This window comes from Aquarana catesbeiana, linkage group LG01 (assembly GCF_042186555.1).
Source record: "Aquarana catesbeiana isolate 2022-GZ linkage group LG01, ASM4218655v1, whole genome shotgun sequence".
In the NCBI taxonomy this organism is placed as follows: domain Eukaryota; kingdom Metazoa; phylum Chordata; class Amphibia; order Anura; family Ranidae; genus Aquarana; species Aquarana catesbeiana.
The window spans coordinates 282,949,867-284,103,299 of NC_133324.1; the positions used below are offsets into that span (position 1 = coordinate 282,949,867).

Consider the following 1,153,433-nt stretch of genomic DNA (forward strand, 5'->3'; position numbering starts at 1 on the left):
GCTTTGAGGAAAAGGGGAAATTGGGACTTTGAATGAGATGTGTGTTGGAGAAAAACAAATAAAAAAATAGCATAATCAAAAGAGGTTTATTAATAACAATGTGCTTAGGTCATGGTACATAGCAGGTATGATGAGCTGATGGGCATATAATGCATGTAAAAAAATTGTAATAATACATTATTGCACAAACTTAATAAAATCAAAGGAAAATTACAAACATGATTGAATAAAAAACTCCATAAAAAGCTTGACGCGTTTCGTGGATACATTCCACTTCTTCAGAAGCAAATGCAGAATTCATGTCTATAAAAAATATATATCCAACCTTACTCCAATGAATTGAACAAGGATGTAAAGAAAGGAAACAACCAAAACACCGCAAATAACTTACTTTACAGCTCTAAAAAATGGTCATGTAGTGCTGAAGCCTGCTGGTCAAGGAAGGGCGGGACATATCTCCACTCGGAGGGCGTCAAACTGCAGACAGCCATGACGGAGAATACCACACTCGAAGGGAGCGAAGAAATGTGTCCAGGGTGAGATGCAGGAAGAGACCTGTAGACAGCTCCAATCTAGGTGAAAAATGAAAGAATAAAAATAAATAAATAAATAAACAGAAAAAGTGGGGTGGAAATAATAAAGGGCAAAGAGCCCATGAGCAACCACAGATAACATGGTAAGTAATCCAGAAAACATGCAGCACGATACTGTACAGGGATTCAGGACTAACCCAAGATGAGAAAATAGACAAACCAGGAAATGTGAAGAAAATAACCAAAAATCCAAAGAAAGACGACAACCCAGGAGCAAAGGGTGAAAAGGTGCAATGTCGTAGAATCACAACAGACCCATCCTGTCTAGAGATTCAGGGACTGCAAAGGTGCCAAAAAAGAGAACCCCCAAAGAGGGGTTGCTTTGGGTAGGGGGCCTCCCCCAAAACAACCATGTCCCCATGTTGGGGACAAGGGCTTCTTCCCCACAAGCTTGGCCTGGTGTTTGTTGGAGTCTGCGGGTGGGGGGCTTATTGGAATCTGGAAGCCTTCTTTAACAAGGGGCCCCCAGTTCTTGGCCCCCCTATGTGAATGAATATGGGGTACATAGTACCCATACTCATTCAAAAAAAAAAAGTCAAAGCTAATAAAAACAAAAAAAAACCTACACAAACGAACGAAAAAAAAAACGCTGCTTCCATCCAGGGACATGCCTGAATGTCAGGTAAACATAGGGGCAGGGGTAACCCCACCCCCATGTTAATCTGTCATTCAGGAATGACACTCCGCCAATGAGAGGTAAACATGGAGGCGGGGTCACCCACTTACGTCACCAGGTAATCCCTTCGCTTATGTTTACCTGTAATTTGGCTTGCTCAATGAGCATCATTTTTTTTTCTGTTCTGGTCGGCGTTCTTATGTTTTTTTTTAATAAAGAACTTGTCAAAAACTGTTGTTGTATTCTACTCATTCACACAAGAGGATTCCGATAGGCCCCCGCCCCCAGACTATTTAAACTGATCTGTCACTGATAGGCATGCTACCAGATGTCACACTCATAGGAGCACTAGTATTCACATCAGAGGACTCTGGCCTAGCTTAAAAGACCTTTTCCTCATGACCAGCAGAAGACCGTAAAAAGAGTTAGGGCAACTACAGCTATTCCTACTGAGTTTTGAACCGCCTCGCCTGGGGTTTTTAGCCCTGTCAAGGGCCCTTGGACAGTAGCCGACTACATCCAGATAGCTCTGGGGTGTTTGGCTCCTATGCCCCATCTCACTAGGCCTTAATACAGCTTCACTTCTATTCAGTACCAAGTCTGGTTATTATCCCACAGGTACCTGGAACTGCCAAGACCAGCCCAGTCCCTATTCCAACTCCGGATCCCGGGTCCCTCCCCCTCCCCCCCCCCTCTCCTCGCTCCATGTATATGCTTCTCGGTAGCGCATCCTATTAAATTTTCCACTTGGAATATCTACATATGCCACAATTCAATCTGACCGTTTGGCCACCGAGCAGCATAAAACTAGTCCGGACAGTGTCTATGCCGTTTTATGTTCTGTGTGTATTTTGTTTGTCGTGTTCGTTAGTCCCCTTTTTATGCCACCTCATTTGGATTGTTATGTATCCCATAGTGCAATATTTGCTTGTCTGTATGTCTATCTCACCCAGGTGCTTTATATTGAATTAATAAATTGTTACCTTTTATACCACCTCCAATGTACTGACCATTAATTGCTAAGGTAACCACTTTTTCCCTACCGGTAACTCTATACCGTACATCCCCTTCCCCCTCCCTGGTCCCCACCCCGCTGTTATATGTCCCTGCAGCAAAGGTGCAATGAGTAGAACTGGTCTGCGCTGTGTCACTGCTCTCAGGCCCAAGGCTTAGGTCCCCACCAGTCTGGTCTCCTGCAAAGATGTGGGCACACAGGTTGATGGTCACATGGGCCCCCTTGCTGCCGATAGTAAAAGTTCTTAGAGCAGTCTGGTAAAAGCTTCCACCACTCCAGCTCTGCCTCAGTGTTTTCTGGGAACTGTAGTGTAAAGGGTTCATGAATCCCATTCTATGGTTGCTGTCCTGAACTTTAATTCCAATGATCCTCATTGTTATGCATAGAATTTCATAGGCTTTCTTAGCCATAGCTCTCCTCCTGCTGACTGGAGGGGTAGTGCAACACAACATCCAGCATAGCAGAAGAAAGTGAGAGTAAAACTGACTGTAAAGAGGACAATGTCTCCTCCATGTTTCTGTAGTCCAGCACCTGGCTTTATAAATATAACTGAAGGAAAAACTGTTTTTTTTAGTTTTGAATGGAGTACTGAAGGATTAGAACACGTGTGAGTTTTTTTATTGATGTCTGTGCCCTATTAGGGAGATGAATTTGTCCTATAAAATATCAATGCATAAAATAGTGCAGCGCTATCCGAGATAAATCATATACATGAATACACATCCAATGTGACACTGAATATTCACATGTAATAAAATGAAGCATGCATAAATCAATATAGACCCCCACAGATTATAGGGGAAACACTAAAGTGTCCTCTCACACCACGCAATAACCAAAATGAATAATAAACAGTCCAAAAACAAAAATCTTCTGTGATAATATAGGTGATAACCCTCTTCCGTAGATAATAACACACACTTCACCCAGTGTTAATGTTGGTCTGCTCACCTCTGTACTGGACCTCAAAGCTTCCTAGGGGGTCAAAATAGCTTAATCCATATACGGGCACACAATTAAGATCTACCTTCAGTAATTACTCTTCCAAAATGCATCTTCCACAACTCACAATCATAGGAACATGAAATAGAAAGGAAGACCAATAGTGCTTTCCATATACAATTTATTTAAATAAAAAGAGTTAAAAACACACATACGTAAAAGATGTAAAAAAATCACATATCACTTAGAGATACTCCAGCTCACCGCCAGTTTCCAAATATACAGCATGATGGCAGCAACAGCAGGTTCCACTCCTATACTCATTATGCCCGCCAAAGGGCTTCCTCATTAGGTAGCAAGCCACCTGGACCATTACGCTTATAAACACATGTTAATTAACAACAAAATATCCAAGTTTCCAGTTCAGAATAGCACTTCCTGCCTCGTGGCCTAGGGTTGACACTTTTTCTTCAAGCCAAACCCAAACAATTTATGCACACTGCACAGTAACATTTTTTGTTTTATTATACACTATAGGATTGTAACAGACCTGGGACACCTTTGGGCACTCCAAAGAGAATACATAGTGCCCCCTAAGCCTCCTGTCAAGCCCTGTTCCAAGCCACATTCCTGTCTGAATAATGTGTTCGGGTTTCAGGGGGACTGAAACCCAGACACATGATTCAAAACCCGGACTGTCCGGGTGAATCCTGGACAGGTGGCAACCCTATCGTGGCGTGACACTGGAAGTGACGTTATTGTTACCCTAGAAGTGACAAAATACATACATCTCTTCCAGTCTGGACAGACACCACCATTTTAATAGCACAGATAGAGGGCAGCGATACAGGAAGCTATCAGTGCTGAACAAGAGTCTGACACTTGGGAGTGGTGAGATATTGAGGATAGTCTGTGCTCACACTGAGAGTTAGTGGAGCCGGCTGGTTATACAAAAGCGATTCAACCCTGGTGCAAAGGGAATGCACTTTATAATGTAAGCACATATATTGGTGTTTTTTTTAGATTATATTTATATAAAAAGTTTTACACTATTAGAATTCTCTCTCTTCCGTTTTATGGCAATAATTACCCTGGAGTGGGAAAACTGCTGCCTAGGATTATTAACCCCTTGGGGGGAAAATTGCATTTTGACCATATTCTTTCCAGAGAGGTCATGGTCATCTGGTGAGTGTACAAATGTGGTGATGATGCACAGTGGAGGATAAGAAACACAGAATATAATATATGTATACAATTTTTTGGCACTTTAAGCAAAGAGCACTTTGAAAAGAGACATCACCGATTGAATTACAGAGGAAAGCAATTGGACGCTTTGTATATGAACTATTATGTTAGAGTTCTCTAATGAGACAGGAAAGGTGATTTTTGTATTTGAAATTATTCATGGAGAGGAGCACTTTATGTAATTGATGAATTTATATGTTTCACACAGTTGATTAATGGTAGATAATAGCACCAGGATAACACAATTGAGCGCTGTGTACTGAGGTTTAATAATTACCGAAGATAGATCCAAATTTGGGGCCATATATGGATAAAGAAATTTAACCTCTTAGGAAGCTTTAAGGTCCGATACAGATGTGAACGGACCAACATAACACTGGGTGAAGTGTGTGTTATTATCTAAGGAGGAGGGTTATCACTAATATTATCACAGAAGATTATGGCACATTACACTACAGAAGATTTTTTGTTTTTGGACTTTTTTATTATTCAGTTTTGGTTATTGCATGGTGTGAGAACACTTTAGTGTTTCCCCTATAATCTGTGGGGGTCTATATTGATTTTTGCACTTTTATTATGCATACTTCATTTTATTACATGTGATTTTTCAGTGTCACATTGGATGTATAATCATGTATAGTGGGTACCACTGCACTATTTTATGCATTGTTATCTTTCATCGATATCATCAATGCTGTAAGTACATCATCAAGTGCTGTAAGTACTAAACTGAATTTAAAATTATCGATGATATGCTTTTATAGTCAAATGATTTTTACTTGCATAATTTATATGTAAGTATGTAATATCTAAGTAGTGCTACCCACTGTAGGAGCCAGTGGATAGGATGGGTCCTCTGTTCTTTGCCTCAACCTTCTCAACAACCTCATCCCTTCTGAAACACCAGCTGGAGTGTACAAACATACAATATCACAGGAAATCACTGTCCGTGGTCCTTTTTTATTTGCACTAACATACAATTTTTTGGGACAAGCTTTCAGGGTATGTCCCCTTCTTCAAGGTCCAAGCAGTATGGCTACAATCACCTCAAGTATGACAGGAAATCACTGAAAGTAATACTTAGTATCCAGTAGTAGTGCTATATCAAAGAAACCAGGCATCACACCAGGTAGTAGAGGCAAACTTAATATATTGTCACCCAATATGGTTAGTAACAAGGCAAGCTTAAAATGGATTAACAATTGTAATAACATAATTTAGCATGCAAAGTGATTAACAGTAAGGACTAGGCATAGGATGACACTGGGCAAGGAAAATGGCAGTGGAGGGGGCAGGAGAACAAAGGTAGCTTGCAGAAAGATTATTATGGGAGGGTCAGTACTTAGCATACTCCTCAACCCTGCATTATGTACATATTGCACTCCTCAACCCTGCACTCTATATGTAGCACAAACTTAAACCCTGTGCTCTGTACATAGCACACTCCTCAAGCCAGAACTCTGTACATAGTGCACTCCTCAACACTGCAATCTGTACTTAGCATACTCCTCAACCCTGCATTATGTACATAGTGCACTCCTCAACCCTGTACTCTGTACATAGTGCACTCCTCAACCCTGCATTCTGTACATGTAGTGCACTCCTCAACCCTGCACTCTATATGTAGCTTCACCACAGGCCCCCTTAGTGGGAGTGAACTCTCAAACAAAAAATCAAAACGTGCAGAATAAAGCCTCCACAACATACCCTTTGTGCTTCACCACAGGCCCCCTTAGTGGGAGTGACATGTTTTTGCCTCACATTAGAGCTCAGCAAACTCAGCTTCATCCTGATATACAACTTGGCTCGCAGGCGATTTACTTGTTAAGATCATGAAATCTCTCAAATGTCAAAAAGAAAAGCCCCCATAGTGCATTACCGTAAAATTAATTAAAATGTATTTATAATAAAAGAATGCTACTCACAAACAACTTAAAAACGTGGGCTTTGGGGGGCGTGGCCTGGAGCGGCATGAAGTAGGACGCTGGTGAGCTGAGCTCCGCCGAACTATCATCCTTATAGCTACATCCTGGGTCCACATCATTTAAAATTAACCCACCTGAGGATACATTTGAGTCCGGTGCCCCCAGAGATCATGTCTAAGCAGAGGAATCTCACAGACTCCGTTGTTAAACTGGGTAAAAGTAGCCGAGGTGAGCGGGACCCCCCCGGAGTAAGATAGCGGCGCCATGCTGGGAGAGGAAACTAATGCTGATACAGCCCGGGTACTCGAAGCTATCACGGCATGCCAGGAAGCTGTTACATCCTGCCAAACCACCCTGACTGCTAGGATCGAGGAGATAAAAGTGGATATATCCCTCGTGAGACAAGATTTCCAGAAACTCAGAGATAGGGTTAAAGACACTGAAGAAAGGCTGTGTACGGTTGAAGAATTCCCTCCCCCCTCTCTAGAACTCCTCAGACAACATGCAACTGCAAGTGAACCAGCTCTTGCAGAAACAAGACGAAATGGAAAACAGGTTAAGGAGGAGCAATCTAAGATTACCTGAGGGAGTGGAGGGAGCAGATCCATCTACATTTCTCAAACAGCTTCTGCACACCACGTACGGTAAAGAAGCTTTTTCAGCCACCTTTGTGGTGGAGAGGGCACACCGCATGTCTGGCAAACCACCCCTAGCTGGAGCCCCCCCCCCGTACCTTCATTGCTAAATTCCTAAATTACAGGGACCGGGACACCTATACTTCGTTTGAGCAGAGAGAAAGGAAACATCCCGTACGGCAACAAGATGATTGCAGTTTTTCCAGATTTCTCAGCAGAAGTACAGCGTCGCAGGAAAACATTCACTGAAGCCAAAAGACGCCTCCGCATCAAGCACGTGAAATACGCCATGCTCTTCCCTGCTCGCCTTACGGTGGAGGGGAAGGACAGAGTGCACTTTTTTGATGACCTGGAGGCTGCCATTGCCTGGCTTGAATGCAGAGACGCTCTCAGCTAAGTATACCATCTACCTTTGACTTTGTTATCCTGTGTAGCTGATTGCCTAGCTCTGATCTATAAGATTTCCCAGTGCCTAGACTCAGTGCCTTCCCTACAAACTTTATACTCCTGTTTAGGAATGATGAATGGCATTCTGACTCTTACATCTTATTTTCTGCATGGCTCTGCAGCCTAGGCATGTGACTGGAACTGCCTCTTAGGTGTATTAGACAAGACTCGGTGCCTAACTTCTATCTATGCATTAGCACATGTTGGAACTGTATTTCCTCTCAAATTCGCTTGTTCGCCACCTTAGGGCACTGTTGTCCCACGTTCCCTCACAGTCATGATACCTCACCCATAATCCGGTCACATGGGAGAGCCCTGTTCTCCACCCCTCATCAGTTCTAAAATCAGCTACTATACCCCTCCACATTGTGCGATGCTAGACCTGGAACTCCTTTTTTATAAGTTTTTGTTTTTCATTTTTATTTTTATACCTTTTGCTCGGCGGAAGCCACAGAACAGTCCACCTAGATACTCACTTTATTATGTGGGCTTAGCCTTTTGTTATTTATCGTTATGCAGCGAAGTTTCGGCCCCATGCTTACCTCTGATGACCTGGGCTGGAATGTTATAACATCTCTTCTTTTTGTCGTAACCTTTTTATTTACAGCCGAGAAGTGCCTGTAGACGCTGTATTTTGGACCATGTTCCCATTGGTCTGTTTGCACTTCTCCAACGGATTGGTCTCAGTTGTTCACAGTGACAGTGTGGGGAGGGGGGAAAGGTTACTGTTGTTGGTTGGAAAAGTATTATCACATTGTCTAAGGATAAATGTCAAATGGTACAGCAAACAATGTATGATATCACTATGTATTTTTTCTTTATGCTACTCGAGTGGGGGGAGGGGATACACCGTTATTACCAAGAACCCTGGAGCACTACTAAATTACTTACAAAATCTATGGCCTCCCTAAAAGTACTCATCTGGAACATCAGGGGCATGAACGATAAAATTAAAAGATCTGCTGTGTTCTCTTTTTTAAAGAAACAACACGCCAACATAATTATTCTGACAGAAACCCACATAGCGGGTCGCCTCTGTATGGCTCTTAAACGCCCTTGGGTTGGGTGGGCATACCACTCCTCATACACCTCCCATTCCAGGGGAGTCTCTGTACTTGTTGTCAAATCTGTTCACTTTGAGCTCCAGGGTTCTAGGATTGATCTGTCCGGCAGGTTTGCATTCCTACATGCGGTTGTGTACGGGGATCCTCTGTTAATATTGGCAATGTACATACCTCCACCATTTAATTCCGCACTTACATCAGAGGGTCTGGGCTATATGGCTTTATATCCAGGTGTCCCTGTAGTCTGGTCAGGAGACTTTAACATGACCATTAACCCCAGCCTTGACAGGCTGCAGGTCCCACCGCCACCACTTGCCTTGCCCCTATCCACCAGATTCGCAAGGCTCATAGGAAGCTTCGGCCTCATTGACACTTGAAGATCTGTGCACCCAGATGCTCGGGCCTACTTGTGTTTCTCATCCTCCAATCACACGGCCTCTAGAATAGATTTAATCCTAATTTCTCACTCATTGCTCCCCAGACTGCAGGATGTGGGTATCTCACCGAGATCACTCTTGGACCATAACCCTTGTTGGGCCACCCTAACATTACCATATAACTGACCACCTGCCACTTGGAGATTGAATCCCTTCTGGCTTACACTATTGCTGGAAGATGATGATATCCTGGTTGCATGGGGACAATTTCTTGCGGATAATGACAATTCTGCCCCACCTCACGTAGTCTGGGACGCCTTTAAATTACATGTCAAATCAACTTTAGCTACACACATAAATAGTTTAAAACGAGCTTCTGCGGCTGACCTGGAGAAGGCGACAGCAGATTTAACTAGAGCAGAGCAGGAATTCTTACATGACCCCTAAGCGGAGAGGGCTGCTTCACTTAAGCTGCATTACAGGGTGATCTTGCAGATGCAATATGAGAAATCAAACCGTAAATTATTCTTCTGCTAACAAAACCTTTTTGAGCATGGCGAGAAGGATGGTAAATTGCTGGCCTATCTGGTGTATTGCGAGGACCGCCCTGCTGTAGTTATTTCACTTAGTTCTGACGATGGCACGATGATACTAGAACCCAGAAGAGTCACTGAGATCTTTAGGGACTTCTACACCAACTTATACACCTCGACAGTAGCGGATGCTCACCCAGCCTTAGAATCTTTTTTAGGCGAGATACAACTACCACACCTTACGGAGCAACAGGTGACGGAACTTGATAGACCCCTCTCCACAGAGGAAATAGTTGAAGCCATAGTGGCCTTCCCCCGTTCTAAGTCACCGGGTTCTGACGGACTCTCAGTGGAACTTTATTTGACATACTCCGAGTTTCTCGTCCCTAGGCTCCACAAATTATACAACCATATATTTGAGACCTCCACCCTACCCTCTTCAATGCGTGAAGACACGATAGTTTTAATCCCCGAACATGGTAAGGACCCACACCGTCCAGAATCATATCGGCCAATATCCTCATTGCAAGTTTATGTCAAGATCCCTGCTAAAATCCTGGCCACCCGCCTCAACGCTGTTATTCTTTCCCTTATACATGATGACCAAGCGGGTTTCATGCCCGGAAGGAATACCTCCTTTAATTTGAGGAGACTATTCATAAATCTGCAGACACAACATGATAATACGGGTACTAGAATGATAGTTGCGCTGGATACGGCAAAGGCATTCGACTCTGTCGAATGCACCTACTTATGGGCTTGCCTGGAAAGGTTTGTTATAGGCCCCAGGTTTATAAAGTGGGTTCAACTACTGTATCAAAGTCCGGTGGCCAGGGTTGTAGCTAATGGCTGGGCATCCAACCAGTTCCCCCTTACCAGAGGTACAGGTCTGGGGTGGCCCCCTTTCCCCTTTGCTATATGCACTGGCAGCAGAACCCCTATCAATGTCCTTGCGCTCTAGCCCTTACATAGTGGGACTCCGCATAGGACCCATAACGGAGACAGTTAGCATCTACGCAGATGACACATTGCTATATATTGACGGATCAACAGACGCACTCCACAAGGCCCTAACCATGATAGAAAGATTTGGCTCTTTCTCAGGACTAAAAATTAACTGGGATAAATCACAAATCCTCCCATTAGACAGTTTTCCAGAGACCCAGGTGCAGGCTCAACTCCCTTTGCAAAGAGTTTATTGTATTAAATATCTAGGTATACACGTTACCAGGACACCAGCGGACTATATCAGACTAAATGTACAACCTCTCTTTGATATGCTCAGGCACAAGACCCAAATTTGGGCCAGATTGCCGTTGGGTGTCATGGGACGCATCAACCTTGTTAAAATGGTGTTATTACCAAAAATTTTATATGTACTCTGGCTCCCTCCAGAATATCTGGTGCTTCGGCACTTCAAGGCGATGGAAGTTATACTAAAAACATTCATATGGGGGAAAAGCAGGCATAAACTCCCATGGCACAAATTGAAGAACCCTACTGATTTGGGTGGGACAGCACTACCCGACTTCAATATGTATTATATAGCAGCACAGCTGTCACAACTGTTCCATATAGGGGAAACTGATAGAGCAAGATTCTTAACCTTCCTTTGCCCTAAGTGGTCCCATTCAACCGGAGACCCCCTCATAACCATCATAGGTTGAACGCAAAATTTCAACTCAACCAAAGACAGGACCTCTCTATTACAGCACTACAGACGTATCTGGGCCATAATGATGACCAAAATACAACTACCACCACTGCATAAACACACTCCCATCTGGCATAACCTTGACTTGGCAGAATTTCGCTCCTTACCAGACTCAGAACTATGGCGATCCAGGGGCGTATACTACTTATGCCTATTTGATCTCCAATGGTGAGCTAAAGCTATTTGATACTTTCAGAGACGAATTCGGACTTCCGACCCAACTATTTTTCCGCTATCTTCAACTTCGCCACGCCTTCAGATCGCAATTCTCAGCAGGTTTCACCCCACTTGAAGTGAACCCCTTTGTCCCTGTAATATGTAGCTCAGATCCCAAAAAACTGATATCCACATTCTAAAATATGTTACTCATGCCTTCAGCAAGTAGGTCAGCTTATGCACTGAAGGCACGGTGGGAGTGAGGCTCTAGACCATTGTAAACTGGTTTCCCCTAAACTATCAGATCGCTTCACACAGATATACATCACCCATAGGGCATACCTTACCCCAACTAGAGTATCGAGGTACAAACATGACCAAGCCGCCAACTGCCCTATGTGCATTCAGGCTTCGGGCACGTTCTACCACCTGATTTGGGATTGCCCTAAGGTACAGGACTTCTGGGCGCAAATAGTCCAATTCCTGCATACCCAGAACCAGACATCAACAAATTCATTAAGATATTCCTAGATGAGACGTTGTTCTCTGCTAGAAAAACCATAGCGGGACAATGGATGAGGCCTACCCCACCCGAGTTCAAGATGTGGTTAATGGAAGTAAATAACAGTTTAAAATACAAAAAACTAATTTATTTGCATAGAGGTTGCCCCTCAAAATATGATAAAATTTGGGATAAGTGGTTACAAGCCTCGGAGACTCTATGATGATGCCCCGCTTATATACCGTATATACTCGAGTATAAGCCGAGTTTTTCAGCACATTTTTTTGTGCTAAAAGTGCCCCACTCGGCTTATACTCGAGTCAAGCACTTTTCTGCAGCAGAGAATGACATTTTTTGATCTGATTTTGGGGCCTCGTATCTCAGGGCCACTTGATTCTAGGAATCCCAAATTTGGTGTGCAAACCCAGTGGAACTAGCACTACAATATATCCAAAGTTGGGGTTCCTAGCACCAAGTGGCCCCGAGATACGGGGCCCCAAAGTCGGTTCAGAAAATGTCATTCTCTGCTGCAGAAAAGTGCTTGACATTTTCCGAACCGACTTTGGGGCCCCGTATCTTTGGGCCACTTGATGCAAGGAACCCCAGCTTTGGATATGTTGTAGTGCTAGTTTGCACACCAAATTTGGGGTTCCTAGCACTAAATGGCCCCGAGATCCGGAAACCCCAAAGTCGGTCAACTGTGTCCATCTGCAGCAATGTCATTTCGGGACCCTTTGGGTCCAGAGACCCCAAATGCTGGCTGCAGCTGGGGGGGCATCTAGGAACCCTTAACTACCAGTTTGAAGTTCGACGGACCTATGGCTGCAAATGGGCACAGTGAGGCATGCAAATGGGAACAGTGAGGCTGCAAATGGGCATTGTTGACCCTCTTTTCCACTTACAGTAGCGGCGCATTTCTCACCCTAGGCTTATACTCGAGTCAATAAGTTTTCACAGTTTTTTGTGGTAAAATTAGGTGCCTCAGCTTATATTCGGGTCTGCTTATACTCGAGTATATACGGTACTTACTTTGGTATGTAGGCGACCGAGTCCCCAATACTACTCTCAGTGGAGCGGGAACTGTGAGGATGTTGAATGTTTGCTGTGTCATGCACGATACGATCATATACCTTCTACTGTATTACCCTGCACTGTAAACCTCCTGTTATTTCTAATTGCAATCTCCTTTCTATGTGAGATGCCTTTTTCTTGCCTCATACTGAAGTTATTGTCACCCTTCCTGACATTTACTGTGATAATGTTTCTAATGTATATTTCATTGAATGTACCAATAAAGCCGGTTAAATAAAAAAAAACGTGGGCTTCACCTATCCACACACGTTACAACAATCCTGCTGCTATCAAATGTTGCCGCACGGCTTTGCCCTGATGTGTCATGTCATGTGCAGCAGTAAGTAGTAGTAAAATTAAATCTACCGAGTGCTGGAACTATGCTGCAAGAGCACATTTAATGTTGCAATGCCATTCCTAGACTGGGAATGCACTGTCCAAAAGAAAGGAAGATGGTAGTGGAGGGGGCAAGAGAACAAAGGAGGCTTGCAGAATGATTATTACGGGAGGCTCAGTACTTTAAGATGTTCTTCTGCATGTTATTGTTGGGGCCCTTTAGGAGCGTCCTTGCACTTAGTCCCAGTAAGTAAGGCCACTTTAGAAAGTCGGTTTGACAAAATGGCGCATCAGGGTGAAGCTGCGCAGCAACATTTGATAGCACCAGGATTGTTGTAACCTGTGTAGATAGGTGAAGCCCACGTTTTTAGGTTGCTTGTGAGTAGCATTTTTTTTTTATAAATACATTTTATATAATTTTACGGTAATGCATTAGGAGCTTTTCTTTTTGACATCTGAGAAATTTCATGACCTTAACAAGTAAATCACCTGCGAGCCAAGTTGTATATCAGGATGAAGCTGAGTTTGCTGAGCTCTAATGTGAGGCAAAGACATGTGTTGTTGACTCACTCCCACTAAGGGGGCCTGTGGTGAAGCACGTAGGGTGTGTTGTGGAGGCTTTAATGTGCATGTTTTAATTTTTTGTTTGAGAGTTCACACCACCAGCTTGCACATACCTTCTTTATTGGGATTCAATATATTTATATATCTTTTGGACACTTCAATGTTCTAAGATATCCTGGACCTCTTATTCTATGGACTTTCTATAAATGTGTTCATGTCATCGAGATACACTATCATGAAGGTGTCAAGAAAGTCTCTAAATATCCAAAAAGTACTGGAAAGTAGCTTGGGCATTGCATGGTCCAAATGTCAAAACTAAATACTCAAAGTGCCCAAAACGGGTACGATATTCTGTTTTCCATTTGTCCCCTTCCTGGATCCTTGCCAAGTTTTATGCACCTCGTAAGTCAAGCTTCGTGAACACTTTTGCAGCTCTGAACCGCTGGAAAAGTTCTGGATCAAGGGGCAGAGGGTATCTGTTCTTGACTGTTATTTTATTCAGTTCTCTACTGAACACACAAGATCTCAGGAATAAGTGCAGTATAGAGTGCAGGGTTGAGGCGTGCACTACATACAGAGAGCAGGGTTGAGGAGTGCACTGTGTACAGAATGCAGTGTTCAGTAGTGTCCAGACAAGTTAAGGAGTGCACTGTATACAGAGTTCAGGGTTGAGGAGTGTGCTGTGTACAGAGTGCAGGCTTACAGAGTGCACTGTGTACAGAAGCAGGGTTGAGGATTGCCCTACATTTAGAGAGCAGGGTTGAGGAGTGTGCTACGTACAGTGCAGGGTTGAGGGGTGCACTACCTACAGAGTGCAGGGTTGAGAATTGCGCTATGTACAGAGCACAGGGTTTAAGTTTGTGCTACATATAGAGTGCAAAGTTGAGGAGTGCACTATGTACAGAATGCAGGGTTGAGGAGTGCACTATGTACACAATGCAGGGTTGAGGAGTATGCTAAGTACAGAGTGCAGGGCTGAGGAGTGCGTCACATACAGAGTGTTGGGTTGAGGACTATTCTATGTACAGAGTGCAGGGTCGAGGAGTGCGCTACCTTCAGAGTGCAGGGTTGATAAATGTGCTACGTGCAGAGTGCATGATGGAGGAATGCATACACACAGAGTGTAGGGCTGAGGAGTGCACAGCGTACAGAGTGCAGGGTGGAGGAGTGTGCTACGTGCTGTGTTTAGAGTTGAGGAGTGCTCTACATACAGAGTGCAGGATCGAAGAGTGCGCTACATACAGAGAGCAGGGTTGAGGAGTGCGCTACATACAGAGTAGAGGAGTGCGCTACATACAGAGTGCAGGGTTGAGGAGTGCGCTACATACAGAGTACAGGGTTGAAGAGTGCATATTTCACAAGTCAGTTTGCAACAAAAAATGGCTATCTCCCCAGTACAATGCTCTCCCTAATAACCCCCCCCCAGATTACCCTCCACCCCCTTCCCCCTCTTTCAGTACAGAGCTCTCCTCCCACCCCAAATCTTCTCCCACCATCTAGAGCAGGGATAGGCAACCTTTGAGACACAGAGATCTACCTGAACAACATGAAAGAGATCATGACGGTGATAAAAGGGTTCAGTGCCCTTATTTTTTTTAAAGAAATTATTTAGCAAGGCCTATAACTAAATAGTAAGGAAAGCTTAGAAAAATCGAATAAAACAAATGTCACTGTAAAAATATAAACTTACACTATCTTAAACGTGGACAGTGTCAGTCAGTAGAGCAGTGGACAGCATCAGTGGGGCAGTGTACAGTGTCAGTAGGGCAGTGGACAGTGTGTGAACAATGTCAGTAGGGCATTGGTTGGTGTCAGTAGGGCAGTGGATGGTGCCAGTAGAGCAGTGGATGGTGTCAGTAGAGTAGTGGACATATCAGTAGGGCAGAGGCTGGTGTTAGTAGGGCAGTGGATGGTGTCAGTAGAGTAGTGGACTGTGTCAATAGGGCAGAGGCCAGTGTCAGTAAAGCAGTGGATGGTGTCAGTAAGGCAGAGGTTGGTGCCAGTAGGGCAGAGGACACGGTCAGTATGGCAAAGATTGATGTCAGTAATCTTAGATTTTTATTATTTTATATTTTACCATGTGTTTATTATTTTTCTTACATTTTTAGGAGCCCCGTTGAGGAGCTTTGGTGAAAAATCAGCGGTCTAAACAGACCCCTGATGTCTCATCTCTGAGACAGAGAAAGGGACTGAGGACAGAGACTCATCAGTCCCTTTCTCTGCCGCCTCAGCTGCACTGGACAGTGAATGAATGGGAAGTGCTCTGTACCGAGCTACTCCCTGCTCATTCACAAACTGAAGCATAGTAAACACTATTTACTTTACTTTAGTGAAGAATGAACACAATGAGTGATAGTTACCGATGACTCACTGCGTTCATGCATAAAAAGAAGGGGTCGGTAAATTACATATTTACTGGCCCCTTCCCCTGCTCTCCATCCTTAAGATCCCCCACAGCAGCCGGCGGGAGAGGAGAGGAGGAAAGCTGGCAGCGCTGCAGGGTAAGAGGGGGACTAGGAGAGCAAATGGGGGCTGGGCAGCCGAAAGAAGAGAAACAGGGACAGGAGGGGAGGGGGGTGCCATTTACCGATCCCCTTTCCTCCTGCAGCAGCTGAATGCCAGTGGGACAGAGAGGAGAGAAGGCGTCTTTCAGCAGCTGCAGAAGTTAAGGGGATTGGTACCAGTAAAAAGCAGGGATGAGAAACTAAGATCTATTACTAAAAGCAGCACACTTTACACACATTACACATAGTTAGGCACACATTTAACCCCTTGATCACTCTAGATGTTAACCCCTTCCCAGCCAGTGTCATTAACACAGTGTATAGTATTATCACTGATCACTGTATTAATGTCACTGGTGATGTCAGTGTCATTTAGTCAGTTCCCCCCAGCTTTAGTTAGGGATAGTTTACACTTGCTTCAAAACATGGCTTCGGACAAGCTTTTTTAAAGCTCTTTGAATGCCAGTGAAAGCCCCTGTCACTAAATAAAATGATCAGCTTACAGTCCTGTTTACACCTTGCTTTTTTTCTTTGCTTTGCTTCAGTTTCACTTCAAAAATGATTCCCCTATGTTGCTTTAGTAGTGCTTCAAATCATCTTCAAAGCCTTCTTAGAAGTCTATGACGAAGCTTGCTTAAAGCACCTTACAGCTTTTAAAATGCTTTAACCACTTGAGCCCCGGACCATTATGCTGCCTAAGGACCAGAGGTCTTTTTCCAATTTGGCACTGCGTCGCTTTAACTGCTAATTGCGCGGTTATGCAATGCTGTACCCAAACGAAATTTGCGTCCTTTTCTTCCCACAAATAGAGCTTTCTTTTGATGGTATTTGATCACTTCTGCAGTTTTTATTTTTTGCGCTATAAACGGAAAAAGACCGAAAATTTTGAAAAAAAATGATATTTTCTACTTTTTGTTATAAAAAAAATCCAATAAACTCAATTTTAGTCATACATTTAGGCCAAAATGTATTCGGCCACATGTCTTTGGTAAAAAAAATGTCAATAAGCGTATATTTATTGGTTTGCGCAAAAGTTATAGCGTCTACAAACTAGGGTACATTTTCTGGAATTTACACAGCTTTTAGTTTATGACTGCCTATGTCATTTCTTGAGGTGCTAAAATGGCAGGGCAGTACAAAACCCCCCCAAATGACCCCATTTTGGAAAGTAGACACCCCAAGGAAATTGCTGATAGGCATGTTGAACCCATTGAATATTTATTTTTTTTGTCCCAAGTGATTGAATAATGACAAAAAAAAAAAAAAAAAAAAATATTTACAAAAAGTTGTCACTAAATGATATATTGCTCACACAGGCCATGGGCCTATGTGGAATTGCACCCCAAAATATATTCAGCTACTTCTCCTGAGTACGGGGATACCACATGTGTGGGACTTTTTGGGAGCCTAGCCGCGTATGGGACCCCGAAAACCAATCACCGCCTTCAGGATTTCTAAGGGTGTAACTTTTTGATTTCACTCTTCACTGCCTATCACAGTTTCGGAGGCCATGGAATGCCCAGGTGGCACAACCCCCCCCCAAATGACCCCATTTTGGAAAGTAGACACCCCAAGCTATTTGCTGAGAGGCATATTGAGTCCATGGAATATTTTATATTTTGACACAAGTTGCGGGAAAGTGACACTTTTTTTTTTTTTTTTTTTGCACAAAGTTGTCACTAAATGATATATTGCTCACACAGGCCATGGGCCTATGTGGAATTGCACCCCAAAATACATTTAGCTGCTTCTCCTGAGTATGGGGATACCACATGTGTGGGACTTTTTCGGAGCCTAGCCGCGTACGGGGCCCCGAAAACCAATCACCGCCTTCAGCGTTTTTAAGGGCGTGAATTTTTGATTTTACTCTTCACTGCCTAACACCGTTTCGGAGGCCATGGAATGCCCAGGTGGCACAAAACCCCCCCAAATGACCCCATTTTGGAAAGTAGACACCCCAAGCTATTTGCTGAGAGGCATGGTGAGTATTTTGCAGCTCTCATTTGTTTTTGAAAATGAAGAAAGACAAGAAAAAACTTTTTTTTTTTTTCTTTTTTCAAATTTCAAAACTTTGTGACAAAAAGTGAGGTCTGCAAAATACTCACTATACCTCTCAGCAAATAGCTTGGGGTGTCTACTTTCCAAAATGGGGTCATTTGGGGGGGTTTTGTGCCACCTGGGCATTCCATGGCCTCCGAAACTGTGATAGGCAGTGAAGAGTGAAATCAAAAATTCACGCCCCTTAGAAAGCCTGAAGGCGGTGCTTGGTTTTCGGGGTCCCGTACACGGCTAGGCTCCCAAAAAGTCTCACACATATGGTATCCCCGTACTCAGGAGAAGCAGCAGAATGTATTTTGGGGTGTAATTTCACATATTCCCATGGCATGTTTGAGCAATATATCATTTAGTGACAACTTTGTGCAAAAAAAAAAAAATTTGTCTCTTTCCCGCAACTTGTGTCGCAATATAAAATATTCCATGGACTCGACATGCCTCTCAGCAAATAGCTTGGGGTGTCTACTTTCCAAAATGGGGTCATTTGGGGGGGTTTTGAACTGTCCTGGCATTTTATGCACAACATTTAGAAGCTTATGTCACACATCACCCACTCTTCTAACCACTTGAAGACAAAGCCCTTTCTGACACTTATTTTTTACATGAAAAAGTTTTTTTTTTTTTGCAAGAAAATTACTTTGAACCCCCAAACATTATATATTTTTTTAAAGCAAATGCCCTACAGATTAAAATGGTGGGTGTTTCATTTTTTTTTTTCACACAGTATTTGCGCAGCGATTTTTCAAACGCATTTTTTGGGGAAAAAACACACTTTTTTAAATTTTAATGCACTAAAACACACTATATTGCCCAAATGTTTGATGAAATAAAAAAGATGATCTTAGACCGAGTACATGGATACCAAACATGACATGCTTTACAATTGCGCACAAACGTGCAGTGGCAACAAAATAAATACATTTTTAAAAGCCTTTAAAAGCCTTTACAGGTTACCACTTTAGATCTACAGAGGAGGTCTACTGCAAAAATTACTGCCCTCGATCTGACCTTCGCGGCGATACCTCACATGCATGGTGCAATTGCTGTTTACGTTTGACGACAGACCGCCGCTTGCGTTCGCCTTAGCGCAAGAGCAGGGGGCGACGGGTGCTTTTTTTTTTTTCTTTATTATTTTTTTGCTTTTTTATCTTATTTTTAAACTGTTCCTTTCATTTTTTTTTTTTTTAAATCATTTTTATTGTTATCTCGGGGAATGTAAATATCCCCTATGATAGCAATAGGTAGTGACAGGTACTCTTTTTTGAAAAAATTGGGGTCTATTAGACCCTAGATCTCTCCTCTGCCCTCAAAGCATCTGACCACACCAAGATCGGTGTGATAAAATGCTTCCCCAATTTCCCAATGGCGCTATTTACATCCGGCGAAATCTAAGTCATAAAATGCTCGTAGCTTCCGGTTTCTTAGGCCATAGAGATGTTTGGAGCCACTCTGGTCTCTGATCAGCTCTATGGTCAGCTGGCTGAATCACCGGCTGCATTCTCAGGTTCCCTGTTGAGACAGGAGAGCCAGAGAAAAACACGGAAGACGGTGGGGGGGGGGGCGGGCATTCCCTCCCACGGCTTGTAAAGGCAGTCTAGAGGCTAATTAGCCGCTAGGATTGCTTTTACATGAAAGCCGACCGCTGGCTGAAAAGAATGATACCAAGATGATACCTAAACCTGCAGGCATCATTCTGGTATAACCACTCAAAGTTGTGAATGGCGTACCTGAAGACAAAAAAATGGTTAACAATAAAGCACAGTAAACAATAAAGTATAAATAATTACATACCTGAAAAACAAACATGATAAAACATAATAACAATAACAATAACAATAAAACACTGCAGAATAGAATACAGTAAAAAAAGAGCAGAACAATAGAGAGAGAGAGAATAGAGAGAGAGAACAATAAAACGACAACTATTTTTTTTTATTTTATATATATTTTTTTTTTTTTTACACTTTTTTTGTAACTAACTTTTATAACTGTAACCGGTTCCAGGTTCGGGTCTCTCAAAATGCGATGGCATCTTGGGAGACCCTGTGAAAGTGCGCCTAGTCTGTGCAATGCTGTACCCTACGCTAATACTCAACTAGTGTATGGTAGCGTTCAAAACATTCACCAATGCAAAGACCAGGATTGTCAGGACAGGAGGGACAATAATAGTGGGTGTCACGCCTATATCCGCGTTTGCTGCAGACACAACATCTTTTTGGGGGGGGTTCGTTGGGTAGGGGTACTCGGGAGGACATAAAAATGCCTCTCATGCAGCCGACTGCATTTCGTTGGGGGATGTGAATGGGGGAAGTACGGGCGCTGCAGAAGTGGTGGGTTCCCAATTAGGATTGGCGAATGCAGCAGGAAGGGCACTATGGGCACGACGGGCCTGTGTTTGTCTTCTTGGTGGCAGCGGGACACTACTTGTGCTTGTCACCTCACCAGCTTGAACTGCACTTATGGGACTCGCCACGTCACCAAGTGTTACTGCAGTGCTGGTTTGACTACGACCGGGGTGTACTAGGCCGCTGGTGCTTGCCAGTTCAATAAAAAGCTTCCAAAAAAACTGTTAGCGATCGCAGGGATCAGGCCTGACTCTGCGAACGCTGCAGTTATGCGTTTAGTGTTTTGTAAGTGACAGTGATCGATCGATACTGCACTTGGGTGGGCTGGACTGGGCCGGGCGGAGGGGCAAAACGCAGGTGCTAGCAGGTATCTGGGTTGATCCCGCTAACACTGCGTTTTTGGGAACCCTAAACTGCTGGGGACGCTAGTATAGATCTGATCTGATTGGATCATATATTGATCCGTTCAGATACTATACCACTAAAGGAGGCGTATGCTGCGTGCGTGGGTGTTAGTGGTACTGGCGCTAACCTGACGCTGCCTGGGGCCGGTGCTTGCTAGTTCACCAAAATGCTACCAAAAAAACTGTTAGCGATCGCAGGGATCAGGCCTGACTCTGCGAACGCTGCAGTTATGCGTTTAGTGCCTTGTAAGTGTCAGTGATCGATCGATACTGCACTTGGGTGGGCTGGGCTGGGCCGGGCGGAGGGGCACAACGCAGGTGCTAGCAGGTATCTGGGCTGATCCCGCTAACACTGCGTTTTTGGGAACCCTAAACTGCTGGGGACGCTAGTATAGATCTGATCGGATCAGATATTGATCCGATCAGATACTATACCACTAAGGGAGGTGTACGGTGCGTGCGTGGGTGTTAGCGGTACTGGCGCTAACCTGACGCTGCCTGGTGCTTGCTTGCCAGTTCACCAAAATGCTACCAAAAAAACTGTTAGCGATCGCAGGGATCAGGCCTGACTCTGTGAACGCTGCAGTTATGCGTTTAGTGTTTTGTAAGTGACAGTGATCGATCGATACTGCACTTGGGTGGGCTGGGCGGAGGGGCAAAACGCAGGTGCTAGCGGGTATCTGGGCTGATCCCGCTAACGCTGTGTTTTTGGGAACCCTAAACTGCTGGGGACGCTAGTATAGATCTGATCGGATCAGATATTGATCCGATCAGATACTATACCACTAAGGGAGGCGCATGCTGCGTGCGTGGGTGTTAGCGGTACTGGCGCTAATCTGACGCTGCCTGGGGCGACGCATATCACCGCCGGGCGATCAGGGGGCTAAACCTTTATTAGGTAATAAACGGCGGGTGCCCTGACACTATAAAAAATAAACGAACTAACCTGCGTCACCCGTAACGGTTATACGGTGATCAGTGGTGAAAGGGTTAACTAGGGGCAATCAAGGGGTTAAAACATTTATTAGGTAGTATATGGGGGTCCCTGTCACTATAAAACGCTGACGGCGAACCTAAATATTTACCTCACTAACTAGCTTCACCAGCGACACTAATACAGCGATCAGAAAAATGATCGCTTAGCAACACTGGTGACAGGGGGTGATCAAGGGGTTAAAACTTTATTAGGGGGGGTTAGGGGGGTACCCTAGACCTAAAGGGGGGTAATACTAACTGTCCCAACACTGTAACTGTCACAAACTGACACTATGCAGTAATCAGAAAAAAAAAAAAAAAAAAAAAAAAAAAAACCTGCTGGTGTCAGTTTGTGACAGGGGGGGGGGGTGATTGGGGGGGGATCGGGGGGCGATCGGGGGGGGGGATCGGGGTGTTTTGTATGCCTGGCATGTTCTACTGTGTGTGTAGTGTTGTGCACTCACATTGATGTCTTCTCCCCTCGGCGCTGGAACGGAAACTACCGAGCCGAGGGGAGATGACATCATTTCCTTTGCTGCTGTTTAGCATACAGCAGCAAAGGAGTGTTCCCATTGGCCGGCGGCGATCGCGAGGGGGGGGCCACGAACGGATGGCCTCCCCCTCATCTCGGATCGCCGGGGAACAGAACGGGACCGCTTCGGGCACCGGGGGGGGGTCCGATCGGACCCCCCACCCGCGAGAGGCAAATCACGTACATGTACGTGATTTTGCCTGCCCGTGCCGCCTTGCCGACGTAAATCGGCGTTAGGCGGTCCTTAAGTGGTTAATCCAGCTTTAGCTTAGCTTTGTTTTGGAGTTATTGCAGGTATGAAATATCAACACACACACATGACATCTGCCAAGCTTCATCAAAGCTTCAAAAAAGCATCAACGAAGCACCACCGAAGCATCATCGAAGCACCACTGAAATATCATTAAAGCACTCCCGAAGCACCACCGAAGCATTAAAAACACTTAAAAAAAGCATGTTGAAGCGTTAGGCGCTATAAAGTGTGTTGAAGTCGAAGCAAGTATAAATGAACCTTAGTGGCAGATTGTCTGCCGCACTATCACAGTCTCATTGTAAGTCGCTGATCACCGCCATTACTAGTATAAAAAAATAAATATTCCAGTGTATATATAACATAGTTTGTACGTAACTTTCACATAAACTAATCAATATACACTTAATGGGATTTTTTTTAATCAAAAACATGTAGCAGAATACATTTCGGGCAAAATTTATGAAGAAATTTTGATTTTTTGAATTGTTTAATCGGATATGTTTTATAGCAAACATTTAAAAATTTTGGTCTTTGTTTTGTTTACATATATCACAAAAAATAAAAACCCAATGGTGGTCAAATACCACCAAAAGAAAGCTCTAGTTGTGGGGGAAAAAAGGATACAAATTTTGTTTGGGTACAGCATTGCATGACCGCTCAATTACCAGTTAAAGTAGCACAGTGCCGAATAGCAAAAAATGGACTGGTCATGACAGGACAAAATCTTCCAGAGCTCAAGTGGATAGAATCCATTCAATGTTCATTCCCTCTGCAGGTTATTTTTAGGTAATTCAATCTATATTAACACAGATTATAATAGAAGTGATCCAGGAAAATCAACATCCTTTTGATAAAAATCAGGGCCGTCTTTAATATTGATTGGACCCTGGGCAAAACTTTTCTGGGGCCCCCCCCATGCAATTTCACTCTCCACCCGCTCTGAGACATACAATAAATAGCATCTAGACTTAAAATCAGTTTACTGTATCAGAACGGGCAGAGCTTGCGATTGGTTGCCAGAGGTTACAGCATAATATTACTGCTTACTGACTGGTTGCTAGAGGTTACAGAACACATTAAGGATCACTGATTAATTGCTAGAAGTTACAGCACATGATTTCTGCTTGTTGATTGGTTGCTAGAGATTACTGTACAGTAATACTGCTCACTGATTGGTTGCTAGAGGTTACAGCACATCTTCTCCTCACTGCAGGGGGGCATGATATACATATGAATGCCGCCTTTATTTACATGTTAGTGCCACCGGCCTCAGCTATTTACATATGAATGCCAGTTATTTACATGTAAACACAGAGTCTGCAGGTGAGTCATCTGTACACAACAATAGGGCTTAGCTGGGAAGCATTAATAGCATCACTTCACACTGAGATATCGGGACACAGCACAGGACTAAAACTTCAAGGGACAAGGGACTTTAAACTGGGATAGTTGGCAAGTATGAGGCAGCTGCTTTGGGCCCCACAACAATGACAGGGCCCAGGGCAGCTGCCCCTTTTGCCCTGCCTTAAAGACGGCCCTGATAAAAATACATTTATTTTCATCTGTTTTTTCATTTTAACATCCATTCTTTGCAAAAACTTCTCACCAATGACATGTTTATATTAATAAAATCTGCTTCCACTTTCCTCCACTGACTGACACTTCTGCTGTTCCCAACTATTTATAACCCTCCTGTGTGTTGTTAGACTTGAAAAAGGGGCTAAATGCCGGAAATGCATTGATTGTAATCACCTGTATGCAAGGCTGCTGGCTAATCATGGTGTCCTCTGGGTGCTCTGCATGTGCTTCACCTGCAGCCCTGTAGCTCTAGTCCTGCTCACTGAATTGCCGGCTTCTCATATTCACCGGCTTTCCTGTTCAGGCTGCACTCCCATGCTGTGTGTGGACCCTGGCTGTACTCCTCCTGCATCTGCTGTGACAACCTGTATGCAGGGGACTCTGAGCCTCCTCTGGGCTGGAAGCTTCAATCTTTACATGTAAGTGCATACTTCATAGTCTCAAGAAAGTGACCAAATTACTGACATTGCCTTGGGCTCCGCTCTTCTGTTTTCCCCTAATCTGAGACTAGCCCTTCCCAAGATGGCGATCTTGTGGATACTGCTTCTGTTATCTGGCTGATTCTGGTCTAAAGCTCAAAAATGTACTATTTCCAGCGTGTCCTCTCCCTAGATAGTAAATTTCACAGTTACACAAGGTTCTTTAAGACTCCATGTATCCTTCTGGACTGTTTTCAAATTTTCCCCATCTCCTAATAGTCCACCAGTTAGCGCAACAGTTCTTTTGTTGCTTTCATACATTTGAGATTCTTGCTTTGTGGCTCAATAATTAAATTGTGATTGAAGGATTTTTTTTTTGTTAGTTTTGGATAAAGTGGTGAGGGATTTGAACACCTGTCAGTTTTTATTGTTGTCTGTGCCCCCTCCCCCACTATGAATACTCAGCTTCTCTATTTATCCTGGTGACTAATAACACTGAAAATTAAAGTGAAAGAAAATCCCAAATTTTGAGTGGTCACAAGAACAGGTGTAGAGGGGAGAAGCAATATAAAGTTGTATTTGATTGGCACAGCAACCAATTAAAACTACTCTAATTCCCTATACACACGGTCGGATTTTCCGATGGAAAAAGTGCAAATGGATTGTGTTGTGGGAAATTCCAATCGTGTGTGGGCTTCATCTGACTTTTTCCGTCGGAATTTCCGACACACAAAGTTTGAGAGCAGGATATTACATTTTCCGACAACAAAATCCGATTGTTTAAATTCCGATCGTGTGTACACAAATCCGACGCACAAAGTGCCATGCATGCTCAGAATAAATTAAGAGACGAAAGCTATTGGCTACTGCCCCCTTTTATAGTCCCGACGTACGTGTTTTACGTCACCACGTTCAGAACGATCGGATTTTCCGACAACTTTGTGCGACCGTGTGTATGCAAGACAAGTTTGGCCCAAAATCCATTGGAAAAAAATCAGATGATTTTGTTATCGCAATGTCCGATCAATGTCCGATCGTGTGTACAGGGCATAACTGCAGGCCGACCAGGGAAAGGAATATTCTGTGAGGTTGCTGCACATTTATTTTCTTATTACTCTTTGGCTGCTATTAATGTATTTAAATACGTATGTATGAGGAACAAAAGAGGAAGTATATATTAATGTCTCACTGTGTGTGAATTTGTAGCACTGTGTACGCACTACCAGTGAATAGAACACAGAAATAATCCCCATCATCTGCTGCCTGTACATTACTGATAGACAAAACACTTGAGCCTCCTTGGATGGATCCAGTAAAACGTTCAGAGGTTCCTGGAGGTTTTATATTATGATTACTGGCTCCATTGCTACTTGTTAAACCTTTATGAACACTCCCAGGTGCCTGATATACCCAGGTTGGGTAGTTACCAGCAGCTACAGAACCATCACTACGACCACAGGACAAAATGACATTACCACCAAGAGGCGCTGTTATTGTGGCTTCCTGGATGACAGTAAACTGAGCCACAGAATCTGCAACACAAATGAGAGAATGATTAGAATAAAAGAAAAAATACTAGTATGTTTTATATTCAGTAATCCTTGTAGGCTATAACATAGGAATTACAGGAAAAATAAGTGATGAAAGTGAAGACAGTCCAGAACATGATCATGGTGATGAGGAATCACTTCGACAGAACAGAATTTAGTTGAATCCTTCTCATTCTCATAGTTATATTCTGTATATAAACCACACCTTTCTATGCAAAGTGTCTCAGATTAATTTGCCGTCAGCAGCCTCCACCTACTATATATCTACTGATAAAATCATTAGGCCTCATTCACACCATGGTACTGAGGCGTCAGTTTTTCAGGACACATTTTGCAAGGGCACAAAAAAATCAAGATGTGCTGTGTACACACCACAACACTGATATCACGTGCAGATTTGTTCTGCACGGGGAAAAAAACTGACATGATATCAACATTGGTGTGAATAGGGAACATAACTGAGGTGCATGAAAACTGATGTCTCAGCAAGTGAAATCTGCATGGTTTTCCCATCAGTTTTCATGCATGTATGGTGTGAATGAGCTCTAATACAGTGATCAGTGCAAAAAATATGCCTATATCTTATCATTAAGTATTGTAAGGAAGTTCTGTCTGTATTAAAAAAAATCAATGATATGCTTTAGTCACATATTACTGACATATATTGCTGACTGTTGTGCTCTATACATTGTGTTGTACATATCAAAGTGCTTACTGCTGTACATTAAATACTTTCATCCAATGTGCTTCCTGTCTAAATAGTTGCAGGTTGCTAAATAGTTTCTGGCAATTTTTTATCCATATTCTGTTTTATTTTTTTATGCTTTAGTATGTGTGACCGTGGAACTCGGTCGATTAGTGGTACAGTAGTTAAGGAGTTATGGAGTTTTTTGCGGGTATAAGTACTGCGGCATATGTGTGCAGTGTGTAGGCATAGACTATATTTAACCATGTTTCTTTAGGCCCAGCCCAATTTGTAAGGGACTCTTGCTTTGTGGTGCAGTAATTAAAATGTAATGCTACCCCAGCAGGAGGCTCTGAATAGGTTGGTTCCTCTTTTTTGCCTCAACCTTCTGAATGACTCACTTGGTTAAATGAACACAGCTTGAAATATCACAGACATCACTGAAGGCAATGCTAAATACACAGTAATGATGCTGTGTTAGGAAACAGACACCAAATGAATTAGTAAAGGTGATTAAAAATATATTGCCTTACAGTATGACATAGGCATCCACAGGTAGGGGCAAGGGGGGGCATCTGTAGTTGTGTTTGTGCGAGTTGGCTCCACAGCTGCTGCAGATCAGTGTCACTGAGTTTACAGAGCTCTTTACTGCCACCTCTGGCTGCTTCCTGTATGCACTCCCCTCGTGTTTGCTTTGCTGCCTGTTGTATTTTCACAGGGACATGTGGAAACAGGACTTGGGAGAAGGAAAACCACCTTACAAGTGGGGGCTGTGAGCACAAGTGAAGGAAGGAGGTTGTTTGTGTACAGGGGGGGGCAGAGCTGTGTATGTGTGCTTACAGATGTGTGTATGTGTGGGGGCCTGACATATATACAGATGAGGGGAGCATACAGGTATGATCAGTGAAGGGGTTCCAAATATAAGAAAGATCATATCATCTGTCCTGTATACAGCTACGGTATATACAACCATCTTCCTTCCTATATTCCTCCATCATTTCTGACACGAGATATACATCATCTGTCCTGTGTATATACAGCTGTATACAGGGCAGATGATGAATATCTGCAGTCAGGGCCGGATTTGCCACAAGACCACCGAGGCCAGGCCTCGGGGCGGCAGTGGTGCAGGGGCAGCGCTGCTCCTGCGGTGACTTTGCGGCCGCCCCCCCTTTCAGGCTGCCCGTTAATGTCCATTAGAGGCACCGGTGCCCGTAGAAAAGATGGCCGCGAGCCACCCACTACTGCGCATGCGCCGTTCCGAATCCGGCCTGGCTCGGTAAAGCTCCTACGCGCTCGGCCGGGCGGCGCATACGCAGTAGGGTGATTGCGCCGCCCGGCGCCATTTTTGAAAAGATAGGTTTCCAACCTGTGTGTCGCGGCGCCTTTGCTGCCGGGCTGCGGAGGAGACCAGTATTGTCAGCGGGGCGGCGGCGGGGGAGAGAGATGACATCTCTCATTGCCTGCACCACTGTTCCGCCCTCCTCCATCTGGTGGCACCCAGGCAGCTGCCACCAGAGTAAAAGTAGCCAATCAGAACGACTTGTTGCTAAAGTAATGAGGGGGAGGAGGAAAGAAAGCGAACACAGGTGCCAGGGAGCGTCATATGACGTCTCCCCAAATCATCTGTGCCGCATGTGCTGTGCTGTATATGGAAAAGTTGGCCGAGAGAAGCCCAGGGATGAGGCCATGGGACCAATCTCTGCCCAGTGGAGAAAGGGATATAAGTGTAATGACCAAAAATTGGAACACAGACATGGGGTTGAATTGTGGTGATCGGGGGTGAGGGGAGGGAAAAAGAGAAAAGGAGGGGGAAGAAAAGGGGGGGGGGAGAGGGTGGGGAGGGAAAAAGGGAGGAAATAGGAGGGATGGGTAAGAGTGGGGGGGGGAAAATAAGGGGGGGGAGAAAAAGGCAGAAGGGGGAGGAGGCGCTTGAGCAGCTGACATGCCCCAGTTAGTGGGCGCGCATCTAACCTCCATGTCTTGGCATGGAGGTTAGATGCGCGTCCACTAATTGGGGCATGTCAGCTTCTCAAGCGCCTCCACCATGTTCACTCATGGGCCGCGGGGCTTTTTGGGTAGTGTAGTTTTCTATCCTCGGTTTCACCCAGTTCTATTGCGCCGTTCTCCTCTCTGCCTCATTGGATGTGGGCTAACACGTGCACGGCGCAGGTATACATAAAAGTTCCCCTCTCACAGATCATGTCAGACACTGGAAGGGGTGCCACGCTGACACATCTTCCTCTGCAAGGTAAATCCACTGAACCCAATATACCTCTATCATTCCCTGGGGCGTGATTCCTTTCCAACTTCTTTGTTTATTGCTCTCTATTGCTGCTTTTGACTAGCTATGTTCAGTATGTTGACTATTTATTGTAATTACCTGTTACCGTCTGTCATTCTCCCCACTCTGTGCTTTTAAAGTGGGGACAGACGATCTGTATACAGGACCATTGTCCTCTAATATATATAGACGCCCAAAGTATATGTCCCCTCATATTGTTCACAAGTCTAATTCTTATTGAACTAATCCTACCATAGCAGCGTATACTTTTCCTATATTTTCCATTTATCATTAATGAAATAGACACTTATTATGGCTTATACCTTTCCAATTAGATTACATCTTTGCTTGGCAGCCCTGGCACTTCCTTAGACCCAGCCGGGTGATTTGTAAGTACACCTCACCATTACCTAGTACTTTTTAGATTCACCTTCTTACCTCACAGTCCCTCCTCACATCATGGTTTTTCTTATTCATCCCTGGTGGGATTTATATACTTAAGTATCATTACACCTTCCCCTTCCCCACATCCTCACTTCCCCCTCCCTTCCATCACCTTTATCTTTCCTCCTCTTTCTTTCCTCCTTTCCCCTTCCCTCCCTTCCCTTTGTACCCCACTATTACTCCTTTTCCTCCCCCTTCCCCCCCTTCTCTCCCCCTCTCCTTTTCCCGTCCCTTCTTCCCCCCCCCCCTTTCCCACCTTCCGTCTCCATTTCTTCCCTGACCCCCTTCTCCCTTCCCCACCCCCCCTTCTCCCCCCCCCCACTCTTACCCATTCCTCCCCATTTCCTCCCCCCCCCACCACCTTTTTCTTCCCCCTCCTTTTCTCCTTTTTCCCTCCCCTCACCCCCCGATCACCACAATTCATCCCCATGTCTGTGTTCCAATTTTTGGTCATTACACTTATATCCCTTTCTCCACTGGGCAGAGATTGGTCCCATGGTCTCATCCCTGGGCTTCTCTCGGCCAATTTTTCCATATACAGCACAGCACATGCGGCACAGATAATCTGGGGAGACGTCATATGACGCTCCCTGGCACCTGTGTCCGCTTTCTTTCCTCCTCCCCCTCATTACTTTAGCAACAAGGCATTCTGATTGGCTACTTTTGATCCCTGGGCGTATATATGGTCCCATGGCCTCATACCTGGGCTTCTCTCGGCCAATTTTTCCATATACAGCGCAGTGTCCGTTTTACTAGTTCAGCTCAACACTAATTGCAGGTAATCACTCATTGGGTGGCAGATGAACTTTTTGGTTATGGATGACCAATGGCATATTTCTGTTGCATGTTGTCTTTTTACGGTTCTTAATTGTATTCTGTTCTATGCAGTGACACATCTACCCTTGTCTCTCACCAAACATCCCCAGAGGAAGCCCTAGCGGGCGAAACATGTCGGGATACCATTGCTGAGTGACCCCCTTTTTTTTCATCTAATTTGATGTGTACTGATGTCTATGTGACTTAACGTGTAGCCAATACAACTTTTAAATGTGTTCTATGTCTAATACACTGTGATAATTGTATTTATCTTGTTGTATTAGTAACCCTATTTGCCCGGCACCCATAAAATCCCACCAAATTATCCTCCTGTCTATAAATACTATTCAGAGATGGTGGTGTGCTCTTGTTGACACTGTCACCCATCCATTTCAACCAGTAATTCTTTCATTCATTTTGCTCCGTGCTTTTCTGTATGCTACTTTACAGATTGCAGTGTTGAGGAGTGCACTATGTACTGAGTTCAAGCTTGAGGAGTGTGCTATGTACAGAGCACAGGGTTTAAGTTTTTGCTACATATAGAGTGCAGGGTTGAGGAGTGCACTATGTACAGAATGCAGGGTTGAGGAGTGTACTTAGTATCCAGTAGTAGTGCTATATCAAAGAAACCAGGTATCACACCAGGCAGTAGAGGCAAACTTAATATATTGTCACCCAATATGGTTGCTAACTAGGCAAGCTTAAAATGGATTAATAATTGTAATAACATAATTTAGCATGCAAAGTGATTAACAGTAAGGACTAGGCATAGGATGACACTGGGCATCCGAATCAGCATTTACAGTAGCAAGGCCACGTCATGTGCAGCAGTGACCAGTAGTAAAATTAAATCTACCGAGTGCTGGAACTATGCTGCCAGTGCACATTTAATGTTGCAATGCTATTTCTAGACTGGGAATGCACTGTCCAAAAGAAAGGAAGATGGTAGTGGAGGGAGCAGGAGAACAAAGAAGGCTTGCAGAATGATTATTATGGGAAGGCCAGTACTTTAAGATGTTCTTCTGCATGTTATTGTTGGGGCCCTTTAAGAGCGTACTTGCACCGTGTCCCAGTAAGACCCCTTTAGAAAGTTGGTTTGACGAAATAACGCATCAGGGCGAAGCCGCACGACAACATTTGATAGCAGCAGGATTGTTGTAACCTGTGTGGATAGGTGAAGCCCACGTTTTTAAGTTGTTTGTGAGAAGCATTCTTTTATTATAAATACATTTTAATCAAGTTTTTACGGTAATGCACTATGGGAGCTTTTCTTTTTGACATTTGAGAGATTTCATGACCTTAAAAAGTAAATCACCTGCGAGCCAAGTTGTATATCAAGATGAAGCTGAGTTTGCTGAGCTCTAATGTGAGGCAAACACATGTCATTCCCACTAAGGGGGCCTGTGGTGAAGCACGAAGGGTGTGTTGTGGAGGCTTTAATCTGCACGTTTTGATTTTTTGTTTGAGAGTTCACTCCCACTAAGGGGGCCTGTGGTGAAGCTACATATAGAGTGCAGGGTTGAAGAGTGCACTACGTACATAATGCAGGGTTTAGGAGTATGCTAAGTACATATTGCAATGTTGAGGAGTGCACTATGTACAGACTTCAGGCTTGAGGAGTGTGCTATGTACGGAGTACAGGGTTTAAGTTTGTGCTACATATAGAGAGCAGGGTTGAGGAGTGCACTATGTAGAGAATGCAATATTATACATAAACGGACTACCAAAACAAACTGGAAGACAATTAGTCTAAGTAAGAACAACCCCTCACCTCATCCCAAAATAATAGGAAAAATTGGAAAGAAATGCCCCGGGGATTTTGCGGGTAAGAGGGGAAGGATAAACGAGGTTGTGATCGATAGTGAATATATGATTGGTATAGATCAAGTGATCAGAAATGGTAAAAAATAATTTATTCAAAAATTATCACAAAATATAGGTTAAAAACAATAGACATATCATACAACTGTTGCACTGATATCATGTTAATGAGGGTTCTAGTAAAAGAAACACATGCATACATGATACGTTTAGAGACCCAACATGTTTTGGAATATTACAGGTGTAATTCCTTCTTCAGGGATTTCCTGTGAGGTTGTATTGCATAATTCACAACGCTGTAACTGTTTCATGGACCGATAACTATAGATGGTTTAACAAATGACACTCCAGGTTCCGATCCCCATAATGCCAGTCAGCAATGTTTTATAAAGAGTGAATCGATATATGGGCATATATGTTTGGAACTAACGTTGAGTATTGTATCAAATTTCTTCCATATATCCAAATGGATGGAAGCTTCGCATCAAAGAACCATCGGGTATGCCCGGCCCACAGAGTCCACAAGGAACGGCAATAGAAAAAATAGGTGCAGGACCTATACGGTTAGAGTCTGTATAGGAATCAGTCAGCTCCTTGATGTGAAGTCAGGGTGTGTACAGAATGCAGGGTTGAGGAGTGCACTATGTACGTAATGCAGGGTTGAGTAGTATGCTAAGTACAGAGTGCAGGGCTGAGGAGTGCATCATGTACAGAGTGTTGGGTTGAGGACTATTCTATGTACAGGGTGCAGGGTTGAGGAGTGCACTACCTACAGAGTGCAAGGCTGAGGAGTGTGCTACGTGCAGAGTGCATGGTGGAGGAGTGCATACATACAGAGTGTAGGGCTGAGGAGTGCACTGCATACAGAGTGCAGGGTGGAGGAGTGTGCTACATGCAGTGTTTAGAGTTGAGGAGTGCGCTACATACAGAGAGCAGGGTCGAGGAGTGCGCTACATACAGAGTACAGGGTTGAAGAGTGCATTTTTCACAAGTAAGTTTGCAAAAAAAATGGTTACCCCTCCCAATTCTCCTCACCCCCTTCCCCCTAGTACAATGCTCTCCCCAAACCCCCCCCCCCCCCCACACACACACACACACACAGCTTACCCTCCACCCTCTTCCAGTGCAAGCCCCCTTCCCCCTCTTCCAATACAGAGATCTTCTCCCACCATCTAGAGCATGGATAGGCAACCTTTGAGACACAGAGATCTACCCGAACAACATGAAAGAGATCATGACGGTGATAAAAGGGTTTAGTGCCCTTATTTTTTTAAAGAAATTATTTAGCAAGGTCTATAACTAAATAGTAAGGAAAGCTTAGAAAAATCTAATAAAACAAATGTCACTGTAAAAATATAAACTTACACTTACATCTTAAACGTGGACAGTGTCAGTCAGTAGAGCAGCGGACAGCATCAGTGTGGCAGTGGACAGTGTGAACAATATCAGTAGGGCAGTGGATGGTGCCAGTAGAGCGGTGGATGGTGTCAGAGTAGTGGACATATCAGTAGGGCAGAGGTTGATGTCAGTAGAGTAGTGGACTGTGTCAGTAGGGCAGAGGCTGGTGTCAGTAAAGCAGTGGATGGTGTCAGTAAGGCAGAGGTTGGTGTCAGTAGGGCAGAGGACACGGTCAGTATGGCAGAGATTGATATCAGTAATTTTTTATTTTATATTCTGTAATTTGTTTATTATCTTTTTACATTTTTAGGAAAAATCAGCGGTCTAAACAGACCCCTGATGTCTCATCTCTGAGACAGAGAAAGGGACTGAGGACAGAGACTCATCAGTCTCTTTCTCTGCAGCCTCAGCTGCACTGGACAGTGAATGAATGGGAAGTGCTCTGTACCGAGCGACTCCCTGCTCATTCACAAACTGAAGCATAGTAAACACTATTTACTATACTATACTATATAGTGATGAATGAACACAATGATTGATAAGGTACCGATGACTCACTGCGTTCATGCATAAAAAGAAGGGGTCGGTAAATTACATATTTACCGGCCACTTCCCCTGCTCTCCATCCTTAAGATCCCCCACAGCAGCCAGCAAGAGAGGAGAGGAAATCTGGCAGCGCTGCAGGGTAAGGGGGGGACTAGGAGAGCAAATGGGGGCTGGGCAGCCGAAAGAAGAGGAACAGGGAAAGGAGGGGAGTAGGGTGCCATTTACGGATTCCCTTTCCTCCTGCAGCAGCTGAATGACAATGGGACAGAGGAGAGAAGGCGTCTTTCAGTGGCTAAAGGAGGAAAGGGGATTGGTACCAGTAAAAAGCAGGGATGAGAAACTAAGATATATTAGTAAAGGCAGCACACTTAATACACATTACCCATAGTTAGGCACACATTTAACCCCTGGATCGCTCTAGATGTTAACCCCTTCGCAGCCAGTGTCATTAGTACAGTGTATAGTATTATCACTGATCACTGTATTAATGTCACTGGTGATGTCAGTGTCATTTAGTCAGGGCTAGTTTACACCTGCTTCAAAACATGGCTTCGGACAAGCTTTTTTAAAGCTCTCTGAATGCCAGTCAAAGCCCCTGTCACTAAATAAAATGATCAGCTTACAGTCCTGTTTACACCTTGCTTTTTCTTTGCTTTGCTTCGGTTTCGCTTCAAAAATGATTCCCCTATTTTGCTTTAGTAGTGCTTCAAAGCATCTTCAAAGCCTCCTTAGAAGTCTATGATGAAGCTTGAAGCACCTACAGCTTTAAAAAGGCTTGAATTCAGCTTTAGCTTAGCTTTGTTTTGGAATTGCAGGTATGAAATATCAACACACACACACAGGGCATCTGCCAAGCTTCATTTAGCTCGGTTTCACACATGTGCGGTGCGAATTGAAGCTCAGGTTTCACTGGGGAGATAAAAATCTCCTGTTCAAAGCAATCATTGCATTTTAGCTCAGGATCAGTGAGCAGGGAGAGGGGGGGGAGAGGGGGAGGTGTAGTGAGGAGAAGTAGAAAATCCTTGTTCAGAACGCAATGCATCTGCGAATCAGATGCGTTCCCATAGGAGATAATAGGCTTGTAGTTCACACCGCAATGCCCAAAAAACGCACACGTTTTTTGTGCAATGCGCAGTGCGAATGCAACGCACATATGTGAACCAGATGCATTCATATGAATGTATTTTAAAATGTCCTGCGAATTAGATGCGGTGTAAGCCGCATCTAATTCGCATAGGTGTGAACCCGGGCTAAAGCTTTAAAAAAGCATCAATGAAGGAGCACCGAAGCATCATCGAAGCACCACCGAAATATCATTAAAGCACTGCCGAAGCACGACCGAAGCATCAAAAACACATCAAAAAAGCATGTTGAAATGTTAGGCACTTTAAAGTGTGTTGAAGTCGAAGCAAGTGTAAATGACCCCTTGGTGGCAGATTGTCTGCCGCACTATCACAGTCTCATTGTAAGTCGCTGATCGCCGCCATTACTAGTATATAAAAAAAAAAATTCCAGTATATATACCATAGTTTGTACGTAACTTCCACACAAACTACTCAATGTATACTTAATGGGATTTTTTTTATCAAAAACATGTAGCAGAAAATCTTCGGGCAAAATTTATGAAAAAATTAGATTTTTTTTACATTTTTTTCTTGTTAAATATATTTATTGAGTTTTCACAAAGGAAAATAAAAGAATATAATCAAAAAGTGTAAGGGTGGCTAGATGGTACCAGAGGATACAGCACCTCATCCCCAAAGTAATCAAATAGTTATTGGGTATGTGGACGGGGGATTATAGCGGTGCCAAGGTCAAAAAAGTGTTTTCAAAGAAAAGTAATTGAGAGAAGGAATAAAAAGCAAAAAATACAAAATTTATTGATAATCTAACATAGACAAAATACACATTACATACAATTCATATTAAACTAAAAGGAAGATTATGGATATATGTACTGTAAGTAACCCTAAGAATGGTAAGGTGGGCCAGGTGGAAATGGCCGTTAGAGGAGGAGGGCTCGATTTCCTACATGTTTCGCCAAGACATTGGCTTCTTCAGGGAACAGGAGCTCATAAGGTAGATATTTAAAAACTGTTCTGTGTGGTAAACATGAAAAATATGGTGAGAGCAATAATTTAACCGGACACTACATAATATAAACAATAAAGAAATAGAGACTGTGGCTGGACAGTCATGCGACCAAAGGCTCCACACTAAATATCGGTGATGCAAACATACCTGGGGCGTCAGTGCCCGAGAAGGGAGGGAGGAGAAGGGAAGGGGGAACACAGCCCCCTTCCCTTCTCCTCCCTCCCTTCTCGGGCACTGACGCCCCAGGTATGTTTGCATCACCGATATTTAGTGTGGAGCCTTTGGTCGCATGACTGTCCAGCCACAGTCTCTATTTCTTTATTGTTTATATTATGTAGTGTCCGGTTAAATTATTGCTCTCACCATATTTTTCATGTTTACCACACAGAACAGTTTTTAAATATCTACCTTATGAGCTCCTGTTCCCTGAAGAAGCCAATGTCTTGGCGAAACATGTAGGAAATCGAGCCCTCCTCCTCTAACGGCCATTTCCACCTGGCCCACCTTACCATTCTTAGGGTCACTTACAGTACATGTATCCATAATCTTCCTTTTAGTTTAATATGAATTGTATGTAATGTGTATTTTGTCTATGTTAGATTATCAATAAATTTTGTATTTTTTGCTTTTTATTCCTTCTCTCAATTACTTTTCTTTGAAAACACTTTTTTGACCTTGGCACCGCTATAATCCCCCGTCCACATACCCAATAACTAAAAGAATATAATGCATGGATACATAGCATACATTCAAAATGTTTTACAATATAGTAAAAAGTTTACAACTATTCTACAACTGTGTTTACTTTATATATACTGAAAATAAAAGATGTAATAGAGATAATAATCAAATAGTTAGACTAAGTATCATTGACTAGTTGTAAGATAAACAGCAAAAAAAAAAAGGATAAAGAATGAGTATCCTTATATTATATATTGTATATAAAAAAAAAAGAAAGATTAATAAGCTGATATATCACTTCGTAACATACCAGCTTTTTGAGAGAGAAGCTTAGAAAAAAAAAAAAAAAAAAGCAAGATCATCAAAAGAGAATAATAAAGAAGGGGAAAAGGAAAATTTAGAAGGGAGGAATTTCCCGGTATGGTGTCCTGGCTCATGGTAAATATGCACATTTAATTGGTAAATATACTATATAACCTAGTGTGGTAGCAACAAAGATTGGTCAAAATCGGTGGGGAGGTAATGTTTAACCCATGGTTGCCAAATCTTACAAAATTTATTGATCTTATTTTCTTCAATGGCTGTCATCTTAGCATATATGAGTGCTTTGTTCATTCTGTGTTTAGCTTCGGCAACAATTAGAGTTTGGGACTTCCATGCCTTGGCAATCGTTTGTTTAGCTGCAGTACTAAGTTGAATATACAATTGAAAAGAAATATGTTCTTCTAGAATTCTTCGACTACTGGACATTGCCACCATATGTGGAAATGGGTACCTGGCATGTCACACCCTCTAAAGCAATTAGATGACTATGTGGAGAGGAATTTAGCTATTCTAGCTGGTACTAGGTACCAACATGCTAGAACCTTGTAATTTGTTTCTACAGCAAAACAGTTTGGAGAGGAATTTTTGGTGGCTAACCATATATTAGACCAATCTTTGTTGTCAAACTCTCGATTCATATCCTGTGCCCATTTAGTAGCGTATGAGGGTAAAAACTCACTGGAGATCTCATTAAGTTGGTGATATAATAATGAGATAAGTCCTCTAATGTGTGGGTCGCTTATACATATCTGCTCAAATTGAGTCATTTGGTTGAGAGTTGAGCCTGTACTAAGAAATGGTTCGTAGAAATTTTTAATTTGTAAATAACGGAATATTTGTGTTCTAGGTAACCCAAAGGTTTCACATAGTACAGGAAAGGTATGGATTGTGGTAGCAGAGGATAGATTGTATAAGCGAGTCAGGTTCGTAGAGGACCATGTGGAGAATGATCTTGGAAATTTCCAAGCAGGTTAGAAGGCTGGATTATTAAGGATTAAAATCAGGGGATTATGTGGTGATTGAAGATTATGTGAACACTTACATTTATCCCAAATTGCTACGGTATGTTTCATTATAGGATTAGAAAGATGTACTCTATCAGCAAGACGAAGCCATAACATATTTGTCACCGAGATAGGGTAACTTTCTACCGATTTGATAGCTACCCAAAGGGGTGTTTCTACCGTAGCATGATATTTGGGAAGAAGTGCTATCTGTGCAGCGTTGAAGTAAGAGGAAAAGTTGGGTAATCCCAAACCTCCTCTCAATTTACTAAGGTAAAGCGTGGATTTAGTTCTTCCAGCTTTGGTGGTACCCCAAATAAAGGACATAACTCTACGTTGAGTAAAGTCTCATACACACTATCAGATTTTCTACTGATTTTTGTCTTCAGATTTACCAAAACCATGTAGTGCAAGGGCCTGCCTGAAGTTCCTAAGGTTTGACCTCATATTATATGGTTTTGGTAAATCTGAAGGAAAAAATCAGCAGAAAATCTGATAGTGTGTATGGGGCTTAAGTCTTAGAAAGTAAGATGGTAGTGATATAGGAAGTACCCTGAATAAGTATAAAAATTTCGGCAATATTGACATCTTTATAGCATTAATCCTTCCCAACCATGACAATGAAAGAGAAGCCCATTGCTTCAGTAAGCCAGAAATTTGTTTCAGGAGGGGCAGATAATTAGCCGCAAAGAGATCCTTAAGGGAGATTGTGAGTTGTACTCATAGGTATGGGAGTTGTTTTGGAACCCAGTTAAAAGGTAAGGAAGTTTGTGCATGTTGAAGTTCTGATTGAGATAAGGAAATATTTAATGCATTTGATTTTGTTGGGTTAACGCATAGTCCTGAGATTTGGGCGAAATTATCAAATGTTTTGAGTAGGATAGGGGTAGATATATGGGGACGTGACAAAAATATGAGGATGTCATCGGCAAAGAGGCATAATTTATGATGGTGACCACCTAATTCGATACCTTTAATATCAGGATTAGTTCTAATTAGTTGTGCCAGGGGTTCTATTAATAGGGCAAAAAGTAATGGAGAAAGGGGACAACCTTGTCTAGTACCTCTTTTGATATCGAACATTGTTGACGTATAGCCAGCATATTTTATATATGCTTTAGGATTATTATATAAAGAGTAGACCCAGGTTAAAAAATTGTTTCCAAACCCCCATTTTTAAAGGATATATTCCATATATGGCCAAGTGACAGAGTCAAATGCTTTCCTTATATCCAAGATACAAGGCAAGCTGGGATTTGCCTGGTTTTAGCGGCCTGGATAAGTAAGAGTGTTTGCCTAATATTATCACCTGCCTGGCGTTTTGGCATAAAACCTGTTTGGTCTTTATGGATTAGATGGCCGATGATATTATTCAATCTAGTGGCCAGGATTTTAGCTATTAATTTTATATCTAGGTTGAGGAGGGATATAGGACGATAGTCCAGGAGGTGGAGTCAGAATGTGGTTTGAGGATCATTGCTATAATAGAGGTGAGTGTCTCCATTCTAAATGATTTTCCCTTAAGTATCGAATTGAAGGCCTTGGTTAAGACAGGCATTAAGATATGTGCAAATTGTCTATAATATGCTGCCAAGAATCCATCTGGGCCTGGTCTCTTATGTAGTTTTAAGGATTTTATTGCGTTCAAAACTTCAGTATCTGTATTAAGGCATTCAAGAAGGTCTCGCTGTTGTTGATCGAGATTACGAAGCATGATATTGGAAAACAGAGTATCTGCTTTGGTCTTATCAAAATTTGAAGCAGAGGAATATAATTTAGCCAAGTTAGAACGAAAATATCTCTAGAATCTTTACTGGGTTACTAGTGTGCGCTTCTCGGGATATTTTCAATCTGATAGGTGTCTGTGTGTGTTGTGAATTCTTTAAGATTCTAGCCATAGTTGTATCAGGTTTATTTGCCTTAAGGTATTGGACATGCTGGCGTTTGCGTATGAGCTTTTCTGCTGAATCAGTCAGAAAAAGATCTAGATCAAGACAGGCTTTTTCTAGTTTAGAGTTATTGGTGCGGTCGGGGAGGATTGAAAAGTCTGGTGACAGTCATTAAAGGTAGATTCAAGTTTTGCAAACAAAATTTTGCGTTCTCTTTTAAGGACAGTTGCTTGTTGTATCAATCTACCCCTAATGACTGCTTTGTGTGCCTCCCATAATGTAATAACAAAGACATCCCCTGTATCATTGGATATTAGATAATCGGAAAGTGCTTTCTCAATCTCAATACGATAAGAAGGATGGGTCAATATTGAGTCATTTATACACCAGGTGGTGTCGTGTGATCTAGGAACTGTGGAAGCAATGGTAGTGAATACTGCACAATGGTCTGTCCATGGAAGAGGAACGATTTTGGATGAAATGATTTCTGGTAACATACTAGATGGAATAAGGATATGATCTATTCATGAGAAGGAGTTATGTGGGTAGGAATAATGAGTGAAACGTCTACTGGTAGGGTTCATTTCTCGCCAAGTATCTACCAAGCCATGTGTGATAAGTAGATGTTGAAAAGTTAGGTTTATTGAGCCTGTAGTACAGTGATTCTCAACCTGGGGGTCGGGACCCCCTCGGGGGTCGAATGACGATCTGCCAGGGGTCACCAAATCCTGGGCTGTTCCTGAAGCCCGCACCGCTCTCCCAGTCTTTTCGCAGCTGCTCATTCAGTTCACGGCATGGCTGGGGGCAGAGACTAGAAGCCAGCTAACTGGTGAGGAATGTGAAGTGGGAGGGGCTGGAGGAGACCCTATCTCCTCATTTCGGCATAGGTGTCTCTGCTGTGTGAAACCACAAAGTCGGAGACACAGTGAGTAACACTACCTGTGATTATAGTTTCCATTAAATGTCCGCACTACATTTCTCGGATCAGCAGATGACCTTGATCAAGAGCACCTAAGTTGGCTGATCAGAACTCCCCCCAGCACTGCCACTCATCCCAACTCCCCGCCAGCACTGCCACTCATCCCATTCCCCCCCCCCCCCCCCCCACCAAGGAGTAAGAGAAGGAATAAAAATAGAGAATACATTGAAGGGAGAGGAAAAGAAGGGGAAGAACAAAGAATAAGGGAGAGAAAAAATATGAGAAAGAACAAGAAAGACAGCTAGAGAGAGGGATGGGGAAAAAAACAGGAAATTAGAGAGAGATAAAAGGCAAAGAGAGTGGTACATCCTAAAATTTACCATAAGGGGTTTTTTTTTATACTGTACGAGTGGAAGGGACTCGGGGAGCGCTAAATGTCCGTGGGTTAGGGGTGCAAATTACTTGTCTTGCCTTGGGTGCTGAAAACCCACGCTACGAAAAAAAAATTTCTGTTAGGGGTCCCCAGAACTTTGGAAATGTTATCAAGGGGTCACAGCACTGGGCGGGTTGAGAACCACTGCTGTAGTAGGTCCTGAAGGAGATTTATCCAAAAACGGGAAAATAGTTGCATTAGAATCCCCACAAATAAAAACGGTACCAAACTTATGAACCTCTATAACTTGAAGAAGATGAGATAAAAAAGCTGTTGGGCGTTTATTGGGGGAGTAGTCAGATACAATTGTAATAGGATTATCAGAAATAAAACCTGTTAATAGTATATATCGTCCTTCAGGGTCCGTTACTTGTGATACAAGGTTAAACGGAGTGGAACGATGAAAACCAATAAGGGTTCCACGCTGTTTTTTTTATGTAATCTTTATTTTATTTTATTTTATAAAGAACATATAAAACACATAGTGTACAATTGGTCTCATCACATAGCATTGTAGGCTGTGCATTATAAGCCCAAGAGTCAGACGTTGTACAACCACTTAGTCTAAATAAAGCAGAAAAAAAAGGAAAAAAAAAACATGAAAACAAGGGGGCAAGGGAAGGGAGGTGGAGGGGAGTGGGGGATAAGGTTATCTCTACACCATTTCACATCATAAAAGAATCATAGAGAGTTTCCTGCCTCCGTGACCTCGGCCCGGACCCGTATCTTCTCTCAGCCCCCCACCTATGCGCTGGTGGGCTAGACTCGGCATCGAGGCCAGCAAAGACCCAGTAGGCGGGCCCCCTGGGAGGGGGGCTAAAAGCCTCCAACTTACCTCCGTCAAGGGGGGAGCACCCCCCAGGCCTCCCCTGTGGCCATCTCAGCCGCTGGTTTCACTAGGGTACCAAGGTCGCCAGGCGGGACCCTTGTCTAATGCACCCAACTGGGTAACAACATAGTGATAACTAGAATGAGAAACAAATGAACAGGCAGTTAACCGCAAGCGGCGCGTAGTGTCTCAAATTAACCCTCAAATGTAGACCTTATGAGCCACGCAAAGGAAAAAGAGGAGCACAGGTCACTGCGCTACCATTAGGGCAGTGAGACATAATAATCAGGTACGCACATCACCATTCACAGGCCTCCTCAGCTTCAGGGAGGGCTCCGCTAGCTCCCGCAGCACAACATCCAGGCTAGATGACACAGGATTAGCGTCAGTAGTATATTTCCGCCACTGGGCCCAAACACCATTGAAACGCTCACTCCTGTCTTTGCACCTCACCACCCACTCCTCCTCCTCTCTAATATCGCCCACCTTTTGGAGCCACTCTGTTAAAGTAGGGATCTGCGGACGTTTCCAATAGAGAGGTATAAGCCGTTTAGCGGCATTTAGTGGATGGGGGAGGGTACTTTTCTTGTAATGGCTCAAAGGAAGGGCAGGGAGGTGCAAGAGGAAGTGCATTGGGGACAACGGAATTTCAATCTGCAAGGCATTTTTTATAAAAGTATGTATTTCCACCCAAAAAAGGCTTAATTCCTGGACAATCCCACCAGATATGGAGGAGAGTGCCTTTCTGAACACAGCCCCGCCAGCATCGATCTGAGGGATAAATACGTGATATGACAGCTGGTACGCGATACCAGCGAGTCAAAAGCTTGTAGTTAGTTTCTTGTGTCATGGACTCTATGGAGCTGGAGTGTGCTAGCCTAAACATGTGCGAACGTTGTTCTGGTGTAAACTCTACCCAGGCCCAGGTTTACTCCCTTTGCCGCCCCAAGGCCGGGTCCTTCAATGCCGCCCCCACCCCCCCCCACACACACACACACACACACACCACGTCCTTTATCGATGACTTTTACAATAGATCAATTAAAAACATATCTCCACACACGAGAACACTGAAAATAACTGGCTTTAATTGTACAGACTAAAAATACTTCAGGGTAAGCGCGCGAGGGGTAAGGATTTTTCGCAGGCAAATTTTCAAGGCAATGACTGGTGTTAGTGCTTCAATCATCCCCGGCACCATGGTTGTTATGGTGTCAGGATGATTGAAACACATTATTCCTATCATTACATTGTAATATAAACTGAAATAGTTCAACTCACCATAATGCAGAATCATTGGGAGCCCTGAGCGTGTCACTTGCCACCATCTCTTGTCACTTGCCACCATGCCTGCCACCAGATGGGGATATCACTTGCCACTATGCCTGCCACCAGATGGGGATATCACTTGCCACGCTGCCTGCCACCAGATGGGGATGTCACTTGCCACACTGCCTGCCACCAGATGGGGATGTCACTTGCCACCAGATTGGGATGTCACTTGCCACCAGATTGGGATGTCACTTGCCACCAGATGGGGATGTCACTTGCCACCAGATGGGGATGTCACTTGCCACCAGATTGGGATGTCACTTGCCACCAGATTGGGATGTCACTTGCCACCAGATTGGGATGTCACTTGCCACCAGATGGGGATGTCACTTGCCACCAGATTGGGATGTCACTTGCCACCAGATTGGGATGTCACTTGCCACCAGATTGGGATGTCACTTGCCACCAGATTGGGATGTCACTTGCCACCAGATGGGGATGTCACTTGCCACCAGATTGGGATGTCCCTTGCCATGCTGCCTGCCACCAGAAGGAGGAGGGCGGAACAGCGGTGCGGGCAATGAGAGATGTCATCTTTCTCCCTCGCCGCCGCACCGCTGACATTGCTTGCTATTTTTTCAAAAATGGCGCCGGGCGGCGCAAGTACGCTACTGCGCCGCCCGGCACAAGTACGCTACTGCGCATGCCCGCCCGGCCGAGCGCTTACGAGCTTTCCCGAGCCCGGCCGGCTTCGGAACGGCGCATGCGCAGTTTCGTGGTCGGCTCGCGGCCATCTTTTCTATGGGCACTGTTGCCCATAATAGACTGCAGCACGAAAGGGGGGGCGGCCGCGAAGTCGCTGCAGGAGCGGCGCTGCCCCTACACCACTGCCGCCCCGAGGCCTGGCCTCGGTGGCCTTGTGGCTAATCCAGCCCTGACTCTACCCCTAGATCCCGCTCCCATTCCTGTATAAAAGCCGGCTTGCTGACAGCGGAAACAGATCCCAGAAGCTGATATATTTAAGAGATCAGATGGGGAGTGGGCTCTTCCTCTATGAACAATCGTTCCAGTGTGGTGATAGTGTCTAACCCTCTCGTCGAAGCACCCTGGGTCACAATGAAGTGTTGGAGCTGTTGGTGTCTCCACCAATCCATTGGGAATCTGCCGTGACTATTCCGCAAGGCGTCTAGGGGTATCAACTTGCCCTTATCCACAAATTTGCCACAACTATAGTTACCGTCGTTCACCCAGGACCCAAAGAAGGCCACCTGTTCCCCAGGAAGGAACCACCTGAATCCCCCCAGCGGTGCCAGTGGGGAGCGAGGGGGCGCCAGGGTATACAGAGCGTCAGTATGGTCCCAGACCCGCAGGGTGTGGGTGGTCAGCGGGGAAGACGTCTGTGAGAGTCCCCTGTATTCGCGGGGTAACCAAGGGGCGTATGACAAGTTGCGACCGGCTAGGCTCTTCTCCAAGGAGACCCACATTTTTGAGCCAGCATGGTGGCGCCAGTTTAGGATGTGTTGGATCGCAATGGCTCTGTAGTAACGCTGTACGTCTGGAAGGCCTAAGCCACTCATCTCTTTGGGTCTCTGCAGTAGGGACACGGCCAGTCTTGGTTTTTTACCATGCCAAATGAAATTAATCATTAGGCTTTGGAGCTATGTGAAAAAGCTTTTGGGAAGGGGAATGGGCAACATCTGCAGGTAGAAAAGCACCCTAGGGAGGATGTTCATCTTAAGTATGTTGAGTTTGCCTAGCCACGTGAAGGAGGTCTTGGCCCAGTTTTGCAAATCCCTATGCACCATACTCAGGACTGACGGCAGGACTGACGGCAGGAGACGAGCTCGGCGCTCGTGGATAAATTTTACCATAGCCTATTGCTAAATGTAAGTTTATCACGTTGTTTTTAACCTAATAAATTGACTTTTATACTGGATTACGCTATGTGCACTTTCTCCCTACACTCCACATATACATACCCCACTTGACGAGCATTGAGGAACAGGGATGGATTGAAGACACCCATTGAAGCATAAGAACTCGGCGTTCGTGGATTGATGCCCGCACTCATTTTTAAAAAGTGAGTGCACCCTCCTTCTGTGTCTTGCCTCCCTTCCACTCTGACCGTCACGGAGTTGCACTATATATTGTCTGTTTATGTCTTTTTATATATATATATATATAATTATATATATATATATATATATATATATATATATATATATATATATATATATATATATACATATACTGCATATCCACCATCGGAATCGCCTGAATAACTGGGGATGGGATATCCATGCCTTCTAGTGGTTTGCATCTAAGCACAAGCTGTATACCTTACAGCAGTAAGGTGAGCTGCTTGGGAACACAGAGGTGTCCCCACTGAAGATCCCCCCCTTTGATTGGAACTGTTTATCATTTGGGAACTTTGTACTATTTGGTGGTGGGACTGTCATTTACTCATTTATTTGGATTTGTCACTATCAGTTTGCTGAGTTGTCACTTATGTGCTAGTTCGATACTAGCCCTCATTCACTTGGACTATTTTTTGGATATATATTTTTTGAGTGATTTATTACTGTTATTTATACTTACTTTGCCACGTTTTTTAACCATTTATTTATGCTAGCACTTTCGTTTTTTCAGTGCATTTGTATTTAGTGTCTGTGTGGCCGCACTCATTTCGGCCGTTTTTCACCTCTCTATGCACTTTATTTAGCCCCTTCCACTTCCACTTCCCTTTTTCCTTTTGTCACAGCGCAATACCACTCACCTCTATTTATGCAATTTTGTCTGTTTGGATCAGTCACATAGGTGTTGCAGCAGTGTCCCTTAATATAGGTCTCTCAGACAGCGCAGGAGTTCTCTCATTTCATACCTGTCCTGTGGGTCAACCTGACTCTCCGAGAGCTGGAATGGGCAGGATTTATGAAATTCAATGACAGTACCACATGATTTAGCCACCGGGTAGTTGCTAAAGAAGCATTGGGTGTAAAGATGCGTGGGTATCTTGGGGAGGGATTGTTGTCTGAAGTGGGTCTCCTGCAGGAAAATCACCTGGGCCCATAGACTCTTCAATTCTAGCCAAAGCCTTTTGCGCTTGTGTGGAGAGCAGTGACCCCTGACATTATAGGACAGTACCTTTTTAGTGATGGCGTACCTGAGGCCGATGATAACCGGTCCATCTCACCTCCTCTAGGTCCTCCGCGCCTGTCACAGTTGAGAAAGAGGCAACCTGAAGGTCAAAGCAATAAATGTTAGCTCTCAGAAGCAATATTGGGAACAATATTGAAATAAGAGAGAGGAGAGGGGAAAGGAGGAGGGGGAGGGGAGATAGGTTAGGAAGGGGAGGAATAGAAAAAGATAGGGAAGGGGGTAAGGGGGAGGAAGGAGGGAGAGAGGGAGAAAAGAGGAGAATAAGACAACAGCACCACAGGGGCTGGACTGTGTCTAACAGGCCCGGTATATTGCACAGTGGTGAACTACAGAGCCCACCCGGGGGGGTAATAACCCAAATGCCGCCCGGGTGGTGGCTCGGAGTCCCTCTAGGGACTATCACCTGGTAAGGTGAGGCCTAAGCGGGGTACGCGGGCAACCACCAAGGGGACGCGGAGCCCAGTGCCCCGTCCAGTCCAATATAACATGTGAACAGGGTGAAAATATAAAGTATACAAACTTGAACTTCTAAAAAGTACAAAACAGGGCAGCCAAACAGAGGGCTGAGTAACAGACCCTCCAGTCCATCACGTATCATGAGGCTTAGCTTGAAGCTGGATAATAGTACATAGGACCCAAGGTTCAGTGTCCTGCAAGAGGAGGTTCAGTGCTTACAGCATTGCGTCCATTGAGTCCTGTGCCCCGACCGAGATATCAATAATGGAAAGGGGGTGATCTGTGGTCCTTTCAAGGAATTAGAGAAAAGTTAGCAGTAGTGTAGTCAGTCTCTAGTCGCAGGGGTGCCCAGGTGGGGACCTTCCATCTGCCTGTTACGACCACGGGAACGTCTGCTTCCAGCCGCTGGGATCCATGGCTGAGGTAGCTGGGGAATCAGAATGTCCGGTGTGGTATGCCAATCCGGGAAATCCACAGGGCTAAGCTCCAAGGTGTGTAGGAAGCGGGGGAGGTCATCTTTCGAACGCAATACAGCCCAAAGGCCATTTTTGGACACCTGAAGGCTGAATGGAAGGCCGCAGTGGTATGTGAGGCCTGCCGCTTGTATTTCTGTCAGGAGTGGGCGTAGGGCCCATCGCTGCATTAAGGTGCGTCTAGAGAGGTCCTGATAGGACAGCTGGGCTCCATCAAAGTCAAAGACCGGTCTATTGCGCATCTTTTGCATGATGCGGTCCTTTAGGGTAAATTTATGGAGTTTTCAAATAACATCCCTGGGATTTTCCGGTTCTTCAGATGGGGGCCTGAGTGCCCTATGAGCCCTATCTATCTCAATCAGCATCGATGGAGGCAGACTCAGGATTTCACGGAACACTCCCTGCAGTGTGGGAACAATATCTTTAGGCGCGGTGGCTTCTGGAAGGCCTCGTATGTGAATGTTCGCTCGCCTGCTGCGGTTCTCCAGGTCGTCTAATTGGCATAAGAGGGCCTCAATTTGGTGACTGTGGGCAACAATCTGTTCTCTGAGCTGGGAGATGGCGGGCACAGTATCATCAAATTTCTGCTCCAAAGTCTCTACCCTGTGACCCAGCTCAGTGGTATCTGCTTGCAGTTGTTTAATATCTTGCTTGAAAGCCCTTTCAATCCTGCTAGTAAAATGCTCCAGGTCTTCTTTAGTGGGGAGAGACCACAGGTGCTGCCTGATATCCCTGTCTTCAGTCAGTTCTGCTATATCCGTACCCCTGTCTTGTGGTGATGTGGAGCAGGGGGATGGAATCGCTTACCATCCTGGGAGAAGACATAGGAGACAGTGCTGGTGTTGCAGGCTGAGTCTCATGCTTCTGCTGCGTGGCCGTTCGTTCCGGCGCCATCTTGGATTTTCCCCTCTTCTGACGAGGGGTGTCAGAAAGGAATGGATCCAGCGATCCCTGGCCATGTGAGTGGGCTTTTTTGGCTGCGATGAAGCCCGGTGCCGCTGTGACATGCCCTGGGTGTAAATCGGGGGGTAATCACCCCTGTAGCTGCTGGTATAGCTGCGGACTGGACGGAGTTCAGGCACAGCACGTCCTTACTCCTCCATAGTCAGGCCACGCCCCCGGGTTCCACGCTGTTTAACCGTGACGGAGGCAGTATAGAATTGTGGATAATATGATGAAAGAAATTTGGGGTAAACCTTATCAGTGAAATGGGTTTCCTGCAAACATGTAATATTAGCTTTCTTCATTGCAAAAGAGCGTAATGCCTTGATTTGCTTTTGTGGAATATTAAACCCTTGTTCATTTAATGACAAGACATTTATAGGAGCCATAAACCAACTAGGGTGAACATTATATCACAACAAGCAAAGTGCCCACCGAGAGCCAGAAACACCAACCCGAGAATCAAAAGAGAATAGTAAAAGGTAAAGAAAGAAGAAATAAAATAAAACAAATCGAGCTAACCCAATATGAAGACAATATATCAGTAGGTAAAAGCTAAATAATAGGCTGTGGGAACATCTCAGGGGAGTATTTAGAACTCCCTGAGATGGTCCGGGCCCACCAGCAGAGTCCCCCATAACAATGGTAGGAGTCCTTAGGTGGTGTGAGGGGCAGCAAGGAATTCCTAAGGGATGAACAACACCGGAGAACCACGGGAACTGTTCAATTGCTATCGTGGAAATATTTAGCTGAAATTATTTTAAAAAAGGAGAGTAGAAAAAGAGAAAATTCAAAATTTTTTTGTAACTATAACAAAACCATGTTGCCAAAGCTCATTTCAGTCATGAATATGGCCAATTAATTAACTCAACTAGCATGAGGAGCTGGGAATCTGTAATAAGAGAAGGTAACTAGTTTAAACTAAAGTGTCAGTCCATTGAATCCTCATTATTGGGTGGAGAATGTTCGTATCGACCACGCTTATTAAGATTTTGATGTGAAGAAGTGGAAGAGCTGGGTCCTGCGTCTTTATTTTGCTGTGAAGATCGAGAGGCTGGACGTCTGAGACTGGTCTTTGGATAAGACTACTTCGGCTAAGCCCATATCAATTAGGGGCCGACTGTAAGTCCTCTGAAGAGCAACAGACATATTTAGTTTCCAGATGGGTGAATAGGAGACAAAAAGGGAATCCCCAATGGTAGGTAATTTGATTACGCTGAAGTATCTGCAGTTGAGATTTGAGCGCACGCCTCTTTGCAACCGTAAGTGGGGATAGATCAGTGAAGAGTTGATAGACATAGCCCTGAAAGCTGATGGGTTCTCTACCTCTGGCAGCTGTTAGCAGCTGTTCTTTGGTCCTGTAGTAGTGCAATTTGGCTATTATATCCCTTGGAGATCCATTGATTTTGCGTGGAGCTAAAGCTCTATGCACTCTATCCATTTCAAGCCTGTCAATAGGGGTACCGGGTATTAATTCCTGAAAAAGCGCCATGACAGTAGCCTGCAAGTCCAGAACAGATTCAGGGATTCCCCTGATCCGCAGGTTTCGATCGGTGGTCCCTATTCTCTTGGTCCTCTAAACGTGTCTGTAGTGTAAGGTTTTCCTCTTTAAGTGTCGTAAGCTCACATATGTAATTCTGTGTAAGGTTATCAATTTCATCCACTCTCAGTTCTAAGTCAGCAGTTCTGACCCAATTCTCTTATTTCTTTTGTTACCTTGTCTGTTATATGGTCAGAAGTCTGCTTGAGGGATTTCTGAAGCATATGTTCAAATTTTTTGAATATGTCCGGCTGTACTGAAGTTTGTAAGTCACCATTGTCATATTCAGACTCACCATTAGTAGCCGGGGTATTCTAGAGGAGGGGGGGGGGGTGGAGGCGCCAACTGTTATAGTCCTATTATGCAGATAAAAGTTAGTGTAATAAATACACTTACTGGTTCGCAGGGCGGAGGGGTCCTTTAAGGGTGGCGGTGTCCTGGGATGTGCTGGTGTTACACTGCCGGCTGGGGTCACGTCCCTTCGGCCATCAGGGTGTAGGATCTGGTCACAGGCTGGTCTACAGCATCCACTGAATGGAGAGCTCCATGCTAACCACTCTGGAGCGCGGAAGCGGAAATGATGTCACCAGTGCACGGCGAGCATCCAGACAATGAATGGGGATAGTACAGCCTGTGTATTCTGGCTGTGAGGCAGAAACTTCTTAGTGTGTGGACTGCTGCGCTGTGAGGGGGAGGATAACGCCGCCATCCCAGCCGCCAGCCTGTGTGCCATTTCCTTCGATTTACCCACTTTAAATTTATTTTTTGGTACCCTCAGGACCATTATTTATATAGCGGATTGTGCTGGGGTGAGTCTTCTATTTTGAGCTGTCTGCAGCGCTGCTGGGACCTGTAGTCCTCCGGTGGGAAGTCCCGAGGAGCGGAGCTCTAAGGCAGCATTACCGTCACCTCAGGCTGCCATGCGTGTGCCTGATTTTTTACATTTTTTAATCGCATATGTTTTATAGCAAAAATGTAAACATTTTGGTAACTTTTTTGTTTACATATATCACAAGAAATAAAAAACCCAGTGGTGGTATGGCATGGACCATAGGGTGAGTACATGGATTGAAAACTGGCTACAAGGGCGTGTTCAGAGGGTGGTGATAAATAGGGAGTACTCAGAATGGTCAGGGGTGGGTAGTGGGGTTCCCCAGGGTTCTGTGCTGGGACCAATCCTATTTAATTTGTTCATAAACGACCTGGAGGATGGGATAAACAGTTCAATCTCTGTATTTGCAGACGATACTAAGCTAAGCAGGGCAATAACTTCTCCGCAGGATGTGGAAATCTTGCAAAAAGACCTGAACAAATTAATGGGGTGGGCGACTACATGGCAAATGAGGTTCAATGTAGAAAAATGCAAAATAATGCATTTGGGTGGCAAAAATATAAATGCAATCTATACACTGGGGGGAGAACCTCTGGGGGAATCTAGGATGGAAAAGGACCTGGGGGTCCTAGTAGATGATAGGCTCAGCAATGGCATGCAATGCCAAGCTGCTGCTAATAAAGCAAACAGAATATTGGCATGCATTAAAAGGGGGATCAACTCCAGAGATAAAACGATAATTCTCCCGCTCTACAAGACTCTGGTCCGGCCGCACCTGGAGTATGCTGTCCAGTTCTGGGCACCAGTCCTCAGGAGGGATGTACTGGAAATGGAGCGAGTACAAAGAAGGGCAACAAAGCTAATAAAGGGTCTGGAGGATCTTAGTTATGAGGAAAGGTTGCGAGCACTGAACTTATTCTCTCTGGAGAAGAGACACTTGAGAGGGAATATGATTTCAATTTACAAATACTGTACTGGTGACCCCACAATTGCATGACCGCTCAATTACCAGTTAAAGTAGCACAGTCCCGAATAGCAAAAAATGGACTGGTCATGACGGAACAAAATCTTCCAGAGCTCAAGTGGATAGAATCCATGCAATGTTCATTCCCTCTGTGGGTTGTTTTTAGGTAATTCAATCTATATCAACACAGATTTTAATAGAAGAGATCCAGGAAAATCAAGATCCTTTTGATAAAAATACATTTATTTTTTGTCTGTTTTTTCATTTTAACATCCATTCTTTGCAAAAACTTCTCACCAATTACATGTTTTTATTAATAAAATCTGCTTCCACTTTCCTCCACTGACTGACACTGTTGTAGATGCTGTTCCCATCTATTTATAACCCTCCTCTAATGTGTGTTGTTGGACTTGAAAAAGTCCAGAAATGGAGCGCATGCGCGGAGTCTGACAGAGCAGTTATGCACTGCTAGAGCTCCGCTCCGTGACAGATGAAAAGCTGAATATTTAAGCATACCAGCTGACATAAAGCACTCCAGATTACTCTACTTCTACCAGTGAACCTGGAGCTTAGTTGGAGACCTTCAATATGGTTCTAGGAGGTAACCGTAACAAATATAAAACCTCCACAAAGGAGTCACAGGTGCGGGCTGCAGCTAAAATGGCGCCGACACCTGCCTCACACAGCACCTCAGAGCGCTCCCATACACTGAAACAGAAGCAGAAACTGTTACACACAGAATTATCTGGTGAGTCGGATACTGAATTATTTCCCTCACAAAACTCTCCACATGAATTTGCTGATTCCCCAGTACCTTTAAAGCAATTTGAACGTATGCTGCAAAAAGCACTGAAACAGACTTCAGAGCATATTACAAGTAGCCTTACAAAAGAAATAAGAGAACTTGGCGCTCGTACAGCAGCATTAGAAATTAGAGTGGATGAGGTGGAAATTTCAGCACAAAACAATATGTCAGAAATAGAAAACCTTAAAGAGGAAAACTTAATACTACAATCTAGGCTGGAAGATTACGAGAACAGAGTCAGACGTTCCAACCTCCGCATCAGAGGTATCCCTGAATCTGTGATTGACCTGCATTCAACCATGACTGCCTTATTTCAAGAACTCCAACCGACCCTACCTATCGATCGTTTGGAAATGGACAGAGTTCACCGTGCCCTCATGCCCAGGAAAACAGATGGCCCTCCACGCGATATTATCGCAAAATTTCACTTTTATCGCACAAAAGAGCAACTGCTGGCTGCAGCCAGGGATAAAGGCAATCTTACATTCCAAGGTCATGTTTATCAGTTATTTACTGATTTATCCCAATTGACTATCTCTAAGCGTCGATCAATGAAACCTCAACTGACAGTGCTACAAAGTCATCATATCACTTATCAATGGGGTTTTCCGTTTTCCATTCGATTCACATACAAGGGCTCAAAGTTTACCTGCAGATCCTCAGATGAACTGCAACGAGTTTTACAAGATCTGCGCCTTGTGGATGATCCACACATCTCTAACTCATCAAGAAGGAGGTCAACCCCTTCCACCCCTCACAGCTCTTCTCAATCTCCAGAACAAATAGGAAACCAACATGCTCATAAGAGTCGTTTAGCCTCCCTTCCGCTGCATGAAGAAAACTCCATGGACTGACCACTTTTCCTACCCACAGTCGCATCTGAACCCCTCATTGTTTTACCCTCTCTTCCAAAGTGCAGTTGCTGAATGACTGTCTCGGGGCTGAAGAGATTGTAAAATTGTATCTTACATTGGTCCTCATACTTTAATTTAATATTAAACCCCCCTTTGCAAGGATTCCTTAACAATTTTATGTGACATCTGGTATCTCTCTATGTAATTTGTGTCCTTTCATGCATAGGCAAACCATGATGTTTGATAGTGCAGTGTACCCATCCAACATAGGAAGCCATTTCAAAATATCTAAAGTGGCTTCACCATTGAAGGGTATCAACTATTTTTCTTTAATCGATCTAGATTTATTGCACAATTCAGTTACCATTTCCTTTATCCATTCAAACTCAGTTTTTTTTTTCTTGAACATTACTAAGCGAATGTTGTAGATGCATTCAACATATAGGTAGTTTTACCTGATATAGTCCAAGCGATAGTTTATCTAAATTCCACGTTCTAATTATTTATTTATTTATTTATTTTTCTCTCATGGTGTCTAAACCCATACCTGTATGTCTGGGTAGTTATAGGTCCATTTGCTCATTTTTATATTCTCTTTCCCAGTTCCCTATTCCACTCCCCATCCCTTTACTCATAATTTTCTCACGTATTTCCCCTACTACACCCTAATATAAATTATAATAATACACTCCAGAGTACTGATCTCATTTACCTCCCAGTATGATTAATTGGAGATTTTGCCCTTACATTTATTTTTAGCCGAGCTGGCTACGTCCCTATACATCTTGATGATGTTCCCTTCATAGGGCTTTTCCTCTTTCCACGTCAGTTTCGTGTGTTCCAATGTGCCTCCCTCGATCACCCACCAATATTATGTGGACGATTGAAGTCGGCCTTTTTTCCCCTGATGGGGAGATTTCTCCCTTGACGGGTAATTCTTGATATCTATCATAAGCCACTGTTTACAGTATTATATCTTACTACTCATGCTACATGTTTCTTTCTCTCTACAGTTTATCCTTGGTCCAACTTTACCTTTTCCTTTTTCTCGTTCAATTGGATTGATCCATTCAGCCAGGAACTCATGAATAATGGTAAGAATCATCACTTTTATCATCTACCATGGCACCCTTAAACATTCTTTCCCTGAATGTACAGGGAATTAATGTACCGCAAAAACACACTAAAGCGTTCCGTTTCTTTCAAGCACAAAAAGCTCATATAGTTGCTTACAGGAAACTCACTTTACAGTGGACTCCACACCCAAATATATGAGCTCCTCTTATCCACAAATCTACACGGCCTCAGCTACCACTAAGAAACGTGGAACCCTTATAGCTTTTCACCGCTCTATCCCATTTATCCTCAAATCAGAAATCAAAGATCCCGAAGGGAGATATATTATTCTCACGGGACATATTTTGGATACAGCAGTTACAGTTGTGTCCTATTACGCCCCAAACAAACAGCCTACATCCTTTATATCTCACCTTCTTCAAGTGGTATCCACGCACAAGATGGGTACAATTATTGTGTGTGGAGATTCAAACCAGGTCCTCCTCCCATTTCTAGATAAATCACCATACTCTCCACCGAGAAACCCAACCAAGCAATCTTTTCCACAACTTCTCTCGAGATATCATTTAATCGACTCATGGAGGGAAATTAACCCAGCAAAAAGGAAATTTACTTACTATTCACACCCTCATAAAACCTTCTCTCGAATAGACCACATACTCCTAACTGTTGGTATGTTACCAGAGATTCTCTCATCAAATATTATACCAATCCCTTGGTCAGACCACAATGCAGTATATACTACTATAGCATCTACTATTCCTAAATCGCATGACTCATCATGGTACATCCCCGATATCTTGCTAAAAAAAACATCTCATCGCCTCATATTTGACCAAGCCTTAAAAGAATATCTTATGCACAATACCTCTCCTGAAATTTCTACACTGACCCTCTGGGAAGCACATAAGCCAGTTCTACAAGGAATATTCCAACGCCAATCTGCAATGTTTAAACGGGAGCAGAAAATTCTTGAACGCAAATTGGACTTAGAATATAACACAGACTTTGTAAATTTCCAAAACAATCCTTCTTCGACCACAAAAACTAGATTAGAAAAGGCTTGTTTAGAATATGATCTCTTTCTCACAGAAAATGTGGATAAATCCCTGCGACGTTCTAGACACGCATTCTTTATGAAATCTAACAAACCGGACACTATGTTGGAGTGTGCTCTTAATTCTAGGCATAAACTATCTAATCCTATCCGACTTCAATTGTCTAAGAATAATTTTACCTGCAATCCGGTTAAAATAGTCCACAAATTTAGAACTCATTTAGCTTCCCTATATTCGGAAACAAAAGAATTTAATCCTTCTGAAGCTGATACCTTTTACTCTCAATTAAAGCTTTCTGAACTAACTCAGACCCAAAATTCTCTTCTTGAAGAACCCATTTCAGTGGAAGAGGTAGTGAAAACAATTAAAGAACTAAAGCAAAACAAAAGACCAGGCCCCGATTGGTTTCTCAGCCATATATTACCATACTTTTGTAGAGATCCTTTCTCCACTCCTAACCAAAGCTTTCAATACAATATTAGAAGGATACTCATTTAGACAAGAATCTTTAATGGCAATTATATGCATGATCCCAAAACCAAGTTCTGATAGCACATCCTGCTCGAATTTCCGCCCCATTTCACTTTTAAACCTTGACATAAAAATTCTAGCGAAAATCTTGGCATCCCGCCTCAACAAAATCATAGGTACCCTTATCTATCGTGACCAAGTAGGCGTTATGCCTACTCGCCAAGCTGGTGATAATGTGCGTCGAGCAGTACTCTTGGCACACATTGCCAAAACTCGCCGCATTCCCGCTTGTTTCCTTTCCCTGGATATTAGGAAAGCTTTTGATTCAGTTTCTTGGCCTTATTTGTATCACACTCTCCAGAAATGGGGGTTTGGACCCCACTTCATTAAATGGATAACAGCACTTTATGACAGACCTCAAGCATATGTAAAATATGCAGGTTATAAATCTGACTCTTTCAAAATAGAAAAAGGCACACGTCAGGGTTGTCCACTTTCCCCACTTTTATTTGCCCTTTTAATAGAACCCCTAGCACAATACATTAGACTAGACCCAAAGATAACTGGAATAGAACTAGGAGGCTTCCATCAAAAACTCTGCTTGTTTGCGGATGATATCTTACTATTTTTATCATCTCCCCAAGTCTCTGGTCCCAATCTATTACCTATCCTTAATAGGTTTGCCAATATATCCGGATTAACAATTAACCCCAAAAAATGTTTAGCATATATCCCTATCTGACAGAGAAAAAGATATGGTTAAATCAGCACTTCCATTTACCTGGGCAGAAAAAAACAATCCCATATCTTGGTATTCATCTAACAGCTTCCATCTCAGATCTTTTTTCAGCCAATTACCCATCTACTCTGAGAAAAGTGACTAATTTAATGAAACAATGGTCCCACCTTCCATTATCTTCCATTATCTTGGCTAGGTAGGATTAATACTATTAAAATGTCAATTTTACCTAAGTTACTTGTTCTGTTCAGAGTCCTGCCGATCCCGATCCCAGCATAATTTACTTGATTAATTCAGAAAAGAGCAATGACATTTGTATGGGGATCTTCCAAACCTCGCATCCCATCCCAAACATTATATCTTCCTAAGCCTTCTGGCGGCTTGGGTTTTCCCAATTTTGCGTTGTATTATAAAGCTGCCCATATCGCAAGCTTACCAAAGTGCCATGCAACACAGGAAACCCCCTTATGGGTATCAATAGAAGCGACTGAATGTGATCCCTTATCTGTCTCAAATCTTCTATGGCTTCATCCTAAAGATCGCACTGGTGTCAGGAGGCACAGGCCGCCTCCGTTCGCCGGGCTCCAGGATGCATGCGCGGAGGACTCACGCTACGCCGTACACCCGTTCGCGGCCCGATGGTGCAGCGCGCGCGGGTGCACGGCGGTCCCCGTGTGCGCGCCGTGGCCGTGCGGGTGCCCGGCGGCGCGTCACACTGACGCGCTCGCCGGAGGGTTGCTGATTTGTCGTCAGCTGTACCCTGTTCCCTGTACCTGCTACTTTATCCTGTATACCAAGTGTCTGTGTGCTGAACCCTCTGCCTGATTAACGGATTACTCTCTCTGCCTGCCTGATACCCCTGACCTCTGCCTGATTAACGGATTACTCTCTCTGCTTGCCTGATACCCCTGACCTCTGCCTGATTAACGGATTATTCTCTCTGCTTGCCTGATACCCCTGACCTCTGCCTGATTACTGGATACTCTGCGTGCCTGATACCCCTGACCTCTGCCTGATTAACGGATTACTCTCTCTGCCTGCCTGATACCCCTGACCTCTGCCTGATTAACGGATTACTCTCTCTGTTTGCCTGATACCCCTGACCTCTGCCTGATTAACGGATTATTCTCTCTGCTTGCCTGATACCCCTGACCTCTGCCTGATTACTGGATACTCTGCCTGCCTGATACCTCTGACCTCTGCTTGAATAAACGGACTTTGCTCTGCCTGATACCCCGGTTCTGACCTCTGCCTGAATTACGGACTTTGCTCTGCTTGATACCCCGGTTCTGACCTCTGCCTGAATTACGGACTTTGCTCTGCTTGATACCCCGGTTCTGACCTCTGCCTGAATTACGGACTTGTGCTGCCTGATACCCCGGTTCGGATCTAACCGCTTGTCTTTGCAGCTCCTCAGTACCCAACGTATACCCGGACCTCCCTCCGGCCCTTCAGGAATCCCACCACTACCGGAAGTCCGTGCCTCCGCGTGCCCCCAACTCCTGTATCACTTTCAGGGGTCGGGTGCGCGTGGTCGTAAGGGCGAGCCGCTCTCGGCATCTTGGCCTCGGTGAGTATAAGTCTTGACAGTACAAACCAGCCAGATGTCCGAGGCCGACAGAGCGCGCTCTCCTTTGGAGATCCTGTGTCAGCAGGTGTCCACGCTGGCCGACTCAGTTCAGAAACTACAAGAGGGGTATACTCAGATTGACAACCGCCTCCAACAAATTACTGGGGTACTCCCTTCTGCCGCTGCAGCTCCCGTACCCAGCAATGAAGGTCCGCTTCCCCAGGCCACCACCAACCCTACAGTTGTCATGGCGCTTCCTGAACCTAGGGTCCCTACACCTGAACGGTTCTCAGGGGACCGTAAACAATTCAGCGCATTTAAAAACGCATGCTCTCTTTACTTTGCCCTTCAGCCCCGGACGTTCGCATCGGAAATCGTCAAAGTAGGATTCGCAATCTCACTGCTGTCAGAAGAACCTCAGGCTTGGGCCCACAGCTTAATGGAACAAGGAAGCCCTGTGTTGAACTCCATAGATACCTTCTTCGAGAGTATGTCCAAACTCTATGACGACCCTCAGCGGAAGGCTACAGCTGAAGCCATCTTACATCACCTGTCCCAAGGGAGGAGACCAATTGAAGACTATACGGTAGAATTCCATAAATGGGCAGCCGACACAGATTGGAATGAGTCGGCTCTGCGCTACCAGTACCGTCTAGGCTTGTCTGAACTCCTCAAAGATGAACTAGCCAGAATGGAGACTCCCGATTCCTTGGAAGAGTTAATTCAGGCAGCTACGAAATTAGACAGGCGCCTGCGGGAGCGTCGCTCAGAGCGGTTCCAGGGTCCACGCCCTACGTGGACGCCATTCAGAGCCTCACCCATGCCGCCACCATCTCCTACAACACCTCCCGAAGCTGAACCCATGCAGCTAGGACTGGTCCGGGCCCCACTAACTTCAGAAGAGAGGCAACGCAGACGGCAGTCCAATTTGTGTCTCTATTGCGGGGGAGCTGGACACTTCCTGCGCAGCTGTCCAATAAGGCCCAGTAAGTCTTTTCAGCCAAAATTGATGAATTACCAAGACAATAATGCTCCAAAGTCTTATGTGATGTTGTTTGTTTCCCTGCAGCTACCGGAAGGGGAGTCTCGCCTACCCGCCATCATTGATTCGGGAGCTTGTAGCTGCTTCATGGATGCAGCCCTGGCCCGCAGCCTCCGTATTCCCTTGCAAACGAAAGCTCAAGGTTTACAGGTGCATCTGGCGGATGGCTCTCTTCCTAGTTCGGGTCCAATCACCCAGGAGACTCGGCCTATTCTAGTAACCACCGACTCCGGGCATCAAGAGCTCCTACGGCTTGACCTCATCCATTCTCCCATTTTCCCAGTCATCCTAGGCCTGCCCTGGTTACAGGCTCATGACCCACAGATCCAGTGGAGAAATGCGAATTTGAGAGATCAGTGGTGCAATTCCTGGGGTTCATCATATCAGCAGATGGGATCGCAATGGATCCCCAGAAGATACAAGCCATTCAGGAGTGGCCAGCTCCGTCCGATAAAAAAGGGGTCCAACGGTTCATAGGATTTGCCAACTTTTATCGGAAATTCATTATCGGATTCTCGGCCATTGTGGCACCCATCACCCAGCTAACCCGCCAGCACGGTTCCTTCCGGTGGTCTGAAGCCGCACAAGAGGCCTTTCTGAAATTGAAAAGCCTGTTTAGTTCTGCTCCAATTCTTTGCCACCCCGATCCTTCTCAGCCATTTGTACTGGAGGTGGACGCCTCGGAAATTGCAACAGGAGCAATCCTTTCCCAAAGACAAGGGCCCAAAGCCATCCTTCATCCCGTTGCATTCGCATCCCAAAGACTCAGCCCACCGGAATTAAACTACGATGTAGGTGACAGGGAGCTGCTGGCCATAAAATTCACTCTAGAAGAATGGAGGTATCTGCTCGAAGGCGCTTTACACCCAGTGATGATCTTTACAGATCATAAAAACCTCGAGTACTTACGGACAGCAAAGCAGCTGAAACCTAGACAAGCTCGTTGGGCTCTCTTTTTCTCTCGCTTCAATTTCCACATATCTTACAGACCTGGCACCAAGAATGGAAAGGCAGACGCACTCTCACGGATGTTCTCAGCAGATTCCCAAACTCCAGAACCTAGTACAATCCTCTCTCCTCAAAACTTCCTTGGGATGGCACAGGTGGACTTGATGTCATCCATTAAATCATCGTCTAACTCTTGTATAGAACCAGAGGTACAGTCCTTGAAGAGAAATGGGAATTTTTTTTGGATCCGTGGGAAAATTTTTGTACCTCGGGAGACACGATCACTAACCCTTAAAATGTGCCATGATCACAAACTCGCAGGGCACTTTGGAATAAGGAAGACGTCCGAGCTGGTCTCTCGCTCTTTCTGGTGGCCTGGGTGGAGACAGGATTGCAAGGAATATGTGGCTTCTTGTCCTCTATGTCAGCGGAACAAAGGTCAAAACGCCAAGTCTTGGGGTTTACTAAAACCCCTGCCCATTCCAGAACGGCCATGGTCTGACGTCTCCATGGATTTCATAGTGGACTTGCCAGCCTCGGGGGGTTTTACCACTAATTTTGTTGTGGTCGACCGTCTCTCCAAGATGGCCCATTTTTTGCCCATGAAGGGCACTCCTTCGGCCTTGGAGACGGCCAATATTTTTCTGAAAGAAATCATCAGGCTCCATGGTGTACCAAAGAGTATTGTGTCAGACAGGGGTGTACAATTTACGTCCAAATTCTGGAGGGAGCTCTGCAAAGCTCTAGATATCAAGGTCTGCCTCTCATCAGCTTATCATCCTCAGAGTAATGGCCAAACGGAGAGGACGAACCAGACCCTAGAGCAATACCTGCGGTGTTTCTGCTCAGGATCCCAGGATGATTGGGCAAGTCTTCTCCCATACGCGGAGTTCGCGTATAACAATTCCGTCCACTCTGCCACCAACCAAACGCCTTTCTGGGCAAATTGCGGATTCCACCCCACATTTCTGTCCAACGATGTTCCTGAGATAGCAGTCCCTGCAGTGCATGACAGAATAACCTCTTTACAAGTTAATTTCCAGAGGATTCAAGACATGTTACAAAGAGCTCAAGCGGATTACAAGGAACAGTATGACCGGGGCAGGAGGTTTTATATACAGGAGGGAGAATCCAACCTTTAACATAGGAGAGGAGGTCTGGTTGTCCACCACCAACCTTAAACTGTCCGTGCCTTCTCGGAAACTGGGGCCCAAGTTCATTGGTCCTTTTCCCATCAAAGGGATTATCAACCCTGTGGCTATGGAGCTAGCATTACCAAAAACATACAGGATCCATCCTGTTTTCCATGTGTCCTTGCTGAAGCCTGTAGTGGACAGCACTTTTCCGGAAAGAGGTGAACTTCCTCCTCCACCAGTTAGGGTGGATGGGGAGAATGAGTTTGAGGTGGAATCCATCCTTAACTGTAGGAAGAAGGGCAGACAACTGCAGTATTTGATCCAGTGGAAGGGATACCCACCTGAAGACAACTCTTAGGAACCCGCAAGGAATCTGCATGCACCACGCTTAATTCAAGCTTTCCATCGAGACCATCTGGAATTGATGTCCAGCCTGGGCGTCAGTGTCCGCCCTTAGGAGGGGGGCACTGTCAGGAGGCACAGGCTGCCTCCGTCCGCCGGGCTCCAGGACGCATGCGCGGAGGACTCACGCTACGCCGTACACCCATTCACGGCCCGATGGCGCGGGTGCACGGCGGTCCCCGTGTGCGCGCCGTGGCCGTGCGGGTGCCCGGCGGCGCGTCACGCTGACGCGCTCACCGGAGGGCTACATCTGACGGCTCCAGCACCCAGTCGGGTTGCTGGTTTGTCGTCAGCTGTACCCTGTTCCCTGTACCTGCTACTTTATCCTGTATACCAAGTGTCTGTGTGCTGAACCCTCTGCCTGATTAACGGATTACTCTCTCTGCTTGCCTGATACCCCTGACCTCTGCCTGATTAACGGATTATTCTCTCTGCTTGCCTGATACCCCTGACCTCTGCCTGATTACTGGATACTCTGCCTGCCTGATACCTCTGACCTCTGCTTGAATAAACAGACTTTGCTCTGCCTGATACCCGGTTCTGACCTCTGCCTGAATTACGGACTTTGCTCTGCTTGATACCCTGGTTCTGACCTCTGCCTGAATTACGGACTTTGCTCTGCTTGATACCCCGGTTCTGACCTCTGCCTGAATTACGGACTTGTGCTGCCTGATACCCCGGTTCGGATCTAACCGCTTGTCTTTGCAGCTCCTCAGTACCCAACGTATACCCGGACCTCCCTCCGGCCCTTCAGGAATCCCGCCACTACCGGAAGTCCGTGCCTCCGCGTGCCCCCAACTCCTGTATCACTTCCAGGGGTCGGGTGCGCGTGGTCGTAAGGGCGAGCAGCTCTCGGCATCTTGGCCTCGTGAGTATAAGTCTTGACAACTGGTCTACGTAACCCCAATACTAAACACTTTATATCCCTTTGGGACAGGCTTAAAACTAAACACCAATTACTATCCCCACACAATCCTCTCCTCTCTTTCCTTAAAAATCCTTCTTTTTACCCAGCATGGGTCTCCCCCAAGTCATTTAAAGTCTGGGCTTCCCTAAATGTATCGAGATTACATAAATTTGTTACCTCCTCCAACATTATTCCTTTTCAAAATTTGCGAGAGACCTTTGGGTAACCCCCTCGGAAATATTCCGGTACCTTCAAATTAAAAATTTCTTCACTCCCTACACAAATATAGACACACCGCTTGATCGACTCACAAATTTTGAAGCCACATGTAAAAAGGATCCACATGCCAAGAGACTAATCATTTCTCTTTACTCTCAGTTATTAGTTACACCCAACTCGGACAAACCTTCCTATGCTCAGAAATGGGAGGAGGACCTTGGGCGCACAATAACCACTACAGAGTGGTCAGATATCTGGTTGGCTACCAAAACATCCTCCCCTAACGTGTTAGCGGTTGAAACCAACTATAAAGTCTTGACCCGGTGGTACCTCGTACCTTCCAGAGTTGCTAAATACTCTCCATCCTGCTCAGCCCTTTGCTTTCGCGGCTGTTCGGACTTGGGCATACAAATGCACATCTGGTGGGCCTGTCCTATAGCTCAAACCTTCTGGAAGGAAATATTTTTAATTGCCTCCAAATTATTCAAAATATCAATGCAACCAGATCCTACTACGGCATTACTTAATCTTAAACCTGTATGCTTGACGCATTTGCAGTTCAAGCTTTTTGTCCAGCTCCTCACAGCTGCAAAGCAAACTCTCGCGAAAGCATGGAAATCCCTTTCTTTAGTGATAGCTGAGTCAAAACATATAATGAAGAACTTTATGATCCACTCTAAAATGGCTGCCATAGAACACAATCAAATTCCAAAATTTGAAAAAATGTGGTACCCATGGGTTCATTCTTTCGCATCATCATCCTTTGATAATTCAGTCCTCCTGCCATGGTAGTTGATTATATTTGATGGAACTCAAACCTTACTAAACCCCACACTGGCTCTTGGATCAATCCAGTAAATCTCTTTTCTCCACTCTTCTCCTCTTCTTCCTTTTCTTTCTCTATTCCCTTTCCTTCCTCTCCTATCCCCCTCATTAATTCTTGAAGCTCATTGTTACTAATGTTGTATCTTATTCACATTATTTTGGAAATTAACATTGTAGGAATAGATAGATACATTTTATCAAAATGTATCAGTTTTAAAATCTCTATTCCGAACATTCTTATTTATTTATCATACTTCATTTTGTGTTTTATCTTCTTACCTACTACTGCTTATTAGGGGTGCAACGGATCAAAAAACTCACGGTTCGGATTAGGGGTGCAACGGATCAAAAAACTCACGGTTCGGATCGTTCCTCGGATCAGAGTCACGGATCGGATCATTTTCGGATCAACAAAAAGAAAAAAAAAAAAAGACAAGACAAACATAAGTTTTGTCTTTTTGTTTATTAACACTTTTACATTACTTGAAAATATATAAAATCAAGTTAAAGTGCACAAGGCATAATTTCTTCTTTGTAACATAATGAAAAACTTAAAGTGCAACATAAAAAAAGGCATATCTCCTTCCTTCAAACATGGACCGATGGACTATGAGCCAAAAACAACTTAAAGTGCAACATAAAAATGGCACATCTCCTTCCTTTAAACATGGACCGATGGGCAACGAGCCAAAAATAACTTAAAGTGCAACATAAGAAGGCACATCATCTTCCTTGAAACATGGATTGTGAAAGCCTAGTATGTCCACACCATCAAAGAAGAATAAAGGAAAGAAAGCAAAGCATTCCTGAGCTTATAATTGCAAATTCTTTTTCAAAAAGACAAGGGTGTCTACATTGTCTGGGGAGAGTGTGGACCTCGTTGCAGTCACTATGTCCCCTGCTGTTGAGAACACTCTCTCGGAAGGAACTGAAGAGCCTGGCACAGCGAGATAGCATCTTGCCATCGTGGCAATATGAGGGTATCTACACTCATTGCTTTTCCACCATGTCAGCGGATCACCATCCACTGTAATGCCGCTTGCTGCCAGGTAGGATGCCACCTCCTCTTTGATGATGTCAGCAGGAGTCTTCTTGTCTTTGCTGGAAGTGGCAAAGGTCTCTCCAAAAAGCTCTGCCATCGCTGACTTCTTTTGTGGAGGAGATGATGAGTCCAAGTTTGCTCCTGTTGGTTCTGCAGCTTGACCCTGCAGAAAAAAAAAATTGTTGATTAATTAAACCTATTATTTATTTTCATGTTTCATAGACATGAAAAATGTGGCAATATTATTGCCACATTTTTCATGTCTATGAAACATGAAAATAATAACATTTAAAAAAAGCCATTATTACGAAAATAAAAAATGTATTTAGATTTAAATTTATGATATTTTTAAATAATATTCTTTTTCTTTACCTCATCACAGTCTTCAGTGCCCAGACTGCTCACAATCTCAGTGGTGAGGTCACTGTATGTCCTCTGGCGTAGGGCAGGGTCCATGTGAGACAGGGACTTGAACCTCGGATCCAGGGCAGTAGATCTGTGAAGGTAGTCCTGTAGAGTAGGGGGTGAAGTGTATCTGTGCTGCAGGTCCTCTCTAATGGCAGTCTTGACATCTCGAGTGATGATGCTGTCTTCCACACTTGGAGCCATGGATTGTAGAATCCTTGTTTTAAGCGGCAGGATCATTGACACAGATGGTGAACTTTCAGTGCTCAGCAGAGAAGTAACAGTTTTGAGGGGTTTAAGCACCTGGAGGACCTCCTCTGCCACTCTCACATCATCATCAGACAGGGTAATGATGTCTTTGACATTTTTCTTCAGGGTCTTGTCGGTCAATGCAGAGTATATAGCTGCCTGCTGCTCCAGATAACGCTCCATCATATCATAAGTAGAGTTCCACCTTGTTGGGACATCATGTATGAGCTTATGAGTAGGCAGCTTTAGCATTTCTTGCTTTGTCTTAAGCACATGAGCAGCTGTTGTGCTTCGGTGGAAGTAGGAAACCACCTTCCTGATCCTCCCAAGGAGGCGGTCCATCCTATTGATTGAGATTCCCTTCTGTGATGCCAAATTCACTACATGTGCAAAGCACCCTATATGTGGGCCCAGTCCTGCCTCATTCACTGCATTTATTTGATTTTTGGCATTATCAGTTGTGACTGGGATATTGGTACTGGGCCTCTTCAACTTCCATTCCTCCACTGCTTGAGTCAGTATCTGCGCAAGATGAGTGCTTGTGTGACTCTCGTAGAGGGGACGTGTCTGCAGCACCGGACTTCTCAGCTCCCAGTCTGCTGTGATGAAGTGAGCGGTTATCGTCACATAGCTCTGTGCTCCCCTGGATGTCCACCCGTCTGTCGTGAGCGCAACAGAGGATGCTCGGGATAGTTCATCCACAACTTTTTTCTTCTCCTGCTCATAAAGATCTGGCACAATCTTTTCGCTGAAGTGGGTGCGCGACGGGATGTTGTAACGTGGCTCAAGCACTTTCAGCATGTGTTTAAAGCCCTCGTTTTGGACAACAGAATATGGCCTCATGTCTGCACCTATAAACACACCGATGGCTTTTGTGATGGCTTTAGCCCGGTCTGATTGTGCAACAAGTGGCTGCGTAAATGCTGCGGTGATAAACGGTTGTTGAGTAGTTTTCGTTTTCAGTTTCACTCCTGTCAGTGAAACACCGGGGTGATGTCGCTTCAAATGCGTAGCCATGCTTGATGTGTTTCCAGTGTCATATGGCTTTCTTGTGCCACAGTGCCTACACGCCGTCACGGTTTTATCCACTAACCTCTTTCCTTCATCATCATATTTGACAGGGAAGCCAAAATGCTCCCATACAGGGGATTTCAATGACGTGGGGCGTTCAAGCTCCTCCGTTCCTCCGCTCGCCATGACCACACTGTGTGTGTGGACTGATTCCTTCCTCAAAGTAGAGGCAGGATGTGGAAGCGCTTCGGTAGCCTGGAGGACGTTCCAGGGGAGGACGAAACAGTGGGCAGTCGTTTGCCCGACTCGCCAGTCAGGGAAGGCAGGGGAGCTCACCTGGAAAAAAGGAAAGAAACTGCGCTGAGACCTAGAAGCGATCTTGTGCGGCCGAAAATCGCCTAAGACTCAGTGGAAGCAGCAATCCTTCTGCAAAACCCCAATACAAGGAAAAAAATATAGAAAAAATAGGATTGCGCTAAACGTAATATTACAATAGTGAACGACGTAAACACATGAATTGACAAGAACACCAAAAATATGAAAAATAATTAGAAAAATATATGAATCTAAAAGTCAATTTGGATAAATGTGCAAAATGCAATTAATTGAATTTGCAAAACCTGTGAAAATTCCACCACCATATAGTCCCCACTGTAATCCAGTTATCCACAATCTCCCCCACTGCTGTAATATCCACGTCATCTCCCCCACTGCTGTAATATCCACGTCATCTCCCCACTGTAATATACACGTCATCTCCCCCACTGCTGTAATATCCACGTCATCTCCCCACTGTAATATCCACATCATCTCCCCCACTGTAATACCCACGTCATCTCCCCACTGTAATATATCCACATCATGTCCCCCACTGTAATACAGCCACATGTCCCCCACTGTAATATAGCCACATGTCCCCCACTGTAATATAGCCACATGTCCCCCACTGTAATATAACCACATGTCCCCCACTGTAATATAGCCACATGTCCCCCACTGTAATATAACCACATGTCCCCCACTGTAATATAACCACATGTCCCCCACTGTAATATAACCACATGTCCCCCACTGTAATCTAGCCAAATGTCCCCCACTGTAATATAGCCACATGTCCCCCACCGTAATATAGCCACATGTCCCGCACTGTAATATAGCCACATGTCCCCCACCCTAATATAGCCACATGTCCCCCACCCTAATATAGCCACATGTCCCCCACTGTAATATAGCCACATGTCCCGCACTGTAATATAGCCACATGTCCCCCACCGTAATATAGCCACATGTCCCCCACCGTAATATAGCCACATGTCCCGCACTGTAATATAGCCACATGTCCCGCACTGTAATATAGCCACATGTCCCCCACCATAATATAGCCACATGTCCCCCACTGTAATATAGCCACATGTCCCCCACTGTAATATAGTCACATGTCCCGCACTGTAATATAGCCACATGTCCCCCACCGTAATATAGCCACATGTCCCCCACCGTAATATAGCCACATGTCCCCCACCGTAATATAGCCACATGTCCCGCACCGTAATATAGCCACATGTCCCCCACCGTAATATAGCCACATGTCCCGCACCGTAATATAGCCACATGTCCCCCACCGTAACATAGACACATGTCCCCCACCATAATATAGCCACATGTCCCGCACCGCAATATAGCCACATGTCCCCCACCGTAATATAGCCACATGTCCCGCACCGTAATATAGCCACATGTCCCGCACCGTAATATAGCCACATGTCCCGCACCGTAATATAGCCACATGTCCCGCACCGTAATATAGCCACATGTCCCGCACCGTAATATAGCCACATGTCCCCCACTGTAATATAGCCAGTCCACATGTCCCCCACTGTAATATAGCCAGTCCATGTCCCCACTGTAATATAGCCAATCAATGTCCCCACTGTAATATAGCCAATCCAAAACATGTTCCCCAATGTAATATAGCCAGGCAGTCCATGTCCCCCACTGTAATATCCACACACTCCAGCAGTATACATTAGTGCTGCTGTGCCTGTTAGTCATACCTTCCTTGCTTGCTTTAGCCGACAAACCCACGAGTTGGGGGCGGGGTGATGACGTCAGCACGATGCTGTGCTCAGCGCCGCCGGGTGTACCAAGATGGCCGCGGCTCCGGAGCTAGGCCGAAGCCACGGCCTTTCCTAAAACCCGAGGCCGCGGAGCGCTCCGCGGATCGCGGGTGTGCCGATCCGAACAGGTTGGCCCGTTCGGATCGCGGATCGGTGACGATCCGTTGCACCCCTAGTTCGGATCGTTCCTCGGATCAGAGTCACGGATCGGATCATTTTCGGATCAAAAAAAAAAAAAAAAAAAGACAAGACAAATAAACATAAGTTTTGTCTTTTTGTTTATTAACACTTTTACATTACTTGAAAATATATAAAATCAAGTTAAAGTGCACAAGGCATAATTTCTTCTTTGTAACATAATGAAAAACTTAAAGTGCAACATAAAAATGGCACATCTCCTTCCTTTAAACATGGACCGATGGGCAACGAGCCAAAAATAACTTAAAGTGCAACATAAGAAGGCACATCATCTTCCTTGAAACATGGATTGTGAAAGCCTAGTATGTCCACACCATCAAAGAAGAATAAAGGAAAGAAAGCAAAGCATTCCTGAGCTTATAATTGCAAATTCTTTTTCAAAAAGACAAGGGTGTCTACATTGTCTGGGGAGAGTGTGGACCTCGTTGCAGTCACTATGTCCCCTGCTGTTGAGAACACTCTCTCGGAAGGAACTGAAGAGCCTGGCACAGCGAGATACCCTCATATTGCCACGATGGCAAGATGCTATCTACACTCATTGCTTTTCCACCATGTCAGCGGATCACCATCCACTGTAATGCCGCTTGCTGCCAGGTAGGATGCCACCTCCTCTTTGATGATGTCAGCAGGAGTCTTCTTGTCTTTGCTGGAAGTGGCAAAGGTCTCTCCAAAAAGCTCTGCCATCGCTGACTTCTTTTGTGGAGGAGATGATGAGTCCAAGTTTGCTCCTGTTGGTTCTGCAGCTTGACCCTGCAGAAAAAAAAAAATGTTGATTAATTAAACCTATTATTTATTTTCATGTTTCATAGACATGAAAAATGTGGCAATATTATTGCCACATTTTTCATGTCTATGAAACATGAAAATAATAACATTTGAAAAAAGCCATTATTACGAAAATAAAAAATGTATTTAGATTTAAATTTATGATATTTTTAAATAATATTCTTTTTCTTTACCTCATCACAGTCTTCAGTGCCCAGACTGCTCACAATCTCAGTGGTGAGGTCACTGCATGTCCTCTGGCGTAGGGCAGGGTCCATGTGAGACAGGGACTTGAACCTCAGATCCAGGGCAGTAGATCTGTGAAGGTAGTCCTGTAGAGTAGGGGGTGAAGTGTATCTGTGCTGCAGGTCCTCTCTAATGGCAGTCTTGACATCTCGAGTGATGATGCTGTCTTCCACACTTGGAGCCATGGATTGTAGAATCCTTGTTTTAAGCGGCAGGATCATTGACACAGATGGTGAACTTTCAGTGCTCAGCAGAGAAGTAACAGTTTTGAGGGGTTTAAGCACCTGGAGGACCTCCTCTGCCACTCTCACATCATCATCAGACAGGGTAATGATGTCTTTGACATTTTTCTTCAGGGTCTTGTCGGTCAATGCAGAGTATATAGCTGCCTGCTGCTCCAGATAACGCTCCATCATATCATAAGTAGAGTTCCACCTTGTTGGGACATCATATATGAGCTTATGAGTAGGCAGCTTTAGCATTTCTTGCTTTGTCTTAAGCACATGAGCAGCTGTTGTGCTTCGGTGGAAGTAGGAAACCACCTTCCTGATCCTCCCAAGGAGGCGGTCCATCCTATTGATTGAGATTCCCTTCTGTGATGCCAAATTCACTACATGTGCAAAGCACCCTATATGTGGGCCCAGTCCTGCCTCATTCACTGCATTTATTTGATTTTTGGCATTATCAGTTGTGACTGGGATATTGGTACTGGGCCTCTTCAACTTCCATTCCTCCACTGCTTGAGTCAGTATCTGCGCAAGATGAGTGCTTGTGTGACTCTCGTAGAGGGGACGTGTCTGCAGCACCGGACTTCTCAGCTCCCAGTCTGCTGTGATGAAGTGAGCGGTTATCGTCACATAGCTCTGTGCTCCCCTGGATGTCCACCCGTCTGTCGTGAGCGCAACAGAGGATGCTCGGGATAGTTCATCCACAACTTTTTTCTTCTCCTGCTCATAAAGATCTGGCACAATCTTTTCGCTGAAGTGGGTGCGCGACGGGATGTTGTAACGTGGCTCAAGCACTTTCAGCATGTGTTTAAAGCCCTCGTTTTGGACAACCGAATATGGCCTCATGTCTGCACCTATAAACACACCGATGGCTTTTGTGATGGCTTTAGCCCGGTCTGATTGTGCAACAAGTGGCTGCGTAAATGCTGCGGTGATAAGCGGTTGTTGAGTAGTTTTCGTTTTCAGTTTCACTCCTGTCAGTGAAGCACCGGGGTGATGTCGCTTCAAATGCATAGCCATGCTTGATGTGTTTCCAGTGTCATATGGCTTTCTTGTGCCTACACGCCGTCACGGTTTTATCCACTAACCTCTTTCCTTCATCATCATATTTGACAGGGAAGCCAAAATGCTCCCATACAGGGGATTTCAATGACGTGGGGCGTTCAAGCTCCTCCGATCCTCCGCTCGCCATGACCACACTGTGTGTGTGGACTGATTCCTTCCCCAAAGTAGAGGCAGGATGTGGAAGCGCTTCAGTAGCCTGGAGGACGTTCCAGGGGAGGACGAAACAGTGGGCAGTCGTTTGCCCGACTCGCCAGTCAGGGAAGGCAGGGGAGCTCACCTGGAAAAAAGGAAAGAAACTGCGCTGAGACCTAGAAGCGATCTTGTGCGGCCGAAAATCGCCTAAGACTCAGTGGAAGCAGCAATCCTTCTGCAAAACCCCAATACAAGGAAAAAAATATAGAAAAAATAGGGTTGCGCTAAACGTAATATTACAATAGTGAACGACGTAAACACATGAATTGACAAGAACACCAAAAATATGAAAAATAATTAGAAAAATATATGAATCTAAAAGTCAATTTGGATAAATGTGCAAAATGCAATTAATTGAATTTGCAAAACCTGTGAAAATTCCACCACCATATAGTCCCCACTGTAATCCAGTTATCCACAATCTCCCCCACTGCAATATCCACGTCATCTCCCCCACTGCTGTAATATCCACGTCATCTCCCCACTGTAATATCCACATCATCTCCCCCACTGTAATACCCACGTCATCTCCCCACTGTAATATATCCACATCATGTCCCCCACTGTAATACAGCCACATGTCCCCCACTGTAATATAGCCACATGTCCCCCACTGTAATATAACCACATGTCCCCCACTGTAATATAGCCACATGTCCCCCACTGTAATATAACCACATGTCCCCCACTGTAATATAACCACATGTCCCCCACTGTAATATAACCACATGTCCCCCACTGTAATATAACCACATGTCCCCCACTGTAATCTAGCCAAATGTCCCCCACTGTAATATAGCCACATGTCCCCCACCGTAATATAGCCACATGTCCCGCACTGTAATATAGCCACATGTCCCCCACCCTAATATAGCCACATGTCCCCCACCCTAATATAGCCACATGTCCCCCACTGTAATATAGCCACATGTCCCGCACTGTAATATAGCCACATGTCCCCCACCGTAATATAGCCACATGTCCCGCACTGTAATATAGCCACATGTCCCGCACTGTAATATAGCCACATGTCCCCTACCGTAATATAGCCACATGTCCCCCACCCTAATATAGCCACATGTCCCCCACTGTAATATAGCCACATGTCCCGCACTGTAATATAGCCACATGTCCCCCACCCTAATATAGCCACGTGTCCCGCACTGTAATATAGCCACATGTCCCGCACTGTAATATAGCCACATGTCCCCTACCGTAATATAGCCACATGTCCCCCACTGTAATATAGCCACATGTCCCCCACTGTAATATAGTCACATGTCCCGCACTGTAATATAGCCACATGTCCCCCACCGTAATATAGCCACATGTCCCCCACCGTAATATAGCCACATGTCCCACACCGTAATATAGCCACATGTCCCACACCGTAATATAGCCACATGTCCCCCACTGTAATCTAGCCACATGTCCCGCACCGTAATATAGCCACATGTCCCCTACCGTAATATAGCCACATGTCCCCCACCCTAATATAGCCACATGTCCCCCACTGTAATATAGCCACATGTCCCGCACTGTAATATAGCCACATGTCCCCCACCGTAATATAGCCACATGTCCCGCACTGTAATATAGCCACATGTCCCGCACTGTAATATAGCCACATGTCCCCTACCGTAATATAGCCACATGTCCCCCACTGTAATATAGCCACATGTCCCCCACTGTAATATAGTCACATGTCCCGCACTGTAATATAGCCACATGTCCCCCACCGTAATATAGCCACATGTCCCCCACCGTAATATAGCCACATGTCCCCCACCGTAATATAGCCACATGTCCCACACCGTAATATAGCCACATGTCCCCCACTGTAATCTAGCCACATGTCCCGCACCGTAATATAGCCACATGTCCCCCACTGTAATCTAGCCACATGTCCCGCACCGTAATATAGCCACATGTCCCCCACCGTAATATAGCCACATGTCCCGCACCGTAATATAGCCACATGTCCCCCACCGTAACATAGACACATGTCCCCCACCGTAACATAGCCACATGTCCCGCACCGTAATATAGCCACATGTCCCCCACCGTAATATAGCCACATGTCCCGCACCGTAATATAGCCACATGTCCCGCACCGTAATATAGCCACATGTCCCCCACCGTAACATAGACACATGTCCCGCACCGTAATATAGCCACATGTCCCGCACCGTAATATAGCCACATGTCCCCCACCGTAATATAGCCACATGTCCCGCACCGTAATATAGCCACATATCCCGCACCGTAATATAGCCACATGTCCCGCACCGTAATATAGCCACATGTCCCCCACTGTAATATAGCCAGTCCACATGTCCCCCACTGTAATATAGCCAGTCCATGTCCCCACTGTAATATAGCCAATCAATGTCCCCACTGTAATATAGCCAATCCAAAACATGTTCCCCAATGTAATATAGCCAGGCAGTCCATGTCCCCCACTGTAATATCCACACACTCCAGCAGTATACATTAGTGCTGCTGTGCCTGTTAGTCATACCTTCCTTGCTTGCTTTAGCCGACAAACCCACGAGTTGGGGGCGGGGTGATGACGTCAGCACGATGCTGTGCTCAGCGCCGCCGGGTGTACCAAGATGGCCGCGGCTCCGGAGCTAGGCCGAAGCAGCGGCCTTTCCTAAAACCCGAGGCCGCGGAGCGCTCCGCGGATCGCGGGTGTGCCGATCCGAACAGGTTGGCCCGTTCAGATCGTGGATCGGTGACGATCCGTTGCACCCCTACTGCTTATTACTATGAACTTAATAAAAATCTTTTGACAAAGAAAAAATCCGGAAATGCTTTAATTGTAGTCACCTGTATGCAAGGCTGCTGGCTCATCATGGTATCCTCTGGGTGTTGCCCTGTAGCTCTAGTCGGGAGAGTCCTGCTCACTGAATTGCCGGCTTCTCATATTCACCGGCATTCCTGTTCAGGCTGTACTCCCATGCTGTGTGTGGATACTGGCTGTACTCCCCCTGCATCTGCTGTGACATCCTGTATGCAGGGGACTCTGGCCCTCCTTTGGGCTGGAAGCTTCAATCTTTACATGTAAGTGCATACTTTATAGTCTCAAGAAAGTGACCAAATTACTGACATTGCCTTGGGCTCTGCTCTTCTGTTTTCCCCTAATCTGAGGCTAGCCCTTCCTAAGATGGCAATCTTGTATATGCTGCGTCTGTTATCTGGCTGATTCTGGTCTATAGCTCAAAAACGTGCCATATTCAGCGTATCCTCTCCCTAGATGGTAAATTTCACAGTTACACAAGGTTCTTTAAGACTCCATAAATCCTTCTGGACTCTTTTCAAATTTTCCCCATCTCTTAACAGTCCACCAGTTAGCGCAACAGTTCATTTGTTGCTTTCATACATTTGAGATTCTTGCTTTGTGGTTCAATAATTACATTTTGATGGAAGGATTTTTTTTGTTAGTTTTGGATAAAGTGGTGAGGGATTAGAACACCTGTCAGTTTTTATTGTTGTCCGTTATGAATACATTATGAATACTCACCCTCTCTATTTATCCTGGTGACCATTAACACTGAAAATTAAAGTGAAAGAAAATCCCAAATCTTGAGTGGTCACAAGAACAGGTGTAGAAGGGACAAGCAATATAAAGTTGTATTTTATTGGCACAGTAACCAATAGAAACCAATAAAACTACTCTAACTGCAGGCCGACCAGGGAAAGGAATATCCTTTTAGGTTGCTACACATTTATTTTCTTATTACTCTTTGGCTGCTATTAAAGTATTTAAATAAGCATGTATGAAGAACAAAAGAGGAAGTTGATATTAATGTCTCACTGTGTGTGAATTTGTAGCACTGTGTACGCACTACCAGTCCATAGAGCACAGTGATAATTCCCGTCATCTGCAGCCTGTACATTACTGATAGACAAAACACTTGAGCCTCCTTGGATGGATCCAGTAAAACGTTCAGAGGTTCCTGGAGGTTTTATATTATGATTATTGGCTCCATTACTACCTGTTAAACCTTTAGGAGCACTCCCAGGTGCCTGATATACCCAGTGCGGGTGGTTATTACCAACTACAGAACCATCACTCCGACCACAGGACAAAATGACATTACCACCAAGAGGCGCGGTTATTGTGGCTTCCTGGATGACCGTAAACTGAGCCACAGAATCTGCAACAGAAATGAGAGAATGATGAGAGTAAAAGAAAAAAATACTAGTATATTTATATTCAGTAATCCTAGTACACTATAAAATATGAATTACAGGAAAAATAAGTGATGAAAGTGAAGACAGTCCAGAACATGATCACGGTGATGATGAGGAATCACTTTGACAGAACAGAGTTTAGCTGAATCCTTCTCATTCTCATAGTTATATTCTGTATATAAACCACACCTTTCTATGCAAAGTGTCTCAGATTAATTTGCCATCAGCAGCCTCCACCTACTATATATCTACTGATAAAATCATTAGGCCTCATTCACACCATGGTGCTGCTGAGACATCAGTTTTTCAGCACGCATTTTGCAAGGGCACAAAAAAAAAAATCACCACAACACTGATATCACATGCAGATTTGTTCTGCACAGGAAAAAAACTGACAGGGCACATAACTGACGTGCATGAAAACTGATGTGAAACTGATGTCTCGGCAAGTGAAATCCCATCAGTTCCCATCAGTTTTCATGTATGTATGGTGTGAACTAGCCCTAATACAGTGATCAGTGCTAAAAATATGCCTATTTCTTATTAAGTATTGTAAGGAAGTTCTGTCTGTATTAAAAAAAATCAAAGATATGCTTTTGTCACATCATTTTTACTTGATTTATTTTTTTTTATAACTTTGATAAAATCTCAAAATTATTTTTAATTTCTAAATGTCTTAATTTTCCCCAAAAATGTGACAAAAAATTACAAGTTCAAAATACTTGCCAGTGTGTGTAGGCAAAGAATATATATTTTTTTTTTTACAAAGGTAAATTTTTATTGCAATCAAACAAACACGTCAGTGTACAATGTATCATACATGTGAAGAGAAGGAGCGTTAATGTATTACATCCACAGAAATTGTCATATATGTACTTGCATTACCAGTAGTTATGCATTTAAGATTCAGATAACTGTTGAATTATTCGAGATCTGGCGGTGGTTCCTTGTCGGGGAGAGAGCTCTCTCGCCCTAACCAATGATTACAGGATGAGCATCTGGGGGGGGGGGGGGGGGGAGACCGGCAGGATCATACGAGAGAGGGGGGGGGGAGGGACCGGGAAGGGGGAGGGGAGAGCGGAAGCCCCCCAGCATTTCCATTTCGCAGATCAGCATGCATTAGATCTCTACCATTATGATCTACAGATCTAAACCTGGGCTAGGTGGAGAGACCTCCAATGGGAGGGATCCCCAGGAGTCAATCCACGAAGACCATATTTTATCAAATTTAGATGGACAATTCCTGTTAACATATGTTATCTTATATAGTGGCAAGACAGTATTTAGGGTTTTTCTCCAGGCATTGACGGCAGGCGGCTCACTCAACTTCCATCTCAGCATTATCTCCCTTCGGGCGTAATATGTGGCAAATGCTATAAACAATTTGGTATATTTCCCTATACAAGAGTCTACCAATACATTCAGCAATAATGCACGTGGGCACAGTGGAATCGTAGTTTCCGCTGTCTGGTTGATGTCCGCCAGAACCCGCTCCCAATACCCCCGCAATCCGGGACATGACCACGTCATGTGCAAGAAGGAGGCATCCAGGTCTCCGCATCGCGGGCAAGCCGGAGACCTGTCTGGATAAATAACAGCCAATCTGCGCGGCGTATAATAAGCCCTATGCAGGAATTTTAGTTGCAGGAACCGGTCCCTGGCAGAGATCAAGTTAGAAACGTATGAAGAGACACATGTCTCCCACTCCTCTTCCCCAAGAGAAGGCAAGTCCTTTTTCACTTTGTAAATATTTTTTCCAGTTTTGTGGGCCTAGAAGCTGTTATGTGAAAGTATATTGTTGAGAGGGGGGCTATCAAAATTTTTGTGGAGATTAACTTTTCCACCGGGTCCAACTCAAGGTTGACGCCCCCGGGAAACTGATGCTGAAACGCGTGCCTCACCTGCAGGAAGCGAAAGAACATCCAATTGGGCAGTCCATATTTTCCTTTTAATTCCGGGAATGTCATCAACCTTCCCCCTACTACCAAATGTTTGAGAGTCAATATGCCTTTAGTTGCCCAGACCCGTGGGTCCGGCACCGTTCGTAGGTGAGGAAGATTGGGATTACCCCAAAGAGGTGTGTGAGGGGATATTTTACCTTCAGAATGATAACTCGCCCTGGCTTTCTGCCAGACCGTGATGGTAGTGCGCATTAGGGTCGTCAAGTTCAGATGGGCCTTGGGTCCACGGAACACCAGGTTACTGAGAGCGGCATAAGAGCCCAGAATCGCAGCCTCTAAGGTTACTGCGGGGTTATCTCTGGGCTGGGAAAACCACCATCTGGCCGTCACCAGTATAGCCGCCCAATAATATACCTGGAAGTCCGGAAGAGCCAACCCCCCCTGTCCCAATGTCAGCTGTAGAGTGGTCAGCGCCAATCTGGGCACTTTCCCCAACCACAGAAAGGAGGTAATTATAGCTTTTATTTTAGCAAAGTAGGAGGCTGGGATCTGTATTGGGCTATTCCTAAACAGAGGCAAAGAATATATTTAACCATGTTTCTTTAGGCCAAGCCCATTATGCCAGGGACTCTTGCTTTTGTGGTGCAGTAATTAAAATGTAATGCTACCCCAGCAGGAGGCTCTGAATAGGTTGGTTCCTTGTTTTTTGCCTCAACCTCCTGAATGACTTCACTCCCTTTGACACACTTGGTTAAATGAACACAGCTTGAAATATCACAGACATCATGGAAGGCAATGCTAAATACACAATAATGATGCTGTGTTAGGAAACAGACACCAAATGAATTAGTAAAGGCAAGTCAATATATATATATATATACGCCTTACAGTATGATTGGTAACAATAAAGGCATGACTAGGGTATAAAAGATGCTTTGCTCTCCCAACTGCTTGACCAAAACTCCTTCACTAACCTTTTTCAAGAATACACACACAAGACTCAGGATGGAGTAAAATGACCATAGCAGCCAGGGGTGGAGAGCACTAGGGGGAGCCAGAGAGCACAGGGGGGGCTCGGAGAGCACTGAGGGGGATGGGGACCACGGGGGGCTGGAAAGCACAAGCAGGGGCAGAGAACACGGGAGGCAAAGAGCACAGGGGGGGCAGAGAGCACAGAGGGCCTGGAGAGCACTGGGGGGGGGTCGGAGAGCACTGAAGGGTGGGGACCACGGGGGGCTGGAGAGCACAAGCAGGGGCAGAAAACACGGAAGGCGAACAGCACAAGGGGGGCGGAGAGTACAGGGGGGGGCGGAGAGCACAGAGGGGCTGAAATGCATAGGGGGCTGAAGAGCACTGGGGGGGCCTGAGAGCACTGGGAGGGTCTGGAGAGCCCTGGGGGGCCAGAGAGTAAAGGGTGGCTGATGAGCACAGGGGGGCCTGAGAGCACTGGGAGGGGGCGATGAGCACTAAGGGGGAGACTGGAGAGCACTGGGGGGGGCTGGAGAGCACTGGGGGGGGGCTGGAGAGCATGGAGGGCTGGAGAGCACTGGGGGGCCTGGGAGCACTAAGGGGCCGGAGAGTACAGGGGGGCTGATTTGCACTGGGAGGGGCTGGAGAGATCTGGAGGGGCCAGAGTGTACAGGGGCTGGAAAGCACTGGGGACAGTTGGTGATCACTGGGGGGGCCCAGAGAGCAGGCAACAGAACAGCTTGGTGAACCCAGGGGACAAAACGAAGAACCCGGAAACCAGGTGATGTAAACGAAAAATCAGCTACTGGTACCACCCCATTAAGGATTATTACTCAATATGGATCACAATGGGAACAGGTAAAGTGTGTCCTTGACAAGCACTGGGGCATCCTAACTAGCTCTCCAGCATTAGCAAACATAGTGGGCCCATGTCCACTAATGATAATCCAGAGGGCCCATAATCTACAGGATGCCATAGTCCACTCTGAATACATGAAAAAGGCAGCCACTGACTGACTATAAACCCCGCCCCCTCTCTCCTCCTAGGGGAATGCATGCATGTGGCCATTAGCAAGTCTGCAAGTTTGTAGACATGGCTCATGTCTTCTCCAATGCGGACCGCTCTGTCTGCTTTCAAGTTAGAAATGTTACCTGTTCGACCTCCAGAGTAATTTGCATGCTGGAGTGTCCATGTAATATACTCTATATAGGGAAAACCAAGAGACCGCTGCGGTTCCACATTGGCGAACACATCAGAAGCATCAGGGCCGATCCTAGGGTCACCGGCGCCTGGGTGCAGAAATATTTCTGGCGCCCCCACATGGGCGTGGTCATCTTACCAACTCCTCCCCTTTACAAATGTTTCTATGGCAACGACTCAAACACAAAGATGCTCCCCTAAGAAGTATTTGTTACCCTGGGATCCTCCTGTGATCTTTTAATAAAGAAAATACAGGAAGAGGGTACACTAATGAGACCTGGAGGGGAGTCTCTCTGATGCACACAGAAAGGGCTTCTGTTAGAGAGTCTGTTAGAAAGAGCCCCCAGACATAATACAGAAGATGATCAGAGACTGCAGACATAATACAGAAGATGGTCAGAGACTGCAGACAGGATATAAGAGATGATTAAAGACTGCAGACATAGTACAGGAGATGGTCAGAGACTGCAGACATAATACAGGAGATGATCAGAGACTGCAGACATGGTACAGGAGATGATCAGAGACTGCAGACATAGTACAGGAGATGGTCAGAGACTGCAGACATAATACAGGAGATGATCAGAGACTGCAGACATACTACAGGAGATGATCAGAAACTGCAGACATAATACAGGAGATGATCAGAGACTGCAGACATAGTACAGGAGATGATCAGAGACTGCAGACATAGTACAGGAGATGATCAGAGACTGCAGACATAGTACAAGAGATGATCAGAGACTGCAGACATAGTACAGGAGATGGTCAGAGACTGCAGACATACTACAGGAGATGATCAGAGACTGCAGACATACTACAGGAGATGATCAGAGACTGCAGACATACTACAGAAGATGATCAGAGACTGCAGACAGGATATAAGAGATGATCAAAGACTGCAGACATAGTACAGGAGATGGTCAGAGACTGCAGACAGGATATAAGAGATGATCAAAGACTACAGACATAGTACAGGAGATAATCAGAGACTGCAGACATAATACAGGAGATGACCAGAGACTGCAGACATACTACAGAAGATGATCAGAGACTGCAGACAGGATATAAGAGATGACCAAAGACTGCAGACATAGTACAGGAGATGGTCAGAGACTGCACACATAGTACAGGAGATGGTCAGAGACTGCAGACATAATACAGGAGATGATCAGAGACTGCAGACATACTACAGGAGATGATCAGAGACTGCAGACATACTACAGGAGATGATCAGAGACTGCAGACATAATACAGGAGATGATCAGAGACTGCAGACATAATACAGGAGATGATCAGAGACTGCAGACATAATACAGGAGATGATCAGAGACTGCAGACATAGTACAGGAGATGTTTAGAGACTGCAGACATAGTACAGGAGATGACAAGAGACTGCAGACATAATACAGGAGATGATCAGAGACTGCAGACATACTACAGGAGATGATCAGAGACTGCAGACATACTACAGGAGATGATCAGAGACTGCATACATAATACAGGAGATGATCAGAGACTGCAGACATAATACAGGAGATGATCAGAGACTGCAGACATAATACAGGAGATGATCAGAGACTGCAGACATAATACAGGAGATGATCAGAGACTGCAGACATAGTACAGGAGATGTTTAGAGACTGCAGACATAGTACAGGAGATGACAAGAGACTGCAGACATAATACAGGAGATGATCAGAGACTGCAGACATACTACAGGAGATGATCAGAGACTGCAGACATACTACAGGAGATGATCGGAGACTGCAGACATACTACAGGAGATGATCAGAGACTGCAGACATAATACAGGAGATGATCAGAGACTGCAGACATAATACAGGAGATGATCAGAGACTGCAGACATAGTACAGGAGATGATCAGAGACTGCAGACATAGTACAGGAGATGATCAGAGACTGCAGACATAGTACAGGAGATGATCAGAGACTGCAGACATAATACAGGAGATGATCAGAGACTGCAGACATAGTAGAGGAGATGATCAGAGACTGCAGACATAGTAGAGGAGATGATCAGAGACTGCAGACATAGTAGAGGAGATGATCAGAGACTGCAGACATAGTAGAGGAGATGATCAGAGACTGCAGACATAGTACAGGAGATGATCAGAGACTGCAGACATAGTACAGGAGATGATCAGAGACTGCAGACATAGTACAGGAGATGATCAGAGACTGCAGACATACTACAGGAGATGATCAGAGACTGCAGACAGGATATAAGAGATGATCAAAGACTGCAGATATAGTACAGAAGATGGTCAGAGACTGCAGACATAATACAGGAGATGATCAGAGACTGCAGACATACTACAGGAGATGATCAGAGACTGCAGACATGGTACAGGAGATGATCAGAGACTGCAGACATAGTACAGGAGATGATCAGAGACTGCAGACATAATACAGGAGATGATCAGAGACTGCAGACACAGTACAGGAGATGATCAGAGACTGCAGACACAGTACAGGAGATGGTCAGAGACTGCATACACAGTACAGGAGATGGTCAGAGACTGCAGACACAGTACAGGAGATGGTCAGAGACTGCAGACACAGTACAGGAGATGATCAGAGACTGCAGACACAGTACAGGAGATGATCAGAGACTGCAGACATAATACAGGAGATGATCAGAGACTGCAGACATTGTACAGGAGATGATCAGAGACTGCAGACATAGTACAGGAGATGATCAGAGACTGCAGACATAGTACAGGAGATGATCAGGGACTGCAGACATAGTACAGGAGATGATCAGGGACTGCAGACATAGTACAGGAGATGATCAGGGACTGCAGACATATTACAGGAGATGATCAGGGACTGCAGACATAATACAGGAGATGATCAGGGACTGCAGACATAGTACAGGAGATGATCAGGGACTGCAGACATAGTACAGGAGATGGTCAGAGACTGCAGACACAGTACAGGAGATGGTCAGAGACTGCAGACATAGTACAAGAGATGATCAGAGACTGCAGACATAGTACAGGAGATGGTCAGAGACTGCAGACACAGTACAGGAGATGGTCAGAGACTGCAGACATAGTACAAGAGATGATCAGAGACTGCAGACATAGTACAGGAGATGGTCAGAGACTGCAGACATAGTACAGGAGATGATCAGAGACTGCAGACATAGTACAGGAGATGATCAGAGACTGCAGACATAATACAGGAGATGATCAGAGACTGCATTTCCTATGAACGTTAGTAGATAATGGCCGATCGGCCCTCTCACCTGACCCAGCGATACAGCGATGGTTCCTCTGATCAGGAGTCAGCTCACTCTGAATTGCCCGTGGCGACTCCGCTGGATAAAGCCCAGATCTATATTCCGGCAATGACTCCATTCCTTTCTCTGCCAGGGATGGCGCTAGGCTGTGTGGCTTTCCCTCTGGTGGCGCAGGTCAGCGGGGTTCTCTCTCTGATGGTGTTCCCTCAGCACTGCCCTCTCCCTCTGGAGTCCTGGGTGTACTTCCCTGAAAGCTTTCCCAGGCTCCTGTATCTCTCTCTCTCCCATTTAGCTGAGCATGCTGTGTGAGCTGCAGTTTCCGTGTTACAGTGGGGCTGCCAGTCCTCGGGACTACATGTCCCACAATCCTCTTCTCTGCTCCTTTTTCTATTCTGTTTCTTCCCTGGGTATATGAAGGCAGGGGAAGATACATAGTGGGCAGCTGTGCTGGCAAGCGCTGCTCACTAGTACAGCAGCGTGCGCAAGAGGGAGAGGGAGGGGGGAGAGGGAGGGGGGAGAGGGAGGGGGGAAAGAAGAGCCTGCAGCTGCATTGGCATCACTAGGGTTGGGGTCACCCCACCTTCCACCAACTATAGTCGCCCCTCAGTACAGACCCCCCTCCACTAAGTATAGACCCCCTCCATCAGTGCAGAACCCGCACTAAGTATAAACCCCTCCCTCAGTACAGACCTTACTCAGTGCAGACCCCCCAGGAAAACCCCCCTCCATTAGTACAGACCCCCCCAGGACAGACCCCACCCTCCATTAGTACAGACCCCCCCAGGACAGACCCCCCCTCCATTAGTAACGACCCCCAGGACAGACCCCCCTCCATTAATACAGACCCCCCAGGACAGACCCCCCCTCCATTAGTATAGACCCCCCAAGACAGACCCCCCTCCATTAGTACAGACCCCCCAGGACAGACCCCCCTCCATTAGTACAGACCCCCCAGGACAGAGCCCCCCTCCACTACTACAGACCCCCAGGACAGACCCCCCTCCAATAGTACAGACGCCCCCAGGACAGAGCCCCCCCTCCATTAGTACAGACCCTCCAGGACAGAGCCCCCTCCATTAGTACAGACCCCCCAGGACAGACCCCCCTCCAATAGTACAGACGCCCCCAGGACAGAGCCCCCCTCCATTAGTACAGACCCCCCAGGACAGAGCCCCCTCCATTACTACAGACCCCCAGGACAGAGCCCCCCTCCATTACTACAGACCCCCCTCCAATAGTACAGACCCCCCCAGGACAGAGCCCCCCACCATTACTACAGACCCCCCAGGACAGAGCCCCCTCCATTACTACAGACCCCCCAGGACAGACCCCCCTCCATTACTACAGACCCCCCAGGACAGACCCCCCTCCAATAGTACAGACCCCCAGGACAGAGCCCCCCCTCCATTACTACAGACCCCCCAGGACAGAGCCCCCCTCCATTACTACAGACGCCCCAGAGCAGGACCCCCCTCCATTAGTACAGACCCCCCAGGACAGAGCCCCCCCTCCATTACTACAGACCCCCAAGACAGAGCCCCGCACCATTACTACAGACCCCCCAGGACAGAGCCCCCCTCCATTACTACAGACCCCCCCAGGACAGACCCCCCTCCATTACTACAGACCCCCCAGGACAGAGCCCCCCTCCATTACTACAGACCCCCCTCCATTACTACAGACCCCCCAGGACAGACCCCCCCTCCATTACTACAGACCCCCCAGGACAGACCTCCCTCCATTACTACAGACCCCCAGGACAGAGCCCCCCTCCATTACTACAGACCCCCCAGGACAGAGTACCCCCTCCATTACTACAGACCCCCCAGGACAGAGCCCCCCTCCATTACTACAGACCCCCCAGGGCAGGACCCCCCCTCCATTAGTACAGACCCCCCCAGGACAGAGCCCCCCTCCATTACTACAGACCCCCCAGGACAGACCCCCCTCCATTACTACAGACCCCCCAGGACAGACCCCCCCTCCATTACTACAGACCCCCAGGGCAGGACCCCCCTCCATTACTACAGACCCCCAGGGCAGGACCCCCCTCCATTACTACAGACCCCCCAGGACAGAGCCCCCCTCCATTACTACAGACCCCCCAGGACAGACTCCCCTCCATTACTACAGACCCCCCCAGGACAGAGACCCCCTCCATTACTACAGACCCCCAGGGCAGGACCCCCCTCCATTAGTACAGACCCCCCCAGGACAGAGCCCCCCCCTCCATTACTACAGCCCCCCCAGGACAGAGCCCCCCTCTATTAGTAATGACCCCCCAGGGCAGGACCCCCCTCCATTAGGGTACAGTACATAAAAACACCCTGGCGGCAGCTGGAGAGGAGAGTGTGCAGCCGCGCCGCCCGGGTAGAGAACAGAAGAGTACACAGCAGGAGTGAGAGACACAAAGAGGAGGAGAATGTGTCAGCACGAACCGCTCCGCTCCGTTCCCCCCCCCCGCGCGCGCGACATCACTCACTGTGACTGCACGGCTGGTCTCTCTCCACACAGAGACCAGCCGCTCTGCCTCCCTTCTCATCTTCGGCTGGCTGAAGGAGGGAGGGGCTTGAGCACTGAATACAGAGGCGCCTTTCTTCTTAGAACACCAGCGGAGAGGCGCCGCAGGACACAAACAAGAGGAGGAGGAGGAGGGAAGGGAGCACTCTGGCGCTACAGCGCCCCCACCTCTCTGGCGCTGGGGTGCACTGCACCCCGTGCACCCCGTCTGGGATCGGCCCTGAGAAGCATTAAGAATGCCAAAAAGGGAGAAAAAAAGGAAGAGGTGAGCCCCTTAGTGGCACACTTTGTGAAATTTTTATGGTGGGAGACCTGAGGGAATGAGTCAAAGGCGTCTAACCGTTTGAGCTAGTTGGTGCAAACCACCACTCTGTTTTTTATGTGGATTAATTTTTGCTGATGTTTGGTTGCCTTGATGTAAGTTGATGTAATTTTTGTAGTGTGCTGTTTTAATAAACCCTTTTGTTGAAACATATTGCACTGTGAGGCTATCCTCTTCTTCCTTTATGCTCTGGGATTTATCCTTGAGCTGCCAGATTGGATATCAGCTTTTCCAAAGATACTGTGATTCCTGCGTCCATTGAAAAACCAGGTCCACTTTTACAGCTTAAGGTGTTGGAGCCTGATGGGATCATTATCCAGTGTCTGATACCGCTGTTATCTGAAATTTGGTTAGTTTTTACAGCTCAGTCTGTTGGAGCATGGTGGGATTATTATCCATGCTTGAAACTAAGGTATCTGGTAAGATGTGAATCTATGTGGTGATGGGTTATTAAAGTCTTTGTGTTTTGAAGAGCACTGAAGTTCTCTTATATTTGGTTCACCCAATTTCCTTGAAGAGCACAACATTTTTCACATATTTGGTTCACTCAGTTTCCCTTTGTATAAGGGTTTGTCAGTTTGACATTTTTCATGCACATCTTTTTATGCACATTTTTTTTGCACCTTTTATGAACTGAATTGTATATTTTTCACTTGAGTCATTTCAGCCAATTTTTTTTTATACACTTGTTTTTATAGGAGTGGAATTTTATGCCCTTAAATTTTTGTCGTGTATTTTTGCACTGTGAATATTCTTATAGATTAGCGCATCTGTTTCTTTTAATTATTAATGAGTCAAAGGCATTTACACATTAAATTTGCCATCACACAGAAGTGATTTTGGAAAAGAATGTTTGAAAAAAAAATGTGGATATACAGGCTAAATACTTTCATTCCCTCTGGACTCAATACAGAATGCAACTTTCAAGCCTTCCTAGAGCAGTGAGATGTGATCATCAGATGATCTGATACGTCTTTGATTTAGGCCAGCTCCTCCCATCTATAATTGATATACTATTTTTTTTGTTTTTTTTTTTGAAAATTCTTTTTATTGAGTTTGCATAAAAAAACAAAAACAAAAAAAAAGTTACATAATACAGCCTCTGGGCATACCCCGGCTGAGGTAACAACCATTAAACAATTATTTACATTTATACTTATCTATAGAACTTCTATAACTTAAAATACTGGTGTCATTAAGATTGAGAGGACAGGGTATCATGTATTTCAGGCGACCACATCGGGAAGAGCTGCTGAGGTTGAGATTAACACCTTTTGGAGAACCTTCAGATAATGGTAAAATTAGGTCTTCACTGCTACAAGACTTTTAGCTGAAGTAGACAATCAACGGGAACAATGCCTATTGTGTTTCGTTCGTGATGTCTGATTCTAACCATACGCGCCATATTTTGTCAAACTTGGCTGGGCAGCATCTGGCGAGATAGGCCTCTTTGTATAGTGGCACTGCTGAGTTGATCAGCGATTTCCATGTATTCAAAGTAGGTATCTCCGTTTGTTTCCATTTAATGAGTAGAGCCTTCCTAGCGTAAAATAATAGAAGTCCTATTAGTGTTCTGCCAAGGAGCCCACCAGACCAAGCAAACAGATCTATACATTCAGGGGAACATGAATCATGGTCAAGGTTTCAATGAAGGTCGTGACCTCCGCCCAAAAGGGCTGGATTCTGAGACAGGACCACGATATACTATTTTTTTAATGTGCATTTGCTTTTCCTGAATGTCACCCCTAAAATTAATTAAACAAATAAAGAGTGCCAAATAACCTGTATGCCATAATTCTTAACTTGATAGGCTATGTAAGGAGATGATTGAGCGGACATATAACCATCTGTATGTCCTTTTAATTCAGTTTGCAAAATAATCTGCTATGTGTTCAAGTAATGTTGATGGTGAGAGTGACATCTTGTGGTGATTTGCAAATTTCCACTTCTGAAAACACTATAAAAAGACATACCCAATATGCACCTTCCACCCCTGACGAAGCTCAAGTTCATTGGGTGAAACATGTAGGAGGTTCCCTACACCACGCGAGTGATGTTCTGACATCACAGATGATGTGGCTCCACACACTGGCACACCCCGGCTACACCTACAGTAGGTGACTGCGATATTGTGTCAATCCCGCCGTTGTTATCGGCGAGATTTGACACCTGCGAGCCCCATCGCGGGAGCCAGCGCCGAGCTGGTTTCGCTCATCAGGAAAGGAATAATGTGTTTTTTCCTTTCCCAATGACCGTCAGGCAGTACTGACAGTTGTCTTGTATGAATCCTAAGGGGGGGAACGCCGCGCCAAATTTAAAATAAAAAACTGGCATGGGTTTTCCTGCAGGGGCATACCAGGCCCTTCGGTCTGGTATGGATTTTAAGGGGAACCCCCTGCGCCGAAAAATCGGCGTGGGGGTCCCCCCAAAATCTATACCAGACCCTTATCCGAGCACGCAGCCCGACCGGTCAGGAAAGGGGGTGGGGACGTGCGAGCGCCCCCCCTCCTGAACCGTACCAGGCCGCATGCCCTCAACATGGGTGGGCGCTTTGGGGCAGGGGGGTGCCCTGCGGCCCCCCACCCCAAAGCACCTTGTCTTCCCGACAACCCTGGCCGTTGGTTGTCGGGTCTGCGGGCGCGGAGCTTATCAGAATCTGGGAGCCCCCTTTTAATAAGGGGGCCCCCAGATCCCGGTCTCCACCCTATCTGAACGAGTATGGGGTACATCGTACCCCAGCCCATTCACCTAGGGAAAAAAGTGTCTATAAATAAAACACACTACACAGGTTTTTATAGTAATTTATTAGACAGCTCCGGGTGTCTTCTTCCAACTTCGGGAGTCTTCTTCTGACTTCTTCGCTCTCTTCCCCTGGCGTCTGGTTCTTCTCCCGGTGTTCGGCCTCTTCTCCTGGCGTCCGGTTCTTCTCCCGGTGTTCGGCCTTTTCTCCCGGTGTTCGGCCTCTTCTCCCGGTGTTCGGCCTCTTCTCCCGGTGTTCGGCCTCTTCTCCCGGTGTTCGGCCTCTTCTCCCGGTGTTCGGCCTCTTCTCCCGGTGTCCGGTTCTTCTGCCGGGCTCCTCCGATATCTTCTGCCGCTCTTTTAGTAGCGGTGGCCCGGTCTTCTGCGCAGTCTTCTCCCCTCTTCTCTTCTTCCGATGCTGACACGACGCTCTCTCCCACTGTAATGCTGTGTGCGAGCTACGCAACCATTTATATAGGCATAGGGCGTGGTCACCGGGTGATGTCACCCTGTGACTCCGCCCCCTTATGACGCCACAGTCCCTGCACATGCTGGGACTGTGACGCCATAAGGGGGCGGGGTCACCACCTATATAAGTCACTGCGGAGCGCTCACACAACATTACAGCGGGAGAGAGCGTCATGTCAACATAGGAAGAAGAAAAGGGGGGAAAAGATGGTGCAGAAGACCGGGCCACCGCTAGCAAAAGAGCGGCAGAAGATAGCGGAGGAGCCCGGCAGAAGAACCGGACACCGGGAGAAGAGGCCGGACACCGGGAGAAGAGGCCGGACACCGGGAGAAGAGGCCGAACACCAGGAGAAGAACCGGACACTGGGAGAAGAGGCCGAACACCGGGAGAAGAACTGGACGCCGGGAGAAGAGAGTGGAGAAGTCGGAAGAAGACCCTCAAAGTCGACCCAAAGAAGACCCTAGGAGCGGTCTAATAAATTACTATAAAAACCTGTGTAGTGTGTCTTATTTATTGACACTTTTTTCCCTAGGTGACTGGGTAGGGGTACGATGTACCCCATACTCATTCACATAGGGTGGGGGGCCGGGATCTGGGGGCCCCCTTATTAAAGGGGGCTTCTGGATTCCGATAAGCTCTGCGCCCGCAGACCCCAACAACTAATGACCAGGGTTGTCGGGAAGAGGCCCTTGTCCTCATCAACATGGGGACAAGGTGCTTTGGGGTGGGGGGGCCGCAGGGTGCCAGGATCTGGGGGCCCCCTTATTAAAGGGGGCTCCTGGATTCCGATAAGCTCTGCGCCCGCAGACCCCGACAACTAATGGCCAGGGTTGTCGGGAAGAGGCCCTTGTCCTCATCAACATGGGGACAAGGTGCTTTTGGGTGGGGGGTCTGCAGGGTGCCCCCCTGCCGCAAAGCACCCACCCCCCCATGTTGAGGGTATGCGGCCTGGTACGGTTTAGGAGGGGGGGGCGCTCGCTCGTCTCCACCCCCTTTCCTGACCGGCCGGGCTGCGTGCTCGGGTAAGGGTCTGGTATGAATTTGGGGGGGAACCCCACGCCGTTTTTTCGGTGTAGGGGGTTCCCCTTAAGATCCATACCAGACCCAAGGGCCTGGTATGCCCCTGGAGGGGTAACCCATGCCGTTTTTGTATGTAAAATTTGGCGTGGAGTTCCCCCTCAGGATTCATACCAAACACAGTGCCTGGTATTGGCAGGGATCCAAGTCGGATCCCCGTTCATTGAAAGTCGGACGTATATCGGCTTGAAGTCGCGGGGCAAAGTTGGATCCAAAGTAGGACGGCTGTCGTGTCGCACCAGTGTGAACCCGGCCTAATAAAAGATCTGAATCAGAAGACTGATTCACCGAAGGTTAGCAGATCCTTGTCAAGTGAAAAAATAAATAAAAAAGTGATAAAAAAAATTAAAAAATAAAACCATCCCCACCGACCACAATATATGCATGTGAATAAATGTGCATAGGGAATGCACGTTTACAGAAACGATGATTGCTTCACACGTTAGGTGAATCAACAAATGTCAGAGTGAGAGTAATAATTCTATAAATCTAATTCATGGTTAATTCTAAACTGATGTCCTGTAAAGGCTTTTAAATAGTCACCAGTGGTGGCTGGTAAAGTCTTAGGATGGGGGGGCGCCAGACCCCGCCCTTTTTTGTCCCCTCCCACTTGGTGAAAATGGGCGTGGTTTCAGCAAAATAGTGGGCGTGGCTCTAAGGTGGTGTGGTTAGCGTCTGAGATGAATGAGGGATGGAAGGACAAGGAGGGACAGCAGGCCCAGATCCTACACAGGGCATGCGTTTGTAGGTGTGGCATAGCAATAAAAAAAGAAAACTGCGGCGCGTGAAACGCATCAAGGCGAAAAATGGGCGTGGTTTACGCGAACTAGTGGGTGTGGCTTAAATGGGTGTGCCTCAAAGGGGGTGTGGTTAGAGTCTGAGATGAATGAGGGATGGAGAGGGAAAGGGGAGAGAGGAATGGAGGGACAGCAGGCCCAGATCCTACACAACAATAGAAATATGTGTATTCTAGAAAGTTTAACCACTTTAATATCAGGCACTTAGACACCTTCCCGCCCAGGCCAATTTTCAGCTTTCAGCGCTGTCGCAATTTGAATGACAATTGCGCGGTCGTGCTACACTGTACCCAAACAATTTTTTTATCATTTTGTTCCCACAAATAGAGCTTTCTTTTGGTGGTATTTGATCACCTCTGCGGTTTTTATTTTTTGCGCAACAAATAAAAAAAGACCGAAAATTTTGAAAAAACAAGTTTTTCTTTGTTTCTGTTAAAACTTTTTGTAAATAAGTACATTTTCTTCTTCAATGACGGGCACTGATATGGCTGCACTGACGGGCACTTATACGGCGGCACTGATGGGCACCGATTAAGTGGCACCAATGAGGTGGCACTGATGAGGTGGCACTGACGGCCACTGATGATGGGCACTGATAGGTGGCACTGATGGGCACTGATAGGTGGCACTGGTATGCGGCACTGATGGGCACTCATAGGTGGCACCGATGGGCACTCATAGGCGGCACTGATGGGCACTCATAGGTGGCATTAATGGGCACTCGTAGGTGGCATTGATGGTTACTTATGGGTGGCACTGATAGTTGGCACAGATGGGCACAGATGGGCACTGACAGGTGGCACCGATGGACACTGATGGGTGGCACTGATGACACTGGTTATTTACAGGGATGCCCCTAAGGGTGGCATTGCTGGGCATCACTGCAACATAATGGTGCCAATCAGTGCCCATTTGTGGGCACTGATTTGCACAGATTGGGCACACTGGGCACATGTGGATGGCCATGGGGTACATACCTGGCCATCCACATGTTGCCCCTTCCCTGGTGGTCCTAGTGGCGATCCCTGGTGGTCCAGTGTGGTGATCTGAGGGGGGGCTGCGCTGATAAACAAACAGCGCAGATCCCCCCTGCCAGGAGAGCCACCGATCAGCTCTCCTCTACTCGCGTCTGTCAGACGCGAGTGAGGAAGAGCCGATCAACGGCTCTTCCTATTGACATCATGATCAGCCGTGATTGGACACGGCTGATCACGTGGTAAAGACCCTCCGCCGGAGGCTCTTTACCAGGATCGGTGTAGCGATGTGTCAGACTGGCACACCGCTCCACCGATCGCCCCACGGGGGCGCACGGCGGCATGTTATCCTGCTGGACGTCATATGACGTCCAGTCAGGATAACAGAACCACTTCCCGGACGTCAATCCGCCATAGGGCGGGCGGGAAGTGGTTAACAATCAGCAGATAAAGATACTCGAAACACCTGATGTTAGCACTTCAATCATCCCGGCGCCATGGTTGTTGTGGTGTCAGGATGATTGAAGCGCATTATTTCTATTATTACATTGTAATATAAAATGAAATCATTCAACTCACCATAATGCAGAGTCAGTGGGAGCCCTGAGCGTGTCACTAGCCACGTCGCCTGCCACCAGATGCCATCAGGTGTCACCAGCGAACTCCGTCCTTACATCAGATGCCCCCAGCGGAGTCCCTCCTTACATGCAGCCTGTGCCACATCAAATGCAGCCTGTGTCACATCAAATGCAGCCAGCCTGTGTCACATCGAATGCAGCCAGCCTGTGTCACATCGAATGCAGCCTGTGTCACATCGAATGCAGCCTGTGTCACATCAAATACAGCCTGTGTCACATCAAATGCAGCCTGTGTCAAATCAAATGCAGCCTGTGTCACATGAAATGCAGCCAGCCTGTGTCACATGAAATGCAGCCAGCCTGTGTCACATGAAATGCAGCCAGCCTGTGTCACATGAAATGCAGCCAGCCTGTGTCACATGAAATGCAGCCAGCCTGTGTCACATCAAATGCAGCCAGCCTGTGTCACATCAAATGCAGCCAGCCTGTGTGTGTCACATCAAATGCAGCCAGCCTGTGTCAAATCAAATGCAGCCAGCCTGTGTCACATCAAATGCAGCCAGCCTGTGTCACATTAAATAATGCAGCCAGCCTGTGTCGCATCAAATGCAGCCAGCCTGTGTCACATTAAATAATGCAGCCAGCCTGTGTCCCTGTGTCCAGCCTGTATCCCTGTGTCCAGCCTGTGTCACATGAAATGCAGCCAGCCTGTGTCTCTGTGTCCAGCCTGTGTCACATGAAATGCAGCCAGCCTGTGTCACATGAAATGCAGTCAGCCTGTGTCACATGAAATGCAGTCAGCCTGTGTCACATGAAAAGCAGCCAGCCTGTGTCCCATGAAATGCAGCCAGCCTGTGTCCCTGTGTCTAGCCTATGTCCCATGAAATGCAGCCATCCTGTGTCCCTGTGTCACGTGAAATGTAGCCAGCCTGTGTCCCTGTGTCCTGCCTGTGTCACATGAAATGCAGCCAGCCTGTGTCACATGAAATGCAGCCAGCCTGTGTCACATGAAATGCAGCCAGCCTGTGTCCAGCCTGTGTCACATGAAATGCATCCAGCCTGTGTCCCTGTGTCCAGCCTGTGTCACATGAAATACAGCCAGCCTGTGTCCAGCCTGTGTCACATGAAATGCAGCCAGCCTGTGTCCCATGAAATGCAGCCAGCCTGTGTCCCTGTGTCCAGCCTGTGTCCCATGAAATGCAGCTAGCCTGTGTCCCTGTGTCCAGCCTGTGTCCCATGAAATGCAGTCAGCCTGTGTCCCTGTGTCCAGCCTGTGTCCCATGAAATGCAGCCAGCCTGTGTCCCATGAAATGCAGCCAGCCTGTGTCCCTGTGTCCAGCCTGTGTCCCATGAAATGCAGCTAGCCTGTGTCCCTGTGTCCAGCCCATGTCCCATGAAATGCAGTCAACCTGTGTCCCTGTGTCCAGCCTGTGTCCCATGAAATGCAGCCAGCCTGTGCTCCATGAAATGCAGCTAGCCTGTGTCCCTGTGTCCAGTCTGTGTCACATGAAATGCAGCCAGCCTGTGTCCCTGTGTCCAGCCTGTGTCACATGAAATACAACCAGCCTGTGTCCAGCCTGTGTCACATGAAATGCAGCCAGCCTGTGTCCCATGAAATGCAGCCAGCCTGTGTCCCTGTGTCCAGCCTGTGTCCCATGAAATGCAGTCAGCCTGTGTCCCTGTGTCCAGCCTGTGTCCCATGAAATGCAGCCAGCCTGTGTTCCATGAAATGCAGCTAGCCTGTGTCCCTGTGTCCAGCCTGTGTCCAATAAAATGCAGCCAGCCTGTGTCCCTGTGTCCAGCCTGTGTACTTACCTTGCTGTGGTGTCCTCTCCTGCAATGTCTCCTTCCACTGGCAGCGGCGATTCTGCTCCTCATACTTCCTGTTTCTGCTCTCCCGGGCACAATGGGAGAGAGAAAACAGGAAGTGACATCAAACGGATGTCAATCAAACCGCCCGTCGTAGTAATACACATTACTAGCGCCGGGCAGAAGCTACTCAGCGCTTCGGAAAAAAGCGCCGCAAGGCCGGATAAAAACCCGCAAAAGAAGCGCCATGTCTGCAATGTCATGATTGCATAGACGTGGCGCTTCCCATAAGTGCACTGTGTCCGGCATCGCATTGTGTCCGGCGTCTGAACACAGTGCACTTAAGGACCTCTTTTTGCATTTTTTTTTTTGTTTAAAGGGCTGTACCTTATCACTGCTGCTACTTAATCGTTGATTTAGTGTATTGTTTTCCTGGTGGTGACTCATATTTCTTTGATTCTTTCAGTGTACTGTGTTCTGAGACTCATATGATTCTTTTACTCAGTGTACGGTGTACTCTTGACTCAGAACTGTTGTAAGTTTGTATCCAGTTCCTGAGTGTCAGTGTGCTGTGAACTGGCTGATCGGTTGCAGGGACGGGCTGAGCTCTCACTCTAGGATCATTTTACCAGACCTGTCTCCTATTGAGTGCATAGAGAACTCATTCAAAAGGATCAGTTCAGTCAGATGAATCGATTCATCCAGTTCACTGAAAAGACTCAATTCCAAAGAACGATTTGTTCATAAACTGGACATCACTATAGCCTGGTCCCCTGTGAGCTACACACTCGTGAGGACTGCACTTCCCTCCATCTGATCCATGAAGTGAATACATGACTGCTGAGGCGCAATGGGCTTGGGTCCCACTTAACGTAACACCAAGGGATCAAATCCCCCACCACCCTTGCCCTTTACTCCATTAAATAAGACACTTACAACCATTAGGTTGGAAAGGGCAAGGCCACAGCTTTATTAAATTCCAACACATAACATGTGAACATATTTAACCAGTGCCAAGCACATTGGTACTGTGAGCACTTAACCAAAAAAAGGAAGTGGGGCCTGTCCTTACCATAAGTGCTGGACAGATAGCCTACTTCCAATTTTTCATCAAGGCCATAGCCCATTACAGCAACTTTAACTGCTGGCAAGGTCAAGAAAACCACAGCAAGCTGTGACATACCAAACATAGGAAAAAAGGGGCAGGAGGGTGGGAAGCTCTTCCAACGATCCTTCGGAAAGACCCAGAATTCCCTGGGGCACACGATTTCCTGAGCTCAGGCCCATCCCATCCCACATGTCCCAACCAATCGTTCCCCTGGTCACACACCTAGCCATGCCCCCATCAGTCAAGGCTCTCTTTCCCTAGAGAGGGGCTCAAGAGGCCTTCATGACTGCTGAGGCGCAATGGGCTTAGGTCCCACTTAACATAACACCAAGGGATCAAATCCCCCACCACCCTTGCCCTTTACTCCATTAAATAAGACACTTATAACCACTAGGTTGGAAAGGGCGAGGCCACAGCTTTATTAAATTCCAACACATAACATGTGAACATATTTAACCAGTGCCAGTCACAGTCGTACTGTGAGCACTTAACCAAAAGAGGGAAGTGGGGCCTGTCCTTACCATAAGTGCTGGACAGACAGCCTACTTCCAATTTTCCATCAAGGGCCCATTACATCAACTTTAACTGCTGGCAAGGTCAAGAAAACTGTCAACCACCCGTCAGTTAATAACTGACGAACGCCCCACCGCAGCCAGCGCCTGTTCCACACCTCGCTGCAGGTCAAGGTTGAATATGTCCAACCCAATGTCATTTAGGTGAACGCCATCTGGTCTTAAGAGATCATCATTATTACTCTCCAGATCCTTGTGACGGATGACGAAACCCCCCTATTTGCTGAACAAACTTGGCGACCTGAGCGTTCACTTTTTGACAGAAGCAATCTAGCCGGGGACAAGGTAATTCCCTGGCCCACAGCAGGCAAGGCACAATTTCCGACCAGATGAGCACCAAATTGGTGTAAACTGCATAGCATTGAGCAATGTCCCGCTTGATGGCAGAGATCAAGTCCACAGAACGTGTATAATCCACATCATTCCCCCAGCGTGAAGAATCAAGATGATGGTTCCAGACACTTGGGACCGAAGGCGTAAACACTCTGGAAGGACCTGAGGCCAGCATAAACCGCGAAGCCCAAGCCAGCGGATCCTGGCGAGATCATAGGTAAAACCCCAATTCTTCCCGTAGCTTTGAACTTCCGCCCGACGAGCAGCCCAGTAAATGAAGGAATCTCCCACGATCCATACCATGGCCGGGTAACGATCTGCAATCTTAAAACAGGTGTGGGCGGACGTACAAGGAAAAATGGGACGATTCCCACCTATCCAAACGCTGAAATCAGTATCAGAAAAACCCCATACCCGAAGCCGCGGTGGCAACGCCGATTTGAAAGGAATGGGTCGCAAAGTCACGTGAAGGGAGACCCAGTTTTTCAAGGCAGTATTGAAAATCCTGCAGGAAGTGGAACCTGCCAAGAGAGGAGGAATCGGCGTGGACAAAGAAAATAGGGGACGGGGCGCGTAAGGACAGGAAGGGGTAGGCCAAAGAAACAGGGCAGAGTGGGCCCCCCCGCAAGGGTACAAAACAACCCTTCTGCCCTTGCCAAAACGGTCGGTTTATGATGTGCGCAACAAAAACGACACGCAGTGCTCAGAGAAGGTAACGACCTCTGCCAGGACACCGCCTGCGGAGGAGGTGGATTTCAAAACCAGTTCGCCGATGCGAAAGGCCCCAAAAACGCCCACGAGAAAGCCACTTGGAAGAGAAGGGTCTCGAACAGGAGAAGCAAAAGGACGGCAACAAGGAAAGGTTACTGGAGAGAATAGTAAAGGAAACCTGGAGTCGGGCGAATGGGTCGTACGTCTCCAACCCCGCAGGACTTGACGGATAGGGAATGCTTTTTTGATGTCCTCCTCCCACCCAAGGAGCTGAAACCAGAAAGACAAAGCAGACACAGCCGACGAAAACGTGGATCCGGAAGAACCTTTATGAAGTAAATGAACAAGGTAAGAAAATAAAGCCACGCATCTTTCCTGTGAGGACGAGATGAAAACTCATCCTCCCGACACCTGGACCATTCGTCCCACATGCGACGCCCGGAGGTGGTCTAGCAAACATCGGAAACGAGGTTCCACAAGTAGGCCGGAAACTATCGAGCGAGACCATCGGCAATATCATTAGCAGTTCCAGGGACATGTTCTAAAACATACAATAAACCTAAAGACACTTAAAAACCAAAAATGCCGCAACAACACGAGGGGATTTGGCAGACTGCTTATTAACAACATGTACTACGCTCATGTTATCGGACCAGAAAACCACCTAGCGATTGCGCAACCGCTCGCCCCACAGCTCAATGGTGACAAAAAATCAGAAAAAGCTTCAGCAGTGTGAGGGTGCGCAAAAGATCCATGCGGGCCCAAGAGGCCCGCCAACACTCAGAAGACCACTGCCCTTGGAAAAAGATACCGAAACCACAGGGGCCAGCCGCATCAGTGTATAGTAGGGCTGTGAATTTGGTACCCCCTGCATCAACCAACATGACTGGCCTTTGTAGGTCTGGAGAAAGGATAGCCACATGCCCAAGTCATCCCGCGTGGGCTTGGTGATACGGAAGTAATGGTGGGGGGCAGCCACCCCTTTTTTGGCCCACACTAGGCGTCTACAGAAAGCCCTTCCCATGCAGATGACGCGACAGGCAAAGACCAAGTGACCCAGCAAAGACTGAATTTGTTTCAACTGCAGTTTTTTAGCCCCTTTTGCCAAGCGGACCAGGGAGAGTAGCCTGGCCAGCTTGTCACTGGGCAGCCGGAAATCCATGGTGTCGATTTCGATACCCAAGAAGGCCAGAACTGTCACAGGACCCTCTAGCTTGTCAGCTGACAGCGAGATGGCAAACGCTCACAGGTGTCCTCAAAGACAGACAGGAGCTGCTGGCACTCACCGCCGGCTGAGTAAGAGGATCCAAAAACCATGGTCCAAAACATCCCTCAAGATCAAGGCCTCTCTATGAAGGGGGGTACCGGTCTAGCCAGGGAAGCATCTTTGAGACGATCACTGGGGTCTCCGGTTTAGAAATGTCAGGCTTGCCCCCGGCCCAGGAAAGAGGTTATATTCCCTTTCGGAAGCACCAGCTGGCTGGGTGAGCACCCCTGCAAAGTGAGCACTCATACTTAAAACGGCACGCGGTGTACCACTTGCAGTGGCTCTCGTTGAACAGCCAGCATAGACCTTTTTTTGGGGAGCGCCGGCTGGGGACTGAAAGGACAAAGGCCTGTGGGGGCACATGAGCAATAACCACAGGCTACTGTCCTGACAATCGAAGCGGAACTCCTTCCTGCACACTTTTTTTTTGGCGAAACTGGGTGTCGTTTAGTGGAACCAACACTGCCCCCCGTACACTTTGTAGGCACCCCAAATGAGATCAAGATAGCAAAAGAGTGATGCAGCTAACTCTGGAAAACGCTCGCAAATCACTCCGGAGTAAGCACAGAACCCCTGCAGCCAGTTCCTGAACGTCCGAAGAAGATGCTTAGACTTTTTGCCCTGCGCCGCAATGTCAACCCGACGGGATTTGTCGTTCATCTCTCGATCGGGAGGGACTAAAGCGAGAAAATCCATAAATTTGCGACGCCGAACTGCATGCCGGACCCGACACACCCATGCGAGACAGGACCGATTTTACGACCGTAACAATGCATTCGTCCGGCTGACCCGATACAGCAGCGTCACTGTTCCTACCCCAAATCAAATCACAATCATACTCACTGAGGTGCGGATGTGCCACCAAAGAAGGGCGACCAACGGTAGGTCCAGGAGGAACACCCAGTGCAGGATCATCCGTGGGAGGAACTGGCAGGCGACGTCCATCCTCTTGGGGAATGTTGATGGCTGGCGAGGCCGAAGGATGGTGGAAGGAAAGGTCCAGGAGTGGCGGTCCGGCCACCAAACCTTAGGAGCCCGGGGGGCCGAGGACGGCAACCGAGCAGCATCTGGAGCAGCGGCAGGGGGTGAGCGGCATTTGCCGCCCTGCCATCCCCCACCCAGGTGGGTGCAGGGGGATGCAGGAAAGCAGGGGTCAGTGGCAGGGGGTGAGCAGCCTGTGCAGCCCTGCCATCCCCCACCCAGCCGGGTGCAGGGGGATGTAGCAAGGCAGGGGTTAATTTCAGGGCGTGAGTGACAGGTGCACCACCATTCCACACCCGGCCGGGTGCAGGGGGATGTTGGTGCATAGTGGCCAGGACAGAAGTATGGACTGCATAGCTATTCAAATATCCCGCCCAGCTGGGCGCAGGGAGAGACGCTGGCAGGGACACGCCAGCAGTGAGAGACAGCGTGGAGGAAGGAGGAGGAGGGGCGGCCCATGCAGAAGCTCCGGACTGGCATGCCTGGCGTCTGGCACTGCGGGACGCCCGCCGAGTGGCCCCCCTGCCCCGTTAAGCACCGGCAGGGTCGGGGGGGAAACCATGGACAGAGGTAGCTTGCACCCACGGGCGGCGATCAGAGGCGGGAAGCGCCACGGCTCCTGCACACGCCGCTGAGCGGGCGCCCGCAGGGGGGGTGGGACGGCTGGAGAAGCCCTTACTGACCGCCAGAGGACTCTGGGGCTCCGGGAGCAGGCCGGGCGGGAGGAGACCCAGCCTGCAATGTGCACGGATGGCGGGAAGGACTCCGGCGGTGGCTGGCAACAGGGGGGATGGAGAGGGGGGGCCGGGACCAGTGGCCACAGGGGCTCCGGCGGTGTAGGGGCAGAATATGAAGGCCTGGAAGGACTGGGGCTAAGTCGGGAAGGAGGACAGGTACGTCTCCTGGCCCTAGAAAACAGGACACCCGCAGGTGGCAGTGGAGAAGGGAGAGGGGGGGACATTACTGAGGTGAGGAGGGAGAATAGCCATTCAGTCCGACCTTGGAGAGCCAGCTCGTGGACCCTGGCCAACAGGAGGTCAGTGTCCATGGCAGAGGTGCAGGGTCCACAGCAGCTCTTCCAACGACTCTTCAGAAAGACCCAGAATTCCCAGAATTACACGATTTCCTGAGCTCAGGCCTATCCCATCCCACATGTCCCAACCAATCGTTCCCCTTGTCACGCACCTAGCCATGCCCCCATCAGTCAAGGCTCTCTTTCCCTAGGGAGGGGCTCAAGAGGTCTTCATTCGTGTACAGGTTGGGTGAACGGATCCAACAGTCTTATACTTTGCTAGCAGTGCCGGTGACAATCTCTGCTACCTATGAGTGTCATGTACCCATAGACTCTTATTAATATATACCGTCTAGGTGTGAAGTCTGAAGAGACTATTTAATCTAGCTGAGTCCTGGGCTACTTTTCATCCAATCCCTTTAACTTGTATCTATCCAGATGAGGATTGAATATGCTCGATATCCTCAGCCTGGTGATGCATCTGGATATCTAATTGCTGCAGACTTTAAAGCGGTGTTCTGCCCCCAAAAAATTAAAAACCAGCAGCTACACATACTGCAGCTGCTGGCTTTTACCAATAGGACACTTACCTGTCCTGGAGTCCAGTGATGTTGGCACCGCAGCCGATGTTTCCATCAGCTGTCAGGTGCTGTCGCCGCCATTGCGGGTAAGGGTACCCGGCTGGTAATCATACTGTGCATGCAGAAGGCTCCGCTCCTCTCTCCTACTGGCCCGGCGACAGGGAAAGGAGAAGGGAGCCCCGCGGTGATGTCACGGGCCGCTGTCCGGACTCCCGGAAGTGGGAACAGAATACCTGTCAAAGACAGGTATCCTGTCCCCCCTCCCCCGAAAGGTGCCAATTGTGGCACCGGAGGGGGAGAGGAGACAAATAAGCGGAAGTTCCACTTTTGGGTGGAACCCCACTTTAAGGGGCCAGAATTCCTTACCACCTATTAGTATATGACAATGGAAACATTTGCAGGCAGCCATATGATGGTATACTAGCCAATTGTGTGACTTTGTATGTGTGTGTACTGTGTGATCGGAGCTGTGTCTATCCAAGACAACGTTGTCTTTTTAAATGTTGACCTACGTGCAGGTTTTGGTGGACTTTTTTAACCCAGTGTTTTTTCTATTCTTAATTTTTGAATAAAAGTATCCTTTGATTAAGCTGCACGGTCCTGCTGTGACTTCCTTATCTGGGGTCCTTTCTCCCAAATTCTTCATGCTTGTTTCTGGGTCACTTGGATCACACTGTCAAGTTATGGTGAGTTAGCAATTATTTGGGACACAGTGATCACGTCTATACTAGCCTCACAGTGTTCAATAAACTAGTGAGATATTGGCAATATGTTTTTTTTTGTAAAGTGCGAATGGAGCCTAAGGTTGGAGCCAGTAAGTGGGGACCTGCTTTCTGCTACCAGGTGTGTCTGCGCCCATATATCCTTGAAAGGCTTAGCTGCTGTTGACTTTTTGTGTGTGGCGGGGGGATCTGGAGCAGGGCAGACCCAACGCTGGGTATCTGTACCATACCAAGGACCTTGGGACTGAGTCACTAAGTGTTATTTGGCCACATTGGAACCCAAAGGGACCTATTACTGTGTGGGGCTACTGCCTGGGTGAGCCAACCAGGAACAGATCATGAGGCTTTGCAGAGCCTGCTGACAGCCAATTGTTTGGGACCGGAGTAGTCACCTGTCAGTGGTGCGATGAACTACACATCTTAACCACTTGCCGACCGGACACCCCCCCGGTGCCTGTGGTGGTCGGATTCGCTTCAGGAGCGATCCGTGCTGAGGGGGAGGCCATCGATTCATGGCCACCCCCTCGCGATCACTCCTGACAAATGAAAAGCTTCCTCTGCTTCTGTAATGTAAACAGAGGCAGAGGAAGTGATGTCACCTCTCCTTGTGTTGGTCTTTTCATTCCTACAAGAACATATTTGGGGGGCACACCATACAATGCATTTAAATTCAAGATGGTGCTGCTATAAGACCTACAAACAGTACAAAAAAATTTACAGCGCACACATACAAGAATGACATTTACAGCGCACACATACAAGAATGACATTTCCAGCAGGGCTAGTTAAAAACACCTGAACACATTCAAAAAATACGGGGGTTTGGTCACACTATATGGTCATATAGTGCTAAGCCCACTTACTGCGACAAATGACCCCGAATTAGTGGGTCCTACACTAATAATAGAATGGAAGATCCTTTGTTTTTAACTAGCCCTGCAGGAAATGTCATTCTTGTATGTGTGCGCTGTAAAATTTTTTGTACTGTTTGTAGGTCTTATAGCAGCACCATCTTGAATTTAAATGCATTGTATGGTGTGCCCCCCAATTATGTTCTTGTATGTTGTAATAGGCCCTGACCAGGTTTTTGGGCTGGAGCACCCCTCCCCCCTCCTCATTACCTCCTAATTAGTGGCCACCAGTGTTTAGGATGTATCCCTTTAAGTTCTCCCACATAGAGGAGTTTAGCTCCCATGGTTGAGACAAAGGATCTTCCATTCTATTACTAGTGTAGGACCCACTAATTCGGGGTACTTTGTCGCAGTAAGTGGGCTTAGCACTATATGACCATATAGTGTGACCAAACCCCCGTATTTTTTGAATATATTCGGGTGTTCAGGTGTTTTTAACTAGCCCTGCAGGAAATGTCATTCTTGTATGTGTGCGCTGTAAAATTTTTTGTACTGTTTGTAGGTCTTATAGCAGCACCATCTTGAATTTAAATGCATTGTATGGTGTGCCCCCCAATTATGTTCTTGTATGTTGTAATAGGCCCTGACCAGGTTTTTAGGCTGGAGCACCCCTCCCCCTCCTCATTACCTCCTATTTAGTGGCCACCAGTGTTTAGGATGTATCCCTTTCAGTTCTCCCACATATAGGAGTTCAGCTCCCATGGTTGAGACAAAGGATCTTCCATTCTATTACTAGTGTAGGACCCACTAATTCGGGGTACTTTGTCGCAGTAAGTGGGCTTAGCACTATATGATCATATAGTGTGACCAAACCCCTGTATTTTTTGAATATGTTCAGGTGTTCAGGTGTTTTTAACTAGCCCTGCAGGAAATGTCATTCTTGTATGTGTGCGCTGTAAAAAATTTTTGTACTGTGGTCTTTTCGTTCCGGCGCCGTGGAGAGAAGACATCCAAATAAGTTTGCACAACACTACACTAACAGTAGAACACTCAGGCACCCAAATCACCCCCCCCCCCCAATCATTCCCGATCTCCCCTCTGCACCCCCTGTCACAGTGACACCAAAAGCAGTGTTTTCTTTTTTTTTTTTTTACTGATTACTGCATTGGTGTCATTTGTGACTGTTATAAGTGGTAGGGCAGTTAGTGGTAGGCCCCTTTTAGGTCTAGGGTACCCCCCTAACCCCCCCTAGTAAAGGTTTAACCCCTTGATCACCCCCTGTCGCCAGTGTCACTAAGCGATCTTTTTTCTGATTGCCGTATTAGTGTCACTGGTGACGCTAGTTAGCCAGGTAAGTATTTGGTTCACCGTCAAATTTTTATAGCGTCAGGTACCCCCATATTCTACCTAATAAAGGTTTTAACCCCCTGATTGCCCCCTAGTTAAGCCTTTCACCAGTGATCATTGTATAACTGTTACGGGTGACGCTGGTTAGTTAGTTTGTTTTTTCTTTATAGTGTCAGGGCACCCGCCGTTTATTACCTATTAAAGGTTTAACCCCCTGATCGCCTGGTGGGTGATATCAGTTAGGTTTTAGGATCAGATAGGGTCTGCATCGCCCCAGGCAGCGTCAGGTTAGTGCCAGTACCGCTAACACCCACGCACGCAGCATACACCTCCCTTAGTGGTATAGTATCTGAACGGATCGATATCTGATCAGATCTATACTAGCGTCCCCAGCAGTTTATGGTTCCCAAAAACGCAGTGTTAGCGGGATCAGCCCAGATACCTGCTAGCACCTGCGTTTTGCCCCTCCGCCCAGCCCAGCCCACACAAGTGCAGTATCGATCGATCACTGTCACTTACAAAACACTAAACACATAACTGCAGCGTTCGCAGAGTCAAGCCTGATCCCTACGATCGCTAACTGTTTTTTTGGTAGCGTTTGTTACATTTGCTGATAGTCAGGAGCTTTTTTACCTGTGAGTCTCACTAGTGTACCAGTAAATTTAGAGCCCAAAATGGCAAATCGAAGGTACACTAGTGAAGAGGTCTACACGTTTTTGAGCATGACAGATAGTGAAGAGGAAGTCGCTCATCTGTCAGATTTAGGCTCAGAATACGATCCTGTAGACAGCAGCGGCTCCATGACAGATAGCTCTGATGACAGAGTTGTGGTCCCTGCCGAGGTCAGGCGTACCAGACCCCGAACTTCTTCTGCAGTTGTTGAGGTGCAAGAACCGCAGGGCTCTCGTATGGAGCAGAGAAGTACTAGCGCCGCTATTCCTTCTGGTGAACTGGCAAGCACCAGCGGCCTAGTACACCCTGGTCGTACATCCAGCACTGCAGTATCACGTGGTGACGTGGCGAGTCCCATAAGTGCAGTTCAAGCTGGTGAGGTGGCAAGCACAAGTAGTGTCCCGCTGCCACCAAGAAGACAAAGATAGGCCCGTCGTGCCCATAGTGTCCTTCCTGCAGAATTCGCCAAACCGAATTGGGAGCCCACCACTTCTGCAGCACCCATCCTTCCCCCATTCACTGGCCAACCCGGCATTCAGGTGGAAACAGTTGATTTTACGTCACTTGATTTCTATTCGTTGTTTTTCACAGAAGATCTCTATAGATCTATTGTGGACCAAAGCAATTTGTATGCTGGTCAATACATCGCCACTAATCCCCAGTCCTCCCTTGCCAGAGATTGGAGACCAATTACGGTCTCTGAATTTAAGACCTTTCTGGGCCTATCCCTTAACATGGGCATAGTTAAAATGAGTACGTTGCGGTCATATTGGTCCACTGACCCAATGTACCATATGCCCGTGTTCTCTGCTTCCATGGCCAGGGCACGATACGAGCAGATTTTGCGGTTCATGCACTTCAACAACAACGAACTCTGTCGTCCTCGTGGAGACTCTGGATACGATCGGCTCTACAAAATTCGGACCCTCGTAATACACTTCAACCAACGTTTTGCAGACTTGTTTATTCCCCATCAAGTTTTCTGCGTTGATGAGTCCCTGATTACATTTTCTGGTCACTTGTCTTTCAAACAGTATCTTCCCAACAAGCGTGCCAGATACGGGTCAAGCTCTGTGACAGGGCCACAGGCTATACATGTAGTTTTATGGTTTACGAGGGCAAAGATAGTCACGTAGAGCTGACAAACTGCCCGGACTACATAGGAAGCATTGGCAAGATTGTGTGGGACTTGGTGTCGCCCTTATTTGGAAAGGGGTACCCTTTGTATGTGGACAATTATTACACGAGCGTGCCACTTTTTAGTCACTTGTTTGATAATCAGATTGGAGCATGTGGCACCGTAGAATCTAATCACTGGGGCTTTCCCCAGCGGCTTGTAGATTCCCGTCTTAGGCTGGGGGAGAGAGCCTGCTTGAAGTGTAATAAATTGCTCGTTATGAAGTGGAGGGATAATAAGAATGTTTTCGTTCTTACCTCCCTTCATGCAGACACAATGGTCCAAATTACTACGGCGACTGGTGTTGTGGAGAAACCCCTCTGTGTCCACGAATATAACCAAAATATGGGAGGGGTGGACCTCAACGACCAGTTGTTGGCGCCGTACCTAGTTGCCCGTAAGGCCAGACGCTGGTATAAAAAAGTGTCTGTATACTTATTTCAATTGGCTTTGCTGAACGCTCATGTGCTATACAGTGCTTCAGGATGGACTGGATCCTTCCTTAAATGCCAGGAAGAGATCGTCAGAGCCCTTCTGTTTCCAGACAGTGCTCCACCTCACCATCCCTAACCAAATGCAGTAAGCCGACTGCATGAGAGGCATTTTCCGTATGTCCTCCCGAGTACCCCTACCCAACGAGCCCCCCAAAGAAAATGTTGTGTCTGCAGAAAGCGCAGATATAGGCGTGAAACCCGTTATTATTGTCCCTCCTGTCCTGACAATCCTGTTCTTTGCATTGGTGAATGTTTTGAACGCTACCATACAATAGTGGAGTTTTAGCGTAGGGTACAGCATTGCACAGACTAGGCACACTTTCACAGGGTCTACCAAGATGCCATCGCATTTTGAGAGACCCGAACCTGGAACCGAACCGTTGTAGTTACAGTTACAGTTACAAATAAAAGTGTAAAAAAAAAAAGTAAAAAACAAAAAAAATATAAAATAAAAAAAAACAAAAATAGTTGTTGTTTTTATTGTTCTCTCTCTCTATTCTCTCTCTATTGTTCTACTCTTTTTTAGTGTATTCTATTCTGCAATGTTTTATTGTGTTTTATTTTTAACAATTTTTTTGTTTTCAGGTACGCCATTCACCTGCAGCGCAGATTTATTTATCTTGACAGCAACAGCGTTTGCTCCCACGATACATAAAGCTGTGACTCCAGCGCTGTCGGAGGTGATTTCGCCACCACAGTTAAAAAAAAGAGCATATATGCCGAAGCATGGGGGCAGCAGGGGCGGAGGAGTGATTTGCTCCTAACTTTTGAATGCCCCCATGCTTCGGCATATATATATTTTAGGCACAGGTTGCGTTCAAAAATGTTTTATTTTTTACTCTGTTTTTTGTTGTATTTGCTTTGCAGGTATGGTAAATCTTACTGTTATACTGTAATGTTACTTTGTTTTATTGTTAACCATCATTTGCTTAGCAGGTACGCCATTCAGCTGCAGCGCGGTTCTATGTATCTTGACAGCAACAGCGTTTGCTCCCACGATACATAAAGCTGTGACTCCAGCGCTGTAGGAGGTGATTTCACCACCACAGTTAAAAACAAAATGGTGCATGTATGCCCATCATTAGAAGTGGGTGGATGAAGGAAGGTATTCTAATGGTGGACATACCCACCGATCAATCTCTTTTTTTCGTTCAGCCCACAGGCTGCATGAAAAAAAAAAGATTACAATATATGCCCAACAAGGATCAGCAACGTACTGGTATTATGCTGGACTTTGAGTGGATATACCAGAATGATGCCTACGGGTTTAGGTATCATCCTGGTATCATTCTTTTCAGCCAGCGGTCGGCTTTCATGTAAAATAAATCCTAGTGGCTAATTAGCCTTTAGACTGCTTTTACAAGCAGTGGGAGGGAATGTCATCCCCCTCCCACCATCTTCCATGGTTTTCTCTGGCTCTCCTGTCCCAACAGGGAACCTGAGAATGCAGCTGGTGGTTCCGCCAGCTGTCCATAGAGCTGATCAGAGACCAGAATGGCTCCAATCATCTCTATGGCCTAATAAACCAGAAGCTACGAGCATTTCATGATTTAGATTTCGCCAGATATAAACAGCGCCATTGGGAAATTGGGAAAGCATTTTATCACACCGATCTTGGTGTGGTCAGATGCTTTGAGGGCAGAGGAAAGATCTAGGGTCTAATAGACTCCAATTTTTTCAAAAAGAGTACCTGTCACTACCTATTGCTATCATAGGGGATATTTACATTCCCTGAGATAACAATAAAAATGATAAAAAAAATATATAAATGAAAGGAACACTTTAGTGCCGGTTCACACTAGACGCGGCACGACTTGCAGGTCGCCTCACCGAGGCGACCTGCACACGACTGCCGTGGCGACTTGCAAGACGACTTCTGTATAGAAGTCTATGCAAGTCGCCCCCAAAGTAGTACAGGAACCTTTCTTCTAAGTCGGAGCGACTTGCGTCGCTCCGATTAGAACGGTTCCATTGTACAGAACGGGAGGCGACTTTTCAGGCGGCTAGGTCGCCTGACAAGTCGCCCCCGTGTGAACCGAGCCTTAAAAATAAAATAAAAAAAGCAAAATAAATAATGAAAAAAAAAAAAAAAAGCACCCCTCCCCCCCCCTGCTCTCGCGCAAAGGCGAACGCAAGCGTCGGTCTGGCGTCATATGTAAACAGCAATTGCACCATGCATGTGAGGTATCACCGAAAAGGTCAGATCGAGAGCAGTAATTTTAGCAGTAGACCTCCTCCGTAAATCTAAAGTGGTAACCTGTAAAGGCGTTTAAAAGCTTTTAAAAATGTATGTAGTTTGTTGCTGCTGCACGTTTGTGCGCAGTTTTAAAGCATGTCCTGTTTGGTATCCGTGTACTCGGCCTAAGATCATCTTTTTTATTTTATCAAACATTTGGGCAATATATTGTGTTTTAGTGCATTAAAATGTAAAAAAGTGTGTTTTTTCCCAAAAAATGCGTTTGAAAAATCGCTGCGCAAATACTATGTGAAATAAAAATGAAACACCCACCATTTTAATCTGTAGGTCCTTTGCATTAAAAAAAATATATAATGTTTGGGGGTTCAAAGTAATTTTCTTGCAAAAAAAAATATTTTTTCATGTAAACAAAAAGTGTCAGAAAGGGCTTTGTCTTCAAGTGGTTAGAAGAGTGGGTGATGTGTGACATAAGCTTCTAAATGTTGTGCATAAAATGCCAGGACAGTTCAACCAAAAAAATGTCCCCATTTGGGAAAGTAGACATCCAAAGCTATTTGCTGAGAGGCATGTCGAGTCCATGGAATATTTTATATTTTGACACATGTTGCGGAAAAAAGACAATTTTTTTTTTTTAACTGCACAAAGTTGTCACAAAATGATATATTGCTCACACATGCCATGGGCATATGTGAAATTACACCTCAAAATTCATTCTGTTGCTTCTCCTGAGTACAGGGATACCACATGTGTGAGACTTTTTGGGAGCCTAGCTGCGTACGGGACTCCGAAAACCAAGCACCGCCTTCAGGCTTTCTAAGGGGGTAAATCACAGTTTCGGAGGCCATGGAATGCCCAGATAGCACAAACCCCTCCCCCAAATGACCCCATTTTGGAAAGTAGACATCCCAAGCTATTTGCTGAGAGGTATGGTGAGTATTTTTCAGATCTCGCTTTTTGTCACAAAGTTTTGAAATTTGAAAAAAGAAAAAAAAATACATTTTTCTTTCCTTTCTTCATTTTCAAAAACAAACGAGAGCTGCAAAATACTCACCATGCCTCTCAGCAAATAGCTTGGGGTGTCTACTTTCCAAAATGGGGTAATTTGAGGGGGTTTTGTGCTATCTTGGCATTTTATGACCTTCGAAACTGTGATAGGTAGTGAGGAGTGAAATCAAAAATGTATGCCCTTAGAAATCCTGAAGGTGGTGCTTGGTTTTCGGGGCCCCATACGCTGCTAGGCTCCCAAAAAGTCCCACACATGTGGTATCCCCGTACTCAGGAGAAGCAGCAGAATGTATTTTGGGGTGCAATTCCACATATAACCATGGCATGTGTGAGCAATATATCATTTAGTGACAACTTTTTGTAAAAAATGTTTTTTTTTTTGTCATTATTCAATCACTTGGGACAAAAAAAATAAATATTCAATGGGCTCAACATGCCTCTTATCAATTTCCTTAGGGTGTCTACTTTCCAAAATAGGGTCATTTGGGGGGGGGGAGAGAATGTACCCTAGTTTGTAGGCGCTATAACTTTTGCACAAACCATAAATATACGCTTATTGACTTTTTTTTTACCAAATACACGTGGCTGAATACATTTTGGCCTAAATGTATGACTAAAATTGAGTTTATTGGATTTTTCTTATAACAAAAAGTAGAAAATATCTTTTTTTTTTTTTTTCAAAATTTTCGGTCTTTTTCCATTTATATCGCAAAAAATAAAAATCGCAGAGGCAATCAAATACCATCAAAAGAAAGCTCTATTTGTGGAAAAAAAAGGACGCAAATTTTGTTTGGGTACAACATTGCATGACTGCGCAATTACCAGTTAAAGCAGCGCAATGCCAAATTGTAAAAAGTCCTCTGGTCTTTGGCCAGCCAAATGGTCCAGGGCTGAAGTGGTTAACCACATGTCACATGCATAGTCAACGCCATAGAGACTGCTTTTATCCAACTACATACTGTACATCACTAAAACTCTTAAAAGGACAGTGCACTGCCTAAACAAGAGCCCCACCGAAAGCCCGCCAATCTTAACTATAATGGCGCGTACACTTCGGCGGACTTTAAGACCGGACTGGTCCGACGGAACGAATCCGTCGGACAATTCGACCAAGTGTGGGCTTCATCGGACCTGCAGCGGCCCTTTTCAGTTGAAAATCAGACGGGATTTAGATTTGGAACATGTTTCAAATCTTTTGACGGACTCGAGTCCAGTCGAAAAATCCGCTCGTCTGTATGCTAGTCCGACGGACAAAACCCCACGCTAGGGCAGCTATTGGCTACTGGCTATCAACTTCCTTATTTTAGTCCTGGTTGTACGTCATCACGTACAAATTCTTACGAATCCTTTGGACTTTGGTGTGATCATGTGTAGGCAAGTCCGTTCGTTCAAAAGTCCGTCGGAATTTTGTCGGAAAGTTCGTCGGAAGTCCGTCGGAAAGACCGTCAGACCAGTCCGGTCGAAAAGTCCGTCCATGTGTACGCAGCATTAGACTGTTGTTCTGTGTGTCAGGGAATGCCTGAACGATTAATTAATTTGAGTTAATTTTATCCAATGTAGAATTCTTTAAGAACAAAAACCAGGATCAATGTGAATACGGACTGGGCTATTGACAATAAATTTGTATTTATTCAATAAGTCACATTCACACCATAAATAGTTTGAATAATAGGCGGACACAGACATATTTACTGTATATCTATGTATAAAATGGATTGATTTCAATAATAAATTTCTCCACTTAGACAAAATAACCACTGATAACCAATTATCAAACAATAGTCTGCCATTTATGGAATTCAAATGTTATTTCTCTGCAGAAGGAATAAGCATCAAACTATGGCCCCGTATTACTGGTGGAAGGCATAGGTCTGTGTCCCTGCTTTGCACAGGATTCATGCCCTCCTTACGGACAGAACAGCAATCTGCCTCGTTTACATAGGGAGATCGCCGTTCTGCCTGTGTTTTGAACGATCAGCGGGTGCTGGAGCTGACCCACTGATCAGCTCCTGCTGCAGAGAATCACAGTAGGAGCAAGCCTCCGGTGGTGCGCACTCAAGCCAGATACCTGGAAATGCAGGATCACGTATATATACGTGGTCCTGCGCAGAGCAGCTGCCCTGTAGCAGTAAATGTGTTATAGGGCAACTGGTTAAACTACTTTTACACATACAATGTTTCTAATAATAATGATACAGAATCAAACACACTGGATATCTAATGGGATTATCACTTCCCTCTGACATGCAAATGTTTTTAACAATGGTGATTATACATAAATAACCCATTTTAATATTTAGAAATCCTTTTTACAGCAATGGGATATTGTATCAGGATAAATATTTTATAGATGCCTTGCAACATTGGGTCATGATTTTAAAATCATATATTTATAAAGATGTTTATGATAATTATAGTATTTTGCTAGGTAAAAGAGTGTATAATTCATTGGTTTGTAAGATTAACCAGGCTTGTTAATCTGTTGTGTCCACAAGTTTACCTGTACACACTTATAGAATAGGAAAAAAATGGAAATCTCCCCAATGGGACACAGATGCAGAAAAAAACCTGACTGACAGTTATTATGATAGTGTCTTTGCACCATTGCTTTCCTAAGTGTGCCCCAGGTCTTTCACCATTCTAATTACACCCCTGATTTATAGTATAGTAAATGTTTGGCACTGGAACTTGATTAAAATGTCCTAAAACATATACAACATTTTTAAAAAATTTTTGCCGGTCCTTTAAAGTCCAAATGCAGCGAGAACCTTTCTTTTGGTATTGAGCAAAAGCCATGCTAAAAATTTCAGTTCCCACTTCTGTATTATTTTGTCATCATTTGCACTACTTTGATAAGAAATGGTTTATTAGCTTAGGCTAATTCAGTAGAACATCAATAATACTCACATAATTCTCACATTTCTTTTAACATATGCTCACAAATCATTATTATGATTATTGAAAAAGGCAAAATATAAAATTGTACTCAATTAGCACAGCAATCAATAGAAACCAGCTAAAACTACCCTAACTGCTGTCAGACTATTAAAAGCTACATTCTACGAGGTTGCTACACATATATTTGATTAATATTCTTTGGATATTTAAATACATATGTATGAGAAACAAAAGAGGAAGTGTATAATAATATCTCACTGTGTGTGAATTTGTAGCACTGTGTACGCACTACCAGTCCATAGAGCGCAGTAATAATCCCCTTCATCTGCAGCCTGTACATTACTGATAGATAAAACACTTGAGCCTCCTTGGATAGATCCAGTAAAACGTTCAGAGATTCCTGGAGGTTTTAGATTATGATTGTTTCCATTACTACCTGTTAAACCTTTAGGAACACTCCCAGGTGTCTGATATACCCAGGCTGGGTAGTTACCAGCAGCTACAGAACCAGCACTACGACCACAGGACAAAATGACATTACCACCAAGAGGCGCCGTTATTGTGGATTCCTGGATGACAGTAAACTGAGCCACAGAATCTGCAACACAAATGAGAGAATGATGATAACAGGAAAATAAAACCTAGTATATTTACATTTAGTAATCTCGTATAAAACATGAATTACATGAGAAATAAGTGATGAAAGTGAAGACAGTCCAGAACATGATCATGGTGATGAGGAATCACTTTGACAGAACAGAGTTTAGTTGAATCCTTCTCATTCTCATAGATATATTCTGTATATAGACCACACCTTTCTATGCAAAGTGTCTCAGATTCATTTGCCATCAGCAGCCTCCACCTACTATATATCTACTGATAAAATCTTTACATTATCGTGTACTAAATAAAAAATGTTGCCTGTTTTTTATCTACAACGTTTATCATTTAAGTGCCATAATTAATGAGTTCTCTCTGAATTAAAAAAAAATCTGTGATATGCTTTTACTATCAAATTATATTTACTTGCTTTATTTATATGTAAATATGTAATGTCTAAAAAAAGTGAGGAGAAAGCATCACTCTAGCACTGAAACAATTGCAGAAAATAAAGGTTATTACAATTTAGGACCCTTTCACACCAACAAAGCTAAAACAGCTGCGCGCACTAAAGTAAAGAATGCTAATGTGCTTGTAATGGGTAGGTGGGTAATGATGGACCTTTTCTCCATATTTTCCTATTAACTCGTTGGGCGTCAAATCTGGGTCAAATGAGAAGACTATCTCCCGTGGGTACTTCTGGGCTATGCTAGGCATCTGTATCAGGATCCCTCTGCTTTACACATGTCTGCTCCCTATGCTATGGGAAAAAGACCGTTTGCGGAAGGAATACAGAACAGGACTCCCTCGCTGCTAGAGGCTGTCCCACCTGACATAGGTACACACTACTGACAGGCTGCTTCAACTGACTGTAAACTTTCATTGCCCATGGCAACCACATGTAGTACTGTACCAGGATTACTGTTTAGGTGCTGACTCTTCATACCCCAATGTGCCTAGTGACCTACAGCGGGAGACCAAGTGCTAAAGGTGTCGGTTATTTGCATTAGACACCTTTAATAACTTAAGCTTGGAATAAACTTCCAGCAGAGGTAGTGAGACAGTCAACAGTAAACAGCTTCAAACATGCTTGGGACAAACATAGATCTATACTAAAAAGTTAACGAAAAACAAAAAAGCAAAGAAAAAACAAAACAAACAAACAAAAAAAAATAGGCAGACTTCATGGACTGCTCAGTCTTTTTTCTGCCGTCACTTTTCTATGTTTCAGACCAGGCAGAAGGCAAAGTTAAAGCGGAGCGCCGCCGAAATTTTTTTTTTTAAAAGTCAGCGGCTACAAATACTGCAGCTGCTGACTTTTAAAACATGGACACTTACCTGTCCAGGGCGCCCGCAATGTCGGCACCCGAGGCCGAAGCGTCTCTCCATCCTCGGGTGCTGCCGCCTCCATCTTCGGTAAGGGAATCAGGAAGTGAAGCCGTGCGGCTTCACTTCCCGGTTCCCTACTGCGCATGCGCGAGTCGTGCCACGCAATACGAATGCTCCCTGCTGCCTCTGGGACCCGTGTGTTTCCCAGCAGGCAGCAGGGAGGGAGCAGGAAGTGGCGTAAATAACCGCAGATTCTGCGGCTATCTATGCCGGAAGTGGGTACAGATACCTGTAATATACAGGTATCTGTACTCCCCTCCCCCCTGAAAGGTGCCAACCGTGTCACTGGAGGGGGGGAGGAATCTGATGAGTGGAAGTTCCACTTTTGGGTGGAACCAGGGCCGGTCCGAGGCGGAGTGCACGGGGTGCAGTGCACCCCAGCGCCAGAGAGGTGGGGGCGCTGTAGCGCCAGAGTGCTCCCTTCCCTCTTCCTCCTCTTGTTTGTGTCCTGCGGCGCCTTTCCGCTGGTGTTCTAAGAAGAAAGGCGCCGCTGTATTCAGTGCTCAAGCCCCTCCCTCCTTCAGCCAGCCGAAGATGAGAAGGGAGGCAGAGCGGCTGGTCTCTGTGTGGAGAGAGACCAGCCGTGCAGTGAGTGATGTCGCGGGGGGGAGGGGGAGCGGAGCGGTCCGTGCTGACACATTCTCCTCCTCTCTGTGTCTCTCACTCCTGCTGTGTACTCTTCTGTTCTCCACCCGGGCGGCGCGGCTGCACACTCTCCTCTCCAGCTGCCGCCCGGGTGTTTTTATCATTATGTACTGTACCCTAATGGAGGGGGGGGTCTGTAGTAATGGAGGAGGGGTCCTGCCCTGGGGGGTCATTACTAATAGAGGGGGGCTCTGTCCTGGGGGGTCTGTAGTAATGGAGGGGGGGGCTCTGTCCTGGGGGGGGTCTGTACTAATGGAGGGGGGTCCTGCCCTGGGGGGTCTGTAGTAATGGAGGGGGGCTCTGTCCTGGGGGGTCTGTAGTAATGGAGGGGGCTCTGTCTTGGGGGGTCTGTAGTAATGGAGGGGGGCTCTGTCCTGGGGGGTCTGTAGTAATGGAGGGGGGCTCTGTCCTGGGGGGTCTGTAGTAATGGAGGGGGGCTCTGTCCTGGGGGGTCTGTAGTAATGGAGGGGGGCTCTGTCCTGGGTGGTCTGTAGTAATGGAGTGGGGGTCTGTAGTAATGGAGGGGGGTCCTGCCCTGGGGGGTCTGTAGTAATGGTGGGGGGCTCTGTCCTGGGGGGTCTGTACTAATGGAGGGGGCTCATGCCCTGGGTGCTATGTAGTAATGGAGGGGGTCTGTAGTAATGGAGGGGGGCTCTGTCCTGGGGGGTCTGTAGTAATGGAGGGGGGCTCTGTCCTGGAAGGTCTGTAGTAATGGAGGGGGGCTCTGTCCTGGGGGTCTGTACTAATGGAGGGGGGCCCTGCCCTGGGGGGTCTGTACTAATGGAGGGGGGTCCTGCCCTGGGGGGTCTGTAGTAATGGAGGGGGGCTCTGTCCTGGGGGGTCTGTAGTAATGGAGGGGGTCTGTAGTAATGGAGGGGGGTCTGTCCTGGGGGGTCTGTAGTAATGGAGGGGGGCTCTGTCCTGGGGGGTCTGTAGTAATGGAGGGGGGCTCTGTCCTGGGGAGTCTGTAGTAATGGAGGGGGGCTCTGTCCTGGGGGGTCTGTACTAATGGAGGGGGGTCCTGCCCTGGGAGGTCTGTAGTAATGGAGGGGGGGGGCTCTGTCCTGGGGGGTCTGTAGTAATGGAGGGGGGCTCTGTCCTGGGGGGTCTGTAGTAATGGAGGGGGGCTCTGTCCTGCGGGGTCTGTAGTAATGGAGGGGGTCTGTCCTGGGGGGTCTGTAGTAATGGAGGGGGGCTCTGTCCTGGGGGGTCTGTAGTAATGGAGGGGGACTCTGTCCTGGGGGGTCTGTAGTAATGGAGGGGGTGCTCTGTCCTGGGGGGGTCTGTACCAATGGAGGGGGGGTCCTGCCCTGGGGGGTCTGTAGTAATGGAGGGGGGCTCTGTCCTGGGGGGTCTGTAGTAATGGAGGGGGGTCTGTCCTGGGGGGTCTGTAGTAATGGAGGGGGCTCTGTCCTGGGGGGGTCTGTAGTAATGGAGGGGGGTCTGTCCTGGGGGGGGTCTGTAGTAATGGAGGGGGGTCTGTCCTGGGGGGTCTGTAGTAATGGAGGGGGGGTCTGTCCTGGGGGGTCTGTAGTAATGGAGGGGGGCTCTATCCTGGGGGGTCTGTAGTAATGGAGGGGGGCTCTGTCCTGGGGGGTCTGTAGTAATGGAGGGGGGCTCTGTCCTGGGGGGTCTGTAGTAATGGAGGGGGGCTCTGTCCTGGGGGGTCTGTAGTAATGGAGGGGGGCTCTGTCCTGGGGGGTCTGTAGTAATGGAGGGGGGCTCTGTCCTGGGGGGTCTGTAGTAATGGAGGGGGGACTCTGTCCTGGGGGGTCTGTAGTAATGGAGGGGGGCTCTGTCCTGGGGAGTCTGTACTAATGGAGGGGGGTCTGTCCTGGGGGTCTGTATTAATGGAGGGGGGGTCTGTCCTGGGGGGGTCTGTACTAATGGAGGGGGGGGTCTGTACTAATGGAGGGGGGTTTTCCTGGGGGGGTCTGCACTGTGTAAGGTCTGTACTTAGGGAGGGGTTTATACTTAGTGCAGGTTCTGCACTGATGGAGGGGGTCTATACTTAGTGGAGGGGGTCTATACTTAGTGGAGGGGGTCTGTACTGAGGGGCGATTATAGTTGGTGGAAGGGGGGTGACCCCAACCATAGTGATGCCAATGCAGCTGCGGGCTCTTCTTTCCCCCCTCCCTCTCCCTCTTGCGCACGCTGCTGTACTAGTGAGCAGCGCTTGCCAGCACAGCTGCCCACTATGTATCTTCCCCTGCCTTCATATACCCAGGGAAGAAACAGAATAGAAAAAGGAGCAGAGAAGAGGATTGTGGGACATGTAGTCCCGAGGACTGGCAGCCCCACTGTAAACACAGAAACTGCAGCTCACACAGCATGCTCAGCTAAATGGGAGAGACAGAGAGATACAGGAGCCTGGGAAAGCTTTCAGGGAAATACACCCAGGACTCCAGAGGGAGCGGACAGTGCTGAGAGAACCCCGCTGACCTGCGCCACCAGAGGGAAAGCCACACAGCCTAGCGCCATCCCTGGCAGAGAAAGGAATGGAGTCATTGCCGGAATATAGATCTGGGCTCTACACAGCGGAGTCGCCACGGGCAATTCAGAGTGAGCTGACTCCTGATCAGAGGAACCACCTCTGTATCGCTGGGTCAGGTGAGAGGGCCGATCGGCCATTATCTACTAACGTTCATAGGAAATGCAGTCTCTGATCATCTCCTTTATTATGTCTGCAGTCTCTAATCATCTCCTGTATTATGTCTGCAGTCTCTGATCATCTCCTGTAGTATGTCTGCAGTCTCTGATCATCTCCTGTATTATGTCTGCAGTCTCTGATCATCTCCTGTATTATGTCTGCAGTCTCTGATCATCTCCTGTATTATGTCTGCAGTCTCTGATCAACTCCTGTATTATGTCTGCAGTCTCTGATCATCTCCTGTAGTATGACTGCAGTCTCTGATCATCTCCTGTACTATGTCTGCAGTCTCTGATCATCTCCTGTACTATGTCTGCAGTCTCTGATCATCTCCTGTACTATGTCTGCAGTCTTTGATCATCTCTTATATCCTGTCTGCAGTCTCTGATCATCTCCTGTATAATGTCTGCAGTCTCTGATCATCTCCTGTATTATGTCTGCAGTCTCTGATCATCTCCTGTACTATGTCTGCAGTCTCTGATCATCTCCTGTACTATGCCTGCAGTCTCTGATCATCTCCTGTATTATGTCTGCAGTCTCTGATCATCTCCTGTATTATGTCTGCAGTCTCTGATCATCTCCTGTATTATGTCTGCAGTCTCTGATCATCTCCTGTAGTATGACTGCAGTCTCTGATCATCTCCTGTACTATGTCTGCAGTCTCTGATCATCTCCTGTAGTATGTCTGCAGTCTCTGATCATCTCCTGTAGTATGTCTGTCTGCAGTCTCTGATCATCTCCTGTAGTATCTCTGTCTGCAGTCTCTGATCATCTCTTGTACTATGTCTGCAGTCTCTGATCATCTCCTGTACTATGTCTGCAGTCTCTGATCATCTCCTGTACTATGTCTGCAGTCTCTGATCATCTCCTGTACTATGTCTGCAGTCTCTGATCATCTCTTGTATTATGTCTGCAGTCTCTGATCATCTCCTGTAGTATGTCTGCAGTCTCTGATCATCTCCTGTATTATGTCTGCAGTCTCTGACCATCTCCTGTACTATGTCTGCAGTCTTTGATCATCTCTTATATCCTGTCTGCAGTCTCTGATCATCTGTAGTATGTCTGCAGTCTTTGATCAACTCCTGTATTATGTCTGCAGTCTCTGATCATCTCCTGTACTATGTCTGCTGTCTCTGATCATCTCCTGTATTATGTCTGCAGTTTCTGATCATCTCCTGTAGTATGTCTGCAGTCTCTGATCATCTCCTGTATTATGTCTGCAGTCTCTGATAATCTCCTGTAGTATATCTGCAGTCTCTGACCTTCTCCTGTACTATGTCTGCAGTCTTTGATCATCTATTATATCCTGTCTGCAGTCTCTGATCATCTCCTGTAGTATGTCTGCAGTCTCTGATCATCTCCTGTAGTATGTCTGCAGTCTCTGATCATCTCTTGTACTATGTCTGCAGTCTCTGATCATCTCCTGTAGTATGTCTGCAGTCTCTGATCATCTCTTGTACTATGTCTGCAGTCTCTGATCATCTCTTGTAGTATGTCTGCAGTCTCTGATCATCTCCTGTATTATGTCTGCAGTCTCTGATCATCTCCTGTATTATGTCTGCAGTCTCTGATCATCTCCTGTATTATGTCTGCAGTCTCTGATCATCTCCTGTATTATGTCTGCAGTCTCTGATCATCTCCTGTATTATGTCTGCAGTCTCTGATCATCTCCTGTATTATGTCTGCAGTCTCTGATCATCTCCTGTATTATGTCTGCAGTCTCTGATCATCTCCTGTATTATGTCTGCAGTCTCTGATCATCTCCAGTATTATGTCTGCAGTCTCTGATCATCTCCTGTACCATGTCTGCAGTCTCTGACATCTTCTGTATTATGTCTGGGGGCTCTTTCTAACAGACTCTCTAACAGAAGCCCTCTCTGTGTGCATCAGAGAGACTCCCCTCCAGGTCTCATTAGTGTACCCTCTTCCTGTATTTTCTTTATTAAAAGATCACAGGAGGATCCCAGGGTAACAAAGACTTCTTAGGGGAGCATCTGTGTGTTTGAGTCGTTGCCATAGAAACATTTGTAAAGGGGAGGAGTTGGTAAGATGACCACGCCCATGTGGGGGCGCCAGAAATATTTCTGCACCCAGGCGCCGGTGACCCTAGGATCGGCCCTGGGTGGAACTCCACTTTAAGGCAAACCTTAACTTTAGCAAAGGGTACACACATGACAAAGTCCACATGCACAAATTAACTTGTTCTTTTCCCTACATCCCTACCCCCTAACTCAGGCTTGTTTGCTGCCCCGGCATACCTTGGCCAGTGTCTTCAGGGGGACTACAGGTCTCAGCATCCCCTTGCATGTTGGCAGGCTCTTCTCAGCAGGCAGTCCCCAGTGATGACAGCTGAAGGAGAAGGTAGCTGAAGGAGAGATGAGCAGCCCCCCCCCCCCGCCTCTTCAGCTGTTAGCCTGTCCTCATCCCATCCGGCTGGTCTCTCTGTGCGGAGCCTCCCTCCTGAATTTAAAATGTTACTAAGCCCAAAACAGTCAAATCAGTCTGTATGTAGTAAAGCATGCTTGTTATACTAACTATGGAACCTAAGGTGTTAAATCTCTTCATTGTGTAAAAAAGATGTTTGATCCCTTCCGCTCTGATCCTTCCCTTCTTCCACTGTCCCCAATCTATCTCCTGATAAGACAGAGCCTTTGGAGTCACTCAACACATGTTCAGTTTGGTAAAGTTTGGTGTGTATTACTAGAGATTTTTTTTTTCTTGGGAGGGTGCATGTGATCAGCACAGGGCCAATCAGCAACTGTCCAGACAGAGGGTCAGGGGTCCTGCAGCCGCATAGGACAGTCAGAGTAAAATGAAAACTCCTACTACAAGCTTTAACCACTTGACGACCGCCTCACGCCGATGTACGTCGGCAAGGTGGCACGGACAGGCAAAATCACGAACATGTACGTGATTTGCCTTCCGCGGGTGGGGGGTCCGATCGGACCCCCCCCCGGTGCCCTAGGCGGTCGTCTTTTGTCCAGCGGCGATCAGAGGTGAGGGGGAGACCATCCGTTCGTGGCCCCCCCCTCGCGATCGCCGCCGGCCAATCAAATCATTCCTTTGCTGCTGTATGCTAAACAGCAGCAAAGGAATTGATGTCATCTCTCCTCGGCTCGGTAATTTCCGTTCCGGCCCGAGGAGAGACGACATGTGAGTGAGTGCACCAACACACACACACACACAGTAGAACATGCCAGGCACACTAAACACCCCGATCCCCCCCCCCCCGATCGCCCCCCGACCCCCCCCCGATCACCCCCCCGTCACAAACTGACACCAAGCAGTTTTTTTTTTTATTTTTTTTTTTTCTGATTACTGCATAGTGTCAGTTTGTGACAGTTACAGTGTTGGGACAGTTAGTATTACCCCCCTTTAGGTCTAGGGTACCCCCCTAACCCCCCCTAATAAAGCTTTAACCCCTTGATCACCCCCTGTCACCAGTGTCGCTAAGCGATCATTTTTCTGATCGCTGTATTAGTGTCGCTGGTGACGCTAGTTAGGGACGTAAATATTTAGGTTCGCCGTCAGCGTTTTATAGCGTCAGGGACCCCCATATACTACCGAATAAATGTTTTAACCCCTTGATGGCCCCCTAGTTAGCCCTTTCACCACTGATCACCGTATAACCGTTACGGGTGACGCTGGTTAGTTCGTTTATTTTTTATAGTGTCAGGGCACCCGCCGTTTATTACCGAATAAAGGTTTGGCCCCCTGATCGCCCAGCGGTGATATGCGTCGCCCCAGGCAGCGTCAGATTAGCGCCAGTACCGCTAACACCCACGCACGCAGCATACGCCTCCCTTAGTGGTATAGTATCTGATCGGATCAATATCTGATCCGATCAGATCTATACTAGCATCCCCAGCAGTTTAGGGTTCCCAAAAACGCAGTGTTAGCGGGATCAGCCCAGATACCTGCTAGCACCTGCGTTTTGCCCCTCCGCCCGGCCCAGCCCAGCCCACCCAAGTGCAGTATCGATCGATCACTGTCACTTACAAAACACTAAACGCATAACTGCAACGTTCGCAGAGTCAGGCCTGATCCCTGCGATCGCTAACATTTTTTTTTGGTAGTATTTTGGTGAACTGGCAAGCACCAGCCCCAGGCAGCGTCAGGTTAGCGCCAGTAGCACTAACACCCATGCACGCAGCATACACCTCCCTTAGTGGTATAGTATCTGAACGGATCAATATCTGATCCGATCAGATCTATACTAGTGTCCCCAGCAGTTTAGGGTTCCCAAAAACGCAGTGTTAGCGGGATCAGCACAGATACCTGCTAGCACCTGCGTTTTGCCCCTCTGCCCGGCCCAGCCCAGCCCACCCAAGTGCAGTATCAATCGATCACTGTCACTTACAAAACACTAAAAACATAACTGCAGCGTTCGCAGAGTCAGGCCTGATCCCTGCGATCGCTAACAGTTTTTTTGGTAGCGTTTTGGTGAACTGGCAAGCGCCAGCGGCCTAGTACACCCCGGTCGTAGTCAAACCAGCACTGCAGTAACACTTGGTGATGTGGCGAGTCCCATAAGTGCAGTTCAAGCTGGTGAGGCGGCAAGCACAAGTAGTGTCCCGCTGCCACCAAAAAGACAAACACAGGCCCGTCGTGCCCATAATGCCCTTCCTGCTGCATTCGCCAATCCTAATTGGGAACCCACCGCTTCTGCAGCGCCCGTACTTCCCCCATTCACATCCCCAACCAAATGCAGTCGGCTGCATGAGAGGCATTTTCTTTATGTCCTCCCGAGTACCCCTACCCAGCGAACCCCCCCAAAAAAGATGTTGTTGTGTCTGCAGCAAGCGCGGATATAGGCGTGACACCCACTATTATTGTCCCTCCTGTCCTGACAATCCTGGTCTTTGCATTGGTGAATGTTTTGAACGCTACTATGCACTAGTTGAGTATTAGCGTAGGGTACAGCATTCCACAGACTAGGCACACTTTCACAGGGTCTCCCAAGATGCCATCGCATTTTGAGAGACCCGAACCTGGAACCGGTTACAGTTATAAAAGTTAGTTACAAAAAAAGTGTAAAAAAAAAAAAAATATATATATATATATATATATATATATATATATATATATAAAATAAAAAAAAATAGTTGTCGTTTTATTGTTCTCTCTCTCTCTATTCTCTCTATTGTTCTGCTCTTATTTACTGTATTCTATTCTGCAATGTTTTATTGTTATTATGTTTTATCATGTTTGCTTTTCAGGTATGCAATTTTTTATACTTTACCGTTTACTGTGCTTTATTGTTAACCATTTTTTTGTCTTCAGGTACGCCATTCACAACTTTGAGTGGTTATACCAGAATGATGCCTGCAGGTTTAGGTATCATCTTGGTATCATTCTTTTCAGCCAGCGGTCGGCTTTCATGTAAAAGCAATCCTAGTGGCTAATTAGCCTCTAGACTGCTTTTACAAGCCGTGGGAGGGAATGCCCCCCCCCCCCACCGTCTTCCGTGTTTTTCTCTGGCTCTCCTGTCTCAACAGGGAACCTGAAAATGCAGCCGGTGATTCAGCCAGCTGACCATAGAGCTGTTCAAAGACCAGAGTGGCTCCAAACATCTCTATGGCCTAAGAAACCGGAAGCTACGAGCATTTTATGACTTAGATTTCGCCGGATGTAAATAGCGCCATTGGGAAATTGGGGAAGAATTTTATCACACCGATCTTGGTGTGGTCAGATGCTTTGAGGGCAGAGGAGAGATCTAGGGTCTAATAGACCCCAATTTTTTCAAAAAAGAGTACCTGTCACTACCTATTGCTATCATAGGGGATATTTACATTCCCCGAGATAACAATAAAAATGATTAGAAAAAAAAAAATGAAAGGAACAGTTTAAAAATAAGATAAAAAAGCAAAAAAATAATAAAGAAAAAAAAAAATTAAAAAAAAAGCACCCCTGTCGCCCCCTGCTCTCGTGCTAAGGCGAACGCAAGCGGCGGTCTGTCGTCAAACGTAAACAGCAATTGCACCATGCATGTGAGGTATCACCGCGAAGGTTAGATCGAGGGCAGTAATTTTTGTAGTAGACCTCCTCTGTAAATCTAAAGTGGTAACCTGTAAAGGCTTTTAAAGGCTTTTAAAAATGTATTTATTTGGTTGCCACTGCACGTTTGTGCGCAATTGTAAAGCGTGTCATGTTTGGTATCCATGTACTCGGCCTAAGATCATCTTTTTTATTTCATCAAACATTTGGGCAATATAGTGTGTTTTAGTGCATTAAAATTTAAAAAAGTGTGTTTTTTCCCCAAAAAATGCATTTGAAAAATCGCTGCGCAAATACTGTGTGAAAAAAAAAAATGAAACACCCACCATTTTAATCTGTAGGGCATTTGCTTTAAAAAAATATATAATGTTTGGGGGTTCAAAGTAATTTTCTTGCAAAAAAAAAATAACTTTTTCATGTAAACAATAAGTGTCAGAAAGGGCTTTGTCTTCAAGTGGTTAGAAGAGTGGGTGATGTGTGACATAAGCTTCTAAATGTTGTGCATAAAATGCCAGGACAGTTCAAAACCCCCCCAAATGACCCCATTTTGGAAAGTAGACACCCCAAGCTATTTGCTGAGAGGCATGTCGAGTCCATGGAATATTTTATATTGCGACACAAGTTGCGGGAAAGAGACAAATTTTTTTTTTTTTTGCACAAAATTGTCACTAAATTATATATTGCTCAGACATGCCATGGGAATATGTGAAATTACACCCCAAAATACATTCTGCTGCTTCTCCTGAGTACGGGGATACCACATGTGTGAGACTTTTTGGGAGCCTAGCCGCGTACGGGACCCCGAAAACCAAGCACCGCCTTCAGGCTTTCTAAGGGCGTGAATTTTTGATTTCACTCTTGACTGCCTATCACAGTTTCGGAGGCCATGGAATGCCCAGGTGGCACAAAACCCCCCCAAATGACCCCATTTTGGAAAGTAGACACCCAAAGCTATTTGCTGAGAGGTATAGTGAGTATTTTGCAGACCTCACTTTTTGTCACAAAGTTTTGAAAATTGAAAAAAAAAAAAAAAAGTTTTTTCTTGTCTTTCTTCATTTTCAAAAACAAATGAGAGCTGCAAAATACTCACCATGCCTCTCAGCAAATAGCTTGGGGTGTCTACTTTCCAAAATTGGGTCATTTGGGGGGGGTTTGTGCCACCTGGGCATTCCATGGCCTCCGAAACTGTGATAGGCAGTGAAGAGTGAAATCATAAATTTACACCCTTAGAAATCCTGAAGGCGGTGATTGGTTTTCGGGGCCCCGTACGTGGCTAGGCTCCCAAAAAGTCCCACACATGTGGTATCCCCATACTCAGGAGAAGCAGCAGAATGTATTTTGGGGTGCAATTCCACATAGGCCCATGGCCTGTGTGAGCAATATATCATTTAGTGACAACTTTTTGTAAATATTTTATTTTTTTTGTCATTATTCAATCACTTGGGACAAAAAAAATAAATATTCAATGGGTTCAACATGCCTCTCAGCAATTTCCTTGGGGTGTCTACTTTCCAAAATGGGGTCATTTGGGGGGGTTTTGTACTGCCCTGCCATTTTAGCACCTCAAGAAATGACATAGGCAGTCATAAACTAAAAGCTGTGTAAATTACAGAAAATGTACCCTAGTTTGTAGACGCTATAACTTTTGCGCAAACCAATAAATATACGCTTATTGACATTTTTTTTACCAAAGACATGTGGCCGAATACATTTTGGCCTAAATGTATGACTAAAATTGAGTTTATTGGATTTTTTTTATAACAAAAAGTAGAAAATATCATTTTTTTTCAAAATTTTCGGTATTTTTCCGTTTATAGCGCAAAAAATAAAAACTGCAGAGGTGATCAAATACCATCAAAAGAAAGCTCTATTTGTGGGAAGAAAAGGACACAAATTTCGTTTGGGTACAGCATTGCATGACCGCGCAATTAGCAGTTAAAGCGACGCAGTGCCAAATTGGAAAAAGACCTCTGGTCCTTAGGCAGCATAATGGTCCGGGGCTCAAGTGGTTAACCAGACACTGATAGATGTCATAAGACTGCTTTATACTGCTGATGAGAAAAGGTATTTAGCAGTTTATATTTACTAAAATAATTGCATTTCCATGTTCTGTGTACTGTGGGAGACCAGATATTGGGTCTCCTGGGTTTAGTAACACTTTAAGTGAAAAGACCAGGAAACTGGTTAACCCCTTCCCTCCCAGCCTTTTTTCTTCTTTTTTTATAACTATATATTCAAAAGGACATTTTGTTCACCTTCATGCATTGTAGTACATTGTGATGGGCTGCAGTGTTTTGCAAAAGGCTGTGGTGAAAAAAAAATAGTGTGTTACCTTACTGTCAGTACACGCCACTGAAATGTAGTGCTGTGAATTGTGGTCTGTGTTGGATAGGGCTGCTCAGTGCAGTGCAGCACATTATGGAGTGACAAGACACTTATTGGTTGAAAACATTCATAGATATTTAAAAATTATAAGGCAGATAGCTTATATAAATTCTTAAAGGGGTTGTAAACCCTCATGGTTTTCACCTTTATGCATTCTATGCATAAAGGTCAAAAACCTTCCTTGGTGCTGCAGCCCCCCCGAGCCACCGTTTTACTTCCCTTGCCCAGATCTTTCTCCGGCCGTGAACGAGCACACAAGCACTAGCTGGTGTCTTGTGTCCTGATTGGATAGATTGATAGCAGCGCAGCCATTGGCTCCCATTGCTGTCAATCAAATCCAATGATGCAGTGCTAAAGGGCGGGGCCGAGTCCTACATTCTGTGTGAATGGACACAGATGCGGGACTCAGGAGCCTGCCCGCACGGGTGTCCACCAAGGAGAGCGCTTCTCCAACGTGGACACTCGATGCAGGGAGGAGCCACCAGCGCTGCTAAGGGACCCCAGAACAGGAGGACCAGGGCCACTCTGTGCAAAACGAACTGCACAGTGGAGGTAAGTATGACATGTTTGTTTTTTTGTTTTTTTTTAAACAAGGGTTTACCACCTCTTTAATGTTGATTGATAAAGGGTAAAAACCTTGTATACTAATTACGGTATGGTGTTTGTATATTCTATTTTTATCAGAAGGCTGACACCCCATGCAGATAGCATCCCCTGAGGAAGCCCAATACATAGAGCTAAACATATCGGGATTCAACACTATGCCGCTTTAAACAAATTTATGAGCCATATCCTTAGCTTTAAGCTTATGTCTTTTAAAAAATATGACTCTCTTTTTAAACATACAGTATAATACATTTTGAAAATTTTATCTTAACATATTTTTCTTTGGTTTGTTTCTTGCATCGCTATAGTCCAATCCTTTGTTCTATTTGCTCCAATAACCCAGGGATGAGGTGCTTTATATTGTGTGAATCTATACACATTGGTCTACATTCTACTTAACCACTTGAGCCCCGGACCATTATGCTGCCTAAGGACCAGAGGTCTTTTTCCAATTTGGCACTGCGTCGCTTTAACTGCTAAATGCGCGGTCATGCAATGCTGTACCCAAACGAAATTTGCGTCCTTTTCTTCCCACAAATAGAGCTTTCTTTTGATGGTATTTGATCACCTCTGTGGTTTTTATTTTTTGCGCTATAAACGGAAAAAGACCGAAAATTTTGAAAAAAATTATATTTTCTACTTTTTGTTATAAAAAAAATCCAATAAACTCAATTTTAGTCATACATTTAGGCCAAAATGTATTCGGCCACATGTCTTTGGTAAAAAAAATGTCAATAAGTGTATATTTATTAGTTTGTGCAAAAGTTATAGCGTCTACAAACTAGGGTACTTTTTCTGTAATTTACACAGCTTTTAGTTTATGACTGCCTATGTCATTTCTTGAGGTGCTAAAATGGCAGGGCAGTACAAACCCCCCCCAAATGACCCCATTTTGGAAAGTAGACACCCCAAGGAAATTGCTGAGAGGCATGTTGAACCCATTGAATATTTATTTTTTTTGTCCCAAGTGATTGAATAATGACAAAAAAAAATATATATATATTTACAAAAAGTTGTCACTAAATGATATATTGCTCACACAGGCCATGGGCCTATGTGGAATTGCACCCCAAAATACATTCAGCTGCTTCTCCTGAGTATGGGGATACCACATGTGTGGGACTTTTTGGGAGCCTAGCCGCGTACAGGGCCCCGAGAACCAATCACTGCCTTCAGGATTTCTAAGGGTGTAAATTTTTGATTTCACTCTTCACTGCCTATCACAGTTTCGGAGGCCATGGAATGCCCAGGTGGCACAAAACCCCCCAAAATGACCCCATTTTGGAAAGTAGACACCCCAAGCTATTTGCTGAGAGGCATATTGAGTCCATGGAATATTTTATATTTTGACACAAGTTGCGGGAAAGTGACACTTTTTTTTTTTTTTTTGCATAAAGTTGTCACTAAATGATATATTGCTCACACAGGCCATGGGCATATGTGGAATTGCACCCCAAAATACATTTAGCTGCTTCTCCTGAGTATGGGGATACCACATGTGTGGGACTTTTTGGGAGCCTAGCCGCGTACAGGACCCCGAAAACCAATCACCGTCTTCAGGATTTCTAAGGGTGAAAATTTTTGATTTCACTCTTTACTGCCTATCACAGTTTCGGAGGCCATGGAATGCCCAGGTGGCACAAAACCCCCCCAAATGACCCCATTTTGGAAAGTAGACACCCCAAGCTATTTGCTGAAAGGCATGGTGAGTATTTTGCAGCTCTCATTTGTTTTTGAAAATGAAGAAAGACAAGAAAAAACATTTTTTTTTTTCTTTTTTCAATTTTCAAAACTTTGTGACAAAAAGTGAGGTCTGCAAAATACTCACTATACCTCTCAGTAAATAGCTTGGGGTGTCTACTTTCCAAAATGGGGTCATTTGGGGGGGTTTTGTGCCACCTGGGCATTCCATGGCCTCCGAAACTGTGATAGGCAGTGAAGAGTCTGCAAAATACTCACTATACCTCTCAGCAAATAGCTTGGGGTGTCTACTTTCCAAAATGGGGTCATTTGGGGGGGGTTTTGTGCCACCTGGGCATTCCATGGCCTCCGAAACTGTGATAGGCAGTGAAGAGTGAAATCAAAAATTCACGCCCTTAGAAATCCTGAAGGCGGTGCTTGGTTTTCAGGGTCCCGTACGCGGCTAGGCTCCCAAAAAGTCTCACACATGTGGTATCCCCGTACTCAGGAGAAGCAGCAGAATGTATTTTGGGGTGTAATTTCACATATTTCCATGGCATGTTTGAGCAATATATCATTTAGTGACAACTTTGTGCAAAAAAAAAAAAAAAAAAAATTTGTCTCTTTCCCGCAACTTGTGTCGCAATATAAAATATTCCATGGACTCGACATGCCTCTCAGCAAATAGCTTGGGGTGTCTACTTTCCAAAATGGGGTCATTTGGGGGGGTTTTGAACTGTCCTGGCATTTTATGCACAACATTTAGAAGCTTATGTCACACATCACCCACTCTTCTAACCACTTGAAGACAAAGCCCTTTCTGACACTTATTGTTTACATGAAAAAGTTATTTTTTTTTGCAAAAAAATTACTTTGAACCCCCAAACATTATATATTTTTTTAAAGCAAATGCCCTACAGATTAAAATGGTGGGTGTTTCATTTTTTTTTTTTTCACACAGTATTTGCGCAGCGATTTTGCAAACGCATTTTTTGGGGAAAAAACACACTTTTTTAAATTTTAATGCACTAAAACACACTATATTGCCCAAATGTTTGATGAAATAAAAAAGATGATCTTAGGCCGAGTACATGGATACCAAACATGACATGCTTTAAAATTGCGCACAAACGTGCAGTGGCAACAAAATAAATACATTTTTAAAAGCCTTTAAAAGCCTTTAACGGTTACCACTTTAGATTTACAGAGGAGGTCTACTGCAAAAATTACTGCCCTCGATCTGGCCTTCGCGGTGATACCTCACATGCATGGTGCAATTGCTGTTTACGTTTGACGACAGACCGCCGCTTGCGTTCGCCTTAGCGCGAGAGCAGGGGGCGACAGGGGTGCTTTTTTTTTTTTTTTTTTTCTTTATTATTTTTTTGCTTTTTTTATCTTATTTTTAACTGTTTCTTTCATATATTTTTTTTTTAATCATTTTTATTGTTATCTCGGGGAATGTAAATATCCCCTATGATAGCAATAGGTAGTGACAGGTACTCTTTTTTGAAAAAAATGGGGTCTATTAGACCCTAGATCTCTCCTCTGCCCTCAAAGCATCTGACCACACCAAGATCGGTGTGATAAAATGCTTCCCCAATTTCCCAATGGCGCTATTTACATCCGGCGAAATCTAAGTCATGAAATGCTCGTAGCTTCCGGTTTCTTAGGCCATAGAGATGTTTGGAGCCACTCTGGTCTCTGATCAGCTCTATGGTCAGCTGGCTGAATCACCGGCTGCATTCTCAGGTTCCCTGTTGAGACAGGAGAGCCAGAGAAAAACACGGAAGATGGTGGGGGGGGGCATTCCCTCCCACGGCTTGTAAAAGCAGTCTAGAGGCTAATTAGCCGCTAGGATTGCTTTTACATGAAAGCCGACCACTGGCTGAAAAGAATGATACCAAGATGATACCTAAACCTGCAGGCATCATTCTGGTATAACCACTCAAAGTCGTGAATGGCGTACCTGAAGACAAAAAAATGGTTAACAATAAAGCACAGTAAACGGTAAAGTATAAAAAATTGCATACCTGAAAAGCAAACATGATAAAACATAACAACAATAAACATTGCAGAATAGAATACAATAAAAAAGAGCAGAACAATAGAGAGAGAATAGAGAGAGAGAGAACAATAAAACGACAACTATTTTTTTTTATTTTATATATTTTTTTTTTTTTTACACTTTTTTTGTAACTAACTTTTATAACTGTAACCAGTTCCAGGTTCGGGTCTCTCAAAATGCGGTGGCATCTTGGGAGACCCTGTGAAAGTGTGTCTAGTCTGTGCAATGCTGTACCCTACGCTAATACTCAACTAGTGAATGGTAGCGTTCAAAACATTCACCAATGCAAAGACCAGGATTGTCAGGGCAGGAGGGACAATAATAGCGGGTGTCACGCCTATATACGCGATTGCTGCAGACACTACATCTTTTTTGGGGGGTTCGCTGGGTAGGGGTACTCGGGAGGACATAAAAATGCCTCTCATGCAGCCGACTGCATTTGGTTGGGGATGTGAATGGGGGAAGTACGGGCGCTGCAGAAGCGGTGGGTTCCCAATTAGGATTGGCGAATGCAGCAGGAAGGGCATTATGGGCACGACGGGTCTGTGTTTGTCTTTTTGGTGGCAGCGGGACACTACTTGTGCTTGCCACCTCACCAGCTTGAACTGCACTTATGGGACTCGCCACGTCACCAAGTGTTACTGCAGTGCTGGTTTGACTACGACCGGGGTGTACTACGCCGCTGGTGCTTGCCAGTTCCCAAAAACGCTAACAAAAAAACTGTTAGCGATCGCAGGGATCAGGCCTGACTCTGCGAACGCTGCAGTTATGCGTTAAGTGTTTTGTAAGTGACAGTGATCGATCGATACTGCACTTGGGTGGGCTGGGCCGGGCGGAGGGGCAAAATGCAGGTGCTAGCAGGTATCTGGGCTGATCCCGCTAACACTGCGTTTTTGGGAACCCTAAACTGCTGGGGACGCTAGTATAGATCTGATCGGATCAGATATTGATCCGTTCAGATACTGTACCACTAAGGGAGGTGTACGGTGCGTGCGTGGGTGTTAGTGGTACTAGCGCTAACCTGACGCTGCCTGGGGCCGGTGTTTGCCAGTTCACCAAAATACTACCAAAAAAACTGTTAGCGATCGCAGGGATCAGGCCTGACTCTGCGAACGCTGCAGTTATGCGTTTAGAGTTTTGTAAGTGACAGTGATCGATCGATACTGCACTTGGGTGGGCTGGGCTGGGCCGGGCGGAGGGGCAAAACGCAGGTGCTAGCAGGTATCTGGGCTGATTCCGCTAACACTGCGTTTTTGGGAACCCTAAACTGCTGGGGACGCTAGTATAGATCTGATCGGATCAGATATTGATCCGTACAGATACTATACCACTAAGGGAGGCGTATGCTGCGTGCGTGGGTGTTAGCGGTACTGGCGCTAACCTGACGCTGCCTGGGGCTGGTGCTTGCCAGTTCACCAAAATACTACCAAAAAAACTGTTAGCGATCGCAGGGATCAGGCCTGACTCTGCGAACGCTGCAGTTATGCGTTTAGTGTTTTGTAAGTGACAGTGATCGATCGATACTGCACTTGGGTGGGCTGGGCCGGGCTGGGCGGAGGCGCAAAACGCAGGTGCTAGCGGGTATCTGGGCTGATCCCGCTAACACTGCGTTTTTGGGAACCCTAAACTGCTGGGGACGCTAGTATAGATCTGATCGGATCAGATATTGATCCGATCAGATACTATACCACTAAGGGAGGCGCATGCTGCGTGCGTGGGTGTTAGCGGTACTGGCGCTAATCTGACGCTGCCTGGGGCGACGCATATCACCGCCGGGCGATTAGGGGGCTAAACCTTTATTCGGTAATAAACGGCGGGTGCCCTGACACTATAAAAAATAAACAAACTAACCAGCGTCAACCGTAACGGTTATACGGTGATCAGTGGTGAAAGGGTTAACTAGGGGGCAATCAAGGGGTTAAAACATTTATCAGATAGTATATGGGGGTCCCTGACGCTATAAAACGGTGAACCTAAATATTTACGTCCCTAACTAGCGTCACCAGCGACACTAATACAGCGATCAGAAAAATGATCGCTTAGCGACACTGGTGACGGGGGGTGATCAAGGGGTTAAAACTTTATTAGGGGGGTAGGGGGGGTACCCTAGACCTACAGGGGGGTAACAGTAACTGTGCTAACACTGTAACTGTCACAAACTGACACCTAGCAGTAATCAGAAAAAAAAACTGCTGGTGTCAGTTTGTAACGGGGGGGGGGGGGGTGATTCGGGGGCGATCGGGGGGGGGGGGGATCGGGGTGTTTTGTATGCCTGGCATGTTCTACTGTGTGTGTGTGTGTTGGTGCACTCACATACCTGTCTTCTCTCCTCGGGCCGGAACAGAAACTACCGAGCCGAGGAGAGATGACATCACTTCCTTTGCTGCTGTTTAGCATACAGCAGCAAAGGAGTGTTCCCATTGGCCGGCAGCGATCGCGAGGGGGGGGCCACGAACGGATGGCCTCATCCTCCACTCCGATCGCCGGGGAACAAAACGGGACCGCCTCGGGCACCGGGGGGGGGGTCCGATCGGACCCCCCACCCGCGGGAGGCAAATCACGTACATGTACGTGATTTTGCCTGCCCGTGCTGCCTTGCCGACGTACATCGGCGTGAGGCGGTCCTTAAGTGGTTAATAGGTGTCTTACTACACCACTCTTTCTTACCAATGTGGATATGTCACTTTAATTATGAAAAAACAATACTAGTATTATTTAGAAAGTAATACTTATAGTTATATCTGTTTATTAATCTTGATCTGTCCTTTCTATATTTTTTCGTTTTTTCTTTGTATGTTTATTCTTCGTTGATACCTGGCACAATGGCGAAATTCTGTGGAGAAGCTTGGGAGGGTTTCATGTAAAAAATTCATCTTTCCCAGAATGTATGTGAAGCTAAGGAGGCTAATCTTGATAAATCCTTTTTAAAACTCAGTCTAGTGGAGAAAAAAGTCAGAATATTCTGGCAAAAAAATATTTTGAAAAATACATTGAATAGAGTTACCCTGTGGGGATTGCGAATACAAATTTTTCCAAGTCTTAAGAAAATTGATGAGGCTTTGAAAAATAAATGGGAACAAAATTTACAAAAGTGTTCCTCTGAAATGATGTCTATGCTGTGTAATCAGTATGAGACTGAACTTTCTGAGGTTGATACACAAATTCAAAAATGGTATGATGAACAATTTTTACTCCTTACCCTACCCAGCTTTGTTAGCAAAGAACTGGAGTTAAAGGATCATATAGAAAAATATACAATTGATATTATTAGCAATAAAGAAAATAAATATACACATGATAAGTCAGCTCATGATATGGGCTATGCATATAGATGGAACCAAAAGACACAACCTAGATGTTTTTCCCGACAAAATAATCAGGCACCACCTAATCACAGTAATCATGTATCTGATGTATTATCAATGTCTTCTGTATCTTCCAGTCAGTCCACAATTTATCACCATATCACAGGTAGGGATGAGCCGAACACCCCCCGGTTCGGTTCGCACCAGAACCCGCGAACGGACCGCAAGTTCGCACGAACGTTAGAACCCCATTGACGTCTATGGGACTCGAATGTTCGAAATCAAAAGTGCTCATTTTAAAGGCTAATTTGCATGGTATTGTCCTAAAAAGGGTTTGGGGACCCGGGTCCTACCCCAGGGGACATGTATCAATGCAAAAAAAACTTTTAAAAACGGCCGTTTTTTCGGGAGCAGTGATTTTAATGATGCTTAAAGTAAAAAAAAAAAAAGTGAAATATTCCTTTAACCACTTACCAACCGGCCCATAGCCGAATGACGGCTGCAGGGCGGTTGGATAACTCTGGGAGGGCGTACTATGACGCCCTCCCAGAATTCCCCTCTCGCGCGCCCCCTGGGGCGCGCACCCGAACACATCCGTGACCGCCGGGTCCGGAGGACCCGGCGCATCACGGATCCCGGTAAATGGCCGCTGATCGTGGCCGTTTACCATGTGATCGCGCCGTCAAATGACGGCGCGATCACATGTAAACAGACCGGCGTCATCTGATGACGCCGGTTCCTCTCCTCCCCCTCTCCTCCCCGCCTGTGTACCGATCGGTACACAGTGAGCGGGGAGGGGGATGGATGGATGTCTGCAGCGCTGTGGGCTGTATGTGTAGTGCCCACAGCGCTGCACAGAGACATCCAGGCATCCATCCATCCATGCTCAGCCATCCCCACTACACTGCAATGCTGAGCAATACTCTGCAACACCCCCACAATACTCTGCAATACCCCCACAATACTCTGCAATGCTGTGCAATACTCTGCAACACCCCCACAATACTCTGCAACACCCCCACAATACTCTGCAATACCCCCACAATACTCTGCAATGCTGTGCAATACTCTGCAATACCCCCACAATACTCTGCAATGCTGTGCAGTACTCTGCAATACCCCCACAATACTCTGCAATACCCCCACAATACTCTGCAATGCTGTGCAGTACTCTGCAATGCCCCCACAATACTCTGCAATGCCCCCGCCATACTCTGCAATGCCCCCACAATACTCTGCAATGCTGTGCAATACTCTGCAATTCCCCCGCAATACTCTGCAATGCCCCCGCCATACCCTGCAATGCCCCCGCCATACTCTGCCATGCCCCCGCCATACTCTGCCATGCCCCCGCCATACTCTGCCATGCCCCCGCCATACTCTGCCATGCCCCCGCCATACCCTGCCATACTCCGCAATACCCCGCCATACTCCGCAATACCCCGCCATACCCCGCCATACTCTGCCATACTCTGCAATACCCTGCAATACCCCGCCATACTCCGCAATACCCCGCCATACCCCGCCATACTCCGCCATACTCCGCCATACTCTGCCATGCTCTGCAATACCCCGCAATACCCCGCCATACTCCGCAATACCCCGCCATACTCCGCAATACCCCGCCATACCCCCCATACTCCGCAATACCCCGCCATACCGAGCCATGCTCAGCTGTACTCGGCCTCTGTATGTGGCCAGGCTGTGGAAGTCTCACACATGTGGTATCGCCGTACTCAGGAGGAGCAGGAGAATCTATTTTGGGGGGTCATTTTTGGTATGTACATGTTATGTGGTAGAAATATTGTATAAATGGACAACTTTGTGTTAAAAAAAAAATGCGTTTTAACCACTTCCCGCCCACCGGCCGTCATACAACGTCCTTGACTTTGTGCGGAGATATCTGAATGATGGTTGCAGCTACAGGCATCATTCAGATATCGGCTTTTTCAGCCGGCGATTCCCTACACCATGAGAACGATCATAGCAGCTGTTCAACTGCTTGATCGTTCTTACGGGAGGCGAGAGGGGATGTCCCCCCCTCCCGCGCTTCTACCGACTCACCGCTACGATCGAAGCCAGGATCGTTTTTTTTTTTTTTTTTTTATTTCAGGCTTCCCAGCCTAGAGGTGAGATGTGGGGTCTTATTGACCCCATATCTCACTGTAAAGAGGACCTGTCATGCCATATTCCTATTACAAGGATGTTTATATTCCTTGTAATAGGAATAAAAGTGGTCAAAAATTTTTTTTTTGGGAAAAAAGCATCAAACTAAAATAAATAAAGTAAAATGAACAATAAAAAAAAAATAAAAAATTTTAAAGCGCCCCTGTCCCTGCGTGCTCGCATGCAGAAGCGAACGTATACGTAAGTCCCGCCCACATATGAAAACCGTGTTCAAACCACACATGTGAGGTATCGCTGCGATCGGTAGAGCGAGAGTAATAATTTTGGCCCTAGACCTCCTCTGTAACTCAAAACATGTAACCAGTAAAAAATTTTAAAGCGTCGCCTATGGGGATTTTTGAGTAGCAAAGTTTGGCGCCATTCCACAAGCGCGTGCAATTTTGAAAGGTGACATGTTGGGTATCTATTTACTCAGTATAACTTCATCTTTCACATTATGCAAAAACATTAGGCTAACTTTACTGTTTTGGTTTTTGTAAAGCACAAAACAGTTTTTTTCCCAAAAAAAACGCGTTAAAAAAATTGCTGCGCAAATACCGTGCGAGATAAAAAGTTGCAACAACCGCCATTGTATTCTCTAGGGTCTTTGCTAAAAAAACATATATAATGTTTTGGGGTTCTATGTAATTTTCTAGCAAATAAATGATGATTTTTACATGTAGGAGAGAAATGTCAGAATTGGCCTGGGAGCTACAGAACGCCTGAAGGTGCTCCCCTGCATGTTGGGCCTCTGTATGTGGCCACGCTGTGTAAAAGTCTCACACATGTGGTATCGCCGTACTCGGGAGTAATAGCAGAATGTGTTTTGGGGTGTAATTTGTGGTATGCATATGTGGTGTGTGAGAAATAACCTGCTAATATGACAATTTTGTGGGGAAAAAAAAAAGTAAAAAAAAAACCTTGATTTTGCAAAGAATTGTGGGAAAAAATGACAACTTCAAAAAACTCACCATGCATCTTTCTAAATACCTTGGAATGTCTTCTTTCCAAAAAGGGGTCATTTGGGGGGTATTTGTACTTTTCTGGCATGTTAGGGTCTCAAGAAATTAGATAGGCCGTCAGTACTTCAGGTGTGATCAATTTTCAGATATTCGCACCATAGCTTTTGGACTCTATAACTTTCACAAAGACCAAATAATATCCACCGATTTGGGTTAATTTTACCAAAGATATGTAACGGTATAAATTTTGGCCAAAATATATGAAGAAAAATTACTAATTTGCAAAATATTATAACAGAAATGAAGAAAAATGTATTTTTTTTACAGATTTTTCTGTCTTTTTTCTTTTACGGCGCAAAAAATAAAGAACCCAGCGGTGATTAAATACCACCAAAAGAAAGCTCCATTTGTGTGAAAAAAAGGACAAAAATTTCATATAGATACAGTGTTGCATGACTGAGTAATTGTCATTCAAAATGTGAGAGCACCAAAAGCTGAAAATTGGTCTGGTTATTAAGGGGGTTTAAGTGCCCAGTTGTCAAGTGGTTAAATATCGTACCTGGGGGGTGTCTATAGTATGCCTGTAAAGTGACGCGTGTTTCCCATGTTTAGAACAGTCCCTGCACCAAATGTCATTTTTAAAGGAAAAAATCTCATTTAAAACTGCTTGCGGGTTTAATGTCATGTCGGGTCATGGCAATATGGATGAAAATCAGTGAGACAAACGGCATGGGTACCCCCCAGTCCATTACCAGGCCCTTTGGGTCTTGTATGGTTATTAAGGGGAACCCCGCACCCAAATTAAAATAAGGAAAGGTGTGGGGCCACCAGGCCCTATATACTCTGAACAGCAGTATACAGGCAGTGCAAACAAGACAGGGACTGTAGGTTTGTTGTTAAGTAGAATCTGTTTGTAATTTTGAACGGGTACATTTTTAACGTGTTTAGCTCCAGCCAAAAAATCTTTTTTAAGCTTTTTGGAAAACATAGGGAAGGGTTATCACCCCTGTGACATTTGTTTTGCTGTCTTTCCTCCTCTTCAGAAGATTTCACCTCACTTTTTTGTCCCAATGAAAAATGTTTTTTGAAAATTTGGGTTTTTTTGTGGAACAAGGATTGGAAAGCATCAGTGGAAAGGAGAAATTGTTTTCCCATATTAACTCTTACAGGAGAGAATTTCCCTTCCTAGGGGTAGATTTCATCTCACTTCCTGTTGTCTCCTTCCGTTTGCAAGTAGGAGTCGTTTGTAAGTTAGATGTTTGAAAGTAGGGTCCTGCCCTATATACTCAGCAGAAACTTGGGCCTTAGGTGTTGCTGTGGCCACAACACTGTAAGCCCTCACAGGGCCCTGCTGTGAAATATTAGATCAAGAATTGTAATTACATGCCCCTGTTGAACAGGAGCTGAAAAATTAGGCCTTAGGCACTGGTGCTGGTGCCACAACACTGCAACCCCTCACAGACACTCTAGTTGGAACGCAGGAACGAGCCCTGCTGCAAAGTATTGCTTCAAAAATTGTAATTACACGCCCCTGTTAGACAGGGGCAGAAAAATTGGGCCTTAGGCACTGGTGCTGGTGCCACAACACTGCAACCCCTCACAGACACTCTAGTTGGAACGCAGGAACGAGCCCTGCTGCAAAGTATTGCATCAAAAATTGTAATTACACGCCCCTGTTAGACAGGGGCAGAAAAATTGGGCCTTAGGCACTGGTGCTGGTGCCACAACACTGCAACCCCTCACAGACACTCTAGTTGGAACGCAGGAACGAGCCCTGCTGCAAAGTATTGCATCAAAAATTGTAATTACACGCCCCTGTTAGACAGGGGCAGAAAAATTGGGCCTTAGGCACTGGTGCTGGTGCCACAACACTGCAACCCCTCACAGACACTCTAGTTGGAACGCAGGAACGAGCCCTGCTGCAAAGTATTACATCAAAAATTGTAATTACACGCCCCTGTTAAACAGGGGCTGAAAAATTGTGCCTTAGGCACTGGTGGTGGCGCCCAGAACCAAAAATGTTCTTACAAGCTATGAGCATGATGATTGAGGAGGAAGAGGATAATTACTCAGGGATAGTCACTCAGCATCAGCATAGGCAGTCTTTGAAGGGATCTGAGATTTCAAAAAAAATTATTCGGTTACATCTGCATCAGGTGCTTGGTAGCTGGTGGTGATCCAAGACTGATTCATTTTTATGAAGGTCAGCCGATCGACCGAGTCGGTGGACAGACGCACCCTGTGATCGGTTACCACGCCTCCAGCAGCACTGAATGTGCGTTCCGAAAGAACGCTGGATGCAGGACAGGCCAGTAGCTCAATTGCATACTGTGCAAGCTCTGGCCAGTGATCCATCCTCAAGACCCAGTAACCCAGAGGATTTTCGGTGGGAAAGGTGTCCAAGTCTGATCTTGCCCCTAGGTATTCCTGCACCATGTAAAACAGACGCTGGCGATGGTTGCTGGAACCGATCATACCTTGGGGCTGCGGACCAAAAAATTGTCTGAACGCATCGGTCAGACGGCCACCTTCTCCACCGCTCCTTCTTTGACTGACCGAAGCCTCAGCAACACGTTGTCCAGAAACAGGAGTTTGTAACCTCCCAGTCTCTGGGAACGCGTTGCACAGACCTTTCTGCAAGGCCTCCCGAAGATGTTTCATCCTCTGCTCCCTCTGCGATGGCAAGATAAGGTCCGCAACCTTACCCTTGTAACGTGGATCAAGGAGGGTTGCCAGCCAGTATTGGTCCTTCTCCTTGATACCACGAATACGAGGATCCTTACGCAGGCTTTGCAGGATCAGGGAGGCCATGCAGCGTAGGTTTGCTGAGGCATTCGGTCCGGAGTCCTCTGGGTCACTAAGGACAACAACGTCCGCAGCCACCTCCTCCCAGCCACGTACAAGTCCATGTGTTCCTTGGGACTGATCCCTTAAAGACTGCTGCTGATGCTGAGTGCCAGGCTCCACCTCCATACTGACACAATCTTCCTCCTCCTCCTCCTCCTCCTCGTCCTCTTCCTGTGTGATCGGCGGGCACGCGGGAACACTGTCTGGATAAAGGGGGCCTTGAGAGCTAAGGAAGTCCTCCTCTTCCTGCCTCTGTTCTGCCTCAAGTGCCCTGTCCATTATTCCACGCAGCGTGTGCTCCAACAGGTGGACAAGGGGGACAGTGTCACTGATGCATGCACTGTCAGTGCTCACCATCCTCGTGGCCTCCTCGAATGGTGACAGGACAGTGCATGCATCCCTGATCATGGCCCACTGGCGTGGGGAAAAAAAACCAAGCTCCCCTGACCCTGTCCTGGTGCCATAGTCGCACAGGTACTCATTGATGGCCCTCTGCTGCGTGTGCAGCCGCTGCAGCATGGCCAACATTGAGTTCCACCTGGTGGGCATGTCACAGATTAGGCGGTTCTTGGGCAGGTTAAACTCCTTTTGGAGGTCCGTCAGCCGAGCACTGGCATTATATGACCGGCGGAAATGCACACAGACTTTCCTGGCCTGCCTCAGGACATCCTGTAAGCCCGGGTACCTGCCCAAGAACCGCTGCACCACCAAGTTAAGGACGTGAGCCAAACAGGGCACATGGGTCATTTGTCCCTGTCGGAGGGCAGAGAGGAGGTTGGTGCCATTGTCGCAAACCACCATTCCTGCCTTAAGTTGGCGTGGCATCAACCACCTCTGAACCTGCCCCTGCAGAGCTGACAGAACCTCTGCCCCAGTGTGGCTCCTGTCCCCCAAGCACACCAGCTCAAGCACCGCATGGCATCTTTTGGCCTGCGTACTTGCGTAGCCCCTTGAACGCCTACGGAGCACCGCTGGTTCCGAGGAAGAGGCCATGGAGGAAGAAGAAGAGGAGGGGGTGGAGGAGAGAGGTGTGTCACAATCAGCATTTTGGAGGCGTGGTGGCGGAACAACCTCCAACACTACTGCACCTTGTCCTGCATCCTTTCCAGCTGCCAGCAGAGTCACCCAATGCGCCGTGAAACTTAGGTAACGTCCCTGTCCATGCCTGCTGGACCATGAGTCAGCGGTAATATGCACCTTACCGCTGACCGCCCTGTCCAGCGAGGCATGGACATTGCCTTCCACATGCCGGTAGAGAGCCGGAATCGCCTTCCGTGAGAAAAAGTGGCATTTGGGTACCTGCCACTGAGGAACCGCACATTCCACAAACTCACGGAAGGGGGCAGAGTCTACCAACTGAAAAGGCAGCAGTTGAAGTGCTAGCAATTTTGCCAAGCTAGCATTCAACCGCTGGGCATGTGGATGGCTGGGAGCAAACTTCTTTCGGCGGTGCAGCAGCTGGGGCAGGGAAATTTGCCTGGTACAATCTGACGTCGGTGTACCAAAAGCAGATTGCCCACAAGTACTTGGCTGTGACACACCTAATTCTACACCTTCATTCCTCTCACTGCAGGTCTCAGAGAGGACTGAAGGTCTAGTGGGGTTGGAAATCTCAGCTGATGAGGAGCAAGGAGAGATCCTCTTTGTTCTTTGGTGTGGGTCTTTTAGATACGCTTGCCAACGAACTGCATGGCAGGTCAACATATGTCTGGTCAAGCATGTGGTACCCAAGCGGGAGATGTTTTGGCCACGCGAGATACGCTTGAGACATATGTTGCAAATAGCAGCGGTGCGATCTGATGCACTCGTCTCAAAAAAGGCCCACACCAAAGAACTTTTTGAATAACGCGCAGAGACTGCAGCGCCCTGCACATGTGGAGCTTTGGGGTGTGATGCAGTCAATGTGCTGCCCTTAGGCTGGCCCCTGGAGGGCATCCTGCCTCGTTGGTGATGTGCCGCCTCCTCCTCCTCCTCCTCTCTCCTATCAGGCACCCACGTTGAGTCAGTGACCTCATCATCCCCTCCCTCCTCATCACTGGAGCAAACCTGGCAGTATGCTGCAGCAGGGGGAGCATGACTGCCAGATTGCTGTCCTTCTTGGGCACCCCCTCTGTCCGTGCTCATGTTACTGCCTTCATCGAGCTCAGTATCATCATCAGAGCCTTCCAAACGCTGGGCATCCTCCTGGAGCATGTACCCAACACTGTGGTCAAACAGTTCGAGGGAATCCTCATGAGGACATGGTGGAGCTAGGGAAGGAGTCACTGATGACATTGAGCTGAGGGAAGAGGCCGCTGCTTTGCCAGACAAAGCACCCTGGGCATGGGTGAGAGAGGATGAGGAGGATGAGGACGGCTTGGTCATCCACTCGACCAAGTCTTCCGCATGTTGCGGCTCAACACGGCCAGCTTCCGAAAAAAAGGCCAAGCGTGTCCCATGGCCACGTGCTGATGAGGATGCACCGTCTCCACGACCAGCACTAGACACAGAGCCTGCTTGCCCTCTCTTATTGGCTTGTGACTGTCTGCCTCTCCTTCTTGGCCTTCCAGACATACTAATGGCCTGTAGCTGCACTAAGCTGGGATAGAACACCTGTAATTTTCTTCAGGTAGCTTTATATACTGTAACCAGACAAGCCTGCCTGTCAGTAGGAAGATAACAGGAACGGATCTAGCTGAACACTGTGTGAGCAGGACACACTGTACTAAATGTAAATAGTCTAGCTGCCTGACCGTGGTACTAATAGGATCAAATAGAACACCTGTAATTTTCTTCAGGTAGCTTTATATACTGTAACCAGACAAGCCTGCCTGTCAGTAGGAAGATAACAGGAACGGATCTAGCTGTACACTGTGAGCAGGACGCACTGTACTAAATGTAAATAGTCTAGCTGCCTGACCGTGGTACTAATAGGATCAAATAGAACACCTGTAATTTTCTTCAGGTAGCTTTATATACTGTAACCAGACAAGCCTGCCTGTCAGTAGGAAGATAACAGGAACGGATCTAGCTGTACACTGTGAGCAGGACGCACTGTACTAAATGTAAATAGTCTAGCTGCCTGACCGTGGTACTAATAGAATCAAATAGAACACCTGTAATTTTCTTCAGGTAGCTTTATATACTGTAACCAGACAAGCCTGCCTGTCAGTAGGAAGATAACAGGAACGGATCTAGCTGAACACTGTGAGCAGGACGCACTGTACTAAATGTAAATAGTCTAGCTGCCTGACCGTGGTACTAATAGGATCAAATAGAACACCTGTAATTTTCTTCAGGTAGCTTTATATACTGTAACCAGACAAGCCTGCCTGTCAGTAGGAAGATAACAGGAACGGATCTAGCTGAACACTGTGAGCAGGACGCACTGTACTAAATGTAAATAGTCTAGCTGCCTGACCGTGGTACTAATAGGATCAAATAGAACACCTGTAATTTTCTTCAGGTAGCTTTATATACTGTAACCAGACAAGCCTGCCTGTCAGTAGGAAGATAACAGGAACGGATCTAGCTGAACACTGTGAGCAGGACGCACTGTACTAAATGTAAATAGTCTAGCTGCCTGACTGTGGTACTAATAGGATCAAATAGAACACCTGTAATTTTCTTCAGGTAGCTTTATATACTGTAACCAGACAAGCCTGCCTGTCAGTAGGAAGATAACAGGAACGGATCTAGCTGAACACTGTGAGCAGGACGCACTGTACTAAATGTAAATAGTCTAGCTGCCTGACCGTGGTACTAATAGGATCAAATAGAACACCTGTAATTTTCTTCAGGTAGCTTTATATACTGTAACCAGACAAGCCTGCCTGTCAGTAGGAAGATAACAGGAACGGATCTAGCTGAACACTGTGAGCAGGACGCACTGTACTAAATGTAAATAGTCTAGCTGCCTGACCATGGTACTAATAGGATCAAATAGAACACCTGTAATTTTCTTCAGGTAGCTTTATATACTGTAACCAGACAAGCCTGCCTGTCAGTAGGAAGATAACAGGAACGGATCTAGCTGAACACTGTGAGCAGGACGCACTGCACTAAATGTAAATAGTCTAGAAGATAACAGGAATGGATCTAGCTGAACACTGTGAGCAGGACGCACTGCACTAAATGTAAATAGTCTAGAAGATAACAGGAAAGGATCTAGCTGAACACTGTGAGCAGGACGCACTGCACTAAATGTAAATAGTCTAGAAGATAACAGGAACGGATCTAGCTGAACACTGTGAGCAGGACGCACTGCACTAAATGTAAATAGCAGGAACGGATCTAGCTGAACACTGTGAGCAGGACGCACTGCACTAAATGTAAATAACAGGAACGGATCTAGCTGAACACTGTGAGCAGGACGCACTGCACTAAATGTAAATAGTCTAGAAGATAACAGGAACGGATCTAGCTGAACACTGTGAGCAGGACGTACTGCACTAAATGTAAATAGCAGGAACGGATCTAGCTGAACACTGTGAGCAGGACGCACTGCACTAAATGTAAATAGCAGGAACGGATCTAGCTGAACACTGTGAGCAGGACGCACTGCACTAAATGTAAATAACAGGAACGGATCTAGCTGAACACTGTGAGCAGGACGCACTGCACTAATGTAAATAGTCTAGAAGATAACAGGAACGGATCTAGCTGAACACTGTGAGCAGGACGCACTGCACTAAATGTAAATAGCAGGAACGGATCTAGCTGAACACTGTGAGCAGGACGCACTGCACTAAATGTAATTAGCAGGAATGGATCTAGCTGAACACTGTGAGCAGGACGCACTGCACTAAATGTAAATAGTCTAGAAGATAACAGGAATGGATCTAGCTGAACACTGTGAGCAGGACGCACTGCACTAAATGTAAATAGCAGGAACGGATCTAGCTGAACACTGTGAGCAGGACGCACTGCACTAAATGTAAATAGCAGGAACGGATCTAGCTGAACACTGTGAGCAGGACGCACTGCACTAAATGTAAATAGCAGGAACGGATCTAGCTGAACACTGTGAGCAGGACGCACTGCACTAAATGTAAATAGCAGGAACGGATCTAGCTTAACACTGTGAGCAGGACGCACTGCACTAAATGTAAATAGCAGGAACGGATCTAGCTGAACACTGTGAGCAGGACGCACTGCACTAAATGTAAATAGTCTAGAAGATAACAGGAACGGATCTAGCTGAACACTGTGAGCAGGACGCACTGCACTAAATGTAAATAGCAGGAACGGATCTAGCTGAACACTGTGAGCAGGACGCACTGCACTAAATGTAAATAGCAGGAACGGATCTAGCTGAACACTGTGAGCAGGATGCACTGCACTAAATGTAAATAGCAGGAACGGATCTAGCTGAACACTGTGAGCAGGACGCACTGCACTAAATGTAAATAGTCTAGATAGAAGATAACAGGAACGGATCTAGCTAAACTGAATACAGTGTATATATATATATGCAACACCTGGGATGCATATATATACACAATACACTGTAAGTGCAGCTAACTGACTGACTGTTCTGCCTAATCTATCTAACTCAAATCAAATGACACTGTCTCTCTCTCTCTCTATCTCTCAGCACACCGGAACACACACTACACAGGGCCGCCGTGCAGGCGGCCTTATATAGTGTGGGGTGTGTACTAAATCCCCTGAGCCATAATTGGCCAAAGCCACCCTGGCTTTGGCCAATTACAGCTCTCTCTACTGACGGCGCTGTGATTGGCCAAGCATGCGGGTCATAGTGCATGCTTGGCCAATCATCAGCCAGCAATGCACTGCGATGCCGCAGTGAATTATGGGCCGTGACGCGCCACACGAATTTGGCGCGAACGGCCCATATCGTTCGCAATTCGGCGAACGACCGAACAGCCGATGTTCGACTCGAACACGAAGCTCATCCCTAATCACAGGTGATAGATCTTCCAAGAAATGGAAAGGAAACACTGACACTTCACTATCCGGTAGCTCCAAAGGCGCACTCTGACCAACATTAGATCGAAAATCACTGGTGGTTTGTCCCAAAAATTCTCAACAACATTCCAATTCTGTTCACCATTTGTCTTTCAAACCTTCATTTAACCACCTCACATCCGCGCTATGGCCGAATGACGGCCACAGCGCGGACCTGAATTCCCGGGAGGCCGTCACATGACGGCCTCCCCTGTGCACGCTCCCTGCGCGCTGTGATCACCGAGTCACTGAGACTCGGGTGATCACCGATCTAAGTCCAATGACAGCTGATCACATGATGTAAACAAAAGATCGGTAATCGTTTTTTTCTACTCACGCTGACAGCGTGAGTAGAAAAAAAAGCCGATCACCGGCTCATATGTCAGGGACATCGGTCCCGAAGTGGAAGAGGCACATCTGCCTCATCAGTGCCACCTAACAGTGCCCACAAGTGCCACCTAACAGTGTCCACAAGTGCTACCTATCAATGCCCACCTGTAGTGCCAATCAGTGCCAGCTAGCAGTGCTGCCTATCACTGCCACCCATCAGTGCCCATCACTGCCGCCTATCAGTGCCCATCACTGCCGCCTCATCAGCGTACATCAATGAAGGAGAAAAATTACCTGTTTTAAATTTTTTATAACAAAATATAAAAAAAAAATATTATTTTTTTTAAAAATTCAGTTTTTTACTTTTTTTTTAACAAAAAGTAAAAACTGCAGAGGTGATCAAATACCAACAAAAAAAGCTCTATTTGTGGTGAAAAAATGATAAAAATTTCATTTGGGTACAGTGTTGTATGACCGCGCAATTGTCATTCAAAGTGCTTCAGCGCTGAAAACTCAAAATTGGTCTGGATAGGAGGGGGGTTTAAGTGCCCGGTAAGCAAGTGGTTAACACTTGTTTCTAAAACTGACAATGTGGAGGGATCTTTGCTAACCTCCCACAACACCAGCACAATTTCCAATCAAGGTGAGTGATTCCAATATGCTTTCCACAAGTAGGGATGAGCTTCGTGTTCGAGTCGAACCCATGTTCGACTCGAACATCGGCTGTTCGGTCGTTCGCCGAATTGCGAACGATATGGGCCGTTCGCGCCAAATTCGTGTGGCGCGTCACGGCCCATAATTCACTGCGGCATCGCAGTGCATTGCTGGCTGATGATTGGCCAAGCATGCACTATGACCCGCATGCTTGGCCAATCACAGCGCCGTCAGTAGAGAGAGCTGTAATTGGCCAAAGCCAGGGTGGCTTTGGCCAATTATGGCTCAGGGGATTTAGTACACACCCCACACTATATAAGGCCGCCTGCACGGCGGCCCTGTGTAGTGTGTGTTCCGGTGTGCTGAGAGAGAGAGAGACAGTGTCATTTGATTTGAGTTAGATAGATTAGGCAGAACAGTCAGTCAGTTAGCTGCACTTACAGTGTATTGTGTATATATATGCATCCCAGGTGTTGCATATATATATATACACTGTATTCAGTTTAGCTAGATCCGTTCCTGTTATCTTCTATCTAGACTATTTACATTTAGTGCAGTGCGTCCTGCTCACAGTGTTCAGCTAGATCCGTTCCTGCTATTTACATTTAGTGCAGTGCGTCCTGCTCACAGTGTTCAGCTAGATCCGTTCCTGCTATTTACATTTAGTGCAGTGCGTCCTGCTCACAGTGTTCAGCTAGATCCGTTCCTGCTATTTACATTTAGTGCAGTGCGTCCTGCTCACAGTGTTCAGCTAGATCCGTTCCTGTTATCTTCTAGACTATTTACATTTAGTGCAGTGCGTCCTGCTCACAGTGTTCAGCTAGATCCGTTCCTGCTATTTACATTTAGTGCAGTGCGTCCTGCTCACAGTGTTCAGCTAGATCCGTTCCTGTTATCTTCTAGACTATTTACATTTAGTGCAGTGCGTCCTGCTCACAGTGTTCAGCTAGATCCGTTCCTGCTATTTACATTTAGTGCAGTGCGTCCTGCTCACAGTGTTCAGCTAGATCCGTTCCTGTTATCTTCTAGACTATTTACATTTAGTGCAGTGCGTCCTGCTCACAGTGTTCAGCTAGATCCGTTCCTGCTATTTACATTTAGTGCAGTGCGTCCTGCTCACAGTGTTCAGCTAGATCCGTTCCTGCTATTTACATTTAGTGCAGTGCGTCCTGCTCACAGTGTTCAGCTAGATCCGTTCCTGCTATTTACATTTAGTGCAGTGCGTCCTGCTCACAGTGTTCAGCTAGATCCGTTCCTGCTATTTACATTTAGTGCAGTGCGTCCTGCTCACAGTGTTCAGCTAGATCCGTTCCTGTTATCTTCTAGACTATTTACATTAGTGCAGTGCGTCCTGCTCACAGTGTTCAGCTAGATCCGTTCCTGTTATTTACATTTAGTGCAGTGCGTCCTGCTCACAGTGTTCAGCTAGATCCGTTCCTGCTATTTACATTCAGTGCAGTGCGTCCTGCTCACAGTGTTCAGCTAGATCCGTTCCTGCTATTTACATTTAGCGTCCTGCTCACAGTGTTCAGCTAGATCCGTTCCTGTTATCTTCTAGACTATTTACATTAGTGCAGTGCGTCCTGCTCACAGTGTTCAGCTAGATCCGTTCCTGTTATTTACATTTAGTGCAGTGCGTCCTGCTCACAGTGTTCAGCTAGATCCGTTCCTGCTATTTACATTCAGTGCAGTGCGTCCTGCTCACAGTGTTCAGCTAGATCCGTTCCTGCTATTTACATTTAGTGCAGTACGTCCTGCTCACAGTGTTTAGCTAGATCCGTTCCTGTTATCTTCTAGACTATTTACATTTAGTGCAGTGCGTCCTGCTCACAGTGTTCAGCTAGATCCGTTCCTGTTATCTTCTAGACTATTTACATTTAGTGCAGTGCGTCCTGCTCACAGTGTTCAGCTAGATCCGTTCCTGTTATCTTCCTACTGACAGGCAGGCTTGTCTGGTTACAGTATATAAAGCTACCTGAAGAAAATTACAGGTGTTCTATCCCAGCTTAGTGCAGCTACAGGCCATTAGTATGTCTGGAAGGCCAAGAAGGAGAGGCAGACAGTCACAAGCCAATAAGAGAGGGCAAGCGGGCTCTGTGTCTAGTGCTGGTCGTGGAGACGGTGCATCCTCATCAGCACGTGGCCATGGGACACGCTTGGCCTTTTTTTCGGCAGCTGGCCGTGTTGAGCCGCAACATGCGGAAGACTTGGTCGAGTGGATGACCAAGCCGTCCTCATCCTCCTCATCCTCTCTCACCCATGCCCAGGGTGCTTTGTCTGGCAAAGCAGCGGCCTCTTCCCTCAGCTCAATGTCATCAGTGACTCCTTCCCTAGCTCCACCATGTCCTCATGAGGATTCCCTCGAACTGTTTGACCACAGTGTTGGGTACATGCTCCAGGAGGATGCCCAGCATTTGGAAGGCTCTGATGATGATACTGAGCTCGATGAAGGCAGTAACATGAGCACGGACAGAGGGGGTGCCCAAGAAGGACAGCAATCTGGCAGTCATGCTCCCCCTGCTGCAGCATACTGCCAGGTTTGCTCCAGTGATGAGGAGGGAGGGGATGATGAGGTCACTGACTCAACGTGGGTGCCTGATAGGAGAGAGGAGGAGGAGGAGGAGGAGGCGGCACATCACCAACGAGGCAGGATGCCCTCCAGGGGCCAGCCTAAGGGCAGCACATTGACTGCATCACACCCCAAAGCTCCACATGTGCAGGGCGCTGCAGTCTCTGCACGTTATTCAAAAAGTTCTTTGGTGTGGGCCTTTTTTGAGACGAGTGCATCAGATCGCACCGCTGCTATTTGCAACATATGTCTCAAGCGTATCTCGCGTGGCCAAAACATCTCCCGCTTGGGTACCACATGCTTGACCAGACATATGTTGACCTGCCATGCAGTTCGTTGGCAAGCGTATCTAAAAGACCCACACCAAAGAACAAAGAGGATCTCTCCTTGCTCCTCATCAGCTGAGATTTCCAACCCCACTAGACCTTCAGTCCTCTCTGAGACCTGCAGTGAGAGGAATGAAGGTGTAGAATTAGGTGTGTCACAGCCAAGTACTTGTGGGCAATCTGCTTTTGGTACACCGACGTCAGATTGTACCAGGCAAATTTCCCTGCCCCAGCTGCTGCACCGCCGAAAGAAGTTTGCTCCCAGCCATCCACATGCCCAGCGGTTGAATGCTAGCTTGGCAAAATTGCTAGCACTTCAACTGCTGCCTTTTCAGTTGGTAGACTCTGCCCCCTTCCGTGAGTTTGTGGAATGTGCGGTTCCTCAGTGGCAGGTACCCAAACGCCACTTTTTCTCACGGAAGGCGATTCCGGCTCTCTACCGGCATGTGGAAGGCAATGTCCATGCCTCGCTGGACAGGTCGGTCAGCGGTAAGGTGCATATTACCGCTGACTCATGGTCCAGCAGGCATGGACAGGGACGTTACCTAAGTTTCACGGCGCATTGGGTGACTCTGCTGGCAGCTGGAAAGGATGCAGGACAAGGTGCAGTAGTGTTGGAGGTTGTTCCGCCACCACGCCTCCAAAATGCTGATTGTGACACACCTCTCTCCTCCACCCCCTCCTCTTCTTCTTCCTCCATGGCCTCTTCCTCGGAACCAGCGGTGCTCCGTAGGCGTTCAAGGGGCTACGCAAGTACGCAGGCCAAAAGATGCCATGCGGTGCTTGAGCTGGTGTGCTTGGGGGACAGGAGCCACACTGGGGCAGAGGTTCTGTCAGCTCTGCAGGGGCAGGTTCAGAGGTGGTTGACGCCACGCCAACTTAAGGCAGGAATGGTGGTTTGCGACAATGGCACCAACCTCCTCTCTGCCCTCCGACAGGGACAAATGACCCATGTGCCCTGTTTGGCTCACGTCCTTAACTTGGTGGTGCAGCGGTTCTTGGGCAGGTACCCGGGCTTACAGGATGTCCTGAGGCAGGCCAGGAAAGTCTGTGTGCATTTCCGCCGGTCATATAATGCCAGTGCTCGGCTGACGGACCTCCAAAAGGAGTTTAACCTGCCCAAGAACCGCCTAATCTGTGACATGCCCACCAGGTGGAACTCAACGTTGGCCATGCTGCAGCGGCTGCACACGCAGCAGAGGGCCATCAATGAGTACCTGTGCGACTATGGCACCAGGACAGGGTCAGGGGAGCTTGGTTTTTTTTCCCCACGCCAGTGGGCCATGATCAGGGATGCATGCACTGTCCTGTCACCATTCGAGGAGGCCACGAGGATGGTGAGCACTGACAGTGCATGCATCAGTGACACTGTCCCCCTTGTCCACCTGTTGGAGCACACGCTGCGTGGAATAATGGACAGGGCACTTGAGGCAGAACAGAGGCAGGAAGAGGAGGACTTCCTTAGCTCTCAAGGCCCCCTTTATCCAGACAGTGTTCCCGCGTGCCCGCCGATCACACAGGAAGAGGACGAGGAGGAGGAGGAGGAGGAGGAAGATTGTGTCAGTATGGAGGTGGAGCCTGGCACTCAGCATCAGCAGCAGTCTTTAAGGGATCAGTCCCAAGGAACACATGGACTTGTACGTGGCTGGGAGGAGGTGGCTGCGGACGTTGTTGTCCTTAGTGACCCAGAGGACTCCGGACCGATTGCCTCAGCAAACCTACGCTGCATGGCCTCCCTGATCCTGCAAAGCCTGCGTAAGGATCCTCGTATTCGTGGTATCAAGGAGAAGGACCAATACTGGCTGGCAACCCTCCTTGATCCACGTTACAAGGGTAAGGTTGCGGACCTTATCTTGCCATCGCAGAGGGAGCAGAGGATGAAACATCTTCGGGAGGCCTTGCAGAAAGGTCTGTGCAACGCGTTCCCAGAGACTGGGAGGTTACAAACTCCTGTTTCTGGACAACGTGTTGCTGAGGCTTCGGTCAGTCAAAGAAGGAGCGGTGGAGAAGGTGGCCGTCTGACCGATGCGTTCAGACAATTTTTTGGTCCGCAGCCCCAAGGTATGATCGGTTCCAGCAACCATCGCCAGCGTCTGTTTTACATGGTGCAGGAATACCTAGGGGCAAGATCAGACTTGGACACCTTTCCCACCGAAAATCCTCTGGGTTACTGGGTCTTGAGGATGGATCACTGGCCAGAGCTTGCACAGTATGCAATTGAGCTACTGGCCTGTCCTGCATCCAGCGTTCTTTCGGAACGCACATTCAGTGCTGCTGGAGGCGTGGTAACCGATCACAGGGTGCGTCTGTCCACCGACTCGGTCGATCGGCTGACCTTCATAAAAATGAATCAGTCTTGGATCACCACCAGCTACCAAGCACCTGATGCAGATGTAACCGAATAATTTTTTTTGAAATCTCAGATCCCTTCAAAGACTGCCTATGCTGATGCTGAGTGACTATCCCTGAGTAATTATCCTCTTCCTCCTCAATCATCACGCTGATAGCTTGTAAGAACATTTTTGGTTCTGGGCGCCACCACCAGTGCCTAAGGCACAATTTTTCAGCCCCTGTTTAACAGGGGCGTGTAATTACAATTTTTGATGTAATACTTTGCAGCAGGGCTCGTTCCTGCATTCCAACTAGAGTGTCTGTGAGGGGTTGCAGTATTGTGGCACCAGCACCAGTGCCTAAGGCCCAATTTTTCTGCCCCTGTCTAACAGGGGCATGTAATTACAATTTTTGATGCAATACTTTGCAGCAGGGCTCGTTCCTGCGTTCCAACTAGAGTGTCTGTGAGGGGTTGCAGTGTTGTGGCACCAGCACCAGTGCCTAAGGCCCAATTTTTCTGCCCCTGTCTAACAGGGGCGTGTAATTACAATTTTTGATGCAATACTTTGCAGCAGGGCTCGCTCCTGCGTTCCAACTAGAGTGTCTGTGAGGGGTTGCAGTGTTGTGGCACCAGCACCAGTGCCTAAGGCCTAATTTTTCAGCTCCTGTTCAACAGGGGCATGTAATTACAATTCTTGATCTAATATTTCACAGCAGGGCCCTGTGAGGGCTTACAGTGTTGTGGCCACAGCAACACCTAAGGCCCAAATTTCTGCTGAGTATATAGGGCAGGACCCTACTTTCAAACATCTAACTTACAAACGACTCCTACTTGCAAACGGAAGGAGACAACAGGAAGTGAGATGAAATCTACCCCTAGGAAGGGAAATTCTCTCCTGTAAGAGTTAATATGGGAAAACAATTTCTCCTTTCCACTGATGCTTTCCAATCCTTGTTCCACAAAAAAACCCAAATTTTCAAAAAACATTTTTCATTGGGACAAAAAAGTGAGGTGAAATCTTCTGAAGAGGAGGAAAGACGCAAAACAAATGTCACAGGGGTGATAACCCTTCCCTATGTTTTCCAAAAAGCTTAGAAAAGATTTTTTGGCTGGAGCTAAACACGTTAAAAATGTTCAAAATTACAAACAGATTCTACTTAACAACAAACCTACAGTCCCTGTCTTGTTTGCACCGCCTGTATACTGTTGTTCAGAGTATATAGGGCCTGGTGGCCCCACACCTTTCCTTATTTTAATTTGGGTGTGGGGTTCCCCTTAATATCCATACAAGACCCAAAGGGCCTGGTAATGGACTGGGGGGTACCCATGCCGTTTGTCTCACTGATTTTCATCCATATTGCCATGACCCGACATGACATTAAACCCGCAAGCAGTTTTAAATGAGATTTTTTCCTTTAAAAATGACATTTGGTGCAGGGACTGTTCTAAACATGGGAAACACGCGTCACTTTACAGGCATACTATAGACACCCCCCAGGTACGATATTTAAAGGAATATTTCACTTTTTTTTTTTTACTTTAAGCATCATTAAAATCACTGCTCCCGAAAAAACGGCCGTTTTTAAAAGTTTTTTTTGCATTGATACATGTCCCCTGGGGTAGGACCCGGGTCCCCAAACCCTTTTTAGGACAATACCATGCAAATTAGCCTTTAAAATGAGCACTTTTGATTTCGAACGTTCGAGTCCCATAGACGTCAATGGGGTTCTAACGTTCGTGCGAACTTGCGGTCCGTTCGCGGGTTCTGGTGCGAACCGAACCGGGGGGTGTTCGGCTCATCCCTATCCACAAGTAGCCAATCACATATAGATCCCAAAATGACTCCTATTGTTTTAACCAACAGTACTCTGGAGCCACGGGACTCCAGAGAGCCCTAATATACAGACACACAGGGAGAGACACAATTCTAAATCATAAATCTATCCTCTTACCATCTTTCCCAAGCTGAATTGCATGTTTTACAGCTATTTTTAACATTTTGTCCAGATGCTAATGCCGACAAATTTGACATCATTAAAGACATACACTTATTAACTTGAAAATTAATGATTAAAACTATATATGACAAACCTAGTAACCCTATTCAATTCAAGTCTCAAACTACCACTGAAGAATCAAATCTCACAATTAGGGAAATTCAAGCCATTAATGAGTTGCTGGAGCTTTGGGATTAGGGTGATACACTTGATGAGGTAGCCCCCCCTCCTAGCGCCAAGGGGCGTACCTAGAGCATTTGGCACATGGGGCGGATCCTATATCTGGCACCCCCCCCCACGTTAAAATGTAATATAGCAGGTACCTCTCCAGGCTGATTGAATCCATGAAGGAGAGAGCTGCCTGCTAGCAGCTGCATGGGCTTTTTCACCCCCTTCCTCTTTTGTCATACACACAGAGACACACAGGACTGCTTGCTCTGTAGCCTCCCTATTGGAAGAGACTGAGAGCCAATCACCAGGAAACAGCAGCAGGGAAGTGTGTAATATGAAGTCTAAACACAGGGCAGCCTGATTAACTGTGTAAGGACACAGGACTGCAAATCCTAGGCTGCACTGCTCAGAGTCAGGAGGATTGTGGGGTAGACTATAAAATATACTGAGGGACTAGGCCAAAAAGCCTTGTTCCTGGATCCCATCAGGAGAGCAACCCCTCGGTTGCTCTGTGTGAGGGGGATTGCGGCCTACCAAGGGGCACACAGTCTGCAGCCCAGCCCAGAGGAACAAAACCTATATGCTCCAGCAGGACGATTTGCAGCCACACGGAACATCCACGGAAGAGGCTGTTCCAACAGCTCAGAGACAGGATGTTATCGCGACACACCTGCAGCCAGGAGAGTCAGTGGATCGCTGGAGGACCGCTGATTGCGTATAGGTTTGGTGAGAGGGCTTTGCCCAGGAACCTTATTGCCTTCCATAAGATACCACACCTCAATACTGTGTACAGACACCTATTATCTGCATCACATAGAGGAGTGCTACATCACAGCACCAGCTACTTACATTCCTACTCATAACTCTGTTATCTCGAGGGGCATTTATCCACAGAGCTCCTACATGCCGGTGAAGAGAATAAATGCAAAGCTTTGTTCATAGAACATTACTGTGGTGGCTCTTAAAGGAGACATGCCCCGGGGTGTTTAAATTACTTCATTTTGTGTGTTGGAAGGTATTATAGGCCAGCCTGGGATTCCCCTTTAGCCATAGCATTCTACATACATCAATAGTGTGTTTGGGGGAGCCTATTTAATCTGTGCACATTGTTATTTACCTTTATTTGTTGCATAGTGTTACTCCTAGTGTGTTGCACCCGGGGCAGCCCGCCCCCTACTTGGTATACCACTGCTAGCGCCCGACGCTTTCTGATGGGTAAAACATTTTCCCCTCTCCTGTATCATTTAAAACGGGATGTGAGAGAGAGTGAGTGAGTGAGAGGACGTGTGCGGGCTGAGCTCCGCTCCAACCATTCATCCTGAAAATTTCTCTGGCACTGGCTGGGCGGACTCTCTGACTTCCAGCGACTCTCAGTGCCGATTCTCACCAGATCCGTTCGTATACAGGCACCCTGGGAAAGAAAAAGGCTTTCGGTGCACCGCGAGGTCCCACTATATCTCCGGGTAGGCTCCGGTCCTCCACAGTGCCTGCGGTCTCCACCACCACCTCTGCCGCCTCCGCTGCTGCTGCTCTTGGCTCTGTTAAGCCTGCTAAGCCTGCTGCTGTTGTTGCGCCTGCTGCCGCCGCCGCGATATTACCTCCGAGGCTTCCCATACCAAACATGTCAGTTAGCACGCAGACGCTCCCTGATCCGTCTCCACCTGTAGCCTCTCACGCGGCCTCCCATGCTGAGCTGCTGGCAGCAATTAAAGCTGGAAATGAAAAGGTGATGGTTAAAATAGACCATTTGGCTTCAGATATCAGCTTAATTCGGCATGATATGGACAAATTTAGATCCCGCTTCGTAGAGGCTGAGAGTCGGATCTCACAACTGGAGGACGTTACCAGTGCAGACTCCAGGAACCTTCGCGCTTTGCAGCTGCAGGTAAAAGCCCTACAAGATAAGTCGATAGACACAGAAAATCGCATGAGGAGAAACAATCTAAGGATCATAGGCCTACCGGAAAAAACAGAAGGTAATAAACCAGCTGAGTTTGTGGAATCCTTTCTTATATCATTGTTGGACTTACCTGCTATGCCCCCTACATTCGTGGTAGAGAGGGCGCATAGGATTCCACCAACCCCTCCAGCCCCTGGTAATCCCCCCAGGCCTCTTTTATTGAGACTTTTGAATTTCAGAGACAGAGATAAGATATTAGCTGCAGCTAGAGATAAACAAGAACTGCGGTTTAATAATGCAAAAATCATGTTGTTTCCTGATTACTCCCCTGAAGTCCAGCAGCGACGCCGGGCCTTTACAGAGGTCAGAAGACGCCTAAGGGATAAAGGTCTTAAATTTAGCTTATTATATCCCAGCAAGCTTCGAGTTGCAGACGGGGACCGAGCATTCTTTTTTACCAATCCGGAGGCCGCTATATCCTGGTTAGATGGCCGTGGGTGACGCATGTGTTTTTTTTTTTTTTTTTTTTTTTTTTTTTTTGTAACATCCTTACTACTATAGTCCATTATAGTGCACCCCTATAGTGTCTAAAATTTTCTTGCTATTCTGTGGTCTCCTAATGAATGCTTAGATAAATGTACTTTATTTGGAGTTGGATTGCTCAGCCCTTTGGACTTGGACTTGGACTTGGACTATATCTCTTACACTAAGAGCCAAGAGTTAGATAATTAGAACCCAACCCCACCTCAATTACTTTCTGTTGCTCCCTTTTTTGTCCCCTTTTTTCTCTTCTTCTTTTTTTTTTTTTTTTTTTCCCTCCCCCTCCTGCTCTTTTCTCCCCATCCCGTCCCCTTTTTTTTTTTTTTTGGATAGGTATTGGATAGGTTTTTCCTTTTTTCCTTTTTTATATATTTGTTCGGCTATAGGGTGCCTGAACAAATAGTAGTAGTAGTACGATATCCCCTTTTAGGGGTATATCTGCAACATAGTTGCAATACAGTTGCAGCTTGCGTGTGTGTTCTTTTTTTTTTTTTTTTTTTGGGAGAAAACTAATCCCAACTCTCCTCCACCTTTTTTTGTTTTTTGAGAGGAGATGGGACTTAGTCGGATAAGCACTTCGTGCTTGGGTATATATTTTTTTTTGTTGTTTTATGTTGGTCTTTGTCATGGTTTGTATAAGCTTGTTTCAAAAATTGCCTTAAAAATTAACATTGCTGGTACATGGTATATTGTAAAAATCTTGCTGCTTGTGAGTTACCCCAAATGGTGTTCCCCTAGTCATTTTACTTGGCCATGGCTTCTTAAACCTATATGGCCACTTCCTTAGCTGAAACCTTTTCGGTCCTTTCATGGAATGTGAGAGGTCTTAATTCTAAATTTAAACGGGCACTGTTGATAAGATATCTAAAAACCCACTCTCCACATTTTATTCTCCTACAGGAAACCCACCTCACAGGCAGCAAGGTTTTAACTCTAAAAAAACCCTGGATTCAGAGGGCCATCCATGCGACTTACTCCTCTTATGCTAGAGGGGTCTCAATCCTAATACACAAGAAATTCCCCTGTGTTATTGAGGACGTGTGCACGGACCCCCAGGGCAAGTTTGCAATGGTGGTGTTTTCACACTGGTCTCAGCGATATATAATCATAAATGTTTATATTCCTCCACCTTTTACACATGATTTATTATATAAGGTTTTGGAAAAAGCAGCTCCTTTTTATCCAGCGAAATTGCTGGTGATGGGGGATTTCAACTCTACTATCTCCCCAGATTTGGACAGACCAGTCCCATCAAAAAACTATAGCTCTGAACTATCTATATGGGCACAGGCAATGGGGCTACAGGAGATATGGAGATGGAAACACCCGGCTATTAGGGCATACTCATGCTTTTCGGCCTCACATAGGACTGCCTCACGGATTGACCTAGCCTTCTCTAATTCAATCCTGTTGACGGATGTAATAGGGGCTAAATACCTACCCAGTGGGTTGTCCGATCATAGCCCACTGGTAATCGAGCTTCGCTCGTCTGCACGCCGAGATGCGGCCCTGTGGAGGCTGGGGGCACAGTGGATTTCCCACCCTGAGGTGGCTGATACTATCCCACCCAGACTAGTTGAGTTTTGGGAACTTAATGAAGGCTCCTCGACCCCACAGACGGTCTGGGACACCTTTAAGGCCTATACAAGAGGGCAATATATCTCTATTATCGCTAGTGTCAAGAAACAGCAGGGCCGGGAAACTTACAGGTTACAACAGATGGTAGAGGATCAAACAGTAATCTATAGTACAGATCCTACAGCAGCTCATTTTGACGCATTAAATGCCGCCCGCAGTTCACTAAATTTACATTTAACGGAAGTTACAAGATTGGATATGCATAAAGGTAGACAGCGATTATTTGAACAGGGGGACAAGAATGGTCGTTTCCTGGCCATGTTGGCACAGCATGAATATCCATCCACAGTGGTTTCGGGCCTGCGGTCTTCAACTGGGGATAAGGTGACCTCTCAGGTAGAAATCTTACAAATGTTTAAAGCCTTTTACCAAACTCTTTATACCTCTGCTCTTCCCCCCGACTTAGAGCCAGAGATGTTGCAAAACCTTTTAGATCCACTAGCACTTGGCTGGCTGTCGAATGAGGAACGAGAATCGTTGGTACGCCCTATTTCGGCCTTAGAGGTTTTAAAAATTATACGGTCCTTCCCTTTGGGTAAGGCGCCAGGGCCGGATGGTCTTCCTATAGAATTTTATAGGGCACATGCAGCATTTTTGGCACCCATCCTGGCCCAATTATACACCCTCTGCCTATCCAAGGGTGATCTGCCCCTTTCAATGCACCAGGCCTATCTTACTTTGATCCATAAGGACCTTAAGGACCCAGAGCTATGTGCCTCATATAGGCCAATAGCCCTATTGAATAATGACCTGAAAATCTTAACCAAACTGCTGGCTACCCGTCTATATCCATTATTACCTTCGGTTATTGACTCTGATCAAACAGGATTTATGCCTAAAAGGTCAACCGACGTTAATCTTAGGAGACTCTTTACCAATATTCATGCCCAACACAACAACTCCGGTACCAGAGCTATTGCCCTACTAGATATAGAAAAGGCATTCGACACTGTAGAGTGGCCCTTTTTGTGGGAGACTCTACGTCGAATGGGTTTTCCACTACGGTTTATATCATGGTTGCAGGTGATCTATAGGTGTCCCATCTCATCGATTCGTTTGGGCTCCAGACTCTCAACCCCATTTCAACTGTTTCGGGGAACTAGACAGGGCTGCCCTCTTTCTCCGGCTCTATTTGCTCTAGCTATAGAGCCAGTTGCAGAGGCTCTCCGTACATCGCCTCATATTAAGGGGCTTAGGATAGGCATGCTGGAGGAGAGGGTAGCCCTGTATGCTGACGACATGGTTTTATTTTTGGGGGACGCGGGTCCATCACTTCAGGGTGCTCTGTCACTCCTCAACACTTTCTCCATGGTAACGGGCCTCCGGGTAAACTGGCCAAAATCTACTCTATTTCCAATAGATCAAGCAGCCAAATTGACATCCTCTCCAGATAGCCCATTAAAGTGGGTTGACTCCTTTAAATATCTTGGGGTTTGTGTCTCTGCACAAGCCTCAGATTTTCTTAAATTAAACTTGGATCCGGTAGTGGGGGATATGAAAGCTAAACTCAAGGCATGGAATAATCTCCCCCTATCGGTATGGGGAAGGGTCAACTTGCTTAAAATGAAGGTCATCCCCAAATTCATATATTTATTCCGCCATTCCCCGCAGTGGATTCCTAAATCCTTCTTTATTAAACTAAACCAACGCTTTTCAGAGTTTCTCTGGGGCTCCTTACCACCGAGATATAAGTTAACTACATTAATGAGGCCACTATCGCAGGGTGGCATGGCCTTTCCGGATTGCTATAAGTACTTTTTGGCGACACAGCTGGTGACAGTGGTCTGGTGGCTAAATCCTGATAAAACCAATGTGGCCTCCGCTTTGGAGGCCACCGTGGCAGGCTCCTGGGAATCTCTTCAATACCTAATTTACAGAGGCCCATGTGCCCCACACTTTACGGGCCTGGAAAATGGGCTTGGCTATTGAAAAACACAGCCAGATGGGAATTTCCCCTAATACACCCCTATGGCTAAACCCCAATTTACCACATTTTTACAAATCTATTGACCCCCAGATATGGACTAGATATGGTATAAAATTAATCTCACAAGTGGTGTCTTGCACCTCACTGCTTTCTTTTTGTCAGCTTTCCTCCCAGTATAATCTTCCGCAGCACTATCAGTTCCGTTATCTTCAACTTTTGCATGCTTTCGAAGCCCAATTCCCACGTTCGTCCTGTATATTAATACAGTCTAAACTGGAGACTACTCTTAGATCCGGTTGTACAAAAAAACCTACATCTCACATATATCAGCATTTAATCTATGAGTCCTTGCCTCCGTTGGACGGCCTTTTGTCCCGTTGGCAGCGTGACATTCCAGCTTTGAGTGGCGAAGATTGGGATGGTGTTTGGGACTTCCCTTTTAGTTCGCTAGTCTCTATACGTGACAAGTTAGTCCAATTTAAAATAGTCCACCGGGCGTATTTCACTCCCCACAGACTTCATTTGATAAATCCTGCCCACTCCCCTAAGTGTTGGAGATGTAGCTACACCCCCGGAGATTTTTCCCATATCTTTTGGCATTGTCCAAAGATACAACAATTCTGGGGGGAGGTACTAGGCCTAATCAATAAAATTGCATCCACTAATCTACCACTGTCTATGGAGATTTGTATGTTGGGCCTTATAAAAAAATTATTTCCTGCTGTAGCTAAACGCACAATGATTGGTTTGCTTCTATTTTACGCTAGGAAAACCATAACATTTCAATGGAAGAAGCCCTATCCCCCCACAAATGTCCAGTGGAAACGTTTGGTTAACGATAATCTTCCACTATATAAAGATACCTATCTTAATAGAGGCTGCCAATTGAAATTTAATAAGGTTTGGAGTGGGTGGCTGGAGGAAATGAACATTGCTTACTAATGTTGGACTAGCTTCAGTTACGATACCAAGAATCGACGATTAAATGTAATTCCTAGTTAATAGGTATAGGCCTTTATGGGCAGTGGGGGGGCGGCCCAAAAATTCCAAAAATCCCCTTTTCATTTACATGCTAAAACTGTATTGCATGGATGTATTTCTCTATTTCTCTCTTTTTCTTTCCCTTTCATTTTTTTTCTTTTACCTGATGTACTTGCGATATTACCTGTACAAGCTAGACAACCAATTTGTATATGTCTTTATGTCTTTGTGTCTTATAAGGAAAATTTGAATAAAAATAAATTAAAAAAAAAAAAAAACGAAATAAAAAAGTCCCTATTTTAGGCCCAACGACTGGGCCTTTGTCCAGCAAGCAACTAAAGAAATAGAGGACACAGTATGGTCTAAAACCGACCAAGATAACCTCTCCCCAACACATAGGAACGCTTTTGCATCTTTGCCCCATAGTACTGGTGGAAGGCATAGGTCTGTGTCCCTGCTTTGCACAGGATTCATGCCCTTCTTACGGACAGAATACATAGGCAGATCGCCGTTCTGCCTGTATTTTGAATGATCAGTGGGTGCTGGCGGACATCAGGTCTGCGGGACCCACTGATCAGCTCCTGCTGCAGAGAATCAAGCCTCCAATGGTGCGCACTCAAGCCAGATACCTGGAAATGCAGGATCACGTATATATACGTGGTCCTGCGCAGCGCACCTGCCCTGTAGCAGTAAATGTGTTTATAGGGCGGTGGGCAACTGGTTAAACTACTTTTACACATACAATGTTTCTAACAATAATGATACAGAATTAAACAGACTGGATATCTAATGGGATTATCACTTCCCTCTGACATGCAAATGTTTTTAACAATGGTGATTATACATAAATAACCCATATTAATATTTAGAAATCCTTTTTACGGCAATGGGATATTGTGTCAGGATAAATATTTTATAGATATCTTGCAACATTGGGTTATGATTTAAAATCATATATTTATAAAGATGTTCATGATAATTATAGTATTTTGCTAGGTAAAAGAGTTTATAATCCATTGGTTTGTATGATTAAAAAGGCTTGTTAATCTGCTGTTTCCACAAGTCTACCTGTACACACTTGGAACAGGAAGTAAATGGAACAGGAAGTAAATGGAAATCTTTCCAATGGGACACAGATGAAGAAAAAAATTTGACTGGCAGTTATTATGATACTGTCATTGCACCATTGCTTTCCTAAGTGTGCCCCAGGTCTTTCACCATCCTAATTACACCCCTGATTTATAGTATAGTTAATGTATGGCATTGGAATTTGATTAAAATGTCCTAAAACATATACAACATTTTTAAAAATGTTCTGCTGGTCCTTTAAAGTCCAATTGCAGCGAGAACCTTTCTTTTGGTATTGAGCAAAAGCCATGCTAAAAATTTCAGTTCCCACTTCTGTATTATTTTGTCATCATTTGCACTACTTTGATAAGAAATGAGAATTCTCACATTTCTTTTCTTATATGCTCACAAATCATTATTATGATTATTGAAAAAGGCAAAATATAAAATTGTACTCAATTAGCACAGCAATCAATAAAAAACAGCTAAAACTACCCTAAATGCTGTCAGACTAGTAGAAGCAACATTCTATGAGGTTGCTACACATATATTTGATTAATATTCTTTGGATATTTAAATACGTATGTATGAGGCACAAAAGAGGAAGTGTATATTTATGTCTGACTGTGTGTGAATTTGTAGCACTGTGTACGCACTACCAGCCCATAGAGCACAGTAATAATCCCCTTCATCTGCAGCCTGTACATTACTGATAGACAAAACACTTGAGCCTCCTTGGATGGATCCAGTAAAACGTTCAGAGGTTCCAGGGGGTTTTATATTATGATTACTTGTTCCATCACTACCTGTTAATCCTTTAGGAACACTCCCAGGTGTCTGATATACCCAGCACGGCCAGTTACCACCAGCTACCGAGCCATCACTACGACCACAGGACAAAATGACATTACCACCAAGAGGCGCCGTTATTGTGGCTTCCTGGATGACAGTAAACTGACCCATAGAATCTGCAACACAAATGAGAGAATGATGATAACAGGAAAATAAAACCTATTATATTTACATTTAGTAATCTTAAAGTATAAAACATGAATTACAGGAAAAATAAGTGATGAAAGTGAAGACAGTCCAGAACATGATGATGAGGAATCACTTTGACAGAAAAGAGTTTAGTTGACTCCTTCTCATTCTCATAGTTATATTCTGTATATAAACCACACCTTTCTATGCAAAGTGTCTCAGATTCATTTGCCATCAGCAGCCTCCACCTTCTATATATCTCTACTGATAAAATCTTTATCGTGTACTAAATAAAAAATGATGCCTGTTTTTTATCTACATCGTATATTACCATTTAAGTGTCATAATTACTGAGTTCTCTCTGAATTTAAAAAAAAACTGTGATATGCTTTTACTATCAAATTATTTTTACTTGCTTGATTTATATGAAAATATGTAATGTCTAAAAAGTGAGGAGAAAGCATCACTCTAGCACTGAAACAATTGCAGAAAATAAAGGTTATTACAATTTAGGACCCTTTCACACCAACAAAGCTGAAATAGCTGTGCGCACTAGAGTAAAGATTGCCAATGTGCTTGTAATGGGTAGGTGAGTAATGAGGGACCTTTCCTCCATGTTTTCCTATTAACTCGTTGGGCGTCAAGTCTGGGTCAAATGAGAAGACTATGCCCCGTGGGTACTTCTGGGCTATGCTAGGCATCTGTATCAGGATCCCTCTGCTTTACACATGTCTGCTCCCTTTGCTATGAGAAAAAGACCGTTTGTGGAAGGAGTACAGAACAGGACTCCCTCGCTGCTAGAGGCTGTCCCACCTGACATAGGTACACACTACTGACAGGCTGCTTCAACGACTGTAAACATTCATTGCCCATGGCAACCACATGTAGAACTGTACCAGGATTACTCTTTAGGTGCTGACTCTTCATACCCCAATGTGCCTAGTGACCTACAGCAGGAGACCAAGTGCTAAAGGTGTCGGTTGCTTGCATTCGACTCCTTTAATAACTTCAGCTTGGAATAAACTTCCAGCAGAGGTAGTGAGACAGCCAACAGTAAACGGCTTCAAACATGCTTGGGACAAACATAGATCTATACTAAAACGTTAACGAAAAACAAAAAAGCAAAAAAAACAAACAAAAAAAATAGGCAGACTCCATGGACTGCTCAGTCTTTTTTCTGCCATCACTTTTCTATGTTTCAGACCTGGCAGAAGGAAAAGCTTAACTTTAGCAAAGGGTGCACACATGACAAAGTCCACATGCACAAATTAAATTGTTCTTTTCCCTACATCCCTACTCCCTAACTCAGGCTTGTGTGCTGCCCCGGCATACCTTGGCCAGTGTCTTCATGGGGACTACAGGTCTCAGCAGCCCCTTGCATGTTGGCAGGCTCTCCTCAGCAGGCAATCCCCAGTGATGACAGCTGAACGAGAAGTCTTCCTCCCATGTGGCTGGTCTCTCTGTGGAGAGCCTTCCTCCTGAATTTAAAATGGCACTAAGCCCACAACAGTAAAATCAATCTGTATGTAGTAAAGCATGCTTGTTATATTCACTATGGAACCTAAGGTGTTAAATCTCTTCATTGTGTAAAAAGGATGTTTGATCCTGTCTGTTCTGATCCTCTCCTTCTTCCACTGTCCCCAATCTATCTCCTGATAAGACAGAGCCTTTGAAGTCACTCAACACTTGTTCAGTTTGGTGTGTATTACTATAGAGCTTTTTTTTCTTGGGAGGGTGCATGTGATCAGCACAGGGCCAATAAGCACTGTCCAGACAGAGGGCCAGGGGTCCTGCAGCCGCATAGGACAGTCAGAGTAAAATTAAAACTCTAACTACAAACTTTAACCAGATACTGATAGAAGTCATAAGACTGCTTTATACTGCTGACGAGAAAAGGTATTTAGCAGTTTATATTTGCTAAAATAATTGCATTTCCATGTTCTGTGTACTGTGGGAGACCAGATATTGGGTCTCCTGGGTTTAGTAACACTTTAAGTGAAAAGACCAGGAAACTGGTTAACCCCTTCCCTCCCAGCCTTTTTTCTTCTTTTTTTATAACTATAAATTCAAAATGACATTTTGTTCACCTTCATGCATTGTCGCACATTGTGATGGGCTGCAGTGTGTTGCAAAAGGCTGTGGTGAAAAAATAGTGTGTTACCTTACTGTCTGTACACACCACTGAAATGTAGTGCTGTGAATTGTGGTCTGTGTTGGATAGGGCTGCTTAGTGCAGTGCAGCACATTATGGAGTGACAAGACTCTTAATGGTTGACAACATTCATAGATATTTAAAAATTATGAGGCAGATAGCTTATATAAATTCTTAAAGGGGTTGTAAACCCTCATGGTTTTTCACCTTAATACAGTCTATGCATTAATGTGAAAAACCATCCGTGGTGCTGCAGCCCCCCCAAGCCCCCATTTTACTTACCTGGCCCAGATCTTTCTCCGGCCGGGAACGAGTACACCAGCACTAGCTGGAGTCTTGTGTCCTGATTGGATAGATTGATAGCAGAGCAGCCATTGGCTTTCGTTGCTGTCAATCAAATCAAATGATGCAGTGCCAGGGGATGGGGCCGAGTCCTGCATTCTGTGTGAATGGACACGGGGCAGGACTCGGGATCGCACCCGCACGGGTGTCCACTAAGGAGAGCGCTTCTCCAACGTGGACACGCGATGCGGGGAGGAGCCAGCGGCACCACTAAGGGACCCCAGAATAGGAGGACCGGGGCCACTCTGTGCAAAACGAACTGCACAGTGAAGGTAAGTATGACATGTTTGGTTTTTTTGGTTTTTTTAAACGAGGGTTTACAACCCCTTTAATATTGAGTGAGAAAGGGTAAAAACCTCTGATTTTTTTTTTCACCATCCATGTCAAGGTTTCAAATCTTTCTGTACCATGGATCACAAAAGATGTAAGAAAAAAAATGGTTCTAACTTTTCCCTGTTCTATACAAAGTACAAAAAGACTTGAAAGGGAGTTCTGCTTATATGTTTGCTTATAAAAAAAATTGGAAGTGCATTTAAGCTTAATTGATGATTTGTATAATTATATATGAAAAATGTATTGTGTACTAATTACGATATCGTGTTTGTATATTCTATTTTTATCAGAAGGCTGACACCCCATGCAGATAGCATCCCCTGAGGAAGCCCAATACATAGAGCTAAACATATCTGGATTCAACACTATGCCGCTTTAAACAAATTTATGAGCCATATCCTTAGGTTTAAGCTTATGTCTTTTAAAAATATGACTCTGTTTTAAACATATAATACATTTAGAAAATGTTATCTTAACATATTTTTCTTTGGTTTGTTTCTTGCATCGCTATAGTCCAATCCTTTGTTCTATTTGCTCCAATAACCCAGGGATGAGGTGCTTTATATTGTGTAAATCTATCCACATTGGTCTACATTCTACTTAATAGGTGTCTTACTACACCACTCTTTCTCACTAATGTGGATATGTCACTTTAATTATGAAAAACCAATACTTATAGTTACATTTGTTATTTCATCTTGATCTGTCCTTTCTATATTTTTTCTTTTTTTCTTTGTATGTTTATTCTTCGTTGATACCTGGCATAATGGCAAAATTCTGTGGAGAAGCTTGGGAGGGTTTCATGTAAAAAATTCATCTTTCCCAGAATGCATGTGAAGCTAAGGAGGCTAATCTTAATAAATCCTTTTTTAAAACTCCGTCTAGTGGAGAAAAAAGTCAGAATATTCTGGCAAAAAAAAAATTTGAAAAATACATTGAAAATAGAGTCACCCTGTGGTAATTGCGAATCCAAATTTTTCCAAGTCTTAAGAAAATTGATGAGGCTTTGAAAAATAAATGGGAACAAAATTTACAAAAGTGTTCCTCTGAAATGATGTCTATGCTGTGTAATCAGTATGAGACTGAACTTTCTGAGGTTGATACACAAATTCAAAAATGGTATGATGAACAATTTTTACTCCTTACCCTACCCAGCTTTGTTAGCAAAGAACTGGGGTTAATGGATCAAATAGAAAATATACCATTGATATTATTAGAAATAAAGAAAATAAATATACACACGGAAAGTCAGCTCATGATATGGGCTATGCATATAAATGGAACCAAAAGACACAACCTAGACCTTTTTCCCGACAAGATAATCAGGCACCACTTATCATGGTAATGATGTATCTGATGTATCATCAATGTCTTCTGTATCTTCCAGTCAGTCCACAATTTATCACCATATCACAGGTGAGAGATCTTCCAAGAAAGGAAAGGAAACACTGACACTTCACTATCCGGTAGCTCCAAAGGCGCACTCGGACCAACATTAGATCGAAAATCACTGGTGGTTTGTCCCAAAAATTCTCAACAGCATTCCAATTCTGTTCACCATTTGTCTTTCAAACCTTCATTTAACACTTGTTTCTAAAACTGACAATGTGGAGGGATCTTTGCTAACCTCCCACAACACCAGCACAATTTTCAATCAAGGTGAGTGATTCCAATATGCTTTCCACAAGTAGCCAATCACATATAGATCCCAAAATGGCTCCTATTTTTTTAACGAACAGTACTCTGGAGCCACGGAACAAAGGGACTCCAGAGAGCCCAAATATACAAACACACAGGGAGAGACACAATTCTAAATCATAAATCTATCCTCTTACCGTCTTTCCCTAGCTGAATTGCATGTTTTACAGCTATTTTTAACATTTTGTCCAGATGCTAATGCCGACAAATTTGACATCATTAAAGACATACACTTATTAACTTGAAAATTAATGATTAAAACTATTTTTCTGACAAATCTAGTAAGCCTATTCAATTCAAGTCTGAAACTACCACTGAAGAATCAAATCTCACAATTAGGGAAATTCAAGCCATTAATGAGTTGCTGGAGCTTTGGGATTAGGGAGATACACTTGATGAGGTAACCCCCCCTCCTAGCGCCAAGGGGCGTACCTAGAGCATTTGACACATGGGGCGGATCCCCCCCCCACGTTAAAATGTAATGTAGCAGGTACCTCTCCAGGCTGATTGAATCCATGAAGGAGAGAGCTGCCTGCTAGCAGTTGCATGGGCTTTTTCACCCCCTTCCTCTTTTGTCATACACACAGAGGCACACAGGACTGCTTGCTCTGTAGCCTCCCTATTGGAAGAGACTGAGAGCCAATCACCAGGAAACAGCAGCAGGGAAGTGTGTAATATGAAGTCTAAACACAGGGCAGCCTGATTAACTGTGTAAGGACACAGGACTGCAAATCCTAGGCTGCACTGCTCAGAGTCAGGAGGATTGTGGGGGAGACTATAAAATATACTAAGGGACTAGGCCAAAAAGCCTTGTTCCTGGATCCCATCAGGAGAGCAACCCCATGCTCTGTGTGAGGGGGATTGCGGCCTACCAAGGGGCACACAGTCTGCAGCCCAGCCCAGAGGAACAAAACCTACATGCTCCAGCAGGACGATTTGCAGCCGCACGGGACATCCACGGAAGAGGCCGTTCCAACAGCTCGGAGACAGGATGTTATCGCGACACACCTGCAGTCCGGAGAGTCAGTGGATCGCTCTGTGGAGGACCGCTGATTGCGTATAGGATTGGTGAGAGGGCTTTGCCCAGGAACCTTATTGTCTTCCATAAGATACCACACCTGAATACTGTGTACAGACACCTATTATCTGCATCACATAGAGGAGTGCTACATCACAGCACCAGCTACTTACATTCCTACTCATCACTCTGTTATCTCGAGGGACATTTATCCACAGAGCTCCTACATGCCGGTGAAGAGAATAAACGCAAAGCTTTGCTCATAGAACATTACAGTGGTGGCTCTTAAAGGGGACATGCCCTGGGGTGTTCAACCGGTTCCCGACCGGCTCCTGTACATTTACGTCGGCAGAATGGCACGGCTGCGCAAAGTAACGTACCCGTACGTTACTTTGAATTTGCCGCCGTGTGCGCGCGCGCGCCTGCCACAATCTCCGTGAGTCGGGTCGCGGGTCCCGCGGACTCGATCGCCGTGGGCATACCCGCGATCGCCTCATGGAGAGGACGAATGGGGAGATGCCGTTGTAAACAGCATCTCCCCGGTCTGCCTAGTGACAGTGTCACTCGATCTCTGCTCCCTGTCATCGGGAGCAGAGATCAGTGACGTCACACACACAGCCCATCCCCCTGACAGTTAGAATCACTCCCCTAGGACACACTTAACCCCTCCCCGCCCCCTAGTGGTTAGCCCCTTCACTGCCAGTGTCATTTACACAGGAATCAGTGCATTTTTATAGCACTGATTGCTGTATAAATGACAATGGTCCCAAAAATGTGTCAAAAATGTCCGATGTGTCCGCCATAATGTCGCAGTCACAATAAAAAAATCGCTGATCGCCGCCAAAACTAGTAAAAAAAATATTAATAAAAATGCCATAAAACTATCCCCTATTTTGTAAACGCTATAAATGTTTTTTTTTTAATTATTTATTTATATTAGAAAACCGGTTCACCGGGACATACAACAATGGTGTGACTGCAATCAACAAAAACACATATATAGGTATAGGAACAATATATACCGTACACTGACATAAATGGAAAATATGACATCTCTTTTCCATAATTTTGGAGGCATAGAAACATATTACAGTGTTGATAACATACAGGTTTTACTACCACATAGTTTCTGACCTATTTCCCATTTAATGGCATAAAACTATGGAACCATCTATCACGTACTTTCTGTTAGTCCTCCGCCTGTCAGTGTGTCTTGCATGTGTCTTCAGTACTGCCGTGGAACTTAATCCCGGGTTAAGCGGCTTCCCATTTATTTTATTATTTCAAGAGAAAGTACAAAAAAGAGTATCTAGTGAGACGAAGAACAGATTAGTAGGGTGAAGTGGGAATAGACAGAGTTAGAAAGGAAGGGGAGGAAGGGTATGAGGGGGGGGGGTTGTACACATGGGGGGGGGTTGGGATTTCGAATAGTGATTCACGAGTATGTGTATTTTGCCTGTATCTAACTGCGATTATTCCTGGGAGCAGAGTGTATTATAGCCTCATCTACCTCGGAGTGCCTGACCTTCTTCTGAGTACTTGAACATATTCCATAATTGCCAAGTTTTGGTGTACATTTCCTGTCTGTTTTGGCTTGTGAGGATTAAGTCCTCCATCTGATTTATTTCCTCCACTTTTTGGAGCCAGAGAGCTATGGTTGGTGATTGGGTGGACTTCCAAAGGATTGGGATGCAAGTTTTCGCCGCATCCAGCAAGTGTCGTACCACCAATTTCTTGTAAACCCGTGCAGGGGTGTCGTTGGCATGTAATAGGAAGTAAGCCGGGTCATCTGGTACAACACGGTCTGTGAATTTCTGCGTTAACTGGCGGACTTCTCTCCAGAAGTTCTGGACCCTAGGGCAGGACCAGAATATATGGAGGAGTGTGCCCTTTTCTTCCTGGCATCTCCAACAGACATCTGATGACGAGGGGTATATTGTGTTAAGCAATGCTGGGGTTCTGTACCAATGAGTAAGGATTTTATAATTTGTTTTTTGAATTTTGGTGCATAAAGAGGATTTGTGGGTGAACTGCAGGATGTGTTGTGTTTTTTTGGTGGTAAACTGACATTTTAGATCTTTTTCCCATTTGGAGAGGCCCCGTAATTTATAATCTCCTGTTGGAGTGATTAACATGCTATAGGTTAGAGAGAGTGAATGTAGCAAGGGCTCCGTTCCCGAGCATAGATCTTCCATGGGTGTGAGGGTTTGTTCAGTATCATTGGGTGGTGGCATACTACTGAGGAAATGATGGAGCTGTAATAATCGCAAAAAGTCCAGACGGTACTGTCCTTCAGGGTCGGACAGCTATGTGATAGTCTTCCACCTACCCCCAACACTGAAATGCGAGGCTTGGTATATTCCCACTTCCCTTAGTTCCCGAAATCTCCCATCCTCAATTCCTGGTTCAAATAAAGGGTTTCCTAGTATGGGCTTGAGTGGTGAATTACGGGCAAAGAGGGGGGACGAGTCAATCAGATGTGCACAGACACGTGCCGTGTTACCTATTAACGGGTGGCTTTTGAGGTCTGTTGGGAGTGCAGTGTAACACCATGGGATCCTGTGTATAGGGGATGCGCTTTGCGCTTGTTCAAGTTGCGTCCATAGTTTGGTGGTTGTATGTCGGCACCAGTCAATGAGCCTACCCAAATGTGTAGCTCTATAGTAGGTCTGGAGTTCAGGCATTGCCAGTCCTCCGTATCGTTTGGGCAACGAAAGTATCCTCCTGTGTAGTCGTGTTTTTTTCCCTGCCCAAAGGAATTTGATAAATATTGATCGTATTTGGTTGAAGTAGTCAGCGGGTATATGTATTGGGATAGTCTGTAGAAGGTACAGAAATTTGGGTAGAATTGTCATCTTGAGGATATTGCAACGCCCAAACCAGGAGTGGAGCCCCCCATTCCATTTATCTAGCATTTGTTGGACTTTTTTTAATAGGGGTGGGAAGTTAAGCTTGAACAATTGGGAGAATGTCAGGGGTATGTGTGTACCTATATATTTCAGAGCTGTAGTGGTCCATTTCAAGTGGAAACTATTTTGGAGTTGTGTGAGATGTGGTTGTGGAATTCCCAGTCCCATCGCTTCGGACTTACTAAAGTTAATTTTCAGATTAGCTAGTTGGCCATAAATGTGAAATTCTTTCATAAGGTTGGGGAGAGAGATGGTTGGGTTTGTGAGGGAGAACATCAAGTCATCAGCATATGCAGAGACTTTGAATTGTTTTTTATTTACTTCTACTCCTGTGATGTCTGGGTTCAATCTAATGTGGCATAGGAAAGGTTCTAGGGATAGCGCGAAAAGCAGTGGTGATAAGGGGCAGCCTTGACGGGTCCCATTAGTAATTGGGAAAGATTCTGAGATCACTCCGTTCGCTCTTACTCTGGCCGATGGGTCTGAATAAATTGCGGAGATCCAGTGTATCATTTTGTCACCTAGTCCTATGTGTTTCAGCGTTGCAAACATGAACCTCCAGCTGACCCGGTCGAACGCTTTTTCGGCGTCTGTTCCTAGTAAAATGCATGGAGATTTGGTACTGTTAGCTATATGAAGTAGGTTAAGGACCTTAATCGTGTTGTCCCTAGCTTCCCTAGTTGGGACGAAACCTACTTGGTTTAGGTGAATTAGTGAGGTAAGGTGTTGTTGCAATCTGGTCGAGATGATCTTTGTGAAGAGTTTTAGGTCCGTATTCAAAAGAGAGATCGGGCGGTAGGAGCCGCATTGGCCTGGATCTTTGCCCTCTTTCGGAATAACGGAGATTTGTGCCTGTAATGTGGATTTATGAAACTTTCCCCCAGAGCCTAGATTGTTATAGAGTCTAACCAGGTGTAGACCGAGGGAGGGGAGAAGGGTCTTATAATAAGGTATTGTGAGCCCATCCGGGCCTGGCGCTTTACCCGATTTAGAACTTTTTAAGGCAATTTGTAGTTCGCTCAGCGTGATGGGGTCTTCTAGTATGGATTTTGCATCATCAGGGAGGGTCGGCATAAGGGAGGATGATATGTATTCTGTTTTTTCGGGGGTAATTTGTGTCTCTTTTAAATTGTATAGAGACGAATAGAAGGAGCTAAACTCCTGCACAATGTGTTGTGGTAGAGAGGCTTTCTGGCCCTTAGGGGACATAATGTGGGGTATATATGAAGCTATTTTCTGCTCTCGTAGTGATTGGGCTAACAGTCTCCGGCATTTGTTACCAGATTCGTAATGTTTCCTTTTGCTAATTTGTATTGCCGCTTTCGCTTTATAGCGTAATAGGTCGGTGATCTGTGTACGGGTCGTGTCTAACTCTATTTCCAGTTGTTTGGTGGGTGTCTGTTTATGTCGTACTTCTAGTGTTTCTAATTTTTTAAGCAAAGTATTCAATTGTGCGATTCTTTGCCGTTTGAGTCGTGAGCCGTGTTTGATGAGTATCCCCCTAATAACGGTTTTGTGTGCCTCCCACACTAGTCCTGTGTCACAGTCAGGGGTGGAATTAGTGGTGAAATAGTGTCCTATTTCTCTAGTTACCTCAGCTAGAACTTCTGGGTCTTTCAGTAGTCCCTCATTTAGTCTCCACGGTGGTTTCTGTGTCGACCTCAAGTCTGGGAGAATGTACCGCAGTGTAATTAGGGCATGGTCCGACCATGTGATTGATCCTATAGTGGTCTCTTTAATCGCTTGTAAATCTCTGTGGGGGATCAGGAAGTAATCGATTCTGGAGTACGTCTGGTGTGGTTTGGAAAAGAAAGTGTAATCCTTTTCCCCCAGGTGGAAAAGGCGCCACGCGTCGATCAGTTGTGAATTGTGTAACGTCGTACCGATACGTTTACGTAAATCCCGCGAGGTCGAGGAGGTTCCAGTGGAAGTATCCTCCTTAGGGGTGAAGGGAACATTAAGGTCTCCTCCCAGAATCAGGTGTCCGTCTGAGAATTGTGATAGTAGGTCCAGGTGTCTTTTAAGGAATCTGTCTTGTTGTGTGTTGGGAACGTACAGGTTAGCTAAAGTTACTTTTGTGTCTCCTATCTTCCCCTTTACGAAGAGCAATCTGCCTTCTCTATCATACTTTACTTCCGTAAGTGACCATGGTATTTTAGATGAGATTAGAATGGAGACCCCTCTAGATTTAGCCTCTGTGTACCTCGAGTGGTATACCACTGGGAAAAATCTGTTCTGTAGTGTCGGTAGAGAACCCTCCCTGAAGTGGGTCTCCTGCAAGAAAACAATTTCAGCTCCCATGCGTCTCATGTCATTGGTTAGCATGCGTCTTTTCTCAGGCGTGTTTAGGCCCTTTACATTAAGAGAAATCATGTTTATGGAGGTCATGATCGTGGGTGGTGGGTTTGTTGGTGTTCAAAAACTGAATCCCAGGGAGGGGGTGGGGAGTTGAGGGGGGGGGGGCTAGTAAGGGGTGAGTAAAGAGGGTGAAGAGCAGGTCAGGTAGGAGAAGATGAATGAACTCAAGAAAGAGTGAAGGAGAAAATTGAAAGGCTGTCACTAGATAGTGCAGCTTAGTGCAACTACTAAATTAGCCAGTCAGGCTATTACGCTCCCCAGACAATATACTGGGAGTGGAGCGCTGTCCTATGTGGGACGGTGGATAGACAGGGCCGGGGAGTGAGCCCCCGAACCTCTCCTTCCACCCCCGGCTATCTATGATTTTAATACGTGTGTGCGTAGTGCCATTAGCAGTTACATAACAGGCTAATAAGTTGTAACATTCCAGACACATTAGCATTCTAAACATAACCATTAAAAGGGCATGGTATAACGAGAGACAAGAAAAAAAAAAAAAGAAAAAATGTAATGAGGTAAAGTGGAGTTCTCATATCTAGAGCCCAACGAACACAATTGCGTAAACATAATAACTCGGCAGGTGCAATGACGTAATGTCATATTTCCCTCCCCATCTAGCGGCATATAAAATGGTTGAGCCAAATGGGATGTATTTAAAGTAAACTGTATAGTAAGGGGCATTTTCAACCTGAGCTCAACATTTCCATCTACAGGACAAGACATCAGAATCGTGAGTGTTCAGTCCCGCACAAGGCCATGACAAAGTGGTCAAACTTTCTCGTGGCCAATAACCTTTAACTGGCAAACATATGGGGGGTCCCCTCCTCCCCACGCAGCATAAGCATCAGATCTTAAATACCGTCTTGTACCCTAGCGGTATGGTAAGTAACAGAAACTGCTGAATGAATCCGGGTCGTCCCACTGTGTGTGGCTCCTGTCGCATCAATAGTTCCATGTTATGCCTTTCCCCAAATGCAAGGCGTGTAGTGGTGAGTGTCGGTGGAGTCTCATCTCCTGCCGTTCCCATGTCACTCAACCTCCTGCATCCGCTTAATTTGCATGGTTTCAAACAATTAAAGAAGAAATGTTTCTGAGTGCCTTACAAAAAGTCAGTTCAGGTATGCGGGAGAGGACCAGTTTCGGTGGACAGGAGAGGACAGGTACCGTGCCCTAAGTCAAACAAGTTCAGGTGTGACTTAAGTCCAGGGGTGGGGCGGGTACCGTTAGATACTAGGCCTTTATTTTCCCTCTAGTACTTCAGGGGATCTTCCAGGTCTCAGCTCCGTCCATCGTCAGGCCTAGTATACTCACTGAGGCTGGAGGGAGGGAGGAGAGGTTGGGTAGGGGGAAATAAGGGTAAGGTTTGTCTAATTCTCTCCCCCTCTAAACGGCAAAAGTGACCAAGTTACAATTCCCTGTGTGCGGGGACTAAGTTCCTTGCAGTCTGTCCTGAGTAAGTAAAGCTGGATAGAGAAGGGGTGGCCATAGGCCTACTCATGCGGTTCTCCCTCTGAAGCCGTCCTGCGTCTCCTTCTGTTCCTTTGGTGGCGATGAGGGAGGGGTCCGTGCAGCCTCAGGGGGCCCGATCGTCCTTGTGGACGTGGTAGAAACTGGAGGCAGTCAGGTATTTGGATTGGTTCTGCGGTTTTCTGAAGGGAGAAAGAGCCTGTGTCGTTGCGGAACGTTACTGACAACGGATATCCCCATCTGTATGTCAGGCCTTTTTGCTTGGCAAGTTCCAGGAGGGGACGGAGGAGGGCTCTGCGTCTCAGTGTGGCCCTCGATAAGTCTGGTAGTATTCTGGCCTGCTTGCCTCCCACTTCCACTTCACCATATTCCCAGGCACGGCGGAGGATAGTCTCCTTTTGAGTGTAGCGGTGCAGTCTGCATACCACATCTCGCGGTCTGCTCGGGTCCTCAGATCTGGGGCCAAGGGCTCTATGTACTCTGTCTAGCTCGATGTTGAGTTCAGGGTCATCCAGCACAGTGCGGAATATTTCTTTGACCGCATCTCCTAGGTTCTCCGCGGTTGTTTCTTCTGGAATCCCCCGGAGCCGCAGATTGTTCCTGCGACTCCGGTCCTCGATGTCCTTCAGGTGTAACTGCAAGGCCTTGGCGGAGTCTCAGTGTAGATCTCTCTCTTGCTCGAGCGCTGCTACTCTCCCCTCCAAAGAGGACACCGAGGTTTCACCTGTGGTCATTCGTTCCACCAGCGTAGCCACCTCACCCCGTACTTCTTGCATATCCCTCCGGTGTGTCTCTTCCAACTTGAGGATAAGCGCCTCAATGTCGAAACGGGTGGGGAGGGCCTGAAGCAGAGCCCGAATGTCCTGATCGAGCATGATGGGTTCAGGAGATCGTGGGGATGCCATTATGCCCCTCGTAGGACCTCCGTTAATATCCAGGGAGTTGTTAATAGCGTCCCGGTGGCAGGATGAGGCTAGATGTCCGCTCTGTCTGGGGGTCTTCTGCTTCTCACCGCGTGGTAGGCCTTGTGGCGCTGCTACAGTGGCTCTCGGAGATGTGCCTTGTAATTGCTGAAAATAGTGGCGGATCTCTCCTGGGCTCCTTCCAACGGGTGTACCCCGGGTAGTTGCTCTTGTCCTGTGCCTTTTGGTTGGTAGCATGCCTCTGGCAAGGTGTATTTAGCCGGGGTTTTCGGGACAGGCCGGGAGCTCCAAAGAAAAGCAACCTCACTCAGCCATGTCCAGGCCACGCCCCGTAAACGCTATAAATTTTGCGCAAACCAATCAATAAATGCTTATTGCGATTTTTTTTACCAAAAATTTGTAGAAGAATACGTATCGGCCTAAACTGAGGAAAAAAAATGTTTTTTAATATATTTTTTGGGGATATTTATTATAGCAAAAAGTAAAAAATAATGCGTTTTTTTCAAAATTGTCGCTCTTATTTTGTTTATAGCGCAAAAAATAAAAATCGCAGAGGTGATCAAATACCACCAAAAGAAAAATCTATTTGTGGGAAAAAAAAGGACGTCAATTTTGTTTCGGAGCCACGTCGCAAGACCGCGCAATTGTCAGTTAAAGCGACGCAGTACCGAATCGCATAAAGTGCTCTGGTCAGGAAGGGGGTAAATCCTTCCGGGGCTGAAGTGGTTAAATTACTGCATTGTGTGTGTTGGAAGTATTATAGGCCAGCCTGGGATTCCCCTTTAGCCATAGCATTCCACATACATCAATAGTGGGTTTGGGGAGAATATTTAATCTGTGCACATTGTTATTTGCCCTTTATTTGTTGCATAGCGTTACTGATTGTTTTTTTTTTTAACCGTTTCAGCCAAGTACTGGCTACTTACATAGGTCTTGGTTGACTAATGTTAATCTAAACTTTATTCCACTAAAAAGTAAACTTGAAGAACAGAATTGTGTTGTGTATTATTATCAGGTTATTCAATTAACCATCTTGCTAGGTGTGCCAGAGGGGCTAGGACAGTTCTTTGGGGTTGAGAGGCAGAGTAACGAACTTAACCAACAACAGCAGCTCCTTCAGGGGTGTTGCTACACGTGGGGGCTTGTATCCAGGATTTTCCGTACTCTGCAATCAACTTCCCTACAAGCACCAGGATGGACCTTGGTGCTGCTATCCAGTGGTGTGTGGAAGAAGGCACCCACTCTGAATCGAGCGTGGTGATTGACCTCCCTGGGGAGGCCTGGGCTGAGGAACCACTCAGCCAAGCTGTGAAGACGCTGTCCCCGGACAGGAAGGTGTGGGAGATTGCTGTCAAAACAGAAAGTGGGACCTCCCGCACCTATGCACTATTAGAGTGGAAACAAGGAGTCCCTGAAAGCTTCAAAAGGTACCAGTGTGCAATTGGACAACAAGATGGAGCTTGGTATAGTCCATGTAAAGGTTCCAGATGAGGGTCCTACAAGCTCCAGGCAAGCTTAGTCAACTATGGAAGAAGTTCTTCCCCGCCATCCCTGGCCATGATCGGGCCAGAATTTTTCACCGCCATGGGAGAATTAGTATCAAAATTACAGAAGGGCAGTCCAGTGTGTTCTGGGGCTGGATACCGGAAGATGAGGACTTTCTCTGGAAAATAGCCTGTGCCCACTGGAGAGGAAGAATATGAAGTCTGGCTGGAACAGGCTATGCAGGCCCTTGAAGAGTGGGACCTGCCAGAGGCCCAAAAGAAGCAACGCATCAGTGACAGTTTGCGGGGAACCACTGTTGAGGAATCTGGGTGACCGCTGGAAGTCGCAGCCCTATGTCATTTGCAAGCAGCTGCCAGAACTCCCAGTGTATCAAATCAGACCAGAAGGGAGCACAGGCCCACAACCATCTACTGCCTCTATCAGAAGCAGTTTGTTTGCCACCGCAACTAGATTCACAGGCCTCACCCCTGGCCTCTCAGAGATCCCGACCGGTCACTAGATCCCAGTCTGTACCCCTCACTGTAGACGATGAGGACAGCGAAGATGAAGAGATGGGAATAGTTTTGTTGTGGCCACCTGAAATGCCAGGGTTTGCCACCCCCCCCTTTGTCTCCTCCTAAGGTGACGGATGCTGGGACTCTCAGACCAGAGGCTCCTGAGTTTGTGCATTAAAGTCCACCCTTTGAAGAATTGAAAGACACTCAATCTTCTCGGCTGATAGCAGACCCCTAAGATTTCCAATCATTCAACGAAGAGGGAGCTGAGGCTGATATGCAGGAAGAAGAAGAAACTGCGGACAAATCCAAGTCCAGTATGCCTGTTAGACATGTGCATTCGTTTTCGTCCAAATACATTTTCGTCCGAATTTCAGGTATTTACGTTATCGTTTTAACAAACGATAACGAAAGTGCAGAATACGAAAACCAAAAGATCTGACAAAAACAAATGCTTTATTTTCGTTTTTGTTGCGACAACAGTTCGATATGGATAGAAGATTCGACATGACGCTGACAATAACAATCTGTGTCTATCGAACCTGTGGTCGAATGTGCCTAACCTTAACTCTATTAGTCCAAGATTATTCGACATAGAGAGAAAAGATTCGACATAGAGAGAAAAGATTCGACATAGAGAGAAAAGATCGCTGTTGGAATTGGGTGATTGAAGTAAAATAAAAATAATGATGATGATGAATGTTATTGGCCGATTGTAACCAAAGAGGAGGGGCAGTAAAATAGCTAGAAGTAAGTACACACGTACAGCCAACTTACTTTCACTTACGATTTGCTAGCAGAGAGAGACACACACACACTGAATCAATTCAGAAGACAGTCAATCTTAGCTGGTCCGTTTGTCAGAGAACCTGAATTATTTAGCAATTAAGCATTAGCATAGCAGCAGAACAATAGTGAAACAAGCTACAGTTCAACTTAACTTTTTCATAATAATCTGCTGCTATTGTGTTAGTGTTGTGAACTTGATAGTGATACTAGTGTTGCTAGTGTTATGATGGCCTCAGAGGCTGCCCGTGTTGTCTGGGGGGATTTATTATTATAGATTCTATATTATAATGCCATATCAATATCTGACACAACGTCGGATTCCGCGCCCGCCATTGCACTTGGAGATTGAGAAACGAATGTGAAAGTTGAAATATTAGGGGATAAATAGGGAAAAACGGCGCTACCCGAAAGACCTGTTTGGCTCAGCCTATACAGGGAACGTTGTATAAACGTCACACTCCATTGGCTAAAGTACATATGTATGGGTCAGTATATAATCGCATACAGAGATAATCAGAAAAGACTCTGTATGTGCTAAAATATCATATGCTTTTCATAGGACAGTGTAGTTTTACCCATCACAACACACATTCAGCACTTAGTACAAAATAAAGACATCTTGTTTATAGCGACAAAAATGCATGAAACATGCGTGGATCCACTTATGTTGGTTCCTATGGATGAACCAAGTATATAGGCCAAGTGTTTACAGGTTGCTGCCTCCCTTAAACAGAGACACTCCCTAGGAATGTCCTGCAGAAATCAGAAATATTAGGGGATAAATAGGGAAAAACGGCGCTACCCGAGAGACCTGTTTGGCTCAGCCTATACAGGGAACGTTGTATAAACGTAATTTTATATATATCACAAGATTTCAAACCAATATGGGTGAAAGGGTGCTGTAATTAAATGGAAAACGGAAAATGTTGCAGAGTCACACTCAATTGGCTAAAGTACATATGTGTGGGTCAGTATATAATCGCATACAGAGATAATCAGAAAAGACTCTGTATGTGCTACAATATCATATGCTTTTCATAGGACAGTGTAGTTTTACCCATCACAACACACATTCAGCACTTACAAAATAAAGACATCTAGTTTATAGCGACAAAAATGCATGAAACATGCGTGGATCCACTTATGTTGGTTCCTATGGGGAAAAGGATTCCATATACAATATCGCAACAGTATCTCTATGTCTCAGTGCACATATAGTTCATATGTTGTAGCAATTGCACAAATGTGTAATAGTCTCATGTATTTCATGCGGCAATCAGACTTGATATTATCCCCAAAGTGACTTGGTGTGTACAGGGTAGGATGGTGACTTCTGTGATCCCCCTCAGATTGCTCACTCACCAGATGTCGGAACCCCTACAGGGGTATCAGGCCTGTAATGCTGCACGGAAGACTGCTACTGCTGCGATGCTTCAGATGGCTCCAATGATCATGTTGCAATTAGCCCTCATATCAGGGAAAGAAAAAGGCTTCCATAGTATAATATAGTCCCAAAAAGTATTTATTTAAAAAGTAGTATAAAAGACAAAAAAAATATATAAAATAAAACAAAAATAAAAATAAAAAAAGTTGCAAACATCCAACAGGTCCCGTTCGTTCACCCCCCCTTGGCCACTGGGGAGGGATATCACTCAAAAGTGGGTTTCATTGGTGTTTGGTTGTTCAGTCACTGTTCAGTCACTGAAACCCAAGCAGGTACAAGTGGGGGAAGTAGCGATCAGCTGGAGATGTATTCCTCCCACTGTGCTGCCAGGAAGTGATGTGTAGGCGCTGGTCCGTCGTGCGTGCTTCGTTCTCTAACGTCTTCAGCGGCGGTACCACGCAACTGCAGATTACAGGTATATGTGCAGAGGGATCGTTCACTATACCCCAGCCCTCTAGAGCGTCACACCCATTCAATGCTTGTCATTCCAATGTCTGGGAGGGGGAAGGGCGGACCAAGAAGTTACCATGGAGGGGGAAGTGAATTCATCCCAGTGCAACCATATACATGGTAATGTGGGGGAGGCATAGAAACTTATAAAGAAATAAAGCAGTGCAGCGCTAAACTAAAAGTCCATTAACACAGTCCCTTTAAAATAGAATCAATTGTAGATAGGGAAGACAGTTATCCACTGTGATGATATAGGTGCTCAAAAATATTCCATGCAGTGCTACGCATCCGTGATACCACCACCAGCCAGCCAAACCGCTCACCTCAGCAAATGGACCCCTGAACTAACAGGTAGGTCAAACCAGCATGTACCACACTAGGTGGAAGGGAATGGAGACTTGTCTGGAAAGATGGTCCCACGGTAGTGGAGATGACACTCCAAATTGCAGATCATATCACATGTAATAGAAATGAAGATACATAGTGCACACTGCGTGGCTAAAATAGATATCATTTATTAAAAGTATAAGGTACTCACAAGCACAGCACTAAGCCCTAGTGCTGGGATACAGGTAAAATGTTATCAAAGGATAACGTGGGTTAAATGGCGGCTGCAGTGATGTCCAAAAGCTCCCGCACGCGTATCGTCCTCCTCTGGACTTCATCAGCGGTTAATGGAGATAAAAGACATCACATCTATATATATAGAGCCCAAAAAAATCTATTTCCTGTAAGGTAAGACACCCCCCAGGGAACCATCCAATCAGCTTCAGCTATCATGGGGTCAAAGGGATTGCTTCCTACCAAGCATATCAAGTCACTATGGTAACCCAGGCTCATGTGTGATGATGCCCGGTCATGTGACATTAAAACACAGGAAACGCCTATTAACAAAAAGATAGGGTTTCACAGGCCGTCATGACGTCATCACCGCCGGGACGGCCAATCATGTGACCCTCTATTCTTTAGTATCATCTGACACTGGAACTCCCTCTGACGCAGAGCCCCACCCCCAGTGTTCAGAGCCTCCCTCTCAGGCCGTCATTCCGTAAGAGGAACGCACCTTATGGGTGTGTATTAAGACGGCCGCCGTGACGTCATTGACGCCAGGACGGCCAGTCATGTGGTCTCTTTTAGCGTGTTAATAGAGGCTAGGAACGAAACAACAGACGCTCCAGAGGCAGGACGCTCCCCTTGATAACTAGAGCGGCCGTCATGACGTCAACGACGCCAGGACGGCTGGTCATGTGATCCCACTATCAGAGCTGGAACGCAAACACATACAAAGCGCCGTCCCCAGTGGCCTCCTACTCAGGCTGTCCCTATGGCGATCTACAAGTTGGGGCTTCAGCCTTTAATTAAACATGTTTATTATTGATTAATTATAACACCCCAATGTCTCCACTCTATTGTCAAATACTGGGCTCATGAATAGAACAGTATTCCTGTTCACATTATATGCCCACAGCTAGAGGAATGGGAAGGGGGTTTAAAATTATTAATAGAAATAATTCATAATTATACAATCAGCACATGGACAAAATCCCCATGTGCTATACTAACGACCTCACTGCAGCCACCACAACGTACCCACCCTATACTTTTCAACCCATATAGATATAATATTATGATGCCGGTAATATCGATTAACAATCAAATTACACACAACCCCCCATATCAAATTATGTACATAAGGTATACATCGATTCACAGACTGAAAGATACACAACACCCACATATACAATATGAGTATCAGTACTAAAATGTGCACAACTAACCGTCTATATTAGTACGCCATGCGAAAATAGCTCTCTAATTGAATAAACAGCAACCCAAAAATTACCCCATAGACGTTATTTGTCAGAGATGAAACAATTTAAGTCGAATTCGACATTGAGTCCCGTGGGTACCCCCACTTGGGTCTCATACACCCAAAATGACTCACGGCGGCTCAATTGTCGAATGAAGTTCCCCCCCCTCCAATGAGGGGTCACTTTTTCAACCCCCCAAAATTTTAATTTAGCAGGGTTTCGAGCATGGAATAGTCGAAAGTGCTTGGAAACATTATGAGTTACCAAACCTTTTTTGATGTTATTCACATGTTCTCCTATTCTAATATGCAGAGGTCTAGATGTCCTGCCTATGTACTGGAGGCCACATTCGCACTCCATCATGTACACTACCCCTGTGGTAGAACATGTAATGAAGTCTTTAATTTTATATGATTTCTTGGTTGCTGTGGTGATAAACTCTTTACGTTTTTTAATGTTACATTTAGCCTGTTTGCATGGTGGACACTGTCCACAGGCATAAAATCCTGTCAGTACATTAAAGATTCTATTCTCAAACAGAACGGGTGGATCGATCACCCCAGGGGCCAACTTGTCACGCAAAGAGGGGGCCTTTCTGTAGACGAATTGAGGAAACTGAGGGAGGATAGGACCAAGCACTCTGTCCCGTCTAAGAATAGGCCAATGTTTGCGAACAACCCTTTCAAATTGTTTGTACTGGACATTAAAATCAAGGATCATTTTTATGTTCCCTGGAGCATCCTGTCGGACCTTGGGGCAATTGGACACTAGCGTGTTTCTGTCAAGCGCCCGGACGGATTCTATATCCTTATCTATGCTGGATCTATCGTACCCCTTTTGAATGAAGCGGGATGCAAGTACCTGTGATTGTGAGATATAATCACTCTCCTGTGTGCAATTGCGCCTAATGCGCACAAATTGTCCCTTTGGAATATTGCACAACCACTGGAGGTGGTGGCAGCTTCCCAAGGGAATGAACGCATTACGATCAGTCGGCTTGAAATGATTGGTCAGTCTAAACTGATTCCCCTCCCTTGAGATGTCCAAATCCAGGAAAACAATCCGTTCGGTGCTAAGGTTCCATGACAGGACTATGTTCCTGGTATTCCTATCAAGTTTCTGCATAAACAGATCTAACTTGCTCCTATCTCCCGTCCAAATCATAACAATATCATCGATGTATCTCTGATAACAGACAAGTTCTGGGGGCATGTTTTTATAAATCGCATCTTCCTCCCAGTGTGCCATAAATAAATTGGCAACACTGGGAGCGAACCGGGCCCCCATAGCCACGCCTCTCGTTTGGAGGTAAAATTGTCTGTTGTACCAGAAGTAATTTTTTGATAAACAAAAATTTAAACAATCAAGAATAAAAGTTTTTTGCCTCCTAGTGTAATCGGATGTTCTAAAGGCCCACTGTACTGACTTCAGGGCATCCTCATGACTGATGATTGTGTACAGTGAGCTGACATCCGCTGTTATCAAAAAACAGGATGATAAATCAGGTAAAGCTTCGATGATCTGAATGATGTGTTTAGTATCTTTCAAAAAGGAATGAGTTTTGGAAACCAAAGGTTGGAGAAAGAAGTCAATGTATTGACCCAGTCTTGATGAGACTGAGTCAATACCATTGACTATAGGTCGGCCAGGTGGGTTGGTGCTATTCTTGTGTATTTTTGGCAAAAAGTATATTATTGGGGTGCGGCATGCAGATGGATCCAAGTAGGATGCTTCTTTAGCATTCAGTACTCCAATGTGCTTCCCTCTCATTATCAGTGAATGTAATTCCTCCTTGTACTCAAGCATAGGATCTTTCGTAAGTTTAACATATGTATTATAATCGCTTAGTAAGTTCTCCATTTCATTATTATAATATACTTTGCTTAATATCACCAAACCCCCTCCTTTATCTGCCGGACGTAACACCAGATCCTTCCGTTCCATCAATGATTGGATACCCTTTTTAATATATGCTGGATCATTCACTTTCCGGATCTTAAGTAATTCAAGATCCTTAGCAATCATGTTTTTAAACACGTCAATATGCTTAGTGTCCAGGTTGGGAGGGTTAAAGACTGATTTGTTACGGAGGGTGGAATGTTTACCTGATGGTTTTGAGGTATTAGCATCAGTCCGAACTGAGGTGTTCGAAAGATGATATTTCTTTACATTTAAATTTCTGATGAATTTACTTAGACTAATATAAGTCTGAAATTTATTTAAATTTCGGGTAGGTGCAAATTTTAGGCCTCTGTCTAGAACCTTAATTTCATCTTCAATAAGAGGCGAGCCGCTAAGATTGTATATCCCTGCTCCTAATGGGGTTTTACTCTTTTGAGTTCTCCTGCCTCCTCTCTTTCCTCTGTTATTTTTCTTTTTCTGTCGAGGGCCGCAGGTGGAGGCGCCACATTCGACCCTCCCCCTGGGTTGGGAGGGACCAATGGAGCCCCCCTCCCTGCCCCCATTGGGATCCTGTGAAAATCCCCCCCCCTCCGGGGTCCTAAATACTGCAGAGGTGCAAATCGATTTTGCATAGATATGGGATTTCCACCAGGGAGGGGAATCCTCCCTCTATTGGGATATGGGTTGGTGGATCTAGACGTGCTCGGATAATCATTCCGATATTGTCCAGGTTCCATCCTCCCATATTGGCCAGTACCGCTATAATTTCTACCTGGATGATAACCTCCTGAGAAATAATTGGGACCTTTATATGCTTCCTCATTAGTGTAAGGAGGGTTCCAAGGATATTGTCTAGATGGTGAGTCGTAAACGACATCCTTACGGCCCCGTCCTTTTTTTGTTTTTACCTCTCTTGTTGGAGACAACCCTATAATGGTTAGGGTCTCGGGGTGTTCCCACATCTGTATACTCTGTACACTCATAAGAGAAACCTGGTTCCTCTATTGGAGTAGGTAAGGGTGTGTTGGGGTAATCAGTAACCTGAAGGTCTGGATGTGACGGAATGTTATTAGCCCCTTCCCATTCCTCTAGCTGTGGGCATATAATGTGAACAGGAATACTGTTCTATTCATGAGCCCAGTATTTGACAATAGAGTGGAGACATTGGGGTGTTATAATTAATCAATAATAAACATGTTTAATTAAAGGCTGAAGCCCCAACTTGTAGATCGCCATAGGGACAGCCTGAGTAGGAGGCCACTGGGGACGGCGCTTTGTATGTGTTTGCGTTCCAGCTCTGATAGTGGGATCACATGACCAGCCGTCCTGGCGTCGTTGACGTCATGACGGCCGCTCTAGTTATCAAGGGGAGCGTCCTGCCTCTGGAGCGTCTGTTGTTTCGTTCCTAGCCTCTAATAACACGCTAAAAGAGACCACATGACTGGCCGTCCTGGCGTCAATGACGTCACGGCGGCCGTCTTAATACACACCCATAAGGTGCGTTCCTCTTACGGAATGACGGCCTGAGAGGGAGGCTCTGAACACTGGGGGTGGGGCTCTGCGTCAGAGGGAGTTCCAGTGTCAGATGATACTAAAGAATAGAGGGTCACATGATTGGCCGTCCCGGCGGTGATGACGTCATGACGGCCTGTGAAACCCTATCTTTTTGTTAATAGGTGTTTCCTGTGTTTTAATGTCACATGACCGGGCATCATCACACATGAGCCTGGGTTACCATAGTGACTTGATATGCTTGGTAGGAAGCAATCCCTTTGACCCCATGATAGCTGAAGCTGATTGGATGGTTCCCTGGGGGGTGTCTTACCTTACAGGAAATAGATTTTTTTGGGCTCTATATATATAGATGTGATGTCTTTTATCTCCATTAACCGCTGATGAAGTCCAGAGGAGGACGATACGCGTGCGGGAGCTTTTGGACATCACTGCAGCCGCCATTTAACCCACGTTATCCTTTGATAACATTTTACCTGTATCCCAGCACTAGGGCTTAGTGCTGTGCTTGTGAGTACCTTATACTTTTAATAAATGATATCTATTTTAGCCACGCAGTGTGCACTATGTATCTTCATTTCTATTACATGTGATATGATCTGCAATTTGGAGTGTCATCTCCACTACCGTGGGACCATCTTTCCAGACAAGTCTCCATTCCCTTCCACCTAGCGTGGTACATGCTGGTTTGACCTACCTGTTAGTTCAGGGGTCCATTTGCTGAGGTGAGCGGTTTGGCTGGCTGGTGGTGGTATCACGGATGCGTAGCACTGCATGGAATATTTTTGAGCACCTATATCATCACAGTGGAGAACTGTCTTCCCTATCTACAATTGATTCTATTTTAAAGGGACTGTGTTAATGGACTTTTAGTTTAGCGCTGCACTGCTTTATTTCTTTATATGTTTTCCGGAGGTTTTATATGTTTACCTTCAGTGCACAGCAGCTTATATTTCGTGTTAGATTTATTTTTGCGCTGACTGTATTATTTTAATATTGTTCTATACAAACATACCACTGTCTAGCAGCATTAATTATGGATATCTTTCATTATTTAGAAAAAAGAGAAATTAAATTAGGGGAAACTTTTTCTAGAAAACAGAACACTCAAGAGGCTAATGAGCTAGCCCTGGGCTTTAGAAAGCTCGGACATTTGTTCGAGAAAAAAGTCAAGACTTGGTGGGACATAGTCTCTTTCGAACAATATTTAGACGAGAAATTGATTCCTAGGCGCCTGAGATGGGAAGTGCCTCCCAATGATGGCCTTATGGATGACGACTCATTAAAAGAATGGGGAGATTTCTTTACCAGCAAAGTCCTTGAATTGGTTGGATTCCTGCTATCACGCAAACGGCGCAAAATGAAGCAGCTAGAAATCCAGATTATGGAGCTTAAGAGCACCATGGAGTCACATAAGGAATCAGAAGAATTCCTCAGGCTGTCTGCTGAATTAAAGAATAAACTCCAAAAATGGGATTACGAAACACAAAACAAAAAGAAGAAAAAATTTATAAGAGATCTGGAGGACTTTGGGAGAGGGAATGTGTACAAATGGCAGTCAAAATCCGGGGACGCTAATAACATTCCGTCACATCCAGACCTTCAGGTTACTGATTACCCCAACACACCCTTACCTACTCCAATAGAGGAACCAGGTTTCTCTTATGAGTGTACAGAGTATACAGATGTGGGAACACCCCGAGACCCTAACCATTATAGGGTTGTCTCCAACAAGAGAGGTAAAAACAAAAAAGGACGGGGCCGTAAGGATGTCGTTTACGACTCACCATCTAGACAATATCCTTGGAACCCTCCTTACACTAATGAGGAAGCATATAAAGGTCCCAATTATTTCTCAGGAGGTTATCATCCAGGTAGAAATTATAGCGGTACTGGCCAATATGGGAGGATGGAACCTGGACAATATCGGAATGATTATCCGAGCACGTCTAGATCCACCAACCCATATCCCAATAGAGGGAGGATTCCCCTCCCTGGTGGAAATCCCATATCTATGCAAAATCGATTTGCACCTCTGCAGTATTTAGGACCCCGGAGGGGGAGGATTTTCACAGGATCCCAATGGGGGCAGGGAGGGGGGCTCCATTGGTCCCTCCCAACCCAGGGGGAGGGTCGAATGTGGCGCCTCCACCTGCGGCCCTCGACAGAAAAAGAAAAATAACAGAGGAAGGAGAGGAGGCAGGAGAACTCAAAAGAGTAAAACCCCATTAGGAGCAGGGATATACAATCTTAGCGGCTCGCCTCTTAATGAAGATGAAATTAAGGTTCTAGACAGAGGCCTAAAATTTGCACCTACCCGAAATTTAAATAAATTTCAGACTTATATTAGTCTAAGTAAATTCATCAGAAATTTAAATGTAAAGAAATATCATCTTTCGAACACCTCAGTTCGGACTGATGCTAATACCTCAAAACCATCAGGTAAACATTCCACCCTCCGTAACAAATCAGTCTTTAACCCTCCCAACCTGGACACTAAGCATATTGACGTGTTTAAAAACATGATTGCTAAGGATCTTGAATTACTTAAGATCCGGAAAGTGAATGATCCAGCATATATTAAAAAGGGTATCCAATCATTGATGGAACGGAAGGATCTGGTGTTACGTCCGGCAGATAAAGGAGGGGGTTTGGTGATATTAAGCAAAGTATATTATAATAATGAAATGGAGAACTTACTAAGCGATTATAATACATATGTTAAACTTACGAAAGATCCTATGCTTGAGTACAAGGAGGAATTACATTCACTGATAATGAGAGGGAAGCACATTGGAGTACTGAATGCTAAAGAAGCATCCTACTTGGATCCATCTGCATGCCGCACCCCAATAATATACTTTTTGCCAAAAATACACAAGAATAGCACCAACCCACCTGGCAGACCTATAGTCAATGGTATTGACTCAGTCTCATCAAGACTGGGTCAATACATTGACTTCTTTCTCCAACCTTTGGTTTCCAAAACTCATTCCTTTTTGAAAGATACTAAACACATCATTCAGATCATCGAAGCTTTACCTGATTTATCATCCTGTTTTTTGATAACAGCGGATGTCAGCTCACTGTACACAATCATCAGTCATGAGGATGCCCTGAAGTCAGTACAGTGGGCCTTTAGAACATCCGATTACACTAGGAGGCAAAAAACTTTTATTCTTGATTGTTTAAATTTTTGTTTATCAAAAAATTACTTCTGGTACAACAGACAATTTTACCTCCAAACGAGAGGCGTGGCTATGGGGGCCCGGTTCGCTCCCAGTGTTGCCAATTTATTTATGGCACACTGGGAGGAAGATGCGATTTATAAAAACATGCCCCCAGAACTTGTCTGTTATCAGAGATACATCGATGATATTGTTATGATTTGGACGGGAGATAGGAGCAAGTTAGATCTGTTTATGCAGAAACTTGATAGGAATACCAGGAACATAGTCCTGTCATGGAACCTTAGCACCGAACGGATTGTTTTTCCTGTTTTCCTGGATTTGGATATCTCAAGGGAGGGGAATCAGTTTAGACTGACCAATCATTTCAAGCCGACTGATCGTAATGCGTTCATTCCCTTGGGAAGCTGCCACCACCTCCAGTGGTTGTGCAATATTCCAAAGGGACAATTTGTGCGCATTAGGCGCAATTGCACACAGGAGAGTGATTATATCTCACAATCACAGGTACTTGCATCCCGCTTCATTCAAAAGGGGTACGATAGATCCAGCATAGATAAGGATATAGAATCCGTCCGGGCGCTTGACAGAAACACGCTAGTGTCCAATTGCCCCAAGGTCCGACATGATGCTCCAGGGAACATAAAAATGATCCTTGATTTTAATGTCCAGTACAAACAATTTGAAAGGGTTGTTCGCAAACATTGGCCTATTCTTAGACGGGACAGAGTGCTTGGTCCTATCCTCCCTCAGTTTCCTCAATTCGTCTACAGAAAGGCCCCCTCTTTGCGTGACAAGTTGGCCCCTGGGGTGATCGATCCACCCGTTCTGTTTGAGAATAGAATCTTTAACCACTTCAATACCAGGCACTTAGACACCTTCCCGCCCAGCCCAATTTTCACCTTTCAGCGCTGTTGCAATTTGAATGACAATTGCGCGGTCATGCTACACTGTACCCAAACAATTTTTTTATCATTTTGTTCCCACAAATAGAGCTTTCTTTTGGTGGTATTTGATCACCTCTGCGGTTTTTATTTTTTGCGCAACAAATAAAAAAAGACCGAAAATTTCGAAAAAAAACAAGTTTTTCTTTGTTTCTGTTAAATTTTTTTGTAAATAAGTACGCTTTCTCCTTCAATAATGGGCACTAATATAGCTGCACTGATGGGCACTGATACGGCGGCACTGATGGGCACCGATGAGGTGGCACCAATGAGGTGGCACTGATGAGGTGGCACTAACGGGCACTGATGATGGGCACTGATAGGCGGCACTGATGGGCACTGATAGGTGGCACTGATGGGCACTGATAGGTGGCACTGGTATGCGGCACTGATGGGCACTCATAGGTGGCACCGATGGGCACACATAGGCGGCACTGATGGGCACTCGTAGGTGGCATTGATTGGCATATATGGGTGGCACTGATGGGTACTTATGTGTGGCACTGATGTGTGGCACTGATGGGCACTGATAGGTGGGCACTGATGGGCACAGATGGGCACTGACAGGTGGCACTGATGGGCAATGACTGGTGGCACAGATGGGCAATGACAGGTGGCACTGATATAGCATTGCTGGGCACTGATATAGCATTGCTGGGGATTGCTATGGAAATCCTGGGCATATCATTGGCATAATAGTGCCAATCAGTGCCCATTTGTGGGCACTTATTGGCACAGATTGGGCACGTGTGGATGGCCATGGGGTACATACCTGGCCATCCACGTTGCCCCTTCCCTGGTGGTCCTAGTGGCATCCCTGGTAGTCCAGTGGGGTGATCTGCGGGGGGGCTGCACTGATAAACAGTCAGCGCAGACCCCCCCTGCCAGGAGAGCCGCCGATCGGCTCTCCTCTACTTGCGTCTGTCAGACGCGAGTGAGGAAGAGCCGATCAACGGCTCTTCCTGTTGACAGCGTGATCAGCCGTGATTGGACACGGCTGATCACATGGTAAAGAGCCTTCGCCGGAGGCTTTTTACCAAGATCAGTGTAGCGGTGTGTCAGACTGACACACCGCTCCACCGATCACCGCGATGCGCGCCCCCGGGGGCGCGCTGCGGCATGTTATCCTGCTGGACGTCATATGACGCCCAGTCAGGATAACACAACCACTTCCCGGACGTCAATCCGCTATAGGGCGGGCGGGAAGTGGTTAATGTACTGACAGGATTTTATGCCTGTGGACAGTGTCCACCATGCAAACAGGCTAAATGTAACATTAAAAAACGTAAAGAGTTTATCGCCACAGCAACCAAGAAATCATATAAAATTAAAGACTTCATTACATGTTCTACCACAGGGGTAGTGTACATGATGGAGTGCGAATGTGGCCTCCAGTACATAGGCAGGACATCTATACCTCTGCATATTAGAATAGGAGAACATGTGAATAACATCAAAAAAGGTTTGGTAACTCATAATGTTTCCAAGCACTTTCGACTATTCCATGCTCGAAACCCTGCTAAATTAAAATTTTGGGGGGTTGAAAAAGTGACCCCTCATTGGAGGGGGGGAACTTCATTCGACAATTGAGCCGCCGTGAGTCATTTTGGGTGTATGAGACCCAAGTGGGGGTACCCACGGGACTCAATGTCGAATTCGACTTAAATTGTTTCATCTCTGACAAATAACGTCTATGGGGTAATTTTTGGGTTGCTGTTTATTCAATTAGAGAGCTATTTTCGCATGGCGTACTAATATAGACGGTTAGTTGTGCACATTTTAGTACTGATACTCATATTGTATATGTGGGTGTTGTGTATCTTTCAGTCTGTGAATCGATGTATACCTTATGTACATAATTTGATATGGGGGGTTGTGTGTAATTTGATTGTTAATCGATATTACCGGCATCATAATATTATATCTATATGGGTTGAAAAGTATAGGGTGGGTACGTTGTGGTGGCTGCAGTGAGGTCGTTAGTATAGCACATGGGGATTTTGTCCATGTGCTGATTGTATAATTATGAATTATTTCTATTAATAATTTTAAACCCCCTTCCCATTCCTCTAGCTGTGGGCATATAATGTGAACAGGAATACTGTTCTATTCATGAGCCCAGTATTTGACAATAGAGTGGAGACATTGGGGTGTTATAATTAATCAATAATAAACATGTTTAATTAAAGGCTGAAGCCCCAACTTGTAGATCGCCATAGGGACAGCCTGAGTAGGAGGCCACTGGGGACGGCGCTTTGTATGTGTTTGCGTTCCAGCTCTGATAGTGGGATCACATGACCAGCCGTCCTGGCGTCGTTGACGTCATGACGGCCGCTCTAGTTATCAAGGGGAGCGTCCTGCCTCTGGAGCGTCTGTTGTTTCGTTCCTAGCCTCTATTAACACGCTAAAAGAGACCACATGACTGGCCGTCCTGGCGTCAATGACGTCACGGCGGCCGTCTTAATACACACCCATAAGGTGCGTTCCTCTTACGGAATGACGACCTGAGAGGGAGGCTCTGAACACTGGGGGTGGGGCTCTGCGTCAGAGGGAGTTCCAGTGTCAGATGATACTAAAGAATAGAGGGTCACATGATTGGCCGTCCCGGCGGTGATGACGTCATGACGGCCTGTGAAACCCTATCTTTTTGTTAATAGGTGTTTCCTGTGTTTTAATGTCACATGACCGGGCATCATCACACATGAGCCTGGGTTACCATAGTGACTTGATATGCTTGGTAGGAAGCAATCCCTTTGACCCCATGATAGCTGAAGCTGATTGGATGGTTCCCTGGGGGGTGTCTTACCTTACAGGAAATAGATTTTTTTGGGCTCTATATATATAGATGTGATGTCTTTTATCTCCATTAACCGCTGATGAAGTCCAGAGGAGGACGATACGCGTGCGGGAGCTTTTGGACATCACTGCAGCCGCCATTTAACCCACGTTATCCTTTGATAACATTTTACCTGTATCCCAGCACTAGGGCTTAGTGCTGTGCTTGTGAGTACCTTATACTTTTAATAAATGATATCTATTTTAGCCACGCAGTGTGCACTATGTATCTTCATTTCTATTACATGTGATATGATCTGCAATTTGGAGTGTCATCTCCACTACCGTGGGACCATCTTTCCAGACAAGTCTCCATTCCCTTCCACCTAGCGTGGTACATGCTGGTTTGACCTACCTGTTAGTTCAGGGGTCCATTTGCTGAGGTGAGCGGTTTGGCTGGCTGGTGGTGGTATCACGGATGCGTAGCACTGCATGGAATATTTTTGAGCACCTATATCTTCACAGTGGAGAACTGTCTTCCCTATCTACAATTGATTCTATTTTAAAGGGACTGTGTTAATGGACTTTTAGTTTAGCGCTGCACTGCTTTATTTCTTTATATGTTTTCCGGAGGTTTTATATGTTTACCTTCAGTGCACAGCAGCTTATATTTCGTGTTAGATTTATTTTTGCGCTGACTGTATTATTTTAATATTGAGGCATAGAAACTACCAGTCCCAGCATTCCCAGGGTCAGTCATACTGTTATATGCAGGTAAAAAAGGGAGGGGTAGGCATAGTAGATTAGAAGAGGTGATAAAGTTAATGATGGAAAGGTCCCCAGTGGTCATGGGTGGTAAAGCTTAGGTGCTGTTTTACATATCAATAATCATATGGATTTAAAGCCATAAAAATATGTTACTATTTGTGGTAACACAACATATCTACTTCCACACAAGATATGTTAGAGCAAATACAAGGTCACTGGATACATATTTGAATATAAAAATATATACAAAATTATAAAAAATTATAACAAATATGAAAAACCTGTTGCATAGGGTCTGACTTTAGCCCGTAATGTGTAGCAAATGTAGCCTTGTATAACTGTCAGCCCTATTACATGTTCTAGTGTGTGAAAGAATAGAGGTGAGAGTCTTTTTTTCGTGTGTGGTTTACAAAATCGTGCTAAGGACATTATAGACCAATGAGAAGTGCATATATATGCTACTGCATATACGTGCACATGTATCTATCAATCTACATAACAGTAAGAAAACTGCGATAAGCACAATCGATATGTGTAACCATATGTGAAGTGGTGTAGTGAGGGGTATGGTTAACCACTTGCCGACCGCCTCACGCATATATACGTGAGCAGAGCGGCACGGGCAGGCAAAATCACGTACCTGGTACGTGATTGCCTTCCCGCGGGTGGGGGGTCCGATCGGACCCCCCCCGGTGCCAGCTGCGGTCGGCATTTGGTTGGGAGCGATGACAGACGAGGGGGAGGCCATCCGATCGTGGCCCCCCCCTCGCGATCACTCCCAGCCAATGAGAAACATCCCCTGCCTCTGTATAGTACACAGAGGCAGAGGATGTGATGTCATCTCTCCTCGGTCTGGCAGTTTCCGTTCCAGCGCCGAGGAGAGATGACATGTAAGTGCACCAAACACACACACACACACACAGTAGAACATGCCAGGCATACATTACACCCCCGATCCCCCCCCGATCGCCCCCCGATCCCCCCCCAATCACCCCCCCCCCCCCCCTGTCACAAACTGACACCAAGCAGGTTTTTTTTTTTTTTTTTTTTTTTTTCCTGATTACTGCATAGTGTCAGTTTGTGACAGTTAGCAGTGGTGGGACAGTTAGTATTACCCCCCTGTAGGTCTAGGGTACCCCCCTTACCCCCCCTAATAAAGTTTTAACCCCTTGATCCCCCCCCCTCACCAGTGTCGCTAAGCGATCATTTTTCTGATCGCTGTATTAGTGTCGCTGGTGACGGTAGTTAGGGACGTAAATATTTAGGTTCGCCGTCAGTGTTTTATAGCGACAGGGACCCCCATATACTACCTAATAAATGTTTTAACCCCTTGATTGCCCCCTAGTTAACCCTTTCACCACTGATCACCGTATAACCGTTACGGGTGACGCTGGTTAGTTCGTTTATTTTTATAGTGTCAGGGCACCCGCCGTTTATTACCGAATAAAGGTTTAGCCCCCTGTAGGTCTAGGGTACCCCCCTTACCCCCCTAATAAAGTTTTAACCCCTTGATCACCCCCTGTCGCCAGTGTTGCTAAGCGATCATTTTTCTGATCGCTGTATTAGTGTCGCTGGTGACGCTAGTTAGGGACGTAAATATTTAGGTTCGCCGTCAGTGTTTTATAGCGACAGGGACCCCCATATACTATCTAATAAATGTTTTAACCCCTTGATGGCCCCTAGTTAACCCTTTCACCACTGATCACCGTATAACCGTTACGGGTGACGCTGGTTAGTTCGTTTATTTTTTATAGTGTCAGGGCACCCGCCGTTTATTACCGAATAAAGGTTTAGCCCCCTGATCGCCCGGCGGTGATATGCGTCGCCCTAGGCAGCGTCAGATTAGCGCCAGTACCGCGAACACCCACGCACGCACCGTACACGCACCGTACACCTCCCTTAGTGGTATAGTATCTGAACGCATCAATATCTGATCCGATCAGATCTATACTAGCGTCCCCAGCAGTTTAGGGTTCCCAAAAACGCAGTGTTAGCGGGATCAGCCCAGATACCTGCTAGCACCTGCGTTTTGCCCCTCCGCCCGGCCCAGCCCAGTCCAGCCCACCCAAGTGCAGTATCGATCGATCACTGACACTTTTTTTTGTAGCGTTTTGGTGAACTGGCAAGCACCAGCGGCGTAGTACACCCCGGTCGTAGTCAAACCAGCACTGCAGTAACACGTGGTGATGTGGCGAGTCCCATAAGTGCAGTTCAAGCTGGTGAGGTGGCAAGCACAAGTAGTGTCCCGCTGCCACCAAAAAGACAAACACAGGCCCGTCGTGCCCATAGTGCCCTTCCTGCTGCATTCGCCAATCCTAATTGGGAACCCACCGCTTCTGCAGCGCCCGTACTTCCCCCATTCACATCCCCAACCAAATGCAGTCAGGTGCATGAGAGGCATTTATATATCCTCCCGAGTACCCCTACCCAACGAACCCCCCCAAAAAGATGTTGTGTCTGCAGCAAGCGCGGATATAGACGTGACGCCCGCTATTATTGTCCCTCCTGTCCTGACAATCCTGGTCTTTGCATTGGTGAATGTTTTGAACGCTACCATACACTAGTTGAGTATTAGCGTAGGGTACAGCATTGCACAGACTAGGCACACTTTCACAGGGTCTCCCAAGATGCCATCGCATTTTGAGAGACTCGAACCTGGAACCGGTTACAGTTATAAAAGTTACAGTTACAAAAAAAAAGTGTAAAAAAAAAAAAAACACAAACAAAAATAAAAAAAAATAGTTGTCGTTTTATTGTTCTCTCTCTCTCTATTCTCTCTCTATTGTTCTGCTCTTTTTTACTGTATTCTATTCTGCAATGTTTTATTGTTATTATGTTTTATCATGTTTGCTTTTCAGGTATGCAATTTTTTATACTTTACCGTTTACTGTGCTTTATTGTTAACCATTTTTTTGTCTTCAGGTACGCCATTCACGACTTTGAGTGGTTATACCAGAATGATGCCTGCAGGTTTAGGTATCATCTTGGTATCATTCTTTTTAGCCAGCGGTCGGCTTTCATGTAAAAGCAATCCTAGCGGCTAATTAGCCTCTAGACTGCTTTTACAAGCAGTGGGAGGGAATGCCCCCCCCCCCACCGTCTTCCGTGTTTTTCTCTGGCTCTCCTGTCTCAACAGGGAACCTGAGAATGCAGCCGGTGATTCAGCCAGCTGACCATAGAGCTGATCAGAGACCAGAGTGGCTCCAAACATCTCTATGGCCTAAGAAACCGGAAACTACGAACATTTTATGACTTAGATTTCGCCGGATGTAAATAGCGCCATTGGGAAATTGGGGAAGCATTTTATCACACCGATCTTGGTGTGGTCAGATGCTTTGAGGGCAGAGGAGAGATCTAGGGTCTAATAGACCCCAATTTTTTCAAAAAAGAGTACCTGTCACTACCTATTGCTATCATAGGGGATATTTACATTCCCTGAGATAACAATAAAAATGATTTAAAAAAAAAAAATGAAAGGAACAGTTTAAAAATAAGATAAAAAAGCAAAAAAAAAATAAAGTAAAAAAAAAATTAAATAAAAAGCACCCCTGTCCCCCCTGCTCTCGCGTTAAGGCGAACGCAAGCGGCGGTCTGGCGTCAAACGTAAACAACAATTGCACCATGCATGTGAGGTATCACCGCGAAGGTCAGATCGAGGGCAGTAATTTTTCCAGTAGACCTCCTCTGTAAATCTAAAGTGGTAACCTGTAAAGGCTTTTAAAGGCTATTAAAAATGTATTAATTTTGTTGCCACTGCACGTTTGTGCGCAATTTTAAAGCATGTCATGTTTGGTATCCATGTACTCGGCCTAAGATCATCTTTTTTATTTCATCAAACATTTGGGCAATATAGTGTGTTTTAGTGCATTAAAATTTAAAAAAGTGTGTTTTTTTCCCAAAAAATGCGTTTGAAAATCGCTGCGCAAATACTGTGTGAAAAAAAAAAAATGAAACACCCACCATTTTAATCTGTAGGGCATTTGCTTTAAAATAATATATAATGTTTGGGGGTTCAAAGTAATTTTCTTGCAAAAAAAAATAATTTTTTCATGTAATCAAAAAGTGTCAGAAAGGGCTTTGTCTTCAAGTGGTTAGAAGAGTGGGTGATGTGTGACATAAGCTTCTAAATGTTGTGCATAAAATGCCAGGACAGTTCAAACCCCCCCCAAATGACCCCATTTTGGAAAGTAGACACCCCAAGCTATTTGCTGAGAGGCATGTCGAGTCCATGGAATATTTTATATTGTGACACAAGTTGCGGGAAAGAGACAAATTTTTTTTTTTTTTTTTTTTTTTGCACAAAGTTGTCACTAAATGTTATATTGCTCAAACATGCCCTGGGGATATGTGAAATTACACCCCAAAATAAATTCTGTTGCTTCTCCTGAGTACGGGGATACCACATGTGTGGGACTTTTTGGGAGCCTAGCCGCGCACGGGATCCCGAAAACCAAGCACCGCCTTCAGGCTTTCTAAGGCCGTAAATTTTTGATTTCACTCCTCACTACCTATCACAGTTTCGGAGGCCATGGAATGCCCAGGTGGCACAAACCCCCCCCCAAATTACCCCATTTTGGAAAGTAGACACCCCAAGCTATTTGCTGAGAGGTATAGTGAGTATTTTGCAGACCTCACTTTTTGTCACAAAGTTTTGAAAATTGAAAAAAGAAAAAAAAAAAATTTTTTTTCTGGTCTTTCTTCATTTTCAAAAACAAATGAGAGCTGCAAAATACTCACCATGCCTCTCAGCAAATAGCTTGGGGTGTCTACTTTCCAAAATGGGGTCATTTGGGGGGGGTTTGTGCCATCTTGGCATTTTATGGCCTTCAAAACTGTGATAGGTAGTGAGGAGTAAAATCAAAAATGTATGCCCTTAGAAATCCTGAAGGTGGTGCTGGGTTTTCGGGGCCCCGTACGCGGCTAGGCTCCCAAAAAGTGCCACACATGTGGTATCCCCGTACTCAGGAGAAGCAGCTGAATGTATTTTGGGGTGCAATTCCACATATGCCCATGGCCTGTGTGAGCAATATATCATTTAGTGACAACTTTTTGTAATTTTTTTTTTTCTTTTTTTTGTCATTATTCAATCACTTGGGACAAAAAAAATAAATATTCAATGGGCTCAACATGCCTCTCAGCAATTTCCTTGGGGTGTCTACTTTCCAAAATGGGGTCATTTGGGGGGGTTTTGTACTGCCCTGCCATTTTAGCACCTCAAGAAATGACATAGGCAGTCAGAAACTAAAAGCTGTGTAAATTCCAGAAAATGTACCCTAGTTTGTAGACGCTATAACTTTTGCGCAAACCAATAAATATACGCTTATTGACATTTTTTTTACCAAAGACATGTGGCCGAATACATTTTGGCCTAAATGTATGACTAAAATTTAGTTTATTGGATTTTTTTTATAACAAAAAGTAGAAAATATCATTTTTTTTCAAAATTTTCAGTCTTTTTCCGTTTATAGCGCAAAAAATAAAAACAGCAGAGGTGATCAAATACCATAAAAAGAAAACTCTATTTGTGGGAAGAAAAGGACGCAAATTTCGTTTGGGTACAGCATTGCATGACCGCGCAATTAGCAGTTAAAGCGACGCAGTGCCGAATTGTAAAAAGTGCTCTGGTCAGGAAGGGGGTAAATCCTTCCGGGGCTGAAGTGGTTAAAAAGATAACCTAGTTAGTGCTGTGAAAGGTGTGGTATGTAACTACCCTAATTAGGGAGTGACTGTGTATGATGAACAATCATACTTGTGTGTGCATAATGTGTGTGTGTTATTATACCGAAAGTTACTTATTTACCGGTTCTTATGTATATGTGTTGTAAGTACGTTTCAGGACAGCGTGAAGGTGAGTAATTAATAGTGAAAACATGTTGATGTTTTGGAATACTCCATGCATCAATGTGATAGGTTTATCTGGGAAGAAGTGAAGTGTAGCTGTGTCATGAAGTGTGTGGAGGTAGGTCATCCCCACCACTCAGATAAGAATAACATGTTAATATCCTCCAGAGGTCAGAATGTAAATATAAAATGATCAGGATAGTACATATGTAACCTGGGTACCCTTTTCTTGGTGACTTAGTATCAGGAAGTAGAGAGTACAAAGGCCAGACTATGGGTTGAGGGTGAGACCAAGGGGTCTATGTCCATACCTTAGAGTACCCGAAATGGGGAACACTTGAAAACATACTAAGGATTGGCAAACAGTTAAGGTCTATATCTAGGTTGAGGCCCCTGGGGGCCAGGGACCCCAACCTATATATCCATGCTGTTTCGTTTTGCGAGATTAGGGTAGTCATGTTACCGCCCCTCCAGTGCTGCTGAATGGAGTCAATACCATAAAATATCAGGCCCGATGGGTCCCTATTATGTACCTGATCAAAATGCCGTGATAAGTTGTGCTTAGGGAAGCCCTTCTTGATATTTTTAATGTGCTCCCTTATCCTAACATAAAGGGGCCTTGTGGTTCTACCCACATACTGGAGGTGGCAAGGGCATTCTATAACGTATGTTACATAAGTACTGTGGCAAGTGATCAGATTTCTTATCTTGTATTCTTTCTGGTCGACCCTGGACTTAAATGTGTCTTTTTTGCGGGGCTGTTTTTTACTAACCCTGCAGGGTAAGCATTTTTGACATTTGTAAAACCCTCTAAGGTTTGGAAAAATCTGTATCTGTTTAGGGGGATTGATGACATTGTGGACCAGATGATCACGGAGGGTAGGAGCTTTCCTGTAGATGAATTTTGGTTTATTAGGAAGTATTTTGGTTAGTACTCTATCTTCCTTAAGGATCGGCCAATATTTTCTAAAGATATGTTCCAGATTTCTGTATTGATTATTTTAACCCGTTATGAATGCTATGTCCATTGATTTATCTTTATTTCGGTTCTTCCTGAGCAGTTGGTGTCTGTCCATACCTGCTATTTCCATTTTTGTCTGTATCAGCTTTTCCATATCATAGCCTTTTTCATGGAATTGTGCTATCAACCTGTCTGCTTGTGTTAAGAAGTCCTCCATGATGTTGCAATTTCTGCGTAGTCTTAACATTTGGCCTTTCGGAATATTTTGTTTCCATTGTGGGTGGTGGCAGCTGGTAGTGGGTATGTACCCATTTTTATCTGTAGCTTTAAAATAGGTTTTGGTGTATAGCCTATCTCCATTTTTGAAGATTTCCAGATCTAGATATTCGATTTTTTCCTGGCTCCATTTCCCTGTAAAGGTGAGCCCATACTTATTGGCATCCAAGTTTTTAAAGAATTCTTCCAGATCTTCAGGTGTACCATCCCAAACGATAATGAGGTCGTCGATATACCTCCGATAGAATTTGAGTTGGGGAATATTTCTTCCGTACAGATATTCCTCCTCCCACATATTCATAAGCAAATTTGCAACACTAGGTGCATACCGTGCCCCCATTGCAACTCCTTTTTGCTGGACGTAATAGCTGTGATTGTGCCAGAAATAGTTGCAGCTCATAACCATCTCCAAGCCTTCCAGTATGTAATCAATTTGTGCTTGCCTCATATTGGTTTGTTCATGCAGAGCTTTCTGTACTCCCAGTAATCCGTCGTTTTGTACGATACTGGTGTAGAGAGAGTTTACATCAACCGTGGCTAGTATGTAATTCTGGACTCCGTCCAGTTCTTGCAGATCCTGTAGGAGTTGTGAGCTGTCACGTAAATATGATTTGCCTGTACATACCAATGGTTTTAAAAATATGTCTAAATATTCACCTAGCCTCGAAAAAATGGAATTTATCCCACTGACAATGGGTCTTCCAGGGGGCTTTACCAGCCTTTTGTGAATTTTTGGGGTGTAGTAGATTATCGGGGTCTTCGTGGAGTTAGACACTAGGTATTCTGCCTCTAAGGTATTTAATATTCCGATGTTCTTGCCTTTCTTCACATAGGCCTTCAATCTTTTTTGATACATCTTCTTAGGGTTCCCTTTTAACTTTTTGTAAGTATTTTCCACTGATAACAGATTCTCCATTTCTTCTTCATAGTCATCCTTGTTGAGGATAACCAATTCTCCCCTTTATCTGCTGGACGGATGACAACTTGTTTATTTTTACTTAGTGTGTTAATAATTTTCCAAATGCTTTTAGCTTTGTGATTGCTTCTTTTATGAAGCTTCTTTAAATCTTCTTCCACCATTTTTTTGAAGGCTGTCATACATTGGTTGCCCGGAGTGTTTGGGTTGTAGATAGACTTGTTTTTAAGTTGGGTGTGTACATATAATGACTCCTCCTTAGGTCGCGGATTTTCATTAAGCGCAAAATGTTTTTTAAGGTTAAGCTTACGCATACATTTTTGCAGATCAATATAGGCTTCAAATTTGTTCAGAGATTTCTCTGGTGCATACTTCAATCCAAAATCAAGGACTTTCATCTCTTCATCGGTAAATTGGGCGGAACTTAAATTAAAAATTCCCTTGCCTAATACTCCCTTCTTCTTTTTCTTTCTCCCCCCTCTGGTTCCTCTAGTCTGTTTTCTCTTTCCATAGGTCCATAGGTCTTTGAGTTGTTCCTGTATTCCTTCCTAGTTGGTAGTTCCCAATTCTCCCAGGGGTTCCGTATGTTCTCCTCCCTGGGTACTCTCCGCGTTGGTGATCTTCCCTTGGGTGCTCGTGTTCTCCCCTGTTTCCATTTCTTCCTCTCCACGTTCGATTTCTGTAGGGGACGTGGGCTTTCCACCTTCCTGGTGGTTGGTCTTTGCGACCTCGCCTGGGAAAACCCCTCTGCTCTGCATAATAACTCCTTTCTGGAATTTCTTCATAATCCCCATAATCTCTCCCATTGGGGGGGTAATCTCGCTCCATTAGTGTTGAATATCTATTGTACGTGGGCACATTATAACTGGGTGTATGTGAAATTCCATGTTCATTAATAGGTTGATGGTAGGTTCTTCTTTTCTCCCACCTCTTTGGAGGTCGATTAGGTGTTCTATATGCTACGGGATTCGTAGGCCTAGAATTAGTTCTAATCCTGGGTTGTGGGGTGTTGAAGATTGGTTCATCCAAGGATATATCTGAAGAAGCATCCCCATCTTCCATTATGTTATCCATTGGTATATCTTCCACCTCTAGTTGGGCGATTTGCCATTTGTAAACTTTCATATTGTTGTAATCTGCCAAGTCTCGTTTATATTTCTTTAATTTCTTTGTCTGTATGCTAATATCATACTTTTTAAGGATATCTTGAAGCTCCTTTTCCTTATCTTTGTATTCCCTCTGATTTACATAAGGTAGTAATTGATTTTTAATTTCAGCTAGGTGTGTTTCAACCCCTTTTAATTTGAATTGTCTTCTTTTAATGATCTTATGTAGTAGTTCGTTTTCACATCCATTACAAAAGGAGTACCATTCCTCCATGAGTTCTGGATCCTCAATGCCATCATTCGGGTTAATATCCCACCTGAGTCTCCTCGGTGCCATTTTAGCATTGATGTAGTTTTCTAGTGTGGCTATGTCCCACCACACTCTTAATTGTTTTTCCATGGTATGTCTCAACTGCTTCATTAAGCCTTACATATCATGGGTGTGACTAACTAGTTCTTGATTGAATAGACCTGCTAGGTCAATATTTCTATTGCCCATATATCCAAATATATCCATAGCAGCAAATAAAAGCACACACTAAAAGTGTGGCCAATGGTATAAGTGAAGTTGAAAAAAATTGCGCTTAGGACAAGTATATAGGCCAAGTGTTTACAGGTTACTGCCTCCCTTAAACAGAGACACTCCCTAGGAATGTCCTGCAGAAATAAGAAATAGGGGATAAATAGGGAAAAACGGCGCTACCCGAAAGACCTGTTTGGCTCAGCCTATACAGGGAACGTTGTATAAACGTAATTTTATATATATATCACAAGATTTCAAACCAATATGGGTGAAAGGGTGCTGTAATTAAATGGAAAACGAAAAATGTTGCAGAGTCACACTCCATTGGCTAAAGTACATATGTGTGAGTCAGTAAATAATCGCATACAGAGATAATCAGAAAAGACTCTGTATGTGCTAAAATATCATATGCTTTTCATAGGACAGTGTAGTTTTACCCATCACAACACACATTCAGCACTTAGTACAAAATAAAGACATCTTGTTTATAGCAACAAAAATGCATGAAACATGCGTGGATCCACCTATGTTGGTTCCTATGGATGAACCAAGTATATAGGCCAAGTGTTTACAGGTTGCTGCCTCCCTTAAACAGAGACACTCCCTAGGAATGTCCTGCAGAAATAAGAAATTTTAGGGGATAAATAGGGAAAAACGGCGCTACCCGAGAGACCTGTTTGGCTCAGCCTATACAGGGAACGTTGTATAAACGTAATTTTATATATATCACAAGATTTCAAACCAATATGGGTGAAAGGGTGCTGTAATTAAATGGAAAACGGAAAATGTTGCAGAGTCACACTCAATTGGCTAAAGTACATATGTGTCGGTCAGTATATAATCGCATACAGAGATAATCAGAAAAGACTCTGTATGTGCTACAATATCATATGCTTTTCATAGGACAGTGTAGTTTTACCCATCACAACACACATTCAGCACTTAGTACAAAATAAAGACATCTAGTTTATAGCGACAAAAATGCATGAAACATGCGTGGATCCACTTATGTTGGTTCCTATGGGGAAAAGGATTCCATATACAATATCGCAACAGTATCTCTATGTCTCAGTGCACATATAGTTCATATGTTGTAGCAATTGCACAATTGTGTAATAGTCTCATGTATTTCATGCGGCAATCAGACTTGATATTATCCCCAAAGTGACTTGGTGTGTACAGGGTAGGATGGTGAAAGTTGGCTGACTGTTGGGGTAGAGTAGACCATTCAACATTAACGATGAAGATTCGACAAAGCAATGAAAAACATACAAACATTGAATCTTTGGCTTATGGTGTCTGTCGAAAGTTCTAAGAAGATTCGACGGAGCAGCTAAACTGTACGACGCTGCAATCGTACATTTCCAGTTAAATGCATCCGCTCATAGGCTATAGAAAAATTCTAATGTTGGTTGACTAGTAAAATAATTAATAAATATAATTATTACTAGTCATACAACATTAGAATTCTACTACAGCTAGCTTGTAGGCGGAAAATTCGACCGGAAATGTACACATACAGTTTAGCTGCTCCATCAAATCTTCTTTGAACATTCGACAGACACCATAAGCCTTCAATGACAGATTCAACCTTAATTAATTTGGATTTTCGGACGAATGCAATTTTTAAAGAAAAACAAAATTAATAAAAATGAATTTCGGGAATAACTAAATAAATGTATTTTTCGGACGAAAACGAAATTCCGAAACAAAATATTTCAGTGTGTACATGTCTAATGCCTGAAACGCCAGAGCCCAAAGAACAGAGAAAGCGAAGAACTATTCACCTACCTAAGAGGTTGACTTATGATATGCTGGGTGAAAGCTCAGAAGAAGCTATTTTCACCTCAAAAAGGCCTCTTGAAGCACCTGGTCCTTCCACCACATATATGGTGGAAGACAACCCCAACTCACCCCCTGGCACATCTAGCCGGGCCACCCCAATTCAAATGGCCTGTAGGCAGAACAACCTCCCCTCTTATGAGAATTAGTGGGATGTTCATCTGTCAACTCTGTGTCATGATATGAGCTGTTTGGGCTCTTCTTATGAAAATGCAAACTGTCTAATTTCCTGTGTATACTAACTTGCTTTCTCCACTTGTATATAAAAAGCATGCAATAGGTCACAGACTTTTTACTCCCTTTGGGGACAAAAGGTTCTTTTATGGGGGGAGTATGTAGCAGGTACCTCTCCAGGCTGATTGAATCCATGAGGGAGAGAGCTGCCTGCTAGCAGCTGCATGGGGTTTTTCACCCCTCTTCCTCTTTTCTCATACACACAGAGACACACAGAACTGCTTTCACTGTAGCCTCCCTATTGGAAGAGACTAAGAGCCAATCACCAGGAAACAGCAGCAGGGAAGTGTGGAATATGAAGTCTAAACACAGGGCAGCCTGATTGACTATGTAAGGACACAGGACTGCAAATCCCAGGCTGCACTGCCATTCCAACAGCTCGGAGACAGGACGCCATTGCGACACACCTGCAGCCAGGAGAGTCGGTCAATCGCTCTGTGGAGGACCGCTGATTGCGTATAGGATTGGTGAGAGGGCTTTGCCCAGAAACCTTATTGCCTTCCATAAGATACCACATCTGAATATTGTGTACAGACACCTATTATCTGGATCACATAGTGGAGTGCTACATCACAGCACCAGATACTTACATTCCTACTCATCACTCATCATGTTATCTTGAGGGACCTTTATCCACAGATCTCCTACATGCCGGTGAAGAGAATAAATGCAAAGCTTTGCTCATAGAACATTACTGTGGTGGCTCTTAAAGGGGACACGCCCCGGGGTGTTTAAATTACTGCATTGTGTGTGTTGGAAGTATTATAGGCCAGCCTGGGATTCCCCTTTAGCCAAAGCATTCTACATACATCAATAGTGCTTTTGGGGGAGCCTATTTAATCTGTGCACATTGTTATTTACCTTTATTTGTTGCATAACATTACTGACTGTTTTTTTTTTTAACTGTTTCAGCCAAGTCCTGGCTACTTACATAGGTTTTGGCTGTCTAATGTTAATCTAAACTTTATAACTAAAAAGTAAACTTGAAGAACAGAATTGTGTTGTATATTATTATCAGGTTATTCCATTAAACATCTTGCTAGGTGTGCTAGGCCGGCCTGGGATTCCCCTTTAGCCATAGCATTCTACATACATCAATAGTGGATTTGGGGGAGCCTATTTAATCTGTGTACATTGTTATTTACCCTATTTATTTATTTGTTGCATAGTGTTACTGACTTTTTTAACCGTTTCAGCCAAGTCCTGGCTACTTACACAGGTCTTTGCTGACTAATGTTAATCTAAACTTTATTCCGCTCCAAGTAAACTTGAAGAACAGATTTGTGTTGTGTATTATTATCAGGTTATTCCATTAACCATCTTGCTAGGTGTGCCAGAGGAGCTGGGACAGTTCTTTGGGGTTGAGAGGCAGAGTAACAGACTGAACCAACAACAGCAGCTTCTTTGGGGGTGTTGCTACAGTAAAAACACCCCAATGTGCCCCCTGCATACCTCTGCATCCTTTAATATCTCTTTGTCACTACTGTGTGCCCCCTCTCCACAACTGCACCTCTGGACCCCTTTACATTACACAGCACTATGCACCTCTGGACCCCTTTACATTACACAGCACCCTGCATCTCTGGACCTCGTTACATTGCACAGCCCCCTGCACCCCTTTACATTACACAGCACCCTGCATCACTGAACCCCTTTACATTACACAGCACCCTGCATCTCTGAACCCCTTTACATTACACAGCCCCCTGCACCCTTGCACATTTCACAGCCCCCTACACCCCTTTACATTACACAGCACCCTGCACCTCTGGACCCCTTTACATTATACAGTACCCCACAGCTCTGGACCCCCTGCATGTTACACAGACCCCCCTTCAGTGCAGACCCCTTCCCTTCAGTGCAGACCCCCCTTTCAGTGCAGACCCCCCATTCAGTGCAGGCCCCCCCATTAAGTGCAGACCCCCTCCATTCAGTGCAGACCCCCCTCAGCACAGCACATGCACAGCAGGTCCCCTCCCCCTGTGTACACATAAACAGAGAGGAGGGGGAGGCGGCTTCACTCTGCTTGGCTGTGCCTGTGTGAGACATCTGGGACCGCTCACACAGCTTGCAGCCGTGAGAGAAGGGGATCGTTGGTGCAGTGGTGTCACCCCGCACCCCCTGCCCCCGCAAAACACTACTGCAGCTCACCTCTCCCTCCCCTAACCTGTCTGTCACTGTGTCGCAGCCTAAACCTGCCCCAGGGCGCTGTCACTGCTTCAGTAGCGGAGGGGGGGTGCCGGCCTGACACCCCCCTAGTGTGTTGCACCCAGGGCGGCCCGCCCCCTACTTGGTACACCACTGCTAGCGCCCGACGCTTTCTGATGGGTAAAACATTTTCCCCTCTCCTGTATCATTTAAAACGAAATAAAAAAAGTCCCTATTTTAGGCAATAACCCCAACGACTGGGCCTTTGTCCAGCAAACAACTAAAGAAGTAGAGTACACAGTATGGTCTAAAACTGACCAAGATAATCTCTCCCCAACACATAGGAACGCTTTTGCATCTTTGCCCCATAGTACTGGTGGAAGGCATAGGTCTGTGTCCCTGCTTTGCACAGGATTCATGCCCTCCTTACGGACAGAATAGCAATCTGCCTTGTTTACATAGGCAGATCGCCATTCTGCCTGTATTTTGAATGATCAGCGGGTGCTGGCGGACATCAGGTCCGCGGGACCCACTGATCAGCTCCTGCTGCAGAGAATCAAGCCTCCAATGGTGCGCACTCAAGCCAGATACCTGGAAATGCAGGATCACGTATATATACGTGGTCCTGCGCAGCGCACCTGCCCTGTAGCAGTAATTGTGTTTATAGGGCGGTCGGCAACTGGTTAAACTACTTTTACACATACAATGTTTCTAACAATAATGATACAGACTCAAACAGACTGGATATCTAATGGGATTATCACTTCTCTCTGACATGCAAATGTTTTTAACAATGGTGATTATACATAAATAACCCATTTTAATATTTAGAAATCCTTTTTACGGCAATTGGATATTGTATCAGGATAAATATTTTATAGATGCCTTGCAACATTGGGTCATGATTTTAAAATCATATATTTATAAAGATGTTTATGATAATTATAGTATTTTGCTAGGTAAAAGAGTGTATAATCCATTGGTTTGTAAGATTAACCAGGCTTGTTAATCTGTTGTGTCCACAAGTCTACCTGTACACACTTATAGAACAGGAAAAAAATGGAAATCTCCCCAATGGGACACAGATGCAGAAAAAAACCTGACTGACAGTTATTATGATAGTGTCTTTGCACCATTGCTTTCCTAAGTGTGCCCCAGGTCTTTCACTATTCTAATTACACCCCTGATTTATAGCATAGTAAATGTATGGCATTGGAACTTGATTAAAATGTCGTAAAACATATACAACATTTTTAAAAATTTTCTGCCGGTCCTTTAAAGTCCAAATGCAGCGAGAACCTTTCTTTTGGTATTGAGCAAAAGCCATGCTAAAAATTTCAGTTCCCACTCCTGTATTATTTTGTAATCATTTGCACTACTTTGATAAGAAATGGTTTATTAGCTTAGGCTAATTCAGTAGAACATCAATAATACTCACATAATTCTCACATTTCTTTTAACATATGCTCACAAATCATTATTATGATTATTGAAAAAGGCAAAATATAAAATTGTACTCAATTAGCACAGCAATCAATAGGAACCAGCTAAAACTACCCTAAATACTGTCAGACTATTAAAAGCTACATTCTACGAGGTTGCTACACATATATTTGAATAATATTCTTTGGATATTTAAATACATATGTATGAGAAACAAAAGAGGAAGTGTATATTAATATCTCACTGTGTGTGAATTTGTAGCACTGTGTACGCACTACCAGTCCATAGAGCGCAGTAATAATCCCCTTCATCTGCAGCCTGTACATTACTGATAGACAAAACACTTGAGCCTCCTTGGATGGATCCAGTAAAACGTTCAGAGGTTCCTGGAGGTTTTAGATTATGATTGTTTCCATTACTACCTGTTAAACCTTTAGGAACACTCCCAGGTGCCTGATATACCCAGGCTGGGTAGTTACCACCAGCTACGAGCCATCACTACGACCACAGGACAAAATGACATTACCACCAAGAGGTGCCGTTATTGTGGATTCCTGGATGACAGTAAACTGAGCCATAGAATCTGCAACAAAATGAGAGAATGATGATAACAGGAAAATAAAACCTAGTATATTTACATTTAGTAATCTCAAAGTATAAAACATGAATTACATGAGAAATAAGTGATGAAAGTGAAGACAGTCCAGAACATGATCATGGTGATGAGGAATCACTTTGACAGAACAGAGTTTAGTTGAATCCTTCCCATTCTCATAGTTATATTCTGTATATAAACCACACCTTTCTATGCAAAGTGTCTCAGATTCATTTGCCATCAGCAGCCTCCACCTACTATATATCTACTGATAAAATCTTTACATTATCGTGTACTAAATAAAAAATGTTGCCTGTTTTTTATCTGCAACGTTTATCATTTAAGTGCCATAATTACTGAGTTCTCTCTGAATTAAAAAAAATCTGTGATATGCTTTTACTATCAAATTATTTTTACTTGCTTTATTTATATGAAAATATGTAATGTCTAAAAAAAAAGTGAGGAGAAAGCATCACTCTAGCACTGAAACAATTGTAGAAAATAAAGGTTATTACAATTTAGGACCCTTTCACACCAACAAAGCTAAAACAGCTGCGCACACTAAAGTAAAGAATGCCAATGTGCTTGTAATGGGTAGGTGGGTAATGATGGACCTTTTCTCCATATTTTCCTAACTCGTTGGGCGTCAAATCTGGGTCAAATGAGAAGACTATCTCCTGTGGGTACTTTTGGGCTAGGCATCTGTATCAGTATCCCTCTGCTTTACACATGTCTGCTCCCTTTGCTATAGGAAAAAGACCATTTGTGGAAGGAGTACAGAACAGGACTCCCTCGCTGCTAGAGGCTGTCCCACCTGACATAGGTACACACTACTGACAGGCTGCTTCAACTGACTGTAAACTTTCATTTCCCATGGCAACCACATGTAGTACTGTACCAGGATTACTCTTTAGGTGCTGACTCTTCATACCCCAATGTGCCTAGTGACCTACAGCAGGAGACCAAGTGCTAAAGGTGTCGGTTACTTGCATTAGACACCTTTAATAACTTCAGCTTGGAATAAACTTCCAGCAAAGGTAGTGAGACAGTCAACAGTAAACAGCTTCAAACATGCTTGGGACAAACATAGATCTATACTAAAAAGTTAACGAAAAACAAAAAAGCAAAGAAAAAACAAAACAAACAAACAAAAAAAAATAGGCAGACTTCATGGACTGCTCAGTCTTTTTTCTGCCGTCATTTTTCTATGTTTCAGACCAGGAAGAAGGCAAAGTTAAGGCAAACCTTAACTTTAGCAAAGGGTGCACACATGACAAAGTCCACATGCACAAATTAACTTTTTCTTTTCCCTACATCCCCACCCCCTAACTCAGGCTTGTGTGCTGCCCCGGCATACCTTGGCCAGTGTCTTCAGGGGGACTACAGGTCTCAGCAGCCCCTTGCATGTTGGCAGGCTCTTCTCAGCAGGCAGTCCCCAGTGATGAAATCTAAACGTGAAGGTAACTGAAGGAGAGATGAGCAGCCCCCCCCCTCCTCTTCAGCTGTTAGCCTGTCCTCATCCCATCTGGCTGGTCTCTCTGTGTGGAGCCTCCCTCCTGAATTTAAAATGTTACTAAGCCCAAAACAGTCAAATCAGTCTGTATGTAGTAAAGCATACTTGTTATACTCACTATGGAACCTAAGGTGTTAAATCTCTTCATTGTGTAAAAAGGATGTTTGATCCCTTCCGCTCTGATCCTTCCCTTCTTCCACTGTCCCCAATCTATCTCCTGATAAGACAGAGCCTTTGGAGTCACTCAACACATGTTCAGACTTGGTAAAGTTTGGTGTGTATTACTAGAGAGTTTTTTTTTCTTGGGAGGGTGTATGTGATCAGCACAGGGCCAATCAGCAACTGTCCAGACAGAGGGTCAGGGGTCCTGCAGCCGCATAGGACAGTCAGAGTAAAATGAAAACTCCTACTACAAGCTTTAACCAGACACTGATAGATGTCATAAGACTGCTTTATACTGCTGATGAGAAAAGGTATTTAGCAGTTTATATTTACTAAAATAATTGCATTTCCATGTTCTGTGTACTGTAGGAGACCAGATATTGGGTCTCCTGGGTTTAGTAACACTTTAAGTGAAAAGACCAGGAAACTGGTTAATCTCTTCCCTCCCAGCCTTTTTTCTTCTTTTTATAATTATAAATTCAAAATGACATTTTGTTCACCTTCATGCATTGTAGTATATTGTGATGGGCTGCAGTGTGTTGCAAAAGGCTGTCAGTAAGTACTGCCACTGAAATGTAGTGCTGTGAATTGTGGCTGTGTTGGACAGGGCTGCTCAGTGCAGTGCAGCACATTATGGAGTGACAAGACACTTAATGGTTGAAAACATTCATAGATACTTAAAAATTATAAGGCAGATAGCTTATATAAATTCTTAAAGGGGTTGTAAACCCTCATGGTTTTCACCTTTATGCATTCTATGCATAAAGGTCAAAAACCTTCCGTGGTGCTGCAGCCCCCCCCAAGCCCCCTTTTTGACTTACCTGGCCCAGATCTTTCTCCGGCCGGGAACGAGCACACAAGCACTAGCTGGTGTCTTGTGTCCTGATTGGATAGATTGATAGCAGTGCAGCCATTGGCTCCCATTGCTGTCAATCAAATCCAATGACGCAGTGCTGAGGGGCGGGGCCGAGTCCTGCATTCTGTGTGAATGGACACAGATGCTAGACTCATGAGCCTGCCCGCACGGGTGTCCACCAAGGAGAGCGCTTCTCCAACGTGGACACTCGATGCAGGGAGGAGCCACCAGCGCCGCTAAGGGACCCCAGAACAGGAGGACCAGGGCCACTCTGTGCAAAACGAACTGCACAGTGGAGGTAAGTATGACATGTTTGGGTTTTTTTTGTTTTTTTTAAACGAGGGTTTACCACCCCTTTAACCGATTCAGATCCGGGCCATTGCCAAATGACGGCAATAGCGCGGATCTAAATTGCCGGGACGACATCTATTGACGTCGTCCCGTGCACGAGCGGCCTGCGCGCCCCCTGCAGGGCGTGCGCGGCGCGTTCGGTGATCAGCGAGTCTATAAGACTCGCCTGATCACAGATCAGAGTAAGGGGTCGGTCCCGACCCCTTACCACATGATCAGCTGTCAGCCAATTACAGCTGATCATGTGATGTAAACAGAGCCGGTAATCGGCTATTTTTCCTCCTCGCGCTGACAGCATGAGGAGGAAAAAAAAAACCTGGTCACCGACGGCCGTGATCGGGACATCAGTCCCGATCACGGCGATCTTCTGACACAAAGCAATAGGCAGCAGTGCTGCCTACCAGTGCCCACCAGCGTCACCCATCAGTGCCCACAGTGCCATCAATCAGCGCCACCCATCAGTGCCCACAGTGCCACCCATCAGTGCCCACAGTGCCACCCATCAGTGCCACCCATCAGTGCCACCCATCAGCACTCACATCGGTGCCACCCATCAGCACCCACATCAGTGCAACCTATCAGTGCCCATCAGTGTCACCTACCAGTGCCCATAAGTGCCCATCAGTGCCGCCCATCACTGCCCATCAGTGCCACCCATCAGTGCCCCCATCAGTGCCGCCCATCCGTGCCACCCATTCGTGCCACCCATCCGTGCCGCCCCTCCGTGGCCATCAGTGCCGCCTTATCTGTGCCCATCAGTACCGCCTTATCTGTCCCCATCAGTGCTGCCTTAACTGTGCCTATCAGTGCTGCCTTATCTGTGCCTATCAGTGCCCATCAGTGCAGCCTATCAGTGCCCACCAGTGCCGCCTCATCAGCGCATATCAATGAAGGAGAAAAATTACCTGTTTGCAAAATTTTAGAACAAACTATTAAACATGATTTTTTTTTTTTTTCAAAAATGTCCATCTTTTTTTGTTTGTTTAGCAAAAAATAAAAACCCCAGCTGTGATTAAATACCACCAAAAGAAAGCTCTATTTGTGGGAAAAAAATGATAAAAATTTCATTTGGGTACAGTGTTGTATGACTGCGCAATTGTCATTCAAAGTGTGACAGCACTGAAAGCTCAAAATTGGTCTGGGCAGGAGGGGGGTTTAAGTGCCCAGTAAGCAAGTGGTTAATGTTGATTGACAAAGGGTAAAAACCTCTGTTGATTTTTTTTCACCATCCATGTCAAGGTTTCAAAACTTTCTGTACCATGGATCACAAAAGATGTAAGAAAAAAAATGGTTCTAACTTTTCCCCGTTCTATCCAAAGTACAAAAAGACTTGAAATGGAGTTATACTTATATGTTTGCTTATAAAAAAAATGGAAGTGCATTTAAGCTTGATTGATGATTTGTATAATTATATATGAAAAATGTATTGTATACTAATTACTGTATGGTGTTTGTATATTCTATTTTTATCAGAAGGCTGACACCCCATGCAGATAGCATCCCCAGAGGAAGCCCAATACATAGAGCTAAACATATCGGGATTCAACACTATGCCGCTTTAAACAAATTTATGAGCCATATCCTTAGGTTTAAGCTTATGTCTTTTAAAAATATGACTCTTTTTTTAAACATACAGTATAATACATTTTGAAAATGTTATCTCAACATATTTTTCTTTGGTTTGTTACTTGCATCGCTATAGTCCAATCCTTTGTTCTATTTGCTCCAATAACCCAGGGATGAGGTGCTTTATATTGTGTGAATCTATACACATTGGTCTACATTCTACTTAATAGGTGTCTTACTACACCACTCTTTCTTACTACTGTTGATATGTCACTTTAATTATGAAAAAACAATACTAGTATTATTTAGAAAGTAATACTTATAGTTATATCTGTTTATTAATCTTGATCTGTCCTTTCTATATTTTTTCTTTTTTTCTTTGTATGTTTATTCTTCGTTGATACCTGGCACAATGGCGAAATTCTGTGAAGAAGCTTGGGAGGGTTTCATGTCAAAAATTTATCTTTCCCAGAATGTATCTGCAGCTAAGGAGGCTAATCTTGATAAATCCTTTTTAAAACTCAGTCTAGTAGAGAAAAAATTCAGAATATTCTGGCAAAAAAATATGAAAAATACATTGAATAGAGTCACCCCGTGGGGATTGCAAATACAAATTTTTCCAAGTCTTAAGAAAATTGATGAGGCTTTGAAAAATAAATGGGAACAAAATTTACAAACATGTTCCTCTGAAATGATGTCTATGCTGTGTAATCAGTATGAGACTGAACTTCCTGAGGTTGATACACAAATTCAAAAATGGTATGATGAACAATTTTTACTCCTTATCCTACCCAGCTTTGTTAGCAAAGAACTAGAGTTAAAGGATCATATAGAAAAATATACCATTGATATTATTAGCAATAAAGAAAATAAATATACACATGATAAGTTAGCTCATGATATGGGCTATGCATATAGATGGAACCAAAAGACATGACTGCTGAGGTGCAATAAGCCCAGGTCCCATACCCTAACTTACCATGACAACTTATACCACCTTACCCTTTCTTCCCATCCAATAAAGACCACATACAACCATTAATGTTGGAAAGGGCAAGGCCACAGCTTTATTAACTCAAAACATAACATTAAATATTTAAACCGTGCCAGTCACAGTTGCACTGTGAGCACACAATTCCAGATGTAAAAGGGAGATTAAGGAGGGGCCTGTCTTTACCATAAGTGCCGGACCGGGCGTCTATCTCCCAATTACCATCAGGGCATAACAAATCTTCCATGTTTGCTGGCAAGGTCACCAAAACCGCAGCACGCTGTGACATACCATCCGAAATAGGGCGGGAGGGTGGGCAGCTCTTCCATGCTTCCATTCGAAAAGACCCAGAATCCCCTGGGGTGCCAAACTCTTGAGCTCAGGCCCAACCCCTGTCCCTTCCTGTACCAATCCCAAGTGACCTAATAGTCACCTTAACTCCTCCCTGGCCATGCCCTCATCAGTCAGTGCTCTCTTTCCTGAGGGGCTCAAGAGGCCTTCATGACTGCTGAGGTGCAATAAGCCCAGGTCCCATACCATAACTTACCATGACAACTTATACCACCTTACCCTTTCTTCCCATCCATAAAGACCACATACAACCATTAATGTTGGAAAGGGCAAGGCCACAGCTTTATTAACTCAAAACATAACATTAAATATTTAAACCGTGCCAGTCACAGTTGCACTGTGAGCACACAATTCCAGATGTAAAAGGGAGATGAAGGAGGGGCCTGTCTTTACCATAAGTGCCGGACCAGCCGTCTATCTCCCAATTACCATCAGGGCACAACAAATCTTCCATGTTTGCTGGCAAGGTCACCAAAACTGCCACCCGCCAGTCAGTAAGCTACTGACGGGCGCCCCACTGCAGCCAGCGCTTGTTCCACACCCTGCTGAAGTCCCAGGTTAAAGATGTCCATACCAATCTCGTTGAGATGGACACCGTCTCTCCTCAGCAAGTCAGTGTTGTCCCCTTTGAGATCTCTGTGACGGACCACAACCCCCCCCCGATCTGACGGACGAACTTGGACACCTGAGCATTAACTTTCCTGCGAAAATTCTCCAAGCAGGGGCCAGAGACTTCTCTCACCCATATGGAACGAGGAACTATTTCGGACCAGACGAAAGTCATACTGGTGAAAATTGCGAAACACTGAGCGATATCACTTTTAATTGCAGAAATGAGATCCACAGACCGTGTGTAGCCAACATCATTCCCACCAGCGTGAACAACAAGCATAATGTGACCTGACACATGAGCCCGGAGCTGCCAACATTCCGTCAGGACCTGATACCAACGCAAACCGCGCGGGCCAAGCCAGCGAATTCTTGCCACGTTGGATGAGAATCGCAGGTTTCTGCCGTAATTATGGATCTCCGCCCGACGCGCGGCCCAGAAGACAAATGAATCACCCAGTATCCATATTTGTGCTGGGGGGAACCTGAAAAATTAATCTGCACTACGCTCATATTGTCCGACCAGAAGATTGCCTGATGATTGCGCAACTGTTCACCCCAGAGCTCCACGACTACGATGATCGGAAAAAGCTCCAAAAGGGTGAGATTGCGCAACAAGTCCATGTGGGCCCATGAGGCCGGCCAACATTCCCAGACTACTCCCCCCGGAAGAAAGCACCGAAACCACAGGAGCCTGCAGCATCAGTGTATAACTCCAGCTGTGAGTTCGGTACCTCCTCTCTCAAGCAACAAGACTATCCATTGTAAGACTGAAAAAAAGCTAGCCAAATCCCCAAATCGGCCCGCATGGGCTTGGTGATCCGGACGTAGTGGTGAAGGGCTGTAACGCTCTTCGTAGCCCAGGACAGGTGCCTGCAAAAGGCTCTCCCCATGCGTATGACCCTACAAGCAAATACTAGGTGGCCCAGCAACGATTGAAGCTGTTTCAACTGCAGCTTCTTTGCCCCTTTGGCCAAACGAACCAAGGAGAGAAGCTTGGTCAGCTTCTCCCTCGGCAGACGAAAGACCATAGCCACTGTGTCAATCTTGATCCCCAGAAAAGACAGTACAGTTACCGGACCCTCGGTTTTGTCCGTGGACAGTGGGACGGCGAAAAGCCGGCAAACATCCTGAAAAACAGAGAGCAGGCGTTGACACTGCCCACTGCCCGTGGGGCCCACGAAAAGGAAATCATTCAAGTAGTGCAGAAGGGACTGAAACCCAGCCTCCTGGGTGACTACCCACTCAAGGAAGCTGCTAAATAACTCAAAGAAATAGCATGAAATGGCGCAACCCATAGGCAGGCACATGTCGAAGAAATAGCTTCCTTGGAAGTAGCAACCCAGGAGATGGAAACAGTCCGGGTGGACCGGAAGAAGGCGAAAAGCGGACTCAATATCCGCTTTTGCCAAAAGAGCGGACCGCCCTGCTGTCCTAACGAGGTGAAGAGCCTTATCAAAAGACGCATAGTGGACTAGGGATTCCTCCCGATCGATTCTGTCGTTGACTGAGGAGCCAGAAGGGTAGGATAAGTGATGAATTAAACGGAATTTACAACCCGCAGGTTGTGGAAAGGAGGGAGATCAAAGGGGCCCGCCATGCGCCCCAGTTCCAACTCCTTCCGTAGCTTCTTCTATATGTGTATGCTACACATATATTTGATTAATATTCTTTGGATATTTAAATACATATGTATGAGGCACAAAAGAGGAAGTTGATATTAATGTCTCACTGTGTGTGAATTTGTAGCACTGTGTACGCACTACCAGCCCATAGAGAACAGAAATAATCCCCTTCATCTGCTGCCTGTACATTACTGATAGACAAAACACTTGAGCCTCCTTGGATGGATCCAGTAAAACGTTCAGAGGTTCCGGGGGGTTTTATATTATGATTACTTGTTCCATCACTACCTGTTAATCCTTTAGGAACACTCCCAGACGCCTGATATACCCAGCTCGGCCAGTTACCACCAGCTACAGAACCATCACTACGACCACAGGACAAAATGACATTACCACCAAGAGGCGCCGTAATTGTGGATTCCTGGATCACAGTAAACTGAGCCACAGAATCTGCAATACAAATGAGAGAATGATGATAATAGGAAAATAAAACCTAGTATATTTACATTTAGTAATCTTAAAGTATAAAACATGAATTACATGAAAAATAAGTGATGAAAGTGAAGACAGTCCAGAACATGATCATGGTGATGAGGAATCACTTTGACAGAAAAGAGTTTAGTTGAATCCTTCTCATTCTCATAGTTATATTGTGTATATAAACCACACCTTTCTATGCAAAGTGTCACAGATTCATTTGCCATCAGCAGCCTCCACCTACTATATATCTACTGATAAAATCTTTATCGTGTACTAAATAAAAAATGATGCCTGTTTTTTATCTACATCGTATATTACCATTTAAGTGCCATATTTACGGAGTTCTCTCTGAATTAAAAAAAAATCTGTGATATGCTTTTACTATCAAATTATTTTTACTTGCTTGATTTATATGTAATGTCTAAAAAAGTGAGGAGAAAGCATCACTCTAGCACTGAAACAATTGCAGAAAATAAAGGTTATTACAATTTAGGACCCTTTCACCAACAAAGCTAAAACAGCTGCGCGCACTAAAGTAAAGAATGCCAATGTGCTTGTAATGGGTAGGTGGGTAATGATGGATCTTTCCTCCATGTTTTCCTATTAACTCGTTGGGCGTCAAGTCTGGGTCAAATGAGAAGACTATCTCCCGTGGGTACTTCTGGGCTATGCTAGGCATCTGTATAAGGATCCCTCTGCTTTACACATGTCTGCTCCCTTTGCTATGGGAAAAAGACCGTTTGCGGAAGGAGTACAGAACAGGACTCCCTCGCTGCTAGAGGCTGTATGAGACTGAACTTTCTGAGGTTGATACATAAATTCAAAAATGGTATGATGAACAATTTTTACTCCTTACCCTACCCAGCTTTGTTAGCAAAGAACTGGGGTTAAAGGATCATATAGAAAAATATACCATTGATATTATTAGAAATAAAGAAAATAAATAAGTCAGCTCATGATATGGGCTATGCATATAAATGGAACCAAAAGACACAACCTAGACCTTTTTCTGGACAAGATAATCAGGCACCACTTATCACGGTAATGATGTATCTGATGTATCATCAATGTTTTCTGTATCTTCCAGTCAGTCCACAATTTATCACCATATCACAGGTGAGAGATCTTCCAAGAAACGGAAAGGAAACACCGACACTTCACTATCTGGTAGCTCCAAAGGCGCACTCGGACCAACATTAGATCGTAAATCACTGGTGGTTCGTCCCAAAAATTCTCAACAACATTCCAATTCTGTTCACCATTTGTCTTTCGAACCTTCATTTAACACTTCAGTTTCTAAAACTGACAATGTGGCGGGATCTTTGCTAACCTCCCACAACACCAGCACAGTTTCCAATCAAGGTGAATGATCCCAATATGCTTTCCACAAGTAGCCAATCACATATAGATCCCAAAATGGCTCCTATTTTTTTAACCAATAGTACTCTGGAGCCATGGGACAAAGGGACTCCAGAGAGCCCTAATATACAAACACACATGGAGACACACAATTCTAAATCATAAGTCTATCCTCTTACCGTCTTTCCCAAGCTGAATTGCATGTTTTACAGCTAGGTTTAACATTTTGTCCAGATGCTAATGCCGACAAATTTGACATCATTAAAGACATACACTTATTGGCTTGAAAATTAATGTTTAAAACTATATATGACAAACCTAGTAACCCTATTCAATTCAAGTCTCAAACTACCACTGAAGAATCAAATTTCCCAACTAGGGAAATTCAAGCCATTAATGAGTTGATGGAGCTTTGGGATTAGGGTGATACACTCGATGAGGTAGCCTCCCTCCTATCACCCAGGGACGTACCTAGAGCGTTTGGCACCCAGGGTGGATCCTGTATCTGGCTACCCCCCCACGTTAAAATGTAAAAACACCCCAATGTGCCCCCTGCATACCTCTGCATCCTTCCATATCTCTTTGTCACTACTGTGTACCCCCTCTCCACATCTGCACTTCTGTACCCCTTTCATTACACAACACCCTGCACCGCTGGACCCCTTTACATTACAAAATACCCTGCACCTCTGGACCCCTTTACATTACACAGCACCCTGCACCTCTGGACCCCTTTACATTATACAGCACCCTGCATCTCTGGACCCCTTTACATTACACAGCCCCCTGCACCCTTTTACATTACACAGCCCCCTTCACCCTTTACATTACACAGCACCCTGCACCTCTGGGCCCCTTTACATTACACAGCACCTCTGGACCCCTTTACATTGCACAGCCCCCTGCATCACTGGACCCCTTTACATTAAACAGCACTCTGCATCTTTTAACCCCTTTACATTACACAGCACCCTGCATCTCTGGACCCCTTTTACATTACACAGCCCCCTGCACCCCTTTACATTACACAGCCCACTACACCCCTTTAAATTACACAGCACCCTGCGCCTCTGGACCCCTTTACATTATACAGCCCCCCACAGCTCTGGACCCCCTGCATGTTACACAGGCCCCCCTTCAGTGCAGACCCCCCATTTAGTACAGACCCCCTTCAGTGCAGACCCCCCCATTCAGTACCTCATGGCACATGCACAGCAGTTCCCCTCCCCCTGTGTACACATAAACAGAGAGGAGGGGCAGGCGGCTTCACCCGGCTGTGCCTGTGTGAGACATCTGGGACCGCTGAGACAGCCCGTGGCCGTGAGAGAAGGGGATCGTTGGTGCAGTGGTGTTACCCCGCACCCCCCATCCCTTGCAACACCACTGCAGCTCGCCTCTCCCTCCTCTAACCTTCCTATCACCGCACCGCTGCCTAAACCTGCCCCGCAGCACTGTCACCGCTTCAGTCGCGGAGGGGGGGTGCCCCTAGTGTGTGGCACCCAGGGCAATAGCCCCCCACACCGTGCACCACTGCTGGCGCCAAATGCTTTCTGATAAGTAAAACATTTTCCCCTCTCCTGTATCATTTAAAACTAACTAAAAAAATGTAATAACCCCGACTGGGCCTTTGTCCAGCAAACAACTAAAGAAATACAGGACACAGTATGGTCTAAAACCGGCCAAGATAACCTCTCCCCGACACATAGGAACACATAGTAAAGCTTTTGCAACTTTGCAGAAGAACGCCAATATAGTGAATAAACCAGCTGATAAAGGCGGCAATCTGGTAATCATGAATCGTGAAACCTATGAACAAATGTGTATGACCATACTTTGTAATAGAGAATGATATAGGCCTATCTCCCAGATGGTGATTGACAACTACTGTGTGGAATATAGGAATATTATCCATAAAGCTCTTTTGGATGGTATCATAGATAAACAAACATGGAACTATTTAAATACCAAGGAGCCTAAAATACCAACTTTTTATGCACTACTGAAGGTGCACAAATCTATTTCCAAGCCCCCAGATCAACCAATTATATCTGGTTGTGGTAGTCTGACAGAGAATATGAGGAGCTTAGCATAGTTGCCAACATTGTAAAAAAAATTTTAAGGAAACTTTTTTGGCTGTAGGCAGAGTCTTGTTATAATTAGGGGGCGGGGACATTCGTTTGTGGGCGTGGCACAGGGGAAAAGCAAAAATGCGGTGCGCAAAGCGCGCCGCAGTGAAGGATGGGTGCTGTTTACGTGAAATAGATCCTACACAACAATGTAAATATGTGTATTCTAGAAAGTTTAACAATCAGCAGATAAAGATACTCCCAACACCTGGTGTTAGCATTTCAATCATCCCTGCACCATGGTTGTTATGGTGTCAGGATGATTGAAGTGCATTATTTCTATTATTACATTGTAATATAAAATGAAATCATTCAACTCACCATAATGCTGAATCAGTGGGATCCCTGAGCATGTCACGTGCTATGTCGCCTGCCACCAGCCGTCCGTCCTTGCATCAGGTGCCCCCCAGCAGAGTCCGTCCTTGCATCAGGTACCCCCAGCGGAGCCCCCCTTACATCAGATGTCCCCAGCAGAGCCCCCTCTTACATCAGATGTCCCCAGCGGAGCCCCCCTTACATCAGATGTCCCCAGCGGAGCCCCCCTCACATCAGGAGTCCCCAGCGGAGCCCCCCCACATCAGGTGTCCCCAGCGGAGCCCCCCTCACATCAGGTGTCCCCAGTGGAGCCCCTTCTCACATCAGGAGTCCCCAGCGGAGCCCCCCTCACATCAGGAGTCCCCAGCAGAGCCCCTCCTTACACCAGGAATCCCCAGCAGAGCCCCCCTCACACCAGGAGTCCCCAGTGGAGCCCTCCTTACATCAGATGCCCCCAGCGGTACCCCCTTACCTCAGGTGTCCTAGTCTCCTTTCCGCCGGCCACATGGTTAGAACCCCCGCCCCTTTCCATAACAGACCGGCAGCGGGGCGGGGGGTAGGCGGGGCGAGGTGGAGCAGGGCGGAGGGTGGTCGGCAATGCAGGAGCTCTGTCAACCCCTTCTAGCCTTCTTCCTGGTCTTCTTTAAAATGGCGGCCAGCGAAGACAATGTCTCCGCCGGCTGCGGACCTCTAGCGGCAGCAGGCGGTGGCCAAAATCTGTGAGGAACTGGATTTCTCGGGACATTTCCCGGGAAACAATAAAATTGGGAATGGAGTCTAAATCCCGGGAATGTCCGGGACAGTTGGTAATTATGGCTTAGTCGATAGCTACTTACACCCTCATGTTAGATCCCTTTTTTCCTATGTACAAGATACAATAGATCTTGAAAATTATTGAGGGGATACACATCCCTAAGAAAGCATGGCTTGCAGCTATAGAAGTAGAAAGCCTCTACAACACTATTCCACATGAGTTGGGCTTGAAAGTCATATCTAAACAGCTACGGGAGCATGGTAACCTGGCCTCCAAGTACTACGATTTTGTGCTGTCTTTGCTAAAGTTCATACTCAATAGAAATGTATTTGTTTGGTCATTTCCACTACCTCCAGGTGCAGCGGGTTGCGATGGGGACACGCTGTGCCCCATCATATGCCAACCTGTACCTGGGGGGGTGGGAAAGAGAATTATTTGAATGAGAAGACATCACTTCCTTTCTTTTTTTTTTTTTTTTTTTGGGGAAAACAAGCTTTATTGAAATTAGGCAGAATTTATACAGCACATTTGAGGTCTATGTATAGAAACATAAAATACAGTCATAAGTAGTACTTTTACATACATTAGCACCTTGTGAGGCTGGCATTGCATAACAAAGGTATACTAATTGTTAATAATCCGGTAAAGTTCTGACAGTCAGAACTGGGTTACTTATTATATGGTTATATGTTTTAATTGCTAGGTATTGATACACTTGTTTTCACGCATTACTATACACATGTCTCTCCGTCTCCTAGCCATCCATCCCAAATCCTTGAGTATTTGTGGCTGTTACCCCTGTGTTTATAAATCAGCTGCTTGTATGGGAGGGAATTGTTAACATCTCTCTTCCAGCTTGCTATGGTGGGGGTTACGTTCTGCATCCAAGTCTTGGCAATTACTTTTCTGGCCAAAAACAGAACTTCAGATATAAATATGGCTTGGTATTTATCAATATCCACGTCCGGAAGGAGACCCAGTATACAAAGTTTTGGATCTAGTACTACAGGGGAACCCATTTGGTCGTGTAAAAACTTAATCACTTGACTCCAGTATGTTTAAAGGGTGGTGCATTCCCAAATTAAGTGATAGAAACTACCCATCTCTGCCTGACAGTGAGGACATGATATATTGCGTGTGGGTTGAAACTTCCTTATTTTGTTGGGTGTCAGGTACGCTTGATGAATGATATATATCTGCGTTAATCTATCAGACAGTTTTGGAGATGTTGCTTTTACATTTTCTAGTATTTCCTCCCAATCTGAGTCACTAACGGCTCCTACATCACTTTCCCACCTTATTTTGGCTTTTTGTACCACTTCTCTGATTCTGGGTATCCTTATAGAGTAATACAGATTAGATATCAATTTTTGCGATTCGGCTCCCATTATTATATCCAAGATTTGGGGATATTCCAGGCTGCAACTTTTGTTCCTAAATTGAGAACGCAAGGCATGTCGGAGTTGTAAATATTTGAACAATAATTGTTGCGGAATAGAGTATTCTTCCTTAAGAGTTTGAAATGCTTTAGACCTAGTATTAGTCATTACTTGGTGTAGGTATATAATTCCATAATTAGCCCATAAAGTAGGATCTGGTATTTTTTTAAGCTCCGCTAACTGGTTGTTGGCCCATAAAGGAGTGTGGGAGTGGATGTACCCTATTTTAAGTTTTTTCTGTGCTATTCCTCATATTTTTTGGTGATGATTGAGTATCCCGTCATTAAATTGTGGACCTTTCCTATTAAACTGACCTCCTCGTAGTATAACTTGAAGTGGGGTAGTTAAGGGGCTGTCTGGGCTGCTAGATACTAGTGTACTATACCGCTGTCTTTCATTGTTATGGTAGTGATGCATGTGTGACAGCTGTGCCGCTATATAATATTCCTGCAGATCTGGTAGAGATGTTCCCCCCATATCTGTAGGGTTTTTAAGGACATGCCAAGCTACCTTGTGTCTTTGATGTCCCCACTCAAAGGTGTTCAAAATAGATTCCATTTTTTTGAATATCCCAATAGGTACATATAGTGGGGCGTGCCATACCTTGTATAGGATCTTGGGTAAAATAATCATTTTTATGATGTTTATCCTCCCCATTACTCCCAGTGGTAGTTTGGACCAGGCTTGCGTTTTTGTTTTTATCATGGCAAACAATGGTTCTATGTTGTTGGTTGTGTATTCGCGTAGGTCTCTTGTAACCAGTACCCCTAGATATTTAATAGTGTTTACCCTGACTAATGGTAGGCGGGACGCTAGGATTTTGGCCAATATCTTAATATCTACTTGAAGTAGCGAGATTGGACGGTAGGACTCGGGATATCTAGGGTCTTTTCCTGGTTTAGGTAAAACTATTATCTGTGCTTCTTACATTGACGGAGGGAGTGTTTTATGTTTAAATATTTGTTGATATAATTTTTGCAATTTCGGGATTAGTATGTCAGGGAATGCAGTGTAGAATTCTAGTGGCAGGCCGTCCAGTCCAGGGGCCTTATATTTAGCTAGCTGGGACAGTGCTTCAGATATATCCTCTTGGCTAATGGGGGCGTCCAGTAGCTTGACCTGTTCTGTGGTGAGTCTAGGGAACTGAATACTGTGTAAGTGATTTTTAATTTCTTGTGTGGAGTATGTAGTCTGAGTTTTGTATAAATTACTATAAAAGTTTAGGAAGATGTCTGCTACTTGGTGTGGGTCGGTCACCGGGTCTCCCTGTTGGGTAGCTAGGGTCACCACCACTGGAGGTTTTTCATTTAAATGAGCTAAATATGCCAGTAATCTACCTGCTTGCTCACCGTGTTCAAAGATTCTTTGTTTTTTGAAAAAAACCTGTTGTTTGGCTTTCTCTATATGCATTTGGGTTACTGCTCTGGATTGCATTTGTACTTTATGAAGATTGTTAGTACTGGGTTCTTGTGCATACACCTGTTCCAATTCCTGCAGTTTGTCAGTAGTTATCTGTAATAGCAGTTTAGAGGAATTTTTAAATCTGTTTATTCTTAATGATATTAGTCTACTAGCTTGATTTTTAAAGTTATCCCAGACTGCAGTATCCAAATCTGTAATTCTTAAGTTGTTTAGGATATATTGTAGTTCTTGCCCTATGCTCTCGAGATCAGGCAAGACCGACAACCAGAATGGATTCAGCCTCCAAGTAGAAGTGGGCATTGCTTTTAATAGAGATGCTGTTATCCAGCAGGGTGAGTGGTCTGATAGAGCTCGTGGAGCCATACCCGACCCTGTAATTTTGGGCAGTAATGAGTTTGAGACCAATATAAAATCAATTCTGGACATCGTGTCACAGCCTACCGAGTGACATGTGTATGCTTTTTTAGTCGGGTTTTGCCATCTCCATACGTCTGTGAGCGCAAATTCTGTGAATAGTCTGCAGAGCCTGGTTTGGTGAGACATAACCCTGGATGTATCCCCCAGGCCTGGTCTGTCCATATTTGGACTCATGGTTTGGTTAAAGTCACCCATCCACACAGCTGGAACTGATGGGTTCTGTGCCATGAATGCCAATCCCTTCAACACTACTTAAATCGAAAAAGGGGGGGGGATATAACACGCCAGAATCAATAGGGAGTTGCCTCCTATGCTAGCATGCAGGAAGATATATCTTCCTAATCTATCTGATTCTAATGCGATTAGCTCAAAGGGCACTCTTTTGGCGATCAATATCAATACCCCCCTTGATTGATTGGTATGCGTGCTGTGGTATAACCATCCTATCCACGTTTTTTTTAAAGCTACCTGCAACTGGCCTGTGATATGTGTTTCTGTTATAGCTATGATATCGGCTTTTTGCGATTTTATAAATGTTAATACTGCGGTTCGCTTTACTTTATTCTGCAGACCGCGTACGTTCCACGTTAAAAATTTTACACTGGCCATGTTAGTCTCTGAATATAATTAGTGTAGTTGCCATCTAGTAAGATCACAAGATAGTGAAACCCCTATAGCCTGCCTGTTCCTCAGTGCCAGTCTGCTATTACATGGCTTGCTGTTGAATACATATTGCCTATCTAGCCGTATTAAGATCACATCAATTTTTATATTCCCAAAATAAAACTTAAAACTTATCCCTTGAACTATTCCCATCCCTCCCAGCTGCACATCTCCCCAACTTGATGTGAGCATATAAACCCAAACTGCCAGCATATACCATATCATCCAGCGGTTACACTCCACTGGAGGCACAATTCTTAGTAGCAATAAATGTGTTTTTCTTTTATGCTGAGCCAACTTTGCTAAGGGGGCGACTGTTCCCCTGTCAATCGTGGAGCGATTATAATCAGGACTACCACATATTGCAGTCAATGAGTTCCTTCTGCACTTCTTCTCCTTACATCTGGTCAAATTGTGTCCCATATTCCAGGATATTGTGGTACAGTTCATCCCTGTCATTTAGGAGTCCTGCAAAGCAGATCACTGTAGACTGTCCCCGCTCTTCTCGAATTGTAAAGGCGCAAACGGTAACCTGCGCAACTTTATTTATGATCCTGCATGTTCCATAACAAAGTTATACTGGAGCTAGTTCTCTTGTCCTTTTCCCTCTTCTCTTTTACACAAGCTGTGTATGTCTCCATTCTTTATATCCCTATACAGGATTCTGGTTCCCCACTGAGAGGTCGGTATGACATATGTAGTGTAGGATTTTGTTCAAAGTCAAAAAGTACTCACTGTGGTTGTGTGAACATAGACAGATTAAACAGGTCTGTCTTTGCGATCCAGCCAAGCTGTCACTGCCGCCGGGTCATCAAAAAACTGTGCTCTTCCGTCTTCTTCCACCCGCAGCCTGGCGGGGAATAACATCGCATACATGAGATGGAGGGTTCTCAGACGGCGCTTCACTTCCTGATACTGTGCTCTTCTCCTTTGCACCTCGCTGGAAAAATCCGGGAACACTGCAATCTGGCTGTTCCCGATCTGTATATTTCCTCTCACCCGGGTGAGTTTAATGATTTTGTCTCGGTCCCGAAAGTTTAAGAATTTGGCGATGAATGTACGGGGAGGCTGTTCCACTAAAATTCGTCTGATGTGCAAAAACTAATGTGGTGTATCAAGCAAACTGTGAAAAAAACTAAACATAAACATATATATGTAGGATTGATAAAATCACAATCGTGTGGGAATTCCTGAAGTGTATGTGACAAATGCCCACATACATATAAAGTGCAACGTGTATTATCTCCTTATTAAACAAGAGGTGATCAAAAGCAAAACCTTATAAGTGAGTATAAAAGAGTGATTTGAATTCCCAAAAATCTTTCAGAAAATCCTTAAAAACATAAATCTATGCATAAAAAACACAAATTGTGCATAAAATAAAACAATGATAAAAATAAAAATAAAAATAAAACCCTATAATCATAAATGCACATAAAAGAATTTAAAATTAATCATGAAATCTTCAGTCCACAAAATGTCCCAAAAAAAGGGAAAAAAGGGAAAAAAAGAAAAGAAAAGAAAAAATGTTGAAAACGTTCTTCCTAAAGTGCAAATAGTGAGTCTCTTCAAAACATCTAGCAGTGCTCTTAGTGATGTTAAATCTTCCAGCCTTCCAAAGGCCCCCCAATGTGCCCTCACTCACCGGAAGAAATCACCCCTGCAGGGGTATCAAGCCTGTCAGCCGTATCCTGCAGCAATGGTCCCTGGTGAAAGTTCCTTATTCGAATCTCCACTCCCGGTATCCGGACTGGCTCCAGTCAATCTCCGCAGACACATCCATATAAAACAAAAATGAGCCCCATCGCGTAAATCCGTAAAAAATGTATATGCTTTATTAAAATGTTGATTAAAACAGGCAAACAATGCTCTGCTGCCTAGTTGGCAGTCAAACCGAGTAGGTAAAAGCAGCGCGGTGCGGCGTGCGTTCCACCACTCGCTCCACACCCGGAAGTAAAGCAGAAGGACAAGACGTATGCGTATCACGTGGCCACGCCTTACGCGTTTCGTCAACCAGACGTCATCTGAGGCGCGGCCATCTTGGTACTCCATACGTCTTATATGTACGATGGAGGCGCCCGGAGGCCAATCATGGTGGAAATCCCGCCCCTCAACCACGGTGGAATATTATAGGCACGAGGGATATATCCAAAGCGCCATCTAGTGGGCCAGAAGGAATACAACTCATTGCATTACAATTGCATTCGGCGCCTCCATCATAAAAATGTAAACAGAATGAGGGGGAAGAAGGGAATATTAAAAACATATAGGCACTCATAAAGCCCTGGTACATCGGTAAACATTTAGAAACATATCAAAACAAGGATGATATATAAACATAAAAATAAAAATTATAAAATTTTGTAAAAAATTTAGAAAATGATATAAATGGGTTGCTCAAAAATAGATCCACTAAACCGTAATACCAATGTACAAACAGGTGTAAACCATATTAGGAGGATAAAAGGCCTGCATCTCAAGGTTGGGATTCTATTACCCCATATAAATCAGTACACCCATTGGCTTACAATACGGAAAAATGGACCTTGTGCAAACCTCATATACAAACTCAATAAACTGTCCAATATATCCTCATATGTATTACAATCGGTGTGCACTGTAGTGCTAGAAAGGAACTTATAATGTGAAAAAAGGGTATACTTAAATAAGTGATGCGGAATATAAAATATTAAATATAAAATATAAAACAGGTGTGTAGAAATAAGAAGGATGCGAAGGTTAGAAAGTGATGACCATCAGTCTGTTACCTACGGTTATGGGCCTCTGAGATACTCGGGGGGGGAAACATGCAATTAAAAATTGGATAGGAAACAGTTCAGGTCTATTTCCACATTGAGTCCCCTAGGAACCAGACAATCAAGACGATGTATCCATCTGGTTTCATTTTGGGAGATTAATTTTTTCTTATTGCCCCCCCTCCATTGTTCCTTAATCGTGTCAATGCCATAGAATATCAAACCAGATGGATCCCTACGGTGATATTCATCGAAGTGTCTAGAAAGATTGTGTTCAGGGAACCCCTTTTTGATATTATTAATATGTTCCCTAATACGTACACGTAGGGGTCTTGTGGTCCTGCCCACATATTGCAGTCGGCACGGACACTCGATGATATATGTCACATGGGTGGTATCACAAGTGACAAGCTCCCTGATATCATATTCTTTACCACTCCTTGACTTGAAAGAGGTCCTCTTCTTAGGTTGCCTCTTGCTAACCCTACAGGCCAAGCACTTCTGGCACCTGTAAAAACCTTTCATATCGGCAAACAATTTCACACTCCTAGGGGGATCAATAACATTATGAACCAGATGGTTTCTAAGGGTTGGTGCTTTCCTGTAAATAAACCGAGGTTTCTTTGTGAGAATTTTCCCTAAGGTCCTGTCTGATCTTAGAATTGGCCAATACTTCCTTACTATATATTCAATGGACCTATATTGGTTGTTAAAACCTGTTACGAAGGCTATATCGTCTGGAGAATTTTTTCTGTTGCACTGTTCCTTTCCCAACAAAGAGTCCCGATCAAGTTCTTGTATCTCATCCTTCAATTTAAATAAAGGGTCAATTTTATAACCTTTGTCTACGAATTTCTTAATCAAGGCATCAGCTTGATCTCTATAGTCCTCAATGTTCCGGCAATTCCTCCGTATTCTTAAAAGTTGCCCCTTGGGTATGTTCTCTTTCCATTTCGGATGGTGGCAACTGGAGGTGGGTATATACCCGTTGCGGTCCGTTACCTTAAAGAATGTTTTTGTAGACAATTCACCACCCTGTTTAAAAATCTGCAAATCCAAATAATCTATCTATCACGTCATAATTGGATTTGCCGGTAAAGGAGATACCGTAATCATTCTGGTTGAGTTCATCCAGGAAATCCTGAAACGACTCAGGACTTCCCTCCCATACAATGATTACATCGTCTATGTACCGACGATAAAATTTAATTTCAGGCCTACTTCTACCATAAATGTAACGTTCCTCCAACATGTCCATGAATAAATTTGCCACGCTCGGTGCATACTTAGCACCCATGGCCACACCTTTTTTCTGAACATAAAAATCTTTCTGATACCAGAAGTAATTACTCTCCATTGCCAGTTGAAGTCCCTCCAATATAAATTGGGTTTGTTGGTGTCTGAGACCTGATCTCTCATGCAGGGCCTTCTCAACCCCTTTTAATCCATCCTTCTGTGAGATACTGGTGTAAAGGGAATTAACGTCTATCGTTGCCAATAAACAATGTTCAATCCCGGTAATCACCTTCATTTCATTAATAAGTTGGGTACTGTCCCTAAGATAGGATTTGCCCTTCACTACCAGCGGTTTTAAAAACTGGTCAATGTATTCCCCTAGTCTCGAAAATAGGGAATCCACTCCACTAACAATTGGTCTACCCGGTGGTTTATTCAACCTCTTATGTATTTTGGGCAAGTAATATATAACAGGAGTTTTTGTGGATTCCGGAACTAGGTACTTAGTTTCCTTCTTATTCAAGATGCCTATTTCTCTCCCTTTTTTCACTAATCTTCTCAAACTCTTGACATATTGCGGTTTGGGGTTGCTTTTCAGTTTTTTATATGTATTCTCAACCCTCAGTAAGTTGTTCATCTCCTCCTCATAATCCTCCTTTTTTAGTATTACTAGCCCACCCCCCTTATCGGCGGGTCGTATCACCACTTCCTTCAGGTGTGGCCATGGGTGCTAAGTATGCACCGAGCGTGGCAAATTTATTCATGGACATGTTGGAGGAACGTTACATTTATGGTAGAAGTAGGCCTGAAATTAAATTTTATCGTCGGTACATAGACGATGTAATCATTGTATGGGAGGGAAGTCCTGAGTCGTTTCAGGATTTCCTGGATGAACTCAACCAGAATGATTACGGTATCTCCTTTACCGGCAAATCCAATTATGACGTGATAGATTATTTGGATTTGCAGATTTTTAAACAGGGTGGTGAATTGTCTACAAAAACATTCTTTAAGGTAACGGACCGCAACGGGTATATACCCACCTCCATTTGCCACCATCCGAAATGGAAAGAGAACATACCCAAGGGGCAACTTTTAAGAATACGGAGGAATTGCCGGAACATTGAGGACTATAGAGATCAAGCTGATGCCTTGATTAAGAAATTCGTAGACAAAGGTTATAAAATTGACCCTTTAGTTAAATTGAAGGATGAGATACAAGAACTTGATCGGGACTCTTTGTTGGGAAAGGAACAGTGCAACAGAAAAAATTCTCCAGACGATATAGCCTTCGTAACAGGTTTTAACAACCAATATAGGTCCATTGAATATATAGTAAGGAAGTATTGGCCAATTCTAAGATCAGACAGGACCTTAGGGAAAATTCTCACAAAGAAACCTCGGTTTATTTACAGGAAAGCACCAACCCTTAGAAACCATCTGGTTCATAATGTTATTGATCCCCCTAGGAGTGTGAAATTGTTTGCCGATATGAAAGGTTTTTACAGGTGCCAGAAGTGCTTGGCCTGTAGGGTTAGCAAGAGGCAACCTAAGAAGAGGACCTCTTTCAAGTCAAGGAGTGGTAAAGAATATGATATCAGGGAGCTTGTCACTTGTGATACCACCCATGTGACATATATCATCGAGTGTCCGTGCCGACTGCAATATGTGGGCAGGACCACAAGACCCCTACGTGTACGTATTAGGGAACATATTAATAATATCAAAAAGGGGTTCCCTAAACACAATCTTTCTAGACACTTCGATGAATATCACCGTAGGGATCCATCTGGTTTGATATTCTATGGCATTGACACGATTAAGGAACAATGGAGGGGGGGCAATAAGAAAAAATTAATCTCCCAAAATGAAACCAGATGGATACATCGTCTTGATTGTCTGGTTCCTAGGGGACTCAATGTGGAAATAGACCTGAACTGTTTCCTATCCAATTTTTAATTGCATGTTTCCCCCCCCCGAGTATCTCAGAGGCCCATAACCGTAGATAACAGACTGATGGTCATCACTTTCTAACCTTCGCATCCTTCTTATTTCTACACACCTGTTTTATATTTTATATTTAATATTTTATATTCCGCATCACTTATTTAAGTATACCCTTTTTTCACATTATAAGTTCCTTTCTAGCACTACAGTGCACACCGATTGTAATACATATGAGGATATATTGGACAGTTTATTGAGTTTGTATATGAGGTTTGCACAAGGTCCATTTTTCCGTATTGTAAGCCAATGGGTGTACTGATTTATATGGGGTAATAGAATCCCAACCTTGAGATGCAGGCCTTTTATCCTCCTAATATGGTTTACACCTGCTTGTACATTGGCATTACGGTTTAGTGGATCTATTTTTGAGCAACCCATTTATATCATTTTTTAAATTTTTTACAAAATTTTATAATTTTTATTTTTATGTTTATATATCATCCTTGTTTTGATATGTTTCTGAATGTTTACCGATGTACCAGGGCTTTATGAGTGCCTATATGTTTTTAATATTCCCTTCTTCCCCCTCATTCTGTTTACGTTTTTATGATGGAGGCGCCGAATGCAATTGTAATGCAATGAGTTGTATTCCTTCTGGCCCACTAGATGGCGCTTTGGATATATCCCTCGTGCCTATAATATTCCACCGGGGTTGAGGGGCGGGATTTCCACCATGATTGGCCTCCGGGCGCCTCCATCGTACATATAAGACGTATGGAGTACCAAGATGGCCGCGCCTCAGATGACGTCTGGATGACGAAACGCGTAAGGCGTGGCCACGTGATACGCATACGTCTTGTCCTTCTGCTTTACTTCCGGGTGTGGAGCGAGCGGTGGAACGCACGCCGCACCGCGCTGCTTTTACCTACTCGGTTTGACTGCCAACTAGGCAGCAGAGCATTGTTTGCCTGTTTTAATCAACATTTTAATAAAGCATATACATTTTTTACGGATTTACGCGATGGGGCTCATTTTTGTTTTATATGGATGTGTCTGCGGGGATTGACTGGAGCCAGTCCGGATACCGGGAGTGGAGATTCGAATAAGGAACTTTCACCAGGGACCATTGCTGCAGGATACGGCTGACAGGCTTGATACCCCTGCAGGGGTGATTTCTTCCGGTGAGTGAGGGCACAATGGGGGGCCTTTGGAAGGCTGGAAGATTTCACATCACTAAGAGCACTGCTAGATGTTTTGAAGAGACTCACTATTTGCACTTTAGGAAGAACGTTTTCAACATTTTTTCTTTTCTTTTTTTCCCTTTTTTCCCTTTTTTTGGGACATTTTGTGGACTGAAGATTTCATGATTAATTTTAAATTCTTTTATGTGCATTTATGATTATAGGGTTTTATTTTTATTTTTATTTTTATCATTGTTTTATTTTATGCACAATTTGTGTTTTTTATGCATAGATTTATGTTTTTAAGGATTTTCTGAAAGATTTTTGGGAATTCAAATCACTCTTTTATACTCACTTATAAGGTTTTGTTTTTGATCACCTCTTGTTTAATAAGGAGATAATACACGTTGCACTTTATATGTATGTGGGCATTTGTCACATACACTTCAGGAATTCCCACACGATTGTGATTTTATCAATCCTACATATATATGTTTATGTTTAGTTTTTTTCACAGTTTGCTTGATACACCACATTAGTTTTTGCACATCAGACGAATTTTAGTGGAACAGCGCCAATCACCCCTTTTTGTGACTCTATTCTATTTAGAATTTCACATTGGTGTGATTCTGTGCTGGGGGGGCTGCAGTTCCTTTATTACCTAAGCGCGGAGCTATTAGTTTCTTAATGTACGGGGAGGCGCTCCGGGTTGTGGGGGCCGCGCTGGAATGCGGTGCGCTCTCTCCACCGCACACATTACTGAAAAGGCTTCCTGGCCATATGTTTTGAGCAGGAGCGTTTCTAGGTAAGTAGTTGGGTCTGCGCCTTCCTCTTTCTCTGGCAGTCCTATGAAACGGAGAAACGGAGTTGTATATACTATACCGAAATTACATAAGGATCAGGTCCACCCACCGGGGAGACCTTTTGTTAATGCTTTACAGTCAGTTAATTCTAGATTGGGGGAGTACATTGATTTGTTCTTGCAACCGTTGGTACCAAAGACTTGATCCTATTTACGGGATACCAAACATCTTATACAGATTCTGGATGGAATTGAAGTGAGACATGAACGGTTGCTATTAGCAACAGCAGATGTGTCATCACTTTACACAATTATTGTTCATGATGAGGCTATGCTATCTACTCAAATGTTTGGAATATGGACTTAGTCACAACTATTTTTGGTTCAATTCTGATTATTTTAAACAAATTAAGGGGATCGCTATGAGTGCTAGATACGCGCCAAGCGTTGCTAATTTCTTTATGGCAAAGTGGGAAGAGGAAACCATTTACAATAATCCTAATTAAGTACTTACATTATATAGGAGGTCTATTGATGACGTGATAGTATTATGGACAGGTGATGAAGAGAGTCCTAATGGTTTTATCCAGCGGTTGAATAACAATATGAAAAATATACAATTGTCACTGGAATATAACGATAGATCCATACATTTCCTTGACCTAATTGTGTAACTACAAAACTGTAAATTCGTCACTAAAACATTTTTTAAACAGGTTGATCAGAATAGCTATATCCCAACGGACAGCTGTCACTATGATCCACGGCTCATAAATGTCCAGAAAGGACAACTGATCAGACTACGTAGAAATTGTACCAATGAACAAGATTTCAATGAACAGGCAAGATTCATTGGTAAAAGATTCATACAAAGAGGTTATGATGAAGACTTTATTAACCAAAAAATAGAAGAGGTTACTAGAATGGAGAAAACACCTCTGATCCAAGATCGCCCTAGAAATGAGAGAATTACATTTGACTTACCCATCATATTAAATTGTAATGTACAGCATAAGCAAGTTGAAAAAATATTTAAAAAGCATTGGTCTATTCTGAGAGCTGACACACAATTATGTACCATCTTACCAGTAGTTCCAAAATTTACATACAGATGAGCACCAACTTTACAAGATATGATTGCAAAAAATATCCCTGATCCTCCTAATCAGTCAGCCAGGTTATCCTTCTTTCAGGGAAAAGGTTTTTTTCCCTGTAGGAGATGCTATGCATGTATGAATAGTAAGCTTAATGGCCAAAAGGACGATAGATTCATATCGACTGTCACAAATAAAGAATATGAGATTAAAGACTTCATTTCCTGTAGGACAGAAGGTGTGGTTTATGTCCTTCAATGTCCGTGCTTGAAACAGTATGTAGGTAAAACTAAACGCCCTATGTAGAAAAGGATTTGTGAGCATATGCAAAAAAATTGTAAGGGGTTCACCAAGCATAGTGTCTCCAGACATTTTGCCCAATACCATTCACAAGATCCCTCTTTATTGAAATTTTGGTCAATTGACAAATACACACCACATTGGAGAGGGAGCAATAGGGTCAATGTGCTAAGTACAGTAAATGTGAATCCAAATAGATTTTTGAAATTAAGTCATTTTATCCCCAAGGGTTAAATATTGTTTTTGACCTAAATTGTTTTATTTCCGATTATTAAATGTAATTTCTTCTCGATTTCCTTCCTCAATTGTTTTATTATATTAATATTTTTATTTTTATACTTATTTTTATTTTTAATCTATAAGTAATTATCTTTACCCTTTTTTATGATTTATCCTATTTTTATCCAATGTTTAGCACCAATATGGATATGGATATGGATATCTTGTGTGTATACTACATGTCATTGGTGTCTATTTACAGTTGGATATAGATATCATGTTTGTCCACTAGATGTCACTGATGCCTATTAACCACTTACCCACTGAGCACTTCCTTACCAGACAAATTTTAAGCTTTCTGTGCAATCACATTTTGAATGACAATTACTCATACAACACTATACCAATATGAAATGTTTGTCCTTTTTTCCACACAAATAGAGCTTTCATTTGGTGGTATTTAATCACCACTGTTTTTTTTTTTTTTTTTTCTTGTGCTATAAAAGAAAAAAGACTGAAAATTCTGTAAAAAAATGCATTTTTCTTCGTTTCTGTTATAAAATGTTGCAAATGAATTATTTAAAAAAAAATTATACTGCTACATATCTTCGGTGAAAATAACCCAAATTGGTGTAAATTATTTGGTCTGTGTGAAAGTTATAGAGTCCACAAGCTATGGTTCCAATCTCTGAAAATTGATCACACCTGAAGTACTGATGGCCTATCTCATTTCTTGAAACCCTAACAAGCCAGGAAAGTATGAATACCCCTAAATGACCCCTTTTGGAAAGGTATTCCAAGGTATTTAGTAAGAGGCATGGTGAGTTTTTTGAAGTTGTAATTTCTTCCCACAATTCTTTGCAAAATCAAGATTTTTTTTTCCCCCAAAATTGTCATATTAGCAGGTTATTTCTCACACACAGCATATGAATACCACAAATTACGCCCCAAAACACATTCTACTACTCCTCCTGATTACGGCGATACCAATGTGTGAGACTTTTACACAGCCTGGCCACATACAGAAGCCTAACATGCAAGGAGCATCATCAGGCGTTCTAGGAGCATAAATTACACATATCATTTCTTGACTACCTCTTGCACTTTTGAAGGCTCTGGAGCACCAGGACAATGGAAATGGCCCAACAATGACTCCATTTTGGAAAGAAAACACCCCAACGTATAATCTATGAGGCATAATGAGTCTTTTGAACATGTAATTTTTTTTCTACAAGTTTTTGGAAAATGTGGAAAGAAAATGAAAACGCATTTTTTTTTTAACACAAAGTTGTCCATTTATACAATATTTATAACACATAGCATGTACATACCAAAAATTACACCCCAAAATAGATTCTCCTATGAATCCTGAGTACGGCAATACCACATGTGGGAGACCTTTCTACAGCCTGGCCACATACAGAGGCCCAACATGCAGGGAGCAGCATCAGGTGTTCTAGGGGCATAAATTTCAAATCTAATTTGACTACCTATTACACTTTTGTGAGGCACTGTAGTGGCATGTATGGGGCATGGATGAGAACTGATGTGGCATGGATGGCCGAGTATGGCTGAGCATGGATGGGATGACTGAGTATGGCTGGGTATGGCTGAGTATGGATGGGATAGCTGAGTATGGCTGAGTATGGATGGGATGGCTGGGTATGGCTGAGTATTGCTGGGTATGGCTGGATATGACTGAGTATGGATGGGGGTGGATGGGATGGCTGAGATGGATGGATGGATGAGTATTGGTGAGTATGGATGGCTGAGCATGGATGGATGGATGAGTATTGCTGAGTATGGATGGCTAAGCATGAATGGATGGATGAGTATTGCTGAGATGGATGGATTGATGAGTATTGCTGGGTATGGATGGCTGAGTATGGATGGATGAGTATTGCTGAGAATGGATGGTTAAGTATGGATGGATGAGTATTGCTCAGTATGAATCGCTGAGCATGGATGGATGAGTATTACTGAGTATGGATGGCTGAGCATGGATGGATGGATGAGTATGGATGGATGAGCATGGATGGATGGATGAGTATGGATGGCTGAGCATGGATGGATGGATGAGTATTGCTGAGATAGATTGATGGATGAGTATTGCTAAGTATGGATGGATGGATGGGTATTGCTGAGTATGGATGGATGAGTGTTGCTGAGTATGGATGGCTGAGCATGGATAGATGGATGAGTATTGCTGAGATGGATGGATGGATGAGTATTGCTGAGTATGGTTGGCTGAGTATGGATGGATGAGTTTTGCTCAGTATGGATGGCTGAGCATGGATGGATGAGTATTGCTGAGTATGGATGAATGAGTATTGCTCAGTATGGATGGCTGAGCATGGATGGATGAGTATTGCTGAGCATGGATGGCTGAGCATGGATGGATGGATGAGTATTGCTGAGTATGGATGGCTGAGCATGGGTGGATGGATGAGTATTGCTGAGTAAGGATTGCTGAGCATGGATGGATGGATGAGTATTGTTGAGATGGATGGATGAGGCTGCAATGGGCACAGAGCAGTGCTGTGGGCACTACAGATCCAGGCCACAGCGCTGCTGTACCCAATCTCTCCAATCTCCCCTCACACTATACCGATCAGTACAGAGAGGGGAGAGAGAAACCAGACATGACGGCAGTTTGTTTGCAAGTGATCGCTCTGTCATTTGACGGAGCAGTCATGTGCTAAATTGCTGATGTCAGCGGCCATTTACCGTGATTTGTGAGGACCCGGCAGTCACGGATACTCCCATGTGCGTGCCCGGGGGCACGCGGGAGCACGATTCCTGGGAGGATGTCGTATTACGCCCTCCCAGAGTTATCGAGCCGCGCTGTAGCCATCATTTGGCTATAGCATGGTTGTTAAGTGGTTAATTCCCGTTCTATTTTAATTCCTCATTTTTTTTTTTTTTTATTTCAAATCATTCATTCGATTAACATTTACCTATATGGTAATTTTTAATTGTTTTACATTTTATGTCTATTCCGAATTGTATCTATTGTGCTTAATATGTTTTTTCATTATCGTATCATGCATATCAGCCTTGGTTGCTGGGTAATTTTTTGGCCAGTATTGAAGTTCTTTCCCTCCTTGGCTAATTATTTACATGGACGTATATGAACTGATAAATCACTTGTTACTGGCAAACCTATTAGTGCAGATGGGTTATAAATACCCGGCGCTTGTCACATGGCTCCTATCCCTGAGGAAGTCATGTGACCAGTGACGCAACATGTCGGGTGGAGCCTTGTAACATCACTTCCGGTGTCCATCAAGAACAAAAGCGTGGTGAGGAGGCGAGTGTGTCGCTACTATTTCTACTGCGGATGTTATTTCACTTTTATGTAAGCAGATATTTAATAAATGTGTTATTTTAATTGGCAATACTGCACTATGGATGTCTTTGAGTGATGCTTACGCAAGAGGCATGTTATTGGAGTGAGCCCGCACAGACCTGTTGGAATCTACAGTGGGGATCTGATGTTGCTATGATCCTATGATTATTTCTGGAGCAGCGCTTGGCTTAGTAATAGAGGGTATCTTCACAGACGTACCAGCTGGGTTCCCATCAGCTATCTATTGAGCTTTATTTGACCTTTTGGTCATACCTAGAGGTGAATGGCCAATCTATACATCTATTGGTGTTTTTTTTTTCTCCCTGATCCCTTTCGTTGTCGAAAGTTCGTAGTTCTCACCCTCAATCCTTGGTTAAGAGCATACCCTACAGTCAGTATCTCCATTTCAAGAGAAACTGTAGTAAAGTTTTAGATTGAAGCTGTATTTACGTCTACGACACAGAGGCTACAGCAACAGTAGCCTAAAAAAAGCTTACAATAGGGCTAATGGACATACACGTAGTTCGCTGATTTATAAATCTAAAAATAGACAACATCCACAGCCAGTGAGAATTATCACGACTTATTCTAAACAGTACGAGCAGAAGATTTTACCCCCTTCCTGACCAGAGCACTTTTTACAATTTGGCACTGCAATGCTTTTTTTTTTTCTATTATCAACGATTTTTATTTTTGTTGTAAAGAAAAAATCATACATTCAAAATGCAAATTATAGTCACTTGCATAGCAATTGTAATGTATTACGGGATAATCCGGTGATATTCTCATTTCAAAGGTAAATGATTACAAGCGGCATGAATAACATTATCCAAAACTTGTGACTGCCCTATCCGGTATCCGGAACTATCAATAGGGAAAATCATAAGGGCACAACATACATAAAATCATAAGGGGTGGAGAAAAAAAGGGGGGTACACTGACATATTGGCTGTGAGGTACCATGCATAAGTAGATCAACACTCCTTAGACCTCAAAGATCATAAGATGACCAGGGGGCCCACTTTCTTTCAAATACCGGTATAGTGTCCATCAAAGTATGGTGGACTCTCTCCATAAAACGGATCGTTTCCATGTGTCGTAGTTAGGGATGAGCCGAACACCCCCCTGTTCGGTTCGCACCAGAACATGCGAACAGGAAAAAAGTTTGTTCGAACACGCGAACACCGTTAAAGTCTATGGGACACGAACATGAATAATCAAAAGTGCTCATTTTAAAGGCTAATATGCAAGTTATTGTCATAAAAAGTGTTTGGGGACCCGGGTCCTGCCCCTGGGGACATGGATCGATGCAAAAAAAAGTTTTAAAAACGGCCATTTTTTCAGGAGCAGTGATTTTAATAAGGCTTAAAGTCAAACAATAAAAGTGTAATATCCCTTTAAATTTCTTACCGGGGGGTGTCTATAGTATGCCTGTAAAGGGGCGCATGTTTCCTGTGTTTAGAACAGTCTGACAGCAAAATGACATTTTGAAGGAAAAAACCCATTTAAAACTACCCGCGGCTATTGCATTGCCGACAATACACATAGAAGTTCATTGATAAAAACGGCATGGGAATTCCCCAAAGGGGAACCCTGAACCAAAATTTAAAAAAAAAAAATGACGTGGGAGTCCCCCTAAATTCCATATCAGGCCCTTCAGGTCTGGTATGGATATTAAGGGGAACCCCGGCCAAATTAAAAAAAAAAAATGACGTGGGGTTCCCCCTAAATTCCATACCAGACCCTTCAGGTCTGGTATGGATTTTAAGGGGAACCCTGCGCCAAAAAAAAAACGGCGTGGGGTCCCCCCAAAAATCCATACCAGACCCTTATCTGAGCACGCAACCTGGCAGGCCACAGGAAAAGAGGGGGGACGAGAGTGCGCCCCCCTCCTGAACCGTACCAGGCCACATGCCCTCAACATTGGGAGGGTGCTTTGGGGTAGCCCCCCAAAACACTTTGTCCCCATGTTGATGAGGACAAGGGCCTCATCCCCACAACCCTGGCCGGTGGTTGTGGGGGTCTTCGGGCGGGGGGCTTATCGGAATCTGGAAGCCCCCTTTAACAAGGGGACCCCCAGATCCCGACCCCCCCTTGTGTGAAATGGTAAGGGGGTACTTACCCCTACCATTTCACTAAAAAACTGTCAAAAATGTTAAAAATGACAAGAGACAGTTTTTGACAATTCCTTTATTTAAATGCTTCTTCTTTCTTCTATCTTCCTTCATCTTCTGGTTCTTCTGGTTTTTCTGGCTCTTCTGGTTCTTCTTCCGGCGTTCTCGTCCAGCATCTCCTCCGGCGTCTTCTATCTTCTTCTCCTCGGGCCGCTCCGCACCCATGGCATGGGGGGAGGCTCCCGCTCTTCTCTTCTTCTTTTCTTCTCTTCTTCATTTTCTTCTCCGGGCCGCTCCGCACCCATGCTGGCATGGAGGGTGGCTCCCGCTGTGTGACGGCGTCTCCTCGTCTGACAGTTCTTAAATAATGGGGGGCGGTGACCCCGCCCCCCTCTGACGCATGGTGACTTGACGGGACTTCCCTGTGACGTCACGGGGAATGCCACAGGGAAGTCCCGTCATGTCCCGTGCGTCAGTGGGGGGCGGGGTCACCGGGTGGCCCCATCCCCCGTTAATTAAGAACTGTCAGACGAGGAGCGCCGTCACACAGCGGGAGCCTCCCTCCATGCCAGCATGGGTGCGGAGCGGCCCGGAGAAGAAAATGAAGAAGAGAAGAAGAGAAGAAAGAAGAAGAGACGAGCGGGAGCCTCCCCCCATGCCATGGGTGCGGAGCGGCCCGAGGAGAAGAAGATAGAAGACGCTGCGGAGGAGATGCTGGACGAGAACGCCAGAGGAAGAACCAGAAGAACCAGAAGATGAAGGAAGATGAAGGAAGATAGAAGAAAGAAGAAGCATTTAAATAAAGGAATTGTCAAAAACTGTCTCTTGTCATTTTTAACATTTTTGACAGTTTTTTAGTGAAATGGTAGGGGTAAGTACCCCCTTACCATTTCACACAGGGGGGGGCGGGATCTGGGGGTCCCCTTGTTAAAGGGGGCTTCCAGATTCCGATAAGCCCCCCGCCCGCAGACCCCCACAACCACCGGCCAGGGTTGTGGGGATGAGGCCCTTGTCCTCATCAACATGGGGACAAGGTGTTTTGGGGGGCTACCCCAAAGCACCCTCCCAATGTTGAGGGCATGTGGCCTGGTACGGTTCAGGAGGGGGGCCGCACTCTCACCCCCCCTCTTTTCCTGCAGCCTGCCAGGTTGCGTGCTCGGATAAGGGTCTGGTATGGATCTTTGGGGGGACCCCACGCCTTTTTTTTTTTTTGGCGCGGGGTTCCCCTTAAAATCCATACCAGACCTGAAGGGTCTGGTATGAAATTTAGGGGGAACCCCACGTCATTTTTTTTTTAAATTTTGGCCGGGGTTCCCCTTAATATCCATACCAGACCTGAAGGGGCTGGTATGGAATTTAGGGGGACTCCCACGTCATTTTTTTTTTTAAATTTTGGTTCAGGGTTCCCCTTTGGGGAATTCCCATGCCGTTTTTATCAATGAACTTCTATGTGTATTGTCGGCAATGCAATAGCCGCGGGTAGTTTTAAATGGGTTTTTTCCTTCAAAATGTCATTTTGCTGTCAGACTGTTCTAAACACAGGAAACATGCGCCCCTTTACAGGCATACTATAGACACCCCCCAGGTACGAAATTTAAAGGTATATTACACTTTTATTGTTTGACTTTAAGCATTATTAAAATCACTGCTCCTGAAAAAACGGCCCTTTTTAAAACTTTTTTTTACATTGATCCATGTCCCCGGGGCAGGACCCAGTTCCCCAAACACTTTTTATGACATTAACTTGCATATTAGCCTTTAAAATTAGCACTTTTGATTTCTCCCATAGACTTTTAAAGGGTGTTCCGCGGCATTCGAATTTGCCGCGAACACCCCAAATTGTTCACTGTTCGGCGAACTTGCGAACAGCCAAAGTTTGAGTCGAACATGAGTTCGACTCGAACTCGAAGCTCATCCCTAGTCGTAGTACATGCTCCCAGGGAACTGCCAGTGATCTCTAGTGCAGGGCTATTGCCAAATGTACTGCACTGAAGAGCATGTGGGCGAGTTTCTGAGCCGGGGGGGTAGCCTCTGGGAGGTCAGCAAATAGAAGGCCCATTTGATAGGTCAGGGTATAGTGCGTTCCAGTGATCTGGGCTACCTTGGTAGCTATTTTTAGCCATAGGGGTTGAAGGACCTTGCAGCTCCAAAATATGTGAAGGTGTGTGCCCCAATCTGGGCAACCTCGGAAGCAGTTCCCCGGGACCAAGGGGCTGAATCTATTCAATCCCTCACCGCCATTGATTTTGTACATTTTCGCATATTTGATACCATATCTAGCCAAATCTCCGGGGCTATTTCTAGACCTGTTTCCGTTTCTCAACTGAGCATTGCTTGTGATTTTGAGGGATGGTCACGTTCATTTAGGTATTAATACATAGTGGAGATAGTGCCCTTATCTCTGGAGGAGACCTTACATAGGTGTTCAAATGTATTGGATATATTAGACCCCTCCCTTTGGTAGTGAGTAGAATAGAAATGCCTGATCTGCAAATATTTGTAAAATATTTGGGGGGTTCTTGGGTCAGGGCCTCCAAGGTGGATAAGCATTTCCGAGTCCAGTGGGAAAAATTGTTAGGTGTGTTGTAGGCTGCCGGGAATCTGGGGTCGCCTAAGAATGAGGCCAAGCAAGGGCTGTGGGGGACCAGAACATATGAAGTTTTATATAAAGACCGCAGTTGCAATGATTGGCCAACTACTCCGTTTAGCCATGTCAGGTCTTTGGGTCTAACTTTGTATAACCAAAGAAGACATGGGAAGTAATATGGGTCCACCGAAGTCCGCTTGAACTGCAGCTATGGGACACTTCCCAGGGGGGAGTGCCACTGTGCCACTTGTACCAGTCTGGCGGAAGCATAGTAAAGCCACAAGTGCGGTAGCCCCAGACCTCCCAGGGTCACTGGCCGGTAGAGTAATTTTTTGTTCAACCAGGGTTTTTTTGCTTGCCAGACAAAGGCATTAACCTCTTTTTGAATAAGCTCTATAGTCTGGCGGGAAACATATAGAGGTAGGAATATAAAATAGAAAAAAAGCTTAGGAAGTAGCCTGAATCCTACCCAAGAATGATATATGGTAGGAAGACCACAGGCGTAGCAATTGTTTGATGCGAGCAAATACCGGGGGGCAAGCTTAATCCCCAGGTATGGTAATGTTTCCCCGCACAGTGTAAAGCCAAAACTAGCCTGGATTCCTAAAAGTGTATGTTGTGGGATATTGACCCCCAGGCCCGACAGGTTATAGAAGGTGTTGAGGGTGGAAAAGAAACCACCGGGTCGAATAGGAAAAGGAGGACATCGTCCACATGCATACTTAATTTAAATTCTTGTTCACCTTTCACATAGTCCTTAATGTTGGGATTGGGCAAATCGAGCGGGCTAGAGGCTCAATCGCCAACGCGAAAAGCAAAGGGGAAAGGGGACATCCCTGTATGGTCCCCCGGCCCAGTGTGAAATACTCTGAGGTACAGCCCGGGAATTTAATGCGGGTGCGAGGGTGATGGTATAGGGCCCTGAAACGGTACACAAACATCCCGCCTGAAACCCAAATTTGGACAGGACGGATTCTAAGTAAGGCCAAGTCACGCAATCAAATGCCTTATGTACGTCTAGGCTCAAAAGAAGGACTTTTCTGGAGAACAAGTCTGCGTCTTGTATTATATTAGAGGCCAAACAAATATTATCCGTGATTTGTCTAGTAGGGAAAAAGCCTGTCTGATCTGGGGAGATCAGCGTGGGGATTATGGCTGAAAGCCTATCAGCTAGGAGGCAGCCAAAAAGCTTCAGGTCATTGTTTATGACCAAAATGGGCACTGTAATTTTGGGGGAGGGAGTGATCTTTGTTTGGTTTGGGTATCAGGGACATGTTCGCCAGCAACATGTCCTCTGGGAAGGTGTGGGCTTCCAGTATGTTGCTAAAGAGCTTTACTAGATGTGGGATCAACTGACCTGAAAACTTTTTTTAATATGTGGAAGAAAATCGGTCCGGTCCTGGGGCTTTAGAGGGTTTCAGGGAGGCAATTATTACCCGGATTTCCTCGTCACTACAGGGGGGCATTCAAGGCATTGGTTTGCTCCTCAGTTAGAGATGGAAGGGACAGTCCGTCCAACCATGATTTGGTTGAGGGGCCAGGCAGTGAGGAAGGGGTTACTAGTAGGTCCTGGTAAAATTTGGAGAAGATCTTGAGTACCTCTGAGGGATGGGAGGCCATATCCCCCCTATCATTCCTAAGTTTATAAGAGTGTGGAGGTTGGATGGTGGAATTTAGTTTTCTGGTGAACATTGCTGAAGCTGAGTTGCTGTGCAATAAGAACTTAGCTTTCGACCACCTCAGTGTCTTTTCCGTTTGCTCAGAGAGGATCGTGTCTTATGGGCAGCCCACAATATAGTGGGGGAGTGTCCCGTGTGTTGTTAATGCGGAAATATTAGTCTAGGCGCTCCATGACTTTAGCAACCAGTTCAGGGTCTGAAAGGAGGGAGTCATTAAGGTGCCAGATAGCATTTACAGGTGAGATGTGTAACCAATATGTGTAATATCTAACAGTACCATGTGGTGATCTGACCATGAGCAAGGATGTATGTTTGCTGCAGTTGAGTTGGCTAGTAGAACTGGGGTACTGAAGATATAGTCCAGCCTAGAATAGCTGTCATTGGGGTGTGAGTAGAAGGTATAGTCTCGAGCGCCTACATTGTGGGCCCGCCAAGAGTCTATCAGTTGGTGGGAGCTGAGCAAATGGGTGAGGGTTTTTGGGAAAGAGTTGGCAATACTTACAACTTGGCTCCTGTCTAGTCCCGAATGGGCCACCATATTGAAATCTCCTCAAATCACTAGGTGCGGGGAAAGATACCTGTCCAGGACCTGAAAAAAGGAAGCAAAAAAAGAGGCTTGTGAGACAATAGGAGCGTAAACATTTGCTATAGTAATAGCTTTGCCACAAATTGAGCCCTGGGTTATCAGAAACCTGCTGGTGGGGTCCCTATACACATGCTGCACATCAAATAACACTAACATTTCGTGGCAGAACGAAAAAAAAAAAATAGAAAAGGGTAAAAATGAAGGGTAAAGGAAACTGTAAAAAAAAAAGGGACAAACATGAGAACTATATTTGAAAGGCATCGGGGGGGAATAAAAACAAGTGAAATATTTCTTCCCCGTCGACTAACAGAAAAAAAGCTTTGTGGAGGACTGTAAAGTCCAATGCTCTAATATTCCAAATGAACCGTTAGAGTTCAGTGCAGGCGATCTCAACAGGGCCTGAGGTCTGGATGACCAGTCTCTTGTAGATTACCAAACACCCGCAGACCAGGCCTGTGAAAGTGTAGAGCAGGGGGTCGATCAGGCGGGCGCAACAAGACTCTGAAGCCATCTTGCGACACATCTTGTTGCATAGTAAAAAGGTGATGGATGGGAAGTCAGCCGCATACTGTAGATACTATGACTGATGCTCCTTTCTGTCAGATGAGCGTCTTAGTTCTGTAGCTCTTGGAGCTCCTGGCGTTGTCTTCTACGATCTCATTGGGGAGAAGGGGTGGCCCAGATCGGTGAAGGGCGAGGTGTAGAAGGCTTACTGGTTAGGTGCTTAGGTGCTAAGAGTCCTAACTTAAACAGCAACTCTTTGCCATTTTGTAGCTTGGTGACCGTATAAGTAGTACCCTTGTGGGGGACCTGTAACTTAAAGGGGAAGCCCCAGAGTTAACAAATTCTGTCTGACTGCAGTACCGTGATGACTTCTTTCAGGTTCCTGCATTTCTCCAAAGTGGCAGGGGAGAGGTCAAGGTAGATCTGGACCCTGGTCCCGTCCAGTTGTACATTGGGGGTATTGCGGGATGCTCTTAGGATATCATCTTTAATGAGATAATCCTTGAGACATAACACTATGGGGGTTATTTACGAAAGGCAAATCCACTTTGTACTGCAAGTGCACTTGAAAGTGCACTGAAAGTGCACTTGGAAGTGCAGTTGCTCTAAATCTAAGGGGTAGATTTGAAATGAGTGGAAGCTCTGCTGATTTTATCATCCAATCATGTGCAAGCTAAAATGCTGTTTTTTATTTTCCTTGCATGTTCCCTTCGGATCTGCAGCTACTTTACTTCCACGTGCACTTTTAGTGCACTTTCAAGTGCACTTGCAGTGCAAAGTGGATTTTCCTTTAGTAAATAACCCCCTAGGTCCCTTGGTTGTTTGTCATCTGGAGGCTTGGGGCGCAGAGCTCTGTGAATCCTGTCACAGGCAAATGAGGCCTCAGGGGTATCTGGCAACAGGGACAGGAACAGTCTCTTGATTGCTGGGAGTAAGTCTGTGGTCTGCTCCGGGACCCCCCTTACCCTCAAATTATTGCGCCTGTTGCGATTGTTCAAATCCTCAAGATTAGATTGCAGCTGGGTGACTGTTTCCATCAGGGATTCATGATCCGGAGGTAAGAATAAGCTAGTTAGAGTTCGTCATGTTTAGTCTCCAACAGGTCCGTCCTCCCCCCTAGCACTGCCAGTTCCTGAGTCAGCGTGTTAGTGGACTTGTGAAGCTCTACTTGGAAAATTGTCAGCAAGCTTTTCATACATGGCAGAAAGGCTAGCATCCAGCTCTGCCTTTGTGAGGTGAACTGGGTACTCACAGTCTCCTGGCGTGCTAACTGGAAAGGGTCCCGGGCTGTGTGATGCTGCCTGAGTGCGTGGTGGCTGGGCGCCATTTTGAGACATCCCGCACTGCACCAGGACCCGAAGGAGGTAGTTCGTTAAAGATTTCTGTGCTGGCTTACCATGGCAAGCTTTGTGTGTCGGCATGCACCTCTGTTTCCCCTAGAGGTGCGGGCAGTTTGGGGTGAATTTCAGGTCAAATTGGCACCAGGGGAGTGATAGATGTCTCCACTGCTTACGGAGCTCTCACTACAAGCGTCCTCTTCTTATCACGCCGCGCATGCGCCCCCGGCACTGCAACACTTTAAATGAACAATTGCCAGTCGTACAACGCTGTACCCAAACTAAATTTGCGTCTTTTTTTCCCCAACAAATAGAACTTTTTTTTGGTGATATTTGATCATCCCTGCGGTTTTTGTGCTATAAACAAAAAAAGAGCAACAATTTAAAAAAAATATATATTTTTTTTAATGTTTTTAAAAAACAAATTTCTTCATCAGTTTAGGCCAATATATATTCTTCTACATATTTTTGGCAGATAAAATCACAATAAGCGTATATTGATTGGTTTGCGCAAAAGTTATAGTGTATTGGGTCCCCCACAGTTCCGCAGGCGTGAGTGCCTCCAGCGGCTCCTAAAGGGAACAACCCATACGTTGTTGTGCGCACCCAAGCCATTCTGCTGACGTATATCGGCTTGAGCCGGTCGGCAAGTGGTTAAAGGACCATTTGGTTCAGAGCCATTATATGGCTCAAACCAAAACAATATATACTGATCCAGGCACCTTTTCATGTGGAAGGTGTGAATATTGCCCTTACATGTCAAACAGTAAATAATGCTTCCAAACAACTGTAGGTATACAGACATAGAGTGAACTGCACAAATGCCTGGTATTGTTTATTTAATGTGTAGCGCCCTCTACTTTTAGGTAGGTGCTTAGTGGTGTTTTCTGATAGTGTAGAATATAGAGACAGGCAAATTTAACCAAGGTCGTGTCTTTTGCTAGGCCTAGATGTGGATTCAGGGTTGGGAGTGTCAGAGTAGAAGGGGGTGTGGCCGCCTACACTTGGGCTCAGGGATACCTACTCTTCTTAACAGTAGATTCTGTTGGAAAGAGAAGATGGCCTGAGACCTGAGTGGCAGGAAACCCCATGTGAGAGAACTGACCAATGTTTAATTCATATGGTCAAAGGGGAGGTCTCTCATTAAAAGGGAGGGGTCACATGCTCAGAGGAGTTGGGAGTTCGGAGTGCGGGGTTGGAAGTTCAGTGTGGTTGGAGGCTAGAGGGAGTTCAGAGATCCCGGAGTCGAGTAGCCGGAGGTGTTTCCAGGGAGGACAAAAGTCTGGCCCCTGGAGACGAAGTCAACATGTAGCACTGGAGGAATACCGGAGGTCCCCTGCGGGGCATGTGCCGGGCAGCATGGGAGGAGGAGGAGGAAGTAGGAGCCAAGCAGGAGAAGAAGACTGGGAAATCGACTTTCTGTGAGTAGAACATGGACTGTCGATTGGGAGAGAGCAGCGGGAGTGTAAACCCAGTAGAGCTAATCAGGAACTTCATGCTGTGTATCTAAGGACTACAGTATCAAGCACTTTCCAGGACTGAGGGAAGTTTGACAATACAAGTCATGGAAATAGGCAGCATAGCCTGTGACTTTGAGTTCAACACTCACAGCGTTATTCAGAGTAATGCTTATCTGTCCAAAATGGTAAATGCTACGTCAGAGAGAGAGAAGTGGAACCAGGAGAGGATCGCTATAAGGGACTTAATAAAGCCACAGCTATAGAATAATACCCTTCAACATAAAAATGGGACCGGATGGGGCATCTCATATACCTTACTGAATAGCCCACCGATTTATACCCAAAATAAAGAATTATAAATCTGGAATCTTGACTGTTTGGTGTCATTTACTTGCATGGGGAATCGGAAGTGGAGCAGTCTGGCAAAAGGTAATGAACAAACTCAGCAGCCCCCATGGGGGTACCGCTACAAATGTAATTTGCGTGCAATAGTTTTTATGTTGGAAAGACGAAACAACCTTTTCTCAAGAGAGTAAGGGACCATGCTTCCCTTATTAAAAAGCGTTGCACGGAAACCCCTATTAGCCGACATATGGGTTTATTTCACAATTTTGACCTAAAAGCCATTAAATTCATGGCACTTGAGCATATTCCATCTGATGTCTGAGGGGGCAGCAATGATCAAAGATTATTGCAGTTTTATGCCCCGTACACACGATCGGACATTGATCGGACATTCCGACAACAAAATCCATGGATTTTTTCAGACGGATGTTGGCTCAAACTTATTTTGCATACACACGGTCGCACAAAGTTGTCGGAATTTACGATCGCCAAGAATGCGGTCACGTACACCACGTACGATGAGACTATAAAAGGGCAGTTCAGAACCAAGCGCGGCACCGTTTGGGCTCCTTTTGCTAAAGGTAAAAGTTTGGTGAGAGGCGATTCATGCTTTTTCAGACTCGTGGCTTTCAGATCATTTTCTGCTGTTCAGTTTGTGCTTGTGGGTTTGTATCTGGTCTTCAGTGCGTGCAGGGAGTACAATTGACTTGTCATTGTGTTCATTTGTTACTGATTTTCAGGTCGCTTCTTCACAGGCCTTGCTGTTCTTCAGTGCGTTCTGTTAATTCGTCCTGAGCAGACCAAGAATTGGTTGCTCCAGCGTGACCAGTTCTGTCACATGCCTTTGCTCCGTGAGATCCGTGAGAATAATCCTGATGATTTCAGGAACTTTCTCCGGATGACGAACCCCGTATTTCACCATTTGTTGGCTTTGCTGAACCCCTATATAAGCAGGCAGGATACCTGCATGAGGCAAGCCATCACTCCGGAGCAGAGGCTAGTCGCCACCCTGCGGTGCTTAGCGACGGGGAGAAGCCTGCAGGACCACTAGTTCTCTACAGGCATCTCCCCCCAGGCTCTGGGGATCATTATCCCAGAGACCTGTTCTGCCATCATTCAGGTCCTGGAGAAGGAGTATATTAAGGTAAGATTTTTATCCTTTAACATCACATTTTATTGTATTTAATGTTTGTTAATGTATTGTATTTCTTTCCTCATTCTCTAATTACTATATATGTAATATGCTGTGAATGTCCCCTTTGTCCTCATGCATGCTGGATTTTTATGTAATTTTTTTTTGTCCTTCATACATATTTGCCTTCACTTACCTCCCCAGCATGCTCTCCTGGCCTATATTCACCTTGTGTAGTCACTTAACAATGTATTTTGTCAGCTCCATAGTAGTGGTTTACCCTAAACACCCCCTAAAATGTGTAAAATTGTGATTTGTGCTTTAAATTCAGACAGAGTGCCAGAGGCTTTTTTTTGGTCTCCCAAACTCCTTTGGAACCCTCCCTCCCCCCAACTGCTAACTCAGCTGATGCCAATCCTCTATCTGCTGACTTTGCCAAACCCATACACACTATACCCACCTCTTTAGTGGTCAGATTTATGGATGAATTCCCCAAAGCATGTAGTGCAAGGGCCTGCCTTAATACTTTCAAATGGTACTGTTTAAAGTTTTTGTAATCTATTATTATCTTGATAGGTAATAGCCGAATGTAAAAATGTGCTAAAATGTGTACAGTGTGTATTTATCTCTTTGTATTATGACACTTCTTACCTGTCCAGTGGGCTGCCAATAGTGTAAGTAAGGAGGGGCTGATCAAAGTAATCCACATTATTTAGGCATTCATCTCTCAATGAAGTGGAGAGGGTTACCTGTCCAAAACATCTCCCCCCATAAAATTTAAAAAATGTCCCATGAGAGGGAGGGGGGGGGGGGAATCTGATAGGTGGACCTTATACATTTGTCTTTAAATACTCCCTAAAATAAATGTTATACTGATGTTGGCCAAGAATGTTTGTGTCTAATCTGCTTTCCATGTTTATGTGCAAAATTATCAATGTATTTTTCTTGTTTGACTCCACAGTTTCCTTACAACCCACAGGAATGGCAGACTGTGGCCTCCCACTTTGCCCAGCGGTGGGACTTTCCTAACTGTGGAGGGGCAATTGATGGGAAACACGTCCACATCATCCCACCACCCAACTCAGGGTCATACTATTACAACTATAAGGGGTTCAATAGTATTGTGATGTTGGCAGTGGTGTCGGCTACTTACAAATTCCTGTATGTGAACATGGGGAAGAATGGCCGGATGTCAGATGGTGGAGTCAACGCCCAGACGGAGTTCTACAGGCATCACCAGATAAGGCAACTTGGACTTGCCACCTCCAGAAGACAATGTGGAAGGACTCCCATTCGTCTTTGTTGTGGATGAAGCATTTGCACTGGGGGACCATCTTATGCGGCCATTCCCTATGGGGACCCTCACCCCGGACCAGAGGGTTTTTAATTACCGGCTGGCCAGAGCCAGAAGAGTGGTGGAGAACACGTTTGGAATAATAGCCAGCCGGTTCCGCCTATTTCTTACACCCATACACATGGCGGAGTATAAATTGAATCATATTATCATGGCGTGCTGTGTTCTCCGCAACCTTTTAAGGTGAAATTCTGCCATCTATGCTGCCTCAGTTGGGCCTGAGGCCAGAATTCATGTAAATGAACAAACCCTGACGGCGCTTGAAGCTGGCCGTCCTGGCTTGCCCCCCCTGGGTGCCCGCGAGGTCCGTCTAAGATACCTTGAATACATTGCGGATAGGGGGGCCATCAATATGCCAGACAATGTCTGAGACATTTTTTAAATAAAAAAATTATTTTAACAACTAAAATATTTGATGACATTTACTGCTTGTGTTTCTTTTAGCTGACCCTGAAATTTGGGGAGTCCTGAAAATGGCGTGATTGTGTAACATTAGAAAGTATTAGAAACATTAGAAAGCACTAATAATTAGAAAGCACTGTTGGGTGTTATTTACTAAAGGCAAAGACACTTTGCACTACAAGTGCACTTGAGACTGCACTGAAACTGCACTTGTAGTGCAAAGTGGATTTGCCCTTGGGAAATAACCCCCATTGTCACAGAAAGCACCAATTTTACCACAACAAAAGTTTTGGAGCATTGAAAAAAATAATCCACACATTCTTGATTATCAGTCTTTTTAATACCAGCACAATCACATGTGCATTTATAAAAGGTTTTTAAAACAAACCAACATGTTTGTTGTATAACAATTTTTTGGGTCACATTAATAAAAGTAGAAATGTCCATTTAAGGTAAAACAGGCATGTTTTAAACCAACAAGAAATACACAAATCTGGAACTTACAAGGTTCAACTTTGTTCAAAATTGAAGGCAATATCAGACGTGAGTATTTATAAACTGTGTTTGATATTGCGTTCAGATGGGGTGAAGTCACCCCTGGAAAAGCCAAATTTTGAAGATGCACACAAATTGTGGAATGTCAACATGTGCTAGCTGCCATCATGGGGGATCAAGGGACGTGTTTTGGGGGTGCAACCCCTTCCTCTCAGCTACTTTATTATTGAGGAAGGGGTTGCACCCCCAAAACGCCTACATTGATCTCCCGTGATAGCAGATAGCACATGTTGACACACTGTGTGCATCTTCAAAATTTGGCTTTTCGACAATATGTAAAAAAAGGTGCCACAATTTTTTTTTTTTTAAAAGCCAACTACATTAGGGATTTCGAGGGGTTTTAAACTCCTCCTAAAACATCAATGACTCTGAGTCTTTTCTCCCCTATGTAAATAAAAAATAGGTATACTTAGCACACAGATATTTTATGACAGAAATAGGAATATGAAACATTGGTTGGAAGTGGGGTACAATTGTCTATTTTGGCAGAGTTCCAAGATGAAGAATTTTTTTTCTACTTTGTCAAGCTTGAATACTTACCTGTTTTGTACAAACTTCACAGATGGAGGCACCCCTATAGTATACACTGGAGCACCTGAGTGGGGCCCCTAATAAAAAGGGTGTTCTGGTGTCCCACACTAGTGCTCCAGCGTCCAGATGTGTAAACAGCTGCTGAGTGTCCTCTCCTTACACAGAATCTAGTTTGCATTTCATTATAGTTACCAACCCATCTAGACACCAAAATTATTTGAAGAGAAGTAGACTAGCAAAAATGTATTCAAATGCATATGTCCAAAACATGGTGTTTTCTATGCCGAACGAACAATGTTTCATACGAACGAATAATGTGCCCATGAACATGCAAGTTGCCATTTTAAACTGTACAACAGTAAAGAAAAGCACATGGAGCAGCACGAACGTTAGAAAAATAAAGAATAGGAACACAGGACAACTACTTACTTTTTTGCAGCACTCTCCTGATCCTTCTGTACTGCTCGTGCTCCCTTAATTTGAGGTCTGACCACCGCTTCCTGAGTTGATCTTTCAATCGTCGTACCCCAAAATTTCTGTGCAGACTCTTCACAACTTTCGCCATGATCTTGGCCTTTCTGACATTGGGGTTGGGGTAAGGTCCATACTTCCCGTCATAGTCGGTCCTCTTCAGGATGTCGACCATCTCCAACATCTCCCCAAAGGACATATTTGAGGCCTTAAATTGTCTCCTCTGGGATCGGATGTTTCTGGCTCCGGGCTTTCCTCCTCCTCCTCCTCGTTGCTGTAATTAGCACGCACCTGCTGTGTCTCCGCCATGTGCTCTTCCCCCCACTGCGCCGAACGAGAAGGGGCGGGGAATAGACTAGAAAGAACGTCAGGGGCGGGCGGAGTTTTACGCATGCGCAGTGTATGTAAAGCGTAACACGCGTGCATCTTACGTACGATCTGTGAGCAGAGGAAGGAGTATCGGAGGCGCCAGTCATGATAACGAAGGTAAGAGTTAAACTTGGGCCTATACTGCTTATAGATTGAGGCCTATATTGGGAGAAGGTTAGGAGAGTTTCGCCTGACATTAGGGTTTGTCTTGTCTTGTGTCTTGCAGATAAAATAGATGGCTTCAATGATCACAACTTCCTCCCCCTGTTCATAGACAAATACAGGGAGCTGCCCTGTCTGTGGCAGATCAAACACCCCCAATACAATAATAAACAAAAGAGGCAGGCAGCGCTGGAGAAACTGCTGGAGTTGGTGAAGCCTGTGGTCCCCACAGCAACCATCCCCTATTTAAAAGCCAAAATTGGTGGCCTGAGGAGCACTTATCTTAGGGAGCACAAGAAGGTCACGGATTCCCAGAGATCAGCAGCTGCAGCAGATGACATTTATGTCCCCAGGCTGTGGTACTATGAGAGACTGCGATTTCTGTCAGACCACACTGAAGTCAAGGAATCCCTCTCAACCCTTCCTTCCACTCTTCCTTCTACCCTATCTTCCACCCCAGCTGAGGCTTCCGATGTCCAACCTGGGACTTCCAGCCAGGAAAAAGTGGAGGAGCCCAGTTGGAGCCAGGTATAGCATTGTTCTACAGATTTCTGGTCAATAAATAAATTATGTTTACTGGATGTTATTATTGATCACTAATTGCTGATTTAATAAAGTGTTTTATATATCAATAGACAGTAGTGGGCAAAAATAATTGGGCCAAGAATGAAAAAGTCTTTTATATTTCTTGACATTCAATTTGCAACAGTCATGAGGTGAAAATTGTGTGTGATTGATGAAGAAAAAACTAAAACGATGTCCCTTTTTCATACACAGGAAGACCTCAGTCAGGAGGAGGCTGTGGAATGTGGCACACAGGAGGAGGCTGTAGAATGTGGCAGCCAGGAGGAGGCAGGGGTTAGTGGCAGCCAGGAGGAGGCGCGTCTAAGTGGCAGCCAGGAGAAGACCGGGCCCAGTAGGAGCCTGACAGAATCGTAGGTTCCTCCCCTCCGCCTTCCAAACAAAAGACCCAGGAAGGGGAGTAACGTGCAGGATTCAGCACTCAGGCTGATTCAGGAGGCTTCTGCATCCCTTAGAGCCTTCCCCACTCGCGAAGAGGCCTTTGCCTCCATGGCTGCCACCAAAAAGCAGGACATGCAGGAAGGCCAATGCCTCATGTGTGAGGACCTTCTTTATAAAGCCTTAACTAAGGGGTTAACTACCCACCTGTGTTAGTTGGACCATCCTCCTACTCCTCCTGCCACAACTCCACCACCACAGACACAGCATGGAAGGAAGCGTGGAAGGAAGACCAGAGAGTGATGGCCTGGGTTCAGTCTGGTCTGACAAAAGATGCAGGCTCTTGTATGACCACAGCCTGGGGACAATACATGTCATCTGCGGCTGTTCATGATCTCTTGGACTTCTGGACCAGACTGCACTCCCTTAGATATGGACTCCTCAGGCCACCAATTTTGCCTGGAAATAATTGATGTCTGCCCTGGGGGCCAAAGGCTTCGCCAATTTCTGCTGTTTCTCCAGCGTTGCCTTCCCTCTTTGGTTCTGATCCCTTAATAAAGGATTTTTTGTTTCAATTATACTCGCCTATGTGTGTTTTCCTTCAAAAAGGACAGTTTGTTTGTGAGGAGGCAGGTACATTTCAAAAATACAATGTGAAATTAACAAGAGACACCAACACCAAGCAATCTCCTTGAGATTAAATAATACAAGGATAATAATGGTGTCGTGGTAACTTGACACACAAAACACACACAAAAATATTCTGGATTTAAAAAAAATAAAAATAAAAAGATCAGGTTTGGAAAAAAATACTAACCAAAAAAAATAAAAATGTTTGAGTCAGATGTGACAAATACAAATATTATATTGATGAAATCAACAGAAATAATAAAGAAATACGTTTGTGAGAAGTCTGTGTGAATATGAGCAGCAAAAATACTTCATTCTTCTAGCATTATAAAGAAGAAGAGAGTGCGCTGCATTAAACAATTTAAAAAATTGCAGCCTGACGAAAGTGCTATATCCATTCCGAGCGCTAATTTTACCAGACCGAGCAGTTCCATCTTGGAATTTATTCTGAGCATGCGTGGCACTTTGTGCGTCGGAATTGGCCACACACGGTCGGAATTGACGCGATCGGATTTTGTTGTTGGAAAATTTTATAGCCTGCTCTCAAACTTTGTGTGTCGGAAAATCCGATGGAAAAAGTCCGATGCAGCCCACACACGGTCGGAATTTCCGGCACCAAGCTCCGATCGCACATTTTTTGTGTACAGGGCAATAGTCTCATTGGATATTTAAAAAGGGATATGAGAATTGTAAATGTATAAGGTACTGCCAACATCCTTGTACAAATGGTCTCATTAGATATATATGCTCGGAGGCGTGGCTTGGATTTCCATGTGAGAAGACGTGTCTCACAGAGGCTCCAGACTCCTGATCAGAAATCATCCTGAAGTGAGCCCGATCTACCGCTACAATAGACCGGACACTCCACTCCCGGCGTGGGGCTACACCTACAGCGACACCCGGTCGCTCCACTTCCAAAACGGGGGTGTCCAGAAGGATGGAGGAGAGCCATTCGGCCGGCCGGCATGGCCAAGATGGCGGATCCCCGCTCCCACAGCGTGTGGGGAAGGAATCACATCCCTGCACGCCTGGAAAGGTATGCCCATGACACTGGCGCCCACAAAAATGCACAGCCACATACCTCATATGCACAGGCAGCAGACAAAAGTGTCCCACAGCAATCAGTACAGCATGTCACAGAGAAGATGGCCCCTGGAGTAGCAGAGCACACAGTGAGAACTCCCCCATCCCCCCCTCCCTCCTCTGAAACAGCCAGAGCTCCAGAGACTAAACATGCTGAGCCTTCCCTGCATGATATACTAACTGCAGTTCACACCTATGGCTCCTCACTAACTGAACTCTCTATTGAAGTCAAAAGCATGAAAGAAGGCATATTACACATAAGGCAGGACATGCAGAAAATAAGAGAGAGAGCCACTGCTCTGGAGGGAAGAGTAAGCACACTAGAGGATGATATACCCCCTCTTGCTCAGGATATTCACATAACTTCAGCTAAAGTCACAGAAACAGCGAATAGAGTTGAGGACATGGAGAACAGATTGAGAAGGTCCAATATTCGCATTGTCGGTATGCCTGAAAAATCCGAAGGAAAAAACCCCACTTTATTGAAACATGGCTAGCTGACACGTTTGGGAGAAATAATCTTACTCCATTCTTTTCTGTTGAGAGAGCCCATAGAGTGCCACTCCCACCACCACCACCAGGGGGCAATGACAGACCATTTTTGCTGAAATTACTACATTACAAGGACAGGGACATTATTCTTCATTTGGCCAGACAAAAACCCAATTTGGAAATACAGGGAGCCAGAGTGTCCATTTACCCAGATTTCTCAGCGGCTGTGCAGAAACAAAGGGCAAAGTACACAGAGGTCAAGAGGAGATTGTGTGCAATCTCGGTGGTATATTCTATGTTATACCCTGCCAAGTTGCGAGTGGTTGCTGAGGGCACGGTACACTTCTTCGAAAATCCAGTGATGGCTACCAACTGGCTTGAGCGACATGAGAGGCATTTGCAGGCAGTCGAAAGCGGAAATGAACCAGGATAAGAAAGTGCATAAAATCCATAAATTGATTATTAATGCTCACCTTGAAAAAATGGAGCCCACAGAGAGTCACAACTTACTTTATTGATTTACCTTATCAGTGACCCCTATAGTGTATAACTTAGAGGGCACAAGGTCCCAGCCCTCGTTATTACCCCACCAAGAGCCCTGCGGGGCACCAATGGAAGTTAATTTGTTACAGTTTGTTTTTCTTTTTTCTGTTTTTAAGCCCTGGTTGAATGGGCTCTATATATTTGAGTCACAGAGCAATTTAGCTTTGTGGATGGAAGCAGATCTGCAGAGTGGGACACATAGAATGAGTTGTACAATACACTTTTTATACTTCAGAACTTTTGTTGAATTATCTGAGTCCACCTGTCACAGGCCTCCCATACAGGAAGATGGGTCACGACCAGTAAGAAAACCGAATGGCTAAGCAAACAGAATCATTCCTCTCGTGGAATTTGAGAGGCCTACATGACCCTAAAAAGAGAACTGCCATTTTCACCTTTGTCTCACACCGGAACCCCACTGTAGTATGTCTACAAGAGACGCATCTCACTAAAGACACCACTAACCTGTTGCACCTCTCGAAGTATCCTACACAATATCATTCTACTCATACCCGGTATTCAAGGGGTGTGAGTATATTGTTTTCCAGGACTACCTCATTTACAAAAATTGATGCACAAAAAGATGTGGAGGGTAGATTTATTTTTCTAATGGGAACTTGGGAATCACATGCATGCGTGATCATAAATGTGTATATACCTCCACCATTTAATTTAATAGTGCTGCAATGTCTTTCCAGATTTCTGGCAAAATATCCTCAAGTACCGGTGTATGTCATGGGGGATTTTAACAGTACCCTGGACATGTCTCTTGATATGCACAGGAAGTACTGCCCGCAGGGCCCCAGGACATATACGGCTCTTGAGAAATTTTTGATGGAGATTGGGCTTTTTGATTTATGGCGGTGTAAGTTTCCTTTTAAGGCACAATATTCGTGTCATTCATTAACGCATTCCACTTTGTCACGAATTGACTTAGTGCTGGGTAATACATCAACACACTGTTATGATCCAAAAGTCACCTATCTTGCTAGAGGTCTATCTGACCATTCCCCGGTACAACTCAGTTTAAGCTTTCCCACTGTAAAATTACCAATACATTGGAAGATGAATCCTTTCTGGATTCCGCTGTTTAGAGACACTAAGCATATGCTAACACAAATTCAGCACTTTTTACTGGACAATAGACATTCTGCCCCACCGGGTATAGTTTGGGACACTTTGAAGGCTTTTATCAGGGGGATGTGCATCAAGGAAATAGCCACAATTAAAACAAACAGCAGACAATGGGCAGCTGATGCCAGTATAGCGGTAGACAAAGCAGAGGAGTTCTTACAAGCACCCACACCTGATAATGAAAGAAAATGGAAGGACGCACAAAAAATGTATCGCACCATACATACCCAACAGGCAGAAAACAAACGTTTCTTTACCTCACAAACATACTTTGAAGAAGGGGAAAAAACAGGACATATGTTAGCGGTAATAGCCAAATCGCAACAACCATCACCAATTATTCACCGCTTGGCGGTGTCACCAACACAAATAGCTATAGATACCCCTTCAATTATGCAGGGATTTTGTACCTTCTTTCAGGATGTATATTCCTCAAAGGTGAATTACTCTGAAACTGACTTAATTGAGTTTTTAGATGGAATCTCACTTCCGACAATACAGGGGGAAGATAAAGTACTGCTAAATGCGCCTATATCTTTAGAAGAACTACAACTTGCATTAGCAACATTCCCCAATTCTAAGGCCCCGGGAAATGATGGTCTCCCAATTGAAATGTATAAAAAGTTTGGTGGCATACTCCTGTCGGAATTGCTCCACACAATTGAAAAAGCACACGCTGCTGAATCCTTACCGGACTCCATGTACGAGGCAGTGGTGGTGGTCCTGTTGAAACCCGGGAAGGATCCGATCCAACCTGAGTCATACAGGCCCATATCACTTTTGAATAATGATTTGAAATTGATCACTAAAGTCCTCGCTATGAGATTGTCTAAGGTGGTGACAAAAATAGTGCAGCCGGATCAATCGGGTTTTATACCCAACAGATCCACAGCGCACAACCTTCGCAGATTGTATTTAAATATGCAAATTCCAACAGATAATCAAGGTCAAAGAGCTATTCTTTCACTAGACGCCGCTAAGGCGTTCGATAGCGTAGAATGGGATTATCTTTGGAGGGTGCTAGAAAAATTCAATTTGGGGGAGATATTCATTTCCTGGGTCAAACTACTGTATAAGGCACCGAAAGCATGCATTAGAATTAACAACACGCTATCTTCCTTCTTTGATTTGCACAGGGGAACAAGACAGGGCTGCCCACTATCCCCGTTACTCTTTTCTCTTGCCATAGAGCCTCTGGCTGCTGCTATCAGTGGGAACTCGGCTATATGCGGTTTTAAAAGGGGAAATTTGGAAGATAAAATAGCCTTGTATGCTGACGATGCGCTTATCTTTTTGGGCGACACGTCTGCCTCCTTAACAAATCTCATGGAGTTAATAAGTAAATTTGGATCCTATTCGGGGTTCAAGATAAACTGGGACAAGTCCACATTGTTACCACTAGATCCCCTTGTATCGCCTCTTCCCTCAGCAGCAGACCAGATAAGAATGGTAGACACCTTCCGATATTTAGGCATAGTTATCCATCCCAATCTAGAACTATATGTAAAACTAAATATAAATCCCTTGATTAAAAAATTCCAAGAAAAAACAGCTAGTTGGATCAAACTTCCCCTTTCGGTAGTAGGCCGATGTAACCTGATAAAATTGGTATGGGGTCCACAGCTTTTGTATGCGCTTCACAACGCCCCTATATGGATTCCTATCCATGTATTCAAAAAATGTAACACTATATTTCGCTCCTTGATATGGAGGAAACAGGTGCCGCGTATTAAATTGGAAACATTACAGGAGGCAAAGGACTCGGGCGGGCTGGCAGTCCCGAACCCATATTGTTATTTCATAGCAGCCCAATTACAGCACCTAACGGGTTGGCAAAACTCAGAGTCCTCTGACCCTACGAGTAATATAATACGCACTTCACTCTCGAGTGAGGGCCTTGTGGAGTGCTTGAAAGCAGGAGAGTTCCGCAAAGTACCTGAATACCAAACTATGGTGCTCATAGATAAAATATGGAATAAGGCCAAGCAACATTTTCACTATGAAGGGTATTCTGAATGGTCTCGTATATGGAACAATAGTAATTTTCCCGAACTGTGTACATTAAAGGGTTTCTCTACGTGGTCTAGGAGTGGGGTGGTGTATATTCAACAGCTATACCAGGGCGGAATCCTACGGGACTTTCAATCCCTAAGGGAAGAATATGGCATATCAAATGTTGTATTCTTTCAATATTTGCAACTTAGGCACGCCATCTCAGCACAAGCTACAATATCCAAATGGGAATTAACTAGACCCACGGTACTCGCACAACTAGTAAATTCAATGTCTAGGAAAGGACAAATATCATCTGTATATGATTCCCTAATAAGGCAGGTATCCAAGACTATGGGGCTCATTTACTATAGCGCTATGGCGCTAATTCGCGCAAATTGCCACGAATTAGCGCTAATTCGCGGCAATTTAGCGCTAATTCGTGGCAATTTAGCACGAATTAGCGCTAATAGCGCTAATTCGCGCTAAAACGGTATTCACTATAGCGCTGGTGAGAAAATTCTCCCAAAATCGAATTTACTATAGCTCCCTGAAACTAAATAGAGCCCAAACCCTTACTCTGCTAAAACCTAGAGAATTGCACATGGAAATAATTTTTAGAGCATGATATAATTGCCTAAATGGTACTGAAATATGCGGTATATTATTTAAAGATTATCTGCTTTTAAACTGTGTGAAAAAGTGATTTCTACACTGAAATATCTTTAAAAGTCTGAAAAGTGAAAAATTCCCCGTTTTGGACAACTAGGTGCCAACACAACTGAGCATGCTCAGACCTGAAAATAACTCTCATTTTAACTCAAGTGTCTTTTTTACCTGGAGCTATAGTAAATACCAAAATGAGAGCTAATTAGAGAGCATTTTTTGGGAGTTAAAATCTGCTCTAATTTAGTCCAAATGAAGTTTCAGTCATTGATTCTAATGGAACAATTCTAACTTTCACAAAAAAACCTTTTAATGTTGAGATGAAATGTATCTTTCTGTGAAATACATTTTCCTTTGCAACATTGTTGCTTCTACTTAAAATATTTTGATTTTAAGAATGCTACAATGTGGAATGTTTTGATGTTTTGGTAAAATATATTTTTCTCTGTCACTTTCACTTGTTTTTCTTCATCTCACAACAATCTTTAACCTAAACTCACACAGGTGTCTTTATAATCCACAAACAATACCATTGCTGATGAAAATTTAAAATGAATCACAATTTTTTTGTGCTTTGTATTATTTCCAAATATTCATAATTTGAGCCCAAAAAATGTGATATGTGTACCAACATCAGAAAGCAAAATATAATTCCCAAAAATTTGAGGGTAATATTCTACTCTCACCCACAAAAAAAACACCAAATATCACAGAATAAATCAAGAAGAATAACTCTTGAGTAATGTAATTCCATCACCTGTATGTCCATAGAAATGCAGTATTTATGTGTTTTTATGTGTAGTTATGTGTAGGAGGGTCTCACACGTGGCAGATCTGTGGCTTAGAGGTTAGAACTTCTGCTTAGTATCTCTGAGGGTCTGGGTTCAAATCCCAACCATGTTACTTCATGTAGAGAAGTTGTCTCATCTCCCAGGTCCTATCACTATGTCTAATTGTAGTAGTTATGTGTAGGAGGGTTCCACCACCATTGTAAGTCTTTTCCAGATACACTATATAGCCAAAAGTATTGGGACACCTGCCTTTACACACACATGAACTTTAATGGCAGCCCAGTCTTAGTCCGTAGGGTTAAAATTTGATTTGGCCCACCCTTTGCAGCTAGAACAGCTTCTGGGAAGGCTGTCCACAAGGTTTAGTCTGCCAATGGGAATGTTTGATCATTCTTCCAGAAGTGCATTTGTGAGGCCAGGCACTGATGTTGGATGAGAAGGCCTGGCTTGCAGTCTCTACTCTAATTCAGCCAAAGGGTGTTCTATCGGGTTGAGGCCAGGACTCTGTGCAGGCCAGTCAAGTTTCTCCACCCCAAACTTGCTCATCTATGTCTTTATGGACCATGCTTTGTGTACTGGTGTGCAGTCATGTTGGAACAGGAAGGGGCTTTCCCCAAACTGTCCCCACAAAGTTGGGAGCATGAAATTGTCCAAATTGTCTTGGTATGCTGACGCCTTAAGAGTTCCCTTATCTGAAACTAAGAGGCCAAGCCCAACCCCTGAAAAACAACCCCGCACCATAATCCCCCTCCACCAAATCATTGGGACCAGTGCACAAAGCAAGGTCCATAAAGACATGGATGAGTGATTTTGGGGTGGAGGAACTTGACTGGCCTGCACAGAGTCCTGACGTCAACACAACAGAACACCTTGGGGATAAATTAGAGAGGAGACTGTAGGTCAGGCCTTCTTGTCCAACTTCAGTGCCTGACCTCACAAATGCACTTGGAAGAATGGTCAAACATTCCCATAGACACACTCCTAAACCTTGTGGACAAGAAGAGTTGAAGCTGTTATAGCTGCAAAGGGTGGGCCAAATGAGTTTTGAACCCAATACTAATACTGGGATGCCATTACAGTTCATGTGTGTTTAAAGGCAGGCATCCCAATACTTACGCCAATATACTGTATATTGCTTGTGACACTGAGCATGGCTATGGACTTAGGGCTAGTTCACACCACAGAGATGCAGAGAACATGCGTGGGTCTGCCCTGGTGGCTAAGTGGGTAGCAGTTCTGTCTAGCAGCACCTGAGATGTTGGTTCAATTCCCCAACATGCTAATACTTGTGTTGAAGTTTATATGTTCTCCCTGTGTGGGTTTCTCACCACAATCTAAAGACATGCTGGCATCTTATTTGTCTCCTGTCGAAATAGGTTCTAATGTAAGAAAGTTAATTTTGGACTTTATATTGGAAGCTCATTGCAGCCAGGGACTGATGTTAATGTTTATTAGCACTAATCATGCCCAGGGACTTGGACATTTCAAATTTTAGGGTTTACACTGCACAGGTACATATGATTAGAAAACTGTTGCTTTGTTTATGTGGATGCAAATGGACTTTGATCTTTGTCCTGTAGTTGGAGATTTGATGCACATAGCCAAGGCTAACACAGTTGTGAATACTATTATGTGTTCCTGCTCATCAGGTGCAATCACTTTAGACATACATGAAGAGACAGATTGAAAGATACTGGTGGGCGTGTACTTCTATTGGGTGTGTCAGTGTGCTAACAATACAACCTCTCTTATATAAAGGCTTGCAGTAGGGGGGTTCGTTTGGCCTGAGAAGGTCAGGTTTTTTGTTGTGATGGAGAAGGAATGATATTGGGAGATTTGATGAAATTCTTGTGCATTTTTTCAATCAAAAGTGGGTTTATGTGGCCATGCTGTCAATGTGTGTGTATTGTTCCTGTCTGATCATGCAAACATCGTTTGGAAGCATCTGCTGACCTACTATTTTTGATCTCGTTTAATCGTGTACACCGAAATGCAGCTTCCAGTAGAACATGGTCACCAATGTATGTATGTGTGGATTGTGGGCTGGTGGTGGGTGTTTTGAATAAGTCTTTTGCAATATTATGTTGGAATGCTTTGTAAGAATGACTGTTAAGTATGTTTCTATAATCTTTCAGATAACAATGTGATGTGTTGCCCGTTATACACTGAAATTAAAGCTGTGTCCACTCTAAGGTTTTTTCTAATTTTAGATTGTAAGCTCCTATGAGCAGGGCCCTTAAAATTCCGTTGCTAAATGTAGTACCATATATCCTGTCCAAATTTTTTTGAAGCTAGTAAATGTAAATTTATTTTTTTTCTGCTGGTAAAATAAAAGTACATTGAGCTCTTGTTGTGGTGTGTGGGTTTTTTTTTTTTCCTTCTACTTTTCTTTAGTTTTTGTGGGTGGTGGTTTTGGGAAAGTGCAATATCTTTTATATTTTATTTCAATATGTATTTGTGCACCAAAAAACTAATCTCTTTGCCCTGGTTCACATGCTACTTTTGAAATTGTGCTACTTCACTTGAAGAAGCACGATTTCAAAGTAGCAAGGTCAGCGTGATTTCAGGTGGCTTCATACACAAATGTCTATTGAAGTCGCACCTGAAATCGGCAAAAGTAGTGCAGGAACTACTTTAGCAAATTGATGCGGTGCCACAAAAAAAATGTTGCATCAATTGGAACAGTGCCATTGCCAATAGTCATGCGATTTGATCTCTCAAATCGCATGACCAATCGCTCCAATGTAAACCTAGGCTTCTATACAACTGCAAGTTATATATAAAGATTCCACCTTTATCATTAACAGCTGTGGAGAATTGCAGGTAATGAATTCAGCTGGTGGATAGGCAGTGTTTGAATGTGTCAGCTCTGGTTCACATTGGTGTGATTTGACATGTCAAATCTGTGGCAATTGCACTGTTCTAATTGGTGCGATTTGTATTGATATTGGTGCAGAAACCTGCAACGATGTCTCTGATGTTGCCCCCACAGTCGGGACTGACATGCAGGAATGAAATTGTGGGAGTTCAGCTGAACGCTTTCCTCCTGCTGTCAGTGTGAACCAGGGCTCAAAGTGTGTCTTTTGCCTTTGTAATTCACCTGCAGGGACACCATTTCTTAGCAAACTCCCTTAAGTTTACCTTCAAATATATGTAGAAATACAGATTTGCATATCTGAAAATAAAAAAATACTAATCATGGTTGAGATAAAATATTCGCAGCTACAATCAAAAGTGTGGTTTCACCTTCTGACCTGGAAATTAGTCATTGTATGCACCCGGAAGTTCCTGTGCTGGTCAGGATCTCAATCTAGGTGGACATGGTGAGGTCTCTTTAGCAGAGAGGAGACGCTGCTCATTGGCCGGGTAAGTGTAGGATATGTACTTGTACTTAATCAATGCAGGGGTGGATGTCATAGTTAGATTTGGTGTGGGTGGGGTTCGTTGATTTGTTTGGCATCACCACACATTTGCTTCCGTCCCATGTGCACACATCACTTCCTGCATTTGTTCTGCTGATGTAAATCAGTAAGGACTATGCAAGTATAAATGAGAGATCCTTTTATTAAAATATTTATGACTTGTTTCACAGCTGGGCGAATTTTCCAGCAAATTTGGACCTCTGAGTTGCATGGCAAGTTGTACCCCATGATTCTCAATGACAACCATTCATATCTGTGCTACTTTAAGTCGCACCAACTTCAAAGTAGTCCCTGTACTACTTTGGTGTGACTTGAGGTATATCGGGTACAATATTACACAGGCATTCCCAGAAGTTGGGGCCAAGTTGCAGCGGCAAAGTGGCAGCAAAATAGTGTGACTTTCAGGTCGCAGCAGTGTGAATGAGATTCAAGGATAACACCTTTGAATTTGGCCCTATTGTCACTTGTGCATCCTGAAAGTGTAGCAAATTCGTCCCTGCACTACCTTGGTTTGACTGATGCAATTTGAGGTCCATACACCACAAGATTACACAGACATTGCTTCAAGTCATGACAAAGCTGTGCAATTTTAAGGTCGCACAAGTGCAAATGGGGCCTTATTCAAAGGTGTTATCAATTAATCGCATTAGGTTACTTTCACACTTGGGTGACTTTTCATGGAGCTTTGGACCTCAGAGTCACATGAAAAGTTGTCCCCCTTGATTTCCATTAATATTTATTAGAGCTGCACGATTAATCGTCATCGTAATTTTTTTTCCCCTTTACGATCTTGAAAAAAGTGTTTCACGATTCTTGCTATGCAAAGAACTCTCTCTGCTCTTCTGAAGCCACAGCCGAAAAACCAGGAAGTCTGCCAAGAATTAGAACATTCTTTATCAGTGAACTTGACTAGAAACCTTGTAACAATTTGTCAATTAAATAGAATTCTGTGTAAGTGAGGAAAGTTTAACCACTTAAACACTAAACATTTTTCTGACATTTGTTGGTTTCAGGTTAAAATCATTTTTTTTTTGCTAGAAAATTACTTAAAACCCCCCAACATTATATATATATATATTTTTAGTAGAGACCCTAGAGAATAAAATGGTGGTTGTTACAATATTTTTTGTCACACTGTATTTGCGCCTTTCAAATGCAATTTTTTTTGGAAAAAATTACTTTAATGATTTAAAAAAAAAAAAAAAAAGTTAGCCCAATTTCTTGTGGGATAATGTGAAAGATTTTATGTCACGAGAACCGTGATCTTTTTATTCTAAGCAAAAAAATTGTGATTCTCATTTTGGCCAGAACCGTGCAGCTCTAATATCTATGCAACTTCACCCATGTTCACATAGGTCTGAATTGACATGTCAAATTGTAGGCCAAATCGGTGCCTATTGATGGCAATGGAACTGTCCAAATTGGTGCGACGCCACAACAATTCCCAAAAGTAGTTCCTGCACTACTTTGGGCGACTTCAGGGGGCGATTTCTTACCTCCCAACTTTTTGAGATGGGTATAAGGGACACCTATTAGCAAAAGTAGGTAGGCATAGGACACCTTCTTAAAGGAGAACAGTTGGGACCTATGTGATTTCACTAGACATTTGTGCAGGAAAGTGCACTGATGTCTCTGAAATCGCTGACAAAGTCGGGCTGAGTCACACTTGTGCAACTTTGGACATCAGAGTCGTATGACAAGTCATACCCCATGATTTTCAATGTGTACCATTCATATCTGTGCGACTTCAAGTAACACTGACTTCAACGTAGTCCCTGTACTACTTTGGTCTGACTTTGATGCGAGTTGAGGTCCATAGACCTCAAGATTACACAGGCATTGCTTAAAGTCACATTAAAATCTCGCAACTTTCAGGTCGCACAAGTGTGAAAGGTGCCTAAGTCACTGTGCTGAGTACTATTTTATACCTAGAATATAAAGTAGTCCCACCATCAAACACTAGTAAACATATGTTCTCAATATAATTGTGCTCAAATGGCTGAAAATCACACAGATGGTATCACCTACTGAAAGCTTGCATTGTACTCAGCAGCGTATGCTGAAAAGAGGCGAATGCCTATTAGCCAATGCCACATCGGCACATCGGCATGAGCATGGTTGTTACTATAATATTAATGCCTGAAATGCAAAACATTATTGTATTGAATCAAACATTAGTAAATGTATTTTCTCTGTAGGTAAGTGCTCAGCTCTGTAGCATAGCGGTATACCCTGCTGCCCCCAAAAGTTCAAGCCATGAATTCAAATCCCACTGACAGCATTACCTCCTAGAAGTGTGCATTGTACTCAGAAGCATAATTAGCCAAAGCACATCAGCTTGCTTTATTCCATATTTTAACTCTTCAAATGCATGCAATGGTATGTACTTATTCAATAATATTATGGTATGGAATTCCAAAATTCAAGGAAAAAAATGTCGTAGGGTCCCCCCAGTACATACCAGGCCCTTCGGTATGGACTTTAAGGGGAACCCCACACCAAATTGTAAAATAAATTTGATGTGGGGCCCCCCAAAATCCATACCAGACCCTTATCCGAGCATGCAGCCTGGAGGTCAGGATAGGGGGGGACGAGTGAGCACCCTCCCCTTCTGAATCTTACCAGGCCACATGCCCCAAAGCACCTTTTCCCCATGTTGATGGGGACAAGGGCCTCTTCCCGAAAACCCTGGTCGGTGGTTGTCGGTCTGCAGGCAGGGGGTTTATCAGAATCTGGAAGCCCCCTTTAAAAAGTCGGCTCCCAGATCCTGCCCCCTATGTGAATAGGTATAGGGTACATTTTACCCCTACCCATTCACCAAAAAAAGCAGTGAAATGTAAAAAAAATCAATAGCCGGTTTTTGACAAGTCCTTTATTGTAAAATAGCTCTGAGCTGTCTTCTTCCCTTGGCCATCTTCTCCAGACGCTGTCTCTCCCTCCTCCATCTTCTCCCCGAGCTGTATTCTCCCAGAGCCGTCTCTCCTGCCGCTGCCATGTTCTCCATCTGCTGTCTTCTTCCGCACCGCTGGTTACCCGCTAATAAAAAAAAGGCTGCTCTTTTTCCATGGTGGTCTTCCTCTGCTGTGTTGTCACCCGCTGTGTGGCGTCTCTTACATAGCCATGGAGCAGACTCTCCGGGTGACATTATCGGATGGCCACAGAAGACCGCCACAAGAAGAGCGGCTTTTTTTTTTATTAGTGGGTAACCGGCTGCGCTGAAGAACACATCAGCGGGGGAAGATGGTGGCAGCAGGAGAGACAGCTCGGGGAGAAGAAACATCAAACACTAGTGAATGTATTTTCTATGTATTTTCTATGTATGACTGTGCTACACCCAATAGGCTAGCAGTCAGCACTTCTACCTTGAAGAACTCATGGGTTCAAATCCCACAGAGAAATACTAAAAGATTGAATTGGTGAAAAAAAAGCAAATGACTATTAGCCAATTAGCCAAAGCAGCATATGCTGAAAATAGGTGAATGCCAATTAGCCAATGCACTTTAAATTTGGCTGATTATATTAACTCTTCAAATGCATGCAATGATATGTAAGTATTCAATACTATTATGGTGTGAAATTCCAAACACCACACGCTAACTAATGGGCAGATTACATTTTTTTGTTTGTTCATTTTAATTCGCTTGTGCACTGAAAAAATAAACACAGCTGGGGGATGGTAGGTTGGCTGGTATTTGAACTTGTACCGTGAGTGCTGTGGAGACATCTGAGCAGACTACTAAGCCATTGTGCTAAGTATGAGACCTACATAATAGTGTAGTATGATTAAAGAATGAATATAAATAATTACCGCTTTATAGTCACCTAAATTAAAAAATAAAAAACAACATACAACAAATAGGTAACCTAAATGTTTAATACATGTAACTTTACAGAATAGCAGACATTACTATGTAATAATCATTCAGAACTGCATTTCTTAGCAAAAGAAGGAAAAAAAACTAGGAATACTAATTGCAATATAAATCAATATATGCACGGGAACTAGAGCACATCTCTGATAAAAAAAATGTTTCTTTCACATACATGGATCATGGCTACAGTACACTGCTATATAACAACTTGATAAGAATTGGCATTTGTATATACGCGGAAGCGCTAATTAGCGGCAATTTAGAATTTTCAAACGTTTGTTCTCCACTTATATCGCTGATTTTCATGCGCAAATTCGCCGTTTTGTTTCCATTTGGCTAAAATTGGCTCTATTATTTGCCATAGTGCCCAGTACTTCCTGGAGTTATAGTAAATGACCCCCTATGTCATTAAAATGCAGGACAAGCTGGGGGGAGGATATAGGTCACATCACAGATGAGGAATGGCCTAATATAATGGAGAATGTACCCAAGGCATCTATCTCTTCCTCCCAAAAACTTACACAATTATTTATTATACAGAGAACTTACCGTACCCCATATAAGTTACATAAATGGAGTAGAAGAGATGACCCTTTTTGCCCCCGTTGTAAGATAGATAACGGTACACTTGTGCATATGCTCTGGAAGTGCCCAAAATTGCAAAGATACTGGTCCGAAATAATCAATTCTATAAATAAAAAATGGAGCCTTACATTTGTGGTTGATCCCAAGCTGTGTCTGTTGGGCTGGTTAGACGAAGAACTATATACACCGCACACGTACATAGCCATTACCAGAGTATTGTTTATTGCCAGAAAACTTATTGCCAAAAAATGGCTAGCGGCGTCACCGCCGGCGCACGCAGAATGGGTTAATACCATAAGTGACACTCTATTGAGAGAAAAACTAACATACCAGCACAGAGGCAGCCCAGCAAAGTTTGAACGTATATGGGACCCTTGGTTGGAAGTGCCTGGTTTGGCGCCCTTCCAACTGGTCCAAAATAAAATACTTGGTGGTAGGACACAGACCCCTGCTCCACTTGTCTGAGGGAGGAGGCTGTTTACGCTGGGTGGGTACAGGGTGATATGGTGACATAGAGACTCAGGATGTGGAACAATCTAACATAATATTCTTAATGAGAAGTTGTCTAACTCTGCAGTGACGAGTTATATGGTTTACTTACATATTGGTTTAAAAAAAAAGAACACTGGAATCCTCCCCCCACTGTTTAGGGGGGAGGGGTACCTCTGCACCGACCGATTGTCCTTTTCAGGGCCGGGAGCGGGGTAGGGGTACAAAGTACCAAAAGGACACAACTACTACACGTAGAAAATACAGGATATGACAGAAATTGATAAGGACATGTAGAGATTTGTCTTATTAGTTGAATGTAAGCTCATATATACCATAATGATGCAGGAGAAGTAATCAAACTGATTGTATATCTGGATAATAATATATCCTTGACAATGTAATTTGCTGTATGTTTTTGTTTTTGTTTTTAGGAAGAGTTTTTTCACTTTCTATGTTTTATAAATAAATAAATAAAAATCTGATTTAAAAAAAAAAAGATATATATGCTCAAGGCCACGACTTTTCCTGGTTTAAATGAAACCTTAAGCTATAAGCCATTTTTATAGCTGATTTAGCCTTTTGCTTCACCAATAGCAACTGTCTTGCCTGTTCATATGAGTCTTTGTTTTTTGGTATCTTACAGCTGTCCGTTATCTTTATTTTCATTCTGTGTTTGGTCATTTTGTGTACTTGACCCTCCCATTTCCAATCTTTCTGGGATTTTCCCTTGTGCTTAAAGATCATTTTAGAATATTCAATCTATAAAAATATTTTTTCCTTTCATATTCTCTTGTTTTTTATGCCTGGAAAATACCCTGTGATTCATGCATTGTTTGACAATTGGATTTGTGTTTTTGTATTTTTTGTATTTTTTGGTATTTATGCTTGCTCTAAGCGAGACACATTATTGATTTTTCATATAATTATAATTGTTGTAAATGCATATGTGTGCAATCTTGGCCATTTGATATCAAATAGTCCCTTTATTAATATTATATAGTTTGTCTTTTAAGGGTGTTCTGTTGCCCCCTTTTATACTATACAGTGCTTTTCCACTAATGCCCCGTACACACGATCAAACTTTCCGACAACAAAACAGTGGAATTTTGCTTGAAGGTTGTTGGCTCCAAATTGTCTTGCATAAACACGGTCACACAAATGTTGGCCAACAATTACGTTCGTAGTGACGTACTAGACGTACTACGTGGTTTTTCTGCTCTTTTGCGCCACTCTTTGGGCTCCTTCTGCTAATTTCGTGTTAGTAGAAGTTTGGTGAGTGTTGATTCGTGCTTTTTTTGCGTTTTTCATTTATCGCTATTATTATTATTATTATTCTTGATATCACTTGAAAAAAAAAGCCTTTAATTACATAGTTACATAGTAGGCGAAGTTGAAAAAAGACACAAGTTCATCAAGTCCAACCTATGTGTGATTATGTGTCAGTATTACATTGTATATCCCTGTATGTTGCGTTCATTTAGGTGCTTATCTAATAGTTTCTTGAAACTATCGATACTCCCCGCTGAGACCACCTCCTGTGGAAGGGAATTCCACATCCTTGCCGCTCTTACAGTAAAGAACCCTCTACATAGTTTAAGGTTAAACCTCTTTTCTTCTAATTTTAATGAGTGGCCACGAGTCTTGTTAAACTCTCTTCTGCAAAAAAGTTTTATTTCTATTGTAGGGTCACCAGTACGGTATTTGTATATTGAAATCATATCCCCTCTCAAGCGTCTCTTCTCCAGAGAGAATAAGTTCAGTGCTCGCAACCTTTCCTCATAACTAAGATCCTCCAGACCCTTTATTAGCTTTGTTGCCCTTCTTTGTACTCGCTCCATTTCCAGTACATCCTTCCTGAGGACAGGTGCCCAGAACTGGACAGCATACTCCAGGTGCGGCCAGAGTCTTGTAGAGCGGGAGAATTATCGTTTTATCTCTGGAGTTGATCCCCTTTTTAATGCCTGCCAATATTCTGTTTGCTTTGTTAGCAGCAGCTTAGCATTGCATGCCATTGCTGAGACTATCATCTACTAGGACCCCCAGGTCCTTTTCCATCCTAGATTCCCCCAGAGGCTCTCCCCCCAGTGTATAGATTGCATTCATATTTTTGCCACCCAAATGCATTATTTTACATTTTTCTACATTGAACCTCATTTGCCGTGTAGTTGCCCACCCTATTAATTTGTTCAGATCTTCTTGCAAGGTTTCCACATCCTGCGGGGAAGTTATTGCCCTGCTTAGCTTAGTATCGTCTGCAAAGACAGAGATTGAACTGTTCATCCCATCCTCCAGGTCGTTTATGAACCTGGAGCCCCACTACCCACCCCTGACCATTCCGAGTACTCCCCATTTATCACCACCCTCTGAACTCACCCTTGTAGCCAGTTAAATTCAATACCTTCCCCATCTCCACATCCTTTGTAACCAGATGTCCTTCCTCATTCTTTATGGGGCCAATATGGTCAGTCCTCCCTTTTTTACTGTTTACATACTTAAATAATTTCTTGGGATTTTTTGTGCTCTCCTCTGCTATGTGTCTTTCATGTTCTATCTTAAAGAAAAACGTGACAAGCACAAAGGAACTCTTCTATGAGGACAATTCAGTGATATAGGTATAAATCTTTATTAAAGACTATCCAAAAGTAAAATTCCATGTATAATTGACTATTAAACTACAACCCTATTCCCAGTACATGTGTCTTTCATGTTCTATCTTAGCCTTCCTAATTGCACCCTTACATTTCTTGTTGCATTCTTTATAAAGTCTGAATGCTGAGGATGATCCCTCAACCTTGTATTTTTTTTGAAGGCCTTCTCTTTTGCTTTTATATGCATTTTTACATTGGAGTTAAGCCATTCAGGACTTTTGTTCGCCCTTTTAAATTTATTACCCAATGGGATACATTGGCTAATGCCCTTATTTAATATACTCTTAAAGCAAACCCATCTCTCCTCCGTATTCTTTGTTCCTAATATTTTATCCCAATTTATGCCTTTTAGCAAGGTTTATAGTTTAGGGAAGTTGGCTCTTTTGAAATTCAGTGTCTTTGTATTCCCTTTATGTTTCCTATTTGTGTGACTTATACTGAAACTAATTGACCTATGATCGCTGTTGCCTAAATTGCCCCGTATTTCCACATCCGTGATCAGGTCTGTATTGTTTGTAATCAGTAGATCCAGTAATGTTTTATTTCTAGTTGGTGCATCTACCATCTGACCCATAAAATTGTCCTGCAAGACATTAAGGAACTGGCGAGCCTTAAATGAATGTGCGGTTCCCTCCGCCCAGTCTATGTCTGGATAATTAAAATCCCCCATTATGATAACACTTCCCATCCTTGCTGCTAATCCAAATTGTGATAGGAGATCTGTCTCCACTTCCTCCCTCAGGTTAGGGGGCCTATAGCATACTCCCAGTATTATTTTCCCCTTAGCTTCATCCCTTTGGAGCTCTACCCATAAGGATTCCACCTCCTCCCTAGCTCCCTCAGTGATGTCATCTCTCACATTCACTTGTACATTATTCTTGATATATAGCCATACCCCTCCCCCCTTTTTACCTTCTCTATCCTTGCGGTAAAGGGTATACCCTTGAATGTTTGCCAGCCAATCATGAGAGCTGTTGAACCAGGTCTCTGAAATTCCCACAAAATCTAAATCCTCCTCGTACAACAGTATCTCTAGTTCACCCATCTTGTCCGCCATGCTCCTGGCATTGGTGAACATGCCACATAGTTTAGACCGGTCGCATATTGTCCTCGTATTGGGTGTTTTGAGATTGCAACTAGGACTTGCTACTATACTTACCTTGTGTTTTTGTGCTTCGGTCAACCTACCACTAATGCCCCCAAAACTACCCTCTGGAATATCTTCCGCGCTGACTATCTCTACCTCTGGACCCTCCCCCCCATCGCCTAGTTTAAAAACCCCTCTCACTTATTGGCCATCTTCATTCCCAGCAGATCTGCACCCTCCTCATTTAGGTGCAGTCCGTCCCTTCTATAGTACTGGTTATCGACTGAGAAGTCAGCCCAGTCCTCCAGGAAGCCAAACCCCTCCTTACTACACCAGCTCTTCAGCCACTTGTTTACTTCCCTAATCTCCCTCTGCCTTTCTGGTGTGGCTCGATGTACCGGTAGTATTCCTGAGAATACTAGCTTGGAGATTCTTTTCGTCAATTTAGCTCCTAAGTCCCTAAAATCGTTCTTTAGGACACTCCATCTGCCTCTGACTTTGTCATTGGTGCCAACGTACACCATGACAGCTGGGTCTTCCCCAGCCCCTCCCAGTAATCTGTCCACAAGATCCGTGATGTGCCGAACCCAAGCGCCCGGTAGACAACATACTGTTTGGCGCTTCAGGTCTTGGTTACAGATTGCCCTCTCTGTCCTAAGAATTGAGTCCCCTACCACCAGAATCTGTCTTTCCTTTCCCTTCGCTGCCCCCCCACTCTCACTGGAGGAGTTCTTCCCCCGGCAACTAGGAGAGTCCCTCAGCTCCAGCAGTGGTGGTCCCTGACTGGTTTCACCAATGTCACTCAATGGAGCGTACTTTTTGGGATGCTCCAGTCCTGGATCGGCCTCCCTGGCACTTCTCCCTCTACCCTTCCTGACTGTCACCCATCTACTCTTTGCTAGTGCCTGCACCTCTTTGTCTCCACCCGCCTCTGTGCTGACCACTGCCGTCCCCTGCCGTGTACGTTCCTGGATCTCCTTTAGTATGGAGGGACTTCTCAGTGCTGACAGTTGCTTCCCCAGATTCAGAACCTGGGCTTCCAGGGAAACAATGTGCTTACATTTTGCACAGCAGTATTCGCCCTCGATCGGATGATCATGGAACGCATACATGCAGCAAGATGTACAAAGAGTCGCCTCTCCACACCAGCCGGGCATCGTACCTATTAAATTTAGTGAGGATTGGGGCTTATACCGTGTCCAAATTACCTATCAGCTAGCTTCCTGGCACTAATACTTAAGACAATACACAGGTACACAACAAGACAATACACAGGTACTCGCAGACCTACGTGCACTCGCAGAACAGTTGCAGACCTACGTGCACTCGCAGACCTATGTGCACTCGCAGACCTACGTGCACTCGCAGGCCACTCGCAGACCTACGTGCACTCGCAGGCCACTCGCAGACCTACGTGCACTCGCAGACCTACGTGCACTCGCAGGCCACTCGTAGACCTACGTGCACTCGCAGACCTACGTGCACTCGCAGGCCACTCGCAGACCTACGTGCATTCGCAGACCTACGTGCACTCGCAGAACCACTTAGACTGGTTCCACTTACACACAGTTCCAACAGTCTCACAAATGTTTTTACAATAACTCCATCAGTATCACCAGCAAAGCAGCTTCATTATTATTCCATTAAAGAAGAAGAGAATTGTGCGCTGCATTTGGAGATTTCATAATTTGCCATGTCACGAATGTTAATTCTCCATTACGAACGCTAGTTTACAAGACTTCTGCTTCTGAGTATGCGTGAACTTTTGTGCGACGGACTTGTGTACACAAGATCGGAAAGTCCGACAACAAAATTTTGACGGTTTTGTTGGTGGAAAATTTGAGAACCTGCTAGCAAACATTTGTCGGCGGAAAGTCCGACAACAAAGTTTCGATGGAGCATACACACGGTCGGACTTTCCGCCAAGCTCACATCCAACATTTGCAGTCAGAAAGTCTGACTGTGTGTACGCGGCATTAGCCTTTCAATATGGGTGACCGCATAGACACCCGGGGGTACCTACCGGGTGCTACTGCTCCTGGTGTTACTCCGGTTCATGTGCCGTCATTGCCCCTCTGCATTTTTGGAGACCATGGTCCATGCCCTCATGTTCCATTCTTCTCTCCAGCGTGATCAATAACATCCTTTGATCATCCTGGACTGCTCTCCTCTTGTGATGCAATCCTCACAACATAGGTGGTGTCCATCTTACTCTGTGTATTCTGGAGCACTAGCACCGCATGGCTGTGAGTAGGTTGAGTCCATGCAGTACTGGTGCATGCGCGCCGCGTCATTACGTCCACACCTGGCTGAGCATCACGCCAGCTGGGTGGGAGGTATATAAGGGCCGACATTTCTGGCTTACATCTTGCCGGATACATGCGGGGAGACATGCAGGTTACGGGATCTGTTGCAGGTTTGGATATTCTCTTCTTTTTATCCATTTCTTATTTATTTGTTGAACTATATCATCCACCTTTTTGGATGACCACGCTTTGTGTCATGAGCTTACATTGAGGGATCCACTACTTGGCATTAGCTAAGTGTATTAGTGTATTTTCCTTTTTGTGTCTCTGTTTTTACCTTTAGTATAATATCTGAACCAACCTGCTTTGTGATCCCTGCCCCCGCTGTCATTAATATATACAGCTTAACCTAAGTAAGTGTGTTTTTTTTCCAAAATAATGTAGTGCTAGTATGCATTTTTGATATTATTCATTGGTGTTGGTTTTGTTTGCTATCACTTTTTAGTGTGTTCCGTGTCTGTCTCCTGTGGCCACCTGTAGGCTGTTCAGTGAATTTAGCACTTTATCAAGTTTTTAAAATAAATTTAAATACATTTATGACCTGATTCTAAGTGCTATTTCAGAAATACAGGGTAAGTATGTCGGATGTCCTATATATACACACATGTACATAATAGTTTAATGAAATGTAAATGATTTGTATAATTATATATGAAAAATGTATTGTGTACTAATTACGGTATCATGTTTGTATATTCAATTTTTATCAGGCTGACACCCCATGGGGATAGCATCTCCTGAGAAAGCTCAATACATAGGGTTAAACATGTCGGGATTTAACTATGCTGCTTTAAACAAATTTATTAGCCATATCCTTAGGTGTAAGCTTATGTCTTTTAAAAATATGGCTCAGTTTTAAATATATAATACATTTTGAAAATTTTATCTTAACATATTTTTCTTTGGTTTGTTTCTTGCACCGCTATAGTCCCATCCTTTGTTCTATTTGCATTTAAGCTTTAGTCAACTTCTGTTTACTAAATCTGAAATGCATTTTGCCATAGATCCCCAGTAGTTATGAGACACTAGAGCATGGGTGCTCAACCTGTGGCCCTCCAGCTGTTGTGGAACTACAAGTCTCACGCAAGCCGCTGACAATTACAAGCTTGACTCCCAAAGGCAGAGGCATGATGGGAATTGTAGTTCCGCAACAGCTGGAAGGCCGCAGGTTGAGCAAGGTTGAGCACCCATGCAGTAGAGATTAGTGCTGGAATAAGGTCCTTTGGTACCCAAGATGATGATAATGTCAAAGTGCTCTCCCCCCTTTCCCCTAAGCTGAGATAGTCAGGGTTTACGTATCACTGCATGTCTGTGGGCGGGGCCAACTCACCCTACAACATGGGGTACCTCTTCTCATGTATACAGTCACTAATGACTGAGACCAGGTGGGGCCACAGTCATGTGAACTTAACATTAAGGAAAAAACTCTTATTTAGAAGTGAGCTGTACAACTGGTGCAGCTGTAGTGTAAACTTGTAGCTTCATACTGTGAAATACTTTGTCCCATGATACTGTACACCTTCTCTCCCAGAATGTAGCATTTAGAGAGGGACACCACTGAGCTTGTGTGCCCCTCCACCAATTCAGCTTTCCTCTGCCACTCACTCCCAGTGAAAGCACCAGACCCCGCCGTTTAACAAGCTTGGGCCTACTGCGTCATGACTTAACTCCTTTAACTTTTTCTGTATGTAGCAATCTCCTAGGTAGGTGCTAGAAGAGAGTTTAGTTTTTGATCTTTCTGCTTACCAGTAGGGATGAGCCGAACACCCCCCCAGTGCGGTTCGCAACAGAACATGCGAACAGGCAAAAAATTTTTTTGAAAACGCAAACACCATTAAAGTCTATGGGACACGAACATGAATAATCAAAAGTGCTAATTTTAAAGGCTTATATGCAAGTTATTGTCATAAAAAGTGTTTGGGGACCTGGGTCCTGCCCCAGGGGAAATGTATCAATGCAAAAAAAAGTTTTAAAAACGGCTGTTTTTTCGGGAGCAGTGATTTAATAATGCTTAAAGTGAAACAATAAAAGATAAATATTAGTTTAAATTTCGTACTTGGGGGATGTCTATAGTATGTGTGTAAAGTGGCGCATGTTTCCCGTGTTTACAACACTGCACAAAATGACACTTCTAAAGGAAAAAAAGTCATCTAAAAGTACTCGCGGCTATAATGAATTGTCGGTCCCGGCAATACACATAAAAGTCATTGAAAAAAACGGCATGGGTCCATTAGTCCATTATCCATAGTCCATTATCAGGCCCTTCGGGTCTGGTATGAATATTAAGGGGAACCCTGAACCAAAATTGTATAAAAAATTGCGTGGGGGTCCCCCCAAATTCCATACCAGGCCCTTCAGGTCTGGTATGGATATTAAGGGGAACCCTGCACCAAAATTTTTTAAAAAATGGCAGGGGGGTCCCCCTCAAAATCCATACCAGACAATTCAGGTCTGGTATGGATTTTAAGGAGAATCCCGCGCTAAAATTTAAAAAAAAATGGCGTGGGAGTCCCCCCAAAAATCCATACCAGACCCTTATCCGAGCACGCAAGCTGGCAGGCCACAGGAAAAGAGGGGGGACAAGAGAGCTCCCCCCCTCCTGAACCATACCAGGCCACATGCCCTCAATATGGGGAGGGTGCTTTAGGGTAGCCCCCAAAGCACCTTGTACCCACGTTGATGCGGACAAGGGCCTCATCCCCACAACCCTTGCCCACTGGTTGTGGGGGTCTGATCGGAATCTGGAAGCCCAAGGGGACCCCCAGATCCCAGCCTCCCCCCGTGTGAAATGGTAACGGGGTACAAATGTACCCCTACCATTTCACAAAAAAAATGTCAAAATGGTAAAAATGACAAGACACGGCTTGGGACAAGTCCTTTATTAAAAAATGTAAAAAATAAAAATGTCCCACAAAGTCTTCTTCTTCTTCTCTTGCTCGTCATACGCATCATACGGCAGGTGTCTCCCGGGTCGGTGCGCCTTTTTTTTTTTTTTCTTCCTTTTTCGGTCCATCGACAGAGCAAGAGAAGAAGACTTCGTGGGACATTTTTATTTTTTAATAAAGGACTTGTCCTAAGCCGTGTCTTGTCATTTTTACCATTTTGACACTTTTTTTGTGAAATGGTAGGGGTACATTTGCACCCCGTTACCATTTCACACAGAGAGGGAGGTCGGGATCTGGGGGTCCCCTTGTTAAAGGGGGCTTCCAGATTCCGATAAGCCCCCCGCCCGCAAACCCCCACAACCACCGGGCAAGGGTTGTGGGGATGAGGCCCTTGTCCCCATAAACATGGGGACAAGGTGCTTTGGGGGGCTACCCCAAAGCACCCTTCCCATGTTGAGGGCATGTGGCCTGGTACAATTCAGGAGAGGGGGCGCTCTCTCGTCCCCCCCCTCTTTTCCTGTGGTCCTTTTTTTTTAAATTTTGGTTTGAGGTTCCCCTTAATATTCATACCAGACCCAAAGGGCCTGGTAATGGACTGTGTTTTATCTGTATTGCCGAGACCCGACAATTCATTATAGCCGTGAGTATTTTTAAATTACTTTTTTCCTTTAGAAATGTCATTTTGTGCAGGGACTGTTTTAAACACGGGAAACATGCGCTACTTTACAGGCATACTATAGACGACCCCCAGGTACGAAATTTAAAGGATTATTTCACTTTTATTGTTTCACTTTAAGCATTATTAAAATCACTGCTCCAGAAAAAACGGACGTTTTTAAAACTTTTTTGCATTGATACATGTCCCCTGGGGCAGGACCCAGGTCCCCAAACACTTTTTATGACAATAACTTGCATATTATCCTTTAAAATTAGCACTTTTGATTTCTCCCATAGACTTTTAAAGGGTATTCTGCAGCTTTTGAATTTGCCGCGAGCACCCCAAATTGTTCGCTATTCGGCGAAAGGGCGAACAGCCAATGTTCGAGTTGAACTCATGTTCGACCCGAACATAAAGCTCATCCCTACTTACCAGGAAAATTGTCAGGTAAAACTTAGAGTGCTCTCTGCCTACCAGGAAGCAGGATCTATTGGTTAGGACTTCTCATTGTACTCAGGTGCAGCTCAGCTTGCTCTGACTGTCCCCCACTGGTCAAATAGGGAGGCATATTGGACAGTGGGAGGGGACCTGACAAGTGCGTGCACAGGAATTGTTACAGACCTGGCAATTGGCAGAAGGAAAGTGCTGCATTGCATTGTGGGATACTGTCTATAAAGCCAGAGTACATGTGCTGAGAGTGAGTTGAGCCAAGAAACAGATCCCAGGAGGGAGAGGGGCGGCTGCCCTCTCCTCCACGGAGGTGGTTGTGCGGCCCTGGGTGGTCGACCCAGGGGGGGCCCAGAGGGAGAAGCTGAACCCAGAGGTCTTGCAGAGCTGACTGGAAGAGAGACACCAGGAAGGATCTGATTCTGCCTACTGTGAGTACGGATCTGTGTCTTTGGGCCTGTCAAGTGGGGGCCACCCCCTTCAGCTAGAAGAGTCAGTGGACGGGTGTCAGTAAAGGGGATGCTAGAGAGCGTCCCTAAGATAATTTAGTGCATCAAGTCTGCTGCTAGTGAGAGAAAGAAGGCCTTATTCTTCCATACATGTGGCTGTATGGTCAAAAACAGTGTGTCTGCTTCCACAGATAATCCGGTGAGGCCAAGTAAGAGTTGTCCTCATCTATTGTGAATAGTTCTAGTTGGAGTATCTCACTCATTCCTTCTTCTATCCAAGTTCCAAATAAAATACAAAAACCCAATTACCCTGGACTGGTTTTTGAGTAACGAACAAACGGGAGTAAGGGTGGAACATGTAGGAGCTCTCAGCAACCAAGCGGGAACCCATAGTAACATAGTGGGAAGTTCTCAGCAACCATGTGGGAACTCATGGCAACATAGTGGGAAATCCTCAGCAACCAAGCGGGGACCTCTAGCAACGTAGCGGGAGTCCTCAGCACCTAAGTGGGAAACCCTATGCAACCTAGTGGGAACACCAGAGAGGGAATCAGAGATTCGATCCCCTCGCTAAGCAGAGAACCTGTCACCCATGCCGGTACTGTCTTTCTGCTGTCAGTTTGCCATGTCATTCCTTTAGTACTAGTTGCTCTTAGTAACTACAAGTACCTACATGTCTGCCTCTTCACCCCCTTATGTTAGTAACATGCCCTGTTCTTTTGAATACGCCATGTACTTTCATGTACCCCATTGCAGTAACTTCAGACCAGGCATAAAAGGGCTAACAGCTTTTACTGGAGATCAACAGTCACTACAACAGCTGCGAACAACAGCACAGTCTTTCTTTAACTAACTATATACAGCTGCCCAGTTCATACCTTAAAGGAGTTGTAAAGTCTCAACATTTTTCCACCTTAATGTATTCTATGCATTAATAAGTTGAAAAATCTTCTGTGCGGCAGCTGCCCCCCCACCCAGAGCCCCCCTTTTTCTTACCTGAACCTGATCGTTCTAGCGCCGAGCACGAGCCCAGTGGCTCCAGCTGCTTTCTCTGTATTCAGTGGATAGATTGATAGCAGCAGGAGCCATTGGCTCCCGCTGCTGTCAATCAAATCCAGTGGCACACGAGTGGGGGGGCGAGTCCTGCTGTCTGTGTCAATGGATGCAGCAGGACTCGTGACCACTCCCGCACGGGTGCCCCCAGGGAATGCGGGTCTCTGTGGGGGCACCCAATGAAGAGGAGGAGCCAGGAGCGCCGATGGGACACCCGAGTAGAGAGGAAAATTGGGGCTGTCTGTGCAAAACCCTTGCACAGAGCTGGTAAAGTATAACATGTTTGTTATTAAAAAAAAAAAAAAACCTTTACAATCACTTTAACAGGTAAGAGTCCTTCAGAAGCAGATTCCTGTACCCTGGTATTATTCCCTGTGGGGAAAGTACCATTGGCAGCTGTGGCCTACATTGTTCTTCCAGCCTGTGTCAGCAGTTCCCATCCAGGCCACGGCAAAAAGCCGACAAGTCAGGGCATCCCCATATTTATAAAGTTGAGCTGAGTTTATCCCCTTCCACATCTGGGCAGCCTAAACTAGCTAACCTTTACCAAAACTTGGTAAACCAGAAAAACTCATAAGCATCCGCTTAGCTTATGGCTATAAGATTACCACCTTTTGGGTCATGAAAAACCAAACAGTATGGGAAATGTGGGGTTTGCAACTAGGGATGGGCCCGATGTTTGAGTCGAACGTAAGTTTGACTTGAACATCGGGTGTTCAGCCGTTCGCCGAATATCAAACATTATGGGGCGTTCGCATCAAATTTGACCGCCGCAGAACGCCCCATAATGCACTGTGAGATCGCAGTGCACTGACGTCTGATGACTTCTATATATTGTGGGAGACCAGATGTTGTGGCCGTCCCCCGGCAATGTTCCGGCCAGCAGGGCGGCTCAGCGTGGCAGAGGTGCTGCTGCGGGTGCCAGCCAGTCGGATGGAGCAGCTGGTGGCCCTTCCCGGCATACCAGGAGCTTGGTGGTGTCCCAGGTGGTCGTGGCTGCGCTGCGCCCTGGGAGGAGTTCCGCGCGGAAGAGGCGGTGTTCACTTCGGCATGCGGATGGGGATCAGCAGCCTGGACCCTCAGTGCCACCCAACGCAATCCAGGATGGCATGCCTTCCTGGGTGCCTTTAATGGTCATTCCCTTTGGCAACATGACCCAGGTCAGTAATTATGATATGGACCTCTATATGGATGCTGCGGGCTCTATGGGCTATGGTGCATTCCTTTGGGGGCGGTGGTGCGCGGAGCATCGATCGGAGGCATGGAGGGAGGCTGGGTTTTTGTGGAACCTGGTCCTGTTGGAACTTTTTCCAGTAATTGTTGCCATAGAGATTTGGGGCGATTGTTTCCAGGACAAGAAAATTTGTTTGCACTGCGCCAATATGGCAGTGGTGCAAGTTTTGAACCGGTTGTCAGCCACTTCACTGTTGGTTGTCCATTTATTATGGCATCTGGTGTTGCAATGCCTACAGTTGAATGTATTTTTATATGCAGTGCACCTTCCTGGAGCGACTAACACATTGGCGGATTCTTTGTCTAGTTTACAGCTAGACAGGTTCCGAGAGTTGGTACCGGCTGCGGAGCAACACGGAGTGCCTTGTCTGCAGGAGCTGTGGCAATTTGCATTGGGGTCACTGCCAAATTTCTAGATAACTCCCTGAGTGCAGCTACATGGTCGGCATATTCCAAGGTATAGCAGGAGTGGAAGGATCTTTTGGCTTGGGTGGGCATTGAGACGGTCAGTATGGAATATCCAGCTCTGTTGTTGTATTTCATCTGTTTATATTTTGAACAGGGAGTGTCGGTCTCGGCCATCAACTGTGAATTGGCGGGTCTGGCGTTCCTGTTCAAAGCATGGGGTGTACAGGATTTTACAAATAATTTTCTTGTTCGGCAGGCCCTAAAGGGCTATAAGAGGGATTTCCGCAGTCGGGACCGTCGCCGTCTGGTTACTTTTTCAATGTTGCAGGATTTAGGGCTCAGGCAGGCTCCATGTGTGACTCTGAGTACGAGTCGCACTTGTTCAGGACAGCTTTCGCCCTGGCATTTTTCAGGGCTCTTCGGGTTAGCGAGTTGGTCAGTCCGTCCAAAACAGCGCAAGGTGGGCTGTTTGCGAATGAGGTAAGTTGTTCTGATTCTTCCATAGTAGGGATGGGCTTTATGTTGGGGTCGGGGCGCGCACCCGGGAACATACGTGACCGCAAGGTTCGGAGGAACCGGCGCATTACGGATCACGGTAAATAGCTGCTGATCGCGGCCGTTTACCACATGATCGTTCCGTCAAATGACAGAGCGATCACTTGTAAACAAACCAGGGTCACGTCATGACGCCGGTTCCTCCCTCCCCTCTCTGTACCGATCGGTACAGTGCGAGGGGAGAGAGGGAGAGATTGCAGCAGCGCTGTGGGCACTAAACATCCAGCCCACAGCGCTGCAATCAGTGCCAATAATTGCAATACTCTGCAACACTGGGCAATACTCTGCAACACTGTGCAATACTGCAACACTGTGCAATATTTTGCAAATACTCTGTAACACTGTGCAATACTCTGCAAATACTCTGCAACACTGTGCAATACTCTGCAATAGGGATGAGCTTTGAGTTCGAGTTGAACTCATGTTCGACTCAGACATCGGCTGTTCACCAGTTCGCCAAACAGCAAACAATTTGGGGTGTTTGCGGCAAATTCGAAAGCCGCGGAACACCCTTTAAAAGTCTATGGGAGAAATCAAAAGTGCTAATTTTAAAGGCTTATATGCATGGTATTGTCATAAAAAGTGTTTGGGGACCTGGGTCCTGCCCCAGGGGACAAGGATCAATGCAAAAAAAAGTTTTAAAAATGGCTGTTTTTTTAGGAGCAGTGATTTTAATAATGCTTAAAGTGAAACAATAAAAGTGTAATATCCCTTTAAATTTCATACTAGGGGGGTGTCTATAGTATACCTGTAAAGGGGCGCATGTTTCCCGTGTTTAGAACAGTCTGGCAGCAAAATGACATTTCAAAGGAAAAAAAGTCATTTAAAACTACTCGCGGCTATAATGAATTGCCGGTCCTACAATACACATAAAAGTTCATTGATAAAAACGGCATAGGAATTCCCCACAGGGGAACCCCGAACCAAAATGAAAAAAAAAAATGACGTGGGGGGTCCCCCTAAATTCCATACCAGGCCCTTCAGGTCTGGTATGGATATTAAGGGGAACCCCGGCCAAAATTTTAAAAAAAATTGCGTGGAGTCCCCCTCAAAATCTATACCAGACAATTAAGGTCTGGTATGGATTTTAAGGGGAACCCCGCGCCAAATTTTTTTAAAAAATGACGTGGGGTCCCCCCAAAAATCCGTACCAGACCCTTATCCGAGCACGCAACCTGGCAGGCCACAGCAAAAGAGGGGGGACGAGAGCGCCCCCCCTCCTGTACCGTACCAGGCCACATGCCCTCAATATTGGGAGGGTGCTTTGGGTTAGCCCCCCAAAACACCTTGTCCCCATGTTGATGGGGACAAGGGCCTCATCCCCACAACCCTTGCCCGGTGGTTGTGGGGGTCTGTGGGCGGGGGGCTTATCGGAATCTGGAAGGCCCCTTTAACAAGGGGACCCCCAGATCCCGGCCCTCCCCCCTGTGTGAAATGGTAAGGGGGTACAAAAGTACCCCTACCATTTCACAAAAAAACTGTCAAAAATGTTAAAAATGACAAGAGACAGTTTTTGACAATTCCTTTATTTAAATGCTTCTTCTTTCTTCTATATTCCTTCTTCTATCTCCTATCTTCTATCTTCCATCGGTTTCTTCCTCCATCTTCTTCTGGTTCTTCTGGTTATTCCTCCGGGGTTCTTGTCCAGCATCTTCCTCTGCGGTGTCGGCGTCTTCTTTTCTTCTTCTCCTCGGCCACTCCGCATCCATGATGGCATGGAGGGAGGCTTCTGCTGTGTGACGCTTCTCCTCTTCTAACGGTTCTTAAATAATGGGGGGCGGGGCCACCCAGTGACCCCGCCCCCCTCTGACGCACGGGGACTTGACGGGGACTTCCCTGTGGCATTCCCCGTGACATCAGAGGTCACCTGTTACGTAACCCCGCCCCCTCTAACGTCACGGGGAATGCCACAGGGAAGTCCCCGTGCGTCAAAGGGGGGCAGGGTCACCGGGTGGCCCCGCCCCCCGTTATTTAAGAACCGTCAGAAGAGGAGAAGCGTCACACAGCGGGAGCCTCCCTCCATGCCATCATGGATGCGGAGCGACCCGAGGAGAAGAAGGAAAGAAGACACCAACGACGCTGTAGCTGGGGTAAGGATAGTTGGGGTCTCTGGATCTTTGGACACTGGAACAAGTGATCTTGAATTGATTATGGCAGATGCCTCTGCCAGGAAGGTGGTTAGAATCTCGTGGGTAAGTCTTGTGGAATTTAAGTCCATAAGCATAGAGTCCAATATTTTACGTGTCATGCCTATCATTCTCTCCCATGAGCCACCCATGTGGGAAGAATGAGGAGGATTGAAAATCCATGTACAGCCTTTTTCAGCTAAAAGGTCTTGAATTGGCCTAGAGTTAAGCTGTAACTCTCGACAGGCTCCAACAAAATTAGTTCCACAGTCAGATCTTAGTGTCTTGACTGGTCCTCTGATGGCTAGGAATCATCTTAGAGCATTGATGAAACTTGAGGCATCCATAGATTCTAATACTTCAATGTGTACTGCACGCACACTCATGCAGTTGAACAGCACTGCCCATCGTTTGCTATTTGCTTGGCCACCTCAAGTTCTTCCGGCTGTTACCATCCATGGCCCAAAGACATCCAAACCAACATGAGTGAAAGGTGGGTCAGTACTTACATGTCAGTTGGCAAATCTGACATTTGCTGTTGCTGATGTTTCCCTCTCAGTTTGTGGCACTGAACACAGCTGTGCAGTGTAGCTGTGATCTGTCTTTTTGCTCCTATAATCCAAAGGCTTGCAGCTCTTATGGCACCCTCTGTGAAGTGTCTACCTTGGTGCTTAACCCCTTCATGGTAGTGCCGTATGAGCAAAGTGGTGATGTGATGGCGAGCAGGTGTGATGAGAGGATTCTGTTCTTGCTCACTGAACTCAGCCTTGTTTAAACGTTCACCAACCCTTAACATACCATCATTGTCAATGAATGGATTCAGGTTGGCAATTGGGCTATTTTTTGCTATGTCCCTCTTGTCACAGATACATTTAATTTCTGAGCCAAAGGCACTCTGTTGTACACTGTGTATTATGATCAGTTCACCTTCAGCAATGCCTTTTGCAGAAAGAAGCTTTTGGCACACATGCCAGCCTTGACAGTGAGCATCTGTGGGCTTTGTGTGGAAGCAATCTGCAATATGAACTAACCTTGCGATGGTGCGTACAAGCCTTCTCCACTTGGAGAAACGTTTAATGCATTGACAGCCCATGACAAGTCTTTGTTCAGTTCTGGTGACGCGAGTTTTAACTTCAGGACGAATCTCTGAATCTTTGTCAGGTTCTAGAAGACTGAAGATATCAGCTGTGGTTTCTTCTGGATGATCCAGCAGGAATTCAGGCCCTGTTAACCAAGAAGAATTTGCAAAGACACTTGCAGACACTGGCCTGTTGGCATGATCTGCAGGGTTATTTTCAGGTGGAACATAATGCCATTGTTCAGGTTTAGATAATTTGCTGATTCTCTCTACACGGTTGCTGACATAGACATAGAAACGTTTAATCTGGTTGTATATGTAGCCCAGAACAACTTTGCTGTCTGTGTAGAATCTGACGTCATCTATCTGAATGTCTAGCTCATGCAGTATGAAATCTGCTATTTCTACAGCTAGCACAGTCCCACAAAGTTCAAGCCCGGAAATCGTGTGTTCAGGCTTAGGTGCTAACTTAGCTTTCCCAAACAGAAACCCTATGTGGGCTTGATTAGAAGAATCTCTTACCTTGAGGTAAGCGACAGCTGCTATGGCCTCAGTAGATGCATCTGAGAAGGTGTGAAGCTCTTTCCTCTGACTTGTGGCAAGGGAGGCAGAAGTGTAGCAGCGTGGTATACGGATTCCATCTAAGGCATGTAGAGATTGTTTCCAGGACTCCCACTTTGAAAGCTGGTCTATTGGTAGTGGAGTTGGTTTGGTGTGATCATTATCATAGATCCTTTTCATAAAGGCAATGAAATGGTCCTTCATTTCAGGCCTGTTCTTTAGTGTTCGTTGAAGTGAGTTGAATCTGGAAAGAACCTGTTCACGATTGGTTGGGAGTTTAACCCTTGCAGTATGAAGAGGTAATGGTGCAACTCAGCTGTTAGACTCATCCTGGAAGAATTCTTTGTCCATTATTTTGATGAACTCTCTGTCTCCGACTGACAAGGCTATTTTGTTGTTATTGCTTGTAGTACAAAACACTGTGGTACATAGGTTGTCATCACAAAGGTTAGGAGTGACATCAGGTACTTGGATGATGTCAAGAGGCTTCTCTTTTACTTCATAATGGCGAGGACACTGTTTGAAGTGGGCTACACGTCCATTTCCTAACATGTACGTTTTGAAGGAGTGGATCTTGGATGACGTACGCATTCTATCCAAGCATACGTTGCCCATGATTACCCAGGCTAGATCGAGTTTTTGTGCGTAAGGGGCATCATCAGGTCCATTGTACTGCTTGCGTACTTTGTGTACTCTGTGAATGTCTCTTCCTAGCAAGATCAAGATTTCAGCATTCATGTCCATTGCGGGAATTTCATTAACAAGATGCCTCAAGTGAGGATGGTGATATGCAGCCTCTGGAGTAGGAATTTCTTCCCTTTCGTCTGGTATCTGGTCACACTCGACTAATGTTGGTAGGGGTATGCCTTCTCCCTTATTGATATGAAAGACCATGAACCCATTGGCCCTTCTACCGAAGGTCTCTTCACGACCAGAACAGGTTCTGAGAGTATACGGTGATGCGTGTCCCTCTATACCAAAGATCTCAAAGAATTTATGCTTAACCAGGGATCTGTTGCTCTGTTCATCTATTATGGCATACATCCTAATAGCTTCTTCAGGTTGACCCTTTTGGTATATATTGACTAGGCATATCTTAGCACAGCATTTGTGATCTAAGCCTTCTCCACAGACTTCTGTGCATGAAGAAGAAACGTTAGCTGTGGCTGGAGCATGACCTTGTTGCTACCCGCTATGACTTGAGACAAGGCTGGAAATAGGAGGCTGCTGTGAATTGTCTGAAGGTGGGCCTGGATGCATAGCTGTAACATGTCTGTCGCTACTGCATTCTGTGCACTTGATGACAACTTTACAGTCTTTAGCAAAATGTCCATAACAAGCACAGCACCTGTAGCATATTCCAAGTTTCTGAAGAATCTCACTGCGCTCTTGTAACGTCTTTGCCCTAAGCCCATGACATTTCTTTAGGGGGTGAGGCTTCTTGTGAATAGGGCACTGATGATTAGGGTCTTTATCTCTGTCACCTTAATCGCTCTGGTGAGCAGGACAGGATACGGGTGAGATGTCTGTCTTTTTCCTATTACAAACGATTTTTATTGTTTAAAGAAACAAACAAAAGAATAAAATATACCGTCTGGTATCAATGTACATCATAAATAATGATCTCCAAAGCATAATAACATACAAGTTTGTGACAAAAGAATACTTCCAGCGCGTACAGAATATATCATGAAAAAACCCATACATGAAGGTATTATCTATTCATGGTCTAGGTACTTCGTGCAGTCCCTAGCTTTATGTCAATAAAATGTGCTTTTGGGATTTCCAAGGCTCCCATCTACGATCAAATAAGTGCATTCTGTCCTGTAGAGTATACAAAATCCTCTCCATAATCATTATCATATCAATTCTATCTTGGATGGAGGTTAGGGGGACAACTGGTGATTTCCAGTGAAGGGCAATGACCCATGGGGTGGATATACCGTACATATCGTGCCTATAAGACATTCCTCTTTGCGGAGGATTCCTGGGATCGTTGCTCCAAGTAAACACATCGGGAGCGTGAGCCTCAGAGGGGTTCCGGAGATTGCAGAGGCGACCGCAGTCACCCTGTCCCATACTGGGGTTAGAATTCTACAATCCCAAAATATGTGTTTGAATGTGCCCAGCTATTGGCAGCCTCTGAAGCACAGTCCCGATGTTCCAGGGTACATTATTTGAAGTCTAGAGGGTGTGTAGTACCATCTAGTGAGGACCTTATAGGCTGTTTCCCTAACCGCTAGTGATTTAGTGGCTTTACGAAGGTTTGCTAGCATGGTCTCCCAGTCCTCCTGAGTAAATTGTTCATCACAGTCAGTTTCCCATTTGGTCCTATATAGAAGATCACCTGAAAAACCCAATACTAATGTAGTTTTATAAAGGGTAGAAATGAGACCTTTACCTCTTGGGTTTTCATGGCAGATCTGTTCGTAGGAGGTAGAAGGAGCGCAAGGAGTAAGATTATAATGGGAGATATAAAAATGCCTTATCTGCATAAAGCGGAGATATTCCCGCAGTGGTATTTGTTTATGCGTGCGGAGGAGTTCAAATGTGGCAAATGCATTTCCAAGTTGGAGGTCTGCTAAGGTAGTCAAAGAGTTAGATTTCCACCAACCAAAGTTCTCAGGGTGATGAAATGAGATGTCTGTCCTTTTAACAGATATTGCTCTATTAAAGTCTCTACATTTAGCTGCTATGTTATCATACCTTAATGAAGATGATGATGATGAAGCAGGCAAGTTGGGTTCACTGAAGCTGAAGCTGGGATCGTTTCTCATCCAGGCTTGATCACTGATGAACCTGCAAAAATATGCGAATGGAGGAAAAGATACGTTATAGTCTCTTTTGTACTTTGAGCCTTGTTGTGCCCATTTCTCTTGCAGGCCGTATGGCAGTTTAGACACCACTGGATTGACACCATGAGCAGTGCCCAGGAAGCTTAGTCCAGGTAGACATGGGTCTGTCTTTGCCAACTCCAGCTCCATGAGAAGATCACTCAGATCATGGAGCTTGTGACAGTCTTTGTTCCCTATTTTTGGGAAGTTTTGCAGTCTTTCTATGGTTTCAGAGCTACCATAGGCTTGATCAAGTCTTGCCCATGCAGCAACAAGACCTGCATCTGGGTGGTCAGAAAGTTCCTGAAATTATCAGGATTATTCTCACGGATCTCACAGAGCAAAGGCATGTGACAGAACTGGTCACGCTGGAGCAACCAATTCTTGGTCCATGAACTCCTCCCCGCCCTGTTCATGGACTGGGCTTGTGTCAAAGTAAGAACCCCAACATCAAGCCCCCGCACAGCACGAACTCTACGATGAGTACGTACACACAACATGGCTAGAAAACGGTCGGCTGGTCAGAACGAAGTAACAGAACGCAAACTTTTACTAACACGAGATTAGCAAAAGGAGCCCAAAGGGTGCCGCGCTTGGTACTGAACTGCCCTATAGTCTCGTCGTACGTGGTGTACGTCACCGCGTTCTTGGCGTTTGGAAATTCCGACAACTTTGTGCGACCGTGTGTATGCAAAACAAGTTTGAGCCAACATACGTCGGAAAAAAATCTATGGATTTTGTTGTCGGAATGTCCAATCAATGTCCGACTGCGTGTATGGGGCATAAGGGGGTAGACTGGTTGTCTGGTCACATCCTCCATGTTTCCCTCTCTCATTGGGTGCCAAGCAAGGGTCACATGAGAGGTTCCCCCTTGGGGTAGGTCCTTTATACTACACCAGGCATTGAACAGAATCTCTAATGCCCTGTACACGCGGTCGGATTTTCTGACGGAAAATGTGCGATCGGAGCTTGTTGTCGGAAATTCCGACCGTGTGTGGGCTCCATCTGACTTTTTCCATCGAATTTTCCGACACACAAAGTTTGAGAGCAGGCTATAAAATTTTCCAACAACACAATCCGATCGTGTGTGGACAATTCTGATGCACAAAGTGCCACACATGCTCAGACTAAATTCCGAGACGGAACTGCTCGGTCTGGTAAAATTAGCGTTCGGAATGGATATAGCACTTTCGTCAGGCTGCAATGTTTTAAATTGTTTAATGCAGCGCACTTCTTTATAATGCTAGAAGAATGAAGTAGTTTTGCTGCTCATATTCACACAGACTTCTCACAAACTTCTTTCTTTATTATTTCTCGTGATTTCATCAATATAATATTTTTATTTGTCACATCTCCCGAAAAAATTATATTTTTGGGATGTTTTTAGATTAAATTTTTTTTTTTTGGATTTTTTAAAATCCTGATCTTGTGTTTTATTCTTAATTTTTATTTTATTTTTTGCTCCAGAATAGTTTGGTGTGTGTTTTGTGTGTCAAGTTACCACAACACCATTATTATCTTGTATTGTTAAATCTCAAGGAGGTTGCTTGGTGTCTCTTGTTAATTTCACATTGTATTTTTGAAATGTACCTGCCTCCTCACAAAACAAACAGTCCTTTTTGAATGAAAACACACATAGGCGAGTATAATAAATCAAACAAAAATTTATTAAGGGCTCATAACCAAAGAAAGAGGGAGGCAACACTGGAGAAACAGCAGAAATTGGTGAAGTCTTTGGCTCCCAGGGCACACATCAATTATTTCCAGGCAAAATTGGTGGCCTGAGGAGTCCTATTCTAAGGGAGTTCAATCTGGTCCAGAAGTCCAAGAGAATCATGAACAGCAGCAGGTGACATATCTGTCGCCAGGCTGTGGTCATACAAGAGCCTGCATCTTTTGTCAGACCAGACTGAACCCAGGTCATCACTCTCTGGTCTTCCTTCCACGCTTCCTTCCACACTGTGTCTGTGGTGGTGGAGTTGTGACAGGAGGAGGAGAAGGAGGAGGATGATGCAACTCACTCAGGTGGGTATTGGGTGTGATTTCGCCCCTCAACCCCTTATTTAATGTTTGATAAATGAGTTCCTCACACATGAGGCATTGGCCCTCCTGCATGTCCTGCAGTTTGGTGGCAGCCATGGAGGCAAAAGCCTCTTCACGAGTGGGGGTGGCTCTCAGGGACGCAGAAGCCTCCTGAATCAGCCTGAGCGCTGAATCATGCACATTACTCCCCTTCCTGGGTCTTTTGTTTGGATGGCGGAGGGGAGGGACCTGCGATTCTGTCAGGCTCCTACTGGGACCGGCCTTCTCCTGGCTGCCACTTAGACCCGCCTCCTCCTGGCTGCCACTAACCCCCACCTCCTCCTGTGTGCCACATTCCACAGCCTCCTCCTGTGTGCCACATTCCACAGCCTCCTCCTGGCTGAGGTCTTCCTGTGTATGAAAAAGGGACATAGTTTTAATTTTTTCTTCATCAATCACACGCATTCTGAGCCCAGCATTTTTCATTCTTGTCCCAATTGTTTTTGCCCACTACTAGGGATGAGCTTCATGTTCGACTCGAACATCGGCTGTTCGATCGTTCTTCGAATTGCGAACGATATGGGGCGTTCGCGCCAAATTCATGTGGTGCGTCTCGGCCCATAATTCACTGCGGCATCGCAGTGCATTGCTGGCTGATGATTGGCCAAGCACGCATGCTTGGCCAATCACAGCGTCGTCTGTAGAGAGAGCTGTAATTGGCCAAAGCCAGGGTGGCGCCGCCCCTCCCCCTCCTCCTGTAGTCACAAAAAAAAAAAATGAAAAAAAAATGTAAAAAAAAATTTTTTTCTTAAAACTGGCCCTTTAAGAAATAAAAAAATAAAAAAAATAACTCCTTTAACCTTTAACATAGTGCACTGTGGCGCCGGACGCAGTGCACTATGGAAAGCGCCACGTCAATGCAATCACGAGATTGCAGACATGGTGCTTCATTTGCGGGCTTATAACCCGCCTTGGGGCGCAATGCAGAATGCCGAGTAGCTTCTGCCCGTAAAATCACTGTGATTCTATGGGCGGGAGCATTGTTGTTAAAAATCTCGAGGTCACTTCCGGCCGGGTTTTCTGAAACTGACAAAAGCCGGAAGTGACGTCGTCACGTCGGCAGCTCTGTTCTTCGGAGCTGCAGTACGGTGAGAGACTGCACAGACATTCAATGGATTATATTAGCAGCGAGGCAGCTGGGCTTGGGAGTTGGGCTGAGCGGGCACCAGTTCTACTTTTGCCTTCCAGCTGGACTGTAGTGTGTCACCTGTCCTGAACCCCCCTGGGTGAATGGAAATGCCCTTTGCCGAATTTCAGCGGCTCCACCTCCACCCACAGCCCAGCCAGAACTCCGTGACTGGAAGCTGGATGGGTGTTCAGTGAACTGTGCTGCCTGTGCTGATCCTGCAGTGTCACCTAATATCTCACTCCTGTGACTGAGATTTTGGATACAGCAGGATTCAGAGTGAAGAGCACAGGCCCCCAGGATGCTGAAGACACCTTGTAGTGACCAATCCCTGCTGTGCCCACAATAGCAGCCCCACCCTCTGATGTACACACACACAGCATGGTGCTAGGTGTGTGTGTAAAGCTGCAGCAGGCCAAAACTTCAATTGGAGGACATAAGAGACTGCAAAATTGGTGAGTCCACTGTCATAACTTGACAAATGCATATGTCCTTCTCCTCTGATGCTCTGAGTCTCTTACTACTTACTATAAAAGACTGCCACTCCTCTGAAAAGCTGGGTGCTATATACTATCTGTGGTGCTGATCTATATACTATCTGTGGTGCTGATCTATATACTATCTGTGGTGCTGATCTATATACTATCTGTGGTGCTGATCTATATACTATCTATGGTGCTGATCTATATACTATCTGTGGTGCTGATCTATATACTATCTATGGTGCTGGGTGCTATATACTATCTGTGGTGCTGGGTGCTATATACTATCTGTGGTGCTGATCTATATACTATCTGTGGTGCTGATCTATATACTATCTGTGGTGCTGGGTGCTATATACTATCTGTGGTGCTGATCTATATACTATCTATGGTGCTGGGTGCTATATACTATCTGTGGTGCTGATCTATATACTATATGTGGTGCTGAACTATATACTATCTGTGGTGCTGGGTGCTATATACTATCTGTGTTGCTGATCTATATACTATCTGTGGTGCTGATCTATATACTATCTATGGTGCTGGGTGCTATATACTATCTGTGGTGCTGGGTGCTATATACTATCTATGGTGCTGGGTGCTATATACTATCTGTGGTGCTGGGTGCTATATACTATCTGTGGTGCTGATCTATATACTATCTGTGGTGCTGATCTATATACTATCTGTGGTGCTGATCTATATACTATCTATGGTGCTGATCTATATACTATCTGTGGTGCTGATCTATATACTATCTATGGTGCTGATCTATATACTATCTGTGGTGCTGATCTATATACTATCTATGGTGTTGGGTGCTATATACTATCTGTGGTGCTGGGCGCTATATACTATCTGTGGTGCTGATCTATATACTATCTGTGGTGCTGATCTATATACTATCTGTGGTGCTGGGTGCTATATACTATCTGTGGTGCTGATCTATATACTATCTATGGTGCTGGGTGCTATATACTATCTGTAGTGCTGGGTGCTATATACTATCTGTGGTGCTGATCTATATACTATCTGTGGTGCTGAACTATATACTATCTGTGGTGCTGGGTGCTATATACTATCTGTGTTGCTGATCTATATACTATCTGTGGTGCTGATCTATATACTATCTATGGTGCTGGGTGCTATATACTATCTGTGGTGCTGGGTGCTATATACTATCTATGGTGCGGGGTGCTATATACTATCTGTGGTGCTGATCTATATACTATCTGTGGTGCTGATCTATATACTATCTGTGGTGCTGATCTATATACTATCTATGGTGCTGATCTATATACTATCTATGGTGCTGATCTATATACTATCTGTGGTGCTGATCTATATACTATCTATGGTGCTGGGTGCTATATACTATCTGTGGTGCTGGGTGCTATATACTATCTGTGGTGCTGATCTATATACTATCTGTGGTGCTAATCTATATACTATCTATGGGGCTGATCTATATACTATCTGTGGTGCTGATCTATATACTGTCTATGGTGCTGGGTGCTATATACTATCTGTGGTGCTGGGTGCTATATACAATCTGTGGTGCTGATCTATATACTATCTGTGGTGCTGATCTATATACTATCTGTGGTGCTGATCTATATACTATCTATGGTGCTGATCTATATACTATCTGTGGTGCTGATCTATATACTATCTATGGTGCTGATCTATATACTATCTGTGGTGCTGATCTATATACTATCTATGGTGCTGGGTGCTATATACTATCTGTGGTGCTGGGTGCTATATACTATCTGTGGTGCTGGGTGCTATATACTATCTATGGTGCTGATCTATATACTATCTGTGGTGCTGATCTATATACTATCTGTGGTGCTGATCTATATACTATCTATGGTGCTGTTCTATATATTATCTGTGGTGCTGATCTATATACTATCTATGGTGCTGATCTATATACTATCTGTGGTGCTGATCTATATACTATCTATGGTGCTGATCTATATACTATCTGTGGTGCTGATCTATATTCTATCTATGGTGCTGGGTGCTATATACTATCTGTGGTGCTGGGTGCTATATACTATCTGTGGTGCTGATCTATATACTATCTGTGGTGCTGATCTATATTCTATCTATGGTGCTGGGTGCTATATACTATCTGTGGTGCTGGGTGCTATATACTATCTGTGGTGCTGGGTGCTATATACTATCTGTGGTGCTGGGTGCTATATACTATCTGTGGTGCTGATCTATATACTATTTGTGGTGCTGATCTATATACTATCTGTGGTGCTGGGTGCTATATACTATCTGTGGTGCTGATCTATATACTATCTGTGGTGCTGATCTATATACTATCTATGGTGCTGGGTGCTATATACTATCTGTGGTGCTCGGTGCTATAAACTATCTGTGGTGCTGGTCTATATACTATTTGTGGTGCTGATCTATATACTATCTGTGGTGCTGATCTATATACTATCTGTGGTGCTGGCTACTGTATACTATCTGTGGTGCTGGCTACTGTATACTATCTGTGGTGCTGGCTACTGTATACTATCTGTGGTGCTGGCTGCTATATACTATCTGTGGTGCTGGCTGCTATATACTATCTGTGGTGCTGGCTGCTATATACTATCTATTTCAGAGGAAAAAGCCACGCATCATGAAACCCTTTACAATATGACATCTACTCATATGTATTAAATATTCCTAATGGGTAAGGGATAAATAAACTTCCAATCCACATGTCAATTTGATCAATCACATGATATGATCAAAAAGAATGTCCCTGAGAGAGTTCATATCAACAAGGATTCACTTAAAAAAATATATATTTTAGTGATTCCTTGTTAATATGAACTCTCTCAGGGACATTCTTTTTGATCATACCATATAGATGATTTTATATGCATTTATTTACAATATTCCGATACCTGTGGTTTAGTATTGTTGGAATTAGATCTACTAATTGACATGTGGATTGGAAGTTTATTTGTCCCTTACCCATTAGGAATATTTAATACATATGAGTAGATGTCATATTGTAAAGGGTTTCATGATGCGCGGCTTTTTCCTCTGAATTATATGTATTGTGTGTATCTCACATGTAAGCTGCAGCTGGACCTGTTGGTTTTTATATATATTTTACATTACAGACAGCGCTGTATTCCCATTTGCAACATTACTATATACTATCTGCGGTGTTGGCTGCTATATACTATCTGAGGTGCTGATCTGTATACTATCTGCGATGCTGATCTACATACCGTACAGTATCTGTGATGCTGAGCTCTGTATACTCTGTCCTGTAATTCTGAGCAGTATACTCCTGACAATATGCGTGGAAGCAAGTTCAATACAGAGGACAGAGTGGGTGGATTGTATAAGGGGTGGGGCTTATGAGAAGTGGGAGGGGTCAAAAAGGAAGGGCAGGGTCTGGCACCCCCCCATCCTAAAACTTCACCAGCCGCCACTGATCCCAGGTGTTGCATAGATATATATACACTGTATTCAGTTTAGCTAGATCCGTTCCTGTTATCTTCCTACTGACAGGCAGGCTTGTCTTGTTACAGTATTTACAGCTACCTGAAGAAAATTGCTGGTGTTCTTTTGATCCTATTAGTACCACAGTCAGGCAGCTAGACTATTTACAGTTAGTGTAGTGCATCCTCCTCACAGTGTTCAGTTAAAGCTACAAGTTAGTTTAGTGCATCCTCCTCACAGTGTTCAGCTAATACTACAAGTTAGTGTTGTGAGACCTCTGCACAGTGTTCAGCTAAAGCTACAAGTTAGTGTAGTGCGTCCTCCTCACAGTGTTCAGCTAAAACTACAAGTTAGTGTAGTGAGACCTCTGCACAGTGTTCAGCTAAAGCTACAAGTTAGTGTAGTGCGTCCTCCTCACAGTGTTCAGCTAAAACTACAAGTTAGTGTAATGCGACCTCTGCACAAGGTTCAGCTAAAGCTACAAGTTAGTGTAGTGCATCCTCCTCACAGTGTTCAGCTAAAACTACAAGTTAGTTTAGTGTGACCTCTGCACAGTGTTCAGCTAAAGCTACAAGTTAGGATAGTGCGTCCTCCTCACAGTGTTCAGCTAAAGCTACAAGTTGGTGTAGTGTGTCCTCCTCACAGTGTTCAGCGAAAACTACAAGTTAGTGTAGTGCGACCTCTGCACAGTGTTCAGCTAAAGCTACAAGTTAGTGTAGTGCGTCCTCCTCACAGTGTTTAGCTAAAACTACAAGTTAGTGTAGTGTGACCTCTGCACAGTGTTCAGCTAAAGCTACAAGCTAGTGTAGTGCGTCCTCCTCACAGTGTTCAGCTAAACCTACAAGTTATTTTTTTGCGAGCTCTGCACAGTGTTCAGCTAAAGCTACCTGTAGAAGGTTGGTGGTGTTTTCCTGATTCTATCACTACCGCAGGCAGCTAAATAAGCTACAAGTTAGTGTAGTGTGAGCTCTGCACAGTGTTCACCTAAAGCTACCTGTAGAAGCTTGGTGGTGTTTTCCTGATCCTATCACTACCGCAGGCAGTTAAATAAGCTACAAGTTATTTTTTGGCGAGCTCTGCGTAGTGTTCACCTAAAGCTACCTGTAGAAGGTTGGTGGTGTTTTCCTGATCCTATCACTACCGCAGGCAGCTAAATAAGCTACAAGTTAGTGTAGTGCGAGCTCTGCACAGTGTTCACCTAAAGCTACCTGTAGAAGGTTGGTGGTGTTTTCCTGATCCTATTACTACCGCAGGCAGCTAAATAAGCTACAAGTTAGTGTAGTGCGAGCTCTGCACATTGTTCACCTAAAGCTACCTGTAGAAGGTTGGTGGTGTTTTCCTGATCCTATTACTACCACAGGCAGCTAAATAAGCTACAAGTTAGTGTAGTGCGAGCTCTGCACAGTGTTCGGTTAAAGCTACCTGTAGAAGGTTGGTGGTGTTTTCCTGATCCTATCACTACCGCAGGCAGCTAAATAAGCTACAAGTTATTTTTTGGCGAGCTCTGCACAGTGTTGACCTAAAGCTACCTGTAGGAGGTTGGTGGTGTTCTCATACTACAGGCAGGCAGTTTATTTTGCTAGCTGCAGTATCAGTACATATATCCCAGCTTAGTGCAGCTACAGCCCATTAGTATGTCTGGAAGGCCAACAAGGAGAGGCAGACAGTCACAAGCCAATAAAAGAGGGCAAGCAGGCTCTGTGTCTAGAGGCAACAGTGCTGGTCGTGGAGACGGTGCATCCTCATCAGCACGTGGCCGTGGGACACGCTTGGCCTTTTTTTCGGCAGCTGGCCATGTTGAGCCGCAACATGCGGAAGACTTGGTTGAGTGGATGACCAAGCCGTCCTCATCCTCCTCATCCTCTCTCACCCATGCTCAGGGTACTTTGTCTGGCAAAGCAGCGGCCTCTTCCCTCGGCTCAATGTCATCAGTGACTCCTTCCCTAGCCCCACCATGTCCTCCTGAGGAGTCCCTCGAACTGTTTGACCACAGTGTTGGGTACATGCTCCAGGAGGATGCCCAGCGTTTGGAAGGCTCTGATGATGATACTGAGCTAGATGAAGGCAGTAACATGAGCACGGATAGAGGGGGTGCCCAAGAAGGACAGCAATCTGGCAGTCATGCTCCCCCTGCTGCAGCATACTGCCAGGTTTGCTCCAGTGATGAGGAGGGAGGGGATGATGAGGTCACTGACTCAACGTGGGTGCCTGATAGGAGAGAGGAGGAGGAGGATGAGGAGGAGGAGGCACATCACCAACGAGGCAGGATACCCTCCAGGGGCCAGCCTAAGGGTAGCACACTGACTGCATCACACCCCAAAGCTCCGCATGTGCAGGGCGCTGCAGTCTCTGCGTGTTATTCAAATAGTTCTTTGGTGTGGGCCTTTTTTGAGACGAGTGCATCAGATCGCACCGCTGCTATTTGCAACATATGTTTCAAGCGTACCTCGCGTGGCCAAAACATCTCCCGCTTGGGCACCACATGCTTGACCAGACATATTTTGACCTGCCATGCACTTCGTTGGCAAGCGTATCTAAAAGACCCACACCAAAGAACAAAGAGGACCTCTCCTTGCTCCTCATCAGCTGAGATCTCCAACCCCACTATACCTTCAGTCCTCTCTGACACCTGCACTGAGAGGAATGAAGGTGTAGAATTAGGTGTGTCACAGCCAAGTACTTGTGGGCAATCTGCTTTCGGTACACCGACGTCAGATTGTACCAGGCAAATTTTCCTGCCCAAGCTGCTGCACCGCCGAAAGAAGTTCGCTCCCAGCCATCCACATGCCCAGCGGTTGAATGCTAGCTTGGCAAAATTGCTAGTACTTCAACTGCTGCCTTTTCAGTTGGTAGACTGTGTCCCCTTCCGAGAGTTTGTGGAATGTGCAGTTCCTCAGTGGCAGGTACCCAAATGCCACTTTTTCTCACGGAAGGCGATTCCGGCTCTCTACCGGCATGTGGAAGGCAATGTCCATGCCTCGCTGGACAGGGCGGTCAGCGGTAAGGTGCGTATTACCGCTGACTCATGGTCCAGCAGGCATGGACAGGGACATTCCTAAGTTTCATCGCGCATTGGGTGACTCTGCTGGCAGCTGGGAAGGATGCAGGACAAGGTGCAGTAGTGTTGGAGGTTGTTCCGCCACCACGCCTCCAAAATGCCACTACTAATGATTGTGACACACCTCTCTCCTCCACCCTCTCCTCTTCTTCTTCCTCCATGGTCTCTTCCTGTGATTTGTCCTCAGAACCGGTGGTGCTCCGTAGGCGTTCAAGGGGCTATGCAAGTACGCAGGCCCAAAGATGCCATGCGGTGCTTGAGCTGGTGTGCTTGGGGGACAGGAGCCACACTGGGGCAGAGGTTCTGTCAGCTCTGCAGGGGCAGGTTCAGAGGTAGGCAGGAATGGTGGTTTGCGACTATGGCACCAACCTCCTCTCTGCCCTCCGACAGGGACAAATGACCCATGTGCCCTGTTTGGCTCACATCCTTAACTTGGTGGTGCAGCGGTTCTTGGGCAGGTACCCAGGCTTACAGGATGTCCTGAGGCAGGCCAGGAAAGTCTGTGTGCATTTCCGCTGGTCATATAATGCCAGTGCTCAGCTGGCGGAGCTCCAAAAGAAGTTTAACCTGCCCAAGAACCGCCTAATCTGTGACATGCCCACCAGGTGGAACTCAACGTTGGCCATGCTGCAGCAGCTGCACATGCAGCAGAGAGCTATCAATGAGTACCTGTGTGACCAGGTACTGTATGGCACCAGGACAGGGTCAGGGGAGCTTGTTTTTTTTCCCCACGCCAGTGGGCCATGATCAGGGATGCATGCACTGTCCTGTCACCATTTGAGGAGGCCACGAGAATGGTGAGCAGTGACAGTGCATGCATCAGTGACACTGTCCCCCTTTGTCCACCTGTTGGAGCACACGCTGCGTGGAATAATGGACAGGGCACTTGAGGCAGAACAGAGGCAGGAAGAGGAGGACTTCCTTAGCTCTCAAGGCCCCCTTTATCCAGACAGTGTTCCTGCGTGCCCGCCGATCACACAGGAAGAGGACGAGGAGGAGGAGGATTGTGTCAGTATGGAGGTGGAGCCTGGCACTCAGCATCAGCAGCAGTCTTTAAGGGATCAGTCCCAAGAAACACATGGACTTATACGTGACTGGGAGGAGGTGGCTGCGGACCATGTCATCCTTAGTGACCCAGAGGACTCCGGACCGAATGCCTCAGCAAACCTACGCTGCATGGCCTCCCTGATCCTGCGTAAAGATCCTCTTATTCGTGGTATCAAGGAGAAGGACCAATACTGGCTGGCAACCCTCCTTGATCCACGTTACAAGGGTAAGGTTGCGGACCTTATCTTGCCGTTGCAGAGGGAGCAGAGGATGAAACATCTTCAGGAGGCCTTGCAGAAAGGTCTGTGCAACGCGTTCCCAGAGACTGGGAGGTTACAAACTCCTGTTTCTGGACAATGTGTTGCTGAGTCAAAGAAGGAGCGGTGGAGAAGGTGGCCATCTGACCGATGCGTTCAGACAATTTTTTAGTCCACAGCCCCAAGGTATGATCGGTTCCAGCAACTATCGCCAGCATCTGTTTTACATGGTGCAGGAATACCTAGGGGCAAGATCTGACTTGGACACCTCTCCCACCGAAAATCCTCTGGGCTACTGGGTCTTGAGGATGGATCACTGGCCAGAGCTTGCACAGTATGCAATTGAGCTACTGGCCTGTCCTGCATCCAACGTTCTTTCAGAATGCACATTCAGTGCGGCTGGAGGCTTTGTAACCGATCACAAGGTGCGTCTGTCCACTGACTCGGTCGATCGACTGACCTTCATAAAGATGAATCAGTCTTGAAACACCACCAGCTACCAAGCACCTGAGGCTAATATAACCAAATAATTTTTTTTGAAATCTCAGATCCCTTCAAAGACTGCCTATGCTGATGCTGAGTGACTATCCTGAGTAATTATCGTCTTCCTCTCAAAGATCACGCTGATAGCTTCTAAGAACATTTTTGGTTCTGGGCGCCGCCACCAGTGCCTAAGGCCCAATTTTTCAGCCCCTGTTTAACAGGGGCATGTAATTACAATTTTTGATGCAATACTTTGCAGCAGGGCTCGTTCCTGCGTTCCAACTAGAGTATCTGTGAGGGGTTGCAGTGTTGTGGCACCAGCACCGGTGCCTAAGGCCCAATTTTTCAGCCCCTGTTCAACAGGGGCATGTAATTACAATTCTTGATCTAATATTTCACAGTACGGCCCGTTTCTGCGCCCACCAAGAGCGAGTGAGGACTTACAGTGTTGTGGCACCAGCACCACCACCACCACCAAAGGCACAATTTTTCTGCCCCTGTTCAACAGGGGCATGTAACTACAATTCTTGATCTAATATTTCACAGCAGGGCCCTGTGGGGGCTTACAGTGTTGTGGCCACAACAACACCTAAGTCCCAAATTTCTGCTGAGTGTATAGGGCAGGCCCCTACTTTCAACATCCAACTTACAAACGACTCCTACTTGCAAACGGAAGGAGACAACAGGAAGTGAGATGAAATCTACCCCTAGGAAGGGAAATTCTCTCCTGTAAGAGTTAATATGGGAAAAACATTTCTCCTTTCCACTGATGCTTTATCACCAATCCTTGTTTCACAAAAAAACCCAAATTTTCAAAAAACATTTGTCATTGGGACAAAAAGTGAGGTGAAATCTTCTGAAGAGGAGCACAGACAGCAAAACAAATGTCCCTATGTTTTCCAAAAAGCTTAAAAAAGATTTTTTTGGCTGGAGCTAAACACGTTAAAAATGTACCCGTTCAAAATTACAAACAGATTCTACTTAACAACAAACCTACAGTCCCTGTCTTGTTTGCACCGCCTGTATACTGCTGTTCAGAGTATATAGGGCTTGGTGGCCCCACACCTTTCCTTTTTTTAATTTGGGTGCGGGGTTCCCTTTAATATCCATACAAAACCCAAAGGGCCTGGTAATGGACTGGGGGGTACCCATGCCGTTTGTCTCACTGATTTTCATCCATATTGCCAGGACCCGACATTACATTAAAGCCGCAAGCAGTTTTAAATGACTTTTTTTCCTTTAAAAAAGACATTTTGTGCAGGGACTGTTCTAAACACGGGAAACACGCGCCACTTTACAGGCATACTATAGACACCCCCCAGGTAAACGGCCATTTTTTTTTTTGCATTGATACATGTCCCCTGGGGCAGGACCCGGGTCCCCAAACCCTTTTTAGGACAATACCATGAAAATTAGCCTTTATAATGAGCACTTTTGATTTTGAACGTTCGAGTCCCATAGACGTCAATGGGGTTCTAACATTAGTGCAAATTTTCGGTCCGTTCGCAGGTTCTGGTGCGAACCGAACCGGGGGTGTTCGGCTCATCTCTACCCACTACTGTCTATTGATATGTAAAACCCTTTATTAAATCAGCAATTAGTGATCAATAATAACATCTAGTAAACATCATTTATTTATTGACCAGAAATCTGTAGAACAATGCTATACCTGGCTCCAGCTGGGCTCCTCCACTTCTTCCTGGCTGGAATTCCCAGGTTGGACATCAGAGGCCTCAGCTGGGGTGGAAGATAGGGTGGAAGGAAGAGTGGAAGGAAGGGTTGAGAGGGATTCCCTGACTTCAGTCTGGTCTGACAGAAAACAAAGTCTCTCATAGTACCACAGCCTGGGGACATAAATGTCATCTGCTGCAGCTCCGGATCTCTGGGAATCCTGGACCTTCTTGAGCTCCTTAAGATAAGTGCTCCTCAGGCCACCAATTTTGGCTTTTATTAGGAGATGGTTGCTGTGGGGACCACTGGCTTCACCAACTCCAGCAGTTTCTCCAGTGCTGCCTGCCTCTTTTGTTTATGATTATAATGCAGATGTTTCACCTGCCACAGACAGGGCAGCTCCCTGTACTTGTCTATGAACAGGGGGAGGAAGTTGTGGTCATTGAAGCCATCCATTTTATCTGCAATACACAAGACAAACAATAAAGTCAGGCTAAAGTCTCCTAATCTTGTCCCAATATAGGCGTCAATCTATAAGCAGTATAGGCCCAAGTTTAAATGTTACCTTCGTTATCACGATCGGCGCTTCCGATACTCCTTCCTCCACTCACAGATTGTACGTAATACACACGCGTGTTACGCTTTATATACACTGCGCATGCGTGAAACTCCGCCCGCCCCTGACGTTCTTTCTAGTCTATTCCCCGCCCCTTCTCTTTTCGGAGCAGTGGGGAAGAGCACATGGCGGAGACAGAGCAGGTGCGTGTTAATTACAACGAGGAGGAGGAAAGCCCGGAGCCAGAAACGTCAGGATCCCGGAGGAAACAATTTAAGGCCTCAAATATGGCCTTTGTGGAGATGGTGGACATCTTGAAAAGGGCCAACTATGACGGGAAGTATGGACCTTACCCAAACCCCAATGTCAGAAAGGCCAAGATCATGGCGAAAGTTGTGAAGAGTCTGCACAGAAATTTTAGGGTACGACGATCCAAGGATAAACTCAGGAAGCGGTGGTCGATAAGTAGTTGTCCTGTGTTCCTATTCTTCATTTTTATTTTGTTCGTGCTGCTCCATGCGCTTTTCTTTACTGTTGTACAGTTTAAAATGGCAACTTTCATGTTCATGGACACATTATTCGTTCGTAGGAAACATTGTTTGTTCGGCCTATAAAACACCATGTTTTGCCCAGATGCAGTTCAAAACATTTTTTCTGGCCTACTTCTCTTAAATAAATTTTGGTGTCTAGATGGGTTTGTAACTAGAATGAAATGCAAACTAGTTTCTGTGTAAGGAGAGGACACTCGGCAGCTGTTTACACATTTGGACGCTGTAGCACTAGTGTGGGACACCAGAACACCCTTTTTATTAGGGGGTCCACACAGGTGCTCCAGTGTATACTATAGGGGTGACTCCATCTGTGAAGTTTGTACAAAACAGGTAAGCTTGACAAAGGAAAACAATATTTCTTCATCTTGGAACTCTGCCAAAACAGACAATTGTACCCCACTTCCAAGCAATATTTCATATTCCTATTTCTGCCATCAAATATCTGTGTGCTAAGTATACCTATTTTTTTTATATAGGGGAGAAAAGACTCGGAGGACACCACTCATCAGAGAAGACAACAGACCCCCCACCTCAGGAAGAAGGGGAAATCCCACAAAGCCAAGCAGAGGAGGAGGAGGGAGACATGGTGGAAATAGTCACCACAACAGGTGAGTATCTGCGACCACAGGCTCAGGTAAGAGATGGATGCCTGCATATTTATAATACATGTTGTGTTATTGTTTCTATATTTTTAGGTGATTGTGATGTTGTGGAAGAAGGTCATTTCACCAGTGAAAGTGTCCAGATCCTGATCGGGGAGATCATGGGGTGTAATAGGGACTTGGAAAACATAAAGCAAAACATCAATGATGTTCAAAACAAAATGAAGAACATCATTGATGTTTTAGGGAGAATTTAAAACCCCTCGAAATCCCGAATTATTTCAGTTTTTTTGTCCGGAAAATTTTTTGAACTTTTTTAGACATATTCTCGAAAAGCCAAATTTTGAAGATGCACACAACATGTGCTATCTGCCATCATGGGAGATCAATGTATGATTTTTGGGGGTGCAACCCCTTACTCAATAATAAAGTAGCTGAGAGGAAGGAGTTGCACCCACAAAACACGTCCCTTGATCCCCCATGATGGCAGCTAGCACATGTTGACATTCCATCAAATATGCAATGATATATATATATAAAAAAGTCCATATACAAAAAAGTAAGTGAATCACCCAAGTGATAGAAGCAATGAGAAATCAAAAAATTCAAAAAATCAGATGGACATAAAATCTTGCTGTAAGAGGGCAAAGTGCTTGTTCCACCACCATGAATAGGACTGGCCGCTTACCAGAAACTCATGATCCCCCATTACAGAGGATCAGAGAAAGCTGTTTGTAAATATTGATGGGGCACCAGACGACGTCAACATATGACGAAACGCGCGTCGGGAGGAGCTGACGTGCTGACTTCCCGTGTGTTCCGTCTGTAGGACGGGTGTTCGCTGTAGCCGGCCGGCTCATACAATTCATGCTGTTTGCCTTCGTTTTTAATGTAAGTGTGTTTCCTACTTTTACAAATAAATTGCCTATATCAGGATTAGGCTATGTCGATACTTCTTTCCTTTTGGGGAACTCCTGAATGCTAAATTGTTTCGGTGCTTTGGAGGTGCGCTTGCAGGGTTTTCTATCACAGCTGATCCTTCCAGATGGTGTAGTGGATCATCGCCGTCCAATCATCCCCATTGGTTAAAGGCCCTGACCGGGTTTAGGTTACAGGCTTATCTAAGCTTGCCTTGTGGTAAGCACATTATTGTATTGGTGTCAACACAGTGGTGCGGTGGAGGAACCAATTAGCCATTTATTTCTTCATCATTAAGAAGAAATTCATTTACATTTTTGGGACTTTGCCTATCTGCACTTAGATGGACTTTTCCAGTGTTCATTTATAAATTTGTTGGTTCACATTCAAATTCACGCAATTGGGGTTGATGGTTTAATATATCACTACTGTCTACTATTAATTTAAGTCACATCTAATATTGATATTCATTTATTAATATTGTAATTTTTGCAGTTTATTTAGCGCTGTTTTTTATTATTATTTATCCGGCCATTCTTGCCCACGTCCACATACAGGAACTCGTAAGTAGCCGACACCACCACCAACATCACAATACTATTGAACCACTTGTAGTTGCAATAGTATGACCCCGAGTTGGGTGGTGGGACGATGTGGATGTGTTTCCTATCAATTGCCCCTCTGCAGTTAGGAAAGTCCCACCGCTGGGCAAAGTGGGAGGCCACAGTCTGCCATTTCTGTGGGTTGGAAGGAAACTGTGGAGTCTAACAAGAAAAAAAATTAATAATTTTGCACATAAACATGGCAAGTAGATTAGACAAAAACATTCTTGGCCAACATCAGTATTACATTTTTTTTAGGGAGTATTTAAAGACAAAGGTATAAGGTCCACCTATCAGATTCCCCACCCCCCTTCTCATGGGCCATTTAAATAAATTTATGGGGGGGAGATGTTTTGGACAGGTAACCCTCTCCACTTCATTGAGAGATGAATGCCTAAATAATGTGTATTACTTTGGCCAGCCCCTCCTTACTTACACTATTGGCAGCCCACTGGACAGGTAAGAAGTGTCATAATACAAAGAGATAAATACACACTGTACACATTTTAGCACATTTTTACATTCTGCTATTACCTATCAAGATAATAATAGGATAAAAAAACTTTGAACATTACCATTTTAAAGTACTCAGGCAGGCCCTTGCACTACATGCTTTGGGGAATTCATCCATAAATATGACCACAAAAGAGGTGGTTATAGTGTGTATGGGTTTGGCAAAGTCAGCAGATAGAGGATTGAGGATAGATAGAGGATTGGTATCCGCTGAGTTAGCAGTTGGGGGGAGGGCGGGTTCCAAATGATTTTGGGACCCCCAAAAAAAAGCCTCTGGCACTCTGCCAGAATTTCAAGCACACATCACAATTTTCAACATTTTAGGGGGTATTTAGGGTAAAGCACTACTATGGAGCTGACAAAATACATTGTTAAGTGACTACACGAGGTGAATATAGGCCCAGGAGAGCATGCTGGGGAGGTTAGTGAAGGCACATATGTATGAAGGACAAAAAACATTACATAAAAATCCAGCATGCATGAGGACAAAGGGGACATTCACAGCATATTACAATCATGGTAATTAGGGAATGAGGAAAGAAATACAATATATTAACAAACATTAAATACAATAAAATGTGATGTTAAAGGATAAAAATCTTACCTTAATATACTCCTTCCGCAGGACCTGGATGATGGTAGAACAGGTCTCTGGGATAATGATCCCCAGAGCCTGGGGGGAGATGCCTGTCGAGAACTTGAGGTCCTGCAGGCTTCTCCCCGTCGCCAAGTACCGCAGGGTGACGACTAGCCTCTGCTCCGGAGTGATGGCTTGCCTCATGCAGGTATCCTGCCTGCTAATATTAGGGTTAAGCAAAGCCAACAAATACGGGGTCCGTCATCCGAAGAAAGTTCCTGAAATCGTCAGGATTATTCTCACGGATCTCACGGAGCAAAGGGGCATGTGACAGAACTGGTCACGCTGGAGCAACCAATTCTTGGTCCATGAACTCCTCCTCGCTCTGTTCATGGACTGGTGTGTCGAAGTAAGGACCCCAACACCAAGCCCCCGCACAGCACGAACTCTACGATGAGTACGTATACACAACATGGCTAGAAAACGGTCGGCTGGTCAGAACGAAGTAACAGAACGCACTGAAGAACAGCAAGGCCTGTGAAGAGCGACCTGAAAATCAGTAACGAACGAACAAGAACACAATGAAAAATCAATGGTAACTCGCTGCACGCACTGAAGACCAGATACAAACCCACAAGCACAAACTGAACAGCAGAAATACGATCTAAAAACCATGAGTCTGAAAAAATGTGAATCGTCTCTCACCAAACTTTTACTAACACGAAATTAGCAAAAGGAGCCCAAAGGGTGCCGCGCTTGGTACTGAACTGCCCTTTTAAAGTCTCGTCGTACGTGGTGTACGTCACCGCGTTCTTGGCGTTCGGAAATTCCGACAACTTTGTGCAACCGTGTGTATGCAAATCAAGTTTGAGCCAACATCTGATGGAAAAAATCAATGGATTTTGTTGTCGGAATGTCTGATCAATGTCCGACCGTGTGTACAGGGCATAACCCTTTCACGTTTATTAATACTTTGCCAGATGGCATGCTTACCAGTGCCTGGGGACCAGGCAGGAGCCACAGTCATGTGAAAAGTCAAACATTAGGGCAGACTCTGAGCTCAGAGATAAGTCACATGTGTGCAGTACCCAAGGTACAGAGTTTATCCCTATGCCTCCTCGTCCTATGTCCTACACACTTGTACTGATGTATGTTTTGCATTTGTAGGGACCAGCTTTGGCGCTGCCCACTCCACCAGTCAGCATACCTCTGTTACCTCTCTCCTAGTAACAGAATGGGCCCCGATAAACACATGGCGCAGACCTCATACAAGCTCTCGCTTCCTGTCTACAAGCAGATGTTTTGATACTGTCATTGCATCATTCTTCCTAAGGGTGCTCCAGGTCTTTCACAATACTAGTTACACCCCTGCTTTACAGCATAGTTAATGTATGGCTTTTTAATGGACATTTGAAACAAAACTTTTATAAATATTCTACTGGTCCTTTAAAGCTCAATTCCAGCCAGAATGTTTGTGGTACTGAGCAGACGCTATACCAAAAATATCAGTTTCCATTCTATTTTTTTTTTTTATAATTTGGCCTAAGTTGATAAGAAATGTTTTATTAGCTTAGTCAACGTTAGTAGAGCATCTGTAATACTCATAGAATCCTCAGAATCTTCATATTTGTTTTTCCATACGTTCACAAATCATTATTACCGTATATACTCGAGTATAAGTCGAATTTTTCAGCACATTTTTTTGTGCTGAAAGTGCCCCCCTCGACTTATACTCGAGTCAAGCACTTTTCTGCAGCAAAAAATTTCATTTTCCGAACCGACTTTGGGGCCCCGTATCTCAAGGCCACTTAGTGCTAGAAACCCCACATTTGGTATGCAAACCCAGTGGACCTCGCCCCACAACATATCCAAAGCTGAAGTTCCTAGCACTAAGTGGCCCCGAGATACGGGGCCCCAAAATCGGTTTGGAAAATGTCATTCTCTGCTGCAGAAAAGTGCTTGACATTTTCTGAACCAAATTTGGGGCCCCATATCTCAGGGCCACTTGGTGCTAGGAACCCCAAATTTGGTGTGCAAACCCAGTCGAACTGGTGCCATAACATATCCAAAGCTGGGGTTCCTAGCACCAAGTGGCCCTGAGATGCAGGACCCCAAATCTGGTTTGGAAAATGTCATTCTCTGCTGCAGAAAAGTGCTTGACATTTTCTGAACTGATTTTTGGGGCCCTGTATCTCAGGGCCACTTGGTGCTAGAAACCCCAGCTTTGGAAATTTTATGGTGCTAGTTCCACTGGGTTTGCACACCAAATTTGGGGTTCTTAGCACTAAGTGGCCCCGAGATACGGGGCCCCAAATTCGGTCAACTGTGTCTATCTGCAGCAATGTCATTTCGGGACCCTTTGGGTTCAGAGACCCCAAATTTTGGCTGCAGCTAGGGGTCATTTAGGAACCCTTAACTACTAAGTTTGAAGTTCAGGGGACCTATGGCTGCAAATGGGCACAGTGTGGCATGCAAATGGGCACAGTGATGCTGCAAATGGGCATTGTTGACCCGCTTTTGCACTACAGTAGCTGTGCATTTCTCACCCTCGTCTTATACTCGGGTCAATAAGTTTTTCCCATTTTTTTTGTGGTAAATTAGGGCCTCGACTTATACTCGGAACGACTTATACTCGAGTATATACGGTACGTTTATTGAAAAAGGCAATATAAATTTGTATTTGATTAGCACAGTAATCAATAGAAACCGGTTAAAACAATTCTAACTGCAGTCAGACCAGTGAAAGGACTTTTCTGTGGGGTTGCTACACATATATTTGATTATTACTCTTTGGATATTTAAATAAGTATTTAAATAAGCATGCACGAGGAACAAAAGAGGAAGTTGATATTAATGTCTCACTGTGTGTGAATTTGTAGCACTGTGTACGCACTACCAGTCCATAGAGCACAGCTATAATCCCCGTCATCTGCAGCCTGTACATTACTGATAGACAAAACACTTGAGCCTCCTTGGATGGATCCAGTAAAACGTTCAGAGGTTCCTGGAGGTTTTATATTATGATTACTGCCTCCATTACTAGTTGTTATACCTTTAGGAACACTTCCAGGTGCCTGATATACCCAGGTCGGTACATTACCACCAGCTACAGAACCATCACTACGACCACAGGACAAAATTACATTACCACCAAGAGATGCTGTTATTGTGGCTTCCTGGATTACAGTAAACTGAGCCACAGAATCTGCAACAAAAGTGAAAGAATGTTGAAAGTAAACAAAAAAATCCCATTGTATTTATATTCAGTAATCGTAATAAAGTATAAAATTTGAATTACAGGAAAGATAAGTGATAAAGGTGAAGACAGTCCAGAACATGATCATGGTGATGAGGAATCACTTCGACAGAACAGAATTTAGTTGAATCCTTCTCATTCTCATAGTTATATTCTGTAAATAAACCACACCTTTCTATGCAAAGTGTCTCAGAGTCATCTGCCATCAGCAGCCTCCACCTACTATATATCTACTGATAAAATCATTACATGTGCTAAATAAAAAATATGCCTATTTTTCTCTATAGCTTCTTTTAAGTACTGTAAGTATATAGTTTTGTTTAAATTAAAAAAAAAAAAAAACAGTGATATGATTTTGTAGTGGATTTTAACTTTCTTGATTTAAGTGTGTCTAAAAAAAGTGAAAAAGCATCATTCTAGCATTAAAACAATAGCAGAAAATAAAGGTATAACTAGAGTTAAAAAATGTCCAGAAATTTTGAAGCCATGGAGAAAAAACTTTTTTTCTGTTTTTATTTATGGAAAAAATGGAAATTTTAAGAAAAATTAAAAAAGAAATTCAGCGCAGTGATAGTTTTAGAAATTGAAAGTCATTTTGTTACACTGGGAAGGTGAAATGCAGTGTATATAAAAATGATTATGCTTAAAAAAAGAGTACAACTTATTCAGTAAATACTAGTTATGAGCCGAACACCCCCCGGTTCGTTTCGCAGCAGAACTTGCGAACAGGCAAAAAATTTGTGGGAACACCATTAATGTCTATGGGACACAAATTTGAAAAATCAAAAGTGCTCATTTAAAAGGCTTATATGCAAAGTTAGTGTCATAAAAAAGTGTATGTGGACTGCCTCAGGGGACATTTATCAATACAAAAAAAAACTTGCGGCTGTAATGTATTGTCGAAACCCAGCAACATAGATAAAAATCATCGAATAAAACAGCGTAGTCTGGCAGGTCTGGTATGGATATTAAGGGGAAAAGGGGCGCCAATTTTTTTTTTTAAATGATGTGGGGGCCCCCCAAAATCCATACCAGGCCCTTAAGGTCTGGTATATTAAAGGGAACCCCATGCCAGAATAAAAAAAAAGGCGTGGGGGTCCCCCCAAAATCCATACCAGACCTTTATCCGAGTACGCAACCTGGCAGGCCGCAGGAAAAGGGGGGGAGAGCGCCCCTCCCTTCCTGAATCGTACCAGGCCACATGCCCTCAACATGGGGAGGGTACCTTGGGGTCCCCCCCAAAACACCTTGTCCCCATGTTTATGGGGACAAGGGCTTCTTCCCCACAACCCTTGCCCGGTGGTTGTGGGGGTCTTGAGGCAAGGGGCTTATGGGAATCTGGAAACCCCCTTTAACAAGGGGGCCCTCAGACCCTGCCCCCCCCCTATGTGAATGGGTATTGGGTACATTGTACCCCTACTCATTCACCAAAAAAAAGTGTAAAAAAAAGTAAAAATGACAGGAAACAGTTTTTGACAATTCCTTTGTTTGTTTGTTTTTTTTTTTTTACAAGAAACAATAAACAATTCCTTTGTTTAAAAAAAAAAAAAAAAAAGTATGAGAAAAAAAGTACGGAAAAACTCTGCCTGCATGGGAGGCGTCCCCGCAACATTTTGCTAATTTAGCAATGTTTGTTCATACACCTATTATGCTATAGTTGACACCTGAACAGATTATCTAGGGGCGGAGTCCACTGGAGCCCTCGTGGGGTTATAAATGGGAGAGCACACATGACTGGGATTTTTCATTTCACTCTTTCACCTCACATGGGACAGCTCATTCTGTTCCTGCAAGCCATTGATCCTACACAAGTAGACATCTTTATCCTCCACATTGAGCACTTCTCTGTGCTTGGTCATGTTTTCTATGTTTCTTATATAAACATTTTTTCATGTTTCTTTTTCCTTTCAGGGATAGCCTTTATTGCAGTTGCGGCTGATGAAGTTTTAGGATAGGGGGCGCCAGACCATGCCCTTCCTTTTTGACCCCTCCCACCTGTTGAAAATGGGCGTGGTTTTAGCAAAATAGTGGGTGTGGCTCTAAGGTGGTGTGGTTAGCGTCTGAGATGAACGAGGGATGGAGGAAGAAGGAGAGAGGGATGGAGGGACAGCGGGCTCAGATCCTACACAACAATAGAAATATGTGTATTCTGGACAGTTTAACAATCAGCATATAAAGATATTCCAAACACCTGGTGTTAGCACTTCAGTCATCCCGGCACCGTGGTTGTTATGGTGTCAGGATGATTGAAGCGCATTATTTCTATTATTACATTGTAATATAAAATGAAATCATTCAACTCACCATGCAGAATCAGTGGGAGCCCTGAGCGTGTCACTAGCCACGTCGCCTGCCACCAGATGCCATCAGGTGTCCCCAGCGGAGTCCGTCCTTACATGCAGCCTGTGTCACACAAAATGCAGCCTGTGTCCCACCAAATGCAGCCTGTGTCTCACCAAATGCAGCCTGTGTCCCACCAAATGCAGCCTGTGTCTCACCAAATGCAGCCTGTATCCCACCAAATGCAGCCTGTGTCTCACCAAATGCAGCCTGTATCCCACCAAATGCAGCCTGTGTCTCACCAAATGCAGCCTGTGTCTCACCAAATGCAGCCTGTGTCCCACCACATGCAGCCTGTGCCCCACCACATGGAGCCTGTGCCCCACCACATGGAGCCTGTGTCCCCCACATGCAGCCTGTGTCCCCCACATGCAGCCTGTGTCTCACCAAATGCAGCCTGTGTCCCACCAAATGCAGCCTGTGTCTCACCAAATGCAGCCTGTGTCCCACCACATGCAGCCTGTGTGCCACCACATGCAGCCTGTGTCCACCACATGCAGCCTGTGTCCCACCAAATGCAGCCTGTGTCCCACCAAATGCAGCCTGTGTCCCACCAAATGCAGCCTGTGTCCCACCAAATGTAGCCCGTGTCCACCAAATGCAGCCTGTGTCCACCAATAGCAGCCTGTGTCCACCAATAGCAGCCTGTGTCCCACCAAATGTAGCCCGTGTCAACCAAATGCAGCCTGTGTCCACCAATAGCAGCCTGTGTCCCACCAAATGCAGCCAGCCTGTGTCCACCAAATGCAGCCTGTGTCCACCAAATGACGATTATTCTGTGCATTGCACAGGGGCCCTTCGCTGGTGGACATATCCCCACTCTGCAAACACTTCTCTACATCCACAAGGAGCTTTCCACTACCAAACAGATCTCAACCCGCGTCAGCTCTTTAGAGCGGGCTGCGGGAGTACTAACACTGGGAGACACTATGGCAATACATATTAAAATACATATTCATAAAATTTCCACAACAGCATCCACCCCTGAAGAGCGAGCCACATCTCACGAAATACGTTGGGTGTCTTTAACCACATGTCGACCGCCTAACGCAGATATACTGCGGCAGAATGGCACGGGCGGGCAGAATCACGTACCCATACGTGATCTGCCTCCCGCGGGTGTTGGGTCCGATCGGACCCCCCCGGTGCCATAGGCAGTCCGCTCCTGTTCCCGGGCAATGAGAGGTGAGGGGGAGGCCATCCATTGTTGGCCACCCCCTCCCGATCGCTCCCGGCGAATGAAAATGCTTCCTTTCCCTCTGTAATGTAAACAGAGGGAAAGGAAGTGATGTCATCCCTCCTTGAGCCGGTCTTTTCGTTCCGACGCCAAGGAGAGAAGACATCCAAGTAAGTTGCACCAACACTACACTAACAGTAGAACACGCAGGCACACTTGTCACCCCCCCGATCACCCCCTTGTACCCCCTGTCACTCTGTCATCAATAGCAGTTTTTTTTTTTTTTTTTGCATTGGTGTCAGTTTGACAGTTATAAGTGTTAGGGCAGTTAGGTTAGCCCCCTTTAGGTCTAGGGTACCCCCCTTTAGGTCCAGGGTACCCCCCTAACCCCCCCTAATAAAAGTTAACCCCTTGATTACCCCCCTGTCGCCAGTGTCGCTAAGCGATCGTTTTTCTGATCGCTGTATTAGTGACACAGGTGACGCTAGTTAGGGAGGTAAGTATATAGGTTCACTGTCAGTGTTTTATAGCGACAGGGACCCCCATATACTACCTGCTAAAGGTTTTAACCCCCTGATTGCCCCCTAGTTAACCCTTTCACCAGCGATCACCGTATAAGTGTTACGGGTGACGCTGGTTAGATAGTTTGTTTTTTTTTATTATAGTTTATTACAGTTTTAGGGCACCCGCCGTTTATTACCTTATAAAGGTTTAACCCCCTAATTGCCCGGTGGTGATAGAAGTTAAGTTTTGCCCCAGGCAGCGTCAGGTTAGCGCCAGTACCGCTAAAACCCACGCACGCAGCATACACCTCCCTTAGTGCTATAGTATCTGAACGGATCGATATTTGATCCGATCAGATCTATACTCCCCAGCAGTTTAGGGTTCCCATAAACACAGTGTTAGCGGGATCAGCCCAGATACCTGCTAGCACCTGCGTTTTGCCCCTCGGCCCAGCCCTGCCAGCCCACCCAAGTGCAGTATCGATCGATAACTGACACTTACAAAACACTAAGCACACATAACTGCAGCGTTCGCAGAGTCAGGCCTGGTCCCTGCGATCACTAACAGTTTTTTGGTAGCGTTTTGAATCAATCGCTAACAGTCAGGAGCTTTTTTGCCTGTGAGTCTCACTAGTGTACCCCTAAATTTAGAGCCCAAAATGGCAAATCGAAGGTACACTAGTGAAGAGGCCTACACGTTTCTGAGTATGACAGATAGTGAAGAGGAAGTCACTCATCTGTCAAGTTCAGGCTCAGAATACGAACCTGTAGAGGACAGCGGCTCCATGACAGATAGCTCTGACGACGGAGTTGTGGTCCCTGCTAGGGTCAGGCGTACCAGACCCCGAACTTCTTCTGTCCTTGAAGTGCAAGAACCGCAGGGCTCTCGTATGGAGAAGAGAAGTACTAGTGCCGCTACTCCTTCTGGTGAACTGGCAAGCACCAGCGGCCTAGTACACCCTGGTCGTACATCCAGCACTGCAGTGACGTGGCGAGTCCCATAAGTGCAGTTCAAGCTGGCGAGGTGGCAAGCACAAGTAGTGTCCCGCTGCCACCAAGAAGAAGACGAACACAGGCCCGTGGTGCCCATAGTGCCCTTCCTGCTGCATTCGCCAATCCGAATTGGGAACCCACCACTTCTGCAGCACCCGTACTTCCCCCTTTCACTGGCCAACCCGGAATTTAGGTGGAAACAGTTGACTTTACGCCACTGGATTTTTATTCGCTGTTTTTCACCGAAGATCTCTATAGATCTTTTGTGGACCAAAGCAATTTGTACGCTGGTCAACACATCGCCACTATTCCCCAGTCCTCCCTTGCCAGAGATTGGAGACCAATTACGGTCTCCGAATTTAAGATCTTTCTGGGCCTTTCCCTCAACATGGGCATAACTAAAAAGAGTAAGTTGCGGTCATATTGGTCCACTGACCCAATTCACCATATGCTCGTGTTCTCTGCCTCCATGACCAGGGCACGATACGAGCAGATTTTGCGGTTCATGCACTTCAACGACAATGAACTCTGTCGTCCTCGTGGAGACCCTGGATACGATCTGCTCTACAAAATTCGGCCCCTAGTAAACCACTTCAACCAACGTTTTGCAGACTTGTTTACTCCCCATCAAGTTGTCTGCGTTGATGAGTCCCTGATTAAGTTTTCTGGCCGCTTGTCATTCAAACAGTACCTTCCCAGCAAGCGTGCCAGATACGGGGTCAAGATGTATAAGCTCTGTGACAGGGCCACAGGCTATACATGTAGATTTATGGTTTACGAGGGCAAAGATAGTCACGTAGAGCCGATAAACTGCCCTGACTACATAGGAAGCGCTGGCAAGATAGTGTGGGACTTGGTGTCACCCTTATTCGGAAAGGGGTACCACTTGTACGTGGACAATTATTACACGAGCGTGCCACTTTTTAGTCACTTGTTTGATCATCAGATTGGAGCATGTGGCACCGTGCGACCTAATCGCCGGGGCTTTCTCCAGCGGCTTGTAGAGTCCCGTCTTAGGCTGGGGGAGAGAGCCTGCTTGCAGTGTAATAATTTGCTCGCTATGAAGTGGAGGGACAATAAGAATGTTTTCGTTCTTACCTCCCTTCATGCAGACACGACGACCCAAATTACTACGGCGACTGGTGTTGTGGAGAAACCCCTCTGTGTCCACGAATATAACCTTAATATGGGAGGGGTGGACCTCAACGACCAGTTGTTGGCGTCGTACCTAATTGCCCGTAAGGCCAGACGCTGGTACAAAAAAGTGTCTGTTTATTTATTTCAATTGGCTTTGCTGAATGCTTATGTGTTATACAGAAATTCAGGATGGACTGGATCCTTCCTTAAATTCCAGGAAGAGATCGTCAGAGCCCTTCTGTTTCCAGACGGTGCTCCACCTCACCTTCCCAATCCAAATGCAGTAAGCCGGCTGCATGGGAGGCATTTTCCTTATGTCCTCCAGAGTACCCCTACCCAACGAGCCCCCCAAAAAAGATGTTGTGTTTGCAGCAAGCGCGGATTTAGGCGTGACACCCGGTATTGTTGTCCCTCCTGTCCTGACAATCCTGGTCTATGCATTGGTGAATGTTTTGAACGCTACCATACACTAGTGGAGTATTAGCGTAGGGTACAGCACTGCACAGACTAGGACACACTTCCACAGGGTCTCCCAAGATGCCATCGCATTTTGAGAGACCCAAACCTGGTACCAGTTAAAAAAGTTAAAGTTACTAAAAAAAGTGTTAAAAAAAATAAATAAAAAAAAAATAAAAATAAAAAAAAAATATAAAATAAAAAAAACAAAAATAGTTGTTTTATTGTTCTCATTCTATTCTCTCTCTATTGTTCTGCTCTTTTTTTATTGTATTCTATACTGCAATGTTTTATTGTTATGTTTTTATCATGTTTGCTTTATAGGTATGCAATTTTTTTATACTTTGTTTTTTTATTGTTAACCACTTTTTTGTTTTCAGGTACGCCATTCAGCTGCAGAGCAGATTTATTTATCTTGACAGCAACAGCGTTTGCTCCCACGATATATAAAGCCGTGACTCCAGCGCTGTCGGAGGTGATTTCACCACCACAGTTACATACTTCAGCATATATGCTGAAGCGTGGGGGCAGCAGTGGGTGGAGGAGCAATTTGCTCCTGCCTTTGGCGGGAGGATGCCCCCATGCTTCGGCATATATATATATTTTAGGTAGGCACAGGTTGCGTTAAATGTTTTATTTTTTACTATGTTTTTTTTGTATTTGCTTTGCAGGTATGGTAAGTCTTACTGTTATACTGTAATGTTACTTTGTTTTTTTGTTAACCATCATTTGCTTAGCAGGTACGCCATTCAGTTGCAGCGCGGATTTATTTATCTTGACAGCAACAGCATTTGCTCCCACGATATATAAAGCCGTGACTCCAGCGCTGTCGGAGGTGATTTCACCACCACAGTTACATACTTCAGCATATATGCCGAAGCGTGGGGGCAGCAGTGGGTGGAGGAGCAATTTGCTCCTGCCTTTTGCGGGAGGATGCCCCCATGCTTCGGCATATGTAAATGGCGCATGTATGCCCATCATTAGAAGTGGGTGGATGAAGTGGGTGGATTCTAATGGTGGGCATACCCACCGATCAATATCTTTTTTTCGTTCAGCCCACAGGCTGCATGAAAAAAAAGTTTACAATATATGCCCAACAAGGACCAGCAACGTACTGGTATGTTGCTGGACTTTGAGTGGTTATACCAGAATGATGTCTGCAGGTTTAGGTATCATCTTGGTATCATTCTTTTCAGCCATCGGTCGGCTTTCATGTAAAAGCAATCCTAGTGGCTAATTAGCCTCTAGACTGCTTTTACAAGCAGTGGGAGGGAATGCGCCCCCCCCCCCACTGTCTTCCATGTTTTTCTCTGGCTCTCCTGTCCCAACAGGGAACCTGAGAATGCAGCCGGTGATTCGGCCAGCTGACCATAGAGCTGATCAGAGACCAGAATGGCTCCAAACATCTCTATGGCCTAAGAAACCGGAAGCTACGAGCATTTCATGACTTCGATTTCGCCGGATGTAAACAGCGCCATTGGCAAATTGGGAAAGCATTTTATCACACCGATCTTGGTGTGGTCAGATGCTTTGAGGGCAGAGGAGAGATCTAGGGTCTAATAGACCCCAATTTTTTCAAAAAAGAGTACCTGTCACTACCTATTGCTATCATAGGGGATATTTACATTCCCTTAGATAACAATAAAAATGATTAAAAAAAAATAAAAATGAAAGGAACAGTTTAAAAATAAGATAAAAAATCAAAAAATTAATAAAGAAAAAAAAAAAGAAAAAGCACCCCTGTCCCCCCCTGCTCTCGCGCAAAGGCGAACGCAAGCGTCGGTCTGGCGTCAAATGTAAACAGCAATTGCACCATTCATGTGAGGTATCACCGCGAAGGTCAGATCGAGGGCAGTAATTTTAGCAGTAGACCTCCTCTGTAAATCTAAAGTAGTAACCTGTAAAGGCTTTTAAAGGCTTTTAAAATGTATTTAGTTTGTCGCCACTGCACGTTTGTGCGCCATTTTAAAGCATGTCATGTTTGGTATCCATGTACTCGGCCTAAGATCATCTTTTTTATTTCATCAAACATTTGGGCAATATAGTGTGTTTTAGTGCATTAAAATTTTAAAAAGTGTGCTTTTTCCCCAAAAAATGCGTTTGAAAAATCGCTGCGCAAATACTGTGTGAAAAAAAAAAATGAAACACCCACCATTTTAATCTGTAGGACATTTGCTTTAAAAAAATATATAATGTTTGGGGGTTCAAAGTAATTTTCTTGCAAAAAAATATAATTTTTTCATGTAAACAAAAAGTGTCAGAAAGGGCTTTGTCTTCAAGTGGTTAGAAGAGTGGGTGATGTGTGAAATAAGCTTCTAAATGTTGTGCATAAAGTGCCAGGACAGTTCAAAACCCCCCAAATGACCCCATTTTGGAAAGTAGACACCCCAAGCTATTTGCTGAGAGGCATGTCGAGTCCATGGAATATTTTATATTGTGACACAAGTTGCGGGAAAAAGACAAATTTTTTTTTTTTTTGCACAAAGTTGTCACTAAAAGATATATTGCTCAAACATGCCATGTGAAATTACACCCCAAAATACATTCTGCTGCTTCTCCTGAGTACGGGGATACCACATGTGTGAGACTTTTTGGGAGCCTAGCCGCGTACGGGACCCCGAAAACCAAGCACCGCCTTCAGGCTTTCTAAGGGCGTAAATTTTTGATTTCACTCTTCACTGCCTATCACAGTTTCGGAGGCCATGGAATGCCCAGATGGCACAACCCCCCCCCAAATGACCCCATTTTGGAAAATAGACACCCAAAGCTATTTGCTGAGAGGTATAGTGAGTATTTTGCAGACCGCAGACCTCACTTTTTGTCACAAACTTTTAAAAATTGAAAAAATAAAAAAAAATACGTTTTTCTTGTCTTTCTTCATTTTCAAAAACAAATGAGAGCTGCAAAATACTCACCATGCCTTCTCAGCAAATAGCTTGGGGTGTCTACTTTCCAAAATGGGGTCATTTTGGGGGGTTTTGTGCTATCTTGGCATTTTATGGCCTTCAAAACTGTGATGGGTAGTGAGGAATGAAATCAAAAATTAACGCTCCTAGAAATCCTGAAGGCGGTGATTGGATTTCGGGGCCCCGTATGAAGCTAGGCTCCCAAAAAGTGCCACTCATGTGGTATCCCCGTACTCAGGAGAAGCAGCAGAATGTATTTTGGGGTGTAATTTCACATATGCCCATGGCATGTTTGAGCAATATATCATTTAGTGACAACTTTGTGCAAAAAAAATAAAAAAATTGTCACTTTCCCGCAACTTGTGTCAAAATCTAAAATATTCCATGGACTCAACATGCCTCTCAGCAAATAGCTTGGAGTGTCTACTTTCCAAAATGGGGTCATTTGGGGGGGGGGTTGTGCCATCTGGGCATTTTATGGCCTTCAAAAATGTGATAGGTAGTGAGGAGTGAAATCACAACTTTACGCCCTTAGAAATCCTGAAGGCGGTGCTGGGTTTTCGGGGCCCCGTACGCAGCTAGGCTCCCAAAAAGTCCCACACATGTGGTATCCCCGTACTCAGGAGAAACAGCGGAATGTATTTTGGGGTGCAATTCCACATATGCCCATGGCCTGTGTGAACAATATATCATTTAGTGACAACTTTGTGCAAAAAAAAAAAATTGTCACTTTCCCGCAACTTGTGTCAAAAAATAAAATATTCCATGGACTCAACATGCCTCTCAGCAAATAGCTTGGGGTGTCTACTTTCCAAAATGGGTTCATTTGGGGGGGGGGGGTTGTGCCATCTTGGCATTTTATGGCCTTCAAAACTGTGATAGGTAGTGAGGAGTGAAATCAAAAATTTATGCCCTTAGAAATCCTGAAGGCGGTGCTTGGTTTTCGGGGCCCCGTACGTGGCTAGGCTCCCAAAAAGTCCCACACATGTGGTATCCCCATACTCAGGAGAAGCAGCTGAATGTATTTTGGGGTGCAATTCCACATAGGCCCATGGCCTGTGTGAGCAATATATCATTTAGTGACAACTTTGTGCAAAAAAAAAATTGTCACTTTACCGCAACTTGTGTCAAAAAATAAAATATTCCATGGACTCAACATGCCTCTCAGCAAAAAGCTTGGGGTGTCTACTTTCCAAAATGGGGTCATTTGTGGGGGTTTTGTGCCATCTTGGCATTTTATGGCCTTCAAAACTGTGATAGGTAGTGAGGAGTGAAATCAAAAATGTATGCCCTTAGAAATCCTTAAGGCGGTGCTTGGTTTTCGGGGCCCCGTACGCGGCTAGGCTCCCAAAAAGTCCCACACATGTGGTATCCCCGTACTCAGGAGAAGCAGCAGAATGTATTTTGGGGTGTAATTCGACATATGCCCATGGCATGTGTGAGCAATATATCATTTAGTGACAACTTTGTGCAAAAAAAAAAAAAAAAATTGTCACTTTCCCACAACTTGTGTCAAAATATAAAATATTCCATGGACTCAACATGCCTCTCAGCAAATAGCTTGGGGTGTCTACTTTCCAAAATTGTGTCATTTGTGGGGGTTTTGTGCCATCTTGGCATTTTATGGCGTTCAAAACTGTGATAGGTAGTGAGGAGTGAAATCAAAAATGTATGCCCTTAGAAATCCTGAAGGCGGTGCTTGGTTTTCGGGGCCCCGTACGCGGCTAGGCTCCCAAAAAGTCCCACACATGTGGTATCCCCATACTCAGGAGAAGCAGCTAAATGTATTTTGAGGTGCAATTCCACATATGCCCATGGCCTGTGTGAGCAATATATCATTTAGTGACAACTTTGTGAAAAAAAAAAAAAAATTTGTCACATTCCCGCAACTTGTGTCAAAAAATAAAATATTCCATGGACTCAACATGCCTCTAAGCAAATAGCTTGGGGTGTCTACTTTCCAAAATGGGGTCATTTGGGGGGGTTTTGTGCCATCTTGGCATTTTATGGCCTTCAAAACTGTGATAGGTAGTGAGGAGTGAAATCAAAAATTTATGCCCTTAGAAATCCTGAAGGCGGTGCTTGGTTTTCGGGGCCCCGAACGCGGCTAGGCTCCCAAAAGTCCCACACATGTGGTATCCCCGTACTCAGGAGAAGCAGCTGAATGTATTTTGGGGTGCAATTCCACATATGCCCATGGCCTGTGTGAGCAATATATCATTTAGTGACAACTTTTTGTAATTTTTTTTTTTTTTTTTTGTCATTATTCAATCACTTGGGACAAAAAAAATTTTTTTTACCAAAGACATGTGGCCGAATACATTTAGGCCTAAATGTATGACTAAAATTGAGTTTATTGGATTTTTTTTATAACAAAAAGTAGAAAATATCATTTTTTTTCAAAATTTTCAGTCTTTTTCCGTTTATAGAGCAAAAAAATAAAAACGGCAGAGGTGATCAAATACCATCAAAAGAAAGCTCTATTGGGGGGAAGAAAAGGACGCAAATTTCGTTTGGGTACAGCATTGCATGACCGTGCAATTAGCAGTTAAAGCGACGCAGTGCCAAATTGTAAAAAGTGCTCTGGTCAGGAAGGGTGTAAATCCTTCCGGGGCTGAAGTGGTTAACTATGTGCAATATTGTATCAGCTTTGCCTTTGTATGTTACTTTTTTATGTGTGACTATTTCTGTAATAAATACTTTAAATAATACAAATTGATTGCCTGGATCAACCATTAATTATGGATTATGATAATCAAAGTAAGAAAAAAAGTATAATTTTTCAATCTTTCATCTAGATGGTATAACCAAAAAGACATAGTCCTAGCGACCCTAAGACGCATATAACAAAAAAGAGAGAATATAGTTCTCCCAAGAGGGCCACTTCTAGGACACAGTGATTGATTCAAAAAAATGTTTTATTAAATTGAAAAACCACACAACAAATTAATGAAAAGAGACTAGTAATTTATCTCACAGGTAGTTTAAAAATAGGACAACATTGTCATATGTTAAAAAGAAGGGGAATCGCAGCTGCATATACCATTGACGCATACATTTACAATACCCACATTGAAACAATCACTTTAGTCACACATTAGCACCTGTAATTGCAAACTCTCAAACTCTCAGTTTTCAAAAGCCAAAGGGAAAATACTGGTGCAGTTAGTTGTAGACTGGAAATAGTGAGTCAAGGAACCCGTATAGATATGGGTGGTATTGGCGGGTTGGTGAGTTTGTTGCTGTCCACAATGGACGGTTATCAGTCCCTTTTGAATTTGTATAGCTAGACAGATTACACCTTGGTGAAGCAGGGAGGTGATTATATTGATGTTGAAATAATCAGACGGAACAGACTTAGGCATAGAGTCACTTTTAACAGTATGGATACATCTCCAAAGGCTGTCAGATGGGGAGGTAAAAACCGGGGACAGGAACAAACACAACTGTGTACTGGGGTCAGTTCAAGACACTCTCACAATGTCATACATCATGGTCACTTCCCTGTACGTGCCGGTTCACACGGGGGCGACTTGTCAGGCGACCTAGCCGCCTGACAAGTCGCCTCCCGTTCTGTACTATGGAACCGTTCTAATCGGAGCGACGCAAGTCGCTCCGACTTAAAAGAAAGGTTCCTGTACTACTTTGGGGGCGACTTGCATAGACTTCTATACAGAAGTCGTCTTGCAAGTCACCCTGGCAGTCGTGTGTAGGTCGCCTCGGTGAGGCGACCTGCAAGTTGTGCCACTTCTAGTGTGAACCGGCACTACCTCTACCCATCGATCCGGATTGAAACATGCTCAGAAAGAGCCGATATCCTGACGCCTTGAGGCGCTGTGTATAATGTGCCATTCATGCAGGTTTGTTAGCTCCAGTCATTGGATTAGAGGCCGCCATTCCTCTGCCATCTTACTGCTTCACATGTGCAGCAAACAGACAATCCCCTTCCGACGTGCTGACGTCACACTGACGCGTTTCACTAGCCAGTCAACGCTAGTTTCCTCAGAGCTGATCCAGAAGCATATATTTCTCTTGCAAGAGCTTGATCAATGTTCTCCTGATGTTCAGGTGTAATTTTATCTATACATAAAGGGATTGTGTATTTCTGTGAGGCATTGGCTTGCAACATGTCCTTACTTAGAGATGCTGCTGGTGAATAAGCACTATGTGATAATCCAGAAACAGCAGAAATAATGTTTCTGGAATGAGATTTCTGGAGGGAAAATCTACTTGCACTTTCATTATGGTCCTCTTCATTTCATGCCAGGGTGTGTTTTGTCATCCTTGCAGCATTTGGAAAAGAATATTTCTTCTTACAATATTTGCAAATTGCAACTTTGCTCTCAGCAGAAATTGCACTGTGGAAATGTTTCCAAACTCTAGATGTTAGTTTTATAATTTTACTGAGAGGAGGAAATGAAAAAACAATTAACTGACCAGAATGTTGATAAACATTATGCTGTGATGGTGGAGAACATTAATAGGAATTATTTAACCTCCCTGGTGATATTATTATTTCAGATTTTTGATGCTGAAAGCGGTAAAATTATTTTTCACGGAAATTTGGCATTTTATATTGTAGGCCTGTAATTCTTAGGAATAACTCACTTAAATCTGTCCAAACAAGAGTCTAGTAGACATCCTGGGTATGATAAAGTTTGAAAAACGAAATTAAAAATTATAATATAATAAATAACTATAAATAATTATAACAAATAATAATATAATAATAATAAAAATTATTCAATAATGTAATCAAATCAAAAACACTGAAATTTGCTCAGTTGCAGAATTGTAGCTGTCATTACTTTTAGTGTTTGATGACGAATTTCCCCACGAATCACTATCGCTCAATTCTGCAAGTGATTCTAATTTATTATTGCTGTTTTCTAGCTGGTCTAAAAGCACTTTTGATGTAAACAGACATTTTTTGGTTGCTATGGACAATCTCCAGTTTCCTGGCAGAAAGAATAGTATTTAATATAAAACTGCATGAAGGACACTGGACAAACCACTAGGGAAAAAGGGGATGTGTAATTATTTGATACAGTACTGTAATCTGTAAGATTACAGTATACTGTATCTACACTGTGTTTTTTACTTTTTGAATTGAATGCGCCGAACTTTGTCCCCGTGCGTCGCAATGTTCGCAGGGAACGGAGCTCGGCACTGTGAATCGAGCGAGACACGGCGGCTCGCAGATCACAGTGGGGAGACATCGCAGGATCCAGGGGACAAGGTAAGTAACCTCTACATGGATCCTGCGATGCATCCTGCGATGCGATCCCGAGTCTGGCTCGGAATCCACCCCGAGCCAGACTTGGGAATACCGCCAGGGAGGTTAAAGGTTATAAAGATAAACTAAGTTGGCAAAAACAATAACCCTCTTACCTGTCAATTAAGGCCTAAGAGGACAGAAACCATCATCTACCATATCCCAACAATCACCCAGCTGTAGGAAGTATAAAATGAACCCTGCAAGAAAACTAAACTGGAGCTTTTAATCTGCAGTGCCCCCTAGTGGCAGCAATGCATAATTCTTGAGAACAGCATTGAGAAGTACAGTGCTAGCTGAACTGTATGTATAACAATAAAACCAGAGACTCTATATTTCCAGCTGCATGTTGCTTCTGAGCTGTGTTGCTTTAATGAAGGTAATGCCAGTGCAAACATGTGCCTAATTACAGGCACAATAGGAGCACGGCAAAGAAGAGGAGCGCTAATCAACTTAACACAAACAGGCTGGGCCCTGGCCACTGGCAACCAGCATGTACTGTATGTAATAGTAAAAAAAACTCTAATGACAGTGCACACTCCTCAGCAATGCTGCTAAACTGGTGACATTGCCTCCTGCCTAATACTATACCGCCATGTTTCAATTGGATAACTTCAATCTTTCTCATGTTATATAGTTTAAATAACAAGTCATAGATATATTAATTATCATTGTAAAAGAACATATTCCACACTTCTTATCCTTTCCCCAATTTTTCTGGAACAAAAAAAAAATCAGCTTTGAAAAAAACAGGAAAAGTTTTTTCCAGGCCTTCCCATCACTAGATACAACAATTTAGGACCCTATTCAAACCAGCAAAGCTAATACAACGGTGTGCTGTGAGCTAAACAATGCCGATGTGCTGATTTGAAGAAATCACTGTCAAAATTACATTTCAATTACCTTTATGCATTGTAGAGCAATATAGACATGTGCAGGATGAAAAAATTTGTTTAGTTTTATTTAGTTTCGATTTAGTTAAATTAGTTGCATTCGTTACATTCTTTTTCGGGATTCATTTAGTTTCATATTCGAATTAGAAAAAATTTGACCGCATTCGAAAAAAACTATCAAATTCGAAAAAAATTCTACCGCATTCAAAAAAAAACTATCAAATGCGAAAAAATTCTACCGCATTCGAAAAAATTTGACCGAACTTGAAAAAGTAAACTATATATAACCATTTTGCGAAATTCGAATTTCATATAGAATGAAATCGAATTCCAATAGAAAAGATTAGAATAGAAAATAATATATATAAATATATATATATATATATATATATATATATATATATAAAATCTATTCTGTTCTATTGTTTTTTCTATTCTAGTCTTTTCTATTAAAAATCGATTTCACCCTATTTCTATATATATTGCGAAATTCGAATTTCATTCAAATAGAAAAGATTAGAATAAAATAGAAAATAATAGAAAAGAATAGCATAGAAAAACCATAGACCAGCATAGAAAAAAATTATATATATATATATATATATATATATATATATATATATCCATCTTCTGAAATTCGAATTTCGTATAAAATGAATTTGAATTCGAATAGAAAAGATTAGAATAGAGTAGAAAAGAATAGACTAGAAAAACAATAGAACAGAATAGAATAAAACATAATATATATATTATATTTTTTTCTATTCTGTTCTATTGTTTTTCTAGTCTATTTTCTATTATTTTCTATTCTAATCTTTTCTATTCAAATTCATTCTATAAGGAAGCCATCTTCTGAAATTCATATTTCGTCTAGAATGAATTCAAATTCGAATAGAAAAGTTTAGAATAGAAAAGAATAGCATAGAAAAACAATGGAACAGAATAGAAAAAAATATTATATATATATATATATATATATATATATATATATATATATATATATATATATATATATCATCTTCCGAAATTCGAATTTCATATAGACTGAAATCAAGTTTGAATAGAAAAGATTAGAAAAAAGTTTAACCCTGCGCTTACCCAACACATCAGCAGCTCACACAACAAATAAGGATTTTGTCTAAAGTTATAAGTGCACAAACAAGTGTAGCGCTACACTTGTTTGTGCACTAATAGAAAAGATTAGAATAGAATAGAAAATAATAGTATATATATATAGATAATATATATATATATATAGATTGAAGTGTAGAGGAGAACCACACACTGCTTTCAATCTAGTGTCAGCAAACAGGTCCTCCCACCGACCTTGTATATATAAAAATAAAATTCACCCTGAAACGTAATCTTTGTCTGAACAGATGATTGTAACGATTTTGTTTGGAATGACTCTACTTGCTTTGTAATCTTTTTCTAAAGATTTGATGGCATAAAGTAACACATTTTTAAGTGCAGAAACCTTTGGAACTTTATATATATATATAACCATTTTCCGAAATTCAAATTTGGTATAGAATGATTTTGAATTTGAATAGCAAAGATTAGAATAGAAAATAATAGAAAAGAATAGAATAGAAAAACAATAGAACAGAATAGAATAAAATACAATATATGTTTTTCTAGTTTATTCTTTTCTATTATTTTCTTTTCTATTCTAATCTTTTCTATTCAAATTCGATTCAATTATATATGTTATTCGAATTACTAGTCTATTCTTTTCTATTCAAATCTTTTCTATTCTAATTCAAATTCATCCTATACGAAATTCGATCTTCAGAAGCCATGTTCCGAAATTCGAATTTCGTATAGTTTGAATTTGAATAGAAAAGATTATTATAGAATAGAAAATAATAGAAAAGAAAAGAAAAGCATAGAAAAACAATAAAACTGAATAAAAAAAATATTATATATATGTATTCTATTGCTTTATGATTTTATATTCTATCGTATTGTATTTTTTAGAAAATTGATTTCTATTGTTTTTAAATTTGATTCGAATTTGTTTTCAAATTCGATTCGAATATGTTTTCGAATTCGATTCGAATTTGTTTTCGAATTCGAATATGTTTTCGAATTCGATTTGAATATGTTTTCGAATTCGATTCAAATTTGTTTTCGATTTCGATTCAAATCCGTTCGCTTTTTTTCGGATTCATTTAAATTCATTACTTTTGTAATTCAGAAATTTGGATGCATACGAATTTCCGAATATTGAAAAATTCGTCCGAATTTCGATTCGGAACAAAACGAAATGCACATATCTATTTTGTTATAATGAGTTAGCAAGCATGCCCAGACTGGGAAGGGGTTAACTTTTTTTTTAAAGGTAAATTTTTATTTGGTTTTGTGGTACAAGAAAGACAAACATACAAACATAAATACACATATTTCGAGCAAACATTGCTCATTGCAATACAGAATGTAAGACAATGGTATACATTTGGCATACATGTTTTCATATTGTACAGCTGTATATGTCTATTTAATTTTATTAATAAACTTGGTATCATTGACTGGAATTTCTTTATTAGCTTTATATGGCAGGTGTGATAGTGTTTTCAGAGTTAGTCCACAGACCCCATATTTTGTGAAATTTTTTTGGGCATCCTCTGGCTTCGTATGTTAATTTGTATAACGGTATAGCCTGATTAACCATGTTCAGCCAGAATGCTATCGTAGGTGGGGATTGTGATTTCCAGTGAATAGTAATAGATTTTTTGGCGTAAAATAATACAATTCTCAGGAAAGTTTGCTTGTTTTGGGATATACTCTCATCATCCACATATCCTAGTAGGCATCTCAGGGGATTGCAGATATTAGGCAATTGAGTCAAGGAACTGATAAAAGCAGTGACCCCTGACCAGAACCACCTGATCTCGGTGCACTCCCACATCAAGTGGAAAAAGGTGGCCTCCATGATGCTGCATCTGGAGCACATTGCCGATGGTAGTTTTTTAAGTTTAAATAATAAGGATGGCGTAAAGTATGCTCTGTATAATAGTTTGGTCTGTATGACCCTGTCCCTGGAAGAGATGACAGAGGGAACCTGGAGGGAAAGTATGTCCTGCCAGATATCCTCCGTCAGCTCAGGGATATCAGCTTTCCACTTATTGAGCGTGTTACTGAGTCTGTGCGTTGTAGTGTGGAGTAGAGTTTTATAATATGTGGAGATTAAAGGGGTTGTAAAGTTGTTTTTTTTTTTTTTTTAAAATAACAAACATGTTATACTTACCTTCACTGTGCAGCTCGTTCTGCACAGAGTGGCCCCGAACCTGGTCTTCTGGGGTCCCTCGGCGGCTGTTTCAGCTCCTCCCCGCAAGCATTTACCACCTTCATGCGAGCTCCCTCGCACGGTGGTGAGTGCTTGCGGGCGCGCTCCCGTGATACAGCTGGCGGCTATAGCCGCTCGCTGTATCACTCGGCCCCGCCCCCCGGCGCGCCGCGTCATCGGATGTGATTGACAGCAGCGCGAGCCAATGGCTGCGCTGCTTTCAATCCATCCACTGCAGCCAATCAGCGACCAGGCTGAGCTGCAATGAAGCTGACGAGGACGAGGAGCGAAGATTCGAGGCGTCAGGTAAGTAAAACGGGGGGCCTGGGGGCGGCGGTACTGTCAAAAGTTTTTTCACCTTAATGCATAGAATGCATTAAGGTGAAAAATTTTTTACCTTTACAACCCCTTTAATTTGTCATGGGAAGGATCTATTAATAATTGCTCTAACGGAGATAATCGAACAGTCATATTACGCAACCCAAACTGGGTGGTTGCTGTGTGGCGTATTTGCAAATAAAGAAAATAAGCTGTGCGTGGCAGTTGGAAGTCCTGGCGAAATTCCTCAAATGACCGAAACGTATTGTTTGAGAATAAATGCATTATGGTTTTTACCCCTTTTTTCGACCAGTATTCCCCATCTGTCCTACGGGCGAATTCCTGTAGATTTGGGTTCCCCCATAATGGAGTGTTTGGGGAGTAGATACGATGTTCAGTATCTGGCAGCATTTTAGTTAGTTTAAGAATTCGTAAGGTCATTTCAAGGATTTTAGTGCTTTCCCTCCCTCTGAGAGATAGGCGGTGGACTAGATACTGTAGGGATTCGTAAGAGGTGAGTATGGCTGCTTCTAGGGACGTAGCCGCATTGTTGGCTTCAGGGAAGAACCACCAATGGGAATGAACCAGTTGCGCGGCTATGTAGTATGTCTGAAGACATGGTAGTGCCAAACCTCCCTCCGACACCGGCAGTTGAAGAGTATTTTTTGCAATTCTCACCACTCCCCCCTTCCAAATGAAGGTGATAAGAATAGAATCGATCTCTTTAAATTTAGTTTTGGTGATATATACTGGTGAATTGCATAGGATGTATAGGAAACGTGGGAGGAATATCATTTTAAAGATATTTATCCTACCTAATATCGTTAGGGGAAGATTGATCCATGTCTTCAGTGTGGTCTTCATTCTGCTAATAAGTGGGTCTAGATTATATTTACTATAAGAGGATAGAGGATGTTGAATCATGACCCCCAGATATCTGAAAGAGTCAACTATTTGTAGCGGGCAAGAGGAAGGGGGTGTAAACACTGCATCCGGATCTATTTTAAACATAAGGGATTTGTCCCAATTAACTTGAAACCCTGAGAAAAGGCCGAACTGTCGAATAATTTCCAGCAGGGTTGGGAGTGACGATTGAGGGTCCGCCAGGTATATTAGCATGCCGTCAGCGTATAGAGATACTTTCTCCTCTAGGCCCCCAATCGTCAGTCCCTTTATTTCCCCACTGGATCTTATCAGTGCTGCCAGAGGTTCTATCGCAATTGCAAATAGCAACGGTGACAGGGGGCAACCCTGCCTAGTACCCCTTTTAATCAGGAATGGTTCGGTTACTGATGTATTTATCCGTAGCCTAGCAGTAGGCTGTGAATATAATAGTTGAACCCACTTGATAAAGGTATTTCCAAACCCAAATTTCGCCAGGACTTCCAGTAAATAAGGCCATTCGACCGAGTCGAATGCCTTGTGTGCATCTAAGGCCAGCACCGCTCTAGTCCCTACAACATCATGGGTGGCCTGCAGGTTTGTGAACAGTCTCCGTAAATTTATGGATGTTGATCGTCCTGGAATGAATCCAGTCTGATCTGCCCCAATAATGGTGGTGATAACTGAGTTCAGTCTCCGGGCGAGCACTTTGGCTAAAATCTTGACGTCTGAGTTAATTAATGATATTGGTCTATATGACTCACACAATAGGTGGTCTTTATGAGGCTTGGGGATGAGGACAATCAACGCCTCTGACATTGAGGGCGGTAACTGTCCTGTTTTTATAGCAGAATTATAAACTCTCAGTAAATGGGGTATCAAAAGTTCCTTGAATTGCATATACCATTCTATGGGGAAGCCATCCAGTCCCGGCGTTTTGTTTCTGGCAAAGGACTGTATGGCTTCTCCAATCTTCTCCTCTGTCAGAGGATCGTCAAGGAGTGAGGCCTGTTCTTCTTGGAGCCTTGGTAACGAAATGCCGGCCAAGTAATCGTCTAGTTCTACAATAGTATAGTGAGCTTTGGTGGCATATAATGAAGAGTAAAATTTCACAAAAGCATCGACTATTTCCCCACTCTGTTTCACCACTGTACCTATTGTATTCTTAATTCTTGGAATACTGCATGGTTGATAATCAGGCCTAGATAAATACGCTAATAATCGGCTATTTTTATCTCCAAACTCAAAGATTCGCTGATTTTGATACAGTAATTTCTTCTGAGTACGCTCTAAAAGGACTAGATCCAGGTCTCTGGATCTATGTTTCCAGGTATTATGTGTTGCTGGGGAAGGGGTGGTAGAGTAAGCAGCCTCGGCTGCCCTAAGATCCCTCTCCGCGTCCCTCAATTTGGACTGGGATGCCTTACGGGCCTGCCCAATTGCCGCCGCAAAAATGCCACGCGTGGTGGCCTTAAAGGCATCCCAGGTCAATGGGACAGAGACACTTTGACGGTTGCGTGACCAATATGCTTTCATTTCCACCGTGCCCTGATCCACCACCACCTGATCCGCTAGCCAAAGAGGGCTCAGTCGCCACAAGCGGTATGAGGTGGGAGGGCCCAGGGGAAGATCCACCATTAACCACTTGCCGACCGCCTACCGCATATATACTGCGGCAGAATGGCACGGGCAGGCAGAATCACGTACCCGTACGTGATCTGCCTCCCGCGGGCGGGGGGTCCGATCGGACCCCCCCCCCCCCGGTGCCAGCGGCGGTCGGCATTTGACTGGGAGCGTCGGGAGGCGAGGGGGAGACCATCCGATCGTGGCCCCCCCTCGCGATCGCTCCCAGCCAATGGGAATCCTCCTCTGCCTGTGTGTAGTTTCACACAGGCAGAGGATGTGATGTCATCTCTCCTCGGTCTGGCAGTTTCCGTTCCAGCGCCGAGGAGAGAAGACAAGTGAGTGCACACAACACACACACAGTAGAACATGCCAGGCATATTTACACCCCCGATCCCCCCCCGATCCCCCCCAATCACCCCCCCCCCGTCACAAACTGACATTAGCAGTATTTTTTTTTTTTTTTTCTGATTACTGCATAGTGTCAGTTTGTGACAGTTACAGTGTTAGGGCAGTGAGTATTACCCCCCTTTAGGTCTAGGATACCCCCCTAACCCCCCCTAATAAAGTTTTAACCCCTTGATCACCCCCCCTCACCAGTGTCGCTAAGCGATCATTTTTCTGATCGCTGTATTAGTGTCGCTGGTGACGCTAGTTAGGGACGTAAATATTTAGGTTCGTCGTCAGTGTTTTATAGCGACAGGGACCCCCATATACTACCTAATAAATGTTTTAACCCCTTGTTTGCCCCCTAGTTAACCCTTTCACCACTGATCACCGTATAACTGTTACGGGTGACGCTGGTTAGTTCGTTTATTTTTTATAGTGTCAGGGCACCCGCCGTTTATTACCGAATAAAGGTTTAGCCCCCTGATCGCCCGGCGGTGATATGCGTCGCCCCAGGCAGCGTCAGATTAGCGCCAGTACCGCTAACACCCACGCACGCAGCATATGCCTCCCTTAGTGGTATAGTATCTGTACGGATCAATATCTGATCCGATCAGATCTATACTAGCATCCCCAGCAGTTTAGGGTTCCCGAAAACGCAGTGTTAGCGGGATCAGCCCAGATACCCGCTAGCACCTGCGTTTTGCCCCTCCGCCCGGCCCAGCCCACCCAAGTGCAGTATCGATCGATCACTGTCACTTACAAAACACTAAACGCATAACTGCAGCGTTCGCAGAGTCAGGCCTGATCCCTGCGATCGCTAACAGTTTTTTTGGTAGCGTTTTGGTGAACTGGCAAGCACCAGCCCCAGGCAGCGTCAGATTAGCGCCAGTACCGCTAACACCCACGCACGCAGCATACGCCTCCCTTAGTGGTATAGTATCTGATCGGATCAATATCTGATCCGATCAGATCTATACTAGCGTCCCCAGCAGTTTAGGGTTCCCAAACACGCAGTGTTAGCGGGATCAGCCCAGATACCTGCTAGCACCTGCATTTTGCCCCTCCGCCCGGCCCAGCCCAGCCCACCCTAGTGCAGTATCGATCGATCACTGTCACTTACAAAACACTAAACGCATAACTGCAGCGTTCGCAGAGTCAGGCCTGATCCCTGCGATCGCTAACAGTTTTTTTGGTAGTGTTTTGGTGAACTGGCAAGCACCAGTGGCCTAGTACACCCCGGTCGTAGTCAAACCAGCACTGCAGTAACACTTGGTGACGTGGCGAGTCCCATAAGTGCAGTTCAAGCTGGTGAGGTGGCAAGCACAAGTAGTGTCCCGCTGCCACCAAAAAGACAAACACAGGCCCGTCGTGCCCATAGTGCCCTTCCTGCTGCATTCGCCAATCCTAAAAGGGAACCCACCGCTTCTGCAGCGCCCGTACTTCCCCCATTCACATCCCCAACCAAATGCAGTCGGCTGCATGAGAGGCATTTTCTTTATGTCCTCCCGAGTACCCCTACCCAGCGAACCCCCCCAAAAAAGATGTCGTGTCTGCAGCAAGCGCGGATATAGGCGTGACACCCGCTATTATTGTCCCTCCTGTCCTGACAATCCTGGTCTTTGCATTGGTGAATGTTTTGAACGCTACCATGCACTAGTTGAGTATTAGCGTAGGGTACAGCATTGCACATACTAGGCACACTTTCACAGGGTCTCCCAAGATGCCATCGCATTTTGAGAGACCCGAACCTGGAACCGGTTACAGTTATAAAAGTTACAGTTACAAAAAAAAAGTGTAAAAAAAAAAAAAAAAAAAAACACATACAAAAATATAAAAAAAAAAAAAAAATAGTTGTCGTTTTATTGTTCTCTCTCTCTCTATTCTCTCTCTCTATTGTTCTGCTCTTTTTTACTGTATTCTATTCTGCAATGTTTTATTGTTATTATGTTTTATCATGTTTGCTTTTCAGGTATGCAATTTTTTATACCTTACCGTTTACTGTGCTTTATTGTTAACCATTTTTTTGTCTTCAGGTACGCCATTCACGACTTTGAGTGGTTATACCAGAATGATGCCTGCAGGTTTAGGTATCATCTTGGTATCATTCTTTTCAGCCAGCGGTCGGCTTTCATGTAAAAGCAATCCTAGTGGCTAATTAGCCTCTAGACTGCTTTTACAAGCAGTGGGAGGGAATGCCCCCCCCCCAACGTCTTCCGTGTTTTTCTCTGGCTCTCCTGTCTCAACAGGGAACCTGAAAATGCAGCCGGTGATTCAGCCAGCTGACCATAGAGCTGATCAGAGACCAGAGTGGCTCCAAACATCTCTATGACCTAAGAAACCGGAAGCTACGAGCATTTTATGACTTAGATTTCGCCGGATGTAAACAGCGCCATTGGGAAATTGGGAAAGCATTTTATCACACCGATCTTGGTGTGGTCAGATGCTTTGAGGGCAGAGGAGAGATCTAGGGTCTAATAGACCCCAATTTTTGCAAAAAAGAGTACCTGTCACTACCTATTGCTATCATAGGGGATATTTACATTCCCTGAGATAACAATAAAAATGATTTAAAAAAAAAAAAATGAAAGGAACAGTTTAAAAATAAGATAAAAAAATAATAATAATAAAGAAAAAAAAAAAAAAAAAAAAAAAAAAGCACCCCTGTCCCCCCTGCTCTCGCGCTAAGGCGAACGCAAGCGTCGGTCTGGCGTCAAATGTAAACAGCAATTGCACCATGCATGTGAGGTATCGCCGCGAAGGTCAGATCGAGGGCAGTAAGTTTAGCAGTAGACCTCCTCTGTAAATCTAAAGTGGTAACCTGTAAAGGCTTTTAAAGGCTTTTAAAAATGTATTTAGTTTGTCGCCACTGCACGTTTGTGCGCAATTTTAAAGCATGTCATGTTTGGTATCCATGTACTCGGCCTAAGATCATCTTTTTTATTTCATCAAACATTTGGGCAATATAGTGTGTTTTAGTGCATTAAAATGTAAAAAAGTGTGTTTTTTCCCCAAAAAATGCGTTTGAAAAATCGCTGCGCAAATACTGTGTGAAAAAAAAAAATGAAACACCCACCATTTTAATCTGTAGGGCATTTGCTTTAAAAAAAATATATAATGTTTGGGGGTTCAAAGTAATTTTCTTGCAAAAAAAAATTATTTTTTTATGTAAACAATAAGTGTCAGAAAGGGCTTTGTCTTCAAGTGGTTAGAAGAGTGGGTGATGTGTGACATAAGCTTCTAGATGTTGTGCATAAAATGCCAGGACAGTTCAAAACTCCCCCAAATGACCCCATTTTGGAAAGTAGACACCCCAAGCTATTTGCTGAGAGTCATGTTGAGTCCATGGAATAATTTATATTGTGACACAAGTTGCGGGAAAGAGACAATTTTTTATTTTTTTTATTTTTTTTTGCGCAAAGTTGTCACTAAATGATATATTGCTCAAACATGCCATGGGAATATGTGAAATTACACCCCAAAATACATTCTGTTGCTTCTCCTGAGTACGGGGATACCACATGTGTGGGACTTTTTGGGAGCCTAGCCGCGTTCGGGACCCCGAAAACCAAGCACCGCCTTCAGGCTTTCTAAGGCCGTAAATTTTTGATTTCACTCTTCACTGCCTATCACAGTTTCGGAGGCCATGGAATGCCCAGGTGGCACAAAACCCCCCCAAATGACCCCATTTTGGAAAGTAGACACCCCAAGCTATTTGATGAGAGGTATAGTGAGTATTTTGCAGAATATATAAAAGAACCGCGCTAAACAAAGATGATAATTAAATAATTGAAAATCATAAAGTGATCAAAATACTAAACTCAAATAGCAACACGATGTGAAAAATCAAAAAAATGTGCTATGGGCCACATAGGTATAATATATCAATGTGGCAATTAAAAACATAATTAGAATGAGGAAACAAAAAAAACACAGTCCATAAAACAAGGTGACTTCTGTTATCAACAGTCCTTATTATATTAGATTCCACCCATAGTGATTGAAGACTTTAAAGACATCTTGTGAGAAAATCCACCACCTATGAAGGTATATGATTACCAGAAATCGGTTGTAATGAAGCCTTATGCCAGAAATCCGCTCAACAGGGACATCACCATCTGTCTCAGCATGGAGGGATGATCACCCGGGATACATCGGAAATGATTGGCTCAATTATGGAGACCCAAGGAGATAAGAAATATATCCACCATAGTGTAAATCCGTTTGACCAGTTTATTTATAGTTAAAGTAACACACTTACCAAAAGGAACAATTAAAATCGCATGTATAAAATCAGCCGGCCGGCCTGCATACACCCGTTCGTTATGGAGTGAAACGATGACGTCAGCGCGTCTGCCTTCCGACGTACGTTTCGTCCTATTGGACGTTGTCATAGGAACGGGCGACGCACTGACTCATCGCTCTATAAATACACTTGTACCACCATACCTCGTTCTGACGCTCTGGTGACCACATCCTGTTAGGGAGACAGGAAGTACCTAGGACAGACCAAGCCTCCCTGTGAACCAGGAAATGACGCTCATCAGCCTATCCAATGTCAACAGGAAGCTGCTATACGCCAAGCCTCCATATGATGACAGGAAGTGACGCTCATCAGCTTATCAAATGTAAACATAAAACTGCTGAACATAGGACGAACCTTTGTACATAGAATACAAAACACTGGAACGTTAGACATACTAGCTGGACCTCCTAGTACAATCTCATTTAGGGAGTGGACATCTGACAAGAACAACTTAATGAAAGTCGCCCTATCAGAATCCATCCATAGAGATTAGGATAACGCCATCTAGTGGGGATCAATCAATTAGCATTCTTTTAAAGCAACACAAATTCTATTTAAAAAGGTGGATAGTTTTTGCTATAATGACCACAGAGTCATGTAGCAATCACTAGAAATTATGGATCATCTCATTTCTCCGCTATGTATTGGAAAAAAAGGGTTTTCTTACGTACAGAAACATAAAAAACTATAAAAACAAATAGGCTAAATAGCCGTAAAACCATATGTGCCTCGAAGAAAAGGGGGTTATTATACCCACTCAGCTATCCTATAAGGTAGATGAAATATTAAATTATTAAAGGGACCTTTACTAGGAATGAAGTATATCGGATACTAGGTGGACCTAGGTGGGTACCCTATCTGGTATTCTAATAAAACATTGGCACTCATTATAAAAACCATGCTCCTATATACCAACTCAGCCACCATTCCAGGGCGGTAAGAACCTTCAAGAAAAGAGAGCCTTTACCCGGAATGGGGCATACCAGATAATTGCTGGACTTATATGAATGTCCTAACCGTATGACAGTCATTACTAAAACCCTGGACAATATATGGTGTAAACCATATGTGTTCCCAAAATAAGGCCATACTACATCGGAAAGTCAAGACCATAACTGTTAAATTCACCAACAATTTATGGCCTGAAAAGGGACAAAACCAGTGACAGCTGGTGGACATTACCTAGTTGGCAATAGAGTAAGGCCACCAAAGGGTCAGAGCGGGTTTACATTAAACAACATAATCCAGAACATAAATCGTAACTAGTCAATATTCCTAAATCTTCACAATCAATGGATACATTTTCATATGTATATAACTCTCACAACCCTATAGGCGTGTTGTAAACAAGTGAGTTCATGAGTTGTCAAGAAAGGCGTTGAGGTCTACCTCAACGTTAAGCCCAAACGGAGTATAACACCTAAGCCTGTATATCCAGGCCATCTCAAGCCTAGAAATCCCCCTTAATAGGGAACCACCTCTCCAGGGTGTGGTATATCTATCAATCCCCAGAAAAATGGTCTTCCTAGGGTCACGATTATGAGTTTCCAGATAATGTCTGGAGACTGGATGTTTAGGAAAACCAGCCAGGATGTTGGTTACATGTTCGTTGAGCCTTACGGAGAGAGGGCGCTTTGTCCTCCCTACGTATTGCAATCCACAAGGGCATTGCAATAAATACACCACACGCTCAGTAGAGCATGTGATAAAGGTTTTCATTTCAAATTCGGCCAACGTACTGGTAGAAATGAACTTATGTGTCCTCCTGTGTGTACATCCACTCAGGGAGCATATTCTGCATTTTTTGCATTGGTAAAAACCGGTCATATACTCAAAAAAACCCTTCTTGATTGGGGGAGGATCAAGGATGTTGGGGGCCACTCTCCCTCTAAGTGAGGGAGCCCCTTTATACACCATTTGTGGCTTAGCCGGGAGAATGGTACCCAATACGGGGTCATTACGAAGGACATGCCAATATTTATTGATCAGCCTCGCCACATTTCTATGTTGTAAAGAATAAGTGGTTATAAACGGTACAGATGGAGTCCTATCTTTATTGGGAACCTTATCACTAAGTAGAGTGCGCCTATCAATAGTAGCAACCTCATCCAATGTGGTTCTAAGGGACACCTCCGAGTAGCCTTTCTCGAGAAAACGTTCAATCAAGACATTAGCCTGAGTTAGAAATTCCTCATGATCTGAACAATTCCGTTTCAGGCGTATGAGTTGACTTTTCGGTACTGACCTTAACCAGGCTTCGTGATGGCAGCTATCTGTAGGTATGTAAGAATTACGGTCAGTATTCTTAAAAAAGGTTGCTGTAGAAAGTTGTCCATCTTTAATACTTATCTTAAGATCTAAGAAGTTGATCTCAGTCTGACTTGCCTCGTAAGCGAATCTTATGCCACGATTATTGTCATTTAGCATATTCATAAAAATATCCAGATCATGGCGGTCGCCATCCCATAGGAGGAGGACGTCATCTATATACCTGGCCCACAAAGCCACCTGTGGTCTCTGATGGGCATAGATGACATCCTCCTCCCATAGGGCCATAAAGAGGTTAGCCAGGCTCGGGGCGTATTTAGCCCCCATGGCAACCCCTCTATCTTGTCTGTAAAACTGACCCCCAAACCAAAAATAGTTCCGGGTAGCCACAAAATGAAGTAACTGCATGATGAAACAAATCTGTTCATCAAATAATGCGGAGTCGCGCCTTAAATAATACTCAACCGCAAATAACCCCAAATTATGTGGTATCACTGTATATAATGAAGCGACATCGGCTGTCACTAGCCAACACCCTGATTTAGGGGTAACATTAGAAAGTAGGTTGATCACATGACGGGAATCTCTTAAATATGACGGCATTTTGGAAACCAGAGGTTGCAAAAAGAAATCAATATACCTGCCCACCCGGGATGAGATAGAATCAATGCCACTAACAATAGGGCGTCCCGGGGGGCAGGTGGGATGCTTGTGGATTTTTGGCAAATAATAAATAACTGGGGTGCGTGGGGCCTTAGGAACCAAATATGATCTTTCCTTACTATTCAAGATACCCAGCTCAAAGCCATATTGAACAATAGCTTCGAGTTCCCTTTTATATTGTACCTTAGGGTCTGATCTAAGGGGGGTATATGTGTCACGATCACCCAAAATCCTTGACATCTCCGCAAGATAGTCCTTTTTGTCTAACACAATAATACCCCCCCCTTTGTCAGCGGGTCTTATTATTAAATTCTTATTTTCACATAGGGAGTTCAAACCTAATTTTAACTCACTATTAAAATGTACTTTTTTCAGGGGTAATTGCTCCAAATCCCTAAGGAGAAGATCCCTAAATACCCTCAAGGAGGGGGCCATAGCACCCGGGGGATTAAATAAAGACGCATTAGCCAATCCCGAATGACGGTATTCAGTGGAGTGGGACACAGTATTTGTAATGGGGTTGGAGGTCATATACCTTTTAATATTAACCCTTCGTACAAATTTATGTATATCTATATAAGTCTGGAATTTATCCAGACCACGGGGAGGTGCAAACTTGAGGCCCTTGTTAAGTAAGGTTTTTTCAGAATCATTCAACGTAACAGAACTTAAATTGAATATCCCATCAGAGGTTACGATTTTTTCTTTTTTTGCTCGCAATCGCCGCCCCCCTCTAGATCCTCTCTTTGGTCTGCCGACCTTTTGATGCCCTGACCTGGTCTGTGAAAACCCCACCGTTGATGACCCATATCGGAGGGACCAGGAATACCTCCATTGTCGCTAGATCCCCTCACCATGGACGTGGACTGCAGGACACCTCCATTCAGGTCCTCCCTTGTACTAGGACGCGGAGCGGGTCCTTCTAGATCACTTAGGGGATAGAAACAATTGGAGGTACTGATATTATAGTCAGGATAGCCTCTCCCATTGTTTGAAGGTCCAGGGATTTGGGAACCCCGCCCTCATCTTCCATAGTAGTCATGCCTAAAGTTTTGATTGGACTCATAGTTACGATCAGGATATGACCCAAAATCAGGTCCAAAAGGCCCGGGGGGTGGGTGGATAGTCCGCATAGGCATTATATTGGTCATACGGTCTGTCCTCAAACCCTGGGGCCAACCAAGAGCCATCACTGGCCTGATCACCCCCTCTGCCACGTCCCCCCTGATAGGGAACACTCATCCCTCGAGACCGTCGTGGGAGGGCATGTGGATGATTAGATGTAGCCCTTTTCCCTCTACCACCCCGTCTCGCGGGAGACTGTTGAAAACCCTGTCTGGATCTCCCCTGGGGGCCAATATGGCCACCAGGGTATTGCCTAGCATTACCAGGTTGTGGTGGGGGAGGGGCAGCATAAGGTACAGAGGGAGGTATTCCCCCTATATGTGCCAGAACTGTCTCCATATTGGCAGGATCAGTGGGGGCCTGCTCTGCTAGCAGCTTCTTCTGCCATTCGAACACCACTGCCCCTTGATAGTCCAATAAATCTCTATTGAACTTCTTTCTCTTTTTGACTCTCTGGTCCCTCTCTTCCTTCTCTAAGAGAGTCAGAAGAGAGAGGGATCTTTCCTTGTACTCATTACTTTCCCTAAGGGGACTCATTTTGTCCTTGATACCCTTAATCTCTTCATCTAATCTAGTAAGTTTGGCCTTCTTACGATCGATAAGGAATATCAAAAAATCGATCCCTGCTTTGTTGAAATAGCTGAACCAATCTTCAAGTTGGACATCGCCCTTCTGTGGGCTAACCTCCCACCTGAGACTTCTTGGAACCATACCTCCCTTCACGTAAGTCTCTAGGTAGGCTATGTCCCATTGAGTGTGAATCTCAGAGACTGTAAGATTTTTAAGCCTCAAAAACATACCACTGAGGTCACCCTCAGTGGCACAGCCGTAAAACCATATGTGCCTCGAAGAAAAGGGGGTTATTATACCCACTCAGCTATCCTATAAGGTAGATGAAATATTAAATTATTAAAGGGACCACAGAAGGGCGATGTCCAACTTGAAGATTGGTTCAGCTATTTCAACAAAGCAGGGATCGATTTTTTGATATTCCTTATCGATCGTAAGAAGGCCAAACTTACTAGATTAGATGAAGAGATTAAGGGTATCAAGGACAAAATGAGTCCCCTTAGGGAAAGTAATGAGTACAAGGAAAGATCCCTCTCTCTTCTGACTCTCTTAGAGAAGGAAGAGAGGGACCAGAGAGTCAAAAAGAGAAAGAAGTTCAATAGAGATTTATTGGACTATCAAGGGGCAGTGCTGTTCGAATGGCAGAAGAAGCTGCTAGCAGAGCAGGCCCCCACTGATCCTGCCAATATGGAGACAGTTCCGGCACATATAGGGGGAATACCTCCCTCTGTACCTTATGCTGCCCCTCCCCCACCACAACCTGGTAATGCTAGGCAATACCCTGGTGGCCATATTGGCCCCCAGGGGAGATCCAGACAGGGTTTTCAACAGTCTCCCGCGAGACGGGGTGGTAGAGGGAAAAGGGCTACATCTAATCATCCACATGCCCTCCCACGACGGTCTCGAGGGATGAGTGTTCCCTATCAGGGGGGACGTGGCAGAGGGGGTGATCAGGCCAGTGATGGCTCTTGGTTGGCCCCAGGGTTTGAGGACAGACCGTATGACCAATATAATGCCTATGCGGACTATCCACCCACCCCCCGGGCCTTTGATTTTGGGTCATATCCTGATCGTAACTATGAGTCCAATCAAAACTTTAGGCATGACTACTATGGAAGACGAGGGCGGGGTTCCCAAATCCCTGGACCTTCAAACAATGGGAGAGGCTATCCTGACTATAATATCAGTACCTCCAATTGTTTCTATCCCCTAAGTGATCTAGAAGGACCCGCTCCGCGTCCTAGTACAAGGGAGGACCTGAATGGAGGTGTCCTGCAGTCCACGTCCATGGTGAGGGGATCTAGCGACAATGGAGGTATTCCTGGTCCCTCCGATATGGGTCATCAACGGTGGGGTTTTCACAGACCAGGTCAGGGCATCAAAAGGTCGGCAGACCAAAGAGAGGATCTAGAGGGGGGCGGCGATTGCGAGCAAAAAAAGAAAAAATCGTAACCTCTGATGGGATATTCAATTTAAGTTCTGTTACGTTGAATGATTCTGAAAAAACCTTACTTAACAAGGGCCTCAAGTTTGCACCTCCCCGTGGTCTGGATAAATTCCAGACTTATATAGATATACATAAATTTGTACGAAGGGTTAATATTAAAAGGTATATGACCTCCAACCCCATTACAAATACTGTGTCCCACTCCACTGAATACCGTCATTCGGGATTGGCTAATGCGTCTTTATTTAATCCCCCGGGTGCTATGGCCCCCTCCTTGAGGGTATTTAGGGATCTTCTCCTTAGGGATTTGGAGCAATTACCCCTGAAAAAAGTACATTTTAATAGTGAGTTAAAATTAGGTTTGAACTCCCTATGTGAAAATAAGAATTTAATAATAAGACCCGCTGACAAAGGGGGGGTATTATTGTGTTAGACAAAAAGGACTATCTTGCGGAGATGTCAAGGATTTTGGGTGATCGTGACACATATACCCCCCTTAGATCAGACCCTAAGGTACAATATAAAAGGGAACTCGAAGCTATTGTTCAATATGGCTTTGAGCTGGGTATCTTGAATAGTAAGGAAAGATCATATTTGGTTCCTAAGGCCCCACGCACCCCAGTTATTTATTATTTGCCAAAAATCCACAAGCATCCCACCTGCCCCCCGGGACGCCCTATTGTTAGTGGCATTGATTCTATCTCATCCCGGGTGGGCAGGTATATTGATTTCTTTTTGCAACCTCTGGTTTCCAAAATGCCGTCATATTTAAGAGATTCCCGTCATGTGATCAACCTACTTTCTAATGTTACCCCTAAATCAGGGTGTTGGCTAGTGACAGCCGATGTCGCTTCATTATATACAGTGATACCACATAATTTGGGGTTATTTGCGGTTGAGTATTATTTAAGGCGCGACTCCGCATTATTTGATGAACAGATTTGTTTCATCATGCAGTTACTTCATTTTGTGGCTACCCGGAACTATTTTTGGTTTGGGGGTCAGTTTTACAGACAAGATAGAGGGGTTGCCATGGGGGCTAAATACGCCCCGAGCCTGGCTAACCTCTTTATGGCCCTATGGGAGGAGGATGTCATCTATGCCCATCAGAGACCACAGGTGGCTTTGTGGGCCAGGTATATAGATGACGTCCTCCTCCTATGGGATGGCGACCGCCATGATCTGGATATTTTTATGAATATGCTAAATGACAATAATCGTGGCATAAGATTCGCTTACGAGGCAAGTCAGACTGAGATCAACTTCTTAGATCTTAAGATAAGTATTAAAGATGGACAACTTTCTACAGCAACCTTTTTTAAGAATACTGACCGTAATTCTTACATACCTACAGATAGCTGCCATCACGAAGCCTGGTTAAGGTCAGTACCGAAAAGTCAACTCATACGCCTGAAACGGAATTGTTCAGATCATGAGGAATTTCTAACTCAGGCTAATGTCTTGATTGAACGTTTTCTCGAGAAAGGCTACTCGGAGGTGTCCCTTAGAACCACATTGGATGAGGTTGCTACTATTGATAGGCGCACTCTACTTAGTGATAAGGTTCCCAATAAAGATAGGACTCCATCTGTACCGTTTATAACCACTTATTCTTTACAACATAGAAATGTGGCGAGGCTGATCAATAAATATTGGCATGTCCTTCGTAATGACCCCGTATTGGGTACCATTCTCCCGGCTAAGCCACAAATGGTGTATAAAGGGGCTCCCTCACTTAGAGGGAGAGTGGCCCCCAACATCCTTGATCCTCCCCCAATCAAGAAGGGTTTTTTTGAGTATATGACCGGTTTTTACCAATGCAAAAAATGCAGAATATGCTCCCTGAGTGGATGTACACACAGGAGGACACATAAGTTCATTTCTACCAGTACGTTGGCCGAATTTGAAATGAAAACCTTTATCACATGCTCTACTGAGCGTGTGGTGTATTTATTGCAATGCCCTTGTGGATTGCAATACGTAGGGAGGACAAAGCGCCCTCTCTCCGTAAGGCTCAACGAACATGTAACCAACATCCTGGCTGGTTTTCCTAAACATCCAGTCTCCAGACATTATCTGGAAACTCATAATCGTGACCCTAGGAAGACCATTTTTCTGGGGATTGATAGATATACCACACCCTGGAGAGGTGGTTCCCTATTAAGGGGGATTTCTAGGCTTGAGATGGCCTGGATATACAGGCTTAGGTGTTATACTCCGTTTGGGCTTAACGTTGAGGTAGACCTCAACGCCTTTCTTGACAACTCATGAACTCACTTGTTTACAACACGCCTATAGGGTTGTGAGAGTTATATACATATGAAAATGTATCCATTGATTGTGAAGATTTAGGAATATTGACTAGTTACGATTTATGTTCTGGATTATGTTGTTTAATGTAAACCCGCTCTGACCCTTTGGTGGCCTTACTCTATTGCCAACTAGGTAATGTCCACCAGCTGTCACTGGTTTTGTCCCTTTTCAGGCCATAAATTGTTGGTGAATTTAACAGTTATGGTCTTGACTTTCCGATGTAGTATGGCCTTATTTTGGGAACACATATGGTTTACACCATATATTGTCCAGGGTTTTAGTAATGACTGTCATACGGTTAGGACATTCATATAAGTCCAGCAATTATCTGGTATGCCCCATTCCGGGTAAAGGCTCTCTTTTCTTGAAGGTTCTTACCGCCCTGGAATGGTGGCTGAGTTGGTATATAGGAGCATGGTTTTTATAATGAGTGCCAATGTTTTATTAGAATACCAGATAGGGTACCCACCTAGGTCCACCTAGTATCCGATATACTTCATTCCTAGTAAAGGTCCCTTTAATAATTTAATATTTCATCTACCTTATAGGATAGCTGAGTGGGTATAATAACCCCCTTTTCTTCGAGGCACATATGGTTTTACGGCTATTTAGCCTATTTGTTTTTATAGTTTTTTATGTTTCTGTACGTAAGAAAACCCTTTTTTTCCAATACATAGCAGAGAAATGAGATGATCCATAATTTCTAGTGATTGCTACATGACTCTGTGGTCATTATAGCAAAAACTATCCACCTTTTTAAATAGAATTTGTGTTGCTTTAAAAGAATGCTAATTGATTGATCCCCACTAGATGGCGTTATCCTAATCTCTATGGATGGATTCTGATAGGGCGACTTTCATTAAGTTGTTCTTGTCAGATGTCCACTCCCTAAATGAGATTGTACTAGGAGGTCCAGCTAGTATGTCTAACGTTCCAGTGTTTTGTATTCTATGTACAAAGGTTCGTCCTATGTTCAGCAGTTTTATGTTTACATTTGATAAGCTGATGAGCGTCACTTCCTGTCATCATATGGAGGCTTGGCGTATAGCAGCTTCCTGTTGACATTGGATAGGCTGATGAGCGTCATTTCCTGGTTCACAGGGAGGCTTGGTCTGTCCTAGGTACTTCCTGTCTCCCTAACAGGATGTGGTCACCAGAGCGTCAGAACGAGGTATGGTGGTACAAGTGTATTTATAGAGCGATGAGTCAGTGCGTCGCCCGTTCCTATGACAACGTCCAATAGGACGAAACGTACGTCGGAAGGCAGACGCGCTGACGTCATCGTTTCACTCCATAACGAACGGGTGTATGCAGGCCGGCCGGCTGATTTTATACATGCGATTTTAATTGTTCCTTTTGGTAAGTGTGTTACTTTAACTATAAATAAACTGGTCAAACGGATTTACACTATGGTGGATATATTTCTTATCTCCTTGGGTCTCCATAATTGAGCCAATCATTTCCGATGTATCCCGGGTGATCATCCCTCCATGCTGAGACAGATGGTGATGTCCCTGTTGAGCGGATTTCTGGCATAAGGCTTCATTACAACCGATTTCTGGTAATCATATACCTTCATAGGTGGTGGATTTTCTCACAAGATGTCTTTAAAGTCTTCAATCACTATGGGTGGAATCTAATATAATAAGGACTGTTGATAACAGAAGTCACCTTGTTTTATGGACTGTGTTTTTTTTGTTTCCTCATTCTAATTATGTTTTTAATTGCCACATTGATATATTATACCTATGTGGCCCATAGCACATTTTTTTGATTTTTCACATCGTGTTGCTATTTGAGTTTAGTATTTTGATCACTTTATGATTTTCAATTATTTAATTATCATCTTTGTTTAGCGCGGTTCTTTTATATATTTTGTCTATTTTATTCTACACCTAAGAATCAGAACTGCAGCTTTGTGTTGGAGGGAAGCGCAGTAATTTTGTATTATTTTCGAGTATTTTGCAGACCTCACTTTTTGTCACAAAGTTTTGAAAATTGAAAAAAGAAAAAAAAAAATTTTTTTTCTCGTCTTTCTTTATTTTCAAAAACAAATGAGAGCTGCAAAATACTCACCATGCCTCTCAGCAAATAGCTTGGGGTGTCTACTTTCCAAAATGGGGTCATTTGGGGGGGGTTTGTGCCACCTGGGCATTCCATGGCCTCCGAAACTGTGATAGGCAGTGAGGAGTAAAATCAAAAATGTACGCCCTTAGAAATCCTGAAGGCGGTGCTTGGTTTTCGGGGTCCCGTACGCGGCTAGGCTCCCAAAAAGTCCCACACATGTGGTATCCCCGTACTCAGGAGAAGCAGCTAAATGTATTTTGGGGTGCAATTCCACATATGCCCATGGCCTGTGTGAGCAATATATCATTTAGTGACAACTTTGTGCAAAAAAAAAAAAAAAAAAAAAATTTGTCACTTTCCCGCAACTTGTGTCAAAATATAAAACATTCCATGGACTCAACATGCCTCAAAGCAAATAGCTTGGGGTGTCTACTTTCCAAAATGGGGTCATTTGGGGGGGTTTTATGTCATCTGGGCATTTTATGGCCTTCAAAACTGTGATAGGTAGTGAGGAGTAAAATCAAAAATGTACGCCCTTAGAAATCCTGAAGGCGGTGCTTGGTTTTCGGGGCCCTGTACGCGGCTAGGCTCCCAAAAAGTCCCACACATGTGGTATCCCCGTACTCAGGAGAAGCAGCTAAATGTATTTTGGGGTGCAATTCCACATATGCCCATGGCCTGTGTGAGCAATATATCATTTAGTGACAACTTTTTGTAATTTTTTTTTTTTGTCATTATTCAACCACTTGGGACAAAAAAAATGAATATTCAATGGGCTCAACATGCCTCTCAGCAAATTCCTTGGGGTGTCTACTTTCCAAAATGGGGTCATTTGTGGGGGTTTTGTACTGCCCTGCCATTTTAGCACCTCAAGAAACGACATAGGCAGTCATAAATTAAAGGCTGTGTAAATTCCAGAAAATGTACCCTAGTTTGTAGACGCTATAACTTTTGCGCAAACCAATAAATATACACTTATTGACATTTTTTTTACCAAAGACATGTGGCCGAATACATTTTGGCCTAAATGTATGACTAAAATTGAGTTTATTGGATTTTTTTTAGAACAAAAAGTAGAAAATATCATTTTTTTTCAAAATTTTCGGTCTTTTTCCGTGTATAGCGCAAAAAATAAAAATGGCAGAGGTGATCAAATACCATCAAAAGAAAGCTCTATTTGTGGGAAGAAAAGGACGCAAATTTCGTTTGGGTACAGCATTGCATGACCGCGCAATTAGCAGTTAAAGCGACGCAGTGCCGAATTGTAAAAAGTGCTCTGGTCAGGAAGGGGGTAAAACCTTCCGGGGCTGAAGTGGTTAAAGGGGAGTGATCAGACACCGCCCTTGGGAGATATCTGGCCTCAGTCACCCTACTCAATAGCTCAGATGAAACCAAACATAGGTCTATTCGGGACAGAATACCATGCGTTTCGGACTGACATGAGTACTCCCTCCCGTCTGCGTGCTTCCACCTCCAGGTCTCCACCAGATCAAATTGGGCCAGAAAAGAGCACAGGGGTGTGGGGGGCGATGTAGAGCACTTGAACCTGTCTATGGAATTGTCGAGTACTGTGTTGAAGTCCCCTGCTATCAACAGAGGGCCTTCTGCTATCGCTAGAAGGGAACTCATCACCGGTTCAAAGAATAGTTTAGTGAAGGGTGGTGGGACATATAGGCTTGTGACCGTATAAGGCTTACCCCATAATTCAAGTACCACAATAACAAAACATCCATTAGGGTCAGTTTTAACATGCTTTATGGTGATAGGGGCAGATTTTGCTATAAGGATAGATGTGCCTCTGGCATACGTGGAATAAGTAGAATGTATTGCATAGGCAATTTTAGCTCTCTTTAGAGCCATTACTCTTGATCCCTGAAGGTGGGTTTCCTGGAGGAGGATCACGTGTGGATTGTGTCTTGCCAAATAATCAAACATCAGTGACCTTTTGACCTTGGAGTTAAGCCCCCTAACATTCCATGAAACTATACGGAGCTTAGACATGCGTATAAACAAATAATAACTATTCGAGTCCATTTCTCATTGCCCGCCAGAGCCCCGCCCTGGGTGAGGTCCAGCGAGCCCTGAGAAATAGACCAGAACACAACTATCTCTGTTATGTTACTCAACAGTCTATGGATCTCAATCCCAGATTGCAGAAACTGTAGAGCCAAAGAATCATTTTTAAAGTATGCATATACCATTGAACACCAGCTTTGTTTGTAGATAACCATAACGTTGCAACAAAACCCCTCAAAGTATTCCCCAACAAGTTTTCCCCCCTCCCTAGCCCTCCCGGCTCTCATCCCCCAACATATGAGAGCTTTATTCCCATAACCAAACCTATTTGGCAAGAGGGTCATGGCTCAGACCCCTAGCCGACTAATCTCAGGAGACGTGGAAAGGTCCACCGCTCTGGGTCTCCATCCGCGTTTGTCCGCACAAAGCAAAGAATGTGTGGTGTCTCTTGGCCTGAAAAATCATGGTGGTAAAAAATAATAATAATATTAAGAATAATAGAAAAAGGAAAAATAAAAGTCAGGGAGGATGATAGATTGCTGAGTGGCATCCGAGGGTAGCGTGGGAGATGTCTTCTTCTTCAGAGATATGTAGGATTTATAGTCCCGTCTCGACTGTTTGTAGATGTGGATGTATTTTCTGCTTCTTGGGATGCAGGAGAGGAAGTCCCATAACAGCTGCAATGGGGTGTAGTGAAGGCATCCAGGTGGGCTTCAGGTATAATGAGACACTACCGGGGGGGAGATCTCCTATCCTGGTTCTTGCGATTCGGATGTGCTAAGGTGTCCACCCATTGTGATGCCTCTCTGGGATCCGTAAAGAAATAGGCCTTGCCCTGGTAGATGATGCGCAAACGTGCAGGATATAACATGCCGTATGGAAGGTGAAGCTCACGTAACCTGCGTTTAATTGCCAGAAAAGTGGCTCTCTGCTTCTGCGTGGCTACAGAAAAATCTGGGAAAATGGTGATGTTATTGCCATTGAAGGAAACTTTGCCCCTCTCTCTAGCTACCCTGAGAATAGCCTCTCTGTCATGGAAGTGTAGCAGCTTTATGATCATGGCACGTGGTGGGGACCCAGGTGGTAAAGGGCGCATAGGGATTCTGTGTGCCCTTTCTATGGCGAACATTGGTGAAAAGGTGTTTGCCCCAAACTCATTCAGCAGCCATCTTTCCATGAATGTTTCTGGTGTTTTGCCCTCAGCACCCTCTGGAAACCCCAGAAAGCGCAAATTGTTCCTTCTGAGGCGGTCTTCCATATCAGTGAGCTTATCTGTAGTGTATTCATGGGCCTGCCGCAATTCCCTCACAGAGCCCTGTAAGGGACGTGTCTCATCTTCCAAATCACTAATGCGTTGTTCAGCATTAGTCACTCTATGGCGAATATTGTGGACATCTTGTTTCAAAAAGGATAATTCTGTTTTGATGGTGTCCATTTGTGTGGTGAGAGATGCATGGCTGTGCTGGATGGCTGCCATAATCTGGGACAGTGATGGCTCTGCAGGGCCTGCATCCCCTCTGTCTGCTCTGGGGGATTGAGGATCATGTCCCTCCGCAGAGGAGAATAAGAGGGGGTCTTCTGGGCTTAAGGTAGGGGGGGATCTTTGTGACTCACCCTTCCCCATGAGCTGCTTCCAGGGTGTGGATGTGGAGGCTGCCTGCCGCTGTGTGTCTCCCTCATGCTGATCGGTGCCATTTTGCTGCGGCCTGCATGGCGGTACCGACGGCCCGATTCCTGGGGCCTCCTCCATCGGTGGGCCGTATTTGACCATCCCCCGATGGTCTCAGTGCTCTCCGGGTGCTGTGGGGGTATATGGGACCCTCGGATGTCGGCCTGGATCTCAGGATTTGAGCAGGATATGTGCGGTGCGGACGGGGCTCAGGCTGTGCACGTCCTCACATCCCAGGTGCTGGCCACGCCCGGGAAGGGGTTAACTTGTTTCACACTCCTTTCCCAGGTTTTTTGGGCTCTGTCTTCCCACCATGTGATATAAAAAGAGGAGGAAGACTGGGTCACAGGGAGTATCCTGTTCCTGATCCTGGCCCCAACTAACATGGGATACTGAGAAGGGCTGCTGCGCCATGTGATTCAAAAGAACACCGGATTGCCGAAGAAACTACTAAGTGTTTGGACAACACCAAACATAGACTTACACCTCCGTCAAGATATGCCTAGGCAGCTTCAGTTTAGGTAGTTAGGGTTTGAAAATGTATTGGACTATTATGGACTTTGCCACAAGAAGTTCTTAGTAAAAGTTGCTAAAAAAGCCTGGTCTGACGTTACACAGGTGCAGGTAGATTATAGTATCTTAGAAGAACAGAGTCTGTAAAGCACAATGGAGTATGAAGCAAGGCTACTATGAAAGTTACCTCAGCAGAAGAGTAGGATGAGGAATGCCTTTGCCATGGGTAACCACAAGTGGTGAAGTGTAAAGCAGCTGGTCATGAAGCATGATACCTGGCGAAGGTACCAGGTCCTTTCGGTAGTGAGGGGGTTAGTGATCTGGTTCCCCAAAAGTAAACTGGACTGATTCCGTGGCACGGAGACCTCATGTACCTGGCCACATGGTACAGGAAGGAAGCAGTTAACTAGAGCATTCTGGGAGTGAGATGGCATTGGACCTCTTAAGGTATGCTGGACTGGTGGAGTGGGCATAGACTCAGCGGTGTCCCTCCTAAATGCAAACACTTGACAGCAAGGTGTGTAGTAATATGGGACAAGACACTTCACAAGGGAACTCTATCATTTAACTGCTGCACACAGTGTCTGGCTCATCTCTAACCCAGGGTACTGCCATAATGTTTGACTTTCACATGAACATAAAAATGTAATATTCTTTTAAATATCATGTCTGGGGGTCCCCGTAGTCTACCTGTAAAGTGGCGCATCTGTACGATGTTTTGAACATGCTGCAGCAATTTTAAAGGAAAAAATGTAATTTAAACTTGCTCCTGGCTGTAATGTATTGCCGGCTCCCGGAAATACAGATTTAAAAAAATGAAAAATAAAACGGCGTGGAGTCCCCCCCAGTCCGTACCAGGTCTGGTATGGATTTTAAGGAGAACCCCACGCCAAAAGGTAAAAAAAAAATGGTGTAAGGTCCCCCCAAAATCCATACCAGACCCTTTTCTGAGGATGCAGCCTGGCGGGTCAGGTAAAGGGGGGACAAGCGAGCGATACCAGGCCACATGCCCTCCACAAGGGGGGTGGGTGCTTTGGGGCAGGGGGGGCTCTGCGCCCCCCCACCCCAAAGCACCTTGTCCCCATGTTGATGGACACAAGGGCCTCTTCCCAACAACCCTGAGCTGTGGTTGTCGGGGTCTGCAGGTGGGGACTTATTGGAATCTGGAAGCCCCCTTTAAGAAGGGGGCCTCCAGATTGTGACCTCTCCCTATGTGAATGTGTATCGGGTACATCCTACCCCTACCCATTCACCTAAAAAGTGTCAAAAAGTAAGAAACACAAGAAACAGTTTTTGACAAATCCTTTATTAAAAAAAAAAACAGTGTCCCTCGATGTAATCCATCGTCAATCAGGACCAGAAAAATGGCAAAAAAAAACCTTCACCTCCAAAGAGGCCACCCACTGCATGCTGTCTCTTTACTTTGAAAGCTCTTATATAGGCAAAGGGCGGGCCACCCAGGTAACGTGACTCGGTGACACCACCCCCTTATGCTATCACATGACGTCATAAAGGGTGGTGCCACCGGGTGACAAAGTTGGGTGGCCCCGCCTCTTGCCTATATAAGAGCTGTCAAAGCAGAGAGGAGGCAGACAGCTGGAGGCCTCCTAAGAGGTGACAGCGGGTTTTTTGTTTCTCTATTCTTGCCACATGATTGGCGATGGATTACATTGAGGAACACTATTTTTATTTAATTTTATTTTTTAATGAAGAACTTGTCAAAAACTGTTTCCTGTTATTACTTTTGGACACTTTTTTGGTGAATGGGTGGGGGTACGAGCGGGGTGGGATCTGGGGGCCGCTTGTTAAAGGGGCTTCCAGATTCTGATAAGCTCCCCTGCCTGCAAACCCCCACAACCACAGCCCAGGGTTGTCTGGAAAAAGGTCCTTGTCCCCATCAACAAGGGGACAAGATGCTTTGAGGGTTTGGGTATGGTTCAGGAGGGGGGGGGCGCTCGCTCGCCCCCCCTTCCTGGCCTGCCAGGCTGCATGCTTGAATAAGGGTCTGGTATGGATTTTGGGGGGGACCACACGCCATTTTTTTAAATAATTTTGACGTGGAGTTCCCCTTAAAATCCATACCAGACCCGAAGAGCCTGATATGGATTTTGGAGGGGACCCAATGCAATATTTATTTTTTTTTTCATATTAGCGTAGAGTTCCTCTTAAAATCATTACCAGCACTGAACTCAAACAAAATTTTTATCATTTTTTTCACACAAATAGAGCTTTCTTTTAATGATTTAATGACCACTGAGTTTTTTATTTTTTCCAAAAACAAGTAAAAAAAGAACGAAAATTTTGAAAAAAAACCCACTTTTTTATTTTCTATTATAAAATGTTTGCAAATAAGTAATTTTTGTTCATGAATTTGGGGCAAAATTTCTACTGCTACATATCTTTGGTAAAAGTAACCCAAAGTTGTGGATATTATTAGGTCTGTGTGAAAGTTATAGAGTCTATAAGCCATGGTGCAAATCATAAAAAATTGATCACACCTGATGTTCTGAAGGCCTATCTCATTTCTTGAGGCCCTGAAATGTCAGGAAAGTTCAAATACCCCCCAAATGACCCCTTTTTGAAAAGTAGACAGTCCAAGGTAGTTAGTAAGAGGCAGGTGAGTTTTTTGAAGTTGTAATTTTTTCCCACAATTCTTGGAAAAATTAAGAAATACATTTTTTTGTACAAAATTGTTATAATAACAAGTTATTTCTCAAAGACAGCATATGCATACTTCCAATTACACCCCAAAATACATGTGTGAGACTTTTACACTGGCCACATACAGAGGCCCAACATGCAGGGAGCACCATCAGGTGTTCTAGGAGCATAAATTAGACATCTAATTTTATTCCTACCTATCACACTTTTGAAGGTCCTGGAGCACAAGGACATTGGAATTACCCACAAAATGACCCCATTTTGGAAAGAAAACACCCGATGTATATTCTATGGGGCATGGGCTGCAGATAGGTACTTGGGTACTCTGATGGTCTGGAAACAGGTACTCTGATGGGCTGCAGGAGACAGGGAGTGTTCCTGCTGGCGTCATTTTCCAATGCGCCAGCAGGGAAGTGATAAAATCCATACCAGATCCAAATGATCCCCCACACCGTTTTTTCCCCATTTTTATTTTTTATTTACATTCTTTTTTTTTACAATTATTTTGTTAAATTTAGCTCTCAGCAGGGAAGCCTTAACAACCTATTGACTGTGCGCTCGGCGGGCCAACATCCCACTAAGTGCCCAGAAAGTTTGGATGTTAGGAGAGTACCTGAATGGGCGATGTTCAGGCTAAATGTATGCTCTGCCCAAACTGTTTTCCCATCCCTAGTGGTGCCTGAACACTGTAACCCCTCATAGTTACTCTTGCTGGGTGCAGGAACGGACCCTGCTGTTAAAAATTAGGAAAAAAAATTGAAATTACATGCACTTGTCAAACGTGCAGAAAAAATGGGCCTCTTCTGCATGTTGTGACACAATAACACGGCATGTACCAGAAAAAAAGGAGAAGTGTGACCCACCTGCAGAGAATGCACCATATCCGCGACCACCACTTTTCACTGTAGACACAGAGGCTTCTTGCCCTCTTTTGGTGGCCTGTGAGCGTCTGCCTCTCCTTGTTGGTCTTTCAGACATGATAAGAAGTTTTTGGCGGGGGGATTTTTATAACTTTTTATTATAGAGTGTGGGATGGAAATATGGTGCTTGGGTGCAATACTTTTGTATGTAAATAGGAAGAAACGCGCTTAACACAAAAGCATATAAGCAGCAGCATATAGTGCGATCACACCAAAATCTAAAGTCCTGTAAAAAGCTGCGCTATAATTATTAAAAGTCCATATAAATGACATCAAGGGGATTTCTCCAAGTCCTTATTCAGAGTGAAAACACCACCACCGTGCACTTCTAAGCAGTAGTGACAATCCACCCTAATAGTAGAGCCTGCTTACCAGATGGCAAGCATAAAAGGGCAAGTGGCTTTTGCCTAGCCAAGGCCTTTTAGCTTGCTGACGCTCCCAGTGTTCCTATGGGGGGTAAATCTCCAGGCTCCCTTAGGTTGTCCACATGTCACCATTCAACATGAAAAACCCGGATGACCCAGAAGGAAAAAAGAACTCGCCATAGTATAAAATCCTCCAGATATTTATTATAAAAACAAGTAGTCACTTACATTCAGGTTAGCAAAGTTGTGTATACGAAAAAAGCCGGCCGGCATACAAACATACGGAGCCCGTTCTCTCACTCCGAAAGCGTGGTGACGTCAGTGCGTACCTTCCCAGACGCGTTTCGTCATCATCTGACGTTGTGAATGGGGAACGGGCAACGCAGCGACTCACCACATTATAAAGGGAGCCAAGCCTCGTTCTGAGTAACGAGCATCCAGGCGCCATATTGGATGTGGGAAAAAGTTCCCTTAGATTCCGGACATCCTACGCTCTACACTCATCCATCTCAATGGTAAACAAAAATTGCCTGTTTGAGCACACTATTAGCGTCTGTCACAGCCTTGTGTGTATAGAATGGATGGGAAAATGTATATAGTGCATTTTATAAAAAACATTAAAAAACGCTTCTATCCCAAATTAAATTGTGTATATAGGTACACTAGAAAAGTATATTAAATAAATAATGCAATAAATAAATGGTGATCAACATATATTGATCAAGAAAAAAAAAACTTTTACTATAATGTATATTCTTTCACAATATTAAAGTTATATGCCCATAAACTATGTGATATATAAATTTATCGTGTGGATTAAATAGTAAGTATTCATGAAAAAAATTCATGAACAAATAAAATGCTAAGTGTGTGCCTAATCAGACACCAAACTAAAATGGTGTATGAATACATATTGTGTGACTTACAATGATTATTGAATGCAAAACAACACAAAAATATATTCACCCTAAAAATTTAAAAAATGTTTAGTGTTATAAAATATTAAGTGCTCCACCTATTGGATCATCATGCTCCAAATCAGGTGTTATAGGACATAGGTGTCCAAAACAATACCATAATCCATGTTCCATCAAAAACTTAGTGAAAAAAGAAAAAAATATATATTAAAAAATAAGGAAAAAGAAAAAAGAAAAAAAGGGGGGAAAAAAAAAGGGGGGAAAAAAGGCACCCGCATACTCATATCTCAGATCGAGTTCACAAGCCCCAATATCAATTTGTTAGAATAAAAATTATAAATTTATAATTTTAAATACAGATAGAAATTCAGAAATAAACCAGACATGAGAAATCTTACACCACTAGGGAAATCATGAATTGTCAATGAAAGCATTGACATCGGTTTCAATATTCAACCCGTAGGGTGCATATGTTCTCAGTCTATGGATCCAGACCATTTCTAACTTTGATATTTCCCTAACTAGGAGGCTCCCTCTCCAATGAGGACTAAACCTATCTATACCAAGAAAGATTGTGTTAGAGGGGTCTCTGTCATGTACTTGTAAGTAATGTTTTGATACGGAGTGGTTCCTAAAACCACTTTTAATATTGGTAATATGTTCGTTAAGGCGGACCTGAAGAGGATGCTTGGTCCTGCCCACATATTGCAGGCCACAAGGGCACTGCAACATATACACTACCCTCTCCGTAGTACAAGTGATGAATGGTTTAATAGTGTATGTTTTATTAGTACTAGTAGATGAGAAAGTGGTGGTCCGTCTGTGTGAGCACGCACTATATGCACAGACCCTACACCGTTTACATTGGTAAAATCCCTTCAAGTGGTTAAAAAAACTAGGTTTTGAAATTGGTGGATTCAAGATATTGGGGGCCAACTGATTCCGTAATGAGGGTACACCCCTAAAAATAACTCGTGGTTTATCTGGTAACACCTTATTCAATATCATGTCACTGCGTGCAACATGCCAATATTTGTGTATAAGGTTCTTAATGGAATTGTGCTGTAAAGAGTATGTAGTCAGAAAGGGGACACCAGAGGAAAAATCATCCTTAGTATGTGCCTCCCTCTCGACCAATAGATCATCCCTATTAACTAATTTGACCCTATCAAGGGTAGACATCAGAAATTCCTCAGAGTATCCCTTTTCCAGGAATCGGTCAGTAAGAACATTCGCCTGTTCAATAAATTGGGTCTGACTAGAGCAGTTCCTCTTAAGGCGAAGATATTGACTTTTTGGGACCGACTCTAACCAGGGACGGTGATGACAACTGTCCACAGGTATAAATGAGTTTCTATCGGTCTCTTTAAAAAAGGTTGATGTAACAATATTGTTCTCACTAATAGAAACTTTTAAATCTAGGAAATTAATGCTGGTCTGACTCATCTCATAATTTAAAGTAATGCCCCTCTGATTAGCATTGAGGAAAAGCATAAATTCCTGCAAGGCCCCTTGCTCACCATCCCATAGGAGGAGGATGTCATCTATGTACCTCGCCCACAAAATGATCTGTGGCACCTCGCGAGCATAGATGACATCCTCCTCCCATTTCCCCATGAAGAGGTTCGCTAGGCTGGGGGCATATTTAGCCCCCATAGCAACTCCCATATTCTGCCTGTAAAAATTATTATCGAACCAGAAATAGTTGTGGGAGGCTGCATATTCCAACAACTCCATTATGAATTCCACCTGGTTCGATGAAAGGCCAGAATCTCTATCAAGGAAATGTTTGACTGCCTCAAGACCCAACGAATGTGGGATTATGGTATATAAGGATGATACGTCCGCCATAACCATCCACATCCCAGCCCTAACTTCAATGCCAGAAAGTAACCGAATAACGTGCCTAGAGTCTTTAATATATGACGGCAACCTCTGTACGAGGGGTTGTAAATAAAAGTCTATGTATCTGCCCACCCGGGACGTGAGTGAATCAATGCCACTCACAATTGGACGTCCCGGGGGGCAGACCAGACTCTTATGTATTTTCGGCAAATAATAAATCGTGGGTGTACGTGCGGCTCTGGGGACCAGATATAAACTCTCTTTTTGACTAAGAATGCCCGAACGGCACCCCTTATCAACAATTTTTTGCAGTACTTTCGCATATTTCAATTTAGGATCAGAGGGGAGTAATGTATAAGTACTTTGGTCCTCCAAAATTCTATACATCTCGGTCATGTAGTCTTGCCGATCAAGAACCACAATCCCACCCCCTTTGTCCGCAGGTCTTATAACTAAATCCTTGTTTCTACAGAGGGAATCCAGACCTTCTTGCAAGGTTTTATTGAGTTTGGCATTTTTGACCTCCAAAAGGTCCAAATCCTTCAACAACATGTCCCTAAATACCTTAAGTGCGGGTGCCAATGTACCAAGGGGATTGAACAATAAGGCATTGGAGAGCCCTGAGTGAACAATTCCTGTCTCCAATGTCACACTATCTCTAATGGGGTTGCTAGCCATGTAGCGTTTGATATTTAATTTTCTAACAAATCTATGGATATCCATGTAAGTATGGAATTTGTCCAGCTTGGTGGGCGGGACAAATTTCAGACCTTTGTCCAAAATGGCTTTCTCAGGGTCAGTCAAAGTTCTAGAACTGAGGTTAAAGATCCCCTTGCCTGTTATTTTTTGGATCTTTTTAGCTGTCCGTAACCGCCTCCCCCCTCTGACTCCTCTCCTCTTTCTCCCTGTCTTTTGATGCCCTGGTTGGTTTTGTGAAAACCCCAACTTGTCTGTTCCTGGGAGGCCACTGCCTCACTACGAAGTGTTGATAAATTGGGGTTCCTAAGTGAAGGCGTGGAAATATCCCTCCCACCAGAACAATAAGACTGGGAGAGATCTTGGGGGAAACTACCATCAGGTCCTTCCCTATCAATAAGTGGGAAAAAACTGTTGGATGTTGGGATATTGCTACCCCATTCTGATTCGAAACCTGAATGGCCATAACCTGGTGATTGATATCCTGAATTGCCATCATATCCGCCTCTCCAGGTTTCTGGGTAGGCGGTATTGTAACCCCCACCCCGCTGGCCAAAATAGGGCCCTCCTCCCCTACCCCTATGGGGGGGTACCCCATTAGAAGAAAAACCTTGTTGATAACCTCTAGGGTCATAATTGGGAGGATGTTGAATTCTGGGTGGACCGCTTGGTCTCATTTGGCCCCGGGAAGGGGGTCCACCTCTAGTATTCCCGTTACCCCTATATGGCGAATAATGGGGATAACTGTTTCCTCCTGTCCGTGGGGGTCTAGTTTGGGGCATACTCCGCTTATTGAGATGAGGGACGGAAGTTGGTGCACCCAGTGGACCCTCCCTCATACCCTGGGGTTGTGTGGCACCAGAAGTTTCCATCTCATTGCTATTCTGTTTGGCTAACTCCTCAAGAAGTTTTTTCTGCCAGTCAAAAACAACATTCCCATGGTAATCAGATAGGTCCCTATTATATTTCTTTCTTATATTTTTTTCTTAATCCTTTGATCTTTGTCCTCTTTTTCAAGGATTTTTTGCAAACCTATTGATTTTTCTTTATATTCCTCACTATCTTTATTGGGAAGAAGCTTATCTTTAATAATCTTAATCTCATCATCTAGTTTAGCTAATTTAATGGTCTTTCTATCTACCAGGAATTTCAAAAATGAGACACCTGCCTGATTGAAATACTTATACCATTCTTCCAATTCCGGTTCACCCCTTTGGGGGGCTACATCCCACCTGAGGCTTCTGGGCACCATTGAACACTTAATATAAGTTTCTAGGTAAGCAATATCCCATTTAGTGTGGATTTCTGAAACCATAAGGTTCTTGAGCCTCATAAAGGTCCCTCCCAGATCACTCTCATCTTCCCTGTAAGCCTCAAAAACCCCTTCAACAAAGAGAGTTTATATCTGGTCCCCAGAGCCGCACGTACACCCACGATTTATTATTTGCCGAAAATACATAAGAGTCTGGTCTGCCCCCCGGGACGTCCAATTGTGAGTGGCATTGATTCACTCACGTCCCGGGTGGGCAGATACATAGACTTTTATTTACAACCCCTCGTACAGAGGTTGCCGTCATATATTAAAGACTCTAGGCACGTTATTCGGTTACTTTCTGGCATTGAAGTTAGGGCTGGGATGTGGATGGTTACGGCGGACGTATCATCCTTATATACCATAATCCCACATTCGTTGGGTCTTGAGGCAGTCAAACATTTCCTTGATAGACCTTCTGGCCTTTCATCGAACCAGGTGGAATTCATAATGGAGTTGTTGGAATATGCAGCCTCCCACAACTATTTCTGGTTCGATAATAATTTTTACAGGAAGAATATGGGAGTTGCTATGGGGGCAAAATATGCCCCCAGCCTAGCGAACCTCTTCATGGGGAAATGGGAGGAGGATGTCATCTATGCTCGCGAGGTGCCACAGATCATTTTGTGGGCGAGGTACATAGATGACATCCTCCTCCTATGGGATGGTGAGCAAGGGGCCTTGCAGGAATTTATGCTTTTCCTCAATGCTAATCAGAGGAGCATTACTTTAAATTATGAGATGAGTCAGACCAGCATTAATTTCCTAGATTTAAAAGTTTCTATTAGTGAGAACAATATTGTTACATCAACCTTTTTTAAAGAGACCGATAGAAACTCGTTTATACCTGTGGACAGTTGTCATCACCGTCCCTGGTTAGAGTCGGTCCCAAAAAGTCAATATCTTCGCCTTAAGAGGAACTGCTCTAGTCAGACCCAATTTATTGAACAGGCGAATGTTCTTACTGACCGATTCCTGGAAAAGGGATACTCTGAGGAATTTCTGATGTCTACCCTTGATAGGGTCAAATTAGTTAATAGGGATGATCTATTGGTCGAGAGGGAGGCACATACTAAGGATGATTTTTCCTCTGGTGTCCCCTTTCTGACTACATACTCTTTACAGCACAATTCCATTAAGAACCTTCTACACAAATATTGGCATGTTGCACGCAGTGATATGATATTGAATAAGGTGTTACCAGATAAACCACAAGTTATTTTTAGGGGTGTACCCTCATTACGGAATCAGTTGGCCCCCAATATCTTGAATCCACCAATTTCAAAACCTAGTTTTTTTAACCACTTGAAGGGATTTTACCAATGTAAACAGTGTAGGGTCTGTGCATATAGTGCGTGCTCACACAGACGGACCACCACTTTCTCATCTACTAGTACTAATAAAACATACACTATTAAACCATTCATCACTTGTACTACGGAGAGGGTAGTGTAATGTTGCAGTGCCCTTGTGGCCTGGAATATGTGGGCAGGACCAAGCGTCCTCTTCAGGTCCGCCTTAACGAACATATTACCAATATTAAAAGTGGTTTTAGGAACCACTCCGTATCAAAACATTACTTACAAGTACATGACAGAGACCTCTCTAACACAATCTTTCTTGGTATAGATAGGTTTAGTCCTCATTGGAGAGGGAGCCTCCTAGTTAGGGAAATATCAAAGTTAGAAATGGTCTGGATCCATAGACTGAGAACATATGCACCCTACGGGTTGAATATTGAAACCGATGTCAATGCTTTCATTGACAATTCATGATTTCCCTAGTGGTGTAAGATTTCTCATGTCTGGTTTATTTCTGATTTTCTATCTGTATTTAAAATTATAAATTTATAATTTTTATTCTAACAAATTGATATTGGGGCTTGTGAACTCGATCTGAGATATGAGTATGCGGGTGCCTTTTTTTCCCCCTTTTTTTCCCCCCTTTTTTTCTTTTTTCTTTTTCCTTATTTTTTAATATATATTTTTTTCTTTTTTCACTAAGTTTTTGATGGAACATGGATTATGGTATTGTTTTGGACACCTATGTCCTATAACACCTGATTTGGAGCATGATGATCCAATAGGTGGAGCACTTAATATTTTATAACACTAAACATTTTTTAGATTTTTAGGGTGAATATATTTTTGTGTTGTTTTGCATTCAATAATCATTGTAAGTCACACAATATGTATTCATACACCATTTTAGTTTGGTGTCTGATTAGGCACACACTTAGCATTTTATTTGTTCATGAATTTTTTTCATGAATACTTACTATTTAATCCACACGATAAATTTATATATCACATAGTTTATGGGCATATAACTTTAATATTGTGAAAGAATATACATTATAGTAAAAGTTTTTTTTCTTGATCAATATATGTTTATCACCATTTATTTATTGCATTATTTATTTAATATACTTTTCTAGTGTACCTATATACACAATTTAATTTGGGATAGAAGCGTTTTTTAATGTTTTTTATAAAATGCACTATATACATTTTCCCATCCATTCTATACACACAAGGCTGTGACAGACGCTAATAGTGTGCTCAAACAGGCAATTTTTGTTTACCATTGAGATGGATGAGTGTAGAGCGTAGGATGTCCGGAATCTAAGGGAACTTTTTCCCACATCCAATATGGCACCTGGATGCTCGTTACTCAGAACGAGGCTTGGCTCCCTTTATAATGTGGTGAGTCGCTGCGTTGCCCGTTCCCCATTCACAACGTCAGATGATGACGAAATGCGTCTGGGAAGGTACGCACTGACGTCACCACGCTTTCGGAGTGAGAGAACGGGCTCCGTATGTTTGTATGCCGGACGGCTTTTTTCGTATACACAACTTTGCTAACCTGAATGTAAGTGACTACTTGTTTTTATAATAAATATCTGGAGGATTTTATACTATGGCGAGTTCTTTTTTCCTTCTGGGTCATCCGGGTTTTTCGTGTTGAATGGTGACATGTGGACAACCTAAGGGAGCCTGGAGATTTACCCCCATAGGAACACCGGGAGCGTCAGCAAGCTAAAAGGCCTTGGCTAGGCAAAAGCCACTTGCCCTTTTATGCTTGCCATCTGGTAAGCAGGCTCTACTATTAGGGTGGATTGTCACTATTGCTTAGAAGTGCACGGTGGTGGTGTTTTCACTCTGAATAAGAACTTGGAGAAATCCCCTTGATGTCATTTATATGGACTTTTAATAATTATAGCGCAGCTTTTTACAGGACTTTAGATTTTGGTGTGATCGCACTATATGCTGCTGCTTATATGCTTTTGTGTTAAGCGCGGTTCTTCCTATTTACATACTTTTTATGATTTTTACTGCTGCTGACATATTTGTGCACCTCTGCTGGGTTTTGGTATCCGGTTATTTCATAGCCAGAGGTTGTAGTACACTCTGATGACATTGGATGTGTCAGAGTGTATTGCGTTTCATAGCGTTTTATGTATGTTCATTTCTCAATTTTTCATTTTTCATATAATTTTATTTTCTGGTATTAATCATGGATATCTTTGAGTTTCGTGCCAATAAGGTAGTTCATGTTGAAGGGGTTTTTGAGGCTTACAGGGAAGATGAGAGTGATCTGGGAGGGACCTTTATGAGGCTCAAGAACCTTATGGTTTCAGAAATCCACACTAAATGGGTTATTGCTTACCTAGAAACTTATATTAAGTGTTCAATGGTGCCCAGAAGCCTCAGGTGGGATTTAGCCCCCCAAAGGGGTGAACCGGAATTGGAAGAATGGTATAAGTATTTCAATCAGGCAGGTGTCTCATTTTTGAAATTCCTGGTAGATAGAAAGACCATTAAATTAGCTAAACTAGATGATGAGATTAAGATTATTAAAGATAAGCTTCTTCCCAATAAAGATAGTGAGGAATATAAAGAAAAATCAATAGGTTTGCAAAAAATCCTTGAAAAAGAGGACAAAGATCAAAGGATTAAGAAAAAAAAGAAATATAATAGGGACCTATCTGATTACCATGGGAATGTTGTTTTTGACTGGCAGAAAAAACTTCTTGAGGAGTTAGCCAAACAGAATAGCAATGAGATGGAAACTTCTGGTGCCACACAACCCCAGGGTATGAGGGAGGGTCCACTGGGTGCACCAACTTCCGTCCCTCATCTCAATAAGCGGAGTATGCCCCAAACTAGACCCCCACGGACAGGAGGAAACAGTTATCCCCATTATTCGCCATATAGGGGTAACGGGAATACTAGAGGTGGACCCCCTTCCCGGGGCCAAATGAGACCAAGCGGTCCACCCAGAATTTAACATCCTCCCAATTATGACCCTAGAGGTTATCAACAAGGTTTTTCTTCTAATGGGGTACCCCCCCATAGGGGTAGGGGAGGAGGGCCCTATTTTGGCCAGCGGGGTGGGGGTTACAATACCGCCTACCCAGAAACCTGGAGAGGCGGATATGATGGCAATTCAGGATATCAATCACCAGGTTATGGCCATTCAGGTTTCGAATCAGAATGGGGTAGAAATATCCCAACATCCAACAGTTTTTTCCCACTTATTGATAGGGAAGGACCTGATGGTAGTTTCCCCCAAGATCTCTCCCAGTCTTATTGTTCTGGTGGGAGGGATATTTCCACGCCTTCACTTAGGAACCCCAATTTATCAACACTTCGTAGTGAGGCAGTGGCCTCCCAGGAACAGACAAGTTGGGGTTTTCACAAAACCAACCAGGGCATCAAAAGACAGGGAGAAAGAGGAGAGGAGTCAGAGGGGGGAGGCGGTTACGGACAGCTAAAAAGATCCAAAAAATAACAGGCAAGGGGATCTTTAACCTCAGTTCTAGAACTTTGACTGACCCTGAGAAAGCCATTTTGGACAAAGGTCTGAAATTTGTCCCGCCCACCAAGCTGGACAAATTCCATACTTACATGGATATCCATAGATTTGTTAGAAAATTAAATATCAAACGCTACATGGCTAGCAACCCCATTAGAGATAGTGTGACATTGGAGACAGGAATTGTTCACTCAGGGCTCTCCAATGCCTCATTGTTCAATCCCCCTGGTACATTGGCACCCGCACTTAAGGTATTTAGGGACATGTTGTTGAAGGATTTGGACCTTTTGGAGGTCAAAAATGCCAAACTCAATAAAACCTTGCAAGAAGGTCTGGATTCCCTCTGTAGAAACAAGGATTTAGTTATAAGACCTGCGGACAAAGGGGGTGGGATTGTGGTTCTTGATCGGCAAGACTACATGACCGAGATGTATAGAATTTTGGAGGACCAAAGTACTTATACATTACTCCCCTCTGATCCTAAATTGAAATATGCGAAAGTACTGCAAAAAATTGTTGATAAGGGGTGCCGTTCGGGCATTCTTAGTCAAAAAGAGAGTTTATATCTGGTCCCCAGAGCCGCACGTACACCCACGATTTATTATTTGCCGAAAATACATAAGAGTCTGGTCTGCCCCCCGGGACGTCCAATTGTGAGTGGCATTGATTCACTCACGTCCCGGGTGGGCAGATACATAGACTTTTATTTACAACCCCTCGTACAGAGGTTGCCGTCATATATTAAAGACTCTAGGCACGTTATTCGGTTACTTTCTGGCATTGAAGTTAGGGCTGGGATGTGGATGGTTACGGCGGACGTATCATCCTTATATACCATAATCCCACATTCGTTGGGTCTTGAGGCAGTCAAACATTTCCTTAAAAGAGATTCTGGCCTTTCATCGAACCAGGTGGAATTCATAATGGAGTTGTTGGAATATGCAGCCTCCCACAACTATTTCTGGTTCGATAATAATTTTTACAGGCAGAATATGGGAGTTGCTATGGGGGCTAAATATGCCCCCAGCCTAGCGAACCTCTTCATGGGGAAATGGGAGGAGGATGTCATCTATGCTCGCGAGGTGCCACAGATCATTTTGTGGATGAGATACATAGATGACGTCCTCCTCCTATGGGATGGTGAGCAAGGGGCCTTGCAGGAATTTATGCTTTTCCTCAATGCTAATCAGAGGGGCATTACTTTAAATTATGAGATGAGTCAGACCAGCATTAATTTCCTAGATTTAAAAGTTTCTATTAGTGAGAACAATATTGTTACATCAACCTTTTTTAAAGAGACCGATAGAAACTCGTTTATACCTGTGGACAGTTGTCATCACCGTCCCTGGTTAGAGTCGGTCCCAAAAAGTCAATATCTTCGCCTTAAGAGGAACTGCTCTAGTCAGACCCAATTTATTGAACAGGTGAATGTTCTTACTGACCGATTCCTGGAAAAGGGATACTCTGAGGAATTTCTGATGTCTACCCTTGATAGGGTCAAATTAGTTAATAGGGATGATCTATTGGTCGAGAGGGAGGCACATACTAAGGATGATTTTTCCTCTGGTGTCCCCTTTCTGACTACATACTCTTTACAGCACAATTCCACTAAGAACCTTATACACAAATATTGGCATGTTGCACGCACTAACACAATCTTTCTTGGTATAGATAGGTTTAGTCCTCATTGGAGAGGGAGCCTCCTAGTTAGGGAAATATCAAAGTTAGAAATGGTCTGGATCCATAGACTGAGAACATATGCACCCTACGGGTTGAATATTGAAACCGATGTCAATGCTTTCATTGACAATTCATGATTTCCCTAGTGGTGTAAGATTTCTCATGTCTGGTTTATTTCTGAATTTTTATCTGTATTTAAAATTATAAATTTATAATTTTTATTCTAACAAATTGATATTGGGGCTTGTGAACTCAATCTGAGATATGAGTATGCGGGTGCCTTTTTTCCCCCCTTTTTTTTCCCCCCTTTTTTTCTTTTTTCTTTTTCCTTATTTTTTAATATATATTTTTTTCTTTTTTCACTAAGTTTTTGATGGAACATGGATTATGGTATTGTTTTGGACACCTATGTCCTATAACACCTGATTTGGAGCATGATGATCCAATAGGTGGAGCACTTAATATTTTATAACACTAAACATTTTTTAGATTTTTAGGGTGAATATATTTTTGTGTTGTTTTGCATTCAATAATCATTGTAAGTCACACAATATGTATTCATACACCATTTTAGTTTGGTGTCTGATTAGGCACACACTTAGCATTTTATTTGTTCATGAATCTTTTTCATGAATACTTACTATTTAATCCACACGATAAATTTATATATCACATAGTTTATGGGCATATAACTTTAATATTGTGAAAGAATATACATTATAGTAAAAGTTTTTTTTTCTTGATCAATATATGTTTATCACCATTTATTTATTGCAATACTTTTGTGCTTGGTGCACTATAAACCGTTTTATTATCGCTTTTTTATTATTTTTTTGGGGGGGATATTTTCAACTTTTTATTATAGAGTGTGGGATGGGAATATGGTGCTTGGTTGCAATACTTTTGTGCTCAGGGCGATATAAACTGTTTTATTATTGTTTTTTTAAAATAAAGAAAATAAGGGTGCAGGAATTGTGGAGAATTTTTTTTCTACTGCTGCTGCTGTAAAAAAATAAAATAAATAAATAAATGTAAAATTAAGAAAGACCAAAAAAAAAAAAACAGTGGTGACACAAAAGGAAGACCACCTGTGACTCAGAGGAAGGAACAGCAATTATAATGAAATTATTTTTTGCTGCTGTTCGAAAAAAAATTTTTTCAAAAAGCCCAAAAAAAAAAAAATAAAGAAGGGAACTACTGTTGACACAGAAAGAGGAACACCTGAGATGCAGAAGGAGGGACAGCAATTATACCCTAAATATTCTAAGTGCTGTTGCACCACCAAAAAAAAAAGAGAGGGGGAATACTGCCCCATAGATTGTGTCCACTTGAAAATAGACTAAACTTAAAACTAAAGTGGGACTTTATATGAGGCAATAATATATACATGCGCCTCCATCCCCGATACATTGAAAAGAAGAGAATGGATGATGGGACTTTCTATGAAGCAAATCACTAAGTTAAATGAGCCAATCAGTGTAAACATTGTTTATTAATTGCAGAAGTCATACATACACATATAAAGTAATAAATAGTAAATTGATATAATAATGTATTAATAGGTCTCAATGAGTGGATCTAAACATTTCATGGTAATACACGATAAATTCAACATCAAAAATAATCAATAATATGCTGATAGGTAATAATTGGTAAGATCTAAATATTTCATATTAATACATAGTTGATTCAATACAATATATATTGTTCTAGACCTTAGGTATGTAGACCACAATTATAGTAAAAGCAACATATGGGTATAAAAAGCAATGGTGGATTGGTTCATTAAAATAGAATGTGATATGGTACAGATATTGAACATGGATACTGTGACAACGCATCATAGGAAAGCTCTACGCGTTTCGTGGTTATAATACCACTCATCAGGAGCAGATGCAGGATTAAGAGGTATCTATAAGGAAATAAAATTACCAAATGAATATAATAATAATAAAAAATGTCTAAACATAAAGGGGAGAGGGGAAACACAGAAGGTCCCAAGCATTCTCACATATCTGTAGTATATGGGTACGAATGTTGATGGTATTACAGGTAAAAGACATATAGAGAATGTTATCCCCGGAAGCTCAGATGGGAAACCTTGAGGCACGGCAAGGGACCAATAGCCAATAGTAGATGTAGAAATAGGAAATCCAATTTGCAGCTGTGGTGTGTATAATTAGTGGTTTACATTGTTCATATTGTAGCTGATTCCCAGGGGTATCTGTGGGGATCAATAGGTAAAAAATGAAAATAAACTAGTTTCACAGCTGGGAAACTGGGGAGAAACTCCCAAAGGTAGGGTGTTTAAGAAGGTAACCAAGTGAGTGAAAAGGGAGAGATGTTGAAATGAGATAAAGTAGGGGAATGGAGTTGAAATATTGTTGAATGTGAGACTGGTGTGATATAGCATAAGTACCTGCAAAAATATGTGTGGGAAAATAATCCAAAAACCGAGCAGCAGTGAGTGTCTTGCAAGTGAAGCCAGCTAGAGTGTCGGCGTGGGACGTGTGTGGTATAAGTAGCGGCCGTGTATCAGAGGTGACCATCAACGTCAAGCAGCGTAATTGGGGGAGGTGGCGCCACCGCCTGAGCAACAGTGTGTGCTCGGCGTTTGACGCCCATGCCTCCCACGTGGGGTACGCAGATGGACAAACACGTCGGCGGCGTCAATGAATGACGTCATCCGTTCGGCATGTGGGCGTGGAGGGAGGGAGGGGAGGGGGAGGCCACGGTGCAGGTCGCAGCTCCCGGGGATAATGAGGCAAAGCCTAACCCCAGCTGTCAGAACTGGTCCCTTGTAAAGGGAAAAAACATGGTGGCAGAAATAGGTCACAGATTATAATATAAGTAAATAAAATAATTTAGTGATGTGCTTCCATCCCTGGCTGTATATGAAAATAGACTAAAACTAAAACTCCATTCCCCCTTTATCTCATTTCAACACCTCTCCCTTTTCACTCACTTGGTTACCTTCTTAAACACCCCACCTTTGGGAGTTTCTCCCCAGTTTCCCAGCTGTGGAATTAGTTTATTTTAATTTTTTACCTATTGATCCCCACAGATACCCCTGGAAATCAGCTACAATATGAACCATGTAAACCACTAATTATACACACCACAGCTGCAAATTGGATTTCTTATTTCTATATACTATTGGCCATTGGTCCCTTGCCGTGCCTCCAGGTTTCCCATCTTAGCTTCTGGGGATAACGTTCTCTATAATGCCTTTTACCTGTGATACCATCAACATTCGTACCCATATACTACAGATAGATGAGAATGCTTGGGACCTTCTGTGTTCCCCCTCTTCCCTTAAGATACCCCTTAATCCTGCATCTGCTCCCGATGAGTGGTATTATAACCACGAAACGCATAGAGCTTTCCTATGATGCGTTGTCACAGTATTCATGTTCAATATCTGTACCATATCACATTCTGTTTTAATGAACCAATCCACCATTGCTTTTTATACCCATATGTTGCTTTTACTACAATTATGGTCTACATACCTAAGGTCTAATACAATGTGTATTGTTTTGAATCAACTATGTATCATTATGAAATATTTAGATCTTACCAATTCATACCTATCAGCATATTATTATACTATCATATATTTTTGATGTTGAATTTATCACGTATTACCATGAAATGTTTAAATCCACTCATTGAGACCTATTAATACATTATTATATCAATTTACTATTTATTACTTTATATGTGTATGTATGACTTCTGCAATTAATAAACAATGTTTACACTGATTGGCTCATTTAACTTAGTGATTTGCTTCATATAAAGTCCCATCATCCATTCTCTTCGTTTACTGTGTCCACTTACCTACCCCCTGTGCTGTGCCCTCCTGCTCACCCCTGTACTATACCCTCCTGCCCCCTGTGCAGTGCCCTCTTGCTTCCCCCTGTACTGTACCCTCCTGCCCCCTGTACTGTGCCCACTTACCCTCCCCTGTGCTGTGCCCTCCTGCTCCCCTGATCTGTACCCTCCTGCCCCCTGTAATGTACCTGTGCTGTGCCCTCCTGCTCCCCTTGTACTGTACCCCCTGCCCCCTGTACTGTGCCCACTTACCCTCCCCCTGTGCTGGGCCCTCTTGCTCCCCCCCTGTGCTCCTCCCTGTGCTGTGCCCTCCTGCCCCTGTACTGTGCCCCCCCTGCCCCCTGTACTTTGCCCACTAACCCTCCCACTAAACTGTGCCCTCCTGCCCCTTTACTACTGTATGTCCACTTACTCTCTCCCTGTGCTGTGCCTCGCTCCCCGTGTACTATACCCTCCTGCCCCCTATACTGTGCCCTCCTGATCCCCCCTGTACTGTACCCACTTACCCTGGGCTGTGCCCTTCTTCTCCCCCAGTTCTGTGCCCACCTGCTCCCTCCTTTACTGTACACTCCTTCCCCCTGTATTGTGCCCACTTACCCTCCCCCTGTGCTGTGCCCTCCTGCTCCCCCATACTGTACCCTCCTGCTCCCCCCTGTACTATACCCTCCTACTTCTCCTGTACTGTGCCCACTTACCCTACCCCTGTGCTGTTCCCTCCTGCTCCCCCTGTACTGTACCCTCCTGCCCCCTGTACTGTGCCCACTTACCCTCGCCCTGGGCGGTGTCTTCCTGCTCCCCCTGTACTGAACCTCACTGCCCCTGTACTGTGTCCTCTTAACCTCCCCCTATGCTGTGCCCCCCTGCTCCCTCTTTTACTGTACCCTCCTGCCCCCTGTACTGTGCCCACTTCCCCTTCCCCTGTGTTGTGCCCTATGGCTTCCTCCTTTACTGTACTCTCCTGTCCCATGTACTGTGCCCACTTACCTTCCCCCTGCGATGTGCCGTTCCTGCTCCCTCCTGTACTGTACCCTCCTGCCCTATGCCCACTTACCCCCCCCGTGCTGTGCCTTCCTGCCCCCTGTACTATGCCCACTTATCCTCCCCCTGTGCTGTGCCCTCCTGCTACCCCTGTACTGTACCCTCCTGCTCCTGTACTGTGCCCACTTGCCCTCCTACTGTGCTGTGCCCTACTGCTCCCTGTATTGTGCCCACTTACCCTCCCCCTGTACTGTGCCTTCCTGCTCCCCCTGTACTGTACCCCCTGCCCCTTGTACTGTACCCTTCTGCTCCCCCTGTGCTGTACCCTCCTGTCCCCTGTACTGTGCTTCTTACCCTCCCCCTGTGCTGTGCCCTCTTGCTCCCCCTGTACTTTACCCCTGCCCCCTGTATTGTGCCCACTTACCCTTCCCCCCTGCTGTGCCCTTCTGCTCCCTCCTTTACTGTACCCCCTGCCTCATGCACTGTGCCCACTTACCCCCTCGTGCAGTGCCTTCGTGCTCTGCCCTGTACTGTACCCTCCTGCCCCCTGTACTATGCCCTCCTGCTCCCCCCTGTACTGTACCCACCTGTACCCTGTACTATGTCCACTTACCCTCCCCCTGTGCTGTGCCCTCTTGCTTCCTCCTTCACTGTACACTCCTGCCCCCCTGTACTATGCCCACTTACCCTCCCCCTGTGCTGGGCCCTCCTTCTCCCCCCTGTGCTGTACCCTTGTGTCCCCTGTACTGTGCCCACTTACCCTCCCCCTGTGCTGTGTCCTCTGGCTCCCTCCTTTACTGTACCCGCCTGACCCCCTGTGCTGTGCCTTCCTGCTCCCCCTGTACTGTACCCTCCTGCCCCTTGTACTGTGTCCACTTACCCTCCCCCTGTTCTGTAACCTCCTTATACAGTCAATTTTTATCGCTTGAATTATTTTTCCCATTATGGGGGTAAGTGGGGTCTCATATCTAAATTTTGCCTAAGGTCTCACAAAGCTTAGAGCCGCCTCTGTCTACAAGCTTTGGAGCAAATCATAAACAATTAATCACACCTGATGTACTGACGGCCTATCTAATTTCTTGAGGCCCTGAAATGTAAGGACAGTACAAATACCCCCCAAATAACTCCTTTTTGGAAAGTAGACAGTCAAGGTATTTCGTAAGAGGCATGGAGAGTTTTTTGAAGTTGTAATTTTTTCCCACAATTCTTGGGAAAATGAAGAAATAGGATTTTTATAACAGCTTACCTGTAAAATCCTTTTCTTGGAGTACATCACGGGACACAGAGCCATAATAATAACTATATGGGTATACAGGCACCTTCAGGTGATGGACACTTGCACATTCAATACAGGAAGTTCACTCCCTATATAACCCCTCCTCCTACCAGGAGTACCTCAGTTTTGTACCAAAGCAATATACACAAATCCCAAAAGAGGGGAGAGACCTCTGTGTCCCGTGATGTACTCCAAGAAAAGGATTTTAAAGGTAAGCTGTTATAAAATACCTATTTTCTTTATCGTACATCACGAGACACAGAGCCACAGTAGTAACTATATGGGACGTCCTATAGCAATGCTATTTGAGGCGAGGAAGATACAACCCGTAGGGCACCCCCAGACTTGAGGACCTATACTGCTGCCTGCAGCACACTGCTCCCAAAGGCAATATCCTCATGCCTTCTTACATCCACCTGATAAAACCTGGTGAACGTATGTACTGAAGACCAAGTTGCAGGCTTCCAGATCTGACCCATGGAGGCCTGATGATGCACGACCCAAGAAGCAATAACTGCTCTGGTAGAGTGCGCTTTGACTTGAAAAGGTGGAATCTTACCTTTTAAACCATAAGCCTGAATTATAACTTGCCGAATCCAATTAGCGACAGTGGATTTCGACGCTGCCTGTCCTTTCCTAGGACCTCCTGGCAACACAAATAAGACATCAGTCTTCTGGATCTGAGCAGTCGTCTTTAAGCACTTCAATACCAGGCACATAGACACCTTCCCGTCCAAGCCAATTTTCAGCTTTCAGCGCTGTCGCAATTTGAATGACAATTGCACAGGCATGCTACACTGTACCCAAACAAATTTTTTATCATTTTGTTCCCACAAATAAAGCTTTCTTTTAGTGGTATTTGATCACCTCTGCGGTTTTTATTTTTTGCGCAACAAATAAAAAAAAACGAAAATTTTGAAAAAAAACAAGTTTTTCTTTGTTTCTGGTAAAATTTTTTGTAAATAAGTAAGTTTTCTCCTTCAATGACGGGCACTGATATGGCTGCACTGACGGGCACTGATACAGCGGCACTCATGGGCACCAATGAGGTGGCACTGATGAGGTGGCACTGATGGGCACTGATGATGGGCACTGATAGGCGGCACTGATGGGCACTGATAGGCGACACTGATGGGCACTGATAGGCAGCACTGGTATGCGGCACTGATGGGCACTCATAGGTGGCACTGATGGGCACTCATAGGTGGCACTGATGGGCACTCGTAGGTGGCATTGATTGGTACATATGGGTGGCACTGATGGGTACTTATAAGTGGCACTGATAGGTGGCACTGATGGGCACTGATAGGTGGGCACTGATGGGCACAGATGGGCACCGACAGGTGGCACCGATGGGCAAAGACAGGTGGCACTGATGACACTGATTGGTGGCACTTATAAAATTTATTGGTGGCATTGCTGGGCATAACTCAAACATAATAGTGCCAATCAGTGCCCATTTGTGGGCACTGATTGGCACAGATTTGGCACATTGGGCACATGTGGATGGCCATGGGGTACATACCTGGCCATCCACATGTTGCCCCTTCCCTGGTGGTCCTAGTGGCGATCCCTGGTGGTCCAGTGTGGTGATCTGAGGGGGGGCTGTGCTGATAAACAATCAGCGCAGACCCCCTGAGTCAGGAGAGCCGCCGATCGGCTCTCCTCTACTCGCGTCTGTCAGACGCGAGTGAGGAAAAATGATCAACGGGTCTTCCTATTGACATCGTGATCAGCCGTGATTGGACACGGCTGATCACGTGGTAAAGAGTCTCTGCCGGAGGCTCCTTACCAAGTTCGGTTGAGCGATGTGTCAGGCTGACACACCGCTCCACTGATCGCCGCAATGCGCTCCCCCGCGGGCGCGCGGTGGCATGTTATCCTGCTGGACGTCATATGACGCCCAGTCAGGATAACGGAACCACTTCCCGGACGTCAATCTGCTATAGGCCGGGCGGGAAGTGGTTAAATAGACTTTGACTGCTCTCACCACATCAAGACAACGTAGTGACTTCTCTTCCCTAGAACATGGTTTTGGAAAAAAACGATGGCAGGACAATATCTTGGTTCAGGTGAAAACCTGAGACCACTTTAGGCAGAAAACTTGGACGAGGACGCAACAGGACCCTGTCCTCTTGAATAATCAAATATGGCTTTCTACAAGAAAGAGCAGCCAATTCTGAAACCCTCCTTGCTGAGGATATAGCAACCAAGAACACTAAATGGCTGTTTCTGTAACACTGACAAAACTAATTTCAAGTCCCAAGCGTTCAAAGGAGATCTGACTGGCGGATTAAGTCGCATCACCCCTTGCATAAAAACCCAGACCAAAGAATGCAAAGCAAGTGGTCTTTGAAATAAGACCGATAAAGCTGAGACTTGGCCCTTAATAGTACTCAAGGCCAGCTTCATCTCTACCTCTAATTGTAGAAAGGCAAGAATTCTGCCCATGTTGTACTTCCGAGGGTGCCATCCCTTGGATTCACACCAGGAAACATAACCCCTCCAGACTCTATAATATACGTTTCTGGAAGCTGGCTTCCTTGCATTAACTAAGGTAATGATAACTGACCCCGAAAACCCACGTTTCTTTAGAATGTGGGTTTCAATAGCCAAGCTGTTAAATTTAGAGTTTGTGCCCTCATGCCCCCTGTACTATGCCCACTTATCCTCCCCCTGTGCTGTGCCCTCCTGCTCCCCCTTTCCTTTACCCTCCTGTCCCCTGTACTGTGCCCACTTGTCCTCCCAATGTGCTATGCCCTCCTGCTCCCTGTACTGTGCCCACTTACCCTCCCCCTGTGCTGTGCCTTCCTGCTCCCCCTGTACTGTACCCCCTGCCCCTTGTACTGTGCCCTTCTGCTCCCCCCTGTGCTGTACCCTCCTTTCCCCTGTACTGTGGTACTTACCCTCCCCCTGTACCATGCCCACTTACCCTCCCCCTGTGCTGTGCCCTTCTGCTCCCTTCTTAACTGTTCCCCCTGCCTCATATACTGTGCCCACTTACCCTCCCCCTATGCAGTGCCTTCCTGCTCTGCCCTGTACTGTACCCTCCTGCTGCCTGTACTGTGCCCTCCTGCTCCCCCCTGTACTGTACCCTCCTGCACGCTGTACTATGTCCATTTACCCTCCCCCTGTGCTGTGCCCTCTTGCTCTCTCATTTACTGTACACTCCTGCCCCCCTGTACTATGCCCGCTTACCCTCTCCCTGTGCTGGGCCCTCCTTCTCCCCCTCCCATGTGCTGTAACCTCCTGCCCCCTGTACTGTGCCCACTTACCCTTCCCCTGTGCTGTGCCCTTCTGCTCCCTTCTATACTGTACACTCCTGACCCCCCTGTGCTGTGCCTTCCTACCATCCCTGTACTGTACCCTCCTTCCCCTTATACTGTGTCCACTTACTCTCCCCCTGTGCTGTGTCCTCCTGCTCCCTCCTTTACTGTACCCTCCTGACCCCCCTGTGCTGTGCCTTCCTGCTCCCCCTGTACTGTACCCTCCTGCCCCTTGTACTGTGTCCACTTACCCTCCCCCTGTGCTGTAACCTCCTTTTACAATAAATGTTATCGCTTTACTATTTTTCCCATTATGGGTGTAAGTGGGGCCTCATATCTAAATTTTGCCTAAGGCCTCACAAAGCTTAGAGCCGCCTCTGTCTACAAGCTATGGAGCAAATCATAAAAAAAGACCACACCTGATGTACTGATGGCTTATCTAATTTCTTGAGGCCCTGAAATGTCAGGACAGTACAAATACCCCCAAAATAACTCCTTTTTGGAAAGTAGACAGTCAAGGTATTTAGTAAGAGGCATGGAGAGTTTTTTGAAGTTGTAATTTTTTCCCACAATTCTTGGGAAAATGAAGAAATTATTTTCTTTTTTTACACAAAATTGTCATACAAGTTATTTCTCACACACAGCATATGCATAGTTCCAATTACACCCCAAAATACATTCTGCTACTCCTCCTGAGTATGGCGATACCACATGTGTGGGACTTTTTTCACAGCCTGGCCACATAGAGAGGTCCAACATGCAGGGAGCACCATCAGGTGTTCTAGGAGCATAATTTACACATCTAATTTCATTCCTACCTATCACACTTTTGAAGGTCCTGGAGCACCAGGACAATGGAATTACACACAAAAATTGAGGCCCGGAGTGAAGAAAAAAAAAATTTGAATTTCGGAAAATGGTTATATATAGTTTACTTTTTCTAATGCGGTAGAATTTTTTCCAATTTGATTGGTTTTTTTTAATTCAGTTGATTTTTTTCGAATGCGGTAGAATTTTTTCGAATGCGGTCGATTTTTTTTCAAATTTTTCGAATTCGGTCTAAGTTTTTCAAATTTGAATATGAAACAAATCTATTATAGTCTTTTCTATTCAAATTCGATTTCATTGTATACCATATTTGAATTTTGGAAAATGGTTATATATATAATATTTATATATAAAATCATCTACCAAAATTCAAATTTCATATAGAATGAATTCAAATTTGAATAGAAATGATTAGAATAGAATAGAATAGAAAATAATAGAAAATAGAATTGAAAAACAATAGAACAGAATAGAATAAAATATAATATATATTATTATATTTATTATATATTATATTATATTATATATATATATATATATATATATATATATATATATATATATATATATATATATTATTATATATATATGTTTTATTCTATTCTGTTCTATTGTTTTTCTGTTCTATTATTTTCTATAATTTTAGTTTACATTGTTTTGCATTCTTTTCCAATCTATTCTCGAATTCAAATTTATACTATTCGAAATTCGAATTTCGGAAGACGGTCATATTCTATTTTATTTTATTACATTCTATTAAATTCTTTTCTTTTTTTTTTTTTGTTTCAATGTTTTTATTAAAGAAACTGCATGTTACAACTAATAAACATGGAACCAAGCGTCATTACATTCTCAAAATACATTGTTAACAGTATTATATAGTGAGAGTGCTAAGGGGAATATGAAAAAGAAGAGAAAACCTAAATCAAGATGTTACATACAAAAATCATCATCTAGAATACTTGGAAGACATGTGGTCTTCCTAGAGGACCCATAGTGAGGTCGTTCTGCAAAACTCTATGTGAGACCGGGTATATTGCCTCGTCTCCACGTACCCTTATCGAGAACTAACTGTATATGGGTGGGGGCGTCATTCGTCTGCATTCAAGTCATGAACCTGCCGGTCTCTCGGTCATAGTCTGTGTCATTCAAGGCATGTCATTTTTGGTGAGTAAGTCTCATTGTTATTATGGGTTTTCCATGTAATGTTCCTCATCTGAGATCTGTCTATGCAGTTAGCATATGCGTATGGAGATAAAGGAAGTGGTGGAAAGAGGGGGTGAGGCAAGGAGGGGGAGGGAAATGGTCAGGGATGGGTGGATAGTTCATTTGTTAGGTGGCAATTACTGCCCCCCAGGCCAAGCTATGAGGGATTCCATAAGATGTTGCGACATATTGTTGATTCCTTAAAATTAAGCCAGCATGCCCATGTTTTATGAAATTTAGCTGGGGTATCCCTAGCTTGATGGATTAGAGCCTCCATCTCAGTTATTTTCCCTATTCTGCAGAGCCGTTCGGCTGTACTGGGGGGGGGGAGTGGTCCTCCAGTGAGTAGGAATAGATAGTTTTGCTGCGTTTATGAGGTGTAGGGTGAGAGATTTTTTATAAGCCGTTTGGGGTATGGAAGTATGATGTAGGAGATACTGAGCTTGTGATTTGTGAGGTAAGACAGCGAACTTCGTTCTAATAGGGTTGGATTAGATGACATTCCCACCAGATGTGGATTAAAGACCCATGAGTGGTGTTGCATATCCAACATAGTGGAGGGATACTGGGGTGGAATTTGTGTATTCCGTCTTGGGTTCTATACCACCTGGAGTATATTTTATAACCATTTTCTTGTGCGGAAAAATTTAGAGAACCTTTATGTCTATGAGTGTATATATTATTCTAGTCATCTTGTGTAAGATCTGTGGACAGTTCTCTCTCCCATTTTTGGCAGGACAGTTGTCTGTGGTAGGGATCTCGGAGAACATTAAGGCGTACATATCTGAAATTACGTGTCTTTGGGGGTCAGTTCTGGTGCACATGGCTTCAAACGGTGTTTGGTCTCTACACCACTGAGATTGTGGAGTTGAACCTTGTAAGAAATGTCTTATTTGGAGAAACTTAAAGAAGGGAATGTCTGCTTTAGGAAGTCGGGTTGGGATGGCTTGGAAGGACACTAACTTCCCTTTGTCAAAGAAAGATTCCACTCTGACGGAACGTTTTACTGGTATGTCAGTGTTGTTAAGGAATGTGATACCCGAGGGAAAGTCCGGGTGAAGAGGCAATGTTCAATTATTTGCAAACCGTGCGAAAAATCTGTAACGTGGGGCCCGTCAGGGGATGTGACCTGCTTTCCCTCTGGGTTTTGTTGGGGCTTATCCACGGGAGATGATGGACAGGCGAAGAAGAGAACGCCTCCTCGATGCCTATCCATGCTTTAGTCTTATTGTGTAAGTGCCTACAATTCTAACTAGGTGGCATGACCAATAGTATTTTTGTATGTCAGGGAGGCCGATTCCTCCTTTTAGCTTTGGAGTCACTAATTTTCCCCATCTAACATGAGGCTGTTTGTCTGCCCATAGAAAATTTAGGCACAATCTTTTATAGGTGGAGAAGAATGATGGCGGCAGTTTGACCGGGATCGTCTGTAATAAATAAAGAAGTCTGGGGAGGAAGTTCATTTTTACAATCGCTGCCCCCCCCCGAACCATGAAATAGTACCTCTGTTCCAATCTTGGAGGTCCTTTTGCATCGTTTTCAGAATGGGGACAAAGTTTCTAGGATAAAGGTCAGTTAGTTTAGTTGGTAGCTGAATCCCTAGGTAAGTTATAGCGTGTGTGTCCCAACCGAAAGGGAAGTTAGCTTTGCATAAGGTCACCGTGGGATCAGGTAATGAGACGTTAAGAGCCCTTGATTTGGTGAAATTGATTTGAAGATTGGAAAGCGCTTTGAAGAGGGAAAAATCTTTTAATAGGTTGGGAAGTGTGTTAACTGGGTCTGTAAGAAATAAAAGGACGTTGTCAGCATACGCTGATACTTTGTAGTTGTCAGACTTCCACGTAGCAGACAGGTGAGCCCGATGTAGCAGGGGGAGGCCTCCCTTACGTATCTGGTTCCCAGCCCCTAGGAGTATAGACAGGAGGCACGGGAGCACAGAGCGGTATGAGAGCCTGGCGGGTTAGCTGCAGAAGGATCCCGGTAGAGGTGGTTATAGAGATCACCAGTTAACTGAAGCACAGGCAGCAGATGCAGAGCAGGAGTGGAGTAGGCAGGTCGGGTCACAAGCAGAGGTCGGCAACAGGCGGGCAACGTAGTACAGAGGAGCAGGCAGATTCGTAGTCAGGACAGTCCGGGATCAGTGGCAGGCAGCAAGCAAGAAGGAATCAAAGACAGGCTGGTGGTCAGGAGATCAGGTACAACAGGAAACAGGAAGCAGGTGCAGGGATACAGGGAGCTGAAGATCGGACAGCACCGAGCCCCCTGTGCAGACGGCCTAAATAGGCAGATTGGCGCCAAACACCGGGCGCACGTGCACACCGACGCGTGCCGGCGCGCGCCCCCGCACACGCGCACGCGCCCGCACACCGGCACCCGCGGCGGCGCGCGCGTTCCCGTGCGCGCCGCAGCGGGTGCCGGTGTGCGGGCGCGTGCGTGTGTGCGGGGGCGTGCGCCGGCACGCGTCGGTGTGCACGTGCGCCTGGTGTTTGGCGCCAATCTGCCTATTTAGGACGTGCCCAACGCACCGCAATGCCCACCAACAGCGTGTCTGCCCAAGGGAGCTCTCTGACAGTGCCCCCCCTCAAGGGCAGCCTCCAGATGTCCAACTGTGCCAATCTAGCGGCATGAGTACTCCTGAAGGTCCTCAGGAGCTCTTCGGCATGTAAGTTGCCCTCTGGCTCCCAGGAGTTATCCTCCGGTCCGTACCCCCTCCATTTGATCAGGTACTGCAACTAGTGGCGTCTCTTCCTACAATCCAAGATAGCCTCCACTTCGAATTCTTCTCTGTTATCAACAATTATGGGCTCCGGTGGGTCAGTACTTCGGCCAGCAAAGGTGTTGGGTATAACAGGTTTCAACAATGAAATGTGAAAGACCGGATGAATCTTCAGGGTACTAGGTAAGTTGAGTTCGTAGGCCACATTGTTAATTCTCTTTCTGACTGAGAATGGACCCATGAATTTGGGGCCCAATTTCCTTGAGGGGCAGGCCATTTTTACATTGGTCGTGGACAACCAAACCTGGTTGCCAGGTTCCAGGATGAGCTCTCCCCGCCTCTGCCTGTCAAACATCTTCTTATTATACTCTTGGGTCTTAGCCATGGTTTCCTGCAGGAGTTTGTTGTTAGAAAGAAGTCCATGGTCTCAGAGACCGCAGGGATCGCACATTCGGGTAAAGACCTGGGCAGGAAGGACGGGTGGAAGCCGTAATTGGCAAAAAAAGGCATTTGCTTAATGGCAGAATGTAAAGAGTTGTTATAGGAGAACTCAGCAATTGGCAGAAGAGAGACCCAGTCGTCCTGTGAGAAAGATGAAAAACAACGGAGGTATTGCTCCAAAGTTTGATTAGTTCTCTCTCCGTCTGCCCATTAGTCTGGGGATGGTAAGCAGAGGAGAGTGCCAGCTCGATTTCCAGGGAATAACAGAGAGCCTTCCAGAACCGAGAGGTGAACTGAACACCACGATCAGATATGATATTTGCTGGGACTCCGTGTAGCCTGACAATTTCTTTAATGAAGACCCTTGCTGTCTTCATGGCCGAAGGCGTGCCCTTCATAGGCAGAAAGTGAGCCATCTTGGTTAACCTGTCTACGACGACGAAGATGGTAGAGAAGCCTTCTGCCTGGGGAAGCTCTACAATAAAATCCATTGATATCATCTTCCACGGTCTTTCCGGGACGGGTAATGGTTTTAGCAGACCCCAGGCTCTAGTCCGGCTATTTTTGCTCCGAGCACAGGTAGTACAGGATTCTACATAATTCTTGCAGTCGTTTGCCAACAGAGGCCACCAAAATGTGCGCTGCACTAATTCAGTCGTCTTTAGCACACCGAAATGTCCAGCCATCTTGTGATCATGGCAGAGCTCTAGCACTGCCACCCTCAAATCTTCAGGGACCACAATTTTACCCTTGTGCCAAAAAAGACCATCCTGGGCCTTCACCTCCTCTCCGGAACTTGGGGTCCAATTTGAAGAGGCTTGTTTTATGCGGGATAGAAGATCCTCTTGGAGTAAAAGAAAATTTCCGGATGGAAGAATAGTGTCTGGATGCACAGGTTTGCCGGAATCAGGGAACATACGGGACAGAGCATCCGGCTTGGTATTTTTGTAACCAGGTCTGTATGTTATGTGGAACTGAAATCTGGAGAAAAATAGAGCCCACCTTGCTTGCCGAGGTTTCAGTCTCTTGGCTGTTCGGAGATACTCCAGATTTTTATGATCCGTATAGACCAGAATAGGATATGCTGCACCCTCCAGTAAATGACGCCACTCCTCCAAAGCGGATTTGATGGCCAGAAGCTCCCGATCACCAACATCGTAATTTTTCTCCGCTGAAAAGAGTTTGCGGGAGAAAAAGGCCACTGGGTAGAGAAGGGTCTTTGGACCTTGCCTTTGGGACAGAACAGCTCCGACTGCAACCTCTGAAGTGTCCACTTCGAGGACAAATGGTAGAGCAGGATCTGGATGTTTTGAGATTGAAGCAGAAGTGAATAGCTCCTTGAGTTTTTCGAAGGCGGATTGTGCCTTAGGGGACCACTGGAATCGGTTCCCTTGTTTGGTTATTTCGGTGATGGGGGCAATTATTGCAGAGAAGCCCCTAATGAACTTCCTGTAAAAGTTTGAGAAGCCAATGAACCTTTGAACCCCTTTCTTATCCGAGGGAGCGGGCCACTCCAGAATGGCTGATACCTTTTGCGGATCCATTTTTATACCTTCAACGGAAATGATTAGGCCTAAAAACTGGATACTTTGAAGTTCGAATTGGCATTTTTTTGTTTTAGCGTAAAGTCCATGCTGCCTGAGACGAGTTAACACATTTCTGACATGCCTGCGATGATTGGAGACTGAGGAGGAGAAGATCAGAATATCGTCTAGATAGACAATAACATATAGATCCAAGAAGTCATGGAAAATGTCATTGACAAAATGTTGGAACGTAGCAGGTGCATTGCACAGGCCGAAGGGCATAACAAGGTATTTGTAATGCCCAAATCTGGTGCGAAAAGCTGTCTTCCACTCATCTCCTTCCCGAATACGAATCAAGTTGTAGGCACCACGGAGATCTAACTTGGTAAAGATCACTGTGGATCCCAATCTCTGGAAGAGTTCAGGCACTAAAGGTAGAGGGTAACGGTTCTTAATTGTTACTTTGTTCAGCTCCCGACAATTAATACAAGGACGTAAGGAATGGTCCTTTTTCTCCACGAAGAATATACCAGCTCCGGCCGGAGAGGTAGATGGACGGACCAATCCTTTCTTCAGGTTCTCATCGATGTATATTTTTAGGGTGTCCAACTCCTGCTCTGTTAGTGGGAAAATCCTCCCAAAGGGAACTAGGGATGAGCTTCGTGTTCGAGTTGAACCCATGTTCGACTCGAACATCGTCTGTTCGCCCATTCGCCGAATTGCGAACGATATGGGCCGTTCACGCCAAATTCGTGTGGCGCGTCACGGCCCATAATTCACTGCGGCATCGCAGTGCATTGCTGGCTGATGATTGGCCAAGCATGCACTATGACCCGCATGCTTGGCCAATCACAGCGCCGTCTGAACAGAGAGCCGTAATTGGCCAAAGCCAAGGAGGCTTTGGCCAATTATGGCTCAGGGGATTTAGTACACGCCTCACACTATATAAGGCTGCCTGCACAGCGGCCCTGTGTAGTGTGTGTTCCGGCGTTGAAAGAGATAGACAGAGAGACAGTGTCATTTGATTTGAGTTAGATAGATTAGGCAGAACAGTCAGTCAGTTAGCTTACAGTGTATTGTGTATATATATATGCATCCCAGGTGTTGCATATATATATATATATATATATATATATATATATATATATATATATATATATATATACACTGTATTCAGTTTAGCTAGATCCGTTCCTGTTATCTTCTTACTGACAGGCAGGCTTGTCTTGTTACAGTATTTACAGCTACCTGAAGAAAATTGCTGGTGTTCTTTTGATCCTATTAGTACCAAAGTCAGGCAGCTAGACTATTTACAGTTAGTGCAGTGCGTCCTGCTCACAGTGTTCAGCTAGATCTGTACCTGTTATCTTCTTACTGACAGGCAGGCTTGTCTTGTTACATTATTTACAGCTACCTGAAGAAAATTTCTGGTATTCTTTTGATCCTTTTAGTACCACAGTCAGGCAGCTAGACTATTTACAGTTAGTGCAGTGCATCCTGCTCACAGTGTTCAGGTAAAACTACAAGTTAGTGGGGTGCGTCCTGCTCACAGTGTTCAGCTAAACCTACAAGTTAGTGGGGTGCGTCCTGCTCACAGTGTTCAGCTAAACCTACAAGTTAGTGGGGTGCGTCCTGCTCACAGTGTTCAGCTAAACCTACAAGTTAGTGGGGTGCGTCCACCTCACAGTGTTCAGCTAAACCTACAAGTTAGTGCGGTGCGTCCTGCTCACAGTGTTCAGCTAAAACTACAAGTTAGTGGGGTGCGTCCACCTCAAAGTGTTCAGCTAAACCTAGAAGTTAGTGCGGTGCGTCCTGCTCACAGTGTTCAGCTAAAACTACAAGTTAGTGCTGTGCGTCCTGCTCACAGTGTTCAGCTAAACCTACAAGTTAGTGTAGTGAGACCTCTGCACGGTGTTCATCTAAAGCTACAAGTTAGTGCAGTGCGTCCTGCTCACAGTGTTCAGCTAGATCCATTCCTGTTATCTTCTTACTGACAGGCAGGCTTGTCTTGTTACAGTATTTACAGCTACCTGAAGAAAATTGCTGGTGTTCTTTTGATCCTATTAGTACCACGGTCAGACAGCTAGACTATTTACAGTTAGTGCAGTGCGTCCTGCTCACAGTGTTCAGCTAAAACTACAAGTTAGTGGGGTGCGTCCTGCTCACAGTGTTCAGCTAAACCTACAAGTTAGTGGGGTGCGTCCTGCTCACAGTGTTCAGCTAAACCTACAAGTTAGTGGGGTGCATCCTGCTCACAGTGTTCAGCTAAACCTACAAGTTAGTGGGGTGCATCCTGCTCACAGTGTTCAGCTAAACCTACAAGTTAGTGTGGTGCGTCCACCTCACAGTGTTCAGCTAAACCTACAAGTTAGTGCGGTGCATCCTGCTCACAGTGTTCAGCTAAAGCTACAAGTTAGTGCGGTGTGTCCACCTCACAGTGTTCAGCTAAACCTAGAAGTTAGTGCGGTGCGTCCTGCTCACAGTGTTCAGCTAAAACTACAAGTTAGTGCTGTGCGTCCTGCTCACAGTGTTCAGCTAAACCTACAATTTAGTGTAGTGAGACCTCTGCACAGTGTTCATCTAAAGCTACAAGTTAGTGCAGTGCGTCCTGCTCACAGTGTTCAGCTAGATCCGTTCCTGTTATCTTCTTACTGACAGGCAGGCTTGTCTTGTTACAGTATTTACAGCTACCTGAAGAAAATTGCTGGTGTTCTTTTGATCCTATTAGTACCACAGTCAGGCAGCTAAACTATTTACAGTTAGTGCAGTGCGTCCTGCTCACAGTGTTCAGCTAAAACTACAAGTTAGTGGGGTGCATCCTGCTCACAGTGTTCAGCTAAACCTACAAGTTAGTGGGGTGCGTCCTGCTCACAGTGTTCAGCTAAACCTACAAGTTAGTGGGGTGAGTCCTGCTCACAGTGTTCAGCTAAACCTACAAGTTAGTGGGGTGCATCCTGCTCACAGTGTTCAGCTAAACCTACAAGTTAGTGTGGTGCGTCCACCTCACAGTGTTCAGCTAAACCTACAAGTTAGTGCGGTGCATCCTGCTCACAGTGTTCAGCTAAAACTACAAGTTAGTGCGGTGCGTCCACCTCACAGTGTTCAGCTAAACCTAGAAGTTAGTGCGGTGCGTCCTGCTCACAGTGTTCAGCTAAAACTACAAGTTAGTGCTGTGCGTCCTGCTCACAGTGTTCAGCTAAACCTACAATTTAGTGTAGTGAGACCTCTGCACAGTGTTCATCTAAAGCTACAAGTTAGTGCAGTGCGTCCTGCTCACAGTGTTCAGCTAGATCCATTCCTGTTATCTTCTTACTGACAGGCAGGCTTGTCTTGTTACAGTATTTACAGCTACCTGAAGAAAATTGCTGGTGTTCTTTTGATCCTATTAGTACCACAGTCAGGCAGCTAAACTATTTACAGTTAGTGCAGTGCGTTCTGCTCACAGTGTTCAGCTAAAACTACAAGTTAGTGGGGTGCGTCCTGCTCACAGTGTTCAGCTAAACCTACAAGTTAGTGGGGTGCGTCCTGCTCACAGTGTTCAGCTAAACCTACAAGTTAGTGTGGTGCGTCCACCTCACAGTGTTCAGCTAAACCTACAAGTTAGTGCGGTGCATCCTGCTCACAGTGTTCAGCTAAAACTACAAGTTAGTGGGGTGCGTCCTGCTCACAGTGTTCAGCTACACCTACAAGTTAGTGGGGTGCGTCCTGCTCACAGTGTTCAGCTAAACCTACAAGTTAGTGTGGTGCGTCCACCTCACAGTGTTCAGCTAAACCTAGAAGTTAGTGCGGTGCGTCCTGCTCACAGTGTTCAGCTAAACCTACAAGTTAGTGTAGTGAGACCTCTGCACAGTGTTCATCTAAAGCTACAAGTTAGTGCTGTGCGTCCTGCTCACAGTGTTCAGCTAAAACTACTAGTTAGTGCTGTGCGTCCTGCTCATAGTGTTTAGCTAAAACTACAAGTTAGTGTGGTGCGTCCACCTCACAGTGTTCAGCTAAACCTACAAGTTATTTTTTTGCGAGCTCTGCACAGTGTTCACCTAAAGCTACCTGTAGAAGGTTGGTGGTGTTTTCCTGATCCTATCACTACCGCAGGCAGCAAAAAAAGCTACAAGTTAGTTTTTTGCGAGCTCTGCACAGTGTTCAGCTAAAGCTACCTGTAGAAGGTTGGTGGTGTTCTCAAACTACAGGCAGGCAGTTGATTTTGCTAGCTGCAGTATCAGAACACATATATATATATATATATATATATATATATATATATATATATATATATATATATATATATATATATACAGTCCCTGATAAAAGTCTTGTCGCTTCTCTATTTTGTAGAAACTCCTGCTATTAACCTGACTTTTAATTAATCAATTGGCGTTAGAAATAGCTCATATGAAAAGCTAAAGCCCTCCCAAATGATGTTTAATGCACTGAAATAAATTAGTTTCACTGAAAAAAGATTTATTATTTAATCAAGACAGACAGGTCAAATTTTGGCAAGACAAAAGTTTTGTCGCCTATACAGAAATTGAACAACTTTACTGAAATTCCAAAAATATGTCAGCAAATTAAGTAGTGGTGCTGTGAGATCCAAATTTAATATCTTGTATGACTTCCATGAGCTTGAAGGACAGCATCCATGCGGTTTGGCAAGGATTCATACAATTTATTGATGAAGTCATCAGGAATAGCAAAGAAAACAGTCTTGCATGCCTCCCAGAGTTCATCAGTATTCTTTGGTTTCGTCTTCCATGCTTCATCTTTCATCCTACACCACATATGCTCAATGATGTTCATGTCTGGTGACTGGGCTGGCCAATCCTGGAGCATCTTGATCTTCTTTGCCTTAAGGAGCTTTGATGTGGAGATGGAAGTATGCGATGGAGCACCATCCTGCTGCAAAATTTGGCCTTTTTTATGGTTGGGAATATGAGGTAGCTAAGATTTCTTGGTATTTTAGACTATTGATGTTGCCTTCCACCCTGCAGATCCCTCGCACACCTCCATACTGGATGTAACCCCAGACCATGATTTTGCCTCCACCAAACTTCACTGATTTCTGGGTAAATCTTGGCTCCATGCGGGTTCCAGTAGGTCTCCTGCAATATTTGCGGCGACTGTGGTCTGATTCAACAGAAGATTCATCTGAAAAATCCACCTTCTGCCACTTTTCCAGAGTCCATCCTTTTAGCAGGCTGTGGCCCTTGGCAAATGCCACACGGTTTTTCAATTGTCTTTTGTTTAGTGCTGGCTTATGGGCACTGATTCGACCATGGAGGCCATTTCGAGACAGAATCCGACAAACTGTTTTGGTTGACACAGTGACTTCAGGTGACCAGGTCTCGTGGAGCTCTGCTGCAGTGGAAAATGGGCTGGCCTTGGATTTTCGAGCCAACAAACGGTCCTCTCGAGCAGTTGTGTTGCGGGGTCGGCCTGACCTTGCCTTGTCCAAAACGTCTCCAGTCTCTTCAAATCTTTTTTTTTTATCCTCTGAACTTGACGCTGACACACTGCCACATCAGCAGTGGATCTGGTCTTCAGCCTCTTGATAATCAACACTTTAGTCTCTGGGTGAATCTTGGGCATGTTTGCAGAGGTCTAGTTGCAGTTGAGAAGGTCTAGTGTACTGGTGTTCTTTTTATACACACCTGAGACCTAATTGATCCATTATTAGACACAGGTGAAGCTCATATAACAAGGCGACAACACTTATGTCTTGGCAAAAATTGACTCAATGGGCTTTACCAAGCTGTGAATATTAGAATACTTTTTGTCAGTTTCGTTTTGCACTGAAACATTATTACAAAAGCTGTTGGGATTAAAATGACCCATTTCTTGTAACAAAATCTTGATTAGAAATATATTTTAACGGCACTTCAGGTCAATTTGTACACAAGCGACAAGACTTTTGTCAGGGACTGTATATATATCCCAGCTTAGTGCAGCTACAGGCCATTAGTATGTCTGGAAGGCCAAGAAGGAGAGGCAGACAGTCACAAGCCAATAAGAGAGGGCAAGCAGGCTCTGTGTCTAGTGCTGGTCGTGAAGACGGTGCATCCTCATCAGCACGTGGCCGTGGGACACGCTTGGCCTTTTTTTCGGCAGCTGGCCGTGTTGAGCCGCAACATGCGGAAGACTTGGTCGAGTGGATGACCAAGCCGTCCTCATCCTCCTCATCCTCTCTCACCCATGCCCAGGGTACTTTGTCTGGCAAAGCAGCGGCCTCTTCCCTCGGCTCAATGTCATCAGTGACTCCTTCCCTAGCCCCACCTTGTCCTCCTGAGGAGTCCCTCGAACTGTTTGACCACAGTGTTGGGTACATGCTCCAGGAGGATGCCCAGCGTTTGGAAGGCTCTGATGATGATACTGAGCTCGATGAAGGCAGTAACATGAGCACGGACAGAGGGAGTGCCCAAGAAGGACAGCAATCTGGCAGTCATGCTCCCCCTGCTGCAGCATACTGCCAGGTTTGCTCCATTGATGAGGGAGGGGATGATGAGGTCACTGACTCAACGTGGGTGCCTGATAGGAGAGAGGAGGAGGAGGCGGCACATCACCAACGAGGCAGGATGCCCTCCAGGGGCCAGCCTAAGGGCAGCACATTGACTGCATCACACCCCAAAGCTCCACATGTGCAGGGCGCTGCAGTCTCTGCGCATTTTTCAAAAAGTACTTTGGTGTGGGCCTTTTTTGAGACGAGTGCATCAGATCGCACCGCTGCTATTTGCAACATATGTCTCAAGCGTATCTCGCATGGCCAAAACATCTCCCGCTTGGGTACCACATGCTTGACCAGACATATGTTGACCTGCCATGCAGTTCGTTGGCAAGCGTATCTAAAAGACCCACACCAAAGAACAAAGAGGATCTCTCCTTGCTCCTTATCAGCTGAGATCTCCAACCCCACTATACCTTCAGTCCTCTCTGAGACCTGCACTGAGAGGAATGAAGGTGTAGAATTAGGTGTGTCACAGCCAAGTACTTGTGGGCAATCTGCTTTTGGTACACCGACGTCAGATTGTACCAGGCAAATTTCCCTGCCCCAGCTGCTGCACCGCCGAAAAGAAGTTTGCTCCCAGCCATCCACATGCCCAGCGGTTGAATGCTAGCTTGGCAAAATTGCTAGCACTTCAACTGCTGCCTTTTCAGTTGGTAGACTCTGCCCCCTTCCGTAAGTTTTTGGAATGTGCGGTTCCTCAGTGGCAGGTACCCAAACGCCACTTTTTCTCACAGAAGGCGATTCCGGCTCTCTACCGGCATGTGGAAGGCAATGTCCATGCCTCGCTGGACAGGGCGGTCAGCGGTAAGGTGCATATTACCGCTGACTCATGGTCCAGCAGGCGTGGACTGGGACGTTACCTAAGTTTCACGGCGCATTGGGTGACTCTGCTGGCAGCTGGGAAGGATGCAGGACAAGGTGCAGTAGTGTTGGAGGTTGTTCCGCCACCACGCCTCCAAAATGCTAATGATTGTGACACACCTCTCTCCTCCACCCCATCCTCTTCTTCTTCCTCCATGGCCTCTTCCTGTGCTTTGTCCTCGGAACCAGCGGTGCTCCGTAGCCGTTCAAGGGGCTACGCAAGTACGCAGGCAAAAAGATGCCATGCGGTGCTTGAGCTGGTGTGCTTGGGGGACAGGAGCCACACTGGGGCAGAGGTTCTGTCAGCTCTGCAGGGGCAGGTTCAGAGGTGGTTGACGCCACGCCAACTTAAGGCAGGAATGGTGGTTTGCGACAATGGCACCAACCTCCTCTCTGCCCTCCGACAGGGACAAATGACCCATGTGCCCTGTTTGGCTCACGTCCTTAACTTGGTGGTGCAGAGGTTCTTGGGCAGGTACCCGGGCTTACAGGATGTCCTGAGGCAGGCCAGGAAAGTCTGTGTGCATTTCCGCCGGTCATATAATGCCAGTGCTCGGCTGGCGGACCTCCAAAAGGAGTTTAACCTGCCCAAGAACCGCCTAATCTGTGACATGCCCACCAGGTGGAACTCAACGTTGGCCATGCTGCAGCGGCTGCACATGCAGCAGAGGGCCATCAATGAGTACCTGTGCGACTATGGCACCAGGACAGGGTCAGGGGAGCTTGTTTTTTTTTCCCCACGCCAGTGGGCCATGATCAGGGATGCATGCACTGTCCTGTCACCATTTGAGGAGGCCACGAGGATGGTGAGCAGTGACAGTGCATGCATCAGTGACACTGTCCCTCTTGTCCACCTGTTGGAGCACACGCTGCGTGGAATAATGGACAGGGCACTTGAGGCAGAACAGAGGCAGGAAGAGGAGGACTTCCTTAGCTCTCAAGGCCCCCTTTATCCAGACAGTGTTCCTGCATGCCCGCCAATCACACAGGAAAAGGATTAGGAGGAGGAGGAGGAAGATTGTGTCAGTATGGAGGTGGGGCCTGGCACTCAGCATCAGCAGCAGTCTTTAAGGGATCAGTCCCAAGAAACACATGGACTTGTACGTGGCTGGGAGGAGGTGGCTGCGGACCATGTCATCCTTAGTGACCCAGAGGACTCCGGACCGAATGCCTCAGCAAACCTACGCTGCATGGCCTCCCTGATCCTGCAAAGCCTGCGTAAGGATCCTCGTATTCGTGGTATCAAGGAGAAGGACCAATACTGGCTGGCAACCCTCCTTGATCCACGTTACAAGGGTAAGGTTGCGGACCTTATCTTGCCATCACAGAGGGAGCAGAGGATGAAACATCTTGGGGAGGCCTTGCAGAAAGGTCTGTACAACGCGTTCCCAGAGACTGGGAGGTTACAAACTCCTGTTTCTGGACAACGTGTTGCTGAGGCTTCGGTCAGTCAAAGAAGGAGCGGTGAAGAAGGTGGCCGTCTGACCGATGCGTTCAGACAATTTTTTGGTCCGCAGCCCCAAGGTATGATCGGTTCCAGCAACCATCGCCAGCGTCTGTTTTACATGGTGCAGGAATACCTAGGGGCAAGATCTGACTTGAACACCTTTCCCACCGAAAATTCTCTGGGTTACTGGGTCTTGAGGATGGATCACTGGCCAGAGCTTGCACAGTATGCAATTGAGCTACTGGCCTGTCCTGCATCCAGCGTTCTTTCAGGAACGCACATTCAGTGCTGCTGGAGGCTTTGTAACCGATCACAGGGTGCGTCTGTCCACCGACTCGGTCAATCGACTGACCTTCATAAAAATGAATCAGTCTTGGATCACCACCAGCTACCAAGCACCTGATGCTGATGTAACCAAATCATTTTTTTTTGAAATCTCAGATCCCTTCAAAGACTGCCTATGCTGATGCTGAGTGACTATCCCTGAGAAATTATCCTCTTCCTCCTCAATCATCACGCTGATAGCTTGTAAGAACATTTTTGGTTCTGGGCGCCACCACCAGTGCCTAAGGCACAATTTTTCAGCCCCTGTTTAACAGGGGCATGTAATTACAATTTTTGATGCAATACTTTGCAGCAGGGCTCGTTTCTGCGTTACAACTAGAGTATCTGTGAGGGGTTGCAGTGTTGTGGCACCAGCACCAGTGCCTAAGGCCCAATTTTTCAGCCCTTGTTTAACAGGGACGTGTAATAACAATTTTTGATGCAATACTTTGCAGCGGGGCTCATTTCGGCATTCCAACTAGAGTATCTGTGAGGGGTTGCAGTGTTGTGGCACCAGCACCAGTGCCTAAGGCCCAATTTTTCAGCCCCTGTTTAACAGGGGCGTGTAATTACAATTTTTGATGCAATATTTTGCAGCAGGGCTCGTTCATGCGTTCCTACTAGAGTGTCTGTGAGGGGTTGCAGTGTTGTGGCACCAGCACCAGTGCCTAAGGCCTAATTTTTCAGCCCCTGTTCAACAGGGGCATGTAATTACAATTCTTGATCTAATATTTTACAGCAGGGCCCATTTCTGCACCCACCAAGAGCGAGTGAGGACTTACAGTGTTGTGGCACCAGCACCACCACCACCACCAAAGGCCCAATTTTTCTGCTCCTGTTCAACAGGGGCATGTAATTACAATTCTTGATCTAATATTTCACAGCAGGGCCCTGTGAGGGCTTACAGTGTTGTGGCCACAACAACACCTAAGGCCCAAATTTCTGCTGAGTATATAGGGCAGGCCCCTACTTTCAAACATCTAACTTACAAACGACTCCTACTTGCAAAGGAAGGAGACAACAGGAAGTGAGATGAAATCTACCCCTAAGAAGGGAAATTCTCTCCTGTAATGCCCCGTACACACGGTCGGACTTTGTTCGGACATTCCAACAACAAAATCCTAGGATTTTTTCCGACGGATGTTGGCTCAAACTTGTCTTGCATACACACGGTCACACAAAGTTGTCGGAAAATCCGATCATTCTGAACGCGGTGACGTAAAACACGTACGTCGGGACTATAAACGGGGCAGTGGCCAATAGCTTTCATCTCTTTATTTATTCTGAGCATGCGTGGCACTTTGTCCGTCGGCTTTGTGTACACACGATCGGAATTTCCGACAACGGATTTTGTTGTCGGAAAATTTTATCTCCTGCTCTCCAACTTTGTGTGTCGGAAAATCCGATGGAAAATGGACATTTTCCATCGGAAAATCCGACCGTGTGTACGGGGCATAAGAGTTAATATGGGAAAAACATTTCTCCTTTCCACTGATGCTTTCCAATCCTTGTTCCACAAAAAAACCCAAATTTTCAAAAAACATTTGTCATTGGGACAAAAAGTGAGGTGAAATCTTCTGAAGAGGAGGAAAGACAGCAAAACAAATGTCACAGGGGTGACCCTTCCCTATGTTTTCCAAAAAGCTTAAAAAAGATTTTTTGGCTGGAGCTAAACACGTTAAAAATGTACCCGTTCGGGGGGCGTGGTCAAGATGGCGACCAGATAGGACGGCTGAGATAGAGCTCCGCACACAGCAGGCCTTCAAATCCGTTAATTTGCGGACTAATAATAGATTTAACTGCCCCGTGGGGTTGTGGCTGAGACCGGGCACAAAGGCGAGGAAAGCGGAGGCCGGATGTTGGTGGCGATTCGGCTCCCGGGCGACACTGCCGGACAAGGAATCTGACGGAGCTCCACCGGCCCTTACTGCATCCATAGGAATCCTACCTTAAATCTAAGCGATCCCTCTAAAAACTGACCTGGGGTGGCGGTGCTCTGTTACCGGCGGCGGAGTGGAGGTGAATTGTAGGTGTGGACCGTCGGATGAAGCCGCTGTAAGCCTCTCGGCCGGCTCGGCGTCACAGAGACGTTCCGCCATCTTGCGGCCTGTGCGGCCTCGCGATCCCCGGCCTCGGGTGCCGTGGACGGCCGCGGAGTGGCCGCAACGATCCATCCGCTGTGGCTGGCGCCGCTGGGGGGCAGGGGGAGGCCCGGTGCGGAAGAGAGGAGACATCCACGCCGCCTCGGAGGCCCTCGGCCGGCTCATCACTACAGAAGGGATCCGCCATTCTGAGGCCTACGAGGCACTCGCGATCCCCAGCCTCAGGTGCCGCGATCGGCGGAAGAGGGGCTGCTTTAAGCCCAGCGGAGGTGCCATCCGGAGGGGAGAGGCGGAGGGACTGAAGACAAGAGCTGCTGGCAGGTGAGAGAGACGGGGATATACGGAGGGCGGAGGATATATACTGTAATCTGGCTGCTGAGGGACCCTTGCCTGTCACACAGTACCTGGCAGACTGAAAACTGGGCATGAGAAGAAGAACCTGTGGCGCCCAGAAACAAAAGGCCCCTAATACATCGCCACCAGCCCAGGGCCCACCGGGAGTAGTGTGTTCAAACATGGCCTCGCGAACAGATCACACAGACACTCAGGCTGAGTCCTCCCAGATGGGAGAGGATCAGTTCCAAGCATTAATGCAGGCTATCACGGGTTGTCAAACTACCCTAACTACCAAAATAGAGCAAATACAATCAGAAATGGGCCTAATAAGAAGGGATATGGACAAATACAGAGACAGGCTGACGGAGGCTGAAAGGAGGGTAGGGGAGAATGAAGATGAAATCCGAGATCACAGCGCCTCCCTTCGTATACTGCAAGTTAAAATGAAAACGCTGGAATCGCGTGCGGAAGATCAGGAAAACAGAAATCGCAGGAATAATCTGCGTTTGGTGGGACTTCCGGAAGGAGCGGAGGGAAGAGACCCGGAGGCTTACACGGAGCAGTTGCTGCGTATCCTTCTCCCGCAGGCACCATTTTCTGCACACTTTGCGGTGGAGCGAGCCCACAGAATGCCGTCAACTCGGGGCCCACCGGGAACACCTCCACGCACCTTCATATTTCGTTTATTGAATTTTAGAGATAGAGATCTGATCTTAAGAGAGGCACGAAAAGTGGGAGAGCTGCGCACCGAGAACGCGAAGATAATGCTATTCCCTGACTACTCCGTGGAAACACAGAGGCAACGCAGGACATTCGACCAGGTCAAGGCCCAAATGCGCGTTAAGGGACTAAAATACAGCATGTTATTCCCTGCACGACTCAGGGTAGTGGATGGCGAAACTACTAAATTCTTCACCTCCCCGGAGGAAGCAGCCAGATGGCTTGAATCCCTGCCACGCAATCACTGATACGGCGTATGGTGTACGCCGAGCCTAACCCTCCATCTACCTGGTGATGACCGGTGGTAAGATTTACAGCTGGCTATCTCTAATAATCCCCACCCCTATTGGTAAATGACACACTGTCCGGGCACTATGGCATACATGAATCCTGAGGGGCCTGATTATCTGGGGGGAGTATTGCCGAACAGCTAACCAGACAATAGGGGATGGATACTTGCTTTGCTGAACAGTCCAGTGTCGAGGGATTGGGGGGGTCGATGGGGGTGCGTTAAATATGGACTGCTGGAATGTATCCCCACACCGCCCCCCTTCCCCTTTTTTTTTTTTTTTTTTTCTCTTTGGGGCTCCTCTCTCCCACTAAAGGAACTATTCGGATGTTGGCAGTCCTGACCGACGGTATGGACCCATGGAACTTTGTTGCTGTATTTACTGACTCCGGGGCTGACGGGAGAGGAGAAGAAAGGAAAAGGGGAGAATGCGAGACATAGTATCCCACATAACCAATATTCATCCTGTTATTAGAGATGGGTGATGGAGGGAAGGGTTAATGGTGGAATTCTGTTAAGTGGTCTGACTCTTCAAGAGGACTCTAAGTGACTGCTTCTATTGTTTAACCAACTTTCGTTTACTTTTTACAGGTTTATAGAAACTACCATCGTTTGTAACTAAGATTGTACCCTTAGAAATATCTAAGTGCTAATGGCTGCTCCAGCGCAGACAGGTTGCTCAGGTCCACATGGAAGGGAGGGGGCCATGGATATGGGGGATATTTCTCCTTTTTGTTTTGGTTTCCTTCTCCGGGTTTTTTCCTCTTTTTTATAAGGAATCCTTATTTTACCTCCCCCCTCTCGTTGTTTATTATCAGCACAGGCCTGCAGGTGCAGTGAGTAGTGCGGTCTCTGATCTCACGCTAAGACAATTAGGTCCTAGGTGTGCCAACTGCTACACACCGCCCCCTAGGAGGTTCCTCCTGTTTTTTGTTTTTTTTGTCTTTTCTTGCTTTTTTATTTTCTTATATTTTGGCTGTTATGGGTACTCAAACACCCCGAGGTTTAATTAATGGGGTGTGGGGAGGGATGGGAGGGACGTTTTGCTTAGGTTGTTTAAAGTTAATTTTTGTTCTTTGTTTTTCGCTTCATTATTTCAGGGAAGACTCCTATAGATGGCTTGACAATAGCAAAGGTATAGGATACATGCTTCAGGCTGCCAGACTGGTTAGTGCCCATGGGTGGAGGATGGATCCCTTGGAGGGAGGGGGGAGGGATGGGAAGGAGTTATCTATATATTTTAACAATACATGGTTTCCCGAAAGAAATATATACCACATTGAGATATGGCTCAGCTGAAAATATTGTCATGGAATGTAAGGGGTCTTAATCACAAAATTAAACGCTCACTAGTTTTTGAATATCTTAAGAAATATACGCCCAGTATTTGTATTCTTCAAGAGACACATTTGATGGGGGGCAGAGTGTTGGGGTTAAAGAAACCATGGGTGGGACACCATTATCATGCCACATACACTAATTACGCCAGGGGGGTTAGTATATTGATCCACAAATCACTCAATTTTGAACCCCTTGATATTCTCATAGACCCAGAAGGTAGATATATAATAATCCACGCTAATATAGAAGCATTGGCAATGGTCATAGTGGGGGTATATTTGCCTCCACCGGCTAACATTTCCCTACTGCAGAAGATCACTACTATAATTGCGCAATTCCCCACAGACAATGTAATTCTCACGGGAGATTTTAATATCACACCTAACCCGTCAATAGATAAAATGTCCCCGGACCCAGCTACAGACTCTGCGCTAACTAGATGGGCACAGATGCTGGGATTAGAGGATGTATGGCGCTGGAAACATCCAACAGAACGAGTTTATACATGTCACTCTTCCTCCTACAACTCATTATCACGTATTGACCTCCTTTACGCAAGCTCACCCATGCTTCCCAAAGTTATAAATATCGATACATTGCCGAGGGGAATTTCTGACCATTCCCCGCTATTATGCATACTGCAAACCTCCACTCCACAGGCGGACAGAATTTGGCGACTCTCCCGATTCTGGATTGAACATCCTACTATAGAAATTGAGATAGTAAAAGAGATAAAACAATTTTGGTTGACCAACGCGGGTTCCTCCACTCCGGGGACGATATGGGACACTTTTAAAGCCTACATCAGAGGCTGCTATATGTCATCTATAGCTAGAGAGCGTAGAAACAATAAGATGCTGGTGGAAGAGGCAGAGACCAAAGCCCGGGACTTAGAGACCAGATACACCCTCACGGCCAACCCTATTATAGCACAGGACATGAAGGTTGCCTATCGGGAGGTAATGCTACTGAGGGTAGCCAAGGCAAACAAACGCCAACTAGCCCAAACTCAAAGAATATTTGAGCAAGGGGAAAAAACAGGTAAGCTTTTGGCCTGGTTGGCCAGGGAGCAGTCCCCTGTGTCCACCATAGCTCGTATCCGCAAGAATGATGGCACCCTAATATCAGACCCTGTGGGGATAAATACTTGCTTTGCTGAGTACTACTCGTCCCTATACTCATCTAGGACACAATACTCAGCGAAGGAACTCTCGGAATTCCTAGACGAAATAACACTTCCGACCCTCACGGCTGCAGCACGGGAGGACCTCAAAGCTCCAATAACCTTGGAGGAGGTCCAACGGGCTCTCAGCTCTTTACAAACGGGGAAGACACCGGGACTGGACGGCCTACCTCCTGAATTCTATAAACAGTATATGGGCGAGGTGGCGCCTAGGATGCACACAATGCTTACAGAGACCCTGCGTACTGGGGAGATTCCACAATCCATGTCACAAGCCATCATAGTGGTCCTGCCAAAACCGGGAAAAGACCCCCAACTATGTCCCTCATATCGACCTATATCTTTACTTAACTCGGACGCGAAGATTTTAACCAAAATTTTGGCCCAGCGGTTAAACAAAATAATACTTGATCTAATTCATGAAGATCAATCAGGTTTCATGCCTGGAAAGGGCACAGACATAAACATCCGTAGGTTGTTTGCTGTCCTGGCCTCCGGGGAGGAGGATACCCGAGACGAAGTTGTGGCCTCTCTGGACGCGGAGAAAGCCTTCGACTCTGTTGAGTGGGGCTACCTATGGGAAGTTCTCCGCAGATTCGGGTTTGGCCCGGTCTTTATCTCCTGGGTCAGGATGGTATACAGGGCCCCTACAGCCAGAGTTCGCACAGGTACAGTACTCTCCCCGACCTTTCTTTTGGGTAGGGGAACCAGGCAGGGGTGCCCGCTCTCGCCGGGCCTCTTTGCCCTGGCAATAGAGCCGATGGCTGCCCTTCTAAAGGCCACACCCGGGGTTAGGGGAATTCCGAGGGGTCCTCTACAGGAAAAGGTGTCGTTATATGCTGACGACACCTTACTCTATCTTAAAGATGACGGTGCCTCCCTACCGGAGGCTCTCTCGGTAATTAATAGATTTGGGAAATTCTCTGGTATATGTATCAACTGGGGAAAGTCGATACTGTTTCCCCTGCGGGCGGGGTCTACTCCCTTGCAGACGGATGGACAACTCCGTAGGGTCTCCCAGTTTAGATACCTGGGGGTAGAAATACACCTAGACTTAAAAAAATATATCAGTTTAAACTTAAACCCTGTGGTTCACCACCTATCCCAAAGATGTAACACATGGAGATCCCTACCACTGACCCCGGTTGGCCGTGTCAACTTAATCAAAATGTCAATTTTACCTAAATTTACATACCTATTCCGACAAACCCCGATCCCTATATCAATGGCCTTCTTTCGACATTTAGATAGCATTATCACCTCATTCATTTGGAATGGGAAAACTTCTAGAATAGCCAGGGCAACAATGCAACTACCAGGGACCTTGGGGGGTCTGGCCTTACCATGCTTCCTAAAATACTACTGGGCAGCGGTATTAGTAACGGTAAAATGGTGGTTCTCAGAAGAGACGGCTAATCCGGCCGCTTCCTTGGAGGCGGCGCTGATCGGCTCCTATGCAGAGTTGAGGAACTTGGTGCATAGAGGCCCCAGATCCAACCCAGATGTGACCTGTCCCATAAAAACAACCCTTAAGGTATGGGACACTGTTAATACGCTATTTCGAGGACCTAGTATGTGGTCCCCAGCAACTCCCCTGTGGGGTAACCCCCGCCTGCCTCACTTTCACTCCATCCCTGACCCGGTTGTGTGGGCCAGATATGGAGTCACGACCCTGGGGGACATAGTTACCCAAGGACAACTAGTCACATTTGATGCTTTAAAAAGAGAAAAGGATCTACCCAATCATATGTTCTTCAGGTTCCTCCAGATGAGGCATGCGTTCCGATCCCAGTTCCCCAGCCCGCTGACTCTGGAGGAGACACCGATAGAAAGTGTATTGAAAAACCAAGATGGCGGAAGAACACTGTCCGCCGTCTATAACCTACTTGTGACTCGAGATACATCTAAAGTCTCCCAGCTATGTGAGCGGTGGAGGGTGGATGTTCCGGAGTTGACGGATGAGGACTGGGAAGAGGGAATCCAACAATACCTACCCTTGACAATTTCAGCAAGGGATAGATTCATGCAGCTGAAATTCCTACATAGGGCCTACTACTCTCCACTACGACTGGCGAAAATATACCCTGATAGAACAGCGAGGTGCCCTAGATGTGGGTCTGGGGAAGCCGATTTCTTTCATGTGGTCTGGTCCTGCCCCGGAGTGGTGGAATTCTGGCAAAGTATACTTGCTGATATCAATTCTATAGGGGGACTACAAGTCCCATATAGCCCAATACCTCTTCTACTAGGTATTTGTGATTTTCTAGAAATTTCATGGGGAAAGAAACTGTTCATTTTTTACATCACATTATATGCCAGAAAAGCAATCTTACTGCAGTGGAATCAGTCCCAACCGCCCACCAAACAACTCTGGCTATCTCTGGTAAATAAGGCGCTACCATTATATAAAATGACGTATATGGGCAGGAACTGTCCAAAAAAATTTGAGAAGATTTGGGCAGCATGGGTGAAGGCCAAACACCTGTCTATTGAATGAAATGAGGGGTTCGGGCCCATGGGGATCGGCGGTGACTAGCTCCCAGGACTTCTCAAAACTTTATACAAATGGGCTAGGATGGTCTAAATTGAAAGGTGGGATCCCTTACATATACATCATATATCTATATCCTTAATGAGTGTATTAATATCTTCTTCTGAAATGGATAACTACTGTGATAATTGATTCTTACTCATACCAAGTCACGTAATTGTTCTATGCATGTCATCTGTAATCAAATCTAATACGAAGCGAACTGTTTTTTTTTTTTTTTTTTTTTTTTGTGAAAATTTAAATAAACTTTTATGTTAAAAAAAAAAAAAAAATGTACCCGTTCAAAATTACAAACAGATTCTACTTAACAACAAACCTACAGTCCCTGTCTTGTTTGCACCGCCTGTATACTGCTGTTCAGAGTATATAGGGCCTGGTGGCCCCACACCTTTCCTTATTTTAATTTGGGTACGGGGTTCACCTTAATATCCATACAAGACCCAAAGGGCCTGGTAATGGACTGGGGGGTACCCATGCCGTTTGTCTCACTGATTTTCATCCATATTGCCAGGACCCGACATTACATTAAACCCGCAAGCGGTTTTAAATGAGATTTTTTCCTTTAAAAATGACATATGGTGCATGGACTGTTCTAAACACGGGAAACACGCGCCACTTTACAGGCATACTATAGACACACCCCAGGTATGATATTTAAAGGAATATTTCACTTTTTTTTTTACTTTAAGCATCATTAAAATCACTGCTCCCGAAAAAACGTCCGTTTTTAAAAGTTTTTTTTGCATTGATACATGTCCCCTGAGGTAGGACCCGGGTCCCCAAACCCTTTTTAGGACAATACCATGCAAATTAGCCTTTAAAATGAGCACTTTTGATTTTGAACGTTCGAGTCCCATAGACGTCAATGGGGTTCTAACGTTCGTGCAAATTTTCGGTCCGTTGGCAGGTTCTGGCGCGAACCGAACCGGGGGGTGTTCGGCTCATCCCTAAAGGGAACTTCTGCTCCAGGTAATAGCTCGATTGGGCAATCATAAGGCCTGTGGGGAGGTAAAGTCTCTGCTCCTGTTTTACTAAAAACGTCCAGAAAGTCCCAATAGGGTGCAGGGACCACCTGTTGTAACTCGGATTCAGCATCTAAACAGAGTAATTGGGTAGACTCAGCAGGACTTGTATGTAGGCAGTGTTGCCGGCAATAATCAGAAAGGAACTTGACTTCTCCACTAGACCAGTCAATGCTGGGGTTATGGGCCTGTAACCATGGCATCCCTAGTATGATGGGGAAAAGAGGAGAGGAGATGGCATCCAGGCGCAAGAGTTCTTGATGGTTAGAGCCCATGGTAGCTAACAAAGGGATGGTTTCCTGCGTGACGGGACCGGAACGAAGAGAGGAGCCATCAGCGAGGTGTACAGAAAGTCCCCGAACTTTAGACTGGAGAGGGATGTGATGGTTGGCAGCGAAGGTTAGGTCAATGAAACAGCTGCAGGCTCCTGAATCAATTATGACTGTAGCTGGCATAGTCTTTCCTGGAAGCTGTAAGGTGATAGAGAGAGCAAGATGATTAGCAGGTTTAGAGAGAGCAGAAGCACAAGTTGAGGAGATTGGCAGCGACTTAAGCGACTTACGTGTCTTGTTTGGGCAAGACCTCACGTAGTGTCCAGGCTCCCCGCAGTACATGCAGAGGTTGTTAAATCTTCAGCGTTGGCGTTCTTCTGGATTGAGAGAGGGACGGAGCAGACCAAGTTGCATTGGCTCAGAGGTATCAAGAACGGTGTGGCCGGTGCTGGGAAGGACTGGCTGGGAGAGCTTGGAACCTTGGGTAACATCCAGGTAGGACGGAATTGGCTGGTAGACCTCTCGGAGCGAAGCTCTCTGAGGCGTCGGTCGATCTGGATAGACAGATTGATGAGTTCTTCCAGGGTTTGGGGTACGCCGACCCGTGCTAACTCATCCTTCAAGGGATCAGACAATCCCATGCGGAATTGATAACGTAAAGCCTCATCATTCTAACCAGTGTCGGAGCTCCACCGCCTAAATTCCACCACATAGTCCTCTGCGGCTCTACGCCCTTGTTGAAGGGTGTGCAAAGCGGCTTCAGCAGTCACCGTCACCTGGGGGTCCTCATACAACTGGGACATGATGGTAAAGAAAGCATCAAGGTTGTCCAGAGCTCCAGATTTCTGCTCCAGGAGGCGATGAGCCCAGGTCTGTGGTTCACCAGATAAGAGGGAGATTACGAAGCCCACCTTGGTTGCTTCCAGGGAAAAGGTGCGGGGTTGCAGGGTGAAGTATAGTTCGCAGGCATTGCGAAAGGCCCGGAATTTACTACGGTCCCCAGTAAATCTCTCGGGTATGGGTACCCTAGGCTCCGGGGGTAGAATAACTACTGAGGGTGCAGATGTTGCTCCGGCCGATGAAGCGGCTTGCAGACGGGTTGGAGCCGACAGGACTTGGACTTGTTCTTTCAACCTTGTGTAGCCTTCCTGGAGGCTCTTCACAGCTTGTGTGAGACCCGCCAGGTGTCTACACAGTTCCTCCATGGGAGAGGTCCCCTGCTCGGGCTCGGACATGGCTGTCCGATACTGTCAGACTTCCACGTAGCAGACAGGTGAGCCCGATGTAGCAGGGGGAGGCCTCCCTTACGTATCTGGATCCCGGCCCCTGGTAGTATAGACAGGAGCCACGGGAGCACAGAGTGGTATGAGAGCCTGGCGGGTTAGCTGCAGAAGGATCCCGGTAGAGGTGGTCATAGAGATCACCAGTTAACTGAAGCACAGGCAGCAGATGCAGAGCAGGAGTGGAGTAGGCAGGTCGGGTCACAAGCAGAGGTCGGCAACAGGCGGGCAACGTAGTACAGAGGAGCAGGCAGATTCGTAGTCAGGACAGTCCGGGATCAGTGGCAGGCAGCAAGCAAGGAGGAATCAAAGACAGGCCGGTGGTCAGGAGATCAGGTACAACAGGAAACAGGACGTAGGTGCAGGGATACAGGGAGCTGAAGATCGGACAGCACCGAGCCCCCTGTGCAGACGACCTAAATAGGCAGATTGGCGCCAAACACGGGGCGCACGTGCACGCCGGCGCGCGCCCCCCCACACACACACGCGCCCGCACACCGGCACCCGCGGCGGCACGCACGGGAACGCGCGCCCCAACGCACCGCGATGCCCACTAACAGCGCGTCTGCCCAAGGGAGCTCTCTGACAGTAGTGTTTGTTGTTGATTTCAACCCCTTTGATGTTCGGGTTAGTCCTGAGCCTGTGGAGTATGGGTTCCATTGTGAGTATAAATATGATGGGGGATAAGGGGCACCCCTGTCTAGTTCCATTCGACAGAGAAGGCGTCCGACAGATGACCATTAACCCTGATTCTCACAGTTGGGGACGAGTAGAGGGCTAGGTTGTATTGGAGCATGCGATCTTGAAATCCTATTTTACGAAAAAAAACTTATGTCATGTAGTCCCAAGCCACTCTGTCGAACGCCTTCTCTGCGTCGAGGGAGAGGAGAAAACCCGGAGTGTTGGAGGATGATAGCCAATGATGAATGTTTATTGCCTTCAGGGTGTTATCCCTGGCTTTGCGACCTGGGATGAATCCCACTTGATCTAAAGAGACCATTGAGGGGAGTAGAGGAAGTATACGATTCTCTATTATTTTCGCGTAAAGCTTCACGTCTACATTAATGAGCAAAATAGGTCTATAATTGGAGACCAAGTTGATATCCGTTCCCGGTTTCGGTATCACTACAATGTGAGCCTCGAGGAATTAAATTCAATTCTATTCTTTACTATTCTTTTATTTTTGTTCTATTGCTTCATTATTTTATATTCTATTTTATAGTATTCTTTTTAAAAAAAAATCAATTTCAATTGTTTTCAAATTTGATTCAAATTGTTTTCGAATTCGATTAGATTCTAATTTCGGCCTTTTTTTAAATTTGAATCGTTATTTCAGATTCACTTAAATTCGTTACTCTTGTAATGCATCCGAATTTCCGAATAATGAAAAATTTGTCTGAATTTTGATTCGGAACAAAACGCAATGCACATGTCTAGTGTACAGAGCACAGTAATAATCCCCGTCATCTGCAGCCTGTACATTACTGATAGACAAAACACACGAGCCTCCTTGGATGGATCTCTCACTTCTTCTTGTAGCTATGGCTCAGGATACTTAATTAGTACATCAGCAATACTCACAGAATTGTCATATTTGCTTTTTTTTTATATGCTCACAAAGCATTATTGTGCTTATTGAAAAAGCCAATATAAAACTGTATTTGATTAGCACAGTAACCAATAGGAACCAGTTAAAACACCCTAACTGTAGTCAGACCAGTGGAAGGAATATTCTGTGTGGTTGCTACACATAAATATTTTTTTTGTAATTCCTTTATTTCGATAGAAAGTGCGTTTAACAATTACCGCATATAGCAGAGATACATAGTAATAATCAGACAGACAGAAAGATCAACCCCAGCTTTATACAGTAAATAGAGCATATAAAGAAAACACGGTATAGAGATAAAATCGGTATGCGAAGCTGGGGAGGCATCCTAACAAATACTTGCGCAACCTAGAACTGATAATAACGTATGCAAAGCTATACAATATAACTTTTTTTTAAAGTTTAAACAGTTGTTTGGGAGGCAAGGCAACCCAAAGGCCAGGTCGGCCCCAACATGGGACCCATGAAATAAGTAATGCACATCAGGATATTCACAGTATCTGATCAAAGCAGCCCATGATTAAGAGTTATGGGGAGGGGGTGTGAACCAGGGTGGGGGGAAGGGAGAGGTAGAGGGTCTGACAACCCTAGGAGTGGGAAAAGGATGAGGACCAAGGGAAAAAGGGAGTGAGACGAAAGGCAGGGAGAGGAAAGGTGGGAGCATAGTGGAGTATAGGGCGGATAGCAGAAAGTAGAAGAAGAGTAGAGTAAAGAAGGGTAGCGCCCCCTGACTGGGGAGTGGGACAGGCCCAATGGGTCAGTCAAACTGTGCAGCCTCACAGAGATAAGTGTCCGTGAATATAAAGTGTTGCCAGGGTCTCCAGGTCTCCCAGAAAGTCTCCTCCCTGTTGTTCAAGGTGGCGGTGAGATCCTCCATGTCTCTTAGTTCGTTCACTTTAGAAAACCACAAGGACTTCGCCGGCGGGTTCTCCGATCTCCAACAGAGGGGGATGCATGCCTTGGCAGCATTCAGTAGCTGGATGGTGAGAGAGGCCTTGTATTTCTTGATGGGTCGTTCTGAAAGGTGAAGCAGGTAGGCCACGGGGTTCCCCTCCAGAGAGACATCGGTCAGGTGTCTGATCGTGCGAGTCACCTCAAGCCAAAAAGAGGAGAGTTTGGGACAGGCCCAAAAAACATGCAGCATCGTTCCCTCTGCAGTGCCACAATGCCAACAAAGGCTAGATACCTGTCAGAAGAAATGGTGCAGGGTGGTGGGTACCCTATACCATCGGGTCATAATTTTGTAGCAGGTCTCCTGGACTCTGGTGGCTATAGAGGATTTCTGAGCAAAGTGGAGAATCTTCTCTCTCTGGGGGGTCAGTGAATTGAATTCCGAGTTCCGCTTTTCACTTAGAGAGGAACGAGGGAATGAACCCTTCCGCTGGTCGAGTCAGGGAGCAGTAAATAAGCGAGAGACTGTGCCGCACTGGCTCCCCGCGATGGCAGATGTGTTCTAGTTCAGTAAGTTGACGGGAGATGCCCGGGGTCTGCAGGCATCTGCGCAGAAAGTTATGCAGCTGTAGATCGCTCCAGAAGTTCAGGGAGGGATCTGTAGCGGACACCCCAGCCTCCAAGGAGAGTTGACAGTTAGGCCCCAAAAAGTCACACAAACGGAGCCGACCGCCCGCCCGCTGCCAGTCGCTTAAAGTGAGGGTTCTGAATGCCGGGTGTGAATTCTGGATTACCCAAAACCGGCACCATAGGGGAGGGTAATGGGGACATCGATGAGTGCCGAAAGGCATCTCTGGCCACTTATAGTGTGCTGCCTAGTGTGGGGTGGTCAGCATGGTCCCTCGGCAGAGGTGTGGTGATCCAAGGCCAGCTCTTGGCCGTGTCTCTGGAATCCTCCATTTCCATGGCCACCCAGTGCTTTGGCTCTGCGTGGCAAAGCCAGTCCACCAACCTGGTGAGGTGAGCCACTCAGTGATAGGCTTTCATGTCTGGAAGGCCAATCCCGCACCTACTTTTCGCAAGGTGGAGGAGTTGAGGTCTAATGCGTGGCTTGCGGTGAGACCACACAAAGTCGAGGAACATAGAGTCGATTCGCTTGAAAATACTAAGGGTAGACGGATAGGGAGCGCCTGCAGCAGGTACAGTACCCTCGGCAACAAAGTCATCTGGGGGGCGCTGCAACGGCCAAACCACGTCAATGTGAGGGAGTGCCAGTGGAGAAGATCTGCCTTAAGGCGAAGAAGTAGCGGGGTGAAATTCAAGGAGTACAAGGCGGCTGGGTCAGAGGTGATGTTGACTCCTAGGTATCGGATAAGGTTAGTTGCCCATCTCAGAGCAAAGGCCAATCGCAGACGTTGAACAATGTCCTTACCCACCGTTATGTTGAGAATAGAGGATTTGGACAGATTCATTTGAAAGAGGGAAAGAGCGCCGTATTCCTGAAGAGATTGAAGCAGATTTGGGAGGGAAGTAAGTGGTTCCATTAGGAAGAAGATTAGGTCGTCCGCGAATGCGGCCACCTTGTGGGACCCTGAAGATTTTTGGTAACCAACGATGCCCACGTCCGCCCTTATTCTGCACAGAAGAGGCTCCAGTGAGAGTATGAAGATCAGAGGAGAGAGGGGGCAGCCCTGCTGTGTGCCATTGCTGATGTTAAAGAAGTCCGACCTAGTCTCATTTACTTTTTCCGCTGCAGTGGGGTGAGAGTAAAGGGACAAAATCCATCCTAGCATAGATGGCCGGAGATGAATGTGCTCTAAAGTGGCCCGTATAAAGGACCAATCCACGCTGTCGAAGGCCTTCTCCGCGTCAGTAGACAGCAGGAGAAGGGCCCGTTTGGATGTCCTGGCCGCATGGATCAGGTTCACCACTCGGATGGTGTTGTCCCGTGGCTCCCGTAGCGACACAAAGCCTGCCTGATCTCTGTGGATGAGATTCGGTATATGAGAGAGTAACTTGTTGGCCAGAATTTTGGCAAACAGTTTCAAATCCGTGTTCAAAAGTGCTATTGGGAGATAGATCTCTCCCCTCTTTAGGGATAAGAAAAATATAGGCTCTCAGAGTGTCTACTGGGAAAGAATTGCCCTCTGTAATAGAATTGAGCGCAGAGACTAAAGGTTGCGATAGTGTATCAAAGAAGGTCTTGTAGTACGTTGGAGTCAGGCCATCTGGGCCAGGAGCCTTCCTCGGTTTTGAATTGGCTAGAGCTACTCCCAGCTCTGCTGCCGTGATGGGCTCCTCCAACTCTTCCTCCACAGCACTAGGGAGCGACGGCATGCCAGAAGCGGCTATATAAGACTGGGGGGTGGAGCTATCTTCGGCTGAGGGGTCAGCCGTGGAGGGCTTGTCAAGATTATAGAGACCTTCATAGAAGGAACGAAACTCTGTCACCATGTCTGCGATGCATTCAGCTTTCATCCAGAGGAGGCCAGGATATGTGAGATGTACGTTTTCGTGCGCGGGCCTCGCAGCGCCCTAGCCAGCAGCGACCTGGGTTTATTAGAGAATTCATACATGGTGCGATGCGCCCAAGCCAATTTTTGCTTAGTTTTATGGAATATAGGCGAACGGAGTTCCGCACGAGCCTTGAGGAGATCCTGAAAGGTTGCACGTGCAAGACATGGTGACAGATGACTTATGTGAACACTCAAGGCTACGTATCAGGGCGAGGAGTTCTCTCCCGTTTAAGACGGGCCCCTATTCTGATCAGTGTGCCCCTGACAACCACCTTGTGGGCCTCCCAGACCAGCAGGGGGTTGGTAACGGACTCTCCATTAATGGAAAAGTACTCCCGCAGAGAGTTCAGTATCTCAGAACGGGTTTCCTCCGACTGAAGCTGGGCTTCATTTAGTCTCCAGGACGGGGGGAATGGGTCATTGGCCCAGTTGGAGTCAGGTGGACTGGCGCATGGTCCGAGAAAGACATGACGTCGATGGAGGTGGACACCACTCTGGTTAGGTCTTTATGCGACAACAGCAGATAATCAAGCCGTGAGTACGTGTGGTGTACCTGGGAGAAAAAGGTATAGTTCCGGTCCTGTGGATTGAGTAATCGCCAGGAGTCCACCAGTTGCAGAGTATGGAGATCCGCCTTCAGTCGCTTCAGACTTGAGTAGGGGAGGTGGGAGGCGCCACGCGAGACATCAAGGGACGGGTCCAGAACTCCAGAAGCTCAGGAAGAAGTCTCCGCAGGAATTGTGGATGATCCGCGTTAGGGAAGTACACATTAGCAAAAGGTGTCCCGCACATCGAACACCTTCTCCTTCAAAAGGAGAAACCGACCCTGCACATCCGCCCGCTGCGCCTCGAATGTCCACGGCACTGATTTGGCCAGCAGGATGCTAATCCCCTTCGATTTAGAGATTGGGAGACACTATGGTAAACCGTCGGGAAGGTCCCGTTATTCAGTTTAGGAATACTATCACAACGAAAATGTGTTTCCTGCAAAAGTTTTGCCTTTGCGCAAGTCAGCTAGAGCTGCGAGGCTTTTCCGGAGTGTTCAGGCCATGTACATTAAGGGAGGTGATCTTGAGGAGACCCATGATGCCGCCTGGTGTGGGGATGGTCTCAAATGAGCGTGTGGAGAGGTCCCAACAAAGGGGTCTCCCCCAGTCAGGGGGCGGTTTGTGAGAAACAGAGAAAACAAAGAAAGGGGGGAGGAAAATGCCAGTAGCAAGGGGGGGAGAAAGGAAGGGGGGGCGAGGGAGAAAAAAAAAGGGGGGGTTTAATTGGTTCAAAACGTGAATATGTTGTGGTCCCCCGTTAGGTACTTAAGGTGTCCTACCGAGGGTCCACCCTAATGGGGGGTGGATGAAGCGTTAGGGCCTGCTCATAATTGAGCAGTGATAGGTCAATAGAGAAAATAAACAAAGCACGTGGAGATGCAAGGGGTGAGAGCATAGAGAACCATATAGTAAGTAACATACGAGCTAGCAAAGTGATAAAAAAGGACATAACAAATCAAAAACAAAAAACCTGAACTGAGAGACTGAGTATCAATAGCTTGGATCGTACCGTGATGGTGCACTGTGGGGTGCGAACAGGTCAGCGGGACCCCGAGTAGGCAACAGGCCCGTGCCCCAGAGCACCAGGACCGAGGACCAATATGCATGTAAGTAAATAACCTGTATGTTTAAGGCATAAAACAATGTGTGTAAAGGTTGCAAAAAAGGGGCCAGCGAAATGACATGTAAGCATAATGAAACATTAAACATGAACCTGAGTTGAGAGACTGAGCGCCAACAGCCGGGACCGTTCAGCAGTGGTACACTGGGGGGAGCAGTCAGGTCAATGAAACTTCAGAGAAATAAAAAGAGAGAAGGGCGCACCAGCCATGTGCATTATCTTTTGTAAAACATTTATTAGGTAAAATGATAAAGGAAATTACTCACAAGCAGTAGAGAATCATGTGCCATAAACCTTGGACATCAACTTGCAACAAGTGGTAAAAATGATGAACACAGCCTTCCAAAGGTATTTCAGAGGAATATATAACACTGCTCGCTTACGCGTTTCGAAGGGCTTGTCCCTTCTTCATCAGAGCTCAGCAGTGAACCCTCCTTCAGTAGGCCCTGTATATATAGTGAATGCCAAAAAGGCACAATCAATGGATGGGGCAGGGCACATAAGGCTCCTCCCTTTCTGGGAGATCCTCCCTCCTACACTCTTTGCCTGTACAAGTGGATAGCCCATCATGGTTTAATTGGTTAAAAAATGTACTAAAATACATTGATGAATAGATTCATTCATCAATAGATATAGTAAAGAAACTGGTGAGTGTCGCTGTAGTGTAGTACAGTTAGAACCCAGCAGGGGCTAACCATAGGGGTGCATGATCAGCAGTGATAGATGTGTGCATGTATACACACACATATATATATATATAGAGAGGTGGGCGCAGAAAGGTGCAGAGTGGCATGGGATGGATGCATCTGTTTGGCAAGGAAGGAAGTATCATGTTAGTAAGCTAATATACATAGAGATGGACACTGTACCTTTGATGTTCAATACACTCTGATCGCTGTGTAGCTGCAGTGAGAGCGGCCCGCCGGTCCTATCTGGATGTACAATCAGTGTTGGAACGCACGCCAGTGCGTTTGCGTTCCAGACAGGAGGAAGGGGCGGTGCGCGTCATTTCCTCTGTGCCCAATGCCGCTTACCGATGACGTAAGCGGCAGGGGATAGCGCGGCGCCATACTGCTAGAGGCAGACGCTCGAGGGGGCGAGGCCAGCAAAATGTAGATCACGGATCTGCCCTGCAGACAACAACACGGAAGCAGTGTATAAATAAACCGGCTGTCGCACATTGAATCACAGGGGCCACTGCATACTGACAGGCAGTGAACATATACATATATTTACCAAAAGTCAATAGTGACTAGTGGATGATATATAGCTTGTATAATGTTGTACTAAATAGCATTTAGGATTGTCAGCAGTACTAGTAGTACATGTATATGTGTATAGAGATATATTCACAGTATTACAGGATGCACAACCCATATGCCCATCTGCACATAACATGAATGCCCATATCACTGTATACCATGAGACGCCCGAGGTAGCAAAGAAAAATTATTATATAGATGAAGGACTAATCCAGGCCAGACCAAAATGTAAGAATGTTTTAAAAAAATTATAAAACAAATTGTGTAAAAAGTAAGAATTAAAAATGGTCTTAATGAATATAAAAAAGATGATTGGATACACCGGGATGGTACTGAAGGAGTGGACACATGTGGCACAAACAGTAACTGGCATAATGACTACTTAGTGCTAATATGCTCATGATAGTCGTCATATACCCCACAACGGAGGGTGGGGGGATTGAAAAGGATGTATATGTAAATATATATATTTTTTATTATATAATATTTTCCAGGCAAGGGCCGGGTGGTCCCTTCCTCATTACTGTGTGCAACATGTGTAACGTGACAAACTTGTCATTAAAATACAAAGGAGATACCTATATCATAAATGCTAAATGCTAAACATATCAACAATGGTACCACAATAATAACATAACCACATTTTGATAATTCAGTATAGATTTGATTAATCATAGGTCACTGGGAGAATGTGAAATATGATACACCAAATAAAACTGAAAAGATACATTAGAATGCAACAATCGAAAGTCGACCTAGGACCAGAAGCAGAAAGGACAGAAAGGTGTGTGTATGTGGATAATAGTGGCAGTGGCATATAGAAGCGCCGTGGGTGGGTACTATGGGGTCACGTGATTTTGTGAACCTCAGGGTCCTCATTCAGGCCCCCAGGGGTCATACTCCCAAGGGTGAAGATCCAATAGGCTTCGCGTTTGCAGAGCCTTTGGTGTCTCCTACCCCTATCGAGGCCGCCTCCAATGGATTCAATCCCGAACACTTTCATGCCTGATGGATCACCGTGATGGACTTCCTGAAAGTGCCGAGGGACCGGATATTTGACACGTGTATTTGTGATGTCGCATTTGTGTTCGCCAATACGCACTCTCATAGGACGGGAGGTGCGACCTACATACAGGCGTCCACATGGACAAAGAATACCATATACCACGTGGTCCGTCCCACAGTTAATGAACTGCTTCAGATGATGTATTCTACCGTCTCTGCCAGTGTATTCTAGTCAGAGTATTCTGAAACACGATCCAGTGTTAAGTGAGCACCTTTCTGATGGCCCAAACATAGTATATGATTGTGCCTTTTTGGCATTCACTATATATACATGGCCTACTGAAGGAGGGTTCACTGCTGAGCTCTGATGAAGAAGGGACAAGCCCTTCGAAACGCGTAAGCGAGCAGTGTTACATATTCCTCTGAAATACCTTTGGAAGGCTGTGTTCATCATTTTTACCACTTGTTGCAAGTTGATGTCCAAGGTTTATGGCACATGATTCTCTACTGCTTGTGAGTAATTTCCTTTATCATTTTACCTAATAAATGTTTTACAAAAGATAATGCACATGGCTGGTGCGCCCTTCTCTCTTGTTATTTCTTTGTCTGCTAGGATTCCCCATCCTTGAGGCCAGCAAGGCCAGTGTATCTCTTTTATCTATTGGGTCGACCACTTGTGCGCAGGAGTCATTTTCTGTTTTTGTATCAATGAAACTTCAGGGTGGATGGCAAGCGTTAACGGGTAGAACACATGACACAAGGACACTGCATCACATCCCATAGCACCAGGACCGAGGGTCAGGAAATAGGCATGAAAACAGGCTGCGTTAACATAGCAAAATGCAGTTGAGGAGTAAAAATACAGTGTCAACCACTGTGGTAATGTCAAATCAGCTGTAGGGCGCCACAGGTGCGCCCCAATATCCTCCCACTAGACAGTGAGCAGTAGCCAGGGTGCACCCGGGAGGGACAAGGGGGGGCCCACAGAACATGAAGGGAGATCAGTGTAGTCACCACCTAGCATGGGTGGCATGGGCCAGGAGTGTGAGGGTTTGGCGCCCACCCTTAGGTCCCCCCCAGGCACACCCGTCTCCTCCACCGTAAACCACGGGGCAAGCAGGCAGAGGAAAGCGACACACAGACATGGCCACACAATTCTAACTGTGGTGCTGCTAGTCCTAGTGGTCCTAGTGTTGTAGGCAGCGAGGTACCAGTTTCCCCCCTCCCCCGGTGCAACAGGAGAGATCCCCCATGGGCGAGAGTCTGCATGGGATATTACATGCTGAGGCCTCCAGAGACAGAAGAAGGCACCAGCCAAGGCGACCCTGAAAGTCAAAGTAGACGGGGCCCAGAGGCAATAACTGTAATGGCTTACCAGTCACCAGGAGCAAGAAAGGGGTTAGGCCTCGGAGGGACATTGGGTGAGATCTGAAAGTCTCGCGGCTAGGAGGGCGAGAGCGGAGTCATCTGATCCTTTGCAGCCTGGGTAACGGTGGGCCCAGCACCTCCTGGGATAGCAGGTAATCAAACCAGTTGGGCACACTGACAGCAGGCTTGTTGATGAAGCTGAACAGGTCCGAGAGTTGGTCTGGTGAACGAAGATGGAACTCCGAACCCTGCTTCCGCACAATCAGATGGAATGGGTGGCCCCAGAAGTATGTAGCTTCAGCTTCACGGAGCACCTCAAGGAGGGGTCGCATGAGCCCACGCATGACCCGGGGATTGTCTGGAGACATCTGGGTAGATCCGTACAGAGGCTCCGTCAAAGTCAATCGGACCTTTCGTCCAGGCCAGGCGTAACATCTCCTCCTTTATGGTGAAGAAATGCACCCTGCAGAGAACATCTCACGGTAGATCTGTAGTGGCAGGGCCCTGTGAAGGCAGGGACGGAGCCCTAGAGCCCGGCATGCGGTGCACCCTGTCCAGCTCTAGTTCTGAGGTTGGGGGCTTGCCTACAACCTGGTTCAGGATGGCTACCACGGTGGTGTGGAGGTCAGGTCCTATGGTGGCCTTGGGGATGCCTCGGAGGCGTAAACTGTTCTGCCTGCTCCTGTTTTCTCCATCGTCTAGCCTCAACTGGACTTCAACAAGATGGTGGTGGTATGCTCGTTGCTCCTTCTCCAGCGCAGTGATACGGGCATCAGTGGTGGTAGTGGAGGACTTCAGGATGGTAACCCTCTCCTCTACCGTGTCAACCTGTTGGCGGAGATCATGCAGCTCCCTGGATAGAGCACTTACAATGGAGGTAGCCATGTCCTGCAAGTCCTGTTTAGTGGGTAGCCCTGCCACTTTGTCCCTGAGGGAGCCCTCTGATTGCCTGCTTGTCTCCCACATGTGGGCAATGCCGGGCTGTAAGTTAGAGTGTGGGAGCACAGGAGACAGGATCGGAGAGGGCGATCTGTCCACCCGGGTGAGCAAGTCCACAGATGCAGCAGCCCCTGCCTGTGTGCCCTTCTTGTTGAGTGCAGCGGCACCTGCCGGAGTGACTCGTGGCGGCACCATTTTAGCCAGTGGAGCGGGGGAAGAAACGGGGTGTTGCCGCAAGAAGTAATGTGTTATTTAAGGGGTTCCTGGAGGTTTTTTTATTATGAATACTTCCTCCATCACTACTTGTTAAACCTTTAGGAGCACTCCCACGTGCCTGATATACCCAGGCTGGGTAGTTACCAGCATCTACAGAACCACCACTAGGACCACAGGACAAAATTACATTATCACCAAGAGGCGCGGTTATTGTGACTTCCTGAATGACAGTAAACTGTGCCACAGAATCTGCAACAGAAATGAGAGAATGTTAATAGTACAAAATACTAGTATATTAATATTCAGTAATCCTAATGGCCATATAATATAAATTACAGGAAAAATAAGTGATGAAAGTGAAGACAGTCCAGAACATGATCATGATGATAAGGAATCACTTTTACAGAACAGAATTTAGTTGAATCCTTCTCATTCTCATAGCTATATCCTGCATATAAAGCATACCTTTCTATGCAAAGTGTCTCAGATTCATCTGCTGTCAGCAGCCCCCACCTACTTTATATCTACTAATAAAATCATTACATGTGCTAAATAAAAAATGATACCTCGTTTTCTCTATGGTTCATTTAAGTATGTAATGTAATGTCTAAAAAAGTGAGGAAAAAGCATTATTATAGCATTAAAACAATTGCAGAGACTAAAGGTTGTAACAATTGAGGTCCCTTTCACATCAGCAAAGCTAATGTTCTGAGCTGGGAAGTAAACAATGCCAACATGCTTGTAGGCAGGTTGCCTACAAATGTGGGTTTTTGTTACAATGAGTTAGTGAGCATGTCCAAGCTGGGAAGGGGTTAACTAGTTTCACACTCCTTTCCCAGGCTTTTGGGGCTCTGCCTTCCCACCCTGTGATAAAAAAAGAGGGCTGGATCTCAGGGAGATTCCTGTTCCCAATCTTGGCCACAACTAACATGGGATACTGAGAAGGGCTGCTGCGCCATGTGATTCTACAGAACACCAGATTGCCAAAGAAACTACTAAGTGTTTGGACAACGCCAAACATAGACTTACACCTCTGTCAAGATATGCCTGGGCAGCTTCAGTTTAGGCAGTTAGGGTTTGAAATGTATTGGACTGTTATGGACTTTGCCAGGAAAAGTTCTTAGTAAAAGTTGCTAAAAAAGCCTGGTCTGAAGTTACACAGGTGCAGGTAGATTATGGCATCTTAGAAGAACAGGGTCTGTAAAGCACAATGGACTATGAAGCAAGACTACTATGAAAGTTACCTCAGCAGAAGAGTTGGAGGAGGAATGCTTTTACCATGGTTAACCACAACTGGTGAAGTGTAAAGCAGTTGGCCATGAAGCATGATACCTGGCGAAGGTACCAGGTCCTTTCGGTAGCGAGGGGGTTAGTGATCTGGCTCCCTCCCTAGTGGTTGGTTCCCCAAAAGTAACCTGGACTGATTCCGTGGCACAGAGACCTCATGTACCTGGCCGCATGGTACAGGAAGGAAGCAGTTAATTAAAGCATTCATGAGGTCCATGATAGGTGCTCAGTGGGACCCCATTCTGTCACTGGGAGTGAGGTGGCATAGGACCTCTTGAGGTATGCTGGACTGGTGGAATGGGCATAGACTCAGCGGTGTCCCTCCTAAATGCAAAAACTTGACAGCAAGGTGTGTAGTGATAGGCTGTGTGCAAATGGGAAAATCCGGACAGCCGCACTCCAGCTCAGCTATGAGTAAGCACTTGATATAGTGCGAAACGCGTAAGCTGCCTGTCTGTACACTCTGCCTTTGATGTACTGTATGACATGTTCCTGATTTTAAAATAAAGAAGTTTGGATTATAATTTCCCGGAGTGCGGCTGTCCGGATTTTCCCATTTGCACACAGCCTTTACTAGCATTAGCCAGCACCTGGGGCTCTTTGTTCCTGGAGACCAACGGCCAGTTCATACCTGAACAGATTCACCCTAGTGCGGGGACAACATCCGCAAGGTGTGTAGTGATATGGGACAAGACACTTCACAGGGGAAATCTGTCATTTAACAGCTGCACACAGTGTCTGGCTCATCTCCAAGCCAGGGTACTGCCATAATGTTTGACTTTCACATGAACATAAAAATGGAATATTCCTTTAAATGGCTGGGGGTCCCCTTAGTCTGCCTGTAAAGTGACACATCTGTACGATGTTTTGAACATGCTGCAGCAATTTTAAAGGAAAAAAATTCATTTAAACTTGCTCGTGGCTGTAATGTATTGCCGTCTCCCGGCAATACAGATTTAAAAAAATGAAAAACAAAATGGCATGGAGTCCCCTCCCCAGTCCGTACCAGGCCCTATACCAGGTCTGGTATAGATTTTAGGGGAACCCCACACCAAAATGTAAAAAACAAATGGCGTAAGGTCCCCCCAAAATCCATACCAGACCCTTATCTGAGCATGCAGCCTGGCAGGTCAGGTAAAGGGGGGGTGAGCAAGCGATACCAGGCCACATGCCCACCACAGGGGGGTGGGTGCTTTGGGGAAGGGGGGGCTCTGCACCCCCCCACCCTAAAGCACTTTTTCCCCATGTTGATGGACACAAGGGCCTCTTCCCAACAACCCTGGGCTGTGGTTGGCGGGGTCTGCAGGGGGGGGGCTTATCGAAATCTGGAAACCCCCTTTAACAAGGTAGCCTCCAGATAGCGACCTCTCCCTATGTGAATGTGTATCGGGTACATCGTACCCCTACCCATTCACCTAAAAAGTGTCAAAAAGTAAAAAATGCAGGAAACAGTTTTGGAAAAATCCTTTATTAAAAAAGAAAAACAAAAATAGTGTCCCTCGATGTAATCCATCGTCAATCACGTCTCCCGCCAGACCCGAAAAATAGAAAAATGGCAAAAAACACTTCACCTTCTAAGAGACCACCCACTGCATGCTGTCTCTTTGCTTTAAAAGCTCTTATATAGGCAAGGGGCGGCCACCCAGGTAACGTGACTCGGTGGCACCACCCCCTTATGATGTCACATGACATCATAAGAGGCGGTGCCACCGGTTGACAAAGTTGGGTGGCCCCGCCTCTTGCCTATATAATAGCTGTCAAAGCAGAGAGGAAACAGACAGCTGGAGGCCTCCTAAGAGGTGACAGTGGGGCTTTTTTGTTTTCTCTATTCTTGCGGGCGAAGTGATTGGCGATGGATTACATCGAGGGACACTATTTTTATTTTTTAATAAAGAACTTGTCAAAAACTGTTTCCTGTGGTTATTACTTTTGGACACTTTTTGGAGACTGGGTAGGGGTATGATGTACTCGATAACCATTCACATAGGGGGGCAGGATCTGGGGGCCCATTGTCCGCAAACCCCCACAACCACAGCCCAGGGCTTTTTTTAGCTTCTTTTATAAAATTTTTGCAAACAAGTAATTTTTGTTGAATTTGGGCCAAAATGTATACTGCTATATATCTTTGGTAAAAAATAACCCAAAGTAGTGGATATTATTTGGTCTGTGTGAAAGTTATAGAGTCTACAAGCCATGGCGCAAATCATAAAAAATTGATCACACCTGATGTACTGATGGCCTATCTCATTTCTTGAGGCCCTGAAATGTCAGGACAGTACAAATACCCCCCAAAGGTGAATTTTTTGAAGTTGTAATTTTTTCCCACAATTCTTGGGAAAATTAAGAAATACATTTTTTTTTACAAAATTGTCATAATAACAAATTATTGCTCAGAGATAGCATATGCATATTTCCAATTACACTCCAAAATACCTTCTGCTACTCCTCCTGAGTATGGTGATACCACATGTGTGAGACTTTTACTCTGGCCACATACAGAGGCCCAACATACAGGGAGCACCATCAGGTGTTCTAGGAGCATAAATTACACATCTAATTTCATTCCTACCTATCACACTTTTGAAGTTCCTGAAGCACAAGGACATTGGAATTACCCACAAAATGACCCCATTTTGGAAAGAAAACAGCCAAATGTATATTCTATGAGGCATGGGCTGCAGATAGGTACTCAGGTACTTTGATGGGCTATAAACAGGTACTAAGGTACTCTGATGGGCTGCAGGAGGCAGGGAGTGTTCCTGCTGGTGCCATTTTACAATGTGCCAGTAGGGAAGTGGTTAAAATCCATACCAGACCCAAAGGGTCCCCCCACGCCATTTTTTCCCCAATATTTTTTTAATGTACAAACAAACAGGTGGGGTTCTTGCGAGCCTCAAGTGGACCAATGCCTCTAAGGAGTAAAACAACTATATTTAAAGCAGCAAACACTTCACCACGTTTCATTCCGTGTATTTGAATATAAATAAAATCAATTGTGCTCGCGCTAAAAATGTGAATTGAAAAAAAAATATGAATATTTATAAACTGAGTATAAAATATAAACTAATTGTGCAAAAATGTTAAACCATAATTAGTATGCTAATAAAAACATAGATGCAAAAATATATATTTATATAATGTGCAATCCTTATATATAAAATTCACAAAGTGCATCCACATAAAAGTGCAATCCTTATATAAAATGCTGAAAGTGCATCATGCATGAATATAGACCTAATTAATAAGTGCAAATCCTGTGACAATCAAGTGTCCAAACAAAAATACGATCAGTAGATTCAAACTGAAACAAAAAAGTGCAAGAAAACAGTGTCCATGAATGAAGTGTTCATCAAGCTTCTCCTGAAAAGTGTCCAAATCACAACAAGCTGGATGTGCTCTCCCGTGATCCCCCACTTGTGCTTGCGCTCACCTCTATTCGTGTGACACGGTAGTTAAACAGTGTCAAAACACGCATTGGGGCCACTCCTGGGCTCACTCAGGATGCAATGATGTATGTCCAATCCTCACAGGTAAAACATGATTCATAAAAGAGAAAAAGAAATCTCCATGGTGTAATATAGTAAGGGATTTATTTAAAGTAAAAGAAGTTCCTCCAGGAGGGTACTCACAGTATGCAAGTGCTCCTCAGGGGGATATCCCCCAGAGGAAGGCACGTGATCTCTGTGCCGAATACGCGTCGGGGAGGGGTAGGACGGAGCTGTCACCAGGGAAGGAGAGGAATATACACCAAACCGCACGCCATACGAGCCGCTGCTAAACGAAATACACCTGTATAGTTTGGTGCACTGTAGCACCTGCATACTGTGAGTACCCTCCTGGAGGAACTTCTTTTACTTTAAATAAATCCCTTACTATATTACACCATGGAGCTTTCTTTTTCTCTTTTATGAATCATGTTTTACCTGTGAGGATTGACAGGGGCGGACTGACCAGTCGGTCCAATCGGACATGGACCGAGGGCCCGGCCGCTAAAGGGGGCCCGCCAGCGCCACCTGCTGGAGCCTTTAGGGCTCGTGATCATCTTTTCGGGCCCGCACGGGCCCCAGCGCTGCCTCGGAGGGTAAGGGGGAGGAGGGCAGGCGCCGCCGCATCACATAGAGCGGGGATCTCCCGCTTACCGATGTCATCCGATGTCCCGCCTCCTTTGATAAATATCTCACTGACTGGTCCAATGCCGGGATGTGTGATGTCTAACAAAGGAGGCGGGACATCCGATGACAGTGGTCGCCAGGTGTCACAGCGGGAGTTACCCGCTCTGTGTGATCCGGCGGCTATTCCCCATGCACTGATCAGGCTGCATAGAGGGGGGAGGGGGCACTCTGAGGCTGCATGGAGGGGCACTCTGAGGCTGCATGGAGGGGGCACTCTGAGGCTGCATAGAGGGGGGAGGGGGCACTCTCATGCCCCGTACACACGGTCGGACATTGATCGGACATTCCGAAAACAAAATCCTCGGATTTTTTCCTACGGATGTTGGCTCAAACTTGTTTTGCCTACACACGGTCGCACAAAGTTGTCGGAATTTCCAATCGCCAAGAACGCGGTGACGTCAAGCACGTACGACGAGACTAGAAAAGGCCGGTTCAGAACCAAACGCAGCACCCTTTGGGCTCCTTTTGCTAATCTCATGTTAGTAAAAGTTTGGTGAGAGACGATTCGCGCTTTTTCAGACTCGTGGCTTTCAGATCGTTTTCTGCCGTTCAGTTTGTGCTTGTGGGTTTGTATCTGCTCTTCAGTGCGTGCAAGCAAGTTCCGCGTGACTTTAGTCACTGTATTCTTGTTCGTTCGTTACTGGTTTTCAGGTCGCTCTTCACAGGCCTTGCTGTTCTTCAGTGCGTTCTGTTACTTCGTTCTGAGCAGCCGACCGTTTTATAGCCATGTTTCGTATGCGTACTCCTCGTAGAGTTCGTGCTGTGCGGGGGCTTGGTGTTGGGGTCCTGACCTTGACACAAGTCCAGTCCATGAACAGGGTGGGGAGGAGTTCATGGACCAAGAATTGGTTGCTTCAGCGTGACCAGTTCTGTCATATGCCTTTGCTCCGTGAGATCCGTGAGAATAATCCTGATGATTTCAGGAACTTTTTCAGGATGACGGACCCCGTATTTCACCATTTGTTGGCTTCGCTGACCCCCTATATCAGCAGGCAGGATACCTGCATGAGGCAAGCCATCACTCCGGAGCAGAGGTTGGTCGCTACCTTGCGGTATTTGGCCACAGGGAGAAGCCTGCAGGACCTCAAGTTCTCGACAGGCATCTCCCCCCAGGCTCTAGGGATCATTATCCCAGAGACCTGTTCTGCCATCATCCAGGTCCTACAGAAGGAGTATATGAAGGTAAGATTTTTTTCCTTTTATATCACATTTTATTGTATTGAATGTTTGCTAATATATTGTATTTCTTTCCTCATTCCCTAATTACCATGATTGTATTATGCTGTGAATGTCCCCTTTGTCCTCATGCATGCTGGATTTTTATGTAATTATTATTTTATGTCCTTCATACATATTTGCCCTTCAATAACCTCTCCAGCATGGTGTCTCCTGCCCTATATTCACCTCATGTAGTCACTTAACAATGTATTTTATCAGCTCCATAGTAGTGCTTTACCCCAGACACCCCTAAAATGTTTGGAAATGTTATTTTTGATTTAAATTCAGGCAGAGTGCCAGAGGCTTTTTTTTGTGGTGTCCCCAAATTTTTGGTAACCCTCCCTCCCCCAACTGCTAAGTCAGCTGATCCCAATTCTCTATCCTTAATCATCTATCTGCTGACTTTGCCAAACCCATACACAATATACCCATCTCTATAGTGCTCAGATTTATGGATGAATTCCCCAAAGCATGTAGTGCAAGGGCCTGCCTGTATACTTTCCAATGGTACTGTTTAAAGTTCTTGTATCCTATTATGATCTTGATAGGTAATAGCAGAATGTCCAAATGTGTACAGTGTGTATTTATATCTTTGTATTATGACACTTCTTACCTGTCCAGTGGGCTGCCAATAGTGTAACTAAGGAGGGGCTGTTCCAAGTAATACCCTGTATTTAGGCATTCATCTCTCAATGAAGTGAAGAGGGTTACCTGTCCAAGAGTTCCCCCCCCCCCTATAATGTTAGAAATGGCCCATGAGAGGGGGGGGAGGGGGAATATGATAGGTGTACCTTATACTTTGTTGTTGTTAAATTCCCCTTAATAAATGCTATCTGGAGGTTGACCCATAATGTTTGTGTCTAATCTGCTTGCCAGGTTTCTGTGAAAAAATAGTAATGTTTATTGTTTTTTCCTCAACAGTTTCCTTCCACGCCACAGGAATGGCAGACTGTGGCCTCCCACTTTGCCCAGCAGTGGGACTTTCCTAACTGCGGAGGGGCAATTGATGGGAAACACGTCCACATCGTCCCACCACCCAACTCGGGGTCGTACTATTATAATTAAAAGGGGTTTAATAGTATAGTGATGTTGGCGGTGGTGTCGGCTAATTACGACTTCTTGTATGTGGACGTGGGGAAGAATGGCCGGATGTCCGATGGTGGAGTGATCGCCCAGACGGAGTTCTACAGGCGTCTCCAGAATGGCAGCTTGGACTTGCCACCTCCAGAGGACAATGTTGAAGGTCTCCCATTTGTGTTCGTTGCTGATGAAGCATTTGCGCTGGGGGACCACCTGATGCGGCCATTCCCGATGAGGACCCTCACCCCGGAACAGAGGGTTTTTAATTACCGGCTGGCCAGAGCCCGAAGAGTGGTGGAGAACACATTTGGAATCCTGGCCAGCCGGTTCCGACTATTTCTGACACCCATCCATATGGCGGAGTATAAACTGAACCATATTATACTGGCGTGCTGTGTTCTCCATCATTTTTTAAGAAAACATTCAGCCAACTATGCTGGCTCAGTTGGGCCTGAGGCCGGAATCCCAAATACTTCAACAATGACGGCACTTGAAAGCGGCCGTCCTGGCTTGCCCTCCCTGAATGCCCGTGATGTCCGGTTACGATACCTGGAGTTCTTTGCGGGTAGGGGGGCTATCAATATGCCAGACAATATGTGACACCTTTTTCAAATAAAAAACAACCAAAAGCAATTCTTGGTGGACATTTACTGCTTGTGTTTGTTTTAGCTGACCCTGACAGAAATGTGTTGAGTGCAAAAAAATGTCGTGATTGGGTAACCTTATAAAGAATAGTGTTGGCTGGTACTTCCTAAATGCAAAAACACATTTCACTACAAGTGCACTTGCAACTGCACTGAACCTGCACTTGTAGTGCAAAGTGTATTTGCCCTTAGGAAATAACCCCCATTTTTGCATAAAACAGCAATTACATCACCCCAAAAGTGTTGTAGTGTTGAGACAATAATCCACACATTCTTGAGTAAGGCACTTTTTTATACCTGCACAATCACATGTGCATTTACCAAAGGTTTTTAAAACAAACCAACATGTTTGTTGTATAACAATGTTTGCAGTAGCATTATGAAAAATCAAAATATCCATTTCAGATAAAACAGGCCTGTGTAAAACCAACAAGAAAGCCAAAAAACTTGAACTTACAAAGTTCACATTAGGTAAAACCTGAAGGCTATATCAGACATCAGTATTTAGGAACTGGGTTTGATATAGCGTTCAGATGGGGGGAACTCACCCCTGGAAAAGCCAAATTTGGAAGATGCACACCAATTTACGAATGGCAACATGTGCTATCTGCCATCAGGGGGGATCAAGGGACGTGTTTTGGGGGAGCAAGCCCTTCCTCGACGCTACTTTATAATTGAGGAAGGGGTTGCACCCCCAAAACGCGTCCATTTATCTCCCGTGATGGCAGATAGCACATGTTGGCACACTGTGTGCATCCTCCAAATTTGGCTTTTCGAAACATTGTAAAAATTTAAATTACATAAAACAGGTGATTTTGTGGGGTTTAAATTCGCCCCAAAACATCAATGATGTTATTATTTTTTTTAATAACATCACCGATTTGTTGCTGGATGTTTTGCAATTGGAGATTACATCCCATGATCTCCCCTATCAGTATCTGGGCACTTTCTGATGTAAAGCGTTCTCTCTCCCTCACATCACGATCACCTAAAAAGAGATAAAGAACAAAAAAAACAGGTCTCAAAAATCTGCCACCAGCCATCTCTTTTACCTGAGTCTGTGGTCGCAGACACTCACCTGTTGTGGTGCCAATCTCCACCACATCTTCTTCTTCCTCCTGCTCTTCTTCTTGTGTTTGGGGTATTTCCCCTTCTTCCAGAGGGGGGGGGGGTCTGTGTTCTCCTGGGATAAGAGTGTCCGAGTCTTTTCTCCCCTATGTAAAACAAAAATGGTATAATTAGCACACAGATATTTGATGACAGAACTAGAAATAGGAAACATTGCTTAGAAGTGGGGTACAATTGTCTATTTTAGCCGAGTTCAAAGATGTCTTTTTTTTATTGCCCTTTGTCAAGCTGCAATACTTTACCTGTTTGGTACAAGCTTCATACATGTAACCCCCCCTATAGTATACACTGGAGCACCTGTGTGCCCCCCCTAATAAAAATGGTGTTCTGGGGTCCCACACTAGTGCTCCAGTGTCCAGATGTGAAAACAGCTGCTCAGTGTCCTCTCCTTACACACAATCTAGTTTGCATTTCATTCTAGTAACAAACCCATCTACCTAAACAAATATTTGGCATCCAAGTAGGCCCCAAAAAAATGTGGGAAAATGCATATGGCCTAAACAATGGTGTTCTAGAGGCTGAACGAAAAATGTTTGATACGAACGAATAATGGGCCCATGAACATTAAAGTTGACCTTTTTAAACGTTACAATTACTAAAATCATATGGAGCAAAACGAACGGAATAAAGCCAAAAAGAATAGAAACACAGCACAACTACTTACTTTTTTGCAGCACTCTCCGGATCTTTCGGTACTGCTCCGGCTCTCTCAACTTCAGGTCCGACCACCGCTTCCTGAGCTGATCTTTTGATCTTCGTACCCCGAAATTCCGCTCGAGACTCCTGACCACTTTCGCCATGATCTTGGCCTTTCGGATGTTCGGGTTGGGGTAAGGTCCATATTTTCCGTCATAGTCGGACTTCCTCATGATGTCGACCATCTCCAACATCTCCCCAAACGACATATTTGTGGCCTTAAAACGTCTCCTTCTGGATCGGGACGTGCCTGGATCCGCCCTTTCCTCCTCCTCCTCCTCCTCGTTGCTACAATTAGCCCGCACCTGCTGTATGTCCGCCATCATGCTCTTCCACCACTGCGCCAAACGAAAAGGGGCGGGGAATACACTAGAAAGAACGTCAGGGGCGGGCGGAGTTACACGCATGCGCAGTGTATATAAAGCGTAACACGCGTGCGTATTACGTTTGATCTGTGAGCGGAGGAAGGAGCATTGAACGCGGCGATCGTAAGAACGAAGGTAAGAGACAAACTTGGGCCTATACTGCTTCTATAGATTGAGGCCTATATTGTAACAAGATTAGGAGAGTTTGGTGTGACATTAGGCTTTGTCTTGTGTTGTGTCTTGCAGTGAACATGGATATGGTAGTGGAAGATCAGGACTTCATTTCTGTCTTCATAGAGATGCTAAGGGAGCTGCCCTGTCTGTGGGAGATTAAACACCCCCATTACAAGAACCAAGCAAAGAGGAAGGCAGCACTGGAGCAATTGTGTGAAATTGTGAAGCAGGTGATCCCCACGGCAGACATCACTTATTTAAAGATATTAATTGGTGACCTGAGGAGCACATATCTGAGGGAGCGCACTAAAGTCCTTGATTCGCAGAGATCTGGAGCAGCAGGTGACATCTATGTCCCCAGGATGTTGTACTACGACAGGCTGCACTTTCTGGCAGGCCAGACTAAACCCAGGCCATCCCTCTCCAGTCTTCCTTCCACGCTTCCTTCCCCCCCGGCTGAGGCTTCTGACGCCCAACCTGGGCCTTCCAGGCCACATGTGGAGGAGCCCAGATTAAGCCAGGTATAGTATTCCTCTAAATATTTCTGCTTGTCCAATCAATGATGTTACCTAGATATTAGTTGGGAGTACTAATTTATGATTGTGATTGATGATGCAAAAACTAAAACCATGTCCCTTTTTCATACACAGGGAAGTCTCAGCCAGGAGGTGGCTGATCTGCAGGTCCCTCCACCCCCCCTGGAAAGAGAAAGTGGCAGCAGGAGGAGTAGCCTAGAGGAGGCGGCTATCAGATTTTTTTGTAGGGCTACAGAGGTCCTGGGAGCACCCCACACCAGGCAGGAGAACCTTGCGGCATTCATTGCCTATAAAATGCAGAGGATGGAGGAGGGCCAAAAAGCCATGTGTGAGGCCCTCATATCAGAGGCTCTGGCGAAAGGTGTGAGGGGCCAACTTACACCTCACACACAGCTTTGGGATGGTGCTCCTCCTCCTCCTGCAGGTCCTACTCCTCCTCCAGGTCCTACTCCTCCTCCTGCCACATCTCCTACTGCACAGCCACAGCCCGGAAGGAAGTGTGAAAGGAAGACCAGACAGTGAGGACCCTGGATCCAGTCTGGTCGGCCAAAAGATGCAGCCTCTTGTGGTACCACAGCCTGGGGACACTGATGTCATCTGCTGCTATCCAAGTCTCTGTGAATCCCGGACCAGACTGCCCTCCCTTATATATGGACTCCTCAGGCCACCAATTTTGAGGTTTAAGAATTGATGTCTGCCGTGGGGGTCCCAGGCTTCACTAATTTCTCCTGTTGATCCAGTGTTGTCTTCCTCTTTGTTTGGTTCTGAGCCCTTAATAAAGGATTTTTGTTTTGAATTATACTCTCCTATGTGTTTTACTTCTTCAAAAATGATGGTTTGTTTGTGAGGATTCAGGTACATTTCTAATATACAATGTGAAATGAACAAGGGACACCAACAACAAAAAATCTCATGGAGATTAAATAATAAAAGATATCAATGGTGTTGGGGGTAACTTGGCATACAAAACACACACACAAATATTCTGGAGTAAAAATAAAAATAACATTGCACAAAGATCAGCCTTGGAAAAAATCCAAACATTAAAGAAAAAAAAAGGCTTAAAAAGAAAAAAAACAAACCATAAAATATATAAAACTGTCAGATGTGACAACTAATAACAATATATTGAGGGAATCCCACTAAAAAAACACAAATCAAACTTTGTGAGAAGTGTGTGTGAATATGAGCAGCAAAACGACTTAATTCTTGTCACATTATAAAGAAGAAGAGAGTGCGCTGTATTAAACCATTTTTAACATTGCAGCGTGACGAAAGTGCTGTATCCATTGCGAACGCTAAGTTTACCAGAACGAGCTGTCCCGTGTCGGAATTTCTTCTGAGCATGCGTGGCACTTTGTGCGTCGGAACAGGCCACACACGGTCGGAATTGACGCGATCGGATTTTGTTGTCGGAAAATTTTATCTCCTGCTGTCCAACTTTGTGTGTCGGAAAATCCGATGGAAAATGTCCGATGGCGCCCACACACGGTCGGAATTTCCGATAACACGCTCCGATCGGACATTTTCCAACGGAAAATCCGACCGTGTGTACGAGGCATCAGACTGCATGGAGGGGGCACTCTGAGGCTGCATAGAGGGGGGAGGGGGCACTCTAAGGCTGCATGGAGGGGGCACTCTGAAGCTGCATGGAGGGGGCACTCTGAGGCTGCATGGAGGGGGCACTCTGAGGCTGCATGGAGGGGGCACTCTGAGGCTGCATGGAGGGGGCACTCTGAGGCTGCATGGAGGGGGCACTCTGAGGCTGCATGGAGGGAGCACTCTGAGGCTGCATGGAGGGGGCACTCTGAGGCTGCATGGAGGGGGCACAGTGAGGCTGCATGGAGGGGGCACTCTGGTGAGGCTGCATGGAGGGGGCATTCTGGTGAGGCTGCATGGAGGGGGCACTCTGGTGAGGCTGCATGGAGGGGGCACTCTGGTGAAGCTGCATGGAGGGGGCACTCTGGTGAGGCTGCATGGAGTAGGCACTCTAGGTGAGGCTGCATGGAGGGGGCACTCTAGGTGAGGCTGCATGGAGGGGGCACTCTGGTGAGGCTGCATGGAGGGAGTAGTCTGGTGAGGCTGCATGGAGGGAGCACTCTGGTGAGGCTGCATTGAGGGGCACACTGGTAAAACTGTATTGAGGCTGCATTGAGGGGCACTGGTGAGGCTGCATTAAGGGGCACTGGTGAGGCTGCATTGATGGGCACTTTTCAGGCTGCATTAATGGGCACTGATCAGGCTGTATTCATGGGCACTGGTGAAGCTGCATTCATGGTGAGGCTGCACTGATTGGCACTGGTGAGGCTGCACTGATTGGTACTGGTGAGGCTGCATTGATGGGTACTGATGAGGGCTTTTTCTAACATAGACTCTCAAATGGGCACAGAGAGGACCCGCACACGCAGGCAACGTCATTATGTGTTGCGCCACGTGTCTCTGCGCACAGGGCCTGCTGCAAAACCTTCTAGATCTACTGTCCCGGATAGGGCAAAGGTCACCACTTCCCTCCAAGTACCTCCCTCACCTCGGCAAACAGTTCCCAAAATGGCGGAAGAGGGGAGGACACACCAGCCAGCCAGGGTGCCAGCCAGCCACCCACCCACAGCAGGGCCAGGGTGCCAGCCAACCACCCAAGGTGACCCACCCACAGCAAGGCCAGGGTACCAGCCACCCACCCACAGTGACCCACCCACACCAGAGAGCCAGCCAGCCACCCACAGGAGCCAGCCACAGAGGATGTGGGAGCCAGCCAACCACAGAGGATGTGGGAACCAGCCACAGCTACAGTACACATAGTTAAGGTAAGAAGAGCTCTACACAGTGCCAATTTTATTTCTACTTTGTGGGAGGTTGGGGCAGGGGTGAGAGTCATGGCACAAGGAGGGGGTCCTATGAGGACCAGAGTGAATGAAGGTGTTCACTGTACACTCTGTTAGAAAGAGGCCCCCCTCCAGTTCCCATTATACTCCTTTGTAGTCTCTAATAGGTCCTGGAGGGGGGTCTCTCTCTCTAACAGAGATTCTCTAATGGACACTGTTAGAGAGAGACCCCCCTCCAGGTCCCATAAAAAAAAAGGCAGAAGTTGTACTTTGTGCAAAATGTAGGGGCGAGGTCAGGGGCAGGCCATGGGCGGGGTTAGGGTGAGTCATGGGCGGGGCCTGACAGGGGGCCCTTGCTTTATTTGGTCCGGGGGCCCTGAGTGTTGTCAGTCCGCCTCTGAGGATTGGACATACATCATTGCATCCTGAGTGAGCCCAGGAGTGGCCCCAATGCGTGTTTTGACACTGTTTAACTACCGTGTCACACGAATAGAGGTGAGCGCAAGCACAAGTGGGGGATCACGGGAGAGCACATCCAGCTTGTTGTGATTTGGACACTTTTCAGGAGAAGCTTGATGAACACTTCCTTCATGGACACTGTTTTCTTGCACTTTTTTGTTTCAGTTTGAATCTACTGATCGTATTTTGTTTGGACACTTGATTGTCACAGGATTTGCACTTATTAATTAGGTCTATATTCATGCATGATGCACTTTCAGCATTCTATATAAGGATTGCACTTTTATGTGGATGCACTTTGTGAATTTTATATATAAGGATTGCACATTATATATATATATATATTTTTACATCTATGTTTTTATTAGCATACTAATTATGGTTTAACATTTTTGCACAATTAGTTTATATTTTATACTCAGTTTATATATATTCATATTTTTTTTTCAATTCACATTTTTAGCGCGAGCACAATTGATTTTATTTATATTTTTTTAATGTACATTCTTTTTTTTACAATTATTTTGTTAAATTTAGCTCTCAGCAGGGAACCCTTAACAACATATTGACTGTGTGCTCGGCGGGCGAACATAACACTAAGTGCCCAGAAAGTTTTGATGTTAGGAGAGTACCTGAATGGGCAATGTTCAGGCTAAACTTATACTCAGCCCAAACCGTTTGCCCATCCCTAGTGGTGCCTGAACACTGTAACCCCTCACAGTTACTCTTGCTGGGTGCAGGGATGGACCCTGCTGTTAAAAATGAGGGAAAAATTGAAATTACATGCACTTTGCAAACGTGCAGAAAAATTGGGCCACTTTTGCATGTTGTGGCTCAATAACATGGCATGCACTAGAAAAAAAGGAGAAGCGTGCCCCACCTACAGAGGATGCACCAAGTCCACGACCACCACTTTTCACTGTAGACACAAAGTCTGCTTGCCCTCTTTTAGTGGCCTGTGAGCGCCTGCCTCTCCTTGTTGGTCTTTCGGACACGATGAGGAGTTTCTGGGGGATTTTCATAACTTTTTATTATAGAGTGTGGGACAGAAATGTGGCGCTTGGGTGCAATACTTTTGTGTTTGGTGCACTATAAACCGTTTTGTTATATATTTTTTTATTAAAGAAAATAAGGGTGCAGCAATTGTGGAGAAATTCTTTTACTGCTGCTGCTACTGCCAAAAAACTGAAACAAAATAAATGTAAAATTAAGAAAGACAAAAAAAACAAACAAACAGTGGTGACGCAGAAGGAAGACCACCTGTGACTCAGAAGAAGGAACAGCAATTATAGAGAAATGATTTTTTGCTGCTGCTCGAAAAAAAATTCTTTTCAAAAAGCCCCCAAAAAAAAGAGAAGGGAACTACTGTTGACACAGAAAGAGGAACACCTGCGATGCAGAAGGAGGGACAGCAATTATGCCCTAAATATTCTTATGTCCCGTACACACAGTCAGACTTGCCAACGGGATAACCTCTGTCGGCATTTCCGACTGATTTAGAACGGAACACACGATCGGAATATCCGACCAAAAGCTCCCATCAGACTTTTTCTGTCAGAAATTCCGACCGTGTGTACGCGGCATAAGTGCTGCTGCAACACCAAAAAAAAGAGAGGGGGTACTGCCCCATGTACTGTGTCCACTTACCCACCCCCTGTGCTGTGCCCTCCTGCTCACCCCTGTACTGTACCCTCCTGCCCCCTGTGCTGTGACCTCTTGCTTCCCCCTGTACTGTACCCTCCTGCTCCCTGTACTGTGCCCACTTACCCTCCCCTGTGCTGTGCCCTCCTGCTCCCCTGTTCTGTACCCTCCTGCCCCCTGTAATGTGCCCACCTACCCTCCCCCTGTGCTGTGCCCTCCTGCTCCCCTTGTACTGTACCCCCCTGCACTGTGCCCACTTACCCTTCCCCTGCGCTGGGTCCTCTTGCTCCCCCCTGTGCTGTGCCCTCCTGCCCCTTTACTGTGCCCCCCTGCCCCCTGTGCTGTGACCACTAACCCTTCCCCTGAACTGTGCCCTCCTACCCCTGTACTACTGTATGTCCACTTACTCTCTCCCTGTGCTGTGCCCTCCTGCTCCCCGTGTACTATACCTCCTGCCCCCTGTACTGTGCCCACTTACCCTCCCCCTGTGCTGTGCCCTTCTGCTCCCTGTACAGTGCCCACTTACCCTCCCCCTGTGCTGTGCCTTTATGCTCCCTGTACTGTGCCCACTTCCCCTCCCCCTGTGCTGTGCCTTCCTGCTCCCCCCTGTACTGTACCCTCCAGCCCCCTGTACTGTGCCCTCCTGATCCCCCCTGTACTATACTCACTTACCCTCCCCCTGGGCGGTGCCCTTCTTCTCCCCCTGATCTGTGCCCACCTGCTCCCTCCTTTACTGTACACTCCTTCCCCCTGTATTGTGCCCACTTACCCTCCCCCTGTGCTGTGCCCTCTTGCCCCCCCCCCCCGTACTGTACCCTCTGCTCCCCCGGTACTGTACCCTCTTACTTCCCCTGTACTGTGCCCACTTACCCTCCCCCCTGTACTGTACCCTAGTACTGTGTCCACTTACCCCCCCCCCCCGTGCTGTAACCTCCTTATACAGTAATTTTTTATCGCTTGAATTATTTTTCCCATTATGGGGGTAAGTGGGGCCTCATATCTAAATTTTGGCTAAGGCCTCACAAAGCTTAGAGCCGCCTCTGTCTACAAGCTATGGAGCAAATCATAAAAAATTGATCACACCTGATGTACTGACAGCCTATCTAATTTCTTGAGGCCCTGAAATGTCAGGAAAGTACAAATACCCCCCAAATAACTCCTTTTTGGAAAGTAGACAGATAAGGGATTTAGTAAGAGGCATGGAGAGTTTTTGAAGTTGTAATTTTTCCCACAATTCTTGGGAAAATTAAGAAATTATTTTCTTTTTTTACACAAAATTGTCATACAAGTTATTTCTCACACACAGCATATGCATAGTTCCAATTACACCCCAAAATACATTCTGCTATTCCTCCTGAGTATGGCAATACCACATGTGTGAGACTTTTTCACAGCCTATCCACATAGACAGGCCCAACATGCAGGGAGCACCGTCAGGTGTTCTAGGAGCGTAATTTACACATCTAATTTCATTCCTACCTATCACACTTTTGAAGGTCCTGGAGCACCAGGACAATGGAATTACCCACAAAAAGTGAGACCCGGAGTGAAGAAAAAAAAAAATAGCGGTGGGCAGGCATGACTGGGTACACAGGGGAACAGGGCATTTTATTTTGTTCTGTTCTATTGTTTTTCTATTCTATTCTTTTCTAGTATTTTCTATTCTATTCTAATCTTTTCTATTCAAATTCGATTTCGTTCTATCCAAAATTCGAATTTCGGAAAATGGTCATATATAGTTTACTTTTCCTAATGCGGTAGAATTTTTTCCAATTTGATTGTGTTTTTCGAATTCGGTTGATTTTTTTCGAATGCGGTCGATTTTTTTCGAATTTAATCAAATTTTTCAAATGCAGACGAAATTTTTCGAATATGAAACAAATCTTTTAGAATCTTTTCTATTCTAATTTGATTCCATTGTATGCCATATTCGAATTTTGGAAAATGGTTATATATATATATAATATTTATATATAAAATCATCTACCGAAGTTCAAATTTCGTATAGAATGAATTCAAATTCGAATAGAAATGATTAAAATAGAATAGAAAATATTAGAAAAAAGAATTGAAAAACAATAGAACAGAATAGAATAAAATATAATATACATTATGTTTTATTCTATTCTGTTCTATTGTTTTTCTGTTCTATTATTTTCTATTATTTTAGTTTACATTGTTTTGCATTCTTTTCCAATCTATTCTCGAAATTCAAATTAATACTATTCAAAATTTGAATTTCGGAAGATGGTCATATTCTATTTTATTTGATTACATTCTATTAAATTACATTGCTTTATTATTTTATATTCTATTTTATAGTATTCTCTTTTAGAAAATCGATTTCTATTGTTTTCTAATTCGATTCAAATTTTTTTTCGAATTGTTTTCAAATTCAATTCAAATTTCGCCCTTTTTTAAAAAATTTGAATTGTTATTTCATATTCGCTTAAAGCGGGATTCCGGCCTGAAAAAAAACATTAAAAGTCAGCAGCTACAAAGACTGTAGCTGCTGACTTTAAATAAGTACTTACCTGTCCTGGGTGCCCGCGATGTCGGCCACCCGAGGCCAACCCGTCCCTCGGCTCTCTCGGGTCCCGGCACCGCCATCCTAGGTAAGGGAAACAGGCAGTGGAGCCTTGCGGCTTCACTGCCAGTTTCCTACTGCGCACATGCGAGCGGTGCGGCGCTCCGCTCTGTGAGTGGCCCCGTGATGTTCTGGGAACACACACAGTTCCCAGAAGACAACGGGGCCGCTCACCGAGGAGAAGAACACGGAATAGGAGGAGGCAGATTAGTAAGACTGCCTAGCAACAAGGGTTTAGGTAAGTTTAATTTTTTTTTTTTTCAAATGTTTTTTTATTTTTTTTTAGGATTTTTGGTGATTTTTTTTTTTTCAGGGTGGCCCTCCACTTTAAATTCATTATTATTGTAATTCAGTAATTCGCATGCATCCGAATTTCCGAATAATGAAAAATGTGTCCAAATTTTGATTCCGAACAAAACTAAATGCACATGTCTAGTGTACAGAGCACAGTAATAATCCCCATCATCTGCAGCCTGTACCTTACTGATAGACAAAACACGTGAGCCTCCTTGGATGGATCTCTCACTTCTTCTTGTAGCTATGGCTCAGGATACTTAATTAGTACATCAGCAATACTCACAGAATTTTCAAATATGTTTTCTTTATATGCTCATAAACCATTATTGTGCTTCTTGAAAAAGACAATATAAAACTGTATTTGATTAGCACAGTAATCAATAGGAACCAGTTAAAACACTCTAAATGCAGTCAGACCAGTGAAAGGAATATTCTGTGAGGTTGCTACACATTTATTTGATTTATATTCTTTGGCTTTTTAAATAAGTGTACGAGGAACAAAAGAGGAAGTTTATATTAATGTCTTACTGTGTGTGAATTTGTAGCACTGTGTACAAGCCACCACTGTATAGAACACAGTAATAATCCCCGTCATCTGCAGCCTGTACATTACTGATAGACAAGACGCTTGAGCCTCCTTGGATGGATCCAGTAAAACGTTCAGAGGTTCCTGGAGGTTTTATATTATGATTACTGGCTCCATTACTACCTGTTAAACCTTTAGGAACACTCCCAGGTGCCTGATATACCCAGACTGGGTAGTTACCAGCAGCTACAGAACCATCACTACGACCACAGGATATAATTACATTCCCACCAAGAGGCGCTGTTATTGTGGCTTCCTGGATGACAGTAAACTGAGCCACAGAATCTGCAACAGAAATGAAAGAATGTTAATAGTACAAAATACTAGTATATTAATATTCAGTAATCCTAATGGCTATATAATATGAATTACAGGAAAAATAAGTGATGAAAGTGAAGACAGTCCAGAACATGATCATGGTGATGAGGAATCACTTCGACAGAACAGAATTTAGTTGAATCCTTCTCATTCTCATAGTTATATCCTGTATATAAACCACACCTTTCTATGCAAAGTGTCTCAGATTCATCTGCTGTCAGCAGCCTCCACCTACTATATATCTACTGATAAAATCATTACATGTGCTAAATAAAAAATGATGCCTTATTTTCTCTATGGTTCATTTAAGTATGTAATGTAATGTAATATCTAAAAAATGAATGTAATGTCTAAAAAAGTGAGGAAAAAGCATTATTAAAGCATTAAAACAATTGCAGAGACTAAAGGTTGTAACAATTTAGGTCCCTTTCACATCAGCAAAGCTAATTCTCTGAGCTGAGAAGTAAACAATGCCAATATGCTTGTAGGCAGGTTGCCTACAAATGTGGGTTTTGTTATAATGAGTTAGTGAGCATGCCCAAGCTGGGAAGGGGTTAACTAGTTTCACACTCCTTTCCCAGGCTTTTTGGGGTCTGCCTTCCCACACTGTGATATAAGGCTGGGTCCCAGGGAGTATCCTGTTCCCGATCCTGGCCCCAACTAACATGGGATACTGAGAAGGGCTGCTGCGCCATGTGATTCTACAGAACACCGGATTGCCAAAGAAACTACTAAGTGTTTGGACAACGCCAAACATAGACTTACACCTCTGTCGAGATATGCCTGGGCAGCTTCAGTTTAGGCAATTAGGGTTTGAAAATGTATTGGATTGTTATGGACTTTGCCACGAGAAGTTCTTAGTAAAAGTAAAAGAACAGGGTCTGTAAAGCACAATTGAGTATGAAGCAAGGCTACTATGAAAGTTACCTCAGCAGAAGAGTTGGAGGAGGAATGCTTTTACCATGGGTAACCACAACTGGTGAAGTGTAAAGCAGCTGGTCATGAAGCATGATACCTGGCGAAGGTACCAGGTCCTTTCGGTAGCGAGGGGGTTAGTGATCTGGCTCCCTCCCTAGCGCTTGGTTCCCTAAAAGTAACCTGGACTGATTCCGTGGCACAGAGACCTCATGTACCTGGCCGCATGGTACAGGAAGGAAGAAGTTAACTAGAGCATTCATGAGGTCCATGGTAGGTGCTCAGTGGGACCCCATTCTGTCACTGGGAGCGAGGTGGCTCAGGTATGCTGAACTGGTGGAGTGGGCATAGACTCAGCGGTGTCCCTCCTAAATGCAAACACTTGACAACAAGGTGTGTAGTGATATGGGACAAGACACTTCACAGGGGAAATCTGTCATTTAACAGCTGCACACAGTGTCTGGCTTATCCCTAAGCCAGGGTACTGCCATAATGTTTGACTTTCACATGAACATAAAAATGGAATATTCCTTAAATATCATGACTGGGGGGGGGGCCCCTTAGTCTGCCTGTAAAGTGTCGCATCTTTACGATGTTTTGAACATGCTGCAGCAATTTTAAAGGAAAAAATTTCATTATAACTTGCTCGTGGCTGTAATGTATTGCCGTCTCCCGGCAATACAGATTTAAAAAAATGAAAAATAAAATGGCATGGAGTCCCCTCCCCAGTCCATACCAGGCCCTTCAGGTCTGGTATGGATTGTAGGGGGAACCCCACGCCAAAATGTAAAAAACAAATTGCGCAATGTCCCCCCAAAATCCATAGCAGACCCTTATCTGAGCAGGTCGGGTAAAGGGGGGATGAGCGAGCGATACCAGGCCACATGCCCTCCCACCCCAAAACACCATGTCCCCATGTTGATGGACACAAGGGCCTCTTCCCTGGGCTGTGGTTGTCAGGGTCTGCAGGTGGGGGGCTTATCGGAATCTGGAAGCCCCCTTTAACAAGGGGGTCTCCAGATCGTGGCCTCTCCCTATGTGAATGTGTATTGGGTACATCGTACCCCTACCCATTCACCTAAAAAGTGTCAAAAAAGTAAAAATTGCAGGAGTTTTTGACAAATCTTTTATTAAAAAAGAAAAAAAATAGTTTCCCTTGATGTAATCCATTGTCAATCACGTCGCCCGCCAGACCCGAAAAATAGAAAAATGGCAAAAAACACTTCACCTCCTAAGAGGCCACCCACCGCATGCTGTCTCTTTGCTTTGAAAGCTCTTATAGGCAAGGGGCGGGCCACCCAGGTAACGTGACTCGGTGGCACCACCCCTTATGATGTCACATGACGTCATAAAGGGCGGTGCCACCAGGTGGCAAAGTTGGGTGGCCCCGCCTCTTGCCTATATAAGAGCTATCAAAGCAGAGAGGAGGCAGATAGCTAGAGGCCTCCTAAGATTTGACAGCGGGGCTTTCTTGTTTTCTCTATTCTTGCGGGCGAAGTGATTGGTGATGGATTACATCGAGGGACACTATTTTTATTCATTTTTATTTTTTAATAAAGAACTTGTCAAAAACTGTTTCCTGTGGTTATTCCTTCAGGACACTTTTTGGTGAAGCCCAGGGCTTTTTTTAGTTTCTGTTATAAAATTTTTGCAAACAAGTAATTTTTGTTCATGAATTTGGGCCAAAATGTATACTGCTACATATCTTTGGTAAAAATAACCCAAAGTAGTGGATATTATTTGGTTTGTGTGAAAGTTATAGAATCTACAAGCCATGGTGCAAATCATAAAAAATTGATCACACCTGATGTACTGGTGGCCTATCTCATTTCTTGAGGCCCTGAAATGTCAGGACAGTACAAACACCCCCAAAGGTGAGTTTTTTGAAGTTTTAATTTTTTCCCACAATTCTTGGCAAAATTAAGAAATACATTTTTTTTATACAAAATTGTCATAATAACAAATTATTTCTCACAGATAGCATATGCATACTTCCAATTACACTCCAAAATACATTCTCAATGTATATTCTCTGAGGCATGGGCTGCAGATAGGTACTCGGGTACTCTGATGGGCTGGAAACAGGTACTCAGGTACTCTGATGGGCTGCAGGAGGCAGGAAGTGTTCCTGCTGGCGCCATTTTACAATGCGCCAGTAGGGAAGTGGTTAAAATCCATACTAGACCCAAAGGGTCCCCCTACGTCATTTTTTCCCCAATATTTTTTTTAATGTACATTTTTTTTTACACATATTTTGTTAAATTTAGCTCTCAGCAGGGAAGCCTTAACAACCTATTGACTGTGCGCTCGGCAGGTGAACATCCCACTAAGTGCCCAGAAAATTTAGATGTTAGGAGAGTATCTGAATGGGCGATGTTCAGGCTAAACTTATGCTCGGCCCAAACTGTTTGCCCATGCCTAGTGGTGCCTAAACATTGTAACTCCTCACCGTTACTCTTGCTGGGCGCAGGAACGGACCCTGCTGTTAAAAATGAGGAAAAAAATTGAAATTACATGCACTTGTCAAACGTGCAGAAAAATTGGGCCTCTTCTGCATGTTGTGGCTCAATAACACGGCATGTACCAGAAAAAAAGGAGAAGCGCGCCCCACCTGCAGAGGATGCACCATGTCCGTGACCACCACTTTTCACTGTAGACACAGTGGCCTGTGAGCGTCTGCCTCTCCTTGTTGGTCTTTCGGACACGATGAGGAGTTTTTAGGGGGAATTTCATAACTGTTTATTATAAAATGTGGGATAGAAATATGGTGCTTGGGTGCTATACTTTTGTGCTTGGTGCACTATAAACCGTTTTATTATATTTTTTTTTTTATTAAAGAAAATATGTGTTCAGCAATTGTGGAGAAATTCTTTTACTGCTGCTGCTACTGCAAAAAAAAACTAAAATAAAATAAATGTGAAATTAAGAAAGACCAAAAAAACAAACAGTGGTGATGCAGAAGGAAGACCACCTGTGACTCAGAAGAAGGAACAGCAATTATAGAGAAATGATTTTTTGCTGTTGCTCGAAAAAAAAATGTTTTCAAAAAGCCCCCCCAAAAAAAAGAAGGTAACTACTGTTGACACAGACAGAGGAACACCTGCAACGCAGAAGGAGGGACAGCAATTATGCCCTAAATATTCTTATGCCCCGTACACACGGTCGGACTTGCCAGCGGGATAACCTCCGTCGGCATTTCCGACGGAAAGATTTACAACATGTTCTATATCTAAGTCTGTCGGAAATTCCGACAGAAAAAGTCCGATGGGTCAGAATATCCGACCAAAAGCTCCCATCTGACTTTTTCTGTCTGAAATTACGACCATGTGTACACGGCATAAGTGCTGCTGCGCCACCAAAAAAAAAGAGAGGGGGGTACTGCCCCATGTACTGTGTCCACTTACCCACTCCCTGTGCTGTGCCCTCCTGCTCACCCCTGTACTGCACCCTCCTGCCCCCTGTGCTGTGCCCTCGTGCTTCCCCCTGTACTGTATCCTCCTGCCCCCTGTACTGTGCCCACTTACCCTCTCCTGTGCTGTGCCCTCCTGCTCCCCTGTGCCCACCTACCCTCCCCCTGTGCTGTGCCCTCCTGCACCCCTTGTACTGTACCCCCCTGCACTGTACCCACTTACCCTCCCCCTGTGCTGGGTCCTCTTGCTCCCCCCTGTGCGGTGCCCTCCTGCCCCCTGTGCTGTGTCCACTAACCCTCCCCCTGAACTGTGCCCTCCAGCCCCTGTACTACTGTATATCCACTTATTCTCTTCCTGTGCTGTGCCCTCCTGCTCCCCATGTACTATACCCTCCTGCCCCCTGTACTGTGCCCACTTCCCCTCCCCCTGTGCTGTGCCTTCCTGCTCCCCCCTGTACTGTACCCTCCTGCCCCCTGTACTGTGCCCTCCTGATCCCCCCCTGTTCTATACTCACTTACCCTCCCCCTGGGCTGTTCCCTTTTTCTCTCCCTGTTCTGTGCCCACCTGCTCCCTCCTTTACTGTACACTCCTTTCCCCTGTATTGTGCCCACTTACCCTCCCCCTGTGCTGTGCCCTCCTGCCCCCCCCATATTGTACCTTCCTACTTCCCCTGTACTGTGCCCACTTACCCTCCCCCTGTGCTGTGCCCTCCTGCTCCATCCTTTACTGTACCCTCCTGACCCCCCTGTGCTGTGCCTTCCTGCTCCCCCTGTACTGTACCCTCCTGCCCCTGTGCTGTAACCTCATTATACAGTACATTTTTATCACTTGAATTATTTTTCCCATTATGGATGTAAGTGGGGCCTCATATCTAAATTTTGGCTAAGGCCTCACAAAGCTTAGAGCCGCCTCTGTCTACAAGCTACGGAGCAAATCATAAAAAAATGATCACACCTGATGTACTGATGGCCTGTCTAATTTCTTGAGGCCCTGAAATGTCAGGACAGTACAAATACCCCCCCAAATAACTCCTTTTCGGAAAGACTTTTTCACAGTCTGACCACATAGACAGGCCCAACATGCAGGGAGCACCGTCAGGTGTTCTAGGAGCATAATTTACACATCTAATTTCATTCCTACCTATCACATTTTTGAAGGTCCTGGAGCACCAGGACAGTGGAATTACCCACAAAAAGTGAGGCCCGGAGGGAAGAAAAAAAAAATAGCAGTGGGCAGGCATGACTGGGTGAACGGGGGAACAGGGCATTTTTTGTTTTTTTTTTAACAGAGAAGTTTTTATTGATCTCTAGTAGAGATGGTTTGCATTATACAATATAATCAGTGAACATAATAAAAAAAAATATATAGAATCGAACAGATGATAGATCCATAAATATTACAGTACTGTATAAGACATGTTAATCACCACAGTATTTACACATACTTCTTTATGCATAAAATCTGATATACATTTTAAGTACAAGAGGTGTCATAGTTGTCCTGTTTTGCTTATTTTCCCCGAAGGATATACTATCATAGGTACAGACTTTCCTATCCTTTTGCAACCATGGTAACAATTATGGTGTTTTCTAAGGGGGGGCACCCCGGGGGGGGGAGGAGTGGGCGAAGACACTGAAGGGGGGGATCTCTCACATCCTTAATAGGGCCTTAACTGTCAGCCCAGGGACGCAGATCTTTTCAAATTTTTGGGGGCATTTACGACTCATATATGTAAGTTTATAGAGTGGTAGAGTAGTATCAATAAGTTTTCTCCACTGCCCAACCGTTGGAGGCTCCGGCTGCTTCCATTTAATTAGGATGGCCTTTCTGGCATAGTATGAGGTATAGAAAATTAGCAACTGCTTGTGAGTATTTGTGGTAATGGTGTCACAGACTCCCAGTAAGAGGATACGCGGGTCAAGACCTATGGTTAAATTCCCAATCGAGTTTATATACTGTACCACCTCCCTCCAAAATTGTTGAATAAGGGGACAAGACCACACTACATGAAAGAACGTTCCCACTTCATTATTGCATTTTGGGCATTTGTCAGAATAAGTGGGATATATTCTGGCAAGCCTCTGGGGGGTATAGTAGGCCCTGTGGAGGAATTTCAACTGAATGTACCTATCCCTGGCGGATATCATTAGAGGTATGTATTGTTGAACTCCTTCTTCCCAATCATAATCCATCAGGGAGGGCACATCCACCTTCCATTTATTAAAAAGCTTAGTTCCCTGACCGTCAGTCCCACAAGACATCCGGAGGTACAGGGAGGAGAGGATACGGTCCGCGCTGGCTGAGATAAGAAAGCGCTCCACCATGTGTGACTCCAAGCGAACATCAGTGGGAAATTGGGCTTGTATGGCATGTTGCAGTTGTAGATAACGAAAAAACATCTTAGCTGGAAGTTGGAAGGTGTCTTTTAGTTCATCGTATGATAGGAGTCTGCCTGCTGGCATAATATGCTGTATAATTTTAATTTCGTATCTCGCCCAAATAGCCGGGTCAGGGATAGACAGGAGATGTGGTAGCCTAGGGTTGCCCCACAGTGGTGTATAGGGGGAGATAACATTAGGTGGATTAAGTTTAGCTGTCAGTTGTTCCCAAACCTTAATCGTGGTACGCATAGGGACAGTCATCCCAACCTGTGCCCTCTGGCCCCTGAACACCAGGTTACTCAGTGCCGAATATGACCCCAGGATGGCTGCCTCAAGGTTAACTGATGTGTTATTTCGTGATTGGGTGAACCACCAGCATACTGTAACCAGCACCGCTGCCCGGTAGTATTGCTTGAAGCACGGCAGTGCCAGTCCACCTGCAGAGAGGGGAAGCTGTAAAACAGTTTTAGCCACCCTAGGGGTCAGTCCGGCCCAAATGAATGAGTTGATCACCTGGTCTAGTTTTTGGAAAAAGGAGTTGGGGATGGGGACTGGGGTGTTTCTGAAGACATAGAGAAACTTGGGGAGGAATGTCATTTTAAGAAGGTTAATCCTCCCTACTGGAGTCAAAGGAAGCGACTTCCAAGTCAAGCATTGCCGTGTGAGTTCTTGTAGAATAGGATAAACATTATCTGTTAGGTAGCAGGAGGGTTCCCTTTGTACTTCAATGCCCAAATATCTGAATTTAGTGACTGGTTGTAATGGTATATGGGAAGGAGGGACAAGGAGTGGCGAGGTTAGTGGGTATAATATGGATTTAGTCCAATTAATACGTATCCCGGAGAAGGATCCGAACCGGTCAATAATCCGCAGGGCCTCCTCCAGGGAATCCGAAGCATCAGGGAGATAGAGGAGGGTATCGTCTGTGTAAAGGGAGATCTGTTCCCTCAGTGGGCCCACCTCTATTTCCTTTGTGGTCGTAGCCGACCTAATGAGAATGGCCAGGGGTTCGATTGCTAGGGCGAACAATCCCAGAGACAATGGGCAGAATTGCCTAGTTCCACTGTGGAGATTAAAGGGGGGTGAGAGTGTGTTATTAGTTCTGACTCTATCCGTGGGGTTGGCATACATTAGTTTCACCCATGAGATGAATTTGGGTCCAAAATTAAACCTCTCTAGTACCTGCCAGAGGAATTCCCACTTGACCTAGTTGAAAGCCTTCTCGGCATCGAGGGAGGCCACCACCCCAGGGGATTCTGTGATCGTTGCATGAGATATGTTGGGAACAGGGCATTTTATTTTATTCTGTTCTATTGTTTTTCTATTCTATTCTTTTCTGTTATTTTCTATTCTGTTTTAATCTTTTCTATTTGAATTCATTCTATACGAAATTCGAATGTCGGAAGATGGTTTTATATATATATATATATATATATATATATATATGTGTGTGTGTGTGTGTGTGTGAATATATTAAAAAATGTTCTGTTCTTTTCTATTGTTTTTCTGTGCTATTCTTTTCTATTATTTTCTATTCTATTCTAAATCTTTTCTATTCAAATTCGATTTCATTCTATCCGAAATTTGAATTTCGGAAAATGGTTATATATAGTTTACTTTTTCTAATGCGGTAGTATTTTTCCCAATTTGATTGTTTATTTTTAACTCAGTTGATTTTTTTCGAATGCGGTAGAATTTTTTCGAATGCGGTCGATTTTTTGAGAATTTTTCGAATTTGGTCTAAGTTTTTCTAATTCGAATATGAAACAAATCTATTATAATCTTTTCTATTCTAATTCGATTTCATTGTGTACCATATTTGAATTTTGGAAAATGGTTATATATATATATATATATATAATATTTATATATAAAATCATCTACCGAAATTCAAATTTCATATAGAATGAATTCAAATTTGAATAGAAATGAATAGAATAGAATAGAAATAATAGAAAATAGAATTGAAAAACAATAGAACAGAATAGAATAAAATATAATATATATTATGTTTTATTCTATTCTGTTCTATTGTTTTTCTGTTCTATTATTTTCTATTATTTTAGTTTACATTGTTTTGCATTCTTTTCCAACCTATTCAAATTTATACTATTCGAAATTTGAATTTTGGAAGATGTCATATTCTATTGTATTTTATTACATTCTATTAAATTCTATTCTTTACTATTCTTTTATTTTTATTCTATTGCTTTATTATTTTATATTTTATTTTACAGTATTCTTTTTTAGAAAATCGATTTCTATTGTTTTTGAATTTGATTCGATTCAAATTTCGTCTTTTTTTTAATCGTTATTTCAGATTTGCTTAAATTCGTTACTATTGTAATTCAGTAAATCGGATGCATTCGAATTTCCGAATAATGAAAAATTTGTCAGAATTTTGATTCGGAACAAAATGAGTTGCACATGTCTAGTGTACAGAGCACAGTAATAATCCCCGTCATCTGCATCCTGTACATTACTGATAGACAAAACACGTGAGCCACCTTGGATGGATCTCTCACTTCTTCTTGTAGCTATAGCTCAGGATACTTAATTAGTACATCAGCAATACTCACAGAATTTTAATATTTATTTTTTTATATGCTGACAAAGCATTATTGTGCTTCTTGAAAAAGACAATATAAAACTGTATTTGATTAGCACAGTAACCAATAGGAACCAGTTAAAACACTCTAACTGCAGTCAGACCAGTGAAAGGAATATTCTGTGAGGTTGCTACACATATATTTGATTATTATTCTTTGGCATTTTGAATAAGTGTACGAGGAACAAAAGAGGAAGTTTATATTAATGTCTCACTGTGTGTGAATTTGTAGCACTGTGCACACACCACCACCATTGTATAGAGCACAGTGATAATCCCCATCATCTGCAGCCTGTACATTACTGATAGACAAGACGCTTGAGCCTCCTTGGATGGATCCAGTAAAACGTTCAGAGGTTCCTGGGGGTTTTATATTATGATTACTGGCTCCATTACTACTTGTTAAACCTTTAGGAGCACTCCCAGGTGCCTGATATACCCAAGTTGGGTAGTTACCAGCAGCTGCAGAACCACCACTACGACCACAGGATATAATTACATTCCCACCAAGAGGTGCTGTTATTATGGCTTCCTGGATGACAGTAAACTGAGCCACAGAATCTGCAACAGAAATGAGAGAAGGTTAATAGTACAAAATACTAGTATATTAATATTCAGTAATCCTAATGGCTATATAATATAAATTACAGGAAAAATAAGCGATGAAAGTGAAGACAGTCCAGAACATGATCATGGTGATGAGGAATCACTTCGACAGAACAGAGTTTAGTTGAATCCTTCTCATGCTCATAGTTATATTCTGTATATAAACCACACCTTTCTATGCAAAGCGTCACAGATTCATCTGCTGTCAGCAACCTCCACCTACTATATATCTACCGATAAAATCATTACATGTGCTAAATAGAAAATTATACCTCATTTTCTCTATGGTTCATTTAAGTATGTAATGTAATGTAATGTCTAAAAAATGAATGTAATGTCTAAAAAGTGAGGAAAAAGCATTATTATAGCATTAAAACAATTGAAGAGACTAAAGGTTGTAACAATTTAGGTCCCTTTCACATCAGCAAAGCTAATTCTCTGAGCTGGGAAGTAAACAATGCCAATATGATTGTAGGCAAGTTGCCTACAAATGTGGGTTTTGTTATAATGAGTTAGTGAGCATGCCCAGGCTGGGAAGGGGTTAACTAGTTTCACACTCCTTTCCCAGGCTTTTTGGGCTCTGCCTTCCCACCCTGTGATATAAAAAGAGGGGGAAGGCTGGGTCCCAGGGAGTATCCTGTTCCCGATCCTGGCCCCAACTAACATGGGATACTGAGAAGGGCTGCTGCGCCATGTGATGCTACAGAACACCGGATTGCCGAAGAAACTACTAAGTGTTTGGACAACACCAAACATAGACTTACAACTCCGTCAAGATATGCCTGGGCAGCTTCAGTTTAGGCAGTTTGGGTTTGAAAATGTATTGGACTGTTATGGACTTTGCCACGAGAAGTTCTTAGTAAAAGTTGCTAAAAAAGCCTGGTCTGAAGTTACACAGGTGTAGGTAGATTACGGCATCTTAGAAGAACAGGGTCTGTAAAGCACAATGGAGTATGAAGCAAGGCTACTATGAAAGTTACCTCAGCAGAAGAGTTGGAGGAGGAATGCTTTTACCATGGGTAACCACAACTGGTGAAGTGTAAAGCAGCTGATCATGAAGCATGATACCTGGCGAAGGTATCAGGTCCTTTCAGTAGCGAGGGGGTTAGTGATCTGGCTTACTTCCTAGCGGTTGGTTCCCCAAAAGTAACCTGGACTGATTGCATGGCACAGAGGCCGTAATGTATTGTCGGCTCCCGGAAATACAGATTTAAAAAAAAGGGAAAATAAAATGGCATGGCGTCCCCCCCCAGTCCGTACCAGGCCCTTCAGGTCTGGTATGGATTTTAGGGGGAACCCCACGACAAAATTAAATAAAAAAATGATGTAAGGTCTCCTCAAAATCCATACCAGACCCTTTTCTTAGCATGCAGCCTGGCAGGTCAGGTAAAGGGGGGGGACGAGCGAGCGATACGAGGCCACATGCCCTCCACAGGGGGGGTGGGTGCTTTGGGGTGGGCGGGGGCTCTGCGCCCCCACCCCAAAGCACCTTGTCCCCATGTTGATGGACACAAGGGCCTCTTCCCGACAACCCTTGGCTGTGGTGTTTGGGGTCTGCAGGTGGGGGCTTATCGGAATCTGGAAGTCCCCTTTAACAAGGGGGCCTCCAGATCGCGACTTTCCCTATGTGTATCGGGTACATCGTACCCCTACCCATTCACCTAAAAAGTGTCAAAAAGTAAGAAACACAGGAAACAGTTTTTGACAAATCCTTTATTAAAGAAGAAAAAAAAATAGTGTCCCTCGATGTAATCCATCGTCAATCACGTCGCACGCCAGACCCGAAGAATAGAAAAATGGCAAAAAAAACCTTCACCTCCAAAGAGGCCACTGCATGCTGTCTCTTTGCTTTGAAAGCTCTTATATAGGCAAGGGGCGGGCCACCCAGGTAAGGTGACTCGGTGACACTACCCCCTTATGATATCACATGACGTCGTAAGGGGTGGTGCCACCGGATGACAAAGTTGGGTGGCCCCGCCTCTTGCCTATATAAGAGCTGTCAAAGCAGAGAGGAGGCAGACAGCTGGAGGCCTCCTAAGAGGTAACAGCGGGGTTTTTTTGTTTTCTCTCTTCTTGCGGGCGAAGTGATTGGCGATGGATTACATCGAGGAACACTATTTTTATTTATTTTTATTTTTTAATAAAGAACTTGTCAAAAACTGTTTTCTGTAGTTATTACTTTTGGACACTTTTTTGGTGAATGGGTAGGGGTAAGAGGGGGGGTGGGATCTGGGGGCCCCTTGTTAAAGGGGCTTCCAGATTCTGATAAGCTCCCCACCCGCAAACCCCCACAACCACAGCCCAGGGTTGTCGGGAAAAAGGTCCTTGTCCCCATCAACAAGGGGACAAGATGCTTTGGGGGTTACCCCAAAACACCCTCCCCATGTTGAGGGCAAGCGGCCTGGTATGGTACAGAAGGGGGGGCACTCGCTTGCCCCTCCTTTCCTGGCCTGCCAGGCTGCATGCTTGGATAAGGGTCTAGTTTGGATTTTGGGGGGGACCACACGCCATTTTTAAAAATAATTTTAACGTGGGGTTCCCCTTAAAATCAATACAAGACCGAAGAGCCTGATATAGATTTTGGAGGGGACCCAACTCAATTTTATTTTTTTTGGCATAGAGTTCCCTTTAAAATCTATACCAACACTGTACCCAAACAAAATTTTTATCATTTTTTTCACACAAATAGAGCTTTCTTTTAATGATTTAATGACCACTGGGTTTTTTATTTTTTCCAAAAACAAGTAAAAAAAACAGCGAAAATTTAGAAAAAAAATACACTTTTTTTAGTTTCTATTATAAAATTTTTGCAAATAAGTAATTTTTGTTCATGAATTTGGGCCAAAATTTCTACTGCTACATATCTTTGGTAAAAATAACCCAAAGTTGTGGATATTATTAGGTCTGTGTGAAAGTTATATAGTCTACAAGTCATGGTGCAAATCATAAAAAAATGATCACACCTGTCAGGACAGTACAAATACCCCCCAAATGACCCCTTTTTGGAAAGTAGACAGTCCAAGGTAGTTAGTAAGAGGCAGGTGAGTTTTTTGAAGTTGTAATTTTTTCCCACAATTCTTGGGAAAATTAAGAAATACATTTTTTTTTATACAAAATTGTCATAATAACAAGTTATTTCTCACAGACAGCGTATGCATACTTCCAATTACACCCCAAAATACATGTGTGAGACTTTTACACAAGCCACATACACAGGCCCAACATGCAAAGAGCACCATCAGGCGTTCTAGGAGCATAAATTACACATCTAATTTCATTCCTACCTATCACACTTTTGAAGGTCCTGGAGCACAAGGACATTGGAATTACCCACAAAATGACCCCATTTTGGAAAGAAAACACCCCAATGTATATTCTATGAGGCATGGGCTGCAGATAGGTACTCGGGTACTCTGATGGTCTGGAAACAGGTACTCAGGTACTCTGATGGGCTGCAGGAGGAAGGGAGTGTTCCTACTGGCGTCATTTTCCAATGAAGTGGTTAAAATCCATACCAGATTCAAAGGGTCCCCCCACATCGTTTTTTCCCCAATTTTTTTTTTATTTACATTCTTTCTTTTTTACAATTATTTTGTTAAATTTAGTTCTCAGCAGGGAAGCTTTAACAACCTATTGACTGTGCGCTCGGCGGGCGAACATCCCACTAAGTGCTCAGGAAGTTTGGATGTTAGGAGAGTACCTGAATGGGCGATGTTCAGGCTAAACTTATGCTCTGCCCAAACTGTTTGCCCATCCCTAGTGGTGCCTGAACACTGTAACCCCTCATAGTTACTCTTGCTGGGCGCAGGAACGGACCCTGCTGTTAAAAATGAGGAAAAAAATTTTCAATTACACACACTTGTCAAACGTGCAGAAAAATTGAGCCTCTTCTGCATGTTGTGGCTCAATAACACGGCATGTACCAGAAAAAAAGGAGAAGCGTGCCCCACCTGCAGAGGATGTACCATGTCCGCGAGCACCACTTTTCACTGTAGACACAGAGGCTGCTTGCCCTCTTATAGTGGCCTGTGAGCGTCTGCCTCTCCTTGTTGGTCTTTCGGACATGATGAGGAGTTTTTTGGGGGATTTTTATAACTTTTTATTAATACTTTTGTGCTTGGTGCACTATAAACTGTTTTATTATTGTTTTTTATTTTTTTGGGGGGCGGGATATTTTCAACTTTTTATTATAGAGGGCGGGATGGGAATATGGTGCTTGGGTGCAATACTTTTTTGCTCGGTGCATTATAAACCGTTTTATTATTGTTTTTTTTAATAAAGAAAATAAGGGTGCAGCAATTGTTGAGAATTTTTTTTACTGCTGCTGCTGCTGCTGCTGCAAAAAAAGAATAAATAAATAAATGTAAAATTAAGAAAGACCAAAAAAAACAAACAGTGGTGACGCAGAAGGAAGACCACCTGTGACTCAGAAGAAGGAACAGCAATTATAGAGAAATTATTTTTTGCTGCTGCTCGAAAAAAATGTTTCCAAAAAGCCCCCCCCAAAAAAAGGGAACTATTGTTGACAGAGAAAGAGGAACACCTGAGACGCAGAAGGAGGGACAGCAATTATACCATAAATATTCTAAGTGCTGCTGTGCCACCAAAAAAAAAAAGAGGGGGAGTACTGCCCCACGTACTGTGTCCACTTACTCACCCCCTGTGCTGTACCCTCCTGCCCCCTGTGCTGTGCCCTCTTGCTTCCCCTGTATTCTACCCTCCTGTGCCCTGTACTGTACCCACTTACCCTCCCCTGTGCTGTGCCCTCCTGCTCCCCTGATTTGTACCCTCCTACCCCCTGTAATGTACCCTCCTACTGTGCTGTGCCCTCCTGCTCCCCTTGTACTGTACCCCCCTGCCCCCTGCACTGTGCCCACTTACCCTCCCCCTGTGCTGGGTCCTCTTGCTCCCCCCTGTGCTGTGCCCTCCTGTCCCTGTACTGTGCCCCCTGCACTGTGCCCACTAACCCTCCCGCTGAACTGTGCCCTCCTGCCCCTGTACTACTGTATGTCCACTTACTCTCCCTGTGCTGTGCACTCTTGCTCCCCGTGTACTATACCCTCCTGCTCCCTATACTGTGCCCACTTACCCTCCCCCTGTGCTGTGCCCTTCTGCTCCCTGTACAGTGCCAACTTACCCTCCCCCTGTGCTGTGCCTTCCTGCTCCCCCCTGTACTGTACCCTCCTGCCCCCTGTACTGTGCCCTCCTGATCCCCCCCTGTACTGTACCCACTCACCCTTCCCCTGGGTTGTGCCCTACTTCTTCCCCTATTCTGTGCCCACCTGCTCCCTCTTTTGCTGTACTCCCCTTCCCCCTGTTTTGTGCCCACTTACCCTCCCCCTGTGCTGTGCCCATCTGCTCCCCCCCCCGTATTGTACCCCCCTGCTCCCCCCTGTACTGTACCCTCCTACTTCCCCTGTACTGTGCCCATTTACCCTCCCTCTGTGCTGTTCCTTCCTGCTCCCCCAGTACTGTACCCTCCTGCCCCCTGTACTGTGCCCACTTAACCTCACCCTGTGCTGTGTCTTCCTGCTCCCCCTGTACCGTACCCCACTGTCCCTGTACTGTGTCCTCTTAACCTCCCCCTATGCTGTGCCCTCCTGCTCCCTCTTTTACTGTACCCTCCTGCCCCCTGTACTGTGCCCACTTACCCTCCCCCTGTGCTATGCCCTCCTGATCCCTCCTTTACTGTACCCTCCTGCCCCCCGTACTGTGTCCACTTCCCTCCCCCCTGCGCTGTGCCATTCCTGCTCCCTCCTGTACTGTTCCCTCCTGCCCTATGCCCACTTAGCCTCTCCCTGTGCTGTACCCTCATGCCCCCTGTACTATGCCCACTTATCCTCCCCCTGTGCTGTACCCTCCTGCCCCCTGTACTGTGCCCACTTGCCCTCCCCCTGTGCTGTGCCCTCCTGCTCCCCCTGTACTGTACCCCCTGCCCCTTGTACTGTGCCCTTCTGCTCCCCCCTGTGCTGTACCTTCCTGTCCCCTGTACTGTGCTACTTACCCTCCCCCTGTACTGTGCCCACTTACCCTCCCCCTGTGCTGTACCCTTCTGCTCCCTCCTTAACTGTACCCCCTGCCTCATATACTGTGCTCACTTACCCTCCCCCTGTGCAGTGCCTTCCTGCTCTGCCCTGTACTGTACCCTCCTGCTGCCTGTACTGTGCCCTCCTGCTCCCCCCTGTACTGTACCCTCCTGCACCCTGTACTATGTCCACTTACCCTCCCCCTGTGCTGTGCCCTCTTTCTCCCTCCTTTACTGTACACTTCTACCCCCCTGTACTATACCCACTTACCCTCCCCCTGTGCTTGGCCCTTCTCCCCCCCCTGTGCTGTACCCTCCTTCCCCCTGTACTGTGCACACTTACCCTCCCCCTGTGCTGCGCCCTCCTGCTCCCTCCTTTACTGTACCCTCCTAACCCACCTGTGCTGTGCCCTCCTGCTCCCCCTGTACTGTACCCTCCAGCCCCTTGTACTATGTCCGCTTCCCTCCCCCCATGCTGTGCCCTCCTGCTCCCTCCTTTACTGTACCCTCCTGACCCCCCTGTGATGTGCCTTCCTGCTCCCCCTGTACTGTACCCTCCTGCCCCCTGTACTGTGCCAACTTGCCCTCCCCCTGTGCTGTACCCTCCTGCTCCCTGTACTGTGCCCACTTACCCTCCCCCTGTGCTGTGCCTTTCTGCTCCCCCTGTACTGTACCCCCTGCCCCTTGTACTGTGCCCTTCTGCTCCCCCCTGTGCTGTACCTTCCTGTCCCCTGTACTGTGCTACTTACCCTCCCCCTGTACTGTGCCCACTTACCCTCCCCCTGTGCTGTGCCCTTCTGCTCCCTCCTTAACTGTACCCCCTGCCTCATGTACTGTGCCCACTTACTCTCCCCCTGTGCAGTGCCTTCCTGCTCTGCCCTGTACTGTACCCTCCTGCTGCCTGTACTGTGCCCTCCTGCTCCCCCCTGTACTGTACCCTCCTGCACCCTGTACTATGTCCACTTACCCTCCCCCTGTGCTGTGCCCTCTTGCTCCCTCCTTTACTGTACACTTCTACCCCCCTGTACTATGACCACTTACCCTCCCCCTGTGCTGGGCCCTTCTCCCCCCCCGTGCTGTACCCTCCTGCCCCCTGTACTGTGCACACTTACCCTCCCCCTGTGCTGCGCCCTCCTGCTCCCTCCTTTACTGTACCCTCCTAACCCACCTGTGCTGTGCCCTCCTGCTCCCCCTGTACTGTACCCTCCTGCCCCTTATACTATGTCCGCTTACCCTCCCCCCATGCTCTGCCCTCCTCCTCCCTCCTTTACTGTACCCTTCTGACCCCCCTGTGATGTGCCTTCCTGCTCCCCTTGTACTGTACCCTCGTGCCCCTTGTACTGTGTCCACTTACCCTCCCCCTGTGCTGTAACCTCCTTATACAGTACATTTTTATTGTTTGAATTATTTTTCCCATTATGGGTGTAAGTGGGGCCTCATATCTAAATTTTGCCTAAGGCCTCACAAAGCTTAGAGCCACCTCTGCCTACAAGCTATGGAGCAAATCATAAAAAAATTGATCACACTTGATGTACTGACGGCCTATCTAATTTCTTGAGGCACTGAAATGTCAGGAAAGTACAAATACCCCCCAAATAACTCCTTTTTGGAAAGTAGACAGTCAAGGTATTTAGTAGGGATGAGCCGAACACCCCCTGGTTCGGTTCGCAGCAGAACTTGCGAACAGGCAAAAAATTCAAGTTATTGCAAGTGCAAGTTATTGTCATAAAAAGTGTTTGGGGACCTGGGTCCTGCCATAGGGGAAATGTATCAATGCAAAAAGAAGTTTTAAAAACAGCTTTTTTCGAGAGCAGTGATTTTAATAATGCTTAAAGTGCTTTATAATGCTTTTTTTTTTTAAAAAATGTTTGCGCAGTGTTCCCCTTAAATCCATAGCAGGCCTGGTATGGAGTTTAGGGGGACCCCCATGCATTTTTTTTTTTGGTTCGGGGTTCCCCTGTGGGGAAATCCCATGCCATTTTTATCAATGAACTTTTATGTGTATTGTCGGACTGACAATTCATTAATAGCCGCAAGTAGTTTTAAAAGACTTTAGTTCCTTTGAAATGTCATTCTGCTGTCAGACTGTTCTAAACATGGGAAACATGCGCCCCTTTACAGGCATACTATAGACACCCCGCAGGTACGAAATTTAAAGGAATATTACACTTTTATTGTTTCACTTTAAGCATTATTAAAATCACTGCTCCTGAAAAAATGGAAATACCATGCATATAAGCCTTTAAAATTAGCACTTTTGATTTCTTCCATAGACTTTTAAAGGGTGTTCCGCGGCTTTCGAATTTGTTGCAAACACCCCAAATTGTTCGCTGTTTGGCGAACTGGCGAACAGCCAATGTTCGTGTCGAACTCATGTTCGACCCGAACATAAAGCCCATCCCTAATATTTAGTAAGAGGCATGGAGAGTTTTTTGAAGTTGTAATTCTTTCCCACAATTCTTGGAAAAATGAAGAAATGATTTTCCTTTTTTACACAAAATTGTCATACAAGTTATTTCTCACACACAGCATATGCATACTCTCAATTACACCCCAAAATACATTCTGCAACTCCTCCCGAGTATGGCAATACCACATGTGTGAAACTTTTTCACAGCCTGACCACATACAGAGGCCCAACATGCAGGGAGTACCATCAGGTGTTCTAGGAGCATAATTTACACATCTAATTTCATTCCTACCTATCACACTTTTGAAGGTCCTGGAGCACTAGGACAGTGGAATTACCCACAAAAAGTGAGGCCCGGAGTGAAGAAAAAAAAAAATAGAGGTGGGCAGGCATGACTGGGTGAACAGGGGAAGAGGACGTGTAGGGGTTGAGAAGATAGGGCTTACCTGGTAGGGGAGTAGCCCGCGGTATAGAAGGGGTTATGTGCCTTTAGGGAGGGGTGGTTCCGCCATGGCGTCCAGTGGATTTTTGTTCAGTTCTCCCTGCAGGAACAGCGGATTAAGGATGTTGTAACAGCTGGTGGTTGTTGGTCTTTGCTGGCGAATGAAAAAACCTTGGATAGGGTTCGGGACCCATCGGTGGTATGCGCCCCTCTGGTGTATTCCAATTAATGTCGGTTTAGCTGGAATAGGTTAATGGGTGCATTGCTGTTAGTATGTTGTCTCCGAGCCAGTATGTTGCGGCTGGAGGCCTAGTATGGTAAAAGGTACTAGCAGCCAAGCACACTCTTCTGTATCAATGATTAGGGCAGGGATCAGCAACCTGTAGGTTGCGATTTACCAGTAGATCTCGGAAAGTTGACTGTAGATTGTGGTCTGGGCTTGCTGACCCGCCATTTCAAGAGAGACTACTTGCAAAGTTGGAGCTGTTGTAGGGAGCAAGAGCCACATAAGCCGATGTCTCCTCTGTAGTGCTGGTTCCTGTCCCATGTGGAGTGATACCAACTGCACTCTATTTCTTATCCCTACTAGTGGTCTCCAGAGTGGTGCCAGCAGCAGGAAAGAAGAGATCTTCAGGTCAGTGTGAAGCAATACACTGGGCATAATAGTATAGGGCTGCTTTCACACTGATGTGCTGCGGTTTACCCACACGACGGTGCAATGCAGTGTACCTGCAGCTTTCCTGTGGGTTTGCTGCACTTAGTCATAGACTTCTATTATATTCTGTGGGTTTGGTGTACTTTCTGAATGTAGGAGTTTTGGTGTGCTTTCAGAAAGTGCATCACACCTGCAGGATATAATACAAGTCTATGGCAAAGTGCAGCTAACCCAGGAAAGTTGCAGATGCACAGCACTGCACGTAAACTGCAGCACATCAGTGTGAAAGCAACCTTATAGGGGGCTCAGAACAGTAAGGGTTCATTTACATTTGCAGTTTGGAGGGTGGTAAAACCCCAAATATTAGATGTGTTTTTATCAACCCCGCCGCAACCGTACCCCCTTTAGCTGTAGTGGCCAGAGGTGTACACACTCTACAAGTGCCTTGCAAACTTGTGCGGTATAGCAAACAATGGGTTAAAGCAGGCAGCATTGTGTTGCTTTCTAACCACCTGGTTTAACCTCTTAGACCCTGCATACAGTTGCGGCCCCATATACTTGAACGGGTCGTGATTGGCAGGCACTCACCAAAAGCAACAGGGGGCTTAATTGCTGCTCCTCTGAAAAGCAATCCGAGTGTGTTTCACAGGTGGTGAGGAGGCGATATGTTGCCTCCTCACCAGCTGATTTAAACCCATGTTTGCCATGCAATGCACACAATTGCGACACATTAGTACGGCAATTAGAAGTTTAAATCAGGTCTGAGGAGGCGACACTGTGCCTGGTGATCTTTGACTTCTCCCATGTTGTTCAGGTAGATCTCTTCAAGGTTGCCTACCCCTGGTCGAGGGGTATTCTTTTCTGATGCTTTATTGAAAACTTGAACTTGGATGGGTGTCAAGTAATGTCAAGTAGTAACTTGGGGACACCTGTCTTCCTCTTAGAGGAAGAGTCTTAGCACAGTCCTTGCAGAAGCAAATGATGGGCTGAGCTACACAGGAACACTATGTGCAATGTCCACTTTTAGTACAAGCTGACTCACACAGTCACTGGGATCTCACACATCAGTCTGTACTGACAAACAGCGATAGTTGCAAAACAGGCCCCCCCAGCTAGCACATCTGGGACCTTGATAAGCAAGTGAAGAAGTAAAGCTGAACTGGGATCCTCTCCTCCTGGACAAGATCCCCTCTACTCCAGGCCTCAGACTATTTATGCTAACTCCCAGTCACCCCCCCTCCCCATTTCCTGAGATTGGCTGGAATATAATACCCCATTTCCCCACATGTTTATTGTGTGACCTACACTCGGACAGGTCAGCTCAGTTTGAATTTTCAGGGAATTGTCATTTTTATTGAGTCTATATCAGATGTAGGCTAATTTCCCATGTCAAATATTTATTTTAAATGTATTTTATTATTTGATTTAGGCAAGGACCCTTATGGTCTCTATCCATTTGTTGAATTTCTACAAGAGTAAGTACATTGTCTTTCATCTAAATATAATGTTATAAGATTTCATAACGTGTCAATATTTCCTCATGTTTTTACATCTTATACTCCATCCTAATAGATTTCTATATTCCACACTTAATTATCCCACCTGATGTGCCAGTCAATTGATGTGCCACAAAATATTGGGTTTAGTATTTTATTATTTATGTAGCAAGGTCCCAGGCCTCCTTTGGTCTGATGAGAACCTCCAGGGCCAGAGATAGCTGACATCCTTCTGTATGTGGTGGGTTGTGAGGCATAGTGGGTGCAGAATAGTTAAAGTTATTGGGCACCAGACACTTCTTGAATGCAAAAGAAAGTTTATTTCTCTTAACAAACTTTTTTGGGGGAAAGGGGAGGGTTAGGGCCAGGGCACCCTTAGGTAGTTATACTAAAAATACTGATTTTTATAATTTTTATGGATTTTCATAATTTTTATATATATTTATTATATATTACTGTACATACCTGTATATGCGCTAACTAGCTTTTTTACTTTTCTGAGGGATAGCGCTGAACTATCTAGAGTTTATATTTATTGAATTAATATTGTGGTAATACTACAATACTGAGTTTTTTTAACTTTTGGGGATCACTCATATTATGCGGACCTGAGGATTGTGAAGAGCTTTTTTGCTAAGAAGAATTGGAGTTGAGAGATAGGTAATTTAAAGATTTGTTATTCCGTAAGAGTATATGGACATGTAGGAGGGAAGAACAAACACACGTCACTGGGTGTTGTGTGGCACATAATCACATATATCGTATGTGAGCACAAATAGTGATCAAGTTTTGATATTAGTTTGAAAATACTACACCATATAGTTTTTTTCTTTTTTTTTTTAGGTGTCTACGTAAATGACAGCAAAGAGAAGACATTGGTTATTTGGAGATAAAACTTTATTTGACCCATATTCATTAAAGTGGATTCAAACCCAATGTCATCCTTTCTAAACTACTGCCATAGGGGTTATCTATAAGGATATACATCCCTCCTGCATGTATCTTTACCTGTCAAATGTCTCCTCTCTGTCTGTTATGAAAGCCTAAAAACTGCAGATTCTGTGGGCGGGTCTGTTGTCTGGAGCTCGGTGGGTGGAGTCGTGATGTCAGTAGACTCCCCGCCCACCTCTACACTCCCCTGTGTATTTCTAACACTGAACTTCTGCTATGATCTCTAACATCCAGTGAAAAGACAGGAAAGTAACCACATGACTTCAGCATGCCAAATCATGCTGAGGTGTGGAGCAGCCAATCCTTGCAGAGCTGCTGAAGAAAGGAGTGGGGGTGGGAATTAAAAAACAATGCATGTCTTAGGCTAGTGCACGAGATGCAAATAACCTGTCACTCACAGCAAGGGGGAGGATTTAACAAAGTTTTTCTCTGTCAAGATTTATCTCACTGAACAATAAAAGAGGATTGCTCAGAGCTGTATTAACTCTGTGTAGCAAGACTGGGCTCAAATGATAGGAAATCTTATACTCTACATTATGACATTAAAAAAAATATATATTTTTTTTGAGTTTACATCCACTTTAAGGTTCACAAAATCTGGTCCAGTGTCCAATGTAATAAACACACAAGTGGATGGGTTCACAAGGACCTGTTTTAAAAAAGATGTTCTGCATTTAGTGCTAGAATTATAGAATCTTAGGATGTCATTTGGATCGAGTCACTGTCTGCCAAGCTTCTAGACTGTAAGTTAAGCTATCTCACCACAACTGCATCAGTTATAGAGATCACACTTTGGGCGATTAGATTGCTGAAGCAGAACCTTAACCATGTCCCATTAGGATTAGGCCAAGCCCAATATCCAGGTACATCTGGGACTCTTGCTTTGTGGCACAGTAGTTAAAATATAACTGGAAGTAAAAATATATGGATAGAATGGAGAAAGAATAAAACACTTGTCAGGCAGTGTTGCCAACAGTCAGTATTTTTACTGGCAGCCAGTAAAAACAGGCACTTTTTGTTCTGCCGGTAAATACAAGTGTCAGGAAAAGGTTGTCAGTTAAAAATATGGCGATGATGCTCGGCTTGGAACTGTGCATGCGCAGGTCCAGTCCGGAGCCAGCTGAGACCATCCGAGTGCCTGCTACAGTGTGTTCGGAAGACACCAGCGAGGGGCGGGTCTGGCAGAGGCAGTGCCTGAGCGTGTCATGTGATGTCATGGGGCAAGGGACTCGAGCCTTGTGTGTGGGTCTGTGGGATGAGAGCAAGGCAAGCCGGGAGCGGGACTGTCAGTGCTGTTTGGACTGGAGTGGACTGAAGGGACCACCTGGCATGGAGAGACTGTGACTCAAACCTTATTGAGCATTGAGCGTGGCTTAAATGCTGTGTGGTTTTATAGAGTCTGAGATGACTTACATAGTGCAGAATGTAGTAAAGTTAAATAGGGAATATACAGTGCGGAGTGTATGGCACCGGGTTGTATGTGCAGGAGAGGAGTGCGGAGTGTATGTAGGTGGGTATAATTTACATGTGAGGAGTATGGAGTGTACAGCGGTGTGTAGTATGTGCAGGATGGTTTCAGTAGGGCAGTGGACGGTGTCAGTAGTTCTTTATTTTTATTATTATTTCTTTACAATTTTATTTCTTAATTATTTTTTACAATTTTTTTTTTATTTTATGTTTTTCACAATGATTGGGGGTGGGGGTAGTGGACAGTGTCAGTAGAGCAGTGTGTCCGTAGTTTTTTGTTTTTATTATTTTCTCTATTATTTTTTACAATTTTGTTGTTCATTATTTTCTTAAAAAAAATGTTTAAATATTTTTTTCACAGTGCTTCTGGGGAAGGGGTGGGGAGTAGGGGTGCTGAAATTAATTGTTGCATCGATGCATCGCGATTCGAGTGTCCCCGATGCGGCATCGATGCATAAGGACCGGAAGATCGATATCCGGTGACGTCATTACTAGCCCCGCCCCTCCCGGGAAAGCGCTCCGAGCGTATTTTTAAAATGACTTTATTTTAATGAATGTTGTATGACAATAGATGCTGTGCCCCCGCTGTATGTGCTTTTTTAAAAAACAATGTTGCTTTATACCGAAATTCGCCGTAGTAGTACGATCATGTGACTCCCTGCCCGTCCCGCCCCTCTCCGCTCTCCTCTCCAGTCTCCTGAGTCCTGACGTCAGCGGGGATTTCTCAGTCCCGCCCGCCTCTCTTCTGATACGATAACTATAGTCAGCGGGCGGGACTGAGAATTCCCCGCTGACGTCAGGACTCAGGAGACATGTGAGAGGAGAGCGGAGAGGAGAAAGGAGAGCGGAGAGGAGAGAGGAGAGCGGAGAGGGGCGGGACGAGCCAGGAGTCACATGATCGTACTACTACGGCGAAATTCGGTATGTGGTGACATTGTTTTTTAAAAGCACATACAGTGGGGGCACAGCATCTATTGTAATATAACATTAATTAAAAGAAAGTAATTGTGTGGGGTTAGTGATGGCTGCATTTAATTGGCGTAGGTGGCTGCGTTTGGGCACAGGTGGCTTCGTTTGGACACAGGTGGCTGCGTTTGACGGGCACAGGTGGCTACGTTTGGGCACAGGTGGCTGCGTTTGGGCACAGGTGGCTGCGTTTGACGGGCACAAGTGGCTGCGTTTGACGGGCACAGGTGGCTGCGTTTGACGGGCACAAGTGGCTGCGTTTGGGCACAAGTGGCTGCATTTGGGCACAGGTGGCTGCGTTTGACGGGCACAGGTGGCTGCGTTTGATGGGCACAGATGGCTGCGTTTGACGGGCACAGGTGGCTGCATTTGACGGGCACAAGTGGCTGCGTTTGGGCACAGGTGGCTGCGTTTAGGAGGCACAAGTGACTGCGCTTGGGCCCAGGTGGCTGCGTTTGGGCAGCACAAGTGGCTGCGTTTGGGCACAAGTGGCTGCGTTTGACGGGCACAAGTGGCTGCTTTTGACGGGCACAGATGGCTGCGTTTGACAGGCACAGTGGCTGCGATTGACGGGCACAGTGGCTGCATTTGATGGGCACAGTAAGGCTGCATTTGATGGGCACAGTAAGGCTGCATTTGATGGGCACAGTAAGGCTGCATTTGATGGGCACAGTAAGGCTGCGTTTGATGGGCACAGTGAGGTTGCATTTGATGGGGGAGGTTCAGTATTTTTCAGTTTGTTTGCGCCCCCCAAAAAAATTTTGAGCACCAGCTGGCACTGGTCCAGCACAGAGACAGTACAGGGAACTTCACAGGGCTGTTTGTCATCTGTGGATTCTATCCCTTCTGATCTCCAAGCAGCCGTGTGTGTGTGAATCTCTGTACCCTGTAGTGCACCGGATTAGTGCACTTTTTAGGGAGTGAGGTTATTTTTAATTCAAAGCGGAGTTCCAGTCAATTTTTTGTTTATTAGAAGTCAACAGCTACAAAAAAAGTGCATCTTCTGACTTTTAATAAAAAGACACTCACCTGTCCCACAATCCAGCGACATGGCCACCCAAACCCTCCATTCTCTCCCCTGCCTGTCCACAGCGCTGGCAATACTACTGTGGGCATCCGGCTGTGACAGCTTGCAGCTTCACAGCCGGGTGCGCATGTCTCACTGCGCTTTCCTGCATAGCCGGGCAATCTTTTGGGAACTGTGATGTGTCCCAGAAGATTGCAGGGTGGAAGGGCCGCCTAGGCGGCCCAAGCAGAAGTGGGAGCTCGGCAGCAGGAGAGGCGTGCGGAGTGTATGTAGGTGGGTATAATTTACATGTGAGGAGTATGGAGTGTACAGCGGTGTGTAGTATGTGCAGGATGGTGTCAGTAGGGCAGTGGACGGTGTCAGTAGTTCTTTATTTTTATTATTATTTCTTTACAATTTTATTTCTTAATTATTTTTTACAATTTTTATTTTATTTTATGTTTTTCACAATGATTGGGGGTGGGGGTAGTGGACAGTGTCAGTAGAGCAGTGTGTCCGTAGTTTTTTGTTTTTATTATTTTTTCTATTATTTTTTACAATTTTGTTGTTTATTATTTTGCTTAAAAAAAATGTTTAAATATTTTTTTCACAGTGCTTCTGGGGAAGGGGTGGGGAGTAGGGGTGCTGAAATTAATCGTTGCATCGATGCATCGCGGTTCGAGTGTCCCCGATGCGGCATCGATGCATAAGGACCGGAAGATCGATATCCGGTGACGTCATTACTAGCCCCGCCCCTCCCGGGAAAGCGCTCCGAGCGTATTTTTAAAATGACTTTATTTTAATGAATGTTGTATGACAATAGATGCTGTGGCCCCGCTGTATGTGCTTTTTAAAAAACAATGTTGCTTTATACCGAATTTCGCCGTAGTAGTACGATCATGTGACTCCCTGCCCGTCCCGCCCCTCTCCGCTCTCCTCTCCAGTCTCCTGAGTCCTGACGTCAGCGGGGATTTCTCAGTCCCGCCCGCCTCTCTTCTGATACGATAACTATAGTCAGCGGGCGGGACTGAGAATTCCCCGCTGACGTCAGGACTCAGGAGACATGTGAGAGGAGAGCGGAGAGGAGAGAGGAGAGCGGAGAGGGGCGGGACGAGCCAGGAGTCACATGATCGTACTACTACGGCGAAATTCGGTATGTGGTGACATTGTTTTTTAAAAGCACATACAGCGGGGGCACAGCATCTGTTGTAATATAACATTAATTAAAAGAAAGTAATTGTGTGGGGTTAGTGATGGCTGCATTTAATGGGCACAGGTGGCTGCGTTTGGGCACAGGTGGCTTCGTTTGGACACAGGTGGCTGTGTTTGACGGGCACAGGTGGCTGCGTTTGGGCACAGGTGGCTGCGTTTGGGCACAGGTGGCTGCGTTTGACGGGCACAAGTGACTGCGTTTGGGCACAGGTGGCTGCGTTTTATGGGCACAGGTGGCTGCGTTTTATGGGCACAGGTGGCTGCGTTTGGGCACAGGTGGCTGCGTTTGACGGGCACAGGTGGCTGCATTTGATGGGCACAGATGGCTGCGTTTGACGGGCACAGGTGGCTGCATTTGACGGGCACAAGTGGCTGCGTTTGGGCACAGATGGCTGCGTTTGGGCGGCACAAGTGGCTGCGTTTGGGCCCAGGTGGCTGCGTTTGGGCAGCACAAGTGGCTGCGTTTGGGCACAAGTGGCTGCGTTTGACAGGCACAAGTGGCTGCTTTTGACGGGCACAGATGGCTACGTTTGACAGGCACAGTGGCTGCGATTGACGGGCACAGTGGCTGCATTTGATGGGCACAGTAAGGATGCATTTGATGGGCACAGTAAGGCTGCATTTGATGGGCACAGTAAGGCTGCATTTGATGGGCACAGTAAGGCTGCGTTTGATGGGCACAGTGAGGCTGCATTTGATGGGGGAGGTTCAGTATTTTTCAGTTTGTTTGCGCCCCCCAAAAAAAATTTGAGCACCAGCTGGCACTGGTCCAGCACAGAGACAGTACAGGGAACTTCACAGGGCTGTTTGTCATCTGTGGATTCTATCCCTTCTGATCTCCAAGCAGCCGTGTGTGTGTGAATCTCTGTACCCTGTAGTGCACCGGATTAGTGCACTTTTTAGGGAGTGAGGTTATTTTTAATTCAAAGCAGAGTTCCAGTCAATTTTTTGTTTATTAGAAGTCAACAGCTACAAAAAAGTGCATCTTCTGACTTTTAATAATCGTGAGACCAGTGAAGATGCGCACCCCTAGTTGGGAGTATGTAGCGATGATGGTGTCAGTAGGGCAGTGGATGGTGTCAGTTTTTATTTTTACATATTGTTTTTTTTTTTTAACCACTTGACGACCGCCTCACGCCGATGTACGTCGGCAAGGTGGCACGGACAGGCAAAATCACGTACATGTACGTGATTTGCCTTCCGCGGGTGGGGGGTCCGATCGGTCCCCCCCCCGGTGCCCGAGGCGGTCGCCATTTCTTCCCGGGCGATGAGAGGTGAGGGGGCGGCCATCCATTGTTGGCCACCCCCTCCCGATCGCTCCCGGCGAATGAAAATGCTTCCTTTCCCTCTGTAATGTAAACAGAGGGAAAGGAAGTGATGTCATCTCTCCTCGAGCCGGTCTTTTCGTTGCCGCGCCGAGGAGAGAAGACATCCAAGTAAGTCTGCACAACACTACACATTCAGTAGAACACGCCAGGCACACTTGTCACCCCCCATCACCCCCCGATCACCCCCTGATCACCCCCCTGTACCCCCTGTCACTCTGACACCAATAGCATTTTTTTTTTTTTGCATTGGTGTCAGTTTGTGTCAGTTAAAAGTTTTAGGGCAGTTAGGTTAGCCCCCTTTAGGTCTAGGGTACCCCCCCTTAGGTCCAGGGTACCCCCCTAACCCCCCCTAATAAAAGTTAACCCCTTGATTACCCCCCGTCACCAGTGTCGCTAAGCGATCGTTTTTCTGATCGCTGTATTAGTGACACAGGTGACGCTAGTTAGGGAGGTAAGTATATAGGTTCGCTGTCAGTGTTTTATAGCGACAGGGACCCCCATATACTACCTACTAAAGGTTTTAACCCCCTGATTGCCCCCTAGTTAACCCTTTCACCAGTGATCACCGTATAAGTGTTACGGGTGACGCTGGTTAGCTAGTTTGTTTTTTGTAGTTTATTACAGTTTATTACAGTTTATTATAGTTTATTATAGTTTTAGGGCACCCGCCGTTTATTACCCTATAAAGGTTTAACCCCCTAATTGCCCGGTGGTGATAGAAGTTAAGTTTTTAGGATCAGATAAGGTCTGCGTCGCCCCAGGCAGCGTCAGGTTAGCGCCAGTACCGCTAAAACCCACGCACGCAGCATACACCTCCCTTAGTGCTATAGTATCTGAGCGGATCGATATCTGATCCGATCAGATCTATACTCCCCAGCAGTTTAGGGTTCCCTGAAACGCAGTGTTAGCGGGATCAGCCCAGATACCTGCTAGCACCTGCGTTTTGCTCCTCAGCCCAGCCCTGCCCAGCCCACCCAAGTGCAGTATCGATCGATAACTGTCACTTACAAAACACTAAGCACACATAACTGCAGCGTTCGCAGAGTCAGGCCTGATCCCTGCGATCGCTAACAGTTTTTTGGTAGCGTTTTGATACAGTTGCTGACAGTCAGGAGCTTTTTTGCCTGTGAGTCTCACTAGTGTACCCCTAAATTTAGAGCCCAAAATGGCAAATAGAAGGTACACTAGTGAAGAGGCCTACACGTTTCTGAGTATGACAGATAGTGAAGAGGAAGTCACTCATCTGTCAAGTTCAGGCTCAGAATACGAACCTGTAGAGGACAGCGGCTCCATGACAGATAGCTCTGACGACAGAGTTGTGGTCCCTGCTAAGGTCAGGCGTACCAGACCCCAATCTTCTTCTGTCCTTGAAGTGCAAGAACCGCAGGGCTCTCGTATGGAGCAGAGCAGTACTAGCGCCGCTACTCCTTCTGGTGAACTGGCAAGCACCAGCGGCCTAGTACACCCTGGTCGTACATCCAGCACTGCAGTATCACGTGGTGACGTGGCGAGTCCCATAAGTGCAGTTCAAGCTGGCGAGGTGGCAAGCACTAGTAGTGTCCCGCTGCCACCAAGAAGACAAAGACAGGCCCGTCGTGCCCATAGTGCCCTTCCTGCTGCATTGGCCAATCCGAATTGGGAACTTTCCACTTCTGCAGCACCCGTACTTCCCCCTTTCACTGGCCAACCCGGAATTCAGGTGGAAACAGTTGACTTTACGCCACTGGATTTTTATTCACTGTTTTTCACCGAAGATCTCTATAGATCTATTGTGGACCAAAGCAATTTATACGCTGGTCAACACATCGCCGCTAATCCCCAGTCCTCCCTTGCCAGAGATTGGAGACCAATTACGGTCTCCGAATTTAAGACCTTTCTGGGCCTTTCCCTCCTCATGGGGTTGAATAAAAAGAGTAAGTTGCGGTCATATTGGTCCACTGACCCAATTTACCATTCACCCTTGTTCTCTGCTTCCATGGCCAGGGCACGATACGAGCAGATTTTGCGGTTCATGCACTTCAGCGACAATGAACTCTGTCGTCCTCGTGGGGACCCTGCATACGATCAGCTCTACAAAATTCGGCCCCTCGTAAACCACTTCAACCAACGTTTTGCAGACTTGTTTACCCCCCATCAAGTTGTCTGCGTTGATGAGTCCCTGATTAAGTTTTCTGGCCGCTTGTCATTCAAACAGTACCTTCCCAGCAAGCGTGCCAGATACGGGGTCAAGATGTATAAGCTCTGTGACAGGGCCACAGGCTATACATGTAGATTTATGGTTTACGAGGGAAAAGATAGTCACGTAGAGCCGACAAACTGCCCTAACTACATAGGAAGCACTGGCAAGATAGTGTGGGACTTGGTGTCACCCTTATTCGGAAAGGGGTACCACTTGTACGTGGACAATTATTATACGAGCGTGCCACTTTTTAGTCACTTGTTTGATCAGCAGATTGGAGCATGTGGCACCGTGCGACCTAATCGCCGGGGCTTTCCCCAGCGGCTTGTAGATTCCCGTCTTAGGCTGGGGGAGAGAGCCTGCTTGAAGTATAATAATTTGCTCGCTATGAAGTGGAGGGATAAGAAGAATGTTTTCGTTCTCACCTCCCTTCATGCAGACACGACGACCCAAATTCCTACGTCGACTGGTGTTGTGGAGAAACCCCTCTGTGTCCACGAATACAACCTTAATAAGGGAGTGGTGGACCTCAACGACCAGTTGTTGGCGCCGTACTTAGTTGCCCGTAAGGCCAGACGCTGGTACAAAAAAGTGTCTGTATACTTATTTCAATTGGCTTTGCTGAATGCTCATGTGCTATACAGAACTTCAGGACAGACTGGATCCTTCCTTAAATTCCAGGAAGAGATCGTCAGAGCCCTTCTGTTTCCAGACGGTGCTCTACCTCACCTTCCCCAACCAAATGCAGTAAGCCAGAAAAGGGAATAGAAACGGCGCTGCCCTCAATGTGATTGGGTGAAATAAACTAAATAATAAGTGAACCCAAACTATGTATACATGGTGCAATCTCACTGAATATGCAAAAGTGACCCGAAAAGATCCAAACAGGTCAGTGGCACAGAGCAGATGCCGTAATCTCAGTGCATACGACACTGCTGCTAGAGTGGAAAATAAAATTTAAATAGAGTGCTCCCAGTCAGTTAAATGTAAGAATAAAAATAAAGTGAAAAAATATCAGTGATATAGCACAACAGAATTATATATATATTTCCTCAGAACTCAAAAGTTTTGGGACAAAATGGCGCCAAGGGTGATGATAAAGTGTTGTGCTAGAAAATAATTATTTACAAGTGTATAAAGTGTTAATTAATATGATCTCCGTGTATCATTGCCATATGTGTATAAAATGATTCCTACAATCTCCAAAAGTATTGGGACACCATAACATATGTGAACCCCAACAGCTTATTGTGAACCATAAAAAACCTTTTAGTGACACCCTGTTGACACCCTCCTCTTGGGTTAGCTGTCAGTTATATAAAGGGGCATACAACAACCATAAAACCACATATACACTAATCATTAGTTCCTAAAAAGTCCATGCAGAGGGTCATCCATTAACGACCAGATAGAGAAGACAAAGTTCAACACTATGTATGCTGTTAATTATGTCCTTGGGGACACACTGCAGTGACTTCCGTGCTTTACACTCCAAGAGTGACTTTCAGGTGCTCACCCCCCAATGATACCCCACTCACCAGAGATGAACACCCCTACAGGGGTACCGAGCGACAGAGTGGGTTTCCCGGGGCAGGTGGTATTCACTCCAAGTCTCCTTACGTTCCTCTGCAGCATTCAATCCTCACTGCTACTCCAGGGGACGTGTGTATTCTCATGTGATCAGGATACTGCAACGTATTGCCACCTTCAGCTCTCCAGTGTACCAGAGGAAAAGAAACACAAGGGGGCCTCTTTGGTGAAGTAAGTTGTGTCCAATTTATTGCAAAAAGTATATTATAAAAAGAGTCCCATTGCACATAACCACAGATGTACAAGCTAAAAACCGAAATCCAAGTTTTAAAACAAGCGCCGCTGTGTGCAGGGTTGTGTCAGCAGCGAACTCAGCACATGCGTTCCACCGTGCGTTCCAGCCAGCACTTCCGGGTATGACGTGTGAGCGTGGCCCCGCCTTACGCGTTTCGTCATAGGACTGAATACGTCCTATGACGAAACGCGTAAGGCGGGGCCACGCTCACACGTCATACCCGGAAGTGCTGGCTGGAACGCACGGTGGAACGCATGTGCTGAGTTCGCTGCTGACACAACCCTGCACACAGCGGCGCTTGTTTTAAAACTTGGATTTCGGTTTTTAGCTTGTACATCTGTGGTTATGTGCAATGGGACTCTTTTTATAATATACTTTTTGCAATAAATTGGACACAACTTACTTCACCAAAGAGGCCCCCTTGTGTTTCTTTTCCTCTGGTACACTGGAGAGCTGAAGGTGGCAATACGTTGCAGTATCCTGATCACATGAGAATACACCCGTCCCCTGGAGTAGCAGTGAGGATTGAATGCTGCAGAGGAACGTAAGGAGACTTGGAGTGAATACCACCTGCCCCGGGAAACCCACTCTGTCGCTCGGTACCCCTGTAGGGGTGTTCATCTCTGGTGAGTGGGGTATCATTGGGGGGTGAGCACCTGAAAGTCACTCTTGGAGTGTAAAGCACGGAAGTCACTGCAGTGTGTCCCCAAGGACATAATTAACAGCATACATAGTGTTGAACTTTGTCTTCTCTATCTGGTCGTTAATGGATGACCCTCTGCATGGACTTTTTAGGAACTAATGATTAGTGTATATGTGGTTTTATGGTTGTTGTATGCCCCTTTATATAACTGACAGCTAACCCAAGAGGAGGGTGTCAACAGGGTGTCACTAAAAGGTTTTTTATGGTTCACAATAAGCTGTTGGGGTTCACATATGTTATGGTGTCCCAATACTTTTGGAGATTGTAAGAATCATTTTATACACATATGGCAATGATACACGGAGATCATATTAATTAACACTTTATACACTTGTAAATAATTATTTTCTAGCACAACACTTTATCATCACCCTTGGCGCCATTTTGTCCCAAAACTTTTGAGTTCTGAGGAAATATATATATAATTCTGTTGTGCTATATCACTGATATTTTTTCACTTTATTTTTATTCTTACATTTAACTGACTGGGAGCACTCTATTTAAATTTTATTTTCCACTCTAGCAGCAGTGTCGTATGCACTGAGATTACGGCATCTGCTCTGTGCCACTGACCTGTTTGGATCTTTTCGGGTCACTTTTGCATATTCAGTGAGATTGCACCATGTATACATAGTTTGGGTTCACCTATTATTTAGTTTATTTCACCCAATCACATTGAGGGCAGCGCCGTTTCTATTCCCTTTTCATCTTATTTACTTTCATATAGGACCTCTTTGGGGTACCAATCAGGAATAGGCAGCAGCTCTTACACTGTCCTAAGCGCGGACTCCTCCACTTATAAATGCAGTAAGCCGGCTGCATGAGCGGCATTTTCTTTATGCCATCCCGAGTACCCCTACCCAACGAGCCCCCCAAAAAAGATGTCGTGTCTGCAGCAAGCGCGGATTTAGGCGTGACACCCGGTCTTATTGTCCCTCCTGTCCTGGCAATCCTGGTCTTTGCATGGGTGAATGCTTTGAACGCTACCATACATTAGTTGAGTATTAGCGTAGGGTTCAGCACTGCACAGACTAGGCACACTAACACAGGGTCTCCCAAGATGCCATTGCATTTTGAGAGACCCAAACCTGGAACGAGTTACAAAAGTTAAAAGTTACTAAAAAAAAGTGTAAAAAAAAAAAATAAAAAAAAATTAAAAAAAAATAAAAACACAAAAAAATATATAAAATAAAAAAAACAAAAATAGTTGTTGTTTTATTGTTCTCTCTCTCTCTCTATTCTCTCTCTATTGTTCTTCTCTTTTTTACTCTATTCTATTCTGCAATGTTTTATTGTTATTATGTTTTACCATGTTTCCTTTTCAGATTTTTCATACTTTACCGTTTACTGTGTTTTGTTGGTAACCATTTTATTGTTTTCAGGTACGCCATTCAGTTGCAGCACGGATTTATTTATCTTGACAGCAACAGCGTTTGCTCCCACGATATATAAAGCCGTGACTCCAGCGCTGTCGGAGGTGATTTCACCACCACAGTTACATACTTCAGCATATATGCCGAAGCGTGGGGGCAGCAGTGGGTGGAGGAGCAATTTGCTCCTGCCTTTTGCGGGAGGATGCCCCCATGCTTCGGCATATATATATTTTAGGCACAGGTTGCGTTAAATGTTTTATTTTTTACTATTTCTTTTTTTGTATTTGCTTTGCAGGTATGGTAAGTCTTACTGTTATACTGTAATGTTACTTTGTTTTATTGTTAACCATCATTTGCTTAGCAGGTACGCCATTCAGTTGCAGCGCGGATTTATTTATCTTGACAGCAACAGCGTTTGCTCCCATGATATATAAAGCCGTGACTCCAGCGCTGTCGGAGGTGATTTCACCACCACAGTTACATACTTCAGCATATATGCCGAAGCGTGGGGGCAGCAGTGGGTGGAGGAGCAATTTGCTCCTGCCTTTTGCGGGAGGATGCCCCCATGCTTCGGCATATATATATTTTAGGCACAGGTTGCGTTAAATGTTTTATTTTTTACTATGTTTTTTTTTGTATTTGCTTTGCAGGTATGGTAAGTCCTACTGTTATACTGTAATGTTACTTTGTTTTATTGTTAACCATCATTTGCTTAGCAGGTACGCCATTCAGTTGCAGCGCGGATTTATTTATCTTGACAGCAACAGCGTTTGCTCCCACGATATATAAAGCCGTGACTCCAGCGCTGTCGGAGGTGATTTCACCACCACAGTTACATACTTCAGCATATATGCCGAAGCGTGGGGGCAGCAGTGGGTGGAGGAGCAATTTGCTCCTGCCTTTTGCGGGAGGATGCCCCCATGCTTCGGCATATATAAATGGTGCATGTATGCCCATCATTAGAAGTGGGTGGATGAAGGGAGGTATTCTAATGGTGGGCATACCCACCGATCAATATCTTTTTTTTCGTTCAGCCCACAGGCTGCATGAAAAAAAAGTTTACAATATATACCTAACAAGGACCAGCAACGTACTGGTATGTTGCTGGACTTTGAGTGGTTATACCAGAATGATGCCTGCAGGTTTAGGTATCATCTTGGTATCATTCTTTTCAGCCAGCGGTCGGCTTTCATGTAAAAGCAATCCTAGCGGCTAATTAGCCTCTAGACTGCTTTTGCAAGCAGTGGGAGGGAATGCCCCCCCCTCCCCCACCGTCTTCCATGTTTTTCTCTGGCTTTCCTGTCCCAACAGGGAACCTGAAAATGCAGCTGGTGATTCAGCCAGCTGACCATAGAGCTGATCAGAGACCAGAATGGCTCCAAACATCTCTATGGCCTAAGAAACCGGAAGCTACGAGCATTTCATGACTTAGATTTCGCCGAATGTAAACAGCGCCATTGGGAAATTGGGAAAGCATTTTATCACACCGATCTTGGTGTGGTCAGATGCTTTGAGGGCAGAGGAGAGATCTAGGGTCTAATAGAGCCCAATTTAAAAAAAAAAGAGTACCTGTCACTACCTATTGCTATCATAGGGGATATTTACATTCCCTGAGATAACAATAAAATTAATTAAAAAAAAATAAAAATGAAAGGAACAGTTTAAAAATAAGATAAAAAAGCAAAAAAAATAATAAAGAAAAAAAAAAAAAAAAGCACCCCTGTCCCCCCTGCTCTCGCGCAAAGGCGAACGCAAGCGTCAGTCTGGCGTCAAATGTAAACAGCAATTGCACCATGCATGTGAGGTATCACCGCGAAGGACAGAACGAGGGCAGTAATTTTAGCAGTAGACCTCCTCTGTAAATCTAAAGTGGTAACCTGTAAAGGCTTTTAAAGGCTTTTAAAAATGTATTTATTTTGTCGCCGCTGCGCGTTTGTGCGCAATTTTAAAGCATGTCATGTTTGGTATCCATGTACTCGGCCTAAGATCATCTTTTTTATTTCATCAAACATTTGGGCAATATAGTGTGTTTTAGTGCATTAAAATTTAAAAAAGTGTGTTTTTTCCCCAAAAAATGCGTTTGAAAAATCGCTGCGCAAATACTGTGTGAAAAAAAAATATGAAACACCCACCTTTTTAATCTGTAGGGCATTTGCTTTAAAAAAAAATATATAATGTTTGGGGGTTCAAAGTAATTTTCTTGCAAAAAAAAATTATTTTTTCATGTAATCAAAAAGTGTCAGAAAGGGCTTTGTCTTCAAGTGGTTAGAAGAGTGGGTGATGTGTGACATAAGCTTCTAAATGTTGTGCATAAAATGCCAGGACAGTTCAAACCCCCCCAAATGACCCCATTTTCTAAAGTAGACACCCCAAGCTATTTGCTGAGAGGCATGTCGAGTCCATGGAATATTTTATATTGTGACACAAGTTGCGGGAAAGAGACAAATCTTTTTTTTTTTTCTTTTTTTTTTGCACAAAGATGTCACTAAATGATATATTGCTCAAACATGCCATGGGAATATGTGAAATTACACCCCAAAATACATTCTGTTGCTTCTCCTGAGTATGGGGATACCACATGTGTGGGACTTTTTGGGAGCCTAGCCGCGCACGGGACCCCGAAAACCAAGCCCCGCCTTCAGGCTTTCTAAGGGCGTAAATTTTTGATTTCACTCTTCACTGCCTAGCACAGTTTCGGAGGCCATGGAATGCCCAGATGGCACAACCCCCCCCCAAATGACCCCATTTTGGAAAATAGACACCCCAAGCTATTTGCTGAGAGGTATAGTGAGTATTTTGCAGACCTCACTTTTTGTCACAAACTTTCGAAAATTGAAAAAAGAAAAAAAAATACATTTTTCTTGTCTTTCTTCATTTTCAAAAACAAATGAGAGCTGCAAAATACTCACCATGCCTCTCAGCAAATAGCTTGGGGTGTCTACTTTCCAAAATGGGGTCATTTGGGGGGGGGGTTTGCCATCTTGGCATTTTATGGCCTTCAAAACTGTGATAGGTAGTGAGGAGTGGAATCACAACTTAACGCCCTTAGAAATCCTGAAGCCGGTGCTTGGTTTTCGGGGCCCCGTATGCGGCTAGGCTCCCAAAAAGTCCCACACATGTGGTATCCCCGTACTCAGGAGAAGCAGCAGAATATATTTTGGGGTGTAATTCCACATATGCCCATGGCATGTTTGAGCAATATATCATTTAGTGACAACTTTGTGCAAGAAAAAAAAAAAAAATTGTCACTTTCCCGCAACTTGTGTCAAAATATAAAATATTCCATGGACTCAACATGCCTCTCAGCAAATAGCTTGGGGTGTCTACTTTCCAAAATGGGGTTATTTGGGGGGGTTTTGTGCCATCTGGGCTTTTTATGGCCTTCAAAACTGTGATAGGCAGTGAGGAGTGAAATCACAACTTTACGCCCTTACAAATCCTGAAGGCGGTGCTTGGTTTTCGGGGCCCCGTATGCGGCTAGGCTCCCAAAAAGTCCCACACATGTGGTATCCCCATACTCAGGAGAAGCAGCTAAATGTATTTTGGGGTGCAATTCCACATATGCCCATGGCCTGTGTGAGAAATATATCATTTAGTGACAACTTTGTGCAAAAAAAAAAAAATTGTCACTTTCCCGCAACTTGTGTCAAAAAATAAAATATTCCATGGACTCAACATGCCTCTCAGCAATTACCTTGGGGTGTCTACTTTCCAAAATGGGGTCATTGGGGGGGGTTTGTGCCATCTTGGCATTTTATGGCCTTCAAAACTATGATAGGAAGTGAGGAGTGAAATCAAAAATTTATGCCCTTAGAAATCCTGAAGGCGGTGCTTGGTTTTCGGGGCCCCGTATGCGGCTAGGCTCACAAAAAGTCCCACACATGTGGTATCCCCATACTCAGGAGAAGCAGCTAAATGTATTTTGGGGTGCAATTCCACATATGCCCATGGCCTGTGTGAGAAATATATCATTTAGTGACAACTTTGTGCAAAAAAAAAAAAAATTGTCACTTTCCCGCAACTTGTGTCAAAAAAGAAAGTATTCCATGGACTCAACATGCCTCTCAGCAAATAGCTTGGGGTGTCTACTTTCCAAAATGGGGTCATTTGGGGGGGTTTTGTGCCATCTGGGCATTTTATGGCCTTCAAAACTGTGATAGGTAGTGAGGAATGAAATCAAAAATTTATGCCCTTAGAAATCCTGAAGGCGGTGATTGGTTTTCGGGGCCCCGTACGCGGCTAGGCTCCCAAAAAGTCCCACACATGTGGTATCCCCATACTCAGGAGAAGCAGCTGAATGTATTTTGGGGTGCAATTCCACATAGGCCCATGGCCTGTGTGAGCAAAGTATCATTTAGTGACAACTTTTTGTAAATATTTTTTTTTTTTTTTTTGTCATTATTCAATCACTTGGGACAAAAAAAAATAAATATTCAATGGGTTCAACATGCCTCTCAGCAATTTCCTTGGGGTGTCTACTTTCCAAAATGGGGTCATTTGGGGGGGTTTTGTACTGCCCTGCCATTTTAGCACCTCATGAAATGACATAGGCAGTCATAAACTAAAAGCTGTGTAAATTCCAGAAAATGTACCCTAGTTTGTAGACGCTATAACTTTTGCGCAAACCAATAAATATACGCTTATTAACTTTTTTTTTATCAAAGACATGTGGCCGAATAAATTTTGGCCTAAATGTATGACTAAAATTGAGTTTATTGGATTTTTTTTATAACAAAAAGTAGAAAATATCATTTTTTTTCAAAATTTTCGGTCTTTTTCCGTTTATAGCGCAAAAAATAAAAACGGCAGAGGTGATCAAATGCCATCAAAAGAAAGCTCTATTTGTGGGAAGAAAAGGACGCAAATTTCATTTGGGTACAGCATTGCATGACCGCGCAATTAAAAGTTAAAGTGACGCAGTGCCAAATTGGAAAAAGACCTCTGGTCCTTAGGCAGCATAATGGTCCGGGGCTCAAGTGGTTAATTACATTTTTTTTTAATGCTTTTTGGGAGGAGGGGGTTGGGGCGATGGACAGTGTTGGTAAGGCAGGGGGGTGGTGTCAGTAGTGTTTTATTTTAGAATTTTTGTATAATTTAATTTTTTATAATTTTTTTTTACAATTTCATTTTTTAATGTTTTTTGCATTTTTTTTAATCAACCCTGTTTGGGGAGGGGGGGGGGGGGCTTGGTGATATATCAGGGGTCTAAATAGACCCCTGACATCTCCCCTTTGAGACAGAGAAAGAGGCTGAGGACAGAGATTCCCCAGTCCCTTTCTTAGCATTGAAGATGAATGGATAGGAGACAGCGGCTCCTGTCCATTCATAAACTGAGCAGAGTAACACACAGGTTACTCTGCTCAGTTATGTCCATAACATATGACATATTTACCAGCCCCTTCCTCCGCTCTCCATCCTGACACATCCCACACTGCTGCCAGGAGAAGAGAGGAGAGGAGGAAGCCGGCTGTGGGGGAACGAGAGGGGGCGGAGGAGAAGGACACAGCGGGCTGGAGGAGGACAGGGGGCCCCCCTCTCAGAGGCCCGTGTGCATTAAACACCCTGCACACATGGATGATACACCACTGACTCATGGTGATCTTGCTACTATTTATTCTGACCCTGGTTCATAGTGTTTCCCTATTCCTGCTGCTTACGATCTTATTCACTGTGTTCAATTCAGAAAAGGCAGGGGCTGGTAAATGACCGGTCCATTTCTCCGCTCGCCATCCTGACAGATTCCCACAGCCGGCGGGAGAGGAGGACAGGGAGCTGAAGAAAAAGGGGGGGTGAAGGACATGGAGGGGAGCCGCAGAAGAACGGGGGAGAACAGGGGGGTAGAAGGACACAGAGAGGGACTGAAGGAGGAGGATACAGGGAACAGTCGGGGATGATCAGTGCAGCAGGAGGGACACCTGTGATCACTGATCTCCCTGTATAGGTTTTTAGCCGACAGCCGTGGGAGGGAGAGAAGGAGAAGTGGATGTCAGCTATACAGGGAGATCGGTGTTCACAGCTGTCCATCCTGCTGCACCGATCATCCCCAACTGTGAACCAGGGGACCATCCAGGATCAGCCCCACAGCTGGGATATTGGGCAGCAGTTGCGGGTGTCAGAGAGCCACCCCCGAAATGCGGGAGGCTCCCGCACCTCGCGGGAGACTAGAGATGTCTGCTGTGCCAGTACATTTTGGGTGTTTTGTCAGTAAATTTCAAACTGGTAGGTTGGCAACACTGCTGTCAGGTTATTATTGATGTCTGTGCCCCCCACCCCCTCACCCCCCCCCCCCCCATAGGGAAATTTACCATCGCCATTTTCCTGGAGACCATCACATCACATCATCACCATCACAAAACTGTTAGAAAATTCCAAATTTTGAGTGATCACAAGAACAGGAATAGAGGGAAAATGTTCCCATCCTCTCAGAACCCTGCTCTGGTGACCCTGATGACTACCAGAGATTTCCCTCATTTTGGAGAGATTTTCTCCCACTTCGTCTTGTAGCTATGGCTCAGGATACTTAATTAGTACATCATCAATACTCACAGAATTTTCATATTTCTTTTTATATGCTCACAAAGCATTATTGTGCTTATTGAAAAAGGCAATATAAATCTGTGACGGTGATGGGTACCTAGTGTTAGCATTTTTTGTATATTGTGCAATAAAATTATACCCTTTATTAAGGAGCTTGGTCCGCCCGTGACTCTTTTTCAGGGGGTTCTTTCCCCCCGAACCACTTGTTTACAATATAAAACTGTATTTGGTTAGCACAGTAACCAATAAGAACCAGTTAAAACACTAACTGCAGTCAGACCAGTGAAAGGAATATTCTGTGAGGTTGCTACACATATATTTGATTATTATTCTTTGGCTTTTTAAATAAGTGTACGAGGAACACAAGAAGGAAGTTTATGTTAATGTCTCACTGTGTGTGAATTTGTAGCACTGTGCACACACCACCACTAATGTATAGAATACAGTAATAATCCCCGTCATCTGCAGCCTGTACATTACTGATAGACAAAACACTTGAGCCTCCTTGGATGGATCCAGTAAAACGTTCAGAGGTTCCTGGAGGTTTTATATTATGATTGCTGGCTCCATTACTACTTGTTAAACATTTAGGAACACTCCCAGGTGTCTGATATACCCAGGTTGGGTGGTTACCAGCAGCTACAGAGCCATCACTACGACCACAGGACAAAATGACATTACCACCAAGAGGCGCTGCTATTGTGACTTCCTGGATGACCGTAAACTGAGCCACAGAATCTGCAACAAAAATGAGAGAATGTTAATAGTACAAAATACTATTATATTAATATTCAGTAATCCTAATGGCTATATAATATGAATTACAGGAAAAATAAGTGATGAAAGTGAAGACAGTCCAGAACATGATCACGGTGATGAGGAATCACTTTGACAGAACAGAGTTTAGTTGAATCCTTCTTATTCTCATAGTTATATCCTGTATATAAACCACACCTTTCTATGCAAAGTGTCTCAGATTCAGCTGCTGTCAGCGGCCTCCACCTACTATATATCTACTGATAAAATCATTACATGTGCTAAATAAAACATGATGCCTCATTTTCTCTATGGTTCATTTAAGTTCTGTAAGTACATAGTTCTGTAAGTACCATACCATACTGAGTTCTGTCTGATTATAAAAAAAAAAATAATCTGTGAAATGCTTTTGTAGTAGAATGATTTTTCCTTGTTTGATTTATATATAATAATGTAATGTCTCAAAAAAGTTAGGAAAAAGCATTATTATAGCATTAAAACAATTGCAGAGAACAAAAGTTGTAACAATTTAGGAACTTTTCACATCAGCAAAGCTAATGCAGCTCTGATCTGGGAACTAAACAATGACAATATCCTTGTAGACAGGTTGCCTACAAATGTGGGTTTTGTTTTAGTGAGTTAGTGAGCATGCCCAGGCTGGGAAGGGGTGAACTACTTTTGGACTCCTTTCCTAGGCTCTTGGGGCTCTGCCTTCCCACCCTGTGATATAAAAAGAGGGGGAAGGCTGGGTCCCGGGGAGTCCCCTGTTACCGCTCCTGACCGCAACTAACATGGGATACTAAGAAGGGCTGCTGTGCCACATGATCCTACAGAACACCGGATTGCCTGAGAAACCTCCTCCTCTCCGTGTCCAGAGGCGGCTCTCTCCGCAGGTCACCGCCGCGGCGCCGCGGCTGTGTTTTTCGCTGCTCAAGCCCCTCCCCCCCTCCTGTCAGAGAAGGAGAGCAGCCGCAGGAGATCTGAGAGGCTGGTCTCTGTGTGGAGAGAGACCAGCCACGCAGTGACGTCGCCGGGGGGGGGGGGGGGCGGTCCATGCCTGACACATGTTCTCCTCCTCTGTCTCTCACTCCCGCCCAAGCCTGTCTCGATCTGCTCTCCACCCGGGCGGCGTGGCTGCACACTGTCCTCTCCTCTCTAGCTGCCACCCAGGTGTTTTTATGTACCCTAATGGAGGGGGGTTTGTCCTGGGGGGGGTCTGTACTAATGGAGGGGGGGTTGTCCTGTGGGGTCTGTACTAATGGAGGGGGGTTTGTCCTGGGGGAGTCTGTACTAATGGAGGGGGGTTTGTCCTGGGGGGTCTGTACTAATGAAGGGGGGTTTGTCCTGGGGGTTCTGTACTAATGGAGGGGGGTTTGTCCTGGTGGGGTCTGTACTAATGGAGGGAGGTTTGTCCTGGGGGGGTCTGTACTAATGGAGGGGGTTTGTCCTGGGGGGTCTGTACTAATGGAGGGGGGGTTGTCCTGGGGGTTCTGTATTAATGGAGGGGGGTTGTCCTGGGGGGTCTGTACTAATGGAGGGGGGGTTTGTCCTGGGGGGTCTGTACTAATGGAGAGGGGGTTTGTCCTGGGGGGTCTGTACTAATGAAGGGGGGGGTTTTCCTGGGGGGTCTGTACTAATGAAGGGGGGGTTTGTCCTGGGGGGTCTGTACTAATGGAGGGGGTTTGTCCTGGGGGGGGTCTGTACTAATGGAGGGGGATTGTCCTCAGGGGGTCTGTACTAATGGAGGGGGGTTTGTCCTGGGGGTCTGTACTAATGGAGGGGGTTTGTCCTGGGGGGTCTGTACTAATGGAGGGGGGGTTTGTCCTGGGGGGGTCTGTACTAATGGAGGGGGGTTTGCCCTGGGGGGGATCTGTACTAATGGAGGGGGGTTTGTCCTGGAGGGGGTCTATACTAATGGAGGAGGGGTGGTTTGTCCTGGGGGTCTATACTGATGAAGGGGGGTCTGTACTGAGGGAGGGGTTTATACTTAGTGGGGGGGTCTGCACTGAGAAAGGGGGGTCTATACTTAGCGGAGGGTGGTCTGTACTGAGGGGCGACTATAGTTGGTGGAAGGGGGGTGACACCATGTTATACCGCACCTGGTGACACCAATCCTAGTGATGCAGCTGGGGGCTCTTCTTTCCTCTCTCCCCCTCCCTCTCCCTCTCCTCCTCACGTGCACTGCTGTACTGGTGAGCGGTGCTGGCCAGCACAGCCTCCCACTATGTTTCTTCCCCCACCTTCATATCAGCCAGGGAAGAAATAGAATAGAAAAAGGAGCAGAGAAGAGGATTGTGGGACATGTAGTCCCGAGGACTGGCAGCCCCACTGTAACACAGAAACTGCAGCCCACACAGCATGCTCAGCTGAATGGGAGAGAGAGAGAGCCAGGAGCCTGGGAAAGCTTTCAGGGAAGTACACCCAGGACTCCAGAGGGAGAGGGCAGTGCTGAGAGAACACCATCAGAGAGAGAACCCTCAGTCTCTGACCATCTCTTGTATTATGTCTGCAGTCTCTGACCATCTCCTGTACCGTGTCTGCAGTCTGACCATCTCCTGTATCATGTCTGCAGTCTCTGACCATCTCTTGTATCATGTCTGCAGTCTCTGACCATCTCCTGTACTATTATTGCAGTCTCTAACTGTCTCTTGTATCATGTCTACAGTCTCTGACCATCACCTGTATTATGTCTGCAGTCTCTGACCATCTCCTCTACTATGATTGCAGTCTCTGACCATCTCTTGTATCATGTCTACGGTCTCTGACATCTCTTGTATCATGTCTACAGTCTCTGACCGTCTCTTGTATCATGTCTGCAGTCTCTGACCATCTCCTGTAGTATGTCTGCAGTCTCTGACCATCTCCTGTATTATGTCTGCAGTATCTGACCATCTCCTGTACCATGTCTGCAGTCTCTGACCATCTCCTGTACAATGTCTGCAGTTTCTGACCATCTCTTGTATCATGTCTGCAGTCTCTGACCATCTCCTGTATTATGTCTGCAGTCTCTGACCATCTCCTGTATTATGTCTGCAGTCTCTGACTATCTCCTGTACCATGTCTGCAGTCTCTGACCATCTCCTGTACAATGTCTGCAGTCTCTGATCATCTCTTGTATCATGTCTGCAGTCTCTGACCATCGCCTGTATTATGTCTGCTGTCTCTGACCATCTCCTGCACCATGATTGCAGTCTCTGACCGTCTCTTGTATCATGTCTACAGTCTCTGACCATCTCCTGTATTATGTCTGCAGTCTCTGACCATCTTCTGTACTATGATTGAAGTCTCTGACTGTCTCTTGTATCATGTCTACAGTCTCTGACCATCTCCTGTATTATGTCTACAGTCTTTGACCATCTCCTGTACTATGATTGCAGTCTCTGCTTGTCTCTTATATCATGTCTACAGTCTCTGACCATCTCCTGTATTATGTCTGCAGTCTCTGACCATCTCCTGTACTATGATTGCAGTCTCTGACCGTCTCTTGTATCATGTCTGCAGTCTCTGACCGTCTCTTGTACCATGTCTGCAGTCTTTGACCGTATCCTGTATTATGTCTGGGGGCTCTTTCTAACAGACAGCCCTCTGTGTGTGCATCAGAGAGACTCCCCTCCAGGTCATATTAGTGTACTCTCTTCCTGTATTTTCTTTATTGTTAAGAGATCATGGGAGGATCCTAGGGTAACGAAGACTTCTTAGAGGAGCATCTCTGTGTTTGAGTCGTTGCCATAGAATCATTTGTAAAGGGGAGAAGTTGGTAAGATGACCACACCCATGTGGGGGCGCCAGAAATATTTCTGAACCCAGGCGTCTGTGACCCTAGGATCGGCCCTGGATATGCCTGGGCAGCTTCAGTTTAGGTAGTTAGGGTTTGAAAATGTATTGCACTGTTATGGACTTTGTCATGAGAAGTTCTTAGTAAAAGGTGCTAAAAAACTTTTTAAGCCTGTTCTGAAGTTACTCAGAAGAAGAGTTGGAGGAGGAATGCAGTTGTCACGGGTAACCAAAATTGGTGGGAAGTGTATAGCAGCTCGTCATGACGCATGGTACCTGGTGAAGGTTCTCCGGTAACAAGGGAGTTAGTGATCTGGCTCCCCCCTAGTGCGTAGTTCCCCAAAAGTAACCAGGACTCATTCCGTGGTACAGAGACCTCATGTACCTGGCCGCATGGTACAGGGGGGAAGCAGTTAACTAGAGCATGCATGAGGTCCGTGGTCGGCAGGACCCCATTCTGTCACTGGGAGTGAGATGACAGAGGTATACTGGACTTGTGGAGTGGGCATAGGCTTAGTGGTGTTCCTCCAAAGTGCAAACACTTGACAGCAAGGTGTGTAATGATATGGGACAAGACACTTCACAGGGGAAATCTGTACATATAACTGCTGCACATAGTGTCTGACTCATCTCTAAGCCAGGGTACCGCCATAATGTTTGACTTGATGAGCATTGATGGGCATTGATGTGCACATACAGGAGAAAGGTACCACCACGCACAGGGCGAGTAGGCTCCGCCACCATGCTGATTACAATGCATTGCACTGTTTACCTTTTTTTTCTTAAAGCGTTATATCCCACATTCCCACAAAAGTGGGGCATGGCTCTACTTTATCATTATGTCAATATCTTATTATACGCTTTGCTGGAATCATTATGTAACTATGATGTACATTTTATATTTTACCACTTGCTACCAATGACCATTGAATAAAAATATTTGTTTTCATTTTTTTATTTATACTTTTTTTTTTCCATGTATGAGTTCTTTCGTGATTTACATATGATGCTTAAGCACCTCATTCACAGTCCCAACCCCCTTTTCTATTACATATTAATAGGGATTGAGGCATTTGGTTTCCTCTGCCTCATTTAAAGTCCCAAACCTACCATTTTCTGATTGCAATATAGGGATGGAGGTGAGCTCACTACCAATGGTAGTCTATATGGCCAACTGGTTATGTTTCCAGGTGGTTGGCCCCACACTTTGGGGGCTTTAACACTCTTTTATATACTGTATCTTGAAGCAATTATTGCTGGTCATGTTTACATTCCATCTAATTTCAGAGCTTTGTATTGTGGATATTCACAACGGGTGCAAATATATGGGGCCACTTGGGTTTTGTCTATTGTCGGGAACTGCAAGGCGCCCCGGCTGCCCTCCCCTTCCTCCCCTCTTTCCGATGCAGAGGTCTGAGCAGGCAAACGTGGCATTGGGAGGCACCCTGTCCAATCATGATGAGGTATTTATACCTCCTCTAGAGGACAACATGGTTTCTTTTTCATGGAATACAACTGCGATTACACCTTCATCATGGCAACAACAGCACTAGGTAACTGAGTTTGGCCAATTCAATCTAGTCACTATACTTCACTACTTCATCAAATACTCATTCTTAGCACACTCTCATGGGACCCTTTCCAAATTGGTCTTTTATTGCTCATTCCAATTTTTTCACTCATTTTCCTTTTGATATCTGTCTACTCCTATCTCCCACACACACTGTTTTTATGTACTTTTTTTTTTCCTTTTGCAATGGTGCTAGTTTCACTATATTGTCACATCCGCACTGGGATACATTATAAGCACCATTATCAGGGGTTGCTACTTTTCTTTTTCTGATTCCTCCTAGGTTTGGGATCTAACCAGCAATCACCTTACACCTACTATATACTATTTAGTATTAGATATACAGTACATCCCTAATTCTATACATATTTATATAGAGTCCAATATTTTTGTAGAATCCAATACATAATTCTATTGTGTGGCACTTTATTATTGTGAATTTCACTGTATTTGTAATTTTTGGAGAATTTAATTTGAAAGGTACAGCCAGTGTTAATTTTGACATGTGTCACCGTCTTGATACCCCATTCGCTCGGAATGGACGTGTACAGAGATTCCATGTCTACCCCGACCAAGAAGGTCCCCTCAGGGATTTCTAGGTCACTAATCCTAGAGAGTACATCTCGAGTATCCTGTACATAGTTACCATGTCTTTGAATATGTCATCTAACTACTTTTCAATTCGTTCCAGTGGACCACCAAGCGCCGTCACTATGGGGGTCATTTACAGGAAGTACTGGGCGCTATTGCAAATAATAGCGCCCATTTTAGCCAATTAAAAATTTCAACAGGCGAATGTGCGAATGGAAAAGAGCGATATTAGCGGCGAACAAACGTTAGTAAATTTGAAATCAGCGCTCATTAGCGGTTCCGCGTATATGCAAATGCCAATTTCTACTAAGTTATTATATTGCACTGCACTGTAACCATGATCCATGTATGTGAAAGAAACATTTTTATGTTAGATGTGCTCTATCTCGTGTGCATCTATTGATGCATATTGCAATTGGTATTCCTAGTTTTTTTTTCCTTCTTTTGCTAACGAATGCAGTTATGAATGATTATTACATAGTAATGCCTGCTATTCTGTAAAGTTACATGTATTGAACATTTAGGTTACCTATTTGTTGTGTGTTGTTTTTTTCGTGTTCTTTATTTTTTATTTTTTAATTTAGGTGACTATAAAGCGGTAATTATTTATGTTCATAATACTACACTATTATGCAGGTCTCGTAATTAGCACAATGGCTTAGTGATCTACTTAGAAGTCTCCACAGCACTCATGGTACGGGTTCAAATAACAGCCAACCTACCATCCACCAGCTGTGTTTATTTTTTCAGTGCACAAGCATATTAAAATAAACAAACAAAGAAATGTAAACTGCCCGTTAGCTAGTGTGTGGTGTTTGGAATTTCACACCATAATATTATTAAATACTTACATACCATTGCATGCATTTGAAGAGTTAATATAATAGAATCAGCCAAATGAAAGTGCATTGGCTATCACCTATTTTCAGCATATGCTGTTTTGGCTAATTGGCATTTGCCTTTTTTTACCAATTCAATCTTTTAGTATATCTCCGTGGGATTTGAACCCATGAGTCCTTCAAAGTCTGATTTTTTCAAGGTAGAAGTGCTGATCACTAGCCTATTGGGGAGAGCACAATCCTACATAGATAATACATTTACTAGTGTTTGATGTTTATTCTCCCTGAGCTGTCTCTCCTGCCGCTGCCGTTTCTCCCGCTGCTGTGTTCTTCCGCGCAGCCAGTTACCCGCTAATAAAAAAAAGCCTCTCTTCTTCTGTGGCGGTCTTCTGTGGCCATCCGATAACATCATCCGGAGAGTCCGCTCCATGGCTATGTAAGAGACTCCACACAGCGGGTGACAACACAGCGGAGGAATACCGCCACAGAAGAAGAGCTGCTTTTTTTTATTAGTGGGTAACCAGAGGTGTGGAAGAACACAGCAGATGGAGAAGACGGCGGGGGCAGGAGAGACGGCTCTGGGAGAATACAGCTCAGGGAGAAGATGGAGGAGGGAGAGACAGGGTCTGGAGATGGCTCAGGGAAGAAGACAGCACAGAGCTATTTTACAATAAAGGACTTGTCAAAAACCGGCTATTGATTTTTTACCTTTCACTGCTTTTTTTGGTGAATGGGTAGGAGTAGGATGTACCCCATACCTATTTACATAAAGGGCAGGATCTGGGAGCCCCCTTGTTAAAGGGGGCTTCCAGATTCTGATAAACCCCCTGCCCGCAGACCGACAACCACTGACCGGGGTTGTCTGGAAGAGGCCCTCGCTCATCCCCCCCTATCCTAGGGTGCTTGCTCGTCCCCCCCCTATCCTGACCTCCAGTCTGCATGCTCGAATAAGGGTCTGGCATTCATTTTTTAGGGGGCCCCACATCAATTTTATTTTACATTTTGGTGTGGGGTTCCCCTTAAAGTCCATAATAGACCCGAAGATAAGATATATAATGTAACTGCGCTCAAATCTGTAGGTATAAATATGAAATAATAGCATATATGTATATATATATATATATATCTCTACCCACACTATTGTGTGTATAATAATCAATAAAAAGGTTAAAACTGATAAAGATGAATAAAAGCAATAATCAATAATCACATGAAAGTCCAATGCTAAAAAAGTCTATGGTGTATGGATCATCCGTGATGTAGATGGATGTGATGGCCAGGAGGATCTATGCAGACACAATACCAAGGGCAGCTTCCTGTTGAGTGAAGTCAACTCTCCATACAGTCATAAAAAGATCAAAGAGAAAGCGCCTCTAAAGTATCAGTGTTTAATTCAATAATAAAAAGCATACATGAGCACTTACATTAAGGCTGATGAATGACAGCTTCCATAGAGAACAAACCCGGTATCGTCAAAAACTCCAAGTGTGTGTGGCTGGATGGATGCCGGGCGGATGGCCGCGGACCTCCGCTCGGAGACGCCGGCTGTGTGTGCGGTAAGGACGAAAGGACACTTCCGCGTTCCAACAGGGTCACATGGGTGATGACGTCACTCGGATAGTTCAATACACAGGGATCCACTACGCGTTTCTGAGCATGCGCGAAGCTCGCAACGGGCATGCGCGCTTCTTTATCAAGTGTGTTTAGGACGGAATACAAGGAAGCTTAAGTAGCTCAATGTAAGAGACAGATACCTATCTGGACCAATTGAACAGAAGGAGGGGAGGGGGCGGCGTATCTGGGAGAATTGAATAACGATAGGAGGGATAAATTCTCTATGGATTACAAATCGATGTGGAAATAGTAATATACCTATAAGGATGATAAATAATAAGAGTCATAGAACCTATCACAAGACATGAAAATATAAAAAATGAGAACATAAAAATAAAAAAAATAAATGAATAAATACAGGATAATAATAAAGAAAAATACTGGTAGAAAAAATACATGGTAATGGTAATAATAATAAATAATGGGTGGTGAACGTAGGGATATTATGTTCAATAAAAATAATAATAATAAAGAAAAATACTAGTAGAAAAATACATGAAAATAGTAATAAATAATAGGTAGTAAAAATAGGAATATTATGTTCCATAATATATGTTACTCAAAAAAGTAAATATGGGTATGTCTAATGAGACAATAAAATATCTGTGGTGGTTGAATGTGAATAAGAAAAAATGTGTATATATATATATATATATATATATATATACACATATATATACATATATACACATATATATACAAAAAATGGAGAAATATATATAAAAATAAAAATAATAATAGGAATATTGTCTAAAATATCAATTGGTAGGGGGCCCTCAATCAAATTTATGCTATAGCAAAGGCAATCATGGATGGACTGATACCAAGTATAATAAAAAACTTTAAAGATGATTAAAATTAATGATTCAAATAATGAGAAGTGGGGGGGGGGCATAAGTCATATAAATGAATTCACTGTACATGTGTGCAACATGTGTTGTTACACCTATGCAATATAGCAATATAGGGAAATAAAAAGCAGACAATTACACACTGGGTTGTTAGTGTAATATAATAAATTCATTCTATATAATGGTATTAACCTCTAATTCCTCATTTAACCCATTGGGTGCTAAAGTGTCCAAAATGAAAATCCAAAAAGTTTTGCGCTCACATAGTTTAGAGAAACGCTCTGCCTCAGATAAGTTACGTGGTATGGACTCAATTACCCATACCTGTAGGCCAGCAGTAGATTGATGGTGGTGCTCAAGACACAGGGACGCTGTGTTCGTCACAGCCTTTTTCAATAAACCGGCGATGTTTGCCGAATCGTTGTTGCAGAGGGCAGATGGTACATCCCACGTACAATAATTTACAAGGACATGTGAGACAATACACAACGTAGTCGGTCGAACAGTTATAAAAACCTTCCAACTGATATGTTTTATCCTTGTGTTGAAAATTGCGTTGGCCATGTCTCACAAAAGCACAGGTCTTACATAAAGCTTTATTACACCTATACATGCCCGTGAGTGGAATAAGGCAAAGCGTGTTCTCTGGTTTGGAGGTTTTGAATCTGCTAGGTGCTAATTTGTTTTTTAATGTTGGGGCCCTTCTATAAGTGACCTTTGGTTTGTCGCCAAGGTCATTGTTGAGAAAGGGTCCTGTTTAAGGATATTCCAATGTTTTTGGAGTATGGATTCCATCCTTCTGTGCTTATTGTGATATCTGGTGATAAAGCGAACAGTGCCATGGTCGGTATGTTTGGATATTTTAGGCTTTTTTCCAGAAAGGTAAAAAGCATGTGCTTGATCAACCAACTTTTCAGGAAACCCTTTTTCTAGAAATTTGTTTTTAAGATGAATACTCTGGGTGATATAATCAGAATCCCTAGTGCAGTTTTGTCTTAATCTACAATATTGTCCCTTAGGAATGTTATTTACCCACTGTGGGTGGTGACAACTATTGTAATGTAGATAAGAATTTCCCGCGGTAGGTTTAGTATAATTACGTGAAAAAATGGAATTCTGATCATGAAATAGTTCTAGATCTAGAAAGGGAAGACTCTCCTCATTATGTTCAGATGTAAATGATAAGCCAAGATCATTGGCATTACAGTGGGAAACGAAACTCTCTACTGAAGATGCTGGTCCGCCCCAGATGATAATAATGTCATCTATATATCTGCCGAAGAAAATAATATGTCGAGCAAAAGGGTTATTATTCCATATGTATCTGTATTCAGCCTTAATGTAAGTGCTCATGTATGCTTTTTATTATTGAATTAAACACTGATACTTTAGAGGCGCTTTCTCTTTGATCTTTTTATAACAGACCCGAAGGGCCTGGTATTTACTGGGGGGACCCTACGATGTTTTTTTCCTTGATTTTTGGAATTCCACACCATAATATAATTGAATAAGTACATACCATTGCATGCATTTGAAGAGTTAAAATATGGTATAAACCAAACTGATGTGCATTGGCTAATTATGCTGCTGAGTACAAAGCATGCTTTCATGAGGTGATGCTGGCATTGGGATTTGAACTCATGGCTTGAACCTTTGAGTGCAGCAGAGCATACAGCTATGCTACAGAGCTGAGCTCCTACCTACAGAGAAAATACATTTACTAATGTTTGATTCTATACAATAATGTTTTGCATTTCAGGCATTAAAATTTTAGTAACAACCATGCTCTTGCTGATGTGGCATTGGCTAATAGGCGTTTGCCTCTTTTCAGCATACGCTGCTGAGTCTAATGCAAGCTTTCAGTAGGTGATACCATCTGTGTGATTTTCAGCCATTTGAGCACAATTATATTGAGAACGTACGTTTACTAGTGTTTGATGGTGGGACTACTTTATATTCTAGGTATAATAGTACTCAGCACAGTGACTTAGGCCCCTTTCACACTTGTGCGACCTGAAAGTTGCACGATTTTGATGCGACTTTAAGTAATGCCAGTGTAATCTTGAGGTCTATGGACGCAGGAGTTGCAGGGAAAGGCGCGCAATTTTCTTGCGATTTTGCCGCGATTCCAGGGAATGCTTGTGTAAACTTGAGGTGTATGGACCTCAACTCGCATCAAAGTCGGACCAAAGTAGTACAGGGACTACTTAAGTCGGTGTGACTTGAAGTCGCACAGATATGAAAAGTACACATTGAAAATCATGGGGTATGACTTGTCATGCGACTCTGCCTATCCACCAGCCGAATTAATTACCTGCAATTCTCCACAGCTGTTATATATAAAGATTCCACCTTTATCACTTACTTGCAGGTGTGCTGAAGCCTAGGTTTACATTGGAGCGATTTGTCACGCGATTTGAGAGATTAAATCACATGACAAGTCGCAGCCTATTGGCAGCAATGGCACTGTTCCAATCGACAAACAAAGAAAGAAACAAGAGAGCGCACCAGCCTAGCGCATTATCCTTGGTAAATTTTAATAAATTAAAAACAAGGTAAAAAGCTACTCACAAAAGTCGCAGGTAAAATAGCATATCAAACGCACAAAGGCAATAGTTCCAGTGGTAGGCAGCTGTCCAGATCCTAGGAGGGAGGCACACGGACCGCCGCTGGCTTACGCGTTTCGAAGGATTGACCTTCTTCCTCAGAGCCTTAGTGGTGGCAGTCTCCTGCCGACTTTTTATATACACATGTTAGGCTGAAACAGACTGATCTGGTTGGTATCAGGACTCCACCCTTGATTGGTGGGCGGTCCTCTGAGAGGAGGGGAGGGGGGGGGGGGTTTGGTTGTTGTGGATCTTGACAAAATAAACCTTATTGAAGGGCCATAACATATTGATTTATTGATTATTATTGGTGTGCTTTCATAACCATTATTGTTATCACTAGCAAAATTACAGTGTAGAAATGTAGTAAATACACAATCTGCTGTTCTACCCTCACATTTTTACATCTCATAAATACTTACAGAGTAGTGTGAGTGATCAGAGGGTTATGAGTATGAAAAAGGGGGAAGGGGGGGTATTGTACCTTAGCTACTGTTGATCTAATGCCATCTCCACTGCTCAGATGCGTTTTTCTGCAGGGGCTGTGTCCGTATGGGCTGCCTCTGCTGTCACGTTCGCTCCTGTGCCCCATGAAGCTAGGTGGAAAGCACGCCGCCGGTTTACTTCCGGGTTGCGGTCCACAGGGCGGAAGTGCGGTCGTGATGTCACATCCTGTGCGCCGTTCGGCGCCTGGGATGTGACTCATTATAGTAAACAGTGGCCTCCATCTTGCTGTAGACACAGATAGAGGTCAAAGTCAGACTGATAGCGTCTGACTTCAACCAAAAAGAGTGGAAATGTTAAAAATGTATAACTAGATGGATGACAACAATGAATAGTAACAATAAAGAGTGGTGAGCAATAGTATGCAATGGAAACAGAGAAATTAGAGGGGGACCGAGGGAGGGGAGTGGTGGAATCTGGTCTAAAACAAAAGTTGGAAATAGCAATGCTCAAGACATGTGTATTTGGAAGCCAGCAGGAGACCCACTTACATAGTATTTAAAATACATGGTAATAAAAATACATATAATACACCTTCTATAAAACGTTATAAATATATGTATACACATATATATAGAAAGTAAAAGCCTTATACACATCCATCGCATATCTATATATGTGCATACGGTGATTATTAAAAAAGGCAAATCTTTTTTTATATATATATTATAAAAAAAGGCAGTTATTTTGTAGAAATTAGAATCCGTGTATAAGTACAACGGACTGTGTACCTTGCCTGTCTATTCTAAAAAGAGAGAGAGGAGGGGGGAAGGGGGAGGGGAGGGGGGGAGGGGAGATATTGTTGCTATCACCCCATATAGACATTCCTATAGTGGTTTGTATATTATAGCGAATAGCTCAGAGGTTATATTAGTAAAAATCGGTGAACGAGATATGATGTGGGAGGGGAGGGGGAGGGGGGGGGGGGAGGGACAATCAACAACACTTAATACCAATATTATTAGACTATTTTATGTACTTCTGGATCCTCATTTAGGCCTCCTGGAGTGAGACTACCGAGGGTAAAGATCCAGAAGGCTTCTCTTTTGCAAAGCCGCTGGTACCTTCTTCCTGTATCCAGCTCCCTTCCAATCGACTCTATCCCAAATACTTTCATGCCTGAAGGGTCCCCCTGATGGACTTCTACAAAATGTCTAGGGACTGGGTATTTGTCTCTTAGGTTTATTATGCCACATTTGTGTTCACCAATTCTCACTCGCATTGGGCGTTGTGTGCGGCCTACGTATAGTCGCCCACAGGGACATATTATACCGTATACCACATATTCTGTTCCGCAGTTGATAAATTGCTTAATTGGGTGGATTTTTCCGTCTCTCCCAACCACCGTTTTTTTCCTGTGCCACATGTACTTGCATGTGCCACAGTTCCTGACACCACATCTATAGCAACCTTTTTGATCGAAAATTGTTGCCCAGCTATTGGTTGGTTTGCTAGTACATGTTTTTACCCTACTTGGGGCTATCAGGCTCCTAAGATCTTGAGGTTTCCGAAAAACTATATTGGGGTGATCGGGAAGTGTCTTACCCAAAACAGGGTCGTGCTTCAGAATATTCCAATTCTTTTTGATAATATTCTGAATTTCGAACGCTTTGCTTGTATATTGGGTAGAGAAGCAGGCCTGATGAATAGCTGGGGTGGTCTGGTGTCGGGGTTCTGTGTTGTTCAAATCTTTACTAGATTGTTCGTCATAGAGAGCCAGATATTTAGAAAAGGCTGATTTTATGTGATTGGCTTCATAGCCCTTCTCACTGAATTTCTGCATAAGAAGTTTGCTCTGTTCTAAATAATCCTCTTTCTTGGTACACGTTCTTCTAAGGCGGCAAAATTGGCCAAAGGGGACATTCTGTATCCACCTGGGGTGGTGGTTGCTTTTAGCATGTAAGTATGAATTGCCCCCACTGGGTTTGAAATGAGTTTTAGAAAAGATGTTACCATCTTGGTCACTCTGTAGTTCTAGATCCAGGAAGACTAGACATTTCTCATCTAGGACATGAGTGAATTCTATTCCAAATGGGTTATTTCTACAATGTTCCAGAAAGCTCTGGAGACTTTGGTCTGACCCATCCCAGATGATCAAGATGTCATCAATATATCTTGCATAAAGAACCAGGTTTGCCCCAAAGGGATTGTTCTTCCATATGAATTGTTCTTCCCAAAATCCCATGAAAATATTTGCATAACTAGGGGCAAACCTGGCTCCCATAGCTGTACCTTTTATTTGCAAATAATGGTCGCCTAAGAAGGAAAAATAGTTGTGCGTGAGGGAGAATTCCACACAATCCAATAGGAACTTAGCCTGCCGAGGATTCATCCTGTCATCCTTTAGTAGGAAATGGTTAATGGCTCTTAGGCCAAATGTATGGTTTATTGATGTATATAATGAAGCTACATCCAAAGAGAGCCATCTGTAGCCAGGTAGCCATTTGTAGTTTGACAGTATCTCCAGCACATGGCCAGAATCTTTAACAAAGGATGGCAACTCGAACACTATATCCTGCAGGAAGTGGTCCATATAGCACCCCAACTTTTTATAGATCTAAATAAATACATTCGTAAGCTCACTATACAAAGATACTACACATTAAAAGAAGCTAAGAATGTGAATAGCACAGATTATGTGAGAGTAGAGTCGGAAGAGCCATTACTATCTGATATTAGCATGGAAGAGGACTCCATACTTAATATTCTCGAAGAGCTCTATCAAGAAGCACACTTCGAGGGTCAAACAACTTCCGAACCCAAATTTGCCCCCCCATGTGAAAGTGCTATGGTCCATACCTCTTTTAGACCAAAATCCTCTTTCTTTCCCCATTGGGCCAAAGGGAGATTTATCTCCACTTTTTATGATACGGTTTTTAACACGTTTAAAATAAAGTTCGATAAACCTATGAAGACTAATATGAATATAGACAAAAATGCTGTACCTATAGATGCCCTCAAACAGAACAAGGATATAATTATCCGAAAGGCTGATAAAGGTGGGAGTCTAGTCATTCAAAATAGAGATGAATATCTAGCTGAGGCAAGAAGACTCCTGGGTGACACCCAAACATATGCTGCATTAAAAAAAGATCCCACTCTGGAATACACTAAGGAGCTTAAAATACTTTTAGATGATGCTCTATCCAAAGAGGTCCTCACCAAAAACGAGTACCTGTTTTTGTATAATAGACATGCTGCCACCCCGCACTTCTATCACATACCGAAGGTACACAAAAGCCTCCTTAATCCTCCCGGTAGACCTATAATATCTGGGATTGACAGCCTCTCTAGTAACTTGGGGTGCTATATTGACCACTTCCTGCAGGATATAGTGTTCGAGTTGCCATCCTTTGTTAAAGATTCTGGCCATGTGCTGGAGATACTGTCAAACTACAAATGGCTACCTGGCTACAGATGGCTCTCTTTGGATGTAGCTTCATTATATACATCAATAAACCATACATTTGGCCTAAGAGCCATTAACCATTTCCTACTAAAGGATGACAGGATGAATCCTCGGCAGGCTAAGTTCCTATTGGATTGTGTGGAATTCTCCCTCACGCACAACTATTTTTCCTTCTTAGGCGACCATTATTTGCAAATAAAAGGTACAGCTATGGGAGCCAGGTTTGCCCCTAGTTATGCAAATATTTTCATGGGATTTTGGGAAGAACAATTCATATGGAAGAACAATCCCTTTGGGGCAAACCTGGTTCTTTATGCAAGATATATTGATGACATCTTGATCATCTGGGATGGGTCAGACCAAAGTCTCCAGAGCTTTCTGGAACATTGTAGAAATAACCCATTTGGAATAGAATTCACTCATGTCCTAGATGAGAAATGTCTAGTCTTCCTGGATCTAGAACTACAGAGTGACCAAGATGGTAACATCTTTTCTAAAACTCATTTCAAACCCAGTGGGGGCAATTCATACTTACATGCTAAAAGCAACCACCACCCCAGGTGGATACAGAATGTCCCCTTTGGCCAATTTTGCCGCCTTAGAAGAACGTGTACCAAGAAAGAGGATTATTTAGAACAGAGCAAACTTCTTATGCAGAAATTCAGTGAGAAGGGCTATGAAGCCAATCACATAAAATCAGCCTTTTCTAAATATCTGGCTCTCTATGACGAACAATCTAGTAAAGATTTGAACAACACAGAACCCCGACACCAGACCACCCCAGCTATTCATCAGGCCTGCTTCTCTACCCAATATACAAGCAAAGCGTTCGAAATTCAGAATATTATCAAAAAGAATTGGAATATTCTGAAGCACGACCCTGTTTTGGGTAAGACACTTCCCGATCACCCCAATATAGTTTTTCGGAAACCTCAAGATCTTAGGAGCCTGATAGCCCCAAGTAGGGTAAAAACATGTACTAGCAAACCAACCAATAGCTGGGCAACAATTTTCGATCAAAAAGGTTGCTATAGATGTGGTGTCAGGAACTGTGGCACATGCAAGTACATGTGGCACAGGAAAAAAACGGTGGTTGGGAGAGACGGAAAAATCCACCCAATTAAGCAATTTATCAACTGCGGAACAGAATATGTGGTATACGGTATAATATGTCCCTGTGGGCGACTATACGTAGGCCGCACACAACGCCCAATGCGAGTGAGAATTGGTGAACACAAATGTGGCATAATAAACCTAAGAGACAAATACCCAGTCCCTAGACATTTTGTAGAAGTCCATCAGGGGGACCCTTCAGGCATGAAAGTATTTGGGATAGAGTCGATTGGAAGGGAGCTGGATACAGGAAGAAGGTACCAGCGGCTTTGCAAAAGAGAAGCCTTCTGGATCTTTACCCTCGGTAGTCTCACTCCAGGAGGCCTAAATGAGGATCCAGAAGTACATAAAATAGTCTAATAATATTGGTATTAAGTGTTGTTGATTGTCCCTCCCCCCCCCCTCCCCCTCCCCTCCCACATCATATCTCATTCACCGATTTTTACTAATATAACCTCTGAGCTATTCGCTATAATATACAAACCACTATAGGAATGTCTATATGGGGTGATAGCAACAATATCTCCCCTCCCCCCCTCCCCTCCCCCTTCCCCCCTCCTCTCTCTCTTTTTAGAATAGACAGGCAAGGTACACAGTCCGTTGTACTTATACACGGATTCTAATTTCTACAAAATAACTGCCTTTTTTTATAATATATATATAAAAAAAGATTTGCCTTTTTTAATAATCACCGTATGCACATATATAGATATGCGATGGATGTGTATAAGGCTTTTACTTTCTATATATATGTGTATACATATATTTATAACGTTTTATAGAAGGTGTATTATATGTATTTTTATTACCATGTATTTTAAATACTATGTAAGTGGGTCTCCTGCTGGCTTCCAAATACACATGTCTTGAGCATTGCTATTTCCAACTTTTGTTTTAGACCAGATTCCACCACTCCCCTCCCTCGGTCCCCCTCTAATTTCTCTGTTTCCATTGCATACTATTGCTCACCACTCTTTATTGTTACTATTCATTGTTGTCATCCATCTAGTTATACATTTTTAACATTTCCACTCTTTTTGGTTGAAGTCAGACGCTATCAGTCTGACTTTGACCTCTATCTGTGTCTACAGCAAGATGGAGGCCACTGTTTACTATAATGAGTCACATCCCAGGCGCCGAACGGCGCACAGGATGTGACATCACGACCGCACTTCCGCCCTGTGGACCGCAACCCGGAAGTAAACCGGCGGCGTGCTTTCCACCTAGCTTCATGGGGCACAGGAGCGAACGTGACAGCAGAGGCAGCCCATACGGACACAGCCCCTGCAGAAAAACGCATCTGAGCAGTGGAGATGGCATTAGATCAACAGTAGCTAAGGTACAATACCCCCCTTCCCCCTTTTTCATACTCATAACCCTCTGATCACTCACACTACTCTGTAAGTATTTATGAGATGTAAAAATGTGAGGGTGGAACAGCAGATTGTGTATTTACTACATTTCTACACTGTAATTTTGCTAGTGATAACAATAATGGTTATGAAAGCACACCAATAATAATCAATAAATCAATATGTTATGGCCCTTCAATAAGGTTTATTTTGTCAAGATCCACAACAACCAAACCCCCCCCCCCCCTCCCCTCCTCTCAGAGGACCGCCCACCAATCAAGGGTGGAGTCCTGATACCAACCAGATCAGTCTGTTTCAGCCTAACATGTGTATATAAAAAGTCGGCAGGAGACTGCCACCACTAAGGCTCTGAGGAAGAAGGTCAATCCTTCGAAACGCGTAAGCCAGCGGCGGTCCGTGTGCCTCCCTCCTAGGATCTGGACAGCTGCCTACCACTGGAACTATTGCCTTTGTGCGTTTGATATGCTATTTTACCTGCGACTTTTGTGAGTAGCTTTTTACCTTGTTTTTAATTTATTAAAATTTACCAAGGATAATGCGCTAGGCTGGTGCGCTCTCTTGTTTCTTTCTTTGTTTTTCACTATTAGGATAATCCCATCCTTCGAGAGCAGCAAAGCCGAAGCCCATAGCCCCTCTTGATTCTCTTTAGCTAACACACCAGTGCGCAAGAGTACTTTTTTCGTGTTTCTATACTGTTCCAATCGATGCGACACCAATTTTGCGGCGCTGCACTGATTTGCAAAAGTAGTTCCTGCACTACTTTTGTCAATTTCAGGTGCGACTTTAATAGACATCTGTGTATGAAGCCACACATATGTCTATCAAGTAGCACTTGAAATCACGCTGACCTTGCTACTTAGAAATTGCGCTACATCAAGTGAAGTAGCGCAATTTCAAAGTAGCATCAATGTGAACCAGGGCGAAAAGACTAGTTTCTTTGGTGCACAAATACATATAGAAATGATAAGACATAAAAAGATATCGCACTTCCCCAAAACCACCACCCCCAAAACTAATTAAAAGAAAGAAAAGAGAAAAAAAAAAAACCACAACAAACAAGCTCAATAATGTACGTTTATTTTGGCAGAAACAAAATTATGTACAACTACATTCATTTACTAGCAAAAAAAAAAAAAAATTCTACAGGATATATGGTGCTACATTTAGCAAAACAGTTAGCAATTGGGTTTTAAGGGCCCTGTTCATAGGAGCTTACAATCTAAAATTTGTCTAAACCTTAGAGTGGACACAGCTTTACTTTCAGTGTATAACGGGCAACACATCACATTTTTATCTGCAAGATTATAAAAACATACTTAAAGTGGGGTTCCACCCAAAAAAACAAAAATACCTCAAAAATTCTAAAAAAAAAAAAAAAAAAAACATTTGGATATTTTTTTCTTTTCACTTACCTCTAAATGCCTGTTGCTAGGTGGTCCCTCGTAGTCTGCCCCTTCCTTTGCTTGGGCTGGTGACATCACTTCCCCCTCGGCACAGGAAGGGCTCCGCTCTGCTCCCTCCCTCCTGTCAATCATCTGGGACCCATTACAGGTCCCAGGTGATTGAGCGGCCAATCACAGCGCGCGGCGCCGCTCGCGCATGCGCAGTGGGTGCCAGGCCGTGAAGCCACAGCCCGGCACCCACAGTTGAAATGCCGGCGCCGACGAGTGGAGGGGGGGACGAGCGGGGCTTCGATCCCCCGCATCGCTGGACCCAGGGACAGGTAAGTGTCCAATTAAAAGTCAGCAGCTGCAGTATTTGTAGCTGCTGACTTTTAATTTTTTTTTTTTGACGGCCCCCCTGTGTGGAACTCCTCTTTAACAGTCATTATTCTTACAAAGCATTCCAACATAATATTAAAAAAGCCACATGTTCAACATATAACACCCACCACCAGCCCACAATCCACACATATACATACATTGGTGACCATGTTCTGCTGGAAGCTGCATTGCTGTCTACATTATTAAGCAATGAGATCAAAGAGTAGAAAGTCAGCACATGCTCCCAAACCATGTTTGCATGGTCAGACAGGAACCATACAGACACTTCTTACATTAGAGACTATTTTGACAGGAGACAAATAGAACGACAGCATGTCTTTGGATTGTGGTGAGAAACCCACACAGTGAGAACATATAAACTTCAACACAAGCATTAGCATGTTGGGAAAAAGAACCAGCAACCCCAGTGCTGCTAGACAGAATTGCTACCCACTTAGCCAGCAGGCAGCCTCACACATGTTCTCTGCATCTCTGTGGTGTGAACCAGCCCTAAGTGCATAGCCATGCTCAGTGTCACAAGCAATATACAACATATTGGCCTAAGTATTGGGACACCTGCCTTTACACGCACATGAACTGTAATGGCATCCCACTCTTAGTCCATAGGTTTCAATATTGAGTTGGCCCACCCTTTACAGCTATAGCAGCTTCAACTCTTCTGGGAAGGCTGTCCACAAGGTTTAGGAGTGTGTCTATGGGAATGTTTGACCATGCTTCCAAGTGCATTTGTGAGGTCAGGCACTGATGTTGGACGAGAAGGCCTGGCTTACAGTCTCCACTCTAATTCATCCCCAAGGTGTTCTGTTGTGTTGAGGTCAGGACTTTGTCCAGGCCAGTCAAGTTCCTCCACCCCAAACTCACTCATCTATGTCTTTATGGACCTTGCTTTGTGCACTGGTCCGAATCATTTGGTGGAGGGGGTTTATGGTGTGGGGTTGTTTTTCAAGGGTCAGGCTTGGCCCCTTAGTTCCAGTGAAGAGAACTCTTAAGGCATCATCATACCAACACATTTTGGACAATTTCATGCTCCCAACTTTGTGGGAACAGTTTGGGGATGGCCCCTTCCTGTTCCAACATGACTGCACACCAGTGCACAAAGCAAGGTCCATAAAGATATGGATGAGCGAGTTTGGGGTGGAGGAACTTGACTGGCCTGCACAGAGTCCTGACCTCAACCCGATAGAACACCATTGGGATGAATTAGAGTAGAGACTGTGAGTCAGGCCTTCTCAACCAACGTCAGTGCCTGGCCTCACAAATGCACTTCTGGAAGAATGGTCAAACATTGCCATAGACACACTAAACCTTGTGGACAGGCTTCACAGAAGCTGTTCTAGCTGCAAAGGGTGGGCCAAATAAATTTTTTACCCTACAGACTAAGATTGGGCTGCCATTACAGGTCATGTGTGTGTAAGGGCAGGTGTCCCAATACTTTTGGCTAGATAGTTTATCTGGCAAGATTTACAATGGTGGTGGAAGCCTCCTACACATAAATATTACATTTAGACATAGTTTTAGGACCAGGGAGATGAGACAACTTCTCTACATGAAGCATGTTTGGGATTCAAACCTCAACACTCAGGGATACTATACAGAATGTCTAATCTCTAAGCCACAGAACTGACACATGTGAAAACCTCCTACACATAAAAACACATAAATACTACATTTCTTTGGACATACAGGTGATGGAATTACATTACTCGAGAGTTATTCTTCTTGATTTATTCTGTGATATTTGCTGGTTCTTTGTGGGTGAGTGTATAGTGATATTAGTAGTGAATAGTGATATTATCCTCAAATTTTTGGGAATTACATTTTGATTTCTGATGTTGGTACACATATCACATTTTTGGGCTCAAATTATGATTATTTGGAAATAATAAAAAGCACAAAAAATTGTGACTCATTTTAAATTTGCATCAGCAATGGTATTGTTTGTGCTTTGTAAACACACCTGTGTGAGTTTGGGTAAAGACTGTTGTGAGATGGAGAGTAACAAGTGACAGAGAAAAATATATTTTACCAAAACATCAAAGCATTCCACATTCTAGTATTCTTAAAAACAAAATAGATGAGAAAAAAACAAAATAGAAGCAGCAACATTGTTGCAAAGAACATTTATTTTAGAGAAAGATACATTTCATTTCAACATTATGGCTACTTTTACACTGAAGCATTGCCGGCGCTGGCGGTAAAGCGGCGCTATATTTAGCAGCGCTTTACCGTCGTTTTAGCTGCGCTATTCGGCCGCTAGCATGGCAGTTTTAACCCCGCTAGCGGCCGAAAAAGGGTTAAAACCGTCAGCAAAGCGCCGCTGCAGCAGCGCTTTGCAGGCAGGTTTGGAGCGCTGCCCCATTGTTTTCAATGGGAAGGGGCTCTTTAGGAGCGGTAAATACACCGCTCCTACAGCGCTCCAAAGATGCGGCTTGCAGGACTTTTTAGACCGCCCTGCAAGTGCACCGCTCTAGTGTGAAAGCCCTCAGGGCTTTCACATTGGAGTGAATTGAGTGGCTCTTTTAGGGTGCTTTGCAGGCGCTATTTTTAGCACTTTAGCACCTGCAAAGCGCCTCAGTGTGAAAGGGGCCTAAAAGTATTTACAGGGCCGATCCTAGGGTCACAGACGCCTGGGTGCAGAAATATTTTGGGCGCCCCCACGTGGGCATGGTCATCTTACTAACTCCTGCCCTTTGCAAACTCCCCTAAGGAGTCTTTGTTAACCTGGGATCCTCCCATGATCTCTTGACAAGAGAACGAGATGGTCAGAGACTGCAGACATAATACAGGAGATGGTCAGAGACTGCAAACATACTACAGGAGATGGTCAGAGACTGCAGACATGATACAAGCAATGGTCAGAGACTGCAGACATGATACAAGAAATGGTCAGAGACTGCAGACATAATACAAGAGATGCATAAATAGTACAAGAGATGGTCAGAGACTGCAGACATACTACAGAAGATGGTCAAAGACTGCAGATATGATACAAGAGATGGTCAGAGACTGCAGACATACTACAGAAGATGGTCAGAGGCTGCAGATATGATACAAGAAATGGTTAGAGACTGCAAACATACTATATAAGATGGTTAGAGACTGCAGATATGATACAAGAAATGGTCAGAGACTGCAGACATAGTACAAGAGATAGTCAGGGACTGCAGACATAGTAAAAGAGATGATCAGAGACTGCAGACATACTTAAAGAGATGGTCAGAGACTGCAGACATGATACATAAGATAGTCAGAGACTGCAGACATGATACAGGAAATGGGCAGAGACTGCAGACATGATACAGGGGATGGTCAGAGACTGCAGACATGATACATAAGATGGTCAGAGACTGCAGACATGATACAAGAAATGGTCAGGGACTGCAAACATGCTACAGAAGATGGTCAGAGGCTGCAGTTATGATGCAAGAAATGGTCAGAGACTGCAGACATACTACAGAAGATGGTCAGAGACTGCAGACACGATACAAAATAGATGGTCAGAGACGGCAGACATAATACAAGAGATGGTCAGAGACTGCAGACATACTACAGAAGATGGTCAGAGGGATCCCTCTTGGTTGGTGTCGATGTTGAATCCTTATACACATCAATTCCCCATACCTGGGGACTGAAAGCAACTCACTTCTTTCTTGAAAAGAAATTTCCAGATCTGGGACATCAAAATGAGTTCATTTGTGATATACTTAAATTCTTACTGGAGCATAATTGCTTCCAGTTCATGGGGACTTACTACCGACAAATCAGGGGCACCTCAATGGGGGCACCATGGGCTCCATCCTATGCATGCCTTCATCTCGGCATGTGGGAGGAGGAGTGTGTCTACCATTCGTCGATGTACCTCAGCCACAGCCGTCTCTGGCTGAGGTACATCGATGATGTACTTATGATTTGGGGGGGTACAGAACAGGAATTGGTGTTGTTCATGGATGAACTCAACACCAATGACCGGAACATTAGGCTTACCTATACAGCCCACCAACATACCCTCCCCTTTCTGGATCTCACCCTTACTGCCAACAATGGGAGGATTAGTACCAAAACGTACAGAAAACCCACGGCAGCGAATACGCTCCTCCAGGCAACAAGTGACCATCCCAGATCGCTGATCAGAGGTATACCTGTGGGCCAGTTTCTCCGCATTCGCAGAAACTGCTCCACACAACAAGATTTCGACATAGAAGCCAGGGACCTGTATGGTAGATTCCGAGACAGGGGTTACTCTCATGGGTCTATCAGAACAGCTAAGAAAAGAGCTGTCCAGACTGATCGACAACAACTTCTTGTTAGAAAAAAGCCCAAGGCCTCTAAAGATAACTATGGGCCCCCCAGGATTATTACCAAGTATGGTTCCCAATGGAAACAAATCAGTACCATACTTGGTAACCACTGGCATATTCTTTCAGATTCTCCTGTATTGGGTGAAATAGTAGGGGAACGCCCTCTCCTCACCGCCCGACGTTCTCGGAATCTCAGGGATCACCTGATTCATTCCGAATACCTTAGGTCACATAGTCAAAACTGGCTTACACAACTTCCACCTCTAAAGGGCATGTTTAAATGCGGCAGATGCAGTATATGCAAGTATGTGGAGCGCACGGACGTGTTCACTGGTTCTGATGGTGAGAAACAGTTTAAAATTTACAACTTTATCAACTGCAATACCACACGAGTGATCTACATGCTCACATGCCCATGTGGCAAAAAATATGTGGGGAAGACAAAAAGGAAACTCAGGATCAGAATCAGTGAACACGTACAAAGCATCCTTAGTAAGGATGACGAGCGTCCTATCCCCCTACACTTCCTTAACCATCATGGTGGGGATCCCACGGGACTTACTGTCAAGGGTATCTACAAGTTAAATCTCCCCCTTAGAAGGGGTGACTTCGACAGGATTCTCTGTCAGAAAGAAAAAATGTGGATATATACCCTTGACAGTATGTCCCCGCATGGGTTAAACAACGAGTGCAACTTATCAGTATTCCTCACATCATAGTTGCCGGAGGAAACTCCTCATACCTTTCTGCCCTTGCCCTATTTATTTTAATATTTAGGTAACCATATCATGCTCTCTTCCCCCCCCCTCAAATTACCCCCCCTTTATCCCCACTTCCATTGCCCCCTTCACCTTCACAATCCCCTTCATCATCCCCGCTATCCCCGATGGTGGTACTGCACCCACGGACGGGCCCAATTTATTATTATTTGTTGTTGTCTTTTGATTTGAATGGCCGTCTATTTGTTGCGCAGTTGCCTAGACAACGGTTAGCTGACGTACTCACGTCTTTAATTGGAATCGTTATATAAGCCGTCTACTGCAACCATTGCGCATGCTCTGAAGAAATCCTTGACGGATGAAACGCGTCAGCATGACGCCATCACGTTTGACGTAGTACCCATACAGACCCACCCACTAGCCCTTGGGATCTGATTCGCTACTCTGCTGAAGCTGCTCAAGCCCTGCCGAAAGCCCGTTGAAAGCCCTACAGCACGGAACCCGGAAGTAACTGTGGCCTCACTCCGCAATCAGGCGGTACGCTACCACGTCCCCCCATTTCCACTATCCTGGTGGGCATCTATCCATACGGACTTACCAGCTACTTCATATTGATCAGAGGATGCCCCAGCTTGAGGAGAATTGGAGTGTCCAAATTGCCTGATGTATCCGGATGTCTATGGTCTGGTGAGATCGCATCATTACATCCAGCTCACACGCTGTTTCTATACATCAAAAGCTACACAGGCACACACCCCCTCCTGCACCTCTGCCTAGTACCTACACAGCCGCTCACGCATGTTATCAGCTGTGGCTGAATATCCATCTGCCAGTGCTATTACTAGCAACCTCTGTGGTCTGTACTTACATTTGTAGTCAAACCCAAGCCTGCCATCGGCAGTGTACATAGCGGAATCCCTCCATCCAAGGCTGCATACCGTCACCCACTGGCTTCCTATTTCTAGCTAGAGATACCATACATGAGACGATATAAGTCCAGCTGGCCAACTATATGTGTCTGTATGTGTAGTGGTGGCCACCTGTATGTTGTTCTTTGTTTCTAGACAACGTTGTCTATTTTATTGTTAGTGGTGGTTATTGGTTTACTCACTGTCAATTTTGGTTGACACTATCTGGTGTATATGTGGTATTATTTTCTCTATAATAAACATTTATATTTTTGCTAAACCTGCTGGTTCCTTATTGAAGAATTCTTTTTGCTCTTTTTGTTTTTGAGAAGATGGTCAGGGACTGCAGATATGATACAAGAAATGGTCAGGGACTGCAAACATGCTACAGAAGATGGTCAGAGGCTGCAGACATGATACAAGAGATGATCAGAGACTGCAGACATAGTACAGGAGATGGTCAGAGACTGCAGACATAGTACAAGACATGGTCATAGACTGCAGACATAATACAAAAGATGGTCAGAGACTGCAGACATACTACAAAAGATGGTCAGAGACTGCAGACATACTACAAGAGATGGTCAGAGACTGCAGACATAGTACAAGAGATGGTCAGAGACTGCAGACATAATACAAAAGATGGTCAGAGACTGCAGACATACTACAAAAGATGGTCAGAGACTGCAGACATACTACAAGAGATGGTCAGAGACTGCAGACATAGTACAAGAGATGGTCAGAGACCTAGTACAAGAGATGGTCAGAGACTGCAGACCTAGTGCAAGAGATGGTCAGAGACTGCAGACCTAGTACAAGAGATGGTCAGAGACTGTAGACATAATACAGGAGATGGTCAGAGACTGCATACATAGTACAAGAGATGGTCAGAGACTGCATAAATAGTACAAGAGATGATCAGAGACTGCAGACATACTACAGAAGATGGTCAAAGACTGCAGACATGATACAAGAGATGGTCAGAGACTGCAGACATACTACAGAAGATGATCATAGACTGCAGGCATGATACAAGAGATGGTCAGATACTGCAGACATACTACAGTATAAATCACACAAATAGGAAACATGAAGGGAACACAAAGACACTGAATTTCAAAAGAGCCAACTTCCCTAAACTACAAACCTTGCTAAAAGGCATAAATTGGGATAAAATATTAGGAACAAAGAATACGGAGGAGAGATGGGTTTGCTTTAAGAGCATATTAAATAAGGGCATTAGCCAATGTATCCCATTGGGTAATAAATTTAAAAGAGCGAACAAACATCCTGGATGGCTTAACTCCGATGTAAAAATGCATATAAAAGCAAAGGAGAAGGCCTTCAAAAAATACAAGGTTGAGGGATCATCCTCAGCATTCAGAATTTATAAAGAATGCAATAAGAAATGTAAGGGTGCAATTAGGATGGCTAAGATAGAACATGAAAGACACATAGCGGAGGAGAGCAAAAGAAATCCCAAGAAATTCTTTAAGTATGTAAACAGTAAAAAAGGGAGGACAGACCATATTGGCCCCATAAAGAATGAGGAAGGACATCTGGTTACAAAGGATGGGGAGATGGCAAAGGTATTGAATTTATTCTTCTCCTCAGTCTTCACAAGTGAATCGGGGGGCTTCAGTAACCAAAACTGCAGTGTTTATCCTCATGACACATCACAGGAAGCACCTCCATGGTTAACAGAGGACGGAATTAAAATTAGACTCGAGAAACTTAACATTAATAAATCACCGGGACCAGATGGCTTGCATCCGAGGGTACTTAGGGAACTCAGTCAGGTGATTGCCAGACCGTTGTTCCTAATATTTACAGACAGTCTATTGACTGGAATGGTACCAGCTGATTGGAGAAAAGCCAATGTAGCACCAATATTTAAAAAGGGCCCAAAAAACATCCCTGGGAATTACAGACCAGTTAGCCTAACATCAATAGTATGTAAACTCTTGGAGGGGATGATAAGGGACTATATACAAGATTTTAGTAATAAGAATGATTTCATTAGCAGTAATCAGCATGGATTCATGAAGAATCGTTCTTGCCAAACCAATCTATTAACCTTCTATGAGGAGGTGAGTTGCCATCTAGATAAAGGAAGGCCCGTAGACGTGGTGTATCTGGATTTTGCAAAAGCATTTGACACAGTTTCCCATAAACATTTACTATACAAAATAAGGTGCGTTGGCATGGACCATAGAGTGAGTACATGGATTGAAAACTGGCTACAAGGGCGTGTTCAGAGGGTGGTGATAAATGGGGAGTACTCAGAATGGTCAGGGGTGGGTAGTGGGGTTCCCCAGGGTTCTGTGCTGGGACCAATCCTATTTAATTTGTTCATAAACGACCTGGAGGATGGGATAAAGAGTTCAATCTCTGTATTTGCAGACGATACTAAGCTAAGCAGGGCAATAACTTCTCTGCAGGATGTGGAAATCTTGCAAAAAGACCTGAACAAATTAATGGGGTGGGCGACTACATGGCAAATGAGGTTCAATGTAGAAAAATGTAAAATAATGCATTTGGGTGGCAAAAATATGAATGCAATCTATACACTGGGGGGAGAACCTCTGGGGGAATCTAGGATGGAAAAGGACCTGGGGGTCCTAGTGGATGATAGGCTCAGCAATGGCATGCAATGCCAAGCTGCTGCTAATAAAGCAAACAGAATATTGGCATGCATTAAAAGGGGGATCAACTGCAGAGATAAAACGATAATTCTCCCGCTCTACAAGTCTCTGGTCCGGCCGCACCTGGAGTATGCTGTCCAGTTCTGGGCACCAGTCCTCAGGAGGGACGTACTGGAAATGGAGAGAGTACAAAGAAGGGCAACAAAGCTAATAAAGGGTCTGGAGGATCTTAGTTATGAGGAAAGGTTACAAGCACTGAACTTATTCTCTCTGGAGAAGAGACGCTTGAGAGGGGATATGATTTCAATTTACAAATACTGTACTGGTGACCCCACAATAGGGATAAACCTTTTTCGCAGAAGAGAGTTTAATAAGACTCGTGGCCACTCATTACAATTAGAAGAAAAGAGGTTTAACCTTAAACTACGTAGAGGGTTCTTTACTGTAAGAACGGTAAGGATGTGGAATTCCCTTCCACAGGCGGTGGTCTCAGCGGGGAGCATTGATAGCTTCAAGAAACTATTAGATAATCACCTGAATGACCGCAATATACAGGGATATGTAATGTAATACTGACACATTATCACACACATAGGTTGGACTTGATGGACTTGTGTCTTTTTTCAACCTCACCTACTATGTAACTATGTAACTATGTACAGAAGATGGTCGGAGGCTGCAGATATGATACAAGAAATGGTTAGAGACTGCAAACATACTATATAAGATGGTTAGAGACTGCAAAAATGATACAAGAAATGGTCAGAGACTGCAGACATAGTACAACAGATAGTCAGGGACTGCAGACATAGTAAAAGAGATGATCAGAGACTGCAGACATACTTAAAGAGATGGTCAGAGATTGCAGACATACTTCAAAAGATGGTCAGAGACTGCAGACATGATACATAAGATGGTCAGAGACTGCAGACATGATACAAGAGATGGTCAGAGACTGCAGACATGATACATAAGATGGTCAGAGACTGCAGACATGATACAAGAGATGGTCAGAGACTGCAGAAATGATACATAAGATGGTCAGAGACTGCAGACATGACACAGGAGATGGTCAGAGACTGCAGACATGATACATAACATGGTCAGAGACTGCAGACAATAAACAGGAGATGGTCAGAGACTGCAGACATGATACAGGAGATGGTCAAAGACTGCAGACATGATACATAAGATGGTCAGAGACTGCAGACGTGATACAGGAAATGGTCATAGACTGCAGACATGCTACAGGAGATGGTCAGAGACTGCAGACATGATACATAAGATGGTCAGAGACTGCAGACATGATACAAGAAATGGTCAGGGACTGCAAACATGCCACAGAAGATGGTCAGAGGCTGCAGTTATGATGCAAGAAATGGTCATAGACTGCAGACATACTACAGAAGATGGTCAGAGACTGCAGACATGATACAAGAAATGGTCAGAGACTGCAGACATAATACAAGAGATGGTCAGAGACTGCAGACATAATACAAAAAAGATGGTCAGAGACGGCAGACATAATACAAGAGATGGTCAGAGACTGCAGACATACTACAAAAGATGGTCAGGGACTGCAGATATGATACAAGAAATGGTCAGGGACTGCAACATGCTACAGAAGATGGTCAGAGGCTGCAGACATGATACAAGAGATGATCAGAGACTGCAGACATAGTACAGGAGATGGTCAGAGACTGCAGACATAGTACAAGAGATGGTCAAAGACTGCAGTCATACTACAAGAGATGGTCAGAGACTGCAGACATAGTACAAGAGATGGTCAGAGACTGCAGACCTAGCACAAGAGATGGTCAGAGACTGCAGACCTAGTGCAAGAGATGGTCAAAGACTGCAGACCTAGTACAAGAGATGGTCAGAGACTGCAGACATAATACAAGAGATGGTCAGAGACTGCATACATAGTACAAGAGATGGTCAGAGACTGCATAAATAGTACAAGAGATGGTCACAGACTGCAGACATACTACAGAAGATGGTCAAAGACTGCAGACATGATACAAGAGATGGTCAGAGACTGCAGACATGATACAGGAGATGGTCAGAGACTGCAGACATGATACAGGAGATGGTCAGAGACTGCAGACATGATACATAAGATGGTCAGAGACTGCAGACATGATACAGGAAATGGTCATAGACTGCAGACATGCTACAGGAGATGGTCAGAGACTGCAGACATGATACATAAGATGGTCAGAGACTGCAGACATGATACAAGAAATGGTCAGGGACTGCAAACATGCTACAGAAGATGGTCAGAGGCAGCAGTTATGATGCAAGAAATGGTCAGAGACTGCAGACATACTAGAGAAGATGGTCAGAGACTGCAGACATGATACAAAAAATGGTCAGAGACTGCAGACATAATACAAGAGATGGTCAGAGACTGCAGACATAATACAAAAAAGATGGTCAGAGACGGCAGACATAATACAAGAGATGGTCAGAGACTGCAGACATACTAAAGAAGATGGTCAGGGACTGCAGATATGATACAAGAAATGGTCAGGGACTGCAAACATGCTACAGAAGATGGTCAGAGGCTGCAGACATGATACAAGAGATGATCAGAGACTGCAGACATAGTACAGGAGATGGTCAGAGACTGCAGACATAGTACAAGAGATGGTCAGAGACTGCAGACATAATACAAGAGATGGTCAGAGACTGCAGACATACTACAAGAGATGGTCAGAGACTGCAGACATAGTACAAGAGATGGTCAGAGACTGCAGACATAATACAAGGGATGGTCAGAGACTGCAGACCTAGTACAAGAGTTGGTCAGAGACTGCAAACATAGTACAAGAGATGGTCAGAGACTGCAGACATACTACAGAAGATGGTCAAAGACTGCAAACATGATACAAGAGATGGTCAGAGACTGCAGACATGATACAAGAGATGGTCAGAGGCTTCAGACATGATACAAGAGATGGTCAGAGACTGCAGACAAATTACAGAAGATGGTCAGAGGCTGCAGATATGATACAAGAAATGGTCAGAGACTGCAGACATACAAAGATGGTCAGAGACTACAGACATACTACAAGAGATGGTCAGAGACTGTAGACATAGTACAAGAGATGGTCAGAGACTGCAGACATAGTACAAGAAATGGTCAGAGACTGCAGACATACTACAGAAGATGGTCATCGACTGCAGACATGATACAAGAGATGGTCAGAGACTGCAGATATACTACAGAAGATGGTCAGAGACTGCATACATGATACATAAGATGGTCAGAGATTGCAGACATGATACAAGAGATAATCAGAGACTGCAGACATTGTACAGGAAATGGTCAGAGACTGCAGACATAGTACAAGAGATGGTCAGAGCCTGCATACATAGTACAAGAGATGGTCAGAGACTGCATACATAGTACAAGAGATGATCAGAGACTGCAGACATACTACAAGAGATGGTCATAGACTGCATACATAGTACAAGAGTTGGTCAGAGACTGCATACATAGTGCAAGAGATGATCAGAGACTGCAGAAATACTACAGGAGATGGTTAGAGACTGCAGACATGATACAAGAAATTGTCAGAGACTGCAAACATACTACAGGAGATGGTCAAAGACTGCAGACATAATACAAGAGATGGCGGGAGACTACCCAATCAGTGCCAATTAATGCAGCCTCACCAGTGCCCATAAGCTTAGCCTTATCAGTGACCATCAGTGCCGCCTCACCAGTGCCCATCAATGCAGCCTGATGTGGGGAGTCAGCTGTGTCAGGGTCTCTCACCTCAGCAATGTCAGCTCAGCAGGTCCTTGCACAGCCTCCTGGGGGGCTGATGCTCCCGGTCCTGGGGTCAAGTTGTTGCATACCAGCGTCTAGCCCCACAACCTGAGCCAGTCACGTGCGTCATGACTCCCTGGTGTGCCCTGCCTCTGCCTGCCTCCAAGACTCTGGGAGTTTCCTCTGCGCTGCTTTCAGTTCTCCACCCCCCTCCCATTCTGCACAACTCCCCCTAGTCTGTTCAATCCCTCTTACCCCCAGTCTGCATCCCCCCGTCTGCCCAATCCCCCGTACCCCTAGTCTGCACAAGCCCACCTCCCCCCAGTCTGCACAATTACCCCCCTCCCCTAGTCTGCACAATCCCCCCTCCCCCCAGTCTGCACAATCCCCCCTTCCCTAGTCTCCACAATCCCCTCTTCACCAGTCTGCACAATCCTCCCTTCCCCCAGTCTGCACAATTACCCTCCCCCCAGTCTACACAATTACCCCCCTCCCCCGTCTGCTCAACCCCCCCTTCGTTTGATGGGTACAGTAGCTGCTTTTAATGGGCACTGTTGCTGCATTTGATGGGCACAGTGGCTGCGTTTGATGGCACAGTGGCTGCGTTTGATGGGCACAGTGGCAGTGTTTGATGGGCACAGTGGCTGCATTTGATGGGCACAGTGGCTGCGTTTGATGGGCACAGTGGCTGTGTTTTATGGCACAGTAGCAGTGTTTGATGGGCACACTGGCTGCGTTTGATGGGCACAGTGGCTGCGTTTGATGGGCACAGTGGCAGCGTTTGATGGCACAGTGGCTGCGCTTGATGGCACAGTGGCTGCGTTTGATGGGCATAGTGGCTGTGTTTGATGGGCACAGTGGCTGTGGTTGATGGGCACAATGGTAGCTTTTGATGGGCACATTGGGCATTTGATGGGCACAGTGGCACTGCTTTTGATGGGCACAGTGGGCGTTTGATGGGCACAGTGGCAGCTCTTGATGGGCGCAGTGGGCGTTTGATGGGCACAGTGGGCGCTTGATGGACACAGTGGGTGCATGAATGGCACAGTGGCTGCTTTTATTGGGCACAACTTTGTCACGTACTTCCTTGACCTGCCTGGTGCAGCGCAGGGACTGGAGACACTCACAGCAAGGCACAGCAGCAGCTCTCTCTCTCTCTTCAGACATGCTCCGGCTCCATCCGCTCCACTCCCTCACCACGCTGTCTGAAGAACATGGCCGAGGTGGGCGGAGCTTGATCACTATCCGCCGAGGCAGTGCGTAATGAATGCTGCGGCGGCTGCAGCGCACTCTGAATGCTGGGGCGGCTGCGGTCTTTCACTGACATCACTGGTTGCTAGCTAGACGCTGGCCAGGCGGCTGGCAATTCTAGCAAGCCAAGTGAGCAACCAGTGCAGTCAGCTTCGGCGGCGGCGGTGCCCCTCCTCTGCAGGCACATTACAGCGCTGGGGCGCGGTGCACCCCGTGCACCCCGCCCAGGGTCGGCCCTGAGTATTTATTTATTGTACCATTAGAATCAATGGCTGAAACCTGTATTGTACTATAATAGCGCCAATTTTCATTCTCAAAAACACATTTTAGCCAAGCGCTAATTTTGGTACTTACTATAGCCCCTGGTAAAAAAGACACTTGAGCTAAAATGAGAGCTATTTGCAGGTCTGAGCATGCTCAGTTGTGTTGGCACCTAGTTGTACAGAAATGGGGAATTTATCTCTTCTCAGACTTTTAAAGATATTTCAATGTAGAAATCACCTTTTCACACGTTTAAAAGCAGATTCTCTTTAACCACTTGCTTACTGGGCACTTAAACCCCCCTCCTGTCCAGACCAATTTTCAGCTTTCAGTGCTCTCACACTTTGAAAGACAATTACTCAGTCATGCAACACTCTACCCAAATGATTTTTTTGTCCTTTTTTCCATACAAATAGAGCTTTCTTTTGGTGGTATTTGATCACCTCTGGGTTTTTTATTTTTTGCGCTATAAATGAAAAAAGACCAAAAATTTTGAAAAAAAACAAATTTTTCTTAATTTCTGTGATAAAATTTTGCAAATTGTTAATTTTTCATCATAAATTTTGGCCACAATTTATACTGCTACATATCTTTGGTAAAAATAACCCAAAATTAGCAGAAATTATTTGGTCTGTTTGAAAGTTTTAGAGTCTACAAGCTATGGTGCAAATCATAAAAAATGTATCACATCTGATTTACTGGTGGCCTATCTCATTTCTTGAGACCCTAACAAGCCAGGAAAGTACAAATGCCCCCCAAATGACACCTTTTTGGAAAGTAGACATTTCAAGGTATTTAGTAAGAGGCACGGTGAGTTATTTGAAGTTGTAATTTTTTCCCACAATTCTTTGCAATATTAAGATTTTTATTTTTTTATTTTTATTTTTTCACAAAATTGTCATTGTAATAGCTTATTTCTCTCACATGGCATGTGCATACCACAAATGACACCCCAAAACACATTCTGCTACTCCTCCTGAGTATAACGATACCACATGTGTGGGATTTTTTCACTGCCTGGGCACATACAGAGGCCCAACATGCAGGGAGCGCCATCAGGTGTTCTAGGAGCATAAATTACACATCTCATTTCTCAACCACCTATTACACTTTTGAAGGCCCTGGAGCACGAGGACAATGGAAACACCCACAAAATGACACCATTTTGGAAAGCTAACACCCCAACGTAGTATCTATGAGGCCTAATGAGTCTTTTGAACGGTTCATTTTTTTCCAGAAGTTTTTGGAAAATGTGGAAAAAAAATGAAAACGCATTTTTTTTTACACAAAGTTGTACGTTTATAAGATATTTCCAACACATAGCATTTAGATAGCAAAAAAGACACCCCAAAATACATTCTGCTATTCCTCCTGAGTATTACGATACCACATGTGTGGGACTTTTTCACTGCCTGGCCACATACAGAGGCCCAACATGCAGGGGAGCACCATCAGGTGTTCTAGGAGCAAAAGTTACACATCTCATTTCTCAACCACCTATTACACTTTTGAAGGCCCTGGAGCACCAGGACAATGGAAACACCCACAAAATGACCCCATTTTGGAAAGCTAACACTCCAACGTATAATCTAAGAGGCCTAAGGAGTCTTTTGAACGGTTCATTTTTTTCCAGAAGTTTTTGGAAAATGTGGAAAAAAATGAAAACGCATTTTTTTTTACACAAAGTTGTAAGTTTATAAGATATTTCCAACACATAGCATTTAGATAGCAAAAATGACACCCCAAAATACATTCTGATACTCCTCCTGAGTATTACAATACCACATGTGTGGGACTTTTTCACTGCTTGGCCACATACTGAGGCCCAACATGCAGGGAGCACCATCAGGTGTTCTAGGAGCAAAAATTACACATCTCATTTCTCAACCACCTATTACACTTTTGAAGGCCCTGGAGCATCAGGACAATAGAAACACCCACAAAATGACCCCATTTTGGAAAGCTAACACCCCAACGTATAATCTATGAGGCATAATGAGACTTTTGAATGGTTCATTTTTTTCCAGAAGTTTTTGGAAAATGTGGAAAAAAATGAAAACGCATTTTTTTTTACACAAAGTTGTAAGTTTATAAGATATTTCCAACACATAGCATTTAGATAGCAAAAATGACACCCCAAAATACATTCTGCTACTCCTCCTGAGTATTACAATACCACATGTGTGGGACTTTTTCACTGCTTGGCCACATACTGAGGCCCAACATGCAGGGAGCACCATCAGGTGTTCTAGGAGCAAAAATTACACATCTCATTTCTCAACCACCTATTACACTTTTGAAGGCCCTGGAGCATCAGGACAATAGAAACACCCACAAATTGACCCCATTTTGGAAAGCTACACCCCAACGTATAATCTATGAGGCATAATGAGACTTTTGAATGGTTCATTTTTTTCCAGAAGTTTTTGGAAAATGTGGAAAAAAATGAAAACGCATTTTTTTTTTACACAAAGTTGTACGTTTATAAGATATTTCCAACACATAGCATTTAGATAGCAAAAATGACACCCCAAAATACATTCTGCTACTCCTCCTGAGTATTACAATACCACATGTGTGGAACTTTTTCACTGCCTGGCCACATACAGAGGCCCAACATGCAGGGGAGCACCATCAGGTGTTCTAGGAGCAAAAATTACACATCTCATTTCTCAACCACCTATTACACTTTTGAAGGCCCTGGAGCACCAGGACAATGGAAACACCCACAAAATGACCCCATTTTGGAAAGCTAAAACCCCAACGTATAATCTATGAGGCCTAATGAGTCTTTTGAATGGTTCATTTTTTTCCAGAAGTTTTTGGAAAATGTGGAAAAAAATGAAAACGCATTTTTTTTTACACAAAGTTGTCGGTTTATAAGATATTTCCAACACATAGCATTTAGATAGCAAACATGAAACCCCAAAATACATTCTGCTACTCCTCCTGAGTATGGCGATACCACATGTGTCAGACTTCTACACAGCCTGACCACATACAGAGATCCAACATGCAAGGAACACCATCAGGTGTTCCAGGAACACATAGCATGCACATACCAAGAATTACACCCCAAAATACAGGACGAGCAAAGTGTAAACAAAAGATTACCTGTGGTTGTAGTAGCGCAGTTGTACACAGGAGGATAGCACTGGTCCAGGCAGCAGGCAGGGACTTGGTCAGCAACGGCAAACACAATTGTCCAGGCAGCAGGCAGGGATACTGTCCATATACAGTCCAGGGTTAGTGCAGGCAGAGATATTGTCAGAAGTGCCATAAATATTGGTCCTGGTAGTAGGCAGGTCCATGTGGTGTGGTCAGTGCGACAGGCAGGGACATAATGGCAGTAAGTCCTACAGGCAGCAGTAGGGCCTCATTCAGGACAGAATGGGGACAGGGGTAGAGGCTTCTCCCACCCAAATCTCTTTGAAGCCTCCGAGTCTCCAGACCCTAATCTAGGAATGAGAAAACAAAAAAAATTGTTTTCTTCATCCAGAAAAACAATTCTGGAGCCCCTCACATATGTGAGACCCCTGTGTTGAATCCCACTAGTCCAGTTTCAGGGTACAAGATCAGTCCAAGAGGCAGGCAAATATCATGGTCAAACAGTCCAAGGTCAGTTCCAGATCAGGCAGAGGTATGTACAGAATCGTTAGGCGGAAGCATGGTCGAATAACAGTCCAGGGTCAGTTCCAGATCAGGCAGCGTTATGTTCAGAATCGTTAGGCAGAAGCATGGTCGAATAACAGTCCAGGGTCAGTTCCAGATCAGGCAGCGGTAAGTACAGAATCGGCAGGCAGAAGCGTGGTCAAATAACAAGCCAGGGTCAGTTACAGAGCAGGTAGTGGCATAAGGGGTGTGAAGGTGTGTGAAGGCAGGAACTGAGGATTATGTTACCATACTTCACTAATAATTTAGTGAAGTATGGTAACGGCGAAAGCATTCACTTATGCAGAGGCCTGGTTCGGAAGGGCATTGGGCACAGTAATAAGATGTATCTCTTCTGACTCCTGCTCTGGTACACACCTTACATCTTTTTTGACGTCGTTGGCCTGTTGGTCTGGGAGGGAGTCTATCTGGAAAGTGGCGCTCGGAGAGTCGACTAAGAACATCAGATCGGATGGTTTCTGGGGGGCCGTTCGGGAATATAAGGGCGGTGTAAATTTCCTCTTGGTAGCCAAGGAAGCGTTTGGGGTTTTGGGTGGAGTTACGGTAAATTACATATGAGTTGTATATGGCCAATTGAAAAAAATAAATTGCGACCTTCTTATACCAATGGTATGACCGTCTTGTGACAAGGTATGGTTCCATCATTTGGTCATTGAAGTCGACTCCCCCCATGTACAAATTATATTCATAAACGCATTTTGGTTTTTGAATGGGGCCATTTCTTCTAGGGATTTCTACGAAGGTATCATTGTGGATTGAAGATAACATATAGACATCTCTTCTGTCCCTCCACTTCACTGCCAAAATCTCCTTGTTCCGCAGGCTTGCCGTTTCTCCTTTCCTCAACCTCTTATTGACAAGACTTTGAGGAAAGCCCTTCCGGTCCCTTTTTATGGTTCCACATGCAGGCGTCTTCTTCCAGTGAAGGTTGTGGAACAGGGGCAGAGATGTGTAGAAGTTATCTACGTACAGGTGGTAGCCTTTTTCCAGTAGGGGGTATATCAGGTCCCAAACAATTTTCCCGCTTGATCCCAAGTAGTCCGGGCAATTAGGGGGTTGCAGCTGGGTGTCCTTCCCTTCGTACACTTTGAAGGCATACATGTACCCTGTGACTCGGTCACATAGTTTGTACACCTTCACCCCATAGCGGGCCCTTTTGCTGGGGATAAATTGCTTAATTTTAAGCCTGCCACTAAATTTCACAAGGGACTCATCCACACATATATGTTGGTCCGGGGTAAACAGCTGGGGGAATAATTCAGAAAAATAATTTAATATTGGCCGAATTTTGAAAAGCCTGTCATAATTTGGGTCATTTCGGGGAGGGCACTGGGTGTTATCATTAAAATGAAGGAACCTCATTATCATTTGGTATCTGGTTCTGGGCATTACCTTGGAGAAGATTGGCATGTGGTGGATGGGGAGGGTTGACCAATAGGAATTCAAGGTGTTTTTTTTGGTGAGTCCCATAGCAAATGTGAGGCCTAAAAAAACCTTCAACTCCTCCACCGTTAGGTCTCTCCACTCGTAGGGACGGGCATAATAGGACGTTGGGTTATTTAGAATAAATTGCTGTGCATAAAGGTTGCACTGGGCCGCAATTCTTGATAACATGTCCTCTGTAAAAATTAAATCAAAAAAATTGATTGGAGAAAAATTTTCCGTGTCCACCTGAACTCCTGGCTGGGCAGTGAAAGGGGGAATGTTGGCTTCTCCTGAATTAGGAGAAAGCCGCAAGGGGTTTTGAAGGGCATAGGGAAGGCTGGCATGGGTCCTTGGCCTTTTTTGCGGAGGTACTGCGGCGCTGGTGGAAGGCACTGCGGTGCTGGTGGAAGGCACTGCAGTGCTGGTGGAAGGCACTGCGGTGCTGGTGGAAGGCACTGCGGTGCTGGTGGAAGGCACTGCGGTGCTGGTGGATGCCACTGCCTCCACACTAGAACGCCTTCGTTTGGCGGGCCGAATTTCTTCCTCCTCTGAGTCACTCAGTGTTCCACTACTGAGGACTGGCTCATAATTGACGTCCGACTCAGAATCGGAGTTTGAAATGGAATCCGAACAAGAGAGCTCCCCATTGCTCTCGTCGGCCTGGGAAAGAATCTGGTATGCCTCCTCGGCGGAAAAAACTCTTTTGGACATGCTTGCTGGTGATGATGCGACTTCACAGGTGTGTGCTAATCCGGCACTGATGAGGCGGTACTGATGAGCACAGATGGGCACTGAGGTGGCACAGAGGGGCACTGATGAGGTGGCACAGAGGGGCACTGATGAGGTGGAACAGATGTGCACTGATGAGGCGGCACAGATGTGCACTGATGAGGCGGTACTAATGAGGCTGCACAGATGTGCACTGATGAGGCTGCACAGATGTGCACCGATTACACAAATGGGCACTGATGAAGCGGCACAGATGGGCACTGATGAAGCGGCACAGATGGGCACTGATGAAGCTGCACAGATGGGCACTGATGAAGCTGCACAGATGGGCACTGATGAAGCTGCACAGATAGGCACTGATGAAGCTGCACAGATTGATTGCACAGATGTGCACTGAGGCGGCACAGATGGGGACTGATTTACAGCACAGATATGCACTGATGAGGTGGCACTGATGAGATGGCACAGATGGGCACTGAGGTGGCACAGATGGGCACTGAGGTGGCACAGATGGGCACTGATGGGGCGGAACAGTTGTGCGCTGATTGATTGCACTGATGAGGTGGCACAGATGTGCACTTATGAGGTGGCACAGATGTGGCGGCACAGATGGGCACTGATGAGGCAGCACAGATGGGCACTTATGAGGTGGCACAGGTGGGCACCGATGAGGCAGCACAGATGGCCACTGATGAGGCGGCACAGATGTGCACTGATTGCACAGATGTGCACTGATTGGCACAGGTGGGCACCGATGAGGTGGCACAGATGGGCACAGATGAGGTGGCACAGGTGGGCACTGCTGAGGTGGCACAGGTGGGCACTGATGAGGTGGCACAGGTGGGCACTGATTGCAGATGTCTGGACACTGATCACCAATGGCACAGATGGGCACAGGTGGGCACAGGTGAGCACAGATTGGCACAGGTGGGCACAGGTGAGCACAGATTGGCACAGGTGGGCACTGATTGGCACAGGTGGTCACCGATTGGCACAGGTGGTCACTGACTGGCACAGATCCTGTTTGAGCACTGTTTGGGCACTGTTTGGGCACTGTTTGGGCACTTTTACAGCAAGTAAAACTATGAGAGAACTCACACAAGGCACAGATCGCTGCAGTATCCTCTCTCTCCTCACACGCGGTCTCTGTGTGAGGAGAGAGAGACGGCAATGAGAGATGATCTCATATGTTTACATTTGAGATCATCTCTCATTGGAACCGGCGATCGCGCTGTAAACGGCCGCTGTGATTGGCCGTTTACCGCGATCTGTGACTGGCTGTGTCCAAGGGACACGGCCAGCACAGAATTTCCCTGATGCGCGCACGTGAGCGCGCACGGGGAACGAGGAAAGGGGATGACGTCCTATGACGTCGTTCGGAGATTGAGGTCCGCGCTGTAGCAGTCATTATGCTATGGCCCGGACCTCAAGTGGTTAAATAATATACCGCATATTTCAGTACCATTTAGGCAATTATATCATGCTCTAAGCATTATTTCCATGTGCAATTCTCCAACTTTTAGCAGAGTGAGGGTTTGGGCACTATTTAGTTTCAGGGAACTAAAGTAAATTCGATTTTGGGACTGTTTTCTCACCAGCTCAATAGTGAATACCATTTTAGCCCTAATTTGCGCTAATTGCCGAGAATTGACGCTAATTTGTGGCAATTAGCGCTGCAGCACTATAGTAAATTACCCCCTATAGGTCTTCCTGGTGGGTTTGTGGGGTTTTTGTGGATTCTAGGCATTGTGTAGAAGGTTGGTACATTGTTTGTATCAACCTTCAAGAATGTATATTCATGCTTAGATAATAAATTTGCCTCAAAGGCCCACAGTAGACAGTGATTAAGCGACTCCCCCAGACTCAGGGAAGGATTATTTTGTAATTTTAAATATGTGTCTCGATCATGTAGTTGTCTATAGCTCTCATCCTCATAGTCCCTATGATTCATAAGAACCACGTTTCCTCCCTTATAACTTATTTTGACAATGATATTAGTCATTTGGCGTAATTGTTCAAGGGCCTTGAGTTCATGCTTATTTAAATTGTCCTGTCTAATAGTTTTCCAATTGGTTGTTTTAAGATCAATTTGTACCAATTCAAGGAAGACATTTATTCTCACTTAAGTTGGGCATAGTGTTTGATTTGATTCTAAATTTTACCTTCTTTTTTCAAAGATTAGTAATGTGCTTTAACCGCTTCAGATCCACGCTATAGCCGAATGACGGCTACAGTGCGGACCTACTTTGCTAGGAGGGCGTCAATAAACATCCTCCCATGCTCCAGCTGCCTGCACACCCCCTGTAGGGCGCGCGCAGCACGCTCTGTGATCAGCGATTCTATGAGACTCGATGGATCACAGATCGGAGTAAGGGGTCGATCCTGACTCCTTACCACAGGATCAGCTGTCAGCCAATGACAGATGATCATGTGATCTAAGCAGAGCCAAAATCGGCTATTTCTTCTCCTCACACTGATAGCGTGAGGAGAAAAAAAAAGTCGATCACCGGCAGCTGTCAGAAGGACATCGGTCCCGATCAAGGAGAGCAGCCGCCAGCTCATCTGTGAACACCTGCGCCACCTGCCAGTGCCACCTACCAGTGCACAACAGTGCTGCCTACCAGTGCCCAGCAGCGCCACCTACCAGTGCCCACAGTGCCACCCATTAGTGCCCACAGTGCCACCTATCAGTGCCCACAGTGCCACCTATCAATGTCACCAATCAGTGCCTCATCAACAGTGCTGCCCATCAGTGTCACCTACCAGTGCCCATCGGTCTGACCTACCAGTGCCCATAAGTGCCACCTATCAGTGCTCATCAGTGCCACCTATCAGTGGTACCTATCAGTAACACCTATCAGTGCCCTTCAGTGCCCATCAGTGCCAGCCATCAGTGCCACCGATCAGGGCCCATCAGTGCCATCTTATCAGTGGCCATCAGTGCCGCCTTATCTGCGCCCATCTGTACCGCCTTATCTGTCCCCATCAGTGCTGCCTTGTCTGTGCCTATCAGTGCTGCCTTATCTGTGCCCAGGGCTTTTTTTCAGTGGGAACGTGGGGGAACGCAGTTCCGGCACCTCCAGCACTGAATGTATGTAATAGCATGGGGTGTGGGGTGTGCTGGAGGGGCTATTGATATTGGCTGCTGGGGGATCTATTGTCACTGGTGGGGATCTGATCTTGTGCGAGGGTCTATTATTACTGATGGGGAATCTATTGTTACTGGGGGGTCTTATGTTTACTGGAAGGGATCTACTGTTGAGGGAGAGGTCTATTTTTACTGGCTGCTGGAGTATCTATTGATGCTGGCTGCTGGGAGATCTGTTGTTGCTGCTGGGGAGGGGGTCTAATGTTGCTTGGGTGGATATTTTGTTACTGGGTGTGATATTTTGTTGTGGGTGGTTCACTGTTGCTGCAGGGAATCTATTGTTGTTGGGGTGGAGTCCATTGTTGCTGGGGGAGTCTATTGTTGTGTGGGGATCTATTGCTAGGATTCTATTTTTGCTGGCCGCAGGGGATCTATTTTACTGCTTTTCTTTTTATCATTAACATGTTCCATAAAAATGATTTAGCACCACAAAATTATACTTGGTTCTGTATTCTCTAAAAGGGGCAGTACTGGTAGGTGGGTAGGTGGTGGAATCAAGGGACAGTGGTCAGAGGTGGGTAGGGGGCAGAGACAAGGGGTGACTCAGACGGGGGGAGTTCCTGCACCTATTCTCAGAGAAAAAAAGCCCTGTCTGTGCCTATCAGTGCCCATCAGTGCAGCCTATCAGTGCCCACTAGTGCAGCCTATCAGTGCCCACTAGTGCAGCCTATCAGTGCCCATCAGTGGTGCCTCATCAGCGCATATCAATGAAGGAGAAAAATTACCTGTTTGAAAAATTTTATATCAAACTATGAAACATGATTTTTTTCTCTAAATTTTCTGTCTTATTTTATTTGTTTAGCAAAAAATAAAATCTCCAGTGGTGATTAAATATCACCAAAAGAAAGCTCTATTTGTGTGAAAAAAAATTATGAAAATGTCATTTGGGTACAGTGTTGCATGACCATGCAATTGTCATTCAAAGAGTGACAGCGCTGAATGCTGAAAATTGGTCTGGCCAGGAGGGGGAGTTTAAGTGCCCAGTAAGCAAGTGGTTAATAGCTATATGCCATTTACCAGCTACCTATTCCATCTCTCATTAATCTGAACGCATACAGACAATCATTTATTCCAGCAATACATGTCACAATCATTGTCGGTGACATCATGTCTGTGACAACATGTTTCATCATGTTTCAACTCTATCATCCATCCTTATATTTGGAATGATTACCTTTCAAGATTGTTGAATATATCAGATGTAAGCTTATTAGCAGTTATTTTTTCATCATCACATTCAATCTACAGCATTAATAGGAACTATATTCCTTATTCCTTATTTGGGATCTGCCTGCTGTCTCTGTGTGTATGTGTGTCTCTGGTATGTGGCCTTCTCTATCTGTTGCCCTGTGCGAACAACCATGAAATTATTTGTTTTTCTGGACTGTCTTACCTAAGTTTTATGTGTTGATCTTGTCTTGGCCTCTTGCTATTCTGACTTTTGAAGCAAAAAGTTCACTTTGATTGCTAGGCACTCTTATAGTCACTCATGATTAATTAACGAACTTCAACCCCTCCCTTATAACAGTATATATTTGAGCATCCTTAAGGGGTGAGCACATTGCAATGGCTTCTATCTTTAAGGCTTCTTTCTCTAAGTGATTCTTTCTACAAGTGATATGCACTTCATTCTCTGCACTTCAGCGATTGCACGAAGCAAACGAATACAGCTATCTGCACTGGAAAGCTGCTAACAGACTGCAGGTGACCCTGTCTCTCTATTAGGGATGAGCTTCGTGTTCGAGTCGAACCCATGTTCGACTCGAACATCGGCTGTTCGACCGTCCGTCGAATTGCGAACGTTATGGGCCGTTCGCGCCAAATTCGTGTGGCGCGTCACGGCCCATAATTCACTGCGGCATCGCAGTGCATTGCTGGCTGATGATTGGCCAAGCATGCACTATGACCCGCATGCTTGGCCAATCACAGCGCCGTCAGTAGAGAGAGCTGTAATTGGCCAAAGCCAGGGTGGCTTTGGCCAATTATGGCTCAGGGGATTTAGTACACGCCCCACACTATATAAGGCCGCCTGCACGGCGGCCCTGTGTAGTGTGTTCCGGTGTGCTGATAGAGAGAGAGACAGACAGTGTCATTTGATTTGAGTTAGCTAGATTAGGCTAGATCTGTTCCTGCTATTTACATTTAGTGCAGTGCGTCCTGCTCACAGTGTTCAGCTAGATCCGTTCCTGCTATTTACATTTAGTGCAGTGCGTCCTGCTCACAGTGTTCAGCTAGATCCGTTCCTGCTATTTACATTTAGTGCAGTCAGTGCGTCCTGCTCACAGTGTTCAGCTAGATCCGTTCCTGCTATTTACATTTAGTGCAGTCAGTGCGTCCTGCTCACAGTGTTCAGCTAGATCCGTTCCTGCTATTTACATTTAGTGCAGTCAGTGCGTCCTGCTCACAGTGTTCAGCTAGATCTGTTCCTGCTATTTACATTTAGTGCAGTCAGTGCGTCCTGCTCACAGTGTTCAGCTAGATCTGTTCCTGCTATTTACATTTAGTGCAGTCAGTGCGTCCTGCTCACAGTGTTCAGCTAGATCCGTTCCTGCTATTTACATTTAGTGCAGTGCGTCCTGCTCACAGTGTTCAGCTAGATCTGTTCCTGCTATTTACATTTAGTGCAGTGCGTCCTGCTCACAGTGTTCAGCTAGATCTGTTCCTGCTATTTACATTTAGTGCAGTGCGTCCTGCTCACAGTGTTCAGCTAGATCTGTTCCTGCTATTTACATTTAGTGCAGTGCGTCCTGCTCACAGTGTTCAGCTAGATCCGTTCCTGCTATTTACATTTAGTGCAGTGCGTCCTGCTCACAGTGTTCAGCTAGATCTGTTCCTGCTATTTACATTTAGTGCAGTGCGTCCTGCGCCCCACACTATATAAGGCCGCCTGCACGGCGGCCCTGTGTAGTGTGTTCCGGTGTGCTGATAGAGAGAGAGACAGACAGTGTCATTTGATTTGAGTTAGCTAGATTAGGCTAGATCTGTTCCTGCTATTTACATTTAGTGCAGTGCGTCCTGCTCACAGTGTTCAGCTAGATCCGTTCCTGCTATTTACATTTAGTGCAGTGCGTCCTGCTCACAGTGTTCAGCTAGATCCGTTCCTGCTATTTACATTTAGTGCAGTCAGTGCGTCCTGCTCACAGTGTTCAGCTAGATCCGTTCCTGCTATTTACATTTAGTGCAGTCAGTGCGTCCTGCTCACAGTGTTCAGCTAGATCCGTTCCTGCTATTTACATTTAGTGCAGTCAGTGCGTCCTGCTCACAGTGTTCAGCTAGATCCGTTCCTGCTATTTACATTTAGTGCAGTCAGTGCGTCCTGCTCACAGTGTTCAGCTAGATCTGTTCCTGCTATTTACATTTAGTGCAGTCAGTGCGTCCTGCTCACAGTGTTCAGCTAGATCCGTTCCTGCTATTTACATTTAGTGCAGTGCGTCCTGCTCACAGTGTTCAGCTAGATCTGTTCCTGCTATTTACATTTAGTGCAGTGCGTCCTGCTCACAGTGTTCAGCTAGATCTGTTCCTGCTATTTACATTTAGTGCAGTGCGTCCTGCTCACAGTGTTCAGCTAGATCTGTTCCTGCTATTTACATTTAGTGCAGTGCGTCCTGCTCACAGTGTTCAGCTAGATCCGTTCCTGCTATTTACATTTAGTGCAGTGCGTCCTGCTCACAGTGTTCAGCTAGATCTGTTCCTGCTATTTACATTTAGTGCAGTGCGTCCTGCTCACAGTGTTCAGCTAGATCCGTTCCTGCTATTTACATTTAGTGCAGTGCGTCCTGCTCACAGTGTTCAGCTAGATCCGTTCCTGCTATTTACATTTAGTGCAGTCAGTGCGTCCTGCTCACAGTGTTCAGCTAGATTCGTTCCTGCTATTTACATTTAGTGCAGTGCGTCCTGCTCACAGTGTTCAGCTAGATCTGTTCCTGCTATTTACATTTAGTGCAGTGCGTCCTGCTCACAGTGTTCAGCTAGATCTGTTCCTGCTATTTACATTTAGTGCAGTGCGTCCTGCTCACAGTGTTCAGCTAGATCCGTTCCTGCTATTTACATTTAGTGCAGTGCGTCCTGCTCACAGTGTTCAGCTAGATCCGTTCCTGCTATTTACATTTAGTGCAGTCAGTGCGTCCTGCTCACAGTGTTCAGCTAGATCCGTTCCTGCTATTTACATTTAGTGCAGTGCGTCCTGCTCACAGTGTTCAGCTAGATCTGTTCCTGCTATTTACATTTAGTGCAGTGCGTCCTGCTCACAGTGTTCAGCTAGATCTGTTCCTGCTATTTACATTTAGTGCAGTCAGTGCGTCCTGCTCACAGTGTTCAGCTAGATCCGTTCCTGCTATTTACATTTAGTGCAGTGCGTCCTGCTCACAGTGTTCAGCTAGATCTGTTCCTGCTATTTACATTTAGTGCAGTGCGTCCTGCTCACAGTGTTCAGCTAGATCTGTTCCTGCTATGTACATTTAGTGCAGTCAGTGCGTCCTGCTCACAGTGTTCAGCTAGATCCGTTCCTGCTATTTACATTTAGTGCAGTGCGTCCTGCTCACAGTGTTCAGCTAGATCTGTTCCTGCTATTTACATTTAGTGCAGTGCGTCCTGCTCACAGTGTTCAGCTAGATCTGTTCCTGCTATTTACATTTAGTGCAGTGCGTCCTGCTCACAGTGTTCAGCTAGATCCGTTCCTGCTATTTACATTTAGTGCAGTGCGTCCTGCTCACAGTGTTCAGCTAGATCTGTTCCTGCTATTTACATTTAGTGCAGTGCGTCCTGCTCACAGTGTTCAGCTAGATCCGTTCCTGCTATTTACATTTAGTGCAGTGCGTCCTGCTCACAGTGTTCAGCTAGATCCGTTCCTGCTATTTACATTTAGTGCAGTCAGTGCGTCCTGCTCACAGTGTTCAGCTAGATCCGTTCCTGCTTTTTACATTTAGTGCAGTGCGTCCTGCTCACAGTGTTCAGCTAGATCTGTTCCTGCTATTTACATTTAGTGCAGTGCGTCCTGCTCACAGTGTTCAGCTAGATCCGTTCCTGCTATTTACATTTAGTGCAGTCAGTGCGTCCTGCTCACAGTGTTCAGCTAGATCTGTTCCTGCTATTTACATTTAGTGCAGTGCGTCCTGCTCACAGTGTTCAGCTAGATCCGTTCCTGCTATTTACATTTAGTGCAGTCAGTGCGTCCTGCTCACAGTGTTCAGCTAGATCTGTTCCTGCTATTTACATTTAGTGCAGTCAGTGCGTCCTGCTCACAGTGTTCAGCTAGATCCGTTCCTGCTATTTACATTTAGTGCAGTGCGTCCTGCTCACAGTGTTCAGCTAGATCTGTTCCTGCTATTTACATTTAGTGCAGTGCGTCCTGCTCACAGTGTTCAGCTAGATCTGTTCCTGCTATTTACATTTAGTGCAGTGCGTCCTGCTCACAGTGTTCAGCTAGATCCGTTCCTGCTATTTACATTTAGTGCAGTGCGTCCTGCTCACAGTGTTCAGCTAGATCTGTTCCTGCTATTTACATTTAGTGCAGTGCGTCCTGCTCACAGTGTTCAGCTAGATCCGTTCCTGCTATTTACATTTAGTGCAGTCAGTGCGTCCTGCTCACAGTGTTCAGCTAGATCCGTTCCTGCTATTTACATTTAGTGCAGTCAGTGCGTCCTGCTCACAGTGTTCAGCTAGATCCGTTCCTGCTATTTACATTTAGTGCAGTGCGTCCTGCTCACAGTGTTCAGCTAGATCCGTTCCTGTTATCTTCCTACTGACAGGCAGGCTTGTCTGGTTACAGTATATAAAGCTACCTGAAGAAAATTACAGGTGTTCTATCCCAGCTTAGTGCAGCTACAGGCCATTAGTATGTCTGGAAGGCCAAGAAGGAGAGGCAGACAGTCACAAGCCAATAAGAGAGGGCAAGCAGGCTCTGTGTCTAGTGCTGGTCGTGGAGACGGTGCATCCTCATCAGCCCGTGGCCATGGGACACGCTTGGCCTTTTTTTCGGCAGCTGGCCGTGTTGAGCCGCAACATGCAGAAAACTTGGTCGAGTGGATGACCAAGCCGTCCTCATCCTCCTCATCCTCTCTCACCCATGCCCAGGGTGCTTTGTCTGGCAAAGCAGCGGCCTCTTCCCTCAGCTCAATGTCATCAGTGACTCCTTCCCTAGCTCCACCATGTCCTCATGAGGATTCCCTCGAACTGTTTGACCACAGTGTTGGGTACATGCTCCAGGAGGATGCCCAGCGTTTGGAAGGCTCTGATGATGATACTGAGCTCGATGAAGGCAGTAACATGAGCACGGACAGAGGGGGTGCCCAAGAAGGACAGCAATCTGGCAGTCATGCTCCCCCTGCTGCAGCATACTGCCAGGTTTGCTCCAGTGATGAGGAGGGAGGGGATGATGAGGTCACTGACTCAACGTGGGTGCCTGATAGGAGAGAGGAGGAGGAGGAGGAGGCGGCACATCACCAACGAGGCAGGATGCCCTCCAGGGGCCAGCCTAAGGGCAGCACATTGACTGCATCACACCCCAAAGCTCCACATGTGCAGGGCGCTGCAGTCTCTGCGCGTTATTCAAAAAGTTCTTTGGTGTGGGCCTTTTTTGAGACGAGTGCATCAGATCGCACCGCTGCTATTTGCAACATATGTCTCAAGCGTATCTCGCGTGGCCAAAACATCTCCCGCTTGGGTACCACATGCTTGACCAGACATATGTTGACCTGCCATGCAGTTCGTTGGCAAGCATATCTAAAAGACCCACACCAAAGAACAAAGAGGATCTCTCCTTGCTCCTCATCAGCTGAGATTTCCAACCCCACTAGACCTTCAGTCCTCTCTGAGACCTGCAGTGAGAGGAATGAAGGTGTAGAATTAGGTGTGTCACAGCCAAGTACTTGTGGGCAATCTGCTTTTGGTACACCGACGTCAGATTGTACCAGGCAAATTTCCCTGCCCCAGCTGCTGCACCGCCGAAAGAAGTTTGCTCCCAGCCATCCACATGCCCAGCGGTTGAATGCTAGCTTGGCAAAATTGCTAGCACTTCAACTGCTGCCTTTTCAGTTGGTAGACTCTGCCCCCTTCCGTGAGTTTGTGGAATGTGCGGTTCCTCAGTGGCAGGTACCCAAACGCCACTTTTTCTCACGGAAGGCGATTCCGGCTCTCTACCGGCATGTGGAAGGCAATGTCCATGCCTCGCTGGACAGGGCGGTCAGCGGTAAGGTGCATATTACCGCTGACTCATGGTCCAGCAGGCATGGACAGGGACGTTACTTAAGTTTCACGGCGCATTGGGTGACTCTGCTGGCAGCTGGGAAGGATGCAGGACAAGGTGCAGTAGTGTTGGAGGTTGTTCCGCCACCACGCCTCCAAAATGCTGATTGTGACACACCTCTCTCCTCCACCCCCTCCTCTTCTTCTTCCTCCATGGCCTCTTCCTCGGAACCAGCGGTGCTCCGTAGGCGTTCAAGGGGCTACGCAAGTACGCAGGCCAAAAGATGCCATGCGGTGCTTGAGCTGGTGTGCTTGGGGGACAGGAGCCACACTGGGGCAGAGGTTCTGTCAGCTCTGCAGGGGCAGGTTCAGAGGTGGTTGACGCCACGCCAACTTAAGGCAGGAATGGTGGTTTGCGACAATGGCACCAACCTCCTTTCTGCCCTCCGACAGGGACAACTGACCCATGTGCCCTGTTTGGCTCACGTCCTTAACTTGGTGGTGCAGCGGTTCTTGGGCAGGTACCCGGGCTTACAGGATGTCCTGAGGCAGGCCAGGAAAGTCTGTGTGCATTTCCGCCGGTCATATAATGCCAGTGCTCGGCTGACGGACCTCCAAAAGGAGTTTAACCTGCCCAAGAACCGCCTAATCTGTGACATGCCCACCAGGTGGAACTCGACATTGGCCATGCTGCAGCGGCTGCACACGCAGCAGAGGGCCATCAATGAGTACCTGTGCGACTATGGCACCAGGACAGGGTCAGGGGACCTTGGTTTTTTTTCCCCACGCCAGTGGGCCATGATCAGGGATGCATGCACTGTCCTGTCACCATTCGAGGAGGCCACGAGGATGGTGAGCACTGACAGTGCATGCATCAGTGACACTGTCCCCCTTGTCCACCTGTTGGAGCACACGCTGCGTGGAATAATGGACAGGGCACTTGAGGCAGAACAGAGGCAGGAAGAGGAGGACTTCCTTAGCTCTCAAGGCCCCCTTTATCCAGACAGTGTTCCTGCGTGCCCGCCGATCACACAGGAAGAGGAGGAGGAGGAGGAGGAGGAGGAAGATTGTGTCAGTATGGAGGTGGAGCCTGGCACTCAGCATCAGCAGTCTTTAAGGGATCAGTCCCAAGGAACACATGGACTTGTACGTGGCTGGGAGGAGGTGGCTGCGGACGTTGTTGTCCTTAGTGACCCAGAGGACTCCGGACCGAATGCCTCAGCAAACCTACGCTGCATGGCCTCCCTGATCCTGCAAAGCCTGCGTAAGGATCCTCGTATTCGTGGTATCAAGGAGAAGGACCAATACTGGCTGGCAACCCTCCTTGATCCACGTTACAAGGGTAAGGTTGCGGACCTTATCTTGCCATCGCAGAGGGAGCAGAGGATGAAACATCTTCGGGAGGCCTTGCAGAAAGGTCTGTGCAACGCGTTCCCAGAGACTGGGAGGTTACAAACTCCTGTTTCTGGACAACGTGTTGCTGAGGCTTCGGTCAGTCAAAGAAGGAGCGGTGGAGAAGGTGGCCGTCTGACCGATGCGTTCAGACAATTTTTTGGTCCGCAGCCCCAAGGTATGATCGGTTCCAGCAACCATCGCCAGCGTCTGTTTTACATGGTGCAGGAATACCTAGGGGCAAGATCAGACTTGGACACCTTTCCCACCGAAAATCCTCTGGGTTACTGGGTCTTGAGGATGGATCACTGGCCAGAGCTTGCACAGTATGCAATTGAGCTACTGGCCTGTCCTGCATCCAGCGTTCTTTCGGAACGCACATTCAGTGCTGCTGGAGGCGTGGTAACCGATCACAGGGTGCGTCTGTCCGCTGACTCGGTCGATCGGCTGACCTTCATAAAAATGAATCAGTCTTGGATCACCACCAGCTACCAAGCACCTGATGCTGATGTAACTGAATAATTTTTTTCAGATCCCTTCAAAGACTGCCTATGCTGATGCTGAGTGACTATCCCTGAGTAATTATCCTCTTCCTCCTCAATCATCACGCTGATAGCTTGTAAGAACATTTTTGGTTCTGGGCGCCACCACCAGTGCCTAAGGCACAATTTTTCAGCCCCTGTTTAACAGGGGCGTGTAATTACAATTTTTGATGTAATACTTTGCAGCAGGGCTCGTTCCTGCATTCCAACTAGAGTGTCTGTGAGGGGTTGCAGTGTTGTGGCACCAGCACCAGTGCCTAAGGCCCAATTTTTCTGCCCCTGTCTAACAGGGGCGTGTAATTACAATTTTTGATGCAATACTTTGCAGCAGGGCTCGTTCCTGCGTTCCAACTAGAGTGTCTGTGAGGGGTTGCAGTGTTGTGGCACCAGCACCAGTGCCTAAGGCCCAATTTTTCTGCCCCTGTCTAACAGAGGCGTGTAATTACAATTTTTGATGCAATACTTTGCAGCAGGGCTCGTTCCTGCGTTCCAACTAGAGTGTCTGTGAGGGGTTGCAGTGTTGTGGCACCAGCACCAGTGCCTAAGGCCTAATTTTTCAGCTCCTGTTCAACAGGGGCATGTAATTACAATTCTTGATCTAATATTTCACAGCAGGGCCCTGTGAGGGCTTACAGTGTTTTGGCCACAGCAACACCTAAGGCCCAAATTTCTAATGAGTATATAGGGCAGGACCCTACTTTCAAACATCTAACTTACAAACGACTCCTACTTGCAAACGGAAGGAGACAACAGGAAGTGAGATGAAATCTACCCCTAGGAAGGGAAATTCTCTCATGTAAGAGTTAATATGGGAAAACAATTTCTCCTTTCCACTGATGCTTTCCAATCCTTGTTCCACAAAAAAACCCAAATTTTCAAAAAACATTTTTCATTGGGACAAAAAAGTGAGGTGAAATCTTCTGAAGAGGAGGAAAGACGCAAAACAAATGTCACAGGGGTGATAACCCTTCCCTATGTTTTCCAAAAAACTTAGAAAAGATTTTTTGGCTGGAGCTAAACACGTTAAAAATGTTCAAAATTACAAACAGATTCTACTTAACAACAAACCTACAGTCCCTGTCTTGTTTGCACCGCCTGTATACTGCTGTTAAGAGTATATAGGGACCTTTCCTTATTTTAATTTGGGTGCGGGGTTCCCCTTAATATCCATACAAGACCCAAAGGGCCTGGTAATGGACTGGGGGGTACCCATGCCGTTTGTCTCACTGATTTTCATCCATATTGCCATGACCCGACATGACATTAAACCCGCAAGCAGTTTTAAATGAGATTTTTTCCTTTAAAAATGACATTTGGTGCAGGGACTGTTCTAAACATGGGAAACACGCGTCACTTTACAGGCATACTATAGACACCCCCCAGGTACGATATTTAAAGGAATATTTCACTTTTTTTTTTTACTTTAAGCATCATTAAAATCACTGCTCCCGAAAAAACGGCCGTTTTTAAAAGTTTTTTTTGCATTGATACATAACCCGGGTCCCCACACCCTTTTTAGGACAATACCATGCAAATTAGCCTTTAAAATGAGCACTTTTGATTTCGAACGTTCGAGTCCCATAGACGTCAATGGGGTTCTAACGTTCGTGCGAACTTGCGGTCCGTTCGCGGGTTCTGGTGCGAACCGAACCGGGGTGTGTTCGGCTCATCCCTACTCTCTATTAAGCTCTCCTTCCACTCTATAACATGCACTCTCTACCACTGCTTCTGACACTCCTCTCCTCTCTCCTCAAACTCTCTTACCTTCACCCCCCCTCTCCACCCGCCTGCTTATACATATCACCCTGCCTTCTGTCTTCCCCCTACTACTGCTCTTACCAACTCTCGCTCATTCTACATCCATACACTGATAAAACCTCCAGTACTCTGAGACATGCCCCTTCACATAAATCACAATCCCACATTACCTCCCTCACCCTCCTGCTTCTCCTAATCTCTGGTGACATATCCCCAAACCCTGGGCCACCATCATCTGTCTTTGCCCAACGCTCCCATCCCCCTACACCCTCTGGCAGGAGCCGCAACCCACAGAACTTGGTCTCTATTCCTCTTTCCAAAACCAGCCCCCCCTTTTCCTGTGCCCTGTGGAATGCACGTTCTGTCTGCAACAAACTCACCGCCCTCCACGACCTCTTCATCACAAATTCCTTTAACCTACTTGCCATTACTGAAACCTGGCTTCATCAATCGGATACTATTTCTCCTGCTTCCCTCTCCCATGGGGGCCTTCTCTGGACTCACTCCCCCAGACCAAGTGGACGGAAGGGAGGTGGAGTGGGAATCCTTCTAGCCCCATGCAGCACCTATCAGGTTCTCCACCCACCTCCCTCTCTGACACTCTCCTCTTTTGAGGCACACTGCATTCGTCTTTTCTCTCCCATTTCTCTAAGAATTGCTGTCATCTACCGGCCCCCTGGACCGGTATCAGCCTTTCTTGATGACTTCTCTGCCTGGCTACCCTACTTTCTCTCTTCTGAAATCCCCACAATTATTCTTGGGGACTTCAACATCCCTGTCAACACTAACACTACTATTACTTCTAAACTTCTCAGTCTAACCTCATCGCTTGACCTGAAGCAATGGATACAGGCTCCTACCCACTCCAATGGCAACACCCTTGACCTTGCCTTCTCCTATCTGTGCACTCCGTGCAACCTTTCCAACAATCCACTCCCACTCTCTGATCACCACCTTATTAGTTTTGCTCTCTCCTTGTCTTCCACCTCTTCTCCCTCCAAACGCCTAACAGTTACACGCAGAAACCTTCGCCACCTCAACCCTTCTCTTCTCTACTCTGCTACTGATCACCTCTATGACAAAATCTCCCCCCTGTCCTGCCCCAACCTAGCTACTTTCATCTACAACAGCTCACTGTCTTCCTCCCTAGACAAGCTGGCCCCACTCACTACACGCAGAATTAGGCCCCGACTGCTACAACCCTGGCAAACAGATGACACCAGAAGTCTCAGAAAACGTAGCCGCGCTCTTGAGCGCCTGTGGCATAAGACTAAGACCCAGGAAGACTTCACACAATATAAATCTGCCCTCCTAAAATACTACTCCTGCCTTCACACTGCCAAACAGACCTACTTTATCACACTCATCAACACCTTCTCATCCAGTCCACGTCAACTCTTCTCTACCTTCAACACTCTACTCTGTCCTCCACTGCCTCCACCCACCAACTCACTCACTGCCCAGGAGATTGCCAATCACTTCAAAACTAAGATTGATACAATTCATGAGGAGATCGCCAATGCGCAAAAACCTCCCCCATGCAACACCCCATGTCCGCAGATACAATCATTACTTCCCTCATTCAACCCTGCTACTACTACTGAGGTTACTAAACTTTTATCTAGCACTCATCTAACCACTTGCCCCCTGGATCCTGTTCCCTCGCAAATGCTACGCTCACCCTCTGACTCGATTCTACGCTCTCTAACTCACATTTTCAACCTCTCCCTCTCTTGTGGCATCTTCCCAAACTCTCTAAAACATGCGCTAGTCACCCCCATACTAAAAAAGCCCTCACTGGATCCCACCAATCTCAACAACTTACGTCCCATCTCCTTACTCTCCTTCTCCTTCAAACTTCTTGAAAGACTGGTCTACAACCGACTAAGCGACCATCTGACCATGAATAAACTTCTTGATCCCCTTCAGTCCGGTTTTCGCCCTCAACACTCCACGGAAACTGCTCTCCTTAAACTCTCAAATGACCTACTAATGGCTAAAGCCAATGGACACTATTCTGTACTACTTCTCCTGGATCTCTCTGCTGCCTTTGACACAGTGGACCACCCCCTCCTCCTCAAAAAACTCCACTCCTTTGGTCTCCGTGACTATACTCTTCGCTGGTTCTCATCCTACCTATCCCACCGTTCCTTCAGTGTCACTTACAACTCTACTTCCTCCTCTCCTCTTCCTTTTTCCGTTGGGGTCCCCCAAGGTTCTGTTCTCGGACCTCTCCTTTTCTCAATCTACACCACCTCCATGGGTCAGTTGATTGCCTCCCACGGCTTTAAATATCATCTCTACGCTGATGACACCCAAATCTATCTCTCCACCCCCCAGCTCTCTCCATCTGTCTCCTCACGCATTACCAACTTACTAGCAGACATATCAGCCTGGATGTCACATCACTTTCTCAAACTCAACCTATCCAAAACCGAGCTCATGATATTTCCTCCCTCAGGTGCCACTTCCCCTGATCTCCCTGTCAAGATCAACGGCTCAACTATCAACCCATCTCCCCACGCCAAGGTCCTAGGTGTAATCCTGGACTCTGAACTAACCTTTCGACCCCACATTCTATCACTATCCATAGCTTGCCGCCTCTGTCTTCGCAACATCTCCAAGATACGCCCCTTCCTAACCAATGACACCACAAAGCTTCTAATCCACTCCCTGGTCATCTCCCGTCTTGACTACTGCAACTCCCTCCTCATTGGTTTACCTCTAAATAGGCTATCCCCACTTCAGTCCATCATGAACGCTGCGGCCAGGCTCATCCACCACACAAACCGCTCAGCGTCTGCTACACCCCTCTGCCAATCCCTCCATTGGCTGCCACTCAGTCACCGAATTAAATTCAGGATACTAACTATAACTTACAAAGCCATCCACAACCTGGCTCCTAGCTACATCTCTAACCTAGTCACAAAATACCAACCTAATCGTTCTCTTCGCTCCTCCCAAGACCTCCTGCTCTCAAACTCCCTTGTCACCTCATCCCATGCTCGCCTTCAGGACTTCTCCAGAGCCTCCCCCATCCTCTGGAATGCTCTACCCCAATCCGTCCAATTTTCTCCTACTTTATCCACTTTCAGACGATCCCTGAAAACTCATCTCTTCAGAGAAGCCTATCTGGCCCCCACCTAACAACTGTACATTTATCTTCTCAATCAGCACATCACCCACAGTTATTACCTCTTGTATCTCTTGACCTTCCCTCTTAGATTGTAAGCTCTAAGGAGCAGGGCCCTCTGATTCCTACTGTATCAAATTGTATTGTATTTGTACTGTCTACCCTCAAGTTGTAAAGCGCTACGTAAACTGTTGGCGCTATATAAATACTGTATAATAATATAATAATAATAATAATTATTATCTCAAACCATTTCTTCCATCTGTCTTGATGTGATCTGCTGAGATTCCATCACTGAACTTGAATTACACTGCATTTCTTCACAAGATGCTCTAGGAATCAACCAGCCATTTATTACTTCAGATACAAGCTTTTTGAGTAATTTCTAATTTGATGATTATTCAATTGTTTGCTCTCTCATTCATACTGCATCACTACCTGAATGTTTTTATTATTTTTGCATGTGTGTATGTTTTGTGTCATTTAATCTTTTTGGAAGGTATTTGTTGTTTTTTCATTTGGATTATTCCATACCCTTTTTCATTAATAAATTTGATTAGATTACGCTGCTTGATCATCTTTTGCCTACTTTACAGTTTGTGCTATACAACTGTGTTTTCTTTTGTTCAGTGTTCTACTTAGACATAGACCACACCATACAGGTGCGTCAGCGAGCTAAATATCCCTCTTTTTGGGTGGATTATTACCCAACCTTTTTAAATTAGACATCACCACTCTGCACACCGTGCTTTTTGGCTCCTACACCAAGTTTTGAGGGGCTCCTACAGCTGAAGTGGGTTACAGAGGAAAGGTAAGGATACATGCAGGAGTCATGTATATGTGTACAGATTAATATTGTGCCGTCAGTTTATACTGGGCGAGTGGTGGATTTACATTCACTTTAAGCATTTCTCTAGAATTGCCAAACTCATTATATACTTTTTAGTAGTAGTTGAGGTTGAAAAAAAGACACAAGTCCATCAAGTCCAACCTATGTGTGTGATTATATGTCCGTATTACATTGTATATCCCTGTATGTTGTGGTCGTTCAGGGGCTTATCTAATAGTTTTGTTAAACTATGGATGCTCCCCGCTGAGACCACCGTCTGTGGAAGGGAATTCCACATCCTTACCGCTCTTACAGTAAAGGACCCTCTACGTAGTTTAAGATTAAACCTCTTTTCTTCTAATTTTAATGAGTGGCCACGAGTCTTGTTAAACTCCCTTTAGTTTTATCCCTATTGTGGGGTCACCAGTATGGTATTTGTTAATTGAAATCATATCCCCTCTCAAGCGTCTCTTCTCCAGAGAGAATAAGTTCAGTTCTTGCAACCTTTCCTCATAACTAATATCCTCCAGACCCTTTATTAGCTTTGTTGCGCTTCTTTGTACTCTCTCCATTTCCAGTACATCCTTCCTGAGGACTGGTCCCCAGAACTGGACAGCATACTCTAGGTGTGGCCAGACCAGAGTCTTGTAGAGCGGGAGAATAATTGTTTTTATCTCTGGAGTTGATCCCCTTTTTAATGCATGCCAATATTCTGTTTGCTTTGTTAGTAGCAGCTTGGCATTGCATGCCATTGCTGAGCCTATCATCTACTAGGATCCCCAGGTCCTTTTCCATCCTAGATTCCCCCAGAGGTTCTCCCCCCAGTGTATAGATTGCATTCATATTTTTGCCACCCAAATGCATTATTTTACATTTTTGGACATTAAACCCCATGTAGTTGCCCAGTTGTTCAGATCATTTCCACATCCGTGATCAGGTCTGTATTGTTGGCAATCAGTAGATCCAGTAACACTTTATTTCTAGTTGATGCGTCTACCATATGAACCATGAAATTGTCCTGTAAGACATTTAGGAGCTGACTAGCCTTAGACAAATGCGTGGTTCCCTCCGCCCAGTCTATGTCTGGATAATTAAAATGCCCCATTATGATAACACTTCCATCCTTGCTGCTAATCCAACTTGTGATAGAAGATCCGTCTCCCCCTTCTCCCTCAGGTTAGGGGGCCTATAGCATACTCCCAGTATTATTTTACCCTTAGCTTCATCCCTTTGCAGCTCTACCCATAAGGATTCCACCTCCTCCCTAGCTCCCTTAATGATGTTATCTCTCACATTCACTTGTACATTATTCTTGACGTATAGGCATACCCTCCCCCTTTTTTACCCTCTCTATCCCTGCGATAAAGGGAATACCCTGGAATGGTTGCCAGCCAATCATGAGAGCTGTCTCTGAAATTCCCACAAAATCCAAATCCCCCTCGTACAACAGTATCTCTAGTTCACCCATCTTGTCCGCCAGGCTCCTGGCATTGGTGAACATGCCACATAGTTTAGACCGGTCGCATACTATCCTCCTATTGGGTGTTCCGAGATTGCAACTAGGACTTGTTACTATGTATAATGTTACTTTGCATAATTTTGACCTTTTCATTATTAAACCCTATTTTGAAAAGAGTTAACATTGTCTTTTAATGCAAACTAAAAAGAATCCCTCTATCTCTCTCCTGAAGAGTGCTGCATAGTATACATCTCTGAACATATCTGTCTGTGCTGACAGTGTGTGTTACAGACGTTTATTCTAAAATCATATTTGGTATTGCTAATCTTGTGGAAGTTCCGACTCTTCTGTAAAAGTCGGTGGTGGCTGTTGAATGGTTAATTGCTTAATTAACTTAACCCAGCAACAATCTCTCTCAGGCTGCTGGCACCTACATTGTGGTCCCGCGAGCTGGAAAATCTTTGTGTCGGGCTTAGCTGAGAGTGGTCACGAGTTGGTGCAAAGGGCAGGGGCCTGATACCGCATTTAGCCATTGTGATATATAACGTCTTTATAAAAAAAAACAAGTTTCAGAAACAAACAAAACTATTGCTGTTTGACCAACATAAGTACAACTTTAAAATAAAAAATAAATAAATAAAAAAAACCTAAAAACTGTAAATTATTTTGGCTGTAATGTCATTGCACATATTACCTGAATATATTACCAACATTAAATGTTAAAAAAAAAATAAGAAGCCTTTTTCTTCTTTTTTTTTTTTTTTACTTTCAGCAGCTTAGTAGATGTCCCCTACTTATTATTATGTGGTAGTGCAGTTTTAATTTGGATGTCAAATTTTGATTTAGCTTTAGTCATAGTCTTTTGATTAAAATGCTATTTTAGTCGTACTTTAGTCAATTGAATTGTTTTAGTTTTAGTCATATTTTAGTCAACGAAAATATTTTCGGCAACAAAATGAACACTGGGTACAGCACATCTAATTTTTGGTATCCTAACACTATTTTGTGTGCACCGTCTATTTTAGTAATTTCACTATCACTAGTTTTATTTTTCACTTTTGAATAAACTTAAGGGGTAACTCCACTTTTTTGGGGAAAAAAATTGCAAAGAACAAATAATACAGCATATACTATTGCGACACAAGTCATATTGTAATTGAATGTTATTAAAAATTACCTTTCCTTTTCAATCTGCAGCTACCTGGAGTTGTTCTATACACAGAATGTGTACTGAACACACTCCAGAAACATCATTTCCTGCTTGTGTGGCTCACCAAAGTTTCCCAGAAGTCTGCCTAAGATCCAAGTCAGATTTCAGTCATCCCCTGCTACAAAAATTGCATTTTTGGTTAAATACTCCAAATAGGAACACGTCTAAAAGGATGCAGGCCCAGCAGATTTCCTCATTAGTGCTTTACAGCTGTGCAGCTGATAGATAATTGTGAAACCACTCCCATTAGACCCACTAAGCACAGAGGCACAGAGGAACAAACAGTGATTTATTCAGAATAACTAAAGGTAGGAATCTGCGATAAAGGTTGTTATAATACTTGCAATGTACATAGATCTCGCAGATGTTTTTTTCTCAACAAAAGTGGAGTTATGCTTTAAGTGATTCATTTTTATCGGTTTACACCAAGCAAGTAGTCTGATATTTGGTTGGGTGCTGTTGGTATTGCATATTACACATCATAATTGTTCTGTGCATAAAAAGGCTGAAATGAATGCACTCCCCAGTAATTACTGATGTTTGTACTCATTCCTAGAATATATTTTTTCTACGTACAGTACTATGCAGAATGCTTTCAAAAATAAAAGTGATAATTAATTTTTATCAATTACCAAAATGGAAAGTAAATGAACAGAAGGGAAAGCCAAATCAAATCAATATGTGGTTTGAACACCATTTGCCTTTAAAGCAGCATCAGTTCTTCTTCAACCATCACTTCCAGGACTCCTTGTTCTTTATGCTGAAGATAGTTCCCTAATGACATTGGCTGTATGTTTGGGGTCGTTGTTCTACTGCAGAATAAATCACACGCTTCCCTGATGGTATGGCATGATGGATAAGTATCTGCCTGCCTAAGGACACCAATGATCCTGACCAAATCTCCAACTACATTTGCAGAAATGCAGCCCCTAGACTTGCAAGGAACCTCCACCATGCTTCACTTTTGCGTGCAGACACTCATTATTGTAGCACTCTCCAAATTTTGGCTCATCAGTCCAGTCCAGAGTACCTGTTCCCATTTTTCTGCACCCCAGATCCTATGTTTTTTTCCCAAAGTTCTACTTCTAGCCAGACTTCTCCAGACAGTAAATGGGTGTACCTGGGTCCCACTGGTTTCTGCCAGTTTTGTGCTGATGGCATGGCTGGACATCTTTTGATGGCAAACGGAAGTAAGCGTGATGTGTCTTTCATCTACTGTATTAAGTTTAATTGGCTGTCCACTGTTTCTATGGTGCTCAACATTGCCCAATCAATGGTATCCTCAATGCTGAGAAATACAGGACCGTCATTTTAACATTTTTCCCCAACAATTACATTTATGGCAAGCCATGAATGAGAACTGTCAGAGTTGCCTGTGTTCTCAATCCAACTGTCAAGCCATCAAATGGCTGGTGTCATAATTGATCACATGTGCAGCACCATGGCAACTGGGGAGTAAACAGAGCCTAAAATGGCAGCTTCCTTGGCTGTAAAAGTGAGGAGGGTTTAGTTCCGCTTTAATGTTGCATGCCTCCCAACATCAGAAGTTATGGAAGTATATCTGTCTAAGGGCTTGTTTACATGTGTGGCTAATATAACTGCTCCTCTGAAAAGCAAACCGTTTTTCAAAGGGCCTTTGACAGGCAGTGAGGAGGTGATATGTTGCTTCCTCACGGCCTGTTTTACCTTCAAAATGGCACAACAATTATATTAAATATATACTGTATAAATATATTATTTAATTTGGCCTAAATTGACAAGAAACTAATTTACAGTTAAAGCTGAAGCAGACCTAGTGTGATCCCGTTACTAAACAGGTAGCTTGATAACTTATTCTGTTGGACTTTGTTTTGCTTCACAAAGAATATATAGGGTTTTTATAAAAGGTGTTACAAAGTGTACTAAACAGTTCACATAAATTCGTACTATGAGAAGAACAAGGCAGGGTTGAAAATTTGTCCCACCACTGTAACCCCCTGCTCATTTGCCCCACAAATATACCCCCTTTCTCATCTGCCCCACCACTGTAACCCCCGCACATCTTCCCCACCACTGCAACCCCCTGCACATCTGCAACACCTGTGCACCCTGCTGCTCATCTGTCCCACCACTATAACCCCCTGCACATCTGCCCCATCTCTGTGCCCCCCCTGCTCATCTGTCCCACCACTGTAACCCCCTGTACATCTGCCCCAGCACTGCACCACCCTGCTCTTCTGTCCAACCACTGTAACCGCCTGCTTATCTGCCCCACCACTGTACCTCCCTGCACATCTGCTCTACCGCCATACCACCATGCTCTTCTGTCTCACCTCTGAACCATCTCCTCATCTGTCCTATCACTGAACTTATCTGCTCATCTGCCTCACCACTGTAACCCCCTTTCTCATCTGCCCCACCACTGTACCTCCTGCACATCTGTCCCACCTCTGAACCCCCCTGCTTCTCTGCCCAACCACTGTACCCCCTGCTCATCTGTCCCACCAATGCACCTCCTTTCACATCTGCCCCACCGCTGTACCCCCTGCTCTTCTGTCCCACCGCTAAACCCCCTTCTCATCTGGCCCAACACTGAACCCCCTGCTCATCTGTCCCACCACTGTAACCCCCTGCTCATCTGCCCCATCACTGTACCCTCCTGCTTTTCTGTCCCACCGCTGAACCCCCTTCTCATCACTCCCACCACTGTACCTCCTGCACATCTGCCTCACCACTGTAACCCCCCTGCTCATCTGCCCCATCAATGTACCCCTTTTGTCATCTACCCCACCACTGTACCTCCCTGCACATCTGCTCCACTGCCGTATCCCCATGCTCTTCTGTCTCACTACTGAATCACCTTCTCATCTGTCCTAACACTGAACCCATCTGCTCATCTGCCCGACCACTGTAACCCGCTTTCTCATCTGCCCCCCCAATGTACCTCCTGCACATCTGTCTCACCTCTGTACCCCCCTGCTCTCCTGCCGTACCACTGCAACCCCCTGCTCATCTGTCCCACCAATACAACTCCTTTCACATGTGCCCCACTGCTCTACCCCCCTGGTTTTCTGTCCCACCACTGAGCCCCCTTCTCATATGCCCCAACACTGAACCCCTCTGCTCATCAGTCCGACCACTGTAACCCCCTGCTCATCTGGCCCAAGACTAAAACCCCTTTCTCATCTGCCCCATCACTGTACCCCCCTGCTCTTCTGTCCCACTACTGAACCCCCTTCTCATCGCTTCTACCACTGTACCTCCCAGCACATCTGCCCCACTGCTGTACCCTCCTGCTCTTCTGTCCCACCTCTGAACCCCTCCTGCTCATTTTTGCCACCACTGTACCCTCCTGCTAATCTGCTCCACCGCTGTACCCTCTTCTCATCTATGATATGTGTGATATGCAGAGTGATGAAAGGAAGCAGAAATGAGACATATCTACCTGTCCTGGCACATTCATCCCCGCTGATCCAGCCCACATGCTTGTATGTGATGTATGTGATGTATCTGATGTCACATACAAGCATCTGGAATGGATGCACAATGATGAGCTCAGGTCAGGGGCATTTTCTGAAAGCAGTGGGCCTTTGTGCAAGATCATAAGTTTGGCCTCCGCTGCTGAGAAAAAGTGCGGCACTCTGCACAGCAGCAAAGCTTGGGTGTGATTTTCATTGCGCTGAATACTGGCTGTGGTTTAAAGGGACACAGAGTGCAGGGTTTAGTAGTAAGTCACGTAAAGGTTCAGGAATAATTTCAACAACGTTCCCAGAAGCTCAACAGTAATTCCACAAACTGTCACCTGATTGTGGTTTTCCCAACCACAGTGAAATCCCTTCTTTCTGAGATTGGTAGTGGCAACCAAGCGAGTCATCTTCCTCCAGATGGTGGACGAGGCTAGCAGGACTGTGATTGGCTTTAGCAGTGGCCAATGACAGTCCTCCTCCTCCTGGAAACAGGGACCGCCCCCCCCCCTGCCCCCCCCCCCCAGCAGAACTGGTACCCAATCTCTTCCCTATCATAAAGCTGACAATGGCAGCTACAGTAAAGTTAGAGACCCAAACAATGTTTCCCATCATTTACAATGTACAGTACCTTGCAAAAGTATTCACCCCCTTGGCATTTTTTGTGTTTTGTTGCCTCACAACCTGGAATTAACATGGATTGTTTGAGGATTTGCATCATTTAATTTACAGAACATACCCACAACTTTGAAGATGTTTTTTTTTATTGTGAAGCAAACAACAAATTGGATAAGATAACAGAAAAATTCAATGTGCATAACTATTCACCCCCCTAAAGTTAATGCTTTGTAGAGCCACCTTTGCGGCTATCACAGCTCCAAGTTGCTTTGGGTAAGTCTCTATGAGCTTGCCACATCTTACCACTGGGATTTTTGCCCATTCCTCCTTGCAAAACTGCTTCAGCTCCTTTAAGTTGGATGGTTTGCGCTTGTTAACAGCAATCTTTAAGTCTGACCACAGATTTTCTATTGGATTGAGGTCTGGGCTTTGACTAGGCCATTCCAACACATTTACATGTTTCCCTTTAAACCACTCATGTGTTGCTTTATCAATGTGTTTTGGGTAATTGTCCTGCTGGAAGGTGAACCTCCGTCCTAGCCTCAAATCACACACAGAGTGGTACAGGTTTTGCTCAAGAATATCCCTCTATTTAGCACCATCCATCTTTCCCTTAACTCCAACCAGTTTCCCAGTCCTGACTGCTGAAAAACATCCCCACAGCATGATGCTGCCACCACCATATTTCCCTGTGGGGATGGTGTTCTTTGGGTGATGTGATGTGTTGGGTTTGCGCCGGACATAGCGTTTTCTTTGATGGCCAAAAAGTTCAATTTTAGTCTCATTAAAGCAGAGCACCTTCCTCCATACATTTTGGCGAGTCTCCCACGTGCCATTTTGTTTTTTGCTAAAAGTAATGGCTTTCTTCTGGCCACTCTGCCATAAACTAAAAATAAATAAAGAACTGCGCTACGTGCATAAACATAAAAACCTAAAAATGAGTGAAATGTGAATGACCAAATTAGAAAATTAAAAAAATTTAAGCACCAAAGAGCTCACAACGGATGAACTTGTTACTCTCAATAAGGGTTTGAAATTTGTCCCTCCTCGTAATCTAGACAAGTTTCAAACATTTATTGATGTACAAAAGTACACACGTAAACTTAATATTAAAAGGTACATTATGAGTAATTCATCCAGACAATTAACCAGAGAAGCATCTGTAGTGGTTCATTCTGGTCTGTCCAATGCTTCGCTGTTCAATCCGCCAGGCAACACAGCACCCAACATCAGTATTTTTCGTGACTTGTTGCTGAATGATTTGACTAAGTTAAAACTAAGATCAGTGCAAGCTCAGCGGAATATTAAAGTAGGGTTAGAGACTTTGTGCAATAGGAGGGACATCATTATACGCCCCGCGGATAAAGGCGGGGCTATTGTCATCCTCGATAGAGACTCTTATGCCAACGAAATGGATAGAATCTTATCTGATACGGACACCTATTGTCCCTTGCCATCAGACCCAACAGCCACGTATAAACGTGAACTGAGTGCATTAATAGAAAAAGGATATGACATGGGGATCCTAAACAAAAAAGAAAAGGAACATCTGGTTCCCTTGTATAAAGAAAAAAAGAAGAGGGGCAAGTGGGACTTTAAATGAAGCATGTCAATTGAAAGTATAATAATGAATACATGCGAGTAGGTAAAATGATTGGATTTAATTTATAGTCAAGTCCATGATTTTGATGCATACAGTACCAATAAAGTAGTATAAATACAGACATAATCGCATGAATTGATATATAAGCATATTTAGCAGTAACAATCAAGGAAACTCAGTAGTGTAAACAAATCAATGGACGTACATATATGCAATTCATAACAGAAATACATGAATTAAAATCGCCAATCAAAATCACAAAATCGCATGAAATGAGAAAACTCGATAAAAAATTGATAAATGTCAGGGATATGATTTAGGCTTGATAGGGCATCCTTAGTTTGCGAACCCGACGCGTTTCTTGGCTTCTTGCCAGTCATCAGGGGTGGGATGCATAATTTAACTGAGAAAAACAAAGGAATATCATAAATATTGATACATGTGGAACCTCCGGCCAATAGAGAAAATCGTATCAGAAATGACGGTTATATCTCACACCCTAACAGATCCCATTGCTGGTGACTCTTCTTGACTTTTGGGCTACTTTGTAAGTTCTCCATTCAAAGTAGACAATTTGAACATTTCTGATACGATTTTCTCTATTGGCCGGAGGTTCCACATGTATCAATATTTATGATATTCCTTTGTTTTTCTCAGTTAAATTATGCATCCCACCCCTGATGACTGGCAAGAAGCCAAGAAACGCGTCGGGTTCGCAAACTAAGGATGCCCTATCAAGCCTAAATCATATCCCTGACATTTATCAATTTTTTATCGAGTTTTCTCATTTCATGTGATTTTGTGATTTTGATTGGCGATTTTAATTCATGTATTTCTGTTATGAATTGCATATATGTATGTCCATTGATTTGTTTACACTACTGAGTTTCCTTGATTGTTACTGCTAAATATGCTTATATATCAATTCATGCGATTATGTCTGTATTTATACTACTTTATTGGTACTGTATGCATCAAAATCATGGACTTGACTATAAATTAAATCCAATCATTTTACCTACTCGCATGTATTCATTTTTATACTTTCAATTGACATGCTTCATTTAAAGTCCCACTTGCCCCTCTTCTTTTTTTCTTTATATATGAACCCGGGATGGAAGCATGCCATTGATATTTAGTTATGCGACTGGTCACTTTCTTTTGTTTATATCTGGTTCCCTTGGCTCCCTGTTTACCTGTCATATATATTTTGCCCAAGGTCCATAAAACTTTAGTGAACCCCCCGGGAAGGCCCATCATCAGTGGCATAGATTCTATTACATCACGTGTTGGTAAATACATTGATTTCTATCTTCAGCCACTGGTCATTCCTTAAGGATACTAAACATGTCCTTAATACACTAAGTGAGGTGGAATGGAAAGACACTTACATGCTAGTGACACCTGATGTCGCATCGCTTTATACTTCGATTTCCCATCAATTGGGACATGAGGCGGTGCGGCATTTCCTCTATCGAGACTCCAATATCTCCATCACACAATGTAATTGTGTGATGGAGCTATTGGACTTCTCGATGGAGCATAATCACTTTTGGCACAATGGTGCACACTATCTGCAAGTGAAGGGCGTGGCCATGGGGGCTAAATTTGCCCCCAGTATGGCCAACCTCTTCATGGCTAAATGGGAGGAGGATGTAGTTCTACTTGACAGACCTGACCAGCTTGTCATGTGGAAAAGATTTATCGATGATGTCCTATTTATCTGGGACGGTGACAAAGCATTGGTTGACTCCTACCTTTCGGGCCTCAATAACAATGTTAGGGGTATAGTGCTTAGTCATGAAGCTAGCCCAACTCAGATTCATTTTCTGGACCTTGTTATTAAAATTGTCAACGGAAATATTACCACCTCCACCTTCTTCAAGCCAACTGACAGGAACAGCTTTATCCCCCTGGACTCTTGTCATCACCGTTCCTGGTTAATAGCTGTTCCTAAAGGACAATTTTTAAGATTGAGGCGGAATTGTTCTAATCTAGAACAATTCCATAGGGAAGCATCTATTTTGAAATCTAGATTCCTGAGCAAGGGTTATGATTCCATGACCCTGGATTTGTTAATCTTAGAGGTTGGTAATAGGGATCGGAGGGACCTATTAATGGACAAACCTCCCCGAACTGAGGATAGAGAGGACTTTGGACTTGCTTTCATTACCACCTATTCAAGCCAGCATTGGGCCATAAAAAGGATCATAAAAAAACATTGGCCAGTTATTAAAAATGACCGGATCCTTGGGCCCTTATTGTCAGACAAACCACGGGTTCTATTTAGGGGGGCCACCAGTTTTAAACACATGTTGGCACCTAATGTTCCAGATCCACCTGTGCGTTTGAGTTTTTTTGGTGACCTTAAGGGCTTCTCTCCTTGTAGAAGGTGTGTAGTGTGTAAGGTCAACACAGTAAAGGACAGGAGATTGACTGAATTTACTTCAGTCAATACGGGTCTGACATACCCCATCAAATCATTGATTACCTGTACCACTAAATGTGTCGTCTATCTCCTGAGGTGCCCCTGTGGGCTGGAATATGTTGGACGCACTGTTAGAAAATTGCACGTGAGGCTAGGTTAACACATCACCAATATTAAGCAGGGCTTCGACAAGCACAGTGTTTCCAGACACTATGATCTCGTACACAATCGAGACCCAACAGGCACCACTTTCATTGGTATAGAGAAATACATTCCCCATTAGCGGGGCAGCAATGGTAAGAGAACCATCTCTAGAGCCGAGACCAACTGGATCTATAGATTGGGTTCTCATGCCCCCAGTGGTTTGAATATAGAATGGGACATCAACTGTTTTATTAATAACAGTTGATGTCCTTTCTGGGATACTGTTTTTTGCTGTCACCAGTCCCACTTGAGATATCTGGTTCCCCTTACGATTATGGGATTATACTTTTGTCGTGGTTCCCCTTTTTTTATTTTTCCATCTATCCCCCTATTATTCTCCCCCTTCTTTTTTTGGGTGTGTAGCACCTTATTTATGGCCCTTTACTTAGGATCATGGGTCTGGTGTTTATTACCGTATTCATAGTCTTCATCTATGATCGTGTAATTTAGTTAAGGTTTTTTAGTGGGGACATCCCCATGAGGATTCTAGTGGGAGAACTATATTGTTAGGAAGGATGATATATAATATGACATTCTTTATTATTGATCAGTATATACATTTCCCAATTTATATTAGATTTTTTAATTCTTGATTTTAATCATTCTTAGTTATGCTACTAATATTGTCCTCTGTGAGGATGATATGGTATTGTCTGGGATTAACAATTAATATCACCATAATATCATAATTAATTATTTTTTAGATGTTAAGTGTTTCACTATTGGTGGCTTAATTTGCTACATGCTCAGCCTTTTTGTTAAATGCCCACTAGATGGCGCTGTTGTTGCTGGCTCTATATTTTGTGTACGTTTAATCAACGTCTCGGACATTTACTATCTTCTACACTGGGCGTCACCGTTGATTTACAGGCTTCTGGATTAGCCTATTATTAACATCCAGTCCAATCTGAGCCAGCCAATAGCGCCGTCTTTGGCAGCGCTGCTAAGCTATTTAATGAGCATGCGCGTGCGTAATCACGTACCCCTGATGACGTCAGTTGTGACGAAACGGCCGTAGGGTCACAACGTTAATGCGCAACGCGCATGCGCGGATTGATTTTAAACCACTAAGGAGTTTTTTTCTTTTCTTTCCACTGTCATTTTGCTGTTTAATGCTTTAATGCATTTTAGTTTTAATAAATTGCCCCCAATTTTTTTACGATCTACACCATTGGAGTCCTTGTTCTATTCTTTTCCCTTGGGAGCTGTGGCTTACCTGTGTCTGAGCCTTTCCGAGAAGGAACAGTTAAGGATTCCCTGTGAGCATATTTCCATATCAGTGTCCCCGTTGCGGTGGGCTGCCTGTTTGATGAAGAGAGAGGGAGTTCGGAGGGTCCATCTTCCTTGGAGATTTCCACTACTAAGCCTGTTTTGACCCCCCTGAATAAGGGCGGTCGCAGGCTTGTCGGTAAGCCTTCATTTTTACCATTTGGTGGTGGGCCGCACGAGAGGTGGATCAAATATTCCCGAACCCTGCAAAAACATCTTTTTTGGATTTCTTTGGAATCAACACAGTGTTATTTGGGACACTTCTTTGAACTTTTATTTTACCACTCATTCGAACTTTATTATCTATCCTATTTAGATTTAAACCCTAGACGAATAATCCATGTATATATTTTTTTGGTATTGTATTATTAGTTTAATGCTGCACTTTTACCTTTTACTTATTCACTGAGGTTATCCCATATTTTTTTGATATTTAGCCACATTAGAGATTGTGCACAATATCTTTTTAGTCACCAGTCACATTAATTATTTGCTTTATATGTCCAGCGATACACTGATTATTATGCACTCTGCCATAAAGCCCAACTCTGTGGAGCGTACGGCTTATTGTCGTCCTATGTACAGATACTCCAGTCTCTGCTGTGGAACTCTGCAGCTTCTCCAGGGTTACCTTAGGTCTCTGTGCTGCCTCTCTGATTATTGCCCTCCTTGCCCGGTCTGTGAGTTTTGGTGTGCAGCCGTCTCTTGGCAGGTTTTTTGTTGTGCCATGTTCTTTCCATTTGGTTATAATAGATTTGATGGTGCTCCTAGGGATTTTTTTAAAGATTTGGATATTTTTTTATAACCTAACCCTGACTTGTACTTCTCAACAACATTGTCCCTTAATTGTTTGGAGAGTTCTTTGGTCTTCGTGGCAGTGTTTGGTTAGTGGTGCCTCTTGCTTAGGTGTTGCAGCCTCTGGGGTCTTTCAAAAAGGTGTGTATATGTAATGACAGATCATGTGACACTCAGATTGCACACAGGTGGACATCATTTCGCTAATTATGTGACTTCTGAAGGTAATTGGTTGCACCAGAGCTTTTATGGGCTTCATAACAAAGGGGGTGAATACATACGCACATGCCAATTATCAGTTTTTTATTTCTGAAAAATTGTTTTATGTATATATTTTTCTAATTTTACTTCACCAACTTAAACTATTGTGTTCTGATCCATCACATATAATTCAGATTAAAAAAACATTGAACTAAAGGCTGTAATGTAACAAAATCTGTAAAAAGCCAAGGTGGTGAATACTTTTGCAAGGCACTGTATGGGGGCACAGTGCCTCCCCCTCAGTGCAGTTGCGGCATGGGGAATTCTGAAATTGGAATGCATTAGTGTCTCACTGACACTTCCCTGCGCTGCTCTACTGATGGGAAGGGAGTTGAGTGCCCGCAAAAGAGGCTTTGCGTGCCGTTTGCGGCACCCGTGCCGGGGGTTGCCTACCCCTGGTGTACAGCTTGTATAACAGTGTAAATTTGCTGTCCCCTCAAAATAACTCAACACATAGCATGTCTAAACCACTGGCAACAAAAATGAGTACACCCCTAAGTGGAAATGTCCAAATTGGGCCCAAAGTGTCAATATTTTGCATGGCAACCATTATTTTCCAGTACTGCCTTAACCCTCTTGGGCATGGAGTTCACCAGAGCTTCACAGGTTGCCACTGGAGTCCTCTTCCACTTCTCCATGACAACATCACGGAGCTGGTGGATGTTATAGACCTTGCGCTCCTCCACCTTCCGTTTGAGGATACCCCACAGATGCTCAGTAGGGTTTAGGTATGGAGACATGCTTGGCCAGGCCATCACCTTTACCCTCAGCTTCTTTAGCAAGGCAGTGGTTGTCTTGGAGGTGTGTTTGGGGTCATTATCATTTTGGAATACTGCCCTGTGGCCCAGTCTTCGAAGGAAGGGGATCATGCTCTACTTCAGTATGTCACAGTACATGTTGCCATTCATTGTTCCCTCAATGAACTGTAGCTCCCCAGTGCTGGCAGCACTCATACAGGCCCAGACCATGACACTCCCACCACCATGCTTGACTGTAGGCAAGAAACACTTGTCTTAGTACTCCTCACCTGGTTCCGCCACACATGCTTGACACCATCTGAACCAAATAAGTTTATCTTGGTCTCATCAGACCACAGGACATGGTTCCAGTAATCCATGTCCTTAATCTGCTTGTCTTCAGCAAACTGTTTGCAGGCTTTCTTGTGCGTAATCTTTAGAAGAGGCTTCCTTCCGGGACGACAGCCATGCAGACCAATTTGATGCAGTGTGAGGCATATGGTCTGAGCACTGACAGGCTGACCCCCCACCCCTTCAACTTCTGCAGCAATGCTGGCAGCACTCATGTGTCTATTTCCCAAAGACAACCTCTGGATATGATGCTGAGCACGTGCATTCAACTTCTTTGGAAGACCATGGCAAAGCCTGTTCTGAGTTGAAACTGTCCTGTTAAACTGCTGTATGGTCTTGGCCACCATGCTGCAGCTCAGTTTCAGGGTCTTAGTAATCTTCTAATAGCCTAGGCCATCTTTATGTAGAGAGTTCTTTGCCATGAGGTGCCATGTTTAACTTCCAGTGACTAGTATGAGAGAGTGAGAGCGATGACACCAAATTTAACACACCTGCTCCCCACTTGAGACCTTGTAACACTAATTAGTCACATGACACCGGGAAGGGAAAATGTCTAATTGGGCCCAATTTGGACATTTTCACTTAGGGGTGTATTCACTTTTGTTGCCAGCAGTTTAGACATTAATGGCTGTGTGTTGAGTTATTTTGAGGGGACAGCAAATTTACACTGTTATACAAGATGTACACTCACTACTTTACATTGTAGCCATGTGTCATTTCTTCAGTGTCACATGAAAAGATATAATAAAATATTTACAAAAATGTAAAGGGAGTGTACTCACTTTTGTGAGATACTGTATACCCAGTGAAGTGAATAGACCAGTGGCGTAGCGTGGGGGGTGCGGGGGGGTGCCGTGGCCCCGGGTACGACATTTGGGGGGGCGCAATTTTGTGCCAGTAGTGTCATTACCGGCTGCCGCCTCCTAATTTTATGTTCCTGTGTCCCCTGCGCTGCGGAAGCCATGTTAAATATCTGAGACTCCCTTAATTCGTGTTACTGGCCCCAGGGGCGGGGGGGGGTCCCGGGGGATGGGAGAGAAAGAGATAAATACTGTATGCAGGACAGTGTAGTATGTATGGTGGGGTCAGCCAGTCCTCCAAGGAGTTTCTCTTCCCTTCTCATGGCTTTAAACGTTGTGAAAGACTTTCACTACACTGTCCTGCAGCTGCATACAGTATTTATCTCTTTCTCTCATTCACTGACAGTGTCCATAAAAATGCACATCATGACATAAAATAAAATAGTAAACACATCACTACAATATATCACCACTGCGTTGTTTATCATTTTCTTAGGCCCATTTCACACTGGGGCGGGGGCGGAGTCGGCGGTAAAGCGTCGCTATTGTAAGCGGCACTTTACCGTCGGTATTCGGCCGCTAGCGGGGGCGGTTTTACCCCCCGCTAGCAGCTGAGAAAGGATTAACAACCACTGCAAAGCGCCTCTGCAGAGGCGCTTTGCCAGCGGTATAGCCGCTCTGTCCCATTGATTTCAATGGGCAGAAGCGGTGAAGGAGCGGTGTATACACCGCTCCTTCACCGCTCCAAAGATGCTGCTAGCAGGACTTTTTTCCCGCACCGCTCCAGTGTGAAAGCCCTCGGGGCTTTCACACTGGGGAGACAGCAGCAGCTGTTTCGGGACGGTTTGCAGGCGCGGTTTTTATTTTTTGTGCTATAAACAAAAAAATAGTGACAATTTTTAAAAAAACGCATTATTTTTTACTTGTTGCTATAATAAATATCCCCCAAAAAATAATTAAAAAAAACATTTTTTTTCCTCAGGTTTAGGCCGATACGTATTCTTCTACATATAGATAGGTAAATCCGCGCTTAGGACAGTGTGAGGGCTGCTGCCTATCCCTAATTGGTACCCCTAGGGGTCTAATTGCATAAATAGATAGGTAAGAGAATGAGAACGGCGCTGCCCTCTCCGTTGTTAAATAATGGGTACGGGTATCATAAAATGCAAACTAATATTATATGGCTACAATATATAAAACTCCACCATCAGCTATCATAATACGGTCCCAAAACGCACAGAAGTCACTGTGGTGAGCCCTTAAGGGTGAAATAATCAGCTTCCACATCTGAACTCTGTTTTTCCATCTGGTTAAAAACACTCTCTTTTTTTTGCATGGACTATATAAAAACTTTTTAGAAGTTAATGACCATCTGGTATTAACAATAGTAATTGGAATCTATCTTTTATGCATGTGATCCTTATATTTAATTATTCTATTTTCATTGTATTCAATGCACAGGGAGTACTTGATTTGATCTTTATTGTGTCACACATAAGGAAACTTTTAGGCTTATAAGCACCATATTGTCCCAATATTTTTGAACATTGGGATCAACCACAACTTAACTCAATTTTTTGTATACACTTATGGAAGGGTTAATACGAATATCATACTGACACTACTACGCACATTTAATTTTATCATCATATTTAAAAAATTATTTTTTCTGGCGCCATTTTGTCCCAATAGTTTTGAACTCTGGGGTCAAATTATTATTTTTTATTCATAACTAACTGCACCGTTCACCACATTACTTGTCCACTTATTTATCATATATTTTACCTTTGCAGACATTTCTATTTCACTAGGGGGACATATTTTATTTAGGAGTTTCATAATCACTGGTGTTTTGAGTTATGTCCAAATATATGGGTTCTTCTGTTTTGGGACCGTATTATGATAGCTGATGGTGGAGTTTTATATATTGTAGCCATATAATATTAGTTTGCATTTTATGATACCCGTACCCATTATTTAACAAACGGAGAGGGCAGCGCCGTTCTCATTCTCTTACCTATCTATGTATTCTTCTACATATTTTTGGTAAAAAAAAAATCACAATAAGCGTTTATTGATTGGTTTGCGCAAAAGTTATCGCGTCTACAAAATAGGGGATAGTTTTATGGCATTTTTATTAATCTTTTTTTTTTTTACTAGTAATGGCGGCGATCAGCGATTTTTTTTGTGACTGCGACATTATGGGGGACACATCGGACATTTTTGACACATATTTGGGACCATTGTCATTTATACAGCAATCAGTGCTATAAAAATGCACTGATTACTGTGTAAATAAAACTGGCAGTGAAGGGGTTAACCACTAGGGGGCGGGGAGGGGTTAAGTCAGTACTAGGGAGTGATTCTAACTGTAGGGGGGATGGGCTAGCTGTGACACATCACTGTTCTCTGCTCCGGATGACAGGGAGCGGTGATCAGTGACACTGTCACTAGGCAGAACGGGGAGATGCTTGTTTATATCAGTATCTCCCTGTTCATCCTCTTCGTGAGGCGATCGCGGGTATCCCCGCGGCGATCGAGTCCGCGGGACCCGCCAGCCGACTCACAGAGCTCCCGGCCGGCGCAGACGCAATGGCACGGCGGTAAATTCAATGGGACTTACAGGTAGGCCCATTTGCCCAGCCGTGCCATTCTGCCGACGTACATCTGCGCGCGCCTGTCGGGAAGTGGTTAATCAGCAGCTTACCATAATAATATTGGTCTGTGTATCTCTTACTTCCAGGAGCGCAAAGTATTGTATATAGAATTTTGGATTGTTTTATCCTCCTTGTTGGGGGTGTATAAAAATAAGGGGGCGCTTAGTAATAAATAATAAATTAACAATTAATTGATCAATAATACATAATCGTTGTGAACAATACTGAACAGATATCAACATGAAATAAATACACATTATATTATATTTATTTCATGTTGATATCTGTTCAGTATTGTTCACAACGATTATGTATTATTGATCAATTAATTGTTAATTTATTATTTATTACTAAGCGCCCCCTTATTTTTATACACCCCCCACTAGCTCAAAGCTTGCTCACTAAGCACTTTGAGGGGAGCAGCTATTTTGTACATTTCACCCGTAGCGCGGAGTTCTTCCCTTTTCATTATCCTCCTTTTTAGTGTATGTTATGTGTGACCCAAGACAATTTATCCAATGTCACCAAGGAAGGTCAAAAGGCTTAGGCTCGTTTTGAAGCTGGTCTTGACTGCATTGTCTATATGCTTGTCTATATGCTTACCTACATAGAGTCTTAATATTATAATATCTTGATCCTTTTTAAATGCCCAGGCCCACCATTGTGAATAACCCCTACAGATGCTAAAAGAAAGATATAGGAGCTGGTTGGCTTGTTGTATTCAATACAGTGATGATGAGTTATGTCAGGGTGAAATGTGGGGGTGTCCACATCTGGGGTATTTGTTTTTAAGTTGGGCCATGGCTCATATTCAACCAGATTTCAGCTTATTGCAGTCATTGGAGGGAAGAGCTGAAAATGGATTGGTTGCTTTAGGCTCATTTACACAGGCTTATGTGCATTTTCTGTATGAATAAAGATTCTTCCTGGTAGAGCAAGCAGAAGATCCTGCATAAAATGTGCACCTATAGCATAGCTTCCAATTGTTCCTGATTTCAAGGGACTGTCTTTAATTTGGAATAAAGTCCCCCTGTCCCTCTCAGTGGCGTAGCGTGGGGGGTGCAGGGGGTGGTCAGTCAGTGTAGTATATAGTGGACAACAGTATAGTGTAGTATGGTGGTCAGTGTAGTATTGTGGTGTCAGTATAGTGTAGTATATGGTGGTCAGTATAGAGTAGTATGGTGGTCAGTGTAGTGTAGTATGGTGGTCAGTATAGAGTAGTATGGTGGTCAGTATAGAGTAGTATGGTGGTCAGTATAGTGTAGTATGGTGGTCAGTATAGTGTAGTATGGTGGTCACTGGTCAGTGTAGTGTAGTATGGTGGTCAGTGTAGTGTAGTATGGTGGTCAGTATAGTGTAGTATGGTGGTCAGTGTACTGTAGTATGGTGGTCAGTGTAGTGTAGTATGGTGGTCAGTGTAGTGTAGTATGGTGGTCAGTATAGTGTAGTATGGTGGTCAGTATAGTGTAGTATGGTGGTCAGTGTAGTGTAGTATGGTGGAAGGTGTAGTGTAGTATGGTGGCCAGTGTAGTGTAGTGTGGTGGTCAGTATAGTGTAGTATGGTGGTCAGTGTAGTGTAGTATGGTGGTTAGTGTAGTGTAGTCTGGTGGTCAGTATAGTGTAGTATGGTGGTCAGTGTAGTGTAGTATATGGTGGTCAGTATAGTGTAGTATGGTGGTCAGTGTAGTGTAGTGTGGTGGTCAGTATAGTGTAGTATGGTGGTCAGTGTACTGTAGTATGGTGGTCAGTGTAGTGTAGTATGGTGGTCAGTGTAGTGTAGTATGGTGGTCAGTGTAGTGTAGTATGGTGATCAGTGTAGTGTAGTATGGTGGTCAGTATAGTGTAGTATGGTGGTCAGTATAGTGTAGTATGGTGGTCAGTGTAGTGTTGTATGGTGGTTAGTGTAGTGTAGTCTGGTGGTCAGTATAGTGTAGTATGGTGGTCAGTGTAGTGTAGTATATGGTGGTCAGTATAGTGTAGTATGGTGGTCAGTATAGTGTAGTATGGTGGTCAGTGTAGTGTAGTATGGTGGTCAGTGTAGTGTAGTATGGTGGTCAGTATAGTGTAGTATGGTGGTCAGTGTACTGTAGTATGGTGGTCAGTGTACTGTAGTATGGTGGTCAGTGTAGTGTAGTATGGTGGTCAGTATAGTGTAGTATGGTGATCAGTGTAGTGTAGTATGGTGGTCAGTATAGTGTAGTATGGTGGTCAGTATAGTGTTGTATGGTGGTCAGTATAGTGTAGTATGGTGGTCAGTATGGTGGTCAGTATAGTGTAGTATAGTCAGCCACCAGTAGATGAGACCTTGTTGTGTGTCTTCTCCACAGACCGAAGCAGCAGCCGAGGCCCTCTTCAGACAAAGACTACTGGGACTGCAGTCAGTGTGTGCACCTAGAAGAAGTTTAAGGGATCTTCCGCCCGGTGAGTCTCACTTCTCCTGCCACCATCCTACCTGCACTTCCAGGGGGACAGGCCATCCTGACCCTCAGTACTGACATTGTAGTTATCCTTTAGAGCTCTAAGTGAGCATTGTCAGGGGACGCTGTCCAGGGAGGAGGCGGTCAGTTGGCAGTATAGTTGAGCCACCAGCAGACCAGATCTTGTGTGCCATTGAACTCCTTACAATGGCATCTGAAAGTGGGTGGAACAGACATATTAGGCAGCAAATGAACATGATGTTGTCTTTGTAGTTGATGTGTTGAGAGGAGAACAATGGAAAAGTAATTGACTTTGACAAGGGACAGGGCCATATGTGTATTGGCTAGACAACTGGATCAGAGCATCCGCAAAACTGCATAGATGGATTGAAGTTTGTTTGGTTCAGCAGGGACCAGCCAGATTTTGATCCATATGTGGCTGTTACGGCTTGACAGAAGTTGACCCAGTGGTCTAGTAAATTTTATATTTATATATATATATATATATATATATATATATATATATATATATATATATATATACACAATATCTTTTTTTTTTTTTTAAACTTTGAAGTTTTTTAAGGGTAAAAGTTTGTCACCATTCCACGAGTGGGCGCAATTTTGAAGCGTGACATGTTGGGTATCAATTTACTCGGCGTAACATTATCTTTCACAATCTAAAACAAAAATTGGGCTACCTTTACTGTTGTTTTATTTTATAATTCAAAAAGTGAATTTTTTTACAAAAAAGTGCGCTTGTAAGACCGCTGAGCAAATACGGTGTGACAGAAAGTATTGCAACGACCGCCAGTTTATTCTCTAGGTTATTAGAAAAAAAATGTATGTTTGGGGGTTCTAAGTAATTTTCTAGAAAAAAAAAACTGTTTTTAACTTGTAAACACAGAGTCTGAAAAAGAGGCTCGGTCTTTAAGTGGTTCAGTTTTCATGGTATACAAGACATACAAAGTAGTTGCCTTCCTTATGTGCTAGCATTCTTTCCATGAGGCTTTGTGAGTTCACTCTATTAATAACCTCTCTAATGTTGGGGAGAGTAGTTGACTTCCATTTTTTCGCTATGGAAATGCGTGCTGCAAACAGAATGTATACCATGACTTTCCTGTGTAGGAAGGGAAAAGTGTCTATCCCCAGGCTTATTAACGCTAGTGCTGGGGAGGGAGTACACATTGTTTTGGTAGTCTTCGATAGTAGGGAGAATGCATCCTTCCAGAAGGTTTGTAAGGCTTTGCAGTGCCATATTATATGTAACAGGTTGCCATTGTGATGGCATTCCCTCCAACATAATGGTGATAATGTGCAGTCTATAGTGTGTAGCACCTGTGGAGTATTTTATGTGAGTTGTCCCAGTGGTCTACACAGGCTGAAGAGGTACCTTATTTTTTTTTTTTAAGCAGCAAAAAGAGCAAGGCAATAGGCATAAAGGTGAATAAACATTACAGTGAAAGTAAAAAGAAATAGTTATACAATGAAGGAGTGGTAAAAGTGCAGCAAGGCAAGAAAGTGATTACACTTATTTTTTTTTTTTTTTTAGATTTTTCAAAATACTACTCAATATATACCATGCCAAACAAAAAAGAATCAGGTGCACAAGGCAGGAAAAGGATGAAGATAGAGAAAGAGCAACAGGTTAAGCTAGCTGGAAGCCTTAATAGGTTTCTTGTTGTGAACACTGCTGAAACTACAGCATGCTCATCAGCAGCACCACAGGAGACTCATGTCCCCAATCCAGTTTCTGTGGACATTCCTGTTCTTGCTTTAAGAGCAGAGACAGCCTTGCCTGAGGATGTTTCTACTCAGCCAAATATTCTGCCAGAAAATATTGACGAAAAAGTTTTCACTGATATTGGCTATTGGCCTAAAACTGTACATGAAACTTTGAAAACTGAACTTGTCAAGCGAGGAACAGTGGAACTGCAGAATAAGGATGCATTGTTTCCAAGAGACAGTCATGGCAGGTCATTTTCCAAAGACTGGTTCTACATGAATTTGGAGAATGGTAAGACTGTGTTAAGGACATGGTTGGTGTTTTCTCCGGTAAACAACGCTGCATATTGCTTTCCTTGCATACTTTTTCAGAAGGTTAAAGGGAAAAGTTGTTTTGGAAAGCCAAGTGGCTTTAATGCATGGAGAAAGCTAAACCCCAGATTACTAGAGCACGAGCGCAGTTCATATCACTTCAGTGCATTTACAATGTGGAAGGAATTTGAAATGCGGCTGCAGAAACAGGTGACTATTGATGCTGCTACCCAGCTTGCACAACAGAGGTCATTTGACAAATGGAAGGCAATCTTAGTCAGAATACTGGATTGTGTGCTGTATCTAGCCAGGCAAACCTTACCCTTACGTGGTCACTCCGAAAATCTAAACAACGATGGTAACTGTGGAAATTTTTTAGAAACTTTCAAGTTACTTGCCAAATACGACCCAGTTGCAAAACAACATCCTCATAAAGTTAATCAGACAGATGGCTACGTTGTGTCCTACCTCTCTCCACAGAGCCAGAATGAGTTCATTAGCCTGCTCGGCGATCACATTAGAACAGCCATCTTTGAAAAAATCACAAAGGCCAAGTATTTTGCTATGATGTTCGACAGCACTCCGGATATTTCTCACACTGACCAAATGTCCCAAGTGATTCGATATGTGCACATTTCAGATACAGAAGTCCATGTGATAGAGTCTTTCATTGACTTTATTCAGTTATATGGGAAATCGGCTGATGTCATTACAAAACAAATTTGTGACAAGTTGCAAGCAGATGGCCTTAAACTGGAGCATTGCTATGGCCAAGGATACGACAATGCTGCAACTATGGCTGGACATATTAGTGGTGTACAGAAACGTATTTTGGATATGAATCCCAAAGCAGTGTTTGTGCCATGTAACAATCACTCTCTCAATCTTGCTGGGGTGCATGCAGTTGGTGTTGGGACAAAGTCTGTGACTTTCTTTGGCACTGTGGAAAAAGTGTATGCATTCTTCTCAAGCTCCACCCATAGGTGGGATGTCCTTAAGAAGCATGTACCAATTCATGTAAAGCGATCTTGTGACACAAGATGGAGTTCAAAGCATGAAGCTGTACGTGTACTAGCTGAGCACCCAGAAGAAATAATAGAAGCTTTGGAAACTTCTGAAACCAAGGGTGATGCAGGAAGTCTGTTAGTTTGCATCATGACCTATGTTTTTGAAAATTGGTCTGCTTTAGATTTGCTTCGGTGGGTGTACAAGTGGAAGTTGCAAGAGAGTTTAACTAACTTTGTTGTGACATTAAGAATCTTTCTTACTATTACTGTTTCTACTGCCAGTTGTGAAAGAAGTTTCTCAAAAATTAAACTAATCAAAACATATGAAAGATCTACAATGAGCCAAGAAAGACTGAGTAATCTAGCAATACTGTCCATTGAGAGAGACTTCAATGTAGATTTTAATTCTGTTGTTGAAAAATTTGCACAAATTAAAAGCAGGCGATTTTAAAACTGACCTTCTGTGTGCTCATTGGTGGACATTCCCTGCTTTCTCCTCCAACCACTGTGTGCTTTGGGTCTTTGTTATGTTGGAAGGTAAACTTTCTTCCCATTGACAACTTTCTGTCAGCAGAAAGCAGATTTTCATAAAGAATTTGATGGTATTTTGCCCCATCTATTTTTTCTTTTAACCTGGACCAGTGCTCCAGTCCCAGATGCTGTAGATCTCTTTGAATCCTCTCTGACCTCCTGGTTCTTTCATCCAGTTTGGGGCAACGTCCTGATCCAGGGAGGGTCTGTGTTGTGCCAAGTTCCTTCCACTTCTTAATAGACTTCACTGTGCTTCTAGGCATTGATAAAGCCTTTCGTTTTATTTTTGTTATTTTTGGATCCATCTCTTGACTTGTACATGTCCACGACTGTATGTGCCTTGCCACCCATAGTTGATTGTTTTATTCAGTTGCACTACCAGGGACTGAAATGTTCCAGGAAAGCTCTTTTACATGCTGAACTAATCAAAATGACCACAGCTGAAAGTCAAATGGCTTTGTGTGCCATTGGCAAGATGATTAGCTACACCTGGTTGAGTTTACAAGTCATTTTTAGGAGAGGTGGGATCCTTTGTCCAACACTTTGTTATAAATTGAACTGAATAAATACAGCTAGACAAAACAAAAATTGTCTGTCTCCATTTCAGGCTGCAAAGGAACAAAGTGTGATTATTTTAAAGGTGGGGTGATTCTTTTTTATACCCACTGTAGCTCTACCTGCAAAATGGCCCAGCCTGAAGTGATCTAGCAGAGCTTAACTTTCTGTTCCACAATTTTCTGTTAGTACCATCTTAAAGTGGAATGTTATGTGCACTAATCTTATTTTTGTAAAAGTTATTATATTTCTTGTTTCACTTGCAATGTATTGCTAGACCTGTTGAATATGTGGAGATTGTGTGATGAATTTTCACACTCAATAAAGTGTTTGAAAATAAACTTGTATTGGATGCATTTTTACTTTAATTATATCAGTATTTTTCATAGAATATGATGCATTTGCTTAGGGTGTCACAATGCTACTGATGTGAGCCCACAGGCGAGCAGGTGACACGGGATCCCCCAAGGCGTGGAATCTAAGGGACAGCCGGTATTCTGCCAGGGACCCCCTCACAAGGGTTTGGGTTTAGCTGCGTGCTGACCCCAGGTCACGACCCCCGGGTTTACCCTGTTTACAAGGACAGTACCAGAAGACACTGTCAGACACAGATGGATGGATGGATGAAGCAAAAGGAGAGCCAGATAGTGAGCCGAGGTCAGGGCGGGCAGCAGACAACGTAATCAGGAGAACTAGCCGAGTTGGTACACAGGTTCACGAGAAGTCCATTTAAGCAGGTTACAGGAAGGGTGCTCAGGAATAAGTGTTGCTCAAGCAAGTGGAACAACAGGTGCCAGCCGACCTACAGCAGTAAAGGTAAGACACAGATCAGCTTCGCAGCTGATCTGTGACATAGGGGGTAAGGGGTTTTATACTGTACTAGTCGAAGGGACTCATTAAGTGCTAAAAGTCCACGCGTTAGGGGGCGCAAATTACTTGTCTCGCCCCGGGCGCTGACAACCCACGCTACGCCACTGACTCAGCATTCTCTCTCCTCCAAACATGACAAGTCGTGTTTCTACCAAACAGTTCTACTTTGGTTTCATCTGACCATATGACATTCTCCCAATCCTCTTCTGGATCATCCAAATGCTCTCTAGCAAACCTCAGACAGGCCCAGACATGTACTGGCTTAAGCAGGGGGACACGTCTGGCACTGCAGGATCTGAGTCCCTGGCGGCGTAGTGTGTTCCTGATGGTAGCCTTTGTTACGTTGGTCCCAGCTCTCTGCAGGTCATTCACTAGGTCCCCAGTGTAATTTTGGGATTTTTTCTCACCGTTCTAGTGATCGTTTTGACCCCACGGGGTGAGATCTTGCGTGGAGCCCCAGATCGAGGGTAATTATCCTTGGTCTTGTATGTCTTCCATTTTCTAATTGTTGCCCCCAAGTTGATTTCTTTACACCAAGCTGCTTGCCTATTGGAGATTCAGTCTTCCCAGCCTGGTGCAGGTCTACAATTTTGTTTCTGGTGTCCTTCGACAGCTCTTTTGGTCTTCACCATAGTGGAGTTTGGAGTGTGACTGTTTGAGGTTGTGGACAGGTGTCTTATACTGATAACAAGTTTAAACAGGTGCCATTAATACAAGTAATGAGTTGAGGAGAGAGGAGCCTCTTAAAGAAGAAGATAGGTCTGTGAGAGCCATAAATCTTGCTTGTTTGTAGGTGACTAAATACTTATTTTCCACCATAGTTTGCAAATGAATTCTTTCAAAAATCAGACAACGTGATTGTCTGGATTTGTTTCCACATTTTGTCTCTCATAGTTGAGGTATACCTATGATAACAATTACAGGCCTCTATCTTTTTAAGTGGGAGAACTTGCACAATTGGTGGCTGACTAAAAACTTTTTTGCCCCAATGTATATCCACTGTATCCAGTTTAGCTAGATCTCACTGCAGTCCATTCCTGGTGTACTGTTTCTAATCTACTTCAGGCAGGCAGGTAGGTGATTCAGTGATCTGCAGTGCATACAGATATATATACAGTCTCCTACATATATATCCACTGCATTCTAGTCTAGCCAAGCCTATACCTGACTACAGGCCATTCCTGGTGTACGGTGACAGCCAACCGACTGCATCACACCGCAGAGCTCCGCATATGCAGGGCGCTGCTGACTCCGTGCGTTTTTTCTTCTTTCGTTCTTTGGGTTGGGCCTTTTTTGAGACTTGCGCAGCAGATCGCACTGTTGCTGTTTGCAACATATGTCTGAAGCGTATCAAGCAAGGCCAAAATAGCAGCCACTTGGGCACCACATGCTTGACCAGACATATGTCGAGCTCCAATGCAGTCCGTTGGCAACAGTACTTAAAAGACCCACACCAAAGAATAAGGTGGACCTCTCCTTGCTAATGCTTTGAGCTGGGAAGTGCCAATATGCTTGTAGGCAGGTTGCCTACAAATGCAGGTTTGGTTATAATGAGTTAGTGAGCATGCCCAGGCTGGGAAGGGGTTAAAGGGGTTAAAGCGGAGGTTCGCTGAAAAAAAATATTAAAAGCCAGCAGCTACAAATACTGCAGCTGCTGACTTTTAATATATGGACACTTACCTGTCCAGGGAGCCCGCGATGTCGGCAGCCGAAGCCGATCCGTCCTTCGGCTCTCGGCTGCTGCCGCTGCCATCCTCGGTAAGGGAATGAGGAAGTGAAGCCGTGCGGCTTCACTTCCTGGTTCCCTACTGCGCATGCGCAAGTCGCGCTGCGCGTCCACTCTGGTCCCTGCTGTGTTCCGTGTCTAACAGAATACAGTGGTGGAGGAGAGTGTAGACGCCGGAAGTGGCGTAGGTCACCGCAAGCGACACAGTGATCTATGCCAGTAAGTGGGAGCAAATACCTGTATTAGACAGGTATCTGCTCCCTCCTCCCCCCTGAAAGGTGCCAAATGTGACACCGGAGGGGGGGGGAATCCAAAAAGTGGAAGTTCCATTTTTGGGTGGAACTCCACTTTAACTATTTTCACACTCCTTTCCAAGGCTTTTTGGGCTCTGCCTTCCCACCCTGTGATATAAAAAGAGGGGGAAGGCTGGGTCCCAGGGAGTATCCTGTTCCCAATCCTAACATCAAGGTATACTGAGAAGGGCTGCTGTGCCATGTGATTCTACAGAACACCAGATTGCCAACGAAACTACTAAGTGTTTGGACAACGCCAAATATATACTTACACCTCTGTCAAGATATGCCTGGGCAGCTTCAGTTTAGGCAGTTAGGGTTTAAAAATGTATTGGACTGGTATGGACTTTGCCGCGAGAAGTTCTTAGTAAAAGTTGCTAATAAGCCTGGTCTGAAGTTACACAGGTGCAGGTAGATTATGGCATCTTAGAAGAACAGGGTCTGTAAAGCACAATGGAGTATGAAGCAAGGCTACTATGAAAGTTACCTCAGCAGAAGAGTTGGAGGAGGAATGCTTTTGCCATGGGTAACCACAACTGGTGAAGTGTAAAGCAGCAGGTCATGAAGCATGATACCTGGCGAAGGTACCAGGTCCTTTCGGTAGTGAGTGGGTTAGTGATCTGACTCCCTCCCTAGCGGTTGGTTCCCAAAAGTAACCTGGACTGATTCCGTGGCACAGACCTCATGTACCTGGAAGAAAGCAGTTAACTAGAGCATTCATGAGGTCCATGGTAGGTGCTCAGCAGGACCCCCATTCTGTCACTGGGAGTGAGGTGGCATAGGACCTCTTGAGGTATGCTGGACTGATGGAGTGGGCATAGACTCAGCGGTGTCCCTCCTAAATGCAAACACTTGACAGCAAGGTGTGTAGTGATATGGGACAAGACACTTCATAGGGGAACTCTGTCATTTAACTGCTGCACACAGTGTCTGGCTCATCTCTAAGTCAGGGTACTGCCATAATGTTTGACTTTCACATGAACATAAAAATTGAATATTCCTTTAAATATCATGACTGGGAGTCCCCTTAGTCTGCCTGTAAAGTGGTGCATCTGTACGATGTTTTGAACATGCTGCAGCAATACAGATTTTAAAAAATGAAAAATAAAACGGCGTGGAGTCCCCTCCCCATTCTGTACCCGGCCCTTTGGGTCTGGTATGGATTTTAGGGGAAACCCCACAGCAAAATGTAAAAAAAACATGGCGTAATGTCCCCCCAAAATCCATACCAGACCCTTATCTCAGCATGCAGCCAGGCAGGTCAGGTAAAGGGGGGGACGAGCGAGCGTTACCAGGCCACATGCTCTCCACAGGGGCAGTGGGTGCTTTGGGACAGGGGGGGCTCTGCGCCCCCACCCCAAAGCACCTTGTCCCCATGTTGATGGACACAAGGGCCTCTTCCCGACAACCCTGGGCTGTGGTTGTCAGAGTCTGCAGGTGGGGGACTTATCGGAATCTGGAGGCCCCCTTTAACAAGGGGGCCTCCAGATCGCGACCTCTCCCTATGTGAATGTGTATCAGGTACATCGTACCCCTACCCATTCACCTAAAAACTGTCAAAAAGTAAAAAACACAGGAAACAGTTTTTGACAAATCCTTTATTAAAAAAGAAAGAAAATAGTGTCCCTCGATGTAATCCATCGTCAATCACGTTGCCCGCCAGACCCGAAAAATAGAAAATTGGCAAAAACACTTCACCTCCTAAGAAGCCACCCACTGCATGCCTTTTGCTTTGAAAGCTCTTATATAGGCAAGGAGCGGGCCACCCAGGTAACGTGACTCGGTGGCAGCACCCCCTTATGATGTCACATGACGTCATAAGGGGCGGTGCCACCGGGTGACGAAGACGGTGGCCCCGCCTCTTGCCTATATAAGAGCTGTCAAAGCAGAGAGGAGGCAGACAGCTGGAGGCCTCCTAAGAGGTGACAGCGGGGTTTTTTGTTTTCTCTATTCTTGCGGGCGACGTGATTGGCGATGGATTACATCGAGGGACAATATTTTTATTTATTTTTATTTTTTAATAAAGAACTTGTCAAAAACTGTTTCCTGTGATTATTACTTTTGGACACTTTTTTGGTGAATGGGTAGGGGTATGATGTACCCGATACCCATTCACATAGGCGGGTGGGATCTGGGGGCCCCTTGTTAAAGGGGCTTCCAGATTCCGATAATATGGGCCAAAATATATACTGCTACTTATCTTTGGTAAAAATAACCCAAAGTAGTGGATATTATTTGGTCTGTGCGAAAGTTATAGAGTCTACAAGCCATGGTGCAAATCAAAAAAAATTGAGCACACCTGTTGTACTGACGGTCTATCTCATTTCTTGAGGCTTTGAAATGTCAGGACAGTACAAATACCCCACTTTTTGGAAAGTAGACAGTCCAAGGTAGTTAGTAAGAGGCAGGTGAGTTTTTTTAAGTTGTTATTTTTTCCCACAATTCTTGGAAAAATTAAGATTTTTTTTTTTATATATACAAAATTGTCATAATAACAAGTTATTTCTCACAGACAGCATATGCATACTTCCAATTACGCCCCAAAATACATTCTTCTACTCCTCCTGAGTATGGCGAAACCACATGTGTGAGACTTTTACATTGGCCACATACAGAGGCCCAACATACAGGGAGAACCATTAGGCATTCTAGGAGCATAAATTACACATCTAATTTCATTCCTACCTATCACACTTTTGAAGGTCCTGGAGCACAAGGACATTGGAATAACCCATAAAATGACCCCATTTTGGAAAGAAAACACCCCAATGTATATTCTCTGAGGCATGAGCTGCAGGTAGGTACTGATGGGCTGGAAATAGGTACTCAAGTACTCTAATGGGCTGCAGGAGGCAGGGAGTGTTCCTGCTGGTGTCATTTTACAATGTGCCAATAGGGAAGTGGTTAAAATCCATACCAGACCCAAAGGGCCCAAACCGTTCGCCCATCCCTATTGGTATCTGAACACTGTAACACATCACAGTTACTTTTGCATGTTGTGGTTCAATAACACGGCATGCACAAGAAAAAAAGGAGAAGCCCCACCTGCAGAGGATGCACCATGTCCACGACCACCACTTTTCACTGGAGACACAGAGGCTGTTTGCCCTCTTTTAGTGGCCTATGAGCGTCTACCTCTCCTTCTTGGTCTTTCGGACATGATGAGGCGTTTTTGGGGGGATTTTCATTACTTTTTATTATAGAGTGTGGGATGGAAATATGATGCTTGGGTGCAATACTTTTGTGCTTGGTGCACTATAAAATGTTTTATTATTGTTTTTTTATTTTTGGGGGGATATTTTCAACTTTTTATTATAGAGTGTGGGATGGGAATATGGTGCTTGGGTGCAATACTTTTGTGCTTGGTGCACTATAAACCGTTTTATTATAGTTTTTTTTAAATAAAGAAAATAAGGGTGCAGCAATTGTGGAGAATTTTTTTTTACTCCTGCTGCAAAAAAAACCCTAAAATAAAATAAATGTAAAATTAAGAAAGATCAAACAAACAGTGGTGACACAGATGGAGGGACAGCAATTATGTCCTAAGTATTCTAAGTGCTGCTGTGCCACCAAAGAAAAAGAGAGGGGGGAGTACTGCCCCATGCACTGTGTCCACTTACCCACCCCCGTGCTGTGCCCTTCTGCACACCCCTGTGCTGTACCCTCCTGCCCCTGTGCTGTGCCCTCTTGCTCCCCCTTTACTGTACCCTCCTGCTCCCTGTAATGTGCCCACCTACCCTCTCCCTGTGCTGTGCCCTCCTGCTCCCCTTGTACTGTACCCCCCTGCACTGTGCCCACTTACCCTCCCCCTGTGCTGGGTCCTCTTGCTCCCCCTGTGCTGTGCCCTCCTGCCCCTGTACTGTGCCCCCCTGCCCCCTGTACTGTGCCCACTAACTCTCCCCCTGAACTGTGCCCTCCTGCCCTTGTACTACTGTATGTCCACTTACTCTCTCCCTGTGCTGTGCCCTCCTGCTCCCCGTGTACTATACCCTCCTGCCCCCTGTACTGTGCCCACTTACCCTCCCCCTGTGCTGTGCCCTTCTGCTCCCTGTACAGTGCCCACTTACCCTCCCACTGTGCTGTGCCTTCCTGCTCCCCCCTGTACTGTGCCCTCCTGATCCCCCCTGTACTGTACCCACTTACCCTCCCCCTGGGCTGTGTCCTTCTTCTCCCCCTGTTCTGTGCCCACCTGCTCCCTCCTTTACTGTACACTCCTTCCCCCTGTGCTGTGCCCTCCTGCTCCCCCCGTACTGTACCCTCCTGCTCCCCCCGTACTGTACCCTCCTGCTCCCCCCTGTACTGTACCCTCCTACTTCCCCTGTACTGTGCCCACTTACCCTCCCCTGTGCTGTTCCCTCCTGATCCTCCTGTACTGTCCCCTCCTGCCCCCTGTACTGTACCCATTTACCCTCACCCTGTGCTGTGTCTTCCTACTCCCCCCTGTACTGTACCCCACTGCCCCTGTACTGTGTCCACTTAACCTCCCCCTATGCTGTGCCCTCCTGCTCCCTCCTTTCCTGTATCCTCCTGCCCCCTGTACTGTGCCCACTTACCTTCCCCCTGCGGTGTGCCATTCCTGCTACCTCCTGTACTGTACCCTCATGCCCTATGCCCACTTACCCCCCCATGTGCTGTGCCTTTCTGCTCCCTGTACTATGCCCACTTAGTCTCCCACTGTGCTGTGTCCTCCAGCTCCCCCTGTACTGTACCCTCCTGCCCCCTGTACTGTGCCTACTTACCCTTCCCCTGTGCTGTGCCCTCTTGCTCCCCCCTGTGCTGTACCCTACTGCCCCCTGTACTTATAGTTGCCAACAGTCCCGATTTTCCCGGGACAATCACGATTTTGGTACCCTCGTCCCCGATCGGAGGCTGTCCCGATTCGGGATTTTGCTTTTTTTGTCCAGGGAAATCAGGAATGTTTGGCTCTTCAGCAGCTGGCTCCAACAAATGACCACCAGTGCCACCACTATATTGTTCCCCTTGTGTTCAGTGGAGAGGGGAGGGGGCTCGATCCGTGCAGCCAATTAATTGGCTTCTCTCTTCACAATTCTGAAGCCGGGGTTAGCTGCACTTGTTGGCCCCTCCCCTCTCCAACGAACACACGGCGCCGCTTGTGGAGTTTGCTCTGCTCTTGTCCCTTTCGGGGTAAAGCCCAGGCAGCGATGTAACTGTAATGTACAGGGGGAAGACAGTAACTATGTACAGGGGGGTTACTATGTACAGGGGGGTTACTATGTACGGGGGGGTAACTGTATGTATGTGCCCACTTACCCTCTCCCTGTGCTGTGCCCTACTGCCCCCTGTACTGTGCCCACTTACTCTCCCCCTGTGCTGTGCCTTCCTGCTCCCCCTGTACTGTACCCCCTGCCCCTTGAACTGTGCCCTTCTGCTCCCCCTATACTGTACCCCCTGCCCCCTATACTGTGCCCACTTACCCTCCCCCTGTGCTGTGCCCTTCTGCTCCCTCCTTAACTGTACCCCCTGCCTCCTGTACTGTGCGCACTTACCCTCCCCCTGTGCAGTGCCCTCCTGCTCTGCATTGTACTGTACCCTCCTGCCCCCTGTACTGAGCCCTCCTGCTCCCCCCTGTACTGTACCCTCCTGCACCCTGTACTATGTCCACTTACCCTTCCCCTGTGCTGTGGCCTCTTGCTCCCTCTTTTACTGTACACTCCTGCCCCCCTGTACTATGCCCACTTACCCTCCCCCTGTGCTGGGCCCTCCTTCTCCCCCCAGTGCTGTACCCTCCTGTCCCCTGTACTGTGCCCACTTACCCTCCCCCTGTGCTGTGTCCTCCTGCTCCCTCCTTTACTGTACCCTCCTGACCCCCCTGTGCTGTGCCTTCCTGCTTCAAATATAGTTACATAGTAGGTGAGGTTGAAAAAAGACACAAGTCCATCAAGTCCAACCTATGTGTGTGATTATGTGTCAGTATTACATTATATATCCCTGTATGTTGCGGTCATTCAGGTGATTATCTAATAGTTTCTTGAAGCTATCAATGCTCCCTGCTGAGACCACCGCCTGTGGAAGGGAATTCCACATCCTTGCCGCTCTTACAGTAAAGAACCCTCTACGTAGTTTAAGGTTAAACCTCTTTTCTTCTAATTGTAATGAGTGGCCACGAGTCTTATTAAACTCTCTTCTGCGAAAAAGTTTTATCCCTATTGTGGGGTCACCAGTACAGTATTTGTAAATTGAAAACACATCCCCTCTCAAGCGTCTCTTCCTCAGAGAGAATAAGTTCAGTGCTTGCAACCTTTCCTCATATCTAAGATCCTCCAGACCCTTTATTAGCTTTGTTGCCCTTCTTTGTACTCGCTCCATTTCCAGTACATCCTTCCTGAGGACTGGTGCCCAGAACTGGACAGCATATTCCAGGTGTGGCCGGACCAGAGCCTTGTAGATTGGGAGAATTATCGTTTTATCTCTTGCGTTGATCCCCCTTTTAATGCACGCCAATATTTTGTTTGCTTTATTAGCAGCAGCTTGGCATTGCATGCCATTGCTGAGCCTATCATCTACTAGGACCCCCAGGTCCTTTTCCATCCTAGATTCCCCCAGAGGTTCTCCCCCTAGTGTATATATTGCATTCATATTTTTGCCACCCAAATGCATTATTTTACATTTTTCTACATTGAACCTCATTTGCCATGTAGTCGCCCACCCCATTAATTTGTTCAGGTCTTTTTGCAAGGTTTCCACACCCTGCGGAGAAGTTATTGCCCTGCTTAGCTTAGTATCGTCTGCAAATACAGAGATTGAACTGTTTATCCCATCCTCCAGGTCGTTTATAAACAAATTAAATAGGATTGGTCCCAGCACAGAACCCTGGGGAACCCCACTACCCACCCCTGACCATTCCGAGTACTCCCCATTTATCACCACCCTCTGAACTCGCCCTTGTAGCCAGTTTTCAATCCATGTACTCACCCTATGGTCCATGCCAACGGACCTTATTTTGTACAGTAAACGTTTATGGGGAACTGTGTCAAGTGCTTTTGCAAAATCCAGATACACCACGTCTACGGGCCTTCCTTTATCTAGATGGCAACTCCCCTCCTCATAGAAGGTTAATAGATTGGTTTGGCAAGAACAATTCTTCATGAATCCATGCTGATTACTGCTAATGATATCGTTATTATTACTAAAATCTTGTATACTGTATAGTCCCTTATCATCCCCTCCAAGAGTTTACATACTATTGATGTTAGGCTAACTGGTCTGTAATTCCCAGGGATGTATTTTGGGCCCTTTTTAAATATTGGTGCTACATTGGCTTTTCTCCAATCAGCTGGTACCATTCCAGTCAATAGACTGTCTGTAAAAATTAGGAACAACGGTCTGACAATCACTTGACTGAGTTCCCTAAGTACCCTCGGATGCAAGCCATCTGGTCCCGGTGATTTATTAATGTTAAGTTTCTCAAGTCTAATTTTAATTCTGTCCTCTGTTAACCATGGAGGTGCTTCCTGTGTTGTGTCATGAGGATAAACACTGCAGTTTTGGTTACTGAAGCCCCCCGATTCACTCGTGAAGACTGAGGAGAAGAATAAATTCAATACCTTCGCCATCTCCCCATCCTTTGTAACCAGATGTCCTTCCTCTTTCTTTATGGGGCCAATATGGTCTGTCCTCCCTTTTTTACTGTTTACATACTTAAAGAATTTCTTGGGATTTTTTTTGCTCTCCTCCGCTATGTGTCTTTCATGTTCTATCTTAGCCGTCCTAATTGCACCCTTACATTTCTTGTTGCATTCTTTATAAAGTCTGAATGCTGAGGATGATCCCTCAACCTTGTATTTTTTGAAGGCCTTCTCCTTTGCTTTTATATGCATTTTTACATTGGAGTTAAGCCATCTAGGATTTTTGTTTGCTCTTTTAAATTTATTACCCAATGGAATACATTGGCTAATGCCCTTATTTAATATGCTCTTAAAGCAAACCCATCTCTCCTCCATATTCTTTGTTCCTAATATTTTATCCCAATTTATGCCTTTTAGCAAGGTTTGTAGTTTAGGGAAGTTGGCTCTTTTGAAATTCCGTGTCTTTGTGTTCCCTACATGTTTCCTATTTGTGTGATTTATACTGAAACTAATTGAGGTAATAATAACTGTAAGCGCAAGTACAACAATGCATACAATACTTGGAATATAAGGGCTAGCTAGGCATTTAGTCCATAGCTATGGTACTGGCAGTCCAGGGGTTAAATCGGTAACTGACAGTTCAGAGTTTCTAAAAACTGGTATAAGGGCTAGATCAGAAAGGCGGCTGCTGTCTTCAGAGAGCTGGCTCTGTGGTATGCAAGCGAGGGGTAGAAAAAGGAAGCGCCACCAAAGTGCAGTATTAGTGGGTACTTTAATGACACAACGTATGGTAAACACTTACAGGAAAGACATAGGTAAAAAGCTCATCTGTGGATGGGTGGTCTGTGGTGGATTCCTCGAGTCCCGATCCGGATGGAGCTGTAGGAGTGTAGAGCTGCGGATGGATGGTTTTTCGACCAGGGGTTCTTCCTGTGGCCATCAGGGAGAAGCTGGGGCCGGCGTGGAGCACACGATGGGCGTGCGGGGCGTTATGGGTCATCCGACGGCTTACGAGTACACTTCCGGGGGAGGGCTTCCACCAAAGGGAAAGTCTGACAGTAGATAGGCTACGCGCTCAGAGCTGCTGCTCCTTCAATAGGCCTGAGGGGGGAGTGTCAGCAGTGTGCTATTTATAAGCCGGGCGCCGCGGGACTACAACCACAAACAAACACTAAAAAACATATATATATAAAAAAGAAGAAAAGAGCATATAAAAAAAGGGGAGGGGGGGGGGTTTGGATGATGCCCCATGAGAAAGCGTATACATGCATAAAAAGATGCACACATAGTGTATGCATATACATAACCACATATACATATCTGTAAGATAAAACTGGAAGGTAAAAGATATATATATATATATATATATATATATATATATATATATATATATATATATATATATATATATATATATATATATATATATATATATATATATGTATATATATATATATACATATATGTAACAAATGTAAAAAAAAAAAAATTAAATTAAATTAAATATATAAAGTAGAAAATATAAGATAAATATAAATATATATATATATATTAATATATATATATATATATATATATATCTATAGATATAGATATATATCTATAGATATAGATATAGATATCTATATCTGTATATAGATATCTATATCTATATAGATATATATATACATATGAATAAAGACATATGTATATTTTATGTGCCAAAGTTACACCCTTAAAAATTTGAAAATTGCTCAACGGACTTTGTCGTGTATTGCCTAACCTATCCTTGTGGGTTATTTTATGTTGGCTGAACCATCAGGGCACTTAGGGCACGCTTTGGGGAACATTGGCGCTTTATTGAAAAAGGCAGAGACCACCACAGCGTCCCTAAACATTTCTTAACACACCACGGCCAGTCTATGGCTGGTCTTGGTGTGTGGGTCATTGAATCCATTCCTGCCACATACCCTGCGGCCAAAACATTATAAACGCCTATGCCAACAAGAGACTTACTGGATCTACTCCTTGGGTACCCTTACACCTGGCGGGTTAAACAAGGAAATCGAGGTACACACACTGCTATGAGTTCTCATGAGACCATCCCCACAGGTCTCTCTGCCCTCTTATATGAGCATGTGCACTTTTGGGAATGTATGGTTATTATACTCTAGTCCATGCTCTTACACATGTAGCTATTTTACATATATTATTGTTCTGATAATCTTCTTTACCCTTTTTTTCTCCCCTGCTCCTCTGGCTCATTTCTACAGATTTTCCCCTATCCACACAAGTTAAGCTAATACTATAACTATAAAAATGGTTAACTATATAACTCCCCATTATTATATTCTACATGCTCTTATGGTGTGTATATGTATGTATACACGTAAATGTACATATATATATAGTTATATTAACGGATACATTTATCTCCCCAACCCTCTTGGAGTCCTTTTGCCTTTATTACCAAATGTCATCACATGCGTGCGGCACACTATCTTACTCAAGCACACTTACCCCTCACCCACATGTTCCCTTGTGTTTTCCTTTAATACAGGTCCTACCTCTTTTTTATATTATTAGTTTGTATTATTGGCACATAAAATGTACATATGTCTTTATTCATATTTATTATATATTTTTTTTATCTTATATTTTCTACTTTATATATTTTATTTTTTAATTTTCTATTTTTTTTTACATTTATTACATATATATATATATATATATATATATATATATATATATATATATATATATATTTCTTTTACCTTCCAGTTTTATCTTACAGATATGTATATGTGATTATGTATATGCATACACTATGTGTGCATCTTTTTATGCATGTACACGCTTTCTCATGGGGCATCATCCAAAAACCCCCCCTCCCCTTTTTTTTATATGCTCTTTTCTTCTTTCTTATATATATATATTTTTTTTAGTGTTTATTGTACTTTTTATTGCGGCCACAATATTATTGATGGAACATTAGTGACCTATCACTTGTACATTACAGTTTGTTCTTTTACACTCTCTTCCATTTGTGCTTTTCCATTCATAAGTACTGGGACTTGTAGTTCCACGGCGCTGGCTTATAAATAGCACACTGCCGACACTTCCTCCTCAGGCCTATAGAAGGAGCAGCAGCTCCGAGCGCGTAGCCTATCTACTGTCAGACTTTTCCCTCGGTGGAAGCCCTCCTCCGGAAGTGTACTCGGAAGCCGTCAAATGACCAGTGACGTTACGCACGCCCATCGTGCGCTCCACACCGGCCCCAACTTCTCCCTGATGGCCACAGGAAGAACTGGCCGAAAAACCATCCATCCGCAGCTCTACACTCCTACAGCTCCATCCGGATCAGGACTTAAGGAATCCACCACAGACGACCCACCCACAGATGAGCTTTTTACCTATGTCTTTCCTGTAGGTGTTTACCATATGTTGTGTCATTAAAGTACCCACTAATACTGCATTCAGGTGGCGCTTCCTTTTTCTACCCCTCTCATGACTTCCTGCTCCCCCTGTACAGTACCCTCCTGCCCCTTGTACTGTGTCCACTTACCCTCCCCCTGTGATGTAACCTCCTTATACAGTCAATTTTTATCGCTTGAATTATTTTTCCCATTATGGGTGTAAGCGGGGCCTCATATCTAAATTTTGCCTAAGGCCTCACAAAGCTTAGAGCCGCCTCCGTCTACAAGCTATGGAGCAAATCATAAAAAATTGATCACACCTGATGTATTAACGGCCTATCTAATTTCTTGAGGCCCTGAAATGTCAGGACAGTACAAATACCCCCCAAATAACTCCTTTTTAGAAAGTAGACAGTCAAGGTATTTAGTAAGAGGCATGGAGAGTTTTTTGAATTTGTAATTTTTTCCCACAATTCTCGGGAAAATGAAGAAATAGGATTTTTATAACAGCTTACCTGTAAAATCCTTTTCTTGGAGTACATCACAGGACACAGAGCCATAGTAATAACTATATGGGTATATAGGCACCTTCAGGTGATAGACACTGGCACACCCAATACAGGAAGTTCACTCCCTATATAACCCTTCCTCCTACCAGGAGTACCTCAGTTTTGTAGCAAAGCTACATACACAAATTCCAAAAGAGGGGAGGGACCTCTGTGTCCTGTGATGTACTCCAAGAAAAGGATTTTAAAGGTAAGCTGTTATAAAAATCCTATTTCCTTTATCGTACATCACGGGACACACAGCCATAGTAATAACTATATGGGACGTTCCATACCAATGCTATTTGAGGAGAGGGAGACACAAACCGTAGGGCACCCCCAGACTTGAGGACCTATACTGCTGCCTGCAGCACACTGCGCCCAAAGGCAATATCCTCATGCCATCTTACATTCACCTGATAAAACCTGGTGAACGTATGCACTGAACACCAAGTTGCAGCCTTACAGATCTGAGCCATCCAGGCCTGGTGATGCACTGCCCAAGAAGCACTAACTGCTCTGGTAGAGTGCGCTTTGACTTGAAAAGGTGGAATCTTACCTTTTAAACCATAAGCCTGAATTATAACTTGCTGAATCCACTTAGCGACAGTGGATTTCGATGCTGTCTGTCCTTTCCAGATACCTCCTGGCAACACAAATAAGACAGTCTTCCGGATCTGAGCAGTCATCTTTAAATAGACTTTGACCGCTCCCACCACATCAAGATAATGTAGTGACTTCTCTTCCCTAGAACATGGTTTTGGAAAAAAACGATGGCAGGACAATATCTTGGTGAAAACCTGAGACCACTTTAGGCAGAAAACTTGGATGAGGATGCAACACGACCCTGTCCTTGTGAATAATCAAATATGGCTCTCTACAAGAAAGAGCAGCCAATTCCGAAACCCTCCTTGCTGAGGATATAGCAACCAAGAACACTAACTTCCTTGTCAGAAGGACTAAAGGAATATGCTATATCGGTTCAAATGGCTGTTTTTGTAACACTAACAAAACTAAGTCTCAAGGGTTCAAAGGAGTTCTGACTGGCGGATAAAGCCGCATCACCCCTTGCATAAAAACCCAGACCAAAGAATGGGAAGCAAGCGGTCTTTGAAATAAGACCGATACAGCTGAGACTTGGCCCTTAATAGTACTCAAGGCCAGCTTCATCTCTACCCCTAATTGTAGAAAGGCAAGAATTCTGCCTATGTTGTACTTCTGAGGGTTCCAACCCTTGGATTCACACCAGGAAACATAAGCCCTCCAGACTCTATAATATAGGTTTCTGGAAGCTGGATTCCTTGCATTAACTAAGGTAGAGACAACTGAACCGGAAAGTCCACGTTTCTTTAGAATGTGGGTTTCAATAGCCAAGCCGTTAAATTAATGCCCCATACACAGGTTCAGAAATTCTGCCGGCAAAAGTCGGATATGAGCTTTTGGTCAGAAATTCTGACCGTGTGTATGCTCCATTGGACCTTTGCTGGCAGAATTACAGACAGCAAAAGATTGAGAGCAGGTTCTCTATTTTTCAGTCGGAAAAAGTTCCTATCCGAAAATGCGTTCGTCTGTATGCAATTCGGACGCGCAAAAAATCACGCATGCTCGGAAACAATTCGACACATGCTCAGAAGCATTGAAGTTAATTTTCTTGGCTCGTCATAGTGTTGTACGTCACCGCGTTCTTGAAGGTCGAAAGTTCAGAGCAGAATTCCGTCGGAAAAACCATCCAAGTTATTTCTGATCATGTGTATGGGGCATTAGGGTTTGTAAGGTAGGATGGAATATCGGCCCCTGTGAGAGTAGGTCTGGCCATAGTGGAAGGGACCATGGATCCCCCACCGCCATCTTTACGATTTCTGCATACCAGGACCTTCTGAGCCATGCTGAGGCTACAAGAAGTACTGGCTTTCTTTACAGCTTGATCCTGCAAAGAAGTCGTGGCAGCAAATGAATAGGGGGAATGCATAAATCAGTGAGAACTGATCCCACGGGTCACCAGCGCATCTGTCTCGCATGCAAGTGGATCCCTTGTCCTGGACACAAAGTTGACCAACTTCACATTGAATCTGGATGCCAGAAGATCTACGTCCGGATTTCCCCATTTTTGTCAAACAGCCCAAAAAATGTCGGGGTGAAGGGACCATTCCCCCGGGAGCAACTGCTGGTGGCTCAAGAAGTCCACCTGCCAATTCTCTACTCCCGAAATGAAAACTGCTGATAGGCACGGAACATTCCTTCCTGCCCTAGTTAGGATATGGTTCACCTCCCTCTGTGCTGCGAGACTCTTGGTACCGCCTGGGTGATTGATGTAAGCCACAGCTGTGGCATTGTCAGATTGGATCCTGACAGGACAACCCCGTTATATGAATGTTCAGGCCTTCAGAGCCAGACCTGCTGCCCGAATCTCTAGGATGTTGATGGGCAAGGTCCTTTATGTCCTTGACCACTGTCCCTGGAAAGTTGTCTTTTCTAGCACTGCTCCCTAACCTGAAAATCTGGCATCTGTCATTACCACCTTCCAGATAACTGGTCTGAAGAATTTTCCTTTCAGCAGATTCTGGGTTACCAACCACCAACTGAGGCTCCGGGACACCCTTGGGGACAGCCGCATTGGCAAGTCTAAAGCTTGAACCGTTTTGTTCCAAGTAGACAGGATACTGTTTTGCAACAGTCTGGAATGGAACTGGGCATAGGGAACTGCTTCGAATGAAGCCACCATCTTTCCTAACAACCTCATGCAAAGGCGAATGGAGGGATCTCTTTTTGACCTGACCATCTGCACCAGCTCTCTTATGGCGTTGATCTTTGCCTGAGACAAGAACACCTTTTTCTGGGCTGTGTCTATGATCAGACCCAAGTACTCCAGCCTTTTTTGCGGTTTTAAGGAAGATTTCTCTAGGTTGAGAATCCAACCCAGATTTTCCAGTAATTTGCTTGTAATGCGCACGCTTTGCTCCAAACGGGCCACCAACTGGTCTATTAGCAATAGATCATCTAGGTATGCCAAGACTGTTATGCCCTGTGCCCTTAACCTGGCTAGAGGTGGAGCCAGAACCTTTATAAACACCCTGGGTGCTGTAGCTAGCCCGAAGGGCAAGGCTTCAAACTGAAAATGATGCTGTTCTAGCTCGAACCGCAGAAACCTTTGGTAAACGCGGGAAATATATGGACATGCAGATATGCATCCCTGATGTCGATAGACGCCAGAAGTTCTCCTCCTTGTAGGATAGAAACCACCGACCTGATCGACTCCATGCAAAAAGAGCGGATCTTCAGGAACTGATTTAGATTCTTTAGATCTAGAATGGGTCTGACATCTCTATTCGGTTTTGGTACCGTAAAGAGGTTTGAATAAAACCCCAAACCTTGCTCTTCTGTGGGGATTTGTATGATCACCCCCCTGAGCCAGTAATCGCTCTAGTGCCCGAAACAGAGATTGCCTTTTCCCTGGATCTTTGGGAATGTTTGACATCAGAAAACGAGACAGTGGAAACTCCAGAAATTCCAGTTTGTACCCTAGAGTTACCGTGGAGATGACCCATCTGTCCTGAATTTCCTCTTGCCAGACTTCTGAGAACTGCAGAAGTCTTCCCCCCACTCTGGCGAGCGGGGGCACCCCTTCATAATGAGGCTTTAGAATTCTGTTTTGCAGATTTCCACCCCCAGGACTTCTTTTGTGCCTGGACCTGACCCTGAGGCTTTCCTCTAGACTCTGACGGCAGAGGCCATCGCCACTGCCTAGAGGCAGATGCCCCTGGTGCAGGAGACAGAGCCCGCTTAAATGAAGGGCGTTTATTTCTTCTCTTGACTGGCAAAAGAGTACTTTTCCCATTTGAAATCTTTTGGATGTATTTGTCCAAATCATCCCCAAATAGCCGATCCCCATGAAAAGGAAAACCAGTCAGGAGCCTTTTGCATGGTGCCTCGGCTGACCAATTTTTTAACCACAGGATCCTATGCATGTGTACTAGCACAAGCGCAAGGCGGGACGCCTGGTGAATAGAATCTTTAATGGCGTCTATGGCAAAACATAATGCTCTTGGTAGTTCGGCCAAATCCTGGGCTTGCTGTACAGGAACCTCCTTAAGGGCCTAAACTGGTCCTTTAGGGATTGGCAGATGCCTATTGCAGCGACTGCAGGCTGAGTGACTGCACCTGCCAAAGAAAAAGAGAATTTTAACAGGAATTCCAACCTTTTATCTGTTGGATCCTTAAGCAATTGTGCATTGTCTACTGAACAAGTTAGACTTTTATTCACACTAGAAATAGCAGCGTCAACTGCTGGTACATTCCATCTTTTGGTGAATTTGTCCTCCATGGGATAGAGTACTGTGAATCTCTTTGGAGGGAGAAAATGCTTATCCAGGTGATCCCATTCAGCATAAATAAGCTGTTCTAGTATTGCATGATTAACAAGAAAAAACCGTGCTAGGTCAGAAATATAAATATACATTGGATATTATGTGAAAATAAATTGAAAATTCACAAATAACTGCAAATCAAAAAAGTGTAGTCCAAAAAGCAGCAGCTTAATGTGTGATAGCACAAACAAACTGTATAAAGGGAAAAAAAGCTGCGCTATTAAATGGAAAGTCCATACAATTGCTCGTGGATAAATGGTGATCAATTCAATCTAGTAACGAACACCAGGGTGAATCAAAATAAATCAAACGTGCCACCACCTTAAAAAAAGCCTGCTTACCAGCTGGCAGGCAAAATCAGGCAATTGGCTTAAACCCGGCCAGGGCCTTTGCTTGTGAGGAAGATCAGCTGATGGACTGGAGGTTGGATGGTTAGATGAATGGATAGATGCTCAGACCACTCCTGACACCACACGACCTTACACAGACCCCGAGACCCAGCCATAAACAGAGGGAAGAAAGCCATCCATAGCGTAATACTGTCACAGCTAATGATTTATTGAATAAATATTGCACTTACATATAGAGATAAAAACTTTGCATGTAAAAAGCAGAGCCGGGGGGGGGGGGGGGCGTGTCCAGGATGGCAGAGGGAGCAGACGTGTTTTTCTGAGCTCCCAGAGACCGGATCATTAATCCTCTTTTTACTGGGTGCAGACCCCATAATACTGATCTGCTTAGACCCTTACTGCCTGGGGGACAGTTCCGGATCGCTGGAGCAGAGAATCAGCCGGCCGAAATTTTAAAAAAAGGACCGGGGCCGGCCGACGTGGACTAGGCCGAAGCCGTGGTCTCGCCTGGAGGGCCCTGCCCGCGGCCTCACGCGGCCGGCGCGGTGTCCGCTCGGGCACTGAAAACTGCGGTTCCAGCGGGCTCTCCCTGTACCTCCTCACTCCTGGTGCCCTCCTGGGGGTATGCAAAGGCGTAAGAGTCAGCCTAGATCCAAGAAAAAGGCCACAAAACCCGACACCATAGACAAGGCCGCAGCCGGGGCCTCGCCCAGGACTCCTTCCCAGATGGAGAACCAGGTCGAAGATCCTGATAAGATGCCTGCCACAGCGGCTGATTTTAAGGCGGTTTTACAGGCCATAACTACCCTGACCGGTAAGGTGGATCACATACAAGCTAACGTAGAGTTTATTAGGAAGGACTTTGACGCCTTTAGGGGACGAGTATCTGAGGTGGAGCAAAGGGTCTCCCAGGCGGAAGATACGGTGCGTGATCATGGGGCTGACATTCATGCGCTTAAAGCCAGAGTAAAAACGCTTGAGTCCCGCGCAGAAGATGCGGAGAACCGAAATCGACTGAATAATTTATGCATATTGGGACTCCCTGAAGGGGCGGAGGGCGCGAATCCTACGGCCTTCGCTGAACGCCTACTGCAACAACTGCTCCCGTCAGCCCGCTTCTCCCCAATTTTTACCGTGGAAAGGGCCCACCGCCAGGGGACCCCAGGGGGCACCGCCCCGTACCTTTATTTTCAAACTCCTTCATTTTCGGGACAGAGATAATGTGATGAGGGAGGCCAGAGCCCAAGGCGAACTCCGCTTTGAAAATGCTAAGCTTCTCATATTCCCGGATTATTCGCTGGAAACCCAAAAGCAACGAAAATCCTTTGATGCTGTTAGAGCGAGGCTCTGCTCCCTTCATATTAAATACAGCATACTGTTCCCGGCCAGGCTGAGGGTGGAAGACGGAGAGTCTACGCGGTTCTTTGTGTCCCCTGAGGAGGCCTCTGCCTGGATTGATACACTTCCGCCCAGATAAGTGAACTACCTAATTACCCACTTAAGCGAACTGTTATTGTTTACTGTTCTTCCTGCACCGTGCCTTTTCCTATCCGATGGCCTGGGTCTTCCTACTGACACCCATCACATGTTGTGGTTTCTTACTTCTGAATTTTCAAGACTCGGATGGCTGGATACCGAGAGGCTTTTTGAGCCCTCATTACTGCAATAGTGATACCAAGGCTGTTCCTAATGCTCCTTCTTCCCCTCCCCCATTTTTGCATGTCCTAGACCCAGGCCCACTACCGGTTCTAAATGTTGATCATTCACTCAGTTATCACTATTTCTATGGATGGGATCTGGCCCCTGATTGCCTTAGCTATGTGCGGCCTTAAAGACGTGCCTCTCTTATAAATTGGCTCCTTTTTAGGGCCTCCTGTCCTGCATTGCCTAATGACACTCTGTGTTGGATCCTCTGATAATGACTGAATCATTTGAATTTACTTTGTAACGTTACTTTTCAAGTCTGTACCCCCGGCGGCTGCTGGGTGCCTGCACCTGCTCTTTTATCAGTCCGGTCTCCAGCAAGGGACTACATGTGAGATCTAATTGCTGAACTGCAGATGCCATTTTGCACGCGTTCCCCCATTACAGGCGCGTTCGCCTTGGTTCGAAATTGGGATCCTGAGCCTCCCCCAAGTTGGGGCTGGGGTTGGCGGGGTGGGGGGTGGGGGGGTTGGTTGGGTTTATTTGGTTATGTTTGGTTCTTATGTTGTTCTTCCACAAGCGATGCGGATATAATTGTCACTCAGTGTTTGGAGTACCACGCCCTGACCTACATGGTGGTCCGGGCGTTGCACCTAAATTTGGGTAGAGGTCCACAGATGGGAAATGTACCTATAGATGACTATGGCTGATTGTACTATTGTCTCATGGAACACTAGGGGCTTAAACTCTTCTGTGAAAAGGTCATTGGTATTTCAATTTCTCAAAACCTATCACCCCCAAATATGTATATTGCAAGAAACTCACTTGACAGGCAGTAAGATCCTGAGCCTCAGACGGTCATGGGTGGGACACCAATATCACTCTACTTACACCAACTTCTCTAGGGGAGTCAGCATTCTAATTCATAAGTCTCTACCGTTTAAACTGTTGGCGCTGGAACTAGATCCGGAGGGTCGTTTTGTTATACTACATGCTATGGTAGATAGATTAGAACTAGTGGTGGTGGGTTTGTACCTCCCCCCCCCCCGGCCTCCATGAGACTACTTAATCAGCTTATCTCTAAAATTGCCACCTATGCTATGGATAATGTGGTGGTGCTGGGGGATTTTAACATGGCCCCCGGATCCTGGGATGGACAGGCTCTCACCCGGAGCCGGCTCCTCTCCAGACCTAATCTCATGGGCCGAAGCCTCTAACCTGACCGATGTATGGAGATGGAGGAACCCTTCCCAAAGGGCCTACACGTGTCACTCGGCTTCGCATAAGACCTTTTCACGCATAGACCTGGCCTATGCGGGGGGGTCTGTGCTCCCCAGGGTTACGGACATCACCATTCTCCCCCGTGGCGTATCCAATCATGCTCCACTTGCCTTCAGGCTGTGTGTGTCCTGTTCGCCGGGTGAGAATCTCTGGTGATTGTCCAGATTTTGGCTGGATGACTCCAGAATATCGGAACCATTTAGATCTGAGGCAATACAATATTGGCGGGACTTGGACCAATCGATATCTCTGACCACGTCCTGGGACGCATTCAAGGCCTTTACTAGAGGTAACCTGCAGTCTCATATCCGTAAGGTCCGTAAGGACCTCAGAGAGGAGACCCGAAAGGCTGAGGAGAAGGTGGCGGTACTAGAGGAGGAATACTCGGAGTCTCGGACTTCAAGGGCGTACTCTGACTTTCAGGCAGCACTGCGGGATGTTCTCCTGCTACGAACATCTGCCACTAAGACTAAATTCCTACATCAGCCCCAAAGAATTTTTGAGCACGGGGAAAAGACTGGTAGTATGCTGGCATGGCTGGCGAGGGAAAGCTCCTCCCCAGTCACTATTTCCACCATTTATGACTTAGACGGGACGACCCTCACAGATCCTTCATCCATTAATGATAGATTTGCGTCATTTTATCGCGACCTCTATGGTTCTAGAATGAACTGTACAGACGCGGAACTGGCGACATATCTTGATGGGGTGGAGCTCCCTTGCCTGACATCCACATTTAGAGAAGCTTTGGATGGTCCTATCCTATTAGAGGAAATACAGAAGGCAGTGGCCTCCTTACAAAACGGCAAAACGTCAGGTCCGGATGGGATACCTGCCGAATTCTTTAAAACGTATGCAGAAGAAATACTGCCATTCTTCAAAAGAATGCTGCAAAACACAATGGAAGGGAATTCATTGCCCCCGACAATGGCTGAGGCGGTTATAGTAGTCATTCTTAAACAAGACAAGCCTCCCGAACACTGCTCTTCATATCGTCCTATATCTCTCCTTAACGTGGATGCCAAGCTGTTGGCCAAGGTGTTGGCTGGTCGCCTAAACACTGTGATTACGGCACTGGTGCATGCGGACCAGTCTGGATTTATGCCGGGCAGAGGGACCGACATAAACATCCGGCGTCTTCTAACGCATCTGTCCAGAGCGAGCGGGGACGGCCCGGAGGTTGTCGCCTCTCTAGATGCCGAAAAGGCTTTTGATTCAGTTGAGTGGCGCTACCTCTGGGCGGTCCTCCGCAAGTTTGGATTTGGCCCTCGTTTTATTAGCTGGATCCAGATGCTATACTCTAATCCCACGGCCCGTATACGCACAAATAATTCATTGTCCCCACCGTTTCCCCTGTCTAGGGGTACCAGACAGGGCTGCCCACTATCCCCTGGATTATTCGTGCTAGCCATGGAGCCCATGGCAGCTCGTATTAGATCCGCTTCCTCAGTAAAAGGAATCCAAGTCGGTGTAATAACGGATAAAATATCCTTATACACCGATGATACCCTCCTTTTCCTTAAAGATATTTCTTCCCTCCCACCTGCGCTACAAATAATAGACGAATTCGGATCGTTCTCGGGCATTAAAATTAACTGGGGAAAATCCCTCCTCTTTTCGCTGAATCCAGCCAACAGGCACCCCCCTGAACTGGACATCAGAGTTCAAATACCTGAGAGTAAGGGTTGGAACTCCATTGTCCTCATATTATGAGCTGAACCTTCAACCACTTCTTAAAAATTTTTCACAAAAATGTATAGCCTGGAGGACTCTTCCCCTATCACCCGTGGGTAGGGTAAATTTAATTAAAATGGTTTATCTCCCCAAATTCCTCTACCTCTTTCGTAATGCCCCCTTAATCCCTCCGGCCTCATTCTTTGCAAGAGTGAAAGGTATAATATCGTCCTTTGTTTGGAATGGCGGATCCCCGCGACTGGCCATTACTACCCTCCAGCTGCCCGTCACCCAGGGTGGCCTGTCCCTACCAGATTTTCAGATCTTTTTCTGGGCAGCCGTTCTGGTGACGGTCAGATGGTGGTTCTCCCGGCTACAGGACAACCCAGCGGTAACCTTGGAGGCGGCTATAATGGGTTCATATTCCTCTCTCAGCAATGTGGTGTTTAGGGGGGTGAGGTCTCACCCCGGCATCACGGACTTGATGCGTACAACCATTACTCTATGGCATAAGGCCAGGGCCCGCTTTGCCTCTCCCGAGACATTCTCTCCCCACATTCCTTTATGGGGTAATCCCAACTTACCACACCTGAAAACTGAAACACATTGTGGTGGGGGGTAAATTGAGATCCTTTGCAGATCTCAAAAGTGCCTACTCACTGCCGGGATGGATGCTGTTTAGGTACTATCAACTTCGGCACGCGTACAAAAAACAGTTCCCAGCTCAAATTACATTGAAATCAGACTCTGTGGAGGGACTACTCACTGCTAGGATTATAGATAAACCCCTCTCCTCCCTATATTTTCACCTGTCCATAGCTCCATTGAAAAAACGTGAAAAAACTCATCATAGGTGGAAAATAGATATCCCAGATCTGTCAGAGGAGGAATGGGAGTCCTGTGAGTCCTTCCCTGGCCCCCTCTCCCCCACCCCCTCCCCTCCCTCCCCCCCTTTTCCCTCCCAGTCCCTCCCTTCTTTTCCACCCCCTTCCTTCCCCCTCTCCAAGACCTTTTCAACTATTAGTCCTGAAACCTACTGTCTATGATCTCATCTCCTAATGTGATGTAATTCGACACCTCTGCACTTTTTTATACTGTTCATGATATCGCTCATTCGTCTTGTGACAACTCATGTGATAAAAATTTTTCTGTGTACAACTGTGTATTTGCATCGCTGGTATTGTAAACATTGAATAAACATTTTTTTCTTGTTAAAAAAAAAAAGCAGAGCCGGCCGGCTGCAAACGATATCCTGTCCTCCTATGGCAGGAGCCTGGTGACGTCAACACGTGTCCTCGGTGGACTGGGTTTCGGGGTCTGTGTAAGGTCGTGTGGTGTCAGGAGTGGTCTGAGCATCTATCCATTCATCTAACCATCCAACCTCCAGTCCATCAGCTGATCTTCCTCACAAGCAAAGGCCCTAGTATTGCATGGACAGGAAACGCATGCGAAGGCTGTGAAGGTTTTAAGGAACTCAAAGAAGAAACGGAACTTTCAGTTGACTCCGTTAGGGGTAGCTTGAAAGTGGAAAGAACCATTTCCGTAAGAGACTGTACCAGCAGTTTCTCAGATTGCGAGGCTGAAAAGGGTTCATCCACCATTGTTTCTTCCACAGAGGAGTAATCGGTTTGTCTTTCCTTCTGAGCGCCTGAGGGTAACACCTCATCCTCTACCCACTGTTCCACTGGTAAAGGGTCTAAGGTGGGGGAGGGGGGTATATCACGCTTCCTACCCCTTTGGATGGAGGATGCGATTAAATCCGCTAATCTTCCCTCTAGCCCCAACAGGGCGGAGGAAAAGGCATCTTCAGTCACGTGTACAAGGGCTGAGATGTGAGAAGCCGCTGCACCACCAATTGGTTCCAATGACTCACCCTGGCTTGCCACTTGTAGTATTTCAGGAGAAGCTGACAGTGTGGAGGCACAACTGGAGTTCCCAGTGCCTGGAGGTGAGATTTTTGGTACCTTTTTTGAGGTTTTTGTGGTGTCCTTTTTAGCAGGCATAGTCCTAAGCACAAAGCAGAGGTACTATTTAAATGCACTAATCGTTGAACAAATAGTCTGACAATATAATGCCGCTAATAAAAGTTGAGCCTAGCGCTGGGAAAAAATGTCCTCTATTGGGAATGCCCATCTGCAGCCCTTACGTGCCCCACCGCTCCTGTGTCCCGAGCGATCAGCCAGTTTGCTCTCCTCGCTATCCAGCTGAGGAGAGACTGCTTTTGTACAATGTCTCCACCCCATGCTAGGGCCCCACCCCCACCGTACACACCTGCCCCCCCCTCGTTTGAATTTTGAAACGTTCCCACTTTGCAGGCCAAGCCAAGCAGGGGGAAACTCTTTAGAGCAGAAAAACGGGACCGCCGCACCCCCCGTGGGGGGAGGATATACAAGGGGAGCAGCAACAACTGTTAAATTCCCTAACCCTTCTGGTCCCTCCAGGGGGGAGAAATTTTGATGGCAGATCTCTTACCTCGATGAGGAATCGCTGTGACAAGCTGCTGCTGAATCCACACACAGACTGACACTGAGCTGAAGTGAAGACAAAAAATTAAGGTACGTGCATTTACTCCCTCTAGTGGAGATTTAAGGCATGACTAGGCTTCTTCCCTTACCTTATCCTTGCCGCAGGATACTTCTGATGACAGACAGATCCAAGCTTCACCCATCACGGCGGGCTGTGTTAGCAAACCTTCAACCCTTTTTTATCCTATTTCTTTTATCGTACATCCCGGGACACACAGCCATAATAATAACTATATGGGACGTTCCATACCAATGCTATTTGAGGGGAGGGAGACACAAACCGTAGGGCACCCCCAGACTTGAAGACCTACACTGCTGCCTGCAGCACACTGCGTCCAAAGGCAATATCCTCATGCCATCTTACATTCACCTGATAAAACCTGGTGAACGTATGCACTGAACACCAAGTTGCAGCCTTACAGATCTGAGCCATCCAGGCCTGGTGATGCACTGCCCAAGAAGCACTAACTGCTCTGGTAGAGTGCGCTTTGACTTGAAAAGGTGGAATCTTACCTTTTAAACCATAAGCCTAAATTATAACTTGCTGAATCCACTTAGCGACAGTGGATTTCGATGCTGCCTGTCCTTTCCTAGGACCTCCTGGCAACACAAATAAGACAGTCTTCCGGATCTGAGCAGTCATCTTTAAATAGACTTTGACCGCTCTCACCACATCAAGATAATGTAGTGACTTCTCTTCCCTAGAACATGGTTTTGGAAAAAAACGATGGCAGGACAATATCTTGGTGAAAACCTGAGACCACTTTAGGCAGAAAACTTGGATGAGGATGCAACACGACCCTGTCCTTGTGAATAATCAAATATGGCTCTCTACAAGAAAGAGCAGCCAATTCCGAAACCCTCCTTGCTGAGGATATAGCAACCAAGAACACTAATGCCGCGTACACACGGTCGGACTTTTCAGCTACAAAAGTCCGACAGCCTGTCCGACAGACTTTCGACGGACTTTTGGCGGACTTTCGACGGACTTGCGGCGGACTTTCTAACGAACAGACTTGCCTACACACGATCACACAAAAGTCCGTCGAATTCTTACGTGATGACGTACACCGGACTAAAATAAGGAAGTTCATAGCCAGTAGCCAATAGCTGCCCTAGCGTGGGTTTTTGTCCGTCGGACTAGCATACAGACGAGCGGATTTTTCGACCGGACTCGAGTCCGTCGGAAAGATTTGAAGCATGTTTCAAATCTAAAGTACGTCGGATTTGAGGCTAAAAAAGTCAGTTGAAAGTCCGGAGAAGCCCACACACGATCGGATTACCAGCCAGCTTTAGTCCGTCAGCGTCCGTTGGACTTTTGTAGACGAAAAGTCCGACCGTGTGTACGCGGCATAACTTCCTTGTCAGAAGGACTAAGGGAATATGCTATATCGGTTCAAATGGCTGTTTTTGTAACACTAACAAAACTAAGTCTCAAGGGTTCAAAGGAGTTCTGACTGGCGGACTAAGCCGCATCACCCCTTGCATAAAAACCCAGACCAAAGAATGCGAAGCAAGCGGTCTTTGAAATAAGACCGATACAGCTGAGACTTGGCCCTTAATAGTACTCAAGGCCAGCTTCATCTCTACCCCTAATTGTAGAAAGGCAAGAATTCTGCCTATGTTGTACTTCCGAGGGTGCCAACCCTTGGATTCACACCAGGAAACATAAGCCCTCCAGACTCTATAATATAGGTTTCTGGAAGCTGGATTCCTTGCATTAACTAAGGTAGAGACAACTGAACTGGAAAGCCCACGTTTCTTTAGAATGTGGGTTTCAATAGCCAAGCCGTTAAATTAATGCCCCATACACAGGTTCAGAAATTCTGCCGGCAAAAGTCGGATATGAGCTTTTGGTCAGAAATTCTGACCATGTGTATGCTCCATTGGACCTTTGCTGGCAGAATTCCAGACAGCAAAAGATTGAGATCAGGTTCTCTATTTTTCAGTCGGAAAAAGTTCCTATCCGAAAATGCGTTCGTCTGTATGCAATTCGGACGCGCAAAAAATCACGCATGCTCGGAAACAATTCGACACATGCTCAGAAGCATTGAAGTTAATTTTCTTGGCTCGTCATAGTGTTGTACGTCACCGCGTTCTTGAAGGTCGAAAGCTCAGAGCAGAATTCCGTCGGAAAAACCATCCAAGTTATTTCTGATCATGTGTATGGGGCATTAGGGTTTGTAAGGTAGGATGGAATATCGGCCCCTGTGAGAGTAGGTCTGGCCGTAGTGGAAGGGACCATGGATCCCCCACCGCCATCTTTACGATTTCTGCATACCAGGACCTTCTGAGCCATGCTGAGGCTACAAGAAGTACTGGCTTTCTTTACAGCTTGATCCTGCAAAGAAGTCGTGGCAGCAAGTGAATAGGGGGAATGCATAAATCAGTGAGAACTGATCCCACGGGTCACCAGCGCATCTGTCTCACATGCAAGTGGATCCCTTGTCCTGGACACAAAGTTGACCAACTTCACATTGAGTCTGGATGCCAGAAGATCTACGTCCGGATTTCCCCATTTTTGTCAAACAGCCCAAAAAATGTCGGGGTGAAGGGACCATTCCCCCAGGAGCAACTTCTGGTGGCTCAAGAAGTCCACCTGCCAATTCTCTACTCCCAAAATGAAAACTGCTGATAGGCACGGAACATTCCATCCTGCCCTCGTTAGGATATGGTTCACCTCCCTCTGTGCTGCGAGACTCTTGGTACCGCCTGGGTGATTGATGTAAGCCACAGCTGTGGCATTGTCAGATTGGATCCTGACAGGACAACCCCGTTACCTGAATGTTCACGCCTTCAGAGCCAGACCTGCTGCCCGAATCTCTAGGATGTTGATGGGCAAGGTCCTTTCTGTCCTTGACCACTGTTCCTGGAAAGTTGTCTTTTCTAGCACTGCTCCCTAACCTGAAAAGCTGGCATCTGTCATTACCACCTTCCAGATAACTGGTCTGAAGGATTTTCCTTTCAGCAGATTCTGGGTTACCAACCACCAACTGAGGCTCCGGGACACCCTTGGGGACAGCCGCATTGGCAAGTCTAAAGCTTGAACCGTTTTGTTCCAAGCAGACAGGATACTGTTTTGCAACAGTCTGGAATGGAACTGGGCATAGGGAACTGCTTCGAATGAAGCCAACATCTTTCCTAACAACCTCATGCAAAGGCGAATGGAGGGATCTCTTTTTGACCTGACCATCTGCACCAGCTCTCTTATGGCGTTGATCTTTGCCTGAGGCAAGAACACCTTTTTCTGGGCTGTGTCTATGATCAGACCCAAGTACTCCAGCCTTTTTTGCGGTTTTAAGGAAGATTTCTCTAGGTTGAGAATCCAACCCAGATTTTCCAGTAATTTTCTTGTAATGCGCACGCTTTTCTCCAAACGGGCCACCAACTTGTCTATTAGCAATAGATCATCTAGGTATGCCAAGACTGTTATGCCCTGTGCCCTTAACCTGGCTAGAGGTGGAGCCAGAACCTTTATAAACACCCTGGGTGCTGTAGCTAGCCCGAAGGGCAAGGCTTCAAACTGAAAATGATGCTGTTCTAGCTCGAACCGCAGAAACCTTTGGTAAACGCGGGAAATATATGGACATGCAGATATGCATCCCTGATGTCGATAGACGCCAGAAGTTCTCCTCCTTGTAGGATAGAAACCACCGACCTGATCGACTCCATGCAAAAAGAGCGGATCTTCAGGAACTGATTTAGATTCTTTAGATCTAGAATGGGTCTGACATCTCTATTCGGTTTTGGTACCGTAAAGAGGTTTGAATAAAACCCCAAACCTTGCTCTTCTGTGGGGATTTGTATGATCACCCCCCCCTGAACCAGTAATCGCTCTAGTGCCCGAAACAGAGATTGCCTTTTCCCTGGATCTTTGGGAATGTTTGACCTCAGAAAACGAGACGGTGGAAACTCCCGAAATTCCAGTTTGTACCCTAGAGTTACCGTGGAGATGACCCATCTGTCCTGAATTTCCTCTTGCCAGACTTCTGAGAACTGCAGAAGTCTTCTCCCCACTCTGGCGAGCGGGGGCACCCCTTCATAATGAGGCTTTAGAATTCTGTTTTGCAGGTTTCCACCCCCAGGACTTCTTTTGTGCCTGGACCTGACCCTGAGGCTTTCCTCTAGACTCTGACGGCAGAGGCCATCGCCACTGCCTAGAGGCAGATGCCCCTGGTGCAGGAGACAGAGCCCGCTTAAATGAAGGGCATTTATTTCTTCTCTTGACTGGCAAAAGAGTACTTTTCCCATTTGAAATCTTTTGGATGTATTTGTCCAAATCATCCCCAAATAGCCGATCCCCATGAAAAGGAAAACCAGTCAGGAGCCTTTTGCATGGTGCCTCGGCTGACCAATTTTTTAACCACAGGATCCTATGCATGTGTACTAGCACAAGCGCAAGGCGGGACGCCTGGTGAATAGAATCTTTAATGGCGCTCATGGCAAAACATAATGCTCTTGGTAGTTCGGCCAAATCCTGGGCTTGCTGTACAGGAACCTCCTTAAGGGCCTAAATTGGTCCTTTAGGGATTGGCAGATGCCTATTGCATCGACTGCAGGCTGAGTGACTGCACCTGCCAAAGAAAAAGAGAATTTTAACAGGAATTCCAACCTTTTATCTGTTGGATCCTTAAGCATTTGTGCATTGTCTACTGAACAATAGACTTTTATTCACACTAGAAATAGCAGCGTCAACTGCTGGTACATTCCATCTTTTGGTGAATTTGTCCTCCATGGGATAGAGTACTGTGAATCTCTTTGGAGGGAGAAAATGCTTATCCAGGTGATCCCATTCAGCATAAATAAGTTGTTCCAGTATTGCATGATTAACAAGAAAAAAACCGTGCTAGGTCAGAAATATAAATATACATTGGATATTATGTGAAAATAAATTGAAAATTCACAAATAACTGCAAATCAAAAAAGTGTAGTCCAAAAAGCAGCAGCTCAATGTGTGATAGCACAAACAAACTGTATAAAGGGAAAAAAAGCTGTGCTATTAAATGGAAAGTCCATACAATTGCTCGTGGATAAATGGTGATCAATTCAATCTAGTAACGAACACCAGGGTGAATCAAAATAAATCAAACGTGCCACCACCTTAAGAAAAGCCTGCTTACCAGCTGGCAGGCAAAATCAGGCAATTGGCTTAAACCCGGCCAGGGCCTTTGCTTGTGAGGAAGATCAGCTGATGGACTGGAGGTTGGATGGTTAGATGAATAGATAGATGCTCAGACCACTCCTGACACCACACGACCTTACACAGACCCCGAGACCCAGCCATAAACAGAGGGAAGAAAGCCATCCATAGCATAATAGTGTCACAGCTAATGATTTATTGAATAAATATTGCACTTACATATAGAGATAAAAACTTTGCATGTAAAAAGCAGAGCCGGCCAGCTGCAAACGATATCCTGTCCTCCTAACGCAGGAGCGTGGTGACGTCAACACGTGTCCTCGGTGGACTGGGTCACGGGGTCTGTGTAAGGTCGTAGGTCTTGTGGTGTCAGGAGTGGTCTGAGCATCTATCCATTCATCTAACCATCCAACCTCCAGTCCATCAGCTGATCTTCCTCACAAGCAAAGGCCCTAGTATTGCATGGACAGGAAACGCATGCAAAGGCTGTGAAGGTTTTAAGGAACCCAAAGAAGAAACGGAACTTTCAGTTGACTCCGTTAGGGGTAGCTTGAAAGTGGAACGAACCATTTCCGTAAGAGACTGTACCAGCAATTTCTCAGATTGCGAGGCTGAAAAGGGTTCATCCACCATTGTTTCCTCCACAGAGGAGTAATCGGTTTGTCTTTCCTCCTGAGTGCCTGAGGGTAACACCTCATCCTCTACCCACTGTTCCACTGGTAAAGGGTCTAAGACGGGGGAGGGGGGTATATCACACATCCTACCCCTTTGGATGGAGGATGCGATTAAATCCGCTAATCTTCCCTCTAGCCCCAACAGGGCGGAGGAAAAGGCATCTTCAGTCACGTGTACAAGGGCTGAGATGTGAGAAGCCGCTGCACCACCAATTGGTTCCAATGACTCACCCTGGCTTGCCACTTGTAGTATTTCAGGAGAAGCTGACAGTGTGGAGGCACAACTGGAGTTCTCAGCGCCTGGAGGTGAGATTTTTGGTACCTTTTTTGAGGTTTTTGTGGTGTCCTTTTTATCAGGCATAGTCCTAAGCACAAAGCAGAGGTACTATTTAAATGCACTAATCTTTGAACAAACAGTCTGACAATATAATGCCGCTAATAAAAGTTGAGCCTAGCGCTGGGAAAAAATGTCCTCTATTGGGAATGCCCATCTGCAGCCCTTACGTGCCCCACCGCTCCTGTGTCCCGAGCGATCAGCCAGCTTGCTCTCCTCGCTATCCAGCTGAGGAGAGACTGCTCTTGTACAATGTCTCCACCCCATGCTAGGGCCCCCCCCCACCGTACACACCCGCCCCCCCCTCGTTTGCAGGCCAAGCCAAGCAGGGGGAAACTCTTTAGAGCAAAAAAACGGGTCCGCCGCACCCCCCGCGGGGGGAGGATATACAAGGGGAGCAGCAAAACTGTTAAATTCCCTAACCCTTCTGGTCCCTCCAGGGGGGAGAAATGTTGATGGCAGATCTCTTACCTCAATGAGTAGGGATGAGCTGAACACCCCCCGGTTCGGTTCGCACCAGAACCTGCGAACGGACCGAAAATTCGCACGAACGTTAGAACCCCATTGACGTCTATGGGACTCGAACGTTCAAAATCAAAAGTGCTCATTGTAAAGGCTAATTTGCATGGTATTGTCCTAAAAAGGGTTTGGGGACCCGGGTCCTACCCCAGGGGACATGTATCAATGCAAAAAAAACTTTTAAAAACGGACGTTTTTCTTGAGCAGTGATTTTAAGGATGCTTAAAGTAGAAAAAAAAAAGTGAAATATTCCTTTAAATATCGTACCTGGGGGGTGTCTATAGTATGCCTGTAAAGTGGCGCATGTTTCCCGTGTTTAGAACAGTCCCTGCACCAAATGTCATTTTTAAAGGAAAAAATCTCATTTAAAACTGCTTGCGGGTTTAATGTAATGTCGGGTCCTGGCAATATGGATGAAAATCAGTGAGACAAACGGCATGGGTACCCCCCAGTCCATTACCAGGCCCTTTGGGTCTTGTATGGATATTAAGGGGAACCCCGCACCCAAATTAAAATAAGGAAAGGTGTGGGGCCACTAGGCCCTATATACTCTGAACAGCAGTATACAGGCGGTGCAAACAAGACAGGGACTGTAGGTTTGTTGTTAAGTAGAATCTGTTTGTAATTTTGAACGGGTACATTTTTAACGTGTTTAGCTCCAGCCAAAAAATCTTTTTTAAGCTTTTTGGAAAACATAGGGAAGGATTATCACCCCTGTGACATTTGTTTTGCTGTCTTTCCTCCTCTTCAGAAGATTTCACCTCACTTTTTGTCCCAATGACAAATGTTTTTTGAAAATTTGGGTTTTTTTGTGGAACAAGGATTGGAAAGCATCAGTGGAAAGGAGAAATGTTTTTCCCATATTAACTCTTACAGGAGAGAATTTCCCTTCCTAGGGGTAGATTTCATTTCACTTCCTGTTGTCTCCTTCCGTTTGCAAGTAGGAGTCGTTTGTAAGTTAGATGTTTGAAAGTAGGGGCCTGCCCTATATACTCAGCAGAAATTTGGGCCTTAGTTCTTGTTGTGGCCACAACACTGTAAGCCCTCACAGGGCCCTGCTGTGAAATATTAGATCAAGAATTGTAATTACATGCCCCTGTTGAACAGGGGCAGAAAAATTGGGCCTTTGGTGGTGGTCGTGGTGCTGGTGCCACAACACTGTAAGTCCTCACTCGCTCTTGGTGGGTGCAGAAATGGGCCCTGCTGTGAAATATTAGATCAAGAATTGTAATTACATGCCCCTGTTGAACAGGGGCTGAAAAATTAGGCCTTAGGCACTGGTGCTGGTGCCACAACACTGCAACCCCTCACAGACACTCTAGTTGGAACGCAGGAACTAGCCCTGCTGCAAAGTATTGCATCAAAAATTGTAATTACATGCCCCTGTTAAATAGGGGCAGAAAAATTGGGCCTTAGGCATTGGTGCTGGTGCCACAACACTGCAACCCCTCACAGATACTCTAGTTGGAATGCTGAAATGAGCCCTGCTGCAAAGTATTGCATCAAAAATTGTAATTACACCCCCCTGTTAAACAGGGGCAGAAAAATTGGGCCTTAGGCACTGGTGCTGGTGCCACAACACTGCAACCCCTCACAGATACTCTAGTTGGAATGCTGAAATGAGCCCTGCTGCAAAGTATTGCATCAAAAATTGTAATTACACGCCCCTGTTAAACAAGGGCTGAAAAATTGGGCCTTAGGCACTGGTGCTGGTGCCACAACACTGCAACCCCTCACAGATACTCTAGTTGTAACGCAGAAACGAGCCCTGCTGCAAAGTATTGCATCAAAAATTGTAATTACACGCCCCTGTTAAACAGGGGCTGAAAAATTGTGCCTTAGGCACTGGTGGTGGCGCCCAGAACCAAAAATGTTCTTACAAGCTATCAGCATGATGATTGAGGAGGAAGAGGATAATTTCTCAGGGATAGTCACTCAGCATCAGTATAGGCAGTCTTTGAAGGGATCTGAGATTTCAAAAAAAATTATTCGGTTACATCAGCATCAGGTGCTTGGTAGCTGATGGTGATCCAAGACTGATTCATTTTTATGAAGGTCAGTCGATCGACCGAGTCGGTGGACAGACGCACCCTGTGATCGGTTACAAAGCCTCCAGTAGCACTGAATGTGCGTTCCGAAAGAACGCTGGATCGGTGGGAAAGGTGTCCAAGTCAGATCTTGGCCCTAGGTATTCCTGCACCATATAAAACAGACGCTGGTGATGGTTGCTGGAACCGATCATACCTTGGGGCTGCGGACCAAAAAATTGTCTGAACGCATCAGTCAGACGGCCACCTTCTCCACCGCTCCTTCTTTGACTGCCCGAAGCCTCAGCAACACATTGTCCAGAAACAGGAGTTTGTAACCTCCTAGTCTCTGGGAACGCGTTGCACAGACCTTTCTGCAAGGCCTCCCGAAGATGTTTCATCCTCTGCTCCCTCTGCGATGGCAAGATAAGGTCCGCAACCTTACCCTTGTAATGTGGATCAAGGAGGGTTGCCAGCCAGTATTGGTACTTCTCCTTGATACCACGAATACGAGGATCCTTAAGCAGGCTTTGCAGGATCAGGGAGGCCATGCAGTGTAGGTTTGCTGAGGCATTCAGTCCGGAGTCCTCTGGGTCACTAAGGACGACATGGTCCGCAGCCACCTCCTCCCAGCCACGTACAAGTCCATGTGTTTCTTGGGACTGATCCCTTAAAGACTGCTGCTGATGCTGAGTGCCAGGCTCCACCTCCATACTGACACAATCTTCCTCCTCCTCCTCCTCGTCCTCTCCCTGTGTGATCGGCGGGCACGCAGGAACACTGTCTGGATAAAGGGGGCCTTGAGAGCTAAGGAAGTCCTCCTCTTCCTGCCTCTGTTCTGCCTCAAGTGCCCCGTCCATTATTCCACGCAGTGTGTGCTCCAACAGGTGGACTAGGGGGACAGTGTCACTGATGCATGCACTGTCACTGCTCACCATCCTTGTGGCCTCCTCAAATGGTGACAGGACAGTGCATGCATCCCTGATCATGGCCCACTGGCGTGGGGAAAAAAAACAAGCTCCCCTGACCCTGTCCTGGTGCCATAGTCACACAGGTACTCATTGATGGCCCTCTGCTGCGTGTGCAGCCGCTGCAGCATGGCCAACGTTGAGTTCCACCTGGTGGGCATGTCACAGATTAGGCTGTTCTTGGGCAGGTTAAACTCCTTTTGGAGGTCCGTCAGCCGAGCACTGGCATTATATGACCGGCGGAAATGCACACAGACTTTACTGGCCTGCCTCAGGACATCCTATAAGCCCGGGTACCTGCCCAAGAACCGCTGCACCACCAAGTTAAGGACGTGAGCCAAACAGGGTACATGGTTCATTTGTCCCTGTCGGAGGGCAGAGAGGAGGTTGGTGCCATTTTCGCAAACCACCATTCCTGCCTTACGTTGGCGTGGCGTCAACCACCTCGGAACCAGCCCCTGCAGAGCTGACAGAACCTCTGCCCCAGTGTGACTCCTGTCCCCCAAGCACACCAGCTCAAGCACCGCATGGCATCTTTTGGCCTGCGTAATTGCGTAGCCCCTTGAACGGCTACGGAGCACCGCTGGTTCCGAGGACAAAGCACAGGAAGAGGCCATGGAGGAAGAAGAAGAGGAGGGGGTGGAGGAGAGAGGTGTGTCACAATCATTAGCATTTTGGAGGCGTGGTGGCAGAACAACCTCCAACACTACTGCACCTTGTCCTGCATCCTTCCCAGCTGCCAGCAGAGTCACCCAATGCGCTGTGAAACTTAGGTAACGTCCCTGTCCATGCCTGCTGGACCATGAGTGAGCGGTAATATGCACCTTACCGCTGACCGCCCTGTCCAGCGAGGCATGGACATTGCCTTCCACATGGCGGTAGAGAGCCGGAATCGGAAGGGGGCAAAGTCTACCAACTGAAAAGGCAGCAGTTGAAGTGCTAGCAATTTTGCCAAGCTAGCATTCAACCGCTGCGCATGTGGATGGCTGGGGGCAAACTTCTTTCGGCGGTGCAGCAGCTGGGACAGGGAAATTTGCCTGGTACAATCTGACGTCGGTGTACCAAAAGCAGATTGCCCACAAGTACTTGACTGTGACACACCTAATTCTACACCTTCATTCCTCTCAGTGCAGGTCTCAGAGAGGACTGAAGGTATAGTGGGGTTGGAGATCTCAGCTGATGAGGAGCAAGGAGAGTTCCTCTTTGTTCTTTGGTGTGGGTCTTTTAGATACGCTTGCCAACGAACTGCATGGCAGGTCAACATATGTCTGGTCAAGCATGTGGTGCCCAAGCGGGAGATGTTTTGGCCACGCGAGATACGCTTGAGACATATGTTGCAAATAGCAGCGGTGCGATCTGATGCACTCATCTCAAAAAAGGCCCACACCAAAGAACTTTTTTAATAACGCGCAGAGACTGCAGCGCCCTGCACATGTGGAGCTTTGGGGTGTGATGCAGTCAATGTGCTGCCCTTAGGCTGGCCCCTGGAGGGCATCCTGCCTCGTTGGTGATGTGCCGCCGCCTCCTCCTCCTCCTCTTCCTCTCTCCTATCAGGCACCCACGTTGAGTCAGTGACCTCATCATCCCCTCCCTCCTCATCACTGGAGTAAACCTGGCAGTATGCTGCAGCAGGGGGAGCATGACTGCCAGATTGCTGTCCTTCTTGGGCACCCCCTCTGTCCGTGCTCATGTTACTGCCTTCATCGAGTTCAGTATCATCATCAGAGCCTTCCAAGCGCTGGGCATCCTCCTGGAGCATGTACCCAACACTGTGGTCAAACAGTTCGAGGGACTCCTCAGGAGGACATGGTGGGGCTAGGGAAGGAGTCACTGATGACATTGAGCCGAGGGAAGAGGCCGCTGCTTTGCCAGACAAAGTACCCTGGACATGGGTGAGAGAGGATGAGGAGGATGAGGACGGCTTGGTCATCCACTCGACCAAGTCTACCGCATGTTGCGGCTCAACACGGCCAGCTGCCGAAAAAAAGGCCAAGCGTGTCCCACGGCCACGTGCTGATCAGGATGCACCGTCTCCACGACCAGCACTAAACACAGAGCCTGCTTGCCCTCTCTTATTGGCTTGTGACTGTCTGCCTCTCCTTCTTGGCCTTCCAGACATACTAATGGCCTGTAGCTGCACTAAGCTGGGATATATATATATATATATATATATATATATATATATATATATATATATATATATATATATATATATATAAATATATATATATATATATATATATATATATATATATATATATATATATATGTACTGATACTGCAGCTAGCAAAATCAACTGCCTGCCTGTAGTATGAGAACACCACCAACCTTCTACAGGTAGCCTTAGCTGAACACTGTGCAGAGCTCGCAAAAAACTAACTTGTAGCTTTTTTAGCTGCCTGCGGTAGTGATAGGATCAGGAAAACACCACCAACCTTCTACAGGTAGCTTTAGGTGAACACTGTGCAGAGCTCGCAAAAAAATAACTTGTAGGTTTAGCTGAACACTGTGAGGTGGACGCACCACACTAACTTGTAGTTTTAGCTGAACACTGTGAGCAGGACGCACAGCACTAACTTGTAGTTTTAGCTGAACACTGTGAGCAGGACGCACTGCACTAACTTGTAGTTTTAGCTGAACACTGTGAGCAGGACGCACAGAACTAACTTGTAGTTTTAGCTGAACACTGTGAGCAGGACGCACAGAACTAACTTGTAGTTTTAGCTGAACACTGTGAGCAGGACGCACTGCACTAACTTGTAGCTTTAGATGAACACTGTGCAGAGGTCTCACTACACCAACTTGTAGGTTTATAGGTTTAGCTGAACACTGTGAGCAGGACGCACCGCACTAACTTGTAGGTTTAGCTGAACACTGTGAGGTGGACGCACCACACTAACTTGTAGTTTTAGCTGAACACTGTGAGCAGGACGCACTGCACTAACTGTAAATAGTCTAGCTGCCTGACTGTGGTACTAATAGGATCAAAAGAACACCAGCAATTTTATTCAGGTAGCTGTAAATACTGTAACAAGACAAGCCTGCCTGTCAGTAGGAAGATAACAGGAACGGATCTAGCTGAACACTGAGCAGGACGCACTGCACTAACTTGTAGCTTTAGATGAACACTGTGCAGAGGTCTCACTACACCAACTTGTAGGTTTAGCTGAACACTGTGAGCAGGACGCACAGCACTAACTTGTAGTTTTAGCTGAACACTGTGAGCAGGACGCACTGCAGTAACTTGTAGCTTGAGATGAACACTGTACAGAGGTCTCACTACACCAACTTGTCATTTTAGCTGAACACTGTGAGCAGGATGCACAGCACTAACTTGTAGTTTTAGCTGAACACCGTGAGCAGGACGCACTGCACTAACTTGTAGCTTGAGATGAACACTGTGCAGAGGTCTCACTACACCAAATTGTAGGTTTAACTGAACACTGTGAGCAGGACGCACAGCACTAACTTGTAGTTTTAGCTGAACACTGTGAGCAGGACGCAGTGCACTAACTTGTAGCTTTAGATGAACACTGTGCAGAGGTCTCACTACACCAACTTGTAGGTTTAGCTGAACACTGTGAGCAGGACACACAGCACTAACTTATAGTTTTAGCTGAACACTGTGAGCAGGACGCACAGCACTAACTTGTAGTTTTAGCTGAACACTGTGAGCAGGACGCACTGCACTAACTGTAAATAGTCTAGCTGCCTGACTGTGGTACTAATAGGATCAAAAGAACACCAGCAATTTTATTCAGGTAGCTGTAAATACTGTAACAAGACAAGCCTGCCTGTCAGTAAGAAGATAACAGGAACGGATCTAGCTGAACACTGAGCAGGACGCACTGCACTAACTTGTAGCTTTAGATGAACACTGTGCAGAGGTCTCACTACACCAACTTGTAGGTTTAGCTGAACACTGTGAGCAGGACGCACAGCACTAACTTGTAGTTTTAGCTGAACACTGTGAGCAGGACGCACTGCAGTAACTTGTAGCTTGAGATGAACACTGTGCAGAGGTCTCACTACACCAACTTGTCATTTTAGCTGAACACTGTGAGCAGGATGCACAGCACTAACTTGTAGTTTTAGCTGAACACCGTGAGCAGGACGCACTGCACTAACTTGTAGCTTGAGATGAACACTGTGCAGAGGTCTCACTACACCAAATTGTAGGTTTAGCTGAACACTGTGAGCAGGACGCACAGCACTAACTTGTAGTTTTAGCTGAACACTGTGAGCAGGACGCACTGCACTAACTTGTAGCTTTAGATGAACACTGTGCAGAGGTCTCACTACACCAACTTGTAGGTTTAGCTGAACACTGTGAGCAGGACACACAGCACTAACTTATAGTTTTAGCTGAACACTGTGAGCAGGACGCACAGCACTAACTTGTAGTTTTAGCTGAACACTGTGAGCAGGACGCACTGCACTAACTTGTAGCTTGAGATGAACACTGTGCAGAGGTCTCACTACACCAACTTGTAGGTTTAGCTGAACACTGTGAGCAGGACGCACTGCACTAACTGTAAATAGTCTAGCTGCCTGACTGTGGTACTAATAGGATCAAAAGAACACCAGCAATTTTATTCAGGTAGCTGTAAATACTGTAACAAGACAAGCCTGCCCGTCAGTAAGAAGATAACAGGAACGGATCTAGCTGAACACTGTGAGCAGGACGCACTGCACTAACTTGTAGCTTTAGATGAACACTGTGCAGAGGTCTCACTACACCAACTTGTAGGTTTAGCTGAACACTGTGAGCAGGACGCACCCCACTAACTTGTAGGTTTAGCTGAACACTGTGAGCAGGACGCACTGCACTAACTGTAAATAGTCTAGCTGCCTGACTGTGGTACTAATAGGATCAAAAGAACACCAGTAATTTTCCTCAGGTAGCTGTATATACTGTAACAAGACAAGCCTGCCTGTCAGTAAGAAGATAACAGGAACAGATCTAGCTGAACACTGTGAGCAGGATACACTGCACTAACTTTAAATAGTCTAGCTGCCTGACTGTGGTACTAATAGGATCAAAAGAACACCAGTAATTTTCTTCAGGTAGCTGTATATACTGTAACAAGACAAGCCTGCCTGTTAGTAGGAAGATAACAGGAACGGATCTAGCTGAACACTGTGAGCAGGACGCACTGCACTAACTGTAAATAGTCTAGCTGCCTGACTGTGGTACTAATAGGATCAAAAGAACACCAGCAATTTTCTTCAGGTAGCTGTAAATACTGTAACAAGACAAGCCTGCCTGTCAGTAAGAAGATAACAGGAACGGATCTAGCTAAACTGAATACAGCGTATATATACCCTGTTTCCCCCAAAATAAGACCTAGCGTTATTGTCGGTGATGGCTGTAATATACGCCCTAACCCCCAAATAAGCCCTAGTTAAAGTCCTTGTAGGTCTTCTTTTAAGGGTAGGGCTTATTTTTGGGGAAACAGGGTAGGGCTTATTTGGGGGGAAGGGCTTATATTGCAGCCGCCACTGACAATCACGCTAGGTCTTATTTTCGGGGAAACAGGGTATATATGCAACACCTGGGATGCATAAATATACACAATACACTGTAAGTGCAGCTAAACTGACTGACTGTTCTGCCTAATCTATCTAACTCAAATCAAATGACACTGTCTCTCTCTCTATCTCTTTCAACGCCGGAACACACACTACACAGGGCCGCCGTGCAGGCGGCCTTATATAGTGTGGGCCGTGTACTAAATTCCCTGAGCCATAATTGGCCAAAGCCTCCTTGCCTTGTGTCAATTACGGCTCTCTGTTTAGACGGCGCTGTGATTGGCCATAGTGCATGCTTGGCCAATCATCAGTCAGCAATGCACTACGATGCCGCAGTGAATTATGGGCCGTGACGCGCCACACGAATTTGGCGCGAACGGCCCATATCGTTCGCAATTCGGCGAACGGGCGAACAGACGATGTTCGAGTCGAACATGGGTTCGACTCGAACACAAAGCTCATCCCTATCAATGAGGAATCGCTGTGACAAGCTGCTGCTGAATCCACACACAGACTGACACTGAGCTGAAGTGAAGACAAAAAATTAAGGTACGTGCATTTACTCCCTCTAGTGGAGATTTAAGGCATGACAACATTTTTTCCAAGAAAGAAAAAACCATAGGTGGACTTTTTACAGTTCCTAGGCTTCTTCCCTTACCGTATCCTCGCCGCAGGATACTGCTGATGACAGACAGATCCAAGCTTCACCCATCACGGTGGGCTGTGTTAGCAAACCTTCAACCCCTTTTTATCGGGGTTCCACTCCTTTGGACCTGTGTAGCACCCCACCAGGAAAAACTTTAGGTAATGTGAGCATGACCAAAGCCCTGGGTCCCGGGGTCCATCCCTGCAAAGAGAGGCGTTAACGGCAAAACCTCGTTCTTCCTATACGAGGCCTGGGTACCATCCACTTTGGCCTCAGTGGCACTTTGGATGGATCCGGTCTGTGGAGGCTGTTTAAATCCAGCAAGGATCCCTCCAGCGGAGCTCTTCAGAGCACATCTTCACTCGTGACCAACACCTTAGACACTGGCGAAAAAACTGAGGTATTCCTGGTAGGAGGAGGGGTTATATAGGGAGTGAACTTCCTGTATTATGTGCAGCATCGATGCATGAGGACCGGAAAATCGATGTCGGGTGACCTCATGATTACTAGCCCCGCCCCTCCCCGGAAAGCGATCCGAGCGTATTTTTAAAATGACTTTATTTTAATAGATGTTGTGTTACTATGGATGCTGTGCCCCCGCTGTGTGTGCTTTTTAAAAAACTATGTCACTTCACACTGAATTTCGCCGTAGTACGATCTGATTCCGCTCATGTGACTCTCGGCCCGTCCTGCCCCTCTCCGCTCTCCTCCGCTCTCCTCTTCCGTCTCCTGAGTCTTGACGTCAGCGGGGAATTCTCAGTCCTGCCCGCTTCTCTTCTGATACGATAACTATAGTCAGCGGGCGGGACTGAGAATTCCCCGCTGACGTCAGGACTCAGGAGACACGTGAGAGGAGAGCGGAGAGGGGCAGGACAAGCAGGGAGTCACATGAGCGGGATCGTACTATGGCGAAATTCGATATGAAGTGACATTGTTTTTAATCATGGACATAAGGACAGAGGTGGACTTAGTAAAAAGGCATGCCAGGTATGTCTGTTGAAGTGGGAGATTTTAGAAGTGGCATATTGCCATCACAGCATGATTTTAAGCCCTTGCTAACTTTATAAGCACAGATATGTGATGTAGAGCAGGGGTGGTTGGAGATGCTGGTGAGAGTTCCATACTCTGTTCTGTAGTCAGGAAAGGTGAAAGAATAGTTTGTGTAAATTGCTCACCTTGTGGTTTGGTTAAGGCTTCTGGTAACAGGTAGTATGGTTTATAGGCTATGGTTTTCGAAATCTGGTCAGGAGAATTTTGTAAATATTTTCTAAGCAATCTTTTAAGATCGTTGTTTTTTTACTAAGCCAAACTTAATTGCCCCCATCAAAATAGGCATGATTCAAATAAAGAAACTTCACTGGTATGTCTTCTGCAAAAATCCAATTCAAGACTCAAAGATCCAAGAATTGCTATGTCTGAAAGTGAGGGGATGAGGGGGATGATGTTTGGGCTTTGAACTATTGCCAGCAGGCTTAGAAGGGACAATATGGGGGGCTTTTGGGCATTAGGGTCAGTTAGAAAACTGTACTTAGATTCTGATTGCTAGCTCTTTGGCTAATTAACACCTTTGCTATTTTTATTTTGTTCTCATTATTTTGTTTTTAATTGTATTTTGTGGGATATTATTTACTGCAAAACTTTCCTTTAAAAAAGAGCTGTTCTTTTTTTTTTTTTTTTTTTTTTTTTAAGTATTGGGGCTTTTTTACTTTGGGGAGCTTAAAGGGTAGCGTTAAATTTTTACTGGTTATCTGTTCTTGGAGCTGCATTGTTTGAAATAAAAAAAATCAAATAAGTCCAAAAAACAGTGTCCACTTAAACCACCTCACATTATATCATTCAAATTCACCCCCTATATCCTCACAAATAAAATAAAAGTTAGAGATACACCAGTTAGAGCAATTATACCTGATTAAAACTATTGAACAATTTTATACTACTCTATTTTATACTACTCTACTACTCTGACGTCAGGACCCAGGAGACATGTGAGAGGAGAGCGGAGAGGAGAGCGGAGAGGGGCGGGACGAGCCGGGAGTCACATGAGCGGCATCGTACTATGGCGAAAATCGGTGTGAAGTGACATAGTTTTTTAAAAAGCACATATAGCAGGGGCACAGCATCCATAGTAACACAACATCTATTAAAAGAAAGTAACTTTAAAAACAGTAACCTTACACCTCACCCTCCGCTGACAGGTCCCTGGCAATCCTGTGCACATTCCACTGTTAACTCCTAGTGTGCTGGAAGGTGCAAACAGGAATGCCAGGGAACTGTCAGCACCAGTGCTGGCCCGTGCAATATGGGGGGGGGGGGTTAGTGATGGCTGCATTTAATGGGCACAGGTGGCTGTGTTTGATGGGCACAGTGGCAGCGTTTGACGGGCACAGGTGGCTGTGTTTAATGGGCACAGTGGCAGCATTTGACGGGCACAGGTGGCTGTGTTTGATGGGCACAAGTGGCTGCGTTTGGGCACAAGTGGCTGCGTTTGACGGGCACAAGTGGCTGCATTTGATGGGCACAAGTGGCTGCGTTTGACGGGCACAGGTAAGTGCGTTTGACGGGTAGAGTGGCTGCGTTTGACGAGCACAGGTGGCTGCGATTGACGCGCACAGGTGGCTGCGATTGACGGGCACAGATGGCTGCGTTTGATGGGCACAAGTGGTTGCATTTGACGGGCACAAGTGGCTGCGTTTGACGGGCACAAGTGGCTGCGTTTGACGGGCACAAGTGGTTGCATTTGATGGGCACAAGTGGCTGCGTTTGACGGGCACAAGTGGCTGCGTTTGGGCACAGTGGCTGCGTTTGATGGGCACAGTGAGGCTGCATTTGATGGGGGAGGTTCAGTATTTTTCAGTTTGTTTGCGCCCCCCAAAAAAATTTGGAGCACCAGCTGCCACTGGTCAGCACAGAAACAGTACAGGGAATTTCACAGGGATGTTTGTCATCTGTGGATTCTGTCCCTTCTGACCTCCCAGCAGCAGTGTGTGTGAATGCAAGTAATGCACCGGATTAGTGCACTTTTTAAGGCAGTGAGGTTATTTTTAATTCAAAGCGGAGTTCCAGTCAATTTTTTGTTTATTAGAAGTCATCAGCTACAAAAAAAGTGTATCTTCTGACTTTTAATAAATAGACACTCACCTGTCCCACAATCCAGCGACGTGGCCACCCAAACCCTCCCTTCTCTCCCCTGCCTGTCCACGGCGCTGGCAATGCTACTGTGGGCATCCGGCTGTGACAGCTTGCCGATTCACAGCTGGGTACGCATGTCTCACTGCGCTTTCCTGCATAGCCGGGCAATCTTATGGGAACTGTGATGTCTCCCAGAACAAGCGGAAGTGGGAGCTCGTCAGTAATCGTGATGCATCGTGATGCATCGAGGAATCAAATCGAATCGTTGACCAGATAATCGTAATTGTATCGAATCATGAGACCAGAGAAGATGCGCACCCCTAGTGTCCATCACCTGAAGGTGCCTATATACCCATATAGTTATTACTATGGCTCTGTGTCCCGTGATGTATGATTTTCTTTTTTAAACAAAATTGTCATACAAGTTATTTCTCACATCATATGCATATTTCCAATTACAACCCCAAAATACATTCTGCTACTCCACATGTGTGAGACTTTTTCACAGCCTGACCACATAGACAGGCCCAACATGCAGGGAGCACCGTCAGGCGTTCTAAGCATAATTTACACATCTAATTTCATTCCTACCTATCACACTTTTAAAGGTCCCGGAGCACCAGGACAATGGAATTACTCACAAAAAGTGAGGCCCGGAGTGAAGAAAAAAAAAAAAATAGAGGTGGGCAGGCATGATTGGGTGAACAGGGGAACAGGGCATTTTATTCTATTCTGTTCTATTGTTTTTCTATACTATTCTTTTCTATTATTTTCTATTCTATTCTAATCTTTTCTATTCAAATTCGATTTCATTCTATCTGAAATTCGAATTTCGGAAAATGGTTATATATAGTTTACTTTTTCGAATGTGGTAGAATTTTTTCCAATTTGATTGTTTATTTCGGATTCAGTTGATTTTTTTTCGAATGCGGTACAATTTTTTCAAATGCGGTCGATTTTTTTTTAATTTGACCGAATCTTTTTAATTCGGTTGAAATTTTTCGAATTCGAATATAAAACGAATCTATTATAATCTTTTCTATTCTAATTCCATTTCATTGTATACGATATTCAAATTTTGAAAAAAAAAATCTATATAATATTTATATATAAAATGATCTACCAAAATTCTAATTTTGTACAGAATGTATTCAAATTTGAATAGAAATGATTAGAATAGAATAGAATAGAATAGAATAGAAAATAATAGAAAATAGAATTGAAAAACAATCGAACAGAATAGAATAAAATATAATATATATTATGTTTTATTCTATTCTGTTCTATTGTTTTTCTGTTCTATTATTTTCTATTATTTTAGTTTACATTGTTTTGCATTATTTTCCAATCTATTCTCGAATTCAAATTTATACTATTCGAAATTCGAATTTCGGAAGACGTTTATATTCTATTTTATGTTATTACATTCTATTAAATTCTATTGTATTCTTTAATATTCTTTTATTTTTATTCTATTGCTTTATTATTTTATATTCTATTTTATAGTATTCTTCTGATAGACAAAACACATGAGCCTGCTTGGATGGATCTATCACTTCTTCTTGTAGCTATGGCTCGGGATACTTAATTAGTACATCAGCAATACTCACAGAATTTTCGTATTTGTATTTTTTTATATGCTCACAAAGCAATATTGTGCTTTATGAAAAAAACAATATAAAACTGTATTTGATTAGCACAGTAACCAATAGGTACCAGTTAAAACACTCTAACTGCAGTCAGACCAGTGAAAAGAATATTTTGTGAGGTTGCTACACATATATTTGATTATTATTCTTTGGCTTTTTAAATAAGTGTACGAGGAACAAAAGAGGAAGTTTATATTAATGTCTCACTGTGTGTGAATTTGTAGCACTGTGCACACACCACCACTGTATAGAACACAGTGATAATCCCCATCATCTGCAGCCTGTACATTACTGATAGACAAAACACCTGAGCCTCCTTGGATGGATCCAGTAAAACGTTCAGAGGTTCCTGGAGGTTTTATATTATGATTACTGGCTCCATTACTACTTGTTAAACCTTTAGGAGCACTCCCAGTTGCCTGATATACCCAGGTTGGGTGGTTACCAGCAGCTACCGAACCATCACTACGACCACAGGACAAAATGACATTACCACCAAGAGGTGCAGTTATTGTGGATTCCTGGATGACAGTAAACTGAGCCACAGAATCTGCAAAAAAAATGAGAGAATGTTAATAGTACAAAATACTAGTATATTAATATTCAGTAATCCTAATGGCTATATAATATGAATTACAGGAAAAATAAGTGATGAAAGTGAAGGCAGTCCAGAACATGATCATGGTGATGAGGAATCACTTTGACAGAACAGAATTTAGTTGAATCCTTCTCATTCTCATAGTTATATCCTGTATATAAACCACACCTTTCTATGCAAAGTGTCTCAGATTCATCTGCTGTCAGCAGCCTCCACCTACTATATATCTACTGATAAAATCATTACATGTGCTAAATAAAAAATGATGCCTCATTATCTCTATGGTTCATTTAAGTACTGTAATTACATAGTTCTGTAAGTACCATACCATACTGAGTTCTGTCTGAATATAAAAAAAAAAAAAAATAAATCAGTGATATGCTTTTGTAGTGGAATGATTTTTCCTTGTTCGATTTATATTTAGTAATGTCTGTAATGTCTAAAAAAGTGAGGAAAAGCATTAGTATAGCATTAAAACAATTGCAGAGAATAAAGGTTGTAACAATTTAGGTCCCTTTCACATCAGCAAAGCTAATGCTCTGAGCTGGGAAGTAAACAATGCCAATATGCTTGTAGACAGATTGCTTACAAATGTGGATTTTGTTATAATGAGTTAGTGAGCATGCCCAGGCTGGGAAGGGGTTAACTAGTATCACACTCCATTCCCAGGCTTTTTGGGCTCTGCCTTCCCACCCTGGGATATAAATAGAGGGGGAAGACTGGGTCCCAGGGTGGTCCTGTTCCTGATCCTGGCCACAACTAACATGGGATACTGAGAAGGGCTTCTGCGCCATGTGATTCTACAGAACACTGGATTGCCGAAGAAACTACTAAGTAGGTTACATAGTTACATAGTAGGTGAGGTTGAAAAAAGACACAAGTCCATCAAGTCCAACCTCTGTGTGATTATGTGTCAGTATTACATTGTATATCCCTGTATGTTGCGGTCATTCAGGTGCTTATCTAATAGTTTCTTGAAACTATCGATGCTCCCCGCTGAGACCACCGCCTGTGGAAGAGAATTCCACATCCTTGCCGCTCTTACAGTATAGAATCCTCTACGTAGTTTAACCAGTTGCTGACCGCCTCACGCAGATATACTGAATGGCACGGGCAGGCGAAATCACGTCCCTGGTGCCCGAGGCGGTCGGCTTCTGTCCGGGAGCGATCGGAGGTGAGGGGGAGACCATCCATTCGTGGCCCCCCCTCGGGATTGCTCCCAGCCAATGAGATTCTTCCTCTGCTGCTGTATAGTAAATAGCAGCAGAGGAAGTGATGTCATCTCTCCTCGGATCGGTATTTTCCGTTCAAGCACCGAGGAGAGAAGACATCTGAGTGAGTTGCACAACACAACACACACAGTAGAACACGCCAGACACACATTACACTCCCCATCACCCCCTAATCACCCCCCCTGTTACACTGACACCAAGCAGTTTTTTGGGTTTTTTTCTGATTACTGCATTGGTGTCTGTTTGTGACAGTTAGAAGTGGTAGGGCAGTTAAGGTTAGCCCCCTTTAGATCTAGGGTACCCCCCTAACCCCCCTAATAAAGTTTTAACCCCTTTATCACCCCCCGTCGCCAGTGTCACTAAGCGATCATTTTTCTGATCGCTGTATTAGTGTCACTGGTGACGCTAGTTAGGGAGGTAAATAAATAGGTTCGCCGTCAGTGTTTTATAGCGTCAGGACCCCCATATACTACCTAATAAAGATTTTAACCCCTTGATCACCGTATAACTGTTACGGGTGACGCTGGTTAGTTAGTTTATTTTTTATAGTGTCAGGGCACCCGCCATTTATTACCTAATAAAGGTTTAGCCCCCTATTTGCCCAGCGGTGATATAAGTTAGGTTTTAGGATCAGATAGTGCCTGCGTCACCCCAGGCAGCGTGAGATTAGTGCCAGTACTGCTAACACCCACACACGCAGCATACGCCTTCCTTAGTGGTAAAGTATCTGAACGGATCAATATCTGATCCGATCAGACCTATACTAGCGTCCCCAGCAGTTTAGGGTTCCCAAAAACGCAGTGTTAGCGGGATCAGCCCAGATACCTGCTAGCACCTGGGTTTTGCCCCTCCGCTCGGCCCAGCCCAGCCCAGCCCAGCCCACCCAAGTGCAGTATCGATCGATCACTGTCACTTACAAAACACTAAACACACATAACTGCAGTGTACGCAGAGTCAGGCGTGATCCCTGCGATCGCTAACAGTTTTTTTGGTTGCGTTTTGGTGAACTGGCAAGCACCAGCCCCAGGCAGCGTCAGGTTAGTGCCAGTGGCGCTAACACCCACGCACGCATCATACACCTCCCTTAGTGGTATAGTATCTGAACGGATCAATATCTGATCCGATCAGATCTATACTAGCGTCCCCAGCAGTTTAGGGTTCCCAAAAACGCAGTGTTAGCGGGATCAGCCCAGATACCTGCTAGCACTTGCGTTTTGCCCCTCCGCCCGGCCCAGCCCACCCAAGTGCAGTATGGATCGATCACTGTCATTTACAAATCACTAAACGCATAACTGCAGAGTTCGCAGAGTCAGGCTTGATCCCTGCGATCGCTAACAGTTTTTTTGGTAGCGTTTTGGTGAACTGGCAAGCACCAGCGGCCTAGTACACCCCGGTTGTAGTCAAACCAGCACTGCAGTAACACTTGGTGATGTGGCAAGTCCCATAAGTGCAGTTCAAGCTGGTGAGGTGGCAAGCACAAGTAGTGTTCCGCTGCCACCAAGAAGAAGACAAACACAGGCCCGTCGTGCCCATAATGCCCTTCCTGCTGCATTCGCCAATCCTAATTGGGAACCCATCACTTCTGCAGCGCCCGTACTTCACCCATTCACATCCCCAACCAAATGCAGTCGGCTGCATGAGAGGCATTTTCTTTATGTCCTCCCGAGTATCCCTACCCAACGAACCCCCCCCCAAAAAAGATGTCGTGTCTGCAGCAAGCGCGGATATAGACGTGACACCAGCTATTATTGTCCCTCCTGTCCTGACAATCCTGGTCTTTGCATTGGTGAATGTTTTGAACGCTTCCATACACTAGTTGAGTATTAGCGTACAGCATTGCACAGACTAGGCACACTAACACAGGGTCTCCTAAGATGTCATCGCATTTTGAGAGACCCGAACCTGGAACCGGTTACAGTTATAAAAGTTACAGTTACAAAAAAAGTGTAAAAAAAAAAACCACAAAAAAATATATATAAAAAAAAAAAAATAGTTGTCGTTTTATTGTTCTCTCTATTCTCTCTCTATTGTTCTGCTCTTTTTTACTGTATTCTATTCTGCAATGTTTTATTGTTATTATGTTTTATCATGTTTGCTTTTCATGTATGCAATTTTTTATACTTTACTGTTTACTGTGTTTTATTGTTAACCTTTTTTTTGTCTTCAGGTACGCCATTCACGACTTTGAGTGGTTATACCAGAATGATGCCTGCAGGTTTAGGTATTATCTTGGTATCATTCTTTTTAGCCAGTGGTCGGCTTTCATGTAAAAGAAATCCTACCGGCTAATTAGCCTCTAGACTGCTTTTACAAGCAGTGGGAGGGAATGACCCCCACCACCGTCTTCCATGTTTTTCTCTGGCTCTCCTGTCTCAACAGGGAACATGAGAATGCAGCCGGTGATTCAGCCAGCTAACCATAGAGCTGATCAGAGACCAGAGTGGCTCCAAACATCTCTATGGCCTAAGAAACCGGAAGCTACGAGCATTTCATTACTTAGATTTCGCCGGATGTAAACAGCGCCACTGGGAAATTAGGAAAGCATTTTATCACACCGATCTTGGTGTGGTCAGATGCTTTGAGGGCAGAGGAGAGATCTAGGGTCTAATAGACCCCAATTTTTTCAAAAAAGAGTACCTGTCACTACCTATTGCTATCATAGGGGATATTTACATTCCCTGAGATAATAATAAAAATGATTAAAAACAAATAAAAATGAAAGGAACAGTTTAAAAATAAGATAAAAAAGCAAAAAAATAATAAAGAAAAAAAAAAGCACCCCTGTCCCCCCCCTGCTCTCGCGCAAAGGCGAACGCAAGCGTTGGTCTGGCGTCAAATGTAAACAGCAATTGCACCATGCATGTAAAGTATCACCGCGAAGGTCAGATCGAGGGCAGTAATTTTAGCAGTAGACCTCCTCTGTAAATCTAAAGTGGTAACCTGTAAAGGCTTTTAAAAGCTTTTAAAAATGTATTTAGTTTGTCGCCACTGCACGTTTGTGCGCAATTTTAAAGCATGTCATGTTTGGTATCCATGTACTCGGCCTAAGATCATCTTTTTTATTTCATCAAACATTTGGGCAATATAGTGTGTTTTAGTGCATTAAAATTTTAAAAAGTGTGTTTTTTTCCCAAAAAAATGCGTTTGAAAAATCGCTGCGCAAATACTGTGTGAAAAAAAAATGAAACACCCACCATTTTAATCTGTAGGGCATTTGCTTTAAAAAAATATATAATGTTTGGGGGTTCAAAGTAGTTAGAAGAGTGGGTGATGCGTGACATAAGCTTCTAAATGTTGTGCATAAAATGCCAGTTCAAAACCCCCCAAATGACCCCATTTTGTAAAGTAGACACCCCAAGTTACTTGCTGAGAGGCATGTCAAGTCCATGGAATATTTTGTATTGTGACACAAGTTGCGGGAAAAAAAAAAAAATTTTTTTTGCACAAAGTTGTCACTAAATGATATATTGCTCAAACATGCCATGGGAATATGTGAAATTACACCCCAAAATACATTCTGTTACTTCTCCTGAGTACGGGGATACCACATGTGTGAGACTTTTTGGGGACTTTTTGGGAGCCGCGTACGGGACCCCGAAAACCAAGCACCGCCTTCAGGCTCCCAAAAAGTCTCACACATGTGGTATCCCCGTACTCAGGAGAAGCAACAGAATGTATTTTGGGGTGTAATTTCACATATTCCCATGGCATGTTTGAGCAATATATCATTTAGTGAAAACTTTTTGTAAATTTTTTTTTTTGTCATTATTCAAACACTTGGGACAAAAAAAAAAAATATTCAATGGGCTCAACATGCCTCTCAGCAATTTCCTTGGGGTATATAAACAGAATCTACCCTCCAATGGTGCAGATGGATAGCGGTGCTAACTATAACAATGATGGAAAAAAAAAATTGCTTGAAACCCCACCGTTCTTAGTACCTTGGGGTGAGTTAGAGATGTGCTGAATCTCAAAGGTGATGCATCATAACTTAGCACTCACTCTTATAACACATATAGTATTAGTGATCTAAATGAATAGAACACTCCCGTGTGTACAACAAAATAAATGTCCCCCAATATTCCAACTAATATGTTATGAATATATATTACCATACACTACGTGAAAAAATACAAATAGTTCCTACAATATATAGTCACTTTAAAAATATATAAAGAAATATAATAATAATTTTTATTTTTTTCCATCATTGTTATAGTTAGCGCCGCTATCCATCTGCACCATTGGAGGGTGGATTCTTTTTATATATGATTTGATATTTAAGTGGCAGCTCTATTTTGTGCTCTCTATTTCATCTAGCGCGGAGGTGGTAGTGCAGGTTTAGGCGGACTCTCCTGGTTACCTTTCAGTTTACAATTTCCTTGGGGTGTCTACTTTCCAAAATGGCGTAATTTGGGGGGGTTTTGTACTGCCCTGCCATTTTAGCACCTCAAGAAATGATATAGGCAGTCATAAACTAAAAGCTCTGTAAATTCCTGAAAATGTACCCTAGTTTGTAGACGCTATAACTTTTGCGCAAACCAATAAATATACGCTTATTGACATTCTTTTTACCAAAGACATGTGGCCGAATACATTTTGGCCTAAATGTATGACTAAGGCTATGTTTCCACTAGTGCGACTTTTCATGCGACTTGGGACTGAAAAGTCGCATGACAAATTGTACCCCATGATTTCCAATGAGTACCGTTCATATCTGTGCGACTTCAAGTCGCAGCAACTTCAAAGTAGTCCCTGCACTACTTTGGTCCCACTTTGATGCGACTTGAGGTCCATAGACACAGGCATTGCTTCAAATCGCGGTAAAAAGTCGCGGTAAAATCGCGGTTAAAAAATCGCGGCAAAATCGCGCGAGGGACGCAATAGTGGAAACATAGCCTAAAATTGAGTTTATTGGATTTTTTTTATAACAAAAAGTAGAAAATATCATTTTTTTCAAAATTTTTGGTCTTTTCCCGTTTATAGCGCAAAAAGTAAAAACCGCAGAGGTAATCAAATACTTCAAAAGAAAGCTCTATTTGTGGGAAGAAAAGGACCCAAATTTCGTTTGGGTACAGCATTGCATGACCGCGCAATTAGCAGTTAAAGCGACGCAGTGCCAAATTGTAAAAAGTGCTCTGGTCAGGAAGGGGGTAAATCCTTCCGGGGCTGAAGTGGTTAAGGTTAAACCTCTTTTCTTCTAATTTTAATGAGTGGCCACGAGTCTTGTTATGCCCCATACACACGGTCGGACATTGATCGGACATTCCGACCACAAAATCCTAGGATTTTTTCCGACGGATGTTGGCTCAAACTTGTCTTGCATACACACGGTCACACAAAGTTGTCCGAAAATCCGATCATTCTGAACGCGGTGACGTAAAACACGTACGTCGGGACTATAAACAGGGCAGTAGCCAATAGCTTTCATCTCTTTATTTATTCTGAGCATGCGTAGCACTTTGTGCGTCGGATTTGTGTACACACGATCGGAAATTCCGGATTTTGTTGTTGGAAAATTTTATAGCAAGCTCTCAAACTTTGTGTGTCGGAAAATCCGATGGCAAATGTGTGATGGAGCCTACACACGGTCGGAATTTCCGACAACAAGGTCCTATCACACATTTTCCGTCGGAAAATCCGACCGTGTGTACGGGGCGTACAACTCTCTTCTGCGAAAAAGTTTTATTCCTATTGTGGGGTCACCAGTACAGTATTTGTATATTGAAATCATATCCCCTCTCAAGCGTCTCTGCTCCAGAGAGAATAAGTTCAGTGCTCGCAACCTTTCCTCATAACTAAGATTTTCCAGACCCTTTATTAGCTTTGTTGCCCTTCTTTGTACTTGCTCCATTTCCAGTACATCCTTCCTGGGGACTGGTGCCCAGAACTGGACAGCATACTCTAGGTGCGGCCGGACCAGAGTCTTGTAGAGCGGGAGAATTATCGTTTATCTCTGGAGTTGATCCCCTTTTTAATGCATGCCAATATTCTGTTTGCTTTGTTAACAGCAGCTTGGCATTGCATGCCATTGCTGAGCCTATCATCTACTTCCCCCAGAGGTTCTCCCCCCAGTGTATAGATTGCATTCATATTTTTGCCACCCAAATGCATTATTTTACATTGTTCTACATTGAACCTCATTTGCCATGTAGTTGCCCTCCCATTAATTTGTTTAGATCTTTTTGCAAGGTTTCCACATCCTGCAGAGAAGTTATTGCCCTGCTTAGCTCAGTATCGTCTGCAAATACAGAGATTGAACTGTTTATCCCATCCTCCAGGTCGTTTATGAACAAATGAAATAGGATTGATCCCAGCACAGAACCCTGGGAGACCCCACTACCCACCCCTGACCATTCTGAGTACTCCCCATTTATCACCACCCTTTGAACTCGCCCTTGTAGCCAGTTTTCAATCTATGTACTCACCCTATGGTCCATGCCAACGGACCTTATTTTGCTTTTGCAAAACCCAGATACACCACGTCTACGGGCCTTCCTTTATCTAGCTGGCAACTCACCTCCTTATAGAAGGTTAGTAGATTGGTTTGGCAAGAACGATTCTTCATGAATCCATGCTGATTACTGCTAATGATACCGTTCTCATTACTAAAATCTTGTATATAGTCCCTTATCATCCCCTCCAAGAGTTTACATACTATTGATGTTAGGCTAACTGGTCTGTATTTCCCAGGGATGTATTTTGGGCCCTTTTTAAATATTGGTGCTACATTGGCTTTTCTCCAATCAGCTGGTACCATTCCAGTCAGTAGACTGTCTGTAAAAATTAGGAACAACGGTCTGGCAATCACTTGACTGAGTTCCCTAAGTACCCTCTGATGCAAACCATCTGGTCCTGGTGATTTATTAATGTTAAGTTTCTCAAGTCTAATTTTAATTCTGTCCTCTGTTAACCATGGAGGTGCTTCCTGTGATGTGTCATGAGGATAAACACTGCAGTTTTGGTTACTGAAGCCCCCCGATTCCCTCGTGAAGACTGAGGAGAAGAATAAATGCAATACCTTTGCCATCTCCCCATCATTTGTAACCAGATTTCCTTCGTCATTCTTTATGGGGCCAATATGGTCTGTCCTCCCTTTTTTACTGTTTACATACTTAAAGAATTACTTGGGATTTATTTTGCTTTTCTCCGCTATGTGTCTTTCATGTTCTATCTTAGCCGTCCTAATTGCACCCTTACATTTCTTGTTGCATTCTTTATAAAGTCTGAATGCTGATGATGATCCCTCAACCTTGTATTTTTTGAAGGTATTCTCCTTTGCTTTTATATGCATTTTTACATTGGAGTTAAGCCACCCAGGACTTTTGTTTGCTCTTTTAAATGTATTACCCAATGGGATGCATTGGCTAATGCCCTTATTTAATATGCTCTTAAAGCAAACCCATCTCTCCTCTGTGTTCTTTGTTCCTAATATTTTATCCCAATTTATGCCTTTTAGCAAGGTTTGTAGTTTAGGGAAGTTGGCTCTTTTGAAATTCAGTGTCTTTGTATTCCCTTTATGTTTCCTATTTGTGTGATTTTTTTACTGAAACTAATTGACCTGTGATCACTGTTACCAAAATTGCCCCGTATTTCCACATCCGTGATTAGGTCTGTATTGTTGGTAATCAGTAGATCCAGTAATGCTTTATTTCTAGTTGGTGCGTCTACCATCTGACCAATAAAATTGTCCTGCAAGACATTAAGGAACTGGCGAGCCTTAAATGAATGTTTCCTCCGCCCAGTCTATGTCTGGATAATTAAAATCCCCCATTATAATAACACTTCCCATCCTTGCTGCTTATCCAAATTGTGATAGGAGATCTGTCTCCACTTCCTCCCTCAGGTTAGGGGGCCTATAACATACTCCCAGTATTATTTTCCCCTTAGCTTCATCCCTTTGGAGCTCTACCCATAAGGATTCCAACTCCTCCCTAGCTCCCTCACAACACCAAACATAGACTTACACCTCTGTCAAGATATGCCTGGGCAGCTTCAGTTTAGGCAGTTAGGGTTTGAAAATGTATTGGACTGTTATCGACGTTGCCACGAGAAGTTCTTAGTAAAAGTTGCTAAAAAAGCTTGGTCTGAAGTTACACAGGTGCAGGTAGATTATGGCATCTTAGAAGAACAGGGTCTGTAAAGGACAATGGAGTATGAAGCAAGGCTACTATGAAAGTTACCTCAGGAGAAGAGTTGGAGGAGTAATGCTTTTGCCATGGGTAACCACAACTGGTGAAGTGTAAAGCAGCTAGTCATGAAGCATGATACCTGGCGAAGTTACCAGGTTCTTTTAGTCCTTCCCTAGCGGTTGGTTCCCCAAAAGTAACCTGGACTGATTCCGTGGCACAGAGACCTCATGTACCTGGCCGCATGGTACAGGAAGGAATCAGTTAACTAGAGCATTCCTGAGGCCCTTGGTAGGTGCTCAGTGGCACCCCATTCTGTCACTGGGAGTGAGGTGGCATAGAACCTCTTGCCAAAATGTAAAAAAAATGGCGTAAGGTCCCCCCAAAATGCATACTAGTCCCTTATCTGAGCATGCAGCCTGGCAGGTCAGGTAAAGGCAGGGGACGAGTGAGCGATAACAGGCCACATGCCCTTCACGGGGGGGTGGGTGCTTTGGGGCAAGGGGCGGGCTCTACCCCCCCACCCCAAAGCACCTTGTCCCCATGTTGATGGACACAAGGGCCTTTTTCCGACAACCCTGGGCTGTGGTTGTCAGGGTCTGCAGGTGGGGGGCTTATCGTATTCTGGAGGCCCCCTTTAACAAGGGGGCCTCCAGATCATGACCTCTCCCTATGTGAATGTGTATCGGGTACATTGTATCCTTACCCATTCACCTAAAAAGTGTCAAAAAGTAAAAAACACAGGAAACTGTTTTTGACAAATCCTTTATTAAAAAAGAAAGAAAAATAGGGTCGCTCGATGTAATCCATCGTCAATCACGTCTCCCGCCAGACCCGAAAAATAGAAAAATGGCAAAAAACACTTCACCTTCTAAGAGGCCACCCACTGCATGCTGTCTCATTGCTTTGAAAGGTCTTATATAGGCAAGGGGCGGACCACCCAGGTAACGTGACTCGGTGGCACCACCCCCTTATGATGTCACATGACATCATAAGGGGCGGTGCCACCAGGTGACGAAGTCGGGTGGCCCTGCCTCTTGCCGATATAAGAGCTATCAAAGCAGAGAGGAGGCAGACAGCCGGAGGCCTCCTAAAAGGTGACAGTGTTTTTTTTGTTTTCTCTATTCTTGCGGGCGACGTGATTGGCTATGGATTACATCGAGGGACACTATTTTTATTTATTTTTATTTTTTAATAAAGAACTTGTCAAAAACTGTTTCCTGTGGTTATTACTTTTGGACACTTTTTTGGTGAATAGGTAGGGGTATGATGTACCCGATACCCATTCACATAGGGGGTGCGGGATCTGTGGGCCCCTTGTTAAAGGGGCTTCCAGATTCCGATAAGCTCCCTGCCCGCAAACCCCCACAACCACAGCCCAGGGGTTTTTTTTATTTCTATTATAACATTTTTGCAAATAAGTAATTTTTGTTCATGAATTTGGGCCAAAATGTATATACTGCTACATATCTTTGGTAAAAATAACCCAAAGTAGCGGATATTATTTGGTCTGTGTGAAAGTTATAGATTCTACAAGCCATGGTGCAAATCATAAAAAATTGATCACACCTGATGTACTGACGGCCTATCTCATTTTTTGAGGCCCTGAAATGTCAGGACAGTACAAATACCCCCCAAATGACCACTTTTTGGAAAGTAGACAGTCCAAGGTAAGAGTGTTCCTGCTGGCGTCATTTTACAATGGTCAATTTTACAAAGTCAATTTACCAGTAGGGAAGTGGTTAAAATCCATACCAGACCCAAAGGGTCCCCCCACGCCGTTTTTTTCTCAATTTTTTTAACATTTACATTCTTTTTTTTTTACAATTATTTTGTTAAATTTAGCTCTCAGCAGGGAAGCTTTAACAACCTATTGACTGTGCGCTCGGTGGGCGAACATCCCACTAAGGGCTCAGAAAGTTTGGATGTTAGGAGAGTACCTGAATGGGCGATGTTCAGGCCAAACTTATGCTCGGCCCAAACCATTCGCCCATCCCTAGTGGTGCCTGAACACTGTAACCCCTCACAGTTACTCTTGCTGGGCGCAGGAACGGACCCTGCTGTAAAAAATGAGGGAAAAAAATGAAATTACACGCACTTGTCAAACGTGCAAAAAATTTGGGCCTCTTCTGCATGTTGTGGCTCAATAACACAGCATGCACCAGTAAAAAAGGAGAAGCATGCCCCACCTGCAGAGGATGCACCATGTCCGTGACCACCACTTTTCACTGTAGATACAGAGGCTTCTTGCCCTCTTTTAGTGGCCTGTGCGCGTCTGCCTCTCCTTGTTGGTCTTTTGGACACAATGAAGAGTTTTTGGGGGATTTTCATAACTTTTTATTATAAGTGTGGGATGGAAATATGGTGCTTGGGTACAATACTTTTGTGCTTGGTGCACTATAAACCATTTTATTATAGTTTTGTTTAATAAAGAAAATAAGGGTGCAGCAATTGTGGAGAATTTTTTTTACTGCTGCTGCTGCAAAAACTAAAATAAAATAAAGGTGAAATTAAGAAAGACCAAAAAAAACAGCCAAACAGTGGTGACGCAGAAGGAAGACCACCTGTGACTCAGAAGAAGGAACAGCAATTATAGAGAAATTTTTTTCTGCTGCTGCTCGAAAAAAAATTTTTTTCAAAAAGCTCAAAAAAAAAAAGAAGAACTACTGTTGACACAGAAAGAAGAACACCTGCGACGCAGAAGGAGGAACAGCAATTATACCCTAAATATTTTAAGTGCTGCTGCAAAAAAAAGAGAGGGGGAGTACTGCCCCATTCACTGTGTCCACTTACCCACCCCTGTGCTGTGCCCTTCTGCTCACTCCTGTACTTTACCCTCCTGCCCCCTGTACTGTGCCCACTTACCCTTCCCTGTGCTGTGCCCTCCTGCTCCCCTGTTCTGTACCCTCCTGCCCCCTGTAATGTACCCACCTACCCTCCCCCTGTGCTGTGCCATCCTGCTCCCCTTGTACTGTACCACCCTGCACTGTGCCCACTTACCCCCCCCCGTGCTGTGCCCTTCTGCTCCCTGTACTGTGCCCACTTACCCTCCCCTGTGCTGTACCTTTCTGCTCCCCCCTGTACTGTACCCTCCTGCCCCCTGTACTGTGCCCTCCTGATCCCCCCTGTACTGTACCCACTTACCCTCCCCCTGGGCTGTGCCCTTCTTCTCCCCCTGTTCTGTGCCCACCTGCTCCCTCCTTTACTGCACACTCCTTCCCCCTGTATTGTGTCCACCTACCCTCCCCCTGTGCTGTGCCCTCCTGCTCCCCCACATACTGTACCCTCCTGCTCCCCCCTGTGCTGTGCCCTCCTGCTCCCCCCATACTGTACCCTCCTGCTCCCCCCGTACTGTACCCTCCTACTTCCCCTGTACTGTGCCCACTTACCCTCCCCCTGTGCTGTTCCCTCCTGCTCCCGCTGTACTGTACCCTCCTTCCCTCTGTACTGTGCCCACTTACCCTCACCCTGTGCTGTGTCTTCCTGCTCCCTCCTGTACTGTACCTCACTGCCCCTGTACTGTGTCCACTTAACCTCCCCCTGTGCTGTGCCTTCCTGCTTCCCCTGTACTGTACCCCCTGCCCCTTTTACTGTGCCCTTCTGCTCCCAGCCTGTGCTGTACCCTCCTGTCCCCTGTACTGTGCTATTTACCCTCCCCCTCTTGCTCCCCCTGTACTGTACCCCCTGCCCCCTGTACTGTGCCCACTTACCCTCCCCCTGTGCTGTGTCCTTCTGCTCCCTCCTTTACTATACCCCCTGCCTCATGTACTGTGCCCACTTACCCTCCCCCTGAGCAGTGCCTTCCTGCTCTGCCCTGTACTGTGCCCTCCTGCCCTCTGTATTGTGCCCTCCTGTACCCTGTATTATGTCCATTTACCCTCCCCCTGTGCTGTGCCCTCTTGCTCCCTCATTTACTGTACACTCCTGCCCCCCTGTACTGTGTCCACTCACCCTCCCCCTGTGCTGTAACCTCCTTATACAGTACATTTTTATTGCTTGAATTATTTTTCCCATTATGGGGGTAAGTGGGGCCTCATATCTAAATTTTGCCTAAGGCCTCACAAAGCTTAGAGCCGCCTCTGTCTACAAGCTATGGAGAAAATCATAAAAAATTGATCACACCTGATGTACTGTTGGCCTTGAGGCCCTGAAATGTCAGGACAGTACAAATACCCCCCAAATAACTCATTTTTGGAAAGCATACAGTCAAGGTATTTAGTAAGAGGCATGGAGAGTTTTTTGAAGTTGTAATTTTTTCCCACAATTCTTGGGAAAATTAAGAAATTATTTTCTTTTTTACACAAAATTGTCATGCAAGTTATTTCTCACACACAGCATATGCATACTTCCAATTACACCCCAAAATACATTCTACTACTACTCCTGAGTATGGCAATACCACATGTGTGAGACTTTTTCACAGCCTGGCCACATAGAGAGGCCCAACATGCAGGGAGCACCGTCAGGCGTTCTAACAGGGGAACAGAGCATTTTATTCTGTTCTGTTCTATTGTTTTTCTATTCTATTCTTTTCTATTATTTTCTACTCTATTCTAATCTTTTCTATTTGAATTCATTCTATACGAAATTTGAATGTCGGAAGATGATTTTATATATATATCTAGATATATATATATCTAGATATATATATATCTAGATATATATCTAGATATATGTGTATATATATTAAAACATTTTCTGTTCTTTTCTATTGTTTTTCTATGCTTTTCTTTTCTATTATTTTTTATTCTATTCTAATATTTTCTATTCGAATTCGATTTCATTCTATCCGAAATTTGAATTTCGGAAAAAGGTTATATATAGTTTACTTTTTCTAATGCAGTAGAATTTTTTCCAATTTGATTGTTTTTTTTTTTAATTCGGTTGATTTTTTTCGAATGCGGTGGAATTTTTTCAAATGCGGTTGATTTTTTCGAATTTGATCGAATTTTTCAAATTCAGTCTAAATTTTTCAAATCCGAATATGAAACAAATCTATTATAATCTTTTCTATTCTAATATACCATATTCGAATTTTGGAAAATGGTTATATATATAATATATATATATATAAAATCATCTACTGAAATTCAAATTTCGTATAGAATAAATTCAAATTCGAATAGAAATGATTAGAATAGAATAGAATAGAAAATAATAGAAAATAGAGTTGAAAAACAATAGAACAGATTAGGACAAAATATAATATACATTATATTTTATTCTATTCTGTTCTATTGTTTTTCTGTTCTATTATTTTCTATTATTTGAGTTTACATTGTTTTGCATTCTTTTCCAATCTATTCTCTAATTCAAATTTATACTATTCAAAATTCAAATTTCGGAAGACGGTTATATTCTATTTTATTTTATTACATTCTATTAAATTCTATTTTTTTTTGTTTGTTTCGATGTTTTTATTAAATAAACTGCACGTTACAACTAATAAGTACAAACAGGTCCATGGATAAATCCATGGAAAAAAAACAATGTTACAACTAATAAACATGGAACCAAGCGTCATTACATTCTTAAAATACATTGTTAACAGTATTATATAGTGAGAGTGCTAAGGGGAATATGAAAAAGAAGAGAAAACCTAAATCAAGATGTTACATACAAAAATCATCATCTAGAATACTTGGAAGACATGTGGTCTTCCTAGAGGACCCATAGTGAGGTTGTTCTGCAAATCTCTCCGTGAGACTGGGTATATTGCCTCGTCCCCACGTACCCCTATTGGGAACTAACTGTACGTGGGTTTGGGCGTCATCTGTCTGCATTCAAGATGTGAACCTGCTGGTCTCTCGGTCATAGACTGTGTGACTGTGTCATTCAAGGCATGTCATTTTTGGTGAGTAAGTCTTATTGTTATTATGGGTTTTCCATGTGATGTTGCAGTTAGCATATGCGTATGGAGATAAAGGTAATGGTGGAAAGAGGGGGTGAGGTAAGGAGGGGGAGGGGGATGTTCAGGGATGGGTGGATGGTTCATTTGTTAGGTGGCAATTACTGCCCCCCAGGAAAAGCTATGAGGGATTCGATAAGATGTTGCGATATTCTGTTAATTCCTTAAAATTAAGCCAGCACGCCCATGTTTTATGAAATTTAGCTCGGGGATTCCCTAGCTTGATGGATTAGATCCTCCATCTCAGCTATTTTCCCTATTCTGCAGAGCCATTCGGCTGTACTGGGGGGGGGGGTCCTCCAGTGAGTGGGAATACATAGTTTCACTGCGTTTATAAGGTGTAGGGTGAGAGATTTTTTATAAGTCGATTGGGGTATGGAAGTATGATGTAGGAGATACTGAGCTGGCGTGAAGTCTGGGGCATATGTTGTGATTTGTGAGGTAAGATGGTGAACTTCATTCCAATAGGGTTCGATTAGATGACATTCCCACCAGATGTGGGTTAAAGACCCATGAGCGGTTTTGCACCTCCAACTTAGTGGAGGGATACTGGGGTGGAATTTGTGTATTCTGTCTGGGGTTCTATACCATCTGGAGTATATTTTGTAACCATTTTCTTGTGCAGAAAAATTTAGAGAACCTTTATGTATATGAGTGTATATATTATTCTAGTCATCTTGTGTAAGATCTGTGGACAGTTCTCTCTCCCATTTTTGTCAGGACGTGTCGTCTGTGGTAGGGATCTCGGAGAACATTAAGGCGTACATATCTGAAATTATGTGTCTTTGGGGGTCAGTTCTGGTGCACATGGCTTCAAACGGTGTTTGGTCTCTACACCACTGAGATTGTGGAGTCAAACCTTGTAAGAAATGTCTTATTTGGAGAAACTTAAAGAAGGGGGTGTTCGCTTCAGGAAGTTGGGTTGGGGTGGCTTGGAAGGACATTAACTTCCCTTTGTCAAAGAAACAATCCTCTCTGACGGAACATTTTACTGATATGTCAGTGTTGTTAAGAAACGTGATACCCAGGGGAAAGTCCGGATTCCGGTCGAGCGGGGTCAGTGGGCCGGGTGAAGAGGCAATGTTCAATTTTTTGCAAACCGTGCGAAAAATCTGTATTGTGGGACCCGTCAGGGGATGTGACCTGCTTTCCCTCGGGGTCTTGTTGGGGTTTATCCACGGCAGATGATGGATAGGCGGAGAAGAGAACGCCTCCTCGATGCCTATCCATGCTTTAGTCTTATTGTGTAAGTGCCAATCTACAATTCAAGCTAGGTGGCATGACCATAAAATTTTTGTATATCAGGGAGGCCAATTCCTCCTTTCAGCTTTGAAATCACTAATTTTCCCCATCTAACACAAGGTTGTTTGTCTGCCCATAGAAAATTTAGGCGCAACCTTTTATTGGTGGCGAAGAATGATGGCGGTAGTTTGATCGGGATCGTCTGTAATAGATAAAGAAGTCTGGGGAGAATGTTCATTTTTACAATCGCCGCCCTCCCGAACCATGAAAAAGTACCTCTGTTCCAATCTTGGAGGTCCTTTTGCATCATTTTCAGAATGGGGCCAAAGTTTCTAGGATAAAGGTCAGTTAGTTTAGTTGGTAGCTGAATCCCTAGCTAAGTTATAGCGTGTGTGTCCCAATTGAAAGGGAAGTTAGCTTTGCATAAGGTCATCGTGGGATCAGGTAATGAGACGTTAAGAGTCCTTGATTTGGCGAAATTGATTTAAAGATTGGAAAGTGCTTTGAAGAGGGAAAAATCTTTTAATAGGTTGGAAAGTGTGGTAACGGGGTCTGTAAGGAATAAAAGGACGTCGTCAGCATACGTTGCTACTTTATAGTGTTTGTTGTTGATTTCAACCCCTTTGATTTTACGGTTAGTCCTGAGCCTGCGGAGTATGGGTTCCATCGTGAGTATAAATATGATGGGGGATAAGGGGCACCCCTGTCTAGTTCTATTTGACACAGAGAAGGCGTCTGACAGATGACCGTTAACCCTGATTCTCGCAGTTGGGGACGAATAGAGGGCTAGGATGTATTGGAGCATGCGATCTTGAAATCCTATTTTATGTAAAACTTCCGTCATATAGTCCCAAGCCACTCTGTCGAACGCCTTCTCTGCATCGAGGTAGAGGAAAAAACCCAGAGTGTTGAAGGACGATAGCCTATGATGAATATTTATTGCCTTCAGGGTGTTATCCCTGGCTTTGTGACCTGGGATGAATCCCACTTGATCTAAAGAGACCAGTGAGGGTAGTAGAAGGAGTATACGATTCGTTATTATTTTCGCGTAAAGTTTCACGTCTACATTAACCACTTAACAACCGGCCCATAGCCGAATGACGGCTGCAGGGCGGTTGCTTAACTCTGGGAGGGCGTACTATGACGTCCTCCCAGAATTCCCCTCTCGCGCGCCCCCTGGGGCGTGCACCCGAACACATCCGTGACCGCCGGGTCCAGAGGAGCGATGACGGAGCGATCACATGTAAACAAACCGGCATCATCTCATGACGCCGGTTCCTCTCCTCCCCTCCTGTGTACTGATTGGTACACTGTGAGCGGAGAGGGGGATGGATGGATGGCTGCAGCGCTGTGGGCTGGATGTGTAGTGCCCACAGCGCTGCACAGTGACATCCAGCCATCCATCCATCCATGCTCAGCCATCCCTAATGCTCTGCAATGCCCTGCAATACTCTGCAATGCCCCACAATACTCTGCAATACCCCACAATACTCTGCAATACCCCCATAATACTCTACAATACCCCCACAATACTCTGCAATACCCCCACAATACTCCGCAATACCCCACAATACTCGGCAATACCCCGCAATACTGTGCAATACCCCACAGTACTCTGCAATACCCCGCAATACTCTGCAATACCCCGCAATACTCTGCAATACCCCACAATACTCTGCAATACCCCGCAATACTGTGCAATACCCCACAGTACTCTGCAATACCCCGCAATACTCTGCAATACCCCGCAATACTCTGCAATACCCACACAATACTCTGCAATACCCCACAATACTCTGCAATACCCCACAATACTCTGCAATACCCCCATAATACTCTGCAATACTCCGCAGTACTCTGCAATACCCCACAATACTCTGCAATACCCTGCAGTACTCTGCAATACCCCGCAATACTCTGCAATACCCCGCAGTACTCTGCAATACCCCGCAGTACTCTGCAATACCCCGCAGTACTCTGAAATACCCTGCAATACCCGCAATACCCCGCAATACCCTGCAATACCCTGCAGTACTCTGCAATACCCCGCAGTACAGGAAGTCCTCTTTAATGAGAAAAATAGGTCTATAATTGGAGACCAAGTTGACATCCTTTGCCGGTTTCGGTATCACTACAATGTGTGCCTCGAGGAATTAAATTCTATTCTATTCTTTACTATTCTTTAATTTTTATTCTATTGCTTTATCATTTTATATTCTATTTTATAGTATTCTTTTTTAGAAATTCGATTTCTATTGTTTTCTAAATCGATTCAAATTTGTTTTCTAATTGTTTTCGCATTCGATTAGATTCGAATTTCGTCCTTTTTTTTAATTTGAATTGTTATTTCACATTCGCTTAAATTCATTACTATTGTAATTCGGTAATTCGGATGTATCCGAATTTCCGATTAATGAAAAGTTTGTCCAAATTTCGATTCGGAATAAAACGCAATGCACATGTCCCGCAATACTGTGCAATACCCCACAGTACTCTGCAATACCCCGCAATACTCTGCAATACCCCGCAATACTCTGCAATACCCACACAATACTCTGCAATACCTCACAATACTCTGCAATACCCCCATAATACTCTGCAATACCCCCACAATACTCCGCAATACCCCACAATACTCTGCAATACCCCGCAATACTGTGCAATACCCCACAGTACTCTGCAATACCCCGCAATAATCTGAAATACCCCGCAATACTCTGCAATACCCCACAATACTCTGCAATACCCCGCAATACTGTGCAATACCCCGCAGTACTCTGCAATACCCCGCAATACTCTGCAATACCCCACAGTACACTGCAATACCCCGCAATACTCTACAATACCCCACAATACTCTGCAATACCCTGCAGTACTCTGCAATACTCCGCAGTACTCTGCAATACCCCACAATACTCTGCAATACCCTGCAGTACTCTGCAATACCCCGCAATACTCTGCAATACCCCGCAGTACTCTGCAATACCCCGCAGTACTCTGAAATACCCTGCAATACCCGCAATACCCCGCAATACCCTGCAATACCCTGCAGTACTCTGCAATACCCCGCAGTACAGGAAGTCCTCTTTAATGAGAAAAATAGGTCTATAATTGGAGACCAAGTTGACATCCTTTGCCGGTTTCGGTATCACTACAATGTGTGCCTCGAGGAATTAAATTCTATTCTATTCTTTACTATTCTTTAATTTTTATTCTATTGCTTTATCATTTTATATTCTATTTTATAGTATTCTTTTTTAGAAATTCGATTTCTATTGTTTTCTAAATCGATTCAAATTTGTTTTCTAATTGTTTTCGCATTCGATTAGATTCGAATTTCGTCCTTTTTTTTAATTTGAATTGTTATTTCACATTCGCTTAAATTCATTACTATTGTAATTCGGTAATTCGGATGTATCCGAATTTCCGATTAATGAAAAGTTTGTCCAAATTTCGATTCGGAATAAAACGCAATGCACATGTCTAGTGTACAGAGCACAGTAATAATCCCCGACATCTGCAGCCTGTACATTACTGATAGACAAAGCACTTGAGCCTCCTTGGATGGATCTCTCACTTCTTCTTGTAGCTATGGCCCAGGATACTTAATTAGTACATCAGCAATACTCACAGAATTGTCATATTGTTCTTTTTTTTATATGCTCACAAAGCATTATTGTGCTTATTGAAAAAGCCAATATAAAACTGTATTTGATTAGCACAGTAACCAATAGGAACCAGTTAAAACACTCTAACTACAGTCAGACCAGTGAAAGGAATATTCTGTGAGGTTGCTACACATATATTTGATTATTATTCTTTGGCTTTTTAAATAAGTGTACGAGGAACAAAAGAGGAAGTTTATATTAATGTCTCACTGTGTGTGAATTTGTAGCACAGACCACTGTATAGAACACAGTAATAATCCCCGTCATCTGCAGCCTGTACATTACTGATAGACAAGATACTTGAGCCTCCTTGGATGGATCCAGTAAAACGTTCAGAGGTTCCTGGAGGTTTTATATTATGATTACTGGCTCCATTACTACCTGTTAGACCTTTAGGAGCACCAGCAGCTGCAGAACCATCACTACAACCACAGGACAAAATTACATTCCCACCATGAGGCGCTGTTATTGTGGCTTCCTGGATGACTGTAAACTGAGCCACAGAATCTGCAACAAAAATGAAAGAATGTTAATAGTACAAAATACTAGTATATTAATATTCAGTAATCCTAATGGCTATATAATATGAATTACAGGAAAAATAAGTGATGAAAGTGAAGAAAGTCCAGAACATGATCATGATTAGGGATGAGCCGAACACCCCCCTGTTCGGTTCGCACCAGAACATGCGAACAGGCAAAAAATTTGTTTGAACACGCGAACACCGTTAAAGTCTATGGGACAGGAACATGAATAATCAAAAGTGCTAATTTTAAAGGCTTATATGCAAGTTATTGTCATAAAAAGTGTTTGGGGACCTGGGTCCTGCCCCAGGGGACATGGATCAAAGCAAAAAAAGTTTTAACCACTTGCCGACCGCCTACCGCATATTTACGTCGGCAGAATGGCACGGGCAGGCAAAATCACGTACCCGTACGTGATCTGCCTCCCGCGGGCGGGGGGTCCGATCGGACCCCCCCCCGGTGCCATCGGCGGTCGGCATTTGACTGGGAGCGTCGGGAGGCGAGGGGGAGACCATCCGATCGTGGCCCCCCCCTCGCGATCGCTCCCAGCCAATGGGAATCCTCCTCTGCCTGTGTGTCGTTTCACACAGGCAGAGGATGTGATGTCATCTCTCCTCGGTCTGGCAGTTTCCGTTCCAGCGCCGAGGAGAGATGACAAGTGAGTGCACAACACACACACACACACAGTAGAACATGCCAGGCACACATTACACCCCGATCCCCCCCCCGATCGCCCCCCGATCCCCCCCCAATCACCCCCCCCCCCCCTGTCACAAACTGACATTAGCAGTATTTTTTTTTTTTTTTTTTTTTTCTGATTACTGCATAGTGTCAGTTTGTGACAGTTAGTGTTAGGGCAGTGAGTATTACCCCCCTTTAGGTCTAGGATACCCCCCTAACCCCCCCTAATAAAGTTTTAACCCCTTGATCACCCCCCCTCACCAGTGTCGCTAAGCGATCATTTTTCTGATCGCTGTATTAGTGTCGCTGGTGACGCTAGTTAGGAACGTAAATATTTAGGTTCGCCGTCAGCATTTTATAGCGACAGGGACCCCCATATACTACCGAATAAATGTTTTAACCCCTTGATTGCCCCCTAGTTAACCCTTTCACCACTGATCACCGTATAACTGTTACGGGTGACGCTGGTTAGTTCGTTTATTTTTTATAGTGTCAGGGCACCCGCCGTTTATTACCGAATAAAGGTTTAGCCCCTGATCGCCCGGCGGTGATATGCGTCGCCCCAGGCAGCGTCAGATTAGCGCCAGTACCGCGAACACCCACGCACGCAGCACATGCCTCCCTTAGTGGTATAGTATCTGATCGGATCAATATCTGATCCAATCAAATCTATACTAGCGTCCCCAGCAGTTTAGGGTTCCCGAAAACGCAGTGTTAGCGGGATCAGCCCAGATACCTGCTAGCACCTGCGTTTTGCCCCTCCGCCCAGCCCAGCCCAGCCCACCCAAGTGCAGTATCGATCGATCACTGTCACTTACAAAACACTAAACGCATAACTGCAGCGTTCGCAGAGTCAGGCCTGATCCCTGCGATCGCTAACAGTTTTTTTGGTAGCGTTTTGGTGAACTGGCAAGCACCAGCCCCAGGCAGCGTCAGGTTAGCGCCAGTACCGCTAACACCCACGCACGCACCGTATACCTCCCTTAGTGGTATAGTATCTGATCGGATCAATATCTGATCCGATCAGATCTATACTAGCGTCCCCAGCAGTTTAGGGTTCCCAAAAACGCAGTGTTAGCGGGATCAGCCCAGATACCTGCTAGCACCTGCGTTTTGCCCCTCCGCCCGGCCCAGCCCAGCCCACCCAAGTGCAGTATCGATCGATCACTGTCACTTACAAAACACTAAACGCATAACTGCAGCGTTCGCAGAGTCAGGCCTGATCCCTGCGATCGCTAACAGTTTTTTTGGTAGCGTTTTGGTGAACTGGCAAGCACCAGCCCCAGGCAGCGTCAGATTAGCGCCAGTACCGCTAACACCCACGCACGCAGCATACGCCTCCCTTAGTGGTATAGTATCTGATCGGATCAATATCTGATCCGATTAGATCTATACTAGTGTCCCCAGCAGTTTAGGGTTCCCAAAAACGCAGTGTTAGCGGGATCAGCCCAGATACCTGCTAGCACCTGCGTTTTGCCCCTCCGCCCGGCCCGGCCCAGCCCACCCAAGTGCAGTATCGATCGATCACTGTCACTTACAAAACACTAAACGCATAACTGCAGCGTTCGCAGAGTCAGGCCGGATCCCTGTGATCGCTAACAGTTTTTTTGGTAGCGTTTTGGTGAACTGGCAAGCACCAGCGGCCTAGTACACCCCGGTCGTAGTCAAACCAGCACTGCAGTAACACTTGGTGACGTGGCGAGTCATATAAGTGCAGTTCAAGCTGGTGAGGTGGCAAGCACAAGTAGTGTCCCGCTGCCACCAAAAAGACAAACACAGGCCCGTCGTGCCCATAGTGCCCTTCCTGCTGCATTCGCCAATCCTAATTGGGAGCCCACCACTTCTGCAGCGCCCGTACTTCCCCCATTCACATCCCCAACCAAATGCAGTCGGCTGCATGAGAGGCATTTTCTTTATGTCCTCCCGAGTACCCCTACCCAACGAACCCCCCAAAAAAGATGTTGTGTCTGCAGCTAGCGCGGATATAGGCGTGACACCCGCTATTATTGTCCCTCCTGTCCTGACAATCCTGGTCTTTGCATTGGTGAATGTTTTGAACGCTACCATGCACTAGTTGAGTATTAGCGTAGGGTACAGCATTGCACAGACTAGGACACACTTTCACAGGGTCTCCCAAGATGCCATCGCATTCTGAGAGACCCGAACCTGGAACCGGTTACAGTTATAAAAGTTAGTTACAAAAAAAAGTGTAAAAAAAAAAAAACACAAACAAAAATATAAAATAAAAATAGTTGTCGTTTTATTGTTCTCTCTCTCTCTATTCTCTCTCTATTGTTCTGCTCTTTTTTACTGTATTCTATTCTGCAATGTTTTATTGTTATTATGTTTTATCATGTTTGCTTTTCAGGTATGCAATTTTTTATACCTTACCGTTTACTGTGCTTTATTGTTAACCATTTTTTTGTCTTCAGGTATGCCATTCACGACTTTGAGTGGTTATACCAGAATGATGCCTGCAGGTTTAGGTATCATCTTGGTATCATTCTTTTCAGCCAGCGGTCGGCTTTCATGTAAAAGCAATCCTAGTGGCTAATTAGCCTCTAGACTGCTTTTACAAGCAGTGGGAGGGAATGCCCCCCCCCCAACATCTTCCGTGTTTTTCTCTGGCTCTCCTGTCTCAACAGGGAACCTGAAAATGCAGCCGGTGATTCAGCCAGCTGACCATAGAGCTGATCAAAGACCAGAGTGGCTCCAAACATCTCTATGACCTAAGAAACCGGAAGCTACGAGCATTTTATGACGTAGATTTCGCCGGATGTAAACAGCGCCATTGGGAAATTGGGAAAGCATTTTATCACACCGATCTTGGTGTGATCAGATGCTTTGAGGGCAGAGGAGAAATCTAGGGTCTAATAGACCCCAATTTTTGCAAAAAAGAGTACCTGTCACTACCTATTGCTATCATAGGGGATATTTACATTCCCTGAGATAACAATAAAAATGATTTAAAAAAAAAAAAATGAAAGGAACAGTTTAAAAATAAGATAAAAAAATAATAATAATAAAGAAAAAAAAAAAAAAAAAAAAAAAAAAGCACCCCTGTCCCCCCTGCTCTCGCGCTAAGGTGAACGCAAGCGTTGGTCTGGCGTCAAATGTAAACAGCAATTGCACCATGCATGTGAGGTATCGCCGCGAAGGTCAGATCGAGGGCAGCAAGTTTAGCAGTAGACCTCCTCTGTAAATCTAAAGTGGTAACCTGTAAAGGCTTTTAAAGTCTTTTAAAAATGTATTTAGTTTGTCGCCACTGCACGTTTGTGCGCAATTTTAAAGCATGTCATGTTTGGTATCCATGTACTCGGCCTAAGATCATCTTTTTTATCTCATCAAACATTTGGGCAATATAGTGTGTTTTAGTGCATTAAAATGTAAAAAAGTGTGTTTTTTCCCCAAAAAATGCGTTTGAAAAATCGCTGCGCAAATACTGTGTGAAAAAAAAAAATGAAACACCCACCATTTTAATCTGTAGGGCATTTGCTTTAAAAAAAATATATAATGTTTGGGGGTTCAAAGTAATTTTCTTGCAAAAAAAAATTTTTTTATGTAAACAATAAGTGTCAGAAAGGGCTTTGTCTTCAAGTGGTTAGAAGAGTGGGTGATGTGTGACATAAGCTTCTAGATGTTGTGCATAAAATGCCAGGACAGTTCAAACCCCCCCCAAATGACCCCATTTTGGAAAGTAGACACCCCAAGCTATTTGCTGAGAGTCATGTTGAGTCCATGGAATATTTTATATTGTGACACAAGTAGCGGGAAAGAGACAAATTTTTTATTTTTTTTATTTTTTTTTGCGCAAAGTTGTCACTAAATGATATATTGCTCAAACATGCCATGGGAATATGTGAAATTACACCCCAAAATACATTCTGTTGCTTCTCCTGAGTACGGGGATACCACATGTGTGGGACTTTTTGGGAGCCTAGCCGCGTACGGGACCCCGAAAACCAAGCACCGCCTTCAGGCTTTCTAAGGCCGTAAATTTTTGATTTCACTCTTCACTGCCTATCACAGTTTCGGAGGCCATGGAATGCCCAGGTGGCACAAAACCCCCCCAAATGACCCCATTTTGGAAAGTAGACACCCCAAGCTATTTGATGAGAGGTATAGTGAGTATTTTGCAGACCTCACTTTTTGTCACAAAGTTTTGAAAATTGAAAAAAGAAAAAAAAAATTTTTTTTTCTCGTCTTTCTTTATTTTCAAAAACAAATGAGAGCTGCAAAATACTCACCATGCCTCTCAGCAAATAGCTTGGGGTGTCTACTTTCCAAAATGGGGTCATTTGGGGGGGGTTTGTGCCACCTGGGCATTCCATGGCCTCCGAAACTGTGATAGGCAGTGAGGAGTAAAATCAAAAATGTACGCCCTTAGAAATCCTGAAGGCGGTGCTTGGTTTTCGGGGTCCCGTACGCGGCTAGGCTCCTAAAAAGTCCCACACATGTGGTATCCCCGTACTCAGGAGAAGCAGCTAAATGTATTTTGGGGTGCAATTCCACATATGCCCATGGCCTGTGTGAGCAATATATCATTTAGTGACAACTTTGTGCAAAAAAAAAAAAAAAAAAAAAATTTGTCACTTTCCCGCAACTTGTGTCAAAATATAAAACATTCCATGGACTCAACATGCCTCAAAGCAAATAGCTTGGGGTGTCTACTTTCCAAAATGGGGTCATTTGGGGGGGTTTTATGTCATCTGGGCATTTTATGGCCTTCAAAACTGTGATAGGTAGTGAGGAGTAAAATCAAAAATGTACGCCCTTAGAAATCCTGAAGGCGGTGCTTGGTTTTCGGGGCCCCGTAAGCGGCTAGGCTCCCAAAAAGTCCCACACATGTGGTATCCCCGTACTCAGGAGAAGCAGCTAAATGTATTTTGGGGTGCAATTCCACATATGCCCATGGCCTGTGTGAGCAATATATCATTTAGTGACAACTTTTTGTAATTTTTTTTTTTTTTTTTTTTTTTTTGTCATTATTCAATCACTTGGGACAAAAAAAATGAATATTCAATGGGCTCAACATGCCTCTCAGCAAATTCCTTGGGGTGTCTACTTTCCAAAATGGGGTCATTTGTGGGGGTTTTGTACTGCCCTGCCATTTTAGCACCTCAAGAAACGACATAGGCAGTCATAAATTAAAGGCTGTGTAAATTCCAGAAAATGTACCCTAGTTTGTAGACGCTATAACTTTTGCGCAAACCAATAAATATACACTTATTGACATTTTTTTTACCAAAGACATGTGGCCGAATACATTTTGGCCTAAATGTATGACTAAAATTGAGTTTATTGGATTTTTTTTAGAACAAAAAGTAGAAAATATCATTTTTTTTCAAAATTTTCGGTCTTTTTCCGCGTATAGCGCAAAAAATAAAAACGGCAGAGGTGATCAAATACCATCAAAAGAAAGCTCTATTTGTGGGAAGAAAAGGACGCAAATTTCGTTTGGGTACAGCATTGCATGACCGCGCAATTAGCAGTTAAAGCGACGCAGTGCCGAATTGTAAAAAGTGCTCTGGTCAGGAAGGGGGTAAAACCTTCCGGGGCTGAAGTGGTTAAAAATGGCCATTTTTTTGGGAGCAGTGATTTTAATAATGCTTAAAATGAAACAATAAAAGTTTAATATCTCTTTAAATTTCGTACCTGGGGGGTGTCTATAGTATGCCTGTAAAGGGGCGCATGTTTCCCGTGTTTAGAACAGTCTGACAGCAAAATGACATTTCAAAGGAAAAAAAGTAATTTCAAACTACTCGCGGCTATTAATGCATTGCCGGTCCGACAATACACATAGAAGTTCATTGATAAAAAGGGCATGGGAATTCCCCACAGGGGAACCTCAAACCAAAATTTAAAAAAAAAATGATGTGGGGGTCCCCCTAAATTTCATACCAGGCCCTTCAGGTCTGGTATGAATATTAAGGGGAACCCTGGCCAAAATTTTTTTAAAAAATTACGTGGGGTCCCCCTAAATTCTATACCAGGCTCTTCAGGTCTGGTATGGATATTAAGGGGAACCCCGGCCAAATTTTTTTTTAAAAAATGGCGTGGGGTCCCCCTCAAAATCTATACCAGACCCTTCAGGTCTGGTATGGATTTTAAGGGGAACCCCGCGCCAAACCTTAAAAAAAAAAACGGCGTGGGGTGCCCCCAAAAATCCATACCAGACCCTTATCCGAGCACGCAACCTGGCAGGCCACAGGAAAAGAGGGGGGATGAGAGAGTGCCCCCCCTCCTGAACCGTACCAGGCCACATGCCCTTAACATTGGGAGGGTGCTTTGGGGTAGCCCCCCAAAACACCTTGTCCCCATATTGATGAGGACAAGGGCCTCATCCCCACAACCCTGGCCGGTGGTTGTGGGGTCTGCGGGCGGGGGGCTTATCGGAATCTGGAAGCCCCCTTAAACAAGGGGACCCCCAGATCCCGGCCCTCCCCCCTGTGTGAAATGGTAAGGGGGTACTGTACCCCTACCATTTCACTAAAAAACTGTCAAAAATGTTAAAAATGACAAGAGACAGTTTTTGACAATTCCTTTATTTAAATGCTTCTTCTTTCTTCTATCTTCTATCTTCCTTCGGTTTCTTCCTCCATCTTCTTCTTCTGGTTCTTCCTCCGATGTTCTCGTCTGGCATCTCCTCCGCTGAGTCGGCGTCTTCTTCCCTTCTTCTCCTAGGGCCGCTCTGCATCCATGATGGCATGGAGGGAGGCTCCCGCTCTTCTCTTCATCTTCTTCTCTTCATCTTCTTCTCTTCATCTACTTTTCGGGCCGCTCCGCATCCATGATGGCATGGAGGGAGGCTCCCGCTGTGTGACGCGTCTCCTCTTTTGACGGTTCTTAAATAATGGGGGTGGGGCCACCCGGTGACCCTGCCCCCTCTGACGCACGGTGACTTGATGGGACTTCCCTGTGGCATTCCCCGTGACGCCACAGGGAAGTCCCGTCAAGTCACCGTGCGTCAGAGGGGACGGGGTCACCGGGTGGCCCCGCCCCCCCGTTATTTAAGAACCGTCAGAAGAGGAGAAGCGTCACACAGCGGGAGCCTCCCTCCATGCCATTATGGATGTGGAGCGGCCCGAAAAGAAGATGAAGAGAAGAAGATGAAGAGAAGATGAAGAGAAGAGCGGGAGCCTCCCTCCATGCCATCATGGATGCGGAGCGGCCCGAGGAGAAGAAGGGAAGAAGACGCAGACGCTGCAGGGGAGATGCTGGACGAGAACACCGGAGGAAGAACCAGAAGAACCAGAAGAACCAGAAGAAGATGGAGGAAGAAACCGAAGGAAGATAGAAGAAATAAGAAGCATTTAAATAAAGGAATTGTCAAAAACTGTCTCTTGTCATTTTTAACATTTTTGACAGTTTTTTAGTGAAATGGTAGGGGTACTTTTGTATCCCCTTACCATTTCACACAGGGGGGAGGGCCGGGATCTGGGGGTCCCCTTGTTAAACGGGGCTTCCAGATTCCGATAAGTCCCCCACCCGTAGACCCCCACAACCACCGGCCAGCTTTGTGGGGATGAGGCCCTTGTCCTCATCAACATGTGCACAAGGTGTTTTGGGGGGGCTACCCCAAAGCACCCTCCCAATGTTGAGGGCATGTGGCCTTGTACGGTTCAGGATGGGGGGCGCTCTCTCGTCCCCCCCTCTTTTCCTGCAGCCTGCCAGGTTGTGTGCTCGGATAAGGGTCTGGTATGGATTTTTGGGGGGACTCCATGCCGTTTTTTTTTTAATTTTGGCGCGGAGTTCCCCTTAAAATCTATGCCAGACCTGAAGGGTCTGGTATAGATTTTAAAGGGGGACCCCACGCCATTTTTAAAAAAAATTTTGGCCGGGGTTCCCCTTAATATCCATACCAGACCTGAAGGGCCAGGTATGGAATTTAGGGGGACCCCCACGTCATTTTTTTTTAAAATTTTGGCCGGGGTTCCACTTAATATCCATACCAGACCTGAAGGGCCTGGTATGGAATTTAGGGGGACCCCCCACGTCATTTTTTTTTTTAAATTTTGGTTCTGGGTTCCCCTGTGGGGAATTCCCATGCCGTTTTTATCAATGAACTTCTATGTGTATTGTCGGACCGGCAATGCATTAATAGCCGCGTGTAGTTTTAAATGACTTTTTTTCCTTTGAAATGTCATTTTGCTGTCAGACTATTCTAAACACGGGAAACATGCGCCCCTTTACAGGCATACTATAGACACCCCCCAGTTACCAAATTTAAAGGGATATTACACTTTTATTGTTTCACTTTAAGCATTATTAAAATCACTGCTCCCGAAAAAACAGCCATTTTTAAACTTTTTTTTGCATTGATCCATGTCCCCTGGGGCAGGACCCAGGTCCCCAAACACTTTTTATGACAATACCATGAATATAAGCCTTTAAAATTAGCACTTTTGATTTCTCCCATAGACTTTTAAAGGGTGTTCAGCGGCATTCAAATTTGCCGCGAACACCCCAAATTGTTCGCTGTTCAGCGAACTTGCGAACAGTTGATGTTCAAGTCGAACATGAGTTTGACTCGAACTCGAAGCTCATCCCTAATCATGATGATGAGGAATCACTTCGACTGAACAGAGTTTAGTTGAATCCTTCCCATTCTCATAGTTATATCCTGTATATAAACCACACCTTTGTATGCAAAGTGTCTCAGATTCATCTGCTGTCAGCAGCCTCCACCTACTTTATATCTACTAATAAAATCATCACATGTGCTAAATAAAAAATTATGCCTCGTTTTCTCTATGGTTCATTTAAGTATGTAATGTAATATAATGTCTACAAAATGAATGTAATGTCTAAAAAAGTGAGGAAAAGCATTATTATAGCATTAAAACAATTGCAGAGACTAAAGGTTGTAACAATTTAGGTTCCTTTCACATCAGCAAAGCTAATTCTCTGAGCTGGAAAGTAAACAATGCCAATATGCTTGTAGGCAGGTTGCCTACAAACGTGGGTTTTGTTATAATGATTTAGCAAGCACGCCCACTCTGGGAAGTTTCACACTACTTTCCCAGTTTTTTTGTGCTCTGCCTTCCCACCCTGTGATATAAAAAGAGGGGGAAGGCTGGGTCACGGGGAGTATCCTGTTCCTGATCCTGGCCCCAACTGACATTGGATACTGAGAAGGGCTGCTGCACCATGTGATTCTACAGAACACTGGATTGCCGAAGAAACTACTAAGTGTTTGGACAACGCAAAACATAGTCTTACACCTCCATCAAGATATGCCTGGGCAGCTTCAGTGTAGGCAGTTAGGGTTTGAAAATGTATTGGACTATTATGGACTTGCCATGAGAAGTTCTTAGTAAAAGTTGCTAAAAAAAAGCCTGGTCTGAAGTTACACAGGTGCAGGTAGATTATGGTATCTTAGAAGAACAGGGTCTGTAAAGCACAATGGAGTATGAAGCAAGGCTACTATGAAAGTTACCTCAGCAGAAGAGTTGGAGGAGGAATGCTTTTGCCATGGGTAACCACAAGTGGTGAAGTGTAAAGCAGCTGGTCATGAAGCATGATACCTGGCGAAGGTACCAGGTCCTTTCGGTAGTGAGGGGGTTAGTGATCTGGTTCCCCAAAAGTAAACCAGACTTATTCTGTGGCACGGAGACCTCATGTACCTGGCCACATGGTACAGGAAGGAAGCAGTTAACTAGAGCATTCTGGGAGTGAGGTGGCATTGGACCTTTTAAGGTATGCTGGACTGGTGGAGTGGGCATAGACTCAGCGGTGTCCCTCCTAAATGCAAACACTTGACAGCAAGGTGTGTAGTGATATGGGACAAGACACTTCACAAGGGAACTCTATCATTTAACTGCTGCACACAGTGTCTGACTCATCTCTAAACCAGGGTACTGCCATAATGTTTGACTTTCACATGAACATAAAAATTGAATATTCTTTTAAATATCATGTCTGGGGGTCCCCGTAGTCTGCATGTAAAGTGGCGCATCTGTACGATGTTTTGAACATGCTGCAGCAATTTTAAAGGAAAAAATGTAATTTAAACTTGCTCGTGGCTGTAATGTATTGCCGACTCCCGGAAATACAGATTTTAAAAAGTGAAAAATAAAACGGTGTGGAGTCCCCCCCAGTCCGTACCAGGTCTGGTATGGATTTTAGGGAGAACCCCACGCCGAAAGGTAAAATAAAAATGGCGTAAGGTCCCCCCAAAATCCATACCAGACCCTTTTCTGAGGATGCAGCCTGGCGGGTCAGGTAAAGGGGGGACAAGTGAGCGATACCAGGCCACATGCCCTCCAAAGGGGGGGGTGGGTGCTTTGGGGCGGGGGGGCTCTGCGCCCCCCACCTCAAAGCACCTTGTCCCCATGTTGATGGACACAAGGGCCTCTTCCCAACAACCCTGGGCTGCGGTTGTCGGGGTCTGCAGGTGGGGGCTTATCGGAATCAGGAAGCCCCCTTTGACAAGGGGGCCTCCAGATCGTGACCTCTCCCTATGTGAATGTGTATCGGGTACATCCTACCCCTACACATTCACCTAAAAAGTGTCAAAAAGTAAGAAACACAGGAAACAGTTTTTGACAATCCTTTATTAAGAAAAAAAAACAGTGTCCCTCGATGTAATCCATCGTCAATCAGGACCAGAAAAATAGAAAAATGGCAAAAAAGCCCTTATATAGGCAAGGGGCGGGCCACCCAGGTAACGTGACTCGGTGACACCACCCCCTTATGCTATCACATGATGTCATAAGGGGTGGTGCCACCGGGTGACAAAGTTGGGTGGCCCCGCCTCTTGCTTATATAAGAGCTGTTAAAGCAGAGAGGAGGTAGACAGCTGGAGGCCTCCTAAGAGGTGACAGCGGGCTTTTTTTTTCTCTATTCTTGCCACATGATTGGCGATGGATTACATAGAATAAACACTATTTATATTTATTTTTATTTTTTAATGAAGAACTTGTCAAAAACTGCTTCCTGTGGTTATTACTTTTGGACACTTTTTTGGTGAATGGGTACGAGGGGGGGTGGGATCTGGGGGCCCCCTCAAAATCTATACCAGACCCTTCAGGTCTGGTATGGATTTTAAGGGGAACCCCGAGCCAATATTTTTTTAAAAAAGGCGTGGGGTGCCCCCAAAAATCCATACCAGACCCTTATCTGAGCACGCAACCTAGCAGGCCGCAGGAAAAGGGGGGGGGCGAGAGAGCACCCCCCCTCCTGAACCGTATCAGGCCACATGCCCTTAACATTGGGAGGGTGCTTTGGGGTAGCCCCCCATAACACCTTGTCCCCATGTTGATGAGGACAAGGGCCTCATCCCCACAACCCTGGCCGGTGGTTGTGGGGGTCTGCGGGCGGGGGGCTTATCGGAATCTGGAAGCCCCCTTTAACAAGGGGACACCCAGATCCCGGCCCTCCCCCTCTGTGAAATGGTAAGAGGGTACGTACCCCTACCATTTCACAAAAAAACTGTCAAAAATGTTAAAAATTACAAGAGACAGTTTTTGACAATTCCTTTATTTAAATGCTTCTTCTTTTTTCTATCTTCTATCGAAAGGAAGAAAGGACGAAACCGAAGGAAGATAGAAGATAGAAGAAAGAAGAAGCATTTAAATAAAGGAATTGTCAAAAACTGTCTCTTGTCATTTTTAACATTTTTGACAGTTTTTTAGTACCATTTCACACAGGGGGGAGGGCCGGGATCTGGGGGTCCCCTTGTTAAAGGGGGCTTCCAGATTCCCATAAGCCCCCCGCCCGCAGACCCCCACAACCACCGGCCAGGGTTATGGGGATGAGGCCCTTGTCCTCATCAACATGGTGACAAGGTGTTTTCGGGGGCTACCCCAAAGCACCCTCCCAATGTTGAGGGCATGTGGCCTGGTACGGTTCAGGAGGGGGGCGCTCTCTCGTCCTCCCTCTTTTCCTGCTGCCTACCAGGTTGCATGCTCAGATAAGGGTCTGGTATGGATTTTTGGGGGGACCCCACGCCGTTTTTTTTTATTTATTTTGGCGCGGGGTTCCCCTTAAAATCCATACCAGACCTGGAGGGTCTGGTATAGATTTTGAGGGGGACCCCACGTCATTTTTAAAAAAAAAATTTGGCCGGGGTTCCCCTTAATATCCATACCAGACCTGAAGGGCCTGGTATGGAATTTAGGGGGACCCCCCATATCATTTTTTTTTAAATTTTGGTTCGGGGTTCCCCTGTGGGGAATTCCCATGCCGTTTTTATCAATGAACTTCTATGTGTATTGTCAGACCGGCAATGCATTAATAGCCACAAGTAGTTTTAAATGACTTTTTTTCCTTTGAAATTTCATTTTGCTGTCAGACTGTTCTAAACAAGGGAAACATGCATCCCTTTACAGGCATACTATAGACACCCCCCAGGTACAAAATTTAAAGGGATATTACACTTTTATTGTTTCACTTTAAGCATTATTAAAATCACTGCTCCCGAAAAAACGGCCATTTTTAAAACTTTTTTTTGCATTGATCCATGTCCCCTGGGGAAGGACCCAGGTCCCCAAACACTTTTTATGACAATACCATGAATATAAGCCTTTAAAATTAGCACTTTTGATTTCTCCCATAGACTTTTAAAGGGTGTTCAGCGGCATTCGAATTTTCCGCGAACACCCCAAATTGTTCGCTGTTCAGCGAACTTGCAAACAGCCGATGTTCGACTTGAACATGAGTTCGATTCGAACTCGAAGCTCATCCCTAATCATGATGATGAGGAATCACTTCGACTGAACAGAGTTTAGTTGAATCCTTCCCATTCTCATAGTTATATCCTGTATATAAACCACACCTTTCTATGCAAAGTGTCTCAGATTCATCTGCTGACAGCAGCCTCCACCTATTTTATATCTACTAATAAAATCATCACATGTGCTAAATAAAAAATGATGTCTAGTTTTCTCTATGGTTCATGTAAGTATGTAATGTAATATAATGTCTACAAAATGAATGTAATGTCTAAAAAAGTGAGGAAAAAGCATTATTATAACATTAAAACAATTGCAGAGACTAAAGGTTGTAACAATTTAGCTCCCTTTCACATCAGCAAAGCTAATTCTCTGAGCTGGGAAGTAAACAATGCCAATATGCTTGTAGGCAGGTTGCCTACAAATGTGGGTTTTGTTATAATGAGTTAGCAAGCATGCCCAGACTGGGAAGGAGTTAACTAGTTTCACGCTCCTTTCCCAGGTTTTTTGGGCTCTGCCTTCCCACCCTGTGATATAAAAAGAGGGGGAAGGCTGGGTCACAGGGAGTATCCTGTTCCTGATTTTGAAGTTGGGCCACCCAAAGTTGGGCCACCCAACTTTGTCACCCGATGGCACCCACCACCCCTTATGACGTCATGTGATAGCATAAGGGGGTGGTGTCACCGAATCATGTTACCTGGGTGGCCCGCCCCTTGCCTATATAAGAGCTTTCAAAGCAAAGAGTCAGCATGCAGTGGGTGGCCTCTTTGTAGGTGAAGGGTTTTTTTTTGCCATTTTTCTATTTTTCTGGTCCTGATTGACGATGGATTACATCGAGGGACACTGTTTTTTTTTTTTAATAAAGGATTTGGTGGGTATGGGGAACCCCGCGCCAAAATAAATAAAAAAAAACGGCGTGGGGTCCCCCCAAAAATCCATACCAGACCCTTATCCGACCTGGCAGGCCGCAGAAAAAGAGGGAGGACGAGAGAGCGACCCCCCTCCTGAACCGTACCAGGCCACATGCCCTCAACATTGGGAGGGTGCTTTGGGGTAGCCCCGAAAACACCTTGTCACCATGTTGATGAGGACAAGGGCCTCATCCCCATAACCCTGGCCGGTGGTTGTGGGGGTCTGCGGGCGGGGGGCTTATCGGAATCTGGAAGCCCCCTTTAACAAGGGGACCCCCAGATCCCAGCCCTCCCCCCTGTGTGAAATGGTAAGAGGGTACGTACCCCTACCATTTCACAAAAAAACTGTCAAAAATGTTAAAAATGACAAGAGACAGTTTTTGACAATTCCTTTATTTAAATGCTTCTTCTTTTTTCTATCTTCTATCGAAAGGAAGAAAGGACGAAACCGAAGGAAGATAGAAGATAGAAGAAAGAAGAAGCATTTGAATAAAGGAATTGTCAAAAACTGTCTCTTGTCATTTTTAACATTTTTGACAGTTTTTTAGTACCATTTCACACAGGGGGGAGGGCCGGGATCTGGGGGTCCCCTTGTTAAAGGGGGCTTCCAGATTCCGATAAGCCCCCCGCCCGCAGACCCCCACAACCACCGGCCAGGGTTATGGGGATGAGGCCCTTGTCCTCATCAACATGGTGACAAGGTGTTTTCGGGGCTACCCCAAAGCACCCTCCCAGGGCATGTGGCCTGGTACGGTTCAGGAGGGGGGGCGCTCTCTCGTCCTCCCTCTTTTCCTGCGGCCTGCCAGGTTGCGTGCTCGGATAAGGGTCTGGTATGGATTTTTGGGGGGACCCCACGCCGGTTTTTTTAATTTATTTTGGCGCGGGGTTCCCCATACCCACCAAATCCTTTATTAAAAAAAAAACAGTGTCCCTCCATGTAATCCATCATCAATCAGGACCAGAAAAATAGAAAAATGGCAAAAAAAAACCTTCACCTACAAAGAGGCCACCCACTGCATGCTGACTCTTTGCTTTGAAAGCTCTTATATAGGCAAGGGGCGGGCCACCCAGGTAACATGATTCGGTGACACCACCCCCTTATGCTATCACATGACGTCATAAGGGGTGGTGCCACCGGGTGACAAAGTTGGGTGGCCCCGCCTCTTGCTTATATAAGAGCTGTTAAAGCAGAGAGGAGGTAGACAGCTGGAGGCCTCCTAAGAGGTGACAGCGGGCTTTTTTTTTCTCTATTCTTGCCACATGATTGGCGATGGATTACATAGAATAAACACTATTTATATTTATTTTTATTTTTTAATGAAGAACTTGTCAAAAACTGCTTCCTGTGGTTATTACTTTTGGACACTTTTTTGGTGAATGGGTACGAGGGGGGGTGGGATCTGGGGGCCCCCTCAAAATCTATACCAGACCCTTCAGGTCTGGTATGGATTTTAAGGGGAACCCCGAGCCAAAATTTTTTCAAAAAAGGCGTGGGGTGCCCCCAAAAATCCATACCAGACCCTTATCTGAGCACGCAACCTAGCAGGCCGCAGGAAAAGGGGGGGGGGCGAGAGAGCACCCCCCCTCCTGAACCGTATCAGGCCACATGCCCTTAACATTGGGAGGGTGCTTTGGGGTAGCCCCCCATAACACCTTGTCCCCATGTTGATGAGGACAAGGGCCTCATCCCCACAACCCTGGCCGGTGGTTGTGGGGGTCTGCGGGCGGGGGGTTATCGGAATCTGGAAGCCCCCTTTAACAAGGGGACACCCAGATCCCGGCCCTCCCCCCTCTGTGAAATGGTAAGAGGGTACGTACCCCTACCATTTCACAAAAAAACTGTCAAAAATGTTAAAAATTACAAGAGACAGTTTTTGACAATTCCTTTATTTAAATGCTTCTTCTTTTTTCTATCTTCTATCGAAAGGAAGAAAGGACGAAACCGAAGGAAGATAGAAGATAGAAGAAAGAAGAAGCATTTAAATAAAGGAATTGTCAAAAACTGTCTCTTGTCATTTTTAACATTTTTGACAGTTTTTTAGTACCATTTCACACAGGGGGGAGGGCCGGGATCTGGGGGTCCCCTTGTTAAAGGGGGCTTCCAGATTCCGATAAGCCCCCCGCCCGCAGACCCCCACAACCACCGGCCAGGGTTATGGGGATGAGGCCCTTGTCCTCATCAACATGGTGACAAGGTGTTTTCGGGGGCTACCCCAAAGCACCCTCCCAATGTTGAGGGCATGTGGCCTGGTACGGTTCAGGAGGGGGGGCGCTCTCTCGTCCTCCCTCTTTTTTGCTGCTGCCTACCAGGTTGCATGCTCGGATAAGGGTCTGGTATGGATTTTTGGGGGGACCCCACGCCGTTTTTTTTTTATTTATTTTGGCGCGGGGTTCCCCTTAAAATCCATACCAGACCTGAAGGGTCTGGTATAGATTTTGAGGGGGACCCCACGTCATTTTTAAAAAAAAAATTTGGCCGGGGTTCCCCTTAATATCCATACCAGACCTGAAGGGCCTGGTATGGAATTTAGGGGGACCCCCCATATCATTTTTTTTTAAATTTTGGTTCGGGGTTCCCCTGTGGGGAATTCCCATGCCGTTTTTATCAATGAACTTCTATGTGTATTGTCAGACCGGCAATGCATTAATAGCCACAAGTAGTTTTAAATGACTTTTTTTCCTTTGAAATTTCATTTTGCTGTCAGACTGTTCTAAACAAGGGAAACATGCGTCCCTTTACAGGCATACTATAGACACCCCCCAGGTACAAAATTTAAAGGGATATTACACTTTTATTGTTTCACTTTAAGCATTATTAAAATCACTGCTCCCGAAAAAACGGCCATTTTTAAAACTTTTTTTTGCATTGATCCATGTCCCCTGGGGAAGGACCCAGGTCCCCAAACACTTTTTATGACAATACCATGAATATAAGCCTTTAAAATTAGCACTTTTGATTTCTCCCATAGACTTTTAAAGGGTGTTCAGCGGCATTCGAATTTTCCGCGAACACCCCAAATTGTTCGCTGTTCAGCGAACTTGCAAACAGCCGATGTTCGACTTGAACATGAGTTCGATTCGAACTCGAAGCTCATCCCTAATCATGATGATGAGGAATCACTTCGACAGAACAGAGTTTAGTTGAATCCTTCCCATTCTCATAGTTATATCCTGTATATAAACCACACCTTTCTATGCAAAGTGTCTCAGATTCATCTGCTGACAGCAGCCTCCACCTACTTTATATCTACTAATAAAATCATCACATGTGCTAAATAAAAAATGATGTCTAGTTTTCTCTATGGTTCATGTAAGTATGTAATGTAATATAATGTCTACAAAATGAATGTAATGTCTAAAAAAGTGAGGAAAAAGCATTATTATAGCATTAAAACAATTGCAGAGACTAAAGGTTGTAACAATTTAGCTCCCTTTCACATCAGCAAAGCTAATTCTCTGAGCTGGGAAGTAAACAATGCCAATATGCTTGTAGGCAGGTTGCCTACAAATGTGGGTTTTGTTATAATGAGTTAGCAAGCATGCCCAGACTGGGAAGGAGTTAACTAGTTTCACGCTCCTTTCCCAGGTTTTTTGGGCTCTGCCTTCCCACCCTGTGATATAAAAAGAGGGGGAAGGCTGGGTCACAGGGAGTATCCTGTTCCTGATCCTGAAGTTGGGCCACCCAAAGTTGGGCCACCCAACTTTGTCACCCGGTGGCACCCACCACCCCTTATGACGTCATGTGATAGCATAAGGGGGTGGTGTCACCGAATCATGTTACCTGGGTGGCCCGCCCCTTGCCTATATAAGAGCTTTCAAAGCAAAGAGTCAGCATGCAGTGGGTGGCCTCTTTGTAGGTGAAGGGTTTTTTTTGCCATTTTTCTATTTTTCTGGTCCTGATTGACGATGGATTACATCGAGGGACACTGTTTTTTTTTTTTAATAAAGGATTTGGTGGGTATGGGGAACCCCGCGCCAAAATAAATAAAAAAAAACGGCGTGGTTCCCCTTATAATCATTACCAACACTGAACCCAAACAAAATTTTTAGCATTTTTTTCACAAAAATAGAGCTTTCTTTTAATGATTTAATGACCACTGATTTTTTCATTTTTTCCAAAAACAAGTAAAAAAAGAGCGAAAATTTTGAAAAAAAAACACGGGATCTGTGGGCCCCTTGTTAAAGGGGCTTCCAGATTCCGATAAGCTCCCTGCCCGCAAACCCCCACAACCACAGCCCAGGGGTTTTTTTAGTTTCTATTATAAAATTTTTGCAAATAAGTAATTATTGTTCATGAATTTGGGCCAAAATGTATATACTGCTACATATCTTTGGTAAAAATAACCCAAAGCGGATATTATTTGGTCTGTGTGAAAGTTATAGATTCTACAAGCCATGGTGCAAATCATAAAAAATTGATCACACCTGATGTACTGATGGCCTATTTCATTTCTTGAGGCCCTGAAATGTCGGGAAAGTACAAATACCCCTCAAATGACCCCTTTTTGGAAAGTAGACAGTCCAAGGTAGTTAGTAAGAGGCAGGTGAGTTTTTTGAAGTTGTATTTTTTTCCCACAATTCTTGGAAAAATTAAGAAATACATTTTTTTTTATACAAAATTGTTATTATAACAAGTTATTGCTCAAAGACAGCATATGCATACTTCCAATTACACCCCAAAATACATGTGTGAGACTTTTACACTGGCCACATACAGAGGCCCAACATGCAGGGAGCACCATCAGGCGTTCTAGGAGCATAAATTAGACATCTAATTTTATTCCTACCTATCACACTTTTGAAGGTCCTGGAGCACAAGGACATTGGAATTACCCACAAAATGACCCCATTTTGGAAAGAAAACACCCGATGTATATTCTATGGGGCATGGGCTGCAGATAGGTACTCGGGTACTCTGATGGTCTGGAAACAGGTACTCAGGTACTCTGATGGGCTGGGAGTGTTCCTGCTGGCGTCATTTTCCAATGCGCCAGCAGGGAAGTGGTAAAATCCAAACCAGATCCAAAGGGTCCCCCCACAACGTTTTTTCCCCAATTTTTTTTTTTATTTACATTCTTTTTTTTTACAATTATTTTGTTAAATTTAGCTCTCAGCAGGGAAGCCTTAACAACCTATTGACTGTGCGCTCGGCAGGCCAACATCCCACTAAGTGCCCAGAAAGTTTGGATGTTAGGAGAGTACCTGAATGGGCGATGTTCAGGCTAAACTTATGCTCTGCCCAAACTGTTTGCCAATCCCTAGTGGTGCCTGAACAATGTAACCCCTCATAGTTACTCTTGCTGGGTGCAGGAACGGACCCTGCTTTCCCATGATGCGTTGTATTCATGTTCAATATCTGTACCATATCACATTCTATTTTAATGAACCAATCCACCATTGCTTTTTATACCCATATGTTGCTTTTACTACAATTATGGTCTACATACCTAAGGTCTAATACAATGTGTATTGTATTGAAACAACTATGTATCATTATGAAATATTTAGATCTTACCAATTCATACCTATCAGCATATTATTATACTATCATATATTTTTGATGTTGAATTTATCACGTATTACCATGAAATGTTTAGATCCACTCATTGAGACCTATTAATACATTATTATATCAATTTACTATTTATTACTTTATATGTGTATGCATGACTTCTGCAATTAATAAACAATGTGTACACTGATTGCCTCATTTAACTTAGTGATTTGCTTCATATAAAGTCCCATCATCCATTCTCTTCTTTTACTGTGTCCACTTACCTACTCCCTGTGCTGTGCCCTCCTGCTCACCCCTGTACTGTACCCTCCTGCCCCCTGTGCTGTGCCCTCTTGCTTCCCCCTGTACTGTACCCTCCTGCCCCCTGTACTGTGCCCACTTACCCTACCCTGTGCTGTGCCCTCCTGCTCCCCTGATCTGTACCCTCCTGCCCCCTGTAATGTACCTGTGTTGTGCCCTCCTGCTCCCCTTGTACTGTACCCCCCTGCCCCCTGTACTGTGCCCACTTACCCTCCCCCTGTGCTGGGCCCTCTTGCTCCCCCCTGTGCTTCTCCCTGTGCTGTGCCCTCCTGCCCCTGTACTGTGCCCCCCTGCCCCCTGTACTTTGCCCACTAACCCTCCCACTAAACTGTGCCCTCCTGCCCCTGTACTACTGTATGTCCACTTACTCTCTCCCTGTGCTGTGCCCTGCTCCCCGTGTACTATACCCTCCTGCCCCCTATACTGTGCCCACTTACCCTCCCCCTGGGCTGTGCCCTTCTTCTCCCCCAGTTCTGTGCCCACCTGCTCCCTCCTTTACTGTACACTCCTTCCCCCTGTATTGTGCCCACTTACCCTCCCCCTGTGCTGTGCCCTCCTGCTTCCCCCATACTGTACCCTCCTGCTCCCCCCTGTACTATACCCTCCTACTTCTCCTGTACTGTGCCCACTTACCCTCCCCCTGTGCTGTTCCCTCCTGCTCCCCCTGTACTGTACCCTCCTGCCCCCTGTACTGTGCCCACTTACCCTCGCCCTGTGCTGTGTCTTCCTGCTTCCCCTGTACTGAACCTCACTGCCCCTGTACTGTGTCCTCTTAACCTCCCCTATGCTGTGCCCTCCTGCTCCCTCTTTTACTGTACCCTCCTGCCCCCTGTACTGTGCCCACTTCCCCTTCCCCTGTGTTGTGCCCTACTGCTTCCTCCTTTACTGTACCCTCCTGTCCCATGTACTGTGCCCACTTACCTTCCCCCTGCGATGTGCCGTTCCTGCTCCCTCCTGTACTGTACCCTCCTGCCCTATGCCCACTTACCGCCCCGTGCTGTGCCTTCCTGCCCCCTGTACTATGCCCACTTATCCTCCCCGTGTGCTGTGCCCTCCTGCTACCCCTGTACTGTACCCTCCTGCTCCTGTACTGTGCCCACTTGCCCTCCCCCTGTGCTGTGCCCTACTGCTCCCTGTGTTGTGCCCACTTACCCTCCCCCTGTACTGTGCCTTCCTGCTCCCCCTGTACTGTACCCCCTGCCCCTTGTAATGTACCCTTCTGCTCCCCCTGTGCTGTACCCCCCTGTCCCCTGTACTGTGCTACTTACCCTCCCCCTGTGCTGTGCCCTCTTGCTCCCCCTGTACTTTACCCCTGCCCCCTGTATTGTGCCCACTTACCCTTCCCCCGTGCTGTGCCCTTCTGCTCCCTCCTTTACTGTACCCCCTGCCTCATGCACTGTGCCCACTTACCCCCCCGTGCAGTGCCTTCGTGCTCTGCCCTGTACTGTACCCTTCTGCCCCCTGTACTGTGCCCTCCTGCTCCCCCCTGTACTGTACCCTCCTGTACCCTGTACTATGTCCACTTACCCTCCCCCTGTGCTGTGCCCTCTTGCTTCCTCCTTCACTGTACACTCCTGCCCCCCTGTACTATGCCCACTTACCCTCCCCCTGTGCTGGGCCCTCCTTCCCCCCCCCTGTGCTGTACCCTCCTGTCCCCTGTACTGTGCCCACTTACCCTCCCCCTGTGCTGTGTCCTCTGGCTCCCTCCTTTACTGTACCCTCCTGACCCCCTGTGCTGTGCCTTCCTGCTCCCCCTGTACTGTACCCTCCTGCCCCTTGTACTGTGTCCACTTACCCTCCCCCTGTGCTGTAACCTCCTTATACAGTCAATTTTTATCGCTTGAATTATTTTTCCCATTATGGGGGTAAGTGGGGTCTCATATATAAATTTTGCCTAAGGCCTCACAAAGCTTAGAGCCGCCTCTGTCTACAAGCTTTGGAGCAAACCATAAACAATTAATCACACCTGATGTACTGACGGCCTATCTAATTTCTTGAGGCCCTGAAATGTAAGGAAAGTACAAATACCCCCCAAATAACTCCTTTTTGGAAAGTAGACAGTCAAGGTATTTCGTAAGAGGCATGGAGAGTTTTTTTAAGTTGTAATTTTTTCCCACAATTCTTGGGAAAATGAAGAAATAGGATTTTTATAACAGCTTACCTGTAAAATCCTTTTCTTGGAGTACATCACGGGACACAGAGCCATAATAATAACTATATGGGTATACAGGCATCTTCAGGTGATGGACACTGGCACATTCAATAGAGGAAGTTCACTCCCTATATAACCCCTCCTCCGACCAGGAGTACCTCAATTTTGTACCAAAGCAATATACACAAATCCCAAAAGAGGGGAGAGACCTCTGTGTCCCGTGATGTACTCCAAGAAAAGGATTTTACAGGTAAGCTGTTATAAAAATCCTATTTTCTGTATCGTACATCACGAGACACAGAGCCACAGTAGTAACTATATGGGACGTCCTATAGCAATGCTATTTGAGGCGAGGGAGATACAACCCGTAGGGCACCCCCAGACTTGAGGACCTATACTGCTGCCTGCAGCACACTGCTCCCAAAGGCAATATCCTCATTCCTTCTTACATCCACCTGATAAAACCTGGTGAACGTATGCACTGAAGACCAAGTGGCAGCCTTCCAGATCTGAGCCATGGAGGCCTGATGATGCACGACCCAAGAAGCAATAACTGCTCTGGTAGAGTGCGCTTTGACTTGAAAAGGTGGAATCTTACCTTTTAAACCATAAGCCTGAATTATAACTTGCTGAATCCACTTAGCGACAGTGGATTTCAACGCTGCCTGTCCTTTCCTAGGACCTCCTGGCAACACAAATAAGACATCAGTCTTCTGGATCTGAGCAGTCGTCTTTAACCACTTCAATACCAGGCACTTAGACACCTTCCCGCCCAAGCCAATTTTCAGCTTTCAGCGCTGTCGCAATTCGAATGACAATTGTGCGGTCATGCTACACAGTACCCAAACAGATTTTTTATCATTTTGTTCCCACAAATAAAGCTTTCTTTTGGTGGTATTTGATCACCTCTGCGGTTTTTATTTTTTGCGCAACAAATAAAAAAAGACCGAAAATTTTGAAAAAAAACAAGTTTTTCTTTGTTTCTTGTAACATTTTTTGTAAATAAGTAAGTTTTCTTCTTCAATGACGGGCACTAATATGGCTGCACTGACGGGCACTGATACAGCGGCACTGATGGGCACCGATGAGGTGGCACCAATGAGGTGGCACGGATGGGCACTGATGATGGGCACTGATAGGCGGCACTGATGGGCACTGATAGGCGACACTGATGGGCACTGGTATGCGGCACTGATGGGCACTCATAGGTGGCACTGATGGGCACTCGTAGGTGGCATTGATTGGTACATATGGGTGGCACTGATGGGTACTTATGGGTGGCACTGATGGGCACTGATAGGTGGGCACTGATAGGCACAGATGGGCACTGACAGGTGGCACTGATGGGCAATGACAGGTGGCACTGATGACACTGATTGGTGGCACTGATAAAATTTATTGGTGGCATTGCTGGGCATAACTGAAACATAATGGTGCCAATCAGTGCCCATTTGTGGGCACTGATTGGCACAGATTGGGCACATTGGGCACATGTGGATGGCCATGGGGTACATACCTGGCCATCCACATGTTGCCCCTTCCCTGGTGGTCCTATTGGCGATCCCTGGTGGTCCAGTGTGGTGATCTGAGGGGGGGCTGCGCTGATAAACAATCAGTGCAGACCCCCTGAGTCAGGAGAGCCGCCGATCGGCTCTCCTCTACTCGTGTCTGTCAGACGCGAGTGAGGAAAAGCCGATCAACGGCTCTTCCTATTGACATCGTGATCAGCTGTGATTGGACACGGCTGATCACGTGGTAAAGAGTCTCCACCGGAGGCTCTTTACCAAGATCGGTTTAGCGGTGTGTCAGGCTGACACACCGCTCCACCGATCACCGCGATGCGCGCCCCTGCGGGCGCGCGGCGGCATGTTATCCTGCTGGACGTCATATGACGCCCAGTCAGGATAACAGAACCACTTCCCGGACGTCAATCCGCTATAGGCCGGGCAGGAAGTGGTTAAATAGATTTTGACCCCTCTCACCACATCAAGACAACGTAGTGACTTCTCTTCCCTAGAACATGGTTTTGGAAAAAAACGATGGCAGGACAATATCTTGGTTCAGGTGAAAACCTGAGACCACTTTAGGCAGAAAACTTGGACGAGGACGCAACAGGACCCTGTCCTCATGAATAATCAAATATGGCTTTCTACAAGAAAGAGCAGCCAATTCTGAAACCCTCCTTGCTGAGGATATAGCAACCAAGAACACTAAATGGCTGTTTCTGTAACACTGACAAAACTAATTTCAAGTCCCAAGCGTTCAAAGGAGATCTGACTGGCGGATGAAGCCGCATCACCCCTTGCATAAAAACCCAAACCAAAGAATGTGAAGCAAGTGGTCTTTGAAATAAGATCGATAAAGCTGAGACTTAGCCCTTAATAGTACTCAAGGCCAGCTTCATCTCTACCCCTAATTGTAGAAAGGCAAGAATTCTGCCCATGTTGTACTTCCGAGGGTGCCATCCCTTGGATTCACACCAGGAAACATAACCCCTCCAGACTCTATAATATACGTTTCTGGAAGCTGGCTTCCTTGCATTAACTAAGGTAGAGATAACTGACCCGGAAAGCCCACGTTTCTTTAGAATGTGGGCTTCAATAGCCAAGCTGTTAAATTTAGAGTTTGTGCCCTCATGCCCCCTGTACTATGCCCGCTTATCCTCCCCCTGTGCTGTGCCCTCCTGCTCCCCCTTTCCTTTACCCTCCTGTCCCCTGTACTGTGCCCACTTGTCCTCCCCCTGTGCTATGCCCTCCTGCTCCCTGTACTGTGCCCACTTACCCTCCCCCTGTGCTGTGCCTTCCTGCTCCCCCTGTACTGTACCCCCTGCCCCTTGAACTGTGCCCTTCTCCTCCCCCCTGTGCTGTACCCTCCTTTCCCCTGCACTGTGCTACTTACCCTCCCCCTGTACCATGCCCACTTACCCTCCCCCTGTGCTGTGCCCTTCTGCTCCCTCCTTAACTGTTCCCCCTGCCTCATGTACTATGCCCACTTACCCTCCCCCTATGCAGTGCCTTCCTGCTCTGCCCTGTACTGTATCCTCCTGCTGCCTGTACTGTGCCCTCCTGCTCCCCCCTGTACTGTACCCTCCTGCACACTGTACTATGTCCATTTACCCTCCCCCTGTGCTGTGCCCTCTTGCTCTCTCGTTTACTGTACACTCCTGCCCCCCTGTACTATGCCCACTTACCCTCTCCCTGTGCTGGGCCCTCCTTCTCCCCCTCCCATGTGCTGTAACCTCCTGCCCCCTGTACTGTGCCCACTTACCCTCCCCCTGTGTTGTGCCCTTCTGCTCCCTTCTTTACTGTACCCTCCTGACCCCCTGTACTGTACCCTCCTTCCCCTTGTACTGTGTCCATTTACTCTCCCCCTGTGCTGTGCCCTCCTGCTCCCTCCTTTACTGTACCCTCCTGACCCCCCTGTGCTGTGCCTTCCTGCTCCCCCTGTACTGTACCCTCCTGCCCCTTGTACTGTGTCCACTTACCCTCCCCCTGTGCTGTAACCTCCTTATACAATAATTTTTATCGCTTTACTATTTTTCCCATTATGGGTGTAAGTGGGGCCTCATATCTAAATTTTGCCTAAGGCCTCACAAAGCTTAGAGCCGCCTCTGTCTACAAGCTATGGAGCAAATCATAAAAAAAGATCACACCTGATGTACTGATGGCTTATCTAATTTCTTGAGGCCCTGAAATTTCAGGACAGTACAAATACCCCCCAAATAACTCCTTTTTGGAAAGTAGACAGTCAAGGTATTTAGTAAGAGGCATGGAGAGTTTTTTGAAGTTGTAATTTTTTCCCACAATTCTTGGGAAAATGAAGAAATTATTTTCTTTTTTTACACAAAATTGTCATACAAGTTATTTCTCACACACAGCATATGCATAGTTCCAATTACACCCCAAAATACATTCTGCTACTCCTTCTGAGTATGGCGATACCACATGCGTGGGACTTTTTTCACAGCCTGGCCACATAGTGAGGTCCAACATGCAGGGAGCACCATCAGGTGTTCTAGGAGCATAATTTACACATCTAATTTCATTCCTACCTATCACACTTTTGAAGGTCCTGGAGCACCAGGACAATGGAATTACCCACAAAAAGTGAGGCCCGGAGTGAAGAAAAAAAAATTTTGAATTTCGGAAAATGGTTATATATAGTTTACTTTTTCTAATGCGGTAGAATCTTTTCCAATTTGATTGTTTTTTTAAATTCAGTTGATTTTTTTTGAATGCGGTAGAATTTTTTCGAATGCGGTCGATTTTTTTTCAAATTTTTCGAATTCGGTCTAAGTTTTTCGAATTCGAATATGAAACATATCTATTATAGTCTTTTCTATTCAAATTTGATTTCATTGTATACCATATTTGAATTTTGGAAAATGGTTATATATATAATATTTATATATAAAATCATCTACCAAAATTCAAATTATATAGAATGAATTCAAATTTGAACAGAAATGATTAGAATAGAATAGAATAGAATAGAATAGAATAGAATAGAAATTAATAGAAAATAGAATTGAAAAACAATAGAACAGAATAGAATAAAATATAATATACATTATGTTTTATTCTATTCTGTTCTATTGTTTTTCTGTTCTATTATTTTTTATTATTTTAGTTTACATTGTTTTGCATTCTTTTCCAATCTATTCTCGAATTCAAATTTATACTATTCGAATTTCGGAAGACGGTCATATTCTATTTTATTTTATTACATTCTATTAAATTCTATTCTTTTTTTTTGTTTTAATGTTTTTATTAAAGAAACTGCATGTTACAACTAATAAACATGGAACCAAGCGTCATTACATTCTCAAAATACATTGTTAACAGTATTATATAGTGAGAGTGCTAAGGGGAATATGAAAAAGAAGAGAAAACCTAAATCAACATGTTACATACAAAAATCATCATGTAGAATACTTGGAAGACATGTGGTCTTCCTAGAGGACCCATTGTGCAAAACTCTATGTGAGACCGGGTATAATGCCTCGTCTCCACGTACCCTTATCGAGAACTAACTGTACGTGGGTGGGGGCGTCATTCGTCTGCATTCAAGTCATGAACCTGCCGGTCTCTCGGTCATAGTCTGTGTCATTCAAGGCATGTCATTTTTGGTGAGTAAGTCTCATTGTTATTATGGGTTTTCCATGTGATGTTCCTCATCTGAGATCTGTCTATGCAGTTAGCATATGCGTATGGAGATAAAGGAAGTGGTGGAAAGAGGGGGTGAGGCAAGGAGGGGGAGGGGGGGGGAATGGCCAGGGATGGGTGGATAGTTCATTTGTTAGGTGGCAATTACTGCCCCCCAGGCCAAGCTATGAGGGATTCCATAAGATGTTGCGACATATTGTTGATTCCTTAAAATTAAGCCAGCATGCCCATGTTTTATGAAATTTAGCTGGGGTATCCCTAGCTTGATGGATTAGAGCCTCCATCTCAGTTATTTTCCCTATTCTGCGGAGCCATTTGGCTGTACTGGGGGGGGGAGTGGTTCTCCAGTGAGTGGGAATAGATAGTTTTGCTGCGTTTATGAGGTGTAGGGTGAGAGATTTTTTATAAGCCGATTGGGGTATGGAAGTATGATGTAGGAGAAGGTGGCCTGGTCGGGGATTTCATTGGTGCCCTGGTGTGTGGGGGGTCTGTTGGGGTTCACCTTGGGTGGTGGTCAGTGGTTTATTCTGACAGTTCGCAAACATTTGTAAACATTCTCTGTATCTAATGTACTAAAGGTCTTAGAATTTTGTTTGATTGTTATATTTTTCTCTATAGAGTGAATTGTAGCGTCATAGGTATTAAACATCTGTCCCTGAGGAAGCCATCACTGGCAAAACATGTTGGATATCTAAATACCTATCCACTGAACTGGCCGCTACGCTCTTCAGGCCAAGTCACGTGATAAATTTTGCTACAGAATTGCTTTTATAGATCATGCACACCTTGTTCCTGTGATCTTTATGTCAATTTTTAATAATTTGTGTTAATAAAAATAATTTTGATTTTATTCTGAGTATATTGTGTTTCTCTTGGCACCGCTATAATCCCTGTAATCCCTCCCTTTGGCTTGACTTTTATGATGTAGGAGATACTGAGCTTGTGATCTGTGAGGTAAGACAGCAAACTTCGTTCTAATAGGGTTGGATTAGATGACATTCCCACCAGATGTGGAATAAAGACCCATGAGTAGTGTTGCATCTCCAACATAGTAGAGGGATACTGGGGTGGAATTTGTGTATTCTGTCTGGGGTTCTATACCACCTGGAGTATATTTTATAACCATTTTCTTGTGCGGAAAAATTTAGAGAACCTTTATGTATATGAGTGTATATATTATTCCAGTCATCTTGTGTAAGATCTGTGGACAGTTCTCTCTCCCATTTTTGGCAGGACACGTTGTCTGTGGTAGGGATCTCGGAGAACATTAAGGCGTACATATCTGAAATTACGTGTCTTTGGGGGTCAGTTCTGGTGCACATGGCTTCAAACGGTGTTTGGTCTCTACACCACTGAGATTGTGGAGTTGAACCTTGTAAGAAATGTCTTATTTGGAGAAACTTAAAGAAGGGAATGTCCGCTTCAGGAAGTCGGGTTGGGATGTCTTGGAAGGACACTAACTTCCCTTTGTCAAAGAAAGATTACGCTCTGACGGAACGTTTTACTGATATGTCAGTGTTGTTAAGGAATGTGATACCCGGGGGAAAGTCTGGATTCTGGTCGAGCAGGGTCAGTGGGCCGGGTGAAGAGGCAATGTTCAATTATTTGCAAACCTTGCGAAAAATCTGTAACGTGGGGCCCGTCAGGGGATGTGACCTGCTTTCCCTCGGGATCTTGTTGGGGCTTATCCACGGGAGATGATGGACAGGCGAAGAAGAGAACGCCTCCTCGATTCCTATCCATGCTTTAGTCTTATTGTGTAAGTGCCTACAATTCTAACTAGGTGGCATGACCAATAATATTTTTGTATGTCAGGGAGGCCGATTCCTCCTTTTAGCTTTGGAGTCACTAATTTTCCCTAACACGAGGCTGTTTGTCTGCCCATAGAAAATTTAGGCACAACCTTTTATAGGTGGCGAAGAATTATGGCGGCAGTTTGACCGGGATCGTCTGTAATACATAAAGAAGTCTGGGCAGGATGTTCATTTTTACAATCGCCCCCCCCCCCCCCCGAACCATGAAATAGTACCTCTGTTCCAATCTTGGAGGTCCTTTTGCATCGTTTTCAGAATGGGGACAAAGTTTCTAGGATAAAGGTCAGTTAGTTTAGTTGGTAGCTGAATCCCTAGGTAAGTTATAGCGTGTGTGTCCCAACCGAAAGGGAAGTTAGCTTTGCATAAGGTCACCGTGGGATCAGGTAATGAGACGTTAAGAGCCCTTGATTTGGTGAAATTGATTTGAAGATTGGAAAGCGCTTTGAAGAGGGAAAAATCTTTTAATAGGTTGGGAAGTGTGTTAACTGGGTCTGTAAGAAATAAAAGGACGTTGTCAGCATACGCTGATACTTTGTAGTGTTTGTTGTTGATTTCAACCCCTTTGATGTTCGGGTTAGTCCTGAGCCTGTGGAGTATGGGTTCCATCGTGAGTATAAATATGATGGGGGATAAGGGGCACGCCTGTCTAGTTCCATTCGACACAGAGAAGGCGTCCGACAAATGACCATTAACCCTGATTCTCACAGTTGGGGACGAGTAGAGGGCTAGGATGTATTGGAGCATGCGATCCTGAAATCCTATTTTACGAAAAAAAACTTATGTCATGTAGTCCCAAGCCACTCTGTCGAATGCCTTCTCTGCGTCGAGGGAGAGGAAAAAACCCTGAGTGTTGGAGGACGATAGCCAATGATGAATGTTTATTGCCTTCAGGGTGTTATCCCTGGCTTTGCGACCTGGGATGAATCCCACTTGATCAAAAGAGACTAGTGAGGGGAGTAGAGGAAGTATACGATTCGCTATTATTTTCGCGTAAAGCTTCACGTCTACATTAATGAGCAAAATAGGTCTATAATTGGAGACCAAGTTGATATCCTTTCCCAGTTTCGGTATCACTACAATGTGAGCCTCGAGGAATTAAATTCTATTCTATTCTTTACTATTCTTTTATTTTTGTTCTATTGCTTCATTATTTTATATTCTATTTTATAGTATTCTTTTTAAAAAAAAATCAATTTCAATTGTTTTCAAATTTGATTCGAATTGTTTTCTAATTCGATTAGATTCTAATTTCGGCCTTTTTTTAAATTTGAATCGTTATTTCAGATTCACTTGAATTCGTTACTGTTGTAATGCATCCGAATTTCCGAATAATGAAAAATTTGTCTGAATTTTGATTCGGAACAAAACGCAATGCACATGTCTAGTGTACAGAGCACAGTAATAATCCCCGTCATCTGCAGCCTGTACATTACTGATAGACAAAACACGCGAGCCTCCTTGGATGGATCTCTCTCTTCTTGTTGTAGCTATGGCTCAGGATACTTAATTAGTACATCAGCAATACTCACAGAATTGTCATATTTGCTTTTTTTTTATATGCTCACAAAGCATTATTGTGCTTATTGAAAAAGCCAATATAAAACTGTATTTGATTAGCACAGTAACCAATAGGAACCAGTTAAAACACCCTAACTGCAGTCAGACCAGTGAAAGGAATATTCTGTGAGGTTGCTACACATATATTTTTTTTTGTAATTCCTTTATTTCAATAGAAAGCGCGTTTAACAATTACCGCATATAGCAGAGATACATAGTAATAATCAGACAGACAGAAAGATCAACGTGATCATGAGATGAGGTAAACATATCAGATACCCCAGCTTTATACAGTAAATAGAGCATATAAAGAAAACACGATATAGAGATAAAATCGGTATGCGAGGCATCCTAACAAATACTTGCGCAACCTAGAACTGATAATAACGTATGCAAAGCTATACAACATAACTTTTTTTTTAAAGTTTAAACAGTTGTTTGGGAGGCAAGGCAACCCAAAGGCAAGGTGGGCCCAAACATGGGACCCATGAAATAAGTAATGCACATCAGGATATTCACAGTATCTGATCAAAGCAGCCCATGATTAAGAGTTATGGGGAGGGGGTGTGAACCAGGGTGGGGGGAAGGGAGAGGTAGAGGGTCTGACAACCCTAGGAGTGGGAAAAGGATGAGGACCAAGGGAAGAAGGGAGTGAGACGAGAGGCAGGGAGAGGAAAGGTGGAAGCATAGTGGAGTACAGGGCGGATAGCAGAAAGTAGGAGAAGAGTAGAGTAAAGAAGGGTAGCGCCCCCTGACTGGGGAGTGGGACAGGCCCAATGGGTCAGTCAGACTGTGCAGCCTCACAGAGATAAGTGTCCGTGTATATAAAGTGTTGCCAGGGTCTCCAGGTCTCCCAGAAGGTCTCCTCCCTGTTGTTCAAGGTGGCGGTGAGATCCTCCATGTCTCTTAGTTCATTCACTTTAGAAAACCACAAGGACTTCGCCGGCGGGTTCTCCGATCTCCAACAGAGGGGGATGCATGCCTTGGCAGCATTCAGTAGCTGGATGGTGAGAGAGGCCTTGTATTTCTTGATGGGTCATTCTGAAAGGTGAAGCAGGTAGGCCGCGGGGTTCCCCTCCAGAGAGACACCGGTCAGGTGTCTGATCGTGCGAGTCACCTCAAGCCAAAAAGAGGAGAGTTTGGGACAGGCCCAAAAAACATGCAGCATCGTTCCCTCTGCAGTGCCACAACACCAACAAAGGCTAGAGACCTGTGGGAAGAAATGGTGCAGGGTGGTGGGTACCCTATACCATCGGGTCATAATTTTGTAGCAGGTCTCCTGGACTCTGGTGGCTATAGAGGATTTCTGAGCAAAGTGGAGAATCTTCTCTCTCTGGGGGGAATGCCGAGTTCCGCTTCCCACTTAGAGAGGAACGATGGAATGAACCCTTCCGCTGGTCGAGTCAGGGAGCAGTAAATAAGCAAGAGATTGTGCTGCACTGGCTCCTCGCGATGGCAGATGTGTTCTAGTTCAGTAAGTTGATGGGAGATGCCCGGGGTCTGCAGGCATCTGCGCAGAAAGTTATGCAGCTGTAGATCGCTCCAGAAGTTCAGGGAGGGGTCTGTAGCGGACACCCCAGCCTCCGAGGAGAGTTGACAGTTAGGCCCCAAAAAGTCACACAAACGGAGCCGACCGCCCACCCGCTGCCAGTCGCTTAAAGTGAGGGTTCTGAAGGCCGTGTGTGAATTCTGGATTACCCAAAACCGGCACCATAGGGGAGGGTAATGGGGACACCGATGAGTGCTGAAAGGCATCTCTGGCCACTGATAGTGTGCTGCCTAGTGTGGGGTGGTCAGCGAGGTCCCTCGGCAGAGGTGTGGTGATCCAAGGCCAGCTCTTGACCGTGTCTCTGGAATCCTCCATTTCCATGGCCACCCAGTGCTTTGCCTCTGCGTAGCAATGCCAGTCCACCAACCTGGTGAGGTGAGCCACCCGGTGATAGGCTTTCATGTCTGGAAGGCCAACCCCGCCCCTACTTTTCACAAGGTGGAGGAGTTGAAGTCTAATGCGTGGCTTGCGGTGAGACCACACAAAGTCGCGGAACATAGAGTCGATTCGCTTGAAAATACTAAGGGTAGACGGATAGGGAGCGCCTGCAGCAGGTACAGTACCCTCGGCAACAAAGTCTTCTTGGGGGTGCTGCAACGGCCAAACCACGTCAACGTGAGGGAGTGCCAGTGGAGAAGATCTGCCTTAAGGCGAAGAAGTAGCGGGGTGAAATTCAGGGAGTACAAGGCGGCTGGGTCAGAGGTGGTGTTGACTCCTAGGTATCGGATAAGGTTAGTCGCCCATCTCAGAGCAAAGGCCAATCGCAGACGTTGAACAATGTGCTTACCCACCGTTATGTTGAGAATAGAGGATTTGGACAGATTCATTTGAAAGAGGGAAAGAGCGCCGTATTCCTGAGGAGATTGAAGCAGATTTGGGAGGGAAGTAAGCGGTTCCATTAGGAAGAAGATTAGGTCGTCCGCGAATGTGGCCACCTTGTGGGACCCTGAAGATTTTTGGTAACCAACGATGCCCGCGTCCGCCCTTATTCTGCACAGAAGAGGCTCCAGTGAGAGTATGAAGATCAGAGGAGAGAGGGGGCAGCCCTGCCGTGTGCCATTGCTGATGTTAAAGAAGTCCGACCTAGTCTCATTTACAAAACGAGAAGTTGGGACTTTATATGAGAAGTGACCATCCAGTACACAATTCTCCATCCCTGGTAATTTGTAAAGAGGGGGAAAAAGAAAGGGGGATAAGGGAAATTGGGATTTTATATTAAACACAACACTTGGGTAGGTTGAATCATTCAAAATGTAAAACACATATTTATTTTGCATAATTGAGCATAGCATAGTAGGTAACATGGTTGAATAAACAACATAGGTAAAACAAGATCCACTGAGGTGGCAAAAAAAAAAAAAGAAGAAAAAAAAAAAAAAGAAACAAAAGAAAAAAAAAAAAAAAAGAATAAAAAAAAAAAAAAAAAAAAAAAAAAAACAAGATCCAAATCAACATGACTCATGCATCATATAGTAAAATCATAGACATTGTTGCGCATGGTACATGGTAAAACAGCAGTATACTCAAATTGGTAAAAGCATATTGACTAGGTATTTAATTGATGATTCAACATGATCAAACCCATGATATTCACATGATTACTGTGGCATAGCATCAGATATACGTCTCTATGCGTTTCGTGGGTTGTCTCCACTCATCGGGAGCAGCTATACATAAGGGGTACCTGAAATAGGTTATAAATTACATTAATAATCAATGGTAATTGATTAAAAAATTAGGAAGAGAGGGAGCAACAAACTATGGTCCTAGCACTCTTACCTAAAGGTATAATTAAACCGAGATGTAGGTATTGATAAATAAGATAGGAGGCGTTGGGGGGAGCGAACATGTCTCCCCCGGGAGCTGGGGTAATGGCACCGTAACAGCCAGGGGGCCAGACCTCGTACCTCCGAAAGTGATTGAATAAGGAGTGAGTGTCTAGAGTGAGAAGTAGGTGCTCTAAAGAGCTGCTGTAACAATAGGAATAGACATGTGGTAAGTGACCGTGAAGGAGAAACAAACTGGAATGAGAGAATGTAAGAAAGAAAATAAGGATGACATCCAGAAATGCAGAGAACGAAGGTGAAAGGGACCAGAAAAGGCATCCAAAAGAAGTGAAAAGGGGTGGGCAGGAATAGTATGAGTGTAAAAAGTAACAGCATAGCGAACCACCATACAGCCGATGGAGGACGCCATGGAGGTGAAGATAGCTGGAGCTGTGAGTAAAGCGTGTGGACAAAGTGTGAGGAAAGGATGTGCCAGAGTGAGTGTAGAAATCCAGGGTGACAAACCTGCAGTGATAAAATGGTAGACGAATGGCCCACCCAGCAGAACAGAGTCAAAACCAACGTCACGGTGGCGTGCTGGGGAGAGAGAGGCGACTACGTTCCCTTATCCCCCTTTCTTTTTCCCCCTCTTTACAAATTACCAGGGATGGAGAATTGTGTACTGGATGGTCACTTCTCATATAAAGTCCCAACTTCTCGTTTTGTATCAATTACTAATCAGGGATGGAAACCCAGAGAGACTAAAGGTTGCGATAGTGTATCAAAGAAGGTCTTGTAGTACGTTGGAGTCAGGCCATCGGGGCCAGCAGCCTTCCTCGGTTTTGAATTGGCTAGAGCTACTCCCAGCTCTGCTGCCGTGATGGGCTCCTCCAGCTCTTCCTCCACAGCGCTAGGGAGCGACGGCATGCCAGAAGCGGCTATATAAGACTGGGGGGTGGAGCTATCTTCGGCTGAGGGGTCAGTCGTGGAGGGCTTGTCAAGATTATAGAGACCTTCATAGAAGGAACGAAACTCTGTCGCCATGTCTGCGATGCATTCAGCTTTCATCAAGAGGAGGCCAGGATATGTGAGATGTATGTTTCCGTGCGCGGGCCTCGCAGCGCCCTAGCCAGCAGCGACCTGGGTTTATTAGAGAATTCATACATGGTGCGATGCACCCAAGCCAATTTTTGCTTAGTTTTATGGAATATAAGCGAACGGAGTTCCACACGAGCCTTGAGGAGATCCTGAAAGGTTGCACGTGCAAGACTCGCCTTATGTGAACACTCAAGGCTATGTATCAGGGCGAGGAGTTCTCTCCCATTTAAGACGGGTCCCTATTCTGATCAGTGTGCCCCTGACAACCGACAACAGCAGATAATCAAGCCGTGAGTACGTGTGGTGTACCTGGGAGAAAAAGGTATAGTCCCGGTCCTGTGGAGTGAGCATGTCCAAGCTGGGAAGGGGTTAACTAGTTTCACACTCCTTTCCCAGGCTTTTGGGGCTCTGCCTTCCCACCCTGTGATATAAAAAGAGGGCTGGATCCCAGGAAGTATCCTGTTCCCAATCTTGGCCACAACTAACATGGGATACTGAGGAGGGCTGCTGTGCCATGTGATTCTACAGAACACCGGATTGCCGAAGAAACTACTAAGTGTTTGGACAACGCCAAACATAGACTTACACCTCTGTCAAGATATGCCTGGGCAGCTTCAGTTTAGGCAGTTAGGGTTTGAAAATGTATTGGACTGTTATGGACTTTGCCAGGAAAAGTTCTTAGTAAAAGTTGCTAAAAAAGCCTAGTCTTAAGTTACACAGGTGCAGGTAGATTATGGTATCTTAGAAGAAAAGGGTCTGTAAAGCACAATGGTGTATGAAGCAAGACTACTATGAAAGTTACCTCAGCAGAAGAGTTGGAGGAGGAATGCTTTTACCATGGGTAACCACAACTGTTGAAGTGTAAAGCAGTTGGCCATGAAGCATGATACCTGGCGAAGGTACCAGGTCCTTTCGGTAGCGAGGGGGTTAGTGATCTGGCTCCCTCCCTAGTGGTTGGTTCCCCAAAAGTAACCTGGACTGATTCCGTGGCACAGAGACCTCTGTGCTACAGGAAGGAAGCAGTTAACTAGAGCATTCATGAGGTCCATGATAGGTGCTCAGTGGGACCCCATTCTGTCACTGGGAGTGAGGTGGCATAGGACCACTTGAGGTATGCTGGACTGGTGGAGTGGGCATAGACTCAGCGGTGTCCCTCCTAAATGTAAAAACTTGACAGCAAGGTGTGTAGTGATATGGGACAAGACACTTCACAGGGGAAATCTGTCATTTAACAGCTGCACACAGTGTCTGGCTCATCTCTAAGCCAGGGTACTGCCATAATGTTTGACTTTCACATGAACATAAAAATGGAATATTCCTTTAAATGGCTGGGGATCCCCTTAGTCTGCCTGTAAAGTGACACATCTGTACAATGTTTTGAACATGCTGCAGCAATTTTAAAGGAAAAAAATTCATTTAAACTTGCTCGTGGCTGTAATGTATTGCCTTCTCCTGGCAATACAGATTTAAAAAAATGAAAAACAAAATGGCATGGAGTCCCCTCCCCAGTCCGTACTAGGCCCAATACCAGGTCTAGCATAGATTTTAGGGGAACCCCACATCAAAATGTAAAAAACAAATGGCGTAAGGTCCCCCCAAAATCCATACCAGACCCTTATCTTAGCATGCAGCCTGGCAGGTCAGGTAAAGGGGGGGCGAGCGAGCGATACCAGGCCACATGCCCACCACAGGGGGGTGGGTGCTTTGGGGAAGGGGGGGCTCTGCGCCCCCCACCCCAAAGCACTTTTTTCCCATGTTGATGGACACAAGGGCCTCTTCCCAACAACCCTGGGCTGTGGTTGGCGGGGTCTGCAGGTGGGGGGCTTATCGAAATCTGGAAAGCCCCTTTAACAAGGTAGCCTCCAGATAGCGACCTCTCCCTATGTGAATGTGTATCGGGTACATCGTACCCCTACCCATTCACCTAAAAAGTGTCAAAAAGTAAAAAATGCAGGAAACAGTTTTTGACAAATCCTTTATTAAAAAAGAAAAACAAAAATAGTGTCCCTCGATGTAATCCATCGTCAATCACGTCTCCCGCCAGACCCGGAAAATAGAAAAATGGCAAAAAACACTTCACCTCCTAAGAGACCACCCACTGCATGCTGTCTCTTTGCTTTGAAACCTCTTATATAGGGAAGGGGCAGGCCACCCAGGTAACGTGACTCGGTGGCACCACCCCCTTATGATGTCACATGACATCATAAGAGGTGGTGCCACCGGGTGACAAAGTTGGGTGGCCCCGCCTCTTGCCTATATATTTTTATTTTTTAATAAAGAACTTGTCAAAAACTGTTTCCTGTGGTTATTACTTTTGGACACTTTTTGGAGACTGGGTAGGGGTATGATGTACTCGATACCCATTCACATAGGGGGGGCGGGATCTGGGGGCCCATTGTCCGCAAACCCCCACAACCACAGCCCAGGGCTTTTTTAGTTTCTGTTATAAAATGTTTGCAAACAAGTAATTTTTGTTGAATTTGGGCCAAAATGTATACTGCTATATATCTTTGGTAAAAAATAACCCAAAGTAGTGGATATTATTTGGTCTGTGTGAAAGTTATAGAGTCTACAAGCCATGGTGCAAATCATAAAAAATTGATCACACCTGATGTACTGATGACCTCATTTTATTTCATTTCATCTCATTTCTTGAGGCCCTGAAATGTCAGGACAGTAGAAATACCCCCAAAAGGTGAATTTTTTGAAGTTGTAATTTTTTCCCACAATTCTTGGGAAAATTAAGAAATATATGTTTTTTTACAAAATTGTCATAATAACAAATTATTTCTCACACATAGCATATGCATACATCCAATTACACTCCAAAATACCTTCTGCTACTCCTCCTGAGTATGGTGATACCACATGTGTGAGACTTTTACACTGGCCACATACAGGGAGCACCATCAGGTGTTCTAGGAGCATAAATTACACATCTAATTTCATTCCTACCTATCACACTTTTGAAGTTCCTGAAGCACACGGATATTGGAATTACCCACAAAAGTACCCCATTTTGGAAAGAAAACAGCCAAATGTATATTCTATGAGGCATGGGCTGCAGATAGGTACTCAGGTACTCTGATGGGCTGTAAACAGGTACTCAGGTACTCTGATGGGCTGCAGGAAGTGTTCCTGCTGGTGCCATTTTACAATGTACCAGTAGGGAAGTGGGAACAATTATTTTGTTAAATTTAGCTCTCAGCAGGGAACCCTTAACAACATATTGACTGTGTGCTCGGCGGGCGAACATCCCACTAAGTGCCCAGAAAGTTTGGATGTTAGGAGAGTACCTGAACAGGCGATGTTCAGGCTAAACTTATGCTCAGCCCAAACCGTTTGCCCATCCCTAGTGGTGCCTGAACACTGTAACCCCTCACAGTTACTCTTGCTGGGTGCAGGGATGGACCCTGCTGTTAAAAATGAGGGAAAAATTGAAATTACATGCATTCTGCAAACGTGCAGAAAAATTGGGCCACTTTTGCATTTTGTGGCTCAATAACACGGCATGCACTAGAAAAAAAGGAGAAGCGTACCCCACCTACAGAGGATGCACCAAGTCCACGACCACCACTTTTCACTGTAGACACAAAGGCTGCTTGCCCTCTTTTAGTGGCCTGTGAGCGCCTGCCTCTCCTTGTTGGTCTTTCGAAAACGATGAGGATTTTCTGGGGGATTTTCATAACTTTTTATTATAGAGTGTGGGACAGAAATATGGCGCTTGGGTGCAATACTTTTGTGCTTGGTGCACTATAAACCGTTTTACTATATTTTTTTAATAAAGAAAATAAGGGTGCAGCAATTGTGGAGAAATTCTTTTACTGCTGCTGCTACTGCCAAAAAACTGAAATAAAATAAATGTAAAATTAAGAAAGACAAAAAAAAAAAAACAGTGGTGACGCAGAAGGAAGACCACCTGTGACTCAGAAGAAGGAACAGCAATTATAGAGAAATGATTTTTTGCTGCTGCTCGAAAAAAAATTATTTTCAAAAAGCCCATAAAAAAAGAGAAGGGAACTACTGTTGACACAGAAAGAGGAACACCTGCGATGCAGAAGGAGGGACAGCAATTATGCCCTAAATATTCTTATGTCCCGTACACACAGTCAGACTTGCCAACGGGATAACCTCCGTTGGCATTTCTGACTGAAAGATTTAGAAATAGTTCTATATCTAAGTCTGTCGGAAATTCCGACAGAAAAACGGAACACACGGTCAGAATATCAGAATATCCAAAAGCTCCCATCAGACTTTTTCTGTCAGAAATTCCGACCGTGTGTACGCGGCATAAGTGCTGCTGCAACACCAAAAAAAAGAGAGGGTGGTACTGCCTCATGTACTGTGTCCACTTACCCACCCCCTGTGCTGTGCCCTCCTGCTCACCCCTGTACTGTACCCTCCTGCCCCCTGTGCTGTGACCTCTTGCTTCCCCCTGTACTGTACCCTCCTGCCCCCTGTACTGTGCCCACTTACCCTCCCCTGTGCTGTGCCCTCCTGCTCCCCTGTTCTGTACCCTTCTGCCCCCTGTAATGTGCCCACCTACCCTCCCCCTGTGCTGTGCCCTCCTGCTCCCCTTGTACTGTACCCCCCTGTACTGTGCCCACTTACCCTCCCCCTGCGCTGGGTCCTCTTGCTCCCCCCTGTGCTGTGCCCTCTTGCCCCTTTACTGTGCCCCCCTGCCCCCTGTGTTGTGACCACTAACCCTTCCCCTGAACTGTGCCCTCCTACCCCTGTACTACTGTATGTCCACTTGCTCTCTCCCTGTGCTGTGCCCTCCTGCTCCCCGTGTACTATACCTCCTGCCCCCTGTACTGTGCCCACTTACCCTCCCCCTGTGCTGTGCCCTTCTGCTCCCTGTACAGTGCCCACTTACCCTCCCCCTGTGCTGTGCCCTTATGCTCCCTGTACTGTGCCCACTTCCCCTCCCCCTGTGCTGTGCCTTCCTGCTCACCCCTGTACTGTACCCTCCTGCCCCCTGTACTGTGCCCTCCTGATCCCCCTGTACTATACTCACTTACCCTCCCCCTGGGCTGTGCCCTTCTTCTCCCCCTGTTCTGTGCCCACCTGCTCCCTCCTTTACTGTACACTTCTTCCCCTTGTATTGTGCCCACTTACCCTCCCCCTGTGCTGTGCCCTCTTGCTCCCCCCCCGCCGTACTGTACCCTCTGCTCCCCCGGTACTGTACCCTCTTACTTCCCCTGTACTGTGCCCACTTACCCTCCCCCTGTCCTGTACCCTCCTCCTCCCTCCTTTACTGTACCCTCCTGACCCCCCTGTGCTGTGACTTCCTGCTCCCCCTGTACTGTACCCTCCTGACCCTTGTACTGTGTCCACTTATCCCCCCCCCCTCTGTGCTGTAACCTCCTTATACAGTAAATTTTTATCGCTTGAATTATTTTTCCCATTATGGGGGTAAGTGGGGCCTCATATCTAAATTTTGGCTAAGGCCTCACAAAGCTTAGAGCCGCCTCTGTCTACAAGCTATGGAGCAAATCATAAAAAATTGATCACACCTGATGTACTGATGGCCTATCTAATTTCTTGAGGCCCTGAAATGTCAGGAAAGTACAAATACCCCCCAAATAACTCCTTTTTGGAAAGTAGACTATCTAGGAATTTAGTAAGAGGCATGGAGAGTTTTTGAAGTTGTAATTTTTCCCACAATTCTTGGGAAAATTAAGAAATGATTTTCTTTTTTTACACAAAATTGTCATACAAGTTATTTCTCACACACAGCATATGCATAGTTCCAATTACACCCCAAAATACATTCTGCTATTCCTCCTGAGTATGACAATACCACATGTGTGAGACTTTTTCACAGCCTGACCACATAGACAGGCCCAACATGCAGGGCGCACCGTCAGGTGTTCTAGGAGCTTAATTTACACATCTAATTTCATTCCTACCTATCACACTTTTGAAGGTCCTGGAGCACCAGGACAATGGAATTACCCACAAAAAGTGAGGCCCGGAGTGAATAAAAAAAATAGCGGTGGGCAGGCATGACTGGGTACACAGGGGAACAGGGCATTTTATTCTGTTCTGTTCTATTGTTTTTTATATTCTATTCTTTTCTAGTATTTTCTATTCTATTCTAATCTTTTCTATTCAAATTCGATTTCGTTCTATCCAAAATTTGAATTTCGGAAAATGGTTATATATAGTTTACTTTTCCTAATGCGGTAGAATTTTTTCCAATTTGATTGTGTTTTTCGAATTCGGTTGATTTTTTTCGAATGCGGTAGAATTTTTTCGAATGCGGACGATTTTTTTCGAATTTGATCAAATTTTTCAAATGCAGTTGAAATTTTTCGAATATGAAACAAATCTTTTATAATCTTTTCTATTTTAATTTGATCCCATTGTATTCCATATTCGAATTTTGGAAAATGGTTACATATATATAATATTTATATATAAAATCATCTACCGAAGTTCAAATTTCGTATAGAATGATTTCAAATTCAAATAGAAATGATTAGAATAGCATAGAAAATAATAGAAAAAAGAATTGAAAAACAATAGAACAGAATAGAATAAAATATAATATACATTATGTTTATTCTATTCTGTTATATTGTTTTTCTGTTCTATTATTTTCTATTATTTTAGTTTACATTGTTCTGCATTCTTTTCCAATCTATTCTCGAAATTCAAATTAATACTATTCAAAATTTGAATTTCGGAAGACGATCATATTCTATTTTATTTGATTACATTCTATTAAATTACATTGCTTTATTATTTTATATTCTATTTTATAGTATTCTCTTTTAGAAAATCGATTTCTATTGTTTTCTAATTCGATTCAAATTTTTTTTCGAATTGTTTTCAAATTCGATTCGAATTTCGCCCTTTTTTTAAAAATTTGAATTGTTATTTCATATTCGCTTAAAGCGGGATTTCGGCCTGAAAAAAAAAATTACAAGTCAGCGGCTACAAATACTGTAGCTGCTGACTTTAAATAAGTACTTACCTGTCCTGGGTGCCTGCGATGTCGGCCGCCCGAGGCCGACCCATCCCTCGGCTCTCAGGTCCCGGCACCGCCATCCTAGGTAAGGGAAACAGGCAGTGGAGCCCTGCGGCTTCACTGCCAGTTTCCTACTGCGCACGCGCAAGCGGTGCGGCGCTCCGCTCTGTGAGTGGCCCCGTGGTGTTCTGGGAACACACACAGTTCCCAGAAGACAACGGGGCCGCTCACCGAGGAGAAGAACACGCCACAGAATAGGAGGAGGCAGATTAGTAAGACTGCCTAGCAACAAGGGTTTAGGTAAGTTTAAAAATTATTTTTCAAATGTTTTTTTTTTTATTTTTTTTAGGATTTTTGGTGATTTTTTTTTTCAGGGTGGCCCTCCACTTTAAATTCATTATTATTGTAATTCAGTAATTCGGATGCATCCGAATTTCCGAATAATGAAAAATGTGTCCGAATTTTGATTCCGAACAAAACATATGGTGGTGGCTGGCCATTAAAACCCTCTATTCCTGCAACTGCAAACATGCATTAACCACTTGCCGACCGCCTCACGCATATATACGTGAGCAGAGCGGCACGGGCAGGCAAAATCACGTACCTAGTACGTGATTGCCTTCCCGCGGGTGGGGGGTCCGATCGGACCCCCCCCCGGTGCCAGCTGCGGTCGGCATTTGGTTGGGAGCGATGACAGACGAGGGGGAGGCCATCCGATCGTGGCCCCCCCCTCGCGATCGCTCCCAGCCAATGAGAAACATCCCCTGCCTCTGTATAGTACACAGAGGCAGAGGATGTGATGTCATCTCTCCTCGGTCTGGCAGTTTCCGTTCCAGCGCCGAGGAGAGATGACATGTAAGTGCACCAAACACACACACACACAGTAGAACATGCCAGGCATACATTACACCCCCGATCACCCCCCGATCGCCCCCCGATCCCCCCCCAATCACCCCCCCCCCCTGTCACAAACTGACACCAAGCAGGTTTTTTTTTTTTTTTTTTCCTGATTACTGCATAGTGTCAGTTTGTGACAGTTAGCAGTGGTGGGACAGTTAGTATTAGCCCCCTGTAGGTCTAGGGTACCCCCTAACCCCCCCTAATAAAGTTTTAACCCCTTGATCACCCCCCCTCACCAGTGTCGCTAAGCGATCATTTTTCTGATCGCTGTATTAGTGTCGCTGGTGACGCTAGTTAGGGACGTAAATATTTAGGTTCGCCGTCAGTGTTTTATAGCGACAGGGACCCCCATATACTACCTAATAAATGTTTTAACCCCTTGATTGCCCCCTAGTTAACCCTTTCACCACTGATCACCGTATAACCGTTACGGGTGACGCTGGTTAGTTCGTTTATTTTTATAGTGTCAGGGCACCCGCCGTTTATTACCGAATAAAGGTTTAGCCCCCTGTAGGTCTAGGGTACCCCCCTTACCCCCCTAATAAAGTTTTAACCCCTTGATCACCCCCTGTCGCCAGTGTCGCTAAGCGATCATTTTTCTGATCGCTGTATTAGTGTCGCTGGTGACGCTAGTTAGGGACGTAAATATTTAGGTTCGCTGTCAGTGTTTTATAGCGACAGGGACCCCCATATACTACCTAATAAATGTTTTAACCCCTTGATGACCCCTAGTTAACCCTTTCACCACTGATCACCGTATAACCGTTACGGGTGACGCTGGTTAGTTCGTTTATTTTTTATAGTGTCAGGGCACCCGCCGTTTATTACCGAATAAAGGTTTAGCCCCCTGATCGCCCGGCGGTGATATGCGTCGCCCTAGGCAGCGTCAGATTAGCGCCAGTACCGCGAACACCCACGCACGCACCGTACACGCACCGTACACCTCCCTTAGTGGTATAGTATCTGAACGCATCAATATCTGATCCGATCAGATCTATACTAGCGTCCCCAGCAGTTTAGGGTTCCCAAAAACGCAGTGTTAGCGGGATCAGCCCAGATACCTGCTAGCACCTGCGTTTTGCCCCTCCGCCCGGCCCAGCCCACCCAAGTGCAGTATCGATCGATCACTGACACTTTTTTTTGTAGCGTTTTGGTGAACTGGCAAGCACCAGCGGCGTAGTACACCCCGGTCGTAGTCAAACCAGCACTGCAGTAACACTTGGTGACGTGGCGAGTCCCATAAGTGCAGTTCAAGCTGGTGAGGTGGCAAGCACAAGTAGTGTCCCGCTGCCACCAAAAAGACAAACACAGGCCCGTCGTGCCCATAGTGCCCTTTCTGCTGCATTCGCCAATCCTAATTGGGAACCCACCGCTTCTGCAGCGCCCGTACTTCCCCCATTCACATCCCCAACCAAATGCAGTCGGCTGCATGAGAGGCATTTATATATCCTCCCGAGTACCCCTACCCAACGAACCCCCCCAAAAAAGATGTTGTGTCTGCAGCAAGCGCGGATATAGACGTGACGCCCACTATTATTGTCCCCCCTGTCCTGACAATCCTGGTCTTTGCATTGGTGAATGTTTTGAACGCTACCATACACTAGTTGAGTATTAGCGTAGGGTACAGCATTGCACAGACTAGGACACACTTTCACAGGGTCTCCCAAGATGCCATCGCATTTTGAGAGACTCGAACCTGGAACCGGTTACAGTTATAAAAGTTACAGTTACAAAAAAAAAGTGTAAAAAAAAAAAAAAACACAAACAAAAATAAAAAAAAATAGTTGTCGTTTTATTGTTCTCTCTTTCTCTATTCTCTCTATTGTTCTGCTCTTTTTTACTGCATTCTATTCTGCAATGTTTTATTGTTATTATGTTTTATCATGTTTGCTTTTCAGGTATGCAATTTTTTATACTTTACCGTTTACTGTGCTTTATTGTTAACCATTTTTTTGTCTTCAGGTACGCCATTCACGACTTTGAGTGGTTATACCAGAATGATGCCTGCAGGTTTAGGTATCATCTTGGTATCATTCTTTTTAGCCAGCGGTCGGCTTTCATGTAAAAGCAATCCTAGAGGCTAATTAGCCTCTAGACTGCTTTTACAAGCAGTGGGAGGGAATGCCCCCCCCCCACCGTCTTCCGTGTTTTTCTCTGGCTCTCCTGTCTCAACAGGGAACCTGAGAATGCAGCCGGTGATTCAGCCAGCTGACCATAGAGCTGATCAGAGACCAGAGTGGCTCCAAACATCTCTATGGCCTAAGAAACCGGAAGCTACGAGCATTTTATGACTTAGATTTCGCCGGATGTAAATAGCGCCATTGGGAAATTGGGGAAGCATTTTATCACACCGATCTTGGTGTGGTCAGATGCTTTGAGGGCAGAGGAGAGATCTAGGGTCTAATAGACCCCAATTTTTTCAAAAAAGAGTACCTGTCACTACCTATTGCTATCATAGGGGATATTTACATTCCCTGAGATAACAATAAAAATGATTTAAAAAAAAAAAATGAAAGGAACAGTTTAAAAATAAGATAAAAAAGCAAAAAAAAATAAAGAAAAAAAATAAATAAATAAAAAGCACCCCTGTCCCCCCTGCTCTCGCGCTAAGGCGAACGCAAGCGGCGGTCTGGCGTCAAACGTAAACAACAATTGCACCATGCATGTGAGGTATCACCGCGAAGGTCAGATCGAGGGCAGTAATTTTAGCAGTAGACCTCCTCTGTAAATTTAAAGTGGTAACCTGTAAAGGCTTTTAAAGGCTATTAAAAATGTATTAATTTTGTTGCCACTGCACGTTTGTGCGCAATTTTAAAGCATGTCATGTTTGGTATCCATGTACTCGGCCTAAGATCATCTTTTTTATTTCATCAAACATTTGGGCAATATAGTGTGTTTTAGTGCATTAAAATTTAAAAAAGTGTGTTTTTTCCCCAAAAAATGCGTTTGAAAATCGGTGCGCAAATACTGTGTGAAAAAAAAAAAATGAAACACCCACCATTTTAATCTGTAGGGCATTTGCTTTAAAATAATATATAATGTTTGGGGGTTCAAAGTAATTTTCTTGCAAAAAAAAAATAATTTTTTCATGTAATCAAAAAGTGTCAGAAAGGGCTTTGTCTTCAAGTGGTTAGAAGAGTGGGTGATGTGTGACATAAGCTTCTAAATGTTGTGCATAAAATGCCAGGACAGTTCAAACCCCCCCCCAAATGACCCCATTTTGGAAAGTAGACACCCCAAGCTATTTGCTGAGAGGCATGTCGAGTCCATGGAATATTTTATATTGTGACACAAGTTGCGGGAAAGAGACAAATTTTTCTTTTTTTTTTTTTGCACAAAGTTGTCACTAAATGTTATATTGCTCAAACATGCCATGGGAATATGTGAAATTACACCCCAAAATAAATTCTGTTGCTTCTCCTGAGTACGGGGATACCACATGTGTGGGACTTTTTGGGAGCCTAGCCGCGCACGGGACCCCGAAAACCAAGCACCGCCTTCAGGCTTTCTAAGGCTGTAAATTTTTGATTTCACTCCTCACTACCTATCACAGTTTCGGAGGCCATGGAATGCCCAGGTGGCACAAAACCCCCCCAAATGACCCCATTTTGGAAAGTAGACACCCCAAGCTATTTGCTGAGAGGTATGGTGAGTATTTTGCAGACCTCACTTTTTGTCACAAAGTTTTGAAAATTGAAAAAAGAAAAAAAAAACATTTTTTTCTGGTCTTTCCTTATTTTCAAAAACAAATGAGAGCTGCAAAATACTCACCATGCCTCTCAGCAAATAGCTTGGGGTGTCTACTTTCCAAAATGGGGTCATTTGGGGGGGGGGTTTGTGCCATCTTGGCATTTTATGGCCTTCAAAACTGTGATAGGTAGTGAGGAGTAAAATCAAAAATGTATGCCCTTAGAAATCCTGAAGGTGGTGCTGGGTTTTCGGGGCCCCGTACGCGGCTAGGCTCCCAAAAAGTGCCACACATGTGGTATCCCCGTACTCAGGAGAAGCAGCTGAATGTATTTTGGGGTGCAATTCCACATATGCCCATGGCCTGTGTGAGCAATATATCATTTAGTGACAACTTTTTGTAATTTTTTTTTTTTTCTTTTTTTTGTCATTATTCAATCACTTGAGACAAAAAAAATAAATATTCAATGGGCTCAACATGCCTCTCAGCAATTTCCTTGGGGTGTCTACTTTCCAAAATGGGGTCATTTGGGGGGGTTTTGTACTGCCCTGCCATTTTAGCACCTCAAGAAATGACATAGGCAGTCATAAACTAAAAGCTGTGTAAATTCCAGAAAATGTACCCTAGTTTGTAGACGCTATAACTTTTGCGCAAACCAATAAATATACGCTTATTGACATTTTTTTTACCAAAGACATGTGGCCGAATACATTTTGGCCTAAATGTATGACTAAAATTTAGTTTATTGGATTTTTTTTATAACAAAAAGTAGAAAATATCATTTTTTTTCAAAATTTTCAGTCTTTTTCCGTTTATAGCGCAAAAAATAAAAACAGCAGAGGTGATCAAATACCATAAAAAGAAAGCTCTATTTGTGGGAAGAAAAGGACGCAAATTTCGTTTGGGTAGAGCATTGCATGACCGCGCAATTAGCAGTTAAAGCGACGCAGTGCCGAATTGTAAAAAGTGCTCTGGTCAGGAAGGGGGTAAATCCTTCCGGGGCTGAAGTGGTTAACAAAATGCACATGTCTAGTGTACAGAGTACAGTAATAATCCCCATCATCTGCAGCCTGTACATTACTAATAGACAAAACACGTAAGCCTCCTTGGATGGATCTCTCACTTCTTCTTGTAGCTATGGCTCAGGATACTTAATTAGTATATCAGCAATACTCACAGAATTTTCATATATGTTTTCTTTATATGCTCATAAACCATTATTGTGCTTCTTGAAAAAGACAATAAAAAACTGTATTTGATTAGCACAGTAACCAATAGGAACCAGTTAAAACACTCTAAATGCAGTCAGACCAGTGAAAGGAATATTCTGTGAGGTTGCTACACATTTATTTGATTTATATTCTTTGGCTTTTTAAATAAGTGTACGAGGAACAAAAGAGGAAGTTTATATTAATGTCTCACTGTGTGTGAATTTGTAGCACTGTGTACACGCCACCACTGTATAGAACACAGTGATAATCCCTGTCATCTGCAGCCTGTACATTACTGATGGACAAGACGCTTGAGCCTCCTTGGCTGGATCCAGTAAAACGTTCAGAGGTTCCTGGAGGTTTTATATTATGATTACTTCCATCACTACCTGTTAAACCTTTAGGAGCACTCCCAGGTGTCTGATATACCCAGACTGGGTAGTTACCACCAGCTACAGAACCATCACTACGACCACAGGATATAATTACATTCCCACCAAGAGGCACTGTTATTGTGGCTTCCTGGATGACAGTAAACTGAGCCACAGAATCTGCAACAGAAATGAGAGAATGTTAATAGTACAAAATACTAGTATATTAATATTCAGTAATCCTAATGGCTATATAATATGAATTACAGGAAAAATAAGTGATGAAAGTGAAGACAGTCCAGAACATGATCATGGTGATGAGGAATCACTTCGACAGAACAGAATTTAGTTGAATCCTTCTCATTCTCATAGTTATATCCTGTATATAAACCACACCTTTCTATGCAAAGTGTCTCAGATTCATCTGCTGTCAGCAGCCTCCACCTACTATATATCTACTGATAAAATCATTACATGTGCTAAATAAAAAATGATGCTTTGTTTTCTCTATGGTTCATTTAAGTGTGTAATGTAATGTAATGTCTAAAAAATGAATGTGATGTCTAAAAAAGTGAGGAAAAAGCATTATTATAGCATTAAAACAATTGCAGAGACTAAAGGTTGTAACAATTGAGGTCCCTTTCACATCAGCAAAGCTAATTCTCTGAGCTGGGAAGTAAACAATGCCAATATGCTTGTAGGCAGCTTGCCTACAAATGTGGGTTTTGTTATAATGAGTTAGTGAGCATGCCCAAGCTGGGAAGGGGTTAACTAGTTTCACACTCCTTTCCCAGGCTTTTTGGGGTCTGCCTTCCCACCCTGTGATATAAAAAGAGGGGGAAGGCTGGGTCCCAGGGAGTATCCTGTTCCCGATCCTGGCCCCAACTATCATGGATACTGAGAAGGGCTGCTGCGCCATGTGATTCTACAGAACACCGGATTGCCAAAGAAACTACTAAGTGTTTGGACAATGCCAAACATAGACTTACACCTCTGTCGAGATATGCCTGGGCAGCTTCAGTTTAGGCAGTTAGGGTTTGAAAATGTATCGGATTGTTATGGACTTTGCCACGAGAAGTTCTTAGTAAAAGTTGCTAAAAAAAGCCTGGTCTGAAGTTACACAGGTGCAGGTAGATTATGGCATCTTAGAAGAACAGAGTCTGTAAAGCACAATGGAGTATGAAGCAAGGCTACTATGAAAGTTACCTCAGCAGAAGAGTTGGAGGAGGAATGCTTTTACCATGGGTAACCACAACTGGTGAAGTGTAAAGCAGCTGGTCATGAAGCATGATACCTGGCGAAGGTACCAGGTCCTTTCGGTAGCGAGGGGGTTAGTGATCTGGCTCCCTCCCTAGCGCTTGGTTCCCCAAAAGTAACCTGGACTGATTCCGTGGCACAGAGACCTCATGTACCTGGCCGCATGGTACAGGAAGGAAGAAGTTAACTAGAGCATTCATGAGGTCCATGGTAGGTGCTCACTGAGACCCCATTCTGTCACTGGGAGTGAGGTGGCTTAGGTATGCTGGACTGGTGGAGTGGGCATAGACTCAGCGGTGTCCCTCCTAAATGCAAACACTTGACAACAAGGTGTGTAGTAAAATGGGACAAGACACTTCACAGGGGAAATCTGTCATTTAACAGCTGCACACAGTGTCTGGCTCATCTCTAAGCCAGGGTACTGCCATAATGTTTGACTTTCACATGAACATAAAAATGAATATTCCTTTAAATATCATGACTGGGGGGGTCCCCTTAGTCTGCCTGTAAAGTGGCGCATCCTTACAATGTTTTGAACATGCTGCAGCAATTTTAAAGGAAAAAATTTCATTTAAACTTGCTCGTGGCTGTAATGTATTGCCGTCTCCCGGCAATACAGATTTAAAAAAATGAAAAAAAAAATGGCATGGAGTCCCCTCCCCAGTCCATACCAGGCCCTTCAGGTCTGGTATGGATTGTAGGGGGAACCCCACGCCAAAATGTAAAAAACAAATGGCGCAATGTCCCCCCAAAATCCATACCAGACCCTTATCTGAGCATGCAGCCTGGCAGGTCAGGTAAAGGGGGGGATGAGTGAGCGATACCAGGCCACATGCCCTCCACAGGGGGGTGGGTGCTTTGGGGCAGGGGGGGCTCTGCCCTCCCCCACCCCAAAACACCATGTCCCCATGTTGATGGACATAAGGGCCTCTTCCCTGGGCTGTAGTTGTCAGGGTCTGCAAGTGGGGGGGCTTATTGGAATCTATTTAACAAGGAGGTCTCTAGATCGTGGCCTCTCCCTATGTGAATGTGTATTGGGTACATCGTACTCCTACCCATTCACCTAAAAAGTGTCAAAAAGTAAAAAATGCAGGAAACAGTTTTTGACAAATCTTTTATTAAAAAAGAAAAAAAATAGCTATTATATCGGCAAGGGGCGGGCCTCCCAGGTAACGTGACTCGGTGGCACCACCCCCTTATGATGTCACATGACGTCATAAAGGGTGGTGCCACCAGGTGACAAAGTTGGGTGGCCCCGCCTCTTGCCTATATAAGAGCTATCAAAGCAGAGAGGAGGCAGACAGCTAGAGGCCTCCTAAGATTTGACAGGCTTTTTTGTTTTCTCTATTCTTGCGGGCAAAGTGATTGGTGATGGATTACATCGAGGGACACTATTTTTATTCATTTTTATTTTTTAATAAAGAACTTGTCAAAAACTTTCCTGTGGTTATTACTTTTGGACACTTTTTGTTTTTTAGTTTCTGTTATAAAATTTTTGCAAATAAGTAATTTTTGTTCATGAATTTGGGCCAAAATGTATACTGCTACATATCTTTGGTAAAAATAACCCAAAGTAGTGGATATTATTTGGTTTGTGTGAAAGTTATAGAGTCTACAAGCCATGGTGCAAATCATAAAAAAATGATCACACCTGATGTACTGGTGGCCTATCTCATTTCTTGAGGCCCTGAAATGTCAGGACAGTACAAACACCCCCCAAAGTTGAGTTTTTTGAAGTTGTAATTTTTTCCCACAATTCTTGGGAAAATTAAGAAATACATTTTTTTTATACAAAATTGTCATAATAACAAATTATTTCTCACAGATAGCATATGCATACTTCCAATTACACTCCAAAATACATTCTCAATGTATATTCTCTGAGGCATGGGCTGCAGATAGGTACTCGGGTACTCTGATGGGCTGGAAACAGGTACTCAGGTACTCTGATGGGCTGCAGGAGTCAGGAAGTGTTCCTGCTGGTGCCATTTTACAATGCGCCAGTAGGGAAGTGGTTAAAATCCATACTAGACCCAAAGGGTCCCCCTACGTCATTTTTTCCCCAATATTTTTTTTAATTTACAATTTTTTTTACAATTATTTTGTTAAATTTAGCTCTCAGCAGGGAAGCCTTAACAACCTATTGACTGCGCTCGGCAGGCGAATATTCCACTAAGTGCCCAGAAAATTTAGATGTTAGGAGAGTATCTGAATGGGCGATTTTCAGGCTAAACTTATGCTCGGCCCAAACTGTTCGCCCATCCCTAGTGGTGCCTGAACACTGTAACCCCTCACCGTTACTCTTGCGGGGCCCAGGAACGGACCCTGCTGTTAAAAATGAGGGAAAAAATTGAAATTACACGCACTTGTCAAACGTGCAGAAAAATTGGGCCACTTTTGCATGTTGTGGCTCAATAACACGGCATATACCAGAAAAAAAGGAGAAGCGCGCCCCACCTGCAGAGGATGCACCATGTCCGTGACCACCACTTTTCACTGTAGACACAGTGGCCTGTGAGCGTCTGCCTCTCCTTGTTGGTCTTTCGGACACGATGAGGAGTTTTTAGGGGGATTTTCATAACTTTTTATCATAGAATGTGGGATGGAAATATGGTGCTTGGGTGCAATACTTTTGTGCTTGGTGCACTATAAACCGTTTTATTATATTTTTTTTTATTAAAGAAAATAAGGGTGCAGCAATTGTGGAGAAATTCTTTTACTGCTGCTGCTACTGCAAAAAAAAACTAAAATAAAATAAATGTGAAATTAAGAAAGACCAAAAAAACAAACAAACAGTGGTGATGCAGAAGGAAGACCACCTGTGACACAGATGAAGGAACAGCAATTATAGAGAAATGATTTTTTGCTGTTGCTCAAAAAAATTTTTTTTTCAAAAAGCCCCCCCAAAAAAAAGAAGGTTACTACTGTTGACACAGACAGAGGAACACCTGCAACGCAGAAGGAGGGACAGCAATTATGCCCTAAATATTCTTATGCCCCGTACACACGGTCGGACTTGCCAGCGGGATAACCTCCGTCTGCATTTCCAACGGAAAGATTTACAACATGTTCTCTATCTAAGTCTGTCGGATATTCCGACAGAAAAAGTCTGATGGGGCATACACACGGTCAGAATATTCGACCAAAAGCTCCCATCTGACTTTTTCTGTCTGAAATTACGACCATGTGTACGCGGTATAAGTGCTGCTGCGCCACCAAAAAAAAAAGAGAGGGGGGTACTGCCCCATGTACTGTGTCCACTTACCCACTCCCTGTGCTGTGCCCTCCTGCTCACCCCTGTACTGCACCCTCCTGTCCCCTGTGCTGTGGCCTCGTGCTTCCTCCTGTACTGTACCCTCCTGCCCCCTGTACTGTGCCCACTTACCCTCTCCTGTGCTGTGCCCTCCTGCTCCCCTGTTCTGTACCCTCCTGCCCCTTGTAATGTGCCCACCTACCCTCCCCCTGTGCTGTGCCTTCCTGCTCCCCTTGTACTGTACCCCCCTGCACTGTGCCCACTTACCCTCCCCCTGTGCTGTGTCCTCTTGCTCCCCCCTGTGCTGTGCCCTCCTGCCTCTGTACTGTGCCCTCCTGCCCCCTGTGCTGTGTCCACTAACCCTCCCACTGAACTGTGCCCTCTTGCCCCTGTACTACTGTATGTCCACCTATTCTCTTCCTGTGCTGTGCCCTCCTGCCCCCTGTACTGTGCCCACTTCCCCTCCCCCTGTGCTGTGCCTTCCTGCTCCCCCCTGTACTGTACCCTCCTGCCCCCCCTGTTGTATACTCACTTACCCTCCCCCTGGGCTGTTCCCTTCTTCTCTCCCTGTTCTGTGCCCACCTGCTCCCTCCTTTACTGTACACTCCTTCCCCCTGTATTGTGCCCACTTACCCTCCCCCTGTGCTGTGCCCTCCTGCCCCCCCATACTGCACCTTCCTACTTCCCCTGTACTGTGCCCACTTACCCTCCCCCTGTGCTTTGCCCTCCTGCTCCCTCCTTTACTGTACCCTTCTGACCCCCCTGTGCTGTGCCTTCCTGCTCCCCCTGTACTGTACCCTCCTGCCTCTGTGCTGTAACCTCATTATACAGTACATTTTTTATCACTTGAATTATTTTTCCCATTATGGATGTAAGTGGGGCCCCATATCTAAATTTTGGCTAAGGCCTCACAAAGCTTAGAGCCGCCTCTGTCTACAAGCTACAGAGCAAATCATAAAAAATTGATCACACCTGATGTACTGATGGCCTATCTAATTTCTTGAGGCCCTGAAATGTCAGGACAGTACAAATACCCCCCAAATAACTCCTTTTTGGAAAGTAGACTGTCAAGGTATTTAGTAAGAGGCATGGAGAGTTTTTTGAAGTTGTAATTTTTTCCCAAAATTCTTGGGAAAATGAAGAAATTATTTTCTTTTTTTACACAAAATTGTCATACAAGTTATTTCTCACACACAGCATATGCATACTTCCAATTACACCCCAAAATACATTCTGCTACTCCTCCTGACTATGGCGATACCACATGTGTGAGACTTTTTCACAGTCTGACCACATAGACAGGCCCAACATGCAGGAAGCACCATCAGGTGTTCTAGGAGCATAATTTACACATCTAATTTCATTCCTACCTATCACACTTTTGAAGGTCCTGGAGCACCAGGACAGTGGAATTACTCACAAAAAGTGAGGCCCGGAGGGAAGAAAAAAAAAAATAGCAGTGGGCAGGCATGACTGGGTGAACGGGGAACAGGGCATTTTTTTTTTTAACAGAGAAGTTTTTATTGATCTCTAGTAGAGATGATTTGCATTATACAATATAATCAGTGAACATAATAAAAAAAAAAAATAGAATCGAACAGATTATAGATCCATAAATATTACAGTACTGTATAAGACATGTTAATCACCACAGTATTTACACATACTTCTTTATGCATAAAATCTGATATACATTTTAAGTACAAGAGGTGTCATAGTTGTCCTGTTTTGCCTATTTTCCCCGAAGGATATACTATCATAGGTACAGACTTTCCTATCCTTTTGCAACCATGGTAACAATCATGGTGTTTTCTAAGGGGGGGCACCCCGGGGGGGGGAGAGGAGTGGGGGAAGACACTGATGGGGGGGGGGTCTCTCACATCCTTAATAGGGCCTTAATTGTCAGCCCAGGGACCCCAGATCTTTTTTAATTTTTTGGGGCATTTACGACTCATATATGCAAGTTTATAGAGTGGTAGAGTAGTATCAATAAGTTTTCTCCACTGCCCAACCGTTGGAGGCTCCGGCTGCTTTCATTTAATTATGAAGGCCTTTCTGGCATAGTATGAGGTATAGAAAATTAGCAACCGCTTGTGAGTATTTGTGGTAATGGTGTCACAGACTCCCAGTAAGAGGATACGCGGGTCAAGACCTATGGTTAAATTTCCAATCGAGTTTATATACTGTACCACCTCCCTCTAAAATTGTTGAATAAGGGGACAAGACCACACTACATGAAAGAACGTTCCCACTTCATTATTGCATTTTGGGCATTTGTCAGAATGAGTGGGATATATTCTGGCAAGCCTCTGGGGGGTATAGTAGGCCCTGTGGAGGAATTTCAACTGAATGTACCTATCCCTGGCGGATATCATTAGAGGTATGTATTGTTGAACTCCTTCTTCCCAATCATAATCCGCCAGGGAGGGCACATCCACCTTCCATTTATTAAAAAGCTTAGTTCCCTGACCGTCAGTCCCACAAGACATCCGGAGGTACAGGGAGGAGAGGATACGGTCCGCGCTGGCTGAGATAAGAAAGCGCTCCACCATGTGTGACTCCAAGCGAACATCAGTGGGAAATTGGGCTTGTATGGCATGTCGCAGTTGTAGATAACGAAAAAACATCTTAGCTGGAAGTTGGAAGGTGTCTTTTAGTTCATCGCATGATAGGAGTCTGCCTGCTGGCATAATATGCTGTATAATTTTCGTATCTCGCCCAAATAGCCGGGTCAGGGATAGACAAGAGATGTGGTAGCCTAGGGTTGCCCCACAGTGGTGTATAGGGGGAGATAACATTAGGTGGATTAAGTTTAGCTGTCAGTTGTTCCCAAACCTTAATCCTGGTACGCATAGGGACAGTCATCCCAACCTGTGCCCTCTGGCCCCTGAACACCAGGTTACTCAGTGCCGAATATGACCCCAGGATGGCTGCCTCAAGGTTAACTGATGTGTTATTTCGTGATTGGGTGAACCACCAGCGTACTGTAACCAGCACCGCTGCCCAGTAGTATTGCTTGAAGCATGGCAGTGCCAGTTCACCTGCAGAGAGGGGAAGCTGTAAAACAGTTTTATCCACCCTAGTGGTCAGTCCGGCCCAAATGAATGAGTTGATCACCTGGTCTAGTTTTTGGAAAAAGGAGTTGGGGATGGGGACTGGGGTGTTCCTGAAGACATAGAGAAACTTGGGGAGGAACGTCATTTTAAGAAGGTTAATCCTCCCTACTGGAGTCAAAGGAAGCGACTTCCAAGTCAAGCATTGCCGTGTGAGTTCTTGTAGAATAGGATAAACATTATCTGTTAGGTAGCAGGAGGGTTCCCTTTGTACTTCAATGCCCAAATATCTGAATTTAGTGACTGGTTGTAATGGTATATGGGAAGGAGGGACAAGGGGTGGCGAGGTTAGTGGGAATAATATGGATTTAGTCCAATTAATACGTATCCCGGAGAAGGATCCGAACTGGTCAATAACCCGCAGGGCCTCCTCCAGTGAATCTGAAGCATCAGGGAGATAGAGGAGGGTATCGTCTGCGTAAAGGGAGATCTGTTCCCTCAGTGGGCCCACCTCTATTCCCTTTGTGGTCGTAGCCAACCTAATGAGAATGGCCAGGGGTTCGATTGCTAGGGCGAACAATCCCGGAGACAATGGACAGGCTTGCCTAGTTCCACTGTGGAGATTAAAGGGGGGTGAGAGTGTGTTATTAGTTCTGACTCTAGCCGTGGGGTTGGCATACATTAGTTTCACCAATGAGATGAATTTGGGTCCAAAATTAAACCTCTCTAGTACCTGCCAGAGGAATTCCCACTTGACCTAGTCGAAAGCCTTCTCGGCATCGAGGGAGGCCACCACCCCAGGGCATTCTATGATCGTCGCATGAGATATGTTGGGAACAGGGCATTTTATTCTATGTGTGTGAATATATTAAAAAATGTTCTGTTCTTTTCTATTTTTTTTTCTGTGCTATTCTTTTCTATTATTTTCTATTCTATTCTAATCTTTTCTATTCAAATTCGATTTCATTCTATCCGAAATTTGAATTTCGGAAAATGGTTATATATAGTTTACTTTTTCTAATGCGGTAGAATTTTTCCCAATTTGATTGTTTATTTTTAATTCAGTTGATTTTTTTCGAATGCGGTAGAATTTTTTCGAATGCGGTCGATTTTTTTAGAATTTTTCGAATTTGGTCTAAGTTTTTCTAATTCAAATATGAAACAAATCTATTATAATCTTTTCTATTCTAATTCGATTTCATTGTATACCATATTTGAATTTTGGAAAATGGTTATATATATATAATATTTATATATAAAATCATCTACCGAAATTCAAATTTCGTATAGAATGAATTCAAATTTGAATAGAAATGAATAGAATAGAATAGAATTGAAAAACTATAGAACAGAATAGAATAAAATATAATATACATTATGTTTTATTCTATTCTGTTCTATTGTTTTTCTGTTCTATTATTTTCTATTATATTAGTTTACATTGTTTTGCATTCTTTTCCAATCTATTCAAATTTATACTATTCGAAATTCGAATTTTGGAAGACGGTCATATTCTATTGTATTTTATTACATTCTATTAAATTCTATTCTATTCTTTACTATTCTTTTATTTTTATTCTATTGCTTTATTATTTTATATTTTATTTTACAGTATTCTTTTTTAGAAAATCGATTTCTATTGTTTTTGAATTTGATTCGATTCGAATTCTGTCCTTTTTTTTAATCGTTATTTCAGATTTGCTTAAATTCATTACTATTTTAATTCAGTAAATCGGATGCATTCGAATTTCCGAATAATGAAAAATTTGTCAGAATTTCGATTCGGAACAAAATGGGTTGCACATGTCTAGTGTACAGAGCACAGTAATAATCCCTGTCATCTGCATCCTGTACATTACTGATAGACAAAACACGTGAGCCACCTTGGATGGATCTCTCACTTCTTCTTGTAGCTATGGCTCAGGAAACTTAATTAGTACATCAGCAATACTCACAGAATTTTAATATTTATTTTTTTATATGCTCACAAAGCATTATTGTGCTTCTTGAAAAAGACAATATAAAACTATTTGATTAGCACAGTAACCAATAGGAACCAGTTAAAACACTCTAACTGCAGTCAGACCAGTGAAAGGAATATTCTGTGAGGTTGCTACACATATATTTGATTATTATTCTTTGGCATTTTGAATAAGTGTACGAGGAACAAAAGAGGAAGTTTATATTAATGTCTCACTGTATGTGAATTTGTAGCACTGTGCACACACCACCACCACTGTATAGAGCACAGTGATAATCCCCATCATCTGCAGCCTGTACATTACTGATAGACAAGACGCTTGAGCCTCCTTGGATGGATCCAGTAAAACGTTCAGAGGTTCCTGGGGGTTTTATATTATGATTACTGGCTCCATTACTACTTGTTAAACCTTTAGGAGCACTCCCAGGTGCCTGATATACCCAAGTTGGGTAGTTACCAGCAGCTACAGAACCACCACTACGACCACAGGATATAATTACATTCCCACCAAGAGGCGCTGTTATTATGGCTTCCTGGATGACAGTAAACTGAGCCACAGAATCTGCAACAGAAATGAGAGAATGTTAATAGTACAAAATACTAGTATATTAATATTCAGTAATCCTAATGGCTATATAATATAAATTACAGGAAAAATAAGCGATGAAAGTGAAGACAGTCCAGAACATGATCATGGTGATGAGGAATCACTTCGACAGAACAGAGTTTAGTTGAATCCTTCTCATGCTCATAGTTATATTCTGTATATAAACCACACCTTTCTATGCAAAGTGTCTCAGAGTCATCTGCTGTCAGCAACCTCCACCTACTATATATCTACTGATAAAATCATTACATGTGCTAAATAGAAAATTATACCTCATTTTCTCTATGGTTCATTTAAGTATGTAATGTAATGTAATGTCTAAAAAATGAATGTAATGTCTAAAAAGTGAGGAAAAAGCATTATTATAGCATTAAAACATTTGAACAGACTAAAGGTTGTAACAATTTAGGTCCCTTTCACATCAGCAAAGCTAATTCTCTGAGCTGGGAAGTAAACAATCCCAATATGATTGTATGCAGGTTGCCTACAAATGTGGGTTTTGTTATAATGAGTTAGTGAGCATGCCCAGGCTGGTAAGGGGTTAACTAGTTTCACACTCCTTTCCCAGGCTTTTTGGGGTCTGCCTTCCCACCCTGTGATATAAAAAGAGAGGGAAGGCTGGGTCCCAGGGAGTATCCTGTTCCCGATCCTGGCCCCAACTAACATGGGATACTGAGAAGGGCTGCTGCGCCATGTGATGCTACAGAACACCGGATTGCCGAAGAAACTACTAAGTGTTTGGACAACGCCAAACATAGACTTACACCTCCGTCAAGATATGCCTGGGCAGCTTCAGTTTAGGCAGTTAGGGTTTGAAAATGTATTGGACTGTTATGGACTTTGCCACAAGAAGTTCTTAGTAAAAGTTGCTAAAAAAGCCTGGTCTGAAGTTACACAGGTGCAGGTAGATTACGGCATCTTAGAAGAACAGGGTCTGTAAAGCACAATGGAGTATGAAGCAAGGCTACTATGAAAGTTACCTCAGCAGAAGAGTTGGAGGAGGAATGCTTTTACCATGGGTAACCACAACTGGTGAAGTGTAAAGCAGCTGGTCATGAAGCATGATACCTGGCGAAGGTATCAGGTCCTTTCAGTAGCGAGGGGGTTAGTGATCTGGCTTCCTTCCTAGCGGTTGGTTCCCCAAAAGTAACCTGCATTGATTGCATGGCACAGAGACCTCAGGGACCTGGCCAGATGGTACAGGAAGGAAGCAGTTAACTAGAGCATTCATGAGGTCCATGGTAGGTGTTCAGCAGGACCCCATTCTGTCACTGGGAGTGAGGTGGCATAGGACCTCTTGAGGTATGCTGGACTGGTGGAGTGGGCATAGACTCAGCGGTGTCCCTCCTAAATGCAAACACTTGACAGCAAGGTGTGTAGTGATATGGGACAAGACACTTCATAGGGGAATTCTGTCATTTACTTGCTGTACACAGTGTCTGGCTCATCTCTAAGCCAGGGTACTGCCATAATGTTTGACTTTCACATGAACATAAAAATTGAATATTCCTTTAAATATCATGACTGGGGGTCCTGTAGTCTGCCTGTAAAGTGGCGCATCTGTACGATGTTTTGAACATGCTGCAGCAATTTTAAAGGAAAACATTTATTTAAACTTGCTCGTGGTTGTAATGTATTGTTGGCTCCCGGAAATACAGATTTAAAGAAAAGGAAAAATAAAATGGCATGGCGTCCCCCCCAGTCCGTACCAGGCCCTTCAGGTCTGGTATGGATTTTAGGGGGAACCCCACGCCAAAAGTAAAAAAAAAATGATGTAAGGTCCCCTCAAAATCCATACCAGACCCTTTTCTGAGGATGCAGCCTGGCAGGTCAGGTAAAGGGGGGGGACGAGCGAGCGATACGAGGCCACATGCCCTCCACAGGGGGGGTTGGTGCTTTGGGGTGGGCAGGGGCTCTGCGCCCCCACCCCAAAGCACCTTGTCCCCATGTTGATGGACACAAGGGCCTCTTCCCGACAACCCTGGGCTGTGGTTTTCAGGGTCTGCAGGTGGGGGCTTATCGGAAGCTGGAAGCCCCCCTTTAACAAGGGGGCCTTCAGATTGCGACATCGTACCCCTACCCATTCACCTAAAAAGTGTCAAAAAGTAAGAAACACAGGAAATAGTTTTTGACAAATCCTTTATTAAAGAAGAAAAAAAAATAGTGTCCCTCGATGTAATCCATCGTCAATCACGTCACCCGCCAGACCCGAAAAATAGAAAAATGGCAAAAAGCCCTTCATCTCCAAAGAGGCCACCCACTGCATGCTGTCTCTTTGCTTTGAAAGCTCTTATATAGGCAAGGGGCGGGCCACCCAGGTAACGTGACTCGGTGACACTACCCCCTTATGATATCACATGACGTCGTAAGGGGTGGTGCCACCGTGTGACAAAGTTGGGTGGCCCCGCCTCTTGCCTATATAAGAGCTGTCAAAGCAGAGAGGAGGCAGACAGCTGGAGGCCTCCTAAGAGGTAACAGTGTTTTTTTTTGTTTTCTCTATTCTTGCGGGCGAAGTGATTGGCGATGGATTACATCGAGGAACACTATTTTTATTTATTTTTATTTTTTAATAAAGAACTTGCCAAAAACTGTTTTCTGTGGTTATTACTTTTGGACACTTTTTTGGTGAATGGGTAGGGGTAAGAGGGGGGGTGGGATCTGGGGGGCCCTTGTTAAAGGGGCTTCCAGATTCTGATAAGCTCCCCACCCACAAATCCCCACAACCACAGCCCAAGGTTGTCGGGAAAAAGGTCCCTGTCCCCATCAACAAGGGGACAAGAAGCTTTGGGGGTTACCCCAAAACACCCTCCCCATGTTGAGGGCAAGCGACCTGGTATGGTACAGGAGGGGGGGCACTCGCTTGCCCCCCCCTTTCCTGGCCTGCCAGGCTGCATGCTTGGATAAGGGTCTGGTATGGATTTTGGGGGGGACCACACGCCATTTTTTTAAATAATTTTAATGATGGGGTTCCCCTTAAAATCTATACCAGACCAAAGAGCCTGATATAGATTTTGGAGGGGACCCAGCTCAATTTTTTTTTTTTTTGGCATAGAGTTCCCTTTAAAATCTATACCAACACTGTACCCAAACAAAATTTTTATCATTTTTTTCACACAAATAGAGCTTTTTTTTAATGATTTAATGACCACTGGGTCATTGTGAAAATTTTGAAAAAAAATACACTTTTTTTAGTTTCTATTATAAAATTTTTGCAAATAAGTAATTTTTGTTCATGAATTTGGGCCAAAATTTCTACTGCTACATATCTTTGGTAAAAATAACCCGAAGTTGTGGATATTATTAGGTCTGTATGAAAGTTATATAGTCTACAAGTCATGGTACAAATCATAAAAAATTGATCACACCTGATGTACTGATGGCCTAGCTCATTTCTTGAGGCCCTGAAATGTCAGGACAGTACAAATACCCCCCAAATGACCCCTTTTTGGAAAGTAGACAGTCCAAGGTAGTTAGTAAGAGGCAGTTGAGTTTTTTGAAGTTGTAATTTTTTCCCACAATTTTTGGGAAAATTAAGAAATACATTTTTTTTATACAAAATTGTCATAATAACAAGTTATTTCTCACAGACAGCGTATGCATACTTCCAATTACACCCCAAAATACATGTGTGAGACTTTTACACCGGCCACATAAACAGGCCCAACATGCAGGGAGCACCATCAGGCGTTCTAGGAGCATAAATTACACATCTAATTTCATTCCTACCTATCACACTTTTGAAGGTCCTGGAGCACAAGGACATTGGAATTACCCACAAAATGACCCCATTTTGAAAAGAAAACACCCCAATGTATATTCTATGAGGCATGGGCTGCAGATAGGTACTCGGGTACTCTGATGGTCTGGAAACAGGTACTCAGGTACTCTGATGGGCTGCAGGAGGCAGGGAGTGTTCCTACTGGCGTCATTTTCCAATGCGCCAGCAGGGAAGTGGTTAAAATCCATACCAGATCCAAAGGGTCCCCCCACATCGTTTTTTCCCCAATTTTTTTTTTATTTACGTTCTTTTTTTTTTACAATTATTTTGTTAAATTTAGCTCACAGCAGGGGAGCTTTAACAACCTATTGACTGTGCGCTCAGCGGGCGAACATCCCACTAAGTGCCCAGGAAGTTTGGATGTTAGGAGAGTACCTGAATGGGCGATGTTCAGGCTAAACTTATGCTCTGCCCAAACTGTTTGCCCATCCCTAGTGGTGCCTGAACACTATAACCCCTCATAGTTACTCTTGCTGGGCACAGGAACAGACCCTGCTGTTAAAAATGAGGAAAAAAAATTTCAATTACAGCCACACGTGTCAAACGTGCAGAAAAATTGGGCCTCTTCTGCATGTTGTGGCTCAATAACACGGCATGTACCAGAAAAAAAGGAGAAGCGTGCCCCACCTGCAGAGGATGTACCATGTCCGCGACCACCACTTTTCACTGTAGACACAGAGGCTGCTTGCCCTCTTTTAGTGGCCTGTGAGCGTCTGCCTCTCCTTGTTGGTCTTTCGGACATGATGAGGAGTTTTTGGGGGGATTTTTATAACTTTTTATTATAGAGTGTGGGATGGAAATATGGTACTTGGGTGCAATACTTTTGTGCTTGGTGCACTATAAACTGTTTTATTATTGTTTTTTATTTTTTTGGGGGGTGGGATATTTTCACCTTTTTATTATAGGGTGTGGGATGGGAATATGGTGCTTTTTGGTGATTTTAATAATGCTTAAAGTGAAACAATAAAAGTGTAATATTCCTTTAAATTTCGTACCTGGGGGGTGTCTATAGTATGCCTGTAAAGGGGCGCATGTTTCCCGTGTTTAGAACAGTCTGACAACAAAATTACATTTCAAAGGAAAAAAAGTCATTTAAAACTACTCGCAGTTATTAATGAATTGTCAGTCCGACAATACACATAAAAGTTCATTGATAAAATCGACATGGGATTTCCCCACAGGGGAACCCCAAACCAAAAAAAAAAATGCGTGGGGGTCTCCCTAAACTCCATACCAGGCCTGCTATGGATATTAAGGGGAACACCGCGCAAACATTTTTTTTAAATGGAGTGGGGGTCCCCCTAAATTCCATACCAGGCCCCTCATGTCTGGTATGGGTATTAAGGGGAACCCCATACCAAAATGTTTTAAAAAATGGCGTGGGGGTCCCCCTCAAAATCCATACCAGACCCCTCAGGTCTAGTATGGATTTTAATGGGAACCCCGCGCCAAAATTAAAAAACAAAATGGCGTGGGTCCCCCCAAAAAACCATACCAGACCCTTATCCGAGCATGCAACCTGGCAGGCTGCAGGAAAAGTGGGGGAGATGGGAGAGGGCCCCCCCTCCTGAACCGTACCGTTCAGGAGGGGGGGCGCTCTCTCATCCCCCCTCTTTTCCTGCAGCCTCCCAGGTTGCGTGCTCGGATAAGGGTCTGGTATGGATTTTTGGGGGGACCCCACACCATTTTTTTTTATTTTGGCGTGGGGTTCCCTTTAAAATCCATACTAGACCTGAAGGGACTGGTATGGATTTTGTGGGGGACCCCCACGCCATTTTTATTTTTCATTTTGGCATGGGGTTCCCCCTTAATATCCACACCAGACCTGAAGGGCCTTGTATGGAATTTAGGGGGACCCCCACGCATTTTAAAAAAAATTTTGGTTCAGGGTTCCCCTGTGGGGAAATCCCATGCCGTTTTTATCAATGAACTTTTATGTGTATTGTCGGACCGACAATTCAATAATAGACACAAGATGTATATACAATAATTCTGCGCTACCTGAAGGGGGGAATGGAAAGCAGCTAACACAACCAACAAATGTGGAAAACAGGCAAAAAACAAAATAAGTGTAGCGCTAAGGGAGGGGATAAAAAATGTGGCCTAAGAACTGACAGTTCAAAGTTCATATGTTGACAAAAACATCCTTGGAGAAAAGATGGAAATATGGAGTCCTCTGGAACAAATCTCAACTTCGGTATAAATCCTCTGTAGAGGGAGCCCGCACACCACCAATGATAATAAAGAGTCTTACCAGACTTGGTGGACCCAACAAGGCATTCGCCAGGTGAGGTCAATCAGGCTTAAGTGGTGCTGGGCTGGAACAGGTGCAGAAGAGCAGGGATGGTGGAATGACTTCCACGTGACTGTATTCCTCCAACGTGGTCCGGCTCAAAGATCTTGTCACTCGAATCCGTGTTGGGATGAATGAAGGAAAAAAGGATGGGCCAAATAGTGTGAATCCGTATAAATGAAAATTTATTAAAATATAAAGCATACACTCACTTGGAAAGTGTCTAAAAAACAGCGCTGTGAAGAAGTGGCGACAGTGGGGTCCTACCCGATGCGTTTCGTCTGCATAGACGTCATCTGGGGGGATCCCCCCACTGTAGCCACCCGAATATATATAGAGAAATCTTAAAAATAATGTAAAACAGCTCCACGGATGCTAAAAACGTCACTTCCGGTGTTAGGGGAAGATGGCCGAACGGCGTGCGTTCCACGTCGGCCCACATGCGTTCCACGCCTCATAGTGATGGGCGCCGGAAGTGGAACGAAACTAAGTAAATTGAGGTGAATGAAATACAGGCCCTGTATGATTAATACAGAAAAGCTCAAACCCTGTTATCGGGAGTGAATATAGAAATGAATGTCGAAAAGTGAGGATATAATGTGCGCACGCTCCGGGAGGTAATGATGTGCACTGCGCATGCGCCGGGAGGGCGAACGACGGAATGACGTGCGTGCACTTCAAGAGGAAATAATGTGTATTGCGCATGCGCGAGGAAGGCGAACGACGGAATGACGTCCAAAATCTGAGCGTCATGTGAAAAAAAGTGTAGGACGTGTGTATAATGTGGGCCTCCCATAGGGGCGGGCAAAATGCAAATGTCTAGATAGTCATGATGAAAAGCCAAAGCACCAAGAAGGCCAGGGGAACGTCCAAAATATAAAAACCGTGCGTGAAATGATACGAGCCTCCAGCGGAGGCAGACTATGTGAAATTACCAAGATATTGGAGTGACAGGCCATAACTCCATTATGTGACAGGCCATAACCCCATCATTGTCTAAAGGGAAAGCGCAGTATAAGAATACCCGTGTTTTGTGTAACTGACAACTGTGTGTCTTGTATGTGCAGCCAGGGTAGACTGGAATAATGATGTGTAGGCAATGAAGCCAAGTGTGCAAATCCAAAAAATAATGTGAAACTAAAAAATTATGTAATATAGGGGGGCGAAAATTCTCATGGAGACGAATTGAAGGGATAAATTTGTAGAAGGGGGGTTGGAAATAACCAATAAAAATAACCAATAAAAATACACACTCGTGGAGCTGGTTTCCATATAAGATAACTGGCATAGTTGACATATAGCTATCAATGGTAAACACAGTGATGTACTTCCATATGTGAAAGGCATCATCTGTGTATATATGGTACATATATAACCTAAGTGGTATGAGTAAATGGAAGGGAACATTCATATACACAAGGTTATATAATTGTAGCTAAAATTAGGTAAACAGAAGAACAAAGAGAAAAGAAGGGAATGCAATATAGATGGGACTATTTATACGAATGGAATGATGTATAAACAATGGAAAATATATAGAAAATAGAAAAAATAGAAAAAATTCAAAAAATTCCTATTATGTTATTTGTAATCAGGAAAGAGAACGTATGTGGGCGGGGCAAAATTGAGATTAAAGTGACAAACTCAGGCCTTAATAATAAAAGCGTTGAAATCGATTTCAACATTCATGCCCAGTGGGTGGAGGGTACGGAGCTCATGGATCCAGTAGGTCTCCAAACGAGACACACCCCTGGTCTTGGCCCCACCCCTCCAAGGAGGGACATATCTATCAATGACCACAAATTGCGTGCCATCAATAACCCGATTATGTTGTAACTTGTAGTGGCGAGGGACAGTATGTTTAGTGTCCCCCCCTTTAATGAGTGCAATGTGTTCCGCCACTCTTATGGCGAAGGAACGGATGGTGCGGCCCACATATTGTTTACCACAGTGACATGTAATCAGGTACACAATGTGGCTGGTGGTACACGTGCAAAATTGTCTGATTGGGTATGTCCTGTGGGTAACTGATGACCTAAATGATACCGTCTTCCTACCTATGCCTGAATTGTGTTGGCAAACATTACATCTCCTACAGGAGTAAAATCCCTCCATCTCATAAAAGAGGGGTTGACGTATAGGAGGCTTGATGATGTTGGGGGCAATCTTACTCTGTAAGGTTGGGGCACCTTTGAAGATAACTCTGGCCTTATTGGGTATAACATTACCCAAAATGCGGTCATTTCTAAGGATGTCCTAATGTTTGGTAAGGATGGCTTTGATACATCTGTGCTGGTTGGAAAAAGAAGTCAAAAGAGACCACTTGAAGGCATCGTCTGGTTCTCTCACAGGCCTATCTTCCAGAGGGGATTCCCTATTGGTTGCAAGGGCATGTTGATATTCTCGGTCAACAAGACAAGGGTCGTAATCCTTATCTATAAATTTAGCCTTGAGAAGTGCCGATTTTGATGTAAAGGAGTCGGTGGTTGAACAATTTCTTCGTAGTCTAAGGAATTGGCTCCGAGGTACCGAATCCAGCCAAGACCGGTGATGGCAGCTATCAGGTGGTATGAAGCTATTCCTGTCTGTGGCTTTGAAATGTGTCTTGAATTGAAAAACCCCTTCATTTAATTCTATCTCCAAATCCAGGAAGTTGATTTTTTGGTTACTAGCTGTATGGGATAGGGAGATGCCACGATCGTTGCCATTCAAACGTTCGAAAAATGAGTCCAACGTCTCGGCACTACCCTTCCATAGGAGGAGGATGTCGTCAATGTATCGTGCCCACACAATAAGGGACGGATCCCTATTGGTATAGACGACATCCTCCTCCCACTTTGCCATAAATAAGTTGGCGAGGCTAGGGGCGAACTTCGCGCCCATAGCCACGCCACGTAGTTGGAGATAAAACTGTTGGTCGAACCAGAAATAATTGCGTTTGGTGGCGAATTCAAGTAATTCGATGACAAAAGCACACTGAAAGGGAGCGATGGTGGGTTCCTTCTCTAAAAAATATTTGACCGCCTCCAATCCCTTGTCCTGAGGTATACAAGTGTACAGGGAGGCGACGTCAGCAGTGGCAATATTGTGATCACCCTGCAGATTCAGATTCTCAAGTAGATGTATGGTAGCCCCCGTATCCTTCAGGTAAGAAGGCATACGTTTAACGAGGGGTTGTAAGTAGAAGTCAATGTATCGGCCTATACGTGAGGTGACAGAGTCTATCCCACTCACGATAGGCCGACCAGGTGGTTGAACTGGGTTCTTGTGCACCTTGGGTAAATAATAAATAGTGGGGACCCTGGGTGCTAAAGGTACCAAAAAGTCTCTTTCCTTTTTATTCAAAATTCCTTGGTCGTAACCCTTCTTTATAATAACAGAAAGCTCTCTTTTAAAGGAAGACGTGGGATTGTTGGGCAATGTTTTATATGTATCTGGTTCTTCCAAGATCCTATACATTAGAGACATGTAATCCTTTTTATCCAAAACAACAATGCCACCACCCTTGTCAGCCGGGCGGATGACAAGGTCCTTCTGTGAACACAAAGACTTAAAGCCTTGATTAGAGAAAGGGTAGTGATATACACGTTTCTCGGGGAGTTCAGCCAGATCCTTGAGGACCAAATCTCTGAATATAGTGATGGCTGGCGCCATGGGGACAGGTGGGGTGAATAATGAGGGATTGGACAGACCAGAGTGGACTGTCCCCGAAGTGGCGCTAATCTCATTTCTAATAGGATTAGAGACAAGATAGCGCTGAATGTGTAATTTGCGTGTGAATTTGTGAATATCCATAAATGTACCAAAACGATCGAGCTTCTTAAGGGGGGCAAATTTAAGTCCCTTGTCAAGCACTGAGAGCTCCTCGACCGTAAGTGGTTTGGTGCTCAGATTAAAAACACCTTGGCCTCTCATGTTCTCCTTCTTTTTCCTCCTTCGAATTTTCCACCCTCCCCTGCTGCCTCTCTTGAGTCTGCGCCCCATTTTCTGGGTCTGTGGTCCTCGTGAAAAACCTGCCCACTGCGTGAGTTGGTACTGGAGGGATAGTAACTGTGAGTTGGTTGGTTATACATGGGACCTGAATCATATCTATGTCTGTCCCTGTATTCACCATCCCAAGTATCCTGTAGGGGGAGGAACCTATTATTAGTGATTGGGGGGGAGGTTCATGACAATAGGAATTGGCAGAATGTGTATCAACATAGGCACCCTGTCGGGATGTGGAAACATCACGTTGTCCTAAATATGAGTCAGGGGGCATGTTGTGGCCTCGTTGCCCCCTACCCCCACGTTTGCCTCTATTGTGACCCCTACCCCTCTGATTGGTATAAGGGGTATGAGAGTTTGCGGGTCTATACCGGGAGGGAGATTCATGTCTGGAATCTATTCTCCTCATAGGGCCAACTGGGGTTGCTGACACTGGGGCCTCTGTATGGGACATTGTAAGAACAGAGGTATTAGAAGGTCCCGTAACAGGTGGCATGATGTTGGTGGCAACAGGGTCAGAAATAAACAGTTTCTGCCAACCAAAAAAATTGCTGGTCCTGTAATCACCCACATCCCTAGAATACTTTTTTTGTTTTTTACTCCTCTGCTCCTTGTCTTCCTTCTCAAGATGTTTTTGGAGATTGGAAGAAAGGGCAGTGTATTCAGGGGAGTTCTTATGGTTTAACAGTTTGTCCTTGAGCACTTTAATCTCATTGTCTAGCATGGAAAGTTTGTTGCGTTTCTTGGTAATGAGGATCCCTAAGAGGTTAACTCCTGCCTCATTAAAATATTTATACCAAGAATCAACATCAGGTTCGCCTTGTGGTGGGAAATAATAATAATAATAGCCGCAAGTATTTTTAAATGACTTTGGTTCCTTTGAAATGTCATTCTGCTGTCAGACTGTTCTAAACACGGGAAACATGCGCCCCTTTACAGGCATACTATAGACACCCCGCAGGTACGAAATGTAAAGGAATATTACACTTTTATTGTTTCACTTTATTGTTTATTGTTTCACTTTAAGCATTATTACTTTTCCTGCGGCCTGCCAGGTTGCATGCTCGGATAAGGGTCTGGTATGAATTTTTGGGGGGACCCAACGCCATTTTGTTTTTAAATTTTGGCGCGGGGTTCCCCTTAAAATCCATACTAGACCTGAAGGGGGGACCCCCACGCCATTTAAAAAAAATGTTTGCACGGTGTTCCCCTTAATATCCATAGCAGGCCTGGTATGGAGTTTAGGGGGACCCCCACGCATTTTTTTTTTGGTTCGGGGTTCCCACGTCGATTTTATCAATGAACTTTTATGTGCATTGTCGGACTGACAATTCATTAATAGCTGCGAGTAGTTTTAAATTACTTTTTTTCCTTTGAAATGTAATTTTGTTGTCAGACTGTTCTAAACACGGGAAACATGCGCCCCTTTACAGGCATACTATAGACACCCCGCAGGTACGAAATTTAAAGGAATATTACTCTTTTATTTTATTGTTTCACTTTAAGCATTATTAAAATCACTGCTCCTGAAAAAATGGATGTTTTTAAAACTTCTTTTTGCATTGATACATGTCCCCTGGGTCAGGACCCAGGTCCCCAAACACTTTTTATGAAAAAACCATGCATATAAGCCTTTAAAATTAGCACTTTTGATTTCTCCCATAGACTTTTAAAGGGTGTTCCGCGGCTTTCGAATTTGTCGCAAACACCCCAAATTGTTCGCTGTTTGGCGAACTGGCGAACAGCCAATGTTCGAGTCAAACTCGTGTTCGACCCGAACATAAAGCCCATCCCTAATATTTAGTAAGAGGCATGGAGAGTTTTTTTAAGTTGTAATTCTTTCCCACAATTCTTGGAAAAATGAAGAAATTATTTTTTTTTTTTACACAAAATTGTCATACAAGTTATTTCTCACACACAGCATATGCATACTCTCAATTACACCCCAAAATACATTCTGCTACTCCTCCCGAGTGTGGCAATACCACATGTGTGAAACTTTTTCACAGCCTGACCACATACAGAGGCCCAACATGCAGGGAGTACCATCAGGTGTTCTAGGAGCATAATTTACACATCTAATTTCATTCCTACCTATCACACTTTTGAAGGTCCTGGACCACCAGGACAGTGGAATTACCCACAAAAAGTGAGGCCCGGAGTGAAGAAAAAAAAAATAGAGGTGGGCAGGCATGACTGGGTGAACAGGGGAAGAGGGCGTGTAGAGGTTGAGAAGCTAGGGCTTACCTGATTGGGGGGTAGCCCGCGGTATAGGAGGGGTTATGTGCCTTTAGGGAGGGGTGGTTCCGCTATGGCGTCCAGTGGATTTTTGGTCAGTTCTCCCAGCAGGAACAGCGGATTAAGGATGTTGTAACAGCTGGTGGTTGTTGGTCTTTGCTGGCGAATGAAAAAACCTTGGATAAGGAAGGGTTCGGGACCCATCGGTGGTATGGGCCACTCTGGTGTATTCCAATTAACGTCGGTTTAGCTGGAATAGGTTAATGGGTGCATTGCTGTTAGTATGTTGTCTCCGAGCCAGTATGTTGCGGCTGGAGGCCTAGTATGGTAAAAGGTACTAGCAGCCAAGCACACTCTTCTGTCTCAATGATTAGGGCAGGGATCAGCAACCTGTAGGTCGCGATTTACCAGTAGATCTCGGAAAGTTGACTGTAGATTGTGGTCTGGGCTTGCTGACCCGCCATTTCAAGAGAGACTACTTGAAAAGTTGGAGCTGTTGTAGGGAGCAAGAGCCACATAAGCCGATGTCTCCTCTGTAGTGCTGGCTCCTGTCCCATGTGGAGTGATACCAACTGCACTCAATTTCTTATCCCTACTAGTGGTCTCCAGAGTGGTGCCAGCAGCAGCAAAGAAGAGATCTTTAGGTCAGTGTGAAGCAATACACTGGGCATAATAGTATAGGGCTGCTTTCACACTGATGTGCTGCGGTTTACCCACACGACGGGTGCAATGCAGTGTACCTGCAGCTTTCCTGCGGGTTTGCTGCACTTAGTCATAGACTTCTATTATTATCTGTGGGTTTGGTGTACTTTCTGAATGTAGGAGTTTTGGTGTGCTTTCAGAAAGTGCATCACACCTGCAGGATATAATACAAGTCTATGGCAAAGTGCAGCTAACCCAGGAAAGTTGCAGATGCACAGCACTGCACGTAAACTGCAGCACATCAGTGTGAAAGCAACCTTATAGGGGGCTCAGAACAGTAAGGGTTCATTTACATTTGCAGTTTGGAGGGTGGTAAAACCCCAAAGATTAGACATGTTTTTATCAACCCCGCCGCAACCGCACCCCCTTTAGCTGCAGTGGCCAGAGGTGTACACACTCTACAAGTGCCTTGCAAACTTGTGCGGTATAGCAAACAATGGGTTAAAGCAGGCAGCATTGTGTTGCTTTCTAACCACCTGCTTTAACTTCTTAGACCCCGCATACAGTTGCGGCCCCATATACTTGAACGGGTCGTGACTGGCAGGCACTCACCAAAAGCAACAGGGGGCTTAATTGCTGCTCCTCTGAAAAGCAATCCGAGTGTGTTTCACAGGTGGTGAGGAGGCGATATGTTGCCTCCTCACCAGCTGATTTAAACCCATGTTTGCCATGCAATGCACACAATTGCGACATATTAGTATGGCAATTAGAGGTTTAAATCAGGTCTGAGGAGGCGACACTGTGCCTGGTGATCTTTGACTTCTCTCATGTTGTTCAGGTAGATCTCTTCAAGGTTGCCTACCCCTGGTCGAGGGGTATTCTTTTCTGATGCTCTATTGAAAACTTGAACTTGGATGGGTGTCAAGTAGTAACTTGGGGACACCTGTCTTCCTCTTAAAGAGTCTTAGCATAGTCCTTGCAGAAGCAAATTATGGGCTGAGCTACACAGGAACACTATGTGCAATGTCCACTTTTAGTACAAGCTGACTCACACAGTCGCTGGGATCTCACACATCAGTCTGTACTGACAAACAGCGATGGTTGCAAAACAGGCCCCCCCAGCTAGCACATCTGGGACCTTGATAAGCAAGTGAAGAAGTACAGCTGAACTGGGATCCTCTCCTCCTGGACAAGATCCCCTCTACTCCAGGCCTCAGACTATTTATGCTCACTCCCAGACTCCCAGTCACCCCCCCCCCCCCCCCACCTTCCCCATTTCCTGAGATTGGCTGGAATATAATACCCCATTTCCCCACATGTTTATTGTGTGACCTACACTCGGACAGGTCAGCTCAGTTTGAATTTTCAGTGAATTGTCATTTTTATTGAGTCTATATCAGATGTATGCTAATTTCCCATGTCAAATATTTATTTTAAATGTATTTTATTATTTGATTTAGGCAAGGACCCTTATGGTCTCTATACATTTGTTGAATTTCTACAAGTACATTGTTTTTCATCTAAATATAATGTTATAAGATTTCATAATGTGTCAATATTTCCTCATGTTTTTACATCTTATACTCCATCCATATAGATCTCTATATTCCACACTTAATTATCCCACCTAATGTGCCAGTCAATTGATGTGCCACAAAATATTGGGTTTAGTATTTTATTATTTATGTAGCAAGGTCCCAGGCCTCCTTTGGTCTGATGAGAACCTCCAGGGCCAGAGATAGCCGACATCCTTCTGTATGTGGTGGGTTGTGAGGCATAGTGGGTGTAGAATAGTTAAAGTTATTGGGCACCAGACACTTCTTGAATGCAAAAGAAAGTTTATTTCTCTTAACAAACTTTTTTGGGGGAAAGGGGAGGGTTAGGGCCAGGACACCCTTAGGTAGTTGCAAGTTCAATTGGCAGACTCCGAGAGTTCAATAGAAGGACAGACATGCAGGGAAAAGCATCCAGCAACAGTCTTTAACAGTTCCTAACACAAACGTAAGAGTTCCTTTCGCTTTCACTACAATCTCTCCTTGTAGTTCTTCAGCCCACTGAGCTCCCGGTCTCTCACTAGACCCACTGATTCACTGCCACTGAATCCCTTGAGCTCCTTCAATCTTCACAGTGGTATCTTCCTCAAGCGTCACCCCCGCTTCTCTGCTGGGTCCCTAGCTTGGCACTCAAGATACCTCTCAAGCTTCACCCCACTGGCCTGCTAAGTCCCTGGCTTGACAAACAAAGCTGCTCTGCAAGCGATACCTCCGCTGGCTGGGTCCCTGGCTTCACTGAAGTTTCCTGATTCTTCACCGTCCCCGTTTATTGGGAATGCTGCTACTGCTGTACTTGCTGTACTTGCTTCAGTTACTCACTGTGGTCCCTGGTAATTAGGCGGATAGTCACTTTTGGTTGTTCTACAAGCCGCAGTCTCAACCCTGCACTGCTCGCTCTTGCTTCTGAATAAGCCCTCAGACAGCCTAGCAGCCAGATGTGCCCGGGATAGGCCCAATCTCTGGCCTCGCAGCCCGGGTAATACAACACACGTCCACCCAGACAGCCATCCAGGTGGCACAGAACACCAATCACCTATCCTCACCCGAATATATAGGCTCTCCAAGCATGCCAAGGGATCCAAGAAAACCCCTGCCCACTGGCCGAGACACCCCACATACCAATAACCTGACCTTGTGTTGCCCTTCTCGTATCTAGTACCACGAAATACACGGCCACCTAGTGGTAGAAGAGAAAAGTGCAACAAGGCCAAAATTAGGGAGAAATCAATAGATCTCTAACAAACAACCAGGACAACTACTCCTGGTAAGTAAATTTGTGAGGAGCAACCCTGCCTAAACTACAGGGTGCTACAATTACATTTTTTTACTTTATCCTTTTCTTCTACCTATTATTCCTTTTTTATTTTTTCATTTTTTTTTCTAATTTTTCATTTTATCAGCCAGTGTCAGTTTTTATCACTAGTTTTTGTACAATTTTTTAATTTTTCTATTATTTTTGTCACTTTCTATTATTACTCAACTCAAATAGTTTGTAATTCAGCCCTTCAGCGTGTTTAGCATAACCATGTGGAGACATGATTAACTAGTGAGGTCCATTTAAGCAGGAGGGAAGACACCCAAAGGTGGAGTGAAGGGCACTGAAGTGGATAAGTGAAGAGTCGATGGTGTCTCTTCACTGGGAGCTGGAATTTTCTGATGAACTTTTATTAAACATGGTTGCTATGTGATTTAATTATATTGTTATTGATTTCTCATCTATTTACTGATTTTTATAATTTTTATGGATTTTCATAATTTTTATATATATTTATTATATATTACTATACATACTGTATATGCGCTAACTAGCTTTTTTACTTTTCTGAGGGATAGCGCTGAACTATCTAGAGTTTATATTTATTGAATTAATATTGTGGTAATACTACAATACTGAGTTTTTTTTACTTTTGGGGATCACTCATATTATGCGGACCTGAGGATTGTGAAGAGCTTTTTTTCTAATGCCGCGTACACACGAGCGGACTTTACGGCGGACTTTGCCCGGCGGACTTTTCGACGTACTTTCCGACGGACTTTGTGAATGAACGGACTTGCCTACACACAATCCACCAAAGTCCGTCGAATTCGTACGTGATGACGTACGACCGGACTAAAACAAGGAAGTTCATAGCCAGTAGCCAATAGCTGCCCTAGCGTGGCTTTTTGTCCGTCGAACTAGCATACAGACGGCGGACTTTTCGACCGGACTCGATTTCAACGGATAAATTTTAAACAAGTTTAAAATCTAAGTCCGTCCAACTTTTGAGAAAACAAAGTCCGCTGGAGCCCACACACATCGAATTGTCCGACGAAATCCAGTCCGCCGGGCAAAGTCCGCCGTAAAGTCCGCTCGTGTGTACGCGGCATAAGAAGAATTGGAGTTGAGAGATACGTAATTTAAAGATTTGTTCTTCCGTAAGAGTATATGGACATGTAGGAGGGAAGAACAAACACACGTCACTGGGTGTTGTGTGGCACATAATCACATATATCCTATGTAAGCACAAATAGTGATCAAGTTTTGATATTAGTTTGAAAATACTACACCATATAGTTTTTTCCTCTTTTTTTTTTTAGGTGTCTACGTGATAGTAGATAAATGACAGCAAAGAGAAGACATTGGTTATTTGGAGATAAAACTTTATTTGACCCATATTCATTAAAGTGGATTCAAACCCAATGTCATCCTTTCTAAACTACTGCCATAGGGGTTATCTATAAGGATATACATGCCTCCTGCATGTATCTTTACCTGTCAAATGTCTCCTCTCTGTCTGTTATGAAAGCCTAAAAACTGCAGATTCTGTGGGCGGGTCTGTTGTCTGGAGCTCGGTGGGTGGAGTCGTGATGTCAGTAGACTCCCCGCCCACCTCTACACTCCCCTGTGTATTTCTAACACTGAACTTCTGCTATGATCTCTAACATCCAGTGAAAAGACAGGAAAGTAACCACATGACTTCAGCATGCCAAATCATGCTGAGGTGTGGAACAGCCAATCCTTGCAGAGCTGCTGAAGAAAGGAGTGGGGGTGGGAATTAAAAAACAATGCATGTCTTAGGCTAGTGCACGAGATGCAAATAACCTGTCACTCACAGCAAGGGGGAGGATTTAACAAAGTTTTTTTTTCTGTTTGTCAAGATTTATCTCACTGAACAATAAAAGAGGATTGTTCAGAGATGGATTAACTCTGTGTAGCAAGACTGGGCTCAAATGATAGGACATCTTATACTCTACATTATGACATTAAAAAAAATAATTTTTGGAGTTTACATCCACTTTAAGGTTCACAAAATCTGGTCCAGTGTCCAATGTAATAAACACACAAGTGGATGGGTTCACAAGGACCTGTTAGGTTTTATAAAAGATGTTCTGCATTTAGTGCTAGAGTTATAGAATCTTAGGATGTCATTTGGATCGAGTCACTGTCTGCCAAGCTTCTAGACTGTAAGTTAAGCTATCTCACCACAACTGCATCAGTTATAGAGATCACACTTTGGGCGATTAGATTGCTGAAGCAGAACCTTAACCATGTCCCATTAGGCCAAGCCCAATATCCAGCTACATCTGGGACTCTTGCTTTGTGGCACAGTAGTTAAAATATAACTGGAAGTAAAAATATATGCATAGAATGGAGAAAGAATAAAATACTTGTCAGGCAGTGTTGCCAACAGTCAGTATTTTTACTGGCAGCCAGTAAAAACAGGCACTTTTTGTTCTGCCAGTAAATACAAGTGTCAGGAAAAGGTTGCCAGTTAAAAATATGATGCTCGGCTTGGAACTGTGCATGCGCAGGTCCAGTCCGGAGCCAGCTGAGACCATCCGAGTGCCTGCTACAGTGTGTTCGGATGACACTAGCAAGGACCGGGTCTGGCAGAGGCAGTGCCTGAGCGTGTCATGTGATGTCATGGGGCAAGGGAGTCGAGCCTTGTGTGTGGGTCTGTGGGATGAGAGCAAGGCAAGCCGGGAGCGGGACTGTCAGTGCTGCTTGGACTGGAGTGGACTGAAGGGACCACCTGGCATGGAGAGACTGTGACTAAAACCTTATTGAGCATTGAGCCTGGCTTAAATGCGGTGTGGTTTTATAGAGTCTGAGATGACTTACATAGTGCAGAATGTAGTAAAGTTAAATAGGGAATATACAGTGCGGAGTGTATGGCACCGGGTAGTATGTGCAGGAGAGGAGTGCGGAGTGTATGTAGGTAGGTATAATTTGCATGTGAGGAGTATGGAGTGTACAGCGGTGTGTAGTATGTGCAGGATGGTGTCAGTAGGGCAGTGGACGGTGTCAGTAGTTCTTTATTTTTATTATTATTTCTTTACAATTTTATTTTTTTAATTATTTTTTACAATTTATTTTTTTATTTTATGTTTTTCACAATGATTGGGGGAGGGAGTAGTGGACAGTGTCAGTAGAGCAGTGTGTCAGTAGTTTTTTTTTTTTATTATTTTCTCTATTATTTTTTACAATTTTGTTGTTTATTATTTTCTTTAAAAAAATGTTTAAATATTTTTTTCACAGTGCTTCTGGGGAAGGGGTGGGGAGTAGGGGTGCTGAAATTAATTGTTGCATCAATGCATCGCGATTCGGGTGTCCCCGAAGCGGCATCGATGCATAAGGACCGGAAAATCGATGTCCGGTGACGTCATTACTAGCCCCGCCCCTCCCGGGAAAGCGCTCCAAGCGTATTTTTAAAATGTCTTTATTTTAATTAATGTTGTATGACAATAGATGCTGTGCCCCTGCTGTATGTGCTTTTTAAAAAACAATGTCGCTTTATACCAAATTTTGCTGTTGTAGTACGATCATGTGACTCCCTGCCCGTCCCGCCCCTCTCTCCTCTTCCGCCTCCTGAGTCCTGACGTCAGCGGAGATTTCTCAGTCCCGCCCGCCTCTCTTCTGATACGATAACTATAGTCAGCGGGCGGAACTGAGAATTCCCCGCTGACGTCAGGACTCAGGAGACACGTGAGAGGAGAGCAGAGAGGAGAGCGGAGAAGGAAGGAACGAGCCGGGAGTCATATGATCGTACTACTAATGCAAAATTCGGTATGTGGTGACATTGTTTTTTAAAAGCACATACAGCGGGGGCACAGCATCTATTGTAATATAACATTAATTAAAAGAAAGTAATTGTGTGGGGTTAGTGATGGCTGCATTTAATGGGCACAGGTGGCTGCGTTTGGGCACAGGTGGCTGCGTTTGACGGGCACAAGTGGCTGCATTTGGGCACAGGTGGCTGCGTTTGATGAGCACAAGTGGCTGCGTTTGGGCACAGGTGGCTGCGTTTGAGGGGCGCAGGTGGCTGCGTTTGATGGGCACAGATGGCTGCGTTTGACGGGCACAGGTGGCTGCATTTGACGGTCACAAGTGGCTGCGTTTGGGCACAGGTGGCTGCGTTTGGGCGGCACAAGTGGCTGCGTTTGGGCCCAGGTGGCTGCATTTGGGCGGCACAAGTGGCTGCGTTTGGGCACAAGTGGCTGCGTTTGATGGGCACAAGTGGCTGCGTTTGACGGGCACAGATGGCTGCGTTTGACAGGCACAGTGGCTGCGATTGATGGGCACAGTGGCTGCATTTGATGGGCACAGTAAGGCTGCATTTGATGGGCACAGTAAGGCTGCATTTGATGGGCACAGTAAGGCTGCATTTGATAGGCACAGTAAGGCTGCGTTTGATGGGCACAGTGAGGCTGCATTTGATGGGGGAGGTTCAGTATTTTTCAGTTTGTTTGCGCCCCCCCAAAAAATTTTGAGCACCAGCTGCCACTGGTCCAGCACAGAGACAGTACAGGGAACTTCACAGGGCTGTTTGTCATCTGTGGATTCTATCCCCTCTGACCTCCAAGCAGCCGTGTGTGTGTGAATCTCTGTACCCTGTAGTGCACTTTTTAGGAAGTGAGGTTATTTTTAATTAAAAGCGGAGTTCCAGTCAATTTTTTGTTTATTAGAAGTCAGCAGCTACAAAAAAAGTGCATCTTCTGACTTTTAATAAAAAGACACCTGTCCCACAATCCAGCGACGTGGCCACCCAAACCCTCCATTCTCTCCCCTGCCTGTCCACAGCGCTGGCTAAACTACTGTGGGCATCCGGCTGTGACAGCTTGTAGTTTCACAGCTGGGTGCGCATGTCTCACTGCGCTTTCCTGCATAGCCGGGCAATCTTTTGGGAACTGTGATGTGTCCCAGAAGATTGCAGGGTGGAAGGGCCGCCTAGGGGGCCTAAGAGGAAGTGGGAGCTCGTCAGTAATCGTAATGCATCGTGATGCATCGCGGAATTGAATCGAAACGTTGACCAGATAATCGTAATCGAATCGAATCGTGAGACCAGTGAAGATGCGCACCCCTAGTGGGGAGTATGTAGCGATAATGGTGTCAGTAGGGCAGTGGATGGTGTCAGTTTTTATTTTTACATATTGTTTTTTTTTTTTAATTACATTTTTTTTAATGCTTTTTGGGAGGAGGGGGTTGGGGTGATGGACAGTGTTGGTAAGGCAGGGGGGTGGTGTCAGTAGTGTTTTATTTTAGAATTTTTTTATAATTTAATTTTTTATCATTTTTTTTTTACAATTTCATTTTTAAATGTTTTTTGCATTTTTTTTTTAATCAACCCTGTTTGGGGAGGGGGGGGCCTTGGTGATATATCAGGGGTCTAAATAGACCCCTGACATCTCCCCTTTGAGACAGAGAAAGAGGCTGAGGACAGAGATTCCCCAGTCCCTTTCTCAGCATTGAAGATGAATGGACAGGAGACAGCGGCTCCTGTCCATTCATAAACTGAGCAGAGTAACACAGAGGTTACTCTGCTCAGTTATGTCCATAACATATGACATATTTACCAGCCCCTTCCTCCGCTCTCCATCCTGACACATCCCACACTGCTGCCAGGAGAAGAGAGGAGAGGAGGAAGCCGGCTGTGGGGGAGCGAGAGGGAGAAGGACACAGCGGGCCGGAGGAGGAGGACAGGGGGCCCCCCTCTCAGAGGCCCGTGTGCATTGAACACCCTGCACACATGGATGATACACCACTGACTCATGGTGATCTTGCTACTATTTATTCTGACCCTGGTTCATAGTGTTTCCCTATTCCTACTGCTTACGATCTTACTCACTGTGTTCAATTCAGAAAAGGCAGGGGCTGGTAAATGACCGGTCCATTTCTCCGCTCGCCATCCTGACAGATTCCCACAGACGGCGGGAGAGGAGGACAGGGAGCTGAAGAAAAAGGGAGGGGGTGAAGGACACGGAGGGGAGCCGTAGAAGAACGGGGGAGAACAGGGGGGTAGAAGGACACAGAGAGGGACTGGAGGAGGAGGATACAGGGAACAGTCAGGGATGATCAGTGCAGCAGGAGGGACACCTGTGATCACTGATCTCCCTATATAGGTTTTTAGCCGACAGCCGTGGGAGGGAGAGAAAGAGAAGCGGATGTCAGCTATACAGGGAGATCGGTGTTCACAGCTGTCCATCCTGCTGCACCGATCATCCCCAACTGTGAACCAGGGGACGATCCAGGATCAGCCCCACAGCTGGGATATTGGGCAGCAGTTGCGGGTGTCAGAGAGCCGCCCCCGAAATGCGGGAGGCTCCCGCACCTCGCGGGAGACTAGAGATGTCTGCTGTGCCAGTACATTTTGGGTGTTGTGTCAGTAAATTTCAAACTGGTAGGTTGGCAACACTACTGTCAGGTTATTATGGATGACAAGGCAAAGAGGGTGTTTCACCGCTCAGGTGGACACAGACCCAGGTGTGAGATTGATGTGAGTTGAAGAGTCCCAGGTGCTGGCTGAATGCTAAGTGGAACAAGGCTTGAAACAAGAAGATCTGGATGCCGCACACCGGATGAAGTAGAAAACTTGTTTTTATTATAAAGATGGGATCATCAAAAATACAAGACCATCATGCAGAAAGTACAGGATTAGCTGACGCGTTTTGCACTCGGAGCTGAGTGCTTACTCATAGCTATAGCTCCGAGTGCGAAACGCGTCAGCTAATCCTGTACTTTCTGCATGATGGTCTTGTATTTTTGATGATCCCATCTTTATAATAAAGACAAGTTTTCTACTTCATCCGGTGTGCGGCATCCAGATCTTCTTGTTTCAAGCCAGGTTATCATTGATGTCTGTGCCCCCGCCCCCTCACCCCCCCATAGGGAAATTTACCATCGCCATTTTCCTGGTGACCATCACATCACATCACATCATCACCATCACAAAACTGTAAGAAAATCCCAAATTTTGGGTGATCACAAGAACAGGAATAGAGGGAAAATGTTCCCATCCTCTCAGAACCCTGCTCTGGTGACCCTGATGACTACCAGGGATTTCCCTCATTTTGGAGAGATTTTCTCTCACTTCGTCTTGTAGCTATGGCTCAGGATACTTAATTAGTACATCAGCAATACTCACAGAATTTTCATATTTCTATTTATATGCTCACAAAGCATTATTGTGCTTATTGAAAAAGGCAATATAAAACTATGACGGTGATGGGTACCTAGTGTTAGCATTTTTTGTATATTGTGCAATAATATTATACCCTTTATTAAGGAGCTTGGTCCGCCCGTGACTCTTTTTCAGGGGGTTCTTTCCCCCCGTACCACTTGTTTACAATATAAAACTGTATTTGATTAGCACAGTAACCAATAGGAACCAGTTAAAACACTCTAACTGCAGTCAGACCAGTGAAAGGAATATTCTGTGAGGTTGCTACACATATATTTGATTATTATTCGTTGGCTTTTTAAATAAGTGTACGAGGAACACAAGAAGGAAGTTTATGTTAATGTCTCACTGTGTGTGAATTTGTAGCACTGTGCACACACCACCACTAATGTATAGAATACAGTAAAAATCCCCGTCATCTGCAGCCTGTACATTACTGATAGACAAAACACTTGAGCCTCCTTGGATGGATCCAGTAAAACGTTCAGAGGTTCCTGGAGGTTTTATATTATGATTGCTGGCTCCATTACTACTTGTTAAACATTTAGGAGCTCTCCCAGGTGCCTGATATACCCAGGTTGGGTGGTTACCAGCAGCTACAGAGCCATCACTACGACCACAGGACAAAATTACATTACCACCAAGAGGCGCTGTTATTGTGGCTTCCTGGATGACCGTAAACTGAGCCACAGAATCTGCAACAGAAATGAGAGAATGTTAATAGTACAACATACTAGTATATTAATATTCAGTAATCCCAATGGCTATATAATATGAATTACAGGAAAAATAAGTGATGAAAGTGAAGACAGTCCAGAACATGATCATGGTGATGAGGAATCACTTCGACAGAACAGAGTTTAGTTGAATCCTTCTCATTCTCATAGTTATATTCTGTATATAAACCACACCTTTCTATGCAAAGTGTGTCAGATTCATCTGCTGTCAGCAGCCTCCACCTACTATATATCTACTGATAAAATCATTACATGTGCTAAATAAAAAATGATGCCTCTTTTTCTCTATGGTTCATTTAAGTTCTGTAAGTACATAGTTCTGTAATTACCATACCATACTGAGTTCTGTCTGATTATAAAAAAAATAATCTGTGAAATGCTTTTGTAGTAAAATGATTTTTCCTTGTTTGATTTATATATAATAATGTAATGTCTCAAAAAAAGTTAGGAAAAAGCATTATTATAGCATTAAAACAATTGCAGAGAACAAAAGTTGTAACAATTTAGGACCTTTTCACATCAGCAAAGCTAATGCAGCTCTGATCTGGCAACTAAACAATGGTAATATGAAAAAAGAAGAAATTAATAAAGGATTTGTCAAAAACCGTCTCTTGTGTTTTTCTACCTTTTTGACACTTTTTTGTGAAATGGTAGGGAGGGTCCCCTTGTTAAAGGGGGCTTCCAGATTCCGATAAGCCCCCCACCCGCAGACCCCCATAACCACCGGCCAAGGGTTGTGGGGATGAGGCCCTTCTCCCCATCAACATGGGGACAAGGTGTTTTGGGGGGCTACCTCAAAGCACCCTTCCAATGTTGAGGGCATGTGGCCTGGTATGGTTCAGGAGGGGTGCTCTCTTGTCCCCCCTCTTTTCCTGCGGCCTGCCAGGTTGCGTGCTCGGATAAGGGTCTGGTATGGATTTTTGGGGGGACCCCACGCCATTTTTTTTATTTTGGCGCGGGGTTCCCCTTAAAATCCATACTAGACCTGAAGGGACTGGTATGGATTTTGAGGGGGACCCCCACGCCATTTTAAAAAAAATTTTGGAGAAGGGTTCCCCTTAATATCCATACCAGACCTTAAGGGCCTGGTATGGAATTTAGGGGGACCCCCACGCCATTTTTTTTTCATTTTGGCATGGGGTTCCCCTTAATATCCACACCAGACCTGAAGGGCCTGGTATGGAATTTAGGGGGACCCCCACGCATTTTTTTTTAAATTTTGGTTCAGGGTTCCCCTGTGGGGAAATCCTATGCCGTTTTTATCAATGAACTTTTATGTGTATTTTCGGACTGACAGTAATTTTAAATGACTTTTTTTCCTTTGAAATGTCATTTTGCTGTCAGACTGTTCTAAACACGGGAAACATGCGCCCCTTTACAGGCATACTATAGACACCCCTCAGGTACGAAATTTAAAGGAATATTACATTTTATTGTTTTACTTTAAGCATTATTAAAATCACTACTCCTGAAAAAATAGCCGTTTTTAAAACTTCTTTTTGCATTGATACATGTCCCCTGGGTCAGGACCCAGGCCCTCAAACACTTTTTATGAAAATACCATGCATATAAGCCTTTAAAATTAGCACTTTTGATTTCTCCCATAGACTTTTAAAGGGTGTACCGCGGCTTTCGAATTTGTCGCAAACACCCCAAATTGTTCGCTGTTTGGCGAACTGGGGAACAGCCAATGTTCAAGTCGAACTCATGTTCGACCCGAACATAAAGCCCATCCCCAATATTTAGTAAGGGGCATGGAGAGTTTTTTGAAGTTGTAATTCTTTCCTACAATTCTTGGAATGAAGAAATTATTTTCTTTTTTTACACAAAAAGTTATTTGTCACACACAGCATATGCATACTTCCAATTACACCCCAAAATAAATTCTGCTACTCCTCCTAAGTATGACAATACCACGTGTGTGAGACCTTTTTACAGCCTGACCACATAGAAAGGCCCAACATGCAGGGAGTACCATCAGGTGTTCTAGGAGCATAATTTACACATCTAATTTCATTCCTACCTATCACACTTTTGAAAGTCCTGGAGCACCACAAAAAGTTAACCACAAAGAGTTACCCACAAAAAGTGAGGCCCGGAGTGAAGAAAAAAAAATAGAGGTGGGCAGGCATGACTGGGTGAACAGGGGAAGAAGGCGTGTAAGGGTTGAGAAGATAGGGCTTACCTGATTGGGGGGTAGCCCTCGGTATAGGAGGGGTTATGTGCCTTTAAGGAAGGGTGGTTACGCCCCGGTGTCCAGTGGATCTTGATGGGTGCAGGCAGCAACTTCCCACCCTCCCTGTTTTTGGTCAGTTCTTCCAGCAGGAACAGCGGATTAAGGATGTTGTAACAGCTGGTGGTTGTTGGTCTTTGCTGGCGAATGAAAAAACCTTGGATAAGGAAGGGTTCGGGACCCATCAGTGGTATGGGCCCCTCTGGTGTATTCCAATTAACGTCGGTTTAGCTGGAATAGGTTAATGGGTGCATCGCTGTTAGTATGTTGTCTCCGAGCCAGTATGTTGCGGCTGGAGGCCTAGTATGGTAAAAGGTACTAGCAGCCAAGCACACTCTTCTGTCTCAATGATTAGTCTAGGGCAGGGATCAGCAACCTGTAGGTCGCGATTTACCAGTAGATCTCGGAAAGTTGACTGTAGATTGTGGTCTGGGCTTGCTAACCCGCCATTTCAAGAGAGACTACTTGCAAAGTTGGAGCTGTTGTAGGGAGCAAGAGCCACATAAGCCGATGTCTCCTCTGTAGTGCTGGCTCCTGTCCCATGTGGAGTGATACCAACTGCACTCCATTTCTTATCCCTACTAGTGGTCTCCAGAGTGGTGCCAGCAGCAGGAAAGAAGAGATCTTCAGGTCAGTGTGAAGCAATACACTGGGCATAATAGTATAGGGCTGCTTTCACACTAATGTGCTGTGGTTTACCCACACAGTGGGTACCTGCAGCTTTCCTGCGGGTTTGCTGCACTTAGTCATAGACTTCTATTATATTCTGTGGGTTTGGTGTACTTTCTGAGTGTAGGAGTTTTGGTGTGCTTTCAGAAAGTGCATCACACCTGCAGGATATAATACAAGTCTATGGCAAAGTGCAGCTAACCCAGGAAAGTTGCATATGCACAGCACTGCACGTAAACTGCAGCACATCAGTGTGAAAGCAACCTTATAGGGGGCTCAGAACAGTAAGGGTTCATTTACATTTTCAGTTTAGAGGGTGGTAAAACCCCAAAGATTAGACGTGTTTTTATCAACCCCGCCGCAACCATACCCCCTTTAGCTGCAGTGGCCAGAGGTGTACACACTCTACAAGTGCCTTGCAAACTTGTGCGGTATCGCAAACAATGGGTTAAAGCAGGCAGTGTTGTTTTGCTTTCTAACCACCTGCTTTAACCTCTTAGACCCCGCATACAGTTGCGGCCCCATATACTTGAACGGGTCGTGATTGGCAGGCACTCACCAAAAGCAACAGGGGGCTTAATTGCTGCTCCTCTGAAAAGCAATCCGAGTGTGTTTCACAGGTGGTGAGGAGGCGATATGTTGCCTCCTCACCAGCTGATTTAAACCCATGTTTGCCATGCAATGCACACAATTGCGACACATTAGTACGGCAATTAGAGGTTTAAATCAGGTCTGAGGAGGCGACACTGTGCCTGGTGATCTTTGACTTCTCCCATGTTGTTCAGGTAGATCTCTTCAAGGTTGCCTACCCCTGGTCGAGGGGTATTCTTTTCTGATGCTTTATTGAAAACTTGAACTTGGATGGGTGTCAAGTAATGTCAAGTAGTAACTTGGGGACACCTGTCTTCCTCTTAAAGAGTCTTAGCATAGTCCTCGCAGAAGCAAATTATGGGCTGAGCTGCACAGGAACACTATGTGCAATGTCCACTTTTAGTACAAGCTGACTCACACAGTCGCTGGGATCTCACACATCAGTCTGTACTGACAAACAGCGATAGTTACAAAACAGGCCCCCTCAGCTAGCACATCTGGGACCTTGATAAGCAAGTGAAGAAGTAAAGCTGAACTGGGATCCTCTCCTCCTGAACAAGATCCCCTCTACTCCAGGCCTCAGACTATTTATGCTCACTCCCAGACTCCCAGCCCCCCCCCCCCTCCCCATTTCCTGAGATTGGCTGGAATATAATACCCCATTTCCCCACATGTTTATTGTGTGACCTACACTCGGACAGGTCAGCTCAGTTTGAATTTTCAGTGAATTGTCATTTTTATTGAGTCTATATCAGATGTATGCTAATTTCCCATGTCAAATATTTATTTTAAATGTATTTTATTATTTGATTTAGGCAAGGACCCTTATGGCCTCTATCCATTTGTTGAATTTCTACAAGAGTAAGTACATTGTCTTTCATCTAAATATAATGTTATAAGATTTCATAACGTGTCAATATTTCCTCATGTTTTTACATCTTATACTCCATCCATATAAATTTCTATATTCCACACTTAATTATCCCACCTGATGTGCCAGTCAATTGATGTGCCACAAAATATTGGGTTTAGTATTTTATTATTTATGTAGCAAGGTCCCAGGCCTCCTTTGGTCTGATGAGAACCTCCAGGGCCAGAGATAGCTGACTTCCTTCTGTATGTGGTGGATTGTGAGGCATAGTGGGTGCAGAATAGTTATTGGGCACCAGACACTTCTTGAATGCAAAAGAAAGTTTATTTCTCTTAACAAACTTTTTTGGGGGAAAGGGGAGGGTCAGGGCCAGGACACCCTTAGGTAGTTGCAAGTTCAATTGGCAGACTCCGAGAGTTCAATAGAAGGACAGACATGCAGGAAAAAGCATCCAGCAAGACGTTACATCTGCATGTACAGGAATGCTGTCTCCTATGGCAACAGTCTTTAACAGTTCCTAACACAAACAGAAGAGTTCCTTTCACTTTCACTACAATTTCTCCTTGTAGTTCTTCAGCCCACTGAGCTCCCGGTCTCTCACTAGACCCACTGATTCACTGCCACTGAATCCCTTGAGCTCCTTCAATTTTCATGGTGGTATCTTCCTCAAGCGTCACCCCTGCTTCTCTGTTCGGTCCCTAGCTTGGCACTCAAGATACCTCTCAAGCTTCACCCCACTGGCCTGCTCAGTCCCTGGCTTGACACACAAAGCTGCTCTGCAAGCGATACCTCCGCTGGATGGGTCCCTGGCTTGATACCCACTGAAGTTTCCTGATTCTTCATCGTCCCCATTTAATGGGAATGCTGCTACTGCTGTACTTGCTGTACTTGCTTCAGTTACTCACTGTGGTCCCTGGTAATTAGGTGGATAGTCACTTTTGGTTGGTCTACAAGCCGCAGTCTCAACCCTGCACTGCTCGCTCTTGCTTCTGAATAAGCCCTCAGACAGCCTAGCAGCCAGATGTGCCCGGGATAGGCCCAATCTCCGGCCTAGCAGCCCGGGTAATACAACACACGTCCACCCAGACAGCCATCCAGGTGGCACAGAACACTGATCACCTATCCTCACCCGAATATATAGGCTCTCCAAGCATGCCAAGGGATCCAAGAAAACCCCTGCCCACTGGCCGAGACACCCCACATACCAATAGCCTGACCTTGTGTTGCCCTTCTCGTATCTAGTACCACGAAATACACGGCCACCTAGTGGTAGAAGAGAAAAGTGCAACAAGGCCAAAATTAGGGAGAAATCAATAGATCTCTAACAAACAACCAGAACAACTACTCCTGGTAAGTAAGTTTGTGAGGAGCAACCCTGCCTAAACTCCAGGGTGCTACAATTACATTTTTTTACTTTATCCTTTTTTTCTACCTATTATTCTTTTTTATATTTTCATTTTTTTTCTAATTTTTCATTTTATCAGCCAGTGTCAGTTTTTATCACTAGTTTTTGTACAATTTTTTAAATTTTCTATTATTTTTGTCACTTTCTATTATTACTCAACTCAAATAGTTTGTAGTTCAGCCCTTCAGCGTGTTTAGCATAACCATGTGGAGACATGATTAACTAGTGAGGTCCATTTAAGCAGGAGGGAAGACACCCAAAGGTGGGGTGAAGGGCACTGAAGTGGATAAGTGAAGAGTCGATGGTGTCTCTTCACTGGGAGCTGGAATTTTCTGATCAACTTTAATAAATATGGTTGCTATGTGATTTAATTATATTGTTATTGATTTCTCATCTATTTACTGATTTTTATAATTTTTATGGATTTTCATAATTTTTATATATATTTATTATATATTACTGTACATACTGTATATGCGCTAACTAGCTTTTTTACTTTTCTGAGGGATAGTGCTGAACTATCTAGAGTTTATATTTATTGAATTAATATTGTGGTAATACTACAATACTGAGTTTTTTTAACTTTTGGGGATCACTCATATTATGCGGACCTGAGGATTGTGAAGAGCTTTTTTGCTAAGAAGAATTGGAGTTGAGAGATACGTAATTTAAAGATTTGTTATTCCGTAAGAGTATATGGACATGTAGGAGGGAAGAACAAACACACGTCACTGGGTGTTGTGTGGAACATAATCACATATATCGTATGTGAGCACAAATAGTGATCAAGTTTTGATATTAGTTTGAAAATACTACACCATATAGTTTTTATTTTATTTTTTTTTAGGTGTCTACGTGATAGTAGATAAATGACAGCAAAGAGAAGACATTGGTTATTTGGAGATAAAACTTTATTTGACCCATATTCATTAAAGTGGATGTAAACCCAATGTCATCCTTTCTAAACTACTGCCATAGGGGTTATCTATAAGGATATACATGCCTCCTGCATGTATCTTTACCTGTCAAATGTCTCCTCTCTGTCTGTTATAAAAGCCGAAAAACTGCATATTCTGTGGGCGGGTCTGCTGTCTGGAGCTCGGTGGGTGGAGTCGTGATGTCAGTAGACTCCCCGCCCACCTCTACACTCCCCTTGTCAATATGCATTTTCTCCTGTGTGTTTCTTACACTGAACTTCTGCTATGATCAGGAAAGTAACCACATGATCTCAGCAGGCCAAATCATGCTGAGGTATGGAACAGCCAATCCTTGCAGAGCTGCTGAAGAAAGGAGTGGGGGTGGGAATTAAAAAACAATGCATGTCTTAGGCTAGTGCACGAGATGCAAATAACCTGTCACTCACAGCAAGGGGGAGGATTTAACAAAGTTTTTTTTTCTGTTTGTCAAGATTTATCTCACTGAACAATAAAAGTGGATTGCTCAGAGATGGATTAACTCTGTGTAGCAAGACTGGGCTCAAATGATAGGACATCTTATACTCTACATTATGACATTAAAAAAAAATATTTTTTGGAGTTTACATCCACTTTAAGGTTCACAAAATCTGGTCCAGTGTCCAAGGTAATAAACACACAAGTGGATGGGTTCACAAGGACCTGTTAGGTTTTATAAAAGATGTTTTGCATTTAGTGCTAGAATTATAGAATCTTAGGATGTCATTTGGATCGAGTCACTGTCTGCCAAGCTTCTAGACTGTAAGTTAAGCTATCTCACCACAACTGGATCAGTTATAGAGATCACACTTTGGGCGATTAGATTGCTGAAGCAGAACCTTAACCATGTCCCATTAGGCCAAGCTCAATATCCAGCTACATCTGGGACTCTTGCTTTGTGGCACAGTAGTTAAAATATAACTGGAAGTAAAAATATATGGATAGAATGGAGAGAGAATAAAACACTTGTCAGGCAGTGTTGCCAACAGTCAGTATTTTTACTGGCAGCCAGTAAAAACAGGCACTTTTTGTTCTGCCAGTAAATACAAGTGTCAGGGGGGCGTGTCCAAGATGGCGATGGTGCAGGACGTCTAGTCAGGGAGCTCTGCAGCCATCGTGGGGAATTCATCCTTCTAACTCACTCTGTACTTCTCCCAACCCGCCCGAGGTGCTTCCCGCTCCCCCCCCCCGCTGATGCGGACACGAAATCGGCGCCGCCTGGATCAACTCAGCCGAAGTAATAGCCGGAATAACCCAGCCGGAGCGGCCGCACACGTGGAAGCAGTGAGTAATATGGCGACACAGACGGAAGACCCGGACCCTGCTCTCACTGAACAGAGCAACTTCGCGGCTCTGATGCAAGCTATAACGGGATGTCAATCCTCCCTGTCCTCACTTACCACCAAAATCGATACTGTGCAGTTGGATATTGGGCGCATCAGACAAGACTTTGAAAAGGTGAGGAAGCGAGTGACAGAAGTTGAATGTCGGGTGGGGGAGGCTGAAGACACGATTAGGGATCACTCGGCTTCTCTACACATGCTGCAAGTAATGGTCAAACACCTAGAAACGAGAGGGATCGGAGGGCTCTGATACCACTGCCTATACAGAGAAACTCCTCCGCACGCTGTTCCCTCAGGCAAGCTTCTCACCCCAATTTGTCATTGAGAGGGCCCATCGGATGCCACCGAACCGGGGACCGCCTGGAACCCCACCCCGTACATTTATATTCCGACTGCTTAACTACAGGGATCGGGACCTGGTATTACGTGAGGCCCGGAAAATGGCTGAAATCCGCCATGAGGCGGCCCGCCTGATGTTTTTCCCGAATTTTTCTGTGACCACCCAGAAGCAGAGAAAGTCATTTGATCAGGTGAAGCAGGCCATGAGAACGCAGAGTATACGATACAGCATGCTGTTTCCCGCCCGACTCCGTGTGCAAGATGGCGAAAGTGTCCGATTTTTTACGTCCCCAGAGGAGGCCTCACGTTGGCTGAACACATTGCCCAGACACTAGGTATGTGGATATCCCTTCTTCATACAAGTTGCCTTATAACCCTAACATATTGACTGAGCTGGCGGCATGGTGCTATGGAGCTTTCTGCTGATTTGGAATGTCTAAGCACATGACCCCTGACTTACTCTTCTGCCTTGTTGGAGCTGTAAAGGGGGTGAGTTTAATGTTTGACGCGGAAACCCCTAAAGAGATTGCACCCCTCAATCTGACTACATGCTAGTCTTCGCAAAATGTGCTGGACGTCCGATAATCGGGTTGTGATTACCACATGTTTGATATGGGACGCTAAGGCCTACTCTAGCTCCTAGAAACCTACATATTTGCCCACTTTGTTTATGTACAGCGGAGCGGGACTGGATCGATGTAAACACCCGCTAATGAGCCGCCGCCACTTGATTACAACGTCGCCTGGCTGATCATCTTTTGATTTGGAGTTCGGGGGTAAAAACTGCCATTTTGCTCTGGTTGGATGTGCTTCTGGGGGGTGGGGGGGGGTAAGGGGGGAACGAAACTCCTAATAATTTTGTTTACGTTAAGTTTGAGCCCCTGGCACTGGCCAGGTGAAGTACACATTTATTCCCACGGATGGCGGCATCTTCCTTAGACTGGAAACACTGTTCTTTAAGTAGACGTTATCTACTTCTTCTCATCTGGTACATGACCCCGTGAGGTCCATGACCTTTTTTGGTTTCAGGGAACAAGCATACCCAGGTTTGGGGGGTGTGCGGGGTGGGGGGGGTGTTTGTTTGGGGGAAGGGAGTTATATATGTTATACACAGAAATGTCTTATGGTAAGATACATAAACGTACGATGCTTGATGCCAATGTATGTACTGTCTCCAGATGTATTATGGAAGATGGGCATGGGTCTCTCCTCTAAAGGTCCGGGTGTACCCCTCAATGTACACGATGCTGCAATGTGTTCTGACTTCCTATGGCCCCCATAAAGCTTATTTCTTGGAACGTTCGGGGTATGAATTCCCGAATAAAGCGTTCACTGATCTTTAACTTTCTCAAATCATATTCCCCGGATGTTTGTATATTACAGGAAACCCACCTCACTGGAGGTCGGGTTCTGAGTCTTAAAAAGCCATGGGTGGGCCACTATTATCACGCCACATTTTCATCATACGCCAGGGGAGTCAGTATACTAATTCGTAAGACCTTGCCCTTTACGTTGCTGGATCTGCACCTGGACCCCGAGGGTAGATTCATAGTTCTGCATGCGGTTATTGCCAATATAAGTATGATAATTGTGGGACTCTATATACCTCCACCAGCATCATTAGCAGTTCTCCACAAGATTACCACTCTCATTGCAGGGTACCCAACTGACAATGTGATCTTGGCGGGGGATTTCAACATGCCACCATGCCCGAACCTAGACAAACTGACGCCCGACTCGGCTACGGAATCCCCATTGTCCAGATGGACCTCTACGTTTGCTCTTACGGATGTCTGGCGTTGGAAAAATCCCCTGCTGAGATCCTACACCTGCCAGTCGGCCTCCTACAGGGCTATGTCCCGTATAGACCTAGTGTTTGCCACCACCAGTGTTCTTAACTTGGTTCATGATATTACCCACTTGCCGAGAGGTATATCGGATCATTCCCCTCTTTTACTTAGCTTGAATATGAACCCTGTCCCTACCGACTGTCTTTGGCACCTGTCACGTTTTTGGATTTCAGATGATCGTATACAGCAGGATGCTGAAGTTGCAATGCGGGACTTCTGGGTTGATAATCCCCCTGCAACGACACCTGCTTCTGGTTGGGAATCTTTTAAATTTCACGCTCGGGATCATTATCAGACAGCGATTGCACGTACCCGGCGTCAGACTGGGGCAGCTCTGCTCCAGGCTGAGCGCAGGGCGGCTGATTTAGAAACTCAGTACACTAACACCAGAGATGAGGTATTTGCAGTGCGTGAAGTGGCGCTCCTCAGAGTAGCGGCCACGAAAACACACCTATTACATCAATCACAACGCATCTTTGAGCAGGGTGAGCGGACCGGGAGGCTACTGACGTGGCTTTCCAGGGAGCAAACGGTAACTACTACAGTGGCTAATATCAAAGATGGGTCGGGGCGACTGTTATCTAACCCCAGAGAGATAAATACCCATTTTGCCTCATATTATGAGGATTTATATACATCCAAGGTGAGATACTCCAATGCAGATCTCCATGCATATGTGGAGACTATTACGCTGCCCTCCCTGTCACAGGAGGCCCGCGGGAGGCTTGACGCTCCGCTCACCCTCAAAGAAATACAAAACGCCATTGGCTCCCTACAGTCTGGGAAAACTCCGGGGGACGATGGACTTCCAGTGGAATTCTATAAGACACATATGGAGACTATAGCTGTAAGACTACTGGAGATCCTATCTGCCTCCTTTGAATTAAATTCTTTGCCCCCCTCCATGTCCAGAGCTGTGATAGTCGTGATACCCAAGCCTGGAAAGGACCTTGAGCTATGCTCATCGTATAGGCCTATTTCCCTGTTAAACGTCGACGCAAAAATACTAGCAAAGGTCTTGGCCACCAGACTCAACACGGTTATTTTATCACTAATCCATGGAGACCAATGCCGGGCAAAGGAACAGACATTAATTTACGAAGACTCTATACTATCTTGGCGAGCCCATCTCCTGAGAGGGGGGCCGGTGTGGTGGCTTCCCTGGATGCAGAGAAAGCCTTTGACTCGGTGGAGTGGGAATACTTATGGCTAATCCTACATAAGTTCGGGATAGGACCCAAGTTCATACAATGGATCCGGCTGTTGTACTCCGGCCCATCGGCTAGAGTTCGTACGGGTGGGGTTCTGTCGGCTTCTATTCCCCTCCACCGGGGCACTAGGCAGGGGTGTCCGCTTTCGCCGGCCCTCTTTGCTCTTGCGATCGAACCGCTGGCGGAGCTTCTTAGGACATCACACGAAGTGGGGGGCATCTCGTTCCCGCCCCTGGTAGAAAAGGTTTCCCTCTACGCGGACGATATGCTATTGTATCTTCGTGACTCCCAGCAATCACTCAGAGCAGCCTTATCCATAATTGACAGATTTGGTGCCTTCTCGGGGATTAGGGTGAACTGGGAGAAGTCTCTCCTGTTCCCCCTGATGGACACACAACCGGTAATGGACCCACCCCTTCCCCTTAAAAAAAGTTTCTAAATTTAAATATCTAGGCATTCAGATTCAGTCTAACTTGCAAGGCTACCTAGTTGATAATGTATTTCCCATCCTGAACCAGCTCATTCAGCGTTGTGCGGTGTGGAAAAAATTGCCATTAACTCCGGTGGGGAGGGTGAATTTGCTCAAGATGTCCTTCCTCCCAAAATTTCTATACGTTTTTCGCCATACCCCGGTTCCCATTCCAAATTCATTCTTCCTCAAATTAGATCAAGCCATCACCTCCTTTGTATGGGCTGGGACAACACCCAGGGTGGCCAAACAAATACTACAGTTATCGCTTACAGAGGGAGGCCTATCCCTGCCAAATTTCAAAAAATACTACTGGGCGGCGCTACTGGTCACCGTGCGTTGGTGGTTTGCTCGGGATCAAAGTAACCCAGCGGTCAACCTGGAGGCTGCGATTTTAGGCTCATATTCTGAACTTAGTAATCTGGTCTATAGAGGCCCGAGATACAGCCCTCAGGTTACTACGCCCATGAAAACGACAGTAAGGGTGTGGCAGCAGGTCTCCTCATATCTTACCAGTGACAGTACTGTCTCCCCACATACCCCGCTGTGGGGCAACCCAATGTTGTCACACCTTCAGTCTGTTCCGGACCCCCAGGTTTGGGCCAGACACGAGGTTCGAACATTGCGACACATATTTAGGGAGGGCCGGCTTCTCACCTTTGCGGAACTGAGAGCAAGATATAACCTACCTCCGTGGATGTTCTTCCGCTTTATGCAATTACGACATGCGGTTAGTGCGCAGTTTCCGCGTGGGGTGGAATTGTCTACCCACTCGGTTGAGTCCCTATTGTTGACCGACCATCTAGACCGAACACTATCTTCTATATACCTCAGACTCACATGCAAAGATACCTCCAAAATGCTCCCACTTTTTCATAAATGGCAGTCGGACATCCCGGCTCTGACCGAAGAGGACTGGTCAGAGGGCCTACAACAATGCATCCCATTTAGGATCTCAGCAAGGGATAGATTTGTGCAACTAAAGTTCATTCATAGGGTATATTATACCCCACAACGATTATCTAGGATCTACCCTGGACTTGATGATAGGTGTCCTAAATGTAGACAGTCGGTGGGGACCTTCTTTCATGTGGTATGGTCGTGTCCAGTTCTCCAGAGCTACTGGCATGACATAGTGACAGATATAAATGGAGTAACAGGATTACAATTAAAAATTGACCCGATGGTGTTCCTTTTGGGCATCACAGATAATCTGAATGCAGCCAAACATACCAAACTGTTTGTGTTTTACGCGGCTTACTATGCCAGGAAAATGATTTTGCTACGCTGGAAGCTATCGGAACCCCCCACTGTTGGGGCATGGAGGGCACAAATAAACACAGTACTCCCGATATATAAGCTTACGTATATGGGCAGGAACTGTCCAAAGAAATTAGAAAAAATTTGGGCGACCTGGGTTGAAGCTAGACAACTGGTGGTGTAGGTTCACTGGTGACTTGGATCCCGGGAGGCTGACTGGCTGGAAATGGGTGGTGGACACTGCCCCCAATTTACAAAGGGAGACTATACGATCCTACTCACTCATACCCTCTCCCTCCTCTCCCCTTCTATAGTGCAGACATCCCTTAACAGGCACTGACCTGTATGTGTGGAGGCTCCTTTTGATATCCTACCCCTTTCGTCCTTATTTCCTTCTCTTAATCCCTCCTTCTGTCCCTGCAGATGATTTCTTCTACATCTTCCTCAACTCTTTTAGCCTTCCTCCTCTTCTGGATTCTCCCTCTTGGTTTCCCCCCTCCCCCCCTCCCCCTCTCCCTAACGAGACATTCCTTGGACAAGTGAAATTCTAGGGGATTAGAATTGATATAGGCAAAGATATAATACATAAAAGGATGATGTTAAAATCAAAGCAGCTGAGAATGAGACTCCCTTCGGTGTTTCCGGCAATGTCTACTAACAAATAATACAAATAGATAGACCTAGGCCCTGTTCGAAATACGTGTGTGTTGCTTTTTGTATTATATTGAAATGTGGCAACTGACTGCAACTGCTTGTAATATATCATGATCCTTAAACTCAAATGTAATGTGCAGATTATTCAATAAACATTTTCTGTGTTAAAAAAAAAATACAAGTGTCAGGAAAAGGTTGCCAGTTAAAAATATGGCGATATAAAAAAGGAAAAGAAAGGCGCCTCTAAGTGCAGTATGTAAAATTTAATAGAGTGCACAAAGGGTTAAAAGCACTTACAAGATTGTTGAGTGTTAAAAGACATGATAAAATCAGGAGTCCTCATCTGTGGCATGTGCGGCTCCTTCGTCAGACCTCCGAAACGCGTTACCGCCCCCTTCTCTCCACTGACACCATCAGCCTTGTGTGTCCCGCAGTGAATACAGGCTTCCCTGCTGCCTCCTCTTTTCAACACGCATGAGAACGCATTACAGCTGCTGGACGGCTCTACACTGCTCTCTACCACCGTGCTGAGGATGGACACATGCCACAGATGAGGACTCCTGATTTTATCATGTCTTTTAACACTCAACAATCTTGTAAGTGCTTTTAACCCTTTGTGCACTCTATTAAATTTTACATACTGCACTTAGAGGCGCCTTTCTTTTCCTTTTTTATATCTTCAGAGTTGCTTCTCCTCTAACCAAAGTGCTGCCAGAAGTGCCATCTCATCACTATCATCCCTCTGACCAGCTACCCACCTCCACCAGAGCGCCCTTATCACCTCTCAAAAATATGGCGATGATGCTCGGCTTGGAACTGTGCATGCGCAGATCCAGTCCGGAGCCAGCTGAGACCATCCGAGTGCCTGCTACAGTGTGTTCGGATGACACCAGCGAGGGCCGGGTCTGGCAGAGGCAGTGCCTGAGCGTGTCATGTGATGTCATGGTGCAAGGGAGTCGAGCCTTGTGTGTGGTTCTGTGGGATGAGAGCAAGGCAAGCCGGGAACGGGACTGTCAGTGCTGTTTGGACTGGAGTGGACTGAAGGGACCACCTGGCATGGAGAGACTGTGACTCAATGAGGTGTCCTCATCAACTGTGTCAGTGAGGTGTCATCATCACCTGTGCTGCTGCACACTGCTGTCAGTGTCACTGTGAGAGTCACTTTCATATGTGTGTGCCTGCCCATTCTAATTTCTTGCCCTCCTGAGTTCTGTCCCTGAGCTACTTACTATAAGAAATATGTTTTTTTGCTCTAATATCTACCTTAAATCACATTTCTGATTGCCTATTGTACTTGTTTGTATTCTAAATACTGAAATTTGCACTTAAAACTGTAATTTTGTAACTTTTGGAAATGCCAGTAAAAACTTGGCTGTGTCAGACATCCCAACCTACAAAAACTCATTTCAGGGAGGTGGGCGTTGCTTAAACCGTGTTACATATTGAGCGTGGCTTAAATGCGGTGTGGTTTTATAGAGTCTGAAATGACTTACATAGTGCAGAATGTAGTAATGTTAAATAGGGAATATACAGTGCGGATTGTATGGCACCGGGTAGTATGTGCAGGAGAGGAGTGCGGAGTGTATGTAGGTGGGCAAAATTTGCATGTGAGGAGTGTGGAGTGTACAGCGGTGTGTAGTATGTGCAGGATGGTGTCAGTAGGGCAGTGGACGGTGTCAGTAGTTCTTTATTTTTATTATTATTTCTTTACAATTTTATTTTTTTAATTATTTTTTACAATTTATTTTTTTATTTTATGTTTTTCACAATGATTGGGGGTGGGGGTAGTGGCAACGCTGTATACTGGCCTAGGCCAACAAGGCCCAGGCCTATGGCAGCACTTTGCAGGGGGGCAGCACGAAAACAATCCCTGTCCCATTGCAGAGATTTCTCTTCACTTCCAGACCCATAGCCAAACAGGAAGTGAGAGGAAATCTATGCAAATTAATTGCCCCCCCCAGGGCCTCAGAACTAGTGTCCCCACTCGAAAATTTCAGGGCGGGTCTTAAAACAGAAAGGGGTGTGGCCTTGACAGGAAGGGGTGGGTCATATTTAAATTAGGGGGTGCATGAGTTTAGTCAGGCCTAGGGCAGCACAAAACCTAAATACACTACTGGGTAGTGGATAGTGTCAGTAGAGCAGTGTGTCAGTAGTTTTTTGTTTTTATTATTTTCTCTATTATTTTTTACAATTTTGTTGTTTATTATTTTCTTTAAAAAAATGTTTAAATATTTTTTTCACAATGCTTCTGGGGAAGGGGTGGGGAGTTTGTAGCGATGATGGTGTCAGTAGGGCAGTGCATGGTGACAGTTTTTATTTTTACATATTGTTTTTTTTTAATTACATTTTTTTTTAAATGCTTTTTGGGGGGGAGGGGGTTGGGGCGATGGACAGTGTTGGTAAGGCAGGGGGGTGGTGTCAGTAGTGTTTTATTTTAGAATTTTTTTATAATTTAATTTTTTATAATTTTTTTTTACAATTTCATTTTTTAATGTTTTTTGCATTTTTTTTAATCAACCCTGTTTGGGGAGGGGGGGCTTTGGTGATATATCAGGGGTCTAAATAGACCCCTGACATCTCCCCTTTGAGACAGAGAAAGAGGCTGAGGACAGAGATTCCCCAGTCCCTTTCTCAGCATTGAAGATGAATGGACAGGAGACAGCGGCTCCTGTCCATTCATAAACTGAGCAGAGTAACACACAGGTTACTCTGCTCAGTTATTACAGGACATAGAGAGCATTCGGTAACAATCACTCTCTATGTCCAATTCAGAAAAGGAAGGGGTTGGTAAATTACATATTTACCAGCCCCTTCCTGCGCTCTCCATCTTGACACATCCCCCACTGCTGCCAGGAGAAGAGAGGAGAGGAGGAAGCCGGCTGTGGGGGAACGAGGGGGGGCGGAGGAGAAGGACACAGCGGGCCGGAGGAGGAGGACAGGGGGCCCCCCTCTCGGAGGCCCATGTGCATTGAACACCCTCACCCTGCCCATATGGATGATACACCACTGATTCATGGTGATCTTGCTACTATTTATTCTGACCCTGGTTCATAGTGTTTCCCTATTCCTACTGCTGACGAACTCACTCACTGTGTCCAATTCAGAAAAGGCAGGGGCTGGTAAATGACCGGTCCATTCTTCCGCTCGCCATCCTGACAGATTCCCACAGCTGGCGGGAGAGGAGGGAAGCCGGCTGTGGGGGACAAGGCGGGGCGGCAGAGGAGGACAGGGAGCTGGAGAAGAAGGGGGGGTGAAGGACACAGAGGGGAGCCGTAGAAGAATGGGGGAGAACAGGGGGGTAGAAGGACACAGAAAGGGACTGGAGGAGGAGGATTCAGGGAACAGTCGGGGATGATCAGTGCAGCAGGAGGGACAGCTGTGATCACCGATCTCCCTGTATAGGTTTTTAGCCGACAGCCGTGGGAGGGAGAGAAGGAGAAGCGGATGTCAGCTATACAGGGAGATCGGTGTTCACAGCTATCCATCCTGCTGCACCGATCATCCCCAACTGTAAACCAGGAGACCATCCAGGATCAGTCACACAGCTGGGATATTGGGCAGCAGTTGCAGGTGTTAGAGAGCCGCCCCCGAAATGCAGGAGGCTCCTGCACCTCGCGGGAGACTTGAGATGTCTGCTGTGCCAGTACATTTTGGGTATTGTGTCAGTAAATTTCAAACTGGTAGGTTGGCAACACTGCTGTCAGGTTATTATTGATGTCTGTGCCCCCGCCCCCTCACCCCCCCATAGGGAAATTTACCATCGCCATTTTCCTGGTGACCATCACATCACATCATCACCATCACAAAACTGTAAGAAAATCCCAAATTTTGGGTGATCACAAGAACAGGAATAGAGGGAAAATGTTCCCATCCTCTCAGAACCCTGCTCTGGTGACCCTGATGACTACCAGGGATTTCCTTCATTTTGGAGAGATTTTCTCTCACTTCGTCCTGTAGCTATGGCTCAGGATACCTAATTAGTACATCAGCAATACTCACAGAATTTTCATATTTCTTTTTATATGCTCACAAAGCATTATTGTGCTTATTGAAAAAGGCAATATAAAACTGTGACGGTGATGGGTACCCAGTGTTAGCATTTTTTGTATATTGTGCAATAAAATTATACCCCTTATTAACCACTTGCCCACCGCCTAACGACGATATACGTCCCCCCCCGATATACGCCCCCCCCCCCCCTCGCGATCGCTCCCAGCCAATCAGAATCTTCCCCTGCCTCTGTATAGTACACAGAGGCAGGGGATGTGACGTCATCTCTCCTCGGCTCTGTATTTTCCGTTCCGGCGCCGAGGAGAGAAGACTGCAATGTGAGTGTCCAACACTACACATCCCAGTAGAACATGCCAGGCACACATAACACCCCCCTTTATCGCCTGATACCCCCCCCCGATCACCCCCCAATCACCCCAAACCCCCCCCCCCCCCGTCACACTGACACCAAGCAGTTTTTTTTTTTTCTGATTACTGCATGGTGTCAGTTTGTGACAGTTAGTGTGGTAGGGCAGTGAGTATTAGCCCCCTTTAGGTCTAGGATACCCCCCTAACACCCCCTAATAAAGTTTTAACCCCTTGATCACCCCCCGTCGCCAGTGTCACTAAGCGATCATTTTTCTGATCGCTGTATTAGTGTCACTGGTGACGCTAGTTAGGGAGGTAAATATATAGGTTCGCCGTCAGCGTTTTATAGCGACAGGGACCCCCATATACTACCTAATAAATGTTTTAACCCCTTGATTGCCCCCTAGTTAACCCTTTCACCGGTGATCACCGTATAACTGTTACGGGTGACGCTGGTTAGTTCGTTTATTTTTTATAGTGTCAGGACACCGCCGTTTATTACCGAATAAAGGTTTAGCCCCCTGATCGCCCGGCGGTGATATGCGTCGTCCCAGGCAGCGTCAGATTAGCGCCAGTACCGCTAACACCCACGCACGCAGCATACGCCTCCCTTAGTGGTATAGTATCTGAACGGATCAATATCTGATCCGATCAGATCTATACTAGCGTCCCCAGCAGCTTAGGGTTCCCAAAAACGCAGTGTTAGCGGGATCAGCCCAGATACCTGCTAGCACCTGCGTTTTGCCCCTCCGCCTGGCCCAGCCCAGCCCACTCAAGTGCAGTATCGATCGATGACTGTCACTTACAAAACACTAACCGCATAACTGCAGCGTTCGCAGAGTCAGGCCTGATCCCTGCGATCGCTAACAGATTTTTTGGTAGCATTTTGGTGAACTGGCAAGCACCAGCCCCAGGCAGCGTCAGGTTAGTGCCAGTACCGCTAACGCCCATGCACGCAGCATACGCCTCCCTTAGTGGTATAGTATCTGAACGGATCAATATCTGATCGATCAGATCTATACTAGCGTCCCCAGCAGTTTAGGGTTCCCAAAAACGCAGTGTTAGTGGGATTAGCCCATATACCTGCTAGCACCTGCGTTTTGCCCCTCCGCCCGGCCCAGCCCAGCCCACCCAAGTGCAGTATCGATCGATCACTGACACTGATAAAACACTAAACGCATAACTGCAGCGTTCGCAGAGTCAGGCCTGATCCCTGCGATCGCTAACAGTTTTTTTGGTAGCGTTTTGGTGAACTGGCAAGCACCAGCGGACTAGTACACCCCGGTCGTAGTCAAACCAGCACTGCAGTAACACTTGGTGACGTGGCGAGTCCCATAAGTACAGTTCAAGCTGGTGAGGTGGCAATCACAAGTAGTGTCCCGCTGCCACCAAGAAGAAGACAAACACAGGCCCGTCGTGCCCATAATGCCCTTCCTGCTGCATTCGCCAATCCTAATTAGGAACCCACCACTTCTGCAACACCCGTACTTCCCCCTTTCACATCCCCAACCAAATGCAGTCGGCTGCATGAGAGGCATTTTCTTTATGTCCTCCCGAGTACCCCTACCCAACGAACCCCTCCAAAAAAAATGTTGTGTCTGCAGCAAGCGCGGATATAGGCGTGACACCCGCTATTATTGTCCCTCCTGTCCTAACAATCCTGGTCTTTGCATTGGTAAATGTTTTGAACGCTACCATACACTAGTTGAGTATTAGCGTAGCGTACAGCATTGCACAGACTAGGCACACTTTCACAGGGTCTCCCAAGATGCCATTGCATTTTGAGAGACCCGAACCTGGAACCGGTTACAGTTATAAAAGTTACAGTTACAAAAACAGTGTAAAAAAAAAACCACACAAAAAAAATATAAAATAAAAAAAAATAGTTGTCCTTTTATTGTTCTCTCTCTCTCTATTCTCTCTCTATTGCTCTGCTCTTTTTTTTTTACTGTATTCTATTCTGCAATGTTTTATTGTTATTAGGTTTTATCATGTTTGCTTTTCAGGTATGCAATTTTTTATACTTTACTGTTTACTGTGCTACTGTTCAGGTACGCCATTCACGACTTTGAGTGGTTATACCAGAATGATGCCTGCAGGTTTAGGTATCATCTTGGTATCATTCTTTTCAGCCAGCGGTCGGCTTTCATGTAAAAGCAATCCTAGCGGCTAATTAGCCTCTATACTGCTTTTACAAGCAGTGGGAGGGAATGCCCCCCCCCACCGTCTTCCTGAGAATGCAGCTGGTGATTCAGCCAGGTGACCATAGAGCTGATCAGAGACCAGAGTGGCTCCAAACATCTCTATGGCCTAAGAAACTGGAAGCTACGAGCATTTTATGACTTAGATTTCGCCGGATGTAAACAGCGCCATTGGGAAATAGGGAAAGCATTTTATCACACCGATCTTGGTGTGGTCAGATGCTTTGAGGGCAGAGGAGAGATCCAGGGTCTAATAGACCTTAATTTTTTCAAAAAAGAGTACCTGTCACTACCTATTGCTATCATAGGGGATATTTACATTCCCTGAGATAACAATAAAAATGATTTTAAAAAAAATGAAAGGAACAGTTTAAAAATAAGATAAAAATTATGATTTGTTTCTGGACTCCTCCCCTTTGGTTTTATTATGATGATTTTGTTGAATTAGGATATCCTACCAGTACTGAATGTAATTCAATTTACTTTCACTGTGATATATGGCTCATAGGCTTAACTGTGAATGTACATTCTTGATTTGACCTCCTATGGTTATTATACTTCACTGTAGGATATTGTTTCTAATGCTACTTTCTATGTACGTGTTTTCTTTTTTACTATTTTCAATAAAAATCTTTTGAAAACAAAAAAAAAATAAGATAAAAAAGCAAAAAAATAATAAAGAAAAAAAAAAAAAAAAGCACCCCTGCCCCCCCCTGCTCTCGCGCTAAGGCAAACGCAAGCGGCGGTCTGGCGTCAAACGTAAACAGCAATTGCACCATGCATGTGAGGTATCACCGCGAAGGTCAGATCGAGGGCAGTAATTTTAGCAGTAGACCTCCTCTGTAAATCTAAAGTGGTAACCTGTAAAGGCTTTTAAAGGCTTTTAAAATGTATTTATTTTGTTGCCACTGCACGTTTGTGCGCAATTTTAAAGCATGTCATGTTTGGTATCCATGTACTCGGCCTAAGATCATCTTTTTTATTTCATCAAACATTTGGGCAATATAGTGTGTTTTAGTGCATCAAAATTTAAAAAAGTGTTTTTTTTTCCCCAAAAAATGCGTTTGAAAAATCGCTGCGCAAATACTGTGTGAAAAACATGAAACACCCACCATTTTAATCTGTAGGGCATTTGCTTTAAAAAAAATATATAATGTTTGGGGGTTCAAAGTAATTTTCTTGCAAAAAAAAATAATTTTTTCATGTAAACACAAAGAAAGGGCTTTGTCTTCAAGTGGTTAGAAGAGTGGGTAATGTGTGACATAAGCCTCTAAATGTTGTGCATAAAATGCCAGGACAGTTCAAAACCCCCCCCAAATGACCCCATTTTGGAAAGTAGACACTTCAAGCTATTTGCTGAGAGGCATGTCGAGTCCATGGAATATTTTATATTGTGACACAAGTTGCGGGAAAGAGACAAATTTTTTTTTTTTTTTGCACTAAATAATATATTGCTCAAACATTCCATGGGAATATGTGAAATTACACCCAAAAATACATTCTGTTGCTTCTCCTGAGTACGAGGATACCACAAGTGTGATACTTTTTGGGAGCCTAGCAGCGTACAGGACCCCGAAATCCAAGCACCGCCTTCAGGCTTTCTAAGGGTGTAAATTTTTGATTGCCAATCACAGTTTCGGAGGCCATGGAATGCCCAGGTGGCACAAAACCCCCCTAAAAGACCCCATTTTGGAAAGTAGACACCCCAAGCTATTTGCTGAGAGGTATAGTGAGAATTTTGCAGACCTCACTTTTTGTCACAAAGTTTTGAAAATTGAAAAAAGAAAAAAAAAATTTTTTTCTTGTCTTTATTCATTATCAAAAACAAATGAGAGCTGCAAAATACTCACCATGCCTCTCAGCAAATAGCTTGGGGTGTCTACCTTCCAAAATGGGGATTATTTGGGGGGGGGTTGTGCCACCTGGGCATTCCATGACCTCCGAAACTGTGATAGGCAGTGAAGAGTGAAATCAAAAATTTACACCCTTAGAAATCCTGAAGGCGGTGATTGGTTTTCGGGGCCCCGTACGCACCTAGGCTCCCAAAAAGTCCCACACATGTGGTATCCCCATACTCAGGAGAAGCAGCTGAACGTATTTTGGGGTGCAATTCCACATATGCCCATGGCCTGTGTGAGCAATATATCATGTAGTGACAACTTTGTGCAAAAAAAAAAAATTGTCACTTTCCCGCAACTTGTGTCAAAATATAAAATATTCCATGGACTCAACATGCCTCAAAGCAAATAGCTTGGGGTGTCTACATTCCAAAATGGGGTCATTTGGGGGGGTTTTGTGCCATCTGGGCATTTTATGGCCTTTAAAACTGTGATAGGTAGTGAGGAGTAAAATCACAAATTTACGCCTGAAGGCGGTGATTGGTTTTCGGGGCCCCGTACGCGGCTAGGCTCCCAAAAAGTCCCACACATGTGGTATCCCCGTACTCAGGAGAAGCAGCTGAATATATTTTGGGGTGCAATTCCACATATGCCCATGGCCTGTGTGAGCAATATATCATTTAGTGACAACTTTTTGTAATTTTAATTTTTTTGTCATTATTCAATCACTTGGGACAAAAAAAAAAATATTCAATGGGCTCAACATGCCTCTCAGCAATTTCCTAGGGGTGTCTACTTTCCAAAATGGGGTCATTTGTGGGGGTTTTGTACCGCCCTGCCATTTTATCACCTCAAGAAATGACATAGGCAGTCATAAACTAAAAGCTGTGTAAATTACAGAAAATGTACCCTGGTTTGTAGACGCTATAACTTTTGCGCAAACCAATAAATATACGCTTATTGACATTTTTTTTACCAAAGACATGTGGCCGAATACATTTTGTCCTAAATGTATGACTAAAATTGAGTTTATTGGATTTTTTTTATAACAAAAATGAGAAAATATCATTTTTTTTCAAAATGTTCGGTCTTTTTCCATTTATAGCGCAAAAAATAAAAACCGCAGAAGTGATCAAATACCATCAAAAGAAAGATCTATTTGTGGGAAGAAAAGGACGCAAATTTTGTTTGGGTACAGCATTGCATGACCGCGCAATTAGCAGTTAAAGCGACGCAGTGTCAAATTGTAAAAAGTGCTCTGGTCAGGAAGGGGGTAAATCCTTCCGGGGCTGAAGTGGTTAAGGAGCTTGGTCCGCCCGTGACTCTTTTTCAGGGGGTTCTTGCCCCCCGTACCACTTGTTTACAATATTAAACTGTATTTGATTAGCACAGTAACCAATAGGAACCAGTTAAAACACTCTAACTGCAGTCAGACCAGTGAAAGGAATATTCTGTGAGGTTGCTACACATATATTTGATTATTTTTCTTTGGCTTTTTAAATAAGTGTACGAGGAACACAAGAAGGAAGTTTATGTTAATGTCTCACTGTGTGTAAATTTGTAGCATTGTGCACACACCACCACCACTGTATAGAGCACAGTGATAATCCCCATCATCTGCAGCCTGTACATTACTGATAGACAAGACACCTGAGCCTCCTTGGATGGATCCAGTAAAACGTTCAGAGGTTCCTGGAGGTTTTATATTATGATTGCTGGCTCCCTTACTACTTGTTAAACATTTAGGAGCACTCCCAGGTGCCTGATATACCCAGGTTGGGTGGTTACCAGCAGCTACCGAACCATCACTACGACCACAGGACAAAATGACATTACCACCAAGAGGCGCTGTTATTGTGGCTTCCTGGATGACCGTAAACTGAGCAACAGAATCTGCAACAAAAATGAGAGAATGTTAATAGTACAAAATACTAGTATATTAATATTCAGTAATCCTAATGGCTATATAATATGAATTACAGGAAAAATAAGTGATGAAAATGAAGACAGTCCAGAACATGATCACGGTGATGAGGAATCACTTCGACAGAACAGAATTTAGTTGAATCCTTCTCATTCTCATAGTTATATTCTGTATATAAACCACACCTTTCTATGCAAAGTGTCTCAGATTCATCTGCTGTCAGCAGCCTCCACCTACTATATATCTACTGATAAAATCATTACATGTGCTAAATAAAAAATGATGCCTCATTTTCTCTATGGTTCATTTAAGTTCTGTAAGTACCATACCATACTGAGTTCTGTCTGATTATAAAAAAAATAATCTGTGAAATGCTTTTGTAGTAGAATGATTTTTCCTTGTTTGATTTATATATAATAATGTAATGTCTCAAAAAAGTTAGGAAAAAGCATTATTATTAGGCATGTGCAATTCGTTTTGTTCCGAATTCGTTTTTTAACGAATTTCGACAAATTCATTAATTCGGGAATATCCGAATTAACGAAAACTTGTTTAACAAATTTTTTCCGAATATTCGTAAATTCGATAAAATTGGACATTCGTAAATTCGGGCATTCGTACATTCGCAATTTACGAATGTACATTCGTACATTCGTAAATTCGTACATTAGTAAATTAGTGAATTCGTAAATTTGTAAATTTAACAATTCGGAAATCTGAAATAATAGTTAACTATTAATAACTTAACTAATAGTAATTACTAGTAACTTTTAAATTATAGATTTTGTAATTTCCTTTAAAATTTGGCTTTTAGTGAACGTAACACATACAAATTTATCCAAAGTTATGAATGATCCGAAAGAATGGAATGGAACGTAATGAATTAATAATAATAAATAACAATAATAATAATAACAACGTTTTATTATTATTATTTATTATTAATTTGTTCCGTTCCATTTGTTTAGATGCAGCATTCGTTTTGGATAATTCGCAACTTCGGATAAATTCATTTTTGTTACGTTCACTGACAGTCAAATTTGAAAGGAAATTACAATACCTATAATTTAAAGGGGTTGTAAAGGTAAAAATTTTTTCACCTTAATGCATTCTATGCATTAAGGTGAAAAAACTTTTGACAGTACCGCCGCCCCCAGGCCCCCCGTTTTACTTACCTGACGCCTCGAATCTTCGCTCCTCGTCCTCGTCAGCTTCATTGCAGCTCAGCCTGGTCGCTGATTGGCTGCAGTGGATGGATTGAAAGCAGCGCAGCCATTGGCTCGCGCTGCTGTCAATCACATCCGATGACGCGGCGCGCCGGGGGGCGGGGCCGAGTGATACAGCGAGCGGCTATAGCCGCCGGCTGTATCACGGGAGCGCGCCCGCAAGCACTCACCACCGTGCGAGGGAGCTCGCTTGAAGGTGGTAAATGCTTGCGGGGAGGAGCTGAAACAGCCGCCGAGGGACCCCAGAAGACCAGGTTCGGGGCCACTCTGTGCAGAACGAGCTGCACAGTGAAGGTAAGTATAACATGTTTGTTATTTTAAAAAAAAAAAAAAAACAACTTTACAACCCCTTTAATAGTTAGTTACTATTTCAGATTTTTGAATTTTCGGGTTTTTGGATTTTCAAACTTCGAATTTACAAATTTCCAAATTTTCTAATTTACAAATGTACGATTTTACGAATTTACGAATGTACGAATTTACAAATGAACAAATGTAAAAATGTACGAATGTACGAATGAACGAATGTACGAATGAACGAATGTTCGAATTTACGAATGTACGAACGAACGCATTTACGAATTTACGAACGAACAAATTTACAAATCGCGATCATAACGAATGACCTGAAAAACGAAAAAAATAAATAAACGAATGAAACGAAAACGAAAATGAACGATTTTTTTGGCTGTGCACATGTCTAATTATTATAGCATTAAATCAATTGCAGAGAACAAAGGTTGTAACAATTTAGGACCCTTTCACATCAGCAAAGCTAATGCAGCTCTGATCTGGGAACTAAACAATGACAATATCCTTGTAGACAGGTTGCCTACAAATGTGGGTTTTGTTTTAGTGAATTAGTGAGCATTCCCAGGCTGGCAAGGGGTTAACTAGTTTCGGACTCCTTTCCTGGGCTCTTGGGGCTCTGCCTTTCCACCCTGTGGTATAAAAAGAGGGGGAAGGCTGGGTCCCGGGGAGTCCCCTGTTACCACTCCTGACCGCAACTAACATGGGATACTAAGAAGGGCTGCTGTGCCACATGATCCTACAGAACACCGGATTGCCTGAGAAACCTCCTCCTCTCCGTGTCGAGAGGCGACTCTCTCCGCAGGTCACCGCCACGGCGCCGCGGCTGTGTTTTTCGCTGCTCAAGCCCTTCCCCCCTCCTGTCAGAGAAGGAGAGCAGCCGCAGGAGATCGGAGAGGCTGGTCTCTGTGTGGAGAGAGACCAGCCACGCAGTGACGTCGCTGGGGGGGGGGGGGCGGTCCGTGCCTGACACATGTTCTCCTCCTCTGTCTCTCACTCCCGCCCAAGCCTGTCTCGATCTGCTCTCCCCCGGGCGGCGTGGCTGCACACTGGCCTCTCCTCCCTAGCTGCCGCCCGGGTGTTTTTATGTACCCTAATGGAGGGGGTTTGTCCTGGGGGGGTTTGTACTAATGGAGGGGGGGTTGTCCTGGGGGGTCTGTACTAATGGAGGGGGGTTTGTCCTCGGGGAGTCTGTACTAATGGAGGGGGGGTTTGTCCTGGGGGGTCTGTACTAATGAAGGGGGGGTTTGTCCTGGGGGGTCTGTACTAATGGAGGGGGGTTGTCCTGGTGGGGTCTGTACTAATGGAGGGGGGTTTGTCCTGGGGGGTCTGTACTAATGGAGGGGGTTTGTCCTGGGGGATCTGTACTAATGGAGGGGGGGTTGTCCTGGGGGGTCTGTACTAATGGAGGGGGGGTTGTCCTGGGGGGTCTGTACTAATGGAGGGGGGGTTGTCCTCGGGGGTCTGTACTAATGGAGAGGGGGTTTGTCCTGGGGGGTTCTGTACTAATGGAGGGGGGGTTTTCCTGGGGGGTCTGTACTAATGGAGGGGGGTTTGTCCTGGGGGGGTCTGTACTAATGGAGGGGGTTTGTCCTCAGGGGGTCTGTACTAATGGAGGAGGTTTGTCCTGGGGGGTCTGTACTAATGAAGGGGGGTTTGTCCTGGGGGTCTGTACTAATGGAGGGGGTTTGTCCTGGGGGGGTCTGTACTAATGAAGGGGGGGTTTGTCCTGGGGGTCTGTACTAATGGAGGGGGGGTTTGCCCTGGGGGGATCTGTACTAATGGAGGGGGGTTTGTCCTGGAGGGGGTCTATACTAATGGAGGAGGGGTGGTTTGTCCTGGGGGGGTCTATACTGATGAAGGGGGGTCTGTACTGAGGTAAGGGTTTATACTTATTGGGGGGGTCTGCACTGAGGAAGGGGGGTCTATACTTAGTGGAGGGGGGTCTGTACTGAGGGGCGACTATAGTTGGTAGAAGGGGGGTGACACCATGTTATACCGCACCTGGTGACACCAATCCTAGTGATGCAGCTGGGGGCTCTTCTTTCCCCTCTCCCCCTCCCTCTCCCTCTCCTCCTCACGTGCACTGCTGTACTGGTGAGCAGCGCTGGCCAGCACAGCCTCCCACTATGTTTCTTCCCTCACCTTCATATCAGCCAGGAAAGGAATAGAATAGAAAAAGGAGCAGAGAAGAGCATTGTGGGACATGTAGTCCCGAGGACTGGCAGCCCCACTGTAACACAGAAACTGCAGCCCACACAGCATGCTCAGCTGAATGGGAGAGAGAGAGAGAGACAGGAGCCTGGGAAAGTTTTCAGGGAAGTACACCCAGGACTCCAGAGGGAGTGGGCAGTGCTGAGAGAACACCATCAGAGAGAGAACCCCCGCTGCCCTGCACCACCAGAGGGAAAGCCACACAGCCTAGCGCCATCCCTGGTGGAAAAAGGAATGTAATCATTGCCAGAATACAGATTTGGGTGCTACCCAGCGGAGTCGACACGGGCAATTTAGAGTGAGCTGACTCCTGATGAGAGGAACCATTGCAGAGACAGGTGAGAGGGCCGATCGGCCATTATTTACTAACGTCCATAGGGACTGCAGTCTCTGACCATCTCCTGTATTATATCTGCAGTCTCTGACCATCTCTTTTATAATGTCTGCAGTCTCTGACCATCTCTTGTATCATGTCTGCAGTCTCTGACCATCTCTTGTATTATGTCTGCAGTCTCTGACCATCTCCTGTACCATGTCTGCAGTCTGACCATCTCCTGTACCATGTCTGCAGTCTCTGACCATCTCTTGTATCATGTCTGCAGGCTCTGACCATCTCATGTACTATTATTGCAGTCTCTGACTGTCTCTTGTATCATGTCTGCAGTCTCTGACCATCTCCTGTATTATGTCTGCAGTCTCTGACCATCTCCTCTACTATGATTGCAGTCTCTGACCATCTCTTGTATCATGTCTTCAGTCTCTGACGCCTCTTGTATCATGTCTACAGTCTCTGACCATCTTTTGTATCATGTCTGCAGTCTCTGACCATCTCTTGTAGTATGTATGCAGTCTCTGACCATCTCCTGTATTATGTCTGCAGTCTCTGACCATCTCCTGTATTATGTCTGCAGTCTCTGACCATCTCCTGTACCATGTCTGCAGTCTCTGACCATCTCCTATACAATGTCTGCAGTCTCTGACTATCTCTTGTATCATGTCTGCAGTCTCTGACCATCTCTTGTATTATGTCTGCTGTCTCTGATCATCTCCTGCACCATGATTGCAGTCTCTGACCGTCTCTTGTATCATGTCTACAGTCTCTGACCATCTACTGTATTATGTCTGCAGTCTCTGACCATCTCCTGTACTATGATTGAAGTCTCTGACTGTCTCTTGTATCATGTCTACAGTCTCTTACCATCTCCTGTATTATGTCTGCAGTCTCTGACCATCTCCTGTACTATGATTGCAGTCTCTGACTTTCTCTTGTATCATGTCTACAGTCTCTGACCATCTCCTGTATTATGTCTGCAGTCTCTGACCATCTCCTGTACTATGATTGCAGTCTCTGACCGTCTCTTGTATCATGTCTGCAGTCTATTGCCCCGGAAATTCCGACCGTGTGTGGGCTCCATCGGACATTTTCCATCGGATTTTCCGACACACAAAGTTGGAGAGCAGGAGATAAAATTTTCCGACAACAAAATCCGATCGCGTCAATTCCGACCGTGTGCGGCCTGTTCCAAAGTGCCACGCATGCTCAGAAGAAATTCCGAGACGGGACAGCTCGTTCTGGTAAACTTAGCGTTCGCAATGGATACAGCACTTTCGTCACACTGCAATGTTAAAAATGGTTTAATACAGCGCACTCTCTTCTTCTTTATAATGTGACAAGAATTAAGTCGTTTTGCTGCTCATATTCACACACACTTCTCACAAACTTTTATTTGTGTTTTTTTTAGTGGGATTCCCTGAATATATTGTTATTAGTTGTCACATCTGACAGTTTTATATTTTTTTTTTTTTGGATTTTCAGCCTTTTTTTTTCTTTAATGTTTGGATTTTTTCCAAGGCTGATCTTTGTTCAATGTTATTTTTATTTTCACTCCAGAATATTTTTGTGTGTTTTGTGTGTCAAGTTACCCCAACACCATTGATATCTTTTATTATTTAATCTCCAGGAGATTGTTTGGTGTTGGTGTCCCTTGTTCATTTCACATTGTATATTTGAAATGTACCTGAATCCTCACAAACAAGCTGTCATTTTTGAAGTAAAAGACATAGGAGAGTATAATTCAAAACAAAAATCCTTTATTAAGGGCTCAGAACCAAACAAAGAGGAAGGCAACACTGGATCAACATGAGAAATTAGCGAAGCCTGGGACCCCCACGGCAGACATCAATTCTTGAACATCAAAATTGGAGGCCTGAGGAGTCCATATGTAAGGGAGGGCAGTCTGGTCCAGAATTCGCAGAGATCCGGATAGCAGCAGATGACATGTGTGTCCCCAGGCTGTGGTACCACAAGAGGCTGCATCTTTTGGCTGACCAGACTGAACCCAGGGCCATCACTGTCTGGTCTTCCTTCCACGCTTCCTTCCAGGCTGTGGCTGTGCAGTTGGAGATGTGGCAGGAGGAGGAGTAGGACCTGGAGGAGGAGGAGGACTGGGAGGACCTGGAGGAGGACTGGGGGGACCTGGAGGAGAGGGAGGAGGAGGAGGAGGACCTGCAGGAGGAGGAGGAGGACCATCACAAAGGTGTGTCTGAGGTGTCATTTGGCCCCTCATACCTTTCTCAAGAGCCTCCAATATGAGGGCCTCACACATGACTTGTTGGCCTTTCTCCATCCTCTGCATTTTATATGCAATGAAGGCAGCAATGTTCTCCTCCATGGTGTGGGGTGCTCCCAGGACCTCTGTAGCCCTCCAAAAGAATCCTATAGCAGCCTCCTCTAGGGCACCCCTCCTACTGCCACTTTCTCTTTTCAGGGGGGGTGGAGGGACCTGCAGATCAGCCAGCCGGCTCGGCCCGGCCACCTCCTGGCTGAGACTTCCCTGTGTATGAAAAAGGGACATGGTTGTAATGTTTTGCATCATCAATCACAATCCTAAATTAGTACTCCCAACTAACATCTAGTTAACATCATTGATTGTACAAGCAGAAATATTTAGAGGAATGCTATACCTGGCTCAATCTGGGCTCCTCCACATATCGCCTGGAAGGCCCAGGTTGGGCGTCAGAAGCCTCAGCCGGGGGGGAAGGAAGCGTGGAAGGAAGACTGGAGAGGGATGGCCTGGGTTCAGTCTGACCTGCCAGAAAGTGCAGCCTGTCGTAGTACAACATCCTGGGGACATAGATGTCATCTGCAGCTCCGGATCTCTGTGAATCCAGGACTTTCTTGCGCTCCCTCAGATATGTGCTCCTCAGGCAACCAATTAATATCTTTAAATAAGTGATGTCTGCCGTGGGGGATCACCTGCTTCACAATTTCACACAATTGCTCCAGTGCTGCCTTCCTCTTTGCTTGGTTCTTGAAATGGGGGTGGTTAATCTCCCACAGACATGGCAGCTCCCTTAGCATCTCTAGGAATACTGACATGAAGTCATTATCTTTGAGTAGCATATCCATGTTCACTGCAAGACACAACACAAGACAAAGCCTAATGTCAGACAAAACTCTCCTAATCATGTTACAATATAGGCCTCAATGTAGAAGCAGTATAGGCACAAGTTTGTCTCTTACCTTCGTTCTTACGATCGGCGCGTCCAATGCTCCTTCCTCCGCTCACAGATCGTACGTAATACGCACGCGTGTTACGCTTTATACATACTGCGCATACGTGTAACTCCGCCCGCCCCTGACGTTCTTTCTAGTCTATTCCCCGCCCCTTTTCGTTCGGCGCAGTGGGTGAAGAGCATGATGGCGGAGTTCGAGCAGGTGTGTGCTAATTATAGCAACGAGGAGGAGGAGGAGGAAAGCCCGGATCCAGGCACGTCCCGATCCAGAAGGAGACGTTTTAAGGCCACAAATATGTCCTTTGGGGAGATGTTGGAGATGGTCAACATCATGAGGAAGTCCGACTATGACGGGAAGTATGGGCCTTACCCCAACCCCAACATCAGAAAGGCCAAGATCATGGCGAAAGTGATCAAAAGCCTTCACAGGAATTTCGGGGTACGAAGATCTAAAGATCAGCTCAGGAAGCGGTGGTCGGACCTGAAGTTGAGAGAGCCAGAGCAGTACCGAAAAATCTGGAGAGTGCTGCAAAAAAGTAAGTAGTTGTGCTGTGTTCATATTCTTTCTGTCTTTATTACGTTCGTGCTGCTCCATATGCTTTTATTAATTGTAACGTTTAAAAGGGCAACTTTAATGTTCATGGGCCCATTATTCGTTCGTATCAAACATTTTTCTTTCGGCCTCTAGAACACCATTGTTTAGGCCATATGCATTTTCCCACATTTTTTTTGGGCCTACTTGGATGCCAAATATTTGTTTGTGTAGATGGGTTTGTTACTAGAATGAAATGCCAACTAGATTGTGTGTAAGGAGAGGACACTGAGCAGCTGTTTTCACATCTGGACACTGGAGCACTAGTGTGGGACACAAGAACACCATTTTTATTAGGGGCCACACAGGTGCTCCAGTGTATACTATAGGGGGGGCTATATCTGTGAAGCTTGTACCAAACAGGTAAAGTATTGCAGCTTGACAAAGGGCAATAAAAAAAATACGTCTTGGAACTCGGCTAAAATAGACAATTGTACCCCACTTCCAAGCAATGTTTCCTATTTCTAGTTCTGCCATCAAATATCTGTGTGCTAATTATACCATTTTTGTTTTACATAGGGGAGAAAAGACTCGGAGGACACCCCTCATCCGAGGAGACCAGAGACCCCCCACCTCTGGAAGAAGGTGAAATACCGCAAACCCAAGAAGAGCAGGAGGAAGAAGAAGATGTGGTGGAGATTGGCACCACAACAGGTGAGTGTCTGCGACCACAGACTCAGGTAAAAGAGATGGATGGTGGCAGATTTTTGAGACCTTTTTTTTTTTGATTTATCTCTTTTTAGGTGATCGTGAGGTTGTGGATCCCGAAAGCTTTACTTCTGAAAGTGCCCAGATCCTGATCGGGGAGATCATGGGGTGTAATGCCGAACTGCAAAACATCCAGCAAAAAATCCATGATGTTATTAAAAAAAATAATAACATCATTGATGTTTTGGGGCGAATTTAAACCCCACAAAATCACTTTTTGTATTGTGGTCCAATCTTTTATATTTTTTGGCAATGTTTTGAAAAGCCAAATTTGGAGGATGCACACAGTGTGCCAACATGTGCTATCTGCCATCACGGGAGATCAATGGACGCGTTTTGGGGGTGCAACCCCTTCCTCAATTATAAAGTAGCGTTGAGGAAGGGCTTGCTCCCCCAAAACACGTCCCTTGATCCCCCCTGATGGCAGATAGCACATGTTGACATTGGGAAATTTGTGTGCATCTTCCAAATTTGGCTTTTCCAGGGGTGATTTCCCCCCATCTGAACGCTATATCGAACCCAGTTCCTAAATACTGATGTCTGATATAGCCTTCAGGTTTTACCTAATGTGAACTTTGTAAGTTCAAGTTTTTTGGCTTTCTTGTTGGTTTTACACAGGCCTGTTTTATCTGAAATGGACATGTCGAATTTTTCTAATGCTACTGCAAAAAATGTTATACAACAAACATGTTGGTTTGTTTTAAAAACCTTTGGTAAATGCACATGTGATTGTGCAGGTATAAAAAAGTGGCTTACTCAAGAACGTGTGGATTATTGTCTCAACGCTACAACACTTTTGGGGTGATGTAATAGCTGTTTGATGCAAAAGTGGGGGTTATTTCCTAAGGGCAAATCCTCTTTGCACTACAAGTGCAGTTTCAGTGCAGTTGCAAGTGCACTTGTAGTGAAATGTGTTTTTGCATTTAGGAAATAACAGCCAACAGTGCTTTGTATAAGGTTACCGAATCACGACATTTTCTCAACTCAAAACATTTCTGTCAGGGTCAGCTAAAACAAATACAAGCAGTAAATGTCCACAAAGATTTTCTTTTTTATTTGAAAAAGGCTTCACATATTGTGTGGCATGTTGATAGCCCCCCTACCCGCAAAGAACTCCAGGTAGCGTAACCGGACGTCACGGGCACTCAGGGAGGGCAAGCCAGGACGGCCACTTTCAAGCGCCGTCAGTGTGGTTTGATGTAGGATTCCGGCCTCAGGCCCAACTGAGCCAGCATAGTTGGCCGAATATTTCTGTAAAAAATTATGGAGAACACAGCACGCAAGTATTATATGGTTCAGTTTATACTCCGCCATATGGATAGGTGTCAGAAATAGGCGGAACTGGCTGGCCAGGATTCCAAATGTGTTCTCCACCACTCTTCGGGCTCTGGCCAGCCGGTAATTAAAAACCCTCTGTTCCGAGGTGAAGGTCCTCATCGGGAATGGCCGCATCAGGTGGTCCCCCAGCGCAAATGCTTCATCAGCAACGAACACAAATGGGAGTCCTTCCACATTGTCCTCTGGAGCTGGCAAGTCCAAGCTGCCATTCTGGAGACGCCTGTAGAACTCCGTCTGGGCGATGACTCCACCATCGGACATCCGGCCATTCTTCCCCACGTCCACATACAAGAAGTCGTAATTAGCCGACACCACCGCCAACATCACTATACTATTAAACCCCTTATTATAATAGTACGACCCCGAGTTGGGTGGTGGGACGATGTGGACGTGTTTCCCATCAATTGCCTCTCCGCAGTTAGGAAAGTCCCACCGCTGGGCAAAGTGGGAGGCCACAGTCTGCCATTCCTGTGGCGTGGAAGGAAACTGTTGAGGAAAAAACAATAAACATTACTATTTTTACTCTGAAACATGGCAAACAGATTAGACACAAACATTATGGGGCAACCTCCAGATAGCATTTATTAAGGGGAATTTAACAAGGCCAAAGTATAAGGTACACCTATCATATTCCCCCTCCCCCCCTCTCATGGGCCATTTCTAACATTATGGGGTGTGTGGAAATCTTGGACAGGTAACTCTCTTCACTTCATTGAGAGCTGAATGCCTAAATAATGGGTATTACTTTGAACAGCCCCTCCTTAGTTACACTATTGGCAGACCACTGGACAGGTAAGAAGTGTCAGAATACAAAGATATAAATACACATTGTACACATTTGAGGACATTTGGACATTCTGCTATTACCTATCAAGATAATAATAGGATACAAAAACTTTAAACAGTACCATTGGAAAGTATACAGGCATGCCCTTGCACTACATGCTTTGGGGAATTCAGCCATACATCTGAGCACTAAAGAGATGGGTATAGTGTGTATGGGTTTGGCAAAGTCAGCAGATAGATGATTGAGGATAGATAGAGAATTGGGATCAGCTGACTTAGCAGTTGGGGGAGGGAGGGTTACTAAAAATTATTTGGGGACACCACAAAAAAAAGCCTCTGGCACTCTGCCTGAATTTAAATCAAAAATAACATTTCCAAACATTTTAGGGGGTGTTAGTGTAAAGCACTACTATGGAGCTGATAAAATACATTGTTAAGTGACTACATGAGGTGAGTATAGGGCAGGAGACACCATGCTGGGGAGGTTATTGAAGGGCAAATATGTATGAAGGACCTAAAATAATAATTACATAAAAATCCAGCATGCTTGAGGACAAAGGGGACATTCACAGCATATTACAATCATGGTAATTAGGGAATGAGGAAAGAAATACAAGATATTATCAAACATTAAAGACAATAAAATCTGATATTAGAGGATAAAAATCTTACCTTGGGGGCGTGGCTTAGCGATGGCCGTGTGAAGACGTGTCTGTCTGGAGCTCCCTGCCCGAACCCACTTACACAGACCGAAAAACATCTTTTATCTCATGTGAACGAGGCATGAACTACTCCACACGGTACAGGACGAGATCAACTACCAGGAGATCTAATCACCGATCCACACAGCCGGGGATCCAGTACTTTTTTAACGGCAGAACGGCCCTCTCTCCAGGCACCATTGTGGCTGCTCCACGTGCAACATCCATGGCTGCTGCTTCGGCGAGATCGCAGTGTTCGCCCCCTGCCGACACACAGACACCTATTCCTCGCACGGGAACGCCGGCGATATTCTGCTCAAATATGGAGGGTAATTCAACTTTCGAGCCCCTTATAGAGGAAGACCTCCGCAGCATGCTCAGAGCCCTCCCTACAAGAGCTGATATAGAGGCCCTCATTCAGAGAATTGAGGAGGCCCACAGTAAGGACATCCAGGAGGTGAAAACAGACTTACATAATGTGGAGAACCGCGTCACCTCTGGAGAAAGCAGACTTACGGCTCTGGAGGAGAAAATACAAGTTTTGGAGCAAACACAACAGGCACACTCATTAGAGGCCCAGGAGATGCAATTGCACATAGAGGAAATGGAAGACCGCAGCCGCCGAAACAATCTAAGGTTGCGGGGGATCCCTGAGGCCACTGGTCCTGAAGACTTGGCCGAAACAGCGACGGCAATTTTCCGTGGGCTCCTGTCGGATCCGCCACCTAATATGGAAATAGACAGGATACACCGTACCTTGGGGCCCAAGTCGTCAGACCCGTCCAGACCCAGAGACGTCCTGTGTAGGCTGCACAGGTTCGCCCAGAAGGAGATGATCCTGAGGAATGCCTGGGAACAGGGAGAGATCGAATTCGATGGTGCCCACATCCAAATCCTCCCAGACTTATCCAGGGCCACGCTACAACGTCGGGCCATACTAAAACCAGTGCTGGAAGAGGCAAGACGACGAGGATGTACATACCGGTGGGGTTACCCGCTGGCAGTAACCTTCGGGGCGGAGCGGTCATCCTTCACGCTGCGCACTCCGGCGGATCTCCCTGCCCTCTTCACCTTCCTGGAGTCAGAACCAATTACGGTTCCGAATTGGCTACAGAAGATACCACGTCCTACAGGTCGCCTAAACCTGACTGCGGGAAGAGCTAACCCACCCGCACGCACCCAACGGTCTAGGGGACGTTCCCGCATCAGGCCTGGAAATAATAATGATGTCCGTGAGTCCTAATGGGAGATCGGAATCCTGAGAAACCGCACTTTTTGCTTGTTCTTTATTCGTTTTTGTCTTTTTTTTATTTTTTCTCTCGTTATTATAGACGTTAAATTTCCTGCCCCCTTGGCTTTTGATGGCAAACACTCGTGTATCACTGCGGACTGCCCTAAATGCATAACCCCTCCTAACTGATATACAACGGGGCACCCAAAAGGCGACACCCATGCCTCCATCTTACCCACACAGCTACATTAGACCTCAACCCCCCAGCGGACAACAATCCACCGGAAGATATCACCCCCCTGCAGTGTATGGATCGTACCTCATGGTGGAAGGAGCGGAAAGCACATCGGACGGCAGGAGGAGATAGTGAGCTCTTGAACTCCCCACCATAGAGACGATCATCCACCACCCCTGCCTGCACACAACAACACATGCCGGAATGCGAGATGTGGGGTGGTTCCCCCCCCTGGGCTTTGAATACCGGACAACCACCCTGAGAGACACTCACTGAAAATGTAAGTGAAAGAAGACGAGCAAGCTCCTAGCGGGGGGACTTCCTAACGCGATCTATTCACCTGAGATGCCAGACAGGTCTGTGTGCACCTCCCTACTAACCTTGTAACTGTCATCAATGGGATGCCCTGCAACATACTGGCTTTATATCCATGTCGGGAGGGGGAGGAGGGGAAAAGGCGGATCCTGATGATGTATCCGATGGCAACAGGACTAATAACTAGGATGTGCAAATAATGCAGGGGGGGCGGAGGGGATTACATCACTTAACTGTACTACTGTAGTGATATGTGACTGAAGGAGCCTCGAGGTTGGTGAGAGGATGTATACCGGTGCTATGGAAGGTGGGATGGTGCCCTTGCACCCTAGCCAACAGGCTATCCCAGGGAGCAACCACTGAGGCTTGATACTTATTATATAGGGGTGCAGATGCCTTCCGTGGTACCGATAACTAAGACGCTTTTAAAAGACCAGAGATGGAGGGAGCTAATGAGCGGGGGAGGAGGGGGCTGTGCTGCCAGGGATGTAAATGCAAACATATTTAGTTGAAAAAGTTACTGGGGTGTTCTTGTTTGGTTACCATTGTTCAGGCTGATCATATTCAGGGGAAGCTGGGAATAGATAATATTATTTGTCAGTGATGCCGCCTGGTTTTTGCAAATTTATTAAACTCGTTCACATACTCATATATAATTACAGGTCTGGGGGAGTTGGGGGACGGCAGGGTTCATCCATACATGGCCTTAGCTTGACTCTCCTCCACATAGGCAAACGCTTCTGCTTGGGTAATACCCAGAGGCGTGGAAGCAATTTTGCTTTTGCTTAGTCTTGTAGACATAACTGTAGGGGTAGGTGCTTCCTGAGGAAGTTACACTCGGAGTACACCTAACCACTACGCTCTCCTAACCTACTAACTACTCTTTCTCTACTTTACTCACTTTTCATTACTTCTCTTCCACTTTCTTTCCCTTGATCTACCTCCCCCTCCCATCCCCCCCCTACCCCTTCATCCCTACCCTTAACCCGCTCATAAACATGGAGGAACTAAATGTGATCACCCTGAATGCGAAAGGGCTTAACGTCCCTGAGAAGAGACGCATGCTTTTAAACGACATGAAGCGAATGAAAGCAGACATTGTGCTGATACAAGAGACGCACTTTAAAGACAATAAATTACCGATACTCAAAAACAGACATTATCCGACAGTTTACCATTCTACCCACTCAGCAGCCAAATCTAGGGGGGTATCTGTTCAGATTTCAGCAAAAGTCCCGTGGACCCTGACAGACATAAAGACAGACACATTAGGGAGATTCCTGTTTGTAAAAGGCCTCATAGGTGGCAGTAAGGTGACCATTGCCAATCTATATGCCCCAAACACTCAACAAGACTCCTTCATAAAAAGACAACTAGACGCACTTCAAAAATTTACTGAAGGCCAACTCTTAATTGGGGGCGATTTTAACATTCCACTACTCCCCGCAGAGGACACCTCTACAGGATCCTCATCGATCACAAGAAGCACACGTAAAAAGATACACTCGGCACTTCACACATCACAACTGGTAGATGTCTGGCGTCTCTTTCACCCAGGAGAAAAGGACTATACCTTTTTCTCACGGCCACATCAAACATACTCACGCATTGACCTCTTTCTAATACCCCAAAACCAATTACACGCAGTCAAAGGCTCGACAATTGGCAGTATCACCTGGTCGGACCACGCACCAGTCTCAATGACTTACGCATTAGCCGACTACTTCAGGGGACAAAGGAACCCGTGGAGACTTAATGAAAGCCTTCTACAGAATCCAGAGGTAGTGGCAGATATGACGACAGAAATCACACGATACTTCCAGACTAATACTACGAGCGACGAAAATGGGGGCCTAACTTGGGAAGCACATAAAGCGGTGATCCGTGGAGTGCTTATAAAGCATGGTGCAAGGTTGAAAAGGCAAAGAAACACACAACTGACAACACTGCTGACTAAGTTACGCGCTCTAGAAAGAGACCACAAACAGAACCCGACCGGGACTCGAGGAAGTGAACTAGACACGGTACGCACACAGATCACGGATCTTTTACAATTTAAGGCGAAGGCAGCGATCCAGATATCCCGGGGAAGAATATACGAATCGGGCAATAAATGCAGTAGATTACTAGCTCAATCACTCAAAGCGCAGAAACTAGCGACTTATATTCCACATATATTCAGTCCCACAGGACAAAAGAAGACTATTCCCCAACAGATCACACAGGAATTTATGTCTTACTACAAGACACTGTATAACTTACAGACATCTCCAGTCCCTACTGAACACATAAAAGACTATATCACAAACTCACATATGCCCACTCTTCCGACTACAACGCGAGACCTTCTGGACGAACCTATAACATTATCTGAACTTCATGCAGCAATAAAACATGCCAAAAAAGGGAAATCTCCAGGCCCTGACGGTCTGACCATACAATATTATAAGATGCTACTCCCTACACTAGGACAACACATGCTCAAACTTTTCAATGACTTAGGTAAAGGTAACGCATTTCACCATGCAACCTTACTAGCCCAAATTGCAGTGATCCCCAAAGAAGGTAAAGACCCGACGCAATGCGGGAGCTATCGCCCTATATCTTTATTAAACACAGACTTAAAACTATTCACTAAAATACTTGCCTCCAGAATAAAACAACAGATACCCAGCTTAATCCATCTAGACCAAGTAGGCTTTGTCCCATCCAGAGAAGCACGGGACAATACTACCAAAGTATTGAACCTACTCAATAAAGCAACCACACATAACATACCGACAGTCTTCCTTAGTACTGACGCCGAGAAGGCATTTGACCGGGTAAACTGGTCATTCATGTTTGCCACCCTGAGATATATAGGCCTGGGAGATAATATGTTAAATTGGATCTCTGCTATTTATACTTCACCGTCAGCAGGGGTCAGGGCTAACGGAGTAACCTCAGAGGCTTTTCCAATCACGAACGGTACACGTCAGGGTTGCCCACTGTCGCCTTTACTCTTTGCACTCTCATTGGAACCCTTCCTGTGCCATATAAGACGGAATCCAGACATAACTGGAATATCCATTGACCAAACGCAACATAAAGTCTCCGCTTACGCGGATGATTTGATGTTTTCACTATCAAATCCAATAATCTCACTCCCGAACTTACTGAAGGAATTCACTGAATACGGCAGACTGTCACACCTAAAAATTAACTTTGCAAAGTCAGAGGCAATGGGGGTGGGGATTCCACCCACTCAACTCACACATCTTCAAGCTAGCTTTAAACTGAAGTGGACGAGCAGGGCACTCAAATACTTGGGCACACTTATTCCCCCATCATTATCTCAGTTGTATGAGCTCAATTTTCCTCCCTTACTAAAGAAAATTACAATGCTTCTCAACAATTGGCAGAGTGGTCTACATTCATGGCTAGGCCGTTGCAACATTTTAAAGATGTCCATCTTGCCAAAAATCCTATATCTATTACAGGCAGTCCCCATACACATCCCCTCTGAATTCTTTAAACGAGTACAATCAACTTTCACAGACTTTGTTTGGGCAAAGAGGAAACCCAGGATATCCCACAAAATATTGGTACTCCCTAAAAAAGATGGAGGCCTCGCACTACCAAACGTCCGGGCATACTATCACGCAATACATATAGGAAGGCTCATAGACTGGTCTCGCCATAAAGAGACCAAAATGTGGACCCTTATAGCAGCAATCACATACCAATATTCCCCTAGAAGGCACCCCTTGGTGCTACCAGGGTATGCCTACTGAACTCAGACGCCATCCATTGATAGGCAACACAGCACGAATATGCGCACAACTTATCTCCAAGACGACACTCACTTCTCAAAATTCACCCTTATATCCCATAATAGGCAACCCTCTGTTCAAACCGGGACTAGAAGATGGAACCCTCCGGAAATTGGGAGAGAAGGGACTACATCTAGCATCACACTTTAGCACGGGGGGACGATGGAAAACGAATAGAGAATTGTCTGACCCCAATGGTCTATTCAGACTGGACTTTTTGCGTACTCTCCAGTTGAGACATTTCCTCAATTCCATACCACCCCCACCCGCGGACAATACTCGAACACTAACGACACTAGAGACAATCCTCACAGAGACAGGTACTTTAACACACACATTATCGCTGGCTTATGGTCTCCTGAATATTCCCCCTCCAGACTTTGTCCCACCTGGGCTGTTGAAATGGGAGGTTGAACTGGACTGTAGGTTTAGCGACGTAAAGAGACAACGGATTCTTGGATTCACGCATAGATCATCCATCTGTGCCAGGACCCAAGAAACAAATTACAAAATACTATCCCGGTGGTATAAGACCCCTGAGCTATTACACAAATACTCCTCTGTGATACCGGATACATGCTGGCGTTGCCAGAAGGAAAAAGGGACCCTCTTACATATATTCTAGTCTTGCCCCAAGTTGGCGCACTTTTGGAAAGTGGTGAAAGAAACAGTACAAAAATTTACAGACAGAACAATTACCGACGACCCCGCACTCTTTTTACTACACGCGACAGATACCCCAGAGAAAATTTACAAGAAGTCGGTGATACGCCATTTACTGGATGCCGCTAAGGCGTGTATCCCACTTTGCTGGAGATCTCCGCTACCTCCGACCATAACTATGTGGTTGGAGAGAGTGGAAGAAATAAGAAACATGGAAGACCTTATCCTGACGGCACAACACAGAGAAGAAACGTTCTCTAAGACCTGGCAATTATGGACTATGTTCATATACTCGTCAGAGGGCCAAACTTTGAGAACACCAGTGTAATCCAGATTGTGCGGTCAAATCCTTGATAAACTCAAAACAATCGTCGCCCCATGTTTATGGGTCTCAAAACCATCTTTTCCTCCACAACACCAAGCTCCATATCCCCTCCCTTCTTCACCTTAACCTTCTTTCCCCCTCTCCTCTTTTCCTCTCTTCTCTTTGCTACCACCTTGCTTCTCTCTACATATTTTTCCAAATTTTTTCTCCATACAAAAAAAAAAAAAAAGGGATCAGGCCCGTGGACACTAACCGGCCAATCACCAAATGAAAGATTGAAACAGGAGTGTACCCTTTTGAGCATTTTGGTTCACACCAAATTAGCACTGAAATTGTTAGAAGGTTTTACTAGAAATAAGTTACCACAGTGCACAATGTTTATCCTCTTATGTCACTCTGTACTAAACATGTTGTAAATGTGATGATATGTACTTTGTGGGTCCATTTGGACCGGGTTCTACCTATAAATAAACAATTTAAAAAAAAAAAAAATCTTACCTTGATATACTCCTTCTGCAGGACCTGGATGATGGCAGAACAGGTCTCTGGGATAATGATCCCCAGAGCCTGGGGGGAGATGCCTGTCGAGAACTTCAAGTCCTGCAGACTTCTCCCTGTGGCCAAATACCGCAAGGTAACGACCAACCTTTGCTCCGGAGTGATGGCTTGCCTCATGCAGGTATCCTGCCTGCTGATATAGGGGGTCAGCGAAGCCAACAAACGGTGAAACACGGGGTCCATCATCCTGAGAAAGTTCCTGAAATCATCAGGATTATTCTCACGGATCTCACAGAGCAAAGGCATATGAGAGAACTGGTCACGCTGAAGCAACCAATTCTTGGTCCATGAACTCCTCCCCACCCTGTTCATGGACTGGACTTGTGTCAAGGTCAGGACCTCAACACCAAGCCCCCCGCACAGCACGAACTGTACGAGGAGTACGCATACGAAACATGGCTAGAAAACGGTCGGCTGCTCAGAACGAAGTAACAGAACGCACTGAAGAACAGCAAGGCCTGTGAAGAGCGACCTGAAAAACAGCAACGAGCAGGCAAGATCACACAGTAAACTCCGATACGAACTGACTGCACGCACTGAAGAGCAGATACAAACCCACAAGCACAAACTGAACGTCAGAAAACGATCTGAAAGCCACGAGTCTGAAAAAGCGCGAATCGTCTCTCACCAAACTTTTACTAACACGAGATTAGCAAAAGGAGCCCAAAGGGTGCAGCGCTTGGTTCTGAACCGGCCTTTTCTAGTCTCGTCGTACGTGGTGTACGTGACCGCGTGGTTGGTGACCGGAAATTCCGACAACTTTGTGCGACCGTGTGTAGGCAAAACAAGTTTGAGCCAACATCCGTCGGAAAAAATCCTAGGATTTTGTTGTCGGAATGTCCGAACAAAGTCCGACCGTGTGTACGCCCTATAAGACTGTCTCTTGTATCATGTCTGCAGTCTCTGACCATCTCCTGTACTATGATTGCAGTCTCTGACCGTCTCTTGTAGCATGTCTGCAGTCTCTGACCGTCTCTTGTATCATGTCTGCAGTCTTTGACCATATCCTGTATTATGTCTGGGGGCTCTTTCTAACAGACAGCCCTCTGTGTGTGCATCAGAGAGACTCCCCTCTAGGTCTCATTAGTGTACTCTCTTCCTGTATTTTCTTTATTGTTAAGAGATCATGGGAGGATCCTACGGTAACGAAGACTTCTTAGAGGAGCATCTCTGTGTTTGAGTCGTTGCCATAGAAACATTTGTAAAAGGGAGGAGTTGGTAAGATGACCACGCCCATGTGGGGGCGCCAGAAATATTTCTGCACCCAGGCGTCTGTGACCCTAGGATCGGCCCTGGATATGCCTGGGCAGCTTCAGTTTAGGTAGTTAGGGTTTGAAAATGTTTTGCACTGTTATGGACTTTGTCATGAGAAGTTCTTAGTAAAAGGTGTTAATAAACGTTTTAAGCCTGTTCTGAAGTTACTCAAGGGGTGCAGGTAGATTATGGCATATCAGAAGAAAAGGTCAGTAAAGCACAATAGAGCATGACACAAGGCTACTATGAAAGTTAACTCTGCAGAAGAGTTGGAGGAGGAATGCAGTTGTCACGGGTAACCAAAATTGGTGGGAAGTGTATAGCAGCTGGTCATGACGCATGGTACCTGGCAAAGGTTCTCCGGTAACAAGGGAGTTAGTGATCTGGCTCCCTCCTAGTGGGTAGTTCCCCAAAAGTAACCAGCACTCATTCCGTGGTACAGAGACCTCATGTACCTGGCCGCATGGTACGGGAAGGAAGCAGTTAACTAGAGCATGCATGAGGTCCGTGGTCGGCAGGACCCCATTCTGTTACTGGGAGTGAGATGACAGAGGCATACTGGACTTGTGGAGTGGGCATAGGCTTAGCGGTGTTCCTCCAAAGTGCAAACACTTGACAGCAAGGTGTGTAATGATATGGGACAAGACACTTCGCAGGGGAAATCTGTACATATAACTGCTGCACATAGTGTCTGACTCATCTCTAAGCCAGGGTACCGCCATAATGTTTGACTTGATGAGCATTGATGGGCATTGATGTGCACATACAGGAGAAAGGTACGACCACGCACAGGGCGAGTAGGCTTCGCCACCAGGCTGATTACAATGCATTGCACTGTTTATCTTTTTTTTTCTTAAAGCGTTATATCCCACATTCCCACGAAAGTGGGGCATGGCTCTACTTTATCATTATGTCAATATCTTATTATATGCTTTGCTGGAATCATTATGTAACTATGATGTACATTTTATATTTTACCACTTGCTACCAATGGCCAGTGAATAAAAATATTTGTTTACATTTTTTTAATCATACTTTGTTTTTTTTTGCATGTATGAGTTCTTACGTGATTTACATATGATGCTTATTATCCATTGGTGGGGACGCACCTCATTCAAAGTCCCAACCACCTTTTCTTTTACATATTAATAGGGATGGAGGCTCTCTTTTTCTTCCCTGCTGACAGGATGGGCTACGCGGATTCTGATTGGTTTGGCGCTAACCCATGTGACGGCGCGGACCAATTAGAATGCTCCTAAAAGTACCTCATGACGGGGTACATTTTGGAGATTAAGCTGAGGGGATTTCTAAGCCCTGGTCTGGTGAGGCAGCTATGGTAGGGCTCAGAATGGGAGATGCTGGGCTGCATGCTCAGATAAGGGTCTGGTGTTTGACTTTGGGGGGGACCCCATGCCTTTTTAAAAAAAAAAATGGCGTGGGGTTGTCAAAAAACAGCCTCAATCCCCTCGACCCCCATGCTGTTTTTTGACAAATACCGCATTCGATACCGCCAGCACATTTTAATTTTTTTTTATGAATTGTAATTAGTTTACTGCATGTGATAATTTATGCAAATGATTGTGTTATCACATGTGGTAAATGTTAGTGAATTGACTCCTTTGTGGGAACCAGTGACACTAATACAGTGATCAGTGCTATAAATATACACTGTCACTGTACTAATGACACTAGCTGGGAAGGGGTTAAATATCTAGGGCGATCAAACGGTTAAATGCGTGCCTAACCAGTGTTTATGTGTGTACTGTGATGGTGCTTTCACTAAGGGATGTGTCGGTCTTTATTCTCTGCTTTTCAGGGAAACAAAAACCGTCACATCCCCACTGACAGGACAGAGCTCTGTATTGTTTATATGGACACAGCGCTGATTGGCTTGTGCTGTGACTAATCACAACTGGCATGCCAGTGGCACGTGTGCACATACCCCTGCCTTAGAAACGTGATCTGGCACAGGAGAGCCACTCTGCCACCGTACTCCTGTATGAGGCAGTCGGCAAGCGATTAATGTTGCACTTTATTATTGTGAATTTTCTATTGTGTGGCACTTTATTATTGTGAATTTCACTGTATTTGTAATTTTTGGAGAATCTAATTTTAAAGGTACAGCCAGTGTTAATTTTGACATGTGTCACCCTCTTGATACCCCATTCGCTCGAAATGGACAGAGATTCCATGTCCACCCCGACCAAGAAGGTTCCCTCAGGGATTTCTAGGTCACTAATCCTAGAGAGTACATCTCGAGTATCCTGTACATAGTTACCATGTCTTTGAATATGTCATCTAAATACTTTTCAATTCGTTCCAGTTGACCACCAGGAAGTACTGGGCACTATTGCAAATAATATCACCCATTTTAGCCAATAAAAAATTTCAACAGACGAATGTGCGAATGGAAAAGAGCGCTATTAGCGGCGAACAAACGTTAGTAAATTCGAAATCAGCGCTCATTAGCGATTCTGCGTATATGCAAATGCCAATTTCTACTAAGTTATTATATTGCACTGCACTGTAACCATGATCCATGTATGTGAAAGAAACATTTTTATGTGAGATGTGCTCTATCTCGTGTGCATCTATTGATGTATATTGCAATTGGTATTCCTATTTTTTTTTTCCTTCTTTTGCTAACGAATGCAGTTATGAATGATTATTACATAGTAATGCCTGCTATTCTGTAAAATTACATGTATTAAACATTTAGGTTACCTATTTGTTGTGTGTTGTTTTTTTCGTGTTCTTTATTTTTAATTTTTTAATTTAGGTGACTATAAAGCGGTAATTATGTTCATAATATTACACTATCATGCAGGTCTTGTAATTAGCACAATGGCTTAGTGGTCTACTCAGAAGTCTTCATGGTACAAGTTCAAATACCAGCCAACCTACCATCCACCAGCTGTGTTTATTTTTTCAGTGCACAAGCGAATTAAAATAAACAAACAAAGAAATGTAAACTGCCCCTTAGCTAGTGTGTGGTGTTTGGAATTTCACACCATAATATTATTGAATACTTACATACCATTGCATGCACTTGAAGAGTTAATATAATAGAATCAGCCAAATGAAAGTGCATTGGCTAATTGGCAATTTTTACCAAATCTCCGTGGGATTTGAACCCATGAGTCCTTCAAAGCCTGAGGTTTTCAAGGTAGAAGTGCTGATCACTAGCCTATTGGGCAGAGCACAATCCTACATCGAAAATACATTTACTAGTGTTTGATGTTTATTCTCCCCGAGCTGTCTCTCCTGCTGCTGCCGTTTCTCCCGCTGCTGTGTTCTTCCGCGCAGCCAGTTACCCGCTATTAAAAAAAAGCCTCTCTTCTTCTGTGGCGGTCTTCTGTGGCCACCCGATAACGTCACCCGGAGAGTCCGCTCCATGGCTATGTAAGAGACGCCACACAGCGGGTGACAACACAGCGAAGGAATACTGCCACAGAAGAAGAGTTGCTTTTTTTTTATTAGCGGGTAACCAGCGGTGTGGAAGAACACAGCAGATGGAGAAGACGGCGGGGGCAGGAGAGACGGCTCTGGGAGAATACAGCTCGGGGAGAAGATGGAGGAGGGAGAGACAGGGTCTGGAGAAGATGGCTCAGGGAAGAAGACAGCACGGAGCTATTTTACAATAAAGGACTTGTCAAAAACCGGCTATTGATTTTTTTACATTTCACTGCTTTTTTTGGTGAACGGGTAGGGGTACGATGTACCCCATACCTATTCACATAAAGGGCAGGATCTGGGAGCCCCCTTGTTAAAGGGGGCTTCCAGATTCTGATAAACCCCCTGCCAGCAGAGCGACAACCACTGACCAGGGTTGTCAGGAAGAGGCCCTTGCTCGTCCCCCCCTATCCTAGGGTGCTCGGTCGTCCCCCCCCCTATCCTGACCTCCAGGCTGCATGCTCGAATAAGGGTCTGGTATGGATTTTGGGGGGCCCCACATCAATTTTATTTTACATTTTGGTGTGGGGTTCCCCTTAAAGTCCATAACAGACCCGAAGGGCCTGGTATGTACTGGGGGGACCCTACGATGTTTTTTTCCTTGATTTTTGGAATTCCACACCATAATATAATTGAATAAGTACATACCATTGCATGCATTTGAAGAGTTAAAATATGGTATAAACCAAACTGATGTGCATTGGCTAATTATGCTGCTGAGTACAATGCACGCTTTCATGAGGTGATGCTGTCATTGGGATTTGAACTCATGGCTTGAACCTTTGAGGGCAGCAGGGCATACAGCTATGCTACAGAGCTGAGCTCCTACCTACAGAGAAAATACATTTACTAATGTTTGATTCTATACAATAATGTTTTGCATTTCAGGCATTAAAATTATAGTAACAACCATGCTCTTGCTGATGTGGCATTGGCTAATAGGCGTTTGCCTCTTTTCAGCATACACTGCTGAGTCTAATGCAAGCTTTCAGTAGGTGATACCATCTATATGATTTTCAGCCATTTGAGCACAATTATATTGAGAACCTACGTTTACTAGTGTTTGATGGTGGGACTACTTTATATTCTAGGTATAATAGTACTCAGCACAGTGACTTAGGCCCCTTTCACACTTGTGCGACCTGAAAGTTACACGATTTTGATGCGACTTTAAGTAATGCCTGTGTAATCTTGAGGTCTATGGACGCAGGAGTTGCAGGGAAAGGCGCGCAATTTTCCTGCGATTTTGCCGCGATTCCAGGGAATGCTTGTGTAAACTTGAGGTGTATGGACCTCAACTCGCATCAAAGTCGGACCAAAATAGTACAGGGACTACTTAATTCGGTGTGACTTGAAGTTGCACAGATATGAATAGTACACATTCAAAATCATGGTGTATGACTTGTCATGCGACTCTGCCTATCCACCAGCCGAATTAATTACCTGCAATTATCCACAGCTGTTATATATAAAGATTTCACCTTTATCACTTACTTGCAGGTGTGCTGAAGCCTAGGTTTACATTGGAGCGATTTGTCATGCAATTTGAGAGATTAAATCACATTAAAAGTCGCAGCCTATTGGCAGCAATGGCACTGTTCCAATCGATGCAACACCGATTTTGCGGCACTGCACTGATTTGCATAAGTAGTTCCTGCACTACTTTTGTCAATTTCAGGTGCAACTTCAATAGACATCTGTGTATGAAGCCACACATATGTCTATCAAGTAGCACCTGAAATCATGCTGACCTTGCTACTTAGAAATTGCGCTACATCAAGTGAAGTAGCGCAATTTCAAAGTAGCATCAATGTGAACCAGGGCGAAAAGACTATTTTTTTTGGTGCACAAAAACATATACAAATGATAAGACATAAAAAGATATTGCACTTCCCCAAAACCACCACCCCCAAAACTAATTAAAAGAAAGAAGAGAGAAAAAAAAAACACAACAAACAAGCTCAATAATGTACGTTTATTTTGGCAGAAACAAAATTATGTACTACATTAATTTACTAGCAAAAAAAAAAAAATTCTACAGGATATATGGTGCTACATTTAGCAAAACAGTTAGCAATTGGGTTTTAAGGGCCCTGCTCATAGGAGCTTACAATCTAAAATGTGTCTAAACCTTAGAGTGGACACAGCTTTACTTTCAGTGTATAACGGGCAACACATCACATTTTTATCTCCAAGATTATAAAAAACATACTTAACAGTCATTATTCTTACAAAGCATTCCAACATAATATTAAAAAAGCCACATGTTCAACATATAACACCCACCACCAGCCCACAATCCACACATATACATACATTGGTGACCATGTTCTGCTGGAAGCTGCATTTCTGTCTACATGATTAAGCAATGAGATCAAAGAGTAGAAAGTCAGCACATGCTGCCAAACCATGTTTGCATGGTCAGACAGGAACAATACACACACAACATTGACAGCATGGCCACATAAACCCACTTTTGATGGAAAAAATGCACAAGAATTTCAGCAAGCAACCCTAGTTGGGCGTTTGTCATCATGCACAATATCATTCCTTCTCCACCACAAATCACAGCAAAAAAACCTGGCTTTCTCAGGCCAAACGAACCCCCCCTACTTTATATAACGCCCAATAGAAGTACACGCCAGGGCTGTGTTTTGGCCTAGGCCGACAAGGCCTAGGCCTAGGGCGGCACTTTGAGGGGGGTGGCAAAAAGGGCCGCCCCCCCGCATGAGAGAAAGCCCCCCCACCCGTCTTGCCGATTCCCAGCTCCCGCTGCCGCCTCCCGCACACTTGCAGCCCACGGCGGCCGGCTTTCTGTATCGGCGCCACTGTGTATGGGCGTGCTTGGTAGAGGGTGGAGGCGTGTATCTCATGCCCCCCTACTCTCTGACAAGCACGCCCATACACCACGGCGCCGTTACAGAAAGTGGGCTGCAAGTGTGCAGGAGGCGGCAGCGGGAGCCGGGAATCAGCAAGACGGGTGGGGGGGTTTATCTCATGCGGGGGGCAGCGTGTGTCACTCGCGCCCCCATAAGCAGCAGGTGACAGGTGGGGCCTTAAGCTCCGCCTACCCTCCCCTGCACTGCTTTCCTGCAGTGAATCTTCTCCACGGCCCTGGGGCGGGATCTAGCTGTGACGTCAGGAGGAGAGAGAGGAGCACGAGGGAAACCCCCAGGACAGCAGGTACAATGATTGAATAAAGTATATCAGTGTTATGGGCACTGGCAGCATTTGATGGGCACTGGCAGAATTTGATGGGCACAGTGGCAGCATTTGATGGGCACAGTGGCTGCATTTGATGGGCACAGTGGCTGCGTTTGATGGCACAGTGGCTGCATTTGATGGCACAGTGGCTGCATTTGATGGGCACAGTGGCTGCGTTTGATGGGGCACAGTGACTGCAATTGATGGGCACAGTGGCTGCGTTTGATGGCACAATGGCTACGTTTGATGGCACAATGGCTATGTTTGATGGCACAGTGGCTGCGTTTGATGGGGCACAGTGGCTACATTTGATGGGCACAGTGGCTGCATTTGATGGGCACAGTGACTGCGTTTGATAGCACAGTGGCAGCATTTGATGGGCACAGTGGCTGCGTTTGAGGGCACAGTGGCAGCATTTGATGGGTACAGTGGCTGCGTTTGAGGGCACAGTGGCTGCATTTGATGGGCACAGTGACTGCGTTTGATGGGGCACAGTGAGGCTGCAATTGATGGGCACAGTGAGACCCCCCTCCCGTGATAGCATTAAAACTCAGCAGCTAAAAATACTGTAGCTGCTGACTTTTAATATTAGGACACTTACCTGTCCAGGGATCCAGCGATGTCGACACCTCAGCCGATTTTCGGATTGGCTCTCGGGTTTTGCCACTATCATTCATGGTAAGGGAAACCGACCGGTTCCCTACTGCACATGTGCGAAGTGCGTTGCACTTTCTGAATGGCCCAGTGGAGGAAAGAGGAGGGGGGGGGCAAACTTCAGAGGGGACAGCGCAGTCTCCCAGTCAGAAACAGGTACCCGTTCCCCCCTGAAAGGTGCCAAATAAGCCTAAAGAGGAAGGGGTGTTGTTTACAGATGATAGGGTGGGTCTTAAACAGGAAGGGGTGTGGCCTCGGCAGGATGGGGTGGGTCGTATTTAAATTAGGGGGTGCATGCGTTTAGTCAGGCCTAGGGCAGCATAAAACCTAAATACACCACTGGTACACGCTCACCAGTATCTTTCAATCTTTCTCTTCATGTATGTTTAAAGTGATTGCACCTGATGTGCAGGAACACATAATACTATTCGCAACTTTGTTAGCCCTTGGCTATGTGCATCAAATCTCCAACTACAGGCCAAAGATCTAAGTCCATATGCATGCACGTAAACAAAGCAACAGTTTTCTAAGCATATGTACCCGTGCCGTGTAAACCCTACGATTGTAAATGTCCAAGTCCCTGGGCATAATTAGTGCTAACAAGCATCGAGGGTTATTTACGAAAGGCAAATCCACTTTGCACTACAAGTGCAAACTACAAGTGCAAAGTGCACTTGGAAGTGCAGTCGCTATAGATCCGAGGCGCACATGCAAGGAAAATAAAAAACAGCATTTTAGCTTGTACATGATTGAATGATACAATCAGCAGAGCTTCCCCTCATTTCAGATCTTCCCCTGTGAAAGGGCACATTGGAGTGCATTGAGCTGCTCTTTTAGGGTGCTTTGCAGGCGCTACTTTTAGCACTTTAGCGCCTGCAAAGCGCCTCAGTGTGAAAGGGGCCTAAAAGTATTTACAGGGCCGATCCTAGGGTCACAGACACCTGGGTGCAGAAATATTTTGGGCGCCCCCACGTGGGCATGGTCATCTTACTAACTCCTCCCCTTTGCAAATGTTTCTATGGCAACGACTCAAACACAGATATGCTCCCCTAAGGAGTCTTTGTTAACCTGGGATCCTCCCATGATCTCTTAAAGCGGAGTTCCACACAAAAATGGAACTTCCGCTTTTCGGAACCCTCCCCCCCTCCGGTGTCACATTTGGCACCTTTCAGGGGGGAGGGGGGTGCAGATACCTGTCAAAGACAGGTATTTGCACCCACTTCCGGCATAGACTCCCATGGGAGTCTATGCCTCTTCCCGTCCCGACCGTGCTGTCTGCTGGGAACACACAGCTCCCAGCAGAGAGCGGGGACCACTAGGAACGCGCAGCGCGACTCGCGCATGCGCAGTAGGGAACCGGGAAGTGAAGGCGCAACGCTTCACTTCCTGATTCCCTCACCTAGGATGGCGGCGGCAGCTGCCGAGAACCGAGCGGGTTCTCGGCGTCCCCTGCCGACATCGCTGGACCCCAGGACAGGTAAGTGGCAATGTATTAAAAGTCAGCAGCTGCAGTATTTGTAGCTGCTGGCTTTTAATATTTTTTTTTTTGGCGGTGTGGGTGAACCCCCGCTTTAACAATAAAGAGAACGAGATGGTCAGAGACTGCAGACATAATACAGGAGATTGTCAGAGACTGCAAACATACTACAGGAGATGGTCAGAGACTGCAGACATGATACAAGCAATGGTCAGAGACTGCAGATATGATACAAGAAATGGTCAGAGACTGCAGACATAATACAAGAGATGGTCAGAGACTGCAGACATAATACAAGAGATGGTCAGAGACTGCAGACCTAATACACGAGATGGTCAGAGACTGCAGACATGATGCAAGAGATGGTCAGAGACTGCAGACATAGTACAAGAGATGGTCAGAGAATGCAGACATGATACAGGAGATGGTCAGAGACTGCAGACATGATACATAAGATGGTCAGAGACTGCAGACATGATACAGGAAATGGTCAGAGACTGCAGACATGATACAGGAGATGGTCAGAGCCTGCAGACATGATACATAAGATGGTCAGAGGCTGCAGATATGATACAAGAAATGGTCAGAGACTGCAGACATGATACATACGATGGTCAGAGACTGCAGACATGACACAGGAGATGGTCAGAGACTGCAGACATGATACATAAGATGGTCAGAGACTGCAGACATGATACAGGAGATGGTCAGAGACTGCAGACATGATACAGGAGATGGTCAGAGACTGCAGACATGATATATAGGATGGTCAGAGACTGCAGACATGATACAGGAAATGGTCAGAGACTGCAGACATGCTACAGGAGATGGTCAGAGACTGCAGACATGATACATAAGATGGTCAGAGACTGCAGACGTGATACAAGAAATGGTCAGGGACTGCAAACATGCTACAGAAGATGGTCAGAGGCTGCAGTTATGATGCAAGAAATGGTCAGAGACTGCAGACATACTACAGAAAAAGGTCAGAGACTGCAGACATGATACTAGAAATGGTCAGAGACTGCAGACATAATACAAGAGATGGTCAGAGACTGCAGACATAATACAAAAAAGATGGTCAGAGACTGCAGACATAATACAAGAGCTGGTCAGAGACTGCAGACATACCACAGAAGATGGTCAGGGACTGCAGATATGATACAAGAAATGGTCAGGGACTGGAAACATGCTACAGAAGATGGTCAGAGGCTGTAGACATGATACAAGAGATGATCAGAGACTGCAGACATAGTACAGGAGATGGTCAGAGACTGCAAACATAGTACAAGAGATGGTCAGAGACTGCAGACATAGTACAAGAGATGGTCAGAGACTGCAGACATACTACAGAAGATGGTCAAAGACTGCAGACATGATACAAGAGATGGTCAGAGACTGCAGACATGATACAAGAGATGGTCAGAGACTGCAGACATGATACAAGAGATGGTCAGAGACTGCAGACATACTACAGAAGATGGTCAGAGGCTGCAGATATGATACAAGAAATGGTCAGAGACTGCAGACATACTACAAAAGATGGTCAGAGACTGCAGACATACTACAAGAGATGGTCAGAGACTGCAGACATAGTACAAGAGATGGTCATAGACTGCAGACCTAGTACAAGAGATGGTCAGAGACTGCAGACCTAGTACAAGAGATGGTCAGAGACTGCAGACCTAGTACAAGAGATGGTCAGAGACTGCAGACACAATACAAGAGATGGTCAGAGACTGCAGACATAGTACAAGAGATGGTCAGAGACTGCATAAATAGTACAAGAGATGGTCAGAGACTGCAGACATACTACAGAAGATGGTCAAAGACTGCAGACATCATACAAGAGATGGTCAGAGACTGCAGACATACTACAGAAGATGGTCATAGACTGCAGGCATGATACAAGAGATGGTCAGAGACTGCAGACATACTACAGATGATGGTCAGAGGCTGCAGATATGATGCAAGAAATGGTTAGAGACTGCAAACATACTATATAAGATGGTTAGAGACTGCAGATATGATACAAGAAATGGTCAAAGACTGCAGACATAGTACAAGAGATAGTCAGGGACTGCAGACATAGTAAAAGAGATGATCAGAGACTGCAGACATACTTAAAGAGATGGTCAGAGATTGCAGACATACTTCAAAAGATGGTCAGAGACTGCAGACATGATACATAAGATGGTCAGAGACTGCAAACATGATACAAGAGATGGCCAGAGACTGCAGACATGATACATAAGATGGTCAGAGACTGCAGACATGATACAAGAGATGGTCAGAGACTGCAGACATGATACATACGATGGTCAGAGACTGCAGACATGACACAGGAGATGGTCAGAGACTGCAGACATGATACATAAGATGGTCAGAGACTGCAGACATGATACAGGAGATGGTCAGAGACTGCAGACATGATACAGGAGATGGTCAGAGACTGCAGACATGATATATAAGATGGTCAGAGACTGCAGACATGATACAGGAAATGGTCAGAGACTGCAGACATGCTACAGGAGATGGTCAGAGACTGCAGACATGATACATAAGATGGTCAGAGACTGCAGACGTGATACAAGAAATGGTCAGGGACTGCAAACATGCTACAGAAGATGGTCAGAGACTGCAGACATAATACAAGAGTTGGTCAGAGACTGCAAACATAGTACAAGAGATGGTCAGAGACTGCAGACATACTACAGAAGATGGTCAAAGACTGCAAACATGATACAAGAGATGGTCAGAGACTGCAGACATGATACAAGAGATGGTCAGAGACTGCAGACATGATACAAGAGATGGTCAGGGACTGCAGACATACTACAGAAGATGGTCAGAGACTACAGACATACTACAAGAGATGGTCAGAGACTGCAGACCTAGTACAAGAGATGGTCATCAACTGCAGACATACTACAGAAGATGGTCATCAACTGCAGACATGATACAAGAGATGATCAGAGACTGCAGACATAGTACAGGAAATGGTCAGAGACTGCAGACATAGAACAAGAGATAGTCAAAGACTGCATACATAGTACAAGAGATGGTCAGAGCCTGCATACATAGTACAAGAGATGGTCAGAGCCTGCATACATAGTACAGGAGATGGTCAGAGTCTGCATACATAGTACAAGATATGGTCAGAGACTGCATACATAATACAAGAGATGATCAGAGACTGCAGAAATACTACAGGAGATGGTCAGAGACTGCAGACATGATACAAGCAATTGTCAGAGACTGCAAACATACTACAGGAGATGGTCAAAGACTGCAGACATGATACAAGAGATGGCGGGAGACTGCCCGACCAGTGCCCATCAATGCAGCCTCACCAGTGCCCATAAGCTTAGCCTTATCGGTGACCATCAGTGCCACCTCACCAGTGCCCATCAATACAGCCTGATGTGGGGGGTCAGCTGTGTCAGGCTCTCACACCAGCAATGTCAGCTCAGCAGGTCCTTCCACGGCCTCCTGGGGGGCTGATGCTCCTGGTCCTGGGGTCAAGTTGTTGCATACCAGCGTCTAGCCCCACAACCTGAGCCAGTCACGTGCGTCATGACTCCCTGGTGTGCCCTGCCTCTGCCTACCTCCAAGACTCTGGGAGTTTCCTCTGCGCTGCTTTCAGTTCTCCACCCCCCTCCCATTCTGCACAACTCCCCCTAGTCTGTTCAATCCCTCTTACCCCCAGTCTGCATCCCCCCGTCTGCCCAATCCCCCATACCCCTAGTCTGCACAAGCCCACCTCCCCCCAGTCTGCACATTTACCCCCTCCCCTAGTCTGCACAATCCCCCCTCCCCCCAGTCTGCACAATCCCCCCTTCCCTAGTCTGCACAATCCCCCCCACCAGTCTGCACAATCCCCCTTCCCCCAGTCTGCACAATTACCCTCCCCCCAGTCTGCGCAATTACCCCCCTCCCCTGTCTGCTCAACCTCCCCTTCATTTGATGGGCACAGTAGCTGCTTTTAATGGGCACTGTTGCTGCGTTTGATGGGCACAGTGGCTGCGATTGATGGGCACAGTGGCAGCGTTTGATGGCACATTGGCTGCGTTTTATGGCACAGTGGCTGCATTTGATGGCACAGTGGCTGCGTTTGATGGGCACAGTGGCTGCGTTTTATGGCACAGTGGCTGCGTTTGATGGGCACAGTGGCTGCGTTTGATGGGCACAGTGGCTGCGTTTTATGGCACAGTGGCTGCATTTGATGGGCACAGTGGCAGCATTTGATGGGCACAGTGGCTGCGTTTGGTGGCACAGTGACTGCGTTTGATGGGAACAGTGGCTGTGTTTGATGGGCACAGTGGTTGTGTTTAATGGGCACAGTGGCTGCGTTTGATGGGCACAGTGGCAGCGTTTGATGGCACAGTGGCTGTGTTTTATGGCACAGTGGCTGAGTTTGATGGGCACAGTGGCTGCGTTTGATGGGCACAGTGGCTGTGTTTGATGGGCACAGTGGCTGCGTTTGATGGCATAGTGGCTGCGTTTGATGGGCACAGTGGCAGCGTTTCATGGCACAGTGACTGCGTTTGATGGGAACAGTGGCTGTGTTTGATGGGCACAGTGGCTGCGTTTTATGGCACAGTGGCAGTGTTTGATGGGCACAGTGGCTGCGTTTGATGGGCACAGTGGCTGCGTTTGATGGGCACAGTGGCAGCATTTGATGGCACAGTGGCTGCGTTTGAAGGGCAAAGTGGCTGTGTTTGATGGGCACAGTGGCTGTGGTTGATGGGCACAGTGGTAGCTTTTGATGGGCACATTGGGCGTTTGATGGGCACAGTGGCACTGCTTTTGATGGGCACAGTGGGTGTTTGATGGGCACAGTGGCAGCTCTTGATGGGCATAGTGGGCGTTTGATGGGCACAGTGGGCGTTTGATGGGCACAGTGGCAGCTTTTGATGGGCACAGTGGGCGCTTGATGGACACAGTGGGCGCTTGATGGGCACAGTGGCTGCTTTTAATGGGCACAACTTTGTCACGTACTTCCTTGACCTGCCTGGTGGAGAGCAGGGACTGGAGACACTCACAGCAAGGCACAGCAGCAGCTCTGTCTCTCTCTTCAGACATGCTCCGGCTCCGTCCACTCCACTCCCTCACCACGCTGTCTGAAGAACATGGCCATGGTGGGCGGAGCTTGATCACTAGCCGCCGAGGCAGCGCGTAATGAATGCTGGGGCGGCCGCAGCGCACTCTGAATGCTGGGGCGGCTGCGGTCTTTCACTGATGTCACTGGTTGCTAGCTAGACGCCGGCCAGGTGGCCAGCGATTCTAGCAAGCCAAGTGAGCAACCAGTGCAGTCAGCTTTGGCGGCGGCGGTGCCCCTCCTCTGCAGGCACATTACAGCGCTGGGGCGCGGTGCACCACGTGCACCCCGCCCAGGGTCGGCCCTGAGTATTTATTTATTGTACCATTAGAATCAATGGCTGAAACCTGTATTGGACTATAATAGCGCCGATTTTCATTCTCAAAAACGCATTTTAGCCAAGCGCTAATTTTGGTATTTACTATAGCCCCTGGTAAAAAAGACACTTGAGCTAAAATGAGAGCTATTTGCAGGTCTGAGCATGTTCAGTTGTGTTGGCACCTATATTCAATAAATTGTAGCGCTAAAAAACATTTCCCGTGTATCCAGAGGTGACATCCAGGCCTTATAGAGGCTCCACCTGCCTTCAACCACTTCACTAACCTGCGCAGGGTGGCACACAGCTCGATTGATTCTATGCTCATGGCAGTAGAATCCAACAGTTCCGGTAAGCGTACCCCATCCTTTCATGAGCTTGATGACATCTGAATTGAGATTTGGGAAGCAGAAGGGACTGTTACACTGTTCACATTTATCCACTGCGGATTACCACGTTTTTTCCTTTGACTATACGGCACCATTGGGACACTAGTTTATGTTTACAGAGACATTCTGTTCATATGACACATGTGTTTTTTAGCACTACAATTTATTGAATTTTGGTACATATTTTAGTCACATGGTTTGTAGCAGCTTTAGTCTTTGTAAGGTAGCGCATTAATCATTTTCCTTTCCATCGTGTTGGCACCTAGTTGTACAGAAACTGGGAATTTATCTCTTCTCAAACTTTTAAAGATATTTCAGTGTAGAAATCACCTTTTCACACAGTTTAAAAGCAGATTATCTTTAAATAATATACCGCATATTTCAGTACCATTTAAGCAATTATATCATGCTCTAAACATTATTTCCAAGTGCAATTCTCCAGCTTTTAGCAGAGTAAGGATTTGGGCACTATTTAGTTTCAGGGAACTATAGTAAATTCAATTTTGGGAGTATTTTCTCACCAGCTCTATAGTGAATACCATTTTAGCACTAATTTGCACTAATTGCCGAGAATTGACGCTAATTTGTGGCAATTAGCGCAAATTAGTGCTGCGGCGCTATAGTAAATGACCCCCTATAGGTCTTCCTGGTGGGTTTGTGGGGTTTTTGTGGATTTTAGGCATTGTGTAGAAGGTTGGTACATTGTAGGTATCAACCTTCAAAAATGTATATTCATGCTTAGATAATAAATTTGCCTCAAAGGCCCACAGTAGACAGCGATTAAGCGACTCCCCCAGACTCAGGGAAGGATTATTTTGTAATTTTAAATATGTGTCTCGATCATTTAGTTGTCTATAGATCTCATCTTCATAGTCCCTATGATTCATAAGAACCACGTTTCCTCCCTTATAACTTCTTTTGACAATGATATTAGTCATTTGGCGTAATTGTTCAAGGGCCTTGAGTTCATCCTTATTTAAATTGTCCTGTCTAATAGTTTTCCAATTGGTTGTTTTAAGATCAATTTGTACCAATTCAAGGAAGACATTTATTCTCACTTAAGTTGGGCATAGTGTTTGATTTGATTCTAAATTTTACCTTCTTTTTTCAAGGATTAGTAATGTGCTTTAACCGCTTCAGGTCAGCGCTATAGCTGAATGACAGCTACAGTGCGGACCTACTTTGCTAGGAGGGCGTCAATAGACATCCTCCCATGCTCGAGCGGCCTACACGCCCCCTGCAGGGCGCGCGCGGCACGCTCTGTGATCAGTGAGTCTATGAGACTCGCTGGATCACAGATCGGATTAAGGGGTTGATCCTGACTCCTTACCACAAGATCAGCTGTCAGCCAATGACAGCTGATCATGTGATCTAAACAGAGCCAAAATCGGCTATTTTTTCTCCTCACACTGATAGCATGAGGAGAAAAAAAAGCCGATCACCGGCAGCTGTCAGAAGGACATCGGTCCCGATCAAGGAGAGCAGCCGCCAGCTCATCTGTGAACACCTGCGCCACCTGCCAGTGCCACCTACCAGTGCACAACAGTGCTGCCTACCAGTGCCCACCAGCGCCACCTACCAGTGCCCACAGTGCCACCCATCAGTGCCCAGAGTGCCACCTATCAGTGCCCACAGTGCCACCTATCAATGTCACCGATCAGTGCCTCATCAACAGTGCTGCCCATCAGTGTCACCTACTAGTGCCCATCGGTCTGACCTACCAGTGCCCATAAGTGCCACCTATCAGTGCCCATCAGTGCCACCTATCAGTGGTACCTATCAGTAACAGCTATCAGTGCCCATCAGTGCCACCCATCAGTGCCAACGATCAGGGCCCATCAGTGCCATCTTATTAGTGGCCATCAGTGCCGCCTTATCTGTGCCCATCAGTACCGCTCTATCTGTCCCCATAAGTGCCGCCTTATCTGTGCCTATCAGTGCTGCCTTATCTGTGCCCAGGGCTTTTTTTCAGTGGGAACGTGGGGGAACGCAGTTCCGGCACCTCCAGCACTGAATGTATGTAATAGCATGGGGTGTGGGATGTGCTGGAGGGGCTATTGATGTTGGCTGCTGGGGGATCTATTGTCACTGGTGGGGATCTGATCTTGTGTGAGGGTCTATTGTTGCTGATGGGGAATCTATTATTGCTGGGGGGTCTTATGTTTCTGGAAGGGATCTACTGTTGAGGGAGAGGTCTATTTTTACTGGCTGCTGGAGGATCTATTGATGTTGGCTGCTGGGAGATCTGTTGTTGCTGCTGGGGAGGGGGTCTAATGTTGCTTTGGGTGGATATTTTGTTACTGGGTGTGATATCTTGTTGTGGGTGGTTCACTGTTGCTGCAGGGAATCTATTGTTGTTGGGGACGGGGTGGAGTCCATTGTTGCTGGGGGAGCCTATTGTTGTGTGGGGATCTATTGCTAGGATTCTATTTTTGCTGGCTGCAGGGGATCTATTTTACTGCTTTTCTTTTTATCATTAACATGTTCCATAAAAATGACTTAGCACCAAAAAATGATACTTGGTTCTGTATTCTCTAAAAGGGACAGTACTGGTAGGTGGTTAGGGGGTGGAATCAAGGTACGGTGGTCAGAGGTGGGTAGGGGGCAGGACAAGGGGTGACTCCGACGGGGGGAGTTCCTGCACCTATTCTTAGAGAAAAAAAGCCCTGTCTGTGCCTATCAGTGCCCATCAGTGCAGCCTATCAGTGCCCACTAGTGCAGCCTATCAGTGCCCATCAGTGGCGCCTCATCAGCGCATATCAATGAAGGAGAAAAATTACCTGTTTTAAAAATGTTATATCAAACTATGAAACATGATTTTTTTCTCTAAATGTTCTGTCTTTTTTTGTTTGTTTAGCAAAAAATAAAAACTCCAGTGGTGATTAAATATCACCAAAAGAAAGCTCTATTTGTGTGAAAAAAAAAATTATAAAAATGTCATTTGGGTACAGTGTTGCAAGACCGTGCAATTGTCATTCAAAGAGTGACAGCACTGAAAGCTGAAAATTGGTCTAGGCAGGAGGGGGGAGTTTAAGTGCCCTGTAAGCAAGTGGTTAAGAGCTATATGCCATTTACCAGCTACCTACTGTATTCCATCTCTCATTAATCTGAACGCATACAGACAATCATTTATTCCAGAAATACATGTCACAATCATTGTCTGTTACTATTATTTCATCATGTTTCAACCCTATCATCCATCGTTATATTTGGAATGACTACCTTTCAAGATTGTTGAAAATATCAAGATGTAAGCTTGTTAGCAGTTATTTTTTTCATCATCACATTCAATCTACAGCATTAATAGGAACTATATTCCTTATTATCTCAAACCATTTCTTCCATCTGTCTTGATGTGATCTGCTGAGATTCCATCACTGAACTTGAATTACACTGCATTTCTTCACAAGATGCTCTAGGAATCAACCAGCCATTTATTACTTCAGATACTAGCTTTTTGAGTCATTTCTAATTTGATGATTATTCAATTGTTTGCTCTCTCCCTCATACTGGATCACTACCTGAATTGTTTTTATTATTTTTGCATGTGTGTATGTTTTGTGTCATTTAATCTTTTTGGAAGGTATTTGTTGTTTTTTCATTTGGATTATTCCATACCCTTTTTCATTAATAAATTTGATTAGATTACGCTGCTTGGTCATCTTTTGCCTACTTTACAGTTTGTGCTATACAACTATGTTTTCTTTTGTTCAGTGTTCTATTTAGACATAGACCACACCATACAGGTGCGTCAGCGAGCTAAATATTCCTCTTTTTGGGTGGATTATTACGCAACATTTTTAAACTAGACATCACAAACTCTGCACACCGAGCTCCGGCAAAGAGACCCACCCACCAATTCTGGAGTTTTGAGGGGCTCCTACAGCTGAAGTGGGTTAAAGAGGAAAGGTAAGGGTACATGCAGGAGTCATGTATATGTGTACAGATTAATATTGTGCCATCAGTTTATACTGGGCGAGTGGTGGATTTACATCCACTTTAAGCATTTCTCTAGAATTGCCAAACTCATTATATACTTTTTAGTAGTAGTTGAGGTTGAAATAAAGACACAAGTCCATCAAGTCCAACCTATGTGTGCGATTATATGTCCGTATTACATTGTATATCCCTGTATGTTGTGGTCGTTCAGTTGCTTATCTAATAGTTTTGTTAAACTATGGATGCTCCCCGCTGAGACCACCGCCTGTGGAAGAGAATTCCACATCCTTGCCGCTCTTCTAATATTGAATAAAGTATACATACAATGTTATTTTTATAGCGCTGTAACCTATAACAACCAGTACAACAAACATAATTTATCCAACTGTAGTCAGACCAAGTAAAGTTATATTCTGTAAGGTTGCTACACAGTACTTTATTCATTACTGATTAAATAAAAGCCATGTATGAGAAAGAAAGAGGAAGCTGATATTAATGTCTTACTGGGTATGACCGTGTAGTACTGTGCGTGCACTACCAGTCCATAAAGTACAGTAATAATCCCCATCATCTGCAGCCTGTATATTACTGATATCCAAGACACTTATGCCTGCAGAGATTGATCCAATAAAACGGTTAGAAATTCCTGCAGGTTTTACAGATGCTTGTATGTGACATCACATACATCACAAACATCACAAACATCCCATACATCCCAGACATCACATACAAGCATGTGGGCTGGATCAGCGGGGATGAATGTGCCTGGAGAGGTAGATGTGTCTCATCTCTGCTTCCTTTCATCACTCTGCATATCACGCATATCATAGATGAGAAGAGGGTACAGCGGTGGAGCAGATGAGCAGGAGGGTACAGTGGTGGCAAAAATGAGCAGGAGGGGTTCAGAGGTGGGACAGAAGAGCAGGAGAGTACAGCAGTGGGGCAGATGTGCTGGGAGGTACAGTGGTAGAAGCGATGAGAAGGGGGTTCAGCAGTGGGACAGAAGAACAGGGGGGTACATTGATGGGGCAGATGAGAAAGGGGGTTCAGTCTTGGGCCAGATGAGCAGGGGGTTACAGTGGTGGGACAGATGAGCAGAGGGGTTCAGTGTTGGGGCATATGAGAAGGGGGTTCAGTGGTGGGACAGAAAAGCAGGGGGGTAGAGCAGTGGGGCACATGTGAAAGGAGGTGTATTGGTGGGACAGATGAGCAGGGGGTTGCAGTAGTACGGCAAGAGAGCAGGGGGGTACAGAGGTGAGACAGATGTGCAGGAGGTACATTGGTGGGGCAGATGAGAAAGCGGGTTACAATGGTGGGGCAGATGAGCAGATGGGTTCAGTGTTAGGACAGATGAGAAGGTGATTTGATAGTAAGACAGAAGAGCATGGGGATACGGCAGTGGAGCAGATGTGCAGGGAGGTACAGTGGTGGGGTAGATGAGAAAAGGGGTACATTGATGGGGCAGATGAGCAGGGGGATTACAGTGGTGGGGCAGATGTGCAGGAGGTACAGTGGTGGGAGCAATGAGAAGGGGGTTCAGCGGTGGGACAGAAAAGCAGGAGGGTACAGTGATGGGGCAGATGAGCAGGGGGTTACAGTGGTGGGACAGATGAGTGGGGGGGTTCAGTGTTGGGCCAGATGAGAAGGGGGTTCAGCGGTGGGACAGAGGAGCAGGGGGTACAGCGGTGGGGCAGATGTGAAAGGAGGTGCATTGGTGGGACAGATGAGCAGTGGGTTACAGTGGTTGGGCAGAGAAGCAGGGGGTACAGAGGTGGGACAGATGTGCAGGAGGTACAGTGGTGGGGCAGATTAGAAAGGGGGTTACAGTGGTGGAGCAGATGAGCAGATAAGTTCAGTCTTAGGACAGATGAGGAAATGGTTCAGTGGTGAGACAGAAGAGCATGGGGGTATGGCGGTGGAGTAGATTTGCAGGGAGGTACAGTGGTGGGGCAGATGAGAAAGGGGGAACATTGGTGGGGCAGATGAGCAGGGGGTTACAGTGGTGGGACAGAAGAGCAGGGTGGTGCAGTGCTTGGGCAGATGTACAGGGGGTTACAGTGGTGGGACAGATGAGCAGGGGGGTACAGAGATGGGGCAGATGTGAAGGGGGTAAAGTGGTGGGACAGATGAGCAGCGGGGTGCAGAGGTGTTGCAGATGTGCAGGGGGTTACAGTGGTGGGGCAGATGAGAAAGGGGGTACATTTGTGGGGCAAATGAGCAGGGGGTTACAGTGGTGGGACAAATGAGCAGGGGAGTACAGAGGTGGGGCAGATGTGTAGGGGGTACATTGGTGGGACAGATGAGGAGGGGGGTACAGTGGTGAAACAGATTTGCAGGGGGGACAGTGATCTGAGGTGTGGAGTTGCAGGAATAATTTCTCACTAATACTCAAGTAGTTTACAGCATTTACTTTATAAAAAATCCTTTTCGTGGTTGAGAGTGTGAAGTTGACATTTTTCGTTATAAAATCGTTACGTTCAATTTCTTTGAAAACATTTTTCAGCACACTGTGCTCAAAAGGTTGCCTACCTCTGCTGTACACTCACTACTTTACATTGTAGCAAAGTGTCATATCTTCAGTGTTGTCACATGAAAAGATAGAATAAAATATTTACAAAAATGTGAGGGGTGTACTCACTTTTGTGAGATACTGTATGTGAGGGTTTAAATTAACTTTCATTTTTTTCACTCCAGTATAATCCTATGATGCATTGTCTTTGGGTTCAGATGGATTGTACTTGCTTGTTATACCCTGTCTTGTTCTTCTCATAGTACGAATTTATGTGAACTGTTTAGTACACTTTATAACACCTTTTATAAAAACCCTATATATTCTTTGTGAAGCAAAACAAAGTCCAACAGAATAAGTTATCAAGCTACCTGTTTAGTAACGGGATCACACTAGGTCTGCTTCAGACTTGCAGACATGATTCATAACAGCCTGCTTGAATCCTCTCCCAACAACCGATTAACAAAGAGAAAGAAAAATTATACCCCATGTGGGGATCAAGGTGTGACTTGTGTTTAACCCCTTGCAGTGGTCGGACCTTCCATTAGGGATGCCCGAGTGCAGCCCCCTCTAACCATGGCCGTCACCCCCTCCACCTTCTAGCGATGCAATGCTCTATCCATTGCTGCCGCCCTCCCCATATTCATGCGCCCCGGCCCTTCTCAGGATGCCGGGCGCCTAAATTACAGTGGCACGGGTGTTTTTTTTTTTAAGCACCTGATTAGAGCAAAGGAATATTTGCTGTTGAAACACGGATCCTCCTGCCGGCCAATCGGGAAGCGGGTGTAATACCTGTCACCCGATTGGCTGAAAGGACAAGCAATTCTATTGGACGTCTAGGAGGAGGGGAGGAGACGCATGGCGGAAGCGAGGAGGAGGGAGGAGGAGCCGTTACCCAATGCCCCAATGTCCGCACAATGATGAGCTCAGGTCAGGAGCATTTTCTGAAAGCAGTGGGCCTGTGTGCAAGATCAAAAGTTTGGCCTCCTTAGCTGAGAAAAAGTGCGGCGCTCTGCGCCGCAGCAAAGCTTGGTGTGATTTTAATTGCGCTGAATACTGGCTGTGGTTTAAAGGGACACAGAGTGCAGGGTTCAGGAGTAAGTCACGCAAAGGTTCAGGAATAATTTCAACAAAGTTCCCAGAAGCTCAACAGTAATTCCACAAACTGTCACCTGATTGTGGTTTTCTCAATCACAGTGAAATCCCTTCTTTCTGAGATTGGTAGTGGCAACCAAGCGAGTCATCTTCCTCCAGATGGTGGACGGGGCTAGCAGGACTGTGATTGGCTTTAGCAGTGGCCAATGACAGCTCTCCTCCTCCTGGAAACAGGGACAGCAGAACTGAACCCAATTTCTTCCCTATCATAAAGCTGATGATCGCAGCTACATTAAAGTTAGAGAACCAAACAATGTTTCCCATCATTTACAATGTACAGTGCCTTGCAAAAGTATTCACCCCCCTTGGCATTTTTCGTGTTTTGTTGCCTCACAACCTGGAATTAACATGGATTGTTTGGGGATTTGCATCATTTAATTTACAGAACATGCCCACAACTTTGAAGATGTTTTTTTTTTTATTTTGAAGCAAACAACAAATAGGACAAAATAACAGAAAAATTCCATGTGCATAACTATTCATCCCCCTAAAGTCAATACTTTGTAGAGCCACCTTTTGCGGCTATCACAGCTCCAAGTCGCTTTGGGTAAGTCTCTATGTGCTTGCCACATCTTACCACTGGGATTTTTGCCCATTCCTCCTTGCAAAACTGCTCCAGCTCCTTTAAGTTGGATGGTTTGCGCTTGTGAACAGCAATCTTTAAGTCTGACCACAGATTTTCTATTGGATTGAGGTCTGGGCTTTGACTAGGCCATTCCAACACATTTAAATGTTTCCCTTTAAACCACTCAAGTGTTGCTTTAGCAATGTGTTTGGGGTCATTGTCCTGCTGGAAGGTGAACCTTCGTCCTAGCCTCAAATCTCACACAGAGTGGTACAGGTTTTGCTCAAGAATATCCCTGTATTTAGCACCATCCATCTTTCCCTTAACTCTAACCAGTTTCCCAGTCCCAAATGCTGAAAAAACATCAGCACAGAATGATGCTGCCACCACCATGTTTCACTGTGGGGATGGTGTTCTTTGGGCGATGTGATGTGTTGGGTTTGCGCCAGACATAGCGTTTTCTTTGATGGCCAAAAAGTTAAATTTTAGTCTCATCAGAGCAGAGCACCTTCCTCCATACATTTTGGGAGTCTCCCACGTGCCTTTTCGCAAACTCAAAATGTGCCATTTTGTTTTTTGCTGAAAGTAGCGTACAGCTTATTGTCATCCTATGTACAGATACTCCAGTCTCTGCTGTGGAACTCTTCTGCTTCTCCAGGGTTACCTTAGGTCTCTGTGCTGCCTCTCTGATTAATGCCCTCCTCGCCCGTTCCATGAGTTTTGGTGTGCGGCCGTCTCTTGGCAAGTTTTCTGTTGTGCCATGTTCTTTCCATTTGGTTATGATAGATTTGATGGTGCTCCTAGGCATCATCAAATATTTGGATATTTTTTTATATCCTAACCCTGACTTGTACTTCTCAACAACATTGTCCCTTAATTGTTTGGAGAGTTCCTTGGTCTTCATGGCAGTGTTTGGTTAGTGGTGCCTCTTGCTTAGGTGTTGCAGCCTCTGGGGCCTTTCAAAAAGGTGTGTCTATGTAATGACAGATCATGTGACACTCAGATTGCACACAGGTGGACATCATTTCGCTAATTATGTGACTTCTGAAGGTAATTGGTTGCACCAGAGCTTTTATGGGCTTCATAACAAAGGGGGTGAATACATAGGCACATACCAATTATCAGTTTTTTATTTCTGAAAAAATTTTTATGTATATATTTTTCTAATTTTACTTCACCAACTTAAACTATTGTGTTCTGATCCATCACAGATAATTCATGTTAAAAAAACAACTAAAGGCTATAATGTAACAAAATAGGTAAAAAGCCAAGGGGGTGAATACTTTTGCAAGGCACTGTATGGGGGCACAGTGCCTCCCCCTCAGTGCAGGTGCGGCATGGGGAATTCTGAAATTGGAATGCATTAGTGTCTCACTGACACTTCCCTGTGCTGCTCTACTGATGGGAAGGGAGTTAAGTGCCGGCAAAAGAGGTATCGCATGCCGTTTGCAGTACCCGTGCCGGGGGTTGCCTACCCCTGGTGTACAGCTTATATAACAGTGTAAATTTGCTGTCCCCTCAAAATAACTCAACACACAGCCATTAATGTCTAAACCGCTGGCAACAAAAGTGAGTACACCCCTAAGTGAAAATATCCAAATTGGGCCCAAAGTGTCAATATTTTGTGTGGCAACCATTATTTTCCAGCACTGCCTTAACCCTCTTGGGCATGGGGTTCACCAGAGCTTCACAGGTTGCCACTGGAGTCCTCTTCCACTTCTCCATGATGACATCATGGAGCTGGTGGATGTTATAGACCTTGCACTCCTCCACCTTCCATTTGAGGATGCCCACAGATGCTCAATAGGATTTAGGTATGGAGACATGCTTGGCCAGTCCATCACCTTTACCCTCAGCTTCTTTAGCAAGGCAGTGGTTGTCTTGGAGGTGTGTTTTGGGTCGTTATCATGTTGGAATACTGCCCTGCAGCCCAGTCTCCAAAGGAAGGGGATCATGCTCTACTTCAGTATGTCACAGTACATGTTGCCATTCATGGTTCCCTCAATGAACTGTAGCTCCCCAGTGCTGGCAGCACTCATACAGGCCCAGACCATGACACTCCCACCACCATGCTTGACTGTAGGCAAGACACACTTGTCTTAGTACTCCTCACCTGGTTCCGCCACACACATGCTTGACACCATCTGAACCAAATAAGTTTATCTTGGTCTCATCAGACCACAGGACATGGTTCCAGTAATCCATGTCCTTAGTCTTCTTGTCTTCAGCAAACTGTTTGCAGGCTTTCTTGTGCATAATCTTTAGAAGAGGCTTCCTTCTGGGACGACAGCCATGCAGACCAATTTGATGCAGTGTGCGGCGTATGGTCTGAGCACTGACAGGCTGACCCCCCACCCCTTCAACCTCTGCAGCAATGCTGGCAGCACTCATGCGTCTATTTCCCAAAGATAACCTCTGGATATGACGCTGAGCATGTGCATTCAACTTCTTTGGAAGACCATGGCAAAGCCTGTTCTGTGTGGAAAATGAAAATGTCCTGTTAAACTGCTGTATGGTCTTGGCCACCGTGCTGCAGCTCAGTTTCAGGGTCTTAGTAATCTTCTTATAGCCTAGGCCATCTTTATGTAGAGCAACAATTCTTTTTTTCAGATCCTCAGAGAGTTCTTTGCCATGAGGTGCCATGTTGAACTTCCAGTGACCAGTATGAGAGAGTGAGAGCGATAACACCAAATTTAACACACCTGCTCCCCACCTGAGACCTTGTAACACTAATGAGTCACATGCAACACATATCTAATTGGGCCCAATTTGGACATTTTCACTTAGGGGTGTATTCACTTTTGTTGCCAGCAGTTTAGATATTAATGGCTGTGTGTTGAGTTATTTTGAGGGGACAGCAATTTACACTGTTATACAAGATGTACACTGACTACTTTACATTGTAGCCATGTGTCATTTCTTCAGTGTCAAATGAAAAAATATAATAAATTATTTACAAAAATGTAAAGGGAGTGTACTCACTTTTGTGAGATACTGTATACCCAGTGAAGTGAATAGACTCAGATGAAACACAAAGAATAAACAAATCCTCCTACATAAGTTTTATATGTATATCTGCTGTCTTCATCTTGCTATATTTTTTAGAATTCTTATATCAGTAAGAATTTTCACTTCCTCATTTAGCAGCAGGAGTGTCATGCTGACATACTCTGTGTAACAGCTGATTGGAGGAAAGGCACACACCCCCCTCCAAATTGGCAGAAGTAGGAAAATGCTTTTTGAGCTGTGCTTTTACAAGTCAAGCTGTCTGCTAATCTATTTATAGCAAACTCCCATAACACACATTCCAGGTTGCTTTTATCTCCCATTTCAGGGAGAGCTTGTCAGAAGTTCTCATGCTGATAACAGAAGAATGGAGCAGCACAAACACACTGAACATAGGGCTTTGGAGACAGATAAGGAATTTCTCAGCTCAAGTTCATGAATTTTGGTTTACATCCACTTTAATAAGCAAACAGACCCAATATTGAAGATCATTAGGTAGACGCGTGTACCTAAAAATTCTCGCCATGACACAAAAAGAGACAAGAAGGGGTGAAGGAGCGTAGAGGAAAAGGAAGGAAAGAGGAGAAGCAGCCACCTATGGTCTATGATGGCTCATAAGGGGGAGAGCAGAAAGAGAGAAAATAGAAGAAATGGAAAGACTTGACTATGTGTAGGGGGTAAGGGGAGAGTTCCTGTGAGATCCATTCCACTGCATTACCCTGAAGAAAAACAAACGGTGCAAGTAGTCATACAAAGGGCAAGAAATGGTCCAGGTTTAGGCCAGTGGTGGCTGGTGCAGGAGACGGATGGCAGCGTTTACCCGGCAACCCCCCTCCCTGTGACGGACAGCTGCGATCACCTGGCACCTACCCCCTGCGGGAGACGAACGGCAGATGCCTTACCTTATGGAGGCAGGGGGAATGAAGAGCCGGGGCCACTCTGACTGATTCTGCCAGGGAACACACAGAGAGACAGGAAGTGTGTCCTGAGACACGATAGGCCAGGGAGTCCTAAGACTCCCTGGCCAATAGGGGCTTCCCGATTGGCCGGGAGGAGAATGAGGGAGACATTAGTGAATATTCATTCACTATTGTCACACAAGTGGGTGTGCTCTGGGCGCAGTACTGGGCCGAGCGCATGGATGTGGGGCGGCATCCCTGCACCCCTGCGCCCTTAATGGATGGGCCGCCACTGGTCTAAGCAATCATTAAAAGATTTTTCTCAGGTCCCAAATCTTCAGAATTGTAGTATGTGTATCCATAAGGATAGACGTGAGTTTCTCATAAACCATGGTTCCCCTAAAACACTGTTTGACCTCAGCAAAATTAAGGAATGGCTGGCACCATGGCCTGGCTGATGGTTGCTGAGCCGCCAGGAAGACAAAACCCACCAGCTTCCTCTGGGTCTTGGTCAAGGATGGGATAGGCTTATGCAACAAGGCTTCCCATGTCAACGCACTAAAGAAACTTTTAAGACTGATCTGATCCATAAGTAAACCTGAGCCCAAAATTGAAAAGTTTTAGGACAGGATCACAAGACATGAAAAAGGGTGCCATGTTCTCTGCATCCCCTAAAGCAGAAGGGGGGAGCTGAGGGAAAATATTTGGCCACTCACAACAGGGTCATATACCAACAGGAGAGCAGCTTATAGGGATTTTCCTAAGCAAAAATGGGTGGGGGGGCTTTATACCATCCAGGGCCAAAAGCTTGTATACGTATTCGATCCCCCGGGTCCTCAATCAGTGGCAGGTGGGAACTAAGGAGTGGATTTTGTTTTGGACTGTGATTATTGGTCCTGTGAGGGAACCTCATGTTTGGGTTGTGTTTTGTTGCAGGACTGACCAATGAACACAGGCAGGAAGCCCCTAAAATTCACTTGATGCTTGGATAACCTCTCTGCGAGCTCTCAGCTTGAAGCTGAACACCACAATTGGTGCTCACATGTTCTACTGTTCCTCACTGAAAGGTTAGCTTGCTGGCACCTGTGCACCTGATGTTAAAGCTGCATTAAGGTAAGAAGTGTGGAAAAAGTGTGTCAGCGGTTTAAAGGGACATCTGTAGTGTCTGTACCACGTAAAGGCACAATGCACTGTTGGAGGCTCAGGTGAGATTAAATTACACACAGGTGGACTCTATTTACTAATTAGATTACTTCTGAAGGAAATTGGTTCCACTAGATTTTAGTTATGGGTATCGGAGTAAAGGAGGCTGAATACAAATGCACGCCACACTTTTCAGATATTTATTTGTAAAAAATTTGGAAAACCATTTATCATTTTCCTTCTACTTCACATCTATGTGCCACTTTGTGTTGGTCTATCACATGAAATCCCAATAAAATACATTTACGTTTTTGGTTGCAAAATAACAAAATGTGGAAAATTTAAAGGGATATGAATACTTTTTCAAGGCACTGTATATATATATATATATACATATATACTGAGTGGGTCCAATCTCTCTTTTGTTCACTTGATAGTAGTCTCATCGCGAATTTCTTGCCAGGCATCACCAGCCTAATTTTTCTATTTACTATATTTTTATTGCTTGATTTTTACTCACTTATCACTCTACTCCTAGTCACATGCACTTGGTGGTTTCATCTATCCACATCACCCCTGTGTATATTTGAACTGGTGCCTCTTTTCATGTAGTATCTGTTTCCCCAGGCCCACCTCCTTGAGGCAGCTGGGACATGTTAGGGGCCAATCTTGTTTCCTCTCCCCCCTTCACAACTCACAGGAGGGACAGTACAGACCATTGGACAATTTCTCTTGCTGTGTTTGCACCTACATCCGTGAGGTTTATGCCACAATGCCTCATGTAGAGGAAATCTTCTTCCCTTGTGTGGATTCAAATTGAACATTTTTGTCTGAACTGAAAATATTGCTTATACTATATTTGCCTAAACCAAAGGTGTGAGTGTTTTTTTTCTCTAATCCTCTAACAACCTGGTCTCTGTTTTCAGTTATTTAGACATACTTCTCCTGAGGATGCGAGTGTTATCTTGCGAAATGCGTTGAGATTCAACTTACAGACACCTGTTTCTTGGATCACTAGTCATGTCATGATTTCTGTTATTATGGTTACCTTATATCTATTAGTTGTACACTCTACAAATTTGGCCTTTATGGAAGAGTGGCAAGAATAAAGCTATTGTTAAAAGAAAGCCATAAGAAGTCCCATTTGCAGTTTGCGAGAAGCCATGTGGGGGACACAGCAAACATGTGGAAGAAGGTGTTCTGGTCAGATGAGACCATAATTGAACTTTTTGGCCTAAAAGCAAAACGCTATGTGTGGCGGAAAATGAACAACCATGAAACATGGTGGTGGCAGCATCATGTTGTGGGGAGTTTATTGTCTCTTAACCACTTGCCGACCGCCTCACGCATATATACGTGAGCAGAGCGGCACGGGCAGGCAAAATCACGTACCTAGTACGTGATTGCCTTCCCGCGGGTGGGGGGTCCGATCGGACCCCCCCCCGGTGCCAGCTGCGGTCGGCATTTGGTTGGGAGCGATGACAGACGAGGGGGAGGCCATCCGATCGTGGCCCCCCCCTCGCGATCGCTCCCAGCCAATGAGAAACATCCCCTGCCTCTGTATAGTACACAGAGGCAGAGGATGTGATGTCATCTCTCCTCGGTCTGGCAGTTTCCGTTCCAGCGCCGAGGAGAGATGACATGTAAGTGCACCAACACTCACACACAACACAGTAGAACATGCCAGGCATATATTACACCCCCGATCCCCCCCCGATCGCCCCCGATCCCCCCCCAATCACCCCCCCCCCCCTGTCACAAACTGACACCAAGCAGGTTTTTTTTGTTTTTTTTTGTTTTTTTTTCCTGATTACTGCATAGTGTCAGTTTGTGACAGTTAGCAGTGGTGGGACAGTTAGTATTACCCCCCTGTAGGTCTAGGGTACCCCCCTTACCCCCCCTAATAAAGTTTTAACCCCTTGATTACCCCCCCTCACCAGTGTCGCTAAGCGATCATTTTTCTGATCGCTGTATTAGTGTCGCTGGTGACGGTAGTTAGGGACGTAAATATTTAGGTTCGCCGTCAGTGTTTTATAGCGACAGGGACCCCCATATACTACCTAATAAATGTTTTAACCCCTTGATTGCCCCCTAGTTAACCCTTTCACCACTGATCACCGTATAACCGTTACGGGTGACGCTGGTTAGTTAGTTTATTTTTATAGTGTCAGGGCACCCGCCGTTTATTACCGAATAAAGGTTTAGCCCCCTGTAGGTCTAGGGTACCCCCCTTACCCCCCTAATAAAGTTTTAACCCCTTGATCACCCCCTGTCGCCAGTGTCGCTAAGCGATCATTTTTCTGATCGCTGTATTAGTGTCGCTGGTGACGCTAGTTAGGGACGTAAATATTTAGGTTCGCCGTCAGTGTTTTATAGCGACAGGGACCCCCATATACTATCTAATAAATGTTTTAACCCCTTGATGGCCCCTAGTTAACCCTTTCACCACTGATCACCGTATAACCGTTACGGGTGACGCTGGTTAGTTCGTTTATTTTTTATAGTGTCAGGGCACCCGCCGTTTATTACCGAATAAAGGTTTAGCCCCCTGATCGCCCGGCGGTGATATGCGTCGCCCTAGGCAGCGTCAGATTAGCGCCAGTACCGCGAACACCCACGCACGCACCGTACACGCACCGTACACCTCCCTTAGTGGTATAGTATCTGAACGCATCAATATCTGATCCGATCAGATCTATACTAGCGTCCCCAGCAGTTTAGGGTTCCCAAAAACGCAGTGTTAGCGGGATCAGCCCAGATACCTGCTAGCACCTGCGTTTTGCCCCTCCGCCCGGCCCAGCCCAGTCCAGCCCACCCAAGTGCAGTATCGATCGATCACTGACACTTTTTTTTTGTAGCGTTTTGGTGAACTGGCAAGCACCAGCGGCGTAGTACACCCCGGTCGTAGTCAAACCAGCACTGCAGTAACACTTGGTGACGTGGCGAGTCCCATAAGTGCAGTTCAAGCTGGTGAGGTGGCAAGCACAAGTAGTGTCCCGCTGCCACCAAAAAGACAAACACAGGCCCGTCGTGCCCATAGTGCCCTTCCTGCTGCATTCGCCAATCCTAATTGGGAACCCACCGCTTCTGCAGCGCCCGTACTTCCCCCATTCACATCCCCAACCAAATGCAGTCGGCTGCATGAGAGGCATTTATATATCCTCCCGAGTACCCCTACCCAACGAACCCCCCCAAAAAGATGTTGTGTCTGCAGCAAGCGCGGATATAGACGTGATGCCCGCTATTATTGTCCCTCCTGTCCTGACAATCCTGGTCTTTGCATTGGTCAATGTTTTGAACGCTACCATACACTAGTTGAGTATTAGCGTTGGGTACAGCATTGCACAGACTAGGGCACACTTTCACAGGGTCTCCCAAGATGCCATCGCATTTTGAGAGACTCGAACCTGGAACCGGTTACAGTTATAAAAGTTACAGTTACAAAAAAAAAAGTGTAAAAAAAAAAAAAAACACAAACAAAAATAAAAAAAAATAGTTGTCGTTTTATTGTTCTCTCTCTCTCTATTCTCTCTCTATTGTTCTGCTCTTTTTTACTGTATTCTATTCTGCAATGTTTTATTGTTATTATGTTTTATCATGTTTGCTTTTCAGGTATGCAATTTTTTATACTTTAACGTTTACTGTGCTTTATTGTTAACCATTTTTTTGTCTTCAGGTACGCCATTCACGACTTTGAGTGGTTATACCAGAATGATGCCTGCAGGTTTAGGTATCATCTTGGTATCATTCTTTTTAGCCAGCGGTCGGCTTTCATGTAAAAGCAATCCTAGCGGCTAATTAGCCTCGAGACTGCTTTTACAAGCAGTGGGAGGGAATGCCCCCACCGTCTTCCGTGTTTTTCTCTGGCTCTCCTGTCTCAACAGGGAACCTGAGAATGCAGCCGGTGATTCAGCCAGCTGACCATAGAGCTGATCAGAGACCAGAGTGGCTCCAAACATCTCTATGGCCTAAGAAACCGGAAGCTACGAGCATTTTATGACTTAGATTTCGCCGGATGTAAATAGCGCCATTGGGAAATTGGGGAAGCATTTTATCACACCGATCTTGGTGTGGTCAGATGCTTTGAGGGCAGAGGAGAGATCTAGGGTCTAATAGACCCCAATTTTTTCAAAAAAGAGTACCTGTCACTACCTATTGCTATCATAGGGGATATTTACATTCCCTGAGATAACAATAAAAATGATTTAAAAAAAAAAAAAATGAAAGGAACAGTTTAAAAATAAGATAAAAAAGCAAAAAAAAATAAAGAAAAAAAATAAATAAATAAAAAGCACCCCTGTCCCCCCTGCTCTCGCGCTAAGGCGAACGCAAGCGGCGGTCTGGCGTCAAACGTAAACAACAATTGCACCATGCATGTGAGGTATCGCCGCGAAGGTCAGATCGAGGGCAGTAATTTTTCCAGTAGACCTCCTCTGTAAATCTAAAGTGGTAACCTGTAAAGGCTTTTAAAGGCTATTAAAAATGTATTAATTTTGTTGCCACTGCACGTTTGTGCGCAATTTTAAAGCATGTCATGTTTGGTATCCATGTACTCGGCCTAAGATCATCTTTTTTATTTCATCAAACATTTGGGCAATATAGTGTGTTTTAGTGCATTAAAATTTAAAAAAGTGTGTTTTTTTCCCAAAAAATGCGTTTGAAAATCGCTGCGCAAATACTGTGTGAAAAAAAAAAAATGAAACACCCACCATTTTAATCTGTAGGGCATTTGCTTTAAAATAATATATAATGTTTGGGGGTTCAAAGTAATTTTCTTGCAAAAAAAAATAATTTTTTCATGTAATCAAAAAGTGTCAGAAAGGGCTTTGTCTTCAAGTGGTTAGAAGAGTGGGTGATGTGTGACATAAGCTTCTAAATGTTGTGCATAAAATGCCAGGACAGTTCAAACCCCCCCCAAATGACCCCATTTTGGAAAGTAGACACCCCAAGCTATTTGCTGAGAGGCATGTCGAGTCCATGGAATATTTTATATTGTGACACAAGTTGCGGGAAAATGACAAATTTTTTTTTTTTTTTTTTTTTTTTGCACAAAGTTGTCACTAAATGTTATATTGCTCAAACATGCCCTGGGGATATGTGAAATTACACCCCAAAATAAATTCTGTTGCTTCTCCTGAGTACGGGGATACCACATGTGTGGGACTTTTTGGGAGCCTAGCCGCGTACGGGACCCCGAAAACCAAGCACCGCCTTCAGGCTTTCTAAGGCCGTAAATTTTTGATTTCACTCCTCACTACCTATCACAGTTTCGGAGGCCATGGAATGCCCAGGTGGCACAAACCCCCCCCCAAATTACCCCATTTTGGAAAGTAGACACCCCAAGCTATTTGCTGAGAGGTATAGTGAGTATTTTGCAGACCTCACTTTTTGTCACAAAGTTTTGAAAATTGAAAAAAGAAAAAAAAAATTTTTTTTCTGGTCTTTCTTCATTTTCAAAAACAAATGAGAGCTGCAAAATACTCACCATGCCTCTCAGCAAATAGCTTGGGGTGTCTACTTTCCAAAATGGGGTCATTTGGGGGGGGTTTGTGCCATCTTGGCATTTTATGGCCTTCAAAACTGTGATAGGTAGTGAGGAGTAAAATCAAAAATGTATGCCCTTAGAAATCCTGAAGGTGGTGCTGGGTTTTCGGGGCCCCGTACGCGGCTAGGCTCCCAAAAAGTGCCACACATGTGGTATCCCCATACTCAGGAGAAGCAGCTGAATGTATTTTGGGGTGCAATTCCACATATGCCCATGGCCTGTGTGAGCAATATATCATTTAGTGACAACTTTTTGTAATTTTTTTTTTTTTTTCTTTTTTTTGTCATTATTCAATCACTTGGGACAAAAAAAATAAATATTCAATGGGCTCAACATGCCTCTCAGCAATTTCCTTGGGGTGTCTACTTTCCAAAATGGGGTCATTTGGGGGGGTTTTGTACTGCCCTGCCATTTTAGCACCTCAAGAAATGACATAGGCAGTCAGAAACTAAAAGCTGTGTAAATTCCAGAAAATGTACCCTAGTTTGTAGATGCTATAACTTTTGCGCAAACCAATAAATATACGCTTATTGACATTTTTTTTACCAAAGACATGTGGCCGAATACATTTTGGCCTAAATGTATGACTAAAATTTAGTTTATTGGATTTTTTTTATAACAAAAAGTAGAAAATATCATTTTTTTTCAAAATTTTCAGTCTTTTTCCGTTTATAGCGCAAAAAATAAAAACAGCAGAGGTGATCAAATACCATAAAAAGAAAGCTCTATTTGTGGGAAGAAAAGGACGCAAATTTCGTTTGGGTACAGCATTGCATGACCGCGCAATTAGCAGTTAAAGCGACGCAGTGCCGAATTGTAAAAAGTGCTCTGGTCAGGAAGGGGGTAAATCCTTCCGGGGCTGAAGTGGTTAAACAGAACTGTGGGAGAGAGGATTAGGTCCAGGACACCCTTAGATAGAGGCAATGTTAATTGGCAGACTCACAAACTTCTATAGGTAGACATAGACAGCTATACAGGTGAAGGTCTCCAGCCGGACACCACTTCTGTATAGGTAGGACTACTGTCTCCTATGGCAACAATCTTGTAGCTGTTATTAAAGGTAAAGGTATTCAACTATCTGCAACATGAACAGTTCTCTTTACCCCACACTCACTCACTGAGGGTCTTCACTCAACGAGCTCTCAGTCTCTCTCACTAGACTTCAGAACCATTAACTACTGGATCCCCTGAGCTCTTTCACTGTAGCACTCAGTAGCTTCCTCAAGTGTCACCCCTGCTTCACTGCTGGGTCCCTGGCTTGGCACTCACAGATACACATCAAGCTTCACCCCTGCTGACATGTTAGGTCCCTGACTTGGCACTCCACAAGTCCCGCAGGGTCCCTGATTGGCACTTGCTGATGCTTTCCCACTTCTTCACCCACTTCTTCACCGTGCCATGCTGGCGAGAAGTCTGCTCTGGTACTGGCCTCAGCTCACTCACTGTGATTTCTAGTAGCAAGGTGGATGGTCCCTTTGTGGCAACAGCTTCCCCTCTATCTCTGACCACAACTGGTTCCCCGGCTGGCAGAACCGTTACTTCTGGTTGGACTACAAGTCCACAGTCCCAACCCTGCACTACTTCTGGATAGGCTCTCAGATAGCCTAGCAGCTAGATGTCCCCGTGATAGGCCTTAGGTTTCTGGCCCAGCAGCCCGGGGCAATATTACACACGTCCACCCAGACAGCCATCCAGGTGGCACAGAACACCGAGCACCTGACTCCACCCAAATAAATAGGTTCTCCCAGCAGGCCAAGGGACCCAAGAAAATCCCTACCCATTGGCTGAGACAACCCATTCATTCCTAATCTGTCCTTGCAATGCCCTTATCTTATCTAATGTCACCAGACACCCGGCCATCTAGTGACAGAAGAGAGAAGTTCAGCAATTCCAGAATTAGGGCGAAATCAATTGATCTCCTAACAATTGGCCAATGAAACTATTACTTGGCAATTAAATTTAATAGCAACCCTGACTAAACATTTGGGTGCTTCATCTACAGTGCTTTGCAAAAGTATTCACCCCCCTTTGGCTTGGCTTTTTTATTTTGTTACATTGAATGAATGAATGAATGAATGATTTATAAAGCACTGCAAATGCGAACTGAATCGCCTCAAGGCGCTGGATGCATTCTCTGATGTCAGCTTCTCAGAAAAGGAAGGTCTTTAGTTTTTTTCTGAAGGCCTGGTGGTTTTCTTCCATGCGGATGTTGGTAGGAAGAGCGTTCCATAGTCGAGGTCCTTGGACTGCGAATCTTCGTTCTCCCTTTGCTTTGTAGCGGTATTTGGGAATGGTAAGGAGGTTTTGGTTAGCTGATCGAAGACTGCGATTCGGTGTGTTGTGTTTTATTTTCTCGCGGAGATATGGTGGGGCGTTTCCTTGTACGCATTTGTGGGTGAGGCAGAGGGTCTTGAATGTGATCCGTTTCTTCACGGTTAGCCAGTGTAGGCTCTTTAGGGAGGGGGAGATGGATTCCCAGGGTTTTTTTCCTGTTAACAGTCTTGCCGCCGTGTTTTGGATGAGTTGTAAGCGCGCAAGCTGATATTGGGGTAGTCCTACGTAGAGCGAATTTGCGTAGTCGAGTCGGGAACTGATGATTGTTCCCACAACTGCCGCTTTGTCCTCTTCTGGGATGAAGGGGATGAGTCTACGTAGTTGGCGGAGGAGATGGTGGAATCCGCTCACCACTGATCCTATTTGTGCATCCATTGTCATTCCTGAGTCAAAAATGACTCCGAGACTCTTGGCTTTGGTGCTTGGGGAGATGGTCTGTCCAAGGATGGTGGGAGGTGTCCATGTAGTCTTTATTTTGGAATTTTTGTTAGCTTGTAGGAGAAGAAGTTCTGTTTTTGATCCGTTGAGTTTGAGGGAGCTAGTGGTCATCCAGTCGTCTATTAAGGAGAGGCATTTCTGTAATTGCTGATGAAGGTCTTTTTGTCCGTTGATACGAAGGTAGAGTTGGGTGTCGTCAGCGTATGAATGGAAACAAAGATCAGTTTTCCTGATGATATTGAGAAGTGGGCGGATGTATATGTTGAATAGTACTGGTGACAAGGGTGATCCTTGAGGGACTCCGCAGGAGACTGCCCGGGTTTCCGAGGTGAATGTACCTAGTTTCACTGTCTGGGAGCGATTCTCTAGGAAGGATGTAAACCATTTTAGAGCAGAACCTGTTGCTCCTGCTACTTCAGCGAGGCGGACGAGTAAAGTGTTGTGGTTCACTGTGTCGAATGCTGCGCTGAGGTCTAACAGTACCAGGAGACTCCGTTCTCCGTTGTCTGCTGCTTCAAGGGCGTCATCCATATTTTGAGAAGTGCTGTTTCTGTGCCATGGCCTGGGCGGAAGCCTGATTGCAGAGGGTCCAGGAGTTGGTGTGTGTCCAGGTGGCGTTGTAGCTGTTGTACTACCGCTTTCTCCATAATCTTGGAGATGGCGTTGAGGCTAGTTATTGGTCTGCGGCAGTTAGGGTCCTTAGGGTCGAGATTGGCTTTCTTTAGCAGAGGTTTGACGATGCCTAGCTTGAGGGAGGTTGGCACAGTCCCTTCTTTGAATGATTGATTTATGAGCTGTGTTAGGATAGGAGCCAAGATGTCGGAACATTCTTTAAGCAGTTTAGTGGGGATGATGTCGTTCGGTGATGTGCTGTCTCGAAGGATTCTGATGATGTTTTTGGTTGTGTCTATGGTGATTGGGGACAAAATGAAATTCGGTGGTTGAGTGATGTTTGTGTCGATATCCTCTTTTTGCTGTGGTTCAGTGAGGGTTATCGTTGTTTTCTGATGGATTGATTTCCGAATGTTGTCGATTTTGTCGATGAAGAAATCTGATAACTCATTGCAGAATTCTTGAGTATCGTTTCCTGGGGGCTCTAAGCAGGTCGGGTTCATAGACTGAGCCACTATTTTGAACAGTTCCCGCGGACGGTTTAAGGCGGATGAGATGGTGTCTGAGAAATGTTCTTTTTTGGCTTTGAAGATTGCCTTGTGGTATTTCCCCGTGAGTGCTTTGTAGTTAGCATGGTTTTCCTTGGTAGGATTTCTTCTCCATGCTCTTTCAGCTCTTCTACGTTCTTGCTTGAGTAGGGTGAGAGTACCATTGAACCAGCTAGAGTTTTTTTTGCGGATGAGTGTTCTACGTTTTGGCGCCACGAAGTCTGCTGTTTGTAGTAATACATTGTTTAGGGAGTTGAGCGTTTGTTCTGTTGAGAGGTTTGAGTTTAGCAAGAGAATTTTGCTCGATAATGTAGTTTTGAAGAGATCAGAGTGAAGTTTCTTCTGAGATCTATTCCAGTGTGTTGCTGTTACGTGTTTCTGTTTTTGCAGGATGGTGTTAGTGGTGATTTTAAATTTGATAGCATGGTGGTCCGTCCATGGTAGCGGAGTGTTGTCAAATACGTTGATGTCCATATACTGTTTGAAGATGAGATCTAGGGTGTGTCCTGAACCATGCGTGGGAGAGTTTATCAGTTGTTGAAGGCCAAGTTCTTCCATTTGGTTGACGCAGGCGGTTGCGGTGGGGTCTTGGGCAGAGTTTGCCCACAGGTTAAAATCCCCAAGTACCAGCAGGTTTTTGGTTTTCAAGGTGTGCATCGAGAAGAATTCAGTGAGCGGTGTGAGGAGATTGGTCTTTGGTCCTGGTGGTCTGTAGCATAGTAGTATGTGAACGGTGTCTTGAGGTGTTGTTCGGAGGTGCAGTGAGAGTGTTTCCATGAAAGGCACTGAGTTCTGTACGTTTGGTTTGGTGAACCCAAGATGAGATTTGAAGATCACTGCTAGGCCTCCTCCTTTTTTTCCGATTCTATGCTCGGTTAGGATACTGTAGTTCTCGGGCACCAGTTCAGTTAGGATGGTGTTGCAGTCAGGTGTTAGCCAGCTTTCTGTAATGAAGAGGCAATCTAAGTTGTTTTCGATGACGAAATCGTGGATTTCCAGCCTGTGCTTGACTGCAGATCTGGTGTTGATCAGGGCGCATGCTAGTTGTTGCGGTTGGATCGGTGTCTCCTTGCATTTCCTGGTTGATTGTGGGTTGGTTCTTAGTAATTGTTCTTTTTTAGTCTTTTTTGAGTGGCGATCGGTAAAGTTGCGGCGGTGTTTCTTAGCCTGTGGATGGTGTCTGCTGTGTATTTAAAGTTGCACATGATGAGGAGGATGGTGTTGCTAGTAGGAAAGGCGTTCTGATGATGGTACTGATGTGGTGATGCGGGGAGATGGCGGGGTCTGATGGCTACCCGCTGCTACTGGAGTGGTGTGGCGAAGGGCTGGTGTGGGTGCAGAGGTACTTGGGAGGTACGGCTGCCTACCCCCTTGTCGTTGATCCAGAGGAAGGCGAAAAACCCCTAGCTGCGAGGGCCAATAATGCAGCAGAGGAAAAAATTCCTTCCTGACCCCCCCGAGGGGCGATCGGACTGGCCCCTGGATCAACTGATGCAGTACCCCTGGTGGCTTACCTGTAGGATGGTCCGGCGGACGACGGGGGGGGGATCAGACACTACTTACTGGTAGGTGGTGCAGTGGCTGCGTCAAGGATGATTGAGTTGGAGTAGCCTCTGGTGAGATACCGGAGCCTTTGCGATGATGTTCAGTGTTGGCGGGAGGGGTGATTCGGGTGTGGAGGGGTGCGGGCTCTGTTGGACAAAAAAAGGAAGGGGGGGATGAGTGGCTGGCTGCAGGAAACTAAGCCGCAGCCGTGGTCTATCCCACAGAATCTAGCAGCTAGCCTATGGTGATTAGACTGCGGCTGCGGTGGTGACCCAGGGGGGGGTGCCGGAAGGAGGGATCAGGGATGGTGGGTCCATCCAGGGGGGGGGGGTTACCCTGCTGGGGGCCTCAGATGTTGCACCGGGGGTCTTTAGTTGGTGCACTGACGGCCTGGGTGTGCCAATATGGCCGCTGGTTAGGCCTGAGCTGCGGCTGGGCGGCGGTGGGTGTACCAAAATGGCCACCGGCCAGGCCCGAGCCGCAGACTTTCCTGCGGTGGTCCCGGCCGTCCAGCGGAGGTGTGCGGGATAATCCGGAGGTGAGGTAAGCAGGAGGTGGGGGAGCGCCCGCCAGGCGGGCAGACCGGTCGATGAAGGGGCAGTGAATTGCTGCCTGTTAGCAGCCGAGCTGGGCCGGCCGGAGCCGCGGAGTATTCTGTGCGGCCGGCCGGCTGGCTGAGAGCGGCGTCAGGGAGGGAGGAGCGGGAGGGGGGTCCGATGGTAGTGTGAGGGGGGGGGGTTAAGCTGGACCACGGAGCTGCCTGGCGGCCGGCCGGTTAGCTGGACGGGGCGGGGGACCGAATGGAGGACCGAACAGAGGGTCCCGGATGCAGGGGGTCCCGGATGCAGCTACAAGGGGAGCCGCTCGGACCCGCAAAGAGCCCCGAGCGGCCGGCCTGTTGCAATGTGGTGTGGGATGAGAAGATGACAGATGGAGAGGAGGGGAGCGGTGAGCTACCGCAGGGGGGGTCGGGATGAGTCGGGACCCAAGGATGGGAGGCCGAGTGGCTGGGCTGCTTACGAGCCGCTGCAGCAGGCTACAGCAGAGGTCTGCTCTCTACAGTGTCAGCACTCAGACTGACAGTATTACAGGGAAGGCTGCAACAAAAGAAGAAGTGTGCTGTGGACATTACAATTTACACTGTTATACAAGCTGTACACCAGGGGTAGGCAACCCCCGGCACGGGTACCACAAACGGCACGTGAAACCTCTTTTGCCGGCACTTAACTCCCTTCCCATCAGTAGAGCAGCACAGGGAGGTTTCAGTGAGACACTAATGCATTCCAATTTCAGAATTCCCCATGCCGCACCTGCATTGAGGGGGGAGGCACTGTGCCCCCATACAGTGCCTTGCAAAAGTATTCACCCCCCTTGGCTTTTTACCTACAGTGGCTTGCAAAAGTATTCACCCCCCTTGGCATTTTTCGTGTTTTGTTGCCTCACAACCTGGAATTAACATGGATTGTTTGAGGATTTGCATCATTTAATTTACAGAACATGCCCACAACTTTGAAGATGTTTTCTTTAGGACAAATAGGACAAAATAACAGAAAAATTAAATGTGCATAACTATTCACCCCCCTAAAGTTGATACTTTGTAGAGCTACCTTTTGCGGCGATCACAGCTCCAGGTCTCTTTGGGTAAATCTCTATGAGCTTGCCACATCTTACCACTGGGATTTTTGCCCATTCCTCCTTGCAAAACTGCCCCAGCTCCTTTAAGTTCTGGGCTTCGACTAGGCCATTCCAACACATTTACATGTTTCCCTTTAAACCACTCAAGTGTTGCTTTAGCAATGTGATTGGGGTCATTGTCCTGCTGGAAGGTGAACCTCCGTCCTAGCCTCAAATCACACACAGAGTGGTACAGGTTTTGCTCAAGAATATTCCTGTATTTAGCACCATGCATCTTTCCCTTAACTCTAACCAGTTTCCCAGTCCCAACTGCTGAAAAACATCCCCACAGCATGATGCTGCCACCACCGGGGATGGTGTTCTTTGGGCGATGTGATGTGTTGGGATTGCGCCAGACATAGTGTTTTCTTTGATGGCCAAAAAGTTAAATTTTAGTCTTATCAGAGCACCTTCCCCCATACATTTTGGGAGTCTCCCACGTGCCTTTTCGCAAACTCAAAATGTGCCATTTTGTTTTTTGCTGAAAGTAATGGCTTTCATCTGGCCACTCTGCCATAAAGCCCAACTCTGTGGAGCGTACGGCTTATTGTCGTCCTATGTACAGATACCCCAGTCTCTGCTGTGGAACTCTGCAGCTTCTCCAGGGTTACCTTAGGTCTCTGTGCTGCCTCTCTGATTAATGCCCCCCTTGCCCGGTCCGTGAGTTTTGGTGTGCGGCCATCTCTTGGCAGGTTTGCTGTTGTGCCATGTTCTTTCCATTTGGTTATGATAGATTTGATGGTGGTCCTAGGGATCTTCAAAGATTTGGATATTTTTTTATAACCTAACCCTGACTTGTACTTCTCAACAACATTGTCCCTTAATTGTTTGGAGAGTTCCTTGGTCTTCATGGCAGTGTTTGGTTAGTGGTGCCTCTTGCTTAGGTGTTGCAGCCTCTGGGGCCTTTCAAAAAGGTATGTCTATGTAATGACAGATCATGTGACATTTAAATTGCACACAGGTGGACATCATTTCGCTAATTATGTGACTTCTGAAGGTAATTGGTTGAACCAGAGCTTTTATGGGCTTCATAACAAAGGGGGTGAATACATACACACATGCCAACTATCAGTTTTTTATTTCTGAAAAATTGTTTTATGTATATTATTATTATTATTATTATTATTCGGGATTTATATAGCGCCAACAGTTTACGCAGCGCTTTACAATATAAAAAGGGAGACAATACAGTTACAATACAATACAATAGGATTAAGAGGGCCCTGCTCAGAAGAGCTTACAATCTAATAGGGTGGGGCAGGTGGTACAAAAGGTTGTAACTGTGGGGAATGAGCTGGTGGAAGTGGTAGGAGATTAGTTGGAGACGTGATAGGCTTTCCTGAAGAGATGAGTTTTCAGGGATTGCCTGAAGGTAGCAAGAGTAGGGAATAGCCGGATAGATGGAGGTAGCGAGTTCCAGAGGATGGGAGAGGCTCTGGAGAAATCCTGGAGATGATCATGGGAGGAGGAGATGAGAGAGCTTGAAAGCAGGAGGTCTTGAGAAGAGCGGAGAGGACGATTTGGGTGATATTTGGAGACAAGATTAGTGATGTAGCTTGGGGCAGAGTTGTGAATGGCTTTGTATGTTGTGGTTAGAATTTTGAATTTAATTCGCTGTGTGATTGGGAGCCAGTGTAGGGATTGGAGGAGAGGGTTGGCAGACACTGAGCGGTTGGTAAGGTGGATAAGTCTGGCAGCAGCATTCATGATAGACTGGAGAGGGGATAGCCTATGGAGCGGTAGGCCAATGAGAAGGGAGTTGCAATAGTCAAGGCGAGAGATAACAAGGGAGTGAATGAGGAGCTTGGTGGTTTCATTTGTTAAAAAAGGGCGAATTTTAGAGATGTTACGGAGGTGAATTCTACAAACTTTTGACAGCGATTGGATTTGAGGCTGAAATGACAAGTCGGAGTCTAGGATTACACCTAGTACCCTGGCGTGAGGGGAGGGACTGATGGTTGCATTGTTGATTTTGATGGAAAAGTCATGGAGGGGGGCACGGGCGGGGGGGAATATTAATAGCTCAGTTTTAGAGAGATTTAGTTTAAGGAAGTGGTGCGACATCCATGCTGATATGTCAGTTAGTAAGTTAGTAATGCGAGAGGAGACTGAAGGAGTGAGGTGAGGAGTAGACAGATAGATTTGGGTGTCATCAGCGTATAAGTGGTATTGGAAGCCGTGGGCAGTTATTAGGTGACCAAGGGAGGAGGTGTAGATAGAGAAGAGAAGGGGTCCAAGAACCGAGCCTTGGGGGACCCCCACAGAAAGGGGCAATGGAGAGGAGGAGACAGAGTTGTAGGTGACACTGAAGGAGCGCTGTGATAAATAGCCAGAGAACCAGGATAGAGCAGAATCTCGGAGGCCAAGGGAATGTAGTTTATTGAGAAGGAGCGGGTGGTCAACGGTATCAAAGGCCGCGGAGAGGTCAAGTAGTAGGAGTATGGAGTACTGGCTGTTGGTTTTAGCAGTTAGTAAATCGTTAGTGAGTTTTAGTAAGGTAGTTTCCGTGGAGTGCTGCGAGCGAAAGCCAGACTGTAAGGGGTCAAGAAGGTTATTTTCATTGAGGTAGGAGCTAAGACGGTTGTAGACTAAGCGTTCTAGAAGTTTAGAGGTGAATGGGAGTAATGAGATGGGTCTTAAGTTGTTCAGGTCGGTAGGGTCCAGTGAGGGCTTTTTAAGAATGGGAGTGATCTGTGCATGTTTTAGAGGGGAGGGGAAAATGCCACTAGAAAGGGAGAGATTGAAGATGTGGGTGAGGGAGCATAGGATAGAAGAAGAGGGTGACCGTAGTAGTTGTGAGGGAACAGGATCCAAGGGACAATTGGTTAGGTGGGCATCCGAGAAAATTTTTGTAACCTCTTCCGTAGTAGCCAATTCAAAAGAGGAGAGGGTTGAATGTGCTGCTGGGCAAGGTATGATGGGTGGGGAAGATGTACGCACAGTGGAGATGTCCTCACGAATTGCATTGATCTTGTCTTTGAAGTGATTGGCAATCTCTTGGGCAGTGAGTGAGTTAGTGGGTAGAGGGGGTGGTGGACGAAGCAGAGAGTTAAAGGTTGAGAAGAGCCGACGGGGACTGGATGACAAGGAATTAATAAGAGAGACAAAGTAGGCTTGTTTGGCAGCATGGAGGCATGAATTGTATTTTAGAAGGGCAGATTTATATAGGGTGAAGTCTTGCAGGCATTTGGTTTTACGCCAGTCGTTCAAGAGCACGGCAATGTCTCTTGAGATTTCTAGTGTTGTCATTTTGCCAGGGTTGTAACGGTCGGGGCCTAATTCTGCGTGTGGTTAGGGGAGCAAGTGCATCTAGTGATGATGAGAGTGAACTGTTGTAGACAGAAGTGGCCAGGTCAGGACAGGACAGGGGAGAGATTATGTCATATAGGTTGTCAGTAGCAGAATAGAGAAGAGAAGGGTTAAAGTGGCGAAGGTTTCTACAAGTAATTGTTTGCTGCTTGGAGGGATGGGTGGTTGGAGGCAAGGATACAGTGAAAGTAATGAGGTTGTGATCAGATAGAGGAAAGGGGGTGTTGGTGAGGTTGCCAGGGTTGCAGAGATGGGAGAATACAAGGTCAAGGGTATTACCATTGGAGTGAGTGGAAGTATGTGTCCATTGGGTTAGGTCAAAAGATGAGGTTAAGTTGAGAAGTTTAGCTGTAGTTGGGCTGTTGACATTGACAGGAATGTTAAAGTCACCAAGAATAATGGTGGGTATTTCAGAGGAGAGAAAGTAGGGTAGCCAGGCAGCAAAGTCATCCATGAAGCGTGATACCGGTCCTGGAGGCCTATAAATTGCTGCAATCCTCAGAGAAATGGGAGAAAACAGACGAATACAGTGCATCTCGAAAGAAGAGAGGGATAGAGAGGGAGGGACAGTAAGGACTTGGAAGGTGCTTTGTGGGGACAGAAGGAAGCCAACTCCACCTCCTTTCTGTCTGTTGGGTCTGGAGGAGTGAGTCCAATGGAGACCACCATGGGAGAGGGCAGCAGGAGAAGCTGAGTCAAAATTTTGCAGCCAGGTTTCTGTTATGGCGAGTATGTTCAAGCCATGAGAGATGAAGAGGTCATGTACAGATGTTAGCTTGTTACAGATGGAGCGGGCGTTCCAAAGGGCACATGAGATTGGTGGGGTGCTTTGAGGAAGCAGGGGGATAGAAATTAAACTGAGTGGATTGCGGTGGTTGCCAGAGGGGGAGGGGTATTGGATATGTGGCTTGCATTTGGAAAATGGCGGACCAGGATTAGGAGAAATATCACCCGAGACTAGGAGAAGGAGGAGGGTGAGGAAGGCAAGGTGGGAGTGGGATGTGCATGAGCGCACGTGTCTAGTGGCCCTGGTGTTTATGTCAGCATGTGGGTGCAGCAACTGCAGGAGATGATGGGTGCCATAGTAGGGAGAGGGTAGGAGTGAGGGTGATATGTGCATGCTGCAGGGAAGAGAGGAGGGGTAGAGTAAAGATAATTTGAGGATAGAAGACACCAATGTGAGAAGGAAGAGAATAAGGAGCATGTTAGTGGATAGAGAGTGGGAAACTAACCTAATATAAAATAAATTTCAAAGTTGGTTTGCTTGTCGTCTTGCAGAGTGGAGCAGAGTTCCTGTTGTTCATGCAGCTTTAGTTATCCTGCTTTCGTTAAACTGCGTCGGTGAAACTGCGCATCACTCGTGACAGAGCCACTCAGGAAAGAGCCATGATGTCTGCGCAATGCCCCTGTCTGCGCCACCCCATAAGCTGCCATAAATTTATAGACAGCCTAAGCTGGGATGCATTTCTCAGTTGGTCATTATTGGGTCTGATGTGAGACACCTGAATATGGGGAGGAGATGGCCAGGGCCAGGCCAGACACAGGCTAGGGTCATAAAGCTAATTACCTCTCTTGATCACTCAAGCCACATGGAGTTGAGAATCAATCACCAGTAATATTGCTATTGCAGTGTGTTTGTTATAGAGCTAACAGTAAATATGGAAGTTTAAAGATATGGCAGCAGGAGACAATTACCAAAAATATTAATAGCAGATTCAGCAAAGCCAGTTCAGTAGGGATGTACAGTTGGATAGGAGATAGGAGACAATTACCAAAAATATTAATAGCAGATTCAGCAAAGCCAGTTCAGTAGGGATGTACAGTTGGATAGGAGATAGGAGACAATTACCAAAAATATTAATAGCAGATTCAGCAAAGCCAGTTCAGTAGGGATGTACAGTTGGATAGGAGATAGGAGACAATTACCAAAAATATTAATAGCAGATTCAGCAAAGCCAGTTCAGTAGGGATGTACAGTTGGATAGGAGATAGGAGACAATTACCAAAAATATTAATAGCAGATTCAGCAAAGCCAGTTCAGTAGGGATGTACAGTTGGATAGGAGATAGGAGACAATTACCAAAAATATTAATAGCAGATTCAGCAAAGCCAGTTCAGTAGGGATGTACAGTTGGATAGGAGATAGGAGACAATTACCTGTAAAAGAGCAGAGAAGACATGATCAGAATTGATGACTGCGTCGGTGAAACTGCGCATCACTCGTGACAGAGCCACTCAGGAAAGAGCCATGATGTCTGCGCCATGCCCCTGTCTGCGCCACCCCATAAGCTGCCATAAATTTATAGACAGCCTAAGCTGGGATGCATTTCTCAGTTGGTCATTATTGGGTTTCTAATTTTACTTCACCAACTTAAACTATTGTGTTCTGATCCATCACATATAATTCAGATTAAAAATACATTGAACTAAAGGCTGTAATGTAACAAAATAGCTAAAAAGCGGGTGAATACTTTTGCAAGGCACTGTATTTTGTTACATTACAGTCTTTAGTTCAATGTTTTTTTTTAATCTGAATTATCTGTGATGGATCAGAACACAATAGTTTAAGTTGGTGAAGTAAAATTTAAAAATACATACATAAAACTATTTTTCAGAAAAACAAAACCTGATAATTGGGATGTGCCTATGTATTCACCTCCTTTGTTATGAAGCCCATAAAAGCTCTGGTGCAACCAATTACCTTCAGAAGTCACATACTGTAATTATCGAAATGCTGTCCACCTGTGTGCAATCTGAGTTTTACATGATCTGTCATTACATATACACACCTTTTTGAAAGGCCCCAGAGGCTGGCTGCAACACCTAAGCAAGAGGCACCACTAACCAAACACTGCCATGAAGACCAAGGAACTCTCCAAACAAGTAAGGGACAATGTTGTTGAAAAGTACAAGTCAGAGTTAGGTTATAAAAAAATATCCAAATCTTTGAAGATCCCTAGGAGCACCATCAAATCTATCATAACCAAATGGAAAGAACATGGCACAACAGAAAACTTGCCAAGAGACGGCCGCACACCAAAACTCACGGACCGGGCAAGGAGGGCAATAATCAGAGAGGCAGCACAGAGACCTAAGGTAACCCTGGGAAAGCTGCAGAGTTCCACAGCAAAGACTGGAGTATCTGTACATAGGACGACAATAAGCCGTACGCTCCACAGAGTTGGGCTTTATGGCAGAGTGGCCAGAAGAAAGCCATTACTTTCAGCAAAAAACAAAATGGCACATTTTGAGTTTGCGAAAAGGCATGTGGGAGACTCCCAAAATGTACGGAGGAAGGTGCTCTGCTCTGATAAGACTAAAATTTAACTTTTGGCCATCAAAGAAAACACTATGTCTGGCGCAAACCCAACACATCACATCACCCAAAGAACACCATCCCCACAGTGAAACATGGTGGTGGCAGTATCATGCTGCGGGGATGTTTTTCAGCAGACAATGACCCCCCAAAAAAATACTAAAGCAAAACTTAAGTGGTTTAAAGGAAAACATGTAAATGTGTTGGAATGACCTAGTCAAAGCCCAGACCTCAACCCAATAGAAAATATGTGGTCAGACTTAAAGATTGCTGTTCACAAGCACAAACCATCCAACCTAAAGGAGCTGGAGCAGTTTTGCAAGGAGGAATAGGCAAAAATTCCAGTGGTAAGATGTGGTAAGCTCATAGAGATTTACCCAAAGCGACTTGAAGCTGTGATAGCCGCAAAAGGTGGCTCTACAAAGTATTGACTTTAGGGGGGTGAATAGTTATGCACATTGACTTTTTCTGCTATTTTGTCCTATTTGTTGTTAGCTTCACAATAAAAAAAAACATCTTCAAAGTTGTGGGCATGTTCTGTAAATTAAAAGATGCAAATCTTCAAACAATCCATGTCAATTCCAGGTTGTGAGGCAACAAAACACTAAAAATGCCAAGGGGGTTGAATACTTTTGCAAGGCACTGTAAACAAAGAATTTGTCGTCCAGATCGATGCCTTGCGTGTAGCACTGGGGGCTGTGTTGTCCCAGATGGTAGGTGGAGAAGAACACCCAGTGGTCAATTTGAGTCTAAATCTGACCTCTGCAGAAAGGAATTATAGTATTATGGAGCAAGAATGTTTGTTAATTTGTTCTTAGAGGCTCTACGGTACTACTTGTTGGAGTGCTGCTTCAGACTCACAACAGACCAAGCTCCCTTAAAATGAATGGAAAAGACTAGGGATTGCAGATCAAGGATTTACCGCTGGTTCCTGTTTTTCTTTTAGGTAGTTTGTAATCAGAAAAATGTGGATGTGGATGCCCTATCTAGAACCCACTGTTTGTAGCTGGTATTTGAACCAGTGGCGGCTGGTGAAGTTTTAGGATGGGGGGCACCAGACCCTGCCCCTCCTTTTTGATCCCTCCCACTTCTCATAAGCCCCACCCTTTATAGAATCCACCCACTCCGTTCCCTGTATTCCACTTGCTTTCAATAGTGTCAGGAGTATTTAGCTCAGCATCACAGGACACTGAGGACAGAGTATACAGCTCAGCATCACAGGACAGAGTATACAGGCCCAGCATCACAGGACAGAGTATACAGCTCAGCATCACAGGACAGAGTATACAGCCCCAGCATCAAAGGACAGAGTATACAGCTCAGTATCACAGGACAGAGTATACAGCCCCAGCATCACAGGACAGAGTATACAGCTCACCATCACAGGACAGATTACATACTTCACAACTTTAGAACTTGAGAATGAGGGACACTTGAGGCTGATGTAAGCATGCGGCATGTCACACCAAAAAGTGGGTTTTGCCAGAATGCTAACAGTGGAATGGGCTTAAGGAGCATGGTTAAACAAAACGAATCCCCCTTACCACCATCCCTCTCCCCATCATTACACGGGACCCCTTCCTCAACACTACCCCCCATTGTTATACAGGACCCCCTCCCTCATACTAACCCCATCATTAAACAAAAATATTATTTGTTTTATTTGTATAGGGTGGAGAGGCAGGAAGGGGGGTTATTGTTTAGGGTGGAGAAGTGGGGAGGAAGGCTATTGTTTAATGTGGGGAGGGGGTTTTTGTTTAGGGTGGTGAGTTGGGGAGGAGGTTATTGTTTAGGGTGGAAAGGTGGGGAGGAGGTTATTGTTTAGAGTGGAGAGGTGGGGAGGAGGTTATTGTTTAGGGTGGAGAGGTGGGGAGGAGGTTATTGTTTGGGGTGGAGATTTGGGGAGGGGGTCATTGTTTAGGATGGAGAGGTGGGTTATTGTTTAGGGTGGAGAGGCGGGTTTGTTTAGCGTGGAGAGGCAGGGAGGGGGGTTTGTTTAGGGCGGAGAGGCAGGGAGGGGGGTTATTGTTTAAGGTAGAGAGGCAGGGAGGGGGGTTGTTGTTTTACGGTGGAGGGGGGTTATTGTTTAGGGTGGAGAGGCAGGGAGGGGGTTATTGTTTAGTGTGGAGAGGGGTTATTGTTTAGGGTGGAGAGGCAGGGAGGGGGATTTGTTTAGGGTGGGGAGGTAGGGAGGGGGGTTATTGTTTAGGGTGGAGAGGCAGGGAAGGAGGTTATTGTTTAGGGTGGAGCGCCAGGAGGGTTATTGTTTAGGGTGGAGAGGCAGGGAGGAGGGTTTGTTTAGGGTGGAGAGGTGGGGGGGCCGTTTTAGGGTGGGAGAGACAGGGAGGGGGGCCATTTTAGGATGGAGTGGCTGGGAAGGGGGGCCGTTTTAGGGTGGAAAGGCAGGGAGGGGGGTTATTATTTAGGATGGAGAGGCAGGGGGGGGTTTTAGGGTGGAGAGGCAGGGAAAGTGGGGCGTTTTAGGGTGCGGCGCCTGGTCACGCTTACTCTTTTTTTTTTTTATTTTTTTTTTTTTTTTACCAAAAGCGTGGGGGGGGGGGGGCCCGAGCGCCCCCTATGGACGGGTCACCACTGATTTGAACCCATGGGTACAAACAGAGTGGGGAGGTATGTGATAAATAGCCCTTGTCATCTGTGGGTGGCGTGTAAAGTATCTGTCACATAGGATTTAGCATTTAATAAGATAAATCGGTGGCAGTGAAAGGTGTGTAAAAGTATACAGAGGGTTAAGTACTGGTCACACCTGGGGTATAATGTGTCTTTCCCTAGCTTAATCAGTTGTTGTTGGGAAAGGATGAAACAGGCTGTGACGAGAAACATGTCTGCAGGTCTGAAGCAGACCCAGTGTGGTCTCACTACTAACCAGGGGGCTTAGTAGCTTTTTCTGTTGGATTTTATTTTGGACAATGATTATTATCATTTTGGCCAATAAACATGGACAGAAAGACCTTAAAATTCACTTGGTGCTTGGATTACCTCTCTGTAAGCTCTATGCTTGAATTTTAAAACATGTACAAGAGATAGATACAGTAGGCTGCCTCAAATCCTTTTGTCGCTTCATGAAATCCCAGACAGACTCGCTGATGTTGAGATCAGGGCTCTTTGGGGGCCAAACCATCACTTCCAAGACTCGTACTTCTTCTTTACCCTGAATATAGTTCTTAATGACATTGGCTGCATGTTTGGGGTCGTTGTCCTGCTGCAGAAAAAATTTGGGACCAATTTCTCTTCCACCCATGGTGGAAAGAAAACAAAATTCATAATCTATGGCCTGTCTACTCATTCTGCAGCTTTTTTATCTTTTAATCATTGCCTACACTCCAGTTTAAACTGGTGCCATGACAGCTGCCCCAGGTTTCTTTCTCTTGGATAGGGATGAGCTTCGAGTTCGACACGAACATTGGCTGTTCGCCAGTTCGCCGAACAGCGAACAATTTGGGGTGTTCGCGGAAAATTCGAAAGTCGCGGAACACCCTTTGAAAGTCTATGGGAGAAATCAAAAGTGCTAATTTTAAAGGCTTATATGCATGGTATTGTCATAAAAAGTGTTTGGGGACCTGGGTCCTGCCTCAGGGGACAAGGATCAATGCAAAAAAAAGTTTTAAAAACGGCAGTTTTTTCGGGAGCAGTGATTTTAATAATGCTTAAAGTGAAACAATAAAAGTGTAATATTCCTTTAAATTTTGTACCTGGGGGGTGTCTATAGTTTGCCTGTAAAGGAGTGCATGTGTCCCGTGTTTATAACAGTTTGACAGCAAAATGACATTTCAAAGGAAAAAAGTCATTTAAAACTACTCGCGGCTATTAATGAATTGCCGGTCTGACAATACACATAAAATGTCATTGATAAAAAAGGTATGGGAATTCCCCACAGGGGAACCCCGCACCAAAATTTTAAAAAAACATTACGTGGGGGGTCCCCCTAAATTCTATACCAGGCCCTTCAGGATTGGTATGGATATTGGCTCCGCCCCCCGTTATTTAAGAACCGTCAGAAGAGGAGAAGCGTCACACAACGGGAGCCTCCTTCCATGCCATCATGGATGCGGAGCGGCCCGAGGAGAAGAAGGGAAGAAGATGCCGACGCCACGGAGGAAGATGCTGGACGAGAACACCGGAGGAAGAACCAGAAGAGCCAGAAGAAGATGGAGGAAGAAACCGAAGGAAGATAGAAGATAGAAGAAAGAAGAAAGAAGATAGAAGATAGAAGAAAGAAGAAAGAAGAAGCATTTAAATAAAGGAATTGTCAAAAACTGTCTCTTGTCATTTTTAACATTTTTGACACTTTTTTGTGAAATGGTAGGGATACTTTTGTACCCCCTTACCATTTCACACGGGGGGAGGGCCGGGATCTGGGGGTCCCCTTGTTAAAGGGGGCTTCCAGATTCCGATAAGCCCCCCACCCGCAGACCTCCACAACCACCAGGCAAGGATTGTGGGGATGAGGCCCTTGTCCTCATCAAAATGGGGACAAGGAGTTTTGGGGGGCTACCCCAAAGCACCCTCCCAATGTTGAGGGCATGTGGCCTGGTACGGTTCAGGAGGGGGGGATGCTCCCCCCCTCTTTTCCTGCAGCCTGCCAGGTTGCGTGCTCGGATAAGGGTCTGGTATGGATTTTTGGGAGGACCCCACGCCATTTTTTTTTAAATTTTGGCACGGGGTTCCCCTTAAAATCCATACCAGACCTGAAGGGTCTGGTATAGATTTTGAGGGGGACCCCACACCATTTTTTTTTTCATTTTGGCCGGGGTTCCCCTTAATATCCATACCAGACCTGAAGGGCCTGGTATGGAATTTAGGGGGACCCCCCACGTCATTTTTTTTTTAAATTTTAGTTCGGGGTTCCCCTGTGGGGAATTCCCATGCTGTTTTTATCAATGAACTTTTATGTGTATTGTCGGACCGGCAATTCATTAATAGCCGCGAGTAGTTTTGAATGACTTTGTTTCCTTTGAAATGTCATTTTGCTGTCAGACTGTTCAGGTACGAAATTTAAAGGGATATTACACCTTTATTGCTTCACTTTAAGCATTATTAAAATCACTGCTCCCGAAAAAACTGACGTTTTTAAAACTTTTTTTTGCATTGATCCATGTCCCCTGGGGCAGGACCCAGGTCCCCAAACACTTTTTATGACAATAACTTGCATATAAGCATTTAAAATTAGCACTTTTGATTATTCATGTTCTTGTCCCATAGACTTTAACGGTGTTCGCGTGTTCGAACAAAATTTTTGCCTGTTCGCAAGTTCTGGTGCGAACCGAACAGGGGGGTGTTTGGCTCATCCCTATGTGAGATGTTCAAAGCTTGGGATTTTTTTATAACCTAACCCTGCTTTAAACTTCACTGTCAGAAACCATGAACCAGACCGAGACAGAAGTACAGTAAAATCACACTTGTTTATTAATAAAAATAAAAAGGTAAACAGAGTAAGCGTAGTCAAAGCATAGCTAGAGTCCAGTAACCGGATCGGGTAGTCAGCCAAGCCAGAGTTCAGTAACCAGATCGGGTAATCAGCCAAGCCAGAGTTCAGTAACCAGATAGGGTAATCAGCTAGGCCAGAAGTCAGGGATCCAAGTAGAGGAGCAGCAAGCAGGATAAGGAGCCAGACGGTCTGTCAGCAAAGCCAGTCTTTAAACAGGAACGCAGGAGATGGTTTCTTGTGATGTGACCAAGGCGAAGGCAGGAATGAAGTGAGCTGGAGATCTTTAAGTAGGCGGGACTGATGAGCAGATCCACAACAGCTGGTTAACTGTAGAGAGAGATGAGAGCTGGCAATTAGCCGACAGCTGAGAGAAGGAAGGGCTGAGCCAGCCCGGACATCCACAACTTTATCCTTGACCTGTCTGATGTGTTCCTTGGCCTTCATGATGCTGCCTGTTTCCTAATGTTCTCTAACAAATCTCTGAGGGCTTCACAGAATAGCTATATTTATACTGAGATCAAATTACACACAGGTGGACTCTATTTACTAATTAGGTGACTCTATTTACTAATTGGTTTAGTTAGGGTTATCAGAGTACAGGAAACTGAATATAAATGCATGCTACACTTCTCAGATATTTATTTGCAAAAAAAATTGAAAACCATTTTTTATTTTCCTGTCACTTCACAATTATGTGCCACTTTGTGTTGGTTATGTGTTTCACATAAAATCACAATAAAATAAATTTATGTTTTTGGTTATAACATGACAAAAGGTGAAAAATTTAAAGGGGTATGAATACTTTTTCAAGACACTGTATGCCAGTATTGCTGGGGGTAAAACATGGCACTTGGTAATGGTGCACTAGATACATTAAACATATAGGTCATACACAGAGGGAGGAGAAGATGAAGCGGTTAATGTACAGGTCACATACAGGTGGAGGATGAAGATGGAGGGGTTAATGTAGAGAGTATAAACAGAAAAGTCAGTGCTACTACCTATACACCACATAGATAGCAGAGCTCCCAGGTGCTCAATCCACAGTCGCTGGCTGAGTATAGTAGTGTAGAAAAAAAGATCCGCACTCCGGTTGTTGCTCTTAAAATTTCTTAATTTTATTTAATAGCCACAGTGAACAAACGCAGATTAAGTCAGTTGACGCATTTTAGCCTATAAGGCCTTAGTGGAGGATGAAGATGAAGGGGTTAATGTAAAGATGTGAAGCAAAAGGTAGCTGAGGGGTGAATATACAGGTCAGATCAGAGAGAGGATGGAGTTGACATATACTGTAGAGGGGTGAAAGATATTAGAGGGGTACATTTTATTGTTGTTGGCATTGTACAGGATTGAATTTGTACTGGGCGGTGGTCAGGATGCTGTCTTTTCCACTTACACGCTGATGTGTGAGAGCAGACTGTGCTTTCTGATCACCGGTCAGTAAGTACGGCCCACATATTGTTTCCCGCAGGGGCAAGTTATCAAGTATACAATCCCTGTGGTTGCACATGTACTAAATTGTTTGATTGTGTACGTACGTCCAGTTACGGTAGAGGAAAAATCATGACTGGTCCTTCTGCCACAGGTGTTATACTGGCAAACCAAACATTTTTTGCAAGGATGAAAACCCGTCCAATTGTGAAAAAAAGATGTTTTTTTTGGTGGGTCTATAACGTTAGGAGCCAACTTGCTCCTAAGGGATGGAACACCTCTAAAGACCACCTTGGGGGTCTCTGGTAGCAGTGGTCCTAGTATTTTGTCTGTTCTGAGGACATCCCAATGATGTTCAAAAATCCTTTTAATGTGCTTGTGTTGCATAGAAAAGGACGTCAAAAATGACCATTTGAAATCATCATTGGGATGTTTGGGCCTATCTTGCAATAGTGTCTGGCGATCCACCTTATAGGCATTTTCAATTTCCCTATCTAGATCGGGGAGATTATATCCCTTTTCTAAAAACCGATCCTTCAGCGTCCTAGCCTGAACCATGAAAGTATCACGGTCAGTGCAATTCCTGCGTAACCTCAAGAATTGACTCCGGGGGACTGATCGTATCCAGGAACTATGGTGACAGCTGTCGGTTGGTATATAGCCATTTCTGTCAGTGGATTTGAAATAAGTACTGAATGAAAAACCCCCTTCCTTTCTGTCAATGACCAAATCTAGAAAGTGGACAGAGGTGGTACTAGCCTCAAAAGTCAGGGAAATACCCCTATCATTTGTGTTTAGAAAAGCCATGAAGTCAACCAGATCGTCATGGCTACCTGTCCATAAGAGGAGGATGTCGTCTATGTACCGGGCCCACATCAAAAGATGTGGGTTCTCCATGGCATAGACGACATCCTCCTCCCACTTGGCCATGAACAAGTTGGCCAAGCTGGGGGCAAACTTAGCCCCCATTGCTACCCCCTTGTGTTGGCGATAGTAATTACCGTTAAACCAGAAGTAATTGTGTTGCGTGGCAAACTCAATTAACTCCATGATTAAATTAATTTGGGGGGAAGCAAGGGTAGCGTCTCTATTTAAAAAACATTGTACCGCGTTCACACCTTGACGGTGCGGAATGCAGGTGTAGAGAGACGCCACATCTGCAGTGGCCATAATGAGGTCACCGGAGAAGGAAACATTAGATAGTAATCTTATCACGTCTTTTGTGTCCTTGAGGTAGGACGGCATTTTAAGTACAGATGGCTGAAGAAAGAAGTCAATGTACTTCCCAATCTTAGAAGTAACCGAGTCGATACCACTAATTATGGGTCGACCGGGAGGGTGTAGGGGGTCTTTGTGAACTTTGGGCAAATAATACATAACTGGAATGCGCGGGGCTAAGGGAACTAAAAAAGATCTCTCCTTATTGTTTAAAATACGAGATTCATAACCTTTGTTTATTATTTTCTTCAATTCTCTCCTATACTCATATGTAGGATTATTCGGTAGTTCTATATAGGTTTCACGGTCTCCTAAAATGCGATACATTTCTTCACAATAATCGGTTTTATTTAATAAAACAATGCCTCCGCCCTTATCAGTGGGGCGGATGACCAAGTTCTTGTTATCACAAAGAGTTTTCAAGCCCTCTGAGGGCAAAGGATTGTGAAATTTACGCTTGAGTGGAATTTTTGCTAGATCTCTTATCACCAATTCTTTGAACATATTGATGGCTGGTGGAGGTTGTGTTGGTGGGCTGAAGAGAGAGGGGTTAGATAAACCAGAATGTACCGTGCCGGATGTTGCTGCCCTGGCTATATTTCTGGTAGGGTTCGAGATGATATACCTTTGAACATTGATTTTTCTAATGAATTTATGAATTTTCTAGCGCCACACTTTTGAATTTTTATTGTTAATTTTGATCCTGAGTCTACGGGTGTGTTGGCTGCTGTTTGTCATCCTTAGCGCAGCGCTGTACTCAACCTCTGTATATCCATTTTTGTAATTGACATCTAGTATAGCTGCAGCGCCTATCACTCCACATAAGCATGGATGTTTTCGAATACCGTGCATCTCGGGTAGTTAATACTGAAGGTGTATTCATTGCCACCTCCAATGACACAGAAATTGGAGGATTATTTATGAGGCTAAAGAATGTTATGACCTCCGAACTCCATCTACAATGGGACTTGGTTTTTTTAGAGCAATACGTAACAGAAGGCATGATCCCACGCAGTCTCAGATGGGAAGTTCAACCCCAACAGGGGGAAGTCGAACTTGATTCCTGGTTGAAATATTTTAATGACGCCGGGATTAAGTTCCTCGATTTTCTTATCAATAGGAAGCGCATTCGTCTTTCTAAATTGGATCAGGAAATCAAGGAACTAAAGGATAAATTACTTGTTTACAAAAACTCTGTGGAATATAACACTTTGTCCTCCAACCTGCAGGCACACCTTGTAAAAGAGGATAAGGAACAAAAAACCAAAAAACATAAAAAATATTCCCGAGATATTGGGGACTATAAGGCGGGAAAGGTATTTGGATGGCAGAAATCCATTGTAGGGTCTATTCCACAGACCACAATGGAGACTGACACCCATAATGAGGCCATTACTACCCCTCCCACTGAACCTTCGGTTCGCCCCAAATCCGTTACTGATAAAGGGCGACCCCATGGTGGCCCCCCTCCACATATGGGACGACAGCCCCATACCCCCAGAAACCAGCATAGGGGTAGAGGACATCATTCTAGAGGCAGAGGAAGAGGTGGTAACAGGGGTGACCAACAAGGTTACGACTATCAATACCGTGAACGTGAGAACTCATATTATCGTGGGTCTCCGGTCCGTTATCATGATTCTCCCTATCGCCACCCTCCTTACTACCCTAACACACCATATTACAGACATCCACCAATTTCCACCTACAATAGATATTCCCCGTTACGGGATCATCACAATGAGAATGTCTGTCCGTTCCCCAATGCCGGTTATGATCCACCCCTTTACAAACAACCCTATCCAGACCCGCGTGCTACCCGGGGTTTTCGCTAGGACACTCTGAACAAAAAAAGAGGTCCGGAAACAAGAGAGGGACCAGAGGAGGGAGGAGGGTTCAGAGACAAAAAACGAAAAAGAACTTAATATGTCAGGGTGTATTTAATTTGAGTGACACTGTTCTCACACAGGAGGAGAAGAGTGTTTTGAATAAGGGGCTCAAGTTTGCCCCCCCACACAAACTGAATAAATTTACTACGTTCATTGACATTCATAAATTCATTAGAAAAATCAATGTTCAAAGGTATATCATCTCGAACCCTACCAGAAATATAGCCAGGGCAGCAACGTCCGGCACGGTACATTCTGGTTTATCTAACCCCTCTCTCTTCAGCCCACCAACACAACCTCCACCAGCCATCAATATGTTCAAAGAATTGGTGATAAGAGATCTAGCAAAAATTCCACTCAAGCGTAAATTTCACAATCCTTTGCCCTCAGAGGGCTTGAAAACTCTTTGTGATAACAAGAACTTGGTCATCCGCCCCACTGATAAGGGCGGAGGCATTGTTTTATTAAATAAAACCGATTATTGTGAAGAAATGTATCGCATTTTAGGAGACCGTGAAACCTATATAGAACTACCGAATAATCCTACATATGAGTATAGGAGAGAATTGAAGAAAATAATAAACAAAGGTTATGAATCTCGTATTTTAAACAATAAGGAGAGATCTTTTTTAGTTCCCTTAGCCCCGCGCATTCCAGTTATGTATTATTTGCCCAAAGTTCACAAAGACCCCCTACACCCTCCCGGTCGACCCATAATTAGTGGTATCGACTCGGTTACTTCTAAGATTGGGAAGTACATTGACTTCTTTCTTCAGCCGTCCGTACTTAAAATGCCGTCCTACCTCAAGGACACAAAAGACGTGATAAGATTACTATCTAATGTTTCCTTCTCCGGTGACCTCATTATGGCCACTGCGGATGTGGCGTCTCTCTACACCTGCATTCCGCACCGTCAAGGTGTGAACGCGGTACAATGTTTTTTAAATAGAGACGCTACCCTTGCTTCCCCCCAAATTAATTTTATCATGGAGTTAATTGAGTTTGCCACGCAACACAATTACTTCTGGTTTAACGGTAATTACTATCGCCAACACAAGGGGGTAGCAATGGGGGCTAAGTTTGCCCCCAGCTTGGCCAACTTGTTCATGGCCAAGTGGGAGGAGGATGTCGTCTATGCCATGGAGAACCCACATCTTTTGATGTGGGCCCGGTACATAGACGACATCCTCCTCTTATGGACAGGTAGCCATGACGATCTGGTTGACTTCATGGCTTCTCTAAACACAAATGATAGGGGTATTTCCCTGACTTTTGAGGCTAGTACCACCTCTGTCCACTTTCTAGATTTGGTCATTGACAGAAAGGAAGGGGGTTTTTCATTCAGTACTTATTTCAAATCCACCGACAGAAATGGCTATATACCAACCGACAGCTGTCACCATAGTTCCTGGATACGATCAGTCCCCCGGAGTCAATTCTTGAGGTTACGCAGGAATTGCACTGATCGTGATACTTTCATGGTTCAGGCTAGGACGCTGAAGGATCGGTTTTTAGAAAAGGGATATAATCTCCCCGATCTAGATAGGGAAATTGAAAATGCCTATAAGGTGGATCGCCAGACACTATTGCAAGATAGGCCCAAACATCCCAATGATGATTTCAAATGGTCATTTTTGACGTCCTTTTCTATGCAACACAAGCACATTAAAAGGATTTTTGAACATCATTGGGATGTCCTCAGAACAGACAAAATACTAGGACCACTGCTACCAGAGACCCCCAAGGTGGTCTTTAGAGGTGTTCCATCCCTTAGGAGCAAGTTGGCTCCTAACGTTATAGACCCACCAAAAAAAACATCTTTTTTTCACAATTGGACGGGTTTTCATCCTTGCAAAAAATGTTTGGTTTGCCAGTATAACACCTGTGGCAGAAGGACCAGTCATGATTTTTCCTCTACTGTAACTGGGCGTACGTACACAATCAAACAATTTAGTACATGTGCAACCACAGGGATTGTATACTTGATAACTTGCCCCTGCGGGAAACAATATGTGGGCCGTACCATTAGATCTTTTACTGTACGTGTCTCGGAACATATTAATTTAATTAAAGCAGGTAGTACCAAACATACAGTTCCCAGGCACTACAGGGAATGCCACGATAGAAATCCTGTGGGCACTCAGTTCCTCATCATAGACAAATACACGGCCCCTTGGCGGGGGTGGGTCGACACTTAGGGGTGTCTCCCGTTTAGAGACATATTGGATATACGAGTTGGGGTCCCATTTCCCGCAAGGTATTAACGTGGAATGGGACATCAACTCTTTTATCAACCAGGCATAGATACAAATTATTTTTCGATCTTTCTTCTTTTTACGTATTATCCAACATACCATATTTACGCCTTTCTGATCATTTTCATACACATTATTATTATCATTTTTTATACTGTATATGTGTTTTGGGGTTCTAAGTACGTTCTGTATTGTACTGATGCCCCTATTGGTAGTGTCCGGTAGATCTTATAGTTTTATACCCATATGTAGGTAAACACGTTCCGGTTATTCACATACTTTTTATTGATTTCTCATAACATAATTTTTATTGATTTCTCATAACATAATTTTTATTAATTTTTAATTATTTCCAAATTTTTACCCCTTTTTTTATTTTATTTCCACATATTTCAGCCCCTATATACCTCTCATTAAGTTTTTACTGCATGTGTCCGCCTTTGCTGACACTTTAATGGTCCTTCCGGTCCTGTATCCAAGCCGGGCTCCACCTCCTGGGGAGTTGTGACCGAACATGATTTATTCACAGGTGCTTTTAAAGAGAGGCTTGGCTAAATGTGGAGCGCATTGCCGGCTTTGTCGTGACTTGCGTGTGACGTCATCGCGCAACACGACAACGAGGCTTGGTTTAGGGGGCGGAGCGCAGTGCTGTCACTGCGCTTCCACCTATTTGGCAAGGGGAAACGAAAGTGAGGCTTGGTTCCGGATTACATACCGGCCTCAATCTAAGCCATTTCTTTCCCTCTTATTTCCTCTTAATGTTTATTTTAGGTCTACACAAACCAAATATAGATGTCTACTTATATATATGGTCTAATTTGGTGTACCAATACCCCCAAAACCGGAAATAAAGGTCGTCAGAAGCACTTCCGGTTTCGGACATTCCCAGTGGGGGTCATCATCCATCATTTATCTATATATAGAGCGGTGGGATGAGGGGGTCCACACCCCAGATGATGACTTTTTAGTTGAAACATGTCGGGTGGACCCCTCATAACTACCGCTACAAGACTATATGCTGTTTTTATCTTCTGAAAATGTGAGTTTGTTTTCCCTTTATTTATTTTAATAAATCCAAGTTCAAACGTTATTACGCTATGTGAGTGTTTTTTCCCTCACATGCTATCCATACCATTTACCTGGTTTATGGTGTATCCATCGCTGAGGAAGCCGTGCTGATCCCCTTTCCTCCCTGTGTGATGACATCTGGCCAGATTACTTGCCTAGACCTGTTGGTCATCAAGCCTTTTTGACCTGTATGGCATACGCCATTTCAGGCCACACACTCTGGTAAGCCTCCTTGGTTTCTGGTGATGGTCCCGGCACCGAGTTCAACCCTCTGTGCACTCCCGGTTTCTCCACGGTTTATTTACCTACCAGGTTGCCGGCTCAGAACCATCCCTCTGCATGCTCAGGAGACACCCGTTTACCATCATCAATTTTTCACTATTGTCACAGACTTTTTTACTTGTGTTTGCACACTTATTTGGACTATATATTTCACAATTTTTACACTTGGTTTAATATATCAAAAACAAAGGAATTGGGGAAAGTGGGACTTTCAATGAAGCACTTGGTAGCGTATAGATAGTTAGCTGAACAAGGGAACTTTATTTTGTGTACATAGTTGGTAACCATACATATAGTGTTCATATCAATAAATAAAATAGGTAAGCATTGGGGTACATATAGTTAACCATAATTTGGCAATCCATGTGTCTCAAATGCAATCAATGGTACAAGTTCAGGCAAGATAAAAACAAAATGGTACAAATGATGATACAAAGCCGTGAATAAGACCATAACAAAATTCCCAGAGTTCAACCTGAGGTGGGTTAGATAAGGTTAAAATTGCGAGGTAATGCCTGCAGGACCTGAGGCCTCACTTTAGCCTGTAGAGGTACAATTGCATAAGAAGTTGAAATCTGGATGTATTTGAATAAAACGCATCAATTGGCTCTACGCGTTTCGTGGCTACTTCGCCACTCGTCAGGAGCATGCGTGTAATCTATGGTGGAAATAATAAAGGAAAAACAAAAAAGCTGTCAATAATGATGGGGTAGAGTAGAGCCGCAATCGGCATCAAAGTGCATACCTACCAGTTGAGGTCCAACGGTTACCAGTACACTGACATGGCGCCAGGAACAACAGGCGACATTCCCTACCGGGGGCCGTGGTGGACAGCCCAGCGGGGGCACCAAGAAGCCAGCGATCGAGGCGGGCACGGGACCACAAGGCATCTCTAGGAGAGAATATTGAGAGAGAAAGAGGTGAGGGATAGTGAGGTAGACAGGGGCTAAGGAGTTAGCCAGTGATGAAGGAGAAAAAGAAGGGACCGTGCAGAGAAAACTAAAATTAAAGGTGAAGTGCTGGCAGCTCTGAGTGATGCCAGAGGGAGTGACCACCGACCAAGATGAAACCAAAAAACCAGTGCCACGCTGGGAGAAGTGAGACGTGAGAAGTAAGTACCTGTATGGACGAGGAGCCAAGAGTCCTGTGTGTGGAGGTAAGTGAAGGGAGAGCCTCATGTGCCCGGACCGCCCGGAAGGCCGCCCCTATGAACACCACCGAAGGGCCGCCCACCACCATCACGCCGTGTTGCACGTTGCGGGGGAGGGGCGCCGACAGTCGGAAGTATACCCCGACTCGCCGGCAAGCCAATCTCCTCCGCTGTCAACAAGTGTGGGAACCCAAGCATGCCCACGTGACGGTGCGGGGAACGCCGCACGTGCAGCGTGGGAGGCGTGATGTCGACACACAGTAAGGTGCCGCCGCCTCCCCAAGGCGTCATAGGAGGCGGGGTTAGGCGGAGGCCCGTAGTGTGCGTCACAGCCCCCGGATCAGGAAAAACCCGATGCCATGGCAACCCTGCCACAGTTCGGCAACCCTGCACTCCGGGAGCAAATAGATGACTAGAATATTAAAATGAAAAGAAAGCATTGGTGAATGAAAATTGTAAAACAATTATAAACTAATTAAATAAACAGGGGAGGCTTCACATCAGGTCAATAGATGCAAGGGGATAATGGAGGTGAAATCATGGGGCATAACCAAGTGCTTCCATCCCTGGTTCTGTTATACAAAAAGGGGGGGGAAAAAGCTTTAGGGACTTTAAGGAAGCCCAGACCTGGTGAGGTCACGTATTTCCATCCCTACGGGACTTTAAATGAAATCATGGCCTGGTAAGGTCATATATTTCCATCCCTGACAAGTCAAAAACAAAGGAATTGGGGAAAGTGGGACTTTCAATGAAGCACTTGGTAGCGTATAGATAGTTAGCTGAACAAGGGAACTTTATTTTGTGTACATAGTTGGTAACCATACATATAGTGTTCATATCAATAAATGAAATAGGTAAGCATTGGGGTACATATAGTTAACCATAATTTGGCAATCCATGTGTCTCGAATGCAATCAATGGTACAAGTTCAGGCAAGATAAAAACAAAATGGTACAAATGATGATACAAAGCCGTGAATAAGACCATAACAAAATTCCCAGAGTTCAACCTGAGGTGGGTTAGATAAGGTTAAAATTGCGAGGTAATGCCTGCAGGACCTGAGGCCTCACTTTAGCCTGTAGAGGTACAATTGCATAAGAAGTTGAAATCTGGATGTATTTGAATAAAACGCATCAATTGGCTCTACGCGTTTCGTGGCTACTTCGCCACTCGTCAGGAGCATGCGTGTAATCTATGGTGGAAATAATAAAGGAAAAACAAAAAAGCTGTCAATAATGATGGGGTAGAGTAGAGCCCCAATCGGCATCAAAGTGCATACCTACCAGTTGAGGTCCAACGGTTACCAGTACACTGACATGGCGCCAGGAACAACAGGCGACATTCCCTACCGGGGGCCGTGGTGGACAGCCCAGCGGGGGCACCAAGAAGCCAGCGATCGAGGCGGGCACGGGACCACAAGGCATCTCTAGGAGAGAATATTGAGAGAGAAAGAGGTGAGGCATAGTGAGGTAGACAGGGGCTAAGGAGTTAGCCAGTGATGAAGGAGAAAAAGAAGGGACCGTGCAGAGAAAACTAAAATTAAAGGTGAAGTGCTGGCAGCTCTGAGTGATGCCAGAGGGAGTGACCACCGACCAAGATGAAACCAAAAAACCAGTGCCACGCTGGGAGAAGTGAGACGTGAGAAGTAAGTACCTGTATGGACGAGGAGCCAAGAGTCCTGTGTGTGGAGGTAAGTGAAGGGAGAGCCTCATGTGCCCGGACCGCCCGGAAGGCCGCCCCTATGAACACCACCGAAAGGCTGGTTTAATATATGTATATTGATTGTTATATATTTTTTATTCATTAATCTGTAATTCACGGAATTTTTTGGCTCATACCAAAATATCTGACTGTAGTCACTGTATTTGCACACTTATTCTTTTATGTAATTTCTAGCGCCACACTTTTGAATTTTTATTAGTAAGTGCAACATGGCTGATAGCTGCAGCCTGTGTTTACGTTCTGTGATTGGTCACAGTGATCATATGGTACAGAGCCATTCCCATTGGCTCTGTATCTTTCTATTCTGTTGCAGAGTGATCACAAGACATTGTGCACACAAGCGCTCAATTCCTGGAGGATATACCAAACAATAAAGAAGTGGACCAGCTGTATATGCATACAGTACCTCCCAATTTTTTGAGATGGGAATGAGGGACACCTACTAGCAAAAGTATGTAGGCATAGGACATGCCCCCTGCCACGCCCCTTTAAAGAAGAATTAACCAAAATAAGAAAAAGATTAGTTAAACCCACAAGGGCTTTTTTTTACCACTACTATTCCTACTATAGAATTTGTATGAAAGGTTTAGCACTGGGAAACACTTTATGATAGATAAATAACGGAAAATTGTATACTCACCTTTCCGTAATTTTCCTTTCCTGGCGCATCTTCATGGCAGCATACACGTTGGGTTGTGACTCCGCCTCCACAACCTGATATGACCACATAGCTATAAATTAGAGAGTAGACACCTGCCCCAGTATTCTCTGTAAATATATACACATGTCACCTCAGAGGGTGGGTGATTGTATGCTGCCATGAAGATGCGACAGAAAAGGAAAATTACGGAAAGGTGAGTATACAATTTTCCGTTTTCCTGTCGCATCATGGCAGCATACACGTTGGGGAGTAACTCGGAAAACTGGGTGGGAATGCCAAATTAAATTTATTGACAAGAAACAGAAGAATTGGCCTGTATGACGGCCCTCCCAAATTCAACTGCTGCTAAGCGTGCAGCGTCTATTCTATAATGGGAAATGAAGGTGTTCCTCGAAGACCAAGTGGCTGCTCTACAAATGGTTTCCGCTGAAACTTTACAGTAAGCTGCCCATGAAGTAGCCATTGCCCTGGTGGAATGTGCTCTTAAATCTTCCGGAATCTGCAAGGTGCTTAAGGAGTAGGCCTTCTTGATAGCTTTCACGAGCTATGAGGCGATGGTACGGGCAGAAGCTGCCTGGCCCTTCCTGAACCCATGTGGGATGACTAAAAGGTTCTCGCATTTTCTGAATGACTTGGTTACCGAGAGGTAATGCAGAATGTTGCCCTTGACATCCAGGTGATGAGGTACGCCCTGATCCGTGATTAAAGCCGGGAGGTCAATCTCCTGGTTAAAGTGGAACGAAGAGGAGACTTTTGGGATAAATCTGTCTGAAGGCTTCAGGGTTAGCCTGTCTGGGTAAATCATCAGATACGGTTCTTTGATCAGCAAAGCTTGCATTTCTGAGACCCTCTTCGCCGATGTAATGGCAATTAGGAATGATACCTTTAGAGTCAGGTCCCAGAGGGAGGTATCCTCAAGTGGGAAGAAAGGCTCTCCGGATAAGATCTCTAGGACAGTCGATAGATCCCATGTTGGAAATGAAGGCTTTCTGGGAGGCCTCAGCTTCAGGCAGGCTCTTTGAAATTGAACCACCAGAGGGTTAAGTGCCCACTTAACCCCTGTCAAAGCAGAGATGGCAGAGACTTGGATTTTCAGGGTGCTGGACCTAAGGCCTTTGTCCAGACCTGACTGGAGGAACTCAAGCACTTGTACTGCTGATGGAGAAGAAGGGTCCCAACCTTGTTCCTTAGCAAAAGAAGAGAATTTTCCCCAGATTCTCTCGTAGGTGCTATTTGTGAAGGATTTCCTGGCTTGGAGCAGGGTATCGACTACCTTCTGAGAACAGCCTTGATCTAGGAACCTAGACCTTTCAGTCTCCAGGCCGCTAGGTGCAATCTCTCTGGATTCGGATGTAGTAGCTGGCCCTGGGTTAGTAGATCCGTTGTCACCGGGAGTGGAAGTGGATCCGCTGTGCTCAGTTGCAGGAGGGTGGTAAACCAAGGCCTCCGTGGCCAAAAGGGAATTACAGCCAGTACTAGAGCTGTTGAATGTTTAAGCCTCAGAAGGAACTTGGCTATCAGTGGAGTCGGTGGAAAAATTTAGCCTAGGCGAAAGTTCCAGGCGTGCTGGAGACAATCCGTTCCCTCCGCTGAGGGGAAGGGGTTCCTTGACAGAAACCTCTGACACTTCTTGTTCTCTGGCGTTGCTGCGAGGTCTATGTCTGGATGACCCCATGTCTGGCATATGGGGGCAAAAGCCTGTGGGCTTAGACACCACTCGTTGTTGGAAACGAATGTTCTGCTGAGAGAATCCGTAAGTAGGTTCTGAACCCCCGGAATATAGGCCGCCTTCAGGTCCCGTAGGTTCAGTTGAGCCCATCGCATCACCGGACCAACTTCCCGCATCATGGAGATGCTCTTGGTACCCCCCTGCCTGTTGATGTAGGCTACAGCCACTCTGTTGTCCATTTGAATGAGGACCTGTTTCCTTCTCAGAAGTGAGCTGAATGCCAAGAGGGCTTGGAAGGCTGCCTTCATTTCTAGGACATTTGATACTACATCCTTGGTTTTGAAGTGCCAGCGGCCCTGAGCTGCATAATGTAGGTAGTGTGCCCCCCATCCCTCCAGACTGGTGTCCGAGGTTACCACCTGCTGGTGGAGGATGACTATCTGCTTGCATCTGCTGAGGTTGTCGGTGTGGGTCCACCACCGTAAAAATAGCCTGGCTTCCTCTGAGATGCGAATCAATTGGGACATGGACCATCCATCCCACTGGCGCAAGAAGGAGGCTTGCAGGGGTCTGGTAGTCCATTGCGCCCATCTGACCATTGGAATGGTTGCTGATAGGGAGCCTAGGAGGCTGAGGTATGCTCTGGCCGGTAGGCATGACGTTGGAATAGCATCCTTCACTTTCTGAACTAGTAGGGACAACTTCTCCCCTGGCAATTCCACTGTGTTTGCTCGGGTGTCTAGTTTGGCTCCCAGGAAGACCATCCTTTGGGTAGGTTGGATGTTGCTTTTTTGCCAGTTGATTATCCATCCCAAACTCTTTAGGGTGGAACCCAGGATCTCACGATGCTGAACGAGTGATTCCTGGCTGCTTGAGAGGAGGAGGATGTCGTCCAGGTAATGGTGAACCCTTAGACCTTTATCCCTCAAAAAGGCTATTGCTGGTAGTAAAACCTTCGTGAATGTTCTGGGGGCTGTTGAGATCCCAAAGGGAAGGCTTCGAAACTGGAAGTGCCCCTGACCCACCGAGAATCGCAGGAATTTCTGGAATGCCACGTGGATTGGAATGTGCAGGTAGGCATCCTGGAGATCTATGGAGAGCATCCAGTCTCCCAGGTTTATGGCCTGGAGGATAGACTGTAAGCTCTCCATCCTGAATGACTCCACTCTGATGGACTTGTTGAGGTTCTTTAGGTCTAGAACCGGTCGAAAGTCCCCTGACTTCTTCTTGACGAGGAATAATGGAGAATAGAATCCTCTCACCAGTTAGATTTGGAAGCTGGATCCGCCGTCCAGGGCTTCAGCCACAATGCTCTTCTGGCCGTTACTGAGGCCAGTATAGATTTAGACGCAGACCTGATGGTGTCGACCGAAGCTTCAGCCACAAAGTCACCAGCCAAGCTTAGCTCTTGCAACGCCTTCACTATTCTTTCTTGGTCTTCACCCTCTAATACGAGCTTTTCTGTGCTTGTGGACCAGCTCCAGATGGCTCTTCCTACTGCAGCGAGTGCTATTGCAGGCCTGCAGGCACCTCCAGCTGACAGGTAAGCCCGCTTGAGATCCATGTCGATCTTTCTGTCGAGGACATCTCTAAACGTTACCGCGTCTTCTAACGGGAGGGTAACATGCCTGGCTAGGCGCATCAGGGATGCGTCCACTACCGGAGGGGACACCAGAGGGTTCACTTTAAGCTCCTTGAGTGGGTATAGCTTCAGGAGTCTGTTATTCAGACTAGACTTTTTTTCTGGCCTCTGCCATTCTTCTTTGATTAGGTCCTCTAGTTCGTCAATGAACGGGAAAGATTCTGGATCCTTTCTAAGCTGAGGAAAATACTTCCTTTGTTTCGGTTGGGCTTCCTGGGGTTCCTCCCATCCTATTGCCTCCTTAACCGATTTAACAAACGGCTCTATCAGACCGAAGTCGAATCCGGCCGATACCTCCAGACCCTCATTATCAGACAGGGAGTCTTGCTCCTTTGATTTGCTAGCCCGGGCTGGAGAGGTAGTAGTGGAGAAATCCACATCTGATATCGAGGCCTGGGGTGCTACGGCCCCAGCTGAATCTCCGACCTCCAAGACTCGCTCTCTTGTGGCCTCTTCCAGGCATTTTTGACAGACCAGTTTATCCGGAAGAGCCGCTGCGCCGCAAACCCAGCATGCGTTCCCGGCAGGACGGGAGTGGCGTGCGGGGGAACGATGTCTGCGTGAGGGCGATCTTCTATGGCGGGATCAGCCATGTCTAGAGTGCGACCTGGAGCGGCTTCTTCTGCGGCTTCCTCTCGAGCGGCTTCTTCTATGATAGGAACGGCTCCTTCTGTGTCTGGAGCGACTCCTCCTGCATGAGGACTTTCTTTGCCTTGAAGCAGACGTTCTTGAAGACCTGGTAGGGCTGACCAATTTAGGCAGCGTTAGTAGTGCTCTCTTTTTCAATCTTCAATACTTACACTTGTCTTCCCCCCCCTTACCTAATAGGCTGGCGGTAATCTACTGGGGCAGCGGCCTCCATGGAGAGAAAGCGGACTGGAAACCTGCAGGGAGAAAAAAAAAAGCAGAGCTATGCAGAGGGAGCAGAAATCCTGACTTAAAAGCTGAGTAGAGGAAGGCCACCTACCTTTGTAGAGCGCTTTTGCAGTCAAAAACGATCTGTCATACACAGACAACCAGCAGCAGCAAATACAGCTACTGCTGGGCTTTTAAATCCGCCGCCATCAGCGTCGGACGCTCGCGCATGCGCAGTAGCGCCGCGGGACACCCGGCGCCATCTTGGAAACTGGAAAGCGGCACAGAGGTGCCCAAACGACGCACTGAGCATGCGCGAGGATGCCGAGAACGCTCGGCGCTCCCGGACGGCAGACTGGAGAACCACAGGGCCCAGCAGATGGGCAGAGATACTGGTAGGAGAGGGGGAAAGAGGGGGGATGGAGACCGCTGCACACAACTAAGCCTGTTTAAGGCTTATTTCATGAGGCCACACTGAAGCTTCCCTGGCCATTCCTCCAGCAAGCCTGTTTAAGGCTTTTGTGGGCTGCTGCACTTGAAGCCTGTTTAAGGCTTATATTGTGGTCAGACAGCTGAGTGAGATGAGAGAGTGCCCCTGAGATCACCAGAGTGGGGCTCCTTCCATTTAGCTCGTTTAGAGGCTGTACAAGAAGGACTTCCACCCAGGGGAGGCTAGAACCTGGCTGGGGCGAAGCGGTAAGGGGGTGCTGATCCGTGCATCCTGACAGGTGAGGAAAAATAAGAGAATACTGGGGCAGGTGTCTATTCTCTAATTTATAGCTATGTGGTCCTATCAGGTTTTGGAGGCGGAGTCACAACCCAACGTGTATGCTGCCATGATGCGACAGGAAAGTGCGTTTTAAATACAATTGTATAGATCAGACCAAAATGAGGGACGAATGAGGAGGAAAGAGGGACACTGCTCCAAATCAGGGGCAGTCCCTTGAAATCAGGGGCAGTTGGGAGCTATGTATATGTATAACGGCCAGTCCACAACAAGTTAAAGAATCAGGCAGAAGACTGTAAAAAAAGTTCTATAGATCTAAAAGGAAAGCAAAAATAATGTAACAAAGCTAAAATTGTGAGTGTAACTGTATTATTATTAAACTGTGCTTTAGGCAGCACCAGGAGGATGTGCCAGGTTTCTGTTTTACCTCTGTAAGATTCTTAATCACAGTGAGCTGTAGCTGCACCGTTGAACCACATTAGACAGTAGTAATCTGCATCATCATCGGGTTGTACTGCTGAAATTGTCATATAGGCATAACTACCAGATTTGGAACCAGAAAAACGTTCTGGAATGCCTGATGGTTTAACATTGGTGTCATATATGAGGAGTCGAGGAATCTGACCAAGTTTTTGTTGGAACCAGTAGGGATAATTTGAATCTGCCACAGTGCCAGTGTTTAAGTGGCATGATAAGGTGACCCTCTGATTTACAGATATAGTGACTTGGGGCTCCTGGGTCAGCACATACTGAGCACAGCAACCTAAAGGAAATAAAGGGCTCTGTTAGTAACATATTTCAACTGCAATAGATTGCCTCCTATATTATACAATATACAACCTACTGCTCCATTTATGTTCTTAAATCAGTACACAAACTGGTAATCAACCAATTATTTACAATATTATTTCTTCAATAATCCTTACATGTGCTAATCAAAATCAGAATGGTGGAAATGGTTGTCCAATACATGGTGCAGAGGTATCAGCTATACATGTCTGATTCCTCTAGACTCCTTATATACTGTATGCTCTACATCACAAAATAAAACATTATATGCAAATCTAGTTTCTGTTAACTGCTTCATTGCTGTGTTCATGGTCCGAATAAACAGCTACTTAATACAAGCTTGTGGGCGAGGCATATTCCAGATGACAAAGCAACAGGGATGGAGATCCAGCAATCCAGTATAAGATGCAACTGGAACCTTGGTTTACTTGTAGGATATAACAATGTTTTGCCTTACAAGTAAAACAGTTTTATTTGCATCTTATACAGAGTGTTGGCTCGCTATCTCTGTTGTCTTTATCTGCATTATCTGTTACCATGTACCCCCCCTTTAATTTTAGCCACTGGGGTTGTTGTGCATCATTGACCCTACTTGATGATCAGGTACCTCTAAGTTCTTGTACACAGGATTACTTTATTTCTCACATGTCTCTGGCCACTCTGTTGTGCAGATATGGGCCAGACATCGCATGGTCCACCCTATTACATCACACTTGCCGCCAGGGACTGTGCTAGACTATTCTGTTCCCTAGGCAAGACCGGCTACTTGCACCTCCCCGTGATAAGGGGGTGAGGGGTAGATGAAGCAGTATGGATGGTGGGTGAGGCAGTATGGGGGGTAGTTGAGGCAGTTTGGGGGTTTTAGGTGAGGCAGTATGGGAAGTTAGGTGAGGCAGTATGGGGGAGTAGGTGAGGCAGTATGAGGAGTGGGTGAGGCAGTATGGGGGTGGGTGAGGCAGTATGAGGGTAGGTGATGCAGTATGGGGGATGGGTGAGGCAGTATGGGGGGGTGGGTGAGGCAGTATGAGGGGATGGGTGAGGCAGAATGGGTGATAGGTAAGGCAGTATGAGGGGTGGGTGAGGCAGTATGAGGGGATGGGTGAGGCAGAATGGGTGATAGGTAAGGCAGTATGAGGGGTGGGTGAGGTAGTATGGGGGGTGGATGTGGGTAGTAGGGGGATGGGTGAGGCAGTATGGGGTGTGGTTGAAGTAGTATGGGGGGTGAGGTAGTATGAGGGGTAGGTGAGGCAGTATGAGGGGTAGGTGAGGTGGTGGGGGGTGAGGTGGGAAGACATTTTTACAGGTACCAGTAGCAGGATATTCAGCTCACCTGTGTCCCTCAGTGCTGCTGGTCACCCTCGAACATCTGTGCTGAGCCCACCCTGTGTCCTAGTTTCCTGCCTGCAGTGATGGCACTCCCTGGCCGGGTAGATCTGATGGAAGAAGTTCCACCCTTTCCCTCCTTCTCTGAATGTTGGAGCCCGGCGGCAGGGCAAGCACATAATTGGTTGCTAGGAATGCCAATGTCCTACCAACCAATCACATGCTTGCCCTACCCCCAGGCCCTGGCTTTCAGAGAAGGAAGAAGGCAAGAACAGAGGAGGGGGGGGTCTGGGGACCACACCGCCTCTGCCACTCAGCCTATATTCTCTGACAGATCTGACTGCTGAGGCTGAGCAGCGTGGCTCCATTCCACAGCAGGGACTAACTAGGAACTTTGGTAGGGTGCTCTGGGGGGGTTGGACCCCCTAAGTCCCATTACTACATCCCTGAGGCAGAGAGTAGGGAAACCAACGGCGGTTATAGTGCAACCTAGGTGGCTGCCTAGTGGTAGCGCCGGACCTGCTTGCCGCCCTGTTAGTCCCAAAGTTTAATAGGTGACCTCATGGGCTAATGGAGAGGTGATGGTGAATACGATAGGGACAGCCCTCATTTTAGGAAAACCAGGGCTCTGAAAATTAACTTGGAGGTGTTTGTTTCATAATCTCTTGGCTTGGTTTAGTAACTCTGTGACATTTATAGGTATACTCTATAATTGCATACATTACTTGTGTATTGAGAGGAATCTGTCCCCAAGCAAATGTATGATCATGCATGACTGGTGTGGCCCTAACTCCTCCTCCTAATTCTCACCAACATCTCCACATGCGCACTTACAACCCCCCTTTCTTCCTTCCCATCTTTCTATACTATCCCCCATTCTTGCCCACACAATATTGCTCATCCCTATTTTATCAATTCTCCAGTTCCTAAATCACAGTTACATACTTTCCAAGTTGTGAAATTCGAAAAAAAGCAGAGAAACAGATCTATGACTTCCCTTAGTAAAAGTACCTCCCACAGTACACAAAATCCATAGTTAGGCAGGTTGCAGGGCAGTGCACATAGGTCAGCAGGTTGCAGGGCAGTGTAAGAAGGTAAGCAAGTTGTACATCAGCAGTGTTGACATGTGTGCCAGTGCCACTGTGTCCCTTGCTCTCTATTTATAAAGTAACACCACAGCCAGGTCAGGGCTTAGGAACAGTCTATGAGGAGAAGACAGCACATACCTGGTCCTTCTGGCCAGCCGAGTTCCGCTCATCATCTGCCTGCTCTGAATACAGCCTTCTACCGCTCCCAACAGCTCATATCCCGTGGCATCCCCAACATACAGGCAGCATGGCATAGGGAAGGATCAGAGCAGTAGTGTAGCTCACGGCCCCGCCTGCTCCTTTCTCGCTGGAGAATAGACATATACACAGCACAGTGGCCCGCTACCTGTCCCACGACGACAGCTTGTTGTGTGTGTGTGTCATTCTGCTGCACTATGCCAATGGGTGGAACATCTCGGCTGGTCATGCTCCCCACTGACCAATCCACAGTACTTCCTTGAAGGGGGGGAGGGGATGACAGAGGGGGCCGGGACAAAAGCCAATTTTCGGGACTCCTGCCGGGACAATAAAAAAACGGGACATGGGTTGGATTTTTGGGACTGTCCCGGCAAATTAGGGACTGTTGGCAAGTATGCTGGATGCTGCACTTGTGCCTCCAGGGCGCACAAAGACTCCAATATTGTCCACACATGGCCTAAACAGCCAGTTGTACATGTGGCCTATCAGAGATATGTAATGTGTGTGGTGTAATAGGTGTCTAATGTACACATGCGTATCACATTAAAGATAATGATGCACATGTGTACATTATGTGAGGGCAGTTGTATTCTGTTATTGTTGGGGGGGTTGGTTGGATTTTTTTTACTTCTCAATAATCTGTTTAACTTTTATTTTTACTTTTTACTTATGATAGTTACTTTTGGCCCTTTAAGCTGGGTATACACTAGTAGAAATTCGAATGTAAATTCTTAGAGAAACTTGTACAAATATTCTCAGTACATTCAAATAGTCAAGATTTTATTTACTTTTAACATTCAATTTTGGAATAAATGGACTTTACCAAACGAAAACCACATACATTGTTAGATTTTTGTAGATTTGAGAAAAGTTTTCCATCGAACTCCTTCGAATTCTCATCACTGCAGTTGAAAACGAACGTTGATTTGACCCTATTAATGATTAGAAAAATCTGACCCCACTAATGATTAGAAAAATCTGACCCCACTAATGATTAGAAAGACAGACAAATGTTCTTACAATGAAAAATGTTAAAGGAAACTAGTGTATACCCAGCTTTAAGGGCTCATTTAAACTACAATCTCTGCATTCACTGTAAATTTTGTGCATGTGAATTTGCAGCGCGTTTTCAAGAGACAGTTGGTTTGAAATTATCCACAGTGTAATGGCAGCCTGGCATTTCAAGGCTCCAGTTATTACACTGTGGACAATTTCAAACCAACTTTCTCTCGATCAGTGTGCAGTGCTGTGGCTTGTGGTTTGATCAACACAATGTGTTTAACCACTTCCCATCCCAGCCATTGTAATATGACGCCCGCAGAGTGGCTCTGCCATTCTGGGCGGGCGTCATATAACGTCCTCGGCTTCCCTGTGTTGTAGGAGAGGAGACCAATCGTGTGTTCCTAGTATATAGGAACACTGATCAGTCTCCTTCCCTAGTCAGTCCCATTCCCCCACAGTTAGAATCACTCCCTAGGTAACACATGTAACCCCTTGATCGCCCCCTAGTGTTGACCATTTCCCTGCCAGTGACATTTACACAGTAAGCATCAGTGCATATTTATAGCACTGATCGCTGTATAAATGTCAATAGTCCCAAAATAGTGTCAAAAGTGTCCAATGTGTCCGCCACAATGTCGCACTAGTGATAAAAATCGCAGATCGCCGCCATTACTAGAAAAAAAAACAGTAAAAATTCTATAAATCAATAACCTATTTTGAAGGCGCTATAACTTTTGCGCAATCCAATCAATATACGCTTATTGCGATTTTTTTTCCAAAAATGTGTAGAAGAATACATATCGGCCTAAACTGAGGAAAAAAATTGTTGGTGTTTTTTTTTTAAATTGGGATATTTATTATAGCAAAAAGTAAAAAATATTGTGTTTTTTTCAAAATTGTGATTTTTTTTTTTATAGCGCAAAAAAAAAAACAGCAGAGGTGATCAAATACCACCAAAAGAAAGCTCTATTTGTGGGTGAAAAAATGATTAAAATTTTATTTGGGTACAACGTCGCACGACCGCACAATTGTCATTCAAAGTGTTATAGCACTGAAAGCTGAAAATTGGCCTGGGCAGGAAGGGGGTTAAAATGCCCTGTATTGAAGTGGTTAACTGGGTCTTTTTCCCCTCCTAAGGCACACTATTATTGCAGGGATGACAGGGATGACACATGTGTCGCACCACAGATGGGGCTTTTGCTCCTTATTTTCTGAGGAGGAGCACAGTCAATGAAAGTGTTCTATAAAGCTACATAATTAACTCCTGAAGAAGCCTAGAGGGCGAAACATGTAGAGTGTAACTTTACCAAAATGTCAAAGAAGAAGTTTATTTGAATCATGTTTGGAACCTATACCGTGCTCAAATGTTTGATTTTATTCTTTTGTAACTATTTGTGTCAATAAATGGTAGGTTTTTAAACTTTTATATGTGTTTTTGGCATGCTGAAAAGCCCTTTTGTTTTCTTTCTATTGATGTTTTTAAGATTGGGATGTGGTACCGTAGAGCCAATTTATCTGCGGTCTCCATTGACTTAACTTTAATATACATTCATTTTTTTTTTCATTTTTCTTGCATATGTATTTGTCCTGCTTTTTTTCTGCATTCAAAAATGCACCTGACTGGACTGGACTGAGCCCCAAATGTCTACTATTGTAAACAAAACAGACTTCAAATCCCCACAGCCCTCCACTGAGTGTTCTTTTTTTTGTTTTAGGTGTAATTTGTTGTTTTTTTAGGTCTTAAAAATGTGTAAAATTCCACCAAAATGGACAGAGACATTGTACTATAAGTTTTTGCTGGTTTAATTTTTTTTTTTTTTAACACAGTAACATGCAACAACAAAATAAAAAGAAAAGCATGTGAACTGCCTCTTTGATTGTTACAAGTTGCTATTTTGACCTGGCTTTCTTTTTTTTTTTTGCCTAAAAGTTTCACATAACAACATACACTATATTGCCAAAAGTATTGGGACGCCTGCCTTTACAGGCACATGAACTTTAATGGCATCCCAGTCTTCATCTGTAGGGTTCAATATTGAGTTGGCCCACCTTTTGCAGCTATAACAGCTTCAACTCTTTTAGGAAGGCTGTCCACAACGTTTAGGAGTGTGTCTATGAGAATGCTTGACCAATCTTCCAAAAGCGCATATGTGAGGTCAGGCACTGATGTTGGATGAGAAGGCCTGGCTTGCAGTCTGCCCTCTTATTCATTCCAAAGGTGTTTTATCGGGTTGAGGTTGGTCAAGTTCCTCCACCTCAAACTTGCTCTCCCATGTTTTTATGGACCTTGCTTTGTGCACTGGTTCTAATCATTTCATGGAGGGAAGATTATGGTGTGGGGTTGTTTTTCAGGGCTTGGGCTTGGCCCCTTAGTTCCAACCTTCCCCCTTATTTCTGCATACAGACTGGGATGGAGGCACAAACTTTCCCTTGCATTTCATTTAAAGTCCCAATTTTTCCCTCCTTCTATCATATTCAAACAGGGATGGAGGTGTGTTTTGTGGTTTAGGAGCCATAATTTCCCCTTGACTGACCCTACTGGCCAGGCTATTATATGCCCCTTAGAACACATAGTCTGATAGACATGGTGTTACCGTTTACTGTCTCTATTCATACAGGCTTTGTTGATTCCGTGTGTTCTGCGGCCGATGGGTGGCCATTTTCTGTTTTGCCTGGGAGCTGTGATGCACGCTAGGTGCCCTCCCTCTCCCCTCCTCTCCATTACGATAGATGTGGGGGATTGGGCAGACATTTCACCCCTGTGCATCGGCGCCACGCCCCTTGCTCTGTGTGTGTGATGTCCGTCAGGGCGTCCCTTTACGCACGCATTAGTATTTCAGCTTGGCTGAGACATGGGGATTCAGTCCGGCGGCCACTGGGCCGTCTCTCTCCGTTGTGTGCTGCCAGCGTGACCAGGGCCGTCTTTAACATTGACTGGACCCTGGGCAAAAATTTTCTTGGGCCCCCATGCAATTTCACTCTCTACCTGCTCTGAGACATACAATAAATAGCAGCTAGACTTAAAATCAGTTACTGTATCAGATCAGGCAGCAACTGCAATTGGTTGCCAGCGGTTACAGTATATCATTACTGCTTAATGACTGGTTGCTAGAGGTTACAGCACACATTACGGCTCACTGATTAGTTGCTATGATTTCTGCTTGTTAATTGGTTGCTAGAGATTACTGTACAGTAATACTGCTCACTGATTGGTTGCTAGAGGTTACAGCACATCATCTCCTCACTGCAGGGGAGCATGATATACATATGAATGCCGCCTTTATTTACATATCAATGCCGCCGGTCGCAGCTATTTACTTAGTAATGCCGCCACTATTTACATATGAATGACAGTTATTTACATATAAACACAGGGTCTGCAGGTGAGTCATCTGTACACAACAATAGGGCAGAGCTGGGCAGCATTAGTATCAGCACTTCACACTGAGATATCGGGACACAGCACAGGACTAAAACTTCAAGGGACAAGGGATTTTAAACTGGGATAGTTGGCAAGTATGGGGCAGCTGCTTTGGGCCCCACAACAATGACAGGGCCCAGGGCAGCTGCCCCTTTTGCCCTGCCTTTAAAGATGGCCCTGAGCGTGACGGTGGATGGGACCTTGGCCATACTGGGCTCACCTGCCAGTCCCCATTCAGTGATATCCTCTTTCCTGCACATCTCTTGTATGCACATTGTTTTCACTTCAATCTTCTGAAGCAAGTATCTGCACAATCTTTTCACTCTAGCCTTCATTCCCACTTCCTGTTTTCAGGATCTCTATTATTTAATCGTATTCTTTATCACACTATATCTATGCACATTCCTTCACCTTGGTTTATATGCTTCACATCATTTCTATTCTGTGGTTTATGGGTTCTATTATTATAATCTTACCTACTTATATCTTTATGGGTATACACCATTTAATTTATTTTATTTATCTTATATAACATAGAAATCCCATTAATAATCACATGAAGAGTGTTTACACAATATATCCCATGGGGGATTGCTCCTATGTTCCTGGTTTTCACTTTGGCCCCCTCCTCAGCTCCCGTGTCAGACATATTTCTTTGGCCGACCCCCAGCATGTGGCATCGCATGGTCTCCATATCAGGTCTTGTGTGAGTATTTCCAGCTATGGCTGGCCATTTTTCATCAATTACTTTTATTTCCCCGGTTGGTAGTTACATTAGATCACTTTGGTGATTTTTATCTCCCTTAGAACATGGATGCACTTGCTACTGATGAGTGGATTGGAGTCCACGAAACGCGTCAAACCTATCCTGATGCATCTACTTGTTATCCACCATTTTTTTTATGGTACTAATCAATTTTTATCATACCTGATAAAATTACAATATTTTTCTTCCTGGGGGATTATGACGTACAATTTCTACTTGTTATGTGTCATGCTGGTTATAAATTCATACTATGTATACTCTTTATGCTTATATGAATGTTATATTGTTCTATCTATGCCACATTTGGTCTATAAATAAACAGTGAATAATAAAAGTATATACAGAATGTATATGTTTGCGGATCTGTACGGCTCCACTGCACACACCTCATTTAAAGTCCCAACCTTCCCCCTTATTTATGCATACAGACAGGGATGGAGGCGCAAACTTTCCCTTGCGTTTCATTTAAAGTCCCAATTTTTCCCCCCTTCTTTCATAGTTCCAGTAAAGGAAACTCTTAAGGCGTCAGCATACCAAGACATTTTGGATAATTTCATGCTCCCAACTTTGCGGAAACAGTTTAGGGATGCCCTCTTCCTGTTCCAACATGACAGCTCACCAGTGCACAAAGTAAGGTCCATAAAGATATGGATGAGCGAGTTTGGGGTAGAGGAACTTGACTGGCCTGCACAAAGTCCTGACCTCAACCTGATAGAACACCTTTGGGATGAATTAGAGCGGAGACTGTAAGTCAGGCCTTCTTGTCCAACATCAGTGGCTGACCTTACAAATGCACTTCTAGAAGAATGGTCAAACATTCCCATAGACACACTCCTAAACCTTGTGGACAGCCTTCCCAGAAGATTTGAAGCTGTTATAGCTGCAAAGGGTGGACCAACATAATATTGAACCCTACAGACTGACTGGGATGCCATTAAAGTTCATGTGCGTGTAAAGGCAGGCGTCACAATACTTTTGGTACTATAGTGTAAATACATATATAAGGGGAAAAAAAATTATGGATTTGCAAAACTGTTTTTTCACTTGTTTTTGTGTGTTATTTGAGATTTTTTAACAGTCCAAATGAAATTTGAAAAGACCTTACAGCATTTTATTTATTTTTTGCTTTTGTTTTGGTGTTTTTTACTGTTAAGTGATAACAAATATCAAATGACAGTAAAATACACCAAGGAGCTGTATTTTTCTTCTAAGTAAAATGCCTACTTAAACTCATTTTTATCGTTTTGGCTAGAAGGTTTAGATTACCGTCAAGATTTTTTATGCTGCCTGTGGTCTTTTTTGGGACTCTTCCTAACAACTCATATTCTGGTAACAGAATCTGTGACAGAAATCTTAGACTATAACCCTTCTAATGTTTACTATTAAACATTCTTTTATTGTTAGCCTCACTAAGAGCTTGTCCTCGCTGCTTATACTGATAATTCAACAGGACGTGAAAGGGAATTTCCATGATCTTTTGCTCTATGATGCACAGTATATCACAGAGCATGTGGCGTGGTTGCCCTCTGGTGGGAGATATAGAAATTACATATCTTCACAATATTTTAGGCCTTTAGCATGGAATATGTCTGTTTCGGGAAATATACTGCTTTAACAGCTTATGCCGCATACACACGACCGGTTTTGCCGTCGGAATAAACTCCGAAGGTTTCTCCGACAGAACTCCAACGGAATTCCATTCAAGCGGTCTTGACCAAAGTCCGATCGTCCAGAACGCGGTGACGTACAACACGTATGACGGGACTAGAAAAAGGAAGTTCAATAGCCAGTAGCCAATAGCTTCTGTCTCGTACTTGCTTCAGAGCATGCATCGTTTTTGGTCCATCGGAACAGCATACAGATGATCGGTTTTCCTGATAGGAATTGGTTCCGTCGGAAATATTTAGAATATGTTCTATGTCTAGGTCCGTCAGAATTTTCGATACACACGAACGGAATAGACGATGAAAAGCTTCCGTCTGACTTTTTCTGTCGGACATTTCGCTCGTGTGTACGTGGCTTTAGGCTCATTAACCAGCTATTCTTCACATAGAATTAGAATTGGTCAATCATTTTTCGACCAATCAAAATTCAAATCATTCTGAAAATTTTGAATTCTTTAGAAGATTAATAAACTAAATGAAATTGAATGTTAGTTAGTTAAAGCGGAGTTCCGCTTAAAAAAATTAAAAAAAAATTAAAGTCAGCAGCTACCAATACTGCAGCTGCTAACTTTTACTAGTGGGACACTTACCTGTCCCAGGGTCCAGTGATGCAGAGGAACGGAGCCCCGCTCATCTCCCCCTCCTCTCTGCAGTGCCGGCATTGTCACTTTGGGCGCCCGGCTTAGGCTTCACAGCCGGGCATGTGCGAGCCGTGCGGCACGCTGTGACTGGCCGGGCAATCATCTTGGACCTGTGACGTGTCCCAGATGATTGCCGAGAGGGAGGGGGGAGAGGTGAACTTGCTTCCGGCAAGGGTTTCCCCCCCAAAAAAATGACACGCCAAAAGTGGCATGTCAGGGGCTCACCTTCCCTTAAAGCGGAAGTTCCATTTTTGGGAACTCAGGTCCTAGTCCTAGAGCAGGGGTCTCAAACTGGCGGCCCTCAAGCTCTTTTGCGAAACTACAAGTCCCCTCATGCCTCTGCCTGTGGGAATCATGCTTGTAACTGTCAGCCTTGCAATGCCTCATGTAACTAGTAGTTTCGCAACAGCTGGAGGGCTGCCAGTTTGAGTCCCCTGTCCTAGAGACTTGATAAATGAGAGATCTGAGGTGAAGTCCTTTTTGTGCTAATGTGGCGAGATCTTCCAGTGTCATCCCCACAGCTGTAGTCAATATGTCCAACCACCTAGTAGCCGATCTCCCTCTTCGCCTGGTATCTTTCCAAAATGATCTCCTTCTCCAGTGATCTCTTTCTTCAAGCAGTGTGACCAAAATAGGACATAGCTGGTTTGACCTCTTCCAAAATCAATCTGTTAGTTCTACAAGCTGTCCATGGCATGCATAAAATCCTTCTCCAGCACCTTGACCTTGCTTCTGTCCTGTTTCTGTCATATCCAGCTTTCACAGCCGTGATCTTCTTTCTTCTTTTTTTTTTTTTTTTACCCATAATTTTTATTGTTTTCTGGATAATTTGTACAAATAAGTTATCATACAGATTGTGTTAAATAACTCTTATATTGGAAGAATGGTAAATACAGTATGTGCGGTTCATCTGATAATAATAATTTTACTCTTAACATAATAGAAATTGATAAGGTAGCAGCTACGAAGTTTCTAGACGTCTTACAACTCCCAAAACTTTCATCCACACAACTAGAAATACTAAATGCCCCAATTACCCCAGATGAAATGATAAACATCATAAAACATATGATGAATAATAAAGCCCCTGGCCCAAACGGATACACAGCAGAATTCTTTAAAGCTTCCCAAGAATTCATTCTAAACTCCCTGTTGAGAGCATACAAAGCAATATGGGAGGAAGGACCCTATCTCCCAACTGGTTTTCAAGCTTATATCAAGCTAATTGCAAAAAAGGGAAGGACCCTACAAACCCAAAGTTCTATGGGCCCATGCCCTAATAAACCAAGATGCAAAATTCTTATCTAAAGTGATCTTCGTTTTGAGTGTAATTTCTTTACCTTTGAATAATTTTTAAGAGAAATTCATAGGGGTTGGAAATCTGAAACCCACAGGATCTGTCTCACACCCACAGTAGCGCCGGTCATGAACCTCATCCATGCCTACACACGAGCGAACTTTTCGACCGGACTGGTCCGACGGACTTTCGGCGGACTTCCGACGGACTTTCCGAACAAACGGACTTGCCTACACACGATCACACCAAAGTCCGACGGGTTCGTACGTGATGACGTACACAATATCTTTTTTTTTGTAGTGAAGTAAAAAATAGTCAGGATCACAAGTTTTTATCCCAACTCCCTTCATGATGCACTAATCTCCCATGATCTCTCCCATTCACCAATGACCTGAACCAGCCCTCTTCCTTAGATAGTATGCCATTTTTTTAAGTAGTATACAGTGCCTTGAAAAAGTATTCATACCCCTTGACATTTTCCACATTTTGTCATGTTACAACCAAAAACGTAAATGTATTTTAATGGGATTTTACGTTAAAGACCAACACAAAGTGGCACATAAGTGTGAAGTGGAAGGAAAATGACAAATGGTTTTCAACATTTTATACAAATATATATGTGAAAAGTGTGGTGTGCATTTGTATTCAGCCCCCCTGAGTCAATACATTGTAGAACCACCTTTCCCTGCAATTACAGCTACAAGTCTTTTTGGGTATGTCTCTACCTGCTTTGCACATCTAGAGAGTGAAATTTTTGCCCACTCCTCCTTGCAAAATAGCTCAAGCTCTGTCAGATTGGATGGAGAGTGTTTGTGAACAGCAATTTTTAATTCTTGCCACAGATTCTCAAATGGATTCAGGTCTGGACTTTGACTGGGCCATTCTAATACATGAATCTAAACCATTCCATCGTAGCTCTGGCTGTATGTTTAGGGTCGTTGTCCTGCTGGAAGTTGAACCTCTGTCCCAGTCTCAAGTCTTTTGCAGACTCTAATGACGCGTACACACGGTCTGACTTTTCGACCGGACTTGTTTGACGGACGCCGACGGACCTAACTCGGCGGACAATCCGATCGTGTGTGGGCTTCACCGGACCTTCAGCGGACTTTTCCAGTCACAAATCTGACAGACTTTAGATTTGGAACATGCTTCAAATCTTTACGTCGTAACTCCGCTGGACCCAGAAATCCGCTCGCCTGTATGCTAGTCCGACGGACAAAAACCCATGCTAGGGCAGCTATTGGCTGCTGGCTATCAAATTCCTTATTTTAGTCCGGTGTACGTCATCACGTACGAATCCGTCGGACTTTGGTGTGATCGTGTGTAGGCAAGTCCGGTCATTAGAAAGTCTGTTGAAAGTCCCCCAAAAGTCAGTTGAAAGTCTGTCGAAAGGCTGTCGGATGGGCTGTCACACTTTTATAGCTGAAAAGTCTGACCGTGTGTACGCGGCATAACAGGTTTTCTTCTAAGATTGCCCTGTATTTGGCTCCATCCATCTTCCCATCAACTCTGACCAGCTTCCTTGTCCCTACTGAAGAAGAGCATCCCCACAACATGATGCTACCACCACCATGTTTCACAGTGGTGATGGTGTATTCAGGGTTATGTGCAGTGTTAGTTTTCTGCCACACATAGCGTTTTGCTTTAAGGCCAAAAAGTTAAATTTTGGTCTCATCTGACCAGAGCACCTTCTTCCACGTGTTTGCTTTGTCCCCCACATGGCTTCTTGCAAACTGCGAACGGGATTTCTTATGGCTTTCTTTTAACAGTGGCTTTCTTCTTGCCACTCTTCCATAAAGGCCAGATTTGTGGAGCGCACGAATAATAGTTGTCCTGTGGACAGATTTTCCCACCTGAGCTGTGGATCTCTGCAGTTCCTCCAGAGTTACCATGGGCCTCATGGCTGCTTCTCTGATTAATGCTCTTCTTGCCTGGCCTGACATTGTAGGTGGATGGCCATGTTTTGGTAGGTTTACAGTTGTGCCATACTCTTTCCATTTTCGGAAGATGGATTGAACACTGCTACATGAGATGTTCAAAGCTTGGGATATTTTTTTATAACCTAACCCTGTTTTACACTTCTAAACAAATGTATCCCCAACTTGTCTGGTGTTGTCTTTGGCCTTCATGATGCTGTTTGTTCACTAAGGTTCTCCAACAAACCTCCGAGGGCTTCACAGAACAGCTGTATTTATACTAAGATTAAATTACACGCAGGTGGACTCTATTTACTAATTAGGTGACTTCTGAAGGCAATTGGTCCCACTAGATTTTAGTTAGTGGTATCAAAATAATTTATAATTTTCCTTCAACTTCACAATTATGTGCCATTTTGTGTGCCATTTTGTGTTGGTCTATCACATAAAATCCCAATAAAATACATTTATGTTTTTGGCTGTAACATGACAAAATGTGGAAAGTTTCAAGGGGGTATGAATACTTTTTCAAGGCACTGTATGTGTATTCTGTTTTGGTTACTATTTTATGTAGCTTTTCTGTAATAAAGAGCCTGCCTGCTTGCAGTTTTTTTTTTTTAACTAAGGCTTCAGTTTCACATAAAAGTGTATTTCAAGGCCAAACTTCCTTTTCCTGGTGCCTCCATGGCAGCATACATGTGATAGAGCTCCGCCTGGACTCCTCTTTCAGGACTAGTGAATAGCATAAATTAAAGGCATAGCCCCTCCTCCAACATTCTCCATTTTGTCCCTCATACCTCTTGACTGGTGAAGAGTAGCAGTACATCCATACCTCTGCAGTCGGCAGCGCCCGCCCGGTTCAGCCTCTCCCGTGCGCAGCCCCTGTTTTTGGGCCGCTATTAGCGCTAATAAGACTGGGAACCCCTTCTGTGGATCTTTTGGGGTCTTGCAGTTTCCTCATAGGAACGCAGTCTGCTGATTTTTCCAGAATAAAAACTAATGCCGGTGAAGATGGCAGGAGGATCAGCTTCTCTTCTTTTCTTGGTCAGGTCAGGTTTTTTTTTCTTTTATGTCTGCAATGTATAGGCCCCCGGTGGTAAGAGTTTAGAGGTTAGAAAAGAGTAAAAAAAATAATAAATTTTTGTTCCCTTTAAGACGTTTCTTCCCGGTCCACGCACGCGCGGATCGGTGTTTCATTCCTTTTGCCGATATATGTCTCGGGATAGTTTTTGGCCTTAATCTTGTCTTTCCCCTCAGGGATTCATTGCCTTAAGGTGGCCTCGGTTCCGGATTTCCCTCTCTCCGATTCACCGTACTGGCAGGGGAGAGAGAAAAGATAGGTAAGCTGAGCTGTGGAGAGGGGGCGGTAACTTCCTCCCTTGTGAGGTGACGTATTTGGAGGCTCAGTGCACCTGTGCGGCCAGCAGTGAGTGCATTTGGAGGCTGTAACTTTAATGCCTCCTCTGATCGTTAGTGCGCACGCGCATTGGGCAGTGAGGCTTTGGCAGTCCTTTTTGTGTAGGGAAAATTGCTCAGATTCTGTTTCTTTTGCCAGTAATAGGGTAGGTCCTTCTAATTAAACTTCGCCTCCTCTTTTAGCTTTAAATCCTGGCTCCAAATTGGGCTCAGGGCTGCATAACGAGTGTGTGCCCTGCAGTCCAAATTACTTCAGTAATACAGGTATGTGATACACTTTTTTTTTTTTTTTATCAAAAGTTTTTATTGCGCACAAAGTCAAAATTTATACATTACATCTGATAATGACGTGACATACAAATCAGAATAGAGGCGTACATTGAACAATTTAGCCTTCATTAGTAAAAAATATATTTCAGTGTTCATACATGTAGATTCCTGAGTTCGCCGTCTTTATCGCTCATTCAGTATATGTGCTTTTTTTTTTAAACCAGAACAAAAAAATAAAAAACAACCAGCATATTACAACCAGCAACTTCTCCCATCCCTCCCTCACCCACCCATAAGTCTTTCTTTGGTAGAATGGCCCACAGAGTAAAGCGAACCAAGAAAAAAGGGAACAACCACCCCCTCATCAGCCCAAACAGAAAAATTTAGCTCACTATCATCCACCATTTGCCTATTCACTTTCCTGAAATAGAAAAAAAACAAAACAAAAAAAAAAAAAAAACAGCCTCTCTGCAAAATATTTATCCCTCGCCTTCCAGGGTATCAGCAGAGTCAACCCATCTAAACCATACTTTTTGAAATTTTTTTAAGGCCCCCCTAGCTTCATAAGTCATTTTATACATCAAGACATCAGAGTTAATTACTTTTTTCCACATCCCCAGTGTCAGCGGTTCATCATGTATCCATCTTCTGGCAATAAGCTTTCGTACTCCAAAAAATAAAATTCTCAGAAATAATTTTGTGTGTGTACTCATTTGTTCTTGTCCAAACACTCCTAGGAGACACCTTAAGGGAGAGCAAATATTTGGCAAATCAAACTGTTCCGAAATGAATTCTGTCACCTGCGACCATAATGGTCTTACCTTTACACATTCCCGAGTCATGTGTAAGAAAGTACCCTCCGCCCTCCCACACTTATGACAAATAGCCGATTCCCGTCTATGCATTCGATATAATCTAGTAGGTGTATAGTACTGTTGATGTAGGTACCGGAATTGAATCATTTTATCCGTGGAGGAGACTACGGATATTAGATATGTATCCAACACCTCCTGCCACATTTCTTCCGACAGCTCAGGGACAATCGCGACCCAACGTTCCATAGATCTGGAGGTTGTAGTCCCCACCCCTGGGCCCACCGCCTCATAATATCTAGAAATTCTTTTTTCGGGTCCGGATCCATCAGAATCCTCTCTAAGTCAGTATTCTGAACTATAATTTCATCAGCGCCAAACTGCGCAAGCGCAGCATGGTGTAATTGGACATACCGAAAGTACCAGTTCCTCGGTATTCCAAAATTCTCTCTCAGCTGTGCAAATGTACAGAAGCGATTGTCCTGATATATATGATGTAAGTATTTTATGCCATGTCTAGCCCAAGAGTTATGTCCGTCAGTTAGTTTCAAAAACTCTGCAAGTGTCTTATTATACCATAGAGGATTGTTCGGTGACAACCACAATGGATCATCCTTCCTTCGTCTGGAGCATATATAGAACACTTTCCCTGGTAGTGTCATTACGGATCCCACCTCTCTCCCTGGTATCCCCCTCCTATACAGCATATTTTGAAGTGTTTCCTGCGAGGGGGCAACAGCAGCCTCCAACAGGGCAGTAGCATTGGGTGTTAAAGGGAAGAATCGCCAGTGCAGAAAAGATAATTGCGACGCCAGAAAGTAAGACCGCAAATCTGGTAACGCCATTCCACCCATTGTAACTGGCAGTTTTAAAATCGCCAAGGAGACTCTGGGTGCTTTAGAGCCCCAAAGGAAACCCACAATAATGGAATCTATATTTTTAAAAACCTTCAGAGTCACAAAAACCGGAGAGTTCGAGAGAATGTAGAGAAATTTCGGCAAGAAGATCATTTTAAATAAATGTATCCGTCCCAATAGGGTAATCGGTAAATTCTGCCATTTCCGCACCTTCTCCCGAAAATTTTGTATGACCGGCGTCAAGTTTTTCTCCAAGAACGTAGAGATAGGAAGCTGGATCTCGACCCCTAAATACTTAAAAGATGTGGAGGGTGGAATGGGACATTCCCTCGGGATCACCACCCCCTCATCAATAGGGAAAATGGAGGATTTTTTTCCAATTAATCCGGAATCCAGAATAATCGCCAAATTCTTGAATCAATCGGAAAGCTTCTAATAATGAGGGCCCTGGATCCTGCAAGTATAGCAACATGTCGTCGGCATAAAGCGAAACTCGCTCCTCAAAATCGCCCAGTTTCAGTCCCACCAATTGCGATGTGGCTCTTAGTTTGACCGCTAAAGGCTCAATTGCCAAGGCAAACAGGAGGGGCGAAAGCGGACACCCCTGCCTGGTACCTCTAAAAATAGGAAAGGAGTCCGAAACTATACCATTTACCCTTAATCTTACCAGCGGGTCCGTATAGAGTAACCTCACCCAAGAAATAAAACAAGGGCCAAAACCATATGACTCAAGGAGGTGGAACAGATATGTCCACTCTACGGAGTCGAAGGCCTTTTTTGTATCCAAAGAAGCCACTACTCTAGTCCCCAAATTATCATGGGCTATCTGAAGGTTTATAAATAGTCTCCTAATATTCATCTGTGCACAACGACCTTGTATAAAACCAGTTTGGTCAGCGTCCACTAAATTTAGTATAACAGATTGCAGTCTATCAGCTAATATTTTTGCAAGGATTTTTGTGTCCATATTCATCAGCGAGATTGGACGGTACGAAGCACATTCTCGAGGGTCTTTACCTCCCTTAGGTATTAATACAATCAGGGCTTCCCTCATAGAGGGAGGGAGTCTACCATCCGATCTAGCTGTATTATGTGATACACTTTGATCCCACTCCTATTGCGGTAGCTCTGTTAAATTTTTTCTTGTAAATAGGTTCTATATTTCTTTTGTCTCTTGCTTCGCCTTCCTACAGCTGATCCTCCTGCCCATATTTCACCATGAGCCATTCGTCACGAAGCCAAGATCCTCTTGCATCCAATAGGTATGGGACCACCTGTACATGATTATGAAAAAAAAAAAAAAGAGTGCGCCACTGACGAACAAACTTTGTTTGTTTCAGCCCTGTTTCTTCAAAGCAGTCCAGAAAGTCCTCAAGATGCCATGACAATGACGATAGTCCTGAGCGAAGGTCACGTTCTTCGTACCATAAGTCTTCTAGAAGATCAGGATCTCAGAGACGTCGACATTCTCCTTCGCCCCCACCGCAGGCGTCAAGGAAAAAGTGCTGGGCATGTGACGCGGTTCCACTTCCTGATAAGCTTGTCTGCAGAGACTGTCTCAGGGACTACGCAGCCAACCAGGAATTAGAAGGCCAACAGGTGGTTGACCTACTTAAACAAATCATGAAACACTCTCTTTCTGAATTGACAGCTATTATCCCCGCTCAACCGGTTCCACAAGCTGTACAAGTATTAGATTTAGACCCGACATTCTGGGTCCATCAGCTGTTAGTACTCCTTTGCCTGCATCAGGAAAAACAGCTAAACAAACTCCGGAAGATTCATCCAAGGAGTCCTCAGATGATTCTGAACCGTCTGGTTTCAGTTTCCGCCTTGTTGAGCACTTTGTTCAAGCAGTGAGGAGCGCCATTGCCTTGGAAGATCCAGAAGAACCTCCTCAAAAATCAAAAACCTATTTCCTATTCCTCAACAGAAAACAAATCTTCTTCCCATTAATGGGGGAGATCAGGGAGATCATAGAGGACGAGTGGAACAAAACTGACAAACTCAGTCCTTAAGTTCAATGCCTGTGGTTGATGCGGCTGTGGTGCGTCTGGCAAAAAATGTAACTTTGCCGATGGAGGATTCAACATCATTCAAGGATCCCCTAGATAGACGAATTGACCTAGACCTCAAAAGGAGCTATCTAGTGGCAGGGGCAACTTGTAGACCAGCCATTGCGCTGACATCTGTTTCCAATGCTATCAGGTCGTGGAGGGAAAATGTTGAGACAGCCCTGCACCAAGACGTCCCCAAGGACGACATAATCAGTGCTCTGAGGGAGCTTAAGTTGGCGGTGGATTTCGTAGGAGAAGCTGCGATTGACACGATCCGTTGTTCGGGCAACTCAATACTGCACTTGGTTATGGCAAAACGAGCCTTATGGCTAAAACCTCGGACAGCCGATCTGGCATCAAAACAAAATTGGTGCAAGATTCCCTTTGATTGAAAATCCTTGTTTGGTGAGAAACTCGACAAAGCAATCTCTCGAGTAATGGGGCGAATTTGGCTTACTCCCCCAGGACAGGAAGGTCCAGGGAACAAAAGAAAGAACAAGTCCCTCGCCGTTCCCCAGGACAAAGTCTTTAGTCTTTTTGATGCCAAAGGGGTGGAGACATCCCCAGTGGGAGCCCGACTAAAACATTTTTTCCCCATCTGGACCTCCAATTGCCAAGGCCCATGAGTCCAATCAACGATCTGGTACGGTCACTTCTGGATTTTCTCTCATCAGCCTCCCCACAGAAAACACTGGCCCTAAACCAGTTTATGGAGTCTCTGCACCGTCAAGGGGCAGTAGTACCTGTCCCCCTATCGGAGCGATCTAAAGGTTTTTATTCCACCCTTTACTTGGTACAGAAAAAAAACAGGCAACTGGAGACCTGTAATAGAAAAGGCTCAATCGATACATCCATCTCGAAAACTTCAAGATGGAGTCGCTCCAAACAATTATCCAAACCGTACAACCAGTAGATTGGTTAATATCGATAGACCTGCAGGATGCTTACTTCCACGTCCCTATTCTACAATCCTTACAAAGGTATTTAAGGTTCACAGCGGGTCTTGTCCACCTGCAATTCCAGGCTCTGCCCTTCGGGCTGTGCACCTACCCTCGGGTGTTCACAAGTGTTGATATCTGTCTTGGCCCCTCTGAGTGAGAGGGGATTAAGAATTTACCACTATCTGGACGATATCCTCTTGCTATCAAACAACCTGAGCCAGATATAGCCCACAGAGAAATTCTTCTACAGTCGTTATCGGAGTTAGGATGGTTGGTGAATCACGAAAGAGCCAATTAGTTCCAACACAACAGATGATTTATCTAGGAGCAATGTTCAATACGCACCTGGCCACAGTCTCTTTACCCCAACTGAAGATGGAGAGCATCAATCAAGTTGTCCAAGACCATACAGAGGTCCCATTTATCAGCCTCACAGTGTCTGAGCCTTATTGACACAATGTCCTCGTGCATACCTCTAGTTCCGTGGTCTCACTGGCACCTGAGACACATCCAGATGGGATTCTTAACACAATGGAGATGGCAACATCTCTCCCAGACATTTCGTTTGACAACACTAATTAGCAGGAGTCTGCACTGGTGGATGAATCAAGAGAATCTCTCCCGGTCCCATCATTTGAGTTCCCACTCATGGACTGCAATTACTTCAGATGCGAGTGGCCAGGGGTGGGGTGCCCATTTCAGAGAATTCCGGATTCAGGGAAGATGGTCCTTTCCCACCAGATTGATAGTGGCCAACGTCCTACAAATGAGGGCAGCATTTCTAGCCTTAACCTCTTTTGCATCTCAAGGGGCAGAGAGTGCTTCTGCGTTTGGACAACAAAGCTGCAATCTCATACCTTCAGAAGCAAGGGGGGACCCACAGCAAGACACTTCTGAGGGAAGTGGAACCTGTAATGGTCTGGGCCGAGAGGAACCTGGTAGACCTCAGGGCAATATATCTCCCAGGCAAAATTAACTCAGAGGCAGATGTTTTATCGAGGAGGTTTGGGGACAACAACGAGTGGTCTGTCCACCCCCACATGTTCAACCAAATCTCCCATCTATGGCAGTCCCCACAAGTGGACCTCTTTGCTAAGCAGGAGAATTCCAAACTCAGGAGATTCTTCTCTCGCCTCCCACACCCACAAGCGGAGGGAGTAGATGCGTTGTCATGTCCTTGGAACTTCAAGACAGCTTACGCCTTTCCTCCTCGCCCACTCATATGGAAGTTTCTCCTCAGACTCCTGAGGGAACCAGTCCAAGTGCTAGCAGTGCTACCTTATTGGCCGAAGAGACCTTGGTTCCCACTAGCCATGCACCTCAGTTTGGATCCTCCGATCAGAATTCCCCCCTTCCCGCAGTTGTTGACCCAGGGCAGGCTGGCTCATCCAGACCCACAGAAGCTGGATCTTTGTGTATGGAGGTTGAAAGGAGGAGGTTTGAATTGTTAGGCTGTTCCCAAGAGGTCATATCTACTCTGGTAAAAGCCAGAAAACCTAAAACCAACGCAATATATGCAAGGATTTGGGACAAATTCTTATCCTACGCCACAGGAAAAGGGTTCCACTGCTGATGTTCTGAGCTTTCTTCAAACTGGTCTCGATTTGGGGCTCAGCCAGAGTTCCCTTAAGGTACAAGTGTCCGCAATTTCTGCAGCCATTAACACCAGATGGGTAGAAGACCCTCTAGTGGTTACGTTCCTCAGGAGCGTATTGAAGATGTGTCTTCCATCCAGACGTTCCTTTCCAAAGTGGGATCTTCCTCTAATATTGGAAGTCCTATCCACTCATCAGTTCGTGCCGGTTGAAGAGGTCTCAATTTGGAACTAAACTTTAAAAACAACTTTTCTGTTGGCTATCACATCCGGCAGAAGGATTTCGGAACTCCACTCTCTGGGCGTGGGGGATGAACACATATCCTTTTTCCCAGACAGGGTAGAACTTCACCCTCTCCGAGTGTTTACGCCTAAAGTCACCATAACGGCACATCTATTGGAACCATGAGCGTTACCAGTTTTCTTGGACTCCGAATCAAACTCCTGTCATGAGTTAGACATATCTAAAGTCCTCAGGGCCTACTTGGAAGCCACAGCAAGTTTCAGGAACTCTGAAAGATTATTTATCATCCCATGGGGCAAGAATAGAGGAAAGGAAGCTTCCGCCAGAACCTTGGCATCCTGGGTTGTCAAGTTAAATCAGAAAGCTTACAGGGTGAAAAACTTGGAACCTCCGGCTCAGGTGAATGCTCATTCAACATCTTGGGCAGCGAGGACAAATGTTTCTTTAGAAACAGTATGCAGGGTCGCCACTTGGTCTTCTCGACACATGTTCCTTCAGCATTATCGCGTTGATCCCGGAGCTCTTACGACAGCAGAGTTCGGGAGAAGAGCATGTCGTGCTGCCATGTCCGTGTCTAATTAAATTTTTTTCGTTAAAGCATTAAACCCACCCATGTGAGCTAGTTATTTATCACATGTATGCTGCCATGAAGGCACCAGGAAAATGGAAAATTGTATCATACTTACCGTAATTTTCCTTTCCTGGTGCCAATCTATGGCAGCATACGCTCCCACCCTCGGTATTCTATATTACAGAGAATGTTGGGGGAGGGGCTATGCCTTTAATTTATGCTATTCACTAGTCCTGAAGGAGGAGTCGAGGCAGAGCTCTATCACATGTATGCTGCTATGGATTGGCACCAGGAAAGGAAAATTACAATAAGTACGATACAATTTTCCATTTTTTTTAACATTTGGATAGAGTGGTAAAATTAAAATGTTTTATTGTTTTGTGTCCATAATGGGATGATTCACCCTCTCTATTTGTACTGATGATCAATGTCACCAAGAAGGAAAGTGAGGGGAAATGCAAAATGTTAAGAGTTGTCTGCAGAACAAGACAAAATCATTCAACGGTGTACACATTTTCCAGGGATAAATGTCTAATGCCCTGTACACACAGTCGGATTTTCCGATGGAAAATGTGTGATAGGACCTTGTTGTCCGAAATTCTGACTGTGTGTGGGTTCCATCACACATTTTCAATCGGAATTTCCGACACACAAAGTTTGAGAGCTTACTATAAAATTTTCCGACAACAAAATACGTTGTCGGAAATTCCGATCGTGTGTACACAAATCCGACGCACAAAGTGCCACGCATGCTCAGAATAAATTAAGAGATGAAAGCTATTGGCTACTGCCCCGTTTATAGTCCCGACGTATGTGTTTTACGTCACCGCGTTCAGAACGATCGGATTTTCTGACAACTTTGTTTGACCGTGTGTATGCAAGACAAGTTTGAGCCAACATCCGTCAGAAAAAATCCATGGATTTTGTTGTCGGAATGTCTGATCAATGTCCGACCGTGTGTACAGGGCATTACAGTGACATTCCCCTCACTTTGAGAGATTTCCTTTAACTTCCTGCTGCCTCTCTGGGACAGGAAATGAAGGGAGATGTCCCCAATGGTACACAGACAGCAAAAAAAAAAAACTGTCAGGGGTTTTAACCCTTCCCTAATCTATCCAAAGCTACAAATGTGTTTTAATAATTTAAGGAGTGTAAAAAATATATAACTGTAAGCACCCCTGGTAATGTTAAGCCAACCAAACAAGTTACAATCTAATTGATCAAACTGTGCAGAGTCGGTTTTCTATTTACCAAAACCTTGTATTGTGAAGGGCCTATCTAAACAGCCTATTCAACTTGCATCAAATGAAAAAGGCCCATACACTGCATAGATGTAGATAGATCACTTTAAAGAACAACTAAAGGAAATGTTTTTATTTTACGTTGAGCTGAGAGGGATTAGAACACCTGTCAGTTTTTATTGCTTTCTTTGCCCCTGTTAGGGAGATTCACCCTCTCTATCTGTCCTGTTTACCATTATCATTGAAAGTGAAAGTGAAAGAAAATCCCAAATTTTGGGTTGTCCCCAGAAAAGTAATAGAGGGGAAATCTTCCAATGGGGACACTAGTTCTGGTGAGCTGGGGGTCCCTCAGAGATTCTCTTAATTTGCAGGGATTTCCTCTCACTTCCTGTTTGACTATGGGACAGGAAGTGAAGGGAAATCTCCACAATGGGATACAGATGGCAAAAAATAAACTGACAGGGGTTATGGCTCAAAATGAAAAAAAATATGTTTTGCCTATAGTTCTACTGTAAAGTTTGTCCACAACCCCTATCATTTTACTGTATAGCATAGTGTGCAAGTACTTGTGCTGAAAACTATAAATAAAGGCAAGTCACGTAAAAAGGCATACTACATAATATTAAAATTATTTTGTAATTATTTTTATACTGCTTACAAAACATTATATTTATTGAATAATGGAATATCAGTAATAATGATATTTGTATAGTGCAGTAGCTTATAGCAGCTAGTTATAACTACTCTAACTGTAGTCAGACCATCGAGGTACTGTATATCCTGTGAGGTTGCTACCCATTTTTTCACTTATTACTCTTTGCTTAATTAAAAATGTCTTTATGAGGCACACAAAGAGGAAGTTGATATTAATGTCTCATTGCACATAAATTTGTAGCACTGTGTACGCACTACCAGTGAATAGAACATAGTAATAATCCCCGTCATCTGCAGCCTGTACATTACTGATTGACAAGACACTTGAGCCTCCTTGGATGGATCCAGTAAAACGTTCAGAGGTTCCTGGAGTTTTTATATTATGATTCTTGGCTCCATCACTACTTGTTATACCTTTAGGAACACTCCCAGTTGCCTGATATATCCAGAGTGGGTAGTTACCACCAGCTACAGAACCAGCACTACAACCACAGAACAGAAGGACACTGCCACCAAGGGATGGAGTTACTGTGGATTCCTGCATGACAGTAAACTGAGCCACAGAATCTGCAACAAAAATGAGAGAATGATGAGAGTAAGAGAATGCTAATGTATTTATGGACAATAATCATATATAAACTATAATATAATAATTACAGGAAAAATAAGTGATGAGTGTAAGGACAGTCCAGGATGATGGACTTTCTTAAACAGAAAAGAGTGATAGAAGAATCCTTCTCATTCTCATAGTTATACTCTGTACATAAACCACACCTTAAATTCTATTGGCTGTTAACAGCCTCCACCTACTGTACAATAGATCTACTAATAACATAACATTACAGGAGCTAAATAAAAGCAGTACTGAATTTACAGTGATATTAAAGGCAAGGTTTTTTTTTTCTTTTTAATAATAAACATGTCATACATACCTGCTCTGTGCAAAGGTTTTGCACAGAGTAGCCTCGATCCTCCTCTTCTCGGGTCCTCTGCAGGTGTTCCTGGCCCCTCCCTCCTGCCAAATACCCCCACAGCAAACAACTTGCTGTGGGGCCACCTATGTAGGCTTGCTCCTGAACCACTGCTCTGTGTGTCCATTCAGATACAGAGCCGTGGCTCGGTCCCGCCCCCTCTCACTTCTCATTTGCTCACTGGCTGTGATTGACAGTAGCGGGAGCCAATAGCTCCTGCTGCTGTCTCAGCCAATGAGAAGGGAGGGTCCCCAGGGAGCCGCTGCTCTTGTACACATCGCTGGATTGCGATGGGGCTTAGGTAAGTATTGGGGGGAGGGGCTGGGAGGCTACTACACACAGAAGGTATCTAACGATCATGCATAGAATGCATTAAGGTAAAAAACCTTGAGCCTTTAGAACTACTTCAACCACTTCAGCCCCGGAAGGATTGGACCCTTAATGACTACTTTTTACAATTTGGTACTGCACTATTTAACTGGTTATTGCGCGGTCATGCAGTGCTGTACCCAAGCAAAATTGGGAACCTTTTTTTTCCACAAATAGAGCTTTCTTTTGGTGGTATTTGATCACCTCTGGGATTTTTTTTTTTTGTGATATAAATGACCGAAAATTGTGAATAAAAATGATATTTTCTTTTTTTTGTTATAAAAAAAAAATAAACTCCAGAATGTATTAAGCTTATAATGGGATATAAAGGTGTTTCTGGAAGACCAGGTGGCCGCTCTACAAATGGTTTCCGCTGAGACTCTACAGTAGGCTGCCCACGAAGTAGCCACTGCCCTGGTAGAGTGCGCCCTCAAGCCCTCAGGAATCTGTAAGGTGCTCAGGGAGTAGACCTTCTTCATAGTCTTTACCAGCCATGAGGCAATGGTACGGGCTGACGCCGCTTGGCCTCTTTAAAAACCGTGTGGGATGATTAGGAGGTTTTCCGATTTCCTAAAAGGCTTGGTTGCTGATAGATATTTCAAAATGTTGCCCTTGACATCCAGTGGACGAGGGACGCCCTGATGCGTGACAAGGGCCGGAAGATTGATCTCCTGATTAAAGTGGAAGGAAGAGGAGACTTTCGGGATAAAACGATCCGAAGGCTTCAAGACTAGCCTGTCCGGGTAGATGATCAGATACGGCTCTTTGGCTAGCAGGGCTTGCATCTCTAAGACTCTCTTTGCTGATTTTATAGCAATTAAGAAGGAGACCTTTAGCCTCAGGTCCCAAAGGGAGATGCTTTCGAGTGGGAAGAAAGGCTCTTTGGATAAGACTTCCAAGACAGTTGAGAGGTCCCAGGCTGGAAATGAAGTCTTCCTAGGGGGCCTTAGTTTTAGGCAGGCCTTTTGGAATTGAATAAAGAGGGGATTAAGGGCCCACTTGACTCCTGTCAAGGCGGAGATGGCTGATACTTGCACCTTCAGGGCGCTGGACCCAAGACCTTTATCCAGGCCTGATTGGAGGAACTCGAGAACTTGTGACACTGATGGAGAAGAAGAGTCCCAACATTGTTCATGAGTGAAGGTAACAAACTTTTCCCAGATCCTCCTGTAGGTGTTATTAGTGGTAGACTTTCTAGCCTGGAGTAAAGTATCCACTATTTTCTGAGAGCAGCCCTGGTCTAGGAATCTAGTCCTCTCAGCCTCCAGGCCCTTAGATGTAACTTCTCCGGGTTCGGGTGAAGCAGCTGGCCCTGGGACAGTAAGTCTGCCGATACCGGGAGGGGGAGTGGGTCTGCCGTGTTCAGCTGTAGGAGGGTAGTGAACCAAGGTCTCCGCGGCCAAAAGGGAATCACAGCCACCACCAGAGCTGCAGAATGAGCCTCAGAAGGAACTTGGCTATGAGGGGAGTTGGTGGAAAAATGTAACCGAGGCGAAAGTTCCAGGGGTGTTGGAGACAATCCGTTTCCTCTGCTGTAGGAAAGGGAATCCTGGACAAAAATCTCCGGCACTTTGTGTTTGCTGGTGTTGCTGCAAGGTCTATGTCCGGAGGACCCCAGGTCTGAGATATGAGGTTGAATGCTTGGGGGCTCACAGACCACTCTTTGTTGGAAATAAAAGTTCTGTTGAGTGAATCCGCCAGGAGATTCTGAACGCCTGAAATGTAAGCCGCCCTCAGATCCAGAAGGTTCAGTTGTGCCCATTGCATCACCGGGCGGACCTCCTGCATTATATGCTATCAGATGCTCCTTGTGCCCCCCTGCCTGTTGATGTAGGCTACTGCCACTTTGTTGTCCATCTTTAGGAGAACTTGTTTCCCCCTCAAAAGAGTGCTGAAGGCCAAAAGGGCCTGAAAGGCTACCTTCATTTCCAGTACGTTTGAGACAGAGTCCTGGGTTCTGAAATGTCAGCGGCCTTGAGCCGTGTAATGTAGATAGTGCGCCCCCCAACCTTCCAGGCTGGCATCCGAAGTCACTACTTCCTGATGGGGGGTGACTATCTGTTTGCATCTCCTGAGGTTGCAAGGACGCGTCCACCACTGTAGTGATAGGCTGGCCTCCTCCGAGATGTAAATCGGTTGGGACATGGACAAACCGTCCCACTGGCGCAGAAAAGAGGTTTGAAGGGGTGTCGAATTCCATTGCGTCCACTGGACCATTGGGATGGTCACTGACAGAGAGCCTAGAAGACTGAGGCATGCTCTGGCTGGTAAGGATGGTGCCGAGATTGACTTTCTTACTCTCTGAATCAATGGAGGTATCTTCTCTAGTGGTAGCTCTACTGTATTTGCTTGGGTATCCAGTTCGGCCCCTAGAAAGACCATCCTTTGGGTGGGCTGGATGTTGCTCTTTTTCCAATTTATTAGCCATCCCAAGCTCTTTAATGTGGCGTCCTGGAGGTCTATGGAAAGCATCCAGTCTCCCAGATTTATGGCCTGGAGGATAGACTGCAAGCTTTCCATTTTGAATGACTCCACCCGGATGGATCTGTTGAGATTCTTTAGATCTAGAACCAGGCGCAGATCCCCTGATTTTTTCTTGATGAGGAATAGTGGGGAGCAAAAACCCCTTGCCCCTCTGTGCTGGCGGAACTTCCACTATCGCCCGCTTTTGGAGAAGGTCCTGAACATAATTCATTAGTGACATCTTTCTTTCCTGAGATGAAGGAAGATGGGTTAGGCCAAACTGATCCTTTGGGGGTCGACTTTTGAATGACCACCTGTGTCCGAATCGGATGGTGGCCACTGTCCAAGGATCCTTTATAATTTCTGCCCAGACCAGCTTGAATCTTGAGAGTCTGGCTCCCACCACTGCTGGCTGGATGGACGCACCTTCAAAAGGATTTCTGGTCACTGGAAGCGGGAGTCTTGGACTTTTGAAATTTCATGAAGGACGACTGAGGATTTTTCCAGATCCTTCGGTATTCCTTCCCAGGCCTGTAAGCTTTTGCGTCTCTATACCTCTCCGGAAGGTTCAGTTTAAAGGGAGGAGGTCTCTGTTGCTTAGGTCTTCTATCCGAAGGGATAAGTCCGGACTTACCGCCAGTCACCTTTGAGATGGCTGAGTCCAACTTCGCCCAGCCCCTATTTGGGCGCAGGGCGCATGAATTACAGTGGCAGGGGGTGTTTTTGAAGCACCTGATTAGAGCCATAGGCTCTAATAGGCATTAAAAAAGGTGACCTCGGGTCACTCAGAAGGTCACTCAGCTGTGTTAGAAAAGTGAATGAATATTCACTTTCCTAACACTAAACCGCCTCTCCGCCAATCAGGTGTTCTGGTCTGTTGCCTGTCACCTGATTGGCTGAAACGACAGGCGCCGCTATTGAACACCTATCAGGAGGAAAGAACGGGAGATGAGGACGGCAGGAGACACACGGACCCCACTCCTCGCCGTCACCCGCTGCCCCACCAAGTCAGGGCAAGTGCTGGGCAGACGGCAAGTGGGCGAGGGTCAAACTGGGGGCATTCAAGGGCATACTGGCAGCATTTAATGGGCACACTGGCAGCATTTGATGGCCACACTGACAGTGTTTGATGGGCACAGTGGCAGCGTTTGATGGCACAGTGGCAAAGTTTGATGGGCACAGTGGCTGCGTTTGATGGGCACAGTGGCAGCGTTTGATGGGCACAGTGGCTGCGTTTGATGGCACAGTGACAGCGTTTAATTGGCACAGTGGCAGCGTTTAATGGGCACAGTGGCTGCAATTGATGATTTTTTTTTTTTTTTACGCCCCCCAAAAAAATTTTGAGCACCAGCCACCACTGCCCCGTCACACCCCCTTAAAAGAAAATTAAGAAAAAAAGATTAGTTAAACCCACAAGGGATTATTTTTACCATAACTATTCCATTATATTGGCTTTTGAAATTTACAAATGCAGAAATTTAGAAATTGGATGAAAGGTTTAGCACCGGGAAACACTTTTTAATAGATAAATAGTGCATTTTATATACAACTATACAGGTCAGACCAAAATGAGGGACACATGAGGAAGAAAGAGGAACATTGCTCCAAATCAGGGACAGTCCCTCAAAATCAGGGACAGTTGGGAGCTATGGCTTATGCCACAGATCACCCACTCTTTTAACCACTTGAACCAACAAGTCCTTTTTGACACTTTTTGTTTATAGGAAAAATAGGAAAAATATTTTTTTTTGCTAGAAAATTACTTTGAACCCCTAAACATTATATGTTTTTTAAAGAGACCCTACAGATTAAAATGGTGCGTGTTGCAATTTTTTTTTTTTTCAGAGTATTTTGGGTAAAAAAACAAATATTTGGTGAAATATAAAAAATGATCTTATGCCAAGTACATAGATACCAAGCACGACATGCTTTAAAATTACGCATACACGTGCAATTGCTGTTTACATACGACACAAGACCGACACTTGCGTTCGCCTTTGCACGCGTTCACGGGGGACAGGGGTGCTTTAATTTATTTTATTTTTTTATTATTTATTTTGCTTTTTATATTATTTTTATACTGTCCCTTTAATTTTTTTTGTTTTTTATCATTTTTATTGTTATCACAGGAAATGTAAATATCCCCTTTGATAGCAATATGTAGTGACAGGTACTCTTTTTTTGAAAAATGTGGGGTTTATTAGGCTCTAGATCTCTCCTTTCCCCTAAAGCATCTGACCACACCAAGATCAGTGTGATAAGATGCTTTCCCAATGGCGCTGTTTTTATCTGGTGAAACCAAAGTCATAAAATGCTCGTAGCTTCCGGTTTCTTAGGCCATAGAGATGATTAGAGCCCTTCTAGTCTACGATCAGCTCTATGGTCAGCTGGTGGAACCACCGGCTGCATTCTCGGGTTCCCCTGTGGGACAGGAGAGCCGGAGAAATTAATTAGCCACTAGGATTGCTTTTACACGAAAACTGACCACCGGCTAAAAAGAACGATACCAAGATTATACCTAAACCTGCAGGCATCATTCTGGTATAACTACCTAAAAGTCCAGCAACATACGTCGCTGGTCCTTGTTGGGCATATATTGTAATGTTTTTTTTTTTCATGCAGCCTGTAGGTTAAATGAAAAAAGAGAACCTAACAGATTCCTCCATTCACATTGATCAATCGGTGGTATGCCCACCATTAGAATACCGCCCTGCATCCACCCACTTCTAATGATGGTCATACATGCATCTCTTTTTTTTTTTCATTCAGCCCATGGGCTGAGCAAAAAAAAGAACTTAACAGATTCCTCCATTCACATCAATCAATGTTGATGAAGAAATCTCTGCCAAGAAAAGTAAATAAAAATATATGCCGAAACATAGGGGCAATCCGCCTCTATTTCCACCCCTGCCCCTATACTTTGGCATACATGTTCTTCTTTTAACTGTGGTGGTGAAATCACCTCCTACAGCGCTGGAGTCGCTGATTTACATATCATGAGAGCAAACCCTGTTGCTGTCAAGATACATAGATCAGTGCTGCAGCTGAATGGCATACCAGCAAAGCAAACAATGGTAACAATAAATTAAAGTAGCAATAAAACATTAACTAAATAAAACAACTTTTTTTTCATTGCAATCTCTGCCACAAAAAAGTAAAAAAATATATGTTGAAGCATAGGGGCAATCCGTCCCTAATGTCCACCCCTGCCCCCATGCTTCGGCATGAATGCTTTTTTTTTAACTGTGGTGGTAAAATCACCTCCTACAGCGCTGGAGTCACGGCTTTTTGTATCGTGAGAGCAAACCCTGTTGCTGTCAGAATAAATAAACCCATGCTGGTGTACCTGCAAAACAAATAATGGTTAACAATAAAACACAGTAACAGTAAAGTATAACAGTAGAATGACATACCTGCAAAGCAAACACGATAAAACAAAGTTATAATATATTACAGTTAAGCATAAAATACAGTAAAATAGAGCAGAACAATAGAGAAAGAACAATAGACAATAGAGAGAGAAGAACAATAAAAAGTTTAAAAACTATAAACGTTCCTGCTTAGGGTCTCTCAGAATGCAATGGCCATCTAACATCTTTCGAGACACTGTGTAAGTGTGCCCTAGGACTGTGACATGCTGTACCCTATGCTAATACTCCACTAGTGTGTGGTAGCGACAGAAACATTCACTGATGCAGGGACCAGGTTGGTCAGGACAGGAGGGACAATAAAAGCGGGTGTCACGCCTATATCCGCGTTTTCTGCAGACATGACATCTTCTTTGGGGTGTTCTTTGGGTAGGGGTACCACAGAGGACTTCCAGAAAATGCCTCTCATGCAGCCGCCTCACTGCATTTGCATTGAGAAGTTGGGCCACAGCACCATCTGGAAACAGAAGGGCTGTGATGATCTCTTCCTGGAATTTTAAGAAGGATCCAGTTCTTCCTGATGCTTTGTATATCACATAAGCGTTCAGCAGAGCCAATTGGAATAAGTACAGTATGTGTCTGTGAGGCTGTCAATTGTGCTGCAGTAATTATGAATATTTTGTGGGTACAAGAACTGTGCAGTGTATACAGAGACTAGGCAGAGATTTTGTTTAATCATCTCTTTACTGTTAGAAAAAAATTTGGCCATGCATACTGTTTTCCGCGGCATTCTACACACGCTGCAGGACTTATTTTCCTGTTTTGTTTTCAGGGTGCACCAGTCCTTTCGGAATCTTGGTCATGCTCACATTTTGGTTTGCATTTTTAATTGTAAAGCCAGGCGGGTTGCTTGTTATGAGTATTGTTAATGTTTACATATTGTTTATGTTTATATTGTTTAAATATTGATTGTCTTAGTTCATAATAAGAGTTTCTGTCATTTTTCAAGATATCAGTAAAAAATGTGCTCTGTCAGTAAATTTCCCATGTTTTGTCAGTAAAAAAAGTAATCGGGGGTTGGCAACCCTGGGACCAATGACTGTCCAAATATGCCAAAGCGGTACTGCAAACCCTCTATTTAAAAAAAGAAAAAAACTGCTCCTTTTGATGTGGAAGTGACACTAACCCCTTTCATATATCAAAAAACCTAATTAATTCTACTTTAAATTACCTTCAAACTCAGAAACAAGGCACTATTGTTTGAAAAAATTTGGGGACGGTTGCATCTGCCCACAAACTCGCCCCTTTGAAACAAGGTTTCTCATAAGCCAATTCTCTATGTACATTCAACTGCCCTGCTGTCTCTGCTTAATCATTTCGTTGCCTTGTCAAGTACAGTATGTTATGGCATAACTCTATCTACCCTTGTGAAATGACATAAGAAATTGTGTTTTTTTGTTGTATTGTGTTTTCTTGTTGTTTACCAGTGTATAAACACTTAAAAAATTACTAAAAAAGAAAAAAAATTCTTCCTCCTGAGGGCTCATTCAGAAGTGCGACTGCCCATGCCACCCCCTGAAAAGAAATCCGTGCTGGATAACTTTACAGAGGATGGTTGACAGGTGGCTGGGAGGTTAACTGTTGCCTCCTTACCATCTGTTTTAAAGGCCAAATCACCGCAACCACATGCATTGCACATAGTTGTGTCACAGCCACAGCGCCATCAACTTAAATTAGTTGCATTCAGCGACAGGCAGGGGGTTTACCCTTTACCGCAGGGGACTTTTTTGCAAGCATAGCAGTGTGGCTTTGGCATGTGTACAGCCCTCAGGGCCCCTGTTAGAAATCATGGAGCCCCATACAGTGCACCTGACAGGGCCCCTTGGTCCCGCCCACAACCCCACCCCTAGCTCCGCCCCTGATGCCATGCTGTCACAAAATCTGGAGGAATGGTGGCAGGAGCTGAAACATGTAACATGTTCCAAAAGGTGAACCTTTAATAACCATTATTATTCTAAACTTTTTACACTATCATAAAGCAGCAGAGATGTCTTATTTTAGAACTTTTTTGACAACAACTAATTAGCTGGGATGAGCTCAGGCGTGTTCGGACCTTAGTCTAAACCCACCTTAGGTTTACCACCGTCCACCAGGAAGCTTTAAAGCACCCCACCAATCATAACTGTATCTGAATGGGAGAGATGTCAGTGTTTTGATATCTGTGCCCGTTCAGTTTGTGTCCTCATACACCACAGACTTGTGTCCATTTACATCAGGTTACCTCTGATATGTCACATTTAGGTCTGGAAAAACAGAAAAGGATGTTCTTTTCCATTTGTTTTTTTTTTGACCCGAATGCCCACAAGTCAATTCATATCTGGATTCCTGTAGACCTACGTGGAGCTTTCAATCAGGTCCACGTCAGTGGCGGCTGGTGCTCAAAATTTTTGGGGGGGCACAAACAAACTGAAAAATTCAGAAAAAAAAACATCAATTGCTGCCACTGTGCCATCAAACACAGCCACTGTGCCCATCAATTGCCGCCACTGTGCCATCAATTGCCGCCACTGTGCCATGAAACGCAACCACTGTGCCATCATACACAGCTACTGTACCCACTGGTCCACAGGAAAAACTGACAGGCGGACCTGATTGCAAAGCTTGGGTGAAAAAGTCTCAAAGGGGAGTGGTTTGGGGGGTGGTAACAATGCAGCTTGGCTGTGTGTTTTTACTGTCGCTTCCCCCCATCCCATGTGTAAAGTAGCATCTCATTGTGTGCTCATGGTCATTATCATTATGATGATCAGAGCACAGCAGGTGCTGGTATGGCTCTGTCAGTGTAATGACTGTGTGGTGCTGACTTTCTTATGGCTGTGCTGTGTTATAGTCTGTAACACACAGTACAGCTATATATTAAGAAAGTCAGCACCCAACAACATGTTACACTGACAGAGCCATACCAGCACCTGCTGTGCTCTGATCATAATAATGATAATGACCATGAGCACACAATGGGGAGTCGGGGGACTGAGCCTCAGCCTGTGGGATGTGTCAGTGTGTGTGTGTCAGTGTGTGTGTGTGTGTATGTGTGTGTGTGTGTGTAGGGGGATTGCTTGCCTGTGGACCAGCGTCGGGATTATTTTCTTTCAGCCTCCTCAGTGATTAGTTCAATTTTTGCCTGGAACTCTCCTTTAAATTACAGACTTATTGAAAACTGACATTTCAGCTTCAGATGCAGGTGACTTCTGATGACATTTAAAGCCTGTAAAAAAACCTAGCACAGTATCCTGAAGTAAGGAAAAGCTGGTCATGGGGTGATATTGTAACCACATGGCGCATATGGGCTATCAAAAACAAAGTTCTTGGAGTCTAGGTAAAATCTATCTAGTCATTAAACCCAATAGTATCCTATAAAATAAAACAAGTCTAATGTTTGACATTTTGTTCTACTGTTTGTCTTGTAAAAAAATATATATTTCTATTACATTGTATGGCAAAATTATTTTAAAAAAATAAATAAATCCCTTTTTTTTTGTTTAATTTTTGTGCATTTTTTAATAGCATCACTAAAAATTAAAAAAAATACACAAAATAATCTGCGCCAAAATAAAAACTAAGGGGAGAAGGGGATTAATTAGAGTTGATTAGGCATAATTGAGGCTTACAACTGAAATATAGGCAAATACGAGATCCTTCAATAATTTTCTACACTTTTTTTAACTCTATTAAATATAAAAAAGTGTGGAAACGTTTTCAAGATCCCTCATATCAAAGACACACTTTTATGCAATTCTGTATTCAACACCATTAAACATATTTTTAATGCAAGCAGTGTAAGTTCCTGAATTTAACTTAGTATCTACCGATTGAAGTCCCTGTGCAGCAGAGCTCAGACTGAAAGAGGGTGGGCCAGCACAAGGACCCAATCAGTTATGATGCACTGCTCATGAGTTAACAAGGAATATGTTAATAGGACAAGAAAGCAGAGTGACAAAGAATTGAGCTCATCAGTTAGCTGCTTTCACTGTCACGTCACAAGGTGGGGGAGTTACAAGACCTGTAAGTGCTGGGTTGTGTAAATCTCCAGACTAGATGGACAGAAGCACAAATTATTTGAAAGTGAAACAGCACCAATGTATGTATTTTTTTTACCAAAATGTTATTAAAGTGGAGTTCCACCCAAAAATGGAACTTCCGCTTTTCCGGTTTCTACCCCCCTCCGGTGTCACATTTGGCACCTTTCAGGGGGGAGCTGATACCTGTCTAATACAGGTATTTTGCTCCCACTTCCGGGCATAGATACCCGAGCCACCTGCGGGTATTTACACTACTTCCCATCTTTCCCATCATCCCCCCTGCTGTCTTCTGGGAGATATAAAGGTCCAAGGAAACAGCAGGGACCAGTGGGATAGCACAGCGGGGGTTGCGCATGCGCAGTAGGGAACCAGGAAGTGAGGCCGCAAGGCTTCACTTCTTGATTCCCTTACTGAGGATGGCGGCAGCACCCGACAGCCGAGGGATAGATCGGCTTCGGGTGCCGACAGGTAAGTGTCCTTATTTTAAAAGTCAGCAGCTGTAGTAATTGTAGCTGCTGACTTAAAAAAAAAATTAGGCGGAACTCCACTTTAAGGCAGAGATAACAGTACAATACAATGCAGGCAAAATACAAGGATTAGGTAGATGCTACATGAAGTATCTGCCTTTACTCAAGTTGGCCATGGCCAGAAATGCCAGGGGGTGTCAAAGTGATTTCTCAGCAAAATAAAGCATAGAGACATGGATGGATGTGTGTCAGGAACCATGAATCAGACTGAGACAAAAATGCAGTAAAAATCACACTTTTTAATGTAATGGTAAAAAATGGTACAGATCAGTAAACGTAGTCAAAACATAAACCAGGGATCGGAAGCCAAAAGCGGGTGGTCAGACAAGCCAGTAATCAGGAAACCAGAGATCAGTGTAGTCGGAAGCCATCATACGCAGCTACTGTGCCCATCAATTGCCGCCACTGTGCCATGAAACGCAGCCATTGTGTCATCATACGCAGCTACTGTACCCACTGGTCCACATGATGATCAGAGCACAGCAGGTGCTGGTAGGGCTCTGTCAGGGTAACATGACTGTGTGGTGCTGACTTTCTTATGGCTGTGCTGTGTTATAGTCTGTAACACACAGTACAGCTATATATTAAGAAAGTCAGCACCCAACAACATGTTACACTGACAGAGCATACCAGCACCTGCTGTGCTCTGATCATCATAATGATAATGACCATGAGCACACAATGGGGAGTCGGGGGACTGAGCCTCAGCCTGTGGGATGTGTCACTGTGTGTGTGTGTGTAGGGGGATTGCTTGCCTGTGGACGAGCATCGGGATTACTTTCTTTCAGCCTCCTCAGTGATTAGTCTCTCCCTCAGACTACAGCACGGCACTTACTGAGGGAAGGGAGCCGCATTACAATTGAATCCATCCGCCAAATAAACCATACAGCGAGCACAAGGTACAGTGATGCAGAGAAGGGATTGTATGCCTCCACCTGAAAATGGAGAAAAAGTCCCTGTTCTTCTCTCACCTCCTGGGCCCCTCTATTAACCTGATGGGGCCTAGGAAAGTACTATATACCTTGCCAATCAAGTAGGTGCAGGTTAATAAAGTTATTTAGCTAATTTTGTTTTTTAGCTAGAAACCTGCTTGCCTCCACCCCCCTACTGGCCGGGCCTGGTACAACAGGGCTGGTTGTACTGCCCTATCAGCAGCACTGACAGCCCTGATTGGCTGCATCTTTTTGTTTAGGTAGGCAATTGGTGGCGCTTAAACCATTGCTCAACCACATGGCCACACACCCCCTAAGACATATTTATTCACATACATGTTAATAATAGTATTATATTTGCTGTTACTACTTTCCATGTAGTCAGACTTCCATGAAGGCAATTGAGAATATGAATATTTCTTAGGCTACTTTCACACTGAGGTGCTTTACAAGCGCTACAGCGCTAAAATAAAAATAGCGCCTGCAAAGCGCCTCTCCTGTGTCTCCAGTGTGAAAGCCTGAGTGCTTTCACACTGGAGCGGTGCTCTTGCAGGATGGTACAAAAAGTCCTGCAAGCCGATTCTTAGGAGCAGTGTATTCACCGCTCCTACAGCGCCTCCTCCCATTGAAAACAATGAGGCAGTGGCGCTATGCGGGTGGTTTTAATCCTTTTTCAGCCGCTAGTGGGGGTTATAACCAACTAAAACGTTGGTAAAGCAGCGCTAAATATAGCGCCGCTTTACCGCCGGCGCCCACAATGCCCCAATCTAAAAGTAGCCTTAATGTTCACAAAAGACTCTTCAAAACCTTTACAAACATAGCAGATCATGACAGGTACTACATACTATTTACAAATGTTTATTTCACTGTTTGCCTTTCATCAAATGTATCTAAGGCCCCTTTCACACTGTCGGGCCGTTCAGGTCCGCCTGTCAGTTTTGATGGCGGACCTGAACAGGCGCTCCATGCTAGTCTATGGAGCGACAGATGTCAGCGGAGACATGTCCGCTGACATCCGACCCCGTCCGATCCGCTAAAAGCAGATGGATGCCCCTACGTTCGCATCCGTCCCTGGCGGATCAGATCGGGTGAGATCTGATGAAAACAGACATGCTGTCCGTTTTCATTCGATCTCTCCATAGGAAGCAGCGGCGCGTGACAAGCCCCTCCCCACTCAGTGAGCAGAGAGTGACCTGTCATCCGCCGGCTCAGCGGAGATCAACGGAGAGATCTCCCGCTGAGCTGGCGGACAGAGGCGGACTCCGAGGCAGCGGATCCGCCTCGTGGGAATGATGCCTAAAAATTACAAATACACCATTTTGTAATGGCTTGATCTCAGTAAAGTGGATTCTTATTGGTTGGCATGAAATACTGTACTTTAAACATTCTTTTTGAAGAAGCCTACACATTTTAACCCAAAGCCGTAGTGTTGGTCCTGTTTGGTGTCAGTTTTTGTATTAGTTCCTCATTCTCTGCTCTCGCTGTGTCACTGACTTCCAGTCCATGTAGAACAGTAATATACATGACTGCTGAGGTGCAATAAACCCAGGTCCATACCATGATCCATCCAACTTAGACCTTACCCCTTCTTCCAATCAATAAAGACCACTTACCACCATTCATGTTGGAAAGGGCAAGGCCACAGCTTTTATTAAATTCAACTCTTTAACAACTTAAACATACATTTAACATTCCACAGTGCCAGTCACAGTAGCACTGTGAGCACTCAGTTCCAACTGGTGGAAAGGGAGATAACTGAGGGGCCTGTCCTTACCATAAGTGCCGGACTGCCGTCTATCTCCCAATTAGCGTGAAGGGCGTACCTCTTACCGCCGTGTTTTGCTGGCAAGGTCACCAAAAACCGCAGCAAGCTGTGACGTACCAACCATATAAAGGGCGGGAGGGAGGGCAGCTCTTACCGATCTTCTTCACCAAAAAGGCCCAGAATCCCCTGGGGCAACCACCTAAGTGAGCTCAGGCCCAACCCCACTCCGTCCCCCCACCAATCCACTGTGACCCCTAGTCACCATACTCCGCCCTGGTTATGCCCCCAACAGTCAGGGCTCTCTTTCCCAATGGGTTCAAGAGGCCTGCATGACTGCTGAGGTGCAATAAACCCAGGTCCATACCATGATCCATCCAACTTAGACCTTACCCCTTCTTCCAATCAATAAAGACCACTTACCACCATTCATGTTGGAAAGGGCAAGGCCACAGCTTTTATTAAATTCAACTCTTTAACAACTTAAACATACATTTAACATTCCACAGTGCCAGTCACAGTAGCACTGTGAGCACTCAGTTCCGACTGGTGGAAAGGGAGATAACTGAGGGGCCTGTCCTTACCATAAGTGCCGGACTGCCGTCTATCTCCCAATTAGCGTGAAGGGCGTACCTCTTACCGCCGTGTTTTGCTGGCAAGGTCACCAAAAACCGCCACCCGCCTGTCAGTAAGCTACTGACTGGCGCCCCACCGCAGCCAGCGCCTGTTCCACGCCCCTCTGGAGACCCAGATTAAAAATATCCAGCCCGATGTCATTCAGATGAACTCCATCCCTCCGCAACAAATCGCGATTATCACCCTCCAGGTCCCTGTGGCGTACCACTAAACCCCCTATCTGGCGCACAAACTTAGCCACTTGGGCATTGACCTTCCTACGAAAACGTTCTAGAAGGGGGCCAGGGACATCACGCGCCCATACCGAACGGGGCACGATTTCTGACCAAACAACGGTCAGGTTAGTAAAGAAAGCACAACATTGGGCAATGTCACTTTTTACCGCAGATATGATGTCCACGGATCGCATATATCCAACGTCATTCCCACCCGCATGTATGACCAGGATGATGGGACCAGAAACGTGGGCACGAAGTTGCTGACATTCCTGAAGAACCTGCGTCCAACGTAACCCACGCAACCCGATCCAACGTATCCTTGCCACATCGTATGAGAATCCCAAGTTCCTGCCATAAGTTCTGATCTCTGCCCGGCGAGCGGCCCAGTATACGAAAGAATCCCCGAGGATCCAAATCTGTGCCGGAAAAGAACCTGGAAATCAACACAACAGATGTGGTCGGACATACAGAGAAAAACGAGAAGACTCCCATCTACCCAAACGCTGAAGTTCCGTATCAGAGAAACCCAAACCCGACGCGGCGGTCGCTGCGCCAATGCGAAAAGAGTGAGTGGAGAATTCCTTCGCAGGAAAACCCAAAATCTCCAGACAACGACGAAAAACGCGCAAAAATTGAAAACGGCTGAGAGAAGTTGCATCAGCATGGACAAAAAATGTAGGGGACGGGGGGCGCGAAGGCACGAAAGAGAGGGCCAGAGACACCGGACAAAAGGGGCCGCCGCAATAATGCAAGACTACCCGGCGGCCCTTGCCAAAACAATCAGTCTTAGACGAACGCAAGAAAATCGTGACACTGCGGTGCGACAACGCCACATCCTCCCATAGGATGCCCCCCGAGATCAGTTTTGACTTTGACACCAATTCGCCAATTCGAAAGGCACCAAAGAAAGCCCAAGAAAAGGCTACCCTGAAAAGGAGAGTCTCATATTCCGATGAACATACATTCGGAAGAAGAGACAAGATGCCCAAAAGAATCTGAATAGATATAGGGCGTCTGGTATCCGGGAGGTGCGTAACCCGCTTCCAACCCCGGATAACCCGTCGGACAGGAAAAGCTTTTGTTACATCCTCCCACCCTAAGAGATGAAACCAAAATGACAGGGCCGACAACGCGGATGAAACCGTAGACCCGGAAACGCCTTTTTCTGATAGAAATAATAAATATGCAAATAAGATTAAACGACGGTCATCCGGAGAATAAATGTTAAACTCACCGCCCGACGCCTGGACCCACTCATGCCAAACCCGGCAGTACGCGGCCCACGTCCGCGGAGAAAGTGACGACCGGAGGAGCTCAGTCAAACGCCGAAAACGAGGTTCCATAAGTGGGCCGGACAGGGGAGGCCCTCCAAAGAAGCCATCGGAGCCAGTGTTCGAAAACGGCAAAACTGTTGACGAGAAAGAGCATCGGCAATATCATTAGAGGTACCCGGCACATGCCTAGCCCTAACGCAGATGTTGAAATGTAAACATTTTAAAACTAAAAACCGTAGCAACGAAACGACCGGAGGAGAACTGGCTGACTGTTTATTCACTACCTGCACCACACTCATGTTATCCGACCAGAAGACCACCTGGTGATTGCGCAACCTTTCACCCCAGAGCTCAACAGCAACAATAATTGGAAACAGCTCCAGCAGGGTGAGGTTGCGCAACAAATCCATGCGGGCCCATGAGGCCGGCCAGCGTTCAGCAGCCCATTCCCCTTGAAAGAAAGCGCCGAACCCACAGGAGCCTGCAGCATCGGTATACAGCTCCAGCTGTGAGTTCGGTACTTCCTCCCGCAACCAGCATGACTGTCCATTGTAAGTCTGCAAGAATGATAGCCAAATCCCCAAGTCATCCCTCATAGGCTTGGTGATCCGGACATAGTGGTGAGGGGCAGTTATGCCCTTCGTGGCCCATGACAGTCGCCTACAGAAGGCCCTACCCATCCGGATGACCCTACAGGCGAAAACCAGATGACCCAGCAACGACTGTAGCTGTTTCAGCTGTACTTTCTTCGCCCCTTTCGCCAAACGGACCAACGAGAGGAGCCTGGACAACTTGTCACTAGGCAACCTAAAAACCATCTCCACTGTGTCTATCTCAATACCTAAAAATGACAGGACTGTGCTGGGACCCTCAGTCTTGTCAGCGGACAGTGGGACGGCGAAAAGCCGGCATGTATCCTGAAAAACGGTGAGCAGCCGCAGACACTGCCCACTGCCCGCTGGACCCACAAAAAGAAAGTCATCAAGATAATGCAGAATGGACTGAATACCCGCCTCCTGGGTGACCACCCAGTCAAGGAAGCTACTAAAAAGCTCGAAAAAATAACACGATATGGCACAACCCATAGGGAGGCACATGTCGAAAAAATAGCTACCCTGAAAGTAGCAACCCAGGAGGTGGAAACAGTCCGGATGGACTGGGAGGAGGCGAAACACGGACTCAATGTCCGCTTTTGCCAGAAGGGCAGACTGCCCCGCTGCCCTGACCAGCTGAAGCGCTCTGTCAAAGGACGCATAGTGCACTCTGGATTCCTCCCGGTCAATGCCATCGTTCACCGAGGAGCCAGAAGGGTAGGAAAGGTGATGAATGAGGCGAAATTTACCCTCCGCCTTTTTTGGGACCACCCCGAGAGGAGATACCCTCAGGTTGTGGAAAGGAGGGAGATCAAAGGGGCCTGCCATTCTTCCCAGTTCCAATTCCCTCCAGAGCTTCTCGGCCACGACGGACTCAAATTCTTCCGCTGATTTTAAATTATGAGACATGGTCGGGGCGTCCGACGGGGTAAAGGGGATCCAGAAACCTCGGTCCAAACCGTCCCGCAGAATCAGGGCCTCTCTATGAAGGGGGTACCGGTCTAGCCAGGGAAGCATCTTTATGACGTTCACCGGCGTCCTCCGGCTTAAGAAGGTCAGTCTTGGTTCCGGGTCTGGAAAACGACTGTTTTCCCTTTCGAAAACACTTACTGGCGGGGTGAGCCCCTCCACAACTGGAGCACTCATGCCTGAAACGACAGGCGGAGTACCACTTGCAGTGGCTTCCGTTGAAAAGCCAGCAGATACCCTTCTTTGGAGCGGCCGACGCTCCGGACTGAAAGGACGAAGGCCTGTGAGGGCACATAAGCAGCAACCACAGGCTACCGTCCTGACAATCAAAACGAAATTCCCGACGTGCCGCCATTTTCTGCCGAAATTGAGTGTCATAATGAAACCAGCACTGACCCCCATAGACCTTGTATGCACCCCAAATAAGGTCCAAATAGCAAAATAACGAAGTGGCCAACTCCGGGAACCGCTCACTGAGCACTCCCGCATAGGCACAAAACCCCTGCAGCCAGTTCCCGAACGTTCTAGGAAGCTGTTTGGGTTTGTCACCCTGCGCCGATACATCAAGATTTGTCGATCGTTTCCCTATCCGGCGGAACGAGGGTAAGAAAGTCGACGAATTCGCGACGCCATATCTTTTCTTTCGTCTCGTCTGCCAAGTGGGTACCCGTCGGCGACACTGCCCATAATGCACCTCCATAAGCGGATGTGGGGTTGGGAGATCCCGAGACACCCATACTAGATAGAACCGATTTCACAACCGACGCTATGTGGTCCTCCGGGCCCGATACGGAAGCATCAGCATCTCTACCCCAAATTAACTCACAGTCATACTCACTTGGACGAGGAGGCATTGCGGGTGATGGACGATCGGCCACCGGGCCCGGCAGCGAATCCGGCTCCAAGGCGATCCCAGAGGACTGTAAGCGTAGGCGGGCCGCGTAATCTGCTGAGCTGTCCCGACTCAGGGAAACGTCCAAGGGCGGGGGTCCAACCACGGACCCGGTCAAATCCGACTGATTATGGACAGAGGCTGAGCAACGGCAGGTACACCTGTTTGCTCCTCTTGCTTGACCCGGGGCGGATGCCGCCGCCAGCCCGGGTCTGGAGTTGAGATCCCCCGCCTTGGCGGGCGCAGGGGGATGAGGTTGGGCAACCGATGCAGGCATCCCATCAGGACCGCCAGCCCGGATGGGCGCATAGGGAAACGGTTGCCCCCCCCCGGGGTGGAGGTCAAACGCACCCGGCTAGCCTCCGCCCTGCGGGGCGCGGGAGGCTGCCGGTGTGCACGGGGTATCAGCGGGGGAGGGGTTAACTGCACATTGCCCGCCCTGTCGGGCGCAGGGGAAGTGTGGCGTGCGCCAATCCCCGCAGCCTGGGATGTGGAGGGAAGAAACCTGTCCCCTGCCCTGCCGGGCACAGAAGGAAATCCGCAGGATAGATCCTGCCCCAGTGATCTCATGCCCGCCCAGGCGGGCGCAGGGGGACCGTGCTGAGGCCAATCATGTTCATCTCCACACACCACATTGCTGTGCTGCCCAACGTACCTAGTATCCAGCTGTGGTGTGTGGAGATTCAAATCTCCCGCCCTGTCAGGCGCAGGGAGCGTTGTGTCCACCAGATGGCGCCGTTCCCGCTCCAAGTCTCCGGCGGAGCGAACATCACAAGCGCCGAGGACAGCTGCAGAGGACGCAGCGGCGGCCGGCCGACCAATCCGCCTCCCCCTCCCTTTCGTTCTAGAGGGTTGCCCGGCGGAGGGGAAAACGGAGCGGCCGCTCAGCACCCCCCCGCCATCCGCGAACGAAGGTACATTATCAAGACACTGGGGAAGAAGGGGGGGGGCGGAGAGCGCTGCGGCTCCAGCCCGGCCGTCTCCCATATTAACAGGGTTTAGGGGGGGGGCGAACACTGGCGCGGGGGCTGCGTGAGCGGGGACAGCGCGAGGAGGCCCGAGTAGAGGCCTTAGCCCGCGCAGGGGACCTCCGACGCGCCGGCAAGCTACGGGGGGTGACAGAGGAAGGGCCCTTCCCCGTCGGGGCAGGCAGGGGGGAAACAGGCAAAGGAGGGGGAGAGGGAGAGGAAGGATGTGGAGGAGAGCAGTAGGAGGCCCTAGAGGGGCTGGGGCTGAGGCGGGAAGGCGGACGAGTTCGCCTTCTAACCCTGGGGGGGGATCCTGAGGGGGATCAGGTGTAGGAATAGGAGAGGAATCCCCAGGAGTCAGGAGGGAGAAAAGCCACCCTGCCTGACCCTGAAGAGCCATCTCTCGGACCCTGGCCAGAAGGAGCTCGGTATCCATGGTTGGAGGGACAGGGTGGGGTTCAGCTCTTACCGATCTTCTTCACCAAAAAGGCCCAGAATCCCCTGGGGCAACCACCTAAGTGAGCTCAGGCCCAACCCCACTCCGTCCCCCCACCAATCCACCGTGACCCCTAGTCACCATACTCCGCCCTGGTTATGCCCCCAACAGTCAGGGCTCTCTTTCCCAATGGGTTCAAGAGGCCTGCACCTTCGTCATCCAGAATGATATTTGAAATGCTCAGATAACCTATATTACCAGAGGCAGATGCTGTAAAACGAGATGAGACCCCTTCTCCTCTGCCTTGGTTAGAATCAGTGTAGTAGTATAGGATGTATTTTGGCTTGTCTCCATCTTTCTGCACATAAAACACCACCCTGTTACTACTGACAGTCAGTCCCCCTCCAAGGCTACAGGACATTCTGACATTCTGTCCGGGTGATGCCATCACTGTGGGGTCCTGGGTTACTGAGTGCTGAGCCTGAGACCCTGAAGACATAAAAAAAATTAAAAAATGAAACATACAACAATTGTGTATTTCTTTTTTATGGTAAGAGAATTTTCCTGGAATCCATTCTGTTTTACTTGTATTTTTCAAACCTCTATTACCTGTTATTAGGATACCAGAATAGACTTAGAGACAGACTGATCATGGTGAATGAGACGTGACAGTCACACAGCTGGGCTCACTTTGCCTGCCATGACCTGACTGTAATATACAGCTTCACTCCTCCTATTATGCAAATAATCTCCAGCAATTTATTAAAGATGTAAAAAGAAAAAAAAAAAACCATCAATGAATATGGTGATAATGGTTTTGATTGTGTATAACATTAGTGTGCTATTTCCTAGGGATTTACTCTTGCCATATTCCTTTTTCACTCTAAAAGCAGAGTTCCAGCCTGGGTGAAAAAAAATTAAAAGTCAGCAACTACAAATACTGTAGCTGTTGACTTTTAATATAAGGACATTTACCTGTCCAGAGAGCCCGCGATGTCGGCACCCGAAGTCGACCCGTCCATCGGCTCCATGTGCAGGCACCGACATCTTTACTAAGGGAAACAGGAAGTAAAGCCTTTGTGAATAGTCCCGTCATCTTCTGGGACAAACACAGGTCCCAGAAGGCAACGGGGGGAAGGAGGAGGGCACAATAAAACCGTGCAAGTGATGTACTACGGCGACATGGGACAGAAGTTGCGAGGGAAAAAACAAATAGGTATGAAAAAAAAATTAAAATAAATCCAAAAACAAAGGGGGGGGGGGATTTTGTTTTTCTTTTGTTTCAAACGGAGTTTAATTTTTGCCTGGAACTCTGCGTTAAATTACAGACTTGTTGAAAACTGATATTTCAGCTTCAGATGCAGGTTATATCATCTAAAATCACACTTTTTAATGTAATGGTAAAAAATGGTACAGATCAGTAAACGTAGTCAAAACATAAACCAGGGAACGGAAGCCAAAAACGGGTAGTCAGACAGGCCAGTAATCAGGAAACCAGAGATCAGTGTAGTCGGAAGCCATCATACGCAGCTACTGTGCCCATCAATTGCCACTACTGTCCCATAAAACGCAGCCACTGTGCCATGAAACGCAGCCACTGTGCCATCATACGCAGCTACTGTACCCACTGGTCCACAGGAAAAACTGACAGGCTGACCTGATTGCAAAGCTTGGGTGAAAAATTCTCAACAGGGAGTGGTTTGGGGGTGGTAACAATGCAGCTTGGCTGTGTGTTTTTACTGTCCCTTCCCCCATCACATGTGTAAAGTAGCATCTCATTGTGTGCTCATGGTCATTATCATTATGATGATCATAGCACAGCAGGTGCTGGTATGGCTCTCTCAGTGTAACATGACTGTGTGGTGCTGACTTTCTTACTTTCAATACATTTTTATTATTAGAAGTTTAGTTAGTACAAATGTAGCATACATTCAAAAGGAAGATAAAAGGGAACAACAGGTACATGAATTTCCAGTGCGAGGCCTCGCAAAATAATTCACATCGATCAACATATTATGTGATGAAAGTATTCATGTCAAAAAGTACATCCACAAATAACAAGTCCCATTTGAAAGATGGAGTTAAATCAATAACCCTGCAAGTTCTATCAACATTATAAGGCAGAGAGAACAATTTATTGAGGCAATGAGGTACATCTGAGAAAATTGACAGAAAACCCTTGGGTCTGAGGGGTGACCAAGGTTGGGAGAGGCACCCACAACCACCCCAAAAGGGAACATGCTGTGGCCATGGGGCCTCCCCCCCCCCCAACCCCAGACACCAGACAAATTTGCCCCAAAAGGGTGCACCCCTCAATACTAAATTGATAACTTGAAAACTTAAGACTAGAAATGTACATGGTCAAGTGACCACTCAAACACTAAGGGAGATGGGACTGCGTGAGGGGAGGCCTAAGAAGCTCAAAGAACCTGAACCCTGAAGAGCCTTAGTAGCACAGAGGTAACTCCCTACACCGCTAAAGTATGGTACTATTAAAGTCTCAGGATAAACTAACACTTAGAGGACCCAGTATGGATCAGTGAGAGAAGACGAAGGGAAAGTAGGGAGACAAAAAGAGGGAGAAAAAGGAGGGGGGAGAAAGGAATATCAGGTGGAAAGGGGTAACAATAGAGTCACTCAGAGCGCAGGTTAGTCAGGGTAGCTAACGCCAGGATATAAGGGGATGTGGCAGTATTTGGCCCAGGGCTCCCAGGTAAGTTCAAAGAACCGGGCTTTGTCTTGTATAATACTGACTATCTTTTCCTGTGCCATAATCCAGGATATTTTATGCTTCACCGCTGTGAAAGGACCCTATGCTTTTTCCAGCAGGACGCTATTGTAATTTTGGTGCAAAGCAAAATAAAAAAGATCAGTTTTTGGGTATATTTATCAACCTTATCCACTTTCAGATTCAGCAGAGCAATCTCTGGATTTTGAGGAATCTGAAAGGTTGTCACTTTGCGAATCACTGAGAAAACTTTGTTCCATAAACTCCTTATTCGTGGGCAGGACCACCACACATGGTACATTGTGCCTATATGATTACACATTCGGAAACACAGCGGGGAAGCATTTGGGTATATCTTCGCAAGAAGAGAGGGGACCCTGTACCACCGGGTGAGTATCTTAAGGCTGGCCTCAATCAGTGAGATATTTAAAATTCCTTTGAAGGAGCGTTGAAAGCAGGAGAACCATTTATCCTGTTCCCAGGAAATATCAAGGTCCTTTTCCCAGGACATGGCATAGGGAGGTTTAGACATCACCAAAGCTAGAGAGGCATAAATGATGGAGATCCCCCCTCTCTGATCCGTGGCACTCGAACACCATGATTCATAATTAGTGACCTTGGGAGGGTCCGGTTTATTTGGCCAAATGGACTGAAGGAAATGTTGTATTTGTATGAATCGGAAATGTTCAGCGGGAGGCATCTCAAGCTTACTGGTGCAGAATGCAAGAGATAAAGGACCTGTGGATGTGAAGTAATTTCCTATTCTAAGTAAGCCTTTATTCAGCCACCAACTAAACGCTAGAATGTTCATTCCCGGTGGAAAGTCGGGATTATGAAATATATGTGTTAGGGGTTTAAGGGCAGAGATCAGGGAGGGATTTCTATGTAATCGGTCGCACAGAGCCACCGAGTGGGAAAGTGTGGGGGCTAAAATGGGCGGCCTCAGCTTAGTCGGAGACCAAATCAAAAAGTCAATAGTGTGGAGAGGGACTGCTTGACGTTCTATCGATACCCAGTCTGGTTTTGGGTACTTTGAATACACAATGGAGATCTGGGCAAAATGAGCTGCTTGGTAGTACCACCAGATGTTGGGTAAGGCTGGACCCCCTTGCAAATTAAGCCTGAATAGGATGTTCTTCGAGCAACGACTGCCCTTGGATCCCCATATGAATTGTACAATTTTGGATTGGAGCGTCTGTATTTGTGACTTCTGGATAGGGATGGGTAATGACCTAAATAAATGAAGTATGCGGGGGAGGAGGGTCATTTTGACTGCGTTAATACGGCCTAGCCAGGAGAGGTTATGCTTATCCCAAATAGAGAGGTCTAAGGCCAACTTACGGAAGATGGCCGGGTAATTAGAGGAGTAGAGGGAGGCTATACTAGCGGAGAGATTCACCCCTAAGTAAGGAAGGGACGACGAGTTCCAGGAAAATGGAAAATGGTTTTGTAAGCTACTTAGAATATTGGGGGGAACCGTAATATTTAAGGCTGATGATTTGGAGACATTAACGCGAAGGCCGGATATTTCGCCAAATTTGTCAAGCAGGGAGAAAATGTTAGGGGTAGATATCAGAGGGGAAGTTACAAAAAGCAGCAAATCATCAGCAAAAAGAGCGCATTTATGCTCTTGGTTACCACAGACCACCCCCTTAATATCAGGGTGATTTCTAATAGCAATAGCCAGGGACTCCATTGCTATAGCGAAAAGGAGGGGGGAAAGAGGACATCCCTGTCTGGTTCCCTTTTCTATAGCTAGTGGTTCGGAGTAGTAGCCCTGCAGTCTGACCTGTGCACTTGGGTCAGAATACAGGGCTCGTAATGTGCGCAAGAAATGTGGGCCAAAACCCCATCGCTCCAAGACACTAAATAGATATGGCCAGGTTACTGTGTCAAAAGCTTTTTGCAGGTCGATCGATAACAAGTAGCCTTTTTGTTGGGGACCTCCATCCCAGTGGGAATTTAGAAGGGAGATGATGTCAACTGCTCTTCTAATCTGATCTGGTCCTTGTCTCCCCGGGATAAAGCCCACCTGGTCCTTATGAATGTAAAGAGCTATGCAAGACGCTAGTCTATTAGATAGAATTTTTGTTAAAATTTTTAGATCGTTATTGATTAAGGAGATAGGATGGTAATTGGAGACCAAAGAGGTATCTTTACCAGGTTTCGGAATGATCGATATGAATGCAAGGTTTAGGGCTTTATCCAAGGGAGAACCAGACCTGAGAGAGTTGAAAAACCTGACCAAATACGGGGCTAAGATAGGGGCGAATTTTTTGTAATACCCGACGGAAAAACCATCTGGTCCCGGGGCTGAGTTTTGTTTAAGCTGTTTAATCACCCCGCAAACTTCCGATTCCGAAATCGGTTCATCTAGGAGCTCCGAATGTTCAGAGGATACTTTTGGGAGAGGGAGATTGTTCAGGAAATCTGATATGGAGGAGTGAGGTGCTGATTGCTCTTTTTTATATAACGAAGTATAGAAATCCTGGAATGTTTCCATGATGCGGCGTGGGTTTTGAGAGAGTTCCCCCGTTTGAGTTCGAATTTTGGGGAAGGTGAAGGATCGAGGTCGTGGAGAGAGTTTGGCTGCTAACTTGGCTCCTATTTTATCTGTCTGATAGTAGAAACGAGCTCCCGACCATCGAAGGTGCTTCTCAGCTTCGGTGGTGAGTGCTAGGTTTAGGGATGTCCGTGTCGATTCCAGGGCTTCCAGAGACTCCCTGGTAGGGTTCCTTTTATGGGCCTTGCTCAGGGAATGGAATTTTATCTGGAGGTTATTGATGTCTACTGTACGTTCTTTTTTAAGGCGGGAGGTGATTTGGATAATCTTTCCTCTGAGTACTGCTTTGTGGGCTGCCCACAATGTTTCCAGGGAGACCTCCCCAGTATTGTTTAGTCGGAAGTATTCTTGTATTTCCTGCGCTAAGATTGTGCATTGGATTTGATCGCTTAAAAGCCCTTTGTTAAGGCGCCAAATGAATTTTTTGCAAGTATTGTGAGAATGTTGCATATATAAAAGGACCATGAAGTGATCTGAGATGGTGGTGTCCCTGATGACCGCTCTGGTAGCCGAGGGGATGTTGTGGGATTGAATAAAGATATGATCAATTCTGGTGTGAAGATGATGGGGGGCCTAATAGTGTGTGTAGTCTTTGGATCTGGGATTCATTTCTCTCCAAATGTCCACAAGGCCAAGGGAACACAGTGTGGAGGCTATCTTAGTACTCTGTTTTGGAAGTTTCCTAGACCTAGAGGGGCCTGGCCCCGATTTGTCCAGTGAGAGATCAAAAGGGAGATTTGTGTCTCCCGCCCATGATTATTTTCCCCTCCAGATGCGGACCTAGTGTGGACATCATAGCGGAAAAAAAGGAAGCCTGACCTTTGTTTGGGGCGTAATAAGATATGAAGGAGTACTGGGCTCGCTCGATAGTGCCTTTTACTAAGATAAACCTGCCTGCTTGGTCCTTAATGACATCAGAGGGGGAAAACTTAAGGTGTTTTGCAAAACAGATGGCTCCCCCCTTAGTTTTGTTGTCAGCTTTGGAGAGAAAAAACTGGGGATAGTTCCCGTGTAAGAAGGAGGGGTTGTAAGAGGACGGGAAATGTGTTTCCTGTAATAAAAGGACTGCTATTTTTTGTGATTTGTAGTGATTAAATCGTTTTTGTCTCTTAACTGGGGAGTTTATCCCTTGCACATTGTGCGTAGCAATGCAGGGGGGGAGGAGAAATGAGTGTGTCAGAATGCACGGATCAGAGGGGGGACATACGCATCATATATAAAGTGCTTACCTGAACCTTCAGAATTTGGTTATGTGTCCAAACCCCCATAGCCTAAAAGTTTTGGAGCCTAGACTGTAGACGTGTTGTTGGGCATCAGAATGACCCTAGAGAGAGGTGGGAGAGGAGAAGAAGGGAGGAGGAGGAGGCCGTACCTGAGAAGAAGAGACAGGACATGTAAAAAATAACAAAACAGGCATTCGTCATGTAGCATAAGAGCAACCTATGTTCCCTTGCAGGGGGAGGTGGCATCGTGCCACCCCCCGCAAGTTTTTCCCAAGAACAAAAACCCCAAACAGGGGGGTTGTGGAGTAGTCTCCGAGTGGGGGAAAAAAATACCACTCCGACACAGGTGGAGGCGAAGTGCAGCCGCTCCAGCCATGCCGCCAACAATAAAACAGAGTAATAAAATTTTGGAGGAGAAAAAGTGGAGGAAATAACCATTCAAAAAAGGGTGGGGGGAATAAAAAAAAATAAATAAATAAAAGAGTTCGGTGAAGATGTGAGGCAAAATGACAGCGTTACACCATCAGACGTAGGTCAAGCCCAAACCCTGCCAGAAGGGTAAGACGTGGAGAGTCAGTGTCCCAATGCCAGGTGACAACTTCAAAGAAAGGGAAAACAGTGTTGATTGCAGATTTCTCATTAAGGTGGGCGACCATCTTTAGATCTCTTAGCTTGTTGCTTGTGCCATAAGGGTTGGATGGGGCTCGTTTGAGGAGGTCTTTTCGCAGAGTTTGGGGTTCTGGGATCCAGAGCAGAGGCAGATGTTGGAGAGTGGGAAATAAGACCCAGTTGAAGCAGCAAATGTTCTCCATCACCAAAGTTCGTGAAGCTGTAGGATTTGTTTAAATAAGCAAAATTGAGACGGAATGGAAACGACCATCTGTAAGTGATCGATTTTTGAGACAGGATGAGCAGGAGTGGTTTTAAGGATCTTCGTCGTTGTATTGTGAAGGGGGAGAGATCAGCAAAAATTTGAATGGTGTGTCCTTGGATGGAGAGGTTTTCAGCTTCCCTGGCTTTATGCATGACTTCCTCTTTAACTCTGAAAAAGTGGGGTTTCACCACTATGTCTCTGGGCAGACCGTCTTGACGGGGAGGTTGGAGGGCCCTGTGTGCTCAATCTAGTTCCAGCCTATAATCTGGTATGCCAGGAATCAGATTTTTGATGAAAGAACGAACGATTTTGTCGGTGTCCTTGAACGACTCAGGAAGGCCTCTCAGTCTGAAGTTATACCTGCGCGATCTATTTTCGAGATCGTCAAGTTTTGAGAACGCCATATCTAGCTGTTCATGTAAGTCATGGATCCTGTCAGTATTCTGATTGGCAACGGCAGCAGTTTGATCGGTCTTAGCTTCGATTGCTTCAATTCTGGCTCCCAGATGCTGCAGGTCAGCCTGTATTGTAGAACTGATTTGTGAGGCAGTGTGAGCAAGACCCCTTGAAAGCATATTTGAGAAAGTCTCCATTAAAGATGAAAAGTCTGTGGGGATGGGGGAAGGGGAACCGGCGTGAGCGCCTGGTTGAGCCGGGATGTAACTGCAATCATGCATCGGAGTGAGGGGAGGCCCATCCATGAGCCTGCAGTTCATGGAGTCTGAGGTGGAGGGGGATAATAGCCCATCCTGTGGGTTACTCACTGTTTGGAGCTGCATCCCTTCAGTGTGTGAGAGCAGAGGTGGAAAATCTTCCAAGGATTCCTCTGGATGTTGTGTTAGGCCTCGAGCTGTGCTGGCGGCTGCCATTTTCGCTGGGGCCGCGTTCGGAGGGCCAGGATTGAGAAGTCGGAATAAATCCCGTCTGGCAGAGCCCCTGGTCATGCGGTGGGGTCCCTCGGGTCTTCAGGGTATATCGTGGGGGTCCGATCGACTGGTTCCTCCGCTATTGATAGCTGCGGCGGCGAATAGAGGCTGTAGCGGAGCTCTTAGAATGTGCGACCGCTCATGGAGCCACCGTGCATGCTCCCTGGTGCTGACTTTCTTATGGCTGTGCTGTGTTATAATTTGTAACACACAGTACAGCTATATATTAAGAAGGTCAGCACCCAACAACATGTTACACTGACAGAGCATACCAGCACCTGCTGTGCTCTGATCATCATAATGATAATGACCATGAGCACACAATGGGGAGTCGGGGGACTGAGCCTCAGCCTGTGGGATGTGTCACTGTGTGTGTGTGTAGGGGGATTGCTTGCGTGTGGACCAGCGTCGGGATTATTTTCTTTCAGCCTCCTCAGTGATTAGTCTCTCCCTCAGGCTACAGCACGGCACTTACTGAGGGAAGGGAGCCGCATTACAATTGAATCCATTCGCCGAGGAAAGCATACAGCGAGCACAAGGTACAGTGATGCAGAGAAGGGATTGTATGCCTCCACCTGAAAATGGAGAAAAATTCCCTCTTCTTCTCTCACCTCCTGGGCCCCTCTATTAACCTGAGGGGGCCTAGGAAGGTACTATATACTTTGCCAATCAAGTAGGTGCAGGTTAATAAACTTATTTAGCTAATTCGTTTTTTTAGCTAGAAATCTGCTCGGGCCCTCCCCTGCTGGCCGGGCCCGGTACAACAGGGCTGGTTGTACTGCCCTATCAGCGGCCCTGACAGCCCTGATTGGCTGCATCTTTTTGTTTAGGTGGGCAATTGGTGGCGCTTAAACCATGGCTCAGTCACATGGCCACACACCCCCTAAGACATATTTATTCACATACATGTTAATAATAGTATTACATTTGCTGTTACTACTTTTCATGTAGTCAGACTTCCATGAAGGCAATCGAGAATATGAATATTTCTTAGGCTACTTTCAAACTGAGGCACTTTACAAGTGCTACAGCGCTAAAATAAAAATAGCGCCTGCATAGCGCCTGTAAAACACCTCTCCTGTGTCTCCAGTGTGAATGGCCGAGTGCTTTCACACTGTAGTGGTGCGCTTGCTGGACGGTACAAAAAGTCCTGCAAGCAGCATCATAGGAGCGGTGTATTCACCGCTCCTAAAGCGCCTCCTCCCATTGAAAACAATGGGGCAGTGGCGCTATGCGGGCGGTTTTAACCCTTTTTCGGCCACTAGTGGGGGTTAAAACCGCCCCGCTAGCGGCTGGATAGCGCCTCTAAAATGGTAAAGCGGAGCTAAATATAGCGCCGCTTTACCGCGACGCCCACAACGCCCCAATCTGAAAGTAGCCTTAATGTTCACTAAAGACTCTTCAAAACCTTTACAAACATATCAGATCAAGACAGGTACTACATACTATTTACAAATGTTTATTTCACTGTTTGCCTTTCATCAAATGTGTCTAAGGTCCCTTTCACACTGTCGGGCCGTACATGTCCACCTGTCAGATTTGATGGCGGATCTGAACAGGCACTCCATGCTAGTCTATGGAGCGACGAATGTCAGCGGAGACATGTCTCCTGACATCCGACCCAGTCCGATCCACTAAAAGCAGACGGATGCCCCTACGTTCGCATCCGTTCCTGGCGGATCGAATCAGGTGAGATCTGATGAAAACGGACATGCTGTCCATTTTCGTTCGATCTCTCCATAGGAAGCAGCCACGCTCAACAAGTCCCTCCCCGCTCAGTGAGAAGAGAGGGACCTGTCATCCGCCGGCTCAGCGGAAATCAACGGAGAGATCTCCCGCTGAGCTGGCGGACAGAGGCGGACTCCGACAGCGGATCCGCCTCATGGGAATGATGCCTAAAAATTACAAATACACCATTTTGTAATGGCTTGATCTCAGTAAAGTGGATTCTTATTGGTTGGCATGAAATATTGTACTTTAAACATTCTTTTTGAAGAAGCCACACACATTTTAACCCAAAGCCGTAGTGTTGGTCCTGTTTGGTGTCAGTTTTTGTATTAGTTCCTCATTCTCTGCTCTCGCTGTGTCACTGACTTCCAGTCCATGTACAACAGTGATATACACCTTCGTCATCCAGAATGATATTTGAAATGCTCAGATAACCTATATTACCAGAGGCAGATGCTGTAAAACGAGATGAGACCCCTTCTCCTCTGCCTTGGCTAGAATCAGTGAAGTAGTATAGGATGTATTTCGGCCTGTCTCCATCTTTCTGCACATAAAACACCACCCTGTTACTACTGACAGTCAGCCCCCCTCCAAGGCTACAGGACATTCTGACATTCTGTCCGGGTGATGCCATCACTGTGGGGTCCTGGGTTACTGAGTGCTGAGCCTGAGACCCTGGAGACATAAAAGAATAAATAAAAAAATGAAACATACAACAATCGTGTATTTCTTTTTTATGGTAAGAGAATTGTCCTGGAATCCATTCTGTTTTACTTGTAGTTTTCAAAGCTCTATTACCTGTTATTAGGATACCCAGCAAGAATAGACTTAGAGACAGACTGATCATGGTGAATGAGACGTGACAGTCACACAGCTGGGCTCACTTTGCCTGCCAAGAACTGACTGTAATATACAGCTTTACTCCTCCTATTATGCAAATAATCTCCGGCAATTTAAAAGATTAAAGGTTAAAGATGTAAAAAGAAATTTCCTTGGGATTTACTCTTGCCATATTCCTTTTTCATTCTAAAAGCAGAGTTCCAGCCTGGGTGAAAAAAAATTAAAAGTCAGCAACTACAAATACTGTAGCTGTTGACTTTTAACCACTTCAGCCCCGGAAGGATTTACCCCCTTCCTGACCAGAGCACTTTTTGCGATTCGGCACTGCGTCGCTTTAACTGACAATTGCGCGGTCGTGCGACGTGGCTCCGAAACAAAGTTGACGTCCTTTATTTCCCACAAATAGAGCTTTCTTTTGGTGGTATTTGATCGCCTCTGCGATTTTAATTTTTTGCGTTATAAACAAAATAAGAGCGACAATTTTGAAAAAAACGCATTATTTTTTACATTTTGCTATAATAAATATCCGGTGAGTTTGGCTCCGGTGAGTTTGAACCCCTATGGGGTGTGTACAGCACAAGGTGTCCCAATAGATGGTGAAAGGTGCACTCATCAGATCTACTATTCATATAAGGGAATCCAGACCGAGCTCCAACCGCTGTGTCTTTGTTGGAATTTACCTGCCTGCATGTGTTTTGCTTGCATTTACAAAGACTTTGTTTTATCAGTCAGCATTGAGGACTGAAAATAGCGCTGCTTTGATGGGTTAATTGCTGTTTCATATAGTACATTCATTCATCCATATTTATATTTCTATTTTTTTTATTAAGTGGCTGCTGAGAGATATCTCACTCAGAATATGGTGACATCAGGTTAAATCACTGCGGTATATTACCATTATTATCTTCCATCTGTATATACTGAATATCCTTTAGCGCTGAGATAGGAGGATTGGAGTAGGGCGTATTGTCTCCTTTTTGTTTGTATATAATAAATATCCCCCAAAAATATATTAAAAAAACATTTTTTTTCTTCAGTTTAGGCCGATCGTATTCTTCTACATATTTTTGGTAAAAAAAATCGCAATAAGCATTTATTAATTGGTTTGCACAAACGTTATAGTGTTTACTAAATAGGGGATAGTTTTATGGCATTTTTAATAATATTTTTTTTTTACTAGTAATGGCAGCGATTTTATTGTGACTGCGACGTTATGGCAGACATGTCGGACATTTTTGACACATTTTTGGGACCATTGTCATTTATACAGTGATCAGTGCGATTAAAAATGCACTGATTACTGTGTAAATGACACTGGCAGTGAAGGGGTTAACCACTAGGGAGCGGGGAGGGGTTAAGTGTGTCCTAGGGAGTGATTACTAACTGTAGGGGGATGGGCTGTGTGGGTGACGTCACTGATCTCTGCTCCGATGACAGGGAGCAGAGATCGAGTGACACTTGTCACTAGGCAGAACGGGGAGATGCTGTTTACAACGGCATCTCCTCGTTCATCCGCTCCGTGAGGCGATCGTGGGTATCCCTGCACGCAATGGCACGGCGGGAAATTCAAATGGGTACGCCCATTTGCCCAGCCGTGCCGCTCTGCCGACGTACATCGGCGTGCGCCGGTCGGGAAGCGATTAGTATAAGGACATTTACCTGTCCAGAGAGCCTGTGATGTCGGCACCCGAAGTCGACCCGTCCATTGGCTCCATGTGCAGGCGCCGACATCTTTACTAAGGGAAACAGGAAGTGAAGCCTTTGTGAATGGTCCCGTCATCTTCTGGGACAAACACAGACATGGGACGGAAGACGCAAAGAAAAAAACGAAAAGGTATGAAAAAAAAATCCAAAAACTAAGGGGGGGGGGGGGGTTTGCTTTTGTTTCAAACAGAGTTTTAAATTTTGCCTGGAACTCTGCGCTAAATTACAGACTCGTTGAAAACTGATATTTCAGCTTCAGATGCAGGTGACTTCTGATGACATTTAAAGCCTGTGATAAAATCTAGCTCAGTATCCTGAAGTAAGGAAAAGCTGGTCATGGGGTGATATTGTAACCACATGGCACATATGGGCTATCAAAAACAAAGTTCTTGGAGTCTAGGTAAAATCTATCTAGTCATTAAACCCAATAGTATCCAATAAAATAAAACAAGTCTAATGTTTCACATCTCATTTTACTGTTTGTTTTGTTTATAATGAAATTAAAAATTATATTTCTATTACATTGTATGGCAAAATTATTTGCAAAACAAATAAGCCATTCTTTTTTTTTTTTTTTTTTTTTTTCATTTTTGTGCATTTTTTAATAGTATCACTAAAAATAAAATAAAAAATAGACAAAATAATCTGCACCAAAATAAAAACTAAGGGGAGAAGGGGATTAATTAGAGTTGATTAGGCATAACTGAGGCTTAAAACTGAAATATAGGCAAATACGAGATTCTTCAATAGTTTTCTGCACTTTTTTAACTCTATTAAATATAAAAAAGTGTGAAAATGTTTTGAAGATCCCTCATATAAAAGACACACACTTATGCAATTCTGTATTCAACACCATTAAACATATTTTTAATGCAAGCAGTGTAAGTTCCTGAATTTAACTTAGCATCTGCCGATTGAAGTTCCTGTGCAGCAGAGCTCAGACTGAAAGAGGCTGGGCCAGCACAATGACCCAATCAGTTATGATGGAGTGCTCATGAGTTAACAAGGAATATGTTAATAGGACAAGAGAGCAGAGTGACAAAGAATTGAGCTCATCAGTTGGCTGCTTTCACTGTCATGTCACAAGGTGGGGGAGGTACAAGACCTGTAAGTGTAAATTCTTTGAAACATAAGGTTTTATGCACTGTCTGACAAAGCTGTGTTGTCTTGCTGGGTTGTATAAATCTCCAGACTAGATGGACAGAAATACTAATTATTTGGAAGTGAAACAGCACCAATGTATGTATTTCTTTTACCGAAATGTTATTAAGGCAGAGATAGCAGTACAATGCAATGCAGACAAAATACAAGGATTAGGTAGATGTTACATGAAGTATCTGCCTTTACTTAAGTTGGTCATGGCCAGATATGCCAGGGGGTGTCAAAGTGATTTCTCAGAAAAATAAAGCATAGAGACATTCATGGAAGTGTGTCAGGAACCATGAATCAGACTGAGACAAAAATGCAGTAAAAATCACATTGTAAAAAATGGTACAGATCAGTAAACGTAGTCAAAACATAAGCCAGGGATCGGAAGCCAAAAGCGGGTAGTCAGACAGGCCAGTAATCAGGAAACCAGAGATCAGTGTAGTCGGAAGGCAGAAGATCAGGATCAGGAACCAGAAGGGACATTACCTGGGAAAAGTCTTTCACAGGAACACAGCAGAGACACTCCAGATATGTTGACAAGGCGAAGGCACGAAAGGAATATACAAGGCAGTTTAACCGCTTCAGCCCCGAAAGATTTTACCCCCTTCCTGACCAGAGCACTTTTTACAATTTGGCACTGCATCGCTTTAACTGACAATTGCGCGGTCATGCAATGCTGTACCCAAACGAAATTGCATCCTTTTTTTCCCCACAAATAGAGCTTTCTTTTGATGGTATTTGATCACCTCTGCGGTTTTTATTTGTTGCCCTACAAACAAAAAAAAAAGCTACAATTTTGAAAAAAAAAAAACAATATTTTTTTCTTTTTGCCATAATAAATATCCACAAAAATGTTTATAAAAAACAAATTTCTTCATCAGTTTAGGCCAATATATATTCTTCTATATATATTGTACATATATACTGTATATATGCTATGATGTTCTGTAGAAAAGGAAGTATGCACAAGTAATTAAAGTTGCTTTATAAAAAAAGTATGATTGACTAGAGTGAAAAAATACTGCCAGTATCTGTTTCACTACTCTATTCAGTTGTCACTGGGTTCCTGTCCATGAAGCACAGTAACAATCAGCGTCATCCTCCTCCTGCACCCCACTGATGTACATATAATCTGTGCTGCTCAGTTCCTTTCCATTTCGTGAATTCATTTAGCTTTGTCATAAAAAAATGGGTCTACTTTCCTGTCCTACTGTCCTTTTGTTGAAGAAATTGCCCATAATATTTAATCCTCCTCCAAGCCAGCAGGACACCCTGATATGTTTCGTCATAACTGCCGTCTATATTCCCGATGGCATCAGTTTTGACAAAACACTATGGGTGGAACTAACACACACAACGTCGCCATGCCTGTTTAAATTGTTTGTATTACCTGGAGATACTTGCAATACTACTTGGGAATGTTTTATATGTACAGCGCCATTTTCATGGCTCACATGTGAGTGACACTATGTGGGCATCTCTATTCTGATTTTATGGTGGAATCTCGCAATGTAATGGTTGCCATGCACATCCAATATACATCAGGGAAATTATAGACACCAAGCAACATGAGTCGCAGTACCTCATGACAAGATATTACTGACAGGCTTATTTGACTCAGTAACAGAGTCCGCTTGGTAAGAGTCCGTCCCCTATATTGGTGACGGTTCACATGGTCATCACGGAATTCCTCTCAACCAAATTCCTTCCATCTCATAGTGGTGCTGCATTATTGGATTGGGACTGTCACTTTCATTATTTTTTTTTTTTGTTTTTTTTTTTTTTGTTTTTTTTTTCTTTACCCACCCTTGTATATAAAAAACAAGAGAGAAAAAAAAAGATTAAAAAAAACAAAAAAAAAAAAACGAACAACCAACCTTTATTATATTATCTCGATAACTCTTTTCCCTTGATAGTTTACACTATTTCATCTCCCCCCCCCCCCCCCCCCCCCCTCTCTTATTCCCCTGGTGTAAATACTCTTCCCAAATATAACTCTACGGATACCTAATTTTCTCAGCGTAACTCCATGTTTTTTTAAACTCTCTCCAACTCTTCCATTTATCTTTCCTTCCCTCCCCCCCTTCTTCCTTGCTACCATAAAACCTCTCCATGGTGTAGGTTTCTTCCACGGCATTTATCCACTCCCATATCTGTGGGGATTCTTTTTCTCTCCAATTTTTGGGTATTAGTTTTTTTGCTGCATTGATTAAGTGAGGCACCAACGAGGCTTTATATTGTTTCTCACTTTCCTTAATGCCGTGGAAGAGCACCGACCATGGCTCTTTTTTCACCTCCTTTCCCGTAATCTTTTGGACCATACTCAGAACTTTTTCCCAATATTTTTGAATCTTCGGGCACTTCCACCATATGTGTGCCATAGTACCTATTTCCCCACATCCTCTCCAACAGTCTGCCGATGATTCTTTTTGGAATTTACTGGCCCTCTCTGGTGTTATATACCACCTTACTAAACACTTATAATTCATTTCGGTTGTTTTTACATCTATCGCCGAGCTGTGGGTAAGGTTCATAATCTTTTTTATCGTGCTAAAATCAACCAGTGTCCCCAAATCCTTTTCCCATTGTTTAATATAAGTGGGCTTCTCTGTTTCATCTTCGACTAGTAATAATTTATATAATTTTGATATGGTGTTTTTTGTGTTTTCTAACGTGCATAATTTTTCCAATCCCGTCAGTTCTTCTCCTGATCTTATAGGTTGTGGTAGTTTTCTAATAAACCTTTCTAACTGTGCATACCGCCATCCATTAATCACCCATGTTTCTGTATCCTGTTGCAACTCGTGCATTGTTTTAATTTTCCCCTTTTTCATTATCTCTCTTAATTCCACCTTATCTTTCTTTATCCATTTCCCCCTATACTTACTTTCCCCGGTGCGAAAAACTCATTATCATTTACTCTTATAAGTGGTGAGTTGTAAGTCTTATTTAACTGTTTATAAGTTCTATCCCACATCCTAATTACCATCCGTGTTAAATAAAAATAATTGCTCCTAACTGTGCCTTACTATAAAATTTTTCCAAATTAACCCATTAACCCATAACCCTTTTTTCTTGATTATCCCTTACCCATTCTATCGCTCGTGACAAGATTATTGCGTTGTAGTATGTTACAATATCCGGAGCCGCCAAACCCCCATTCTTTTTTCCTTTTCTTAGCATCTTTAAAGATACCCTCGGTTTTTTATTTTTCCAGATAACATTTGTTAGTATTGTTTTTTTTTGTTTTTCAATATTGCACCAAATTGGTGTGTTTTGCAAATTGTCAATATTAGCGCAGCGCAATATTAACCTGAATAAATGGGAACCTTCACAGAGACACAATCCATGCTAAATATTGTGTCCTCATCACAACAAACTTTCCTCTTTCACGTTATAACGTATAAATTCAAGACACCTTTCAGTATTGTCATTTGTTTAGTGGCTAAATCGGTTAGACTCCCTGAAGCAAAGCAGGTCACCTATATATAACAAAAAGAAGAACTATATGCCAACAGGTTTTCTTTTTACATTTTAACTAAGTGCAGTTATTGCAGATACTAACTACACAGCTAACATAAAAAAGAATGCGTATTAGGTGGCATAAAATACAGCAATATATGTATTATACTATGTATAACACACCAGCACAGAACACATCCAAATTGCATACTGACTTGTAAACATGGCTTGGCAAAACTCAGTCCTATATGTACAATCCACCAAGCATAAAATACCAACTTGCCAACAGATACGGACTGGCACCTGCGATAAAATGCAAAAATAGTAATAATTTCCCACAGCATAGTGTAAGTTGGGAAGACATCCATACAGCCAGCATTTGCCTAGGCAATGTAGAAAGTCTATGACAGAATCATTTTCTGAGCCTAGGAAGTGCATTATGGGTAGTAGACCAACAGTGAGCCAATTTTTTTTTTAATCAAAAAGGTTTTTATTGAACATTTGTATGATTTCCAACAACGACCAATGCACAGGTACAAATATAAGTTCTTTTTGTTCCTTAGCAAATATACAGATTTGATACAATTGGCCTTACAACTCAACGCATTACTTCAAACAACTGTATTTCACCTCTCCCATGTTCCACCACCGCAACCTGTTTCTTGCATATTATATATGCTGTATATTTTCCCCCCATCTTTCTAAGGACACTGCAGAAGTCTGGACATTACAAGTTCTCTTGGACTTAAACCTGATGTGTCTAACCATCGTGACCATATACGTTCAAACCTGCCCGGGCATCCCCAATGTTGGTATATGTATTTTTCCATAATGAGGGTTTTTCCCATGTGTGCTATCCAGGAAGTGCTTGTAGGTGGCGAGGTGGACCTCCAGCCCATTAGAATAAGCTTTCTGGCCTAAAATAGTGCCCTGGAAAATGCAACCCTGGTCAATTCCTCAGGGATCGCCTCCTCCAGAACTCCCAATATGCAACACATAGGATTTGTAGGCACTTTTGTCTGAAACACCCCATTGAGTGTACCAACTACCTCGCTCCAGTACCGATGGAGCTTCGGGCAGCGCCATAGGAGGTGAATAAGGTCCCCGTCATGCTGCCAGCATCGACAACACAGAGGGTCCTTCACCCTGCCCATCCTATGTAGTTTGGTCGGGGTGTAGTGCACTCTCAATTATATACAATTGGGAGATTTTTTGTGCAACGTTAAGGGAGCATGTGGATATGGATTGAAAGGCTTCTTCCCACTGTTCCCCTGTAATTTGACCTAGGTCCCTCTCCCAGACCGACCCCGCCTTACATGGATAGGCCCGCAAGTGTCTTGCTCGTAGCATTTGATAGCATTGGGATATAATCCCTTTAGTTACACTGCTGGTCTGCAGCACATAGAACACCGGAGTGGGTGACAATGTCCACTCCCCAGCATCCCCCTGCGCAGCAACAGCATGCCGCAGCTGGAGGTATGAGTAAAGCATGGTGTCTGGTAGGTTGAATTTAGCTTGTAGTTCTGTGAAGGTAAGCAATTTACTGTCCCGGAATATATGGGAAAGCAACGTCACACCGTGAGCGCGCCATCTAGGCCCCTGTTGTAGTTTTCGTAACTCAACATACGTGCAATTACCCCATATTGGCCCTATTCCATATTTTCTGTACTAGTGTAAGCGTTGGGGTCTGTTTGTTGGATTTCGCGAACAGTTGTGCCTCTGGACCCATAGGGATGGTCTCCGCTCCAGAGGCAGCCAGCATCAGCTGTGGCGCTGAGCCCGTCGGGTCTTGAGACATTGATCCAACTAGTTGTTGCAACTGGGCCGCTATATAGTACAACCAAGGGTTGGGGGCCGCCAGCCCTCCGCTGTGTTTAGAGTGCTGCAACTGCTCTAGCCTAATTCTAGGAGGCTTGGTATTCCATAACAGTCAGCGAAAGAGGGTGTTTACTACTCTGAAAATTTTTAGATGTAATCCTACCGATGCATTATGTAAGAAGTATAACAACTGGGGCATTAAAATCATTTTAATTAAGTTGGCCTTACCTGCCAGTGACATCTTTAAGTTGTTCCATGTATTTATCACTTGTCCCGAAAATGAGACAGTAAGGGATATATGTTTAGGGAGCAGTAGTCTCCAAGTCTGGGCACAATTTGTATGCCCAGATACTTGAAACTGGTAACCACGGGGATGGGACAAGAGTCGGGAAATTCAACCTCCCGGTCCTCGTCCAGGATCATCAGAGCTGACTTGGACCAGTTTATGGTCAACCCGGAGTAGTGACCAAACTATGTTATTATGGACATTACCCTTGGCAGTGAGTGACTCAGGTCTCCCAGAAAGAGTAACATGTGATCTGCATATAGCATAAATTTTTCGTGCTTGGCTCCATGTTGGAACCCTCTGATCTGTGTACTGTTCCTTATCATAGCTGCCAGTGGCTCTATTGCAATTACGAAGAGCAAGGGTGACAGTTGGCAACCCTGCCTTGTTCCCCTGCCCAGGGTAAAAGCTTGTGATACTCTATCTGCCACCCTGATGTTGGCCTGAGGGGATGCATACAGCAGCTTAACCCACTCTACAAATCGGTCCCCGAAACCAAATTTATCCAGCACCACCCATAAGTATCTCCAGCTGATGCTATCAAATGCTTTGTTGGCATCGAGGGACAAAAGAGCACTTTGACCCTCATTATCCACTTGTATTTTCATGTTTAAGAACAATCTCCTCAGATTGGTAGCCGTGGATTTTTGTGTCATAAAGCCAGCCTGATCTTGGTGAATAATGGAGGATATAATCCCGTTGACCCGAAGCGCCAGGACCTTGGCAAGGATCTTTACATCACTTTGAAGTAATGAAATAGGCCTATAGGAGCCAGGGTCAACCGGATCCTTCCCCGGCTTAAGAAGTAAAATTACATTTGCTCTAGCCATAGAGTCGGGGAGCTTACCTGCTTCCAGGCAAACATTAAAAATCTTTAACAGTTCTCGGAGTATCTGTTCCCCAGATTGAGTAAATACCTCCATGGGGAGGCCATCTTCTCCAGGTGCCTTACAGGTAGGGAAAAAACAGGCCGCCACCCGAAGCTCCTCTAGGGTTATCGGGGCATTCAATTGTTGTTTAGCCTCAGCGGACAGTGAAGGCAAGTCAACATTGGACATATATGTGGTCAGGTCTGCATCCAAGTAGGCTTCCCGCAACCTATATAGGTCTCCATAAAAGCCAGCTCGGATATAATGTCCTCTGGAGAGGTAACCACTTTACCATTAGCAGCACGAATAGCACTGATAGCCGGTGACTGTTGCTGGGATCGTGCGATTTTAGCAAGTAGGCGGCCCGTCTTTTCCCCCTCCTCATAAAACGCCAACTTTGTGAAAAACCTCTTACGCTCTGCAGTGGAGGATCTCAGACGGTCCAAGGAATCCTGGGCCGACATCCATGCCTCCCTTGTAGAGTCAGTGTATTTCTTGTATGGAAAACCCCCCTTTAAATAAGCTTTAAAGGTTTCCCATTTCAGAAAGTTGTCAGTTTGCTTCTGGTGTGACCGGAAAAAGACCTGACTCTGAGAGGCTATCCTTTCCTGCGAAGTGAAAAGCTTAAGCCAGAAGGCGTTCAACTTCCACGGGGCCCTGGGTAAAGAACTGGGGGGTTGAGTGATTAAACATAGAGCTAGTGGGGAGTGGTCCGACACTCCCCGTGGGAAGTACTCCACTTTAGAAGTGTTACCGACCATATTTGGTCGGTAACAAGGAATGTTCTGAACCGTAAACATCTGGTGTATGTTCAAACCAGATGTTTACGGTTCAGAACATTCCTTGGTTTTGGGCCACATATACCATATTTATAATACCCCTGATCCTGTAGTGGCTTTTTTAGCCCACTGATCAAACTTGACTATTCCTATATGGGTCTTTAATGATTATTCCCTGCAAACCTCTATCACAGGTGTTTTGGTGCTTTCCGGCCAGTCGTCCGTTTTGACGGGCGGTGCTTCAAAAGTGTGACCTCTCGTAAGCCACGTTACATGTCACTATCCTGGTCTGGGCTGTGGCGGCGATAGAGGAGGTTGGAGCCCCCCACTGGAGAAGAGGACAAAGCAACTTACCTTTTAAAGGGATCTTCATGTGGGAATCTGTGCTCTTTGTTGAACATACCTATACTTGGTAACTATACTGCATTAAAGTATTGCGTAGCCAATGTAGTTTATACTATACTCATACGAATGGAACATGTATATATATATCAACTCTATTTTCGTGTTCTCCCCAGCAGACTGATCCTCTGAAGAAGACCCCAATTGTAGGGGTTGAAACGCGTCAGGTTTAATGTTCATGATTTAAAGTATGATTATGAACAAATGTCTGCTTATGTATGTTCAGCTTACTTTTTAAATAATTCCCACTGAAGCTCACAGTTTTTAACTTTGATGGTCTATCATTATCCAATAAAATTGTTATACTTTTTTCATACAACTGTGTCTATATCTGTTATTGTGCTGCCTAAAAACCCCAATGTGGGGAAACCTTCCTTTTTCTGTTCCAGTCTTTAAGGGGTGAGCAGCAACTTTCTTTTCTTCTCCCTGGTGTCTCCTCCATTTTTTCCTGTGGATTCTACAGAGCCAGCTAGCTTCTGTGCGTAGTATATCATGTCTCTGGGCTGATCTTTATTCTTAGGGGGTTTTAGTGATTTACCCCCCTTCTCCGTTTTCTTGTCCTGGCCTTGTGGCGTTCTCTGAAGCTGAGAGAGCCAGGCGCCATCTTGACAGTCCGGAGCAGTCGAGGCCGCAGCTTCTCCTCGGTTCCTGCGGGTCATCATGTCCGTTTTTTCAGCTGCTGCTGGGTCCAGGGGTGTCAGGGGAGCAGTGGGCACCAGATCCTTTTGTTTTGGGCGCCGGGAGTAGTGAGGAGCGGGAACTCCGGTGAACAGGTCTGTACACATGCCACGTTAGGCCACGCCCCCAACAGTGAGCCAATTTAATAGTTTTTTTTATCATGAGTAGCTGGACTTGCACATTAATTTAATTGATTACCCAAGTGCTTATCAAAGACAGCAACCAAAAACACATCAGGACACTTTTACTCTTCCAGATTTTGCGTGACAATAAAACACTGGTGGGGCAAGTTACACAATAACCCTATATTTATCCAAAAAGTGGGTCTGAGGTGTACCCAGGTATGCAGGTACTCTGGACTTCACGGATCAAATACTAGGAGTAACCTGGTAACTGGGTAGCATACTAAAACTCTCTTGCACAGCTACTTTTTTCTTCAGTAGGCAACAGTCAAACAATACACACACATCTTCTTAAATTATTTGTATTTGTGGTACTTCCTCATATTCTGTAATACTGTGATACTGGCTCCCAGTCCATGTTAGACAATAATACACAGCATCATCCTCTACCTGCACTTCATTGATGTTCAAATAACCTGTATTTCCGGAACCTGATACTACAAAACGGGATGGGACCCCATCTCCTCTCTTTTGGCTGGATTCACTGCTGTAGTACATGAGGTACCTGGGTTTGCTTCCATCAGTTTGTTGGTAAAATGCCACACCATTACCACTGACAGACAGACCCCCTCCTAGGTGACAGGACATTCTGACATTGTTTTCAGGTGATGTTGTCACTGTGGGATCCTGTGTCACTGTGTGCTGAGCCTGAGACCCTGCAAAAAAGCAAAACATGTGTAAAAACTTGTAATCATTGCTGTCCTTATATTAAAGTCATTTAAATCTCCTTTATAATGAAGACATATTGCTAAGTTAAATAATTAAAATACATTTCACTGATTAAAAAAACAAAAATGAAACAATATTCCATGTCTACCGTTTATCACAATAAGCCTGCACTTTTTTATTATTTTTTCATTGTAGATAATGAAAGCCTTTTACCAGTTATTAGAATACTCAGGAGACAGAGTTTGTGCAAGCTGAGCATGATGCAGAAAAAGACTAGACTGCCTAATACTAGATTTGCAAAGCTGAGCTTACTGGGTTTAGCTATTACTTGACTTTAATATATAGGGGGTACTCTGTCCCATATGCAAAGTAAGAGTAGATTCATAGATATAAGCGTGCTAATGATAAATAGCATGATACATGGTCCTACACCCTCCTCATGACATCCACGTAACAACTTTGTTACCACACATCACTTTTCCTATACCATAAAGATATTCATAGCATTAGTACCTCTTTGGTGCTGAATGATGGCTGCAGGTAAAAGAAGCCATGGCACAGAAAAGGTTGAAATATTCAGGTAAAATTGGTTGTATGTTCTTATAAAGTCTTCAAAACTTCCCACAAATATTTAAAATTGCAATAATCCTTACTGGAAGCAGCAGGTGAGTTTCCTTTACCTGTAGATGGTGTCCCTCTGAAAATACCATTTGCCTTGCAATGTCTGGCTTTAACACTTTTGAGTCAAAAACTTAGAAGAAACATGCTGTAAATGAGTGTCAGAAAAGTGATAGAATTCCTTATCTATGTTTGTTCTGGAACAGTGATTCTGAAACTCTGGCACGGAGCTGGTAAAAATGGCCCTCACATGGGCGTATGCTGTAGTATGCACGTCATGTGAATAGGGCCTAAGTTATGCTCTGTGAATGTCAACATGTAACAAATATAAAGTTGGTGTTATCCCAGATATAAAGTACCGTATATACTCGAGTATAGGCTGACCGAATATAAGCCAAGGCACCTAATTTTATCACAAAAAACTGGGAAAACGTATTGACTCGAGTATGAGCCTAGGGTGGGAAAATGCAGCAGCTACTGGGTAAACAATGCCCATCTGCAGCCTCACTGTGCCCATTTGCAGCCTCACTGTGCCCATCTGCAGCCGTACCTTTGATTACTAAAACAGTGGGTGTCTCCCGCTGTGTTTTGCAGTCTGTTTGGCCGTCCTTTGTAACAAAGCCCCACCTCCTCCTCGTCTGTGATAGACGGAACACTGATACAGTTTCCCAGCATTGTATCAGTGTTCCTCTATCATGGACGAGGAGGAGGCGGGGCTTTGTTACAATGGACAGCCGAACAGACTGCATAACACAGCGGGAGACACCCACTGTTTTAGTAATCAAAGGTATGGCTGCTGTACGGCTCACTTGAGTATAAGCCGAGGGGGGGGGTTTCAGCCTATAAAATGGGCTGAAAAACTCGGCTTATACTCGAGTTAATACGGTATGTGTTATTTGGCTGCTAAAGTGGAAATAAAAAACCCAACTCTGGGCAAAAATCTAATTTTAACAGATTATAATGAATGAATTTCTTTTCCTCTGGGTCGGTCCTGCAAACACCTTGTCATGGCTCATAACAAGATGAGAACTTCAACTGTCACCTCTTCCTTGCTCTGGAAATCTTGTTTCCTGCCCCAGGGACTATATCATTTTAAATGCTTGTTATTTTCCTTGTGTACCAGTCCATTTGCCACCCTCCTGTAGTTCTGCTTCATCCAAAGCCTCTGTAAAAGGACCCCTGCCTCTGGATTATGTCTCCACCAATAGAAAGTGTCCATGTCACGCAGGCAGTGATGTGGACACCGAGAAGAAGGACCCCTCAGATGTAAACAAAAGAGGAGACTTGAGACCTAAACATCACTTCAGCACATCTTCAGATAAGTAAATAAGGCATGTAAGCAGGTGGTTCTAAAGGAGAGTTTTCTGTGTTAAATGTTTTATTATTGTTTCTTTGAGTTCTAACTACTGTATATTTTACTGTTGATGCATTACAATTTAAGATGAGTATTTTGTTAATTGTGGTGGCTCTGTTGGGATGGTGGAACCTAAATGGCAAGGGTTAACTCTGCTGCACAGATTTTCCCGCACTTTTCAGGGGAACACTGTACCCTTCTGGTCACATCAAATAAAATAAGGTGTCCTTGAGTCCCGAGAGGAAAAGAGTTTGGGAGGTCAGGATGTAGCCATCATTCTGTCACTCAGCACCCCTTGCAGGAGCCCAGTCAGGACCCCTGAAGGGTCGGGATTTATTTAGAATTGTGCTACCATAATATGGACTTTGGTGGATTGTTGCTGCCAATTATGGATTTACTGCTAGATAGATAGATTCTTGCCTTACCTCACGGGCACTATCACAGGGGTACTTAGAGAACTTTCTCAGGAAAATGTGGTAAAGATATCTTGAAGAACTGTACTTTTGTTACCTTCCATTACTTTAGTAAAAGAACATTACTGTTCAGTTTAACTGCCTGGTCTGAAGTCATTAAAGGTGTGCATGTGCATGGCATATCAAAGAACAGGGCTTATTAAAGGTTCAATCTAGGTTATTAGGGCCAAAGGAGAGAGTGAATCTCCCTAGTGGAGACAGCAGTAAAAAAACGGACAGGGGTTCTAACCCCTTACCAATCTTTCCAAAATCTAGTTTAGATACATTGGGAGGAATTCAATAAAGCATTTGTGCCTTTAAAAATTCCTGCACCAGATTTGCAAAACCCATGCCACTAGTTTCATTAGCTTTACCAAAATGTGTGAAGGATTCAGTCTACAAAGTGGCATTATGGCTGCACTAAATGTAAAAAGGATTACCTCCAGTTCATAGATAACAAAACTGGAGGTAATTAAGACCAACTGTAACTGGTGTACAGAGGCAGGCAGAATGCCTTATGGAGGGGAGGGAAATTAGCTACATTAGGGATGAAGTGTTTGTAAGGACACTCTGGCCTTAGTTTTCCTCTGTACAACAAATGTTGGCGTTTGCCATAAATTCAGATACCTGCTTCCAACAGGCACAATGGAAACCTAAAGTGTAGCACTGACATTCTTTATGAATTCTCCTAACCAAATCTATCCAGATGAGAGGAGGAATGAAAGTCTAGGAGAAGAACATTGGAGAATGCCTAATCGCCCGGCACACTGAGGTACCTTTCTTGTGCACAAGCTCATCAATGCCTAGGACCAGGTAGGGCTGTGTTCACATGAAAGTCAGACATGGCAGTACTCTGCTTAGAGACAAACTGTACACTGTGTGCAGTGAAAATAAACATACAGAGTCCCTCTGTGAAATATCTTGTCCTGTGTCACTGCAAGTCTTGCTTGATGAATGTTGCATTTAGGAGGGACACTGCTGAGACCGTGCCCTCTCAACCAGTCCAGCGTACCCCTGCCACCTCACTCCCAGTGACAGAACGGGGCCCCACCAAGCACTAGCATGGACCTCATACGTGCTCCTATCTCCTTCTCTCCCCTACCATGCGGCCAGGTGCAAGATCATTAACCCCTTCCCCACCGGAGGACCCGCCACCATCACTAGGCACCATGCTTCGTGACTGGCTGCTATACACTTCCCAGCAGTTACTGAGTACCCCTGGGAACTGCACTTCAAATCTAACTCTCCTGCCCAGTTAACCTTTGTAGTGACCTGCTTCATACCCCCACATGTGCTTTACAGGCCCTGTTCCTTTTATACGCCATATTCTACCATGCACCCCTTGAATGACCTCAGACCAGGCTTAGAACATTTTAAAACTTTACATGACAAACTTCACATGACAAAGTCCATACATACACAGTACAATACATTCTCAAACCTAACTACCTAAACTGAGGCTGCCCAGGCATACCTTGATAAGGTGAAAGTCCATAATTGGCATTCTCCATCTTTTTATATCACAGGGTAGGAAGGCAGGGCCGAAAAAGTGAGAGAAAGGATTCTGAATCCAGTTAACCCCTTCCCAGCCTGGGCAGGCTAACTAACTAACCCACATTGTAGGCAACCTGCCTACAAATACCTTCTAAAATTTAATGCAGAACATGAATTTAATAAGTAAAAAAAAAAAAAATTCTCCAGTGCCCTAGTGTGCTCTACAAAATTGTAGTTTTTCACTGTATCTGACAAGTTTGCTTATGTATGCCCATCACGCAGTTCTGCACACAAGGCCACAATGAAATTGTTGTTTTTAGTTACTTGCATTCTTATACTGAGAGAGTGAGATTTAGTGAGAGTGGAGATGTAAAACCTGTTCCGTCTACTCTTGTCATTGTAAAATCCCACAGAGGATAATTAGAGGCTTCTTGGCACATGCTTTTGTTGCCTCTTAGATACCAAGACAAAAGGCTTCACTCTTTGCTGAGCTGAGCCAGTTAGAGACAACAGCAACAACAATCTGGAGGTTTCCTCTCTCTTCAGCGTGAGAAACCAGGACAGAGTCATATTTTCAAAGAAATTCATGATTTTGTAGGAGCAGAAGACCACCCGCATAATTGTATATAAGATGTTTATCACCGTGAAATATGGAGGTACGTAGCTTAACAGCATTATTTCACATGAGATTTTATTGAATTTGAATTTTATTGAATTTCTTGGGAGGATTGTATAGTGCATGATCGGCATTAGTCAAAGTTACTACTGGCAAGAATATGCTGGTTTGTTGAACTTTAAGAACATAGAGGAGAATTTAATAAAACTGGAGAAGACAGAATTTTCAGCAGCTGTGCATAGTAACCAATCAAGTTATAACTTCAAGCTGAATTAAACCTAAAAGCAATCTTTTATTATGTTGCAACTTACCAATTCCTAAATGTGATGGCTGCATTAGTGTTCTTGTTTAGGTTTTCTTTCCTTTATTTTCACCTGGTGATCAACCAGTAAGTCTGTTGTTTTTCAACAGAACAAGATGTCCTGTAGATGTGGCAGTTAGAGGGATGAGACAGGAGGAGCCACTTAGCTCTAAAAAAAAAGCCCCCCCAAAAATAAAACAAAAAAAAACCAGGGGATTCCATAAGGGAACACAATGAAATGATGTGCAAGCTGCAGAAATCAATAGCAACAAATAATTGGAGAATGTCAATTGGGAGGGTTAGAAAACCTGCCTTGATTAGTACTGCTCTGTCTGGAAAGTGTGTAAGTATGTGAAATTGTCAAAAACTATGGCAATATTATTCCAACACCCGCTTTCCCCCAACAGGGTACTTTTGGCTTCCTGAGTTCCTTTTTATCTAGAATACATTTGAAAGACCTTTTTAAATCATCAGAAGTACAGAAGAAAAAGATGTAAGTAATAGCAGTATAAGCCCCCCGCCGGATTTACAGTATCTCACAAAAGTGAGTACACCCCTCACATTTTTGTAAATATTTTATATCTTTTCATGTGACAACACTGAAGAAATGACACTTTGCTACAATATAAAGTAGAGAGTGTACAGCTTGTATAACAGTGTCAATTTGCTGTCCCCTCAAAATAACTCAACACACAGCCATTAATGTCTAAACTGCTGGCAACAAAAGTGAGAACACCCCCCCCCCCCCAAGTGAAAATGTCCAAATTGGGCCCAATTAGCCATTTTCCCTCCCCAGTGTCATGTGACTCATTAGTGTTACAAGGTTACAGGCGTGAATGGGGAGCGGGTGTGTTAAATTTGGTGTTATCGCTCTCACTCTTTCATACTGGTCACTGGAAGTTCAACATGGCACCTCATGGCAAAGAACTCTCTGAGGATCTGATAAAAGGAATTGTTGTTCTACATAAAGATGGCCTAGGCTATAAGAAGAACCTGAAACTGAGCTGCAGCACGGTTGCCAAGACCATACAGCAGTTTAACAGGACAGGTTCCACTCAGAACAGGCCTCGCCATGGTCGACCAAAGAAGTTGAGTGCGCGTGCTCAGCCTCATATCCAGAGGTTGTCTTTGTTAAATAGATGTATGAGTGCTGCCAGCATTGCTGCAGTGGTTGAAGGGGTGGGGGGGTCAGCCTGTCAATGCTCAGACCATAACTGCATCAAATTGATCTGCATGGCTGTAGTCCCAGAAGGAAACATCTTCTAAAGATGATGCACAATAAAGCCTTCAAACAGTTTGCTGAAGACAAGCATACTAAGGACATTGATTACTGGAACCATGTCCTGTGGTCTGATTAAACCAAGATAAACGTATTTGGTTCAGATGGTGTCAAGCGTGTGTGGCGGCAACCAGGTGAGGAGTACAAAGACAGGTATGTCTTGCCTACAGTTAAAGCGGAGTTCCACACAAAAATGGAACTTCCGCTTTTCGGAACCCTCCCCCCCTCCGGTGTCACATTTGGCACCTTTCAGGGGGGAGGGGGGTGCAGATACCTGTCAAAGACAGGTATTAGCACCCACTTCCGGCATAGACTCCCATGGGAGTCTATGCCTCTTCCCGTCCCGACCACGCTGTCTGCTGGGAACACAGAGCTCCCAGGAGAGAGCGGGGACCACTAGGGACGCGCAGCGCGACTCGCGCATGTGCAGTAGGGAACCAGGAAGTGAAGCCGCAACGCTTCACTTCCTGATTCCCTTAACTAGGATGGCGGCGGCAGCTGCCGAGTACCGAGCGGGTTCTCGGCGTCCCCTGCCAACATCGCTGGACCCCGGGACAGGTAAGTGGCAATGTATTAAAAGTCAGCAGCTGCAGTATTTGTAGCTGCTGGCTTTTAATATTTTTTTTTTTTGGCGGTGTGGGTGAACCCCCGCTTTAAGGCCAGTGTTACCACTAGGCAAACTAGGCAGCCGCCTAGGACGCACTGCTGCCTAGAGCGCCCAGCCACTGGTGTTCCTACTCTCTTCTCTCTGCAGCAAGCAACTAAGTCTCAGCATCAGCAAGCAGCCGCCGCTCCGTTCGCATATAGTGTCAGAGGCGCAGCGGCATAGGAGGACTGTGTCTGTTCCCTGACTCCGGAATGCATGGAAGCAAGCAAACATTCATGGATGGGCACTGGTAGGCTGCATTAATGGGCGCTGGTAGGCTGCATTTGATGGGCGCTGGTGAGGCTTCATTTGGTGGGTGCTGGTGAGGCTGCATTTGATGGGGGCTGGTGGGTGCATTTGATGGGCACTTCATTAAAAAGGTGGGGTATACATGGACAGGGCAAAGGGGGTGGAGTCAGGGGTGGAGCCAAGGGGGGCAATGAGGTTTCTCCTAGGGTGTCAAAAATCCTTGCACCAGCCCTGCCTACAGTCAAGCATGGTGGTGGGAGTGTCATGGTCTGAGGCTGCATGAGTGCTGCCAGCACTGGGGAGCTACAGTTCATTGAGGGAACCATGAATGCCAACATGTACTGTGACATACTGAAGCAGAGCATGATCCCATCCCTTCGGAGACTGGGCAGCTGGGCAGTATTCCAACATGATAATGACCCCAAACACACCTCCAAGATGACCACTGCCTTGCTAAAGAATCTGAGGGTAAAGGTGATGGACTGGCCAAGCATGTCTCCAGACCTAAACCCTATTGAGCATCTCTGGGGCATCCTTAAACGGAAGGTGGAGGAGCGCAAGGTCTCTAACATCCACCAGCTCCGTGATGTTGTCATGGAGGAGTGGAAGAGGATTCCAGTGGCAACCTGTGAAGCTCTGGTGAACTCTATGCCCAAGAGGGCTAAGGCAGTGCTGGAAAATAATGGTGGGCACACAAAATATTGACACTTTGGGCCCAATTTGGACATTTTCACTGAGGGGCGTACTCACTTTTGTTTCCAGCGGTTTAGACATTAATGGCTGTGAGTGGAGTTATTTTGAGGGGACAGCAAATTTACACTGTTATACAAGCTGTACACTCACTACTTTACATTGGAGCAAAGTGTCATTTCTTCAGTGTTCAAACAAATACTTGGGGGGCAAACCCTAAAAAATGCATTAAAGATGGTGCAGCCATAAGACCATACATAAGTATTTGTTTGTCTATTGTACGGATCCTGCCCAGATCCCTTTGAATGGAGCACCCCATCCCCCCACCATTACCTCTTATTAGTGTCCACCTGTGATATAGGAGGTGTCCTTTATTTCTCCCACATAGAGGAGTGTATTTCTCCCATGGTTGAGAAGCAGGATCTTCCATTCTATGAATAGTGTAGGACCCACTAATCATGGGGTACTTTGACGCAGTAAGTGGGCTTAAGCACTATATAGCCATATGGTGTGACCAAATCACATATTTTTTGAAAATGTTCAGGTGTTTTAAATAGCCTTGCAGGAGTTAAATGTCATTTTTGTATGTGTGTGCTGTAATATTTTGTTCTATTTCTTCAGTGTTGTCATATGAAAAGATATAATAAAATATTTACAAAAATGTGAGCGGTGTGCTCACTTTTGTGAGATACTGTACATATGTAAGCTCGAGTCACTTATGAAGGCACCATGAGCAGACCTACCATTTCTGCAAGCTGTGTAGCTGCATAAGAGCCCTTTTACATTCGATGAGGGGTCCCCTCCCATTGTCATATACTGTACACCTGGACAATGTTTAGTTACGTTTAGTTATATAGGTGAAAATTGTAAGACAACCTTAATCATGCCTTAGGGCCCTTTCACACATGCGGACCATTTGTTCGTTTTCACCTATCCGTTGAAGGATGGAAAACAGACATCAATGCTTCTCTGTGGAAAAACTGATGTAAATGGATGATGATCCATTTACATCAGTTTACATCAGCATCCATCAACATCCCTTTTTTGAAATGGATCTAAGTCCTATTTTTGTTCCGTTAAAAAACCCGAACGGATGAAAAGTGGATGTAAACAGACAAATGGTCAGTTTTTTACATCTGTTTTTGCATTGGTAGTGGATGTAAAAAAGTGATGTAGAAACTGATGTAAACTGATGACAAACTTCATCCGTTTTTTTTTTTTAAAAACGTGTCTGAATTGATTAAATGAACGGACATGTGTGAAAGGGGCCTTAACCATACTCCTCAACTACTGATATCCATGTATCGGTATTGAGGCATGCAGCAGAATTCTTTCTTTTCTTCTTATGCAGCGTACACACGATCTCCCATTCCGTCAACAAAATCCATGTTTTTTTTCCGACGGATGTTGGCTCAAACTTGTCTTACATACACACGGTCACACAAATCTTGTCGGAAATTCTGAACGTCAAGAACGCGCTGACGTACAACACGTACGACGAGCTGAGAAAAATGAAGTTCAATAGCCGGCTCTTCTGCTTGATTCCGAGCATGCGTGGAATTTTGTGCGTCGGAATTGTGCTCACACGATCGGAATTTCCGACAACAGATTTTGTTGTCGGAAAATTTGAGATCCAGATCTCAAATTTTGTTTGTCGGAAATTCCGACGGAAAATGTCCGATGGAGCCTACACACGGTTGGAATTTCCGACAACTAGCTCCCATCGAACATTTCCCGTCGGAAAATCCGACCGTGTGTACGCGGCATTAGACTGCAAGTGAAGGGAGAGTTCAGGGTATTGTAAAGGCTATTCATAACTATCTAACTATCTATCTAACATTGATCAGTATTTTTACATGAGTAGTAGTTAAATGAGGGGTCTAAAATTTGCCCTTGCACAGGGGCCCTTTGATGACTATGTTTGTCACTGGGAGGCACTCTGCAGGTCTGTGCCTCTGAAAGTACTAAAGCCCCTGGGAGCTAGGCAACTAACTTTTCAAACAAAAAGAGATTAAACTAATTGTAAAGTCTCTTTTTTTTTAAAATAACAAACATGTTATACTTACCTGCTCTGTGCAGTTGGTTTTGCACAGGGCAGCCTGGATCCTCCTCTTCTCGAGTGCTTCTTTGTTGCTCCTGGCCCCTCCTTCTTGTCGAGTGCCCCCACAGCAAGCAGCTTGCAATGGGGGCACAACATTCCGCCACAGAGCTGCTGTTCGGCCCCGCCCCCTCTCTCCCCTGATTGGCTAACTGACTATGATTGACAGCCACGGCAGCCAATGGCACTGCTGCTGTGTCAGCCAATCAGGGGGGAGAGTTTTGGACGGCCTAGGGATTTGTGGACATCGTTAAACAGAGATGGGGCTCAGGTAAGTAGTAGGGGAGCTGGGGAGGCTGCACAATCCTTCTACACACAGAAGGATTTTTATCTTAATGCATTAAGAAAAAAAAAAGTCTGCTTTTACAACTCCTTTAATGCTGAAGTTTAATCTGCATATATTTTGCTTTTCTTTGTCTCCCACCCTTATCAACATGCTAATTACATTTTTAAATAAACTTTTCCATTTTCATTACATTCATGACATACTTTATCTCCATTTTTATACCATTCACATACCTTATTTTGTGCTTTCTAATGTAGGCAGATCATGGCTGGCAGAAGGAGCTGTCAGGGTGCTGTACACGACGTCCTGAAAACATCCCAGCACCCAGTCTAGAGTATACATGTACAGCTTTTTTTGTTCAATCAGTGAATTGGATGAAAAAAACCCTCAAGAGATCCCGCATCAACGCAAGTGATGCAAACGCTGATTAAATGCTGGTTTTCCAGTATGACCATTTGACAGAACACAGGCTTCTGTTGAACAGACAGCGGGACACGGGTACATGTGTCCTGGACTTAAAGTGGCGTTCCACCCAAAAATGGAACTTCCACTTATCCGGTCCCCCCCCAGTGTCACATTTGGCACCTTTCAGGAGGGGAACAGATACCTGTCTAATACAGGTATTTGCTCCCACTTCTAGCGATAGATCGGCGCAGAAACTCGGCAATCTACGCCATGTCCGGCCCCTCCTCTGTCCGCTCCCCGCTGTCTTCTGGGAGACACAAAGGTCCCAGAAGACAGCAGGGACCAGTCAGGACGTGCAGCGCACTCGTGCATGCGCAGTAAGGAATCAAGCTGTGAAGCCACATTGCGGGCATCCTGGACAGGTAAGAGTCCTATTTTTTTAAAGTCAGCAGCTGCAGTATTTGTAGCTGCCAACTTATTTTTTTTATTCGACGGAACTCCGCTTTAAGTACGCCTTTCAAGATCCCTCAGATTCGATGCAAGCAATAGGCTGGCTCATAGGAGAAGTTATACAAATATCTGAATTCCTTGATGGATGGAAGTCAGCCTGGGGGAGTTGGTGGTCCTAGTAGGCTGCATTTGCATGTATATTATGCTAGTAAATGCATACATGTGATGCTGAGCCTCTGAAATAAAAAAAAAATGAAATCCAATGAATGAGGTGCTGGGCCAAGGATAGTAACAAAGGATTGTTAATTCTTGTTATACAGTATAATTTATACACTATTACAATCTAGTTCAGATTTGGATTCTCTGTGGTTTTAGTTATACCATGAGGCAATCTAACCATGGGTTTTATCCTGTTTCAGCTGATCATCAGATTTTATTGAATCCTAACTGCAAGATGGTAAATTTATCAGAAGTCTTGAGGGAGAAGTGTCAATGTGGAAGTGAAGGTAAGTAATCAACCCAAGGGCAAAGATAAAAAAAAAATGTAGACATCTGAATTAAAGCAAAACATGTACATATTTTCTTTATTTACGTATATCGGTCAGTACTAACAAATAACACGCCCATGAATAGTAAATAGTGTGAGTTCTCATATGCAACCAGCAAGCGGCACTCGGATCCTGTATCCCTGCCCATACGCATGTGTGACGTCATCACGCCCCAGCCATTCACACAGCCGGAGCCCGCGAACCCAGAGGAAGATGATGTTTAGATGGGCAGCGCCAAGGAGCCGTGACAGCACTGCGCTGGAGGGTTCCGTGTACAGGTCTGTCATAATTTGCTAGTAGGCGGTGAAGCTCTAAAGGTCCTGCACAGTAGACCTTCCCTTCAGAGCGCATGTGCTGGTGACGTCACCGGCTGCATGTTGTGTGAATAGCTCCTAAACAGTGCAAGTTTAGGAGATATTCACTGTGCCTACAGGTAAGCCTTATTATATACTTACCTGTAGGTACAAGGAAAAAAAGGAGTGCCAAATATAAAAACATAGAAAGGTGGTACCTACGTCCTATCGAATAGAGAAAAAAAGATCATGTCTAGCCTTTGTACGGTACCATGAAAGTCCAAAATAGCCTCAAACCACTTTTTTCTCTACCTGTAGGTAAAAGTTCAAAAGTGGAGTTTAATTCCACTTTAAATACCACCATAAGAAAGCTTATTTGTGTGAAAAAAAATTATCCAAATTTAATTTGGGTACAGTGTTGCGTGAGCGAGCAATTGTCATTCAAAGTGCGACAGCGCTATAAGCTAAAAATTGGCCTGGGCAGGAAGGGGGTAAAAGGGCCCGGTATTGAAGTGGTTAATTTTTATGATTACCAAGATAATTTGGATATCTAGAGAAGAGGGGAGGTTAAGTACATCCCATTCTCTACAACCTACTAATCATCAGAAAAATCAGATACTGGAATTACAGTGCGGAACATTGTTTTCTTTTATTAATCAATTTCTAGGCAACTTAAATGCCTACCTAATGTCTTCTTTGCCTTACCACTTTGACTTCTATAGTTTCTATAGATCTCTTGGATGAATCAGGAACGTTAATAAATCTCAATGATCTGGAGGGCTCCCAAGAAGTTGCTACTAATCATCTAAAGGAACGCCAGTGCTATATATTGGTCAAAATAATCCGTAAGTACACGCAAAAATGACATTTTTTTTAATCACAAACTTTACTGTTCCGCATGTTGTCTATTTCCTCTTGTGATTTGTGTATTAGTCTCAAAGTGTTTGTTACCCCAAAATTTCATATTCCTGATATGTGCCTGCTGTACCATGTACTTGTAGGAGAAAGTCTCCTGTTCTCTTTGTATTGCTTCCTCTGTGTGGAATACCTGGTGATCCTGCCAGCCCCTCTGCTTTCCTATTAAAAATTGACCACACTAATCAGGAGAGCACACCATGGTCAGTTCTCTAGCTATGCTGGGAAATCAGTGTACTCTCCTCCAATGATCAGACTTGTCCTGACACTCCCCTCCTGCACAGCCTGTCACTGGGAAGCTCAGTGTGCTGCTGCTTCTCCTCCCCCAACTCTTATGCAGCTGAGAACAGAAGGAATGTGATCACTTATAAAAAAGGGGAAAAAAAAGTATTTTTTTTTTTTTTATCTATGCACAAATGCTTTGTCTTTCCTTCCCTTTTTTAAAATGAATGGGTTGTTTTAGAAGGTGATCGTTTACAATCACTTTAAAAATATAAATAAATAAGAATTACCTGTACAAAAAAAGACACAAAACATAACTTTGATGCAGATAACTGCTTACTTTTTTTGCAAAGGTCAGGTGCTAGGCAAGAAATACATCTGTTGATGGGATGTTAACAGCAGTGTTCATTTTGGCAGCAAATTTCGATTTAGTTTTAGTCTTATGCCCTGTACACACCATAGGATTTTCCGATAGAAAATGTGTGATAGGACCTTGTTGTCGGAAATTCCGACCGTGTGTAGCTCCATCACACATTTTCCATAGGAATTTCTGACACACAAAGTTTGAGAGCTTGCTATAAAATTTTCCGACAACAAAATTAAATCGGTTAAATGCCAATCGTGTGTACACAAATCTGACGCACAAAGTGCCACGCATGCTCAGAATAAATTAAGAGACGAAAGCTATTGGTTGCTGCCCCGTTTATAGTTCTGACGTACGTGTTTTACGTCACCGTGTTCATAACGATCGGATTTTTAGACAACTTTGTGTGACCGTGTGTATGCAAGACAAGTTTGAGCCAACATCCGTCGGAAAAAATTCATGGATTTTGTTGTCGGAATGTCCGATCAATGTCCAACCATGTGTACGGGGCATTATTCTTAGGACTAAAATGGCATTTTAGTTTTAGTCCCATTTTAGTCTTCTGCAATTGTTTAATTTTAGTCGTATTTAGTTGACTAAATCTCCAGTACATTTTAGTCGACTAAAACTCATTTTAGTCGTCTAAAATCTAATGGGTGTAATTAAATTGTTATGCATTAGTTACCAATTATCTACAATTTCCAAACTCATTAGATACTGCTGGAGTGAAAAATAGTATATGTTATTTATTATTACATTGAGGTATGAACTATAGATCAGTGTTAATTTTGAAGTCAAATTTCAATTTAGTCTTATGCCGTGTACACACGGTCGAAATTTCCGACAACAAATGTTCGATGTGAGCTTGTTGTCGGAAATTCCGACCGCGTGTAGGCTCCATCGGACATTTGCTGTCTGATTTTCCGACAACAAAAATTTGAGAGCTGGATCTCAAATTTTCCAACAACAAAATCCGTTGTCAGAAATTCAGATACACAATTCCGACACACAAAAGTCCATGCATGCTCGGAATCAAGCAGAAGAGACGCACTGGCTATAGAGCTTCCTTTTTCTCGGCTTGTCATACGTGTTGTACATCACCGCGTTCTTGGCAATTGGAATTTCTGAAAACATTTGTGTGACTGTGTGGATGCAAGACAAGTTTGAGCCAACATTCGTCTGAAAAAATCCATGGATTTTGTTGTCGGAGTGTCTGATTGTGTGTATGCAGCATAAGTCTTTTGACTAAAATGCCATTTTAGTTTTAGTCCCGTTTTAGTCTTTTGATTAAAATGCCATTTTAGTTTTAGTCATATTTTAGTAATCTCAGTTGTTTGAGTTTTAGTCGTATTTTAGTCTAAAAATAATATTCATTCAGTCGACTAAAACATTTTAGTCGTTTTAGTCAACGAAATTAACACTGGTTAACAGCTCTTCCTATTATGACAATATGCTTGTCAGCAATATTCTTTATCAAGTAGTTTTAGTTAGAAAATAATTATAATGCATCCATATTAACACACATATTGCTACTTTATGACATTATGGAGTCTTGAAAAATATCTCCAGACAATTCTCCTTTTTTAATGAAAACAGGTACCATACAGTGTCTTCCCATAGTGTTAGTTTTATTCTCCATTCCTTCACTGCATTCCTACAAAGTGCCTATACAAACACCTATTTTCTTAAAGGCAGTTTTTGCATAAGCAAAGACAATCCCAAAACCCTTCTGATGAACATATTTTACACCTTAAAGTAATTCTAAAGGCAACAATTTTTTTTATTTTTTACCTTAATGCATTCCCTGCTTTAAGGTAAAAAAACATCTCAGTAGTTGTATGCCCACCTCCCCACCCCCCAATCGCATAAGTCCTTTCTCGATCCAGCACTGTGTCTGTGTGCAGCAGCAGTCTCCCCTCTCTCTGCTCTCATTGGACACAGAGGTAGAAGTGGGAGCCATTGGCTCATGCTGCTGTCAATCAAATCCTATGAGTAGGAAGTGGAGGGAGGGGCCGAGCCAGGCTGTGTGTGTCTATGGATGCCCACAGCCTGGCTCGAGAGTCTGTCCGCATGCGTGCCCCCATAGCAGCCGGCTTGATATGGGGGCATTTGTAAAAGAGAAGGAGCAGACAGCGCTGATGGGGGCCCCCCGAAGAGGGCATAAGGGGCCTCTCTGTGCAATACCATTGAACAGAGTAGGTAAGCATAACATCTTTTTCATTTAAAGTGGTTGTAAACCCTCACACATACCCAGTGAAGTGACTGGCCTCAGATGATACAGAGAGATGAAACAAATCCTCATACATAAGTTGTACTGTTTTATCTACCCTACAGCCATTCAAAGTGCAGAATTTACACAAGATCTCTCAGCTCTGAAAAGCAGGGGGAAGAGAGCTGAAGTTACATCAGTGCGGAGAGCTCTGAGAGTTGATTGGAGGGAAGGGGAGGGACAACCCCCTCCCCCCAGCACACAGGGACAGAGGCAATAAGCTGGAGCTCTCTCCCCTGTCACCATTTTTCTCTTGGTGTCAGGAAAACCTGTCAGCAGACAGAAATGACACTTAGTGCTCTGGATTGAGAAAAGTACACCCTATAGAGGGATATGCTTTGTTCATATTTCATGTCTGAGGTTGACAACCACTTTAAGGGAAAATTATGTTTGCCTTTATAATTACTTTAACAAGCATTGTGCTGGCTCTGAGCATTAGGTTGACCATCCTTTAGGCTCCATTCACACTAGCGCGTTTTTTGATGCATTTTGCAGAAATGCACGGGAATTTTTTAACATGGGTTCCTATGGAACATGTTCACATCAATGCTTTTTTGTATCTCTGCGTTTTTGGAAAGGGTCGGGGACTTTTTTTCATGCAAAATGCAGCGTTTTGCATGTAATGGATTTCAATGGACAAGCATCAAAAACGCAAGTGCACCGTTTTTGCAGCGTTTTTGGTGCGTTTTTGGTGCGTTTTTGATGCGTTTTTTGTTTGTTTTTTTTTTTTAATTTTTTTTACATTTTTTTTTAGACTGTAAAAAAAAACTGTAAAAAAAAAAAAAAAAAAACGCAAAACGCAAATCGCGGCAAAAACGCGGCTCAAAAACGTGGCAAGCATGAAAAAAAAACCTCCAAAAACGCTCAAAAGCAACATGCATAGGTGTGAATCGAGCCTTAGTCCAAATATCTAACAGATTCCTCCATCCATGCTATACAGGGAGGATGGACAAATAACCCTGCTGGGCTAATGTAATCTGACAGCTGTCAGAAAACCCAAATAGCAATTGCATCTAGTTGGGTGCAGTCGCTGTTCGGCTGACAATGTTCCACCCAGCTCCTCTGATTTTTGAGTCGAAGGATGTCAGGCGGGAGGGGGTTTAGATGACCACCCAAGAAGCAAATTTCAGCCAGGTCATCAGGAACCAGTCGAAATTCAAACAATGTACGGCCATCTTTACACCGTGGAATGTTGAATGAGTGTGCCTACAGCTCATGACCTGGAAAAGACTTCTAGCCTAATCAGATTTGTGTTTGCTTGTATCATGGGCATGAAATGGCAGACTAAATTGGCAGCAGATACCCTGTGGTGCCTTTTATATGCACAGATCACACTTTGTGCCCCACAGTTTTGCTGTTGCTGTCTGTAAATGAACTCTGTGAATTGTAGGAGGAGAAGGAGCAGAGCATGCCCGCTATGAATCTATGTTGGAGAACCTGTGGAAACGTCATCCAGAGTTGGCAGGTGAGAACAAACTAAATGAACAACCATTCAAATTCTTATCGCATACAGAAGGATGGAAACAGTAACTTATAGAACTCTATATACATTTGTAATAACATTATTGTGTTGAAAGTGCACAATAAATAGTCCTGTGAAAATAGTAATGTGTAGCTGTAGTCATTGGAGTTTAAATCAACATACAATAATAATGATATTTAGCAAGAAATATCTAATGGAGAATTGTTTAAAAGAGTTGTAAAGGCAGAAGGTTTTTTATCCTAATACATTCTATGCATTAAGATAAAAAAAACCTTTTGTGTGTAGCAGCCCTCCACCCCCCCAGCACCCCCTAATTACTTACCTGAACCCCATCTCTCTCCAGCGATGTCCACGAATGTCTAAGCCATCTGGGACACTCCTGATTGGCTAAGACACAGCAGCGGCACCATTGGCTCCCGCAGCTGTTAATCAAAGTCAGTCAGCCAATCAGGGGAGAGAGGGGGTGGGGTGGGGCGGGACGGGACGGGGCCGGACTCCGTGTCTGAAAGGACACATGGAGCTGTGACTCGGCTCGGGTGCCTCCATAGGAAGCTGCTGACTGTGGGGGCACTCAATAGGAGGGAGGGGCCAAGAGCAGCAAAGAGGGACCCGAGAAGAGGAGGATCTGGGCTGCTCTGTGCAAATCCACTGCACAAAGGAATGTAAGTATAACATGTTTGTTATTTATTAAAAAGAAAAAAGAGACTTTACAATCTCTTAATTGATTGGAGCATGGCAAGGATTGTTTGCCGCTCTATTTTATAATGTTTCCAGGAAAAATCTTCACAATAAAACAGTTGAAACAGAAATATCCAATGGAGGAACATGGTCACAGCAGTCCCAACCATAGCTGGGCTTAGCCCTGTCTATTGTCCCTACACCATATAAATTACAGGGATTTACTTTAATTCTATAAAATGTCACAACCCTTTTTGCAAAAAATACCCATTAATGGCATGCAAATTAGTTATTAGGGTACAGGCATGCAAAGCATTTACAATATTAGGGAACAAGATGTTCTGTTTCCCATTCCCAGCTCACATGGCTTTTATGGATTTCAAATGGCTCAATAAAGCTGCTGTCTCCAACCACCAATCCTTGGTATTAAAGATCTGGAGCTCAATTTTCCTCAGTTTAGGCCGATATGTATTCTTCTACATATTTTTATTTTAAAAAAAATCGCAATAGGCGTGTATTGATTGGTTTGACCAAAAGTTATAGTGCTTACAAAATAGGGGATAGATTTATGGCATTTTTATTATTATTTCTTTTTTTACTAGTAATGACGGCGATCTGTGATTTATATCGGGACTGCGACATTTCGGCAGACAGATCGGACACTTTTGACACTATTTTGGTACCATTGACATTTATACAGGGATCAGTGCTATAAATATATACGGATTACTATATAAATGTCACTGGCAGGGAAGGAGTTAACACTAGGGGGCGATCAAGGGGTTAAATGTGTTACCTAGGGAGTGATTCTAACTGTGGGGGGATGGGACTGACTAGGGGAGGAGACTGATCGGTGTTCCTATATACTGGGAACACATGATCTGTCTCCTCTCCTCTGACAGGACGTTGATCTACGTATTTACACACACAGATCCACGTTCCTGCTGTCACCAGCAATCGCGGTTGCCCCGCGGCACACGCAACGCCTCCAGAGTGACGCGGCGGCACGCGCGCCCCCCTATACCGCCGGGAAGCTGAGGACTTCATATGACGTCCGCCCAGGATGGGAGATCTCACCTGCGGATGTCTTATGACTATGGGTGGGTAGGGAAGGGGTTAAACACAGTCGGGCTGATTTACCAAAGGCAAATAGACTATGCACCTTGCACGTGCAGTTGCGCCAGAGCTTAGTAAATGAGAGGAAGCTCTACAGACTTTCATCATCCAATCATGTGTAAGCAAAAATGCTGTTTTTTTCTTATTTTCCTTGCATGTGATTGAATATTCTTTGTAAAGTGGAGCTTCATCCTATTTACTGAGCACTGGAGCAACTGCACTTGCAAAGTGCACAGTCTATCAGTCTATCTGACATTAGCAAATCAACCTCAGTGTGTAGGCAGAGCTCTTGGGAAACAAAGCAGCACATTGATTTGCTTGGAAAGAAATCAATATGTGTATGTGAAGAGGGACGGTGTGGTGTGGGGATAGGCCGAGTTCTGTGGTGCAGCAGAAGAATCTCAGGAAGCCTGACAAAATTGCTTGGAATTTCAGTGCAGTGTAATAAGAAGCAATAAGTCATGTGCTCACTGGATTTCTGGCAGGGTCACTATTTATTTTTCTGTATTGCAATGTAATAAAACTGGGTAAATGTTTAGGTATTGCTGAGCTGTACATGTACTGTTTTTTTTTTATCTTGCACAGACATAGATTACTCTTTTAGGCCTCATTAACATTTGGGTGATTAGGAATTTTGGCAAAATGTGCGATGCCCGTTTGGGTGCCATTAACCCTGAATGGCACCCCAAACAAGGTATGATTTTGCAGCAATTGTTGCACGGCAAAAGGTGCAAAAATCATGGCAAAACATAAGTGTAAAAACATGCCTGGCTCAGGGCCAAAATTCGGGCCCTGAGCTTCTTTGCAGCGACAAACACGCAAAGGGCGGCTTATTTAAGTGAATAGGCTGCCCTATGCGTGACACACAGAAGTGCGAGTGAATCACGCATTTAAAATTGTTAGCAGAAACCCAAGTTCCCGCTAGGAGATATGTGAATAGGGCCTTACACTATTTAATATATTAATACTCTATATTATTATTATCATATTAATGATAATAATATATATTATAATAACGTATATTATCATACATACTATTATTACTCATACTCAATCATTGTATATAAAGGCTGTCTAGATATTTCAGTTTAAACTGGTAAAGCTCGGTTCACACTGGGGTAGCTTTAAAGTCGCCCGACTCTGAAGCCGCCGGTACAACGCGACTTTAGCGTGGCTTGCAAAGGACTTTAATAGAAGTCAATGCAAGCCTCTCCAAAGTCGACCCCAAGTAGTGCAGGAACCTTTTTCTAAATCGGAGCGAATGGAGCGCGACTGGAGCGATCCCATGTGAGCCGACACTTAACTTTTTATAGCTGAGAGGGCTAAAAATTTGTAAATTAGCCGATTTGGTAAGGCCTCATGGACACTGTTGCTGATAAACGGACGTTTAGGAGCAGTTGGGCATTTTTTCAGCTGCTCCTGAACTCTCCTCTGTGTTATCTTATCAGTACAGGGTAGTTTATAGTCGTTTCTAGGCAGTTGAGTTTAGAAGTTTTTTTTTGGAACGCAAAAAATGGGTTCAAAAGCTGAGTTTAGAGGCATTTCAAGCGCCAAACGCAGCTAAACGCGGTAACTCGCCTTTACCCGCATTTTGTTTTTGTTTTTTTTAAACGCTTCTAAACGCAAACACGGCAAAACGCTGCTAGATGCGGCATGTAAACGCGGCAAAACGGACATTTTAAACGTCAGTTACTATCTGTCACGTTAAATCGTTCAGGAGAGGTTGTACATGAAGCCTAACGGAGACAATAATTTTATTTATGTCCACCCTGCACTGAAATCATTGGAAGGCATGCCTTTACCTACTATTGAGCACTATAGTATTTTGGTAACTCCTAACTTCTTGGATTCTAATGGTAAATGTAATTCCAGAGTTGAAGATTACTATGTATGTTTTTCTTTGCCAGAACGACTACAAAAACTGTCTAATCCTAATGTGCGGGACAAATCGCGCAATTCTATCAACAAGAAACTGCGAGCCTCCAAAGAAACTCCTTTCAGTTCTCCTACAAAACCAAGAGCTGCTTCACAGCAGAAGAGCCGGCCAACCTGAAGAGCTGGTGGACATTTTGGGGACTATCAACAGATCTAAAATCATTAGGGAAGCTATACAGCTGAGACAATTTCATTTTGTTAATATGTTTATTTAGATATACAAATATTAAAAGAAAGCCGGCTTGTTACAAGGGTACCTCATCCATAAATATTACCAACCACCAAAAACATTTCTGCTCAAGGACTTTACTGGAACCAGAGAGAGGGTCACACAAATGTTCTAAAAAAAATATTACAAAATCCAGTAAAAACATTTTAATAAAAAAACTGAAATCCAGTAAAAACATTTTAAAAAGACATTGAAAAATGTTTAAAATGCGATAATAATAGATTAACTTTGCTGTATATTTCAAGAGGTCACCTTGAAAAGAGGTTTGACCTCTTGAAATATACAGCAAAGTTAATCTATTATTGTCTATGGACATGGCCTAAGTCGCATTTTGAACATTTTTCAATGTCTCTTTTAAAAATGTTTTTACTGGATTTTGTAATAACATTTTTAGAACATTTCTGTGACCGTCTCCCTCTGGTACCAGTAAAGTCCTTGATCATAAATGTTGTTGGATATTAATTTTGATGCCTTTAATGTCTTTTATTAGGGAAGCCACATAAAAATCAAACTTCTCTTCAAAAGTTTCCCACTACCATCAAAATAAATAGCGCTGTCAATTTATGAAGGGCTTTACATATATATTATACATTCACATCAGTTTTTGCCCTCTTTCCCTAACTCACATACATACACATACTAGGGCCAATTTTGAGAGTCAATTAAAGTACCAGCATGTCTTTGGAATATGGGAGGAAACCAGAGTACCCGGAGGAAACCCATGTAGGAGCAGGGAGAACATGCAACTTCAGGTAGGGCCGTGGCTGAGATACAAACCAGCAACCCTGCACTGCTAGGCAGAAGTGCTAACCACTTAGCCACTGTGACTAAGAAAGGTGCATGTGAATTACAAATGGGTAATTAGTCATTTACTTAAACATTTCACAAATTTCTCCTTTCCTAGTCAACTTCATCATGAGTTAGTGGAAGGATGTATGCATCTTTGGTGACCCCCCCCCCCTGTAAATCTGCAATGGACAGCCCTGTATACAAGCTAAGGGTTGGCATCCAAAATATACAATAAAATCATCCAATGGACTGACTAGGACATGTTGAACTGATAAGGCCACATATACGGTGCAGTTAATCCTGATGTGACACACCCATCTAATGTTGCAAAACATTTTTTGAAGGTACAGCTTTGGGACCCTAAGGTGAAAACCCTAAAATATACACAGTACAGAAATCTATCTTAATATATATAAAAAAAAATCAAAATCGTATCTGACTAAAACTGTAATATTCCTAGTATTATTTGTATTTTAGCAGTTTACCTACAACCATACAGTAGATTATATTCTTGCACATATCAACTGCAATATTTATTTCTGCCACTAGATGGTAGATATGAGCTTTCATTAAGGAAGGGTTATTTCAGGGCATGCCTAGATTTATTACATTATATCGGTTTACAATGTTGCAATCTTTCTTCATTTGGTGCACAATTTATATATTAATGAGCATTTTTACTGTGAATGGTTTAATCTCCTTGTATGTATATAGCGTTTTATTATACTGTAGTTGTTTATATAATATAATATATATTATGGCTTTTCTAGCATCACACCAGAATCAGGATAAGTCAGATCCATCCATGTGTGTCTTTTCCTTATAATCAATCCTTGAACAGGCTGATTAGGGTCTTCTTAGGCTGAAATGCCCCTGTGGTCAGCAAACATATATCAGTCCCTAGTATCCAGGTCTCTAGTGAGATCTTCCATAGCACAAGGGGAGATTTACTAAAACTGGTGCACACAGAATCTGGTGCTACAGTGCATAGTAATAAAATCAGTTTCTAACTTCAGCTTGTTCAATTAGGTTTTGACAATAAAACTTAGAAGCTGATTGGTTACTATGCACAGCTTACCAGTTTTAGTAAGTCTCCCCCAGTCTGTGTCACCATGTGAGAGCTGCACTGCCGTCCAATGTGCTTTCCTCTGACATTGCCTCACACCTCTCTGTTACATATAGAAACTAGTGATGACCCAAACTTACCTGCATTCAGTTTGATGTGGTTTGGCCAAACATCAAAAGTTTGGGTGCCAAATTCAAGCCCTCTCAAAGTCAATAGGGTCTGCCCCAAGGGACATATACCAATGCAAAACAAAAACAAAAAATTCAAGGGAGCAATGAATTTAGTATAGCTGAAAGTGCAACATTAAGAATGCACTATTCCTAATTAAAAAAAAAAACTGCTTGGGAGTCCCCTAACTGTGAATTTGCACTATCAAAGTAAAATATAGCAAAAGTGACATTTACAAAAGGGAAAAAAAATGTTTAAAATCATATTAACTCACTGTATATATATATATATATATATATATACACACACACACACACACACACATATATATATATCTATACACACACACGGGCACACACACAGATTATATAATATATATATATATATATATATATATATATATATATATATATATCTCTTTCACTTTACATATATATATAATAAAATTTATATATATAAAAAAAAAAAAAAAAAAAAAAGGAATTAGAATGGGTCCCACCCAAAATCAATATCAAACCCATTAGATCTGGTAAGGATTTTAGGTGGGCCCTCATGCAAAAATGGGGACCGCTCCATAATCAAGAATAAACCCTTCAGATCTGGTATGGATTTTGAGAGGCAACCTGCATTACCCCTCTTCTGAACCATACAAGGCCACATGCCCTCAAAATTGGGGGGAGGGGCACGCTGAAGACAAGGGTCACTTCCCCGCAAACCTGACTCAGTGATTGTGGGGGTGACTTATCAGAATCTATAGTATAAAGATGTCTGTAAGACATGTGAATAAGTAAAGGGTACATAGTGCATTGCAGGCAGTAAAGAAGCAGAGCTTCTGCACTTTAATATTTCTATATACTAATTAGAATTGCCTTGCTTTGCAGATGATTGAGTCCCTTTAAAGCCACAAAAGCATTACGATTTTAAAAACCAGAATAGGAGATCTTTTGGTGTGGCTAATCAGAGCGGACATCCAGGTACCAACTTTCAAATCAAGGGACTATTTATGGAACTGAGGGACATTTGGAAACTATTCAAAATGAATGTGTACATGTACAGTATGTGACAAACAGACACAATGATACTCAATTAAGCAATGCAGACAGACAACTGCTGAAAGAACAGTGTCATTTATGTAAGCACATTTTCAGTTATTTTTGAAGGAGGACTAAAATAGTACATGAGAAAAAAAATAAAACACCTTTCTGTTTACATTTTTATATTATTGCAGAAAAGACATGCAGGGAGGATTTACTAACTGGAGAGAGCAAAAATCTGGCGTGGCTCTGCATAGAAACCAATCAGCTTCCAGGTTTTATTGTCAAAGCTTAATTGAACAAGCTGAAGTTAGAAGCCGATTGGCTACCATGCACAACTGCACCAGATTTGTAGTTCTTCAATCTTAGTAAATCTACCCCACTAAATTTCTTCTGCAAAAAAACAAACTTACCTGTCTGTGTGCAGTCTTCTTTAGAATGTACAATGAGCTGCTCAGTTTACATTGCAGAGTGCCTGAGTGTTGGGATAAATGAACTTATGCCCAGAAGTTATATACCGTAATTCTGTGTTCTGTGTAACTGTATTGTGTTTTTATTGAACGGTCACAATTTACAAACTTTCTCTTTTTTATTTTATTATGGTAATAAATATTGAGATTTTTTAGATTAAAGTGGAACTAAAGCTCCACTGTCAAAAGCTGCAAGCAGACCGGCTCTTTATAGCAGAGCAGACATGCAATGTCTCTTATGCAATAAAATACATCTACCTGCCTACTTGCAGCATTCCCTGTATGTAAACCGAGCTGCACACGCATGCGCAGGAGTGACGTCAATTAAGCCAATTAAGACAGCTGAAAACCAGCACCCAGAAGAAGATTCCGGCACCAGGAAGGGAACCGTTGAAGCAAAGCAAAAAACAAAAACGTAATATATTGCAGCTTATTAAGTCCTTAAATGTGGTGGCTGCATTCGTTTACATTACAGAATTACAGAAAATACCCGTTGATCTTATCTTATTTTATTAAATTACTTTGTGACCGATTTTTAGTGCTACAAATAAATCACACACGACAATTAAAGCTTAATTAAAATAGAAATATATTTATTAAATATTCTACTGAAAGGTAACTTCCAGAACATAGGCAATGCTCTCTGGGCATGTAGTGGGTAGAGAATTAAAAGATACTGATGCTGCTGAGATATGGCTTTTCACTGTCCAGCGAGGACCCAGAAGACTATTAAATGAGGGAAGAGATACCTGCAGAAAGAACAAGTGAAAAATTACATTGAGGAAGCCAGGAAGACAGCCAAGCATACCATACACCCCTGTCCATGTCTACTACTATCAGTAATACTGGCTGTATACTTTCTCACTGCAGTATTGATGCTTCCAATTCCAGCATCCCTAGCGATAATTGCTTTCTTTTCCTATCTGCATGCTTCTGGTCAGCACATGAACAGATTGGCTGTGCTGCAAGGCTTCACTTCCTGATTCCCTTACCGAAGATGGCGGCGCCTCCACCTGAGAGCAGCGGGACAGATCGGCTTTGGGTGAGGACATCGCGGGCGCCCTGGACAGGTAAGTGTCCATATTTTAATAGTCAGCAGCTGCAGTATTTGTAGCTGCTGACTTTAAAAAAAAAAAAAAAAATGGCGGAACTCCGCTTTAAGTGTTCTAAATATTTTGAGCGTAATGGGAGCAATGAGATGGGTCTTAAGTTGTTCAGGTTGGTGGGGTCCAGTGAGGGATTTTTAAGTATGGGGGTGATCTATACCTTCTTTAGAGGGGAGGGGAAGGTTGAAGATGTGAGTGGAAGAGAATAGGATAGAGGAAGGACCGGAGTAGTTGTGAGGGTTATGGAGCGAGAATTCCTACCCTTGTGATGCAAGTTGCCAAAAGCTCAACAAACGTTACAATCTGACTTTACAATTTTATTTCCACCAACAACTATGTAGTGCAAAGGCTTGTCTTACTGGTAGCAAACTGGCTTATGAGTTTAGGAGATTGTACAGACAGATTGTAGAGTGTGTAGTGAGCATAATAAGGAAGCAATCTATGCTTCATGTTGGTGGGGTCCTGCTGCCATCCTGCAAACAGAACAGTGACCTCACCAGATGGTCCATTAGTCTGCTTTTTACCAGTCCACTAATTAGCATGGATATGAGACCGATGGGGACTTCTCCACTGAATCACAGGAGGAGATTTTCCATTATTTGCTCATCTCTAGTAACAATCTACCAAAACATTTTTTTTAATATTTTGCATACACTCCCCAGGAAAGAGCCTTTTTTTTTTTACATGCTCCTAAGGAACCATTATGCCCTGTACACACAATAGGATTTTCCGATGGAAAATGTGCGATCAGAGCATGTTGTCGGAAATTCCGACCGTGTGTGGGCTCCATCACACATTTTCCATAGGAATTTCCGACACACAAAGTTTGAGAGCTTGCTATAAAATTTTCCGACAACAAAATCCGTTGTCGGAAATTCTGATTGTGTGTACACATATCCAACGCACAAAGTGCCACGCATGCCCAGAATAAATTAAGAGACGAAAGCTATTGGCTACTGCCCCGTTTATAGTCCTGACGTACGTGTTTTACGTCACCGCGTTTAGAACGATCGGATTTCCGACAACTTTGTGTGACCGTGTGTATGCAAGACAAGTTTGAGCCAACATCCGTCTGAAAAAATCTATGGATTTTGTTGTCGGAATGTCCGATCAATGTCCGACCGTGTGTACGGGGCATAAGTGTAATCACCTATTAGGTATTTCCACCTGCAAAAAGTCTCAGTACAAAGATATATGAAAACAATCCCATATCAGTTTCCCTTCCTCCCTCATATCTCACCATAGTTGTGTTTGCACTGCTTTAGGGCTTCACTAAATCCCTCACACAGGATCAGGTCATCATTATTGGTAGCACAGTTCAAGAATTCCTTCAATTCATAATGGCAGGGACCATAAGTAGACTGTGGCTGCTGGGCGTAGGTGGGGGGCTTTGGAGCCTCCTATGGGAAAAAAACAACAAAAGAATGAACTTTATAACCGTAATTAACTGCCTTAAACAACATGGTAGACACAGGCCAATGAAGAGGCTGTAATAAGAAAAAAGACTGAAGTATTAAAACCCTCTGAATTTTTAAATTTAATACATTGATCACAATAAAATAAACATTCACCAGTAAACTGTTAAAATTCTTACTCCAGCATTTGCAGCTTACAACTTTCAATGCTGCTGACTCCTGCTCTCTCAGTGCTGCTTTCTGCCTTCACAGGAAAGAGAGAACATTGGACAGTGCAATCTCCAGCCTGTCCTGGAGGAGCAGGAGAAGGCCTTGCCTTCCTAGGCTATGGCTGTGTGTTCCTATTATTGCACATAGTGTAGGGAGGCACAACTCTAGTCTCTGCATACAATAGGGGCTCCATTGGGTGCTGCAAGAGAAAGACACCACTCTGAAACAGGAAACCTGGGACAGCAGACATGGCAACAGCTTAACCCCTTCCCGCCGAGCGTACGCAGATGTGCGTACTCGGCCTTCGGGGGTTACACCGGGATGATGCCCGCGGCTGCAGGCATCATCCCGGTACTGTTTTTTAGAGCCGACGATAGGCTTTTCCTGGTATAACAACCGATGCGGCTAAAAGCCGCTCGGCTGTTATATCGGAGGAGCGGGAGGGGACGCCCCCCCCCCCTCCCGCCGCCTCCCGGCGCTCTTACCGGTCTCCCCGTTCCATCGGGAGGCCCGATGACCAATCGGCCGTCCCCGGCGGCTAGGGACAGACTGGAACGAAGCCGTGAGCGGCAATCTGAATACTTTGAAATGCAAAAGGAGGGATTTGGGGTCTTTTAGACCCCCGATCCTTCCATAAAGAGTACCTGTCACCACCTATTACTGTCACAAGGGATGTTTCCATTCCACGAGTGCATGCAATTATAAAGCGTGACATGTTTGTTATCTATTTACTCGGCATAACATCATCTTTCACATTATACAAAAAAATTGGAGTAACTTTACTGTTTGTTTTTTTTTAAATTCATGAAAATGTCCCTTTACCCAAAAAGCTGCATTTAAAACACTGCTGCACAAATACTGTGTGACATAATATTACAACAATTGCCATTTTATTCTCTAGATTCTCTGCTAAAAAAATATATAATAATGTATATAATAATGTTTGGGTGCGCTAAGTAATTTTCTAGCAAAAAATATGCATTTTAACTAGTAAACACCAAATTTCAAAAAATAGGCTTAGTCTATTTAGTATAGTATGGTATAGTATAGTATAGTATAGTATAGTATAGTATAGTATAGTATAGTATAGTCTATGAAAGGGTTAAAAAAAGAACATAGGCAAGGATTACAAGATAAAGAAACTGCAATGATCAAAAACTGATCATTTCAGCTGCTGAAAGAGGTTGAAAAATTCAGGGTTTAATACCACTTTAATGGGAAAGCGCCATATTGCCCGCCATACCTGGAAGGCTAGGTAGGGTCACACTGCTTCAACAGATGAACAGGGTGGCAGGGGAAAAAATGGATGGGAAAGCACCAGCAGCAGAGGGGCTCAGCAAGCAAGTCAAATTGATTGCCCTAGAACAGGTTTACTTTAATATAAATGTCAGGACCAAAAAAGAAAAAAAAAACAAAACAAAAAAACGTGCAGTTCATCCCTGCAATACATGCACATTTCCCCACGTTTCACCTATTTAAAGATATTGCAAATACAGAAAAACACCCATTGATTCTGCCACTTGGCTCAACCAAATTTATGTTGTAGGCTGACAACACCTTAGGCCCCTTTCACACGAGGCGGGCTCCGTTTCTACGGAGCCCGCCTCGGTCCGCCGGCTCAGCGGGAGATCTGTCCGTTGATCTCCGCTGAGCCGGCGGATGACAGGTCCCTCTCTGCTCACTAAGCGGGGAGGGGCTTGTCAGGCGCCGCTGCCGCCTATGGAGGGATCGGACGAAAACGGACAGCGTGTCCGTTTTCGTCAGATCTCACCCGATCCGATCCGCCAGCGACGGATCTGGACGTAGAGCCCATACGTCTGCTTTTAGCGGATCGGACGGGGTCGGATGTCAGCGGACATGTCTCCGCTGACATCCGACGGTCCATAGGCTAACATGGATCGCCCGTTCAGGTCCGCCGTCAAAACTGACAGGCGGATCTGAACGGTCCGATCGTGTGAAAGGGGCCTTATTCGATCAATCAATCACAAAAAAATGCTGTCAGCCCAAACTGTTCTCAACCTTATAGTACCGTGGCCCCTTGATAAAATTTCCCAAGTTGTGGGGACCCCAAACAGTAAAATTATTTTCGTAGCATATGTTGTCAGCACACAAGGCAAGACAAGTAATTTGTGCCCCTAATCCATGGACATTTAGTGCTACCTGTGTCCCTTCCAGTCGTACCGTATTACACCTATGCCGAGATCAGGAGATAGGGTCTCCTCCAGCCCCTCCCACTTCACATTCCTCACCAGTCAGCTGACCTCTAGTCTCTGCCCCCCAGCCATGCCATGAACTAAATGGGCAGCTGCGAAGAGGCCGAGTGGGCGGCCGCGGGCTCCAGGAACAACCTACCTGGGCGGCTGAAAAAATGCTGGGAGAGCGGTGCAGGCTTCAGGAACAGCCCAGGATTGGGTGACCCCTGGCAAATCATCAATCGACCTCCAGGTTGAGAACCACTGGACTAGAGGATGTGTTTTGTATATGGAAAAATGCAGCGCATGTACAAATGAATATAGGTCTTTAAAATGGTGAAACAGTCAAGAAATAACTAATTGACCACAGGTGCCTTGAAACACAAACGTCCATAGATGGATGTAAATGTCCAACCGCACAGGAGGTATAAGTACTCCAAGGGGTGGTGATGGTCTGATGGTTGTCAGAAAACACCTGGCATCATACAGCGACTTCCCAACCGAGAAACCGGGTCCCAATGGGTCATTCAGAGAAAGTGCAAAAAAGCCTCTTACCAGATCCTGTGGATTCCCATGTCAGCGACAGGGAATCGCATGCGCAGTTTGTCACAAATGACGTGGAATGGGAGCTCAGGAATCGCCAATCTCTTGGATTGTGGTCTGTATGGATCTCGGCCGGCAACCGGATGGGTCCTCACAACGAACCGTCCTCACACCGAACCGTCCCAGCGTGCATCAGAAGTTTCACAAACGGTCCCCCGAAAGGAGCAGTTGGAGGGACTGGATCTCATGCGGTAAATGTGGAAACAAAAAGAATGTGCCTCCACATGGTGCAGATAAAAAAGGGTGTTTTTATTGACAAAAACAACCATACAAAATAAAAGCATGATCACGGTGGATAAAAACAAATGGGCAACAAAGAGAGTGGTGTATGTACCCGACGCGTTTCGACCCCTAGGTCGAAACGCGTCGGGTACATACACCACTCTCTTTGTTGCCCATTTGTTTTTATCCACCGTGATCATGCTTTTATTTGTGTATGGTCGTTTTTGTCAATAAAAACACCCTTTTTTATCTGCACCATGTGGAGGCACATTCTTTTTGTTTCCACATTTACCGCATGAGATCCAGTCCCTCCAACTGCTCCTTTCGGGGGACCGTTTGTGAAACTTCTGATGCACGCTGGGACGGTTCGGTGTGAGGACGGTTCGTTGTGAGGACCCATCCGGTTGCCGGCCGAGATCCATACAGACCACAATCCAAGAGATTGGCGATTCCTGAGCTCCCATTCCACGTCATTTGTGACAAACTGCGCATGCGATTCCCTGTCGCTGACATGGGAATCCACAGGATCTGGTAAGAGGCTTTTTTGCACTTTCTCTGAATGACCCATTGGGACCCGGTTTCTCGGTTGGGAAGTCGCTGTATGATGCCAGGTGTTTTCTGACAACCATCAGACCATCACCACCCCTTGGAGTACTTATACCTCCTGTGCAGTTGGACATTTACATCCATCTATGGACGTTTGTGTTTCAAGGCACCTGTGGTCAATTAGTTATTTCTTGACTGTTTCACCATTTTAAAGACCTATATTCATTTGTACATGGGCTGCATTTTTCCATATGCCTATTTTGTTGTTTTTGTCAAACTGTATGCAGCAGCTTTCATTCATTTTACTGGTTAGCGCAGTGTTTTCTATTTACCTCTGATGTGTTTTGTAGCTCATTGGAGAACTAAAGGGGCTAATTAAACTCCTGGAGAAAACACAAACTGCACAGAACAGGTTTGAATTTCTGACAAGATACAGAAGTATTTTTTCACTTAAACAGATAGAACAAAATGCGCTTACTGGTATATTCTACAGGCCAAAAAGGAATTCATTGTTTGGGTGTACATACAGAGCCAATTAGAATTGTTGAGGGTAGGTGAATACAAAATTAAAATCTAGGTAATTATTTTAGGCCCTGTTCACAACCGCAATTCTGTCCGTGATTTTAAAAATCGCACTGCACCAGTGGGAAAACGCACTGTGCATGTTTGGGTGCCATTCATTTTTAGTGGCACCTCAAACCCAGTACGGTTTTGCTGCGATTGTTGCGCGATAAATCGGCAATGGTGGCAAACTGCATCACGCAAAGCCGGTTGCCCAAAAGAAGCTCCCGCTCCTACTCAAGCAACAAGCTTTGTGCAATGTGGATTGTTGCATGATTTAGCATAGGGTCACACTGACAGCGGGATTGAAATCGTGCGAGTTCAAGTGAATTGCCACAACTTCATACCCGCATGTCAGTCCGACTTCGGGGGGAGATTTCAGAGACATCCGTGCGGGTCCCTGCACAGATGTCTAGTGAAATCGCACCCTGAAGTGGCTAAAAGAAGTACAGAAAATACCTTTGGAAATCAGTGCGGCGCCGCAGAGTCGGCGTCGCACCGATTCGGACGGTGCCATCGCCGGCAAAAGCCACCGATTTGGCATGCAATCGCTGCAAGGCTTAAGGTGCGATGATCAAAAACTGTCCTGCGCTTGTTGTGCCATTAAAAGTGAACGGCACCCAAACATTGGTAGTGCGTTTTGGCACTATTGCAGTGTGATGTGCAATCACGGGCAGAATCGCTGCAATTTTGCCCGCAGTCCCAAAACGGCAGATGTGAATGGGGCCTTAAAGCGGTACTAAACCCAAAAGGAAATATTTATTTTATTGCAGTTTACCAATTCTTGGACATTGTGACTGCATTTGCTTTCTTTTTTTTAGGCAATTTTTACATGGTGATCCTGCCAATAAGCCTGTTGTTTTTCAATCGAACAAGCTGTCCTGCAGTTGTAGCAGTTAGAGAGCTGAGACAAAGCATTTACCACTCAACAGGGGTGCTTACAATGATCAGCTTTTATTTATATATGTAACACTTTTTATCCCTAAAGGAACAAAACTGTTGCTGTTAGGCTCGGTTCACACTAGAACGCCTCCCGTTCTGTACAATGGAACCGTTCTAATAGGAGCGACGCAAGTCGCTCCGACTTAGAAAAAGGTTCCTGTACTTCTTTTGGGGCGACTTGAGGCAACTTGCATAGACTTCTATACAGAAGTCGTTTTGCAAGTCGCCGTGGCAGTCGTGTGCAAGTCGTGCCGCCCCTAGTGTGAACCGAGCCTAACTGCTTAAAAAAAAGTGTTAGTTGGAGTTTAGCTTCAATTTGTTAATGTAGCTAAATCTGCTAGTAAAACACTCCCGAATCCCCCAGCATGACAAAGCTACTCTCCAAAGGCGGCCCCTGTGCTCATTCCTCCAGAGTAGAAGCACTCTAATACAGGAGGTGTGTTACTGGTCAGAACACCAGGTGAAAACAGAGAGGAAAAAAAGCCTAAAAAACAAAAAAAAAAATTTAAAAAATTGATTTTCCAAATCTAAATGTGTATGGCTACTTCTACCGTAGCAGTGACATTCAATAAAATAAATAACCATGTCTAATTCTAATACCGAGAACAACAAACATGATGTCTTACAAGTGTCAGAAAGAAAAGGCTCTTGATTGCCCATAGCAAATGACCAACAGTTCCAAAGCTTCTTATAAAAATGAGAGAAAATATCTACCAACCAACACTTTTTATATACTTTATGGAAAGCTACAAAATACGTCACAAAGTACTAAACACGCTGTATATATAAGTGAAGGTTTGCCGGAGGGAGGACATGAAGTCCTTGGGGAGACATGTGACTGCCAAGGTAAGCATTCTACACAGATTACATAACACAGTCCTCCCGTGTCATCCACAATGGGACGGCAGAATGGAGAAAATAGGAACACTTAAAGCTGAACCCCCTAATAACTAAAAGTCCTCCATTGCAGTGGGGCTGCCCCCACATTACTGGGGTTAAGTGCCCCTAGACAGAAATAAGCAGGTCATTCTTGCAGTGCCGGGGGGCAGCCCGTTTATATTACACATAGTTCAGTTTTAAAGTGGAATTCCAGCTTGAGGCTGCCTTCACACTAGTGTGACTTGTCATGTGACTTTGGACACAAAGTCGCATGACAAGTTGCAGCCCATTGATTTCAATGACACCCATTCCAATCAATGTGACTTTAAGTTGCAGTGACTTTAAACAAATAGAGCTTTCTTTTGGTGGTATTTTATCGCCTCTGCAGTTTTTATTTTTTTGCGCTATAAACGAAAAAAAAAAAAACGACAATTTTGAAAAAAAAAAAAAAAAAATACAATATTTTGTACTTTTTGCTATAATAAATATCCCCATTTAAAAAAAAAAAAAAAAAACTCATTTTTTTCTCAGTTCAGGCCAATATTTATTCTTCTACATATTTTTGGTAATAAAAATCGCAATAAGCGTATATTGATTGGTTTTTGCCAAAGTTATAGTGTCTACAAAATAGGGGATAGATTTATGGCATTTTTATTTTTTTATTTTTATTAGTAATGGCGGCGATCTGCGATTTTTATCAGGACTGCAACATTATGGTGGATACATCGGACACTTTTGACACATTTTTGGGACAATTGACAATTATACAGCAATTAGTGCTATAAAAATGCACTGATTAGTGTATAAATGACACTGGCAGGGAAGGGATTAACACTAGGGGGCGATCAAGGGGTTAACTGTGTTCCCTATGTGTGTTTTCTAACTGTGGAGGGAGGAGACTGACTACAAGAGATGACAGATCGTGGTTCCCAGCTCATAGGAACTCACGATCTGGATCTCCTCTCAGAACAGGGATTTGTGTATTTACACACACACATCCCTGTTCTGTCTCTCGTGCCCGTGATCGCACAAGGCCAGCGGTCATCGGAACCCCCGCAGTGCGCCTGCTATCCCGCTTAAAGGAGCCAACGTACAGCTACGACAGGTTCGCGGGATCGTGCCGACCTGCTGCCGTATAATGACGGCAGCTGGTCGGCAAGTGGTTAAAAATGTCCCCGCATTACTACGATGAGACTTTCGGCAACCCCAGCCAAAGTTTCGGATTGGCTGCCGGGTGCTGCCACCACCATTGCTGCTTTACGGCCGGGTCCCTATTGCACATGCGCAAAGCGGGCTGCATTTTCTAATTGGCCTGGTGGCGGAGAGAAGCCAAACTTCCAAGGGATGGCGCAGCGGCACCGTCCCTGCAAGTGGGGAAGGGGTACCTGTCAAAAACAGGTACCTGTTCCCCCTCCCCTGAAAGGTACCAAATGTGGCACCGGAGGGGGGGGGGGGTAACAGATAAGCAGAAGTTCCACTTTTGAGCTTTACCTATGTTCAGGCCACTCCGGTGTGGTCACGTGATTCGGCTCCCTTGTCAGTCAGCGCAGTTTTAGGGGAGAAGAGGGAGCACTTACAATAGATAGGCCATTGAAACCTATGGGTGACATCACCACTCCAGGCCCTACTAGCAGTTGTCAGAGTGCTCTCTCCTCTCCCCTGCAGCCACTCTGGCCAAGACAGGAAGATCGTGTAACAGGATATAAGCAAGTATATACAACTTTCCTACACAGGTTAGTAAGCATAAGAATGGGGGGGGGGGCAGTTTTATGAATGGTTAAGCTGTATAGCACATATCATGGATACATTGATATGTGCTATTGATATGCCACGTGTATAATGCGCATCCACTTGTTGAGGACCCATGACCAGACTCAGATTATAGGACCAAGCAGCCCCACACGTTTCCTTAGACATGGCCTATAATCAGAAGTATCACACTGTACATACAATTAGGTATTACTGACCTGTACAGTGGGCTTTGCTGGCTCCGAGCTACCTCCACTGAAAGCGCCAGTAAGGGCTCCACCTAGAACGTGTCCCACTGCAGAGCCCACAGCCACTCCAGCTGCTGTAGTAGCCATCTGAGCCATCAGCCCGGGCCCCTGAGACGGAGCTGGAGCTACGGACACAGCCGAGGGCGGTGGGTGTGCTGGAGCCGGGGCATGAGAAGGTGCTGGGCTGTTCAGAGAAATAAAAAAATATTACTATAGACTTTTATTGGATTAAATCTGTAAGGATTATACAGTGGGTATAGAAAAGAATCACCCCCCACCCCCTTAAAAATAATCACATTTTGTTGCTTTGCAACCTGAAATTAAGACAGACACAGTTTTTGTTTTATCCAGCTGTATTTACTCAGTGCAACTTATAACATCTAAGTGAAAGATATAACACCAGCATGTCAGAAAAAAAAATAAATAAATAAAAAATCACTGAGTTGGAAAAAGGATCACCCCCTTTGTGTCAGTATTTTGTTGAACCGCCTTTTGCTTCAATTACAGCCTTTAGTCTGTTGGGATATGTCTCTACTACATCTAGTGGTGACCGTTTGTGGACTGCAGTGGTCAATTATGGGTACCGGACAGCTGATTTGGAAAATCGGCTCCTAACTTTTTTTAGCTGGCTCCTAAATTCAAAGCAAATTTGTCAAGCCCTGCCTTTAATAATATACCATTCCTCCTGGTTAGAGTTCAGCTTTAAAACCATCTGCAACGGCACTAGTAATTGCACTTACAAACTAAGCTGTATACTTATACAAGCTTTTAAAAGTATTCATTTTGCCACTAACAAACTTTCAAACAGTGGGCATTGATCATATTGTAGTAGCTGTGCATGCCAACCAATCAGCTTTTATCTTCAACTTGCTCAGTTAAGCTTTGAAAAAAAAAAAAGCTAAAAGCTGGTTGGTTGCCATTTACATCTGCTCCAGATCCTGTCTGCTCCAGTATGATAAATTCCCCAATGTGTATTTTGTTTGGGGAAACTGGTGTCTGTGGGAAGCTCTACCTGTGACCTTCAATACTTGTGACCTAAGCAGACACTACCCAGTTCTAAACAAATCACTGTGTTCAATGGATACTTCTAGAGCCTGCAAAAAAGCACAAGATCATGGTAACAAAGCTTGAGAGTTTTAAATACCACTGCTGGACCTTTGGAACATATCAAGTGATCCAAGATTTATTTTTGGTTTGGATTTAGGTTAATCATTTATTCGGCCTCTATCCTCCACAGTCCAACTACTGAATATGTTGAATATGTCAGTCCTACAGATCACAGTCCGTTATATAGTCCCTGTGTTCCCCAGTCAGTCCCACAGATCACAGTCCGTTATATAGTCCCTGTGTTCCCCAGTCAGTCCCACAGATCACAGTCCATTATATAGTCCCTGTGTTCCCCAGTCAGTCCTACAGATCACAGTCCATTATATAGTCCCTGTGTTCCCCAGTCAGTCCTACAGATCACAGTCCGTTATATAGTCCCTGTGTTCCCCAGTCAGTCCTACAGATCACAGTCCATTATATAGTCCCTGTGTTCCCCAGTCAGTCCTACAGATCACAGTCCATTATATAGTCCCTGTGTTCCCCAGTCAGTCCTACAGATCACAGTCCGTTATATAGTCCCTGTGTTCCCCAGTCAGTCCTACAGATCACAGTCCATTATATAGTCCCTGTGTTCCCCAGTCAGTCCTACAGATCACAGTCCATTATATAGTCCCTGTGTTCCCCAGTCAGTCCTACAGATCACAGTCCATTATATAGTCCCTGTGTTCCCCAGTCAGTCCTACAGATCACAGTCCATTATATAGTCCCTGTGTTTCCCAGTCAGTCCTACAGATCACAGTCGGTTATATAGTCCCTGTATTCCCCAGTCAGTCCCACAGATCACAGTCAGTCATATAGTCCCTGTGTTCCCCAGTCAGTCCTACAGATCACAGTCTGTTATATAGTCCCTGTGTTCCCCAGTCAGTCCTACAAATCACAGTCCGTTATATAGCCCCTGTGTTCCCCAGTCAGTCCTACAAATTACAGTCCGTTATATAGTCCCTGTGTTCCCCAGTCAGTCCTACAGATCACAGTCTGTTATATAGTCCCTGTGTTCCCCAGTCAGTCCTACAGATCACAGTCCATTATATAGCCCCTGTGTTCCCCAGTCAGTCCTACTGATCACAGTCGGTTATATAGTCCCTGTATTCCCCAGTCAGTTATATAGCCCCTGTGTTCCCCAGTCTGTCCTACAGATCACGGTCAGTCATATAGTCCCTGTGTTCCCCAGTCAGTCCCACAGATCACAGTCAGTCATATAGTTCCTGTGTTCCCTAGTCTGTCCTACAGATCACGGTCAGTCATATAGTCCCTGTGTTCCCCAGTCAGTCCTACAGATCACAGTCGGTTATATAGTCCCTGTGTTCCCCAGTCACTTATATAGTCCCTGTGTTCCCCAGTCAGTTCCACAGATCACAGTCAGTCATATAGTCCCTGTGTTCCCCAGTCAGTCCTACAGATCACAGTCAGTCATATAGTCCCTGTGTTCCCCAGTCAGTCCTACAGATTACAGTCAGTCATGCAGTCCCTGTGTCCCCTTGCGGTGGTGACATTGTCCCTGTGACCTTGTTATGTCCTCTCCCAGGAGAATGGCAGATCAGATCTTACCTGGCAGCTTGGCGAGAAGAGACACTGCGACCACCTCGGGGCATGATGACCTCTGCTGGGACTCACACTAGCTCTGGGTCACACTGACAGCTGCCCGCACTCCTCTTTCTACGCTGATTTCCAGAAACCTCCAGTGGGCGACTGCTGATGACGTCAGAACCTGCAAGTGCCCTATCTCTGGAATAGAAGCCGACTGCACTAGGATTAGCTGTACTGAGTTAGGTGTGTGTTAGGTCAAGGCAGGCTGGGATAAAATCATCACCGTGCCAGCTTGTACAGTACTTTTTTTTAGAACTATACAAAATACTTCTTATGTCTTTTATGAAATTTAACCAGTTGAGTACCAGCCTACAATACCTCCAGGCTGTGATTGACAATTACTCAGCCACGCAACACTGAACCCAAATAGATGTTATATATCATTTTTGAGACAGTTACAGATTTTTTTTTGGTACGTTTTGTTGTTTTACTGTAAAAAAAAAAAAGTCCAAGCATTGTAATAAAAAAATTTGCCAGGACAGTATGAAACCCCCAGAGGTGTTTTTTGGCTGCAGTCACAGTCCTGGATTTTTTTTGCCACCATTGTGTGGAAACTAAGAAAGATGTTGTTATTGATGGGTTTAAATGTGGAGCTTGGTAATGGTGCACCAGGTACATTATTGTACAGGTCATACTCAGAGGGAGGAAGGGAAGGGGTTAATATATATATAGGTCACATACAGTGGCAGCATGGAGAGGAAGGGGTTAAAGTGGGAGTAAACCCTCACATATACCCAGTGAAGTGAACAGCCTCAGATGATACACAGAGATCAAACAAATCTCCCTACATAAGTTTTATATCCACATCTGCTGTCTTCAGCTTTGTACATCTCTTCCAAAGTGCAGATCATTTTAAAAATCTTTCTTCATCTGTCATCAGCACATAGGGAAGGGTGGAGAGACTGCACTTACACTGTGTGAGAGCTGATTGGAGGAAAGGGACACCCCCTCCCCTCCACATGGGCAGAGGAACAAAGAAACTTACAGAGCTGTGGTCTGAATAGACAAGCTCCCTGCTTATTTCCCTCTAAGCTCCCTCCCCGACGCAAATTTTAGCTCATGTTATTTCATTTGTCGGAGAACTTGTCACAAGTGACACATGCTGATAACAGAGGGATGGAGCAACAGAGAGAAACTACACTTAGAGCTTTGGAGAGAGATAAGTAAACACTACAGATATATGTGCTTAGTTAAAATTTCATGAATGAGGTTTACATCCACTTTAAGATGCTGTTTAAGGAAAGTATTATACATGTTACATACATAGACAGCAAGGAGACCATAAGTATAGGAGAGGAAGGAGATGAAAGGGTTAAAACAAAAACAAATCTCTGCAGTCATTAAAAGTGAATGAGTGGATCGGAGTCTTCTGATCCTTTCAAGCAGTAGTATACTCTACCACTTTTTTTGTTGTTGTTACATGTGCCCCCCGCAGTGTTGTGCCACAATGTGCTGGTATCTGCCACACAATAGCACATTATGGCAGACTAAAGCTGGGTACACACTAGACAAAAATTGTCCAGTTCAGCAGGAACTGTACAACTGGTCCAGTAGAAGCCAGTATAACGATCAGCTTTTGCCGAAGGGAAATGCTGGAAAATCAGCATCCGATCAACGATCACTGATCACTGTATTTTGGGGGGTTCCCCTGTCAGAATACAATAGCACAATGGGGGAGATCGCTGCATCAACATCGCTTGTGTTGGTTATGGCAACCTGTTGTTTTTTTCATTCAGAATGCTGGGTTGAATTAAAAAAAACTTCCAGTGTGTACCAGGCTTTACCCTTAAAACTGAGCCCTCCAGTACTGTCACCGCTGCCAGCACTCCCATTTCCGCCAGTTCTTCTTTCCGGGTTTGCGCTCTCCAGCTGTTTGAATGGCCGGGTCACAGTCACGTCACTCCTGCGCATGTGCACAGGAGTCGTCATTGCAGCACAGCGCTCTGTATACATCACACTCAGTGTGCAGTGAATGCAGAGCGTCACTACACATAGTCACATCATCAGCTAGAGCCGAAAATCTCTTGAACGGTGCAAGTTTAGGAGATAATCTCAGTACCGACAAGTAAGCCTTATTATAAGCTTACCTGTAGGTAGAAATTGGATATCCGAGTTTACTACCACCTTCATTATTTCCCCATTCACAAAAGACAATAACTGCTCTTCTTCATCTGTTGTAAGAGGAAGGGGAGGGCTCAACCATGTAAACAATAGCATGTGATCACATGGTATTCGGAACTAGGGTTGCCACCTTTTCTTCAAGTCAAACCCGAACACTTCGGCGTCGCACAGCAATTTTTTTTTCATAGTATGCATAGGTGAACAATGCATAGATGTTGCTAATGTAGCGCTGGTAGATTTTCATCCACCGCTGATAGGTAAATTTAGTGGGTTATCTGTTTTATACATAGTCAGATTTAGCCTCTGTTCCAGTTTGGCTGTGTTGCAAGTAGTTTCACACTGTGCCTGTGGGTGTCGTTGTCACCATGGGTCGGTGTTGGAAAGGCAATGCACTGAAGCGTATGGGTGCTCTTCTGTCCCGGAGATAACTCGCTGGAGGTGGTCCTCCGAGTTGCATTCTGGGAGAGAGTATTTATGGGACAGATGCCATGTTTTAGGGGTTTTTCCGTTCCACCTGCTGGCTCTCCTGGCCGATAGGTATGTGTTAGGAGTACTACCGCGTGGTCCTCCGACCGAACTGCAGCGTGTGGGTGGACAACTGAGAAGATCCCAGGGGAGGACCCGACATGGAAGGATCATGCAGAGTGCTGGTCTGGAGAGGGGCCTGGTGACTCAGTTGGAGGACGTATCCTAAAGTTAACCTACCATATAGTACTGCTGGGTCGGCTTAAAGGTTCTAGTGCTGTGTTTGCTATTTATCGTAAACCATTACATCCTGTGGCAGAGGATCGTACGGGTTTCTATTCCATTCAAGTCTGTGGCAGAGACTTTTGTTCGTGCTACGTCCGATTGCTAGGTTAGTGAGAGGAACCTATCCGGGCAGGCAAAGATTTAACTCTAAAGGAGATTACATTCATCCACAAGTTTCCAATTCATAATACTACATCAAGAAAAGGTATTTGAACTTCCCTGCAACTCTTCTTCTACCTCTTTCCTGCTACTTCCTTCAGTTACATCTTTTAAAGCATTGGAAAAGATACTCAAGTGTCTGGTGTCTACACTGTCTGGGACTAAACTCAACGGGACCCTAGACCCAGTTCCGGTGAAATTAAGGTAACAAAGGTGACGGCAAGAGCCCACTTTAAACCAGCAGCTCCACCATGAGTTAGTGCTACACTAATAAATAACATTTCTAATCATATGACGTTAATCACAAGGTTCCCCTTTTACATCAGAGTCCACAGAGTTCCCCTTTTACATCTGAATCCGCAGAGCTCCTTTTCACTGTAAGGGGGGGCTCTGCAGACTCTGATGTAAGGGAGAACTCTAAGGGATGCTCTGGTGTACGAAGAGGACTCTGATGTAAAGGGGGGCACTGTGGCATCTGGTGTAAAGGGGAGCTCTGATCTAATGAGTGCTCTGAGAACCCTGATATACCTTAGCGTACTAACTTAGAGGAAGGAGAGAAAGAAGGGGGGAGGGGGGAGACTTAGTCTCAGACAGTCTGAAACCCGGATGCATGATTCCAAACCCGAAATGTCCGGGTGAATCCCGAAAAGGTGGCAACCCTATTCGGAGCCCCATGGATCAACTTTAGTACACTGTCTCTGTACCAAGCCATCTGTCTAGTAACAGTTTGGTGCCCAGCATTTAGTGGGAGGAACAGCACTGTGTGAATAACGGGAGCTGATCCACGGTTTAATATAATAATATGATTATTTAATGTACAGATTTATAGCTTAGCTCCAAAGGCGTCCTTAGCGATTTGTGATCGATTTAGGTACAAATGCTCACAAGCACTTTGTCATCGGTTAAAAAAATAGACAGTGCAACACATGGTATTGTTCTGCACATTTGCAATCGACTGGCAGTATCGAAAATACAATCAATCAGTATTTAAAGTATAACTAAAGGCAAAACTTTTATTTTTTTCAGTTTTGGATAAAGTGAAGAGGGATTAGAACACCTGTCAGTTTGTATTGCTGTCTGTGCCCTATTAGGGAGATTCCCCCTCTCTATTTGTCTCTGTTTAAATATTATCATTGAAAGTAAAAGAAAATCCCAAATTTTGGGTTGTCCCCAGAAAAGTAATATCAGAGAAATTTTGCAATGGGAACACTAGTTCTGGTGGCCTGGCGGTCCCCAAAAGATTGCTTTAATTTGCAGGGATTGCCTCTCACTTCCTGTTTGGCTATGGGACAGGAAGTGAAAGGAAATCTCCACAGTGGGACACAGATGGCGGAAAAAAAATTGACAGGGGTTATAACCCTCCCTTACTCTATCCAAAATGAAAAAAAAAAAAGTTTTGCATATAGTTCTACTTTAAGTTAAACATTTAAAAACAATCATTTAAAGCTGATATCTAGGTTTACTTTCACTGTAATGCCCCTTTCATACTTGGGCCGCCGTGCATTAGTGGTAAAGCGCCACTCATTTTAGCGGCACTTTACCACTGTTTAAGCAGCGCTTTTCGACTGCTAGCAGGGCGCTTTTAACCCCCGCTAGCGACCGAAGAAGGGCGCTTTTAACCCCTGCTAGCGACCGAAGAAGGGGTTAAAAGAACCCGTATTGTGGCACTTCCGAATCGCTTTTCAGGCACTTTCAATGGGCAGTGCAATGTGCTTTCAATGGGCATTCATTTCAATGGGCAAACCACCCCAAAGATGCTGCTTGCAGGACTTTTCCTAACGTCCCACAAGCGCACCGCCCCTCCCCAGTGTGAAAAGTCACACTGAATTGAATGGGAGGCGGTTATTTCTAGCGCTAAAAGATGGTTGAATGGTTTCCAGGATTCGAGGAGATACTTCATGTCTTATGGTCACTTGCTGGCCGGGGCGATCTGGTGAGCGCAATTTGTTGTCACTTTGGGTGAAAAGTCACGAATCATTTTTGGAACATGGATTTTATTTCTCACATGGTGTTGGAGTGGAATCATCTAATAAGAATTTTGGAGCTGTTTTGTACTTTTCATGATATATTTGTTTGAGCAATCATAAATATACTTCTCGCTGCTTTTAAACTTCTTTTATGTAAGTGCAATTCTATTTTTTAATAAATTGGATATACAGTATCACACTATTGGGCATTTTTACTTTGTATGTACCGCTGAATTTTGGCTTGACTGGCCAGGACGCGTCCACGCTGCCCCGGATAGGAGCCTTGTGTGCCATATTCCATTTTGCCTACTACGTGAGGATGTCTGGTAAGCTGAATATCCCCTAGGATTCGTTGGTGTGTTCTTATCCTTTTCACAAGTTGAGTGGTGTGACACTTTGCCTGTTTGAATTAGCCATCTGGTAAGCAGCCCGTGCATGCGATGTGCTGTTTGTCAATGGTCTCCCTTTTTCTACACGTCTTTATTGTTTTTGGGTGATTTATTATAGCTCTTATTGCCTGATTTCTAATTGAGATTGGGTGTTGCACCTATTCCCTAATTCAGGTTTTTGCATGATTGCATGACACTCATTCACCATCCATGGTTGCTGTGACAACCTTGGATGACATATGATATCTATGATTAATTTTTGAGTGTTGCACTTTTCTTCACTTATTAGTTTTTTTAATATCAGTATTACGCTATGTTTGTGCTATATTTCTTTTAAATTTAAATTTGGACGGACTGGACATATGAGACGGATGCGATCATCTTGACTTGGCTGGATCATCATTTAAAGGCCCTGGCTGGGTTTAAGCCATCCGCCAATATTTGGCTTACATCTGGTAAGCGCAGTAGTTTGACGTTTCCAGTTCCACTGTTGCTGTTTATTCACCACACTGGATAAAATCATATGTTTTTTTTATCTAACAATTCCACCTACTTCATTTTATGTGGACATTCATTTGGGACTGCATGGACTGTATTAAGACTTTTTATTCATTATTTAGCGCGGTTTTTGTTTATTAGTTTGTATTTGGTGTGACCGCACTTATAACCGCAGCTTTTTTTTCTTTTCCTTTGCCAAGTGCAGTTTTTTTCTTTTTGATTCAATCATAAATATATAAATTTTTTCTGAGACATTTGTGCGTATAAAATGAAGCCATTCACTAATACACATTTATACACGGTTTTGAATGTATGCATACTATTTGTATAAACCACTTTTTGTTTTTTTTTTAATTGGGATATTTATTATAGCAAAAAGTAAAAAATATTGGGGTTGATTAACTTAACCTGGAGAGTGCAAAACCAAATGGAGCTGTACATGGTAGCCAATCAGCTTCTAACTTCAGCTTGTTCAATTAAACTTTGACAACAAAACCTGGAAGCTGATTGGTTTCTGTGCAGAACTGCAGCAGATTTTGCACTCTCCAATTTTATTAAATCAACCCCATTGCGTTTTTTTCAAACTTGTCACTCTTTTTTTGTTTATAGCGCAAAAAATAAAAACCGCAGAGGTGATCAAATACCACCAAAAGAAAGCTCTATTTGTGGGGGAAAAATGATAAAAATTTCACTTGGGTACAGTGTTGCATGACCGCGCAATTGTCATTCAAAATCCGACAGCGCTGAAAACTGAAAATTGGCCTAGGCAGGAAGGGGGGAAAATGCCCTGTATTGAAGTGGTTAAAGGAAAACTCCACTTTCATTAAAAATCACATGAAGTGTTTCAAGACTCTGAGTCCTAGAGGTAGATGCTTAACCACTTCCCACCCGCCATATAGCAGAATGACGGCCATGAAAGTGGTTTCATTATCCTGACTAGGCATCATATGACATCCAGCAGGATAAGCCGCGATTGCACGCCCGTGGGGGTGCGCATCGCCATGATCATCAGTCTGACACACCGCATCGCCGATCTAGGTAAAGAGCCTCTGACGTAGGCTCTTTACCATGTGATCAACTGTGTCCAATCACAGCTGATCACAGTGTATACAGGAAGAGACGTTTATCGGATTTCCTCCACTCGCACTGACAGACGCGAGTAGAGGAGAGCAGATTGGCTGCTCTCCTGACAGGGAGGTCTGCGCTGATTAATTATCAGTGCAGCCCACCTGAGGATTCCCACCCCTGACCACCAGGTATGCCCACCCGTGACCACCAGGGGTGCCAGTAATGTGCCCATTAGAGGTGCCAATCAGAGCCCAATATAGATGCCAATCAGTGTCCATCAGTAATGCCTGCCAGTGCCTCCTCATCAGTGCTGGCTATCAGTGCCACCCATCAGTACCACCTATCAGTGCCCATCAGTGCTACATATCAGTGCCCATCAGTGCCGCCTCATCAGTACCCATCAGTGAAGGAGAAAACTTACTTATTTACAAAATGTTATAACAGAAACAAATAAAAACTTTTTTTTTTTCACAAAATTTTTTTTATTTGTTTAGCAACAAATAAAAACCCAGTGATGATCAAATACCACCAAAAGAAAGCTCTATTTGTGGGAACAAAATAACAATTTTGTTTGGGTACAGTGTTTCATGACCTCGCAATTGTCATTTAAAATGCAATAACGCTGAAAGCTGAAAATTGGCTGGGGCAGGAAGGGGGGAAGTGCCCTGTATTGAAGTGTAAATTGATTTGTAGTTTCACCACAGTTGGAGTGCTAAGGTTGTCTACCCCTGATATAGGATATGGAATTGATGCACAAGAACTTTTGTCATTTAATGTTATAAAAAATGTTATTAAAAGTTACCTTTCCATATCAATCTGCAGCTGATGTAATTAAAAAAAAAGAAAATCAATGCAATATGGCAACCTGGAGGCATTCTGTGCACCACTGGTGTACAGAGTATCCCCAGAAATGTCCTTTCCTGTTTCTGTTACCTTAGCCTCCTGGGTTTCCACATCACATATCTCAGGAGGCTGCAGGAGTTGGGACTCACAGCAGCTGGTGGGTCATTGTAGGCTGGCTGCCTGAATACAGAAAAAATATAATTATATTTGTATGTATATTTGAAGTAATTTTTGGTTTTGGTTCCAGTATGTTTACATTTGTGATGGTCATGTTTGATAGGATAGCTCCCTGGGTCCTGGGGAGTGGCTGTGTCTGTGAAACACGTAGACGAGAATCATGTTATGTTAGGACGCAACTGACCTCATCTCAAACCTGCTAAAACTGTTGTTTTTAAGTGTGTATATTATGAATAGTTTGTGTGTCACATTTTTTATGGGTTTTTGTGACCATGGACTAAATACAGTGCAAGTATTCACAGCGCTTCACTTTTTCCACATCTAGTTATGTTACAGCCCTATTCCAAAATGGATTAAATTCATTATTTTACAAAATTCTACAAACAATACCCCATAATGACAACGTGAAAGTTTGTTTGAAATCTTTGCAAATTTATTAAACATAAAAAAAAACTTAAAAATCACAAAATTAAACTCAGGTGCATTCTGTTTCCACTGATCATCCTCGACATGCTTCTACAACTTGATTGGAGTCCACCTGTGGTAAATTCAATTGATTGGACATTATTTGGAAAGGCACACACCTGTCTATATAAGGTCCCACAGTTAACAGTGCATGTCAAAGCACAAACCAAGCCATGAAGTCCAATGAATTGTCTGTAGACCTTCGAAACAGGATTGTATCAAGGCACAGATCTAGGGAAGGGTACAGAAAATTTTCTGCAGCATTGAAGGTCCAAATGAGCACAGTGGCCTCCATCACCTGTAAATTGAAGAAGTTTAAAACCACCAGGACTCTTCCTAGAGCACGCCGTCCAGCCAAACTAAGTGATCGGGGGAGAAGGGCCTTAGTCAGGGAGGTGACCAAGAACTCGATGGTCACTCTGACAGAGATCCAGCATTTCTCTGTGGATAGAGGAGAACCTTCCAGAAGAACAACCATCTCTGCCGCACTTCATCAATCAGACCTGTTTGGTAGAGTGGCCAGTCGGAAGCCACTTCTCAGTAAAAGGCACAAAACAGCCCGCATAGATTTGCCAAAAGGCACCTGAAGGCAGGGCTGGACTGGGACAAAAATTTGGCCCTGGACTTCACCCAGACCGGCCCACTTTATCGGCCCACTTTATTTTTGCAAACATGCACCAAAACAGTATATAAAACTATACGCAAATGCGCAATATGGATACTTTTTGAGTTTGGGATGGATCTAAAGGGAAGCGGTGCGGCCTTTGTATGGGGCATCAGAGCAGCCGGGGGGGGGGGAAATGCCACCTTGCCCCCTGGTAGGGTGACCACATTTACAGACTGCCATTCAGGGACAATTTTGCCAAGGAACACGGGGGATGTAGTCTCAGGGTTGACAGGGAATTCAGCGGTGGGGTGATTTGTCGAGTGAATGGCTGGTGCTAGCACTGAAAACATCCCGATACCATGCTTAATATGGTGTCAGGATGATCAAATCACATTATTTCTATTACTACATTGTAATATATAATGAAATAGTTCAACTCACCAGAATGCAGAATCAGTGGGAACCCTGAGCTTGTCACCTGCCACCAGATGCAGTGTGCCACCATTGCCTGCGACTAGATGCAGAATGTCATTTGCCACCGCCGCCTGCCACCAGATGCAGCGTCTCACCATTGCCTGCCACCAGATGCAGCGTCTCACCATTGCCGGCCACCAGATGCAGCGGGTCACTTGCCACCGTCCATTGCCACCAGATGCAGCGTGTCACTTGCCACCGTCACTTGCCACCAGATGCAGCATGTCACATGCCACCGTCACCTGCCACCAAATGCAGTGTGTCACTTGTCACCGTCACATGCTGCCAGAGAAAGGGCAGGGAGAGAGAGAGAGAGGGGGGGAGAGCGGAAGAGAGAAAGAGAGGGGGGGAGAGAAAGGGAGGAGCGTAAAGAGAGAGAGAGACAGGGGTGGAGAGAGAGGGGCAGAGAGAGAGAAGGGGCAGAGAGAGAGGGGGGCAGAGAGAGAGAAGGGGGCAGAGAGAGAGGGGGGGCAGAGAGAGAGAGGGGGGGCAGAGAGAGCGAGGGAGGCAGAAAGAGCGAGGGACGCAGAGAGAGAGAAGGGGGCAGAGAGAGCAAGGGAGGCAGAGAGAGCGAGGGAGGCAGAGAGAGAAGGGGGCAGAGAGAGAAGGGGGCAGATGAAGAAGGGGGCAGAGAGAGCGAGGGAGGCAGAGAAAAGGGGGCAGAGAGAGAAGGGGGCAGAGAGAAAGAGAGGCAGAGAGAGAAGGGGGCACAAAGAGAAGGGGGCAGAGAGAGAGGCAGAGAGAGAAGGGGCAGAGAGAGAAGGGGGCAGAGAGAGAAGGGGGGAAGGAAGAGATAGAAGGGGCAGAGAGAGAGAAGGGGGCAAAGAGAGAGAAGGGGGCAAAGAGAGAAGGGGGCAGAGAAAGAAGGGGGCAGAGAGAGAAGTAGGCAAAGAGAGAGGTAGGAAGAGAGAAGGGAGCAGAGAGAGAGGGGCAGGCAGAGAGAGGGGCAGAGAGAGAAGAGGGCAGAGAGAGAGAGAGAGGGGGGGCAGAGAGGCAGAGATAAAGAAGGGGCAGAGAGAGAGAGAAGGGGGCAGAGAGGCAGAGAGAGAGAAGGAGGCAAAGAGGCAGAGAGAGAGAAGGAGGCAAAGAGGCAGAGAGAGAGAAGGGGGGAGAGGCAGAGAGAGAGAAGGGGGCAGAGAGAGAGAAGGGGGCAGAAAGGCAGAGAGAGAGAAGGGGGCAGAAAGGCAGAGAGAGAGAAGGGGGCAGAGAGGCAGAGAGAGAGAAGGGGGCAGAGAGGCAGAGAGAGAGAAGGGGGGAGAGGCAGAGAGAGAGAAGGGGGCAGAAAGGCAGAGAGAGAGAAGGGGGCAGAGAGGCAGAGAGAGAGAAGGGGGCAGAGAGGCAGAGAGAGAGAAGGGGGCAGAGAGGCAGAGAGAGACAGAGAGAAGGGGGCAGAGAGGCAGAGAGAGAGAAGGGGGCAGAGAGGCAGATAGAGAGAAGGGGGCAGAAAGGCAGAGAGAGAGAAGGGGGCAGAGAGGCAGAGAGAGAGAAGGGGGCAGAAAGGCAGAGAGAGAGAAGGGGGCAGAGAGGCAGAGAGAGAGAAGGGGGCAGAGAGAGAGAAGGGGGCAGAAAGGCAGAGAGAGAGAAGGGGGCAGAGAGGCAGAGAGAGAGAAGGGGGCAGAGAGGCAGAGAGAGAGAAGGGGGCAGAGAGGCAGAGAGAGACAGAGAGAAGGGGACAGAGAGGCAGAGAGAGAGAAGGGGGCAGAGAGAGAGAAGGGAGCAAAGAGGCAGAGAGAGAGAAGGGGGCAGAGAGGCAGAGAGAGAGAAGGGGGCAGAGAGGCAGAGAGAGAGAAGGGGGCAGAGAGGCAGAGAGAGACAGAGAGAAGGGGGCAGAGAGGCAGAGAGAGAGAAGGGGGCAGAGAGGCAGAGAGAGAGAAGGGGGCAGAGAGGCAGAGAGAGAGAAGGGGGCAGAGAGGCAGAGAGAGAGAAGGGGGCAGAGAGGCAGAGAGAGAGAGAAGGGGGCAGAGAGGCAGAGAGAGAGAGAGAGAGAGAAGGGGGCATAGAGAGAGAGAAGGGGGCAGAGAGGGGGGGAGAGAGAGAGAGAGAGAGAAGAGGGCAGAGAGGCAGAGAGAGAAGGGGGCAGAGAGAGAGAGAGAAGGGGGCAGAGAGGCATAGAGAGAGAGAGAGAAGGGGGCAGAGAGGCAGAGAGAGAATGGGGCAGAGAAGCAGAGAGAGAAGGGGGCAGAGAGAGAGAGAGAGAGAGAGAAGGGGGCAGAGAGAGAGAGAGAAGGGGGCAAGAGGGGAAGAGAGAGAGGGGGGAGAGAGGGGAAGAGAGAGAGAGAAGGGGCAGAGAGGCAGAGAGAGAGGAGGGAGAGACGGGTCCGGGTCTGGTCAGTGCTCACCTAACTCACTTGCATGGTGGGGGGGGGCTTTAATGTGGCTGTCGGCTGCTTGTTTAATCTTCCTGCTCCCTCTTGCTCTTCATAGATGCAACGCATAGGCAGGGAGAGAGGGGCGGGAGAAGCAGCGTTTGTCACAAGCTGGCTGAGGAGCAGTGTGCGAATCCTCTCCTCTAGGGCAGCTGCACCGAGCCGGCTGTCACCCACTGCTCACACGCTGACATCAGGGATGATCAGGGATGGAGCGGCAGCGGCCGTCGGAGGTTTTCCCCGCCCACCAGCGTGCGTGACCTTGCAGTAGCAGCAGCAAAAGGAAGTGATCTGTGCTACAGGTGGTGGGCGGGCCGGCAGTGAAAAACTAAAGCACCCAGCCAACTCCCACCATCCCGGCCAAGTCCACCCCTAAATTGCCGCCTCGGTCCCATGGTAGGGCCGGCAGTACAGCAGTGCTCAAAATAATGGCTGCACGGGCTGCACATCCATTATTTTGACAGGCTGTCTGTCACTGAAACAGGCCCACTGAGCCATCGGCCCACCGGGAAACTCCCAGTAGTCCTGATGGCCAGTACAGGCCTGCCTGAAGGACTCTCAGACCATGAGAAACAACAATTTCTGGTGTAATGAAACAAAGATTGAACTCTTTGGCTTGAATGGCAAATGTCATGTCTGGAGGAAACCAGGCACAGCTCATCACCTGGCCAATACCATCCCTACAGTGACGCAGGGTGGTGGCAGCATCATGCTGTGGGGATGTTTTTCAGCGGCAGGAACTGTGAGACTAGTTAGGATCGAGGGAAAGATGAATGCAGAAATGTACAGGAGACATCCTTGATGAAAACCTGCTCAAGATTGCTCTGGACCTCAGACTCGGATGAAGGTTCATCTTCCAACAGGACAAGGACCCTAAGCACACAGCCAAGATAACAAAGGAGTGGCTATGGGACAGTAGAATTTTGCATAAAATAGCGAATTTAATCCATTTGGTAACAAGGCTGTAATATAACAAAAAGTGGAAAAAGTGTTGTGAATTCTTTCCAGATGCACTGTAAGTAATGTTTTTTTTATATGATCTGGTAATTGATGTACATATAGAATTTCCCGGCAGGCATCAATAGAGTCCCAAATATATAAGGTTTTCTTTGTTTGAATATTGTATGGGATGATGCCTCCAGCTCTCAAATTTTGTGTGACGGAAATTCCGATGGAAAATGTCCGATGGAGCCTACACCCGGTCGGAATTTCCGACAAAAGGCTCCCATCGAACATTTTCCGTCGGAAAATCCGACTGTGTGTACGGGGCATTAGAGTTCTGAATTTTTGTGAGAAGGATTCTATTCCTATACTTAGAATGGCTAGGGATGGAGTAGGATTAGAGATTATACCCGTAATGTCTGAAATTAAAGAGAATACTTTTTTCCAGAAGGGTTGGATGTGGGGGCATTCCCATAGAATATGGATTAGGGAGCTCTTGTAGGAGCAACCCCTCCTCCAACATGTGTTATCATCTAGATTTGCGAATTAGTACATTTGAACCAGAATGAGGTACCATCTATGATGGATTTTTTGCAATAGTTCCCAATAATTAATACATTTGGACGCTTTGTGGTTATACTGTATGGCTGTACGCCATTTGGAGTCTGAGAAGGAGGCCTGTAGATTCCTTTACCCATCTCTTGTATGTTGATATTTTAATAAACATGTCTTTGTTCTGTAATAAGTGTTATTCCTTTAGTTTTGGGAGAGTTGGATGTCGAGAAGGACCATGCCTTGGTAGGAATTTTAACCGTTGGGATAGATTTTTTTTTGTAAGTATGAGGCTATACTCCTGTATGTGTATGCACCTTGTGGTGATATAAGGTGTCTAGATTGTATGATTGGGAATTGAAGGAGTTGGCTGTCATGCAGTACTTCATTCAGTGGGAGGCTTTTTATTTCTGACCAGTGTTTGATAGATAGATCGGGGAGTATGAATTTGAATACCTCCACTGGGGGATATATGGATTGGCTATTTTCTTATAGGGAAGTGTTTTGGAATATAAATCACCATGTCGCAACTGCGGCTGATATCGTGGGGTGATCTATTATGTTAGGTTTCATGCGAGTTGTTTGGGCTAGTAGGAGAGAGTTTAGGTTGCCTTCGGGCACGAATGCTTGCTCGATAAAATGCCATTGTTTGTTGAACGTAGGCGTAAACCAATTTCTGATTTGATCCAGTATCACTGCCATATAGTAATCTTTTGTGTCTGGGAAGCTCATACCTCCTGCAGTTTTGAGTTTTAAGATAGTAGCATAGGAGCAACGAGGTTTCCATCCTTGTGAAACATAGGAACTCAGCAAACTTTTAAGGGTGCTGAAAAATGATTTTGGGAACTGTATAGGCAAAGCTCTGTATAGGTACAGGAGTTTCAGGAGGGTGATCATTTTAAAAGCTGCCGCCCTGCCTGCCCATGAGAGGTAATGATTTCTTATTTGTTGGAGATCCTTCCTGCAAGTTTGAAGGAATGGTATATAGTTGCCTGTATATAGGTTCGAAGATGGAGTGGTCAGATACATGCCTAAATAGGATAATGAGGAAGATACCCACTGAAAGGGAACTTTGGTAGGTTTGGTAAAGTGTATGCTGAGGACATTTGATTTGGATTAATTTACTTTGTAAAATGAGCATGCATTAAAAGGTGTTTAAGATTTCCCATACCTTTACCAGGGAAGAAGCCGGGTCAGTAGAGTGAGGATTATGTCATCCACAAAGAAGGAGAGTTGGTATTCTTGACTTTTAAGTTCGATTCCAGGTATGGAATTTGAGGAGCGGAATTTTTGAGCTAGGGGTTCCATCAGTAACGTAAAAATCAATGGGGAAAGGGGACATCATTGCCTCGTTCCATTTGTAATAGCAAATGGATCTGAGAAGACCCCATCTGAGAGGACACGGGCAGTGGGATTGGAGTATAGGGATAAAACGGCTGATATCATGTTGCCTTGGAATCCAAATTTTGTGAGAGTATGTTTCAAATAACCCCAGTGGATCCTATCGAATGCCTTTTCTGCGTCTAGAGTAACAAAAAATGTTGTTATATTGTTTTTTTCAATACAGTGTAAAAGGTTTGTTATTTTTCGTGTGGCGTCTGGGGCTTGTCTGCCCAAGGTGAATCCTACCTGGTCGGAGTGTATGAGGTGGGGCATAATAGGGGCTAGTCTCTTGGCTACTAGTATGCATTTCACTCGGAAATTCGCCAGAGGACACAGCAGTGTTGAACAGGTGACATATATGTGGAGCTAAAGTGTTGTTGAATAGTTTGTAATATTCGGCTGAAAAACCATCTGGGCCGGGGGGCTTTACCCCTGGGGAGTGTTGATATTGCTTGGGAGACTTCTTTGATAGAAAATGGAGCTTTAAGAGATTGTAAGAGTCCAGGGCTTACTACGCATGCACCAATGGTGCGTTGCCACAAGAGGAAATCTGTGCCAACTGAGCATGCGCCAAAGACGTCTCAGTGCGCCAACGCGCACCTGCGCAGAAGACTTGATGGAAAAGGGCAGGAAAATGCCCAGGACGCGCACAGGAAGTGACCTCAACCTGATGGAAAAAGGCGGGAAAATACCCAGGAGGTGCACAGGAAGTGACATCAACCTGATGGAAAAAGGCAGGAAAATGCCCACGAGGCGCACAGGAAGTGACCTCAAACTTCCCTATATAAGCCCAGCCCAGACACTGCCAAATTGCTGGATTATCTTCAGTCCCCCCTTGTTCCTGTGCTAGTGTTTGATCTGTCTGAACCTGTTGTGACCTGGAAACCTATTTGACTACTCTTGATTGCTGCTTGCCATTGACCCCAGATTTGTACCTTAACCATTCTCCTTCTTTACCCCTTTTGTACTCAGCTACCAGATTGGAACCGACCCCTGATTGGATCTTGACCATTCTTCTTCTGATTAACCCTTTTATGCTTCGTTGCCCAACTGGACTTGACCTCGGCTTGGATCTCGGACTAAGGCTTGCACGGTGCTCCGCACCCCTGGCACTCAGTGTCCACCAAGTCTCTGTCTCTATCTCCAGAGGCTTCAAGGACCCGAGGTGCAAGGGAGGCCTCCCCACTACTTCAGTCTCCCATCAGGTATGTGGCCCTCGTGACAGAGATGTTAGTTGTTCAGAGGAAAGTTTGGGGAGATTCATTGGTTCTAGAAAACCCAATATGTCTGCATCAGTGGGTTGTGATGTGTGGGGGGCATCTTTTAAATTGTAAAGTGTGTGGTAATATGCCCTAAACGCATTAGCTATGTCTTTGGGGTGGTACACCTTGTCTCCTGTAGCAGGATGCAAGATGTGGGAGATTTTGTTTTCAGTTCTTTTTCGTTTGATTTGTTTTGCTAATAGTTTACCAGCTTTATTACCCGCTATATAAAAGGTAGAGCGTAGTTTTAACAGCATCTTGGCGTGTTTGCCGTTTAGGAAAGATCTAAGATCATTCCTGGCCTAAAAGATTTTATCGCTATTGATATGTGTAGGATTTGTTTTGTTTATCGTTTCCAATTTTTCAATTATGTCTAATAATTCTGTCAGCTGCTGAGTCCTTTGACATTTCTCTTTTGTACTCAATTGAATTAGTATACCACGGATAAACGCCTTGTGGGCTGTCCATAGAATAGCAGGGTTGCTAACTGAAGACATATTAATGTCAAAGCCTTCTTTCAGCTTGTCTTTTATCAAGGTTGTGTTAGCGGGTATTGACATTAGGTGTGGATCATTTCTCCAGTTGGTGGCAAAGGAGTTATGCCACGTGCACACGATCGGAATTCTCGTCGGAAAAAGATATGAAGGCTTTTCCGACAGGATTCCGCTCAAGTTTGCCTTGCATACACACGGTCACGCAAAAGTTCGCTGAACTTACGACCGTCAAGAACGCGGTGACGTACAACACTACGACGAGCCGAGAAAATGCAGTTCAATGCTTCCGAGCATGTGTCGAATTGTTTCCGAGCATGCGTAGGAATTTTGCACGTCAGAATTGCCACAGGCGATCGCATTTTCGGATAGGAACTTTTTCCGACCAAAAAATTGAGAGCATGCTCTCAATCTTTTGCTGGCTGGAATTCGGCCAGCAAAAGTCCGATGGAGCATACACACGGTCGCATTTTCTGACGAAAAACTCATCGGTGTTTTGCGGGCCAAAATTCCCATCGTGTGTACGCGGCATTAGAGGTTTTGTCTCCTATATATATGGAGATGGGTGCATGATCCGACCATGTTATGGTGTGGATTTTGTTCCTTAATGATCCAAACATGTTATGGTGTGGATTTTTCCTTAATGCCTCGCCAACTATAGATAGTGTATTTAGCTAAAAAGTCTAAACATACGCAAGCAGTTGACTGGACTTCTTAGTATTGAGCTTAGTATGACAATAGGGGCCCATTCACACCACTCAGATCCATTACAGTGCATTAAATGAATGCATATGTAGTGCCATCTGGCAGTGGTTGGAAAGCTAGTTCCTGTGTTAAAGAACTTAGAATTGGTATTTTCGTACTGCACCGCAACACAATATGTGCTGCAGGAAGGTGCAGGAATGAATGGCAATATAGCACGGCAATGCAGATTACATATGCACTGATGTGAACAGGCCCTAAATGTGACTTGCTCTACCAACCCATTGGTGACACACTGCATTACCAGTTTATTTTTGTTGCTGTCCCATGGACAGCGCCTGACTGCATGATGAGATGCAGACTGAAGTTAAACACACATCCAGCGAGTGTTCTTGTGAGACCCTTAAAGTGAAATTCCACTTTAAAAGAAGAAAAACAATCTTTTCCAGTGTATTTACAGTATATACACTGCCCTGGGTTTTGGCAAACTTCATTGCAGATTCCTCTCTGCTTCTCCTCCGTAGATACTGGGACATGTCATTGCAGTCATTCTCCTAAACTGAACACTAACTGGCATGGTCTGCCTGCTCAATATGATCAGTCCCAATGCTGTAGTGAAATTCAAAAAACTCTGGATTCCCAACCCCTTTGTAGTTGTGTGTCATGTATATCACCAAAGATGAAAGGCCTATTGCAGAGTTCTGGAGATGCCTGAAATATGGCCTCAGGGCCTGCAGACTTCTGGGAAAAGCAATTAATCAATCAAATGACCAGGGAATTACAATTCTAGAAGTGTTCAATATACAGAGTTCTTTTATCATGGCTACAAGGTTTCATTTTTTTTTCAAATAGTAATAGTTCATTGAGTAGTATTCAAACCAAACAAAGTACAGAAGTAGTACAGAGAGCTGAAGTTTTGTCACTGGCATTAATTGGGTAGTCACTGAGAGGTGGAACTTTTGCAATGGTTCCATGGGTTAATGGTCTAGGATGTTATAGATGACTTCTAAAGTGGTCAGAACTCATATAATGGATCCAAGTGCTCAAGATAAATAAGTTGGTCAAATTTGTCACAAAGTCGGGTGGTCTGTGTTGCAGATTAAGTTCAGTAATGCCGCGTACACACGAGCAGACTTTTCGACCGGACTGGTCCGACGGACTTTCGGCGGACTTCCGACAGACTTTCCTAACGAACAGACTTGCCTACACACGATCACACCAAAGTCCGACGGATTCATACGTGACGGCGTATGACCGGACTAAAATAAGGAAGTTGATAGCCAATAGCTGCCTTAGCGTCGGTTTTAGTCAGTCGGACTAGCATACAGACGAGCGGATTTTTCGACCGGACTCGAGTCCGTCGGAAAGATTTGAAACATGTTTTTTTTCTAGGTCCGTCAGACTTTTGGGAAAAAAAGTCAACTGGAGCCCACACACGATCGAATTGTCCGCCAGAGTCCGGTCCGCCGGACCAAGTCTGCCGGAAAGTCTGCTCGTGTGTACGTGGCATCACCCATTTCCTGATAGTGGGAGTGTTTTTAGTCCTTCAATGCCTAGATATTACCATTCTAGTTGCACTTAGGAAGAAACGAAAAAAAGAGAAGGGAAAAAAAAAAAAGAATATTAAAAAAATATTAATTTTTTTTTAAAAATAAAATAGAGTTTTCCTATAAAGCCCAACTTCAAACAAAATTTTTTTTTTTCATTTTGAGTATAGTAGAAAAAGGTAAGAACATCTTTTATGTTTTTACTACATTTTCCATCCCTATTAAGGAGTTTTTTGTCGGATTTTAAACGCTGTCTGTGTACACATAGAGAAGGTTTCTCATTTCTTCCTGTTCTGACAAGACAGGATGTGAGGGGAAATCTTCATGGAGACACACTCTCATGCTACTAGAAAATGGAAAATTGTATACTCACCTTTCTGTAATTTTCCTTCCCTGGTGCATCTTCATGGCAGCATACAGTGGGTTGTGGCTCCGCCCCCAAAACCTGATAGGACTGGTTAACTATAAATCAAAGCCAGACCCGGCTCACAGCATTCTGTGTAACTCTCGCCATTTGGGTTGGAATCTGTATGCTGCCATGAAGATGCACCAGCAAAGGAAAAATATAATAAGGTGAGTATACAATTTTCCATTTTTCTGGTGCATCATGGCAGCATACAATGGGAACTAACTCGCCATATGGGTGGGTGCAAGAGAAATCTTGTATTCATCAGTAGCGTTAGTATGCACCATGAATTTTCTAAATTTTACTGTCGTGAGCCGGGTTCACCTATTAAAAAGTGTAATGAAGGTGTCCTGGGAGGACCATATTGCTGACTTGCAAATAACCTCAGGAGACACTCAGCACTGAGCTGTCCACAGAACTGGCACTGCCCTAGTTGAATGTGCTCTTAAGACCTCTGAAACAGAAGGCCTTGTGAAGAGTAGGCTCTTTTAATTGTCTTAACAATCTAAGAGGTGACTACGCGTTGATGCTGACGAACCCTGTCTTAAGCGACACTGGAACCAAGTACAGATTTCAGCTTTCCTGAATGAAAAGGTAGCTGCCAAGCAGGTCACTAGAGTTAGATCAGATCATTCTCTCACTCAACCAAGAAAGACGGTAAATTGACTTCCTGGAAGGAGAAAGACTTCCCATGGATAAGTGAGGCTCCTTGAGTACAAAGCCTGCAGTTCTGACACCCTTTTTCACAGAGTTTGTAGCAACCAGAAATGTGGTCTTCAGAGTTAGATTGCAGAGTGTAGCTAATTCTGTGGGATAGAAATGAGGCCTTGATAGAGGACCATAAGCAAGTTCCACATAGGGAACAAAGGTTTCCTGGAGGTCTATAGCTTCATGCAAGCCTTTTAAGAATTGCATTACTAAAGGGTTAAGGACTCCTTAAACCCCTGTAAGTGCAGACAAGGCTGAACTTTGAACTTTAAACATATTTGAACCTAGGCCCCTGTTCAGCCCCAGTTGTAAGAACTGTAGAACCTTGGCTGGTTTAGGTGATAAAGGACTCGGGGCTTTTGCTGTGTGAGATCTGCATAATTTTCCCATATTCTTTGGTAAGTCTTATTCATGAAGACCTCTCTGGCTTGACACAAAGTAGCCACTACCTGCATTGAGCACCCTTGACTTGGTAGCCTCCGCCTCTCAACTTCCATGCCATCAAAAGTAGTCTCTTGGAGCTGGATGGCAAAACTGTCCATGAGAGAGAAAATCCGTCATCACTGGAAGAGGCAGTGGTGACTTAACCACTTGCTTACCGGGCACTTAAACCCCCCTCCTATCCAGACCAATTTTCAGCTTTCAGCGCTGACGCACTTTGAATGACAATTGCGCGGTCATACAACACTGTACCCAAATGAAATTTTTACCATTTTTTTCACCACAAATAGAGATTTCTTTTGGTGGTATTTGATCACCTCTGCAGTTTTTACTTTTTGTTAAAAAAAATGTAAAAACCTGAATTTTTTTTTTTTAAAAATGTTATTTTTTTATATTTTGTTATAAAAAATTTTAAACGGGTAATTTTTCTCCTTTATTGATGTACGCTGATTAGGCGGCAGTGATGGGCACTGATAGGCGGCAGTGATGGGCACTGATGGGTGGCAGTGATAGGCACTGATAGGTGGCAGTGATGGGCAGCACTGCCGGGTGGCACTGATTGGCACTACAGGTGGGCATTGATAGGTGGCACTTGTGGGCATTGATAGGTGGCACTTGTTGGCACTGTTAGGTAGCACTGTGGGCACTGTTAGGTGGCACTGTGGGCACTGTTAGGTGGCACTGTGGGCACTATTAGGTGGCACTGTGGGCACTATTAGGTGGCACTTTTAATGTGGCACTGATGAGGCAGATGTGCCTCTTCCACTTGGGGACCGATGTCCCTCACATCCTAGCCGGTGATCGGCTTTTTTTTCTACTCACGCTGTCAGCGTGAGTAAAAAAAAAAAACAATTACCGATCTTTTGTTTACATCATGTGATCAGCTGTCATTGGCTGACAGCTGATCACATGGTAAGGGGCCGGGACCGGCCCCTTACTCGGATCGGTGATCAGCCGAGTCTCAGTGACTCGGTGATCACAGCGCGCCAGGCGCGCGCCCTGCAGGGCGCGCGCAGGGAGCGTGCACAGCGGAGGCCATTATATGACGGCCTCCCGGGAATGCAGGTCCGCGCTGTGGCCGTCATTCGGCCATAGCGCGGATACCAGGAGGTTAATGCTTAAGTATAGGAGAGAAATACACTAGAGCCTCCTAAACCAAAATGGTGTATTTGCAATTATTGATACAGGAAGTTCCACTGACAGCCTAAGAATTCTACCCTTCCACTGCTGTCTAAGTGCAGTAAAAATCTTGCTCCTCTTCTAAAAGCAGCGAATGACAGAAGGGCTTTGAACACTACTCTCAGTTCAAGAGCATTCAATACTATGCCTCATAAGCTGAACATCCCATGACCTTGAGCAGCCTGCCCTTTGAAATGCGTCCCCCAACCTTTCTAGCTGGGGTATGATGTGATCATGTTCCATTTGAAAACAATTGGTCAGTTACGAAGAACCAAGGATACTCTGGTACTGTTCTGCTAGAAGAAACTTCACTCCCAAAACACCTTTGACTTTCTCTATCAGAGGACGGATATTCCCTTGTGGAAGTTCTACTGAATTTTTCCTGTCGCTATTGCAGACAGTAAGACCTTTGTGAATGCCCTGGGAGAGATGTACAGACCGAAGGGGAGGCACTGAAACTGATGGATGAATTGGAACAATTTGGTGTCTGATAAACCTACAGAGCATCTAGTCTCCCAGATTTATCAATAATAGAATTGATTGGAGGTTTTCTATCTTGCACGACTCCAACTTCTTGTGCTTCTTGAGTTTTTTTTTTTCCCCAACTTTAGCACTGGGCACAGATTACATGAGTTGGATTTATTTTTTTTTGGCTAGGAACAGAGGTGAACCGAATCCTCATCACTTCTGGGCAACTGGAACCTTCATGATTGCTTTTTTTTTATTTAATGCGGCTACAAACTGGACCAGAATTTTTTACTTCTCCATCAACTCTGGTAGCCTGGCTGACTGGAAGAGATTGAAAGGTGGACTTCCCACCTATCAATGTTATATGTTCGTTATTGAATTATGCCCCTGCGTGGATGAACGTTTCTGTTCTCCCAAGACAAGTGCCATAGTTTTTTAAGGCTTCAATAATGAAGATTGGGTACTTCTCCAGTTCCTTTACTAATCTTTTCCCGGTCCGTAGGATTTTGCCTCCTTGTATCTTCTTGGGAGTTGCCGTCTGTATGCTGGACAGGTCTGAATTTTCAGTTTTTTGTCAGATGATATTCGCCCTGACCGGCTAGTGATCTCCCTTGAGATGGCTGCATCCTGTCTACTCCCAAATAGATTAGATCCGTTGTCTGGTATCTTACACCATTTTTTTTTTTTTTTAAGGCGGGATCCGCCAACCATGGCTTCAGCCATAATGCCCCTCTTGCCGTGACCGCGGAGAACACCGCTCTTGAAAAACATCAATTGATTTCTAATGACAGATCTGCCACAGAGTCTGCTGCCAATTCCAGCTCTTACAAAGCTGTTACCACCTTGTCTCTTCACTTCTTCCAGAAGGGCTTCTTTAAAGGGATACTCCACTTTTCTTTTCAATCTGCAGGGCTGTAATTTTCTGTAAAATGCAATATGATTATCTGGGAGGTGTTCTGTACACAGAATTCATACAGAACACCCCCCTGAAACATTATTTCCTGCTTATGTGACTGGCTCACTAATTTTCTCAGAAATCTGCACCAAGATACAAGTCAGATTTTTGGCATCCACTGCAACAAAAATGTCATTTTTGGCAAGATACTCCCAATAGGAAATCACGTCTAAAGGGTTTCAGGCCCTTCCACTTTCCTCAGAGTCCTGCAGGTGCAGCAGCTGATTGATAATTATGAAACCACTCCCGTTAGACTCACTCAGCACATGGGCTGGTTATTGCTGGTCTGCCGGCACCTGCAGATCCTATAGTATGTAGGAGCACTTCAGATCTAGATCTAATTTTTGGACTAGAGCCTCCTTGAATGTGACAGGAAGGTGACATGTCTTGCCAGCTACATTAATTATGTATCCACCATTGGAGGAGACTGCAGCAGGTTGACCTTTAGCTTTTTCAGGGTATACAGATTTGACAGCCTGTTTATATGAGCATTTTTCTCTGACCTCTTCCATTCTTCCTGGATTAACTCCTCCAGTTGTTCAGTGAAGGTAATGAGTACTTTCTAACCTTGTGGAGAGTTTCCTCCACTTCACCCCAGGCCAGGGTTGCCAACCGCCAGTAAATTTACTGACAATTTGTAAAAATCTGTGATTTTTTTTAAAACTGCCAGTAAATATCAGGGGCTGATAATTTCATGCTGTGTTGACTTTTTAAGTGTAAATCAACCAAATTACTTTGTTTTAGGTATTGTCAGTGTCCATATCATGTTTATACTGTTCAAATATTGACTGTGTTAGTTTTCAATAGGAGTTCTGTAATTGCTCAGGTTGCCAGTAAAAAATGTGCTCCTCCAGTAAATTGTCCATGTTTTGTCGTATAAAATGCTTCAGGAGGTTGGCAACCCTGCCGCAGGCAATTGCGTCCTTAACTGCCCTTGCGAAAAGGCTCTTCAAAGCTTGTGGCCCCTTTTAACGCTTTCTTCTCATGGCAAGCTTTCCAATTTGGACACCACCTACTGGCTCTGGCTGGAAGTGCTAGGCAATTTAACCACCGACTGGGGAGTACAGGCTTCATGCATCAACTCCTTGGCCGATTCTTTAATTAGGGCGGCTACTTTCCAGACATCCCCTTCTTTGCTCCAAATGGACTTGACATGCTAGCTTGTCAAGCAATGACTTTCCACCACAAATGCAGCAACCATTAAGGCTGGTAACCTGTGGTGTTTGTAAACGGGGAGCAATAATAATGAGAGGTTAGATGACATTGATCAATATTGCCTGGATGTCTGCACCTGAATGGTGACTGTTCTGGCTTTTAGAAGCCTCCCTCCATCTTGAGGTCCTTGCAGGGCTGTATCCTGTTTGTTCCAGGCAGATTTGACATACTAGCTTGGCAAGCAATGACTTTCCACCACAAATGCAGCGACTATTAGGGCTGGTAACCTGTGATGTTTGTCAACAGGGAGCAATGATAATGAGGGGTGAGATGATGACCTTAACCACTTGCCGACCGCCGCCTGTACATTTACGTCAACAGAATGGCACGGCTGCGCAAATTGGCGTACCTTTCAGGGGTGGACTGACCATTCGGGCACTCGGGCACTGCCCGAGGGCCCCATGCCACTAAGGGTCCCCATCAGGATTGCCAGCCTCAATAAAACCAGGGACAGTATGTAAAAATCTGTGTTTTTTAAAAAAATCCCAAGATTATAGCTGCCCCGCCTCTCCAGTACCGTTTCAGTGTGTGTATGTGTATTCTGTGTGTGTATACTTTGTGTGTATACTCTATGTATGTGTGTGTATACTGTGTGGCCCCATAATCTATTGCCTGGGGGCCCCATAATCTCCTATTGCCTGGGGGCCCCATAATCTCCTATTGCCCGGGGGCCCCATAATCTTCTCCTATTGCCTGGGGGCCCCATAATCTTCTCCTATTGCCCGGGGACCCCATAATCTCCTATTGCCTGGGGGCCCCATGAGTTGTCAGTCCGCCCCTGGTACTTTTACGTCCCTTTGAATTTGCCGCCGTGCCATCGCGTGCACACCACCAGCTGCGCGCGCGCCCGACGCAAGCTCCGTGAGTAGGATCACGGGACCCGCGGACTCGGTGTCAGCGGGGATACCGGCGATCGTTTCACAGAGAGGAAGAACGGGGAGATGCTAATGTAAACAAGCATCTCCCCCTTCTGCCTAGTGACACTGTCACTGATCACAGCTCCCTGTGATTGGGAGCGGTGATCAGTGACATGTCACTCGTAGTCACGCCCCCCCCCCACAGTTAGAATCACTCCCTAGGACACACTTAACCCCTTCCTAGCCAGCTAGTAGTTAACCCCTTCACTGCCAGTGTCATTTTTACAGTAATCAGTGCAATTTTATAGCACTGTGTGTCAAAATTGTCCGATGTGTCCACCATAATGTCGCAGTCACGATAAAAATCGCAGATCGCCGCCATTACTAGTAAAAAAAAATTATTACTAAAAATGCCATAAAACTATCCCCTATTTTGAAAACGCTATAACTTTTGTGCAAACCAGTCAATAAATGCATATTGCGTTTTTTTTTTACCAAAATACGTAGAAGAATACGTATCGGCCTAAACTGAGGAAAAAGAAAGTTTTTTTTATATATTTTTTGGGGATATTTATTATAGCTAAAAGTAAAAAAAAATGTGTTTTTTTCAAAACTGTCATTCTTTTTTTGTTTATAGCGCAAAAAATAAAAACCGCAGAGGTGATCAAATACCACCAAAAGAAAGCTCTATTTGTGGGAAAAAAAAGGACATCAATTTTGTTTGGGAGCCACGTCGCACGACCGCGCAATTGTCAGTTAAAGTGACGCAGTGCCGAATTGCAAAAAGTGCTCTGGTCTTTGGCCAGTCAGATGGTCCAGGGCTTAAGTGGTTAATCAACATTGCTTGGATGTCTGTTCTTAGATGGTGACTTGTCTTGACCTTCAGAAGGCTCCTGTGAAGGCTCTTGTTGTCCTTACAGGACTATAGATATTGGCTCTCTTTTTCTCAATCTTCACTACTTATCTAATCCCTATACCTTAAAAGCAATGGAATCAAAGTGGGACCAAAGCAGTGCAGGGACTACCTTGAAGTCGCACAGATATGAACCGTACTCATTGGAAAATCATGGGGTATGACTTATCATGTGACTTTGCAGTCCCAAGTCGCATCAGTGGAAACCGAGTCCAACACAGTGATCCCAGAGCAAGCATTGAGAAGGAGATAGGAAGAGTCCAGGTGAATACCATAACGAGCTCAGCACAATGATCCCAGAACAACACTGAGGGTCGGTTCACACTAGGACGACTTGTCAGGCGACCTAGCCGCCTGACAAGTAGCGTCCCGTTCTGTACAATGGAACCATTCTAATCGGAGTGACGCAAGTCGATCTGACTTAGAAAAAGGTTCCTGTACTACTTTGGGGGCGACTTGAGGCGACTTGCATAGACTTCTATTTAGAAGTCGTTTTGCAAGTCGCCGCCCCTGTCGTGTCCAGATCGCCTGAGGCAGTCACGCTGCAAGTCGCGCTGCTTTAGTGTGAACCGACACTAAAAAAGAGATAGGAAAAGCCCAGGTGAATGCCATAAAAAGGGAAAACATACCTGCAAACAATGACAACATAAGCATCTAGCATGCATGAGTAGAGAGCTCCACCATCTATTGCCCAAAAATGCCATAAAACCATTTAAAACTGTGACATTTTGCCATAAGTGATATCAGAGCCTGAGCATGCTGAGATCGCCATCCTGGAAAAACTCTAGCCAGGAAACTGGTCACAGAGGCCGCATCACTTCCTGCCTCTCATGCTCAGAGTGTACTTGCTGCCACCATCTTGGAAATGCAAATGCCCATAAAACAGAGAAAGGAAGTAAAAAGCATATGGAAAGCAAAGGGAAACGCTGTCACTTACGTCAAAGCTTGTTTAAAGCTTTCTTTGACAGGCCTTCACCACCAGAATGGAGCTCCAACCATATAGCTCATTTAGAGACTGTAGAGGAAGGACTTCCACCCAGGAGAGGCTGCAATATGCCCCCCAGACCACCAGAATTGGGCTCCAAACATATAGCTTATTTAGAGATTGTACAGGAAGGACTTCCACCCAGGAGAGGCTTAACCTGGCTGTGGCGACAACCGGTAAGGGATACCTCGCGACGCCAGTCCCAATCAGGTGAGGGGAATTGCAGCCTCACTGTGCCCATTAAATGCAGCCATTGTGCCCATCAAATGCAGCCACTGTGCCCATCAATTGCAGCCATTGTGCCCATCAAACGCAGCCACTGTGCCCATCAAACGCAGCCACTGTGCCTATCATACGCAGCCACTGTGCCCATCATATGCAGCCACTTTTGCCCATCATATGCAGCCACTTTTGCCCGTCATATGCAGCCACTTTTGCCCGTCATATGCAGCCACTTTTGCCCGTCATATGCAGCCACTTGTGCCCATCAAATGCAGCCACTTGTGCCCGTCAAATGCAGCCACTTGTGCTCGTCAAATGCAGCCCCTTGTGCCCGTCAAATGCAGCCCCTTGTGCCCATCATATTCAGTCACTTGTGCACATCATACGCAGCCACTTGTGCCTATCATATGCAGCCACATGTGCCCATCATATGCAGCCACTTGTGCCCATCATATGCAGCCACTTGTGCCCATCATATGCAGCCACTTGTGCCCATCAAATGCAGCCACTTGTGCCTATCAAATGCAGCCACTTGTGCCCATCATAAGCAGCAACCAACAAACTCCCCCCCCCCCCCCCCCGCGGCTCTGACATTGTGGCATTTACCATGACCTCCGCTCTAGCATGTGTCCCCGAGTCCTCTGCTCCTCTTCCTAAGCGCCAGGCATCCAATAGGGTGGCCTGGCGCTTTGGCCAATCAGGAAACAGGTCTGACGCCCTGCCTCCTTATTGGCATGGAGGAAGGTTAGTGTGAAAATAGAGAAAATTAATTTGATATCGTCACACAATGCTTCCCGAGCTCACCCTATTTTAAAGCCTATTAGAGCCTCTGGCTCTAATCAGGTGCTTTAAAAAGTACCACCCCCTCCCGCCTCCACCATAGGAATCCATACGTACGGCGTCCTGAAAGGGGCCGGGCGCATGGATGGGGGGGGGCGGCGCCCGTGCGCCCACAGTGCAAGGGGCCGCCACCGCTGCTCATTATTATTAGGCATCATGCACACAGGATGTTTTGTTAACTCTCCTAGACGCCTTTCCCCCTGGCAGCAGCGTTTTGGCAGAGAAAGTGCCTGACGGTTGTAAAAGTGTGTAACACATTTATCCTTGTCAAATGCTTATGCGTTAATTCATTTCATTGGCCAGAATATTAGTTTATACTGGCCATTCAAATGAGTTAATGCCTAAGCGCTAAACACACCTAGAGTTTAGGCGTGTTTACAGGCGCCAAGCGTTTTTTCTGAAAAAACGCTGCTGGTCCTGGACGCACTGGCAATGGGGGGGTTTTCTCCCTTTAAACTCCTGTAAAAGCCTATGGGATTGATTTACTAAAGGCACATAGACTGTGCACTTTACAAAGTGAATCTGCACTCTGCAATTGCAGTTTCTCTAGAGCTTAGTAAATGAGGTAAACCTTGACTTTGCATACCCAATCACATGCAAGGAAAAATAAAAAAAATAAATAAAAATTTTTGCTTGCACATTGGATGATGGAAGTCAGCAGAACTTTAGTAAATCTCCCCCTACATGTGTATGGGCTCTTATTATGCAGGGTTTATATAGCATTAACAGTTTGAGCAGTGCTTTACAAAATAATAAGAGACAGTACAGTTACAATACAATTCAATACAAGAGGGTTAGGAGGGCCCTGCTCCTGAAGGCTTACAATCTAAAGGGGAGAGACAAATGAAACAAAAGGTAGTACCTGCGAAGGATTCAGTTGTTAGGTAGAGGCGGGATAGGCTTGTGTGCATGTTCAGTGCCTGGCTTTCTAGATATACTGTAGTTGTGGCAAAGGATGTGTTTCTGTGCAAGGGTGCACTCGTTCAACTTCAAGCTTGTTTGTAGTTACCAAACAGGCTATGTAAGGCTCAGCCCATTATTGAGTCAGTGCGGAGTTCAGCTGTGATCTGACCTGACCAGTGGATGCTTGCTGTTTCTTGGTCTGCACTTGCTACTTGCTGTTGACATGATCTGGTCTCCATCTGCTATGGGTCTTCCTGCTCTACGCTGTGAACCAGTACTGCAGTTCCTGAGCCTTTAACAGCTGAACCACCAACTCTGGTCTCCACAGACATCTCATGGACATTTCTTAGTCGCTTGTGCCAATCCACTGCCCCAGCGCTACCTGTTACATATTCAGGAGAACCTGGGATAAAAAAGCAAGAGAGCCTAGCCTCATCATCTTAGTTTCCTATAAAATAAGCGTCACTGTCTGTATCCCCCTGAAAATCAATTTCCTTCTATTGTGTTTTTTCTGTCTGACAGCTAAATTCTCTGAAATAGGGAGATCAAAAAAGGTTATAATTGTAGCTTCTGCTGTTTAGGCAGGGCTGCGATTAAATTTAGTTGCCTTGGCCAATTGTTAGGAGATTAATTGATTTCCCCCTAATTCTGGAATTGCTGAACTTCTCTCTTCTGTCACTAGGTGGCTAGGTATGTGGTGACATTGGATAAGACAAGGGCATAGCAAGGATAGATTATGAATGAATGAGGTGTTTCAGCCAATGGGCAGGGATTTTCTTGGGTCCCTTGGCCTGCTGGGAGAACCTATTTATTTGGGTGGAGTCAGGTGATCAGGGTTCTATGCCACCCGGACGGCTGTCTGGGTGGACGTGTGTTATGTTGCCCTGGGCTGCTAGGCCGTAAGCCTATCCCTAGGACATCTGGCTGCTAAGCTGTCTTAGGGCCTACCCAGTGGGTTTGTAGTCCAACCAGAAGTAACGGTTCCGCCAACCGGAGAACCAGTCGTGGTCGGAGGTAAAAGGTAAGTGGTCGCCACTAAGGGACCATCCACCTTGATACCGGAGACCACTGTGAGTAAGTTGAGGCTAGTACCAGAGCAGACTTCTCACCAGCTGGGGACGGTGAAGAAGTGGGAAACCTTCAGCGTGTTCCAAGCTAGGGACCCAGTGGGACAGCAGAGGTGACGCTTGTGGAGCATCAGCCAGTTCCAATCCAGGGACCTAGCGTGTCTGCAGAGGTGACGCTTGAGGAGTATCTGTGAGTGCCAAGCTAGGGACCCAGCAGGGAAGCGGGGGTGATGCTTAAGAAAGATACTGAGTGCTAACAGTGGAAGAGCCCAGTGGCTATTAGATCTGAAGTCTAGTGAGAAAGACTGGGAGCTCATTGAGTGGAGACCCACAGTGAGTGAGTGTGGGGTAAGCTGAGAACTGTTTGTGTTGCAAATAGTTGGATACAATTACAGTTAGTAACTTCTTTAAGACTGTTGCCATAGGAGACAGCGTCCTACCTATACAGAAGTAATGTCTGGCTGGAGGCCTTCACCTGTATGTCTATAGAAGTCTCGGAGTCTGCCAATTAACATTGCATCTACTGAAGGGTGTCCTGGCCTCAACCCTCTCTCCCACGGTTCTGTTTAAGAGACAATAAATCTCTTTGCATTCAAAAAGTGTCTGGCGCCCTCTGTTTCTTCTTGGATTACACCCACCATGCCTTGTAACCCACTCTACACAGAAGGATGTCAGCTGTCCCTGATTCTGGAGGTCACCATTAGGCCTAAAGGGGCCCGGAACTTTGCTACATAATGAAAACTGATAATGCTTTTTTTGGAAGCATATGTCAGGGCAAAATTAAAAGTAAAATAAAAAAACACATGCAGTGTATGCCTTCAATACATGCATGTTTCCCTAAGTTGTATCCTTTTAAAGACCCCTCAAAAATATTTGCTGATCTGACAGAAATGCACTGAGCTTCTAACTTCTACTTGTGGAATGACACGACGTGCCTTTTTGTAGACTAAAATTGAAAAAATTGATTTCAGCCCTGCTCAGTTGTTGTTAAACGATTGAACCCTCTTATTCCCTTGTCTCCACAGCATAGGGACTAATGGTTTGTAGTGCAAGATGACTTGGACAACACCTCGAGATAACACAAGAAGTGTGCACAGGACAGCTCTGAATTACTGACATGGTCAATGGGCTTACCTTCCAATTTCCTAAAATGATGAAGAAGGACACCTTTTGGCATATGGTATGTAGACAAATGACACATTCCTGCCACGGCCCCAGTTACACAGGCCACAAAGATTAAATATGCAGAAAATGATTTTCTAAATCAGGGTTGTCCAACCTTTTAACCTTCCTGGGCCGCATTGGAAGAAGAGGAAATATCTTGGTCCCCACATAACATACACTAACAATAAGCATAGCTGATGAGCAGAAAAAGTTGGTCAGAAAACAAGCTAACAATCATTGATATAGATAATGTACCTATATGAGTTATGCCGCGTACACACGAGCGGACTTTACGATAGACTTTCCGAATGAACGGACTTGCCTACACACGATCAACCAAAGTCCGACGGATTCGTATGTGATGACGTAGGACCAGACTACAACAGGGAAGTTCAAAGCCAGTAGCCAGTAGCTGCCCTAGCGTCGTTTTTTTGTCCGTCGGACTAGCATACAGACGAGCGGACTTTTCGACTGGACTCGAGTCCATCAGAAAGATTTGAAACATGTTTCATTTCTAGGTCCGTCAAACTTTTGGGGAAAAAAAGTCCGCTGGAGCCCACACACGATCGAATTGTCCGACGTACTCCGGTCCACCGGACAAAGTCTGCTGTAAAGTATACTCGTGTGTACGCGGCATAATAAAATTTTTTTTTTGAACGATAAAAAGTGCATTTTATATACAACTTTTCAGATGAGACCAAAATGAGGAGGAAAGAGGGACAGAGGGACATTGTTCCAGGGACAGTCCCTCAAAATCAGGGGCAGTAGGGAACTATGATTAAGGCTAAATGAGGGACAGAGGGATTTGGTTTCAAAAGAGGGACAATTAGAGCTGCACAATTAATCGTTAAAAGATCGCAATCTCGATTCAACACCCCTGACCATCTGTATTGCAGAGTTTCCCAATTCTTTCATGTAACACATATAGAGAGTTCTCTGCTCACTCTGGCAGTCTGCCAAACCGGGCAGTCTGCCAAGTTTTTAATAACATTGTAACTCTTAGGTCTTACATCAAAGGGATAAAACTTCTGTGTGAATATGTAGGAAGTTTAACCACTTAAAGTCTAAACCTTTTTCTGACACTTGTTTCTTATAGTTAAAATCAGATTTTTTTTGCTAGAAAATTACTTGGAACCCCCAAATATTATATATATTTTTTTTAGCAGAGGCCCTAGAGAATAAAATGGCGATTGTTGCAATATTTTATATCACACTGTATTTGCACAGTGGTCTTTCAAACGCAATTCTTTGGGAAAAATACACTTCAATGAAAAAAAAAAAAAACGAAACAGTAAAGTTAGCCCAATTATTTTGTTTAATGTGAAATATGGTGTTACGCTGTGAGAATTGTGAGAGAATCGTGATCTATCTTCTAAGCAAAAAAATTGCGATTCTCATTTTAGCCAGAATCGTGCAGCTCTAGGGCCAATCCGTCCAAGAGAGACAGTTGAGAGCGATGAATTGTTTTTTGGGTTTTTTTTTTTTTTTTTTTTTGCATTTATCAAACAGATATATCAAAATGTTTTGTTGGAATATTTGAAAGACTAAAAGGGAGCAAATAAGTTCATTCTTAGCATTTATATGACCTTTAAATTTGTCCAAGGCAGTTACAGGCTTACATCAACAGATGGCACTATGACACTGGTGTAGTCCTAATTTAATGGAGGTTATTTAAAGTTATCCTACATGGGTTTATCCTAGGACTACATTAGCAGAAATGCTCCGGAAATGTTTTGACTTAGAGCATATATCTTTGTCTAATATAACTATTTATACCACATCATGATATATACAGCAATGAACCTAAACTGTCTGGTACTAATCACCGAAAATAATTTTTAATCTTTGATATCCTACTGACGCAAAACAGACCGATGCCAAGATATTGAGACTTGGCATGCACAAAATCCTTTCTGCCTAGCTCTACCCAAAGCCACATGTAGCTTTCTGTTCACCATCTTCCTTTAACATTCTGTACTGCTTCCAATATTTCTATTGATACAAATCAAAATAAATGTACATGTATGTATTTATATTGGCTTTACCACAAAATACCAAACTGCTTCATCACAAAGACCTCCCCAGCTGTGGCCTGAACATCTGTATGCTCAAAGACAGCCCCCCCACATAAAAGACCTTCACTCTTATACACATGCTATGTATGTATATACATGTATCCCCAGGCAGTGCCCTGCTTCTCTTAAAGTGACCTCAGAAAGCCTCTGGAAACCACATCTAAGAGCTAGAATGGTGTGCATGCATTCCCACTGTCACACAGCTGTAGCATATTCGATTGCTGTAGTTTAATAAGCTACACATAGACCTCTGATTGGTTTCAAGTGTATGGAAGTAGGATGATGCAGAATACAAGACAAAGGCATATGCAGACAATCAAGAAGACAGGGTGCTGACGGAGATGATCAGTAACATTTCCACTTCTTAATGCCTTTCCGTCCATAGTCCTGCTTTATAGCAGAAAAACAGATGAGAGGCATGAAAATGGATGTGCTGGGATGTATCAAGCAAACGATAATTGATAAGTACAGGATAGAACTTACAGTAATGGTACAAAGCCTTTCTAAACTGAATTAATTGTCCCCAAGGTTCTTCCATATTACAATAGATGAAAAGTACTAGCCCGCCAACACCACTATGTATGACCTATAGCACCTTCGGCTCTCTGGGCACTCGTGCCTTTTAACAGAAAACTAATAAAAAGTATAGGCACTCTGGCTGGAAGGCTTGTCTTGTTTTTGCAGGTGCACAGTAGACCTACATGGTAGATGTGGCTTCTATTTGCAAGCATAAATCACTGGCAACGCATGCTCAGCTACAAGCCTGACAGAGTATAACCCTTGTTTAAAAAATATACACCTAACAGCCATACATTACTTTAAGAAATTCAGCCAAAAATTAAAGTGTGTTTCTACTTTTTCAGCCAAATTAGTGTAGCGCTACCACCGTAGGAGCCGCTGGTTACTGGTTCCCCCTAGGGAATATGCCTGGGCACACCCTAATCACCCTGTGCGGCGCAGATTCCCCCTGTTTAGACCCCTGATATTTCACCAAAGCCCCCTATTTGGGATTCTGAAATAATTATAAGAAAAAATGTAAAAAAAATAATAATAAAAATAAAAACCACTGACAATGTCCACTGCCTTACTGACACGGTCATTATATATATATATACACATGAACACACACCCATATAGCTTTGGAGTGCAAACCCCAATGCAATAGGCTGAGAACACGTATGGTTGTTTTATTGGGGAAAACAACTTAGATAGGGTATAGGGATAATAAGAAGCCCAACTTGACTTGAAGAACAATAGATGGGGACAAACTTCCTTCCCTATGTAGAAAAATGAAGATCCTGAACTGTACTTCATCTGGAATAGACGCAGTCTCTATAGATCAGTGACAAGATCCTTTATGGACCAGGAGCTTTCGGTCCCCTTTAGTGAAATAGCACAAAGTTGCAAACTGTATGCACAGGTATCTTGTCTCCTCAGTAGAACTTCACCCAGTCTGACGCTTGCAGATACTACCACCTTACCTGGCTGCTTGACTACCAGTCCACCTGGTTGCTCTGAAGAACTCACCAGGACAAGGGATCAGGATTTAGCACACGCTGTCCTTGGAAAGTATGCTACGTCCGGCAGTCTTTCCCCTGGGATGCCCCTGGGTGTGCTGAGGTATTCACACTGTTCTTTGCTCCCTGTTGCACTGGGCTTCTATTCAGGCCTCCAACTGATCAGATCTTCCAATGCCAGTCAGGATGTCCAAAGGTAATGGAGACTCCTTTCTTAGATTTCCTTTCCTTAGCTCCCAGCCTGAAGGCAGAGCCTCCATCCCTGGGGTCCCCTCCTAGGACACACAATAGCAACCTCAGCACTCCATCTTCCACCCGACTTCCCTGCTGGCCAGGCTCCACCTTATTTAAGGGCTAACCCAGCCACCCTGCCAGGCTCTCTGCATGGGGATTGGCCAGATTTCCTCAAGTATGCAGATCAGGACCTCCTGGCCTCCGCCCACTAACTTCCAGAAGTTCTCCAAGCTTCTAGATCCAGGGGGAGGTACCAGAGACCTGCCCTGTGGAGCCATCCAGCCTGACCTGCAGTAACCCGACCTAATTACAGACTCACACAGTTACAATTAGTCTACTTTATATTTGTTACATGTCCCCATGCACATAGCACACCAGAGGGCTGAATAAGAAAAAACCATCCAATTCCTTAATCTACACACTTGGTGTAGATGGGGGAATCCTTCCAACTGTGTTATTTTATTCTGACAGCCCCTTCCCCGTTGTCAGAATACAATGATCAGTGTTGCTGGCTATAGCCGGCAACACTGATCTTTTGGAAAAAAAACAGCAGGCTTGTTGAACACAAGTCGATCACTGGTGTCACTGACCACCAACACAGGTTAAATTGCACTGCCACCGACCAACAATGGAGGGGGTTAATTGTACTGATATCAGGGGTGTTAATATTGCACTCACTGCCATCAGTGTTGGAGGTTAATATTGCACTCACTGACACCAATGCTGGGAGCTATTATTGCATCCACCGACACCATTTCTGGGGGTTTAAATATTGCACTCACTGCCATCAGTGTTGGAGGTTAATATTGCACTCACTGACACCAATGCTGGGAGCTATTATTGCATCCACCGACACCATTTCTGGGGGTTTATTATTGCACTCACTGACACCAATGCTGGGGGTTATTGTACTCCAGCTTCAGTGTGCATTGTAATACACTTCAGAAAATGCAGCAGGAGCAAAATCTTAGGCACTGAGGTATGAAAATGTGCTGCTATTGTGCAGCCCTCTGGAGAAAAACCTAACTGACTGGTTACTAGTCTGACCGTCTAGCTCAATGCTTTTTGAGTGACTGGCCTTGAACATTAAAGGGGTTGTAAAGGTAAAAATTTTTTCACCTTAATGCATTCTATGCATTAAGGTGAAAAAACTTTTGACAATACCGCCGCCCCCAGCCCCCCCGTTTTACTTACCTGACGCCTCGAATCTCCGCTGCTCGTTCTCGTCATCTCCATTGCAGCTCAGCCTGGTCGCTGATTGGCTGCAGTGGATGGATTGAAAGCAGCGCAGCCATTGGCTCACGCTGCTGTCAATCACATCCGATGACGCGGCGCGCCGGGGGGGCGGGGCCGAGTGATACAGCGAGCGGCTATAGCCGCCGGCTGTATCACGGGAGCGCGCCCGCAAGCACTAACCACCATGCGAGGGAGCTCGCATTAAGGTGGTTAATGCTTGCGGGGAGGAGCTGAAACAGCCGCCGAGGGACCCCAGAAGACCAGGTTCGGGGCCACTCTGTGCAGAACGAGCTGCACAGTGAAGGTAAGTATAACATGTTTGTTATTTTTTAAAAAAAAAAATTTACCTTTACAACCCCTTTAACCAATGTAGATTAAGTAGAATCAGATGTCCTTATCTGTATACTTGTTCCAGATCTGTGGCACAAACTATTGAAGCCAGAAGGTCAGCTTCGCAGCCTGGCAATTAGCAGTTGCATGATGAGAAAACAGTGATGGCAGCTTTTTAGAGGGAGCATGGAGGGCAGAAGGTCAGGTCAGTTTCCCGTTGGAGTGCTTAAAGCTGAAGTGTGGGCAAAAACTTTATTAGGGCATTAGCTGGATACTTAAAAGATACTTCTAATAATGTGTGAACTACTGGTGGTTGCTGTAATATGGTACTTGCATATTTAGTTTTGGCAGTGAAATTGACAGTCAGGGATGGAGTAAAGAATACAAGACATTCTGAGACTGGACAAGGGGCATATGAATGTCTCCCCTTGTCCAATCACGGAGGTCCTTGCCTTTTTTGAAAAGAATACAATACTTTATCTGAATGAAGGAGCTGCACAGCCAGCGACCTGCTGTGATCGCTGTGCTCCAGCCCAGATTGTCATTTTCACTGCCAGAACTTCAGCAGTGATGCCAGAGGCTGCTTGTAAGCATTCTTTTTTAAGAAAGAAGCAGCAAGCACACATCATTAAAGGTACCTTACTTGTACCAGCTAATGTAGCAATAAAGTTCTTACCCACACTTCAGCTTTAAGCTCTTAAAGACCATAAAGTGGAACTTTGCCTTCAAAGTGTAACTAAAGGCAAAACTTTTTTTAATTTTGAATATGGATAGTGAATAGGGATTAGAACGACTGTCAGTTTTTATTGCTGTCTGTGCCCCCATTAGTCACAGTGGTCACGTTCAGCTGTACCTGTGCCTGGTCTCATAAAGCTAATCTAATTTATAACAGTAAGTCTAGACTCCTGACTTCTTATATAAAGACTCCCACATTCTCCAGCATTGATTCCCACCTCTTAATATTCTGTGAATGTTTTGTTTTATAAATCACTGGTGACAGTGGGAAATATCTTTTCCCACTCCTGCCATTAAAAACTAGCTCTGGGGGCGCATGCGCGGCGCGATGAGGGGAAGACGCGAGTAGCCCAAGCTCCGTCGGACCCGCTCACAGAAGGCTAAAAACACCGGGGCCAGACAGCACGAAAGGCGGCGAAAACACCGCCGTTACCGAGGCAACACTCCCGCCCATGCCTACAAGGAGATCCAGGCATTTAAAACCCTCTAAACATAACCTGACGAACTTTCTCCTTGACTCTGCTTCCAGACAAGGCAGGAAGATGTCCCAAGATGGCGCCGGCGCCGGCTCTCGTGCCAGCACACAGCACACAGGGGAAACATCCATCCATCCAGCCAAACATCCAAACCTCCAAACAAACAACGGGAACTGTGAGTACACCTCTCCCCTTTCCAAGGCTGATTTAGATGCCAGTCTGACTGCAATCTTTGAAAAACTGGTAGACAAGATAGAAAAAGAAGTACACAAATCCACTGAGGCCTTGTCCCAGGAGATAGCAGGCATTGGTAGGCGCACAGACATCCTTGAAACAAAACATGATGAACTCTCACTAGCCCATAATGATTTAAGGAAAGATTATGAATCGCTTGCTGACAGCTTTGCATTTATGCAAGCTCAAGTTGAAGATCTCGACAATAGAAACAGACGACATAACATTAGATTACGTGGAGTCCCTGAATCGGTCACAGATCTCATGCCCACAGTCTCCAAAATTTTTCACAACCTCCTCCCAGACAAACCGCTATCCGCATTTATATGCGACAGAATACACAGAGCACTACGCCCTAAACCCACTCCTGATAAACCTCCCAGAGACATTATTATGTGCATGAAGGATTTCCTGGTTAAAGAGGACATCATGCGCGCTGCGAGAAACTCGCCCAATATTACCCTGGATGGTAAAAAATTACAAATTTATCCAGATATCTCCCCCGCCACTTTGGACAGAAGACGCAGGATGAAAGAGGTCACTAATATTCTGCAAGCAGCAAGAATAAAATATAGATGGGGTTTCCCATTTAAACTCACAATTCCATACAACGGCTCTACACACACAGTGTACAACATCATTGAAGGCAAAGAATTGCTAGTAAAATTGGGCCTACTGGAACCAGAACCTCCTAATCGTTTTCCATCAACTCCAAGACCCTCTCCAATTTGGTCTACACCGTCCTCCAGACGTAACACAAACGACCGAAGAAGTTGGCGCCAACCATTTCAAGATCAAGCACACTGAATACACTCCACGCTTAACCACATACTGGAAAAATTTTTTGTTTACCTGCTGAGTGGGAAGAGGAAGAAAGGGAGGAAGAGAAAAATAGAAGAATGACTCTTTTCTTTTGATCTTTCTGGTTTCTTTTTTCGTTTTGTTCTCCAATCAACACCATTTATCAAGCTTCTTGGTTCGATTGTCATCATAAACTGTATCACATACATCTCCGTTATCCTCTATCCTTTGAAGACGGATCGAACTCTCCAACCCCCCCCCCCCCCTTTTTTTTTTTTTTTTTTTTTTTTTTTTTTCCCCCTCACATCACTACCTTCTTTCTCCCCCCTACCCTTCCCTCCCCCCAATTCCCCCCTTCCCCTCCCCTCTCCTAACCTATGCACCCCCTGGTAACAAACTCTTACTGTTTTAGTTTAGCTTAATCTAAAAGCCTATGTGGTCCGCCGCCGCTAGATTGTCCCCCCTCCTGCTTTCGCGGTTAACTGCAGCATCCTTACTCGTAGGGGTGATGCACCTGGCCATGATTGCAGGTTTAGGACATATTTGTCCTTCAAAAATGATGTTCAGTGACAAGAAAATTCTTGTCCCAATGTTTTTTTATTTTTTGTTGTTGTTACATACTATATTCGCCCTTAAGGCCAATGGAAAATTTTTCTTCAAAATTGGAAGTTACTGTTTTTTTTTTCAGTTACAACAGATTAAGCAATATAATGTTTATCTCTGCTACTGTGGGATGATTTTGGGGTATGATGTACAACTCAGGTTATTTCACCAAAAATCATCACACATCTCTCTACATCTCCTAAATAGCCTAGACATAACATTTTCTGAATATACTTCAGAACTATACACTTATATGCTACTCGATATATACAGATTTGACTTTTTTCTTAAACATTTTCATTTATACATAACCAATGGTTCTTAAAGTATTTTCACATAACGTACAAGGTTTTAACTCACCCCATAAACGGAAAAAAGCCTTTCAACACTATAAGAGACTAGGGGCTGACATCATTCTTATGCAAGAAACACACTTCTCTACTACTAATCACCCAAACTATTTTAACAAGACCTACAACCAATATTATTATACTACTTTCCATAACAAAACTAGAGGTGTGGCCATTTTTATCCGTAATACCATTGTCTTTGATATACAAAATATATATAAAGACCCAGATAGCCGTTATATCATTATTAAAGGACAAATAAATAACAAAACAATAACTATTGCTTCTATATATGCTCCTAATGAATCTCAATCAACTTTTTTTATAAACTTTTTCGAAAATCTTGAAAAATATAGCTCTCCCCACATAATTTTGGGAGGAGACTTTAACTTAACCTCACATCCAACCCTTGATAGAAGCAAGACATCTTCTTCCTCCAAAGCTTTTTCTAAATCATTGAACCGCTCTCTAAATAAATTCCAACTGGTCGACTCTTGGAGGGCCCACAACGTTGGAATCAAAGCGTATACACACTACTCCCATCCTCATGATGTCTATGCCAGACTAGACTATATTTTCTGCACTCCTATCTTATTAGCCAACTCATCCAAAGCTCTTATTCATCCTTGCCCATGGTCAGACCATGACATCACCTCATTTGACACATCACATATTGGACTTTTGCCCTCCCCCTACAACTGGCGACTAAATGATTCAATTTTAACTGACCCATCAACAATACAAACTATTACATCACATATTGAAAACTACTTTATAGAAAATGCTGTAGACGACACCCCCCTTACAACACTTTGGGTAGCGCATAAAGCCGTTATCCGAGGTCATCTAATCAGCCTAGCGGCAAACAAAAATAAAGAAAGAATCTCCAACATCAAAAATCTCACTAAAGACCTAAACTCTCTATATAACAAATTACAACACAACCCAACTCACGAAATCACAAAACAAATACAAGACAAACGTAAGGCCTTGGACCTTATCTTATCCGCTAATACAGAAAAATCCCTCAGATTTTCAAAAGCTAAATTTCTACTCCATAGTAATTCCCCCTCAACTATGTTTGCCAAAAAACTAAACAATGAACACAAACCCCCACATATTTACAAATTAAGAGATCAAACCGGTAACATGATCACCCACCCTCAGGAAGTCCTTAAAATATTCTCCACATTTTACAAAGATCTCCTATCCGGTTCACAACCCCCTCTTAGCCAATCCACTAAATCATGGCTAGATGATATACAATTACCTATCCTAAACTCACAACAAATAGAATTCCTTAATGCTCCATGTACAGAGATGGAGATAACCAAAATAATCAAATCCCTCAAGACATCCACCGCCCCCGGCCCAGATGGATTCTCATCTTCATACTATAAAAAATTCACTTCCTCATTAACACCTTACCTGACCAAACTTTTTAATCATATCCTCAACGGCAACCACTTCCCAGACGAGATGCTCCTAGCTAACCTTTCCCTTATCCCTAAACCACTGAAAGACCACTCCCTTCCCCAAAACTATCGCCCTATCTCAGTCCTTAATAATGACCTTAAAATCTTTGGGAGAATGCTTTCTGACAGATTGGCTACGGTCATTACAAATCTAATACATGTTGATCAAACTGGCTTCATCCCAGGAAGACAAATTATTGATAATGTTAGATTAGTAACCAATATTTTACAAGATGCTAAGATACACGCCCGCCAAGTATGTCTCCTTAGTTTAGACATCCATAAAGCGTTTGATAGCGTTAGCTGGTCTTACCTTAACTTTCTCCTACCCAAATATGGAATCTCAGACAAATTCCTGCAAGGATTTAACGCATTATATCACCATCCTCAAACTAGAATCAAAATCCCTGGACATATCTCTGAATTTTTCTCCCTTAGTAGAGGCACTAGACAAGGCTGCCCCTTATCGCCATTATTATTTGCCCTCGCAATTGAACCCCTAGCCCACAAAATTAGAAACAGCATTGATATTAAAGGATACACTAAAGGAAATAAGGATTTCAAACTCAGCTTATATGCTGATGACGCACTTATTTTTCTTACAGAACCCCTTACTTCCATCCCATCTCTCCTCAAAGAACTCCAATCCTTCCACACCATCTCAGGTCTCAAAATTAATACCAACAAATGCTCTGCCCTACCAATTAATTATACCCAAGAAACACAATCTTCACTTTCAAAAAATTTCCCATTTGTATGGTGTCCTCAGTCATTTAAATACCTAGGTGTCACAATCCCCTCATCACATAAGCTCTTGTACAAATCCAACTATATCCCACTATTTTCGCAGATCACTACTCTTTTGAAATCTTGGTCATCTTTTCACATATCATTCCTGGGCAGAATATGCGCCATTAAAATGACGATCCTTCCCAAACTCCTATATTATTTCCGTGCCCTACCAATTAATGTTCCAAAATCCAAATTGATCTCCCTTCAAAGAGAAATCAATAAATTTATATGGGCGGATAGAAAACCCAGATTTAGTTATACCCTTATGCATAGACCTCAATCAGCAGGAGGCTTAGGCCTACCTAACTTATGGCTTTATTACCTTGCTGCCAGATTAATACAAATTACTCAATGGTTCATACCTACTAATGAATTACCTTGGAAACAATTCGAAACCATCTCTATATCCCCGCTACATATACAAGGAATATTATGGTCTAATTACACCTCATACAACAAACTTGTTAAACATAATACTATCATTGCTCAATTCTATCAAATATGGAATAAATGCAAAGACATATTCAAGCTATCATCTGACACCCCTCCATTAGCTTCCTTTCTAGGTGACCCTAGATTCCCATATGCTTATAACAATAGCCAATCCTTCTCCCTTTGGATCAACAAAAACATCACCACACTTAGATCCCTCCAACTAAAATGGGAATTTGTTCCATTCTCTACATTACAAACTACACATGGCCTACCCATTACCGAACTCCATCACTACCATATAATTAAAAATTTCTATGCCAAATATTATTCACTCACCACACACCCCACTCACACTACATTTGAACAAATATGCATCTCATCTCCCAGAGACAGAGGCCTCATCTCAAGATTATATAATTATCTTAGAGATTTTGGACTGCCAGATAAATCCACACCGATGCTTCATTGGGAGACAGACATGGATGTTGTACTCAATATGGAGGATTGGACTTCCATGTCAGATAATCTCCGCAAAAGTAATAAAGCTATTTCCTACAGAGAGACCCCAATAAAAATTTTTACCAGATGGTACTTAACTCCCTCCAAACTTCACACATACTATCCATCCATCTCTCCAAACTGTTTCAGGGGATGCTCTGATTCGGGCACTCTTTTACACACATTCTGGGGATGCAAACATCTTAATCAAATCTGGCTCAAAGCCACTGAGATAATAGAAAACTCCTCTAAACAAAAAATTATACCCACCCCTCAGATATGCTTACTGTATGCCAACATACCAAACATTCCCTCTCCATGTATGAGATTATTCCATTCCTTATGCAGTTCTATACAATGGATGATAGCCTATAACTGGAAAACTGATACGCTATCCTGGCAACAAGTAAGAGATAGAATGGAATCACTTAAACTCTCTGAATGGATATACCATACTCTAAATGATACAATTCACATTCACAAAAGAAAATGGTCTTACTGGAACCCGATATAAATATTCAATGTGATACTATATTGTTTCTCTACGATTATATATTTTTCTACTGTGCTATACCGCATGTCATCCCTGTACAAATAATTTGTTAATAATTTTACCTCCATGCTGACAATTTAATGTTGTGTGTCCCTTTATTATGTCACAGTTTATATAATTGTAAAACACAATGTGTTAATGTACTTTTTGATTGTTTCTTTGAACTTCCAAATAAAACTTTTGTAAACATAAAAACTAGCTCTGATTTCTCTCCCAGCCTCCCAGCCGTCATCTTCTTAATAATCATGTCTGTATGGCCTAGACTGCTCCTCAGAATCACCACTTTGCGTTCCAAGGACCTGTGGCATGCATTCAGTTGGGAAAGCCCTATGCTGAACCCCTGGAGGTATAGCCAAAGCTGCTGTCTTCCTTTCCCACATAGACACTGAATCTCTCAGCATGGGAAAGTGCTTCAAATACTTCTTGAATTCAATATACTATAACTACCTGAGAATTTCCTTAAGCCTCTTTTCTCTATTCATACTTCAACAAAGAAGCTACAAACCAATTTTTGGCCAAAAAAATGTCAATAATTTATAAATGTGTTGTTGCTCATGGCTCCAATTTCCAGGATGCCACTAAAGTGTTCTCTATAACTGTTATGTCTATTCATACAAAAACTATACAACCAATTACATCCGTGCCTTTCACAATACGGCATCAGTGCCAAAGCATAACATTTATGCAAACTGTAATACTTTGCAAGAGCCCTCCGGGAATTAGGGGCCCATTTATTGTATACCAGTCGTGGGACATATGAGTGCTGTCAATCAATACTCAGTGAAGAAGTGTTTACTGAGCCAGAACTTGAATGGGGGGTGCATAGGGGCTAAAAATTGGTTTTGCACATAGCTAATGGTCAGGGCGTCACTATGAGCAATAATAAGTACAGTAAATCAAAATGCATTCTCTCAAGAGACCTAATAAGAATCAATGTGCAAAAACAATAGTGCAAATAAATGTGCAGACAATGCAACATCAAAGACAACAGTCCTATCCAGCATATAAACTGTGAAATTAAAAGTTCACCATGAAAGAAATTATATCTTTATTGCCATCACCATCTCAAATGTGCCAAATCGCCACCAAATATGGCTGCTTACCAATATGTAGGAGGTCATTGCTTGTCATATACCCTATATGGGGAGCCTGAGGTGATGAAGGTGGTCCTTGATAGTGAGACAGAGACCGCAGGGGTGAAAGAAAGGCAAAGAAAGGAAAGAAAGTGCCAGGGTGCAGCCGCTGTGAACAGGAACTTGAGGGTGCTGATATCTGATGAGCAGAGATACTGCTGGTGATGAATTGTGATAGTGCCAAGTTCAGTGGATGGCATACACCAGTATTTACACAAAAGCAGCAAGGTACAGAATCACTAAGCAGAAGCGGGGTCAGTAGCCCTAGCCGGGGTCAGTAGCAGAGGCAGACAGCAGACATGAGCAGGTAGGGATAATCCAAGAGCAAGGTCAGAGCGGAAGCCGGGTTGGTAACAGGATCACAGATGCACATGGAAACTGGAATACGAGGATGAGGCTGAAGACCATACAGCACAGGACCAGTGCAGGATTCAAGTTTAAATAAACTACTTGTGAGAAGTGCATGCACATTTGTGCACGTGCTTACGTGCGAGCAAATGAGCAATCTGTTTTCTATGCCTATGCGCACGCATTTTTGCCTGTCAGGGACATGTCGGTGGTCGTCGGGCTAACATGCGTGCACATAGGTGCACGAGAGGCTTATCTAGAGCAGTTCACCTGAATTCCCCACTGGGGGGCGCTGGCACGCTCCGTGCGCGCGCCCATTCGCGCTAGCGCTGTTTGGCGCCAAAGTCCCTTTTAAAAGGTGTCAGTTACTCCCATCAGGTGCTGTTCGTCTGCAGCTCTGCACCTGAGTTCCTGTATCCTGCCTGTTGTTACTATTACTATTGCCTCGGCTCCGTCTGACCATTCTACTGTCTCCTACCCGACCCGGCCTGCCTGACCTTGTTGATATCTTGTTACCTGTTGCCGAACACCTGCCTGCCTGACTATTCTGTGCTCATCCCTTCTGCCATATACCTGCCTGATCTCCTGCCAATACGGACTGTTTGACTCTGCTTTGCTTGTGTCCTGTGACGCTGCTCACCACCTGCTCTTCCAGCTCCAGGTTCTGCTGCTGCAATATCCTTCACTTGTCTGCTAACGGATCCGCTTCAGCTTACCTGCATCCGCAATACAGCCACCCCGGAGGAAGTCTCCTCAGCTCCTGTGTTGGCCGTCGCAAGGAACCGCATCAGGCACTCCTACCCACTGTGCTCAGGAGACCACTGTTCCCACTCCAATGGCTCCTGAACCAGCGCTTAAGAGAGGTCTCCTTCTACCAGTCGGGCTCAACTACCAGGTACCTAACAGTACGAACAGCCATGACTGAGCCCGCAGGAGAGACCTCCCCTATCAAAGAGATCTGTACGCACTTAGCGGCCCTCACACAAGCCGTAAAGACTTTGCAAGACAGCTACACCAGACTGTAGGGCCAAGTCCTGAACCTCAGTGGCCCAGGAGGCGCATCTCCTGCTTCAGCAACGGCTCCAGTACAAGCTGCTGTACCTCCCTCTGTGGTTATGCTTCCACCCGAACCGAGGGTCCCCATTCCTGAGAGGTTCTCTGGGGACCGCACGAAGTTCCTGGCTTTCCGCAGCGCCTGTCAGTTATACTTCGCCTTACAGCCACGGACCTTTTCTTTGGAGGCTACTAAAGTGGGATTTGTGATATCCCTCCTGCAAGGAGAGCCGCAAACCTGGGCTCACCGCCTGCTTGAAACTAACTCGGTGCAGATCCAGTCCTTGCCCTCTTTCTTTGAAGCCATGGCTCAGTTGTACGAGGATCCCCAGCGGACTGCCACCGCTGAGTCAGCTTTGTTCGCGCTCCAGCAAGGCCGCAGACCGGCCGAGGACTATGCCACGAACTTTCGACGCTGGAGCGCGGACACACAATGGAACAATGCAGCATTACGCCATCAATTTCGCATGGGGTTATCAGAGAGTCTCAAGGATGAGCTTGCCCGGGTGGGAATGCCTGATACCCTTGAAGAACTTATTGCTTTAACAATTCAGATCGACCGACGCCTTCGTGGACGTCGGTCTGAACGATCCTCCCAGCAAACGCGTCCCATGTGGATGACTGCAAAAGTTCCGATGCCCACCTCCCGATACCTACCTTCTACCTGTTCCAACCCGGCTACTCCAACATCTGATGTTCCTGAACCGATGCAGCTGGGACTACTGCGTTCTACTCTATCCCCAGAAGAGCGGGCACGCAGACGCCAGCTAAACCTCTGCCTCTACTGTGGTGGGGCAGGCCACTATGTGAACAACTGTCCGGCCAAGACCCGTAAGTGTGTTTCCTCTACTCCGGCCAGTCTTTCCGCACTAACCGCCAATGCCACTCAACTTGCTCTCCCTCTCTCGTTACAGCTCCAGGGAAGAACAATCCGGATCAATGCCATCATTGATTCTGGGGCTTGCAGCTGCTTTATTGACTCTGCCTTTGCTGCTCAACAAAGACTTCCCCTGAAAGACAAGACACACAGACTTTCAGTTTTTCTGGCCGATGGGTCCCACATAAAATCAGGACAAGTCTCTCAAGAAACCCTTCCGCTGTCTGCCACCTGTTCATCCCAGCATAAAGAGATCCTGACTCTGGACGTCATCTCCTCTCCTCTGTTCCCGATCATTTTGGGCATGCCCTGGCTTCAGGCCCATAACCCCCACGTTAATTGGACTACCGGTGAAGTCAAGTTTCTATCACCCTATTGTCAAAGACATTGTTTACCTGAACCCTCCAAACCGGCTGCCACCTTACTTTGCATGGATGTGGATCCAGATCAGCTCCAAACCATACCAGAAGCTTATCGTGAATTTGCAGATGTATTTAGCAAGAAGGGAGCATACTCCCTGCCACCCCATCGCCCCTATGATTGCCCAATTGAGCTGCTCCCTGGGGCCGAGATCCCCTTCGGGCGCATCTTTCCACTATCTGAAAAGGAACAAGAGGCACTTAAACTATACGTTAATGAAAACCTCGAAAAGGGCTTTATTCGACCTTCCACCTCCCCAGCTGGGGCCGGAATATTTTTTGTTTCCAAAAAAGATCAGACTCTTCGTCCATGTGTGGACTATCGGGACTTAAACAAGGTCACAGTTAAAAACCGCTACCCGTTGCCCCTGATACCTGAATTATTTCAGAAGTTGAGGTCTGCCATTATCTTTACTAAGTTGGATCTAAGAGGGGCCTACAACCTGGTCCGCATTCGGGCCGGGGATGAATGGAAGACGGCTTTCCGGACCCGTTTCGGGCACTATGAGTACTTGGTCATGCCTTTCGGCCTATGCAATGCTCCTGCCACATTTCAGCATCTGGTCAATGATGTATTCAGAGATTTCCTGGACATCTTTGTGATCGTTTACTTGGATGATATTTTAATTTTCTCTAATTCACTTAACCAACATCGGGAACATGTTCGCAAAGTCTTGGGCCGTCTTCGTTTACACGGATTGTATGCCAAAGCAGAGAAGTGCGAATTCGAACAAAAGGACATTCAGTTTTTGGGGCTAGTGATCTCCCCTACCGGCATTAAAATGGATCCTCAAAAAGTGTCCGCTGTGCTAGATTGGCCAGCCCCTCTGGACAAGAAGGGCGTGCAGCGCTTCATCGGATTCGCAAATTTCTATAGAAAATTTATTAAAGGATTCTCTGCCATCATTTCACCCATCACGCAGCTAACCAAGCAGAACTGTCGCTTTCACTGGAGTCCAGAGGCTCAGGAGGCCTTTGAAGAATTGAAAAGGCGTTTCACTTCAGCTCCAATTCTCAGCCATCCTGACCCATCCCTACCTTTTATTCTGGAGGTGGATGCTTCTGAAGTGGCCGTGGGTGCAGTTATCTCTCAACGACAGGGTAACAAGGATCTGATGCATCCCGTGGGATTTTTCTCCAGGAAACTCTCGCCGGCTGAGCGAAATTACGATGTGGGTGACCGGGAGTTACTGGCCATCAAGGCAGCACTAGAAGAGTGGAGGTATCTGTTAGAGGGTGCAGTCCATCCGGTTTTAATATATACTGATCACAAGAACCTCGAATATTTAAGATCTGCTAAGAGACTGAAACCTCGACAAGCCCAGTGGGCCCTATTTTTTACACGTTTCTGTTTTCATATTACTTACCGGCCAGGAACCAAGAACGTAAAACCAGACACGCTATCGCGCATGTTTGATCATCCCAAAGAACCTTCTGTACCCGACACCATCCTGCCAGCAAATAGTTTCTTACTCCTTCAGACGGACATCCTGTCCTTGATCAGAGAAGCATCACCAGAACCTTCAAGCCTTCAGGGACTCGCTTTAGCATCTCGAGATGGGTTATTATGGAAAGGAAGTCAAATATTCCTGCCAGAAGACGTCCGAGTCAAAGTGCTGACTTTATTGCATGATCATCCACTTGCAGGACATTTTGTGGTTCGTAAGACCCTTGAACTCGTGCAACGCACGTTCTGGTGGCCTAACATGAAAGAATTTTGCAGGAAGTACGTCAGCTCTTGTTCTGTTTGCATTCAAAATAAAACTTCCAGGAACCGAGCTTGGGGACTGTTGAGGCCGTTGCCTATACCAGATAGGCCCTGGAGGATGATAGCAATGGACTTTATTGTTGAATTACCATGCTCAGAAGGATGTTCGGCGATCTTTGTGGTCGTCGATCGTCTGTCTAAAATGGCCCACTTCCTGCCCTTAAAGGGGACACCTTCTGCTGTGGAGACGGCCCGTGTGTTCATCAAAGAGATCGTCAGGCTGCACGGAGTTCCTGCAAATATAGTGTCCGATAGGGGGGTGCAGTTTACTTCACGCTTCTGGAAAGCCCTATGTGAGATCCTGAAAATTGAATTAGCCCTGTCCTCAGCATATCACCCCCAAACTAATGGGCAAACCGAATGGACAAATCAAACGCTAGAGCAATACATTAGGTGTTTTACCTCATTTGTACAAGACGATTGGGTGTCCCTACTGCCTCTAGCGGAATTCGCTTATAATAATGCTAGCCACTCTGCCACGGGTCAGTCCCCGTTCTTTGCCAATTATGGTTTTCATGTATCTTTCTTACCAGATTTTCTTCCAGAATCCCCAGTTCCAGCGGTCCAGGACACAGTACAGTTCCTCAGTCACAACAACCGGATGCTACAGGAAGCAGTATCCAAGGCACAAGCAGACAGTAAGAGGATCTTCGATCAAAAGAGAAGAGGAGATCTAAATCTGCAGATTGGTGATAAGGTATGGCTGTCTACCAATAATATTAAACTAGCTTGTCCTTCCAAAAAGCTTGCTCCTAAGTTTATTGGGCCTTTTCCGGTGAAAAAGAAGATTAACGAAGTGTCTTATGAACTGTGTTTACCTGATTCACTTAAAATCCATCCTGTATTCCATGTGTCATTATTGAAGCCTGCTGTAACCGATCCCTTCCCTAATAGGGGCACCAGGGTCCCCGAACCTGTCTTGGTGGACGGAAACGAGGAATATGAGGTAGAGGCCATCCTCGATTGCAGAAAGAGATTGGGGCAGGTACAGTTTTTGATCAAATGGAAAGGGTATGGAAAAGGGTATGGTCCGGAGAATAATTCATGGGAACCTAATAGCAATATTCACGCTAAACGTTTGATCCATGCCTATTTCTCTGCTCATCCTGAGAAGAGGAGTTATCTGGGCATCCGGAGGCTGCCCGTTGGGAGGGGGCAATGTCAGGGACATGTCGGTGGTCGTCGGGCTAACATGCGTGCACATAGGTGCACGAGAGGCTTTTCTAGAGCAGTTCAGCTGAATTCCCCACTGGGGGCGCTGGCGCGCTCCCGAGCGCGCCTGTTCGCGCTAGCGCTGTTTGGCGCCAAAGTCCCTTTTAAAAGGTGTCAGTTACTCCCATCAGGTGCTGTTCGTCTGCAGCTCTGCACCTGAGTTCCTGTATCCTGCCTGTTGTTACTATTACTATTGACCCGGCTCCGTCTGGCCATTCTACTGTCTCCTACCCAACCCGGCCTGCCTGACCTTGCTGATATCTTGTTACCTGTTGCCGAACACCTGCCTGCCTGACTATTCTGTGATCATCCCTTCTGCCATATACCTGCCTGATCTCCTGCCAATATGGACTGTTTGACTCTGCTTTGCTTGTGTCCTGTGACGCTGCTCACCACCTGCTCTTCCAGCTCCAGGTTCTGCTGCTGCAATATCCTTCACCTGTCTGCTAACGGATCCGCTTCAGCTTACCTGCATCCGCAATACAGCCACCCCGAAGGAAGTCTCCTCAGCTCCTGTGTTGGCCGTCGCAAGGAACCACATCAGGCACTCCTACCCACTGTGCTCACTGTTCCCACTCCAGTGGCTCCTGAACCAGCGCTTAAGAGAGGTCTCCTTCTACCAGTCGGGCTCAACTACCAGGTACCTAACATTGCCAAACAACATGTCCTAGCTTGACGGTTGGTACCACGTTCCTGACAGTGCTTTTTTAACTACAATGCTTGTATCCCAGATGGATGGATGGCTTTGTCATATCTCCCGGCAGCTATAACTGCACCATGATTCTCATAGATAGAGAAAGAGTAAGGGGGAACACCACAGTGTAGTATACTCCAGTTTACTTTATTAAAAAATTGGAAGACATCTACTCAAAAAACATATAGGAATGTGCTTATAACACAAACACCCACTGGTCCTGTGAACGTGCATGATGACATCATCGCTAAGCTCCGTCCTTTGTGTTTCGTCTTACGGGATGTCTTCCAGGAAAATTTTAGCACACATTCAATAATAAGTACGGGCAACCATCAGAAAAGCTTGCTATATCTCACAGGGATAATTGAACATTCTGGAATTTCTCTGCAATAGTAAAAGGATCATTATTTCCGTAAATGCATGTGATAATTTCACTAAACAAGCTCCAGGTTTACCATTGTCCTTGTCGGATGTTGGTATAGTGAGCTTTGCTATGCAAGTGTGGCATTTTTTTTCCATCAGTTATGCCTAGAGTCTAAATAAATCTTCTTTAACATAACACGGATATGGCAGGGCACGTAGTGTGACTTTTACATAGAGTACCAAGTAGAACACTCTATCTTGTATCAGCAAAGAACAAAGCTTAAAGCGCAAATCTGATATTTAAAAACTGAGCAGGCAGACTGTTTATCGTAAAAAAAGACATGCAATGTCTCTTCTGCAATAAAATAAACCTACATGCCTGCTCACAGTCTTCTGTAAAATGTACTCTGCGCATGTTCTTGTGTGACAGGATGACTGCACAACTGCACATGTACAGGAGTGATGTCATCCCACTCCAGCCAATCTAGATGGCCACCACCTGGAAGAAGCCAGGGAGAAGATGCCAGCACCAGCACCGTCAAGGAGCCTTGCGGGAATCGAACCATTGTTGCAAAGCATAGCGGAGTTTAGTTTCCCTTTAAGCTGGCCATACACGGTTATTTTTATTTTTCTCACCAAATTTGTTTATTGTTTTTTAAATATAACAATGATTGCAAAATTAAGTACATACAAGGATGGTGGTACAATATTCAAATAGCAATAAAGCTAAACATTGATTTATGAACAGTATGAGTACATAACAATGTAAAAATGTAACGAGTAGAGCAACGAATAAACCAATAAAGTATTACATCAAAAGCATTTGAAAATTCCATCAGGAGGAAAAACGCAAGCTAGTGACTATTGGTTTTTTTTGCAAGAGCAGTAATAAGGAGATCAATCTAATAGGCATATATTAAAAACAGAAGATATAGTGTGTATATAAGTACCACACAATATTAAAAGCAAGCTATAAAACAAAAAATAGGAGCGGATAGAGAGAAAAGGGTAGAAAAATGGGGGGGGGGGGGTTGCGATCCCAAAAGGGGGGAAGGGAATGATAATGTTATCCCAAATGAAAAGAAATTATAGTCAAGGCAAATAGAGTAAAATTATCAAGGCAATAATAGTGTGTCATCTAAGTCTGGAGGTAAACGATGCTTAACCCAAGGAAGCCAGAGTTTTTCAAATTGACCAAGTCAAAAACTGCCTTATAGAATTTTTGGGCAATTGGGCAATCTCACCAAATATGAAGTTCAGTGCCAGACTCTGAATAGCAGCGAAAATAAGCTCCAGGGTAATCAGAAGCACTTTTCGATATTCTAGCGGGGACCAAATACCAACAGGTTAGCACCTTAGTTAGTTTCCACAGCAACAACATTAGAAGAAGCAGACTTAGTGGCGGACCATATGCTAGACAATTCAGTAGCATTAAATGAGCAATTAAGGTCTAGTTCCCATTTCGAGACATATGAGGGGGGACTAGTGTTAGTACTAGCTAAAATTTGCTTATAGAGAAAGGAAACAAGTCCTCTAGCATGAGGGTCAGGAAAATATATGCGTTCAAAACGTGACATCTGGGATAGTTGGGAGTTGGAATTGAAATAAGGTTGGAAATTTTTTTTGATTTGCAAATATCGGAACAGTTCCGATTGAGGAAGTCCAAATTTATCACACAAAGTAGGAAAAGAATGTATGGAGGAGGCAGATACCAAATTATATAAACGGGATAAATTAGCTATATTCCATGCTTTGAAAGAATTAGTAGTGATCCAGGCAGGGTAAAAAGCTGGATTTTTAACAAGAGAAAGGAGCAGTAAATGAGGAGTTTGAAGGCCAAGAAAAGGTTTAAATCTGTCCCAGGTGGATAAAGAATGTTTTGTGATGGGATTACGAATAAAAGTACAATCAGTTGGTCTTAACCATAACATGTTAGATACTGAAATAGGGTCACAGTCAATAGACTCAGTTGTTACCCATAAAGGAATTTCTTTGATTGCATGGTATTTTGGTAAATGTGCAAGGTGTGCAGCATGATAGTAAGCAGAAATATTTGGGAGACCTAAACCTCTGCAGCATTGTGGGAGACAGAGAGTGGATTTAGAGGTTTGAGGTTTAGTTTTACCACAGATAAGGGAGATAATTCTGTGTTGTATAAGCTGTAAAAAAATTAGATGGAACTGGGATGGGCAAGACTCTAAAAAAGATATAAAAACTTGGGCAATATAGCCATCTTAATTACATTAATTTTGCATATCCAGGATAAAGGGATAGAGGACCATTGTGATAATAATTCAGTAACCTGTTTTAGTAATGGAGGGAAGTTAGCTGAGTATACAGTCAGGTCCATAAATATTGGGACATTGACACAATTCTAATCTTTTTGGCTCTATACACCACCATAATGGATTTGAAATCATATTTACATCCAAATCAGGTGAACGGTGTAGGAATTACAACAGTTTGTATATGTGCCTCCTACTTTTTAAGGGACCAAAAGTAATGGGACAGATTAACAATTATCCATCAAACTTTCACTTTTTAATACTTGGTTGCAAATCCTTTGCAGTCAATTACAGCCTCAAGTCTGGAACGCAAAGACATCACCAGACACTGGGTTTCATCCCTGGTGATGCTCTGCCAGGCCTCTACTGCAACTGTCTTCAGTTCCTGATTGTTCTTGGGGCATTTTCCCTTCAGTTTTGTCTTGAGCAAGTGAAATGCATGCTCAATCGGATTCAGGTAAGGTGATTGACTTGGCCATTGCATAACATTCCACTTATTTCCCTTAAAAAACTCTTTAGTTGCTTTCGCAGTATGCTTCGGGTCATTGTCCATCTGCACTGTGAAGCGCCGTCCAATGAGTTCTGAAGCATTTTGCTGAATATGAGCAGATAATATTGCCCGAAACACTTCAGAATTCATCCTGCTGCTTTTGTCAGCAGTCACATCATCAATAAATACAAGAGAACCAGTTCCATTGGCAGCCATACATGCCCATGACACTACCACCACCATGCTTCACTGATGAGGTGGTATACTTTGGATCATGGGCTGTTCCTTTCCTTCTCCATACTCTTCTCTTCCCATCACTCTGGTACAAGTTGATCTTGGTCTCATCTGTCCATAGGATGTTGTTCCAGAACTGTGAAGACTTTTGTAGATGTTGTTTGGCAAACTCTAATCTGGCCTTCCTGTTTTTGAGGCTCACCAATGGTTTACATCTTGTGGTGAACCCTCTGTATTCACTCTGGTGAAGTCTTCTCTTGATTGTTGACTTTGACACACATACAACTACCTCCTGGAGAGTGTTCTTGATCTGGCCAACTGTTGTGAAGGGTGTTTTCTTCACCAGGGAAAGAATTCTTCGGTCATCCACACAGTTATTTTGCGTGGTCTTATGGGTCTTTTGGTGTTGCTGAGCTCACCGGTGCATTCTTTCTTTTTAAGGATGTTCCAAACAGTTGATTTAGCCACACCTAATGTTTTTGCTATCTCTCTGATGGGTTTGTTTTGTTTTTTCAGCCTAATGATGGCTTGCTTCACTGATAGTGACAGCTCTTTGGATCTCATATTGAGAGTTGACAGCAACAGATTCCAAATGCAAATAGCACACTTGAAATGAACTCTGGACCTTTTATCTGCTCCTTGTAAATGGGATAATGAGGGAATAACACATACCTGGCCTTGGAACAGCTGAGCAGCCAATTGTCCCATTACTTTTGGTCCCTTAAAAAGTGGGAGGCACATATAGAAACTGTTGTAATTCCTACACCGTTCACCTGTTTTTGGATGTAAATACCCTCAAATTAAAGCTGAAAGTCTGCAGTTAAAGCACATCTTGTTTGTTTCATTTCAAATCCATTGTGGTGGTGTATAGAGCCAAAAAGATTAGAATTGTGTCAATGTCCCAATATTTATGGACCTGACTGTAAATCAGTTATGGGCAAGTAAAGAAGCTCTACAAACATTATCACTTGCTTGGCACGAGGGGATAAACCCAACTTGATCTCGATGTACAAGTTTGCCTATTACTTGATTCAAGTGGGTCGCCAGTATTTTAGTTAAGTTTAATGTCAATATTAGGAAGCGAAATAGGACGGTAATTTGTCCAAGAAGTTGTATCAGATTTAGATTTGGGAAGCATGGAAATTATGGCCATTAAGGATTCTGAACGAAAAGAGTGTCCCCTCAACGCATTGAAGGCCTCAGTTTGGATAGGAGATAATATATCAGAAAATTTCTTGTAGTAGGAAACAGAAAATCTATCTGGGCTGGGACGTTTATTAAGTTTTTTAAAGCCTTAATACTCGCAATGACTTCTGTTGCAGAGATGGAACACTCGAGTCGTTCATGGTGGGTTTGTGAGTGTTGGAAGGGTAATTTGTAAAAAAAAGGAATCAGCAGCAGCATGGTCAAAATTATGGTTTGACGAAAATAGTTTAGCAAGATTTGAGCGGAATGTGTGAAAAATCTTGACAGGGTTACTTGTGTATGAATCACGGTTTAGTTTGAATCGCACAGATGTCCTAGGTTTTTGTGGTGAGCATAATGCCGCCTACACAGAAGCGGACTTTACGGCAAACTTGGTCCGGCTGACCGGACTCCGTCGGATAATTCGATCGTGTGTGGGCTCCAGCGGACTTTTTTTCCCTAAAAGTTCAACGGACCTAGAAATGAAACATGTTTCAAATCTTTCCGACGGACTCGAGTCCGGTCGAAAAGTCCGCTCATCTGTATGCTAGTCCGACGGACAAAAAACAACGCTAGGGCAGCTATTGGCTACTGGCTGTGAACTTCCTTATTTTAGTCCGGTCGTACGTCATCACGTACAAATCCGTTGGACTTTGGTTGATCGTGTGTAGGCAAGTCCATTCATTCGAAAGTCTGTTGGAAAGTCCGTTCAAAAGTTCACCGGACCTAGTCCATCGAAAAGTCCGCCCGTGTGTACGCGGCATTAGGTTCGCGCTAATAGGGTATCTGGTTTGTTTGCTTTGCGATAATAAAAGTGTTGTGATTTACGTATTTTTCTGCAGAGCCAGTGAGAAACAATTTGAATTCTAAGTGGGATCTATCAAACTTAGCTTTAGTAGAAGGGGAGGGAGAATTTTGGAATGCATCGTGGCACAGATTGATGTCATTTTCTAATTTTTGGTGAAGGAGCATACGTTCGCGTTTGAGATATGATGCTTGCCGTATAGGCGTACCTTGAATTACAGGTTTATGGACTTCCCAAAGAATGAGAGGGGAAATATCTGCATAAGTGTTATTAATGAGATCTTTGAGAGCTTGTTTAATAGCTAAACCAGGGGTAGGCAACCCTTTGAGCACAGTGTGCCGAAAAATATTATCAAAGAAATTAAGCGTGCCAAAGTAAATGCTGTAAACGACTTGAGTAGTAGAGGGAAATTAACATCCTGCACTCTCACGCCTCAGATCCGCCCTAGTTCCTGCAACTCCACACCTCAGATCAGCCCCAGTTCATGCACCTTCACACCTCAAATCACTGTCCCTCCTTCAAATCTGTTTCACCACTGTAACCTCCTGCTCATCTGCCACACCACTGTAACCCCCTGCACATCTGCCCCACCACTGTACCCCCCTGCTCATCTGCCCCACTACCCTGCTCATCTGCCCCACCAATGTTTCCCCTTTCTCATCTGCCCCACCACTGTACATCCATGCACATCTGCTCCACCACTGAACCATCTTCTCATCTGTCCTAACACTGAACTTATCTGCTCATCTGCCCCACCACTGTAACCCCCTTTCTCATCTACCCCACCACTGTACCTCCTGCACATCTGCCCCACCTCTGTTCCCCCTGCTCTTCTGCCCCACCTCTGTTCCCCCTGCTCTTCTGCCCCACCACTGTAACACCCTGTTCATGTGTTCCACCAATGTACCTCCTTTCTCCTCTGCACCCCTCTGCACATCTGTCCCACCTCTTTACCCCCTGCTCCTCTGCCCCACCGCTGTAACCCCCTGCTTATCTGTCCCACCAATGTACCTCCTTTCTCATCTGCCCCACCACTGTACCCCCCCTGCTTATCTGCTCCACCACTGTAACCCCCCTGCTCATCTGCCCTACCACTGTAACCCCCTGTACATCTGCCCCACCACTGTACCACCCTGCTCATCTACCACACAAATGTACCCCCTTTCTCATCTGCCCCACCACTGTAACCCTCTGCACATCTGCCCCACCACTGTAACCCCCTGCACATCTGCCCCACCACTGTACTACCCTGCACATCTGCCCCACCTCTGTACTCCCCTGCTCATCTGTCCCACCACTGTAACCCCCTGTACATCTGCCCCACCACTGTACCACCCTGCTCTTCTGTCCCACCACTGTAACCCCCTGCTCATCTGCCGCACCAATGTTTCCCCTTTCTAATTTGCCCCACCACTGTACATCCATGCACATCTGCTCCACCACTTCACCATCGTCTCATCTGTCCTAACACTAAACGTATCTGCTCATCTGCCCCACCAATGTAACCCCCTTTCTCATCTGCCCCCATGACTGTACCTCCTGCACATCTGTCCCACCTCTGTTCCCCCTGCTCTTCTTCCCCACCACTGTAACTCCCTGCTCATGTGTTCCACCGATGTACCTCCTTTCTCCTCTGCACCCCTCTGCACATCTGCCCCACCTCTGTAACCCCTGCTCCTCTGCCCCATAAATGTACCTCCTTTCTCCTCTGCCCCAACACTGAACCCCCCCCTGCTCATCTTTCCCACCACTGTAACCCCCTTCTCATCTGGCCTAACACTGAACCCCCCACTCATCTGTCCTACCACTGTAACCCTCTGCTCATCTGTCCCATCACTGTACCTCCTGCATATCTGCCCCACTGTACCCCCTTGCATATCTGCCCAATCAATGTATCCCTTCTCTCATCTGCCCCACCACTGTACTTCCCTGCACATCTGCTCCACCACCGTATCCCCATGCTCTTCTGTCTCACTACTAAATCACCTTCTCATCTGTCCCAACACTGAACTCATCTGCTCATCTGCCGCACCACTGTAACCCGCTTTCTCATCTGCCCCACCAATGTACCTCCTGCACATCTGTCTCACCTCTGTACCCCCCTGCTCTCCTGCCCCACCACTGTTCCCCCTTCTCTAATGCCCCACCACTGTAACTCCTTGCTCATCTCCCCCACCAATACACTTCCTTTCACATCTGCCCCACTGTTCTACCCCCTCTGCTCATCTGGCCCAATACTGAACCCCCTGCTCATCTGGACCATCACTGTACCCCCCCCCGGCTCTTCTGTCCCACTGCTGAACCCCCTTCTCATCTCTTCCACCACTGTACCCTCCTGCTCTTCTGTCCCACCTCTAAAAACCCCTCCTGCTCATTTTCCCCACCGCTGTACCCTCCTGCTCATCTGCTCCACTGCTGTACCCTCTTCTCATCTATGATATGCGTGATATGCAGAGTGGTGAAAGGAAGCAGAAATGAGACACATCTACCTGTCCTGGCACACTCATCCTGCTGATCCACCTCTCGCATCCAGCCCTTGTGCTTGTATGTGATGTCACATACAAGCATATGGAATGGATGTGCAATGATGAGCTCAGGTCAGAGGCATTTTCTGAAAGCAGTGGGCCTGTGTGCGGGATCATAAGTTGGACCCCCGCATCTGAGAACAAGTAGTTGGGTGTGATTTTCATTGCGCTGAATACTGGCTGCGGCTTAAAGGGACACAGAGTGCGGGAAGTTCGGAAGTAAGCGACGCAAAGCTCCAGGAATAATTTTAACAAAGCTCAACAGTAATTCCACAAACTGTCACCTGATTGTGATTTTCTCAATCACAGTGAAATCCCTTCTTTCTGAAATTGGTAGTGGCAACCAAGTGAGTCATCTTCCTCCAGATGGTGGACGGGGCTAGCAGGATTGTGATTGGCTTTAGCAGTGGCCAAGACAGTCCTCCTCCTGGAAACAGGGACTGCCCCCCCAGCAGAACTGCACCCAATCTCTTCCCCATCACAAAAGCTGACAATCGCAGCTACAGCAAAGTTAGAGAACCAAACAATGTTTCCCATCTTTTACAATTTGTGGGGGCACAGTGCCTCCCCCTCAGTGCAGGTGGGGAATTCTGAAATTGGAATGCATTAGTGTCTCACTGACACTTCCCTGCGCTGCTCTGCTGATGGGGGAGGGAGTCGAGTGGCGGCAAAAAAAGCTTTGCGTGCCGCTTGCGGCACCAGTGACGGGGGTTGCCTACTTCTGATCTAGACAATGGGACGGGTGAGTTAGAATGGAATCATTAATGCAGCAAAACGAATCCTGGGATCTTAGGATAGGGGAGGAGATTGTAGTACACACTGCACTATGATCGAACCACGTAAAGGGCGTAATAACTGATAATAGGATTTCTGGGGCCATGCCAACACTTAGGAAGATGTGACCAATCCTAGAAAACTATTTTGTGTGGATGGGAGTAATATGTAAAGCGTTACGAGCTGGAATGAACTCATGCCAAGAGTCTAACATGTTATGCTTAGAGATAAGTTGCTGAAATGAAAGCTTAGGGGAACAGGAGGAGGGAGAAGGGGGAGATTTATCTAAGAAGGGAAAAATAACTTGGTTTGAGTCTCCACATAATATCACTGTACCTAAATTGTGTGAATCAATTACATGAAAAAGTAGGTAAAGAAATGATAATGGATGTTTATTAGGAGCATAATATGATACAATGGTTACAGCAACATCAGAAATGTGCCCAATAAGAATGAGGTAGCGGCCTTCAGGATCTTTAATTTCAGATGAAAGTACAAATGGGGTTGTACTAGCTATAAGAACACCTCGTTGTTTAGTAGCTGCCGAGGCTGTAAGAGGAGCTGAAAAACTTAGTAGTAGATTGTTCAGTAAAATGGGCCTCCTGTAGGCAAAGAATGTGGATTTTAGCTGCGGCAAATGAACAGAATGCTTTAGTGCGTTTTTGTGATTTATTAAGACCTTGGACATTTAGAATTAAAATGTTTAAGGGGGCCATATTGGTAATATAAGGCGTTGTATAATCAAAACTTTCTAACAGTAGGATCGCATACAATTCAGTATAGGGTAAGGAAAAAGGAAAGGCTGGAAGAAAAGGAAGGGAATTGTTGAGCAGATAATACTAAGATTTGTAAAATAATAAAGAGAGCTGATAGTTCAAAAGAACGGCGTACTGGGGGAGTGACAAGCGGTCCACCAGAGGCCAAAGAGCTACCGTCAGAAGCCCACATAATAATGGGGATCCAAGGCGCTAAAGCACCACCAAAGTTAACACTGCCAACAATGAAAAATACATACATAGAAATGATACCATTGTCCCAAAAAGTTCCATACCCATCAATGTGTCATGAGAAAGCATATGAAGAGGGATGGGGTAAGGTGTATACAAGTAACAAAAAACATGACAGAAAAAATTCAAAAACGAATAATAGCTCGAGGCTATGTAAAGAAATATAGCAAACAACTTGCTGCTGTCAGTAAAAAAAAAAGACCAGCACAAAAGTAAGGAGTTAAACAATAGAAAAAGTTTGCATTGAGTGAGTTCTAAACTGGTAAGACAAAAAAAAAAGTTTACCAAACATCTAGTTAGAAGTTAAAGCGGAGTTGCACCCAAAAGTGGAACTTCTGCTCATTTGTCGCCTCTCCCCCTCAATTGGCACCTTTCGGGGGGGGGGATACCTGTCTTTGACAGCTATCCTGTTCCCACTTCTGGGAGTCCACCCTGCGGCCCATGACGTCACTGCGGGGCTTCCTCCTCCTCCCTCTTCTTCCCCCTGTCGCCGGGCCAGTAGGAGAGAGGATCGGGGACTTGAGCATGCGCAGTAGGGTTCCCGGCGAGAAGCCGTAAGGCTACACAGCCGAGTTCCCTTACCCGCAATGGCGGCAGCACACGACAGCTGATGGAAACATCAGCTGCGGTGCCAACATCGCTGGACTCCAGGACAGGTAAGTGTCCTATTATTAAAAGCCGAAAATTCCCCTAAATGGACTTTAAAGGCACTCAATTGGTGTTGTATAGTAAAGAGTATATGGCAAAGTATACAAAAATGTATAAAAATACATACATTTTATTTGTAGAAATGCATTAAAAACATTAGTAACGAGACATTGATTAATCTGTACAGTGCATATAACATGCCATAAAAAAGTATGTAGCGAAACCTCCTCACACCCAAACATAGGTTAGCCTTTCGCCTTCTCTTTATCTATTATTAAAAGCCAGCAGCTGCAGTATGTGTAGCTGCTGGCTTTTAATTTTTTTTTGGGTGGAACTCCGCTTTAAAGAAATAAAAATACCTGAGATCGAGTCAAACAAAAAGAAAAAAGTCATTCCATAGCGTCCTCAGGAGTTGGCGTATGAGAAGAAAAACTACCACGTTTTGATTGCCCCTGGCAACTTTTATTTCCTTCAGTACCAGCTGATTTTTGCAGGGAACGGGTAGCTATTCGATTTGTGCATTGCTTTGGTTGAGAGGGCATTCTAGAAGCTGGATGTTTTGTAAAGAAGATTGGAGTTCTTCAGCAGAACGGCAGACATATTTAGATGCTTGGTAAGTGAAGCGAATTGAAAATGGAAAGCCCCATTGATAGGTGATTTGATGTCGCTGTAAAACTTGAAGAAGTGGCTTCAAAGCCCGACGCTTAGAGATGGTGAGTTGAGATAGATCAGCAAAAAGTTGATAGGCATGTCCCTGGAAAATCTGTGAATCTTTTGCTCTAACTGCAGCTAGAAGTTGTTCCTTGGTACAGAAAAAGTGAAATTTGGCGATAATATCGCACAGTGGTCAGCTTTACACGGTGTGAGGGCTCTATGAACCCGGTCCATCTCCATTTGTTCGATTGGTATGGAAGGCTGTAGTTCTTGAAATAGGGATAGCATAGTGGCTTGCAAATCAGAAATAGATTCAGGTATTCCACGTATACGGATATTGGAACACTGGGCCCTATTTTCGTAATCTTCCAAACGAGATTGAAGGATTAAGTTTTCCTCTTTGAGGTTTTCAAATTTAACTGCATAGGTCTGGGTGTTATTTTCAAGTTCATCAACCCGCAGTTCAAGATTTGCAGGGCAATAGCCCAGTTCTCTGATTTCCCTAGTCAGACTGTTTGTTACATGATCTGAGGTCTGTTTAAGGGCTTTGTGAAGCATTTTTTCAAACTGCCTCAGAACAGAAGAATGAGCAGGATCTGTAATATTCCCCCTGTGTTGCCACACATAGAGTGCTGAGAGGATTTCACTGAGTGTGAGGTACCAGGGGGAGGGGATGCAGGTAGTGCCATTCTGACTGAAGCCTGAGGCAGCACTTTGTTGTTTTTTGGCTTAATTTTCAGGCGAGAAATCCCAAGAACCATTACATTAAGTGGCGGGAGTTATTAGCAGACCAAGTAACAATATTTACCGTGTGAAGCTGAGCTGGAACACAGTATAATATGGCAGAAACATCCCTTCAGGAGCAGAGTTCTAAGCTGGCATGTCTGCTCAGTACGGTTATTTTTATTTTTCATTCAGCCAGTAAGTTGGATGGAGGCATTGCATTGCATTGCATTCTGACAGTTGCACCCATCAATGTCAAAATACACAGATCAGCGGCTGCAGCTGCTGAACAAGGAAAATTTTCCAACACGTGCCTTCAACAGTAATAGGGCGTACACACGGTCGGACTTTGTTTGGACATTCCGACAACAAAATCCTAGGATTTTTTCCGACAGATGTTGGCTCAAACTTGTTTTGGCTACACACGGTCGCACAAAGTTGTCGGAAAATCCGATTGTTCTAAACGCAGTGACGTAAAACACGTACGTTGGGACTATAAACGGGGCAGTGGCCAATAGCTTTCATCTCTTTATTTATTCTGAGCATGCGTGGCACTTTGTCCGTCGGATTTGTGTACACACGATCGGAATTTCCGACAAAGGATTTTGTTGTCGGAAAATTTTATCTCCTGCTCTCCAACTTTGTGTGTCGGAAAATCCGATGGAAAATGTCCGATGGAGCCCACACACGGTCCGAATTTCCGACAACACGCTCCAATCGGACATTTTCCATCGGAAAATCCGACCGTGTGTACGAGGCATAAGTGTAGTTCTTCTTTATTTACAGGGTTGGTGTTGTTTAAAATGGCATTAAACTCTGATATGTTAAAAAAACGCTGACAGGTAAGGTTTTAATAACACCCTCATCTGGTCTCTTCTGTCATAAATGCCTCCCCTGCCTGTCAAGGACACACATGCGCAGCTCAGACCACATTTACGACACCCATGGTGATGTGACTCCCATGCTCATGCGCAGAAGTGATGTCATCGTGGCCTGCCCAGTCAAGCAATCAAAGAGACGGACTCGGAAGGAAGACTGAATGAAGAAGGAGCACCCAGGACCAGCTGAAGCAGTAACAGCTCAGCATCAAGGGCTCCATTTAACAGGTCAGTCTGCTTGTATGCACATTATGGCATAACAATGCCAGGGGCCATTTTTTAACCACTTCCTGTCCAGCCTTTAGACAATTGAAGGGCGGGCGGTGTCTTTCCCATCCTAAATGGACATCATATGATGTCTTGTCAGTAAGCACCAACCGCCAGCTGCAGCGGCGCAATCTGTCTTTAGCCAGGACACAGCCGATGACTGATCAGAGTACCGGCTCGCTGTTGGTACCATGTAACAGCAGTGACCATTCACAGCATGTCACATGATAGTTGTACACAATGGATGCCTTCCTTTAATGCCATCCATTGTGTACAATTGTGTTGCTAGCTGTGCTTGGTCGATTTGATCACATGGTACAGACAGTGCTAATCACAGCCCATCTGTACCATGTGATTAGCTGTGACCAATCACAGCTAATCACAACAAAACAAACTGAATGATTCAGTTTCATTAATTAAAATGCTTGCTTAGAGCAACGTAATTCACTGCTGTAAGCAAACATAATGTGTAAAGAAAAAAAAAAATCCTGATCACTTCCCCAAAGTAGTGCAATGTTACTATGGTGACATTATATTGCTCTGGTCAGAGTGTGTTAAAACAAAAATCGTAAGAAACGAAAGAAATTGAATTTAAAAAAAAAAAAGATATTTTTTTTCCCGCATTGTCACCAGTGTCCCCGATCACCGCCACACCAGTTATATGATAACACTGTACTGCACCGGTGACAGTATATATAAATAAAAAAAATGTGAATTTTTTTTTTATACTTATTTTTTTTTGTTTCCCCAAATATTGTGACAAAAAATTACAACTTCAAAAAACCCGCCATGCCTCTTACTAAATACCTTGGACTGTCTAATTTCCAAAAAGTGGTCATTTGGGGGGTATTTCATCTGTCCTGGCATTTTAGGGATGAATTTTCAGGATTGATCAATTTTCAGATATATACCATAGTTTGTCGACTTTATAACTTTCCTTCAGACTGAATCATTTTTGGGTTATTTTCACCAAAGAAATGTAAGCGAATACATTTTGGGCTAAATTTATGAAGAACAATTATTTATTTACCAAATTTTATAACAGAAACAAAGAAAAACATGTTTTTTTTTTTTCAAAATTTCCCACTCTTTTTTTTCATTTATTTAGAAGATTATTTTTTAGAAAATTGGCCTGGACAGGAAGGGGATAAAAGTGCTCGGTATTAAAGTGGTTAATATGCTTTTGAGTTTACTACCACTTTAATTTTCTTTCTTTCTTTCTTTTTCATACACATCCTTGTGTTTCATATTCCAGACTCACTACATTTTTTTTTACTTAGTTAGCAGTTGGGTAATGTTTAGGTCTGCTGCTGACACTCAGGGTAGTCATTCTCCCTTCTGTCAAGGCTTTGCTGAGTCTGCAGAAATGAATGCATGTTATTAGTTAGAGGCTGTGATAACTGATCTAGAGAGGTTTCCCGCCACCCACCCCCCTTTACAAGACCATCATTCACCCTCCTTTTTACCCTCAGGCGTAGTTGGATGGATGGCTAAAATAACCCCTGGTTTGCCAGAAAACAAGCATCTGTGAAGCCACACACTTAATACAACCATAGGTGGTGGATTTTGATAAATTAAACTATAAAAATGTATTGGAAGTTAAATATTATTTTGCAAAATTAATATACTGTATGTTACTAAAGATAGCAAATTTTTTTTGCAGTCCATTTCATGCAACTTATATTATGGGCTGATGAGTCTTTGTTTCTGATCAATTGTGCTTTAGACAGTAGCAAATATGTTTTGGTAAAGTGTATATAAACTCTAACAATACCCCAATATCCCAACAAAGTTCCCTTGGGTTTCCTTTTGCTCTGTTAAACATACCACCTGAAAGCTTTTCTTTTTCTATTAGTTTGATAAGTGCAAAAGAATACCTGTTTATACCCTGTCAGAAATCTGAGCTGTCCTGTGTCCTCTACCTGTGTTGTCTCAATGAGGATAATCACCCCCAGCATAACAGGATTTTTACTTCTCCTAGAGTTGGGCTTTAGGGCCAGTTTACACCAAAACACAGTGCGGGAAAGGCACGTTCGAACACATTCAGGGGCCAATGTATTGTTAACAGTACCCCAAATGCAGAGCATTTTTAAAAGTAGTGCAAGCACTACTTTTTGCGCAGTTTAGTGCAATGCCAATGTGAACTGGTCCTTAACCACTTACAGACCGGAAGATTTTCCCCCTTAATGACCAGGCCATTTTTTGCGATATGGCACTCAGTTGCTTTAACTGACAATTGCGCGGTCGCGTGACGCTGTGCCCAAACAAAATTGACGTCCTTTTTTTTCCCACAAATAGAGCTTTCTTTTGGTGGTATTTTATCACTTCTGCAGTTTTAATTTTTTGCGCTATAAACAAAAATATAGCGACAATTTTGGATTTTAGAATTTGTTATAATAAATATCCCATAATTTAAAAAAAAAACAAAACAAATGTCTTTATCAGTTTAGACCAATATGTATTCTTCTACATATGTTTGTTAAAAAAAAAAAAAGCGTAAATTGATTGGTTTGTGCAAAAGTTATAGCATCTACAAAATAGGGGATAGATTTATGGTATTTTATTTATTATTTATTTATTTCAGGTACTTATATAGCGCCGTCAATTTACGCAGCGCTTTACATATACATTGTACATTCACATCAGTCCCTACCCTCAAAGAGCTTACAATCTAAGGTCCCTAACTCACATTCATACATCCTAGGGACAATTTAGACAGGATCCAATTAGCCTACCAGCATGTATTTGGAGTGTGGGAGGAAACCGGAGTACCCGGAGGAAAAGCACGCAGGTACAGGGAGAACATGCAAACTCCAGGCAGGTAGTGTCGTGGTTGGGATTCGAACCAGCGACCCTTCTTACTGCTAGGCGAAGTGCTACCCACTACACCACTGTGCCGCCCCACACCACTGTGCCACCCATTTTTATTTTTTTATTTTTTTTTTACTAGTAATGGTGGTGATCTGAGATTTTTAGCGGGACTAGGCCATTGCGGCGGACAGATCGGACACTTTTGACACTTTTTTGGGACCATTGACATTTATACAGCGAGCAGAGCTAAAAATAGCCGCTGATTAGTGTATAAATGTCACTGGCAGGGAAGGGGTTAACACTAGGGGACGATCAAGGAGTTAAGTGTGTTCCCTGGGAGTGTTTCTAACTGTATGGGGGCTGGGCTGACTGGAGGAGGAGAGACATCACCGTTCCTGATCACTAGGAACAGCAGATCTCTCTTTAACTCCCTTGTCAGAAAGGAGATCTGTCTTTTTAGAGATCCCCGTTCTGGCTCTCCTCACCCGCCATACAGCGTACGCGCCTGCTACGGCTCCATAAAGGAGCCGACGTACACCTGCGGTGATTTGCGAGAACATGCCCACCTGCTGCCATATAACGACAGTGGCTGGTTGGCAAGTGGTTAAAGTGAAAACGTGTGGGGAAATATACAAGAAAATATGCTCTGCATGTCATTTTTTTATGTTACTCTGACAAATACTTTAAATGTTTTAGGCTGGGTTCACAGCTTTGCACCGTAGGAATGTGCACATTAGCGCAACACACAAAAAACATATATGTTGTTTGTTGGGGTACTGTGACACCCCAATGCACTTGTGTTTTAGAGCTCCAATACACATGGTAGCGCATTACTAAAAACTGTAGTATACTGCCTTGGAAAAAAGGTAGATGCAACTTTTTTGATAGGAGTTTATGTGTTAGGGAGCCAATTTAAACGAATTGCTGCCCTAACACAACTTGCACTAATGTGTGAAGTAACCGTAAAACATGATTTGTGTTAATGTACCGCAAAGGTATGAACCCAGCCTTAGGAAAAAACAGCTTGTCTATCACTTGCTTATTAATGGTGATGGTTTGCTAATTGTACGGGATGAATCCTCTATGATGAAGTCTGTACTGTGCAAACTGTAAATAAGGAAGCGCTGCATCTTAAAACTGTCAACCACATGGCAATGATCAGATCACACTGTAAAATCCTGGGCAGCTGACACCACCACAAACATAAATGCTAAGCTTAACAGCGTGCTCATATCAACTCAGAACAGAGAGGAAGGGAAGGAAGATAGCAATGCTGTCTGATTAATAGTTCCCTAAAGAAGTCATGTATTGGTCAAATGGAGATTTTATGGACAACAGGCTTTCAAAAAGGGATGGACCGGCGTCCTGTCGAGAATTGTCCCCCATCGTATAGTGTCTGCCCTATACTGTGCAGGTGCAGCACTTGCGCAGTTCGGAGGACAAAGGAGACGCCGAAAGTCTCTGAACATGAACAGCTGTCCATGAACTCTACACGACGCCTGCGCAATTAACAGTACATTCTGTCACACGCTCCTGATGCAAGGGGCAGTGTGCTTCATGTTCGGAGACTTTTGGCGTCTCCTTTGTCCTCCGTACGGCGCAAGTGCTGCCCCTGCGCAGTACAGGGCAGACACTATCTGATGGGGGGACCTTTCTCGTCAGAACATCAGATGACTGTCATTTCATATCTATGGGTAGTGATACTAAAGTCTTTTTTTTTTTTTTTTGAAAAGAGGTTATACTTACCTGCTCTCACGGGGGGTTAACTTGCGGGCATGCTCCCGAGTCCATCATTTGGCATCCATTTAGGCAGAATGCAGGACTCGGCCCCGCCCCCTGGCACCCGCTTCATTGGATTGGATTGACAGCAGCGGGAGCCAATGGCTGCGCTGCTACCAATCTATCCCCACAAGTGCTGAGAACCCCCGGGCAGAGAGACAGCGCGTCCCTGTGGGTCAAGTTCTAGGGCTCAGGTAAGTAAAGCTGGGGGGCTGGTTGGCCAGTCACTGCCAGGTGTTTTTTCACCTTAATGCATAGGATGCATTAAGGTGAAAGAACACAAACCTTTGCCACCCCTTTAATAGCAGGATTAATTTACCAGGTTAAAATAAAGGAGAAAAAAAGAAAATAATTGCAGTTTTTCTTCAGTTTAGATGCGCTGTAGGAATTTATTCTTGCTTAATGCAGTTTTAAATAAGTCAAAAAAGTAAAAGTCAAATAAAGTAAAAAAAAACTGTCATCTTACATCTGTGGGCAGTTTTGGACTTGTTTTTGTTTTATTAACATCCGCAGTTTACAAAGGAGACAAGAACATAGAGACAAAGCAATCTTATCATATCAGTCTATCAATCTGATAATTGTTTGCAGCAAACAAGGGAGTGAGTCAGTTGATTGGCTGGGAAAGTTATAGGATGTTTCGGTTCTAAAAGAAAGCCAAGTGTAAGAAGTCATACCCTGGGGCAGAATTCCCAGCCAATGTGTTAAGTAAACTCTGCCCAGGCACTGAGAAATGTACAAGGAATCTTAACACAGGGTAGATAAGAAAGTACATCAATCTGTAAATAAAAAATATTAGAAATATCTGTAATATAAGAAAAGGTCCAACATTTTAAAGGTATGGTGTATTTTCATTAAGTACATATCAGCTCCTGTAACATTTTCCTGAAAATAGCTTTTGATGCAAAATTTACAATTTTTAATTCTTGGCTTTCCACGTTTCCACAATGGCAATTCATTTAGAGATTGATAGATTCTCTTTTATTGGCTAGTTAAAAATTGGCTAGCTGAGATAAAACTTACTAATGACCTACTAACTGCTAAAACCAATGGCCATTACTCCATACTCATACTCTTAGACCTTTCAGCTGCCTTTGACACAGTTGACCACCCATTCCTTCTCAATAAACTCCACTCCCTTGGCCTCCGCAAAGCTCCTCTTACCTTTCTCAGTGCATTTTCAGTGTCACATACAATACCACCTACTCCACTCCTCTTCCTCTTTCTGTAGGAGTACCCCAAGGCTCCATCCTTGGGCCCCTCCTATTCTCTCTCCACCTCTTTCCCGGGCCTAATCATTACTTCAGGATGGAGAGCAGAGGGAGGAGCTAGTAAATATGTCATTTACCAGCCCCTTCCTTTTCTAAATGAACACAGTGAACACACTCACTCACAGTGTCCGTCTATAACAGAAGCATAGTAAACTGTGTTTACTATGCTTCCATTTGTGAATGAACAGGAAGCCACTCAGCACAGAGCACTTCCCGATAATTTACTGTCCCGTGCAGCTGAGGCTGCAGAGAAAGGCATGTGTGTTTGGGCATTGGGGTGCACACCCTAATGCAATATACCTATGATGTCACACCACCAAATCAATCTTTCTAAAACCAAGCTTGTAATATTTGCCCCTCCCCAATCCCCCCACATGACTTTACCACTGAAATCAACAGAAGAAGCATTGGTCCCTCCGCACATTGCTGGCTGTAATCCTAGACTTTGAGCTTTCCTTCAGGCCCCATATTAAATCACTGCCTAAATCTTGCTGACCTAACCTCTGCAACATTCCCAGAATTCACCCCTTCCTGACTAATAACACCACAAAACAACATAGTCACTCCTTGGCTATTTCCCACCTTGACTACTGCAACTCTCTCCTCACTCCCCTCCCCTTACACGGGCTAACCCTCTTCAGTCTATTATGAATGCTGCTGCTAGACTTAAACACCTTACTAACTGATCCGTGGCTGCTGCTACTCTCTGCCAATCCCTTCATTGGCTTCCACTAGCCCAGCGTATAAAATTCAAAATACTAACCACAACATACAAAGCCATCCACAACATCCCCCCAGCTACTTCACCAACCTCATCTGCAGATATCGCCCAAATCGTCCTCTCCGCTCCTCCCAAGACATCTTGCTCTCTACCTCCCTTGTTATCTCCTCCCATGCTCGCCTCGACTTTTGCAGAACCTTTCCCATTCTCTGGAACTTCCTACCGCAGTATGTCCAGTCAGCTCCTACCCTGTCCTTTAGGTGATCCTTAAAAACACTCTTATTCAGGGAAGTCTACCCCACCTCTACCTAATAACTGTACTTGAGTCACCTCCATCAGATTATCCACTGCAGCTATTACCTTTTGTACCACCTTCCCCTCCCTTTAGATTGTAAGCTCCATGAGCAGGACCCTCCTATTCCTTCTGTATTAAACTGTATTGTAATTGTACTGTCCCCCTTTTATATTGTAAAAATCTGTGCAAAGTGTTGGCACTATATAAATCCTGTATAATAACGCTAAAAAAATAGTTACAGAGAGTGGGCTGCTTTAAATGTGTTTGAGCTGATCCATAAACTCGCAATGTGATGGGTGTAGTAGTAAAGTGACTGTTGTGTCTACAATGCAGGAGACAGAGCATGTGCAATGTACAAAGAGTGCTTCCTATGTTCCTACAGTATATATTTAAAAACCATAGGTTGTTGTTGTTGAGTCATTTAGTCGTGTCCAACTCTTCGTGACCTCATGGACCATAGCACGCCAGGCTTTTCTGTCCTCCACTGCCTCCCGGAGCTTGCTTAATTTTATGTTCATTGTTTCGATGATGCTATCTATCCATCTTGTTTTCTGTCATCCTCTTCTCCTTATTCCTTCCATGCTTCCCAGCATCAGGATCTTTTCCATTGAGTCCTCTCTTCGCATTAGGTAGCCAAAGTATTGGAAGTTCAGCTTGTCCTTCCAGAAAATATTCAAGGTTTGGTTTCCTTCAAGATTGACTGGTTTGACCTTCTTACTGTCCAAGGGACTTTCAAGAGTCTTCTCCAACACCATAGTTCAAAGGCATCAATTCCTCGGCACTTAGCCTTCCTTATGGTCCATCTTTCATAGGTAGCAAGGTTTTTAAAACATTAGCATGGTTTGTTGAGCTTTTTTACATTTAAAGCATGAGAGATAGCCAAAAAATGATATAACTAACAGAAATAAACATAAGAGTCGCTTCAAGTAAGGGTGTCATGGAAATGATCAGTATATTCGCTTCTAGGGATGAAAGAGGTTACAAATGTCTCAAATTTTATTAATTCCTGCTAAATCTGCCCAAATTGCCACCTAGATTACTTGACAAACTTCAACTGAAATATTGAAAAAGCCATTTGCCAAGTTGTCAGCTGAACAGCAACTGCAGCCAATCAGATTCAATCACTGTTTGGGTATTCAAACGCCTGCAGGTATCAGCCGTCTGTATACAATAGCCAGCAGGGAAGATTACTTCATCCACACTTTAGTTTTGATGGAGGAAACTATAATATTTCTCTTGTTTAGCCCACAGTAGCTGCAACAGTGACGTAACAATATATAAACTAAAAATTCAAGACCATAAATTAGCCTTGTCCTGGCATAACAAAAACCCATGTAATAATTGATAGGGGAATCAACCAAATTTATTTTCTACAACCACGGGTTGCAGGAAAGAAATTCAATAAATTCCCCTATCAATTATTACATAGTTGAACTTCACTCCATCTATGGTCGGCCTTACTGTCATGCAATGTCTATGGACACATTTAGAAAAGAGCATGGAAGATGGGAGAAGTTATAGCTGCCGGTTTGTAAGTTTAGTGCAGTAGTAGGAAATTACTTCCTGTTCGCTTCAGAATGCATGATTGACCCCATGTCTGTTCTCCTGCAGTACATAGATGATTGTAAGAGAACTGTTGCGTCCCGGGTTCACTCGCGGGTACGCACGTTCGGAAAGGACTCTTCACGCACGCATGCGTTCGGGAAGGTCTCTTCGGATCGCAGACGTGCCAATGCGCGTGCGCAAAGGAATGGGCGCGCCCGCGGGAGCGCGTCCGCGCGGCCCTTTGGCGCCAGACGGCCTATTTAAAGGACACACTGACTGTGACAGGTGCTGACTGATCTTCAGCTGTTCCTGTATCTGTATCCTGTGTTACCTGCCTGCTTGATATCCGTTGCTGAACCTTGGCTCCTCTGACCTTGCCTCTGGACTCTCCCTTATCCTGATTCACTGGTTCCTGATTTCGGCTTCCTACTTGACTCTGCTTCCGCCTGATGATTTGGTACCTTGCTGTCCGCCTGCTTCCGAACCCGGCTATTCCCGTGAATCCGCTCCTGTTTCCTGTTTGGCTCCAAGCTGCCTGTCAAGTCCCTGCATCTCGGCTCCTGCGATCCGCTGCGACTTCCTGCCTACTTAAAGTCGCATCATCTGCCTCAAGATTCCTGGGTTACTTCTACAGGCACTCGTGTTCCTCCTTTCCTTGGGGTCCCTCTGTTCCCACTCTCAGCGGGACCCGGGTTGGAGATACAAGGGAGGCCGACCTCGTCACTTCAGACTCCGATCAGGTACGTGACAGTATCAGTCAGCCAGCAATGGAGTCTGAAAGGGAGGCCTCACCTGTTATGGACATCTGCCGGGCAATTTCTGCACTAGCCCATACCGTACGAAATCTCCAGGAAGACTTGGGCCAGATGCAGGATCGTCTACCGAATCTGCATGGTGTCTCATCTGCATCTGCTCTCCTTGCACTTGTAAATACGTCTGTACAGACTGACTTTTGCCTGCTCAACGAAACCTCTCTGCCTCCTGAACCCAGAGTACCCTTGCCAGAGCATTTTTCAGGGGATCGCAAATTGTTTCGCACTTTTCAAAATGCCTGTGAACTTTATTTTTCCTTGTTACCACGAACCTTCTCATCCGAGCATATTAAATTGGGATTTATCATTACACTCCTACGAAATGAACCACTCTCCTGGGCTCATCATCTTAGAGAACACCATGATCCGGCCTTGTCCTCCGCGGACTCCTTCTTTGCAGCCATGTCCCAGCTGTATGCTGACCCCTTCCTCCAACAGACTGCTGAATTTACACTGGGAAAACTCCAACAAGGCTTGAGATCCATGGAGGACTATGTAACAGATTTCCGTGTCTGGAGTTTAGATACGCAGTGGAATAAGGCCGCTTTACATCATCAATTTCGTCTTGGACTCTCTGACCAATTAAAAGACGAACTTGCCCGAATAGGAGTGCCCTCATCCCTGGAAGATCTGATCCATCTTGTTATCCAAATTGACCGTCGATTGCGTGAAAGGCAATCTAAGAAAGCTAGTACCAAGCCAGTTACCCTCTCAAGAAGTTTTGCTCCTGTCTCCACAATCACGTCCAGATTACCAAGGGGTCCCCACAAAAATAAGGAGCCCCCTGAGTTTCCCCGCAGAAGCTTTTCAAGACCACCACTATCTTCCTCAGAACGCCTCCGGCGAGTACATGACGGACTATGCTTTTACTGCAGAGGAGCGGGCCATCGCATCCAAGCTTGTCCCATAAGACCTGCCAAGCCCACTTCTATGCCACCTTACATGTTGCATCTTCTTGGGAGGGATCTGCTACACCTCCCTCTTTCGCTCCAGTTTCAGTTGCCAGGGAGGACTATTCCTGTAACCGCAATTATAGACTCCGGAGCTTGCAGTTGTTTTGTGGACTCAGCCTTTGTCACCTTACATCAACTTCCTGTATGTACCAAGAGGCAGGAATTTACTGTGCATCTGGCAGATGGCTCTGGTCTCAAGTCTGGGCCTGTTACACAAGAGACTGTACCCATTCTTTGCCAAGTCTCTTCGGAACATCAGGAGCTGCTCTGGTTGGACGTCATAACGTCCCCCATGTTTCCTGTTATCCTGGGGTTACCCTGGCTAAGGGCCCATAACCCTCATATTGACTGGCTTACCGGAGATATCTCATTTTCCTCTAATTATTGTCAGAGACATTGTTACCCGAAAAAGTTTGTTAATCCTACTCCTCTCCTCAGCATCCACTCGGACCCTGAAACTATGAAATTAGTACCCACAGTCTATCATGAATTCTTGGACGTATTTAATAAAAAGAGTGCAGAGAGCTTACCTCCCCACCGGACTTACGATTGTCCCATTGAACTTCTACCAGGGGCAGAAATTCCCTTCGGCCGAATTTACCCTCTCTCGGAACCTGAACTAGAGGCCTTACGCAAATACATTGATGAAAGTCTAGAAAAAGGGTTTATTCGAGCCTCTTCCTCCCCAGCAGGAGCTGGTATCTTTTTTGTGGAGAAAAAAGATCACTCACTGAGGCCCTGTATTGATTATCGTGATCTTAACAAAATACCTATCAAGAACCGGTACCCACTTCCCTTAATTCCCGAATTATTCCAGAGACTACGCGGAGCACGAGTTTTTTCCAAGCTAGATCTAAGAGGTGCCTACAATTTGGTGCGAATCAGAAAGGGGGATGAATGGAAGACTGCCTTCAGGTCACGCTTTGGGCATTTTGAATATCTAGTTATGCTGATAGGGTTGAAATAATGACTTAGAGTTCCACTGTAATTGTATACGTATCAATTGTTCTATTTAAATTGTTTGTGCTCCTTTCTTACCTGTGTACGTATCAATTGTTCTATTTAAATTGTTTGTGCTCCTTTCTTACCTATGTACGTATCAATTGTTCTATTTAAATTGTTTGTGCTTTTCTCTTCTGTGTACGTATCAATCTGTATCTAGATGGAATTTGGAACTGCTGAATAATCATTACATGTTCGCTGATGAGAAACTCTTTGTACCTTAACCTCATTTGGTAATGCCGATAAGATTACTGCTTGTATAATTGCCTATAAAAGGCCTTTGAAAGAGTAAAGGCAGCAGTCCTTTATGCTGAGAACTGTGATACAGACATACCTGACTCCGTATCATCTTTCTTATAGAAGCAATAATTTGGCAAAGCAATATAAACTTAAGCAACTTGTTTAAAAGTTGAATCTAACAATTTGGCGCCCGAACAGGGACTCACCAAGTTGCTACAAGAGGTGGCTGAGCTACGCTGACGGAACGAAAGGACAGGCATTCCGGGAACCACAGATCAAAAAACCTGGCCAGGTAAGAAAAAGCTTTATTTTTCTTATATTCTGTGCTCCCCTGATTTGTGCCTATCCGTTCTGTCAGTTACGGTTCTCCTGGTTTTAAAACACCAACCTCTGTAGTGGTGAGTCTAGAATTACTGCATATTTTAGTTTATATTGCTGGAATTATTTGTTTGTTTTGTTGTTTGTGTCTGTCTTGTCTGTCTTGTTGAGAAAGTGAATGAGCCTTGTCAAGGATGGTATGAGTTAGAAGGGGATTGCCGAACTAAGCAACGGAATGCGCCTTACCTCACATGATGGGGAACTTGAGGGCTTGTGAGCTTGGGGGTCTGACGCTTATGCTTAACCTCACATCTAACTCATAAACCATAGACGGGTTGAGAGTATAAGCCCTGTCTGCTCCATAAAGCAGGGATAAGAGTGTATGAGAGGGATTCCCAGATACGGGGGGGGAATAAGGTCTCCATAAAGTCCGGAGATCTAGTCGGATACCTGGCCACTTAAAGGAATGCTTGTATATGTTGTAGCCGCATTTTTGTATATGTTGTAGCCGCATTCTGGTTTGTTATTGGGCTAGCATATAAAGTAATTATTTGTTATTGGGCTAGCATATAAAGTAATTCGATTTCAGAAATCTCATTCCGGAAGAGGTTTCTAGTATTCTAGCACCCTAGGAGGAAGGCAACGAGGAACTAGTGTAACTTAGCTGGTTTGTTATTGGGCTAGCATATAAAGTAATTATTCATTCTTGTATATGTTGTAGCCGCATTATATTGTACACTAAGTGTCCCACACGCTACCTAGGCAGGACTGTTAGAATGGGCCAGAGGAACACAAAACCCCGTCAGGGAATTGTGGCGCACTATACGGTGCCACAGATAATTAAGAACATTTATGGGAAAACCGAAGCACAGGACTTAAAGGATGTCCTTCGTAAATTTAAGGTGAAAGGAGCAGCGGGCTTAGACCCGGATGTATGGAGTGAAATAAAAAGGGACAGACAAGGAGAGGTGTTAGAGAAGCAATGGATGCATCAGGTTCAATGCTTAATTAAGGTCTCAAATAGAGCGAAAGAAGAGGGGTGGAAGTATAATCCAGATTGTGATGGTTGGGACATGAAAGATAGAAGAAAAAAAAATGTCGAGGCTCCCAGCTCAGCCATCCCACCCCCATACACTGACGTAGAACGCAAACCACACAAGATATATCCGGTACTTGAGGGGAGAGGATGGGTTTGTCAGGATTGTGGAGCACAAAACCCAGAATGGGCAGTAGAATGTGTGCATTGTGGGGCACAAAAACCTCATCCAGAAACTGTAGCTCCCGTACGCACTGATACACGCATTGTTCAGGTAAACAATCCAGAATTTGGACAAGCAGCCCATCCAAATGCCCCACCTACTGTCACTCGTAGAATGCAAATAAGGACTTGGGCACCATGGTCGGCAGACACCCTTATGGCATTAATACAGAGCGCCCCAGACCCGGTAGCAAAGCCAGCTGCTTTTTGTAGATTTGTGACACAGTTAATGAATACACATGAAGCGACCTAGCAGGATGGGGAGGATCTATGCAGACACAAAATGACTCTGACCCTGTTTAACCAGTTTATGACAGAAATAGGTCCACACAGACCTGCAGGACAAGTTGATGGGGATGGCAACCTGGAGGCAGGACATGTCAGACATATAGACTCAAGGGCCCCTTTTATTGCTAGATTAGAAGCTTTTTGTCAGGCAAAACAACAGGAGAAGGGGTCAATATGACCCATGAAGCAAATGCCAGGACAGACTGTATCGGAATTTTACTTATCTATGGAAAGTATGATGGCAGATGAGGGATTGGACTTGGCCCTGCCAGTCACAATCCGAGCCTTCAATAGACAATTTATGGAGGGATTAATTCCACAGATAAGTGAGAGACTGAAAGCCTGCACACCAGAGTGGAGGGCAACTAGAGATAGAGGGACGTTGTTACAAAAAGCGCAAGGCATAGAGGCGGACTTAGCAGAAACCAAAGGGAGGAAATCTCATGCTATCAACGCACTCGGGGGTCCCCAAGAGCAAGGTAGAGGTTCCTTTCGCAAACCCCTTACCTGTCACTACTGTAACAAGATTGGTCACATCAGACGCAACTGTAGGAAAAGAATAAGGGATGAAGGAGAGGAAGGTGTTGATTCTCCAGTTAATCAGAAAAGGAACCAGCCCAGGGACAACAAAAATAGTCATATCAGGCAGCAGGGAGATGGTCCACGAGCATGACTCGCCCCGGTTTTAGAAAAATCCAAAACAACAATGCTTAAGACAAATATAACGGTTGGTAATAAGAAAATCTCTTGTTTAGTCGATACAGGAGCTTCACGCTCGTTACTTTCTGACTCTGAACTACTTCCTGGCCAAAAATCACCTAACACTTTACTAATAACTGGATATGATGGCATTTTAGCCGACGCCCCGCTTACAAAACCTCTGAAAGTTAAAGTAGGAAACCACATGTTCCTTTCACGCTTTCTGGTATCCAGAGGAGCCCCCACTAATTTGTTAGGAGCTGACATTTTGCAGAAAATAGGAGCTAACATTACCTATCACCCAGATGGCACTGTCACCTTAGCTATAGGGGATAATCAAGAACACATGGAGATGTGTAACCTGATACAATACCTAGAGGAGGAATCGGAATTGTCCGGCCCACCTCCTTCAGACTTAGATCAGATTTTGTCGTCCCTTCCAGGAGAACTATGGGAGAAACATCCAGCTGATGTTGGACTTTTGCCCATACCTCCGGTTACCCTACAGCTGATTCCAGGAGCAGTGCTTCCCCAACAAAAGCAGTATCCACTTAGTGCACCCCAAGAGACGGCCATAGAAATGCAGGTCCAATCCTTCTTAAAAAGTGGAGTTCTAAAAGAGGTAAAATCACCGGCAAACACTCCCTTGTACCCGGTTAAAAAGAAATCAGTAGCCGGTAGTCCGGTTAAGTATAGAATGGTCCAAGACCTTAGAGCGGTCAACAAAATACTAGCCCCGATGACACCTTTAGTACCCAATCCACATACATTACTGTCACAAATACCATCAACCAGTATGTACTTTACGGTTATAGATTTAGCGAATGCTTTCTTTTCCGTCCCGCTTGCTGAAGAATGCCAACTTTGGTTCGCATTTTCAATCAAAAATCAACTAACCTGGACACGCCTACCTCAGGGTATGGCGCATTCACCTACCTTGTATTCGCAAGCATTGCAAACGGTGTTGGGAGAATGGGTACCACCAGATTCCTGTGTATTGTTACAATATGTGGATGATTTATTGTTATGCTGCCCTGACAAGGAAACTTGTTTGGCCACCACCCTTAATTTGTTGCGATTTTTGGCAGAAAAAGGTTGCAAGGTTAATAAGAAAAAGTTACAAGTGTGTCAGGAAAAAGTTATCTTTTTGGGACATTGTATATAACAGGGTACAAAACATCTCACTGAGGAGAGGGTTCAAGTGATAAAGGGAATATTACCCCCACGGAATTTCAAACAATTGCGTATGTTTTTAGGTATCGTGTCATATTGTAGACAGTGGATACCACATGCTAGCGCTTTGATGCAGCCATTATACGATTGTTTGAAAATTGTACCGTATATGCTTACAGAAGTAGCTTATGAGTCGTTTATCACTTTAAAAAAGTTGTTGATTTCTGCCCCGGCTATTGGTATACCAGATTACACCAAGATATTTAATCTGTACATTGCTGAGATCACTGGACATGCCACAGGTGTTCTGACACAGGCACATGTAAAACAAAGACCAGTTGCTTACTTTTCAGCAGCATTAGATCCAGTATCTAGAGGTTCACCGTCCTGTGTACGGGCGGTAGCTGCAGTGTCAATTATCATAGATAAGTCATCAGAGATTATTCTAGACAATCCAGTCGTAGTGCATACCACACATGACATACATGCAATCTTGTCTCAGGTACAGCCCAAACACATTTCAATGGCTAGGCAATTAAGGTTACAGTGTACTTTACTCTTACCTCCAAATGTTACTTTTCAGCGCTGTACAACCTTAAATTTGGCCACCTTTTTGCCTCTTCAGTCACCAGATTTGGCAAGGGGGAATGATAGTACTAGTAGTACTAGTGAGAAAAGAAATGAGGACACTGACACTCTTTTGTTTAAAGAAGTAGATCAGCACGATTGTTTTCAGCTCATGGAACAGGAGACAATGGGATTCCCACACGTTACAGATACACCGATTTTAAATGCTGAGCACACTTTGTACATAGATGGCAGCAGGTTTGCTGATGACAAGGGTAAATATCACACAGGGTATGCTGTAGTGACTGATACGCAGGTAATTGAAGCACAGGCCTTACCAGCCCACATGTCAGCACAGGAAGCAGAATTAAAAGCTTTAGAACAAGCCCAAGAATACTTAAAAGAACGAGAAGGGAATATTTACACTGACTCTGCCTACGCTTATGGTGTAGCGCACGATTATGGCCACATATGGAGGGCTAGAGGTTATCTGACAGCAGCAGGTACACCTGTAAAACATGGAGAAGGGATTAAGAGAGTCCTGAACAATCTTCAAAAGGTTAAACGAGTGGCCATCATGAAGATAGCGGCACACACGAGCGCAAAAACAATTGAGGCAAAAGGAAATGCATTTGCAGATTTGACTGCAAAACAGGCAGCTCTAGGGGAAGGAAGCCCTGAGACCTTAGCAGCGGTAGAGGTGAGTATCCCAGAACCAACATGGCAGCAGCTGAGTAAATTACAGGAGCAAGCAGGGGAGAGCGAGAAAGATAAGTGGGTCAGAATGGGAGCAGCACCAGACCTTGACAATGTATGGAGGGAAGGGGGCAAAATATACCTACCTGCCTCTCTGTACCCAGCAATGGCAGCGGCAGTTCACCTACCCACACACGTCAGTTCCAATTCCATGTATAGGATTGTGAACCAAGGATGGCTCGCCCCTGGATTCAGTAGTACTGCGAGAAACTACTGTGCAGCCTGCCAAATCTGTCTCCTGAATAACCCAGGACAGAGAGTAAAAACCCCACGAAAACACCAGGTCCGGGCCCAATACCCCTTCCAGAGACTGCAAATTGATTACATACAAATGCCTAAGAGCGGCCCTTTTGAATTTGTCCTCGTGTGTATCGATTTATTCTCAGGTTGGCCCGAAAGTTATCCAGTAAAATCGGCTACAGCTAAAGCCACAGCTAAGAAACTGATCACTGAGTTAATACCTAGGTTTGGTCTTCCTGAAACCATAGAATCAGATAGGGGGACACACTTTACAGGAGAAATCATGCAGAATGTGATGACCATGTTAGGGGTTCAACAAAGTTTTCACACCCCTTACCACCCACAGAGTTCAGGATCAGTGGAGAGAGTAAATGGGACAATAAAGTTAAAAATACAAAAAGCCATGCAAGAGTTAAACAAGCCTTGGCCAGAATGCCTGCCTCTGGCTTTATTCTCTATAAGGTACACTCCAACAGGAAAAACAGGATTATCCCCATACGAAATACTTTTTGGGAATGCACCTAGATTAGGTTTATACTTTCCACAGAGTATGCAATTGCAATGTGATAGTTTGACTGCATATGTGATACAATTACAACAACGTCTAACTAAGATCCACAAAAGTGTGTATTCTTCTCTTCCAGACCCTAATTCAATAACAGGTACACATACGCTGCTACCAGGGGATTATGTATATGTGAAGAAACACACCAGAAAGACATTGGAACCCAGGTTTGAAGGTCCTTACCAAGTACTCTTGACCACAGCCACCTCAGTAAAGCTGGAAGGAAAACCTACCTGGATACACGCATCACATTGCAAGAAACAACCCGAGAAAACAACATGATGAAATATCTACTTACATATTTTTTGTTGAAGATTGTTGTTTTACTAATATATGCATGGACTCCTGGTATTAATGTACTTGAAGTAGAGGAAACAACAACTTTCGAATGGGCTATAGATGATCCTAAAGTAGCAAATGATTCAGGAGATGAGATGAATAAGGATTATAATGTAGGTAATTAACACTAGAACATACCCTACAGAATAACATTGTATCCGCAATTATTGACAAAGGTAGACTAGTACATCTTTCCTCACAGATACAACAGGATACTGCACCACATTGGTGGGATATATTCAGTGGAATGTCTTCTACAGCAACCAATACCTTTCACTGGTTGTTAAGTCCAATGGTAATTATTATTCTAATATTAATATCACTTACAATCACGAATATATGTGTATACAGGAAAAAGATAAGTGGGTCAGAATGGGAGCAGCATTAGATCCAGTATCTAGAGGTTCACCGTCCTGTGTACGGGCGGTAGCTGCAGTGTCAATTATCATAGATAAGTCATCAGAGATTATTCTAGACAATCCAGTCGTAGTGCATACCACACATGACATACATGCAATCTTGTCTCAGGTACAGCCCAAACACATTTCAATGGCTAGGCAATTAAGGTTACAGTGTACTTTACTCTTACCTCCAAATGTTACTTTTCAGCGCTGTACAACCTTAAATTTGGCCACCTTTTTGCCTCTTCAGTCACCAGATTTGGCAAGGGGGAATGATAGTACTAGTAGTACTAGTGAGAAAAGAAATGAGGACACTGACACTCTTTTGTTTAAAGAAGTAGATCAGCACGATTGTTTTCAGCTCATGGAACAGGAGACAATGGGATTCCCACACGTTACAGATACACCGATTTTAAATGCTGAGCACACTTTGTACATAGATGGCAGCAGGTTTGCTGATGACAAGGGTAAATATCACACAGGGTATGCTGTAGTGACTGATACGCAGGTAATTGAAGCACAGGCCTTACCAGCCCACATGTCAGCACAGGAAGCAGAATTAAAAGCTTTAGAACAAGCCCAAGAATACTTAAAAGAACGAGAAGGGAATATTTACACTGACTCTGCCTACGCTTATGGTGTAGCGCACGATTATGGCCACATATGGAGGGCTAGAGGTTATCTGACAGCAGCAGGTACACCTGTAAAACATGGAGAAGGGATTAAGAGAGTCCTGAACAATCTTCAAAAGGTTAAACGAGTGGCCATCATGAAGATAGCGGCAAAAGGAAATGCATTTGCAGATTTGACTGCAAAACAGGCAGCTCTAGGGGAAGGAAGCCCTGAGACCTTAGCAGCGGTAGAGGTGAGTATCCCAGAACCAACATGGCAGCAGCTGAGTAAATTACAGGAGCAAGCAGGGGAGAGCGAGAAAGATAAGTGGGTCAGAATGGGAGCAGCACCAGACCTTGACAATGTATGGAGGGAAGGGGGCAAAATATACCTACCTGCCTCTCTGTACCCAGCAATGGCAGCGGCAGTTCACCTACCCACACACGTCAGTTCCAATTCCATGTATAGGATTGTGAACCAAGGATGGCTCGCCCCTGGATTCAGTAGTACTGCGAGAAACTACTGTGCAGCCTGCCAAATCTGTCTCCTGAATAACCCAGGACAGAGAGTAAAAACCCCACGAAAACACCAGGTCCGGGCCCAATACCCCTTCCAGAGACTGCAAATTGATTACATACAAATGCCTAAGAGCGGCCCTTTTGAATTTGTCCTCGTGTGTATCGATTTATTCTCAGGTTGGCCCGAAAGTTATCCAGTAAAATCGGCTACAGCTAAAGCCACAGCTAAGAAACTGATCACTGAGTTAATACCTAGGTTTGGTCTTCCTGAAACCATAGAATCAGATAGGGGGACACACTTTACAGGAGAAATCATGCAGAATGTGATGACCATGTTAGGGGTTCAACAAAGTTTTCACACCCCTTACCACCCACAGAGTTCAGGATCAGTGGAGAGAGTAAATGGGACAATAAAGTTAAAAATACAAAAAGCCATGCAAGAGTTAAACAAGCCTTGGCCAGAATGCCTGCCTCTGGCTTTATTCTCTATAAGGTACACTCCAACAGGAAAAACAGGATTATCCCCATACGAAATACTTTTTGGGAATGCACCTAGATTAGGTTTATACTTTCCACAGAGTATGCAATTGCAATGTGATAGTTTGACTGCATATGTGATACAATTACAACAACGTCTAACTAAGATCCACAAAAGTGTGTATTCTTCTCTTCCAGACCCTAATTCAATAACAGGTACACATACGCTGCTACCAGGGGATTATGTATATGTGAAGAAACACACCAGAAAGACATTGGAACCCAGGTTTGAAGGTCCTTACCAAGTACTCTTGACCACAGCCACCTCAGTAAAGCTGGAAGGAAAACCTACCTGGATACACGCATCACATTGCAAGAAACAACCCGAGAAAACAACATGATGAAATATCTACTTACATATTTTTTGTTGAAGATTGTTGTTTTACTAATATATGCATGGACTCCTGGTATTAATGTACTTGAAGTAGAGGAAACAACAACTTTCGAATGGGCTATAGATGATCCTAAAGTAGCAAATGATTCAGGAGATGAGATGAATAAGGATTATAATGTAGGTAATTAACACTAGAACATACCCTACAGAATAACATTGTATCCGCAATTATTGACAAAGGTAGACTAGTACATCTTTCCTCACAGATACAACAGGATACTGCACCACATTGGTGGGATATATTCAGTGGAATGTCTTCTACAGCAACCAATACCTTTCACTGGTTGTTAAGTCCAATGGTAATTATTATTCTAATATTAATATCACTTACAATCACGAATATATGTGTATACAGGAAAATAAATAGGAAAATTAGGAGAATAGACAGGGCATACCGATAAATGTGTATTGACATCACCCTACTCCTATAAAACTCCTCTTCTTGAATTTTAAGATGTTGGTAATACCTAGGGGGATGGGTTCTACCCCTCTGACAACTCGCGGTCAGGGAAAGGACTCTGGGGAAAAACTGACTAGAACTTATTCATGAGGACCCAGGGGGAGGGAGAGGATGATGTCAAAGGGGGAAATTGATAGGGTTGAAATAATGACTTAGAGTTCCACTGTAATTGTGTACGTATCAATTGTTCTATTTAAATTGTTTGTGCTCCTTTCTTACCTGTGTACGTATCAATTGTTCTATTTAAATTGTTTGTGCTCCTTTCTTACCTATGTACGTATCAATTGTTCTATTTAAATTGTTTGTGCTTTTCTCTTCTGTGTACGTATCAATCTGTATCTAGATGGAATTTGGAACTGCTGAATAATCATTACATGTTCGCTGATGAGAAACTCTTTGTACCTTAACCTCATTTGGTAATGCCGATAAGATTACTGCTTGTATAATTGCCTATAAAAGGCCTTTGAAAGAGTAAAGGCAGCAGTCCTTTATGCTGAGAACTGTGATACAGACATACCTGACTCCGTGTCATCTTTCTTATAGAAGCAATAATTTGGCAAAGCAATATAAACTTAAGCAACTTGTTTAAAAGTTGAATCTAACAATGCCCTTCGGTCTCTGCAACGCCCCAGCCACCTTTCAGCATCTGGTAAATGATGTTTTTCGGGACTTTCTTGACCTGTTTATCATTGTCTATCTCGATGATATTCTTATCTTTTCTGACTCTATCGAGGTCCACCGTACCCATGTGAGAAAAGTTTTGAGTAAACTTCGTGAACATCATCTCTATGTCAAGGCTGAAAAGTGCGATTTTGAAAAGCAGACAATTCATCTCCTGGGACTTGTCATCTCCGCTGATGGGATCTCCATGGATCCCCAGAAAGTCGCTGCTGTTTTGGAATGGCCAGCTCCTACAGATCGAAAGGCAGTACAAAGGTTTGTGGGATTCGCTAATTTCTATAGGAAATTTATTAAGAACTTTTCTGGTATTATTTCTGCTATCACCCTTTTGACCAAACAGCATGTTCCCTTCCGGTGGAGTACTGAAGCACAAACATCTTTTGAACAGTTGAAAGCCTTGTTCACCTCAGCTCCCATCTTAAAGCATCCCGACCCTTCCTTGCCCTATATTCTGGAGGTGGACGCCTCTGATATCGCAGTGGGAGCCATATTATCGCAGCGACAGGGCCCCAAGTCCCTACTCCATCCTGTGGCATTTTTCTCCAAGAAATTGAATCCCTCTGAGAAGAATTATGATGTAGGGGACCAGGAACTGTTGGCCATTAAAGCTGCCCTCGAGGAGTGGCGCTACCTGTTAGAAGGAGCCTTGCACCCTATACTCATTTTCACCGACCATAAGAATCTCGAGTATTTGAGAACAGCTAAACGACTCAGACCTCGGCAGGCGAGATGGGCATTGTTCTTTTCCTGTTTCACATTCCACATAACCTTCCGCCCTGGTTCTAAGAATGGGAAACCAGACGCGCTGTCACGCATGTTCCATGATCCTGTTCATCCTTCCGAAGCAGACACCATTTTACCTGCCAAAAACTTTCTTCTTCTCCAAACCAACCTGATGTCCCAAATAAGAGCTGAGTTGTTGGAGCATCCCCCTTCCCAAGACTTATCTCTTCAACTCAAGGACGGGCTTTATTACCATAAGGAACAGGTCTTTGTCCCGGAGCAGTTCAGGGTTTCTGTCCTGAAGCGCTGCCACGATCATCCTTTGGCAGGCCATTTCGGGATTCACATGAGTATCAACCTAATTTCCCGTTCTTTCTGGTGGCCAGACTTGATTCAAGACTGTAAAAGATACGTCAAATCCTGTGTGACCTGTCAACGCAATAAGACTGACCGAGCCAAGACTTGGGGCCTATTAGAATGTCTTCCTGTGCCTAAGAAACCATGGAGCATGATATCCATGGATTTCATTGTGGAACTTCCCCCGTCTGAAGACTTTACCACCATATTTGTCGTGGTTGATCGCTTGACTAAAATGGCACACTTTTTACCCATGCAAGGAACCCCGTCTGCCGCTGAGACTGCTTCCATGTTCATCTGAGAGATAGTGAGGCTACATGGTATTCCCGATAATATCACTTCTGATCGAGGGGTACAGTTCACGTCCAGATTCTGGAGATCTCTCTTGAACATCGAGCTCCGTCTGTCCTCTGCCTACCATCCTCAAACTAATGGACAGACGGAGAGAACCAACCAGACGCTGGAGCAATATTTGCCCAGCAATTTTGCGCCTTTACTTGCCTACAGTGAAAAATTCTCCTCTTTTTCACAGGACGATTGGTCACCTCTGCTTCCACTAGCAGAATTTGCATACAACAATTCCATCCACTCTGCCACCAAGCAAACACCCTTTTTTGCCAATTATGGATACCACCCTTCCTTTTTGCCTGAATTACCCGTGGATTCTGCTGTGCCTGCTGTTCAAGACAGACTGAGTTGGTTCATCTCCAACAATAAAGTGCTTCAGGACACCATCTCTAAGGCTCAGGCTAATAACAAAAGATTTTTTGACAGGAAAAGGAGGGGTAACTTGAATCTGAATCCAGGAGACAAGGTTTGGCTATCCACTGCTAATTTAAAACTTAAGTGTCCCTCCAAGAAACTTGGTCCAAAATACCTGGGGCCCTTTGCTGTGAAGAGGAGGATCAACTCTGTGGCCTTTGAACTTATCCTACCAAAGAATCTCAAAATTCACCCTGTTTTTCATATTTCTTTGTTGAAGACATCAGTACCCAATCCCTTTTCTAACCGGGATCCAGAAAACCCTCCTCCACTGCTCGTTGAGGGCAGTGAAGAGTTTGAGGTAGAAGCCGTCCTCGACTGCAGAACCAGGAATGGCCTAACACAGTTTCTGATAAAATGGAAGGGCTACGGCCCTGAAGACAATTCCTGGGAACCAGCTTCTAACGTACATGCCCCGCAAAAGGTACGAGCATTTTTTCAGCACCATCCAGAGAAGAAGCCCCTGAGGGGCATCCGGAGGCTGCCCGTAAGAAGGGGGCAATGTAAGAGAACTGTTGCGTCCCGGGTTCACTCGCGGGTACGCACGTTCGTAAAGGACTCTTCACGCACGCATGCGTTCGGGAAGGTCTCTTCGGATTGCAGACGTGCCAATGCGCGTGCGCAAAGGAATGGGCGCGCCCGCGGGAGTGCGTCCGTGCGGCCCTTTGGCGCCAGACGGCCTATTTAAAGGACACACTGACTGTGACAGGTGCTGACTGATCTTCAGCTGTTCCTGTATCTGTATCCTGTGTTACCTGCCTGCTTGATATCCGTTGCTGAACCTTGGTGCCTCTGACCTTGCCTCTGGACTCTCCCTTATCCTGATTCACTGGTTCCTGATTTCGGCTTCCTACTTGACTCTGCTTCCGCCTGATGATTTGGTACCTTGCTGTCCGCCTGCTTCCGAACCCGGCTATTCCCGTGACTCAGCTCCTGTTTGGCTCCAAGCTGCCTGTCAAGTCCCTGCATCTCGGCTCCTGCGATCCGCTGCGACTTCCTGCCTACCTAAACTCGCATCATCTGCCTCAAGATTCCTGGGTTACTTCTACAGGCACTCGTGTTCCTCCTTTCCTTGGGGTCCCTCTGTTCCCACTCTCAGCGGGACCCAGGTTGGAGATACAAGGGAGGCCGACCTCGTCACTTCAGACTCCGATCAGGTACGTGACAATGATGTACATCTGACTCCACAAAAAAAAAGAAAAAAGCATAATATAGAGAATTGTAATATGAGATTTTTCCTTGTTCAAGTATTTTATTGGAGATAAAAGACAGAATACAGAGAACATGTCACAGTAAAATGTAGTGGTGTATAAGGATTGATACAGAGATTTTTAAGTCACACCTGCAAATGTACTCTGCCTGTGAATAAATGCAAGAATCCCGCAATTAGCTGCAAGTAGGCAGCCCCATTGAAAGCAATAGGAGGCTGCTGGCGCATAGCTAATCTTTCCCACTTTCATATAATCTCTCAAGCAGCGATCACATATAAGACATCGGCCCTGAGGTTCTATCAGTGTTGCCAGCCATAAGTAAATTTACGGGCAGTTTGTGAGAATCAATGATTTTTACAACTGTCTGTAAACATCAGGGGCTGATAATTTGTCATGCTATGTTGACTTTTTAGGTTTAAACCAAGCAAAGTACTTGTTATGAGTATTGTCAGTGATTCCACATTGTCGTTACTGCTTAAATTTCGATTGTCTTCATTTTTAATAGGAGTTCTGTAATTTTTCATGTTGTCAGTAAAAAATGTGCTCCGTCAATACATCTTCTATGTTTTGTCAGTAAAAAATGCTGCGGGAGGTTGGCAACACTGCGCTCTAACCCTAAATCCAAGATATATCCAGTATCTATGGCTAGCTAAAAACGTTTCACAGGCATTTTTAAAACAATAGTAACTGTAATGAAATTGTTCTTGGTTTATGAAGTGTTGACAACTTTAGTGGTGGACTACTGGAGACCCATATTGCTAGGGGTGGTTATACTATAATATTGAGCTTTATCATCAATGTATCATTGTTGATAAACCATTAATAGAGATATGTAGTCATACACTAAAGAGTGAATATGCATGTCAAGTAAAATGTAGCTTTTTTGAGCCTCTGATTATTCACTGCTTAATTATCAGACTCCTCATTTCATGGCCACCATTAGAAGGAGAAAGCCCTTCTGTTGAAGATAAAGTGGCATAGTGCCATTGTTGTAATAGCGACAAGAGCATCTTGTCTACAAGGCATCCCTTCTGGCATTCCTTTTGGTATCTCTGACTCTAACAAACTGTTTCAGACATATATTTTCATGACTGAAACATGATAGCAACCAACATGATAGTTCACAACTAGTCAGGCATTTACAATCATTTAGTGTAAACCCGTCACCTAGATTTATTAACTAACATCACAGGGTAGAAATAAGCATTAACATGTGTCATTAGGTATGTTAGTGTACACTTGGGGTTCTCTCTAAACCTTTTTACACTGTAAGTGAATCTTCAACTTCAATGTTGACCTAGAGTTCTACTATGTTTTCCCCCTCTTGCGCCATCCCATTATCCAATGGTAGTGCTGTAATTGGCCTCTTAGATGCTGTAATTGAACAGTAGGTTTACTATCTAAACGATGCCATAAAAAACTTTGGATGGAAGGGGCAGAGGTGAAGTAAACTAAGAGAAAGTAATGGATGTTCTACATATTTCACAGTGCTAATTGTCTGTGAAGTATTCAACAGCCAACATTCATACCCATTAAGAAGCATGTTGTTTGTTAGAATGAAAACCAGAGCTCTTAGTAGTAGACTGCACATCATTGGAACATAGAAGCACTAATAAAAGTATCCTACCATCCCAACCTAACTTTCTTGTTTGCCAAAATGACCAAAATCTTGCAAGTGGAAGACCTTACAGCGTCCCTTCACAATAGAGAGGAAAAATATGGACATACTTGGTACCCATGGATAGAGTAAATGTACTCACTCACCTCAAAGGCCTGCTTCACAGTAGTGCGATGAGTTCTGAATGCAATTTGAGGTGTGATTATGCAGTGCAAGTGCCGTGCGGGTGGTTTGCAATGTTTGATCTACTACTTTTCTGCTCCTTTTACTATCACTACTACTACTACTACTGGAAGGGAGGAAAATAGTTGGGGAAAAACACAACAAAATTACATTAAAAATGCAAATACATGCGTTTTTCATGAGTTTCCATTGAAGTCTATGGGCCACAAAATCATACTGCATCACACCAAAGTAGCATAGGACCCTTCCCCAAACATGCATTGTTTGGGGAAGGGTTGTGTTGCATCGATGTGATCAGGCAACATTGAAAACAATGCTATTTCCATTGTCATGAGATTCTGTACGACTCAAGTCACATTCAGAAATTGCACTATTGTGAACCAGGCCAAAGACATAATACCCTACTCCAAACTGATCTCAGTCTGTAATGTATATACTCATCCCATTCCCCCAGAAGTTATACAAAACAGCTTTTCCCATCCTTTGGGATGTGAAATCCAGGTTAATAGCAGGGATTTAGAGCCAAGCCCCCTGAAATATGTCCTAAATAAAGTCATTTAAAAAAGAACTAATAAATTGGAGAAGACCTGAACAAATATCAAGGTTAAAAAAAAAAAAACACAGAACGTCATTAATTATTTATTTGCAGAATAAGACACTTCTGCCGCGTACACACGATCAGAATTTTGGCCCGCAAAAGACCAATGAGAGTTTTTAGTCAGAAAATGCGACTGCGTGTATGCTCCATCGGTCTTTTGTTGGCGGAATTCCAGCCAGCAAAAGATTGAGAGCATGCTCTCTATTTTTCGGTCGGGAAAAGTTCCTATCCGAAAATGCGATCGTCTGTGGCAATTCCGACGCACAAAATGCCTACGCATGCTCGGAAACAATTTGACGCATGCTCGGAAGCATTGAACTTCATTTTCTCGGCTTGTCGTAGTGTTGTACGTCACCGGGTTCTTGACGGTCGTAATTTCAGCGAACTTTTGCGTGACCGTGTGTATGCAAGGTCAAACTTGAGCGGAATCCCGACGAAAAAGCCATCTTTTTCCGATGAGAAATCCGCTCGTGTGTACGCGGCATTAATGCATGCTGATTGGATTGCCTTGTACATGACCTTGTACCTGAGGATAGGCAAGTGGAGATGGATACTATAGAGATGTTAGAGAGATTTAAGCCGGTCATACATGAATCAAAGTTCGGCCAGTTCAGCAAGAACTGTTCAAATTTCAATCCATGTATGCCCACTGTGGTTGAATAGAAGTGGATCTACTGAGGAGACTTTTGTTCAACTGTCCTATTGGAAAAAAGCCGCTTGATCAGTGCTGCAGGCTATAGACTGCAGAGCTGATCAGTGTATTCTGATGAGAGGGAAGTCTCTCTGCAATGACAGGATGGTGAAGATTCCCCCATCCACCTCGAATGTGTGGATGAGGGAATCAGGTCAGTTTTTTTTTTTCGTTCCTCCAGCCCTTGTATAGTTGACTTTAGAGAAACGTATTAGAGATTTCCTCTCATGTCCTGTTTTGTCTAAAGGGCAGGAAATTTAATGGAACGATATGATGACAAAGAAAAAAAAGCTGTTCGAGTTTCTAGTAGTTCCCTCTTAAAAAGGAAAATACAGTGTTTGGCTTTTTTTAAAATAAAGTGATCCCCGTGCTACAATGTGTTTTGTGCTTTATATAGACTGCTGCTGATAAAAAGGGTTGGCTTTAGCTATACTTTAGCTATTCTTTAATCACTTCCATGGATGTCCTCCGGGTTTCAGTGGTTATACTGCAATGATACCTGCACCTACAGGCATCATTCTGGTATGTATCAGATAACAGACAGAAGTGATCCGAGTGGTTAATTAGCCATTCGGTAACTTGTGCGGGTGGCGGAAGGGGGTCGCACCCCCCTCCTGCCACCGGCTCTACCGTACAATCGCGGTGCCCGTCCAATGTGGACGGCAACAATGGCTTCCCTGAACAGAGAGAGAGGAACTGACATCCTCTCCACGAGCGGCCAGGAAAGCAGCCGATCAGACCGATCTGTGTCTGAGTGGCTGCACATGAGGCCAGAGGAGAGATTTGGGGTCTAATAGACCCCAGACCTCTCCATAAAGAGGACCTGTCATGCCCATACTGTCACGAGGGATGTTGTTCATCCCTTGTGATAGCAATAAAGTTAATCCACAAAAAAAGTGTAATAATTTTTTTTTTGTATAAAATAAATAAATAAATAATAATAGAAAAAAAATGTAAGCGCCCCGTCCCACCGTGCTTACGAGCAAATGCAAATGCATACGTTACTCTCGCATGCACATGTAAACAGTGATCGCACCACACATGTGAGGTGAGAGCTGGAGCAATAATTCTAGCACCAGACCTCCTGTGCAACTCTAAACTGGTAACCTGTAAAGGCGTTTTAAGCGTCGTCTATGGAGAATTTTAAGCACCGTAGTCTGCTGCCATTCCACGCGCAGACACAATTTGAAAGCAGGACATATTAGGTGTCTATTTGGCATAACATCATTTTTCACATTATACAAAAAATTTTGGCTAACTATACCGTTTTTTTAATTTTTTTTTAATTCATAAATGTGTTTTTATTCCAAAAAAATTGCATTTGAAAAACGCTGCACAAATACCATGTGACATAAAACTCTTCCGAGAGCGTGCCACCCAGCCAAACTGAGCGATCAGGGGAGAAGGGCCTTAGTCAGGGAGGTGACCAAGAACCTGATGGTCACTCTGACAGAGCTCCAGCACTTCTCTGTGGAGAGAGGAGAACCTTCCAGAAAACAACCATTTCTGCAGCACTCCAACAAACAGGCCTGTATGGTAGAGTGGCCACTCCTCAGTAAAAGGCATATGAAAGCCTGCCTGGAGATTGCCAAAGGGCACCTGAAGGACTCTTAGACCATGAGAAACAAAATTCTCTGGTCTGATGAAACAAAGATTGAACTCTTTGGCCTGAATTTGCCTCTGGGACAGGAAGTAAAGGGAAATCTCTCCAATGGTCCAATGGTGAAAAAAAAAGTCTGACAGGATATAACCCTCCCTTGCTCTGGTCAAAATAAAAAAAAAAGATGTTTTGCCTATTCTACTTTAATACTTGCCCTATACAAAAATCATAATGGTTAGATACTTTTTCAGTTGCTTTCCTGGAACTATTACTGACAAATTCTGCAATGTGAAAAATAACTTTTCACTATAGAAAAAGCATTATATTTTATATTTTTTGGCACAGTGTAAAAGTTAAAGTAAGTCTCAAGTGCTCTTAGAATAATAATGTCTAGACAACCCCCACCTAAAACAGGGTGAGGTGTTGGGACCCTTCTGCTTCTCAAAAAACTACAGGCTCCAAACTGATAGTGATCTCTGGGGCATTCAGGCTGCTGTCATGTGGGTGGGAGGTGAGGCTTGGGCTGTCTGTGAGGAGACTAACTGACGATGCCTGAAAATCCAGCGGACAAATGGAAATAAAGAGACATCAGCAATATCAAGTTGCCCTGAGTTCAAAGGTGGTCTGTAGACTGGGGAAATGTCTCAATCAATTTTATTCTATTATTTCTTATCTGGACTTTTTAATCAGCCCTACAATGAATTACATTAATTTGTAGTGTAGCAAATACTGAATGTGCAGGAAGCATAAACCAAAGTATAGTATTAAGCATAGACTAAAAATATAGCATTGAAAAGCATATAGATTTTAAAAATAGATGCTGGCTTGTTAGTCAAATAAAAAGTACTTTTAATAAACAGTATTTTTTAGCAATTCTGCATTTTTAGGAGGACGTTCTGAAAGACAAGAAAGATTCCTAGTATTGTTTGACATTAGAGAGCCCTGTGATCATCTTTAAAAAATGCCATAAAAAGCACAGAAAAGAATTTTAAATGCTTATAAATGCTTACTAGCAGCGTTTTACCTTTCCATAATGTTTTTTTGTTGTTTACTTGCAATGCGTCCTTGAACTTGCTAGAAAATTTCACTATTTCAGAAAGAGTCAATTCCCTAGCATAGCCCCCTCCATTCTTGCATGTGTAGCACTACCCCCATAGGAGCAACTGGATAGAATGGGTCCTCTGTTCTTTGCCTCGAACTTCCCAAGAACCTCAGCCCCTCCGACACACCAGATTGAGTGTACAAACATGCAATATCACAGGAATCACTGAAAGTAATACTTAGTATCCAGTAGTAGTAGTAAAGGCGAATTTACTATATTGTCACCCAATATGGTTAGTAACTAAACAAACATAAAATGGTTTAACAATGGTAATACAATTTAGCATGCAATGTGATTAACAGTAAGGGCTAGGCATAAGATAACAGTTGGCGACCAGATCAGCATAAACAGTAGCAAGGTCACCTCAAGTGCAGCAGTAAAAAAGTTTAATCTACCAAGTGCTGGAACTATACTGTCAGAGCGCATGTATGGTGGCAATGCTAGTCCTAGACCGACTGGGTATGCAGGAGGATGGTAGTGGAAGGGACAGGGGAACAAAGGGGGCTTGCAGAATAATTATCATGGGACAGGCAGTCCTTTTAGATGTTCTTCTGCTGGCTATGGTTGGGGCCCTTTTGGAGCGTCTTTGCACTTGACGACAGTACTAGGTTAACCTGCACACAGTATGGGTATGGTATAGTGTCAGGTACAAGATAAATGCAATTCAGATGTGGTAAAGGTTTGGTATAATGCAATATAGGTTTGGTATAGGTGCAGTCTAGGTTTGGAATAGGTGTGGCATAGAGTCCAGTATGGGTGTGATATGGATTGGGTACACTTGGTGTCCTGCCCTCAGTGGCTCACTCTCTACTAGCAGTGTCAATTATAGACAGATAGCCCTTTGACCAGTTTACAGGATGCTGCTGTGGATGCTCGCTGTAGAAGGGGACCCCTCAGTCTCTCCTTGAAAGCCTCTGTTGATCAGCAGTGGGAAGAGGAGGGTGAGTGAACACACCAGCCTCTCTGCAGTAGTGGTGCAGGGATTTTGATGTGGGTGGTCCTGCACTGCCCTCTGATGTCCTCACTTTCAGTCTCAGGCTCGTATCCCTGCTTGCAAGTAAATACTTGGATAGAGGTGCTCTGCTCTCCCTCTTTCCTCAGTGCCAAGAGCTTTCCCGGGCATTTTTAAAAAATCCTCTCCCCACTCCTGCTGCTGCAAAGTGCATAGTGGGATCTGTAGTATAACCATTATAGTGTAACCATTATATGGCTGCCATCTCAAACTACCACTCCCAGTATTGTCAGTAATCTGCATATATGTCTATGCAGCTCCTTGGCTTTAGTTCTCCCCCTGCTGGCTGGAGGAGGATGGTGCAGCATTACATTATTATCACAGTAGAGGAAGAGAGAAAAATAAATAGCAATCTCTCCTTCTTCATGCTGTTGTAGCCCAACACCTGGCTGCATATGTCATACCCCTCTCTTTTTCAGGGGGGTATCTAATTGCTCCCTGTGCTAGTCCAGCTACCTTACCCCTCCCTTCACCTCGAGCAAAAAGGGATCGCCTTGGCGATACAAATAGAAGTGGAAGTGGGTACCTGTGAAAACCAGGTACCCACTGCCCATCAAAAAAATAAATGTGTCCAAAAGTGATAGGTGGGAGGAGGTGGAAAAGCAGAATTTCCCCTTTTAGGTGAAGTTTTGCTTTAAGATACTGCAGATGATACAGCAATGTAAAAAAAAAAATTGGCCAGCAGCAGGACAGTTTTAATCAGGGACAATGGCCTTATTAGTGTATGCATAAATTTTTTTTTTTATTATTGCGATTTAGGGGGAGCAATGAATGTGAGTGATATCATGTGAGTTGGTTTAGGTGCACACTGTTCTCGCACTTAGCTTTTTTCTTTCAACTAATACAGTGTTGTGCTGCAAACAGAAGGCAGGATCAAGAGCAGATGGTCAGTAACAAATGAATGCTTCACTTTGAGCACTCCAAACCTAAAATAAAGGCCCTAATAATATAAATAAAAAAACCCACAAAAGAAACTTAAACATCCATATACCACCACTTTTTAAAGTGAAGTGAAAGTGAAAACATTGTTGACATGGAAAGGACCAATATTAAAAAAAAAAAAGGAAGAAAGGGAGGCCTGGAGTAAAAGAAGAAGAAAAACATAAAGAAGGGCCAGCATGACAGAGGTTAAAGGGGTTTGTAGCTAGAGTTCAATTAGTTTGAAAATAAATACGTTTTGAGTGATCTACGTGATTGGTCATAAGGTGGGAGCGGGTGGAGCTGCAGGGGGTTGGTTAGACAGGGTGTTGCAGGGGGTCTTCTGTCGGAAGGAGCATAAGCCAGGGAAAACCTCCCTCCCACCCGCCCCTTGTGTTTTACCTTTTTTCTTGGGGGATGTTAATTTTTTGGTTGTTGGGTGGTTGTTGTCATGCAGACAGCGGGGTGCAAGCTCCTTGTAGGTTACTGTGGGCACAAGAAAGGTACTTTATAGGGACCTGTCTGAGGTATGGCTCCCAGTTGTTCTAATGGAAGTATCTGTGGCTGGTTGTCTCCAAGCCAGTGGTGTTGCGACTGGAGGCCTGTTTTAAGTAGATCACAGGTACTTTATTTTTATTGATGCTTACTAGGACCTTGAGGCTCCAGTTATACTGTATTTACACTGTTGCGTTTTCATATGTTATTTATTAATTTGGTTAATAAAAGGCTGCTTTGGCCATTAACTCCAGCTGGTTGTCCGGGGGGTTTCTGAAATGGTGGAGGGTGAGGTATAGGTCAGAGTGGAATGGGACAAGCCATCTTCAGTACCCTAGTCAAGGAGAGCAGCAAAGGGCTTGAATTCAAAAGCATGACCAATCACAATCAAAGTAGTTTCTTAGTTGACCCTAATCTCTCTCTATGCAGTATGTCAGCTTTCCTTACGCCTTCCCTGTTAAAATTCACTGACACTATGGCTGCTCTATAGTGAGGGGGCTGTCTTAAACAAAAGTCCTCTTACTGCCCCTTCTAAGCCTGAAGGCCATAGTTCAAAAACCATGCAGTGCATTATGTTTTTAAATAATTCTCCCGGGCAAATCTGCATGTCAATTTGTTAGGAATGCAGATCTGGAACTGCAGGAGTTGCCTCAAATCCATGGCCAACACAAACCTCATCCCTAATGACAGCCAAGAAGCTAGCATTTTCAGAAGGATGTGTTAGTAATGGCAGCCTGCATACTTTATTTCCTCAGTACATTGTTCTCTAAAAGTGTACATGAGCAGAAAGCAAGCACCTGTGTGCACAAACCCTATCAACTTTAGCCTACAAAATTGTAACATAAACAATGGTGGACCACATCCTGACACCTAAGTCTTTCAAGTACTTTGGATATTTAATCGTGCCTAAAGCCACCTTTGTGTTATTAACAACAAAGAGCCTGCCAGCATCAGCTGCATCTGGGAATCATTGATAAATAATGGCCTGGAGATCACGACTTACTTTAGTGAGGGTATACAGTATTATACCTATTCAATATTCAAAATCATAAACGTAAAACACGCCTGTGTCCATGCAAAACGAAGCCACAGGTTCACTTTAATACTTCCCCTTTCCAGCAGGACAAGCTCACTTTTCCATCACCCCTTCACTCATTTGCCAGAAGAGAGGGAAAAGCCCTGTGTAAGCTCCAAGTCACTCTAGTTGGAGCTTACACAGGGCTTTGGATTGTCTCTCACCCATGTGACCAATCATCAGTGATGTGAAAAGAAGAAGAGTGGGTCACTTGCCATTTTCTTTGTGTCCAGTGGGGAAAAGAAGGAAAGTTGAGTATTTGGTTGCTTGGGAAAGGAGCAATAAAGTTAACACATTGCTTTGACCTCCTTGGGCAAAGCATAGGTTTGCTTTAAATAAACAAAACACTGCACTACATATGTACATAAACACCACTGTTATACACAAAAACATCAAATGTTCAAAAAATAGGCTGCATATGACACATTTCCTGGAATGCATTGATCAGTGCAAAAACATTGTTTTTAATAGGAGCAGTTCTTACCAATGTATTGTGCTGATGTGTGCTGCTCTGTGCTGACACAAAAGTAGAACAGGTTCTATTTTTTTAGCTTACCACGTGTAAACGCATGTAAACGCATCACAACACACATTATTGCAGGAGTCACAACAGTTAGTTGAACTTTCCTTTAAAAATAAAGCTTAGTGGAATTTTTTAGAAAAAGAATAGCAGTACAACGCAACTCAGCATGTGGTCGCACATGCGTTTAAGTGAGCTTAATGCACAAATTTTGGTGTGCATTAGCATATGTTGTTCACAAGTATACATACCCTAAAAATGCACTTACAAGCTGTGACATCTGCTGTATTTCATTTTCATTTAACATAAGTTTGTTCAATGGTAACCACAAACTACAGAAGAATCCTGTGCAATAAAAATGTTGTGCCCTGGCCAATACCCACCATCCCCTTATTGACAAGAGGTGCTATGCCTGGCATCACATCCTGTGATGTTACTTTCATCAGTGCACCCAGTTTAATGCCAAATTATTGCATCCTCATTGAGGCCTTCCCTCTGTCAGGCTGCATTCACACCTTTGTGTTCCAGGGACATGTTTCTGCCCGCGTTTACGGAAGCCAGCAAAAACCGCATCCAAACACGCATAGGTCTTGCGGTGCCATTATTTCTTAATGGCACCCCCAAACACGGGTAGCAGGCATGCGACAATATGTGCAAAAAAAAAACGAGCCAACACATGCCTTCCAAAAATGTGGTTGGCTCACTGCAAAAAAAAAAAAGGTGCAGAAGCTACTTTTATTGCACATTTATTGCGCGTAAGGGACCTTGTTCAAAGGAATGAGGTGCCCTATGCTGTCGTGCAGCGAACACAAAGACGCAGGAAAAAAAGGAATGGGGTAGATTTACTGAAAACTAGAGAGTGCAAAATCCGGTACAACTCTGCATAGTAACCAATCAGATTCCAGTTTTGTTTTTTTTGTCAAAGCTTAATTGAACAAGCTGAACTTAGAAGCTGATTGGCTACCATGCACAGCCATACCAGATTTTGCACCCTCCAGTTTTAGTAAATCAACCCCAATGTGTCACAAAGGTGTGACTGCAGCTTTAGAGAAGGAAGAAAATAAAAGATCATGCATTTTTTTTTTATTAGGCCACTTTTATGCCCCGTACACAAGGTCGGATTTTCCGATAGAAAATGTTCGATGGGAGCTTTTTGTCGGAAATTCCGACCGTGTGTAGGCTCCATCGGACATTTTCCGTCGGAATTTCCGTCACACAAAATTTGAGATCTGGATCTCAAATTTTCCGACAACAAAATCCGTTGTCGGAAAGTCCGATCGTGTGTACACAATTCCGACGCACAAAGTTCTACGCATGCTCGGAATCAAGCAGAAGAGCCGCACTGGCTATTGAACTTCATTTTTCTCGGCTTGTCGTACGTGTTGTACGTCACCGTGTTCTTGATGTTCGCAATTTCCGACCAACTTTGTGTGACTGTGTGTATGCAAGACAAGTTTGAGCCAACACCCGTCGGAAAAAATCCATGGATTTTGTTGTTGGAATGTGTGATCGTGTGTACAGGGCTTAAGAGTTGTGTCAGACACTTCTTTGTTATTCTAGCAAACTACAATAACATTGCCTTCCAGTAATAGAGTACATAGTACCCACATGTTTCAAAGTAGACAAAAATATGCTTGACATTTATATTTCTTGATATGTTTACAATAAATCAGTCTGCTAACTTGAGATGTGGTACGTTTTTCTACAGCATATGTTTTTTATTTCTTATGCTCTCTAGTACTTCTTGTAGTTTCATTTTTGGGGAATTGGTGCTGTGTTAACAGTAATAAAGATCACACAATTATATTGTGCATACAGCATCAGACACAATTTAAAGAGGCAAACAGCAGGAATTAACGACATCTTGCATGATATTCAGAAAAAATTATGGGCAGAAGAAACATCTACAGTCTGTGGTCATTTTCTTCTTTTCCAGTGCCAATTTACAGAACAAAAGCATTTATGTTAATTGGAAGGATGCAATGGTAATAAAAATCATACATTGTACATTGCCAACGAAAGTGAAAAAAACACTGTAGAAAGAAATATTTTTTTTTTTCAATCTTTTTTTCATTTCAATCTTTTTCAAGCTTTTTTTTTTTTTTTCGTTTTTCAAATGCCGTATATACTCGAGTATAAGCCGAGTTTTTCAGCACATTTTTTTTGGCTGAAAACCCTGCCCTTGGCTTATACTCGAGTGAATGTCCCACTTAAGAAAAAAATGTCCTGAAAATGGAGCCAAAAAAGGGGCGGGGCTGTCCCGCTGGGTGCCGCACATGTATCCACCCGGCACCCCTTTCAGTTTCCCCTCCTTCCCATGCTGTGTGTCAGAGATCTGAATCGCCATGCAGCTGCTGTAACAATGTCCCGCCTCCTAGACCGCCTCTTGTGATAGACGGCACACTGATCCAATGCTAGGAATCATTGTGCCGTGTGTCAAAGGAGGCGGGACATCATTACCGCGGCTGTGCGGCGATTCAGATCCAGCTCTGACACACAGCGTGACATCTTGACATCTCATTACCAGGCGCTGGTAGGCTTTACCTGATGGGCACCGGTAGGCTGCATGTCATGGGCACTGATAGGCTGTATATAATGGGCACTGGCAGGCTGCATGTCATGGGCACTGATAGGCTGTACATGATGGGCACTGGCAGGCTGCATTTCATGGGCACTGATAGGCTGTACATGATGGGCACTGGCAGGCTGCATTTCATGGGCACTGATAAGCTGTACATGATGGGCACTGGCAGGCTGCATGTCATGGGCACTGATAGGCTGTACATGATGGGTACTGGCAGGGTGCATGTCATGGGCACTGATAGATTGTACATGATGGCCACTGGCAGGCTGCATGTCATGGGCACTGATAGGCTGTACATGATGGGCACTGGCAGGGTGCATTTCCCACCCTAGGCTTATACTTGAGTCAATAAGTTTTCCAAGTTTTTTGTGGTAAAATTAGGTGCCTCAGCTTATATTCGGGTCAGCCTATACTCAAGTATATACGGTAATCAAAGATCAACAAGTCGAATACAGACAAAATCTCTCAGATACAAAAACAATAGAGCACATATGTTGTTCACAAGTATTAATAGTTGAGAACTAATGGTAAAAGCACTCATAGAACACGTATACCGATAGTATTACAGTAAAATGTTTGATCCAGTTTTGCCAAACATGTATTCTTCCTATCACAGGGATATCAAATATGTCAAATGGGTCCAAGGAGCATGACAATCCATAATAGCAATATTGATGAAAATAATGGAAGTTTTGCTTCCTAATGCAATACCAAATAGGTATAGTTAGTATCCCTTACGGAAAAAAAGAAGGGGGGTAGAAGCCTAAGAGGCTCATTGGGGATATCTGAGCACACCATAGCTGAGAAGAAAAAAAAAGAAAGAGGATTGCCAACTTTGGCAAGGAAGTAAATTAAAAGAAGGTAAAGTGAAGTAAAGTAAAAAGGGTTGCCCCAGGACTCACTAGTCCATTGACAGATATCTAATACATGGATCCCATGTCTTATTAAAATGTAATGGTGTTATTTTGGAGGATGCAAGTGAGCCTATCATTAACCATAATACAATTAGGTTTGCATTTGAGGTAATCAAGTGGTATCACAGGCTGCTTTCAATGTTTCATAATAGGGAATAATATAATTCCCTGTGCATAATTATGAATGCAGGCATAATAGTAAACCTAGTAACCAATCTATTTTTCCAGCATCAATTATCATGAGGTTCGTTTATTAAAAAAAAAAAAAAAAATGGGCTCAAGAAAAGAAAAAAACAGCTGTCTAAAGATGGAGACCTATTTTGTTTAACCTGCCCTAGAAAAAATAAAACACAGAATTTTGGTGGTTGCCGTGGACAATGCCTACACTATATTTTACTCCAGTTTCTACCATGTCTCCAACTTCAGAAAGAATGAAAAAAATTCCTGAGAAATAAACTTCTACTGCTAGAGCATTACACGCTGTTGTTTGATTACATTGAGTGCCCTTCTCTATGTCAGACAAATACGTGGAACCCGCTGGGGGTTATGTAAAACAAAAACTAATTATAAAAATAAACTTGGAGCTGTATGAGACACTGTGGTCTCACTGTGCCTTAGAAACACAGAGAGAAATGGCAGGATCACCTTCCAGACAGAAGCTCATTCAGATGCTGGCGGAACAGTACAGCCCGAGGCAACACAAAGGAATGGGAGTAGGCGGCAATTGCATAAATATAGCCAAGAATTACCCCGGATATATTGTAGAGCTTCTTTTACGAAGATAAACATCTTACTGATTTGACACTACAATGGCTGGCATGAATAACAATGTTTTAACATAATTTCCAGAGCCACTTTGTGAATTTTATGCCAGTGGCTTACATAATTATTTTAATTTTATTTATTTTTCAGACTGGTATAGATGCTAATCTAAACCCCAAAATAAAATGACATTTTTTGCAGCTCAGGTGTGGTGGATGTATTTGTTTTCTTTTTTTTTAGTCTTTTTTTCCTTTATTTTTACCTGGTGATCCAGCCAGTAACACTTCTTGTGTTAGGATCATTCTTTTCTAAGGAGGACTAACAAAACCACCCTTGGACAACAGCATTGCCAATCTGGGGAGAAGGTATTGTTAGATGCACTACCAAATTTACATGGTCTTGACCAACAAATTAAAGCCACGTTTCACATTTTCAACAGTTACAGAAACAGTTTTGTTTTCTTTTTGGTGTAAAGGTTTTACATAAATGAATAAAAGCGGGCTTTTATAAACACCCCTGTCAGTGTTACATGGTTTGCCTTAATGCTCTTACTGCAACTTCCGCTGCATAGCTTGGTCTGCTGAAGGATCTTAAATAATCCCAGGCTTACTGGCCAGACCACAGGTGAAAATAGAGGTAAAAAAAAGCCTAAGTGCTCATTTACACTTGCTTCGGCTTCAACACACATTAACGGCTAGTTTGCACTTGCTTCAAAACAAAGCTTCAGACAGGTTTTGTTAAAGCTCTCTGAATGCCAGTCAAAGCTCCTGTCACTAAATAAAATGGTTAGCTTACAGTCCTGTTTACATCTTCCTTTTGCTTTGCTTTTCTTCAGCTTCTCTTCAAAAATGATACCCCATGTAGCTTTAGTGGTGCTTCAAAGCCTCCATAGAAGTCTATGGCAAAGCTTGCTTGAAGACCCCACCGAAGCCTCATCGAAGCCCCACTGAAGCCCCATCGAAGCTCCACCAAAGCCTGATCAAAGCCCCACCAAAGCCTCGTCGAAGCCTCATCAAAGTATCAAGCAAAAGCAAGGTGTAAACAGGACTGTAAGCTAAACATTTTATTTAGTGACAGGAGCTTTGAATAGCAGAGCTTTAACAAAACGTGTCCAAAGCCATGTATTGAAGCAAGTGTAAACTAGCCCTAAAAAAGAAAACTAAGGTAGCCACCACATCTAAGGACTGGTAAGCTACAATATTTTTTTATTTTTGCTTTTGGGTTTAGATACATTTAAAAAAAAACAAATTACCATTAAAGCAGAACTAAAGTCTAAGGGCTCATTTACACTTGCTTCAGCTTCAACACACAATAAAGCACCTACTGCTTCAACATGCTTTTATGATGTGTTTTTGATGCTTTGATGGTGCTTCGATGAAGCATCGTGATGCTTTAATGAAGCTTTGGTGATGCTTCAAAGAAGCTTTAGTGATGCTCTTTTGAAGCTTGGCAGATGCCCTGTGTGTGTGTGTGTGTGTGTGGATATTTCATACCTGCAATTTCTCCAAAACAAAGCGAAGCTTTAGATGAATTAAAGCCTCTTAAAAGCTGCAGGTGCTTCAAGCAAGCTTTGCCATAGACTTCTAAGGAGGCTTTGAAGATGCTTTGAAGCACCACTAAAGCGACATGGGGTATCATTTTTGAAGGGAAGCCGCAGTAAAGCAAAGCAAAAGCAAGATGTAAACAGGAATGTAAGCTAACCATTGTATTTAGTGATAGGAGCTTTTACAAAGCCTGTCTGAAGCCTTGTTTTGAAGCAAGTGTAAACTAGCCCTAACAGAATTTTTTTTAGCGGGTATGTCTCTTCATAACCACTTACCACCCACTCATAGTAGATATACTGCGATCAAGCGCCCAGACACTGCAACCTACCTGTACAATGAGGTGTACTTCCTACTTTGGCGGCACACCTGCATGCGCCCCTTGTTGACTCGTGCTGTGATTAGACACAACACAAGTTTGTCAGCAGGGTACAGCCATTGATTATGGCTGTGGCCAATCACAACACAGAGCACTATGTTGACAAACACAGAGAACTCTGTACACAGAGATCGATCTGGCTGTTTCTTCTCTTTAAAATCAACTCTGATTTCAGGGAGAAAAAGCAGCCAGATCTGTTAGTAAAAGCAGCACACATTACACTTCTTAGGCACACAGTTAACACCTTGATTGCCCTTAATGTTAACTCCTTCCCAGCCAGTACAGTATTATCACTGATCACTGTATTAGTGTCACTAGTGAGGTCAGTGTCAATTAGTGACCCTCCCAGCCAGTGTCTGTTAGCATCAGATTGCCTGCCACACTATCACAGTCCCACTATAAGTTGCTGATCACTGCCATAACAGTATAGTGTCTATAGCTGCATAAATTCCAGTATATGATACAATGTATTTAGGGATGGAAGCATGCTATTGTCCTTTTAAGGTTGCGATGGTTCACATTTGATCTTCATTTTCTCAAAGTGAACAAAGTACTTACTAGAGAGGGGTTCTCAAGAAGTAAAGCAGACCCCTGTCTCTACTCCAGGAATCAAGAAGACAGATGGATATACATCCTTATCTATGTTGATGACATTATAACTTGTTTTTAACAAGAAGGGGATTATAATCAGATAGTTCACAAGCTGAAAGAAAATTTTGAAATCAAAGAACTTGGGAACATTTAACTAATTTGGGAATCCAAATAGAGAGAGAGAAGAAGATGGAAGTTATCTTCTCAACCAATCTCAGAAAATCTCAGAAATCCTTGAACAATTCCATATGCAAGATGCACAGGAAGTGAAAACTCCTATGGAACCAGGCTGTCAAAAGAGCAATGAAGCACAAAACTTGCTACCCAATAGGGATGAGCCGAACCCCCCCCCGGTTTGGTTCGCAGCGGAACATGCGAACAGGCAAAAAATTTGTGCGAACACGTGAACACCGTTAAAGTCTATGGGACACCAACGTAAAAAATCTAAAGTGCTCATTTTAAAGGCTTATATGCAAGCTATTGCCTTAAAAAGGGTTTTGGGACCCGGGTCCTGCCCCGGGGACATGGATCAATGCAAAAAATAGTTTTAAAAACGGACGTTTTTTGGGGAGCAGTGATTTTAATAATGCTGACAATGAAACAATAAAAATGAAATATTCCTTTAAATATTGTGCCTGAGAGGTGTCTATAGTATGCCTGTAAAGTAGTGCATCTTTCCCATGTTTATAACAGTACCACAGCAAAATGACATTTCTAAAGGAACAAATGTCATTTAAGTAGGGAAATGTGCGAATGGTTTGGCCCGAGCATTAGTATAGGCCAAACATTTGGCTGCTTGTCCTTTTAGCAAACACCGAAATTTGCAGGATGTTTGCTGGGTGTTTGCCCTGACAACCACCCTGCAATACACTGAACGCAGTACAGTGCATTCTGACCTCAAATTGGGCAAAGCATATTCACGGTCAGGACAAAACATTTCCACATCCCTATCTGGGAGTTCAGCTTCTAAAGGAACAGAGTGGTATTCATCCCATGCAGGGCCAGCCCTACCATGGGACCCGGTGGTACCATGGTTCCCGGGCAGCAGGTTCTGATCGGCTGCACACTGACGCCCAAGAAGACAGTGGTGGAACTCCCGCCCGATCGCTCCACTCCTTATCCCACTGTGAGGGTGGCCCGAGCGGTACAGCTGCTGTTATAGGTAATGACAGAGCACTCGCTGCCATACCCGCACAGCGGACCGCCGCCCATCCTCTCTGCGGCTCACCCCTATTGCTGCTGACATGTCGGGATGACAAGAGAAAGTCAGCTGTCCAGCTGATGGCCAACAGCGTGAAGACGAGGAGCTTCCTGCTGTGCACGGAGACCCCATGATGAAAGAGGGATCGCTGGAGGCGCAGCTGACACTGAGAGAAAGTAAGTGTCAGTGCCAATGATCTCAATTTCACCACCCCTGCCTGTGTCTAACCCTCTGCCACCCCTGCCTGTGTCTAACCCTCTGCCACCCCTGCCTGTGTCTAAAAACCCCCACACCCATTACCTCTGACTGAATCCCCCCCCACCACCACATCTGCCTTTGTCTGAACCCCCCCACCACCACCACTGCTGCCTGTGACTGAACACCGCCCCCACCCATCAGGAACACCTCTGTCTGAACCCCAGCCCCCACCCCCTCTGCCTCTCACTGAACCCCACCACCACTGTTGCATGTAAATCTGACTTTCTGATAAATTTAATTTTAGTTTTAATTGTCATGATAGAAAATAATGTATGTGGGGGCCTTTTGGTGGACGTGTTTTTTTTTTTAGTTGGTGTAGTTTTTTTGAAAAATCACCTCAATGTTAGTATCAGTCACTCTACCGGCGGAACACTCATTCGACAGTTTGTGTTCTGACGCTGCAAATGGGGAGATACCAAAGCCAGCAATTCGTCAAAACTGGAAGCCAAAATAAGTGACATCTGTTAGATTACATTTAACACATAAGAGCTTAAATAAGAAGATTATTTGGGGTGAGAGTGTTATGGGTACTTTTAGGGTTAAGGGGTTAGGGTTAGGGTTAAGCGGTTAGGGTTCAGCGGTTAGGGTTAAGGGGTTAGGGTTAAGCAGTTAGAGTTAAGGGTTAGGGGGTTGGGGTTAAGGGGTTAGAGTTAAGGGGTTAGGTTTAGGGTTAAGGGGTTAGGGTACTCACCTTGCTGGGGACAAACGGGTGTAGTTAAAAAATTTGTCAGAATGTGTACGGAGATCTTCATACATCACCCAGAATTGTCCTCTGCTCTGGCGCTGTGATATTATTGAGTGAATCCAAAAGCAACGTCTTCTCCGCGTTCTTCGCCTACGCTCCTCCTCTTCTTCATCTACCATGCAGGCGACAGCTGCTGTAAAGTAATGGCCAGCAAACATCGTGCTAAGTTGGCTAAACTCTCTATCAGGAAGTAAAAAGGAAATGGAAAACACCCCAGCAGGAAAAAGAATTATGTCACAAATCAGCTTGCTTTTCATTGGAATAAGTACAAATCGTACTATCTGCAAATCGCAAGTAGGCTCCAGAAGTTGCAAACAAATACAAAAGAAATCACAACAAAATCGCATATGACTGGAAAAGAAATCGCAAGTGCCAAATCGCACTCAAAACATGCGATTTGTAAATCGCACCAATTTGAACCAGGGCTAAATCTGTGTTAGTGAGCACTTCTCCTTTGCCGAGATAATTCATCCACCTCACAGGTGTGGAATAGCAAGATGCTGATTAGACAACATGATTATTGCACAGGTGTGCCTTAGGCTGGCCCCAATAAAAGGCCACTCTAAAATGTGCAATTTTACTGTATTTGGAGGGTCGGGGCGTCCAAAAACAGTCAGTAGCTGGTGTGACCACCATTTGCCTCACACAGTGCAGCACATCTCCTTTGCATAGAGTTGATCAGGTTGTTGATTGTGGCCTGTGGAATGTTGTTTATTGGATATTGGCAGGAACTGGAACATGCTGTCCTATACACCGATCCAGAGCATCCCAAACATGCTCAATGGGTGAAATGTCCGGTGAGTATGCTGGCCATGCAAGAACTGGGATGTTTTTAGCTCCCAAGAATTGTGTACAGATCCTTGCAACATGGAGCCCTGCATTATCATGCTGCAACATCAGGTGATGGTCGTGGATGAATGGCACAACAATGGGCCTCAGGATCTCGTCACGTTATCTCTGTGCATTCAAAATGCCTTTAATAAAATGCACCTGTGTTCGTTGTCCATAGCATACGCCTGCCCATACCATAACCCCACCACCACCATCGGCCACTCGATCTACAACGTTGACATCAGCAAACCGCTCACCTGCACAACACCATACACTCTGTCTGACATCTGCCCTGTACAGTGAAAACCGGGAATCATCCATGAAGAGAACACCTCTCCAAAATGCCAGACACCATTGAATGTGATATTTTGCCCACTCAAGTCAGTTACGATGACGAACTGCAGTCAGGTCCAGACCCTGATGAGGACAACGAGCAAGCAGATGACCTTCCCTGAGATGTTTTCTGACAGTTTGTGCAGAAATTCTTTGGTTATGCAAACCAATTGTTGCAGCAGCTGACCAGGTGGCTGGTCTCAGACGATCTTGGAGGTGAAGATGCTGGATGTGGAGGTCCTGGGCTAGTGTGGGTACACGTGGTCTGCAGTTGTGAGGCCGGTTGGATGTACTGCCAACTTATGGTAGAGAAATGAACATTCAATTCAGAGGGCAACAACTCTGGTGGACATACCTGCAGTCAGCATGCCAACTGCACGCCCCTCAAAACTTGCGACATCTGTGGCATTGTGCTGTGTGATAAAACTGCACATTTTAGAGTGGCCTTTTATTGTGGCCAGCCTAAGGCACACCTGTGCAATAATCATGTTGTCTAATCAGCATCTTGATATGCCACACCTGTGAGGTGGATGGCTTATCTCGGCAAAGGAGAAGTGCTCACTAACACAAATTTAGACAGATTTGTGAACAATATTTGAGAGAAATAGGCCTTTTAACGCAGTGCATTATGGGGTGTTTCGCGGCACTTGAATTTCCCGCGAACGCCCCATCATTTTCGCTGTTCTGCGAACGGGCGAACACCCGATGTTCGACCCGAACATCAAGGTCATCCCTACTACCCAACAATGAAATGTATCGCAGAGCAATTGGTAAGCTGCTATATGTTGCCACTGTGACAAGACCAGACATAGCCACAGCAGTGGGCATAATATGCAGGAAAGTTTCAGCTCCCTGTCAGCATGACTGTAACGCAGAAAAAAAGAGTGATGCAGTACCTCAAAGGAACAATTCAGATGAAGTTACGGTTACCAGAAACATCCAATCCAAAACTGTTTGGATATGTGGATGCTGATTTGGCCAGGGACTGCACAGACCACAAATCTACAAGTGGATTCATCTTTCAGTATGAGGAAGGAACCATAAGTTGGTCTAGTCAAAATCAAGCAACTATCGCTCTATCTTCATCTGAAGCAGAGTACATTGCAGCAGCACACGCATGTCAAGAAGCGATATGGATTCGTCAACGTTTTGTGGACATTGGGATAGACATGTCAAAACCAATTCCCATTTTTGAAGACAACCAGGGTATAAAGCTCACACAATCAGAAAGGGTCAATCCTAGGACCCCCCCAGGTCTAAGGCTGCCAGCCCTCCCCTCATAATACCCCTATGGTAGTCCCACTTAAAAAATTCTGCGTTATTAATTTCCTACTGCATGCTTTTATCTGGCTTAATAAACCCCCGAGTATTAGATTGGAACAGCTTCAGAAACCTAAGGAGGTGGGGGGACTGGTCCTTCCTAATCCATGGCTCTATAACTTGGCTGCCCAGCTACAACATATTGCCCAAGCTATACCCAGTGGGTCTAATGCAGGGAGAGGATGCGAGGATCCAACTACAGCCCTTTTACAGCGTGCCACGGGCTCACACAGTGTAGCCATGGGGCTTGAGGCTTTATCCTTTGCCAAATCTAATAAACTCTTCCCCATGTATGTTCTGATCCAAAAATGTTGGAATAAAGTTTGACATTTACAGGATAATAATGGCTTTACAGGGCATAGCCCTATATGGAACAATGTATTATGGGGAATTGTTACTTCTGACTTGTGCAGAGCGATAGAAGTCACATGGTGTTACACATCTGGTTCATATTTTTTCTAATGGTAGACTGCTCTCATTTGCAGAATTGCAGAGAAAATGTGGGTTGCACCAATCAATGTACTTCCCTTACTTACAGCTACGATACGCAATTAAGGCACAAACAGGTAGTGATCTATGGACACAATGCCCAGCCCCTGTCTTCCATTATATGACTGAGGTGTCTCATTTCAAAGGTTTTATATCCAGGTCATGTTCTAAGTTATTATGTGATGTGGGTGCTTTCGAGGAGGACCAATGAGAGGAGGTGCTACAGGCAATACAGGGGTGCTCGTTTAATGCAGTTCAACAAATATCTAAGTTATACATTGTGCTGAGCATCCACCTCACACCTGCAAGGCTGTATAGGATGGGCATAGGTGATAGCGCTGAATGTACAAGGTGGTCTCTACCATGGGGATCTCATCCATCTATTATGGCAATGCCCAAAGCTACACTTATACTGGATGGGAGTCCTCACAACCATCAACAATGTATTCCAGGTCAATGTCCCAAAATTTGTATTCTTGGTATTCTTGACGACCCAATTGAAGACAACACAAAAAAGGCAATTGGTAGAGCTCTTTTCCAAGCCCGTAAGCTTATTCTCCAACATTGGAAGACGACTGAGTCTCCTACACTACGGGAATAGATAGCCCAGATGGGAGCCACCCTAAGATTAGAAAAGTATATATTTCAACACCGGGGCCGACCAGGTAAATTTAATCTGCTGTGGGCTCGATGGTTGAATATCCCAGGATTGTCTCCGGTGGATTTAGCGTTGGGTAGATTGCTTCTTTAACCCATATGGTATTGTGTTGAGAGAGGGCCGTATCCTTGCATGGTAATGGATAACTGTACCTGATTTGTATAGGTGGAAGGTGTCGAGGCCTGTCTTGCATTATACTTATTGAATATTATGTTGCTGTATGTAAGGAAATTATTCATATTTTTTCTTTAATTCTCTTTTTTTTCATTTTCCTTGAATGTGTATTTCTTTGTGTATGTTTATTATCTTTTATGTTAATAAAATCTCTTCTGATAAAAAAAAAGAAAAGAAAACAGAGACAATAGGGAGCAAATGACTTGGTGTATTACCATACTCAAACATTTATTAAGTCCAATAATAAAATGCACTTACACAATCCTGAAAGGGAATGTGCATATCAGAGTCTTTGCAGTCCGATGTAAAAACATAAACCTCCTTGGCCAGTATAAGGGCTTCCTTCTGTACAATGCAGTAGACTCACCAATAGCGCTGGTAGGTGGTGGCGTTCTCACAGCTCCCAGGCGACCTACTTCTGGGTTACAGGTTTCAAAATACACTTTGCGGGTCAGACACCAACATTGGGACACAGAGATTTGGTTAAAATCTTGGGACTTAATAAATGAAGATTGGAAGGTTTGGAATACACACACAGCTTTTGAGAGTTCATGCAAAGTTATCCGAAGGGACAAACATGAACATTTTTCTCGTACGATACCAGAATGAAAGATTATGGTTTAATCAGTATAGTATTATTCCGAAAAAAATGGAAGACCAAGACCAGGCATGCTCAGAAATGACAGAATACATTACAATACAACACATTCCATCACTTCCCAAGTTGTATTCTGCCATACAAGAATTTCTGTAAATTTAGTAACCTATTGTTTTTTGATATATGATTAAATAAAAAATGGATGATCATCATCCGATATTCTCATCGTGTGTACCAGACTTAAGGCCCGTACACATGATACGAAAATCAGAAGTAAAATTTAGTCCGAAGGATCTGCCGATTTTCGAATCGTTAGTATGGTGCTTTCCGCAGCCAGTTCCAATTTCTCGTACGACAAAAGCTGGATGTGCAGACTATAACATTTTTGTCGGATGTGAACACAACGTCCGATTTTTGTTTAATTAGTATGGTTTTCGTCCGAAAAAAATCATAAGAGCAAGACTACGCATGCTCAGAAACGAAAGAATACATACAAAACCATTCAACACATTACATCACTTCTGAAGTTGAATTCTGTTAAATGAGAATTTTCGTATGGTGAGTAACCTCTTCACTTTCGACATGACACATGCAACAAAAGACAGATGAAAATTTGTCTGATAATCTGATCGTGTGTACGAGGCTTAAAGGTGACACTTTACCCTACTCTTCTACTTGTCAGTTCTAAATGTGTTCTCACTGAGTACCAGTCACATGAGGTTGGAGTGGGCAGTATAAGACAGTTGGCCATGGTGGCAATAAACTTGGGACTGACTGCCCCCCATCTACTCTCTACTCTGGGCAGTTGTCCCTTACACCCTACGTATATACCTCTAGTTTCCTGAAATTCAAAAACCCTAAAAAGTGTCCCTCTTCCCCATTAGGAAGCAATTTCAAGGCATGCTGATCTGTAGTGTCATAACAGTCAAAGAGCCAAAGGCTGACTACTCCAGACTTTCAATATGTAAACCGCAGACTTTCATCAGTACTTTCTGCCATGACAGGGTTCTTTGTTGTTTTACAAGATCTATTTCATATTAGTAAATCTAATAGCTGTATACAAACAAAGACACCTTTACTAGAGAGATTTTATGGAGCTGACTCAGCCCCTTGTGAGACGACTGTAACCACAGGGTACTGTACTTACGTACTGTGTGATTTCATAAACCAGCTTGTTTACATGCGGCTATTTTTATATAATGGAAACAATACGCTCAGCACTTTATTATGAGTTTACAAACAGTACAGTAAGGCCAGAAAATATGGGTCAGATGCTCCAGATGTCATTTGTCTGATCAGAAAAAGCTGCACATAGCATTACAGAGAGCGGGGGGCTGTCATAGGTTTTGCTTGAAAGGCCTTATTTACGAAAACAACTCCACGTTTGATGTCTGAGAGATGATTGTCCAGGAGTCACTGCTTGTCAGAGCTAACAACTGCTACTTTTCACTATTAACTGCCACTTGTGGCAGTGTGCCTTAGCAGTGGACTTTCCATGCCCCAGTGATTAAAGACAAAACTTGTGCTGAATATGCAATAAAGGTAATAAAAAGAGTTACAAAGCCGTACTTAAAAATAAGGGGTCATTTGCAATGTAAATTGGATTTATGAGTCCTGCAGTTGTTTGTATATTGTGGATACCTACTTTTTTCTGTACTTATTTAGGTCAACTTTTTTTTGTAATATTGTAAGCTTTTCTTGGAATTTTGGTTTGCAGTGGAAAGACTCCTGCAAAGTTCAACAAACATTAAAACTGTCCCTTAGGACTTGTTGCTATGTGTGACTATACTGCTGCCCCTCTGAAACGCAATCTGCGGTGAATCGCTTTTCAGAAGGCGCTTGATGAGTGGTGAGAAGGAGATATGTCGGCTTCTCCCTGCTTTCTATAACCCTTATGCCCCGTACACACGGTCGGATTTTCCGACGGAAAATGTGTGATAGGACCTTGTTGTCGGAAATTCTGACCATGTGTAGGGTCCATCACACATTTTCCATCGGATTTTCCGACACACAAAGTTTGAGAGCTTGCTATAAAATTTTCCGACATTTCCGACATTTGTGTACAGAAATCCGACGCACAAAGTGCCACGCATGCTCAGAATAAATAAAGAGATGAAAGCTATTGGCTACTGCCCCGTTTATAGTCCCGACATACGTGTTTTACATCACCGCGTTCAGAATGATCGGATTTTCCGACAACTTTGTGTGACCGTGTGTATGCAAGACAAGTTTGAGCCAACATCCGTCGGAAAAAATCCATGGATTTTGTTGTCGGAATGTCTGATCAATGTCCGACCGTGTGTACGGGGCATTAAAGTGGATGTAAACCCTCACATATACCCAGTGAAGTAAATAGCCTAGGATGATACACAGAGATTTAACAAATCCTCCTACATAAGTTTTACTTGTATATCTGCTGTCTTCTCCTTTCTACACTCTTTGGAAAGTGCAGATCATGTTAGAAATCTTTCTTCCTCTTTCAGCAGCACATAGGGGTGGGTGGGGAGCAGTGGCTGCCCTATCATAAGGGGCGCAGGGGAGCCGCCCCCTAATCCATGCGTCCGGACCCTAATCTACATGCATTGCGCCGGACGCATGGATTTCAATAGGGTTTTTTTTTTAAGCACATGATTAGAGCCTGAGGCTCTAATTGGCTTCAAAAAAGGGTGGGCTCGGGGCGCAGAGCCCACCCAGTTGTGTGACAATATTATTATTATACAGGATTTATATAGCGCCAACAGTTTATGCAGCGCTTTACAATATAAAATGAAACAATACAGTTACAATACAATAAAATACAAGAGGATTGAGAGGGCTCTGCTCAGAAGAGCTTACAATATAATAGGGTGGGGCAGGTAGTACAAAAGGTTATCAAATTAATATTGCTCCTGGCCAATCAGGAAGCAGGTTCTGAGACCCAAATTGGCAGGGAGTGTTCCCGTCCATCTCCCACAAGGGGGGAGGGGGCATCTCCACCTTCCTGTCCGTCTCCCATGGGGGGTGGGGCAAAGCACCGGAGAGAAACGGCACTTAGAGTTCTGGAGAGAGATAAGTAAACACTACAGATATATGTGCTTAGGTCAGATTTCATGAATGTGGTTTACAACCACATGCTGTTTAACTATTTCTGTGGCCACAAAGCATTGTGGCCATGGCATGGGTACAGCCCTGAGCAGCTGTGTCTGGGTGGGTGGTCGGTGTCAGGTGGGCGGTCGGGGAGTTGTAAATTCACGGCTCAACCACCTGCACAGCCAATTCATTTAAATTTCACCAAAAGTAGTGCATGCACTATTTTTAAATATGAACTGCAACCAGACTGCATGGTACTTTGGTACCATGCGAACTGGTGCAGGCAAATGCTCTGCATTTGAGGTGTTATCAACTTTATACTGACTCCTGCTGCAGATTGCAGACACAGCGCATTTTGAACGCAGGTTTCCCGCACCATGTTCTAGTGTGAACTGCCACTTAAAATAGATCACCTTCCCCCCAATTTTTTTTTTAACACCTGCTTACCTTGTTGCAGGTTCTCCACACTTTAGATACTCACCTACCCAGCAGATCCAGCTTTGTCTTGCCAAGATCTTCTTCTCAGCAGCCGCCGCTCTGGCCCTGCATCACCATTTGTGTGTGTAATGTCATCGGGAGGCAGCCTGCTCTTCCGGGTTCAGCCAATGGGCCTCCCAATGATGCGCCCCTAGGCCCATCTCCCTCATCTTTTGTCAATGAAGAATTATGCACCTAGTCATTCACCTAGTGATGTGATGTGCATAGGGGGGGAGATGTACACTATTCAAGAAAAAAAAAAGTAAAATAAAAAGCACTATTTACATAGCAAAGGGAAGGAGGAATGGGAGAGGAGGCAACCTCAAAATGAGGATGAAGATCCGCTTTAAAGTAGTTGTAGTTGTGAACTTACAATGTTATAGACATGGGAGTTTATTTACTAAAGGCAAATATACTGTGCACTGCAAGTGTAGTTGCTCCAGAGCTTAGTAACTGAGGTAAAGCTTCACTTTGCAAAGAATACCCAATCACGTGCAAAGAAAATGAAAAAAAACAGCATTTTTGCTCGCACATAATTGGATGATAGAAATCAGCAGAGCTTCCCCTCATTTACTAAGATTCAGAGCAACTATAATAATAATAATAATACATTTTATTTATAGTGCCCTTTTCATCAAAAGATCTCAAAGTGCTACAGGGTAAAAGAAACAGAAAAATAAGCAGTTTATACAAATAAACGAAACATCTAAAAAAAACAAAAGGCTTTACTAAAAAGAAATGTCTTAAGACCTTTTTTAAAACAGTCAGTGGATTGAGGAGCCATAGGGGTGTCGGGTAGGGCATTCCACAGGCACAGAGCAGCTGCAGAAAAGGCTCTGTCTCCCATTGTCCTGAGTCTAGTTCTGGGTATATGAAGAAAGTTGCAGTTAGTGGAACGGAGGGAACGTGTTGGTTTTTGTGGTCTGAGTTCTTTGAGATAGGGGGGGGCATGTCCATAGATGCATTGGTGTGTGAGCAGGGAAACCTTATACTCAATCCTGGTGGAGACTGGAAGCCAGTGGAGTGAGGGGAGAATAGGGGTAATATGCTCATGTTTCCGCACTCTCAACAGGATCCGTGCTGCAGAGTTTTGGATATACTGAAGCCTCTGTAGACTCTTTCTAGGAATCCCAATAAGAAGTGCGTTACAGTAGTCCAGTCTGGAGGAGACAAAGGCATGAAACAACTTTTCGGCATCTGAAAGGGAAAGAATGGGACGGAGTTTAGAAATGTTACGGAGGTGACAAAAAGAGGTCTTACATAGGTGATTTATATGGGCTTCAAAAGTGAGTTGAGAGTCCATTTTTACACCAAGATTTGTAACCGTTGATGAGAGCGGGATGTTAGAACCAGAAAACGTGATGCTGGTTATGGATAATGATTTGGTCTGGCAAGGAGTACCAATCAGGATGACTTTAGTTTAATTGAAGAAAGTTGTGCTTCATCCATACCTTTATCTCCTCAGGACAGGTGGTGAGTACTGATAGGGATGACTGTGAAGGTGGAGTTTCAGCTGTTGCATTTACATATAGCTGTGTGTCATCAGCAAAACAGTGGAATGAAATTTTATGACGACTGATAATTTGGCAAGTAACTGTATGTGGATTTGATTTAAAATGGCCCAGGGAAATGTATACTGTCCGGTTTGTGAGGTATGATCTGAACCAACTCCAAGTCCAGTGTCGTTGAATCCAGTAGTGAGGTGGAGCAGATTTAAAAGAATGCCATGGTTAGGGATGAGCTTCGAGTTCGAGTTGAACTCATGTTCGACTCGAACTTTGGCTGTTCGCAAGTTCGCCGAACAGCGAACAATTTGGAGTGTTCCCGGCAAATTCGAATGCCGCGGAACACCCTTTAAAAGTCTATGGGAGAAATCAAAAGTGCTAATTTTAAAGGCTTATATGCAAGTTATTGTCATAAAAAGTGTTTGGGGACCTGGGTCCTGCCCCAGGGGACATGGATCAATGCAAAAAAAAGTTTTAAAAACGTCCGTTTTTTCAGGAGCAGTGATTTTAATAATGCTTAAAGTCAAACAATAAAAGTGTAATATCCCTTTAAATTTCGTAGCTGGGGGGTGTCTATAGTATGCCTGTAAAGGGGCGCATGTTTCCTGTGTTTAGAACAGTCTGACAGCAAAATTACATTTCGAAGGAAAAAACCCATTTAAAACTACTCGCGGCTATTGCATTGCCGGTCCGACAATACACATAGAAGTTCATTGATAAAAACGGCATGGAATTCCCCACAGGGGAACCCCGAACCAAAATTTAAAAAAAAAATGACGCGGGGGTCCTCCTAAATTCCATACCAGGCCCTTCAGGTCTAGTATAGATATTAAGGGGAATCCCGGCCAAAATTAAAAAAAAAAATGACGTGGGGGTCCCCCTAAATTCCATACCAGACCCTTCAGGTCTGGTATGGATTTTAAGGGGAACCCCGCGCCAAAAAAAAAAAAAACGGCGTGGGGTCCCCCCAAAGATCCATACCAGACCCTTATCCGAGCACGCAACCTGGCAGGCCACAGGAAAAGAGTGGGGACGAGAGTGCGGCCCCCCCCTCCTGAACCGTACCAGGCCACATGCCCTCAACATTGGGAGGGTGCAAAACACCTTGTCCCCATGTTGATGAGGACAAGGGCCTCATCCCCACAACCCTGGCCGGTGGTTGTGGGGGTCTGCGGGCGGGGGGCTTATCGGAATCTGGAAGCCCCCTTTAACAAGGGGACCCCCAGATCCCGCCCCCCCCTGTGTGAAATGGTAAGGGGGTACTTATCCCTACCATTTCACTAAAAAACTGTCAAAAATGTTAAAAATGACAAGAGACAGTTTTTGACAATTCCTTTATTTAAATGCTTCTTCTTTCTTCTATCTTCCTTCATCTTCTTCTTCTTCTTGTTTTTTCTGGTTCTTCCTCCGGCGTTCTCGTCCAGCATCTCCTCCGTGGCGTCTTTTATCTTCTTCTCCTCAGGCCGCTCCGCACCCATGGCATGGGGGGAGGCTCCCACTCTTCTCTTCATCTTCTTCATCTTCTTCTTTTCTTCTCTTCTTCATTTTCTTCTCCGGGCTGCTCCGCATCCATGCTGGCATGGAGGGAGGCTCCCGCTGTGTGACGGCGTCTCCTCGTCTGATGGTTCTTAAATAACGGGGGGCGGGGCCACCCGGTGACCCCGTCCCCTCTGACGCACGGGACATGATGGGACTTCCCTGTGGCATTCCCCGTGACGTCACAGGGAAGTCCCGTCAAGTCACACGATCCTTGGAAGGTTTCGCTCATTCTAAGTCGCATGCTGTTTGTCGGTGGACTTTCATGTTGTGCCTTCTTCACCAATTGCTTGTGTGTTTCTTTTTACTATTTTTATTCAATAAATGTTTTAAAAGTTAATGCACATGGCTGGTGCGCCCCTGTTTCTTTTTTCTTTCGGTTTCTACTAGGATCCCCCATTCTTGAGGGTAGCAAGGCCTGTGTTGACGTATTATTTATATGGTGATCCACCTGTGCGCAGGAGTCGTTTTTTTCTTTTTTGCTACTAGAAAGCTGTCTGGAGGCAGGTCCAGCATCACTGGGGGGCAGGGCGATGATGTAAGCAAGAGCAATTTGGCCACACCCACTGTTCGCTGCGGCATGCTATGCGCACCACATTACAACTCTCCATGGGGCACCCATAGGTGTCCCAGGCTGCTAAAGTGTACGGGTTTGGCTTGAAGAAAAGGTGACAACCCTATCTGTACCTCTGAAAAGCCAGCTAATGGATAAAAACCGACCCCGCTAGCACAGATTAGCTTCTGTGATGTGTGTGGTCAGTGGAATACAAGGAAAAAAAGTAACTAGCGGGGTCAACCAGGTTTTTCAGATGTACATGAAAATAATAGAGACTATGATATTTTTTTTAAATACACATATGTGTACACGCAGAAAAATAAATGAATATTTAGGACAACGTGCACTTTAAAACATAAGGGTTCTGGTACACACTTTATTACTACAAATAATATGCATGCTTTTATTTACATAGAGCTAAAATGACTTAGAAGACAAATTGGAAAATAAGACTGTGTTACTTAAATCAGACACTCACGCCCCCACTCCCCATGCAATATTATTAGCTTTTTTTCAAAAGAGTCTATTTCTTGTTTTTACCATTTTTTTCTTAGGGCCAGAATGACATTTCCTGCTCCAGTCATCCCCTGGGAGACCCCTGTCACATATACCAGGAGGCTGCGGGAGCCCATTTACAAAGCAGCGGTGTAGAGCCTGATGCGCATCGGGGGGGGCAGGCTACCTGGGATGGAGGGAGGAAGAGTTAATTTCCTCTTAAATCTAAACTCCAGTTAATCTCCAAATAAAGCTGAAATTCATATATAAGAGATGTTTTTTTTTTAACCTGTAAAAGGATTTGAATTTTTGACAGTCCAGTCCTGATATTTACATAATATAACTTGGCCACAAAAGGCAGTCCTGTCTTGAAGGGCAACGGTCCTGATCCTTCTCTGGTACAGTTCCACTTTCTCCAACCTGTGATTGAACTGGCTGGCTCCTTGTGCTGCTTTTTCGCTACCCTCTCTGAGATCTGCTTTTCAGACTGTACAGTAAACTGCATGAGGATGATACCAGGTCAAATTCATGTACTTACACAGTTTACATTAACAAAAAAAATACATTTACTAATGTATTAAAGTATTATTGATTGCAGAGCTGCATTCATTTTTGTCTTTTAAAATTCCCTGGAGTTCCGCTTCAAAAGGTGAAGCTCCGCTTGTCTGCTTCCTCCCCCCCTCCGGTGCCACATTTGGCACCTTTCGGGGGAGGGGGTACCTGTTTTTGACCTTGCCGCAGGAAATCCGGCCCCTCTCCTCCTTCCCAGGGTCAGTTAGAAAGTGCAGCGCAGTTCGTGCATGCACAGTAGGGAGCCAGCTGTGAAGCCGAAAGGCTTCAGTGCCGCTTTCCCTTACCACGAATGGCAGCGGCAACACCCGAGAGCCGATCAGAAAATCGGCTGGGATGCCGACATCGTGGGATCCTTAGACAGGTAAGTGTCCTAATATTAAAAGTCAGCAGCTACAGTATTTAGCTAGTATAGTAGCTGCTTCAGTATAGTAGCTGCTGACTTAATTTTTTTGGTGGGGGTCTGGTCTCCTCTTTAATATTTTGTAAAACTCCTGTTTCTACCATTGTAATTTATTCTTTTTAGACGCATCTACAGTATATACATACAAAAAGCCATCTTTTCTTGGCAATGGAAATTATTTTTTCACAGTAATGTAACAAGGTCTTTTACCTCTTTTGGTCTAATGAGAACCTCCAAGGCCAAAGATAGCTGACATCCTTCAATAGGTGGTGGGTTGTTAGGCATAGTGGGTGCAAAGATGGTGAAAGTCATTGGGCACCAGAAACTTCTTGGATGTAAAAGAGGTTTTATTTCTTCTGACAGTCATTTTTATATATTTTGGGGGAAAGAGGGTTAGGGCCAGGAAACCCTTAGATAGTTGGCAGACAATTGGCAGACTCCGAGGCTTCAAAAATGCCTTGTTTCCACTGAGCGGATTGGTTCGGTTCGGTACGCTATTTTGAGTGTTTCCATTATGAAAGCGGCCCATACAACCGAAGCGAACTGCACCATTCTGGGTCCTGCTTCAGATGTGAGGCCATAGAAAATGGTACGGTTCGGTTAGGGCAGAGCTACGATACATTCCACTGATTGGCGGACGTGTGACGCCATGCTCGGCATTTTTTCTAAACCCACGTATGGCCCCTGGCGGTCTGACTTACCTATAAGTACTGTAAATATTAGGAGATATTTACTGTACATGCAGCCGGTGACATCACCTGCGCATGCGCTCTGAAGGAACTGCCACCCGTAAATGGCATAGCAGCTCCAGCCAGTCACACAACCGGAGTCTGCTGACCCAGAAGGAAGACCGGGTAAAGATGGAAGCGCCGGCAGCAGTGACAGCTCGGTGCTGGAAGGCTTCGTTTTCAGGTATGTTTAACATAATGTGCTAGTATGCAATGTATACTAGCACATTATGACATTACCCTTCACTTTAGAAAAAAAAAAAAAAAAAAAAACACCCATCGGTTTACTACCTCTTCAAAAGTATGACCATCTGGAGTCCCTGGCTTTCTTGCCTTGGGCATCACAGTACTTCACCCCACACTTTGGGTAGGCAACACTGTGCACAGACTAATGGAATGGTGCATAAATCTACCCTCGTTACAAGTTGCTTACCATTTTTAGAAATGATGTGCTGTAAGCTGTCTGTGAAAGATGTTAATATAAACATACATCTTTTATCAATGACTATTACAGGCTGTTATCTTATTATTTTATTTAAGAGGTCACTGATTAAAAAATAATAATAATCATAATTTAAAAAAAAATGAATATCAATTTTTCATTATTAAAATTTATATTAAATAATAAAGCATAGAACAGCACTTTTAAGAGTATACTGAACTATCCACATTAGTTCCTGCCTAATTCTAGTATACCTAGAACAAAACTTTTGAACTTTGTTTTGCTCTATATTTCTAACTAAAATTATGTATTTTTTAGCAGCAAAAAAAAATGATCACTTGTTTCTATGTTTGGCAATTGTGGGCCACCCTGGATTATTAGCCCTCATGCACACAGGCTGTTAAGAAAACGTTATGAAAACGCCAGTATCTTTGCAGTGATTTTTTTAAACTTTTTTCAGCGTTTTTCAGCGTTTTTGCAATAGCGTTTTTGAGCGTTTTTGAGCGTTTTTCCGCGTTAGCGTTTTTGAGCGTTTTTTTTTTTTCCAAATTTTTTTTTTTTTTTTTTTTTTTTCAATGGATCAAAAACGCTAAAAAACGTTGGTGAATGACGTTTTTGAGCGTTTTTGAGCGTTTTTACAGCTGAAAAACGTCTCTCAGAACCCACTGGTCCTGGGTTTTTTTTACAGCTTAAAAACGCCTATGCCACTTGCAGCTCAAAAACGCCTAGGTGGGCATGAAGCCATAGACTAACATAGACAGGCCTTTTTAAGCTGCAAAAAAAGCTCAAAAAAGCAGCTGTAAAAACGTCCGTGTGCATGAGGACTTACTGTCTTATGTTTAAAGTAGCAACATTTTGTAGTAAGATGTATGGAAGACATTACACGTCAGAAATCCTTTAACTCTGAATGATCCTTTTGGGAGTAATACCCACAAATTGATAAACTGGGCATCCAGGGGGTTTGCCTAGACCACAGAGTTTATGACCCCACTAATGAAGGCCTCTTGAGCCCCCCCTAGGGAAAGAGAGCCTTGCTGATGGGGGCATGGCTAGGTACATGAAAAGGGGAACGATTGGTTGGGACATGTGGGATGGGATGGGCCTGAGCTCAGGAAATCGTGTGCCCCAGGGAATTCTGGGTCTTTCGGAAGAGTCGTTGGAAGAGCTGCCCACCCTCCCGCCCCTTTTTTCCTATGTTTGGTATGTCACAGCTTGCTGCGGTTTTCTTGACCTTGCCAGCAGTTAAAGTTGCTGTAATGGGCTATGCCCTTGATGGAAAATTGGAAGTAGGCTGTCGGTCCAGCACTTATGGTAAGGACAGGCCCCACTTCCCTCTTTTGGTTAAGTACTCACAGTACGACTGTGACTGGCACTGGTTAAATATGTTCACATGTTATGTGTTTGGAATGTAATAAAGCTGTGGCCTTGCCCTTTCCAACCTAATGGTTGTAAGTGTTTTATTTAATGGGGAAAAGGGCAAGGGTGGTGGGGGATTTGATCCCTTGGTGTTATGTTAATTGGGACCTAAGCCCATTGTGCCTCAGCGGTCATTATTAGAAAATCAAACAAAAGTTCTTGAAACAAAAAATGATGGCCATGTTGATAAGCAGGAACCTTCTTTGTTAGATAGAATAACAATAGTGTTTTAGGCTTATTTAACATATACAAAGAGATGCGATATTGTGCAGTACGCAGTAACCCAAACAATCATATTTTGGTTTTATAAGAAGATAATGTAAAGATAAAGTATAGAGCTTAATGAAGCACCAGGACACACAATAGTGCTATTATTTGTAATCTTCCCTCCACTCATACTGCCTTGTTTTCATATTTTGTGTGTTACTTTGAATGGCTTTAAAAATTGCCTGGAAGGAAGCTCTAGCTTTTTCAATCTTTTTATCCTAGAGTAATCCTTGAAATAGTTTTCAGGTCACAGGGAACCACTGGTAAGATTAGTCCATTGAGGGTCAATGGGAAAATATCCCTTACACTAGTGGTGGTAAGTGGGAAGAATGCCCCCCCCTACAGGTTGGCTAGAATGATATGCTTGCAGTCATGCAGTTGGCTCTGTCAAGTAGCACTGAACCTGGAACTATGCAGGCACCATCAGATGGGAGGTCAGTTAGCCAGACCTCAAGGAACCCCTAGCCACCTCTGGAGGAACCCCAGGTTTCCACAGAACCCTGGTTGGGAATGGCAGTTCTAGGATGTAAAATATACCACTCATCCTCCAAAAGAAGCTCCTGCAAGTTACACTGGGTAATCCACTTGGCCATATACTAGTATACTTTTGAATCAAATTCTTAGCCCATTTGATGACTTGATCAATGTCAGTTGAAACAAAATTTCATGTACTTTAACATTTGATTTTTGGAACAAATGGATTTTCCCAAACAAAATCCACATTCACTATTAGAAATTTGTTTGTTCGAGAAAAAATTTCCATCCAGCTTGTAGGCAGCTAAGTCTACTTTCTCCACTGCAGGTGGAGCTCCTCCGCAGCGGCACTGTTGGTAAGGAATTTAAGAGAAACAGGGTTCCTCTATGGTTACCTGGGTCACTGGGGAAGATATTCTATTGGATGCTGCCACCTCATGTGACTCTAGCAGCCATCTTAGGTCAGGCAGAGCCTATTTAAGGCCCTGACTCCCAGTTTTGGCATGTATTTTGAGCTGCTAGTGTAGGGACAGGTACCCTGCCTGTTAGGGACAGTACTAGCGGTAAGGGAAAGGTTTCTGATGAGGAGGTAAAGCGTAGGGTCGCAATTTCCTTGGACATCATCTCGCTGAGGAATGAGACAGCCAGGCTGCACTCTGATCCCTTTACAGATGCTGTCAATTTTTTCTGATAGCCGCTCTCTTCACATTAGTGCAAACTGTGAGTGCACGTGGTTGGGCAGCCTTCCCACTGGGTTTGTTGTGAACGATTGCTTGTGCTATTTCAATACAAGTTTTCAATTGCACCTGACTGTGTGAATTTTTGCCGATGCACCATGCTGCACCCCACCTAAAAGCGCCTTTGAATTTTTCTATCACTGTGGTCGAAAACAAATGTCAATTTGAACCCACAAATGATTAAAAAAAATCAAAACGAAAGTTCTTGAAACAAAAAATGATGAGAAAAATGTGTCTGCCCAGCTCTAGTCCTTTCAGAAGGCCAGCTGCACTTAGCCTTGTTTGTTGCCGCTGCATCCAGATCTGATGATTGTGAAATTCATCAATAACCTAAGTAGTAATCCTTTATTTTTTTTATATTCCTGTCTACTGATATGGTACCCTTCACACAAACTAATCTATATAAATGGGACACAGATTGGACATACACAGAGTGTTCAGTGTGTATCCGTGGAGGTCTCTAAGTAGGGGGATTTGTTCTAGTAGGCAGGTGTCAGGTGAATGGACACCTGGTGTTTGGGTCTGTAGTATGTTTTTGTTAATGCTGGATTCTTTGATGTATCTCAAAGAAGGATGTTGCCGCTTTTTCTCTCAGGAATGTGTATGTATGTTTGTATGAATTCCCTTTAGGGTTACTGTGTGTGTGCGATTGCTTATTTGCACATAGGGTATAACTGAGTGTCATATGAGATGGATGTAATGTTAGTCATGTGTGAGAGAAGGACTTGTTCTGGTTATAAATGGTGTCTTTTTAACTGTGTTTAATGCCGCGTACACACGGTCGGACTTTTCGTCTACAAAAGTCCGACGGACGCCGACGGACCAAATGCGGCGGACAATCCGATCGTGTGTGGGCTTCCCCGGACTTTCAGCGGACTTTTCCAGCTGCAAATCTGATGGACTTTAGATTTGAAACATGCTTCAAATCTTTACGTCGTAACTCCGCCGGAACCAGAAATCCACTCATCTGAATGCTAGTCCGACGGACAAAAACCCACGCTAGGGCAGCTATTGGCTACTAGCTATCAACTTCCTTATTTTAGTCCGGTGTACGTCATCACGTACGAATCCGTCGGACTTTTGTGTGATCGTATGTAGGCAAGTCCGTTCATTAGAAAGTCCGCCGCAAGTCCGCCAAAAGTCCGTCGAAAGTCCGTCGAAAGGGCTGTCGGACTTTTGTAGCCGAAAAGTCTGACCGTGTGTACGCGGCATTAGAGTGTTCCTTTCCAAACCAGCTTTCTGTTTGCTGGTACCAATACACTCTGCCAAAAAGTATCCTAGACAACTGTGGAGATTCTGCCTGATGTCCATAGGTATGGCAGGGATGTACGGTTCTTCTAATGTAAATGTGAGTTTGTATCTTAGCTTGACTTCCTGAATTCCGGGAGTTGTGGTCTGTATTTTAACACCAAGAGACATGATTCAAAAAGTAAAATGTGTAATGCTTACCTTTAAATACCATAATTGCTGCTTAGGTTCTGGTGTGATGTGCTGGTAATTGACTGGCACCCTCTAGTTTTTTGTATTGTACCAAGGCAAATTTTCTGTATATGCAGACCTGGCATAACCACAACATTGGCTTGCTCCATTATTATTATTATTATTATACAGGATTTATATAGCACCAACAGTTTACACAGGGCTTTACAACATGAGGGCAGACAGTACACACAATACAAATCAATACAGGAGGGATCAGAGGGCCTTGCTCGTTAGAGCCATGTTTGCATGTCAGTCATGCACAGTGTCTGGTGGCGTTCAACAACATTTTTCAGGGGGATGAGGAGATTCCAAATAACATTACAGCCTAATGACAGATAATTTAAAAGGGTAATTAGGAGATACTGTGCATGGAATTAACCACCATACCTATAGAGATGGAACTAGTGTGTATTAGTGGCCATAAGCCTTTGATGGCACATAAATGGACTAAAGCCCTATACACATTATTAGATTTTCTGCAGATTTTTTTCTTCATATTTACCAAAACCATATAATATGAGGTCAAACCTTAAGAGTTTAAATTTGTATGCAATCAGGTAGGCCCTTGCACAAAAATCTGCAGAATATATAATAGTGTGTATGGAGCTTAAGGCTGGCCATACATTATACAATCTTCTTGTACAACTTTCCTTTAGATTTACCAAAACCATATAATACGAGGTCAAACCTAAACACTCTCAATTTGTATGCAATCAGACAGACAGGCCCTTATACTACATAGTTGAAGGTAAGTCTAAAGAAAATTGAATAAGAAAATTGTATGGTGTATGGCCAGCTTAAGACTGGTCATTAGACAGTTCATTTTCAACCAAATCGATTTTTTTCATCCAGATGGAGGAATCCCTCCATGCCAGGGCAGTGTATTCTGACAGTGGAACTATCTGCTGTCAGAATACACTGGTCAGCAGCTGCAGCCACTGATCGACAAAAATTTTCCAGCTTGTCTGTTTTACAGAAGTCGATCTCACAATGGGAATGCCCACACACTGATTGGAATTTCAATCCATCTATGACCATTTTAACTCTTGATATTAAAGAAATAATTATTACATATGCTAAATAAACATTATATATATATATAATATATATATATTATATATATATATATATATATATATATATATATATATATATATGTATATATATATATATATGTATATATATATGTAGAACTGACTCACGGTGGAGCTGCTGGTCTGCAGTGGTCAAATTATGTGCAGGTGAAATAAAAAAGAATTTACTTTTCACGTGATTGAATAATTGATGTGATTCTTCATTCACATAGGCTGGTTTATTAATGGAGCTGAGAACCTTCACATGATAGATTGTGAGAAGTTTGATTAACCACTTCCCGCATGGCCTATAGCAAAATGACAACCGGGCAGTTTTTTAGTTATCCTGACTTATCATATGACGTCTTTCAAGATAACTGCCAGAGAGCGCCCGTGGGGGCGCACAGCGTGGCGATTAGTGGTGCGGCGTGTCAGTCTGACACACCGCTACACCAATTTCGGTAAAGAGCCTCTGACGGAGGCTCTTTACCACATGATCAGCCATGTCCAATCACGACTGATCACAGTGTAAACAGGAAAAGCCGTATATCAGGTTTTCCTCACTCGCGTCTGACAGACGCGAGTAGAGGAGAGCCTATCGGCTGCTCTCCTGACAGAGGGGGTCTGCGCTTATTGATTATCAGTAAAGCCCCCTACCCCCCCCCCCCACGGATGCCCACACTGGACCACCAGGGATGCCACCAGGACCACCAGGGATGGCACACAACGGATGGATGACCAGGTATGACACCCATGGCCACCAGGGATGACAGTCAGTGCCCAAAATATGCCAATCAGTGCCCACAAATGGTGCCAGTCCGTGCCCATTACCAATGCCTGACAGATGTCTCCCTATTAGTGATGCCCATCAGTGCCATCTATCATTGTCCATCAGTGCCACCCATCAGTGACCATCAGTGCCACCTATCAGTGCCCATCTGTGCCCATTAGTGGCCACCTATTAGTGCCCATCCATGCCACCTATCAGTGTCACTCATAAGTGCCCATCAGTGCCACTTATGAGTGCCAATCAGTGCCGCCTATCAATGCCCATCAGTGCTGCATACCAGTGCCGCCCATAAGTGCCACCTATCCGTGCCACCTCATTGGTGCCACCTCATCAGTGCCCATCAGTGCCCACCAGTGAAGCCTCATCAGTGCCCTGCAGTGAAGGAGAAAACTAACTTATTTACATCATTTTATAACATCATTTCGGTCTTTCTTTATTTGTGGGAACACTCTATTTGTGGGAACAAAATGATAAAAATAAAATTGTTTGGGTACAGTGTTGTATGACCGCGCAATTGTCATTCAAAGTGTGACAGCGCTGAAATCTGAAAATTGGCCTGGGCAGGAGGGGGGTGTAAGTGCCCTGTATAGAAGTGGTTAAGAACAAGTTTCATAATTTTTCTCCTTTAAGTTGGCCATTAACTTTTTTAAATCTAACAAATTCCTCCATCCATACTAAACAGTGCAGATGGAAAACTCCTCCTGTTGGGCTATGGTATGCTGCCAACTGCATACCCAAACAGTATCTGCATCTGGTGGATGCAACTGCTGTTTGGTCAAAAGTTTTCTGCCTGGCTTCTTTGATTTTTCTATCAAAGGATGTTGGGGGGGTGACAGAGCCACCCACTAAGCAAACATAGGAAGGTTCATGAGGAAATTGACATTTGAGCAGTGTATATCCAGCTTTAGAGAGGACCTGAACTGTGGAAGCTGTGCCCAAAAAAAGGCACCCAGTGGGCAAAGGACTCTTCACCACTATTGCCCGTAGGATCCCTGAACTTATTCCCCTTAATAATTTACCATGCCTTGTTCTGCACTGTGACTGTGGCCTTGGCATGTCTGGGCTGGAGAGGAGTTTGACAGCCTACAAGATGCTGCCCCAACGCTCAGGTCTGAGATCAGCATGCCTTAAGCTAGATACACACTATACAGTTTTCTTTAGATTTTTTCCTTTCGGTTTACCAAAACCATGGAGTGTGAGGTCAAACCTAAACACTTTCAATTTAAATGGAATGAGGCAGGCCCTTGCACTACATCAGGGATTTGAAATTAGCATACCTCCAGCTGTTGCAAAACTACAAGTTCCATCATGCCTCTGCCTCTGGGTGTCATGCTTGTGGCTGTCTTGCAATGCCTCATGGGATTTGTAGTTCTGCAACAGCTGGAGGTCCGTTAATTGCATATCCCTGGATTACATACCCTGTTTCCCTGAAAATAAGACCTAGCGTGATTGTCGGTGATGGCTGCAATATAAGCCCTACCCCCCAAATAAGCCCTAGTTAAAGTCCTTGTAGGTCTTATTTTCAGGGTAGGGCTTATTTTTGGGGAAACAGGGTAGGGCTTATTTGGGGGGTAGGGCTTATATTGCAGCCATCACCGACAATCACGCTAGGTCTTATTTTCGGGGAAACAGGGTAGTTGAAGGTAGATCTAAAGGAAATCAAACAACAAGAGTTGTATAGTGTGTATCCAGCTTTAATGTTCAGCTTCATCTTGAAGAGGGATTTATTTTTAAAAAAATGGATTCCTAGTTTCTTTTTTCATATACTGCATTCAGTTTAAGATGACAGATAAAAATGTGTTTGGTACAACCAAACAATATTTGCATAAACCTGTGAAGCTCTGAAATGGAAGTAAACATGGGGAGATACAAGTTCCATTGGTTACAGGTTTACAATAATTAAACTAACAATCATAAAACTATAAAAAAAATTTTAAAAAGTTGGAAGATTTGGGGAGATGTCCCTTACTTCTTCCTTCATAACTTACACCACCCAGAAAAAACAGCATTTAAAACACTCTTTTAGCTACATGGGGGGACACTAGAACATTTGCATTTTTTTTCTGTCTATGTCCTCAATGGAAAGATTTCACCTCGTTTCCTGTCCCTGCAACTGGTGCCTACAGGACAGGAAGTGGGGAGAAATGGGACCCAGTTGGGCCCCAACAATAAAAAACCAGTTGGGACCCTGCAATTAAAAAAAGGCAGAGGCAATGATATGCTTTGGCTGGATATCTGCTTTAGGTTTGGTGTTAACCATAACCACACAGCTGTACACTATGCTGACCACAGGCATTAGAAAGTGGTTGGACATTAAAATTTGATGAAGCATTTATGTCTTTGACTGGACCAGGTCTTTTAAAATAAATGGTCACCTTAGACAACCATTTGTGTTTAGCCTATTAAGCAAGGTGGGTGCATTGCAGACACTTCCAGCACTGGTCTATTAGGGAGGAAACATTATTTTTTGGACTAGGATTTGTAACCTGACAAGTTACTATTCCTCCAAGAAGCCTTGGCTGATGGTGCCTGCTCTGAACTCATAGATAATAAAGCATACCTAAACCCAAGAACAAAAAAATAAGATTCTGCAGCTTACCAATATTTAGATGTAGTGGCTTTATGTAGTGGTTTTCTTTTTTCAAGCTTTTCGCCTTGATTTTATCTTGTGGTCCTGCTAGAAATGCACTTTCTGTCCTAGGCTGACAATGCTCATTCACCATACTGTAGCAATAGAGAAGGAGCACTGTCACCCTAAAAAATGAGTACAATACGCTCTCCTCTTCTCCATAACATAGAGAGGAGAGGTTCTGTAGATCTCAGAGATAACAGGCAAGAATATAACTCATAAAAGTGGAGCAGATAGGAAGAGCACAGGAAGTTGTCCTAAATTGTAAAAAAATGAAAGTTACACCCAAGAACATAAAATTCCACCCAAAATAATTTTTAAGGCCCCGCAATCTTACATACATACACGTAATGTAAAGTAGTGAGTGTACAGCTTGTATAACAGTGTAAATTTGCTGTCCCCTCAAAATAACTCAACACAGCCATTAATGTCTAAACCCCTGGCAATAAAACTGAGTACACCCCTAAGTGAAAATGTCCAAATTGGGCCCAAAGTGTCAATATTTTGTGGGGCCACCATAATTTTCCAGCACTGCCTTAAAACCCTCTTGGGCATGGAGTTCACCAGAACTTCACAGGTTGCCACTGGAGTCCTCTTCCACTCCTTCATGACGACATCACGGAGCTGGTGGATGTTAGAGACCTTGCGCTCATCTACCTTCCGTTTGAGGATGCCCCACAGATGCTCAATAGGGTTTAGGTCTGGAGACATATTTGGCCAGTCCATCACCTTTAGCCTCCGCTTCTTTAGCAAGGCAGTGGTTGTCTTGGAGGTGTGTTTGGGGTCGTTATCATGTTGGAATACTGCCCTGCGGCCCAGTCTGCAAAGGGAGGGGATCATGCTCTGCTTCAGTATGTCACAGTACATGTTGGCATTCATGGTTCCCTCAATGAACTGTAGTTCCCCAGTGTCGGCAGCACTCATGCAGCCCCAGACCATGACACTCCCACCACTATGCTTGACTGTAGACAAGACACACTTGTCTTTGTACTCCTCACCTGGTTGCCGCCACACACGCTTCACATCATCTGAACCAAATAAGTTTATCTTGGTCTCATCAGACCACAGGACATAGTTCCAGTAATCCATGTCCTTAGTCTGCTGGTCTTCAGCAAACTGTTTGCGGGCTTTCATGTGCATCATCTTTAGAAGAGGATTCCTTCTGGGATGACAGCCATGCAGACCAATTTGATGCAGTGTACGGTATATGGTCTCAGTACTGACAGGCTGACCCCCATCCCTTCAACCTCTGCAGCAATGCTGGCAGAACTCATATGTTTATTTCCCAAAGACAACCTCTGGATATGATGCTGAGCACGTGCACTCAACTACTTTGGTCAACCATGGCGAGGCCTGTACTGAGTGGAACCTGTCCTGTTAAACCGCTGTATGGTCTAAACCACCATGATTCATCTCAGTTTCAGGGTCCTGGCAATCTTCTTATAGCCTAGGCCATCTTTATGTAGTGCAAGCAACAATTCTTTTTTCAGATGCTCAGAGAGTTCTTTGCCATGAGATGCCATGTTGAACTTCCAATGACCAGTATGAGAGAGTGATAACACCAAATTTAATACTCCTGCTCCCCATTCACACCTGTGACCTTGTAACACTAACAAGTCACATGACACCAGGGAGAGAAAATGGCTAATTGGGCCCAATTTGGACATTTTCACTTAGGGGTGTACTCAGGTTTGTTGTCAGCTGTTAAGACATTAATGGCTGTGTGTTGAGTTATTTTGAGGGAACAGCAAATTTACACTGTTATACAAGCTGTACACTCATTTTTTCAGTGTTGTCACATAAAAAGATACTTTTGTGAGCTACTGTATATAATGTTTTGGGGTTTTATGTTATCTTCAGGCCTCAAATGATTTTTTAGGCATGTGTGCAAAAAGTGCAAATATGGCAGCTAAAGGCTAAAGCATACCTATGTTCAAAATTTAAAATCATATATTCATGCTGCATTGTATTTCAGTAATTTAGATCATGCTCCCAGGGCTTTTCAGCTGGAACGCGGGGGAACGCAGTTCCGGAACCTCCACCACTGAATGTATGTAATGGCAAGGTGTGCTGGGTTGTGCTACAGTGTCTATTGATGCTGGCTGCTGATCTATTGTTGCTGGAGGGGATCTATTTCTGCAGAAGGGTTGATTGCTGCTGGGGTGGTCTATTGTTGCTGGTGGGGGATCTATTGTTGCTGGGGGGTCAGTTGTCGCTGGGAGGGATCTACTGTTGAGGGAGCAGTCTATTATAGCTGGCTGCTAGAGGGTCTATTGTTGCTGGGTGGTATTTTGTTGTAGGTGGTCCATTGCTTAAGCGGTTGGGATCTATTGTTGCTGGTGGATCTATTGTTGTTGGCTGTGGGGGGTCTATTTTACTGCTTTTCTTGTTATCAATAACAAATTCCATACAAATTACTTAGTACCGCAAATGTTACTTGGTTCTGTATTCTCTAAAAGGGGCAGTGCTGGGAGGTGGGTAGGGGGTGGAACCAAGGACTGGTGCTCTGAGGTAGGTAGGGGCAAAGACAATGGGTAACTCCCAAAAGGGGGAGTTTCTGTACCTATTCTCTGAGAAAAAAAAGCCCTGTATACTCCTATTAATCTAAACCGTCTTGAAGCTTGTAAACTTACTTTGTGAAGATCCCCACACATTTCCTTCCTTGAATTCTGTGACATGTATTCACTATGCCCTGTTGGTAGGCATTGCTGTGTCACAGGATTCACAGAGCCTGCCTTCTGAACTACAGAGGTGCTGAGAGGAGGAGTTTCAGGAGGAGGAGTCAGTGGAGGAGTCAGTGCTAGGATTACTGTTTGCAGGCAGAAATGTACCATGGGAAATGTAGTCTTTATAAATGAAAAGTAAACAGTAGTAAACAGAGAAGCTGCAAAGCATGCAGGGAATCCAGGAAGTTGTGGAAAGAGATGGCCAGCAGATAGGCAGCACTAACAACATGAAAGGAGATTTTTTCAAGTAAGCCTATGTTGGATTGTCAAATATATCTATTGTTTGTATTGTTATTACAGTGCTGATGTAAAATGAAAGTATATGCTATGACCAAAGATCTCCTTTAATTACCACGCAATATAACCACAGGGAGACATTCATCTAGTGACTGTTTGCATCTTAACACTCATAATACACATCATTTGTTCTTCATCAAGCAATCACTAGTACATGAAGACTTTGGATAAAGGTTGACTAAAGCTGGGTATACACTGATCAAATTTCAGCCGTTTTATGAGGAACCAGACAAAATTCGAGCAATGGGTGACGGTGACCTTGTCGACACCTTACTACCTGACATGCTTTGATCAGAAAATCGAAGGAGTAGGGCAGATATTTATCGACCAGTTGCTGCAGCCAATCAGTTGCATTCAATGTTTGGCAGCGCCCACTGTATTCTGACAGCTGCTGGTTGTCGTTATACAATAGCCTCAGTCATAGGTGTGCGCAGGGGGTGTGCTGGATGTGCCTCAGCACACCCTAATCACTCCATGTGGCGCAGATTCGCCCTGCTGATATTTCACCAAAGCTCCCCTTATGGGGCACCTAAAAAAATTGTAAAAAAAATAATACAAAAATAAATAATAAAAATAAAAAAAACTACTGACACCATCCACTGACCTACTGACACGTTCATTGCTCTACTCACACTGTCCATGTTTTAATACACTTTAAACGTTTATATATATGTGTGTGTGTGTGTGTGTGTGTGTATATATATATATATATATATACACAGTGGGGACGGAAAGTATTCAGACCCCCTTGAATGTTTCACTCTGTTATATTGCAGCCATTTGCTAAAATCATTTAAGTTCATTTTTTTCCTCATTAATGTATACACAGCACCCCATATTGACAGAAAAACACAGAATTGTTGACATTTTTGCAGATTTATTAAAAAAGAAAAACTGAAATATCACATGGTCCTAAGTATTCAAACCCTTTGCTGTGACACTCATATATTTAACTCAGGTGCTGTCCATTTCTTCTGATCATCCTTTAGATGGTTCTACACCTTCATTTGAGTCCAGCTGTGTTTGATTATATTGATTGGACTTGCTTAGGAAAGCCACACACCTGTCTATATAAGACCTTACAGCTCACAGTGCATGTCAAAGCAAATGAGAATCATGAGATCAAAGGAACTGCCTGAAGAGCTCAGAGACAGAATTGTGGCAAGGCATTGATCTGGCCAAGGTTACAAAAAAAAATTCTGCTGCACTTAAGGTTCCTAAGAGCACAGTGGCCTCCATAATCCTTAAATGGAAGACCAGAACCCTTCCTAGAGCTGGCCGTCCGGCCAAACTGAGCTATTGGGGGAGAAGAGCCTTACATAGTTACATAGTAAGGTTGAATAAAGATACCAGTCCATCCAGTTCAACCTGAGTGAGTGTCTACAATTATCCCTATTTATTTAAGGTACCCATATAGTGCCGTCAATTTACGAAGCGCTCCACACATACATCGCACACGCACATTGGTCCCTTCCCTCAAGGAGCCCACAATCCAGGGTCCCCAACTCACATTCATGTACTAGGGCCAATTTTGGACAGAAGCCAATTAATCTGCCAGCATGTCTTTGGAGTGTGGGAGGAAACCGGAGTACCCGGAGGAAACCCACGCAGGCACAGGGAGAACATGCAAACTCCGGGCAGGTAGTGTCATGGTTGGGATTCGAAACAGCGACCCTTTTTACTGCTAGGCGAGAGTGCTACCCACTACACCACTGTGCTGTCTTGGTGAGAGAGGTAAAGAAGAACCCAAAGATCACTGTGGCTGAGCTCCAAAGATGCAGTTGGGAGATGGGAGAAAGTTGTAGAAAGTCAACCATCACTGCAGCCCTCCACCAGTCAGGGCTTTTATGGCAGAGTGGCCCGACGGAAGCCTCTCCTCAGTGCAAGACACATGAAAGCCCGCATGGAGTTTGCTAAAAAAAAAAACACCTGAAGGACTCCAAGATGGTGAGAAATAAGATTCTTTGGTCTGATGAGACCAAGATAGAACTTTTTGGCCTTAATTCTAAGCGGTATGTGTGGAGAAAACCAGGCACTGCTAATCACCTGTCCAATACAGTCCCAACAGTGAAGCATGGTGGTGGCAGCATCATGCTGTGGGGGTGTTTTTCAGCTGCAGGGACAGGACCACTGGTTGCAATAGAGGGAAAGATGAATGAGGCCAAGTACAGGGATATCCTGGATGAAAACCTTCTCCAGAGTGCCCAGGACCTCAGACTGGGCCAAAGGTTTACCTTCCAACAAGACAATGACCCTAAGCACACAGCTAAAATAATGAAGGAGTAGCTTCACAACAACTCCATGACTGTTCTTGAATGGCCCAGCCAGAGCCCTGACTTAAACCCAATTGAGTATCTCTGGAGAGACCTAAAAAATGGCTGTCCACCAACGTTTACCATCCAACCTGACAGAACTGGAGAGGATCTGCAAGGAGGAATGGCAGAGGATCCCCAAATCCAGGTGTGAAAAACTTGTTGCATCTTTCCCAAAAAGACTCATGGCTGTATTAGATCAAAAGGGTGCTTCTACTAAATACTGAGCAAAGAGTCTGAATACTTAGGACCATGTGATATTTCAGTTTTTCTTTTTTAATAAATCTGCAAAAATGTCAACAATTCTGTGTTTTTCTGTCAATATGGGGTGCTGTGGTACATTAATAAGGAAAAAAAATGAACTTAAATGATTTTAGTAAATGGCTGCAATATAACAAAGAGTGAAAGAGTGAAACAAAGAGTGAAAAATGTAAGGGGTTCTGAATACTTTCCGTCCCCACTGTACATACACATTTGAAGGCTCAGGATGGAAATTTTTTCTCAAATGAACAAACGTTCACAGTGTAGTTTTTTGGGGGGAAAGTCCATTTGTTCAAAAATCGAATTTAAAGTACTTTTGTGTGACATTCATATCTGTAAATGTACTGATGAGATTTTTTTGTATGAATGTTCATATGAACCTTTGTTTGAAATGATAATATCATATAGCCAACTTTAGATTTATTGTGTTCAGGCTGAAGACAAAACTAAAAATCTATTAGTGTAAAGCCAGCTTAAATCAGGAAAATGTCTCACCTAAAGTGTATTAAACTCTGAAAAAATAATGATTAGGCCTTGTTCACATGGGGTGCACAATACCGTGCGGCCATGCAGGGCTGTGTTTACCTGCATAGAGATGTACAGGTGTTCTGTGCATCCCAGTGCAGGCAGTCCCATTGATGTCTATTGGGGCACAGTGGCTGCATAGTCACAGCTGCTGTGTCCAAATATGACTACTGTGTGGGCAAGGGTACGTGTCCCCAAACATAGACAGTGTGAGTTTGGGGACCCACACCTGCACCCACACGATAGTCATATTGGGACACAGCGGCTGTGTCCATGAAGCTGCTGTGTCCCAATAGACACCAATAGGACTGCCAGAACAGGGATGTACACATGGCCCTGCACAGGTGTTTGGTATCGTATGCACCATGTGAACAAGCCCATATTATTTAAGTTCTAAAAAAATGTTAAATCAGTAAATGTATGATTTAAAAGCAAAGTAAACCTTTCTGATCATGTTTCATGCTACACCTATATTTGGGGTGTAACATGAAACATGGTCAGAGTCCGCAGCCCCTTGCCCCCAAAACCAGCCCCTCCCACTTACTGAATTGGAGAGGGGGTCCCAGCTGATGTCATATTCTAAATTTGGCATGGCTGTGAGTAGCTGTGCCCACACAGCCACGTCATCCATGCACAGATCTGTGAATGGGATGACTACAAGTGCCATCTGCCAACATAGCAAAAGGACTGAATAGTTTTCAATGAAGCACAAGTCCGGTGACATCATCACACTTGTAGTCCATTGATACTTTCCCCAGCCCATATATATAGTCCCAAGGGTAGCCACTGCCTTTGTGGGGGTTGATTTACTAAAGGTAAATAGGTTGTTCACTTTGGAAGGACATTGTATCCATAGCTTAGTGCAGGGTTTTAAAATTTTAAGTCCTGAGCTACTATCCAGGGCTTAAGAGTTACTTGCCACCAGTTGCTCCACCCAACCCCTAACCTGCTCCACCCCCAATTCTGCCTCTAAACATGCCTTCATAAATTATCTCATGAAATTACACTGTTAAATGTTTTATGCAGAAAAAAGGAACAACAAAAAAAAAATATTAACAACAAATTTTACAGTGCCCTTCAGTGCAGCCTCATCAGTGCCCATCAGTGCAGCCTATCAGTGCCGCCCCATCAGTCCAGCTTCATCAGTGCCGCCTCATCTGTGCCCATCAATGCAGCCTATCACTGCCCATCAGTGCAGCCTCATCAGTGCCCATCAGTGCTGCCTCATCAGTGGCCATCAATGCAGCCTATCAGCGCCCATCAGTGCTGCCTCATCTGTGCCCATCAATGCAGCCTATCAGTGCCCATCAGCACAGCCTATCACTGCCCATCAATGCAGCCTCATCAGTGCCAACCAGTGCGGCCTCATCAGTGCCCATCAGTGCAGCCTTATCAGTGCCCATCAATGCAGCCTGTCAGTGCCTATTAGTGCCCATTAGTGCAGCCTCATCAGTGCCCATGAATGCAGCCCATCAGTGCCCATGAATGCAGCCTCATTAGTGTCCATCAGTGCCCATCAATGCAGCCTCATCAGTGCAGCCTCATCAGTGCAGCCTCATCAGTGCCCATCAATACAGCCTCATCAGTGCCAATCAGTGCAGCCTCATCACTGCCCATCAGTGCAGCCTCATTAGTGCCCATCAGAGCAGCCTCATTAGTGCCCATCAATGCAGCCTGTCAGTGCCCATCAATGCCGCCTCATCTATTCCCATCAGCGCAGTCTATCAGTGCCCATCAATGCCGCCTCATCTATGCCCATCAATGCAGCATGCAAAACCACTGCACAGAGCAGGTAAGTATAACATGTTGCACCCATTACTTCTTCCATTGAAATTTACATTATTTTTCAGTTTCTTTTAACCTAAACTTTTTCTTTTCACCTCTGGCAGTTTATGTGTGTGTATATGTGTTTTTTCCTGCCTGCCTTGAAGTGCTTTTTGTGTTTCTTTTCAATGTGAAGTTGCCAAGATAAATTAACACAATATAAACTTTCTGTTAAAAAATTATAATTTTTTTTCTTGACAGCAATATCAACTCTCCTTTCTTCCTTTCCAACTGTACCCCTCTCCTTAGTCAACCTCTCTCTCTCTCCCCCTCTCTGTCTCCTTCCCAAATATTTAGCACGTGATGCTGCTGCTCAGATGTGTCACTTCAGGCCATAAAAGTGAAGGGAGAGAACAAAAGGCACAGAGGAGTATAAATCCCCAGCAGGGATTCTCTACTCACTGACAGGCACCAGGCAGCTCCTCCACACATACACACAGGAAAGAGAGAGAGAGACAAACACTCAGGCAGAGAGACACAAAGAAAGTAGAACAAAGAGTCTGCTGCCATAGACAGTAGTAACTACTACCTCCCTCATACAACCTGTGCTCCGCTCTGAGAATGCATCTCCTCATTATCCTGTCTGCCCTGTGCCTACTACTAGGAGTACAAACATCACCTTTACCTCAGGGGACCTCCCAACACACCGTACAGGTGAGTCACACGCTGTCCTTGGCTTTGTATGTCTTATTCTATACTTATTATAAAGTTCTTATAAAGTTAATACAAGCATGGCGTGCTACAGAGTTATACAAGGTCACGCATCTTTTATGCCTGGTAGTAGTGATAATAACATTGAGTTTGCAGTCATTTGGGAACATGATGTGATTTTGTGCCATGCTTTGGCTGGACTAATCAGACTTCATGCAATGTCCTCAGACTGGAGGAAAACTTCTACTGAGTTCTAGCCAGGCGACTCTGGCCAAGCTGGTGTCATCTGGGGTGAAAATATGCACTCTGGGACATTTGGACTTGTGTCACCTCATTCTTCAATAAGGCTTTGATCCTTTTTTTTTTTTTAACTGCCATTCAAATAAGATAGCCGTAAATCATTGTAAATCCATACACACTTCAATCTGATTGTAAAATGCATATGTAATATGATCACGCTTTAAATCCAAAACCAAATATGTAATATATTGCATCTTATCAGTTGTTAGATGTAGTAGCTGCATTTGTATTCTTTTCTTTAGGCTTTTTTTCTTTATTTTCATCTGAAGAACCAGCCAGTAAACCTGTTATTTTTTTTAACTTCCTTTAACAAAAGCTGTTCAGCAAAAATGGCAGTTAGAGGGATGAGACAAACCATTTACCACTGACGGGGGTGCTTACAATGATCAGCTTTTATTTATTAATGTAAAACCTTTATCCCAAAAAAGGAAAAAATGAATTCATTTCATGAATTTGACTTATTCTATCGTCCAGTGAAACTGGTCATTTAAAATAGCAGAACAGTTTCTGTACAGGATATGCTTATTCTCTTAAATATTAAACACATAGATTAACTTGTTATTATGCTGTCAGTCATGAAGGGGAAAGTAATAAAATGAAAGTTTGTGACTACCTGCAGACTCTTCCACCTTGGAGGAATGTGCTGCAGGCCTGTAGCCATCCAGAGGTGATCATTTTCTGATTGGATGAGTGTGACAGCCACAGGATGACTCTGACAGAGCCTGTTTGTATAAGGGATGTTGTGTTTCTGTGCTGTCAGCTGCCTGGGATTTGGAATCTGCAGGCTGGCATTTTTTTTTATACATCAGTGCTAAGCACAGTGTATGTACTGACAGCTTTTCACAGGCGTACATGTACAGAAACCAGCATTTCAATTTAAAACCCCTATGCAATCCTGGGGGGTTTAATATGTTTGTGACATTGTATTCAGTCGCCTGTCAAAACAATATCAGATTTTTAACTATTCTTCCTTAAAGCGGAGGTCCGCTGAAAAAAAAATATTAAAATCCAGCAGCTACAAATACTGCAGCTGCTGACTTTTAATATATGGACACTTACCTGTCCAGGGAGCCCGCGATGTCGGCAGCCGAAGCCGATCCGTCCGTCGGCTCTCGGCTGCTGCCGCCGCCATCCTCGGTAAGGGAATAAGGAAGTGAAGCCGTGCGGCTTCACTTCCTGGTTGCCAACTGCGCATGCGCAAGTCACACTGCGCGTCCTCTCAGGTCCCTGCTGTGTTCTGTGTCTAACAGAATACAGCAGGGGAGGACGGGGTAGGCGCTGGAAGTGGCATAGGTCACCGCAAGCGCCGCGGTGATCTATGCCAGGAAGTGGGAGCAAATACCTGTATTAGACAGGTATCTGCTCCCTCCTCCCCCCTGAAAGGTGCCAAATGTGACACCGGAGGGGGGGAGGAATCCAAAAAGTGGAAGTTCCATTTTTGGGTGGAACTCCACTTTAAAGAGGAAGTAAACCCTGATGGGTTTTACTTCCTCTTTTGCTCCCTGCAAAGCCTGCAAATTAAAAGCATGCATACTAGCCCATTATGTGACACTTACCTGCAAATGAATCCATCGCTGTCCCCTGTGCAGGCCGCGTCCATCTTCACCCCTCTTCCTTCCGGTGGGCCGCGGACTCCGACTCTGTGACTGGCCGGAGCCACGTGACGTCACTCCCGCGCATGCGTGCGGGAGCCGTCAGTAACGGCACACACTGGGGGAAGAAATGGCATGGAGGTCCGTTTCTTCACAGCGCATGCGGCGATTACATCATCGGCACACTACAAGTGAAATATCTCCTAAACTAAACATTTAGAAGATATTTCCACTACCTATAGGTAAGCCTTATTCTAGGCCTTCCTGTAGATAAAAGTCACTAGGGAGGGTTTACAACCACTTTAAAACTAAGGCTGGCCATACATTATACAAATTTACTGATTTACCAAAACCATATAATATGAGGTCAAAGGAAATAATAATTATATTATATTTAATTATATTATATATAATAATAAGAAAATTGTATAATGTATGACCAGCTTAAATATGCTAATACAATAAAAAGAGCTTTTAGGCCTTGCTCACACCTATGCATTTTTTAGTGCGTTTTCAGTTTTGCAGAAACACACTACAGTCCTTTTAACGTGGTTTCCTATGGATGTAGTTCACACCTGTGTATTTTATGGAAAAAGCCAGGGATTTTTTTTTCTGGTTTTTGCTTCCATAGACTTCAATGGATCAAAAATGTGTATTAAAAAAATGCAAAATGCGCCTAGAATATGCAAACTGCAACCTGCATAGGTGTGAATCAGGCATTAATACTTGAAGATAGCCACTAATTAAACATAGCCATTCAGCTGTTTCCATTAATTTTGTGTAATTGAGGTTGATTTACTAAAAGCAGATAGGCTGCTCACTCTGGAAGGGAATTAGCACCAGGGCTTCTTGAATAAGGAGCTCTGCTGACGTCCATCATCCAATCATGTGCAAGTAAAAATGCTTTTTTTTTTTTTTCCTTGCACATGATTGGGTATTCTTGGCAAAGTGAAAATTTCACCACATTTACTAAGCTCTGGGGAAATTTTCCTTTTAAACTTAAAGTAGACCCTAACACTAAAATCCCTGTATCTTCAGACATCCACAATCTAACACTAACCTATCTAACCCTGTAAAGAAGAAATCAGTATACATACCTTTTTTGATGCTGATCCGACCCGATCCCACGCTGAGCTGTCAGACGCAGGTTTGCTGTGGAGGTGGGTGCAGAGGACACAGCCGACAACGGAAGCCCCATAGTAACTCCATTTATTTCACAGCCGTTGTCGGCCGTGTCCTCTGCAGAGCTTCCGCCACTGGAGACCGGACCGGATTGGCTTCAAGAAAGGTATGTATACAGATTTCTTCTTTACAGTGCTAGATAGGTTAGTAAATAGAACAAGAGTGCCCACACCGCTTCAGGCAAAAACGGACACACCTGGTCCAAGGTGCTGATCCCGGCTCATCACCGTAGGCAATATCAAGAAAAGATTGATCACACACTTGAATCCAAAAGATGCTGTAGCGATTTCTTTATTGTCATGAGCCAGACAAAATTGCAATGATGATCAGTTGGCGCTTTTCACACGAACAGAACCGTGCTTGTTCTTTTTGTGTGAAACGCGTCAAGTGATCATCATTGCAATTTTGTCTGGCTCATGACAATAAAGAAATCTCGACAGCATCTTTTGGATGCAAGTATGCGATCAATCTTATCTTCTTTTCTAGATAGGTTAGTGTTAGAATGTGGATGTCTGTAGATGCAGGGATTTTAGTGTTAGGGTGGACTTACACTTTAACCTATTTGCCTTTAGTAAATCAAGCCCATTGTCTCAGACTCACTTAGCTGATCCCAGAGGTGTGGACTAGGTTTCTGTCTCTGGTGACTGGCAGCATTGCCTTTAATGGATAGTGCACAATAAACCATCAGAAGAAGGAGTCACTTACAGGAAGCAATGATGTGGGTAAATCACCAGAAAAAAAGAAAAACACCAAAACAAATCAAGTCATCAGACAAAGAAAAACAGAAAAAAAACATGCTTTCGACTGGCAGCACTAGGGTTGTGCGTTCGATTCCCAAGCACGGTTTTCCCTTTGTCTATGTGGGTTTTCTCAGGGTACTCCGATTTCCTCCTACACTCGAAAGACATGCTGGTAGGTTATGTAATAAAATAAATAATAAATCAATAGAAATTTAAATCCCAACCATGACACATGAATAGAGTTTTTGCTGGTCCTCCTTGTGATTATGTAGGCTTCTTCCAGGTACTCCAGTTTTCCTCCCACTCTACAAAGACATGCTGGTAGTAATTTGCTCCTGTCTAAAGTTGACCCTACTATGTCTATGCATGCATATGAGATAGGAACCTTAAAATGGAAGAAAAACCTAAGACCCCTTTCACACTGCGTTCCTGCGTTTTTACCTTGCAAGAAAAACGCAAGAAAAATGTTTTGCTTTAAATCCTATGGGCTTTTTCAGTACTGTGCTATGGGAGCGGTGCATTTGAAAAGTCCTGAATGTTGCATCTCAAACTCACCTTCCTATTGAAATGAATGGAAATTGTGGCAAAATTGTGGCAAAAATGCAATGCAATTTGCGTTTTTGGTGCATTTTTGAGCCACATGTCCATATTTCACAGGTGCAGGCAACCCAAAATTGCACCAGAAACGCACAGGAAACGCATCTGAAGCACAGCAAAATGTTGCTACAGAACAATGTGAAAGGGCCCTAAAGCTAAGTGTACACAGACAGTTTTTTTTTTCATTCAACCAGCAGGTTGAACAAAAAAAAATTAACAGATTCCCACATCCACACAAACAATGTGAAAGCAGGAATCTCCCCCACCACACTATTGTATTGTGACAGTGGAGACCCCCCTAAATCAGAATACACTGATCAGTGCTGAAGCCATTGGCTGTATTCGTATAGTCATGCTGGTTTTCCAGCAGGACTGTTCATCAGAACCCAGTCTTACAGCTCTGTTGAACATAGGGGGCTCCACACAGCCAAACAGTTTAACAGGAACCGGCCGACTTTCATGTATACCATGATAACGTTTAATGGTGCCCACACACTAGACGAAAAATCTGTCATTTGGACAGTTCATTCGTTTTTCTTCCAGTTAATGGGCACAAATCAAAAATCGAAAAACGAGAAACATTTATTTATGTCCATTGAACGATTTATTGTTCAAAAATTCACATTACATGATGGCAATATCATTTGCTCTCACAAACAAGTGTTCATTTTTCAAAAACAGGTTCAAGCGATTTTTTGACTGGTGTATGGCTGGCATTAGTCTGGTCATGTGAACCTGCAACTCCAGCTCAGGCAGCAGTCAACAATGGCTGTGATTTCCTGAAGCTGTAACATGGCCCATAAGCTTCCCTTGCCCAGTCATTGTCAACATTCCTTCCTCTCCCCTGCAGCAGCTGCTTACTGAAACAGGGGAGCCGGAGCTGCGGGATCACATGACCAGAGCGGAATAAAAATAGGTAAGTATTCACATCTTTTTTTATACAGGTTAGGCAGGATAGGTAAGAGGGGGGAGGGGGGGGGGGGCACGTTTTTAAGAATAGATAGTGTTAGACTTTTCTTCCACTTTAAAGCAGAGTTCCACCCATGTCTGTGTTTATTAAAGGGCAGCAGCCACTGTCTTTTAATAAACACACACTCACCTGTCCCACGGTCCAACGATGCGGCCTCTCGAAGCCTTGTTTCTCTTCTTCTTCTCTCTTCTGCACCGGCATTGCAAGTGTGGGCACCTAGCTGAGACAGCTTACAGCTTCACAGCCAGGTGCGCACTGCGCATGCGCGAGTCATGCTGCCCGTCCTGAATGGCTGGACAATCTTTTGGGACTTGTGATGTGTTCCAGAAGATTGCAGGGAGGGAGGGGAGAGGAAAACTTTCGCTTGGGGCGCCGCAGCGCCCCAAGCGGAAGTGGGAGCTGGGTGCCTGTCAAAACTAGGTACCCGCTCCCCCCCCAAAAAAACTACATGCCAAATGTGGCATGTCATTGGGTCAGGAGTCCTTAAAGCGGAAGTTCCACTTTTGAGTGGAACTCCACTTTAAGTTGACCATATGCTCTTTGATAAATGATGGATTTCCTAGAAACCTAGAAGAGTGACAGCAGAAAGAAGACCAAGTTGTCCATAGAGTCTGCCCCATTATTTTTTTTTTACTTTTACTTTTTTTTGTCTGAGCATAGATCTATGTTTCTTTTCTGATCAATTTCTTCCGAATAACCAATCTATAGTTGACAACCCATTTCATCAGTATGACACACAAGGGGAAGTAGATTTAGGTTGATATTTGGAAGATACAATCGTAAGTTATTGATCACATCCATATTTTCACCATAAAATGTAATATTCTGACATTCTGATCGGAATACAGCATCTCAGTGCTTCTGACCGATCCAACACAATCGTTAAATTCTAAGACCGATTGAGTCCAATCTAAATTGAGTAGGAATTAATTGGATGGAAAGCTATGCCTGATCAACTGTTTTGTTATTCAGTTGTTTTGGTAGAATTGCACATCGTTTGGATATGAAAAGTGTCTATGGCCACCATTAGATTGTAAGTTCCTTGAGGGAAGAGACTTATATGAATGTAAAGTAAAGCACTGCATAATTTGTCAGCATTTCAAATTAAAAATACCTGTAATAAATTGAAAAACATAGAATATGGGTCCATCACCTCAGTGGTGTCACTAGGCTTGGTGTCACCTGGTGCGGTAAAACATGGTGTCACCCCACTTCCCCAACTATGGTCGCCCCTCAATACAGACCCCCCTCCTTCAGTACAGACCCCCTTCCAAGTATAGTACCCCCCTCAGTACAGACCCTCCCTCCACAAAGTATAGTCCCCCCTCAGTATAGACCCCCCCACTTAGTACAGAGCCACCTCAGTATAACCCCCCCACTAAGTATAACCCCCCTCCATCAGTACAGACCCCCTTCAGTACAAACCAGCCCCTCCATTAGTAAAGACCCCTCCCCCATGAACAAACCACCCCCTCCATCAGTACAGCCCCCCCAGGACAAACCACCCCCTCTATCATTACAGCCCCCCCCCAAGACAAACCACCCCCTCCATCAGTACAGCCTCCCCCAGGGCAAACCACCCTCTCCATCAGTACAGCCCCCCCCCCCCAGGCTTAATAGCATCATGGGCCCCTGGGCAAAGTAATGCTCTGGGGCCCCTACAATGGAGAAAGCACAGGTAAACAGACATCAAGTAGGCAGGAGGCAGACAAGCAGAGCTTCCCCTTTTCGGTGGAGCTCCGCATTAACTACAGGAACAATCATTCTGTATAGCAAAGAAACAGTGGGAAAATACTACATACATAAACTAACAAAGCTGTCCTGTCCATATAATCTGCTAGATTGCTGCCTCCCCAGCACTATGGCCCCTCTATACCCCAGAAATCCCCCCAGCACTCTGACCCCTCTACACCCCAGATATCCCCCCAGCACTATGACCCCTCTACATCCCAGATATCCCTCCAGCACTCTGACCCCTCTACACCCTAGATATCCCCCCAGCACTATGACCCCTCTACATCCCAGATATCCCCCCAGCACTATGACCCCTCTACACCCTAGATATCCCCCCAGCACTATGACCCCTCTACATCCCAGATATCCCCCCAGCACTCTGACCCCTCTACATCCCAGATATCCCCCCAGCACTCTGACCCCTCTACACCCTAGATATCCCCCAAGCAGTTCCCAGGTGTGCCCACTCATTAAGACAGCCCTGCCCCCAGGAAAAACTACCCCCTTTATCAGTAGTACAGCCCCCCCACACCACGGAGGACATCCCCCCCCCCATCGCAAGCCGACACCCCCCGCCTGTTACCACACTGGCTCGGGCGGCTCAGATACATACACCCGGGTGGAGAATGGATCGTGACAGGCAGCAGCGCTGTAGTGAGAGAGACATAGGAGGAGGAGAACACCCGCGGCACTGGAGGTGGGCTTCCAGCTGAAAGAAAGAAAACTTCCAAAGTTAGCCAGGGCTTTCCTCACCTTCGGGATGGTGTCACCCCTGGGTGGCACTCGGGTGGCATCCCCCCAGCAACGTCACTGCATCACCTAAATCAAAAGCCAGTGAGGCAGTTACCTTGCTGTAGACACATATACTCAGACCATGGTTCCTTTGCCAACCCTATACTTGCCTCTATATCCTTATGATATAGATCACCAACAGGTCTTTCTTTCTATTAAAAAAACAAGGAACATGAAAGAAAGCATAACCCATAAGAACCAATTAGAATTCATCTCTGATAGATCTTCAGACAACTGAAATCTGATTGGTTGCTGTAGGTGGCTGCCCTTTGCAGATCACTGTTGCAGATTACACTGCAAATGACAGTTGGATGGCAGCTACTGCAGCCACTGCGAGCCCTACCCAGATGGATTCTGTGTTTTTCTTCAAAGTTATTTCCGATCTTTTGAAATGTTTATCCTCTATATAAACAGTATCTGAAAACATCTCACAGACTAGATGCGGAGGAAGACAGGGAGAGCGTGTTAAAGGGAGGACGGAAAATATGTTTGGAAGAGAATGTACTTATTAACAAATACCTTTTGTGTTTGGTAAACATTTTGCTCCTTATTATCGTCAGTAGATATACCTTTTGCCTTGACATGGTGGAGGAAGCGATACTTTGAGTTGAAATAGTTCACAAAAAACAACTTGTACAATTCACTTTGTACCTGATATCTCGTTTACCAGTGAACTAATATGCTACATTTTGTACTTTATGTCTCATTAATGTCAATAGTTGCTAATTAATTATTACAGATTCAGAGAACTGGTGCAGGGCCTAGTGGTAGTGGAAATGGTTTTCAGTTTACCATGGACTCAACTGATGAAATATCCCTACTATGGCCATTACGATATAGATAGACAGATATATAATAGATAGAGAGAGAGATATGGTAGATAGATAGACAGACAGATATTGTAGATAGTTACAATATCTGAAGAAGAAAAGGTATACATATACATGTGTCACAATTATGAAGTACCATCTTGACCTGAGGGCCCAGACACCCACCACATGCCATGCTAGAGAAATGAAAAGACAGCGTGGAATAGGGTCCAGAGGGAGGCCAATGGCAGTGAAAGAGTCATCTCCATAGTTTCCACACTTCAATAAACAGTAATGAAGGTCACTCTACCTGAGTAAAAACAAATGGCCAGAATCCATCAATTGCTAGTGTAAAGAAGGATCGTTGTTCATAGTATTATGCAAAATCCTCCAGTTTATAATAAATAGATAGATAGATAGATAGATAGATAGATAGATAGATAGATAGATAGATAGATAGATAGATAGATAGATAGATACTGTAGATAGGGCATGTTAGTTGCGGTCATGTGCACTGCTCTATGCACACTACACATCCCATAGTTCATAGTCCATAGTCCGTGTCAGGAGGGAGCAGGAGAAGATGTCTACCTTCCTACATTCAATGGGACCATGGAGAAGAATGTAGTCACCCTCTAACAACAGCAAAAAATTGGAGATTTGGAGGAGGCTGAGAGCAATTGAAGATACTTTTTTAAGTTAGGAATACATACTTGAATATTTTTTTTAAACCAGAGTTTAGTGTCAACTTATACTCAAGTCCAGGTAACGTAAAAATGCTTGTAGTGGGGTATGCTTTCACTGCAAGTGTTAACTGCTCATTTCTATCTACGGGGCTTGGTATAGGACTTTAACACACCTGGTTCTCCACTCCTGCAGATTTCTCCATGCTGATAGACCAGTCCCTGCAGCCTCTCCTTCCACATGCTTCGGTGTTCTAAGGTCATCTGGCTTCATCAAGATTTTTACAAAGACCATAGACCTGTACTGGACATGACAATGCAGAGAAACAGTTCACTGCCAGAGCATGGAGGAGCCTTGTCTGGTGGGGCAGCAGAGGATCAGGAAAGGAAAAATGTTACTCATCTTCTAGACATAAATGAGCAGTTAATCGTTGCAGTGCAAGCTCAGCCCCATTGCAAAGGAGGGATGTTTGCTTATCGTCTGTCGAATCTGAGATTCTTGTTATGCCATGCCATTGTAGGACAGGATAGGCCACAAGACAGGGCCACCATAAAGGAAAGCGTGCTCAGAGAGCAGGTCATGAGGTCATGTCGAGGGATTAAGGCTAGGTTTACTTATGCAGAACAAACAGCATATCAGCTCCTGTACTTAAAAACAAATACATGTAGGCACCAAACCCGAAAAGCCCTTTAGTTTTTAGTCCTGAGTTACCAGGGTGAGAATTTTCAACTTCATTGACCCATGCACATTTTTGCTGTACTACTAGAGGGCCAACATATTTATTACAGTCCACTAGGGAATAGGCTGTATAATTTACACTCTTTAGTCCATTTGATACTGAACAAAAACTAATGGAAAGGCAGTAAGTTTGTAGAGTTATTTTCCTGCGTTTAACGTGTTTGTAACACACAACAAACGCAGATCAGCAGATTCCCATTGGCTCTAATTGAGTCATATAAATGATAGTTTAGAGGCTGTGTCTTAGGCCTCTTTCACAAGAGGGTTCCGATCAGCTGCCTGTTAGTTTTCCAGGCGGAACTGATCGGACCCTCCATTCACCCCTATGGACTGGTGAGTGTAAACACACTGCAAAAGTAAGTGAACTCCTGTGACCCAGAAGAGAAGTATTGCCAAAAAAGCTTCAGCTATACTTCTCTTTTAATTTCTCTTTGTTTCTGGGGCATAACTTCATACAAAAGTCCAAAATACTGCCATTTACCTGATAGGACAATGGAATGAAAGTTGTCAAGGCACATCATAACTAAAGAGATTTAAAGTGGAACTTGGGATGAAATCCAAGGTAACTCTTGCAGTGTGGCTCCCCCCTCCAATGCATAGGTTAAATGCTCTTTTTTCTGGGGGAACAATAAGAACCATTTTTTTTTTGCCCTATTCCTTACTCCCCTGGCAGCCAGCACTCTTCTCTTGTGGGCATTGCCTCAGTGTCCTCACTTACAATGCAGGATTGCTGATCCTTCATTAGATGTGATGATGTCACCTGGGCCTGTGACCGACGGAGTGGCCAAGAGAAGAGGCTTTGGGGGACCTGCAGGAGTGAGGGATAAGTGAAACTGCTTTTTAATGTTTCCCTAGACAAAAACAAGCATTTATCCCTTGCAATGTGGGGGAGCCTCACTGCAAGGGTAGCTTTGGATTTTACTCAGAGTTTAGCGTTAATTATATGTAAAGGCAAACGTTTTTGTGTTCGTTTTGAATAGCGTAGGGAACAGTCAGGGACATAAGGACTTCCGATCAGGTTTTTTATTGCTGTCTCTATTATTGCTGGCGAGATTCATTGTTTATTTGACCTGGTGACCATTGTCACCAAAAAAAGTGAGGGGAAATCCAAAATAAGAAAGGTGTCACCAGAGCAGAATGTTAGTAAAAATCTTCCAATGGAGAAAAAAATCTTCTGGGTATGACTGTCTAACATAAGAATTACCCTCATTTTACCCTCATTTTTTTGAGATCTCTTATAACTCCCTGTTTTACATCCAGGACAAGAAGTGAAAGGAAAGCTCCCCAGTGGGACATAGACAGCATACAATAACCTGATAGGAGTTTTAACTATCCCCTGATCTTTCCAAAATAAGCAAAAACAGTTTTGGCTATACTTACACTTTAGGTAACCTTCATACTAAATAAAATAAAAGTAAATAATAAAATAGCATGGACTCTTTCAATTATTTGCTTGTTGGCTTTAATAATTTGATGTACAGTTTTGTAAATTTACCATAGCAAACAACCTACCTTCTATTCTAATAAAGGGTTAAAATTAAACATGTTACACAAAAGAAAAACAGGGAATAAGTCCACCACAAGGCTAACAAAGTTCTGTGACCAGTATAGTGCGATCCCTATCCAAGAGTACAGATCAAGACACACTCAACAATTTAATTGCCAATTAGAGCCCATTCACACAGGGGCAACACGACTTCCAGCGCGACTTTGGGAGGTAACTTGGATACGACTTGAGTATGAATCACAGCACGACTTGGGGCGACTTCAGCATGACTTGGGGCGACTTACAACACTGACTTGAAGTCCAACACTGACTTGGACAGGGAACTTTACAAGTGGCGCACAGAGCTTATCAGCTCTTGTGACATCATTCTTGTTCTGGGTAAATTCTGTGTAAATTCCTTTCTGCTTCCTGTAAAGTTGCCTCACTATGAACGGTGATCCGACTTGGAGGTGACTTCCATTGAAATCAATGGGTACAAGTCGCCTAGAAGTCGGATTGAAGTAGTACAGGAACCTTTTCTGAAGTCGGAGCAACTTCAGTAGTGTATATTAAGACAGGTCTCATTCACTTACATTGATTTTATCATGTTGCACGACTTGGGGTGACTTCAAGTCGGATCCAAAGTCGCCCCTGTGTGAATGGGCTCTTAGCCCGGATTCACACTATAATGGGCTGTGGATTGCACAGGAGCGCTGTGCGTCCCTGTTCCCCATTTCAGGGACGAATCAGGGGCGATTCTATGCCTGAATTCGGCCCTGAAAGGGAGCCAAAGGCGCACAGCGTTTTTGTGCAGTGCGCTCCGCAGCTGCCCTGGAGATATGTGAACCGGCTCCATAGGGAGCCAGTCACATTCTCCTACTATGCGAATTAGATGTGGGAAAACGCACATCTAATTCTCATAGGTGTGAACCCGGGCTTAAGGTAAACAAAAGGAGATGACCCTCTCAACTTCTTTCACAGGTAAGTAAGTACCATGATTAGAAGAAGCAGATAATATACTGTATACAATGTAGAGGATGACTTGCAAGGTCAATGCTTAGACTAGTGAGTGTTAAAACAAAATACAAGGAGAAAACAATTAACTCTAATCAGAGGCAGTTGAGGTGGAGGAGTTGAGGAGATCCATCCACCCAAACCTTGTCAAATTTGAAAGATGCGCCCCCTATTACTTCAATAACGATGATGATCTTCTGCTTGCCATGCTAGCTAAAATAGCAGTCTGGCCATTTGGAAACACTTTTCTGCAAAGAGGGCTCAGAGGGATTCTCATTGGTCAGCATAGCCAGTGCTGACCAATGACCAGGCACCATTGTGTGCATTATGATGCTACACCCCTCCCTGGCTGCATAGTGCATTTTTCAAATGCTTGGACTGCTGTGGTTGGTGGAAAATAATCATTGAAAGAGCTGCAGGAATAGCACACCTTTTCAATTTTTGTGAAAAGGCGAACTAACCCTTTAGATTAAAATGTATCTCTTTTATTAGTGTATCTATTGCAGCTTTATGTAAGGTTCCACAGGGACAAAGAGAAAGAAAGTGTTCTCATTGATCGCCTTTGGAACTTTATTTCACATATTCACTGCAGACAATACTCTATAGTTTAAGTCATACAATACCTTTGCAGATATAAAAGCAGTAGCCTCTGGTATGTATCCTGTCTCAGTTTGTATGGGAAAGGTTAACCAGCCCATGCTTGTCTCCAGGTGACTTTGAATTTGAGTCAGTGGTGTCTTCAGAGACTGATAAGTGGTGATGTCACAGACAGAAGGAGAAATTAGTTGGGGCTTAGTGTTTAATGGACTGAATCCTTAGGCGAGATTGAAGTCTCCAGGTCACACAGTGCAAACACAGACTGTTTACCACAGACACACTGTAAACTACAAAGAAAAGCAGAGAGAGTCCTGGGCATTACAAAACTGTTTACCCAGAAACGTGAGCCTCTGCTTAGTAACACTTTGCCTTTAAGTGAATGTGACTGGTGTTGATACAATTAAACTGGGTACATAGAATATGCCTACTAGCTGACATATAGTGAAAAATACAAATTATGCCTGCTACAGACATGAGATAGCAGCATAAACCTGCAAAGCATGCGCAGAGCATGAATTTCTAGTGCCAGTTTTATGTCATGGGACAATAGTATTAAAGATATTAATAATGATTACCTCGATAATCTATCAATCTGTATGCTTCAGTAACAAATTATATGCATTGCATATACAGAGAGGTCCAAAAAAATGTATACACACTTCCAGAGGCATAACTAGAACCTTCAGGGCCCCAATTCAATAAACCATGAAGGGCTCCCCTGGTCCCCTTCCCTCTCATACCGGGGCCTTTTACACCCATCGTGGGACCCTGTGTTACAGGGTCCCACGATGGTTGTTACAGGGTGTTCTGCCCCCACAGTGGCAGAACACCAGAGCCCAGTCGCAAGTGCAACCTTTGGGACCCTGGTAGTTCTGCCACTGGTGTCAGTAGTTTTTTTATTTTTGCTGTTTTATTTTATTATCATTCAATTTATTTATTTGGTTTTTTTACAATTTAATTTTTTAAAATCATTTTTTACATTTTTTTTTGCGACCCCTGTTGGGGGGCTTTGGTGAAATATCAGGAATCTAAAGAGACCCCTGATGTTTTACTTTTGAGACAGAATAAGGGACTGAGGACAGATTCATCAGTCCCTTTCTTTGCAGCCTCAGCTGCACAGAACAAATGAACAGGAATAGCTCTGCACAGAGCTTCCCGTTCACTCATACACTGAAGCACAGTAAATCTACTATGTCTCAGCTATGAATGAATTTAAAAAAGAAACAAAAAAAAAAAAAACAGAGTTAGTAATCGGTACCAATATCCTTTAACCGCTTGCCGACTGGCTTACGCCGATATACGTCGGCAAAGTGGTTTGTTTGTGCGAATCGCCGTATGGGTACGTCTGTACCTTCAAGGGTAATAGCAGGAGAGTGCGCTGCACGGCAGGGAACCCGATCGTGTGCACGAGAGCAGAAATAGGGATTTGTGTGTTTAAACACACAAATCTCTGTTCTGTCAGGGGAGAAGAGACATATAGTTTGTTCCTACTAAGTAGGAAAAACAATATGTCTCTTCCTCTAGTCAGTCCTATCCCTTCACGGTTAGAACACACCCAGGGAACACACATTTAACCCCTTGATCACCCCCTAGTGTTAACCCCTTCCCTGCCAGTGACATTTACACAGTAAATAGTGCATTTTTTTTTAGCAGTGATCGCTGTATAAATGTCAATGGTCCCAAAAATGTGTCAAAATTGTCCGATCTGTCCACCACAATGTCGCAGCACCGCTAGAAATTGCAGATTACCGCCATTACTAGTAAAAAAAAAATAATAAAAATGCCATAAATATTTCCCATAGTTTGTAGACGCTATAACTTTTGCACAAACCGATCAATATACGCTTATTGCGATTTTTTTTTAACAAAAATATGTAGAAAAATATATATTGACCTAAACTGAGGAAAAAATTTGTTTTTTGAAAACATTTTTGGGGATATTTATTATAGCAAAAAGTAAAAAATATTGTTTTTTTTTTCCAAAATTTCGCTCTTTTTTTGTTTATAGGGCAAAAAATAAAAACTGCAGAGGTGATAAAATAACACCAAAAGAAAGCTCTATTTGTGGGAAAAAATCTTCCGGTCTGTAAGTGGTTAAGGCAAGGAAAGAGCCTGTAATTGACACATTTACCAGCCTATTCCCTGCTCTCCACCCTGACAGATCGCCCCACAGCAGCCGGCAGGAGGTGGGAGGGGAAAACACCGGAGGTGCACACAGGGTTCCAGGGGCAACAGGACAGCAATAGTGAGGCGGCAGGAACAGCAGGTAGAGAAACCAATGCCCTCCATTTCCCTCCTGCAGCTGCTGAATGTCTGCGGGAGGGAGAGGACGAGAAGTTGGCATACACCAGCTACATGGAGGGATCGGTTCCTCTAAGTGCCACCGCCCTCCTATCCAGCTGTACAGGGATGCCGCATGGACGGCAATGGTGACTTCTGCAATCCCTGTACGTACACCCCTGCCCACTTTAACAGTTGTTTTCTATGCCCTTTTTTAAAACCTGAATTGAATGATGGCAGCAATGTGTAGTATTATGTTTCCCCTAAAGATATCAGTAGTCGCACCATTGTTGATGTCATCATGTGACCGTCAGGAGAGAGTCAAAGAAAATAATCAATTTTACTTTTAGCAAGATGGCGCACCACCTCACTACCACCGAGATGTGAGAGCCTATCTTGATGACATTCTGCCAGAACATTGGATAGGATGTAGAGTTGCTGTTGAATTCCCTCCATGTTCCCCGGACTTAACACCCCTCGATTTCTGTCTGTGGGGAACACTAAAGGATGTGGTGTACAATAGAAAACCACCTACACTGATTGCACCATGGGAAGAAATGAAAACATCATGCAGAGCAATTCCTGTGGACTATCTGCCAAAATCAAGAGTCTGGATGCTAATAGTGACCACTTTAAGCACCTAATGTGACTGCATAATTCAAACATGAGATACAGCTACCCTTTGATGTTTATATAAATCAAGTAATACATTTTTTATGCATATATTTTTCATGTTTTAGTGTGTTTACATTTTTTGGGCCATTTTTTGGGTATACATGCTTGAACACCAGCCGATTCCTGCTGAATAGGAAGAAAAGCAAGCCATGGGTGGCCCTGTCATCACCACTCAGCTTGACAGACTTCAATGAAAAATTTAAGGAGCCCAGTAGAAAAATGTCAGCCGAACAGGAGCTGCATACAATTGAATTCAGCCAGTTACCGTTCAAGTATTCAGGCCACTGCAAATGCTGTGTTTGTCTGATTACAGCCAGCAGGGGAGATTCCTCCATCCAGACTGCTTAGCCTTTTACCCCAGGGAGCATCCAGATGTTGCCCCAGAAAAATATCAGTAGCCATTGAGTGCATGCATTGTTGTGTTTGCACATGTAGATGTGGTTGCTTGTAGACACTTCACCAGGATGGATGCCTGCTGCGATTTGTGCTAATCTGAACTTGTCTCAGCAGTTCACTTTGGCTTACTTACCTTTTGTTGACTCCAGCTTTTTCTGACCTCTGTCTACTTAATGTTAAAGAACAACTATGCCCACCAGCTGCTGGAACACTCCCTGCCTCTGACCATCCCGCGCCATGCCAAATTTGCTACTTCAGGTTCACTTTTTGGTGTCCTCAGCCTTCCTAAATTATCCTGCCTCTTACATCCTGAGGAAATGTCTGGGGTCACCTGACAAAACTATGCATTATCCCTTCCTTCAGAGGCCCTGGAAAGACTGGTGCTGTTCAATTCTGTATGCAAGAGTAGCTTGCGCCTGGCACTGGAAGTCTTGAACCCCAACTACCACACCTGAACTCAACATTTTATCTTGTATACTATGTTGCGATGTTAGCAGGCCTACAATTTGTACCCTTAGTTATATCTCATCAGGTCCATTGCAGTGTGAATGTGTGCACAATGAAGACAGTTACATTCAATAAGTACATTCTTTAAATAATGACTACACATATAGGCTGTTCACTTAGCAAAGTGAATTTTTACTTTGTGAGCAAATTTTCACTTAGTTTAGTGAATGAGGTGAAGCTCTACTGACTTCAACCGTCCAATCATGTGCAAGCAAAAATATGTTTTTAGATTTCCTGCCACATGAATGGGTAATCTTTGCTAAGTGACCATTCACCATATTCACGAAGGTAAGTGAAAATCCCCTTTGCTAAGTGAACAGCCTATATTCCTTTACTCAGCCCAAATTTGTGTAATTATTCAAAGGATACGTTCACCTTTGAACATGTTACATGTTCCACCCATTTTATTAACCACTTCCCAACCCGCGTATTGTAATATGATTGCCGCAAGGTGGCTCTGCCTTCCTGGTCTGGGGGGGCACGTGCTCACCGCTTCACTCGGGGGCCGATGCGCACGATTGGCGGCCGCGATATCCGCCGGGCACCCGCGATTGCTGGTCACAGAGCAGGAACGTGGATCTGTGTGTGTAAACACGCAGCTCCATGTCCTGTCAGGGGAGAGGAGACCGATCGTGTGTTCCTAGTATATAGGAGCACCAATCGGTCACCTCCCCCAGTCAGTCCCATCCCCCCCACAGTTAGAATCACTCCCTAGGTAACAGAATTAACCCCTAGTGTTAACCCCTTCCCTGCCAGTGACATTTATACAGTAATCAGTGCATATTTTTTGCACTGGTTGCTGTATAATTGCCAGTGGTCCCAAAAAAGTGTCAAAAGTGTCCGATCTGCCTGCCGCAATGTCACAGTCCTGACAAAAATCACAGATCGCCGCCATTACTAGTAAAATAAAAAATAATAATAAAAATGCTATAAATCAATAACCTATTTTGTAGGCGCTATAACTTTTGCGCAAACCAATCAATATAGCAAACTATATATCGGCCTAAACTGAGGAAGAATTTTTTTTTTTTTTTTTAAATTGGGATGTTTATTATAGCAAAAAGTAAAAAATATTGTTTTGTTTTTTTTCAAAATTGTCGCTGTTTTTTTGTTTATAGCGCAAAAAATAAAAGCAGCAGATGTGATCAAATACCACCAAAAGAAAGCTCTATTTGTGGGAAAAAATTATCAAAATTTCATATGGGTACAGTGTTGCATGACCACGCAATTGTCATTCAAAATGTTACAGTGCCGAAAGCTGAAAAATGCCTGGTATTGAAGTGGTTAAAGAAATAGTAAATCCCAAAACAAAAATTGAATATTTTGCAGCTTACCAATCCTTAAAAGTGGCGACAGCATTTGTTATCTTTTTTTAGGCTTTTTTTCTTTTCTTTTCATCTGGAGATCTGACCAGTAACACATTTCCCGTTGTGTGGCTCCACTCTATGGGAACACCTTTTGGACAGCAGAATTGTCAATCTGGGGAGAGGGTAGTGTTAGATACACTTGCAGATTTAGATGGACATGACTAAAGGATTAAACAAAATAATTCAATCAACTGCTGCATTAGTTGGACAGCTTGGTTTAAACGAAGTTGAAAAAGAGCAGACTGGCCGGATCAACAGGTGAAAGTAAAGGGTAAAAAAAGAAAATGAATGCAGTCATCACATCTAATGCCGCAAACACACGGTCTGAATTTCCGACAACAAATGTTCGATGTGAGCTTGTTGTCGGAAATTCCGACCGTGTGTAGGCTCCATCGGACATTTGTTGTCGAAATTTCCGACAACAAAAATTTGAGAGCTGTTTCTCAAATTTTCCCACAACAAAATCCGTTGTCAGAAATTCTGATTCGTGTGTACACAATTCCAAACACAAAATTTCACGCATGCTCGGAATCAAGCAGAAGAGCCGTACTGGCTATTGAACTTCATTTTTCTCGGCTCGCCGTATGTGTTGTACATCACCGCATTCTTGACGTTCGGAATTTCCAACGACATTTGTGTGACCGTGTGTATGCAAGACAAGTTTGAGCCAACATCCGTTGGAAATAAATCCAGGATTTTGTTGTCGGAATGTCCGATCGTGTGTACGCAGAATAAGAGTTGATAAGCTGCAATGTATTAACGTACTGTATAACTAAGGGCATTTTTGTTTGCTTGTTTTGGAAAGAGTGGAGATGGGTTAGAACATCTGTCAGGTTTTTAATGATACCTTTGCCCCTGTTAGGAATATTCATTCTCTCTATTTGTCCTGCTTAGTGTTATCATCGAAAGTTAACATAAAAAAAAATGTTGGGTTGTCCCCAAAACAGTAATAGAGGGGAATTCTTCCAATTGGGACACTAGTTCTGTGACCTGGGGGGGGGTTAATTACTACTTTAGGAACAAGCACATGGACCCTGCAAGTTTTGTGTTTTTGCATATTTGCCTCACATGAAAAGTGTATTAAACTCTTGATGGATCATCATAAGTGTATAAGGTAGAGCAGTGTTCAGGACTATGTGGAATTCTGCTAAACAGGTGGTTCTTATATTTACATATAGTATAACATGATCCCCAGCAACATGTTATACTTCAGCTGTGCTACTCTGTAGCTACAGTATGTGTATAAATAGTTCATGGTTGTTTTTATAGAGTTCCACGTAGATTACAATGTTTTCTGGCCTTTTTCATTTTACTTATTGCCTAAAATTGCTTTATAAATTGAACCTCTACTTTTCCCATTCATAATACAGTACCTATATTTCCAGAGGCCACTCATTTCCCACACTCATTTATCGTACTTTTTTGCTCCATAAGATGCCCTTTTTTTCCCCCAAAAAAATGGGGGAAAATGTCTGTGCATCTCGTGGATCGAATATTGATCAGGCCTCTCCCCCCATCGACGCCGCCACTGCTTGCTCCGTGCACACATACGGAACACACCACCAATCCCTGACTCTCTGTCTGGACAGTGCTGATTGGCCCTGTGCTGATCACATGCACCCTTCCAAGAAAAAAAAAAACTCTTTAGCAATACACACCAAACTGAGCATGTGCAGAGTGCCCCCAAGGCTCTGTTCTATCAGGAGATGATTGGGGACAGTGAACGAATGGGAGGATCAGAGAAGGCAGGATCAAATAACCTTTTTACACAATGCGGAGGATTAACCCCTTAGGTTCCACAGTGAGTATAACAAGCATGCTTTACTGCATATACAGACTGATTTTACTGTTGTGGGTTTAGTATCACTTTAAATGCAAGAGGAAAGACTGCACATACATACAGGAAGGGAAGTCACCAATTTTCTGCACCCAAGGGAGGTGAAGTACAAGAGAAGAGACCCATGCTCTCGGAGCCCAAGTATACACGCCTCACTAGTGAAGTTTGCAATCCAGCATGCACATCTCAGTCCTTCGTGTCCATATCATCCGTGAGATCTGTGTAGCACCATCCTGAATAGGTTGCTAGGAAACCTAGATAAGGTTAGTTGTTTTTGGCTCCCCTGTAATCAGTGGAGCAGTTTGTGATTGCTTTGGGTTCTGCAAGCTTCAGGTTTGATTGCTTTCCCCTGTCTTCTGGAGGATTCCAAAACATAATGGGTTGGCGTGAGGCAAATCAGCACTATGAACATTTATGCTGTCTCATCCAATTCCTAGGGAGTGCCCAGTAGGTGGCTGGAGAGTACATAAATAGTCTGGGGCTGAAAATTTTACCTGTGGTCCCAGCTGTGGCAGAGCTGGCGGGCCTGTTCTGCAAAAATCTCAAAAGCTAAGCAAGGGATTTCATGGGGGGTCCGGTCTGGAAGATTCACTGAGGAATTATCCACTTGATATTGAAAGGAGGCATCCAAGTATCCAGGGACATTGTGAGTAAAGACCTGAGTGAAGGATCCTAGTGACTGTTCCTGCTGCTATACCTGGCATATCAATACTAGTGCTTGCCTGGCCCGTGACATTTCTGAAGTTGTCTTGGTGCTGTCCATAACTTTTTGGGCCTTTGCTAGAGGAACTGTCCTGAGAAGTAGTAACATGGTGAAGAGTGTCAATTTAGCGTTGTCAGTTCAAATGCCAACCATGGCACTACCTGTATGGAGTTTGCATGTTCTCCCTGTGCTTGTATGGATTTCCTCCCACACTCCAAAGACATGCTGGTAGGTTAATTGGCTCCTGTCTAAATTGGCCCTAGTATGTGTACATATGAAGGTGAGTTAGGAACTATAAGGATTGTAAGCTCCTTGAGAGCAGGGACTGATGTGAATGTACTATATAAATGTAAAGCATTGCATAAATTGATGATGCTATCTAAGTACCTGTAATAAATAAAATCCAAGTCAGCAATACATTTTAAAAAGCACCCCCTAGACCAGTGATGGCAAACCTTGGCACCCCAGATGTTATGAAACTACATTTCCCATAATACTCATGCACTCTGCAGTGTAGTGGAGCATCATGGGAAATGTAGTTCCAAAACATCAGGGGTGCCAAGGTTCGCCATCACTGCCCTAGACTGTTTATTGAGCCAGAAGAGTGACTGTTGCTGTTTGCCTGGATAAAATCGCACTAATTTGGAAAAAGAACCTGGGACAAATGAAAGGCCTTTTCAGGGGTGAGCACTAGATCTGCAATCTATCACAGAAATCTCACTCCCCAGCGTCGCTTCCTCCTATAAATGGCACCAGTAAGATCTGTACTCCAGTACACAGCTCACTGTCAAGGACCTATGCCACCAATTAAATGCTTTTCCTAGCTATTATAAGGTCTCTTTCACATGGGCGGAGTGGGGTCTGGGAAGTAAAAACAGGTAGCTGAGTCATGGTTTTACCACCTGAACACCTATAGTCTACAAGACAACTGAAGAGGGCTCTTCACATATTGCGGCCATAATGCTTTGCATTGCAGCTGCAGAATATTTATTGCGGCATGTCCATTAAGATCAATAGGACTGCACTTCGAAAAAAATAAGCAGGCATTCTGGAGGCTGCAGGGTTTTCCTCCTGAATGCCTGACAGCATCTGCTTAGTCTCACTTTGAAAAGCAATCCACCAAAAATTTTTTTTAGAGATTTAGCTAGTGTGAACTCACACAGTGTGCCTTTTGCATATCTATTACATGCAGTGCTTTCTGGAAGTCTTTTATAGCAGTATTGGTGGAATCTGCAGGATGGTTGGAATACAGCTCTCACCCAGAATGAATGGGGCCGTAGTGTGCTAAGAATAGTTGGCGGAGATATTTTCGGGAGAAAGGTTGCGTGGCAGAGCCCCACAGCTAAAATCAGGAGGGATTTTATTAAGGATAAATTTATGAGTCAACTTGCCCTTTAAACCTATCTTAAAGCTGAAGCTTGGGGGGCTTTAGTAAACATGTGTTTACTAATCTCCCCCCTGTAGAAGAGAGGGCGCATGCAGCGATAACTACTGACACCGACAGCTGATATATTGTAACTGCCAGTGTTACAATGTATCAGACTGTCATTTTCCTAATGAATGGAATCTATATACAGATTCTCATTCATTCAAGTAAAGTGCTGCACAGAAAAGGGACTTCAGTCCCTTTCTCTGTCTCAAAAAAAGAAATATGGGGGTCTGTTTAGATGATTAAAAAAAAAAATATTAAAAAGTAAAATAAAAAATAAATAAAAACCACAAACATAGTAAGACCCCCCCAGGTCCGCCTGCACTCACCCCTCTACAGTGATGGTCCCCCCGTGCACTCACCCCTCCATGGATACCTCAGCTTCTCCTCCTGGCCAACCCCATCTCTCCTGATTGGCCAGGAGGAGAAGCCGGAAGATGATAACGAATATTAATTCACTAATGTCACAACTCACAAGTGGGTGGGTTCGGGGTGCAATGCCGCTGCAGACATATGCCATACGTCAGTGGCTGTAAAGGAGATAATGCTATTTATCTAAGAACCTAATTTTCTGATGTTTTAATTTTGATATTTATGGATTGTGCAATCAGATTATATTGTATTTGGCCTCCTTCAGACAAATTAAAACTAAATGTATCAATATTATAAACTATTGAGTAGTTCAATAAAAAGAATTAAAAAGCAAGATGCTTGCATGCATGTGATTGGATGATCGAAGTCAGCACCAATTCACCTCATTCACTAAGCTAAGTGAACTTTCTGTTTGCAAAATTAATTTTCCCATAACCCTGATTTTGATTTGACTTTACTAGCTGCCTCATTATTTCAGGTAAGTGACAAAGAATGTATTAAGGTCAGTGATAACCAGGTACCAGAAGGCTATCAGCAATGCCAATCATCATATTTTTCTCAGCACAGGTTTCCTTGAAGTGTATGTAGTGCTACCCCTGGAGGAGCCTCTTAAGTTTGTTCAGTCCGTTACTCTGCCTCTCAACCCCAATAACAGTCTCAGCCCCCTCTGGCACACCTGGCAATAGTGTAAGTGCAATGACCAATAAGAAACACACACGTTATGATAAAACACAGAAATTGTCTTTACTGCAATATTTCTGTGGGAAAAAATAACAGACAGTAAAAATATATATTCAAGTAATCAACTGGAGAGCAATAACTGAGATTAAGAGCAATATAGCTCAATACTATATTCAGGCTGCTTTCAGGGGATTCCAAACCTGAGAATGTCCCCAAGAGCAGAGGCCCGCTTAAATGTCAAATAAATCACAATATGACACTTTATATTGGATTGGTTACCTCTGCTCAAATTTGGCCCTATGAGTCCAGGCAGGAGGAGAGCAGAAGACTGACCTGTTTATGTCAGATCTCGCTCTTCTGTCTCCTGACACCACTGGCCCAACAACACTATATTCAATTCACTATTTAATGGTTTAACTGTCCCACACACCCACTGCATATACAGAGCCCTGAGTATGTATGTGCGGGCCCATATGCCACTTCAGTCCTTTTGAAGAAAGATGAGGCTTTGTATCTTCAGCTAGCCACTCTCGTTGGTGCATTTAAACTCCTGAAAAGCAGGGCCAAACAACACAACTGGCCCGGATTATCAAATAAAGAATGCAGGATCTTCCTCAGCAAGGTGAAAGAACAATGGTGTCTGTATACAGTGTCTCTGTGAATGGATGGTCTTATCCTTTAGCCCCCTGTGGCACTACAAGTGTCAGCAAGATGACTGACAGCAATGACGTCTGTATACAGTGTCCATTTAATTCTGTCTGTGTGCAGTGTCCTTGTTTATTGCAAATGGTCGAAAGCCCTCTCAACCAATCCTGTGGCCAAGGCCTAAACGAACGCCCTGGAACAGGCAGGCTCTTCTAGGGACCCTACTGGTCACCTCACAGTGGAACGCTTCACACCGTCGGTGCAGGTGCGTCTGGATATGCACCTGGGCTCCCCCTCTCTCAGGCTGGATGTCCCGACTGATTGTGGATGCCTGAAATCATGTGGTGGACTGACCTGGGAGGCAGCACCTCTCACGTAGGTCTAATCTCTTCCTCTGCCTCGTGGAGTCTGAGCAATCTCCTCAGATCAGCAAGATGGAGTCTCTTGTTCCTTTTCCCTCAGAGTAGGCTGGCTATTGTAGTTCTGTCTCCATAGAAAGCTATGGGCCATTTTAGATGGGGACTACATATCCCAGAATCCTTTGCAGCTGCTGCTTGTTAAAGTCCTTCTGATTTGTTCCTGTCATTGGCTCTCCTCCTCCTGCCAATAGGGACACAGGGAAGGATGCAGAGTGAGCAGCCCTTTGGCTGTGTGAGGAGAAAAAAGGGAGGGGGGAATATCCCCCTCAGAAACTGACAGGCACTTTCTCTCTCACAGAAGAATCTTGACCAGCTTGGCCATGCAGAGGGATATGTAGGGCACCCGCTACACATATCTAAACCTAAGAATAAAAAAAGTAAAATGTTGCAGCTTGCCAGTTCTCAGATGTGGAGGATTGCATTAGTTTTATTTTTTCAATCATTTCCTTTACTTTTGCTTGGTGATCCTCTCAGTAACAGAATTTATGTGCCAGGTTGATGATGGAGGAGCAGTGTTGTTACTCTATACAGCTTGCTCCTGATTTGGATTACTAACCCTTTGCTCTTCTTAGCTCCATAAAATAGAGGGGAAGTGTTCTGTATGCTACAGAGTTGAACTGGTCAGGGCAGATAATACTGCTTGGGGTTTCTGTGCAGCAGAGGTGTTATCACTACAAGAAGTTAGGAGCTCTCAGGTTTTCTGACACGCATTTTGCTGCAATTCCACCGGCGATTCCAAATCGTGGCAAAACGCGGAGTAGGTCACTGTACTAACACATCCAATGTTAGTGTGGCGATCTCCCTGCTGAGCTATTGTGTTCTGACAGGGGGACTACCCCCCACCCTCCAGAACACACTGATCAGCCCTCACAGCCATTGGCGCTGATCTGATTAGCGCTGATCAGATGCTGGTTTTCAGGCATGCTTGTTTGACAGAAGCCAGTCATGAGATCAGCTTCTGTCGGACGAGGAGCTGTACATATGGACTGAAAGTCGGCCAGTTTTGGCAGAACCAACCATTTTCAACCTGCGTGTACCCAGCTTAAGACAAGTATGCAAATTAGGAGCTCTAACTTTACTCTGATCTCCATGTTTATTCTGAGTCTGTATCTGCATTCTCTCATTACAGGTTTTCTTTAACACAAGTAACACATACATTTATTTAACATTTGAGGATACTGACACCCAATGTTGATATGCGTGTTAGGCTGCCTATACACCTCAATTCTAATTGAGGGGAACAAAGATGGATCTTTACACATCCCTGAAGGAATAACTTGATCTATTTTACATTCAGGACCAGAAGCACTCCTCAGTAAAACCATGGCCATGGACACGTAACACTCATACAAAGGGATTGCTCCGACCTCAGAATTCATGGAATCCCCCTCGCTGTGGAGTTCCTGATATTCCTGCCCCCCCAGATTCCTCAGGACGTAACAGACAAAAACGCTTTGTACTCTCTGGTGGACGCTGGGAAAAGACCAACCTAACATACAGGTAAAGCTATGTTCATTTTATCTTACCCGAGTGGTTTATATCCAGTTTTAACATGGCAGAAGTAGACAATGTGTCTCCATCTATCTCAGTTATATTTGGTGGTTAGCAAGGCCCCATATACTCAAGGATTACCGTCCAGTTTAGTCCAAGTTGAGCAAGTTACCCCGCTAAACAGCAACATTCTTAGATAGAGATTGGTGAAACAACCAAAATATAAGGTAAATTGTATATAAAGCCGATTTTTAAAAAAATTATTTTACTTTTTGACAGAATGTAAAAAAGTTAGAACCTATATTTTTATTGCTGTCTGTGTCCCTGCTGGGGAAATTCAACTATTGGTCATAGTGACAATTGTTTTAGAGGAAATATTTCTCACTTTCGAATGATCTTCTTGTAATTTGCTGTGTCCCTAGGACAGAAAGTGAAGAATATTGTCTCTGACAGTACATAGATTAGTCATCATCCTTTCATGATAACATTGCTTCCAATGTTTCAGGATTATCCGCTTCCCGTGGCAGCTCAGTAAAGTGAAGGTACGAAGGACTCTTGCTGAAGCACTGAGAGTATGGAGTGAGGTGACCCCTCTGATGTTCACTGAGGTGTATGAAGGGCGGGCTGACATTGTTATTGATTTTACAAGGTGAGTTCAAATATTATCCACCATCACACATATGGGCATAGTTGCATATGGATGTATAAAGCAGTTCATGTAAGAATATGAATTCTAGATGTTTATCTACCATAGCTCTATAAATTATTATGATTGCTAAAAGAACCCCAAATATATAATGATCAAAAATTAGCTGATATTTGGGAAAGTATTAAAAATCTTCCAACCTGCACCTTGTGTTTTACACCTGCCTAAGTTGTGCACTGATCATGTAGTTTCACGGTGTCATTTGTTGACTTGTATACAGTAGTAGAGTAAATCTTCACATTCCTGTGTGTTTCTGTCTGCATTCAAACATAAGGCATGTGTCATGCCACTACACAATATAGCACATAACTTCGGTCTGTTTCCTCTAAAGAAAGTAAATATCCCACAAACCCTGGGTCTCTCAGTCTAGTGCTCTGCAGGTGAGAGCTAAACAGTAATTAGATCTGACAGAAAAAAAACAGGTAGACCAATAAAGGTTGGGTTCACACTGGTGCAGTGCGGTTTGGCCGCATGGTGGGTGTATCCACGGTTTTCATGCATTTTGCCTTCGGTTTTAGACGTGGTCCCATAGACTTCTATTAGGGTGTGCATTTTTGTTGCGTTTTCTGGAAGTGCAGCAAAGATGCAACATGCAGGACTTTTGGAGTACTTTCAGAAAATGTGTGACCTAATAGAAGTCTGTTGCTAAAACCATGAGTAAAACAGATGAAAACAGTGGATACACCCACCCTGGGGCCAACTCAAAGCACACCAGTGTGAACCCAACCTAACAGAGAGCTCAATCATGCAGTGTTTCATCACATTGCCGCTCCCACATTTGTAATCCAACATAGAGGAAATGGCAATGCCAGTCAAACTACACTAGGTGGTTGTAAAGGCTAAAGGTTTTTTACTTTAATGCATTCTCCAGCTCCCCTCCCTAACACTTACCTGAGTCCTGTATTGATCCGGCGCTGTGACCCGCTTCAGTTTTTCTCTCCCCTCTCTGTGCTCTTACAAGCTTGGCTGAGAGCAGTGAAAGCCATTGGCTCCTTCGGCTGGTAGTCAAATCATGAGAGGAGGGAGTGGGGGGTGGGGTTAGGCCATGCTGGCTATAGACACATACACCCTGGCTCGGGATCCCGCACGCACGTGTGCCTCCATAGCAAGCAGAGATGAGGAGGAGCCAAGAGCGCCAACGGGGGACCCCAGAAGAGGAGGTTTCGGGTCTCTCCATTACACAGAGCAGGTAAGTATAACATGTTTGGTGTTACAAAAAAGTGAGCCTTTACAATCTCTTTAATACACAGTTGACACACAGAAACTGTCAAAAGATTTGTAAAGTAATGCATGTACTCCTGCGATCCAGCCACCTTGCTGTACTTAACAGTATCATAGGGCAGGTTGTATACTTTTCAGAGTCTACTTTTCCACCCCAAGCCTGAAAAACTCTAAGTGAATGGATAAATGTGCCTTGATGTTAAAGGCCAACAGCCAAAACCTCTCTCAGGCCCTTATTTACAGTTCATGTCTTCACAGGGAGATTTCCTCTCTATATATAGGGACAGAAATTGATGGGAAATGTCTCCAATGGGGACGCAGGCTGCAAAAAAAAAACTTTCACACTAAAACCTTGAAGGGTTAGCCCCTCTGTTAGGTTGTTATTACTGTCTCTGCCTTCCTGTTCTGGTAAATTCTGCTCCCTTCATTTCTTGTCCTGCCTTCATAGGCACAGGAAGTGGTGTGTACTCTCCCTATGAGGGTCACAGACAGCAATAAATCTCAATAGAGGTATTTACTCTTCCCAGGTTTATCCAAAGCTTAAAAAAAGGATTTAGCTTGAGTTGAGCTTTATTTTTTTTCTTTCATTCTGTTTATTTTTGTCCCATTGCTAGGAATGAATCCCATCATATTTCAAATGTATTCATTCCTTCATTCCTCCTAATATATTTCTTTGGATATTTGTTAAAGCAGATCTAAACTGTATCTGAGCACCACAAACCGAAAACACTATTTAATTAATTTTTTATACTCAAATAAACCCACCCATCCATAAATATCTCCATGTTTTGTTTTTTTTGTTGAGAAACCACTTTCAATAACACTCCCTAGCATTTCTCCCCATCTTGAGTAAGGGCAGTTGATTCATGCAGCATTTACTTCCTGGAATCCATCTGCCCTTAGCTCAGGTATGCAGGAAGGAGGTTGTGCTTAGCCAAAAAGGTCCTTCCTCCCCTCCTCCAGGTGAAAGAAAACAAAATGACCATGAAGACTCCTGAGATGAATGACATAATTTTGGTTTAGGCCAGAAACTAGGAAGCAACGGAAGAAATGTAAAAAAAAAGTTTAAACAAGTAAATATAATATATCTTCCTATTTACTAAAACTAGCAGCATAAGGATTAAAAATAGTCAATGTTGATTGAGAGAGCTTAGTTTAGTGTAGTTTCACCTTTAGGCCCCCTTCACACAGGGCAGAAACCAATTTACTCAGCAGGGATCTGTCCACTGATCCCCTGCTGAGCAGAGCAGAGCGGGCAGATGACAGGTCCATGTCCACTCAGTTTATGCAGAGCAGACACGAATTGAGCCCGCTCTGCTCTGTGGGTGGCAGGGAGTAAACGGATCTGCTTTTTTTGCAGATCGGATTGGAGATAGGCAGGTATAAATGGACACAAGTCAGTTTACACTCAACGTTCCATAGGGATACATGGACCATCTGATCTGGCCCAGTCTGAAAAACTGACAGGTGGACCTGATCAGATCGCCCATATGAAGGGGGCCTTTTATGCCCAATCCTCATATTTTCCAGGGATTATTTTCATGTGAGCCAAACCATGATATGTATATAGATTATGCCACCCACTGTTGTCCTCTTGTGCTGCCCTTTATTATCATATAGTATAGATAATAGAAACTAATAAAAAAAATCAATAAGCCCTGATGCTGGCTATGTACACAAAGTAAATTTCAGGCAATATCAGCCACTTTCACGTACCTTTCATTTTTAAATAAATACCTCCTACTAACGGTCCCCAGTTCTACCTACACAATAAGTTCACCTTTGTTACTGCGCATTGATGAATATACAGTGGGGACGGAAAGTATTCAGACCCCCTTAAATTTTTAACTCTTTGTTATATTGCAGCCATTTGCTAAAATCATTTAAGTTCATTTTTTTCCTCATTAATGTACACACAGCACCCCATATTGACAGAAAAACATAGAATTGTTGACATTTTTGCAGATTTATTAAAAAAGAAAAACTGAAATATCACATGGTCCTAAGAATTCAGACCCTTTGCTCAGTATTTAGTAGAAACACCCTTTTGATCTAATGCAGCCATGAGTCTTTTTGGGAAAGATGCAACAAGTTTTTCACACCTGGATTTGGGGATCCTCTGCCATTCCTCCTTGCAGATCCTCTCCAGTTCTGTCAGGTTGGATGGTAAACGTTGGTGGACAGCCATTTTTAGGTCTCTCCAGAGATGCTCAATTGGGTTTAAGTCAGGGCTCTGGCTGGGCCATTCAAGAACAGTCACAGAGTTGTTGTGAAGCCACTCCTTCGTTATTTTAGCTGTGTGCTTAGGGTCATTGTCTTGTTGGAAGGTAAACCTTCGGCCCAGTCTGAGGTCCTGAGCACTCTGGAGAAGGTTTTTGTCCAGGATATCCCTGTACTTGGCCGCATTCATCTTTTCCTCGATTGCAACCAGTCGTCCTGTCCCTGCAGCTGAAAAACACCCACACAGCATGATGCTGCCACCACTATGCTTCACTGTTGGGACTGTATTGGACAGGTGATGAGCAGTGCCTGGTTTTCTCCACACATACCGCTTAGAATTAAGGCCAAAAAGTTCTATCTTGGTCTCATCAGACCAGAGAATCTTATTTCTCACCATCTTGGAGTCCTTCAGGTGTTTTTTAGCAAACTCCATGCAGGCTTTCATGTGTCTTGCACTGAGGAGAGGCTTCCGTCGGGCCACTCGGCCATAAAGCCCCGACTGGTGGAGGGCTGCAGTGATGGTTGACTTTCTACAACTTTCTCCCATCTCCCGACTGTATCTCTGGAGCTCAGCCACAGTGATCTTTGGGTTCTTTTTTACCTCTCTCCCCAAGGCTCTTCTCCCCCAATAGCTCAGTTTGGCTGGACGGACAGCTCTAGGAAGGGTTCTGGTCGTCCCAAACCTCTTCCATTTAAGGATTATGGAGGCCACTGTGCTCTTAGGAACCTTAAGTGCAGCAGAATTTTTTTGTAACCTTGACCAGATCTGTGCCTTGCCACAATTCTGTCTCTGAGCTCTTCCGGCAGTTCCTTTGACCTCATGATTCTCATTTGCTCTGACATGCACTGTGAGCTGTAAGGTCTTATAAAGACAGGTGTGTGGCTTTCCTAATCAAGTCCAATCAATATGGGGTGCTGTGTGTACATTAATGAGGAAAAAAAATGAACTTAAATTATTTTAGCAAATGTTTGCAATATAACAAAGAGTGAAAAATGTAAGGGGGTCTGAATACTAATCTGTAGTCTGCATAAGGGACATTACATTTGATTTGGTGTCTGTTTACATTTTTAGGCAAAAGAACTTAAGACTTTATTATTTATTAAATTATAGTATGTATATTTATTGTGGGCATCTTGTGCAGTGCTTTACAGAGTACATACAGTATCTCACAAAAGTGAGTACACCCCTCACATTTTTGTAGATATTTTATTATACCTTTTAATGTGACAACACTGAAGAAATGACACTTTGCTACAATGTAAAGTAGTGACTGTACAGCTTGTATAACAGTGTAAATTTGCTGTCCCCTCAAAATAACTCAACACACAGCCATTAATGTCTAAACGGCTGACAACAAAAGTGAGTACACACCTAAGTAAGAATGTCCAAATTGGACCCAATTAGCCATTTTCCCTCCCCGGTGTCACATTACTCATTAGTGTTACAAAGTCTCAGGTGTAAATGGGGAGCAGGTGTGTTAAATTTGGTGTTATTGCTCTCACTCTCTCATACTGATCACTGGAAGTTCAACATGGCACCTCATGGAAAATAATTGTTGCTCTACATAAAGATGGCCTAGGCTATAAGATGATTTCAAAGACCCTGAAACTGAGCTGCAGCACAGTGGCCAGGACAGGTTCCTCTCAGAAAAGGCCTTGCCATGGTTGACCAAAGAAGTTGAGTGCATGCGCTCAGCGTCATATCCAGAGGTTGTCTTTGGGAAATAGACATATGAGTGCTGCCAGCATTGCTGCAGAGGTTGAAGGGGTGGGTGGTCAGCCTGTCAGTGCTTAGACCATACACCACACACTGCATCAAATTGGCCTGCATGCCTGTCGTCCCAGAAGGAAGCCTCTTCTAAAGATGATGCACAAGAAAGCCTGCAAACAGTTTGCTGAAGACAAACAGACTAAAGACATGGATTACTGGAACCATGTCCTGTGGTCTGATGAGACCAAGATAAACTTATTTGGTTCAGATGGTGTCAAGCGTGTGTGGCGGCAACCAGGTGGGGAGTACAAAGACAAGTGTGTCTTGCCTACAGTCTAGCATGGTGGTAGGAGTGTCATGGTCTGGGTCTGCATGAGTGCTGCCGGAACTGGGGAGCTACAGTTCATTGAGGGAACCATGAATGCCAACATGTACTGTGACATACAGAAGCAGAGGATGATCCCCTCCCTTCGTAGACTGGGCAGCAGGGCAGTATTCTAATATGATAATGACCCCAAACACACCTCCAAGATGACCACTGCCTTGCTAAAGAAGCTGAGAGTGAAGGTGATGGACTGACCAAGCATGTCTCCAGACCTAACCTCTATTGAGCATCTGTGGGGAATCCTCAAATGGAAGGTGGAGGAACGCAAGGTCTCTTACATCCACCAGTTCCGTGATGTCATCATGGAGGAGTGGAAGAGGACTCCAGTGGCAACCTGTGAAGCTCTGGTGAACTCCATGCCCAAGAGGGTTAAGGCAGTGCTGGAAAATAATGGTGGGCACACAAAATAATGACCCTTTGGGCCCAATGTGGACATTTTCACCTAGGGGTGTACTCACTTTTGTTGCCAGCGGTTTAGACATTAATGGTTGTATGTTGAGTTATTTTGAGGGGACAGCAAATTTACACTGTTATACAAGCTGTACACTCACTACTTTACATTGTACCAAAGTGTAATTTCTTCAGTGTTGTCACATGAAAAGATATAAAATATTTACAAAAATGTCAGGGGTGTACTCACTTTTGTGAGATACTGTAGATCCATCCACATCGCAACTATTTTCCGCAAAAAGAAGTTAAATTAAATTCCCCATCACACTGTTAAGCTATGTACACACGATAGGATTTTCTGACAACATAACCGTGGATTTTTTTCTGAAGGATGTTGGCTCAAACTTGTCTTGCATACACACGGTCACACAAATGTTGTCGGAAATTCCAAACATTAACAACGCGGTGACGTACAACACGTACGACGAGCCGAGAAAAACAAATTTCAATAGCCAGTACGGCTCTTCTGCTTGATTCTGAGCATGCGTGGACTTTTGTGCATCGGAATTGTGTACACACGATCGGAATTTCTGACAAAAAGTCTTGTTGTCGGAAAATTTGAGAACCTGCTCTCAAACATTTGTTGGCAGAAATTCCGACAATGTTCTATCTTCTATGTTCAAATGTTCTATAGAGCATAAACACGGTCAGACTTTCCGACAACAAGCTCACATCCAACATTTGTTGTCGGAAAATCCTATCGTGTGCACAGCCCATAAGACTCATTGGTGGCAATTTTAAAGGCTGCATAAGGCTCCGTGCACACTTGGCTTAAAAAAGTCCGTTCTCTTGGGAGTAAAAAATGCTCATATAGAGAATTTTTTGTACAAAGTTTAGACGAGATCAGGAGAGTTTTAAATCTTTTCTGTCTCGCAAACGCAAACCAGAAGGGTTTTTTTTCTGCCTCTAAACGTTAAACTTGAAATATGCCTCCTAACATCCTAATGTGCATGGACACATAGGATAACATTAATCTGCTTCGACAGGCAAAACCCAAAATTCCTGTAGAAGCAGCAATTTTTAAGCCAGTATGCATGGAGCCTAACAATGATAAAATATGGTATAGGTGCAATGAAAAATCTGGACTGCCGCACTCCGGATTGGAAAAATAAAGGTAAAATCTTCTTTATTGAAAAAATGACATGGTATAAAATGCGTACATTGCTCTGTTGAAGTGATACAGCATAAGCTATGGAGTAAGCGCTCTATGGGAGTGTGAAACGCGTCAGCGGTTATGCTGTATCACTTCAACAGAGCAATGTACGCATTTTATACCATGTCATTTTTTCAATAAAGAAGATTTTACCTTTATTTTTCCAATCCGGAGTGCGGCAGTCCAGATTTTTCATTGCACCTATACCATTGGAATAGCAATCGCCAGCACCTGGAGCTCTCACAACCATTCACCCAGCGGAGGACGGGAAATTTAAACCCAGTTACCTGGAGCGGTGGTCACCAACCTGATAAAATATGGTGTTTTTGGTTCCTTTGCTTGATGTGCTTGCCAATTCTGGGTTACTCATGTTGGTAAATACTAGTGCAAGCACTTATTATTACTAAGTGCTACTAATACTAGTGTAATACAAGAGTACATACATTCAGACACAAGTGGAAACAGATCCTGAGATCAGAACAGAGATATACTCTGAGCCAGCAGCGGCACCAGGAGGATCATAACAGTAATATTGACATAATCTGCAATACAATACTTTACAGGTACTGGCATGGAGACAACCTGCCTTTCGATGGTCCTGGGGGCATCCTTGCACATGCTTTCTTTCCAAAGACACACAGAGAGGGGGATGTACATTTTGACTATGATGAAGCTTGGACCATTGGTAACAGTATAGGTAGGTTCTAGCTATAAATTACAAACAAGAATGGCTGCCATAATTTTTGCTGCACACTGAAATCCTGTACTTGAACTAGAAAATGTTTCTTTTCATATGTATTGCAGGCACAGATCTTCTGCAAGTAGCTGCTCATGAGTTTGGACATGTGCTGGGCTTGCAACATTCCTCAGTCTCCAAGTCACTGATGTCTCCATTTTACTCTTTCCGTTACCCACTCAGTCTTAGTACAGACGATAAGCAAGGCATTCAGTACTTGTACGGAGCACCGCATCCCCCAACCACAGCTCCAACTCCAAAGCCAGAGGGCAATCAGCCAGAACCTGAGAGCAATGAGATCCCTTATTCAGAGGTTAGAAGATTCTCACTTATCTACATGTATACATTTATCACACTGCGGAGCAGATTTACTAAAACTGGTGCACTCAGAATATGATGCAGCTGTGCATGGCAGCCAATTAGCTTCTAATTTCAGCTGGTTCAATTAAGCTTTGGTAATGAGCCCGGGTTAACACTAATGCGGTGTGGGACACTGCATGTAATTCGCACAGGAATTGCAGCACATTCCTGTGTGAATTACATGTGGTGTCTCTGGGATGTAATTTGAGCCATGGATTTGTATGGCTCAAATCGCACCACATTCCCATTAAACTGGTGCAGGATCCTTTTTTTGGCCACACCAGAATCGGATCACCCATGCTTGGTGTGAACACCCATGCGATCCGATTCTGCAAATCGTGCTGCATTTTGTAAACCAATTGCGGGGTGTCCTTAACTTAACATACACTCAGCAATAGGTTTGCATGGACAGATAGCGATTTAGATGCAGTGCCGAATCATTTAGCAGTGAATCGGCAACGCATCTAGTGTGAATAGGGTTGTCACCTCATCCTTTTAAACCCAAACACGTGAATTACACAGGTTCTGAGGCTAATTTAATCCAGATAAGGCACCAAATGAGTTTAATTATCACCTTAATCAGTCACATAAACTGTGTAATTAATGTTTTCGATTTGAAAGGGATGATGTGGCAACCTTTAGGGTCATTTCACACGGGATGGATCCGTGATGATCCGCCCCGTGAACATCCGCTTGCTCAGCAGGGATCGCTCCGTTGATCCTCACTGACCCGGCGGATAACAGGGCGGTCTCTGCACACTGTGCAGGGACCGCCCTGTCAGATCTTCGCTCTCCCCTATGGGGGGATCGGATGAACACGGACCGTCTGTTCATGTTCATCCGATCCGCTCTGCAGACGGATAGAAAATTAGGATTTTCCTCCGTCTGCAGAATCGGATATTCATCCGCTGACACCCGCTATCCCATAGGGATGCACGCATGTCCGCATTTCATCCGAAAACGTTGACATACTGTCCGCACATGTGAAAGGGGCCTAAGTGTGAACCCAGACTAAAACCTGAAAGCTGATTAGTTTTTATGCAGAGTTTGCTCTCCAGTTTTAGAAAATAACCCCCCTGTGTGCTTTGATTGGATTAAAATTACTAGAAAAACTGTGAGGTATAAAGCATACATTTTAACAATCAATGTATCTTTTTGATAAAGGCTCAAGCACGCAGATTTGCCTGTTAACACTTATAATCAGAAAATGCAATGTGATATTCATTGGCGACTTGTGAAATGAATGTATATGATTATCATGACATGAAAAGGGCTGTAAAGGTACCCAAAAACAAGGAATAGGAGCTTTCAATCCCACAACATTCATTTGATCATTTGTGTATTTATGAGAATAAATAATAAAATGATATAATAAAAACATCTAATTTAAAAATATTGCATTCTGGAATCACAAATTTCTATAGATATCTTTTGGATGTAATTGTAGTAAATAACAGCTTAAGCTCCATGTATTACTTACAGCATTTTTGGCTTATGTTTCGTGCAGCCTGATGCCTGTTCTACAGATTTTGATGCTGTATCTACAATCCGTGGGGAGATGTTTTTCTTCAAATCCGGCTATGTATGGCGCCTCAGAGGAGGTAAATTGCAAAGTGGTTATCCTGCTTTGGCTTCCCGGCACTGGAAAGGAATCCCTGAGTCTGTGGATGCTGCTTTGGAAGACTCAGCTGGGAACATCTGGTTCTTTTATGGTAAGCAGAATACACCGCTACCAAAATAGTCTTAGCTGTCAGTCTCTAATGGCGACCACCAGTTTGCTAAAATAGCATTACCATTGATCATTAAACTCTAACGGATTAGGCCCCTTTCACACGATCGGACCGTTCAGGTCCGCCTGTCAGCGGACCTGAACGGGCGATCCATGTTAGCCTATGGAGCGTCGGATGTCAGCGGAGACATGTCCGCTGACATCCGACCCCGTCCGATTCGCTAAAAGCAGACGGATGGCTCTACGTCCAGATCCGTCGCTGGCGGATCGGATCGGGTGAGATCTGACGAAAACGGACACGCTGTCCGTTTTCGTCCGATCCCTCCATAGGCGGCAGCGGCGCCTGACAAGCCCCTCCCCGCTCAGTGAGCAGAGAGGGACCTGTCATCCGCCGGCTCAGCGGAGATCAACGGACAGATCTCCCGCTGAGCTGGCGGACCGAGGCGGGCTCCGTAGAAAACGGAGTCCGCCTCATGTGAAAGGGGCCTTATATCATCTTGGTGATTCCAATTACCATGTGGAAGATCTGCACCTTATTACTATGTTAGGGAAATATTCAGATAACCCCTGATTTATGGTAGGTATCAATAAAAAACTACTACAAGTACAGAAATAATGTACTGATTTTCTCAAAATAACCTTACTGTTGGGCTCTTAGGTAAATAACGCCCTGTTTGGCACTGGGTCTTGGTTCACGAAGAAATGCATAATGCCGCGTACAGGCGATCGGAATTTCCGACAACAAATGTTCAATGTGAGCTTGTTGTCGGAAATTCCGACCGTGTGTAGGCTCCATCGGACATTTGTTGTCAGAATTTCCAACAACAAAAATTTGAGAGCTGGTTCTCAAATTTTCCAACAACAAAATCCGTTGTCGGAAATTCCGATCGTGTGTACACAATTCCGATGCACAAAATTCCACGCATGCTCGGAATCAAGCAGAAGACCCACACTGGCTATTGAACTTAATTTTTCTCGGCTCGTTGTACGTGTTGTACGTCACCGAGTTCTTGATGTTCGGAATTTCCGACAACATTTGTGCGGCCGTGCGTATGCAAGACAAGTTTCAGCAAACATCCGTCGGAAATAAATTCACGGTTTTGTTGACGGAAACTCCTATCGTGAGTACATATAGCATAAGGCTTTAAGATGTTACATACTTCAAAGGAGCACTTGCAGCATGTTTTTTTGCAGTAGTCCATTTGAAACAGCAATTAGAGCTGCCAAGACAAAGATGTCATTGTTGCAGCCAGGTTTAAACAGAAAGTAATAAAAAGCAGCTAGAGGTCCGTTACTTCAGCACTCACATACATAACGTTCATTTAGAAAAAAAACAAATTACTGTAGGGCAATATGTCATTAAACTGGAAATGTAACAATTCTAAATGTGTACAGTTCAGGGCACATCATGTTTATGAGAATGAGGAAACTATTATTACACAGCCATAAATGGAGATGTAGTCTGGCTTTTGATCTTGCATTCAGCAAATTGGATATTGGTGGGATGATACAAGTTAGGACGGGTCTTGGGATCTGCGCACATTCTTAGCCCATGGTTGTGTCTGCACACAGGAGCCTCGGCGTGTCATATTAACCCTAAGGCACAGAAGATTTTCTAGCTTCTGCCAGCTCCTGACATATCTAACTCCTACTATTTCACTGCCCAATGAGACAACAAACCCTAGGGCACAATATTTCACCAGGTGAAAGAAAAGATCAGGGCACAAGTAGATTGCAGACACAGGGTGTACAAGGCGCAAAAGGGAATTATATTTTAGAAAATAGTTAGAAATTGGATAGTGTGTACTGTCTATAATATGTGCACCAGAAAACTTCACGTGAACTGCAGCCAGGAAAAAATAATAAGAGATACTACTTGGAACAGGGTTTATCAACTGGGGTGCTGCAAAGAGTCCTGCTGCAGAGAGTCCTCAGGGGTTCTGTGGTCGGGCAGCACTACAGATTTCTGTTTTACCGGCCATAGTACACAAGTACACATAGCTGCAGTGAGGAGGAGGAGGAGAGAGCCGTGCGGGCTCAGAGTCACAGTGCACGGGAGTTAAGGGGTTGACTACTGCCCATATCTCCTCCCCACACTGCTTTTGTGCAGGCAGCAGAAATTGTGGATGAGGGGCGGAGTGAGGAAGGAGCACAGCCCATATTTGTGCTAGGAGGGGAGATTGGGGGGGGGGGGGGGTTGAGGGGATTGTGCTGGAAAAGGGGACAGTAGGAGAGTTGGAGCAGGGGGTTTGTGCTAGAAGTGGGGATTTGGGAGCAGGGCGATTTGTACCGGGAGGGTTAGGAGGGGGGATTTGGGGGGGTTGTGCTAGGAGAGGGGATTTGAAGTGGTTGTGCTAGGAGAGGGGATTGGGGGAGTTAGAGGAGGGTTTGTGCTAGGAGTGGGGATTTGGGAGCAGGGGGGTTTGTGCTAGGAGAGGGGATTTGGTGGGGAATTTGTGCTAGAAGGGGGAATTTGGATCACTAAACTCTGCCGCACACACTACATTTTAGGGCTTCTTCACACCAGGTGCAGTGAGGTAAATTGCACGCCTTTTGCAGTTGCATGTGAGTGCCATTATTTCTTAATGAGACCTCCATGCATTTGCAAATGCATATACATTTGCGCGCATTAAAAAAATGTGACATGCGCGAACATGCAAAAAGGTGTGTGCTCAGACACACCTCTTGCTATAAACAAGCCCTCAGACTGGTGTGCCCCAGGATTGTGCACAGTTCTAAAGGGTGCCTTGACTGAAAAAAGCTTGAAAAACACTGACCTAGAAGATTACTAGGTATGATGCATAAGGTATAGAGAATTAGTAATTTATAGTAGGGATAGTCTATTTGGTACTGCTACTCCCATCATTCGGGTCATGTATTATGCTACTGCAGGCATCATGTTACAAGGGAATCCATGTTGCTTAATATTACTTTCAGATATCTGCGTGATACTTTAGTGTACAGGGGGAATATTCAGATCACTTTGACTTCTAGCAGTGATCCTCAGAAAACCTCTAACTACACGATTACAGTATGCATACCCCCCAACTTTCTGACATGGGAAAGAGGGACACTTTTTAGCAAAAGTATGTAGGCATAGGACACATTCCCTGCCATGCCCCCTTAACCATAAAAATGATTGGTTAGACCCACAAGTTATTTATTACCACTACTATTCCTTTATATTGGCTTTTGAAATATACAAATGTAACAATTTAGTAATTGGATGAAAGGTTTAATACTGTAAAACACTTTTTTATAGATAAATGGTGCATTTTTATACAAGTATATAGATCAGATCAAAATGAGGGACAAATGAGGAAGAAAGAGGGACAGAGGGACTTTGTTCCTAATGAGGTACAATCCCTTAAAATCAGGGACAGTTGGGAGCTACACAGTGTGTGAAGGTCCCCAAAGTCCCCTCCAGTGGCGGCTGGTGCTCCACATTTTTTTTTGGGGGGGGGGGGCACAAACAAACTGAAAAATACTGCCCCCCCATCAATTGCAGCCTCAATGTGCCCACCAAATGCAGCCATTGTGCCCATCAAATGCAGCCACTGTGCCCATCATATGCACCCACGTGTGCCCATCATATGCAGTCACGTGTGCTTATCATATGCAGCCACTTGTGCCCATCATATGCAGCCACTGTGCCAATCATATGCAGCCACTTGTGCCCGTCATATGCAGCCACTTGTGCCCATCATATGCAGCCACTTATGCCTATCATATGCAGCCACTTGTGCCCATCAAATGCTGCCACCTGTGCCCGTCAAATGCAGCCACTTGTGCCCATCATATGTAGCCACTTGTTCCCATCATATGCAGCCACTGTGCCCATCATATGCAGCCACTTGTGCCTGTCAAATGCAGCCACTTGTGCCCGTCATATGCAGCCACTTGTGCCTATCATATGCAGCCACTTATGCCCGCCAAATGCAGCCACTTGTGCCCGTCAAATGCAGCCACTTGTGCCCATCAAATGCAGCCACCTGTGCCCATTATATGCAGCCACTTGTGCCCATCATATGCAGCCATTGTGCCCACCGACCCCCCCACTCGCGGCTCTGCCAGCACCCAACCCCCACACCCCACATGTCTCTGGCGGCAGCACACCCCTGCGCACAGGCACGGCTCTGGATGCACCGAGAGCCAACCCCAACCCCCCCCCCCCGCGTGCAGCTCACAACGCAAGCGCAGCTCTGGCAGCACCGAACCCCCCCCCCCCCCCGCACACGGCTCTGGCAGAGAGGACTTACCTCAGCAGCTCCTTCAGCATGTCTTCTCCACTCCTCCTCCTAAGCGGCAGGCATCCAATGGGGTGGCCTGGCGCTTTGGCCAATCAGGAAACAGGTCTGCCGCCCTGCCTCCTGATTGGCGGGGAGGAAGGTTAGTGTGAAAATAGCGAAAATTAATTCGCTATCGTCACACAATTGGGTGGGATCAGGGCGCACTCTCTGCGCCCCGAGCCCACCCTATTTCGAAGCCTTTTAGAGACTCTGGCTCTAATCAGGTGCTTCAAACAGTAACACCCCCTCCCACCCCTGCCATAGAAATCCATGCACCCAGCGTCCTGAAAGGATGGATGGGGGGGTGGTGCTCGTGTGCCCACAGTGCACAGGCCGCCACTGGTCCCCTGAGTGGTGCGGATGGGGTTGCAGCTTGAGTTGTATGCAAACTTAGGGACCCTTGCATTCCTTGTGACCATAGTATTTTCACCAATTTAGATACTACATATGTAAAAATTTTATTTGCCATGACATTTGAGTTCCTTTATTATAGGACCACGTTTTTGGATTTTTGATACAAAGCTTCAGGTCACAGGCCCCTTTCAGATATCAGACCTTGGATTGTCTGTAACCAGCATTCAAGCTGCCTTTTTATGGGGTACTGACAAGAACAAGAAAACATACCTATTCAGAGGAACAGGGTATTGGCGAATAAATACTGACACCCGTCGTGTGGAAAGTTGGCACTCACGCAGTATGAGTGATTGGAGAGGAGTACCTCCAGGAATAAGTGCCGCATTCCAGGATGAACATGGTAAGATTGCAAATAAGTTTTTAGGTATAAACTGATGGAATTGGTTGCCCATTACAACATTAATAATAGAAAAAAAATGTTCTCCTAATACTTATGACTTTTTTTGTGTTCCAGGTTTTGCCTACTTTTTGCGGGGCAGATACTACTGGAAGTTTGACCCAGTACAGGTGAAAGTTATGGAGGGTTATCCACGTTTGGTCAGCCAGGATTTCTTCAACTGTCCTGCAATGTCTTCTTCAGTGAATTCATTGCGATGAAGCTGAATTTTAATACTGTTGGAATAACTTCGATGGGACACTAACTTTCCATTCGGTTCACCTATTCTGGCAAGGTTCTGAGGAACCTCATGCCCCAGATTATACTGCAATGTATAGAGACAAGAGGTGACCAGTCTTTTATTTTTGTTGTATTCTGGTCTTATGTTTTGTTACCCAACAATCTTCTTACACAGCAGAAAGGTTTTCACACTTCAGGTACTGTACAAAGTTTACTAAAGGGACGTTGCTACCCTATGTCAAGTCATTTTATATATTGGCATGACAGGCGAAAAACTGACATGGTATGTCAATGAATGAAGTAGCTTGCAGTTGTGTGCGGTATTACACGGTCAACTCTCTTCCACAGTGTTCAGATTTACACAAGGTCACAGAAATGGCATCTTAATCTATATAAGGGTCACTGCCCTTGTAAAATGTTTTTACAGAGTTACCGCTCCCTTCAATGGACAAATCAAACAAGGCTCGCAACTGAAAAATCATGAAGTGACCATTCAGTCATTCATTGCAATGGAATGCGTATGTTCCTGGAGCCAATGAAGATTTTACACCAACTTAAAACAGTGCCAAAAAAGACTTTTAATTTAATATTAGTGTATGTATAAAGCCATTACCTCTATCAGTGCTGGTCACTGACCGGACAAGGTCTATGGTTCATTATTGCTAATACATGTTACTGTCTGGAAACAGCAAGTGTTGTCCTTACTAATTACAATTTTGTATTACGATAAACTATATTTGACAAATTACTTCTTATTATGTTGAACGATGGCTGGATACCTTCACATGGTGCTTAAAATTTAATGCCTGAGCATTCTGTATAATTATTCTTCTGCAAATTAAACCCAACGTAGTAGAGGAAAAGGACAGAAGCTGATTGGAAAACATGCCAACCAAAATGGGTAAGAAAGTTGCATTGCCCGTATACTAGCTAACAGAGATGACCAAACTGACCTGCAAAGGTTGAGATTTAACCAGGATTGGACCAATTTGCAATAATAACATTTAAGAAGATCTAAATCCCAACCAGACATCATTTAGTTTGCTAAAGCAGTGTGTCTAATTTACAATTACACCATGGCTTTAGATTTCAGAAAATACCTTTTTTTCTTTTTTTCACCTTTTTATATCTTTGTTTGCACCTCAGCACTTCTGATCTCCTTCAGCTAATTCCTGTGTACATGCAGTCAGTACAGTTTCACATCATTGCTCTGGACTGGTTTCCTGATAGTGAAATCAGAAAACCGAAACTGCACAATGTGTGTTGGTGTGGCAATGCATGGGTGACAATGCAGGAGCAGTTTTCATCCTGTAACAGGAAGTGCATGAACAAAAGATTGAAAACAATTTTTGACATTACATAACATATTAAAGCTTTCATGACATTATAGATATTAGGTTTATCTGCTTTAAATCCAACATTTTTCAACATCTGTAAGGTCCTCCCTTTAAATAACCACTTGGCACACCAGCATTGGGCTCCCCTCAAGTTTTTACCAAGCAGGGATGCCTCAGAAGGTGGCACGGGAATTAGGAGCTTATTTCTAACTTACCTGCATTAAAATGGGAGTAGGCAAGTTGCTACTTTTGCCCAGCAAACTAGTAAAGGTCTTCATTTGCTCTCCTATTTATTCATCTTGGTCCACATTAAAAGGTAAAAAGAGACTGACACCAGTGTAAACAAATATACATTGCATTTTTGAAAAATCATAGAAAAAAAATCTGACTTTTCTATGGTTTTCTTACTTCATCATACTTCAAGTTTTTTTGGGGAAAAAAATCTCAAAAATGTGAACTGAAAAGACCAACAAATTGGATAGCAGAAAAACTATATTATACGTGGGTATCACTTTTAATCCCCTTGGTCCGGCTACTAGACTAAATCTGTTTGGGTATGGCTCCCCCATGGGTAGAGCCATAAAACCACATAAGACCCATGTTTTTGGTTACTGTAAAATATATTGATGCATAAGGGGGTTGAATTTGTGTTTTTTTGGATCATAGTTGAGTTATGATTCTGTTATGATTCTGAATGAAACTAGTGATAAAACTATTTTACCATGAACCGTTAGAATATCCTTTAGGATATCCTAAAAGAGGGATTGTGAGGTTTCATAGTAAATATTTCTATGAAGGCAAGGCACATTTCACATATATATATATATATATATATATATATATATATATATATATATATATATATATATATATATATATATATATATATATACACCAACATATATATATATATACACACACACTATTGTCAAAAGTATTGTGACACCTGCCTTTACACGCACATGAACTTTAATGTCATCCTAGTCCGTAGGGTTCAATATTGAGTTGGCCCACCCTTTGCAGCTATAACAGCTTCAACTCTTCTGTGAAGGCTGTCCACAAGGTTTAGTATACAGTACATATCTCTCTCTCTCTCTCTATAAATATATATATATATATATATATATATATACACACATACATACATGTATATCTATAGAGAGAGAGAAAATCTAAATACCAGTAGTCCAATGAAGTGCGTAGCTGCAATAGTCATTTCAAATAACTTTACCACACTACCTCTTGTGTCAACAAAGGTATGAAAAAGCTGGATTTCTGTCAGCACAGGGCTGCTGTTTGAGAAGTGTGTGTGTGTGTGTGTGGGGGGGGGGGAGGGGGTATTTTATGTTCTCTATTTGAAGCATAAGCATATCAGCATGAAAATGCCCTCCAGCTATGGAGAAAGTAAACTTTATGCTTGGTGTGTTTGACTAGATACAGGGGTCTCAAACTGGTGGCCCTCCAGCTGTTGCAGAACTGCAAATCCCATCATGCCTCTGCCTGTCTAACTGTCAGCCTTGCAATGCCTCATGGGACTTGTAGTTTTGCACCAGCTGGAGGGCCGCCAGTTTGAGACCCCTGGGCTAGAACCTTGGTGAGGGGAGACCACCATTTAAATATCTTCTGTGCATAGGTTGCAAACACAGAAAATTAGTTTGCCGGGCATTTTAAAGACTTTTTGGTAGAACTGAACGTTTCATATTTGCACATCTCTGTTAGTTTAGTGTTATTTTAATATAGTGGCAATTTTTCCTTGTAATTTCAAGTGCTTGGGAGGCTTTGACACCTGTTATTGGTTGAATACATATTATTTAATGGATATTATCATGAAATATTCAAAAAAGTGTTCATTGCAATGTGTTAATGCCCGACTGAACTTGCAGTTCAAACAAGCTAAATATATTCCAGGTGTATCAAAACAAAGACATGTGAAGTCTAACATTTCGTTTCAACAACCTGAATAGAAAAGCCTGCCCCTGGCAGCTTGCTGCAGAAAAGCAGAAAAGGACCCCCCCCCCCGACTGAGTCAGACCAATAGTAATCAGCAGAGCTCATGCTCCCTACTGATTGGAAAACTCTAGCTCTGACTCAGCAGGGTATGGATTGGACCTTTGCAGAAAGACTACTGCTTCCACACAAGAAGCAACAATCCTTTTTTTAGCATGCTGGCAGAGGACAGGCTTTTCTGTTTTTAAGGCTTTTCACCTTTTTTGTTTTTATGCACTTGGAAGGTATTTGGCTGATTAAACAGCAAGTTCAATTAGACTTTAACTGATAAAGGTATCCCTTCTAAAAAAAAAAAGCCATTATGCAGTGTTATGGTTAATTGCTAATTTTTAAATAACCAATGTGATCCTTTTCACTTTAATGTTGTATATATATTTTTTATGATCTGCAATAAACAAACTTTGTTTTTTTAAACAATTGTGCATTCACTAGTTAGCAATATTTAACAAGAAACACTGGAGCACTCGGCACACTACAGGTAATGGTATTCAAGTAGTATGCTGTACTACAGTGGTTCTCACTTCTGTCCTCAAGTACCCCCAACAGGTCATGTTTGCAGCTTTTCCTTTATCTTGCACAGGTGCTTTAAATCAGAGTCAATGGCTTGGTCTGTTGGACAGTTATTTTATCTAAGAGAAATTCCCAAAACATGGCCTGTTGGGGGTACTTGAGGACAGGGTTGAGAACCACTGCTGTACTATATACATCTGCCAGACATTTTCAGGCTGTCACATTTACCAAGAGCCCATTTGCTGTGTTATAAGTATGGCAAATTGATTAAGTGATGGTGAATGTTCAACTGGCAAACATTCCATAAGACCTTCACTGATTAATTTTTTTCTAAATATGCTTCAAGGTGTCAAAATTTTCAAAAACAGAGGAGATCAGGAAAGAGGCAAAACGTTTTCAATGTAATTGCTAAGAAGTAGAATTTTAGACTGGAACATTTCGAAAGACTAGGGAAGGATTGCAAACTCTTTCAATTACTTCTGTATACCCCCTCCTATACTCTGTAAAATAATTTAAAAAAAAACATTTTGGTTGAAGTTTCATTTTAAGTCCACTCCATTCCAGGGGCTTTCCCATTCTACAATCTCAATTTCAAAAAAGTTGAGATGCTTTGTAAAATCTCTATAAAAACCAAATGCAATGATGTGCAAATCTCATATTTTACAGTATTCACAATAGCAAATAGAAAACATGAAATGTTTAAACTGAGAAAATGTACTATTTTAGGGGGAAAAAAATAATTTTGAAATTGATGGCAGCAACATGTCTCAAAAATAAGTTGGGACAAGGTCATGTTTACCATGGTGAATCATCCCCTCTTCTTCAACATTCTTAGCTGATATAGGATTTTAAGGCTTCATATACACGAGGCCTACATTTACCGCAGCTGACGGAAAACGCAAACCGCTGCAAAATCCACAAAGCCTAACTGCTCAACAGTGCTAGGTCTTCTTCGTCTTTTCAAGATGCACCAAGTTAAATATTTTTAATTGGTGAAAGGTCTGGACTGCAGGCAGGCCAGTTAAACACCCATACTCTTCTTCAATGAATCCAAGCTGTTGTCATGCAGTATGCAGTTTAGCATTGTCCTGCTGAGATATGCAAGGCCTTGACTTATAGAAACGTAGTCTGGATGGGAGCATATGTTGCTCTAAAATCTGGATACATCTTTCAGCATTGATGGTGCCTTTCCAGATGTGCAAGCTGCCCATTCCATACACACTAATGTACCCCATACCATCAGAGATGCAGGCTTTTGAACTGAGAGCTGATAACAAGCTGGAAGATCCCTCTACTCTTTTTGTCCGGAGGACCCATAGTTGTCAGAAAGAATGTCAAATTTTGATTTGTCTGACGACAGAAACGTTTTCCACTTGGCAGCAGACCATTTTAAATGAGCTTTGGCCCACAGAAGATGGCAGCGTTTCTAGATCATGCTCAGATATGGCTTCTTCTTTGCATGATAGAACTTTACCATTTTTGGATGGCATAGTGTAATGTGTTCACAGACAGTGATTTTTGGAAGTATTCCTGAGCCCATGTAGTTATTTCCATCACAGAATCATGCCTGTTTTTAATGCAGTGCCATCTGAGGGCTCAAGGATCACGGGCATCTAATATTGCGTTTCGTTCTTGCCACTTGCGCATAGAGATTTCTCCATATTGTTGGAATCTTTTGATATTATGTACTGTAGATGATGATATATTTAAAGCCTTTGCAATTTTACATTGAGGGACCAGTAAGATCGCGCAGCGCGACTCGCACATGCGCAGTAGGGAACCAGGCTGCGAAGCCGCAAGGCTTCCTGGACTTCCTAAATCCCTTATCGAAGATGCCGGTGTCTCCACCCCTAAGCTGAGGGATAGATCGGCTTCGGGTGAGGACATCACGGGCGCCCTGGGCAGGTAAGTGTCCTAATATTAAAAGTCAGCAGCTGCAGAATTTGTAGCTGCTGACTTTTATTTTTATTTTTTTTTGGTGGAACTCCGCTTTAACCACTTAAGGACCAGCCTCGTTTTGGAATTTAGGTGTTTACATGTTTAAAACAGTTTTTCTTGCTAGAAAATTACTTAGAACCCTCAAACATTATACATTGTTTTTTTTCTAACACCCTAGAGAATAAAATGATGGTCATACCAATACTTTTTTTCACACCGTATTTGTGAAGCGGTCTTACAAGCGTGCTTTTTTTGGAAAAAAAATCACTTTTTTTAAATAAAAAAATAAGACAACAGTAAAGTTAGTCCAATTTTTTTTTTTTATATTGTGAAAGATAATGTTACGCCGAGTAAATTGATACCCAACATGTCACGCTTCAAAATTGTACCCGCTTATGGAATGGTGTCAAACTTTTACCCTCAAAAATCTCCATAGGCGACATTTAAAAAATTCTATAGGTTGCATGTTTTGTGTTACAGAGGAGGTCTAGGGCTAGAATTATTGCTCTCGCTCTATCGATCACGGCGATACCTCACATGTGTGGTTTGACCACCGTTTTCATATGTGGGCGCTTCTCACGTATGCGTTCACTTCTGCGCGCGAGCTCTTCGGGACGGGGCGTTTAAAATTTTTTTTTTAATTTTTCTTATTTATTTTATATGATTTTATTTATTTTTACACTGTTTAAAAAAAAATGAATACATTTTGTCACTTTTATTCCTATTACAAGGAATGTAAACATCCCTTGTAATAGAAAAAAGCATGACAGGACCTCTTAAATATGAGATCTGGGGTCAAAAAGACCTCAGATCTCATATTTACACTAAAATGCAGTAAAAAAAAAAAGTCATTTAAAAAAATGACATTGAAAAAAAAATGGGCGGAAGTGACGTTTTGATTTTGCTTCCGCTCTGCAGTGTCATGGAGACGAGTGGGCGCCATCTTCCCCTCACTCGTCTCCAGGAACAGCAAGGGGACAGACGCGATCACCTCCGCCGCTACTGACGGCTCCGGTAAGCGGCGGAGGGCACCGGATCGCGGCGGGAGAGGGGTCCCCTCTCCCGCCACCGATAAAAGTGATCTTGCGGCGAATCTGCCGCAGAGACCACTTTTATCTTGTAGCCGGCCGAAAACGGGGATACCAGGGTTATGGCAGCTATCTGCTGCCATAACAACGATATCCGCTGGCAAAGTTAGGACGTACATCGGCGTGCGGCGGTCGGCAAGTGGTTAAGTTGCTCTTTTTATACCCAATTATGTTACTGATCGGTTGCTAATTAATCTGTTGCTAATTAACCTAATTAGTTTCAAAATGTTCTTCCAGATCTTCAATGTTAGTACCACTTAGTTTGCCAGCTTTTTGTTGCCCTCTCTCAACCTTTTTGTGACAGGTTGCTGCCATTATTTTCAAAATACCTTATTTTTTCTTAAAATGGTACATTTTCTCAGTTTAAACATCTCATATATTTTCTAATGTGAATAAAATATGGGTTTATGATATTTACAAATTATTGCATCCTGTTCATGCAGATTTTATACCGCTTCCCAGCTGTTTTGGAATTAAAAACAAACAGAAGTTTTACAAAATTGATACTGAATACAACATACACCATAATCTGTTATTTATACATTATTTGTAAAAAATATGTTTTTAGCATAATAAAAGTGGTGCAGTTGCTTTGGACAAAACAAGTTACCTTGACTTAAAGGGGTTGTAAAGGTAAAAGTTTTTTCACCTTAATGCATTCTATTAATGTGAAAAAACATCTGACAATACTGGCCCCCCCATTTCACTTACCTGACCCCTCGAAAGTCCCGCGCTCGCCCCCGACATCCTCTTCGTTGATCAGCCTGGCCGCTGATTGGCTAGAGTGGATGGATTGAAAGCAGCGCAGCCATTGGCTCGCGCTGCTGTCAATCACATCCAATGACGTAGTGCGCCGGGGGGCGGGGCCGAGTGAGCAGCTAAGGCCGCCGGCTGTATCACGGGAGCGCACCCGCAAGAACTCACCACCATGCGAGGGAGCTCGCATGAAGGTGATTAGTTCTTGCGGGGAGGAGCTGAGACAGCCGCCGAGGGACCCCAGGTTCGGGGCCACTCTGTGCAAAACAAGCTGCACAGTGGAGGTAAGTATAACATGTTTGTTATTTAAAAAAAAAAAAATTATCTTTAGTGATCCTTTAACCTGAGTGTGAGCACCTAAAGTGATTGTAAAGGTAAATTAAAAAAAAAATGTAAAAAATAACATACATGTCTATAGTTACCTGCTCTGTGCAATGGACTTGCACAGAGGGGCCACGAACCTCCTCTTTTTGGGTCCACTGCTCCTGGTCTCTCCCCTCTCCCCATGGGGGCACTCGTGCGTGCTCACACCCGAGCACCGCTGCTGCGTCCATTGACACAAACAGCGGGACTCGGCCCCGTCCCCCGCTCCCCTGTCACTGGCTTTGATTGACAGCACTGGAAGCCAATGGCTCCTGGTGCCCCAGTAAAGCCAGCGAGACCCAGAAGTGATGAGAGAGAATAGCTGCAGACCTGCACGGCGCTGGATCAAACGAGGGCTCGGGTGAGTAAAAGGGGGGGGGTTAGGTGGGATGCTGACACCTAGACATATTTTACCTTAATGCGGGGAATGCGTTAAGGTAACAACTGTTTAGGCTTTACCACGACTTTAACTTAACCCTAAAATGTAACCGTAAAGTGCTCCTAATTCTAACCCCTAAGGGCCCGTTTACAATATGTGCGGCGACTGCTGTTTTTTTCACATTGGATAAACACCAGTCATCGCAAGGGCACATAGAAAACAATTGTTTGGTGTGAAATGAAGTGCCATACTGTGTGGAAAAATACAGACATGGTGCATTGCATGTCACTAAAACTAAAATGTTCAATATTTTAATGCTCAGAAAGCTCTCAAAAACATTTTTTGAAGTATTCATCTGAAAAATAAAGCTAAACATTATGACCTGTATCAATTCACAGTTGAAATACATATAAGGGGATATTTTATTTGCCAAAGGATTTGCATTTCTGTCCATCCATTCCTGAGATTTACACAGCTCTGCCACATAACACAGCCCTATCTGGCAGGACAGGAAACCTTGCAGTTAAGTATGGGTAAGGGCCCTTTCACACGGGCGGTCCAATCAGGTCCGCCTGTCAGTTTTTTAGGTGGACCTGATCAGACCTTGCATTCTCCCCTATGGTGCGGTGGATGTCAGCAGACACATGTCCGCTGAAATCCGCCACTATCCAATCCGAAACTGTCCAAAAATCCAGGCGAATGGTGGTCCTATTTTTCCATCCGTCTGGCGGATCGGATGGAATTGGATGAAAACAGACAGGCAATCCATTTCTATCTGAATCCCCCATATACAGTGGCGTAGCGTGGGTTGTCAGCACCTGGGGCAAGGCAAGTAATTTGCGCCCCCTAACCTGCGGACTTTTAGCTATCCCTGAATCCCTTCAAATACAATAGTACTGACCTACCTGATTCCTATACTGACCACTACACACTACACGGTCCACTACACTGAGAACTACACTGTCCACTACACTACATTGTCCACTACACTGACCACTATACTATACTGTCCACTATACTACACTGACCACTATACTGACCACTGTACTACACTGACCACTATACTGACCACTATACTATACTGTCCACTATACTACACTGACCACTATACTACGCTGACCACTATACTATACTACACTAACCACTATACTACACTACACTAACCACTATACTACACTACACTGACCACTATACTACGCTGACCACTATACTATACTACACTAACCACTATACTACACTACACTAACCACTATACTACACTGACCACTATACTACACTATACTGACCACCATACTACACTGTCCACTATACTACACTACAGTGACCACTATACTACACTACACTGACCACTATACTACACTATACTGACCACCATACTACACTGTCCACTATACTACACTACACTGACCATTATACTACACTATACCGACCACCATACTACACTGTCCACTATACTACACTACACTGACCACCATACTACACTGACCACTATACTACACTACACTGACCACCATACTACACTGTCCACTATACTACACTACACTGACCACTATACTACACTATACTGACCACCATACTACACTGTCCACTATACTACACTACACTGACCACTATACTACACTATACTGACCACTATACTACACTGTCCACTATACTACACTGTCCACTATACTGACCACTATACTATACTGTCTACTATACTGACCACTACACTGACCACTATACTACACTGTCCACTATACTACACTACACTGACCACTATACTACACTATACTGACCACCATACTACACTGTCCACTATACTACACTACACTGACCACTATACTGCACTATACTGACCACTATACTACACTGTCCACTATACTACACTGTCCACTATACTACACTATACTGACCACTATACTACACTGTCCACTATACTACACTGTCCACTATACTGACCACTATACTATACTGTCTACTATACTGACCACTATACTACACTGTCCACTATACTACACTACACTGACCACTATACTGCACTGTCCACTATACTACACTGTCCACTATACTGACCACTACACTGACCACTATACTACACTATACTGACCACCATACTACACTGTCCACTATACTACTCTGACCACTATACTATCCACTATACTGACCACTATACTGTCCACTACACTGACCACTATACTACACTGTCCACTATACTACACTATACTGACCACCATACTACACTGTCCACTATACTACACTACACTGACCATTATACTACACTATACCGACCACCATACTACACTGTCCACTATACTACACTACACTGACCACCATACTACACTGACCACTATACTACACTACACTGACCACCATACTACACTGTCCACTATACTACACTACACTGACCACTATACTACACTATACTGACCACCATACTACACTGTCCACTATACTACACTACACTGACCACTATACTACACTATACTGACCACTATACTACACTGTCCACTATACTACACTGTCCACTATACTGACCACTATACTATACTGTCTACTATACTGACCACTACACTGACCACTATACTACACTGTCCACTATACTACACTACACTGACCACTATACTACACTATACTGACCACCATACTACACTGTCCACTATACTACACTACACTGACCACTATACTGCACTATACTGACCACTATACTACACTGTCCACTATACTACACTGTCCACTATACTACACTATACTGACCACTATACTACACTGTCCACTATACTACACTGTCCACTATACTGACCACTATACTATACTGTCTACTATACTGACCACTATACTACACTGTCCACTATACTACACTACACTGACCACTATACTGCACTATACTGACCACTATACTACACTGTCCACTATACTACACTGTCCACTATACTGACCACTACACTGACCACTATACTACACTATACTGACCACCATACTACACTGTCCACTATACTACTCTGACCCTTATACTATCCACTATACTGACCACTATACTGTCCACTACACTGACCACTATACTACACTGTCCACTATACTACACTATACTGACCACCATACTACACTGTCCACTATACTACACTACACTGACCACCATACTACACTGTCCACCATACTACATTATACTGACCACCATACTACACTGTCCACTATACTACATTACACTGTCCACTATACTACACTGACCACTATACTGACCACCATAGTACACTATACTGACCACCATACTACACTGTCCACTATACTACACTACACTGACCACTATACTACACTGTCCACTATACTACATTACACTGTCCACTATACTACATTACACTGTCCACTTCACTACACTAACCCCCATACTAAACTACACTATACTGACCACTATACTATACTACACTAACCACTATACTGACTCTATACTACACTACACTGACCACTACACTGTCCACTATACTATACTGACCACTATACTACACTACACTGACCACTATGCTACACTACACTGTCCACTACATTATACTGACCACTATACTGTCCACTACACTATACTGACCACTACACTAACCACCATACTGACCACTATACTACACTACACTGACCTCCATACTAAACTACACTATACTGACCACTATACTAACCACTATACTATACTACACTAACCACTATACTGACCACTATACTACACTATACTGACCACCATACTACACTGACCACTATACTACACTACACTGACCACTATACTGACCACCATACTACACTACACTGTCCACTATACTACACTACACTGTCCACTATACTACACTACACTAACCACTATACTACACTACACTGTCCACTATACTACACTGACCACTATACTACACTATACTGACCACTACACTGTCCACTATACTATACTGACCACTATACTACACTACACTGACCACCATACTACACTACACTGACCACTATGCTACACTACACTGTCCACTACACTATACTGACCACTATACTGTCCACTACACTACACTACACTGACCTCCATACTAAACTACACTATACTGACCACTATACTAACCACTATACTATACTACACTAACCACTATACTGACCACTATACTGACCACCATACTACACTACACTGACCACTATACTACACTACACTGACCACTACACTATACTGACCACTATACTGTCCACTACACTATACTGACCTCCATACTAAACTACACTATAATGACCACTATACTATATTACACTGTCCTGCCTACAGTCTCCCCCCCCCCCCCCAGGCCAGTAACAAGACCCTCACGAGGGAGTCTCACTAATCTTCTTATCCTGGCCTGCATCGATCCGGATGAGGAGGAGAAGACATTGTATCTTCTCTCCCCTGCGCTCTGCCTGCTGCCATGTTCAGTGTCCAGCGCCCTGTGATTGGGCATATGGGGGGTCATGTGTGGAGGCGGGACTTCAGGAGCAATCGAGGACAGGCCAGCCCTACGCCTCACATGACCCTCATACGCCCAATCACAGGGCGCCGGACACTTAACATGGCGGCCAGAGCGCAGGGGACACAGGAATTTGAAATTAGGAGGAGGCAGCCAGTGACACATACTGGTGCCCCCCTAAATGTCGCGCCCGGGGCCACGGCACCCCCTGCACCCCCCACGCTACGCCACTGCCCATATAGGAGAGCGGGCTGTGTCCGTGTCTGCTCTGCACAGTGGAGTGGACAGGACCTGTCATCCGCCTGCTCAGCAGGGATCAGCGGAACAATCCCTCATTGAGCAAGTGGAATCCATTGCACGGAGGAATCCCAGGCGAAAAGCGCCTAACACTTGTCAGTCTTGTCCCTCCCACATCCTGTGACTGGGCAGTAAAAGAGAAGCAGCAGAATCACAAGCTCATTCTTTTGTCACTCAGATGAACTAATTGGCTTATTGTGCTGCTTCTCTCACTCCCAGAATAAGATCTGTGATGCAGGGCACTTCTAGAGGATAATACTAAGTCATTTTCACGTACCTATTTGGCTTGCATTAAAAATATATTTAAAGCCCAACTCCAGGAAAATGCACTGCAAGGGTTAAATGTTAATGTAGTCTAGGGGCAGATGAATAAGGAATAAGTACCTTAATCCATCTCTCCAGCAGGCTCCTTCTAGCGATGAGACTGGTCCTCCGCAGCTGCCTCTGTAAGCTGCAACCGCTTCTGGTCACACTGCAGCCTGCTCAGCGTACAATACAGGGTTAATGTCGCAAAATTGTATATGATGCGACCATGGCTCCATGGAGGAGAGCGCTGGAGCTGACCAGAGCAGGGATTTAAGGTAAGTAGATCTGCTTGTACAGAAATCCCTAGACATAACAAGCATTTAACCCTTGCAATGTGGGGGGACTCCACTGCAAGGGTGATTTTTTTCATTTTTCATTTTCCTAGAGTTGGGCTTTAACCACTTTCGGACCAACAACCTGCAATGTGTGGAACGCGTCTGTTTCCAGGTTTAGTACAAAACATATTGTTCCCAGGTTTAGGGCACATGCACGTGTGCTCCCCTCGCGCACCAGAACCCGCTGTTGTTGTAAACAGTGGAAGTTTGACAATCAACACAGGGCTCTGTACAGTGGGAAGGATCTCTCTGTTTCTTCTACCTGCAAAGCAGGCATAAGAAACAAAGAGATTTTTAGTAAAAAGTGGCACACATTACACAAATGAACACTTGTTAGGCACACATTTAACCCCTTGATTACCCAAGATTTTAACCCCTTCCCAACCAGCGTCATTAGCAGTGGCGGCTGGTGGTCGGGTCAGGTCGGCCAGTCAGTGCACTTACCTCAACCACAGACGGCTTCCCCGACTCTCCTCCGCAGACATCACAAACGGCCATCTCCTTCCCCTGCTCGGTGGCTTCACTCTCCTCCCTCCTCTTCGGCGCCAATAAGAACGCTTCTCCTTTCGGCCAATCGGGGAACGCGCCGCACACCCGCACTTCCTGATTGGCAGAGAGGCGATTCAGTGTTAGAATAGCGAATATTCATTCTATTCTAACACACCTGGGTGGGCTCTGAGCGCAATGCTCTGCGTCCGAAGCACACCCTATTTTGAAGCCTACTAGAGCCTCTGGGTCTAATCAGGTGCTTCAAAAAAAAACAAAAAAAAAACGCAGCTGTAGTTTATGTGCCCGGCGTCTTGAAAGGGGCCAGACACATGAATAGGGGGAGGCGGTGCCGTGCACCCTTAATGGACGGGCCGTCTATGGTCATTAGTACAGTGACAGTGTATAGTATTGTCATTGATCGCTGTATTATGATCACTGGTGATGTCAGTGGCAGTTAGTCAGTTCACACTCAATGTCAGATTGCCCGCAGCACTATCGCAGTACCATTATAAGTCGCTGATCACTGCTACTAGTAGTAGGAAAAAAAAAATACATTCCAGTATATATACCATAGATTGTAGGCGCTATAACCTTCACGCAAACCAATCAATATACACTTATTGGGATATTTTTTTTTACCAAAGACGTAATGAATACATTTTGTACAAAATTTATGAAGACGTTTGATTTTTAAAACATTTTTATTGTATATGTTTTATAGCAGAAAGTAAAAAATATTGTTTTTTTTTCATAATTCTCAGTCTCTTTTCCTTTATATAATAAAAAATACAAATCCCAGTGGTGATTAAATACCACCCAAAAAAAAAGCTCTATTTATGTGAAAAAATGATATAAATTTCGCTGGGGTACAGCATTTCATGACCGCGCAAATACCATTTAAACTATCGCAGTGCTAAATAGCAAAAAATGGCCTGGTCATGAAGGGGATAAAAGCTTCCGGAGCTTAGGTGGTTAGTGATCTTTTAATGAACACAAAGCTTCATTAAGTTATGTATTGTATATATGCATAGAGTTCAGCATTAAACAGAAAGAGGTGAGAGGGCCACATGGAGCTTAGAAAACACCAATTTGACATGTCTGCAGTAAATTTACCTTAAATCCAAGTAGATATAAAAGACACAAATTAATGCAGCTCTATATTCATTAAAGTGGAGCTCCAGTCACCATAAACAATTTTTTTTTAAAACTCCCCCTTGATTGTCTTTACCTGTACATTTAAATTAGAATAATGGTAGAAGAGTATGCATGCTGATTCGTTTTAAATCTTTAAAAATGTACCTGATCTCGGAAAACAGGCAGGTGGTCATCTTTGATGTGGGCATCTGAAGCCCGCTTGTGTCTTTTTGTGGGATTCGGTGCAGCGAATTGGCCAAAAAAAGCATAAAAAATGAAAAACACAAATCGTAAAAAAATAGCGTGTGCAAAAATGCAAAATGTACAGCAAAAAGCACTGCAGAAACAGATCAAATGCAAACTGCATAGGTGTGAACCGAGCCTTATGCTGGCCATACACGTATCGATTTTCGGACGAGAATATTATTACGAAAAATCTTTGTACATTCGCTGAATGAAAGAATGTCATTTGAAAATTCCTCTTGCTTTTAACATTCAGTTTTAAAGGAGAAGTCCAGCCTGAGCTTTTTTGGCTGGGCTTCTCCAATGGGTCACAGGAGTGCAATTCGTTTTGCACTCCTGTGACCCGTTTTCAGCGGAGAGTGGTCTGAAGTCCGCTGCCTCGACTGCCATCAGTCGAGGCAGAGCGTCATCCCAACTTCCCAAGTCTGGATCCGCCAGCTGCCTTGATTGATGGCAGTCTCAGCATCTAAACGAGCCGCTGAGACAGCCTCCGCCCCTCCACAGCTCATCACTCCAATGAGCGCGGAGAAGCAGAGCAGGACCAATGCTGAATGACAGTCATCAGCTCTCCTCTCGGGGATCTGTGAGAACCGAGCCATCGGCAATGTTCGGTGGCTCGGTTCTCAGTGCAGAGACCCCGGGGGACAGCTGCAGCATCGGTCTGATGCTCCATCCACATAGGTATGATTAGCAGAAGAAAAAAAAAATACTTCTCTTTTAAAATTAATGTAATTTCTGAACAAAAACCACATACACTGTCTGAAAATTCCTTTGACCAAGAAGTTTTCTATTCTGCTCCTTCAAATTTTCCTGTTACTGTGGTCAAAAACAAATGTCGATTTGACCCCCACTAACGATTAGAAAATCAAATGAACATTCTTAAAATGAAATGTTTTTTGAAGTAAGAGATTGTTTTTGTATGGCCAGCATAAGTGACAGCAGGCGCAGGTAGCTTTTTTCTTTTTATCAAGCCCCCTGCCTATGGCAAGTGAGTCTGTCATACATAATATATTACAGTTCTGTCTGAAAATAGGCAAAACAGTCCTTAATTTTTTTTAGTTAACTAAAAAATTTGATTTCTGAGTCTGATGATATTTACCAGATTCAACCTCTAATAGTATATACAGTATATCTCTTCTGTCTGTTATTCTCAGTATACAGTATATCTCTTCTGTCTGTTATTCTCAGAGTAGATTAGAGATTTTGCTCCCTAACCATATAGTTGGTTATTTATATTTACCACTGCATATAGATATTTAAGAATAAATTGCCTTTTTTTTTAAACTTTACATATTAAAGGGGAGTTCCACCCATTCTTAAAAGTTGCTTTCATCCACATCCCCACCCGCAGTGCATTCATAAATGGATAATCTTTTTTTTTTATGTCTGAATACCTCATTTTTATCTGTGTATGGAGCATTTCCGGTCTGGCCACCTAGGCGATGTCATCATAGGGCAATTCTATTAAACTCCTGGGAAATCATCGTCATCTACCCAGGAATCCAGGGAAATCGCCTCATATTGAAATCTTGCGTTATTTCCCCTGACCGCAGCTGACTTCCGGGTTGTCTTCTGCAATCAACAGACTGCGCTGTGCGGTGTCATTACTGCGCAGGTGCGAGATCAGGAGGTGCATGCTGGGTAGCCAGCTGCACCGAATCCCAGAGGTAAACAGGAGCGGGCTTCAGATGCCCACATTCCCCATGGTCCCTGCCTGCTGACAAGATTGTGTGATCGATTACAGATGTAACAACATCTGTGTTCATACAGGTGTGAATACAGTTACAACAATAGCCAATTATTGCCGTACAAGTAGTAACAATCACGGTGGTGCTTTTAAAAAAAAAATTGTTGTGGAGACTGGAGCTCCGCTTTAACGAAATTATACACCACACTTTTTTTAAGGTTATTATCCGATTAATCTAAACAATAATCGGCCAACTAATCAATTATGACAATAATCGTTAGTTGCAGCCCTATATTCAAATACCACAAGATTTCATTAGGCTTCCCATAGACTCCTGGGATAGATGACGCCGATATCCCAGCAGTCAATGGGATTGCCTAATGACGTCATCGCATAGGCGTCCAGGGCAGGAAGTGCTGCTCGAAGTAATATAAAAAAGGTATTTTGAAAAAAAAATAATTCCATTTAGCACTGTACACCGGGGTGGGGCAGTGGAAACATTGGAAGTGTGAAAAAAGACTGGAACTCAGCTTTAATGTTGTCTTTTTTTTTGTTTAATGCAAGAAGCTTGGTTTGGTATCTGCCTCTTGCTCCTGTACAATAAAACACAGCCAAGGTAAGCAGAAGAACAAGGAGCCAATGAGTTGTGCTGCGGATGGTGCAAGGAGCATGGTAATAGGAGGAAATGGCATAATGACAAAGAAATTAGCTCTCAATGTACGGCTTCTGTAGTACAATCTCAGGCTGGATAGACAGACATGCAAATTCTTTATCAGAATAAACAGCTCCAATATTTGCATTTCTTCTTTGTATTCAGCTGTTGGCCTGGAGTGCAGTTTTAAGCCTAAACCGAAATCTAATAATTATCAATTGTCCTATCACACTAATATCTACCGAAATTTGTTTGTGTCGATCTGTACCAAAAAGTGTGTACTAAAATTGCAGTGCAGTGGTATACAATAACTGTTAGGTGCATGAGGTTTGCTTAAAGCTATGTACTACTATAAATGGAATGTTTCAGGCAAAAAGTTTCCATAAAAATAAAGTTTGTTTCCTACATTCAAATCTGTCTACTACATTGCACAACACATAAAAACAGCAAAGACAAACAGGAAAAGATCACATGCTAGACAATCATAACATAACATGTCAAGGAAGATTTCTTCAGGATACTAGAAACAGGCTTAGCGTGCTATACAAATCCCACTGGTGGTAAAACAGTAGAAAGAGATTTTACGTTGGAATATATTTCACTGCTCACAGCCCGTAAAGCTGTCCTTTTTTTAAAATGTAACGCTTGTAAATGTTCAATGTTCAGAGCAGATGTTTGTTCCAAAAACTTACTGCTGTCAAATCAAGTGGCCTATAGTCAGTGAAAGCATTAAAAAAATAAATGTACAAATACAAAAAAGCAATATCGTAGACTGTTTTGCAAATGTTTCCATTAAGCTGAAAAGAGAACAATAAGTTCCTACAGTTAGAATCATTCATTACTGCTTACTTGTGTATACCTATATCCTTGGCAGAGTACTGGGCATCAGACCAGGGAAGGGTTTAGGATAAATTATGGCCAACCTAATACTCAGAGCAATTCTTAAAACGTACTATTAAAACAGACATTGGGGTTGATTTACTAAAACTGGAGAGTGCAAAATCTGGTGCAGCTGTTCGTGGTAGCCAATCAGCTCCTAGCTTCAGCTTGTTAAAGCGGAGTTCCACCCAAAAATGGAACATCCGCTTTTATGGTTCCTCCCCCCTTCGGTGTCACATTTGGCACTTTTCAGGGGGGAGCAAATACCTGTCTAATACAGGTATTTTACTCCCACTTCCGGGCATAGATACCCGTGCCACCCGCGGGTATCTACGCCACTTCCCGCCCCGCGCTGTATTCTGGGAGACACACGGGTCCCAGAAAACAGCAGGGACCAGTGGGATAGCGCATGCACAGTAGGGAACCAGGAAGTGAAGCCGCAAGGCTTCACTTCCTGATTCCCTCACCAAGGATGGCAGCAGCAGCACCCGACAGCCGAGGGACAGATCGACTTCGGGTGCTGACATCGCGAGCGCCCTGGACAGGTAAGTGTCCATATTTTAAAAGTCAGCAGCTGCAGTATTTGTAGCTGCTGACTTTAAAAAAAAATAAATAAAAACGGCAGAACTCCGCTTTAAATTAAGCTTTGACAAAAACCTAGAAGCTGATTGGTTTCTAGGCAGAGCTTGCCTGGATTTTGCAGCTCCAGTTTTAGTGAGTACACGTGGGCTGCGAGTGCATGTGGACTGTGAGTACACGTGGGCTGCAAGTGAATGTGGACTGTGAGTACACGTGGGCTGTGAGTGCACGTGGACTGCGAGTGCATGTGGGCTGCGAGTGCACGTGGACTGCGAGTGCACGTGGGCTGCAAGTGGGCTGTTAGTGCACGTGGGCTGCGAGTACCCGTGTATTGTATTGTTAAGGACCTGTGTATTGTTGAGTATTAGTGTTAGGAAGCTAGTTGTTAGTTAATTTGGACAGGGTATAATCCCCAATCCTCATTAAATTAGTAGGTACGATGCCCAGCGGGTGTGGAGATGCGACTCGGTGTACATCTTGCAGCAAGTATGCGTTCCTTGATCATATGATCGAGGGAAAATACTGCTGTGCAAAATGTAAGCACATTGTTTCCCTGGAAGCCCAGAGTCTGAAGGAAGCAACTGTAAGCACGGAGAAGATCCTCGATACTAAAGGAGAGTCAGGAACGTACGCAGCAGGTGCCGGCAGGGGCCAGCACAGAGGCAGGTGGAGAGAAAGAGGTGCAGGCACTAGAAAAGAGTAGATGGGTGACAGTTAGGAAGGTTAGAGGGGAAAGTGCCAGGGAGGCTGATCCTGGGCTGGAATATTACAATAAGTACGCTCTATTGAGTGATTTTGGTGAAACCAGTCAGGGACCAGCACTTCTGGAGCTGAGGGACTCCCCTAGCTGCCAGGGGGAAGAACTCTTCCAGTGAGAGTGGGGGGGGAAGTGAAGGGAAAGGAAGATTCTGGTGGTGGGGGACTCACTTCTTAGAAGGACAGAGAGGGCAATCAGTGACAAAGACCTGAAGCGCCAAACTGTATGCTGTCTACCGGGCATTGGGTTCGGCACACCACCGGTCTGGTGGACAGATTACTGGGAAGGGCTGGAGAAGACCCGACTGTCATGGTGCACGTTGACACCAATGACAAAGTCAGAGGCAGATGGAGTGTTCTAAAGAACGATTTTAGGGACTTAGGAGCTAAATTGTGGAAAAGGACCTCCAAGGTAGTATTCTCAGAAATACTAACGGTTACTCGAGTCACATCAGAAAGGGAGATTAGGGAAGTAAACAAGTGGCTGAGGAGCTGGTGTATGAAGGTGGGGTTTGGGTTCCTGGATAACTGGGCCGACTTCTCAGTCGATCGCCAGTTCTATAGAAGGGATGGGCTGCACCTAAATGAGGAGGATGCATATCTGCTGGGAGTGAAGATGGCTGAAATGTAAGAGGGGCTTTTAAATTAGTCGATGAGGGGGAGGGTCTACAGGTAGAGATAGTCAGCCCGGAACATATTCCAGAGGGTAGTATTGGGGCATTAGTGGTAGGTTGACTAAAGCACATAAACCCGAGGTAGGTATAGTAACAAGTCCTATTTGCAATCTCGGAACACCCAACAAGAGGACAGTATGCGACCTGCCTAAGCTACGTGGCATGTTCACCAATGTCAGGAGCCTGACGGACAAGATGGGAGAACTAGAGATACTGTTGTACAAGGAGGATTTTGATTTTGTGGGAATTTCAGAGACTTGGTTCAACAGCTCTCATGATTGGCTGGCAACCATTCAAGGGTATTGCCTTTATCGCAGGGATAGCGAGGGTAAAAGGGTGGAGGGGTATGCCTGTAAATTAAGAATAATGTACAAGTGAATATGAGAGATAACGTCACTAAGGGAGCTAGGGAGGAGGTGGAATCCTTATGGGTAGAGATCCAAAGGGATGAAACTAAGAGGAAAATAATACTGGAATTATGCTATAGGCCCCCTAACCTGAGGGAGGAGGGGGAGCCTGACCTCCTATCACAATTTGGATTAGCAGCAAGGATGGGAAGTTTCATCATAATGGGGGATTTTAATTATCCAGACATAGACTGGACAGAAGGAACCGCGCATTCGTCTAAGGCTCGCCAGTTCCTAAATGTCTTGCAGGACAATTTCATGGGTCAGATGGTAGCAGGGCCGGATTAACATAGGGGCTGATGGAGCTGCAGCTCCAGGCCCCTGCCTTAAAATCGGCCCTCCCAGTCAGCAGTATAAGCCTGATTTCTCCTGTCCATAAACATCTATGGGACAGGAGAAGCTGTGTGTAAATGGAGGGGTGTCTGGCTGCATCTGTGTTGGCTCACTGTGTTTATTACAGTGTCAAAGTGCACAGTTCCCCCCCTACACAAATGGCTCTGCCTTCCCCCTCCCCTCTCCCCTTTCTCTCTGTGTGCAGTGAAGGAGCCGTGTGGGCTGGGAAATTATGAACAGAGCAGCCTGCAGATAGAAGGTGAACAGATATGTGAGTGATAAGCTTCCCATCCAAGTGTGAGCTCAGTGACTGGACTCTTAACTCCCTTCTCTCCCCCTCTTTTACCTTTATCTTCAGCAATGGCTGTTATAACTGCAGTCAATATGTAGACTCGGCTCCTTGTGCTTTTAGGTGGGTTCACACTGCTTTGCTTGGTGTATCCACAGTTTTCCTGCGTTTTTACCCACAGTCCTATTGATTTCTATTAGGTTGCATGTTTTTTCTGAAAGCGCACCAAAATCAATAGGACTGCAAGCTAAAACTGCAGATACACAAGCAGTGCCCCCAAACTGCAGCAAACCAGTGTGAGCCCAAAGGCTTGTACACACAACCCTCTATAGAACTTGGTCTGATCAATACTCCTGGCATTCATTTTACACACAACCATACCATCCCAGATCAGGAGGGGTGGGGGCTTCAGGGATTTGTTTGACTATGCAGGCCCTGTCCCTTCTACCCATCCTGGAAGAGTCCTGGAGGAAGTGGCAGGCTGCTGGTGGCAAGTGGCACACTATATCTGGTGAAAGGCTGCTGGTGGCAAGTGGCACACTGTATCTGGTGGCAAGTGGCACACTGTATCTGGTGGCAGGCTGCTGGTGGCAAGTGGCACACTGTATCTGGTGGCAAGCTGCTGGTGGCAAGTGGCACACTATCTGGTGGAAGGCTGCTGGTGGTAAGTGACACACTGTATCTGGTGGTAGGCTGTGGTTGGCAAGTGGCACACTGTATCTGGTGACAGGCTGCTGGTGGCAAGTGGCACACTGTACCTGGTGGCAGGCTGCTGGTGGCAAGTGGCACACTGTATCTGGTGGCAGGCTGCTGGTGGCAAGTGGCACACTGTATCTGGTGGTAGGCTGTGGTTGGCAAGTGGCACACTATTTGGTGGCAGGCTGCTGGTGGCAAGTAGCACACTGTATCTGGTGGCAAGTGGCACACTGTATCTGGTGGCAGGCTGCTGGTGGTAAGTGACACACTGTATCTGGTGGTAGGCTGTGGTTGGCAAGTGGCACACTGTATCTGGTGGCAGGCTGCTGGTGGCAAGTGGCACACTATCTGGTGGAAGGCTGCTGGTGGTAAGTGACACACTGTATCTGGTGGTAGGCTGTGGTTGGCAAGTGGTACACTGTATCTGGTGGCAGGCTGCTGGTGGCAAGTGGCACACTGTATCTGGTGGCAGGCTGCCGGTGGCAAGTGGCACACTGTATCTGGTGGTAGACTGTGGTTGGCAAGTGGCACAATGTATCTGGTGGTAGGCTGCTGGTGGCACACTGTATCTGATGGCAGGCTGCTGGTGGCAAGTGGCACACTATCTGGTGGAAGGCTGCTGGTGGTAAGTGACACACTGTATCTGGTGGTAGGCTGTGGTTGGCAAGTGGCACACTGTATCTGATGGAAGGCTGCTGGTGGCAAGTGGCACACTGTATCTGGTGGCAGGGAGCTGGTGGCAAGTGGCACACTGTATCTGGTGGCAAGTGGCACAATGTATCTGGTGGCAGGCTGCTGGTGGCAAGTGGTACACTGTATCTGGTGGCAAGTGGCACAATGTATCTGGTGACAGGCTGCTGGTGGCAAGTGACACACTGTATCTGGTGGCAGGCTGCTGGTGGCAAGTGGCACACTGTATCTGGTGGCAAGTGGCACAATGTATCTGGTGGCAAGTGGCACACTGTATCTAGTGGCAGGCTGCTGGTGGCAAGTGGCACACTGTATCTGGTGACAGGCTGTCGGTAGCAAGTGGTACACTGTATCTGGTGACAGGCTGTGGTTGGCAAGTGGCGCACTGTATCTGGTGAAAGGCTGCTGTTGGCAAGTGGCACACTGTATCTGGTGGCTGGCTGCTAGTGGCAAGTGGCACACTGTATCTGGTGGCAGGCTGCTGGTGGCAATTGGCACATTGTATCTGGTGGCAGGCTGTGGGTAGCAAGTGGCACACTGTATCTGGTTGCAAGTGGCACACTGTATCTGGTGGCAAGTGGCACACTGTATCTGGTGGCAGGCTGCTGGTGGCAAGTGACATGCTGCATCTAGCGGCAGGCAACTGTGGAAAGTGATACGCTACATCTGGTGGCAGGCTATGGGTGGCAAGTGACAAGCTGCATCTGGTGGCAAGTGACAAGCTCAGGTCCCACTAATTCTGCACGATGGTGAGTTGAACTATTTCACTATATATTACAATGTAGTAACTGAAATAATGGAATTTGATCATCCTGACACCATATCAAGCATGGTGTCAGGATGATTGATTTTAAGTACTAACACCAGCCATTTGCCTGACAAATCACCTCCACTGCCGATTTCCCTGCCAACCCCGAGACTACATCCTCCACCCTCATCTTTTTTTTTGGGAAAAGGGGGATGTCCCTAAATGACAGTTTGGAAATGTGGTCTCCCTATGTTGCTGCTGGTGAGAGACCGCATAGCAGGTGGTATTGGTGGTGTTGCTGCTGCTCAGAGGCTGCACGGCTGGTATTACTGGTGAGAGTATATTTAATTCGTTTTAGCGAAAAATTGTTTGCATTTTCATTTTGTTTCCATAAAAAGGCCCACCGAAATTCTCAGCACCAGGCCCATGATGCTCTTAATCTGGCCCTGGATGGTAGACGCACCAACTAGAAACAAAGCGTTACTAGACCTACTGATTACCAACAATACAGACCTGATCACAGATGTGGAAATAAGAGACAATTTATTACATACACCTTAATTTAGAACCCATGTGCGACTTCCTCAAAAACAAAACCCAAATTTGGTCCAGACTCCCTCTTGGAGTCATGGGTCGCATCAACTTAGTTAAGATGATCCTCCTCCCCAAGCTGCTCTACTTATTCTGGCATGCCCCCCTCTACATTCCAGCCTGTATTTTTAAATCCATGGAATCTATACTCAACACATTTGTGTAAGGCCCTTCCAGACACAAACTGTCGTGGCAGACCCTAAAACGCCCCGTCCACCTGGGGGGCACAGCTCTTCCCGACCTTGCACTATACTACATAGCCTCCCAGCTGTCCCACTTCTACTACTTCAACCAACATGACAGGCTCCAGTACTCCACTTTGGTTTGTATGTCCCCAACGTGGTGGCCCACCCCTTCCAGATACTTTTCTACAATCATCAGGGTCTCCCCCTCCTCAGCGACAGGCGACATATGCTACTACACCACTGTAAAATATGGCAATTGGCGCTAGCCATCACTGGGGCTCCCTCCTCAATGCCCACACACCACTCTGGGACAACCCTCAATTGTCCGAACTGATGACTGTCCCCGACCATAATATATGGATTGCCAAGAGCGTCATATATCTGTCCCAGCTTATTTCCAAAGGCACGGTGAGATCATTTCAGGCCCTTAAGGACGAGCTTGCCCTCCCCAACCATATGCTCTTCTGCTACCTTCAGGTCCGCCACGCCCTTCAATCCCAATTTAGTGCCTCCATTCCCAGGCTGGAGTCGGTGACCCTGGCGGACACGGTCTTTGGCAGGGACCCTAAGAAATTAATCTCCTTTCTGTACAATTACCTTCTCTTGCCCTCGGCCACCACCCATGCTTACTAACTGAAAACTAAGTGGGAGATGGACCTGGGGGGGATGGAAGAGGAGGAGTAGAGGGAAATACTGGAATCCTGTAAAAAAGTATCCCCTAAACTATCAGACCGACTCACACACCCTCTACATCCTCCATAGATCATACCTCACTCCCTCCCGCCTCTCTAAATACAAACCAGATGCCAGCTCAAACTGCCCCAGATGTGGAGACTCTGACAGCACTTTCTACCACCTAATATGGCCCTGCCCACCCCTCCAGCAATACTGGTCACAAATCGTCAAATTCCTCCACGATCGCATGGGCTCGCCCCTGTCCCTCTGCCCACGCCAATGCCTACTCGGCCTCCTCCCCATTTCGGAGGAAGAGAAAAATTGAATGATATTTGTTTGAATAACAGTCAGATACAGGAAACCCTGTTCTCAGCCAGAATGCAGATAGCCCAGTTGTGGCTTAGAGCTACCCCCCCCCCCCTCCCCCACACTATTCAGCAATGGAAAAGGGCAGTGAACATCACTCTCCCATATAAAAAAGTTTTATACTCCCACCGGGGATGTCCAAGCAAGTTTAATAAAATCTGGGAGAGATGGGTGGATGACTCCTCCACCTGTGCGGACTAAGAAGAACTCCCCCTCCTGCACTGGGCTTTGACCATACTCTACGACCCCGCTCTTCCACTCTCCCTCCGTTGGCATGACAAACAAATTACACTGCAGGGTGCCGGTTCTGTCCCCAGCTATGTCAACACGGTTGTTCCTGCAGCACATGCTACCACCCACACCTGGTATGAATCTGGGAAATTATGACTACAACCAAACAACAATGGCTGGGATTATCTCAGCTGTAGGTACATTATGTCAGACGTTCTATTTCTTTGTTCGGTGCTTGTTGCACCCCGTATTTTGTATGTAAACCTTGTATTGACTTTTACGCTCAATAAACTTTAGTTTTGATTTAAAAAAAAAAAAAAATAAGGGGCAATTTATGAAACAGCGATCACAGGTCAATTAGCTTCAGTATAAATCACACAAATAGGAAACATAAGGGGAATACAAAGAGATCGAATTTCAAAAAACTAACTTCCCCGAACACGGAGGAGAGATGGGTTTGCTTTAAGAGCATATTTACCACTGGGCACTTAAACCCCCTTCCTAACCAGATCAATTTTCAGCTTTCAGTGCTCTCACATTTTGAATGACAATCACTCAGTCATGCAACACTGTACCTATATGATTTTTTTTTGTCTTTTTTTCACACAAATAGAGCTTTCTTTTGGTGGCATTTAATCACCACTGGGTTTTTTGCGCTATAAAAGAAAAAAGACTGAAAATTCTGTTAAAAAATGCGTTTTTTCTCGTTTCTGTTATAAAATTTTGCAAATTAGTAAGTTTTCTTCATTTCTTGAGACCCTAACAAGCCAGGAAAGTACAAATACCACCCAAATGCCCCCTTTTTAGAAAGTAGACATTCCAAGGTATTTAGTAAGAGGCATGGGGAATTTTTTGAAGTTGTAATTTTTTCCCACAATTCTTTGCAAAATCAAGATTTTTTTTTTCTTTTTTTTTTTTTTCACAAAATTGTTATATTAGCAAGTTATTTCTCACACACAGCATATGCATAGAACAAATTACACCTCAAAACACATTCTCCTACTCCTCCTGAGTACAGCGATACCACATGTGTGAGACTTTTACACAGCGTGGCCACATACAGAGGACCAACATGCAGGGAGCACCATCAGGTGTTCTAGGGACACGTTTCAAATATAATTTGACTACCTATTACACTTTTGTGAGGCACTGTAGTGGCATAGATGATAACTGATGTGGCATGGATGAGCATGAATGGGGATGGATGAGCCATGGATGGGGATGAATGAGTATGGCTGAGTACGGATGGGTACGGCTGAGTACGGAGGGGTACGGCTGAGTACGGAGGGGTACGGCTGAGTATGGCTGGGTATATATGGGATGGCTGGGTACGGCTGAGTATGGCTGGGTATAGATGGTACGGCTGGGTACGGCTGAGTATGGCTGGCTACGACTGAGTACAGCTGGGTATGGCTGAGTACGGCTGGGTAGGGCTGGGTATGGCTGAGTACAGCTGAGTATTGCTGGGTATGGCTGAGTATGGATGGGTATGGCTAATTATGGATGAGGGTGGATGGGATGGCTGAGCATGGATGGATGGATGGATGGATGAGTATTGCTGAGGATGGATGGCTGAGCATGGATGGATGGATGAGTATGCTGAGTATGGATGAGGATGGATGGATGAGTATGCTGAGTATGGATGGGTGAGCATGGATGGATGGATGAGTATGCTGAGTATGGATGGGTATGCAGAGTATGGATGGGTATGCTGAGTATGGATGGATGAGTATGCAGAGTATGGATGAGTGTGCAGAGTATAGATGGGTACGCAGAGTATGGATGGATGGATGGATGGATGAGTATGCAAAGTATGGATGGGTATGCCGAGTATGGATGGGTATGCAGAGTATGGATGGGTATGCCGAGTATGGATGGGTATGCTGAGTATGGATGGATGGATGGATGGGTATGCAGAGTATGGATGAGTATGCAGAGTATGGATGGGTATGCAGAGTATGGATGGGTATGCTGAGTATGGATGGATGGATGGATGAGTATGCAGAGTATAGATGGGTATGCAGAGTATGGATGGGTATGCAGAGTATGGATGGGTATGCTGAGTATGGATGGGTATGCTGAGTATGGATGGATGGATATGCAGAGTATGGATGGGTATGCAGCGTATGGCTGGGTATGCATGGCTGAGTATGCAAAGTATGGATGGGTATGCATGACTGAGAATGGATGGATGGATTTGTCGCTGAGCAGTGCTGTGGGCACTACACATCCAGCCCACAGCGCTGCTGCCACGATCTCTCCCCTCTCTGCTCACACTGGATGGAGAGGGGAAAGAGGAACCGGATATCACGCCGGTTTGTTTACATATGATCGCGTTCAGCGGCCGTGATCCGTGATGCGCCGGGTCCTGGACCCGGCGGTCACGGGTGTGTTCGCGTACGCGCGAGAGTGGGATTCTGGGAGGACGTCACTGTACACCCTCCCAGAGTTATGCAACCGCCCTGTAGCCGTCATTCGCCTGTGGGCCGGTTGTTAAGTGGTTAAATAAGCGCATTAGCCAGTCCATCCCATTGGGAAATAAATGTAAAAGAGCAAACAAAAGTCCTGGATGGCTTAACTCCAATGTAAAAATGCATATAAAAGCAAAGGAGAAGGCCTTCAAAATACAAGGCTGAGGGATCATCATCAGTATTCAGACTTTACAATGAATGCAACAAGAAATGTAAGGGTGCAATTAGGGCGGCTAAGACAGAACACAAAAGACACAGTGGAGGAGAGCAAAAAAAATCCCAAGAAATTCTTTAAGTGTATAAACAGTAAAAAAGGGAGGACAGACCATATTGGGCCCCATAAAGAATGAGGAAGGAAATCTGGTTACAAAGGATGGGGAGATGGCTAAGGTATTGAATTTATTCTTCTCTTCAGTCTTCACGAGGGAAACAGGGGGCTTCAGTAACCAAAACTGTAGTGTTTATCCTCATGACACATCACAGGAATCCCTCATGGCTAACAGAGAACAGAATTAGAAATAGACATGGAAAACTTAACATTAATAAGTCACCGGGACTAGATGGCTTGCATCCGAGGGTCCTTAGGGAACTCAGTCAAGTAATTGCCAGACCATTGTTCCTCATTTTTACTGACATTCTACTGACTGGAATGGTACCAGCTGATTGGAGAAAAGCCACTGTAGCACCAATATTTAAAGAAGGGCCAAAATACATCCCTGGGAATTACAGACCAGTTTAGCCTAACATCAATAGTATGTAAGCTCTTGGAGGGGATGATAAGGGACTATATACAAGATTTTAGTAATGAAAACGATATCATTAGCAGTAATCAGCATGGATTCATGAAGAATCGTTCTTCCCAAACCAATCTATTAAAATTCTATGAGGAGGTGAGTTGCCATCTAGATAAAGGAAGGCCCGTAGACGTGGTGTATCTGGATTTTGCAAAAGCAGTGAACACAGTTCCCCATAAACGTTTACTGTACAAAGTAAGGTCCATTGGCATGGACCATAGGGTGAGTACATGGATTGAAAACTGGCTACAAGGGTGAGTTCAGACGGTGGTGATAAATGGGGAGTATTCAGAATGGTCAGGGGTGGAAAGTGGGGTCCCCCAGGGTTCTGTGCTGGGACCAATCCTATTTAATTTGTTCATAAACGACCTGGAGGATGGGATAAACAGTTCAATCTCTGTATTTGCAGACGATACTAAGCTAAGCAGGGCAATAACTTCTCTGCAAGATGTGGAAACCTTGCAAGAAGATCTGAAAAAATAATGGGGTGGGCAACTACATGGCAAATGAGGTTTAATGTGGAAAAATGTAAAATAATGCATTTGGGTGGCAAAAATATGAATGCAATCTAATCACTGGGGGGGAGAACCTCTGGGGGAAAGGATGGAAAAGGACCTGGGGGATCTAGTAGATGATAGGCTCAGCAATGGCATGCAATGCCAAGCTGCTGCTAACAAAGCAAACAGAATATTGGCATGCATTAAAAAGGAGATTAACTCCAGAAATAAAACGATAATTCTCCCGCTCTACAAGACTCTGGTCTGGCCTCTCCTGGAGTATGCTGTCCAGTTCTGGGCACCAGTCCTCAGGAAGGGTGTACTGGAAATGGAGCGAGTACAAGAAGGGCAACAAAGATAATAAAGGGTCTGGAGGATATTAGTTATGAGGAAAGGTTACAAGCACTGTTCTTTTTGGAGAAGAGACGCATGAGAGGGGATATGATTGCAATTTACAAATACCATACTGGTGACCCCACAATAGGGATAAAACGTTTCAGTTGAAGGGAGTTTAATAAGACACGTGGCCACTCATTAAGATTAGAAGAAAAGAGGTTTAACCTTGGACTGCGTAGAGGGTTCTTTACTGTAAGAGCAGCAAGGATGTGGAATTCACTTCCACAGGCAGTGGTTTCAGTGGGGAGCATTGATAGTTTCAAAAAACTATTAGATAAGCGCATGAACGACCACAACATACAGGGATATACAATGTAATACTGACATATAATCACACACATAGGTTGGACTTGGTGAACTTGTGTCTTTTTTCAACCTCACCTACTATGTAACCCCATTGTATATAATGTGAAGTACAGCACTGGATTTTTTAAATCCAATTATATCCTAAATTGATATTTTAGTTTTGGTTGGGCAGCAGTGGGTTAATTGATCCACTGCCTTTATTTTTCTTGGAGACAGCAATGACAGCTTGCTCCGGTAGTTTGTGTATCCAATGCCTCACACAAGGCCATAATGCACATATCACTCTCTTGCAACTGGATTCCCGAATTTGCTTTCTACATTCTGGAGAATCAATCAAGGTAGCATGACAACATAATTTGGATATGATGGATGCACAATTTGTGTAGAACTAGATATATCTCAGCACTAAAATATACTGTATAAAATCCAACATATAATTCAGCTTGAGAGCAATGCAATATAAAAACAAACACTATTTTAGAGCTGACCTGACCTTCCTAGAAGAAATCATACACATATTGTTATTTTATCATAAACACCCAAAAAATGAAGTTAGCACCCATGGTTTCATATACCTTTCTAACCAATCTGTGGCTGCTGCCCCTCTCTACCAATCCCTTCACTGGCTCCCACTAGCCCAACATAATAAAAATTCAAAATACCAACCACAACATACAAAGCCATTCAAAACACTGCCCCCTACTACATCACTAACCTCATTTGCAGATATCACCCAAATTGTCCTGTCCACACTTCCCAAGACCTCCAGCTCTCTAGCTCCCTTTTACTTCCTCCCATGCTCACCTCCAGGACTCCTCCAGAATCTCCCCCCTCCTCTGGAACCACCTACCCAAGTATGTCCAATTAGCTCCTACTTTTTCTGTCTTTAGGCAATCCTTGAAAACTCATTTATTTAGGGAAGCCTACCCTACTTCCACCTAACAATTGTACTTTGGTCACCTCCATCAGATCATCCAACACGGCTATTACTTTTTGTTCCACCTCCTCCTCCCTTTAGATTGTAAACTCCATGAGCAGGGCCCTCCAATTCCTTCTGTTTAGAACTGTATTGTAATTGTTCTGACTTCCTTTATATTGTAAAGCATTGCGCAAACTGTTATTACTACATAAATCCTAAATAATAATAATAGGCCATGCAAATTAATTCTTTGTGACCAGCAGTACACTTTAAAAAAAAATCCACTGCAACCAATTAATAGCCCACGAAACAGCAGTTGGGTGTCTGATGCAACCTACAGACATAGGGAACAGTCAAAAAATACTGTTCAAACCTCTGACTACTTTAAAGTTGAGTTATATGCTAAATACACCTTTGGAATATGTATATGTGTAGGGATGCCATCAATTTGAGTGTCCCTAATCTAAATGTAGTGTTTGCAGCAAGGCTATAGCCAGCCTAAGCTTTTTTTCTGTTATCTGAATGAATCAGGCTTTCCCTAAAGCCCTGCGCATGTCGGGCAGCATCAGTCGATTCAATAGAAACCGACCGGTCGACATTCCCCCGCCCTTGTGTACTGCAGCCAGTCCGACAGAAGCTGGCTGTTCGGTGAGGTGACTATGGTGAGGAGGTCTTGTCTCTGCTTCCTGGGATATTGCCAGGAGAAGAGATCCATCCTACCCTGGCTTTGCCTGCACAGGATGTGTGTGAAAGTCCACTCTATCCTAAAAGTCAGACCTGTTGGCAGGGTCGTTTTTTCGACTGGGCACGCTGGGCAGCTGCCCGGGGGCCACACTTGCCTGGAGGGCCCAACCCAGTGACCCAGGCCAGGGCCGATCCTCAGCGCTGCTGCTGCAATCTGCTGCAGATGACTGACTGCACTGCACTGGTTGCTCGCTTGCTAGAATCGCCGGCCACCCGGCATCTAGCAAGCAACCAGTGACGTAAGTCACAGTCTGAGGCCGCAGCTGCCCCAGCATTCATAGCGCGCGCCTCCGTGGCTAGTGAACAAGCTCCGCTCACCTCTGCAGGGTTCTTCAGACAACGTGGCTCAGAGGGAGCAGAGCGGAGCGGAGCGAAACTTTCGACCCTGACTGATGCTGCCTTCACCTTACTGTGACTCACTGCATTGCACCAGGCCGGCGGCCCCCTCGAGTAAGTCTAACTGTGCTGTCTAGTAAGTTGTAAGTTGTGCCCATCAAACACAGCGACTGTCCCCAATCAAAAGTTGCCACTGTGCCCATCAAACACAGCCACTGTGCCCAATCAAAAGCTGCCACTGTGCCCATCAAACACAGCCATTGTGCCCAATCAAAAGCTGCCACTGTGCCCATCAAAAGCTTCCACTGTGCCCAATCAAAAGCTGCCACTGTGCCCATCAAAGCTGTCACTGTGCCCATCAAACACAGCGACTGTGCCTAATCAAAAGCTGCCACTGTGCCCAATCAAAAGCTGCCACTGTGCCCAACAAAAGCTGCCACTGTGCCCAATCAAAAGCTGCCACTGTGCCCATCAAAGCTGCCACTGTGCCCATCAAACGCAGCCACTGTGCCCATCAAACGCAGCCACTGTGCCCATCAAACGCAGCCACTGTGCCATCAAACACAGCCACTGTGCCCATCAAACGCAACCACTGTGCCATTAAACGCAGCCACTGTGCCCATCAAATGCAGCCACTGTGCCCATTAAACGCTGCCACTGTGCTCATGAAAAGCTGCCACTGTGCCCATCAAAGCTGCCACTGTGCCCATCAAAGCTGTCACTGTGCCCATCAAACACAGCCACTGTGCCTAATCAAAAGCTGCCACTGTGCCCAATCAAAAGCTGCCACTGTGCCCATCAAAAGCTTCCACTGTGCCCAATCAAAAGCTGCCACTGTGCCCATCAAAGCTGCCACTGTGCTCATCAAACACAGCCACTGTGCCTATCAAACGCAGCCACTGTGCCATTAAATGCAGCAACTGTGCCCATCAAACGCTGCCACTATGCCCATCAAACGCAGCCACTGTGCCATTAAATGCAGCCACTGTGCCCATCAAATGCTGCCACTGAGCCCATCAATAGCTGCCACTGTACCCATCAAAAGCTGCCACTGTGCCCAATCAAAAGCTGCCACTGTGCCCATCAAAGCTGCCACTGTGCCCATCAAACACAGCCACTGTGCCCATCAAACGCAGCCACTGTGCCATTAAACGCAGCCACTGTGCCCATCAAACGCTGCCACTGTGCCCATCAAATGCAGCCACTGTGCCATTAAACGCAGCCACTGTGCCCATCAAACGCTGCCACTGTGCCCATCAAAAGCTTCCACTGTGCCCATTAAAAGCTGCCACTGTGCCATTAAACGCAGCCACTGTGCCCATCAAACGCTGCCACTGTGCCAATCAATCATTTCAATCTGTAATTTCTTGTTTGTCAATTTCTTGCTTTTCAAGCTCGTGTTATATTGTTCAAACATTGAGTTAACACTGTGCCCATCAAACGCAGCCACTGTGCCATTAAACGCAGCCACTGTGCCCATCAAAAGCTGCCACTGTGCCCATCAAAAGCTGCCACTGTGCCCATCAAAGCTGTCACTGTGTCCAATCAAAAGCTGCCACTGTGCCCAATCAAAAGCTGCCACTGTGCCTATCAAACACAGCCACTATGCCCAATCAAAAGCTGCCACTATGCCCAATCAAAAGCTGCCACTGTGCCCAATCAAAAGCTGCCACTGTGCCCAATCAAAAGCTGCCACTATGCCCATCAAACACAGCCACTGTGCCATTAAACGCAGCAACTGTGCCCATCAAACGCTGCCACTATGTCCATCAAACGCAGCCACTATGCCATCAAACACTGCCACTGTGCCCATCAAACGCTGCCACTGTGCCCATCAAAAGCTGCCACTGTGCCCATCAAAAGCTGCCACTGTGCCCAATCAAAAGCTGCCACTGTGCCCATCAATGATGCCACTGTGCCCATCAAACACAGCCACTGTGCCCATCAAACGCAGCCACTGTGCCATTAAACGCAGTCACTGTGCCCATCAAACACTGCCACTATGCCCATCCAATGCAGCCACTGTGCCATTAAACGCAGCCACTGTGCCCATCAAAAGCTGCCACTGTGCCAATCAAAAGCTGCCACTGTGCCATTAAACGCAGCCACTGTGCCCATCAAACGCTGCCACTGTGCCCATCAATCATTTCAATCTGTAATTTCTTGTTTGTCAATTTCTTGCTTTTCAAGCTTGTGTTATATTGTTCAAATGTTGTGTTAATGTTTAAACAATGATTTTGTTGGAAGTACCAATAAATATAGCCTTACTGATAATTTGCATTTTTATTCTCGTGCGTGATTGTGTAGACAGGGCCCCAGTACACTGTATTGCCCGGGGGCCTATAATGCTCTTAAGATGGCCCTGCCTGTTGGGGGGTGGTGGTTGAGAAGAATGCCTTTGCTTCTTATCCTGCTGGAGGATTTATCTCCAGAGAGGACTAGTTCAAGCTTTTCAGGTCTGCTGCCTGGTAAAAGAAGCTGAAAGAGAAACTGAGATGTGTCCATTATCCCAGCATAAAACACTGGAACAGGAAGATGTCAAGAAATAAAATCACAACATACAGCAGTATAGGACTATAAAAATAAATACTCCTGGAGACATCAACTGGCCATTAAACAGAAAAAAAAATAAAACAATTTATCTCTGTCTACAGAGTTAAAATTGTATATGAATAAAAAAGGTGTATCTCTGCGCTATGGTGGGGTGGCAGCTGACACAGATTAGTAATATAGCAAATTTATAAATAATCTTAAGAAAAAGTGTGTAGCGCCACAAGTAAATGAACAGCGATGAAATGTGAATACTGTGTTATAAATGTCCAAAAAACTGTTAAAGTGAAAAAAATGCTAAAGTGAAAAACATATATATAGAAGTCCAATCTTAAATCAAAATCAACAATGAAAAACCAATATAGTGAAAAATATAAATTTAAATGCATAGTCCCATTATAGGATCAGCAATATAAACTTATTTAAAAGTAAAAATACTAATGCGCAAAACCTAGACTCACTCAAATAAACAAAATGAAGATAAGAGAAGCTGCCAACATATAAAAGTGTTCCCACACAGAAAAAATAAATGAGTAAAGAGATACGTAGTGCTAACTAAAAATAAATAATAAATAAATAAACAAAAAGGGTGATCACCCTTTGATGAAGTCACGTGTTCAGTGACGCAACGCGTCAGAAAGGAGCCAGGTATCGTCACTTCTGGTCACGACCGAGGCCAGAAGTATCCTACTTAGCTGTACTCAGGATTTTAAGATTGTAAGTTACTACTTTTCATTTTAATAAATTGATTAATTATACTACACTATGGAGCCCCACCTCTATATTACATGACCCTACAACATCGGATGAGCTTGAAGTCCATCTTGGTGTCGGTATTGCTGTGACCATCTGCGGAGATCGATTGCTGAGGGTCCTGGATATATACATACGAAGGCTTGACTTGACCTGTAGGGGTCTGTCTCTTTTTTGGACTTTGATTACACTACTAGCACTTTTAGAACACTTTTGCACTTTATTTCTTTATTTGCACTTTATTAGAATTATCTGTTTTTATGAACGTTTAATATTATATATCATGTTGAAGATTTGTTTACTTGATTATTCAGCACATCAGTTTAAGCATGTTTTTTGAAGTATTCATAGTTTATTTGTGTTTATTATTATCACGAATGTTTATTATTGTTATACTATATTGAAGATTATCAGCACAATTTAGCACATCACCATTAGCACGGTCCTGGAAGTGTTAAGTGTGTTTATCACATTTATTTTTGTTTATTTATTTATTTTTAGTTAGCAGCATGTACCTCTTTACTCAAATATAAACTTATTAGCGGAAGCAAAATAGTTCAGGGCAAAGATGTGTACAAAAAATTGGTGGTGACTTGAAAAATGAAGAGGTGATCCAGTACAGTGCTCCACAATCATTCACACCGCACCCCTGTGAAATGGACATTCACCAGAAAAGCTGGCTGCCATTACAGCAGCAAACACGCACTCAGTGTAGATCCGCCATCTGTTGTGGGGAAGGCTGTTCAGCAACTCACAACATCCAGATGTAGCTGTAGTAAATAAAGCTCACCGGGAGCCAGATGAAGTTTCCATAGTGTAGTATTTATTAAAAGCCAAAATAAAATGAATCATAAAAACATATGACAATCGGTGCCACTGCCGACCCGGAATCAGACAGTGGCCTGATGTCAGCACTAGTGTCTCCCCCCTCCGACGCGTTCCATGTTTTTATATATTTTTATGCATTCTTATGTATTAATATAGTTTGGCCGCTCATTACTGCTCATTGGCTGCCATGTCTGATTTTAGCTTTATTTTATGTAGCGATAACCCCCCCCCAGGGGCTGCTTAACGACTTCAATACCAGGCACTTTCCCCCCTTCCTGCTCAAGCCAATTTTCAGCTTTCAGTGCTGTCACTTTTTAAATGACAATTGCGGTCATACTACACTGTACCCAAACCAAATTTTTATCATTTTGTTCCCACAAATAGAGCTTTCTTTTGGTGGTATTTGATCACCTCTGCATATTTATTTTTTGCTAAACAAATAAAAAAAGGCCGAAAATTTTGAAAAAAAAATTTTTTCTTCGTTTCTGTTATAAGATTTTGTAAAAAAGTAAAAAAGTTTTCTCCTTCACTGATGGGCACTAATAAGCTGCACTGACGGGCACTGATAAGGCGGCACCGATGAGGTGGCACCAATGAGATGGCACTGATGAGGTGGCTCTGATGATGGGCACTGATGGGTGGCACTGATATGCAGCACTAATGGGCATTGATGGGCACTGATAGGTGACACTGATAGGTGACACTGATGGGCAATGATAGGCTGCACTGATGGGTATTTATGGGTGGCACTGATAGGCGGCACTGCTGGGCACTGATAGGGGGCAATGCTGGACACTTATGGGCACTGATAGGCGGCACTGATGGCTGGAACTGATACATTGCACTGATGGTACTGGCAGACATTTTTAATGGGCACTGATTGGCAGCTGCCTGGGCATTGATTTGTAGCTGCATGGGCACTGATTGGCATATCCCTGGTGGTCTAGGGTGGCATACCTGGTGGTCCTGGCAGCATCCCTGGTAGTCCTGGGCTGGCATACTTTGGGGGCTGTGCTGATAAACAATCAGCACAGACCCCCCCTGTCAGGAGAGCCGCCGACGCGAGTGATCAAAAGCCGATTAACGCCTCTTCCTGTTTACATCGTGATTAGCCGTGATTGGACTCAGCTGATCACGTGGTAAAGAGCCTCCGTTAGAGGCTCTTTACCGAGATCAGTGTAGTGGTGTGTCAGACTGACACGCCACACCACCGATTGCCTGAAAGACGTCATATGATATGAGTCAGGATAACTGAACCACCGCCCGCCAGTCATGCTATAGGCCGGGCGGGAAGTGGTTAAGTATGTTCAGTCCGTTACTCTGCCTCTCAACCCCTATAACAGTCTCAGCCCCCTCTGGCACACCTGGCAATAGTGTAAGTGCAATGACCAATGAGAAACACACACGTTATGATAAAACACAGAAATTGTCTTTATTGCAATATTTCTGTGGAAGTATAACAGACAGTAACAATATATATTCGAGTAATCAACATAGAGAGCAATAACTGAGATTTAAGAGCAATTTAGCTCTCAAGCTGCTCTCAGGGGATTCCAAACCTCAGAATGTCCCCAAGAGCAGAGGCACACTTAAATGGCACTTCAAATTAGATTGGTTACCTTTACTCACATTGGCTCTATGAGTCCAGGCAGGAGGAGAGCAGAGGAATGACTCCCTTTGTGTCAGGCCTCCCTCTACTGTCCCCTGACACAACAGGCCCAACTTTACACACCTATTCAAGTCAATAAACAATGGTTTAACGCTATAGATAAACTGTCCCACACACCCAATACATATGCAGAGCCCTGAATATGTTTGTGGATCCGTATGGCTCTGCTTCAGTCCTTTTTTTGAAGCAAAGATAAAATTTGGTGTCTTCAGCTAGCCACTTTAGTTGGTGCTCTTTAACCTGGGTAGCAGGGCAAACAACATAACTGGCCCAAATTATCAAGTGAAACAGATAGGATTTTGTTCAACAAGGTGAGAGGACAATGATGTCTTTATTCAATGTCCCCAGAAATGGATGGCCTTATCCTTTATCCCTGTAGTACTATAAGTGTCAGCAAGATGACTACCGGCAGTGATCTTTGTATACAGGGTTCAAATAACTCCTTCTGTAGTGCAGTGTCTCTGTTCCCTGCAGATGGGCAGAAATGCCCTCTCACCAAATCCTGCGATTAGGGCCCAAGCGAATGTCCTAGAACAGGCAGGCTTTCCCGGCAACCCAACCAGTCCCCTCACACTGGAACGGTTCACTGTTGGTGGAGATGCGCCTCAATATTCACCTGGGATCCCCCTCTCTCAGGTTGGACATTCCAACTCGTGGTGGAGGCCTGAATCGTGCAGGGGAGATCATCTGAGAGACAGCATCCCACCCTCAGGTCTGGTCTCTTCCCTCCCTCAAGGCTGACTGAACTTTAGCTCAGGACACAAAATGGAATCCTTTACTTTCCTGTCAGCAAAGCATCAAGGGGTTTGTAGTTCTCCCTGTATACCAGTCTATGGGACCGTTTTGTGTGGGAACTTCATGTCCCAGAATCCATTTCTGCTCTCTCTGTAGTTCAGTACAATCTCTTCCATTGGCTGTTGTAACTGTGCTCCTAATTGGTTTTCCTCTTCCGGCCAATAGGGGCACAAGAGAGGCCACTGAATGCAGAGCTCTGTGTGTGTCAGCTCACATTACAATAACTCAGTCAGTGAAAACAGGAAGGAGGGGGTGAAAAATCCCCCTTACAACTGCTAGCAAGCAGCTCTCCCTAACTCAAGCTGGAAAGCCTGTGTATATCGTTCCGGATAGTTTGGAGGGATTACGGGTTGTAGAGTGAGACTACATTTATATATTTGTTTTTTTCCTATTTGTAATTTATTTTTGATGTTCTCTGAGAATTTTTCAGACAGGATATGCACTTTTTCCTACATTAGGGGACACCAACACTCTTATCTGTTGGTGGTTGTTCCACTGAACTCCTTTGGTTACTTCCTGGTCTTCATCAAAAGAGCAGTTTTGGTATTTCCTTTGCCTTTGAGCATAAATATATTGGTGGCCGTGTCACATCCGGTCACCGGCAAAATGGCCGAAGGATCACGTCCTGTTTGCAATTTCTCTAAGGAGACAATGTGATTTTAGCAGTTTTAAGAGGCTATATAAACTAGTTTGACGTCTGACACTAGAGGATCCCTTGATAACAACCTTTGGACGAAATGAGCAGCCAAACTGTATTAATAAATAAGAATGCATAAAAATATGTAAAAACATGGACGAAATGCATCGGGGGAAACACTAGTGCTGACGTCAGGCCACTGTCCGATGCTAGGTTGGCAGTGTCACCCATTGTCATATGTTTTTATGATTCATTTTATTTTGGCTTTTAACATACAAATCCAATAAATGCTACACTATGGAGACTTCATCTGGCTCCCGGTGAGCTTTATTTAGTACAGCTACATTTGCATGGTGCGAGTTGCTGAACAGCCTTTCCCACAACAGATGGCGGATCTACACTGAGTGCGTGTTTGCAGCCAGCTTTTTCGATGTCCATTTCACAGGGGTGTGATGGATGATTCTGGAGCTCTTTACTGGATCACCTCTTCACTTTTCAATCGCTTTTTTGCGCTATTAATGAAAAAGATGGAAAATTTTGTAAAAAATTGAATTTTTCTACGTTTCTGTTATAGCATTTATCAAATTAGTATTTTTCTTCATAAATTTTGGCCAAAAATTTATACTGCTACATATCTTTTGTAAAAAATAACCCAAATCAGTGTATATTATTTGGTCTTTGTGAAAGTTATAGAGTCTACAAGCTATGGCGCCAGTCATTTAAAATTGATCACACCAGAGGTACTGATGGCCTATCTCATTTCTTGAGATGCTAATAAGCCAGAAAAGTACAAATACCCCCCAAATGACCCATTTTTGGAAAGTAGACATTCCAAGGTATTTATTAAGAGGCATGGGGAGTTTTTTGAAGTTGTAGTTTTTCCCCACAATTCTTTGCAAAATGAAAAAAATATTTTTTTTTTTTCACATAACTGTCATATTAACAGGTTATATCTCTCACATGGCCTGTGTATACCACAAATTACACCCCAATACACATTCTCTCATTTAAAGTTTTATTGAGTACATCAGACAGGGCAGAATAAGTCCATCTAAATTTTGTACAGTAAGAATAGGCTGATACACAAACCAAAAAGAAAGTAGCAACGTCAAATAGGGACATAGCGAATCGGTTGATGTTGACATAGCGTCAACTCAACTATTTTAGACTGCGTTAAGATGATGCAGTATAAAACATTAATATTGCCCCAAGTCAGGTGCACACAAACAAATTTTCCAATATGATGAAGAAGACATTACATCTTTGAAATTAGAAGACAGGAAGGTAAGAGTAAGCGGACAAAGAACCAGAGCAGGCTCAATAGAAACCGTAGGAAAATGAGGGTAAAGAATTAGGGGAAGAGGAGCGGGGAGGAAAAAAAAAAGGGGGGTTGGTTGTGAAACAAATGGTTAGGGACACATGCACTGTTACAGTTTCTCTAACGAGGGGGCCACAAAGGTGTTATAATCTTGAGATAACCGGAAATCGTGCCAGTAAAACCAGGTTTTATTGAATTGTTCTTCCTTTCGGTTTAATGTGGCCATCAATTGTTCCATCAGGTTAATTTCATTCACCACAGCTATCCACTGACCAATTAAAGGGGAATCTGAGCATTTCCATTTTTGTGGAATACATATTTTAGCGGCATTAAAAAGGTGGACCAAGAGGGACTTCTTATATCGACGCCTCCACATTGGGGTAAGGTGAAGTAAGCACTGCGCCGGATCGTCTGCAAGTGAAATGTCTGTCATGCTGCGTACACATGATCAGAATTTCGGCCCGAAAAAGACCGATGAGAGTTTTTCGACGGAAAATGCGACCGTGTGTATGCTCCATCGGTCTTTTGCTGGTGGAATTCCAGCCAGCAAAGATTGAGAGCATGCTCTCAATTTTTCAGTCGGGAAAGGTTCCTATCCGAAAATGCGATCATCTGTGGCAATGCCGACGCGCAAAATCCCTACGTATGCTCAGAAACAATTCGACGCATGCTCAGAAGCATTGAACTTCATTTTCTCGGCTCGTTATAGTGTTGTACATCACCGCGTTCTTGCCGGTCATAATTTCAGCGGACTTTTGCGTGACTGTGTGTATGCAAGGCAAACTTGAGCGGAATCCTGTCGGAAAAGCTGTCATATCTTTTTCCAACGAGAAATCCACTCGTGTGTACACGGCATAAGTCTAAAAACCATACACCGAATAGCGTCCAAGTAGGGGTGGACATGTGAGCATGTCCAAAATACGTGCAGTAGTGAACCGTCAGGTTGTTGACATCACCAGCAGATGGAGGGAACTGAAGGGTAGCTCTTATGAAGGAGCGTGGGTACTCTATACCGGTGGGTCAGGATCTTAAACCCCACCTCCTGGAACCTACTTGCAATTGAGGAGCGGTGTGCAAAATACAAAATTGGTTCTCTCTGATCTTTTGAGAAGGCCCGACTCGTTTTCCCATTTCCATAGATAGGGAGATATAAAGCTGTCCTGGGGTTCAATCAGTATACTGTACATTAATGACAGTAAATGGTGAAGAGGGGCAGGATCTAGGTAGAGCCTCTTAAAAGCAGACGCGGAGTAACTAGAGGCGGGCACAAAATGCGAGGAGATAATAAAGTGTCTAATCTGTGTTGCTCGCCATCTATCTAGAGGGGGCGACAGCATTTCTTGAATTTCCCCAATAGTGCACCATCGACCCTCATGAAGATTGTCTTGAAATCTATATCTGTCGGTCGAAAGAAATTCCCTAAACCTCCTCCCCGACAGAATAGAAGGAGACTCCTGGGTGCCAATAACCG

At 44.6% G+C, this 1,153,433-nt stretch overlaps 5 protein-coding genes and 2 long non-coding RNA genes across 10 annotated transcripts; 2 read left to right on the forward strand and 5 right to left on the reverse strand.

The window, feature by feature from the left end:
- Nucleotides 1–65,020: 65,020 nt before the first annotated feature.
- On the reverse strand, nucleotides 65,021–67,101 carry LOC141108153 (E3 SUMO-protein ligase ZBED1-like). The gene is made up of 2 exons (XM_073599496.1): nucleotides 65,623–67,101; nucleotides 65,021–65,413 (listed from the first exon to the last, which is right to left on the reverse strand). The coding sequence occupies exons 1-2, from the start codon at nucleotides 67,099–67,101 to the stop codon at nucleotides 65,021–65,023; spliced, it is 1,872 nt and encodes a 623-aa protein (XP_073455597.1).
- A 2,654-nt stretch (nucleotides 67,102–69,755) lies between these two features.
- Nucleotides 69,756–71,488, reverse strand: LOC141108211 (E3 SUMO-protein ligase ZBED1-like). The gene is made up of 2 exons (XM_073599624.1): nucleotides 70,190–71,488; nucleotides 69,756–69,980 (listed from the first exon to the last, which is right to left on the reverse strand). Exons 1-2 carry the CDS (start codon nucleotides 71,486–71,488, stop codon nucleotides 69,756–69,758), a joined length of 1,524 nt encoding a protein of 507 aa, XP_073455725.1.
- Nucleotides 71,489–217,995: 146,507 nt separating this feature from the next.
- On the reverse strand, nucleotides 217,996–218,467 carry LOC141128382 (uncharacterized). Its single transcript, XR_012241685.1, has 2 exons — nucleotides 218,369–218,467; nucleotides 217,996–218,278 (listed from the first exon to the last, which is right to left on the reverse strand). It is a non-coding gene; the product is annotated as an uncharacterized lncRNA (long non-coding RNA).
- Nucleotides 218,468–295,361: 76,894 nt separating this feature from the next.
- On the forward strand, nucleotides 295,362–919,150 carry LG01H22orf15 (linkage group 01 C22orf15 homolog). 4 transcript variants are annotated; one of them, XM_073629191.1, is made up of 7 exons: nucleotides 295,365–295,928; nucleotides 715,607–715,652; nucleotides 782,855–783,031; nucleotides 903,851–903,937; nucleotides 904,995–905,117; nucleotides 909,433–909,507; nucleotides 913,227–919,150. In XM_073629191.1, the coding sequence occupies exons 4-7, from the start codon at nucleotides 903,886–903,888 to the stop codon at nucleotides 913,370–913,372; spliced, it is 396 nt and encodes a 131-aa protein (XP_073485292.1). In that variant the 5' UTR covers nucleotides 295,365–295,928; nucleotides 715,607–715,652; nucleotides 782,855–783,031; nucleotides 903,851–903,885; the 3' UTR covers nucleotides 913,373–919,150. The 4 variants fall into 4 exon arrangements, with proteins under 4 accessions (XP_073485289.1, XP_073485292.1, XP_073485291.1 ...); XM_073629188.1 differs by lacking the exon at nucleotides 782,855–783,031 and having other exon boundaries at nucleotides 295,362–295,928; XM_073629190.1 differs by lacking the exons at nucleotides 295,365–295,928; nucleotides 715,607–715,652; nucleotides 782,855–783,031 and adding exons at nucleotides 896,738–897,067; nucleotides 897,736–897,821.
- LOC141128429 (uncharacterized) lies at nucleotides 825,036–825,584 on the reverse strand. The gene is made up of 2 exons (XR_012241691.1): nucleotides 825,324–825,584; nucleotides 825,036–825,160 (listed from the first exon to the last, which is right to left on the reverse strand). It is a non-coding gene; the product is annotated as an uncharacterized lncRNA (long non-coding RNA).
- Nucleotides 917,583–930,503, reverse strand: CHCHD10 (coiled-coil-helix-coiled-coil-helix domain containing 10). Its single transcript, XM_073629193.1, has 4 exons — nucleotides 930,339–930,503; nucleotides 927,654–927,867; nucleotides 919,357–919,516; nucleotides 917,583–917,759 (listed from the first exon to the last, which is right to left on the reverse strand). Exons 1-4 carry the CDS (start codon nucleotides 930,380–930,382, stop codon nucleotides 917,740–917,742), a joined length of 438 nt encoding a protein of 145 aa, XP_073485294.1. The 5' UTR covers nucleotides 930,383–930,503; the 3' UTR covers nucleotides 917,583–917,739.
- Nucleotides 930,504–1,068,548: 138,045 nt separating this feature from the next.
- On the forward strand, nucleotides 1,068,549–1,114,657 carry MMP11 (matrix metallopeptidase 11). Its single transcript, XM_073629194.1, has 8 exons — nucleotides 1,068,549–1,068,872; nucleotides 1,094,713–1,094,915; nucleotides 1,095,412–1,095,555; nucleotides 1,103,316–1,103,449; nucleotides 1,103,557–1,103,801; nucleotides 1,105,356–1,105,560; nucleotides 1,110,360–1,110,620; nucleotides 1,110,735–1,114,657. The coding sequence occupies exons 1-8, from the start codon at nucleotides 1,068,780–1,068,782 to the stop codon at nucleotides 1,110,875–1,110,877; spliced, it is 1,428 nt and encodes a 475-aa protein (XP_073485295.1). The 5' UTR covers nucleotides 1,068,549–1,068,779; the 3' UTR covers nucleotides 1,110,878–1,114,657.
- Nucleotides 1,114,658–1,153,433: the final 38,776 nt, after the last annotated feature.

Bases quoted from the DNA above. Each gene is read 5' to 3' on its own strand.
- LOC141108153 (XM_073599496.1), bottom strand. From the start codon at position 67,101: ATGGCGAGCGGAGGAACGGAGGAGCTTGAACGCCCCACGTCATTGAAA. The intron at 65,414-65,622 runs GTAAAGAAAAAG...TTTTTTCTGCAG, and splicing joins GCACTGAAGACTGTGATGAG to GGTCAAGCTGCAGAACCAAC.
- LOC141108211 (XM_073599624.1), bottom strand. From the start codon at position 71,488: ATGGCTATGCATTTGAAGCGACATCACCCCGGTGCTTCACTGACAGGA. The intron at 69,981-70,189 runs GTAAAGAAAAAG...TTTTTTCTGCAG, and splicing joins GCACTGAAGACTGTGATGAG to GGTCAAGCTGCAGAACCAAC.
- LG01H22orf15 (XM_073629188.1), top strand. From the start codon at position 715,619: ATGGCCTCTATCCATTTGTTGAATTTCTACAAGA. The intron at 903,938-904,994 runs GTAAGTAATCAA...TGACTTCTATAG, and splicing joins GTGTCAATGTGGAAGTGAAG to TTTCTATAGATCTCTTGGAT. The intron at 909,508-913,226 runs GTGAGAACAAAC...TTTCTTTGCCAG, and splicing joins ACGTCATCCAGAGTTGGCAG to AACGACTACAAAAACTGTCT.
- CHCHD10 (XM_073629193.1), bottom strand. From the start codon at position 930,382: ATGCCCCGAGGTGGTCGCAGTGTCTCTTCTCGCCAAGCTGCCAG. The intron at 919,517-927,653 runs GTCAGTAATACC...TTTTTCCCATAG, and splicing joins CAGCAAAGCCCACTGTACAG to GAGGCTCCAAAGCCCCCCAC. The intron at 917,760-919,356 runs GTGAGATATGAG...TTCTTTCTGCAG, and splicing joins GCAGTGCAAACACAACTATG to GTATCTCTTCCCTCATTTAA.
- MMP11 (XM_073629194.1), top strand. From the start codon at position 1,068,780: ATGCATCTCCTCATTATCCTGTCTGCCCTGTGCCTACTACTAGGAGTA. The intron at 1,103,802-1,105,355 runs GTTAGAAGATTC...TGTTTCGTGCAG, and splicing joins ATGAGATCCCTTATTCAGAG to CCTGATGCCTGTTCTACAGA. The intron at 1,110,621-1,110,734 runs GTAAGATTGCAA...TTTGTGTTCCAG, and splicing joins CGCATTCCAGGATGAACATG to GTTTTGCCTACTTTTTGCGG.